Source organism: Balaenoptera ricei, chromosome 17 (assembly GCF_028023285.1).
Source record: "Balaenoptera ricei isolate mBalRic1 chromosome 17, mBalRic1.hap2, whole genome shotgun sequence".
Lineage (NCBI taxonomy): Eukaryota > Metazoa > Chordata > Mammalia > Artiodactyla > Balaenopteridae > Balaenoptera > Balaenoptera ricei.
The window spans coordinates 37,951,196-39,104,628 of NC_082655.1; the positions used below are offsets into that span (position 1 = coordinate 37,951,196).

At 40.6% G+C, this 1,153,433-nt stretch overlaps 11 protein-coding genes, 2 non-coding genes and 3 pseudogenes across 27 annotated transcripts; 6 read left to right on the top strand and 10 right to left on the bottom strand.

Annotated features, from left to right (window-relative positions):
- Positions 1-414: 414 nt before the first annotated feature.
- STK3 (serine/threonine kinase 3) lies at positions 415-315,693 on the top strand. The gene is made up of 11 exons (XM_059901561.1): positions 415-645; positions 45,911-45,991; positions 52,276-52,404; positions 64,796-64,910; positions 87,513-87,677; positions 88,200-88,367; positions 179,146-179,283; positions 189,281-189,406; positions 220,957-221,149; positions 239,012-239,187; positions 314,303-315,693. Exons 1-11 carry the CDS (start codon positions 620-622, stop codon positions 314,459-314,461), a joined length of 1,476 nt encoding a protein of 491 aa, XP_059757544.1. The 5' UTR covers positions 415-619; the 3' UTR covers positions 314,462-315,693.
- Positions 93,891-94,776, top strand: LOC132352077 (cell division cycle-associated protein 3-like; annotated as a pseudogene).
- LOC132352021 (coiled-coil domain-containing protein 127-like) lies at positions 98,126-98,934 on the bottom strand (annotated as a pseudogene).
- RPL30 (ribosomal protein L30) lies at positions 221,534-672,899 on the top strand. Of its 2 annotated transcripts, none has more exons than XM_059901563.1 (5): positions 221,534-221,544; positions 669,650-669,701; positions 669,963-670,108; positions 671,930-672,060; positions 672,800-672,899. In XM_059901563.1, the coding sequence occupies exons 2-5, from the start codon at positions 669,681-669,683 to the stop codon at positions 672,847-672,849; spliced, it is 348 nt and encodes a 115-aa protein (XP_059757546.1). In that variant the 5' UTR covers positions 221,534-221,544; positions 669,650-669,680; the 3' UTR covers positions 672,850-672,899. The 2 variants fall into 2 exon arrangements, with proteins under 2 accessions (XP_059757546.1, XP_059757545.1); XM_059901562.1 differs by lacking the exon at positions 221,534-221,544 and adding an exon at positions 669,493-669,543.
- On the bottom strand, positions 346,026-347,459 carry KCNS2 (potassium voltage-gated channel modifier subfamily S member 2). Its single transcript, XM_059902088.1, has one exon. The coding sequence runs from the start codon at positions 347,457-347,459 to the stop codon at positions 346,026-346,028; it is 1,434 nt and encodes a 477-aa protein (XP_059758071.1).
- On the bottom strand, positions 477,376-478,186 carry LOC132351944 (EF-hand domain-containing protein D1-like; annotated as a pseudogene).
- On the top strand, positions 481,355-550,945 carry NIPAL2 (NIPA like domain containing 2). 5 transcript variants are annotated; one of them, XM_059901781.1, is made up of 12 exons: positions 481,500-481,622; positions 488,613-488,712; positions 500,627-500,695; positions 502,018-502,189; positions 518,528-518,587; positions 527,811-527,932; positions 536,559-536,655; positions 541,450-541,585; positions 543,522-543,610; positions 547,506-547,569; positions 548,686-548,780; positions 550,135-550,945. In XM_059901781.1, exons 1-12 carry the CDS (start codon positions 481,585-481,587, stop codon positions 550,245-550,247), a joined length of 1,155 nt encoding a protein of 384 aa, XP_059757764.1. In that variant the 5' UTR covers positions 481,500-481,584; the 3' UTR covers positions 550,248-550,945. The 5 variants fall into 5 exon arrangements, 4 of the variants coding, with proteins under 4 accessions (XP_059757765.1, XP_059757764.1, XP_059757766.1 ...); XM_059901783.1 differs by having other exon boundaries at positions 488,652-488,712; XM_059901782.1 differs by lacking the exon at positions 488,613-488,712 and having other exon boundaries at positions 481,355-481,622.
- On the bottom strand, positions 580,041-620,590 carry POP1 (POP1 homolog, ribonuclease P/MRP subunit). 5 transcript variants are annotated; one of them, XM_059901357.1, is made up of 16 exons: positions 620,509-620,590; positions 614,984-615,124; positions 613,334-613,501; positions 611,461-611,636; positions 609,977-610,225; positions 606,623-606,710; positions 605,614-605,801; positions 604,668-604,924; positions 604,450-604,543; positions 602,154-602,265; positions 601,505-601,624; positions 594,856-594,971; positions 592,613-592,804; positions 591,362-591,516; positions 582,189-582,530; positions 580,041-581,230 (listed from the first exon to the last, which is right to left on the bottom strand). In XM_059901357.1, exons 2-16 carry the CDS (start codon positions 615,120-615,122, stop codon positions 580,576-580,578), a joined length of 3,051 nt encoding a protein of 1,016 aa, XP_059757340.1. In that variant the 5' UTR covers positions 615,123-615,124; positions 620,509-620,590; the 3' UTR covers positions 580,041-580,575. The 5 variants fall into 5 exon arrangements, with proteins under 5 accessions (XP_059757340.1, XP_059757339.1, XP_059757338.1 ...); XM_059901356.1 differs by having other exon boundaries at positions 604,444-604,543; XM_059901355.1 differs by having other exon boundaries at positions 604,432-604,543.
- Positions 620,678-628,615, top strand: RIDA (reactive intermediate imine deaminase A homolog). Its single transcript, XM_059901521.1, has 6 exons — positions 620,678-620,871; positions 623,075-623,180; positions 624,653-624,707; positions 626,018-626,086; positions 627,006-627,061; positions 628,033-628,615. The coding sequence occupies exons 1-6, from the start codon at positions 620,807-620,809 to the stop codon at positions 628,093-628,095; spliced, it is 414 nt and encodes a 137-aa protein (XP_059757504.1). The 5' UTR covers positions 620,678-620,806; the 3' UTR covers positions 628,096-628,615.
- ERICH5 (glutamate rich 5) lies at positions 641,555-660,227 on the bottom strand. Its single transcript, XM_059902012.1, has 3 exons — positions 660,086-660,227; positions 643,170-644,102; positions 641,555-641,673 (listed from the first exon to the last, which is right to left on the bottom strand). The coding sequence occupies exons 1-3, from the start codon at positions 660,141-660,143 to the stop codon at positions 641,561-641,563; spliced, it is 1,104 nt and encodes a 367-aa protein (XP_059757995.1). The 5' UTR covers positions 660,144-660,227; the 3' UTR covers positions 641,555-641,560.
- Positions 672,490-672,621, top strand: LOC132352153 (small nucleolar RNA SNORA72). The gene has a single exon (XR_009498616.1). It is a non-coding gene; the product is annotated as a small nucleolar RNA SNORA72 (small nucleolar RNA).
- Positions 672,900-686,347: 13,448 nt separating the features above from the next.
- On the bottom strand, positions 686,348-686,482 carry LOC132352155 (small nucleolar RNA SNORA70). The gene has a single exon (XR_009498618.1). It is a non-coding gene; the product is annotated as a small nucleolar RNA SNORA70 (small nucleolar RNA).
- Positions 686,483-686,736: 254 nt separating this feature from the next.
- Positions 686,737-846,312, bottom strand: MATN2 (matrilin 2). Of its 3 annotated transcripts, none has more exons than XM_059901683.1 (19): positions 846,076-846,312; positions 821,728-821,895; positions 786,040-786,609; positions 775,273-775,395; positions 754,636-754,758; positions 740,479-740,601; positions 724,905-725,027; positions 717,467-717,589; positions 714,648-714,770; positions 714,257-714,379; positions 701,958-702,080; positions 700,577-700,699; positions 698,231-698,353; positions 693,986-694,399; positions 691,114-691,266; positions 689,995-690,066; positions 689,557-689,691; positions 689,079-689,177; positions 686,737-687,299 (listed from the first exon to the last, which is right to left on the bottom strand). In XM_059901683.1, the coding sequence occupies exons 2-19, from the start codon at positions 821,867-821,869 to the stop codon at positions 687,244-687,246; spliced, it is 2,871 nt and encodes a 956-aa protein (XP_059757666.1). In that variant the 5' UTR covers positions 821,870-821,895; positions 846,076-846,312; the 3' UTR covers positions 686,737-687,243. The 3 variants fall into 3 exon arrangements, with proteins under 3 accessions (XP_059757666.1, XP_059757665.1, XP_059757664.1); XM_059901682.1 differs by having other exon boundaries at positions 689,557-689,634; positions 846,076-846,160; XM_059901681.1 differs by having other exon boundaries at positions 821,728-821,869; positions 846,076-846,157.
- Positions 846,313-859,951: 13,639 nt separating this feature from the next.
- Positions 859,952-928,390, bottom strand: LAPTM4B (lysosomal protein transmembrane 4 beta). Of its 2 annotated transcripts, XM_059901736.1 has the most exons (8): positions 928,068-928,390; positions 901,455-901,566; positions 888,687-888,760; positions 888,201-888,323; positions 883,904-884,002; positions 878,836-878,931; positions 861,290-861,331; positions 860,339-860,429 (listed from the first exon to the last, which is right to left on the bottom strand). In XM_059901736.1, the coding sequence occupies exons 1-7, from the start codon at positions 928,164-928,166 to the stop codon at positions 861,320-861,322; spliced, it is 615 nt and encodes a 204-aa protein (XP_059757719.1). In that variant the 5' UTR covers positions 928,167-928,390; the 3' UTR covers positions 860,339-860,429; positions 861,290-861,319. The 2 variants fall into 2 exon arrangements, with proteins under 2 accessions (XP_059757718.1, XP_059757719.1); XM_059901735.1 differs by lacking the exon at positions 861,290-861,331 and having other exon boundaries at positions 859,952-860,429; positions 928,068-928,388.
- A 33,535-nt stretch (positions 928,391-961,925) lies between these two features.
- On the bottom strand, positions 961,926-963,336 carry LOC132351726 (activator of 90 kDa heat shock protein ATPase homolog 1-like). The gene is given in 4 exon segments (XM_059901717.1): positions 961,926-962,239; positions 962,275-962,508; positions 962,510-962,980; positions 963,323-963,336. Coding segments are annotated over 4 exon segments (948 nt in total). The 3' UTR covers positions 961,926-962,010.
- A 5,396-nt stretch (positions 963,337-968,732) lies between these two features.
- MTDH (metadherin) lies at positions 968,733-1,024,139 on the bottom strand. 3 transcript variants are annotated; one of them, XM_059901601.1, is made up of 13 exons: positions 1,023,411-1,024,139; positions 1,011,107-1,011,208; positions 997,267-997,351; positions 996,369-996,545; positions 994,905-994,970; positions 993,308-993,544; positions 990,663-990,752; positions 988,376-988,474; positions 982,245-982,369; positions 977,360-977,467; positions 975,031-975,171; positions 972,493-972,649; positions 968,733-971,844 (listed from the first exon to the last, which is right to left on the bottom strand). In XM_059901601.1, the coding sequence occupies exons 1-13, from the start codon at positions 1,023,789-1,023,791 to the stop codon at positions 971,774-971,776; spliced, it is 1,839 nt and encodes a 612-aa protein (XP_059757584.1). In that variant the 5' UTR covers positions 1,023,792-1,024,139; the 3' UTR covers positions 968,733-971,773. The 3 variants fall into 3 exon arrangements, with proteins under 3 accessions (XP_059757584.1, XP_059757585.1, XP_059757586.1); XM_059901602.1 differs by lacking the exon at positions 990,663-990,752; XM_059901603.1 differs by lacking the exons at positions 988,376-988,474; positions 990,663-990,752.
- Positions 1,024,140-1,153,433: the final 129,294 nt, after the last annotated feature.

The following is a 1,153,433-nucleotide window of genomic DNA, read 5'->3' on the forward strand; positions in this document are numbered from 1 at the left end:
AGAATTTCCAGAAGTATCCCTATTACTGGGGGATGGCTGGGGGAAAACATAACCAATAATTATAATGAGAACTAGAGAGGGGAGCGTGGGCAGTTAGCAGTACTTCAAACGGCTGCTCAAGATGTTTGGGAGGTATCCTTGGGAAATCCAGAGAAATGAGTCAAATCAGACTGGGGCAAAAGCAATGAAGGCAAGTGAGGAGCGGCAGCTTTGGGTCACTTCAAAGCAACGTGCCCCAGGCCAGCAGAGAGAGGCTCTGGGTCCTGACTAGGCCTCACCCTCTGGCCCTTCCAGTCCCAGCTCCTTTTTTCCCCTCCCTGCACTAGGGCCGGCCCCTCCCTCCGCCCTCGGCTCCGCCCACCAGTCTCCCTCTCCAGCGCATGGCTCCGCCCATCCTTCCCCGCCCGCAGCCGGCGGCCGGCGGCCGAGGGGCGGGGCGGGCCGGGAGGCGCCGCACTCGCCAGCGGGCGGGGGATCCGCTGCGGAGTTACGGGGAAGTTGGTCTGAGTTCCTGGAGTTTCCTTCTGTGGGTCCCCGGGCTCGGCCGGCCGGTGCCCCGGCTCTCTGCCCGCTCCGACCTTCGCCGCCCACCTGGTACCTCCTTCTGCCCCCGGCCGCCATGGAGCAGCCGCCGGCGCCCAAGAGGTAACGAACGCGGGGCGTGGGGAGAAGGAGGGGGGCGGGGGCGGCTAGGCCCGTGGGGGACCGAGACCCCCCTCCCCCGACTGCCGGGCCCTGAGCCGGGCGCGCCGGGGGTCGCGAGGCGGGTCCGAGTGCCGGGCCGCGCCTGTCCGTTGGGCGAGGGGGCCCGAGGGGAGGCCGAGCCTCGCTTCCCCCGCGGCCCGCCGGGCCTGGCGCGGGTGGAGAGTCGGTGGGCAGCGCTGGGCGCCCCGCGGCCGGACTCCTGGGGCGGGCGGAGTTTCCCCTCGTGGCAAGTTCACGAACTGGGAGACGTAAAACTAGGAAATTATTGGGCTGCTTACAATCATGTAGGCTTTCCTGTCAAATGTTTTCCATAATATTACCTTTTTTTTTTTTTTTTGAGAAAGCGGGTTGTTTATTTACAGTTCAAGAAATTAAATATTAATAGCTACACAGCCTGTAAAACTTATTGTGGATATGCTGCACTGACAGGTGTTCCTCTCCCCTTCCTCCGCAAGTTCAAAAGTATTTATGGATGCAAGACAGTAGGAATCTTAAATTAGAACCCCTCCGCCATATAGTTTTTTTTTTGGTTTGGTTTTCTTTTAGCATGTAAAAATAGTGATGCTTTGGTATTTACTATTAGTTTATACTTATTCTTTGTTATATTGGAAGTGTACGAGTAAACAGTAGATACTTTTGAACTGGTATTTGAAATGATCGCGTGAAGCTGAATCAAGGCTGTCCATTGATATAAATTCATAATGTGCATTTTCCCCTTAAGAATGAATCAATCAACTGATGCTGGATAAAACGTTTAACTTCAGTCTCTCATTTTTAATTTATAAAATAAGGGTACTAATCTCTCTCCCATAGTGCTGTTGTGAAGAGTAAAGAGTGTTTTGATACTTAGAGATCTTTAGATGAAAGGTGGTATATTCAAGAACATGTAATAATTAAAAAGGTAGGAACTTTGTGAGCTGTTGTGAATTGTGTGACTAGACATGTGAGCCTTGAGGTCTGGGAACCATCTGTTCAGGTGAAAAAGGGGGGTTGTGGAGGAGTTTCCAAAAGACACCTGCTGTCAGAGCCCTTGATAGATTCTTTTCTGGCATTTTAAAATATCCCAATTCTAATATTGATTTGGCACCCAGTTTTAATACTATAGAAGAAAACTGGAATCAATGTTTCCCCCATCTTGTTTTGGAAGGACTGTAAGGGGCACCTCCAAGATAGTACCATAAGGCCAAGTTGAATAACTCTGAATTGAAGTAGAAATTCTCTGTATTGATTAGCTCTACTCTGAGTTATCAGAGTTTTACTATAGACGTAAGAGAACCCCTGCCTTGCAAGGACATTAAGAGAACCTGGAGGGGTTGGGGGAGGGGTGGGTGGTATATATCACCGTTCCATGGTGACTTATACTTTCAAAGTGGTGGTTGCACATTTAAGAGAGTTATTTTTAGCTCTCTTCAGAGAGACATGTTCATCCAGGAAGGCATTTCTAAAGAGCAAAAGATATGTGACAATCCCATATATTTGAGTATCTCTTAAAATTGTTTTCGTAGCATTTTCTTTTTCATAATATCATTTAATCCTTATAGCAACCCTGCTGAGTAGGTTGGATTACAGACATTAATCCTGTTTTTATAGATGAGGTCACTAGGGGGGTTTGTCACATGGATGGCTACGACAGAGATAACTGGCAGTGAATTTTTGTGTTGCCCCTCTTAATCATTACCCTCTAATAATGAAATATAGCTACCATTTTTTGAGGTCTTACTATTTGCCAGGAATTTTATATATACATTCTTTTACTTTATTGTCTCAAGAAATAGGAATCCTGGCTCTGCAATTTACTATGCAAGTTCTAAATTTAATTTCTTAATCTGTAAAATGTGTTTTGGAGTAAATGAGGTCAGATGTAAAGCACTTAGCACAGTGCTTCATGATATGTTCAATAATGTTAGTTGTTAGTTTATATTTTCCACATTAAATGAAGCTAGGAGAGATTAAATAACTTGGTCAGGTGGAGGAGGTGCCAGAACCCTGGGTCTGATTGGCTGCAAGGGCTGTGCACCCGCCGCTCATTGTGTACAGTGATGCCTCTTTTTGAAACTATGCTTGCTTTCTTAGCATTCCATGGTCACCTCTTTCTATAATCTTCTGGTCCCCTTTGTTCTGTTTCTAATCTGTGTAAGACGGCCACTTTGCTTTTCTGCTGTGAGTAGCTCTTCCTTAGGGCCCATACATTTTTACATGGTCACATATATGTTGCTGATGCTCAAGTCTGTATGACCAATAGCTGCTTCTCAGTTAGTATTTTTGTTTTTTTCTTCGTGTAGAGCCATTCTTTCATTATCCTATTTAGTTTATCATTAGATCCTATCAAGTTTTCCATCAAAAAGTCTGTGGATTCATTTTTTCCCCCCCCTTTCATTCCCAATACTACTATCTCATTCCAGGATTTTAAGACCCTCACAGTTGATTTATAGCAGTGCCTTCCAATTGGGCATGATGGTCCAGTGATTACCAAAAAATTTTAACAGCAGAAACATTTTAACAGCAGAAGGGCTCTCTTTGGAGTAGGGGCAGGGCGCCAGAACCTAGTTCCCAGCGCCTTACCTCCTTCTATTCCCCTTTTGGTGTCCTACAGAACCTCCTAATGATCCATAGAACACTGCTTTAGTTCATCCTGCACATGGCTTCTGATTTTTTTGCTAAAACATCACTTCAGTCATGCTACTCCTGTTTTTTTGGATTGATTTTTTTTAGTTGACTTAGTACCCAAGGCCCCCATCACTTGATCTCAACCTTAACCCCGAGCCTTTTGTTACTTATCCAAGCTGAATCTGTCCTTCCTAAGTTTCCCTATTGTTCTTTATTTAGGTTATAGGCTGTGGGCACTCTCAGCTTTGCCTTTGTTCATGCTTTTCCTTTAGAAAATTTGTGTTATTTTTTTGCTAGTAATTTATGATTTATTCAAGGCCTGTTTCATGAAGTATCTTATTTGAGTACTTCCTAGCCTAAGATATTTCTTTTTATTCCTAATATGATATCCATTTGAGTATCCATCTTCAAATTGTTCTTTTTTTTAATTACAAAATTTTAGACACCCAAAAGATAATGGGGACAAATTTAGTGAATACTTACATATCACTTACCCAGCTTAAAATATTCCCAATATAGTTGAAGCCCCCTAAGTATACCTCTTCTCAATTGCATTCCCTCCCCATCCCCCAAAGGGTTGTCACTGTTCTGAATTGGGTATGTGTCATTCCCATACATGTCTTTATACTTTTAGCCTGTTGTTCATATATATCTGACATAGCATTAGGCCTGGGTGTTAGGCCCAGCTTTGTCACTGACTTTGAAATTTGCTTCTTTGGGTATCATTTTTCTCCTCTGGGAGTTGGAGATTCAAGTGTGCAACCAGATCTGAGAATCTAGTGATTAGATGATCTGTAAGGTCCCTCTTATCCTCGCATTATTGATTTGGTGTCCTCAACAAGGCTCGTGTTAAACATAGGCAGTAGATGTGGTCAGCTATGTCACTAACTTGAGGATCAGAATGGCTTTTAGATTCCCCAGATTTCCTTAATTGTTTGTCACAGAGGTCTTCAGAAATCCTTATTAAAATGAAGTCCTTCTGGGAAGGGAAATCCATTAAATGGTTATTAATTGTTAGCATTTTGGTAGGTTGAGTTTATCAGATTTCTTTGTAGGGGAACTACTAGATGACAGCAAAATGACCACAGAATAGGTAAGTTTTGATAGGTAGAAAGGGAAGTGACCAAACATGGGGTCTTCTCCAAGTAGAACATTCATAGAAGGGGAGGCGGTTCTCTGTGATAGACAGGTGGGCAGCATGAGAGCTCTGGCTGCTGGAGGGAGGGTCGTTATATACAGTACTAGTCAACGCGAGGATAGAAAATCATTGTTCGAGAGATATATTTTACCAGATAGGCTTTGTTCCCGTTAGGTTATAGGATTAATTGTTATTTAAAATTTATTAATAGAGGTTTACTTAGAGGACAAGTTGGTTTGGAACAGTGAAAACGCTGGAAGGATAATAAGAGCGTAAGCTACTGAAGCATATTTACTCTCAAGATGAGGAGAGTTCTTTTTAAATTTTATTTATTTATTTTTTAAACTTTTTATTTTATATTGGAGTACAGTCAATTAACAATGTTGTGATAGTTTCAGGTGCACAGCAAAGCGACTCAGCCATACATATACGTGTATCCATTCTCCCACAAACTCCCCTCCCATCCAGGCTGCCACATAACATTGAGCAGAGTTCTCTATGCCCTACAGTAGGTCCTTGTTGGTTATCCATTTTAAATATAGCAGTGTGTACATGTCGATCCCATACTCCCTGATTATCCCTTCCTCCCATCCTTCCCTCCCTGGTAACCATAAGTTCGTTCTCTAAGTCTGTGAGTCTGTTTCTGTTTTGTAAATAAGTTCATTTGTATCATTTCTTTTTAGATTCCGCATATAAGGGGTATCATGTGATATTTCTCTTTCTGTCTGACTTACTTCACTCAGTATGACAATCTCTAGGTCCATCCATGTTGCTGCAAATGGCATTATTGCATTCTTTTTAATGGTCGAGTAATATTCCATTGTATATATGTACCACATCTTCTTTATATATTCCTCTGTTGATGGACATTTAGGTTGCTTCTATGTCTTGACTATTGTAAACAGTGCTGCAATGAACTTTGGGGTGCATGTATCCTTTTGGACCATGTTTTTCTCCAGATATATTCCCAGGAGTGGGATTGCAGGGCCATATGGTAGCGATGTTTTTAGCTTTTTGGTTTTTTAAAAAAAATTATTTAATTAATTATTTTTGGCTGCATTGGGTCTTCGTTGCTGCACGCAGGCTTTCTCTAGTTGGGGTGAGTGGGGGCTGCTTTTTGTTGCGGTGAGTGTGCTTCTCATTGCAGTGGCTTCTCTTGTTGTGGAGCACGGGCCCTAGAGGGCGCGGGCTCAGTAGTTGTGGCTTGCGGGCTCTAGAGTGCAGGTTCAGTAGTTGTGACGCACGGGCTTAGTTGCTCCGTGGCATGTGGGATCTTCCCGGACCAGGGCTTGAACCCACGTCCCCTGCATTGGCAGGCGGATTCTTAACCACTGTGCCACCGCGGAAGCCCTGTTTTTAGTTTCTGAAGGAACTCCCATACTGTTCTCCATAGTGGCTGTACCAATTTACATTCCCACCAACAGTGTAGGAGGGTTCCTTTGAGAGTTCTATGATTTAAGCTATAGTTGGATTCTGTGGCAATTTTTTTTTTAATAGTGTAAACAGGTGGTTAGTTTGGAGAACGTGAAGTTAAGATTGAAGTCAACATGTTAGGATTACAAAATGCATTCACACAAATGAAGAGTGAAGGTAAGAAACCAATCATTTTATAAGGGAAAGTGTTGCTATGAATGAATGGATTATCAGTCAAAAGATAGATTATGGAATGAAAAATCCAAGGTAAAGTGACAAAGATATAGAAGGGTAAAGTAGAAGGTATTCGTATGTTCCTCAGAATGAAGAGCCCACATCAGCCTGTAGCATCAGTGGCTCTGACCTTAGGCTGGAAATTAGGAACAGAGGTAAAAACACAACAGGAACTCTCAGGAATTGAGTTGGGTGGGACAAAGCCACAAACCAGATAAGTAGATAATAGGGTGTCAGGAAAATCATGAAGATATTGCAGTGAGAAAATAGTGGGCTTCATTTTATGTCTGTATGCCTAATTCAGTGTCCTTGGAATGTTAGAAGGTAAAATTCTTGTGTGTTTATTATCGGAGAGATTCACTAAGTGGAGAACTCCAGTTGACTTTGAGAAGATGAATTCTTAGAACTCTTAAACAAAAGCATTGGCCTCAGGGGGTTGGCCCTGGGGGAAGCTTCCAACTTCAGTGGCAGGAAAATGGAAGAGGTGTTCTAAGTAATCCCATGAGAAGAATCCAGCAAACTGGAGCATCTCTTTGCATTAACGACTTGGTCCCTAAAGCATATCTGTCCTCCCTTTGGCTTTTCTTGGTTAATTTGGGGTGGCACCAACTCCATTAGAATTGATTTAGGCCCTGTAGATGGGAACAATCAACTGGCTCTTCCTTCCTAGAGAGCGGGAGTATGACAGCATCTGGAGCAGTTCCTGGTGAGCAGACTTCAGTTGTACGTTAAGACAGGAGATAAACTCAGTCTTTAGTCAACTCTAGGCAATGATTAACTTATCCATTGTTCTTTAAGGGGCTGAGATATAGCATGTATTGGTACAGAAGAATTTGTTAGAAACATAAAGAAAAAGGTAAATGTGTGTTAAACACAGCTAGGTTGAAGTTTGTTTTTCTGAAGTAATCCCAGAAAATTCCAGCGGTCATTCCAGAGATGTGTATTAGTAAAGCTTTAAAAATAATGGGTTTAAATTGAGCACTTCTTGTTTGGTTATAAGGGAGGAAAAGTGCTTAGAATTTAGTTTTTCTAGTTTCAAGGAAGCCTCTGTAGAACTAGGGGTACTGTCACTTCAGGCCATCATATATTATGGCTTTCATTGTCTCTCTTTTTTTTTTTAAATATTGATGATGAGACCCAAAAACAGAAGTTTCATGGAATGAACTACGTGTGATGTTCTCTGGTACTTTTCTATGTTCTGTTCTGTTCTAGTTCATTGAAAAATTGCTGGTCATGACCCACCAAGTTATTTTCATGACCTACTAATCAGCTGCGACCTGCAGTTTGAAAAACATTGTTCGTGTATGTAGTTGTGACAGTGAGGAAACGGATTTCATTTCCATTTCCTCACCATTCCTGATGATGGCATTGCCAAAGGAATCCGGAGTGGTATAATTGTAACAAGTTATACATACAATAGAGATATTCTTTTAAGATTCTAAAAGGGGAAGAGGGGAAGGGGAGAGAGGAAACCATTATTTAAAAACTACTGTATTTTGAGCACTTTATATATATCCCAATTAAGGTATGGGAAAATGGAAAATGATTATCCATGGTGTCTGACAGAGTTTATAAAGGGAAATATAATACATGAAGGTTTCTTTGAGGCAAAGGCTCTTTTGCTTTCTGGTGTAGAATGACCCTGTGCACTGGAAATATCCCACTGTAGTTACAGTGACCTCAACTTCTGACTCCCTACCAGCTCCACCCTCTCTATCTACCAGAGGTCTTTAGATTTTTTTCTTCTAAAGTGAAAATTGATACTATCTGATAAGAAATTTTCTTTTTTATTTGTCCCAAGCCGCTTTTTTGTTGTGATTTTATTTGAGTTGGCTCATATGTTAGGGTTACTCTAAGTTCAAGAAGTTTTTTAGCTCATATTGTAGAACAAAGATTCTATATTTGAAATGTCTTATTTCAATTGTTTTTTCTACATAGAGTCTCAAGTTGAATAAATGAAAGTAACAAATATGTAAACAGACATGTATAAAAATTAAAAATAAGTCCATTGCTTGCATGCCATGAAATTAAGGTGCAGATTACCTTGAACTTCTTAATGGTACATCAAAGGATATATCTTTAAAAATGACTTTGTAGCAAAATGAGAATTAACAGGAAGCTCTTAGCATTAATGATAATTAATATAGGTGTACATGTGGTAGTACTATATGTGGGTTCTGAATTAGTCTATAGATTTCATATAGTACCAGACATCTTAGTAAAGAGGTAAAATAGAGTAAATTTTTCAGATATGTTGATATAAATATTAGTATCTTGATACACTTACAAAATTGGGGAAATCGTTGAGCATATGTGATTCTAAGGATGAGTAGTTTCTGTCATGTATTCAAAATATAGAATGTCATTCTCTATCTAGATCATATTTTCTTTTTTTTTTTGCCTTAGCAATTGCTTTCTATATCCCTACTTTAAAAAAAAATTGAAGTATAGTTAATTTACAATATTATGTTATTTTCGAGTGTACAGCAAAGTGATTCAGTTATACATGCACACACACATATATTCTTTTTCATATTCTTTTCCATTATAGGTTATTACAAGATATTGAGTATAGTTCTCTGTGCAGTACAGTAGGTCCTTGTTGTTTACCTATTTTATATACAGTAGTGTGTATATATTAATCCCAAACTCCTAATTTATGCCCCACCTAACCCCCACTATCCCCTTTGGTAACCTTAAGTTTGTTTTCTATGTGTGAGTCCACTTCTGTTTTGTAAATAAGTTCATTTGTATCATTTCTTTAGATTCCACATATAAGTGATATCATATGATATTTGTCTTCACCTGACTTACTTCACTTAATACAATAATTTCTAGATCCATCCATGTTGCTAAAAATGGCACTATTTCATTCTTTTTATGGCTGAGTAATATTCCATTGTGTGTATATATACTACATCTTCTTTGTCCATTCATCTGTCGATGGACTTTTAGGTTGCAGATCATTTTTTCATTTCTAGAATTTTTGGTTTTCTGAAATCATGGGACCTAGAGTTCTATAATTGGAAAGGAATGCAAATTAAAATTATTTTTGAAATTTAGGTGAACTTTTTACATATTTGAAGCAAGCATAAATTAAAGAGAATAGGCAGTTAATTTCCTTGACTCTTTCTCTCTGGAGCCGCATTATTTTTCCTGTTTTCTGGGTTACCCCATTCTCCTGTTTCTTTCTAAAAACTGACTTTTTTTACTCATTGATTATTGCTCATGGCAGCAATTGACTGTCATCCTTGAGTTCATTAATTTGCTCATTTATTCATATATTCAGTAATTGTTAACTACCTTTCAAATGTCAGATGTTGGGTACATTGTTGAATGAAACAGATGAAATCTTTGCCCTCATAGAACATACACTCTAGTTGGAGTTTGAGCTACGAAGGATAAAAGTAGTATGTATTGATAGAGAAAAATGGTGGAACCTGCTTCCTAAGAAGGTACTTAAGCTGTGAACATGAGGTTGAGAAGTATTCCGTGTGAGTAGCCGGAAAGAGTATTCCAGACAGAGGGAAAAGCTGTGAGAAGGCCTGGAGGTGGGAAAGAGTTTAGTGTGTGGGAGGAGTTGAAATAAGGCCACCGTGGCTGGGTTGTAGAATGGGAGAAAGTGGTTGGAGATGAGGTCAGAGAGATGGGCAGGGATTCAATGATTCAGGCCATGGAAAGGAATTTGGATTTAAGTCAGTATAGTGGGCTGTCATTAAAGAGCTTTAAGTGGAATTTTAAGCAGTTTATGCTTTTAAAAGGTCATTCTTGTTGCTTTGGATAGAATAAATTGTAGAGGGTTAGGAATAAAAGCAGGGAAACAAGTGAGGAGGCTGCTGCACTTGGTTAGAGGTGGTGAAGTCAGTGGAGACGGAGAGAAGTGGACAGGTTTCAGTTATGTTTTGGAGTTAGAAATGAGAGACTTACTGATAAATTAGATTTGGGGAATGAGGAAGAAGGAATCAATTCTGGCCCCTAGGTTTTGGGTTTGAGCAGCTTGCGGGATGGGGAAAGGCTGGGAGAGGAACAGGTTAGGTATCTATAATCTCTTTCTTAGAATTCCAGATTCCCAGGAATGTGAATCTGTTCCGCCCAAAATGTGATATTAGGTGGTTCCCTTAGAAGTGGAAGTGGGTAGGGAGGAAATGATGGGCACTGACTTCCTTTTTCAACCTCTTGTTTTCACCTCATTAGACTAGGGAATGGGAAACAGATGAAGCCTTTGTTAGGTGTTGAATTGTTTGGGTGACCTGTTATTTAAGAAAAATCTTTTTATTGCAAAATAAAACATCAGTAAAAAACAAATGTGTGGTTTGATGAATTACTGTAAGTCAGACACCTTTATAATCACCAGGTTAAGAAATAGAATTTTGCCACCCTCTCAGGAAGCCCCTTCTGAGTGCTCCATCCCAATCATAGCCACCTCTTTCCATATGTAACCATTATCCTGACTTCTATAGTAATAACTTAAATGCACATTGCTAGACACTGTAGGTTAGTCTTGCCAATTAAAGAATAGTATTTATATGAGTTGTCGTTTTTAATCTTTAGGTTGGTCCTCCATCTTTTTTCTTTTCCTTTTCCTGTTGAAGACCCAGGCTGTTTGAATTGTAGTTTCCCACAGCCTGGATTTTGCTGATTGCTTGCTCAAAGCGCAGTTCAGCATGTTCCTTTGTCTTCCATGTTTCCTGCAAATGGGCAGCTGGATCCAGAGACTGGATCAGGCTCAAGTCAGTCCCTTAGGCATTATTATAGGTGGTGTTTGGCAAGACTATATGAGTCAATGTCTGGTTGCCTCTCTTTTTTGTGATGTTAGCAGCTGTTGATGGTTAATGCTTATTTCTGTTAATTTGTTGGGTGTTGCAAAATGGTGAAATTCTAAATACACCATTTTGTTTTCATTTATTAGTTGGAATGGTTTTATAAAGAGTCACTTTTCTCATCCTCTGTTTGGTTACCCAGTGGTATAGTTTGTAAAGGAAAGACGGGATAAACGCTTGATTCTTTCCCTTTATTTACCCGTTTTTAAGATAATGAATCAGTTCCCTGTTTTCCTCCAAAGGGGACCAATTATTATTATTTTTTTCTCTTTTTTAAAATACCATTATGAGCTGATGGATGTAAACGTATTTGATGGGTTTAATCCATTGCAGTTACTTTTGCTGAGGCTCAAAGTGTCCCATCTTTGATCAGTGGGAATCCCTTCAGGAGACAACATGACCTGAGCGGTCTTTGACAGCTTCTTTACTCCCTGCTGTGATAAGAAATTAGGGCTCATCTTGACCATCTTCTGTCCCAGATCTGGAATCAGCCTTTTCCAGTAAGCCCTACTTTTAGTGAGAGATGGTATTTCAAGACCTCAACCTGGGCACTAATATGATGTTACTTTAAAATAGCGTTTTATTTACAGATAGGAAAACTGACTCATTCTTTCAAACTGTGGGCTAGTCTATCAAAAAATGTGATGGCACTGGCAGTTTTGCACTTCTTTCCCTGGATAATATCTCTATCATACATTTATGCTTCTAAGTTTGAGTCAGAAATTGGACATGTATAGACAAATTCTGTGGTAGAGACTATTTAGAGTGGACTTTTAGTTTTGTGTTCTCCCTATCTTATACTGGTTACCATTTGACCCACTGTTATCCTAATAACCAGCCTCACTTCTTTCTCACCTCTAAATGTTTCAGGTGACCTAGTTTCTTCTTTTCTTAAATGAAAAAGAGAAAATAAAAGAATCCAAGACAGATAACACTACTAGTGATCTGATCAGATTTCAGGCCTTACTTTTAAGGTAGACCTTTTAGCTTGCCTTGTCTTGCATACGTAAAAGTATATCTGTACAAACAAATAAAATTCAAGGGCATCTTGAGGCTGCTTTATCAATCCAGCCCTGACTGATGAATTGAAAATGAAGCACATCCAAGATATTAAATGCCATATGTTACTCCCTTTTAGTTTTGATATTAGCCCCTCTTGTTAAGTTTTATTGTGCTTTTGAATAAGTAAAAGGAGATATTTGTCTCAGTGACATAGTTGGTAAATTACACTTGCCACTGTGTCGTATAACTTTAGAAAGAATTAGTTTTGGTATAATTATTGTATTAAAAGACATTAGGTTGCACTTATAAGTTGATATGTGAATTAGTCTGTCAATGCAGTCAAATAGCAGCCAGTAAACATTTTCCAATGATAATATCTATTCAAACATTTTTAATAATTAGTGAAATCTGGATCATAGAGCGAGATTGGAGAGAAACGATTGCTCTGAATAAAATTTATAGTTTATTTAATTCCTAAGAATTATAAAAAACAAAGATGAAATTAAGCAATGGAATTTCATAAAAATTCCAGTGGAAATTAAAAATATATGTACTAATTAACTCTTGAGAAGAAAGTATTTTGATAATTTTCTTTTCCTGGTACATTGAGTTTTCCTTCAATGCACTTGAGTCTCATTGTATACTTCCCAGGTCTTTTTTTCTTTTTTTTTCTAATAGAAGAGAATTCAAGTACCCGGCCAAGATAAGAAAATGGGATCACCCCACTCCTTTATATACAGACTTTCAGCACTTGATTAGTCAGCTTTAATTAATATTCATAAAACAGTCATGTGATGTGAAACAGTCTCCCAAAATAGTGATATGGTGATAACTTTAAAGATATTCAGCGTCATTGGGAAGTGTGGTGTACCACATAATGGATTTTCCAAATAAATGAAGTCAACCACTTCAAGCATTATACTCTTAAAATATTTTAAAAGCACCTTTAAAACAACCACCTTTGATGGAAATTCATTTCAGAGGGAGGACACTTGACCCAGTCTTCTGAGACTGATCATTTGCTTTCTTGATTACTTAATATTAATTTAAAATGAATTTTAGTTTATAAAAAGCCATTAAAAAGTTAATGGAACTGTTCATAGTTTTAGTTTATAGAAATAGTCAAGTGTGCTATTTTGGTGTGTTAGAAGCTTTGTTGCTGTATATAGCTGGGTTTTTTTTCCCCCTAAATCTAGTCTTGTGTTTTACTGTCACCTGTCGTTTCTCATTGCTATGCTCCTCTCTAAACTGCTGCTTATCTTAGAAATAATGATCTGACCTAACAGTAGCTCTCCCTGTCCCAAAGTAAAGTACATGCTCTTTGTATCAATTTTTGCTCACCAGAGACCTTTTTCTCTTCTGGGTTCATAGTACATCTTGAAATCATCTTTTGACTAAGAACATTATTGTGCAGTGAAGGAGAGAAAAATTATTTAAACTTTGCTAAATTTCTAAAATTTAATATGAAAATAACCAATTTTTTGCATGAAAAAAGAACAGGATTTTACCCTAAAAATCCCACAAAATTCCCAAGTTAAAACAAATTTCTGTCATTTTGGAGCATTACTTAGATTTTGAGGACTCATGGTATTACCAAACTGAACTGGTATTTCAGAGGTGTATTTGTATTCCTGTACAAATACAGTAACATTATATTTGTAGTAGTTTATTTTTAATTTCTGTGGGTGAAGTATTTAAGCTATTTATCTTTCATATAATGATTGAATTTTTTTCTATTAGGCACGGCTGGAATTTTAAAATTTTATTTTTATTTCTTAAAAAAAACCCAAACAGGTGAAAATAATCCCAGTTTACAAAAAGCAAAAATTATTTTCACAAAGCACCAAAATCATGAACTATTTCACAGTCTTTTCCCCTTAATTTATTTACAAAGAACCTCAGAAAAATACTGAGAAGTGGCTTCCCATGTGCTATTGCTGGGTACGTAATCAAACTGCGCTGAAAAATCAAGCAAAATAGCGTCCATCTCTGAAAACAGCTGAAAGCAGCCACTGTCTCCACAGGCTGCCCCACACTTCTATTCATGAAAGCCTGTAAAAATTATGCAGAAGTCAGAGTACAGGACTCATTGAATGATACAGATGTTAATATTGTTAGAGTTTAAACTTTCCTTGAAGTTACACTTTTATTAATGTGGTTATACCTTTAATTAATGTATTAATGTTTGGGGTTTTTGCAATTAATTCTAGTATTGTTCTAGGGATAGAGTGAGGAGTTGAGAGTGTATAGAGACTAAATCCTCATATTTTATTTTCAAAATTTGAGATGTAGGGAAATAAATGAGGAAGAAGACATATGAGTAAATCCAGTTTTTAAGTGTAGGTAGTCTCTTTAGCACAAATCATAGTGGATTTTTTTATACAGTAGGTTCATGAGTAGACCTTGCAAGTTTCATGTAGACGTCTCCTCTTTTATTTTTAATCAGTTAGTTAAAGATTCTATTCCCTTTTTAAGTTCTCAAATCTAGGTATGGTTGTTGAGTATTTAAAAATCTTTATAATGAACTGGATTAAAAGTTATGAGACAGGTCTGTCTCTTTCTTATACAATTATTTTTAACTTTTATTTTAGTAGGATGTGAATAATTTGGAGCTTTTTCAGAGGTGCTGTTTTACACTGTCTATATTTTCTGGATTTGTGTTTTTTGAAAAATGAGTTATTAAGAAAGTAAATGCATTGACATGTCTTTAGGGCTGGGGAGTATATCTCAGTGTAGTTAACTTCATATAGATTTGTTACAAGAAATTAAAAGGAATCATGTCATTTTCCAGTTGAGGCTAAGTGAAAAAATTCTTGGGAAAAAAGTATGAAAGACTCCAAGGGTGAAGGAAGGAGGAAAATCTCAACTTTTTCTTTAAAGCTCTTTGCCAGGAAATTATAATTTTAGAGTACTTTTGGGCAGAGAGCCAAACCTGAGAGGAAATGGTTTGATAGAGTTGAAAAACAAGACTTTCATTTAATTATAAAAAGTCTTCTGTCCATTGTAGAGCATCTGTTTTCTGAGCTGGATTTCAGCTCATTCTAGTGCCACTAATTAACTAAACCCTCATAAATTTTCATAGTTTTGTAAAGTAAATATACTATGAGATCATCAAATTATATCTGTCATACTATTAAAAAAGTGATAATTACTAGAGAAACAAGAGCCAGAACTTTAGAGTCAGGTAGACCATGGTTCTAACCTTAGCTTTGCCATTTCCTGCAATGCAATGGTAGGTAAGTTACTTAACTTTTCTAAGTCTCGGTATACTCAGTTATAAAATGGAGGTGATAATAGTACTTTCTCTTTGGGTTTTGTGAGGATTAAATGAAATCTGTAAAAATTTAGGAGAAGTCAGAGTATGGAACTCACTGAATGATACAAATGTTAATGTTGTCAAGAATTTGAACTTTCCTTAAGTTATACTTTTATTAATGTAGTTATACTTTTAATCACTGTATTAATTGTTTGGGATTATTGAAATTAAGCGTAGTGTTTATCTGGGGATGGGAGTGAGGAGTTATAAGTGTATAGAGACTAAATCCTCATATTTTATCTTCAAAATTTAAGGTGTAGGGAAACAGATGATTGTAAATAAGTGATTGGTAAAGCATTTATCTCCGAAGAGTCTCCAGAGTGTTTCAAAAATGTGTCTGGCATTGTTGACATCTTTTGAAGAAACACGCAACTTTCTGGGGGATAAAGGACAGTTTGCACTTGGATACATATATTCTAGTTGAGTTAAAAAAAATCAGTTTTATTACTGCAGAGCTAAACATCTACTAAATATTTACAAAATGTTTGGCCTTTAAAAAGCAAAAGGGAGCAGAAAAAGAATGACCCCTGAATTTCATTAGTTGGAGGTAAAGTATACTTTCTGTGGTTGAAGTAGAAAAGATATTTGATTTTGTGGATTTAAGATTGGATTCCTCATTGTGTAATTTAGAAAATGTTCCATTATTTCAAGCTAACTTTGAGACTTTTAAATTTTACATTTGGCTGTGCTGTGAGGCTTGCAGGATCTTAGTTGCCTGACCAGGGATTGAACCGGGGCAGTGAAAGCGCCGAGTCCTTACCACTGGACTGCCAGGGAGTTCCCATCTTTGAGACTTGTTGACATTGTTTAATAGTGGAATGTTGAAGGACTAAAGAATGAAAACCTTTCATGTATTTTAAAGATGTGTGACTTTTCTAACAGTATTCAAGATGAAATTGCTGGGTTTGAAGACTAGAACTTAATTTTAAAGGAGATATTGTGTGTAACATCAAGCATAGTGCTTAGCACATAGCACTGATAACAATATAACTGTTAATAACAGTTATGACATTAAATAGCTACTATCAGTAGTAATAAGGCTACCAATAATGTCATCACTAAAATATAGAGAAATTTGCCAGAAGAGAAAAAGACATTGAAAATTACAGAGCTGAAATGAGGTAGAAGGTGCTCTAAGAAGGTGGAATCTCTGTTCTCTCAGAGCTAGACGTTTTGTCTCTTTTGCTGGATTTGCTCTCTGGCCAGGTCCTCTTCTTCATGATTAGTTTCCTAAGAGATCTAGAGAGCATTCTAATTATTCTTGACTAGGGAGCCAGATCTAGCAGTGTAGAAAGCCTTCCTTTGTGTTTCTTTTTAAACATCTTTGGCCAAAACAACCCAAATAAAAATGGGCAAATACTTGAATAGATATTTCTCCAAAGAAGATATAAAAATGGATAATAAGCACATGAGAAGATGCTGAACATCACTAATCATTAAGGAAATGCAAATCAGAACCACAATGAGATACCACTTCATATTCTTTAGGATGGCTATTATAGAAAAACAAACAAACCAGGAAATAATAGGATGTGTCTAGGATGTGTAGCAATTGGAACCCTTGTACATCGCTTGTGGGAATGTAAAGTAGTTTAGTCACTGTGGAAAACAGTATGGCATTTCCTCAAAAAAATTAAACACACAATTACCATATGGTTCAGCAATTCCACTTCTAGGTAGATACCTGAAAGAATTGAAAGCAAGGACTCGGGGACTTCCCTGGTGGCGCAGTGGTTAAGAATCCACCTGCCAATGCAGGGGACGTGGGTTTGAGCCCTGATCCAGGAGGATCCCACATGCCGCGGAACAGCCGAGCCTGTGCGCCACAACTACTGAGCCTGTGCTCTGGGGCCCGCGAGCCAAACTGCTGAGCCCACGTGCTACAACTGCTGAAGCCTGTGTGCCTAGAGCCCATGCTCCGCAATGAGAGAAGCCACCACAGTGAGAGGCCCGGGTGCTGCAGCAAGGAGTGGCCCCCCGCTCGCTGCAACTGGAGAGAGCCTGTGCGCTGCAAGGAAGACCCAACGCGGCCAAAAAAAAAAAAAAAAAAAAAAAGGTTAAAAAAAAAAAAGAAAAGGTGGAAGCAACCCAGATGTCCTCTAATGGATGAATGGATAATTGTGATACATGGTACAACATGGATGAATCTTGAAAACGTTCTAAGTGAAAGAAGCCAGACATAAAGGGACACATACATATTCTATGATTCCACTTAATTGAAGTACTTAGAAGGGTCAAATTCGTAGAGACAGAAAGTAGAATGGTTGTTGCCAGGGACTGGGGGAAGGGGGAAATGGGAAGTGTTAAGAGTTTAGTTTGGGATGATGAAAAGTTCTGGAGATGGGTTGCCGTACTTAATGCCACTTAATTGTAGACTTGAAGATAGTTAAAATAGTAAATTTTATGTACATTTTATAATAATTAAAAAAAAAACCTTTAGCCAATCATAAGGAGCTTCCTCCTGTTATTTAGGTCCTTTAAGACCACAAGGAAGAGAGGTATACAGATTGTCTTCAGTAATAGAATTTTATTATGAGGATACTCAGGAAGTGTGCGTGGGGTAACATGGGAAGGTGCCTAGTCAGCTGCTCATCCCCTCTGAGCTTCAGCGTCTCTAAATATGGGATGTGGAATAGGCTCCATTAATAAGGGGAATGGCGGCCTAAAGTCACTTGGAATAATGACTTGAGCTTCAGTGACCTTTGTCGTCTTTATTCAGTTAGCAGTTATGCTTAATGAAATCTAAGGTTAACTGGGTCATTTTGTAACCATGAAATGTGGAACATCCCCATTGGCCATTTCAGCCCTTGTGTGGTTGCTTTTGGCCCCTGGATCAACTTCTAGTCCTGTGTAGTTTTTATTGCTGGGATGGTAAAGCTGATTTAATTTGAAGCAGCACCTGATGAGCCATAACAACTTATACAGGAATATAGGTTTTCCCCTTTAGCACTGTGTGACAGGTGTTTCGAAGTTCTGTTAGCTCCAGTAGTTAGCAAAAATTTTTTGTTCATTTGTTTATTCATTTAGTTATTGAACAAAAGTTTATTAAACAGTAGTATATGAGGTTCTGTGTTAGGTACTTACTGGAATTACGAGGGTGAATAAGACATGATCTCTAGTTTCATTTTTTTTTTTTTTTATAAATTCATTTATTATATTTTATTTTTGGCTCTGTTGGGTTTCACTGCTGCACGTGGGCTTTCTCCAGTTGCGGCGATCGGGGGGCCACTCTTCCTTTTGGTGCGTGGGCTTCTTAACTGCAGGGGCCTCTCCCGCTGCAGAGCACGGGCTCTAGGTGTGCGGGCTTCAGTAGTTGCAGCACGTGGGCTCAGTAGTTGTGGCTCACGGGCTTCAGAGTGCAGGCTCAGTAGCCGTGGCGCACGGGCTCAGCTGCTCCACGGCATGTGGGATCCTCCCGGACCAGGGCTCGAACCCGTGTCCCCTGCATTGGCAGGCGGACTTGCAGCCACTGCGCCACCAGGGAAGCCCCTAGTTTCATTTTTGATTGTATCTTTAAGGAAGTGGTTAACTGACAGGCAGAGAAAAGGGGAAAGATTATGTAAGAGAGTATGGACATATAGAAGTATGACCTATACATCTTGCATCATGTATAAATCACTATACAACAGCTGCTTTTTATACTGCAGTGATTGTGTGATTATTTTTGTTATTTGAAAATTCAGAACCTTTAAAAAATAGTCCACTGTAGATAGAGTTAGGTAATGGAAATGAGGTGAGTGAGATGTTCTTAAGCTCACAGTTTAGTGGCTGTAATAGTACATTTCAGGGGATTTCCCTGGTGATCCAGTGGTTAGGATTTCACACTTTCATTGCCGAGGGCCCAGGTTCAATCCCTGGTTGGGGAACTAAGATCCTGCATGCCACGCGGCACGGCCAAAAAAAAAAAGTACCTTTCATAGTAGGGATAACTGATTTGAAGATGAGAAATTCCTGGGAACACTTACAAAAGAAATGTCCACCTTAAAAAATATGACTGATGTATGATACTTGATGTAGTAATTATCCAGTATCCTTTGGTATTTGCTAGCTTTGAAAGAGTGAGAAGCTCCATACGGTATATTGGACAGACATTGGTTTGATTCTGTTCTGTCATTCATTACCCAAGCGACTGGGGAAGTCACTTAAGCCTTAGTTTTCTTATCTAAAAACTGAGAGTGTTTTAGTAACTACCAAAAAGGTTGTTACAGAGATTAAATGAGAAAGTGCTTGTTAAATGCTCTGCACAAGACCATAAAAAGCCCTGATAAATGTTAACGACCTTTATTACTGTGTGTTATTTAGCCCTTATGTATCTGTCTTTCCTACTAGATTAGGAGCTCTTGGTTGTTAAGGGCTGAATCTTAATTTTCTTTGCATTACCCAAGCAGGAAGCTTATCTACAAATTGTCAGTGCATGTTAGATGAATATAAATGGATGACTTTTAAATCTGGTTTTATCATTTTTTTTTGTATCCGTGTTGAAGATTTGTTTTAGAAACATTAGCTTTCTTAAAGATAGTATTTCCTACTGCTCATGCTGCTCAATATCAAAAAAACCCAACAACCCAATCAAAAAATGTGCAGAAGATGTAAATAGACATTACTCCAAAGAAGATGTACAGATGGCCAAAAAGCGCATGAAAAGATGCTCAACATGACTAATTATCAGAGAAATGCAAATCAAAACTACAATAAGGTTATCACCTCACAGGTCAGAATGGTCATCATCAAAAAATCTACAAACAGTAGATGCTGGAGAGGGTCTGGAGAAAAGGGAACCTTCCTATACTATTGGTGGGAATGTAAATTGATACAGCCACTATGGAGAACAGTATGGAGGTTTCTTAAAAAAACTAAAAATAGGACTTCCTTGGTGGCACAGTGGTTAAGAATCTGCCTGCCAATGCAGGGGACTACTGAGCCTGAACCCTAGAGCCCGCATGCTGCAGCTACTGAAACCCAGGCACTCTAGAGTTCGTGCTCCACAACAAGAGAAGCCACAGCAATGAGAAGCCCGCGCACTGCAACGAAGAGTAGCCCCCCGCCTCGCTGCAACTAGAGAAAGCCCTCACATGGCAACGAAGACCCAACGCAACCAAAAGTAAATTAAAAAAAAAAAAAAAGACACAAAGGAGATGTGACAACTAAAAAAAAAAAACAACTAAAAATAGAACTACCATATGACCCAGCAATCCTACTCCTGGCCATATACCCATAGAAAACTATAATTCAAAAAGGTACATGTGCCCCAGTGTTCACTGCAGCACTATTTACAATAGCCAAGACATGGAAGCAACCTAAATGTCCATCGACAGAGGAGTGGATAAAGAAGAGGTGGCACATACATACATTGGAATATTACTCAGGCATAAAAAGGAACGAAATTATGCCATTTGCAGCAACATGGATGGACCTAGAGATTTTCATACTAAGTGAAGTAAGTCAGACAGAGAAAGACAAATATCATATCACTTATATGTGGAATCTAAACAAATGGTACAAATGAACTTATTTACAAAACAGAAATAGAGTTACAGATGTAGAAAACAAACTTATGGTTACCAGGGTGTAAGGGGGGGAGGGATAAATTGGGAGACTGGGATTGACATATACACAGTACTATATAGAAAATATATAACTAATAAGGACCTACTGTATAGCACAGGTAACTCTACTCAGTACTGTGTAATGACCTATATGGGAAAAGAATCTAAAAAAGAGTGGATATATGTATATGTATAACTGATTCACTTTACTGTACACCTGAAGCTAACACAACATTGTAAATCAACTATACTCCAATAAAAATTTTTAAAAAAAGATAGTATTCCCTAAGTAGTTGCAGGATTCACTCATAAGAATAAGATGGTTAACAGGTAGTGTTTTTACTACTTCTGATTGCCTTGGTCAGTTTATTAATTCAACCTATGGAAGCAACCTTTCTTTTTGGGTATAAAATGATTTTTATGGAAGGCATTTCATGAAATAATTATTGAATCATGAAGAAAAATTTTAATTTTGTTATGAGATACAATTTTAAAAGTTACCCCCAATTACAGAAAAAAAAGAATGTTTATTTTACAAACCTTATGAAACAAGTGTAGAGGAGAGCCACCCCCAAAATCAAACCTTATTGCCTGGAATCTTAATATATTTACATGTAACAAATATTTGAGTTTCTGTTGTATTCCAGGCACAGTTTTTGGTGCTGGGGGATATAGCAGTGAACAAAACAAAGTCTGCCAGTAATTTGGTGCCAGTATGTGTGTGTGCATGCACATATGCAGATACACCCCTGCTTAAAAGAAAAAATGAAAATGGTTTAGTTCTCTGCACATTATTTTGTAACCTACCCTTTTTTACTTTTAGCAATATATTAACTTGTTTTAAATCAGTGAGTTTTCTACAACATGACTTTTAGTAGCCAATTGATATCTGCTTGAATGGATGTTCCATAATTAATTAATAATCTATGTTTAGACATTTATTTACTTCTAGATTTAGTTATAAATAATTTACAAGGAATACATGCTTTTTTTTTGTTTCCAGTCATTTCTAAGAACAATTGAATTTGGTTTAATTCCTATCATTTACTCTTTAAAAAAACTTTTTATTATGGAAAATTTCAAGCATAGTTTTGTAAAGAAGAGAAAATACATCTCTGTGTACCCATTACACAGTTTCAATAATTACTAACTTCTGGCCAATCTTGCATAATTTATATTCCATACACACACCCCATTCTTTATTATTTTTAAGTAAACTCAGATATCATATTGTGGAATTCTTAAAAAAATTATTTTATTGAAGTGTAGTTGATTTATAATATTTTGTTAGTTTCAGGTGTATAGCAGAGTGACTCAGTTATATATATCTGTGTATATATATATTTGATAATATGTATACTTCAGATTATTTTCCAAGGTATTGAATATAGTTCCCTGTGCTATACAATAAATCATGTTGCTTATCTATTTTATGTGTAGTAGTATTTATCTGTTAATCCCATACTCCCAATTTATCTACCCCCGCCCCCCACCTTTCCTGTTTTGTAACCATAAGTTTGTTTTCTATGTCTGTGAGTCTGTTTCTGTTTTGTATATAGATTCATTTATTATTTTTTGATTCCACATATAACTGATATCATATATTATTTGTCTTTTTCTGACTTACTTAACTAAGTATAATATTCTCTAGGTCCATCCATGTTGCTGCAGATGGCAGTGCTTCATTCTTTTTTTATGGCTGGGTAATATTCCTGTGTGTGTGTGTGTGTGTGTGTGTACACCACATTTTCTTAAGCCAGTTGTCTGTTGATGGGCACTTGGGTTGTTTTCATGTCTTAGCTAAGGTAAATAGTGGGTGGCATTCTTAACTATTTCAGTATGCATCTCTAAAAGATACAAATATTAAACAAGGTATCACCATAATATCATTATCTGAGGTATAATTCTAAATGTAAATTATTCTTGAAATCGTAAATGTTATGGAGAGTTTGGAGATAACTAAGACTAGTCTATGTTGAAGGGTTTTTTCCCTCCTGAGATCTTGGAAAAAATATTAACAGAAATTCTTACTTTGAACAGGAAACACAAAAGTGAGATAAACAAGCTTATGGATGGGGGTTAGGTTAAAGTGGGCATTTAAATGTTGAAGTATTAGAGAATTTGATTGTAGCTTAAAAAAGAATTCTAGTGCTGAAAAACAATGTGGGAGAAGACTGCTTTTTTTCACTGTATTAGCAATGACATAATAGATTATGTTCTTTCCTACTTTATGAGATAGAAAGTCAAATGACAGAAAAACCAGATTGTATTAGCCATTTATTTGAAAAAGATAATTCTAGGGTATGTCTGCTAAAGTATGTAATAAACTATATCTTGATAGTTCCACGAGAGAGATATCTTGGGGGTGACTTGTTCTCCACAAAATTCCCTGGTACCTGAGAGAGTACATGTTCTCAAGGGACTCAGTCTAGAATAACTTTTTTTGGACCTGTGATTAAAAACATATATTTATGGTGAAATTCTGAGGTGTTAAAAACCCCAGTATGTCAAATACAGATGAAATTATGCTCATTATACTGTGTTTGCCAAGGCAGGAAAATAGGAAAATGTATTTGTATGTGTGTGTGTGTGTGTATTTTAAATTGGCTTTTAATTATGCGTTGTTTTTTTTTTTTTTTAAAGCTGTAAGGGCTTTAAAAGCAGGCAGTATAACAATTAAAATTAAACCATAGCTGAAATGATCAATTTTCATTTAAAACACCAGAAAGGGAAAGAGGAAATAGAGACAAAACAATGAATAGTTTACTAAAATAAATCATGTGTGTTCACTTGACAAACACCCCTGAGACCATCTTTTTGCATAAGTTAAATTAGTAACATTTCAGTTGTTCCACATGTTGAGAAAATAAGACATGTGGACTAATAGAAAATTCTCTAAGTTTTTACTGGATTCACTTGGGGGACCTATGACTTGTTTGTTTAAAGTGAGCCAGATTGCGAGCCTACTTTAAGACGTTTATAACTCCCAAAGAACTAAGCAGTGGTTAGATTACCTTTTGGCTTAGTATTAAACAGATTTGTTAATATAATGCTGTCTCCATCACTATATCATGTGCGTGACTCATCTTGAGCTACTTTGTGCTTCCTTAGCCATGAAGGACGTGGAAATTTTGAAAATTTAAGAAACTGACTTCTTTTTCTGGTAGGGATATATTTTGGTTCATAGTATCTTTCTACTTTGCTCTTTTCCCCCTGCTCATTAGCCCCTTACTATTTTTATTCTTTTCTTACCTGGTCCATGTCTTCAGCCATTCTTTTGACAATATCTTTAACTTCCTTGTCTCATTGTTCTTCTATGGCATCTGCCTGGCAAAATGGCTAATTCTACTTTCTGCCTTCTCCTTGCCTATCTTAAGACTTCTGAGCAGTGCCGAAGGAAATAAGAAACCTCAAAGATTGCCATTGGTCTCTAACCTCAACAAGAGAAAGATTGCCGTGGTCTCTAACCTCAACCAGGCCTCCAGTGCTATCTAGTAATCCTGTTAAACTTCATGAGACTTATGATTTTGTTTTGTTTTTGTTCTCCACTCTGGCTATTTCAGATATAGTTATACATCTTCAAGTATCTGATTTTAACTTCCTCACTTACAGCAGATGAACATCCCTCCTACTTCATAAAGCGAATAGAAGCCAATATATGAGAACTCAGTCAACTTTCTGCCGCCAGCTTACTGTCTTACCTATAACGCTGCCTATCCTTTCCTCCTGTTACAATGGTAGAGGTATCCCCAACCCTCTAAGATTAAGGCAGTCCCACCCACATGTGCTTTGGATATCATTTCTTCCAGTGTTTTCAGGGACAGGCTTTAGTAGTTATTTCTTCTTGTCTCTTGTATTTTCAACTTTTCATTATTTTACTAATTCATTCCCAACAGCATTTACAGTTATTCACGTATTTCTGATAAGTTTTTTGCTTGTTTGGCTTTATCTTTTTTCTCCAACTCATGTCTTCAATCACTTTTCCTTTCCAGAAACCTCTAGTGTAGGGTGATCCATAGTTGTTTCTACTTTTTCACTTTATCCCATTGTCTCAAACCATTGCAGTCTGGCTTCTGCCTCTATCATTCCACTGAATTGCTATTGCTGTTTAGATACTTTTTTGGTAAGTTAATGTTATTGAGGTGTAATTTACATATACCAAATTGCACTCTTTTTTTTTAAAGGTCTTTATTGAATTTGTTACAATATTTCTTCTGTTCTGTGCCTTGGGTTTTTTTTTTTTTTTTTGGCCGCGAGGCATGTAGGATCTTATCTCCCTGACCAGGGATCGAACCCACACCGCCTGCATTGGAAGGTGAAATCTTAACCACTGGACCATCAGGGAAGTCCCTAAGATACACTCTTTTGGTTTAGCTTTTTGGCTCAGCAATAATGATTTTGAGCTTTGTTGAGAATCTTAAATGTATTAGTAGTTTGTTATGTTTTATTACTGAGTAGTATTCCATTGTATGGATTTAATAGTTTATTCATCCACCAGTTTGTGGACATTCGGTTTTTTTTTCCAGTTTTTGGTTGTTTTGAATAAGGCTGCTGTGAATATTTGTGTAAAAGTCTTTGGTGGACATATGTTTTCATTTTTATTGGTTAATACCTAGGAGTAGAATTGATGGGTTGTATAAACTTATGTCCATAAGTTTATAAGAACTGCTAACTTGCTTTCTAAAGTGACTAATTTTTCATTTCCTACATCAAATGTATGAGAGATCTCCTTGTTCCACATCCTCACCAACACTTGTTATTGTAATGTTTTTAATTTTAACCATTTTTGTGTGTGTAATGGTATCTTACTGTAGTTTTATTTTTCATTTCCCTGATGACTAACGATGTTGAGAATCTGTTCATGTGCTTATTATTATTTTTTGTATACTTATCATTTGTATACTTTTGGTGAAGTGTCTGCTGAAATTTTTTTGGCCATTTTTATTTTTGGGTTTTTCTCTTATTGTTGAGTTATAAGAATTCTTTATGTATTTTGGATACAATTCCTGTATCATATAATCATATATGAGAGTTTTGTTCTCCAGAGTCACTTAGACTAAATAATTCTTTATCATTGCTTATTACATGTGTGTGTGCATGCATATGTATATGTGTATGTGTCTGAGATTCAGGTGAAGATGGTACCCGCAAAAGCAAGGAAAATGATCCACTGTCAAAAGATAAAATAGTCAACAGAATCAGAATCAGAGATGATACGTATGTTGGAATTATCATAAGGGACTCTGAAGTTACAATGACCACTATGTTAAAAGTATCTAGTGAAAGGTGGACAACATCTGTGAGCAGTTAGGAGAATTTATCAGTACAGTGGAAATTATTTTTTAAAAAAGAGCCAAATAGAAATGCTAGAGATAAAAGATATGAAATAAACAAAAAATTTAAATTGGTTGATAGTATCATTTGTCTTCTATATCCTTACTGATTTTCTATAAACTTACTGTATCAATTACTGAGAGAGGAGTTGTTGAAATCTCCAACAGTTATTTTGGATTTGTCCTTTTCTCAATTATTTCAGTTTTGTGTTTTATAAGCTTTGTCTTAGGGTGCTTACACATTTAGGGTTGTTATGTCTTCTTGATAAATTGACTCTTTTATCATTATAAAATATCCCTCTTCAGTCCTGGTGATAATTTTCTGCAGTCTTCTCTGCCTGATATTAATACAGCCACTTTAGCTTTGTTTTGATTAGTTTAACATGACATACATAATCTATATATCTATACATATATCTCTATTCTTTTACTTTTAACCTCTTTTTGCCTTTATATTTAAGGTGATTTCAGCATGTAGTTGGGTCTTGTTTTTTTATCCAGTCTCATAATCTTTCTGTTTTAATTGGGTGATTTGACTGTATTATGTAATGTAATTAACCAGTATAGTTTCGTTAACTATATTTTCCCGAGTTTTTGCTTAGTAGTTACTCTAAGGATTATGGTATGCATCTTTATTACAGTTGACTTCAGGTTAGCCTGCTTCCAGTAAATTGTTGTAAATTTGCTTCAGTATAGCTCCATTTCCCCTCTTTTGTTCTGTTGTTTTTGTATATATTTTACCTAAATAAGTTGCAATTTCAATAGTTCCAGTATTGAAATTATTGATTTTTTTGTAAGATAAATATTTATCTTTTATGTCTATGTACATATTTGCCATTTCTTTTCACCTAGAAGTATAATACTTCCTTTATTATTTCTTGCAGGGAAGTTCTGCTTGCAACAGAGTCTCTTAGTTTCTGTTTATCAGGGAATGTTCTTATTTGCCCTTCATTTTTGGATAAATTTGCTGGATTTAGGATTCTTGGATGACATTGTTCTTTTAGCACTTTGAGTATTTCTTTTTACTACCTTCTGACTGCCATGGTTTTTGATGAGAAGTCAGCTTTTAATCATATTCTTGTTCAAATTCATGATGAGCCATTTTCTCTTGCTGCTTTCAGGAATTTCTTTTTGTCTTTCAGCAGTTTGACTACAGTGTGTCTAGATGTACATCTTTTTGTGTTTATCCTGCTTTGTAATCATTTAGCTTCTTGTATATGTAAATTAATGCTTTTCATCAAATTTGGGAAGTTTTCAGCCACTACAGTATTTTTTTAAAATCATTTTTTCAGCACCTTCTCCTGAGACTCCCATTATGTTTGTGTTGGTATGTTAATGTCTCACCAGACTCTAAGGCTCTTGATTTTTCTTCACTGTTTTTCTGTTTTCCTAGGGAAGATATTTAGTTATCTTCATGTTTACTGATTTTTTTCATCTGTTACCTCAAATATGCTGTGGAGCCCTTCTAATGTATTGTCATTAAAGATGTATTTTTCACATGTAAGTTTTACGTTTTTATTAGTTTCTATTTTTCTATTGAGATTCTTTATTTGTTGAGTCATTTTCATGGTATTTTTCTTTAATTTCTTGAACACAGTTTCAATTTTTTGAATGTATTTAAAATAGCCACTTTGAAGCCTTTGTCTGATATATCCAGTAACTGGACCCACAGTGAATCATTGTCTATGGACTGCTTTCTTTTATGTTGATTGCTTCAATTTTGTTTTATCGACTGCTTTCCTGAGTATGGGTCACACTTTTCTTCGCAGGTTTCATATTTTTTTTTTTGTTTAAAACTGGGCTTATAAAATAATACATTGTGGGAACTTTGGTTTCTCTCCTTCTGCCTCCCAGACTTTTTTTTTTTTTTTTCTTTTTAGCTTTCACGGACTTAAACTGTGGCATCTATCTCCCTGCAGTGTTTGGCTGCTAATACCTCTGCTCAGTTCGTTTATTTTTAATTTTCTAGCCAGGATTCCTTGGGATTGCCTCGTCAGCCAGTGATTTGTGCAGAGGTTGTCCTCAAACACCTTGGGCCCGTATGACTTCCACTCTCTGCTGATGTATCTGTGTATGGGTTGGGGAGCACATTGAAAGCTGTAGCTAGTTTTCAAGTCTCTTTTGACTTTTACCTTTCACTAGGTCTTTTTTTTTTCTTTTTTCAGACAACATTTTTATTCCAGAACAAATTCATATACATAGTTTCTGTAGAAGATTAGAAAATTGTTACAGGTATATCCTACTCTGTATTATAAGCAGGAAGGCATTATAAGCACACACCTCCAATAATACTAAAAAATTAATCTATGATTCCTGCAATGTGACAGCAGACTGATTTTAAAACTACCTTAAAAATGATTCCTCATTATCATTGGGATTATTTTCACATTAAAAAAAATTAAAGTATAGTTGATTTATTGTGTTTTAGGTGTACAGCAAAGTAATTCAGTTACACATATTTCTTTTCAGATTCTTTTCCATTACAGGTTATTACAAGATATTATATATAATTCCCTGTGTTATACAGGAAATCATGTTGCTTATCTGTTTTATGTATTGTAGTATTTACTTGTTAATTCCATACTCCTAATTTGTCTCTCCCACCTCTCTCTGCCCTTTGGTAACCATAAGATTGTTCTCTGTGTCTGAGAGTCAGTTTCTCTTTTGTATATAGATTCATTTGTATTATCTTTCAGATTCCACATATAAGTGATATCATATAATATTTGTCTGACTTCACTAAGTGTAATATTCTCTAGGTCCATCCATGTTGCTGCAGATGGCAATATTTCATTCTTTTTATGGCAAATAGTCCATTGCATATATATACCACATTCTCTTAAGACAGTGATCTGTTGATGGGCACTTGGGTTGTTTCCATGTCTTGGCTATTGTAAAATAGTGCTGCTGTGAACATTGGGGTGCATGTATGTTTTCGAATTAGAGTTTTCATCTTTTTTGGATATATACCCAGGAATGGGGTTGCTGGATCATATGGTAGCTCTATTTTTAGCTTTTTAGGGAACCTCCATACTGTTTTCCATAGTGGCTGCACCAACTTACATTCCCACCAACAGTGTAGGAGAGTTCCCTTTTCTCCACACCCTCCCTAGCATTTATTATTTGTAGACTTTTTGACGATAGCCATTCTGACCAGTGTGAGGTGATACCTCACTGTGGTGTTGATTTGCATTTCTTTAATAATTAGCAATGTTGAGCATCTTTTCATGTGCCTGTTGGCCATCTGTATGTTTTCTTTGGAGAAATGTCTGTTTAGGTCTTCTGCCCATTTTTTGACTAGGTTGTTTGTTTTTTTGATATTGAATTGTATGAATTGTTTGTATATTTTCAGTATTAACCCCTTGTTGGTCATATCATTTGCAAATATTTTCTCTTATTCTATAGGTTTTCCTTTTGTTTTGTTGATGGTTCTTTTGCTGTGCAAAAGCTTTTAAGTTTGATTTGGTAGTTTATTTATTTTTGCTTTTGTTTCTTTTGCTTTGGGAGACTGATCTAAGAAAATATTGCTTTGATTTATGTCAGAGAATGTTTTGCATATGTTCTCTTCTAGGTGTTTTGTGGTGTCATGTCTTATAATTAGGTTTTTAAACCATTTTGAGTTTATTTCTTTATATGGTGTGAGGGAGTGTTTCATTGATTTACATGTAGCTGTCCAGCATTCCCGATACCACATTTTGAACAGACTGTCTTTTCTCCATTTTATATTCTTGCCTCCTTTGTCATAGCTTAGTTGACTGTAGATGTGTGGGTTTATTTCTGGGCTCCCTATTCTGTTCCATTGATCTACATGTCTGTTTTTGTGCTGATACCTTGCTGTTTTGATTACTGTAGCTTTGTAGTGTAGTCTGAAGTCTGGAAGGGTTATGCCTCCAGCTTTGTTCTTTGTCCTCAGGATTGCTTTGGCAATTCTGGATTTTCTGTGGTTTCATATAAATTTTAGGATTATTTGTTCTAGTTCACTGAAAAATGTCATGGGTATTTTGATAGGGATGGCATTAAATCTGTAGATCACTTTGGGTAATATGGCCATTTTAACAATATTAATTCTTCCAATCCAAGAGGAGGGGATATCTTTCCATTTCTTTGAATCATTTTCAATTTCCTTTGTCAGTGTTTCATAGTTTTCAGTGTATAGGTTTTTCACCTCCTTACTAGGTATTTCATTTTTATTGAAGAAATTTTTAAATGGGATGTTTTTTTACTTTCTCTTTCTGATATTTCATTATTAGTGTAAAGAAATGCTACAGATTTCTGTATATTAATCTTATATCCTGCTACCTTGCTGAAATCATTTATTAGTTCTCAGTTTTTCAGTGGAGAGTTTAGGATTCTCTGTATAGAGTATTATATCATCTGCAGATAGTGACGGTTTTACCTTTTCCCTTCCAATTTATATACCTTTTAATTCTTTTTCTTGTCTGGATGCTGTAGCTAGGACTTCCAATACTATGTTGAATAGAAGTGGTCAGAGTGGGCATCCTTGTCTTTTTCTTGAATATAGCAGGAATGCTTTTAGCTTTTCACTGTTGAGGGTTATGTTGGCTGTGGGTTTGTTGTAAATGGCTTTTATTATGTTTTGATATGTTTCCTCTATACCCACTTTGGTGAGAGTTTTTATCATGAATGGATGTTGAATTTTGTCAAATGCTTTTTTTCATCTATTGAGATCATCATGTGGGTTTTTTGTCTTTCCTTTTGTTAATGTGGCATATCACATTGATTGATTTGTGTATGTTGAACCACCCTTGTAACCCTGGAACGAATCCAACTTGATCATAGTGTGTGATTCTGTTAATGTATTGTTGGCTTTGGTGTGCTAACGTTTTGCTGAGGATTTTTGTATCTATATTTATCAAAGATATTGGTCTGTAATTTTCTTTTTTTGTACTGTTTTGATTACTGTAGTTTTGTAGTATAGTCTGCAGTCAGGGAACGTGATTCCTCCAGTTCTGTTCTTCTTTCTCAAGATTGTTTTTGCTGTTCAGGGTCTTTTGTGTCTCCATACAAATTAAAACATTTTTGGTGATTAGTTTCTGTTGTTTAATATAATGTAATTAAGGTTCATTTATGTTGTAGCATGGGGCAGGATTTCCTTCTTTTATAAGGTTGCATAATATACTATTGTATGTATATATCACATTTTGATTATTTGATTGTTTTTCTGTTGATGGACATTTGGGTTGTTTCTATCTCTCAGCTATTTTGAATAATGCTGTGATGAATATAGGTGTGCAGATATCTCTCACAGATGTTGCTTTGAATTCTTTTGTATATATCCAGAATTGGGATTGCTGGATCATATGGTAATTCTATTTTTATTTATTTGAAGAATCTACATAGTGCGTTGCATAATGACCGCACTATTTTACAGGAGTTCTAATTTCTCCCCATCCTCATCAGCACTTGTTTTCTGTTCTTTGTGATAGTGGTTATCCTGATGGTTATGAGGTGATATCTCATTGTGGTTTCAATTTGCATTTCTCTGATAACTAGTCATGTTGAGCATCTTTTCATGTGTTTGTAGGCCATTTGTATTTCTTCTTTTGAGATTTGTCTGTTCAAGTCCTTGTTCATTTTTATTTATTTATTTTTTAGAATTTTTATTAATTTATTTTTGGTTGTGTTGGGTCTTCGTTGCTGTACGTGGGCTTTCTCTAGTTGCGTTGAGTAAGGGCTACTCTTCATTGCGGTGTGCAGGCTTCTCATTGTGGTGGCTTCTCTTGTTGCGGAGCACCACAGGCTCTAGGTGTGAGGCCTTCAGTAGTTGTAGCATGAGGGCTTAGTTGCTCTGTGACATGTGGGATCTTCCCGGACCAGGGCTTGAACCATGTACTCTGCATTGGCAGGCGGATCCTTAATCACTGCACCATCAGGGAAGTCCTCCCTTGTTCATTTTTAAATTGGGTTTTATTGTTGTTGAGTTGTAAAAATTCATTTTTCTGAGTATTAACTCCTTATCAGATGTATGATTTGCACATATTTTCTCCAATTGTGTAGCTTGTTTTTTCACTCTGTTGATGATAATGATGATGATGATTATGATGATGATTTTTGGATGCTCAGAAGTTTTAAAGTTAATCTATTTCTGTTTTTATCACCTGTGCTTTGTTGTCATTTTCCAGAAATCATTTTCAAATCAAATGTCCTGAAGCGTTTTCCATATGTCTTCTTCTAGGGGTTTTATAGCTCTGGGTCTTATGTTTAGGTCTTATACATTTTGAGTTAATTTTTAAATTTTTTGTAAGGTAAGCGTCCAGGTTCATTCTTTTACATGTAGATATCCAATTTTCCCAGCACCATTTGTTGAACAGACTGTCCTTTCCCCATTGTGTAGTCTTGACACCCTTTGAAAATCATTTGGTCCTATTGAATACATGCAAGAGTTTATTTCTGGGCTCTCTGTTCTGTTCCATTAGTCTATATGTCTGACTTTAACCAGTACCATAATGTCTTGATTACTCTGGCTTTGTAGTATGTTTTGAAATCAGGAATTGTGAGACCTCTAACTTTGTTCTTTCTCCTCCAGATTGTTTAGGTTTTTTGGGGCCCCTTGAGAGTCCATATGAATTTGAGGATTTTTTTTTTTCCTACATCTGCAAAAAAATAAAGTCATTGGGATGTTGATAGAGGTTGCATTGAATCTGTAGATTGGTTTAAACAGTGTTAAGTCTTCCAACCAATCCATGAGCACAGGGTGTATTTCCATTTATTTGTATCTTCTTTTATTATTATTTTTAGCAATGTCTTGTAGTTTTCAGTGTATAAGTCTTTTACTTCCTTGGTTAAATTTATTTCTAAGTACTTTCCCCTCTATTTTATGCTATAAAAAATGGGATTATTTTCTTAATTTCATTTTACCATTAGTTGTTGTTAATGTATTAGAAATGTAACTGGTGTTTGTGTGTTTTGTATCCTGCAACTTTGCTGAAATCATCTATTAGTTATAACAGGTTTTGTGTGTGTGTGTGTGTGTGTGTGTGTATGTAATCTTTAGAGTACTTTACTTATAAGTTTATGTCATTTGTCAATAGAGATAATTTTACTTTTTTTACAATTCTTCTTTGCCTTTTATTTCTGTTCCTTGTCTAATTTCTCTGGCTTGGACTTCCAGTACTATGTTGAATAGTAGTGGCAAGAGTGGGCATTCTTGCCTTGTTTCTGATCTTAGAGGAAAAGCTTTTAATCTTTTACCGTTTACTCTCTTGTGAACGTTTCATTATGTTAATATAGTTTTATTCTATTTCTATAATAGTTTGTTGAGTGTTTTTATCATGAAAGGGTGTTGAATTTTGTCAAATGCTTTTATTGTGTCAATTGAGTTGATTATGTGGTTTTTGTCCTTTATTTTATTAATTGTTGATTCTCATTTGTTGAACCATTCTTACATTCCAGTTATAAATTCAGTTGATCATGGTGTATAATCCTTTTAATGTGCTGTTGGATTTGGTTTATTAGTATTTGTTGAGTACTTTTGCATCAATATTCATTAGGGGTATTGGTCTGTAGTTTTTATTTTGTTTTGTTTTTTGTTTTTCTTTTTTCATGTTGTGTCTTTGTATGATTTTGGTATTAGCGTAATGCTGGCCTCAAAGAATGAATTTGGAAGTGTTCCTTCCCTTCAGTTATTTGGAAGAGGTTGAGGAGTATTGGTGTTAATTCTTCCTTAAATGTTTGGTAGAATTCTTCAGCAAAGCCATCTAGGCCTGGGCTTTTCTTTTTTTTTTTTATATAATTTTTTTTAAATTTTTATTTATTTATTTATGGCTGTGTTGGGTCTTCGTTTCTGTGCGAGGGCTTTCTCTAGTTGTGGCAAGTGGGGGCCACTCTTCATCGCGGTGCACGGGCCTCTCACTATCGCGGCCTCTCTTGTTGCGGAGCACAGGCTCCAGATGCGCAGGCTCAGTAATTGTGGCTCACGGGCCACGTTGCTCCGCGGCATGTGGGATCTTCCCAGACCAGGGCTTGAACCCGTGTCCCCTGCATTGGCAGGCAGATTCTCAACCACTGCGCCACCAGGGAAGCCCTGGGCTTTTCTTTTTTGAGGGGTTTTTGATTATTTTTTCAATTTCCTTATTCAGATTTTTTATTTCTTCATGATTTTGTGTTGGAAGGTTGTATCTTTCTAAAAATTTATCCATTTCTTCTAGGTTCATTCTTCATAGTATTCTTTTGTACTAGTTTTTAATTCTGTGACATTAATTTTAATGTCTTCTTTGATTCCTAATTCTAGTTGAGTCTTCGTTCCTTCCTCCCTCCTTCCCTTCCTCCCTCCCTCCCTCCCTCCCTCCCTTCCTTCCTTCCTTTCTTTTTTTTAGTCTAGTTAAGGGTTTGTCAATTTTGTTGGTCTTAAAAAACCAACTCTTGGTTTTGGGCTGCTATAATGAAATATCAAGACTGGGTAGCTTATAAATAATAGAAATTTATTTCTCACTGTTCTGGAAACTTGGAAGCCCAAGATCAAGGTGTCAGCATGGTCACATGCAGGTGAAAGCCTTCTCCCAGGTTCATAGCTGGCACCTTCTCACTGTGTCCTCACATGGTGGAAGGGGCTAGGGATTTCTCTGGAGCCTTTGTTATGAAGCCACTAATCCCATTCATGAGGGTTACACCCTCATGACTTAAGCACCTCCCAAAGGCCCCGCCTCCTTATACTATTGTCTTTGGGAGTTTGGATTTCATCAAATACATATATTTTGGAGGACACAAATATTCAAACCATAGAAGAGCCGTTCTGTTGATGTTTAAAAATTTGTTTTTCTATTTCCTATTTTATTTATCTCTGTACTAATCTTTATCGTTTCATTCCTTCTGTGAACTCTGGGTTTAATTTATTTTTCTGGTCTCTTGATGTGTAAAGTTAGGTTGTTCCTTTGAGATCTTTTTATTTTTTATTTTTATTTTTTTAATCACAAATTTCACTGCAATTTTATTTATTTATTTATTATAAAATAAGCAACAAGGATATATTGTTCAGTACAGGAAAATATAGTCATTACTTTGTAAATGGAGTACAATATATAAAGATACTGAATTACTATGTTGTACACCTGAAACTAATATACTTTTTTTCTTCAATGTTCAATTGTCTTTTTTTTTTTAAAATAAATTTATTTATTTTATTTATTTATTTTTGGCTGCATTGGGTCTTCGTTGCTGTGTGCGGGCTTTCTCTAGTTGTGGTGAGCGGGGGCTACTCTTTGTTGTGGTGCGCGAGCTTCTCATTGCGGTGGCTTCTCTTGTTGCAGAGCATGGGCTCTAGGCACGCGGGCTTCAGTAGTTGTGGCACGTGGGCTCAGTAGTTGTGGCTCGCGGGCTCTAGAGCGCAGGCTCAGTAGTTGTGGCACACGGGCTTAGTTGCTCCGTGGCATGTGGGATCTTCCCGGCCCAGGGCTCGAACCTGTGTCCCCTGCATTGGCAGGCGGATTCTTAACCACTGCACCACCAGGGAAGCCCAATTGTCTTTTTAATACATTTTTTTTCATAGTTTTCATTTTTTTTTAACATCTTTATTGGAGTGTAATTGCTTTACAGTGGTGTGTTAGTTTCTGCTGTATAACAAAGTGAATCAGCTATACATAAACATATGTCCCCGTATCTCCTCCCTCTTGAATCTCCCTCCCACCCCTTTAGATGGGCACAAAGCACCGAGCTGATCTCTCTACTCTGCGGCTGCTTCCCACTAGCTATCTATTTTACATTTGGTAGTGTATGTATGTCCATGCCACTCTCTCATTTCATCCCAGATTACCCTTCACCCTCCCTGTGTCCTCAAGTCCATTCTCTATGTCTGCATCTTTATTCCTGTCCTGCCCCTAGGTTCTTCAGAACCTTTTTTGTTTTTTAGATTTCATATATATGTGTTAACATACGGTATTTGATTTTCTCTTTCTGATTCACTTCACTCTGTATGACAGTCTCTAGGTCCATCCACCTCATACAAATAGCTCAATTTCGTTTCTTTTTATGGCTGAGTAATATTCCATTGTATATGCCACATCTTCTTTATCCATTCATCTGTCGATGGACACTTAGGTTGCTTCCGTGTCCTGGCTACTGTAAATAGAGCTGCAATGAACATTGTGCTACACGACTCTTTTTGAATTATGGTTTTCTCAGGGTATATGCCCAGTAGTGGGATTGCTGGGTCGTATGGAAGTTCTATTTTTAGTTTTTTAAGGAAGCTCCATACTGTTCTCCATAGTGGCTGTATCAATGTACATTCCCTCCAACAGTGCAGTAGGGTTCCCTTTTCTCCACAGCCTCTCCAGCAGTTATTGATTGTAGATATTTTGATGATCACCATTCTGACCGGTGTGATGCGATACCTCACTGTAGTTTTGATTTGCATTTCCCTAATGATTAGTGATGTGGAGCATCTTTCATGTGTTTGTTGGCCATCTGTATATCTTCTTTGGAAAAGTGTCTATTTAGGTCTTCTGCCCATTTTGGGATTGGGTTGTATGTTTTTTGATATTGAGCTGCATGAACTGCCTGTATATTTTGGTGATAAATCCTTTGTCAGTTGCTTCGTTTGAAAATATTTTCTGCCATTATTAGGGTTGTCTTTTCGTCTTGTTTATGGTTTCCTTTGCTGTGCAAAAGCTTTTAAGTTTCATTAGGTCCCATTTGTTTATTTTTCTTTTTATTTCCATTACTCTAGGTGGTGGGTCAAAAAGGATCTTGCTGTGATTTATGTCATAGAGTGTTCTGCCTATGTTTTCCTTTAAGAGTTTTATAGTGTCTGAACTTACATTAAGGTCTTTAATCCATTTTGAGTTTATTTTTGTGTATGGTGTTAGGGAGTGTTCTAATTTCATTCTTCTACATGTAGTTGTCCACTTTTCCCAGCACCGTTTATTGAAGAGGCTGTCTTTTTTCCATTGTATATACTTGTCTCCTGTATCAAAAATAAGGTGACTATATGTGTGTGGGTTTATCTCTGGGCTTTCTATCCTGTTCCATTGATCTATATTTCTGTTATTGTGCCAGTACTGTACTGTCTTGATTACTGTAGCTTTGTGGTATAGTCTGAAGTCAGGGAGCCTGATTCCTCCAGCTGTGTTTTCTTTCTCAAGATTGCTTTGGCTATTTGGGGTCTTTTGTGTCTTAGTACAAATTTTAAGATTTTTTGTTCTAGTTCTGTAAAAAATGCCACTGGTAATTTGATAGGGATTCCATTGAACGTGTAGATTGTTTTGGGTAGTATAGTCATTTTCACAATATTGATTCTTTCAATCCAAGAACTTGGTATATCTCTTCATCGGTTTGTATCATCTTTAATTTCTTTCACCAGTGTCTACAGTTTTCTGCATACAGGTCTTTTGTCTCCCTAGGTAGGTGTATTCCTAGGTATTTTATTCTTTTTGTTGCAGTGGTAAATGGGAGTGTTTCCTCAATTTCTCTTTCAGATTTTTCATCATTAGTGTATAGGAATGCAAGAGATTTCTGTGCATTAATTTTGTATCCTGCAACTTTACCAAATTCATTGATTAGCTCTAGCAGTTTTCTGGTAGCATCTTTAGGATTCTCTATGTATAGTATCATGTCATCTGCAAACAGTGACAGTTTTACTTCTTCTTTTCCAATTTGTATTCCTTTTCTTTCTTTTTCTTCTCTGATTGCCGTGCCTAGGACTTCCAAAACTATGTTGAATAATAGTGGTGAGAGTGGACATCCTTGTCTTGTTCCTAATCTTAGAGGAAATGCTTTCAGTTTTTCACCATTGAGACTGATGTTTGCTGTGGGTTTGTCTTATATGGCCTTCATTATGTTGAGGTAGTTTCCCTCTATGCCCAGTTTTCTGGAGAACTTTTATCATAAATGGGTGTTGAATTTTGTCAAAAGCTTTTTCTGCATCTATTGAGATGATCATATGGTTTTTATTGTTTAATTTGTTAATATGGTGTATCACATTGATTGATTTGCATATATTGAAGAATCCTTGCATTCCTGGGATAAATCCCACTTGATCATGGTGTATGATCCTTTTTATGTGTTGTTGGTTTCTGTTTGCTAGTATTTCCTTGGGGATTTTTGATGTATATTCATTAGTGATATTTGTTGGTAATTTTCTTTTTTTGTAGTATCTTTGTCTGGTTTTGGTATCAGGGTGATGGTGGCCGCATTGAATGAGTTTGGGAGTGTTCCTTTCTCTGCAATATTTTGGAAGAGTTTGAGAAGGATAGGTATTAGCTCTTCTCTAAATGTTTGATAGAATTCACCTGTGAAGCCATCTGGTCCTGGACTTTTGTTTGTTGGAAGATTTTTAATCACAGTTTCAAGTTCATTACTTGTGATTGGTCTGTTCATATTTTCTATTTCTTCCTGGTTCAGTCTTGGAAGGATATACTTTTCTAAGAATTTGTCCATTTCTTCCAGGTTGTCCATTTTATTGGCATAGAGTTGCTTGTAGTAGTCTCTTAGGATGCTTTGTATTTCTGCGGTGTCTGTTGTAACTTCTCCTTCTTCATTTCTCATTTTATTGATTTGAGTCCTCTCCCTCTTTTTCTTGATGAGTCTGGCTAATGGTTTATCAATTTTGTTTATCTTCTCAAAGAACCAGCTTTTAGTGTTATTGATCTTTGCTATTTTCTTTGTTTCTATTTCATTTATTTCTGCTCTGATCTTTATGACTTCTTTCCTTCCACTAACTATGGGTTTTGTTTGTTCTTCTTTTTCTAGTTCCTTTAGGTGTAAGGTTAGATTGCTTATTTGAGATTTTTCTTATTTCTTGAGGTAGTCTTGTATTGCTATACACTTCCCTCTTAGAACTGCTTTTGCTGCATCCCAAAGGTCTTGGATCATTGTGTTTTCATTGTCATTTGTCTCTAGGTATTTTTTGATTTCCTCTTTGATTTCTTCAGTGATCTCTTGATTATTTAGTAACGTATTGTTTAGTCTCCATGTGTTTGTTTTCTTTTTACGTTTTTTTCCCTGTAATTTATTTCTCATCTCATAGTGTTGTGGTCAGAAAAGATGCTTGATAGGATTTTGGTTTTCTTAAATTTACTTAGGCTTTATTTTTGACCCAAGATGTGGTCTGTCTTGGAGAATGTTCCATGTGCACTTGAGAAGAAAGTGTAATCTGCTGGTTTTGGATGGAATGTCTTATAAATATCAATTAAATCTATGTGGTGTATTGTGTCATTTAAAGCTTGTGTTTCCTTATTAATTTTTTGTTTAGATTATCTGTCCATTGGTGTAAGTGAGGTGTTACAGTCCCCCACTATTATTGTGTTACTGTCAATTTCCACTTTTATAGCTGTTAGCAGTTGCCTTATGTATTGAGGTGCTCCTATGTTGGGTGCATATATATTTATAATTGTTGTATCTTACTCTTGGATGGATCCCTTGATCATTTTGTAGTGTCCTTTTTTCTCTCTTGTAACATTCTTTATTTTAAAGTCTATTTTATCTCTTATGAGTATTGCTTCTCCAGCTTTCTTTTGATTTCCATTTGCATGGAATATGTTTTTCCTTCCCCTCATTTTCAGTCTGTATGTGTGCCTAGGTGTGAAGTGGGTCTCTTGTAGACAGCCTATATATGGGTCTTATTTTTGTATCCATTCAGCAAACCTTTGTGTTTTGGTTGGAGCATTTAATCTATTCACGTTTAAGGTAATTTCGATATGTATGTTCCTGTTACCATTTTCTTAATTGTTATGTGTTTGTTTTTATAGGTTCTTTTCTTCTCTTGTGTTTCCCACTTAGAGAAGTTCCTTTAGCATTTTTTGTAGAGCTGGTTTGGTGGTGCTGAGTTCTCTTAGCTTTTGCTTGTCTGTAAAGCTTTTGATTTCTCCCTCGAATCTGAATGAGATCCTTGCCGGGTAGGGTAATGTTGGTTGTAGGTTTTTCCCTTTCATCACTTTAAATATCTCATGCCACTTCCTCTGGTTTGTAGAGCTTCTGCTGAGAAATCAGCTGTTAACCTTATGGTTGTTCCCTTGTATGTTATTTGTCGTTTTTCCCTTGCTGCTTTCAGTAACTTTTCTTTGTTTTTAATTTTTGTCAATTTGTTTAATATGTGTCTCGGCGTGTTCCTCCTTGGGTTTATCCTGCCTGGAATTTCTCTGTGTTTCCTGGACTTGGGTAGCTATTTCCTTTCCCATGTTAGGGAAGTTTTCCACTATAATCTCTTCAAATATTTTCTCAGGTCCTTTCTCTCTCTCTTCTCCTTCTGGGACCCCTATAATGCGAATGTTGTTGCGTTTAATGTTGCCCCAGAGGTCTCTTAGGCTGTCTTCATTTCTTTCCATTGTTTTTTCTTTATTCTGTTCCGTGGCAGTGAATTCCACCATTCTGTCTTTCAGGTCACTTATCTGTTCTTTTGCTTCAGTTATTCTGCCTTTGATTTCTTCTAGTGTTTTTCATTTCAATTCTTGTATTGTTCATCTCTGTTTGTTTGTTCTTTAATTCTTCTATGTGCTCCTTAATTCTTCTCGTTCTTTGTTAAACGTTTGTTGCATCTTCTCGATCTTTTGTTTCATTCTTTTTCCGAGGTCCTGGATCATCTTCATTATCATTATTCTGAATTCTTTTTCTAGAAGGTTTCCTATCTCCACTTCATTTAGTTGTTTTTCTGGGGTTTATCTTGTTCCTTTATCTGGTACATAGCCCTGTGCCTTTTCATCTTGTCTATCTTTCTGTGAATGTGGTTTTTTCTACAGTCTGCAGGATTTTAGTTGTCCTTGCTTCTTTTGATTGAATTCTTGACATTATAAATTTTTACATTGTTGAGGCTGAATTTTGTTTGTTTAAGGAGTTACAGGCCTACTTCAGAGATACTGCGGGTCCAGTTCCAGACAACTGCAATAAACCAAATATTGCAACAAAGTGAATCACACGAACTTTTTGGTTTTCCAGTGCACAGAAAAGTTATGTTTAAACTATGCTGTTGTCTATTAAGTGGGCGGTAGTATTGTCTAAAATACAATGTAATATACCTTAATTGAAAAATACTTTAATGCTAAAAAATGCTAACCATCATCTGAGCCTTCAGCAAGATGTAATCTTTTTGCTTCTGGAGGGTCTTGCCCCAATGTTGATGTCTGCTGACTAATGAGGGTGATGGTTGCTGAAAGTTGGCATTGCTGTGGCAATTTCTTAAAATAAGACAACAGTGAAGTTTGCTGCATCAGTTACTCTTTCTTTCCTGAACGATTTCTCTGTAGCATGCAATGCTGCTTGATAGCATTTTACCCACAGTATAACCTCTTTCAAAGTTGGAGTCAGTCCTTTTAAGCCCTGCTGTTTCATCAACTAAGTTTCTGTCATATTTAACATCCTTTGTTGTCATTTCCACAGTCTTGATAGCATCTTCATCAGGAGTAGATTCTATCTCAAGAAACTACTTTCTTTGCTCATCCATGAGGAGCAACTCCTCATCCGCTAAAGTTTTATCATGAGATTACAGCAATTCAGTCACATCTTCAGGTTCTACTTTTAATTCTAGTTCTCTTGCTGTTTCTACCACGTCTGCAGTATTTTCCTCCACTGAAGTCTTGAATCCCTCAAAGTCATCCATGAGAATTGGATTCAGCTTCTTCCAAACCCTTATTGATGTTGGTATTTTGACCTTTTCCCTTGAATCATGAATGTTCTTATGATTGGTAAATACTTTCCAGAAGGTTTTCAGTTTACTTTGCCCAGAGCCATCAGAGGAGTCACTATCTATGGCAGCTGTAGTCTTATGAAATAACATCTTTTAAATAATAAGACTTGAATGAAAGTTGAAATTGCTCCTTGATTTGTGGGCTGCAGAATGGACGTTGTGCTAGCAGGCATGTAAACAACATTACTCTCTTTGTACGTCTTCATAAGAGCTCTTGGGTGACCAAGTGCATTGTCAATGAGCAGTAATGTTTTGAAAGGAATCCTTTTTTCTGAGCAGCAGTTCTCAACAGTGGGCTTAAAATATTCAGTAAACCATGTTGTGAACAGGTGTATTGTCATCCAGGCTTTATTATTCCACTTATAGAGCACAGGCAGAGTGGATGTAGCATAATTCTTGAGGACCTTAGGATTTTCAGATTGATAAATGAGCATTGGCTTCAACTTAAAGTCACCAGCTGCATTAGCCCTTGTTCTTGGAAGCCAGACATTGACTTTTCCTCTCTAGCTATGAAAGTCATAGATGGTATATTCTTCCAATATAAGGCTGTTTCATCTACATTGAAAATCTGTTGTTTAGTGTAGGCACCTTCATTAACTATCTTAGCTGGGTCTTCTGTATAACTTGCTGCAGCTTCTACCTGAGCGCTTTCTGCTTCACCTTGCACTTTCACGTTATAGAGATGGTTTCTTTCCTTAAAATCCATGAACCACCTTCTGCTATCTTCAGGCTTTTCTTTTGCCACTTCCTTACCTTCTTCTGTCTTTATAGAATTGAAGAGAATTAGGGCTTTGATCTGGATTAAGCTTTGGTTTAAGGTAATGTTGTGGCTGGTTTGATCTGTTTGGCACAGGAGGCCTGGCTTATGGCCTTTCTCAGCTTTTGACATGCCTTCTTCACTAAGCTTAACCATTTCTAGCTTTTGATTTAAAGTGAGAGATATGTGACTGTTTTTTTCACTTGAACACTTAGAGTTGTTGTAGCGTTATTCATTGGCCTAATTTCAATATTGTTTTGTCTCAGGGAATAGGGAGGCCTGAGGAAAGGGAGAGAGATGGGGAATGGCCAATTGGTGGAGCAGTCAGAACAGAAAACATTTATTAAGTTCATTGTCTTATATGGGTGTGGTTCATGGCACCCCAAAACACATTACAATGGTAACATCAAAGATCATTGATTACAGATTACCATAAAAATATAATGATAATGAAAAAGTTTGAAATATTGTGAGAATTACCAAAATGTGACACAGAGACACAAAGTGAGCAAATGCTGTTGGAAAAATGGCACCAATAGTCTTGCTCTGTGCAGCGTTGCCACAAACCTTCCTTTTGTAAAAAACTTAGTATTTGCAAAGCACGATAAAATGAGGTATGCCTATATAGACTTATTCTGGTAGGCGGTTGTTACCTTGTAGATTGGCTCAGTGCTTTTGAAGCCTGTTTTTAAGCTCCTTTTGGGAGAGTCTAAAGTAAAGTAGCGTTTATGTTTTGGTAATGCAGTCTCTTTTCTAAAACAAGGCTGTTCTGGGATGTCTACTGAATGTCCTTTGTATTCTACGAGTTCACTTAAGTGTTGATGGTGGGAAAGATTCTCAGCCTTTTGTGACCTCTGGGAGTTGTTCTTTTTAAATCTCCCTGGTCGTTTTTTTCTCTTAGGAAATTGATTTTGTTGGGTTTTGTAGAGTGTTTTTGTAAGCATGTACAGGTTGGCATTCAGCTAAATAGTCAAGGGAGCTCCTAGGTAGATTGATGGACCTGTTTCTCTGCATAGCTCTTTTCTCACAGGTATTCTGTAATGCACATTTTATTTGCCTTGCCTCCCCAAACTCCCATCTTTGTTTCTTCAACTCAGCAAAATTGCTGGGCTCTGTTGGGTTCCCTTCACGCTGTGCTACATTTTGGACATAGCCTTTAGATCTAAAGCTTGGGTGATAGTAGGGCTTGTCGTATTTCTTTCCCTTTTCTCATGGATCTCTGTCCTGAAATGTCTGATATCTAATGTCTGAAAATAGTTGCTTCCTATATTTTTCTGAGTTTTTTAGTTGTTTACAGCAGCCAGATAATTCTGGATCCTCTTACTTCATCGTCTTACTTCCTTGCGGTCAGAAGTGGAAATCCTATAATGGACACTTTTAAATCTTTAAGTTGTTTGAACTTTCAGTAGCATTTGAAAATGGTCAAGTACTCCTTTCTTGTCCTTCATGATCTCATTTCCTAAATTTTGATGTTTTCCTGGGATCTCTTCTTGACCCTTACGGCTTCTTAGACATTTTCCTGATGATTTTATCCCTTCTCAAGTCTTCAGGCTTCATCTGTGTGCTGGTGACACCAAAAATGACATTGCCAACTCAGATCTCTGCTGGTATTCATATATACAGTTGGTTGCTGGAAATCTACATTTGGATGAGAGGAGTTAAACCCATCTTATTCCCCTCCAAACTTTTTTCTGGTGTTCTTTAGCTTAGTAAATAACATTACCATCTAGTCATTAGCTTAAGCCAAAGGCTTATTAAGAGACATTCTCAACTCCTCTCTTTCTCGCATCACCCCATATTTAATCAAAACCACTTTCTGTTGACTGTGCCTCTTTAATATCTTGATTAGCTTATCCTCTCTCCATTCTTACTGCCACTCCTATACTCTTTGCATCCATATTTTGAATAATCCCCTACTGGTTTCCCTTCTCTACTGTTGCTTACTGCATGTCCTTCCTCTGGATTACAGGGGAAGTGATCTTTTTAAAATAGAGCTCCTTAACATGGTTTACAAGACTCTTTTTAACCTGACCATTTTTAATACATCCTGGCCACTTTTACTTTATTCTTTCTGAATTATTTTTGGTCCTTTATACATGATACTTTATTCATACCAAATTATTTTTGGTCTTTCAGACATACCATGTATAATGCTTTTCATTTCTTACTTCTAGATATTTCTGCACATGCCATACTATGGATAACTTTTAAAAAAGCAAAAACAAAATAAAAAGACATTTCTCTATGGCAAATAGTCAAGTAGACCATAAAACTAAAAACTCATAAGTGAAGTCAATACAAGTGAAAATATTTGCAACATAAACAAAGACCAGTTTCCCTTGTATACAGATAAGAAAAGGACCAAAAACCCAAGAGAAAAATGAGCAAAGAACATGAATAGATGATTTGTTTCATATTATATTAAAAGATGCTCAACTTCGCTCGTAGTAAGAGAAATGCAAAATAAATCTTCTCTGAGTTACAAGTTTTCACCTAATGTATTGGCTGAAATATTTGGTTCAATACTATGTAGGTGGAATTGTGGGAAAAGACGCTCTCATATATTACTTGTAGGAGATTAAATTCGTATAAGCCCCCTGGTGGGCAGTTTGTTAATATCGATTAATATACATATATATTAATATCACATACAATTATAGTAGATAAAATATACCATAATATAATCAATCAACAATTTTAATAATTACTATATAGTTATTATTGATCTTATATTAAATTTATATTGTGACATATGGTTATACTTACAGTATATGTGCTTATTTATCAATATATATACTTCTGTATTTGTGTGTGTTTATATATTCCCTTGACCTCACAGTTTCGCTTCTGGGAATTTATCTTAAAGATATATTAGCACATGTGTGAGTTGACTTATGTATAAGCTTATTTATTGCAGTGTTGTTTATATTAGCAAAAGGGAACCTAGATATCCATAAGTAAAGGATCGGTGAGTAAGAGAGACTACATCTTTGCAACAGAATAGGATGTAGATGTAAAAAATAAAAGAATGAGGGTGCTTTCTATGTATTTATGTCATAGAGATCTCCAACATGGATTTTATGTTGTCAAGTAAAAACATCAAAGTATATAACAGTGTGTATAAAAAAGATTGTGTATAAAATGCTCTATTGTGTGTTAAAAAGGGGGAGAAATAAAAATATATATTCATATTTGTATAAAGGTTTCACAAGAAGCTAATAAAAGTGCTTATTCTTTGAGGTGTTTCTGGGAAGATTAAGAACAGGGGTTGGAAGGAGACTATGTACTGTATACTTTTTTATATTGATTGATTTTGAACCATTTGAGTATATTGCCTCTTAAAAATAAAATTAAAAAATTTATGAAAGATCTTAAGGAAAATATTTTTTCTGTTCTTTTTCTCATCAGTAAGCTAAAAAAGCTGAGTGAAGACAGTTTGACTAAGCAGCCTGAAGAAGTTTTTGATGTACTAGAGAAACTGGGAGAAGGGTAAGTACAAAAACATGAAAGTAGCATTTAGATAATGACAGAGCAGTTATAAAATACTGTGTAAGATTAGTCTTTCACTAGAGTATATTTGATTGAATTGAGTAGTAAGAGTATAGAGGGAATGTACCTGAACATAGTGAAGGGCCATATATGACAAGCCCAAGCTAACATCATACTCCGTGGTGAAAAGCTGAACGTACAGGAGAACTTCCAGGATAGTAAAAGGCACAAAACACAATTAAAACAGCTTAGACCAGCAAGAATAAGGAAAAAGAAATAGAGAAAACAAAAATATAAAGTAGTAAGCTAAATGTAAGTTGGAAGGAATAAAGTGAAGTACATTTTTCACTAAATGTCAGTTCTCTCATAGGCAAATTATTAGGGCTAATTAAAATGCAAAACCTAGCTATATGCTGTTTATAAGACGCCCGTGTAATACAAAGGGTAGATATATAGTGGTATTTCCTATTAGAGATACCAGATAAGAAAGAACTAATCACACCAAAAAACAAAAAAGAAAGCAGGAGTGGCAATATTTATATCAGGTAAATTAAAGTTAAAAGATCTTGAGTAAAGAGGGGTTAATATTCAAATGAAGAATAAAGAGGGATATTAGGTAATGACATAAAAGACAGCTTATAATGAAACATATATGTGTCAGTCGCCGTGACAATTAAATTTCTGAAGGAAAGCTATTAGAAACATCAGGGGAATCTAATAAAAATGTATTCATGTGAGAGATTTTAATATATCTTTTTCTGAATTGGACAGAATAAGGAAAAAAGAGAAAGGACATAAAGGGATTAAGTATTATAATCAACAAACTTGATTATATATATGTGTGTGTATATATATACACACACACACACCATATATATGGTATGTATTTATACTTACATTGATATAACTATTCTTGCCTCCCCCCCACCCCCAGTTTTTGGTATATTCATGGACCACTGATTAAAAAAAACTAACAAAAAAACCCCAACAAATTCTAAAAAAAGGGATTTTTCAGGTTACATTTCTAATTATAGTCTACTAAAATTAGAACTAAATAATTACAATATGATAAAACCCACACTTATTGGAAATTAGGAAACATAATCTGAGGTAACCTATGAAGAGGAAATTGCAAATTATCTAGAAAACAATGAAATAGAGAACAAATCATACTAATATTTATGGAATCCAGCAAAACTGTAATTAGGTGACATATTTCGTTTTAAATTTCTTTACTACTAAAGAAGAAAGACCAAAAAGTAAAGAAGGAAGGAAGGAAGGAAGGAAATAAATAAATAAATAAAATAACTTAGTGCTTATTTAAAGAACTGAGAAAAATAATAAAATGTACCAGAAGAAACTAGAAATAGAGAATTCATGAACTAAAAAGCTGAAATTAATGAAATAGAAAGTAAAAAAATTAGAAATAATATATGTATATAAAAGATACTTCTTTGAACAGGTCATTAAAATAGTTAAACCTAGTTCTGACTTTGACTAAAGAAAAAAGAGCAAAAATAATTGAAGATTTGGAATAAGAAAGAAGATACAAGCAATGATAAAGAAATGATTTGAAGAATTAAAAGACTACTAAATGCTGCTCTATGAAAACTCATTTGAAAATCTAGAAGTAGATGATTCCATAACAAAATATGAATTGTGTGAATTGACTCCCAAAGAAGTTTAAACTTAGATATATCAATTACCATAGAAAAGATGGAAAGACAGTTAAATATCTATCTATTAATTAAAAAGATACCAGCTCATGATATATGTACACATAGCTGATTCACTTTGTTATACAGCAGAAACTAACACATCATTGTAAAGCAATTACACTCCAATAAAGATGTTTTAAAGGAAAAAAAAAAAAAGATCCCAGCTCATAGCAGCAGTATTCACAATAGCCAAATGTGGGGATGTCCATCAGTTGATGAATGGATAAACAAAATGTGATATATCTGTACAATGGAATATTATATAGCTGTTAAAAAGAATGAAGTACTGATACATACCTCAGTATGGATGAACCTTGAAACATACATTCAGTGAAAGAAGCCAGATACAGAAAGTCACATATGATTCCATTTATATGAGGTATCCAGAATAGACAAATCCATAGAGACAGAAAGCAGATTCCAAATGATTTGGAACTAGATAGGGGTGGTAAGGATTACACAACATTGTGAATGCAGTACACTTTAAAATGTTTCAAATGGTGAATTTTATGCTATGTTCATTTTACTAAAAAAAAAAAAAAGTACCAGCTAAGGTTTATCCAGTCATTAAGGGACAAAGAATTGCAGTTATTTTTATGAAGCCAGCGTAACTTTAATCAAAATCTAGATGTATGCAAAAGAAAACTGTAGCCTTACTTTGCTACCCGTTATGATTTCCATGCCCACCTTGTCTCAGATGGAAAGACATTGTCACTTCACTTCTTAACGGATCCCAACATCCGTTAAATTTAGGGAACTTATTTCAGTGTTGGCATCTCTGTTACCTCTGACCTGCACTATACAGCTTTCAGCGACACCAGTAAAGGGAGTATCCTCTGGACTCTCTCAGTGAGCATACTTAGAGGGTGGGCCAGCAGGTCACATGGTGAGATTTTGATTCTAGTATTCCATCTACTTGAGCCTTTGATCTCCTTCCTCTGATGTATAATGAGGATCCCTGGCATCTCACTTAATGTGGGCCATTGTTGAGTCTGGGTTTTAGTTAGCTAGCTGAGCAGACTGTTAGGGACACTCTCAACTGTTTGTTAGAAGTAAATTCCTTTCTCCCTGGAAATCTTAGAATTCCTTCCCACACATATTCTTTAGGGTTCTGCTAATAAAAACTGACAAAATCATACACCTCTTTTGGTGTGACTAGTAGGTACTCTTGGGTCAGATTTTATATTCATTCCTCTGGTGTCTGTGGGAATTTGAGTGTAATTATAGGTCTGGAACAATGAGAGGTGGTGGTGATGTAGTCTGGGAAAGGAGCTGCATTTCCCTGAAAGGCAATTCCCTCGAGTAAGGTCTTATAGAGTCTTCAGGCATCATGAGGTTAATTTTCTCAGACTAGGGGATAGGGTTGCTTTTGCTGACAAGGGAGACTTGGTAGGGGTTGGGGTTTCAGGTATTCAGATTAGTAACAATCTACGTTAATATCCCAATACCAATTCTCTGGGTACCTCTCTTTACAGTTAAAAACCTAACTTTAGCATAGTAGTCCTGGTGATGTTGTGAATTCAGTTTGCAATGTAATTCAGCTTCCAGCAAGATTAGACTTTGAGTTTGGGTTTCAGAAGTCTCAGTCCTGGGCATATAAGAATCACGACTTTCTTTTGGGGCATTCAGAAGTTTTCTGGGTCTCTTAGTCTTGGGCTGGCGATTTAAGCCCTGAGCTTGTTATAATTGTTTCATGACTTTTCCAGTGTAGGCAGGAGCAGGCCATTCCATTCTGCAGTCTTCGTACCCCTATTTTCACTGTGACAGTCAATTGATACAGTTATTTGGTCTTCTAAAGCTTTGCCTAGACTCCGGGCAACTAAGGATAATAATTTAAATAATTGTTTTGCCCCTAAATACCATAGGCTATCAATGTTCTGTTTGTCACTTGTTTTGAAGCCATCACTGTATTCAAATCTAAGAAAAAACTAATCCAGGATTCCCATCTTTAAGATTCCTTCCCTTAGAACCAGTTCCTTCCCCAAAAGTATTGGTACCAAGACATGGTTAGGAAAAGAAAGGCTACTCTGTGTACTCTGGGTTTAAAGAGTTTATTATGAAATTTGGGGCTCAAATGACTTGTGGAAGGGCCAGGGATGCAAAGGTTATGGACTTTGTCACTGAAGGTCAGAGAAGCCAGTGCTGAAGATCTCTGCCTGGAGTACTGAAGTGGTGTTTCTTAGAAGCTCACCTGGGATCTGCTGGAATCCTTAAGAATCTTTGAGAAGCTTGCACCAACTATCTTAGTCTGCAGCAGCAGCATCTTGATTATCAAAAAGCTCAGCAAGAAGCCACTGTGTACCTTATATCTGCTAATGCATCTGCTACAGCTAAATTTGGAGAATGATAGTTTCTCCTCAACTTTTTGCCATTCAGATTTCATGCATTGTCAAACTCTTAACTGGGATCCATTCAGGGAAGGGAAATCTGGGAAATGTGGTTCCCAGTTTTCCTCCTTTGTAGTGGCAAGAAGACCTTAGAAGGGACTGATGGCGTTGCTTAACTGACAATAGGTAATCTAGCACTGAATTCTAGATTAGCTTTTGAGGGAAAAAAAATATATGTATACACACACATATATACACACACATACATGCACACACACACACACACACACACACACACACACACAGATATGGCTTCTAAGGGGAGATGCAGATTTCCCCTGCTATCTGAAAGTAGAGCGTTCCTATGAAACCTTTCGTAAGTTGAAATGTTGTAAAGCAAACAAGCAGTTACCTTATGACACATCTTGCTAACGGATACACAGAATAAATTGAGATAAAGCACAGATGCTCACAGACACAGTTCAGAGCTATGGCGGCGTGATGCTGAGGTGCTGAGTGCAGTTTCCAGGGGATGAGCTTGGCGCGGCTGCTCTTGCTGCTCATGGTACTTTCTCCCTCTGTAATGGCTCCTGCAGAAACAAACGTTGAATGCTGTTTTTGCTTTTCACCTTTTTTTGTAAAAGGGTAAATCTTCTTCGAATTTCTTCTGGTTAGCGAAACAGGTACTAATCCAGGTGTTTTGTAAAAGCGAAGGGGCGTAAGGTGAACTTTTGAAAAGTGGGGTTTACCTGTGTGTGTGTGTGTGTGTATGTGTGTGTGTAAATTAGGACTACACACACACACACACACACACACACACACACCCAAAGGTGACTTTGGGTATCAAACTAAATTAAATTACTTCAGAAAGCCCAAAGAAACAGAGGATAGAATGCAATTCATTTTGTTAAAGTAACTGCTTTGTCACTCATTTTTCACTTTTTCACTTATTTTAAAAGATTGTAAATTTGAAATGATCCTGCATAGCTTCCTAATATTAGGAAACATTCCATGTCTCTAACGGCTTGCTCTTCTTTCTCTTCTGTAGAAATAATGTAGTAAGGAAAACATGATCTTTGGAGTCAGAATATGTTTGAATTCTGGCCTTGCTGGTCACTGGTATCTGAGTCTCTATTTCCTCATCTTTTAAAATGGCTATAATAGTATTTTACCTCACAATTGAGAGGGTTGAATTTGATAATGCTTGTAAAACATCAAGCATAGTACCTGACTTACAGTAAGAATTTAGTAAGTGATAGTTTTTACCTCGTCTTCTAATTCATCTCAAAATACAAATGGCTTCCCTCTCTCATTGTTCTTGCTTTTTAAGACACATAAATATTTAATTGGCAATGTTTCAAGAGTTGTAGCAGAGACAGTTTTTGAACAAGTGGCCATTAGATCCTGTTACTCATTGTATTTATCTTTGTGTGTGTGGTCTTGCTCTTGAGGAGAAGAAGATAGTGAAAGGAGCATTTGAGAGACCTTGGATCTGTGACATGGCAGGGACCAGATTTCCTGCTTCTCTAACTTTGGTGTTGTGTGGTCCCCAGCTGAAGATTTCAGTTGCTCTTAAGCAGTCTGAACAGACATTGTACTTTGATATTTTGGGGATGATTTTGTTGAAGATGAGATCAGCCTTTTCTTCTAACATGAGACTTTGGCTGTTTTTATTCTGTATTTCATTCTTTTAACTTCTACTTATGTATCTTCTTAATGCTGCATTTGTTTGAGCTGACAAACCGTAAGTCTATTTCTTTCATTCATAAGAAAATCAGCAAATCTTTGTCTATTAATTTGATGATTTTAGTTAATTTTAAGTCTATAATTGAAGCATTAAAGCTAAGATATAATTCACTTTTTAAATTTGTTTACTTTGATTTGTCACCATTAAGTAGTATTTTAAATTAGAAAACACTACATGGATACTATATATAAAATAGATAGCTAATAAGGACCTACTGTATAGCACGGGGAACTCTACGGAGTACTCTGTAATGGCCTATATGGGAAAATAATCTTAAAAAGAGTGGATATATGTATATATATATAACTGATTCACTTTGCTGTACACCTGAAACTAACACAACATTGTAAATCAACTATACTCCAATAAAAATTTTTAAAAAATAAAATAAAAAAAGAAAAGACTACATGTAAAAACTCATAATAGACCATTTTTTCTCTAATAGTTATGTTTGAAAGGGGAAAAATAAAGAAATGTCTTGGTTTCTTTTAGGTCTTATGGAAGTGTGTTTAAAGCAATACATAAGGAATCTGGTCAAGTTGTGGCAATTAAACAAGTACCTGTTGAGTCAGATCTTCAGGAAATAATCAAAGAAATTTCCATAATGCAGCAATGTGACAGGTATGTAGAGATTTTATTTCTTTACCTTCATTTTGATAAGTTTTGCTAATAATGTATAATAAAATGTGTTCTTTGGTCATTTGTTTAGTTTTCTCTTCTGACTTTCCATCGGAAGGGAGACTAATCTTTCAAGGAAGATGAGAATAGCTTTGTAGGGTTGTCTTTAGGACTTTCAGCTCTAAGGCAGAAATGATACTATAAAGCAAACGTAGTGAAAGAAAATACTCAAGCCCTTTTCTCATTTTCAGGGAAAATTTATGGGTGAGAATTAGTTTTTGATATTAAGGAAAAGTCATTTAACCATCCTTTTGATTTAATTGTTTTCACTAATTAAAAGCAGTCATGTCTTATGTAACTCTAATTTATTCAACAGACATTTACTGAGCATCCCTAGTGGGCCAGGTACTGTGCCAGGATCTAGGAATATCAAGGGAACTAAGACATTGTTTTTTGTCTTGAGGGGCTGGTAATCTCGTTGGGAAGACAGATACTTAAGCAAATAGCTGTAGTACAGCACAGTCATTATACTGACTGGTACATGAGGAGATGTGAGAACAAGGAGGCAGGGCACCTACCTCAGCCAGGAGTCAGGAAGTCTGGAATGCAGAGGAAGAGTAAATTTGGTGAGGAAATAGAGGGATGAGAGACTGTACAGAGAATTAAAGGTAGAAAGGTGAAAAACAGCTCACTGTTATGTGCTGTTCTGACAAAGTTTAGAATTACTGCAGTGGAAAGTAAGAGACAGAGTGATATGAAATGAGTTTGGATAGGTAAATGGAGCTGATCATGAAGTATCTTATATACCCTAGTAAGTAGCCTGGCCTTTATAAGGGATGCAGAGTGTGTAAATTAGGACTGTGTTAGGCCTATAGTTACTTAATCAAAGAGAGATTTATTATTCTCCCTTTATAAAAGGTCTAGAGATAAGGTTAATATAGCAGCAATGAAGTAACAACTGTGATAGGCTTTTTCTTATACTGTGCCATCCTTAGCATGTGGTCTTTGTTCTCATGCTTATTATCTCATGGTTGCAAGAGAGCTGCTCCAGCTCCAGCATTTTGTCTACATTCCAGACAGGAGGAAGAAGAGAAGAAGTGGGAAAGGGCTTTCCCAGAAACCCTCAGCTTATATTTTATTCATCAGAATTGAGTCACACGGTGACTTAGAGCTGGCGAACTTAGGGGAGTCTGGACACATTGTCATCCCTAATCAAATCAGGGCCCTATTAGTAAGAGATCTATGGAAAACTTCCTTTTCCAACAGTATATAAGATACATATATTGTAAGCTCTTTGGTTAATGAAGTGACCGATAGTCCTAGAGGAACTTTGTTGCTTGGGTCTGTTCAGTTTTCCTCTTCTTTATTGTGTGCTGTGTATTTAGATTATATTACATATTTTCCATGAAGGCCATATAACTGGAAATTCAAGTGGTTATAGAAAAAAAATACATTCCTCAGCTCCCAGGTCAAAATATATAATTGCAGAGTTTTCCCAGACCTCTGTTAATTAGGTAACTTGATAAGAATGTGGTTCGCATAGTTTGATGTAGATAAGGAAAGATTGACCATAGTGTAGTGCTGGGCTCTTCAGGTGCTTAATTTTTTTTTTTTTTTTTTACATTTCAGTTAAACCATTGAGTTTTTTTTTTAAATTAATTAATTAGTTAATTTTTTGGCTGTGTTGGGTCTTCGTTTCTGCGCGAGGGCTTTCTCTAGTTGCAGCAAGCAGGGGCACTCTTCATCGCGGTGCGCGGGCCTCTCACTATCGCGGCCTCTCTTGTTGTGGAGGACAGGCTCCAGACGCGCAGGCTCAGTAGTTGTGGCTCACGGGCCCAGTTGCTCCGCGGCACGTGGGATCTTCCCAGACCAGGGGTCAAACCCGTGTCCCCTGCATTGGCAGGCAGTTTCTCAACCACTGCGCCACCAGGGAAGCCCCAGGTGCTTAATGTTTGCATGTTGCTATTATTATTTTATTATAATGGTTAAAAATAGTTCAGGTACTAATGTTGTGCTTTAGAGATTTTAGTTGAGTGTGCTCTAGGAAGGGCACGATGTCTCAGATATTACCCATTATACATCTCCTAACCTTTGTGCATCTTGGTACCCATCAGCTCTTGCTCAGGTTTCTGCAACAGCTTCCTGTATGTTCACTTTGTCTTTCATTTTTGCCTACTCCAACCCATTTTTTTCCCTGAAGCTAGAGTGTTCTTTCTAAAATGCAAACCTAATCAAGCCATTCTCTGTTTAAAACCCTTAAGTGGCTCCCCATTGCTTAGCTAGATCCTGTCTCCTAAGGATGGCATACAAAGGCCTTCATGATCTGGCCAGTGCTTATGCTTCCAGGCTTCTCTCTTACCTGAGTTTCTCTTTTAAGCACCTGTTTACTTGTATTCTCTGTCACCTGACTCTTAAATTCTTTGAGTTTGGGATTATGACTTACTAAGTGCCCTTGGATCCTGCCACATAGTGGCTACTCAAGTATTGACAAGTATTACTAATTCCTGCCTGGATGACTCAACTGGAATATCCAGAAGCAACTTTACATTTAACATTCTAAAACCAAAGTTTTAATTGTTGCAGACAAGCCTTTCAAATTCCTGTTTTGTTAATAGCATCATCATGTACTTAGTCTTTCAACAACAAAACTGAGAATTCATCTGTTTCTTTTTCTGATACCTCTGATGACACTAATTCTTGTAGAGTCTCCTTCTGAAATGTCTTCACTATCTTTATCCTTTCTTCACTCCTTGAGAGAAGGAATCATATTTCTTAGCATACATCACAATGCCTAGCACTGTACTTTTTGTTGAATGAATGTGAATAGATATGGTATGGATAAGGAGTATGTGAAAGAGCATTGTTGGTTGAGAGGACCCTAGGGAAATCTGATTGTTGTTCTTGTTATGTACTTGAAACTACTAAGGGGAAAGAAAAGTAGTGAATTAAAGGGGTAGAAAATGTGAATAAATTCTAGAAATTTTGTACCACTTTGTAGCAGAATGCCTTGTACATAGTGCTTCTCAAATATTTGTTGAATGAAATGGTAAAACAAATATTGATAAAAAAATGGATCCTGTCTTCTAGATTTCACTTTTATATTCATACTGAACTTATGAAATAGTGAAGGATCAAAAAACAAAATTGGTTGGTTAAAAGATCCTAAAAGTGCTAAAAGATAAGGTAAGTGAAAAACTGGGAAATGGCAGGAACAAGCATTACATGTTTAGCTACTACTTACTTGTGTTAATGCAGATGTGTTAATGAGAACTGGCATAAAAATGATTTGGAAGAAAACAGTACAAATTGAAAAATTCCCACATAAAACAGTGGAATTTTGGTTAGAGAAAATGAAATTTGTATTTCTGAAATTGATATATTTTCTTAAGTCTATGCAGCTATTTGGGCATTTGGCAAATTGTCTTGCTTTCTACACTCTAAAAAGAGATGAGAGGGTGTTTTAGTTTTTTTTGTTCATTTTAGTGAGTACTGAACGTGTTCAATACTGCATTTTGGCGTAAATATTTGAGGGAATCCATCTGCATTGTTTATTGTTGAATCTTCTGTGTCTAGTCCAGTGCTTGGCACAGAGTAGGCATTCAGTAAGTATTTGTTGAATGTTTAAATCATAGAATGTTGGTGCTAGACTAGACCTCTGTAGGTGTACTTTATTTTTTTTTAATTTTTTAATTTATTTTTTATTTTTTGGCCGCACCCCGCGGCATGTGGGATCTTCCCTGACCAGGGATCGAACCTGTGCCCCCTGCAGTGGAAGCGTGGACTGTTAACCACTGGACCACCAGGGAAGTCCCAACTGTAGGTGTACTTTAGTTAGAGTTTTTCAAATGTACTCTGCTCTAAGGAGGTGCATCTAGGGGTATTTTCCACAAACAGTGAAGAATTGAGCAGAGTGAGAAACTTAGCCCTTGCTTTTATCTTTTTTTCTATGTTGGAGCTCATTCTAAAATTTTATTTGAGAAAAGACTTCTGGTGCTAAAGCATAATTAAGAACTATCTTATGGGTACAGAAAATGAGACCTAGAGATTTTACATGAATTGTCCTAGATCATAGCTAGTTAATGACTAGGATACTGTGAGGACCCACATTTGCTGACTCCAGGGCCAGTGCTGAAGAAAGCAATGTCTATACAATGATTCCAACAGTTCAAAGTAAAGTACTCATTCTCAAGGCAGTGCTAGAGATGGAGGCAAGAGCTGGTCAGCAATACTTTTGAATACTATGTGCCAGGTCATGTGGATATAAGGGAACCACAACTGACACAGCTTCTACATTCCTAGTACTGACACTCTAGAGAAAGAATTTCTCATATCTAAACCAAGAGAAATGTGTTGTTAATACATGCATCAGGGCACACAATTATTCACCTAATTTATTTTATATATATATATATATATATATATAATATAAATTCAATATATATATTATGTAAAAAAATTTATTTGACTAATATACTGAGTACCTACTCCTGACGGTAGCCCTTACGTGCTGCGCATAAGACATATAACAATGAATGAGCCAGACTTTGGAAGGACTTTCAGTCAGATGCACAAGACAGATGAATGGACAGGCTGTTTCAGTATAGTGTGATAAGAGCTCTGATGGGGTAAATATGGGGAACTGTATGGGTTGGAAGATGTTTGTAACGCCTCACCATTGGGAATTCAGGGAAAGCTTCCTCAGGGAGATCATACCCAAGCTGAGTTCTAAAGGATGACTTAGATTTACTGGACAAAGAGGAGAGGCGGTCCATGTGGTAGGAATAGCGCATTTCTAGCTTGCTTGCTCAGAGGCTTCTTTCTACCAGAGCAGCTCCTGTCCCATGTGTTCTGTTTGCTGATGTTTCTGGGTGAGATTCCATTTGAACACTGTTTCTGATGAAAAAAATAAATAAATAAAATTGAAACTCACCATACTGAAGGATTTGTGATTAACTGTGGCAGTTTTTATCAGTTCATCTATATGTATTCGTTTTTGGGTGGGCCAAGAAATAAATTGCTGTGATTTAGATTTATATTGGAAACAATTCAGTTTTCATAGGAGAATATTCATGTTGCCTTTGTGAAAACACTGTATTACCCCTATTAAGTTTAGAACACTATTAAGATGGTAGAAGGATGTTAATGAAACGTATGTAATGAAAAATAGCCATTTCTTTAGTATTTTAATTATCACATGCTTATAATGGCAAGATTAAAAAATACACCTTAGAAAATATTTGCAAAAGACTTATCTGATAAAGGAATGTTATCCAAAATACACGAAGAATTTAAAAAACTCAACAAGAATACAAATAACCCAATTAAAAAATGGGCCAAAAACCTTAACAGACACCTCACGAGAGAAGATACACAGATGGCAAATAAGCATATGAAAAGATGCTTCACATCATATGCCATCAGAGAAATGCAAGTTAAAACAATGAGATACCACTACACACCTATTAGAATGCCCAAAATCTGGAACACTGACAACACCAAATGCTGGTGAGGATGTGGAGCAACAGGAACTTCCATTCATTGCTGGTGGGAATGCATAATAATACTGCCAGTGTAGAAGTCAGTTTTTGACAGTTTTCTTCCAAAACTAAACATACTTTTAACCATATGATCCAGCAGTCTGGCTCCTTGATATTTACCCAAAGGAGTTAAAAACTTATGTCCACACAAATACCTGCACATGGATGTTTATATCAGCTTTATTCATAATTACCAAAACCTTAGAACCAGCCAAGATGTCCTTCAGTAGGTGGATGCATAAACTGTGGTACATCCAGACAATGGAATATTATTCAGCACTAAAAAGAAATGAGCTATCAAGCTATGAAAATACATAGAGGAAACTTAAACGGATATTACTAGTGAAAGAGGACGATCTGGAAAGGCTGCATATACTGTATGATTTCAACCATATGACATCCTGGAAAAGGCAAAACTATAGAGACAATAAAAAGATCAGTGGTTGCCTGGGGTTAGGAGGGTGGGGGGGATGAATAGGTAGAGCAGTGAAATTACTCTGTATGATACTATAATGGTGTATACAGTTGAAACCCAAAGAATGTACAACACCAAGAGTGGATCCTAATGTAAAGTATGGATTGGGTGACGGTGTTGTGTCAGTGTAGATCCATCACTTGTAACAAACATCCCAGTCTGGTGGGGGGATGTGGACAATGGGCAGGCTGTGCACGTGTGGGCGCAGGGGGCATATGAGAAAGCTCTGTACCTTTCACTCAGTTTTGCTGTGAACCCAAACCTGCCATAAAAAATCAAAGTCTATTAAAAGATACCTTTAGCAATACACTATTTTCTTCAATTAAGATGAAATTCAAGTTAACATAAAAATGTTAATTAACTTTTAGACAGGAAAAATTAACATTTGAATCTCTATAAGAAGCTTAAACAATGATTCAGTCCAAATAACTTGTACCACAGTAGTGTCTATATAAGGTGCAAATACATAAGGAAGTTTGTAGTGCTTTTTCTGTTTTTTTCCCTCTGGTTTCTCTGTTTTTTCCTCACTTCTCTTTTTATACTACTATTTTGAGTTGTGATACTAGAAGAAGACCGTTAGAATAAGGGTTTAGGGAGGATATGAAATGGAGACAGAGGAATGGCAAGGGTATGATACATTAGGCATGAGATGAGAGGAAGCCAAAAAAGAAAAAAAAAGAAAAAAGAGAGGAAGTAGTTTTATTGGGTTGAAGGTGTTAAATAGGGGAAAGGGAATGAATGGGACAGGAGAATGAAAGGTAGGGGAATGGCACAGGGGAAGGGAGTAGACTGTGCCTCATGAGTTTTGCCCCAGTTATCGAGGCATCGTGTTTCACCTTTGCTTCCTGGTGTATGCTGTAATTTGACTTGCATCTTCCATGTCCCTCCACCCACTGGAATTTTCAGAGTCGTATTTAACTATTTAACTGTGCCAAGAAGACATAGAATTGCTGGATTCTCGTATGTCCTGTAAGTACATATGGTGGCTTAGTCAAGATTCCTAGGCCTTATGGCTGAACTAAAACTTTGTGTTGCTTAAAATTATAAGTAACACTGAGCTAGTGTTTTGAAGCAAGCTCTCCCTGCTTCCTCTCCAGCCTTTAATAATCAATGTGTGGTTAAAAAAATAGATGTTAGTGTATCTAAATAATTTTACGGTTAGCTAACTTGCCCGCTAGTATGAACACTATCACCTTTGGCCCCTGACAATCCTGCACTGGATAATCCTCCTTAAAGGCTATTTGATTGTATTATTTTCTTGCATAAACTCCTTCATGGGTTCCCCATTGTCTGGACTGCCTTTTCTTCTTTGTCGCTAAAGTCTACGAATTTTTCTCCCTAGCATCTGCCACTAGGCTATGTATGTTGTTCAGTGAATGTTTGTTGATTACTTTTATATGATACAGGAATGAATTATGAATGAACGACGTCAGTGTCAGTGGAAACAGACTGGCTTAGAAGTCCCAGGTCTTGAACTCTCTGCTTATTTGTTTCTGTGTTTGTAATTTTTCAAAGTGTTGGCTTTAAATTGTAATCTTTAATTTGCCAGTCTTAAGTTTATATTCAGTGTGCAGTTGAAGGGAGACACAGTGGATAAAACACAGTAGAAAACTTGCCTACTGTCTTCTAACTTGTCAGTCTATATCATAATCAAATTGTGTTGAGTGTACCTTGAAAATATCTCTTGAATTTGTTTTCTACTCCAAGCCACGATCTGCTTATTAAAATGTAGGTTTTATTATTATTCAGGTATAATGAGACCAGCATATCAGGAGATAGATTGTTATACTTCCAGATCTGAGAAGGGTGTGGGTGAGAGAGGGGGACCCATACAGGGAAGCACCAGGGTCAGTTAGGAGGCAGAGGGAGTGGGGGAAATGTGGGCAAGAGCCTTTATTGTGGTTTATGTGGGAAGGAATGGGTGAAATTGAGTAAACAGGTTTAGGATTGGCTAGATTGAATAATTTCTTTGTGATCTGGGGCTGTCCCTGTTTGTCTGGTATACGGCCCTGGGGTGATTAGGGCTGGGAAATGGTGGCCCTGGGGGTAGTTGAGAGCATGAAACTCCCGATTGGCTTGTTTGCATGTGAAAGGTACGCTCACAGATGCTATCTCTAGGAATTAGCTAACCCTGAGAGAGGAACAGTGGAGACTTTGTCAGTAGGCCCCAGATGTCAAAGCAGCACAAATACAGAAAATAAAAAGATACACTTAATACAATCTCTTGCATGCACAGACCAACAGAACCTTCTAACTGGTCTACCCGTGTCCATATTTGCTTTCCTACAATCCAGCTTTGAAGCAGTAGCCAGAGGAATCCTAAAAGTATAAATTACATCATGTCATTCCTCTGCTTAAAATTCTTCTCTTGAATATCTGTTGAAGCCCAATATCCTTATCTTGTTTTTGAGGCCCTTCGTTATCAGCTCCTGCCTCCATCTGCAACTACATTGCATTCTACTAATTTTTCACTCACTTTATTCTAGGCATACTGATCCCTTGAAAATGATTTGCTCTTTCTCTCCTCAGGGCCTTTGTACAGACAGTTCTTGGTACCTGAATGCTCTTTATAACTGGTTAACTTCTAGCCGACCTTTGACTCTAGCTTAAATGTTATTTCTTTGGGGAGGCCTGAATTAGGTCCCTTCTGTTAATTTTTCTGTGACTGTTAATTTGTTTACTTATTCATTCCTGTTGTTTGTGCATACAAGGAGGGAGGTACTGAGGATAAAATGGAGAGCAAGGCAGATTGGCACCTATCCTCATGGAGCTTCTTTTCTTCTAGGGGAGGCAGAGAAAAGTCAATGACAAAGCAATTATAAGATGTTATAAGTGCTTTAAAGTATTGATGCAGAAGATACCAGAGGATGACCAGTAGTAGGCCATTATTACGTATAAACTTTGGGGTTTAAGCATTTCTTTCTTTTCCAAATGTAATTTGTAATCCACAGCCACCAATGGAGGGGGGATATTTTGTTGTTAAAGCTCACCCATGTCTACTTTCAAAGTTTTTTCATATACGCCAGTGCTTCCCAAGTCAGGGGCTACCATAGAATATGTGTGCTATTCCATTCTTCCATATGAACTAGGAACAGTTTTATTTGCAGAAATGATGAATGCAAAATAAAGTCTCAGCCAGTTTATCTCATAGCACTTCTCCTTCTTTTCTTACCACAGTTAGTAATTATATTTACTTGTGGATTTACTTCTCTAATACCTGTGTATCTCTTGCTGGTATGTGCTAGAGGAGAGTCAGAATTGTGTCTGTCTGGTTTGTCTGGTCTAATGCTTGGCTTGAGTAGAGGGTCAGTGAATGAATGTTGAGTGATTGATAGAAACTGTATTCGGGTGTGTGTCCTTAACATGGCTGTTTAGGTCTATCTGCTTAAATATTTTTCTAGGTTAAAATTATTGAGGCCATTTTTTTTTTTTTTAAAGATTTATTTATTGATTGATTGATTGCTATGTTGGGTCTTCGTTTCTGTGCGAGGGCTTTCTCTAGTTGCGGCAAGCGGGGGCCACTCTTCATCGCGGTGCGCGGGCCTCTCACTATCGTGGCCTCTCTTGTTGCAGAGCACAGGCTCCAGATGCGCAGGCTCAGTAGTTGTGGCTCACGGGCCTAGTTGCTCCGCGGCATGTGGGATCTTCCCAGACCAGGGCTCGAACCCGTGTCCCCTGCATTAGCAGGCAGATTCTCAACCACTGCGCCACCAGGGAAGCCCGAGGCCATTTTTAATGATATAGAATTGTTGGTCTTTGATCCGTTTACTTGATTGTGTATTAGAATGGGCCACAAAATATTTTTTGAAGAGAATTTTACCTTTCCCCAAAGGTGTTGCCTTGACTCACCCCCTAAAGAGGGCTAGAGCTGCCCTTTTATGTAGCTGCCCAGATTAGAATCTCTAATTTTCATAGGAGCTGTCAGTCCTACCCTTAGAATTGCTGATTATTTAGTGTAGATTGCAAGATAAAATACATGTTTTCTTTGTGCTTTTCAGTGAACATAACCTTCAACTCATTGCTAATTTAACACCTTTGAAAATTTTGAATAAGAAAATTAATATTTAAAGAAGTTTTCTGAAGGATATGTCATCTATCTTCTGGAGTGAATCTTAGCTGTGGGTGTATATCAAAGTCACCTATAAAGGTTTTAAAACATCTGCTGAATTAGAAACTCCAAGGTGTGGGGTCTGGGCCACAGGTGATTCTGATGCACAGCCAGGTGTAAGAGCAGTACTTCCTATAAAGGTTTCTACACAGGCACTCATAACCCAAAGAAGTGTATGTAAAGAAAGCTTTTTTATGTTTCCCTGTAAGTTGAAGTTTTGGCTCTATAGATTAGATTCATTTGTAAACAAACACTTTTAAATGGTTTAGTGAATATTTATGAACTCTTAATAATACTTTCCATTCCCAACACCTAGCAAAGTTGAGTGTTGTCTGCAGATTTAAGGTGTGAGATGGGGAGTAACGAGAGATATGGGTAGAAAGGTAGACTTTGAAAGGTCATGTATGTGATATGAAGCAGTTCTGTCTTTTTTTCCTTTGGTAATGGAGAGCCATTGGAGCTTTTTTTCTTTTTTTTAATCAGGAGAGCAATATGATTAGCCTACTTTACTTTTGTTTTAAAGGAAAGTTACTTGTCAGCTATATGGAGCATAGATTAGAATGGGTGAGAAAACTATGACAAGGAGACCGAAGCAAGTCTGTGCAAGAGGAGCAGTAGGGATAAAACAGGACTGAATTCTAGCCCTGTAGCTACCTGTTTTAGTTTAAGCCCTTAAGCTCTAACCAATCTGCTCTACCCTTGGCTTCAAGACTTAGTTAATATTGCAAAGGCTTTACTGAGAAGTCTTTCCCCAACCGTCTTCTCTTAATCTCTTCTTTTGGTAGTCTCTTTATGTGGTCTTTTATAGTACTTTCCATTTTTCATTGTTCTTTTTTGCTTTTTTGATTCCTATGTCTTATTTATCTTACACTGATGCCACTTTTCATGATAGCTACTTCTAGATAGAAATATCTATTGAACAAGTTGTTCCCTAAACATGCCATTCTTGGTTTTTCCCTTGCCTTTGCTCATGGTCTTTCTCTTTTCCAAATCTTCTTATCTCTCTTCTACACCCATATCTTGAAGTTTTAACCTTTTTTCCATAATTCAAATTCCACCAATTCTGCGAAGTTCTCTAGGTTGACTCTGCCATGGTCACTTCTACCTATGAGCTCTTGTAGTATTTAAGCTGTGTACTACTTTATGCTTCCTTGTATTTTTCATCTTTTTATGTATTCTGTGAATGTGGATATTCTGTTTTGAGTTGAGCAAGATATTTTACACATCACTGTATATAGCATACCCTGAATAAATATCAATTGTTACGGTCATTTGCCCCATTCTAAGTTTTCCTAAAAACAACTCGGCTATCAACATAGTTTATTCTGCTCTGAAACACATGAAACCTCAGCTCAGAAATATTTTAAATTGTCAATAATTATAATTACCTGAATTTAAAGCAAAAAAAATTATAATTATTTTTCTCCAGGATTTTAAAGGCCAAAATACAAGATAATTAAAAAAAAAATTGTTTTGGCCTCATTGAAATATAAAGTATTGAAATGTAAAGTTGAGTGTTAATATTTGACTGAATGCAAAATCCTTTAGAAGATTTATATATATATATATTTTTTATAAGTTTATTTATTTATTTATTTTTTGGCTGCGTTGGGTCTTCGTTGATGCGTGCGGGCTTTTCTCTAGTTGTAGCGAGCGGGGGCTGCTCTTCGTTGCAGTGCACGGGCTTCTCATTGCAGTGGCTTCTCTTGTTGCAGAGCACAGGCTCTAGGCGTGTGGGCTTCAGTAGTTGTGGTACGTAGGCTCAGTTGTTGTGGCTTGCAGGCTGTAGAGCGCAGGCTCAGTAGTTGTGGCGCATGGGTTTAGTTGCTCTGCGGCATGTGGGATCTTCCCAGACCAGGGCTCGAACCAATGTCCCCTGCATTGGCAGGGGGATTCTTAACCACTGCGCCTCCAGGGAAGTCCCTAGAAGATTTATATTTAAAATGCTTTAGTTAAAGGAAAATATTTTCATTTGTTCCTTATGTTAAAGAGTATGTCCTTTGCCAAAACAAAGCTTTATTTTCTTGGGAATCACTCAAAACATTTGGACCTCCTCTGGTTTGTAATCCTGTTAAAATTTCATCCATGAATTAAAGCCTAATTATACACAGTTGGTGAACCCTACATAGATACAATTCCATGTACAATAATAGTTTACTCATTAAGTTTACTTATTGGAACATTATGAAATGTTGAAAATATTTTGAATTGGGATTAAGAAATAATTTTATTTGGGAATTAACTGAGTTTAATTGTCTATATATTTTTCTTTAGCCCATATGTTGTAAAGTACTATGGCAGTTACTTTAAGAACACAGACCTCTGGATTGTTATGGAGTACTGTGGAGCTGGCTCTGTCTCAGACATAATTAGATTACGAAACAAGACAGTAAGTATTTTTAAATTGTTTTGCTAATCTCATTTGTAAAGATTCATAGTTTAGAATCTGACTAGGTAGTGTTTTGTTACAAGAAAAATATTAGTGTGAGAAAAGAAAAGGTTTTGAAGTGTAAAGGGATCTAGTATGAGGTGTGAGAATCAGTCAAAGTCACAAATTTGCCGTTTGTCATATGGCAAATACAGGAGTCATATGATGGTTTAATTTATTTATTAGGATAATTTTTGGTTGGTCACCAAGAAACTACCATGGCACTCCTCTTCTTCATTTGGAATCAGTGTGCATGTTCTTTATTAACATGAGTTCAGTAAGTTATGGCTAGAATTTTATTTAAAGTTCATAATATTCACGGTATTTATCTTGTTTTTTGCATTATAACCTATGATTGGTAAACAGTTGAAGTTTTATGTTTCTGAATCTTAACAATAACTGAAAAACAATTTTTGTCTTATTTTCCCAAATATTGTCAGGGTGTTTGAAAGTAATAGAGCTAGATTATAAATTTTTTTTTTCCTGGTAAATTCAGCTTTGTGAAATTTGTTTTTTAATAATAACTTTTTATGGCTATGTTTTAACTCGCAATAAAAGAGCTGTTTATAAAATTGTTTAGGCTAGCAATGCACCTAGTTTCCTTTCATAATTTATGAGGACAAAGTGACCTTTTTAAAATCTGTGAATGACTAAGAATAATAAATCAGAGAAATAATCTGTAATTCCATGAGACAGTATCCCAATTACTATATGTCTTTATTACATGTAGTCAGACATGTTTCAGTAAAATACATTCAGAAAAATACTTAACTACTTGAGTCAATTCGTGGTTAACCAGAATCATTTCAAAGTTTGATTGGGGAAGCACGTTGTAAGTTTATCCTACCAATTTTTTTTTTTCTGTTAGAGAAAATAAAGTAAATAGGATTTCTTTTAAAGGAAGTGAGATAGAACTTAAAATAATCCCTGCTTTGACAAAATAGATTAAGTGATTTGTGACATTCCAATTATATACTTTAGAATTTGTATGGTGCTTAACTAACATTTATGTAAATCAGATGACTCCTGAGTGGCAGAACAATGCTTTAATTGAAGATAATTATACTCCAGTTAGAGAAGTGTTTTAAAACCGTTCCAGGGCTGAACTCAGTGTATTTGGTATTTAAAATTACCAAGTAGGAACATGAAGTAAAACTGAGTGAAATGGAAAATCTGTTTTCTTTATTTAAATGCTAATGTTACCATTTTGAGTACAGAGGAAGAATATGATCCAAGTACTTTATTTCTTGTTGCTAATAAATACAAACCGTGAAGGTATACTGCAGTTCTAAAAGCTAGATATGGATGGGATCATTATCCTCAGGAATCTCCTTCACCAGTTATCAAAGGAAAGATTTTATCCCATTTGCATTCTTTTTTAGAAGACAGAATCCACCTAACATGTTTGGGGATCATACATTTGGAATAGTCTAATTGTTATTCTCACAGACGGTTTCCCTTGGGCTTGGGGAGGCATGGAAGGGTCTGATTCCCAGATACAAGAAGAACCCAGAGCTGCACGAGATGGCTCAGGAGTTGTGGGTATATTATCTCTGGGTGTTGCCTTGATAACAGCTCCTGTTAAATCTCAAGAATATTCTATGCTACTTATGCTACTTTTCCTTCATTTATGTATTATTTAAAAAGAGTACCATTGTTATGAAGGTTGGCAGTATACGGGGATATGTATCATCCTCTTTTTTTTTTTAAAACACCTGGAGATTGTAAATATTTGATCATTTTATAGGAATGTTCAATGGAGTGATAATCTTGATTGTTTGAATTTCAGAGGCATGGCTGTTACTGATTGGCTAGCTTTCAAAGATGTGACCAGTGAAACAGTTGTCCTTATCTATTAACACTCACTCCAGTAGTTAATTGTTTTCATGGTCACGAACAATCAATCTTTTTCTAAGAGTATGGGAACTTTTTTTTTTTTGGCTTTATATGCTCTTTTGTTTTTTGTTACATGCTTTGTTGTTTCTTTTAATTCTATATACATTTTATTTTTATTTATTTTTTAAAATTCTATATACATTTTAAACAGCACAAGGCATTCTTATTATTATTTTATATTGTCAGTGTTTATATTTATACTTTTTATTGCTTTTTACTCTTTTCTGCATTTCTCAGTTGCCTGAACAGTGTTCTTTAGTGTTTCCTTATATAAGGGTATGATGGTGTTAAGATCTCTCTCTTTTTTTTTTTTGTATGAAAATGTTATCTCACTTCATTTTTGAACGATTCATTTGCTGGATAAAGAATTCTAAGTTGGCAGTTTCTTTTAGATTTTTGATTTGTTTTAAGAGGAATGACTCTTGGAAAACCACCTAAGTAACAACACACTTTTTGTAGAATTATTCTTGTCTTTGAAAGAAATCTCATGGATGAACTATTCTGGACTTTCAGTTCGATTGCTATCTGTTTTTTGATCATGTGTTTCTTTGAAAATTAAAGGCACAGGGAAGAAAAATCTGACTAAGATTTGTATTTTGGTGTTTTGGTATATGCTTTTGCCTCAACTGCTCCCCCACCTTTGAGTGTTTCCCCTACCCCCCAGTCTTTGCCTAGTGAATTTGTATCCATGAAGGACCAGATCAAATATCACCTCCTCTTTGAAACTTTCCCTGTTTTCCCAGGTAGTTTCTTATCTATTTGGTAATTGGTTGATTAATGAATTAGGTAAGTCTTTATTGCATATTCACTCTTACATAAAGAGCACAATAAATTCTAGCTGCCATTATTATTATAATTTTTACTGTTATTATTATTATCTTACATATTTTGACTGCTAGGTAGACTGAGCATCTTGTCATATGTGTACTGGCTCTTTTATTTCCTTTTTGTGCTTATCCTTTGCCTTTTGTTGTTGTCGGTGGTGGTGGTCTTTTTCTTACCAGTTTGCAGGTTTGCTTGACAGTTTGCTAATAGTTTTATGAGTACTTCACATTTCATTTTAAAAGTCAAGAAGCCAGTTATCTGATTGTCAGCATAGATATTAAAGAAGGAATTTCAAAATATCTCTTTCAGTGGTTTTATGCCCTGACCTATACTTTTTCTTTGGGAAACACCTAGGAAAAGATAAAGGCATAGAATTAAGTTTGGGGGTTAACTAGAACTCCCAGTGATTGGAACTGAGCCTGAGTAGCAAAGGGTTGGGATTGGATTGTTGGCAGTTGAGCTGATAATGAATGGTAATTGTGGTAATTAATGGTAGTAGTACTAGGGGTAGGATGAAGGTGAAACCCTCCTATATTCTGGTGTGTGATAAAAGTTTCTCTGAGTCTTCTGGTTGCAATTAGAGTAAAAATTACTGTTTGGTTAGTATTCATTGACTCTTTCAGTTTATAAGTATTGAAGGATCTATAAGTAAGTGTATGTGAGTTAAATTCCTGATTTCTGTGATCAAACCCACAAACACAGCTCATGTCCTGGTATCATGTATCTTCAGTAACTGACTTTTTTTTTTTTTTTTTACAGTATTTAAAACCATCTTTTGAGCTTGGTGAAACCTATGTGTAGATAACCTTACTGTGGTATCCTGTACTTGGACATCACATTTAATTATTAGTTAGCTTTTAGTCTTTAGGAGAAGAGTAATTGCAGTTGCTTTCCCCTACTATAAGCCACTCAAGGGCAGAAATTTTTATATATTCATCTTGGAAATATTACAAGTGCCTGGAATAGCTACTGGCATCTAGCAACCTTTGATGAATGTTTGTTGAACTGAAACAGGATCAATTCCTTGGCTGCTTATTCTGTGAATATAAACAATCTTACTCATCTATTCAGTGTTATAGTTTTGTAGATAAATTGTAATTTGCATGGCTACTACTATTTAGTATTAATGTTGTGGGTTATTGAACAGATACGATCATATACCAAAGAAAGGCCATAAAAAGTGTGCCTGAAGGTTTCCTTGTGAGGACATATTTTAAAAACCAATATATTTTATGTTAAATGCCATTTAACTTCTAAACACTTATGCATTTCAAGTATATACTGCAAAGTAAAAATAGATAACTCTGTGAAATTGAAGCTTTTTAAAGATAGATTATATTTTTGATTAGAGGCTTTCAAAATGATCTTTACATAATTCTTAAGCTGTGCCTTGACATATGGAAGAAATAGAATCCATGTCTTAGACGTTTATTGTGTATTTGGAAATGTTCTAAGAAAACGCCTAAGGTTTGTCTCTCCCACTTTGGCCCATTTTTTGATTTGACCACTTATTTTAATTCAGCCTAGCACTGTGGATTTTAGTTTTGGCTCTTCCACAAACTAGTTTTATAATCTGGTGACTTCAGCTTCCTCATCTGTTAAATAATAAGTAACATTTGTACAGTGCTTTACATTTTACTTGGCAGTTTTATTTACATTTTGGTTGAACGGAAAGGTTCAAAACACATTTATTGATCTAGGCCTGGTGCTCTGCATTTGAGGTACAAATAACTCTAATAAATGTTGCTGTTGTTGCATTGTTTGCAGACTAGTTGAGGTAATACATACATAAAAAGCTAAATTTGAGTCTATAAAGAGTTAGAGGTCTTTAGGGGCAGTAAAGGAGAAGCAGTTAGCCTAACATGGAAGTTCAGTGAAAACTTCATAGGAGAGAGAACCCTTTAGCATGATCGTGGAAGAGGAGGAGTCATCTGTCATTAGAATCAGGCTCCACAAGAGCAGGGTTTTGTCTTCTTTGTTCACTGTTCTATCTCTGCTCCTCCGTCAGTGCCTGACATGCAGGATGCTGGGTAAATATTTGTTGTATGCATGAATGAATGAATGAATGAATGACTCAGAGAAGAGAGGGCAAAGGACATCTTGGGAGAGAAAACAATGATATGCTAAAATTATATTTCCATCTTTAAAAGTCCAGTGTCATACTCCTAGATCACCTGAAGGAAAATGTTCCCAGTATCTGGTTTAAATGGATTTACTTTTCTCACACTTAATTGCTCAAAATCATTGTCATATATTAGTTTGATGGGTCTATGTTAGGATCATGATCTTAGCACCATAATTTTTTGTTTTTCCTGGAGTTTTTCCTTTTTTTTTTTCATGTTGAAAGAAGCAGCATATGCCATCTTTATCATTTCACTAATGTCTTCTAGCTTCTTACTCATTTTATCTATTTCCTGGAATTTATGTGATTCTTCTTTAGAAGACATTCTTTGGAGCTTCCTGATTTCTTGTTCTAATGTGGACTCATTGCTTTTTAGGTCTGCTGTAGAGCTGCATCCTTGGAATTTCTTTTCACTGGACTCCTGGGTTAGTGCCACCATTTTCTTGTATATTTCCTATTTCCTTGGTTTTTCACTCTTGTTTCATATTTTTCCTAAACTATCTTCTTCAAGGTGTAAGAGTTAAGAGGTCAACTATTTGAATCCTTGCATATCTGAAAATGCCTTTATTTTGTTTTCATACTTGGTTGATAGTAGCCTATGTAGAATTTTACATTGAAAGTAAGTTTCTCTCAGAGCTGTGGTCGCTTCCCTCCATTATCTTCTAGCAGCCAGTGTTGCTAATGTTATACATAGCTAATGCCTGTCAGAGTCTTAGTTATTTGTAGGTGCCCCCTGCCCCAGAACTTCTGAGACTTTTTTCTGTATTCTCATGTTTCTGATGTTGCATAAGGAACAAGACATTTCACAAGGATGTGCCTGAGTGTGAGTCCTTTTTATTAGTTATGCTCAGCACTCAGTAGTTCCTTTCAAATAAACACTTGTGTCTTTCTTCAGCTTTGGAAAAATTTCTTCGATAGTTTCCCCCTCTGTTGTATTCATTGGATGGCGAAATCTCCTGAATTTTATTCTTTTTTTCCCTCCTAGATTTTCTGTCTCCTTTTTGGGGGTGGGGTAGGGGGTAGGTTTTTTTCGACTTTATTTTCTGACTCTTCTAAACTGAACTTTTTATTTCAGCAGTTATATTTTAATTTACAAGAACTCTTATGTTTTTGATTATTCCTTTTTCATGACATCTTGATGCTTGAGGCATGGCTGCAAAATCTTTTCTAATCACTCTAAGAAAAATAAGTTTTGAAAAAATTATTTTCTGTTTTCTGAATCATCTTTATTTCCACTGGGGTTATTGTTTCAGTTGCTTGATCCTGGTGTTGCCCATGGCAGGCTGACCACCAGAAAGGCTGACTAGCTCTCATCAGAAGCATTGGGATGATGCTTTTTGCCTGGCAGGTATAATGTTAGGATGAACTGGCTGGGAGCTGGCTTTAGGGGGAAGTGCCCAAAGAGGTGGTTTGTTCAGTTTGTTAGCCATTCCCCTCCCCTGCCTTTTTTGGGGCCTGGGGATAAATGCCAGAATGCATGTAATCTGTATGTATAGAGTAGGGATGAGGAGCCAAGTCTTGTTCTGTTTCCTTCTTTTCAGCTTCCATGGAAAAGCTAACCTACCTTTTCCATTCCCCTTCTCGCTCCTGCCCTCCCTACACAATGATTCTAACTTGGAGCCCCTTTGGTGTTTACTTGGTAATCACTCTCTTGTGTTGCACACCTCTTCTTTGCCTGCTCTTGCCTGTGATTCTTCATAGAAATACTTCCAAATTTATTATACTCTCCCGTGCTGATTCTTTTTTTTTTAAAATTAATTTATTTTTATTTTCATTTATTTTTGGCTGCATTGGGTCTTTGTTGCTGTGCGTGGCCTTTCTCTAGTTGCGACGTGCGGGGGCTACTCCTTGTTGCGGTGCACGGGCTTCTCATTGCGGTGGCTTCTCTTGTTGCAGAGCACGGTCTCTAGGCATGCGGGCTTCAGTAGTTGTGGCACACGGGCTCAGTAGTTGTGGCTTGCGGGCTCTAGAGCACAGGCTCAGTAGTTGTGGCGCACGGGCTTAGTTGCTCCTCGGCATGTGGGATCTTTCCGGACCAGGGCTCAAACCCGTGTCCCCTGCGTTGGCAGGCGGATTCTTAACCACTGCGCCACCAGGGAAGCCCTGATTCTTTTATTAGTTTATTTATTAAAAATTTTTTTTCTATCAGTTTAGTGGGATTTTAGAAGGAGGAAAGACAGAGAATTAAACAAATTAACTACAAATTCAGGTTGGTTTTTGAACCTGAATCAATGATATCTCCTCTTCTCCGTCCCACCTACCTCCTTATACATACTTTTATACTCTTAGGTGTTTCAATTAGTACAGCTACTTTGAGGAGTACAGTTTGATAATCTACTGTAAAATTGAATGTATAAGTACCCTGGGATCCATCCAATGATTCTCCTCTTCCATTTGTACCTTAAAGAAACCCTAGCACAATTGGTTAGTGAGAAATGTCCCAGAGTGTTGTCACAACAGAAAATTGGGAGCAAACTTAAATGTTGATGAGCACTAGACCCTGGACTAGAGAATTGCTTCTGTTCTTTGGGTCTCCATAGTTTTGTAGCTCTTTGGTGAAGGCAGACTCTGAGAATAGCATTCTGGTTGAAACCTCTCAGGGTACCCAGCTGTGCAGGTTGAAACGACATTAAAATACCAACTTAAAGTTTGTGTCTTAAAACACAATAAATGTCCAGTTTGTTGTATACGAGGAATTTTTATTGTCTGCTTTTCCCAGGATGAAATATTGATATATATCTGTGATTGGGTGGGAGCAGGGGAGGGGGCATTGAGGGAATACAAAATAATGGAGAGGAAGTTCCAGACTGAAGAGAGCAGTTCCTAAGTTATGTATATGTATTTTCCTGAAGGCTTGTGGTGGACTTGTTATTTTATAATGGAAATAATTGGGAAAGTCAGGTTTATTTAGGTATCACTTTAGAAGTGTGAAGGACACATTGAGACCATTCTTGGTAAATTCTTACCGATTGTTAGTTTTATAGCAGTGATTCTCAACTCCAGTGACAGACGTTTGGTAGATATTGTAATAGCTATTACTATAGTACTGGTATGTGCCAGGCACATTGTATAGATTATTGCATTTAATCCTCGTGTAAGGGCTGAACAACTATGTGAGGTAAGAACAATTATTGACCCATTTTCCAGATGAGAAACTGAATCATAGAGTGGTAAAGTAGATTAGAGGGAAAGAAAGGGTTGAAATTATAGCTGACTGCTAGAATTGAACTGTAGAAGTTAAAAGCATAGAGTCTGGAGCCCAGAATGTCTTGAATTCTGGCTCTGCTACATACTAGTTGTGAGAACTTGGGCAAGTTTCTTATCTTTTCTGTGACTCGTTTTCTTCATTTGCTAAATGGGATAAGAAGACTACCCTACTTCATTGAGTTGTTCTGAAGCTTGTACATATGTAAAGTGCTCGGAACAGCATCTGGTACAAAAGAAGTCCTATATGTATTTGCATGGTTATTGTCATCATCGTCCTATCTTCTCACTTACATAGATGGGAGTGTCTTTGCATTGTGTACATTATCAGATAATGTGTTTGGGTGGAATAATACAGAGGACTGTGGAACCAGGGACAGAATCCTAGCATTCACCATTGGTACCTCGAATTATCATTGTTAATGAGGGAGGTATGTAAGCTCCGTGAGATAGAGCTTACATTTTTAGGTGCAGTGAGAGTTTCTTTAATAGAATCGGGCAGTGGCTATTCAGAATATACTAGGATATTTTATTTTAGTGCCCTTAGAATTAATGCCTTATACATAATAGTCTTTTTGGTAAATGTTTGATTTGTTGTATTTTAAAAATATATATTCTGCCTTGATGTTAATTATGTACTACTTCAGACAGGTTTTTTTTCCCTTAGTGAAGGCATACCAGTTTCTTACTGATTTAAGATTTATTTGGAGCTTCAAAGTTTGATATTATTTCATCATTAATAATAGACATCTTTTTGATATGTGTGGATTTCTATTCCATAAAGTGCTTTTTAGGGTTTATATTTGCCTCTGTGTTATTGGACTAATTCATGTTTGACTTTCCTAATCACCTTGTTGCATGTTCCCTCTTTGTGTAATAGATACTAGTTCATACGGGCTTTATAATTCCATATATATTGAGTGCTTTTCTGTTGTCTTCTGATCTCTTTTTCAGGAATCTTTTCATGTGGGAAAGGATTTTAAAATGTCTGCCCACTGACCATTTTCACAGTAGAGTATCATTTCTCTTTCTCTTCAGATCAAGGGATTATAAGCAGCTTGTGTATATGTATATTTACATATGGTGTAAGTAGTGAAAGCTTTCATTTTGAATCACTAGTTGTCGGACTTTGTGATAGATTATTAATTTTTTTTTTTTTGCCAGACATCTGCAATCCAGATTTCATGAAAGAAAACCCCTCTCTGCCCTTTTGTATATAATAATGGCTAAAATATTCTAGTTATGTTTTCTAATGTATGTACTTTGTGTTGAGCAGATTTTTGTTTTTCTAGAAGAATCCCATAAATTTTTTATTGTCTAAAACCTTGGCTATTTTATATCCTCAACCTTCCTGTTTTTGGGTGGGATGAGATAGAGTGGTGAGGGGTGGAAGGGAGTTACTGAGTTGCTCTGCTGTTTTTTCCAGTGTTTTCCTCATGTTGAATACCTAAGGGCCCCATTAAATGTATGTATTGTTTTTCCCAAGAAAGAAGGAGTAAGAGGGGGAGAAATTTTGATTGTAAAGCAGTTGGAGTCTGAAGCTTGATGGATGTTCAGATAAAGCCTTGTATGTAAGCTTAAGTATTACTTTTGAGATTTAGGTATTTCAGAAATTGCTACTTAACTCCTCAAGTTTCTCTAAATCATTGATTTTTAGCAAGGGGTTTTGGTCACCATTGTGTGTTGATTGTATCATGTATGTCATAAAAACTAATGAATGCTGAAACATTCGAGGAGTTCTGTAAAATTAGATATCTAAATGCAGTTTTAATATAATGGAGTAAACATTTATTGGCCTGGGCAGGTGGTACTAGGAAAAAGAAGGCAAAAATAAGACTTTAAAAAAGCATTCATGTTCCTTTTAAAAGACATGTTTATTCTACTTTTCCCACCCCTTATTATTGTAACCCTTTTGTTTGGGGGCAGAAAATAGAAATCAGCTTCAGAGATCTCATGCTGTTAAATTTTTGGAATAACCTCTAGCAGTTCTAGAGTTGGTCACTGGTTTGTGCTTTATACAAACCTCTTTTCCAGGAACCTCCCGGCTTTTTGGTATCTACTTGAAATTTACTACATCAGTTTCAACTCTTGGTTATAAATTACAGAAAACTCATCCTAAACTGGCTTGAGCCAAGAAGGGACTTTATTTGCTCACATAACAAAAAAATCTTTGCAGAGCTAGTTTCATGCATGGTTTGATTCAAGGTGAAAGGAATTACTTGGATTTGTCTCTTTGTCCTGATACTTCTGTATTGACTCGACTCTCAGACTCTTGCCTTATAGTGACAAGATGGCTGCTCGCAGCTACCTGGATTATACCTTTCTAGTTGAAACCCAGCAGTGTTGTACCTCACTGCTTCTGAATGGGTCATGTACCTTTCTCTGTGGCCATTGGAATGTGATGGGGTAACTGGATTCGCTCTAGGACATGTGTCTAACCTGGAGCTAGGATGGAGCTGACTGCTAGAATTCATGGCCTGAGGATGGGGAAGTAGTGATTCCCTAAAGGGAAATGAGGGTATGGTAGCAGGAGAAGGGTGAATGGGTGTTAGAATGGCCCAAAATAACAGATATTTCTATGTATTTACCAAACCTAAAATCAAAACAAGATATATCAAGAATAAAACACACGCGCACGTGCGTGCACACAAAACCCTCAAAAATAACTCCCAAAATGAATGTTAAGTGCTAGAAGATGTATCTGTTGACAGTGGCAGTTAAAACTGTGGGGTCCTCAACCTTTTCTCCCTTTTGTCACAGTAAGATACAGTAAGGGCTCTATCCCAAGGAGCCTGCTCCTCTGTGTCAGCAGTAAGCGTTTGCTGTAAGAATTCCGGAAAGTCTGCTTTTCAGGATTACAGATCCATGGTTTCATTTAGACCATGGTGGCCTAACCCTGTTTTTAGTTGTGGTGTCCATGGCCCCTTCTCTTACAAGGATTTTCTCAACCTGAACAGGTACTGCTGTTCAGTACTATACTAGAATCTTAGGAGAGTGAGTCCTTTTGTGTGGAAAGTAATTCTCGCTCCTTATTTGGTGTCTCCCATACAGTGAGATTGAGTTCTAAGTGTATTTCACACATGCCTCTTAAAAGTTCCAAGCCACAGCATTAACATGACCATGCACTGTAGGATTAGACCCTTAGAATTTTTCATAACAGTCATGTGCCCCATCTTAATCTCTGATTAAATACATCATACACATCACGCTCCATTACATCTTTTCTAAATCTTTTGATTGGATTATAAACACTTTTCTTTATGATCTTTCCACATTACAAAATAGTTCCTGCAATAGACTTTCTCTTCTACCTTAACTAAGTAAATTAAACTTACAAAAGTATTTCCTTGGCTTCCCTTATTGGTAAGCTGCCCAGTCTTCACCTTAGTTGCTATATTTCTTGGCATTTCTCCCAGCTCTATTTCCCTTTCATAAGTCAGGCCCACCTTTGTGCACTTTATTTTTATATTGTACATTCCTCTCCTGGCAGACTGCCCGTCACTGCCAGATCTACGATGAGCCCTCCCTCCCTGTCATAAGCCTGACCCTTAGTGCACTGTGACAGTGGTTATTTGGAATGATGTGGTTTAGTGGAAGGACTCCTGGATGTGGAATCAGAAAACCAAACATCAGTTCCTGGGTTGTTATGTGTTAGCTCTGTGACCCTGGGTACATTGTGTAACTCCTTTAAACTTCAGATGCCTAATCCTAAAATGGACCTAATATCATATTACTTGCCTTATCTACCTCATTGTTTTCTTGTGAGGAACAAAAATGATGAGTGTCAGAGCATTTTGTAACCTATAAAGTTCTATACAAATGTAAATTGTATTTTATTACTATTAAGGCAAAAACTTAAAAAGATGGTATTTAGTTTTTAATAGTGATTTAAGAATTTTATGATATTTGTTGAAATGGATATTCTCTAGTATTAGAAAAACATATTAAAAGATTGTTGTCTTATACAGTGAAATATTATTTAATCTTAGGAAGTCAAGAAATGTATGTAAGTTAATTTTCCAGAAAATGGAAATTCAGCTCCTTAGGTAGCAAATCTCTAATTTTAACAGTTTTAGATGGAGATCTTTTAAAACAGTATTGCATAATTCTTTAAACTTTTAGCCAGAATGTGTAAACTCCTCCCATTTTAATTATATAAATTAAGGGGAAAAAAAGTAATATGAGCACATTGTAAAAATTCCAAATAGTACAGAAGAGGAACTTAGCATCTCCTTACTCACCCCTTAGTTTTACTTCCTGGAGGAGATGTCAGTTAACAGTTTCTTGTGGCTTCTTTCGGCACATATTTTGTTTTAAACAAGGGATTTATACTGCATATGTGGTATTCTATACCTTGCCTTTTATTTTTTTTTTTTAAACTTCTGATGTATCTCAGAGATCTTCCCATACCAGTACAAATAGGTCTGTGTGTATATAACAGAATGTATTATTTTCAGTACTTTGGATAAAATGAGTTCCAACTCACCAATTTTTGTTGTTGTAATCAAAGCTGCAGGAAACTTTCGTAGGTATGTATTGGTATACCTGTGTTGTGATGGCCATTGGATACCTGAAAAATGGAATTACTGGGTTAGAGGGCATGTTCATTTTTAATGACAATTCTTTTTTTTTCTTTTTTTTTTGGTTGAGAGGGTGCTACCTAAGCCCTATGTTATTTTTTAGTGCTTAGGCAATTTCAGTTTGAATTATGAAAGAAAGAATTTTGGATTTTGCTTTCAGTGCCTTCCTGCTTAACTGCATGCTTTGACATCTCTTCATCTCAAAATTAGAAATTTTGAGTAAAAAATCCATTGGGATTTTAAGCAAGTTTACATACCTATTAGCTACTACTGCAGTTGCTGCTACTGCTACTACTACTACTACTACTGTAAATGATTTTATTATTACATTCTCCACACTAGCTTACCTACTTTTAGTCTTTGGCTGAGAGTCTACTGTCACAGTTTCCTTCTTAAAAGTTGAGGTACAGTCATACCATCTTTCCATTTAAAAATGTGTAGGCACATAAAGCAGAATTGTCCCTAACCTACCTTTGCATTCTGCACTGTTTTCCTATACATGTTACAGTCAGACACAAAGAACTGGTACTGGATTTCATTTATTTTTGTGCCCATTCCCTTTACCCATACCTAGTATTTCATTCCCTCTTTTGTCTCCTGACAAACTTTGTTCATTCTTCAAGAGTCAGCTCAAAAGTCACCTCCTCTGTGAAGACTTCCTTGGATGGGGAGAGTGGTGTGGTGAGATTGTCAAGGCTGCAAGAACTGTATCGTTCAAGGCCTTGAGGGTTAAAGTATATGGTTTGGATTTTATTTTAAGAGTACTGGTTCTGATGTATAATCACCTTAGAAACTGCTGTCCTGGAGTGCTCCTATACCTAATCTTGTTGTAGCAGGCATTTTTTAATATTGTAATTATTTGTTCTTGTTCCCTTCCTTCCCACTAAATTACAAGCACCACGAAGGCAAGGACAGTGTAACAGGCTCTCAGTAAATTTGTTGGTGCCTACCGTCTGTTGTTGTGTTTGGATATTAAATGAAATGATACCTGTAATGTGGCTGGTATAGTAAAAACTCAGTAAGTGTGAGTTGTTGATATTATCATTATCATCACTGGACAGATAAATCCTTACTTGGGGAATAAAGGGTGATTTCTTGAAAGAGGTGAGATTTGATCCAGGCCTTAAAAGACCATGTAAGGATTACACTGGTGAGTTTTGCTCAAATGGTTTTCAAAACTTTATGAAAAGTCACTGTGCAAGTTAAAACTTACAATTTGGTAATAAAGTTTCTATAGTTATCTGTCTGTCTATGGCACTTGAAAAGGGGAACTATGTCTCATTTTTTGGTTTGTTTTCTTAATAGATAGTAAGTACTAAATATAGAATTAATGTATTATTTTATATGCATAAATAATTATGTCAAACAGGCAGGATTTAGCTAAGATTATCAAAGATTCATGTTTAGAAAGTTAAAATTCTTAATTTCGTATGAACTTACAAAGCCTCCCTTGAATTTGTTTTTACTAAAGTAAAAACATGAAGGCAGTCCGTGTATTTTAAAACAGCTTGTGCATGTGCTCTTGAGACTCCTTGGTGGGTGCATTTTTATCAAAACCATACACACAGTGACATATTAAATGTATCATATTATTGTACTAATCATATGACTCTGGAAACAAAAGTAACCAGAGGACTAAAGCCTATCAAAACCATCTTTTTGTTTTTGTACAATGGGATTCTTTTTAAATTTGCCAATGAATTCATACCAGTATTGAAACCAGATGTAGACTTCCGTCTTTTAATGTATTAGCTCAGCTATAAAGTCTTATTTCCATCTCTGATTACTGAATATTTCATTCATGGTGTAGTATCTCTCTCCCGTCCTCCTTTTTTTTTTTTAAACTAGACTCTAAAATATGATTCAAATGATTTTAAAATGACATTGCTCCATTTGTATAGTGACAGAAATAAAATCAAATCTGTATTGTATTGACGATAACCTAATTAAATCCACAAATGAAGTACTCTGTTGATAAAGTTTTTCATTGGAAAGGATTCTTGACAGATACTACTAAAAGAAGTGTTAGCTGTGGTTTGAGAATGGATCTAAGCATTTTCCATCTTAGAACTAAAATCTTATGTTACCTCTTTCTGTATAAAGCAGATCCTCTCTTTTGTGTTTTTCTTTTCTTTTCTGTGTATTTTCAATATAAAACTCACGATTTTGAAATCTATCTGATGAAAAGTCATAATTATAGAAATAAAAAAGATACTACTTAAAATTTTTATAGTAATGGGAAGAAGTACTTCTCTCTGTTGCCAAAAAGAAATCTATTTGGTAACTGGTTGTGTTTGTATGCAAATGAAATTTGTTAAAAGCATTTAAAGATTGTTTGAAAACAAAACTCTGTTTAGGAAATGACTGTCAACTAACTCCCTTCCCCCTCCACCCCAAATAGTCCGTATGTGTCCAAAGGATATGAAATAAGCATCTAGATCAAGGCCTACATCTAGGAAGGCCTGCTCTCTTTCCTTTCCTAGTCTCCATTAGTGACACAAAATACATGTAGAGTGGTTTAAGTGTTGATATAGATATTGTTCTTTTCCAAAGTTCATTTGCTACCATTGATATTTAAAAGAGACCAAGTAAGCATTTTTTGCTCCAAATTTGCTAAGATTTACCTGCATTTTGACACTTACAAGGCTGAAATTTGGCCCATCACTTTTTTTTTTCTTTCTCCAAACTCCATTTCTTATAGAAGCCAATTTAATAAGATTCAGTGCACTTTCTTTTTAAATTTATGTACAGAAAACTTCACATTTTGGGGTGTACAGTTCTAAGATTTTTGACAAGTGTATAAAGTCTTGTGAATACCACTGAAATCAAGATATAGAACAGACAGCCCCACACCCCCCAACACCCAGTCCTGCTGTGTGTTTATAGTCACCCCTCTCTCCACACTTAATCTCTGGCCACCACTGATCTGCTTTTTGTTCCTATAGTCTTTTTTTTTTTTAACATCTTTATTGGAGTGTAATTGCTTTACAATGCTGTGTTAGTTTCTGCTGTATAACAAAGTGAATCAGCTATACGTATACATATATCCCCATATCCCCTCCCTCTTGCGGCTTCCTCCCACCCTCCCTATCCCACCCCTCTAGGTGGTCACAAAGCACCGAGCTGATCTCCCTGTGCTATGGGCTGCTTCCCAATAGCTATCTATTTTACATTTGGTAGTGTATATATGTCCATGCCACTCTCTCTCACTTTGTCCCAGCTTACCCTTCCCCTCTCCATGTCCTCAAGTCCATTCCCTCTGTCTGCGTTTTTATTCCTGTCCTGCCCCTAGGTTCTTCAGAACCATATATTTTTTTTTTTTTTTAGCTTCCATATATATGTGTTAGCCTACGGTATTTGTTTTCCTCTTTCTGACTTACTTCACTCTGTATGACAGACTCTAGGTGCATCCACCTCACTACAAATAACTCAGTTTCGTTTCTTTTTTTGGCTGAGTAATATTCCATTGTATATATGTGCCACATCTTTATCCATTCATCTGTCGATGGACACTTAGGTTGGTTCCATGTGGCTATTGTAAATAGAGCTGCAATGAGCACTGTGGTACATGACTCTTTTTGAATTATGGTTTTCTCAGGGTATATGCCCAGTAGTGGGATTGCTGGGTCATATGGTAGTTCTATTTTTAGTTTTTTAAGGAATCTCCATACTGTTCTCCATAGTGGCTGTATCAATTTACATTCCCACCAACAGTGCAAGAGGGTTCCCTTTTCTCCACACCCTCTCCAGCATTTATTGTTTGTAGATATTTTGATGATGGCCATTCTGACTGGTGTGAGGTGATGCCTCATTGTAGTTTTGATTTGCATTTCTCTAATGATTAGTGATGGTGAGCATGCATTCATGTGTTTGTTTGGCCCATCACTTTTTACTGTTTTTCTCATCTTAGTGGAAGGAAGGAAAATGGGCCTCACTTGATATCTGAGTGCCACTTCATAACTATCATATCTCTATTCTTCAGTTAATTATTTTAGTTACTCTACTGATGGTCTTTCCTTTCTCTGGACAGGGAACAACTTTTCTTATTCAAAGCCTAATTTTAATGCCAGTTCCTCTTTCCTTCCCTAATTAATCGCTCTCCATTGTGGTTCCATTTCACTTTGAAAGTGCTTTTTATAGTAGTTTATAAGTCTGTGTTTCATGCTAGGTTGGAACTCCATGAGGTTAGGTTAGAGACGTTTTAAATTCAACATAGAGCAGGTGCTTAATAAATGTTTTTTCAGAGAATGAATGTTTTCTAGGACTTTTTGGAAAATATAGTTTCTTATATCACTGTTACACATGGCTTATACTCTTATACATGCCACACATGTTATTCTCAGCAACATTGTGACCTGTATGGGATAATTTTATAATTGATACTTCATTATTTTAATTTGCTTTTCTTTGATAATTAGTACAGTTTAATATTTTTCTTGTATGTTAACTAGCCCTATTGTAAGTTTTGTGAATTGCATATTCATTTCCTTGCCTATTTATTTATTGACAATTTATTGTTTTTCTAGAGGATTTGTGAGCTCTTTATGTTCTAAATAATTCTGTATACTAAGTATCTTACTGTACTTGCTGTGAATATTTTTCTGTTTTCTAAGCTTATAGTTTTTATGCAGACAAAGCTAATAAATTCTCATAATTCTTTGGTTTTTTTGATTAGAAACTCTTCTTGCCTACTGATTTGATACTTACTTTGATTTTTGTTTACTTTTATTTAACTGTTTTTAAAATGTTTAAATAATTCATCTATGTGTTCTTTTTGGCGGGATTAAGCGTCTGTTTTCAATAAAATACTCAGAAAGCTACCTCTGATGTCTTCAGTTAAGGTTACTTTTCAAGCTAGGTGAGTCTGCTTACTTGCTGAGTTCATTTACAGGTATACTTGTTTTGTTTGGCTGGCACACCATTTAAAATAATTCAGATTTGAATGCTAAGGTGAGGTAGGCCTTCTGTCTGATACACAGGGCTGCTATTCAGTTTTACTGTTTGTTTCTGGCTGGTATCTATTCTTACTGTTGTTAACCAATGTAGCTGTTCTGACTGTTTGGCTTTATGGCTCGTGACTGTTCTGATTAGACATTGCTTTTACTCTTTGTCAAATACGTATTTTGAATATCACCTTTGGAACAAGCCTTGCAACTCCCTAATTTCTTATATTGAGACTAATTCATATATTCATGTTTGTGACATCTGGCAGTGATGTGATAGTCTATAGAGTATAGACTGTCCCACTAGTATAGAGTCAGAAGACACGTGGGCTTGCCCCTTAAATAGTTGTGTTTGACAGAGCACTCAATTTCTCTGAATTTGTTTCCTCATCTATAGAAAGGGACGATAAAGTGTTTCTGTTTATTTAATTGTGTGAAATACACATAAAATACTCTATAACTGTAAAGTAATATAAAAATTTAAGTCAACATTATATTTCTGTGTTCTAGAAAATAGTTGTTTACTTGTTTATTATTGTTTAAAATGATTATATTGAGGGATAGAAACCGTTCATTTTGTAATTGAAGTTAAAAGGCTTAAAGTGCAGATACCACATTTGAGCCTTAATATTCAAGTGGATTGTTAAAATAATACTGTACACAAATAATTTTAAATTGAGACTTATCCATGTACTGGTATGAATGATTGGATATTGCATCATTTTTTTTGATTAGGGGAAGATATGAAATGACCCCCTGAAGTAGGGGGAGAAAAGCATAATGAGAGAGGGGCTTTAGAAACTTTACACGTTTGCTTCAGATCAGTCCTCTCCACCGTTAATAATTCAGGGCTAAATACAGGCTGTGGCCTCAGGTATTCTTGTAAGCTTTGTACAAACTAGGACAGTCAGTTTCTTCACCACTGTAAACCCAGCACCTTTAACAGGACTTACACGAGAGAGCCAGTGAAGTAGATACTTGTTGAAAGAATAAAAATGGATGTCCAAATTAGTGTGAATTTATTATTTATTATAGTCTTTTGTTAAGAAAAGACTAGGAAGATCTTTTGTTAATATGTTATAAAATCAGAGTTGGAATGAACTTTTGAAGCCTTCTAGCAAAGCCAGGCAGTGCATGAATCAGTGTAATATACTGATATAGTCTTCCTTTATAGTCTTCCTAATATAGTCTTCCTTTAGTCTTGCTGTGGATTTGTCCAGTGGCAAATGCTTTACAGCATTCAATGCTTTACAGCACTGAAATCAGGTAGATCCTGAGACCTTGAAGTATAGTAGGTCAATTTAATTCTGAACTTTCTCTAATGCAGCTCTGAAATATAGGGTACAGGAGCAGAGACAACAAATCAAGGAGTTAATGAAGGATTAGTGACTTGTTGGTTGGAAATAGTGGAATGCCAAGAGGATAAAAATTGAGGTCTAGGTAACTGAAAAGGTCAGCATTGAAGTAACTAAACACGACACAGTTTTTTGGACTGGTACTGCTTTTGTAACACCCCGAGCTCTTTAATCTTTATCCAGGAATGTGGAATAGGGAGAGGGGAGAGAACCCAGGCCCATATGACAGCACCACCACCTTGCATACCTCTGCAGTGGTGTGGTGTGGTGTGATGGCCCTCAGCAGCACTCCTGCATCCACTCCCCCACCGTGGCTGCAAACCACTAATTAAATAACTGGGAACATCAGATGTGAATATCTCTTTTCTTTTAGTAACTGCAAGTCTGTACCCATTCATTAATTATTTATTGAGTGCTAACTGTATGCCAGGCATGTTTCCAAGCATTGTGGATACATTGGTGAACCAAAGATCTCTGCTCTTGTGGACCCTTTTCTTAGTGCACTGCTGTTCAGTACAAACATAACATGAGCCACATATGTATTTCTAAACTTTCTAGCATCCACATTTAAAAAAAAAGTAATAGGTGAAGTTAATTTTAATAATGTATTAAATATATTAATATATAATATTAATGTTATAACATCTAATAATATTTTATTAATATCAATAGCTTATATTAAACATTAACAGATTTAAAATAAAATAATTAATATATACATATCATGTAAAAGTGTAAGCAGTATGTAAGTTATTAATGAGATACTTTACATTCTCTTTTGGTACTAGGCCTTGAACTTTGGTGTATATTTTACATTTATAGCATATCTCAGTTTGGGTTAGCTACGCTTCAAATGCTGGGGAGCTACTGTATTGGATAGTGCAGCTTCAGAACATACCGCTTGCTCTCTGTGGACCATGAAGTCAGACCATCTGGTCTGAGGTAGAGAATCAGTTCCTGGAAGTATTAGAATTTTCAAATAATTCAGACTCCTTACCCATGACCTGCGAAGCTTTGCATGATCTGTACAATACTTTATGAGAATATATATTGGTGTTGTATTCAAAGGTAAACCACCTGGCAATTTGCTTAGAAATTTTAACATGATAAGGGTTTGTTTTTTTTTTTAATTGAGGTGAAATTCATATAACATAAGATTTACCATTTTAAAGTGAAAAATTCCTTGGCATTAGTGCATTCACAATGTTGTGTAATTACTACCTCTGTCTAGTTCCAAAATATTTTCATCAACCCCTATTCATTAAGCAGTTTCTCCCCATTCCCCCTCTTCCCCTAGCTCCTGGCAAGTACCAGTTTGCTTTCTTTCTCTATGGATTTACCTATTCTGAATATTTCATATAAATGGAATCATACAATATGTGCCCTTTTATGCCCAGCTTAATGTTTTTGAGGTCCATCCATATGTCCATACTTTATTCCTTTTCATGACTGAATAATGTTCCATTCCATTGTATGTGTATACCATAATTTGTTTATCCATTCATCTGTTGATAGATATTTGGGTTGTTTCAACATTTTGGCCATTGTGCATAGTACTACGAACATTCATGTACATGTTTGTTTGAGTACCAGTTTTCAATTCGTTTGAGTATTTACCTAGGAGTGGGATTGCTGGGTCATATGGTAATTCTGTGGTTAACTTTCTTAAAAAAACTTTCCAAGGAACTTAAATATTGTTTTCCACAATGGTTGCACCAGAAATACATGAGAATTTCAATTTTTTCACATTCTTGCCAGCACTTGTTACTTTCTGTTTTTTTTTAATTTTATTATAGCCATCCTAGTGGGTGTAAAGTGGTACCTCATTGTGGCTTTGATTTGCATTCCCTAATGACTAATGATGATGATGTTGAACATCTGTCTTTTCATGTGTGACCATTTGTATATCTTCTTTGGAGAAATGTCTATTCAAGTCTTTTGCCATTGGGATTGTTTGTCTTTACTTGGTTAAGTTAGAAGAGTTCTTTATATATTCTGGATTCCAGACTCTTATCAGATATATGCTTTGCAAATACTTTCTCCCATTCTGTGGGTTGTCTTTTCACTTTCTTCATAATGGCCTTTAATGCACAAAAGTTTTTAATTTTGATAAAGTTCAGTTTTATCTGTATTTTTCTCTTGTTGCTTTTGCTTTTGATGCTGTATCTAATGATACATTGCCCAACCCGAGGTCTTGGAGTTTTACCCTTATGTTTTCTTCTAAGACTTTTGTGGTTTTAACTCATATTTAGGTTGTTGATCCATTTTGAGTAAATTTCTGTATATGCTGTGAGGTAGGAGTCCAACTTCAGTTTTTTTTACATGTGAATATCCAGTTGTTCACCCAAGTTATTTCTTGGCATGAACCACTGCGGGATTGGTGGCCGTGGAAGCAAGCTTCTTCCAGTAGTTATTTTCACATTTTACATAGTCTTTATATTTTTATATTTTCAATTTTTACTGTATCTTCCTGTTACCCCACTGTGTGTGAGGCATTTGAATTCTTTCTGACTTTCTTTTTTTTTTTCCTTTCTCTCTCTCATATAGAGCAATGTCCTCTATCTCTGTATAAATTGAGATTCTTTCCCTTCTCTCAATTTATTTCTTTGGATTATGCTTATAGTGGTTATGCTTATAGTGTGAAGTAGGTTTTATTATCCTGAGCTATTGATATTACTTGGATGTATTTAAAAACTAAGAGGATGTTTTTGATAAAAATAGGGACTTTCACAGGTTACACTTGAATAAGGTTTGTCAAGAGAGGCGTGGTGGTTAAAAACATAGATTATGATCAGAGAGGACTCACATCTTGGTTCCATCTTACTTGTGTGTGACCAGAAGGAAGTTACTGAACCTCTGTAATAACTTCATTTGTCAAATAGTGATAATAATAGTATTTACCTTATAGAGTTGTTATAAGGATAAATGAGATAATGCGTGCAAAACTCTTAGCACAATGCCTGGTACAGATAGCACTGCCTCTACTGCTACCACTACTAAGAATCTTTTTTCCCTCCTCTCTCCTCCTTGGCCTTCTTTTCTCCTCCCTCCTCCCTTTTCTTTCCCCTGACAGCCTTTGTTCGTGTTCCCATTTTCCTAGTCTTTCTCTGACATTTCCATTTTTGAGTTCTCATTATTAGGGCCAGAAATCTGGGACCTGGGTGGATTAGGAATGACCTGGCTGGAAGGAGGAGGAGTGGTATTGGTGTGAACACTTCATGCAGGAGACTCTTGGCAATCCACCCTTTCTCATTTCCTCTCTTTTATGTTAACACTGTTGGTTTCCATTTTCATCAATAATTGAAGGCACCACAGGGAAGGGTGTCTGAATTTACTTTTTCAGGACAGATAGCTGCGATATTGCCACCTCAGTGTTAGATGATATAGGGAATAGTGATTTCTTAGGGTCATGTTGTTTCTTGAGATATGTTACATGTTAGGAATGACATTGATAATTTTAAAGAAAGGAGAAATTGAATGATGACATTTTCTTTCATCAGAAGTTCTCAGTACTTTACCTTTTAGCCTTTTCCTAGAGGCTAATGATCTTTAGAAAGAAGTGCTTGTTAACAGTGCTCTCTTGTAAGAATTTATCTAACATGGCATTTCAGTTGAGTTTTTAAAATATTTCTTTCCAGTTAACAGAAGATGAAATTGCAACTATTCTTAAATCTACTTTGAAAGGACTAGAATATTTACACTTTATGAGAAAAATACACAGAGATATAAAAGCTGGAAATATTCTCCTCAATACAGAAGGACATGCAAAATTGGCAGATTTTGGAGTTGCTGGTCAGTTAACAGTAAGTGTAATACTTTTGGAAACACTTTTGGTTTATATGTCCAGGTTTGAGTATGACTAAACTTTGATAATATCTTTTGGGGGTTATGGAAAGAAATGCATATCTTCATTATTATCAGGGAGAAGGAGCCATTATTTACATATTATTTATTACTTTTATTTACAATTTAAGAGACATTGATTGAAAATGAAAATATATATTGTCATCAAAATGCTTAAATATTCAGAAAGGAAAGCTACATTTGTTCATTTCCGTAGCTTTTATTTTTATAGTACTATCTTTAATGACTGTCTTTAATGAAGGTAGTGGAGATAAGTTACTTGTGGACTCTTGGTTATTTCAGAATTCAAAGTTTCTAAGTATGTCATGTCACAACTAGTTGAAATTTTAGGAAAACAGTCAGTTTCAGATATAACCTGTAGTATTTGAGGGTTTCACATATGTAGTTTAAAGAGTATGTTGGCAAATACATTTCCTTAGTGTTTTTGTAGTAATATTTACGTCTGTGTAATGCTTTTGCAGGATACAATGGCAAAACGCAATACTGTGATAGGAACTCCGTTTTGGATGGCTCCTGAGGTAATTCAAGAAATAGGCTATAACTGTGTGGCTGACATCTGGTCCCTTGGCATTACTTCTATAGAGATGGCGGAAGGAAAACCTCCTTATGCTGATATACATCCAATGAGGGTAAGAATATGTCAGTGTTAAAAGTGTTGCCGTTTTGTAATGTCAGTGGAAATAAATATAGAGTAAAAAAGTTCATTTGAATTTGGGTTCTGTGCAAAAATAGTGAAATTATCTGTCAGGGATTAGTGACTGTTTGTTAACTTCTTTCCCGCCTCGTATCCTTAATTGGGAGAAAAGAAGTGAAGTCTGTATTTCTCTCTGCGGTCGCTGTTTTTCTCCCCCAAAAGTGTACCTGTTAAATTTCCCCATAATTTTAATAGAAGAAAGCGTTGGTAAACCCCACTACATTATTCAGTTCATCGTATTCTGAATGTAGTAGTGGGAGGCTTGGAAGATATCGCTTCTTTTCTACCCTCCCCTGCATATTGTACCTTTTTGTGTTTTTGTTTCTTGGTTTTTCCTTCTCTGGTCTGGCTAATGTTAAAAAAAAAAAAAATCCTGATTTCTAATATTGCTATGTGTAAGTGAATTAGGCGTACCTTTTTAGTGCTTAGTGAGAAAATGGAATTTCTTTTTTGAACATTATTATACGCTTCTATGAACTCCTTTTCTAGGATAAATTTTAGAGTTTTAAATGCATACCTTGCATATTCAAGTCTAATTACCAATGCTTTATGGTTTGTGATGATAATAGTTTTAAAATTTATTACTATGTGAATCTCAATTCATTATAGATAAGTACATTTATCTTTGTAAACTTATTGCCCTCTAGTGGCTGTATTCAATTCAAGAAGAAAGGATATAGGAATGAAGGGAGAAAAGAGTTGGGGGAAGGAGAGAGAGTATGTGTGTGTGAAGAAGAGAAGAGAAGATGGTTTCAGGGTGATTGGAGAAATGTGTGAAGTAAACGGATGGGAGGAAAAAGAATGCAACATTTTAGAATATTTGAAGAAGAATAAATTAGAATTATATCTGATATTACAATGCTATTGTGGATTGAATTTAAAGTGTAGGTAACAGTGTACTATTCTGAAATATTTAAAAATCTTCCTGCCACTTAAAGAAAGATAATTCTTTGAGGAATATAATTGTATATAGTAGAGTATGTATCATCTTCCTTGTACGTATAAATTCCTCTTGCTAAAGTGAAACAAAAATAGCATGAATTGTTTGAAAATACTAAAATGAAATATAACAAGGTCAGCATAAAATCAACAACACAAATTCTCATTTCTTTTCTAATTATTAAATATCTTTTGTACTTTTAGTTAGAATGTTTTTAGGGTGATCCTCAAACTAGATGTATTTGAGTTTGAGTTAGTGAGGTTAGCTAAACTATCCAAGACAGCCTAGCTAAGTGCCAGAGCTGGGATTTAACCCAGGACTTAGATTATTACTGTTCTGCTTCCTCCAGTATAAATCTCATTTCTTCCAACCAAATAGTTCCACATATTAAGTTTGACCATGAGGTGGTTTCTCTAGCAGGTAGTAAAGGATTTAAAAAGTAAAACACACTCAGTAGCTTCCCTCATCGCAAATTACATGACACTACTCTTCTACAACCAAGTATACTCCTAATCCAACATGATTTCTTTAAAAAAAAAAAAAAAAAGACATACAAAAAAATATATATCCATGTCTAAGAATTGAAAACTGAGTCAACCATTTTTTTTAATTAAAAAAAATAAAAAAGAATCCAGGACCTCCTTCCTGCCCAATTAATAGTAAAATCAACTTGAGAAATTCTGGAAGACTTGGCTTGGTTAGGGGTGCCAGTTAAGTAATACCCATACACGGCATACTTACACATCTTCCATCTCCCAGTTCCTACTGTACGTGACTGGGTAGACACCTGGCCCATCTTAGTGTGTGCGCATGCCACTGCCTATTGGAAGATCACTCACAAGCATTTAACATGGGGGGCAGAGGACAGGTATCTTCATTTTGTCTGGGAGTGGACAAAGGGGTATGGGAGTGTTAATTCACAGAATTAAAATGTCTTGATGGGAATGTCTTGGATGGCGACTTCTCTTGTAAAGCTTGATATAGCAGGGTGCAGCCTTTCTCTGTGGTCTGATGTCTCGGTGTCCCTGTTGGGGTGCTGTGCCAGTTCCTAGAGACGCTGGTCAGGAGGATGCACCAGCCATACTCCTGCCCTGACCTGGTGGGGGGCTTCAGCACTTCGCCCTCAGACATCGTATGGCCAGAAATCGCGACTTAGGGGTGAAGCCCACGATCCCCTTTTTCTCCCGCTTTACATAGTTAAATTTTGGCTTGAATGACATGTTCTGTGCTCATGAAGTCTACTTTCTTACTTTTCATTTTATCTTTTTACCCCCTATGGTAATTTCCTAGGGCTGTCATAACAAATTACCGCACATTTGGTGGCTTAAAACAATAGAAATTTATTCTCTTACAATTCTGGAGGCCAGAAATTTGAAATGAAGGTGTTGACAAGGCAGCACTCCTTCTAGAGGCTCTAAAGGAGACTCCATTTTTTGCCTCTTCCAGCTTTTGGTGGCTGGCTGCCAGAAATCCTTGGCATTCCTTGGATTGTAGCTGCATCACTTCAGTGTCTGCCTGCATCTTCACATTAACCTTCTCCTCTATGTGTCTGTGTATTTTCCTCTTCTGTCTGTCTCAAATTTCCCTCTGCCTTTCTCTCAAAAGGACACTCGTCATTGGATTTAGGGCCCACTCCAATAATCCAGGATGATCTCTTCCTGCAAAGATTTTTTTTTTATTTCAAATGAGGTCCCATTCAAAGGTTCTGGGGATTAGGATGTAGACATATCTTTTGGGGGCTGCTTTTCAACCCACTATATCCTCTATAATCTGTTCTCTTTTTTCAAATTGTATATCGTTTAAGATCAGTAATGACTAATTTCAGGACGTATCTCCTTTTCTTTCTTTTCTCAATTTTTTTTTTATTGTGGTAAAATACACATAACATAAAATATACCATTTTAACCATTTTTAAGTATACAATTCAGTGGCATTAAGTACATTCACATCACACTGTCTACTACAGAAATTGTTATCATCCCAAACTAAAACTCTGTACACATTAAACAATAACTCTTCATTATCCCCTCCCCCCAGCACCTCATAACCACAGTTCTACTTTCTGTCTCTATGAATTTGACTATTCTAAGCATCTCAGATAAGTAGAATCATACAATATTTGTTCTTTTGTGTCTGGCTTCTTTCACTTAGTATAATGTTTTCAAGGTTCATTCATTGTTGTAGCATATATCAGAATTCATTCCTTTTTTTAAGGTTGAATAATATTCCATTCTATGTATGTACCACATTTTGTTTAACCGTTCATCTGTATGTGAACACTTGGGTTGCTTCCACCTTTTGATTGTTGTGACTAATGCTACTATGAGCATGGATGGACATTTATCTCTGTGAGAGTCTGCTTTCAATTCTGTGGGTATATACCTAGAGCTGGGATTGCTGGATCATGTGGTAATTTTATGTTTAAGTTTTTGAGGAACCTGCATACTATTTTTTGTAGCATTGTGCTATTTTACATTCCCACCAGCAATGCACAGGGATTCCAGTTTCTCCACGTTCTTGCCAATACTCATTTTCTATCTTTTGATAATAGCCATCCTAATGGAAGTGAAGTGTTATCTCATGGTTTTGATTTCCATTTCCCTAATAACTAGTGATGTTGAGCATCTTTTCATGTACTTATTGTCCATTTGTATATCTTTCTTGGAGAAATGTCTATTCAGGTTATTTGCCGATTTTTAAGTTGGGTTGTTTTTGTTGTTATTGAGTTTCTGGTCTCATTTTAATTGACTTTTCTCTAGTTTTGGTCTGCCTTTCAGCCAGCATTTGCTGGCTGAAGTCTCCTAGCCCTTTGACTTTTTACTGCCTCTGCTTATTGTTCTTCCAGCCATCCCCTGTCAGTTTTTGTACCCCAGTTCTAATACTCAGTCTAAGTGCCTTTATAATTCTTCCTTTGTAATCAACCCATTGGGAGGTCTTTGAGTTAAAATGGATTTCAAACTTGCTAGTCTACAAGTAGAGGATTGCTTATTTGTATTTAATTATTAAATTACTTTGCTTCGTGCAATAGATGTGTGCTGGAGAATTTGTGTAAATAATTAATAGTTGTAAATTGGCATTTAAATTTTTTGGGGTATTATTTTTTTAAAATAATTTTTAATGATTCCTTCAGTGATGAGCATAACACTCTTGAAACTTACCTGCCATGTAATTGTGTATATTTTTATGACGGGACATATCCATTTTAGCAGTAATACAAAATTTAATCATTAATATTAAAATATTTTTGATTTAGAATTAACGTTAAAATAGGAGAAATGCATATTCTAATGTGGAGGCAAGAAGTCAACCTTTGGACCAGTTGGAGAATATATCTGCTGTCCTACATTGGTTATTTTGTGTTAGAGAAACTCAGTGTCACCTAAATGTGGATGTTTGATTTTTAAAGACAAGTACCCTCGCATTTTCTTCTTATGTTCTTTTACTTCTCTTCCCCTTTTCTTTATTTCCTTCTACAAATATTTAGGCACATTTATCCTGTCCCAGTCAGACTTTGAGGATGTAGTGGTAAGCAGAGCAAGTATGTTTCCTGTTCTCTTGGAACTTCCATTCCAGTGATAACTAGCATTCTAATGATAGACTTATTTAGCTTTCTGTGTGTGTGTGTAGAGAGTGTGCATATATATTCAGTTGTTTAGAATGTAAGACCATATACCGTAACAACTTTTATTCAATTATAGGTATGTATGTATATTACAAATTATAAAGGATCATACGCCTATATGATTTTTATTATTTTGGCATTACATACATTACTTGTTTTTCTCCTTTGAACTTATCCTCATCTTCACTTTTTCCCCTCTCCCCACTGCTGCCTTTACTTCCTTTGACTGTTCCCTGTTGCCTAACATTGTGTGTACATGAATGCTCACACAGTCCCTTTCATACTTTTCTTTCTTTTCATACTGCCTCTCTTCCTCCCTATCTGTTTCCTACATTTTTCTGCCTGATTATTTTAAGTGATACCTTGATTCTACTAACTATACTTTCAGATCAGAAATAGCCAAGGATCCACAGGAGTGGGCAAATTGGATCATTGGAGAATTTCAGTATTACTTCCAGGACATGTGGTTTTTCACTCTATTTGAAAGTTAGAGTTGTTCTGCCCTGTGGTCCTAATACATATGGGAGTACAAGGCATTCCAGCCCCAAAATTGAGGATTAAGGTTTATTACAGTGACAGTTTCAACATATTTCTGTCTAGTCGGAGTTATTATTCTTAAAGAGATGAATAAGCAAGGAAAACAGAATAAACAGATCTCAGCTTCTCTTGGTTGAGTCTGCTGAGGTAACCCCGTGGGTTTCAGAGGGAAGGCAAATTCCCACTGTTAATTTATAATCAAATCTTGCTGTTGGTGTTGCCAAGTCCTCTGTAAACATGATTAGTTTGGTAACTACTGAGGAAGCAATCATCATTTTCTCACTGACATACTACTTATGTGAATATGAATTGCAGTGTTGGAGACATATTTCCATTAAGTGTTGCTTAGATAAAGAAGTATGCTAGGAGGATTGAGCTGCTTCGTACGCAGAGGTGGAATTGGGGCCCGGCATCCCCTCCTCGCCTGGGCTGGGCCCTGCCCCATCCTATTTCTCCTGGTTGAGGTGGGCTCAGCCAAGAGCGTCCCCGTCATTCCAGCGCAGCCCGCTGCACAACAAGCTTCTGGCTCGAGTTTCAGACCCGCGTTCACCCAGTGCTGGTGTCCTGTGCACTCCCATCCAGGTAGCAAGCTCTCCACAGCCAAACCTGCCAGCAGGGGAGCAGCTGGAGGGTCCTAAGCAGGCCCAGGACTCAGATCCCCGTTCTCCTACCCTTGGCATTGCACGGACACCTATGAAGACCAGCGGAAAGCCCCCAAGCCCACTGGTGAAACAGCTGAGTGACGTATTTGAGACTGAAGACCCCAGATTAAGTCTTCCCCCAGAACCTATTCTGCCCCTAGAGACACCTTCATCCTCTCAACTGGACTTGCCTCTGGGCACCCAGTTTTCCCTTGAGGATCCGACTGAGACTCCCTTCCAAGCAGGTGTTTTCCAAGGAGGAAACAGGACATCCCTCAGAGACCCCTATAGCCAGCCAGGGCTTGGACAAGCCCTTGAGAGACCCCGACACTCCTTGATCTTCAGGTTCTAAGCGCAGCAGACAGAAACCAAACAGCAAGGTGCTAGGGAGACATTCTCTCACCATCCTGCAGGGTGACAACTCCCCGGGACGCTGACACCACGACAGGGTAAGCGGCCTTCTCCCCTGAGTGAAAATGTTAGGGAACTAGAGGAAGGGGCCATTCTGGGAACTGGACGACTTCTGAAAACTGGAGGATGAGCATGGGAGCAAGACCAGGGCCATGGCAAGGAAAATTGGCACTTCCCTTTGGTAGAGAACTAGGCTGTGCATGGGCCCAGCACCTGACTCACCACCAGGGGCCCAGTGATGTTCTGTGTCCTCTCACCCCTTCTTTCCCTGGGAGACTGGAAAGGCTCATTTTCTTCAACTCCCCCTATACTAGCAACTCTGGGACTGAGAGCTTCCTTAGCTTTCTTTGTGTCTTATGTGTTTCTGTATATTGTACAAAGTGATTTAAAAAAAAAAAAAAAGAATTATGCTAGACTCCATCTATTTAAGATTTTAATGTGGGATACTGACAAAGGCAGTATTTCTCTGTATATGTGTGGGAGCATTCACAGGAGACAACTTAAATTGGTTTATTAATGATTGAAAGATGATTTACGTTTCATACTTTAAAATTAATGAATTAATTAATTTTATTATTACACTGTATTTTTTTAATATACAGCAGGTTCTTATTAGTCATCCATTTTATACACATCAGTGAATACATGTCAATCCCAATCACCCAATTCATCACACCACCACCACACCCCCCTGCCGCTTTCCCCCCTTGGTGTCCGTACGTTTGTTCTCTACATCTGTGTCTCAATTTCTGCCCTGCAAACTGGTTCATCTGTACCATTTTTCTAGGTTCCACATATGTGCGTTAATATACGATATTTGTTTTTCTCTTTCTGACTTACTTCACTCTGTATGACAGTCTATAGATTCATCCATGTCTCTACAAATGACCCAATTTCGTTCCTTTTTATGGCTGAGTAATATTCCATTGTATATATGTACCACATCTTCTTTATCCATTCATCTATCGATGGGTATTTAGGTTGCTTCCATGACCTGGCTATTGTAAATAGTGCTGCAGTGAACATTGGGGTGCATGTGTCTTTTTGAATTATGGTTTTCTCAGGGTATATGCCCAGTAGTGGGATTGCTGGATCATATGGTAATTCTATTTTTAGTTTTTTAAGGAACCTCCATACTGTTCTCCATAGTGGCTGTATCAGTTTACATTCCCACCAACAGTGCAAAAGGGTCCCCTTTTCTCCGCACCCTCTTCAGCATTTGTTGTTTGTAGATTTTCTGATGATGCCCATTCTAACTGGTGTGAGGTGCTACCTCATTGTAGCTTTGATTTGCATTTCTCTAATAATGAGTGATGTTGAGCAGCTTTTCATGTGCTTCTTGGCCATCTGTATGTCTTCTTTGGAGAAATGTCTATCTAGGTCTTCTGCCCATTTTTGGATTGAGTTGTTTGTTTCTTTAATATTGAGCTGCATGAGCTGTTTATATATTTTGGAGATTAATCCTTTGTCCGTTGATTCGTTTGCAAATATTTTCTCCCATTCTGAGGGTTGCCTTTTTGTCTTGTTTATGGTTTCCTTTGCTGTGCAAAAGCTTTTAAGTTTCATTATGTCCCGTTTGTTTATTTTTGTTTCTATTTTCATTACTCTAGGTGGTGGATCAAAAAAGATCTTGCTGTGATTTATGTCAAAGAGTGTTCTTCCCATGTTTTCCTCTAAGAGTTTTATAGTGTTTGGCCTTACCTGTAGGTCTCTAATCCATTTTGAGTTTATTTTTGTGTATGGTGTTAGGGAGTGTTCTAATTTCATTCTTTTGCATGTAGCTGTCCAGTTTTCCCAGCACCACTTATTGAAGAGACTGTCTTTTCTCCATTGTGTATCCTTGCCTCCTTTGTCATAGATTAGGTAACCATAGGTGGGTGGTTTTATCTCTGGGCTTCCTATCTTGTTCCATTGATCTATATTTCTGTTTTTGTGCCAGTACCATATTGTCTTGATCACTGTAGCTTTGTAGTATAGTCTGAAGTCAGGGAGTCTGATTCCTCCAGCTCCGTTATTTTCCCTCAGGACTGCTTTGGCTATTCGGGGTCTTTTGTGTCTCCGTACAGATTTTAAGATTTTTGGTTCTAGTTCCATAAAAAAGGCCATTGGTAATTTGATAGGGATTGCATTGAATCTGTAGATTGCTTTGGGTAGTATAGTCATTTTCACAATATTGATTCTTCTAATCCAAGAACATGGTATATCTCTCCATCTGTTGGTATCATCTTTAATTTCTTTCATCAGTGTCTTATAGTTTTCTGCATACAGGTCTTTTGTCTCCCTCGGTAGGTTTATTCCCAGGTATTGTATTCCTTTTGTTGCAGTGGTAAATGGGAGTGTTTCCATAATTTCTCTTTCAGATTTTTCATCATTAGTGTATAGAAATGCAAGAGATTTCTGTGCATTAATTTTGTATCCTGCAACTTTACCAAATTCATTGATTAGCTTTAGTAGTTTTCTCGAGGCACCTTTAGGATTCTCTATGTATAGTATCATGTCATCTGCAAACAGTGACAGTTTTACTTCTTCTTTTCTAATTTATATTCCTTTTATTTCTTTTTCTTCTCTTATTGGCTAGGACTTCCAAAACTATGTTGAATAATAGTGGTGAGAGTGGACATCCTTGTCTTGTTCCTGATCTCAGAGGAAATGCTTTCAGTTTTTCACCATTGAGAATGATGTTTGCTGTGGGTTTGTCATATATGGCCTTTATTATGTTGAGGTAGCTTCCCTCTGTGCCCACTTTCTGGAGAGTTTTTATCATAAATGGGTGTTGAATTTTATCAAAAGCTTTTTCTGCATGTATTGAGATGATCGTATGGTTTTTATTCTTCAATTTGTTAATGTGGTATATCACATTGATTCCTTTGTGTATTTTGAAGAATCCTTGCATCCCTGGGATAAATCCTACTTGATCATGGTGTATCATCCTTTTAGTGTGTTGTTGGATTCTGTTGGCTAACATTTTTTTTTTTTTTTTGCTTTTAAATTGAGGTGTTTTAATTATATGTCATTGCTCATAAACACACACAAGGGTATCAACTGGAAATAAGAAACACTTTTTCCCCTTTGGTGGGAAAGAGCTTCAAAACACCACAAAACCTTGACAGTATCACTACCTTCCTTTCTCATCTATTAGGCAGTCCTATCCACTACCTGACAACTTATAACTGTAATTTTAGGAGAGAGAAAAATAATTTGAGGAGAAAAAAGAATTTAGGGAGTGATAAAAACAGACAAAAAAATGACTTATAGTAAGGATGAATATTATATTTCACATTCTTAGAAACAGTTTTTCCCTAAAGCTATGAGGTTATACTGTTCCGCTTAATAAAATATTGACAGCTTAAAAAATGCTCCTGAGAAACTGCGTCCTTAGCCGCTGAGGGGGACAGAGAGCTCAGAGGGTGGCGGGAGTAGAAGGCCACTGCTGAAAGGTGGCTGTGTGCATGTGTGGCCACAACACGGGGAGCGCTGGCAGAAGGAAAACATCGGGTAACCCAGAACACACACCGGTCTGACGCTGAGCCATTCACTCCTGTCTTACTTTTCCAGTATGGCTCTCTCCACGTTCTTAAACTTCTTCAGTTCGACCATTAGTTCCCAATATCTGAGATACAGCCACATAAGCCACCCATTGTGGCGCTTGTTGGTATTCCAGACGTCACCACAGTACGTGTCGTGCTTGAATATGTCAGGCCAGCCGCCATCTCTAGGTCAGCAGCAACTGGGTCAGTGGACGCTCGGACCAGCAAGCTCTTCTCGATCTCCAGCTGCTTGTGGCGAGGGAGAACCAGACTGCAGTAGATGCTCTGTCTTTCTGTGAGAGCGTCCTCGAACTCTCTCAGCAGAAGCCTGGCTCTCCGTTGCCAGTCCTCCTCCTTGTCCAGGCAGCTCAGGTATGCACTCCGCAAGGGCTGCCCCTTCTCCTGCAGGACCCGAGCCCGCTCCTGTTCCAGAAGCTTCTTCTCTTCTACCATCTTGCACTCCTGAGAGATGAGGGCTTCTCCGTAGCTAGTCATTCTGTTTTGTTCCTTTTCAAGTTCCAGGGACAACTGTGCCACGGCCCGCCGACTTTCTGAGATCGTGGCATGGTACTTGGCTTCGCGGTCCCGCTGGAAGGCAGCTCTTCTCTGATGGTATGCTTCCCTCTCTTTTTCTATTTCCTTTCGGGACTCCCTAGACCAAATCCCACGAAAAGCAGCCAATCCCAGCATTGGAACCAACAGGGCATAATTCCATCTGCTTCCATCACCCCCATCAGCCCTGGAACTGGGCCGGATATTCCAATTTGGGGGGTCATTTAAGTTATTCATGGAGATACACCTCCGGCCGGGAAGTCGCGGCCCCTGTGCCCCTGTTTGCTAACATTTTGTTGAGGATTTTTGCATCTATATTCATCAGTGATATTGGTCTGTAATTTTCTTTTTTTGTAGTATCTTTGTCAGGTTTTGGTATCAGGGTGATGGTGGCCTCATGGAATGAGTTTGGGAGTGTTCCTTCCTCTGCAATTTTTTGGAAGAGTTTGAGAAGGATGGGTGTTAGCTCTTCTCTAAATGTTTGATAGAATTCACCTGTGAAGCCATCTGGTCCTGGACTTTTGTTTGTTGGAAGATTTTTAATCACAGTTTCAATTTCATTACTTGTGATTGGTCTGTTCATATTTTCTATTTCTTCCTGGTTCAGTCTTGGAAGGTTATACCTTTCTAAGAATTTGTCCATTTCTTCCAGGTTGTCCATTTTATTGGCATAGAGTTGCTTGTAGTAGTCTCTTAGGATGTTTTGTGTTTCTGTAGTGTCTGTTGTAACTTCTCCTTTTTCATTTCTCATTTTATTGATTTAAGTTCTCTCCCTCTTTTTCCTGGTGAGTCTGGCTAATGGTTTATCAATTTTGTTTATCTTCTCAAAGAACAGCTTTTAGTTTTATTGATCCTTGCTATTGTTTTCTTTGTTTCTATTTCATTTATTTCTGCTCTGATCTTTATGATTTCTTTCCTTCTGCTAACTCTGGGTTTTGTTTCTTCTTCTTTCTCTAGTTCCTTTAGGTGTAAGGTTAGATTGTTTATTTGAGATTTTTCTTGTTTCTTGAGGTAGGCTTGTATAGCTATAAACTTCCCTCTTAGAACTGCTTTTGCTGCATCCCATAGGTTTTGGATCATCGTGTTTTCATTGTCATCTGTCTCTAGGTGTTTTTTGATTTCTTCTTTGATTTCTTCAGTAATCTCTTGATTATTTAGTATTTTTTAGCCTCCATGTGTTTGTGTTTTTTACGTTTTTGCTCGTAATGGATTTCTAATCTCACCGCATTGTGGTCAGAAAAGATGCTTGATATGATTTCAGTTTTCTTAAATTTACTGAGGCTTGATTTGTGACCCAAGCTGTGATCTGTCCTGGAGAATGTTCCCTGTGCACTTGAGAAGAAAGTGTAATCTGCTGGTTTTGGGTGGAATGTCCTATAAATATCAATTAAATCTATCTGGTCTATTGTGTCATTTAAAGCTTGTGTTTCCTTATTAATTTTCTGTTTGGATGATCTGTCCATTGGTATAAGTGAGGTGTTAAAGTCCCCCACTATTACTATGTTACTGTCGAGTTCCTCTTTTATAGCTGTTAGCAGTTGCCTTATGTATTGAGGTGCTCCTATGTTGGGTGTATATATATTTATAATTGTTATATCTTCTTCTTGGATTGATCCCTTGATCATTATGTAGTGTCCTTCCTTGTGTCTTGTAATAGCCTTTATTTTAAAGTCTATTTTATCTGATATGAGTATTGCTACTCCAGCTTTCTTTTGATTTCCATTTGCATGGAATATCTTTTTCCATCCCTTCACTTTCAGGCTGTATGTGTCCCTAGGTCTGAAGTGAGTCTCTTGTAGACAGCATATATATGGGTCTTGGTTTTGTATCCATTCAGCGAGCCTGTGTCTTTTGGTTGGAGCATTTAATCCATTCACGTTTAAGGTAATTATTGATATGTATGTTCCTATGACCATTTTCTTAATTGTTTTGGGTTTGTTTTTGTAGGTCCTTTTCTTCTCTTGTGTTTCCCACTTAGAGAAGTTCCTTTAGCATTTGTTGTAGAGCTGGTTTGGTGGTGCTGAATTCTCTTAGCTTTTGCTTGTCTGTAAAGCTTTTGATTTCTCCATCGAATCTGAATGAGATCCTTGCTGGGTAGAGTAATCTTGGTTGTAGGTTCTTCCCTTTCATCACTTTAAGTATATCATACTACTCCCTTCTGGCTTGTAGAGTTTCTGCTGAGAAATTAGCTGTTAACCTTATGAGAGTTCCCTCGTATGTTATTTGTTATTTTTCCCTTGCTGCTTTCAATAATTTTTCTTTGTCTTTATTTTTTGCCAATTTGATTACTGTGTGTCTCGACGTGTTTCTCCTTGGGTTTATCCTGTATGGGACTCTCTGCGCTTCCTGGCCTTGGGTGGCTATTTCCTTTCCCATGTTAGGGAAGTTTTCGACTATAATCTCTCCAAATATTTTCTCGGGTCCTTTCTCTCTCTCTTCTCCTTCTGGGACCCCTATAATGCGAATGTTGTTGCGTTTAACATTGTCCCATTTCTTTTCATTCTTTTTTCTTTATTCTGTTCTGCAGCAGTGAATTCTACCATTCTGTCTTCCAGGTCACTTATCCGTTCTTCTGCCTCAGTTATTCTGCTGTTGGTTCCTTCTAGTGTATTTTTCATTTCAGTTATTGTATTGTTCATCTCAGTTTGTTTGTTTTTTAATTATTCTAGATCTTTGTTAAACATTTCTTGTATCTTCTCGATCTTTGCCTCCATTCTTTTTCTGACGTCCTGGATCATCTTCATTATCATTATTCTGAATTTTTTTTCTGGAAGGTTGCCTATCTCCACTTCATTTAGTTGTTTTTCTGGGGTTTTATCTTGTTCCTTCACCTGGTACATAGCCCTCTGCCTTTTCATTTTGTCTATATTTCTGTGAATGTGGTTCTTGTTCCACAGGCTGCAGGATTGTAGTTCTTCTTGCTTGCACTCCATTTCATACTGTTTTGACTGTGATCCATAGTATGAAATATATTTCACATTGTGACCTATTATGCACATGTGTGCATGCAAGTGTGTGCACACAATTGAGACAAAATATATGTAAAACAGTGCTTATCTATGCATGTTCATAATGGGTCACATGTGAAATATATTTCATACTATGAATCACTGTTTGTGATCCACTCTGATTTCTATTCTATCACAGTCTTCTCTTCTTCTACTGTATTTCATCTTTTCATTAAAAAAAAAAAAAGATAAGTGGTCCAAATCCATTTAGTTGATTTCGTGACCAAGTATTGGTTTGTAACTTGCATCTGAAGAGCAAGAATCACTGTACCTTTGGAAATCTGATTTCTTCCAATGCCGTAATGCTTTCCTTGTTGCCACATTATAGTGGTGTGACCTGGCATTTGAGACTTGTGAGTCCTGAATCAATTCTGTTATCTGTCAGTTAGTTATAGTGGACTCTCAATTAATTGTCCAGTTCACTGAATTGTTGTGAAGATCATATAAGACAATGTAAGTGAGCAATACATGTAAAATAGTAAATGCTTTAGAAATATTAGGTAGCATTATTAAGTTTTCAAGTCTCAAATTGAGTTAGTAAAATAGTTCAAGTTCTTGCAGAGAGTAGCTTTTTTTTTTTTAACTTTTTATTTTATATTGGAGTATAGCTGATTAACAGTGTTGTGATAGTTTCAGGTGCACAGCAAAGTGGCTCAGCCATAGATATACATGTATCCATTCTTCCCCAGACTCCCCTCCCATCCAGGCTGCCACATAACATTGAGCAGAGTTCCCTGTGTTATACAGTAGGTCCTTGTTGGTTATTCCTTTTAAATATAGCAGTGTGTACATGTCAGTCCACTTAGGGAGCTTTTGGCTATGGAAAGGATCAGGCAGTTGCTTCATCATCACCTTATTTTGTTTTGGGTTATTGAGTAGGTTTGGCGGTATTGGGACCTTATGCAGTACCCAAGGGAGCTTATTGCCAGGTGTGGGAGGTTGCTGAAAGCTTTAAAGCCCTTACTTATGGCTGCTGAGATGACTTCTGCAGCCTTTACTGGAAACAGTATGGAAATAATGAGCCCATGAGGACACAGAGACATGTAGACTCTCTTTTCTAACTTCAGGTCAGACTGTGATATACAGATGTTTTCTACTTCATTTTCACTGTATACTTGCTCAGTAATGGAAACTGTGATTCACAAGATAGTAGAATGAGTTTTTTCTGGAGCAGAGAATTCAGAGTCATTGGACCCTCAAAATTTCATTTAAGTGTTGGTTTGTGTGCAGATGTGCATTTTGTTGGTGAGAGAGTTCACAGTTTTCATCAATGAAAATAAGAGTTTCTTGACCCCCAAAATTGAGAACTATGGCTCTCAGTAATAATATTGGTGACCCTCAAGAGAGTTTCTTATTATATTGTATATTTAGGGTATGGTTTTGTTTAATATTTACTTTATTACAACATGCCACTGTTTTGTGTTTTAATCTGGAACCGGTAACTATATATGCATATGGCATCTATGATTTCCCCCCAAGCCCCCAATACTCTTTTACTTCTGGAGAGGTTAGTTTTAGGTATGTCTAATTACTATCTGAATTTCCTCATTCCACTGATTTAGAAAAATATTTTTTTTCTCTGAATTCTCACCTTTTCTCTGTCTTTCTTCTGGCTTTTATTTTTTTTTAACTTACTATGTATTATAGTAATGATTATGTTGGCTTATTTCCTCTATTAGATCTAAGTTTTAAATACATGTGTGTTTCATTTTTGTGTGTCTAATTGAACCTAGTGGAGTGACTTACATAAGAGCATCCAATAAATGTTTTTGTTGAATATGTGCTCAATTACCTTTCTTATCTCAAAGACACTTTGTGGTGGTAATATTGAAATCTAGCAAGCTCAGATTCTTCTTTCATACAGTAATAATGTTGTACTTGTAGGTTAGAATAAGAGTGAAATAAACTGAAAAATGAAAGTAAATGCTAATTAAATACAACTTGAAAGCCCTATCCTTGCTCATGGCTTGACTTTCAAACTTTTACTAAGTGCAGTTTATTTATTTAAAATTTCAATTTTATTTATTTTTTATTTATTTTTTATACAGCAGGTTCTTATTAGTTATCTATTTCATACATATTAGTGTATACATGTCAATCCCAATCTCCCAATCCATCCCCCACCCCCACCCCACTTTCCCCCCTTGGTGTCCATACATTTGTTCTCTACATCTGTGTCTGTATAAAATATCAGTTTTAAATTGATTTAATTCATATATATATATATTTATTTATTATTTTATTTATTTATTATTTTTTGGGGGGTACTTTAGATCCTGGAGATCAGAAAGACTTAATGTTGGCCTCTGGACAATAGCTTTGGTTTGCTAACGGGGATATAATCATTAACCCTGTTGAGGGTCTTAAAAGCAATTGTATAGACTTACTATATTGATCATAGTAAGTTTTGTTGTATTTTGTTTTTAAACCAGTTATAGAAACTGTTTGGGCTAACATTTATTTTAGAAGACATAAATATCTAGGTGTGTTTGTGTTAGGAGGTCGGGAGGTATCTGAGGGCAGGTGTTGACTCTGTAATTTCAAGTGTACAACACTTAATTCCTGACGTTTTTGGAGGAAATGCTGTCTGTAGCAAACTTGACTTTTGAAATCATGACTGATCAGACATATTTTTAAAAATGAAGATAGTTAGATACTTGTAAGTCAGACACATCTGACTTAAACAAAAACTATGTATTTTAGTTAAATTCTTGCAGAGTAGAATTTTCAGCTGTCCTAGAGGACTATATTAATTACAGATTATTTGTTTATCTTAACTTGGTTTTCAGTATAACTTTTACATAAATAGAATCATCTTCATTACATCTGGGATCATTTAAATAGCATAATTACATGTAGTTGTGCTATGTAATGAAAGGTAAGGGATAAATGATCAGAGGTGACTTTATAAGCATTGCAGTAAGTGACTTATAAACTGAAGGTCACCATTTTAATTGGAAGGTTTGTGGATCTCTTAAATTCTGTAATCAAATGAGTGATATCAAAGGAAGAAGTAATTTAACATAACAATTGTGGCTTACACTGAACATATGTTTCTGTTAATAAGTTGCATTATAGTCTTTAAGGACTTGTATGTAGTTAGTACATTTTGGTTCATTTGATACCCACAGTTTTTCTTAATTTTTATTAGTGAGTTGTTACAGTGGTTAACAAGAAATACACAGATTTAAGTTGCAATAGTTTTCCCAGGGTTATATGATCTAACTTCACAAGCTTCTTGGACATATGTAGATGCTTTTCTATTTTGCTTTAGTTATGACATACAATTGATATAGGCAAGCATGAAAGCTTGGGCAAATTTTCATTGCTTTTTCTGGATCTTGCTCAGGTTCTGTGGTATTTATGTAAAGCACAATTTTGTTACTTGGGAATGCATGTTGAAATTATCATGTGCACTATTTTGCTGTAGGCCTGTTGGCACTGCCACAAAGGTAATACACTGCCAGTAGGCCATTTCCTTGTCGGCTGCATTTACAATTTAATAGAAATATTACATGACTTTTTAAACAAGTGTTTTGGCAGGGAGGAAATGGCAGATTCCTTACAAACAAGCATAGCTTCCTTTCCTTAACCACACTCCAGCTACTCAAGAAATTGTACTTGGTTTCAAGTTTGGGGGTTTGAGGGTAGAATGGGAAGTCAGGTTGAAACAGGAATGACATTGATATTTATTGATACTATAAAATAGTTATGTATTTTTAACTGCTGGATTTTATTACTATATAGTTTCAGTGAGTGACAACCAATATATTTTTGAATTAGGGCTGAGGTTATTTTTATGCAGTTCACCTGGCTGGGACTATCTGGTTTTGATTGGTTGAAAAGGTCAGGACTACCAGATAGGCTCTAAGATGTTAGTTTATTTTTTGTAAGTTTTTTTTTTATAGTTTTGGCTTTGCTGTATATATTGGTCTTCATGACATTTGCCTAAGCACTACTTCTTTCATATCAACAATGATTTTATCTTGAAGATGAATCACTTTGGAGGGTAGAGAATATGGAAAGAAAATTTGGTAGACTTGTTAGCACTGACATACAACATAATGAATTCCTAGCACATCTTTTGGTCAGTTTGTTTTAGTTCTCTATTGTGTGTTTCTAATTTGAAAGGTCACGTTTACACTTTTTTTTCTTGGATGTTATTCCATCCTATCCCATTCTTATTTTATTTAGTTCTTTGAATCTTAAATCATTTGTAGTTTTGGATAAAATGCTGACCTCTTTAATTCTAAAGTATTTTATACTTTTGGGAACTCTACAGAAAAAAAAAAATGCACTTTACTTTCAGCCTTGACTTTGGCCACATTTTACTTTCTAGTGTAGATTCCGGCTTTTTCTTCTGTACAGAAAGAGAACAGTTTATAGTTAGGTCTTTCCCCTTTTCTTTTCTTATTGCTTCTGACTTCTTAGCCAGCTTACCTGGCAGCTGTAGTAAGTTATGCTGCTGTGGTGTGGTAGAGACTGGCATTGGGTGTGTTCTTATAGCCATCACAGCATTGGCTTTTGTTATTTTCCATGTTTCAGTTAGTTGGTAATGGACATATGGACGTCATATGTTCCACAGAGTACTGTACGAAGCCAATTTGAACTGTTTCCATTTGCCTCCAGTCCAATCATGATATTTATTTTTCCATGGCACTTACCCAGATTATCCATACCTCCTGCTTAGCTTGTGTCACTGCCACCATGGACTGTATTTCTTCTGATTGCCTCCAGTTTTTCACAGTATCTAATTGCCTATTCCGCCTTAGCTTTCTTTGCACAGCATTGATTGATGTTTATAAAATATCCCAAGATCTTTTAGATAACAGATACTCAGGTGCAGAGAAGTATGATATTCAGCTTGTTTTTTGTTTATATATAAGGAAAGTTTTATATCCAGCCTCATAGAGCGGAATTGAATATTCTAGTGGAAAACTTAGAAGAGTAACTGTGTGGTTTTAGCCAATATTGCTTACTTTTTAGTATCAACAAAAACAGCAATGTGATCTCCCAGAGAACCTTTGATATAACAAATCAGGTCATAATTTTATTGCTGAATTTTGAAGAGAAGATCCTGGATGCTTCTTTCTAGGCTTGAGAAAATATGGCTACATTATTGTTTACCGTAGCTGATCTTCACCTCTTAGCCCTCTGTAAAGTCATTTTAGATACTGATTTTCAGAATATGAATAAATGAGTTGCAGTCATTTCATGACATTAGGTGAGTCAACTATTACCGTGACCTAGAAGCTTTGGCTTTACAAAGGAATGCATTTATTCATTCATTTAGCAGATATTTACTGAGCACCTACTATGTGCTAGGGACTGTTCTAGGTGCTGAGGATGCAGCAGCAAAAAAAAAAAAAAAGATGAAATATTCTCTTTATTGCGTTTGTATTCTAATGAGGGAGAGATAATAAAGAAGAGAAGTAAATACAACATCTAGTATGTTAGTAATAAGTCCTGCAGTAGAAAAAATAAAGCAGGGAAGTGAGATAGGAAATTTCAGCGATGGAGTGGAGTGGTTGATGTACAGTACTGGATTGCTAGTGAAGGCCTCACTGAGGCGATGACACTTGAATAGAAACTTAAAGGAAATGAAGATATCTGTGTACGGAATATACCAGGTAGAGGCAACTAACTGCAAGTTCAGTGGTCCTGAAGTGGGAGTGTGCCTGGTAACTCCGGGTACGGATCATAGAGACTTGAAGGTTATAGTAAATACTTAGGCTTTTATTCTGAATAGGTGAGAAGTCACTGAGGATTTCTGAGTAGAGGAGTGACATGAGAATGAATAGCCTGGAGAGTTACAAGGGTGGAATCACATAAACTAGTTTAGGAGACTTGTATGAACCACGCAAGAGATGATTGGATGAGGATGGTAAAAGCAGTGAAGATAGTGAGAAGTAGTTGGTTTCTGGTATATTTTTAAAAGTAGATTAACAGGGTTTGTTGATGGATCAGGTGCATGAGAACACTGAAAATGCTTTAAAGCCATTCTCTACAACTTTGTGAGATGATCTTTTTTCCACTCTGTCAAAATATAAGGCAGAAAATTGAATGGAATGTAGAGTTTATTCTTCCAGGAAGCCCAACTACAAATGTAATGCATGTTTATTGTAGAAAGGAAGGAAGGAGGAAAGAAAGAAAGCAAAATATAAACAAGAAAATAAAAATCACTTGCACTTGTTCTGCCTAGAGATTCGCAGTTAGCATTTTGATATATGGTATTCATGTTTGCTTTGCATATATATCACGACCATGAGAACATACTGTTTTTTAACCAGAATTGGAATCATGAGATTGTGTTGTTTTGTAATTTTCGTTTTTCATTTAGCACTGTATCTTGGGAGCTTCCCCATATTCTTTAAGTGTTTTGAACCCTAAAATGTTTAGAAAATTGCTTAAATGAAATAATTTTATATATTCTACTTCTATGATAAAGCTTTAAAATGAATAGTGTCCTTTTTTAAGGCAAAAGGAAACAACTTAAAGAAGCCATTGCTTATAGAGGTAAGGAGAAAAAGGGTTATTATGGGATTATGTGAAATCGTGTGTGAAGCTTGTGAAAGCATTATAGAATTTAAAGAATCTTTCATTCAATAAAAAAAAATTTTACAAAAAGGAGTCATTGCTAGTCAACAATCCTAAAGTGTGTAAAAATGTCTTGGTTTTAATATTTAATACTAATAGATTATTATCCACTAATTATCATAAATTATACTTTTAAAGACTATAAATATTCTGACAACTTTTAAATTAAGGTATAACATCAATTCTGTATGGATTTCATTTTTATTTCTATGAAATTTTTTAAACTCTCTCTTAGAGGAAATTATTTTTGAGCCTTAAGAAACTGATATTTACATTGCAACTTATACATCCTATCTTTAACTTTGTATCAAGTAAGTAGTCTTAACCAGCTGAATGATTGCATCAAGCCTAAATAATTAACCATATCAGAAAACATGCAATTAATAATGAGCAGATTGTTAGATACTTCCTTCTAGCGGTACAGTCATTTAAAAAAGAAAACATTCTAAATGTTTTTTTCATTTAAAATGTATTTTACCTGCCAAAAACTACAAATGTGGTTTTCTTAACCTTGAACACTGGTATATGCATGTGCAGTAGGGAAGCATTCCTCTTTTGCCAGCTAATTAGCTTTTGACATAAGTGTAGTTGTTCTCCAACTACCTGAGTCCTTCTAGTATCCCTTGTGCCGATGGTATTCTGCATTTATAAAATATTTTGCAGAATTTCAAGAAGAAAACTTCTGAGAAGGAAAAAATGATGAAGGACAGAATAACAGTACCCGTATTTGGGGGTTTGAAGGAGGGAGGTAAAAGAGAAGCTAGAGAGTAAGAGAAGAATTAGGAGAACATGGTGTTTCAGGCAAGGGAGAGAAGAGTTTTAAGAAGGAGGTGGCTGATGACTTTTTATCACTGTTTGTCATTTTTGCCTTTAGATTGGGTAGTATGAAGAGATTATCAGATTGGAGGTCATGGTTCACTTTCAGGAGTGTAATTTAATTGAGTGGTAGGGCAGAAGCCGATTCCTGAGGGATCAAGGAATGAAGGGGAAGTAGGGGAGTCGAAAGCAGCACCAATAGAATCTAGTTTAGGTATTTGGCAACCAAGAAGAGGAGAGAAGTTCGGGAGATAGTTTAAAGGCATCAGGGTTGAGGAAAGATTTTAATAGGATGAAGGGACTTAATCTGATTTTAAAATGAGATGAAGGACTCAGGGAGAGGATTAAAGATATAAGGAGTGGGGCCAAAGATGACAAACAGTAACACAAGGCCCTGGTCAAAGAGGAAGGGAATGTGATTGAGGGTGAAGGTGCGGTCATTAGCCTTGGGGAAAATGGATTTAAAGTATATTCTGTTTATAACACGCTCATGCTTTGACCATCAAGTGCTGTATTTTAAGATCCCATCGCTTACTGCTGCAGTAGCAATATAAAGCATTCTGTATGGTTGCCAGGCTTAGTCAGGGCCAGTAGGTTGAAGGGCAGTAATACTTTTGCTAGGCAGTGCTTGGTTTAGGAGCCCTGGTTAGCTGTAGTGGTGGTTCAGTTGCTTACAATGTATTCAGAAACCTCTTAGCCAACTATATTCTGACCTGCTCTAAAAATAATCAATTAAGAGCGAAACTACTGAAAGACTTCACCCAACTTTTTAAAAAAACAATTGTTGGAAAATATGCATAACATAAAATTTACCATTTTAACCATTTTTAGGTGTACAAGTCAATGACACATATAGTAGTTATTGAAAAAATGTGCATATAAGTGGACCTGTGCAGTTCAAGCCCATGTTGTTCAAAGGTCAGCTGTACCTTTACATTGTTGGTACAACCATCACCACCATCCATTTCCAGAACTTTAAAGATTTTTCCTTTTTCTTTTTATTGTGGTAAAATATGTACAACATAAATTTACCGTTTTAACCACTTTTAAGTGGCATTAAATACACTCACATGGTTCTGCAGCCATCACTACTATCCACCCCTAGAACTTTTTCAACATCCCAAACTGAAACTCTGTACTCGTTAAACAGTAGCTCTCCATTACTCCCTCTCCCCAGTCCTAAGTAACCACCATTCTTTTTGTTTCTATAAATTTGACTATTCTAAGCACCTTGTATAAGTGGAATCATGTAATATTGTCCTTTTGTGTCTGAGTTCTTTTACTTAGCATATCTTCAAGGTTCATCCATGTTGTAGCATGTGTCAAAATATCATTCTTTTTTAAGCCTGAATAGTATTCCATTGTGTGTATATGCAACATTTTGTTTATCTATTCTGAATAGTATTCCATTGTGTGTATATGCAACATTTTGTTTATCTATTCATCCATTGATGGACACTTGGGTTTGTTTCCACTTTTTGGTTATTGTATATAATGCCACCATGAACCTTGAACAGGGATGTACAAATATCTGAGTTCTTGCTTTTAATTGCTAGATCATATGGTAAATAATTCAGTGTTTAATTTAATAAAACCATACTGTTTGCCACAGCTAACCCAGCTCTCTAGATGTTAGACGTACAGATCAGAGGGCATACAGAATGCATAATATTTTTATTCAGTGGAACTGAGATGTGGGAGAAGTACATCTCTGTTTAGTGTGAATCACATTTAAATAATTTCAGGAAATTATTAAAGGTCTTCAGAGGAAAACATAACGTTTAAAAAATCTTTATAGTTGTAAAGTTTTTTCTCATATCATATGTAGTGTAACGCTATTAACAATGTAGATGCGTGATATAGAAAGTAGAATGCCTTATTTCCCACAAACTTGTATTTTTATTCATAAAGCGTATTTTTCTTCCATTGTTAAATATTTGGCTGTTTTAAAAAGCTTAACCTAAATTCTGCTTTTGATCTAGTAAAGGTTACATGCTTCATGCCCCAATTCTTTGACTTGATGTCAACATATAATATTTCAAAGTTTATTTCAATAATTTAATTTCATATTAAAATTATTAATGACAGTTTCCTTTTGTTGTTAAATGTATATTTGAAATATAGTTATCATTCTCAACAGGAACCTTTTGTAACACATTTAATGGAAATTTATAAGACAAACATTAGGCATGACAAAGAAAACAAGAAGCCTTCTAATAGTAAAACAAGTATGTGAGGCAAAGAAATGGAAAATATGAACTATTCTCTTGCCTTCGGAGCATTTCATGGTTTTTCTTTTGAGATATTAGTAGAAAGTGCCTCCTAGTTTCTTCTAGTAGCCTTTTATTTGAGGTGAAGCATTTTCAGACTTGATCTTTTGGCCGCTATAATTGATGGTTTGGGAGCTGACTGTGATCTCTTCATTTATTGACATATTTTCCCTAAGCTATAGGATAAAGGCTTCAAGTTTGGAATATGGAATACTTTTTTTTTTGCCTTAAAACAGGAATATGAATTAGTGATCTCTGATAGCCATAAATATAGCCTTATGATTTTATGTTCTTTTTTATTTGCTTTCCCTGGGCTGATCCAGTTCTTGATTCCCATTTTGTCTTCCATCGTGAAGAATTTTTCTGATTCATTGCAAATTGAACCTTCCATTGAGTTTGTAAATATATGTGTAAATCTTTTAGTGGTATTTTACATATTACATTATTTTAACATCTGAGTATAACAATATAATAGTTACAATTTGTGGGGTTAAATTTACAAAATAGTTCTTTGGTTGCCATTTTGTGTGTATTTTCTTAATAATTTAGCTACTTTTTTTTTTTCCAGGTAGTTAAATACATAAGTACTGTATGTCAAAATTACGCTTATAACTTGGATAACATGGAACAGTAAATATACAAAGTAATTTTTTAGTTGCTATTTTTCATGTGTATTTTTTGTATGAATATCTTTTTTGGAGAAAAAGAGTTCCTGGTAGATGAGTTACATAATCTCATGATGAATTTAAAAGAAATAAATTATAAAATGAATACTTAAAAGTAAACATAAAACTCTAAACTTTTGTGTATTATTAAAATTTTTGGAATATAACATATTATCCTGTGTATTTACTAGTTTTTGTGGTATGGATAATAATTTATATAGCTAACATTTATTGAACCTTTTCTACATGCCTACCATTGTTCTGAATATTTTTTGAAGGAGTCAATAAATAGTTTATTACTTCTTTCTTTTTTAATTTAATTTAAATTTATTGAGAAGGAATTCATGTAACATAAAATTCGCTATTCTAAAGTGAACAATTCAGCAGCATTTAGTACCTTCACAGTGTTGTGTAAATACCACCTCTACCTAGCTCTAAAGTACTTCCATCACTCCAAAGTAAAACTCAGTACTCGTTAATCATTTTATCCTCATTCCCTCCAGACCCCGGCAACCACCAGTCTGTATTCTGTCTCTGTGGACTTACCTGTTCTGGACATTTCATACAAGGAATCATGCAATATGTGGTCTTCGGTGTCTTGCTTCTTTCACTTGGCATACTGTTTTTTATCCACGTTGTAGCATATACCAGTACTTTATTTCTTTTTCTGGTTATGTTTTACAAGTTTTGCTTGTACTAATATTTAATCCTCAAACAGTTCTGTGAAGTAGGTGTTATTACTATTATCTACAGTTTATAGATGATAAAAGTAAGGTATAGGGACTAAGTAACTAATAATTGGAAGAACCAGGATTAGAACCTAGGCAGTGGACTCCAGATCCTGGTCTGTTAACCCAGATGTAAGATAGTGTTGTGTTCATCCTTGTATGAAGTAGATCCTAAGTATATACTGAACCAGATTGAAAAGGGGATCCCATGATAATTGGAAAAATTTAAGTGGTATAGCTGAATGTTTGGGCAATGAGAAAGTTTAGAGGCCACACATAAAGTATGTAAGACCAAACATTAATTATCTTTTTGATACTTTGGTATTTTTGGAGCTAAGTACCACCCAAAGTCAATAGGGTATATAAATATATTTTTAAAGAAACACAGCAAAGTGTGGTAGCTGCTTCTTGGAGCTCTAAAGCATTTGATAGCAATTATATGGCTTCTCTTTATGTAAAATTTAAGCCTGCATCAGAGTTCTTCAAGAGTGTCCCCCTTCCCTGCAGTAGTAATAGCTTGATGATCAGAATGTGCCAGAATTTGGCAGTTTCCCAGAATTCTGTTCACTAACCTTATTACCACCTAACTTTCTACTTTGTTTGAGAAAAGTTAAGTCATCTTAAATAACTCTTTACTCTTAAATTATATTGTTTGGCTAATAGAGAAAGCATCCTTCTTCTTTTCTGAAGCAATTGCTTTGAGACTTTTGGGGGAATAAGGATTTCTTTTATACGGCTTTACTCTTAGCTGAACTTTGAGTACAACAAAACAAAACAAAACACAAAACTCTTTTTCTTTTCTGAATCTGCTAGAGCCAGTGGAAGAGATAGTGGTGATGTCCTGGTAATTAGCTTGATGACATGTAGATTGAGAGAGTTTATGTAAAACATATTTTTGAGCCATAGTTTCATTATAGTGTCAAATAATTGATACTGTAGAAAATGTCTCCCCCAAGACAGTAAAAAATTTATATCTATATATCAACACTTATCTCAGAGAAGTTTATCAATGGGTCCTTAAGCATTTTGTTTTACATAATACAAAAGATAATTTTAGTTGCTGCTATCTTTATATGTATACAAATAACCACATTGTTAATTTCTTTTTCATATAGATGATTTATTGAATTTATGGCATTTACATTGGCATGTAGTTATAATTAACTGTGTCTTTACTTTGCTCCTAGTGGAAAGTGGTCTTTTTCCCTCAGATGGGTTTAGACAGTAGTTCTAGGTGCAAAGCCTCCATGTAAGGAATTAACCCTTCTATTCATACAGGCTGTCTTCTAATTTCCTAGGTAATGTTTCTGAAAGTTAAACAGTTGACAGATTCTCATCCCAGAGAACTGTATTGTACATTTTCTAATTTCATTTGCCTTGTCAATAATATATTTCTAGCATTCTCTTCATGTTCTTTAATATTGACTGTTTCTTTCATGTTAAACACAGTGTTGACCAGCTTAGATTGAGTGAGCTTCTAATTGAGGCTAAGCGTTTCACATTAAATATAATGATTTCTATTTGCCTCTTGATCGTTACTTCTTATCACGAGTCAGTACTTTCTTTTTTCCCTTTTCTATTCATTTTTTATACAGTGCAGTAAGTACTGATTTTCATATATTTGTCAACAGGAAACCCTTGAAAAAGGTTGAAAAGTTATTTATAAGTACAGTTATCTTCTAAAGATATAGATGGAAGAGCTTATGGTTGAAGGATGCTGCGAGCTTGAGCCTTCTCTGAACATCTCTCCATTTCATCAGTGAGTTATTTCTTCTCTCATGTGGAAGGCATCCTGAATCTTTCCTGCCTTCAGATGCTTTTGAAGAGCTAGGCCATAAATAGAACAGTGTAGGAGAAAGGAGATAAGTGAAGGAGAGGGAGGAGCAGGAGGTTCATTTGACTCGTGTGTTGTAAGGAGTTGGTACTGTGTTGCCTTCAGTTGTGCAACATGTTGCTTGATGCCGTTGTAGGCTCTATATTCCCTTACTTATTCATTGATTCCCTGGCTGTCTGTGTGAAGTACCCTAAGAAGACATGATAGAAGGTGTCTTTTGTTCTAAAATTTCCACTTTCAATGTTTGGAAGATTGCTGCTTATTAGTAAAACAGAAGTATTTTAGATGAATCTGTTTCCCCTACCTTCTTATTCTTTGAAAAGATGTAACAAAGGATGTTAGGATGTACAAAGGACAAGTCTTCCTGCATTTGAACCTACCAAATACACATATCTGAAACTTAGCTAAGGGTATTTTGTGATTTTGACATTATGGTCATTTGGTGTTAAAGGAGTCTTTCCTGGGTCACAGAACTTTAGGGTACTTTTATGATTGGGTTGCTATAACAAACGTATCCTGGTTCTAGCAGGAAGAGTTACTTCTAACTCTTCTGGGAAAGCAATTCAGAGTTAGAAATTTAGGCCAATGCATTTGTTGTGCTTTTATGAGATAGTGGAGAATGTAAGAAAAATATTAAGATTTCTAAAATGTGAAGAATAAAATTTAAGTATTCTTAGGTAATGCATTGCTTAAGAGATAAATAGCCATTAATGAACTGAGGCTAATTTGTTTATAGTTAATTTTTTTGTTAATGGGCTCTTTGATTTGGAATATGATGTAAAATACTGTATAGATAATCAAATATCCAAGTCTTTTGATTTTAAGTCTGTTTATATGAATCATAAGAAAAGATTAATTTGGCACGTGTAATCAAGTAGCAGAAGCAGTTTGAAAGCTGGATACAATTGAAATATAATTGGAATTAAATAGAAAACATTTATTTCATATTTCTAAATGAGGTTTTAATTAAAGTAAAATTGATTCATCTTTTTTTGACATTTCTCTGAGAAGGAAATTTGAAACATACTTCAGTTGATGGTTGGCTTTCTCTGACTTTGATTAATCACTTTCAAAGTAAGCAGTAGACCAGTACAGTAATTTCATAATTATACACAAGTGAGATTATTTGAAACTTTAACATAACTGTAAAGGAAGTTTTACATTGATCAACTTCATATAATACTGTGTATTTTTCTTTTATGATTCAAATACTTACAAGTGCTAATCTGAAAAAAAGATTCTGTTATTTTTGCAACTATAATTTAATGGGGGAAAATTTTAAACTAGAAAATTTCAAAGACATTTATCTATCAATATGGAAAACTAAGATTTTCAGAAAACTAGCTGATGAAACTTTCAGTGTGGATAAGTATTGGAAAGAATCCAACGAATGGAGCTGATCGTAAGTTTTGATTCCACACTAATGAACCAACTTGTGTTTCCCTAGAGCACTGCTAACAATAAAAGTTTGAACTGTCTGAAAGATTTGAAATGACAACAGAATTTGATTACTTGTGATCAGAATAAAAGAACTCTCATCTGTGCAAGATGAAATGCTCCTATCAGTTAAAAATTTTTTCAAGTGTCAAAACTGATAACAAAGAGAAATTATTTTCTGATTAATAATACTGCAAAATGTGCATCTCATCTTACCTGTATGTCTAGAATCTTCATTGGGAACAAAATACTTAACTCTATCTGAAAGACTCTAAAAATTTCCTATAAGCTCATTTCTTAGAAGAAAACTTTTAGCAAGATAAAGTGTTTTGTCACTGATACCATATGAAACAAGTAAAAAAATGTTTAATACTGTAATGAACTTTTAAAAACATTGGTTAACTTTTATATTGAGGCACTTGCTTCATCTCTTTTAAGAATTAAAAAAGTGCTGTTTAATGGTAGAAGCCAAGTGCTTATATTCTTTTCAGTACTAAAATAAAACAAAAGTTATTGGATATTTTTGTGGAGAAAACGTCATTTGATTTTTAACAATAAATCTTAAATCACAATTATGTTTATGAGGAAAAATTAAGATTTTCATAATGTTAATAATTACATAACTTTTATATGTTGTGAATTTAAACTTTTTTTGTGTTTAATTTTTAAAACTGTGTAGATTCAAATCAAGGTAAAATCTTTCAGAAAAGACTATCAGAATTTATACTTGCTCTGTTTCCTTATTTTGACTTGCCTTTTATTATATATATTCATTCCATTTTTTAAATGATGTTGCATATTTAATGAAAGAAAGTTTTTTTAAAGGAAGTGTTGCCAATCAGTCTAAATTTGTTACAGTTAAAATTTGATGGTCTACAGACAATTTATAATCCTTTTCTTGTTGTAAAATATTGTCAAATTTATAGTAGTATCAGTTAGAAAGTTTATGGAAACATTGTTTAAGGTGGTTTAAAATAGAACTAAATCTTTAATTTGAATTTGATGGCACCTGTTTTCATTTTGTTCCCCCGGCAACACCACTGGTACCAAAATTGCCCATAGACCACCCTGGTTTTTGAGAAGAATGAAATCATTCTGAGTTTTTTTTTTTATTTCATCCTTTTACTGACTAAATATTTAAACAGAGTTATAAAACATCTGTCAGAGTTTGTGAACTCACTTTGGAGTAAAAAAGTTTAGGACACAAAATTGGAAGTTTTGCATAAAAATTCCTGAGTAATTTTAGTTGTCTTTCTTAGTTATGCTAAAATTTTTATTAGAATTAGAAATTAGAAAAGTAACTGACAGCAACATGATATAAAGGACTTAGAAAGTCATCTTGGAAAGCTATGCTTCCTTTCATTCATTTATTAACAGTTGAGATTTTTTTAAAAAGGCAGCATGATCTTTTTTTCTTGAAAGTTCTGAGGAGTCAAGGTATGTGAATTAAGGCTTACACTATTGAAACGCCTGTGGGAAAGAGGTAAAGCCAACAAAAATGTTACCTTTTCTATTAGGGTCTGCATTATTTTTTTTTTTCTTGCTGTACTGTTGATGTATGTTTTTGGGACACCATGAAATGTCATTGTTCTATCTGTTTTAGTTGTGGGTAATTGAGACTTAACATGCAGTAAAACAAGTGGCTGAAAATGATTAATTTTCCATGTCCAGAGACTAGAATTGAGTGACTTACGATATGCAAACTAAGCCAGCCATGTTAGATTAACATGTATTCTTTTGGCAATTTCCTTGATCAAGTGGGATTTATTCCTGTTTTTTCCAAAGAAAAATTCAATGGGAAAATAATTGCTTTACTTTGAAAGAACTGGGTATATAGACCAGAGAATCTTTGTTTTATTTAAATTTGCCTTGTGTGTTTTTTTTTTAATATAGGTTCTATCTTGCCATGGAAGTATCTATAGGAGGCTGAATCCCTAAACCTGACTTGATTGGGTAGAGCTTTATATAGAACCAACAAAGACCCTAAATATTTGACATCTATTAAAAGTGATATTATGCTGTTCTGTTTTATTATAAGACTACCTTTTTCTTATGGTATATAAATAATTTAAAATTTTTTCTTAATGAGGAGCATGTGGCTGAATAAACACCCCTCTCCCTCAAGTTTTTTTTGTATATGTATACTTTGTATATACTTTATGTATATATTACTAGGCTAATATAGAAAATGTCCTTGGATGAATCGGAAGTTCTCAGTATGATTTTTTGACATTTTGCAAAACCATTGTGTTAGGGTAAGGAGATCGTTCTGGTTTAGTAGAATGTTATTTGAATGAAGGGTAAGTTTTCTTCGTGTTTAAACCAGTTATTAGGAGATATTCACTTTACGTTGTCGATTCATTTAGAAAGGACTGGAAGAACTTGTGTTAATGTTCCCTATAAATCTTGTTGGCTTATTTAAGCAACTAGTTCAGTGAGACATAAGTCCGTGGTGGGGTTTAAAAAGTTTGGCTGCTTCATTGGGTAATAATGTGGTGAAATGGAAAGAAATGGCTTTGAAGTCAGATCTTTAGGTTTAGCTTTCCAGTCTCTCTAAACCACGTACTATCTCTGTGACATAAAAATCTTTAGCCTCAGTTTTATCATCTGTTGAAAAGAAAATGGAATATCTCTTAAGGTTGTCGTGTGAGTTAAATGAGAAACTAGAAAAAATTGTCTTGCATAGTGTCTGACCCACAGCAGGAAGTTAATGTTAGTTAGTGCACATTCATCCTTACACTCTTCATTCTTTCCATGAATTTGCTTTTCAGTGCTGAGTGCCCCAGCAAGGAAGTAGAGTACATGTAATTACAAGAGTGTTGTGTTCTAGAGGGATTTAAGGTAGTACTTAGGATCCATGTTTCTAGGATTGTTTTTAAGTAAACTATTCGCCTAAACACGTCTAAGAAAAATCCCCAAAACCAGAGATTGTTTTCTCACACCTCTTAATCATTTATGCTTTCATTGAATTTGTTAGTCCTTTTCATCTGTTTTCAATCAATATGGAAAACGTTCTTATGCATAGTAATATAAGGTATCCTTGAAGGGAGCACCTTATGAGGTGTCCATGTATGCACCCAAACCAAATAAAGTTACGCTAGAAGAAGTCCAGACCTGGTTCTGAAAAGGCAAGGGCAATCTGTGCTTAAAATGTGGAATATATATTATCTGACCTTTTTATGGCAAGAGTATTATTAACTGATATTTATGAAATGTTTTATAAATATTTAAAATTTAGCAGACAGTTCTACATAAATTATTTTCTTTAGTCCTCACAATTAACCCTGTAAGATTGGATGGGTAGTATGATTGCCTTTGGACAGATAAAAAAATAGAGACCCACACTGCGGTAGCATTGAATCAGTTCCATTGGAGTACAGGATTGTAGTTAAGTGCTGGGGTTTTTTGTTTGTTTGTTTGTTTGTTTTGGTATTGTGTTTTCATGGTACTTTATTTGTGAAGTGACTGAGGAGTGAATCTACAGCAGAGTACTAGTGAAATCTTTCTTCAGTTAAATGGGAAGCAGCAGAAAGAAGTGGAAAAAGGCTTGGTGACTTGTATTAATAAATATAGATTGATCTAAGTGGTGTGCTCTCTTTTCCTTTGGAGACATTCTGTTGGTTAACTTTTGGGGAGTTGGGCATTTCATAATAATTATACTACTACTACTACCACCACCACCACCTAGACATTTACTGAGTTTTTACTAGGTACTAGGCACTGTTCTCTGTGGAATATATGAATTCTAGTCCTTGCAACAATCTTATGAGGCAGAGGTACAGTTGTTAGCTCTATTTTATATGTCAGAAAAAGCTGAATCTAAAGAAGCCAGTACTACAGACTGTGAGACCTTTCTCTTACCTTAGAAATATGCCCTATACCTTATACATATATAGGTCTGCTGGAAATTTTAAAAGGTTTAGAAGGCTTTTTAACACATTTGCAGGATATTGGTAATTGAGTGTTACTAAGCTTTACTTTTCCAGTTTAAAAAATTCAAGTTTTCAGTTTTTAGTTCATAGCATTAAAAAAAATCCCTCTAATATTGTTAATTTTTACCATAAGATAAAGCAAGTTTAATGTATCTCTGTTTTCTGCATATGGAGTAAAGGTCTACATATGAATCATAGATCACGTTGTTTAATTTACTGCGAGGTTACTTAGGAATTCTGGCTCACTATTTGAAATAAACTCATTTTTTGATTGTAAAACTTTTGAGGAGAGTCTTCATATTTTCACTGGGTCCCATTTTCTTGATGGAAGAAAATGTTTTGAAGAATGAGCTATAAGGGGACTTCCCTAGTGGTGCAGTGGTTAAGACTCCACACTCCCAATGCAGGGGACCCGGGTTAGGATCCCTGGTCAGAGAACTAGATCCCACATGCATGCCGCAGCTAAGAGTTTGCATGCCACAACTAAGGAGCTGGCGAGCCACAACTAAGGAGCCCTCGAGCTGCAATTAAGGAGCCCGCCTGCCACAACTAATACCCGACTCAACCAAATAAATAAATAAAATATTTTTAAAAATATTAAAATAAAAACTCTTAAAAAATGAGCTATAAAAATTAAGAACTACATGATATTGTTTATTTACTTATTTCTACTGATTACAGAATTAGTAAAAATTAATGTTGGTATTTCAGTTTTATTAGTTTATTAGTTCAGATACTTGGCTTGGTTATAGAAAGTAAAAATTGAATGGCTTTTCCATAGGTCTGTTAATGTACAACCTGCTTCATTCTTTGATGCATTTTTCAAACATTTATTCACCACCTACTCCATGCCAGCACAATGTGTATATGTAGGGATGAAAAGTAGGAATAAGATAACAATCCTCTTACTTAAATAGCTTACAGTCTCTGAGAGAGATACATGGGCAAGCAAGTGTTTATAGTACATTTTGATAAGTACTGTGGTAAGTTATGTCTAGATAATGATAAAACTCAGCATTATTGGTAGTTGGGGTGGGTGTATGTATAGGTGTTGAGGCCGGAAGTAAAGGAAGTCTTTGCTGGAGTAGAGATGAGGTTGTAGTACAAAGTAAGGTTTTTCTAATCAGAGAAAGTAGCATGTATAAAGGGAGACATAGAACTACATTCTCTAGGATCCTGAATAGTTCCCAAGGGCTATAGCATGAAGTGTGGGTATAGATCATTTTCATATGTGGTGGTGCTGATGCAGGAGAGAAAAGTAGTGGTCATGTCATGAAGCCTTGCATTTTATCCTGGGAATTTTCATTTCTTTCCTCTGAAGATTATGGGGAGCCATTGGAAAAATTAAAGCAGATTGATGGGACCTGATTCTTCTTTTGGTTACATCACTAATGGCAGCAGTGTAGGAAATGGATTAGGATGGAGCAGGACTAAAATTAGGAAGACCCTTTAGGAAACTCCCAATAATCCAAGTGAGAAATGGTGACAGCCTGGATTAAGGTATTAGCTGTGGTGATAGAGAGAAAGGGACAGATTTAAGACATGCAGGTAAAATTAACGAGGTAAGGTTAGTGTTTTAAAACCACATTGAGGGGTTCCCTGGTGGCTCAGTGGTTAAGAATCTGCCTGCCAATGCAGAGGACGCAGGTTCGAACCCTGGTCCGGGAAGATCCCACATGCCACAGAGCAACTAAGCCTGTGAGCCACAACTACTGAGCCTGCACTCTAGAGCCCGTGAGCCACAACTACTGAAGCCCACGTGCCTATAGCCTGTGCTCCGCAACAAGAGAAGCCACTGCAATGAGAAGCCCGCACACCACAACGAAGAGTAGCCCCCATTCACCGCAACTAGAGAAAAAGCCCACACGCAGCAACGAAGACCCAACGAGCCAAAAATGAATAAATAAATTTTATTTAAAACAAAAACAAAACACATTGAACCAAACTATCAAGTTATAAGTGTAATTATATGTCTATGACATGTATATAGTTCATCCACCACAAGTTTTTTTGAAGCATTTTCTTCTTTTCTAATATGCTTCTGTTATATTTTCTGTATGTCTTCACTGTCTCTATTCCAGAAATAGAAAACCCATTTCTGGAAACAGGTCCACTGTTTAATCTTATTTCTTCTTCTTTTTTTTTTTTTTTTTTGGTCATAATTTAAATTCATGGTAGTAGTGCCATACAGAGTTACAAACAAAAGCTAAATTTATACTGTTGTTTAGATTTCCCTATGTAGTTACCTTTACTGGTGCTCTTTATTTCATTGTGTGAATTCAGGTTACTATCCAGTGTCCTTTATTTCGGCCTGAAGTTCTCCCTTTAATATTTCCTGTAGGGTAGGCCTGCTGGCAGTGAGTTCTCTCAGTTTTCATCTGTCTGAGAATGTCTTAATTTCTTCTTCATTTTTGAGGAGGGAGGGGAAGTCCCAGGTAGCAGTGGCTTCTTCAGTGAAAACGGGAAGGAGAAGAGAGGAGGGAAGGAGAAACCTAATGTGGTGTCTTGGCCAACCATTCCTGGATGGCAAGTTGGATGTTGGGGGCTAATTATATTAGTGAAGGGCTTCAAGGCAAAAGATGTTCCTTTGGAACGCTAACACTGGTGGGAGGAGAGGTGGATGAGTACGGCTGAGGGACTAGTTCTAAGGAATCATTTTGGTAGTACTTGTCAGAACTACGGAGAGATACGGAGAGAGCTATTATATCACATGGATTGAACATCAGATATTAAAACCTATGGCTTAACATCGTTCTCAGTGGTGAAAAACTGAAACCATTTCCTTTAAGATCAGGAACAAGACAAGGTTGTCCACTCTCACCACTGTTACTCAACATAGTTTTGGAAGTTTTAGCCACAGCAGTCAGGGAAGAAAAAGAAATAAAAGGAATCCAAATTGGAAAAGAAGAAGTAAAACTGTCACTGTTTGCAGGTGACATGATACTATACATAGAGAATCCTTAAGATGCTACTAGAAAAAATCAATGAATTTGGTAGAGTAGAAGGATACAAAATTAATGCACAGAAATCTCTTGCATTCCTATACACTAATGATGAAAAATCTGAAGGAGAAATTAAGGAAACAGTCCCATTTACTCTTGCAACAGAAAGAATAAAATACCTAGGAATAAACCTACTGAGGGAGACAAAAGACCTGTATGCAGAAAACTATATGACACTGATGAAAAAATTAAAGATGATACAAACAGATGGAGAGATACACCATGCTCTTGGATTGGAAGAATCAACATGGTGAAAATGAACATACTACCCAAAGCAATCTACAGATTCAGTGCAATCCCTGTCAAACTACCAATGGCATTTTTCACAGAACTAGAACAAAAAATTTTACAATTTATATGGAGACACAAAAGACCCCAAATAGCCAAAGCAGTCTTGAGAAAGAAAAACAGAGCTGGAGGAATCAGGCTCCCTGACTTCAGACTATACTACAAAGCTACAGTAATCAAGACAGTATGGTACTGGGACAAAAACACATATAGATCAATGGAACAAGATAGAAAGCCCAGAGATAAACCCACCCACCTATGGTCAACTAATCTATGACAAAGGAGGCAAGGATATACAATGGAGAAAAGACAGTCTCTTCAATAAGTGGTGCTGGGAAAACTGGACAGCTACATGTAAAAGAATGAAATTAGAACACTCCCTAACACCATACACAAAAATAAACTCCAAATGGATTAAAAACCTAAATGTAAGGCCAGACCTATAAAACTCTTAGAAGAAAACATAGGCAGAACACTCCATGACATAAATCACAGCAAGATCCTTTTTGACCCATCTCCTAGAGAAATGGAAATAAAAACAAAAATAAACAAATGGGACCTAATGAAACTTAAAAAGTTTTTGCACAGCAAAGGAAACCATAAACAAGACGAAAAGACAACCCTCATAATGGGACTAAATATTTGCAAACGAAGCAACTGACAAAGGAATAATCTCCAAAATATACAAGCAGCACATGCAGCTCAACATCAAAAAACAAACAACCCAATCCAAAAATGGGCAGAAGACTTAAATAAACATTTCTCCAAAGATGATATACAGATTGCCAACAAACACATGAAAGGATATTGAACATCACTAATCATTAGAGAAATGCGAATCAAAACTACAATGAGGTATCACCTCACACTGGTCAGAATGGCCATCATCAAAAAATCTACAAGCAGTAAATGCTAGAGGGGGTGTGGAGAAAAGGGAACCCTCTTGCACTGTTGGTGGGAATGTAAGTTGATAACAGCCACTATGGAGAACAGTATGGAGGTTCCTTAAAAAACTAAAAATAGAACTATCGTTCGAACCGGCAATCCTACTGGGCATATACCTTGAGAAAACCATAATTCAAAAAGGAGCATGTACTACAGTGTTCATTGCAACACTATTTACAGTAGCCAGGACATGGAACCAACCTAAGTGTCCATCAACAGATGAATGGATAAAGAAGATGTGGCACATATATACAATGGAATATTACTCAGCCATAGAAAGAAACAAAATTGAGTTATTTGTAGTGAGGTGGATGGACCTAGAGTCTGTCATACAGAGTGAAGTAAGTCAGAAAGAGAAAAACAAATACAGTATGCCAGCACATATATATGGAATCAAAAAAAAAAAAAATGGTTCTTACAAACCTAGGGGCAGGACAGAAATAAAGACGCAGACGTAGAGAATGAACTTGAGGACATGGGGAAGAGGAAGGGTAAGCTGGGACGAAAGAGAGTAGGCTTGACATATATACACTACCAAATATAAAATAGGTAGCTAGTGGGAAGCAGCTGCATAACCCAGGGAGATCAACTCAGTGCTTTGTGACCACCTAGAGGGGTGGGATAGGGAGGGTGGGAGGGAGACGCAAGAGGGAGGGGATATGGGGATATATGTATACATATAGCTGATTCACTTTGTTATACAGCAGAAACTAACACAACATTGTAAAGCAATTATACTCCAGTACAGATGTTAAAAAAAAAAACAAAAACCTATGGCTTTCTTAAAGTTGTAACACATAACAAGTGTCTTTTACCTGCAAGATTTCTTTGCCTGTGAGAAAGCTTTCGCTACAAATTTTTAATTTTTCACTCTTCACTGGTAAAAAACACATAACATAAATTTTACAATCTTAACAAGTTCAGTAGTATTAAGTATGTTCATTTTGTTGTGCAGCAGATCTCCAGAACTTTTTTTATCTTGCAAACCTGAAATGCTATACCTGTTTAAACAGCTATCCATTTCACCCCTGACCCCAGTCCCTAGTAACCACTATTCTACTTTCTGTTTCTATGATTTTGACTACTTTGGGGATACCTCATATAAGTGGAAACATTGAGTATTTGTCTTTTTGTGACTGGCTTATTTCACTTAGCATGCTCTCCTCAAGGTTCGTCCATATTGTAGCTTATACCAGGATTTCCTTTCATTTTATGGCTAATATTCCATTGTTGTATATATCACATTTTTATCCATCCTCTTCATTTATTTTCTTTTTTCCATTTTTTTCATCTATTTAAAAATTTAAGTATAGATTATCTTTCCTGTTCACCCACTAAGTTTTTTTATCTCTAGGTTTTAACTTATTAAGGGACATAAACCATTTGTCTGACTTGTTCTTTGCAAGTCATATTAGTGGTTATTTTTTCCACCTATTTTGCTGCTATATTGCTAATTTATATATTGCTATATTAATTGTACAGTTAGAGATCTTTGAATTATTTTATTAGTTTCCTTAGATATTTAAGTGATTGAAAGTTTTAAAAGAACCTGGGACTTTACCAGTTAAATAATTATCCCCGTAATGAGGCTTACAAATTCTTTTCCAATAGCATACAAACTCTGCACTGTACAGGTTTAAATTATAGCCCCTAACACTGCCTCAAGGCTTGTGACATTATAACTTTTCAACCAAGCAATGCTTAATTTGTTATGAAAGTGAAAGAAAAGTTAACTAATTCCATCAAAATTGTGCTGCTGACATCTGTTTCTGATAAAAATTTTAGTAATATGATAAGAATTAAAAGCATTGTGTGATTACTGGTTTCTGATTCCCACAATAGTAAACTGTCAATGACTTGTCTTTCTTTTGTGAATCATTTATATACGTGAGGTGTTATTAAGTCCAAATGGAAAAGAAATGTGGTGCTGAGGGACACTAAAGCAATAATTGAGTTTCTTTCTGAAACTAATCTTCTTAGATTACGTGTTATATTTGTTAAATAAATTATATTTTGCTCCTTGAATTTTGCAAAATAATTAAAAATTGTATGAAAGAATTTTTAATATATGTTATATTTAGGGCATAATTTTTTCTAAAGCCACATAATATTTTAACATACACAGGTCATTGTTTTAAATCTATTTTTCACTCTATAACATGTGATGAATTGTTTAAATTTTCCTTAAATTACTAGTATTAGAGGAAGAGATATGGCCTTTGAGGTCAAAATTTATTTGGAGGTAATGAAGGTATATATAAATGATCTTGAAACCAAACTCTGTTGGTAAGAAAGAAGAAAGCAATTCTTCAAAAGAAGATGCCTGATTAAGGTAATGGAAAGAAGAAGAGAGGGCAGAATCAGAAAGAAAGAGTCAAATAAGGAGGAAAGAAGAGTGACTAGGTAAGAAAGGGTGAAGTTAGTTTTTATTAAGAAAAGGAGAAGAGAATGAGGCCTACAGGGAGTTAGGGTTTTTTAACTTCTTACATAGCTGAGGTAGTTGCCTTTGATCTCCCAGAACCTGGAATAGAGTTGTTTGATCAGGTATTTTAGTATTGCTTGAAATTGCTGTTGTTGCTGAGCAACTTTGTCACTGGTGCATCTACTAGGGTTATCGCAAAAATAACCCTGGAGATGCTAATCTCAGCAACACATGCTTTTCAGTTAACTCTCTAGGCTAGTCGGCTTGACTTGTGTCAAGCATATTTGGTTCAGTAGCCCGTTTTCTTTCCACTGCACAGTCCAGCTTTGGTAGGGAAGCAGTGTTCTTGATTTACTGTATGTCCTACAACTTTGCTGAACTCATTTATTACCTGTAGTAAATTGATGTTCTGGGATATGTAATAGTCTGTGATCATGCCTTCTGTACAAATTCATATTTTTATTTCTTCCCCTTTTTTCCTATTGTGACTTTAGGTAAGATACTAATTCTCTTAAACTTCACCTTTGTTGTGTACAAAATGAGCATTATAGACTATTTGAATCACAGGCTTAGAAGAATTATATGAGAGATTTTGTGGAAGGGATCCAGTAAGATGTTGTAGCAGAGGGGTATTATACAGACATCCTAGTCTTATTTCCATTTTAATTGCAAATGTTTCTGTTTTTCCTTCTTGTATCATTCTAGTGTTTAGTTTCAGAAAGAAGTCTTTTAATATCACATTAACATACTCTCAAATGCCTGTTTTTTCAGCATTTTAATTCTGAATACTTTATCTGATCAATTCTTGAATAATGGGATGATATAACATTTTAATTAAAACATTTTTCTATAGAAATGAGGAATTATCGTTTCAGCGACATACTCTATGGTTGAATCTAAGGATATAATACAACTTTTATTTTAATAATAACTCCCTCATAGAATTGTTTGGTATTATATGAGTTAATGTACGTTCAGTACTTGGCACAGTACCTGGCACTTGGGAAGCACTGTATATAGGTTAACTACTGTCATTGTCATCACCATTATCATTGTCCTCATTGTTGCCATCATCAGAGCAGTCTTTCCTGACTACTGTATATATGTACATATAGTAGCACTTCTATTCCAGCATCGTTCTCCTTTCCCTGCCTTACCTTTTTTTCTTAGCTCTTAATAACTACTTTATATTTTATTTATTTATTCATTTATGTGCTTATCATCTGTCTCCCTCAACTTCAGTATACATTCTTTACAGGCAAAGATTATTTTTTTCATGATTTATCTCCAGTACCTAGAACAGAGTACATTACATAGTGTAAATATTTGATAAATGGATGAATGAGTAAATGACTGAACCAATGGTCCATTTACCTCTCAGAGTGAAAGATATTTCAGAGATTCACAGAATATATCTCTAACTTACCCCATTTGAGGAAAATATTTGAACAGATTCTGTCAAACAGCAAATGAATCAGAATGGAGGCCTCAAAAGAAGATTATGAAGAGAAGAGGAAACAGTTAAAAGCAGTGAACCTTTCAGTATATATTACCAAATCCAAATGACTAATGATAGAGTGACAAAGTATGCTAAACAAGAATTCTTGAAATGCAAAGGACATTCTAATAGCCTTTAACCAAAAATAATTAACTCTAAATGAATTAAAAGAACAGTGTAGAACTTCCCTGGTGGCACAGTGGTTAAGAATCCGCCTGCCAGTGCAAGGGACAAGGGCTTTAGCCCTGGTCCGGGAAGATCCCACATGCCGTGGAGCAGCTAAGCCCGTGCACCACAACTACTGAGCCTGTGCTCTAGAGCCCGTGAGCCTCATCTACTGAAGCCCGCATGCCTAGAGCCCCTGCTCTGCAACAAGAGAAGCCACCACAATGAGAAGCCTGTGCACTGCAACGAAGAGTAGCTCCGGCTCGCCGCAACTAGAGAAAGCCCACGCGCAGCAGCAACGAAGACCCAATGAAGCCATCCATAAGTAAATAGGTAGGTAGATAGATAGATAAAATAAAAGAACAATGTATATAGGGTTCATCAAATTGAAGGAAGAAACTCAGATGCTGAAAAAATATTTGCTAAAACTCAACAGCTTTTCCTTTTCCATTAAAGTACATAAATGTAATAAAGTTTATAAAAAACAGAAAAAACATTATTTTAAACTTGGTGAAATGCTTTATCTACTTCTAATAACAGGTGTGCCCTCTATTATCGTTATCATTCATTGTTTTGTTTTATATGTTCTAGCATGTTCTATAAGATAAAATGATGGAATAATCAGTATAATATTAGAAAAGAAGAGGAAAAATGTATTTTAGTTTATTGGTATGATTGATTGTATAGCTGGAAAACCTGAAACATATCAGTGAAAGATTACTAGGATTAATAAATGAAATTAGTAAATGAATATATATAAGATAAAATACACAGGAGTCAATAGCCTTTCTTGATTCTGAAAATTTATTAAAGAAAAATTGAAAAAATAATCAATTCAAAGTAGTTTTAAAAACTAGAAAATAACTTAGGAATGAATTTAATAAGAGGAGTACAGTTCTATATTAAGAAAGCTATAAAATCGCATTGAAAGATGTTATATTAAAACAGGAATAAAGGGAAATGTATGTTGGCTTTATAAAATACATTTCTAATTCTTATGATATTGTTGTTATCTAAGGACTATGTCACAATTCCTTTTTACCCAAAGTCCATTAAAAAAACATTTATTGTACTTCTGGTCAAAATTCCATCAGGGTTTATGTTGGAATTGGATAAAATGTTCATGTTTGTTGACTTAGAAAATTTTTAAAAAGTAAGGAGTAAATAGCTATGCCAGATATGAAAATATACTCTAGAGCCACTATAATAAAAATAGGATGGCACTGATATATATTTATGAATACAAAGGTTAGAAATAGATTCTAGTATAAATGGGAATTTAATTGGTAAAGGTGAAAATTTTAATTCAGTGGGAAAATGATAATCATATTGTCAAGACAGCACATATATCCAAAAATAAAAAGGAGAATCTTTGGTCTCTTATAATACCCAAATAAATTCTATATGAACTAAAGGCTTAAGTGAAAAAATAAAAATTCTGCATTATGTGTATGATTTAGAAGTTGGAGAGAAATTTCTAATCAGGTCCGGAAAATCAGAAGGTATGAAAGAAAAGATAAGTCTAATCATGTAATAAGTAGAAATTTTGTATGGAATCCAACTAAGTGAATAAACAATAGGTTGGGAAAAATATTTATACCTCCAATAACAGTTAAGTGGCTGATATCTAAGATATAAGAAATTTTACAAATTAATAACAAAAAGACAATCCAGTGCAGAAAAAAAAAAAAAACTACACAGGAGATATGAATAGATAACTCACAGAAGAGCAAATCCACATAGCCAAAAAACACATCATCTAAAGTAGTATGGGAAATGCAAATTAAAGTAACAATGAGATAATCATTTTATATCTGAAGTTAAAAAGAGTTACGACAGTGCTTTTGGGAGATTAGAAAAAAGGGCATTGGTAGTAGAAATGTGAAGTTTACAGCTTAAAAATAGAAAAGCAATTTGGCAGTATCACTCCTGAGAATCTATCTCAGAGAAATAAAAGCCCAAATATATAAAGATATATGTACTTTTTAATGTAAATATCTCTTTGCAGTATTGTCAGTAGTGGTAAAAAACTGGGAACAAAGCAAGAAAAGCTGAATACATTTCATATGTTGCAGCCAAGTACCATTACGCAGCCATTAAAAAGAATGGAATTGGATGTATTCCACTGCCTGCTATGAAATGAGAAAAATAAGACGCAGAGAAGTGTATGCTGGGACAACCCTATCCCCAAGAAACAAAATAAGATTCTCAAACGTCTGCATATGTTTGTATATGATTATTTGAGAATGGAGAACAAGGTCTGGGGCAGTATACCTGGAGTTACAGGGTAAGGGAAAGATGGTGACGGGGAAAATGGGGGTGGGGGAGACTCAGTAGTTACAGCCTCATCTTCGAACAAGGGCTCAATTAGAACACTAACAGTACAGTAATAAAAGAGCTTGAGGTAAAAAGGAGACCTCCTGATTTATGGGACACAAATGAAAGGTATAGAATTGTAACATACTGTTTCTAGGTATGTTAACCATGGTGTATTAAGGGTTATTACCAATTTGTTGGGGAGGAGGCATTAAAAAAGGATATCAGTGCATATCATATATTCATTTTGAAGGCGCTATGGGGGTGAACCCACACATACACCTGGGGAACCATTCCAAGCAGAAGGAATAGCCCGTGGAAAGCCATTGTGTGTTTGGGAAAAGCAAGGAGGCCACTGAGGCTGGATAAGAGTGATGGTGGGAGAGAGAAGCAGGAGATAAGATCAGAGAGGTAAGAGAAGTGAGTACAGGAGTTGATGGTGGTGGTAGGTTAGATCAGGAGTAGTGAGTTAATAGATATTTTTAGACCCTTGTAAGGCATTGAGCAGCAAAGTGATAAGATCTGATTTACATTTCAAAAGGATTATTCTGGTCTTATTGAGAACAGACTGTGGTAAGGGATGGGCAAAGATAGAAGCAAAAAGACCAGTTGGGAGGCTATTCTAATAATCCAGGTGAGAGATGATGGTGGCACATATAGGCTGGTAGCACTAGAGGTGATGAGATCTGGTCAGATTTCGGCTATATTTTGAAAATAGAACCAACAGAATTCCCTGACAGATTGGATGTGGGGTATAAAAGAAAGAGGAATTAAGTTAGCTGGTGGGAACTATCATAAAACAAAATAGAAAAAAGGGAGGGAAAGGGTGAGAGAGAGGAGGGAGGAAGAGAGGGGGATAAGAACCTTAAGAAGCAGCAGGAACTTAACACAAAGATTATCTTTGCTTTTAGTCTCTAGCCAAGTGTGTGTGCTTGTGTATGTTAGGGCTGGGATCTTCTGTACCAATTAAATCACACTACAGCCTGCTGTTCTCTCTCTCTCTTTTTTTTTTTTTTTTTTTTTTTTGTATAAGACTAACCCTGAATGGGCACATAATTGTATTGAGTTGTTACAGCAAATATTAAAATAATAGAAAAAGAAAAATGGGTGTTTTTGGGGAATTAGGTCAAGTACAGATTGAAACCTGCATATTAAGTGAAGTCAAAAAGGGAATGAGATAACAGGAATTCTTGTCTCGAAAGGGTAAGATGAAGGGAAGGAGTTAACACTAAGAATGAAAGAGGAGAGAGTCTTTCTTCTTCCACCTGGGGTATAGGACCTTGAAATAGGAATCTGAATTTTAAGATACAAGAACATCATTCATTTCTTCAACAAAATTGGGATTAAAAAAAAAACAACTTAGTACTAAATGATAACTGTTGGACAGTGATAAAGGTAAGCGGGGGGACGTTGTTGTTGATGGAGGTGAAAATATTGCTGAAATTATATGGAATTCCTAACATATTCCAGGTGCTTCTGGGCAGTATATGGGAATTTAAGGGAAAAGAGAAATTTTTCCAATTTACCTTCTGGGAAAACTCCAAGGGTTAATTCTATGAATTTTCTGTTAATGAAATGTCATAAGCTGACATTTAAATTTTGGGAGACAGCACCAGTTGGGAAAACAAGAAAGCCCATCCTTCCTTTTAGTATTCTGGTGCAATACTTGCTGGAGCAAGCTGTTTGCCAGGTAACTTGTATGATCCATAGAAAGAAACTGGCGCTAGAAGGATCAGTCTGCGTTCCTTGTTTTAAGTATCTACCAGGATCACTTCTATTCAAAATCAAAAGTTGTGTCTGTGTAGCTTAATATTCTTTAATTTCTACTGATTACTGTCAGCAATATCGACTACGTCTAGGTCTGTCTCATCAAAGAATAAATAATAAATAATTCAGGAATAAACTTTGGCTTTTATTAACCTTCATTTAGTACCTCTGTTTCTAGGCTGAACTAGATAGTTGAGTTTTCTTTAGGAATTGGCAGCCCCATTTTCTTATTAGAAAATGATAGGTGCATGGTTTTGTAATAAACATTTCTGAAATTTCAGATTGAGTGGGAGAAGGCTCTAGAAGGTACTGCGCGTTAGGAATGGGGGATGAGGTAGGAAGGAGAGAGAATGAACAGGATTAACTCTAGGTAATTTTTGACATTTTTCGAACTGACCTGTTAACCTCCTTCCCTCCCCTTGTTTGACGTGGGGAAGGGGTTGATGTTGTAGAGTTGAGATTTCACAGATACGTGGGGAAAGGAGAGGGGGCTAGTGGCATGATTACACTTTACACAGTGTGGTGGAATGCTGTTCTTTCATTTTACTGTTAAGGCTTTTAGCTTTCAGAGTTGAGACCAGGCAAAGTCAGGTGATGGCAGGGACTGCTGCTTTCAGTGCTGTTGTCCTAGTGCTGGAGTTGACATGTTGTTACTCAAAAGGGATTGCAGTTCACTACTGGAAGATTTTAAGCTGACTAGGAACTAGGGATTTATAGAACAGACAAGGCAGTGGGAGCCTGGCTGGTGAGGAGGTACAGAAAGAAATCATTCTGAGGAAAGTAAGTTATTGTGTTCACTGCAAAAAACAACTGAAAGCACAAGTGCGTGTTGGGTTTTAAGGGGACCTTGCCTCTGAAGTGGAACAGAGCCTTGCAGCCACACTTCTTACCAAAAATAGTTTCTTGACTTTTTCTTTAACAATTGTCACTAGAAGAAGTAAGGAAAGGCAGATCGCCAAGAGGTAGTTCATCACATTTGGAGAGTAATAACATTGAAGTGTGTTTAGTAATAACACTCTTGAGTTTAGACTGCTGTGCAGCTGACAGACTTCTTATTTTTCATATATTGTACCATCTACCTTTGTTGTAGCGTTGATTCCTAGGAGTTTAGGGTAGATTTAAACTTTGTTGGAGAAGTACAGTTTTCTTTTTAAATTTTATTTATTTATTTATTTTTGGCTGTGTTGGGTCTTCTTTTTTTTGTGCGAGGGCTTTCTGTAGTTGCGGCAAGCGGGGGCCACTCTTCATCGCGGTGCGCGGGCCTCTCACTATCGCGGCCTCTCTTGTTGCGGAGCACAGGCTCCAGGCGCGCAGGCTCAGTAATTGTGGCTCACGGGCCCAGTTGCTCCGCGGCATGTGGGATCTTCCCAGACCAGGGCTCGAATGTTCCCTGCATTGGCAGGCAGATTCTCAACCACTGCGCCACCAGGGAAGCCCCAGTTTTCTTTTTCTTAAAGTTGACATTGACAAGCAGTGAGACTGATTTTTTTTTTTCAGAAATATCTATATGTGATGTTCATTGATATATTTAGTCAGTCAATATTTACTGAATATCAACCCTTTATTTAAGCACTGGTAATTCAAAGATGAATGAATCAGACACATTCTCTGTCTTGAAGTAGCTCACAGTTTATGAGCATGACATTATGTGGGTACTTGCAAATATTCATTTGAATTTTTCTAATAGGTTCATTTACCTTTGTTTAATATATAATTTAGTGTTTAGCAGGAAAATGCTTCTAATGTACTATATATGTGTCATTTAGCCTTTAGCAGCTTTATGAACACACTTATTTACTTCATAGTATCTGAAATATACAATTATTTCTTGCCCCCTTACATGTCACTTTAAGCTGAAAGTCTAGGTTTGACATGTTTTTGTTTATTCTAAAAATGTTTGGAACCTACTACCAACATCTTCCAGAGTCCCTGCGCCTTTAAAGGACTCTTTAATGAGCAAGAGAATGGCCACCCTGCTAAGACATCAGTGGTGATTTTTGATTAGAAGTTGATACTTAAATCTCTGCATCTGGTTCTTTTGTTTAAATGAGACTGTTTGGTTCAGCAGAGCAAAACAAAAATTGAAATGTTTTATATAATCTCAGTACCTGTAATTGTCCATAAACAATCAATTCTAGTTTTATGAACTCCCAAATCTTTGGTACACCAAAGATTGTACTAATAACTGTTGTAATTGGTCTTTGTGGCTGTGTGTTTAAATGTTGGAAATGGGACTTTAATATGAACATGCAGTAAACCTTAACCACAGAGGCACACACAGGTTCCAATATAATATAGAGCAGGAAAGAGACACATGTAAACAGACATATTCCTCATCTTAATATGTGGAGCCATACTTCCATAGAATTGCATTCAATGTTTATAAAGAGAGAGCTGGCAATGAAAAACTGCTGTTCCTATGGTTTTACTGTGTATTTTGATCTCTAGGTTATTTACTTTTTCTAAATGTGTAGGAATGGTATTAAAAGATGCTGGTATCAGTTAATTATTTAATTGAATAATACAAAGTTGTATAATGGGGGGGGATGTCACATGCCTTCATTTACCTTAGGAGAAGAAGATTATTGTTGAGAAAAAATGATTTTAAAATAATAAATAGTTTTGGATAAGAGATTCTTTGTTAAACATAAAAGCCATGGATAGTTTAAAGCTTAAGTATGATGTGGCATTGTAATTTCTGTTGCATTGGGATACTTTATTCATAAGAATGTCTTCAATAAAATATTTCATCACTAAATGTCTCTGTACAACACAAGGAGTACAATTTTCTCAGAAGTTTTCTAATGAAAACTTATAATTTAGAAATATTAAACAAATACATTCAACATGATGAATGATGATACCCATTTAATATAAAGAATGCCATAAAGCATCAAATAAAATATTAATTTTCGTTCTTAATCTATTTTCTCTTTCAAAATATTATGTATTTATTAATAACAGTTTATAGAAATGAGAAATAATAGATGTGTCTGTACAAGTTTAAGTTCGTTTGAACTTTAAGTTTTAAAATCAAAATTGTTGATTTCTTTTATGTTAAACTTCTGAGAAGTAGTGAAAAGACTGTTGACCAGAGTAAGGAGATAAATATTTTATAAGGTGGGGAGGTTCAATGTATACCAAATACTATAGAACTATACTTTTGAAGAAGCCTTAATTGAATTCTTTAGCAGTGATAAAAATCTCAGTTCCTCTTTAAGTTCTAAGTAATGAAGTTCATTTATTCAGTCAGTAAATGCTTATCGAGTTCCAGGCACTGTTCTATGGGCAGTAGTTAGAGCACTGAATAAAACAAAAATTCCTGCCTTAATGGTGTTTACATTCCAGTTGGATTAGACAAATAATACATGAAACAAATAAGTACAATATATAGTATTAGATTTGGAAATTGCTAGTGAAGAATATGAAGGTCCGGTTGTACTTTTAAATATGATAGGGGTGGCCTTGTAAGAAGGAGACATCTAAGCAGAGGCCTGAAGGATATGAAGGCGTGAGCCGCATGGATATCTGGGGTAAGGCCGCTTTGGTTAGAGGGAACAGAGAGCACAAAGTCTATGAGACGGGAAGATGCCAGGCTCTTGGAGGCTTAACTAGGAGGCCAGTATGCTGGAGTGCACCAGAGGGACAGTAAGATGAGGCATTTGAGGTAATACAGTTATTACAAATATCTTAAGATACGCTTAATTTTTCTTTAATTGTGCTTTTTGAAATAATGTCAGTCTGATAGCTTACGTACTTGCCACTATAGAGACTTATAAAAATACTGTGGAATAAATTTAAATAATTTTAGATAACATTATACTCAAAATTTTGTTCTTTTATCCATCAGTCTCTCATTTTCTCTGGTTAGCTAGCTAGATAATATTCTGTGATTCTGTTTTCAACAAGGACATAAACTGTTTTAGGTAGTTCACATATGTATCTGTATATAGGATGGTTAAAAATAACTATGGAAGAAGAATTAATATCCCTCAATATTAGACTCTCTGTGAGAGTGAGAGGCTATGAAATATAGGGAAAAAGATCCTTGGTTACCTGTTCAGACCCTGATTTTGTATTCAGATAGATTTGGTTTATATTCCAGCCCAACTCTGGACCAGTTTAGGAAAATTACATAATCTCTCTGACGCTCAATTGTTTTATCTTCACAACAGGTGAATAAAATTACCTACTTTCCTAATGTAAGCCTTAGAAATAATGTATGTAAAGGGTCTACACAGTACCTTTCCTGCTGGAGGCACTTAATAAATAGTAGGTATTGTCTTGATATGAATAAGAGATAAGGATGGTAGGGATTATTGAGGCCTACAGTTAATCTAGAAATTTTACAGAAGTTAATCGTTTCAGTTGTCCAACCTTTTTCTTGGTCTCTAGCAATGGGCAAATGGAGATAATTGAGTTTTCCCACTTTCTGCATTTACTGTTGAAGATGCTAAGGGGACATAGATTAACCTGTGGAAGAGATGATACAGAATTAGATGTAAAACTTTGTTGTTGTCCTGGGGATTCCTGTTCTCAATATTTGAATGATATAGGCAGAGGGGTTTATTATAGTCTTTGTCATAGTAACATCTGCACAGAAATGCCTTCCTCTCTACTCCCAGAGTACTTTATATATGCTTTTGCTACCATTTACATGTGCGTGTTTTACCATTATATGATAAATTGTATTGAGGATTTTTTGTTTCTGCCATAATTAGATTAAATATTCTTTAAGGAAGGAACAATGTCTTCATCTATAGTCTTAGTGTGAAGCCAAGTGGTGGTAAATTGGTACCACTAGTGTTAGCTCCAGGAGGGCAGGAATTTTAAATTTCTTTCATTCACTAATGTATGTTAAGCATTAGAACAGTACTTGGCACATAGTAAGTACTCAGTAAATATTTGTTGAATGAATGAGTCTTGTCTACCAAAGATAAACCTTTAATATTTAAGAATGTTAAGTCTTCTGGTATTAGATTGGGTCAGATTTGACAAAGTCTAGAACTGATGCTTAAATTAGTAGATAAGCTCTACAGAATTTACAGTAGCTAACACGTTTGCTTTGGAGTATCTCCTGGTTTGGAGAGCAGGAACTTACCCAATTTGGATCTTTAGCTGAATAAAAAGTGAAATAGTCAAAAGTCAGTTAGCAGTAAATAAAAATAGAAATAAAAGATCTAGTATTTTACAAATTCAATAACCAATCCATGATTAAGTCATACTTAACCATTTTGTGTTAGTAGTCACTAGTAAGGCAAATCCTCCTGTGGGAAGGTATAGTGCTGAGAAATTTGTGAATTGTAAGCTATTAAGTTGAAGTGTAAGTGAAGGAAATCAGGAAATGTATTTGGAGTGTAATGAAACTTAATTTATAGTATTACTCTTAAATATTTAAGATTGGTAAATAGTTTAATCATACTTTTTGTTTTACGGTTTTTTAATTAGTTAGAAAATAGATTTTATAGTTAAGCTTTATTTGAGCACATATGTTTTCCTACTGAGAATAAAAAAATTTAAAAGATTGATAATATTTAATGCTATGTTTATATAGGAATTTGTTAGGTACAGTGTATTTATAGAGAGGGAAACATGAGCAATTGACCAAGAATGATTAACTGAAATAAGTTATACTGAAATATTATATTATAATATTATATATTATAGTATCAAATTAAGCAAATTTGATACTCTAATAATAAATTTGATCTCTAATAATAAATGCAGGCTGTTAATTATTTTAATGTTATTTATTGACAACAATGAAAATGTTGAGAAATATTTTCATAAGAAAAATGGTATTATAAAATAGGTTGATAATAAATCAGTATTTGTAGAAATGAATACTAGAAACCCTTCATTAGTGCATCATTAAATATTACATTTTTTACATCACATATTTTTCACTAGATTATAGAACTACAAAGGAATATCTTCCCTGAAACCTTGCTACAATTTTGAATAAAAGGAATATGAAATTACATAGGAAAACTTAAAAGAGGAAAGACTGTCAAGAATTTTTGAAGTTTCGAAAGCCTTCAGCTGGGAGCATCTTATCTCCTCTAAAGTGAGAAAACAAAATTTGGAAATTGAAGAAAGATGTATTTTACTTTATTCTTTGCTATGTAAAGTTAGTAAACAGATCTTTAGTTAATGTTGAAAAACATTTAAAAAGATACCAAAAATATTAGTGAACTCAGATCAAAGCTAGTTATAGAAGCATAAAGAAACACTATTACCTATGGTTTTGAAAAGCAAATGAAACAAAAAAAATTTCCTGCAAAATATTAGCAGTCATGCAGCTAATTGAAAGTAGTAAACCTTATGAAAATTTATTATGTGAAAGTCTTAAAACTCCTATGTTAAAACATTCAGTGTCATGTCATTTTCAAGAAAGGAAGAGCAAATTTTAACTTTGAACTGAGACAGTTACATTTATATTGCATTTTAAAACCCCATCTATTTTAGGTGGATTAATATCGGTTTTGTGATTTTTAGAATATTGTTTCTACAGACTAGTTTAACTGTTGCATTTTACAGCTATGTGAGTAGATGTTATAATGGTAATCCTTTCCCATAATATATAGTATTATATTTTGGACCATAGGCCCATTTTACCTATTGTTAATTTTTAATTTAATATTTAAAACATTTGCTCTTTTCTAAAAATGTAATTACTGCCTTAAATAAGATTTTTAGGTAACTAACATTTCATTGTACATTATTTCCAAGTTTTTAGGAATAGCGCTTATTGATTCAATGATGAACGAGGACTCTCTTCCTATAAATATTTGAGTGAAACGCACTTTTTTTTTAACCTCTTCTGTACTCCACGTAAAACTCTTTTGGCTATCTGATAAAGCTTAAAAATGTTTAAAATGCTTAGTTTGATAGAATAGATGTGTCTTGCCTAAGTTATCCATTTTGGTTTTCTAATCAGAAATACTTAATCAGGCTGTTCTCACACTCTGAATTCACTGCTGCCTCTCTATCTTTGCTGGTGGTATTCTCCACCACCCCCTTGCCTCTTGATTATCTCAATCCTTCTTCTTTTGAATAGCCATAATAGATGCCTGCTGCTACGGTTTTGTTCCAAGTACTACTCTCTTGCCCCATTGCCAGTAGATAATCAGTTTCCCCAGTTTAGTTCATAATCTGCTTCTTTATGAAATCTTTCCCTCAGCTGTCGAAAGTAGATACGTGAAGCAAGCTGTTAAGTTTCTAATTGTTTCTCTCAGAGGTTGAACATCTTTTATAAATGACTTCTGTTAAGATAAAAAAGCATGTTTTCCAAATTTGCAGATGCAAAGAAGAAAGGAGGGATAATAAATATTCTTAAATGGCAGAATTAGGATATAGAAATGTCTTGCAGAACGAAGCAATAGATTGAATCCAAGAAGATAAAATTAAACCTATATTAGGTTGGAATATTTCCCCACCCTCACTTCAGTGAAGGAGGATAGGCAGGAAGATTGGACCTGGGCAGAGACGTGGATTAACAGCCGCGGATATAAAAAGTATTTAGGAGTTTTGGTTGACAGTGAATTCCATATGCAGAAAAGGTTATGTCATGTAGGGTTGCTCATAGATATATTGTCTGTGTATGTGTGTATAATATATACAGTTGACTTAAAGTAAATGAATAAACGTTGTAGGCCTATTTTGTGTTAATGTTTATGTTTCAAGGCACTTAAAATTGCATTTTTTTAGAATAGGAAGTACTTATGTTGAGGAAATTTCTGATCGCATACTCTATTGTCAAGAGTAGAAAAAAGATGGGAGCTGTAGAGATATGTTCCAGTATGTAAATTCCTCTTCATTGTAGTTCAGTTGAGGATACTTCCTTCCTTATGCTTTTCTAGGTGGGGGAGGATGGGCTTCCTGATCCTCCTCAGTTGTGCTGCGTGGCCACTGCTCCACTCACCCGTACACGAGCCACACATTCCTCCTCCACCACCGGGGCAGCGCCGCTCACCTGGCTGAGCTCTGCCCTTGGGATGGGCTCGATCCCTTGCCTACTTTCCATAGTTTGGTGAGAGGAATGCTGCTGCTGTTTCTTTCTCCTTAATCACCAGCTAATCTTTGTAGAGAAGATCAACTTGTTAAAGAGACTTTATTATCAGAGGATTTGTTATTACTGAACTATTTTATATATATTGGCTTTTTTCTGTGTTATTCTGTATGTTGAATACAATGTAGATAGTGCCCTAAGTTAGACCTAACATTACTGAACACTAGAGAGAGTAGAAAATATTCTTTAATCTATAGCTGTTGAGTACTTTTTAATATGAGATGGTGATAGTCTATTTTTCCATTTTGTTTAAAGAAGTCACCTTTATTCACCAAGGGCTTTCTATTTCCATTCTTGTTCAGTAGTGACTTGATTGATTGTGTCACCTGTGCAGTAGTTGAAAATGGATATAGTACACAATTTCGGGACCTCCCTGCTTCCTTGTAGATCATTTAGCCGTATGTAAGTGATTTAACAGTCATGCAGTCAGGATTTTCAGAGTAAATAATTTCTATCTCCATTACTGTATCTTTGTATTCATGAACACTTGCAGGAACATAATATTCTTCAGTTAAATTTATACAGGTTAAAAAAAAATCAGGCTAAAAATAAATAACAATTTTAAATCAGGCTAATTTAAACATTTGGAAACTTGTATTTTTGTAGTAATGGTGATTGAATAGCATTTAATTTAAAATACCAGCAATTGATTAAGTATAAATGTAATGAGGAATTAATGTAGTTTTTTTGTAGAGGCACAGTCTTGTGTACATTTTAACTTACAGTTATGTTATGACTTTTATAAGCTTTTTATTTTTTAATCAAAATATATTTTAGTGAGCAGAGTTTAAAAGAAATAGTAAACCAAATTTCTTTATGTAATAGATTATAAGAAAATGTTGAGTGCCAAGTCCTGATAAGGTATTTAAAAAATTATTGCTTCTTTAGTTATGAATATTTCTTCCTATTACCCAGTTTGTCACGTGCCTAATTACACGGTTGTTTAGGTTGATTTAAGATTACAGTTATCTATGTTGAAAGTTCATAGCCTTAGAGCACCCGTTTTTTGTGTGTGTCAGCTAAATCAACAATTTTATTTACTCATTTATAACTGTGATAAGTAAAAAAACAATTGATTTTAAAAGAATCATTATACATTTTAAGACAGTATGCAGATTCCATCTTAGTAGCTCCAAAATAATACACATTTGAGTTGAAGGAGGAGAAAACCAGTGTTGTGCAGGAGTACTGTCCTCACTTTGACCAGAAAATGTATTTAAATTAGAATTTCCAAATGTGAGAAATCTGAAAGGAATGAAAACTGCTAGTCCTTAATCTTAGCGTATGGTTGGTGTTAGCCAAAATGAAGTTCAGGCCGTGATGCTGTCTGTAGCCACTGTGTGACCTACACAAAGGCAATCAGACACACTTCTTTCTTTTTCCTTTTCTTTTTTTCTTTTTTCTTTTTCTTTTCTTTCTTTCTTTCTTTTTTCTTTTCTTTTCTTTTTTTTTTTTAACTAATTGGCCCATGTTTAGTTTACTGAATGTCATCTGGACTCAGTAAAAATCAAGTGACCTGCATTGAATTAGTGTAATTGTAATACAAACAGAATATCGCATAGTTTTGGTCTTATACAGGAAAGGAGAACGTTGGAAAGATTTTTCTGTTTGATAAATAGAAACTGAAGATACGGGGATCCAGACCTGGTTCATACTTGATTTTTACCCTTCATGTCTTTTTGTAACATCAGTATTTGGGCTGTTAGGCTTTTCCCCTATAAAAAATGTTGGTTGGTTTTCCCTATGAAACTTATTATGAAGGAAATTTTTAAAAAATCTTACAAATTAAAAAAAAAAATCTTACCAATCTTACAAAAGTCATAGATCTAATTCCTCTTTAAATAATAAGAAAGTTAACATTGTCCAATACAGAAGTACTTTTCTGCACTACTGGGATTGTCAGGAACTTGGCATATTTTTTTACCTTTATCATTACTAATATTGCGGCCCCTTCAAATGTCATTTTATTAGTTTTCTGTAGTTTATATTTATTCTGTTTCAGAGAGGCAATAGCTACATTTGCCAAGGGAACAAAGAACTGAAAAATTTAAATGTCTTTTTTAATAATATGTTTAAATTTTTAACCATATGACTTGGATCTTATAATTAAATCACTTAATTTGATTTTGAAAGTGTCATTTTAAAATGGAGTTATTTGGCATTCTGAAAGTCATATATAGTCTGCCTAACTTATACTCTTGTATTAGGACACTGAAGATAAAGGACAGTAGCCATAGACAGGTTAGATTTTCCTATTATTATTTCAAAGAACCTTGTACTTTTTGTCTTTATTTATTGAAATTTTTGTGGGGTTTTTGTTTGTTTGTTTGTTTAATGTTTGTCTTCCCCACCAGATTGTGTGTCTCAAGGGAGCAGGCACTGGATCTTCCCTTTTTTTAAATCTGGTATTCCTCACTGCCTAAAACAATGCCTGGCATATGATAGGCAGTAAAATTAGTTAAATAATGTAAAAATGAATAAGGACATTATTTAGATTAGTTTTTACAAAAATCTATTATCTGAGCAATACTCAAGTACTAAATAATCTAGTAATTATCAGATTAGTGTAATTGCAATGGTAGAATCCTGGCTGTTCTACTTTCTGGTTTTATCACCTAAGGCAAATTTAACCTTTCCATATCTCATTTTTTTTCCTTATGTAAAATGAGAATAATTATAGTCTTTATTTGGAGCCGTTATGAGGATTAAATGAAATAATTCATGTAAAATCCTTGGGAAGTGCCCCACAAATGTGGATTGATATTATTATTGTTCTCTTTCTTATTATTTTAGAGGTACTTCGGAATCATGGAAGGAATATATGGCTTTATTAGAGAGAGTTGTATTATGAAACCTTCAAAGAATAGGTAAGGTTCTAATAGGATATTAAAAGATAAGTGTTAGGCAGTGGCTCATGGGCAAAGGGATCTATCTGTAAGCCATGCCAAGAAGTTTGTACTTTATTTTGTAAGTGATGGGGAAAGACTGGTTTGAAGTAGGGCCTGATATGCAGATTTACATTTTAGAAAGGCTGTTTTGCAAGCAGTATAGAGGAAAGATACCAGAGGCAGATAGAGCTGGCAGGCAGACTATTGTGATCTTAAAATGATATGTCAGTTTTGTGTTGTCTCTGAGTAAAATTGATATAAAAATAAAAGAAATTGTGCAGATAATGGTAATGGTCATCCTCATCATATTTATTATTATTAATAATAATAATTGCAGATACCACTTATTGGCTGCTTACCATATGCAGTGTTTTTGTATTCATCTCACTTAATTCTTATAGAGTTACTGTAAGGTAGTAATTCTTAAAATGTGGTCCTAGACCAGCGGCATCAGCATCTTCTGAACACTTGTTAGAAGTGCAAATTCTTGAGCCTCACCCAGGTCTGTGGAATCTGAATCTCTCTGGGTGGGGTTCAGCAATCTTCATTTCAACATGACCTCCAAGGAATTCTGATCCATGGTAAAATTTAAAAGAACCATTGTTGTATGTGTGTATTTATACAGATGAAAAACCGTTTAGTGATGTTAAATAAAGGGTAAGATGTTTTAAATAATATACTGTTAATTCTTTAGTTTTTCTTATTTAATGTATTAAATGTAGTTTAACAAGTTTCTGATCAGTAAACTCCAGTTTTCTCTTACTTTCGTTCTGAAATTAGAAATATTTTCTGATAGGAAATATGTTGTCTTCAGATTAACTTAGTGAACCAAAAATACTCTATGTTATCTGTAGGGTGGCAATGTAGCTTGATGGTTAAGAACACCAGCTTTGGAACTACACAGTCAGGGTTTAATTTCTAATTCTGTCCTTTATTAGGGCAAGGTATTTAATCTCCCTATGCCTTAGTCTTCTGTTATATAAAATGGAGTAATAATCCCTCATTGGGTTTTTGGGAAGAGTAAAAGAAATATTTTTTGTAAAGCTACTTGCCATGCATATTGTCTATATATAGTAGATATAATACTAACAACAATTATTATTACATATAACATGTAAATGTATCAAAAGTTACATAATGGGGCTTCCCTGGTGGCGCAGTGGTTGAGAATCTGCCTGCCAATGCAGGGGACACGGGTTCGAGCCCTGGTCTGGGAGGATCCCACATGCCGCGGAGCAACTAGGCCCGTGAGCCACAATTACTGAGTCTGCGCGTCTGGAGCCTGTGCTCCGCAACAAGAGAGGCCGCGATAGTGAGAGGCCCGCGCACGGCGATGAAGAGTGGCCCGCACTTGCTGCAACTAGAGAGAGCCCTTGCACAGAAACGAAGACCCAACACAGCCATAAATAAATAAATAAACAAAATAAATAAACCCAAAAGTTAAAAAAAAAGAAAAAAGTTACATAACAAAAAATTTTTTTAATAATGCTAAGATAGCCTAAGTACAGGATGTTTGTCATTAAAACAGTATATTGGTTAAATGGCTATTACGTGCCTGAACTTTAAGGACTCATTCTCTTTTTTCTGGTTTTAGTACTGATAGAAGGGCATGTTCCTTTCCTTCTTGTCTTCCAACCTCTACCCATCACTTATCTCCTCCCTGTTAGGGAACTTTACAGGCTCAGGTTCTTCTCATTTTAAGAAACAAACAAGTTTCCTTTGGGCTCCTGCTATTCTCCACTTGCTGCCCTGTCTTACTCCTTCCTCTCAGAGCCATGTATAAAATGACTGATGGATACTTGCTGCCTTAATTTCCTCACTTCCTTCCCATTTACCACTGGACAAACTTTGGCTGTTTCTTCTCCACCATTCTACTGAAATTGTTCACAGTTTTACTTCTAGTTGGCATTGGTAACCATTTCCTTCTTAAATCTCCTCTTTTCTTTAGACTCGTTTCTCATTATCTACTTAGATAATTATCTTTTCTACACTGTCATGAGACACTTCAAATCCAAACCTCCAAATCTGTTTCCTCATCAGACTTGTTTTACCTTTGTTATTTTCTGTCTTGGTTAATGATACTACCATCTAACCAGTTGCCAGGTTGAAAATCTGTTCTCCCACTGTCCTGTCTTCCACTGTTAATCAATCACCAAGTCCTATTGATGCTGCCTCCTAAACTTCGTGAAATTTCTTTCCTTCCTGTCCAGATTCTCTGCCACTGAGCTAATTTAAGTTCACATTATTCACCATTATTCATTCACATTACTTCTTTAATATCACTTAAATATATCCCCTTCTTTCCATCTACATCTTTATTTCCTCATCACAGACCTCATCATTTTTCTTCTGGATTTCTACAACAGTCTCCTAACTGTTGTAATAGTGTTCTGTTTCACTCCCCCTTTCCAAAGTTTCCTTCATGATACTGCTAGACTGATCATTCTGAAATGAAACACAGATCATATTACTTCCTTACTTATAATCCTCCCATTAAAAAGCAGTTTCTTTCATTTATCTTTAGATTAAGAGCCAAACTCTTAAGGGTGTTATACAAAGCCTTGGGCTCTGCCTACCTCTTTATTCATGTGATAGCCCCTTTCCTTTAGCCATACTGTCACTTGTAGATATTTTAGGTTCTTACTGCTGTCCTCTGTTCAGTGTTACTTCACTGTGCCTGCATTTTTTTCTCCCATCTGTCTTCTCTACAGTCTAACCTGGGAACCTTTCCTCTGGGCTTTCTTAGCACCCTGTGTACCTTGAGATCATAGAATTTATTACAGTCTATTATCGTTTGTCTGACTTTTTCACCAGATTATACATTTACTGAGAGCAGCTTGTGTGACTTCCATCTTATGTGTTCAGTGTCTAAAGCAATGCTTTGTGACATAGTAGGTGTAAAACAAATGGTTAATGCATATATATAAATTTCAAATACATAATTTTTATGTACATTTTTTAATAACTAGGAAGGTTGAGGTGGACATGTCTATATTGTATATCACTAAATCTGGATAAACCTTGAAAGGAAAGAAGAGCATTATTTCTTTCTTATCAGTTAATAGCTTGAGTGCTACCATGTGTTCAGCCCTGGGTGAGACACTGCATGAATGAAATCAAAAGAAATAAGAGGGAAGGACTGCTGTTATAATTTGCTTTTTCTTTGACAAAATGTTTCTTTAAATAATACATTTTATACTCATAATTCATCATATTTTATTTTTAGTCCACTTTAGTTTTGGGGAAACAAAATAGAACTCCTTTAGGTTAGCATCTAAAATGCTAATTTTGAACTTTACTGAGTATAGTATGGCACTAGTCCAACACAATCTGTTAAAAATTTTCCTCTGGGTCAGATCTAAGTTGAGAAGAATGAGGTAACTTTAATGTGAACCCAGATTGTACTTCAGTCTCTCTCCAGTGAGTTGCCAAATTCACAATTCCATTTGTATCTGGAATTGGGGAAGCTGAGTTTAATATGGATTTTTGCCAATGATAGCAAATCTTGGCAAGATAGTCTTGTTCTCTGTGCTTTATTATATAGTTTTATTATAAAGTTTTTCACATGTTTATTTGGAAGTACCTCTCATATACTTTATTCTTTTGGTGGTTAATCATTTACTGTCAAATCTTCCTTTTCTGAGAAGGCCAGCTTACATTTTTATACATTACCATTAGTTATCCTGTTCTGTTTCTTTGCTAGATTTATAGATTTTAAAGCTGTACAGGTGTCTTAGGGGTCATTACATCTAAATCCCTCTTTTTTGGAAATTAAAAATCTTAGCAAAGCTGAAAGAGACTGCTATATATTAATTCATCCAATATTTATTGAGTGCCTGCTGTGACACTGTTTTAGGCCCTGGGATATAGGAGTGAATGAAACAATCTTCCAGGCTTTTAGGTACTTACGTTATAGTGGGGAGAGACAATAAATTACACACACAAAAGTAAACATATCAGGTGCTGATAACTGCTATGCAAGAAAAATAAAGCAGGATAAGAGGGAATACAGAATGACAAAGGCGCTTGTGATAATATATATAAGATGGTCAAGAAAGGCCTGTCTGATAAGGTGACTTTTAGTAGAGATCTAAAGAAGGTAAGTAAATGAGCCATGCAGATTTCTGGCAAAAGAGTATTCTAGTTAGAGGAAACTGATGTGGCAGTGTGTTTGGTGTTTAAGGAGCATTGTGGAGACTTATATGGCTAGAGCTGGATAAGAAGAGGAGAGAAGCAGGAGATGAGGTCAGAGAGGCAGTGGAGGACCAGTTCACTTAGAGCCTTAATAAACCATGATGAACTCTTTTGCTTTTACTGGGAGTGAGACAGGAATCTATTGGAAGATTTTGAGCAGATGACTGATGTGGTCTGACATAGGATTTAAAAGGTATATTCTTCTTTCTTGAGAAGGGATTGTAGCAGAGCAAGGATGGAAGCAAAGTGAACAGTGATGGAGGTTAGTTCTTGGGTAGTCCAGGTATGGGATGATGCTGGCTTGGATCAGGGTGGTAAAGTTAGAGGTATTGAGAAGTGGTCACGTTCTGGATGTATGCCATATTTTGTATGGTATGTGAATTATGTCTCAATCTGTTATATAATGACTAGTAAATGAAATTGGATGGGTTTAAAAACATAACAAAATGACACTACTATCATCTCTATGATGAAGACTCTCTCTTTGTTTGTTTTCGTTTTTGTGGCCGTGCCACGCGGCACGTAAGATCTTAGTTCCCCGACCAGGGATCGAACCCTCGCCCCCGGCATTGGAAGCGCGGAGTCTTAACCACTGGACCGCTAGGGAAGTCCCACTATAATGAAGACTCTTAACACTTGAGTCCAAGCCACATAGCCGTTAAGGGTAGAGCTGGGACAGAACCTTTTTCTGTTTTCTTCTCAATCTTTTCTCATTACATTTTGTACTCTTACATTCTTTTATTCAACAAACATTTATCGAGCACCCGCTGTATACTAAGCATTGTGCCTGGAACTGAGGATACAAAAGACATTTGGGACTTAGAATCACCTGGATTTGGTGACCAAAATGACTAAAGTTTCCAGTTTAGGAGGCTGTTTGGGTGCTGGTGAAAGAGAGACTGGGGCTCCTGGAGGAGAAGGATTGGTGAGAGCAAGAAAAGCTTTGTCCCCATAGGCTCCTGTGTGGTCTTTGTCTTTTCCTACTAGCTAAACTGCTTGAAAGAATAGCTTATGCTCATTGCCTCTTTATTAATATGCATACATTTTCTTTTAAATTCCTTTTGGTTTGTTTCTTCATATTTACCAGGGATCACTCATGGCCAAACCCTGTGTCCTCACCTTACTCCCTGGCCCCCGAAGAAAGGATCCTTTTCCTGTAAAGGACCAGATAGGAAATATTTTAGTCTTTGCAGGTCATATGCAACCACTCAACTCTGCCATTGTAGTTAAAACACTCAACTCTGCAGCCATAGACAGTATATGAAAGAGTGAGCATGGCCATGTTCCAGTGTAACTTCATTTATCAAAACAGGTGACTGGGGGCTTCCCTGGTGGCGCAGTGGTTGAGAATCTGCCTGCCAATGCAGGGGACATGGGTTCGGGCCCTGGTCTGGGGGGATCCCACGTGCCGCGGAGCAACTAAGCCCGTGAGCCACAATTACTGAGCCTGCGCGTCTGGAGCTTGTGCTCCGCAGCAAGAGAGGCCGCGATAATGAGAGGCCCGCGCACCGCGATGAAGAGTGGCCCCCACTTGCCGCAACTAGAGAAAGCCCTCGCACAGAAACGAAGACCCAACACAGCCATAAATAATAAATAAATTAATTAAAAAAACAAACAAACAAAAACCTTAATCTTAACAAGCAGTGATAAAGGCACTTAATAATAACTGCTCACTTGTTTAAAAAAAAAAAAAACAAAAAACAGGTGACTGGCCAGATTTGGCATGTGAACCAGAGTTTTGCTGATCCCTGTTCTAAGGTGTTTAGCTGTGTGGTTGTAATCCTCCCCCACTTTTTTTTTTGTAGTGAGTGTTTCTCTCTTTTAGTGATACTTTTTCCCTTTTTCTTTTATTTAATGACATCTCTTCCTGTAGTCACTTCTTCATATAGTTCTGTCCATAGTATTTTCTTACTTTATATAAATATTGAGGCTTCTCAAGTAAGGCTTTTACGTTGTGGGTCCACTTTCTCCACGTCTAATAGGAAATAAGTAAGGCTGAAGGGTCCTATTAATAAAATCCCTTTGACCTAGGAGCGGGGTCTGAACCAGTGTTTTCAGGGTAGATAGTTTCCTGCCATCACCCTCCTCTTGCTGTCTTAAGTCTGCCACTTTAGCATCCCATGCAGGCCTGCACTCCTGAAAAGTGCCCTTAGGTTAGTGTAGCATTCCTAGCTGCTGTGGATGTTTTTTCTGTGGTCTGTTGTCTTCTTGAGGTAAGTTAGAGGAATGATGGGCTTCTTCTTAAGGGGAGGTACTTAAAGGGAGGTCTCTGTGGGAAAAGAAGGGAGTATTTGTAATCATTTATTACTAACGGTGTAAGTGATTTGCCTAACGATACAGTGTTAGCTAGTGGCAAAGCCAGTACAATATAGTTTGGTTTTCTTTCTTTTTTTTTTAATAAATTTATTTACTTATTTTTGGCTGCGTTGGGTGTTTGTTGCTGTGCGCAGGCTTTCTCTAATTGTGGCGAGCAAGGCTGCTCTTCGTTGTGGTGCACAGGCTTCTCATTGCAGTGGCTTCTCCTGTTGCGGACCACAAGCTCTAGGTGCACGGGCTTCAGTAGTTGTGGCACATGGGCTCAGTAGTTGTGGCTTGCAGGCTCTAGAGTGCAGGCTCAGTAGTTGTTGGCTCAGTTGCTTCGCGGCATGTGAGATATTCCTGGACCAGGGCTTGAACCCGTGTCCCCTGCATTTGCAGGGAGATTCTTAACCACTGCGCCACCAGGAAGTCCCCAGTTTGGTTTACTTTTATATCATGTTTCCCTTTTGTGTTACATATGAGAAGAAACTGCTGATTTACAGTAATATCTTCTGAGTTTTGATTCTCATTTCCAATCTTTCCATCTTCTCACTTCCTTGGCTTAAAATTCAACTGGTCTTCAACCTCAGGCCATTTACTTTATTTTTTCTCTCATTTTCCAGCCCATCAGTTTCCTTATGGATTCACTTCCCTCTCCTATTTAGCCTAGACCGTGCCCCATCGGTTGATCCACTTTCTTTTGACATCCTTGGTTTCCCTCTCTTTTTTTGCTGTACTTCCCAAGCAATGTACCAACTCTAGACCAATTCAGTAGTATAGTAGCTATTACTTATTAAGTGCTTGCTATGTGACAGACCCTATGTTAGGTAATTTTATATATATTCTTAACAGTTTTCACAATTACAAAAGGGGTAGATATTGTTATTGGTGCTCTATATAGTTATTATTATAATAACTGTAGATAACTAACCAAAGACACAGCTATACTGGTAGATCTGTGTTCTCACTCAGACTTATATAATCTTTTAAAAAAAAATTTGTCTATTTATTTATTTATTTTATTTTGGCTGTGCCAGGTCTTAGTTGTGGCATGCAGGATCTTCATTGCAGCACACGGGATCTTTAGTTGTGGCATGTGGACTTCTTAGTTGAGGCACGCGGACCCTTAGTTGTGGCATGAGGGCTTCTTAGTTGTGGCATGCAGACTCTTAGTTGTGGCATGCTATCCTTAGTCGCAGCATACATGCGGGATCTAGTTCCCTGACCAGGGATCGAACCCCAGCCCTCTGCGTTGGGAGGTTGGAGTCTTACCCACTGCACCACCAGGGAAGTCCCTCAGACTTATATAATCTTAAAAGCCATGCTTTCTTTCCCCACTGTACCAGGTTCCTCCTAGCCAGGCTGCTAAACTGCAGTTGTGTACAATTGGCTCTCCGTACCTATGGGTTCTGCATCTGCTGGATTCACTAACTGCAGATCAAAAGTATTCAAGAAAAAAAAATTCCAGAAAAGTTCCAAAAAGCAAAAATTGAATTTGCTGCACATTGGCAGTTATTTACATAGCACTGACATTGCATTAGATGTTATAGATAGTCTAGAGATGATTTAAAAGTATTTGAGATGATGTGCATAGGTTATATGCAGACACTACACCATTTTATATGAGGGTCTTGATCATCTGCATATTTTGGTATCATTGGGGGTCCTGGAACCAGTCCTCCTCAGATACCAAGGGATGGCTGTAACTGTAAAGACTGGTGCCAGCAAAACTGTGATCTGTAATCTGAACTTGACTGTTGGCAGTCCTTTCATGTGTCTCTCCCCCACCCCCATTCCTTTCAGAGTCAATTGCAAAATCCTTTTACCTCAGCACAACTTTCCTCACTTTGGGCTGATCTTGTCTTCTAGCTCTGAGAAAACTGGATACTGTTAGCTGTTGACTGTTTCTGCCCCACAGTGTATTAGTCTGGTCCGGCTGCTATAACAAAATACTGCAGAGTGGGTGGGCGGCTTAAACAACAGAAATTTCTCACAGTTCTGGAAGTTGGAAGTCCAAACTCAAGGGCAGGTTTGGTTTCTCCTGAGGCTTCTCTTCTTGGTTTGCCTTCTCACTGAGTCCTCACATGGCCTTTTTTCTGTGTGTGCACATCCTTAGTGTCTGTTCCTCTTTTTACATGGATATCAGTCATATTGGATTAGGACTCATGCTTATGACCTAATTTAACCTTAATTACCTCTGTAAAGGCTCTATCTCCAACACAGTCACATCCTGAGATACTGGGGGTTAGGGCTTCAACATGAATTTTCGGGGGGACACAGTTCAGTCCACAATAGTAAATATCTGTAACTTTCTTTCCCTTCCTTCTTCCTTTTATGTTTTCCCCTTCTCTTCTCTACTTTTTCCCTTTAATTTCTTCTCCACTGGTTCCTTTTATCAGCATTAAACACACTGCTGCTCACCACCACCACCACCACTATTGTGTTAGATTGTTATTATTATTATTATTATTACTGTAAAGTAGGTCACAATCTAAATGCTGTAGAAGTGATACTTTTGACTTCCAAATGGGGAACAGAACAGGTTTTGAAATTTTGGAGCAGACTAACATTGACTACTTTTCTATTTCGTAGTTTGATAGACTATTCCCACCTTAATGTTAAGGGTAAAAGTGTATTAAGACTATTATAATACCAAATTAATATACAGTATCAACATTTGAGGACAGTCAAAACACTGCTGAAAGGGAAATTAATAGTACACATTAATATTTTTTTTTCTTCTGTCTCTCCCTCTCTGTTTTTCATCAACTGAGGCTTTTGTTTCAGTTTTTATACTTTTCAGTTCTAAAATTTCCATTTGGTTCTCCTTTATGTCTTGTGTTTCTTTGCTGAGGCTTTCTATTTTTACATTTGTTCCAACCGTTTTCAAATTCATGACTGCTTTAAAATATTTGTCAAATAATTTTGTCATCTCTGTCCTTTAAATTGTTGACATGTATCAATGATCTTTTTTTGAGTTTGTGATCTTGTTTATTGGTATGGTGAGTAGTTTTGACTGAAAACTGGACTTTAAAAAAAATTATGTTCTGAAACTCTGGATCTTACTTAAACATTGTATTTTAGTTGAATTTTTGTGATGCCAGTCCTGCAGGGCAATTTCAAGTCCAGGTTCCCTTTTCAGCCTCTGTTGACACCCACAGTTGGGAGGGCTCCTCACTGCTGCTGGGGGAGGGTGGAGGTTCTAGTGCCCCGTGTAGTCTCCATTGTATTGGGGTTGGCTTCATTATTGCTGGGTGGTAGTGAAAGTCTTGATTATCCTCTACACTTCCTCAACTGTTAAGAGGCAGGGGCACCTCATAACTGCCAGGTTTGGGTAGAGGTCTAGGCTCTACATGGTCTCTATTGACACTGCTGGAAGGATAGCGGAACTGTCTTGATACCCTCCAGAGGGGTTAAAGTCCTGGCTTCCTACTTGGACTTCTGTGACACACTTCCATGGTGGGAGTATTGTGATTCCTCATTACAATCTCATGAGGGTCAAAGTTTAGACTGCCTAGTCAGCCTTTCTGGCATGGGTAGAATAGGGCTACAGTTTTGTTTTTTTTTTCTGGAATATTTGGCTGAAGTAGAGTAGGGGTTCTCTAAAGTTTTTTTTCTTGCTAGGCTGCTCCTTTCCTGGTGTTTTGTTTGTACTTATTGGCTTTTCCTGTTCGTTGACTTCGGCATATTCCGTGTCGGGGACAAATGAGGAAAATAGAAAACTTGGGAACTCACCACTGATACTCCTTGGTTCTCAAGGTCCCTAGCTTGTCTACTTTCTCTCCACCTTTTGAAGTCTTTTTATGTTTGCTTTATACATAATGTCCATGGTTTTTAGTTGTACTTAATGGATGGAATAGAGAAAGTATATCTACTCCATCTTCCTGGAAGCAGAAGTTACACATAGTTTTTAAATGGCAATGCCTTTCTAGTTGATGGAATTTTAGGTAAAATATAAAAAATATAAAATACAAATGTATATACCTGACTATCTATATATATATATTTAGGAAAGGAAATAGTTTGGTTGTTGTCGCCTGGTGCTGGCCCCTGAATTAGTGAGTTTTCATAGTTTTTTCCCTTCCTTTATTTATGAATTCTCAGTCTCTAAAAATTGTATGTTTTTCATGCTAACCCCTAAGTTGTGCTGAGAGTAGTGGGGTTTGGAAATAGATACTGTGTCCATACTGTTTACTTCATACAGTGACTTTTGACCGTGGCTATATCTTAGACTCATCTGGGGAGTTTAAAAAATATATCTAGGGCTCCTCCAGATCAGATTCTTTGGGCTGGGTCCAGGGTATCAGAAATTTTTAAAAGCCAGTATGTAGCCAGTGTTGAGACCCACTGGCCAAAGTTTCCTTAAAGAATGTGGAGTCAGAAACAAATACATGAATATTTTTTATCATTTTCACTGTTTTGGTTGAATCTGATGATTTAAATTTATTTATTTGGCTCACATGTTTGACCAAGGCAGCAGATTAAGTCACTCTCTTCTCTAGGCAAGGTTGAGGGGCTGTGCTGACAGATTTTCTTTTCTCTAAAATTTACCATTAATTTCTAAATGTCAAGTTAAATTCCTGAGATCTTTTCTTCCTTTTTTTTGGTTTTTGAATTTTATTTTATTTTTATACAGCAGGTTCTTATTCGTTACTTATTTTATACATATTAGTGTTTATATGTCAATCCCAATCTCCCAATTCATCCCACGCCCCCACCCTGCTTTCCCCCACCTTGGTGTCCACACATTTGTTCTTTACATCTGTGTCTTTATTTCTGCCTTGCAAACGGGTTCGTCTGTACCATTTTTCTAGATTCCACATATATGCGTTAATATACGATATTTGTTTTTCTCTTTCTGAGTTACTCCACTCTGTATGACAGTCTCTAGGTCCATCCACCTCACTACAAATGACCCAATATCCTTCCTTTTTATGGTTGAGTAATATTCCATTTTATGTATGTACCACATCTTCTTTATCTGTTCATCTGTCGATGGACATTTAGGTTGCTTCCATGACCTGGCTATTGTAAATAGGGCTGCAGTGAACATTGGGGTGCATGTGTCATTTTGAATTATGGTTTTCTCAGGGTATATGCCCAGTAGTGGGATTCCTGGGTCATATGGCAATTCTATTTTTAGTTTTTTAAGGAACCTCCATACTGTTCTCCATCGTGACTGTATCCATTTACATTCCCAACAACAGAGCAAAGGGTTCCCTTTTCTCCACACCTTCTCCAGCATTTGTTGTTTATAGATTTTCTGATGATGCCTATTCTAACCGGTGTGAGGTAATGTCTCATTGTAGTTTTGTTTTGCATTTCTCTAATAATTAGTGATGTTGAGCATCTTTTCATGTGCCTCTTGGCCATCTATATGTCTTCTTTGGAGAACAGTCTATTTACATCTTCTGCCCATTTTTTGATTGGGTTGTTTGTTTTTTAATATTGAGCTGCATGAGCTGTTTATATATTATGGAGATTAATCCTTTGTCCGTTGATTCGTTTGCAAATATTTTCTCCCATTCTGAGGGTTGACTTTTCATCTTGTTTATAGTTTCCTTTGCCGTGCAAAAACTTTTAAGTTTCATTAGGTCCCATTTGTTTAATTGTGTTCTTATTTCCATTACTCTAGGAGGTGGGTCCAAAAAGATCTTGCTGTGATTTATGTCAAAGAGTGTTCTTCCTGTGTTTTCCTCTAAGAGTTTTATAGTGTCTGGCCTTACATTTAGGTCTTTAATCCATTTTGAGTTTATTTTTGTTTATGATGTTAGGGAGTGTTCTAATTTCATTCTTTTACATGTAGCTGTCCAGTTTTCCCAGCACCACTTATTGAAGAGAAAGTCTTTTCTCCTTTGTATATCCTTGCCTCCCTTGTCATAGATTAGTTGACCATAGGTGCGTGGGTTTATCTCGGGGCTTTCTATCCTGTTCCATTGATCTATATTTCTGTTTTATATATATTTATATATATTATATATAATATATTTCTATATTACCATATGGTCTTGATTACTGTAGCTTTGTAGTATAGTCTGAAATCAGGGAGTTTGATTCCTCCGGCTCTGTTTTCTTCCCTCAAGATTGCTTTGGCTCTTTAGGGTCTTTTGTGTCTCCATACAAATTTTAAGATTTTTGGTTCTAGTTCTGTAAAAAATGCCATTGGTAACTTGATAGGGATTGCATTGAATTTGTAGATTGCTTTGGGTAGTATAGTCATTTTCACAATAGTGATTCCTCCAATCCAAGAACATGGCATATCTCTCCATCTGTTTGTATCAACTTTGCATTCTTTCATCAGTGTCTTATAGTTTTCTGAGTACAGGGATTTTACCTCCTTAGGTAGGTTTATTCCTAGGTATTTTATTCGTTTTGTTGCAATGGTGAATGGGATTGTTTCCTTAATTTCTCTTTCTGATCTTTTGTTGTTAGTGTATAGGAATGCAAGAGATTTCTGTGCGTTAATTTTGTATCCTGCAACTTTACCAAGTTCATTGATTAGCTCTAGTAGTTTTCTGGTGGCATCTTTAGGATTATCTATGTATAGTAACATGTCACCTCCAAACAGTGACAGTTTTACTTTTTCTTTTCCAATTTGTATTCCTTTTATTTCTTTTTCTTCTCTTGGCATATTTCTCCTTGGATTTATCCTGTATGGGACTCTCTGCACTTCCTGGACTTGATTGACTATTTCCTTTCCCATATTAGGGAAGTTTTCAACTATAATCTCTTCAGATATATTCTCAGTCCCTTTTTTTTCCCTCTTCTTCTTCTGGGACCACTATAATTCGAATGTTGGTGTGTTTAATGTTGTCCCAGAGGTCGCTGAGACTGTCCTCAATTCTTTTCATTCTTTTTTCTTTATTCTGCTCTGCGGTAGTTATTTCCACTGTTTTTTCTTCCAGATCACTTATCCGTTCTTCTTCCTCAGTTATTCTGCTATTCCTTCTAGAGAATTTTAAATTTCATTTATTATGTTGTTGATCCTTGTTTGTTTGCTCTTTAGTTCTTCTAGGTCCTTCGTAAATGTTTCTTGTATTTTCTCCATTCTATTTCCAAGTTTTTTTATCATCTTTACTATCATTATTCTGAATTCTTTTTCAGGTAGACTGCCTATTTCCTCTTCATTTGTTTGGTCTGGGGGTTTTTTACCTTGCTCCTTCATCTGCTGTGTATTTCTCTGTCTTCTCATTTTGCTTAACTTACTGTGTTTGGGGTCTCCTTTTTGCAGGCTGCAGGTTTGTAGTTCCTGTTGTTTTTGGTGTCTGTCCCAGTGGCTAAGGTTGGTTCAGTGGGTTGTGTAGGCTTCCTGGTGGAGGAGACTGGTGCCTGTGTTCTGGTGCATGAGGCTGGATCTTGTCTTTCTGGTGGACAGGACCGTGTCTGGTGCTGTGTTTCTGGGTGTCTGTGACCTTATTATGATTTTAGGCAGCCGCTCTGCTAATGGGTGGGGTTGTGTTCCTGTCTTGCTAGTTGTTTGGCATGGGGTGTCCAGCACTGTAGCTTGCTGGTCGTTGAGTGGAGCTGGGTCTCAGCATTGAGATGGCGATCTCTGGGAGAGCTTTTGCTGTTTGATATCACGTGGAGCAAGGAGGTCTCTGGTGGACAAATGTCCTGAACTCGGCTCTCCCATCTCAGAGGCTCAGGCCTGTCACCCGGCCAGAACACCAAGACCCTGTCAGCCACATGTCTCAGAAGAAAAGGGAGGAAAAGAAAGAAAGGAAGAAAGGAGGGAGGGAGGGAGGGAGGAAGGAAGGAAATAAAATAAATAAAGTTATTAAGATGAAAAATAAATTATTAAAAATTTAAAAGTAATTAAAAAAAAGATAGAAGAGAGCAACCAAACCAAAAAACAAATCCACCAATGATACGAAGCACTAAAAACTATACAAAAAAAAAAAAAAACCAAAAAAAATCCAGACAGACAGAACCCTAGGACAAATGGTAAAAGCAGAGCTGTACAGACCAAATCACACAAAGAAGCATACACATACACACTCACAAAAAGAGAAAAAGGAAAAAAAAATGTATATATACATATATAAAAAAATAAAAGGAGGGAGCAACCAAATCAAGAAACAAATCTACCAGTGATAATAAGCTCTAAATACTACACTAAGATAAACATAAAACCAGAAACAGATTAGATGCAGAAAGCAAACCCAATTCTACAATTGCTTCCAAAGTCCACCGCCTCAGTTTTGGGATGATCTGTTGTCTATTCAGGTAATCCACAGATGCAGGGTACATCAAGTTGATGGTGGAGATTTAATCCACTGCTCCTGAGGCTGCTGGGAGAAATTTCCCTTTCTGTTCTTTGTTCGCACAGCTCCTAGGGTTCAGCTTTGGATTTGGCCTCGCCTCTGCATGTAGGTCGCCTGAGGGTGTCTGTTCCCTGCCTGGACAGGACGGGGTTAAAGTAGCAACTGATTAGGGGGCTCTGGCTCACTCAGGCCAGTGGGAGGAAGGGGTACGGAATGCAGGGCGAGCCTGTGGTGGCAGAGGCCAGCGTGACACTGCACCAGCCTGAGGTGCGCCGTGCGTTCTCCCGGGGAAGTTGTCCCTGGATCACAGGATGCTGGCGGCGGCAGGCTGCACGGGCTCCAGGAGGGGTGGTGTGGAGAGTGACCTGTGCTTGCACACAGGCTTCTTGGTGGCTGCAGCAGCATTGTTAGCGTTTCATGCCTGTCTCTGGTGTCCTGCGCTGATAGCTGTGGCTCGCGCCCGTCTCTGGAGTTCGTTTAGGCGTTGCTCTGAATCCCCTCCCCTCGTGCACCCCGAAACAATGGTCTCTTGCCTCTTAGGCAGGTCCAGACTTCTTCCCGGACTCCCTCCTGGCTAACTGTGGCGCACTAGCCCCCTTCAGGCTTTGTTCACACAGCGAACCTCAGTCCTCTCCCTGGGATCTGACCTCCGAAGCTGGAGCCTCAGCTCCCAGCCCCCACCTACCCCAGTGGGTGAGCAGACAAGCCTCTCGGCCTGGTGAGTGCTGGTCAGCAGCAATCCTCTGTGCGGGAATCTCTCCCCTTTGCCCTCTGCACCCCTGTTGCTGCGCTCTCCTCCATGGCTCCAAAGCTTCCCCCTCGCCCACCCCCATCTCCACCAGTAAAGGGGCCTCCTAGTGTGTGGAAACTTTTCCTCCTTCACAGCTCCCTCCCAGAGGGGCAGGTCCCATCCCTATTCTTCTGTCCCTTTTTTTTCTTTTCTCTTTTGCCCTACCTAGGTGTGTGAGGAGTTTCTTGCCTTTTGGGAAGTCTGAGGTCTTCTGCCAGTGTTCAGTAAGTGTTCTGTAGGAGTTGATCCACATGTAGGTGTATTTGTGATGTATTTGTGGGGAGGAAGGTGATCTCCACATCCTACTCCTCTGCCCTCTTGAAGGTCCCCCTGCTAGTGTTCGGAGGGTCTCCTGCAGAGGCAGGGGGTGTCTGTGGTTCACCTTGGGGACAAGGACACTGGCAGCAGAAGTTCTGGGAAGTACTCTTTGGCAAGAACCCTCTCTTTTTCTTCTCTGATTGCTGTGGTTAGTACTTCCAAAACTATGTTGAATAGTAGTGGCGAGAGTGGACATCCTTGTCTTGTTCCTGATCTTAGAGGAAATGCTTTCAGTTTTTCACCATTGAGAATGGTGTTTGCTGTGGGTTTGTCATATATGACCTTTATTATGTTGAGATAGGTTCTCTCTATGCCCACTTTCTGGAGAGTTTTTATTATAAATGGGTGTTGAATTTTATCAGAAGCTTTTTCTACATCTATTGAGATGATCATACGGTTTTTATTCTTCAGTTTGTTAATATGGTGTATCACATTGATTGATTTGCGTATACTGAAGAATCCTTGCATCCCTGGGTTAAAGCCCAGTGGATCATGGTGTATGATCCTTTTAATGTGCTGTTGGATTCTGTTTGCTAGTATTTTGTTGTGGATTTTTTCATCTATATTCATCAGTGATATTGGTCTGTAATTTTCTTTTTCTGTGTGTGATATCTTTGTCTGCTTTTGGTATCAGGGTGATGGTGGCTTTGTAGAATGAGTTTGGGAGTGTTCCTACCTCTGCAGTTTTTTGGAAGAGTTTGAGAAGGATGGGTGTTAGCTCTTCACTAAATGTTTGATAGAATTCTCCTGTGAAGCCATCTGGTCCTGGACTTTTGTTTGTTGAAAGATCTTTAATCACAATTTCAATTTCATTACTTGTGATTGGTCTGTTCATATTTTCTATTTCTTCCTGGTTCAGTCTTGGAAGGTTATACCTTTCTACGAATTTGTCCATTTCTTTCAGGTTGTCCATTTTATTGGCATAGAGTTGCTTGTAGTAGTCTCTTAGGATGCTTTTTGTTTCTGCAGTGTCTGTTGTAACTTCTCCTTTTTCATTTCTCATTTTATTGATTTAAGTCCTCTCCCTCTTTTTCCTGATGAGTCTGGCTAAAGGTTAATCAATGTTGTTTATCTTCTCAAAGAACCAGCTTTTAGTTTTATTGATCTTTGCTGTTGTTTTCTTTGTTTCTGTTTCATTTATTTCTGCTCTGATCTTTTTTTTTTTTTTTTTTAATAGCTACTTTATTTATTTATTTATTTATTTTGGCTGTGTTGGGTCTTCGGTTCGTGCGAAGGCTTTCTCTAGTTGCGGCAAGCGGGGGCCACTCTTCATCGCGGTGCGCGGGCCTTTCACTATCGCGGCCCCTCCCGTTGCGGGGCACAGGCTCCAGACGCGCAGGCTCAGTAGTTGTGGCTCACGGGCCCAGCTGCTCCGTGGCATGTGGGATCTTCCCAGACCAGGGCTCGAACCCGTGTCCCCTGCATTAGCAGGCAGATTCTCAACCACTGCGCCACCAGGGAAGCCCTGCTCTGATCTTTATGATTTCTTTCCTTCTACTAACTTTGGGTTTTGTATGTTCTTTCTCTATTTCCATTAGGTGTAAGGTTAGTTTGTTTATTTGAGATTTGCTTGTTTCTTGAGGTAGGATTGTATTGCTATAAACTTCCCTCTTAGAACTGCTTTTGCTGCATCCCATAGGTTTTGGATCGTCACGTTTTCATTGTCATTTGTCTCTAGGTATTTTTTGATTGTCTCTTTGATTTCTTCAGTCATCTGTTGTAAATTTAGTAACGTATTGTTTAGCCTCCATGTGTTTGTGTTTTCTACATTTTTTTCTCTGTAATTTTTTTCTAATTTCATAGCGTTTTGGTCAGAAAAGATGCTTGATATGATTTCAGTTTTCTTAAATTTACTGAGGCTTGATTTGTGACCCTAGATGTGATCTGTCCTGGAGAATGTTCCCTGTGCACTTGAGAAGAAAGTGTAATCTGCTGTTTTCGGATGGAATGTCCTATAAATATCAATTAAATCTATCTGGTCTATTGTGTCATTTAAAGCTTGTGTTTCCTTATTAATTTTCTGTCTGGATGATCTGTCCATTAGTGTAAGTGAGGTGTTAAAGTCCCCCACTATTATTGTGTTACTGCCGATTTCCTCTTTTATAGCTGTTAGCATTTGCCTTATGTATTGAGGTGCTCCTATGTTGGGTGCATATATATTTATAATTGTTACATCTTCTTCTTGGATGGATCCCTTGATCATTATGTAGTGTCCTTCCTTATCTCTTGTAACATTCTTTATTTTAAAGTCTATTTTTTCTCATATCAGTGTTGCTACTCCAGCTTTCTTTGGATTTCCATTTGCATGGAATATCTTTTTCCATCCCCTCACTTTCAGTCTGTATGTGTCCCTAGGTCTGAAGTGGGTCTATGTAGACAGCATATATATAGGTCTTGTTTCTGTATCCATTCAGCAAGCCTGTGTCTTTTGGTTGGAGCATTTAATCCATTTATGTTTAAGGTAATTATCGATATGTATGTTCCTATGACAGTTTTCTTAATTGTTTGGGGTTTGCTTTTTGTAGGTCCTTTTCTTCTCTTGTGTTTCCCACTTAGAGAAGTTCCTTTAGCATTTGTTGTAGAGCTGCTTTGGTGGTGCTGAATTCTCTTAGCTTTTGCTTGTCTGTAAAGCTTTTGATTTCTGTCAAATCTGAATGAGATCCTTGCTGGGTAGAGTAATCTTGGTTGTGGGTTCTTCCCTTTCATTACCTTAAATATATCATGCCACTCCCTTCTGGCTTGTAGAGTTTCTGCTGAGAAATCGGCTGTTAACCTTACGGGAGTTCCCTTGTATGTTATTTGTCATTTTTCCCTTGTTGCTTTTAATAATTTTTCTTCGTCTTTAATTTTTGTCAGTTTGATTACTGTCTGTCTTGGCGTGTTTCTCCTTGGGTTTATCCTGCCTGGGACTTTCTTCACTTCCTGGACTTGAGTGGCTATTTCCTTTCCCATTTTAAGGAAGTTTTCGACTCTAATCTCTCCAAATATTTTCTCGGGTCCTTTCTCTCTCTCTTCTCCTTCTGGGACCCCTATAATGCAAATGTTGGTGCCTTAAATGTTGTCCCAGAGGTCTCTTAGGCTGTCTTCATTTCTTTTCATTCTTTTTTCTTTATTCTGTTCCTCGGCAGTGAATTCCACCATTCTGTCTTCCAGGTCACTTATCCATTCTTCTGCCTCAGTTATTCTGCTATTGATTCCTTCTAGTATAGTTTTCATTTCAGTTATTGTATTGTTCATCTCTGTTTTTTTGTTCTTTAATTCTTCTAGGTGTTTGTTCTTTAATTCTTCTAGGTCTTTGTTAAACATTTCTTGCATCTTCTCGATCTTTGCCTCCATTCTTTTTCTGAGGTCAGTCATCTTGACTATCATTATTCTGAATTCTTTTTCTGGAAAGTGCCTATCTCCACGTTATTTAGTTGTTTTTCTGAGGTTTTATCTTGTTCCTTCATATGGTACGTAGTCCTCTGCCTTTTCATTTTGTCTGTCTTTTTGTGAATGTGGTTTTTGTTCCACAGGCTGCAGGATTGTTGTTCTTCTTGCTTCTGCTGTCTGCTCTCTGGTGTATGAGGCTATCTAAGAGGCTTGTTCAAGCTTCCTGATGGGAGGGACTGGTGGTGGGTAGGTCTGAGTGTTGGTCTGTTGGGCGGAGCTCAGTAAAACTTTAATCTGCTTGTCTGCTGATGGGTGGGGCTGAGTTCCCTCCTTGTTTGTTGTTTGGCCTGATGGGACCCAGCACTGGAGCCTGCAGGCTCTTTGGTGGGGCTAATGGTGGACTCCAGGAGAGCTCACACCAAGGTGTACTTCCCAGAACTTCTGCTGGCACTGTCCTTGTCCCCCCGGTGAGCCACAGCCACCCCCCCCACCTCTGCAGGAGACCCTCCAACACCAACAGGCAGGCCTGGCTCTGTCTCCTATGGGATCACTGCTCCTTCCCGCTGTGTCCCAATGCGCCCACTGCCCTGTGTGTGCCCTTCATGAGTGGAGTCTCTGTTTCCCCCAGTCCTGTCGAAGTCTTGCAATCAAATCCTGCTAGCCTTCAAAGTCTGATTCTCTGGGAATTCCTCCTCCTGTTGCTGGATCCCCAGGTTGGGAAGCCTGATGTGGAGCTCAGAACCTTCATTCCAGTGGGTGGACCTCTGTGGTATAATTGTTCTCCTGTTTGTGAGTCACCCACCCAGCAGTTATGGGATTTGATTTTATTGTGATTGCACCCCTCCCACCGTCTCATTGCAGCTTCTCCTTTGTCTTTGGATATGGGGTATCTTTTTTGTTGAGTTCCAGTGTCTTCCTGTCAGTGATTGTTCAGCAGTTAGTTGTGATTCCACTGCTCCCGCAAGAGTGAGTGAGTGCACGTCCTTCTACTCTGCCATCTTAAACCAATCTCCAGATCTGAGTTTTAAGGATATACTCGGAAAAGTCAATGTGAGTGATAATTGAAATGAAGATGGTGGCAGACTTTGAATTTCAGGTTGAATTGGTCTGTTATTTCTTTCTGATTATAGATTTTCCACATTTTCAATTGTGTTTCTTTTTTATTCTTGATATATCTTTTGTTGATTAATTTTAGTTTTTCTTATTCAAATTACATTGATTTCATTCTATAATACTTTTTTTGTTAAATTGATTTGTAGTGGGCATTATAGTGTTCTTGGGCCAGAGCCTGCATTATTGCATAACACCCTTGTTACCTTAGGGCTATCTTATTGTTTTATCTTAATTCAGTCACAGGAGCTCTATGTTGTCTTTGGCTTGTTTACTTTTAACCTGGTTCTTAGTATCAGTTTGGGTTCTCTGCCTGAATTTTGCAATTGCTATTAGATATGAATGGAGATTGAGTGATGTGTTGTTTATAATCAGTACCATTTTACATTTTGCTGTGTTTTGATTAACTATCATAGATTCTATACATCCTAGTCTTTGCCCTTTGGTGGTAAATTGTGACTTTTTCTTTGTTCTAGTCACGGTGGTTTTGAGGATGCCTTGTCATAGGTACTAGACCTGGGTAACTTGAGCCTTTGCCCAGAGCTCATTCTTTAGAAGGCTCCCACTGTGGCCCTACTCCGGCAATGCTGTATCCCTGTGCCAGAGTCTGTGTCTTCCCCTTCCTCGATCATGCTTTGGGTACCTAGGATTCCAGAATTCCCTGTCCAAGTGGTCCTGAGCCTGTGCAGGCATCTTCCCTTGGATTGTCCCCAGGAGGGCAGACTGCACCAAGCTAGAGGTGGACAAGAGACAGCTGTTACAGGGCTGGCATGTGGTGGTGGGGCCGTTGGAATGGAGCTAAGACGTGTGTACTGGGGCATTCTAGGAATCAGAAGTGGGAATAAAAGATAATCAAACTGTAGACTTTGAGTCTTTGTTTTCTTGCTTCAGGCCCCACAAATGCTAGCAGTGGCCCTAATATGATATAGCTGGATGCTATTGATTTCCTTTGCATTGATTTGAATTATTGTTCCATTTTGGCAAAATGTAACCAGGTATTACTGCTGTTCCGTAATAGTATTCCGATCTTTTAACAGTATTTCATATTCTTGTGAACTTCTTGTCCTAGAAGCTCTTTTACCTGGTAAGTGAAAGCTGCTGCTGATTAATTTATTTCCCTAATCTTATGGTCAAATTATAGGAAGTGACATTTCATGAATCTTTTGTTCAGGATTTTCTTTTTTTTTTTCCTTACCATTTTGTAATCATGCTGTTTGTTTCCGTATTGAAGCATTTTAGTACATTCTGCACTCATTCTGTTGAAATACATTATTTTGATCAAGTGTATGAAAAAAACCTGGCCTCACACATATGTAGTTGGATAAGAGAGAGGAGCATTTTAACCATTTTTTTCTGAAAATTGTAGATATTCTTCTTTGATACTACACTAAAACTCAATAGTAGTTTCGTAAAGATTGGTTTCAGTATTAGAATTGGAAACCATAGTAGTGAGTTTTCCTACTTTGTTACAGTAAAATCCATTGTTCTCTTTTGCACTTTGAATGGATCTTTTCGCACGTGTGATTGTGTAACATCATGTGTTAGTCATTTAGATAATATTAATTCACTGAGTAATGCAGAGCTTTCACGTTTTGACGTATTATACAATACCAGAAAATGACATTTGTCAGTATCACTACTGATCTCATCAGAACAGTTTTTAAGTATCGTAAGCTATTAAGTTCATGGTAAAAGAAGTTTTTGAAAATTTGAATTTTCACTTGGAAGCTTGAGTTTTATCATGGGTACAAGAAACTATCTGTATTTTCCTTGAAGTGATAGGCTCTCTTGGTTTATTTTTGAGAAAATGTCTGCCACATACCCAAATCTGAATTATCAGGGTTTATCTATCAGGTTTTTTTTTTTTTCAAATAAGAATGATGTTTCACACAAAAAAGTGGTTTAGCTTGCAACATAATCATACGTGTGCTTTTTCGTTGAGACAACCACTGCTTGTACTTTGGTAGCAGCATAAGTAGTATATGCATACTACTCATTTCAACACAAGAATACTGAAAAGATGTGTACTCAAATATTAAGATTTTTTTTTAAATGAATGTTTTTTCTTTTTCATCAACGACATTCTTAAATAAAAGTGACTTTTTTTTTTTTTAAACTGTGAATGCATAGCAGTGAAGAGTACAGTGATTGCTAGCATAGTTTGGTTCCACTGTCTTGATTGGTGCTAGGATTCTAGCACTTTAACCCATCTTTGCTTTTGCACCTTTAGTGCAAATGTCAATAGAAAAAGGAAAATAATGTCTTAGTATTTTTATGAAAATAAGTTTGACCTGATGTGCCCCGTGACTTCATGAAGGGGTCCATGAACCACATGTTGAGAACCACAACTGTAGAGAAAAACCATAGAGAAACATTATTCTTCACCTTTGCTTCAGAGGCACTTCTCCTATAAACCTATATCAATTTCACGATATTTTGCCATATTTGAATACCACCTATATTTTGGTATTCTGTTTTAACCCCAGCTGGGTGTAGTGCAATTCAATTCTGGTGCTAACTACTTGGAGTTAGCATAGACCCCACAATTTAAAGGGCACAGTTTCCAACACAACTGCTGATATTTCATATGCCAGCTGCACTTCAGGGGTCTCTAGGTCACCTGTACTTCTGACTAACTGGCTATAAACTTGTCAGTTTCTTTGACTTCCTCAGGTTTGATAATTTGCTAGAATGACTCACAGAACTCAGGAAAGAACTATACTTATGATTACAGTTTTATTACAAAGGATACAAATCAGGAGAAACAGCCCAATGAAGAGACTCATAGGGCAACGTTTGGGAGGGAACACAGAACTTCTGTGACTTCTCCTCATCAAATCAGGACATGTCAGTCTCCTGGCACATGAATGTGTTCACCAACCAAGAGACTAATCGAGCCTCAGTGTCCACTGTTTTTATTGGGGTTTCATTAAGTAGGCCCAATTGAATCATTAGCCGCATGTTTGAACTCATTCTTCAGGCTCCTCCCCAGAGGTCAAATAGCTGAGAGTCCTAACCCTTTAATCACACAGTTGATCTCTTTGGTGATCAGTGCCCATCTTGAAGCCATCTGGGGGCCCACCAGAGTCCCCTCATTAGTATAACAAAGATACTCCTGTCACTCAGGAAATTCCATGGGTTTTTGAAGATTTTTGCTAGGAATCCAGGACAAAGACCAGACAAATTCTTTATTTTACCACATGTAGTTTACTTAATTTTTTTACTTAAATTGACTTTAAATTTATTCACTTCTTTTTCTTAGCCATATAGTAAGGAAAAAATAGCCTTGAAATCATAGGTTTTATGTGCAATTTATTTTTTTCTAATATACATCAAAATAAATGTGTAACTGTGGACGTTGTTAATTGCCATCTTTTCTTTCTTAGGCATAGAACCTTCAGTTTTGGCTAAAAAAGTATTGTTATTCAGAGTAAAAACTATGTTTCTCATCATTCCTTTCATACATAAGTTCTGGATGTCAGATGTAAAGAAAAGTGTTGTGTTGGACTTTTAGGAAAGCTGGGTAAAGAGGGCTGACTGAGACTGTGCATTTCTGTTCCCCCAACTTCCTTCCTGCTGTCTGGAGTAAGCACGTGGTAGCTCATGTTTGAGCAGCCATCTTAGACTGTGAGGTAGCCTGGAAGGTAGAGGCAACATACTGATGGTGGTAGCACTACCACACTAGCATGTACTGCCTGACAACTTCTTCCTCTTTTTCCTCTTCCTCTTTTTCTCTCTCCTTATCCCTCCCTCCCTTCCTCCCCCTCCCCTTTCCTTCCCTTCTCCTGTCCCTTTCTCCTCTCCCCACTCCCAACTGTCTATCTATAGTAGTTTTCTTCTTCTCCTGTAACAAATTACCACAAACTTTGTGGCTTACACAACACAAGTCTATTATCTTATAGTTTTGTAGGTTAGAAGTGCAACACAGTTCTTACTGGGCCAAAACTGAAGTGTTGGCAGGGCTGTCCTTCTTTCTGGAGGCTCCTGAGGAGAATTTGTTTCCTTGCCCTTCCCAGTTTCTAAAGGCTGCTCACATTCCTTGACTTGTGGCCCCTTTCCTCACCTTCAGAGCAGCAATGTTGCATCTCTCTGACCATTCTCCTGTAGTCACATCTCCCTCTGATTCTCTTCTTCTGCCTCCCTCTTACACTTTTAAGGACCTTCGTGATTACAGCGGGCCTACCCAGGTGATTCAAGATAATCTTCCTATCTCAAGAGCCTTAATTTAATCCTATCTACAAAGTTTTTTGCCAAGTCGGGTAGGCTATCCACAAGTTCCAGGGATTAGGATGTGGCCTGTGGATCTTTGGTGTGTGTGTGTTTGTGGGTGCTGTCATTGTACCTGCCATCTATCCAGCTATCCATCTTCCTCCTCCCTTTCTTCCTCTCTTTTCTGCCCAGCTATCTCTCATCTGTCTGTCTGTCCGTCTGTCTGTGTATCTTTTGTTTGAAGTGTTTGATACTTCATCCCTGAACATTTACTTCTGCATACATCCTCGAAGAGAAAGAACATACTCTTGCATAGCCACCGTACCACGATTACACCTAAGAAAATCAACAGTGATTTTCTAATGTAATGTACTATTTAGTTCATATTCACATTTCTTTGGTTGACACACATTGTATTTGGCCTCTTTTAATCTAGTTCAGGCACCGTACTCTCTGTCCCCCAACATGCACACACTTTTTTCCCCATGGCATTGAGTTTTTGAAAGGGTGGGGCAAGGATTTTTTGGCAGAATTTCCTGTAATCTGGATTTGCCTTCATATTTCCTCATTAGTGTCTTTTAGCTTTTTCCTCTGTTCCCTATCTTTCTTTCCTATAACCTGGAAATTAGATCTAGAGCAGGGCAATCCAGTAGAACTTGCTGCAATGATGGAAATTTTCTATATCTGCACTGTTCAATATGATAGCCACTAGTCACATGTAGCAATTTAAATTTAAATAAAATTCAAAATTCAGTTTCTTAGTTACACTAGCCACATTTCCAGTACAGGCATGCCTCAGAGATACATGGGTTTGGTTCCAGACCACCCCAGTAAAGCAAATATTGCAGTAAAGCGAGTAATATGAATTTCTTTGGTTTCCCAGTGCATATAAAAGTTATGTTTACACTATCCTGTAGTCTATTAAGTGTGCAATAGCATTATGTCTAAAAAAAAAAAAGTACATACCTTAATTTAAAAATACTTTATTGCTAAAAAAATGTTAATTTTCGTCTGAACCTTCAGCAAGTCAAGTCACAGTAATAACATCAAAGATCATTGGTCAGAGAGCACCATAACAAATATAATAATAATATAATGAAAAAGTTGGAAATATTGCGAGAATTACCAAACTATGACACTGAGACATGAAGTGAGCAAATGCTGCTGGAAAAATGGTGCCGACAGACTTGCTTGATGCAGGGTCGCCACAGACCTTCAATTTGTAAAACACGCAATATCTGCATAGTGCAGTAAGGCAAAGCACACAAAAAAAGGTATGCCTGTACTCAATAGATTAGATTCAGGTTATATGTTTTGGGGAAGGATTTCATGGGTAGTGGTGTGTATTTCATATTGTGTCACGTCAGAAATCACGTACTGTCAGTTTGTCTCTTGGTAAAGTTTGATCACTTAGTTAAGGTGATAATGAGCAGATCTCTCTATTGTAAAGGCACATCTTCTCCTTTGTAATTATTAAGTGGTCTGTGGGGGTAGTGCTTTTGTATCTTGCAAGCAAGGTTACTCCAGTAACTTTTCGCTGGCAGTAGTATCCTTTGGTGATCCTTGCCTGAATTGATCATTACAGTACATTGAGGGTGACAGATGTTGATCTTCTAAGTAATTCAATCATTGTGTATTTACTAGTTGGTATTTTCCTATAAAGAATAGCTTTTCTAAAGCTCTCTCCCTTTAAAAAATATCACTACAGACTGATTTTCATCTTATTCAGTATGTTATAATCAATTATAGCCATTATTATTACTTTTTTTTTTTTTTTATAGCTGTGTTGGATCTTCGTTTCTGTGTGAGGGCTCTCTCTAGTTGCGGCAAGTGGGGGCCACTCTTCATCGCGGTGGGCGGTCCTCTCACTATCGCGGCCTCTCCCATTGTGGAGCACAGGCTCCAGACGCGCAGGCTCAGCAATTGTGGCTCACGGGCCTAGTCGCTCCACGGCATGTGGGATCTTCCCAGACCAGGGCTTGAACCCGTGTCCCCTGCATTGGCAGGCAGACTCTCAACCACTGCGCCACCAAGGAAGCCCTATTATTACTATTTTGATGCTCAGTTATTCTGTTTGGCTAGTCCTGTGCCTTTTGACATGATTTCATAAATCTTTGAGTGCTTCCTTACTAAAGTAGGCCCAACAAGGTACCCCAGGCTCACCTTGTAATTTCCTTGTTCCAGCCCTGAAATAAATTGTTTCTTCAAGGAGCACTGGTTTCTTTCAGTGGGAGTGGCAGTTTAGAAACTAAAATTTGGGTGCCAGGTATGCTCATTGCTACAGATGTCCTCTTTCTTTAGATGTATCTGGTCCTTCCCATTTCTTAGCCTTTTATTCCCCTCGTGGTGGGAGTTGATTGCTTCTCACTGATTTCTCAGATCTTTTGAGTTAGTTATGACTCATCCATTTACTTTTCTGTTTCCAAAATTTTATTGCTGTCCCATATTTGCTATTGTCCTTCTCTCTTTGGAGTTTAAGCCTTTTAAAAAAATTCCTGCTGTCCTTCACTAGGATTTTTGGAATGGTGTTAAGGTAAGTCAGTGAGTTCAAGTCACCGTATTTAACTGCAATTTTTTATATCAACACTCTCAGTATAGATTTAGATTTTACTCTGCAGAAGTAACTAGGCCTAATGCTGTTGGGAATACAAAACGTGATAGACACTGTTTAGGTTTTAAAGTATTGATAGTTTCCATGTTATCCGGAGCATTTAGAATGAGTTTGTAACTAACGGGAGTCCACGTTAAAATGTGGAAGGTGCTGAAGCTGAGGTATGTGGTATGATAACACTTTGCCTTATATTTTATGTTCTAGCACAGTGGTTCTCAGTGTTGGCTGCACATTAGAATTACTTGGGAGACAAAAAATACTTTGCCTGGTTCTCACCTCAGATCAGATTAAATCAGAATCTATTATGAGTGAAGCTGAGTTCTACAGGTTTTGAACTTCTTTTGATAGACTTGATTAGTTTAAGTGTTTTTTTGTTTTTGTTTTTTTCCTTTAAGGGCCAATAAGATGCTTCAGGCCCATCTTGTAATTTTCCTGCCCCACACCTGGAACAAGTCAGTTTCCGTCATAGACACCATGGTATTTCAGACCTCACACCTTAGAACATGCAGTTCTCTTTTCTGTGCCTCATTAACTCATTCATTCTTTAGGACTCAGCATCTCATTTTTCTTTAAACATCAATTTGAGCTAAGTCATTTTATAATGCCCATTGTTCACATCTATTTAAGCACTTACACTATTTTATTGCCATGATCTGGTATGCATTTTCCTACCCCATTAGATTCTAAGCTTCTTGAATAAATTCTAATATTGTAGGTTTGGGTATATTTTATGTGCTTAAAAAAGTTAATTGAGCTGATCGCACACAGGAATTCCAATTTGGGAGATCTGAGAGAGAGTGGAATTATAAAGTTCCTTAAGTTTCGGCCCCTGTTCACTTTTGATTTCTTCTATAGCCATGTTTTATGGATATTTTTGAACTATACTAAAGGAATATTATATTTCAACCTTGAAAGACAATTAAGATTGAACTGAAAGCAGTCAAAGATATTGGAATTTAAACTGTGCTTCTGTGAGAGGTGGTTGTAGAGGCAGACTGAAATAGGTGATAACTTAAGCAGTGGTTTTAAATGAAGCCTTTGTTAAGTTATAAATATAATATTTAAAAGTTGAATATATAGTGACCTTTATAATAAAACATTTTAAAGGAATCTTATGCAGTCTTGTAGACAGTGAATTGATATTTTGAATTTTCGAGATTCTGTACCATCTTTCAATGTTTATTGCTGCGTACTTGTCATTTTTATGTGAAGGCAATCATTATGTACTGTTGTTTCATTTTCTTATTTTGACTTTTCTTTTTTTAATTGTGAATATCTTTCCATTTTATTTTTTTTCTTTTCCATTATGGTTTATTACAGGATAGTGAATATAGTTCCCTATGCTATATAGTAGGACCTTGTTTATAAATCCCATATATACTAGTTTGCATCTGCTAATCCCAAACTCCCAGTCCATCCCTCCCTCACCCCCCATCCCCCTTGGCAACCACAAGTCTATTCTCTATGTCTGTGAGTCTGTTTGTGTTTTGTGGATAAGTTCTTTTCTGTCATATTTTAGATTCCACATGTAAGTGATATCATACGGTATTTGTCTTTCTCTTTCTGACTTGACTTAGTATGATAATCTCTAGGTCCATCCATTTTGCTGCAAATGGCATTATTTCATTTTTTTATGGCTGAGTAGTATTCCATATTGTGTATGTGTGTATATGTATGTGTGTGTGTGTGTGTGTGTGTGTGTGTATATCACGTCATCTTTATCCATTTATCTGTCAGTGGATGTTTAGGTTGCGTCCATATCCTGGCTATTGTAAATTCACTTTTCTTTTAATAGTACATTTCTTTGTGCTTTTGTAATTTATGCATTTTCCATTTTAATGGCCATATGTTACCCCATTTTGTTGATATATAGTAATTTACTTAGCCATTTCTGAATTGTTTGGTATTTTTTATTTGCATCTTACCACAATTACAGAAAGTGACCTATAATCGTTTTTATACAAATAGCTTTGCATTTTCTTTTCTGGAGACTGAATATGTGTTACTGAGCCTTTACCTTATAATAGAATTATCTGTGGCAGAAATTTAATAGAAACATGGAGATAGTGTGAAGTAGGTAAGGAGCCAGATAGATCTGATTTCTAGTTTTGACAGCTACTTTACCAGCTGTGTGATCTTGAATAAACTAGTTAAGTGACCCTCAGTGGTAGAATTGGATTAATAAAGCTAACATTATTGTACATTTATAATGTGGCAGGTGCTATTCTAAGTATTTTACATGTATTAACCCATTTAAACTTCAGGTCAGCTCTGTAAGGTAGCTCTTATTGTTCTATTATTATTATTCCCATTTTTAAAATGTGGAATCAGGCTTAGAGAAGTAAAAGAGGTCAGATGGCTACTTATAACAGTGGTGTTATGGTAACCAAGTGCCATCTAGAGCTGGCTCAGACCTCTAGAGTTGGTTCTCTTATTCACCCTGGACTGCCAGGGCACCAGCTACATCCCTTCCCTTAATTTGAGTCCTAGGCAGGCAAATTGGCCTTTATGGGCCAGATTAATGATTACTGAAATTCCTACAACTGGAGCTGTAGTGAATTGTGAGGTCATGCTGGCAATACTTTAACCCTGGGCTTACTGTAGAAACTGCACCCTAAGAGCAAGGTCACTCTAGATTTTCATATTCTCTTCAAACCTCTGTCTGTTTAAAGTTGCTTTTAAGGGAGTGGTGATAAAAACTTAGATTTGTATTTTTATATTAACATCTAGTAGGCCTTTTTTATCCTTCACTGTCCTCTTCCACCTCCATCTTCTTTTTAACCAACAATTGAATACTTGTCTAGCTAGGATTTAACTCCTAGATTGCTAGGCAGTTAGAGTGCCAGAGTCTTTTAGACCCAAAAAGGAATCTGAAAAATATCTAGTTCAGCCACCTCACTTATATGAAAAAACTGAGGCCACACAGTCAGAGGGTGATTTAGAACTCAAGCCTATGTTTCTGACCTAAGTCCAGCGTAGGGTTCATTCCATTGTACTGTTTACTACCTTATTTGTAATAGTCTTTTAAAAATATTATTACTATGTATCCTTTTTAGGAATGATATACTTTGACTTAGTAGCTTGCTACGTCTGTATTATGTTCACTATCAGGAAACAGCTATATTTGTTTTTAGTTCTTTGTAGTTTTTTAAAGTGCTTTCTCATCCTTTATCTCATTTGTTTGTTATGAAGATAACCTTTTGCTCATGTACCTGAGGTTCTTGAATAGTGGCACAGGTTCCTTTGTTATTCTAGCATGTCCATTGCTTCTGTACATTCACAAATCCAGCTACCTTCAGATATATGTGTTGACTCACTCTATTGAGATTATAAAGTTCAGGCTTTGTCATTTCTCAGCTCCAGCTCTTTTCATATCTTCTGGGTGCTCCTGGAGTCTAAGGCATGAAATTCCAGGAATGATGATAATTCGTTATTTTGAGGGGCTCATATTTCTTGGCTTCTTAAGACTGCTTGTGATCAGGGAAGCTCTTTTTAAAACTTAATCAGAGGTTCAATATATAGTTAAGCAACAGGTTGTGTAGAAACAAACACAAAGATAATCATATCATTTATTGTACTAACATTCTTCAATCAAAACGGTGTTAGAGATAAGATAAATTTTATGGCTGTAATGTGTGTCCATGCGATTTGGTTGGTGTCAAGGAAGGGCGTGAATTGTTAGTATAAGGCTAGACACTGAATGCCAAAACTTTCTACAGCAGGGGCCTATTACCTAGTCAACTCATACAAAACCTGGAGATTCTCAAGAGGATCCTCTCTGATTCATGATTAGGTTAAATTAATTGAACAAAGTAAAGTCTGTGAGAAAAATCTGTCAGTTTGTTACTGATTATCTAACCTAAAAAAAAAAAAAGGAAATAAAAGCTATAGTGGTTTTCCTGGAGACTTTTAGAGTCTCTATATTTTGGTAGACTGTATATTAAGACTTATTTGTTTGAACTGTATGCAGTTCAGTATTTGTTTGGGAATAGAATGTGAACATTTTAGGATCGCTTTATGATAGTACTGGGTAAATAAGCATTAGAGTTAAGCTTTTTATCCTTGGGTTTCTAATAGCTACTGCTAAGGTGAGCCTTATATGTTAAGATTATCTGAAGATAAGACTGCAAGTCATTGGCTCAAAGTTCAAAGGAGAGCATTAGCTTCAAGGACATAAACCACTGAGTTGTTATCCATCAATTTGTAACAGAAGTGCAGATGAACAACATTTACCTAGACAATCTCGTATCATTTACCTGCAGTTTGAGGTCAGTCTGTATAGAGGTAGGTGCTTTGAACTATTTTGCAGAGATGAGAGTTCAAATTTATTTTTATTCTTTAATTTGAGGCAGCAGGTGTTTTTGTGTGCCTTTTGCCACAGCTGATATTAACCCCATTTTGCCCATCCTTAAAGCCGGATTATGTTCTGTTTCAACTATGGAGCTGAGATTAATTAGGTTATTTACAGAAGAATTTTATTTTCTAGCACTCCATATTTTGCTGTTTGTTTCGTATGTGTTAATCCCCCTTGCCTCCCCCACCCCTCCAGTTTGACTGTGAGCTCTGTGGGCCCAAGATATGTGTCTTATTTTAGAATCTGTAACACAAAGTTATATGTAATGGGGACCATCAGCTAAAGTAGATAATTGAGCCAGGCTAGATGGGGCCCATGTAGAAGGGAGAGCATACATCAATAGGCCTCTGCTCATCAGCTGGATTCCAGCAGATTTTTACCTTGTGGGACTGTGAGATAGATGTTGCCTGAACAAAAGGTATCCACTGATGCTATCTAGCTTGTGGCCTATCAGTTTGCTATTTCTTTAATAGAACCTAGGAACACACAGAAAATACTTGGTACATACTTGTATTTTGGTAGATGCTTATTGTGTCATAAAACTGGCTACGCTGCTTTTGAAGGACTATCTTAGGTGTCATACGTGTAATATGATGTAAGATGTATAAGAATGTTCTATTAAAGGATTTTCTCTTTTTCAAAGAAGATGAGTACACTAATAAAGAGATTAACTCTTACCCTAGCATCAACAGATTTGGATATTGAATATTCATTGCTTTGTCCACAGAAGATCCTTTGGCTCACTTTCCAAGTTAGAAACCAGTGATAACACATTGTAGTAAACTGCTGCATATTCTGAGGGCTCTCAAAAGAATGATATAGTAAACTGTTAGAATACCTGAATGTTGTGCAATTAATGTGTCTATTTTTTATTTCTTGAATTCCGGAGTAATCTTTTGTTTTTCCTTTTCTCTAGCCCCCCAAACAATGTTGTTAGGATGTACTCTTGGTTCTTCTTTTGTAGTGTCTCATACCTTATTTCTTCTATTTCATTCCTATAGATACCATCCTAGTTTAAACTTTTTATTACGCATCCTGGGACATGTACACTAGCCCCTAAGTGCCTTTTCTATTCCATATTTAGAGTATCTCCAGCTTTGTTTGTTTGTTTTTTGTTAATCCTTTTCTTAGGTCATAAACAAACTCTGATTAAAGGCAAAAACATAAGACACACACATGCACACACACACACACACACCAGAAAAAAAGACTTCTTTCAGTTGTGCACTTGCTTGCTGACCAAACTCCATATCCTTCATTCCCCCTTCTAATCTTATCATTTCTTAGTCCCTTATAAGATAATCAGCTTGTTCTCTGCTCCTCCCAATAGCTTTATTTCACTCTCTCGCTTTTCCTTATGCTATTTCTTTTAAGGGGAATGACCTCTCTCCTTAATGCCTTATATCATTTCTTTTATTATTGTACTATTCTTTAAATCTTTTACTGTTCTTTCATTACCAGACTAGGTTAGAAGTTTCTAAAGGGTAGTGACTGTATTTCCTGCTGCATCTTTGAACTCCATATAATGTCTAATACCATGCTTTGTGTGTAGCAGGCATTCAACTAATATTCCTGAACTTGATTAGTGCTTTATATTTTCCCTCCTTCATTTTTTTTTATTGCGGTAAAATATACAAAACATAAAATTAACCCTTTTAACCATTTTTTAAGTATACAGTTCTGTAAAATCAAGTACATTCTCGTTGCCGTACAACCATCACCAACCATTCCTCTCCAGAGCCTTTTCATCTTCCCCAGCTGAAATTCTGTGCCCGTTAAATGCTAACTCCCCACTTCCCCCTTTCTCACAATCCCTGGCAACCACCATTCTACTCTCTGTCTCTATGAACTTGACTACTCTAGGAACCTCACTATAAGAAGAATCATGCAATATTTGTCCTAGTGCAACTGGCTTAGTCAGCATGAAGTCTTCAAGTTTATGCTATAGCATGTGTCAAAATTTTCTTCCTTTTTAAGGTTTAATAATATTCCATTGTATGTGTAAATACAATATAAACACCACATTTTGTTCAGCCCTTCCATCTGTCGTGGGTTGCCTCTTTACTCTGTTGATAGTATCCTTTGATGCCTGAAAGTGTTAAATTTTGATGAAGCCCAATTTATTTTTTCTTTTGTTGCCTTGATTTTTGGTGTCATATCCAAGAAATCATTACCATATTTAGTGTCATGAAGCTTTCCCCCTATGTTTTCTTCTAAGGGTTTTATAGTTTTAGCTCTTACTGTTAGGTTGTTGATTTCAGTGAATTTTTGTATGTGGTGTAAGTAAGAGTCCAAATTCATTTTTATTGTATGTGAATATATCTAGTCTTCCCAGCACCATATGTTGAAAAGACTATATTTTCTCCACTGAATAGTCTTTCCCTCATTCGTATTTCATTGAATGAGCTTCAACTTTAGTGTCACTGCTGTGACTATAATAAGTTTCAGGATCTTTCCTGTCACTGTCTTGTCTTAAAGGCTTAAAACTTGCTTATGCTTTCTTCACTTGGAAGTAAAAGAGGAGGACCGGGGAAGATGTATACATTGAAAACAGAACCATCATCTATCATCTCTCTGTCCTCTAATTAACTGCTTGTTTAGATAGAGTAACCCTCTTTGCTCTGTACCTCACCTTCTTGAAACATAGTAGAAACATTAGAATACTATGCTAGTCTGAAATTTTGTTTTTAAGTCACTTAACCTTTCTGGACTTTTGATTCCTTTTCTGTTAAATGAGAAGATTGAGCTAAATGATCTCTCATGTGTCTTTTGCTATAAAAATTCTGTGATATTTGTGAATGGCTTTTGAACAGTTAGTAAAAATTCAGTGGAGGGTAGAACAGTTTTATTATACCAAAGGAATACATTAAACTTGGTATCCCCAAGAATATATTATCTTTATTACTTTGTCTACAGTTTTGGTATTTTCTCCATATACGAACAGAGGTTTTAAATATAGCTATGATGAGTTTCTTTCAATGGTAAAACACTTAGTTTCTAAGTATTTCTGTGGTTTGTAGTATTGCCGTCTTTATTTTCTTTATGCATTAAGGAGAAGGGACATAAGTTCAGGTACATGAAATTTGCATGAAGAAAGAGGACCAGCAACCAGGTGAAAAACTGAGCTAGAACAGAGACAGACACCTCTCTTCTGGAAAGTCAGAGAATACTGAAGTCTAGAAGGGGGTTTTTTGGATGCTTCACCCCTGAATACATCTTTGAGAGGCCCATGTCTGTATACTGCGTATGCATATATTAATTGATTGCCAAAAAGCCATTTTTTCCTCATGTCACCTGTAGTGTTGATTGTGTAATTAAACTTACCTGTTAAACTACAGTTAGTTATAATATGATTGAGTTCATTTTACTTTGTAAAATTTTTGTCATTGCTGTGTTTGTCTCTTGTCTTTTTTATAGCATGTGGAAATGAAAATGATGATAGCTAATATTTGTTGAGTGCATGATACATTTGTTTTAACTTTATTTTTGTTTTCATATCTTTTCAAAGAAAATGATATTTTAGTGATGGTATTTTATCAGGAACTATTCTAGAGCCCAGGAGAGAAGTTAACTCATTACATACAATGATTTCCTAACAACATTAGGGATTAATTCTCTCGGTCAAAAAAAGGTGACTGGGTAGCTATGAAGACAAGATGACACGGAAACTTTGTAAAGTTTTTGAATTTTGAACTCTCTGAACGTATTATCATTAGTACTAAGTTATTAATACCAAAGTAAATCATTCGTGTTAAAGTGATATGTTACCTTTAAAACTTTTCATTTGGAATCCTGACTCATATATTTAGAAAGAGAAATAAAAGTCTTGCCTCTGTCAAGTATTATTTCAAATCACAGCAGTAATTATATTTATACTTAAGTATTCTGGATTGCAGAAGCAAACTAGACTGCTGCTAGACATTCTGAACAGCAGTACTAAAAACCTGAAATGGGAAGCAAATCTGGCATGCAATAGCAAAATTGGGGGATATATCTGTTTAACCAGAGAATGTCCTTAGTTTGGTAAAAGGGTTAGAAATGCAGTCTACTTTGTTGGAGACTGATTAAAAATGATAAAATAAAGAATGATGTGCTCAATGAGCTACAACTCAAATAGAGGAAATTTAATGGGAAGTGATTACATTAGTAGCAGATGGGCTTGCTTCCTGAATTGCAATTTTACTGGAAATCCTAGACCAGCTTAAATTTGTTTTTCACATTTAGAGTCTGATAAAAAGATAGATAAAGAGATTTGTTTATTTGGTGTGTTATTGTGATTCTTACTGTGTCTTTTGGATACTTCATTTTTACCAGGCTATTTTTATGATTCCCACAAACCCACCACCAACATTCAGGAAGCCAGAACTTTGGTCTGATGATTTCACCGATTTTGTTAAGAAGTGCCTAGTGAAGAATCCTGAGCAGAGAGCTACTGCAACACAACTTTTACAGGTCAGTGCTTATGTCTCTAAGGGGAGGATATTTTCTTTATACCTTTTAGCTTTCTGACATTGACCAGAATTGAGTTTCATTAACTCATTTATTTATTTATTTTTTCATTAACTGATTTATAAAGATGAAAACCTCCCAAGAAATATGGATTGATTTAGAGACAGACCTACAGACACACACCCCATTCTTCTCCTGTATGTTCTTTTTCTCTCATTTTTTTCTTTTGTTTTCCAAGTTCAATCTTCTCTCCGCCCCCCTTTTTAATTTTTGTTGTCAATTCTTTCCTCCTAAAGTTGTGTTAAAACTAAACTTCCATAGGGTTCTCATTTCAGGTATGAGTTCTCGTCTCCATTATTACTGTTTCTCATTTTCTTATGTTTTTCTTCCTGATGTATTATTCCTTGACCCAGCATTTCTTCTTTGACTTTTTGCTCTATAAGATACATAAATGCAAGATTCCTGAACGCCTTGTGAAGATCACATGTTATAAATACTGGTTACAAGATGACTTAAATGAAGAGTTTCAGTGTCCCTGTACAACTTGACTTTGTATCCAGAGTGTCAGGAGGTTTTTTTTTTTTTTTTTTAATCTGCTTTGACATTAAATGCAAATAGAAATAATTTAATACTTTTAATAAGTATGTGTGAGTCTTTACTTTCCCAGCAGAACTGGCTTAGACCTCTAAGCTATGATAAGTGTACATGTTAACAAAACTTGATATTTGGAAAATAATTCTTTTTGTTAAGTGACAAAAGGATTAAAAACATAGTTATAGAAAGTGATTTTTCCAAGGTACTGTTTTTAAAAAAGGAATTGTTGAGGGATATAAGAAGCAGGCTCTTAAATGTAAGGTATATTGTTAGGAAAATTTAACTTAAATCTCCATGGTAGGCGATTTAACAATATCTGTCTAGAATAAAACACCATATATTCTTTGACCCAGCAATTACTCTTCTAGAAATTTACTCTACAGAGAAATTTAACCATGTGTGAAATAACATATGTGTAAAAGTCTTCATAAAACAATGTAGTGGCAAAAGATTGGAAACAACATAAATATAAACAAGCAATTTGAGGTCCATCGAGGGGAGTGATTGGCAAAATACACACGTCTACATACACATATATGTATATGTACATATGTCAATGCTTATCGTGGAGTAGCTCTAGAAAAATAAGCAAGAAACTGCCTCCAGAGAAGGTAACTATATGGCTGACAAGAGTGGGATGGAGACTTACTTTTCGCTGAAGGCTCTCTTTGAGCCTTTTGGGTTTTGTGTTATGTGCAAATATTACCTTACAAAAGTTAGTTAGTTGAAACATTTATTTTGAAATATTGTCAGCACTTCGAAGGAATTTTAAGCACATAAATCAAGGACGTATTGCTTTTGTTATTGTATTGACTGTCTAAATTATTTCAACCCTAAAGAAGTCAAGAAAGAAGCGGGGAGGGGAAATAACAGAAAAAGTGGGACAAATAGTACAAAATCTGATGATGAAAGTAAATCCAAATGTATCTGATGACTGGTTTTGGGATAATTTAACCAATATTTCTTTCTAGTCTCTCTTCCATAATCTTTTCTAATCTTTTTAAAGAAAGTCTGTGTTTAACGTAGAGTTTTTAGGGTGGAAAAGCATTTAAGAAATATTCTAGTAAAATTTCCTAATTTTGTTTATGAGAGTACTGAAGCCCAGAAAGGTTCAATGATTCACTGAAGGTCACACAGTGATTAAGGGATTCTTCTAGGCTTATCCCACTTGTCCTCCAGCCCCCACTTGTCACCCTTTCCCATTCTGCTTTTTACCCAGGAAGTTGACCTGTATGGACTGCATTAGCAAACTCTGTTACCCTCTGGCTTCTAGCTGGGTTTGGCCCAAGTATTTTTCTATATAATAAGGGCAAACAATGCAACTGGTTTTGTATAGTGCTTATGAGCCAATAATTGTTTCCTTGATTTTTAAAAACTTTTTCTGTTGGGCTGTTGTTGGCCATGGAGGCCCTCTGTTATAATGTGGTATACTCGTCTGGCCTCTTAATTGGCCCCTTGCTTGACCTCCCCTTTTTTCCCTTTATAAATACTGAAATAATAGACTTGTAGTTCCTTGTACAAATCATGCTTTTTCAGTCCTGTATACCTTTTCTCATGGTGTTTCTCCCGCCCCCCACTTGCTAGTTTAAAGACTGCCTTTACCAACAGGCTCCTTTTTACTCATTGTCTCACTGTTTCTAATTCAAATTAGGTACTCCTCCAGAAAGCCTTGCCTTCATCTTTGTTCAGGCTAGTTGTTCCTCTGTGTTCCCATAAGCACATTGTGCATATCATTTACCATATTAGAATGAAATAACTTGTTTCTGTGTCTTTGTCCTAGATTGTAACTAATTCAAGGTCAGGGGCTATGCCTTTTGGGAGGGGATTACTTTTGCACTCCTGGTACCTAGTGCTTAATACATGTGTATTGAATTCAATATGCGTTTATTTAAGATAACAAACTTCTGATTTTAAAAGCTTTTTAGATAGGATTATTATCTGTTGTCTCATTAGTGTCTCATTAGATGCCTTAGAGTTTTATTTTGCTGGATGTCTGGAAGCCATTCTGGCTCTTAAAGGACTTTCACATGTGTCTTATATAAGTTAAATTATATTTTAACTTTAAGAATACAGTCTTATTACCAAGTTTTAATGGACATTTGTCTATAATCTACATGCATAGATTTTACTATATTGATTTCTAGACTTTGATAAACAGTTTTTAAAGAGGAATTCGTGCTGAATTTTTTATAGTGGTTTATTTTCTGACATAAGATAGATAATTGTGTAAGTTTAAAAGAATCGTAGACTGAGACTGAAAGGATCCTTTGAGATTATTGAATTGAACTCTTAGTAGTTTTTAAAAGATGAGGATATTGAATCCCCAGGGACAAGGTTCAAGTTCAGCCTAGTGCCACTAGAGCTCCTGATCTGAAAATGTTCCGTGTACCTTCTGGTGGGTAGCCTAGAACCTGAAAGTCAGCTCTTGCCCTAGTCTGGCCTTCTAGAAGAATGAGATCTGCCATTATTCGAATTAACCCATGGGCTTTGCTGGAACAGGTGATGTCATGGGTCACTCTGTGAACTCCCATGGCATGTGACTTATTCTTCATTTTACCAGATCAAGTGAGGAGTAGAAACTTTATCTATCTCGCTGTCCTTCCCATTTATAATATAATTATTTTTAATACTTCCTCTTCATAATTGAGATCCATATCAAAGTGTTATAATATTTGTTTTAACCTTTAAACCAGGGGTCCCCAACCCCCAGGCCGCAGACCAGTACCAGTCCACGGCCTGTTAGGAACCAGGCCACACAGCAGGAGGTGAGTGGCGGGCGAGCGAGCAGAGCTTCGTCTGCCGCTCCCCATCTCCCCCCATTGCTCGCATTACCGCCTGAACCATCTCCCCCCGCCCATGGAAAAATTGTCTTCCATGAAACCGGTCCCTGGTGCCAAAAAGGTTGGGGACTGCTGCTTTAAACGATCGAGAAAACTCAAGAGAATAAGGGAAATCTATTATATTGTGTTTAACCCATTTTTGCTCTTTCCAGTGTTCTTTCTCCTAGTGTTCCTAAGTTCCTTCTTTTGTTACTTTCTTTTTGTTTTAGCCATCCATTTAGGGTAGGTCTGTGGTAACAAATTCTCTTAGTTTTCCTTCACCTGAGAATGTCTTGTTTCCTCTTCATTCGTGAAGGATATTTTCACCGGCTATAGAATTACTCATTGACAGTTCTTTCAGTACTTGGAAACTGTTGTGCCACTGTCTTCTGACATCCATGGTTTCTTATGAGAAATCTACAGCCATTTGAATTGTTTTACCCATTGATCATTTCAAGATGAAATGATCTTTGTCTTTATTTTCAGAAGTTTAATTATGATGTGTCTTGGTATGGCTTTCTTTGGGTTTATAGTGTTTAGAATTTGTTCAGCTTCTTGAATCTGTGGGTTTATATCTCTTGCCAATTTTGGGAAGTTTCCAGTCATTATTTTTTCAAACACTTTTCAGCCCTACCCTCTTCTGTCTTTCTAGGACTCCATTGACACAAATGTTAGATTTTTTGTTTTAGTCCCACAGATTCCTGAGGTTCTGTTCATTTTTCTTCCAGTTTAGTTTCTCTCTGTTGTTCATATTGTATAATTTCTACTGTTCCATATTTTGATTCACTGAATCTTCCCTCTGTCCTCATTCTGCTGTTGAGCCAGCCCATCCATCAGGTTTTTATTTTTGTTATTATATATTTTAGTTCTAAAATTTTCATTTGTTTCTTTTTTATATCTTCTAATTCTTTGCTGAGACTTTCTAATTTTTCATGTGTTTACAAGCATGTTTGTAATTGCTAATTGAGGATTTTTATGATGACTGCTTTAAAATCCTTGCTGGATAATTCTGATATCCATGTCATCTTGATGTTGGTATCTATTGATTGTATTTTCCCATTTAAGTTGAGATTTTCCTGCTTCTCGTTATGATGAGTGATTTTCATTTGAAACCTGGGCATTTTGGGTATTATGAGACTCTGGATCTTACTTAAATTTTCTGTAATAAGTGGAGTCCTCTGACACTGCTTCAGTGGGGTAGAGGGGCACCACGTCATTTCTACCAGGTAGCATTAGAAGTCCAGGTCCCCAGCTTGGTCTCCTTTGACATGTAGGGTGGGGGAGGGGTTCCTTATTACCACTGTACAGGGGTGAGAACTCAGGTTCCCTCAGTGGCCTCTTCTGGCACTGCAGGGCCTCAGCATAGCTGGGTGGTGATGAAAGTTCTGATTCTCCACTAGGCCTCCTCTGATCCCACTCTAGCAGAGAGGGAGATGGGGTTTCTTTATTACTGCCTGGTAGCAGTGTAAGTCCAGGCTTTCTCGTGATCTCCACCGACACTCCCCACTGGGGGTGGGGAGCGCTTTTTATACTGCATGGTGTAGATGAATGCCCTAGCTTAACGTTTGGTTTTCTCTGATACCACTGCAGTGAAAGGATTGGACAGCCTCCAGAAGGTAGAAGTCTAGGTTCCCCACCCAGCCTTTGCTGGTTGGGGTGGGGCATGTGCTTTCTCTCTGGTGTTTGGGTGGAGTAGAATGGTTATTGTCTAAAAGAGAAGGTGGCACACTGGCTAGCTGTCCCTTTCCTGATCCTTTGGCTCAAGAGAGCAGGCTTTTGTAGGAGCTTTTTTAGTTTGTGTCCATTGGTGTTTCTGGTTTGCTGGCTTCTCCAATAACCAGTCTGGGCTAAATGAGGTAAAAAAAAAAAGCCCATGGTCTCACAGCTGTGTCTTTCCTTTAGTCCTCTGGTCCCTAGTTAATCTGCCACCTTTCAGTGTCTTCCTGTGTTTGTTTTATTGTCCAGGGTTTTAGCTATACTTTAATGGAGAGGTATAGGGGAACGTATGACTGCTCAATCTGTCCACAAGCAGAAGTCTGTTCTTCAGTTCACTTTAAACTCTTGTTTTCTCAGCTTTTATGAAGAAATAATTTATTTGAATTCTTTCAGTTCAGAAATTGATCATTCAGAACATGAACAAAATTTAAGAGGAAATGGTTCAAATTTTAAAAGAATAAATCTTCAAACAGCCTTACTTTTTAAAATACATGACCAAGAATGTGATAGGTTGATTTTGGGTATTCTGTGTCTTATCATTAGTTCAGGTGGTTTAAGAATTCTTGCCCTTTTTTAGTTTATATTTTAGTTTACTCTTTTTTTTTTTTTTTGTCCACGCCACTCGGCATGCGGGGTCTTAGTTCCCCGACCAGGGATCGAGCCTGGGCCCCTGCAGTGAAAGCACCAAGTCCTAACCACTGGACCACCAGGGAAATCCTAGATACATTTAGAAATAGTGAAACTATATTGCCTTTTGGAATTTGGTGTGTTTACCTTTTTTTTATTGATATTCTTTTTAAAACTCTTCATATAACTGCCTTCTTGTCTGACATAAATGTTAAATTTTTAGTTCATTTATGGTTTTTTCCCTTTGTTTTATGGCACTGGATTGAATAAATATTCTCCTATATTACCCTCTAGTTCTTTTATATTTCCATTTTCTTTTGACTTTTAACTTCTTAATCTATCTGGCATTTATTTTGATATTTCTGTGATAAAGATCTAGTCTCATTCTACCCACCCCACCCCCTCAAAAGAAAAAAGAAACAGCAGGCAATAAGTATTTTTTCCTCACTGATTGGAATTGCTACCTTCATAATATGCCAGCTTATTTCGTATGTTGTATTCTATTTCCAGTCATTATATTCTGTTTTGTTGTTCTTTCCATTCTTATGCTGGTACCACGTGCTTCTCTAGGCATTTAACAAAAAGATGTAACTTCTATTTATTGATTTTTCTGCTAACTCAGTCTGATTATATTATGCAGATCACTTTATTCTTTACTTTTTATGTGTTTTATATCTCAGTGACTGAAAAGGAATATTAACACCTCCTATTCTTATTTATTTAGATCATCTTCTTATGTCTCTGTTTTTGTTACACATAATGCTGTACTAATATATCAAGTTTATAACTATAATATCTTTCTTTGTATTATGTCCCTTATTAATATTATATGACTCTTCCTTCATTCACTATTTTCTCCCTTCAATTCTGCTTTTTTTGATGTTAGTCTTGATATTATTTTATGTTTGACTAATATTTCATTGCCTATCCTTGACTCTTAACCCAAGTTCTTTTTAGTATGCCCCTGCAGAAATATAATTTGGATTTATTTTATTAAGTATATCTCATATAGAAAGCATGTAGCTGAATTTATCTTATGAACTAAGTGTCTTTTAGTACTTAACTAAAATACTGCTTAATAAATGGGATTCAACCCATTTATTTACATTGGTTTATAGTAATAACATTCCAGTCACAGTTGCCATGTTATTTTTTTTTTTGCCACCTCGTTTTCTCTGTTTTTTGTTGTTGTTGTTCTGTTCTTTTTAATGTTGCTTTGCATTTTAAAATTTTACTACCAGCTACTTTTCAAAAGCCTTTAAAAATATTCTTTAAAAATCTGCCAGTGTGTCTGATAAAACTTCTCTTCTGATTATCAAGAATGCTCTAACAGAATGGCCTTGTTCTCAAAGTACCCTTTTAACTTTATTAGCCAGTTCCTCTTTGTTGGTCAGAACCATGCCTGTAGCAGTTATGTAGGGAAGACATGAGTACAAATGAAGTAAGACATACTGAGATTTTGAGATTAGGAATGTTAAGCTCTATAGACTAATGGTAGCATAACACTGTTTAGTCAGTTCACAATGAGCTGCATGAAAGTAAGTTTGCAGTAGACTGGATGTGTACTTTGGCATTTAGCTGCTGCATAGCACAGGGTGATCAGCTCAGTGCTTTGTGACGACCTAGAGGGGTGGGATAGGGAGGGTGGAAGGGGGCCTCAAGAGGGAGGGGATATGGGGATATATGTATATATATAACTGATTCACTTTATTGTATAGCAGAAAGTAACATACCATTTGTAAAGCAGTTATACTTCGATAAAGATATATTTTTTTAAAAAACCCCAAAATACTATGGCTTGGAGGAATGGCTCTTAATTTTTCCTGAGAGGATAAAGTATAATATAATTTGAGATTTCTGTTCCTTAGTAAAGAGATGCAATTCTACTGGTTCCTAGTTTTTGCTGTGTTGGTCTTCCTTCACTTCTGTTAATATATAGTCACTAAATCCTTCTTAAGAGTTCTTCCATCAGATTCAGTATTTCCTCTTGACTGTGGCAGCTATTTTTTTAACCCAGGTTCTTAATAATTTGCACCTGTATTGCAGTTTCACCCCATCTTATTTCATTTCTAAACTCTACTGCAAGATTATGCTGTCACAGTACAAAGTGAGAGAGTGGCATGGACATATATACACTACCAAACATAAAATAGATAGCTAGTGGGAAGCAGCCGCATAGCACAGGGAGATGAGCTCGGTGGTTTGTGACCACCTAGAGGGGTGGGATAGGGAGGGTGGGAGGGAGGGAGACGCAAGAGGGAAGAGATATGGGAACATATGTATATGTATAACTGATTCACTTTGTTATAAAGCAGAAACTAACACACCATTGTAAAGCATTTATACTCCAATAAAGATGTTAAAAAAAAAAAGATTATGCTGTCACAGACATTCTTTTCCTTACACCATTCTCTTGTTTATGTAATTAAAGGGACTGTCAAGCAAAATTCAAGTATCTCATTCTAAGCGTTTATCCCTCTTGTCCCACTGTTACCTGTATCTAAACTCACAGGACAACATTCCTCTAAGCAGTGTTTCTGTTTTGGCTAGACAGCTCTTCCTATGGTGTTCTAACATACATCCCCTATCTTTGTGTGTTTGTTCATATTGTGCATAGTTTTCCTTCTCCCTAAAATGGTCTGATTCTTCTCTATGAGGCATCTGAGATTACTTCATCTCTTCTTTTACTTTTACATCTCTTAATCATATAAACTGTGCTAAATCATCATGAATGTAACTTGTATGTCACATTGCAATTTTTTTTATGTGTTTGTCTTTTGTTCCTTATTCCAGATAATAAGTTCCTTAAGGGCAAAGAACATATCTTCAATTAGTTTAATTTTTGTGACCTTTTTACCATTGTTTCTCAGAATTTTTCACAGTAGGACTGGGATTTCTTCCTTCTTGCTCTCCACCATCCTTTAGGGCACTGTCTTTGTTTCCCAGCATAGCAGAAAGAGAAGAAATCACAGAAGAGTGCACAGTCTCGGTGTTTTAAGGCCCAGATCAGGGAGTGGAACACAATGCAGGCACTCACACTTCATTGGTGAGAGCTTAGTCACATAATTACAACCAACTGAAAGGGAGACTGAGAAGTGTAGGATGTAGCTGGGTAGCCATAGGTCCAGCCACAACTGTATTTTGGTGGGTGACTAGGACTCTCCACCACAGGTATGTTGATAGAACTTAATTTATCTGGTGATCAGTTTATAACTGCTATAAAAGAATTTATTAGTTCTTTGTCATCAATGCTAGAATTTCTGTAATCAGGTAAAATTCTTACTCATAGTTTTCCCAAATGGTATGTTCACCATTTTAAAGCCTCTTCCAAATGTCTGTAATTTCTTCTTTAGCACTAGAATTTTTTTTATCTTTAAGAATATTTTTGTGTTGTATTGATCTTTACGAAAATAACTCAGATGGCTTTCACCTGACTCTATCTACTGACATATAATTGGGAAAATTACATTTTGAAGCTGTATTGCTGCTTCAAAATATGGTTATCTATTCCAAATTAATACTTTTAACCTTTCCCTCTCCTTTCTCTCATGTTACTCCTCTGAATTAAAAAGTCATCAGGCACCCAGGTATTTTCTGGTGGTTTCACTTCTGTTTATCAGAATTGTAGCAAACTCAGATGTTTTAGCTAGATCAGGGTGGTATAGAAGTGAAGCAGTACTTATTTTCTGAAAAATACTTTTCTCTTATTGCTGTTTTCTACTTCTCCCTTGGAAATGATTATATTTTTAAAGACATAATAAATAGAAAATATGTAAAAGAAGTAAAATAAATAGTTGCCCTCCTTTTGACCACTGATTCTGGCCGTCAGCTTGTTAAGATTAATTAAAATTTGTAACAATACCAAAATCATTTTATTTTTATATGTAATTTAATCACCAATCTTTGAAAAAATTTTTTCTTGTCTTTTTTACTACCTAATCTACCTAATCTATACTTCCTTTGGACAATTATATCTCTAAGGGTAATGTAGTTTTATTAACAGGATTACATTTTTGTGTGTGTGCTTTAATGGTTTTTTAAAAACTTGTAAACCTGAAAGTAAAATCTTTATTTCTAAAGCAGCTGAAATATTCTCTGTTCTTAACCTATACATTTAATTCTGGATAAAGGACCAATCATTGAAGCCTATGCTCCTGGTTCACATTTACGTGTTGTTTTAATGTTTTAAAGATTTAATTCAGAGAAACCATTTGAATTAATACCATTGAATTTTACTTTTCTAGCACTCTTTTATCAAGAATGCAAAACCTGTATCAATTTTAAGAGACCTGATCACAGAAGCCATGGAGATCAAAGCTAAAAGACATGAAGAACAACAGCGAGAATTGGAAGAGGAAGAAGAAAATTCGGTTCGTAATTACCCTAAAAAAGTTGATCTTTTTCTTCTGAGTCATTCTCATATAATTTTGGGTTTTTTCTTTAAATATATCATTAGCACTTTCTGTTTTATTGTACAAGTGAAGTATGTTTGTTCATTAAATCTCAAAATATGTTTTGTTTTATTAAATGATGTCTTTTCGAATGTCTTAAGAATTAATGATTAATGGGGAATGTAAGGTTAATATAATAGGCTTATACAGCATCTGGTATCTACTTGACACTGAGGCTGTGTTTGTTGAATAAGTATTGTCTTGGATTTGGTCAATTTTATGTCATATCTTCTGGAACTTACTTTTAACTGGTCATCAGTTATGCTGTAGATAGAGTACCACAGTAGAAGATGGGTTACTAGAGAAAGCAGGAGGGACATAAAAGGACCAGCTTATTACATTTACGTTCTATTAGTGCATCAGTGCATTTTAATAAAGTAAAAAATTATATATCACATTTTATAGTGTCTGATGTTTTTATGCTTCACTAACGATTTTTTCCTTGTTTCAAATTATAATTTTTTTTTCTGGTTAAGGATATAGAGATGAAAACTTCTTGGTATTCAGTTAGTCATTAAATCTGAAGACACAGATATTTTATTTTTATACTGATTGGAAATGTCTTTGATAACATCACCTATATTTTCCCATAGAAGTTTTTTTTTTTAATCTTATAGTTTTTGTATACAAATCCTATTATTTTGCTAATTCAAATTTACTTTCAATTTCAGAAACTGGTTATCTAATTGGTATTTCTTTTGAAATTCTTTTACCCTTTTCACCAAGTAATTTTAAAATATTTATTTATTTATTTGGCTGCGCTGGGTCTTAGTTGCAGCACACAGGATCTTTGTTGCCGTGTGCAGGATCTTTGTTGCAGCATGCAAGATCTTTAGTTGCGGCATGTGAACTCTTAGTTGTGACATGTGGGATCTAGTTCCCTGGCCAGGGATTAAACCCGGGACCCCTGCATTGGGAGCGTGGCCACTGGACCACCTGGGAAGTCCCTCACCAGTTATTAAACCTTGTGTCATATGGTAGCCCAGGACAAGGAGAAGTGCGCTTCTTTTCAGAGCTGATTTATAATCATTTTCTGTAGATATTCGGCTAAATCAGTTACTCATTTGGCAGTGACTGTGGACTGCCTGGTGAGACAGATGCTTTAAGCTTATATTCTAGATATAAATTTTTGCCAGTGAATTCACCATTCAGAATTTTAAACAGCATCCTCATAAAGGTGTTTTTTCCATAAGTAATATGGGATGATGTAAAGATCTTGGTTCTTGTTCTCAAAGGGTCTTATAGTTCCCACCCTGGGTTCCTGTGTGATACTAGAGTTAGTTTTCGGTCTCTCTCTACAAGTGATCAAATTTGTAAATGTCAGTTATTTTTTTGTAGTTTCAAAAGCAGTTTTATCATATTATTTGATCTTTAAAGAAGTAAGATTGAAGATGTGTATATTATTATCTCATTTTGCAGTTGAGTGAAATTAAGTTAGGAGTGAAGTCATTTACCAAAATTCACAGACCTGGGGAGGAGGGCTTCCCTGGTGGCGCAGTGGTTAAGAATCCACCTGCCAATGTAGGGGACACGGGTTTAAGCCCTGGTCCGGGAAGATCACACATGCCGTGGAGCAGCTAAGCCTACGCGCCACAACTACTGAGCCTGTGCTCTAGAACCCGTGTGCCACAACTGCTGAGCCCACGTGCCACAACTACTGAAGCCCGTGTGCCTAGAGCCCGTGCTCCGCAACTAGAGAAAGCACGTGCGCAGCAACAAAGACCCAACGCGACCAAAATTAATTAATTAATTAATTAATTAAACAACAAAACACAAAAAAACTGGTGAGGAACCAAGAATAAAACTAGGTATTTTACTTTTAAGCTTCCATGCTCCTTCATTAAGACTTTATGCTCACTTTTCAATCAAATATTTATTAGTATTTTGAAAAATAAACATCACTGGATTATCAGAATTACATACTTTGATAAGATTATGTTCTCAAAAAGTCTAGTCTTTGCCCCTCTGGGATGGTACCCAGTGGTTTTCTTTCACCTTATGTAAGCTTCTCATGAGTGCTGGACTAGTTAACTGCCTTTAATTAGCTGTCATTGGAGTAGTGACTATTTTTGCTTTGCTCTTATTTTCCTATACTTAATTATAGGTTGGTTTCCATTTTTTATGGATAAGGAACCATTGATTACCCCAGAACTTACCAGTTTTTACTAAGTTTTAAAGACCTTGCTATAGTCACCTCAGTTACTTTCTGCCACTTTGGTGATCTCTTTCTTCACCATTTTCCTCTCTTTCACTATTTTCCTCTCCTTCACTGAGCTCCAGTCACACTGATCTTCTTTCAAATTTTTTATTATTTTAACATGCCAATGACCTTTCCTTATGCAGGGCCTTTGCATGTGCCATTCCCACTGCTTGAAACACTCTTCTTCCTTAGAACTCTTTGAATGAGTAGGTTCTCGTCTTTCAGGCCTCAGCTTTAAATATCATATACTGCTAAAACTTAGCAGTTTAAAACAACATACATTTATTATTTCATGGTATCTGTAGATCAGTATTTCAGGAGTGGCTTAGTTGGATGATTTTGGCTCAGAGTCTCTTCTGAGGTTGAGGTTTAAGTGTTGGTCAGAGCTGCAGTCATATGAAGGCTTGACAAGGACTGCAGTTCCCAGGTAGCTCACTCATATGGCTTTTGGCAGGCTGTCTCAGCTCCTTGCCATGTGGGACTCTCCATAGGACTATTTGAGAGTCTTCACAGTCTGGCAACTGGCTTTTCTTGGAGTGAGTGAGCCAAGAGCGAGAACAAAGAGGACATCTCAGTGCCTTTTATGACATCAGGAGTTGCACACTGTAAATTCTGCCATATTCTGTTTGTTTAAAGAAGCTACTGGTCATAGAAAATGGTGGAGTAGGGAGATCTAAGAATCAGTGGCTCCACAGAAGCAACCATTAAGTGGGCAGAAACTGACAAATCAAGCTTTTCAGAACACTGGAATCTAATAAAAAACTTACAGCAACCAGGGGAGTGCTTAATGAAGAAGCTTAAGAATGTTAAGTTTTGGTAAGAAAGTGATGTGGCATTTTTGCTTTACATGCCTGCCATCACCAGTTTTTTAGTTCAGTGGCAGCCATGGGAGCAGAGGTGGAGGTTGAGGGCAGGGGAGAAGAGTAAGAACCTTACTCTCAAAAAATTGTGCTTTTGCATTTTGAGCTATCTGGCAGTTCCCTGTGGGGCTGGCACAGAGGCTTGCCATTGTTTTGGTCCCCTTAAGGTGGAGCAACTTCCTAGATGGTGTCTGTCCAAAACATCTAAATCTTCTAGAGTTAGTAAACAAGTTTAGCAAAGTTGCAGGGTACAGGATCAACATACAAAAATCCATTATGTTTTTATGCAGAAGCAAGGAACAACGCAAAAAGGAATTTAAGAAAACAGTTCCATTTACAGTAGCATCCAAGAGAATGGAATACCTAAGAATAAATTTAGCCAGGGAGGTGAAAGAATTGTACAGTGAAAAATACAACACATTGCTGAAAGAAATGAAAGAATACCTAAATCAGTGGAAGGACATCCCATGTTCATTGATTGGAAGACTTAATATTGTTTAAATGGCAGTACTCCCCAAAGTGACTCACATATTTATCCAATCCCTATGGTCTTTTTTTGCAGAAAGGAAAAGCCAATCTTCAAATTTGTATGGAGGAAGGGGCCCCAAGTAGCTAAAACAATATTGGAAAAGAACAAAGTTGGAGGATTCACTTTCCAATTTCAGAATGTAATACAAAGCTACAGTAATTAAATCAGTGTGGTTCTAGCATGAGGATTGACATATAAATCAATGGAATAGAATTGAGAGTCCAGAAATACACCCATACATCTATGACCAATTAATTTTCAATGAAAGTGTGGAGACCATTCAATGGAAAAAGAGCGGTCTTTTTTTTTTTTTTTTTTTTTTAGACATGCAAATTATCGATTCCTACTGAATCAGCAACTCTGGGGGTAGGTAGAGCCTAGCAACATGTGTTTTTTTTTTTTTTTACTTTTTTTTTTTTGTTTGTTTATTTATTTATTTATTTATTTATGGCTGTGTTAGGTCTTCGCCTCTGTGTGAGGGCCTTCCCCAGCCGTGGCAAGTGGGGGCCACTCTTCATCGCGGTGCGCTGGCCTCTCACCATCGCGGCCTCTCTTGCTGCGGAGCACAGGCTCCAGACGCGCAGGCCCAGCAATTGTGGCTCACGGGCCCAGCCGCTCCGCGGCACGCGGGATCCTCCCAGACCAGGGCTCGAACCCGCGTCCCCCGCATGGGCAGGCAGCCTCCCAACCACTGCGCCACCAGGGAAGCCCAAGAGCGGCCTTTTTAATGGATGGTGCTGAGACAGCTGGATAGCCACATGTTAAAAGAGTGAGGTTGGACCCTTACCTCTTATCATATACAATGACCTTTTAATATAAGGTCTAATTGGATGAATCAGTGACCAAAATATAAGAGCTAAAAGTTTATCACTTTTCATGCTGTTACTAACACTCTCTCGAGTGCTTCCAGCTTCTGCCCACTGCCCCGTTCCAAAGCCATCCCATTGTTTTAGGTATGTGTTACATAGTCTAGTGCACATTCAAGGTATGGGGAATTAGATTCTACCTTTTGAAGGGAAGACTGTCAAAACATTGTGGACAGATTTAAAAATCACATCAGGTTTTTATGATTTCTTAGTTTTCAAATAAGCATTTATACTCTCTGGAACCAAGCTAGTGTTTCTGGATGAAACTATTATGTTGTTTTTTGTTGTTTTAATTGAAATTATAAGAAAAAATTAAGTCTTGACAGAGTCACACACTTTGAGCGGTATTCCCACTCTTTGCTTTAGATTATGTTCTCGGGCAGTAGTTTCTATCTTGAGGTCATTTTGTCATTTGTGCTCTGAATATAAATAAATATGCATACGCACAGACACATGCAATTTATAAGAACAATGAGATATGCAAAGTGGATTTGAAGCCCTCCTACAGTAAGAGTATGTTTCTACATCGCCATTCATTTTTATCAAATTTTTAAATCACTAGTCATGTTCTCTCAGAAACCTTTATTCACATTGAAGGCTCAAAATCTTACATAGAGTTTGTCTTCATACTGTTCATTCCTTTGGTATTCTCTTGTAAATTGGCTTAAAATTGGATTACGTATACAGTTTTAAAGTAAAACAGTCAAATTCTCATAGCTACATGTCTCTTAATGTTCATGGCCAAATTGTCATTAAAGTGATACTCTTTTTCATAAGAGTCAAACATTTTCATAAAATTTGCATTTATTTCTGACCAAGTCAGTACAAAGTTGGACATAGTTTGTCTATATAAACTGTTGGCATACAGGACTTTTTCTTGTTCTCATTCAGATTATACTAATATATCTGTAGCATTCAAGGTGTGAGCATGCATTCTGATAATTTATTAATTATACAATAAACAATACATCCCTATGTAGTTCTTCTTTAATTTCTTTTTTATTTTTTTATTTTTTTTGGCTGTGTTGGGTCTTTGTTGCTGTGCACGGGCTTTCTCTAGTTGCGGAGCACGGGCTCTAGGCACACGGGCTTCATTAGTTGTGGCATGCGGGCTCAGTAGTTGTGGCACACAGGGTCTAGAGCACAGGCTCGGTAGTTGTGGTGCACGGGCTTAGTTGCTCCACGGCATGTGGGATCTTCCCGGACCAGGGATCGAACCCGTGTTCCTTGCATTGGCAGGAGGATTCTTAATCACCGTGCCACCAGGGAAATCCCCCCTGTGTAGCTCTTAAACTCTAATTCATCACTGATTTTTAAAAGATTAGTTTTAAGTTATCTGGTATGGCTTATTAAAATATTATATAGGCACTTATGTTTAAATATTTACACAGTAAAAGTTAGTGCTTGCTGATTTTAAATAAAATAACAAGGCAAACACTCCGTACATGGTACGCTAAATGATTATTTAAAAGTGTAATGGATGGTGTTAATAAATTGAATTTATAAGATAAGGCATAGAATGCACTATTGACAAGTGGTCATTTTTAAAGTAGATTAAAAGGTTGATAAGGAGTTTGCAAGAATTGCTTTGTACTGGAGCTCAGGTGTTTCCGATGTCAATCACAATGTTAATTTAAGTAAAATACAAGGAGCTGAAAGATGTGGGAGAATGTTAAAGCAAGGAAAATGTTGAGCAAAAAGTGAGATACTTCTTGATGTTAGGCTTGCTTGAGAGCTTTTCACTTTTTTTTTTTGAGAGCTTTTCACTTTTATGCATATAATAGGCCTTTTATTTTCACTTTCAAAGGTGTCATTTTATTTCATATTAATTTAGTAATGAGTCAAAGAAAAAGGTTTTGTCTACTAACTGGCTTTAGATCATGTTTTAGAGCTTCTGTCTTTGGAAAAGAAATGAGGACTTTCTGGTGATTTCTTTTCTGAACTTTTTTTCTGAACTTTTCTGGTCTGAACTCTAAACTTGTCAGGCTGCTGTCCTTAATGTCTGAGGGATGGCATATCCCTTCCAATTGTGATTCACTGAAACAGTAATTCTTAGCATGGGTGTCGGGAGAAATGCCAGGGTGCTTGGGAAAATCCACATCCCTACAGATGGTGAGATAGCCTCCAGGTGAGTAGTCTCAGAATCTTCCATCTTCCCCCTACCCCTGTTCAATAAAGGAACTTCAAATCAGTCTCTCTCTTGAGAATCTTTTAAACTGATAAATAATAGAACAGCATCAGAATCAGCCCAAGTCAGTCCAGAAGCTTCTAATGTATCTAATTGGTTAAATTTGGGGGGTGGGGAGGGTAAAAATTATCTAAGAGCAGGACAGACTGCTTGGACTAAAATCCTGATTCTGTTCCCAAATAACTGTCATTGGCCAAGTGACAATTTCACTATCTGTAAAAAAAGGGGCAGTGATAGATCATACTTCATAGAGTTGTTATGGGGATGTAATAAAAAATATATATATCTTCACACTTAGAACAGTTTATCACACATAATATGCTCAATAAACTTTAGCTTCATTTTTATTAGTGCTACTACTTATATCACCACTACTGCTATTATTTTAACATTTTGTCCGGGTGTTTTGTTTTTGTTATTATTTTGTTTGTTTAGTTTTTGGTTTCTTTGATGATACTTGTTGCTGCTGCTGGTTTTGCTACTCTAAGGGCCACCAAAATAACATCACTTATCAGACTTGAACCAGTATTTTGAAAATTTCTTTTTAAGTATTTTAAAACAAATTTTAAATGGTCAAATGTGTTTGGAAGAACTGGTAGAGATTTTTATAAACTACTTTAAGCTTAAAACCAGTAAAGAGAATTTTAAAATTTATTCTCATTCCTTTACTTCTTGAAAAGTAAATTAGATTTAGTAAGGAACATTTATATTTGAGATAACATTATTGATCACAAACTGAAATTCTTTAAAAGAACTGACTACTTGTTATCTCTCATTCTCCCCATATAATTAAAACACAATTCTAAAAAAATCCCTCTCAGTGTTTATATAGCTATGAGTATGTAAACATCATAATATATTATGATTACATATTTTTTATGTTTGTGATTTCTGGAATGAGTAGTTGTCACGGTTTTTGTTACTGTTGTTTGTTGCTGTTAATTTTTGTATGTACCTATCATGAATTTGTTCTGAAACGCCACATTCCCAGACTCTCTGCAGAGGCTGTAAAGGCCTCTGTGTATGTTCAAACACAAATAATTTTTTAGTGTCATACTTTTTTCTTGACTCATTCTTTTGCTAGCCCTCTATCTTCCTGTAATCTGAACGCTGACTTTCTAGAGTCTTGAACAGCTCTTCTCCTAAGACACCACCCCCCAACCCCCCTTCAGCATCATCCTGCAAATTTCCTTTCCTCTCTTCTCTAATGGATCCTATGGTTCCTGGATCTTGTCTTTCTTGTTTTGCTTCCTTATTTTGATGCACTTTACCTCCCAGGAGCTTCCAGACATTAGCAGGTTTTTTCAGAACTTGTATATCTGACCATGTCTTTATTCTATCTTTACTGTTGATTGATTGAGTATAAAATTCTGGATTGAAAATAATGTTCCCTTAAAAATTTGAAGGCCTTGCTCAATTTCTTAACTCAGTAGTAAGGATAATGAGAAGCCGGATGACATTCAGATACCTAATCCTTTGAATGTTTTATAGAAGTTTTATAGATCTTCACTTTCTCTCTGTTATTTAAAACTTTCATGGAATGTGCCTTGGTGTAGATCTTTTTCCATTCATTGTGTGGAGTGCCTTTTGGCTCTTTCAATTTGGAAATGTGCCTTAATTCTGTGTTATTTTATTTTTAAAATTTTTTATTGGAGTATAGTTGATTTACAAGGTTGTGTTGGTTTCAGCTGTACAGCAAAGTGAATCAGTTATACATATACATATATCCACTCCTTTTTAGATTCTTTTCCCATATAGGTCATTACAGAGTATTGAGTAGAATTACCTGTGCTATATACACTAGGTCCTTATTAGTTATGTTTTATATATAGCAGTGTGTATATGTCAATCCCAATCTCCTAATTTATCCCTCCCTCCTCTTTCCCCCCTGGTAACCATAAGTTTGTTTTCTACATCTGTGACTCCCTGGTAACCATAAGTTTGTTTCCTACATCTGTGACTCCATTTCTGTTTTGTAAATAAGTTCATTTGTACCATTTTTTTTTTTTAGATTCCACATATAAGCGATATCATATGATATTTGTCTTTCTCTGCCTGACTTCACTCAGTATGACAATCTCTAGGTCCATCCACGTTGCTGCAAATGGCATTATTTCCTTCTCCTTTATGGCTAAGTAATATTCCAGTGTATATACGTACCACATCTTCTTTAGTCACTCCTCTGTGGATATTAAGGTTGCTTCCATGTCTTGGACGTTAAGGTTGCTTCCATGTCTTGGCTATTGTAAATAGTGCTGCAGTGAACATAGGGGCGCATGTATCTTTTCAAACTATGGTTTTCTCCAGATATATGCCCAGGAGTAGGATTGCTGGATCATATGGTAGTTCTGTATTTAGTTTTTTAATGAACCTCCATACTGTTCTCCATAGTGGCTGTACCAATTTACATTTCCACCAACAGAGTAGTAGGGTTTCCTTTTCTCCACACCCTCTCCAGCATTTATTGTTTGTAGATTTTTTGATGTGTGAGGTGATACCTCATTGTCATTTTGATTTACATTTCTCTAATAATTAGTGATGTTGAGCATCTTTTCATGTGCTTTTTAGCCATCTCTATGTCTTCTTTGGAGAAATGTCTATTTAGATCTTCTGCCTATTTTTTGATTTTTTTTTTTTTTATATTGAGCTGCATGAGTTGTTTGTATACTTTGGAGATTAATCCCTTGTCAGTCACTTCATTTGCAAATATTTTCTCCCATTCTGTGGGTTGTCTTTTTGTTTTGTTTATGGTTTCCTTTGCTGTGCAAAAGTTTTAAAGTTTCATTAGGTCCCATTTGTTTATTTTTGTTTTTATATTCATTATTCTAGGAGGTGGATCGAAAAAGATATTGCTGCAATTTATGTCAGAGAGTGTTCTGCCTATGTTTTCCTCTAAGAGTTTTATAGTATCTGTTCTTACATTTAGGTCTGTAATCCATTCTGAGTTTATTTTTGTGTATGGTGTTAGGAAGTGTTCTAACTTCATTTTTTTTACATGTAGCTGTCCAGTTTTCCCAGCACACTTATTGAAGAGGCTGTCTTTTCTCCATTGTATATTCTTGCCTCCTTTGTTAAAGATTAGGTGACCATAGGTGCGTGGGTTTATCTCTGGACTTTCTGTACTGTTCCATTGATATATATTTCTGTTTTTGTGCCAGTACCAAACTGTTTTGATTACTGTAGCTTTGTAGTATAGTCTGAAGTCAGGGAGCCTGATTCCTCCAGCTTTGTTTTTCTTTCTCAAGATTGCTTTGGCTATTTGGGGTCTTTTGTTTCTCCATACAAATTGTAAAATTTTTTGTTCTAATTCTGTGGAAAATGCCATTGGTAATTTGATAGGGATTGCACTGAATCTGTAGATTGCTTTGGGTAGTATAAGATTCTTCTAATCTAAGAACATGGTATATCTCTCCATCCTTTTGTGTCATCTTTGATTTCTTTCATCAGCATCTTATAATTTTCTGAGTACAGGTCTTTTGCCTCCTTAGGTAGGTTTATTCCTAGGTATTTTATTCTTTTTGTTGCAGTAGTAAATGGGAGTGTTTCCTTAATTTCTCTTTCAGATTTTTCATCATTAGTGTATAGGAATGCAAAAGATTTCTGTGCATTCATTTTGTATCCTGCTACTTTACCAAATTCATTGATGAGCTCTAGTAGTTTGCTGGTAGTGTCTTTAGGATTCTCTATGTATAGTATCATGTCATCTGCAAACAGTGACAGTTTTACTACTTCTTTTCCAATTTGGATTCCTTTTATTTCTTTTTCTTGTCTGATTCATGTGGCTAGAACTTCCAAAACTGTGTTGAATAAAAGTGGCAAGAGTGGACAACCTTGTCTTGTTCCTGATCTTAGAGGGAATGCATTCAGTTTTTCACCATTGAGAATGATGTTAGTTGTGGGTTTGTCATATATGGCCCTTATTATGTTGAGGTCGTTTCCCTCTATGCCCACTTTCTGAAGAGTTTTAAATCATAAATGGGAGTTGAATTTTATCAAAAGCTTTTTCTGTATCTATTGAGATGATCATATGGTTTTTATTCTTCAGTTTTTTAATGTGGTGTATCACGTTGATTGCTTTGCATATATTGAAGAATCCTTGCATCCATGGGATAAATCCCACTTGATCATGGTGTATGATCCTTTTAGTGTGTTGTTAGGTTAGGTTTGCTAGTATTTTGTTGAGGATTTTTGCGTCTGTGTTCATCAGTGATATTGGCCTGTAGTTTTCTTTTTGTGTGTGTGGTATCTTTGTCTGGTTTTGGTATCAGGGTGATGGTGGCCTCAGAACGAGCTTGGGAGTGTTCCTTCCTCTGCAGTATTTTGGAAGAGTTTCAGAAGTATAGGTGTTAACTCTTCTCTAAATGTTTGATAGAATTCGCCTGTGAAGTTTTCTGGTCGTGGACTTTTGTTAGTTGGGAGTTTTTAAATCACAGTTTCAATTTCATTACTTGTGATTGGTCTGTTCTGATTTTCTATTTCTTCCTGGTTCAGTCTTGGAGGGTTGACCCTTTCTAAGAATTAGTCCATTTTTTCTAGGTTGTCTGTGGCCTATTGTTGCTTGTAGTAGTTTCCTGTAAGCCTTTGTATTTCTTTGGTGTCAGTTGTAACTTCTCCTTTTTCATTTCTAATTTTATTGATTTGAGCCCTCTCCCTTTTTTTCCTGTTGAGTCTGGCTAAAGGTTTATCAATTTTGTTTATCTTTTCAGAGAACCAGCTTTTAGTTTTGATCTTTTCTGTTGTTTTCTTCATCACTATTTCATGTATTTTTGCTTTTATCTTTATGATTTCTTTCTTTCTACTAACTTTGGGTTTTGTTTGTTCTTCTTTCTCTGGTTGCTTTAGGTGTAAGGTTATGTTGTTTATTTAAGATTTTTCTTGTTTCCTCAGGTAAGATCAATTCTGTATAATTTTATATTTGCTATTTCTTAATAACTTCCTCTCTTTTCTCTCCCTCCCTCACTTTCTGTCCCCCTCTTTCTCTCTCACTTCCCCCCCAATCTCTCTCTCTCACTCTCCTTTTATTTCCTTGTTAAACCTCTTAGATTTATCTTTCAATGATCTTCTCCATTTTTTTTTCCTCCTTTTTTTGTTCTTTCTTGGAGGTCTCTCTAAGTTTATCTTCTAACCCTTGTATTTTTTTCCGTAGCAAATATTTAATTTCCAAAATATCCTTTCTTCCTCATTGTTGTTATATTATCATTATTACTTTGAGTTTTCTTTTTCTCTCTTCCTTGTCTCTGTTTCCTTCATGTTTATTTTGATCTCTGACTTTTCACTTTATGGGTTTTCTTCAAGCATCTAATGATTATATTTGAGAGAAACACTAAAATTGCCTGTTGGAAACTCTCTGTGTAAGAATAGAACTAGTTGACTTGTGAACCTTACTGTAAAAGACGTTAGGACCCACTGCTCTGGGGCCTGAATTTGCTTGCCTCTTGTGAGTTCTCTCCTTACAAGCTTAAGTTTTGGGTTTCTTTGGTCTGCTGAGATAGCTACTACTTACATATATTTATGTGATTTCTAGCTTCCAGTTTTTTCTTCTAACTTCCAAATTTTTTGACATCTCCTGTTTGCTGTTGTCTCCTCCTCCATGCTCTTTGTCTTTATGAGTTTATTTTTTTCTGTGCCTTTATTATAATTTTGTACAATAAAAATTGTATTTTTTGAGGGTTTTTGCTGGAATAAGCATAAACCCATGTGTTCAATCCTCCATTTTAATGGAAACTTTTGTCATTTGTCTTTTCTTGGGTGTTCTGAAATTGTCATTTTAAATATTGAGTTGTTAATGTGATGATAGTCAAATAAATCTATAAAACCTCATATGTTATAATGATTAAAAACTCCTTGAGCACTCATAAAGTTTTACAATTCAAAGAAAAATTTTGGTCTGTTCAATTATAGTTTATTCTGGACATTTTGTAAATGAAAATGATCCAAGAAGGGAAGGGAAAACTTCTAAAAGATAACATTACAAGAAATCTAGGAATTTAAGGCAAGTCATACCAAATTAGTAGTTGATGAGAATAGAAGTAAATGTACACCTGAAACTAACACAATATTGTATGTCAACTATACTTCAATTAAAAAAAAAGTAAATGGACATTTCTGTTTTTCTCAACCACTGTGAGTTTTATAAAATAATTTTCTTTAAATGGTGGAACAAAGGTACAATCTTGGGCCTTCCAGCCATATGAGAACAATTGTAGACTAATGAGCCATTATTTGATTGATTCTGTGCTTGCCTTAACACCTACATCTGTGTAGTTAAGGTTGTTGCTTTGTAACCTCCCTTTATATTCATTTGTAACTCATCTTGGTTACCTTTGGCCCATGAAACTTGGCCGATCCTTTTTTTGGAATTTGCTCCAATTTGGTGGATTCATTTGGACAATACCTGCTATCTATGGTACTGGGGACTGGCTACCTTTTTTAGGATATGGCAGAAGATTTTGAATGGCTATTTTGATATAGTAGTTGTTTTCATTTGAGACTTTTCCCCCATTCCTTTTTTCCTTTTTTTGATTGTTTCAAAGATGAATGGTCTTTTCAGCATCATGGGAGGTCTGCATTGCCAAGTTTTACTTCTACATTTATTTTTAGTTTAAGAATACAGAGAGCTTGTATTCTTTGATGGCCTTTTTGTTAGCTGTCTTTAGTCTCCATCCTGGATTGGTCCTTCTCTGATGACTGGCCTAATATGACACAGAGCCAGTTTGGCACTGGACCATTGAAAATTTAATAGTGCTAAATTTTGAAATAATATAGATCAAATTCTTTCCCTGATTTTGAAATTCTAGAGCTGTAAATTCACCATATTGAGTTGCTGCATTGTCGAAGATACTTATATTTGATATTCAGTATTAATACTTGAACCCATTGTAGATCCTGCTTTTTTTCATTTTGAGCGAGTACAGTTTTCAGAGAATTTATGGGTAATACCAATATCAACTTATAATTTTTCCAAACTTAATTTACTTCTACATAATTCAACTTACTACAGTTGGAGAAAAACTTGAGACCTAAAATTATGTTGACATTGCCATCAACTCTCAGTGTGACTTTTGAAAAGGAAACACTATATGATAACTATTTCAAGATACGTTGTTTTAAAATTTTTTGGTGCTGTACACCTGTGCCCTGGGTAAGTAACTATTATAAACAAACTTCTTTAAATATTTTTTATTCAAGAAAGGTATGGGACATGATTGGAGCTAGTGCCTTATGAATTTGATTTTATACCTATTATAGAAAAAGCTTATCTGATGAGAATACATCTTGACAAATTGACATGTTTTGATCGGTGCTGAGGTAATTGTACAGATTTTTAAAATTAAACAAATTGTAAACAGAGATTTCTGCAGCAGGTTAATCCCAATATCAAGGTTTTTGTGCTAGTTTAAGCATTGCTAAACATGGCAAAGCTCTTCTTTTTGGGGCATTTCTGAGCATGTGATATAAATTTGGTGCTGAGTTGGGTCAACTGTATTACATAGTAAGAAAGAATTTGTTTTCCGGATGTCAGTGGAAGATATTCCCAAATCCTTAGTGTGAATTGATTAAAAAGCATAAATATATTTGTTCATATTTACTGTAAATACCTGAATTATCTATAGAAAGACTACTTTTTAAAGAGTATCTACTAATGGAGTTGCTCTTTCTACTCAAAACAACTTTCTACAAATACGACATTTTGTTTTACCAAGGAGCATTCATAGTAGGGTATAAAGCAAATCTGTGTGCATTGTTTCTGCCATGTAAGAGTTTAAAAAATCTTATCCAATAAAGCATGCCCTTTTAAAAATAAGATGCGCTTCAGGGCATTCTCTCTCTCTTTTTTTTAAGCATGTACATACTGAAATTTGCTAAATATTTTTAAAATATCTTTTTCTGAAAAGAGATTCCAACAAATTTTTTGGTTAAATGATGGAGTACAGAGCTCTGTTCTTGTCAATATAAAAAAATTATATACATGAATCACTAAAAGTCTGATATTTTAGTTATCTCTAATGGAAAAATGATTCCTTGGGATTTATAATGTTTAATACAATGTGTAGAATATTCAGCAAATGGCTATGTCACTTGATCTCTCTCTTTATACATTTGAACAACCTGTCTACTTCTGGAGGGGAAAAGAAAACCCAATAATGCTTGGTTTTTACTCTGAGAAATTTCTGATTTAATTGATATAAGCTGAAGCCCAGGCATCAGAATTTTTTAAAAGCTCCCTAGCTGATTCTAATGTAGATGAGAACCATTGACCTGTAGATTCTTGTGTTGGGCTTTGTGACATAAATATTTATTTAGTAAATATTTATTCAAATAAAAAAATGAATTTCTTCCATTTTCTTTTTCTGAAGTAACTTTTAATTTTTGAATACGTTTATATTTACAGAAGAATTGTGAAAATAGTACAAAGAGTTTCCATATACCCCACATCCAATTTCCCCTATTAAAATCTTATGTTAGTATGGTACATTTGTTACAATTAATGAATCAGTATTGATAAGTGTTTTCAACTAAGGTCTATACTCTATCCAGATTTACTTAGTTTTTACCTAGTGTCCTTTGTCTGTTTCAGGACCCATCTAGGATACCACATTTATATTTAGTCACCATGTCTCCTTAGGCTCCTCTTGATGTCACAGTTTCTCAGATTATCCTTGTTTTTGATGACCTTGAGAACTTTGAGAAATGCTGGTTAGGTATTTTGTAGAATGTCCCTCAACTGGGATTTGTGTGATATTTTTTCTTATGATGATACTGAGGTTATTGGTTTTTGGGAGAGAGACTAGAGAAGTAAAGGCTAGTCTCATCACATTTATATCAAGAATATTAAAGGAAAAACTCATTTCCTCTACTTATAACACTTCTGACACCAAATGTGTGGATTTTCCACACCAAGCAATTCTCCAGTTTACCAATTGGGTGTCTTACAGTTTAATTCATTCTGACACTAACTGTCCGGAGTTAGCACAGACCCTGCAGGTTAAGGACTCAGTCTCACAAACCTGTCCCCTCCCTCACTTCAGACTTGAGACTCGTCACAAGTCTGGGTCTCCCATACTTTGACCAACTGGCTATAAATCAGGGGTTCCACAGTTCCCTCCTCAGTTTCATTAATTCTCTAGAATAGCTCACAGAACTCAGGAAAACACTTTACTATTTCCAATATGGGATACAACTCAGGAACAGACCAACGGCAGAGATGCATAGGGTAAGGTATGAGGAAGACGTGTGGAGCTTCCAGGCCCTCTCCAGGCATGCCCATCTCCTAGCACCTTGATCTATTCACCAACCTGGGAGCTCTCCAAAACCCTTCTTTTAGGGGTTTTATGGAGGTTCCTTTACAGAGATATGATTGATTAAATCATTGGCCACTGGTGATTAACTCAATCCCTAACTCTTTTCCCCTTCCTGGAGGTCAGGAGGGTAGGCCTAAAAGTTCCACCCCTCTGATCACATGGTTGGTTCCTCTGGCAACCAGCCCTCATCCTCCAGGAGTCACCTTATTAGCATAAAGCCAGATATGGCTGAAAGGGGCTTATTATGCATAAGAAAATGTGCTCCTCCCACACATATCACTCAGGAAATTGTAAGGGTTTTAGAAGTACTGTGCCAGGAACTGGGGACAGATCAAATCTATGTTTCTTCTTATATCACAGTATCACAAATACATTTTGTTAACATGACTTATCACTGTCAGTGTTACCCATGATCACCTGGCTGATGTAGTGTTTGTCAGGTTTCTTCACAACAAAATTACTCTTTCCCCCCTTCCATACTGTATTCTTTGGAAGGAAATCATAATACACAGCCCACACTTGAGGAGTGGGAAGTTAGTAGGAATTCTTCTACACAGGAGATTTGTCTATTTTCTCCACTTATTTATTCAGTCATATATATCTCACTGACTCATGGTTATTTAGTTTACACTTTGGGTTATAATCCAATACTACCTTATGTATTTTCTTGTTCAGATTGTTCCAGCTTTGGCCATTGGAACCTCTTATGGTTAGCTCTTTTGTCCCTTTGATATAACCCCATCATTGTGGGTTTGCTTTTACTTTACTTGCTTCCTTACTCTCTGACACTGTAAGATACTCTAGGTTCAGTTTGTATATTTCCTGCCACAGTTTCTAGAATCCTAGGAGCTAGTTCCTTTATTAGAGAATGGTATTAGAAACCAAGATATGGACTGTAGATGTACTTGTTGCTACTGTGGCATATTGTCACTTTATTGATCCCTCTCAGCAGACAAAGCAAGGAGGTATATGTGTGTGTGTGCTAACTTGTGTATATACAAATATCTATATGTATATATATGTGTGTGTATATATATATCTCCATCTCTGCCTATATTAAGCTAAACATGAATTCATACTGATGTCTCTGACTCTGATCCATTACCACATGGATCCTTCTATCTGCCTCCCCTTGCTTGTTTATAACTCCCCCCTGCAATGGTGAAAAACCTGGCTCCCTCCATCTACCACCCGTTTGCTAAATGTTTCAGTTCCTGTGTGCATGTATAGTGGTTTCAGAATTAACCCATATCCCCATGGGAACAACTTTATCAAGTAGAGCACAGTGCTTATGTACAGTGCTTTTTGTTTTAAGTCTTAACAGATTCCACTCACTTCCAAGGTTGTGTGTTTCACATTCTGCATTCCATCCTGGGATCTCCTGACCACCTGAAATATGTTTTTAAATTTGCATACATTAAGGTTCACTCCTTATAGTATAAACTTCTATGAGTTTCGACAAATGCATGGTGTCACGTATTCACCATTGCAGTATCCTGCAGAATATTTTCACCACCCAAAACAATCCCTATGCTACACCTATTAAACTCTCCCTCTACCCCCAAGCCCTCTGCAGTTGCTCATCTGTTTATCATCTGTAGTTCTGCCTTTTCCATATCATGTAATTGAATCAAACAGTACTGGCTTCTTTCACTTAACAATATGCATTTAAGATTCATCTATGTCTTTTTGTGGCTTAATAGCTCATTTTTTCGCTATATAGTATTCCTTTGCATGGATGTACCACAATTTGTTTATCCATTCACCTACTGAAGGACATCTTGGTCATTTCTAGCTTTTGGCAATTATGAATAAAGTGGCTGTAAACACTTTCATGCCAGCTTTTGTGTGGATGTAAATTTTCAGATCAGTTGGGTAAATACCTAGGATGGTAATTGGTAGATCTTATGATATGTTTAGGTTTGTAAGAAACTGCCAAACTCTATTCCAGTGTTACACCATTTTTGCATTGCCACCAATGAATGAGAATTTCTGTTGCTAAACATGTTCACCAGAGCTTAATATTGTCAAGTTTTTGTTTTGTTCTGTGTTTTGTTTTTTTGCATTTTAGACATTCTAACAAGTATTTAGTGGTATCTCATTGTTAGTGTAACTTGTAATTCCTAATGACAGAAGGTGTTGGGCATCTTTTTGTATGCTCATTTGCCATTTATGTATCTTCTTGGACAAGATGTCTATTCAGTACTTTTCCCCATTTTTAGTTTTCTTACTGTTTATTTTTAAGGAGTTGTTCATGTGTTTTGGACACAAGTCCTTTAAAATAAGGTAGTGTTTTGCAAATATTTTCTCAGTCTGTGGCTTGTCTCTCCATTTTCCTAATGGTGTCTTTCACAGAGCAGTAGTTTTTGTTTTAATATCACCAGTCAGTTTTTGTTTTTGTTTTTTTCCAATGGATCTTGCTTTTGATGCTTTAACTCATCACCAAACTAAAGGTAACAGATTTTCTCCTATGATTTCTTCCAGAAGTTTTCTGGTTTTGCATGTTATATTAAGTTCTGTGATCTATTTCAAGTTAATTTTTGTGAAAGCCATGAGGTCTAAGTCTAGGTTGTTTTTTTTTTCATATGGCCATCCAGTTGTTCCAGCACCCTTTGTTTAAAAGATTATCCTTTCTCCATTGAGTTGCCTTTGTGCCCTTTTCAAAGATTAGTTGACTGTATTTGTGTGGGTTTGTTTCTGAGCTCTCTATTCTGTTCCATTGATTTATCACTGATATATGTATCTATTCTTTTTCCAATACTACACTGTCTTGATTACTGTAATTTTATAGAAGTCTAAAAATTGGAGTCTTCAAACTATTTTTCTTATTCATTATTGTGTTGGCTGTTTTAGGCCTTTTTCCTTTCCATATAATCTTGAGAATCATTTTGTTGACAATTACGTGTTAGCTTGCTAGAATTTTTATTGCGGTTGAATTGAAGCTATACATTAAGTTAAGAAGAAATGATATCTTAACCATATTTTGAGTCTTTTAATCCGTGAACATGAATGTCTCTCAGTTTATTTAGATCTTTGCTTTTTTTCATCAGTGCACACAGATTCTATACATATTTTGTTAGACTTAATGTGTTTTTCTGTGTGTGTGTGTGTGTGTGTGTGTGCCTTAAAGATTTTTTTAAAATTCCAAATTCCAGTTATTTATTGCTGTTATAGAGAAAGCAAATGAATATTTTATATTGCCCTTGTATCCTGTGACTTCGCTATATTCACTTATTATATAGTTCCAGGAGGTTTTTGTCGATTCTTTGAAATTTTCTAGACAGTCATGTCTATATAGGCCTTTTCAGTCAGTCACATTATCCTTTTCTTCTAGGGCCTTTTTCCTCAGTGTAAAAATGTAGTTATATTTTGACCATTAAAAAACTGAAGAAGAAATCAACAACAAATTTTTCATAACCAGACTTCTTGATAAAATAGTCAGAGCCTTTGTTTCTTCACTTCATCATATTCTCTCTCCACCTCTTATCATATTGTGGCTGAAGTATTCTCCAGCAGTACTCTTCACAGGGCAACTTTCTGGGTAGGATGAGATCATTTTAGAACTTATTTAATTTGACATGTCCATGGGTCATCAAAGTCATTCTGTAGCAGGCAGCTGGATATGCAGTTTTGAACCCCAAGGGAGAGCTCAAGCAGTTGGAGAATTAACAGGCTTTCTGCATTTGGTGGTTAAACCTTAAGCAAAAGTGAGATTGCTCAAAAAGTGTCTAAAGAATAACATCAGTTGCTGCTTCTGCCTAGACCACTTCTTAGGTCACCCTCATTTGCCTGATTAACTCCTTATCCTTCAGGAGTCATCTCAGCCATTGATTCCTCTGGAAAAGGGGAACTTTTCATGATACTCCTCCAAGGCTTTGGTCAGGCAAGTGCTCCTCTGTGCTCCCATGGTATCTGTGTTTAGCTCTGTGAGAATGCTTATCTCACTGTATTTATGTCTACTTTCTAACTTTCTCCACAAACCTGTACATTTCTCAAAGACAAAGGCTATATCTCAGCACACTGCCTTGCACACAGTAGGTACTTATAAATATTTAATCAATATTTATCAAATCAATAAACATATGTATAAAATTGCTTTATAATGGGTTTTAACTGACTTAACCCCTTATTATTCAGCATAGTGCCACAAGATTATCATCAACACAGAAAGTATCTGCATTTAAAAATAATAAGGTACATACTGGTATGTGAAGTATTTCTGGAGCAATGCTTAAGTCAAACATGTGATAAATATTTTGTTTTGGGGGTAATTGCTTGTTTTTTGCTGGCCTGACTTGGCATTTCTCTGCCCCAGAATGTCATTTGTATCAGGAGTTTCAGTAATGTAACTGCATGCTAAAATTAATATTGTTATTTTATTGTGATTCAGGCAGTCTCCTTCTAAATTGTATGTTTTGGAAGGTGATTTCTTAAAGTCATTTTATAATGTTATCATTTCTGAGTTTATACAAGTGATTTCTTTTGTTAAGTGTATATTAAAGTTTCTATTTGTTGTTAAACATGACCATAATGGAGCAGAAAAGGAGTAAGAGAAAGAAAGGATAATAAAAAGAAATTATTTTCAAAGACAAATTAGCTCTTAGTTCTATTTGTTCTAAGAACATAAGATAATACAATCATAAATCTGTTTATATGAAAGCGATTTAGAATGCAGTGACACAGTGATATGAATACTTGATATTTCCTGTTGTATGTTTCTGTCAATTTTGTGGAATCAACAAGTGTTCACTGAGCTCCTGCTATTATATGCAAGTCATTGGGGAGATTACTGAATGTAATATGTCCCTTAAGAAACATAAATGTTGCTTATATAAAAATATAACATGGCAGTGGCTATAGTATTTTAAAATATATCAGTTTTTAAAAAAAATCAGTGGCCAATAGTCTGTTTCTGAAAGGTATTGATAGTATGTTAGTAAATAAAATAACCTATTTTATGAACCTGTTTTATCTGTGTAAATCACAAATTAATGGAATTTGTCCTAGCCTTTTGTCTTTGGTGCCCTCTTGTGGATTTTTTATAAACTGCTTGTAACAACACAACAGTTTTTTTTTTTTTTTTTAATTATTATTTATTTATTTATTTATTTATTATTTTTGGGGGGGCTGTGTTGGGTCTTCGTTTCTGTGCGAGGGCTTCCTCTAGCTGCGGCGAGCGGGGGCCACTCTTCATCGCGGTGCGCGGGCCTCTCACTATCGCGGCCTCTCTTGTTGCGGAGCACAGGCTCCAGACGCGCAGGCTCAGTAGTTATGGCTCACAGGCCTAGTTGCTCCGCGGCATGTGGGATCTTCCCAGACCCGGGCTCGAACCCGTATCCTCTGCATTGGCAGGCAGATTCTCAACCACTGCGCCACCAGGGAAGCCCAACACAACAGTTTTTAAAGGTGTTATTTTTATTTTAAAATATTTGATTTTATAATCTTTATATTTTGTTAATCCTTTGACATGCTTTTGGCTGTGAGAGAAAAAAGAGAAGTCATGGTTAAGGTTGCTTTTACTTTTTAAATTTACTCTATTGTATATCAGTATTGTGCACAGGGGATGTAAGATAATCTTTTGTTTGGAAGCTTTTAATATAATGCCAGGAACTTGTACAGTCTTGCATCATGGAGCCTCTGAAGTCCTGCCCACACCCTTCTCACCATTTAGGTTTGTTGTACTGATGAACAAGTCGTTAATGACTTTCGGAGATCGTGAAAGCTTTGATGTAACTTTAAAACATGCCCATGAACGTTCAGAAAGTTAGGATGCATGAAGGCAGACGTTTCTGTTTGTTAAAGATAGGTATGTCAAAGACAGCAGCTGTATAAGCTCTTCTGCTGCTTTTGCAGTGAAGTAGAAGGACCACCTACTTATATCGGTGGGAGGAAAGTTCATTCTTTGTACAGATTTCCAGATACTGTAAGTCTTAGTAATATTTAATTGGTGAATATCAATATATTACTTTTTTCAACCTGTCAGACAATGAAACAGTGCTTAAGGATGGCAGTTTGAAGGGGAATATTTCTGATGTTTTCTCAGTAGTTCTTAGCTCAGTTGGGTTGAATATGGTACTGAATGCGACCAGAGTTAACCAGTTGATTCTACTGCGGGCTATTTCACTTGTAACACAGAAACAGTAGACACTGCAGATGTATTGAGAACAGAGGCAATGGATAAGTGCTCTCCTTTACCATATTTGGAAGTGGAATTTAAAGATAATGAATGCTCTGTTGGGTCACATCAGTAATTTCACCTTGCTATAGTAGAGAGTGCCTTTAGTTTTATGGTACACAGGGCTCTTCCATGATGTGAGGCATACAAGCAAATGTACAATAGTTCCCTTTGATTTTTGCCTTTTCTAACTCAAGAATGATTAAAATTTATTTACTGACACAGGTTAGCATGTGAGCACAACCACCAAGACCTGAGTTAGTTCTGCATGGGGAGAAAAGTAAAACCTGCCACAGGTTTCCCCAATTTTGTGCTCATTTCCTTGAAGTTGCACTGCACATGCCGTGTTGATTTCTTTTTTTAAAAAAATAATTTCTTTTTTTAAAAATATATATTTTATTTTATTTATTTATTTGGCTGCATTGGGTCTTAGTTGCAGCACGTGGGGTCTGTTGTGGCATGCGGGATTCTTCATTGAGGGGCGTGGGCTTCTCTCTAGTTGTTGCGCACAGAGCACACAGGCTCAGTTGTTGCAGCATGTGGGCTCTAGAGCGCACGAGCATGTGAGATCTTAGTTCCCGGATCAGGGATCAAACCCGCGTCCCCTGCGTTGGAAGGCGGATTCTTAACTGCTGGACCATGTTGACTTCTTATTTGACTCTTTCCCCACAAATTAATCATTAGAATTCAGTGCCTTTATCATGTGCTAAAGTGGCAAATTCCATTAAGTCATTTTTTGGTTATCAATAACTGGCATTATCTATTTTATTTTCTGTCTTCATCTACTCAGATTAGAATCTTTTACAGTTTTCTCTTTAGAGTCAGTTTGGCCTCTTTAGGTACAGAATATTGTAGTTATTTTTGATTCATTGTATTTGATGTCCAGAAAGTTTCTAGAATACGTTGTTTCTTCTTTCATGATTTCTATTAGATTGGACTTGTCATTTAAACCAGTTTGTATAGGACCTTTTCAGCGCAGATTCTAATCACCTCAAATCTAGATTTCAGTAATAACCTTCTGATTCCAGGCTCTCTTTCTTCAGTCTCCTTCTCCAATTCACCCCTTAGTTTGCAAGGTTCCCATCACTCTGTCAAGCAGTGCATGCTGGCTCCCAGTGTTTAAAGCACTCTGTAACCTGTAGGCCATTCCTTAATGCAGCCCAACTCACTTAACGCAGCCCAACTCACTTAATGCTTTCCCTTCCAGCCATAATATTTCTACCTTTGTGCTTGTTTTTCCCAATCTAGGGTGCCACTGTCTACTCTTTCCTAATTTTGGTCCTAGAAATTTTTATCTTAGAAAGATCCAGCTGTCTAAGGGGAGTAATTTAATTCTAAGGAGCAAGTGAGTCTTAAATCTGTTTTTTTTCCCATCTATCTTGGCAGCTTGTTTATTCATTGTTTGTCTTTTTGTAAGCTCAAGTTTAGTTGAATTTTATCTCTGAGAATGATGAGTTCTGGGTTGAAGGTTGAGTATGAGTCCCTTTAGGGTGGATTTTAATTTGTTTTCATCAGGCACCCTGGGTGCTTCCATACTGAGACTGCATTTGACTGATTTCTCAGCATGGGGTTCCCCAGACCATGTGGGTAATGTTAGAAAACCCAAACCCATGTCTGTACATCCTAAAGGGAAAACCCCCCCACCATCCATTCCTCATCTTTACCTATAGCCCAGGTGAGGCAGACAAGTTTATATGTCATCTCCCTTACCTGTGAGTACTTTTTTTCTTGTCTGTCCTTTCACTGAGGATGTAGACTTTCAAGATTCCCAATTTTATGTAAGAGTTTCAGTTCTACTTTAGAGAGAACCCAAAGACTCTTGTCTTCCTTTATCCTTTAAAGTGGATAACCCATCACCATCCCACCCCTCATCATCACATGGCCCCTATGGCAGCCCTAAGGTCAGATTTAGCTTATTGTCACTCTAGTTCCTAGTTGTTTGGGGCTCTTGGAGATTTCCTTTACTATCTTGAAAGCTCAGTTTTGTATTTGTAGTATGTTTTGTTACATTATTCTTTGCTGTCAGTGCCATCCCTGATTAGCGCCTCTAAAACGTTTTACAGATATCTAGACCACTATAATATTGCAACTTTTTGTATAATTGGTTCACTTATGTGTCTTAAACATTCATTTTTTTCTTGAAAAATAAATTTTTTCATGCTTTAGTAGAATGCATACCCAATAGGAGTGTCTAATTGAATCAGTGTCACTAAGATCACTGTTCTGTATTGATAATGTACTGTTATGTAATTGTATAGGTAATAAAGAAGTATTTAATATCATTTCAGGAAGAGAAAATAATTAGAATATTTCAAATTAAAAAGACACCTGTTTATCTAAGAATAGTCTATCTCATTAATGTTAGAAATGACAAATGCTTTCTAAAATGTTTGTGTTAATATCCTTTAAATCAATCAGATAGTAGCTGAATGTTTAGAAAATCCTTTAAGGTGGTAGATATTGCAAATGTAAAGATACCTAGTGCAAAGGCTCTGATTATTTCTCAGACTGTTATAGCATAAATCTGTCTTAGCAGTGGAGTAGGATTTCCTAATGATGTTTTCAAATATTTGTATTCCATGTGGATTTTATGATTCATAACCTGGATTATCGTCAGTACTCTGTTTTGCATTCCTGGCACATGATGACCACTGATTGAAAATGCTATTGTATTCCTTACTGGAATTGGCCGCTTTCTACAGTGGGGAAGCATCTGCTCTGCAGACCTTTTTCTATAAAGTATCAACATGTTTTTCTTCTGCTTTTCTCTTGTAAGGAGTAACAGAGTATATATAAATGAAGTATAACTTTGGAAAAACATTATAAATAACTGTTTTATTATGAAAATGTTAAAGTATCAAATGGAAATTTGAACAATCATCTAAAATATTAAGAATAATTTGAGTTAATGATTTAAAAAAGTAAAAAGTGTTACTGAAAAGTTTTCAACACCGTCACCAAGTTTTTAGTGTTTGATTTGCTAATTTCATAAAAAAGAACTTCTCATTCCTTCCATACTTCAGTAATTACTGTTTGGATGCCACCCTCTCATTAGTGAATTGAGTGCTCATTATCTTTTTCATTACTGTTTTTTTTTTTTACTGTCAATTTGTAAATTGGTTTAGCATCCTTTAGCAAAGTGACTATGTAAGTGAAAATAATATGCAGTGAAAACGATCCCTTCCAAACTTGATTTAGTGTTTTTATAATTTTATAGATTAAGCCAGTTATGTGCATCCAGAGGTGCAAGCTTCATTATCCCAGCATAGATTCAAGTCTAATATAGAATACAGGAAAATTTTAAAGTATTATTTCACACCAACCAGATGTTATGTTTCTTGTTAAATTTAACGGTCACAGCACTGAATCTTATAAGGATAAGAGATAAATGACTCACACATATAAAAACAGATTTAGCGTTTTGGGAATTAACTGCTTTGCAACCACGATAAAATAAGGTATTAAACTAGCAGTAGATTTTTAAGAAGAACTGATAGAAAATCAACTTTTTTCCTCCCTCCTTAGTGGAGTCTACTGAAAAGAGTAAAACCTTTTTTATTAGCTTTTTGACCAAGTGCAAATTCGTTTACTTATGTGTATGTCAGTTTCTTCATCTCTTAACTTAGCAAAATGAAACATGCTCTAGCTAACCTGTAATATAAATTAAACTAGAGTTGAGAAATAATTTAAAATTTAGAAGACTTATACAATTGGAAGTTAGATATTGGGCTTTAGAATCAAACAACCTGGTTAGAATCCTTGCCCTTCCACTTATCTGTTATATGACCTTGGACAAATTATTAAACTCATTTGAACTTCAGGTTCATCATTTACACAACGGGGACAATAATATCTCACAGAATTAATAAAAGGATTAAATAGGAGTGACCTACAAAAAGTCCTTGGTATAGTGCTTCTAACTCATTGGTGATAACTATTTTGTCATTATTCGATAAGTGATCAATTGAATAGTTCTAATTAATAGTATTACTTTCCCTCCTGAAGTTTATTTATTTATTTATTTTTAACATTTTTATTGGAGTATAATTGCTTTACAATGGTGTGTTAGTTTCTGCTTTATAACAAAGTGAATCAGTTATACATATACATATGTTCCCATATCTCTTCCCTGAAGTTTCTTTAATAGCCATTCTATGTTTTAAATAATTAGTTGGTTTAAATAAAGTTCTACAATAGAACCTTGCATAACATTCTATGCTTTAGCACTAACTCATAATGAGGGCTTTAACATTAATATAATAGATTATGTAATGAGAACAAGGCTTTGTACTGGATACCAGGAATATAACTGTTGACAAGATCTGATTACTGCCCTTATAATAGCTTTTAGAGTCTATTTAATAGATTTGGACGAGTCAAGTGTACAGACAATTAGAGTATTGTGTAATAAGTGTATGATAGGCATAAGCACAAGGTGCTATAGCAATACAAGAGTACAACACCTAATTCAGTCTTGGGATGTCTAAGTGTAGTTCTGTTGTAAAAAGAAGTTGTAATATAAAGCACCCCCATTTGTGTATATATATTCAATGTTATAGTCTTCTCATCCTTTAAGACCTAATCTAAGGGCAGTGTCCTCTGTGAGGCTTTCTTCATTTGGCAGAGGTGGAGTCAGAGGCTGTACTTTTGGTACTCCCATTGTACTTTGCCAACACTTTTCTTACAGCGTTTAACAAATTGCCTTGTAATTTATTGTTCACATGTCAGTTTCTCTTAGACTTCAGACTTCTTAAAAAAAGAAAAACGGAGCAAAACCGTTTCTTATTCATCTTTGTATCTCTAACACCTGGTTCACTCCTTGACATATTATAAGTTTACAATAAATGCTTGTTGAATGAATTAGGTAAAAATATGAATTGCTCCATTTATTAAATAAATTTTTATCAAGTACCTAATATATGCCACGTGTTCTAAGCATTGAGGGTTCATCTGTGAAAAAGAAGCTTTCTTTGCCTTTATCAAACTTGTATTATACTGGTAGAAAAGCCAGGTACAGGCTATGAAGAATATAGAAGGATAAAAGATTGATGGGGACTTCGATTTTGGATTGGTGGTCAGAAAAAGCATCACTAAGGAGGTAACATCTAAGTGGAGACCTGAGTTAAGCAGAAAATAAAACTGTCTTAAAGAAGAGCATTCTAGGCTGAGAGAACAGCCAATTTAAAAGCCCAAGGAGGAACATGCTTAGAATGCACAAGAAATAGCAAAGGAGGCCAGCCTGGCTGGAACTGGGTGAGCGAGAAGGAATGTGATAGGAGATAGGATTGGCAGATATGACTGGGCCAGATCACATTTGGCCAGGATGAAGGCTTTGGGCTTTAATGTAAGTGTGATGGGAAGCCAAGCGCAGGGTTTTGAGCAGGAGCGTAACATGATGTGATCTGTCTTCTGAAAGGATCCATCTGCCTGTTATGTGGGACACTAATGGGGGCAAGAGGGGAAGCAGTGCAAACTGCTAGGAGGCTGTTCTAATAGTCCAAGAAAAGACAGTGGCTGTGACTAGGATGGACCAAGTAATTTGTATGGGACTCTTTGGGCATAGGAGCTGGTGACATAAGCTGTTAAAACTGTAAACCTGCACCTCTAACTTAAGCATTCAAGTAGATCAAAATTTAAATTTAAGTAAGGTATATGTACTTGGTGGGATAATGGGTTAAGAAATAAAGGAACTAGTTTCTTAGTCCCAGCTCCACTTTTAAGTAGGTGTGTGACCTTGGGGAAGTCTCTTGCTTTCTCATTTTATGTATAAAATGAGGGGTTGAATTATTAAAGGTTCATGATTTTATAATTCTGTGATAAAGTAAATATATAAATGAATGCTTACTGTGTGTGGACTACTGAATGAAACACTTTAGTAGATTCAGAAGTACTATAAGGCACTCTTATCCATAGGTACTTACATTTATAAAAGATTTTATGAAACAGTTACAATATGAGATCATAAATTTAAATGCAAAAGTGTGTAATGCAGGTTTTATAAATTCTAGAAGTTTGGAAAAGAGGATAATTAATAAAGACTGAATTTGCCATAAAGGTAATGGATACTTGATCTGGAACTAGATAGGATTAATTAAAATGAATTAGAGAGGAAAGAGCATCCTGGGTAGAAAAGAAGATGTGATGTGAGCAAAGATGAAGTCTTTAATGAACATATGGGTTTATGGCAGCTGGAGACTCAGTTGAGGTCAGCCTGACTCTATTGAATGATATGTGAACAATGGGAAGATAGGATCGGCCATATAAAATAAGATAATACAGAGGACATTAAAATCTAGGCAGCTTTGTTTAGCTTTCAATGCAGGCAAGAACTGGGAGCCATTATAGATTCTTCAGTAGAAGAATATTATAATACAAGTAGTATTCAAGAAAGATTGGTATAGTATGTATACTTTGAAGAAGGGGTGAAACTACCTTATTCCTAGTAGCATGCAAGCATTTTACATACCTTTTCTCATTTAATCATCATAACACCAATGAAAGAAACTAAAGTTCAGAGAGTTTAAATAGGTTCCCTAAAGGTCTTAAGGCTACTAAGTGAGTTGAGCCAGGATTTGAACTAACATCTGTCTGATTCTAGGAGGTCAGGGTGCTCTTCCTGCAGTAACTCAGGCCTAAGGTAAGGAGGAATATACTCAGTAGCAGTGGGAATGGAAAAGAAGAGATGGAGCTGAGAGAGAATTTTTTGAAGAAGAACTTGTTGACTGATAGCATATAGGGTGTGAGAGAAAATAAACCGAAAAAGACATTGCAGTTTTACTCTGTTAGCTAATGAAGATGACTGTGCTTTGTAGTGGTTATTGTCGGGGATGGAGGCAGACTGGAGGGGCCAAGGAGATGGATGAAATGATCTCGTTTGAGAATGTTGAGTTTTAAACATCATTAAGCATTTAAGTAGTAAGTAAAGTCAGAAAGATGTCAGGATTTGAGAGTCCTCAATATATTAGATAGTTGAATGCATAAGAATGAAGAAGTCTTCTAAAAGAAGAGGAGCTCATGAAAGGAGAGCAGAAGACTTTGAGATATAATGCTGAATTTATCCTGTAGGTTGAGGATGAGGAGGGCTATCAAACAGCTGAGAACAACATGGCTGCTCCTGTTCTCCAGTATTTGCATTTTGACCTCTGTCAGAACTTAGGTTTGGTTTGTTTGTTTCTACTTAAAGTGGAATAGATATAAATTAATTTCAGTACATGATCAAGTTTTTCTAAATAGCACATTGCTTGGTTTCTCAAACAGAATTTGTTAGTTTAGTTTTATGGCCCTATTCCAGTTTATCTTTTGGTGAATGTTCTAAAGAGCATTTTTTGGTTCATACTTATATTACTGACTTGATTCTTCTGTGAATTTACATTTAAAAGCCAATGGCTAGGATATGGCAACAAAAGAGAAAAAACATAAATTGGAGTTCATCAAAATGAAAAGCTTTGGTGTATCAAAGAAACTATCAAGAGAGTGAAAAGACAACCTACAGAATGGAGAGAAATATTTGCAAATCATATATCTGATAAGCGATTAATATCCAGAACATAAAGTGAACTTCTTCAGCTCAACGACAACAAAAAACAATCTGTAACAACAATGGGCAAAGGACTTGAATAGACATTTCTCCAAAGAAGATACACAAGTGGCCAATAAGCACATGAAAAGATGCTCAATATCACTAGTTATTAGGGAAATGCAAATCAAACCACAATGAGATACCACACATCCATTAGGATGTCTGTTCTCAAAAAAAAAAAAAAGAGGGAAAATAACAAGTGTTGGTGAGGATGTGGATAAGTTGGAACCCTGTACACTGTTGGAATATAAAATGGTGTGGCCAATGCAGGAAACATTTTGACAGTTCCCCCCAAAATTGAGAACTACCGTTTGATATAAATTGCACTCCTAGGCATACACCCAAAAGGATTGAAAGCAGGGACTCAAATACAGATCTTCCTTAAATTATGATGAGGTTACGTCCCGATAAGTTCATCTTTAGTTGAAAATACCGTTAAGTTGAAAATGTATATAATACACCTAACCTACCGAAAAACATAGCTTAGTCTAGCCTACCTTAAATGTGCTCAGAACGCTTAAATTAACCTACGGTTTGACAAAATCATCGAACACAAAGCCTATTTTATAATAGAGTGGAATCTCACATAATTCCTTGAATACTATACTGAAAGTGAAGCACAGAATGGTTGTATGGGTACAGAATTGTTGTAAATGTATGGGTTGTTTACATCCCTGATCACATGGCTGACTGGGAGCTGCAGCTTGCTGCTGTTGCCCAGCATCACGAGAGTATCGTACTGTGTATTGCTAGCCCAGGAAAAGTTCAAAATTCAAAGTACGGTTTCTACTGAATGTGTATCTCGTTTGTACTGTTGTAATGTTGAAAAATCCTAAGTCGGACCATCATAAGTCGGGGACCATCTATCTGTAGATACTTATATACCAGTGTTCAGAACATTATTCATAATAACCAAAAGGTGTAAACACCTTAATGTCCATTAACAAATGAATGGGTAAACAAAAGGTGTGTGTGTGTGTGTGTGTGTGTGTGTACATGCAATGGAATATCATTCAGTCTTAAAAAGGAATGAGATTCTGACATCTGGTCCAACACGGATGAACCTTGAAAACATGCTAAGTGAAATAAGCCAGACACAAAAGACGCAAAGGCATGCTTCTACTTTTATGAGGTACCTAGAATAGGTGAATTCATAGTAACAGAAAGTAGAATAGAGGTTACCAGGGATTGGGTGAAGGAAGTAATAAGGAGTTAGTTTTTGATGGGTACAGAATTTCTGTTTGAGATAATGAAAAATTTCTCGAAAAGGGTATTGATGATGATTGGACAAAACTGTGGATGTACTTAATGCCACAGAACTGTGCACTGAAAAATGATCAAAATGGTAAATTTTATGTTATGTATATTTATCATAATTTTTAAAAAGCTAATGGCTTTTGTACAAAGTTATAAACATTATTAAAGCTGTTATAATAGTGCCAACATGTTCTGTCTTTAATGTGCTCTCTTTTATTTGTTTATTTTGTTATACATTCTTTGTTAATAATCTTCCTGTCTTAATCCTTATTTTAAGAACAGCTAGCAGCCTGCTATTTCATCAATTTCTGTTGCTTGAGCTTTAATTACCTAAAGCTTTAGGTTATTTTGGATAACTTTTGGGTCTTATGGTAACACTGTATTTATGTCCCTACATTAAAATTAGTAGTGATAGTAGTATTTTTCATTATTAAAATATAATATGTTCATAGTATTGTATGATATCCATCTATGTTAGAAAAGTCTTCCTTCACTGCAGTGTTTTGTTTGCAGGATGAAGATGAGCTGGATTCCCACACCATGGTGAAGACTAGCTCGGAAAGCGTGGGCACCATGAGGGCCACAAGCACGATGAGTGAAGGGGCCCAGACCATGATTGAACACAATAGCACAATGTTAGAATCTGACTTGGGGACCATGGTTATAAACAGTGAGGATGAGGAAGAAGAAGATGGAACTATGAAAAGTATGTGGCTTTTTTTCCCATTGAGTATTAATTTTCTGTTTTGAAAGTATACTTCTATAGAAACCAGGATAGTTCTGTGTTGCTTGTTATAGCCAGTTGTGGAAAATTTTGTTTCTTGGCTTTATTTAACAGTGAAAGGAATATGGCACAAGTGAATTTTCAAAAATTCTTTTAATATAGCAGAAAGCAGCACATCTTTAACTTAGTGTTACGGAACTTTTTTCTGTTGAAGGATGCTAACCCATAATTTAATTTGTAAAGTATTTTTTGAGATAAAAAGATAGCGTTCCTAACATTTACTCTTCCAATTAAAAACGTGAACCTAAAATTCTGTTCCAAATAATACAACATAATATTATATCACGTTGTCTAAGTTATCAGTTAAGCTGCAGTGACAGAGGGGAGCAAGCCAAGGGAAGAAATAAGGGCTAAGGTGGGAAAAGAAGAAACACTAGAAAGAAGAATCAAGAGACAGGGATACTCATGCAGAAAAATCAGTTCAGTGCATGTTTACTACTGCTTGTCCTGTGCTAGGCACAGTGCCAGGTGCGCTGCAGGGCTGAAATGACGATTAAGGCGTTCTCTCTGATCTCCGTTGCTTACAGAGTGATGAAGACCGAGATACTTTCACAGGCTAGCATTTCTTTTTGTATAAATATGGCTCTTTAAGATTGCAGTTAACAATGTAGGACATTGTGATTTTTCAGTTATAGGCAAAAGCAGATTAATTACCTCCTGATACCTACTGACCATTTTCTTCCCCCTACCACTCTAGTCATGTATGGTCAATGTCAAAGTCTAAGCACAAAGCTGTTTTTCACTACACAGAACTACTTCTCCACGGCACAAAAGCAGTAGTACATGACTTCTTGCATTGTAGAGCCTAGAAAGTTATAAAGAGTCAAATGATTTGCTGATAGGGTAAAATGGATATAGGTAGGAATTTCCTCTCTGACATTTTTGTTTTCTTTTTGCCTACCCCTTTCTTTTTGCTACTCCCCCTGTGAGTCTGCTTGATAAGTCTTACCTCATAGCTTCAAGTCATTTGGCTCACTGCCGTTGCTTTCTTCACATTTCTTAGTATACATAGCCCATTATGGCTGTATACTTTGAAAGAGAGCGCCACGAAGCGCAAGATGAAAACAGATTGCCACATAGTTAATCCTGGGTGGGAAGGGGGAGAGGGATGTGAATTTTTTTTATCTCCACGCTGATAGGTTTCTTGAGCCTTTGCCCTGAAAAGCAGTCTAAGACTTGGATTCCTAGCTGGGCATATTACTAGAATAGGGCTTCTGCATCTGTAACATGCTCACCCAACTACATTGAATGGTCTTGTGGCCTCCAAAGCTAGCTAGTGTTAGGGTACAAGTCATATGCCTTGTAGATCAGAAAGACAGATAAGATCATTTACAACACATTTCCCATCAGCATGTAGCACCACTTTTCCGCAGCTGATAAAATTCTTTTAGTCAAGTGTTATGATTCTTAACAGACCAGTTAGAAGATCACTGAGTGCTTTGTTCTATCTTTAGAGAGCTACTGCATTTCCTATGAAACTACATAAACAACTTTTTCCATGTAGTCAATATAGTTGAACATCAGCATTTAAACAGTGGTTTAAAAATGAGTATTTATGGAATCGAATTCATGTTAGATTGTTATATTTCAAGGAAGAGATATGTGATAATGATTTATCAGACCTCATGCTTTAAAATTATAGCACAGATTTCCACATATTTCATGTAATGACTTTCAGCTTTGACAGCCACAGAAATCATTCAATTTATGTCATAATTTTATGTCCTAAGTATGATTCTTTGGGTCACAGAGATTTTATTGAAAGCTCATTTTTAAAATGAGCAGATAGTGGTTTACGTAGTTGTTTTATATGCTTTATTTATTTAATTTTTATTTTTCTAATTATTTTTTATTGGGCTATAGTTGCTTTACAATGTTGTGTTAGCTTCTACTGCACAGCAAAATGAATCAGCCATACATATACATATATCCTCTCCATTTAGGACCCTACAGTGCATTAAGTAGAGTTCCCTGTGGTGGTTTTATATGCTTTAGCAAGTTTTAAATCCCATGAGACAACTTCCTTTGTATTTTAAGTTTCCATCATTTAGACATCATTCTGTTATAATGTGGGACTTCCGTGTTCCCAAAGATCGAACCAAATGATGTTAGTGTAACCCCCCAGGTTTTGTCATACTGTAGTATAGCAATAGTATAGAGTGTAAAGAAGTTACTGAGGCAGAACTTACTTTCCGTGAAACCACATAATTACTTTTAGTTTTAGTTTTGTGTTTCCTCATGATCTAAATCTTCTTTAAAACGTCTTAGATGCGTTGGTATGAGCTCTTAGGTTATGTTACATTAGTGGAAGCCCCATTTGCTAATGTGTCTTTAGCATTTTTCTTCCCTGAAAGTATTTTTATATATTTTTTTGTTCCCTAAAAGATTATAGCATTATTTTTAATTTTCTAAAATCTCTAGAATGTTATACTGTGTGCTGAATATTCTGATTTCCATCACCTTTTCCTTTGGAGTTTCAAAAGAGTTGCCTGATTTAATATTCTTGTCAGTTTAAATTATGTTTGCATACTTTTTTATACCTTTATCCGTGAAGCTAGAAATTACAGACCTGTTTTCCTTACCTCTGAAAAGTGTGGTGATTTAACTCTAGGAAGCAAAATTATTATTATTTTTTAAAATTAATTAATTAATTTATTTATTTTTTGGCCGCGTTGGGTCTTCGTTGCTGTGCACGGGCTTTCTCTAGTTGCGGTAAGTGGGGGCTGCTCTTTGTGGCGGTGTGCGAGCTTCTCTTTTTTGTGGGGCACTGGCTCTAGGCACGCAGGCTGCAGTAGTTGTGGCTCGCGGGCTCAGTAGTTGTGGCTCGTGGGCTCTAGAGCACAGGCTCAGTAGTTGTGGTGCACGGGCTTAGTTGCTCTGCGGCATGTGGGATCTTCCCGGGCCAGGGCTCGAACCCATGTCCCCTGTATTGGCAGGTGGATTCTTAACCACTGTGCCACCAGGGAAGTGCCTAGGAAGCAAAATTATTAAAAGAGCTTTTGAAGGGAAATGGAGTAAAATGACAAGAAATATTTAAAATTTTATCTGTTTTTTAAAAAACGGGCATAGACCTGGAGAGCATGTCCAAAGAACTCTCCAAACTTATTTTCAGCAATGATGGCATTATTTTTACCATCTCTCTCCCACTCCCCCTCTTCCCATTCCCATTTCCCTGGGATCTCATTACCCATGTAATGTCCAGGCTTCAGCTTGGTAACCCAGGTCTTTCACAATCTGGCATCAGCCAATATTTACACATGGAACTCTACTTCCTTATATATTATACTTTATCCAGAGTAGTCTAGGCCAGTTGGAATTGTGAGGTATAAGCAGGTTGGTTGTCATTAAGGAAATCAACATTTAGGATTTTTTATCCTGAAGGAATAGATTAGGACCAGGTCAGGGATCCATTGTCATTAAATTGATGAGTTAGTAGAGATTATTTCTTTGTGGGTAACTCTGGAAGAGCAGTTGTTTGAGCAAAGAAAAAACTGGGGCCTTTTACCTTGTTCAGATCTGCTCTGTTTCTATGGTGGAACTTTCTAGCCTTCCAGAGCTGGAGCTGGATTGGTAGCTGTAGTTGCCCTAAGGGGAAACTATCTCTGTTAGTATTTAAGGAAGTGCCACACTCTCCAGTCAGGTTAGCAGCTCTGTTTCATGGTTTCAGCTAATCTCCATGTGCCCGCTATGTCAGTTTGTCCTTCCAACAACTTGGGAAGCTGGAGCATCTGGAGAGCCCAGCCCTGCTTCCCTCGTGCATTGAAGGAGACCTGATCTTCCTGGGACTGGGAGTGGAGGTACTGAGCCATCCAGCAGCTCTGGTCTCTTCCTTCATAGGGCAGACTCTTGCTTGTACCTTTCTCTGCCTCCTCCAAAACCTTGCTCCATCTCTCTTTATCCAGCACGATAGCCAGAGAGGTTCTATAGAGAATAATGATCTCCAAAATGAAGAGAATACCACAAACATGAATACAAGACATTTGAATGGCAAGGTGAGGAAATGGTAAGGGAGCACTCAGCTGATTTGATATCTCCTGGCTAGGAGTATGATCAGTAATGTGTTGAGATAACTTGCAGGTGAGAGAACTGTATTCCACTGTTTGTGAAGTTTAATGTCTTTTTGAGAAAATGAGGAAAGTGCCATGTAAGCATGAAAGAGTTAATTTTTATTTATTTATTTATTTATTATTTTTAGAAAAGAGAATAAAAGGTAAATTTCTCAGGTTATAGCTATCATTAATTGTGTGTCTAGTATGGGCCAAACATTGTGCTTGGGACTTTGCATACATTATCTCATTAACTTCGCACAAGGACTCTGTAAAGTAACATTGTCACTATCATTTGCCACTAAGGAAACTGAGACTTGGGAATGTGAAGTGACTTGTCAGAGATTTCATAGCAAGTAAGTGGTGGACCCAATATACAGACCCAGGTTTGACCCCCAAATCACATCATTACTGTGGGCCGGTGAGCTTGACATCCCCTTGGGCAGAAGTCTAGAACATTTGTGAGTCCTTTAGGAAAGGAGACCTGAGTCATTATAAGTTAGCATAGGTTACTGGGAACAAACCATATCAGAATAATTTGATTTCTTTTTTTGATAACATTGCTAAACCCCTAGATCAGAGAAACTGCTAGGTTTGGATATTGTGTTTTATGATTTGGGGAGAGTATTTGACAAGATCTTTGATGATATCCTTGTAGGCACTATGTAGTATGACCTAGCTGATGGTTCTGTTATGAGGGTTGAACAGTTACACACTTAGAGGCTTATATCAGTTGGGGTTTATTGGAGGACAGAAACTAGGCGTTTTAAACATAAAAAGATTTAAGTCAGAGGTGTGGCTCTTAACAAAATCAGTGGAAAGTTTGGAGGAGAGGGCTGTGTAGGCTAGGCCTCCAGGAACGACTCCCACACTACCACAAAAGTGAGCCTTATAGAACTACTACTACTGCAGTCAGGAAGGTAGTGAATCCAGAGGCTGCCATGGGCACTAATGAGTTCAGTAATACAGATTGAGATCAATCCCTGTTGCTCTTCAGGGATGAGAAAGCCACCACTGAGACTGCAGCCACCTATTAGCACCTGTGAGTCTGGTGACTGGATGCTGGAATGCTGCTGTAAAAAAAACCCTTGTCTGCATAGCTGTGCTGCCCAGAGGAAGTAGCTGAGGTAGCAGGCTCATGGTCTCCTCCTCACTTCCTGCTTTCCCAGTTGTGAGAAAGTACACTTAGCTAGGACTCTAGGTGCAGAGTGTTCTAGGAAATGCAGCATTTAGCTTTCTAGCCTGCACAATCAGAAGGCTCACCAGAGGCAATGGCAGTGGTTGCTAAATTTCAGTCAACTGTGGTGTTTAATAACAGATTGCTGTCAATGAAAAGATTTCTCATTGTGTGACATAGGGCCAAGGTCTCAGCCCTAGCTAGCTCAACATTGTTGTACAGAAATTTGGATGAAGCTGTAGAATGAAAGTCCATTAGAATTACAAATGACATTAAGTGGAGGAAAAGAAAAGTACATTCTAAGGCAGAATCAGGAGCTTAAGAGGCCTCCTCAGGTTGGAGCAGTAGGCTTGATTTACGAGATAAACCCTGCTCTTGGCTCCAGCTAACTCACCTCACAAGTGTACATCATAGCAGTAGCCCCGTAGAGATGCTGGCTCTGCAGACGAGAGCAGGGCCTGTGCATCTCTATTTAACGAAAAAACTAAAATATCAAAACAATAAAACGCTACAAGTACTTCTGAGGTGCAGCTAGGACTGATAACCACTTTTTAGAACGAGGAAATAAGCAACTTTACTGTACTGTCAGTACCTAGAACTCACCTGTTGTATTTAGGAAGGATGGAGACACAGTAGAGCACATTCAGCAGACAGTAAGCCAGATGGTGAAGTAGATGGAGACCATGTTATATTAAGAATGGGTAGAGGGAGGGGGGACCTTCAAGATGGCGGAGGAGTAACATGTGGAGATCACCTTCCTCCCCACAAATACATGAGAAATACATCTACATGTGGAACAACTCCTACAGAACACTCCTGAATGCTGGCAGAAGACCTCAGACTTCCCAAAAGGTAAGAAAATCCCCACATACCTGGGTAGGGCAAAAGAAAAAACAGAGACAAAGGAATAGGGACGGGACCTGCACTTCTGGGAGGGATCTGTGAAGGAGGAAAAGTTTCCACATACTAGGAAGCCCCTTCACTGGTGGAGACGGGGGGTTGGGCGGGAGTGGGGGAAAGCTTCGGAGCCACGGAGGAGAGCGCAGCAACGGGTGCAGAGGGCAAAGTGGAGAGATTCCCGCACAGATGATCAGTGCTGACCTGCACTCACCATCCTGAGAGGCTTGTCTGCTCACCCGCTGGGGTGGGCAGGGGCTGGGAGCTGAGGCTCGGGCTTTGGAGGTCAGATCCCAGGGAGAGGACTGGGGTTGGCTGCGTGAACAGAGCCTGAAGGGGGCTAGCGCACCACAGCTAGCTGGGAGGGAGTCCGGGAAAAGCTCTGGACCTGCCTAAGAGGCAAGAGACCATTGTTTCAGGGTGCATGAGGAGAGGGGATTCCTTCCCTGTCTGCCCACAGAAGGCAGAGTGCCTCCTAAACGAGCTCCAGAGACGGGCGTGAGCCATGGCTATCAGCTCGGACAACAGAGAGCGCATGAAACGCTAACACTGCTGCTGCAGCCACCAAGAATCCTGTGTAAAAGCACAGGTCACTATCCATACGCCCCCGCTCCCTGGAGCCTGTGCAGCCCACCACTGCCAGGGTCCCACGATCCAGGGACAACTTCCCCGGGAGAACACATAGCGCACCTCAGGCTGTTGCAATGTCACGCTGGCCTCTGCCGCAGCAGGCTCGCCCTGCATTCCAATTATAACTACCGTACCCCTCCCTCCCCACAGCCTAAGTGAGCCAGAGCCCCCTAATCAGCCGCTGCTTTAACCCCGGCCTGTCTGGGTGGGAACAGAAGCCTGAGGGCAACTTACATGCAGAGGCAGGGCCAAAACCAAAGCTGAACCCCAGGAGCTGTGTGAACAAAGAAGAGAAGGGGAAATCTTTCCATGCAGCCTCAGGAGCAGCGGATTAAATTCCCAGTCAGGTACCCTGCATCTGTGGAATACCTGTGTCTACTAAGTTCACAGACACCCCAAAACACACCACCAAATACAGCCCTGCCCACCAGAAAGAGGATCCAGCCCCACCCACCAGAACACAGGAACCAGTCCCCTCCACCAGGAAGCCTACACAACCCACTGAACCAACCTTACCCACTGGGGGCAGACACCAAAAACAACGGGAACTATGAACCTGTAGCCTGCAAAACAGAGACCCCAAACACAGTAAGTAAGCAAAATGGGAAGACAGAGAAATACGCAGCAGATGAAGGAGCAAGGTAAAAACGTACCAGACCAAACAAATGAAGAGGAAATACACAGTCTACCTGAAAAAAAATTCAGAGTAATGATAGTACAGATGATCCAAAATCTTGGAAATAGAATGTAGAAAATACAGGACACATTTAACAAGGACCTAGAAGACCCAAAGAGCAAACAAACAATGATGAACAACACAATAAATGAAATTAAAAATTCTCTAGAAGGAATCAATAGCAGAATCACTGAGGCAGAAGAACGGATACGTGACCTGAAAGATAAAATAGTGGAAATAACTACCGCACAGCAGAATAAAGAAAAGAGAATGAAAAGAATTGAGGACAGTCTCAGAGACCTCTGGGACAACATGAAATGCACCAGCATTCGAATTATAGGGGTCCCAGAAGAAGAAGAGAAAAAGAAAGGATCTGAGAAAATATTTGAAGAGATTACAGTTGAAAACTTCCCTAACATGGGAAAGGAAATATTCAATCAAGTCCAGGAAGCTCAGAGAGTCCCATACAGGATAAATCCAAGGAGAAATGCCAAGGCACATACTAATCAAAGTATAAAAAATTAATTACAAAGAAAAAATATTAAAAGCAGCACGGGAAAAGCAACAAATAACATACAAGGGAATCCTCATAAGGTTAACAGCTGATCTTTCAGCAGAAACTCTGCAAGCCAGAAGGGAGTGGCAGGACATATTTAAAGTGATGAAAGGGAAAAACCTACAACCAAGATTACTCTACCCAGCAAGGATCTCATTCAGACTCGATGGAGAAATTAAAACCTTTACAGACAAGCAAAAGCTAAGAGAATTCAGCACCACCAAACCAGCATTACAACAAGTGCTAAAGGAACTTCTCTAGGCAGGAAACACAGGAGAAGGAAAAGACCTACAATAACAAACCCAAAACAATTAAGAAAACGGTAATAGGGACATACATATCGATAACTACCTTAAATGTAAATGTTTTCAATGCTCCAACTAAAAGACATGGACTGGATGAATGGATACAAAAACAAGGCCCATGTATATGCTGTCTACAAGAGACCCACTTCAGACCTAGGGACACATACAGACTGAAAGTGAGGGTATGGAGAAAGATATTCCATGCAAATGGAAATCAAAAGAAAGCTGGAGTAGCAATTCTCATATCAAAGTCGACTTTAAAATAAAGACTATTACAAGAGACAAAGAAGGACACTACATAATGATCAAGGGATCAATCCAAGAAGAAGATATAACAGTTGTAAATATTTATGCACCCAACATAGGAGCACCTCAATACATAAGGCAAATGCTAACAGCTATAAAGGGGAAATTGACAGTAACACAATAATAGTAGGGGACTTTAACACCCCATTTGCACCAATGGACAGATCATGCAAAATGAAAATAAATAAGGAAGCGCAAGCTTTAAATGACACATTAAACAAGATGGACTTAATTGATATTTATAGGACATTCCATCCAAAAACAACAGAATACACTTTCTTCTCAAGTGCTCATGGAACATCCTCCAGGATAGATCATATCTTAGGTCACAAATCAAGCCTTGGTAAATTTAAGAAAATGGAAATCGTATGAAATATCTTTTCCGACCACAACACTATGAGACTAGATGTCAATTACAGGAAAAAATCTGTAAGACATACAAACACATGAAGGGTAAACAATACACTACTAAATAACCAAGAGATCACTGAAGAAATTAAAGAGGAAATCCAAAAATACCTAGAAACAAATGACAGTGAAAACACAACGACCCAAAACCTATGGGATGCAGCAAAAGCAGTTATAAGAGGGAAGTTTATGGTAATACAGTCCCACCTCAAGAAACAAGAAATATCTCAAATAAACAACCTAACCTTACACCTAAAGCAATTAGAGAAAGAAGAACAAAAAAACCCCCAAAGTTAGCAGAAGGAAAGGAATCATAAAGATCCGAGCAGAAATAAATGAAACAGAAACAAAGGAAACAACAGCAAAGATCAATAAAACTAAAAGCTGGTTCTTTGAGAAGATAAACAAAATTGATAAACCATTAGCCACACTCATAAAGAAAAAAAGGGAGAAGACTCAAAACAACAGAATTAGAAATGAAAAAGAAGAAGTAACAACTGACACTGCAGAAATATAAAGGATCATGAGATATTACTGCATGCAAACTATATGCCAATAAATGGACAACCTGGAAGAAATGGACAAATTCTTAGAAAAGCACAACCTTCTGAGACTGAACCAGGAAGAAATAGAAAATATGAACAGACCAATCACAAAAAACATTGTGAAATTGAAACTGTGATTAAAAATCTTCCAACAAATAAAAGCCCAGGACCAGATGGCTTCACAGGCGAATTCTAGCAAACATTTAGAGAAGAGCTAACACCTATCCTTCTCAAACTCTTCCAAAATATAGCAGAGGGAGGAACACTACCAAACTCATTCTACGAGGCCACCATCACCCTGATACCAAAATCAGGCAAAGATGTCACAGAAAAAGAAAACTACAGGCCAATATCACTGAAGAACATAGATGCAAAAATCCTCAACAAAATACTAGCAAACAGAATCCAACAGCACATTAAAATGATCATACACCATGATCAAGTGGGGTTTATCCCAGTAATGCAAGGATTCTTCGATATATGCAAATCAATGTGATACACCATATTAACAAATTGAGAGAGAAAAACCATATGATCATCTCAATAGATGCAGAAAAAGCTTTTGACAAAATTCAACACCCATTTATGATAAAACCCTCCAGAAAGTAGGCATAGAGGGAACCTACCTCAACATAATAAAGGACATATATGACAAACCCACAGCCAACATCGTCCTCAACGGTGAAAAACTGTAACCATTTCCACTAAGATCAGGAGCAAGACAAGGTTGCCCACTCTCACCACTATTATTCAACATAGTTTGGGAAGTTTTATCCACAACAATCAGAGAAGAAAAAGAAATAAAAGGAATCCAAATTGGAAAAGAAGAAGTAAAGCTGTCACTGTTTGCAGATGACATGATACTATACATAGAGAATCCTGAAGATGCTACCAGAAAACTACTAGAGCTAGTCAATGAATTTGGTAAAGTAGCAGGATACAAAATTAATGCACAGAAATCTCTTGCATTCCTATACACTAATGATGAAAAATCTGAAAGAGTAATTAAGGAAACACCCCCATTCACCGTTGCAACAAAAAGAATAAAATACCTAGGAATAAACCTACCTAAGGAGACAAAAGACCTGTATGCAGAAACCATAAGACACTGATGAAAGAAATTAAAGATGATACAAACCGATGAAGAGATATACCGTGTTCTTGGATTGGAAGAATCAACATTGTGAAAATGACTCTACTACCCAAAGCAATCTACAGATTCAATGCAATCCCTATCAAACTACCAATGGCATTTTTCACAGAACTAGAACAAAATATTTCACAATTTGTATGGAAACACAAAAGACCCCGAATAGCCAAAGCAATCTTGAGAAGGAAAAACGCAGCTGGAGGAATCAGGCTCCCAGACTTCAGACTATACTACAAAGCTACAGTTATCAAGACAGTATGGTACTGGCACAAAAACAGAAATATAGATCAATGGAACAGGATAGAAAGCCCAGAGATAAACCCACTCACATATGGTCACCTTATTTTTGATAAAGGAGGCAAGAATATGCAATGGAGCAAAGACAGCCTCTTCAATAAGTGGTGCTGGGAAAACTGGACAGCTACATGTAAAATGATGAAATTAGAACACTCCCTAACACCATACACAAAAATAAACTCAAAATGGATTAAAGACCTAAATGTAAGACCAGACACTATAAAACTCTTAGAGGAAAACATAGGCAGAACACTCTATGGCATAAATCACAGCAAGATCCTTTTTGACCCACCTCCTAGAGAAATGGAAATAAAAATAAACAAATGTGACCTAATGAAACTTAAAAGCTTTTGCACAGCAAAGGAAACCATAAACAAAAACAAAAGACACCCCTCAGAATGGGAGAAAGTATTTGCAAACAAAGCAACTGACAAAGGATTAATCTCTGAAATATATAAGCAGCTCATGCAGCTCAATATCAAAAAAGCAAACAACCCAATCCAAAAATGGGCGGAAGATCTAAATAGACATTTTTCCCAAGAAGTTATACAGATTGCCAACAAACACATGAAAGGATGCTCAACATCACTAATCATTAGAGAAATGCAAATCAAAACTATGATGAGGTATCACCGCACACCAGTCAGAATGGCCATCGTCAAAAAATCTACAAACAATAAATGCTGGAGAGGATGTGGAGAAAAGGGAACCTTCTTGCACTGTTGGTGGGAATGTAAATTGGTACAGCCACTATGGAGAACAGTATGGAGCTTCCTTCAAAAACTAAAAATAGAAGTACCATATGCCCTAGCCATCCCACTACTGGGCATATACCCTGCGAAAACCATAATTCAAAAAGAGTCATGTACCACAGTGTTCACTGCATCACTATTTACAATAGCCAGGACATGGAAGCAACCTAGGTGTCCATCGAGAGATGAATGGATAAAGAAGATGTGGCACATATATACAATGGAATATTACTTAGCCATAAAAAGAAACGAAATTGAATTATTTGTAGTGAGGTGGATGGACCTAGAAACTGTCATACTGAGTGAAGTAAGTCAGAAAGAGAACAAGAAATACTGTATGCTAACATATATGTTATCTAAAAAAAGAAAAGAAAAAATGGTTCTTATGAACCTAGGAGCAGGGCAGGAATAAAAATGCAGACGTAGAGAATGGACTTTAGGACACGTGGACGGGGAAGGGTAAGCTGGGACGAAGTGAGAGATAGCATTGACATATATACACTACCAAATGTAAAATAGCTAGCTAGTGCGAAGTAGCTACGTAGCACAGGGAGGTCAACTCGGTGCTTTGTGACCACCTAGAGGGGTGGGATAGGGAGGGTGGGAGGGAGGGGTTATGGGGATATATGTATACATACAGCTGATTCACTTTGTGATACAGCAGCAACTAACACAACATTGTAAAGCCATTATACTCCAATAAAGATGTTAAAAAATAAATGAATGAGTAGAGGAATGACCCATATCTAAATATTTTAATTTTATTTTGTTTATTTACATTAACTTATAACTATTCATCAATTATCAAATATTAGATAAAGTAATTTTAATTGAATATGTATTTTTTAGATTTTTCTTTGTATATGCCTATAATACATGGTGATTTTTAAAATATGTCACACTTTATTGTTTTATTTTGGACAGCACATATATGTAGGTTCACTTAATTAGTAAGTAAATTAGTAAATTAGGTTCTGCTTTAGGTTTTTACGATTTATCCTAGAAATAGATATTAGATTGAGTTAGGAAGTGTTCAGGAGAAATATCAAGAAAGGAAGACTGACCATCAGGTATTCCTACTCTCCAGTTCATCTAATGCCTCTGGACACAACTGTAAGTATGACACCATTTGCTCCGAGCAACAGCTTCCACGTCCTGTTCGTTGCTTCGTAACATCTTCTCTTCCAACTCTGGTTCAGATCTTTTCCTTCCTTCTTCCTCCCAAAACCTGTTTCAGCAAAGTGTCAAATATGCAGGTGTGAAAATGCTTAATGATGTTTTATCTTCTTGAAATATTTACATTTTTTCCCCAAAACTACAAAGCTTTGAGCCAAAGGAGTAAGTAGCTAAGGATGGAATTTCAGGTGCCAAGAAGCAATTAGCCAGGTTAGGGGAGTGTGTACGTAGATCACTTTCCTACTTCTCCAGAGGTCTTACTCTTCTTTCATGAAAAATTGTTATATGCCTCTTTAAGATTAATTTTGCCAGTGACATGGCAATCAAAGTGACAATAGTAAACTACAGGTCCCACTTGCAGCTGGGTGCAAATGCCCAGCATATTACTGGGCAATTAGAAACTCTTCATTTTCCTCTGCAGACTACTAGGTGTCCAGCTAAGGTGTGGCTACAATGGTTTGGAGTTACCTGTGGGTATTGAATATGGTCTGTTCTTCTGTGTGCTTTTGATCTGTGGAATGTTCAGTGGTATGTGACCCAGCTCGAGCCAATTAGTGTAGGTATTTTGGTCGTAGGATACCTCTTTTACCAGCACAGAGCACGGACAAGCATGTAAAGGTTAGTCTTGTACAAATGGAAATCAGTCTTTCTTATAAAGGCCTCTGGAGAAAGGGCTTCCTTAGACACCCAGTGGCTGTTGCAGTGCTCATGACTCACACAGGAAATCATTCCTTCTATTTAACTAAAATCCTTGGGCTTCACTTGGTCTGTTTCCTTTTATTTTGCCCTCAGTGGAGATGGAAAACAGCTGGTCACTATTTTCTGTGCAAGACCCCTTCATATATACTTGGATACTTATTAAATTGTATCCTCAGACTTTTCCTGGCTGAACAATTTCATTCCCTTTAACCTTTGTGCAGGTATTACTTTCTAAGCTTTTAATCTTTTTTTATGAATAGCCTCTGGATCTTCTCCATGTTGTCTGTATCCTCCTTTGTTTCAAAGTACAGTCTGATGAAGTTAAGAAAAAGCTGATGTCAGTAGCTTCTGTATTAACATCCTGGTTTTTATATGTACTCATTATACTCTTGGCAACAAATTAAAGGACAGATTTCCAAGATCATTAATCAGGTGGAACACCCACATCTTAAATTGTTTTAGAAGAACAAATTAGGTAATATTCATAAATCCTTTGATGTTGAAATATACTATACTAAAGTTATGATTAATTATTTCATTTTTGCATTTGGCTGTCTTTGTTACAATCATGCTAAGAAATTAAAAATTAAATTATATTTTGTTAAAGTATTATAAAAATTCCTTTATATATTTAAATTTTCATGACAACTTTTCACCTGTTTAGAAGACATGTGTAAGTTAGAAAAGTTAGTGAATAATTGTGAGTAGACTGGCATATTTTGTAAAAGGTATTAAATACTGTACAATTCAGTTTTCTTGTATATGTTTTAGGGAATGTTTGAAGGAGAGGAAAGAATTTTTTTCTTTAAGATTTCACATGCACAAAAGGATTTTGAGTGGCGGTTATTTTATTCTTTATTGCTAATGGGTTTTTAGTTCCACAGCCAGTAGTTGAAGGAATTAGGACCAAAAGTGAGGGACAAGGTAATTTTGAACATCAAATTTATTATTAAAATTAAAAATATTTTTATAAGCTAGGGTCAGAATTCAACTACAACTGGAGAAATTGATGTCAATTTTATGTGATTATTTTCTGTGTATTTAAAAAAAAGTATTCGCCATAGCAACCACAATCACATATGACAGTGGTTACTATCTTGAGATTTCCTGCTCTCCTGTCGAAGGGCCTACTATTTCTTTTTTGAAAAATAAATTGTAAGTCAGAAGCATCATCGTCTTTGTCCCTTCTGTGAACATGCATCTCCCTGGAGACTCAGCTGCACACTGTGGACATGTGTTTCATATCGTGTGGTTAAATATGACTGGCCAATTACAGCTGCTCCCTCCCATTAACTTTTAAAACATACCTAACCTATTTTCCTCCTTAGAAGTTTTTAAAAATTGTTTTTAAAATTTTCTTTGTATATAAAAAAGATATACTCAAAATATTGATAGTAAGTTTTAAACTAAACAATGGAAAATATTTAGAAGTATAAGCACATACATTTGAATAAAAAATTGTGTATAAGCATATCTTGGTTAATAATATCCTGTTATAAAGTCATCCAAACAGAAAAATCTAATGGAACAGACTACCTTCTTTTATTTCAGTTGATTTTTAGACTTTTGTTAACTCTCTGTGAGAATGTTTATTTCTAGATATAGGAATGGGTTATTTTCCAAAATTTTGAGTGTGGAATCCAACAGGCATTTCACCATAGGTGAGATCAGCCTGTAAAAGACCCTTAAAACTAATATATCTGAAATGTACTGATAATTAAACCACTATGTAGTAGTGGATTTCAAGTTTCAAATTGGGCTGTTCTGTAGTAAAATTGAAGGTTGCTGCTCCTATATCTTTTTACGTCCTCCACTTGGGAATAGAAACGTAATAGTTAGGGACTGAATTTGGATATAGGTACCAGAAAAACCAGATAACGATTGTTTAAATAGAATAGGATTAATGTCTTTTCTCATTTAACAAGAAATCCAGAAGCAGAGTGTGCTGCATTGGTAGAGTGATTTCATTATGTCATTAGAGATTCTTTCTGTGACACCATCTTTAGGGTAGTACTCTCATCCTCCTGTTTGCAGAATAACTGTCAGATCTTCTGCCATTAAGTCTGCATTCCAGGCAGGAGAAAGAAAGGAGCAGGCAGAAACACAGAGGTGATGCCTGTATCAAGAAAACAGAGCTTTCCTAGGAACCTTCTTCTTAATGTATCATCGGTCAAAAATTGTGTTATATGGCCACTCCTCCCCACAAGAGAGACCCCTTGTCGTCTTCAGGAAGGGAGAGCTTCTAGAAATTAGGTTACAACTTTTTCACCTTGAGCCACTAGGGCATTAGTGGTGGCTCCTATAACTTGGGATAGAAGCTTCTGATTAGGATAGGGTTAGAAGTAGGCACAGGACTATTGCAAATGGAAGAGGAGATTCCTGGAATGAAATTTCCCAGTGGTTTTCTTGTTTTCTTTAGTCAGCCCCAAGTATTGGTCTTCCTCTTTCCTTTTTATTGCCGCTACTCATTTCTGATTGGACTTCTACTTCTCCGACTGCAGGAATTTTTACAAAATTACCTTATAGCTCATCCCGAGCCAATAATGTTACCTAGTTTTCATAATACTTACTGTAGTTTAAAGCTGCATTAGTACTATTACAAATACATTCTAAATTGGCCAGATTACTATTAGCAATGTTATGTCTGATTTTAGAGGATCATGTAGAGACTGGAATGTCTCCACAGGCAAGTGAACTAGATGATGATGAGTCTCAAAAACATGTCATATGAAGGGAACTGGGTGGGGATGTTTCACCTTAAAACGATAACCAAGACAGGAGTCATTATCTGTCTTCAGATATTTGAGGGACAGGTATATGGAAGAGAAATTTATTTGGAACATGAGTGTAAATTACAGAAAGACATATTTCAAGTTCACATTAAAAAAAAAAAACACTTTTTGTAACTTAGAGTTGCCCAGCAGGCTTCCTTGTGGGGAAGTGTACGTCCTATCACAGGAAATTTTTAAGAAGGTAGGTAACTTACTGTCTGGAGAACTGTATAGGGAAGTGTCTTTGTGGTGGTCACTTAGGATCTTTTTTTGGAACTCTAGGACTTAAGGAATCCAGTTTGAAAATCACTGGGAAAATCTAGTTGTTCTAAATGTTTGTTTTCTACTTTAATCATTCAGTGTAGAAAATGAGGAGCCATTTAAAGATTCTAAACAGAAGAAAGACATGGTTTGATTTGCATTTAGAAGGTCACTATGTTGTCAGTGTGAGTAAAATCAAAACTGAGATGAGGGAAGGAGACCAGTTTGGAGGGTGTTACAATGGCCTAGGTAGGAAATGATTAGAAGTTAAACTAAGACAGTAACAGTGGTGGATAGAGCAGTAGCATTAAAAAAGACCTAATGATCAGTTTGGTTTGATGAGAAACGAGTCTGGGTTAATTCCCAACTTGATCACTTTGGGGATTAAGTAAAGAATCTTGACTTTAGCAGACAAGGAGCATGTGGAGAAGCAGCAGGTTTTAAGGGAAAGATCTTGAATTTAGCTTTAGAACTGGTAAATTTGAGGTAACTCTAATTCACCTCAGGTTCAATAGTTAGCAATGGGAAAGTCAGATATAGAACCTAGGGGCAAGGTCTGGGCTGGAGAAATAGAATTAGGGATCACAGATAAAAACATGACAGGGTGAAGTCATGGGAGTCCAGGAGGAGGTAGAATGAGCTAGAAAGACTATGAGGAAGTAGTCAAAGAGACACAGGAGAAAACTGGTTAAGTTCTTATAACTTCTTACAGCTGATAGTGGTGCACAATGACAATAGCAGTGTAGGCTTAAATGTTAAAATAAAAAACCAAAACGCCGAGGTTTAAAATGTTTACTTTTAACATGTGACAAATTTCAAATATATTTGAAATGATTTTTAATAAAATTATGATTAAGATTCTACCAAAATTCTGAAATTTTTCTACAGTCTAAGAATATTATATATCTCTGCCTAATCATTAGGTGAATTTTTATTTGACCGGGATATTTTTGTTTTTTCATTGTTATTTTATTTTACTTTGTTCTTCATTAAATTGACTATGTTGGTCTTGAATCTGACCAGTGAAAACTTATTATGTTGATTAATAAAAAAATCATACTTCAGTAAAAATCATAGTTCTTTAAGTAAATGTAAAAACTTACACCCTCCTTATGTTCTTTGTTTACCTAAGGAAATGCAACTTCACCACAAGTACAAAGACCATCTTTCATGGATTACTTTGATAAACAGGACTTCAAGAATAAGAGTCATGAAAACTGTAATCAGAATATGCATGAACCCTTCCCTATGTCCAAAAATGTTTTTCCTGATAACTGGAAAGTTCCTCAAGATGGAGACTTTGACTTTGTAAGTACATTTTAATTCTTCCGTATATGTTTTTTCCTACTCTATTTTGTCATCACATTGAGAAACATAGGTTGTGTGTGTGTGTGTGTGTGTGTGTGTGTATGATTAAAATTATAGACTGTGTATTAATATTCAATATATTGCTATATATGGGTAGGGGAATGGTGAAATTGTAGTTTGCTTGTAGAAATGTAGTTGCAGAGAAATGTAAATAATTGCTTATGGTTAAATAAATTATAGCCCAAATTTAGAGAAATATTTAGGACTCTTTAAAACGACAACTGTGTTAAAAGATGTTTTTAATAATGCAAATATGAGATATTTCTGACAGTAAATTCAGTTTCCTAAACAAATGATGCAAAGGTATTTATGACATTGACTTTGAGAAATTTGCCTCAACTATGAAAGTTAAGTCAAATAGTGTTAACTCCACTTGGTTTGTCAGAAATAATAGTCCTATGTCTAGTTAGGAATATAAACTTCAGTATAAAACTGTGCCTTTTTTTTTTAATCAACTTTTTTAATTTAATTTTATTATTTGGCTGCATTGGGTCTTAGTTGTGGCATGCAGGGTCTTTCGTTGCGGCACGCAGGCTCTTTGTTGTGGCGTGCGGGCTTCTCTCTAGTTGTGGCACGTGGACTCCAGAGCTCACGGGCTCAGTAGTTGAAGCATGTGGTCTCTCTAGTTGTGGTACATGGGCTCCAGAGCACGTGGGCTCAGTAGTTGCTGTGCGCGGGCTTAGTTGCCCGGTGGCGTGTGGGATCTTAGTTCCCTGACCAGGGATTGAACCCTCGCCCCCTGCGTTGGAAGGCGGATTCTTAACCACTGGACCATCAGAGAAGTCCCTAAAACTGTGCCTTCTTGCCTTTTATTACATTTTCTCCTTATTTCTTCTGTCCTGCTCCTTATTATTTATTTCTTTTAAAGAATGCATATAATACAGATAAATAATTCTAAAACAACTCTTTCCACAACTTGAGAGAGTAAATTTTTAAAATGAGTTCTTTAATCTAGAAATTTTTGAGGTAAATTTTTGCTTTAGCATGTATTATAAATAGCATTTACTTTTGCATATTGTTCTGTAAGATTTTCATGTAAAATAACTACAGCTGTATTTGTTAATAAGTATATTTATGTTATAAGTAAATAAAATTTTAGATATATCTATATCTTCAAAAATTTTAAGTACTATCAAGCAGTTTTGCCTACTCACCATGCCTCTAAATGCTTTGGGATTATAAATATTTCTAATGTTAAATACTTTTCTCCTGAATATTGTGATTATTTAAGTTTTTTAATAATCAGATAATAAAGTTTCAAAATCTGTCCTCAATAAATTTAGTACTAAGTGCTAGCAAATATTAGCAGTGACACAGGTTAGTCTGAAAACATTAATCGTAATATCTCCTTACTGTTTTTTCAGTTTTGAGGTTATAAATTAGAAAAATAAAATCTGTATTTCTATAGTTCTAGTAAGATTTCATTTTATGCTACCTCCTTTTAAAAAATATGTAAATTATTTAGAATGCTGACTTTAAGCTTAAAATCATTCGTAAACATGATGAATCTTTGATGAATCAAAGAACTCTGTCTTAACTCAGTTGGAATAAATCTTAACAGCCTCTGGAAAACAGTTTGAAATGAGCTACAAAGTAATGAATAAATTATCATAGTTAATAAATAGCAAATAAAATGATTTATTTCTGTTTCAGTTAGTCTTTGCTACCACCCCCGAAATTTAGAACTTAAAATAACTATTTCATTTGCTTACAGTTTTGTGGGTAAGCAGTTTGACTAGGTTCAGCTGAGTGGTTCTTCTGCTGCTAGTCTCACCTGGAGTCTCTCAAGTGGCTGTAATCATCTAGCAGCTTGAATGGGGCTGAATAATGTCTCTAAAATCACTCATGTGTCTGGCAGTTGTGCTGACAGTTGGCTAGGCCATATGACCCTGTCAGGCAAGCCTGGAGGTTTTATGTTGTGGTAGCAGCCTTCCAAGAAGGTGATAGAAGAAATTGTAAGGCCTCTTGAGTCCTAACTTTAGAATCCATTTACAATACCATCAAAAAGAATGAGTACTTAGGAATAATCTTAACCAAGGAGGTGAAAGACTTGTACATTGAAAACTACACAACACTGCTGAAAGTAAATATAGAAGACAGCAATACATGGAATGACATCTCATGTTCATGGATTGGAAGACAATATGGTTAAGATGTCAATATTGTCCAAAGCAACCTACAGATTCAGTGTAATTTCTATTAAAATCCCAATGACATTTTTTGTAGAAATAGAAAAATCCATCTAGAATTCATTTGGAATTTCAAGGGACTTGAATAGTCAAAACAACCTTGAAAAAGAGAAACAAAGTTGGAGGTCTCATACTTCCTGATTTCAAAACTGCTACAAAGCTACAGTAATCAAAACAGACAGACATATAGACAGATGGAGTAGAATAGAAAGCCCAGAAATAAACCATCACATATATAGTCAGAGATTTTCAGCAAGGGTACTAAGACCATTCAATGAGGAAAGGATAGTCTTGTCAACAAATGATGCTGGGAAAACTGGATAGCCACATGCACGAAGTTGGGCCTTTACCTTACACCATATACAAAAATACAAAAGTTAACTCAAAATGAATCAAGGATCTAAATAAACATACAAACTGTAACTATAAGACTCGTCGAAAAAACATAGGGGAAAAGCTGCGTGACATTGGATTTGGCAGTGATTTCTTAGATATGACACCAAAAGCACAGGCAACAAAAGAAAAAATAGATAAATTGGACTATATAAAAATTAAAATTTTTGTGCATCAAAGTACCCTGTCAGCAAAGAAAAGTCAACCCACAGAATGGAAGAAAACATGTAAATCATATATCTGATAAGGGGTTAATATCTAGGATATATAAAGAACTCAACAACAAAAGACTAAGCAACCCAATTTAAAAATGGTCAAAGTACTCCAATAAATATTTCTCCAAAGAAGATATATAAATGACCAATAAACAAATGAAAAGATGTTTAATATCACTAATCATTAGGGAAACACAGATCAAAACCATGAGATACTATTTCACACCCATTATATACACACACACATACACACACACACAAAATAACAAGTGTTGGTGAGGATGTGGAGAAATTGGAACCCTTCCTTGGGCGCTGCAGGTGGAAATGTAAAATGGTACCTCTATGGAAAACAGTATGGCATTCCTCAAAAAAATTGAACATAGATTACCATGTGATCCAGCAGTTCCATTTCTGGGTATATACCCAAAAGAAATGAGTGACAGCAGAGGCTTGAACAGATATTTGTACATCCGTGTTCATAGCAACGTTATTCACAATTGCCAAAAGGCGGAAGCAACCCAGGTGTCCACTGATGGGTGAATAAACAAAATGTGATATACGCATACAGTGAAATATTTTTCAGCCTAAAAAGGAAGGAAATTTTGACACAAGCCGTAATATGGTGAGCCTTGAAGACAATAAGCTAAGTAAAATAGCCAGTCACAAAAGAAGGAATACTGTGTGATTCCACTTATATGCGGTACCTAGAGTAGTCAAATACATAGAAACAGAAAACAGAATGGTAGTTACCAAGTGCTGGAGGAGGGGGAAATAGGGAGTTATTGTTTTTTGAGTACAGAACTTCAGTTTTAGAAGATGAAAAAAGTCCCGGGGATGGATTGTGGATGTACTTAATGCCACTGAACTCTACACTTAAAAATGGTTAAAATGGTGGATTTTAAGTTATGTATAAAAAAAAAGTAAGAGAGGAAAAAAAAGGATTCACATAGTGTCACTTCTGCCATATTCTTAGTCAAAATATATCACAAGGCCAATCCAGATTCAAAGGATATGGAAATAGATTTCACCTCATGATGAAAAGACTAGCAAAGTCATATTGCAGAGGGTCCTGTGGAATGAATGGAATTATTGTGGTCATCTTTGCAAATAATCTACTAGAAGTTGTCCGTATTAAAATTCAACAGAATTTAAAATAGTGAATTTAGGAAATTGGAGGTCATTAGTGATTTTGATTAGGGCCATTCCAGTACCCTACTTTTAGAATATTCATACACAGACAACTTTTGACATGCAACCTTCTACTGTCCCTTTTAAGCTCATTCTAGTTTTGTGAATGAGAGCATCAGTTTTTCTAGTGGCCAGCTCTTATCAGTAAACTTCTGGTAATAATTTCAGCCCATTGTAGATTCTGTAGTCCTTCTATCTGGAAATTCCAAAATTTGTTAGAAAACCTTAAACTAGTTTAACAAATGTTCTGTTTTCTGCTTTGGATTGTGCTAGGCACTATGGGTTAAAAAATATATGTGTGTATATATATATATATATATATATATATATATACACACATATGTATGCACATTTATTAAGTTGAGAAAATATGTTAGTAAAGTGTTAAATTGTAATCCAGAGCAATAATTCAGATATCATGCAGTTTTGTATAAGAGGAGGACTCAGTAAAGGTTGGAGCAGTTTATGAAATTATATAGTAGAGGAGGACTTTGTCTAAACATTGGAAGATGGATAGTAGAAGGGAAGGTAGGCAGTACAGAGAATGATGTGCGTAATAAAAAGCTTAGAGGTAGGAAAGGACAAGATATATTGGGTGACAATGGAGTGGAGACCTTCAAGTTCATTTGAAATAATATGGGAGATAAAATGGAAAGCTAGGTTTGGGTCAGATGGTGGAAGCCTTGAATGTAAGACTGCAAAGTCTGAAATTTTATCTCCTAGATGGTGGAAAGCCACTGAAGGTTTTTAGGTTGGAAAATGACATGATGAAAAGTGTCTTAAGTATATTAATCTTGATGGTAGCATGCAGGATTGATTGACAGAAAAAGACTAGAGGTAGGGGAAAATCGGGTATGTGAAACAGACTTGAAACAATAGGGTAATAAAATGGAAAAGAACCAAACAACACAAACAGGGATAGATGTAGGAGACACTAGAAAGGTTGTTAATCAACAGAAATAGCTGACTTATTGGATTAAAGAGTACTATATTGGTTAAGATGAGCTAAATAATAGAAGGTGAAATTTAAGAGAAAAAAAAAGAAGAAGGAAAATGTCCTCACAACTGGAAAGAGGCTCCAAGAGATCATAGGACCGGATTTAATTTTTGCAGACTTATTTCTTTTCTGACTTATACAGAACATGTAACCTTAAAAAGGGAAAGTAGAGGGGGAGGAATGACTAGAGCAGGAGTTCTTTCTTTCCCAACATTTACTACACCTGTCAACTGCTCAGCCCTCTCATCACCTTGAGGAAAGTGAAAAATGTTTGCAATAGCTACTGAGGGAATGCAAATGGAATAAATAAGAGATGAATAAAGGAAGGATTGCCAGGAGATGAACAAAGAATTTGCTAAGAGTAGTAGTGAGTGTGTTTAAAAACAAAAAGAAAAGAAAGAAAAAGGAAAAGAAAAGTGTGTAAGAGAGGCTAGAAGAGAGTAGGAAAAGAGGAAGCAGAGGTAAGACAAAGTGTAAAGGGTTTGATGGAATACTTTGCTTACAAAGTAAGGAAATGGACTAAAAGCAAAGAGATTTCCACTTAAGACACCAGCTGGTATTGATAAGGGAAATCTGGTCTTACTCATTCCATCATACATTAGATATAGAATGTTAAAAATGTGACTCATCAAAGTGTAAAGCGTGCTAAGGTTTATGTGTTTATCTCCTCTCTTTATGATGTATCTCAAGGATACCTTCCAAAACAACTAGATTTTATGTGATTCCTATGTCTATTCAATAGAAATTGCTTAAAACTACCCAAAGTCATTTTGACCATGTTTCTAGGACATAGAAGGCTTCTCTTTCTGCTGTGAGAAAAAGAGGTTTCAAAAAAGAAAAATGAAAGTGAATACTTCGTTGTCTTTTGCAGTATTCAGAGCAGATTCCTAAAGGACAAAACTTATTCAGAGAGACACCTGCTAGGCAGATGTGCGGAGTAGGAAGCATTCTTTATCTTAAAGCCTGTATGCAACTTAATTGGTGTATTTTCTTTAGCATATGTCTTTTAGATTTTCTGTGAATTGGTTGTTTCCTGTTATGTTCTTGGATGTAAGGAGATGATAAGAGAAATAATTTGTGATTTCACCAACTTGGGGGTAGCATAAAGATAGGATAAAATATATTTAGGCTAACTGAACCAATTATTTTAACTCTACTAAAAAAGTTCTGTTTAGGGTGTGGCTGTGAAAATTTCTAAAACAAATGTAAAAGGCAAATCTGTTTATTATAGCACTAGTCTAATGTTTCAGTTTTTGTTAGAATTATTTCCAAACAGCCTTAGCATCCAGATTGTTTAGTGTTAAATGGAGAGCATGTAGATCATGTTTTGCAGAAATTACACTATCATTCATACATAAGTAGATATATTTTGGGTAATGTAAAGATTTTGGAATAAGAACAAAAACTTTTAAAAGCCATCTGTTAACCCACCATATTGGTTCCAAATTTTAAAAAAAGAAATTGGATTGACAATAATTGCTAGTATAAGAGGAATTAGGTAAATCAGTTATTTTTTTGTCTTTGACTCAAACTGAATTGTAAGGTAATGTTTTTGGATTTCTATGATTCTTAAATATTCAGTTTGTGTTGTTCCTTTGAGCTAAGGGACACAAAAATCCTCCAGGGCAGCACTTGGAGAAACAGTCTCAATAATTGTGGCAGAAGGGAAAAAAAGTCCTCTCCTTCAAGTACACATGTGCCTTGAACTTTCCTGAGTTTTTTTTACAACTCTGCCTCTGACTCTGGATTGGAAAGTCAGTATGGTGATAGGGAAAAACCCACAACACCCAAAAAACCTCACTGTTGCAAAATGCAGAAAGCCGTGAACCTGGAGAAGGTACCAAACCTGCTGCTGGAGCCTTAGGGGCATTTTAGGAATCTTTCTTAGGATCTTTTCACCCTGCTAGAGCAGCCAGCAGCTGTGGAGCGTACTAGTGGTGGAGTACAGGAGCCCACGCAAAGGCTTGTAGTGAAGCCAAGCCTTTGGAAAGCCCTCAGGAACGCAGGCCCTGTAGGAAGCCTGGAGGTAAAAACTTAAGCCAAGAGCCTCTGCCAGTTTTCACCAGTGTAGCAGTGTGCTACCACCTGCTTTCTCTACTTAAATGCTGAGAGAGCTTTTGCTCTTTAAAGAGAGGCTGGCTCCAGGTTTCTTTTGTGGCGCACTCCTTAGTCAAAGAACTTCTTGTTCTCTTCAGGCCCTCGTTGTATGGACTGAGGAAGCCACTTCAGCTGAGTGAAGTACTTAAGCATATTGTCATCGATTAGTTTTGCGTTAATTAAATGATTATTGTCAAGTACTTCCAGATGTTTGGAAGAGTATTAACAAAGTATGAAAAGATAACTGTAGATATTTCAGGTTTATTTCTTCTAGGGTAAAGAAGAAATAAACACAAAATCTCAAATGCTTTAGTGGATAGCCCTGGATAAGAGTTTATGATTACAGGTGTACATGTGGCATGAACTTGAGCGTATGTGGCACATTGTGCTTTCACTACTCTTTCCTTATAGAGCCAACAGGAAATTAAAATTAATGAGAACCCTGCACTTTGAAATACTTGCAGAATTCTGGACTAGTGCAGTCCTTCGCCAGCTCACGAAATCTGTGCTGGCAGTTGTATCCAACAGATGGTGTGGCATGTGCACAGTTGTAGCATGTGATTGTCTAGGTCCATGTAGAATTTTTATAAGATTTTGACCATCAATCTCCTTAGGCGTTTAAGACCGTCATAACCTTTGTTTTGAAAGGAGAGTGGCCTTCTTCAAAGATAAGTGTTTATATACGAGTAGGAAAAAAATGTTAATAGTCACCGGTCAACTACACTGAATTTGATTCTATAGTAGTTAAAGGCAACAAAAACTTTAGTGTCTCTAAACTACCACACTGTTTTTTTCTCAGTATAATTTAATCCATTTGGCTGCCTAAGGTAGAGTGAGCATTTTGCTTTCTTATTCCTAAATATGCTGTTAAAGGCTTCAAAAATTTCAGGAAATTTTATTTGGTGGTTGTGTTTAGGCAAGATCTTCTGAAACATTAAGCTAATTTTGCTTATTTAGTAATTAATGCCTTAAGTTAAAACTCCCTATATCATCATTTCCTTTGCAAATTAAAGTGAGCAGGCCTGTACTTACTGGATTAATTAAGATAGAAAGCACAGGTGCAGTGTGTGGGTTCTGGTCACTGTGTTGGAATTTATTAAGATGTTTAAAACACATGGCAAAGAGAAAAATGGCCTTCCAAAAAGAGTTCTAAAAAGCATAAACTTTCCTCATAGTAATTTATTCTTTTAAAAATGTCGTTTATCTAGAAGATTGTGTTGAGAAATTGGCTACTTTACATTTTAAAACAAAGATGTTAATACTCCAAGCATATGTTATGGCTAATGTTGATGTCTGAGGAAGTTATTTTGACTATGTGCACTTTTTGTTCATAGCCTCATTTTGAATGTTTAGTCAGTAAGCAGTGGAGACTGTTGGGTGATTATGTGAAAAGAGATGTTAAGAACCAATAGTGGAATTTAGGATTATAGAGTGGACAATATAACTTATTGCCTTTTAATTTAAGACTGATGCCCCACAGTATTTACCTCTTAAATAAACCATTAGATTTCAAATAAGTTGTGAGGATTGATTGAACTAGTTATCAGTTTGTATTGACAATAGAAGAGTTCTTTTTCACTTTAACTGTCATAAATGAAATTTCTTTAAGTCTGAAAGTGTGTTTGTATTTCATACTTAATTCAGGTTTTCAGAATATATACATAGTAGTTTAGTGTTAGAGCCCTTTCCATAACTGATCCCATCATACTTCCTGATACAAATCTTTCACAGTTACAAGTACATAGTTCTTTTGGGGTCTGTTAGATTTGTTGTCCTGATTAAACTAATACACCTTTCTCTCTTGTCCTGATATTAGCTTGGAACCTTTTTCCATTCTACCTCTCATTTATTAAAAGTAGAAAACTTCCATTAGGTTGGATCATTTGGATTAGAAGACATTCCAGTAAATAACAGCTTTTAAAAATCAAAACCTTAGCTGTCTTGATTCAAAACCAAACTAGTTTTGTTTTATAATTTTGTCCATCAAGAGCAGAAGCGTCTTCCCAGAAATATAGACAGATCTTACAGAGATAAGAGAAAGAGATTATCAAACTAACGTACAGTAGCAGATAAAAGAATTTTGGTACAGAGATATCTTAATTATTGATTTACTTTTAAGAAACATTTACATGGCTTTTAACAAAGGAACTTTTTTTTCTTTGTGATTTAAGTAATGGTGCATGTTAAATTTGATATGCAGTATACTGATGTAATTAAAGCTGTTATTTATTAAGGTGCCTTATAAAAGTCTCAGCAACCTGAGTTAGAGTATCAAGTCGTAATTCCGCAAGCCTTCAATTTAGTTTTTAGCTCTCTCTTAATATGAGAATGGTAATTAAGCTATATAATAGTCAAGGCTACAAATATCTAAATATGCAAAAAGCTAATAACCAGCCATTACTAACTAGTCAAATGAAATGAGTGGTCAGTTGTGGATTATCGTTGCTATGGAAGAAAGTTCTAAAGCAGATAGTCATTTTCATGATTATAATCTTTCTTTTTAAATTTATTTAACTTATTTTATTTTTTTGGCTGCGTTGGGTCTTCGTTGCTGCGCGGGAGCTTTCTCTAGTTGCGGTGAGTGGGGGCTACTCTTCGTTGTGGTGCGTGGGCTCTAGGTGCACAGGCTTCAGTAGCTGTGGCTCGCGGGCTCTAGAGCGCAAGCTCAGCAGTTGTGGCGCACGGGCCCAGCTGCTCCACGGCATGTGGGATCTTCCCAGGCCAGGGCTCAAACCCGTGTCCCCTGCATTGGCAGGCGGATTCTTAACCACTGAGCCACCAGGGAAGCCCATGATTATAATCTTTGATGAAAAGAAATGTACTGTCTTTAACGCATTAGAACTTTAATGATGGTACAAAACTCCTGAAAATTGCCTTTGATTTTAAACATTTAATCATTCTTACCCTGACTGTGAACATTGAAAGACTTTCCCTTAGCATATCTTATAAGGCATAATAGAAAAAAGATACAATTAAGTTCCCCTTTGATTTGCAGAAATCAGTGAATTACAACTAATATCTGCAAATTCTACTCTTCCATTTTTCCTTTATTACAGAATTATAGGTATAGTCTTCCAGAAAAATTTTCTTTAAATAACTGAAATTAATAAATTATCCAACCCTGACCAGTGTAGTAGTCATCATTTAACAGCAGCTCTTTAGATATGCTAAAAATTCACCTTTTTGTTGTCATTTTTAAAGCATTTTCCATAACTTAGTCAACCTTTGAGCTTCCTTCTGTTTTTTTACATCAGTTGCCCTCACCTGTAAGAATTTCTTCCTTGTCTATAATCATTTATACTTTTTTTTTCTCTTGACTCCACACTGAAACTCTGAGGCTTCCATTCATTTGGGTTCTATTCCACGTTTTGCTGTGACTCATGATAGGATGCTGCATTAAGTTTAAAATCTCAGCATCTGAGATGGTTTTTCTAACTAACCAGTTCTTTAAGTTCAAAGTGGTAAGTGCAGTTTTGTCTACATGTGTAATTTTACTGCTCAGCATTTTCCCTGTCCTTTGTGATTAAGACAAAGATAGTGGAATTAGAGAAGAGAGATTAGATTTAAGAAATATCCTAGATTTAAGAATCATCTGGATATGATAACCAGTTGTATATAGGGGAGCTGAATGAAGAAAAAAAAGTTTTCTGATTTAGAGAATTAGATCGATGATGTTGCCATTGTTTGAGATACAGAACAGAAAAGGAGGACAGAAGGGGTTTCGGAGGTTGGGTGCGGAGGTTGAGCTAATTTTGTTGTGGATGTATTAAGTTTTTAATATCTGGAGGACATATAAGTACATTAGGTAGTTGAAAATACAGGATGAAGCTATGGATTTGGGAATATTTGGCTTAGAGTACGTGAGATCTTCCAGAGAGAGCCTTGAAGTAAGGAGAGAAAGTTACCAAAAGTGGGTTTCTAGGGAATCCCAAATATAAGATGGGCAGAGAGTGAGCAGTGAGCAGAGGAGACCGGCTTTATCTGACTTGCTTTGTACTCTTTAGGAGGTATTTTCTGATGAACACAAGTTCATCAGATGTGGATATAAGTTGAGTCAAGCTTAAGCAGGCAGATAACAGCTGTCCCTTGAGAATTTACCATGGCTGAAATTTTACTTGTTTAATTGGGGAGTATGTCACCCTAAACTTGAACTTAAAGAAAGTTTCAGCTACCAAGTTTTTTGTTGTCAGCTCTTTGAGGATTCATCCTGGTACCATGATTCCTGCTGCTACAGGTTAAAATGTAAGCACTTTTTAAACAGTTACAACTCATCGGGTATAAACCTAAAATGGCTTTTTCTCCAAACCTACTTTGAACAATGGATACATTCTCTAATCTCCCTTTTCTGCTCCTTAACTATGCCTTTGGACAGATGCTACAAGTTTCTGGTCACTTTTGGTTAGTAAAAGTCTGACTAGTTTAAAATTTCAAGCTCAAATATGATTTAAATCTCACCTGATCGTTCCCACTCTATGTCTCAGGGCAGGCTACCTAAGTCAGGGGTCCCCAGCTGGTACCGGTCCATGGCCTGTTAGGAACTGGGCCACACAGCAGGAGGTGAGCAGCAGGTGAGCAAGTGAAGCTTCATCTGTATTTACAGCCGCTCCCCATCGGTCGCATTACCACCTCCTGTCAGATCAGTGGCGACATTAGATTCTCATAGGAGCGTGAACCCTACTGTGAACTGCGCCTGCGAGGGATATAGGTTGCGCGTTCCTTATGAGAATCTGATGCCTGATGATCTGAGGTGGAGCTGAGGTGGTGATGCTAGCGCTGGGGAGCGGCTGCAAATACAGATTATCATTAGCAGAGAGGTCTGACCGCACAGAGACCATAATAAATCAATTGCTTGCAGACTCATGCCAAAACCCTATCACTGAGTGGCAAGTGAAAACAAGCTCAGGGTTCCCATTGATTCTGCATTATGGTGAGTTGTATAATTATTTCATTATATATTACAATGTAATAATAATAGAAATAAAGTACACAGTAAATGTAATGTGCTTGAATCATCCTGAAACCATCCCCCCGCCCCCGCCCCAGTCCATGGAAAAATTGTCTTCCACGAAACCGGTCCCTGGTGCCAAAAAGGTTAAGGACCGCTGACGTTAGTGGTTTAAGACAGTTGACATGCTTTCTCCTCTCCTGGGTCTAGCTCTTGGAGAGATTGGCAGTGAGAGGGAGGGGGTGAGGAGCAGGCTAGAGGAAGGACAGAAGAGGCAGAGCTCATCGTCTGAACCTGGTCATCTGAAGATGGTGGGTCCTATTCTGGCTTAATCTGGTTCTAACTGCTGTAGAATGTCTCTGCTAATGTCACAACTTTCATGTGGACAGTATGTGTGGTTTTCTTGGGGTGATAGTTTTACCTTGCCTCCCTTTATCACTGAACTCTTTTTCAGAAATGGGCAACTGTTCCTCCAGTTCAAGCCCCTTTTCTAGTAATAGGGAATCACTGATTTCCATGGCTCCATATGAGGGAACATTTTTAACTGTGAAAATAAACAGAAGTCATGCAAAGGAGCTTAGGAAAATTCAGGCCAAACACCATCATCTCCATTTATGGTTATTATTCTGAAAGGTTAAAAAAAAATCACATGCATTTAAACAGCTAAAGGCTATTTTAAAATATACTTATGGAATTTTTCATCCCAGTTTCTGTTTCATAACTAAAACATTAAAAACAGTATCATCTATATCAGTTTAGATGTTGGTAACAATTTAATGCATAACAATTTAATGCATAAGTTAAGTGAATATCTCTTTCTAGTCACCTTTATTTTGTAATTTAGGGAAAACCTGTTTTATATTAATATTTAAAATAAGTATCAGATAAAACCAGCTTCTAACAGCAGAGCAAGTACTTTGAAAACAATTGGACTTTTCTATTCTAGCTTCTATGTTCTGTGTTCAGATTGATAATACATTTCCAGGGGAAAGTGGATTGTATTTATACATCCATATATTTCCCTGAATCATTTTTAGGAAGCTATTATTTTAATTCATTATGAATTCTGAAAAGAAACAGTAACAATATAAGAGAAGGCATTCAAGAAACATACCAGTTCATACTCTTACTGAATTTCATATTGATGTACTTAACCATATATTTGGCCTCGTGTATTTACGGTAGCATCAATCAGCATTCCTTTAAGGGAAAATATTTTAAAATACTTAAGCATGATTGTGTACATATTTATGTTCTTTTTATTTTTAGAATAAAGCAAAATTTCATTTAATTTTTTGCATCTCTAATAAATAAAAATAATCACAGGTGTATAAAATATGCAATAGCTACTTTGTATTTTTAAAATTAACTATCTTATATTTTAAAAGTTGTGAGATATATAAATATTAAATTATTAGATATTGCATTTGAAGTGATTCAAACGCAACACATATGAATAAGCAGTTGTCTCAGTAGACTTTATTCATTTATTTGTGTTTTAATTAGTATTTAATTACTATTAATTACTATTTCTAGTCCTCTACTTTCAAGACCCCTACTTTGAAATTTTATAGGGCTCAATATTAAGGTATTTTATTAAATGGTAACCTAGAATAATTTCAGAAGAAAGGTTTAAAAAAGAAAAGCACTAGGCTTTAAAATGAATTCTGTGATTATTGGTGGCCAGGTTATACACAAAGATTTAAAAACTCAGAGAAGAAACTGGCAAAATGAAAGAATTCTCCATAGTCATCATTCTAATACGTAATTTCTATAATGAAGAAAAGATTACTGGGGACACAAGGTACCATTTTCTTATGCTGCTATTAAGTATTATTTAGTAGTCAAATTCAACTTAATGCCTAATCCAGAGGCACACCACACATACAGAAGTCCTATTTTTGTGTGTGTCAGAAGACAGCTATGTGTGCTATTTTTTTTCTTTCCAACTTCTTAATCAGTTTTGCAAATAATTAGAAAAACTTTACGAGGCCAAAGGGCCCCGTGTTCCCTACCCGCACCCACAGACTTTCCTTCTTTTTTTAGCTACTGTAACGTCAGGATTTTTTAAAAACTGTTAATAAATTCTAACTAGTTGTAAGACTTATTCATACATGCTCTCAATGATATTTTGAACTGCTAATCATTTATACAAAATATTTAAATCCAGTTTTTCACAGCCAGAATTCATATTTGAACAAATAAGAAAACAGCAGTATGAGAGTAAATATATCAAATTTATAATTCATCTTGTAAGTAATTCTTGAAGAAAGCTGCTGGCAGTTGGGGATGGATGAAATGCTGTTTGCTCCAATTTTGCAAGTATCTGATTTGACTGGGTGGCAAACCAGCTGACTGTATTAGACCCTAAAGCATAACAGCTACGTAATAGATAAAACAGGATGCCCTTTATTCTGAGGAAGAGGGGACGAGCAGACCACAACACAGGGATGTTGAACAAGTGCATCCCTTGACTGAGTTAGTTTCTAAAGGAAGGTGAAAAGGCCCACAGAGGGTACACAAAATACTTTTGCTGAATAAATGAAATGTTAAAAACTAAAAAGGAGGTTTAATTGTTAGTATGTTACTCTAGACAAAATTTTTAAATTAGACATTAAATATTAATTTATATTTAAGCCATGTGATCTCAAGTTAAGTCTCAAAAATATGAAGAATAACTTGTTCTAACCTCAATGTTAACCTTATTCATATTTTCCTATGTTCTGGAAATACTATTGATAACCTATTAATAATCTGCCTGATAGTCATCAAAGTGAACACAGGGTACATAGCTTATATAAAACAGCCTAAGTATTTTAGTGCTGTGAATCTAATCTAGATTTTTAAATGAATATACATTTTACTCACACACACATACACACACATCTTCATTTGAAATTATTATGAGCATGAATTACATGTGTTATTTATACAGGATTTAAAAGTAAAATAAAATTTACATTGATTTGCCAACCTTAAGACTGCTTAGGAAAATGTTAGAGAACAACCTAAGAAATTGCCATTTAACCTGTCTAAACATATTTTGTCCAAGTGAAGAGAAGAAAAGGTATTTTGTTCCTATAATTATTGAATATTTTACTTTCTGGAAGTTCCTTTTCATCATATGCTGAATCTCTAACAGGTTAGATCGTTAAGCAAACTTCTTAGACGAAAAAAAAGGCAGATGATTAGGAAAAGACTTGATTGGACAAATATGGGATGAGTTTTGGAAAGCTTTTTAATTTTTTAGATCAATTTCCCTGAGCTTTTGTTTACTTATTTTCTAAGGCATGTAAGAATACATCATTAGTTTTTTTTTTAAATATCTTTATTGTAGTATAATTGCTTTACAATGTTGTGTTAGTTTCTGCTGTACAACAAAGTGAATCAGCTATATGTATACATATATCCCCACATCCCCTCTCTCCCACCCTCCCTATCCCACCCCTCTAGATCATCACAAAGCATCGAGCTGATCTCCCTGTGCTATGCAGCTGCTTCCCACTAGCCATCCATTTTACATTTGGTAGTGTATATATGTCAATACTACTCTCTCACTTTGTCCCAGGTTCCCCTTCCCACCCTGTGTCCTCAAGTCTGTTCTCTACGTCTGCGTCTTTATTCCTGCCCTGTCACTAGGTTTATCAGTACCGTTTTTCTAGACTCCATATATGTGCGTTAGCATCTGGTATTTGTTTTACTCTTTCTGACTTACTTCACTCTGTATGACAGACTCTAGGTCCATCCACCTCACTACAAATAACTCAATTTCGTTTCTTTTTATGGCTGAGTAATATTCCATTGTATATATGTGCCGCATCTTCTTTATCCATTCATCGTTGATGGACATTTAGGTCACTTCCATGTCCTGCCTATTATTGTAAATAGTGCTGCAGTGAACATTGCAATACACGTCTCTTTTTGAATTATGATTTTCTCAGGGTATATGCCCAGTAGTGGGATTGCTGGGTCATATGGTAGTTCTGTTTTTAGTTTTTTAAGGAACCTCCATACTGTTCTCCATCGTGGCTCTATCAATTTACATTCCCACCAACAGTGCAGGAGGGTTCCCTTTTCTCCACACCCTCTCCAGCGTTTATTGTTTGTAGATTTTTTGATGATGGCCATTCTCACCGGTGTGAGGTGATACCTCATTGTAGTTTTGATTTGCATTTCTCTAATGATTAGTGATGTTGAACATCTTTTCATGTGTTTGGTGGCCATCTGTATGTCTACTTTGGAGAAATATCTATTTAGGTCTTCTGCCCGTTTTTGGATTGGGTAGTTTGTTTTTTTGATATTGAGCTGCATGAGCTGCTTGTATATTTTGGAGATTAATCCTTTGTCAATTGCTTCATTTACATCCTTAGTTTTTAACTGGACCTTTCCTATTTTTTTTTCATCTTAAAAGAGATCAAGACCATACAGTTCAAATATTTATTGGGAACGCTTTTTAGAATATGTCTATCAATAATTTTGCTGTAATTATTTATTTTTTTTTTGTAGTATTTGCATCTTAAAATTGTATTCTTTTCTTTTTTTTTTTTTCACACACACACACACACACACACACACACACACACTGTATTTTATTTTTACAAGAGATAAATAGACTGACACCAAGCATTGTACATGGATGACCACAACAAAAGCAACAATGATTGCAATTACCAAACATGAAACACACTCATACTATGTCATAATATTGACATTCAGTCCAGTAATCCTCCACTGTAACAGCTCCTTTACTTTGCAGTGAAAATTGATTTGTATATTCTTTGCCTCTGAGTCCTTGTGGGATTTTTTTTTTTTAATTCAGACAGAAAGTCACAAAAATTATACTCATCCTCATCAGTTCACTCAGTCCCATGTAATTAATTTTTTTTTTCATCTTGATCTTTTGTTAGCACTTTTATGAGTTCATCAGTTTTTCATTAGAGTTCTGAAAATGCTTATTCATTCAGTTCAGCAGTACAGTCAGTTACCAGAAACCTGTACTTGTCAGAGTCTTTTCCATGAATTTCTTGAAGATGAAACCCTTTTATAGGAACATATTTGCAAAATCATCAGAGTACACCCAGAACTGTCTGTAAATGACAAAAGACTTAAAAATGACCACGGTTAAAGATTTGATGAAAGTTCATAATAATGCAGTTGACAAGAAAATTAGTTATTTCTGAGATATACATTTTAAAGTAATAACTAGGATTATTACATATAACATTATACCAGAACATATAAGATTTTTAGAAATTTCATGTAATGTCTGAAACATTTATATTAAAATATTTCCATACATATTTCCATACACATACAAATATAAGATTTTTAGAAATTTCATGTAATGTCTGAAACATTTATATTAACATATGCTTTAATTATTTTCTGTCAGATTTTGATAGTAATTCTTAGTCCTAAATTGTTAGAATTTTATTTTAAATTTATTTTCTTAAACTCTTTTCCTTAAATTATGTCTTGTTTTTAACTAATTTAAAATGTAATCAGCCACAAGTATTTTTTAAAAATTTTATAGCAGTTTTACTGAGGTGTAATTTACATACCATACAGTTCACCCATTTGAACTATACAACAGGTTGGATTCTTTTTTTTCTGTAGTATATAGACAGTTGTGCAACTATCACCACAATCAATTTTAGAATATTTTCATCACCCCAAAAAGAAACCCTGTACTCATTAGCAGTCACTCCTCATTTTGCCACAGTGTCCCCCTCTCCTCTGTCCCTGGCAGCCGTTAATCTACTTTCTGTCTCTACGGGTTTGCCTATCTTGATGTTTTATATAAATGACATCACACAATATAAGCCACAACTATTTTTTCTACCTTTCTACTAGATAGGTGATTACAGTAGGAGGATGACTATACACACATATATATTTTAGTGAAGTATAGTTAATTTACAATGTTGTATTAGTTTCAGGGGTGCATCAAAGTGATTCAGTTATACATACATATGTGTATATTTTTCAGATTCTTTTCAATTACAGGTTATTATAAGATACTGATTATAGTTCCCTGTGCTATACAGTAGATCCTTGTTATTCATCTAGTTTATGTATAGTAGTGTGTATATGTTAATCCCAACCTCCTAATTTATCTCTCCCCCCACTACTACACCCTTTGGTAACCATAAGTTTGTTTTCTATGTCTGTGAGTCTATTTCTGTTTTATAAATAAGTTCATTTGTATCATTTTTGTAGATTCCACATATAAGTGATATTATTTGATATTTGTCTTTCTCTGACTTACTTCACTTAGTATGATGATCTTTAGGTCCATCCATGTTGCTGCAAATGGCATTATTTTATTCTTTTTTATGGCAGAGTAATATTACACTGTGTATATATATATACCACATCTTAATCCATTCATCTGTCAGTGGACATTTAGGTTGTTTCCATGTTTTGGCTATTGTAGATAGTGCTGCTATGAACATTGGGGTGCATGTATCTTTTCAAATTAGAGTTTTCTCTGGATATATACCCAGGAGTGGGATTGCAGTATCACATGGTAACTCTATTTTTAGTTTTCTAAGGAACATGTGTATTGTTTTCCATAGTGGCTGCACCTATTTACATTCCCACCAGCAGTGTAGGAGGGTTCCTTCTTCTCCACATCCTCTCCAGCATTTATTGTTTGTAGACTTTTTAGTGATGGCCATTCAGACTGGTGTGAGGTGATACCTCATTGTAGTTTCGATTTGCATTTCTCTAATAACAGCAATATTGAGCATCTTTTCATGTGCCTGTTGGCCATCTGTATGTCTTCTTTGGAGAAATGTCTGTTTAGGTATTCTGCCCATTTTTTGATTGGGTTGGTTTTTTCTTTTATATATTAAGCTGTATGAGCTGTTTGTATATTTCGGAAATTAATTCCTTGTCGGTAACATCATCTGCAAATATTTTCTCCCAGTCTGTAGGTTGTCTTTTCGTTTTGTTTATAGTTTCCTTTGGTGTTCAAAAGCTTTTAAGTTTAATTAGGTCCCATTTGTTTATTTTTGTTTTTATTTCCATTTCTCTAGGAGGTGGGTCAAAAAATATCTTGCTGTGATTTATGTCAAAGAGAGTTCTGCCTATGTTTTCCTCTAGGAGTTTTATAGTATCCAGTCTTACATTTAGGTCTTTAATACATTTTGGTTTTGTTTTTGTACATGGTGTTAGAGAATGTTCTAATTTCATTCTTTTACATGTAGCTGTCCAGTTTTCCCAGCACCACTTATTGAAGAGACTGTCTTCTCTCCATTGTATATTCCTGCCTCCTTTTTCATAGATTAATTGGCCATAGGAGTGTGGGTTTATTTCTGGACTCTCTATTCTGTTCCATTGATCTATGTGTCTGTTTTTGTGCCAGTACCATACTGTTTTGATTACTGTAGCTTTGTTATACAGTTCGAAGTCAGAGAGCATGATTCTTCCAGCTTTGTTCTTCATTCTTAAGATTGTTTTGGTTGTCCAGGGTCCATTGTGTTTCCATACAAATTTAAAAATTTTTTGCTCTAGTTCTGTGAAAAATGCCATTGGTAATTTGTTAGGGATTGCACTGAATATGTAGATCGCCTTGAGTAGTATGGTCATTTTAACAGTATTGATTCTTCCAATCCAAGAACACGGTATATCTTTCCATCTGTTTGTGTTGTCTTCAGTTTCTTTCATCAGAGTCTTAATAGTTTTTTGAGTACATGTCTTCTGCCTCCTTAGGTAGATTTATTCCTAGGTATTTTATTCTTTTTGATGTGATGATAAATGGGGTTATTTCCTTAATTTCTCTGTCTGATGTTTTGCTGTTAGTGTGTAGAAATGCAACAGATTTCTGTGGTTAATTTTGTATCCAGGGACTTCCCAGCTGGCGCAGTGGTTGAGAATCTGCCTGCCAATGCAGGGGACACGGGTTCGATCCCTGGTCTGGGAAGATCCCACATGCTGTGGAGCAGCTAAGCCCATGTGCCACAACTACTGAACCTGAGCTCTAGAGCATGCGTGCTGAAACTACTGAAGCCCGTGTGCCTAGAGCCCGTGCTCCGCAACAAGAGAAGCCACTGCAATGAGAAGCCCATGCACTGCAACAAAGAGTAACCCCCACTCGCTGCAACTAGAGAAAGCCTGCATGCAGCAACGAAGACCTAACACAGCCAAAAATAAATAAATAAATAAATTTATTTAAAAACTTTTTTTTGTATCCAGCAACTTTACTGAATTCTTTGATGTGCTCTAGTACTTTTCTGGTAACATCTTCAGGATTTTCTGTGTATAGCATCATGTCATCTGCAAACAGTTTTACTTCTTTTCCCATTTGGATTCCTTTTATTTCTTTTTCTTCTCTGATTGCCGTGGCTAGGACTTCCAAAACTATGTTGAATAAAAGTGACAAGAGTGGACATCCTTGTCTTGTTACTGATCTTAGAGAAGAAAATGCTTTCAGCTTTTCACCATTGAGTATGATATTAGCTATGGGTTTGTCATATATGGCCTTTATTATGTTGAGGTATGTTCCTTCTATGCCCAGTTTCTGAAGAGTTCTTTTTAATCATAAATGGATGTTGAATTTTATTAAAAGCTTTTTCTGCATCTGTTGAGATGATCATATGGTTTTTATTCTTCAGTTTGTTAATTTGGTGTATCACATTGATTGATATGCAAATCTTGAAAAATCCTTGCATCCCTGGAATAAATCCCACTTGATCATGGTGTATGATCCTTTTAATGTATTGTTGGATTTGGTTTGCTAACATTTTGTTGAGGATTTTTGCATCTATGTGCATCAGTGATATTAGCCTGTAATTTTCTTTTCTTCATGTGATATCTTTGTCTGGTTTTGGTATCAGGGTGACGGTGGCCTCATAGAATGAGTTTAGAAGTGTCCTTCCTTGCCAGTTTTTTTGGAAGGATTTCAGAAGGATAGGTGGTAACTCCTCTCTAAATGTTTGCTAGAATTCACCTGTGAAGCCATCTGGTCTGGACTGTGGTTTGTTGGGAGTTTTTAAATTACTGATTCAATTTTAGTGCTGGTAATGGGTCTGTTCTTATTTTCTATGTCTTGCTGGTTCAGTCTTGGGAGATCATACCTTTCTAAGAATTTGTCCATTTCTTCTAGGTTGTCCAATTTATTGGCACATAGTTGTTCATAGTAGTCTCTTATGGTCCTTTGTATTTCTGTGGTGTTGTTTGTAATTTCTCCTTTATCATTTCTGATTTTATTGATTTAGACCCTCTCCCTTATTTTCTTGGTGAGTCTGGCTAAAGGTTTATGAATTTTGTTTATCTTTTTAAAGAACCAGTTTAGTTTATTGATCTTTTCTATTTTTTTAGTCTCTTTCATTTCTTTCTGCTCTGATCTTTGTGATTTCCTTCCTTCTACTAACTTTGGGTTTTGTTTGTTCTTTCTCTAGTTGCTTTAGGCATAAGGTTAGGTTGTTTATTTGAGATTTTTCTTGTTTCCTGAGGTAAGCTTATATCACTATAAACTTCCCTTTTAGAACTGCTTTTGCTGTGTCCCATAGTTTTTGGATTGTTGTGTTTTCATTTTCATTTATCTCTAGGTATTTTTTATTTCCTCTTTGATTTCTTCAGTGATCCATTGATTGTTTAGTAGCATATTGTTTAGCCTCTATGTGTTTGTGTCTTTTGCAGTTTTTTTTCCTGTAGTTGATTTCTAGCCTTATAGCATTGTGGGCAGAAAAGATGCTTGATGTGATTTCAGTTTTCTTAAATTTACAAAGGCTTGCTTTGTGGCCCAGCATGTGATCTATCGTGGAGAATGTTCCATGTGCACTTGAAAAGAATAGGTATTCTGTTGCTTCTGGTTGAAATGCTCTATCAGTTAAGTCCATCTGGTCTAATGCGTCTTTTAAGGCCTGTGTTTCTTTGTTGATTTTCTGTCTGATGATCTGTACATTAATGTCAGTGGGGTGTTAAAGTCCCCCACTGTTATTGTGTTACTGTCAATTTTTCTTTTTATGTCTCTTAACATTTGTCTTATATATTGAGGTGCTCCTATGTTGGGTGCATAAATATTTACAATTGTTATATCTTCTTCTTGGTTTGATCCTTTGATCGTTATGTAGTATCCTTGTCTCTTACAACAGTCTTTATTTTAAACGGACTATCTCCTTTGACTTAGGAATTTGCCAACTATAATAATAGATAATATAGAGTATTTCTTTAAAAACGTAGATATAATTTTAAGTCTGAAATGAAATATTTTTAATTGGATTTTTCAGGACTTTACATACTGGGGCAATGAAATCTATTCACTATATATATATAGGAAGTTGGTTGTGATACATGTATGGTTATGCCCCAAGAGCCTAGTTCATCTTACGTGGGGGGGTCTCAATTTTCACACTTATTTTTCCTGGACCTGGCTCAGGATGACAGCTTCCTTACCTGGTCTCTTTTAAACGACTTTGTAATGGAACCGCCCTGATCTCATTGTAGTCTGTTTACAGTGATCACACAGCATGAGTTTTCCTGGACAGTTCTAATTTCAAATATTCCATTCTAGTGTCAAACCACATGTTGTGATTTTTTATTTAAAAATAAAAATTTCATAACGGTATACGTTGTTAGGAGTTTGGCTCCACCCATCTTGGCCTAGTTAAACTTAGTTCATAGGAAATATTGGTGAGTTTTTTAAGTAAGTGAATATTTATTTCCTCAGAATATTTAGTGAATTTATTATGGGTAACCTTTCAGTTAGGCATATTGTTGTGTATGTTTCCCAGATTTTCTGTTCTTCACAAAATATATAGTCCCTATATTAAGTGATTTTATAGACTTAACGTTCATTTTCTTGGGCACAATAGTAGCATGTGGTAATGTAGGAAAGCAACCTTATTCTCAGAAGATGCATGCTGAAGTATTTAGATGTAATGTGCCATGATGTTCTGCATATACTTTCCAGTGGCTCAAAATGAAAATGTGTCTGTGTTTGTGTGTCTGTGTGTGTGTGTAGAAAGCAAGTGAGGAGATACAGTAAAATGTTCAGTTGAAGCAAAGCAGAAGTTATATGGGTGTGTTCATTATACTACTACTTTAACTTTTCTATGGATATTTGGAATTTTTTCATCATTGAGAGTTAGGGAAAATATATACACTCCCTTTCTGTAAATTATGCTCCTTTTTGTCAAGGTATGTAGCATTTTAAAATATTTGACCCAAGGCAACATACATAAATTATATTTATATTTCTACAGTTGCTTTTATTTATATTTGTTTTTACCTTTACCTTTTATAATTGTTATATTTGTATTTATAGTCTTAAATTTTTTGCACCAAGCATTATATGTATAGTTTTAAGAATAGTTATACACATGCCCAAATACCCACCACCTAGGTTAGGCAATATAAATTACAGTTTCTTAGAAGCCCCCTGTTTCCCCTCCTGTCCCTATAGCAGTATCCACTATTCTTGCTTTTGTGGTAATTATTACTGTTCTCTTCTTTGTAGTTTTACCAACCAGGTGTATATATATATATTTTTTTCATTTATATATATCTGTTGATTTTTTTAAAAAAACTTTTGTTGAAGTATAGTTGATTTACAATATTAGTTTCAGATGTACAACATAGTGATTTGATGTTTTTATAGATTATACTCCATTTAAAGTTATTACAAAATAATGTATTTCCCTGGGCTGTCAATATATCCTTGTTGCTTATTTATTTTATGCATAGTAGTTTGTATCTATTAATCCCATACTCCTATCTTGCCCCTTCCTCCTTCCCTCTCCCCACTGGTAATCACTAGGTTATTCTCTATATCTGTGAATCTGTTTCTGTTTTGTTATATATATTTATTTGTTTTATTTTTTCGATTCTACATATAATTGATAACATAGAGTATATGTCTTTCTCTGTCTGACGTATTTCACTAAGTATAATACCCTCTAGGTCCATCCACTTTGTATGCACTGTTGGTGGGAATGTAAGTAGCCACTGTGGAAAACAGTATGGAGGTTCCTCAAAAAAGTAAAAATAGAACTAACATATGATCCAGCAATTTCACTGCTGGGTATATGTCTGAAGAAAATGAAGACATTAGTTTGGAAAGATACATACACCCCAGTATTTATAACAGCATTATTTACAATGGCCAAGATATGGAAGCCTAAGTGGTCATCAAGAGATAAATGGATAAAGAAGATGTGATAGATAGACAGATAGATTATAGATAGCCAGACACACATGATATATATATGATATATATATATACACACGATATATATATGATATATACACACACACACACAATGAAGTATTACTTAGCCATAAAAAGGTATATATTCTTAAACAATATATTATTTAGTCTTGCTGGATTTGACAATATATTATTTGGTCTTGCTGGATTTGAACTTTATATAAATGGAATAATATTTTGTTTATGCTTCTGTGATTTGATTCTTTGCTCTAAGGTATACTTTTGAGGATCATGATCCCATTTTGAGGCATGAAACTGTAGTTTATGCATTTTCACTGCTATATAGAATTCCACTAAATGATTTTTTTTCTGTTTTATACATCCATTCTCTGTTGACTAATATTTGAATCATTTCTCATCTTTAGCTATTACAGACAGTGCTGCTATGAACATTTTTATACATGTTTCCCAGAGAACAAGCGCAAGAATTTCATTATAGTATTTTCCAATAGGTGTTTAGAAATTGCTGAATAGTAGAATATTTGCATCTTCAACTTCACTCAATTATGCACGATTATTTTCCAAAGCGGGTGTACCAGTTTACATTAAGAGTTCCCATTGCTCAGTACTCTTCATTAATTTGCTGTTGCCAGGTTTTGAATTTTCACCAGTCTGGTGGCTGTCAAATGATATTTCATTATCATATTTCCCTCACCACTAATGGGATTGAATATAGTTTCATGTGGTTCTCATAGATTTTGGCCATTCTAATTTCCTCTTCAGTGAAGTGCTTGTTCAAGTCTTTTAGTTTTCTATTAGAGTTATTTGTCTTTTCTTATTGCTTTTTAGGAGCTGTTTATATATTCTGGAGGTTGTTTGTTTTGTTTTGTTTCACTTATATTGGTACAAATATTTTCTCCCATTTTGTGGCTTGTTATTTCACTGTGTAATTTTTTTTATGATAGAAGTTCTTAATTTTAATATAATTGGATTCAGTATTCTCTGTTAAGGTACACTCTTTCTGGGTCATATTTGAAACGACATAAATGTATCTTATTTGTTGAATTCTAAAATTTTACAGTTTTACCTTCCACATTGTTTTGTTGTAGTTAATAGACTTCATTTTTTAGAGAAGTTTTAGGTTTACAGAAAAGTTGAGCAGAAAGTACAGAGTTTCCATGTTTTTCCCTCTCTCTCCCCTCCACCCCTGTTTCCCCTAATTATTAACATCTTCTGTTAGTGTGGTATATTTGTTATAATTGATAAACAAATAGTGATACATTATTATTAACTAAAGTCCATAGTTTACATTAGGATTTACTCTTTGTGTTGTACAGTTCTGTAGATTTTGGCAAATGCATAATGTTGTGTAACCACCTCTATAGTTTCATGCAGAATAGCTTAACTGCTCTAAAATCCCTTCTGCTCCACCTATTCATCCCTCCCTCTCTTTCCTCAGACACCTGGCAATGACTGATCTTTTTACTATCTCTGTAGTTTTTCTTTTCCAAAATGTTATATGATTGGAATCATATACAGTATGTAGCCTTTTCAGACTGGCATCTTTCACTTAGCAATATGCAGGTAAGTTTTCTCCATGTCTTTTCATGGCTTGATAGCTGTTTTTTTTTTTAATTGCTGGATAATATTCCATTGTATGGATGCACCACAGTTTGTTTATCCATTCACCTTTTGAAGGGCATCTAGGTTGCTTTCAGTTTTTAGTGGTTATGAATAAAGCTGCTGTGAACATTCATGTGCATGTTTTTGTGTGTACATAAATCAATCACTTTGGTTTTTGAGTCAGATAGGGGTCTAATTTTATAACTAGTTGTCTGGCATCATATACTGAAAAGTCCATTCTTTCTCCACTTTGTGAAATTCCATATCTCTCATAGATCAAGTGTCTGTATGTGAAAGATTCTATTTGGAGGCTCTGTTCTATCCCATTAGTCTGTTTAATTCACTATGAAATACCAGGGGCTTTGTTTGTATATATAAGTTGGGAGTTTGGGAGAGACATTTAGGCTGGATTTGGAGAGTCATCAGTATATGGATGGTATTCAAAGCCATGAGGTTGAATGGGATCTTCAAGGGACTCTTCAAATGAGTGAGTTTATATGGAAAAGAGAAGGAATCTGTATTAGTTTCCTATGGCTGTCGGAAAAAATGTGGTAACCAATTACCACAAACTTAGTGGCTTAAAACAATAGAAATTTGTTTTTTTATTGTTCTGGAGGTCAGAAGTCTAAACTAAGTCTTATAGGGCTAAATTGTGCTATCAGCAGGACTGTGCTCCTTCTAGAGGCTTTCACAGAGAACCTGTTTCATTTTTGAGCATCTAGAGAAGCATTCCTTGAAGCCTTGGTTCATAGCCCCTTTCTCCATCGTTAAAGCCACTGGAGCACACTAGCATCTTTTCTGTCTTAACTGCTTCCTTCTGCTTCTGTCACATGACCTTTTTCATCTGTGTGGATTCTTCTTCTGCCTCCTTTTTAAAAGGACACTTATGATTGCATTTAAGGCCCACCTGGGTATTCAAGGATAATCTTCCATCTCAAGATTATTAAGTTAATCACTTCTGCAAAGTCTTTGCCACGTAAGTAATATTCATAGGTTCCAGGTATTAGGACATGGACATCTTGGGGGGCCTTTATACAGCTTACTGCAGTCTTCCCTGTGGCCCCCAAGGATTCATGTGTATCCACATGCAAAATACATTCACCCCAACCCAACATCTCCAAAGTCTCAACCCATTGTAGCATTCACTCAAAGTCCAAAATCTCATCTAAATATTATTAGCTTAGAAGTCCCACATCTCATCATCTAAATCAGGTATGGTTATACTCTAGTTATGATCCATTCTGGAACAAAATTCCTCTCCATCATGGACCTATTGAACTAGGAAACAAATTATATGCCCCCAGAATACAGTGGTGGGACAGGCATAAGATAACAGTTACAGATATTTCAAAAGAGAGTCAATGGAAGGAAGAAAGGACTCACTGGTCCCAAGCAATTTTGAAATCCAGTATTGAAAATCTTACTAGGTTTCAAGGCCTGAGAGTAATCTTCTGTGACTTGAGGCTTTGCCCTCTGGGCCATATGTTCCACCCTCTGAGTCATCCTTCCTTTTTCTTGAAAGGTATCACATTTGTAGCTAAGTATTTTATCAACCTGTTTCCTGCTTATAGAATTTTGGAAGTTTGACAGTCTTCCTTCATTTCATCCTATACTTGATCCTTTTCAAGCCAAGCAGGTAGTGTTTCTGCTGGTATAACATTCTCAAAAATCTTGTGAGTCTCCTGTGTATATCACATTGTTTCACACCATTAAACAAGAAGTTTCTCCACAGATCTTTCCTGGATAATCCCATCACTGTTCCTGGCTTCTGTTGAGATGGTTGAGGGGATGCATGAATCACACACCTAATCTCTTCAACATTAGCAAAAGGTTGTCCAGCCACATCCTTGACTTTCTCTCCAGAACATGTTTTTCTAACAATGTATCTCCTAATTTGAACATCTTTTGAAATACGGATAGGCTGGGAATTTTCAAATCATCAATTGCTGCTTTCTTTTTGCTTAGATTTTTGTTCAGTTCTTCCCTCAATCTGTCTCATTCCTCTTGCATTTTATTATAAGCTGTAAAAAGTATCCAGACTGCAACTTAAGTGCTTTGCTTGGAAGTCTCCTCAGCTAAATGTCCAAGTCCATCATTTACAGCTTCTGCTCTCCACATAACTGCAAGACACAATTCAGTTAAGCTTTCTGCCACAATATAACAAAAATCACCTTTTCTTCAGTTTCTAACAAGATGTTTCTCATCTCTTTCTGAACCCTCAACAGCAGCATCATTCTGAGCCCTTACCAATTAAATTAGTTTGCTACTTGTTTCCTATGGCTGCTATAACAAATTACCACAAGCTTAGTGGTTTAAAGCATAGAAATTTATTTTTTTATTGTTCTGGAGGTCAGAAATCCAAACTGTCTAATGGGACTAAATCAAGATTTCAGCAGGGCCACACTTCCCCCAGAGACTCTAAGAGAGGATCTGTTTCCTTGCCTTTTTCAACATCTAATTAGAGCTGTATTCCTTGCATTTCTTGTTTTGTAGTCCCTTCTTCTGTGTGAAATCTCCTTCTCCCTTCCTCATGTAGGAACACTTGTGATTGCATTCAGGGCTCATCCAGATAATTCAGAATGATTTCCCCATCTTTAGGATTTTAAATTAAGACCCTCAACTTAATCACATTTCAGAGTCTTTGCCATATAAGGTAACATTCACAGGTTCCAGGAATTAGGACATGGTATCTTGAGGGATTATTATTCAGCCTACCACAGGGTTTAAGGATTGGTCCCCAGAGCATAGCAGTGTTAAAAGATGGAGGAGAAGAGGAGGAACCAGCAAAATAGACTGAAAAGGAACAAGCAAGGAGGTAGGAAGATAGCCAGGAGAGTGTGGTATCCTGGAAGTCAAGTGAGGAAAATGTTCTAAAAGGAGGGAGTGATCAACGGGTTCAGATTCTGCTAAAGCTCAAGACGAGGACTGATCACTTACTATCGAATAGTTAGCAACAAAGGAGGTCATTGGTGATCTTGACAAGCAGTTTAGCTTCATAAACTCTTTAAGTGCAAAAGATCCTCCCTAATCCCCCCAAAAAATGATAAGGAAAAATTATTATAGTAACATGAAATAATGATTTATTTTATGAAGAAAATCTCTTGAAGGGCAAGGCCATGTCATGCTTTTTATAGTACCTACCAGAGTTCACCTCTACTCCTGGTTTTATCACTCAGTAGAGATAACATGTGACTACAGAATGGAACACAGGAACTAGTTTCTGGGATCTCTCCTCATTAGCAGGTTACTTAAGAGGTCCCCCCTCCTCCTCCTGCCCCATTCATACTAGAAGAACATGTTAATGGGGATTTTCTCTACTCCTGCCTCTGTCCAGATTTTCACATGGAGATTTGAAAGCTAAAAGATTTGGGAGGGTTTTTTTTTTCCATATATTTTTAAAAATTCCATTCTAAGCTGTAGGTCTCCCTAACTGCTATGACTTTCTGAGCCTTAGTTCTAATTACTGTTCCTTCCCATCTTCTACGTACTTCTAGGCTTACTCTTTTTTTGAATTGTTTTAGTTCCCCAGCTCTCACTTTACAGAACCCACATCTAGTTTTTCATTTTACTAGGCCGAAATGACCCTTATGACAGTCTTTTCTTTTTTTTTTTAACATCTTTAATGCAGTATTATTGCTTTACAATGGTGTGTTAGTTTCTGCTGTATAACAAAGTGAATCAGCTATACATATACATATATCCCCATATCCCCTCCCTCTTGCATCTCCCTCCCACCCTCCCTATCCTACCCCTCTAGGTGGACACAAAGCACTGAGCTGATCTCCCTGTGCTATGCAGCTGCTTCCCACTAGCTATCTGTTTTACATTTGGTAGTGTATATATGCCAATGCCACCCTCTCACTTCATCCCAGCTTATCCTTCCCCTCCCCGTGTTCTCAAGTCCATTCTCTACATCTGCGTCTCTATTCCTGTCCTGCCCCTAGGTTCTTCAGAACCTTTTTTTTTTTTCTAGATTCCATATATATGTGTTAGCATATGGTATTTGTTTTTCTCTTTCTGACTTACTTCACTCTGTATGACAGTCTCTAGGTTCATCCACCTCACTACAAATAACTCAATTTCATTTCTTTTTATGGCTGAGTAATATTCTATTGTATATATGTGCCACATTGCCACATCTTCTTTATCCATTCATCTGTCGATGGACACTTAGGTTGCTTCCATGTTCTGGCTACTGTAAATAGAGCTGCACCCTTATGACAGTCTTGTGGTCTTCTGTTACTCAATAACTATTTTTCTGTGTTTGCTGCCACCATTTTCTATGTGAGCATTTCTGATATTCAGTTGTTATAATATTTCCCTTCTAATTTTGCCTAAATGCTTTTTTAAGAAAAATTTATTCTGAAATTTTAACTATTACTTCCTTAGGTAGGTTATTTATTATCACTGTACTGCTAGCCACACATTCTTGTCTGAAAAGCAGAGCATTTTGGAGTTTTAATGTGTTATAATGTATCTAAAGTGCAAATAAGTTCCTTATATTTTTAGTAATTTTTCTATTAAGAATCAGGGAAACAATTTAGGTGTGAAGACATTGCTTCAGTCATTTGAAGCCTGGTACAGTTGACCCTTCAACAACATGGGTTTGAACTGCACGGATCCATTATATGCAGATTTTTTTCAATAGCAAATACTACAGTACTACACAGTCTGCAGTTGGTTGAATTCATAGATGTGGAACAGCACTTACGGAGGAACCTTGGATGCAGAGGGCCTACTCTAAGTTATATACAGGTTTCCACTCCGTGGAGGCTTGACACCACTAACCCCTGTGTTGTTCAAGGGTCAACTGTACTTTCACATCATCATTTGCTTCTTCCCCAGAAACAGATTTTGGTCATTTAATATTCTAAATTGTCTGTGTATGTACATGTGTGTTTGTGTAACAGCTTTATTGAGCTGTAATTCATAATTCACTCATTTAAAGTGTACAATTCATTTTTAGTATATTTGTTTAGTATATTCACAGAGTTGGGGATCCATCATCATAATCAATTTTAGAACATTTTCATTAACTGAAAAATCAAACTAGCACCGCCAGCCATCACTACCCTGCCCCCTGCCCCTAGGCAATCACTAATTTACTTTCTATCTTTTATTTATTTATTTTTGCCTGGATTTTTTTTTAAACATCTTTATTGGAGTAAAATTGCTTTACAGTGGTGTGTTAGTTTCTGCTTTATAACAAAGTGAATCAGTTATACATATACATATGTCCCCATATCTCTTCCCTCGTGTCTCCCTCTCTCCCACCCTCCCTATCCCTCCCCTCTAGGTGGTCACAAAGCACAGAGCTGATCTCCCTGTGCTATGCGGCTGCTTCCCACTAGCTATCTATTTTACGTTTGGTAGTGTGTATATGTCCATGCCACTCTCTCACTTTGTCCCAGCTTACCCTTCCCCCTCCCCGTATCCTCAAGTCCATTCTCTAGTAGGTCTGTGTCTTTATTCCCGTCTTGCCCCTATGTTCTTCATGACCATTTTTTTTTTTTTTAGATTCCATATATATGTGTTAGCATATGGTATTTGTTTTTCTCTTTCTCACTTACTTCACTCTGTATGACAGAGCCTAGGTCCATCCACCTCACTACAAATAACTCAATTTCGTTTCTTTTTATGGCTGAGTAATATTCCATTGTATATATGTGCCACATTGTCTTTATCCATTCATCTATTGATGGACACTTAGGTTGCTTCCATATCCTGGCTATTGTAAATAGAGCTGCAATGAACATTTTGGTACATGACTCTTTTTGAATTATGGTTTTCTCAGGGTATATGCCCAGTAGTGGGATTGCTGGGTCGTATGGTAGTTGTATTTTTAGTTTTTTAAGGAACCTCCATACTGTTCTCCATAGTGGCTGTATCAATTTACATTCCCACCAACAGTGCAAGAGGGTTCCCTTTTCTCCACACCCTCTCCAGCATTTATTGTTTGGAGATTTTTTGATGATGGCCATTCTGACCGGTGTGAGATGATATCTCATTATTGTTTTGATTTGCATTTCTCTAACGATTAATGATGTTGAGCATTCTTTCATGCACATATGGTCACCTTATCTTTGAAAAAGGAGGCAAGAATATACAGTGGAGAAAAGACAGCCTCTTCAATAAGTGTTGCTGGGAAAACTGGACAGCTACATGTAAAAGAATGAAATTAGAACACTCCCTAACACCATACACAAAAATAAACTCAAAATGGATTAAAGACCTAAATGTAAGGCCAGACACTATCAAACTCTTCGAGGAAAACATAGGCAGAACACTCTATGACATAAATCACAGCAAGATCCTTTTTGACCCAGCTCCTAGAGAAATGGAAATAAAAACAAAAATAAACAAATGGGACCTAATGAAACTTAAAAGCTTTTGCACAGCAAAGGAAACCATAAACAAGACGAAAAGACAACCCTCAGAATGGGAGAAAATATTTGCAAGTGAAGCAACTGACAAGGGATTAATCTCCAAAATTTACAAGCAGCTCATGCAGCTCAATATCAAAAAAAACAAACAACCCAATCCAAAAATGTGCAGAAGACCTAAATAGACATTTCTCCAAAGCAGATATACAGATTTCCTACTTTCTATCTTTTAAATCTATAGGTTTGCCTATTCTGGACACTTCATCTAAATGGAATCATGTAATATGAGACTTTTTCTGTCTGGTTTCTTTTACTTAATATTCTCAAGGTTCATCCATGTTACTGTGTATATCAGCACCTCATTCCTGTTTATAGCCAAATAATATTCCATTGTTTGAATATACCACGTTTGGTTTTCCATTTATGAACTGATGGTTTAGATTGTTGCCACTCTAAGCTGTAGCTCTCCCTAACTGCTATGTCTTTCTGAGCCTTAGTTCTAATTACTGTTCCTTCCCATCTTTTATGTACTTTAGTTATTATGAATAATGCTGCTATGAACAAGTTTTTGTTAGTTTTTGTGTGGACGTATGTTTTCATTTCTCTTGGGAATGTAATTGCTGAATCATGTGATAGTGCTAGGTTTAAGCTTTTGAGGAGTTGTCAGACTATTATCCAAAGTGGCTACACTATTTTACATTCCCACCAGCAGTATGTAAGGGTTCCAGTTTCTCTACATCCTCACCAACACTTGCTATTATCTATATTTTTGATTATGGCCATCCTAGTGGGTGTGAAGTGGAATCTCATTGTGGGTTTTTTTTGTTTGTTTGTTTTCATTGTGTTTTTGATTGGTATTTCCCTAACAGCTAATGATCTTAGTATTTTTTCATATGCTTATTTCCTGTTTGCATATATTCTTTGGAGAAATGTCTATTCCGATCCTTTGCCAATTTTTTTATTGGGTGATTAGTATTTTTATTGAGTTGTAAGAGTGTTTTTATATATTCTATATCAAGTTGCTTATCAGATATATGGTTTTCAGGATTTTCTCCCAATCTGTGGGTTGTCTTTTCACTGTCTTATGGGGTCCTTTGAAGCACAAAAATTTTTAATTTTGATGAAGTCCTATTTGTTTGTTTGTTTGCTGGCTTGTGCTTTTGGTGTTATATCTAAGAAACTATTGCCTAAACTAAGGTCATGAAGATTTGCACTTACGTTTTCTTCTAAGAGTCTTATAGTTTTGGCTCTTACGATTAGGTCCTTGATCCATTTTGAGTTAATTTTTGTATATGGTGTGAGATAGGCATCCAACTTCATTCTGTTGCTCATCAGTATGCAGTTGTCCCAGCATCATTTGTTGAAAAGACTATTCTTTCCCTCATTAAATGGTCTTGCCACTCTTCTGGAAAATCAGTTGACCGTAAATGTGAGGACTTATTTTTAGACTCTCAATTCTATTCCACTGATATATATGCCTGTCCTCCTAACAGTACCACACTATTTTGATTACTGTAGCTCTGCAATAAGTTTTGAATTCAGGAAGTGTGTCCTCCAACTTTGTTGTTCTTTTTCAAGATTGTTTTGGCTATTTAGAAAAAAATTTTTTTTGGTAAAAACATAATGTAAAATTCACTGTCTTAACCATTTCTAGCTGTACAGTTCCATAATATTTACATTCGCATTGTTGTGCAACCATTCTCCAGAACTCTTTTCAGCTTGCAGAACTAAAATTCTATATCCATTAAACAAGTCACATTTTCCCCTCTTCCCAACCCCTGGTAACCACTATTCTACCTTGTTATGTTTCTATGAATTTGACTACTTTAGATACCTCATTTAAGTGCAGCCTGGAAAACAGTCTGCACTTATTTGGAAAACAGTCTGACAGTTGCTCAGTCATACAGTATTTAACTTTTTATAATGGGCTTATTGCACTTTGCATAATGTCCTCAAGCTTCATCTGTATTGTAGCTTGTGACAGGATTTCCTTCCTTTCTAAGGCTGAATAATATCCCATTGTATGTTTTGGCTACTTTTAATTCTGTGAATTTTCATATGAATTTTAGGATTAGCTTGTCATTTTCTGCAAAGAAGTCAGCTGAGATTTGGTAGGGATTGCATCAAATCTCTAGATTCTGCAGATCAAGTTGAGGAGTATCTCAATCTTAACAGTATTGTCTCCCAACCCATGAACATGGGATGTCTTTACATTTATTTGAGTCTTCTTTAATTTCTTTCAGAAATGTTTTGTAGTTTTCATAGTATAAGTTTTGCACTTGTTAAATTTATTCCTAAATATTTTATTCTTTTTGTGTCATTGTAAATAGAATTGTTTTTCTTATTTTCATTTTTTGGTTTGGTCATTGCTACTGTATAGGAGAACAATTGATTTTTATATATTGATCTTGTATCCTGCAACCTTGCAGAACTCATTTATTAGTTCTAGTAGTATTCTGGTGGATTCCTTAGAATTTTCTATATACATGATCATGTCATCTCCAAATTGAGATAGTTTTACAGTATTCTATTTAAATATAGTAATTCAACAAACATGTATTGAGGACTTGTTCTGTGTCAGGCACCGTGCTGCATGTTGGGAGTATAGAGATAAAAGGCATAAACTCTGCTATCATAAAGTTTGCAATCTAGGTAGGGGACAGATCTTTAAACCAGTAATCACAATTCATTGTTGTAAATACTGTGATTGAGAGATATATAAAGTGCAGTGGTAGCACAGAGGGGAAGGGCTACTATACTGGGGAGAGTTAGGAAAAATTCCACAGATGAGCTTATACAGAGTCCTGGACCATTTTGTTAATAAGTAGCTGTGGTTATGATAACTTGTCATTTCAAGGCCAAAATGATCTTGGATATTTTTAAAGTATTATGTAGTACTTTGGCTTTAAGATTTTTTAGGTCTATCAAAATTTAAGCAGATTTGCATTAATAGTGAGACAATACATCAAGTTTTCAAAGTATATACAGATGTTTGATTATGTAGTAAAGCTGTTGCTATAAAAGCATATGATCACATTTGGAAAATTGCTATTGCATGCCTTGGCAGTTTATTAAGAACTGAAAACTTTTAAAACTAACTGGGGTTTTGATAGATTAAGTTCAAGGCCACCTTTTGTTTAAATGATGTTTTGTTTTCTGTAATTAGACCATGCTAGGTGAATTAAGTGTGTAATTAAAAACAGAAGGTTTGGCTAATTCAGAGTAAATGAGTACAAAATACAAGGTCAGTATCCATCTCTAGTGAGACTCCAGATGAAGAGTGCACATGGAACTATTTATAAAACATTTTGCATGGTCAGATCTCCTCTAGTTTGCTGTCCATGGCTTTTAAATTAAAGTATTCACAGACTTTCAAAAACATGTACCTGCAATATAGAAGCATGATCCCATTTACTGTGCTCATCTGAATGGGAAAACAAAAAAGATTAGAATCAAACTTCTATCCCAAATAAAAAGGTAAAGTGTACTCCTCCTCTTTCAAAAGTGAACGTTTAATATGTTGCTTGGCACACCAAGTTCATGGTTAGAACTCTGATAACTTTTGAGAGTTCTGAGTCTCAATTGTTTTCATTTTCACACACCCTGGAGACGTGCAAGTAAAACATCTCTAGTTTAATCTGTTTCCTCAATGCTTAGTGTGGGTACCATGGGATGGGAAGTCTGGGAAGAGTTTTATTTAGAATATTTTTTCTCTGTGGTTGAGGAATGTGGTGCTTTTAGAAAACAGGTGTTTAATTAAGTGGTTTGACTACTGGAGGAAATTTGAATTGGTCACTGCAAGTGCAAAGCTTAAACTTCTCTTAGAAATCCCTTCACAGTTTAGTTCCTGGTGCCTCTCCAGCTCTTTCCTCACAGTTCTCCTTTCTGCAGTATCTGTGCTTCGGTTTGTCTGGACCTCTCTGGCATCACAAACCCTCTCTTTATCCACCTGTCTTTTGCCTGTCTTTCTAGGCACTGTTTAAGGTTGATATCCTCAGGCGAAAAGATAGGTTAGGTCTCTCAATAAATGTCTCTATAGTCGTTTATCAAGCTGTCGTTATACACTCTAGGAATTACTTTTAAACCATCTGTCCTCTCCACATTTTAAATTCCTCTAGGGTAGAGATTGTGACTGTCAGAACTGTATTCCAGCACCAAGGGTAGCTTCTGGCTAATAATAGTGGCTCAAACAATATTTGTTCAGTGAAATACTTGTTGGGTAAATGCTACAGATCTTTAATTTAAATTATATTTAAATCAAGAGCAATACATGTATCAAAAATCTATGTTTTGCTATGGTAAAACAGAAATAAGTGGTCTCTTATTCTTTACTCTCAAATCACCTAAAATTAATTAAAAGACCTTTCTTTCTGGGCATATGGTATTATAAAACTCTTTAAGTTGGGGAATAGTTTGATAACTGTTGGCCTGAAATACAAGATCTATTTTAATTTCCTAATCTAAACCAATTAATTAGTTAAGCTGCCCATGCAAACAATTATAATGCAGTAAGGTCACTGTTTAATGGAAGAGTGTTTAAAACTACAATTGAGAATATACAAAGAACACCAAAATCTACCTAATAGAGAAAGGGGATGCTGTTTAAGAAGTCAGCATTTAAACAGATACCTAAGAATGAGTAAGAATGTACTAGGCAGACAAGTGGGAAAATTGTGTTATAACATGTACAGAAGAAGTGGGCACAGGAAGACATAATCAGTGTTGCTAAAACCTGAAGTTGAGTTGGGAAGTGGTGGGAATGGGGAAGGAAAGTGGGCAGGTACATTTATGCCATATAAAGAAGTTTAGATTTTAGCTTATATAAAAATGAGAGCCACTGAAAAATTACAGTGAACTGATCTTCAGAAACTAGATTGCAAGGGCTCGAGGTTAGAGGTAGTGAAATCATTAAGGAGAATGTTGCAATGTGACATGGTCTAAATGAGAAATGCAGGAAGGCAATGAATGGATGGAAAGGGACGATTTTGAGAGAATCTCTAGTGATTAGATCTAGGAAGTAAGGGAGAGCAAAGGATCTCAGATGATTCCCAGATGTTTTCCTTGAACCACTGGGTGAGTGATGGCTCCATTCACTACATTAAGGAATAATGACTTTTTAAGGGGTAACATGATGAATTAGTTTTAGATGTATTGATACTGTCAGAATTCAGAAAGAAGTGGTTTTTTAGACATATCCAGAATTAGAGCTCCACAGAAATACCTATCTGGGGCTAGAGATTCAGAATTGTGGGTTATTTTTGAGCTGGTGTAACTGAAGTCATGAAAACAGAGGGAGAGTAATAGACAGACTGAGGTGGGTCCCTATGGAGCATCGACAGAAGAAGGAATGTGATGTCTTAGATACTGAGGGAGGAGGGCTTTTCAAGAAAGAGGAGGTAAATGTGTAAAAAGCTTCAGAAAGATTAAATCAATATGAGAGCTAAAAGCTGGAGATTGGATTTGACACGTAGAAGGTCAATGTTGCTTTTAAGTGAAGCAGCCTCCGTGAGATGGTGAGGCCTAAAGCCAGACTGCTTCAGAATGAGGAGTGAATCAAGGGGAAGAAGTAGACTTCTTTCCAGGAGTAGCTTGTGAAAGAGGAGATATAAGGTGATAAAGGGAAACTTTTTTATTTTTTGGTTTGGCCTTAGATATGAAAAACTCGAGGATTTTTACACGCTGAAAAGAAAGAGCTAAGGTAGGAGTTTGAGGATTGAATAAAGAAAATCAATGGAATGAAGTGTCCCTAAGGAAAGAGGGTGGATGGGACCCTCATGCTCAAAGGGAGCATTGATAGAGAAACCAGGTTTAGATGGAAGGAGGGAGAAGTGTTATTCTGGATCAGAGCAGTTAGGGAATAAGGGTGGGTGCTGGCTTGGGGATATGGAGAGGAGTGGCAGTTTGGAGATATTAATAATTAGTAATAATTACTCCCCTTTCCATTTCTCAATTCTGCCAAATATCTAGCAATTTCAAACCTGAACTACCATTGTAGGTCTCCCTGATTTTCCTATTCCCTCTAAAAACACAGCAAAACAACTTATTATTAGGATTGCTTCCATTATCCACAACACTGATTGTTTTTCCCTTTCTCAAAACTATTTCCTTTGTAAATTATTATTATTATTTTCAACACATTTCTCTTGATTTTTAGACCTTTCTCCAATTTCACACTTCTTTAGATTAATTTAATCCCCCACTACATTCTCTCTCCCATTCCGACTTTACAGAATCAGATACCCTTCTAACAAACTCCTGACAGCCAGGAAAGATGTCATTTTCTTAAAACTCTCTTTAAATCCTGTTTGTACAGAAAGATCCTTGCAGAATGAATCAGAAATTGAAGTTTAATTCATTTTTTGTAGAGGAAGATACCTTTCTTATTTTGTTTGTTGCTTTTATTTTTACTTTTCTCTCATTCTTCTCTGCAGCTCCCACACTGTCTTCTCATTTTCAGTGTTGGGAATTTAGAAATATTTGTTTGCACTATTTAATAATCGATATAATAATCAATGTTTTCCATTGAGCTTTATGGAAAAGAAACTTTATGAAAATTTAGTAATAACAAATGAATAATGTAGTGATTTCACCAAAGTCATGACTTAGTTTTTTAGAATATGTTCTTTTTTCTTAGCTAGTAATTTACATTCTTTCCCTTTATTAGCAGTTCTATTTTAAAAGATTGTATTTCTGGCATATATTTGAGTGCTACCTTTTATGTTTTGTTAAAGCATGTTAAATGGAGGTCAGTTAAGCCTTAATTTTGCTTGTGTATTAAAAATAGCCTTTATCTAAAAGATGAGTAAGAGCTAAGCATAAGTAACATGTATAATAGGATTTCTTTTTGTAGTTTTTAATTACTTTATTATTTGTGTAGACAAGAAAGTTTTATATGCCATTTTTAGCCTTCCTATATTAGCACTGTCCTCATGGTTTTTACGATGCTGTTTTGATTTATGAACCCATATCTTTTGGTATATTAGCTTCTCGTTTTTGAACTTCATAGCTGAGTTTCCCAGAATTGTTCCTACACTTGCTAAAGAATTAAGAATAAAATGAAAATATTTTTATACTCACTGCTATGTTTAAGTCTGTAATAGATAAGAAAGTAGAAATTGGTTTTCATTTATTAATAAGTATGCTAAATGGTCCTGAGAGCATTCATTATCATTTATTTGCAATAGAAGATTTAACTATAATGCCAGATTATAAAATAATTGCTTTGCTATTATTTTGTTTTGATAAAAACAAAACTACACATAACACACACACACACACTCCCTCATGTTTGTTTTGTGTAAGCAAGGAAAAGGTATGGAAGGTTACCACTAGTTGGTTATCAACGGTTATTTCAAGGAGGTACAGCTGGGAGATTAACTTTTTCTTTATATATCTTGCCATTTTTTTCACTTTTACATATGAAGAACATAAAATACAGAGAACATAAAGGGGAAAAAAAAACCCTCTGATCTCTTCTCTGAATTATCAGTAATTTCCAAACCTGCCTCTGAGTCATTTAGAAAGATTTGTTAAAAATCAGATCCCTGGGTCTGAAACAGAATCTCCAGGAGTATTAAAAATATTAGACTAGTGGTTCTCAAACCTGGTGGATCATCAGAATTGCCTAAGAAGCTTTCAAAACATCTAGATTCCCTCCCTCGTGAATAGAGAATTTGAAGTTTGTAAATGGTTTATGGAACTTGCACCTCATTTTTTAAAAAGCTCCCATGTGATTCCAGTGATCCACCAGGTTTGAGAACTACTGGTTTACTGATTTATTTGCTCTGTGGAAGACTGTTCTGGGTGCTATAGTTATTTTAAAGAGTACTAAAACACAGTTTTTGCCTTCAAATTTACAGAATAGTTGGGGGTTGGGGACGGTATAAAAAGGTGGAAAAGACTGATACGTGACAGCTGTTTTCACAGGGCAAAAGAAAAATATGCCTTAAGTTGTGAAGTCAGTGAAAATAAGGTGTCAGCCATTACCTCTGTTAAACTCTATTATTTAATATTGTTTTGAAAGTTCTGCCTAATGCAGTAAGATAAGAAAATGAAATGAAGTATAAATATTGCAAAGGAAGTGAGAAATACCATAATCATTTAAAACTGAAAATATTATTGTCTAACTAGAAAACCCAAGATTAGTCAACTAACATTTATGAAAATTTTAATTAAAAACATACCAGTAACATGGTCAGTTACAAAATAAATTCAAAAATTAATGTTTCCTCTGTACCAGCACAAACAGAAATGTTTTTAAAGATCCTACTTATAATAACACAAATACATGAAAAAGATCTACAACCATACTTAAGAAATTTGCCTAACGAAGTAAACTATAGGACTTAAGTAAACTATAGAACTAACCATATGAAATAAACTATGGAACGTAACTAAGGGACGTAAAAACAATTTGGAGAAACATTCCATATTTGTGGATGGGAAGAGTTAATGTTTTAAAATTATACATTCTCCCACCACCAAAGAAATTTTTTTTCTTTCCATCATTTAATGCAATTCCAATTAAAATTTTAGTTTTTTTTTTCCTTTTGCCAAACCTGACAATGTATTTCTTTTTTTTTTTTTAAACATCTTTATTGAAGTATAATTGCCTTACAATGGTGTGTTAGCTTCTGCTTTATAACAAAGTGAATCAGTTATACATATACAAAATGTTCCCATTTCTCCTCTCTCTTGCATCTCCCTCCCTCCCACCCTCCCCATCCCACCCCTCTAGGTGGTCACAAAGCACAGAGCTGATCTCCCTGTGCTATGCGGCTGCTTCCCACTAGTTATCTGTTTTACATTTGGTAGTGTATATATGTCCATGACACTCTCTTACCCTGTCACATCTCACCCCACCCCCTCCCCATATCCTCAAGTCCATTCTCTAGTAGGTCTGTGTCTTTATTCCCGTCTTGCCACTAGGTTCTTCATGGCCTTTTTTTTTTTTTTTTCCCCCTTAGATTCCGTATATATGTGTTAGCATACTGTATTTGTTTTTCTCTTTCTGACTTACTTCACTCTGTATGACAGACTCTAACTTCATCCACCTCATTACAAATACCTCCATGTCATTTCTTTTTATGGCTGAGTAATATTCCATTGTATATATGTGCCACATCTTCTTTATCCATTCATCTGTCGATGGACATTTAGGTTGCTTCCATGTCCTGGCTATTGTAAATAGAGCTGCAATGAACATTTTGGTACATGACTCTTTTTGAATTATGGTGTTCTCAGGGTATATGCCCAGTAGTGGGATTGCTGGGTCGTATGGTAGTTCTATTTTTAGTTTTTTAAGGAACCTCCATACTGTTCTCCATAGTGGCTGTATCAATTTACATTCCCACCAACAGTGCAAGAGGGTTCCCTTTCCTCCTCACCCTCTCCAGCATTTATTGTTTCTAGATTTTTTGATGATGGCCATTCTGACCGGTGTGAGATGATATCTCATTGTAGTTTTGATTTGCATTTCTCTAATGATTAATGATGTTGAGCATTCTTTCATGTGTCTGTAGGCCATCTGTATATCTTCTTTGGAGAAATGTCTATTTAGGTCTTCTGCCCATTTTTGGATTGGGTTGTTCGTTTTTTTGTTATTGAGCTGCATGAGCTGCTTGTAAATCTTGGAGATTAATCCTTTGTCAGTTGCTTCATTTGCAAATATTTTCTCCCATTCTGATGGTTGTCTTTTGGTCTTGTTTATGGTTTCCTTTGCTGTGCAAAAGCTTTTAAGTTTCATTAGGTCCCATTTGTTTATTTGTGTTCTTATTTCCATTTCTCTGGGAGCTGGGTCAAAAAGAATCTTGCTGTGATCTATGTCATAGAGTGTTCTGCCTATGTTTTCCTCTAAGAGTTTGATAGTGTCTGCCCTTACACTTAAGTCTTTAATTCATTTTGAGTTTATTTTTGTGCATGGTGTCAGGGAGTGTTCTAATTTCATACTTTTACATGTACCTGTCCAATTTTCCCAGCACCACTTATTGAAGAGGCTGTCTTTTCTCCACTGTATATGCTGTCCTCCTTTATCAAAGATAAGGTGACCATATGTGTGTGGGTTTATCTCTGGGCTTTCTATCCTGTTCCATTGATCTATATTTCTGTTTTTGTGCCAGTACCAAACTGTCTTGATTACTGTAGCTTTGTAATATAGTCTGAAGTCAGGGAGCCTGATTCCCCCAGCTCCATTTTTCGTTCTCAAGATTGCTTTGGCTATTCGGGGTCTTTTGTGTTTCCATACAAATTGTGAAATTTTTTGTTCTAGTTCTGTGAAAAATGCCAGTGGTAGTTTGATAGGGATTGCATTGAATCTGTAGATTGCTTTGGGTAGTAGAGTCATTTTCACAATGTTGATTCTTCCAATCCAGGAACATGGTATATCTCTCCATCTATTTGTATCATCTTTAATTTCTTTCATCAGTGTCTTATAATTTTCTGCGTACAGGTCTTTTGTCTCCTTAGGTAGGTTTATTCCTAGATATTTTATTCTTTTTGTTGCAATGGTAAATGGGAGTGTTTTCTTAATTTCACTTTCAGATTTTTCGTCATTAGTGTATAGAAATGCAAGAGATTTCTGTGCATTAATTTTGTATCCTGCTACTTTACCAAATTCATTGATTAGCTCTAGGAGTTTTCTGGTAGCATCTTTAGGATTCTCTATGTATAGTATCATGTCATCTGCAAATAGTGACAGCTTTACTTCTTCTTTTCCGATTTGGATTCCTTTTATTTCTTTGTCTTCTCTGATTGCTGTGGCTAACACTTCCAAAACTATGTTGAATAATAGTGGTGAGAGTGGGCAACCTTGTCTTGTTCCTGATCTTAGTGGAAATGGTTTCAGTTTTTCACCATTGAGGACAATGTTGGCTGTGGGTTTGTCATATGACAATGTATTTCTAAAGTTCACTTGAAGGAATAAACCAAACAGACTCTTGCCAAAAAAAAAGAAAAAAAGATATAATGTGAATAATTTGCATGAGCAGGTTTTAAAACATTTCCAACGCCACAGTAATTAAAACAGCCTATTACTAACTTTTAAAAATCAGAATATAATAAAAGTGGATTTTTAATTACATACTCAATAAATAGGTATTATTGAAAGTGTTGAATCTGGTGTTGGTACAATCAGCTAAATATGTAGGAAAAATTCCTGTGGTTTAAAGATTAAATGAAAGTTAAAAAGTAATAGGAAAAATGTGTACATAATCGATGTAGGGGAAACCTTTTAAAATGTATGATAGTAAAGGCAGGAATTACTTTTTAAAAGGGTTTGATTTGACTGCATAAAGATTTTAGGTTTCTGGACTATAAAATAATCAGCTAATTGAAAGGCAAATAAATTGGGAAGAAGTATTTATAATATGGTGCCCACACTCTTAATATAAAAAGAGCTCTTACCAATTAGCGAAAAAAGATTAACTCCTAATGTTGGGCTGGGAAGGAGGGGCGCACATGTAAGTTTAAACTTTGAGAAGAGCAAATTGGCCATATGTATCAGAATCTTTAAAATTTTTTTATCCTTTTACCCACTAATGGGAATGTAATCTAAGGAAATATGTGCAAAAGAGTTTTAAGGATATTTTTGACAGCATTGTTTAATAAAAATTGAAAACATTTTATATGTCTAGAGACCCACTTCTTGAAATTCACCACTCACCATTCCTAGGCTGGTACTCTCATTTTCATGATAGAAGGGGGAGGCATCTCCATTTCACACAGCAGGTTGGAAAAAAGGATGAAAAAGGGCATGCCCCAGCCATCTTTTGAGGAAGGTGCCCAAAAACTGCCATATAATACTGGCCAGTACTTAGTCTCACGGCTACACCTAGCTGCAAGAGAGACTGGAAAATGTCTTTATTCTGAATGCCATGTGCCCAGCTAAAAATGTTATTTCTATGGAAGAAAGAGAACAGATATTGGGGGGCAGCTACCAGTCTGCCACACTACCCCCTTCTCTGCATTTTCATCTTCCATTTATTAGTTTAGCCCTTACTTTGAGGACACTGACTCATTCTGTCTCTACTTCCGCAAACTGTGTGTCCAATCTGTAGACCATCTAGGCGAGTTCTTGACTTTCTCATACCCAGGAGCTACGTATCTACCTTTATTGTCAGTCACTGTGTTACCTGTCAGTATGTCATTCTTTCAGACATGATGCATTTTTCCTACCCAAATATGGGAAATTAGTTGCAGTGCCTAGCAGATGAGGTTATTGCTACTAAACATTACCAGCTGGTTTGTAACATTTGGAAGTAGGAACAGAATCAATTCTAAATCTTCTGTTCTTCCTTTCCACTCATCCCCATCCTCCCCAAGTAACTAGGAAACACTGTCAGCTTTGTACTGCATTGTTTAGGAGAACTCATGAACCTAGAGAGAGCAGTCCTACCTTTTACTGTCTTTTAATACATTTGAGATGGTACAAGTTATGAAACTACCTGAATCCCACCCTTGAGGATCTTTCTTTCTAATCAAAAAGCAGCATATTTGTGCCCTATATGATAGGGAAGTATTTTTCAACATTGTATGTCAGTAAAACAGCTGCCAGAGCTCTGTTTGCTATCTGGTGAAGCCATGACAGTTACCTAGCTTTTCCTCAGTATTTCACAGCCATCACTCATTGACTGGTTGGTACCAGAGAAGGAGAGAAAAGAGAGAGGGAGAGGGGAGGGGAAGGGAAGGGGAGGGGAAAAAAACACTGCCATCTTTTTCAGTTTGGTAACTTTTCCCTTCACATGATTCAGTGCTAGATTAATGTATGTAAAGAAACTCTAGTAGTCTGACAGTTATACCAAAAGTTATACCAACTCTCCATCATAGCTATTAGCTATTACCTTCAGTGGGAGGCAAGAAGGACATAGACATCGCATTTTCTAAGAGAGCACACAGATTATATAAATTAAGTAACTTCGCTCATGACCATATACTTAGTGAATGTTGAAGCTGGGATTCAAATCCAGCTCTTCCTAATTCCAGTGCCTGTTTCCCAACCATGGTGATATACTGAATCCCTAATAATAGAATAGAAACATGAGGATTGTCTTCATATATGTGAATGATGGCCATATGGCTATAGGATTGTATATGTTCTGTGTGTCTCCAGAGGGGGCCACTGGTTAGAAATGAAGGCAGTTTTTAACTAAATGTTACAGGAGGCATTTTTCAACAATTAGACTGAATTCAGAAATGAAATGGGTTGTATTTTTAAATAGTGATTGTTCGTCACAAAATAGTCAGACTGAGGGTTTTGAAGGAGACAGAGTAAAGTATTAGAAAGTACTGGACTTGTAGCCTGGAGGTATCAATTCTGTTTTGACCTCTTCTTATGATGTGTTTGAATTAGCTATTTGAGTCTCTGGGCATTTGTTTCCTAGTGAATTAAATGAAGGAGTTGGACTAAAACACCTCAAAGTCTCATTGTCTTTTAGGTAAATGGCTTGCATATTAAACGGTTGTCAAATGAATATCACAGCATAGTCCTCTCTGACCTAATGCCAGTGGCACACCCTTAATGTTCCCAACTCAAAGTAATCTACCTCCCTTTTATGCCGTGTAGTACTTTGTCTTCACGTCTCAATGAATCGATCATTTTCTACTTTATAGCAAACATATTTATGAGACTCGTGATGGCAAGATCTATATAATATCTTGTATCTGCCATTGTGCCTTACACAAAGTAAGCACTCAATAAATATTTGTTGAATAAGTTAGATAAAATTACCTGATGCATGAGAGAATTGAAGACAACATCTTTGCCATCAGGTTTTTCTCTCACTTTCTCGAGAAACAGGTTACTCTGACTCTTATCAGTGGTAGACCGATGCATGCATACAGTCTAAACAAAAGTCTCTATGTTTGTGGCTTGAAGTTAAATTAAAACTTGTTCAGACAGGGCACTGACACTGACAGTAGCCACCTCAACTCAGCTTCACCTAATGAAAAACATCTACTAAACCACCACCTGGAACTCGTTAGATTCTTTCATTTGAGTTTTGCTGCCTTGACATTGTATCACACTGGGAATCTAAATATTATCTGGCTTTCTTTCAAGTATTGTTTCCTGAGAAGGTATTTGCCTAAAATTCATTCATATTCCTCTAATCTTTCTTCCTTTTCCCTTTCTCCCCTTGCCCCACCTTTTTTTCTACCACTTTCTCTTGACTTGCCTTTCACCTCTAAAATTCAGATGGCACAATGTCCTAGGGGTTGTGTACTATAATGTATATGGTGAAGCGGAGAACCTGGTGAGTCAAGGTGAGACTAAAACACCTCAAAGTTGTGAGTGGCCTGATTCAAACACCTCTATGAAAACTTCCTTGAATCCCTTCACCATTTTTTACACAATCATTAATGCCTTTCCACACTCTCTCTCCTCTGTGTTTATGTATCTGTTTTCCCAACCAGATAGGGGCTACATTTTATTCTTCTTTGTGTCATTATATGGTGTTGAATAAATAAGTGTGTGGACATGATTTATCCAGACAACTTCCTGTTTTTCTTGTAGGTTTTTTTCTACACAGGCAGATTGCGATATTTCTGTTTTATAGATGAGGAACCTATAGCTTAAAGGAGTTAAACTTGCCCAACGCCAGAAAACAAGTATTTGGAGGAGCCAGAATTCAAATCCAGGGCTTTCTGGAGCCCAAGTTCTTTACCTTTTTCATTCTGCTGCCAATATATGTCTTTCAGTCTATTCCCATCTTCCGATTTACACTGCTGCAGTCCTTAATCATCTCTCATTACCTCTTCCTTAGAGCTTTGTCATAGTCCCCTTCTCTGTCTACCTAGTCCCGTCTTCTTTTGCATTCCTACTCATGCATCATTATTCTGATCATATCATCTCCTTAGAGGAACCTTTGATGGCTCATTTCCTGTAGGATAAAGGCTGAACTTCTTGGAATGTATCGATAACTACGCTGCTCCGTAATCTGCCCCCATTACCTCTCCAGCCTTACTTCCCACTCCGGCTTCCTCTGTGCCCTCTAAACTCTAGCCTCACTCAGCCACTTCACTATCGTCTGTCTACACGTACGTGGCAGCATCCAACTTCTTGGTCTTTACTTGTGCCTTTCTGTGTTATTTTGGCGGACCCTTCATCCCTGTTTTGCTAGTTGAAATTCCACCCAGCTTAACCCTATCCCTTCCGTTTAACATCAGTTTCCCTGGTCGGAATTAATCTCTTTCTCTATGTGCTGCTTTTGTATTATAATTACTCATGACTATATATGCCCCTGATATACTAATTGGAAGCCCTTTGAGAGTAAGGACAGTGTCTTCAGCTGACTGTATTCCAGAGGTTCATACAATAATTTGTCCATAAAACATACTCTGTAAGATTTTGGCTGACTGAAATGAATCTGGCTTTTAAGGCAACAAAAAAAGTTCTACATAAAATTTAATTTGACTAGTTGAATATGAGTTGTCTCCTGGCCTGCCACTAAAGCATTGGATTTATAAATAAAATCTTCTAGATAAATCAGATGATTAAGTTTGCTTTGTCAAGAAGGCCAAAAAAGATCAGACTTATTTTATTCTGCAATATTTAGTATGCTATACTGTAGTATGTAGTTAGTGTATGTGAGTGTATACATATATATTCACATGTACATATTATGTGTAATAAACACGCACATATAAAAAATAGGGTCTTAAATTTTAAACTCTTATATTTTCCATTATGTAGGGTATTTTTAGATTAATCATTATTAATTGCACTACTGAAAAATGTAGTTCCACTGTTTTTTTCTATTTACTTTGAAAAAAAAGGCAAGCAGTAAAATATGGCGAAATAGTTCATTCACATAGTACATATATTAGTATAATAAGTTCACAAACTTGCAATACTTTACTCTACTTTAATGTGGACTGTTCAGTCCTTTACCTTGCTGACTCTTACCTACTTTTCAAGACTAATCTGAGGTGTACCTCCTCTAGGAAAGCTTCCTTTAAGGGCCTGCCATTCTGTATTAGCAGCACCTGCAGTTGCTTTTTTCCCTCAGGCAATTGCCACACCCAGCGTGGCACCATACCTGAAATATAGTAGACATTCAGTAAAAGTTTGTAGCATGAATGAATGAACAAACAAATGAAAGAACTTAGCAACTTGGAGTGGGAGTTGTGTGCCTGAGTGTATACGCCTTCATTCAAAGTACAGCGGCAGGTTTGTATGTACAGATACGGAAGGCTATCCGTGATACACTCTTTAGGGAAATAAAAACAAGTTGTAAGAAAAATAATTCCACTTTTGTAAAAAATATTTGTGTGTGTGTTGGGAAAAGGTCTGGAAGCTATGCAACAAGTCAGAGTTTTCCTTGGTGAGTTGGGTGGTTGGGAGTGGAGAGTCAGAATAGACTTTCACCATTTAGTACATTTTTGTATTGGTATTATTTGAACTTTATTATTCAATGTGCACTGCTTTTGTAATTTTTAAGTGAACAATAAAATATGTTCATGCTTCTGCTCAAAGTGTTAATGATACTTTAGTATCAAACGAAAACTATTTTTAAAGACAAAGTTTGGCATTTCCCCCCAATTTTTCTAGGAAGGAAATTATTTTCTTTGTTTAAATGTTTCCTGTTCCTTTTGAAAAATTGTAGGACTTAGAATAAAGTGGACTATATTAAGTCTTTAAACCATGGTGGCATTTGTATTGGGAAACTGAATCTTCTCATTCAGTCTGTTAATGTTCATGGCCAGATTAGTAGAGACAGCTTTTTAAAGGTAGTAAGAAACTGACCAATTTTCACTGAATGGAGGTAGCAATCTTAGTTCTTTTGGACTGTCTTACCCCCTGTTTTCAAACACGTCCCTGGGTTCTTTCGGTTAACTTAATCTCGTGCCACTGAGCAGCTGGTCTTAATGATGATGGTAAACCATTTCTTCTGAGTCCAGTCCCGAATGAAAATACCACTGAAAGATACCCAAGATAGTTCACCACCCCTTACTTCCTTATCTTTTTTATGAACCAGGAAAATGGTGTTACTAAAACAAGGTTTTTTGAGACTTCAGAATCTTGGTTATTTTAAGATCATTCCTAAAATTTTTTCACATGGTCCGGCTGCCAGACAGACTGTACGTCAATTTCCTGCAGTGTTTGGCAGGCCTACATATTCACTGACTTAAAAACAATTTGAATTTATTGATTTTGAAATTCGTGATTACTTTCTAAATTTTTTTTCCCCATCTAAATTTACTTTGGAAAAAAATATCCACAACAGAAAACACTGGCCCATTTTTGTGCCAAGACTTTCAGGGAAATATTTTATATGATTAATATTGTGTAGCTAATCTGGTGTAAAAAATCAGTTTTATCCATTTTAACTTATGAGAGCATGACCATCCTGTGTGAACTATTTAAAGAGCCTGTGACTTCACTAATCCAAATTTCAGTGTTTGTTACTGCCTTTATATGTGTTACATTAATCATTTCAATTAATATTGGGCCACTTTTCTTTTTAGGAATTGAATTATATTTCATCAACAGATCCGTATCTTTTCTTTCCAGGGTAATGTCCTAACCTTGCCATGGGCAAGCTGAGATTAGTGGACTCTGGACTTGGCTCAATGAAATACATAGTTCACGGTACCAGGCCATTTTAATAGGTCTGGATTCAGTTAGAAAGCTTACTCCTAATCTATCTTTTCCTTTAAAACCATTTGTCCTAAAAGATTGGTGTTCTCTCTCTTATTAATAGTCAGAAGAGAAACAACTTTATTCAAACTCAAACTGTTTTTATAAAACATTGGATTATTTGTTACTTGGTGAGTGTACATTATTCTGGAAGCTTTAACGTAAACACTCTGGGGAGTCAAGAAATAGCTAGTCATAGTGCTTGTACAGTACTCTATTATCCTCAGAGTTACAGCACCTCACAAATAACGTGGCTTCCACCCAGGGAAGAATTGACTCACCATGGAGGTCTGTCTCCCTTGTCTCATTAAATCTTCTAGAATTGCTGAGAAGTGGCTAGCAATTATTCTTCTCTCTGTTTGACGTATGCGGAGAGTGAGGTGCCAAGCAGCGAGAGGTCATGCAGAGTCTCTCAGGGGGTGCCGTTTGAATCTTGGTCATTGAATCGCTGCTGAGCAAGTGTTAGCGTGAACTCCTGAGGCCCATCTTATAGGGGATGCGGTGCCCTAAACGCCAGAGACAAGTTCCCACCATTCTAGGCATCGCCAGTTCCTGCCGTCATTTACAAATTATTATATTTTATGAGTATATTTCATTTTGATTTTATATAATTTCTTCAAAAGGACCCATAAAAACATGTCTCTTATATGTCCTTCGCACTTAAAATTGAATAATTTAAAAGAGCTATGTAAAACTGTTTTGAGAACATTGAGTTTTGACCTTAATTACTCTTAGGATTCAAACTCACTGATTTATTTTTATTGAGGGAGAAGTAATGTTTTTAAAATATATAACTGATCTATAAGAATGCTGTGTTATTTTATCTGCAAGATGTGTGTGTCAGAAATCCACCCGCAGGGTGTTTTCTTTTAAAGCTCCTTGGAAAGGTGAATTCTGTAGATGAAGTGACGTTAGTATATGTTTATATTTACTTTAAAGTGTCTGAGATGGGGCAGGCAGGAAGAACCTTGAAATTGAATTCCTTCATGACCTTTTAAGTTAATCTTGGATGCTAACTCAAGGGAAGTGTGAGAAATGGGTGGAAACGGCTTCAGTTGAATAAATATTACACTTCAATGACTTTAATTTTTTTTTAGAATGGAAGAACTAGGTGACAAGTACAGGAGAAACCTGATTATCAGAACTTCATTCCATTATTTAAAAAGTACCAAACGTATTCTAACCAACAGATGATGTTTTCTGTCTTACACAGTCGACAGAAACTGGTAGTTGAACCTTAGCATTTGATAAGTATAAAGTATGTACTCCCTACCCTTATATATCTTCCTGCCTTTGAGGGGGCAGGATGGTTTTTAAAAATTCTTTATGTATTTTCCACTCATGATGGGTTATTTTTGGCAACAACCAATTGACCTCCTGACTATTCTCTCTGGTTCCATTCTTGCCTCCCTCAATTCTGTCCTCCACTCTGGAACCAGGTTGATTCATTTTAAATGTAGATCAAATTCTGTCACTCCCCTGCTCAAACACACCAGGACCTTTCCATCACAGAATAAAATCTGAGGGCTTTACTATGCTCTGTTGATGCCATGTATGTTCTGGTACCCGGCCATCTCTCTGACCTCATTTTCTACACTGTTTTTGCTCACTTTGCTTCAGCTCTGCTGGTCTTGTTTTTCTTCAAGTCAAGTTTACTCCTTCCCTGAGGCCTGTGCTTTGGCTGACACGGCCAGAACTGCCCTTCTCACAGATTCCCTCACTTCGTTCAGGTCACTTTCTAGTCACTCTATTCCCTTACCCTACTTGGTTTTCTTTCTTAACGAGCACTTACCACCACCCAACAACATATATTTTTGCTTCTTGTCTCTTCGTCACTAGAATGGAGGCTAGGACTCCCCCAGTGTGTCCACTACTGCATCAGTCACATGATAGGTTTTCAGGGAATATTTGTTGAATGAATGAAAAATGGCTATCTTAGAATTTTAAGAACTTGATAACATTCCTAGACTTTATAATCTCGATAGAAATTTTTAATCATAATTCTGACAGTGTTTATCCATGTGAATTTTCTTGCAGTGGCTGATGTATATCAAAATCATGTGAGGTTCTTTTTCAAAATATGTAGCTGGTGCTCTGACATCCCCCTCCTGCCAACTAGAAAATATTGAAGTAAAAAGAAAAGAGTGGGAAAGGTATTTTGAATAAAGCTCTTCCGGCTCATTTTCCTCCAAATTTTTTTCAACGTGGAAATTTTTTCAAAGCTGAAAATAGTACAGTAAACACACATTCACCACCTAGATTCAACAAGTATAAACATTGTGCCATATATGCTTTATTTGTGTGTGCTTGTGTGTGTATTTTTCCCCCTGCCAATTGTGATGTAAGAGCATAGCCTGAATCTTCCCCCCAAATAGAGAATCTCTGACTTAGCAGGTTATTGTTATTTCTGATGGGTTTCATTGTGTGGGTGAGGAGACAGTAGTGGAGAGCATACAAAGGTTGGATTTCTCTCTTAGTGACCTCTGCAATAATTGTGATGTATGCCAGTCAAGGTTGTTATAAAGAGACCCTGTCTTCTAGATTATCTGATGCAGTTTGAATTCAGTGCCACCGTGCATTTGAAGAAGCTTTTTTGTTTGTTCTTGGTAAGTGTTCCTTCTTTGTTGTTTTTTTTTTTGAAATTATATTTTGTCAGCTAGGCAAGTGATAGCCTTTATTTCCTCTAGATGTTAATATAGTCACTCCAGCCTTCTTGTGTTTACTGTTTGCATGCTATATCTTTTTATGTTCATTTACTTTAACCTATCTCTGCCTTTATATTTAAAGTGAAGTATACTTTTTCCCTGAGAACATTTACAATGTTGTTCTACTTGTCTTCTGGTCTCCGTATTTTCTAAGGAGAAGTCTATGATGTTATATACAGGGGATTCATATGTATCCCCTGTATATAATGTGTACTTTTTTTTTCCTGTCTACTTGCAAGGCTTTTTTCTTTATTTTTGGTTTTCAACAAACCTAGGCATTGATTTTTGTGATTGATGTTTTTAATTTTCTTTACAGTTCATGAGCTTCTTGAATCTGTAAAGTTATATCTTTTACCAAATTTGGGAATGTATTTGGTTATTATTTCTTCAGATTTTTTTTTTCCCTCATTCTTGCATTCCCTACCTTCTAGGACTCCAAATAACCTGTTAGACCTTTTGATATTATCCCAAAGGTCCTCGAAACTCTATTCATTTTTTTCCTCAATCTTTTCTCTCTTCTTCGGATTGGATAATTTCTATTGATCTTTTTCCAATAGATCTTTTGTCATCTCCATCTACTTTTGTCAGCTCTCTTCTGCTATTAAGCATATCCAGTAAACTTTTATTTCAGATATTGAATTTTTTCCGTTCTAAATTTCCATTTGGTTTTTTGTTATATTTCCTTTTTCTCTGCTGAGATTTCCCATTTTTTTCATTCATTGTGAGCATTTTCTCCCTTACCTCACTGAGTATAATTATAGCTGCTTTAAAGTCCTGTCAGTTTCTATATCTGGGTCTAATAAAGGCTGGTCTCTGTTGATTTTCTTTTCCTTTGAGAGTGGATCACATTTTCCTGATTCTTGATATGTCAAGTAATTTTAGATCGTATCCCAGACATTGTAATGTTTTACTGTCGAGGGGAAAAATGTGTTTTGTTTACTCTCCGTAGCCTTCAGCAGTTCATTTTATTGTTGCCGTTGTTGTTGTTTTGAGGTTTTATTCTCCCCCCAGTTTAAGGTTGTTCTTTGTGAAAGAGTTGGTCTGTTAGGGGCTTACTCTGACATGCCAAAGCTGAACTCCTGATATGCTTTTTAATCCTTTAACTGCCTTTCAAGTTTCCTGTTAAACTACATGCCTACACTGTCACACAGAAAGAAAGTCCTTCATGTCTTCACCCAGATGAAGTCAATCAGAGCTGCCAAGGGTGAAACAGTGATAAAGATGAAGTTTGTCATCCTCACAACTGGCATCCTTTTTTCTGCATCCTGGCCATTGCCACCCATGTACTCTTTTGTCACCAGAGATGAATGGAATGAATTTAGATGGACTTAGCCACAAGTACCACTGCCACCTCATCAGGAACACAGGGAGAGAGGAAAATCTCAGAACAAGATGATGACAGAAGCTAGGAAATGAAGTATATAAGAGCAGATGGAGGAAAGCTCTGTTGATGGAGTTGGGCACAGATGTGGGCATATGAACATGAACTGAAAGGGAAAGAGAGCTTAAAAAGAGGGGGAGACAAGAGGGCGGGGAGGCAGAGGGCAGGGGGCCAGCTGTGCCCACCTTTGTGTCTGTGGTCTCATATAATCTTCAGAACAACCTGAACAGAACAACAGAACAACAAGTTGGCTAAGAAGCTGCACTGCAACGCTCTTAAGTGTGTCAGTTCTTTACTCTCTGCTCAGAATGCAAACTTGACCTGCCTTAAGCTTAGGTTAGCTATGGTAAGCCCTTCTCCACCTCTTAACTCCCCATCCCTTCCCCTACCTCACCCCCAGATCTCAATCTTATTCTGCTTCCTGATGGGCTTTATAAGCTAGAGGCCTAAGAAAAAGACTTTGAGTACTCTTCAGAAGACAGCATGGTGATCAACTTGTCAGTGAGGGGCAGATTATTTGAGGTTGGGATTCTCCCCTACAGATTGCTCTCACTTCTCTGACCTCCAGTGTCCTTATCCTTGTGCCCATTCTAAAATTTCCATCCCATTGAATAACATGCAAAGAAAGAGAAGCATGTTACTAAGAGGCACTAGCTTCTTCCACACATAGCCCAGGAGTCCTTCAGGTCCTTCTGATTTTCTTCCTACACCTTTTTATGTCCAATACCCTCAGAGTAGATCATTAATTCTCAACCGGGGATGATATTTGCCTCCAGGGACCACTCGTTAATGTCTGGGCATTTTTGATCCTGGCAGCTGGGGAACTGCTGCTGGCATCTCGTGAGTAGAAGCCAGGGACGCTGCTAAACCCCCTGCAACGCACAGGACAGCCTCCATAGCAAAGAGCTGCGCAGCCCAAAGTATCAGTATTGCCGAGGCCGAGAAACCCCGGGACTGACTCCTAGAGCCTTCTTCCTGTGTCCTTTCTCTTCCCTATCCCTTCCTTTCCTTCATGAGGGCCACTCCCACTGGTGTAATGATTGTGCCAGGCCAGCCTTTTCCAAGCCTGTCCCACAGCCAGAGCTGCCGGGGTGGTCCCTCCTGGTGAAGAGCAGGGGCGGGAAGTACTGAATGAACTGCCAGTGGACTCTTGGGGAGGAACCCATGAGTGGGATTTGTGGAGAGGAGGAGTATGCGAGCCCTCACTTCTCAGTCATGGGCATCGAGGTGCACCTTGGGAGCTGCAGTTAAAGGATACGGGGTGGTAGCAATATGTAGTGATTTATAGATGTTAGGGAACTTGGAAAATTCAGAGGGAGACTATAAAAGTAATTTTGGCTGTGGTTATTTTTGAAATGAAATCAATTATGAATAATTATCACTTGCGCAGTATCATGTCGTTAAGAATGCCACGTTGATATTTTTTGGGAAGCTTTGTTTTATTGCAACACTAAAATCTGTTCCTGCATTTATATTTGCCTTGTTCATTTGCCGGTGACATGGTTGTCAGTTCTCAAATTAAAGAGAGATAGAGGCAATATTGTTCCTACCTGGAATCGATTTTTTTTCTCCCCTTTTCAGTTGGAATGAAAATCCTAGTTACAAGGGGGCCACACAACCAGAACATTTACCCATAGCCATTTAAGACTGCTGATAAATATAGTATAACTTGATTACAATGACCTCATGTCAGTGTCCTTTGTAATTCTGATTAGTCCCGATAATTACCTTGGACCTTTCATCACCTAACCAGTATAATCCCAAATTTGCCCAGTATTAGAGATTGTGGGGCATTGAAGTTCTCTGCATTGGACTAAGGTGTTCCCAATTCTTCATGTCTGTAAGAAAATCACTGCATGATTTTCACCTTACCCCCATACTTCTGCTTTTAACAAATTATCTGGAAAAAACAGAAGGCACTATTATGTTGAATACATATGGAACATGAAACTTTTCTTTCCCACTGTTTTGAATAAAAACTTTTAACTTACATTAAGTACATGTTGAATTAAATGTTAAACCTTGATGTTTTCTCTGCCCAGGATATCTACTTTTGCCTTGAAATATATCTAAGATGTAGACAGCCCCTGTAGTCCTAGATAGTTCACTTTACACTGAATAGAACATCGTGCTACATCAGGCCTTTGAGGGAAGCTAAGAGGGGCCATCTCTGCTGTCACAGTCTTCTTCCCCCATTATTTTTCTATACAAATGGGTGTTCTACATTCTGCCTCTTCATCTGGCTCTTGTTCTTGGTGCTTTTGATCAAGGTTATACTCAAACCTGAGCACAGGCCTTTCAGGTATGTGACTCTGAGACTCCACCAACCTTCTGGCCTCTACCCAGCATTAAGATGTTAACCATTTGAATTGAGGTTCCTAATAAGACTTGAGAATTGTGCTATTACATTGATTAAGACATTTTATTAGCTTGTTGAACGTGGATAAACAGATGAACTCTGATTTCAGGAAATTTTATCACAGTAACATCTTTAATGATTAATATTGAATTGTTTTCATATTTATCTTTAAATATGTCATAGTGATGATAAACACTGATAAATTGATAAATAGAATTTTCCACGGTGGTTTTTGAAATGTAAGATGGCTCTTATTAGTAATGTATTATTGATGATTTACAGACTGGATGATGATGAGTCATCCCTTGTTAATATCTACTATTAGCAGATATTACTAAAATAATTATATTATTTTGTCCTTGGTAGTCAGCTCTTTTAAAAAATTACACACTGATTCTTAAGAATTCAAGCTTTTCAGTGCCTAACCAAGACAAAGTTCCACCTCAAAATTAAGCAGAATCAAAATGAACTGTGGTCCCCAAAAAAGCATTTTTAGAGATTTATGAGACTTTATAGCTTTTTGACTATGGGAATATGCCTGTGCTTTATTTCTGGCTCTTAGTTTATTTAACAAGCGTTTGTTAAGCACCTGCTAAATGCTAGGATCCGAAGAATAAGAAGGAAGGAGTGAACAAAGTGTCAAGTGCAGCTTGAGGGGTCAAATAAGATAGAAATGAAAAGAATTCATTTGACTTTGGTGACCTAACAAGAGCAGTTTGGAGAATGTGATGGGGGTGGGAGCAGTATGGAGTGAGTTGAAGTGTGATTACCAGTTTAGAAAGTAGAGACTTTCTCCACACTTCTGAGAAGTTTGACTTTTCAGAGAAGAGGGATGAAATTGTGACAGCGGGAGGGGTGGGTGGAATTGAAGGCAGGTCTGTTTTTCTTGGTTTGTTTAAAATAGGATATATTTATAAAGTATTCAGTTTTGATGCTAAAGACTAAGAGAGTTTGAAGGAGCAGAAGAGAAGGAAGCTAACCGTGTAGTTAGGTTTCTGAGACCACTCCAGGGCTATCTGACCTTAGATCTGAGGGAGGCATGTGTCTTCCATTAGGACAGGGGCTGTGCAAGATGGGTGAGCAGGAATGTTTCTAAACTGCATTGCTTTATAGTCAAAAAAAGAATTTGGGGCTTTGTATTATAATTAGAATCACAAGCTATTTTCTTTTAAGCAAAAGTAATAGCTTACTTTCATAGTACTTTTGTACTGTGAAATGTTCTTGATCTGCCATGTAGAGACTATTTTGCTTCCCAGTGATCTCTTAGGGCTTATGAAAAAAAGTATCAAATTTTTGAAGGCACTTTACAAAATTAAAGAATTTTAAAGTGCTAAGTACTTTATGTAATCATTCACCTTAACCTCATAATTTTGGGACCATTTTGCTCCCAACTCAGTGGGGATTTTATGACTCATATCTGTTTTTTTTTTTTCCTATGGTTTTTTACTTTCTGATTTTTATTTCCTCCTTCCGTGGATTTTTACCAGTTCAGCAATAGTAATTACTGTTGAATTATTTATTGTAGATAAAGCAGAAATAAAGTGAAACCAAATTGTCTAGCATAAGTAAAATTTTCTTTTGGTTTACCATGAAAATTGTCATTTTTATTTTCTGTGTAACAGAGGATAAAGATTATAGAGTTAGGCTAATTCATTGTACATTCAATCATTTGGGATATCTTAGATTTTGAGGAAATTGTATTACTTAAGGAAGTTACCTAATCATTCTAAACCTTATTAATCATATCTGTAAAGTAAGAACAATGCCTATATACAGAATTATCTGTCCCATTTCATAGTTACTGTGAGGTTCATCTGATAATAATATATGTAAACATGCATTGTAATTTATAAAGTATTTTTAAATATATTATGATTTGAAAAATATTAGATCTCAGGCTCTCATGGCCAATTATAAACTCCCCTTCAACTGTAAAGTGTACACGAATAAACATTGTAGGAAATGAACTCTTGGCTGGCATAATGATGCATAAGCATCATTGACCTTCAAGTCGCTATGCTAATCTAAGTCTAATTTAAAATCTTTAAGAAACTCTTCCTTTCTTAAGGAAGGAGGGAAGTTTTTATTATGGCTGATAAACTATGTATCTCTGTGTAGTGTAATGTTTAAAAGTGCCAGCTCCAAAATTAGGTTGCCTTGGATTCAAACCCTGGTCACACCTTTTAGTGGCTAAATGTCTTGCATAAGTTTAAACTCTTGGTGCCTCTGAAAATTTACTCTGAAAAATGGTGGTATTAATAGCACTTTGTCACAGGGTTATTATCTATTAAATGAGATAACACTTAGTGTCTGCCAGTGCTACGTGCTCAAAAACCTTGTTAGCTATTATGTACATGAAATTTACAGCAATATGAATCCATATATAAGAGAATATTTCTAGTAAAGTAAGTACCTGTAAAGAATTAAATTTTACATAGCTAAGTACTGACCGCATCTTTCCATTTAAGTAGCTTCACCCATGGGATTTTAAATACATTCAAAGGAACACTTTCTCTTTGAATCATTATAATAGCTTACTTTTTTGGATGTCAAATTTATACCTAATAAGTAGTTTTCCACCTACCTGTAGACCAGCAGTGGTACTGGTGATTCCTTCCATAACTAAAAAAGGTTTTGAAATATACTGTGCTTCGAAAGAAGGAAGGAAAGGAAAGGAAAAGGAAAAGGAAAGGAAGGGGGGGAGAGAGGGAGAGAAAGAAAGAGAGAGAGAGGAAGGAAGGAAGGAAGGAAAGAGGAAAGGAGGGAGGAAGGGAAGGAAGGGAGGGAAAGCAGGTTTCTGCTCTTAAACGGCAGAAATCTGTGGTGCCAAATCTGGCCACTAGAGGGTGCTGGATAGCCAGTGACCTAGCCCTTTCTTAGAGCCTGAGATCTATCTTGCCCTTGTGAGAGTTCAGGACCTACCACTAATCATCTATGTGGAGCTCAGTGGCATCATGTTTTCTCAGTTCCAAATACCATTAATCTGATAGTGGTTCATCTTCCTTACTTCTCATGGACCAGGGATCGAGCTGAAAGCCTGTTCCCATCTTCCATAAACTTTTATACTCTTGAAGTCAGTCAAGCTTTTCACTTAACCCCCTGCCCTTTCCAGAAGAGGCCCGCCCATTCAGAAGTCACTTTGGTTACAATTCAGTTGATTTAGGAGGATTTAATTTTATTCCATCCTACTGCTTCTGCTTTTGCTACTTTGCCTCAGATATTCTATATGTTAATTTCTTAATGGGATTTAAGATGTTTTACAAAATAGTTACCAATTATTCAATATGTGGTCACTCTGCGAGGTTAAAACCCCACTACTGCTTGAGAATCAATAAACAGCATCTTCCTTTTTTTTTTTTTTTTTTTTTAAGTGAGAGCAGAGATTTGGCAGGGGATGGGGAAACTTCTGCTGTCAGTCTAGCAAAACAGACTAGTGGGAAATCTGCCCTCTCTATTACTAGGTGGCATCATTCAGGATGATACTCATTAAAGGCTAATGAAAGACAAAATTTCTGGTGATTGAAAAATGAGGAGATAGCTAGCAAAATCTGCAGCTGCCTCAATATGAGTCCTCTCTCCGTGGCCACCATGGTTCAGCACAGCTGTCTGTCCTGACTATCAGGCGGGCTGAGAGTGAGAGTGGTCTGCTTAAAAGGCTGGCAGCGAGTCCGGGTGAGATGAGGCAGTGGACACACCTGTGAGGGGATAGCCAGGCTCGGGCCCATGCCCGTTTCTCACAGCTGCCAGTGAGTAGAAGAAATGCGGGGGCTGCTGGCAGCAGGCCTGGGGATGGGCCTAACAGTGACAGGACCGTGCTCTTTAGTTGAAAGAACTGTGGCACGAAGAAGTTTGTTCAAGCGGATGTTCGTAACTGAAAACAGGCTGGATGTTGTGGGAATCCGGAAATGGGCAGTGTAGTGTGGAATAGACTGCAGTTTTTGAGTTCATTTGAAAGTAATTCCTTTGTGCGCAGTATTTTTCAAAACTGCTTCATGCTTTCTGGTATTGCACGTCCACTCTGAATCTAATAAGGCGAAGGAAATTTCGCTCATGATATTCTTGTATAAGAACGCCATGGAGGTTTCTGGCATCTGTTGGTACCAGGCACTAGTCACTCAGTCTGTTAGGTCATTTATTCAGGATTGGGAGCTACATGATACTGTATGTTAATACCAGATAATTTCAGAATAATGATCCAAGTGGATTAGCTACTCTGAATAACAGCATATGTCAGTCACTCGCTAACAACATCTTGTAGAAAGTTCCTCATGAGCACATTGAATTTAACAGCCACATAGCTTTTTTTGTTACTTTTCCACAGGAGGTAAACCAACAGTGTGTCTTTTATTTGGTCAGTAATTAAAGGTGCATTTTTCCTTTTATCCTTATTAAAATTGGAGTTTTTAAGACTGAGCTGAAATTTCATACTGAAAAATAAAATGTAAAGATTTACTAGCATAACTACATTATATTAATGTATATTATTCGAACCAAAGCTCAAATTCTGATCCCCAAGTTTCCACTAGTGACCACAGTCTCCTGGCTTCCCAGTAGATGCAAAGTGAGACTATCCATTCGTCATGAAGTCCCCTCAGTCACAGTTCTCTGCCTCTGCTTCCGTGTCCACCCTGGTAGTGAGTCCACTCAGAAAGAGGTGTTTGGCTCAAGGGAAGATCAAGCCAGAAGTCTTGTTGCATCTGAGACAGGTGGCAGCTTGGTTCAGCTCAGCGCTGAAAAGTTCTGGGAACATTTGGGAGCACGCTCATTTTACAAGGTGGTATTACAGATTTAATTTTGATGCCATGTTCTCTGTTAAATTAGTTGATAACAAAAACAATTTTTAAAAATTTGACTTGGTGCCATTCTCATTTTTTTAAAAAAGACTTTGTGGAAAATTCATTTACTATAGGCATCTAAGTGTGAAGTTTTTAGTTTGCAGTAAACTTTTACTCTAAGCTATTTTGTTTGTAAATGACACTGGCATATTACTTTCTCATCTTTATTTTCGGTGATTTATACATATTAGTTGTCCAGTCTAAGATGATGACGTAACTCACAAACGCTACTGTCCTCTCCCCACACCAGAAAGTTGAAAGTTTGAAACATTTATATTTACATTTGAAAGTTGATGCCTCCTTCATAAGATAAATTTAAGCTAATAATTAGCCAATTTTGGGACTTCCCTGGTGGCGCAGTGGTTAAGAAGCTGCCTGCCCAGGCAGGGGACCTGGGTTTGAGCCCTGGTCCGGGAAGATTCCACATGCCACGGAGCAGCTAAGCCTGTGTGCCACAACTACTGAGCCTGCGCTGTAGAGCCCAGGAGCCACAACTACCGAGCCCACGTGCCGCAGCTACTGAAGCCGGCTTGCCTAGATCCCATGCTCTGCAGCAAGAGAAGCCACTGCAATGAGAAGCCCGCACACCGCAACAAAGAGTAGCCCCCGCTCACTGCAGCTAGAGAAAGCCCACGTGCATCAGGGAAGACCCAACGCAGCCATAAATAAGTAAATAAACATTTAAAAGATAATAATGATTAGCCAATTTTATTTTCACTTAGTCTCATTTTATATTTTCTTTTACTTTAAGTTAGTAGCACTTATGAACATGTATGAAAACGACTATTAATGAAAGAATAAGGGCAGAAGCTATCAGCTTCTGTTTTATTCACTTGGTGGTTTTGCTTTTAAGTTTGCGCGAGACTGATTGTTATTAAAGTAGGCAGCGGTTTTATTTTTTAACATTTTCATAGAAGCCTTCCTATCCTTTTTTCTTCCCCCTATCCTTTTAAATTCCTGAATTTCTTTGTGGGTTTTTAATTGAATCTGTACCTTTGTTTGGGAAATTAAAAATACTGTTTCAGTCACAAATCATGCCATTCTAAAATTGATGATTATGTTAAAATGTTTCTTTTTTGGTAAATTTTATTTTCTAAAGCACATGTGGCAACTAAGGATGAGGCACTGTGATCAAAATTTATTGTTACTCTTTAAGTTTTTAAAAAACTTTTTACCATATTTTGAGTTCATGTTTTCATAAGTAGCTATCAGACCATGATTCTTATTCTATGGTGTCTTAAAAGAACTACGGATTTAGATGCCTCAAAACTAAAGTATTAGGAATCCTGTTCATTTGTAGGTGTTGCTTCACTGTTTTAAAAAATCATGTAATACAGTCTGAGTTTCATGGTTTGTGGTTTTCAGCTGACCTCTATTTTATTTTAAAACCCTTTCTGTAGGTGGGCAAAGTAAATTTTGCATCTTTATGGTATGAAGATAGACATAATTTAAATTGTCAGGATAAGTATTGTGGTATCACTGCAGCAGAAAATTGTATAAACGGTTGTATGCACTCAGGGATATTAGTAAGAATTATGTCCTCCCAGAGCACTTCATTCCATGCATGTTTGCCAAAGGAGTAAACTATGGTATTTATTATCATTTTGAAGAATTTTTTGACAGAAGCCATTTTCTAAGAGAAGAATGAGTTGAAATCAAAATTAAATATATTACCAGACACGCAGAATAAACATGTAATGGAGCATGGGCCTATCCTATAGTGAAATAAATGAAATATGCTGGGTAATATCTCTGGTTTTCCCAGATACTCTTTTTGCTTTTCTTCAGTTGCAAGTGCGCCTGCTTGATCCCACACATACTTTTTTCTTTTTTTAGAGTTAACAGGTATGTACCACAACGTTGAAAGGGACTTTTCCTATTGCCACACACGAGCTCTGTTGTCCACAACCGAAAACAGCAGGCGCTACGTATCCCGTATTCTAAAGAGGGCCACCAACGATTGAGACCAGACACCTCCCTGCAGGGTTTGCTAAGAGCCCCACCATTTTTCATTCATTCAGTATATATTTATTAGGTACCTGCTATGTTCCAGGCAGTGTTCTAGGCACTGGGGATGCAGCTGTTTGCAGAAGTTCCTATCCTAATGTAATTCACAATCTGGCGGTCTAGTGGAAGGGGAAGAAGGTAGCTCTCTTCTTGCTTAGATTAAAGGTGGAGGTGGGGGCACTTCCAGAGAGCCATTCATAGTGATCGGCATGCCTACAGAAAAGGCAGACTGGCCTCTGGTGTCCCAGCCAGTTGCTTGCTAAGCTGGTTGAACTTGCAGACCCACTGATGTGCCTGCCACTAGAGCAGAGTTCAGTGAGCAAGTTCCTGGGAGTCTGGAGGGTCTATTAACATGGATGTCTGCTTCTTTCCCAAAGACTTCTGTTGGCAGAGCCAAGGCCTGCAGAATTACTAAGGACCACGGTGTAGTGTTCTAGGAACGAAGAGACTAGGGGACCTCTCCCCTTCCTTAGGTCCTGGTGGCCCCTGGAGAGTGTAGAAAAGAACCTCTGCAATCTCTGTGGCTCTAAAAAAGGTGATCAGAAGTCAGAATGCTACTGAGGGGGTTTCCAGGCCAGAGGAGACAATACCCCACCCAGGGAGCTGCCCCTCCTCAAGAGGGGTGAGCACCAGGGTAATACCGACCACCACATCAGAAATCCATACACACCCCTTCTGCCCTCCAGCAGCAGGAATCAAGCCAGAGCAGGACCAGGGAAACGTCTCCCCAGCTGACAAGCAACCATTTATGTCAAAAGATCCTTCCCTCTTTCCCAGCTCCTAACACCAGAGAAGAAGTAGACCTTGAGATTGAAAAGAGGTGGGGGAGAAGGTTCTGGGTGCAGATAACATCCCTTCCCGCCAGTCTCTTGGTCTTTCTGTGCAAGCCCGTACTGAGGGGAGGGATGAGATTTATATTTAATATGAGATTGAAGTTTGTAATTGGTCTGGACTTTCAATAATGAAAAGTGACCTGGGACTTCCCTGGTGGCGCAGTGGTTAAGAATCCCCCTGCCAGTGCAGGGGACACGGGTTCGAGCCCTGGTCCGGGAAGATCCCACATGCCGCGGAGCAGCTAAGCCCATGTGTCACAACTACAGAGCTTGCACTCTAGAGCCTTCAAGCCACAACTACTGAGCCCTTGTGCCACAACTACTGAGCCTGCAAAGCCACAGCTACTGAGCCCATGCGCCTAGAGCCCCTGCTCCGCAACAAGAGAAGCCGCCCCAATGAGCAGCCTGCGAACCACAGCGAAGAGTAGCCCCCGCTCACCGCAACTGGAGAAAGCCCGCGCGCAGCAACGAAGACCCAACACAGCCAAAAATAAAAAAATAAAATAAATTTTTAAATAAATAAATAAAGAACAATTCAGTAAAAAAAACAGTTATTCAAAGTGTTAATCAGAATCACCGAAATAAGGAATCAAAACTAATAGAGCTTTTCCATCTGCCCCTTAATTGATCTGGAAAGATTTAATTAGTAGTTGGTTTCGCGTTACTCAGATTTTGTTGCTCTGGGCCTAGAACTTTTTAGCTGCTTACAGTATAGCAGAGTTATGCATGAATTAAGTTTTTCCTGATATTTTTAGCAGGCAAAACTACTTACTAGAAACTGAAAAACATAAAAGGAATGGGTATTCAATTGCCATTGAGGAATGCAACTGAAATTTCATCGTTCTTTTTTTTTATACGGGTGGCTCAGATTTCTGTAGGACAAGATAACTATAGTAACGCCCATCAGCTTGTAGCTCAGTGCTGGATCCAAGCAAAGTAACACATCAAACCAACTATGGGACAGTCTGAATGGACACAGGCAGTCTTGCTTCTTTGTCAAGTGGACGTCATGTTAGTTTTGTCACGGCATATCTCTTTTTATTGATAAAATTATGGCATCTATCCCAAAGGGCTATGCAGAAATGTGTTTATATTTCTAGAGAGCTGATTAAATAGAAAAATGCTTAATAAACATATATATACTTATTTCATAAGGCCAATTATAGCTAAAATACATTAATATCTTTTAAGTAAAATACTCCACGAGGTACAATCTGGGAGGAAAGGTGGGATTTTTTAAATGTTTCCCTATTTTTAATCTATAAACAATCTGTTAATAAAAAAACTGTTTTATTTGATAATTGGCCTTTGAAGTGCTTTTGTAGTTCTTGGGAGACCTAAGAAATTGTTCTCACTAGGCTTTAATCCAAACTTACGTGGGTGGATTCGATGTTGTCTTTGAGTGCCTGTGTAGGCACCGCCAGCTATCGGACCTAGGGTGGGTCACTTGGTCTCTGAGTGTCCTCACCTATAAAAGGGAGTTGGTAATATCTACCCCATAAAGTGATTGTTAGGATTAAATGACTTAATGCACAGGACCTAGGATAGTGTCTGGCCCCTTGTAAATGATCAAAAATCGGCACTTTCCCCTTCTCCTCCATTGATAGCCACAAGAAACGATGTTCTCCCTTTTCCTTGGGAATGAAAAAATCTAAATGTCTTAAATTTACCATAGATGCTCTGAGGTTAAACAGACGCTTAATGCAGTTTCCAGTTACAATCCCAGAATATTTTGTAGTCGTTCAGTCATTCAGCCATAGACAGGGGCCACTCAGCTCAGAACAGGGCTACATGTACAATCTTCCATCCAGATAGGTAAATAGTGTCTATTTGAGGAAGAAGGCTCTGCCAGTAGATTTAATGTTAATGTAGATTTTAAGAACGTGTACGGTGAGGAATTCAGCCTTCCTTCTATAATGTGTCAAGAGTCTGAAATTATCACTCTCTTCATTAGTTTTAAATGTATATGTAGGGTTTCTTTAAGAAAGCTTCAAAGTTCATTGACTTGAGAACTTTTATTGTATTCTTCTCAGTGCCAGAAATTAAATCAGGAAATTCCATAATGTATTGATGTTTTAATGTTTTTTTTTTTAACTTTTAAGTGCTACCTATTATCCCTGTTGCTTAGCAGAAGGCCCCTTACCTGTTCATAGATATCTAAACTAACCAGTGGACTTGACTGGACTTTTGCTAGTACTTTGGTGTGTCTCCCGTCTCATTGTTAGTAAAATGACTGTGGCAGCCTCCATGAATAGTGTTCTGTAAAACCAAACCAGATTCTGTTCAACACAGTAAAAATTTGAGCTAAAGTGGAGTATTAGGGGGAAAAGGAGTATATCGCTCGAGGCCACAAACAACTCAAAACAGTTTGAGGCATGCACTGGTAAATCTTACAAAATGCTGTAGGCAATTCAGCATCAAAATTGCCATAGAAAATTATTGTTGTTAGCCATTCTGTTGCTAGTTCGTATTGTTAGAATTGCTAGCAGATGGGGAAATGGATGAGTCAGGATACAGTATTAGCAGTCCATATTTTTTTAATCACAGGCCACTAATAAGGTCTGTAGCATCTGTGAGATTTATTTAAACAGTTGCTAGGAAGAGTTTGTTTTCCCAGTAAACACAGCAAACCTTATACAAGGGTTTTTTGATTGACTCTTTGACTAAATGTGTTAACGTTAACATGTAAGACCATTTGTTTCATTGTGATGGTTATCTCATTTGACAGACTGATTATACCAGCAACTTGTAGACCCATTAAGTCTTGAAATGTTATCATATTTAAGCATTTTGAAACTTCATGATCCTGTTTCTGCTATTTTTTGAAATTAAGACTTTTTAAAAAGCCCTCATGTAATTAGGACTATTTTTGACAAAACAAAATAATGTAGAAATCTGAGTGTTCCCCCCTTACAGCTTTTAAGATGAAATTGTTTTGGAAAATAATTCCTTCTTACTTAATTTTACTGACAGCTCTTCCTGCTCTAGTCATAAGGATGTTTGCTCTTCTTGGCCATTTGAAATGACAGATATCAGGGGGCAAGACATATTAATAAAAGCAGAGAATAAAATCAATTTCCATAAAAGGGTTTAAACGGAGATTGGGTATATTGAATCACAGGGGCCTGAGAGAAACACATTTTGAGATCTGGGATTATTAAAAGTCATTGCACATGACTAAGTCATTTGTTTAGCAGAAACATGAACTATAAAGTTGGGTTGAGTTAAGCCTCACAGAATCTCACTGCAAAAGAGAACCTTAGAGATGATCTACTCTAACTTCCTTAGTTTAGGTGAGGAAATGAGAGCTAGCTTGCTCAAAGTTACCCTCCTGGTTAATGGCAGAGACATGACCCGACCCTTAGGTCAACGCTGTTTTTTATTATACCAAGTCTGATATTCTTAATCTAGCACGGCCAGAGAGTTCAACAAGTTCAGTCACCACAGATTTGGGGGTGTGCTGCTGAGAAACTTCTTCGGTCTTCAACCTGAACTGAAAGGGAAAATGGTTTTTTAAGTATTCAGCTATGAAGGCCACAGTGAATAGAAAATACCGCACTTGGCATTTCTATACAGCAGTCTTTTAAAATGAAATAAACTGCAGAAGTTCAGCAAAAGATAGAATGGCTATCTTCTTTAAGCTTCAGGCCAGTAAACTAGGATCTCCCAGCTCTTATAAAAAGTTTAAAATAAGTTAAAGAATCTAAGAAAAACCCCAAATTTTTAAAGAATAATAATTAGATAGATGAGTGGATGGATACTTGTTTATAAGTTAAATGAAAAAGTCAAAACTACTTTTTAATGGGAGTCAACATTTTGTTTGAAAATTAGTACAGTTTGGTGTATGAGTGACAGCTTGAATAAGCAGCTCATTTTGTTAATAACAGTCCTAGATTATCACATTTTAATCCAGGAGGTAAAAAGATTACAGATCAAGATCCAAAAATATTATATTTTTCAGTATCCCTTAAAAAAAGAAAACCCAAGATAGGTATTCAGATTGAAAACTCACTTACTAGCTCTTACATAAAACAGTAGCATAAGTAACTCTGTAATGTGAGAAGTTAAGATAGAAAACAAGATTAAATCAACCCATAGATAATTCTGACAGTTCAAACTTTTAATAATTAGAATTATTTCTGAACTCTATGAGAAGTATTGAAAAGCTGCTAATTATTATTAGCAGCACACCTCCAAATCTGTGGTGACTGAACTTGTTGAACTCTCTGGCCGTGCTAGATTAAGAATATCAGACTTGGTATAATAAAAAACAGCATTGACCTAAGGGTCGGGTCATGTCTCTGCCATTAACCAGGAGGGTAACTTTGAGCAAGCTAGCTCTCATTTCCTCACCTAAACTAAGGAAGTTAGAGTAGATCATCTCTGAGGTTCTCTTTTGCAGTGAGATTCTGTGAGGCTTAACTCAACCCAACTTTATAGTTCATGTTTCTGCTAAACAAATGACTTAGTCATGTGCAATGACTTTTAATAATCCCAGATCTCAAAATGTGTTTCTCTCAGGCCCCTGTGATTCAATATACCCAATCTCCGTTTAAACCCTTTTATGGAAATTGATTTTATTCTCTGCTTTTATTAATATGTCTTGCCCCCTGATATCTGTCATTTCAAATGGCCAAGAAGAGCAAACATTCTTATGAATAGAAAAAAAAGTTTCTCAAGTAATGAAACAATATTGTTCTAAAACTCATCGCTTTTTCTGTGACTCTGTTTTTGAAGCAGCTGTGGGCTCTGTCTTTGCATTCGAGTTTTTCCTCTTACTGCATGGCAGCTTATTTGGTCACTTAGCCAAGTCATGTGTCCTCAATGTTTGTAAAGGTTGTCAAACTACAACATTCTTTAACTGTGTTAAGGCCTGAAGATTTAAGAATCATTGTTAGTTGTGCAAGTTATATTTTGTCATTAAGTTCAAAACTAAATTTTGTTAAATAGAATTAGCCTATAACATATAAAAGTCATTTCCAGATGAGTTATTCATTTTTGTACATTTTTCGTATACAGTAAAAACCACAATGTATGCATGTTCTAAAATTCTTTTATTTATTTGACTTAACCAAATTCTAAACTCTGACAAATATAGAAGACTTGATACTACGACACTAGTTTACTCTGCATTTATTTTGGAATTAGTCAACTGGCATATAGTTATGATAATACAGCTACTTTGTATTCCATGTAGAAAGAGGGTTCATAAGTAACATTTCTTTCCTATATAAAAAAAAAAAAATGTAAATTCAAGTTGATTTACCACAAGCTCTATTAATCCATAAACGTAATTCTGAAGGGATTTCCATCTTGCTCTTTATAAATATTTTCAAGAAACTTGATTTTAGTGAAGGAAATTTTCATCACAGCAATATTGACATTAGTTCAGGAAGCTCAACTTTTTCTTCTGATATTATCCTTATTAGCTCTCAGAATTGTTTTAATTTGATTAGTATTTTAAAAGGGTGGTAGTGGATTGTATGGTACTATAGGGTCATTTTTATCATTATGAGTCTGTATAAATTGTTATCTGGTTTGCGCATCATTTTACTACCAAGGCATCGAGCGTACTGTTTCCCAAGAGATTGAAAAAGCTGCTTCTGCCATGTTTCCCACCTCAAACCATTTTTATGCCTGTGGGAGCCTTGATAGCTACAGAAACACAGAGTGCTAAATATGTTATTAGGGCTTAACTGGAAGTCAAAACTCAACCAGAAGTTCATATCTATAAATCATACCCATTTTTATAAGAAGTGAAAATTTTTACCAGTTAACCTCACTTTTTTTTTTTTTTTAATAAATTAATTTATTTATTTATGGCTGTGTTAGGTCTTCGTTTCTGTGCAAGGGCTGTCTCTAGATGCGGCGAGCGGGGGCCACTCCTCATCGCGGTGCGCGGGCCTCTCACTATCGCGGCCTCTCTTGTTGCGGAGCACAGGCTCCAGACGCGCAAGCTCAGCAGTTGTGGCGCACGGGCCCAGCTGCTCTGTGGCATGTGGGATCTTCCCAGACCAGGGCTCGAACCCGTGTCCCCTGCATTGGCAGGCGGATTCTTAACCACTGCGCCACCAGGGAAGCCCCATCCTCACTTTTTTTTAGTCTAGATGACACCATAATCTAGAGTTATTTAGGAATATATGGCTATTTCTGTTCTGTTGACAAAATAAGAAAAGCCTCTGACCACAAATGTTAAGGTTTGGGGGTTATTTTCTGTTGGATATCATAGGCAGATTGTAAGATCAGGGAGAAAATCTTCTTTTCCTGGATAATCTTATCCTCATCAAGAGCTTCAGTTATAAACTAAATGCTGATGATTCCCTAAGTCTGTGTCTTCAGCTTGAATCTTTCTCCTGATTTCCAAAACCCCAAATTATAATCCATATCTGATATCTCTACCTTGATGCCATTAACTCCCCTACCTTATTAATGGTATCAGTCTCTACCCCATGACCCCAGCTTGAAGCCAGAATCATCCTTAACCCTTCCTTCTTTCTGGCCCTTCATAATCAGTCAGTGAACAAAGAAAGGCCTATCAATTGTATTGATATTTTCAAGACTCTCCAATCCCTCTCTTCTTCTCAGTCTCCACTTCCATTTTCCTGGTTCAAGAGTCATCCTCTGAGTAGACTGTTGAACCCGCTAACAGGTCTTCCTGCCTCCATTTTTCCCCCATGGCAATCCATTTTCTCTACCTGCTATTGGAGATATTTTTCTAAAGCTCATTCATATATGATCATGTTTTGAGCACCAATTATGCTCAAAATTATCAAGCATTTCTTTCTTTTCTACAGAAAGTTTGTAGCAACACACTTAAGGCCCTTAGTCATCTGGCCTCTCCTCTCTTTCCTCTCCTAACCCCCTCCCCCATGGATCCTTCCTACATCCCAGCAGTCAGCTGACATCTCGAAAGATGCCAGGCATTTGTGTGCCTTGTACATCTCTGCTCACGCTGTTACCCTTCTCCCCTGTCCTGTTTCCCGACTTCTCAGCTTTCTCCTCCACTAGTGAGTTAGCTGTGCATGGACCTGTCTTGCCAGCTAGATTGCAAGCTCTTTGTGGGGTAGTGTTCTATTCATCTCTGCATCTTCAGTGCTTGGTCCGTAGAAAATATCAATAAATGTTTTAATAAATGAATCCTCTGAAGTTCTCGGATGGCCCACCAGAAAACATAACTATGTATGTATCTCATGTAGTCGAAGTCAGATTTCCTGTAACCTCGACCTTATACAGCCACAAATATGAAGTTAAATTTTAAACACACACACACAACACACACACACGCAAAACAGGTATAACAAGCTTCAGCACTAAAGCCATGCTCTATCTTTCCTAAAGCAGCCTCGAGCTGTCACTCAGAAACTGTTTATTCTTATTTAGTCTAATGCCTTATAGGACTGTTGAATTGCCTTTCTGGTTTGCAATAAGTGAACAGACTTGGAGTAGAGAGAGAAGGATATCCACTCAGTGATGGCAAAGAAAGGAGCTCATAGCTTTCCCTCAAATGAAGATAAAAAGCCAAAAAGAAGAGAGGAAATTAATACATGGTATAGATTAGTCATAGATATTAATAATGATGATTCATCATAAGGAAAGGTTGTTTTAGGTCCTGCTTTAGAAGGCAGCATAATCTGTAAAATACTTTATAAAGATTTTCTGTTAAAAATGGTTGAAACAGTCTTATCACTTAAAGAACTAAGATTTAGATACTTCATGAATTTACTTATTGGAACACCTAATTCCCTAACAATGCCAGCTGATGGTTCTCTAGTATCACAGACCTGTTTTTCACAAATTCTGCATATTGATAATATAAAAGTCTATTAGAGAAGAAAAATTTTTCTTCTAAGTAGCTTCTTTCTCTGAATTCAGTCCATTCCTTTAGTATAATATTTATAAACTATTGGCAATTTGCCCCAGTAAGATAGTATAAGATATTTATATTTAGTGCAAAAATTGTTTGCTTTGTATGATGTTATGCCTCCTAATTATAGTGTAACCCATTCCTTTGAGTCATTTATTCTGTATTCCTGTTTATCTACCCACCTTTGTGTCTTCATATTTAGCAGTATAGTTTAATAGTTTCTAGGTATGTATACAAGCTCTAAAGTTTAAATATTTTTGGAATACCTGGGGGTAGACGTGAAACCCATGCATAAAAAATCAATTATAAAATAGTCCATGAGTCTAGAATCAAATACTAAATGGTGGTCTTTAAATTTTGAATGTTATATAGAAATTCAGAGATAAGAAAGATAACATAGGCTAAAATAGAGACAAAGTGGAATTGGATCTTATGTAGACGGCACTCAGCCTTGTCTTTCTCAGTGATACGTGGCTGTGTGTGGTCTCTGTTGGCCCTTCATCTCACTATCACAGAAAGCTTCAAGATTCCCTGTTAGCTTATTCTTTATCCCCACAGTGATTTGAACAATAGTGATCAAATAACAGATTAATACTTCCATTAAAAATTAATTACAGGACTTCCCTGGTGGCTCAGTGGTTAAGAATCCGCCTGCCAATGCAGGGGACACGGGTTCGAGCCCTGGTCCGGGAAGATCCCACATGCCGCGGAGCAACTAAGCCCATGCGCCACAACTACTGAGTCTGTGCTCTAGATCTGGCAAGCCACAACTGCTGAGCCCAAGTGCCACAACTACTGAAGCCTGTACGCCTAGAGCCCGTGCTCTGCAACAAGAGAAGCCATCGCAATGAGAAGCCCGCACGCCACAACGAAGAGTAGCCCCCGCTTGCCGCAAACTAGAGAAAGCCCACGTGCAGCAACAAAGACCCAAAACACCCAAAAATAAATAAATAAATAAATTTATTTTAAAAAACAATTAATTACAGCAGAAACTAACACACCATTGTAAAGCAATTATACTCCAATAAAGATGTTAAAAAAATTAATGAAGTATGTAATAATATAATACTATGCTTTCTATATACATGTATATAATAGTATATAATATAATAAGCTAGGGTTTTTTTTTTAAATGATGTTTGACTAAAAAATAACAGGCATATTTTAGATATATACTAGAACTTCTTATACACCAAAGCAAGTGGTAGTCACCTTCAGAGTCATCATCCTGGGAGCCAATGCCTTCTCTCCCATAACACTGTCATTCTTATATTCTTGGAACTCCTCTTCTGCATTTCTTCAGTCTCTGACTCATTCTTTTCAGTATCCTCAGTGGTGACAAACCTTTTTCAGTTGAGAATGGATTTGATTTTGGGAACCAAGGGTCACTTAGGGCCAGGTATGATGAGTGAGGTGGAGGATCAAGCTGAACAATGCTACTCTTGGTTAAGATTGCCATGTGACTGTAAAGTCATGAGAGTGTTTTCTGGCTTGGCTTATAAAGTAACCAAAGACAGTTCTCTTCTGAAAACAAAATACAAGCTGCAAGTGTTATCATATTAAAACCGGGTCTGGATTACTCTCATGTAATTTCCTGCTCCAAAGTTGATCATGGCTCCCTGAAGTCCAAACCTGGCTTTGGCTGGCTTCCAGGACCCCGCCAGCTCCTAGTTTTCTGTCTAGTTTTCTGTCCTTATTAGTTCTTCCTCCTCAGCACAGCAGGCCCTCCCCTCAGGGCCCCGCTCACTGCCCTGAGGTATCCCCGTTTCCAAGGACCAGCATAGTCCCTGCTCCCTAAAGGGAATCATGTCTCCATTAAATTTATAGCAAGGCCCCTCTCTTTTTTGTTGGGAATCTGTTTTTTAAAAAAACAAAAAACAATGGATGCTTTTCCCAGGAAAATGTGCACATGAACATGCAGAATTTTTCACATGAGAAGCTTAGTCACGGATTTGAGTTAAGAACCTGTCACTATAATCTTGTACCACATACAATAGGGCTTAATTGTATAGGGTCTGGCATAAGTCCCTAAATATGTATAGTTGCTAATCTTACCCTTCAAACTAATTTGTAAGTTTCTCAGGCGAGGAAATAGTTTAGTACTTCTGTGCTTCCCTTACCACACCTACCAAGATGCTGAGTATGTAATAGCAAATAGTAGATCATTTTGCTTTAACAGACTTTGTAAAAATCACCTGTCTGCCACCATTGCTTTAATACTTTCTGAAGGAGACAGAGTGTTAGATTTTTTTAAATGTTAATAAGATAAAAAGCCCAGGTGTTAGGTTATATATTTCAGGGCATCCTATAGGCCCTGAGGCAATATCCCTAAAATGTTTCTCTGGAGATAATCCATATCTTGCTGTTTTGACATGTAAATAAATACAGTAAAGCTCCGGATGCCACAGATCCTGTTATGTAGAACAGATCTTATCCCCCATTCACACAGGACATGAGGCCTCTCTTCTGTTGTTACACAGAAAACCAGTAAAGGATGTGCCAGTGGTGCCCCCAGAAGCTAGCATAATCAAACTAAATCATTATAGTCAAACTGTATCATTTAGTCAAATCATATCATTACTGTCAAACTATAACATATACAGTGAACACGTGACAGGTATTTCATTTTCAAATTGGCCAAGCCCATGTCAGAACCTACACAGCACTGTTTGTATCAGGTTTGGGATATTTTGAATCAGAAATTTAAAACCCTGTCTTATCAAAATGCTTGGGGTAAAAGTATTCTAGATAATTTAATGTTCTGGTTAACCAAGTGCTTAAAATTTAAGCATTTGGTAAAATGCAGAAGAGAACGGTTAATTTAACCTGTATTCAATCTTGTCACATTCTTGGGTGATCTCTGCAAGTGTTTATGATTATCGTAGCTCTCCAAAGGTGGCAAGGGTGTGAGAGAGTAGAGTGAATATATCCAGAACATATCCTGGAAGTCTGCTTGTTGACGATGGTGGATTTGTCTTTCTGCCTTTTTTAAAACACACATTTTATTAGCTTATTTTTCTCATTTGTTTTTTCCTAAAAGCAGAGTTTTTTATTGTTTCGTTGCAGATTACTTGAGGTTCTTGCAAGATGTGGCTTCTTGGTTCTTGAGGGGAGGAATTCCTGTTTTAATTGTTGAGCCATATTTCAAATATGACGTAAAGAGTTGAAATATTCATGCTAAAACTCATTAGACTTTAACCTATTGTAGATAATTTTACTATTTTAATATCTTCTTTTTTTTTTTTCTATATCCAGTTAAAAAATCTAAGTTTAGAAGAACTACAGATGCGGTTAAAAGCGCTGGACCCCATGATGGAACGAGAAATAGAAGAGCTTCGTCAAAGATACACTGCGAAAAGACAACCCATTCTGGATGCAATGGATGCGAAGAAAAGAAGGCAGCAAAACTTTTGAGTCTAATTTCTTTTCTGTTTGTTTCTATGACTATTCTGGAGACCAAGAAACCACTAAGAATTGAAGGAATATTATGATTTTTTTTTTTAATCTCTAAAATTTGTGCTCTATGACCAGGCAACAGTCAAAAACTGATGATGGTACAAACCCAGGTAAATCCCCAAAAGACAGAACTTAATACTGTTTCCACTGTGTTTTCATTCTTAAATGATGGAAACAGCAGAAATGCATTCTTCTCTGCATCTGTCAGCTGCATACTGGCACTAAAACTGTGTTGTAAAATGAAGGCTGTGTTTAGAAACCTTGAAAATCCAAAGCTATTGTTTAATTGTACAGCACCGAAGGGCTTTATGTTACAATATTCTTTATTCTCTTTTAGTAGCCTATTTATTGTATCCCTTTAGGTAAATTTATTTATTTATGCTATTTCACTTTGTTCTGTTTTCTAAGGACAAGATCAGGATAGCTTTTGTGAAGGTAGGGACATATTAATAGATGATAATGTACAACCAAATTATACTGTAAGCAGGGAGCTATGGGGTTACTTACATTCCTTGATTTCCAGGATAGTTTTCCAATAGAAGCAAAGCAATAATAGCAATAGTACACAAATGGGCCAGGCATTTTTTATACTGAAGCAATAATTCCATTTTTACCTTCTGAAATTTTAATTTTTTAATTTTTGATGTTTGGTACAAATAGGACTATATATATTTAGGTCATACAGAGCTATAATGTTTAAAACCAAAGAAATCAGTGGAACCCTTGCACAAAAAAGTATGGTAAATATTTTTAAAGAAATAAATCCTTAAGACAAATGTAATTGTTAATATTGTTTCATGTTTCATGTGTAGGTCTGATAGCTAAACTGTATCAAATTGTAGTAAGCTCATCAGATTTATTTCTGTGAGTATGTGCTCAACTGTTACAGACTTTTTTGTTGATTTCACTTATTTCCTGGGAATTGGTAAACGTCATGTGCCTGACCATAACAAAATAGCAAAAACATTTGTACTGAACTGTGCAAGCCTTGGGGACTGAAAAAAAAAAAAAAAAAGATTAAAACCATTAAAAAGAAACTCATTTCTAAGCTGAATGATCATTTGCATGATTGAACCGGGACCAGTCATTTCCTAAACTACATATGGCCATCTTGACAGCATTTGTTCTTTTGTGTGTTTAATTACTATGTTTAAATCATAAAGACAAATAAATGTTACTGTGCCACCCAACACATTTCATCTCTATCTTTTTTTACAACTGATGACCTGGATTCTGTCTTTTCCAGGCAAGGAAGGTATCTTAGTCAGGACAGGCTAGATTATGCAGTGATAACAACTCTAAACCTTCAGTGACTTAACATAACCCAGGTTATTTGTCACTCGTGTGCCCTGCTCCTGTCCTTCACACCCAGGGACCCCGCTGACCGAGCCTCCACCATCTGCAACGCTGGTGGTCACCACAGCAAGGGAAGGAGCCCTGATGAGTCTCACATTAGCTCCAGCCAGCAGTGACAGAAGGTGTGTCATCTCTGGAAACTTCTATTCCTTTTTAAAATGGCATTGTGCCCCAGGTAATGCCTGGAGTAACATTTGTCCTTGCCGTGTTAAGTCCTTACAAATAGTAAATTGTGTAATTGGATACAAATTATAAGATAGTTATAAAATAGTGGTAAATATTGAAGACTTTATAAGGAGTATTAAAAATGAAAACTGAATTTACAGTATATGCTTCAGCTACATCTGTTTGGGAAAATCAGATGAGTCAATCAACTCAAACATCCCACCCTTTTTTTTCCTTTCTTAATTGTTTTTCTTTTCAGTAAACTGCCCAATACCTCGCCTAATTTGATGGAAACAAATGGCTGACTTGTTATAAGCCAAGTAAAGCCACCTACATGAAATGACAAGAAATCTATGAAGGTGATTTCTCTCCAGTTTGCTAAACTAGAAAATTTATGCAAATTAATTCAATGGGGCCTGTTAACTACTCTTACTAATAAAGTCTCAACAAGAATCCTCCTTTTAATAATAAGTATCCCATGTTCCAATCATACTGTAACTTTTATGTGAATAGACTTTATATACTGTTGTTGTATTTGTCTTTTTAAATATATGTATATAAACGTATGTATATGTATATGTAACTCTCTTAATATGTATATTTAAGAGAGTTACAAACAATGGGCATTGTTTTACTTTAGAGCCTTAGGAAGCTCCAGAACATTTCAGGATAACCTGCCTTAAAATTTTCCTATCTTCTCACTCTCTGCCCACCACCAATCAAAAAAGGGAATTTAAAATTTTGAAGACCCAAAAGCCATTAAAGAAACTTTCAAGTCTAGGTCAGCCTTGATTAGTCATTATTCTTAGGAAAGAGTTTTCTAGTTATTTTAATGAGTTTAAGAAGAAGCCTCGGGGCTTCCCTGGTGGCGCAGTGGTTGAGAGTCTGCCTGCTAGTGCAGGGGACACGGGTTCGAGCCCTGGTCTGGGAAGATCCCACATGCCGCGGAGCAACTGGGCCCGTGAGCCACAACTGCTGAGCCTGCGCGTCTGGAGCCTGTGCTCCGCAACAAGAGAGGCCACAATAGTGAGAGGCCCGCGCACCGCGATGAAGAGTGGCCCCCGCTTGCCGCAGCTAGAGAGAGCCCTCGCACAGAAGTGAAGACCCAACACAGCCAAATAAATAAATAAATAATAATTAAAGGTGCTAATAATTTTAACCTTGGTTGCTGAGAACATTCCAAAAGTAGGTAAGTGTACTTTATGCACAACCCCCCCCCCACCGTCCTTTAATAGATACAGTATTGTAAATGTAATTGAAGCTAATGAGTAAGGATTTCATCTTGCTGAAAAGCCAGCATCATTGTATATGTTGGCCTGTGGATGAGAAAATATTTTCTTTGATTTAATGAACTTAGATAACTCATTTCTACAGACTTAGAATACACTTAGCTTATTTTAGCATAAATAGTTTTTTGTTCAAAATATGAGCTAATTTGGCCAATATAAATTGGACAAGAAAATGTATTTATTTAAATGGTTTTCAAAATAATAACACGTATTACTTGGGACACTTATTACGTGTGTCAGATACTATGCTAAACAACCTTACATGTATTACTTACATGCTTTTGAATTTCTTTCTTCTGCTTATTTATTGAATCACATCCCCAAGGTTTAAAATCACTCTCTACTCACTAAAGAATATGTAGCTTGTCTAGCGGAAATTATATAATATATTAATAAGATGTTTTTAACTTAGTCACAGGAAATCTCTTCAAATTACTGACACATTAGCATTCAATAGGAATGCTATTTTTGTTTCGTATCCTGTATTTTAAAGATTAATGATTAAAGTAAATGCTGAAAGTACTAATTATAAAACATTCTAAATAAAACTTTTTAAAAAATAATTGGAATTGCATTACATTACTAAATTTCTTAAGTACAGGCATTTAGTTAGATATTGCATCAAAATGCTATCTTGGAGTACTAGATTTTTTTTTTTTTTTTTTTTTTTTTTTGTGGTCCCAAAGCCCAAGAATCTGGAGTTTAATGAGAGAACTACTTGTCTTTGCTGTTTGAGCAGTCTGATAAGATCTATACCCAGGGATGTTTGGATAGTCCCATGCACTGAATAGTGGCTTATCCTCCAGGGAGTCAGTCAGCTTCGCCCTGTTCCTTGTCCATACAAAACACCTTCAACCTCAGCCAACCACTTCCCTGAGTCATAAAAAGACCCCAAGGGAGAAAAAAAAAAAATGACCAACTCAGTTCTTCCACCAATCTTGGGAAAACAGCTCCAAGTCCATTTTCTTCTCACGCCGGACCATAGCATTAGCCAGACTCCCTACCACTATTTTTTTTTTTCACTTGATTAAGCTCCCTGAATTAAAATTCTGATTTGCTGGGTCACTCTTAAGTTCACAGAATTTTGCCTACCGAGTCAAGAATGAACTCTGCCTCCTGCCATTCAAGACCTGCAACATGTCCCAACCTACACAACCTCACCTTGCCTTACTGATTTCTTTGAGGCCTTTCTTCCACCAAACCAAACTGCTTCCAAACTCATTATAATTATTTGATCTCCCTTATTACTGGATTGTAAGGTACCTGAAACTGAGAAACTTAGTGTTTATCCATCTTGTTTCCCCACAGTGCTTACCAGGATATTAGATGTGCTTGGTAGTAAATAAAGTTTCATTGACTGCAATTAGCTCAAATAACAAAATTGTCATCATTAATCATATAGGCTAATCCCTCTCCTTACATCCAGGTAATCATAGTAAAGAGAACAATAATATCAACCCGTTTTTGAGCATCTACTAAGCCATGAGCTTGATATATTATCTCAAACCTTCACAAGAGGGTACATAGTTTTTTTCTCAGAAAAGACAGGATTGGAGAGATTAAATGAGGTCATAAAGCTAGTCAGTGCCAGCATGAGCTTTAAACTCCTGTCTATCTCCAAAATCTTTGCTTTTCCCACTAGACCACATTGCCTAATAAACACAGCAGGTCTGGCTTTAGAATTGCTGGACAGCGTTGCTAAGCCTGCCTGCTGATCTATCTTGTAAGGACAGGACCTTGTTAGCTGATTTGAACCTTTTCTCCATTTCATTGGAACCTACGTTTTCCGAAACGGCACCCTTTCTACGTATAGCGGAAAAAAGCAGGGTGCATATACTTACGTTTCCAAGATGACTTACACAAAAAGATTTTTTTCCTTCATTGGAATATATCTGGAGTTCGTGTGCCTTAAAAGCTGTTTTGTAAACTAAAACGTATCATATTCTCTCCCTTACCAAAGTCTGTCTCTGGTAATGAGTACTTTAGAGAAACATTAATCAGCATAGTGGAAGGTGGAAGGCCTCAGAAGCTAAATTATCTGGGTTCAAGTCCCAGCTCTTCCTTTATACTTTTGTTGCCCTGGGCAAGAATAACCATTCAACCAATCTGTGTTTCAATTTCTTCATCTGTAATAACACAGCAACTGTGAAAATCAAATGTTCTAGTACATGTAAAATATTTAACAAAGTTCCTAGCATATGGCATGTAGATATTAGCTTAAAAAATAAACTTTTAACCCTTTCCAGTTTATACATTGTTTTTAAAAGAATAAAGAAAAGGGCTCTGTTCTTCATTGGTAAACAAGTTTATTGTAACTTCTAAAGTGCATTAGAGTCTTCTAGTATCCGGATGCGTCTTCCATCAAGGGTCTGGCCTGCTCTCAGGTAGTGATTTGCACTGAGGACAATCATATTCAATCTTTTAAGTGTTTCCTTTCTACCTAGAGCAAAGTAAGTAGGTTAAGCTAAACTCCCCACACCCCCACCCCTTAAGACTATCCTTTCTGTTTTAGGGATATTAAGGCCAACGTCTATGGCCCCATTTGTGAAGAACCATCAGGAAAATTTCAAATTTATGCTTCTAAAGTTTTGCTTCAGTAAAGTTTTAGCTTTCTGGTCCTTAAAAATATGAATCATATAATTGAATGGGTTTCCCTATTTACTTTGGTCCCAGGAAGTTCAAAATCAAATTTAGAGTTAATAATTGTATAGGATTCTACGATCTACATGCTTACATTTCCCTGATCTTATAAAAACTGAAAAGATTCTTTTTAAAGGAAAAGAAAAGAGATACCTGGAGGTATGAGTCCTTCCACTATACTTAGAAGGATCTGGTTCCCTATCATGTGTTATTTTTATGTCTTCTCATAGGGTTTGTGTGCGTGTCAAATATGGTGATATGTGTCAAGGGGATTTGTTGGTCAGGCCCTTGGCCTAGAACCCTGATGGAATCTTTCACATGTGAGTATCACCACCTGAAGAGAAAGGAATCTCTAGGGTATGAGGTTCTTGGGTTCTGAGATAACCACTGTTCTTCCTCTGGGGAGGAGCCAAGAGAGAGAATACCACATGCCCTTGGCCCTCATACCTCCTGCCCTCAGCAACCTGTTTAAATCACATTTACAAACAACTGAGTTAGACTGACCAGGCAAGCACCATGCCTTCCAAACCCTGGGTCAGCCAGCAGATCAGAATCCCTAAAAAAGCTTATCTATCTCTCATTATTTTCCCATTTGTATTGTTCTATCCATAAGGCACTTTATAGTCTCAATGAAGAAAAAAAGAAGTAGAAGAGAGCAAAGGGAAATAGGTTTTTTTTAGCGTGATAGAAATGACAATTGTAACCAAAAATTACAAAATAGTGTCATATCCTACATTTCCACAATAGAAAAACAAGTATTCCATTTTATGAGAAAGCACTAAAAGCTAGTGAGTTCTACAATTTTTCTAGTAGAAAATTCAGTGCCTGCCTGGGTTTAAACCAAGCAACTAGTTGTCTTTTAAATTTTTACAGAATTTTTCCAGGGTGAACTGTAGCTAGTTGAGTGGAAGCTAAATAAAACCTGATACTAAAGCTCTCAGCTTTTAAAATATTCTCTTTCTAATGTTCCAGTGTATACAGACCATGCTGGATGGGGGCAGTTCTGCAGCTGTGCATTTTTTCAGCCTTTCCATTTACTCCATGACACGTTTCTTTCCTATTTAAAAAGAAAATATTCTTAGCAAAAATTTGCAAATGAGAAGACATAATAGCACTTGGAACCAAAAAGTCTTTGATGTTAAAAAACAAGATGCACTGAGGAATCTGAAATGTAGAACTGTTTCATTATTAATGCATCAGTGTGCAGATTCATGAGTTCATTCTCTGTTGACCTTTCATAAAGTTTATAGAAGTTTTTTCTAAAAGCACACCAGCTGATAACCATAAATCAGTTTCCATGCTTAGAATGTGGTCTTTGAAAATTATGCCTGATATGAATGGACTAATGAACCTGGGCCTTAAGTTTCAACAAGGCTTTTCGGTTTTGAGGATATGTTATTTGCTTTAACAAGTGAGTAGTGATTTGGGGTATGATTCAGAATTTGAATGTGGTAGGCAATCACAGAAGTCCAAACAATGTTTTTAACGTTCATAAGGCAAAATTGTTTCACACAAATATGATGAGTTACTAGTTTTTTATGCTTGTTCAATGACTCCTGATGTCTTACGAGTTCCCCTGACATTTATCCAAAGCAATGATAGCAAGTATATATAATATATACAGATATACACAATATTAGTCTATGGTAACCATATCTAACTTGGCTGAACGGAAGCAACACCGTCTTCTGGCAGAAAAGACCTATCCCTACTCTGTCCAATTTGAAGCAAATTCATTTCTTTAGTTCTTCAGGTTGTTGTAAAAAGACATGAAAGCTTATCTCGTCTGCTGATTGGAACTCCTCAAAGGTAAGTATCTTTGACGCTATGCCACTGACTTGCTGCGTGACCTTGGGTGAGTCATTTAACTTCCCCATAAGTCTCATCTTCTTTATCAGAGAAGGCAGCCTCAGAGGGTTGTGAAAATGAGTGTGACACACATGTGAAGCCCTTGGCACACTGCCTCACACCCAGGGAGCACCGGCAACTAGCACTTTCTTTAACTCACCAACAAACATCTATTGAACGCCAACTCCGTGCCAGCTTCCGTGCTAGGTGTGGAAACACAGGCGACCTGGCTCCTGCCCGTGAGCTGGTGCTTGTCCCCGGTGCGGGGCAGAGATACATGAGTGCGGTAAGTGTGATAAGAAATATAAAAACGAAGCCCCGTGGAGTAGGACGAGGAATGCTTCACTGAAGGGATATTTGAACTAGGCCTTGAGGCTTGGGAAGGCGGGAGAGAAAAAAGGTCACTGCGGGGAGGGCAGAGCAGATGGAAAGGCAGAGAGACGAGAAAGAATATTTGGTATACCCTCCAGAGTCGAAGAAAGTTTGTGACGCAATGAAAGTGTTTAGTGAAAATGCATTGAGGATCGTTTGCCTTTTTTTTTTTTTTTAACATCTCTATTGGAGTATAATTGCTTTACAATGGTGTGTTACTTTCTGCTGTATAACAAAGTGAATCAGCTATACATAAACTTATATCCCCATATCTCCTCCCTCTTGCATCTCCCTCCCAGGATCATTTGTCTTGCTTGCTCTCTCTGTCCTGCGATTTAGGAGGTCATGTGGTCTGTTTTGGTTTGGGTTTTGTTTTCCCAAATCACCGTATCTTATCTAGATAAATTAATTCCAAGTAATATCTGGCCTATTTCCTGGTACCTGTGTCTCCCAGTCACACTCAGCTGTACTCATTTCTGTTATTTGATAGTATCTAGAAGAAATGATGTCTGCAGAGCCTTGCTAAGGTTGGGTGTTGGGACAAAGAGGCCAGAGAAAGTGGGTAGAGGGTTAGCAGCAGCATCTAAAGAAATAGGCTTCTCTACAAATGACCCAATTTCGTTCCTTTTTATGGCTGAGTAATATTCCATTGTATGTATGTACCACATCTTCTTTATCCATTCATCTGTCGATGGACATTAAAAAAAAAAAAAGTCTTAAACTCAATTCCTCAAATCAACTCACTATATGCCTTGACTGAAACATTTGTCTTCGTTCTGTCAGCAGCATTCTTCTCAAGACCTTTGTCATTTTCCACTTTTTTTTAAGCCAATTTACAAAGGGGGGGGGGGTATAAAGCATAACAAGGTAACATAAATTAAAAACAAGTGAGAAAAGATAAAACAAAGGGAAAACGAAAGTAGAGAAGCAATCTGGAGCCATGAATCATATTAATAGAAAAACTGCTTACTGTGAATTTGGTCCAAAGCTTCCTAGAAGCCAAAGTGAAGAAGGAAACCAGTTTACATTATCTAACAACGCTGTCCAAAATGGTGGCCACTAGCGCTTGAAATGTGGATAGCCAAATTGAGATGAACTATGAGTATAAAATACACGTTGTATTACAAAGACTTAGTACAAAATAAAATGTAGACTATCTCATTAATAATTTTTAATATTTATTACATATTGAAATAATATTTTAGATATGTTGGGTTAAAATATCTTATTTAAATTAATTTTACCTGTTTCTCTTCACTTTTTAAAAAAATATAACTGCTAGCAAATTTTAAATTACATATGTGGCTCACATGTGGTTCACATTATGAATCTATTGGACAGTGCTGGTCTGCAAGATAAAAGCTTTCATTAACTGATGAATGGATAAAGTGTGGTGTATCCATACCAGGGATACACCTGGTTATGGTTCAGCAAGAAAAAGGAATGAAATAATGGGCACAGGGGGTTTTCGTGGGGGTGATGAAAAGGTTCTAAAATTTGGGGTAATGATTGCATAACTCTGTGACTGTATTAAAAACTAATGAATTATAAGCTTTTTAAAAATGAGTATGTTATATTTAGTTATGTTATAATCATAAAATAAAAGTTTTTGAAATTCAGGGAAGAAAAAAGACAAAAGCATACTCTGTCGCTCAGAAGAAACCCAATCATTCTTAGTACCTAGATAAGAAGTATCTCTCTAAGCGGACCATTGGAAAGCACACATTAATATTCAATTTGATATCAGTATTCATTATCAATATTCTCAGAGTAAACAGAAGGATGACTTTTGCAGATCTGTGCGATGTTTTCAGTATTTGTCAATGGCAGCACACACACTCAATTCAGTAAACACCTCCATGCTAATGGCTCCCGAGTCCCTTCCTTCAGCCCAGACTTCTCCTTATAAACCCCACACCCAGGCGTTCTTAATGCCACACGCGTACCTCAAGTTCAGCATGCCCAAACACTGTTGCCCCTGTATTTTCTGTCCAGTTGGTGCTACATCTACCGTCCAGTCACCGGTGCTAGAAACCTGGGAGTCCTTGAATCACCACTGTCTTCCACCCCACACCACCCTCTGCCAATTCAGACTTCCAAATGGTTCTCAAATCTGTGTCCTCATCTCCATTTTCTGTCCACGGCTGCCCCTCAGTCTTCTGTCATTTGCTGCCCAGACGATTGCAGAGGCCCCTGAACTGGTCTCTGCTCCAGGTTTGTTCCCCTCAAGTCACCCCCCCCCCACACACCTGCTGGCACCATCAATCCAGAATGCAATGGAGTTCCATCACCCGTGGGATAGCGTTCATTAAAGCAAACATGTCCTCTAAGACCAGAGCCCTGCCTCCCTCTCCCTTCCCGGCTCTGAATACTCCTTCAAGTGACCTATGGCTCCTGCCCACCCCTCCTGAAATTGAAGTGGCCAACTCCTGCTCATCCTGTCAACTCTGCTCAGGGATAGCGCCTCTGGGCGCCCACGTACATATCACGATCACCACACTTTCCAGATTGTATTGCAGCAGCCACTTCTTCTGTATCTCCCACCAACTAAGCTACCTGAGGGCCAGTTCTGTGCCCATGTTTTCCTCATCTCTGTAGCACCAGCACAGGCCCCAGCATAGTGATGCTTAATACATGCTTGTTGAATAAGGGATAAGCCACAGGAAAAAGAAATGTGATTTAAATTTGAGATCTAAGCAAATGGCTAAGAAATCGTAGAAGCCCAATTTTTAGGTGCTAAATATCCTTGCTCGTCTCCATGAGGACACGGGTTATGTCTATTTTGTTCATCACAGTGTCTCCAATTTGTATTCAGTATTTGCTGGACAGGTGGATGGGAAGATAAGCGACTGAATGAACAAAGATGCAGGCAGAGAAATGAACTGAAAACAAACTGCTTTCATGAGAATAGGCCTGACATTCACAAATTTATATCTGTGTCATCTCCCAAACCTGAGTCAGTACTCAGTATTCAATATTTCGGAACCTGGGGAAGCATTGATTTTTCCCTTGAGCAAATAATTATCTGATTGGATGTGAGAATTTAGGTGACAAATACTGCTGAATTCCCTGCACTCAACTATACTATAAGGCCTGAAAGAATACACCCCAGTTTCTAAAGGGGGAGACGTGAACTTCTTTATTGTCCTTATGTAGTGAAAATGGTCACATCTCTGGAGTTTTAGATGCTCTGATTCATACAAACAGACTGAAGCAAATCACATCTGCTTCACAAAAATATGAAAAAGAGAACAGAGTCTTTCTGTTTTTTGTTTTTTCTGTTTTTTTGTCCCTATAATTCTGTTGTCAATGGTATAAAAATCTGTATGGAAAGTGAAGGATGTCTATGCTTTTCAGAAGAGTCTCAGGGCTTCCTGGATCATGAGGAACCAACCACAGTATGAAAAAGAGCTTTAGAAAATAAAATATTCAGTTGACGTGTTGAGAAAATAAAAATGTACTTGTAAGCAGTAAAGGTAGAGCAATACTATATATTTTGCTACCAGTTTATTTTTATTGTATAAATTTGCTATATGTGTGATTAATATGCAAAATCAAGCATTGACGACAGACCATCACCACCACACAAAGGTAGTGAAGAAGATATTATCTGTAATGCTCCTAAAATGCAAACCTGAAGGGTGAGTTTAATGGTAAGAAATTCCCAGTCAGCTTAACAACACATTCAAGTATAGGAGCCAGACATTCTGCTTTGTCCTTATTCCCACTCTTTCACCCAAACCCTGATGAAAAAGTGGAGGGCCTTAAGTAAAGCACCTTTCTTGGTGGTTTGATCTACCATTTCTGGAAACATCATCAGTGCTATCATTCACTCAGCAAACATTCAGGGAAACTGGGTTCTAGACACTTATGTGCCAGAGATATTCAGATGCCTGGAACACAGTCCGCACTGCAACTAGAAATATACCTGCAATCTCAGAGCTGAAATGAAAGCTAAGAGAGGAACGTATTAGGGGCTTCAGGAGCTTGGAGAACTGGCGAGGGGGAGGTTTCTGTGCTAGTTTAGGGAAAGGGACTGAATTTTCACAGAGGATTGGCAATGGAGAGGAGAGGGCAAATCCAAGAACTATTTGGGAGATTGAACCATTGGGGGTGGTGGACTAAATGGATCCAGGGGGTAAAAAAGAGTGAGAGGGTCAAAGAGAGCACTGAGGACCCCAGGTTGGGTCACCCCAAAACAGTGATACAGTTCATTTGGTTAGGAATGGATTTGAAGGGTAGGATAATGAGATCAGATTTGGACATGATGAATTTTCGAAGCCTATGAGATACCCAGGAGGAGGCACCCTGAAGACAGTTGGAAGCGTGACCCTGGGGCTGGATGAGAGAGGTTGACCTGGAGATGAAGACTTCTGTTGTCAGGTAGAAGAGTGGACAAAAAGAACTCTGAAGATTGTGCCAAGTGAGGAGGCAAAGGGGGAGGACTAGGGATAAAACCCTGAGGCAGGCAGGGCAAGAGGAACATCCAGCACGTTTTATAGTAGGCAAGGAGGCATGAGGGGGAAATGGGCATCTAGAGAGGCGGAACTTCAAGGAGGAGATTCCCCATCACTTGTTGTAGCACATAGTAGATGCTTAAGAAATGTGTGGTGAACAAATAGATGTGGTCAGTAACTACTGAGTTTCCACCTGACTCTAAAGCAAACCTTTATGTTTGTGTTCACTTATACTACAGTGGTTACAACAGTTGGCTTTGGAGCCAGATAGAAGTGGGCTGGAGCCCAGCTCTGCCACTTTCCAGTTGGGTGGCCTTGGACAAGGTACCCAATCCTCAAATGAAGATAATATGACTCACCTTGCTAATTGATCATTAGTGGGGTATGGCTAAATAAACTCAGGTACAAGTACACAGGGGGATACTAGGAGCAGCTACCAAGAATGAGACTGATTTTTATGAACTGACATGGAAAAAATTCTCTGAGTGATATTGAGGCATTACCAGAATGGAGCAATTTACAAAACCACTCTTCAATTCTCCAGGTACAAAGATCTGTATATAAATTAATAGGAAGTTCTGGAGGATATATACCAATGCAATAATAGCAGTTACTCTAAGGAGGGGACTGAGGTTGGAGGGTCATGTGGGTTCTGAGTTCTCCCTATATGGTTTGATTTTTTAATGACAAATTTATTCAACTAATACTTGTATAGTTACAAATTAATTCACTTTAAAAATAAATTTTAAAAATTATCTATCCTGTAGTGTTGTAGTGAAGACTAATATGAGACAATGACTATAAGTCTCATTGCCTGGCACAAAGGATGCTCTTGTTATACTCTACCTGGTAAGGATTCCTGAAAAAGGCAATGGGAACAAACATTCCTGAGCACGGACTCTGTGCCCTGCACTGTCTTTAAAAGACCCTCTTGACACATTTTTTTTTTTGGAGGCTGGAGACTAGATGGCAGAGTAGAAGGACTTGAGCGCACCCCTTCTCATGAAAACGCCAAAATCACAACTAACTGCTCAACAACCATTGACAAAAAAGACTGGAACCTACCAAAAAGGATACTCTACACCCAAAGACAAAAAAGAAGTCACAATGAGATGGTAGGAGGGGTGAATTCACGATATAATCAAATCCCGTACTCTCCAGGTGGGCAACCCAAACTGGAAAATAATTATGTCACATAGGTTCTCCCATAGGAGTGAGAGTTCTAAGCCCCACATCAGGCTCCCCAGTCTGGGGGTCTGGCATTGGGAGGGGGAGCCCCCAGAGCATTTGGCTTTGAAGCCAGTGGGGCTTGATCACAGGAACTTCACAGGACTGGGGGAAACAGAAACTCCACTCTTGGAGGGCACACACAAGCTCTCATGTGCACCAAGACCCAGGGAAAAAGCAGTGACTCCATAGAGGCCTGGGCCAGACCTACCTGCTGGTCTTGGAGGGTCTCCTGGGGAGGCAGGAAATGGCTATGGCTCACTGTGGGGACAAGGACACTGGTGGCAGAGGTAACAGGGAGTACTCATTGGCATGTGAGCTCTCCTCGAGGTCACAATTTTGTCACCAAGACCTGGCCCCACCCAACAGCCCTTAGGCTCCCATGGTGAGATGCCTCAGGTCAAACAATGAACAGGGTGGAAACACAGCCCCACCAATCTGCAGACAGGCTGCTTAAAGTAGCCCTGAGCCCACAGCCACCTCTAAACAGACCCTTGACACAGCTCTGCCCACCAGAGGGACAAGACCCAGCTCCACCCAACAGTGGGTAGACACCAGTCCCTCCCACCAGGAAGCCTGCACAAGCCTCTTAGACCAGTCTCACCCACCAGGGGGCAGACACCAGAAGCAAGAGAAACTACAGTCCTGCAGACTGTGGAATGGAGATCACAAACAGAGAAAGTTGGACAAAATGAGACAGTAGAGGAATATATTCCGGATGAAGGAACAAGATGAAACTCCAGAAGAACAACTAAATGAAGTGGAGATAGGCAATATACCCAGAAAAGAATTCAGAGTAATGATAGAAAAGATGATCCAAGAGCTCGGAAAAAGAATGGAGGCACAAACTGAGAAGATACAAGAAATGTTTAATAAAGAGCTAGAAGATATAAAGAACAAACAAACAGAGCTGAACAATATAATAACTGAAATGAAAACTACACTAGAAGGAATGATTGGCAGAATAAATGAGGCAGAAGAATGGATAAGTGAGCTGGAAGACAGAGTGGTGGAAATCACTGCTGCAGAACAGAATAAAGAAGAATGAAAAGATATGAGTACAGTTTCAGAGACTTCTGGGACAACATTAAATACACCAACATTCATATTATAGGGGTCCCAGAAGGAGAGAGAAAGTGCCTGAGAAGATATTTGAAGAGATAATAGCTGAACACTTTCCTAACATGGGAAAGGAAACAGTCACCAAGTCCAGGAAGCACAGGGAGTCCCATAAAAGATAAACCCAAGGAGGAACACACCAAGACACATTAATCAAATTGACAAAAATTAAAGACAGAGAAAATATTAAAAGCAACAAGGGAAAAGCAACAAATAACATACAAGGGAATTCCCATAATGTTATCAGCTGATTTTTCAGCAGAAACTCTGCAGGCCAGAAGGGAGTGGAATGATGTATTTGAAGTGATGAAAGGGGAAAACCTACAACCAAGAATACTCTACCCAGCAAGGCTCTTGTTCAGATTCAACAGAAAAGTCAAAGGCTTCATAGACAAGCAAAAGCTAAGAGCGTTCAGCACCACCAAAGCAGCTTTACAAGAAATGCTAAAGGGTCTTCTCTAGGAGGAAAAGAAAAGGCCACAATCAGAAACAAGAAAATTACAAATGGGAAAGTTCACCAGTAAAGGCAAACATACAGCAAAGGTAGGAAACCATCCACACAAAAATATGATACCAAAACCAGCAATTGTGAGAAGAGGACAGTACAAATGCAGGATATTGGAAATGCATTTGAAATTAAAACAACTTGTATATATAGAGAGAGGGAGACTGCAACATCAAAACCTTATGGGAACCACAAACCAAAGATCTACAATAGACACACACACACACACACACACACACACAAAAGAAAGCAATTCAAACACAACACTCAAGACAGTCACCAAATCACAAGAGAAGAGAACAAAAGAAGAAGGGAAGAAAAAAGACCTACCAAAAAAATCCAAAACAATTAACAAAATGGCAGTAAGAACATACATATCGGTAAATGGATTAAATGCTCCAAACAAAAGACATAGACTGGCTGAATGGATACAAAAACAGGACCCATATATATGCTGTCTACAAGAAACCCACTTCAGATCTAGGGACACATACAGACTGAAAGTGAGGGGATGGAAAAAGGTATTCCGCGCAAATGGAAATCCAAGGAAAGCTGGAGTAGCAATACTCATATCAGACAAAATAGACTTTAAAATAAAGACTGTTATAAGAGATAAAGAAGAACACTACATAACAATCAAGGGATCAACCCAAGAAGAGGATATAACAATTGTAAATATATATGCACACAACATAGGAGCACCTCAATATATAAGGCAAATGCTAACAGCAATAAAAAGGGAAATCAACAGTAACACAATAAGAGTAGGGGACTTTAACACCCCACTTACATCAACAGATAGATCATCCAGACAGAAAATCAATAAGGAAACACAGGTCTTAAATGACACATTACAGCAGATGGGCTTAATTGATATTTAGAGAGTATTCCGTCCGAAAGCATCAGAATACACATTCTTTTCAAGTGAACATGGAACATTCTCCAGGCTAGATCACATGCTGGGCCATAAAGCAAGCCTCAGTAAGTTTAAGAAAATTCAAATCATATCAAACATCTTTTCCAACCACAACGCTATGAGATTAGAAAAAAACTACAAGAAAAAAACTGTAAAAAACACAAACACATGGGGGCTAAACAATATGCTACTAAACAACCAATGGATCACTGAAGAAATCAAAGAGAAAGTTTAAAAAAATCTAGAGATAAATGACAAAACATGATGATCCAAAACCTATGGGATGTAGCAAAAGCAGTTTTAAGAGGGAAGTTTATAGCAATACAATCTTACCTCAGGAAACAAGAAAAAATCTCAAATAAACAACCTAACCTTACCCCTAAAGCAACTAGAGAAAGAAGAACAAATAAAACCCAAAGTTAGTAGAAAGAAAGAAATCATAAAGATCAGAGCAGAAATAAATGAAATAGAGACGAAGAAAACAATAGAAAAGATCAATGAAACTAAAAGCTGGTTCTTTGAAAAGATAAACAAAATTGATAAACCTTTATCCAGATTCATCAAGAAAAACAGGAAGAGGGCTCAAATCAATACAATTAGAAATGAAAAAACAGAAGTTAGAACTGACGCTGCAGAAATAAAAAGGATCATAAGAGATTACTACGAGCAACTCTATGCCAATAAAATGGACAACCTAGAAGAAATGGAGAAATTCCTAGTAAGGTACAATCTCTCAAGACTGAACCAGGAAGAAATAGAAAATATGAACAGACGAATCACAAGTACTGAAACTGAACTGTGATCAAAAAATTCCCAATGAACCGAAGTCCAGGACGAGATGACTTCACAGGCGAATTCTATCAAACACTTAGAGACGAGTTAACACCTACCCTTCTGAAACTATTTCAAAAAATTGCAGAGGAAGGAACACTCCCAAACTCATTCTATGAGGCCATCATCACCCTGATACCATAACCAGACAAAGATATCACACAAAGAAAAGAAAGTTACAGGCCAATATCACTGATGAACATAGACATAAAAGTCCTCAACAAACTACTAGAAAACTGACTATAATATATTAAAAGGATCATACACCATGATCAAGTGGGATTTATTCCAGGGATGCAAGTATTTTTCAATATCTGCAAATCAGTTAGTGTGACACACCACATTAACAAACTGAAGAATAAAAACCATATGATCATCTCAGTAGATGCAGAAAAAGCTTTTAATAAAATTCAACACCCAATTATGATAAAAACTCTCCAGAAAGTGGGCATAGAGGAAAACTACCTCAACATAATAAAGTCCATACACCACAAATCCACAGCAAACATCATTCTTGATGGTGAAAACTGAAAGAATTTCCTCTAAGATCAGGAACAAGACAAGGATGTCCACTCTTGCCACTATTATTCAACATAGTTTTGGAAGTCCTAGCCATGGCAATTAGAGAAGAAAAAGAAATAAATAGAATACAAATTGGAAAAGAACCAGTAAAACTGTCACTGTTTGCAGATGACATGATACTATACATAGAAAATCCTAAAGATGTTACCAGAAAACTACTAGAGCTCATCAATGAATCTGGTAAAGGTGCAGGATACAAAATTAATAGACAGAAACCTGTTGTATTTCTACACACTAACAATGAAAGATCAGAAAGAGAAATTAAGGAAACAATCCCATTTACCATCACATCAAAAAGAATAAAATACCTAGGAATAAACCTACCTAAGGAGGCAAAAGGCCTGTACTGCGAAAACTATGAGACACTGATGAAAGAAATCGAAGATGACACAAACAGATGGAAAGATATACCATGCTCTTGGATTGGGAGAATCAATATTATCAAACTGACTATGCTACCCAAAGCAATCTACAGAGTCAATGCAATCCCTATCAAATTACCAATGGCATCTTTCACAGATCTAGAACAAAAAATCTTAATATTTGTATTGAAACACAAAAGACCCTTAATAGCCAAAGCAATCTTGAGAAGGAGCTGGAGGAATCAGACTCCCTGACTTCAGACTATCTGTAAAGCTACAGTAATCAAAAGAGTATGGTACTGGCACAAGGACAGACTTATAGATCAATGGAACAGGATAGAAAGCCCAGAAATAAACCCACACACCTATGGTCAATTAATCTATGACAAAGGAGGCAAGAATATAAACTGGGGGAAAGATAGTCTTTTCAATAAGTGGTGCTGAGAAAACTGGACAGATAAACGTAAAAGAATTAAATTAGAACATTCTCTAACACCATACACAGAATAAACTCAAAATGGATTAAAGAATTAATGGAAGACCGGATACTATAAAACTCTTAGAGGAAAACATAGGCAGGACAGTCTTTGACATAAATCGCAGGAATATCTTTTTGGATCCACCTCCTAGAGTGATGCAAATAAAAACAAAAATAAACAAATGGGACCTAATTAAACTTAAAAACTTTTGTACAGCAAAGGAAACCATAAACAAAATGAAAAGACAAACCACAGAATAGGAGAAAATATTTGCAAACAATGTGTCCAATAAAGGATTAATTACCAAAATATACAAACAGCTCATGCAACTCAATATCAAAAAACAAAACAAAGCAAAACAAAACAAAAAAACAACGACCCAATAAAAAAAATGGGCAGAAGATCTAAATAGACATTTTTCCAAAGAAGACATACAGATGGCCAAAAAACACATGAAAAGATGCTCAACATCACTAATTATTAGAAAAATGCAAATCAAAAGTACAATGAGGTATCACCTCACACCAATCAGAATGGCCATTATCAAAAAGTCTACAAACAATAAATGCTGGAGAGGGTGTGGTGAAAAGGGAACCCTTCTACACTGTTGGTGGGAATGTAAATTGGTACAGCCACTATGGAGAACAGTATGGAGGTTCCTTTAAAAACTAAAAACAGAGCAACCATATGATCCTGCAATCCCACATCTGTCTGACTCCAAAGTCCTCAACCTTAAAGACATTCACAAATTTCATCTGTGGCAATGGGAAGGCATGTAGGGGGCAAGCAAGAAAGTAGAGATGCCAGTTCAAATTCTGTTGCAATGGTTCAGGTGAGAGATCATGGTGGCATGACAGCAGAGGAGATGGTCAGAAAAGGGTAGATATAGGCATCTTTAGGAATAAACAAGACTTACTGATGGGTTGACTTGCTGAAGGGTTTTGGCTTGAGCAACCAAGGGAATAATGGTGCCCTTTTCTGAAACAGGAGGTTAGAGAAGAAACCCACTGGAGGGCAGGGAGAATCAAAGATCCTGTTTTGGCCTTGTTAGGATTTGATGCCTATTAGCCATGCAGGTGGAGCGTCTGCATATGGATATGCAGAGCTTCTATAAATGCATATGGATCTCAATGGTGAAGGCGGGATGGGAGATATAAGCATAGAATTAAAAAAAAAAAAATAGACCCTCTCTATAAGGTATGTGGCCTTGGGCTGCTTAGTTATTTAACTCCTCTCTGCTTTAGTATCCTAATCTACAAAATGAAAATAATATTAGAACCTATTTTATAGGGTTGTTGGGAAAATTAAATACATGAATACATGTCAAGTTCTCAGAACAATGTTTAGTGAGTGCTAGCTATTAACATCATAAACATCATCCTGACCCTTATATTTTAGCTGAGAAGACAAGTAAATGTTCAAAAGATATTACTTAAACAAGTTCTCACAGCTAGGAAATGTCTGACCTAGAATTTTAACACAGATTGATGTAGGTTTTTTCCACTGAACCCTGGGGGGCAGGTCCCTCCTCCTCCCTTCCTCACGTGCATGTGTAATAAAACCGAATACAAAACTGAATATGGACCAGGGGCAGGGGGGTGGGTAGAAGGGCGAATGGGGAGTTATTGCTTAGTGGGTGCAGAGTTTTTGTTTTGCAAGATGAAAAAAGTTCTGGAGATGGACAGTGGTGATGGTGGCAAAACAATGTGAATGTACTTAATGCCACTGAGCTGTACGCCTAAAAGTGAGACAGGAGGGAAGGGGCACAACGTTTAAAAGAATGACATAGCCATTCTGGATATGACAAAAACTGGTTAGAACCAATTAGGCCCAAGATGGCAGAAGGTTTGACTTCCAGCAGACGTTGGGCCTCATTATACACTCATTGCAATACATTAGCATGTGCTAAACGACACACCCACAGGTGCCAAGAGAGTTCGGAGGCCAACAACAGTAAAGGGCCAAAAAGTGGGCGGTGCCCCAATTCCTGGAAACTTCCCCAATTCCCGCTGCTTCCCAAAATAGTTGGAATAATCCTCCCACTCATTAGCCTATTTAATTACCCAGCCCATAAAAACTAACCACCCCATGTTTCTCGCCTTTTGAGACAGACAGCAGTCTGTCTGTGGAATGTGAATCTCTCTCAATAAATCTACTTCTTACCTATCACTTTGCCTCTTGCTTAATTCCTTCTGCTCTGAGACACAAAGAAACAGCTTCATTAAGTCCTGAGACCAGGTGTGAGATTCTAATTAAAAGACAGTGGGGGGCTTCCCTGGTGGCGCAGTGGTTGAGAATCTGCCTGCCAATGCAGGGGACACGGGTTCGAGCCGTGGTCTGGGAAGATCCCACATGCCACGGAGCAGCTAGGCCCGTGAGCCACAGTTACTGAGCCTGCGCGTCTGGAGCCTGCGCTCCGCAACAAGAGAGGCCGCGATAGTGAGAGGCCCGCGCACCGCGATGAAGAGTGGCCCCCACTTGCCGCAGCTAGAGAAAGCCCTCGCACAGAAAGGAACACGCAACACAGCCAAAAAAAAAAAAAAAAAAAAAGGACAATGGGTTCAAGTCCCATCTGAGGTGCAGCTGGGTTCGAGTCCCAATCTAATCTGAGTTGTGTGGCTTCAAAGAGGTAAATTTTATGTTACGCATATTTTACACAATATTAATTAATTCATTAAACTGAATATGGACTCAATCTGCCTTTAAGACTGCCAGCCTAGGATCCCGGCAGAAGCTGAAAGCCCCACATTTGCTCAGGGCTCGCAGAGCCTGCTGGCCACGGCCTCCCGCGTGCAGATCCGGATTCCTCCCCAGGTCCCCAGCATCCATCCATCTCTGCGCGGAGGCTGAAGCAGCCTCCCGTCCTATCCCCTCAGCCCTCTTAGTTCTGTCGGGGCCCAGTGGAGAGGGTGTGATGCTGGCTGCGTCTGCACCTCCTGGGTCCTGCCTCCCAGGAACGGGGGCACATGTTCTTCACTCTGACGCCCCTCCTCATGCTGTAAGTCCGAGCTCAGACGTCATCTCTTTTCTGAAGCCAGAGAGGCGCCTTGCAGTACCCAACATCTCACGGTGTGCGGGCAAACAAGGTCCCATCGGAAGTTCCGCTTCCAGTACCGGGACACACCCCACCAGCTTCATCAGCCTTCCAGCCAGGGAGCGGCAGGGCCCGGACAGTGCGCAGGCGCGGTTCGCTTAGCTCGCCACAAGGGAGAGACGGCTAAACGAAGGGCTCAGGTTCAGTTTATGGTTTGTGCTGGAGGATCAGCAGTGAAACAGTGTCAAGACCGTTCCTCTGAGCGCTAAGTACAAAGTGATCCATCCCAACCGCTGGCACATCCGGTGCTGTCTGCTCTCAAGCCTGGCAATGCGGGTGGTGTCCGTGGGTGCTACCGCAGAGGAATGAGGTGCTTGTGCATTGGTCCACGCTGACATTATTCCCCTGCAGACTGCTTCACGCGTTAGTCATTCTCCGATGGGAATGTCTTGGCAGCCCTTCCTGGGTTCTGGAGCTCATTTAGAAACGCACATCTCAGGGAGGCTGTCCCTTCCAACCTTGACGGTGGCACTGCCTGACGAGCATGTCCCAGGTCTCCAGCCTGGGAGGCTTCGCTAAGGATGGCTGCACAATGCAACCCCTTTACGAAGGCCTCCAAACCCTCATTTCCGTTATGCAGCAGCTCAGTTAGACTCCCCAGGGACCTGCTATTTAGCCAGCATCACTCCCAGTGCGAAGGCCTGAACCCCATGGTTTAGCTGGCCCCCTTCCCTGGCTTCATTTATGATTTGTCAGCACTAACTCCGTGCCAGACACTGTGTTGAGCACTGGAGACAAATATCCCTGCCCTCTGAGCTCCCAATGAGTGGGGTGACAGACATCACCCAATAAATAAAAGTGACAAATCCCAGTAAGAGCTCAGATGGAAAAGTACTGAATGCTGTGAGACATAAGGCAGAGACACTGGGTGGTAGAAAGGTCTCATTTAAATTGGGGCAAGTGCAGAGAAAGCCTCTCTATGGAAGTAACATCTAGTGGGAGCCCTGGAGGGCAGCTGTTGCCACCTCTTTTCTCTTAAAGGGTAAGACTGCCCCCTGTCATTTCACCCCCCCCCCCATTCACAGACACACAGAGGCACAAACACACCCACATACATACACACAGGCACATGGACACACACACACACACACAAATTCACAGAGACCCACGTGTGCACATAGACAGACATGCACACACACACACAGACATGTGTACTTCCCTCTGTGCTGCTGAGGGGCCATCTGAGGTACCTTTCCACCTGATGGCACATGTGACAGTATTGGGGACCGGGGGCACATGGAGAAGTTATAGCCATACCACTCAGCACGGGGCTTGCCAAGGAGCTTGTCTCCCAGCTGAATGATGGCTCTCAGTTGATTTAGTTCTGATTCTTGGTTCCCCTCCCGGCATTGTTTGCTGAGGCCGGCTCCCCAGTCTCTCTGAACATGTGACATCTGCACATTGCAGTTTCCAGGCGTCAAGCCCATCCCTGAAATATCAGCGCAAATGAGCCCCTGAACATCAGGACTCAGAGAGTCTTGCTAGTTCTAAAGCTGTGACACATATTTACATATTCCCATGGGCCGGGGGAGCACAGGTAAAGGTGAGGGGCGATGGGATAGTTTGGTTCGACTGGAATTTTATTTTTTATCTTTTTAACACGAGAGTCCTTTTTAAAAGATGGGGAGACTACTGAATAATCAGGGAGCTCATGTTTTAAAATTGGCAAATTACATAGTAACGTATTTAAACGCCTCAACTCTTGGCTCCTAGGTTCCAGGGTAGGGTGAAGGGCAGAGTGGAAGAGAGCAGCTTCACCTGCTGTAGAGAAAGAACCCAGAATGACTTCTGGGGTTCCACTGGTTCCCAGCAACACCTCGTTCCAAAAGCAGTCCTCAAATCTCAAACCTGGGAGAGGCGTAAGTAAAGCTTATGGGAGAGCAATGGGAAAGGCCGGGGACACCCTTGGTTTTGTGGTTTACCTCCTCTCCTCCCACATGTTCCACAACAAAGAACTGCAGGCTGCAACCCTGTAACGGTGGCCTTTGTAATAACTGACCCTGAACACGGTGGGTTACAATTCAACTGCTCCCAGCAGAGTCGGCCCTGGCAGACCCAGAAAATTTGCCAGAAAGATCGATACAAAGCTGACAGATCCAAAGTGACTCATGCCAGCTCTCCTCTTAGGAAATGGTTAGATGAGTGCCTGACTGATAACACCTCAGTTCTTTTCATAGTAGGTCTGAAAATAGCTCAGAAGCTTTTAAATGTCTGGAGATGTAGGTGATGACGAAAAGAGTTTTGAGTGGAAATCTCCTCACCGCCCATGAACCCCAATTCTGTTTCTATCATATTCCCCCAGTGTGCCTGTCTCACACCGTATCCCTGCGTGTCAGGGACGACTCTGTGCTGGACACACCCACCAGCGTCTTTGGGAGACCAATATTCTAGGACTCAGGATTGGCCATCCCTGGACAGGTGGGGAGACTGGTCGTCCAACACTCTGGCCCTTCGTGCTGTCAACTTTTGTGTCCCTTGTTGCAAATCTCTTATGTCTCTATCACCTGCCCCTGGTTGCCCCATTGAAAGGCAGCTCCTTCCTAAACGGGCCCTTTTCTCTGTCTAGAGCCTTAATGGGCCCATGAAGATTTTTCACCTCCTCAGCTGTGACCCTTTATATGTGTGGTGCTTATTTTGAACATAAGCACCAGCAGTCGGTCTAAGATACAGGAAGGGGAAAGATGAGCCTGGTAGGGGGTTGCAGAAAAGGATGGATTGGAGGGGGATGGGCATGAGTCTGTTGGAAATTAACAAAACATGAGTTAACAAGGACTGAAGTGGGGTGGGAGTCTTTAGAATGGATACCAAGGGCCCAATGTGTGAGATCCTGTGAAGAAAGCATTGATAAAACCTGTTGTCCTAGTGGGTATGGGAATGACAGAGGGACAGTGAGAGGACTGTAAGGGGTATCCCTGAGACCCTGAGCTGGTGTTTCTCCATGTGGGTTCTGAAAACCACTTGCATCAAAATCAGCTGGGAGCTTAGGAGTACAAATTCCTGGGGCCCACTCCTGAGAGTCTGATTTTGTAGATGGAGTGATGCCCAGGTATCTACAGCATTAAAAGCTCCCCGGATGATTCCAATGCACAATAAAGTGGCTGTAAAGTCTGCACTGCTGAAGGGCTGGGAGCAATACCAGAGGAGTATTGCCCTCACGTCTAGCATCGTGCTTGGCAATTAGTCAGCTGTCCAGAAATGTTTGCTATGGTGAGTGAATAACTAAATCAATAGAGAGGATTCACAGATGACTGAAATCTCAATCTGAGTGGCCCAGAGCACGGAGGGTCCATCAACAGACGTGAAGAAGGCAGGAGGAAGAGCAAGCTCGGGGTGAATACATGGAGTTAGACATGGTGACTTCCAAACACACACAAGTAACGTGCATGGGGTCCGGAAGTCAGGCAAGTTGGCACGCGGGTCACCTGCACACTAGTTCAGGCTACGGCTTACAGAACAGCAATTTGGGGGCCAGGCATGATGAAGAGGATCAGAGGGAAGATGAAGATCCAGTGGGGATATGAGAGAGAGAGGCAGAGCCCGGAGAACCAGCCATGCAGGGTCCAAAAATCAGAGAGGAGGGAGGACAAAGAACTGAGAGGTTGGTCTATGGAGTCAAAGACTCTGGGGGAGCTGAGGAGGGGCTGTGGCTTAGCGATGAGGAAAGCACCTGGTGGTCTCCAAGAGAGCAGTTTGGAAAGAGTGATAGGCACAGAGGCTGAGCACAGAGATAAAATAAGGAAGCAGATGAGGAGGAAAGCTGAGGCCATTAGTGGCAGCGTTCACCCTCTGGGGCTTTCTCAGGCGAAAGGAAGGAGATAGGATGCCAGCTATGATTAGCCGGCGGAGAAAGGCAGGGCCTTGGAACTCATCGTCCCTGTGGCTGCCCCTTGGATGCTGGTCTTCCGCAGGGAGCTTTTCTTTCGTCTGTTTCTCTCTGTGCACTTCCTGGGTACTCTCACCCATGGCCTCAACTTCCATCTCTCAGCCAAGGAGTCCCGTCCCAGGCTTTCCTCTGCCCTCTGCACACCTCCATCTGTGTGTCACCCAGGCAACACGACTCAACCTCGGGATGGACCTAAGTATTCCCTGCCTCTCTTGGTGGCACCGTCATCCACCCATCCGCCCAGAAGCCACCCCGGCCCTCCATCTCTCTTCCCCACATCCAGTGGTTGGTGGAGTCCTGTGGGGACTTGGCAACCCACTCTGCCCCTTCCTCTCCAGCTCCCTCCCTTCTTAGCTGGCAGTGACCTCAAGTAGGTCTCCTGGCCCCTCCCAAGCCTCCAAGCTGCTGCCAGAGTCCCATTCTGACAGGATTAACTGGTCAGGGTGCCCCAACCCAGTGACAAAAGAATAACACCCAGGGTCTTTTAGTGGCTTTGCTGTGGACTGTTTTTGTACCACACTGATTCACATGTGTCTCACACATGCTGGCCCGGGGGCGGGTCTCTTCATCTTTGCTGGTGCGGGTCCCTGTGCATGGCAGTTTCCTCCCTTTCCCTTCCCTCCATCTCTCTGTTCCAGACCCCTACCACCACCTCTGTCTGGTCGACGTCTGGCCCTCTTTCTATGTGTAACCCAGAAGTCCCATCTTCAAGAGGAAATATTTGTGCCTCCTTTCCTTGTGTCCTCACTGCCCTCTTCATGCAAAAGGCTTTTAGTAGTGGTCCATATCTCTATTCCACCAGACCGTGAACCCCTTTGGTGGGGAGGGGAGGGGAGGTGCCGGGGGGCGGGTGGGAGTTGACTCCAGCTATAGTTACCCCCCAGGAGGCCACCGTTGGGCTCAAAGCATGTTATGTTGACTGGAAACAAAATGAGTTTAATGGAAGTCCTGAAAGAACTGTGTTAAACATAGCTTCTCCTAGTCTCCCTAGCTGATGGCTCTTTCCCTTCTTTCTTCTCTGCCTTTTCTTTTATTCACTCTCTCCTTCTGTACCTTCATTAGTTTTTCCTCTTCCCTGGCTTCTTCCTAGCCCTTCTTCCTTCTGCAGGACATGCACCAGCTCCTGGGTACTCCTGCCCTCTTTTCCTCCCCTGTTATATCTCCCTCCCTTCGGCCACATCTTTGAGACCTTGTTTGTGCCTACGTTCTTCTGAAAGCATCAGCTTGTTACCTTCAGGCAAAGTCATTCGCTTTGGAGAATTTCGCCAGGAGGATGGTGGTATTGACAAACGAGGTCACAGAAGGAGGAACACGCTGCCGGTTTTCAGATCTACAGTATTAACTGAATCTAACACCCAGATAAGGGCCTTGGGTAGAAACGTTGGTTAAAAGTTCTCCTAAAAATAAGAGAAGGTAATAACCATGTGAGCTCAGTATTTAAGTCCTTCCCTCAAGAGGAGGTGTTTGTTTTCCTTTTAAGATGCAAGGGACCCTGGCCCCCAAAATATCCCTGAACATCCATCTATAGCCCTGCTGGGGGAGAAGACGCGCTGTGGCCCGCGTGGTGGGACCACGGGGCTGTGGGGACCGCGAGTGCCTTCTCCCCGTGCTGCACAGCAATCCCCTCCTCAGCCGCCACGAGACGGGAGGCAGGTTGTTGTCTGAAGGTTACACGGAAGAGGGCACCCACAGATGCCACTGCCCCTCAGTTAGGACCAAGTGTGGGCTGTGGGCGCTCCACCTGCCCTTGTCCACTTAGGGGCCCAGGAACCTCGTGAGAACGGGTGAGGGATCTGCAGGGCTTCACGGAGGGAGCAAACATAAATGGGCGAAGAATTAGCCAAATGGAATCAATGGGATTTTCCTCTCTGATGATTTTTAATAGCAGGAATTTGGATTAGGTGTCACTAGCCTAAAGCCCAAAGGAGACACGCATCGATTATTTTAAACCTCTATTTGCCTGACACAGACACCAGCCCAAGCACGTCTCTGATATCGTTGTCCCTGAAACTGTCATCTGTTGTGGTTGGCTTTTGAGGAGAGAGGTGAAAGCAAACAGAAGGTTGTTGGTGAGCAGCCCCTCTGTTCTGCTGAAAAATAAATTAAGGCTATCGGGTTCTGCTCAGTGCTAGAAGGAGGACATGGTGGGGTGGAGGCATGCAGAGGTTCTGTTTTTACATCGAGATGAAGAACTGGGCAGGGCTTTAAGGATGATCTAATCCGACCGTCTCATTCTGCAGCAGGGGGATGTGAGGCTCAGAGAAGCCAAGCGAGGCACCTAAGATCATAGAGTTGAAGGCAAAACCGGGAGCAGACCCCAGTTAGCCCAGTGACCTTCCTACAGATTCATGTGGCCTTCGGAATGGCTCGTAGTCAATGTCGCTCCTGGGTTAAGTAGGCGCTAAGGGCCAGTTCCCCCAGCAATAGTCACACCAAACCAGCCAGAACACTCAGGTTACCCAGGACCCAACTTTCTGCCAGGGAGGCACCGTAGCAGCATGCAGCCTGGCAGCCGGGCGGGGTGGGGTTGGCACCAGCAGGCGCATGTGTTGCTGAACCAGACTGTGTGGGCGGGGCAAACCCTGACAGGGGTGTCTGTTTCACGGGGGCTCCAAGAATTCATGACCATCCCTTCTACGGAGCAGGCTGGTGGCTCTAGGTCCTGGTGGAAAAAGGGCTCCCACCTCTCTGTGCCTGCAAAGAATAACTAACAGCTCCCTTCCCAACAAAGGCTCAAAGAGCCCCGCCTTTCTCAGGAAATCTGGTCCCCAATGTCGAACGCCCTTGCTGTGTTTGCCACTCCACGTGTAACTGAAGTGCCCTAAGGGAGTGCCAATGATTGTGTTCTATTTAATCTGCATACTCTTCGAGGCTGGAGTCCTGAGTGCGGCAGCGTTCCTCCTCATTGCTGAGTCAAGGCGCGGCGAGGAAAGTGCACCCATCACACAGAACGGTTCTGCGGGGCTGCATCAATGCCCGCACAGTAGCGTGTTAATGAGCGTTAAAACGGACAGCGCAAATACAGCGTTCTCAATTTTTTAAATTACAACTCTGTAACAAGTCATGCTGTTAAAACATACAAGAAATACCAGTTAAGCCTTCAAGTAGATAACACACAGCCTGTACAGACCACTGCTATCCCAAAGTGCGTAACAGATCATTTTCTTTGAAATGAGGCAAGAATTAGCAGGTAGTTCCATTATTTGAATACTAAGCCAAGTAGAAATAACAAATCCAAGGATTAAATACCAATTACTACCTTAGGAGCTACAAATCAGCCTGGCATTATAACATGCCCCTCCTCAGAAGCAAACCCAGGAGATGCGGGGGGTTGGCAGAAAACACCAAACTATAACCAGTGTTCATCTGTGCAGAAAAGAAGACACAGTGTCACTTCCCAGCCAGCGCTTTCAAAACACTCATCACATATATTTCCAGAAAAGCCTGGCCCGTGTATTTGTCCCAAAGACATTGAAAAGAACAACCTTCAAATGTTGGGGGTGAAGCTGCTCTCAAGCCCACAGCTGGAAATAGGTGATTTGAAGCTTTTACTGGGTCCCCCTAAAGGAGGTTTACAGGTCAGTCGGACAGCCTGGTGGCAAAAGATGTCAGCTCACAATTATGTTCTTAACTCCAGAAACAGAGCAGAAAATTCACCTGACCCCACCCCCCCCTTCCCCGCACAGATTAGTTTCAGAGACCAGAAGAAACTGCTCCATAAGATGTTATCTAACAAGGTCAATCAAAGCCCAGCTGAGAGCACTTGTGAACTGCGTACCTTGGTCGTACTTTGTGGGAGAGGCGTGTTTTTTCTCCCTGGATCACAGTTCTATCTCCATCCTCTGTGGGAATTAACTCCAGTGTTCAAGCCAGCTGGCTTGTTCTCTCTCCCTCTTACCTGAAACCACTGCTTGGAGTCCTTAATGCTATTAGGACATTCTCATGCTCAGAAGTAACTGAAATTCCAGGATGGGCAAAATAATATTTTATACGAGTATATATATGTACAAAAGATATTAAAAAGACAGTCTCTAAAGTACTTTGGGATTCCCCCAATGAAAGGCACCAGATAAACGCAAGTCATCACCAAAATGAAAAGTCAGGTTTTCCAGCTTTCACATCTGCAAAAAGTAACCACTAGAGGTATCTCTGTTTTGGTGGTAAAACCTGCCTGTTTAAAAAGAATACTCATGAGAGTGACTAAATTATTCAGCCTCCTTCCTTGTTTCCACTTTTCACAAGCTTTATGGTCAGTGACCGTGGATACCACACTCAGTGACCCAATACCATCAGCCTTGGCAAACTGAACAGTCCTCACGAGTTTGTACCGTCACCTGCCTCAGTGCAGCTGGAGATTATTTCGTAAATTCTCTGCCTTCCAGTGCTGGAAACATCAGCCAAAGCCAAGTGCTACATGTGCAAACTCTGAGAAATAACCCTGCCCTTCTGACTTGGTGGTTGATTGCCGCTAAGTCATCTCACCTTTCCTGATGCTTCTGAGAAACAAATGTAGACGGTAGACCAGGTAGCACTAGGACGTGGTTGCCTCCCTGCCCACCATGAGGCTCCAGTCTGATGGAAAGATTTGAACTGGGGACCTAAAGGCGTAAGTGACTAGTGCAAATGGCCTGCTCTGTAGTAGCCATGGCAACTACAAGTACACAAAGCCTCTGACAAGATCCTCACCACATCCCCAAGAAGTATGTACTACCTTCAACCAACTAAGACACAAAGTGGACCTTTTTAAGGAAGATCCAAGACATAGATAAAAAGCCTGCCTAACTCCGCATGTAGACCCCTGGATTCTGCAGCTTTTCCAAAGGCTGAACAACAATGGAAGCCTACTGGAAAACCATCAATATAACAGAGAACTATCTTACAAAGGGGTCCAGGTTAACCCTTCAAAACGCTATGTGCTGGTTAACTGAAGAAGAAGAGGGAGGGCATTCTGGAGAAGGAAAGAGTTCTCAACCTTAACACAAGTTTAGAAGTTTAAAGGTCTTTTAAATTGCATCAAGCTTTTCAAGAAGTTTACAATTATTTATGACATTTTATTAAGTAACAGTGCTTTTTTGTTTTACAACTCCTTCCTTTCTCCTGGCCTCCACCAACCCTCCCCCAAGAAAAGGCAGCTGAAATGGAAATAAGAACTATAGTATTTCCATCCTGGATAAGCCACGTGTCTATATTTTGAGTACACACTTCCATACCACCAGGTTTCCATGTCATACCAGGAACTCTGAGGCAATTAGAGCATCATATGTAACATACCGTATCATAGAAGCAAAATTATCTAAGTAAATTCTGCTTGGAAATAAAAGGGCTCTCATTTTATAAGCTTTCAGAGCAGGCAACAAAATTTTCTAAGCTACTGCCCTTGCTAGCAACCCAACAATGTTTGCCTCAGAAAGACAATACAACAGTAAACTTTTTAGTTGATAAAGACAATACAATCTTATTTCTAAACATCTTTAAAAAGAAACATTTCAAAAAACATGCTAGTATCTAAGACACAGCAAAGTTTATTCAAATGACCTAGACCAGGAACCTCAGCAAGAAATAAATGTCTCTACGACCACCCTAGGAAAGACGGAGGGCTGACTTTGAAAGGTCTTCAAGCATCCTGTGATTTGGCCTACGTTTAGCTGAAGCCCCTGTCCCTAATGCATCTGTTCTTGGTGAAAATTTCAATCTTCACTACATGATTAACAAAATAACATTCTCTAGAGAGCAACATTTAAGAGATGAACATCAGTGTACATCATTCTAAAAGTGAGCAGGGTACCCATGCAAGCCACAGGGCTACAGAGTTACAAAAACAACTCACAGACTTGCATCAGTCATGTGTACTTAACTTCACATTCCCTTTGTTTTGGTATTAAAACTAAATGAAAGCAATGGATAAAGAATTGAGATTTCGTTTCTACATGACTGTCAGCAAAACCTCATCATATCCTCGCTGACCCCATAGATGTGTTTCCACTGGACATATTTGTGGGGGCTTTTTGTACAGAACTCACACGACAACCTCAGAAACAGGAGTACAAACAACTGAGACAGTACTGGGCCACAAGCACTAGAATAGAGAACACAATGAACAGAGAAATTAGCATTCTAGGTGGTACTCATCCGGCAGAAAGGTGAACGTTTTATGCCCACGATGCAAGGACCAGTGAGTGTCATTTCACTGAAAGGTGCAAAGGCATGGTGTCAGACACACCACCCTCTAAAAATGATCCTAAATACTGTAAAAGCAACCTGGGGTGCATATCCCATGCATCTCTCCCCTTTGGGGCTGGGCATACTCCTTACACCATAACCCTAATGTGCCTGGACTGTGCCAGAGGCACAAGAAACAGCTCAGCAATGTGGGTTTGAGGATGTCAAGCCCTCGCAGCTAATGCAGGGAATCATTTAAACTTAGTTCGCTTGGCGAGCTCCTGCTCATGTTCGTCAGGCTCGCCATGAGGGATTTAACTTTATGGGCATAGTAGTCCCTTAAATTGACGGAAGGGACCTCCTTCATTCCATCCCCAAAGTCACAGCTGCGCATGGCACTCTCGAGTTGCTTTTGGCGCCGATAAAAGTGGGAGAACTTATTGAAGATCAAGGTAATGGGCAGTACCACCACTAGGATACCAGCCAAGATGCAGGCAGAGGCGGTCAGCTTCCCTGCCGTGGTCCCTGGGACCACATCCCCATACCCTACAGTGGTCATACTGACGGTGGCCCACCACCAGCAAGCGGGGATGGTGGCCAGGCCCTCATTCTCCTCCTTTTCGATAGTGTAGGCCACTACGGAGAAGATGGAAATCCCCACAGAGAGGTAGAGCAAAAGCAGCCCTACTTCTTTGTAGCTGTATTTAAGTGTGGCCCCCAGGGAGCGGAGGCCAGTGGAGTGTCTGGCCAGCTTTAAGATGCGGAAAATCCGCATCAGCCTGAGGACCTGGGCCACCCTGCCCAGGTTGGCCAAGGTAGGTGTGCTCTCCACAACCAGGTTTACCACCAGAGTGATGTAAAAGGGGACGATGGATATGAGGTCGATAAGGTTTAGGGCATTCTTGAAAAATTTGAGGAAGTCAGGGGCCACAGCAAACCTGGCCATCAACTCAAATGTGAACCAGGCGATGCCAAAGTGCTCCACGATTTCGAACCTGGGGTCCTCGCCAGGGCTGCCCTGGCTGTCAGGGATTTGGAAGTCCGGCAGGCTGTTGAGACACATGGTGATGATGGACCCCATCACCACGAGGATGGACAGGACGCTGAAGACCCTGCTCAGGACCGAGTATCCGGGGTTGTCCAGCGCCAGCCACAGCTGTCTGCGGAAGTTGCCCAGGGGCTGCCCATCGAACTTGGATGCATCGTTGTAGAAGGCCAGGATCTCATCGAAGGAGGACGTGGTGCTCTCCTGGTCGCTCTGCTCGTCCCACTTCTCCTGTTCGGGCTCCACTTTGCGGCCGTGGTAGCTGTAGCTGCAGCAGGAGTCGATGAAGAACTCGTTGATGCCCCAGTACTCGATCTCCTGGCTGAAGGAGAAGACGCACAGCTCCGCCATGACATGAAGCTTGCCGGTGTGGTAGAAATGTAGCACGTAGGGGAAGAGCTCGGGGTTGCGGTCAAAGTAGAACTCACGCTGGACATCGTCATAGTCGTCGCAGAGCTCCAGAATGGCCTCGCGCGAGTGGCAGAGCAGCAGGCGGCCCAGGCGCGTCTCGGGGAAGCGCAGCAGCGTGTGCGAGCGCAGCCGCTTCTTGAAGCCGCCTACGTTGATGCGGATCTCTCCATCCTCGACGTTGGCCTCCGACAGGTCCCACAGGCTCTGGCCAGTCATATTGGAGACGCCCAGCCGCCCGCGCCGCGCGGGGGCGCTACACCTGGAAGCCGAAGGAATCGTGTCGGGTGAGCGCCGGGCGCTCAGGGCTCGGGCACCTCTTTCTATTTCCCCATCCGCCCCTGGCGAACCCAGTCCTCTCCAGCGGGTCTCTGGGTGCTGAAGGACACTGGGATGGGGGGCCGGTTCTATGGGGTCTGGCCCCCTCCCAAGGAAAGGCTTGGCGTGGGGGTATGTTTCCACTAGCATGGCCGCGTTTCCACGCCCACCCTGGGGGTTCTGTCGGTCCCTTTACGCTGGCGGAGGTCGCGCCCCAGCGGCTCTGAGAGCCCAGGGAGCTGCGAGCTGACCTTGCCCGTGGGCGGGTCGAGGAGACGCCCCCGCCCGCTCGCCGCAGACAGGCGGGACCAGAGCTGGGATGCGCACCGGCCGGGCTGGGCCGAGATGGGGGGCGCGTAGCCTCGGGAGGGGGCGGGGAAATTCACCTCTCGAGTCATGAACCCCGGGTGGGGTAAGGGGGCCGGCCTGGCGTCCCCTGCGTCCAGCCCCCGCGACTGGAGCCCCCTCGCCCCCCGCCCCGGGCTTCCCCGCCCGCCTGGCGCCGTGCCCTGGAGCCGCGTGCGCCGCGCGCGCCGCGCCTTACCCAGCGGAGCTATCCGGGCCCGCCCTGCGCGTTCTGGAAGCGCTTACCTGCGAGCACTGGGGCCCGCGGCCGAGGCCGGCGGGAAACTTCCCCGACCTGCCAGCGAGCATCGCTGTGGCCGCAGCTGCCGGCTGGCTGTGCGTGTGCGCGCGGGTGCGAGTGTGTGTGCGCCTGGGTGTGCGCCCGGCGGGAGGGCGGGCGGGGTCCGCCGAGCGTCTCCTGTCTCCGGCCGGGGATGCCGCCGCCGTCCGCAGTTGCAGGAGGCTCACAGGTGACTGCGTGGCCCCGATGCTCGCAGAGCCCTCCTCTCTCGATCCGCGCGCCCCTCAGCACCGAAGAGAGACAACAACGCGCGCCACAGCGGGGGCCGGAGCGCGAGCTGAGCCGGGGCGCCTCGGCGCGGGCCCTGCTCTGGGGCACGGCGCGGTGGTGCTGAACGGACAGCTCCGCGCTTCCCAGCTCCCTGCGAGGCCGCCGCCCGGACTCCGGAGTTGCTGCCCCCTCGGCTTCTCTGCTCTCCTCCCGCGCGTCGCGGCGACCCCTTCGGGCCCCCGGCTCGACGCAGAGCCAACACCTTTCCCAACCCCTCGCCTATCCCCTGGTGACAGCTGTTATTGCCACCCTCTCTCCTCCCAGGGCGCAGGCAGGGGACTGCCTACGGTGACCTTTCCCCACTTGGGTCTCGGGCGGAGCCGAGCTGGGGAATGAGGGATGGCTTGCGTCCGGGGGAAGAGCAGGACAGGAGGAACTCCAGGTTTCCCCTTTTAGGCACCTGCTGAAAAGTTTCCTGAAGCTTCGGGGGAAAGAGGGTGGTGGGGAAAGGCATCTGGAGGGGAGAAGACGGAGCCGGGAGACCCGAGGTCGAGCTCAGCTTAGCTTGCTGGGGGCGGGAGCGCAAGCCCCACCGGAGTGGGAGGGAGTCACGGAGTTCTGTTTGGAAGCTCTGTGTGGGCACTGTGCATGTACAGGCCGGTGTGGTGTGCCAGAGTTGGAGGATTGTAGGGAGGTGTGTGTGTGTGTGTGTGTGGTCTGAGGAAAATAAGACTTTTCAGTGTCTGTGCAGCGCTGATACAAATCGGACCTCTGAGCGGTGGGGGGATGTGTACAGCGTGTCAGAACAGGGGAAGCTAGGGCATGTCAGCGTGGTGTGTGCGCACAGTGGCAGACTGCGAGCTGTGTCTACAGTGTGCGGTACACAGCGTAGTATTCAGTGGGACTGTGGCAGGTCTGTGTGCGTAATGAAATGAGAACTTTGTGTATGCGGACACAGTGGGGACTTGGGGTGTGGGTCCAGCGTAGATATCCTCAGTACCAGTGTCCCCATTCCCCAGGAGACTTGTGGCCCAGATCCGAGCTCTTGGTCTCCAAGGATTGTTCCTTAAAGCACTGCCAGCTGGGCTGGAACTGAGAAATGGACCCACAGTCCCTGGGAAGCCCCCTCCCCTTGGTCTCAGCTCTTGCGCATGGTCCCCGTTTGCCAAGACCGGAGCAGGACGTAAGCTTAGCAGGGAGCTCACGGGCTACAGGTCTTGGACAGAAGTCCCGGGACAGCCCTTGTGGCTCTGGACTCCCAGGGCAGCCACCTCAGCCACAGTGGGCAGCATGTCTTTTATTTATGATGTCCTGGCAATGTCATCCCAGCTAGATGGGCGCTCTGCAGAGCTTGCGTGCTTTGGGGCTCCTCAGAGGGCCTGGCGAGGACCCTTGAGCTCGCTTCATGCGGAGTGTCCTGGAACCAAGCCTGGCTTCACACAGAGGAGACCTGTGCCAGCCACCTGCCTCTGGGTGGGGGGGCGGGGCGGGCGGGGCGCCGGTGTGCTGCCTGCGGAGGGGGGTCCACACCCATGTTCCTGCAGCCCCCTGCAAGTGCGGGAAGTCCAGGGAGGCAGGCCACGTGGGAGGGAGAATAAGGTGGAGACGGCCACATGAGCTTCCTTTCTCTTTCGTCTGATGCTTTTAGAGAGGGAGGGGGGTGTGTGTGAGAGAGGAGAAGAGAGAGACACAGAGAGACAAAGACAGACAGAGACAGGCACACACACAGAGACAGAGGAAGAGGGAGACTCTGGTATTTGCTGTCCTCGTCTCCATCTCTGTTTCTTTCGAGGTCTGTGTTTGGAGCACGCGGCCCTCACCCCTGTCTAGGTCCGCTGGATCTATCACTGGAAGTCTGGGGCCCTCTCTACCCTCCCTGGGGCCCTCTCTACCCTTTGCCCCCATCCTCTCACTGTGCTCTGCCCGGCTGCTGGCCACCCCGAAGCTCACAGCCCCGCTTCTGCTTCGCCGCCACACGTCTACGTGGCTTCTGCTGTGTGGCCACCGTTCCCAGCCACTCCGGTCGCCTTGGCCTCGCTCCTGACTCTTCTCCTAGTTGAGCTTAATGCATAAATCACCTTTTCCTGCCACGTTTGGAGGGTCCCTTTCCCCCAGAAACACTTGGGTTTGATAACTATGGGGTTTTCCTCCCTCCCCTGCTCTATCTATCTGCCCGCCTCCTTCTGTTCCTGTCTGTTTTGTTCTCGCTTGTTCCTTCTTCCTTTGTGGTTGTGGGAGATTTCGCCCCTGGAGGGAGCGGCCCCCCCCCGCGCCCGCCTTCCGTTTCTCTTTGTTTCTTCCACACCCACGGCCACCCACCCGCCCCAGACACCAGGGCTCTGCCGGGCCCCTGGAGCGCTCACTGTCTAGAGGCGCCGCTCCATGCGCCTCTCAGCTCTGCCCCTGCTCTGGCCAGCCCCCCTCTCCCCCCTCCTTACCATTCCCCCTCCTTCCCTCCCTCTCTTTCTCTCCCTGGTCCCCTTCGGCAGCTGACTGAGACATGCCCCAGCCACTCAGGGGCCCCGTGTCCGTACCTGCCCACTGTCAGCTTTTCCCGGGGTCAAGGACAAGGCCCCACACCCACCTTTCCTTGAACGACAATGTGCACTTGGAGCCACAAGCAGAAGCCTGGGTCTGGGGCACATCAGTTATTTCTTAGAAAGGCTGAGGCAGGAGCACTGGGGTCTGACAGATGCCTTTGCAGAGGGTTAAGTGTATGTGACAGGCAGAGCCACTGGTCTATTTCCCAGTCACTGCGCTGAAGAGAAATGGAGCCGTCTCCCTCCTTCTGTGCCTGCGAAGCTGGCTGTGTTTATGGTTTATTTAGAAGCCTGAGCCCTGATCTTAAAATACAGCTGCCTGCTCCAGGCACAGTCAAGGCCTGCCCCTGGGCTGGCCTGCCAGGGAGATCCTGATGGGGTGGAGGGGTGGAGGGAAGGCACCCCGGGGAAGGGGACAAAGGGGCCCCAGGCAGCAGCCCAGATCCCTGCACGTTGGCGATTATTATCTCTGCCTCTGCCAGCACTGATCTCTCGGTTGAGCCCACACATCTCAGAGTCGGCTTTTTTCTCTGACAGGCGAGGGGGCTGCACTGACGGCTTGGCTGAGGGACCTGGGCTGCCTGACCTACATTCCCCCCGCGGAGGAGCACAGGGGCGCCCCCGCCACCCCCGCCGGAATGGACTGATCATGGGCATCCATCCGGCTTCCCACCAGCCACCCTCCCCATCACAGCCAGAATGTCTCTTAAAAACACAAATCAGGTCATTCCATGCCCTTCGGAAAACCTTCCAGGGGCTTCCCATGGAACTGAGCATGAAAGGCGTGCCGTCCCATAGTTCCAAGATCCCCCATGATGCACCTCCGCCTGGCCGACTTCAGCCCATTGGTCTCTCCTCCAGCAATTACGCTCCAGCCCTGTGCCCCTTTGCTCCCTCCGCAGGGCCTTTGCACCTGCTGTTTTCTCTGCTCGTCATGGCAGCTTCGCAGGGCGGGCTCCTTCTTGTCACTCAGGTCTCGTTTTAAATGTCACCTCCTCAGAGAGGCCCGACTACCCAATCTGAACTGGATCCCTCAGTCAGTTTCTAGCATTTTTCCCACAACACTTGTATTAAGTAGTTACTGAATACACGATTGAATGATGCGTGAGTGAGTCTTCATCTTCTGTCTGTACATTATTCTGTGACAGCCAGAGTCTTGGCCCGCGCCTTCTTCCTCTGGGTGGATCAAGAAGGAAGTTGGAGGAGAAAGAATTGCTGTGCCTGGGGCTGCGGCCTGGATCCCCCAGGCTCTAGGGCCCTCTCCCGGGCAATTGATTAGCCTAAGGGATCTCATTCCTGGCTACACATCGGAATCCCTTGAGATTTTAAAATAACCGATGCCCCTGGATGCCTTGGACCTCAACCCAGACCAATTGAATCAGAATCTCTGGTGCAGGACCCGTGGAATGAGTGTTTTCTTTAAGCCCCCTGAGCGATCACAGTATGGAGCCTGGAGCCGAGATCGAGAGCCTGAGCAGCCCGTCTTTAGGGCCCTTGGCACAGAGCTGTGCCCAAGTGCAGCCCAGTGATCAGCGCCAAGGGCAAGGGCTGTGTCTCAGTTAACACCCACCCCTGCCCTGCCTCTAGGGTCAGTGCCTGCCCAAGTGGGGTCACCATAAAGGCTGGGTGCCTTTTTCACCGCCTCCCGTCAATCCCCGGCTCGTGCAGGTCTCCCTGAGACAATGCCTCTCAGAATCATTTACCTTGGTTCCTTCCCTGCCTTGGATTTAGGGTGAAAGGGCACAGAGAAGCTGCTGGGGGCAGAGGCAGAGCGGAAGAGAAGAGGGAAACAGGCAGGGAGACCTGAGCTGGGGAAGTGGGGCTGAGCCTTGGGAAAGAGGGTGTGGGGAGGGGAGGAGTGGGGGAGAGATTGAGAGAAAAGTTGGGGAACAAAGGGTTTTAAGAAGTTTTGCTGCATTATGAGTGCAACTCCTCACTAAGTGTTTTCTCAAGAGGCCACAGTAAGTATTGATATAGTTTTTGCATTGTTTCTGGATGCAGACTGAATTTATTGCATGTGAGTCCTTGCCTAGGCTGTTTGGCTTTATCCCCAGAGGCCACCCTCGTCTCCTCCTACAGCCCCCCATTCCTAGGTGCCCCTGGAGGTCAATAAGGGAGAGAACATTGTTTCTGAAGGGCTCCTCTCTGAGTCCCTTATTACAAAGGGGACCAGATGCCCCAGAGCTGGCCTACATAGGGGACGTGGAGGTCCTACATCTTGCATCTTCTGCTCCAAGTCCCATCTCCTTGGGAGGCTCTCCCAAGGTATACCTAGGTGGTGTAATGGGTATTGCTCCATTGGGGCCCTTCACTGAATTCCCCAGAGCATCCTGGGGCAAGGCTAGAAAAAAATTAAGATAAACTTGATTAAATTTAGAATTAAGGTCGCCACAAGGGAAATTAACAGGAGGACAGCTTGGCTCCCAGTCTCACTCTTGACCACCTCTGGGGTCTGGCTGTCTTTCCTCTCTACCCCAGGCCCTCCTCAAAGCACACAGTGTGGAGTCTGAGCCCCAGCGGCCCAGGAGCTCCCTCTCCATCTGCCTCCGGCATGTCACTTATGCTCTCCCTCCTCTCCTGACCCTTCTTTGGGTGACTGAGAGCCTGGACTGAAGCCCTCAGCCCCTCCCACTGGCCCTACTCTCTGGGCCCAAGGGGGATACCAGATCAGGAGGGTTTACCTCAAGGCCCTCACCTGTGCCCAGGGACTGAGGCATCTCAGCAACCATCCACCACGGCAGATGGCTGAAGAAGATGAAGATAGTGGTGAAATGAAGCTGAGAGTGATGATGGTGATGGTAGCAGTAGAGGGAGGCCTGGCACATAGCAAGTGCTTAAAATGTTAACCATGACTAGTACCAATTACTGAGTGCTTATGTTGTGATCGGCCCTGTGCTAAGCTCTCTGCTTGCCTCCTGCTCTCACTTGGGTACCATTATTAACCTTATTTTACTGATGCCCATGAAGTGAGATGTCTAGACTCAAACATGTCTCTCTGGTTCCAGAGTCTGGCCTCTTAACGATCTCAAGTGCAAGATTAATTAGGGTAGGCGAATTGCTGTAAACAACAACCCCCAATCCCAGTAGCTTAACCTAATAAAAGTATCATTTCTCACTCATATTATAGTTCAATTGGGTGTTTGGGAGCAGCTTTCCACCCGGTGATTCCAGAAACCAGGCTCCTTCCATCTTGAGCTCTGTCAGTTTCTAGGGCCTTGGAATCCTTCCCTGGGATCCTCTACATCAAGATGCGAGATGAGGGAAGAGAGCGTGGAGGATGGCATGGGACGTTTCCAAGGCCAGGTCTGGAAGGGGCAGACTTCTCTCTTGCCCACAATCCTTTGGCCAGAACTCAGTCATTGGCCCCATGTAACCAGGAGAGGCGGAGGAAGTTGCAGGGAGAAGAGAAATTGGGGACATCAGCATTCCCTGTTTCCTGTGGGAAAGTAGATGCTGGTGGACATCCGCATCCATTTCTCCCAAGGTGGGAGGAGGGAGCCCTGGAGAGTCCCCCCTCGCTGCTCACCATGGGGTGGCTGAAGGTATCCCCAGCTGGAAGGACTTCAGGACACAGGCCCAGGGGTGTCCTGAGCTGGGACTGAGGGATGATCTTTCGGCATCAGATAAGACTTTGTTTCCCTTTTCTCAGAATGACGTTTTCAGCCCTGAACCACACCACAGGTCTGAAGAAAGGTCAGGCCCAGTTCTTGGTTACAAGCAGCAGAGAATTAGGCAGAAGAAGCAGGGAATAAAGGATATTAGGTAGGTCAAGACTCTCTAGGCCAGAAACCCAACTTGGAAGCTGCAGAGGCTGAAAGCCCACTCCCTTCCTCCTCCTTTGATCTCTACTCCTTCCCTAGGCTGGGAACTTGGGGGAAATCTCTCAGGGAAAGATTCCCTTTCTGCCCTGGCCTGCTTGTCCTTTACCATGGCCAACTGTCTACCCTCGGATACATTCCCACCTCCCCATAGCTCCCCACAGCTCAGAGGTACTCATAGCTGCAGCCCACAGGCCTTCACTCTTCTGTGAAAGTGACACCCACCCAACTACCCATCCATTGCCCATTGATGGATCCATCCCTCCACCCACTTACCCATCCCTCTGTGGGCTCCTGTTTCCATGGTTACCCCAGGGCCTGAGTCTGCTCTGGGTTTGCTGAAAGATTCTTCACTCTAGGCTGTTCCCACATCTTTACTGCTGGACTCAAACCCTGGGTACCTAATGGGGTCCCATCCTTCTTAACAGTTCTCCCTACCTGCAGATCACACATTCCTTACACATTGGTCCATCAAGGCAATCCGCTTCCTGGATTTAAAATAAACATTAAAAGCTCTCCAGTGTTTGAACAGGGAGGTGCTCTGGAAGTACAGTGTCCGGGAGGCTGCCACAGGCAACCAAGTGGGAGTTCCCAGAGGTAGGTAGAGCCCCCTCATAATAATAACAGAAGCTAACATTTACTGGTCACTTACTATAAGCCAGGCACTCTTCTAAGGGTTTCACATCTATGAACTAGGTTAATCCTCATAATGACCCTTTGGGGTACATATTATGATTTTCTGAAGATGAACAGGCACAAAAAGGTGAAGTAAACCTGTTCAGAGTTACAGAGCCACAGAGTTGGGATTCAAAGCAAGACAGTCTGACTCTAGAGCTTTGTTCTTAGACACCTCATTCATGGTCTCTCTACAGCCATTCCTCCCCACCCCAAGGATTCTGGAAGTTTCCCTGATTCATTTTTTTGAGACAGGAAGTAGGATTCCGAACCCCCCCTCCAGTGCTCAGCTCAGCCCTAGGGGTGACAAATGCCCACAAGGGACCCACTTGGCGTCAGCTTTCGGTTGCTCAGAGGCCTGAGGTCGGGGGCACAACTCTTCTCGGGAGGAGTTCCCCAACCCTACCCAACCTGAGCTGGTCTGTCTGTAGCCTCTTGAGGTTTCCTCAGGTTAGAACCAAGCAGCAGCTTGTCCTCAGAGACCTTCAGGAGGGTGGGAAGAAGCAATCCCATCAGAGGAACCCAGCTGAGGGAAGACACAAGATGTTCCCCACAAGCGACAGAAAACCAATTCACACTCTTCCCCGCAGCCAAAAAATTAAGCTAATTTTTCATTTCTTTGCTTACGTGCGACTCAACTAAACATAGGCATCTAGGAATGCAAACAATGACTAGATTTTCTTAATTTAGGGCAGCTTTAATTAAACCTTGCTAAAATGACAGAGGCTCTGGATATTTTTATCACGGTAGGAAGCTATGTGATTTGGGACTAGGAGACGTGGGGGACACATTGCTAGAAATGCTCTGGCCATCTCCCACCCCGGACTGCCCTCCCAGGCCTGCCCCGGCAGCATGTCTCCTGAGAAAAGCTCAATCCTCCTGAGATTCTTGTTTCCTTTGCTCTTGTTTTTATTAAAGGAAATACATTTCCTTACACTGCACTCATTCTAACTAACTGGAGTTGGGAAATCCAAATGACTTAGCAAAAAAAAGTTTAAATTACAGGATTTTTTTTGGAAAAAAATTTGGACTTACCAGAAGTTCATAGCATAAATATTAAGAAACCGAAATAAAAAGTTTCAAAGGTAGAGTTCTCTAGTACCTACTGTTCACTATATCCAATTCTCCTGTCCTTCTGGGCATATGGAAGGGTGTTTTTCCTTCCCCACACTCTCCAAGTTTGGAGGAACCGTGTGACTTGTTCTGGCCAATGCACTCTGTCTGGAGGTGACATGTCATATGTGGGCCAGAGCATTTAACTGCTCTGCCATTGTTAGAGGCTACAGCATTCTCTTCCCCTGCTGTGGAAGCACATATTGAGGTGATGGTGCCACAAGATCAAAGCAGCCTGGATCCCTGAGCTACCCCATGGAGCACAGCCACCCTGGAGTCTCCTGGATCTGAAGCAGACTTTGTATGTTTGAGAGATACATTTTAGTTGGGTAATATCACTGAGTTTTGAGGGGAGTTGGTTGTTTCCTACAAGCAGAGTCTCTCCTATCTTGATTAATACAAGAAATAATGCTTTTCTAATAATCATTGTACAATAACACCATATTATTTTAATTATTTCCTATTAGATTATTTTGGAATTTCAGAAATCATCTGTCTTGTTTAGTCTGGAATGGGATGAAGTTTACAATTTTTGGAGAACATATTTAACTTATTTAAGCAAAACTGATGTGTCAGCAGGAAGGTTTTGAAATTTAACAAAATGCCAGGGTAAGGTTAAAAGCCGCCCTTCAAAATAAAAGTCAGAATGGAAGGTAGATTTATTTCTCAGAGTATTGTGGGTGTGGGCAGTTTCTCTCAAAAGGGGACAGTGATTAAGTGGTTGGGAAGGAAGAGGTGAGAAGATGTTTGAAGAAGGAGTTTTTTTGTACAATGTGCTATTAGTTAAGGTGACGCCAACCAGTATAATAAATAAATGTATTATGGCTCAAACATGATAGAAGTTTACTTCTTATTTACATAAAGTCCAAAATATTTGTTGTAAATTGGTGGGCAGCTCTCCTACAAGTGGTGATTCAGGAAATTGGGCTCCTTCCCATCTTCAGCACATCCTTCCAATGTTGCAGAGCTTATCAACATTCAGCCTGGAGAAGGGGAAAGAGAGTGGAAATGGATGTGGGATGTTTTTAGAGCCTAGGCCTAGATGTGGTACCCATTGTATCCACTGGCATTTCACTGGTCAGAACTCAGTCACATGACCACTCCTAATTGCAAGGGAGGTTGGGAAATATCATCTAGCTGTGTGGCCAAGAGGAAGAGAAATCAGGTTTGGTGAAGAGCTAGACGGTTTATGTCACAAAAGACCTCCATTCTTTCCAAGTTGGATTGGAGTAATGCTTTTAGAATGTAACCCCATGTAGAAAGGACCATAAATGGACCCGACTTTGCGCAGGTTAGATTTGAGAGGCCTGAGTGGGATTTTGCCTAAGGCACAGTTTTCTGCTTCTTAGATTAAAATAATAGTCATTTTCTGAGCCACAGATATACCTTCTAGGATTCCCAAAGTGTTGGAACAATAATATAAACAAATGTAGTGAATGAGGTATAAGCACTACAGCACGGGAAAGCCTGAGAGAAAGATGGAAACTTCTCTGACATTACAATTAGAATTTTAGAGAACAGGTGGCACCACACAGAGGATTAAACGAACGCAGGGTCATGCGAATTGGTTAAATGGAGGACGCCTACAAGAGCTTGCAAACTGGACATTAGCATTTAATCTAATCCTCAGAGACGCCCAACTCTGTTTTAAGAAATAAGAGACTTTTATGCAAGGAGTGAGGAAGTCAATGATAAGCAAACTTGAGCTAGTTCAAAGTTGTTGCCCAGCTCTAGCTGGGACCAGCTCCCCAGGAGCAGGGCTGCTCCTGTGAGGCTTGCAATCAAGTTGGCTTTGAACTGTCTATACAAGCTAATTCCTACTAGAAACATAAGAAATTCACAGGAAGTTCCATGCAAGGAACCAGAGAAAAGGACTTTGAGTTGTGTTAGTGGTTCTTGGACGGTTTCGGGCAAGACAAGCACTGAAGGCAGGACAGAAGCATTGTTAGATGGAGTACTGAACGGCAGAGATTATTGCAACTCTCAAGCCACCAGGCATCTGATTTAGTGGCCAACTGTCTCACTGGCCTAACGGTAGGGCATCCTAAGGGTAGGAGGGCAGGGCAGCTAGGATTTATAGATTGAGTTCATAATTAGGAATCTACCAGCAGCACAAACGTTCTCCTATGCTGCAGTAGGAGTAGCTGCTATAGCAAGGCATCCTGAGGGAGCCATAGAAGCAGGCTTGGATAATGAGAAGCACTTGGACCAATCCTTGGGGGAGAAGGGTCAGCAACTTTGAGCAAAGAGTGCCTGAACAACTTGAGATCTGATCTTAAACTTGGAGACACTTCCTTGATTCCCTCTGTTGGTATGGCTAATCACGCCGAGGAACAAAAAAAAAGGCAATATGGCACCTTCTGGAAGGAAGATGGAATAATGGGATTTAAACTAGGGCAGCCAGGATGGGTTTGGGGGGGCAGTGCAAGATGGATGGGAGAGCAGCTTCCTTAGTCTCATTCAAGAGACACCCCAGGGGCTTCCCTGGTGGCGCAGTGGTTAGGAATCCGCCTGCCAATGCAGGAGACACGGGTCTGGGAAGATCCCACATGCCGTGGAGCAACGAAGCCCATGCGCCACAACTACTGAGCCTGCACTCTAGAGTCCACGAGCCACAACAACTGAAGCCTGTGCGCCTAGAGCCCGTGCTCCTCAACAAGAGAAGCCACGGCAATGAAAAGCCCAAGCACCTCAACGAAGAGTAGCCCGCGCGCAGCAACAAAGAGCCAACACAGCCAAAAATAAATAAATAAATAAATAAAATTTTTTAAAAAAAGAGAGAGACACCCCAGATCCAGCCTGGGACTTAGGGTGAAGACAGTGCCCTTGAATTTGCTCCCAAAGGGGTAATGTTGGTCACGTGAGAGGCATTTCTTGGCGCTCAGCATGAGTGAGACAGCGTCACCCTCAGGCTGCCCTGAACATTGGAGTAAGTGGCGTGTGTTTTGTTTGTGGCAAGAAAGAAAATTTGAGTTTGTAACTATGTAGAGACCTCCAAGGAGCAGAGACTCTGGTGGGAGAGGCTGGCAGCTGGGCTCAGATATTTATGATGTAATACGTAGGGGTGGGGGGCAGACTGCCGAGGCACCACGCCCTCACCTTAAATTGCCGTGTCTCCAAACTGCACCGGGAAGGAGAAGAGAGGAGAATGCAGGTTGAATGAGACGATGGATTGAGTGTGGGGAGTGGACTCATTATAATGTCATAGCCACGGTCAATATTCTATTTTGACTGAGACTTTGTACTGCTGAAAGGGAGTTGTGTAATTGATTTGTTGGCTCTAGAAAAGTTGTAACAAGATGAAGGATTTTATTGCATTGCATTCAAAGGGAGTGGAGCATAGGTTGGTGGCTTCTCGTAAGAAGAACAGTTAAGATAATGAAAACTCCTTGTGCCGCTCCATCTAGAACATCCATTCCCAGACCTCCATTAAATCCTCAAGGATTTAAGAGTCGACTGTGTATTTCTTTTGACTGTGAAAAAGCTGAAAGGGCCATGAGGACACTCAAATTTATGTGGGTTACATTTAAAAAGCACATAAAAATAGATGTGGCTGGCTGGCTGGCTGGATTTAAAATAAGCCTTATCTAATTATCAAAACAAATTGGCCAAACTTCTTTGGGGGTGGGGAGGTGGTGGATACTTTATTTGTATGTAATTCATTGTAATAATGAAATGTCATTGTAAAGTTATGTACCGGTAATTATGTTCCCAGCTGTGGGACCTTGAGATGTACCAAAGCTCCTATTGACCTGAGGGTAAATTATTAATTGAAAAGAAGCACTATTCCCTACCTTTCTTCTTGTTCCTAGCACCTGTACCATTTGTGATGGTTTTTTTCTTAGTAAACATGTGAATGTGTGTGTGTGTGTGTGTGAGTGTGTGTGTGTGTGTGTGTGTGTGTGTGTAGGAGGAACTTATTGGAGGTAAGGTGTAAGAGGAATGGTAGAAAACACAGGGGAGTAGTATCATAGACACATTTAATATCATTAATTAAACTTTACATTGTCAGCAAAGAGAGAGAAATATAAACGGTGTGGCTCATATCATTCATTAAGTGACAGTTTGAGTGTTCATGTCTTTCTTTTTTTTTTTTTAAATAAGATTATTTATTTATTTATTTTTATTTTTGGCTGTATTGGGTCTTCATTGCTGTGCGCGGGCTTTCTCTAGTTGCGGTGAGCGGGGGCTACTCTTCTTTGCGGTGTGTGGGCTTCTCATTGCGGTGGCTTCTCTTGTTGCGGAGCACAGGCTCTAGGTGCGCGGGCTTCGGTGGTTGTGGCTCGCAGGCTCTACAGCGCAGGCTCAGTAGTTGTGGCGCATGGGCTTAGTTGCTCCGCGGCATGTGGGATCTTCCCGGACCAGGGCTCGAACCCGTGTCCCCTGCATTGGCAGGTGGATTCTTAACCACTGCACCACCAGGGAAGTCCATGAGTGTTCATTTATTTCTTTACCCCTATATCCACCCATTCAGACATGCATACCTAATTCTCTAGGAAAGCATTTGAGGCAGCCAAAATATGTTTTGTCCCAGTCTTCTTTTTTTCATTTATTCAACACATATTCATTAAGGCTCATGAGCAAGACAGACAAGCAAAGAGTGATAGGGCCACACTGTAGATAAGGTCCACCTATTAGGGATGCCTGGGCGAATCCCTGATCCAAAGGGCAATCCCATATCTCTATCCCATTCTTTCTAGAAGGAGATGGAGATAAGAGGACAGACTCATATGTCTCTACATGTGTTTTCACTAGGGAGGGAGGCAGGGCCTTCAGCACGACAGCTGCTCCTGGGCCTGTAGACTCTCCCAGCTTCGACTTTTGCAGAGTTTGAGTCAGAGATTGCCTTCTAAGGTCTTCCAATCCCACTTTAGCTGGCTGGTTTTTAATGCAATAACCACCAAGGTATTCCATTATCTCTAGATCAGTGGTTTTTAATTTTTCCCCATTTCTAACAGCCCAAATTAGAAATAATGTGGAAAAACTAAGGAAACACAAGGACAGAGAAGATAAATGAGACTGATTCAATGGCCTTCTATCCTAAACAAAATCTGATTGTTGGGCCTCTGACTTGCGTCAGTTCTTTCCTCCTGGAGGTGTGGCACTCTCTGGCCAAGGAAGGGACCACCGAGGGTCTTTGAGAGACCCAGGCTTTCCCTCTCTCACTCAGCCTGGCCTAGAAGGCATTTGGCAGAGAAGGTGTAGGAGATTGTCCTGAGCTTGAAGACAGCTGTGAATGAGTCAGAGGGACTTAAGGCCAGTACAAGGCCTCAGAGCCACGTTGACTGTATTTTTCAAGCCTTAAAATTGAAACACATGGCTTGCCACATGGGTTAAAATCATACGGAAAATCTGGAGTTCGAAAATTCACATTGCAGCGTGTTGTAGCTGAGTCCAAAATGGGATTTGGAGGTTGGCTGTTGGTTGAACTGATGGTCCCTCCGTCAAACTTCGAGCATCTGTTTACATGAAGCGAAGTGCACAGGGCCTCTGTTGGCTGGAGAGCATGGGGGGAGTTGGTGGCAGAGTTGTCTTGGTAAGGAAGAGAAGGAGAGACTGAAGGATGGAGGGAACGGCAGAGTGGTCAGTGCCTCATGGGCCCTCATGTAGACAGAGGGGTTAGAAAGAAAGCCAAAGGGGATATTTTCATGAGGAAATTGAACGTACTCTGGGTACAAGCCAAGCTGCTTTGGGGCTCACCCACAAAACGTGAGAGATGCCATTCTTCTTACTTTGCAGGGAACCCAGCACTGCTCTCACATCTCACGGTATGGTGACTTTAGTTGCTCCAAGAGATGGTGCCTCTTTCTCATCCAAAATAGCGTTGTCCGCGTGGCACCATTAGCAGAAAGCCTCAGCCGAGTGGATGGGGGCAGGGGGCTTAGTAGACAATTTAGGGATGTGAGGTCCTGAGTGAGAAAATAGGGGCAGGAATTTTGGGTCATTGATGTTTATGAGGCTTAAATAAGGCAAGCTGCACTATAGGAAAAATAGAAGACTACAGAACAACAGGGGGCATTTTCTTTCAAACTCAAAATTGGGTCATACGGTGGTATTCACTGTTGGATAATAGGACAGATGCTCTAAATTCAGGACTGGTCCAGAAAAATTGCCAAAGCAGTATCAGATTAAGTTGATTGAAGATTTCATTGGATTAGATCCCTAAACTCTGGTTATGAGTGCTTGGTATGCAGCCTATTGTCTCAGCAGAATGGGAACCCTTGCTCGACTTTATAAAACCAGCAGAAGGATTGCCAGCCAGCCTCTGGCTTTGGATTATTTTGTGATCTAACATTTTAAAGAGCTCGTGTCAGTGAGACCAATTTGGAATACAAATGATCGCTTAAAGTCTCTTAAAGGCTTTAAGAATATATTTTAATCATTGAATCTTTTCCTAAGCCCAGCAGAGTTATTCATGAATAAATTGTTGTGCCTTTGAGTCAACAGGAATTGGGCAGACTTACTGAATTAATGAACATTTCCCTTTTTCTAGTCCTTCTCATGGTGTGGCAATGTGTATGTTCACTAGCTTTGTGAAATGCAGATGGGGTATAATTTTCCCCAAATTGATCTGTTTTACATCATTGAATTTCAGTTATTTGCATTTTTATGCCAGAATCAAATTTAGCTTATTATTACTGTTGTGGAAAATAATTATAAGCCTTTAATTGTCATGGCACTTGACGATTTAAAAAAAAATTCACAAATGTTATTTAATTCCATCCTCACTGTAACGTGGGGGACTGAGCAGAGTAGGAATGATCAAATGTGCCTCCAAATCCAAAGTGCCCCTCTTTTCCTGTTGGTAAATTGAGATTCTCAACAGTTAGGTGATGTGCCCATGGCCATGCAGATGTAAGTTACGGAAGCAGGAACAGAACCCAGAGTGAGTGGCTCCGCCAGTCCTGAGTTGTGTCTCAATCAAGCCCTGTCTTCAAAGTCTGTCAAGTGGGGGAGATCAGATTTGCCTTGCAGGCTCACTGTGAGTGTAATGTATTTGTAGGTGCCGGCACAGCACCTGACATCAGGTGAGTACTTAGCTGCTCCTTTCTCGTCTCATCTCCATGCAACGGCAAGTGCCATTTGGAGGTTCTAAAGCCCCCAGGCTGAGATGTGAGATCATAAAGGCTTCCTCTCAACAAGCCTGGAGCTAAGAAGCTAGCAGCCACACCACCCAGGCACGCATACGCACATATACACGCACGTGTGTGCACACATCCACCCGCCAGCATGCACACATGTACGCACGTGTGTGCGCCAGCAGAAGAGCGCCTCTCTGAATTTCAAATCTCCAGTAGGTTAAGAAGATACCTCTTCCCCATCTGCTACGGTCTAGTCTCCAAAATTAGCTCCATAAATGTTTCCCCCCCCACTCTCCAGGTCTAAACTGTACAGCCCCTCAAGTCCCCGGCTTTCACTGCCAATGAGTCCTTCCACTTGCCTGCTGACCTCCTCCAGGCCTAAAGCCTCTGCTGGGTGTGTCCTCACTGCCTGTCCAGGGGTCCTTTTGCCCAGAAGTTTGGTGAAAGATGTAACAACAGCCGGGGTAGTCTCTGTTTGGGCCTCTCACCCCCTTAGCAAGCCCTGCCGGAGTGGAGGGGCACCACGGCCTCCTCTTCCATGCTGGATTCCAGGGCTGGAACCAACCTTTGCCATCACCTGGCCCATCCCCCTTCTTTTACAGAAGGGGAGTGCCAAGCTTAATTCTGGACTTGGGCTACCCGAGAGAGGTGTTCTTGCTCATTTGTGGCGGGACAACTAGATAAACCATGTCTTGTTTACCCGTCGGCAGTTCCTCAGGAAAGAGGCAGAGTCCCCCCACCTTTCAGTGAGGAATCGCATTCAGGTGCAAGTAACAGAAGACTCAACTGCAGCCATTTGAACAAACAGCCTGGGGGCAGCTGTCTGGAGGCCCCGTTTATGGCCCGAGGGCCCCAGCGCTGGCTTCTGTGTGATTGTCTCAGTCTTTTCCTCCTGCTGTTACCTCAGGATCTCCAGAAGACGGCTGCATCTCCTGACATTTGTCTGTGTATCAGCTGGGAAAAAGAAGGAAAGAAGAAGGGACAAACCTCTCCTCTCATCTCATTGGCCTATACTGTGACTCTGCCGAAGGGCTTCTCTGGCTGTGGGAACCTGCTCTCTCTGTGCATGGAGCAGGCCAGAGGGACAGAGGATCGCCCCTGACTCCCTCCCCAGGGGAAGCCCTCAACTAATCGATAACTGAGAGCAGTTGGTGGATTGGTACCCCAGCTCCCTTGCCTCTGGGGGTGATGGTGGATAACTTCAGGATATTGTTTCTACACCTATCTCCAAGAGTCTCCAGTGGGATTAAGCTTCACTTTTCCCCACTTTCTTGATAATGCATCTCCCATTGGCTTATTTTCCTTCCTTGCCCACTCGCTTGCTGGTGCTTGCTGGGATCACCTCCCAATCAAACTGCTTGCACTAGAATTGCTCTTTCAAGGTCAGCTTCTAGAGGAAACCAAACTAAGATGATCAGGAAGCCCAGGATCAGAGAAGATAAGCCAATTGTCTAGGGTTGCCAGTCAATAAGTAGACAGCCAGGATTCAAACCTGGGGCTTCTGGATTCCAAGCCTGACTTCTTCACTCCTACCCTGAACTGTGAGTGTCTGACAGCCCCTGCATGGCAGGGAGACTCCAGCAAGGCAGGGCCCACCTTCAGGTTGGGGGCTATGAGGAGGATTTGGCTGCCCTTGACCTCCCTCAAGTGTCAGCAGCTGCGAGAACAGCTGGGGGACAGACTTGATAACAGAATTCAGTTTTGAATTCTCCTTCACAATTAGCTCAAGGCTCATGGAAACTGTCAAAGGAAAGGTCAGGCTCTCCCTGGAGGCTGTCCTTCCTCTTCTGGGGCTACAGTACACTCAGCGTGGCTTCTCCTACCCTGGCCTCCCACCCAGAGTCCCTCTGGAAGGGGACAAAGCAGATGCTGGCCCCCTGGAGCTGGAAAATGTGCTTAGCAGGGAAGGGTGACGGAGAACACGCTGCACGCTCCTTCCCAGGGAAGAGCAAGTCCCACCTGGCAAAGCCTCTTCGAGGGCTGAGGGAACAAGCACAGACTTTCCCCACAGGCATGTCCTCCTCATACAGCTGGCCCTGACAGATGCAGCCCTCGTGACTCAGGACAGACATTCCTGGGGGCGGAGGCAGATGCATGCTGAACTCACAGGAGGCCACGCCCAGACTCTCAAGACAGCAGAGTCCTCTTGATCTAGCAGATGTGGAGACGGAGGGGGCCCTTATCTGGCTCTGCTCTGCCCCTCATGTGGGTCCAGACCCTCTGTTCTCTCAGAGATTCAGCCCCACCAGGCAAATGAGGCAGTCACAGACCCCAGGGAGCTTTGAACACTTTGCAGAGAGACAGGACTTTGTTAGGGTGCTAGGTCTGGTTCAAGATATGCAGGGCCAGGGTCGTCTCTCCCCAGTGGTATGTAGGTTTGGGAAAAGGATTCAGAGAGGAGCCTATGCTTCAGTGGAAAGAGCACAGGACCTCGAGTTAGGTGGGCCTGGATTCAGATCCCAGCCCTGCCTCTCGCCGAGGCCCCTGAGGAAAAAGAAGGTAATGGTGATGGGCATACACTTCAGGGATGTTTTAAGGATTAGATGATGTCTCATTTATGGAGCTACCAAGTACATACCAGGTGCTAAATAAATGGTAAAGCTATTATTACTACTAATGATGCCTGGGGAAAATATAGGACAGCAAGGATAGTGTGATCCCATTTGTGTAAAATTGTGGTGTACAGGTAGGATATTTATCACAAACATTAATAGTAGTTACCTCTGGATAATGGGAGTTGGGAGCAATTTTTACTTTTTTTTTAATCTGTGTGCTCTTTAAAACGTTTCTTTTTTTTTTTTCAATGCATGTGCACATAAGAAAAATTGCCCACCTATAACCTCAACAGGTTCCAGTAAAGGCTGGATTCTTTTTTTTTTCAATGGCAAGCTGCACATTTTTCTTTTTTTGGCTGCATTGGGTCTTCATTACTGTGCATGGGCTTTCTCTAGTTGTGGCGAGTGGGGGCTACTCTTTGTTGTGGAGCACGGGTTCTAGGTGCACGGGCTTCAGTAGTTGTGGCACGTGGGCTCAGTAGTTGTGGTGCACGGGCTTAGTTGCTCCGCATCATGTGGGATCTTCCTGGACCAGGGATCGAACCCATGTCCCCTGCATTGGCAGGTGGATTCTTAACCACTGCACCACCAGGGAAGTCCAAGGCTGGATTCTTGATGTGCTTGAGTGTGGACATTTTGGATGAGAAGCTTGGGGGAAGCTGAAATACTCTTCACAGCAGGAGAAAAATTTGGGTTCCCAGAGCAACCTGAGTGGCAGGGTGAGAATGAGGAGAGGTATTTGTGTGGGCAGGGAAGAGGCAGCAAGTTGACAGAGGCCTGTGTGGTTGGCAGTGTCTCCTTAAATTTTCCATGAAGTTTACTACTCACTCAAATGCTTGGTATGAATGATTTTTGTTTTGGGAACTGAAACTGGGGCTGGACTTCACGTAAGAGTTAATGTAGGATAGGACAGAGGCAGCATCTGAGGACACATAGCCCACAATGAACAATCCATTCTATTCCAACAGCAATCAGCAGAAATCATGAGAAGCTTCTTGAGTTCCATGGGGCATGGAATTGCTCAAGCTTGAGTCGAACTGCCCTGGTTATCAATCGCTGCATAATGAGCCATCCCAAACTTAGTGGCATAAAGCAACGATAATCATTTATTATTCTCTCTCACGGTTCTGGGGATTGACTGGGCTCAGCTGGGTGGTTCTCGCTTGGGGTTCCTCCTGCTGTTGCATTCAGATGGTTGCAGCTGGAGTCACGGCAAATGTTTCCCCGCTCATGTGTTTGGTGCCAAAGCCTGGAGAGGCTCAAGCAGCTGAGGCTTATTGAGTATATCTCTCTACCTCTGTGGGGTCTCTCCACATGGTACCTGCATCTGGGCTTCTTCAGGGGGCCTGCGCTTCTTACATTCATGGCTCCAAAGGCATGTGTCCTGAGAGAGAGAGACAGAGAGAGAGACAGAGAGAGAGAGAGAGAGCCAGGTGGAAGCTATATTGCCTTTCTGACCCAGCTTTGGGAGTCACACCACGTCACTTCTACTGCATTCTATTAGTCAAAACAGTTGAAAGGCTCACCCAGGATCAAGAGAGATGACACAGGCTCCATCTCTCGATGGAGGATCTGGAATGAGCATGTGGGATTGAAAATACTGTTGTGACCATTTTGGGGAAATACAATCTGCCACAAGACATTTCACAGATGTCAACGGTCAGGGTGGTCCCCAACTGATAGCTGAGTTACAATCAGGACAAAACAAAACTATTTTCTTTTTCTTTTTTTTTTTTTTTTAGCTATAAGAATTTTTATTTAAAGATTTTACACATTTTCAAGGATGTTTTTTAACCTAAGAATCAAGTACATGGACTATCCAATCAGAAGAAAATGAACATAGATTCCTACTAGCCACATACACAAAAATACATCCCAGGTGGATTAAAGATGAAAATGTGAAAAACAAAAATAAAATATTGCAATGAAAATTAAGAAAAAAACTATATAGTCTTGTGATGTGATTATCTTCTTAAATATGAAAGAAAATCCAGAAGTTGTAACGGAAAAAAATATTAAATATCCAAAACCAAGAAATAACCTGGGAGAAAAATATTTGCAATACCATGACAGATAATGGGAAAATATCTCTAATACCCCAATAGCTTTTACAAATGGAAAGGAAAAACATAACAAACCCATAAAACTATGCACATATCATATTACCCAGAATTCCACTGCTTTGTATTACAATAGAGATATATGTACACATGTGCACAGAATGCCTAGATGGGTGTTTATTGTGACATTGTAAGAGCCAAAATATTGGAAATAGCCTAAGTCATCAAAAGAGAATGATCAAATAAACTGTGGTCTAGCTATACCAAGAAACCTACATGGTAGTTAAAAAGAATGAGATTCTTATATTGAAGCCTCTCCAGGAATATTGTTAAATAAAGACATTATATATCTTCATGTTGCTATTGTCACAAATAATGAATTACCTAGTTCATCTTAATATACTGCTTTAACCACACATCCAATTTCAATCTCCTTCCCACAATTAAACACTTATCAGTTTAATGGATATCCATCTAGAAATTTATATATTTCTGTTTTGCATTTTAACTAAATATTATGATGTTACGTTATGACTTTCAGCAGCTTTTTTTTTTTAATAGATCTTTATTGGAGTATAATTGCTTCACAGTACCATGTTAGTTTCTGTTGCACAACAAAGCAAATCAGCCATATGCATACACATGTCCCCATATCCCCTCCCTCTTAAGCCTCCCTCCCATCCTCCCTATCCCACCCCTCTAGGTCAACGCAAAGCACCGAGCCAATATCCCCGTGCTATGCTGCTGCTTCCCACCAGCCATCTATTTTACATTCGGTAGTGTATATATATCGATGCTACTCTCTCTTCACCCAGCTTCGCCCTCCCACCCCATGTCATCAACTCCACTCTCTATGTCTACCTCTTTATTCCTGCCCTGCAACTAGGTTCATCAGTACCATTTTTTCTTGATTCCATATATATGTGTTAGCATACAGTATTTGTTTTTCTCTTTCTGACTTACTTCACTCTGTATGACAGGCTCTAGGTCCATCCACCTCACTACAAATAACTAAATTTTGTTTCTTTTTATGGCTGAATAATATTCCATTGTATATATGTAACACATCTTCTTTATGCATTCATCTGTCGATGGACATTTAGGTTGGTTCCATGTCCTGGCTATTGTAAATAGTGCTGCAACGAACATTGGGGTGCATGTCTCTTTTTGAATTATGGTTTTCTCAGGGTATATGCCCAGTAGTGGGATTGCTGGGTTATATGGTAGTTCTATTTTTAGTTTTTTAAGGAACCTCCATACTGTTCTCCATAGTGGCTGTATCAATTTACATTCCCACCAACAGTGTAGGAGGGTTCCCTTCTCACCACACCCTCTCCAGCATTTATTGTTTCTAGCTTTTTTGATAATGGCCATTCTGACCAGCATGAGGTGATACCTCATTGTAGTTTTGATTTGCATTTCTCTAATAATTAGTGATGTTGAGCATCTTTTCATGTGTCTCTTGGCCATCTGTATGTTTTCCTTGCTGAAATATCTATTTAGGTCTTCTGCCCATTTTTTAACTGGATTGTTTGTTTTTTCAACACTGAGCTCCATGAGCTGTTTGTATATTTTGGAGATTAATCCTTTGTCTGTTGTTTCATTTGCAAATATTTTCTCCCATTCTGAGGGTTGTCTTTTTGTCTTGTTTATGGTTTCCTTTGCTGTGCAAAAGCTTTTACGTTTAATTAAGTCCCATTTGTTTATTTTTGTTTTTATTTCTGTTACTCTAGGAGGTGGGTCAAAAAAGATCTTGCTGTGGTTTATGTCAAAGAGTGTTTTTCCAATGTTTTCCTCTAAAAGATTTATAGTGTCTGGTCTTACACTTAAGTCTTTAATCCATTTTGAGTTTATTTTTGTGTATGGTGTTAGGGAGTGTTCTAATTTCATTCTTTTACATGTAGCTGTCCAGTTGTCCCAGCACCACTTATTGAAGAGGCTGTCTTTTCCACTGTATGTTCTTGCCTCCTTTGTCATAAATTAGGTGCCCATACGTGTGTGGGTTTATCTCTGAGCATTCTATCCTGTACCATTGATCTATATTTCTGTTTTTGTGCCAGTACCATACTGTCTTGATTACTTGCCTATATCCTCTTCATTTATTTGGTCTTGTAGGTTTTTACCTTGCTCCTTTATCTGTGACATATTTTTTTGCCATCTCATTTTTTTTTTTTTTTAATGAGTGGGATTGTGTTCCTGTTTTACATGTTGTTTGGCCGGAGGCTTCCAACACTGGAGGTTGTAGGCTATTGGGTAGAGCTGGGTCTTGGGGCTGAGATGAGGAACTCTGTGAGACCTCACTCTAATGAATATTCCCTGGGGTCTGAGGTTCTCTATTAGTCCAGTGGTTCAGACTCAGAGCTCCCACCACAGGAGCTTCCACCCGAACCCAGGCTCACAAATCAAGATCCCGCAAGCCACGTGGGGTGGCAAAAAACAAACAAACAAACAAAAGAGAACGATAACAAAGTAAAAAATAAAATTAGACTAGGAAACTAACAGATACGTTAGAAAGAATGTAAAAATAAAAATATAAATGAATCAACAACCAGAAAGTACATCAGTACCACAATAGTAAAAAAGAGGAGGAGGGAAAAGGAAAAAAAAAAAAAAAAAAAGGAGTGCAGGAAAGGCCTTGGCTGTGGAGGGCGTGACTAAGCCAGGGTGAGGTTTGGGTGGTGGGCGGGGCCAATGCTCAGGACCCACAGGGCTGGAAAAGACCCTGGGGGCTGTGCGGGGTGGGGCTTAGGCTCAAGGAACAGAGGGGCCCAGGCGTACCCCCCATCCCTGGTCTCAAGGGGCAGGGGACCTCACCTGGGAGCCCAGCAGGCTCCTTGGGCCCCAGTGAGCAGGGCAATCGCCCTCCGCTCCTCTCCCACCTGCCTCTCCTGATCTCCCCGGCTTCAGGGACGCCGATCTTGTCTGGCCTCCACTTCTCCCCCCTCAGTCCCCCTACGTCCTACCGGTTCACTGTGGGGTTCCTCCCATCTCCTTGGGCATCAGGGTCCCCCACCAGCGGCAGGCAGGCGCCCTAGTTGTGGGGAGATGCTAACTCCGCATCTTCCCACACTGCCATCTTGACTCCTCCCCCAAAACTATTTTGTTTCTTTCGTTTTTGAAAGGCAAAATATTAACAGAAGTAGAATTCAAATCAAATCTAATGATGAATAGGGGCTTTAAGTGTAGAAGATTTACCGGAATTGGCTGTGAAAATCATAATGAAAATGAACGAGCCAGAAAGCAAAAGGTTACTCTCCTGCTCAAAACGCCTTCTGGATGGGGTTGACAGTGCTGGAAACTGAGCGGGAAATGCCTGGAAGAGGGCCTGAGGGTCAGAAGGGTCATACCTTGGCTACTGGCAGGGAAGGCATGGATGAGCATAAGTTTGCTGGGATGAAGTGGTGAGGATGGAGCCGGGGTGGGTGCCGGGAGGAAGGAGTGAGGGACAGCAGGGAACACCTGGGTTGCATGGCCTTGGGGGCCCCGAATCTCCTGCCCAACTTTGTGCTCCAGCAAGTGAGTCAAGGGCTTAAGGGGCTCGGCCTCTTTTCATCATTGGAGTCCCTGAACTTCCACCTCACTGACCATCTCCTGCAAGTGAGGACCCTTCACTGCAGGGAAATCCCTCCCCCTCTCATGCTCTGCTCCTCACTGGTTGCATTCTGAGTCCCTACAGTCAGACCTGGAATCTCTTATCCTGGACCCAGAGGAGCCTCAGGGTCATTTGGCCTGGAAAGCAGCTCTCTCTCACCTGTGGATCTGATGGATGGGTGTCGGCTTTTGTGTTGAGAAGGATCCTGAGGGTTGCATTTAGGCTCAGAGGAAAGAAGACCTAGATCAAGTGGCAGTAGAAGGTGGAGTGGGGATGAAAGGTTAGAAAACATTTCTTGAATGTTTTAGTTTTGGGCAGCAGACACCTCTCAAAGCAGTTGGCCATCTACCTTTCCCTCCCAGATTTGCAGGCTAGCATTCCATAGCCTCCTGTACCCATCCCTGCCTTCAGAAAGCCACGCCCACACCTCCTGCATCCCTCTGCTCTACTGATCTCAACTGATGACATTTTGGTTCTGATTTTTCTTGAAATAAGTTGTCTCCTTGATATTCTTTCAGACACCCTGATAAAGTGAGTCTTGAAAAACCCTTAGAGATCATCTAATTCTACCACCCTCTCTGAACAAGGGAGGAAACTGAGGCCTAGAGAAGGGAGAGAAGACCGCCTGCCAGTCTAGTCTCCCCACCAGCATTTCAACCAGAGCGTGCAGAGGGGCCTGCTTGGGGCATGGTGTAAGCCTCCTGCCCCATTGCCAACATCCCCCCCTCCCGTCCCCGTCCTTGCCGTGGCCAGGCCATGCTGATGGTCAGGCCAAAGAGTGTCAACCAGGAACGTGTCTTCTTTCTTGAAATACACTGGGGATCAGCAGGCAGGCCCCTCAAGACCCCAGCGATGCAGCTTACGCGGGGAGCCCAGCACACAGTAACCCAGAAACATATGTGGTGAGCAATAACAGTCATAAATTTTATGAGATTATGTGTTCCTAATGTGAGATTTCAGGCTGATCTGTTTGTTGAGCTATGCCAAGCTTCAGTATGATTCAGTCAAGTTGTGCTTAATCTTCCCTTATTTACACTGGGTGAGGGTGAGTCATGGTGTATGTCTCTAGGCCAGTCTGCTGAACTAATTTACCCCAAGGATTCTGATGGACTAGTGATTTGTTTTCGCTGAATGTCCAGAGTTTATTTACTTATATCATTAGAGGGAGTCTGGATTATATACAGTGAATATCTGTAGCTGTGCTGAGGACCGAGACCTCTCAGGAGAATCCACTGGGGACAGAGGGCACCTTGGAGCTGGTCACGGTCTCTTGTCCTTCGCAGTCAAATGGTGCCAAATGTTTTCTCACCTGTACGTTAACTCACTGATTTAAATCTGTGGTCTCTTTATCACAGAGAAGGACATTCTGGACAAGTCCTCATGCCTCTGACCCTGGGCCATGTGGATCTGAAATGAAGGGAGAATATTGCCACCGCATCCAAAGATTGAAAAGCCTGGAAATTTTGCCCGAGGCTGGGAGTGACTCCAGCCACCACGCATCTCCATCTCACAGGGTCCAATTTTTTGCGCCCTCTGGGGAAATGGGAGCATGCGGATGGAATTTGGGGCCTGTGTCCTCCATGCCTTTTCCCCAGTGCTCTGAGGGAGATGTCACGTCCCCTTGTACCGAGAGCAGTGGGGACTGCTCTGGAGCCTGATAGAGCTCCTGGCTTCCATGGAGGGGGAGAAATGTGCGGGTTTGAGGCTATGGCGAAAAGAGTTTCCCTTGATTTCCCTTTCATTAGCGTGCCAACTGACAGGGTTTGCTGGGGCCCGGCTGGGGATTAGGGGTGTTTCCACGATGTGACACTTTCAGTGCTAAAACCAAGAACACTCTGGGCAAACCAGTACAACTTGGTCACCTTAAATTTGGTGTCCCTTGACTTTGGCAAGGCAGAGCTTAAGATGTAGCCAGAGCTTTGGTAGGGATGGGAGGGTAGGTCCTTCCTAAGCAGCTCCTGCAGGGCCTCAGCCGCTGGAAGCCTGGTTCCCCATCCGCCCCCAGCAGGGGAAGTGTGCTCATAAGTCCTGCCTGCTTCCCAAGCACACGATGCCTGCTCTCTCTGCTGAGGGCTGGCGGCTGGGTTTCCTGCCAGCTGTGGGGCAGGCTCTTAGCCCACCCTCAGAGGTAGAGAAGTCCACGCCTGTGTGGGGAGACAGATGAGCAGGAGCAGCTCTTACTGGGAAGATAGTGTGACCCTGCTGAGGGGGGTCATATCCTGAGGCTGGGTGTCAACATTCCTGAAACCCTGATGGTCTGAAGCAGTTTCAAGCTGGTGGCAGCTTATAGATTTGTCTCTTGGGGGAAATTGTGTGTGTGTGTGTGTGTGTGTGTGTGTGTGTGTGTGTATTTCAGGGGTAAAAACTCAGAGCACTATGGTAAGCCTTTTAGTTATAAGGGTAATACACAGATTCTGTTGCACCCTGATTAATCGTGTAAACTCTGGAGCAAGAATGTTGGGGTTAAGGTCCCGGGAGCCTGCCATTTAATTTGACCTAGGGTAAGAAATAGAACCTCTCTGGGCCTCAGTTTCCTAATCTGTAAAATGGGCACATTGATAGGGTGGCTGAGGACTAAATTATTTAATACACACGGAGAACTTACAATAGGGTCTGCCACATGGTAATTACTCAGAAAATATTTTCTATGGAGCTGGACTGAAATGGCTGAATCAAACATGTTCCACGGTTCGGTATGGTGGTGTACAACGTGTCTTGTTGGTCATTAGGACTGTGTGCCGGTAGTGAGCTCTGCTCTAGGAACTGTGCTGGCTTGTCACCTCTGCCAGCTGTTCTCACAGCGTCTCACTGCATCCCTTGTTCTCTCCTGCTTCCTGGTCACTGCGTGCCAGGCTGCTGTGAACACACTGCACTTCCTACCTTGAGTGGAGACGTAAGTTGAGGCTGTGAAGTTGCACAAAGTTTTACCAAAGGCCCGGGCTGACAGGGGTCTGTGCAGAAAAGATCACTGTTCACTGGTGGGTGGACATGAAAATTCCAGAATCTCAATGGCAAAGGCCCTTCCACAGGGATTGGTCTCCTGCTTTCCATGCTGCAAGGCAGGCTCGCCTCCTCCCAGGGGGTGCTTTGACCATACTCCCTCACCCCGAGTCTGGATCCCACAACCTTCTCTAGGTTCCAGCATGAGAAAACCCGCACGCTTTCACCCAGTCACCCCAAGCAGTATCCACAGATACACAACTTCTTTGGATGCTTCTTTGGACAATATGTTGAATTTCAGCTCCTGTATTATTTTGCATATAGCACTAATTTTACTTAAAACGTCTTGCCAAATTAACCCTGAGCAAATAAATTTAATAGTGGATGTTTTTGAAAGCGTAACTTTGGCTTGAATTCTACAATCTATGTCTTTATTAATACAACAACATTTTCTAAAAAAGAATTGCTTAGAGTCACTAATTGAGTTTTTAGTGCCGTAATGGCATAAACTCAACTTTTCCATCATGCATTTGACAATGTTTCAAATTTATGTTTGGTAAATGTGTTTTTAATACACAAGGTTTCAGTGAAGCTGAAAAGCAGTTGTATAGATCCTGGATGGTATAAAAAAAAAATCAGTGGTGTCAGAAGAGACTTTTATTGCACCATTTACTAGCAAGATTAAAATACCCAGTCAAGGAACAGAAAATGCCCTAGAATTATTTCTTAGAATCATCTATTTCAATCTGTCGTATTTTCCATGCATATTTGCCATATTGTGATATCCATGGCCCCTCAAATTATTTTATTCTTGATTGTTTTTGTAAGTGGTCTACTGACACTGTTTATAATCCTTCTTCAGTTGTATCAACTTCTGGAAAAAAAGTCCCCAAACATGTTTATATAGAGAAATATTTGCATTTTGGGAATCTACAAATCTAACAAAATTGTTATCTATTCCATATTCATCAGGGGTGTGTCTCAAACACAACATCGGGTTTCTAGCCAAAATAATGAGTAATATTTAGCTCTTCTTACTGTATTCAGACTGATTTCATTCATTGCATCTGCCACAATTTTAATTACTTAGTTTTCTATTTCATCCCCTAAATAGTTGCAATATTATTTGGTGTTGATATTTATATTATGCATAAACGTTCTACCATAATATCAAATTTTCCTCTGATTTCTGCCAAATGGATAAAATTCCCATTATCATGTTCATGCTCATAAAGTTTCTTGGATGCTCTTCTGAACACTAGGCCTTGCTTGCCAAAAATTAAACCATGTATAATCTGCATTCAACAAGAGCACAACAATTTTTTCCCATTTTTGTAATTTATTTGCAGCATCAATAGTTTTTTTTTTTTTTTTTATTCAGACTTTTAAGATTTCAGCCCTTCAATATTATTAGTCAGACTGGGTCAGGAAATGCTTTGGGAACGAGCAATGCCAAGACTTTGGTGGTTTGCACAACCAAAGTTGATTTCACATCCATGCAATACCCACTGCAGGTCTGGGTGGCTTCTAAGACAGATGCCCTTCATGTTGTGACTCAGTGATCCAGGCGGACAGAGGCATAACTATCCTGCAGCTTTACCGTCTGTGCTGTCGAGAATGGTGGAGGGTCTTAGACCAACAAGCAAATGCTTCAGCTCAGAAGTGACAGGATCCCTGCTGTTCACCCCTCACTGGCCAGTCACATGGCCTCTCCTGACAGAAGGGGAGCAGAGATGTGTAACCCTCATGCTAGCTTGGAAGGAAAAGAGAACCAAGTATGAAGAAACATCAGACTTCTCTGCCACAATAACTTCATATTTATTGTTGTGCACTTTATTTTTTGCTGTTTGCAGAGAACATGTGGTAAATGCTGTCAGTCTTGCACCCATTTCTCATCTTTCATTCTTAACTATCCCCAAGGAATTGGCAATGTAGACAAAATACAGAATTCTTTGATTTTTTTCTTTTTTTACTCATTGGAAGAATTCGTGTGTAATACGTTTATGAAAACTTCTTACTTCTAGTGTCTTTAAATAATTTCTTAGAGGTACAAAAAAAAAAGTTCAACAAGCGAATCCTCATATTTAGTATTCAAATTATGTGATCCATCTGGCTTCAACCATATTTACTCTGTAAGACCACCGGCCCTTTCATATTTCTCCTAAATATTTCTGGGAGTCCCTGGAGATAGTTTAAGACTGCTTCGCCAGCTGATCCCATAGGCTCCCGTTTATTCCATTCTCTTCCTGCTTGGGCTACTCCTGTCACTGCCGAGTGCTGAAAGAGCAGCAGTGTCCCCAGAGATACAACCTTGTACTGCTACTTACAACTGTCCCCATCCTTTCCTGTCTCTGCTGGATGATTGGTACCACTAAAACCTTGTGCTTCCAATATCCCAAGAAATGGTAGAGAAATAGCTCTTTTAGTGCTCAGCTCCCGCATTGGTTAGCAGTACTATATAGTAAACTCCCCCAAAATTCAGTGGCCTAAAACAATGAGCATTTCTTATTGCTCATGATTCTGTCTATAAGTTGACAATTTAGGCTGTAATTAAATAGGCAACTCCTCTGGTCTTGGCTGGGCTTCCTCTTGTGTATAAGGCCAGCTGTGAGTCAACTTTCTAGGTCAGATGGGAAGGCGGAGAAACCAGTATTATGCTTCCTCAAGTGACATCAAGCATCCAGCATCTCTAAGGGGTCCCTGGATCCCAAGAGATGGATAAACCAATTATAGGTCTGGGTCAGACTGAGGAAAGAAGGCTTGGTGGAAAGTCCTTGTCTTGGAGTTTCTGAGGCATGGAGTCCCAGAGGACACCTGGAGCTCTCTAGTGTGGCTTCCAAACTGCTTTTAGCCTTAGTACAACATTCAACAGAAGAGAAAAATGTAGAATAGTTCATCTCTGGTTGAGCAGGATGTGTGCTAGAGGATCCTCAAGCCAGCCTGTCTTGGCTGGATGCCAGCTTTCTCTTCCATAGAGGGGACTACCTTTTCTTCCTCACTCACATGGGTTTTTTTTGTTGGTGTTGTTGTTTTGTTTGTTTGTTTTTTAGGATGAACTATGGAAACAGGTGTGAAAGCAGCTTTGGAAATATGAAGCATTCCACGAATACAGTATTTTTTTCATTTATTTGTTCACTTATGGCTCGACAGAATTTGAGGCAGCTCACAAGATTAGTATGGTAAAAATAAGCCCCCAGACTACTAACACAGAACTGCAAGAAAGCCAAGTAATAAAAGGCATGGGAATGAGGAAAATTATATCCAAAAACCAAACTGACAAAGGTTTCTTCTACTGAGCGTAAATTTAGCTCTTGGGGGATAACAGAATAGACAGATAGGTAGAGGTCAGTTAATGTTTACTAAGTACCTCCTGTGTGCCAGACACTGCAGCTTGATTATATAAGCCAAATCATTTTTTTTCTGAGCTTTTCAGTAGCCAGGGTAAAAGAGAGGAATTAATTAAGAGTGTAATTTTTAAAATCTGCATAAATTCATCACTACCATTTTCTGAGCTTGAGTTCTGAGATGAATCTAAGTAAGTGTACTGTGTTCACATTCCAGGTAAGATGGAATAAGCACACTTCACCCTGTCTCTCCCAATGAAGTGCAGATATAAAACTGGGAGAGAATTCATGGGACACTATTTGAGAACTCTGAAAAGCAAATAGTAGCAGGTAAAGTGGGGAAGAAGACCAGCATTTGATGTACCATCCGACTGGCAGTGAGTCTACCACTTTCCCCCCCTAGTCCTCCCACAGCCTGGACTTGAAGGTGAGTGCAGTTGCAGGAGTACATAGCAGGGTGGGGTATGCAAACCCAGATCACCATGGGCTGAATTGGTTACAGAGTTTTCATGAAGAAGGTGAAACTTGAGCTGGGGGTAGAAAAAAGGGTGAAACATCCATAAGCAGACAAGACAGAGGGGAATACTCTGAGTAAGGGGAAATCACACGAATAAAGGCAAAGACTCAGGTGTGCTTGAAGGAATTGTGTAGGTTAGTTGTGAGAGATGGCTTATGTGGTTTATATAGTGCTCTCACATTCATTGTCTTATATTTTTGCAAGAATCTAGTAAGGTGGCATATTTTGATGTACCCATTTCACAGATGGTTCCATGTCATTGAATGACTTCCTCAAGGATACATAGCCTAATAAGTGGCACATCTAGAACTTAAACTAAATCTTTTGGTTCAAATGGAAAGCACTAAATGCCAGGTCAGAGAGTGAATTTTTACCATAATGGCAAAAGACATCAGCTAATACTCAACAACAATTTCCTAATATCATCGAATAGTCACTAAATTTTTTTCAGTTGTCTTTTTAAAAAATTTCGATGTGTTTAAATCAAGATTCAAACAGGGTTCACAAGTTGAATTTAGTCAAATATGTCTTATAGTGCTCAACATTTATAGGTATGTTTCCCTCTTTTTTCCCTGTAATTTATTGGCAACATTCTGGATGTTGTAGACTTCATCCCAATGGTGTCAAGTAACATGTTCTTTTGTCTCCTTTATATCCTGGAAACTATGGTTAGTTAGATCCTGAGGCTTGATTAGATTCCAGTCCATTTTTGGAAGAATACTTCATGAGAGGTGGTGTGGACTTCTAAGTGCATCGTATTAGAAGGCATGCAATGTTTTGACATTTCTCTTTTTGTAATCTTAAGATTGACTATTGTATTAAGGTATTATCAGCCTGATTTATTCATTATGAAGTACCCTGTCGGTTGTTCACCTAAGGGTTTTAGCAGCCATTGATATTGAGATAGTATCCTGTGATAGCAGTCATTGCTATTTCCTCATCCATTGTACAATTGGGGCTACAAAATGGTGACATTCTGATTCTATAATTCCTTCTTCATTTATAGGCTAGAATTCTTATAAAAACCTTCCCACATTAACTATTTGGCTACCTGAAAAGGTAGAATAAATATTTATTCTTTCCATTTATAAGTTTTCAGAATAATGAGTTATTTCCCCAGCATACTCCACAGGTGACCAGTTAATTATTATTATGAACTCAGGGATTTCAATTTTTCTGTTTGTTTGTTGTTTGGGTTTTTTTTTATTTCAATATTTTTTATTTGTTTCAATCCATTGCAATTACTACTTATTTTGTTGCTCAGATTGTCCCATCTTTGGTCAATGGGAGCCCCTCCAAGTTGGTTTCTGGGTCTTTTTTGTATGATCTCAACAATCTTTAATATCTTCCTTGCTTCCCAGTCTCATCTTGAACATTTCCTGCTCCAAACCTGAAATCAGCCATTTCACAAATACCTTGATTACTTTTAGTGGAAAATGGTATTCAGAGACAACAGTCTGGGCCGTAGGGGTGCTCATTATTCCTAGGTAGGTCATTGTCTCTAGGTCTTTTCAGCAGACTGAGAAAAGAAATACATATTGATAATTTTTTCTTTTAAAGAGAAAATATATCCTGAACTCATGCTGAGATTTCCAATTCAAACTTAAAACCACATGGTTTTTACTTAACTTCTTTAATTTTATATTTGTATCTCTCTCCTCTTTTTCTGAAGATCTTGAATCCTAAAGTGAACTGCTTATTTGCTTTATCCTATTATAGGTATATTTCAGATTAACAGTAGAAATATTGTTAATAACATAATTACTTAAGGACTTCCCTGGTGGCACAGTGGTTAAGAATCCGCCTGCCAATGCAGGGCACATGGGTTCGAGCCCTGGTCCGGGAAGATCCCACATGCCACGGAGCAACTAAGCCTGTGTGCCACAACTACTGAGCCTGCACTCTAGAGCTCGCGAGCCACAACTACTGCAGCCCGCGTGCCTAGAGCCCGTGCTCCGCAACAAAGGGAAGCCACCGCAATGAGAATCCGCGCACCGCAACAAAGAATACCCCAGCTCGCTGCAACTAGAGAAAGCCCGCGCACAGCGACGAAGACCCAACGCAGCCAAAATATAAATAAATAAATCAATTTATATTTTAAAAAAAAAAGCTTGATATTTCTAGTCGGGATTTTTTTAAAAAATCCTTAGGCTATACTCACTAGAATTGTATAATCAAATTACTGTGTTTTAAAGTCACTTGAAATAATTTTTCCCTATGTGATTAAGCCACCAAATTGATACACAGGCTTAACTGTTTTATTTACTTTCCATTTTTAAGGATTGCATTTTTCTACTTAGTTTTGTCTCACAATTATGTAAAGTATTTCCATTGTTGCAAGGTAAAAATATCTATAAAACAGGTACATTCAGAGAAGACTTTCTTTCATACCTGTCTCCTCCATTTTATTTCCTCCCTCATCTATAAGTAACTATTATTAGTTTTTGTTATTTTGCATTTAAAAATATATAAGTCGTGTATATATAATCAAATAACCTCCCCTTTCTCAGATAAATGGTAACATACTATATGTATGTAGTATCCTGCACCTTTTCTTTTCCATTTAATAGTATGTTCTGGAGGTCACGCCACAGTAGAGTGTAGAAATATTTTTCACTGCTTGGTAATCTAATGTGTATTCTAATAAAAATAAACTCCATAACTTACTTAACCCCTTTCCCTGTTGATAGGCACTTGGGTTGCTTCCAATTCTTTGCTAATATAAATAGTGCTGCAATTAATAGTCTTGTGCAAACATCCCTTTACTTCTGCCAATGTTTCTTTTGTACAGATTCTTACAAGTGGAATAAGTTGCTCAAAGGACAAATACATATGTAATTTTGCGAGGGATTGACAAATTCCCCTCCATAGGGGTTGTACCATTTTGCATTTCCAATTGCAATGTATTGAGTGCTTACTTCTTCCACAGCCTCCCTAGAGTATGTTGTCAAACTTTTGGATTTTTGCTTGAAAAATGGCATCTCAGTGTAATGTTATTTGCATATTTCTTATTACACTCCATTTAAGGTTTTTAATCCCCTAACGCAGCTCCTGGCTCATTGTAGCTGTTCAGTAATTACTCTTTGAATCCATAAAAGTATGAAGTAGTATTTTAGGAAGATTGATCTAGTTGCAGAATACGGAATAGTTTGGAGTATGGAGAGAACAGAGGCAAGGAGCACGTAGGAATTTCAGGACACAAGATCAAGTTGTAAGGAAGACAACTTTATTGTTCTACAATTCCTCTTCCAAAGAGAGGCATAGATTTAATAAACTCTGTCAATTCAGATTTGCCCTGTTCCCTCACCCTTGAGATTATGTCTGATTTCCAGGGTCTTAGGTCAGAGCTACAACGGTGGGCTGGGGCTCTGGGAAGGACAGTCAAGTTCTTGGTCATCATTTGCCTACCTGGGCACCTGCTGAGATACCCCTTTCCTGGCAGGTCCTCAGTCACCAGCCAAGGAATTTGCAGCGGGGTATGGCCTCCTTCACTTTCATCTAGAGTGCCTTTTTTTGGTTGGCCCTTAGCTCTTTTCATTTCTCTCTCAGGACCCTAAGGACATCTGGCTGTTCTCCCATACCTCCTGGGGGCCACAGGAAACTCTGGGAGGACAACTGAGGTCTTATCTTCCAGACACCCTATATAGCCATTTCTATTCCTCTGCACCTGGGCTGCGCTGGGTTCCTTCCTGGAAAATGAGACATATGTTTCACCTCCTCTGAAATGCCTCCCAAATCTATCTAGGGCTCCAGTTGGGTGTGGAATGAAGGCACAGGGTTTCTTCTCAAAAACCTACCAGTTTCTCCCCTTCCACACCTTCCCCAATGCCAAACAGAAGGAATATTTATCTTCCGGAGAAGAGGGAATTTTCTCTGACTGGGGTCCTGGCCCTCAAGCCTGACCACCAGCTTTTGAAATTCAAAAGCCAAGAACTTGACTGTTTTATTAAGCTCTAACAACCGTCTCTTGAAGCAATGGATGGATGTCCCACAGTCTAGATTGAATGGGGGAGGGCCATAGGGGTTAAAAAAAGGAATGGCAGGGGTAGAGGGGCCTTAGTTACTATCTCCAAATATTATCCTTGTTACATTAGTTCAGAACATTTAGCAATGGCGGCCAGGTATGACATGATGAGAAGTGGAATGAGATATTGGCTGAGGGTTTGGGGCTGATTGATGAAGAAGGGCAGGGAGAAAGGAGTCAAGAATGAGACTGGGATTTGGAGCTGCCCAAGTAGAAGAATGATGGTGCAAGTGACTGAAATGAGGCCAGCTGGAGGGTGGGCATGCTGATTCTGGGAGAAAGATAGTGAACTTGGCTTTAGGCTTGGATGAGATGTAGAGGTGACAGTCAAATCCTTGAGAGGGGCTGAGATCCCTGCTTTCTAGAAGACAAGACAAAGAGAGAAAGAGTTGCTGACGTCCCAGGGCTGAGTCTTGGGATGCTTGGTCTATATGTGAATCTGACCGTCTATCTCCAGCCCCAGCAGGCAACACCAGAGCTGTGTCATTTAAAGTTATACATCCTTAGGAATATTTGAGATTATACCTTTTTTCCCCTGCAGATACGACTGTCCCCAGAATTAGGGCTGGCTTACTTTCCATTTAATGAAACAAACATTCCCTGCACACCTAAGATGCACAGAGCACAGTGTGCGCAACTGCATGGAACAGAAGTTGCAAACTGCTAGCTCAGTGGCTGTATCTGACCCAAAGACTTCTACTGTTTAGCCAGCATACTGTTGTTGTTTGTTTGTTTGTTTTGCTTTTATTTTTAACTAGTTTCCAAAATTTAAAAATCAGGACATTTCACCTAAAAGTGTGGATTTCAAGTTCTTCCAGAAAATTCCATTTGGCTGCAGTGGGTCTGCATTCCTACATGGCAGAGTCAGCTGGAGGGACGAAGTGCCTGCTCCCTCAGACAGACGTGCACCTCCTATCTTATGATGGATCCTGCCTTCTCCTTATCTCACACTTATCCTTCTGGTCTGACTCCTGTGGTCCTTCCTGGTTTCTTGATTCAATGCACCAGCTTTGGTAATGAACAGGCTCAATTCTTAACTCAGCCACCTACCAGTGACCTTGGGGAAGTTACTTTACCCCCTGAAGCCTCAGTCTCCCCATCTGCAGAATGGTAATAATATTAGTACCTGTGCCTACCTCTCAAGGTGAGGAGCAAATAAGATAACACATGTGTAGAAATTGCTTAGCAAAGGGCAGCTATTACTCTTAGACATGAGTGAAACACCTTCCCTGCTGACCAGATGCTGCCCCTCAAGACAAGTGAGAGCCCAAGCCGTGTGGTGCAAGGTAGATGGTACCCTGAGGGAGGGGAGGGCCACGCCAGGGAGGTTTGGAGCAGGAGAGGCCCTCAGGCTGTGGGGCAGGGAAGGCTTCCTGGCTGAGGAGGGGGCCTTGGGGCCTGGATTTCTTTGTCTTCTGTGGGAAGCAGCAGCCCAGCTGGGGCCTGTGTGAACTTTGAAGCCCCGCCATTCAGGACGGAGCCCAAGCCCTGGGAAGGCTGGCCTCCACCCTGAGAGCCGCCTCTCGGCTGCGATTCCAGGAACTGGGCCCTATCAGTTGGGTCCCGTTTCAGGAGCTGAGTTTCTTGCCATTCCCCCTCAGTCATGTGGCCGCTGGTGTGGACAAAGTGGGCGGGAATGTGATTTGCTGTCAGGCGACCTTCCAGGCAGAGGGAGTGGGAATGTTTCTCAGAGGGGAGAATGGTTAGAATGTGGGTGGGGAATGTGGGAGCCCTGGGCGAACTGGGCAGACCCCACCTCACAAGCTGCCTGGGCTGGCCTCTCCGCTCAGAGAGCTGAAAAGAGGCTCCCCTCGGTCCCCAGCCCAGACCCCTCTCCTTCCCATCCTAGAAACACAGCCCACTCCTGGGAAGGCCTGTTTCTGGGCTGGAGGAAGCAGCCTGGGCTCTGAGGCCTTTTTCTCCCATCACTTGGGGCCTGGGAACATCTTGTCTGACCTCCTCTGCCCTGTGGGAGCCGGGGCTGGGAAGGAAGTGTGCCTTTTGAACAAAATGATATGTAGACCGTGATCATTTCAAACGCTGTTCGTTACCAAACATCAAAATCGTGTGCCTTAAGCAGAACGTCTTCCTTGTTTGGCACGGGCGTGTGGAGCACCACGTTCATTTTCCAGCCCCGCTTCCAGGGCGGGAGAGGCAGATCTGCTCCCGACAGGCCAAGAGGCACAGCAGGCCAAGTGTGCTGCTTAGAGCCACACAGGGTCACCTTTGGGAAGTGTGTCCAAACCCAGGTCTCCTGACCCCAGTTTGCACTCAGTTCACCAACCTCACCCCTCCCCAGGTCCCCACTCTTATTTCTTTGAAAGGACGGAGGTCCTTACCCTTTAGGGTGAGGTAAGTGAGGCACTCACTTGAGTACAGAATTTTAAAACGGGGGGCAAAAAATTCAACACTGAAGATAAATAATATTTTAGTGCAATATATTTTTTAAATAAAAATTAATGCAAAAAAATCCATGAAAACTTTTAAATGAAGGCAAGATCTGATCCTGCAGCTGCATGACTCACCTCACTCACTTCCCCCGGTCCCTGCCCTGCTGAAGTGCACCGTCCCCAGAACCCACGTGGAGCACAGGAAGCATGGACCTTGGCACTAAACAGACAAGGATTCCATTTTGCCACTTGCCAGCTGGGTGACTTTAGGTCAAGCGACTAAAACTCTTTGAGCCTCCACATCCTCATCTGTAACATGGGGGCAACTAGTCAAGGTTCTCCAGAGAACCAGAATCAATAAGCTGTGTATATACATATATAAGTTTTGTATACATATAAATTTCACATATATTCACAAATACATAAATAAATAAAGAGATTTGTTGTAAGGAATCGGCTTATGTGATTATGGAGGCTGAGAAGTCCAGACGCAGGAAGATAATAGGATAGTTCCAAAGACCTGAGAACCAAGAAGGTCAATGGTGTTAGTTCCAATCTGAGTCCACATCTAAAGACAGGAGAAGAAGACCAATGTCCCAGCTCAAAGACAGTTCAGCAGAGAGAGAGTTTTTTCTTACTCAGCTTTTGATTCTATTCAGGCCTTCAGTGCATTAGATGAGGCCAGCCATATTGCGGAGGGCAATGTGCTTCACTTAGTCTACTGATTCTAATGTTCATCTCATCCAGAAGCATCCTCAGATACACCTAGAAATAATGTTTAGCCAATCAAGTGGGCATAAAATTCACTATCACAAATACCTACCTCAAAAGTTGTCAGAGGGTTCAGTGGGGAACAGAAGACAAAATGCCCATCACAGAGCCTGGCACACAGGAGGAATTCATGAAATACTGGTTCTCACCCCTATGGTTTCCCACCAGGTTTTTTTCTCCTTAGCCTCACAGGAGACTTTGTAAACTGGAAATAATCTGTTTTAGCACCTAGCCCAAGTGCCTGCAGATGATTGATATGAAAAGGAAAACAACCCAGAGCTAGTAATGAAGTGATCAGTGAAGCAGACCTACAAATGGGATTGGAGAAGTGGCAGGAGCTCAGACAGAGGCCAGAAATAACAGTTCTCCGGGCCCCTGGGGTAGAAATGTGGGCCAAAAAAGATAGTAAAATTAAAAACATAGACAACAGCCTGAGGGAAGTATTTGCAACTGATACGATAGACAAAAGATTGATTTCCTTGTCGTATGTGTGTTTTTATAAATCTACAAGAAAAAAGTGAAGAATACCCAATGGGAAAAATGAACAACAGACTGGTAATTCACAGTAAAGAAATGCAAAGCACCAGGAATCCCATGAAAGTGTACCCAACTTGGGACTTCCCTGGTGTTGCAGTGGTTAAGAATTCGCCTGCCAAGGCAGGGGACACAGGTTTGAGCCCTGGTCCGGAAGATCCCACATGTCACGAGCAACTAAGCCTGTGCGCCACAACTGCTAAGCCCGTGCTCAGTAACAAATAATTTAATTAATTAAAAAAAAAAAAGAAAGTGTACCCAACTTTACCAACAATCAAAGGAGTGCAAATTTTTTATGTATCAAGCTATGGCTTTAAAAAAAATTTACAATTACTGATAAACAAGGAGGTCTGAGGAAACAAACAATCTCATTCATGTCTGAGAGTAAATAGATATAATTTTTCTGGACATCAGCTTGAATAAAAAGCTTTAAAAACGTGCAAACTCTTTAACTCAATAATGACATTCCTTGAAATGACATCTATTCTAAGGTAATAATAGGAAACGTGAGCAAAAATGTTAGCAGGAATTCTTTAGCAGGACATAGAGCAAGGGTTATTTAGCAGGGCATTGAAAATAACCTAAAAGTGTCCAATACAGGGGATTTTTTTTTTAGAAAAAAAATTGTTAGTTAATTAATTGATTTATTTTTGGCTGTGTTGGGTCTTTGTTGCTGCACGCGGGCTTTCTCTAGTTGCGATGAGCGGGGGCTACTCTTTGTTGCAGTGCGCGGACTACTCATTGAGGTGGCTTCTCTTGTTGTGGAGCACTGACTCTAGGTGCTCAGGCTTCAGTAGTTGTAGCATGCAGACCCAGTAGTTGTGGCACATGGGCTTAGTTGCTCCGCGGCATGTGGAGTCTTCTGGGACCAGGGCTCGAACCCGTGTCCCCCGCATTGGCAGGCGGATTCTTAACCACTGCACCACCAGGGAAGTCCAACAGGGGATTTTATAAAGTATCTAGAAAGATATGTAGACGACATCAAAGTATTAATGGTGGTTATCACTGGGTGATAAGATTTTAAGTTGTATTTTCCGCTTTTTGCTTTTCCGTATATTTCAAATTTTCTGCAATGAACATGTGTAACCTTTTGTAATATTTTTGTTTTAAGAGTGAAATTGAGGGTCTGATTATCCTGGGGAGTAGGGGAGTGTGGCATGTGTGACCTTGCACCTGTGACCTTTGGAACTGTTGTGTCCAGTTCTCCAGTCTCTGGACACTTGAAGGAAGAATGAGGGTGGAGGCAGATTCCCAGCTGCACCAACATGTCATTGCTAACCAAGGTGGCCAGAGCAGTGTGGGAGGGATTCACAAGGCCTGGTATAGGTTACTGCAGCATTTGGTCCACTTGAAATAATACTAGTAAAGAACAAAGTTTTTGAGTAGAATGATTGCATTATCTAATACTCCAGGGGCTGAGAAGAAACCTGCTAATACCTGTTTTAAGCTAATTATTCCCTAAAGGTCAAATAGTCCTTATGTACCTTAGTGGCCACATTTAGGGAAGTTGTGCAAACAGATCAGCCCATCATTGCAGGGATATCTACTTTTGGGCTTAACCTATTTTCATGCAGGCTGTTTCTCCTTATGAGAGCTTTTCAGCAGCTGAGAATCCAGACTCTCTAAAGATTCTGGAGACCCCACAGATGTTAACCCCTGAGCTACTTGGCTTGCTCAAACCATGCTTCCCCCATGCCCACCCTGAGCAAGGTGAATAGCAGACCAGCTGAGACCAGCCCCCAGTGAACCCACAGACCTGGGCCCAGTGATGTCTCCAGCAGCCAAGGCTGGGAGCTTCCTAGGTCCCTGGTTATGCCCCAGCTTCCTCCTCCCATCTACCCCACCCCCAAATACCACAGGGCTCTCAGTGGGGTTTTTATGCCAATCTCTGAGTTTTGAATGGATTGCAAAGGTCAAGGAGGCCAAAGCCCACCTGGTGGAGATGCCCCATCCTGAAGAGAGGGGCTGCTGTAGGGAGCTGTCTTTTATAAGTAGATATTTGCAGGTGATTCTCAGCCAGTGGTTTTTCCAACCTGGGCCCTTCCAATACTAAATAGGCCAGAGAAGGAAGTGGAGCCTTCATAATCATAATCATAATCATATTCATAATGTTGATGAGGAGGAGGAGAAGAAGGAAGATGCTGATAAAGATGACTACCACCGGACTTCCCTGGTGGCACAGTGGTTAAGAATCCGCCTGCCAGTTCAGGGGACACGGGTTCGAGCCCTGGTCAGGGAAGATCCCACATGCCGCAGAGCAACTAAGCCCGTGCGCCACAACTACTGAGCCGGTGCTCTAGAGCCTGCGAGCCACAACTACTGAGCCCATGTGCCACAACTACTGAAGCCTGTGCGCCTACAGCCTGTGCTCCACCACAAGAGAAGCCACTGCAATGAGGAGTCCATGTACCGCAATGAAGAGTAGCCCCCGTTCGCTGCAACTAGAGAAAGCCGGCGCTCAGTGACAAAGGCCCAACGCAGTCAAAAATAAATAAATGAATAAATAAATTTATTTAAAAAGAAAAAGATGACTGCCATCCACTGAGCACATATTCATACTGTCAGGCAGTAGGTTAAGTGCTTCACACGTATTACCTCATATTATTCTCACAATCTGAGCACTATTCTTATATCCATCCTAGAGACAAGGAAACCAAGGCTTAGAAAATATAAATAACGTGCCAGAGTCACAGCTAGTAAGTGACAGAGTTAAAATATGAACAAAGGTCTGTCTGAGTCTGGGACCCCAGCTCTGAACAACCTAATGATATTGATCCTGAAACATACAGGAGAAGGCTAGTAAGGAAGAGGAGACAAGCAGGGAGTGCTCTGACAAATTTTTTTAAATGAGAGAGTAACTCTTCAGGAAGACAAGCGCTAGGGATCTTTGTTCAGCTCTTGACTTCGGAGAAAAGTGGACCCTTTTGCAAGCCGACAGACTGTTCAGGGTAGATGTCTCGGCTGGACATCATTAGGGCTAAAGGTCGGCCTTCTAATTCTTCTCCCTTTCCTGGAGTCGTACTGCTCAGTGAAGCCCAGCTCTTCTCGTATCTGTGGCTGCTCTGGAGCAGTTCTGCTTCTTTTCCTTGCCGCTCCTTCGGATCTGAAGGAGGTGTGAGACTATGCAGCCCTGCTGTGAAAGATTTCTCTTAGGAAATAAGCTGGGCACCTGGCAGGTGTGGTCACTGACTTATGTCCCTGAGTTAACAACTTCTCCACAAGAGACAGGAGACAGTCAGTGGAACTTCAACCTTACTAGCTCTTGATACTAAATAAACACACTCCCATCCCTGAGGCCTGCAGGGTCCACATTCTGCAAAGCCTCAACTGTGGAGAAGTGGCTGAGGCTGGGAGTAACCTGAGGCCCAAACCTAATCCGTGTTCCTGCTGATTACCCAAGGTCTGGAACTGCTTCCAACCCATGAAGGGGAAAAGAAGCTATCTCAGGACAGCAGGGCTGGGTGTGGGCCTTGAAACCTCTTGGGCCACGAGAGGGAAGTGCCACAAATCACCGTCTTGCTGTGTTCCCAATGCCTGTTGGTATAACAGCCTACATAAGTTGTGCATAAAGTATTTTTTTATGGTTTGACTATTTTTTAGATTTAGTTTTGAATAGGTAATACATTCATATGGTTTATAAGTATAAAAATGCTGGGCTCCAGTTCCCTGTGAAATGGAGTAAGTATGCTTCACCCTTTCTCTCCCGCTGACGGCAGCTATAAAGCCTGAACAGAATACGTGAAGCATGATTTGAAAACTGTGAAAAGTAAATAGCAGCAGGCAGATTGAGGAAGAACACCAGGATTCAAACTACCATCATATCTCACCAGTGGTGAGTTCACAATATTTTTTCCCTTCAGTCTCCCATGACCTGAACTCAAAGCATCCAGAAACCCAGAAGTAAGCACGGTTGAGCAGAGAGAGTTCCAGGAGAAGCCCTCTAGCTCTGTCTCAAGGACCAGACGAAGAAACTTCTAATGCTCCAAAGAGTAAGAAAATATCCCATTTTATTTTCTCTCATCTCCCTTCTCTTGTGCTCCAGCCTCCAGGCAATCTGGTGATTGCAGTATCAGTAGCAACCCACGAGAACCCATAAGATCCAAAATTCTAAGGGAGGGGAATCTTCCTGTCTGGTAGAGCTACAGTTCCAAGAGGACGGGACGAACCCTGTTGATTGTTATCCCTCTCTCTGTCCTCCCTCAACTTGGGCCAGGATAAGGGCCAAGTGAGGAAGTACGTGACAAAGCTCAACAGAGTAAAGTAACTAGCACTCCAAGTTCTGGCCAGAGAACCAAAAAGGGTAGCCCAAGGGAACTGAAAAGTACCTGTGAGATTGTGGAGTAGGAGGGGCTTGAGGAAATGACCTAATAAAGGTGTTTATGAACTCCAGAGCTCACCCTTGAGCTGAACAGTGTGGATCTGATCCTTGTTAGCATACCAAAGATTTTGAGAACTGAACTGATAAACCATTGCCTAGGTCCCAGAGTGACCACTGGGTGGTACATATCTGGGACAGATCCATAGTGCAATAGGCTTTTGGGGACTGAACTTATACTGGAACCATAGCCTATAGAAGACGGATTGTAAATTGCAACTGAAATTAGCCAGAATAATTTTGTGCTAAAACAAAAACATCAACATTCTCTATGGAATTTAAACAAGACCCAAAGCCTCATAACACAGTATTCAAAATGTTCCGAATACTATTTAAAATTATTCTACATATGAATAACCAGGAAAATTGGATGGGAAAATACAATCGATCAGTAGACACCAATGTTGAGATTATATAGATAATAGAATTATCTGACAAAGACTTTAAAGTAGTTATGATGAAAATGTTCCAATAAGCAATTTCCAACATTTTGCAGAAAATGTTAAAACAGAAAGTCTCAGAAAAAAAATAAAAGATATAAAGAAAAATGAAATGGAAATTATAAAGATAGTAGTATATAAAAGTCTCTGCTCTCTGAATAACAAGACAGAGATAACAAAACAGTCAATGAACTTGAGGATAGATCAATAAAAATTATAGAATCTGAACAATAGAGAGGAAAAAAAGAAAAAAAATAAACAAAGCCTCCAAGATCTGTGGGACATTGACAAAAGGTCTAATTTCATGTCATGAGAGTCCCAGGAGGAAAAGAGAAAAAGCACAGTGCTGAAAAACATGTGAAGAAATACTAGCTGAAAACTTTCTAAATTAGGTAAAAGATATAAACTACAAATTAAAGAAGTCAAGCAAATCCTAAACAAACTAAACCTAAATAAATCCATACCCAAACACTTTGTAATCAAACTGCTAAAAACTAAAGACAAAAAAAAATCTTAAAAACAACCAGAGAAAACTGATGCATTACTCATACAGAAACAACAATTTGAATGACTACGTATTTCTCATAGAAAACCATAGAGGCCAAAAGGAATTCTCACATTTTTTAAATGCTGAAAGAAAAGAAGTGTCAATCCTGAATTCTGTATTCACCAAAAATATTCTTCAGAAATGAGGGCAAAATAATATTAGGGCATTCACAAATGAAGAGAAACTAAGAATTCATTGCCAGCAAACATGCTCTAAAATAATTGTTAAAAGAACTTCTTTGAACAGAAGGGAAATGATACCTGAAGGAATTTTAAAATATTAAGAATAAAGGAAGAACAGAAATGGTAAATATCTAGGTAAATATAAAATACTAGTCTCCTCTTGTGTTCTTTAAAATATATTTGACAGCTGAAAGGAAAAATTATGGTCCATATGGTCTGGTGGAATTTTCAATATATGTAGATGTAGGCGTACATAAGGCAACTATAGCATAAAAGAAGGTGGGTAAAAAGACTTATGAGGTGTTAAGGTTTCTACATTCCAACTGAAGTGGTAAAATGTCAATTCTACGTAGGCTGTAAAAAGTTACATGTGTCCTTTGCAGTCCCTAGAGTAACCACTAAAACAGTAATATAAAGATATATAATCAAATCAAATAGATAAATTAAAACGGAACAATAAAAGAGGTTCAAATAACCCAAAAGGAGACAGAAAGGAGAAACAGACGAAAAAAAAAACAAATCCAGAATGGCTAGCAAATGGAATTCAACAACATATTAAAAGAATTATACACCAAGACCAAGTGGGATTTGTTCCTGGAGTGCAAGGATGGTTCAACATATGAAAATCAATCAATGTAATATACCACATTAATAAAATGAAGGAAAAAACCAACAATATCATCTCAGTTGATGCAGAAAAAGCATTTGACAAAATTCAGAGTGCTAGCAGTACTCTAGCAGAGCAATTAGATAGGAAAAAGAAATGAAAGGCATCCAAATTGGAAAGGAAGAAGTAAAATTATCTCTGTTTGCAGATGATGTGATTATATGTGTAAAAAATCCTAAAGATTCCATACCAAAAAAAATTTGTTAGAATAAGCGAATTCAGCAGAGTAGCAGGATAGAAAGTCAACACATAAAAATCAATTGCATTTCTGTATACTAACAATGAACAATATGAAAAGGAAATGAAGACATCAGTTCCAGTTGTAAATTAACTATACTTCAAGGAAAATGCAAAAAAGAAAAATAAGAAATCAGTTGCATTTATAACAGCATCAAAAAGAATAAAATACTTAGGAATTAACCAAAGAGGTGAAAGACTTGTACAATAAAAAAATTGCTGAAAGAAATTAAAGAAGACATAAATAAGTGGAAACACATCTCATGTTCATGAATTAGAAAGCTTAATGAAAACTAGAATGAATATGTGGATTTAGCAAGTTGTAGGATTCAAAGTCAACACACAAAAATAACCATATATTAACACACTAGCAATGTACAATTGGAACACAATAACACTTTAAAGTAGCTCCAACAAATGAAATACTTAGGTATAAATCTAACAAAACACATACAGGATCTCAATGCTGACAACGGCAAAATATTGATAATAGAGATTAAAGAAGACCTAAATATAATAAATAGAAAGACATTTCAGGTTCATGTATTGGAGGACTCAATACAGCAAAGATATCGATTCTCCCCAAACTGATCTATAGATTCAGTGAAATCCAACAATAATCTCAGAAGAATTTTTGTAGATATATACAAGCTGATTCTAAAATTTATATGGAAAGACAAAAAATCTGGGTGGCTAAACAATTTTGAAAATGGTGCAATTTTAATTGGAGAAGTTACATACCTTGATTTTAAGACTTATTATACTACACAGTAATCAAGACAATGTGGTACTGGCAAAGAGTTAGATGTATAGATCAATGTAATAGAATAGAAAATCTAAAAATAGGCCCACACAGATAAGGCTAAATTATTTTCAATGAAGGTGCAAAAAATAATTCAATGGTGAAAGTATAGACTTCTCAAAAAAATGATGTTGGAACAATTGGACCTATATGCAAAAAACAAGCCTCCTCTTAAACCTCAAAACTTAAAAATTAACTCAAAATGCCTCACAAATCTAACTGTAATAAATAAATCTATAAAACTTTTAGAAGAAAACATAGGAGAACTCTATATGACCTTGGGTTTGGCAATAAGCCCTTAGACATAGCATTAAAACAATTTTTTTTGAACAATGATGAGTTGGACTTCACTGAAATTAAAAGGTGTCTGAGAAAGACATCGGTAAGAGTATGAAAAGGCAAACTCAGACTGGGAAAGAATCTTTGCAAATCATGTATCAGACAAAGGTTTTATATACATGATATATCAAGAACAGTCAAAACTCAATAGCAAGAAAACAAACAATCCGGTTTTTAAATGGGTAAAGGACACGTGCAGACATTTCACCTAAGTGGATAGAATGATGGCAAAGAAGAACATGGAAAGATGTTGAACATCAATAGTCATTACGGAAATGCAAATTAAAAACCACTGCGAGGTGCCACTACACAACCGTTAGAATGTTTTTTTTAAATATAGACTGACAGCACCAATTGCCGAGGAAGATTTGGAGCAACTCAAACATTGAGTGGCTCTCATACATTGCTGGCAGGAGGGTTAAAAGGTACAGCCTCAGTGGTGGAAAATGTTTCACAGTTTTTCATTTAGGGAAACTTATACTTATTACCCAATAATCACGCACCGGCATATCTAACCTAGAGAAATGAAAACGTATGTCCACACAAAAACCTGTACACAAATATTTATAGCAGGTCTATTTATAATTGCCCCAAGCTGGAAATAAACAAAACGTCTTTCAATGGGTGAATGGGGGTCGGGGTGGGGAGAATCTGTGTTGCATTCATGACAGGGGCTATACTAAGCAACAAACAGGAATGGACTTTTGATCCATACAACAATCTGGATGAATCCCAAAGATATTTGGTGAGTGAAAAATAAAAAAGTGGTCTCAAAAGTTACATACTGCATGATTCCATTGACATGACATTCTTGAAAAGATAAAATTATTAAGATGCAGAATAGATGACTGGTTGCCAAGAGTTAAAGGCAGTAGAAGGCAGTGCCATTAACAGGATCGCATAGGAAGTTTGGGGGGTAATGGAATTGTTCAGTATTCTGATCATAGTGTTATTTTATATGGAGTTTGTGAGCTTACTCAGCTGATGGCTGAGGTGCCAGGCTCTGGAACTTGGAGGTTGCCCACAGGAGCCCTCTGTATTAGTTTCCCAGGGCTGCCTTCACAGAGTACCACAGACTGGTTTAAAACATCAGAAATTTATTCTCACACAGTTGTGGAGCCCAGAAGTCTGAAATCAAGGTGTCAGGAGGGCCATGCTCTCTCTGAGACTGCATAGAATCCTTCCTTGCTGCTTCCTAGCTTCTGGTGGGAGACAGCAATCCTTGGTATTCCTTGGCTTGCAGCTGCATCACTCCAGTCTCTGCTCTGTCTTCACACAATGCTCTCCCCTGTGTTGATGTCTGTATCCAAATTCCCCTCCTCTTATAAGGACATCAGTCACATTGGATTAAGGGCCACATCCAGTATGAACTCAACTTGGTTACATCAGCAAAGACCCTATTTCCTAATAAGGTCATCACATTCACAGCTACCAGGGGTTAGGACTTCAACATGTCTTTCAGGGGGCCACAATTCAACCCATAACACCCACCATGACCTAGGACTCAGATGGGATAAACACATTGCCTCACAATAGGTATTGTCTTGGAGCCCTCAGTACAGCTAAGACAAGGGTTCTGCCAGGTGGCCCTTGGACAAATTTAAAAGCATAATCCAGAGAGGTCAGACTATAGAGTTCCGTTCTCCTGCAGGTGTGGGACCATCCCTCTCTTTTCGACTGAAGACTTGCCAGGTCCTGGAAACATCTGGGAAGTGCTTTTGTTGAGGAGAGTCGAACATTTGGAGAAAATATCAGCTCAACATTCCTGCCTGGTGGCTCTCCCACCCCGATGCACTGCTCCCGCACTGCCTCCTGTTGCTCCAGAAAGAACAGGGCCTAGAAAGAATGTGGGCTTCCGAGGGAAATCCCGGCTCCCTTTCTCACTGGCTGTGTAACCTTAGGAGGAGCCTCACTTTTCTCCAATCTGTCAAAATGGGACCATCAGTACTTACTTGGAGTTGTTCTGAGGATGCAATTGTATTATGTACATGAAAGTAGATGTAAGTATACACAGTAAATGTTCAATGATGTGTTCATTTCCTGCCCTTCCCTGTCTTTAGCAGATGGGATCAGAAGGATACATATACCAGCTATCACTTCACCAGTCCAATTCAGCAAAAGTTTGCTGAACATCTAGGAAATACCTGGTTTTGTCCTGGGTCCTCGGATACAACAAATGGTAAGATCAATTCTTGTCCTGTAGGAACACACAGCCAAGAGAAAATAAGAACGTATGAAGTGCTTACTCTATGCAAGGTCCTTCACCTATAACATCCCTAATTTTTACAACATTCTGTACAGTCTTAACATCCCATGTAGCAGGTGAGGAAACTGAGGCTCAGATAGGAAGAAAACAACCTAAGGTCATGCATCTGGGATTTGAACTGACCTGACTGAACCCAAAGACCTTGTCTCCTGATGGATACCACCTACAATTTTAAAACTCTGGCTCTAAGGGAACAAGATTATATTTTGCCTAAAGCCTTGCCCAAAGGGGAGCTGGTTCCAAGAACAACAGAGGCAGTGTCAGATTTCTGGATGCTGTGAGGCCCCTCAAGGCCAGCTTGGAAGGACGACACACATTTGAGTTCATATTCTGGTGTGTCTTTTTGGTTTTATTCCTACTCTTACGCTGGATGATATGTGTTTGATGAGTAGCCGTGAGAGGATCAACTTTACCTTGGGAGCTGCCATCCTCTTCTCTCTCCTTTTTTAAAATTAATTAATAATTATTTTTGGGCTGCATTGGGTCTTCGTTGCTGCGCGCGGGCTTTCTCTAGTTGCGGATATTGGGGACTGTTCGTTGCGGTGCGCAAGCTTCTCATTGCGGTGGCTTCCCTTGTTGCGGAGCACGGGCTCTAGGTGCGCGAATTTCAGTAGTTGTGGTTCGCGGGCTCTAGAGCACAGGCTCAGTAGTTGTGGCGCACGGGCTTAGTTGCTCCACAGCATGTGGGATCTTCCCAGACCAGGGCTCGAACCCGTGTCCCCTGCATTGACAGGCGGATTCTCAACCCCTGCGCCACCAGGGGAGTCCCCATCTTGTTCTCTTTAGTATAGTTCAACTTCTCAATCACAAAATGAACCAGTTCTGATTAAGAGGCCCAGTCATTTCATTATAGAAGACTCTGAAGCTTGGGGTCAGTGTTAAAGTCAGTGTTCTTTAAAGACACACACACACACACACACACACACACACACACTGCAGGCCAGGAGGTCTGTGGACTCAGAAAATATTTTAACAGGTTTCCCTAGTTCTTAAAAGAATGAAAGTTCCTGGTCCACTAACCTGAGAATGCTGAAGTCATTTCAGCTCTTGCCTAACACTGAAGACTTGTGAGGGTTTCTACTTAGGGGGGTCTTGATAGGCCATGGAAAACAAACAGGCTCTGCGGCTCCTCCCTTGCTTATAAAAAATCAAAACCCCAGTTTTGACTTTTGACTGCGGACAGCTTTCAAACCCCATCACGCTCTTTCCCCTTCCACCCCACAACCGGGCAAGCTGATAAAAATGCCCGGGGACACCTTCCTTTAGCACCAGCAGGAAGTTCCAGCCATCCAAGCCCTTGCCAGCAGGCGGGAGCCTTCCCCACTGCCCCGCCCCTAACCACCAGAAGATCCCCAGCCATTCTCAGATCTTCTTGGGAACCTAACCTGCTCTCCCTAGAAAGACTTATTATGTGAGTAATAACATTTTTAATACCGTCTTGGTGTATGTGTGGTGTCGTCGGTCTTGACATCTGAACCAAATTTGGGGTGGGGCTTCAACCCGTCTCTATGCAGTGACTTTTTTTTTTTATCTCTGAGGCCTGTGCTGTTCTAATATGGCTGGAATTTCTTCTTCTGATTCCTTCATTGGGCCCTTCTCCTCCTCCCTGCAGGCGAGTTCCCAGTGTCAGCAGGCCCTCACCAAAACTGTGCAGTACTTGAAGTGCATTTCCAGGGGTCCCAAGCTTGCCCTTTGGTTTTTCCCTTCAGGCTATTCCTCTCACATCCCTCAGGGGCTAAGCCCCCTAGCCTTCTGCCCTACCTCCACATTCTCCCCTCCCCATCCTTATTAAAAAGGCACTGAAAAAAAGGCTCTGAATAACTTCTTCCCACCAAGGCCTGAATGACTTCTGAATTTTAATACATTACTTTTGTGGGGAGGAAACCTTCAGTAGTTTCAGCAAAAGGACTCACTTGCTAATGCTGACATTTCAGGCATCGGCAATAGAATAAGCCTCTGTGTGGCCTGGGTCCTCACTCCAAACATCTCCCCTTCAACTCTCCACCTAAAATTTCACAAGGAGGGCTTCATTCCTTTGGTTCAGAGCTCCATTCTTCTCTTTAAAGGCAACTCCTCCTCCCCCATTAGCAAATGGTACTCAGCGTGCATACAATTATCACATCCTTTCCTGAGGGCACAATTTTAGGAAGAAGAGATGGAGACTGGGAGAATGTTTGGTAGTCAAGGGGGCAGGAAATAAACAGAAACTTCCTTGGGGGAAAGGTTATAGGCCCAGAAACAATGGTCAGAGGCCTAAAACTTCTGGTATGTCCTGATTTCCAGAGACCTCAGACACGTGTAGTGACACAAAGCACACGAGTTTGACCTCGAGAAAGGTAGTGCTGCCAATGCCCTCAGATGTCCAACCTCACATTTTCACAGATGAGGAAACCAGTGTTCAGAGAGGTACCCTACCCAAGGTCACTGATAGCGCCAGGACCAGGACCAGAAATCTGATCTCCTGCCTCCATGATGGTACCATGAGTACTGACATGCATCAAAATTTATGTTACAATCAAGAATGATCTTGGTGAGTGAACTCTTTTTCTAATACATTACTGGAGCTCATTTGTGTTCTGATGTGCTTTTATGAATGTAGAAGAAATGGATTTGCTGCTGCATGGAACTGGCCTGGCTCTGGACATGACCATAGAAGTGTGGTGGGCACATGAGCATTGCACATGTTTGGGGGTGGGGCGGTGTGACAGCAGGTACAGGGTGGGAACCCATGTGCTGTCATGTTAGCATAACAAGGAATGGGGTCACTTTGTCTCCCTTCTCCTTTGAAGCTTATCCTTCAAACCTCTGTAATTTTATATATTTTTTTTTTTAAATTAATTAATTTATTATTTATTTTTGGTTGCATTGGGTCTTTGTTGCTGTGCGCAGGCTTTCTCTAGTTGCAGCGAGCTGGGGCTACTCTTCATTGCGGTGTGAGGGCTTCTCATTGTGGTGGCTTCTCTTGTTGTGGAGCACGGGCTCTAGGTGCACAGGCTTCAGTAGTTGTGGCACACAGGCTCAGTAGTTGTGGCTCGCGGGCTCTAGAGCGCAGGCTCAGCAGTTGTGGTGCACGGGCTTAGTTGCTCCATGGCATGTGGGATCTTCCCTGACCAGGGCTCGAACCCGTGTCCCCTGCATTGGCAGGCGGGTTCTTAACCACTGCACCACCAGGGAAGCCCTAACCTCTGTAATTTTAAACACAGGTTGAGTGTTCCTCTTTCCTCACAACCATCTAGAAAGGTTCTGGGGACCCAGGGTCCCCACTTGGTTTGGGGGAACAATAGGGACTGTTTAAGGAAAAGTCCTGCCCTTTCTGAATCACTCATGTTCAAAGGAACCCCATGGCCGTGAGCGGCTGCCTCAACACTGCAAGCCGGACCACCAGCAAAGGAAAATAGGCTGTAGCACTTTTGGGTTTCTCATTCAGTAACCTGATGTAGTTTTAGCACCCAACATATTGCTTCTCTTAAGACTCAGGCAGGATTTCCAAGTTAAACAAGGGAGAGAGGGCACTGTCCTCCCCCACTGTTGTTTTCTTGTTATTCTGACCCCTGCAGAGCGTCCTGGGGCTGTGGCTGGAGCTGCCAATGACAGTGCAGATGTGAGTGGTGGAGTCAAAGAAAGTCGCTAACCAGAGTGTACAGACCACCGCTTCTGAAATAGAATCAGCGTGGAAGCACACCATACATTTGTATATATGTGTTTGCTTTTCCTACAGAAACTTCAATTAGCAAGAAAATTGCAAATGACCATAATCCTCCAGCATTAAAGGGAGCCTGTGTGCTGGCATTGGATTTTTCAAGTCAATCAGCTTCCTTTGCCAATGTGGTTCCCATTAGCCAGAGAGCTGCCCAGAAAGGCTATCTTGTTTCACCTGCTTCCTCTGCAGGAGGCCTATAGTTGCCTTATTGCCATGGGAGTCACTAAAGGGATGGTTGCCCATAGTGTGAACCCAGGCAGCCCAGAGAGGAAGGCAGATTGCTCCCTCCAGCTCTGGGTGCCTGGAGATGTGAAATCTGGGTCACGATGGCCATTCAATGGTCAAACTTGCTGTTTAAGTCCAGAGATACAGAACAGCTGTTGACCCTCAGCCTTGAGGTTCAGCAGGAATAAATAAGATACCTAAGGGTTTCCCGTCCTTGTCAGCTTCCCCTTGTCAGTCTTACTGTTGCTCCTGGGGAGCCCTTAACCAGAGGAAGCAGAGTGGAAGAGATGACTATCCAAAGATGACTTCTATTCCTACTCACTCTTCCCCAATTCCCACTGGGATTCTCAATCAGAGATAAGTGGGCTGGGGTAAACTTCCTTCCTTTCTTCCTTCTTTCCTTCTTTCCTTCCTTCCTTCCTTTCCTTCTTCCTTTCTTTCTTCCTTTCTTCCTTTTTTTCTTTTCTTTTCTTTCTTTCTTTCTTTCTTTCTTTCTTCCTTTCTTTCTTTCTTTCCCTTTGACAACTGCTGCCTACTTCCTATTCAAATTTAGCTAATGTTTATTGAGTACCTATTATGTGCTAGGCACTGTCAAGTGCTTTCACATTTATAATCTCACACAATCCTTATGAAAACCTTGCAAGGGAGGATTAATATCCTGATTTTACCGATGGAGGGATTCTGAGATCAGATGGGGACCAGATTGTGGAAATCTTGAAGGCTAGAAATGGAAATGGAGTGCCATCAATACTCTGGTGACAAATGGACAAATATATCTGGGATTTGTCCTTTACTGGCTGTGTGACATGGGCAAGTTACTCTTGGGCAAGCCTCAGTGTCCTGATTGGCAAAACAGGGATTGCCTTATAGAGCTGTGAGGAATAAATGAATAATGCATGTGCAGCACATTGCCTAGTACACAGTAGGCACTCAGTAAGTTAGGTGATAATGATTCTTGGAAAGATGGGTCTAGTGATGAGTGCAGAGTGCAGGGCAAAACTGAGGGGGGAGACGTTGGAGATGGACAGTGAAAATACGAGGCTATGTGGTTTAGCTATCATTTTCAACTGGAGTGAATGGGGGGGCAGGGATAGACTAATCTATCAATAAAACAGAATAGAAGGGGACATAGGAGGGGAATTCCCTGGCGGTCCAGTGGTTAAGACTTCCCACTTCCACTGCAGAGGGTGCAGGTTTGATCCCTGGTTGGGGAACTAAGATCCCACGTGCCACGTGGCACAGCCAACAAAAACAACAACAACAAAAAACAGAATAGAAGGCCCAGAAATAGATTCAACATAAATTGGACTTTAGTTTATGATGGAAGAAGCATTATAAATTAGTGGAGAAACTATGAGCCATTTAATAACTATGTTGGGACAACCGGCTTCCTTTTTAGAAAAAAATTACATTAGATCCCTATGTCACACCACACCCAAAAATAAACTCCAAATGACTTAAAGACCCAAATTCTTGTGAGAATGTTTTCATGACATGAAGATATGGAAGGATTTATTTTATAAGACATGAAAATCAGAAATCAAAAAGGAAAATGTCAAAATTTAAAACTTCTGAAAAAATGAAGGCAAGTCATAAGGAAGGACTAATATTTGAAATGTATAAAGAAATTCTTTAAGTCAATTTTTAAAAAGGGCAAAGAGCCCAGCTAAAATATGAGTAAAGACTACAAATCACTAATTTACAGAAGAAATCCAATAATCTGAATATCCAATAAACATATGAAAAGGTGTCTGGGCCTCACCAGTAAATAGGGGTATTCAACTTAAACAAGGAAATTCAATTTCACTTGGTAAAAATGGAAAATTATGACAATACAAAGTATCGGTGAAAATGCAGGGAAACAGGAATTCAGCAGGTAGGTAAAATAATTTTGGAGAACTGTTCTGGCAAACTCTAATAAAATTGCAAATACACATACCCAACGACTGAGCACTCCACTTCCAAGATATATCCTAGAGAAAATTTTGTACATGTTTTATAAACATTGCTTATAGAAACCAAAAAATTTAAAAACCACAAAATGCCCACCAGTGAGATATGGAGAAAATGAATAAACTGTGGAGCATCCATATGGTGGAATACTATACAGCTTCTAGAATACACGGATCCAATCTATATGTGACAATGGAGCCAGATCTAGACAACACAACGTTGAGTGATAAAAGCAAGTTGCAGAATCTTCTGTATAGGAGATACCATTTCTCACACAAGTTTAAAAACATGGAATAATGTTATATATTGTTTATCAATATATGAACATATAGTGAAAATATAAAGACAAGGACTGGGGGACACATGGAATTCATTATAGTGGTTGCTTTAGTAAAGGAGGGAGGGGAAAAGATCTGGTACAAGAACATAGGTATTTAACTCCGTAATGTTTTATTTCTTTTTTAAAAGATCTGAAGTAAAGATTTAAAGGTAAGCATTTGTTCATTTCGGGCAGCAGGCACATGGATTCTTTCAGGTTTTGGGGGGGGTTTTTTCCCTTAAAAGTAAGCAGATCTGGGATCACTCTGCCTCACTCTCTTCTTCCAGGACCTGGCTCCCCCCCACCCCCACTTCTTTTCATCAAAGAGTAAGAGCCAAGAGTCCCATCAGTCATGGGAGACACTTCTTGCTGTTCTTGGGGGACCTTTTTATCTTGTCTCTGAGCAAGTGTCTTTTCTTCCCATGGCTCATGGCTTTATCAAGGAATTTAACCTGTCTAGAGTTCTTCTAGGACATCTAGTAGGCGTAATATTAAAAGCAAAGCATTCACTTTAGTGATCTTGGTGGAAAAATTATATAATTTTAAAAGAGCAGACAGTCAAACACTGAAATAAAAACTAGAGGACTATTGCATCAGCCTGGTCACAACAGGAAACGGAATTCACCCCCCAGGAGGCTCAGAGACTTTTACAGACAGGTGGGCAGTGCTATGGGCACACACAGGGATGGTGAAGCACCCAGGGGTCAGCGGCAGTGGGAAGTCATTACCACCCTAAGGCAAGGGGAAGAGGAGAAGGTACAGTGTAACTGAGGGCCAGGGAAAACTGAAACTACAGAGGAGAGGCCGCCTGATGGAAGCTAAGTCAGGGAAAGCCAGAGACAGCACCAAAGCAGAGAGAGGATAGCCAGTAGGTGAGAAGAAATACCTTGACCACCCTCTCCTCTCAGCCTCTAACCTCTTCTGGGTGCCTCCCATTGGCTAAACCTGACAGGAAGCCGGTTACAAGGAATTCTGGGAGATGTAGTCCCCAGGGGGCAGTCTCCCAGGGGCTCAGAGTAGGGAAGAGTTGGGTGGAGCTGCAAGCAAATGGTGACTACCCAGCCTAACAGCTAAAAGAATCCCAGGCATGGAGTTAGTGAGTGATAGGCACACAGTTTCGTTTGGAAGAACAGAAAAAAAAGACTTGGGCCATAGCCTTTGAAGAGGTCAACGTTAAGGAAGTGGAAACCAGAGAGGAAAAAGGACAAGGGCTTGGGATTTGGGCTTTTACTGAGCTTCTGGGAAAAGAGTGTGGTAGACCTCACTAGTCCCAGTGTGAGAGGCAGAAGGAAGGGGGCAGGGGCTTCAAAGTGGGACCAGAGAGTTGGCCGTCAGTGGCCATAAAGCCCCAATCTGTTTCTTCCAAGTGGGAATTTGTAAGCAACCATGGTTGCTGAGTGCACAGACGTGGAAGGAAGCAGGCAGCTGATGGAAAGCAGGTGAGTGGGAGGGAGAAGCGCCTTGCCTGAGACCCAGCATCTGAAAGTAGAACTGCCAAGACCTCCCTTCAGCCTGAGGCTGCCTGGGGCCCCACGGGAAACAGTGCTTGTCCCACTCACCAGGCACCAGGCGGGCTGGAGGTACCTCCAGGAACCCAGGCTGGCTGCCTTTCCCAGGGGCCCTTCAGCAGACAGTGTGACACTCACTAGCTCATTAAGAAGATCTCTTTCAGCTTCGGGCTTCTTGGCTAAGTTCTCTTGGCTTGACTGAGACACAGAAGAGCGCTGGGGACAGCTCAGGCCAGGGCCGAATCTGGCCCTTGCTATACTCCTCTCCTTGTCCCCATCAGCAGTTTTCTAGTGTCTGGTGGGGTGTGTGAATTTAGAGTCTCCATAGTTTAGCAATGGCCAGTAGTAGAAGGAGAGAAGACGTCCACAGGCTGTGACATTTCTGTGGTGACATCACTTCCACTCACCCCAGCCTGAGGCTGCTCCCTGCACTCGCCGCAGGGAGATGAAAACTCAGCCTCCTAAATCTGGAAGTGGTGCCTCTTAGCCTCCTTGGGGACCCCAAATTCTAACCATGCAGCGCCACAGTTATCCATCCACAAGACTGCATGCTCCTTGAGGACAAGGGCTGAATTCTGGCTTTCTAAAAATGTGTTCATTCCCACCGTACATATCTGGCAGTCAGTGATTGTGGAATCTAATCCGGCCCAGCCCCTTTCTTTCAGAGACAAGGAAACAAAGGTTCAGGGAAGGTAGGCATATTCCCTAGGGGACCTCTGTGAGAATAGAGCCTGAGTTGGAACCCAGACCTCCATTGCTTGTCTGCTGCACTTTCTACTCTGCCAGCCTGGCTCTCCTCACTGCTCAGTGACTTCCTGGGGGGATGTTTCCGCCAGGTGAAGGGCATAGTATTTGGCCTCATAGGTTTCCCAACTGCTGGCTTCACCACCCAACGCAGATGGGCTCTTCCTGGCATAGAGCTGGGTGCCACGGAAAGCTCTAAACTCAATTTTTTACAAGAAATACGTGCTGCGAAGTCGGGCTCCCCAGGGGACATTTTAGCTGCATGACTCATAGGGTATTCAGAGATCCTGCTCCACTTAAGGGTGATCTATTTACAAGCATGTGTAGGTTTTTAGAATTTTACAGTGGTTTGTGGGGAGGGTGGAGTATATATTCAGAAGGCATGGGCTTTTCCTGGACTGTAAATAAAACTGTGTGTGAGTGAGTGTGTGCGTGTGTGTGTGTGAGGGGCGTGGGGACCCACTGATCATGATTATGTAGGAGCTTTCTAGAAATAGATAGCTAACTCTTTGCAGAGCTGAAAGGATTTTCTGCAGATTAGACCTGCAGAACATCCTCGGTTGCTGCGGTGCCTGCGGAGGGAGCAGACGCCGAAGAGAGGTGGTGGAGGAAGTGAGGACAGAAGCCTCTCCCCCGGGCTCTGGGCTGAGCCATGATTCTGTGATCGTAATTCAGGTGGATGCACCACACTCTTTTGTCTCTTTACCCCAGTTTCTAAAACTGCCCTGCGCTGCAGGAGCCCCTGTGAGAGGAAGGAGGAGCTGGGGCTCCCCTCCTATAAGCAGCCTTTGCCCTACATCTGGGAAGAGATGGACGTCGTCCCAGCAACCCACCTGGGGAATCAGGGAGATGCCCAGAGATTTTGCTGGTTGGATGCAGGCTTGACCTCAGGAAAATGTGCCCCAAAGTGCACCCCCCTCCCATCACCCTGGACCCTCTAAAGGCCAGTGGGTCTGTCTTGACTTCTGGGGAGGGGAGCTTTGATGAGTAGGATGATAGAGAAGGGACCAGCAGAGCTGTCACCGCCACCCTAGCTCAGCCTGGGAAGGGGGTGTGTAGACAGAGGCACCACCAGCCACCCAGTTGTTCCCCAAAAAAACATTTGGAGCCCGTTCTCTGTCTCCCCGACCCCACCGATCCATCAACAAGTCCTGTCAGGCCTGACTCTCGTGCATCTCCTCCCATCCTCCCACTGAGCTACCCTTGCTCATTTCAGTGTTCTCCCGAAGGGGCCTGTTGATTGTTAAAGGGCTCCGAACTCCCTCCAAACCACCCTTCTTCGCTCTCTTCTGAGTACCTCTCTTCCTGGGTCAGTCTACCTTCAAACACCCTGTAGGAAAGAACTCTTTTGCTCAAGCCTCCCCCCAGGGATAGTCACCACCTGGAATCCAACGAAGTGGCTCCACCAAGGAGCTGGAACAGCATCCACAAAGTCAGCCCCAGTTCACAGAGGACTCGCGCTGGCAGCAAGGACTAAGCTGAGATCACCAAACCCTTGGGACTGGCTTGAGTGCAAATCCCCTACTGCCTGAGCTGAGAAGCAACGGCTCTCACCCATGGCTCCCTTGTCCTGAAACTACAGGGCCACATTCTGGAAGCCTATTCCCACAGCTCACGCCAGCCTGATCAGACCAGCAGAATGGCTTCATTTCTAAGTCCCTTTTAAAAGCCAGCCTGCCAGGGATCAAAACATCCAATGTCCTGATACACCATTTACACAAGGCATGCTGCTTTGTTCCTCACTGTCAACATCACAGCAGGGCCTCATTTTGAGCTCTTCTGACTTTTTTTAAAAGGCAACCCAAAGAGATATTAAAGTCTGTCCACCCTTCTTGTAAATTTCATAATTATAATTCACATTTATCATGATGCTCATCTTGTGTTGGGCACTGTTCTAAGCACCTCATTGGCTGATTTAATCCTCTTAATAACCCTGAGAGCCCCTGTCCCTAGCACTGTGGGCCGGAGGCAGAGCCTGGCCTGCAGGATGTGTGGGCCTTGGACTCCCAGTAAGCAGCTCTTCAGCCCCCAAGGGTGTCGACCATCTCTGAGCACTCAGAGTCAAACGCCTAATCTCTCTGTCGTCCACTCTGGCTGAGAAGGGGGTGTGCAGTGTAATCTCCTGCTCTGGTTGTACACATCCTGCAGGTTTCTGCATCTCCAGGAATCTGACAATAGTAATTATCAGACTGATGAGATCAGGTGTTGACCTTGTGATCTGCTATTCTGCAGAGCTTGGGTCCTATAGATGTGGAGGGTGTAAGAGAGTGAACTGAACATTTATTTTTGTGACCCTCTGACACCCCTGGAAAATGTTTTAGCCATCCCTGATCTCTATTTGTTTACATGTCATTTTGCATAAAAGTAGACTTGAGAACATGTAATCACGTAGCCTCAGCCCAACTGGCCTGTTAACAAAGCTTCCTAATGGCTGGAATGCCACGGGAGTCACTAGCCTTGACTGTTCTACTCTGGTGTTCAGTTAAACAGAGATGATGCCCTTATAGCCTGAAAAATGGCTGCATAATAAAATATTAAGGTAATGGAATCACCTGCAGAGAGAGCTCTCGAAGAAGGAGGGGTATTCCTTACAGCATAAACACAGCAGCCAGATCCATCTGTCAATAGATGTACTATTCACAGGCCAAACTGTGGCATCATTAATAATAGATTTTACTTGATCAGAAAATAACTGGCCTCAAATGCCAAGGTAGTCTTTTAGTAGTCTGGGGGAAAGGAATATTTTCATTCAGAAAAGATTATTTGAGCTCCTACAGTATGATGGGCATTGGCCTAGACATGGGGACACAGCAGAGAAAAAGTCCCACCTCTGTGGGGCTCACAGTCTTGAGGGGTCAATGGGCAGGTCAGCAGGTGGTTACACACAATGTGCAAAAGTACAACAGGGATACGCTCAGGGTGACAGGGGTGGGAGATATCAGGGGTGTCCCTCCCCATCCCAGTGAGTCAGGAAACACTTCCGTAATGAACGATGTCTAATTCAGCATGCAAAAGATAAAACAGGGCTTCCCTGGTGGCGCAGTGGTTGAGAATCTGCCTGCCAATGCAGGGCACACGGGTTCGAGCCCTGGTCTGGGAAGATCCCACATGCCGCGGAGCAACTAGGCCCGTGAGCCACAATTACTGAGCCTGCGCGTCTGGAGCCTGTGCTCCGCAGCAAGAGAGGCCGCGATAATGAGAGGCCTGCGCACCGCGATGAAGAGTGGCCCCCACTTGCCACAACTAGAGAAAGCCCTCACACAGAAACGAAGACCCAACACAGCCATAAATGAATAAATAAATAAATAAAATTAAACTTAAAAAAAAAAAAAAAAAGATAAAACAGAAGTGGTGGGAGGTGGAGGTGAACAGAAAGCCCTGGGTATGTGCAAGGATCCAGAGGGAGAGTGACAGCTATCCAGAGGCAGAGCAAAGGGGGAGCAGGAGACGGCATATGTCTCTGTCTATGGGGATCCCTCAAAGATGTGGGTCTAGACAACTTCTAGTCAATGTAAAGAGAAATGACATCCCAGTGCCCCCAGCACCGCATACCTGTCCTGTGGCACTGAAAACATTTTCTGAATGACCAGAGCAGAAAGGGCAAGAGATGAGATTTGGAGATATCCTTAGAGACAAGAGTCTGGAGGGCCTTGTAACTTATATCAAAGAATTGGAATTTTATCCTGAGAGCACTGGGAGTCACTGAAAGATTCTAAGCAGATCAGATTTAGAAAGATCCTCCTGGCAGCACTGTGTAGGGTAAATTGGGGAGGGGATCAAGATCAGAGGTGGAGTAATGGAAATAAAAACAAAAATAAACAAATGGGACCTAATGAAACTTAAAAGCTTTTGCACAGCAAAGGAAACTATAAACAAGATGAAAAGACAACCCTCGGAATGGGAGAAAATATTTGCAAACGAATCAATGGACAAAGGATTAATCTCCAAAATATATAAACAGCTCATGCACCTCAATAAAAAAAAAAACAAACAACCCGATCAAAAAATGGGCAGAAGACCTAAATAAACATTTCTCCAAAGAAGATATACAGATGGCCAAGAGGCACATGAAAAGCTGCTCAACATCACTAATTATTAGAGAAATGCAGATCAAAACTACAGTGAGGTATCACCTCACACCAGTTAGAATGGGCATCATCAGAAAATCTACAAACAACAAATGCTGGAGAGGGCGTGGAGAAAAGGGAACCCTCTTGCACTATTGGTGGGAATGTAAATTGATAGAGTCACTATGGAGACCAGTATGGAGGTTCCTTAAAAAATTAAAACAGAATTACCATATGACCCAGCAATCCCACTACTGGACATATACCCAAAGAAAACCATAATTCAAAAAGACACATGCACCCCAATGTTCATTGCAGCATGGTTTACAATAGCCAGGTCATGGAAGCAACCTAAATGCCCATCGACAGACGAACGGATAAAGAAGATGTGGTACATATATACGATGGAATATTACTCAGCCATAAAAAGGAACGAAATTGGGTCATTTGTAGAGATATGGATGGACACAGAGACTGTCATACAGAGTGAAGTAAGTCAGAAAGAGAAAAACAAATATCATATATTAACGCATATATGTGGAATCTAGAAAAATGGTACAGATGAACCGGTTTGCAAGGCAGAAATGGAGACACAGATATAGAGAACAAATGTATGGACATCAAGGGGAGAAAGCGGGGGTAGGGAGTGCAGTGGTGGTGGGATGAATTGGGAGAGTGTATAAAAAATAAATTAAAAAAAAAAAAGATCAGAGGTGGGAAAGCCATTGCAGTCCTCCTGGAAGGAGATCACAGTGGCCTAATTCCGTTGTAAAGTATTCAAGAGAACACTCATTTCTCATTTTCATCACTTCCCCTTGGGTTCCCCCATCTTTTGGAACTCTCTGAAGTCAGGACATTTGCTTTTACTATCAATATTCAGCGGGACTAAAGGGATGGTGCCTAGTCCTTGCCCTCCGGAGCTCACGTCTCTTCCAGAGAATATTATGACTGCATTCCCCAGCACAGGAAGGAAATACCATTTTCCCAGTTCTTTTTTCAAAAAAGTCACTCTTCATTTGCTTCTATGAGATGTTTGTCTCTGGACAGTGTTTGGATTCCACGAGCATGTGCGTGTACCCACTGTGGTCCAGCTAATGGTTGGCTTTGCTTTTCTTGGTTTCCTGGATGCAGGCGAACTTCAAACAGTGCAGTTTCCTCCCGATGCTTATCTCCACAACCCATTTCTCAGAATGTCTTGCCCATTAACTTTCAAACAACACCATTTTCAGTGCCAAGCTGCTTGCTTCAAGGCTTGGAGCTCCTCTGGAGCATAAAGTGATAGTATATCCTCCTCCACCTCCCTCCCATTCCCCTAAACCTTGCCTATCTTTCCCCTAGCCCCCAACAAAAACAAAGCTATACACTTCCTTAGAAACACCCCTAATCTTGAACCTACCCTTGGTCCCTGAAAAGTATTTGTTCGTGGGTCATCACTGTAATGTATTTTAAGAGGAGATGAAAAGGCATAGAACACCATTCCTGAAAACGTGTTCCCCAAAGACATAAGAGACACTGGGCAAAAAAGACAGGATGATTCAGTACAACCCCATACGTCTCTGAGAATCCTTCAGTGGCTCCCCATTGCCCTTAACATAAAGCACAAACCCACTAGGCATCTGTGATCTTTTGGACAGTGGGCTTCAGCCCTGACTCCTCACCTTTTAAGCTCCAGCATGTTTTTAGAGACCTGTGGCGGCCGCCTGAACCAGGGGAAGTACTCTCCCTGCTGGCGGGCAGCTCTGCTGCACCTTAGCCCCAACTGCCCATGTATGTACCTTGCTCTACATACACAGTTGGAGGTGTTCCTGGAAATTTGTGTATTAAATTGAATCACATGGTGAGTGTTCCTGGGGTGTGCACTTAAAAAAGGAAATCTGTCAAATCCTTTTTGTGAGGCAAGAAATCCTTTTGTGATGGGGAATAATCACCGTCCTCCTCCAGTCCTTCATTTGTTGAAGCTGTGGATTTGGGGGTTTATTGAAGGGGTTCTCTAGATGCTGGTGTTCCTGCTGAAGACCATGAGCATGGTTCCTGGGGAAAGGCCGCGGGAGCTGAAGCTCCGCTCAAACTGCCTGCACATCTGACATTTCCATGGTTTGTTGAGGCTCCTTGTAACCCAAAGCTTGTCTCTGGGAAGTGGTGTTTCTCAGAGCCTGATGAGGGATGTTGTCAGCAGCCTCAAGGACCCTCCGCTGGTTGACCCAGCTGGACCAACACACATATTTGGAAGTGGGTCAACTCCTCCTGTGGGCCTTGGCTATAGAATGATCAGGAGGGAGCAGGAAAGAGAGGGCAAAGAGAAACACCCCCTGCATTGGAAGGGTATCAACCCTTACCCAAAGGGATTGTGCCTGTCACAATTAGGGTTGTTTTTCCTCCCTCCAGATGTTGCGTGTTACAGAATCCTTTGTTGGTAAGCACACACATGGCAGCCTTAGCAGCGGCCAGTGCCAGCCCAAAGGCTTCAACAATGGGGGCTGCAACTGAGCATGAAGTATGATGTGCCATGCACTGAGGTATGAATGTGTGCTTCTGACAACACCGTGCTGTGGTGTTCCCAAGAGCACAGACCCAGTTTTGCTTTGTGAACTTTTTGTCACCGGATATAATGAGGCCCCTGATTGAGCCTGGAGACTTGGCCTGAAGGAATGATTAATGGGATTAAGCTTCAAGGCTTGCTTGATTTTGTGATTTGAATCCTTGCCATGAGAACCCACCTTCAAGGCCAGCATCGTGGTTTCACCTGGAGACCCAGGAAGGTGGGCCCTGGGTAGTTCCCAGACTAGACTCTGTGGAAGCCAGAGTCTAGAAAAACCAGGCTGCTTCTCTATAGTGGGTGGGTATGCTCGAAGTCACCAAGGAGACCAACTGTGGGATCCCTGCTAACTCAGCCATCAAAGGAGGCCAGAAACCACTGGACTTGAAAATTATGTTCACAGCACCTTGAGCTCAGAGCATGAAGAGAAACCCAGAATAAAAAGCACAAAGACTCTTTCCTTCTTCAATCGAGAGGGCAGACAGGCTACATGCATTTGAAAGCAGTTATAAACACCAGACCCACCAACTACAATTTAGGAGGTCTTATATGTAATCTGCCCAGTCCCAGATATTTTAATTCTATGTTGCAGGGAAGTAAGTGCCAGCTGGCTGCTGACCGACCATGCTCAGGGTTCAGTTCTAAACAGCACTGTTTGGGAAAAGCTCAATCTAAAACAGACAGCTCTGGATGTGTTTAGGTTTTGCTTTCTTTCCACTTTTAAATATTAAAAATTGACTCCAGCTGTGGGGTAGAAAGTAACGCCTAACCTATAAAAACATTGACAAATAAATCACAATGCAATTTGCTGCGCATTTTTGTGAGGTCTAAACACCAGTTCTTGAAAGGAATTTTCCATTATTGCATCTTGGGAAGATAACTTCTTCATGAAAAATTCATTTGACTTTTATATTTCATAAAATCATCACATCGCATTCCCACATTTGGGATCTGCATGTGCGCTGGAGCACCCATGACTTTCAGCTTGTCTTTCCAGACTCCTAAGCCTCCCTTCATGACTTTTGCAGGGCAGGGACAACATCAGAAGCCTTACCTGGTCATTGAGGTTATGTTGCATCCCCTGCCCAGGACCCTGTCCTTCTGAAAACCAGGCAGAGTCCCAGCAAAGGGAGAGCTCTCCTTGAGCCTCGTTTGAGCACCAAACTCCCCTACCCAGACTCGGTTCACGTATGCACACCCCTGGGCACCACCCCCATCCAAGCGAGAAATAAGCTTTCATCCACATTATTTTTTGGTGGCATCACTACTAGCATTAGCACTTTTCTTTCTGAGGTAAGGATAGAAGATTCATGGGAAACAGAGCAGAGGAGAGGAGAGGGGTCTGTGTAACAGACTTGGTGCTGTGAGTTGGAGTCTTCAAATGCCTTTTTTCATAAATGATGCTGATCCCAGCCCAGTTCACGTGGTATCAGCCATGATAGGGTAGGCATGCTGCACTAACAAACAGCCCCAAATCTCAATGACTTATTTCTGCTTGTATTACACGTCTATCATAGGTCCGCTGCATTGTAATAGTTATTCCAGGATCCAACGGATGGAACAACCACTATCTGAAACGTTGTCAGTGTTCGCGGCAGAGGAAAAAGGTATCTTTGGAAGGCCTCTCATGAATAATTAAATGCTCACAGCTCATTGGCCAGAACTGGTCATATGGTGCCATCCAGACTCAGGGGGTGCCAGGAAATGAAACCCCCCTTACTTACCCAGAAGACAGAGAGCAGGAAAGACTTGGTGACTGGCATTGATGGATATTACATCCAACATGTCTGCCTAATGGTGGAGGTCCTTTGGCAGTCTCTATTCTAGCCAGCAACCCTTCTGGACCCTGGCCTCGAAAAGGTCACAGCCCTGGGAGTATGGTCATAGGCAGCAGTCAGACTTGTAGTGAATACCCTCTTGGGGTGTCTTCCCAGTCCCTGTACCTCTTCTATGAGTGCTACACAAAAACTACCTACTCATAGGGGTGACCCCAGCAGTTGCTGTCATGTCAGTACTGTGCAAGCCCTCCCTAGATCCAGTTGATTGGATCAGAGGAGTGCACCTAACCAAAGCAGAGCTAACAGAATTCTATGTCCCAGAAATTTAGAATTGTGGTTCAGAAACAGCTAGTCTGAGTGATGCATGTAAATTTGGAAGCTCTGCTAAAGGCATTTTCTGCTTATGCATGGAAAAACTAAGAAAGTTGTATTGCAGAAGGACGAGTCAGGCATACAGAGAGAAGAAACCACATGGGGAGAGAGAGAGAATCCCAGCCTCACCCTAGCACATAGACACTCGATTCTAGCTCAAAATTGGCACTTGGTTGGCAAAGAAAAATGAACGTTGTATGGGCTAATACAAACATCCTCCACAGAAGGTAATTACTTAGGTCAAGGGCATTGAGTGTCTGGAAGATTCCTATTAAAACATTGTCACTCATGGAATAGATAATATCTAGCACCGTTACCAGCCATGGCCACTTTATGGTGGAGAAGTTTAGGAGGTTGGGCAGCCATTTGGTGATATCTTTAGAGAAAAGAGCCCCAGATTAGTCAATTTTGATAGACTGGAATGTATGGGCTTATAATAATGAGGAAATGTTTAATTGCAGATAACAGGAAGCTTCCAAATAACAGTAGGTTATTTCTCTCACACACAAAGAGGTAGGTAGTCTGGGGCCAGCACGGCAACTCAACACTGGTGCAGTTTTTTCCCTTCAGTTCTCTGCTCTGCCTGCCCTTAGAAATCTCATCTTCATGTTCTAAAATGATGGCTGTAGGAACGCCTCCATATTCTTGTTCCTGCCAGGTCGATGAAGAGAAGAAAGTTGTGTTCCCTTCTTTGATGACTTCCCAGAAGTCTCAGTGGCCAGAGCTTAGTCACTTAGATGAGAAAGGTAGGAAAACAGCTCTAAGAAGCTCTTCCTACATGGAGTTGCCTGGGCTCCAACAGGTGCTTGCAGTAAAATTAGCTCTGTTACACTGGCTCCAACTAATTGGAGTAGGAACCAGGACCCAAATCAAGACAACCATGGGTACACCAGACGTGAAGAAAGCCAGCCTTGATGGTAAGTTGGTTTGAAACTGTCTAGTTGGAACTTGCTGGCCAGTTGGAGCCTTACATGATGAATGGTGACATAAAGACCAGATCACATCCTCCCTTGGAGGGTGCACCACGCAGATGGAAGGGAGTCACACAGGCTCAGGCTATGTCCCAAATGGTGCTGACCCATTGCTCCATGTCTCCTTGAGTTCTGTTGTACATCCCTGACTTGGAAGTCCTGGGATCCTCAGGGACACCATATTAGAGGCCATGCCTGTCTCATGTATCCTTGTAGTAAACCTCCTTACCAGATGTTGTCTAGGAGGGTTTCTTTATCAAACCTTTAAGAGCCTGATTAATACAGGAATTATGTGATCATTATAATTATTGTAATTAATGTCAGATAGTTTCCAGGAGAGGGAAGGGAAAGAGAATGACCTTGATGATTCGCCACTTTGCATCAAACTGATCTGGACTTGGAGAGGACTGTAATTTCTGTCTGCCTACAGAACAACAAAGGTAGGTCTTTCCCATACCTCTCCTCCTGGTTCCTATGGCCTCTATACCTACTTTCACCTATATTTGTTAATTCACTAGGAGTTGCAAATTGGTGATATTTTAGTTCTAATAATTTGTTTTCATTTACCAGTTGGAATACTTTTATAAAGAAACTCTTGCCCTCATCTACTATTTGGTTACCCAAAGGTACAGTTCAAATAGGAAAAGCAAGATAAATAAAAAGCCTTCCTCCTCTGTAGATGACTAATTCTTTTTTTTTTTAATTTAAATACCATTATGAAATTGTGGGTTTAAACATATGTCATGGATTTCAATATACTAAAATTATTTCTCATTGTCCTGTCTTTCATTGGTGGGATTCTCTTCAAGTTGGCTCCTGAGTCCTTCTGACATAACCCTTTGCTTCCTGTTTCCTGCTAACTGGTCTGACAAGTTGTTCACCTTGTATATTTCCTCTTATATTTGGAGTCAGTCATTTGTCTAAGTAGCTCTGTTTCTTCTGAGTAAGAAATAGCATTTAGAAAGCCGTCTGGGTGTTAAGGATGCCATTGCTACTGTGTTAATCATTGTTTCTAGACATTTTCAGTGGACAGAGTGCTGGGGGTGAGGGAGGGAACATATATGAAGCATATATATATATACATATATATATATATACACACACACACACACACACACACATATATATATATGGTTACAGAGCTTTTATTAACCTCTTAAATCTTTATCTCCTTTATTCCATGCCAAGAGTCCTGGTTCTCAAGCACACAGAGGATGATAGAATTTAGAATAGCCCACAATTACTTATTTGTTTTATCCCATATTGCATGCACAACCATCTCAGAATAACAATACCAATCCTACCATCACTGCAATGACCAAAAACATTTTTTAAAAAATAAATTTATTTATTTATTTATTTTTGGCTGCATTGGGTCTTCATTCCTGCACCCTGGCTTTCTCTAGTTGCAGCAAGCGGGGTCTGCTCTTCATTGCGGTGCGTGGGCTTCTCATTGCGGTGGCTTCTCTTGTTGTGGAGCACGAGCTCTAGGCGTGCAGGCTTCAGTAGTTGTGGCATGAGGGCTCAGTATTTGTGGCTCGCTGGCTCTAGAGCACACGCTCAGTAGTTGTGGCACACAGGATTAGTTGCTCTGAGGCATGTGGGATCTTCCCAGACCAGGGCTTGAACCTGTGTCTCCTGCATTGGCAGGTGGATTCCTATCCACTACGCCACCAGGGAAGTCCCCAAAAACATTTTTTTTTAATGTGCATATGATTGCTCCATCCCCCCAGTTTAAAAAATAGTTATACTATATCTACATGATCAGAGCATGGAGCTATTATATACTTACTCTCCTTCTTAGCCCTCATCTAGTCTTACAGTGCCAAGTAGTTATATATTTAATGCTCCCCACAAGTGTCTCTCTAGATATTTTGATTGTTCAAAGTTTATTCCCCAGTAGACTTCTTAAGGAAAGCTTAGGGGACCAGTTTCCCTAAATTGTCACATGTTGGTAACAGTACGTCTGTACCCTCCCTTTACACTAGAAAGCCAGTTTTGCTGAATATATCCTTGGCTCACATTTTCTTTCCTTGAGTAACTTAAGCATGTAACTCCATTTTGTTCTGGCATACAGTGTCACTATCAAAGTCTGATGATAATTTAATTTTTTCTCTTTTATGCCATGTGCTCTTTTTTCTAGATGCCCAAAATATTTTTTTCTATTTCTTTAAAGTCATATGATTTTGTTAAAATATATTGTGGAGTTGGTCATTCAAGTCAATGTTCCCAGGTACATGGTATGCTTTCTTCCTCCTGACGAATTGGGCACTTTGTTATAAAATAGACTTGCTTATCCCTGGTAATATTATTTGCTCTGAAATCTACTTTGCGTGATATTAATTTACCACCTCTAACTTTAGATACTTTTATTTTTAATTGTGGTAAAATATATATAACACAAAATTTACTATTTTAACTATTTTTAAGTGTACAGTTCAGTAGTGTTAAGTACATACACATTGTTGTGCAACTAATCTCCAGAACTCTTTTCATCTTGCAAAACTGAAACTTTATTCCTATTAAACAACTTCCCATTCTCCTATCTCCCTAGCCCCTGGCAGCTATCATTCTACTTTCTGTCTCTATGAATTTGACTGCTCTAGGTATCTCATATAAGTGGAATCATATAGCACTTGTCTTTTTGTGACTGGCTTATTTCACTTGTCATAATGTCCTCAAAGTTCATCCATACTGCAGCAGGTGTCAGAATTTCCTTTCTTTTTTATTTACTTATTTTTTTTATTTTTGGTTGCATTGGGTCTTCATTGCTGCATGTGGGCTTTCTCTAGCTGTGGCGAGCAGGGGCTACTCTTTGTTGCGGTGTGTGGGCTTCTCATTGCGATGGCTTCTCTTTGTTGTGGAGCATGGGCTCTAGGCGCATGGGCTTCAATAGTTGTGGCTTGTAGGCTCTAGAGTGCAGGCCCAGTAGCTGTGACACACAGGCTTAGTTGCTCCGTGGCATGTGGGAGCTTCCCAGACCAGGGCTCAAACCTGTGTCCCCTGCATTGGCAGGAGGATTCTTAACCACTGCGCCACCAGGGAAGTCCTCCTTTCTTTTTAAGACTAAATAATATTCCATTGTATGTGTATACCAAGATTTTGTTTATCCATTCAACTTTTCATGACACTTGGGTTCCTTTCATCCTTTGGCTATTGTTAATAATGCTGCTATGAAAATGGATGTACAAGTATCTCTTTGAGATCCTGTTTTCAATTCTTTTGGATATATACCAGAAGTGGAATTCCTGGATCACATGGTAATTCTATGTTTAAATTTTTGAGGAACCACCGTACTGTTTTCTGTAGTGGTTACACCATTTTACATTCCCACCAGCAGTGCACAAGGAAGGGTTTCAATTTCTCCACATCCTCACCAACACTTATTTCCTGTGGCTTTGTTTTGTTTTGTTTTGTTTTACAGATAGTAGCCATCCTAATGTGAGTAAGGTGGTATCTCATTATGATTTTGATTTACATTTCCCTAATGATTAGTGACATTGAGCATTTTTTCATGTGTTTATTCGTATATCTTCTTTGGAGAAATGTCTATTCAAGTCCTTTGCTCATTTTTTAATCAAGTTTTTGTTGTTGTTGTTGTTATTGAGTTGTAGGAGTTCCTAATATATTCTGGATATTAACCCCTTATCAGACATATGATTTACAAATATTTTCTCCTATTCCATAGGTTGCCTTTTCACTCTGTTGTTTATATCCTTTGATGCACAGAAGTCCAGCTTTCTTATGATTACTATTACTATGCTATATATTTTCCATCCTTTAACTTTTAATCTATTTGCTTTTTTATCCATTCTGACAATCTGCCTTTTAATTGAGTGTTTAGACCATTTACATTTAATGTGATTTTGAATACGAGTAGGTTTAAATCTATCATTTTGTTGTTTGTTTTTTTTGTCAAGTCTGTATTGTATTCCATTTTTCTCTATTTTTACCTTCTTTTGGATTGAGTACTTTTTATGATTTTATCTCCTTTGTTGGCTTATTAGCTATAACTCTGCTTTATTATTTAGTTTTTATTTTAGGGTTTATAATATATATCTTTAATGTATCATAATCACACATATTATAAGAACCTTATTTCTATTTCTCCCTTTCTGGCCTTTGGGCTATTGTTGACATACATCTTACCTACATACTTTTACATATGTTAAAAATCCTGAAATATATTGCTATTATTTTTGTTTAAACAGATAATTACTTTTTAAAGAGGTTTAAATAATAAGAAAAATTTTATACATATGCACATGTACTCACCATTTTCAGTGTTCTTTATTCCTTTGTGTAGAACCATATTTTTTAATCTAGTACCATTTTCTTCTGCCTGAGATTTCCCATAGTGTTTCTTATAATACAGGTCTGCTGGTTATTAATTCTATCAGCTTTTTATGTCTGAATAAAAAATCTTTATTTTATACTTTCTGGGAAAGATCTTTTTGGTAGGTATAGAATTCTATCAATAGGTTGATGTGACCTTCTCTCTTCCATTGCTCCCCAAAGGAAATCTACTATCATTCTTATCTTATTCCTTTGGATGTTAAATGTCTTTTACCTCTGGCTGATTTTATGATTTTATCAGTGGTTTTGTGCAATTTGATTTTGATGTGCCTGCATGTAGTTTTCTTCATGTTTCTTGTACTTGGGGTTCATTAAGCTTCTTGGATCAGTGAGTTTAGAGCTTTCATCAAATTTGGAAGCAATTTGGACATTATTTTTTCATATGTTTTTTCAAGCCCCCTCCTCTCCTTCAAGGACTCTAAGTACACTTCTATTAGGCTATTGAAGTTGTCCCAGAGCTCACTGATACTCTGTTAACTTTTTGAAATTATTTTTTCTCTCTGTGTTTCATTTTAGATAGTCTGTATACTTATGTCTTCAAGTTCAACTAATCTTTTTTTTTTTGGCAATGCTTAGTCTGCAATGCCAGTCATCTCATCCAGTATATATTTTTTTATTTTGTTGTTGTTCACCTTAAATTTTTTACTTCTCTTTTTCTTTTTTTTTTGAATTTTATTTATTTTTTATACAGCATGTTCTTATGAGTTATCTATTTTATACATATTAGTGTATATATGTCAATCCCAATTTCCCAATTCACCCCACCACCACCACCCCACCCACCCACTTTCCCCCCTTGGTGTCTGTATGTTTGTCCTCTACATCAGTGTCTCTATTTCTGCCTTGCAAACTGGTTCATCTGTACCATTTTTCTAGATTCCACATATATGCATTAATATACGATATTTGTTTTTCTCTTTCTGACTTATTTCACTCTGTGTGACAGTCTCTAGGTCCATCCATGTCTCTACAAATGACCCAATTTCATTCCTTTTTATGGCTGAGTAATATTCCATTGTATGTATGTACCACATCTTCTTTATCCATTCGTCTGTCAATGGGCATTTAGGTTGCTTCCATGACCTTCATCCAGTATATTTTTAATCTTAGAAATTATAGTTTTCATTTCTGGAAATTCAATTTGGATCTCTCATATTTTCCATTTTCTATTTAACTTTTTGCACATAGTTATAAAGAACTGTTTTACTGTTCTTGACTGTTAATTTTAACATCTATGTCAGTTCTGGGTTGGTTTCAATAATGATTAATTATTCTCCTCATTATGGCTTGTGCTTTCCTTCCTCTTTGCATGCCTGCCCAGAATAGGCATTATTCCCAACCCTGTGTAAGCGTCAGGTACTCTTCCCCTCAGTCTTTTCAGGTGGTTCTTTCCCCAGTTTTTGGTAACACTGATCAGTACTCTGTTGAATACCCTAAAGGGCCCTCTTCAGATCTCTAGAGTTCTTTTTCTGTGCTGCTCTCTTCTCAGCATTCTGTTCTGCTAACTCTAACTCCTTTTGGTCTCCCTAGACTCACAGGTTTGTCTCCTCAACTTGAGGAATCTGCCAGACTTCTCCTTCGTTTCCCATCTCTGAACCAAAACCTGGAAACTCTCATAAGGCAGCAAGTTGAAGCAATCATAGGGCTTACTTTGATTGTTTCCCATGTCTCAGGGGTCACTGTCTTTCATTGCTTGATGTCCAGTGTCTTGAAACCACTGTTTCATATATTTTGTCCAGTTTTTTTTTTGGCTTTTCCATATTGGAGAGTAAATCCAGCCTCTGTTATTCCATCTTGGCCTGAAGCAGAAGAGTGATGTACTTTTCAACTATTTTTTTCAGGAATATTTCCAGAATTATGCATGCTAGTATTTTTTCTGTTCCGTTGTTTTAATTTTCATCTTCAGGAATTTCTGTTATCTGTATGTTGGATTTGTTTTGCCTATCTTCAATATTTGTTCTTTCTTCTCAAATTCTTTTTATTCCATTCTTCACTTCTTTCTGATTTTTAATTTTTTCCTCTTTCTCGTGTCTACCTTTCTTAAGACATTATCTATTGTGTTTTTTTGCTCTCAGCTTTATAGTTTAGCATTCATTTCTTTTTTTTTTTTTAATTTTTTATTTTTGGCTGCATTGGGTCTTCATTGCTGCACGCGGGCTTTCTCTAGTTGTGGCAAGTGGGGGCTACTCTTTGTTGCAGTGCACGGGCTTCTCATTGCAGTGGCTTCTCTTGTTGCAGAGCATGGGCTCTAGGCGCACGGGCTTCAGTAGTTGTGGCTCGTGGGCTCTAGAGCGCAGGCTCAGTAGTTGTGGCACACGGGCTTAGTTGCTCCATGGCATGTGGGATCTTTCCAGACCAGGGCTCGAACCCATGTCCCCTGCATTGGCAGGCAGATTCTTAACCACTGCACCACAAGGGAAGTCCTAGTATTCATTTCTGAAATAATGGGGGTTTTGTAAACATCTTTCCTGAGTTCTGTCAGTTCATTTCTGAGTTTTTCTATTTCTGACTTTTGTTGTTCTTTCAAGTCTTAACTTATCTTCCTAATGTCTTTTGGTTCATTTTGAAGTAATAAGTTGTAATTTTGATATGTTTTGTGGACAGGTCTTTCTGGTGTTTTTTTTATTATTTATAGGAATGTTATTCTCATTGACTTCTGTTTTTAAATAGTAACTTTGTATGGGCTTTGACTGTTGCTCATTATGTGACATTAGTTTTCCTAGGCATGTAGAATGAGGTAGGAAATGAGGTTCGGGAAAACTTTTCTAACCACTCAGAGTGCCATCTTCTGTTGTTGTGTAGAGTTAATAAATACACGAGCTTCTTTTCTGACACTTGCAGGCTCTGTTCTTTCCCTCCATGTCAGATTGGACCTTTTCTTTCATCTTTCTTATTACCCATGTCCTGACCAATTTTGATTCCATTCCCATAAGTTTCTCCTCACTGTGTGGCCCTGTCCTAGAAGGGAGCTCTGGGTTACTTTTGAGAGTTCAAAGGGTTAGATGGATCCAGCCTCTTCAGTCATTCTTACCAGGGCCCCTTTTTATTCACTGGTATTGGAAGAAACAATGCCTTCCCAGTTTCATCTGCCATTCTCAAATTGGCTCACTCTGCTTTCCAGTGTGTACCTGCTGGGTATTTGTTCTTGGGCCCATCAAACCCTGCCAAGTTGCTTCTTTCCTCTTCCACTTGTGCAGATCCTTGATACTGTGCAGTTTTGTGGCTGCTGTTGGTTTGCCTTTATCTGCTTGCATTTTGGGTTGTCACCTAGTTTTGTGTCCATGTGTTTTCAGTTTTGCTATCTATTTGTACTGTATTTATGAGAGGGTTCAGACAGATTGAAAAGCTCTGCTGTGACCACCACCATTTTCCAAAGATTCTGTATCTGGCATATGACATTTTGAAAGAGTTATTCCCCATCGGCAAAGCCCTAGACAGACCAGAACCAGGAAAGGGGAGTGAGAGATAGGATTCCTACTTAGATGAAATGGAGAAAAGCATTAGGAGGTTATCCAGTGCATTCAGTGTAGGTGCTGAGGGTAAAGGAATGGTGTTAGTATTTGAAGAGCTGCTTTATTTACTTCTACTCAATAAATATGATGTCATTTTTCCATTATGAGAGTCAAGAGGACCTGCAGTAGTTTGGGTATGTATTTCTAGATCCAGTATATATAGATCTCCTACTTCAGGCTCAGTAACTTACAATATTTTGTTCTGTTTTAAATTAAAATGACCTATTTCCACATTCTCACTGATACCTAGGACTCTCAGTTCTAACATTCTGTGCTTCTAAAGATCTCAAAATATTTGATAGATCTTTTATGGTATGCCTCCTGTAATGACCTTGGAGATGCAATTCAGGATTTCAACTACCCTATATTTTCCTACCCTATGTTTCACTAATATGTGTGATAGGATTAGCAGCAAAGGGTCAGAAATTGATGAATCCCAAACCTCCCATTCATGTTCTCGTGCTCTGGCCATGTTGCCTTTCCCAGTTGAGTTTGTCTATCCCTCTTCTGAAAACAAACCCAGGCCGTTTGCCAAAGGGATAAAAGACACTGAGCAGTGAGGATGCCTAAACTATGCTGAGCGTGTTGCCCAATCTTTCTCTTTCTGGGCTATTGGGCTTTCCTGGCAGACTGACTTTGTGGGGATTCTCAGAGTGTTTGCTATAGGTAACTGTCTGTGTCTCATTTGGAGTCCGTGGCTCCAGAGCTATAGGGAGCCAAGGAAGGAAATGGGCTGGATTCCCAGATGAAGGGGAATGTGGCATTGGAAAATATGGGGGAATTAGGGCAAACTTTATCTCCAGATGTAAACAGGGCCTTTCTAAGGACTTGTCAGATGATTTTCAAAACAACTGTGTTTTCTTCAGTGGCCTGAAACAATATCCAAATGGAGTTTTTATGGTTCTAGGGTTCCACATGGCCCGGTCTCTTTTCAAAATCACATTCAAAGAAAATGCACTTCAGAAACTAAAAACAATTTTAAAATCACACTAGTCTTTATTGTATCTCTCAAAGATGGGGATCCAATTTTGAATCCTAGGCAACGCAGTGTACCATAAAATTTTCACTCATCTCCAATTCTCTCACTCCACATCTACTCCATAGCCTCTAACTCACTCAGTCTTCTCCAAAACTTTCCCTGACATCCATCCTGTGGGTCGTCATACATGATTTTCTCCACTATCATTATTCTCTGCCCTGCTGCCTCACCAGAAATTGCCACAGGGGTTACCACACCTCCAGGCTGCTCTAGGACAGCTGGGAGACCTGTGGCTCCTTACCCCCTGGTCTTCCCTTGTTACCCGAGGGAAGCTGGCAGGATCTCTGGGAATTATATTCTTCGCTTGCTCTGAATGTTTTTTTTTTTGCGTGTAAGTCCAGGGGAGAATTACTAATGAATAAAGCTCTCCTCTTTTATATATTTAATCAATAATGGAAAGTACACTTGAGAAAGCTTCCAAATGAGCCCCCGGGGTCAGTGATAGTGGTGAGAAGGCGACTAACACTGGGCAAAATCATTAATTGCCACCCCAGTGGATGGGCAGGGCTTCCAAAGGGTAGACCTCCAAGGGAGTACTGGGGCGTGACCTTGCTTGTTGTAGAAGCTGAGTGTGTGGTCTAAGCTCCCCGGCACCCCTTTAGGAAAATCCAGTTTTCCTTGTAGTCCCCTTATAAATGCTTCAGTGTCATCTGGAGTGGTTCAAACCTAGGGGACAGATGGGAAAATTTGATGAGGTATTAGCAGTGATCAGAGATGGTCAAAAGCTTACAACTGGGCCTAGAATAGAGAAGAGTATGGAGGTCAGAGAGAGGCAGTGTGGTTTCACAACAGGATGGTCTACTAGGAGCAATGAGAAAGTGATAATTATCTACAAACCTAGAAGGTACTGGGGCACCCACCCAGTAGGCTGGGACTCATGGGCAGTACTGGAAAGATCAAGGCACATATTTTGTCCTAGAGAATTTGAGGTTCTGGCTCTGACAGGCACTCCATGCAGGGGAACTAGAAAAGGATGCAGTGACCAGAAATGGGGCCTAAAACAAGGAGACTGCTCATAGGGAACAAGACAGAGCCTAGTTTTTAGAATCAAGGGACAAGATCAGAACTAAGTCCTAGGAAAACTGAGTGAAGCTGAGCCCACAAAGTACAAAGTGTAAGAGCATGGGCTGGGTTGGAATCCTGGCTCTTTGACCTCCCACCTTTGTGACCTCAGGAAAGTTAAAGAATCCCAGCCCAGTTTCCTTCTCTCTAAAAGGGGGTTAGTAATTCCTACCTCACAGAATAGTCATAGACACTACATGGCATGATTGTTCTCAAGCACCGGTACTGCAGAGTAGGGCTATAAAGCATGTTAGCTCTTCTTCTCCTCCCACAATCATCATCATCATCATCAAATCTCACCCACCCATTCAGAACACGACTTGCCCCAGAGCCTGGGCTGCTGATTCTGCAGAGAAGTGATGGGGAGAAGTAGGCACAAAATGCCTGCACGTGTACAAACGAGATAGCCCCATCTGACTCAAGTTTGTTTGCAAGTCAGTTTTTTGGCACTTGGAACCTCTGTCCTTCAAAGCTGTACTATAAACAATGATTGAGGTGTCAGGTTGGTCCACCCATGCCTTTTTCTTCTGGGGAAAGACGCTAAGCATTGAGTTGCCATGAGGTGGGGCTGTCATCTTCACTCTGACCTTCAAAGGAGAGGACTTGAGAGCAGAGGAAGGGTGGGAATCTGCCTTGAGATGAGACAAGCTCTTCAAGGCCACATGAGGGCTCTCCCAAACCCGTGGATCTCTTGGAGCCATGCTACGACCCTGCTCCTGGAGAGCAGCGCCGAGCCCCCCACCATGGAAGCCCAGGGCTGAGAGCTGGGGAGAAGGGGGGCGGCTGGACCTTCTTTGCGATGGTCCATGATCCTTATTCTTTTCCCTGCCCCTGCTGAAGCTGCGCTAGTTGAGTGGGTGAGTCTATTTCTGCCATTTGCCAGCTGTTGTAAGAGAATTAAAAGTCCCATCTGAGGCTGTGATGACCAATTTAATGATGTGGCTGTGAATTAGGGCCTAACAACAGAATTGTCACTTCATTTTCGGGCTTAGATGAGTTGAGCTGACTTTACGCTGCCTGACCCTGAAGTGGGCCCTATGGTGCAGCTCTGCGTGAAATCCTCCAGGAGGGAGAAGGGGAGGAAGAAGGGCAATGACAAAACTTGCTCAGGCCATTCTGAGCCAGAGGACAGAAAGTTTCAGATTAAATGGGAACTGCAGCAATACCCAACTTACCCTGAATTGTTGGAGAATAAGAGCTCTAAATTGTTGCATTTTTTAAACAACTGAAAGCAAATGCTTCTTCCCCAAAATGGAAACTTCTAAAAGCACATTCATCATTGTTCCATGCTGTAATGGAGCTGTGTCCCGAGGAGCTTTCCCTGGCACTAAATGACCCCCAACTAATGTGTTTTTCTATTCGGGGATTCTTTTGTCTCTTTTTTTATTGCCAGCTACCACTTCTCAGCGTGTCATCTCCCAGCATCTCCCACTCTTCTTGCTTGGCTTTGAACTCTGCAGGAGCTAAAGGTTACCAGAGAAAATGAGAACATCAATCTGCTGGAAGAGTATCTTTATATTTCATTTGATTCTAAGGCAATAGAGTTGGATGAAGGGTAGTTTTTCTTCTTCACCTTCTACGTGCCATCACTGCCACCCACCTCCCCAAAACACACACAGAAACACTCAAGGAACACACACTCAAGGAGGACCAAGGCCCTGACCCATAGCCTTTTTCTTCATCCCAATCCCTGCCATTACTACCCTTAGACCCAGCCCACCAGTGCTCCTGCCCTGGACCCCCTCTTTTAGAGGACCCTGCTGTGACCTTCCTACAGCCATCTCCCTTCCCATGGGGCAAGGAATCCAAGGAGCCAGGGGAAGAGTCTCATAGGGAGTCCATACTCCCTCTTTCAAGTCCATGTTCTGGGTACCTAGGACCCTGGGAGTCCATGCTCAAACGGCCTTGAACCCACTTCAAGGGCCTCTTCCCTCTAGACGGTGGACAGCGAGGCTGTGGTTAGAAGGGTGTGGGTGGAGCTTGGATGCACAGGCTGAGGTCACACAACTATGAGAGCACACCCCCCTCCCACCCCCCCCACCCTAACTCCATCTGGGAACGGAACAGGGCTGGGGTTGGGAAGAGAAGGAAGGCACCACCATCTGCACTCTTGCCAAAGCTGCACAAATCTTAGGGGGGGACTAAATTCCTGCTGTATTTTAGGACATTTCAATGGCTTTGTGGGTGTCGCATCCAACACAATACTAGCCTTTTTGGGTTCTTGGCCTCCTTAATTCCAAGTACCTTCACCTGCACTCCAGATTTTAGCATTGCCCTGAATTTCACCAGTACTTCCGAATTTGTGGGCACTAAGCACATCAAATATTATTTGCCCACTTGGCCCATTCCCCTCCTGCCCTCTGCCAGCTAAGGCACTGAGCCTGGGAAACCCAGGCCACCATTTCTTTCAAAATCTGAATCTCCTTTTCCTTCTCATTGCTGTGACATCACCCTTTGGGGAAACAATCTGCTCCCTCTTTGACAACCAACTTTAGTTCTTTGATGAGCCTAGAACTTTAAAAACACAAAGGCCTCTATTAGGAATATCTGCAAAACAGCTGACCCTCTCTACCTATAAAGACACAAAAATCTGAACAGGTGTAGCACAGAGGTGAGGGAGAAATACTTTTCACATCTCTACAGATCTGACACATCTCTCAAAGGCCACCCAACCACCCTTGGACTCTCCCTTGCTCAGAGGGTTGCCACTTGTATTTCAGCCTATTCTGAGACATTCTGTTCCGATTCTTGACTTTGTGCCTTTCCTCCTTTCATTACCTGGAGAAGGCCCTAACCACCTCTGCCCTCAAATGTCCTATTATTCTCTCATGCGGCCTCTGTTCTTTAAACCCGTGCTTCATGCTGAAGCAAAGCACAAATCAGGCTGCCTTACCCTTTGTAAAACCCTTCACTGCTCCCCATGCAGAAGAAAGCTCCCACTCCACGGCCTGCCTCTCCATCTCTCCATACTCATATCCCATAATCCCCAGTTTCAGTAATATCAGATCACTTGCTTCTGTGTGTTTGTTCATGCTATCCCTCTGCCTGGATGCCCTTGCTGCCACCCCGCCCCTTCACTGTTCACCCCTCTTCTCATGACCAACTCTGATTGTCCCTTGACACTCAGCTAAGGTGTCACACTTCCTGACCCTGCTCCTATCTCCCGGCAAAGGCCAGGTTGATGCCCCTCTACAGGGCATCCACAATACTCGTTAAGCCCCTGTATGTGTTTGGTTTTTTTTTTTTTTTTTTGGTAATTAATTAATTAATTAATTTTTTTTTCACTTTAAAAGGGTAAATTTTATTCTACATAAAATTTGTCTCAATAAAGTTGATTTTTAAAAAATGATATTGCAACCACAATAATACATTAGCATAATTATATGTAATAAAAGTAACAAATTAAAAGAAACATTAAAAGGAAAAACCCACCCAGATCTCACTTTCCTAACAAAGCCTTTTCATTTCTGTGTTCCCTCCTGATCTTAGTGAATGCATATGTACTTTGCACAGCTGTTATCATTTTGTATAAACAATTTTGCATTCAACTTTTTTACATATTTCCTGTATGTGTTTTTAAGTGTCTTTAAGTTCCTCAAAAGTGGCCACTGAAATGTTTCACCTCTGTATCCCAACCCTACCGCACCAAGCCCTCAATAAATATTTCCTGAACACATTCAAACTGAGAAGAGGATGTGGATTTGGGGGATACTTATTTCCTCACTAGTGACTCACTCAAAGGTCTGCTTATTTCTGGGTCCCCTATGACTGGGGCTAGTAGAAGTCAAACGACTAGTAGATCAATCTTAATCAATCAGTTAATTACTATATCAATAGATTTATTAAGCATCTGCTATGTGCCGAGCATTCCGAAAAAAATACGCAATTATACTCAAAAGTTTCTGTCTTCAAGGAGATGAAAACCTTGATAATTTTTCTGGAAACTAAAAATAACATCATTCACAACACAGCATTTTTAATAGAAAAAGCATGGAAAAAATTCTTTTTTCCCTTTTCATGTCTCAAAATGTTTGATTATCAGCTTGCCTAAGGTTCCCAAGCCACGGGTTTCTGGATTTTGTTTGCCAGCCACAGTCTGCCTGAGAGGACTGAGAAAATCAAATAAAGACAGAGTATTACAGGGGAATGTTATTTTCAGGCAATAAAAAGAGACCAGAACTAGAAAAGCAACAACAGACCAAAGCGGGGACACGTGAAGACCTGTTTCTTTTATTCTTTTGAGAAAAAAAAAAATTGAACAAGCCACTTAGAGAGATTTTGTGGAATATTTGCTTCCAGAGCAGTGATTTTGTGACCCTTCGTCAGTGGTTCTCAAACAGGGGCGATTTTGCCCCCCAAAAGGACATTTGGCAATGTCTGGAGACATTTTTGGTTGTCACATCTTCAGAGCGGGATGGTCTATCAGATGGAAGCCAAGGATACTGCTAAACATCCTGCAATGCAAGGACAGACCCCCACAGCAAAGAATTATCTGGCCGCAAATGTCAGTAGCGCTGAGATTGAGAAACCCTGCCCTGAATTAGGGAGTGGGATCGACACTAACTACATTCCAAAATTCCACAAAAACAATCAAACGCAGTAATGGTGTTTCGTAGTCACAAGCTTGACCCCTGGGCAGCTCTGACTCACACGTAAGGACAAAGCTGGGACTTTGACAGAGGCCGGAACAGAGCCCTTGGATGATTTTTATGCTATAATTAGCCTTTAAATTCTCTCACCCGCCTTTCCCTTCCCTGCCTCCAGTTTTTTTTTTTTTTAAAAAAAGGGAAATTAAATAAACAAGAACAACCCCAAAATACCCTTTGTTTATGTCGTTGGCTTTTGTTTTTTTTCCTTTTCTTTGCTGATGGAGTAAAACACAATATTATAGAGAAAGAGGATCACCAAAGTTTACGGCTGAGGCTTAGTGGAGGCTCATGGAGCAGAGAAAAAGCCTTGCTTATGTGAACTACTCAGAGAATCAAACGCCTCAGACAGAGATGAAATACATAGGGGCAATATGATAATCACGATTTGCTAATTGTGCTTTCCCCCATGGTAGGTATTTCTGGGCTATTTATTTATTTAAACACGGTGGTGTATATTTGAAGTAAGAATATCCCAATCCATATTGTTCTATTTTCCCCTGAGAGGGTCATATTTCTTCTGTCAATAACCCAGGTTCAGTTCTCCTTCAGCCCCATATTACACTTCCTCATAAGAGATGAAAATGCCACATTTTCCTTGAGATCTTTATTCCACATAACTTTGCTAATGACTAGAGTAAAATTGAAAAGTTCAGGAACAGGAAGTCTCTCCCTCCGTTAAAGTGAGTAAACAAACCAAAGGCAAACAAGACGCCAGAAGCTGAAATGTATTTTTAGAGGGTTTAAGATATGTTCCACAAACCTGGAGGATATCCTCGATCTATGCTTGGACCTTCTTGCCTCTCCACCCAATTCTCCCTGCAACATACAACCATGTCACATAGCCAATGCTGACAAAATCTTCTCATCATTTTGTTGTGGATTTTTGTCTCTTGGCATTGAAAAGACGTAATGCAAATGTTTATCAAGTCTCACCAATCTTACCTCGCCCCTGTCTCTTTACCTCCACCCCACAGCGACTCATCTGTACCCAGATACCCACATGAGCGTGCTAATTCACATGCCCAAGCCCTCGTAATATCTTACTGCTCTGAAGCACTTTCCCTACTTGTTCACCTGGAGAACTTTTCACCTTCGAAACCTTGCTATGACAGCACCTCTATGAATATTCTGCTGACCTATAATACCCTCCCCCTCACAAACATATTTCTGTGTCCTTGTAGCAGGTGTGGTTGACACCTCGCTCTTATTCCCTGGGACAACCCCAGAAGCCACCTGCAGATTCAGTAGACAATTCTTGTACATGTCTATGACTTCATTTCTCAGGACGCTGTGTCACTTGACTTGAGGACTTTCTCTGACCACAAGAGCATGTCATCCCCACACGTGGTAGGCAAGAGTGGTGGGGGAAGGTTGCCTCAGAAGCAACCCTTAACCATTGAGGGGTGGAAATTCATTCCTTATTTTACAAAGAAACCATTTTGAAGGATGTTCTCCACCATGTCTCTGATGTTTCTTGGTAGTTCCGAGCCCCTGTTACCCACAGCCTTTACCCACTTATTAATACACTCTTAATTAATTTATTTATTTATTTTGGGCTGTGTTGGGTCTTTGTTTCTGTGCGAGGGCTTTCTCTAGTTGCGGCGAGCGGGGGCCACTCTTCATCGCGGTGCGCGGGCCTCTCACTATCGCGGCCTCTCTTGTTGCAGAGCACAGGCTCCAGACGCGCAGGCTCAGTAGTTGTGGCTCACGGGCCTAGTTGCTCCGCGGCATGTGGGATCCTCCCAGACCAGGGCTCGAACCCATGTCCCCTGAATTGGCAGGCGGATTCTTAACCACTGCGCCACCAGGGAAGCCCTTAATACACTCTTGATTGGCTCTTCCTCCTTCTCTGTTTTACTCTCTCATGCCTTCGTTGTACTTCCTTGGATCACCTCTCAAGTAAATGAATGGCACCCAAATCTCTGTCACAAGATCTACATCTTAGGAGAATCCAAACTAAGACAGTCCCATACAAACTTCCATGATCATGTGTCTGCTCTGTGTTGTAATTATTTTTTTCTGTGTGTTTCAGATAGCTCCTCCAAGGATAAACACTGTGTGGTATTTATCTATCCTCAGTGCCTGACAAATGGTGGACCCTCTGTAAATGCTGGTTGAAGTAAACTGAGGGGGAAATGGATGGAGAGGCTTGAACAACCATCTGCAGAAGAACTGGAAGGGTGGACCAGTGGGAATAGGAATAAAGAAGGAAGTTACTTATACAAACTGAGTTCTGAGGAACAATCAAATAACTAGTGAGGATGGAAGAATTCCCAGAAACAGCAATTAGAAAATGCATCTACTGAGGGGAATTCTCAAGAGGACAGAAGCAGTATTATAAATATGTGGAAGGAGGACTCTCGGGTGGGGACAGGATCCAGGTTGGCATTTGGGTGGCCAGGGAAAGGGGACTTCCTGCTGAATGGAAGGTGTAGATTAGACTGAACACAAGGTCAAGGTGAAGGAGTAATCTGGTTCTTTTTTTCTTTTTTTATAAATTATTTATTTATTTTTGGCTGCATTGGGTCTTTGTTGCTACGCACAGGCTTTTTCTAGTTGCAGAGAGCGGGGGCTACTCTTCGATGCAGTGCACAGGCTTCTCATTGCGGTGGCTTCTCATGTTGCGGAGCACGGGCTCTAGAGCGCAGGCTCAGTAGTTGTGGCGCACGGGCTTAGTTGTTCCTCGGCATGTGGGATCTTCCTGGACCAGGGCTCGAACCCATGTCCCCTGCATTGGCAGGTGGATTCTTAACCACTGCGCCACCAGGGAAGTCCTGATCTGGTTCTTTTTGAGGAGAAACCTCCTTGAATGGTTAAGCCCCAGACTGATGTGTCAGATGACATCAAGGTTTAGCCCTCTGAGCACTTGCCATCTGCTTGCACATAGTTTCTGCTCAGCAATGAATGTTAATATGGTAGAAAAAACACGATATGTGTTCTAAGTGGCTGAGCATGGGCTGGGCTGCAGATACACTGAAGAAGAGTCAGTGGAGAGAAGGTAGAGGCGAAAGTCAAGGCGCCCCAGGTGCCGAGGGAGTGGAAAGCCCCAGGAACAGAGCGCTGGGTGTTTATTTGCCTGGGGCTGTGCATTGTTTCATCACAATGCTATATCCTTCCTTAATTTTCTTCTCTTTGTATCCTCTATTGTTTTTTCTTTCATTTTTCATAATGCAATGCTAATGAAAACTCTCAACTGATGTGAATGGAGAGGCAACGAATGAATACAGGATTCCATCTGACAAAAATTTACTGACAATCCACTAAGCGCCAGGTCCTGTGCCAGAGACTAAGCTTAAAGTGGGCAAAAATATAATCCCTACCCTCAAGGAGCTTACAATTTAGCAGGACCATATTTGTAGCACATTTTCAGGAGGGCATGGAGAAGGGCATGCTAATTCCAGAGAGGGGACAGAGAAGGGACAGCTTTAGAGAAGAACTGAAGTTGGAGCCAAACAAGGAAAGCAGGGATTTCATCAGGGAGTGAAGTCAGGGCAGGCAACCAGACAGCCATTCACTTGTTCATTTGCTCGCTGATATTTATTGAGTTCCTATTAAGTGGCAGGCATTGGGTCAGTGATAGTGAATAAGATGACAGTCCTGCCAGTTAGGTAGAGTCCAGTGCTAGAAGCTGATGAGAACCAGGTGTCACCATACAGTGGGACAAGAACAAAAGTAAGTAATTAGCATAATTAATAAGTAATTAGCATAGTGTGCTATTCTACACTGATGGCACAGTATGCTTCTAACCTGGAGGGCATTGGGTAGGGGCAAGAGTAGAGGATGGTGTGCTAGAGGAGATGACATCCCAGCAGAGACATGAAGGCTGAGGCATTGGCCAAGTGAGGCATTGGCCATGTGAGGACAAAGCAGAATATTTTAGCAAAGAGGCCTTTCTGTGCAAATGTCTGGGAAGAAAGGGTCCATTTAGGAGGATAGTTATTGATGAGCCTGGAGAGATAAACTGGGACAAGATCTTGAAGGGCACTTTGAAGGAATGTGGACTTTATCCCTCTGACAATGAGAAATTATTGAGAGGCCTTAAGCATGGGCATGCCATGTTTGTCTTTGCATTTTAGAAGGATTAGTCTGGCCACCAAGCAGAAAATGAATTGAAGGGGATAAGGAATAGAGGCAAGAAGACCAGTTGGGAGCTGGCTGCAGTAATTCAAATGAAAAACGGGGTCCTAAGAATGAGTGGTAACGGCAGGTAGAGATGGGGAGAAGTGACCCAAGTAGCACATGCACACGCACATAGGCACCAAAGAATACAGTGGAGCTGAGAGATGCCACATAACGTGGCTTCAGCCCAGAGGGAATGGTAGAAATTGAATCAAGGTCACCCAAATGTTTGTGGACTTGCATTGCCATGCTAAGTAATTTCGAATTCATACTAACGGCAGTGGTAAACCAATGAAGGATTTAAGGAAAAGAAGATTTTAACCTTGATATCTCTGAAGGATGGATTGACAAGAGAGGAAACTGCCACCATTTTGGAAATTAATGCCACAGTCCAGATGCGAAACTGGGCCAAGATGTTGAATCTATCTGAGCCTGGCAGATGGTATCCGTACTCAACTATAATGTAAGTATAATAGTCTTTCAATAAGGTAAAATGGATAAAAATCTACCATATATAACTAAAGAGGATTAAGGAGTTACTATATGTAAAACACTTAGAAAAATGTTTGATATATAGTGGATTAGGCGGGGTTCTTCTTCAGGAAAACAGAACAGACCACACAACAGAACTAGAAAGAGATTTATTAAAGGTATTGGCTCATTCAGTTATGGAGGCTGAGAAGTCCCTCAACCTTCTGTCTGCAATCTGGGGACCCAGGAAAGCCAGTGGTACATTTGGAAGGCCTGAGAGCAGAGCCAGAGAGAAAATGGTGTAGATTCCAGTCTGGACCTAAAGGTCTAAGAACCAGGAGTGCTGAGGGCAGAAAAGATTGATGTCTAGCTCAGTCAGATAGAGAGCAAATTCAACTTTCCTCTGCCTTTTTGGTTTATTCAGGCCCTCAATGGATTGGATGATGCCCACCCACATGGGGAGGACAATCAGCATTATGCTGTCCACCAATTCAAATGCTAATCTCTTCCAGAAACACTCTCCCAGATACACCCATAAATAATGTTTAACCAGAGAGCTGTGCCTCCCATGGCCCAGTCAAGTTGACACATAAAATTATCCATTGGGAGACCTTCAAGATGGCGGAGGAGTGAGATGTGGAGATCACCTTCCTCCCCACAAATACATCAGAAATACATCTACATGTGGAACAGTTCCTACAGAACACCTACTGAACGCTGGCAGAAGACCTCAGACTTCCCAAAAGGCAAGAAACTTCCCACGTACCTGGGTAGGGCAAAAGAAGAAACAAAAAAACAGAGACAAAAGAATAGGGGTGGGACCTGCACCGCTGGAAGGGAGCTGTGAAGGAGGAAAAGTTTCCACACACTAGGAAGCCCCTTCACTGGCAGAGACAGGGGGTGTCGGGGGGTGGGGGAAGCTTTGGCGCCACGGTGGAGAGCGCAGCAACAGGGGTGCAGAGGGCAAAGCAGAGAGATTCCCGCACAGAGGATCACTGCTGACCAGCACTCACCAGCCTGAGAGGCTTGTCTGCTCACCCGCCGGGGCGGGCGGGGGCTGGGAGCTGAGGCTTGGGCTTCGGAGGTCGGATCCCAGGGAGAGGACTGCGGTTGGCTGCGTGAATACAGCCTGAAGGGGGCTAGTGCGCCACAGCTAGCCGGAAGGGAGTCTGGGAAAATGTTTGGAACTGCCGAAAAGGCAAGAGACCATTGTTTCAGGGTGCAGAAGGAGAGGGGATTCAGAACACCACCTAAATGAGCTCCAGAGACGGGCGCGAGCCACGGCTATCAGCGCGGACACCAGAGACGGGCATGAGATGTTAAGGCTGCTGCTGCAGCCATCAAGAAGCCTGTGTGCAAGCACAGGTCACTCTCCGCACCTCCCCTCCTGGGAGTCTGTGCAGCCCACCACTGCCAGGGTCCCATGATCCAGGGACAACTTCCCCAGGAGAACACATGGTGCATCTCAGGCTGGTGCAACATCACAACAGCCTCTGCCACCACAGGCTCACCCCACATTCCGTACCCCTCCCTCCCCCTGGTCTGAGTGGACCAGAGCCCCTTAATCAGCTGCTCCTTTAACCCCGTCCTGTCTGAGCAAAGAACAGATGCCCTCAGGCAACCTACATGCAGAGGCGGGGCCAAATCCAAAGCTGAACCCCAGGAGCTGTGCGAACAAAGAAGAGAAAGGGAAATCTCTCCCAGCAGCCTCAGGAGCAGCAGATTAAATTTCCACAATCAACCTGATGTACCCTGCATCTGTGGAATACCTGAATAGACAACGAATCATCCCAAATTGAGGCAGTGGACTTTGGGAGCAACGATATATACATTTTTTTCCTTTTTCTCTTTTTGTGAGTGTGTATGTGTATGCTTCTTTGTGTGATTTTGTCTGTATAGCTTCGCTTTTACCATTTGTCCTAGGGTTCTGTATGTCTGTTTTGTTTTGTTTTGTTTCAGTATAGTTAGTTTTTAGCACTTGGTGTTATCATTGGTGGACTCGTTTTTGCTTTGGTTGCTCTCTTCTTTCTTTTTTTTATTACTTTTTAATTTTTTTTATTTTTAATAATTACTTTTTATTTTAATAACTTTATTATATATATTTTTCTATCTTTCTTTCTTTTTTTCTCCTTTTAGTTCTGAGCTGTGTGGCTGACAGGGTCTTGGGGCTCTGGCAGGACGTCAGGCCTATGCCTCTGAGGTGGGAGAGCCGAGTTCAGGACATTGGTCCACCAGAGACTTCCTGGCTCCACTTAATATTAAACAGTGAAAGCTCTCCCAGAGATCTCCATCTCAATGCCAAGACCCAGCTCTACTCAACAACCAGCAAGCTACAGTGCTGGACACCCTATGCCAAACAACTAGCAAGACAGGAACACAACCCCACCCATTAGTAGAGAGGCTGCCTAAAATCATAATAAGGTCACAGACACCCAAAAACACACCACCGATGCAGTCCTGCCCACCAGAAAGACAAGATCCAGCCTCATCCTCCAGAACACAGGCACCAGTGCCCTCCACCAGGAAGCCTACCCAACCCACTGAACCAACCTTAGCCACGGGGGGCAGACACCAAAAACAACAGGAACTACAAACCTGCAGCCTGTGAAAAGGAGATCCCAAACACAGTAAGCTAAGCAAAATGAGAAGACAGAGGAACAGAAGTTGAAGGAGCAAGGTAAATGCCCACCAAACCAAAAAAATGAAGAGGAAATAGGCAGTCTACCTGAAAAGAATTCAGAGTAATGATAGTAAAGATGGTCCAAAATCTTGGAAATATAATGCAGAAAATACAAGAAACGTTTAACAAGGACCTAGAAGAACTAAAGAGCAAACAATGATGAACAACACAGTAAATGAAATTAAAAATTCTCTAGAAGGAATCAATAGCAGAATAACTGAGGCAGAAGAACAGATAAGTGACCTGGAAGATAAAATAGTGGAAATAAGTAATGCAGAGCAGAATAAAGAAAAAAGAATGAAAAGAATTGAGGACAGTCTCAGAGACCTCTGGGACAACATTAAAAGCACCAACATTTGAATTATACAGGTCCCAGAAGAAGAAGAGAAAAAGAAAGGGACTGAGAAAATATTGATGAAATTATAGTTGAAAACTTTCCTAATATGGGAAAGGAAATAGTTAATCAAGTCCAGGAAGTGCAGGGATCCCATACAAGATAAATCCAAGGAGAAACATGCCAAGACACATATTAATCCAACTATCAAAAATTAAATACAAAGAGAAAATATTAAAAGCAGCAAGGGAAAAACAACAAATAACATACAAGGGAATCCCCATAAGGTTAACAGCTGATCTTTCAGCAGAAACTCTGCAAGCCAGACGGGAGTGTCAGGACATATTTAAAGTGATGAAAGGGAAAAACCTACAACCAAGATTACTCTACCCAGCAAGGATCTCATTCAGATTCAACGGAGAAATTAAAACCTTTACAGACAAGCAAAAGCTAAGAGAATTCAGCACCACCAAACCAGCTTTACAACAAATGCTAAAGGAACTTCTCTAGGCAGGAAACACAAGAGAAGAAAAAGACCTACAATAACAAACCCAAAACAATTAAGAAAATGGTAATAGGAACATACATATTGATAATGACTTTAAATGTAAATGGATTAAATGCTCCAACCAAAAGACATAGACTGGCTGAATGGATACAAAACCAAGACCTGTATATATGCTGTCTACAAGAGACCCACTTCAAACCTAGGGACACATACAGACTGAAAGTGAGGGAATGGAAAAAGATATTCCATGCAAATGGAAATCAAAAGAAAGCTGGAGTAGCAATTCTCATATCAGACAAAATCGACTTTAAAATAAAGGCTATTACAAGAGACAAAGAAAGACACTACATAATGATCAAGGGATCAATCCAAGAAGAAGATATAACAGTTGTAAATATTTATGCACCCAACATAGGAGCACCTCAATACATAAGGCAAATGCTAACAGCTATAAAGGGGAAATTGACAGTAACACAATCATAGTAGGGGACTTTAACACCCTACTTTCACCAATGGACAGATCATCCAAATGAAAATAAATAAGGAAACATAAGCTTTAAATGACATATTAAACAAGATGGACTTAATTGATATTTATAGGACATTCCATCCAAAAACAACAGAATACACTTTCTTCTCATGTGCTCATAGAACATTCTCCAGGATAGATCATATCTTAGGTCACAAATCAAGCCTTGGTAAATTTAAGAAAATTGAAATTGTATGAAGTATCTTTTCTGACCACAACACTATGAGACTAGATATCAATTACAGGAAAAAAATCTGTAAAAAATACAAACACATGGAGGCTAAACAATACACTACTTAATAACTAAGAGATCACTGAAGAAATCAAAGAGGAAATCAAAAAATACCTAGAAACAAATGACAATGAAAACACGGCAACCCAAAACCTATGGGATGCAGCAAAAGCAGTTCTAAGAGGGAAGTTTATAGCAATACAATCCTACCTCAAGAAACCAGAAATATCTCAAATAAACAACCTAACCTTACACCTAAAGCAATTAGAGAAAGAAGAACAAAAAAACTGCAAAGTGAGCAGAAGGAAAGAAATCATAAAGATCAGATCAGAAATAAATGAAAAAGAAATGAAGGAAACAATAGCAACGATCAATAAAACTAAAAGCTTGTTCTTTGAGAAGATAAACAAAATTGATAGACCGTTAGCCAGACTCATCTAGAAAAAAAGACTCAAATCAATAGAATTAGAAATGAAAAAGGAGAAGTAACAACTGACACTGCAGAAATACAAAAGATCATGAGAGATTACTACAAGCAACTCTATGCCAATAAACTGGGTAACCTGGAAGAAATGGACACATTCTTAGAAAAGCACAACCTTCCAAGACTGAACCAGGAAGAAATAGAAAATATAAACAGGCCAATCACAAGCACTTTAATTGAGACTGTAATTAAACATCTTCCAACAAACAAAAGCCCAGGACCAGATGGCTTCACAGGTGAATTCTATCACACATTTAGAGAAAAGCTAACACCTATCCTTCTCAAACTCTTCAAAACATAGCAGAGGGAGGAACACTCCCAAACTCATTCTACGAGGCCACTATCACCCTGATACCAAAACCAGACAAAGATGTCACAAAGAAAGAAAACTACAGGCCAATATCACTGAAGAACATAGATGCAAAAATCCTCAACAAAATACTAGCAAACAGAATCCAACAGCACATTAAAAGGATCATACACCATGATTAAGTGGGATTTATCCCAGGAATGCAGGGATTCTTCAATATACACAAATCAATCAATGTGATACACCATATTAATAAATTGAAGGAGAAAAACCATATGATCATCTCAATAGATGCAGAAAAAGCTTTCGACAAAATTCAACACCCATTTATGATAAAGACCCTCCAGAAAGTAAGCATAGAGGGAACTTACCTCAACATAATAAAGGCCATATATGACAAACCCACAGCCAACATTGGTCTCAATGGTGAAAAACTGAAGCCATTTCCACTAAGATCAGGAACAAGACAAGGTTGCCCACTCTCACCACTATTATTCAACATAATTTGGGAAGTTTTATCCACATCAGTCAGAGAAGAAAAAGAAATAAAAGGAATCCAAATTGGAAAAGAACAGGTAAAGCTGTCACTGTTTGCAGATGACATGATACTATACATAGAGAATCCTAAAGATGCTACCAGAAAACTACTAGAGCTAATCAATGAATTTGGTAAAGTAGCAGGATACAAAATTAATGCACAGAAGTCTCTTGCATTCCTATACACTAATGATGAAAAATCTGAAGGAGAAATTAAGGAAACACTCCCATTTACCATTGCAACAAAAAGAATGAAATGCCTAGGAATAAACCTACCTAAGGAGACAAAAGACCTGTATGCAGAAACTATAAGACACTGATGAAAGAAATTTAAAAAGATACAAACAGAAGGAGAGATATACCATGTTCTTCGTTTGGAAAAATCAACATTGTGAAAATGACTCTACTACCCAAAGCAATCTACAGATTCAATGCAATCCCTATCAAACTACCCTACCAATGGCATTTTTCACAGAACTAGAACAAAAAATTTCACAATTTGTATGGGAACACGAAAGACCCCGAATAGCCAAAGCAATCTTGAGAAAGAAAAATGGAGCTGGAGGAATCAGGCTCCCTGACTTCAGACTATACTACAAAGCTAGAGAAATCAAGACAGTATGGTACTAGCACAAAAACAGAAATATAGATCAATGGAACAGGATAGAAAGCCCAGAGATAAACCCACTCACATATGGTCACCTTATTTTTGATAAAGGAGGCAAGAATATGCAATGGAGCAAAGACAGCCTCTTCAATAAGTGGTGCTGGGAAAACTGGACAGCTACATGAAAAAGAAAGAAATTAGAACACTCCCTAACACCATACAGAAAAATAAACTCAAAATGGATTAAAGACCTAAATGTAAGGCCAGACACTATCAAACTCTTAGAGGAAAACTTAGGCAGAAGACTCTATGACATAAATCACAGCAAGATCCTTTTTGACCCACCTCCTAGAGAAATGGAAATAAAAACAAAATAAACAAATGGGACATAATGAAACTTAAAAGGTTTTGCACAGCAAAGGAAACCATAAACAAGATGAAAAGACAACCCTCAGAATGGGAGAAAATATTTGCAAATGAACCAACTGACAAAGGATTAATCTCCAAAATTTACAAGCAGCTCATGCAGCCCAATATGAAAAAAAAAACAACCCAATCCAAAAATAGGCAGAAGACCTAAACAGACATTTCTCCAAAGAAGATATAGAGATTGCCAACAAACACATGAAAGGATGCTCAACATCACTAATCATTAGAGAAATGCAAATCAAAAGTACAATGCGGTATCACCTCACACCGGTCAGAATGGCCATCATCAAAAATCTACAAACAAATGCTGGAAAGGGTGTGGAGAAAACGGAAACCTCTTGAACTGTTGTTGGGAATGTAAATTGATACAGCCACTATGGAGAACACTATAGAGGTTCCGTAAAAAACTAAAAATAGAACTACCATAAGACCCAGCCATACCACTACTGGGCATATACCCTGAGAAAACCATAATTCAAAAAGAGTCATGTACCACAATGTTCATTGCAGCCGTATTTACAATAGCCAGGACATGGAAGCAACCTAAGTGCCCATCGACAGATGAATGGATAAAGAAGATGTGGCACATATATACAATCGAATATTACTCAGCCATAAAAAGAAACGAAATTGAGTTATTTGTAGTGAGGTGGATGGACCTAGAGTCTGTCATACAGAGTGAAGTAAGTCAGAAAAAGAAAAGCAAATACCGTATGCTAACACATATATATGGAATCCAAAAAAAAAAAAGAAGAAAATGGTCATGAAGAACCTAGAGGTAAGATGGGAATAAAGACACAGACCTACTAGAGAATGGACTTGAAGATACAGGGAGGGGGAAGGGTAAGCTGGGACAAAGTGAGAGAGTGGCATGGACATATATACACTACCAAATATAAAATAGATAGCTAGTGGGAAGCAGCCGCATAGCACAGGGAGATCAGCTCAGTGCTTTGTGACCACCTTGAGGGGTGGGATAGGGAGGGTGGGAGGGAGGGAGACGCAAGAGGGAAGAGATATGGGGATATATGTATATTTATAGCTGATTCACTTTGTTATAATGCAGAAACTAACACACCATTATGAAGCAATTTTACTCCAATAAAGATGTTTTTAAAAAAATAAATAGGGCTTCCCTGGTGGCACAGTGGTTGAGAATCTGCCTGCCAATGCAGGGGACACGGGTTCGAGCCCTGGTCTGGGAAGATCCCACATGCCGCAGAGCGACTAGGCCGGTGAGCCACAACTACTGAGCCTGCGCGTCTGGAGCCTGTGCTCCGCAACAAGAGAAGCCGCGATAGTGAGAGGCCCGCGCACCGCGATGAAGAGTGGCCCCCACTTGCCGCAACTAGAGAAAGCCCTCGCACAGAAACGAAGACCCAACACAGCCATAAATAAATAAATAAATAAATAAATAAATAAATAAATAAATAAAAATTAAAAAAAAAAAAAGAATTTGGTCCACAACCTTTAATTTGAAAAAAAAAATAAAAAAAAATAAATAAATAAATAAAAATAAAATTATCTATTACACACAGTAAGCCCTCAGTGTTAACCTTATTTGTTCTCTTACTTTTGTGAGGATTAAATTAAATTATGTACATGAGGTTCTCAGCAGAGTTATGGCCGATACAAATTAATCAATAAGTAATAACTATTATTATTAGTTCTATTATTTTATGATTAATGTTGAGATCATGAACTAGTGTTATGACAGTGGAGAGCCAGAGGAAGGAATCTTGTCCGCAATGTCATGGGGAGTACAAACTTGATAAAAACACTTTCCAAAAATAAAAAAGAGAGAGAGAAGCTCTTTTTTTCATTGTATCAGAACCGTTGGAAGTAAGAAAGCTAGCCAATTTACTTTGAAATATTATGATATGATTAAGAAAAACAGGCATATGGTGAAAATGATTTGATAGGTTTCAGACTCCTATATTGAGGACGTTAAAAATTTTTTTTAATTCATAGACTATATTGTCAGTGCAAATCTTTGCAAAAGTCAGTCTTTTCTTTCTAGCCTAGATTCTTTTTGTTTCGTGAAACTTTCAGAGCCTGCCCTTTTTGGGTCAATGAAATGTCAATTGGTTATTTTTTCCTTTACCTGCACACAGAGGTATGTTTACCCTAAAAAACAAAGCAGAAGATGTGCAGTATTTAAAATTTCTGGCTCTACTCAGGGTGCCCTCTGACAGCAGCTCTGCAGCCAAGCTTGGGAAGAGCCACTTTGCTACGGAAAGGCCCTCCAGAGTGATTCTAGGACTATGACCAGGCTTTGGGTCATTCATAACCAAAGGATCTGCAGAGGGATAAACCAGAGTAAAGCCTCATCTCCTGCACAGAATATGCAAACACACAAGAGTAAGCGTTTCTCTTCCATTGTATCAGAACAGCTGGAATTTTTATGAGATGACTTTCAAGGTTAGATGAAGTGTTGAATACCACCCCCCAGGACCAACTGGTGAGTGAACACCAAAAAAGATGGTTTCTTAAATCCCATGAACTTCCCCAATGGAAAGTTATAAGTAATACTTGCACAATCTTGTGAAATTATTTTCCTTTCCACTCCCCCTTGTTACACACGTTCTCTGTGTACCCAAGAACAAAATGGCAGCCGTTAGGCCATGAGTGTTAACTCAGCAAGTGCTGGTGTCCTTAGGAGCCTCTCTGGCCCAATACTTTGTGATCTTTTGAGGGCTGGCTCCAAACTGGCCCCAGGAAGGATCTTATTACTTTTCCAAAACACTGGGGATCATCAATCAGACACCAGAGTAGAAACTGCCTCAGTCATTCAGTTAAAAACAAACAAAGCTATCTGGTTAGGGAAGAGGTTTATTTCCCATTGCGCCCTTGGTATTGAGGTCTGTTTAAGAACTTTGTGCCACCTAAGCCTATTGAGACCCATGTTAATTAAACAAGGCTGAATTTTAAAATATATCAATTTTTAGACCCTAAACTTGTCAGCACAATATCAGTCTCTCATAACTTGATAATAAAATCATCAAGGTATTATCAACTCTTGTTTTTTGTCTTTCTCTTTCTTTCTGTTCTGGAAATGATGTTTTAAATTAGAGGTGAGAAATGGGGGAAAGATGAGCTACAGGATGAGAACAGGACATTTGGAGCACTGAGCCAGCGTGAGGGTTCTGAGTCCATGTTCCCTCTTCCTGCCCCATTTGAAGTTCAATGAGCAGGCAGAAGCCCGCTGACCACACATATTTGCATTTAAAACCACATTTGAACAGTATTCCTTGCTGGGATTTTTTACATTTTATTTCCTTGGGGATCTATGGACTGTCCTTTTCAGGGGGTTTACAGACTGCAAGAGAAAAGCAAACCTGTAATTTAGTTAAGATATTGAGTATGTGGAATAAATCAGGACTAGTAGTAAAAGAGAGAGAAAAATTTAGGCTGTTGTTGGTTAGTGCTAAGAGTTAGACTGTTGGACTTTATTGTGAAGATCCTGTTCAAACATAATCCAGTACATTGGCAGTGACTTTCATGTCCAATTCTATTATCCTTCCTCATGTCATTTTGGAAAAGTAACTTAATCAGAGACATCTTGGACTGGACAGAGAGCATGGTGTCTGGAACCAGACAGATCTGGGTTTAAATCCTGGCTCTATAGTGACCTTGGGCATGTTAATTAACTTCTCTGAACCAGTTTCCTTGTTTGTCACATGGAAAGGGTTACCCTCCCTCATATGGTTTTGTGAAGAATAAACGAGACAATGTGTGTAAAATGCCTTCCACTTCCTCCTGTTTTCTTTTTCCAGCTTTAAAAGATGAATTATACCTGCTACCTACTTGTCTAATGATCTATTAGGAAGATTAGTTAAGATTAGTTAATGCCTAGAAACCAGTTTTAGTGAGTAAAATAAATTAGTTTACAATAAAACTACGATTATTAAGAATTAAGAAGGGACTTCCCTGGTGGCACAGTGGTTAAGAATCCGCCTGCCAATGCAAGGGACACAGGTTCTATCCCTGGTCTGGGAAGATCCCACATGCTGCAGAGCAACTAAGCCCATGCACCACAACTACTGAGCCTGCGCTCTAGAGCCCGCAAGCCACAACTATTGAGCCCTCATGCCTAGAGCCCATGCTCCGCGACAAGAGAAGCCACCGCAATGAGAGGCCCGCGCACCTCAACGAAGAGTAGCCCCCCCTCGCCACAACTAGAGAAAGCCAGCATGTAGCACTGAAGACCCAACACAGCCAAAAATAAATACATAAAAAAATAAATTTATTAAAAAAAGAAAAAAAGAATTAAGAAGAATAATGCCATTTGCAGCAACATGGCTGAACCTAGAGAGTATCTTACGAAGTGAAGTCAGTCAGACAAAGACAAATATGATACAATATCACTTACATGTGGAAACTGAAAAAATGATACAAAATACTTACTTACAAAGCAGAAATAGACTCACAGACACAGAAAGCAAACTTATGGTTACCAAAGGGGAAAGGGAGGGGGAGAGAGTTTGGGATTAACATATACACACTACTATATATAAAATAGATAAACAACAAGGACCTATTGTATAGCACAGGGAACTATACTCAATATCTTATAATAACCTATAAGGGAAAAGAATCTGAAAAAGAATACATATATGTATTCTTTTCAGTTATATGTATAACTGAATCACTCTGCAGTATACCTGAAACTAACACAACATTGTAAATCAACTATACTTCAATAAAAAGGAATTAAATAGTGCATATGCCCAGGGGCCTGAGAGTGGCTGGGATTCACATGCCACGGCTGACCTACAAGGCCCTAAGCAAGTTACTCCTCTGACCATGTGTCCCCCAAATGAAAAGTGGGGCTGGGGGAAGCAGTGGGTTTGACTATCACTGCATGAAGACCGAAGTCCTCCCCAGCTGGCATGATTTTGATTCAACCAATGTTTAGTTCTGTAGTCTGTGGAAAGTATTTTTATAAGGAAACATTCTAGGACAAGTAAGATTTGTCTGAGTGGCTTTTGTAGCGTCTTCTCTTAGTTACTAGGTAAAATGTTCTGATTTCTAAGGCTTTATGATGGTGATGGTATGTGAGTGCAGATATTGAAATACAATGACTTCGGTGGTCTATTTCATGAAACATGTATGTTACCAAGTAAAAATTCCCCATTTGACATTGTCCAATAGAGAATCTTAACTATTTGGTTCAGCAATCTCTATGTGCCAATGAAATAATGTGTGCACGTGCATTTGGAGACAAGGGGAGTTCTGTTTGCAGTGAACTTCACAAACACTTTGAAGTCAGAAAAGCTTTTAAAAAATTCAGTTATCTTTTCACAAGCACAATGGCAGGTGTCTCAATTTTTTGTAAGTAGAGTCCAAGGAATTTTGTCTGGCTTTTCTTCCTCTTGTCCTAGAGGACAAGACTATAACAATTTTTCACATAATAAAGGTGAATATTTCAAAGGATTTCTCTTCAAGGGCAAAACCTACAGCAATATCAACTTCTTTATTCGTAATTAAAATGTGCATTCTTCATTATGCAGCAAGAAGCCTGGAGCTACCTTGCCATGCTGTCCCTAGGGACCACGCCCAGGACCCTCCCACACTAAGACTTCATAATGTGAAGTTCCAACATGGACTTCGTTTATGCAAAAAATTTTTTTTTCTTCTGAAAACATAGCAAAGTGCCAGGGACTTTGAATATTTCTAAAGCTTACAGTTAACAAAATGCACACATATCTCACAAAGGCATACTGTTAAATGGCATTTAAAATTTTATCCTTACTAGCTCCTTAAATGCTTTCCAGATTTATCCAGTTAAAGAATCAACCAGTCGTTGCTTAATAATAACCTAAAAATGTAAGATTTTGCCAGTTTTAGTTAATTTTTTGACCACGACATCACTTTTGTTAACTGAAATGAAAATGTTGAAAGGCTTGAGAACTCATTTTAAGTCTTTCATGTTGTCAAAAAGAAACACACAATAAGCTTTCAGGCATTTTATTTTATTATTTGTTTATTTATTTATAAATTTATTTATTTATTTGTGGCTGTGTTGGGTCTTCATTACTGCGCACGGGCTTTCTCTAGTTGCAGTGACCGGGGGCTACTCCTTGTTGTGGTGTGCAGGCTTCTCACTGCGGTGGCTTCTCTTGTTGCAGAGCACAGGCTCTAGGCATGCGGACTTCAGTAGTTGTGGCACGCAGGCTCAGTAGTTGTGGCGCACGGGCTTAGTTGCTCCGCGGCATGTGGGATCTTCCCGGACCAGGGCTCAAACCCCTGTCCCCTGCATTGGCAGGCGGATTCTTAACCACTGCGCCACCAGGGAAGTCCCCAGGGCATTTTAAACTTTCTTTCTTTCTCAGTTTTTTATTGTTTCAATACGATAACACAGGTAAAAGTCCTAGTACATATCTAGGAATTCAGAAAAATTATTCCTCCGTTAATAAAATGCCCCTTATCTAGCTGATAACCCTTTGGTTTAAGCATCAAATGCCAATAAGACATTGCCCAAATGCAAAAGTCAGGTCAATAGGCTAGAAAAAAACACAGAAGTACAGGTCTAGAGCTGGCCCAGCTTAAGCTGTGCTTAAGTTTATGTTCTTCAGCATGCTGTTTGAGCTCGAAGACCATGCATCAATTTCAGAGAATGGCATTCTTACTTTCAAGAACCTCAGTGCCAAGATTTATTGGGAAGTTGGGAATTTGTTTCTAAACTGAGGGGCCTCAACCATAACATAACCTACGTTGAGGAATAGGATTTATAATCCTCTAGAGAGCCTTAATTATTTGGCCACTACATCATTTTCATTAACTGGAATGAAAACTCTGGCTGGTTTTGAGAACTCAGTGCTAATCATACAGAGTATACTGACATCTGGTGGCACTGATTAAGCAAATACTTATGAATTAATAAGCATTGTAATTAAAATTATTGACTGAATTCTTTTTAAATATTCAGCATTCCTTTGGAGCTTTCCTAAACTCTATTTAAAAAGGCTTTGCTGTTCCCCGATAATATTTATCAACTGGCTTAGTCCATTCATCTAAGACACTCAGTAAAACATTATGTTTTAACTCAAGGTGAATTAAATCTAGATTAATAATGATAGGTGTGAACTGTTGACTAATTTAGGACTTCAATTTCAACAGTAAGAGCTAAACAGTAATCAATTTTTATGGGTTTTTTTTTTTTTGGTTTCAAGGAATGCTTTAACATGGAATGTGATTATTCTAGTTTCCTGCTTAGAAGCCAAGAGTGGAGAGCTGCCCACAGTAAAAATAGGGTGTGGTGTGTACAATTTTATGCTACTAAATCATTTGACCTTTGAAAAATACATCTAATCAAATCTAGGAGAGAATTACCACTGTCTCCTTATTAGCATGACTCTCTCCAGAGTTGTCCATCAAGGGAAGTTAAACAATAGTTTCCACCCGAATTTTCAGAGTAAAAAATGAAGACAGATTTTGACTTGTCCAAAGTCAGTGTCAAATCCATGAATAGAATCCGGGAGTTACTAAATCTTGGTTCTTGCCACCTTTTGATGTGTGTTTCCATTTAAGATGAGTGACAAGTAGTCAGTTGTCATGGTTTTTAAAAGATCTCTGTAAGGTCTGGCTTTTGCATCAGAGTCTGGACTAAAATCATGTTTAAACTTTGTTTCCTCTCATCTTTTCCTGGTTTTGATTATTTTTTAAGAGTAGTTGATGGTCTCATGACACGAGCCTTCTATTTTGTGTTTTGTGTCTTGTGTTTTGAATTTTATGTGAAATTGTGGGTTTGATCTTTGACCTCTGTTTACTATAATACTGATTTGCCACTAATTTGATAGCAAGCCATAGGGATCTAGTGTAAACATGCTGCTCACTTTACACAGCTCTGTTTTACTCTTAAGTGAAGAAATATGTGTGTAGAATATAATTGAGAGGCTCTTGCAGAAGTAATAAAAACCACATAAATTTTCAACTTCCCAGGTAGCACTCAGATTAATCTAATCACCTTCTGTGGTAGGAAGATCTAGTAAATCAAGAGGAAGTCATCAATGTAAAGAGGTATAGCCTCGAATTTAGTTGTAACTTGGTCAATGTACTCCTCCAGAAACAGGAGGAATGGTATAGACCGCACAGCTCTCCTGACCTGGCCGAGGCTCTGAACTCAGAGAATGCTGATCACAGGTGTGGTCGGCGCAGGAGGTGAGATTAGCCCTGAATCGTTTCATGCACTAATCCCGGGGTTGGGGGGGTGGGATCAGTGCAACTGGGCAGGAGATGCACAACATGGGGGGGAAAGCACCGCCCATGATTGAGAGTGGCAGGAAGTGGGCATCGTGAAGGCTTGGCCAAGCCTGCTCTGGAGCAAGCACCAAACCTGTGAGGTGTCACACCATGAATTGTATTTCCCACTTCTCAGATTTTCCAAAGGGACTATGTTTAGTTCTTAATCCCACAACCAAAGAGAGATGAGAAGACCTTGTCAAAGCTCCAAAGAAGGTTTGCCTTGTTACAGCTGCGCCTCTGGTTTCTGGCCAGGAAAGTGCAGAGCTGTGCTAACCTCAGGAAGGTGGGGAAATGGCAAAGCCATCCTTTTGGGGGGAAAACTGTTCCTGTTTCTTCCTGTTATGCCAACTGTCTATGAGTTGCTGGCCTTAAGTGAAAGTTGTGAAAGAATTGTCTTATCAGTGTATATTCCAAGTCTTAGTTTCCTGTGGGCTGGTTTCTGTTATGCCCAGTTTAGGATCACTCAGCCCTTACGACTCCAGGCCTCAGCTAAACATGGAGCGTCAGTGGCTGTCCTTGGAATACTTTGATTCATTAGAAAAGAATTTGCTGTTAAAAAGGCAACCTGGGCTCTGTGTTTCAGTTTCATCTCATTTCTCTTAATCATATTCAGAGACAGCATGAGAATGAAATCATTCGTTTGTCCAACAAATATTTATTGGGCCCCCGCCTTCTTAATGCACTACAGAAGGCATTGTGGAGGAGAAAAGAAATATATGCTAGCTAGATGTTCCCTCCCAAGACCATACAGTGCCGTTGGAGACATGAGGCATACACATGGGCAGAGTCGAGGAGAAATTCAAGAGTCTCAGTGCACAAGACAAACACCCAACAAGGTAGAGGTGCCACAAAACATGGTAGGATTCTGAGGAAAAGGAAACGGTGTCAACAAAAAAGTGTGTGAGCTCAGAGGAGGAGAAAGAGAGCACGGAATACCGGAGCTCAGGAAACGTTTGCTAGCAGGCAGAAAGTGAACGGGAACTCAAAAGGTGACATTGCACATGGAGAAGGGGGAGGCATTCCGTGGTGCAGCAAAGAATCAGCTAGGCAAGCATCAGGCATGTTTCGGGAACAAGTCTAACCTAGAAGAAAAGATTCATGAACATGTCTCGTGATGCAGGAGACATGAGTTCCAGCCCTGACTCAGCCCCTTACGGCTGTGTGGCCTTTAGCCGGTCTATTAAACCAGCTATACCTGAGCTTATTTATCTGTAAAATGGGAATGCAAACATCCCCTCTGACTTGCATGAGGGTACTGTAAAGATCAAATGAAGTAATAGGCATGAAAATGCTTTGCGATACCACATAAGGGACAGATTAGAGAACGCCTGAAATGCCAGCTGGGATTTGTCTTTAATCCTTTAAGTAATAAGAAGTCATTGAAGATCTCTGAGGAAGGGAGTGAATGACATGACGAACAAGGTGTAAGGAACCTAATTCCCTTCTCCAACTCCCTCCTACAGCCCAGCAATCTGTCTCTCTTCTCTGCTGACAATTTTCTGTGATGTCAATTCAACATCTCCTACAGGCGCTGGGAGGAAAATCCATCCCAGCTCTTGGGAAGGGCTGTGTGTGCCTTGAAACAATCATGCTATGTAAATCAAAAGCCTTGCTGCATCTCGGTCCTCCCATTCACTTGAGCATATCTATTGTTTTTGGAACTTCATCCAATTTATTCACATTTCAAGATGCTTCATACTGTGTACAGAGCATTCTTGTACTGTATCACCAGAAAGCATCTTTGTTTTATGATGGTTGTCTTTTGGCTAGGCAGCCCTAAAGATCATTAGCCCTTTTCCCCATTTCACTGCCTTGCTGAATCCAAACACATTTCTAAGCCCCTTTAATCTTTTAACATTATCCACCTTTTGAGATGAAAATGTTTATTTTTTTCTTATATTTGAATTTTATTTGAATCGCTGTTAAAATTCATGATATTACAGAGTTGTAACTTAGCAATGAATCATTTTGCAGTAAGTTGGAAAATCATTAAATATCCAAAATCTTAATCAAATACAGCTAATTTTTTAAAAAACATATTATTCAGTTTAGTTTTTCCTTTCTTTGTTTGAAACAACTGAAAGGTTTGAAGAAAGTTAAAAGGTAATATCTAAAGACATTTTTAACCCCCTGAGTGATTCTATGAATTTTAGTTCCTATTTGTCTTGGCAAAGGAATGAATGAATGGGTGAACTGAAACAACTAGATCTGGAAAAACGTATCTCTTTTTATATCATTCATCTCGTTCAGGAGTTGGCGAACTTTTTCTGTAAAGGGACAGATAGTAAATATTTTCAGGTTTGTGAGCCATATGGTTTATGTCACAACTACTCAACTCTGTCATTGTATCGGGAAAGCAGCCATAGACAATACAAAAATGATGGCTATGGCTGTATTCCAATAAAATGTTATGTACAAAAACAGTCAGTGGGTGGATTTGGCCTTTGGGCTGATCTTGTCCTCAACCTCAGTTGTTCTCAAACTTTGGTGTGCATCAGAATGACCTGAGCGACTTGTGACAACAAAAGCTGTGCAGACCCCAGATTCTGATTCCATGGGTTTAGGCTGGACCGGGGGCTCTCACCATTATTCTGAGGCACCAAAGTCAGAGAACCTCTGCTCTTTTTCCTTAAGAAATGCAGCTCCAATGTCCTATATTAACCACCACAATTTTAATGAGAGACTCATAAAAGGGAGGTTTAGAGAAGAGAATCAAACTTGGCCCAATGAAGATTAGCATATTTTAAATTGTAAAAATAAAACAATTTTTGCATTTCTAGAAATTTTAGGGACTGATCATTTTGATCCATAATTCTAGCTAGCATCAATTTCTATATATCATCTAAATGGTGACATTCAAATAAATTATAGAACTATAGCTATAGCCAAATTATACTTAAGATTTAGCTCTTAAGGCATAAACTGAATTTAAACAACCTCAACTGATTTTAAAATGTTCCTCAGCCTTCCAGCCTCTAAAATAGTTTATTACTATTATTATTAAAATTATCACAACCAAAAATTACTTAATAATAAGAGCTTTACAACCCATAAAATACCCCATTGTTTTAGCACAGCATCAGTTGATACTTTATAAATCTGGATCCAGACTTTTTCCAAAAACTTGTTGAAAGCTACTCAACAAAGCAATGAAAAGATAGAAAATATTTTTTTCCATATAGAAATTGAGAGGCGCATGGGTCCCACCCTGTACAAAAGCATTTCTCACACAAAGAAAAGACACTCAAATTATAAACAGATGGCCAATCACATGGCAATCAATTAAAATATATCAGGTGAGATCTGGTTCCAAATTTGAATTCCATTTTTGCTGGCTAACCCCAAGAGTTTCCTTCACAGTGGGATGTACTGCTACGTGGAACTGTAGGCTCCAGCCACTCCTTGTTCTCCCTCTCTGGATGGCAAGGACAAAGACTGCTGCATAAGCAGAGAACTTGGCATCTAAGGAGGACTGCATTACTCTTGAGCCCATCTGCCAGCTGGTGGTGATGGATGGGGGAGTGAACTATAGCCCTTCTTGGCTAGTGGATGAGTTTCCATTTGGTGCTCCTTTGTTATTCAACTCAAAGCTAATAATTTTTTTAAATTTTATTATTTTCCTTCTTTTCTCTTAACAGTATGCTGCCTGCCTGACATACTGTACAAATACAGACCAGGTTAAAAAACAATCAGAGTCTGATTCTTCAATTTGAACACTGGATTGATGAATATATATGCACAAATTTCTTCATTTCCCTGCACTTCAATTTTTGATAAATGAGAGAATAACACTTTTTAATGTATTTAATTATAAGATAATAAACAGGTTAATCCTGGCTGTAAGGCAGTTGGCCATTAGAACAGAGAAAATTCAATAATCTGATATTTTAAATTGTTTTTGTAAGTGATACAAAGCTGTTTTACATATGTGGTTAATGGTGCAAGACGTTAATGCCCATATAATTAAGAAATGATTTTTATATTTGCATTTAGCAAATATAAACTAACTTCTAAATGCTTAATAACAGAGTAATGATCTCTGTATGTGTCCAAATCCTCTTAAACCCAGAGCACTGCCTCCCAGTGAGGACACATTGAGTACTCTCTGGTTTTTATTTTGAAAAGCTGCTAATCCTCAGCTTGTCCTCAACTGAAGTGAGCACTGGTGATCTCACTGGTTTCGTTTAAAGCCAGGTGAGCCACACGGATACCGTTTCTGAAGCCTCTGGTAATGCCTAATGAACAATTCTCAGCCACAAACACAGTGTCTGCCACACACCCTAACTGTTGATCCTGTTCCAGTGCATGGTCCATAAAGCCCATCGGATTCTGGAACAGATTCTAAGAGGTCAAATATGTAACTGTATTTTCCCCAAAGATAGTGGAATAAAAACGCCTTTATGTTTGCTTGATTTAATTTTCCCCCCAAAGAACAAGCATCATGGCCCAAGAATGTTGGTTTACTACCAAACTGATATTTTATCTTAAAGTCACAATACTCTTAAACAATTTATTCCTCTGGATTGTATTCCCTCTGTGTCTCTATTCAGTTTGAAATCAACTCCTGTTTTTCTCTATTATTGTGATCCAAGAAGACGCACTTTCATATCACATCTAATATGCATCTCCCAGACCTCTATTGTATGACTCTCACTTTTGATCTCGAGGTTAAACAATGAGTTGCTTATTTGTACCTGCAACTTGTAAAATGGAGAGATGTTTAAGGGGTTGCTGAATTTTCTACATAAAGTACTACTAATCTCCTTAACAATAACATAAGAAGCATCTTGTTGAAAACTTTTCACGGTACATTTCTAAAATGAAAGTGAATAAAGTAAAATGAAGATTAACCCATTCATCCTAAAGGAAGACTTTTCATATAAGTGTGTACTTTTTCTTTTCTTTTTCTTCTTCCATCAAGCATCAAACTACAGTATATCAACATCTCAAATAAACAAGACTCCTAAGTTCCAAAACAAGGGAAAGGAAAGCACAAAAATTCTCTTCTGGGAGAATCTGTGTCTTCCGTTCTCTCTTCTCCAGATGATGAACCTTCATTTTTCTGAGTCACATATTCTCCCTTCACTATTGTATCTGCCGAAATCATATTCATCTTTTGACACTTTATTCAAGTTCTGCACACTCAGTGATGTTCTCTGTCTTCCTCTGACCAGAAAGCTATACTCTTTCTGATTTGATATACTTTTTTTTTTTAACATCTTTATTGGACTATAGTTGCTTTACAATGGTGTGTTAGTTTCTGCTGTATAACAAATTGAATCAGCTATACATATACATATATCTCCATATCCCCTCCCTCTTGCGTCTCCCTCCCACCCTCCCTACCCACCCCCTAGATGGTCACAAAGCACCAAGCTGATCTCCCTGTGCTATGCGGCTGCTTCCCACTAGCTATCTGTTTTACATTTGGTAGCGTATATATGTCAGTGCTACTCTCTCACTTGGTCCCAGCTTACCCTTCCCCCTCCCCGTGTCCTCAAGTCCATTATTCTACATGTGTGTCTTTATTTGATTTGATGTACTTTTGACAATATATCACATGCAGATTATCCTGCAGCTGTTCTCTAATGGCTTCATATCTGTGTTTTGTGGCTTGCCCAAGGTCACATAACTAGTAAGCACTTAGGAGGAAATGAAAACCCATGGCTGCTGGCTCCAAATTCTAGGATCTTTCTCTCCACATCACGCATCTCCTTGAACATTGCTCAGTGTTACTATTTGCTCAGAAAAAAGAAAGAAGCTGTCCTTTCCCCCAAAGAACTGAACTTAGTATTTCATGTGCTGTCAAAGTACTTTGTCTCTATAAGTTCCATTCTTCTAACTGGTTCTCTGCTCCTTGAATGTCTCCTTTGGGGGCTCCTGGTCTCTCATTGTTCTTTCCAATTTCAAAATTCCCCGAAGTTTATCTTCAGTCACCTTCTTCTATTGTGTTCTCTACATCATCGACTTCATTTATACTTATGAGTTCAACAACTGCTCCTGTGTAGATAATTTAGCTCAAGTCTCTAGGCCTGCACTCTCTCTAGTTCCACTATTATATTTTCTGGTGCCTGTTTAAAGTCTGCAACATGTTTTTTTAAATGACCTAATCATTTTCCTGTATCAGGTCCTCTTCCTACCATACCAGGTTCTTCCAAGTGAGAATCTCAAAGTAATCTTTCTTTCTCCTGCATCCCCATTGCAATCACCAGACAAATCTTCTAGGTCTGTTCATTCTTTTCCATTCCCAGAGGCACCTTCCTAATTCATTTCTCTTCTGAACAATTGCAATAGGTAGCTAACTCTTTTTCTCACATCCTGTCTCCCTGCCCAATCATTCCTATACATCGCTTGAAGCCAGGGAATAAATGATGCCAAAGCACAGGAGGCAAGGCTAAGTAAGTATCTTGACCTTGAACAGAGAGAAAACTGGGACCTAATTAAACTTAAAAGCTTTTGCACAGCAAAGGAAACCATAAACAAAATGAAAAGACAGCCCTCAGAATGGGAGAAAATATTTGCCAACGAAGCAACTGACAAGGAATTAATCTCTAAAATATACAAACAGCTCATGCAGCTCAATGTCAAAAAAAAAACAACCCGATCAAAAAATGGGCAGAAGATCTAAATAGACATTTCTCCAAAGAAGACATACAGATGGTTAAAAAGCACATGAAAAGCTGCTCAACATCACTAATTATTAGAGAAATGCAAATTAAAACTACAATGAGGTATCACCTCACACCAGTCAGAATGGTCCTCATCAAAAAATCTACAAACAATAAGTGCTGCAGAGGGTGTGGAGAAAAGGGAACCCTCCTACACTGTTGGTGGGAATGTAAACTGGTACAGCCACTATGGAGAACAGTATGGAGCTTCCTTAAAAAACTAAAAATAGAGCCACCATATGATCCAACAATCCCACTCCTGGGCATATATCCGGAGAAAATCATAATTCGAAAAGATACATGCACCCCAATGTTCATTGCAGCGCTATTTACAATAGCCAGGACATGGAAGCAACCTAAATGTCCATCAACAGATGAGTGGATAAAGATGTGGTACATATATACAATGGAATATTAGCCATAAAAAAGAATGAAATAATGCCATTTGCAGCAACACGGATAGACCTAGAGATTGTCATACTGAGTGAAGTAAGTCAGAGAAAGACAAATATATGATATCGCTTATAGGTGGAATCTGAAGAAAACGGTACAAATGAACTTAGCTGCAAAACAGAAATAGAGCTACAGATGTAGAAACTTACGGGGGTAAGGGGGGAGGGGGATAAACTGGAAGATTAGGATCAACATATACAAGTGACTATATATAAAATAGATAACTGATAAGGACCTACTGTATAGCACAGGGAACTCTATTCAATACTCTGTAATGGCCTATATGGGGAAAGAATCTTAAAAAGTATATGTATAACTGATTCACTTTGCTGCACACCTGAAACGAACACAACATTACAAATCAACTATACTCCAATAAAAAATTTTTTTAAAAACTGACTTTTAAAGATTAAGGTAGAATAGATCAATAGATCAGTATTTTAAAACTATTGGAAAATATAGGGAGAACGAGAGAGAGAGAGAGATTGATTCTGAAGGGATATCCTGAGAGCCAAGGAGAAGAAGAAAGAAGGGGCCAATACTGAAGAGGTCAAAGAAGCTACTTCTTTATGTCTGGTACATTCTACTTTCTTACCATCTATATTCTTATATCACCAACAAGAAATAATTCTGTTAAAGCAAAAAAACCAAAATTGATAGCCACTTCATTTTGGTATTTACAATTAGTTGTACCTGTCAAAGTAATGATTCTCAAAATATTGGCAGAGTAGGAAGTCAGAGCAGTATTAAATAGGATATAAACCTAGATCCTGGGAAAGTACTAAAGTGTTCTTTTTATGAGAGTAATAATTACTACTGTATCAGTCTCAACATTATATCTTTTATAAGACTGTAGTGAGTCTATTTAACCACCAACGTTGGAGGGAAAGTGTTAGGTTTTATCAACCCCAGGTAAACATTTAAACTTTATCAGAGAAAACAAAATCAAACAGATATTGGGCTTCCCTGGTGGCGCAGTGGTTAGGAATCCTCCTGCCAATGTAGGGGACACGGGTTCGAGCCCTGGGCCGGGAAGATCCCACATGTCGCGGAGCAACTAAGCCCGTGCATCAAACTACTGAGCCTGTGCTCTAGAGCCCGCGAGCCACAACTACTGAGCCCACGCACCACAACTACTGAAGCCCGCACACCTAGAGCCCGTGCTCCGCAACAAGAGAAGCCACCACAGTGAGAAGCCTGCGCACCACAACCAAGAGTAGCCCCCACTCGCCGCAACTAGAGAAAGCCGGCGCACAGCAACAAAGACCCACCGCAGCCAAAAATAAATAAATAAATTTATTTTTAAAAAAATCAAACAGGTATTTAATGTAATAATATACATTCTGCATCCTTAAAACAAAGTGTTTCTCATTTGACTACACATTAAAATCTGAACTCATTTGCAACTGAATCAAGAAATGTCAGAATAAGCAACCATTAAAAACTTCTGGATACATTTAGTCTCCAACCAAAGGTAATCAACCTTTAGGAGGGTTTATATATTACAAAAGGAAAGCATCTTCATTTAAACCAGATTTTTGCCAACTGTGGTTTCCCATTAGTGAGTTGCAAGATTAATTTATTGGGTCATGACCAGCATTTTTTTAAAAAATGAAACAGAATAACATAAAATGTTAGAGTTCATCACAAATTGTCAGGATATCTTTATTCAGTAAATATAATATATCTGTATGTATTGTACACTGTGCTACAATGTAGATAATATATCTTTTGTGCATTACAGTCAAAAAAGCTTGAAAAACTGATTTAGGGCAGTATATTATGCTTCCTGCTGCTTAAAAAAAAACAGTGACAGCAGCAAATTCCATCAAATTATATTGCCCTGCATCATCATAGCTATTCTTGAAGTAGCTGCTTTAAAAAACTACCTTGTCTCTCTCCTCTGCTCCACTTTCAGTGCATTTCTTATACCAGTGATTCTCAAAGTGCTGTCCATGGACTCTGGAGATCTCTGGAAAGAGTCTACAAGTTCATTGTAAGACGAGGATGTTATTTGTATTTTCACTGTGCTGACATTTGCATTGGTGCAGCAAAGGCAAAATGGATAAATCAGCTGGGGCCCTAGCACCAGTTGAGGCAGTGGCACCAAATTGTAACAGCCAGTGTATATGGCACTGCCATGCCCTCCTGGATTTTTCTTAAAGTGTCAATTTCACTTAACAATGATCCTGATAAGGCAGTAAAAAGTATTCACTTTATTAAATGTCAACCCTTGAACACATGTCATTTTAATATTCTGTGTGAGAAATGGGATGTTCTAACAAGACCTCGATGCATACCAATTATGATGGTTGTGAGCTAAGCTAGCTGCTTTTTAATGGAATACCATTTTTACTTGAAAACAAACTATGCTTATTCAGATGTGGGTATTTAGCAGACATTTTTTTCTAAAATGAACAAAGTGAGGGACTTCCCTGGTGGCGCAGTGGATAAGACTCTGCACTCCCAGTGCAGGGGGTCCAGGTTCGTTCCCTGGTCCGGGAACTAGAGCCCACATGCATGCTGCTACTAAGAGTTCACATGCCGCAACTAAGGAGCCCACCTGGCGCAACCAAATAAATAAACAAATATTTAAAAAAAAAAAAAAAATGAACAAAGTGAGACTATCACTTCAAGGAAAACAACTGAAAGTATTTATTGCCAATAATAAAATTCTAGCTTTATAGCAAAAATGAAAATTTTAGAAAACTTGACAGTATACCAATACTTAAAGAATTTTAGGATGAAATCAGTGGTGATATTGACCAAAGTGATTGTTTGATATTGTATAATGAAATGTGTCAACATTTGCAAGATCTGCATAACTCAGTGAATCAATGTTTTCCAAATGACCATTGCATGACACAAGTACAAGATAGACCAATGGTTTTTAAAGCAATGGAGTATAAAAAGTCATTAATATGGTTTAGAATCCACCAACATTTAAGAAACTAACCTTTAAAAACTATTACTTATATGTATAACTGAATCACTTTGCTGGACACCTGAAACTATCACAACATTGTTAATAAAATATACTCCAATATAAAATAAAAAGTTAAAACAAAACAAAATCTATCACTTTTTGCATTATGGTGTCAAGTCAAAAAGCAATATCCACAAATATCTAAGAAGGCTGTTAAAATACTCCTCCCTTGGGGGCTTCCCTGGTGGCGCAGTGGTTGAGAGTCTGCCTGCCAACGCAGGGGACACGGGTTTGAGCCCTGGTCTGGGAGGATCCCACATGCCGCGGAGCAACTGGACCCGTGAGCCACAATTGCTGAGCCTGCGCGTCTGGAGCCTGTGCTCCACAACGGGAGAGGCCGTGACAGTGAGAGGCCCCGCGCACCGCAGTGAAGAGTGGCCCCCGCTTGCCACAGCTGGAGGAAGCCCTCGCACAGAAATGAAGACCCAACACAGCCATAAATAAATAAATTTAAAAAAAAAAAAAAAAATACTCCTCCCTTTCCAGTTACATATTTGTGTTAGGCCAAATTTTCTTCATCTATTGCAACCAAATGGTGTATCATATCAGATTGGATGCAGAAGCAGATATGGAACTACAGCTGTTTTCTATTAAGATAGACATTTAAAAGATTTATTAAAAATGTAAAACAATGTCACTCTTCTCACCTTTTCTCCTTAAAAGTCTCTTACTTATGTTATTATATAGTGAGCTTATTATTTTCAATGAATATATAAATTTTTTTAAAAAATTTTTTCTTACCTTTAATGTCTAATATAATAAACATTGATAGACAGAACACACCTGAACAAAAGCTCTTTTGGGTCCTCAATGATTTTTAAGAGTATAAAGAATGTTGAAACCAAAACGTTTGAAAACACTGTCCTAGACCTTATTTGACTCTTCTCTCAAATCCAAAAATATGAATATGCATTTGAGCTTCTGAATCAACAATCAATTATACTGTGTAAGAAGAGCTTACAAACAGGTATGGATGAGGGAATACTTAAAGCCATTTCTGGGTTTAAAAAATGAATTTCCTAACTGAAGAATATTTAAAGTACACATCATATAATAGGCAAGGATAACATAAGACCCCAACTAAGACCTTTAGTGTTTTCTCTCCTGCTCATCTTGATATTAAAGTGTTTGCTTTTAGAGGGAGGAGCACTCCCAAACTCATTCTACAAGGCCACCATCACCTTCATACCAAAAGCAGACAAAGATGTCACAAAGAAAGAAAACTACAGGCCAATATCACTGATGAACATAGATGCAAAAATCCTCAACAAAATACTAGCAACCAGAATCCAACAGCACATTAAAAGGATCATACACCATGATCAAGTGGGGTTTATCCCAGGAATGCAAGGATTCTTCAATATACACAAATCAATCAATGTGATTGATTAACACATTAACAAATTAAAGGAGAAAACCATATGATCATCTCAATAGATGCAGAAAAAGCTTTCGGGGCTTCCCTGGTGGCGCAGTGCTTAAGAATCCGCCTGCCAACGCAGGGGACACGGGTTCGAGCTCTGGTCTGGGAAGATCCCACATGCCGCGGAGCAACTGGGCCCGTGAGCCACAATTACTGAGTCTGCGCGTCTGGAGCCTGTGCTCCGCAACAAGGGAGGCCGCGATAGTGAGAGGCCCGCGCACTGCGATGAAGAGTGGCCCCCGCTTGCCACAGCTAGAGAAAGCCCTTGCACAGAAACGAAGACACAACACAGCCATAAATTAATTAATTAATTAATTTAAAAAAAAATAAATAAAAAAAAAAAAAAGAAAAGAAAAAGCTTTCAACAAAATTCAACACCCATTTATGATTAAAAAACCTCCAGAAAATAGGCAAAGAGGGAATGTACCTCAACATAATAAAGGCCATATATGACAAACCCACAGCCAACATCATTCTCAATGGTGAAAAACTGAAACCATTTCCACTAAGATCAGGAACAAGACAAGGTTGTCCACTCTTACCACTATTATTCAACACAATTTTGGAAGTTTTATTCACAGCAGTCAGAGAAGAAAAAGAAATAAAAGGAATCCAAATTGGAAAAGAAGAAGTAAAGCTGTCACTGTTTGCAGATGACATGATACTATACATAGAGAATCCTAAAGATGCTACCAGAAAACTCCTAGAGCTAAACAATGAATCTGGTAAAGTAGCAGGATACAAAATTAATGCACAGAAATCTCTTGCATTCCTATACACTAATGATGAAAAATCTGAAAGAGAAATTAAGGAAACACTCCCATTCACCATTGCAACAAAAAGAATAAAATGCCTAGGAATAAACCTACCTAAGGAGACAAAAGACCTGTATGCAGAAACTATAAGACACTGATGAAAGAAATTAAAGATGATACAAACAGATGGAGAGATATACCATGTTCTTTGTTTGGAAGAATCAACATTGTGAAAATGACTCTACTACCCAAAGCAATCTACAGATTCAATGCAATCCCTATCAAACTACCAATGGCATTTTTCACAGAACTAGAACAAAAAATTTCACAATTTGCATGGAAACACGAAAGACCCCGAATAGACAAAGTAATCTGAGAAAGAAAAATGGAGCTGGAGGAATCAGGCTCCCTGACTTCAGATTATACTACAAAGCTACAGAAATCAAGACAGTATGGTACTGGCACAAAAACAGAAATATAGATCAATGGAACAGGATAGAAAGCCCAGAGATAAACCCACTCACATATGGTCACCTTATTTTTGATAAAGGAGGCAAGAATATACAATGGAGCAAAGACAGCCTCTTCAATAAGTGGTGCTGGGAAAACTGGACAGCTACATGAAAAAGAATGAAATTAGAACACGCCCTAACACAATACACAAAAATAAACTCAAAGTGGATTAAAGACCCAAATGTAAGGCCAGACACTATCAAACTCTTAGAGGAAAACATAGGCAGAACACTCTATGACATAAATCACAGCAAGATACTTTTTGACCCAACTCCTAGAGAAATGGAAATAAAAACAAAAATAAACAAATGGGACCTAGTGAAACATAAAGGCTTTTGCACAACAAAGGAAACCATAAACAAGACAAAAAGACAACCCTCAGAATGGGAGAAAATATTTGCAAATGAAGCAACTGACAAAGGATTAATTTCCAAAATGTACAAGCAGCTCAAGCAGCTCAATATCAAAAAAACAAACAACCCAATCCAAAAATGGGCAGAAGACCTAAATAGACATTTCTCCAAAGAAGATATACAAATTGCCAACAAACACATGAAAGGATGCTCAACATCACTAATCATCAGAGAAATGCAAATCAAAACTACAATGAGGTATCACCTCACACCGGTCAGAATGGCCATCATCAAAAAATCTACAAACAATAAACGCTGGAGAGGGTGTGGAGAAAGGGGAACCTTCTTGCACTGTTGGTGGGAAGGTAAATTGATACAGCCACTATGGAGAACACTATAGAGGTTCCTTAAAAAACTAAAAATAGAACTACCATACGACCCAGCAATCCCACGACTGGGCATATACCCTGAGAAAACCATAATTCAAAAAAAGACATGTGGGCTTCCCTGGTGGCGCAGTGGTTGAGAATCTGCCTGCCAATGCAGGGGACACGAGCTCGAGCCCTGGTCTGGGAAGATCCCACATGCCACGTAGCAACTAGGCCCGTGAGCCACAATTACTGAGCCTGCGCGTCTGGAGCCTGTGCTCCGCAAGAGGAGAGGCCGCGATAGTGAGAGGCCCGTGCACCGCGATGAGGAGTGGCCCCCACTTGCCACAACTGGAGAAAGCCCTCGCACAGAAACGAAGACTCAACACAGCCATAAATAAATAAATAAATAATTTTTTAAAAAAAAAAGAGAGAGGCATGCACCCCAATGTTCATTGCAGCACTATTTACAAGAGCCAGGACATGGAAGCAACCTAAGTGTCCATCGACAGATGAATGGATAAAGAGGATATGGCACGTATATACAGTGGAATATTACTCAGCCATAAAAAGAAATGAAATTGAGTTATTTGTAGTGAGGTGGATGGACCTAGAATCTGTCATACAGAATGAAGTAAGTCAGAAAGAGGAAAGCAAATACCGTATGCTAACACATATATATGGAATCTAAAACAAACAAAAAAAGGTTCTGGAGAACCTAGGGGCAGGACAGGAATAAAGACGCAGACATAGAGAGTGGACTTGAGGACACGGGGAGGGGGAAGGGTAAGCTGGGACGAAGTGAGAGAGTGGCATGGACATATATACATTACCAAATGTAAAACAGATAGCTAGGGGGAAGCAGCCACATAGCACAGGGAGATCAGCTCGGTGCTTTGTGACCACCTAGAGGGGTGGGACAGGGGGGGTGGGAGGGAGGGAGACGCAAGAGGGAAGAGATATGGGAACATATGTATATGTATAACTGATTCACTTTGTTATAAAGCAGAAACTAACACACCACTGTAAAGCAATTATACTCCAATAAAGATGTTAAATAAATAAATAAATAGTTTGTTTTTATTCACTGTACTGTCAAGCTGGGTATCATTACAAACGCATTTATTCATCAGGAGAAGCCACAATTCTCATCTAACACTTTAAATGCCTCATCTCACCTGAGATGTGTATCACACACGATGCAAAATGCCTGCCACAGCGCTCCCAGTGTCAGAGCTCTTCTTGATGAAATGGCAATACGAGAACCAGTGCGCCCATGCCCTCAGAATACTCCAGAACAGACGTTACCCTGCAATGAACGTTCATATGAAATCAGCATGACTTAATTACATTCATCACACTGAAAATCAAATTCTATGCCAATGATACATGGCACTTGGAGCTTATTTTACAAACATTAACTAATTAATCTCAAAACATCCCTGAGAGGCAAGACATAATGATATATGAGCTGACTACCTAATTATGTCTAATTATTTATAAGATTTCCCCCTTCCAAGAGGTTTCTATCGCCAGTTCAGAGAAGTGGGTTCGCTACGTGCTCAAATCAGGTGTGGAAATCAATTATCACTTATTCCGTCCAAAACTGTCTTGCTATAAAGCACCCACATTTCCTTTTAGAACAGATCAACCTGTACCATTTTCCACTGGAAAGGCTCATAGAAACTCCAAAGCCCCCAAACAATCTAGTGTTGAACTCATAGTTCTATACCTTAAATGACATTCTTTGCTCATTTTTTACCCACGAGCAATTTTGATTATTATCCCAATTGCTTTGACCAGCTTCGCTCTACTGTCCTCTTTTTTCCCACAAAGTATCTTTTTCCACTGTAAAGATACTCACAGGCACTGGCCCTATCATCCAGACAGTTTCTCGCCTCCAAATTCTGTCATCAGAAAGCTGCCTTCTCTGTGCTTTTGTTCCTGTTGTCTCTCTGACTTGAACGTTCTCGGGTTTCCTCAAGTTCTCTGCATTCCCTTATTTCCATTCCACTTGAAATTAGGCAACTTTGTTCCATCAGATAATTACACATCAGCTTCTAAATTTTCTCTTGAGCAGCAAGTTGGGCCTTGAAAGTGAATGCCATATGTTTAAAAACATTGCTAGAAGACATATTGTGAAGGGGAATGTTACTGTTGGTGGAAAAAAAAAGATTATACAAGTATGCTTAAAAATACACCTCAGGAATGTTATTTATTTAAATAACAATTCTTATGAGGGCTGTATTAAAATTCTCCAGAGACAGAGAGATTTATTTTTAAGGAATTGGCTCGCATGACTGTGGGGAATGGTAAATCCAAACTCTGCAGGGTAGGCTGGCAGGCTGGAAATTCCCCCAGGAATCGATCTTGTAGTCTTGAGTCTGAAAGCCGAATTCCCTCTCCTTGGGGAAAACCTCAGTCTTTGCTCTTTAGGCCTTCAAATGATTGAATGAGGCCTGTCCACATTATGGAGGATTATCTGCTTTACTCAAGTCTACTTATTTAAATGTTAATCACATCTAAAAAAATACGTAACAGCAACATCTAGAATGGTGTTTGACCAAACAACTGGGCACCATAGCCTAGGTGACACATATAATTAACCTGACAAGGGCCGACCTTGTTTAAGAAAGCTTTTTTTTTTTTTTTTTTTTAACTTTCGGCTGCATTGGGTCTTCGTTGCTGCACATGGGTTTTCTCTAGTTGTGGCGAGCGCAGGCTACTCTTCGTTGCGGTGCACGGGCTTCTCATTGTGATGGCTTCTCTTGTTGCGGAGCACGGGCTCTAGGTGCGTGGGCTTCAGTAGTTGTGGTACGTAGGCTCAGTAGTTGTGGCTCATGGGCTCTACGGCGCAGGCTCTGTAGTTGTGGTTCACGGGCTTAGTCACTCCGCGTCACGTGGGATCTTCCCGGACCAGGGCTTGAACCCGTGTCCCCTGCATTGGCAGGCAGATTCTTAAACACTGCGCCACCACGGGAGTCCTAAGAAAGCATTTAAAGCAACGGTATTTTTCATCTTTGTAATCTTACTGGCTAACAAAGTACCTCCTATACTAGGTGTTCACTAACTATTCAGTGGTGAAATAAATGAATGTGTGTTAGACTTGTGTTTCCAATAAAATTGTAAACTTGAGGGACAATATTTCCCTTGCATTTTCTGTAACTATGGCAATTACATAACTCAAATTTTCCAGGGTAGTATTGATTTCAAATGCTCTGTCCCATTGTCACACCATGTGTCCTAATTTTAAACTGTAGAAAACATGGTGACCATAACTCTAACAAGTAGTTTCATGCTGAACACAGTACTTAAACCTCACTAAATACTTAACTGATTGAAATGGAATTTCCAGCCAGTGGACATTTTGTTTAAAATATGACAAAATACAACTGGGGGAAATTATCATTTCTCTTCTCATTTATTCCTGAGACACGAAATGCAATCTGGTTCTTGTATTTTAAATTTTCCAGTTCTCGGGGTGTGGTTATAATGAATTGCTGAGCCAGTATGAAGTAAGATACTTGGTAATCAGGGCAAGTTTAAACAGTGTTCAACATTTTTTTAGGGTGAGTGAGCATTCAGGTAATGTATCCAGGAAAGGCCTTGAATAGAAAGGGAGGGACACTATTAGACAAATAAAAATCCCTGTTTCTGGATTCTCTATGCAGGTAATAAAACCTTGAGATTCCAGGAGGAAAGTTGCTGAATTTTTTTAAGATAGAAGAAGACAGAATCAAAAATAAATAAAACATTAAGAATTGTCTTTTTTTTCCAGCAAAAATTACTTAAGGCTTTTCTGGACTGCAGAAATTATTTTCCTACTTTATAATCTGATGTGATCTTTAAAACTGCTGGTTTGTTCCAAAATGATATCTCAAAGGAGTATAAGTTATACCACTTGGCGTTTAGATAGCCTTGGTGAAAATTTAAAGCTATTATAGAAAGATGAGTGATGAATTCAAGGAAGCCAGAAAGTGCTTGAACCAAAAGCTTTCAGCGATTCGGTCAAAAAATAAGCAAGATTTAGTGACAGCTTGGGTACGGGGGGTGAAGATATGGAAGAGACAAAAGATGTCTTAGCTGTGGTAGGAGACTAGAATTATGCTAATCTCATTATGAGAGACAGAGAAATTAAGACAGAGAACCAGTTTGGAATACTTAGTAGAGGAATGAAGGGATGAGTAATTCTGAGCATGTTGATTTTAAGTGAAACATGGAGCTACACTGTAAACAGCCAGAAATACAGCTTAAGAAAGTAGGTGAGAAATCAGAACCAAAGCTGAAGTTTCCAGGATCTTTACTATAGAATTTAAATAAAGTCCAAACTATTGACTATGCCTTCTCTATATCTACTCTAGACAAAGATGTACTTTTCCTGGACTCGAGCTGAATGGGGTGATTTACAGACCCCCTACTTGGTCTTTGCACCTTCTGGGACATGTGATTGCTCTTTCCTCACCTATCTGGAATGCTCTTTTCCTTTCCACAGCCCCGTACACCCCAATAATTCACACTCCAACTCAACCTTTAGGTCTTACTTTATCTTTTCTGGATGTATGCCCAATAGTGGGATTGCTGGGTCATATGATAGTTCTATTTTTAGTTTTTTAAGGAACCTCCATACTGTTCTCCATTGTGGCTGTATCAATTTACATTCCCACCAACAGTGCAAGAGGGTTCCCTTTTCTCCACACTTCAGGTCTTACTTTAGATGTTTCTTCCCTGACTGCCCCCTTACACACACACACAAACACACACACACACACACACACTCCTGTGTTAGGTTAGTTGCCCTTCTATGAGCTTTCAGGGTATTTAGTATTAATCTCCCTCACTACTCTGTGTTATAAGATCCTGCTTACTCATCTGTCCATTCAACTCGAGTTTAAGGTTCCCGAGGGCAGGCACTGCATCCTTCCTGCTCATGGTTACATTCCTAACTCCATTATACATAGTAGGTGCTCAGTAAAATGAACGAACAAATGAATTTTCAGAGAAGGCTGAATGTGGGCAACATCACAGTAGATAAACCTCTCCAAAAGCTTGTCTGAAAAAGAGGTTGATAGTTGATATTTGATGATAGTTGATACTTCAAGTAACAAGCTTGAAGTGCCTTGAAAAATTAATTCCTGTGGCGTACTTGTATCTTGTGGAATGGATGTTGAGGTTATGGTATTGTATTCTTTTTTTTTTTAATTTTTTTTTATTTTTGGGTGTGTTGGGTCTTCGTTTCTGTGCGAGGGCTTTCTCTAGTTGCGGCAAGCGGGGGCCACTCTTCATCGCAGTGCGCAGGCCTCTCACTGTCACGGCCTCTCTTGTTGTGGAGCACAGGCTCCAGACGCGCAGGCTCTGTAGTTGTGGCTCACGGGCCCAGCTGCTCCGCGGCATGTGGGATCCTACCAGACCAGGGCTCGAACTCGTGTCCCCTGCATTGGCAGGCAGATTCTCAACCACTGCACCGCCAGGGAAGCCCTGGTGTTGTATTCTGATGTGATTTTTCTGGTAAGACATGTAAGGCTAAAGCACACCCATGTGGGTGGTGGACGTGTCTTCTAAGAAGCCTGAAGCCTTTCTCCAGGGCAGCCACCTGGGAAAGAACTGGGTCCTCGAACAGGAAGGAGAACTGAGGGGTGGCCTTGAAGGTGGTGGAAGGAGAGGCTTCATCTTGCTTATCTGGACTACGCCTCCTAATAGAGCAGCCATTAGATGTATGTGGCTATTGAGCCCTTGAACTATGCTGTCTGAATTGAGATGTCCAAGTGTAAAATCCATACCAGATTTTAAACTTAGCATGAAAAAATTAAATATTTAATTAATATTTTTATATTGACTATGTGTTGAAATGATCATATTTTGGATATAGTGGGTTAAATACCTTATTAAAATTAATTTCATTACTTTCTTTTTACCTTCTTCACATGGCTACTAAGATTTTTAAAATTCCACGTGTGGCTCGCCTTACTGTTCTTTGGGACAGTGCTGGTCTAGACTTAAGAGAAGATCTAGACATCTCTGGACGTCCTCCTGGGTGGAGCCATTAAGGCAGCGGATGGGATAGGTCTGAAAGCTTGGCAGCTAAGCCTTGTCTTGTAAAAGTAGGACAATTTATGAGCATCTCTGTCCTGTTTCCTCCATAAGTAAAGGCTTCTTGCCGGTGCCTGCTACTTGTTGGGCTCTGCGCTAGGCACTGTAGCTTCAGGATAAACCAGATGGACATGGCCCTACACTCATGAACCTTGCTATCCGGCCACATGATTCAGTCCTCTCCCCAGTCAGGAGATTTTCCTTCCACTCCTGCTGTCCCTGGAGGAAAGCCAGTGGAGGAGGGAAGCACGACATTTGTTATTTTTATTTTTGTTTGTTACTGTGATTAAATTTGTTGAATGCTTACTCTGTAAGCGGGCTAAGCACTTTTGATGCCTTGTCTCGCTGAATGTTCATTAATAATCCTACAAAGCAGGAACTATTATTATTCCCATAAAGAGGAAGAAACTGAGGCTTGGGGAAGTAAAATTAACTTGCCCAAGGACACACAAAAGGGACAAAGCGCAGAGTGAAATTCAGATCTGTCTGGCTCCAGTGTCCCACTGCTAACCACTGTACATCACACCTCATTTCCTCACAAATACACAGGTAACAGTCACCCTGATGGCTTCAGTTTGTGGAGATTTACTATGTGAAGGCACTGTCCTCAGCAGCTGATGCTTACATATTTAGCCCTCACAATAACCCTAAGGAGTGTGGTTCTTGTTGTTATTGTTACTCCTATTGTACAAAAAAGGAAACTGAATCTCAGAAAAGTGAAGTAACCTGTCCAAGATCATACAGCAACTAAATTATGGCATTATTTGAAGCTTAGTTCTCCTACATTTAAAGTTCTCTAAATAGTCCATCTCTCTAAATTACCCATAAAAGATATTTTTAAAAATGTGGCTGGTAGGTAAAAGCCAACCCTCTTTGATTAGAGACTGTCAGACATCTCGAGACATTTTAGGGAGAGGGATTAGTCCCTTCTAAAGCTGCTCTCTCTTCCCCTAAGTAGACAGGGGAGAAAAAAAAAAAAACACTGTTTGATATAATCCAAAAAAGATAAAAATTCTCCTAGACTCATCCTTCAGAGTTGGAAACATTCTGCATGATCATGTGGTCCAAACCTCTCATTTTTTTTAATAAATTTATTTATTTATTATTTATTTATTATTTTTAGCGGTGTTGGGTCTTCGTTTCTGTGCGAGGGCTTTCTCTAATTGTGGCAAGCGGGGGCCACTCTTCATCGCGGTGCGCGGGCCTCTCACTGTCGCGGCCTCTCTTGTTGCGCAGCACAGGCTCCAGACGCGCAGGCTCAGTAGTTGTGGCTCACGGGCCCAGTTGCTCCGCAGCATGTGGGATCTTCCCAGACCAGGGCTCGAACCCGTGTCCCCTGCATTGGCAGGCAGATTCTCAACCACTGCGCCACCAGGGAAGCGCCAAACCTCTCATTTCACAGATGAGAAACTGAGGATCGGAGAGGTCAAATGAACTTGCCCAAGGTCATGCAGCTGGTTAGTGGCAGAGCAGAACTGGAGCGCATGTGGTTTCTCACAGAACATGACTCTCTCCACAACCCACACTGCCTCCTGAGGACAGAGGAAGGCCTGGGGGAAATTCAGGGGCGGTGCAGGGCTGCCCTATCGGCGGCAGGAAGCAAAGTTTACACTGTCTCCTAGCTCACGCAGTTTCTATCATGTCCCCAAAGCACTCACGAAGAACCTACAGTGCTGTGGACCCAGATACACAGGACTAACAGTATAAAACCAGCACGAACTGCGCACAGGCAAACAAGTTGAGGCTTTTGCTTTAATTGCTTTTCTTTCTTTTGATCATGTGCAAACCCAGGAGAAGGGCTTTTCAGAGGACGTGTGTGTAAGTCAGCAGAGCAGCAGTGACGCTTGACCGTCTGGGCAGGTTTAGGAAGGCGTGTTTGGGAGGAGACGCCTCCAGGAGATGCAGACTGGAGGCTCCGTGCTGATCCTGGAAAACTTCACACACAGTCAAAAAATTTTAATGAGCAAGCTGGGCCTAAAGCTGTTCCTGGGGTGCTGCGCTTCAGGCGTCAAGCTGTTCAGTGGCACAGGTGCCACCAAGCCACCGCGCACTGTCTGTCCCCGCACATACTTGCACCCTCCACTTGCGTCTGGCATTCTGTATTCCTGTCATAGTCTTTCTCCTTCCCAACACTTATTTTGGTCACACTCTTTCCTCAGGCCCTACCCAAGGTTCCCAACCTCCTTGAAGCTATTCCAGACCATGGTCAGCCTGCTAATCGCTCCTTTTTCTGGAATCTAAGATGAATATCCTCCTTCATTTAGCACTTAGTTATCTAGGTCGTACTTGATTTATACTTGATTTGTACTTCTTTGTGTACATGTTCTGTCTCCTAAACTGGAATTTAGCCACTCAAAACAAGGGATAGATCTAGTTTCCCCTGCAAATTCCAAATTCCTTCCTGGTACAGAGCCATATAAGCAGCAGGCACGCAAGAAACCTTAGATGTTGATGACAATGACGACTGTGATGATGCTGGAGGAGAAGGAGAGGAGGACAAAGATAGAAAAGAAATTCTATTCGGGTAGAAAGCTCACAGAAACCTACAAAACAAACCTCTATAGAGATCAAACTCCAGGCCAAAGGAAAATGGTAGAAATCATCAAATTTATGTCTGTGAAACTTCTGCCTGCCGCATTTGCCACATCTGGCTTCACAGGCCATTTTGTTAGTATTAAGAACAACACAGGGCTGTCTTTCTTATTCCCTTCCTTGAGGAGCCCACTATGATGGGTAACTTCATGGGTCAACTTGACTGGGCCATGGATGCCCAGGCATTTGGTCAAACATTATTTTGAGTGTTTCTGGGTGAGACTAGCATTTGAATCAGTAAACTAAGTGGAGTAGCTTGCCCTCCCTAATGTAGGTGGGCCTCATCCAATCAGTAGAACAAAAGGCTGAATAAGAGGGAATTCCTACCCACTCCACCACGCCACTGCTGAGCTGGGACATCAGTTTTTTCCTGTCTTCAAACTTGAACTGCAAAATCAACTCTTCTTGTGGTAAGATCTGAGGGACAGTTTTGTATGTCCCACCTCCACTGGCCCCAATTCTTATTCCTTTGACAGAAATACTCCTTTGGGTTAAGACATCACATTACCAGGGGTCTATTTAGAAGGCAAATAACCACAAAATATCTATTACTTTAATATCTTGGCGTGGATTCTTTCCCATATGAAAGTAGAGAGCAAAAGACTGAGACATAAGATGGTACAATTTAAGATGAGGCAGAGGGAGAGATGCTGGGGGACTGTCTGGGGAGGACCGGCCCGAGTGGGACACAGCCTTGGGAAGTTATACACAGTCAGACGTCAGTGAAAGCAGGAGGGACAGAGTGCAGATGGAGGACAGAGGATGGGAGGGGCCAAGAAAGAGGTCTTGAAAGAAGTCAAGAAAAGGTCAGACTCCTCCAAAGGGGTGGGCACTGGATGAACATTCTGTCAATTGGACACTAGTGTTACAGCAACTGGCTCTGTACCTGTTTCTCCAGGCCAGAGACCAGAGACTCTTATCAACTCTCTCCTCCCTTGGCCTCTCCCACCTCCTCATGATCTCTCACTAAACTCTGCTGTTTTAAACTTCTTGTTGCTTGGATCCTGTCTTCACTTCTGATTCCCAAAGATGCAATTCTGCCACAGGCCCTGAGGGTCACACCAGGACTGTGCTCCACCTTTCAGCCTGGTTCCACCCTCGAGCGACCTCTCCCACTTCGGGAATCGTGTCCCTCTAATGTGGATGATCCCAATACTCCCTCTCCTAAGCCTCCTGTGGCTTCAAAGTGATGCACAATTAGGTAAAACTCCTGGCTCTCCCTTAGCAGACTCCTAACCTGCTCCTATCTAAGGCCCTTTTTAGTTACAACTAACATTCCTATAGTGGATGAGAGTTTACTGAAATATTATTGTTACCTATAATCAGGCCGTCATCCCAACACTCAACTGAAACTGCTCAGGCAAAGATCACCAATGACTTTTATTGGTCGTTATTGTCAAAACCAAGAAACACATTTCATTTATTGTCTTGGTGTCCTCTTTGCTGCTGATGGCATTATTCAACATACCCTCATTTTTGTTACTCTCTCCTGCCTAAGTTTCCATGGCACTATTATCTGCTGGTTCTCCACAACATGCTTTTGTCTGCTCAGCATCCCTTTTCCTTACCTTGGTAAGTGCCCCACCTCCCTGAATAGAGTGAGCACATGACCCAGGTTGGCCTATCATAATATCAAATCTCTCTGTCCTCAGTGATTGGTCCAGAGATGGGTCACATGTCCCAAATCAGGCCAATCAGTTTTTCACTAGGATTTTCTAAATGAAGCTGGTTGGGAGTACCCTTAATCAATCAGTTTTGCTGTGTAACAAATACCCTCAAAATCTCAGTGGCTTATAACAACTAGTATTTATTTTCTTGCGCTTGAGTCTACAGGACAGAAGTGGCAAGGACTGGCTTCAGATATGCTTCACAGGTTTCTTTATTCTCTCTGGACCAGTGGCTACTGGGGACATACTCTTCTTAGGAAGGAGCACAGGAGCACAGAGCAAGCAGAAACATGTGATACCTCTTAAAGTCGTGGCCCGGAACTGTCACATTGTCCCTCTGTCCACATTTCCAAAGCAAGTCATGTGGCCACACCCAACATCACTGGGAAGATGCCTCTGGTGGGAGCAACTGCAGTCACTCAGCAACGGGAGGGACTATGTAATGCAAATATCCCTGCATGGAGGGGCATGAAGAACTGGGAACAATGACCAATCTGCCACACTCCCTTTACCTTTCTGAACCCAGGCTCTAAAGATGGACACTGGAAGCTGCTGTGGCCCTACCCGCCCCCCACCATGTGAAGCTGATCTGAGGATGAAGCCCATATCCAAAAAATCAAGTCCCTAGATCCAGTGGTCTGGCTCCATCCCTGCCTTCCCAGATTTTAGTTACGAATTATTGAATTTCCCTTTGAATTGGGATTCTATCATTCACGTGCCAAGAGGCCTGGAAAATATAGTCTCTTCCCTCTCGAGTGGTCCTTTTTGATCTTGTGTTCTGCACTCAGCTCTTCTCTCTCTAGAACAGGGGTCGGCAAACTATGGCTCATGGGCGAAATCTGGCTGGCCATCTGTTTTTGTACGTAGTTTTATTGGAACACATCCACATGCATTTACTTATGTATTGTCTGCGGCTGCTTTCACACTACAATATCAGAGTTGAATAGTTATGATAGTGACCATACAGTCCACAAAACCTAAAATATTTACTCCCCGGCCCATTACAGAAAAATTGTGCTGAGCCCTACCCCAAAAGATGGAGGCCATGAGCTCTCCCAGCCAGTCTCATCCACCTGCAAGCTGGTGACTCCCAAATCCATTTCCCTGGCCCTGACCTCACCCTGCATCTTGGGATAATTCTGCACACCCTTTTCTGCTCGGATGCCCCACAAGCACCTCAAATTCAGTAAGTTTCGAACTTAAACTGAACTCATCCTTTCCCCCTAAACCAGTTCCTCTTCCCAATTCCCATCAGTAATGGTGCTGGCTTTGCACCCAGCAGCCCAAGCTAGATTATTCCTTCTGCCTTCCTCCCCTGCCCCACCAAAAGGTTGTGCTGGTTTTACTTCTAAACTTTTCTTAAACTCTCTCTCCTTCTCTCCAGCCTTTCTCATATATCCTCACTTGAGCCATTGCAGTCTTCTCACTTGTCTCTTTATCTCTCTTGTTTTCCACCTGTCCCTCCAGCAGGGGATCTTTTACAGCCCCAATCTTGTCCTGCAGGTCCCTTATCTAAAGTACTCAATGACTCCCATTAAGAGTCAAGTCCGGGACTTCCCTGGTGGCGCAGTGGTTGAGAATCTGCCTGCCAATGCAGGGGACACGGGTTTGAGCCCTGGTCCGGGAAGATCCCGCATGCTGTGGAGCAACTAAGCCCGTGCGCCACAACTACTGAGCCTGCGCTCTAGAGCCCACAAGCCACAACTACTGAAGCCTGCGTGCCTAGAGACCGTGCTCCGCAACAAGAGAAGCCACCGCAATGAGAAGCCCGCGCGCACCAACAAAGACCCAAAGCAGCCAAAAATAAATAAATTAATATTAAAAAAAAAGAGTCAAGTCCAATTTTGACAACCCAACTGGCAAAATCCTCAATTTCCTGGCCGTGCCAGTCTCTCTATCCTTATTTTAGAGTATATCTCATCTCACCCAAGACTAATGTGAAAACATACAAACTATGCTGTTTCTTGCCTCTGGCCTCTGCTTATGCTGTTCCAGCCCTGTTCACCCCCTACCTCTCTCTTTCATTTGGCTAACTCATCCTTCAGGATTCGCAACAGACATCACCTCCCTCTAGGCAGGCATCTCAGGCTTGCACCTGCCTTCCTGAGCTGAACTGAGTGCATCTTCTTTGCTCTCTCCTAGCTCTCAGGCAGAAGTTAACTTGAGTTTACCAGTGTACCTGCCTATCCGCTCACTAGGATGCAAGCTCCCAGGGACAGAGCCCATGTTTCATTTAACCTTGTGTCTTTGGCTCCTGCACAAAGTACATGTTTGGTGAACTGAACTGAACTATAAGATATTTTTCACTCATATTACCTGTCACTGAAAGTTTGCAACAGACTTTGAGATAAATATGATTATTTTCACTTTATGATTAGGAAACTGAATCTCAGAGAATTTGTCCAAAGCCATGTAGCTGATAAAGAGCAGAAGACTGAACTTAAATCTAGGTCTATGGACCTTGAACTTTTGGAAACTCTGACCACAAAACCGTGCTTTTATTCCTGAATTAGTCTTTTGTATTAGTTATAAAATATATAATAGTACAAAAGTTATGTCATATTACACATAAATTCATATCTTTAAGAATAATAATAAAATGAATGCCCATGTAGTCCATTGCCCAATTTAGGAAATAGAACATTGCCAATACCTTTGAACCACTATCCAAATTTTGTGTTTATCATTCCCTTGCTTTTCTTTAGATTTTCCCACATTATGGATGTACTCAAACAATGTATTGTATTCCATCATATAAATGTATCAAAGTTCATTTGTCCACTACTCCTGTTGATGGATGCTTGAGCTATTTCCAGGTTTGTTTGTTTGTTTACTTGTTTTTACAAAGAGTGCTGTTATCCTTGTACAATTCTGCTATCCACATACAGAAGTTTCTCTGGGATATATTCATAAGAGTGAAATTCATATGCGCACCTTCATCTTTACCAAACAATGTCAAACTATTTCCAACGTCATCAGCAATGAATAGTAGTTTCGGATGCTCCAAATCTTTACCAACATTTGGTTTGAATGTTTGTGTCCTCCCAAAACTCATATTTAAATTCCACCCCCCCCCCCAAAGGTGCTGGTATTAGTAGGTGAGGTCTTTAGGAGGGGGAACCCTCATGAATGGGATTAATGCCTGATAAAAGAGGCTCCAGAGAGATCCCTAGCCCCTTCCACCATGTGAGGACACAGCAAAAAGTGCTGGCCATGAACCAGGAAGAGGGCCTCCCTGAATATGACCATGCTGGCGACTTGATCATGGACTTTCAGCCTCCAAAACTGTGAGCAATAAATTTCTGTTGTTTATAAGCTAGCCAATCAGTGATGTTCCCAAACATACGAAGACAATTTGTAAATTAAAAAAAATTTTTTCTGCCAAACAGGCAGGTGTAAAATGGTTCTCACTGGGGTTTTAACTTGCTTTTTTCTGATTATTGGTGAGATGGAAGCATTTTACGTGTTAATGAGCCATTTATATTTTCTCATGAAAAATGCCTTTTTATATTTTTTGCCATTTTTCCACTGGGTTGTCTGACTTTTTGTTATTTACCTGTTATTTATATTTTCTGGACATGAATCCTTTGTCAATCACATGTGCAACAAATAAACGTTCTTAGTTCGTGACTTACCTTTTTATATTTACGGTCTATTGATGTATAAAAGTTCTTTTTTGTGTGTGTGATGGCAAAGTCCATTTGCACCATCTATTTAAAAAGAATAGCTGTAAGGTAAAAATGCAGATGTTTTCTTTTTGTAGAGACGGCAGTTAAAAAAGAGAAGAAATAAGTACGATGTTAGAAATTATTTTGTAAAATACAACAAACCCCTGATATTTGTGAGCAATCCCAAGAACTCATAACATATAAAAATTTATGCTGAAAACAGCTTCACCTCAGCACCTTAGAGCAGATGTTGGAAACTGGCTAGATGGTGAGGAGGGTCATGACTTTTGGGATTTTGAAAGGCTCTGGATGTGTCACTTGGGAATGTCAGGGGTTTACTGCAATATAATTTGCATGAAGTCAGAGTTAACAGGAATTCTTCTACTCATTAATATTACTTATAATGTGGTGTGCTGAATTGGGCGATTGGGATTGACATGTATACACTGATGTGTATAGAATTGATGACTGATTAAAAAAAAAAAAAAAAGACAAAAAAAAAAAAAAAGAATTAGCCAGAGCATTTTTAAAGTAGTTATGCCATTTTAACACTCCCACCAACAATGTGTGAGTTTGTGTTGTTCCACACCCTCATCAATATTTGTCATTGTCACTTTAAAAAATTTTAGCCCCTCCAGTAGGTCCACCCGTATTTAATTTAAATAAAAATTATACAAATTGAAAAAATATATATTACTTAAAATCATTCTTACAGTTAAGTAGCACAGTATTTAGGGGTAGGAAAAAAAAGGCTGAAGTGGGAAGAAGAATGAAGAGGATAGATCTAGGGGGAATGCTAAGAGGACAGGAGAAAGGTGATGGGAAGGAACAGAATCTCCATCTTTTCACCATTTTGTGTCATCTCAGCAGCATGCCGTTTCCCCTATTGGAGAGGGGACAGGCAGTGGTCGAGCCTGGCCTGCCTTAAACCTCACCATCATCAAAGGACAGAAGATGCAAAAGCACCTGGCAGGATCAGGCTAAGAATGAGAACAGGGAAGCTGGATGGGAAACAAAGGAGAGAGGGGCATGACAGGAAGAGGCACAGAAAAGGATTATCCAACATTACCATCATAGGCCTCCAGGGACTATCTCCTCTGAGGACCACCAAAGAAAGAAGTATCTGTGCAAATTAACACAGCAGACCACTCTTTGATGTGGAGGGGGAAAGATAAAAGGAAGAAGTAAAGGTTGCCAAGTAGAGGCACATTCCGGCTACAGAGAAGGGCAGAGGAAGGTGCGCAGGAGAGGGACTTGAGGGGGGCAGTTGGACCCTCTGGGAGGGGCTCCCAAATGAAGGCGAGAGCCGCCCCCGCCCCGCCACCCTGATGCGGTTAAGGAGTTTGCGCTGGGTGGTGGTTGTGGAGGCTTGTTGGGGCAAAGGGTCAGCGGGGGCGAGGATGCCCGGCCAGCTCTCCCCGGGGCATCTGTGAGGCACAGCTGTGGACAGAGGTCCAGCTCAGCCCAACTATGTACTGAAAGCGGCCTTGAGTTCCCGGAAGGCTGCCTGGTGGAGCTTCCTCTTGTCTTCCGGCCGCTTCCGCTCATCTTGCTCCGCTTTTAGCTCCACTTCAGACTTACTGGCAGAGGACAAGGCTTGGACCTTGGCTTCGAAGAAGTCCTTGGCACCTTTGACGCCCTCCAGGGCAACATGGATCTCCGAAAGCTTCGCCAGGGCCCTCAGCCCACTGTCCTCCCGTCGCTCCCCTGCTGCGGCCTTGGGGAATATGGGCAGGAACTCACGGAAGCTGAGTTTGCCGTCAAAGTCCTCGTGCACCTCCTTGATCAGGTGGGTCTGGGGGCCCCCAGCTTCTCCATCACCGGCTTCAGCTCCATCAGGTCGATGAAGCCATCCCTTCCGGCATCGTACAGTTTGAACGTGCTCTCCAGGTCCTTGATGAGGCGGTGGCTGAACTCCGGGAACTCGGAGTAGGGGTGGAAGACCTTGCAGCGGCGGGGTCGCGCCGCGCCCTCGTTGACGTCCAGCCGTGCGCTCAGCTCGGCGTGGGCTCTGGCCGTGGGCGCCCAGGCAGACGCCTGCGGCTGGGGCTCGGGGACTGGGGCGGCTCGGGGCGCAGGCTGGAGCCCGCCGTCCACCTCCTCCCACTTCAGTCACTGCTGCAGCTTGCTCGCTAGCTCCTCGCTGGCCATGGCCACGGTGGATGCGGGGATGCGGGGACTGGGCGGACAGCGCGCTCTTCGCCAACTAGCGACTCTGTGACACTCCCAAAAGTTCTTAATTTTATTGTGATTGCATGTGTCAGTCTTTTCCTCTGTGGTTTGCATTTTTTCTGTTTGTTATAAGGAATCCTTCCCTATCCTAAGGTCATAAATAGTAAACACCATTTACTGAGTACTTTCTGTGTTTCAGTACTCTTAATTCCCTTTCATGGATGACGAATGTAAGACACAGAGAAATTAAGCAATTTGATCAATGTCACACAGTAAATAAGCAGTGGACTCGGGATTTGAACCCAGACCATCTGCCTTTAGCATTTGCACTTTAAAGACTGTTTATACTTCCAGTTGTAGAGATCATCTGGTGAGTCTAAAAGATTTAGAGTTTTACCTTTCTCATTAAAGTATTTAATCTGAAGTTGGCTTTTGTATATGATGTAAGATACCTGAATTAATCTTTAATAACTACTTTATCCCCTTAGACATTCATCATTAGTGAAACTAGTGTTGACTGATTCATGCTAAAGATGAATTTAAAAACAAACAAACAAAAAAAAAACTAGAGACTTCCCTGGTGGTCCAGTGGTTAAGACTTCGCCTTCCAATGCAGGGGGTGCGGGGAGCTAAGATCCCACATGACTCGGGGCCAAAAAACCAAAACATAAAACAGAAGTAATATTGTAACAAATTCAATAAAGACTTAAAAAAAAAAAAACATAATTCTCAACTTAAAAAAAAAAACAAAACCTATTTCGTGGAGACTGCAAGAGAGTGATCCCAAGCAAAATGTAACCCTGCTCTCAAAGTTCACAGTGAAGTTGAACTTCAAATGATGTGTCCCAGAATACAATTCTTTGAATTAACTGAGGAAGGCAGACTTCCACCGTTCCAGAGTTGAGGACAGAAGATTGATCAAAGGCTTTTGGCATCTTGTAAAGCGAACAGAATATCCCCTGAAGAAACCCTGCAAAAGGCAGAGGCCATCACAATGCCCGGAACAGCCTCCAGCTCTGCCTACACTGCTGGGACCAAAATAGCTCACACGGCCTTCCTGCCGCCTCCTTGTGAACTGTGTGGGAAGGAACACTGGTCACGAATTCTTTGTTTCAACTACCCGCGCACGCTAGGACAGTCATAGCAACTGCAGTGACATCTTGGAATCTGGAGAATAGCACATCACAGGCTAGACATCATACCTATTCTGCACCAAGTGCCATCTTCCTCCAAAATTAAAGGTTTTTAAACAAATGCCAAGAAGCTGAAAATGATTTGTAATTAAAAAATAAAATGGGAATGAGCTGAATGTGGCAGAGTATAAAATAAAGTGGGAATGAGCTGAATGTGTGCCAGATCATAAAGGGTCTCATACTGACAGACTTAAGAAGTGTGAACTTCACTGTGTCAGTGAGCAGGTTTGGAAGTCTTTTAAACAGGAAAGTAACACGAACCGTTTATTATTTTGCTCGTTACAGACTGTATGACTGGTTACAATCTGGGTGATAGAATACCCTAAAGACTGGCTGTGACAAGCTCTGCCGGTGGTGCCCTCCTACCCCAGCCCGGTTCTTCCCTGCCGGCAGAGCTCGCCTCCCACTCCGAAGCCTGGAAATGCCTGACAATCACTTTCCCATCCTCCCTGGCAGGTAGAATACAGGCATGTGACCCAGTCCTGGCTAATGGGACCTGGTGGGAGAGGTTGCTAAGGGGATTCTGGAAAAGGTTTCCCTCTCTAATAAAAAGATGCGTAAGAAGAAAAGCCCCGCTTCTTTTCTAAATATGATCGTGTTTGCATGTAATGCCTGGAGCTGCCACCGTGAATAGGGACAAGGCCAGTACCTCAGGGATGGCAGAGCAGAAAGATGGAGGTCACGGCGTCATAGAACCACACAGAGCCACCTTCCCTTTGGAGATAACAGATGCTTATTGTTCAAGCCACTTTTACTTGGATATTCTGTTACTTGTACCCTACACCATCTCAAGGAAAGAAGCATTAATAAAGTCTCCAATACAATGTAATATAATGTTAAAGAAAATATTAAAAATAGACACTTTTTCCTTCAGATACTTAATTGAAATAAATGAGCCACAAAATTGGAAATAGCTACCGTATTAACTGTTCACTGAACATTTTGGGTGCTCAAGCAAGAAACTACACAACCTCGGAGATGTCTTATTTTTTCTCTATCTGAAATGATTTTTTTCTCATTTTCTTCTCTCATTCGCACATTTCCCTAAGACCATTTCTCCCTGTTCCCCGCTAGGCAGCAATTCTCTCTTTTTGAAGGTCTCTGTTTCATGAAGTCATGGCAGTCATAGCACATTATTTAAGAAGAAGCTCAGCATCGTGCAAACAAAAGAACTGCAAGTTCCAGGGCTTCGAACAACAATACAGAATCACAGAGTTCTCAAGGTGAGAGGTACCTAACATCACCTGTAGTAACGCAGTAGAATTTGAATACAGATAACACCAGAACATCTGGTTAGAGTTCCTTAAGACCATTAACAATTATCTCCCAACCTAAATTCCTATATGCAGTGGCTGGCAACTTTTCTGCATGTCCTTCTTGTTCCATCTGAAGGAAACCCCATCCAGTCCCCAAAACACGTCAGCGTCCCCCGGCTACCACTGGAGAGTCCTTCTTTCATTCTAGGAATATTTGCTAAGGCTCTATCAAGTGCTGGCACTGAGATTTAATCTCTCCTATCTTTATTCTCATGTCGCTTACAGCATTTTCCGGGAACTCGTGACTTTTCCATATGCAAACCATTTTAAAAAATACAAGTGAGAAACACTGCATCTGAGATAGAGAGCTGGATTGCCAGGTACAGGCGGAGTGAAGGTGGCTGCTTTGGGTTCGCCAATGTCTCCTTTCACTCCTATTCACTTAGATAAGTGTTGACTCCGCGCCGCTGGGGCTGGAAGGGCTTTGGCCCCGATAGGTGCGGACCCGGCGCGCAGAGGGGCGCGGCTCTTCTCCCCCTTCGGGCCCGTGAGGCCTCCGCGCGCCCGTGCCCGGCGGCGGGACGATGCGGCGCGAGCCGAGCCGCCCCGGGAGGCCGCAGAGCGCGGGGCGCCCCCGGCAACCTGGCGCCGCGCGGGGGCGGGAGTCAGGTGGCCACGGCGCGCCCGCCTCGCCCGGGCACCGAGCAGGAAGTGGCTGCGGTGCGCCCCGGGCGCGGCCTCCGCAGGGCGCGCCTCCTTTGTGGCGCCGTGCTGTGCGGCCGGGCCGGGAGGAGGCGGGAGCCCGAGTCCCAGCGCGGGGAGCGAGAGCTAATGGCGGCGCCTGCGCCCGGGGGCCCCGGAGCCGCCGCCTCGGCCGCCCTGGACGAGCTGTCCCGGAACCTCACGTACGGGGCGCTGGGCGCCGGCAATGGCTCCCTGTCGGGCCCTTGGTACCGCCGGAACCAGGTAAGGGCCGGCCGCCCCGCCGCCTGGTGGGGATCGGGGTGGTGCCGCGGCGCCTCGTGCCCCTCGGCCGCTGTCCCGCCGACTCTCAGAAGGACACTGGGCTGTCCAAGTGGGCAGAGCTGACATGATGTTACCACACATTGATTTCACTGCCCCTCGTTTGGGAGAGCGGGAAGCCCTGGTCTGCCTCTCCTGGGCATCGGTCCCTGGGAGCGGGTCGCACAGGTCTGCGGTCATGGGCCTCTGGGTCCCCAACCATCCCGCCTCTCAGGCCTGAATCCGCCTTCTTCTCCCGGAACGATTCTAGGAGTGCGGGGCGAATCTCCTCCACCCATATCCCCCCCCCTGCCCCCCGCCAGGATCATTTTACAGTTCAAAAAAAATAAGTGACACTCTGTTCTCCGAATCAGAGAACTCGTTAAGGGCCGCCAAATGTCACCTCTGTGCGGATGCTCTGAGCGTGTGCGTGTGTGTGGGTCCCCAGTGGGTCAGCACAGCTCTTGCATTGCGGCGAGAGGATCGCTGATGCTCTCAGCTTGCGATCGCCAGACTCCTTTTTCACCGGCCCTTTGGGGAAACGTCGAGAGCCTCAACAACGTGCATGTACGCTGGAAGTACACGTTTAACAGGATCAAAGAGGATTAGAGCTGCCCATTTATTTGGGGCTTGTTTTAAGATCAGAAAAAAAGCCCTTCCTCTAGCCGTATTTCTGTTCTTTCTAGTGGGTGCAAGTGATCTTGATATGGTCGATTCCAAGCTTCCTTCTGTTTTCATATGGGTGTTGCTTTGTTCTTGTTCTTTAACAAATCAATGGTTCTTTTTACTTTACAACAATATAATTATAAAATATTTGTTGCTGTTGGTCTACATCAGGGGTTTTACCAATAATCAAAGGCCTAGAAGCATTTTATACTTGAAACGTGTTTCGAATGTTAGTTTCTGAAATGTTAAAATTTTGTTTTCAAAAACAACACGGAAGATAATTTACTTATATAAAGACAAAATTAGCATGTTCACGTTATTAGTATTCAACAGAGGAGAGAGTATCACTTTGAGTATGTTTTACCACAAAACATACTAAAATAGGAAAAATGGGGGGCACAGAGCCTATTGGATTCCATTTCTCCTTGCTTCCACCCACAGGAGTTACAAAGACAAGAATTGCTTTTTATGGGAAGTTCTTTGAGCATATCTGTTACACTATGCTTATGCTAGCATATGTTATAAAGCATATTATAATATGCTTATGCTAGAAGCACTCGCAATAAAAGTTTAAGAATGATATTTTGTCTTTTGGTAAAGGAATTAAAGAGTAAATGTGACCTACCATGGCATCATCCAAAACAGGAGGACATTGTTTGCAGAGTGGAAACCTCTGCAGTCATTGGTTTTCTTTAATGTTTCCTGGAATTCAAGATTGTCTTGGCTCTCTGACACCAAACACAGCTTATCGTGTGACATAAATGTGAGAATTTAACTTTATGTTTGCAAGGCTTAACTTGCCTTTGACAATATAGATTTGTACAGGTTAGAAAGGGTGTATCCAGGATATGCTAATTGAAACTACTCAGCTGACACCCAAGCATAGCTAGTTTGAGGTAAGACTATATCAGCCTTTCCCATTATTATGCAAACTTAGACTATCTTATAAGATTGTGGTATTTTATCCTTTCAGCGATTGAATTTGTTTTTAAGCAAAAGTAAAAATTGATTTTTAAAAATTCATTCAGCAAACATTTTATTGAGTGCCTCTAGTGCTGGGCAGGCCAGTAGAAATAAAATGGAATCTAATTTTTCTTTTCTTTCCTTTTTGGACACTAACTAAATACAGATGGCTGAAAATGGGAGTGGCTCCAGGAAAACAAAATAAGAGATGAAAGTTTAAGACTTGAAACTAACCTTGATTGCTGGATAGCCAGGGTTTAATAAGTTGTATCACTACTGAAATGTTTGAACAGTGTCTGTTCACTGATAGCCCAGCTTTCTGTGTCTTTCCAAGAGACAACCATCAGATCTGATAAATTAACCTTACTGACAGAAAAAGACCAACTTCCCTGAAACACATTCAGGTGACAGATGAATATTTAACAGTGCCCGCTTAGAATCAGTGTGGTCTAAGGCAAAGATGTGAGTGCTTCTAGAGGAAGAAATCCCAAAACAAGTAGGAAGTAGAAGTTCAGTGGGGAAAATGTTTTAGGGAATCAGGGAAGTGAGGCCTTTGCCCCATCTGTATCTCTTAGGAGTCTACCTATACAAGTATAAATGCAATAAAGTTCTACAAAGGTATTTTCTTTTTTGTTTGATCCACAAGTTTTCAGTATAAAAAATAATGTTTCTGCGATGGTTATTGAGCTCCCTGCTTTGTACAAATCACTGTGGGATATTCAACATAGTCTTTAGACTCAACCCCTTCCTTCCTTCCTAATGTTATTCGGTGCTTGGGGAAACGAGCTATGCGGGTAACTGTAAAACAAGGCAGTATGTTTTAAGTGTCGTGTGAGGAATATAAAGTCCTTTGGGAATTCAGAGCAAGGTGGCTTTTAGCAGGGGCTATCAAGGATGTTTTGTGGAGAGGTGGTATTTGAGCTGGACACCTAAAGACAGAGTTTCATTGATGGGAGTCACACAGGTGGAAAGCATTCCAAGAAAGGGAAAAGTCTGGAGACCAAAGAGCAGCCCATGCTGTCTGAGCAGGTGCCCTTCTGAACATTTTTGTACCTAGAGTAGAAGTCAGTGGCCATTCTGGTTGCAATGGAAAACTGACACTGACTGGAAAGTGGAAATACAGTTTTGGGTCTTAGATATTGTCATGGATTGCCATGAAGGACAACAGGTTAAGAAGTTTGGACTATATCTGGTAGACAGTGGGGAGCCATTGAAGGTTTTTCAAACAGGGAGTAAAAGGATCAAAACAAATTAAAGACATTTAAATTAGGGTCAGGGACTTCCGTGGTGGCTCAGTGGTTAAGAATCCACCTGCCAGTGCAGGGGACATGGGTTCAAGCCCTGGTCCGGGAAGATCCCACATGCCACGGAGCAACTAAGCCCATGCGCCACAACTACTGAGCCTGTGCTCTAGAGCCTGGAAGCCACAACTATTGAAGCCCATGCACCTAGAGCCCGTGCTCTGCAACAAAGAGAAGCCATCACAATGAGAAGCCCGCGCACTGCAACAAAGAGTAGCCCCCGCTCGCCACAACGAGAGAAAGCTCACGTGCAGCAACGAAGACCCAACGCAGCCAAAAGAAAAAAAAAAGAACACACAAATTAGGGTTAGCAGGACGCAGAGGCCTCTAACTGGCTAGCTATGGACCGAATCCAGCCCGTAGACGTATCTTGTGTCAAACTGCAGAGAGGTTTAGAAAATGTTTAATACGTTGCCAATGTTTAAAAATGAGTAGATTATGTATAAGGTTTCAAGTTTCCATGATCTGTTTAAATATTAGAAGTGCTAGCAACTTGGCCCTCTTTCGCACGTGATAACTGTGAGGGGGAGTTCACTGTTTAGAACAACTGTGCTCCCCACTTAGGCCCCTCTCTTTGCTCTCATCTCCTTTACCTACTCGCCTTGTAGGCACTTAATTTGCAACCAGCGTTAGAGGCTGTTGTCTAGTTTCTGCCGTCAACTAGCGGAGTTCACGTGGGCGTCACACTGGGCTTCAGTTTTCCTTACTGGTAAAATTAGGCTTAGAATGGAAGATCCCCAGGCTCTTTCATGCTATCTGGTTGAATAAATAAGTGCCAATCCGGCAAGGCTGTAGAGGGAATGGACAGGAAAGGATGAACGTGGGAATATTGTGAAGGAGGGGTTTTGTGGCTGTTTCTTTAAGTTTATGCATGTTGCTAAATCTCTAAATTCACAAAGACACTGTTAGAAAGGTTTATTCTGCACAGGGTGAAATGAAAAATTTAGATTTTTTTAATGTCCTTTATTTGAACTTTTGATGTTCAATGGCTTGAATTTTTAAAGTCAACATATTTAGAGGAAAATTGATACAACTTGGCAGGGAAGAGGCGAATCGAAGAGACATTTGTTATGCATTTACTATGTGACACTTTATAGCTATTATCTCATTGGAGCCCCGAACAACCTCGTAAGGTACATATTATCCTCACTGTTCATGTAAGGAAACTTGTGTTAAATAACTTGCCCCCAGATCTTACAGCAAGTAGATTTAACTGCAAAGATATTTTTATTCCATGCCTGAAGGCCATTGCTTAGAAACTAAGGCTTGAAAAGAATGTGGCAGGGGAAAATGAATATGGCTTGTCTCACTGTACTAAAGAAAAATCGCATTGAGTTTTATATTGCCCTTTTATTGATTTTGCTTTGCTACCGTTTATCTCCTTTCTGCTGGTCGCTGCATCTGATTGCCTCTTAGAGAAAGAAAAGTGCCAAAACTTACAAATAACCAAAGGGCCAGGTAGAGGTTGCTGGTCCTTTCCGTTTCCTTCCCAAGAAAAATCCCTTTTTTGTTTTGTTTATACTTACTGACCTTTCTTTTTTTTTTTTTTTTTTTTTTTTTTGCCTTCCTTATATATCCAACATGGCATTTTCCCTTTACCACATTTTCTTCGAGATGTATGTATAAGGCAGCAAAAAAGAAGGAAGAAAATGATTACCTCAAAGCTTTTGTAATCATTCTCATCATCATCATCCCATGGTCCTTATTAGAGGAACAGACTCTTAATGCTGTTGTGCATTTGTCACACCACGCGTTTGCCTTTAAATCTACCTGTTATCCTCTTTACGGCTTGATTTATATTAACCAGCTATAATACTTGCATTAATGCAATCAGCTAAGTTCAGGCTGTGGGAAACTTCAGTTTACAGGTTTATGTGGCTCGGTTTCTTCAAAAATCATTTTTACAAGGAAAAAAAAAAAGGAGAGCAAGGATAGAGGGAGAACCTGTAGATTAAAATACACCTAAAAGACCTATTAGGAAAAAAGACAGCCTTCGTGCACAGTGTCTAGGGATGCACACTTGGGTGATAAAACTATAGAGACAAGCAAGGAAGTGATTGCCATAGAGTCAGGCCAGTGTTTCCTTGGGGAAGGGAGAGGCTGGGATGGGATGAGGCAAAGGGAGGTCTTTGGGTAGGCGCCCAATTTCTGTTTCTTGATCTGGATGCTGTTATGAGGGTATTTGCCTTATAATAATTCATTTTAGTAAATTGTTCATCTATATCATTTTCTTTATGGTTGCCTGTATCTATTATATTCTACAATTTTAAAACGTTAAGAAATATTAGGATTGCTATGACTGTTCAACTTGCATGTTTTACCCAGATGGTGTGGGAAATGGTATGCCATATTCATTTTGTTTGCTTAGGAGAATTATTTAAACAATTTCTTTTTAAAATGTTGGTGATTGTTCACATTGGCATTTGAGAGTTTACCATGGAAAGGATGACATTCCCCTAAGCTATCCTTTTTGTTCGAGGATAGTGTGGTTTAAAAAGCTCAGCCTCTTTACTAGGTGCGTTGGCAAGTTTCTTAATTTCTCCAAATCTTGGCTTTCTCTATTGAAATGGTAATAATAATAACACTACATACCTTATAAGGTTGATGTAGGAATAAAGTAAGATAATGTATATCAAATAGTTAGCAGTTCCAGACACATAGAAAGCCCTCAATAAACACTAGCTATTATTAGAAGTATTACAGTCAACCTATATTATAGGAAAGTCATAAAATACATATTTCTAATAATTAATAATTATTGTACTTAACTCATTACAAACGGAAATAAGAGAAATCATGTCAGTTATTTGATGTAATTCTGTTTTCTTTAATCTAAAACCACTGAATTCTCTACATCCAGTGCCTTCCTCACTCCCTTTGATGTTTGCCTCCCCTTCACTCTCCAAACATATTCACATTACAGAACACTTCCTGATTGCAGTAATCTCCTAATTGGAACACTTGTTATCTTGAAGTACTAAGGCAAAGATTCCTCCCATGTCTAATGCCACTTTCCAGAATTCAGGGTTGGGGTGGATGGGTGTGTAGCCCTGGGAACAGCTGACAGGTTTTGGTGGCAGTAGTGTGATGATGTCTTCAGACATTGACTATAGTTTAACCACCCAGCAGGACCAGCACCCCAGCTTGGGAAGGCTCATGCAGTGTTAGCGTTAAGACTTAAATGCTATTTATTTTAGCTTGAGTGTTTTTTGTTTTCTGAAGGTCCAACATTCCTCTGTTCAGTTTACACCTTTTCTAACCTACCTCACATGTTCCGTGCAACAGAATTACATTTTACATAAAGTCAGAGCTCTTCGCCGGTCTGTCCTGGTCCACCAGAGTGTCCTAATTGCCTGGAGGCTGGCAGATAACACTCCACTTCCCCTCCACATAGTTCTCAGCATGTGCATACCTGTACATTTGCTTCACCTTGTCACTTGCTTGGCCCTTGGTCACTCCCAGCATGGTCTCCTGTCATCTTTGGCACCCGTTGGGAGACACGGAGTAAATACAGGCTCGTGTAAACACAGGCTAACACATGTTTAGTCATGAGCTCCACACCTCACCAAATATTGCGTTTGTCCTGGCGTGACTCCTTCAGAGACCCACCCTGGCCATGGCAGGTCGTCTTGAGGCCTGCCAACAGCCCCACCTCTGGTTTCCTAAGCCACCCCCTCACCTTCTCGGCACCTCTCAAATTTTCTCCTTTCAGTAACTTGGACCCCTGGCCTGACTTCTTTAGCTTGCAACGGGAGTCCATCTCTCTTCTGGCTTTTGAACTTGGCTTCCCTACCAAGAATGCTTTGTAAGTTAAGAGGCTTTGGTTTTCGAGTCACAGGAAACCTAACATTAACTGGCTTAAGTAATAGAGGGAGTTAATCAGTCTGGATGACGTGGAAGGCTGGAAGAACTCTGGGTCCACACCAGCCTTGATCCACAGTCTCCAACAACATGGCAAATGCTCGGGTTCTCACTCTCCTCTTCAACTTCTGTTCCTCAGGGCTTTTGTTTCCACTTTTTGCAGGCTCACCCTCCAGCCTACATTCTCCCTTTTCACTTCCAGGAAGGAAAGCTTGACTTTCTCCAACACTGAAAATACATCGGCTTTAGTCTGCCTGAACGAGGTGGGTATCCACTGGCAAAGGCAGTGTCCCTTGCTTCGTCTCAATCTTGCCTCTACCTGCTTAGCGATTTCTTTACCATCGACAGTCTTCTCTTCAGTCGGTAGGGATCTCCTAAAAGTTTAGTGGATTTAGGTGAAATAGTGTGGTATGTGAGTGTGATGTTGTATGGAGTCCTAGAAGCCGTGTCAGCATTGCTGATATGTCATTCAGGCTTGAGGAGAATCCCGTGAATTCTGGGGGGTCTTTATTTCTTCTTCAGCCTTTGGACTTGCAGGGCTCTGGTTGTTCTGGGGCTGTTTGGGAGACAGCAGCACTCTGTTCCCTCTCGTCACAGCCCACATTAATCTTGATCAGCTAATCGACAATGAGGGCCCAAAATGCAACCAACATTCCACTCAATAAGAGAAAAACAAATACCGTATGCTAACACATATATATGGAATCTAAGGAAAAAAAAAAAGGTCATGAAGAACCTAGGGGTAAGACGGGAATAAAGACACAGACCTACTAGAGAATGGACTTGAGGATATGGGAAGGGGGAAGGGTAAGCTGTGACAAAGTGAGAGAATGGCATGGACATATATACACTACCAAACGTAAAATAGATAGCTAGTGGGAAGCAGCCGCATAGCACAGGGAGATCAGCTCGGTGCTTTGTGTCCACCTAGAGGGGTGGGATAGGGAGGGTGGGAGGGAGACGCAAGAGGGAGGAGATATGGGGATATATGTATATGTATAACTGATTCACTTTGTTATAAAGCAGAAACTAACACACCATTGTAAAGCAATTATACTCCAATAAAGATGTTTAAAAAAAAAGAAATCGCAAGCAGAGGGTCCTTCTCAACAGAACAGTGTTGGGTAGTGATATCAAAGAAATCAGAAAACATGGACTGTGTCCTCAAACTGTAGCCATACATATGTGTGTGATATACATAAATTATGTCACGTGTACATTATACAATGTACAATGTGTATGTGTGAAAGTGAGATAGAGAGACAGAGAGAGAGACTGCTTTTGAAATACTTGAAAAACAACATTTGAAGGGCTGGTGTGAAGCTACCCTTGCTTATATAATCTGATGGATTGCTTCCATTGTGCTTCCAAGACTAACATAGTACAGTTATGTAATTGTAAATAAAGAGAGCCAAAGCAGAAGAGGAAATTGTGTGATGTACCTTTGGATATGGCTGCCTGAGTCACAGCAGTGGAGAAATGAGTGATTGTTTGTGAACAAGGTACAAGCAGACCTCATGTTACAAGCAGCTGCCACAGCCATAAAATAGAGAATAATTCTGAGTTACATGTACAGCATTTTATTAGCCTTTTGAACTATACTTGCAGACCCAAATCACAGTCACCATCAATGAGTCCTATGGGTATCATATGTGGGATGATCATAAAGTATGTTGGAACCTGCCTGCTGGACCAGTGGGACGGGAGAATTTTGCCAGGAATGGGGGAAATTATCTTGGCTATGAGGACTGACCCTTTAGAGGCAATGAAGAGTCCAAGTCAGAGTGTCCCAGAGGAGAAAATTTGAACTTGATTCCTGCCTTGATGTCAGAAAGATCTGGTCTGGTGGGTGGCCTGGCAGATATGTGTCAGTGAGTGGCAATGTCATGATCCCTCCCCCATACTGAGGCACAAACTCACCCAGTGGCTGGGGCCTGACATAGACAATAGAGTTTAGTCTCCAGGAGGATGGAGCTGGCAAAATACAGCCAGAGTTCAAGGCAGGCATTGCTCTCAAAACGGACATAGACTCTTGAAACCTAAGCAGGTGTTGGGGAAAGAGCTGTCATTCAGTGAGCTCCCAAGTTTCCAACTTTAGGGTAGGAAGCCTCTCGCAAACCCTGGGCTGGCCCTGCAAAAGGCAGCCTGCAATCCTGCTTCTTTGGAAACAAAAGATGACAGATTTTTTAAATTATTATTATGAATATGTTCTTGAAAAATTTGAAAGTAATGGGACCTCATCTTGATCTGGATGCAAACAATAGCATTCTTTGTGTTCAGCATGTCTGTCCTTGTTTCAAAGATTCGCCTTTCCAGTGTTAAATGGGGTTGATTTGTTTTGTAATAGAACCAAGTTTAAGATTTCCTTAAGTGATATCACACCTTCCTTGACTATTGTTGCTGTCCTTTTAACAAAGTGTTAAAAGCCCCCAAAGGATGTCTTATTAAATTTTTCCCATAAATTTGTTCTGCTGCAACTTAAATTTCTCAAAAGCAAAAAAACACGGTGGCTTCTTAGTAAGCTTAGTAAGGCTTATCCTTAATGGAGTTCAGTTTTTTAAAATAATGAATGTACAGTTATGTAAGTAAATGTGTTCCCGAGTAAAAGACAAAATGTAATAGTGCTTAATTGTATGGAAAGGCAATATGTTGGGCTTTTCTGCCTAGGTTTTAAGGTTGATTAAAAATTGGCATGGGACAGCTTGTAGAATAGCAACGATATACTGTGGTATGTAACCCTGACCTTTTCTGTTGGCTCTAAATCACCAGATTTGGATCCAGTGTCATGAGAGTTTCTCAGGATAGAAAGGCAATAACTGTATAGCATACAAAAACCAAGATAACAAATTAAAAATCTGTTCCTGACTGAAAATTTTCCTTTCTTCTTTTTCACGTATGGGATTATAGTTTTAACTTAGTTTGGGTTAGTACTGCAGACAACGCAATTATCTACAAGGGCAAAGGAGATTAGTGGTAAGAATAGTCCAACCCATTCGGTAATCTAAAAAGCATTTCATATTTCAGGTTGCCTCCAGTGTTTGCTGGGATGAATATGAATATTGTTCCTCGATGGCCCTGTTGTAATTCACTCTCCACATGTCCCCTACTTCTTCTCTGAGATCCCGAAGTGTCTCCTAATTGGTTTTCCTGTTCCCCGTCTTGCTCCCTCCTAGTCCATCCTCCACACTGTAGCCAGGATGAGTCTTCTAAAAGTCACGGCTGGACCTAACATTCTCTGGTTTAGAGCCCTGCGTGTTGTAGCACCACCAGCAGATCCATGGCACGAAAAGGCTCCTGCCTGCCTCTCCGGTCCAGCTATACTGGAGTCGTGCAGATGTGATTAAATTAAAGATCTTGAGGTGGGATGATTATCCTGGATTATCTGGATGGACCCTAAATGCTGTCACATGTATCTTTTTATAAGAGGAAGACCCAGGGAGATTTCATGTGGAAGAGGAAGGCAATGTGGCCACAGAGACAGAGATTAGAGTGATATAACCATAATCCAAGGATATGTCAGCAGCTACCAGAAACTGGGGGAGGCAAGGAATGGATTCTCCCTTAAAGCCTCTAGAGAGAGTGTGGCCCTGCCATTTTTTTTTTTCTTTAATCCTTGAAATAAAAATTTTAATGACTGAAATTAATAACTAAACAGATTAGGTAAACAGTAAATGGGAAACAGCAAAAGAGCCTTATATCACAGCATAGGCAAACAAGTTCCAGTCTGTGCACCTATATGCAAAATGTTATTTTAAATAAGGCTTCTAGAAAAAAATGTAGGAAGTTTTCTCATGACCTTTTAACCCAGATATAAAGGGTACCACACATAAAGTTAAGGATCAATAAGTTTACTTCCTCAATAGAGTATATTTAAGTCCGTTTATTACTTAAAAGTTTCTATGCAAAAAGAGGCAAGACACAGAGTGAGAAAAGTTGTATGGAATGCATATATTCAAAAGGAAATCATATTGGGGATAAAGTACTCTGACACATCAAGTACAAAAAGACTGCCACCATAAATTAAAAATTGGACAGTCTGGAAAAACATTTAATGAAACAAGAGAGCCAAGTGGTTTATAAGATGATCTGAAGGTTCAACATCATTGGTCATTATAAAAATGGAAATTTAAACCATAATGAGATGTGAGGTTCTCCAGAATAGCTAAACTTAAAAAAAATTGCAATACCAAGATACCAAGTGTTGGAGGTGGAGAGAGGCACCTGGAAATGTTATTTACTACTATATAACATTTTAGAAAAATCTTTGTGAGTGATTATAAAACCCAGACGTATGCATACCCTATGAACTAGCAACTGAACTTCTTGGAATGTGGGCCCTGCCATCTTGATTTCAACCCAGTGAAATTTATTTTGGGCTTCTGGGCTCCAGAACTGTGAGAGAATAAATTTCTGTTGTTTTAAGCCACCAGGTTTGCGCTAATTTGTTACAGCAGTCACAGGAAGCTAACATACTCTGCAACCTAGGCAGATGTGTACTTTGTCCCTTCTGTTCCCATGGGTTCTACAGAACGTACCTCTATTATAGATTTCACAGGTGGTAGTCTGTTATCGGTCGCTTTTTCTACCTCTTCTGAGCTTATCGAGGATACTTTGCATCCTTAGTTCCTGAAATAGGACCTAATATTTAGCAGTTACTAAATAAATACCAAATGGGTGCACGACTGAGTGAATAGCTTCTGGTGTGGGCTTCGAGTTGTCTGTCTCCCATATCTACCATCTTCTCTCTGATCACTTCCATTTCATGTCCTTTTCCTCCAGCTTGTGTGTTTTTCCCAAGCAGTGTCTACCTGTGGTTTTAAGCTGTGCCGTGGTTTTATTTTTCTGCTTAATCTCTTTCCTTGGTTCAGCCAGCTTCCTTTTTATTTCTTGCTTTTATTTCTTTCCTTGTTATCATCTCCTCTTTTAACTCTTTTTCAATGAATCCATATTCTCTTTAATTTCATTGAATATATAAAGCAGAATTTTTTAACTTCTTAGTTTGAAAAGTTTCCAACCTATAGATAATTCAGAAGAATAATACAGTAAACACCATATGTCCTTCACGTGGAGATTCACCTGTTGCTAACATTGTGAAATATTTGTTTGTTCTCTCTCTCTATCCCTCTGTTTTTTATTTTATATTGTCATGTATCATTTGAAAGTAAGTTGCACACATTATGAGTCTTCACTCCTAGAAACTTAAGGATGTATCACCAAGATTTTGGATGTCCTCCTATCCCCTCCCAACTTTCTGGAAGTAGATGTGTGTCTACCTGTTTACTAGGTGCAAATAAAAAACAACCCCAGCTCATTCATAAGAGTTTCCTGTGAGATGAAGTGACCTGAATGTTCATTTCTCAGGTATATCATTCCCTTTCAGGCTCAGGCTCTTAAGATCATTCCTGCAGTGATTAGTTGACCTAAATCACTTAACCTGTGGTATTTCTGGTATTCGAAACTGGATCGCTCATGTCCATGTTCAGGGATATTTTACTGCCTGGAACAGGAGGTAATATTATTCTAGTTGTGAGTTGAATATGACTATTAACAGTGTTCAAGGCTAGCTCTGAATCTATGGTTCTTTTGAACCATGTACTAGCTCCACTGGGTCTGATTCCAGATTTATGTTTTGAAGGCAGAGCCAGGAATATGGTTGAGTTCAAAGCCAGAACTGGGATAGACTATGACCAGTTCCACACATCCCTGTTATCATATCCCATTGCCATCTGGCCAAACTGCCCCACCCATGGATTACAGGTCAATAACTTTATGTGAAATACCTAAAGAACATTCTGGCACCAAAAAGTAGGAGATAAGATTGTTATTCCAAATAAAACAAAAACATCCTTACTACTCATTAGTGCTGATATTTTGAACCTCATTCTCCATAAATTGTTTGCTGTGGCTCCCACCGTCTATTTGTCAAGCCACCCTGGAACAGCCAGAAATTGAGCTACAGTACTGACAGGAGTGAGCATGGCAAAAATTAAGGGCATCTTTCTGTGTTTCTGGTCTGTACTTCTAGCTGCATTGTTAAGATGTGGGGCAACCTTTCCTTCTAACTATTATCTTTGCTTTATTTTATTTGCACTGAGAAAAAGAAACAGATCCTGCTAATTTTAAAACTGTGGCAAATTGGCATTGACTAGCCAGATGGTTACCTATTGCAGTCTGTGAAGAAATGGTGATTCAGACATGAGCTGGGTGCCTTGGGGCCAGAATTTGCCTGGTATCTATCTAGCTGTGTGACTTTGCACAAGTCACTTTCCTTCTCTGGCCCTCTCTTCTCTTTCCTGACCACCAGTCTCCAGATCAACAGGGAGGGGAGAAAAGAGGGCGGGGGAGAGAGGAGCTCTGAGTTTCCACTAATTCTAATATGCTAGAAATCAGATAACACTCTGAATAAAGTAGTGAAGTAAACTAGATGTCTTTAATTTAAAAGGCAAGTTTATAAGGGCTGCTCATTGTATGCAAATGACACTTCTGATTGCAGGTGAGGATTTTGTAGTCATGAAAGCACATTTACCAGAGCCTCTAATTGGAAACAGCATTTAGTAATGCTTGCCTCAAGTCAGTCTATGTCCTTGAAGGTAATTAAACACCTTTTTTAAGAAACATTGCAAATTTGAACCTTCCCTCCCCAACAATTAGGGGCATTAATGAGGATTTACTGAATTACTACTCTTTACAGGTATGTGCCAAATGAATTTAATGAGCATGCAATTAACCTTGAATAATTAGGTAAATATTCAGAAAAACGAAGAATAAGATATACCAGTTTATAATGTGTACTGGCGTACTTCCGAGATATTGCACGTTCAGTTCCAGACCACCGCAATAAAGCAAGTATCACAACAAAGTGAGTCACATGAATTTTTTGGTTTCCCAGTGCATGTAAGAGTTATATTTACACTTACAGTAGTCTGTTAAATGTGCAATTATATTGCATATTGCATCATGTCTAAAAAAACAATGTATATTGATTAAAAAACACTTTATTGCTAAGAAATGCTAACCATCATCTGAGCCTTCAATGTGTCATAATCTTTTTGCAATAGTAACATCAAAGATCACTGATCACAGATCACCGTAACAAATACTATGATAATGAAAAAGTTTGAAATATTGCAAGAATTACCAAAATGTGACACAGAGACACAAAGTGAGCAAATGCTGTTGGAAAAATGACGCTGATAGACCTGCTTGTTGCAGGGTTGCCGCAAACCTTCAATTTGTATAAAATGCAGTATTTTATCCATAACTCAGTACAAAGAGATAAAGAGTTGGAAAATATGAGAGCTATTTTAGGAAACAAGAATTAAAAAGTCCAACATACTTGTAAGAGGAGTTCCACGTGGAGAGAATAGAGAGAACCATAGATATTGGATTGTAGTTGTGTAAAATGTTAACATCAAGGGGAGGCCTGGGGGAAGAGCGCCTGGACCTACCTGGACATTTCTTTGCAACCTACTGTGAGTCCATAATTATTTCAAAATTAAAAACATTTAACGGTAATTACTGAAAGAATATAAATAAGATGTGTAACTTCCTAGCTAGAAGAGTAGGGGAAAGAAAAGAATAAAGAAAACTCAATCATTTCAACAGGATGCAGGAAAAAAGAAATTAGAAAGCAAAGAAAAAGCAAGATAACTACAAACAAAAAAAGATAGAAATAAAGGAAAATATATTTATAATCACAGTAAACAAAATGGACTAACCTCCCCATCTGACAAAGTCTCAGGTTTTTTTTTTAATCTAGTTATTTTCTATGTATAAGAGACTTGACTAAAATATGATGCAAAAATGTTAAAGTGATGTGGAAAGTAGCAAATATCAAAAGAAAGCAGCTACAGTAATATCAGCTAAAATAGATTTTAAAGAAAAAACCTAATGATAAAAGGAACAATTATGGGGGTGGGGGGTGGTGTGATGAATTGGGAGATTGGGATTGACATGTGTACACTGATGTGTATAAAATGGATGACTAATAAGAAATAAATAAATAAATAAATAATAAACATAAGTAAATAAATAAATAAAAATTAAAAAAATTTTTAAAAAGAACAGTTAGCTGGGAAGATAAAACAATCCTGATCTTGTATACACCTAGGACTATAGTCTTAAAATATATAAATACATGTTTGAGTAGATTTTTAACATACCTCCCTAGGCAATTGATAGACAAAGCAATCCAAAATTTAGTAAGAATATCAAAGATTTGAACAATGACTTAATGGAGATAGATGAATGGATAGATAGATAGGAAGGAGAGATAGATAGATGAATGGATAGATAGATAGATAGGAAGGATATATAAATTGTATTAACTCAACTTTTAAATACTTTATTTTCAAACATACATGGAACACTCATAAACTTGACCCTACACCAGCAGGTCACAAAACAAATTCCAATTTACACTGTATAATAGGTCAAAAGCAAATGTTAATATACACACAGAGTATTTTCTGCCCACAACTCAGTAAAATTAGAAATTAGTAATAAAGTGATAATCAACACCCCATTCATTTAGAAATATTAAAAAACACATCTCTGAATAATATAAGGCTCAGATAAAAATGATGAGATAATCAGGAAATATTTAGAACTAAATGCCAATGAAAACTGTACATGCCAAAACTATGTGGGCAGCTAAAACAGAGGGTGTACTTAGAGGGAAATGTAAAGCCCTATTTGCATGATAGAAAGAAACAGAAAAAGCTAATGAGTTAAGAGTCCAAATGAAAACGATGAAAAAAAGAAAAGCTGAGTAAACAAAATAGATAATAAAAATTAATCGAGGAAAGAAAGAAATATATTTGTATCAACTTCAGAAAAAAAAATCACTTATCTCTGGGAGGAAGAAGAGACTGAAATAGAGCTAGTTACATTTGTAATATTTTATTTCTTTGGGCAAAAAAAAAAAAGATGTAAATGCTTTGTGTTTTTAAAATTATTTTTTATAACAACTTATTGAAATATAATTCACATATCATATAATCCACTCATTTAAATTGTACAATTCACTGAGTTGTACAATCATTACCCCCAGCCGTTAGCTGTCATATGAACAATACTGGTATGTAAATTTGTGTACAAGTTTTTGTGTGGATATATGTTTTCGTTTCTCTTGGATATATACCTCGGCATGGAATTGCTGAGTCAAATTCCATGCTTAACTTTTTGAAGAACTTCCAGACTGTTTTCCAAAGTGGTTGCACCATTATATATTTCCATGAGCAGTGTTTGAGGGTTCTGATTTATCTACATCCTTACTAACACTTGTTATTATCTGACTTTTTTTATTATAGCTATATTATTTGGTATGAAGTGGTATATCACTGTGGTTTTGATTTGCAATCCCTGATGACTAGTGATGTTGAACATCTTTTCAATGTACTTGTTAGCCATTTGTCTTCTTTGGAGAAATGTCTATTCAGATCCTTTGCCCATTTTTAATTGGGTCATTTGTCTTTTTATTATTGCATTGTAAGTGTTCTTTATATAGTCTAGGTATAAGTCCCTTGTCAGATATATGATTTCCAGATATTTTCTCCCATTTTGTGCATTATCTTTTCACTTTCCTTGATAGTGCCCTTTGAAACAAAGTTTTTGAATATTGATGAGGTCCAATTATTTTTTCTTTGTTGCTTACGCTTTTGATGTCTTATCTATGGGAATCCATGGCCAAATCCAAGGTCACAAAGATTTACCCTTATGTTTTCTTCTGAGAATTTTATAGTTTTGGCTCCTACATTTAGGTCTTTTGGTTAATTTTGAGTTAATTTTTGTATATGTTATGAGATCAGCAGCTGTACCATTTTACATCCCCACCAACAATGAACTAGGGTTTCAATTTCTCCACATCCTTACCAACACTTGTTATTTTCTGTTGTTTTTCTTTTTAATTGTAGCTCTCCTAATGGGTGTGAAGTGGTAGCTTATTGTGGTTTTGATTTGCATTTCCCTAATGATTAGTGCTGTTGAGCATCTTTTCATGTGCCTATTGCCCATTTATATATCTTCTTTGAAGAAAAGTCTATTTGAGTTCTTTGACCATTTTTCAGTTGCATTGTTTATTTTTTTGTTGTTGAGTTGTAGGGGTTCTTTATATATTCTAGATATCAATCTTTATCAGATACGTGATTTGCAAATATTTTCTCCCATTGTGTGGGTTGCCTTTCATTCTGCTAATAGTGTCCTTTGGTGCACAAAAGATTTTAATCTTGATAAAGTCCAGCTTATCTATTTTTTCTTCTGTTGCCTGTGCTTTTCATGTTATATCCAAGAAATCATTGTGAAATCCTGCTAACCAATTTCTAAACACTTGGCCTGGTGGTGTTTAAACTACTCAGTGAATCATTTAAAGAATTTTGAAGTAAGTTATTTCTATTCAACAATTTACTTTTATAATTATAGAAGATTTTCATAATTATCCATTCAATCCCAAACTTCTTCTGAATTTTTATTTTCCTGATTACTGCCAAATGCAGTCAATTGTAAATCGAAAGCATGGAAATAGCACAATATATTATGATACAGTTGTTCCCCATGAGGAATAGTGATCAAAATTATTGCCAACTGCTTTTATTAGGAAAAGAAAATTCTTAACTGATTAAAGACTATGGATATTATATGTCAACTATTAAATGGGTTTTCAACTTTCCTGCTTCGTTTTTTAGAAATACTGAATTTCACTTCAGCACATATAATGAAGTTCTAAAACTTCAAAGACATTTTGCATTCTGAAAAGGGTTCCTTGTGGTTGTAATGTTCATTTGAAATTCAAATAACTCCTTGGAATTTGAAGCTAGCTAGAAGTTATGTACTGTAGAAGAAGAAGGGGGAAGAGCCCTTCTATCATTGCTAATTTTTACTGCTAGAAGATATTACATCTTTGTACCTAGATAGGAGCAGAATATGCATCTTTTGAAGTCATCAAATAATACATATGCTATCTATAGTAAAGATAGATCTTGGGCAATGTGTCAGAACTTGTTTTTTAACCTCTGCAGTTCTTGTTTTAAACCACTCTCTACTTTCTCGAGCAAGTATTTTTTTAAGCCCCTCATTTTGTATAGTAGATGATGTAGAAGACCCAATGGAAGTCTTAGACATGATTCCCTTCCCTCAGAGAATTTGCCGTCTATTTATAGAGCCTAATGATACACCTGACAATATAAAAGAAGAAATAAGGGATGTTCACCATTTAGAGTCTGAGAAAGTAAAGATGAGCTGTGGTGTCTGAGAAGGTCGTAAGGAGGTGGAGCTCCGATGGCCAGGAGGGTGAGGTCTGATTGAAATGGGCTGAGGGAAGAAGATGCTCTGTCTGGGTGAGAGGAATGACATGAGAAAAAGTATGGCATCTGACTGGAGAAGTCAGGAGCCAGGTACCCAAGGTAGAGGGAGCACATTAAAGTGTGCTGTGGACAATTGGATGGTCAGGATGAAGACCGATTATGGGGAGCTGGTACAGTAGTTTTGTATTTAATATAATTGTCTGTAGAGAGACATTGTGGGTTCTTGACCAGCAGAGTGGCGGGAAAATTTAGTCTGTCTCCAGTGAGGTTCATAGCAGTTTAGAGATAAAGGGATTTTTGGAAACATCTTATCCAACATCCCCTGTTTACTGAGGCCGGGGAGCTGAAGTAACTTACTCAATGTCGCCCATTAGAAAATAGCAGATCTGAATCTCAGGTTCATCCTTTAACCCCAAAGCCAATGATCTTTCTTTCATACCACAGTCTTCCAGAATATCTTAAGAGAAAGAAAAGGGGGAGAACAGAAAAAATTATATAGTCCATACTTGAGGCAATGAACACCCCGATCAGAGAGGTTGCTGAGGAAATTGGCAGACAGGATAAATAGAAGCATCTTAGTGGGAAAAAGTCAGAACCTGATGACTGTTTATTTTAGTGAATGAAGCACATATCTAGAGAATTCAGTAAAGGACTGAACTAGTTATAAAAAATAATATTTGACTAAAGTGAAAAATTAATCCTAATAAAACCATCATTCATATTCCAAATGACCCTGGCAAACGGGTGCTAAGTAAATATTTGCTGAATGAATGAACAAATGAATGAATGTATCAACTTAAATTTTCGTAATTTTTTTGGTAAATATCTTACAAGTGCTATTTAAAGTACCATTTAAATAAAACATTTTCTTTTATAGATTCACCTTTTTGGAGTTTTGCTGGCCATTTTAGGAAACTTGGTAATCAGCATTTCCCTAAATATTCAGGTAAGAAGAAGCTTATTTTTCTAACTCTGTAGTTTGATCCAGGGACATATTATGACTTCAATGAGCCTCAGGCACTTTTGCCTTCTTGGACTTCTTCCTCCATTAAAGAAAGTATATCTTATGACCTCATTGATATAAAGACAAATATAATCCAGGCTAGATTGTGTCCATCTTTTTTCTTCTTCTGATTTTAAAAGAGATTAAATGTTTTGTAAGCCTCTTAATAGTATTGTGTACCCCAGACCAGGCGCCTGTGAATTTGTATCACACTTAAAAAGCTGTTCAGGGGCTTCCCTGGTGGCGCAGTGGTTGAGAATCCGCCTGCCAATGCAGGGGACACGGGTTCGAGCCCTGGTCTGGGAAGATCCCACATGCCGCAGAGCAACTAGGCCCGTGAGCCACAATTACTGAGCCTGCGCATCTGGAGCCTGTGCTCCGCAACAAGAGAGGCCACGATATTGAGAGGCCCGTGCACCGCGATGAAGAGTGGCCCCCGCTTGCCACAACTAGAGAAAGCCCTCGCACAGAAACGAAGACCCAACACAGCCATAAATAAATAAATAAATAAAAAGATGTTCATATCTTGGCATAAGCCAAGATTTATTTTAATGTTCTACGTTTTCTTATAGTACTTTTATTATTTTCTAAATAACTTCTGAAATTTTAAAAGAATTTTAAAGAAAAGATTTTAAAGTAATCTAGAATTGTACATACTTCTTAAGGAAGTAAGTTCAGTTATCATAAAATCAATAGGGAAATAGAGCTTTATTTAATGGCCAGTTTCCAGGAATTCATACATTTCCAATACAAAGAAATACTCAAACCAGATATAAATGAGTTCCCCCATCCCAACCCTCTGCTACCAGAGCTTTCTGCCCTGTTATGCTTATTGTGGTAGCAACTTTGACGCATAGATTTGAATCCCTTTTCCAAAGGTGTTTCTTTAGTAATTTATTATCTTTATTTCAGCATTTGAATTTTTTTGACAATCTAAAAGAAGTATTTTGGTGTGGTGGACTAAAAAGTCACTTAACTCCTTAACACACACTCCGTCTTTAGATAGTAATAATGATATTTACTTCACAGAGTTGTTATGAGAATTAAGCAATATGTGAGAAGGCCCTTTAAACTATAAAATGCTATATCAGTATGATTCACTTCTGTTAATATGTTTGGAACAAACAGAAAACCGTAATAATTGCTCTATAATAATCTGCAAATAAATTTAAAAACCATGAAGCAATTTTATAGGACCAAAAATTTCAAGGCAAGTTTTGGTTGGGTGGAAATATTTTCTTATTTACATCGTGATGTACTTCCAGAAATATTCGCATCTTCAGTTGGCGCACCAAGAACACCCAAGGCCGTACTTCAAGAGCGTGCTGTGGTGGGGCAGCATCGTACTGATGGCTGTGGGAGAGACAGGAAACTTTGCAGCCTATGGATTTGCCCCCATTACTCTCATTGCTCCATTAGGCTGTATGTCTGTTACAGGTGAGCCATTTTTCTGTGTTTTGACAAATAGAAATTTTAAGAGATCAAAATAGTTGGCAAAAAAACATACAACTTAAACAACACATGCACAAAAGAAAAAAGTCGTTTCCTGTTTTCTTAACATGTTAACTTGGAACAATTATACTACCAATTTCAGTTATTCACTGTCATGGTGCCACGTTAACCGCAAAGAAACTTGCATTTTGTAGCCGTAACATCTATGTTTAAAAGCCTGATTCTCGGTGTCTGAGTCTTAATAAATGAAATTAACAGTAACAGAAAATGTTATACCATGCTTTTTAATCATTAATGAATAATCTTAAAGCATTTGTAATAAAATGTTATTTTTTTTTTTTTTTTGGAAATAGATTTCTGTTTACTACATGGGGCATTCCTATTTTTTTTTTTAATTTTATCTATTTATTCATGGCTGTGTTGGGTCTTCGTTTCTGTGTGAGGGCTTTCTCTAGTTGCGGCAAGTGGGGGCCACTCTTCATCGCAGTGCGCGGGCCTCTCACTATCGCGGCCTCTCTTGTTGCGGAGCACAGGCTCCAGACGCGCAGGCTCAGTAGCTGTGGCTCACGGGCCCAGCCGCTCCACGGCATGTGGGATCTTCCGAGACCAGGGCTCGAACCCGTGTCCCCTGCATTGGCAGGCAGACTCTCAACCACTGCGCCACCAGGGAAGCCCAAATGTTATGTTTTATTCATATGCTAAACTGACATTACACGTAGAGTCCTTGATGCCTGATCCATAGTTTAGCATCTCTTTTACATTAAGAATTAGAAATAAAAACAAACAAATGGGACCTAATGAAACTTAAAAGCTTTTGCACAGCAAAGGAAACCATAAACAAGACGAAAAGACAACCCTCATAATGGCAGAAAATATTTGCAAGTGAAGCAACTGACAAAGGAAAAATCTCCAAAATATACAAGCAGCTCATGCAGCTCAATATCAAAAACACAAACAACCCAATCCAAAAATGGGCAGAAGACCTAAATAGACATTTCTCCAAAGAAGATGTACAGATTGCCAACAAACACATGAAAGGATGCTCAACATCACTAATCATCAGAGAAATGCAAATCAAAACTACAATGAGGTATCACCTCACACCAGTCAGAATGGCCATCATCAAAAAATCTACAAACAATAAATGCTGGAGGGTGTGTGGAGAAAAGGGAACCTTATTGCACTGTTGGTGGGAATGTAAATTGATACAGCCACTATGGAGAACACTATGGAGGTTTCTTAAAAAACTAAAAATAGAACTACCATATGACCCAGCCATCCCACTACTGGGCATATACCCTGAGAAAACCATAACTGAAAAAGAGTCACATACCACGATGTTCATTGTAGCACTATTTACAATAGCCAGGACATGGAAGCAACCTAAGTGTCCATTGACCGATGAATGGATAAAGAAGATGTGGCACGTATATACAATGGAATATTACTCAGCCATAAAAAGAAATGAAATTGAGTTATTTGTAGTGAGGTGGATGGACCTAGAATCTGTCATACAGAGTAAAGTAAGTCAGAAAGAGAAAAGCAAATACCGTACGCTAACACATATATATGGAATCTAAAAAAAAAAAAAAAGGTTCTGAAAAACCTAGAGGCAGGACAGGAATAAAGACACAGACATAGAGAATGGACTTGAGGACACGGGGAGGGGGAAGGGGAAGCTGGGACGAAGTGAGAGAGTGGCATGGACATACATACACTACCAAATGTAAAACAGATGGCTAGTGGGAAGCAGCCACATAGCACAGGGAGATCAGCTCGGTGCTTTGTGACCACCTAGAGGGGTGGGATAGGGAGGGTGGGAGGGAGGGAGACGCAAGAGGGAAGAGATATGGGGATATATGTATATGTATAACTGATTCACTTTGTTATAAAGCAGAAACTAACACAACAATGTAAAGCAATTATGCTCCAATAAAGATGTTAAAAAAAATAAAGAATTCGATATTGGTTATTCTACATTACTATAAGAATGTGTAATTTTAGGGCTTCCCTGGTGGCACAGTGGTTAAGGATCCGCCTGCCAGTGCAGGGGACACGGGTTTGAGCCCTGGTCTGGGAAGATCCCACATGCCGTGGAGCAACTAAGCCCGTGCACCACAACTACTGAGCCTGTGCTCTAGACCCCGCGAGCCACAACTACTTGAGCCCGTGTGCTACAACTACGGAAGCCCGTGCGCCTGGAGCCTGTGCTCCACAAGAAGAGAAGCCACCGCAATGAGAGGCCCGCGCACCGCAAAGAAGAGTAGCCCCCGCTTGCCGCAACTGGAGAAAGCTTGCGCACAGCAACAAAGACCCAACAAAGCCAAAAATTAAAGGAAAGAAAAAAAACAAATAAATAAATTTAAAAAAAGAAAGAATGTGTAATTTTACAGTAATGTCACAATTATCCTACTTTCAAAATTTATATGACTTACTAAATACATTTAGAAAAGAAAATATGAGATGTTGGTGAAGACTAAGAAAAAAAAAAGCAAAAATTACTGCTAAAAAAGAGAACAAATTCTCTAAGCCATGTTAAAATCAATAAAATCTTTTGTTTCACCCTTTATCTGCTGCTATGGAAACAGCATGTTTCTAAGTTTCTGTGAATTTGGAATCTTCATTGAAATAGAAACAAGTTGATGGCTATTGTCTGGTAGCAACTAGATCAAGCATAATGTGCACCCACATATCCCAATTGTAATATTTCTCCAAAAAATTATATGATAGTCTTTAAAAAAAAAAGCATAGTTTAAACTGAAATAATGTATACTCAAAGAGAAATTTATTTCATTTTGAAAGTAGTTTCCCCTTCTTAATAATTTAAAATATCTTATTTAAAATACTTTCATGATGTACAATAGTAGAATAGTTAGCAAAGAACACTTTTTTGGCTTTCTAGAAATTGCTCAGTTAAAATCACCCTACTCTGAATAGGCACACAATTTATGTAATCATTTGACATTTTTTTTCTTTTTTCTTTTTCATTTGACATTTTTAACATTCAGATACAATCAGCAATTTGAGGATATCTTATCTTCTATTTACTACTGCACATACTGCGTACGTGGACGTTCTGGATATTTTTTTCTTCTCAAAATTTGAGAAATAATAGATAAAAAGTATAGTTACATTGTCACCTTGGGGCCTCTACAGGCCCCAATTGTTCTGAAAATGTTGTATTATTTTTCACAGCGAGTATCTATTTAGAGCTGATCTTTAGTTTTGTTTCTTATTCTGCTTCATGCTCAGTTTCCATGCAATATCCAAAGACAAAAGTGTCCGTGCAGATCAAACAGATGCCTGGCGGGGGAGGGTTGAGTGTGTGAGCCACACTGTACTGAAATTCTCCATTTACCTCTAGTTCCCCAGTCCTGGGAAACCTTTTTTCTGGGAATGAGAAGAAAAGAGCCATTCCAACTAGCACAAAGAAAGGGGGATGTGCTAGATTTATTATAAAGATCAGCGATCTCACAGAAATGAAATATTAGCCAGGCCTCTTGGGACCTGAAGTGAGAATTCGGAAATTGCCAGAGATGAAGGGCCAGCCTTGATACTCCTCACAGACCTTCAATGAAGACGCCTGTGAAGCTGCTCATTTTGGCATGACTTGCTCGAAACTCTCATTAATAACGGGAAGTTTTAAGTTTAACCACCTTCCCCTCGGACAGTGACCTGTCCTCCCCAAGCTCCCTGGGGGGAGGGGGATGTCCACCCACCTTCAGACTTGGAGATGGGCTTTTCTCAATGCTACAGATCATTTTTCTTTGTCTGCTCCTAGCCTGGATTAATGTTTCAACTTTAGAACATTTTTAGCAACCTCCCTCTCTGCCCATTTAAAATGATTCCAAGAAGTAAACTTATAGCCTCAAACACAAATCGTTTCCTGCTTTACAGTCTTTGCAAACAGTAATATATGCTCATACATAATATTCTCACAGCACTCTTGCACTGAATTTAGGTCACTGTGCAATGCTGTGGGTGGGTAAGGGATGCTGGTGATTGAGAATTTTCCCCAGAACAGCCCCCTACCACTTTTATAATTCTTTATAAAGATTCTAGAAACTCTAGAAAACTTGAAGCAAAAGGGACAGTATTTTTTAATAAATACGTTATCTTATGGCTATGTCTACAGATGAGGCAGAAGAGTGTCTACACTTTACTGAGCTACAAATTTTATTTTCCCTATTATTTCTTGGGAAATCAAACCTTTCTTTGAATTTTCTTTTTTTTTTAAAGATAATGTCTGTTGCAATGTTGCATGAGAGATTGCATATTCTTTTCTGGCTTTCAAAATTTGAAAAGGAAAAAAAATAAGAAAGGAAGAAAACTGAAGTCCAGAACAGTTTTTAAAAAGTTTTAGCTCTTAAGTCTGAGTGAAGGAACTTTCTTCCATTTTCCTCATTCTCCTTGGGCAGCCTGGTTCATACCAACACACTGTGTTCCTTTTCTCCTCTCCAGAAGTAAGGATAAATTGTGTGAGTCACCATCTCACTACATCCAGGCTGCTAATATTGTCAGTCCCACTGTTTTGTCTTACATAATCAAAATTCCTCCTCCCTTTGTACACTTCAGTGGAACAGATTTTTTTTTTTTTTTTTTTTTTTTTTTTAGGATTGGCATTACAGTAAGCACCATGGATATTTCAGTTCTCACTCTACCCACGTTCCTGCCTTGAACCATCTTCCTTTCTATTCTTTCTTTCCCTCTATCTGTGTGGCCTGCTGCTCTACACTGACATGCTTACCTGGAGACAGCATTTCTCAAGCACTACTTTTACTGATGGTTTCATAGGTGTTCTAAGAAACAAAGAATTCTGTAAGCAAACAGGTTTCCGCAATATTGGATTTAAAACGTGACACAGGTTTCGTTAGTGGAGGACTTCTTGAGGCCCTGGGATGGGCCCAGGCATGCTGTCAGTCTTTCAGAGGCAGATGCCGTAAGCCAACTTTCCCAAACCTATTGTCCACAAGGTGCCTTTATAAGAAGTATCTCAAGGGACAACAGTTTTGCAGAAAACCCTTTAGAGTTCTTCAAGCAATGCTCACAAGCAGTCACAGCATCCTAGAGACTCAAACAGGGTAGATAACCGGCCGGTGCCTGCAGTGGGGAGTGGATAGTGGGGAGTGATCCTGGTGTACAGGCGGATCTGAATTCCCAAGTCTGGGTCCAGCTTTTGGAGAAAGAGGATCAGAGCCCTTGTATCACCTTGTACTTTTACCCTCTTTTTCTCACTGAAGGGCTTCCTCAGTGAATAATAGGGCAAAAGCTTATTCTGACTAAAATGCTGGTTATATGCTGGCAGTCTGATTAATTCTAGATGTTGACTTGTGTTTGTTTTTCCATTAATTAAGAAAGCTTAAGGGATGGTTTTTCAACATCGTCTAAAGCCTCGGCTGGATACTCTTCTACAGGGCAGTAGAATGGTGAAGAGTGCAAGCTCTAGGACCACGCTGCCAGCCTTCAGATCTCAGTTCTGCCCCTGGAAAGCTCTGTGACCTTGGGCAAGTTATTTAAATGGGTATATGCCTCAGCTCCCTCATCTGTAAAGTGGGGATAAAAATAGTTCTTACCTCAGAAGTTGTCATGGGGAAGAATTGAGTAAACACAAACACTTAACGGTGTAGGATACATAGTGCGGTGACAACTAGCCATTGTCACTGTGATTTATAATCATTATTAAAAAGAAACAAAGTACTTTATTCTTTTTTTGAATTTATTTATTTAATTTATTTATTTTTGGCTGCGTTGGGTCTTCGTTGCTGCGCGAAGGCTTTCTCTAGTTGCGGCGAGCGGGGGCTACTCTTTGTTGCGGTGCGCGGGCTTCTCATTGCGGTGGCTTCTCTTCTTGCAGAGCTTGGGCTCTAGGCGCGGAGCCTTCAGTAGTTGTGGCTCGTGGGCTCTAGAGCGCAGGCTCAGTAGTTGTGGCGCACGGGCTTAGTTGCGCTGCAGTATGTAGGATCTTCCTGGACCAGGGCTCGAACCCGCGTGCCCTGCATTGGCAGGCGGATTCTTAACCACTGCGCCACCAGGGAAGTCCAGTACTTTATTCTTTATAACAGAGTTTACTTCCATGCCCCTGAAGGTGGCTGGTGGTTAAATTATCTAAAATGGATGAACCACTTCAAGAAATGCTTTTTATTGTTCTTATCCATGCAGTAATTAATTCTCAGGGAGCAGAAATGTAGGCTCTTCACAGCTCATTTGTTCAGCCATTAAACAGCACTTACCCTTTGACTTTTCCACATATTCCCCTCCAAAACGTGTTGGAAAATGCCAAAATTTCCAAATAACCTACCAATACCAAATACATTTAAAAAACAGACACAGAAATTTGTCCAAGGAAAAACATAGCAGTCTGAGACATGCGTGCAACTTTCTGTCTTCTTGCTCTGGCTTCAAAGCACTTTTGTTCACTTGCTAATTAACTTCAGAGAGTCTTTCAGGTCTAACTGCAATTTGAGAAAGTGTTTTCTGAGAAACTAGTTATTATACCAGAAATCCAATAAAAAGAAATAAGTTGAGTATTCTGAGGAGTTTGTAATAAAATTTTAAACTACTGCTCCTCTTTCCTGTCCCACTTCCCCAGGAGGCCTTTCTGGGCTTCCACACTAAATTAAACAGGCTTATTCTCTGCTCCCTAAGCACCCTACATGGGCCCTCTACTCAGCTATTTGGTGCCTCTTTGTGAATTAGAAAAAGGCATCCTTTCTCATGATACTCTATTTCTGTCTGTCTGTCTGCAAATTATCATAATACAATAATTTCATTAGAGCAGGACACTGTGGTGCCATCTGTCAGAAAATTGTCCTGAGAAATATACAAGTCACCAAGATCTGACATGTGGGTGGTACCCCCTCAGGTGTAGTGTATTTGTGCAGTGCACAACCTGCTCAACTGCATGTAGCAGACTTGACCCTATACTTCCCCTTTGGCAACTCTCATCGTGTTCACAATGACCTTTTTAATACATTCTGGCCATTCAACTGAGACCCAGGAGACTGGTGACTGTGTGTGCCTGCTGTCTGCTCTTTCCAGGAGAGCATGGTGCAGGAAATCACACAATACAGCCTCACAGAATTGGTTTGAATTTGAATTTTGATAAAACGAGGATTGGGCATTCTAGGATGCTCTGTTCTAGGATGTTGGACGAGAAGTGTTCTGTTCTGTTCTAGGGTGTTGTTTAAAAGATTTCAATTCCCGATGAAGCATAATGGCTAAACATTTCATTGCAAAGAACTTGTGAATACTCACTCCTCTAAATATTTAAAGGTTTATAAGCTTGTCCTTTGGGGGGTTGAGTTATATTATTTGTGTATCTACAAAGCATGACTTTACATTTAATGTTTTCATTTTTCTGTTCATCCCCATGACTGTGATCTGTGCTATGCGTAAGCATTGAGATGATTAAAAATAATAAAGTTATCAACAATCCAAAGAGTTGAAGCCACAAAAAATTAAAGGAGGTTCATGGTAGACCTTTCTTAGCATAAAACTGACTTGTCTATGGGTGGCAAAGGAATGGGATATGAAGGGAGATTGTTGCAGGGGCGGGGGGGGTGGGAGAAATAAAACGTAATAGAGGGCTTCCCTGGTGGCGCAGTGGTTAAGAATCTGCCCGCCAATGCAGGGCACATGGGTTCAAGCCCTGGTCCGGGAAGATCCCACATGCCATGGAGCAGCTAAGCCCACGAGCCACAACTACTGAGCCCACGTGCCACAACTACTGAAGCCTGCGTGCCTAGAGCCCATGCTCCACAGCAAGAGAAGCCACAGCAATGAGAAGCCCACGCACCGCAACGAAGAGTAGCCCCTGCTCACCGCAACTAGAGAAAGCCCGTGCAGCAACGAAGATCCAACACAGTCAAAAATAAATAAATAAATTTATAAAAAAACAAAACAAAACAAAAAAAAACGTGATGGACATTTTTCAGTTCTATACCTCTGAGTATATTGATTTAAAGTAATTAGAAAAGAGTTCAGAGAATATATCACCTTTTTCCAAGTTAAATTCAGGCAACAGTTTAGAAATAGTTAAAGATAAGAAACTAATATTGAATGAGCATCCGCCTTGCCAGGTACTGTATGAAACATACAACCTTGTTATTTTACTTAATTACTGCCCAGATGAATAGAAGTGAGTAATAAGTAGGTTAAATTTGAGATGAATTATATGAGATCAAACACTTGGAATTTTATATGGAATGATAAAATTAATAGCGGTGAGGTCTCCTTGGCCCTGGAATAATTTCCTAAGAGAAGCAGTCACCCTGTGACTGGGCTAATTTGAATTAAGGCTGGAAAGCTGACTGCACTGAGAGAATGAGGCAGATGACTGGTAAGTCTTTTCCATCTCTCATTTTCCCTAACATGCTGGCTTTTGCTCAAATTGAAATTCATGATGTGGAATATACGTTGTTTCGTGTATTTCTGTGTGCCATTATAAAGCTGTAAGCTGAAATGTGTCTGTATTCCATTAAATGATGGTCATAGCACAGCCAGAAAGCCCTGGTGAGGCCTTTTGGAATTCCAGAGAAGTCATCTCAAGCAGAAACTTTGGTCTCCAAGATTTTTATTAGAAACAAATGAAAGAAAACATAAACAGGCCAATGAGAGAGTGACCTGTAGTGTTCCACAAACCTCGACGCTGTGGATTCTCTCAGTCCTTTAGTGCCCTGTGCTCGGTGCCAGCCTGGATGAAGTCACTGGAGCTCTAAACCTCACGGGCTGCCTGTGATAGTGGCACTTTACACGGACGTTTATTTTAATGTTGGAAATATGCAGAAAATATCCCTTTTCTCAGTGGCTTGCTGGGTTGTCTGCCTTAGCACATTTTTCCCAAAACCAGCCTAAATAAGATGTGTGAAATAAATCTCTGAAGTTCTCATTTTGTGTCTGCTCATGCACTCTCAGCTGAAAGCATTCCTAAAACCTAAAAAACTTTATTTGAAACATCTTTTCCACCCATCCTTATTTTTTGAGAACGCCACAGAGTATTCCTAAAGAAATTGCTAATGATGATGTAATGCACTATTACATTTATAATACAGAGTTAATCCTGTCAATGACAGTATTTTTACTTTTTTGGACTCCTTTCAATTTAATCTCTAATGTACGTCAAGAAAAATGTAGAAAAGAAAAGATTGGGCTTCCCTGGTGGCGCAGTGGTTAAGAATCCGCCTGCCGGTGCAGGGGACACGGGTTCGAGCCCTGGTCCGAGAAGATCCCACATGCCGCAGAGCGACTAAGCCCGTGCGCCACAACTACTGAGCCTGCACTCTAGAGCCCGTGAGCCACAACTACTGAAGCCCGAGCGCCTAGAGCCCGTGCTCCACAACAAAGAGAAGCCACCGCAATGAGAAGCCCATGCACCACAACGAAGAGTAGGCCCTGCTTGCTGCAACTAGAGAAAGCAAGGAAGACCCAACGCAGCCAAAAGTAAATAAATAAATAAATTTATTTTTTAAAAAAAGAAAAGATTATTGTTCTTAATCCAGGTAAATTTCCTCATTTGAAATTATGCACTTTACCTACAATTTCATTATCTTCAATAAATGACAATAGCAATTTTTTCCCTTCTTAAAAATTGAGGTATAGTTAATTTACAATGTTGTGTTAATTTCAAGTGTACAGCAAAGAGATTTAGTTATATATATATAATATATATGTATTTTTTTCAGACTCTTTTCCGTTATAGGTTATTACAAGATATTGAGTATAGTTCCCTGTGCTATACAGTAGGGCCTTGTTGTTTACCTGTTTTATATATAGTAGTGTGTACATGTTGATCCCAAACTCCTAATTTATCTCTCCGACCCCCTGCCCCCTGCTATTCCTTTTGGTAACCACAAGTTTGTTTTCTATGTCTGTGAATCTATTTCTGTTTTATAAATAAGTTCATTTGTATCATTTTTTTTAGATTCCACAAATAAGTGAAAACATACAATATTTGTCTTTCTGTGTCTGATTTACTTCCCTTAATATGATAATCTCTAGGTCCATCCATGTTGCTGCAAATGGCATTATTTCATTCTTTCTATGACTGAGTAATATTCCATTGTATATATATATATACCACATCTTCTTTATCCATTCATCTGTTGATGGACGTTTAGGTTGCTTCCACGTCTTGTCTATAGTGAATAGTGCTGCTATGAACATGGGTGTGCATGTATCTCTTTGAATTATAGTTTCGTCTGGAAGTATGCCCAGGAGTGGGATTGCTGGATCACATGGCAACTCTATTTTTAGTTTTTAAGGAACCTCCATACTGTTCTCCATAGTGGCTGCACCAATTTACATTCCCACCAACAGTGTAGGAGGGTAGGAGGCTTCCTTTTTCTCCACACCCTCTAGCTATTTTTTAATTAACATGAATTACTGGACACTTTCCTTCCTGCCAATATGGATGGTGGGACAACTTTTCTCTCTATAAAGAAACATTTTTCAAAGTGTCACATCCTCAGATTTTCAAATCCTAATCCCGTGGAATTCACTGTAATTGACATACTTTTCCCCTCCAATTCTACAACTAACGGGGAACGGTCATTTTGGAGAAGTCAGTACCTCAAAACGGCTAGAGTTGATTGAGCCCGTGAGCACACTCAACATGTCCACGTGTTTGAAGCTTGATTGTGACTGACATGAAAGTGCTTTTGTGGTTTGCTTTTTAGCAGTACAATAAAGTTGCCATTATAAGTGGTCAGAAACCACAAGCCAGATATTTACATGTGAGGATCTGTTTGTAGCATTATTATATAAATATGTTCTTTTCATGTCATGGGTTCTTTTTTTTATAAAAGAGTGCTTTCTTTACTACTTTGTCTTCTACTTTCCTATATTATAAACATATACCCTGCTTTCTCTTCAGATCATAGAGGTTAAACAATAAATTGAATATCCAGGCAGGAAAATTGATGAAATTTTCGTTTGCGGACTAGATCAGAGTTTACAAACTGGTGGCCTGTAGACCAGATCTGGCCACTGTTGTGTTTTGTTTGGCTCAAAGAATGTATTTTAAAAATACAAATTAATTTCCCATGTTTAAAAATTGGGTAGTGATACACAAAAACTGGATTTTTGTCTTAAAGTATCAGATTTGGTAACACTGGACTTGCAGTTGGCTAGGGCTGAATTCTGGCTGCCGCCTTTCACTGATCTTGTGTACGCCAGGTCACCACGGTTCCACAGCCCCTCATCGCTACAGCCCACCACCCTCATTATTCTTTCTTCTTTAGAGGATTACTTAACTGGCCCCTGGAGACATTTGAGTTTGTGACCTGTGGACCAAAGGTTTTTTTTCTTTCCAGCTTTATCAGATAAGAATATCATATCCATAATCACATTTAAGTAAAGTGTAATTGATTTTTAAAACTTTGGGTTAAATTTGTCTTTTTAGAAGCGGTCATAAAAGGGTAAAAAATGGAGGGAAGTAAATAAATGTGAACAAAATCATTTAAAAATAGCCATACCATAACACATTTAAATAGTTACTGAAGTCTCTTCTGTGCTCTTAAACCTTTAATAAAAAAATTATTATTTGGGGAGAAAGGGAATTTAAGTAAAATGTGCACATATATCTTAATGTTGAAAATTGAAAAAAGGAATGCCAATTTACCTGTTATTCTACAGACACAAAAATCTAAACTCACATGTAAAAGTCTACCCTTGAGTTTAATTGCTAACATATAGAAAGTTGATGCTTAACTTCTGGGTTACTAATCCCCATTAGTAGCTATTACAGAAGATAATCTAAATCAAGTTTGTACATCCTATCTGAATTCTCATATGCCAACTCTTGACCACATTCAGGTAGGTAACTCTTCCATAATTACAGCCAGCTCTTGTGATGTCGGACTGGAGGTGAATGAAGAACAAACTAAGGTTTATTCCTACGTAGATCAGGAAGCATTAGGGAGCTCAACATCAGGGCACATGTCTACACTTGGGACTGGCACCTCCCCCATGCCTAGACCTGGTTCAGCTGAAGCCACGGGGATCTTGCTAGGCCTCTATCTGTTTTCATCTAGAAATCTGAATCAGAATGCCCAAGTGTAAGTTTCCTTGTATCAACCTTGACAGGAAATCGTCTCCATTCTGGTTGCTAAACCAAGTGACATTTAATGGCTTAAAAGAGTATAGATGACTCACCAGTAGGAGTCAGTACATTATAATTGTTGCTGAGATTCTCCTGACCATAATGTATTATGATGAAGGCCAAGTGACTACCTTAATACACTGCCCCATGGGTGCACTCTTTTGAACCAAAGAAAATACTAGAAAAAACTTTTTTGTCCTTTCCTCTTACAGTGGTATTCCTACTATATTTTTTTAAATTGATCATTTATTTCTTTTTTTTTATATTTATTTATTTTATTTATTTACTTTCTTTTGGGGGAGCGGGCGGCATCAGATCTAGTTGAGGCATGCGGGGTCTTCATTGAGGCATGTGGGATCTTTCATCGCGGCTCGGGCTCTTTGTCGTGGTGCGCAGGGTTCTCTCTAGTTGTGGCGCATGGGCTCCAGGGCGCGTGGGCTTTGTAGTTTGCGGCACACTGGCTCTCTAGTTGAGGCACGTGAGCTCAGTAATTGTGGTGTGCAGGCTTAGTTGCCCCATGGCATGTGGGATCTTAGTTACCCAACCAGGGATCGAACCTGCGTCCCCTGCATTGGAAGGCGGGTTCTTTACCACTGGACCACCAGGGAAGTCCCCCTACTATATTTTTTTTTCCCATAACCACTGTTTGAATTTTGGTATGTTTTCTTTCATATGCTACCTTTTACCTTTTTTTTTTAATGCATTATGATCATTGTGGTCACAATGCCTCTGGAGTCACTGTGTTCACTGTGTAATGAATTTAACTCCAGTGTCCAGGATCACGCTGTATAGACCAGTGTCTGGGAGCACTCTCTGTGTAGACCCGTGTCCTGTGAAGGCCAGGATGGAAAAGGATTGATGAACCTCTGCCCAAATATGCCTGTAGTCAAAAATGTACACAAAACTCTGAGTGCTGGAAGTTAGTGCTCAGTGGTTAACTATAGTTTAATAAGTTACAGGTGTGTTCTGTTTTAATGCTTTTGAACTATTGATCTTGAAATACTCTATTTTTAAATATTAAATTTTACTATAGGAATAGAAGTATAATAGTTTTTCCCCCGTTGTACATGTTTATTAGGCAATGGTTGTTGATGTAGCAACAACTAGACAGGGTTGAGTTTGACAGATCTCTGATTGCAAATATATATGGGAGCACTTCAGTTTATTTATTTTTTCTCATTTAAAAAATTTACTTCTGTTCTTAGAAGTCATGTTATTAGCTGTTGCTCAGAAACTGTCTTTTTCTCAGCACAGCTCTCACTTTAACCATGTTTTGCAAGATAAATGAGTTATAAGTAGATGTATCTTAATAGAATGTTCTTTTTTATTACTTTCTTTGATAAACTTATTCTCTTATCTAAAAATTTTGTAGAAAATCACATGTTCTCTTAACACTTAAAAAAAAATGCATCAGACATATAAATTCTTTCAGAAAGTAAAGGTAGCATATTTATGTTTCATAAAACTCTATTTTATGGCAATTGATATAATTTGATGCTTATAGTATATTTCAAGTTTATTGTTACCAGTCATGTCCTTTTTGCTTTTAGCAGTGAAATTATCTCCTACATAACATTCTTCCCTCTTCCTTCTGAAAGTGAAATTATTTATGAGGTGGTGGTTTAGCAACAAGAAGAGAAGGAAAATGATGCCTTTCTTACTCCAAGGGAGAAATGGAGTGTCGTGTACTAGAAAGAGCTCTGGACTGGAATGAGGAAATATGCATGCTGGTTCCAGCTGTGCTGTAATATAAATGTTTGTTAGATGAATGGATCAGTTTCTTTGGACCTCAGTTTCCCAATTATAAAGTTTAGAACCTAGAGTAGATTATCTCTGTGTCTACTATTAGCTCTAAAATTTCCTTATTCAATGTAAGCAATGTCTACCTTCTTACTGGAATCCTTTGCTGTGAAATGGTCAGTTCAAGTATTGTTATAATGGAATGCGTTTGGTATGTGTTCGTGTAATGATACTTCACCTATTTTTTGTTGTTAATCTATCTCCCTCCGCTTGGAAACATTCCTTACCTAATTACACAGGCAGTCAGTAATGGGAGTTGGGAGTGAGGTCTTGATTTTTATACTTTTTCTAATGCTCTAACATGTGAAATTAGTTTCCATGAATTATTTGGTCCAAATCTGAAATAGAAATTTATCATACATTTTTATGCTTGTCCCAAACTCAATTCTTAATGTAACGGGCCACATATCTATACATTAATTTATCTTCAGAAAATATTGCTTTAATGTTTTAAAGCCATGCCACACAATAAACTCATGCTTGGTGGACATTTCCCATGCTCTGTTTATTTTGTGTGAAGCCCCCATTCCTATAAATAACCTGCTCAGGAAAAATTTGCAAGGACATAGCTCAACTTGAATGAGAGAGAGCTAGGTTGAAAAAAAGATGGAAAAAACATATGTGGATTCCAGCTTATCTTGAATGAGTGTTCTGGCGTGGATTTTTTTATTTTGTTTTAAATCAATTGCCAGAACACCAGATATAGTTACATTCAAGCTTAACTGATTTAATGGATTATAATTCAGATTCATTAAAATTATATCTATGAAGAATTTTTAATGACATGGCAAACTGTAATACAGTAACTGAGGAAACTGAGAAAAGAAATTTTGCATTACAGTTTGATCTCAACCAGAGGGAAATAAACCCACAAACATATTAACTGTGGTTCTTTCCTAGATGATGAGATTATTTTATAATGATTTTTCTTTCTGTGTTTTTGCTTTAAAAAAAATAAGAAATTCAACTAATAGTTTTTGTCAAATATTTAAAATACAAGTAATGTTGTGGGGTTTTGTTTTTTGTTTTTGTATTATTGCAAATTTGGATCTTCCCTTGCCTCTACTCATGACTCCATAAGAGGAACAGCTCAGATTCAACTTACCCCACACACACCTGAGGCCATAGCAGTAGGTCATGGCACAGTTGTGAGGCTGAGGTTTCAGTAGCATCAATAATGGGAAAGAGGGTCTTCAACATCACAAGGGTCAGCAAATGCAGGAGATCCCACCAACACTTTTATTTATGTGCTGAGTACTAGCTACACATGGGAGATCTTCAAAGAATAAGGCATATCTCAGAGTAAAAGGAACTGATAATCTTTTGCAGGAGACAGGCAAAAAAAATCTTAAGTGTAACAAAAAAGTTATATATTATAAGGGGTAATCACACATATGGGTGGAGTGGTCAACTCAGTCTGGGAGAATCCAGAGGTGATGCTTGAGTCTAGAGTTGGGTGAAAGGATGGAGGCAGGGTTGCCCAGGGAATAGCTTGTATAAAAGTCCTTTAGCATGAAACTCAATGGGGGTTCCGGAAATTATGATTATTTTATTAAGAGTGGACATAGAATATAAAAGAGATCGAGGGCAAACGAGGCAAGGAAGTTGTCAGGAGTAAAGTCACGGCTGTCTTTGAATGTCATGCTTAGTAGTTTGGCCTTTGTCTCTGGATGGCTAGAAGCCATTAAGAGGTTTTAAAGCTGTGGATTTACATTAGATTTCCATTTTAGAAAGATGACTCCTAGTGCTGTGGGGAAGGGGTAGTGAAATGGGAGGCCCAGAGAGAAGCTACTTTAACGGTCTAAGCCTGAGGTGAAGCTGACCTGAACTGTGACAAGGGAATGAAGAGGGGATGGACTTGAGAGACAGTGAAATCCAGACTTAACAGACCCAGTAGCCTGTTGGATGTGTGGTGTGAAGGAGAGGGGGTACCAGGAGGAGCCTTAGGATACTGGTGCTCAATAAAGGTATCACTGGAATAGGGATTATGGGAGGAGATGATGGGAAATAATGTTTCCGTTTGGAATATATTTAAAGTTAAGACTTCCTCCTTTTCATCCTTTCTTCTTTCCTTCCCATCTATCTCTTTCTGCCTTTCCATCCCTTCCTTCCTTCCTTCCTTCCTTCCTTCCCTCCTTCCTTCCTTTCTTTTCTCTTCATTCATTCATTTAGTAAACTCTTATTAAGCCCTCACTGTATACCATGCACTATCCCAGTCACTGTCGTAGGTTCATTGTAAACCAGGCCAATTTCCATGAATCCTCAACCATGAGGGGCAAGAGGCCATCTCCACAGCCCCAGCCACTGGGTGTCTCTGACCAGGACACAGCTAGTCAGGCCTAAGACTACTGAACTCCTTTCAAATGGCATTGCATACTATATGTTTTTGTATTTGGAAACACCACTAATGGCCATTTTCTTTCTAGGTAGTGCCATTATTTCTGTTATGTTTCTGAAAGAAAATTTGAGAGCCTCAGATTTACTAGGTAAGTAATTATTTAACTCATGTAATTAAAACACTGCTTGATGAGGAAATAAATAATCCTATCCAATAAAAATATGTGTTTTAAAAACAGGAAGCAAATTACTGAAATGGATATAGTCTCATCTAGAGGCGAACATTATTCTGTCTTGGAACTGCCATCTGCTCTTTGACAAGAAATACGTGCACCTTCATTATACCCTCTGCCCATGCCGTTGACCACAGCAAATCATTATTTTACAGTATTATTATTATGAATGTTACGAAATTTTTATGAACATAATAAAATCCAAGAAAACTAATAGAGTATTCCACTTCATAGGACATATTTGATAGATTGTTGTATGAAAGTACTACATAAAAATGAAAACCACATACAAAAATTAGATGCACCAAATAACTGCTTAATTTCTATTTAGCCCTTTCCAAAAGTAACATAGAATGTTGATCTTCAAAATTTTATTTAGAAATACAGCTATTAATGGAAAATCACAGTAGCCTTCCTGGCTGTAAAAGATTTCCGCTATATGGCAAAGCCATCACATTTTGATTGTATCTTCTACCTCTAGTTGGAAATATCATTAGTGAGAAGAATTATAGAGCTTCATATTTTCTTCCTTGACAAAATCCTGTGTGAATTACTGCTGACATATGATAATGAGTATGATACTTTAGAAACTTTAAATAAATCTATGTCTACTCAGTTCCAAAGAGATCATTTTAAAAAAATTTTGAGCTTAAATGTGACACCAGTGTTGGTATGTTGAACATTTGTTTCCCTGATCATGTTTCCCTTGAGCCTAGTGTCTTGAAAGAGTTTTCACTTTCTCTTTTTCTTCCTTGGTTTGATCCTGCTAGTAGAGTTTTTAGTCAACATTGTCAAATTTTCAAGGTTAAAATGTTTTTCCAAATGCATTCATATGTGAATTCAAATATATTATTTTTCTGTACTCTTTTTTCGTATTATGATTATGGACTCATTTGGGGAGGTTGTATGGAATCAGAAATAAGAATGAGCAATGCCTGAGTTTTATAGATTAAAACAATTAGGTCCTCCATTATGTTCCTCATTTATCAAATGTCTTAGGGAAACTTTAAATCATTTAATCTAACATATGTCATCTTTTGTAGTTAATGGTTGGTTAATGTTTAAATAAATGTAAGGTATTTAATGAGGTAATACAGATGGATGTAAAGGAAAACTTGCCAATTATCATGAACCCTTGTGATAAAAAGATGATTAAGACAGAATCCCTGCCTTCAAATAATACAGTCAATGATAAAATGTATACAAAAACACCTTTTTTTAAAAGCAGAAAATAATATGTATCATAATGCATTGAGCCTTTAGTTTAGAGCAGGGTTTCTCAACCTCAGCACTACTAACATTTTAGGCTGGATAATTCATCCTAGGGGGCTGTCCTGTGCGTTGTAGGGTGTTCAGCAGCATTCCTTTTGGCCTTTACCCAGTAGATGCCAATAGCACACTTTGCCCCAGTTATGACTACCAAAAATGACTTCAAACACTGTCAAATCTCCCCTGGGGCGGGGGGCAAAATTGCCTCTGGTTGAGAACCACTGGTTTAGAATAAAGAGAGATTACTCTAGCTGGGAAGCTCAGAGAGAATTTTCTACAGCAGAGGTACCATTTGAATCAGTTCTGACAGCTGAATAGGACAGGCATGGGCCACAGCCCAGCATTTGGAGAATGACATACAGAGGGAATAACACGAGAAGTGTTGACAAAGGTACAAAAAAGTAAGGCAAGTTTCTATGTAATACTGTACTACAACCACTGCCGATGAGGATTAGGAAAAAAATTAATGAAAGTCATAACTATAGAAAGGGAAGAAATAGAAATAGCAATAGGTGCCAATGATTTGATTTTATACTTAGAAAACCCGATCAACTAAACGTTGCTAAAAGCAGTATACTAGCTCGACATCAAAGGGTATAAATTAAACTCACTCTCAAGGGTTCAAATCTGTATTCAACTTCTGCAATCAACTGTGTGGCCAACGTATTACTTAACTTCTCTAAGCCTCAGTTTGCTGACAAATATAGACGACTGTTTTGGGGGGAGGGGATTGTTTGTTTTTTGTTTTTTAATTTTTGGCTGCACCACGCGGCTCGCAGCATGCGGGATCTTAGTTCCCCAGCCAGGGATGGAAGCGCGCCCCCTGCAGTGGAAGCGTGGAATCTTAACCACTGGACTGCCAGGGAAGTCCCTAGAAGACTGTTTTAAGGGTCAAACTGGGTAATTGATACAAGCACTTTGAGAAATGTAAAGCCCTGTTAATAAAATTGGTATTATTTCTGTGATCAACTTCATTACCAAGAGGTAATACTAAAACGTAAGAAATAGGAAACACACACACATACACACGTAACAAAAAAAAACACAAACAAAAACCTCTATTAATTCTTTGATTCTTTGCTTATTTCTCTTATTTTAATAACAGTCAACATTTATTAAATATTTACCCCTTTCAGGTACTGTGTTTTACATGAACCACCTCATTTAAATGGAGGAACAATCCATTTATAGAACTGATACTTAGGTTAAATAACTTAACCAAGGTCAAATAATTAGTCAGTGGTGGACCAGTGTTCTAATAATGGCAGCCTGATTTAACTATAGCATAATAGGTGAGGGTAAGTCTCTAGTGTCAGAGAGCTATGTGACCTTTGCTAAGTTACTTAGTCTCTTTAAGCCTCATTTCCTCAACCTTAAAATGAAGTATTACCTACCTCATAGGATTAAATGAGTTCATTTATGTAAATCTCTGAGAACGGGGTCTGTCATGTAATAAGTCCTCAATAATGTCAGCTATTATTATCCTTATTACTAACACCACCACCCACCACTACTGGTTCACGAGAGGAAACCTTGATTAGGATATTCTAACGAACTTTAGCAATCCAGGTAACATTTCGCACAACTCTGGTTGAGTTTTTTTAGCCTTTTAACTTAATGCTTTGTGAGCAGGGATATATCTGATGTCACATTTGTTTCCTCCTGTCATTAAAAGTGATCAATTCTTGACTTGAATCTAGAGTCACAGGACTAAGAAAGGACTTAGTCACCGATTCCATACCCATGCTTCCAACAGCAATATCATACCATTATCATGATATGAGATGTAATAACCCATTTCGTGCTTGGGGAAGGACTTTTCCCCAACCGTACTCAGTAATGTGTTAAGTCACCTGTATTTTCATTGGGCCTGTATTGCTATTGCCTTGAGAAATTTTGGCTCTTTCCATTAAAAGCTAAAAATGTTTTTTTTTCTTTACAGGGACTAAAATCAAACAGGGAAAAGAGTAGTTAATGGCATTTTTTGAAAGATTAACGTATAAGCATGCTAAAAACTAAATCGTCAAAATGTGCAAAAGAAAATCATTTAGTTTTCCCTGCTTCAAGCAAATGAAAGTTTGTTTTTCATGATGGAACAAATGAAGATTTTTTTGGACCATGTGGAAACAAGCTGAATTAATTTATTGCCAAATGTTGCTCTGTGGCTATGAAGCATTTCAGCACTGGCCTCAAAAAATGACCTCACAAAAGCTATGTCTGAAAGGAATCGCCAACTATTATTAACTCAATGACAGGCTTTGGACCGTGCTCTGATTCTTAGTGGATTAATAATTTTAAATTATTTTAATGATTATTTTTCCTCTAAAAAGCACCAAATTTCTCTCCCCTTCAAGCAGCCAGAACTATAGTATTTTCCCCCTCTTCTCCCTTAGTCATCAAAAATACTGAATCTAATAGTCTGTGAGATCCTAGTTGATTTAATCCAGATAGCGTCATCATAAAAAGAAAAATTATAGTCAATTCATCAGCACTCTCCAGAGACCAGTAACTTGATTATTTCAAGTCACCTATAAATGGTTTCCCCAGATAGAATGTCAAGAGATTAATAGTGAGACAAAGACCACCTGCTTCCTTCCTACTCCCACACCAGAGGTCAGCTTGGTTGGAAGCCAGTATCTAGAATACAGATCTAGCCAAACAAACCATCATTTCTGTTTGAGAGGACAGGTTGGCTATTTGGTCTTAAAGTTGTGTCAAGAATGGTAGACTTTCTGATGCTAGATTCAGAACTATTTGGATTCACTATATTATTGAGACTTCCCAATCCAGGGCTCCTTCGGGATTTAGCTGCCTTCAGCCTGGGGAATCTGGAAAGATTGTACTGAGGGGAAGGCATCCTTTGGTGTTAAGAGGTCCAGTTTATGCTGTGACTCCTGGTAACCCACAAAAGCAATAGCTGGACCCCCATTGATCAGGAGGCATATTTCAGGCTCCAAGAGAACCAGCCAGCAGTGTTGGTTGACATCAGGTTAGCTGAATTTTTAAAACTCTTAAGGCTACCAGAAGTCAGGTCAAGCCAGATTCCAGAAGCTAGCTAAAAGGCAGTTAACACTAGCTGGCATTGAGCCGGAGAGTGGGGACAAAATTAAAGGAGATTTCAGGTTTTACTTAAGGAGAAGGGTGGGCTGGGAAACCAGATGTCAGTTGAGGAAGAACTATGCAAGTAGACCCTAGAATCCAAGGCTTGCACAGGTGAGGAACTCAGCGGGTTGGAGATGCCGGTGAACAGAAGCATAAGAAGGGGCCTGATTCTAGGCTGTTTTCCCTTCCACCACTTTTATATTTCAACTTCAGTGCACAAGTATCTATAGGAGACTTTTGCAACAGAACTTCAGTAGCCTCTTGAAACAGAGGCTGCATTCTCACAGCTGGATCCAGTTAAATGTCAGGCATTTCTCAGAGTATAAAACATTCCTCAAAACACTCCTTCAGGATGATATAAATGGTCAAATATGTTTAGAAAATATTACAGCCATATCCTCCCTAAGGAGATTCACAATGAACACTAACACATTGAGGACCTCAGGGGTCTTCCAGTAAAAGAACTATTTAAGTTGGTTTAACTCACCTCTTTCCAAATAGATTTGACTTGAGACCTTTTTTGGTGGAGGGTCCATCTTATGAAACTGGGTTCTAGGGAACACCAGTTTGGAGACGCTCTTCTAAAGGAACCTCAGGGCCAGTCAGGAACCCCAGGGACCACTGCCAGGAGGAGTCAGTTCCTTCCATCCCCAGTGGGGATGCTTCATCCAGCCTCAGGTTATGCTCGGTACAACTCCTGGGTGCCACTCGCCGAGACTACAATGTGAAGGACAGCCGTGAGTTGTCCGTTCATCAGCTCCGGTCCATTGTACATACAAGAGGTAGAAGAGTCTAATCACTGAGAATAAGTTAGCTAGGTTCCAATCCAAGCTCTCCACTTAGCTAGAAAATCCCTTCTGTGACTCAATTTTCTCCTATGTCAAATGTGGCTAGTAATACTTTAACAGTATCCAATGTTGTGTATTATATAATACATAATATACATGTAGTATATGTTAGTATAGTAACATGGTGGTATAGTTATTTTTTGTAGGCTTTTTTTGTAGGAATTATTATATGTGTATAAAGCATTTAGAATTGTGCTAAGTATTAGCTATTACTATTATAGTTCTTATTATCATCACATTTCTGTATGACGGTGATCATAATATAACTCTCATGTCAGCCACAATTGTCTATGAAATCTATAGTTTTAAGAACATCACTTAAAAAGAATGATACCTTCCCTTGCCCTCCCAGGATACCTAGTCTATCTACTATAAAGAGCAGGGGTGCGTTTGTTTCCCTGCTTTGTACATATGACAAGTTTATGGAAAGAGATTTTATTAATACTTGTGTACTGTATCAAGCTAAATCTGAAACTCCCATCAGATCATTATAGACTTTTTATGTGACTTGAGTCGTATTTGATGAGAAAATGTATTTGCTGCAGGTCTGGGCATGAGGGTGGTAGATGAGGCCACATCCCTGTATCGTGGGTCGTATCCAGCATCCCATGGTTGACCCCCACCTGCAGCTTACCCACTGCTGCCCGACTGCTCCACCTTTGGTCCCCTTCAATAGCCAGCTCTTGGTGCTTTGTGCACCAGTTCCCTGAGGTTAGCAGTGGGTAGCAAACATAGCTCTGGTAGTGTTTCTTCTTCTCTGTGTTCTCTCAGTTATGTCTTTGCTTTCTTTTGCCTTCTTTTAAGACCAGTGGAGAGAAGTCTTCACTAGGCAGTCAGGAGATGCCAGCCAAGTCCTTTCTATCCTGCCCTTCTATTCTCAAATTGAGTTGTTAACCCTGTAGAGACAGCCCCAGGGACAGTCCCTGGTCATCCCTAGACTACAACATTAGAGATACGAGTTTGGATTAATTTTGAAGCTTGACTCAGATGGTCTTTGACCCTTGGCAGTCAGCATCCTAAGTTGGATCTGTCCCAGGGTCCTTTGTCACATCAGGTCTCCAGATGAGCTTTCAAACATATTCAGCTCCCCAGACTGGCCTCTTGCCAAATTCCTGGCCAAATTCCTGGAGTCTAGCAGGTATGATAAGTTAATTTGTACCTAGAAATGAGGACACTGCGTCACAGAGGGATAATCAACTTGCCTGGGCCCTTCCAGCTAACAGTAGCAGTGAAATTTGAATTCTGTGGAGCTAGTCTCAGCTTGGATTAGACTTCTCTTATCCAAGTCTTGACCTGACATTTAACCATTTCCCTGGGCCAAGGGCATGTCAAGTGCTGCTTTCTTTCCTTTAGGATCTTATACTTCTAGAGTACTCCTTTGGTCAAATGGGCCAACAGAAGGTAAACTAGCAAGTTTTCTAAGTCAGAAATCTGTGCCTTTCAAAAGAAGGAATATTTGTGGCTTGACTGAAATAAAAATAGCAGGAACTGATGTTTCATGCCACTTTTAGAAAAAGATGGGATGCAAATATATTTTACAGAAATTTACTGAAGGACTTGCTAATGGCTACCTTCAACACTTTTAAACACTTACGTTAATGTGCACATGACTCATGAAGCAGAGAGTAAATCACACAGAAAAATAAAAATGACACCAAAGAAACAAGCAAATGACAGGTAGCAGCTATCCAGAACTGCCTTTGTAAATGTCGGAAGTTGCTGAAATTAAAATTATTAAGAAGAAAGAATATATGACCTCCTGAGCTGCCACGGAGTTACTCACTAGTCTTGCAGTGACATGAGGAACAGATGAGATAATGCATGTGAAAAAGTACTTTGAAAGGATAATTGTAAAACCGTCAGTCATTTTATTTGTTTTTAAGGAGTTTTGGAATGCAGTGAAGATCTACATTGGTGGAAATGGGCACAGTATGCAAATGTGGAAGCAGATGTGAAACAGGGAGGGATGTGCCAGGATGTGAAACAGGGACCATGTGGGAAATAACACTGCCTCCACAAAATGGAATACTATGCAGACTCTGAAGGAATGAGGCCGCCCTGCATATAATGATGTGAAACATTCTGCAAAGATGTTCTGTTAAGTAGAAAAAAAGCAAGATACAGAAAAGTGTGTATAATAAGCTACTATCATTTGCATAAAAAACCAAAACACATGCACTCTCACACACACCTGCCTAAAACATCTCTGAAAAGAAAACCTCAAGAACCAGCAGCAGTAGCTAACTTTGAGGAGGGGACCTAGTGAGCCCCAAGGGTGTGAGACAGATTTAACTTTTCACTGATCCCTCTTGTGTGGCTTTTGAATTTTTTACCATATGCGTGTGTTACCCATTCAAAACTAAATGTTCTAAAAAGGAAATTTAATTGACACTAGATGCAGTTAGATGAGATAAAGAAATGACTGGCAGAGGAACTCAATATAGATAAGAAATCTGGATTTCACAAAAGTAAATTGGAAGTCTCTGAGACTTTGAAATTGTATTCAATGCATTTATTCTACTTTACTATACCAAGTTTAGAAAAGTGTTTTTTTTTTAAATCCCTTCTTCCTAGGAATGAAATATTGAACAATTATCTTATAAGATCTTTTTTTTTTTTTCCAAAGAAAGGACAGAGCTGACCAATAATTTTGTCCAGGTTCTTATGTATGGTTTTTATTATTTTCCTTTCATTGAAATGCTTAATAATGTATATTGTTTTCTTTTTAAAAATTCTCATTAGAAAATAGCTTTTAAAATTGTGTATATGATTTCTGTCTTCACAAAGTATTACAGAATAAATTGTTGCATTAGAGTAAGCTTATTTTATAGCTCCTACAGCACCATGAATAGCTATTGTCCAGCTTGTGTAAAAAATCAAATGAATTCTCAGAAACTAGAGTTCAAAACTCTAAGTCATTTGGTTAAGAGCAACAGGAAATTGATGTCTTCAAATTGTGAGATTTTATAGACACACCAAATTGTTCCAGGTTGGAGTGAATGCTGGTTGTAAATTATATACACAACAATGCTGACCTCAGTGGTGAAACAGGTTGAATTATGTTTTCATGTGTGCTATCCGAAAAATGCTACATAAACCAGTTTTTCTCAGGCTGCTAATTATTAATAAATAAGCAGTTTTCCATGTTATTTGGAAAGGCAAGTCCCCTTCTTCTGTGGCCACTCCTCCCCCCACACATTCCCTTCCTCCATTATTACAGTATAAGTAATGTTAAGGTGATGACAGTAACACATTCCTACATAGGTTTATTATGTGGTATTTTACCAAGCTATCCCTGGAATTCTAGATTTTAAATTGGATCAAATAAATCTTACAGCAGAGTCATCTTTCACCTTCGTTATTTCTGCTAAAAGGACTCCAATAAATGGCAATGATTAAGGTATTCATTTACCAGAGTTTCAAAGTATAAAATACCCAAGTTTGTGTGTGTGAAGGACCCAAAGATGACTAGGTGCAGAGTAGATCATCATCAGGTGATGGATTTCCCCACTCTCTGGGCTCTGCCATCTAGATCTAGATGGATCTAGATTCATCGTGCCCTTACTGGTCCACGTGGAAACAAACAGCCAGGTTGGATGTGTTTTCATGTCTCCATATGCATGCGTTCTGATCTTCCCCATCTTTGAGGAAAGCTTCTCTGAAGAGGCCAGGATTCATCTGGAACAACAGAGAAAAATCAGAATTTATGTCCTACCGCATCTGTTCCCTAGCCCTTATCCCCCTTTAAAAGTAATGCCGTCGGGTGAATGCATGATGCTATCTGGGGATGGTTTGATGAATTGTATTTTAATAGACATGGACTTTTACGAGTAATGCTTAGTCTATAGGTAATGTTTACATAAACAAAAAGACTTAAATGTCCCTTTTCAACTTGTTTGTCTTTTCAATTTTATTTAAAGGTATGACACTGGCATTTGCAGGAACATATTTATTGGTGAACTTTGCTCCAAATATAACTCAGGATATCTCCGCAAGAACAGTACAGTATTACTTTGTTGGCTGGCAGTTCATGACCTACGGGGTAAGAATTCTAAAAATTTTACTGTTGCAGAGGCAATATTATCTAGACCACTGGTACATGCAGATGCTGGAGAACTAATATAATCTTTTCTTCTCAGCATTAATATCTCATTAAAATGTAAATATATTTGGCCAGTACTAAAGTATTTCAATCACTAAATCAGCAATAAAAGCACCCCCGTTTCCCAGGTATTCTGTCCTTGGGGGTGACCTATCACTGGCACAATTTCCACAATTTAATGGAATTTAACCTGGCAAATTCCAGAGCAACATATTTTAGGACAATTCAGAGTAAAAACAAACAAACCAAAAAACTCTCTTCCCAGGTCAAAGGAAAGCACCTGAAGACACATTTTACTTCACTGAATTTTATCCAAGATAGGTATTCCCTTCAAAAAACATTCTTTGAGACCAATGCAGTAGCCTATCTTAGGAGAAGCAGACAGCAGGTAGGACAATACTGAGAGATGTGTAAAAGAAAGAACGGAATGAGCTGATGTAGAAATTGGAAGCCACTAATTGGGATATTTTATTTGATGCAATGGCTGTATCCAGTAGGTATAGAGCAGTGGTCCCCAAACTTTTTGGCACCAGGGACCGGTTTCGTGGAAGACAGTTTTTCCACGGAGGGGGGGTGGGGGTGTGGTTCAGGCAGTAATGCAAGTGATGGGGAGCGATGGGGAGCGGCAGATGAACCTTCGCTCGCTCGCCCGCCGCTCACCTGCTGCTGTGCAGACCGGTAGAGGTCTGAGGCCCGTGGGTTGGGGACCCCTGGTACAGAGAATATGATTGAAATGGTTGGTATGTAACTTGTTATGGAAGTCAGTTTAGATGGGAGAATAAGAATATTCTAGGAAGGGCAGGCAGTAAGAAGAAAACTGGGATTGTCTAAATGAGCATTTAACCAAGAACCGAATTGGTAAAATATCAAGAGTTGTGAATTCAATAAAAATAATCAAAGCACACAGAGTCAAACATTTTTAGGGTTAGAAGTGACCTCAAAAAACTATCTGGTCCAGTGATCTGCCATTAAAACAGGTAAAATAGTATGATCCTGCTGTATACCTATTATTTAAACGTGTGACATTGGCATTTGCAGAGACATGGCGAACTTTGCTCTCAGTGTGATGTAACTCAGGATATGACAGCAGGAACTGCATGGTATTACACTATTGTGTGGCCCTTCCTAGTCGTATGACAAGAATCCTATATATTTTACCATCTCTGATATACAATTCTGACCACTGGGACACAAGTGTTTATAGGGCTTTTCTTTTTATAGTCTCTCACTCTACTTCTTTCTCTTACTCAACAGAGACACTCTGTTTAAAAACATTCCTCATACTCTACACCCCCTTTAATAAACTATCCTATTTCCCTTCTAAACACCACCAAAGATTTATTCCCCTCCACTTTCTCAGCTCCTAGTCACTCCTCACTTGTCCTAAGCTAGTAGACCCCTCCCCACGAATTACCAAGTGGAATTGCTTTTTTTGGTCCTGATTCTTCTTGAGCCTTGTGCAGCACTTCCTGATGGTCCACTCTCTTCTCCTTGCATCTCTCTCTTCCCGGGCTTCCTCGGTTTGTTTTCCCTGTTTCTCTTCCTCCTCTCTGATTAGTCCATCCCAGGCTCTTGGTAGGTACCTCCTTCTCTTCTGCCATCCACTCTTTATCTATTTGTGCTAAAAACTCATCCAGGGTTTTCTAGGGTGATCTCATTGCCCACTCCACCACCATCATTCTTTAGAAAGACTTCCAAATCCAGACCTGCATCTCCTTCCCAGATCTCTTCTAAACTGCAAAGCTGTGTTCTCATCTGTCTACTTATTACTCGTCCCTGCTTGGATGTTCCATAGATTCCACAAAAGTAACATCTCAAAAACTGAACTCAATATCTTTTCCCCTAAACTCCCTCCTCTCTTAAATTGGAAGGCTCCCCTTACTCCTGCCCTCCATCAGACTTTAGGATTGGGCTTCCCAATTCAGCGTAGGTTTCCTCAGGTCCGTCATACTTTGTGTCTCCCCCTCCCCTATTTTATCTTCCTATGTCCACCATACCCAGTCCTTTAACTATTAAGCCTTTCATCAATCAAATCTAAGCACTAGAAGGGCTCATTGAGCATTTCATGATAGTCTAGGCTTGAAGTCCTACCAACACATTATTATTCTTTGCCTACGAGCAAAACAAATTCTTCATCCGGTAAGAAAAGGGTCACAGAGTCTGTGACCAGAAAATTAAAAGCCTGAGCTGAATCCTTTGGAGATTAAAGATGCATCAAGACTTATTTCCTGGAATAAACAGCATTGTTTGATGATGATGTATTGTATATCGTTTTAACACCATAGAAAACATTTTAAAAGAACAAAACTACCTTTTTAAACCTTATAGTTCCATGAAAAAAGTACTCTGAAATTAATTGCATTTTTCCACTTTCCAAAGTTAGCTCTTAATTCATTCATTTATTCACTAATTCATTCAACTTATTAGCCTCGTAGAATACAGAGGAGAATTCCTGAAGCAGGAATTTTATAGTCCTGGGAGAGACCCATATTCCTGTAAAATAATGAAAGTATATTTGAAAGTAAATGTTGCCAAAAATGTAAATAATTCCAGATATTTATAAGATAGCATAAAATAAACCTTTAATAAAGTCACATTTGGATAGCACTTTTGGCATTAGACTCTTAGGGGAATAGATCTATATTATCTTAGTTTATCTCAGTTTGGAATTTAATCCATTGTATGTTGCATCTCTAAAGACTCTAGAAGTTATCAATTACATACTAAGATCTTGAGCTGAAGTTTGGTTTAAATCTGTTAAACATCTACGTAATTAATATTTAATCCTTCAACGTGGCAGAGTCTGTGCTTTTTCTGCAAACCATAATTGCAAAGATCATAATTACAGTAATTAAGACGATTCTTTGAAGTACATTCATCTAACAGTTTTTGTATTACACCAAGTATAAATGCAACACCTGAACTGCCTTTCGGGACTGATCAAATAACTAATAAAATGAATAAAAATATTTTAAGTCTGAATAAATTTTACATATCTCAAAAGGGGATTGTAAAGTCATATTACAGACTAGTTAATAGCATCTCCTTGTATCATGTGTTGACCTGTCCCAGGTCAATATCCATTTTCCTTTTAAGGCTTACATGAAGTCAAAGCCTCAGAAACAAGGCCCGGGAGCCTACCCTCTGAGCTGGGACTTTTTTGGGTAGGAAGAGGATTTGAGGAGCCTGGTGTCTACTGGCCAGAGAGGAATGAAGTGTCCTTTGCTCACCCACTAAAACAGACTTTTTCCCACCTGCTGTTTGCCAAAAAGCAAAGAGCAATCACGTTTGCAAGGTCAAACTAGCTTGGAGAGATGCTATAAAACATACACGTCCCCCTGAGAAATTCAACATCTCCATCAGCAAGTTAAAAACTAGAAGTCCTTTAGGAAAGAGACAGGCTTAACCTTGTTAATCCCGCCCTGCCCAGGCTTATATGACCACAAGGCCCTTTTCTTGTAGGACCTTTTGTTGAGTAGCAACTATTAATGCCTCTGCAGAACCCACATGAGGGAACGTGGCTCTGAGCCTCAGTTAATTCGTGTTCTATGGCAGGCTTGACTGTGGCTGTTTTGCCCACCCAGATTTCCCCATAGACTATTCAGGTGGAAACCTCTCTTGTGAACGTAGAATCCTTCACAAAATAATCTGCATGGTGCTCATTTCCTCTCCACTAGACCGAAAATTAAATCAGCCAAAGCAGGGACCCAGCCTGTCGATTGGTGTAATTCTCTACCCCGAAGCCGATTATTAAGTTGGCCTTTCTGGCAAAAGCTGCTTCAACAACCCACCGGCAGGTGTTAAAACCTGAAGGGAGAAAACTGTGTGTGTACAAAGCCTCCGTGTCTGTTGCATAAGGTTCATCTGCTTCGTTGTCTGAACGTAAGTAGCACTCGCAGGTCTGCGCTAGGATACACTTTGCGGCCGCAGTAGCCAACCTCACCAAGCAGTCTGAGCCCTATGCCCACTCCGACCACGTTCTGTCCTTCATCTGTGCAACAGCCCTAGACATTGGCAGATGGAGAAACTGAGTTAGGGAGGTTCAGTCACTTGTCCAAGGTCACTTAAATACTAAGTGGCAGAGCCAGAATTCCAAACCGGGTCATCCACTTCTGGGGTGCACACTCCAGTTCGTTTCCCCACGCAGCTCTCCAGGCAGAATTAATACAAGCTGACCTCCGAGTATCAGACCTTTGTCCAGGCTTGGCCTTAGAGAGAACCTTTGCAGAGCTCATTTCTTCTGGACAAGGCAGCTATATATCAAAGGCTGTACTTTAAGAAAGAACTCGGTGGGAGAAAAGGAGGTGAACACAGGCTCAGATTCTGGTAGCAAGACTAGGGTTTCCAGTGATGAAATTTTGTGTATGTCTTTTGTCACATCATCGCATGGACTGCCAGTGCCCTTTTTACCACTGAAAACAGGGTGATGCGGGCCTTTAAATCAAATTGGAGAATGAATCCAGAAAACCCAGAATAGTTCAGAAAACTCATCCTGAGAATTTTGTTCCTCTGGAAAGACTTCAGGTACCCAAACCTGAATTAGTTTCCTATTGTTTCCATAACAAATTGTCACAAACTTAGTGGCTTAAAACAACACAAATTAATTTTGTTACAGTTTTGAAGGTCAGAAGTCCAACACAGGTCTCATGGACTAAAATCAAGGTATTGGCAGAGCTGTATTCCTTGCGAACGCCCCTTGGGGAGAATCTGTTTCCTTGCCTTTTCCAGCTTCTAGAGGCAGCCAGCATTCCTTGACTTGGGTCTTTCTCATGTTACATCTCTCTCTGACCACAGCTGGGAAGGTTCTCTGCTTTTAAGGACCCTTGTGACTACACTGGGCCCATTCGGATAATCCAGGATAATCTCCGCATCTCAAGGTCCATAGCCTCAATCACATCTGCAAAGCCCCTTTGCTGTGTAAAGTAACATACACACAAGTTCCAGAGATTAGGACGTGGACATCTTGGGGTGGGAGAGGGGGCGTAATTCTGCCTTCCAGAGCTGTACCACTTAACCCTTCTGAGCCTTGGTTTCCCCATCTGTAAAATGAGGACAGTAATAGTGCCCACCTCCTGAGGTTGTTGTGAGGATTCAATGAATTAGTACAAGTAAAGCATGTGGCAAGCATGCACTAGGTGCTGTTATTATTTCTGGCCTCTGAGATAGCAATCAGCAAAGCAGCCTCTTCCTGGGTCGCAACAACCTGCAGAAGTCACAGCTTCTTTGATGTTGATTTTTTCAGAGAGGAGAGAAAATGTTACTAGAAAAGAAAAAATTAACGTTAACTCATGCTGCTTGAATATTTTATTCCCGGGAGCTCCGTGATCTCTTGCCACAGGACAGAACCCAGGGCGACTGCAGTCATTCTGTGAATAATAGGAACTCATGTTTTATAGATCTGAAGCCACAGAGATAGAGTTTGTAAAAAAAGTCATACATGATTTTCAAAACTGATAACTACCGTCATCCCCCCCAAAAATGTTAATAATTGGCATGCTAACAGATTTAGCTAACATGCTCTGTGCCTTAGTGCAGGAAGAGCGCTCTTCCCTCCAGCCACAAATACAGTGGTCCCAAAGGCTGCTGGGAGCTGTCTGTAATTGTATCACATGAGAAATGGACAACTGTGGTGGAGGGGAGACCAAGTCGAGAGGGATGTTTCGGTTTCGATGGCAGCTTTCAGGAAGGCAAAGAGATAGGAGTTGAATAGCTTTTGAAGCACGACTTGATTAAATTAAAGGTCTGGCAAATAAGTGCTATAAGGAAGAGTTAAAACAATTGGTTTAATTTGCCAGGAAAAGAAAAGACTAAGGGATGAGTTAATCTTCCATTTTAGATGAAAAGGTTTTTAAATGAGGAAGATATGGTCCTGCTGCTTTCCATGCCCACAGAGGATTAAAGGGAGAAACAAACCAACAAGCAAAACCTTGAGTTAGAACAGAAGAGACATGTTTATTTAGGGCTCCATAAGTAAAATGCAGCCCTGAAAGTAGTGAAGTCCCTAACTCTAGCCATTTTTAAGAAAAAAATTAATGCTGGTATTTTCACTTGTCCAATGTAAACATTCATATTTATGATTTCAGTCCAGAGATACTGTCTCTTTGGGGGGAGAAAAAAAAAAGCTATGCTTCAGGTTATCTTAAGGACTACAAAAAAGAAAAAAACAGCTAAAACAAAAATAAAATTGAGGACTCAAAATTATACTAGTTTTCTTAAAGGTAGGAAAATTTTAGACATTCAGTCAATTAATACTTATTGAACACTCAGTTTATTAGACATTAGGCTTGTTTTTTTGGCAAGTTGTTCGTAATAAATTTGAGGTGTAATTTACTCATTAATTCGAAAAATACTTATTGAGTGACCAACTGTATTCCAGGCACTGGAGGCAGAAAAGGTCCCTGTTCTCATAGAGCAGATGTGCTAGTGGGAAACAGACAAGAAACACATAACCACGCGAACAGGTCATGATAAAATACTCTACGGTAGCCACCTGACGTCGGGGTTGTGATAGGACAGCTGGGTGGCTCTGTGAGATCAGAACGATCTGGGAAGATCTCTCCAAGGAGCTGAGTGACTAGAAGAAGTCAGTGTGCAAACAATAGCTCAGGGAAAGAGCATTCCAGGCAGGGCAAACTCTTAGTGCAAAGGCCCCAAAGCTGAGCAATCTGAGGACCTCAAAGGACTCAGCGGGGTGGCAGGGGTTGGCGGGGAAGGGTAGGCCATCTGTGGCTGGTGCAGGTTGGACCTTCCAGGAGCCAGCCGTACAAGATGATGAGGTCCCAGAAGTTAACTGGGGCTTTGCCATCCAGGAGGGAGTGTGGATCTTATTCTTAACGTGATGGGACGTTTAAGCAAAGGAATGACTAGATCTAATTTCTATTTTTACTACATGTATCATCCTGGATGAATCTCATAAACATAATGCACAGTGAAAAAAAAAGCAGGAGCGTGAAAGCAAGTATAATTCCACTTGTATAAAGAACAAGTGTGCAAAAATAAACGGCGTCATTTGGGGATACGTAGAAATGTGATAAAGTATAAAGAAAATGAATGGTATACACAAAACTCAATGTAGTGGTTCCTGGGGAGGTTGCAGGAGGAGGGGAGTGCAATTGGGAACGAGAGACTTCACAGGGATTGATGGGTTCTGTTTCTCAGGTTGAGTAGAGGGCACAATGGTACTTGTCACATTACTGTAAATACCTGATATGTATATTCATATATACTCTCTATGAATGAAATATTTCATTATCCAAATTGTATTTTTAAATGACTCCTCTTGCTGCTGAATGTCTGGATTGTAAAGAGGCAAGAGTCAAATCAGAGACAAAGTAGAAGCTGTTGCACTAGTCAGAGAGGGTGGTGAGGAATGAGGGAAAGGGAAGAGTTTTCAGCTTGTGCAACAGGGCATGTGGTGATGCCATCTCCTGATGGGGGGGAGGCCCAGGAGGAACAGGTAGGGAAGGTAGGCCACCAAGAGTTAAGTGTTGGGGACTTCCCTGGTGGTGCAGTGGTTAAGAATCCGCCTGCCAGTGCAGGGGACATGGGTTCAAGTCCTGGTCCAGGAAGATCCCACATGTCACGGAGCAACTAAGCCCATGGCCACAACTACTGAAGCCTGCGCACCTAGAGCCTGTGCTCCACAACAAGAGAAGCCACCACAATGAGAAGCCCGTGCACCGCAAGGAAGAGTAGCCCCCGCTCGCCAAAACTAGAGAAAGCCCGCGTGCAGCAATGAAGACCCAACGCAGCCAAAGGAAAAAAAAAATAGAGAGTTAAGTGTTGGGACTTCCCTGGCAGTCCAGTGTTTAAGACTCTGCGCTTCCACTGCAGGGGGCACAGGTTCGATCCCTGGTCGGGAAACTAATATCCTGCATGCCACACGACACGGCCAAAAAAAAAAAAGAGTTAAGTGTTGCGCATATTCGTGTGTTATGGCTGTTAAACATGCATGTGTCAGACTTCTCTGGCGGCCCAGTGGTTAAGAATCTGCCTGCCAATGCAAGGGACACAGGTTTGAGCCCTGGTCCGGGAAGACCCCACATGGTGTGGAGCAACTAAGCCTGTGTGCCACAACTACTAAGCCTGTGCTCTAGAGCCCATGAGCCACAACTACTGAGCCCACATGCCACAACTACTGAAGCCTGCGTGCCTAGAGCCCATGCTCCGCAACAAGAGAAGCCACCACAATGAGAAGCCCACGCACCACAACTAGAGAAAGCCCATGTGCAGCAAAGAAGACCCAACGCAGCGAAAAAAAAAAAAAAAAAAAATGCATGTGAAAATGTCTGGTAGACAACTGGATAAATGAGACTGGAGTTGGGAGGTCAGGACTGGAGATCTAGATTTGGGCATCATTGCCATGTAGGTGATGTTAGAACTCTGGGTCTGGATCACTAAGGCTCCGTATGCTGTTCTCATATGTTTATAATTGTCCTTAGGAGCTCCAGTCATCCTCAACCCTCATATGATAGTTGTTGCAAAATCAAAAAGAGAAGTGTGACATTCTGAAAACTTCATATAGAATAATTTACACTTTACTCTTTTTCATCTTTTCCATTTCTAGATTTTAGAAATACTAATTTTCTGCATTCTCCTGTATTTCCATAAAAGAAAAGGAATAAAACACATTGCGATTCTGCTAACCCTGGTGGCACTTCTAGGTAAGGATATTTTTTGTTTTCTAATTATCTAATCTAGCCATGCTAAGTCATAAAAGAGTTTAAAGGAAAATATTTGAGCATTCTATTTTTTCTCATTGTTTCTACTTTTCAATTCTGATCTATAGAAACTGAGTCTCAGTTACGCAGATCATACTTTGCATGTCCATTGCTGCAATTGATATATGTTTAATTTTTAATATATTTAAGGATTTTTACTTCTTGATAGTTTTATTTGCTCTCTGACAATTTGGGGATTTTTTTCTTAGTAAATAATTGAAGAATATTAAAAGAGAAACAAATGAATAAACCCAAATGAAACTTTTGTATCAGAAGTTATCTAGGACTATCCTGTTTACATTTAGGAAAAAAAAAAAACTTTAAAACATGGCTAATATGAAACAAATGTGAGCAGTATGATTTTTCTTGAATACAACATTTCTTTCATTCATTATTTAACTACCCATTTCCTTTTTTTCCAGAGGCACCTTATAAGATTTGAAAACTGATGCTTACATAAGCCCTCTATATATTTTTAAATCTATTCTCCCTCCCCACTCCTCTGTATCTCTGTCTCTCACACATATACATACATATATATATCTCAACACTAGGAGATCTCACTAATCATTTGGGAAATTCCCTTTTCAAAAATTTATTTATAATTCCTTCTTTGCCTAAGATGACCCATCCATCACATGTTGTTTACTCTAACTTTTTACATTGTATTTATACCTTTGAGGCAGCTGCAGCTCCCATGTTCACGAGGTGCTGGAGGTTTCATTTCTTCATTTCATCAACTCTCCTCTGAATTGGAAGAGTTGCATTTGTGATAGTTACTTATAGAAACAAATTTACTCTAGAACATGTTCAGGTATGTGGTTGATCAAAAGAACAGAAAAGAAACTTTATATTTTTTTTCTTCCAAATTACCAGGAAGGGAGAACAAAAGCAAACTAAGAGAAAAGATGCACATTATGTAGGAAAATATTGAAAATAAAGGAAATTTTAAATAGGAAAGTATGATAACAGAATTAAGACCATACATATCAGCTTTGATCATAAATGTAAATGGGGTAAGTTTACCAAGTGAAAATGAAAGATTTCCAAATTGGACTTCAGAAAAATTCCCATATTGATTTTGAAAAAGATTCTGAAATTGGATTCAGCCAGTTTCCTCTGGTTCAGCTCTATAAGGTTTATTGAAACAGCACCCTTTCTGATTGGCCTCTGCTGGTTGTGAAATATTTTGACTTCATACATAAATTTCATCTAAACAAGGTAACTCAGATTGAAAGTAAAAGAAAGCAGAAGGTCATTATATTACCATCTAAGTTGAAATCAAGGCAGAAGCACTAAATGAAACAGAGGATCCTGGAGGCTCCCCTGTTAGTATTTAGTTGCTAATCAGGGTAGGACTGGGGCTTGGAAGGAGGAGGCATCAGGGGACAGGGGCCCTCAGTAGACTGGGCAGCAGCTATTTCAGAAACTACATTAGCATAATTATAAGAGGAGCAGGAGACTTCTCTTAGCTCATGGAAATAAGTAGACAGAAAAATATGTAAAATTAGAGAAACTGAATGCTTAATTTTGATCTGGCAGCTCTAATGTTGAACTCTAAATCCAGAAAGCAGAGAATACACCTTCTTTCAAGTGCCTGTGTAACATTTACAAAAGCTGATCTTACGATTGGCCACAAAGAAATTTTTGATACATTCCAGGAAGTTGAAATAGTACAGACCACATTTTCAGATCACAGTGAAATAAAAACAGAAAATAATAACAAAAATAGAACCACTAACACCGTACCACCTGGGAATGTTAAACACTATGCTTAAACTGCAGCTGGGCCAAAGCAGAAACCACGATTTCATTACAGCATATATTTCTTAAATTATTATGAAAACACTTAATATTAAACCTATAGTTTATGCCTAATGCTGTATTCAGAAGGAAATTCATTGCTTTAAATGTAAGTCAATTAAGTACTCAACTCAAGAAGTTAGGGGAAAGAAGCACAGAAATAAAGCTGAGGCAAGCAGAAAGGAGCAATTAGTAAAGATAAAGGCAAAAATTAATGAAATAGAAAGCAGAAAAGCAATGGATCGATACATAAACCCAAGAATCAGTTCTGAGGAAGAACTAGGAATAAACTGAGAAGGCTGACTTTTAAACATGGGTCAGCATAATTAATGTTGGGTAAAAATCGTACTGTTATAATGATGAAAGTAATACATGTCTACTGCTGAGCATTAAGAAAACAGAGAAAGACAACAAGAAACTATAAAATATAAAATATTTTAATATAAAATATAAAAATTCATATAATTGAGCACTGCAGCATGATATGATGGGAGTGTGTCTGGTCCTCTGTAGAAGATAGTTTACCAACAGATTTCAGAAGAACAGTGGCTGTCAACACAGTAATTGCCCTTTAGGTGATTTTCCTACAGAAATTGGCAGAATGATATACAAAGATTTGTATTCAAGGATATTCATCACAGTTTCATTTTTAATACCAAAAAAATGGATACAATCAAAATATCCAAGAGTAAGGAATTCCCAAAAGGCATTCCCAGTCATACAAAGGCTTACTCTCCAGCCAATAAAAATCATACTTTAGAAGAATAATTAGTGGCATAGAAAATACTTAATGGTGATGGAAAATTGGTTCCTAAGTAGTATATACTGTATGATTCACATGTTATATTTGTGCTTAGCGATAGAAAAATAACTACAAAGAGTCTCAAATGTTAAAAATGATTTGGGGATGAGTGTTGAGATTACAGGTGATTTTTATTTTTCTTTCCAGACTTTTCTGCATTTTCCAAATTTTTGTAAATGGGCATGCATACTTTTTATAGTTTAAAAAAAATGAGTTTAAAGTTTATTCATAATCCCATTGCCTAGAGATAGCCACTGATAGTATCTTGATGTAGTTTCTTCTAGCCTTTTTTTCTGTGCATATGTAAGTACTTTCTACTTTTATATCTACAGCATTAGAATGATACTGCATTACAATTTGGTATTCCCACCCATCCTCATTAACCACCCCCGCCCTCAAAAAAATTTAGAAGTACTCAACACCAGCTTAGAAATACAATAAACAGTGATTAATCAGGTGGTGACTGTGCATGCTTTGAAAATATAGTGATTAACTCTAGCAACTGATAGTTGGTTTAGCTGTTTAATAAAGAATTCTAGTTTTGTTTTTGTTTTGTATTTAAGTATAATTTAACATCCGATGGTGGTTGAATTAGGTGGCCTTTGCAACCCTGAGGTTCTGAGGCGAAGGGAATAGTGTGTTCAACTCTTTCTCCGTTAATGATCTCTTTTGGAAAGCTGGTTGTTCAGACCACAAGCCCATCACCACATCGCGCTCTAATTTCAAGCCAAGTGTTTAGGAGGAAATCAAGGTCCCGCAAGAGCTAACCTTATAAACTTAAACCATCAAATGACATATATGTCTATAGATATTTTACATTTCTAGATTAGCTAAAATATGACTATTTTCATAATCTATAGAAAATATGTAAAATGACCAAGTCAAAAAACATTTAAAGTGAAGAAGGGCCCAGCTGTAAGGGCCTCTTTGTTCAGATTGGAAGTTTGTTTTTAGAACTTATCACCTGGTCTCCTCTGTTAATTATGACTTTTAACAGAAAGAAAATGCCTAATTTGGAAGTGTGCCCTGGTATCCTTTCAAGTCAAAGTATATTTTTAGTTTTTGGAAAACTAGGCTTTTCCTAGTTGGCCATCACCTGCTATTTTAAACATTTTATATATATATATATATATAGTCTCCTTTTCAAAAGCTAAAAGGAATAAAGCTCAGATATATTACGACCAAGTAGATCAAAGATAGTATTTCTTCTTCACACTGCCTTTGACTTACAGATATTTGATTTCATGTAAAAATTATTTTTTAACTTTCTGTGGGTTTCAGCTAAATTATGGAATTATATGCAACAGTAGTTTCAAGGGACCTAAGACAAAAAGAAAACACTCTCTTCTTCCTACGGAAACACTGTGTTTCCAGAAAATTCTTCCTTGCTTTCATACTAACATAACCTTATCAAATCACTTTTTCCTCATTGCTGTTTGAAACATGTGAGAAACTTGTTCCCATAGGGATAAGTTCCTCTTTAGCATAGAAGATAAACAGACATTGCTTATGTAAATCTTAGATTTACGGTTGACTCTGAGAAATGAATACTCAGCTCTGTCCTGCTTACTATTAACGTCCTTGTCAAAAAATATTTTTAAGGAAACTTCTAGGCATTTACTAACAAAAGGACTCATATGTAGACTTAGTACAACTCTTAGTAAACTCACGGAGTGAGTTGCTTTTCACTTTCCAGTCTTCTCATCTATTTGGCTTTAAATTTTTTCAGTATAGTTTAATAGTTATTTTCCCATTAATGTCACATGGGCAATCTGCCTTTTCTTATCTCCTCCCTTCATTGTTTTCTTCCTTTCCCGTCTACTAGTAATTATAACCTCCACAGCGTCCTTTCAACAGTGAGGGCTGGAAAATAAGCATCTTGCTCCAAAGATAAGCACTCAGTCACACAACAGATCTTTAGCTGATTTAAGCAAATGGAAAGCCCACAGCTTGAGCAACAGGGCTACTGCTTGGCTGGCATCACAACCTACTCTCCCTACACCTCTCAGGGCAGTCTTCATTCTTGAAGCATAATAGGGGTATTTACTACTCTACCATGTAAAGTTAAGATACTTATTTGTAATTCTACCTCAAATATGTATTTTATTTGTGTTTTGTGTTTTCTTTTTCAGCCTCATTGACTGTCATTTCAGTAAAAGCCGTCTCAGGCATGATCACTTTTTCTGTGACGGATAAAATGCAACTAACTTATCCCATCTTCTATATCATGTTTATCATCATGATAGCATCTTGTGTTTTCCAAGTCAAGTAAGTTAGCTCTTACGTACTCACTGCTCTTTCAACATTCCTGTGCTTCTCTGAGCATTCATCTTTATTGGCCTCAGATGATAATTAAAATTAGATGCAACTGATTTCTAAGGGTGAGGGGTCTATGCTTATCCTCGGCCAATATCCCTGGCTTTATCTTTCACATCCAATAATAAGTTTTTACGAAGCATTGCCTTCATGTTTTGTGAGTTCTAAAGTGTGGCCATAATCCAGCTAAGTGCACTTTGATACTTTCCTGATGCTCTTCTGCTTGTAATTAATATCCATCGCACACAGGTTGTCATTAGCAATAAATCAAAGGGGCAGGTCCACATCCAGGATTTCATTCTAAATATAGGAAATACATGAACCCTTCACCTTCATTTCTTAGCTCATACTCATTAATTGCCCAGAGATGGACAAAACCAGACGTTTGGCCGGGAGGGAAATCCTTTCCCCAAAACTTTGCATCTTCAGCCAGAATTTTCTTTGCACCCACGGGATTGCAGAATGATTGTTTTACATTTCTCTTGGGGCCTCACAGTGGTGATATGGAACATTTTTAATTTCTGCTCTTCTCTCCCCCCACCTCCATCTGCTCCAATCTCTTCCCCTCCAGTTCACATCATGATTTTGCCTTTGCTGCTAGGTTCTCCTGAGTCCACCAGAAAGCTTTCTGTTTACCCCAAATGCTATGCAGGAGCACCAGCCCAGTGCCAGCCAGGAAATCAAAGCCCAAATTTTGGAGGAGAGTGGTTCCTTCCTTAGGTGCTAGAAGTCAAGTCTAATTGTTACGGGTTGAATATGGACCCTGTTACAAGGAGTGTGTTACAGGAGAAATCCAATGTCCTGTCACTGTTTCATTTGTCATAAACAAACTGTTCCTTTTGTTTGTTTATCAGACCAAGTGTGTATCTAATACTTGAATCATGAAACTGTTTTGTTGCATCTCTCTTCTGAATTAATCAGTACAGTTTCAGAATTTAGTGATTAGCATCATTATCTTTAAACTCTGCTTCATGAATTTCAAAGCCAGATACAACTGAAGGTAAACTACATTCCTATCACCCTTGTTTCAGTCCCTGCACCTCTCACACTAGAACTACGTGACCACGCTAGAACTGTAGAACCATGGTTCTCAGCCCTGGCTTCCCATTACAATTCATTACCTGAGGAGGTTTGTTTGTACATATATGTATACATGCACATATATACTTACATGCCTGTGTACATGCATGTGTGTGTGTATACATGCATGTACACACACACACATAGAGGAACACTTGGGCTCTACTCACAAATTTTTTTTTCAATTGCTCTAGAATAGGACCTAAACACTAGTGCTTTTTAAAGTGCCCAGGTGATGTCAATGCAATGCGCTGCTTCAGAAAAGGTCTAGTCCCTGACAGGGCTGCACAGTGCAGTTGTGGGAACCTGAACCATGTTGGCGGCCAAAGTGGGAAGCTGAGCTCCCACATGTGCTCTGCAGCTGGAGGGCTGAGCATTGTTTTTGAAACATTAAACATTCCTTTACTTCTCCATCTTCTTTCTTGGCACGTGGCATGTCAAGGGATAGCTATACCATTCCCCAGATATGATATTTAACAGGTTCTAAAGTCTATCCTAATGAATCAGCCCCAGTGTGATACTGGTCCAGCAGCTTGAATCGCTTCCAACTCAAACTTCTGTGGCCTCCAAATATGATTAATTGCTTTTCATTGTTACTGTTGTTGGTTTAAACAGACCGTAAAACCTGACATCTGATCTCATACATCAGATGCATATAAGCTATGACTGCTGATTGGAAATGCCCTTTTACTGCACTTCCTTTCCCTTTGTAGTTGTAGCTAAAGAACATGCATTTCTCGATGTTATTGTTAACTTATTGTTGAGCGTCTCTCAAAGACAGAGCTTCAGTAAGTGCCTTCTGCTCTAGGCTCCTGAATCAAGCCACAAAACTCTACAGTACAGCGACGGTGGTGCCCGTTAACCATACTTTCTTTACAATCAGTGCCATTATTGCAGGTGAGTTTTGGCTTTCTACGCTTAGGTGATTCTATCCCCATAACAAGCATAAATGAAGTCTCCCTCAGAGTGATGAGAAAATCAAGGAATATTTTGGTTATAAGGGAATGTATAGCCCACATCCTCCTAGCTACCACCCAGTGTCTGAACTTCCTCCATAACATCCTCTAGGAGAGCTTATTCTACTTTGTGTGAATGTTCCCCAGTGCTCTCTGTCCCCCGAGACAGTTCAGTCCTGGTTTGAATCGCTCTAATAATTTGGAGAGCTCTAATTATTAGAAAGTATTCCCCTGTATTGGAGCTGAAATAAGCCTCCCTGTGAATTCAAGATGCTCATCTTAGTTCTGCTTTCTGGAGTCTTCTCCTTGCCAGCCCTTCTGATAATCAAAGCACACGTCCTCTTGTGTCCTGTCTCTGGACCAAACATCCCCAGTTCGATGAACTCTTCCCTCCCTGGTCCTCACCACCTGCATCAGAGAGAGGGGTCCAAAAGTGAATCCAGTGTTCCAGGGAAGGCCAGACAGATGAGAATAGAAAACTACTACCTTTGCTGTTCTGGCCTCTATTTTTCTACCATTGTAGTTCTTTTCTTCCTATGGAAAATTTTTAAAATATGTCAGACACAATAGTGTTAAAAAAGTATAAATTTGAAACTTGGTCCAAACAAAAATACAGTAGATTCAGGTATATCATTTGTAAGTTTGGTACTGGTATACCTTAGTTCATTGGCTTATTAGATGCATTTACTACCTTGTCATATTGGGACTTCATTTCCCAATGCAAAGTTTCTGTATTATGGAGGTAATTAGGTATTATCTGTTGCCTAATGGACACATCTTTTTTATTTCATGGCAAACAGGGTGACTGCCAGTGGGCAATTTTTAAGTGTAATTAATGCATTTTCTGTTTCCCAAAATTGAAACTTACTTTTAAAGAGAAAGATTATATCTGAAAACATCTAATTTTTTAGCATTTTATGCTTGTTGACAAAAGAAAGTAACAAAAGATTGTACACTTGTGTGCCCTAGAAATATTGAAAAAGGAAAAGAGCAAGGCCAAAAACATGTATAGGCATGACGTACAGCATAATAATTAAGATGACTGTGCTAAAGACGTGTAAAACATGTAGTTCCCCTGAAAAGAAGGTTTTATAGGAGGACCAACAGGTCTGGATCTGAATACTTAGCACACCAAGTAATTGATGAATCAGGGAAGCTGGAACTTTCTGAGAGTGATAATAGTTCACCTGATGTTACTGAAGTGTGGAATGGAGGTGAAGCTTCTTGACTTACTTCTCCTCTTTGCCCCCATCAAAAAGTATAGCTTAAAACGAAAATGAGATACCATATTTTGCCTGCTAAATTAGTAAAGCTTTTGTTTTGCTCTTTTTATCTCAATAATCAATGCTGACAAGGCTGAAGTGTTGCAGGCACTCTCGTGGAGTTGGGTACCATGGTACCGCCCTCCTAGAACTGAGTTTCATAGTTTTTATCAAGAGCCTTAAAAATGTTTCTACTCTTTGATCCTACAACTCAAAAACAAAAAACAAATAACCCAATTAAAAAATGGGCAAAGGACTTGATTAAGACATTTCTTCAGAGAAGATGTACAAATGGCCAACAAGCACATGAAAAGATGTTCAACATCACTAATCATTAGGAAAATGCAAACCAAAACCACTTCACACCCATTAGGATGACTACTAGCAAATAAATAAATAAATAAATAAATAAATAAAATAACAAGTGTTGGCAAGTATATGAAGAAATTGGAACCCTTGTGCACTGTTAGTGGGAATGTAAAATGGTGTAGCCACTATGGCAGTTCCTCAAAAAATTAAGCATAGAATTACCATATGATCCAGCAATTCTACTTCTGGGTATATGTCCGAAAGAATTGAAAGCAGGGACTCAAACAGATATTTGTACACCTAGGTTCATAGCAGCATTATTCACAGTAGCCAAATGTCAGAAGCAACATAAATTGACAGATGAATGGATAAAGAATATGTGGTGTATACATACAATGGAATATTATTCAGCCATCAAAAAGGAAAGAATTTTTGATACATGCTACAACATGGATGAACCTTGAGGACATTATGCTAAGTGAAACAAGCCAGTCACAAAAGGATAAATTCTGTATGATTCCACTTATATGAGGTATCCAGAGTAGTCAAACTTACAGAAATGGAAAGTAGAGTGGTGATTGCCAGGGGCTGGGGGGAGGCAGAAATGGGGAGTTATTTAATGGGTATAGAGTTTCAGTTTTACAGGATAAAAAGTTCTGAAGATTGGTTGCACAACAGTATGAATATAGTTGGCCCTCTATATCAACAGTTCTGCATCTGTGGATATAACCAACAGTGGATAGAAAATATCCCCTCCCCCAAAAAAATTCCAGAAAGTTCCAAAAAGCAAAAATTTAATATGCCACATGGTAGCAACTATTCACATAGCATTTACGCTGTATTAGGTATTATAAGTAATTTAGAGATGATTTAAAGTATTTGTGGAGGATGTGTGTAGGTTATATGCAAATATTATGCCATTTTATATAAGGGACTTGAGCATCCTTGGATTTTGGTATCCATGGAGGGGTCCTACAACCAAATCCTGTGGGTACCGAGTGACGACTGTATACTTAACACAACTGCACTGTAAACTTTAAAATGTTTAGGATGGTAAATTTTATGTTATGTGTATTTTACTACACTTTTTTTAGTTTTTGCTCTGTTTTAACAGAAATTCCTCTTAAAGCGACAACAACAAAAAAAATCCTAAAATACTGGGAAAAAAATATGTAGAGAAGTTTATTGACACTTTACAAAAGCAAAACATTTGAAACAATTTAAAATGTCCTTCGAGAAATGAATATTATGGGGCACCAGCTCAGAATAACAAGAAAACATTACAATGATCACAAGGAAATGTGTAATAACATGGAAAAATGCTTCAGAAGTGTTGATTCATTCAACAAATATTCATCAGAATGGGACATGGCTTATTCCTGTAGGAAGTTTATCCTCTAAGGTGAGGAGATAGACTTGAGACTGAGAAAGCCCCTGTCTTGTTCCCTGTGGTATCTGCAGCACCTAAGCAGTGGCTGGCACTTAGGACTCTCAATAAATACTTGTCAACAGGGTAGCAAGGCTAACACCACACACACACAAATTTGATGCCAAGTAATATATAATTTAAAGATAACTTATTTAGTAAAAACTCTACGAAGGCTTTGGGACCATAGGCCAAGAGGAAATCATTGAGACTAACAAGGAGAGAAGAAAAGCTCATCGGAGTAAAGGACACATCCACATTTCCCTTCACCCAGAAGGAAAGACCAGATGAAGGAGATGGGAGAGGGGGTTGGCGGTGAGAAATGGAGCTGGGGTAGCAGATCAGCATCCTCCAGTGCCTGAATGAGCATGTGCCAGACCCACAAACCGCAGGGCGTTGCCAAGACTGACAGCATGGGGAGCAGCTGGCCTGAAGTGCGAGCGCCGTGTCAAAGGCCCAGAGTCCACCCAGATGCACAGGTCAGGCTTGCTGACCCCTGGCTTGAAACTGTAGGTGGGAAATATCACTCGAGTTTTGTTTTCTTGCACGTGCCAGTGGGACAAATCTTGGACTGGATAAGAAACTTCTGTTGGCAAAAGTTATGTTAATGGTGCTGATTTTTTAATAATGATACTTACATTATATAAAGTCTACAAATCTGTGTTCTTTTGGGATCACTGAAAATGTTAGTATGGCATGCAAATATTTTTAAACTACAGGATGTGCATTTTAAGGGTAACTATACTTAGAAAAAATAATATATTAATTTGAAAAACAGTATGTAGCTATTGTAAATATTCTTACCCTAAAATTAATGTTATCTTCTATTTCTATGGTAGGTACCATATTTTATCAGGAATTCCTTGGTGCAGCTTTTCTCACTATATTTATATATCTTTTTGGGTGAGTAAATGTCTCAGAAGTAAGGTATGTGAAATCCTATTACTTTTATGTGAGATTTTTGGCATTGTACCTGAGGCATAGAAAATTGGAAAATTATATAAGAAACATCAGTTCCCCGAGCTCCTAAAAGAAACATATTTTTCAACTTAACACCCTACCCAGGGCTCAGTGTCTGTGATTTAAGTATCTCTCTGAGGGTTCTGAAACATTGGGGATTTTCTGTTCCAGCCAAGGTCAAGGTAAATCCACTGGCCCTTGTAGCTACTCCACATTTTTATACTCTATCAGACCTACCCCACCCTTGGGAACCCCTAGGTTAGATCTCAATCAGGGAACCACAGATGCCTCTAGGATCACCTAGAACAAAAGGCCAAGACTGGGGCAGATCCCTACCTTTGGACCTAATAACATCAGATTGGTGCCATTCCTCTCTTGTGTCTGGGTGCCCAGCTTTAACCCTGCCTGGAGATTTGGAGGACAGTCACTGCTGGCATTCTGGCAAACAGAGAGCAGAACTTTGACAGAATATCGCCAATGTATCAATTCTTCCATTGGTTCCAGCTGGCACTCTGTGAATGCTTAGTTGCTTCTTGATGTGGTATCCTGCATGACCATTGTTATGCAAACTTGAGCCCAGACTATTTTCAGTGTAGAAAATCATCTATCTTGAGAATTCAATTTCATAAGATTTTTGGGCGAGGCTAAACTTCTGGGATCTGGAAACTATGACTATTCTTATGGCCAAGGACAACAAAATTTCTTAGAAAATTAAAGAATAAATTATTTTTTTGCTCGTGTTGCATGCCAGTAATGAGTCTGGGCATGCATGGATAGAAAATGAGACCTAGTGTCTACCCAAAGTGTTTAGAGCCTAAATTAGCCTCCAGATGGTAAAAACCTGAAGCAGAGACTTATTGGAAGCTGCCCAGGTCTTGGTTCTGGGGACAAATATTATTGGCTGCAGCAATTAAGACAAGTTCTAGGCAGCTTACCATGAGAAACAGAAAGAATAAAACCGGTGGAATGTATGTCACCGTGTAGAATATGGAATTCAGTTATTTAACACTGTGAGTTCTTTCAGTGATCTTGTGTTCTTTATCACCATTATTCTCACAGGTGTTTTCTGTCATTCCTTGGTGTGGTTTTGGTCACAAGAAATCGAGAAAAGGAACATCTGCCACAGTCTTACATTGATTTTGGACATGTCCCTGGTAAAACTGTGTATTCCTTAATTTAGAATAGAAAATTTGATCCTTATAAATTAATCATTGCTGGTATGATTTGGGGTGTTAAATTAATATAAAACATAATTCTTACCCTCAAAAACATGTACATTTCATGATGAAACCAGAGGTGATAGTTTAACTGTAAATGTTAATAATCATTTATTTGAATATCGGCTTTGCACAGAACGCTGGGGTTAGAAAAGAACTGATCCTGTCTTCTTGATTTGGGTGATGTTGCAGATTTCCTTTTGAGGTTTCTTTAAATTGGAAAAGGGTAGGGAAAGGAGTGGGAGTGGCAAGAACAGACCCTTGTTGCTTGGAGAGCCTTTGAGGGAACATCTAAGGCCAGAAGGTCAGGTGCTCAGATGGAGGTGGCCTGTACACTGTAGGGCCAAGAGAGACGTTCTTCTCGATCACCTGAACGTGAGCTTCTTCCCCTCTCCCTTACCTCACTCATCCAGAGCGGATGCATCTCTGTCCCAGTTCTCCACTCTCACTGAGAATGACTAGCTTCTGTCACGTACACAACACAAGCCATGTCCAGAACAAAGGAAGTGGGCTGCAGTGTCCTCACCCCCTCCCCTGCTCACCACCCCCAACAATCTCCAGTTTTGCTGGGGATCTGGGGTGACCTATAGATTTCTAGACAAGAAGCAGTGATGTTCTCACAGCTTCCTCCACCATTCTGCTGGGACCCAGCCTTTGAAGCAAAAAGCATTAAAGCCTCATCCCTACGACTGAGAAAATATGGCCCTATGAGTTCTGTGTTCTCTTTCCCATTCAAGCCATCTTAGCAGCTAAGAGCACTCAGTGCAAGAATTGGCATTCGTGGCAAGGGTGTGTGTTAGAGATGCCTTGTATGGTTAGGGGTTCTTTGGTGGGAAATAAAGTTTACTTCTTCTTAACTCTATTTTTCATTTCACACAGCCCCATACATAGGATCAGTAACAGCTTTAGAAGCCACTAGGAAAGACTGTTTTTCTCTGTTGTTACATGCGTTAGACTAAACATGGACAAGGAGACAGAACACTGGGGAGAGAGGTTTGGAGATGAGTGCATGCTTCATGTTAATCTCCTGACTGATCCAACCTGATTTCCGTGCTCAGCATGGTAGACCCTGGGCGGGAGACAGCTCGGTCATGTGGACAGCAGTGATCACACATCAAGGGGCGCGGAGTTCCGTGGGCCTTTCTTCCTTGACGTTTATCTCTTCTATTTAGAGGGTGACCACCTAGTATCTTTTAAAGGGAATAAAATGTGACCTAGATAGAGGAGAAATTATTAAGACTTATTCTTCTGTAAGAGCTCAAAAGATTCTTTGTGATTATTATCTCCGCAGGGAAACAAATGTTGGACAAAATACAACCAGATTCAAACGGCTTATCCTATGGAACTTTGCCTGATGGAAGTGACTCCACAAAGAGCCCAAGTGGAGAGAAGAAAGAGGTCTGAAATGCCGAGAGGGATGGCTGCTGGCCTGTTATTCGATACCACCTTTTAAAAAATTGCACATGTTCAATTTGTGTCAGCAGCTATTTTATGCTGACATGTGCTCCCATTTGTTTAGTCCTTTACCCCACCTCCATGTCTATGGACTATCAGGGCCTTCCTAAGCTTTGACACTCTAATGTTTTCATGGAATGTGATTTGAAGTGTTCCCCACACCCTGGACCTCTCCCTAGTGATCATCGAACTGGCTAGATCTTAATTAGAGCCTGGCTACCCAAGCAGGAATGTCACACAAAAATGTGCGTCCACGATTTGGCTGCAGAACACATCGGTTGCTTTTCCCATACAGCTTGCAAGATCAGTTGCTTTGCTTTAAAGGGACACTTTAGCCCCACCACCTCGCTCCTAAACCAAAGGTTTGAGAGCATTCATTTTTCCTAAGACATCTTTTATGAACCTCCCCCAAAACATTTCACCTTCCTATTCCCAAATTGAGTGGTGAATCATCTTTTCTGAAAACTAGCCCTATCACAAATATCCTTTGAAAATTAAGGGTGTCTTTAAAATTAGAATTTATACCCCATTCTATGATGGGGTATACCAAAACCAAAAGACCTTGACTGGTGGACTTTTTTAAGCTTAAGAAAGGAAAAATTTAAGAATTAGTACCAATTTTTTAAATAAAAATGTAATAGAATGGTGACGTTTTCTTCAGCTGTATGATCCTATTATACTTGAATTGAAACTGAAGACAAACTTCATATACTATGCCTTTATTTGTTTAGATCTTATAATTTATCAAGTGGGTTTTTAATGTTTTAACTTTTAACATGTCTCAAAAATCATATATAAATTCTTAGTGATATTTTCACTAACACTCTGTTTCTTCCTCAAGGCATTACTTCAAGCTTTAGAATAAAATTCTTCTAGGTAAAAGAACAGTTATGATTAGAGAACTAGATTTCAGCCTTTTTAAATCTGTAGACATAGAACACGGCCAGGCGGTCCAACCTAAGTCTAGGGAGGAGACCCAGGTGCTACCACACCCTGAATGGCTCTTCCACTGCCATAGTGACATAGCTACTAAGATACATTTGCAGGTAGAGTCCATAATCATATCTGTTATTATTTATGATCTCCTAATATTTAAATGAGAAGAAAAGAGCTAGCTTTCATTATCACCAACACCAAATAATAAGCCCCATCCTTAATGACATATCAGAAACCTCAGACCACTTCTGACAGGCCAGTCCAATATTATTCCAGCCAATTGTCTTGCATTTGTTTGGTTGTTTAACTCAGAACTATTGAAACTATAGTCTTAACTGCTTTGGGTCTTTTATCTTTGTTCTTTGTCATGACCTGCATCCCTGACCAGACCAACCAAACCGGGCCACAAAGGTGAGATTCAAATCCATCACCAATGTATGAATAATAACCTAGAGCCCATGTCTGGCTTTTGAACTCCTGGTAACAATTCCTGCCATTGTGGAAAGTGTCCCATTAATTCAAATAACGTAGTCATATAATTTATGGCATGTTTTACTGAACTTGGTCCAACATGTTGGCATTGGAAGGCTCAGCTAAGAAATGTGTCTTAACTACAGATTTCTGGTGACTCCTAAAACTGGTTTCAAAGATTTGGAAAATAATTAGAAGAGTTTTACTTGAAGTGGGACTATATTTATAGCTATAGCACGTGGTTTTGCACGTTGTAGAATTTTGCACAGAGACAAGCATAATGCCAGTACTTTAGTGGTCGCCAACATTTGCATCTTTTAAAAGTTGTAAGAAATGACATTGACATGCACATTTGCACAGTCCAGCAATGCTTCAGGAGTTTAGGTAACATATAAAATATATTCAGACCTAATTTTACTTTCCATATTGCGTCTCAAAGTAAGGTGAGTAGGAGATTTAGTTGTATTGACTTGTAAAGATTTTTTAAATTACACACTGCACGACAACAACCAAAGCCAACCCTGTCCTTCTCTTGACATTGTGAGTTGGGGACTTTTAGCCAACACTTGAGTCATCTGACTGTCTAGACCAGGGGGGTCTGCAAACTCTTCTGTAACGACACAGAGAGTAAATATTTTGGGGTTTGCTGGCCATACAGTGTCTGTGGCAACCACTCAACTCTGCCATTGTAGCATGAAAGCAGCCATAGACAGTATATAAACAAATGAGCGTGGCTGGTGTCAGTAAAATTTTATTTACAGAAGGAGGTGGCCAGTTGGTGGGCTATAGCTTTCCAACCCTTGGTCTAGACTCCTCTGGCCTTGCCGTGCTGCTTCTTCCTTATTTCTTGGGCGTTCAAGAGTTTAAAAAACAAACTGGATGCAATGGGAGCATTAGCCATGTCTTGATATTTACATTAGGATCTTGTGGCTTATGTAAGATACAAATGAAAGCAATGAGTTCATCATTGGTGCCCAAATTCTTCTCTCTTGAAGGTAGCGGTTCTTTTATGAGCACCACTAACTGTATCGGAAGGGCCTCTCCAATCCCACACTCTTAAGTGGATAATTGCCTCAGAAATGAGTAGCAGTTACCTCTCATGTAGCAGATTAAAGCAGAGGTCCTTACCATCTGATTGTTATCAGTTTAAGTGTTTGCTTGCCCTGTAACTATACTATTTTCGTCACCAGAATCACTTGAAAAAAATATAATAAAAACATGTCTCAAGCAGTGATTCCAGAATGTAGTTTTCAATCCCCCAACCCATTCCCACAAGCTCCTGGAGATTCAAGTTTGTGGCAGAGAAAGAAAGGGAAGAGACAGATTTCATAGATTAGTGCAATTTCAGTGCTATTGAAGAATAATGGTGATAATGTGTAAGTCTGGCTCCAGAAGAAGCAGGTGCAATGGTGGACATGGCTCAAATGGATAGAAGCATTGAGCCAAGTTCCTGAAGCCAAGAACCCCTTTATGCGCCTTGCTTCAAAGCACACAGCTCGTCCAGGGGTGGTGACGATATACACTCGGCCACACCGAAGGCTGCCTCCTGCTTGCCAACTTCATAGTGATATTATGGACGCAAATATAACCAGTTATTAAAACGAACCTTTCCAACACCCTTCCAGACTGCTTTATTTAAATTCCAAGGCTGGTTATAGAGCAGTCCTTGAACTGGGCAACTGCAAACCTAATGCACATGTCTGGCACCAGCCAATATGAGTGCTTTAGTGAGGTTGCTAGATCAACACCACACGGTTTGAACTTTTAGAACAAGATCTCAGAATTGAACCCAACATGACTGTGTGGGGAATTTAGAAGCTGCTTCTAATTGTTAGACTGATCAACCGTCTGGCTCTTATTATGACCATCTTGAAGTAAAAAAAATAAGATTCCACATATATGTGGTTTCCATGCAAATATAGACCAGTCTTGGGCTATTAAATGTAGTGTTTTAGTAATTGTGAATGCAGGGAAGAACCTTCCCACCCAGGAATTCTTGAGTCTCTCCGCTTTCTCACCAGCCTCAGGGTACCACACAACATGCTGTCCTGTGCCAGGAGAGCAAATCAGTTACAGGAGCGGTGGCCCATCCAAGGAAACAATTTTTTTTTTTTTTTTTTTTTTTGCTACAAAGGGAGGAAACTCCGCCTTCAGTGTCGGTCCTTATTGAGAGTTAATGAGTCCCAACCGCAATGTAAAAGAGGAATATCAATCCCAATATCAAATAAATGTGGTGTTTTGGGGTGCACGCAGCTGGAGTTTCACAGAGTTCCAGGCAAGATGCAAGATAGTCTCCATGTTCCAGGAAAGAATCTGCTTCCCAGGGAGCTGGCAAAGGCATAACGGAGAAGGAGCCCATCCATTCCTGAAGGACCAGCATGCATGGACACAAGCCACTTTGCACATTTGAGCTGCTGCTATCCAGACGCAAGCTAATCCTTCCAGCATGCACGCATCCTGCTTTTGGAGCCTCTTCCTTCATGGTTCTAATTTGAAAACCAGCCTCGAAAATTTTCTGAGGCTTGGGCTCTACTCCTTCTGTCCAAAGCACCTCACCTAAATCTTCTAAACACTAGACTAAAGGAAATGAATCAGTTCAGGAACTTTTGATCTAGGGACTTGAAGCTTGAATTGCCTGCCTGGTTATAGACACTAACCCAATTACCATATGCCTCAAACAGCAAATACGCATTAATATACTCAAACATAATTGATCGCATACTATTTTCAATGTAATATGTTTAAAGTTATTAGAAATATAAAAATAAATTAGACATGAAGACTAGCTCTTCAGGAACTTACTGTCTGGTCAGAGAACCGATAGCTTTCATCTGTTGAGCCCTTACTGTGTAAGTCTTTTACTTCTGCTGTTCATTTAGTCCTTATAATCTCTCTCTCTCAGGGAGGTCACTATCTCTACTTTACAGATTTAAAAACCAGGGCAAGAGGCAGGGCAGGGAGTAGGGTAAGACAAGAGAGGCACCTAGGGCACAAAATGTAAGGAAGCTCATGGGAATCTCACCCTCAGGGTAGAGAGAGGGCCAAGCCTGCACTTGCAGGCCCTGTGAATAAGGGCCCCCTTAAATTGTGTACCCCAGGCACCTCACCGCGTCCTGACCCTGGCAAGAGGAGTTAGATAACTTGACAAGTGCCATTCAGCTGGCAGGTGGCAGAGCTGGGATTTGAACCCAGGACGCCTCTGCAACCCACACTCTTACCACTAGTACCAAAATATCTAAACTGCACAGTAGAATGTCAAAGGGCCTTAAGAGTCTTGAATAAAGGGCATGGGAGCCCAAAAGGGAGAAGGGTCACTTTTGGCGAGGGGACAGTCTTCAAGGGAACTGGGGATTGTAGTGGATCAAATGGGGGCCCCCAACCCCGAAAAGATATGTCCACCTCCTAACTCCTAGAACCTATGAGTGTGAGCTTATTTGGGAAAAGGATCTTTGCAGATGTAATGAAATTAAGAATTTTGAGATGATATCATCCCGGATTACCTGGGTGGTCCCTAAATCTAAAGACGAGGATCCTTGTAAGAAACAGAAAAGACACAAACACCCAAAGGAGAAGGCCACGTGAAGACAGAGACAGAGAGCGTACAGCCTGAAGCCATAAGCCAAGGAACGCTCAGAGCCTCCAGAAACCGGAAGAGGTGAGGAAGGATTCTCCCCTGGAGCCTTTGAAGGGAACGCAGGCCTGCTGACACCTTGACTTCAGCTCTGGCCTCTAGAGCTGTGAGAGAATACACTTCTGTTGTTTTAAGCCACCCACTGGTAATTTGTTGGGACAACCACAGGAAAGGAACACAGGTATTGAGCTGGTCTTTGAAGCACATGTAGAATTTGGACATTAGAGGAAACCTGTGAGCAAAAGAGAAGCTGAATAGCTCAAAGCAAGCTTGGGAAGCATCTGGAACGCGGGTCACATGAAGAGGAAGACAGATCGATAGGACTAGAAAGGCAGCTAAGAAGGCCTTGAGTGGCCAGCTCTGATAGAGACTCGAGAATTTGGACTTGATTTGGGAGGTAAATTGATGGCATTAGCTTCACTTCTGGGGGTGTGGGGTGGACCTAAGGACATCATCGGTGTCTTTTCAAAAGCTCACCTATCAGAATTTAAAGACATTTCCCCTGTATCTTTCTTAGTCATTCACGAGTGATATCAGATGGCATAATAAACATTCAAGAAATAATGATCAAATTCAAGTTTTGCATTTGTGGCACATCAGGTCCTATGAGAAATGACCAAGTGCAGCAGGGTCGTAGGCTAGACAGTGACCACTGAGATGGCCTGGGGGCACAAAAGCTGTGCCCAGAGGAGGACGAGCTGGGTCAACCAGAGCCGCACCCTCCAGAACCTGAATTGGGAGACGTGGAGAGAGCCAAGGAGTTAGGAGTGGGAGCTGAAGCTGGAAGACTCCCTAGAAAGGTGTGAAGGTAGAATGACAGCTAAGGGCCATGAGCAAGCCCCGGTTATTAGTAAATTAAAGTTATAGGGGAGAGGGAATCGTGGAGTAAAAGAGCTAAGAGCCAAATCTGCTAGCAGAGGAAGGCAAGTAAGATCCTGCAAGAGAAACAGAGACTCAAGAGGGGCCGACCAAGAGAGAGCCAAGGCCCAGGCCTGTGTCGGGAAGGCCCAGGTGTGTTGAGGCTCACCTCCGCACGTGAGCACACTTACACACCAGCCAAGCCCTTCCCAGCTGGCTGCAGAGCATATCTGTGCCCGGCCACCACCAGAACCTGACTTTCCCAGGGCTCATTGGGTTTCCAAAAGACATGTGTTAGATGGGGCTGCTGGCACAGAAAGGGAAAGGATGAGCCCACTGGAGAAACGCTTCACAAAAACCCACAGGACATTCCTTCGAGTATTCAAATTATAATGCAGACCCGTTCAATGGGAGTCTTCAGACAGGAGGCAGAAGAAGGTGGGCCCAAGAAAATGACCTGAAGTCCCTGGTAGATCCCAGGCTTGATGACATCATAACCTTGTTTTTTGTTTTTGTTTTTATTTATTTATTTTTGGCTGCGTTGGGTCTTCGTTGCTGCGCGCGGGCTTTTCTCTAGTTGCCGGGAGCGGGGGCTGCTCTTCGTTGCAGTGCACGGGCTTCTCACTGCGGTGGCTTCTCTTGTTGCAGAGCACGGGCTCTAGGCGCGCGGGCTTCAGTAGTTGTAGCACACGGGCTCAGTAGTTGCGGCTCACAGGCTCTAGAGTGCAGGCTCAGTAGTTGTGGCGCACGGGCTTAGTTGCTCTGCGGCATGTGGGATCTTTCCAGACCAGGGCTCGAACCCGTGTCCCCTGCATTGGCAGGCGGATTCTTAACCACTGCACCCCCAGGGAAGCTCCCCTTGTTGTTTTTTTAAAGGTGTAGTAATCCTGAAATGTGGTGATTTAAGGATGTCTGAGGCATCTGCTGAGTGAGAGAGGGGCTGAAGAAAGGGATGCCGTGGGGATCTGGAGACACACGTGAAGCCGTCTCAACGTGGAGAGAGAGATCAGTCACCCCCAGTCACACAGACAGGGAAAAAACCAGGGAGCTCAACCACGAAAGAGCCCTTTAAATACCTCATTCCTCGACTCTGTCACCAGGGCCTGCAGATCTGAGCAGGTGTGCCTTAGGGCAAAACCCCGCAATGCACCACCCGCCCCCCACCCAGCACCCCCCAGCCCACCGCAGCCCCATATCTGGCCGCACCCCTAGGCCAAGTTTGCTCGGCCTCCAGGAACAGTTTGGGTGTCCTCACAGAACTTGCGGCCACGGCCATCCTCTCCCTGTGGCGTGGCCGCCTCCGCTGTCAGCCCCGGAGACTGGTGTCCGGCCAGGAGCGGGGCTGAACCTTGTCAGCGACTGATGGGAAGCAGGCTGCTGCAGAGAGGACAGAAATCTGTCACGGGCGCAGGCGCTCTCCGCTGCCTCCCGCGGGTCTTCTCTAAAGCAAACCACCTGCTTCCTGCCGGGCCGAGCCTTCCAAGGTCTCCACAAAGGAGAACCGGGTCCAAACCAGCGCAGAGGAACCTTAGCCTTGGCACCGTCTCCGCTTCTATTTGTTGGGCACTCAGAAGTCTGTGGAATGCAGACTCATTTTCCACTGAAACGAGGGAAAGTAAAGACAGCACCAAATTAAAATAGATTCCTGGCGTTTCCTGTTTACTCAGTACTGCTGCTCTCAGCCCTGGCCAGGGGCCCTGCTGGACATCTGGGCATGGAGGCCCCTCCAAAGAACACTGAAAGTGAGGAGTTTTTTCCTCCCCTGTTGCCATTTCCCTTCCTTTAGTTGCACGTATGTTTATTTGGGGGGGGTTGCCCGGTCCATTCCCAAATCTCCCTTTTCTCTCCCTGTTTAGAGGGATGCCAATTGCTGGGTGCTTGTCTGCCTCTGATGCCCCATTTTCCTGTTCATAAAGCAGAGCTCTTTTTTCCTGGCCTGCTGGGCCCAGAGGGAAGATGTGGAAGAAAGAGCAGATGACACATGTAAAGGGACGGCAGAAAGAGGGGACTTGAGATCTGGCACCACCAAGGCCCTCCATCCTCCTTCAGAAGAATGCTCGCGAGACAGCGGAGTCAACAGCAAAGGTGCAGGTGACCAGACGGGAAAAGCTCATCCAGATGGATGGAGCAGAAGCCCCCAGACGTCAAGCCGAACACATGTGCCACTTGAGTCTTTTCTGGAAACCACGGGGGGAGAAAATACGCGTGGGGAGGAGGTCTGACTGGCGAAGCAGCCACCCCCGGGTGGGCCTGGGGTGACGGGTCTCAGCTGTAAATTGGTATTTGGCCCCTTGATGCAGCCCACTTGCTGAACGTGTTTTCTCCGTCCAAAAGCAGTGAGAACAGCCCCACTGTCCTGACTGATTTTTGCACCACAACAATAAAGTTAATAATGGAAAAAACATTTATCCCACGGCCAGGGACACTCCGCAAGCAGTGCATTGAATCTCCAACCTATCAACAGAAATTGCTGAGAGCAAACCGAAGCTTGTTAACTGATTCTTATGAATGATTGAAACAGCAAAGCAGATTTATTTAATTTCCATAATTTAAAAATTGACAATTACACAAATATCTTCCTAAAACCATCAGGATGGAAACCATCCTGTTCTTGAGAAGTGAATTGAAGTTACAAAAAGCCAAACCAACATGCTACTGCAGGGGACTGTCATGGGCTGAATTGTGTCCCCCCCCCCCCACCAAAAGATACATCCAAGTCCTAAGCCCCGCTACCTCAGAATGGGACTTTATTTGGAAATAGAGTCTTGACAGAGGTAGTCGAGTTAAAAATGAGGTTATTAGCGTGGGCCCTCATCCAGTATGACTGATGTCCTTATAAAAACAGGAAATTTAGACACAAAGAGATGCACAGAGGGAAGACAGTGTGAAGACACAGGGAGAAGACAGCCATCTGCAAGTCTAGGAATGAACGCCTGAGGCTACCAGGAGCTGGGCGAGAGGCATGCAACAAAGGCTCCCGCACGGCCCTCAGAGGCAGCCAACTCTGCCCACATCTTGACCTCGGACTTCTAGACTCCAGAACTATGAGACAATACATTTCTGACTTAATGCCCCCAGTGGTCCTTTGTTACGGCAGCCCTAGCAAACTGACACAGGGACTCTTGTCTCCCTCAGCCCCCTGCATGTGCCTCGCGTGCTGTGACTGGGGAATCGACCATGGTGAGAACCTTGCGGGGAAGCAGACCCTTCCCACACATCCACCCTGGAAGCTGAAAGGCAAGACCCCTTGTCCCCAAGCCCTGGCAGTTGACACTTCCTCCCAGAAATGTTGAGTCTGGAGCACGGGCCTCTTTAAAATGTATTCTTTTGCCACCAGCAAGGGCGGCATCCAACATCTAGTTGTAAAGGCGCCAGAGACGCCATCCAGCATTTGCCAGAAGCCTGACCTTGGCCGTAGGTCCAGCCACGTGGTTTCACTTGGACTCTGCCTCTTTTCCCATCCTGATCCTGCAGTCTCTCCACTGATCCTGGGACCCCCCCAACAAACAGATCAGTGCAAATCAACGGAGAGCCAAGTGTGGTCACAACTCCTTGACTGGCATTTCAGCCCCTGCCTGACCACTGCCCCCCAGACATCTGGCTGTCAGTGTGTTCAACGGCAAAGCCTTTGCCTCTCTCGTCTCCTCTTTTCTCACCAACTACTCCTTTGAGTGGCACCCCTGTGCCCCTTACTCCCGGCTGGGCCTCAGGGCCATCTCCGACTCCAACCTCGGCCGACAGCCAGTCGCTCGACAGTCAGCACCTTCCCCGTCTCCCCAGACCCCCAGCTGCAGCCCTTGCTTTAGATCCTCCCTACTTCCCACCTGAAATACCGCCCCAGCTTCCCCACTAGTCAGCCCGGTTGTCTCCACTCCCTTTGCTGCCCTGCGTGCTCTGTGCTTGCTCTGGGGTGGGCCGGGGAAGGCAGGAGAGGAAGGGTAGATGGAAAAAGGCCTGATTCTGTCCCTACCTTTCCCACCTTCATGCTTTGCCCAGATGCAACGCCTGCCCTCATTGCCCTCCCAGTCCTGCTCCCAGATGGAATCTATCCATCCTTCAAAGCCCATCCTTAATACTTGAAGCCTTTTATGATTTTATCAGCCAGATGTGCTCCTTCCCTCCTTAGAATCCCTTCTATATTTGATTTGATTTGATTTTGATTTGTGTGTGTGGCAACTCTACTCTATTCTACTTTGAGTCACAGTCACCTGTGTGCCGTCCCATTTCTCATATTCAGTTGCAACTCCTTATTCACTGGACTCATCTCTACCTCCACTGGCTCCACCATCATCTCCCACTGGATCATCACCATAGACTTCTAACTGGCCATTCAGTAGAAAAGCCCAAGTCAGATGACCGATGTGGTCTGATGTCCACAACCTCTCTGCTCCGAGGGCCCCCTCCTGCGTCCTCCCTACTCCTTGATCCCCCCCTGTACACTCCTGCCTCAGGGCCTTTGCACATGCTGCTGTCTCTCTGCCAGGCTAATTCCTGAAACCTAAGTCTTTGCTCAAATGTTACCTCCTTAAGGAGGCCTACTCTGACCACCTTATTTCATATTGCAACCCACCCCACCTCCACCCAGCACTCTTAGTTCCCCATACCTCTTTCTCTTCATATCATGGCTCACCTCCTAAAACACTCTACAACGTATGTATTTCTCATGCTTATTGTTCATTGTCTGCCTCTCCACCCCTGCCTGCTACATTGTGAGCTCCTTAAGAACAGGGATCTCTGTTATGCTCACTGATATATCCCATGTGCCTGGTATGTGGTAGATTCTGAATAAACATCTGTTTCATAATTGAATCTCTGTATTTTGCATACACAGAGCAATGGCAGTCCCTAGGTTCCCAAATCATGCTTTTTTTTTTTTTTCAAGCATAACTGCCTGGTTGCTTGGCCGCTCTTCCCTGTGCTGCCATGGAAACCAACAGTCCAGCGACAGGTTGCTTCTCATCAAGTCAGGCAACGTGTATCACCCCCCACAGAACCCACAGATGTGGGCCCATGACCTCCACAACCTGGGGCGAGGATGCACTGGCCAGTCAGCTGGAAGTACCCAGGATGCCCCTGGGACCAGCACCCCTTCCAGCTCAGCAGGCAGCCTCAGGATTTCCCTGGGAGCCCCATGCTGTGAGCAGTGGAGACCCCCAGGAGGATTCACCCCTGACTGAAGTGTGTCCATGCAGACCGCAAATTCCAAATGTCCCCACTGCCTCACCCAGGCATCGTTTTTCTCTATCCCCAATACTAGTAGGCATTTGTGGAGCAGCTACTATGGGACGAGGCACTTCATGTATATTACTTCCAGCCTCACAGCATTGCAAAATACCAGTTATCACTCCCCCAGTCACAGACGAGGGGACTGAGTCTCAGGGATTCTAATCAGCCTCGCCTCAGGTCACAGAGCAAGTCAATGGTAGGTGGCATTGAATCCAGGCACCAAAGCCTGCAGCCTTTTCATACGCCCAGCTGTTCCCCCGCTTCTCTGTTCTCTGCTCTCGGCTGCTGCCTTGTCTCAGACCCTGTGCCTGCAGAAGGCGGCGGAGGGCGAGTGGTGGGGACAGGAACGGTTGCAGAAACCCCGGAGTGTGCACATCGCTTGCACACTCAGCTCAGCGTGGCCTAGCGAACACTGTATCACCAGAGTGCTTTTCTGCAGGAGGCTGAGCTCTCTCTGGAGGTCTTTAAAAAATAACAAGTAAAAGATAATTCCTTCTCTCTGGAATGACGTAGGTGTGGTCATCCCTTTTAAAAGCAGAGATCAGTTGACGCCTAATCGTCCCGTTTAGCTTTATGACTATGATGAACCATTACTGGACAAGGGGACTCACTGTTTTGAACATTACTAAATCTGTTTTTAATAACGTCGCCAACTCAGGACCAAACCCCGACCCATCGCTGCAGTAAAGGTCCATCATCGCTGGAGAGAGAGTGCTGGGTCATGGAGGGCGGAGACGGGAGAGCTGGGACAGCCTGTTTTTTCTCAAAGATGGGACTTGATGAGTCATAGACCAGCTCAGGGATGGGTGGAGGGCTTGAAGATTTATCTCAGATGAGATCTGAGGAATAAAGAAGAAAACAACAGCAAGGAGACCAGACCCACAAGGATAACAGCCCAGCTTGAAAATTGCTTAGGAAAGGGACATGGAGACCATGTTGTCATCGGCATCCACACGACATGTATAATGTGCAAACCACAAGCACACAAAGACAACACCCAGTGTGTCGAAGATGATCCGACAAATTTGTCTCCGGCTATATCCAGAAGTGACCAAGCACCTATTACGTGACTCCAAGATTAAACATTAAATTGAAGGTCCACCAGGGCCCAAAACACTGGTAGGCGCTGAAGAAACAAGAAGGACCTACAGAGGAGAACAGGACCCAGTAGCCACCTTCCAAGAGGTGCAAACCAGCCATGGGGACATGCAGTGTGACAAGAGGAAAGAGAATGGACAGGATCTCAGAGGACAGTAACGCCAATGGCCAAGGGGGAGATCCCGGGGCATCGGGCCAGCTGGCCCTCGGACGCTGCGGGTGTTGACAGCACTCCATCACCTCCAACCCCACCAGAATCCAGGACTTTTTGTATTGAAAAGGAGGACGGAGTTCACGCTGGGCAAAAGAAGGATAAGAGTGAGCAGGTCCTGGCTTCTGGCTATGACACTCAGAGAGGTGAGCGCCAAGCCCCGGGAATGCTGCTGGGTCGGGAGACTAGGTTACCTGGGTCCCACGGCAGCGTGGCTTGTGCACAGAGTTGCCAAAGTTGTCACTGACAAAGGCAGGTGGCCTCTCTCCCTCGCCTGCATGGATCCTGTGTTGTTCCAGCTCCCAGGGTTACGCAGACTCAGCGGCCGCCACATGGTGCTCCCACGTGGGGCTGCAGCAACAGAGCAGTGGTGACGCTCCTCCAAGTGGCCCTTGGGGAGTGCGTGTCCGGGACGGGACCCGTGCACCTGCGACCCTGGCTAAGGGCCTGGTGTATATATTCACCTGATGTCCCCTTGGGAGGGAGGAGTTGAAGGCCCTGCCTGAGCAGGTGGGGACTGGAGCTTTAGATCCACCAGGGACATGAGGGGAAGCAAACTCAGGCAGGGGGCCTCTGCAGTAAAAGGCTCCGGTGCTCGAGACCCCAGCCCGCCCCCTTCCCCGGGCTGCTCAGGGTAAGAGCCGCAGTGCGTGCCCTCCCCCTGCCCCCGTGGCCTGTCCCCACGACTCCCCTGCTTGTTCACGCTGCTCCAGCCATACCGGCCACTTGCTGTCTCTGGAAAACCCCTGACGCTTGCACTTCAGGGCCCCTGCACTGACTGCTCCTCTGCCTAGGACATTCCTCCCCTTGGAATCACCGGACTCAGGCCTCGCCTCCCACAGGCCTTTACCCGATGTCACCTGCTCGGTGACACCCTCCTGACTCGCCGACTGAAACTGCAGCCACCTCCTGACTTGCTCTCCCCTCCTCTCCTTGCATTTCCCTCACAGAACCTCTTGTTAGCAAATATTCAACAGAATCTATTTTACTTATTTTGGCTATTGTCCACTTCCCCAGCCAGAACGTAAGCTCCCTGAGGGCAGGGGTTACTGTCTGATTTGTTCCTGCCAGCTCACCAGTGCTTAGGACTTACAAGTCATTGTTGAAGGAATGAATGAACAAATGAACAAAAGAGAGAAAGGGAGAAATGTCACATGGTCCCTGCCCCAAGGCCCTGGCTGTCTGGTTGGGTAGGTTCTTTTGCTTAGAACATCTTAGGAGCAGCACAAACTCATTTCTCTTGTAAGATGTTTAAAAATGTGTCAGCATTTGCAGCCCTGCCCTCCAGATTCCAGGCAGAAAATCCCGTTGATCTCAGTCCTTTATTCCAAAAGAGTCGTGGCCCATGATGGAGACTCTGAGGGACTCAGGAGGAAAGTCATCTGCTGCCTTGTGTTCCTCACCCAAACCAGCTGGCCCGGGGGCGGGGGCAGAATGCTGACAGCAAGCAGAGTCGACGCGCTAGCAGTGCTGAGCACTGGAGCAGCCACCAAGGAATGTTGGCAACACCCAGGCGTGGGGAGCGCAGAGCAACCCCGAGGCCGTGAAGAGGAGGGCTAGCAGTGGGGCAACAATATGGAGCACATGTGGCAGCAAGGTGATTTTAAAATGCTCCCAGACCACATGGCATCAGCCATGGCTGCTCCAAGAGTGGGCAGCTCAGTTCTAGGAAGGGTCTTAATGTCTGAAATTCTACCCTTTGAGTCCTGTCTGTATTAGTTAGCTAATGCTGCATAACAAATCACTCTAAAACTTAGACACTTAAACACCAAGAGACATCCATTCTCTCTCATCATTTCTGTGCGTAGGGAATTTAGGAGCCGCTTGGCTGGACAATTCTGGCTCAGACTCTCTGATGAAGTTACAGTTGGGTTCCAGGCAAGGCTGCAACTATCTGAAGGCTTGGCTGGGATTGGAGGGTCCACTTCCAAAGTAGTTCACACACATGACTGGCAAATTGGTGCTGGGCTGTTGGCCTGGGGTCTCTGTTCCCGCCCATGTAGGCCTCTCCACAGGACTGCATGAGTCTCCTCCTGGCATGGAATCTGGCTTCCTCCAGAGCAAGTGATCCAAGGACCAAAGCAGAAGCTGCAATGCCTCTTTGACATAGCCTTGGAAGTCATCCATCATCACTTCTACCATTGTCTATTCACCACACAGGTCAGCCCTGATTCAGTGTGGAGAGGGGCTACACAAGGTATGAATACCTGGGGGTAAAGGTCATTGGAAGCTCTCTTGGAAGCCAATTAGCGCATTATGTTTTGTGACATCAAGTCATCTCCCCGAGTTGGGGTACATGGGTCTCTGGTTCCAAGCTTGAGTTAGAACTGGAGCTTGTGTAGTTGTGTTGCCCAGATCTCATTACTTAAACTTCCTTTGCCTCTGTTTTTCATCTGGAATGTGGGTCTAATTATATTGACCTGGGGGTTCAAGATTAAGTTAGGTAACTGTCTTTGTTGCCTTGGGCTGCCCTCACAAAATATCATTGACTGGGCTGCTTAAACAACAGATACTTATTTCTCATAGTTCTAGAGGATTGGAAGTTCAAGATCAGGATGTCAGTGAGGCAGGTTTCATTCTGAGGCCTCTTCTCTTGGTGTGTAGGTGGCACCATCTTGCTGTGTGCTCACATGACCTCCTCTTTGTGTGAGCGTGGAGAGAGTGCCAGCAAGCACTCTGGTGTCTCTCCTTAGAAGGGCACTAATCCCATCATAAGGGCCCCACTCTCATGACCTCATCTAACCCTAATTAACTCCCAAAAGCCCCATCTTCAAATACCATCACATTGGGGGTTAGAGCGTCAACATACAAATGGGAGGGTGGCAGACAGGGACAAAAACTTTCAGTCCATAACGGTAACGTACACTGAGGAGTCCCCGTGTGCCAGGTGCTAATTCCCTGGCCCTCATGACCTCCCTCTACCCTCCTTACACCCCAGCAGGGTGGCACGAGGCAGGGCAGCTTCGTGGCTAACAGCCCAGCTCAGAAACTACCCGCCTGACATACAGAATGTGCCAACCAGTATTTGTCATTATTTGCTTTACTTTCTGGATAAGGAAACTGAGATGAAAGAAGACAAGAAACTTGCCAGAGGGGTGAGCTGGGCTGTCAGTCCGGGCTCCCCAGCTCTAGGCTCCACATGGAAAGCACTCGGTGTGATTCCGGCACAAGGCAGAGAGATATTGAACGGGAGAGCGAACAGTATTGCAGCCGCTGCTGACGACCGTGGTTTCATTCTCCCTCAGGCAGCTGCCCGGCCACTGTTGCCTGGGTGCTGCGGGAGACCCCGCAGGGCCAAGCCCCCATCCCTGAGCCATGCCCACCACTGCAAACTGTTGTGTCGCCTTCCACCCTCTCCCACTCCCATCAACCATGGCCCAAATGCAAGATGCAGCTTCCTCAGCTGGTGCTTATGCGCGGGCTTCTGGTGGCCAAGGGAAGTCAGGTGTTGCTGCTGCAGGGTGGCCTTGGCCATGGTTCCAGCCTCCTTCCCAACCTTTCTGTGCACTTCCCATCAGGGGTCAGCTGCTCGGGCAATGCTGAGCGAGCTCCCGTGTGCCTTAGTCTGTGCTCCTCCCCGTCAGAGCTAAGTGGTACCATGTTCCAAGGGCTGGTGTGAAGACTCCCCAAATCACTCCCCATGCACCCTCTACACACACGCACAGACACACACGCATACACCCCTCCACAGGGTCTCACCCCTCTTTGTCTTCCGATTATTAGAGCACATGCGTTCTCTCTCTCACCAAACTGCATGCTCCCTGCAGGCAGAAACCAAGAGAACATTGTGTTCTGAGTGTCCAGAGACGTGCCAGGCCCCCAGCACTCGCTCCAGGAATGTTTATCAAACTGGATTGAGTTGTTGGAGTGAAATCCAAAGCTCTCAGGGAATCTCATTATCGCCTGATCCGGGCCAGAAATGCCAGGGTGAAGGAATGTCTCTGTGTCCCAGACACTAATTTCAGGCCTCTCCTGAGAGAGGGAAGGGGGGATCAATCAACACCGAGGGTTTAAAATCTTGGCTTTTCTTTTTTTTTTTTCCCTTTAAGGCAGGTTTATTGTTATAATTGGCCCCAGTATCTTAATTCCCACAAAGACGCGTCACCTCCATTCTCTGTAATGTCAAAATGTCGTCAGGTAACCTCCCAGAAGTCGCTTTTAACCTCTACGTCAGCCATCAACACCCACAAGGCGGGCGCAGCACAAAGCCGCGAGGAGGGGGAGGTATAGTCACCCCCTCTTCCTGCCTCTCCTGTTTCTATATATATGCAAAAGAATTATCAGAAATAAAACCTTTGTCTCTGGTGCTCAAGCTAAACCTTGCAAAGATGATGTTTTGCTGCTCCCGCTGTAAACCGCCCAGGAATGGCTTGTCTCCGGAGCTCTGTTATCTTCGGAAACAGAGAGAACATCGTTGTCTCTCTGTGTCATCCTTGCTTTCACCTGCTTGTCTGCTGCTCTTTAAATTTTCTCCCAAAACATCATTTTTTTTTTCTGTCGTAAGCATAACACTTTGCTAAATAACGGTGGGGAAAAATAGCTTCTTTAAGAAATGCAGCCCTTTTAATTTCCCAACACGCAGATTCTTTTACACAAGTCCTTTCTTTTGGGACACACAATGTTCTGCAGACTCTCTGTGTCTATAGAGGTGGTTTCATACTTAGGACTTGTGTCAGAGCACAGTTCATAGGTGTGTACACTTCTGGTCCAGGGCAGCCCCTGTGTCTGTGTAGTGGAAGCTGTTACTAACGGAATGTTTGTGTTCCCCCAAAATTCCTATGTTGAAGCCCAAACCCCCAATGTGATGGTATTTGGTGGTGGGGCCTTTGGGAGGTGATTAGGCTTAGATGAGGTCATGAGAGTGGGGCCCGCATGATGGGATTAGTGCCCTTCTAAGAAGAGGAAGAGAGACCAGCACATCTCATTCTCTCCCTCTCTCTCTCTCTCTCCTATGTGAGGACACAAGCAAAAAGGTGGCCATCTGCAAGTCAGGAAGAGAGGCCTCACCAGGAACCAAATCTCCTGGCACCTTGATCCTGGACTTCCATTCCTCCAGAACTGTGAGAAATAAATGTCTATGGTTAAAGCCACTCAGTCTGTGATGTTTTATTATAGCAGCCAGAGCAGCAGTCTTGGAAAGATGTATTCTAGATGAAATAGCTTTGAGGTAGAAGAAGGCTATGGCTGTGATGTGAAATATAACTTCTGGTGTGTTACGCATTTAGATTTCAGGGTTGACCTGTTGCAGCAACTAGCATCACCTCACTTCTAAAATAATGTAGATAATACCAAGTGTACAAGGTGTTGTTAGGACTGAATTAGGTAATCACTGTTAAAAAAATCCTGTGTGCGGTCTCACTCAAGTAACTCAAATTCAACAAGTGCCTAAATAGCACATTCTACCTGCCTGGAACTGTGCTGGACACTAGGGATTCAAGTCCAAAAAGCCTGCCCTCAGGGACATTTTAGTCTAGCAGGGCAGACCTGTAAACAGATTACTATACGTGGCAAATGTCCAGCCATTGGAGAGTACACAATACACAGGAGGGAGTGGTTAATTCTGGAGGATTCAGGAAAAGTGACACCAAAAGTGTAGATGGGTAGCTATTTGAGGGAGAACTAGAGCTTGCCAGGTTAGAAGAGGCAGAGGCTTGCCCCAGGTGAGATGGGTTTGGTCATGAATGGTGGGATGTGCTTAGTGAGGAAGGCCCATTACTGGTCTTTAGAACATTCATCTAAGCCCTGGGATTCCCAGATTCCACTTCCTATGGGGATGGGTCACTCCCAGTGAGCAGGCAGGGCTGGCGGAGGTCTGGGAAAGCATGAAGTTCTCATTTGCTGGTGGTAAAGAAAATACAAGTTTTAATTTTTTTTTAAGGCCATAAAAACCTGTCCTGTTTTTTTTTTTGTATTCACTTTGAAGGGACCAGCGGTATCCGTGTCTGCCTCCCCAGGTGGCCTGTGATTTCCTAGGGGACAGGGACAGACCTGGTCATGTATGCCCCCGGGTTCCCAAAGCCCAGGTCCTAGTCTGTGGCCAGAGCTCCTCAAATCCTGTTGAATCCAAAGGCGCGTAAACCTCACCTGTTCCCGGGCCGCAGCGCTGGACAACAAAACTGAAGGCCCCTGCAGGGCCTGCTTTCCTGAATCTCCATCCACGGACGTGTCAGAGGCTGAACTGAGGCTCCTCTCCCGGGGACCTGGGGGAGCGCCTGTGTCGGTCCATGGCGCCACCCCGCGGCCAGACCCGGGAACTTCATCGTCTCGGACTGTGGGAGCCCGCCCCACCCCCCTTGCCAGTAGGATCATCCTCATCCCCACCCCCACCCCCCCGGTTTTGAGGGAAATAGGAATCCTGAACTGGTCATCCTCAGCCCCACCTCCTTCCCCCTATGAAGTCTCTGAGAAAGGACAGGCAATGCTTTGACCTCCATTGTTTTGGCCCTTGATACCTTAAGCCCCTGCTTGCTAAGGGCCTATTAAAGGGAGGTCACTGTGACAACCCAGTTAAGGACCTGGACAGATGTGGGTTTGATCCCAATTAGCTGTGTGACCCTGGGCATTGCCTCACCTCCCTGAGCCTCAGTTTGCCTCTCTATAGAATGCGGATTATATAACTCACAGAATTGCCGTGAGGATTACAGAACGTAAGCCGTGTAAATGAAGCCAAGGATCTGTGAATGGCACGTGGCAAGTGCTCGACAAATATAAACACAAGCATTTGTGCTTCTATAACTCCACTTGAGTCTTGCTTTGAGATGGTGAGGTGGACGTTAATATTATTTCCATTTTAACGGAAATCAAATGGACATGGTGGATCCAACCTCTTAAGGGACCTGCCCGGGGGCCTTTCGGCAAAGGGAAGGCCAGGACTTGAACCCAAGTCTTGTTGTTCTTGCCAGCTTTCCAGGCAGCTTCTGAAAGAAGAGATGCAGAGGGCAGAACTGCCAAAGAAAAGTTGGGGGCATCACAGGAGAGGAAGAAAGAGGAGCTGCAGAACTCGAGTGCAGCATATAGACCTGCTCCATTCTCTTGTGGATGTTAGACTCTTTCTGGAAACAGTTTTAGTTTAAGAGATGGTCCTGAGAAGCACCTGGCCCTGTCAGGAGACCTGGGCTCTGGTCCCAGCTGTGACTGGGTGACAGTGCGACGTCCCCTCCTCGGCAAAATGAGCGAGGGGGTTGGCCAAGACGTCTCTCAGGGCCTTTCAGCTCCCAACCTGTCCCTGGACAGCCTGCCTTGAAGAGGCCCTGTATGTGTCCAGGGCCGGGGGTCATCACCGTTGGCCCTCAGAGACCTCAGATGGAAGGAAAGGAGGACACAGAGCTCTGGGCCTGGGGGGTGACAGATGGAAAGAATAACTCAACTCACTCTCATGAACAGGAGATTAACATTAATCCTCGCTGGGCCTGCAGGGCTGGGCCTGAAGAGGCCCACACAAGCGGCTGGGGGAGGAACAAGGCTCAGAGGGATGCAGGCGGGGGAGGCGGGGCCACTGACGGGTGGGGGGGGCGGGGGGGCAAGATGAAAAGAATCAGATGAGCGGAGGCTTCGAAGACCAACACTGGGCAGAGCGGGAGGAGAGGCGGGGGCTGGGAGACCACCTCTCTGCGTTCAGAAAGACCACGCTGTTCGGTGTATCCACTCATCTCTGGGCAGAAGAGTGGCTGCTTTTTTATTGCTTTGCTTTTTGGCTGATGTTTCAAACATGAGCAGGCCAATTGGGAGATGTAATCACGGGCCTTTCATACATGCCTATCAATGGCAAGATGAATGGTTTGGGTGGTGCTCGAATCATAAATAACAGCAGCATATCGGGGCAAAATGAAGAGAGAGAAAAGCAAGTGAAATAAATCTATTGGGGCTCCAGGGCCATCTTTCCTAGGAAAACATCAGGATGAGAAAGACTTGATTCCTATGCCAGACCAAGAGCCAGAATTCTGAACACTCTTCACGTGGCACCAAAAGAGCAAGTTTTTGACCTTGAATGGCTTCAGGACATGCCCGCGTCTGATCCACGCTTGTGTCTGACCCTCCGGTGCCTGGCACAGAACAGACACGACTCTGATGGTCCAAATGGGGGAAGGACGGGGGACAGCACAGCCTGGCAACCAGACCCCGAATCTGTATCTTTCCAGCAAATTACTGAATTGCTCTAAACCTCAGTTTCCTCATCTGTAAAATGGAGACAGTAATGAGTGTGGCTGTAAATAGTAACTGGAATATTGCACACAAAGCCTAGTGTACAGTGAGCACTGTGTCAGTGCCTCTTTGTCATTGCTAATGACTGAAGGAAGTAGCTGGAAACCGAAAATCCATCCCTCATGCCACGCTGGTATAATTAAGTTTTTTCATACCACAGGGAGATACAGGCTGAGGAAGCACTGGTGACGATGATGAGGGAGGCGTTATGCTGGGGTTTGGGGCTCCCTAGCCACCCCTGCTCCCCTCTTTCCTCTCTCCACTCCCCCTCAGACTCAGGGAGGTGTCCGCTGATTCAGGCTGCAAACATGGCAGACACGCAGCCCATGGCCCCCCTCAACTCTGGCCTCTGGGAGGGTGGGGTGGGCAGAGTTGTCTGTGATGATGCTGGCCCAGGAAAAACAAACCCCAGACCCCAAACCCGCACTGACCCCAGGCTGAAGGCCAGTTTCCCCTTGGCTACCACTTCCTTCCCCGTCCAGGGTACCCCGTCCCCAGTGTGTTCAGCTAAACGAATGGCAAGCTTTTGGGGGAGCCAAGCTCTACCCTTAGGAAAAAACAATTCCTACCTTCTCTCCTCTCTGTTCCAAAGGGATAGCTCTGCCTGCCACAGAGAGGCAGAAAACCATGAATGACACATCAAGGAATTTAATAGGGTGAGATATTAGGCTTTGCATGAGAGCCCAAGTTCTAGGAGGACCTTCTAAGGAAATCTTTCTTTCGGCTTGGTGCCTCCTGCCACCCGGCTGGGGTGCCTGGAGGTCTTCAGCCGCCTCAGTGCCCTGAGCTCCGGGGCCAGTTAGTGCCAAGCCAGCCAAGCTCCTCTCCACATGAGGTGCCACCACAGATGCCCCCGCCAAGGCACCCATGACGAGGGATTGTAGCTGCTTCTCAAAGGCTGCTCAGGCTTGCGTGGGCGTGAGGTCGGTGGACAGGACCAACTCGGGGCATCCGAGACGCCTGATGAGACCAAATGCAATCAGACACTCTGACTTCTCTCCGTAGACGCTTCGGGCTCCATCTCTCAATAGCGTCACCAGGGAGTCGGGACCGGGCATCTCAGGCACGGCATCCAGTGCTTAACGCCTGCGGGGCTGAGGCAAAACGCCATCCCAGGCGCCACTGGAGCGTCTCCAGTGGGAGGTTGCAGGGCTTGGCAAAGTACCCATGAGTTACTTAAAGGGACATCAGGACACTGGGACTCCAGGGCCATTACATGTTGGAAGAAAGACAAGTTCCTGACCAGAACATTCAGAAATTAGAAACCAGGCCTGTTTAAAACACACACACACACACACACACACACACACACACATACACACAAAAACCTTAGGTCCTGCTAATTCATAACACCCAAAAAGAGCGACACTCAAAGTTGTGAAAAGTCAGTGAGCGGCAAAAATGTCAGAATCTTAGAAGTGGAAAAAAGCCAAAAGATGCCTGTTCTGGTGATTCTCAGACATGATCCCACGAATGGCCTGTGTTGGAATCACAAAGGGAGCTTAATAAAAATTACAGATTTCAGGGCCACCGATGCTCAGAAATTTGTGTTTTTATCAAACTCCCTAGGTGCTTCTGATGACAACCAGGATTAGAAACCACTGAATCGATCTGCGGCTCCTGCAACTTTCCTGCGGACGTGAATCCCCTAGTGACTTTCTTCAAATGCAGACTCGTTTCAGGAGGTCTGGGGTGCGGCCTGAGACCCTGCATTTCTAATGCAGATGCTGCTGGTCCCAGGACCACATTCTAAGCAGCAAGGCTGTCCTCCAACCTCCCCTTTATTGAAACCGGCAGAACGTGTCTCGGGACTTAGTACAGCGTAAGTTCTTCTGTCTCAGCGCTGAAGGAATTCAGGGGGAGGCAGATGACAGGTAAGGAGAGAATTTATTAGTACAGGATGCTTGTGAGAGATACAAGCGGGTGGGCAAAGGAGTGGTGCCCTGAGAACTTAGTGGGCTACAGTTTTATAATCAAAGCAAAAGTTGGGGGGAGGGGAAGACCACCTTCTTCCTCATGCTTGAGTAGATGTCACCGTCTCATCATCGGTTCCTCCTGTATGTCGGGCATGGGAGTTTTCTTGTCCCTACATGGTCAAACTGGGACTGTCATGGCACAACGGAAATGAGCAAAAAGGCAAGTAACGTATACTAAAATATGATAAACCATCTCAGGTTTCAGTCTAATTTCATCTTTTCCTTGTATTTTCGTGTTTAGTGTGTGCAGAGGAGCGTGCCCTAGGAATCATTAACTTACTGACCTCACTGGGCAGGATGTGGGTCTCATGTTACCATTGTTTTGTCGTCTTGGGGCATGTCTCATGCTTCTGTTGCATGTTTTGTTACTAAGCAAGCCTGCTTTCTTGAGTGATCATTAATTTACAGGGGACTCCCATACTTTTTTTGTCTACTTGCAATCCTCCAGTGGGATTAATTATTTAATCACCTACTTTGGCCCTTTTCTCTGTCCCTATCAATATTACCGAGGAAACGGATAAACTGAGCTGCAGGCATGGGGGAGGCTGAGAGAGGAACCGCTGAGTTAGGAGGAAAAAATGAGGTGGGTAGGGATGAGCCAAAGGGAGCTGGAAGCTAGCTGGGCAAAAATGACGGGAGAGCCAGCCCTGGAGCCAGCAGGACATCTCCACGGGGGGATTTCCTTACCAGACACGAGTCTTGGGACTTGTTTCCTAATGACGGTTGCAGGCGTACAATGGGAAATATTCAGAACCGTGCCAGGCAGGGCTCACCAAAGGAGAAAGCCTCTCCGCAGAGACACCCCACTCCCGGTCGGAGAGGTGGCAGCAGCTGGACCATAGCTGTCCCCACTTTGGCAAGATCAGCTTCAGAGTCTACATGCCAACTGCTGGCACTTATTCCAGAAAGCTCATCCAGCACCTCCCCCATACAAGCGTGCACACACACACACACACACACACACACACACACACACACACACCCCTTGGCTTCTCAAAAGTGGCACCATGAGAGAGTCACCTATCCCGAGGGCTCTACCCCCGGGCACAGCTTTTGTTCAGCGCTTGCTGCAGCCCTGCCTTAGCTGCACCTCTTCTGCCTCGGGGCTTTGCACAGGCCTCCCTGGGATGCCCACGAGCAGACTCTGCCGTTCTGTTTGCCCTTGTGCAAACCTGGAGGTGCAAGGAAAGGAAGACTCCCTGGGGCAGCCCTTTCCCAGGGAGGAATGAGAGCTGATACAGAGATTCCCCTCTCCTGGGCCTCACGTGGACAGTGCGGGGTGCCCTTACTGGCCTCCACGCGTGACCAGCTGAATAATGGATGCTTCATCGGCTCTCACTCCTTCCCCAGTTCCCTTTGCCCCAGCTCCGCATTCCCGTTCCCTTAGGTCACTTCCTAAAACAAACTACCTGCCCGTAAGCCATCCAGGCTCTGCTTTTGAGGAAAACCACGCTCACACACGCCTCAAGCAGTAACGGCTAAATCCTGCAGGGCAAGGGAGGAGAAGGCTGGAGACTTCAGAGAGGACCCACAGCGAGCCAGAACGTTCGAGGCGCTCCCTAAAGCCAGCAGCCCCTGCCTGAGGCTCACGCAGCAGTGCAGGGGTGTTCTGAGAACAAATTATGTCTTGTCCAAAAAATAATTTAAGGTCCTCTGTGAGATGCTGGAAACAAGAGAAGGGAAGCTAAAAGAAATGGGGCTTGTTTAGCCTGGAGAAGAGAAAGCAAAAAGGTTAATAACTGACTTCCTAAAAGTAAAGTGCTGGTTCTCAATGTTAGCCGACGGAAGCAGGGAGGAGGGGAGACAGGCTGAAGCCGGGGCTAAAGGGCCAGGTCGCCCATCAGCATGCTGCCAAGGGGGAGATGGCATCTTCAGGTGAAGTAATGAGCTCCCCGTCATTGGAGGCATTCAGCAAACTTACTGGGGATAATGTGTATGGGATTTATTTTTTAGATGAGAGCTTTTCAAGTTGTTTCTTCTCTAGGCCCCTCTTTAAAAATCACGGAGCCTTTTCAAAGTAGGATCTTGGGAGTAGGGGTCTGCCCCAGAAGAGGGAACACTGCTTGATCTGTAACCTCATGAACTCCCCCAGTCCAACAACACACACACGACTGAATTGTATTCCAGTTCCGATGTTATTCCACAGCAGGCGGTTTTCTCATGAGGTCTTGGCACCACCTAGTGGCCCCTTAGTCCATTACAACATACACTGGGGATAAATGGTATTGTAGTTTGAACACAAACACCCTCTTTGATTAAGACATCGATTCAACAAAAATATATTAAATACAAGATATGGGTGAGGACTTCCCTGGTGGTGCAGTGGTTGAGAATCCACCTGCCAATGCAGGGAACACGGGTTCGAGCCCTGGTCCGGGAAGATCCCACATGCCACGGAGCAACTAAGCCCATGCGCCACAACTACTGAGCTTGCGCTCTAGAGCCCGCGAGCCACAACTACTGAGCCCGCGTGCTGCAACTACTGAAGCCCACGCACCTAGAGCCCGTGCTCTGCAACAAGAGAAGCCACAGCACACCGCAACAACAACCCAACGCAGCCAAAAATGAATGAATGAATTAAAAACAAAAAAGATATGGGTGAGGGACTGTGCTAGAATCTGAGGTGCAATGGTAACCAAATAAGACATGGTCTCCCCTTCATGAAGCTCACAGCCTAATGGAAAGACAACAAACAAGTAAACAACAAAATAATCATTACACATTGTGCTGTCATCAGGAAATAAATCCATTGTGTGATAGAAAATAATGTAGGCAGGAGTGAGTCTCCCTAAGAAACATTAGGCCAAGCTCAGCAGGATGGGATGAGAGGGACAGGGGTGCAGAAAGCATGGGGGAGGGGTGACAATATTCCATGAAGGCAAAGCACAGCACATGTCTGGTGGCATCAAGAGCCTGGCTGGTCAAGGAGCCTAAAGATCAGTGTGTTCAGTGCAAAGTGAGGAGGACGAAGGGGGTGCAGTGAGGCTGGGGCAAGGACCTAGGAGTGGTCCGCGTTTGTAAACACTTCCCTAAGCGAAAGCACACGGGTGGTTAGGGTGGGTTCTTCCAGAACAGTACCTGGTTGAATTTTAATTTTTAAAAAAGAAGAAGGAAAATGCCATGATGTGAACTGGGCCGTTTGCTCCAATGCAGCAGGACCCCATCCGGGGACATCAGTGACAGCTGCATGCCCTGCTGAAGACAGCCTACATCTATCTGCTCCTGCCCTGCGTGATAAGCTGATAAGCTTCTGTGTCCTTGGCTAATTGCATTGAGCCTCATATTAAAGTCTAGACCACGGGTTCTCAATCCTGGCTGCAAGTCACCTGGAGCTCATAAGAATCCCAAAGTCAGGCCACACCCCTGACTCGTGAAGTCGGCATCCCTGGGGGTGGGCCTGAAGTAGGAGATAGACAGGCCCCTGGACCAGACAGCTGGTGTTTGTCAAATGGAGCAAAACTGAAGTTTTGTCCTCAGCCAGACGAGAATGACACCCGTTTCCCTTCCTTCATTGATATGGAGGGAATGAACTAGCAGTGGGGAATTTCTTGCAGCAAAAATAGAAATGAATTTTCCTTTTCCTGAGAGCAAGGGAAAAAAAGGGAACAGCGAACAGACTAGAGAAGAAACATAACCTGGTCTGAAAGAGTTAAATCACTCCTAGTTTTTGTTTGTTTGTTTGTTTTTTTAATAAATTTATTTATTTATTTGTGGCTGAGTTAGGTCTTTGTTGCTGCGCACAGGCTTTCTCTAGTTGTGGCGAGTGGGGGCTACTCTTCGTTGCGGTGCGCGGGCTTTCTCTAGTTGTGGCTGTGGCGAGTGGGGGTTACTCTTCGTTGCGGTGTGCGGGTTTCTCATTGCGGTGGCTTCTCTTGTTGCGGAGCATGGGCTCTAGGCTCATGGGCTTCAGTAGTTGTGGCTCACAGGCTCTAGGGTGCAGGCTCAGTAGTTGTGGCGTATGGGCTTAGTTGCTCCGCGGCATGTGGGATCTTCCCGGACCAGGGCTCGAACCTGTGTCCCCTGCATTGGCAGGCGGACTGTTACTAATCCGTAGTGTCTGTAACTAGATTTGTACTTCACAAAGCTAACCTCACTCCCTGACACTATGTAAATTACACTCTGCACCTATCACCCCTAACTCTGTGTGAGTTACATCCTGTGCCTATCACTCCCTAACCTTATTACACCCCGGCGCTTACCTTCCTTATGCCCCCTTCTAACAAATCACCCCCTGTAGGGTCACCATTTCAGAGAGAAGGTCGCCGGCCGATAAACCAGAGACAAACGGACCCAAGTTACCGGGCTGCCTGATGCCAGCTATGACTGTTTTGAAATTATGCAAAGGAAAAAGAATACAAGGCCTTCACTACTTTGATCCTTATCACATACCCCAGACTGCAAGCCCCGCGTATAAAATCTTCTCCGATTCCCCGAGGAGGGAGGCGCAGTTCTTGAGGCTCTAGCCTGCTGTGTCGTCCCTTCTGCCTGGCAGAAAAATAAAGCCATCTCTCTCATCCTCCAAAACCTCTGTCTCCCTATTTCTGTTCGGCATCGGTGCACAGAGAAGCCGAGATTTCGGCAACACCACCTGCCACTGGCCGGGAAGAAAGAACTCACCCTGGGCAGGTGGCAGCCAAGACTGCAAGGCAACATTGAGTGCTAACTTCCGATAAAAGGAGAATGAACATTAGGGTCACGATAATCAAGCTCTATAAGGAACTGGCAACACGCACTTAAGCGGCACATGTCCTGCATGGGTTTTTTATACATCATATATTGCTGATGCTATTTTCCTTAAAAGAAAACTGCCGACATACATCTCAATGCCTAGAAGGATATGCACCAGAAAGGTAACTGTGCCTACAACCTGGATGGTGAAAATCCAGGTGACTTAAGTTTTGGTATTGTTGTTGCTTATCTGCATTTTCTAGGTTTTTATGATGAATGTGGGTTATTAATATAAAAATATTACTTATGTAATGTTCTTAAAAAGCAGAGCATAATCACACAGACAGAATTCTGTTTCATGCACAATTCAGGCGTGCAGCTGGTCTCCAGGTGCTCAGCTCACAACTTGGCTGTTCAGGACACTTCCTGACCGAATGAAATCTCTGCTGCTCAACCAGAAGGCAGGAGCCATACTGTACTTATTCGGTGGCTCGGCAGACTCCTAGTAGGATCACCATAAACACGTCCATTCATTTCACTGCTACAGAGAATAAGACCATTCTTATCAGTCTTTTTCACAACAGAAATGGACACTTTCCTGTTTATCTATTTACGCAAATTCTGTCACACTGTTTTGCAAGGTATATTCCACGCATTCTCCAGACAATAGGTATGCACACACACAAAAAAAAAAGTGGTGGTCTGTGAAAGACAGATTTCCTTCCTATAGGTATTTGCAGAGCCTCAACTATACAAATATTCATTGTGGATCTGCAATAGGAGGGTATAGTATATGGCCTTCCCCAAATTTATGTAGCCATGAAACACTTTTTTCCCAGGAAACATCTCCAGGGACCAGCGCTCCCAGGAATGTATTTTGGGAAATGCTAGTCTATCCTCTCAGCGCATAGTTCTTTGACCTGCCACCACAAAGCAGAGCAATTGTGCCCTGTCCCCTGTGATGAGGGCAGGCAGCAGGGCCCACGCGGGGTGCTGTACGGAATGAGACTCAGTGACGCAGCTCGCTCAGACTTCTGTCATCAAGCGAGCTAAGCCACAGAAGTGGCTTAGAGCCTAGAAAACAAATGAGGAATGGCCCATCAAATGTTAACAACCAAGCACCAGGTGACATTTTAATTTATTCTGCTTACAGAAACCAAAAAAAATTATACTGTTTTTTTCAGTCTCATCTGCATTGGACACAAATACTTTCAGAGGCAAGGGTGAGAGGGAAAATGACAGACGTTTCATTGGCTACTGTAGTACTGCTGTATCTCTCCCCAACTTGTCACTCCCAAAGACAGTCACTGCCAAACGCTACTGCAAAAACACAATGCATTTACGTCAATGACACCTAACTGTACATTTAAATAAAAAATTAATACTAATCCCACCTAAGCTCTGCTAGAAATGTATGGCAGAAAACGACAGAGTAAGAGTATGAGTGACACATGCACAGCCACTAAAAGCTGATGAGCACCTAGCTTCCCTGCAAGTGGGAAAAAGCAGTGATGACGCCACTCTTCCTATGGGGCAGGAGGAGACCCCTCTTTTATACCCTGCTCAAAATGTCAGGTGGACAATGGGACTGCATGAACGTTTAAAAGCAGCTCGACATTTTAGCTATCACCTTGCAGAGGTCATCGCTGCACTGCACGGCCGCACTTCCCAAAGTATGTCCCTAAGAACACGGGTCCTACAAAGTTCTCCTTGAAAACAGAATTTGGGGCTCCAAAAGATTTATAAGATACTATAGACTATTATCCACTTCTTAGAGAATCACCATGTACATTATCACATGGAAGGTTCTAGAAGTCCTTTAAAAAGAAGTGCTTAACTGTATTTATTTATTTATTTATTTATATTTTTGGCTGCATTGGGTCTTTCTTGCTGAGTGCAGGCTTTCTCTAGTTGTGGCGAGCAGGGGCTACTCTTCATTGCGGTGCGCAGGCTTTTCATTACGGTGGCTTCTCTTGTTGCGGAGCACGGGCTCTAGGCGTGCAGGCCTCAGCACTTGTGGCACGCGGGCTCAGTAGTTGTGGCTCGCAGGCTCTAGAGCGCAGGCTCAGTAGTTGTGGCGGACGGGCTTAGTTGCTCTGCAGCATGTGGGATCTTCCCGGACCAGGGCTCAAACCCATGTCCCCTGCATTAGCAGGTGGATTCTTAACCACTGTGCCACCAAGGAAGTCCTGCTTAACTGTATTTAACCCAGAGTTTCCCACTCTGTCCTTGGACTCTTTTCCTTAGGTAACATACTTCATAGAATATATTTTGAGAAATGCTCCTCTATGGCTTTGAAAAATTCTTTGCAGAAACAAAGCACAGAAAAATTAAGTAACTCCTGGAATCGTGCGCTGGTCAACAACACAGAGGACGAGTGGTCATAAGACCACAGACCACCACTCTAGTTCCATCTCAACACTTTTGCCGTAAACTGAACCTGTCTGAAAAGAGGCAACAATACATTTTCCATGATTTCCTTCTTTATGGTGTAAAGCGTTGGGCATGCAGATCAGAGTACAGAACTGAACGTGGCCCACAGGGGCCCATACTTCATGCACAGAGACCAGATGTTTCTAGACTTTTCCTCTTCTGTAACAATCAGATCATTAAACAACCGTTGTCGCTTATCACGTGACTACAAGATTTTTCAAATAGACTTGACAGCCCTTTGTTCTTGATAGGACACAAGAAAACAATAGAGCTTCTAATTATTTTCAGCAAGAATTACACAGACCAAGAAATCAAAATACAAAAGCTTTTGGCTATATATGCCAAAAAATTTTAAAGTATTACAGCATGGACAGGGAAAGATGGAAATCAAGGACATTACTGGAATGAGGTAAACATTTCATCCATTTGCATAAATACATAATTTTTTAAATTCTCGTTTCCAAGGAATTTCACATGACATATTGAAACGGAAGACAGCAAAAACAACTCTCCAGTTGTGGGACTTGGCAAACACAGTTATTATCTGTGCCAGGATGTAAACCGACCTCACACCTCAATAGCGATTCTCGCAAATCGATACTGCAGAGAGGCAGGCGGCCTCAGCAACACGAGACCCCTCTCCACTCCTGGCTGGCTGGACAGCGTATCCAGCAAGCCCGTCAAACTAACAAACCCCAGGGCTTCCCCACAGCCGACAGCCATGGAAAAATCTCCCTGTGTGACAAAGCCAAGGAGAACTCTGGAGCAGTGAGAAGTCACAACCGGGAGAGGGCCTGACCACAAGCCCAGGGTCAGAGGCTGGTGTCCAGCTGCAGGGTCCCCCTCTGCCAGGCCCTCAGATGCAGCACAGTCTCGCTTCTGCCTCTTCTCTAGTTTCTTCTTCTCCTTCTGTTTCCGGATCTGGCTCTTGAATGGGTCACTATGTTTGGGTTCCTGGGGCCCACAGTACAGCCGATCCTGGCTGAGCTGGAGGAGGTCCTCCTCAGCTGGAACACAGATCATGGTGTGCGGCTCGGGGCTGCCCTTCCTGAGCAGGGACAGCCTGACCCACACCAGGGCCTTGGGGAAGCGGTCCAGGATGGACAGGCAAGACTCTCTGCTCAATTCTTGCTGCCCTCTGCCAGGAGCTCGCGGGGCTGCCCGACTGTCCCCAGAACTGGGCCCACACCAGGCTGACAGCTGCCTCAGTAATTTTCTACTCCTGCATGAAGTGGGAGACACACGTTTTGAGGATATTTTGTTCAAGGAGAAAATATGCAGTTAGAAGACTGGACATTGCTAGAGTTCATTTGATTTTTTAATACTCTATAGGGGGAAAGGATCAAAACTTAGATTTTTTAAAAATCAGAAATACACATTTACACATTTATGTAATGATACTTTTCTTTTTCTGTGTCTACTATTCTGAGACTCAAGGATTAAAGGTTTAAAGTTGAAGGCAGAGAAAAATAAGACAGTGGAGTAGAATCTATGGCTATATTCACAGTGAGAGGATTAGAGTAAAAAGGAACTGATGTTTTGATGAAAAAAGAAACTCTAAGGGACACTTATCTGAAAAGTAAGAAGGAAGGATATGAAATTACTGTACAGAAAAATAAGTATAAAGCAAAGGGGTGGCACTCTTTTAAAATCAGAGCACAGAATAAAGGGTAACTGATAAGCAGAATCGAATAGCCTGCAGCAGCACTGAGAGAAGAACACATTTTACACAGTAACCTCTGTGATATGACAATATCACAATGAATGGGGATCTAGTCGGCCACAAATGCAGATCATTCAAAAGCAATGGGAAGAAATCTAATTCAACGATTTAAAGAATGCTTGCAGGGGTTCTTCATTACTTAAGATCACCATCGTGAGGGGACTGCTTTGTGAGCAAAGACTAAATAAAATAGGTCATAAACTGCCTTGGTTTAGGTCTATTGATGCGATATTTTAAATCATTTCGTCAGTTAGCAACATGCCCAAATCAAATGTATGTGATTTAGCCTTTTCCCTGGGCCCTCTATGATTCACTGGCTTTCCCTTCCAGAAGGTCCATAAATTCACTTGGGCTTTGTGTAAAGGAACAATGATAACTTTTACTTCCTGTAGCCTGGTCAGTATCAAAAAAAAAAACAGACAATCCAAAGACGTACCGGGAAGTCGTGTGCACTTACCTCAGAACGCAGAGGAGACTGCCGGTGGCACCCTGGCCCACTACGCCCTCAGTCCCCGCCCAGGCTGGACCACCTGTGTCCATCACTCCCTTGGGCTCGCTGGAGTCGTTTAGGGGTGTGCCCTCGTCATCAGACAGCTGACGAGTCCTTCCAGGCACGGGAGCACAAGACACCACATCTTTCCGCAGGCTACTCTCCTCACCACCTGGAGAGGAAGCTGCAGACGATTCGTCTTGGGCCTGGACTCTTGATTCCCAGTCTCGAGTTAACTGCTCCCAGGGACAGCAGAAAGGTGCCAGGGTGCCAAGCTTAACGTAGTTGGGCCGTTTTGCCGGAGGGCGTCTAATGGAAATCAAAGAGGAGAACCAATTTTGAACAATTTAGGATGGACAATCAAAATAACCATGGCCACCGTACTCCATCTCTATTTTAAAAGCAAATATACAAAAAAGTTTTCTAAGAAATACGATTTTAGGGCTTCCCTGGTGGCGCAGTGGTTGAGAATCTGCCTGCCAATGCAGGGGACACGGGTTCGAGCCCTGGTCTGGGAGGATCCCACATGGCGCGGAGCAACTGGACCCATGAGCCACAATTACTGAGCCCGCGCGTCTGGAGCCTGTGCTCCGCAACAAGAGAGGCCGCGATAGTAAGAGGCCCGCGCACCGCGATGAAGAGTGGTCCCCGCTTGCCACAGCTAGAGAGAGCCCTCGCACAGAAACGAAGACCCAACACAGCCATAAACAAATAAATAAATAAATTTATAAAAAAAAAAAAAAAAAGAAATACGATTTTAAAAAATAATAATAACCAACTCTACTGGCTGAGCTTTTTTGTTTTCTTCGGTTTTTACTGTAATAGATAATGCACCCACAAAGTCGCCCTACGTGCACCACTCCAGGGAGTGCCACTCCTGGAGAACTGCAGGTAAAGGGTGCTCCTGGAGCTGTGCAGTGATGCCCATGAATACTCACAGGGTTTCAAGTTCAAAAGGTACAAAAGGGGGACTTCCCTGGTGGTCCAGTGGTTAAGAATCTGCCTTCCAATGCAGGGGACACGGGTTCGATCCCTGGTCAGGAAACTAAGATCCCACATGCCCTGGGGCAGCTAAGCAACTCAGAGCCCGCGCACTCTGGAGCCCGCATGCCCCAACTAGAAAGCCCACGCACCGCAACTAGAGAGCCTGCATGCCACAACTACTGAGCCTGTGCACCACAACTAGAGAGAAACCCGTGCACCACAACTAGAGAGCACACCACAACTAGAGAGAAGCCCACGCGCTGCAACACAAGATCCCACATGCTGCAACTAAGACCCGATGCAGCCAAAATAAAAAAAATTTTTTTTAAAAAAGGTACAAAAGGGGTGATGGTGCAGTTTCTCTCTCACCCTTGACCTCTGGTGACCCAGCTGTCCTCCACAGAGACAATATCATCATCTGTTTCTTATATATCCTTCTAGAGACATCTTATAAATTTACAAGCAGATATGTACATATTTCTTTTTTTACCCATTTTACACAAATGGTGGCAAACCGATCCTGTACTCTTTTGTTTATCTTTATTCATTTAACAAAATATCTTGGAGGTCATTTTATATTAGCACATCAAGACATCCCTCACTCTTCTGCACAAGTCTTATCCCACTGGATGGTTATACCCTAAGTTATTTAGACAGTCCTCTCCTGCAGGACATTTTGGTCATTTTCAAGCTTTTGCTTCTACAAACGATGCTGCCATGAATGACCTTGAACATATTGTACAAGTACAAGTATATCCGCAGGATAAAGTCCTGGGAGTGGAAGTGCTAAGGCAACGAGTATTATTAGCACTTGCAATTTTGACAGATATTTCCAAACTGCCCTCCACATGGGTGATACCAGATGACCCTTCCAGCAACATGTAAGTGAGGGAGAACCTTCAAAAAACCACAAACTAGTGGGAACCAGGGCCTGCTCTGGTATGTAATGACCCCAAGAGGTAGGCAGCAGTCTGGCCATGGGCCCTTCTGGGCTGGGGAACTCTGTGGGAGTCCCAGCCTGCACCCTCAGGCTGATGGTCTCCTCGGGGACAGGCCCAGACATTCCTTCCCCCCTTTGTTTCTTACTGTGTGCTATGCCCTAGGACCTCAAATGGAAATGAACCTGTACGCTTAATCAGAGGTTCAGTTTGAGCCTATATTCTGGAGATTGAACCAAATGTGTTCTGGCCTCCTGAGAGGCGCAGCTGGTGAAAAATCCTCTCAGGGTACTTGCCTCACCCAGAAACCTTTAAAAAGAGAGATGGGCAATTTACAAAAAAAGAGACAAAAAATGGTGAAAACGCTTAAGAATACCCAACCTCACTTGTAAGCAAACAAACAAAAAATGAAAACGGTAAGATGCCATTTTTTCATCTATGTTTTGTCAGTATTAAAAGATTGGTAAGGACTTCCCTGGTGGTGCAGTGGTTAAGAATCCGCCTGCCAATGCAGGGGACACGGGTTTGAGCCCTGGTCTGGGAAGATCCCACATGCTGTGGAGCAACTAAGCCCGTGGGCCACAACTACTGAGCCTGCGCTCTAGAGCCCGCAAGCCACAACTACTGAAGCCCGCACGCCTAGAGCCTGTGCTCCTCAACAAAGAGAAGCCACCGCAACTAGAGAAAGCCCACGTGCAGCAACGAAGACCCAACGCAGCCAAAAATAAATAAATAAATAAATTTATTTTTTAAAAATTAAGTAAATTTAAAAAAATAAATAAAAGATTGGTAATAGCCCATGTTATCGAGACGTAAGGGAAAACAGGCACCCTCAGAACTAGAGGTAAAATTCTACACTAATACAAATAGCAATTTGTCAATAGTACATCAAATCCTCAAAGCATGCATCTTTTTTTTTTTTTTTAACCAGAAATCTTATTTATGAGATTGAGCCTAAGGTCCTTCTTTGCCTTCTTTCCCCTACAGCTCCTCTCAAGTGATAGCTCTTTTCTTTTTCACACCCCACAGGCCTAGGGGTGGGCACATTCCTCCTGATGCCCCCAGACCGCTTTTCTTCTCCTTCCTGCTCCCCTGAAGCACAAGCCATCAGATAAACCACTGGCTCTCCCTGCTCAGCCAGGTCCTCGGTCAACTCCCCAGGCACCCCATTCCCCGCCACTCTGCCTTCCCCTCCATCCCGACCCATTCTCAATGGCTTCAGCGGCTACATATATCATCCTTCTAGTACCCTGGCCCACCAGAAACCTCTCACACCTTTTACTTCACCCACTCTCCTGGTCACACCTTACCTTTGGTCACTGCCAACACCTGCTCCACCTTAAAATCTCAATTTCAAGTATCCTTCACTCAGAATGATGCCTCCTATTTTGCCTGCCCATTTACCTCTACACGGCAACAATTCCTCAACCACTGGAACTTACTATGGTAAGTCTCCTACATACAAATGAGTTCCGTTCCAAGAGCGAATTCGTAAGTCCAATTTGTTTGTAAGTCCAACAAAGTTAGCCTAGGTACCCAACTAACACAATCGGCTATATAGGGCTGTAATAGGTTTATAATATCGATACTTTTCACACAAACAATACATAAAACACAAAAAATAAAGAAAACATTTTTAATCTTACAGTACAGTACCTTGAAAAGTACAGTAGTACAGTACAACAGCTGGCATACGGGGCTGGCATCGAGTTAACAGGCAAGAAGAGTTACTGACTGGAGGAGGGAGAGGAGGTGGGAGATGGTAGAGCTGAAGGATCGTCAGCAATAGGAGACGGAGGGCAAGCTGCAGTTTCACTCATGCCTGACGCTGATGGAATGCACGTTCACATCGCTGAAAATTCGCAACTTGAAGGTTCGTATGTAGGAGACTTACTGTATTCGTTTACCACTTCATCACTGCTCACTACCGTCCTCACATCTCTCTCCTTGGAAGCCTAGATGCCACTGTTCCTAAGAGACTCACTCCCTTTACACATACCCCCAAGTCCCTCCCCCGGCAAAGCCCCTCCTGGTTACATTCAACCCTCCACTACCCCACGCCAGCAGCTGATTGGCAGAACATAGCTGGGGAAGAACATGCGGTAGTCCGGAAGGGTCTCGCTATCAACACAACTTAAGTGGACTCTTAACATTTCTTACAAATCTGATACGTTTCTCCAGTCGATTCTATCTTCCACTCTCCCAGAACACTGTTTATATCAATTCCTCTCTCCTCAGATCTCCAACAGCCTCTCTCCCCCTTATTCCTAGATGATAACCTTGCCTATTTTTCACTGAGAAGACGGTCACAATCAGACTACTACCCAACCTCTGCGCAGAGTCTAGCCTACCTAAATCTGTATTCACATTTTCAGAGTCAGCCTTCCAGCCTATTAAAATAAGACAGCTAGGGGCTTCCCTGGTGGCGCAGTGGTTGAGAATCTGCCTGCCAATGCAGGGGACGCGGGTTCGAGCCCTGGTCTGGGAGGATCCCACATGCCGCGGAGCAATTAAGCCCGTGAACCACAATTACCGAGCCTGCACATCTGGAGCCTGTGCTCCGCAACAAGAGAGGCCGCGATAGTGAGAGGCCCGCGCACTGCGATGAAGAGTGGCCCCCACTCGCCACAGCTGGAGAAAGCCCTCGCACAGAAATGAAGACCCAACACAGCCAAAAATTAAATAAACAAATAAAGAAAGAAAAAAAAAAAGTTAAAAAAAAAAAAAATAAGACAGCTAAGCCTGATCCTAAGGAATGCCACTCCTCCCCTTATGCCCAGGATGCTACCCCGTCTTCCTCACTCAAGGGCTTTGCTCTTGCCATTTCAGCCTCCCTCCCCTTGCCTGGATCCCTCCCACTAGCGTAGAAACATGTACTTCCATCAAGAATAAGCTCCACTGTAGTTCTGATTTGCATTTCTCTAATGATTAATGATGTTGAGCATTCTTTCATGTGTTTGTTGGCAATCTGTATATCTTCTTTGGAGAAATGTCTATTTAGGTCTTCTGCCCATTTTTGGATTGGGTGGTTTGTTTTTATGTTATTGAGCTGCATGAGCTGTTTGTAAATTTTGGAGATTAATCCTTTGTCAGTTGCTTCAGTTGCAAATATTTTCTCCCATTCTGAGGGTTGTCTTTTCGTCTTGTTTATGGTTTCCTTTGCTGTGCAAAAGCTTTTAAGTTTCATTAGGTCCCATTTGTTTATTTTTGTTTTTATTTCCAGTTCTCTAGGAGCTGGGTCAAAAAGGATCTTGCTGTGATTTATGTCATAGAGTGTTCTGCCTATGTTTTCCTCTAAGAGTTTGATAGTGTCTGGCCTTACATTTAGGTCTTTAATCCATTTTGAGTTTATTTTTGTGTATGGTGTTAGGGAGTGTTCTAATTTCATACTTTTACATGTACCTGTCCAGTTTTCCCAGCACCACTTATTGAAGAGGCTGTCTTTTCTCCACTGTATATGCTTGCCTCCTTTATGAAAGATAAGGTGACCATATGTGCGTGGGTTTATCTCTGGGCTTTCTATCCTGTTCCATTGATCTATATTTCTGTTTTTGTGCCAGTACCATACTGTCTTGATTACTGTAGCTTTGTAGTATAGTCTGAAGTCAGGGAGCCTGATTCCTCCAGCTCCATTTTTCGTTCTCAAGATTGCTTTGCCTACTCACGGTCTTTTGTGTTTCCATACAAATTGTGAAATTTTTTGTTCTAGTTCTGTGAAAAATGCCAGTGGTAGTTTGATAGGGATTGCATTGAATCTGTAGATTGCATTAATCATTAGAGAAATGCAAATCAAAACTACAATGAGATATCATCTCACACCTGTCAGAATGGCCATCATCAAAAAAATCTAGAAACAATAAATGCTGGAGAGGGTGTGGAGAAAAGGGAACACCCTTGCACTGTTGGTGGGAATGTAAATTGATACAGCCACTATGGAGAACAGTATGGAGGTTCCTTAAAAAACTAAAAATAGAACTACAATATGACCCAGCAATCCCACTACTGGGCATATCACCTGAGAAAACCATAATTCAAAAAGAGTCATGTACCACAATGTTCATTGCAGCTCTATTTACAATAGCCAGAACACGGAAGCAACCGAAGTGTCCATCATCGGATGAATGGATAAAGAAGATGTGGCACATATATACAATGGACTATTACTCAGCCATAAAAAGAAATGAAATTGAGTTATTTGTAGTGAGGTGGATGGAGTTAGAGTCTGTCATACAGAGTGAAGTAAGTCAGAAAGAGAAAAACAAATACCGTATGCTAACACATATATATGGAATCTAAGAAAAAAAAAAAAAAAGGACATGAAGAACCTAGTGGCAAGACGGGAATAAAGACACGGACCTACTAGAGAATGGACTTGAGGATATGGGGAGGGGGGAAGGGTAAGCTGTGACAAAGTGAGAGAGTGGCACGGACATATATACACTACCAAACGTAAAACAGATAGCTAGTGGGAAGCAACCGCATAGCACAGGGGGATCAGCTCGGTGCTTTGTGACCACCTAGAGGGGTGGGATAGGGAGGGTGGGAGGGAGGGAGACGCAAGAGGGAAGAGATATGGGAACATATGTATATGTATAACTGATTCACTTTGTTATAAAGCAGAAACTAACACACCACTGTAAAGCAATTATACTCCAATAAAGACGTTTAAACAAAAAAAAAAAAAGAATAAGCTCCACAGGGGCAGAGCAGAGTTTGCCCGTCCTGTCCTCTGCTGCAGCCTCAGTGCCTAGAAAGGTTTTTGACACATGGCAAGTTCTAAGTAAACATGTGCTAAATGAATAAATCAGACAAATACGTAGAGATACGAATGGAAAGCTGTTCACAGAAGCACAGAGCAAAAAATCAGATAGAACCTAAAGGGCCACTGATAAATCACGAACAGCCATACTGCATTGGCAAACTACAGCTCACTGGGCGAAGCTGGCCCACTGCCTGTTTTTGTATGACCCACGAGCTAGGAATGGTTTTTACATTTTTCAATGGTTGAAAAAAACACAAGAGGGAATTCCCTGAAGGTCCAGTGGTTAGGACTCCGCGCTTCCACTGCAGGGGGCCCGGGTTTCATTCCTGGTTGGGGAACTAAGATCCCACAAGCCGCGCGGTGCAGCCAAAAAAAAGAAAAAAGAAAAGAAAAAAACACAAGAGAATAATATCTTGTGGCACATGAAAATGCTATGAAATTCAAATAGGATTGTCCATAGCGTGAGCCTGGAACACAGCCGTGCCCACTCATTTACGCATCCTCTGAGGCTGCTTTTGTGCCACATGGCAGAGTTGAGTAGCTGCCACGGAGACCAAAGGGCCCACAAAGCCAGAAATAGTTATCATCTGGCCCTTTACAGAAAAAGTTTGCCAACTCTTGGTTTAGAGTCATATTTATTGATATGGGAAAAATTTCCATAATATACAGCTAAATGAAAAAAGCAGGTTTCAAAATAGTATATGTAATACAATGCCTTAAAAAAAATTTGTGTCTATGAAAAATTTATATACATAAAAAAATCTAAAGGGTGAGAAATAAGTATTACTGTCAATTATTATTTAACAAGCATGGAGAAGCCCCTGCACACTATGGGAGGCATAGGATGTACAACACACAACGGTTGCCCTCAAAGGGCTTGTAAACCAGCAATCCAGGAACGTATCCCCGTTCACTCACACACTCATTCATCCATCATTCAAACAATAGCTGGAAAGCCAAGCAGGGCCTGTCTCTGAGGTTGCAGCAGTGCACAGGAGAGCACAACTGTGGAGCTCACAGTCAAGGAAATACAACATTCAATTAGTCACCCATTCATCAGTCAACAAAAAAAAAGGTATTAAGGCCCACTGTGCACTAGGCACTGGCTAGATACTGCAGATGCCACAACAAACAAGAGAGTTTTTGTGCTTCCAGAAGTCTACAGTTCAGTAGGAAATACAGGTGCCCTATGTTTCCTTCCCAGAGTATAAAGGAAATAAAGCCCCTCACTGGCCACTCCTCCAATGGAAAAAGAAAAAAGTCTAGATGGATAGATACCAAAATGTAAAAACAGTGCTTATCTCTCTGGATAAAAGGAATACACCAGTTTATAAAGTATTTTTGTTTGTTTCCATACTTTCATTAAAATTCATAAGTATGTACTCCATCTATAACCATTACGAAAAACACAATTTCCATTTTGAGGAGGTAGGGCTCAGTAGCGGGGATCAATTAACAAGCGCCTGGAACTCAGGTCCACAGCTTAGGTGTACACCATCATCAGTGAAGCAAATAACCAAGAGAAAGGTTTGTAACCTGCATGGGCTATAAAATCTAGATATAGGGCAATCTCCTGACCTAAGTAGTATCTTCTTAATTATGTCTTGGGAATGTTGACAAGTCTAGGAACTCCACATTATATAGTAAGAGTCCCTGAAGCCAGGACAAACATGATTGTTCAATGTGTCTTCCCCTTAAGACATCAAACTAGGGACTTCCCTGGTTATGCAGTGGTTAAGAGCCCTCCTGCCGCGCTTCCCTGGTGGCGCAGTGGTTAAGAATCCGCCTGCCAATGCAGGGGACACGGGTTCGAGCCCTGGTCCAGGAAGATCCCACATGCCGCGGAGCAACTAAGCCCATGAGCCACAACTACTGAGCCTGCTCTCTAGAGCCCGTGAGCCACAACTACTGAGCCTGAGTGCCACAACTACTGAAGCCTGCACACCTAGAGCCCGTGCTCCGCAACAAGAGAAGGCACCGCATTGAGAAGCCCGCACACCACAATGAAGAGTAGCCCCAACTCACTGCAACTAGAGAAAGCCCGCATGTAGCAACAAAGACCCAACTCAGCCAAAACTAAATAAATAAATAAATAAATTTATTAAAAAAAAAAAAAAGAATCCGCCTGCCAATGCAGGGGACACAGGTTTGAGCCCTGGTCTGGGAAGATCCCACATGCTGTGGAGCAACTAAGCCCGTGCACCACAACTACTGAGCCTGTGCTCTAGAGCCCGCAAGCCACAACTACTGAAGCCCGCACGCCTAGAGCCCATGCTCTGCAACAAGAGAAGCCACCGCAATAAGAAGACCTGGCACCTCAACGAAGAGTAGCCCCTGCTCGCCGCAACTAGACAAAGCCCACACTCAGCAAGGAAGACCCAACGCAGCAAAAAACAAATAAATTTATTAAAAAAAAAAAAAAAAAAGACATCAAACTAGAGAAGCCAGTTTCTTACCTTTTGTACTTTTCAAGAAGATTCTTAGCTTGCTCTTCAGCAAAGAGAATCCCAGCAGGGCAGTCTGGGAAATCACCTGGGACATTAGGTGACCTTTTATACTGAGAATGCACTACAGTCTCTTTTAATCCTCCAACTCTTGCACCTCGATAGATCTAAAAGAAATGCCAGAAAGATCCTGTCACTATACCAACTTAAAGTGAAACTGCTAAATTCTTTATATGGGGAAAAATGGGAAACCTAAATACCCATCAGAAGTAGAACGGATAAATACACTGGGGAACTACCCCATAATGGGTTACCATACAATAGTAAAAATGAATGAAATAGAGCTTCACCAATCAACATGGAAAAATCTCAATGTTGAGTGAATACTGCAAGTTGCAAAAGCATTTATATAAGGAATAAAGTTTAAAAACATGTCAAATATAGCTATTTTATTTTAGGATATACACACATACTTAATAAAGTTATAAAAACATGCATGATAGTGGCAAACACCAAAAATAGGACTAGTGATTCCTTTAGAAGGAGAGAGGGAAATGGGATTGGAGAGGGACACACAGAGTGCTTCCAATGAACCTATAATGTCTTATTTCTTAAGCTGGATGGCGGGTGAAAGGTACACACGTATAACTTCTGTATGCTTAAAACAGTTCATAATTTTAAAGTTAGATTTAAAAATATTCCCACTCCTAAATGATTAACTGAATGTCCTTTGCACTATGCACAATCACTAAAATTAATTATCTGCCTGAATCTAACAGTCTTACATGTCATGTCCTTTATGCTCTCTAGCTCAAAGTAATTATTTAACCAGGGGAAAAAAAACACACATTAGATTTTTAATAAAATTTTTAGCTGCAGTTAATAAACGAGGACTATATGGAACAGCACTTACAAAAAAAGCTGTATTCTATACATCTATAAAAACTAAGTCTTTTGGCTTTTAAACTGTAACAAATTTCAAGTAAAGAAACCTCAACATTTTGTTGCCACTACTATTCAAAAATCAGGCCACTTTTAAAACCTCAAAAATTCAAAAAATGTCAGCACAACTCTTAGTAATGAAAACCGGGCTCCAGGGACTCTATGAAGTATCTCATATCCAGGATTATAGCTCAAAGGGCAGAAAACTAGCACTCAATTTCTAGGTCGTGCGTAAAGTCAGGAACATTTTCAGGGCTTGGCATTCCCTAGGAATGTATTTCAAATGTTGTAACTGTTGGTCAGCATCGAAGAGTAACTTACAAATGGAATCCAGAAAGCCATGCCCCAGCCCTTTGGGAGGAGGACATCCCAGCCACTTCCCCAGCCTCGTTGGTCATCACCGGTCACTTTTCCTGGTTGTTGAATCAAAAGTATAGGAACCTTGGATTCATGGGGACCTAAAAAAAGCTGTGACCCGGGCACCAGCAATTCACTCCTCTTCCGGTTTAAATCCTGAAGTGGAAGAAAATCATTCAAGACAAACAACCCTAGTCTTCCGGGAGATCCTACTGGGTCTCCCTATAAGCAGCTTTAGAAAGTTAAATGCTCTTTTAAAAAGCAAGAAAAAGGTGTTCTCGATAAATAAATGTGAGCCATTTTAAGTACAAGGTATTCCTCCCAGGATGATTTTCCTCTATACAAGTGCTTTGGTAGAAAATGCCAAATGGTCTTAAATTAGAATATACTAGGTGATTCAAAGTAATAAAATCATATACATTCATTCTGCTAATTCCTTATCTATCAGGATTAATCTTATGTTTTGATACTCTGTCCCTACATTTATTTTGGTTAAGATTGGTGGTCATGAAGTAAAAGGGCTATAAACAACAACTTCTCAAGGAGGGGCAAGTGCGAAAATACTCTAGCTTTTAAGAAAATGTCTCAGCAGGTCTTAAAAGAGAAGATGCTATAAATTATCTATTAAGTGGACTGCAGGGAGTGGATAACAACATCCTTGCAGATTTTTCTTGCCAGCTGGAGACAGGCCTGCCGCTCAATTGAGAAGACTACACAGGAGATCACCTCCATGCTACAAAGTCTAACTCGTGAATGCCCTTCATGCATGACCAAGTCCTGAGTCTCCTTTTTTTACCTTTGGTCAAGTTTCCACTACCTTCTACATATTGGTAATTCCAAAATATCTATCTCTTTAGTCCCAACTTTTCCTCCTGGGATAGAAACCTGTCTCCTGGACATCTGCTCCTGGGACGTCCTGAGGCCCCTCAGTTTATCTGAGACTAAACTCATCTTCCCCGCTGTGTCACTCTCTTCCCTGTGTGCCCCGGCTGGCTGAATGACATACAGTTCTCACAGTTCATTAGCTCATTCATTCATCCTTTCAAATATTTAGTCTTCATTCATTTACTTGTTCATTCAAATATTTCCTAAGCACCTGTTATATGCCAGGCACTTAGCTAGAACTTGGGAAGACAGCAGTGGCAAGTCAGACCTGGCTCTGGCTCTCTTTTAGCTGAGCTCCTAAAACCAAGCTAGACCATTAGGAGCTAACCCACAGGCTTCCTCCTTTCTCACTTCCCATCTTCCAATCAACCACTGAGTCTAGTCAGTTTTACCTTCCAGGCATATGTATTAAACCCCCGCCCATCCACTCCAGCCATATTGCCACACTTCAGACCCCCATCATGCCATCTGGACTACTTCAAGGGTCTCTTTTAAGGCCATCCAACCACAAGCCCTCTCTCCAGCTCCTCCGCCCCCTTATCCCCATCCCTAGTCTCCACAGCACTGCCAGAGTGAAATCTGATCATGTCATGGCCCAACTCAAAATCTTCAATGGACCCTGCATCTTCAGTCCAAATCCAAAAATGCCTCAAGGTCTTTTATGCTATAGCCCCTTTTTATCTCCTCAGTTCCATCTCCTACCCTACCCTTAACTCCAAGATACTGATCTACTTGGAGATCCCTGAACATGCCATCCTGTTTTTGGCCTGGGCCCTTGCCCTTGTTCTCAGCTCCGACAATCCTTTCTCCACTGTAGCCTTGGCTCCTGGTCCCTGGCCGCAAGAAGTCTGGTTAATTCTGACCACACACCTAAGAGTTAGCTCAAATACCAGCTCCTCCACTCAGGAAGCTTTCCCCAGTTTCCCTAGTCCGGGCTCAGTACCCCTTCTTTGGGCTTCCTTTGTACTCTGTACTTCTTCAACCTAACCCTAGTCATCTACCCCATTATCTAATACAATACCTGGGGCTGAAAGGAGCTCAATCATTGTGAAATTAATGACAGAGAACATTTAAGGGGAAAAATAATAAAAGAAAAAAAAAATTTTAACCATAAGATTACCATTTCAAGAAAAAGTCTTTGTATTAACCTTTTCTAGAGATTCTTCTTCTCTAAGAACAGAAAATAGCATTGTATATATCGTAAGGGATCAAAAAATTGAAAATAAAAGGAAGTCTATGGGATTCTATAAAGTATGAAATAACGTTCATGGTCTCTAGGGTGATGAATTTCAGCCTGTTTTCACGACTTTACCATTAGTTACCTGATCCGAGATTTTATTCTCTGTGACACTCTTACAGATATCTTGGTTCCAAAGAAAGCTATGCGAACACTCCACAGGCACACCCTCCAGAAGCAGCTGTCTAACTTTCTCATTATCTAAGAGGGAAAAGAAATAGCCTTAAACCACATTCCTTAGATCAGTGAGGTCAAATTCTAAACAAAGCCAGGTGACCTTTTGTTACAAGCAACTATTCTATAGGCTCCTCTAGAAGCCGAACTTCTCTAGAGGAATTTATTTACTTGAGTAGAAATTTTTATTCTTACAGTTGGTTTCATAATCTGTGAAACAGCAAAGGCTCCTAAACTTATTTCTTTGACATTTATTTTTAGTCTGTAAGATGCAAATATTACATTAAATTGCCTCTAAATATCTGCCTGATTCCACATTTAAGATAATCACGTTCTAGGCATCACTGCAGAGGCGAACCATTTCTTGATTATATGCTCTGACGGCACAAATCATATTTTAACTATTGGCTTCAGGGCTCTTTATATCATCCCTGACCCAATGGTCTTGAGCCAACAAATACCATCCTTTTCTTCTGTCCTATTACTTCAAGTCCCTGATAACCCTTTTTTATTGAATTGAATTTATTCCTTTCTGTAAAACGTATTTTTCTCAGTCCTTTAAAATGAATATATTTGTTGTGAAATATGTTGTTTCATCCCTTTAAACGAGCTACACCATGCCAAAAAGTACTCTAGTGGGAAAGGAGGAGGAATTTTTTCAGTTATAAACATATATATTGATAGAAGAGACTTCCTACATGCAATTACTTAAACACTAGGGGGAAAAAAATCTTTCAAATCTTATTTTGTTGGACTGAAGAATTAAAAGTAAAAAGTCAGACAATTCATGAGTTTAGGCTAAGGTCCTGAAATGCCAGCATAGAAAGGTCACTCAACCTGCATGGGTCTGATGGCTGAAAAAAATAAGTTGGAAGTGACTTGGCCATAATGTGACAGATATCAGGGATAAACAAGTTAGAAAAAACTAAACTGATGAAAAGATCTGAGATGAAAGCTCCTTAAAAGCAGCAACTGCTTCTAGTGCTGCTGGAAAGAATAACCAGCACCATCTCAAGTGACGTGTGCTGTAAAAGTTCACACAGCCTGTCTAGGAGCTAAAAAGCCCCATCAAACAGCTGTCTGCCGAGAAGGCTTTCCTGTGGAGTGCTGCCACAGATCTGAGTGACAGAGCTGGGATTTTATTCAGATTTGGCTGCAGACAAAAGAGATGGCTAATACTTAGGGTGTAAAGGCAGAGGAAAGCACAACTTCATCTTCAAATATTCTAAAACATAGTAAGTAAATAGATGAAACAAAGTAGATGGTACATCCAGACAATGGAATATTATTCAGCACTAAAAAGAAATGAGCTATCAAGCCATGAAAAGACAAGAAAGAACCTTAAATGCATATTACTATGTGAAAGAAACCAATCTGAAAAGGCTACATACTGTATGATTCCAACTATGTGACATTCTGGAAAAGGCAAAACCATAGAGACTGTTGAAGGATCAGGGGTTGGAAGCAGTGAGAAAGGGATGAATAGACAGAGCACAGCCGACTTAGGATAGTGAAACTATTCTGTGTGATACTATAATGACAAAGCAGAGTATGTCTGAAGGCAAAGGAGGCCTTTTAAGTCAACAGTCTTCACTACTGAGAAAAAAATATTATCAGCTGAGTCAGCACGCCCCTCAGTGTGCCCAGAATGACCGTCAATTCCGAGCGTAATTCTAAGTCCTTCCCCCGAGACTCACATAAAGCACATTCTCTTTCATCTCGGACCAAAGCTAATTGACTACATAACTCCAGAATTGTGACTTAAAGGTTGAATAGCTTATCTTCTCCTTTCTTAAATGTATTTGAAGATCACCAGATTTTTAAATTTTCTTAAGTGTTTCTTAGAGAAGCAAAGGAAATGAATAAAAGATTTAATCATTTGGGATTCAAATGAACCAAAGCTACAGCCTTCAAATTCACTCTATTTTAAATTAAATTTGCAGAACAGTTAAAAAGGCCCAGCTGAAGCTATCAGATATTTTTTCTCCCAAGAGCAGAAACTGAGAAGTCATGGCAATAATGACCAATAACTGGGCACTTGAGAAAGTCAACTGTTTGGGGTACATGGTAATAGAGAGGGTGCAAAGAGAAAGACTAAAAAGAGCCCATGAGCACAATGTAAGGTCAGTGTTTTCCAAAGCAAATTCATCTCTGGAAGACAAAGACTAGTTAAAATAATCTAACAAAGCAAACCAGATGTTAAGGAGAGCAAATACTAAAAGAACAGATAGTAGAGCAGAACTTGTATTTTTAAATTTCACCCAGAAAACCAGTTCTTTACACAGTGAAATGCTGTGTTAATGAAGTTGAAAAGGTTCGCAAAAACATATTGTTAATATTTATCAAACTCAAGAAATAAATGATAGGACTTCCCTGGTGGCACAGTGGTTAAGAATCCGCCTGCCAATGCAAGGGACACGGGTTCAAGCCCTGGTCCAGGAAGATCCCACATGCCACGGAGCAACTAAGCCCATGCACCACAACTACAGAGCCTGTGCTCTGGAGCCCACGAGCCACAACTACTGAGCCCGCGTGCCACAACTACTGAAGCCCGCGTGCCTAGAGCCTGTGCTCCACAACAAGAGAAGCCACTGCAATGAGAAGCCCACGCACTGCAACGAAGAGTAGCCCCCCACTCGCCACAACTAGAGAAAGCCCGCGTGCAGCAACAAAGACCCAACGCAGCCATAAATAAATAAATAAATAAATAAATGAAAATAAATAAATAAATTTATTAAAAAAAGAAAAAGAAAGAAATGATCAAGTAAACTTTTTCAAAGCACCTGAGGATGTGCATCATCAGTTCAGGGTCTTCACTGAAAGAGAAAACCATTTCCATCTCTGAACTCTATTCTACTCTCAATATTTCTGACGCTCAAGTGTGTGGGTGTTTTTCCCACAGCAAACAATTCTCTGACACCAGTTGGGTATCCTACAATTTAACTCAATCCTGACACTACCTACCTAGAGATAGCATCAGATCCCACAGGTTAAGGGCTCAGTCCCACAGACAGCTCCCACTTCAGACGCCAATTTTAAGTCCTGACCAACTGGCTATAAATTGGCCACGTCCAATAGTTTGCTAGAATGGCTCCCAGAACTCAGGAAAACAGTTTACTTACTACATTACTGGGTGATTTTTTAATAAAAGGATACAACTCAGGAACAGCCAGATGAAAGAGATGCACAGGGCAAGGTAAAGGGGAAGGGGTGTGGAGCTTCCATTGCCCTCTCTGGGCACCCCACCACCCAGCACCTCCAAGGGCTCAGCAAACAGGAAGCTCTCCAAACTCCACTCTAGGATTTTTATGGAGGTTCCATCAGGTAGGTATGATTGATTCACCATTAGTGATTAAGCTTAATCTCCAGCCCCTCTCCCTTCTCAGGGAGAGAAGGGGTGGGGCCTGAAAGTTCCAACATTTTGGTTGGTTCCCCTGGCAACCAGCCCCCAACCTTAGGGGCTTTACCAAAAGACACCTCATTAACATAAACTCAGGTGTGGTTGAAAGGGGCTTGTTAGGAATAAGAAAAGGCTCTCCTTTTAGCCTTTAAGGCTCTTGTCACTTAGGAAATGACAAGAATTTTAGAAGCAAGGTTTCAGGAACCATGGACAAACACCAAAACATGTATTTCTTATTACTTCACAGTATCACATTGCTGTATCTTCTCTTTTCCAAGCTCTCTATAATTCCCAGCACACATAAGAAGATAAATTGTTTATGTTATGCAAGTCAGGCAAACTCTTCCTACCTATGGTTTAAGTAGCACCAGAATTGATCTGTTTTGTCCAAGTCAAAACAAAGAATGACTTCAGATATGGAAAGATAGACTGGAAGTTATGTCAGAGAATTAAGACCATCATGACCTTCAAAACAAAGAATGACTTCAGATATGGAAAGATAGACTGTAAGTTATGTCAGTGAATTAAGACCATCATGACCTTAAGATTCTTCCAAGGATTAATCTTTTATTAATTGACCCAGCTCATCAAAGTATATTTCTAAAATTAGTTTTGAATTGTCATCCCAGATGGTATGTTGCACTTGTTAATAGTATTTGTGTAATACTAACTCCTTAAAAAGTTTACTTTTTTATATAGCTAACATGCCAATACTTCTTCAAAGAAATTACTTAAAACAGGTTTTAATAAAATACAACAATAACATTGGTGGCCACGATGGTGAAGTAAGACCCTGAACGTACCTCCTCACAAGGGCACACCAAAATTACAACTGTTTACAGAGCAACTATCTATGAGAACGTCTTGAAGACTAGCAGAACGGGCTCTCCACGACTAAAGATAATAAAGAAGGAACCGGGTAGGAGAGGTGGAGACATGGTAGAGTCAAGACACACACCCCTGGGTAGGTGACCCACAAACAGGAGGAGAATCATAATTGCAGAGTTTCCCCGAGGGAGCAGGGGGACCAAGCTCCACATCAGGTACCCCAGCCTGGGGGTGCTGCATAGAGAGAATGAGCCTGTAGAACGTCTGGCTTTGAAGGCCAGCTGGGCTTGAGAACAGGAGAGCTGGAGGGCTACAGGAAACACAGACTCCACTCTTAAAGGGTACACACAAAATCTACATGTTCCAAGTCCCAGCACAGAGGCAGTAATTTGAAAAGAGCCACTTGCTGATCTTAGAGAGTTTCCCAGAGAGGCAGAAGGCAATTGGGAGTCCTCCTGGGGACACAGATCTGGCGAGGATGTGGAGAAAAGGGAACCCTCATACACTGTTGGTGGGAATGTAAATTGGTACAGCCACTATGGAGAACAGAATAGAGGTTCCTCAAAAAACTAAAAATAGAACTACCATACAATCCAGCAATTCCACTTCTGGGTATATTTCCAAAGAAAATGAAAACACTAATTCGAAAAGATACATGCACCCCTATGTTCACTGCAACATTATTTATAACAGCCGAGGTATGGAAGTGTCCATCAACAGATGAATGGATAAAGAAGATGTGGTATATATACAATGGAATACCACTCAGACGTAAAAAGAATGACATTTTGCCATTTCCAACAACATGGATGGACTTGGAGGATATTACACTAAGTGAAATAACTCAGAGAAAGACAGACAGCATATGATGTCACTAATATGCGGAATCTAAAAAACAAATGAACAAACATAACAAAACAGAAACACAGTCCTAGATACAGAGAACAAACAGGTGGTTGTGAGAGGGGAGACATGTGGGGGGGATGAGTGAAATAAGATGAGGGAGATTAAGAGATACAAACTTCCAGTTATAAAATAAGTAAGTCATGGGGATGTAATGTACAGCATGAGGAATATGGTCAGTGATATTGAAATAACTTTGTATGATGACAGATGGTAGCTAGACTTATCTTGGTGATCATTTGGTAATGTATAAAAATATTGAACCACTATGTTATACACTTGAAACTAATATAATATTGTAAATCAATTATACTTTGATTATTAAAAAACACAATGACTCATAAGATGGTAAGCTTTAATAGTAGAAATTAAATCATGTTTTTCAAGATAGACTTTAACTTTCCTTGAACTGATTTATATTAAGACAAAAGCCTTAGGAAGAATTTAATACTGCCTTATTCCAAAACAGGATTTGAGGCAGCAAGAGAAACTAAGTAGAGTTTAACTACAGTTTTGAGATGATTATGACAGTAAACATTTATTGGTGTAGTAGACGCTGTTAACTTTTATGGTTGTTCCAGACCATATTGCTATTAAAAAAGAAAGAGGCAACAATTCATTGATTAAAGTGTTCGGCTCCATAATTAACTAACTTACCTATATATCTTAAACTCCTCCCTCATCCAATCCGCCTTTCATGTAAAGTTCTGGCAGAGTACTTTATTGCCCCCTTAATAAGCTATCTAACTACATGTGAAGGTAAAAAAAAAAAAATTCTGAAGTTGTTTCTATACACACCTGTATCCTTTCTCCAAAAATTCATAAGCTGATTTTAATTATTCTTCCAATTAACCGTGTTTAAATGACAGTAAATACGAGACATTATCACAATTGCTGCAAATCGCAATATTAGACTAAAATTTTAGCCAGCCCCTACCCATCCCCCACCGTGTCACCCCCAAGAACTCCTGCAGGCCACTCTACTGAGTCTAAACCAAGACATCTTACCCTTCGGCACCTGGGATGGCCTTGCCAGGATTCGAACCTGGATCATCTGTATGGTCAGACAGAGGCTTCCAAAGAGCACAAGACCAGCTGCGGGTGCAGATCCCTTCCTCACAATTAAAATTCTGAAAAGCCAGGCATTTTCAGAGAACCAAGTTTGCAGAGACAGGTTTTACTAGATACTAAAAATAGAGAACTCAGGGGAAAAAATGAACATAAGGATCAGGCTACATGTTTACAGCTGAAAGATACTTCCTCATACACCATCTCCTTTGATCATAATCACCTTGAAAGGTAGGCAGGTAAAGACTGCCCTAATTCTTCTACAGATAAAGTTACCGCAGAAGTGTCACAGACAGAACTCTTCTAATGGGACTGACTGCTCTAAATAGTAAGGAAAACCAGGTTGTCTCAAGAACTTTACCTTGGCATTTTTCTGGACTGGGCAAAACTTTGGACCTCTTTTGAGGCAAATTTATTCGTGGATCACCAACTGTCAGTCCCAGAATAGTACCTGCTGGAATTTCTGCTGGTGATGTTATTCCTTTAGCAAACAACAAAACAAAACAAAAAGCAAACAGAAAGTTATTCACAAATACATATATATTTGCTTTTATTTTCAAATTTTTCTAATGAAACTTTCATCTTGGGCTAATTATGTAAAGACACGTATTCCTCTTTTTTTCCCCAAAGATACTTTCAGAGAATAAATGAACGTTCATAAAGAGTGAAGTTTCTTACAAAAAACATTAAATTAACATAACAGGTTATTTTATGACATGAACATGTATGTTCCTGTCAATAACTACAGGAGCTTCACACACAAATGCAATCATGTGAAGGTAAGTAAGGTTTTATTTTAGTAGCTGGTACATGCATTTATCTATAGCAATGGAATGCCAATTATTTAGAATACTAACACCTCATTTGTGCTTTCTTGCTGTATTTTAACAAACAGTTACAAGTTAAAAAGCACCACTACATTTAGGTAGCTCAACTGTAAGATGCTCTTTTAACCCATTTCCCACTCTTCCCTTCTTCCCCAGTACAACCCAGTATCCCCCCTGTTATACCTCCCAACAATTCAAAAATGGTTTCCTGTCTGTGATGAAGGGAAACGCTATCAGGATTCCTGCAGGTTTCAATCCACCAAGAGTGAGGTGTCTTCTCTGTGTCCTCTCCCTCCTGGAAAACAACAACTCCTGTTCACCAGACAAATAATGGATCAGACTTAATAATTTTGGTTAAAATGGTTGTGCTATTGGCCCCCATCCTTTTTTCCCTGTTTGTGGGAATGAATCTTTTATGAGGGGAACCAGGGAAACTGTCATATCAGACTAATGATTCTTCTAATTACAGACAAGGACACAGGACTATACTTCTCTCAAGATTTCACAAACTAAGAAAAACATTCGTGGTTTTCTGGGAGACTACCTACCTAATTTACTGCACACCTGTGGTCTCTGTAGCACAGTGCCAACAAGAGATGCCTTGCTCCTTGTTCTTCTCCCACTCTACCAACTTCATCACCACAGAATGAAGCAATAAAATTTTCCTCACCAAAGAAAAACCAAACCAATACCTTTTGAAGAAATCTTCAGCAAAAGGATTTATTACTACTATAGTATTTCTAGAAATCTCAAGAAAGTTACACAAGTATTTTACTTGCCTTTTTTCTGAACAGAACTAGGAATTGGGAAAGGTTTCAAACAGCACTTCAAGTATTGTAAGCATGCCCAGGAAGAGAACCTACAGCCATGATTCATGCCAAAGTTCACTGAAGTAGGATGTGCCCCTACAGATTCTAACCTGTAATACATGCGCCCTTTACCTCACACAAACTCAGGTGGCACAAACTAGTGGTTCAAAGTACAGGCCCTGGAACCAAACGTCCTAGGTTCGAATCCTCCCTCTGCAACTTATGAGCTAGCATGGAGTAACAACTCTGCACCAGGCACTGTGCTAAGCCCAGGGGACAGAGTAAAGAATGGGACTGCCCCGTCCTTGCCATCACGAAGCTCAGACTCTAATGAGACATGAACATCGAACAGATATGCAAACAAATCTAGACGTAAATAGAGGAAATGTGCAAGATGGGATGAAAACAACGGGAGGGATATAATTTAACTTAGGGGATCAGAAAAGGATTCTAGAGGAAAATGATATAGATGTTGAAACTTAAAGAATGAGGAAGGCTTAGCCAAGAAGAGCGATAGAGGTGGGACATTCAGACAGGCTCTAAGGGAGGTGAGATCTGACATATTCTAGAACCTGGAAGAAGGCCAGGGTGGCTGAAGTGCCAAAGGCGAGGAGAGATGAGGCCAGACAGACATGAAGGTATAAGATTACCACTCAAATTAAGGGCTCTGGAATTTATCTCAAATACAATGAGAAGCTATCCAAAAGCTTTTAATCAGGAAGTAGCACGATGTGAATAAATTGCCAAAATATCACTTTGCCTCCTGCGTGGAGAATAGAGTGAAAAGCGAGAGCAATGAAGGAAAGTTAAGAAGCTGCTTCAGGACCCAGGAAAGAGACAACAGTGGTTGAGACTACTGTGGAAACAGGGAAGAGGGAGAGAGAAGTCGTCTTTGTTTTTTAAAGTATCTGTCTTCTAACAGCTCAAACTCTGTTCAGATCTATCACCATATTCAACGTGTCCAATCTGCAAGAGGCACAGGCACTGAGAGGTTAATTGCACAAATACCGAAAAACAAACCGAATCTGAACCCAAAGTGTCTGATTCCTAATCTAGTCTCTACTCTCCAGACCTGCACTGTCAACATGGCAGCCACTAGCCACAGAGAACAGTTTGAATTTAACTGTTAGTTAATTAAAATTAAATAAAGGAACCAATTCACTTCCTCAGTCACGCTAGCAACTCGGTAGCTACATGTGGCTGGTGGCTCCAGAATGGACGGCACAAAGAAACATCACCCTCGCAGAACGTTCTAGTGGACAGAGAAGCACTCAACACACTGTTCTCAACCTGTTAGATATCACCCTTAAAACTAGCCCCCAAAAATATGCATCACACAAGTACAAACAAAAAAAAACTAGCATATACTTTCCAGGATTTTAGGGGCTCCCTGTTAGCTGCCTGTGGAGAAGTTAAGAACCTTCTACAAGACTCAGAAGCTGCAGAAGCAGTCTGTATTTAAATAAGAACAAGTCAGTTTACTTATTACATTCACTTAGATTTGCTCTTCTAGGAAAAGGGAAAGATAAAAGTCTTTGATCCTAAGCGTAAGTAGGGAAACAAACATTTATAAGCCATGGCCCAAAATGTTACCAAATTACGTTAGGTTTCACAAATTTGCTAAGAAGGAGGTGACCAGAATAAAACATTACAAGCACGTTTACTCTCACAGTGTGGACAGAAGCAGCTTTCAGTGCTTCAGTTAGGATGGAGTGGGAAAGTGGACCAATCAGCCGGAATCTGTTCATCTCCATCGTCAAATCACTGAAAGAAAGAAAAGGTCTTAAAATGGAAACTTCCATCGTATATGATGTCTGTTTCACCGGCAAAAACAGAGCACACCTTCACTGAAAACGGTCAGTAAGTTCAGAGCAAATTCAACCCATACCTGATTACAATGCCTGTGGTCGGAGAGACCCAAGAATACGGTTGAAGTGGATCTCTAGTTCCATCACCGATGATTTTTTTAATTGGTTTAGCATTTTCCTCATCATCTTTCCATTTTCTTTTCTTGCCAATTTTCTCTTTGGGCAGGTCAGTTTGGCTTTTTTCTTGGGATGGTGTCAGAAGGGGATCAGGGAGGCAGACAGTCGACTTGGTGGGTTCCATACACTGGCACACTGCTTTTATTTCCTCTAAGATATCCTAAGGATATGTTCAAACATTTTACTTTTAAACTCTGGAATTTAAATATGTTTCGAATTTAAGCTGGTTTAGTGTATGTTATTTTTTCTACCTTTAAAAATGTACATTTTTATTCTTCACAAATTAAACTAAATTTATCATCATCAAAAAGGTTTTTTGATTTCTCTGCACTTAGAACAAAAAAAGAACTCCGAAATGTCAAAGATTAATGAAAACAACATGAATACTCTGACCAGTTTTTTTAAAAAACTAGTTTAAAGAGGAATTTGGAGAAAATTTACAGTCTACTGTATAAAAACAGTGAGTATGCTAAAAAAGGAAAGCTAAGCTAAATGCAGTATTAAAAAATCATCAGAATTACTCAAAACAGATTCTCATCATCAAACAGGCTCTCACAAGCACCTGAATACCAATGAACCAATTCAGGCTGATGGAAGGATTAGTCCCAGTGCACCATTTCAAGCCCTTTGCATAATAAGATTGGTTTTCATCTCTCCTTCTACTTAGAGCTTACTAAAAGTCCGCTCAAGATTTGCTCCACTTAATATTCACATAACTATCCTCCCTATATTCAAATACCAAGCTATCAATCAAACTTTTAGACTATTGAAATTTCTATAGCACTGATTTCCAACAGTAATCAAGAATACAGTAACAGAGTGATGAGGAAATACTGTCAAGGATTATACCTGTTTAAGACTTGGATGAAGCCAGATCCACAACTGCCTGCTCTCAGAAGTGTCACCAGGGGTCCTCTCAGCCTTCCAAATAAATGTCACAGGACCCAGCATTTCTCTAGGATATTTATTTGCCCGGTAAAGCATGAGACTACCTTGGCGCTTTCCAGACAAACAGTGAACTGCTGCAAAAGTCAATCCTGACATAAACAAAAACAAAATTCTAAGATTTCAAGTGCTGAGACTGCAGTATTAGTTCCTGATAGCCATACTGTTATTTATTGTCTATCTCCATGATGGATGAGGTGTTGGTTTTGATCACTGCTTAGATCAAGAAGTCATCAAAACCACCCAAGAAGTTCTCAACAAATATTTGAGTAAATGATTTAATGAGTTTTGAGTTTCCTCCTGCCTAAATTCACTCCACCAGAATAATGGTTCTCTCACTTTACACTCAACAATATTTGAAATGGTTTAAAAGCCACCCCAAGCTTTCCTTATATGAACATAGTCATTGGTAACAAGAACTGTCTCAGTAAAGCATGTTTAAATTCCAAAATGCTTACAGCAGACACTTGTTCATGAAATGAATACATATATAAAGACTAAAATAGGACTCTGGGCTTCCCTGGTGGTGCAGTGGTTAAGAATCCGCCTGCCAATGCAGGGAACACGGGTTCGAGCCCTGGTCCAGGAAGATCCCACATGCCACGGAGCAACTAAGCCCGTGCGCCACAACTACTGAGCCTGCGCTCTAGAGCCCGCGAGCCCCAACTAGTGAGCCCACGCGCCACAACTACTGAAGCCCGCGCACCTAGAGCCTGTGCTCCGCAACAAGAGAAGCCACCGCAATGAGAAGCCCATGCACCGCGAGGCAGAGTAGCCCCACTCGCTGCAACTAGAGAAAGCCCGCACACAGCAACGAAGACCCAATGCAGCCAAAAATAAAATAAATAAAAATAAATAAATTTATAAAAAATAGAATAAAATAAAATGGGACTCAGCTCTGAAACAAGTTTACCTGTGTCTATGCTACACATTAGAGAAAGTGCCTTCAGTATTTCTTCCTCTTTGCCCTTCAACTCCAAACAACAGTAGTAGGATAAATCCTGCAAAAAGAGGGAGATACAATCAAATACTTGAATTTCTATTGAAAATGTAAGTGGCAGTGTCTTACTTTTTAGAAAGAAAATACGTGTTTTATCCCATATTCACAGATAAGTTCGAAGTAGGGTGTAAAAACTACTGCCTCTAACGGATTATCCCTCCCCAAAACCTACCTAAGGTAAAAAAATCAAAGTAGAATAAGCAAGACAGTAATAAATTCAGCAAAATTATGTTAAGGTTGCTCACTTTGGTTACCTAATTCAGGACCTCAGGAGTACTAAACACTGAGCCTAAAGACACACGTGGCAGTTTATCCCGTATTTCTCCACTGCTCAGTCTTGACCATGATATCCAAATTTGGCTAAGCAATGTGCAAGGAAAACTGAGAGCAATCAGAGTAAGGCCATACCAATTTAAATAAGATGAAGAGAGCTCAGACTGAGCTAATAAAATCAATTACATTAAAGAACTAAAATAATGGTTAATGGATACTGGAAGGTTACTGAGTGCCAGTGCTGGGCTAACTCCTTACATGGACGGCCATTTAATCTTCCCAAGACCTGATGAACCAGGTACTATTGTAATCTTGTTTGACAGAGGAGGACACTGAGACAGAGACTGTTACTTGAACAGAGCCACCATATCATCAGTAAGTGGAGAAGCTAGCACTCAAGTCAGGCTCACTGACCCCCGAACCAACCCTTCCGCCATAGCGCCTTTAAGCAATTTCAGGACACGCAGCAACTGAAACTAAAATTATAGGTAAGGCTCTGACAAACTCACATTAATCAATGCTATCACTCACACACAGAAACCTTCCCAGCAATAGCGATCCACTCTCAGCTGTCAGTGGCAGAGGAACCCCACCAGAGCGTGTACAACTGGGTGACAGCAGAGAATAATGGTTAAGAGCGTGGAACTCTGGAACCAGACTACCTGGGCTCAAATCCCAACTTCACCACTCATCAGTTGTATGGCCGGGGATAAACTGCTCAACGTCTCAGTTTTCTCATTTGTAAAATGGAAATAATGGTAAAACTTACCCCATACTGTTGTTGTAAGGATTAAGTGAGTAAACACATGTAAAGAACTAAAACAGACATAAATTAAGTACTCAAAAATATCTGTTATTACTAGCTATTATTTTTATTACTTAGGACTAATCAAATGTAAAGAAGATATCTGATAACCTCAGCAAAAATTCTGTCCAAAATGAGAAGTAACTATATGTCTGCCTTAAAATTTAAGAGATGACAGAGTACAGTGGAAAAAGCAGAGGCCAGGGGAATCAGCTCCCGACGTAGCACTGGGGAGGGCCTATCTTGCTACGTAGGCCACCAACGAGCTGTGCAGTCCTAGGCAAGTCACTTCATCTCTCTGGATCCCACGCTCCTCAACAGTCAAAATGAAGAATTTGACTATAATCCATGATTTCTGCTGCTGAGTCTTCAAATCAAAGGCTCTTAAAAGGTTCTTGTATTTAGTTTACACCCATTAGGATGGCAATTATCAAAAAAACAGAAAACAACAAGTGTTGGTAGGACATGGAGAAACTGAAGCCCTTGTGCACTGCTGATGGGAATGTAAAATAGTGTAGCCTCTATGGAAAAAAGTATGACGGTTCCTAAAAAAAAATTAAACATAGAACTACCACATAATCCAGCAATTCCTCTCCTGGGTATATACCCAAAAGAACTGAAAGCAAGGAACTGAAGAAATATTTGTACACCCATGTTCATAGCAGCATTATTCACAATAGTCAAACGGTAGAAGCAGCTCAAGTGCCCATTGACAGATGAATGAATAAACAAAATGTGGTATATACATACAATGAAATATTATTCTGCCTTAAAAACGAGGGAGGACTTCCCTGGTGGCACAGTGGTTAAGAATCCAACTGCCAGTGCAGGGGACATGGGTTCAAGCCCTGGTCCGGGAAGATTCCACATGCCGCAGAGCAACTAAGCCCGTGTGCCACAACTACTGAGCCTGTGCTTTGGAGCCCGCGAGCCACAACCACTGAGCCCACATGCCACAACTACTGAAGCCCAAGCGCCTAGAGCCCGTGCTCCGCAACAGGAGAAGCCACCACAATGAGAAGTCTGTGCATCACAACAAAGAGTGGCCCCCGCTCACCGCAACTAGAGAAAGCCCGTGTGCAGCAAGGAAGACCCAATGCAGCCAAAAATAAATAAAATGTAAAAAAAAAAAAAAAATGACGGGGCTTCCCTGTTGGCGCAGTGGTTGAGAGTCTGCCTGCCAATGCAGGGGACACGGGTTCGAGCCCTGGTCTGGGAAGATCCCACATGCCACGGAGCAACTGGGCCCGTAAGCCGCAATTACTGAGCCTGCGCGTCTGGAGCCTGTGCTCCGCAACAAGAGAGGCCGCAATAGTGAGAGGCCCGCGCACCGCGATGAAGAGTGGCCCCCGCTTGCCGCAACTAGAGAAAGCCCTCGCACAGAAACGAAGACCCAACACAGCCATAAATAAATAAATTAATAATGAAAAAAAAAAAAAAGTCGGCCAAGGCCATTCTGCCATTGAAAGATAGGCCCTCTGCAAAGAACAAATTTCTAAACATGTACTGGAAGAGAGAGAAAGCTACTGAATTAGCAACTGACCGGGGGCGGGGTGGGGTGGGGGGGAGGCGCAGGAGAAGATAGGACAGCCAAATAAATACTATTATGCAGCTCTAAAACCAACTGTCCTCTCAAAGAGTTTAAAACAAACTTCCCAGCATAGATGGCTCGCAAATATCTGTGGTGGTGAATGACTGCTGAATGAATCCCAAGCATGACCAACAAGACCCTGCAAGATGTGGTTCCTACTTATTCTCCAGAACTAATCTCGCCCTATGTTAGCCCTGCTCTCACTCTCTTCATCTTCGTCACAATGAATTTATTTCAATCCTTCCCTCCTATCTGGCTGCCTCTGCCTTCACTCACTCTGCCATCTCCTTACCCCTTAGAGCTCAGCTCAGCATCACTTCCATGGGGAAGCACTCCTGTTCCTGTTACGAACGCTCACGGTGTTGTATAGTATTCCCTTACAATTGTATATTTGGCTAATTATTTGATTAATGTCAGTGTGCCCCAATAACTTTAGGCTGCTTCATCTCCAGCATCTGGCAAAATGCCTCTTGCCCAGCAATTATTTTTAAAATGAATAATCTCAGATAGGGCTTTGGCATACCATGAACTAGTCTAAAAGTCTAAATCAGAAAGGGTCTAAATGAAAATAAAGGGGAAAGCAATCGGAAAAGCATACCTGAAGGAGGCAGCGGCTCGTCATGGCTCGATAGCAGGCTCTGTGGCTCTTGACTGTCGGCCTCTCCCCCAGGCAGTAGCCCCACCTCTTGACCATGTGAAATCGCTTCGCGTGCCAGATGTGAGTTTCTAGCCATTTGTTCTTCTTTTGTCTCCGGTTAAATTCTAGCATCCGGTTTATGTGACATCGTCGAGCTTTATGGCACTTATTTTTTGAGTGTTCTTTTTTCTGATGAACTGCTTTCTCTGCCTATAGTTTCAAGAAGACAGGCAGATCCTAGTTTGTAACCATCTCAAAACAAAGTTAAACGTTAGGAATTCAAACAGCTAATTTTAGGTGAAGTGGAGTACCTTACAGACTCCATTAGTTTGCTTAATTTTTTAACTTGGTGATTTCTCCAATGAAAGTAGAGGAGGCAACAGAAAGAGTGAAGATTTTAGAAAAAGGCAAACTTAGGAAGGAAACACAGTTCTATCACTTACTAACTGGGCAAGCTTCGGGGACTGGGAAGATTAGAATGTTGATAAAATGTTCAACACAGTAACTCAAACTTATTTGCAGCTATTAATATTAGAAAGCAAGAAAGAATAAATCAAATGCTAGCTTTGTGTTGATTTTTTTTTATTGTTTTTTAACATCTAAGAATATAACTAAACCCAAAACTTAGGACCAAAGATATAAAAGTGGGGAAAACCTGCACAGTTCATATCACTTAGGTACTGACAGACAAATGCTAAATGCTATCACTAGGAAACAGACCTCACATTAAATCTAGAGAGAACAAAATTCCTGTTCAGTTTTCATTCTTCATTTCTTCCACAGCTAAGCTAAACTTTTGTGGGAAAAACTCTTTTCCATTAGTTTGTGGGCCCCTTAAGAATAAGGACTTTACCTTAATGGACCCTAACCCCACCACCAGCATAATACCAGTACACAGAAGGCACTTGATAAAGAAATTTTGAATCAATTAGTAAAGACATAGGGTGGTTAGACAATCATAGAATGTCCAAGCCAAGAATTTTGGTAAAGCCAAAAACAATTGGACTTGAACAAAAAATTAAATCCAAGTTCAAGTTTTCAACATTAAAAAAAGACAAAAGGCAAATACTAGGCATTGATGCTGCCTTTTTTGACCTTCCAACTCTCAACTGGTCACAACCACAAAGTGCAGAGCTAAAATTACTTATCTGGTAAGAAGGTCAAATTTTCATTTTAAATCTGGCAGGGGAACATCAACTGTTTAACATCATAAAGAGAGAGAGGTTCCAAATGCTGTATTTAAAAGTAGCTGTAATATCCAATGGCCTGCTAATTTTGGAGGGGAGTGGAGGTGGAGGTGGGGAAGATAATGATTAAACCAAAAAATACGCAAAATGAGCATGTTGTTTTTTAGTCTTCATTTTAATAAATTCTGTTAGGTTAATACTTCTCAATTTCCTTTAAGAACCACTAACCTAAACATTTACATTAAGGGACACTTATACCTCTTTCTGGGCAATCTCCTGTAACCGTCGAGGAAGGCGTTTGACATTGTGACTCATGGCTCTTCGTCTCATGTGCCGTGGCAGCGTCTGGAAAACCAGTGAATTAGAAGATTTCTGGGTCACTGCTTTCAACATGGCACTGATTTCAGCAGCTCGAGCTTGAGCAAAAGTAGAAGCTGTCGAAGAAAACACCACCATCATTAAAAACTGATCTTGGGGCTTCCCTGGTGGCACAGTGGTTGGGAATCTGCCTGCCAGTGCAGGGGACACAGGTTCGAGCCCTGGACTGGGAAGATCCCACATGCCGCAGAGCAACTAGGCCCGTGAGCCACAACTACTGAGCCTGCGCGTCTGGAGCCTGTGCTCCTCAACAGGAGAGGCCGCGATAGTGAGAGGCCCGTGCACCGCGATGAAGAGTGGCCCCCGCTTGCCGCAACTAGAGAAAGCCCTCGCACAGAAACGAAGACCCAACACAGCCCAAAATAAATAAATAAAGGAGTTCCTTTAAAAAAAAACAAAAACAAAAACAAAAAAAACTGATCTTGAATTGACACTTTTCCTGGTAGGTTTCAGAAGGAAAACAGATTTGAAGCACATGAGCTTCCAATTCACCCACTACCCTAACTCCTAATAGATTAACACCAATAGTAGTTATTTCTGTTATATGATTGTGAAACTAAGGATTCGGTTTTACTTTTCTAATCAGAAAAAATTTAGTTAAAAAATAAGGTAAAAAAGAGTTTTTTTTAAAACAGAGAGCTGGGCTTCCCTGCTGGCACAGTGGTTAAGAATCCGCCTGCCAATGCAGGGGACACAGGTTTGAGCCCTGGTCCAGGAAGATCCCATGTGCTGCGGAGCAACTAAGCCCATGCACCACAACTACTGAGCCTGCATGCCACAACTACTGAGCTCATGTGCCACAACTACCGAAGCTCGCATGCCTAGAGCCCATGCTCCGCAACAAGAGAAGCCACCGCAATGAGAAGCCGGCGCACCGCAACGAAGAGTAGCCCCCGTTCACTGCAACTAGAGAAAGCCTGCGTGCAGCAACGGAGTCCCAATGCAGCCAAAAATAAATAAATAAAATAAATAAATTTATTAAAAAAAAATAAAAACAGAAAGCTACATGCAATATAATCACAACCATTCTTAAGTGTAATAATCCCACAAGAAAACAAAGAAAAAACAAAATTTTAAATGATTTTGACTCCAGGGGATTTCTTCCTTAATATTTCCTGTTTTTTTACAAATATGTGACCATACGTATTTTTAGTTTTCTTTATTGAAAAATAGACTATTTTTTCTGAATAATAAACAGAGCACTGGAGAAATTTAAGTGAATTCCTCCAAGAAGGCATAAAGAAACACCAGAAGGCACGCTTAAGGTGTGTACAAGGAATACAGGGTTACCAGGTAGTGAGGGGTGAGCGTGAAGGGGGGTATTGGGAAATGAGACTGGAAAGGGCCTGGAGACAGGTACTTACAGGTCTTGGCTGCCCTCAGAGTGCGTTAAGTTGGGTTTTATCTTTGGACATGCTGTGCTGAGGAGTGTGGATGGTGGTTTATATTTTTTAAAAAGGGGGGAGGGGGTGGCAGAGACGACTTTAAGACAAAAAGGAACAGTTCACAAATCAGAACCTCTAAGAAGACAGTAAGAGAGAGGAGGGAGCCCGAAGGAGGGAGAGCTAGCAGGCCCAGGGAGGCGCTGGCCTGAGTCCAGGCTGGAGGTGAGACGCGCCCATGTGGACGGAGGGGAGGAGAGAGACGGGGAGGCAGGGCCAAGGCCCCGGCAGAGAGAAGGCATTAGAAATCTGGCTGCAGGAGAAACAGAGCTCCCGGTACAATCAAACTTGGCTTCCGTACAAATACCTACCGGTTATATACTTGGGAATCTCCTGAGAAGTGCCCTCGGGACCTGCTTTCCATCCTCCCTTTTTTTTAAAGGTTACCCTGGAGGAAGACTGCTCCTTCGCATCAGATTCAGCCAGTGAATGGTGGGTCGTTCTGGTTTGCCGCTGTCGTGAAGTTCCAGAATGAGGCTCTAGTACATTTTCAAAAAAGAAAACAGAAAGAAAAACGTCACTTTTATCAGAGATAAGGATTAGAGTGTTGGGTGAAAACTGATCAGGTTTTTAATCCTGCAACCACCCTGTAAGTGGCTATTACTGTCCTCCCCTTAAGGAGGAGGGATCTCAGGCAGGGAGGTGAGTTGACTTGCCCAAGGTCACATAGCTAGGAGGCAGCACGCTAGCTAATCATGTCAGTGTGACACATGAAAGAACCTTGGGTATAACAGATATGAGGGAAATTTTCTCCATATAAATAATGCAATGTGGCTTTTACACCTAAGCTCCCTTAAATACTATAATCCACATGATTTTGCATACTCAGTCTTTCATCATAATTCTCTGTCACACTCAAGTTGAGAGCCACTATGCTAAGAAAGAAATAAAAGCAGAGTCTCTATACAAATGTCTAGGCATTCAAACCATTCTGACTTTAACACAATATCTCTATGAATACAGGGAAAGATCAGTAGAGAATTTTACAGCCTTCCTGTTTATTTCTATGGCAGTGATAATTATAAAGCCCCTATAATCATGAAACATGTTGCAAGGTCTGTCATTGTGAGGTTTAAATGAGATAATGTGTGCTACAGCTTCTCATTGGCACAGTGGGCATCAATGTTGGATCTGAATCAATTTTCTATTGCTGCCTGATGAACAGCTATCCCCTTCATATCACTTACAAGGTTCTAAAATCAGCACACAAGTTAAACGCAGATAAGATGAATGTACTGCATTTCTTTTAGGAAATATAGAAGTGTCATTTAATAATAACTGTTAAGGTACAGATAAAATATATCAGCTCTAAAATACCTACAGCCAGTTCTCATTATTCCCAGCAGTTATGTTCTAGAAAGTCACAGCCAACACTGAACTAGTGAACACTGAACCACTGCTCCTAGAGAAAATAAGTATGTATCTATGTATGTATGTATATATACATCTCACAGAGATTATGATCTTAAATCGTAAGAGCAACTCATCCTAGTAGATTCTACTTCCTTTCTCTTACAAAGAGAAAATGAGGTTCAGAAGTGTTAAGTGACCTGCCTGAGGCTGCCCCACAATCGGAATTCAAACCCCGGTGAGAGCTGGAGCTTCTTGCACTACACTGCCCTGTCCCACCAGTCTCCTTCCTCCGGTCTTCTCCGTAAGAAGCTGAAGCAGGAAGGCACTGGGAACCTCCACTGGAAATACCCACGTCAGGTGACTCAAAATTTTTCCCACTCTTTGCACCTCCCCGAATGACCATCAAAGTGCCATGAGTACTAAGTTTGGGGTTACAAATTTAGCAACTAGGTGAATTTGCAAATACAAAACTTGCAAATAATGAGGGTCAACTGTATCTATTTTTAACTCAACTCTTTTATCATTTAGATTATGACTATCAAAAGGAGCTGACAAGAGCAATCTGATCCAAATGGAAGTATGTGTAGAGAGCACCATGTATATCTTACCTTTTTGAGTCTGGAAAGGTTTTCCACCTCCATTATGGTACTTTACACCACTATCAGCCACAAAGCCAGAGGATAAAGTCACATTGGTGGGCTGGTTTCTCATTTTCTTAGCATGTTTCCTTTCTTTTGCATTAGACATTTCTGGAAAGAAAGTAATAAATTGAGTACAGGGAGAAGGAACTTCCTTTCAAAAATAAAAATAAATGTAATGAATAAATGTTCATGTGACTCAAAATTTGATTCTTCAATATAATAAATCTCCATTTATTATAGCTGGATTAATGATATCAAAATGTTATCATGATATTGATCTACAGCAAAGACCCCAAGCCCGATTCAACAGAAAATAATAATTTTGTTTTGCACTGTCAAATAATTAAGTCACATACCAGTGTTGACACTGCATAAAGTCTGTTGGAAGAATGAAAAATGAAGTGTGAGATAAGATCCCTATGCCACGGTAAAAAAAATTAAATTAGCTAAACCTGTTTATCAAAACTCTTAGGTGAAACGAGTCACATGAATCAATGAAATATGGGACACACTATTCAGATATGGTAACCTCACCAAAAACTGAACATAAATTACGGATGTTTTCATTTCTACTGCTGAGATGAGGCCAGCTGTACCTTTAATTTAGAATAGCAAAAAGATTTCAGCTTGAAGTAAGAAGGACAAAGGACAAAAACCTAGTGGAGCCTGATTACACAGTAGTTTCTCAACTCTCAAACTCAATGCCCCCCTTCTTTTACTGAATAGTTTGAACACCTGTTTTCTGTTTTTAAATGAAATTCATTAATTACATAACCTACTAGACACATAACTTTTATCAAAACATGTCCTACAATATGTGTCCTCATTGTGATGTAAAGGAGAACTAAAAGTAATTCTAATAAAATAATATCTATTTTCTGTATGTAAATATTTCACCATAACTAGATGGCATTATGAAATAGAGATATTTTCAACCCAGGGAGATAATCACTGACACAGGCACCAACACAGGCATGGGCACAATCTGTAGAGCTGGAGAAAGGTCCTGAAGCCCCCATGCAACAGTCATTAACTCTTTCCTTGATGACTGTAGGGAGGTCAGACACAGGGAATGGTCCTGCAGGAAAAGGGGGACACTAGGAGGCTGGGAAGCTCAGAGTAGCAGAACCAAGCTATTCTCCAAGCATTTAAATGTTTTAACACTAGTCTTTACTCATACCTAAACATAGAATTACATGTCTGGGGCTTCCCTGGTGGTGCAGTGGTTAAGAATCCACCTGCCAATGCAGGGGACACAGGTTCGAGCCCTGGTCTGGGAAGATGCCACATGCTGTGGAGCAACTAAGCCTGTGTGCCACAACTACTGAGCCTGTGCTCTAGAGCCCGCAAGCCACAACTACTGAAGCCTGTGCGCCACAACTACTGAAGCCCGCGCACCTAGAGCCCGTGCTCTGCAACAAGGGAAGCCACCGCAATGAGAAGCCCGTGAGCAGCAATGAAGACCCAACGCAGCCAAAAATAAATAAATAAATATTTTTTTTAAAAAAGGATTACATGTCTGCAACAGCTACAGAGGCAAAGTAATACCGGTGTGTTGTACTAGTACCTCTAAGAGAAGGTAGTAATGCCACTGGCGACATAATTTCCCAAATTGGTAAACACTCTTTGGTAAAGTACAAAATTTTTTAAAAAATCTTGCCTAATTTATTGTATTCCTGGAAAATTCAGTGTATATTAAATCCATGAAGCCAATGCTTTCATGCAAAGCAGAGTCAGGTACTGCACCCTGCAGGATGGCTAACATCCCTGACCCCTGCCCAGTAAATGCCAGCAGTGTTACCCCAATCATTATGCCGACCAAAACACCCGCACAAACTTTCAAATGCCACATCCGGATTTGCACCACGTCCAATAAGTAGCACTGAATTAACTACCTTCCATTCACTTACCACCTTTCCAATGCAAGACTTCATGCAAAATTAAGAGTAACCTATGTGGCATAGTGTTTAAGAGCCTTCACTATCTTCCTTAACACTTTTTAGTTGTATAATCTTAGGAAAGTTACTTTCCCTCTTTGAGCTTCGGTCTCTCCTTCTATAAATGGGAATAATCCGCAGGTTGCTATGAGTGTTAAATAAGGTAATGTACATAACACAAATCATGGGGCTTTGCATAAACTAAGGGCTCAGTTTATGGTAGCACTTATTCTTAAATAATGAATGAAATAACAGAGACTTATGTCATTTCACTTTCTCACTCCATTCTGCTTTGACCTAAATGAAAGACAACCAGATCTACACCCCAAAACATTTTTCAAACTAAAAAATATGTAGGAGGTCAATGGAGTTCTACAGAGCTTGTTGGCTAGTGAAGGACACGATTCAGATCAGTCTGTATTAAGAACCATTCAAAATTATCCTACAAAACAATTTAATCCACCTGCTTGAATCAGAACTTGCCCAGCAAAACAGAGCACTACCTGGGAACCCTGGGTGGGACACCAGGGTTAGGGTAACCTTCAGAAGTCACATCTCTGAGCTTAGGTTCGAGAGCAAAAAATTAGCAGATTGAACTAGCAATGATCCTCAAACAGTTCTGACAGCAGGAGAGAATGAATATAGAACACATCCTTATCAAGTCTGAGAATTTAGTTTAAAATAGCTTCCAGAAGGAATCTTAACTCTTACCTTAACATTCATGTGAATTTTACATCTACTCCTAATAGTCACAGTTTGTGTTTGTTTTCATATCCATTTAGTCAAAATTTTAATGAGCACTAAATATGTGTCAGGCTTTATAAAGTGTTTTCTCCCAAATCTTCAAATTGGACATGTCATGTTTTCTCATACAGCATATGATCCCCTGGTTGATCAGACACACCCTTTGGTAGAGTGGACTCTGGTTTGAAAACCTGGGGATTAAAAGGGTTATGTCTGATTTCTTTCAATCTAAAAAATTGGTGACTCAGACTTAATATAAAGTCTGCCTTACGAATACAGGTATGTTGTTTCACAAGAAATATTTTACTCAAGTTTAATTATTTGTAATGCTCCAAGAAAGCACCTTATTTAAAGAATCATATGGTGAACTGTTTTGGAAGTTACAAACACCTCCTAATTATCCAGTTTAATCAAACTTAACAAGCTTTTGGGTACCTACTATGTGCATAATAGCTTTGGGCTGTGCGCATACCAAAGTAGTACACGGATGCGGCCTCCTTCCTTAAAGAATTAGTCATCTCAGGCAGCCAACACTTACTGAGAACTTCCTGTGTCAGGCACTATTCCCCATGCCTCACTCATCCAGTCTCACAACTCCATGAGGGAAGTACTAGCACTATCCTCATTTCATAAATGAAGAAACTGAAGCACAGAGAGGTCACACGAAGCTTGTCGTTGTACTGGGATTCAAACCGGGCAGTCTGGCTCTATTCACTATTTTTAAAACAAAGAAAACTTGGGGACTTTCCTGGTGGCGCAGTGGTTAAGAATCTGCCTGCCAATGCAGGGGACACGGGTTCATGCCCTGGTCCAGGAAGATCCCACATGCCACGGAGCAACTAAGTCCGTGCACCACAACTACTGAGCCTGCGCTCTAGAGCCCGCAGGACAGAACTACCGGTGCCGTGTGCCACAACTACTGGAGCCCACGTGCCTAGAGCCTGTGCTCTGCAACAGGAGAAGCCACCGCAATGAGAAGCCTGCACACCGCAATGAAGAGTAGCCCCCGTTCGCCGCAACTAGAGAAAGCCCGTGCGCAGCAAGAAAGACCCAACGCAGCCAAAAATAAGTAAACAAAAATAAAATAAATTTAAAAAAAAAAACTTAAAGAATAAGACCACATATAATAAGGGACTAAATTTTGCAGTATAGCACAATAGGAAACTGGGTAAGGGAAAGAAAAAGTGTGAATCTGCAGGAAAAGTCAATGAGAAAATAGGATTTCACTAGTTGGAACTTAGGGAAGAAAGTATTCAGGAATCTGCTTTGTGAATTCAGGAGTGAGGATGCTGGATGACTAGACTAGAACGGGAAGAGACAGTAGAAGGGGATAAAACTGAGTAGGCAAGGGGAGGCCAAAACTCTAAACCAATGAAAAAGCCAGAAGTTGGAAAGCCAAAACCTTAGCAGTATGTAGAACAAAATGAGGGGGAATAACGAGGATTTTCTCATATCCCGTTTCAGAAGCAGGGTAGGGCAGGGATTTTGCCAGTCTTTTTCACTGCTGCATCTCCAGGACCTAGCCTTGCACAAAGCAGGGACTCAATATATATACTTGTTGAATGTACATGTGCATGCATAAATGGAGTGAAACGTGCCTATAGTGCGTATATTAACAGTAAAAAATATTTAGCCAAGTGCCACCGCTTCTGATACAGCATGACCGAATATCTGCCAAGAGAACAGCTCTGGGGCCATTTGCTGCACCAAGACCTATAATCTCCTACCTGAAATCAGATCCCAGTCACTAGGCTTCTGCTGAGATAGAAAGGGAACGCAAAGACACCTTGAAAATCTTGGGGAGCTCTCCCAGAGAAGGGAGCATGGGAGGGGGGAGGTGAACAATGCCCAGGTCTCACTGTGGTCCCCTCAATGACCCATCTTATTCCTTTAAGATGTGCAAGCCTGCTCCCAGGACGGCCTCTGCCCGGAGGGGCAATGCAGAGAAATGACAGACACAGTGGGCTCGGTCACAGGGGCTGAAGTGTAAGTAGATGAAGTAGGGGGTCCCCGGAGAAAGAGAACCAGGCATGGATTTCTTGACATAAGAGAAGCCATTTTTGGCCCAAGCCATTTGGTGATCTAAGCCTGGCCACAGTGCTTGCCTTTAAACAGGTCTCCGTAAGTGATCTTAAGGGAACTAAAGAACAAACGACTGTTATCAGGCAAGAGAAGTAACAATAGTAAAAATCAGTTGTAAACTCCCATTTCTATTTCCATGACAAAGGTTAGCCTGAAGCACTTTCTTGAGCTGTTTTGCATAATCTGAACCCCCTCGGGCACTCAATCACCAGGTCAACAGAACCTAACTGATGATGATGTTGACCTTTCTTATGACCCTCTTGGTTTCAACTAAAGCTTGGACACTGTTGACCTTTGCCACAATTCAATGCTGAATTCCCCTCTGCTGGAGCCCCTTCATGAATATGCATGTATCCTTAGCTTAAAACTTCCCCAATTTTTCTGTTGGGGAGATACTGCTTTGGGAAAGATCCCCGGTGTTCTCCTTACTTGCAGCAAGTAATAAATCCTTCCTTCTCCTGATCTTTGTCTTGGTTGGTTTTTTTGGTTTTGTTTAGTTTTGTTTGTCTTGACACCCACCAAGACGTGAACCCAGTTCTTGGGTAACAGAAAGAGGTGCCATGCAGGAAGAGGGGCCCCTGCGCAGGCAGCAAGAGAAGAGTAGGTCAGCTGGGTGTGAGGGAGAGAATCCGAGGGGAGCCCGGCCAGTAGTGACGCGTCGGTGGGGACCGCCACACACACTCTCCTATACTTGCGAACCCTGGGGGACGCCAGCCCCCCACGACCTACCTGCCGGTCGCTCCGTGTTCCCAGGTCAGGATGACAACGTTCTACCACAGTCCCCGACGCGACGTGCACGGCGAGAGAGCTGGAGGGCGCATGCGCCACTGTGACTGCGGCCTCCACGTGGCCCGGAGTCGCACGGAAACTACAACTCCCAGAATGCCGAGCGAACTCCCCCTCCCCCGCCAACCAGCGACTCTTTAAAGCAGGGATTCTAGCCCCAGCTGTTTAGACACGTGAGACAGAGTAGGAGCAGCATACGGGGAAGTTGTCTCCGAGGGGCGGCAAGGGAAAAGGATTAGCCATGTCGTCTTTGATCAGAAAGGTGATCAGCACCGCGAAAGCCCCAGCGGCCATTGGTCCCTACAGGTACAGGAGGCCTCTGGGAGCTGAGAAGGATGCGGGGCCGGTGGGGTCGGAGGTTGTGGGGTCGGAAGTTGGGGGCTTGGGCCAGTCCGGGTCCGAGCTGCGGCGGGCCTTTGGGGTTCACCGGGCAACCTCATACAACATGCTGAACCCGGAAACGGAACCCGGGAAAGCGGGAAGCCCACCGAGAGACCCACTATGTGTTATAAAATTATCAATTTTGTATTTAAAATTATAAAGAAAAAAGATAACGGTCTGCAAATCAGGGGAAATGCCATGAAATGAAAGATAGGAAAGTTGGGAGCATGTTGGAAAACAAACTATAGGGAACTAGAAAATTAGAAATGAGAATATCTTGTTTTCTAAATAACCGTGAAATCGGGTAAAACAAATTTTACATCTGAATTTAAATTGATATTGTTTTCTTTATCAAAAAAATTTTTTAAACATTTAATGCCATTGAATTTGTACCTTAAAATGGTAAATTTTATTTTTATATAAATTTATTTATTTATTTATGGCTGTGTTAGGTCTTAGTTGCGGTGCACGGGCTTCTCATCGCGGTGGCTTCTCGTGTTGCGAAGCACGGGCTCTAGGCGCTCGGGCTTCAGTAGTTGTGGCGCACGGGCTCTAGAGCGCAGGTTCAGTAGTTGTGGCGCACAGGCTTAGTTGCTCCGTGGCATGTGGGATTTTCCTGGACCAGGGCTCGAACCCGTGTCCCCTGCATTGGCAGGTGGATTCTTAACCACTGCGCCACCAGGGAAGTCCCTAAAATGGTAAATTTTATGTTTGATGTATATTTTTTATCACAGTTTAAGAGAAACAATGGCGGGGCTTTCTTTATCCAAAAACGAATAAATTGCCTTTGAAGTTGATGTGTTTGGCTCTCTTTCAGGTCTCAGTGTAGCTTATGCTTTTTCCTGTGATCTTATCCTAATTCTGATATTTAGTATCCTCATTACAGAAATAATCAGTTCCAAAAGGAAGCACTTTGCAGAAAAGTGTACCCTCACAGGTGGATCCTTAATTGACCCTTCAGCAGTGATTAACCTTGTCTAATTACTTATTTTCTTAAGAGTGCTCTTGGCATTGCTTTCTTTTGTTTGTTTTACAGCTTTATTGAGTTGTAAGTTACATATAAAATTAACCATTTTAAGTGTAGAGTTCCATGAGTTTGGATAAATGTATCGAGTCATGCGCCTACTACCACAATCAAGTTTTTGAACATTTACATCACCCCCGCAAACCACCCCCCCTTGCAAAAAAAAAAAAATCCCTCATACCCGCTTGTGTTCAATTCCCACCCCTACCCCTGACCCCAGGCAGCCACTAATCTACTTTCTGCTGCTTTTTTTGTTTGTTTTTTCTAGAATTTTATATAAGTAGAATCAAATAATATGTAGTCTTTAGTTGGATCTATCCGTGGGTGTTTTTTAATTTTTGTTTTTCCTTTTTGCTATCATGAATAATGCTGTTCTAAATATCCATGTAAAGTCTTCGGACATATTTCTTTTGAGTAGTTGTCTAAGAAAGAAGTTGCTGGGTTGTATTTTTTTTTTTTTTTTTTTGGCCGCGCCTCGCAGTTTGCGGGATCTTGTGTCTCCCACCAGGGACTGAACCAGGGCCCTCGGCATTGAAAGCGCGTCCTAACCATTGGACCGCCAGGGAATTCCCAGTTTAAATTTTTAAGAAACTGCCAAACTATTTTCCAGAGTGTGTGTACTATTTTGCATTCGCACCAACAAAGTATGAAGGTTCCAGTTTCTCCACATCCTCATCAATACTTGTTACTATCAGTGATGCTTTATTGTGTGTGATGGTATCATAAGTATGGCTTTGGTTTGCATTACTCCTTCACTTTTTGTATGTCTTCTTTAGTGAAGTGTCTGTTCAGATCACTTGCCGATTTTTTACTGAGTTGTCTTTATATTATTGAGTTGTAAGAGTTCTTTATATATTCTGAATGCAAGTCCTTTGCTAAATATGTGTTTTGCAGATATTTTCTCCTAATCCGTGACTTGGGCTTTCATTTTCCTAAAGATGTCTTTCAGTAAGCAAAAGGTTTTAATTTCAATGAAGTCCAATTATCAATTTTTTTTATTTTACATTTTGTTCTTTTTGTGTCTTAGCAAAGAAATCTTTTAGCATTGAGTTTTACATTTTATATTTATGTTTTACATTTATCCTGGATTTCTGTTCATTGCAGTCAGGCTGTGTTAGTCGACAGGACCATTTACATTTCAGGACAGCTAGGCATGGATCCTGCAAGTGGACAGCTTGTGCCAGGAGGGGTGGCAGAAGAGGCTAAACAAGTGAGTCATTTTCCACATTTGAAGTTCCCTTCTCTACTCCTTTTTAATACTGAGTATTAAGAATCCATTTGGCTGATTTGTTTATTATAGAGATAATCAGATAAGTACTTTTTAAGTTACTGGTTGACTTAAGACAGTTTTATGTCAGTAGAAAGTTGGAAATGTGATGAATCATTTAACAACCAAAAAAAAAAAAAGATTTTACTTTCCAAGGTGACCTTAAACCTGAATTATTGGATATCAACTAAACTTATTGTGGTAATGATTTCACAGTATATACATGTATCAAATCATCATGTTATATACCTAAAACTAATAAATGTTATATGTCAATTATATCTCAGTAAAATGGGAGGGAAAAACCCTGAATTATTGAAAACATCTTGCCACTTCCACATGGGTTGGGAAATTGTTTTATCAGGGCCAATGACCTGCAAAAAAAAAAAAATCCACCACCACAAAAGTAAAAGTCAACATTTTGTTAGAAAGAGAAATATCGAAGGTTACATGCAGTACATTTTTTTAAATAAGAATGGGAGATATAATTCTAATCCAATAAATGGAATTAAATTATAATTTAATACATTCACTGAGTCATTTGTAATATCCAAAGATAGAAAACAACCTAAATGTCCATCCATGAGGAGCTAGTTAAATAAATCATGCTAGATCTGTACAACTAAATTCATATGGAAAGATCTCCAAGATAAATTATTATATGATAAAATAAAACCAAGAGGCAGAACAGCATGCACAATAAGCTACCATCTGTGTGTGTGTCTAGGGATACATACATTTATGTTGGTACAAGCATTGACTGTCTCTGGAAGGATATACAAGAAACTGGAAACAGTGGTTACCTTTGATGAAGGAAACTGGGGAGGGGGAGTAAGGGTGGAAGACATCTTTTCACTGTATATGCTTTTTTATAGCTTTTGAATATTTTGTCATATCTATATATTACCTATTTAGAAGATTAATTTTTTTAAATCATCAACTATTATAATGTGACCAATCAAAGTGGAAGAATGAATTGAAAACTAATAAAAAGGAAAAAAACCTTTTTAAAATCAGATGTTGCTTTAAAGAAAACAGGTTTTAATGCTTACTAGCTCATACTTATCCTCAGAGTGATATGGAATTAGGAGCCCCAGTAATAATTTCTGTTTTAGCTTAGTGGACTTTGGCTGAGAATTTCACCATTCTAGCACTGAGGAAGAGACTTCAGTCTTTTTCCTCCCAAAAGGAGGCAACTTCTCACTGTATTTCAGAAAGATTCATTCCATTAAAGAAAACCAAGAAGCAATTCACTTGTATAGAGGTGGCCTACAAAGAGTAGAATTTCCTAGAAAAGGGAGATTTTTCTGCAACATAGGCTATTTAAGGAGATATTAGTAAAGATGGTTAATCGAATTGAATTAAAGCTTCAATGTAGCATCAGTGCCTTAGGCCTTTCTTACCTCTGTTCACAGGCTCTTACAAACATGGGTGAAATTCTGAAAGCAGCGAGCTGTGACTTCACGAATGGTGAGCAACTTGATATTATTTCACATTTCTGTTTGATATTTCTTTGGTCTTTTTGAAGAACACATGGCATCCAGTAATATGTCATGCCATATCTTTGTTATTTGAAGTTGGTTTAATTTCAGTCCCATTTTAATCAAGAGAGTCCAGAGCCATATACATGATATCGATGAAAAATTAATCATTAGTCAATCTAAGAAAAAAAATGGAAAATTTTATTTGACCCAACCTGAGGATTATAACCTGGCAGACTTACAGAAACATCAGAGGACTGTTGCGAAGAGGTAAGGGGAAAGACCAGAATATATATGATTTTGGCAAAGGGGTACATGCAATCAAAATGGCACACATCTTGGTAGAAGGTTACTGCTGTTCTCGAGGAACAGATATCTTAGTTAATGGTTTTAGTGCTTCTCTTAGTATGGGAACATGCGAAAAACTAGCTTCATAAAATTTTCTCCTGAAAATATCTGAGGGCCGGTACTGCCAGTTTTCCCAGAGCACAAAGTGCCTTATCCTGATCTTTTCCCTGAATTCCTTTCTCAATGTATTGTAGGTCAGCGACTGCAGTGGCTAATGACTTGGTTCTTGTAGAACTGGATGGTGGGCAACATTCTTACTTTACAATCCCCTCTCTTTCGATCTTAATTTCAGCCAAGGTTTGGGAGGCATTTCGTGACCACTTTGTCCTGCGGTGCTAGAAATGCTCATTCCCAGGTCAGGCGAGGATTTCGTTGATATGCCACTCAATGTGCTATTAGTGGACTAAAGCTCTGTTCATAGTAGCCAAAAGCCAGGAAATGATTCCCTCTTGTTGCTTCTTCCCATATCTAGAGTTACACTATTATAATCATTGATCCTGTAGAACTATATTTTAGGTGAATAATTTCAAGTCATCTAGTTATTATTTTTATTGGAGGCTCAGTCACATTTGATAATGCAAGAAACAATAATCTTGTAAAATAGGCAGAACACAAGTAATATAGCTAGTGACATTAATAAGGTCATAAGTAAGTAATGTTATGTTCTAAGGGGTTACATGGCTAGCACCAGCAGAAGAAGAACTGAACGTTATGGTTGGGCAGGTATTTCTGTTGTTGGAGGGGTCCAGCTAATGCTCAGTGCAGATGCACACTGCACACTAGAGGGGACAGAGGAGGACTAAATGGGCAGAGAAAAAATTTTTATGTTTAAATTTTTCTTGTCTTGCCTTAAAATATGAATTTTATTTCATCAGTACTATTTTTCTAAGTAACGTTTTGGATTAGACCAAATAACTAAATAAACCTAATGACAATGTATATATCTCCTAGTGGTAAAAACAACTGTTTTGCTGGCTGACATAAACGACTTCAATACTGTCAATGACATCTACAAACAATGTAAGTAATTTGGCTTTATTGCTGTTTTCCATTTTAAAAAGAAATATATCTATTAACCTTAATAAGTGTCCATTATGAATTAGGAATGTTGGGAGATGCTAAAGAAATGGTCATAGATCCTGTCCTAAAAGAATTAATAGTCTGATTAGAAACACACAGTGTGCCCCCCATGAAAACATCCAAGATATTTCTATTGCATTCCCTAGAACAACATACTACAACCGGACAAATCCATTTCCCTAAAGCTTAATTTTGTTACACCCTTCTCAGGCTTTCTAAGCCCTCCTAATCATTTTTCAACACATAGATTGTATTTATTTTCGCTGTGATAAGATCTAGCCACCACCTCTGTTCTACTCTCTCAGAATCATTAGCTGGTTAGTTAATATTTCTGTGCCTTGGTTTCCTCATATGCAAAATGGGGATAAAACCTTATAAGGTTGTTGGAATCTTAAATGAGTTAATACAACATGTAAACATGTTAGAACAGATGCTGGCACGTTGTAAGCACTCAGTAAGTGTTATCTGTTATTATTAACATTGCTGTCCTAGTGGGGAAAATGAGTATCCCTACCACCTGGTGAGATAAGACAAAGGTATAACGCGGAAAAGGCATCATTACTTATAATTATCCCTTTAAAAACAACCTCCTTCATGTCAAACAAGATCAAAGTGTCAGAGTATGTGAGTATTTTCATTTTTTTTCCCAGAAAACTAAGATATTTTTTTAAATATTAAACATCATGGGAATCATGGCAAAGTATTTTATCAAACAAATGTAAGTATGAGCTTCTTTTTTTCCACGTCGCTTATATCTAAGAACTGACACATATCTGAAGCACTTACCAGATTCTTGATCCTGCAGTGTTGAGTTTCAGCATAGTATCTGAAAACTAAAATGAAATTCTTTTAAATTTAGATTTCCAGAGTAATTTTCCTGCAAGAGCTGCTTACCAGGTTGCTGCTTTGCCCAAAGTAAGTACACATTTGTCTTAAAATTAAGAAAATTAAAAATCAAGGCCACACATGGACATGAACACAACGGAATCAGAGTACTTAAATTGTGAGAAAAAGTAAAATAGCAGCTGTATTGTTTTACTGTTACTTAGAGACTATAAATTGAGCCAGGTCTGTGAGTTCTGCAGTAAAAATTTTACTTTTCTATCGTATAATAAAAAATCTAGGGAATTCCCTAGCGGTCAGTCCAGTGGTTAGGACTCTGCGCTTTCACTGCCAAGGGCCCGGGTTTGATCCTTGGTCTGATCCTTGGTCGGGGAACTAAGCACGCAAGCCACGCGGCGTGGCCAAAACAAAAACAAAAACAAAAAACAAAAAAACACTAGACCTTCTATTAGAAAAAATCATCTGAAAACCAGTGGCTCACAGATTTCTCACCATTCCTACTTTGGTATTCTAGTCAAACTAGAAGCTCTTCCTATGCCCCTCAGCAGCACAGTATTTCTACCTATAAAGAAGCAGCTCTCATGGACTTCTGGCAGTTTTCCACTAAAGAAACTTATCTTCTATGAGTGGTATTTTTGTTGCTTTAATTTGTTGTTACTTGGAATGATCAGTATCATCAAATTTATTAAGGTATAGAATGTGATAGAAGGAGCTCCGAACTTGGAGTTATAAGACATGGGTTTGAACCTATGCTGTTTAGTTTTGTGTCCTGGGATGGGTTAAACAACCTTTCTAAGCTACAGTGTATCAATCCTCTGCATTGAGAGAACCCCTGATAACAGAGCTGCTGTGGGAATCACATAAGCTAACATAGACGAACACATTGAGCATGGTAACCTGGCCTACTGTAGATTCTTGGTGCATGTGCCCCCTCCTTTACTTCTTTGATAAGTTCAATGTTAAAAATGCATATGTTAAAAATTGCGTATGTTTTTAGTAGGTATTATGGCTCTCTCTTAATTTATTCATTATTTTCCTGACAGGGAGGCCGTGTTGAGATTGAAGCAGTAGCTGTCCAAGGACCTCTCGTGACAGCATCACTCTAAGTGGGCCCAGTGTTATTTAGCCTGGAATTTTAATAATGTTTTTAAATTAACATCTTAATTTTTACAGTATTTGTTGGAAAGTGTTAAGGTTGACTGAAATATCTGAAGTTATTATGGAAATACCATATAATAAGGGGAAGTGAACATGAGTTGAAGATTAATGATGAATCTAGTTACTGATGTTATAAATTACACTTCTGTAGCACTCATATTACTGGATGTGGGAAAAGAGACACACATTAAATAGTTACTCAGAAAAATAAAAGTAAAGGGAAATAGCATGTAGGAAAGATGAGTTACTATTCCTGAGAAATAATAAAGAGCACACCTAATTCAATTAAACTCTATTAATTTAATGATGTGAACTATTTAGTTCTCATATCAGATACATGATTCTGCTTTTACTTGAGTAAAATTAAAGCATTTAAGTTTGAATGGTAGAGGTAAAGGAGAAGAAACTGGACCAAATTTTATATGGATAATATTTTTCTAATGGAAATAAAATACCATGCAGATTTTCCTTTGTGTGATTCTGTTCACTTATTTTTTAACAGTTTAATGTATACACTAAACCCTATTACCTAAATAAAGGTGGGGGAACTATGAGGTTTAAATTCCAACTTTTTTTCTCAAAGCTTACTTCTGGCTTTACATTTTTACACCGTGGTAATAAGGCTATGTATAACCATTTTGTGTTTGTTCTTTGAAGTCTTTTAACATTTTTAGAAACTACTAAATGAATACCTCCTTGTTGTAGAATAAATTCCAACACAGAATTATGTAGATTAAAAAGTAAAAGTCCCAGGACTTCCCTGGTGGTGCAGTGGTTAAGGATCCACCTGCCAATGCAGGGGACACGGGTTCGAGCCCTGGTCCAGGAAGATCTCACATGCCATGGAGCAACTAAGCCCGTGCACCACAACTACTGAGCCTGCGCTCTAGAGCCCGAGCCAGAATTACTGAGCCCGCAAGTCACAACTACTTGAGCCTGTGCGCTTAAATCCCGTGCACCGCAACAAAGAGTAGCCCCCACTCGCCACAACTAGAGAAAGCCCGTGCACAGCAACGAAGACCCAAAGCGGCCAAAAATAAATATATAAATAAATTTAAAAAAAAAAAAAGTAAAATTCCCCTTCACTCACTGGCCATTCCACTTACCTCCCAAAAGACAACCACCACTAAGAGTTTTGAGTGTAACCAGCAGATAGTTTTCTATTCATTATATACTTAATCATGTAGTTTGGTTTTGGCTTGTTGACATAAATGGAGCTTTACTGTTTATATTATTCTACAGATTGCTTTCTTCTTGTCTTGAAGGTCTTCCATGTAACTACATATTGAGCCTACCTCATTTTTAAAGCTGTTGCGGAGTCATCTTTTGTGTAAATGTGCCTTAGGTGATTTAACCATTGATCCAAACAATTCCATATTTGCAAAATTATCATATCAATGCTGCTGTAACATTCTTACATACACACGTAACATTTTACATATACCTATTTGTTTGAGGTTAATTTAGAAATGTCATGCTAATTTGAAAAGTTTGGTAAACCAAAAGATAATATTAGAAGCACTTGGGAAGAGCAGTTTTAACACATTGACTAGAGATGTATTAATGTCTTTTGTTACCTGAACGTTATTGACCAGAGAGACATAGCAATATCACTTAATAACAAATCACCGGCCATAGGAGTTAGTTTCTGCAAAAATCACCCAGTCAATAACGAGTTTAAAAGCACAGACTTTGGGGCTTCCCTGGTGGCGCAGTGGTTGAGAATCTGCCTGCCAATGCAGGGGACATGGGTTCAAGCCCTGGTCTGGGAAGATCCCACATGTCACGGAGCAGCTAAGCCCGTGTGCCACAACTGCTGAGCCTGCGCGTCTGGAGCCTATGCTCCGCAACGAGAGAGGCTGCGATGGTGAGAGGCCCGCGCACCGCGATGAAGAGTGGCCCCCGCTCGCCGCAACTAGAGAAAAGCCCTCGCACAGAAATGAAGACCCAACACAGCCAAAAATAAATAAATTAATTAATTTATAAAAAAAAAAAAAAAAAAAAAGCACAGACTTTGGAGTAATTCTAATGGGATTCAAGGCCCAGATCTACCACTTAGTAGCTGTATGATCTTGAGCTAGTTATTTAACCTCTTTAAGTCTCAGTTTCCTGAGAGATAATAATTGCACCTTCTCAAAGGGATGTTGTAAGGATTAAATAAGATAATGTATATGGAAAGTACTTAGCAGTGTCTAGCATACAGCAAAGGATCAAAAAAGCTGTCACTATGCATCAGTATTTAATAATTATCATATAGAATAATGTGCTAGATGGAAAAGTTTCTGCTATTTACATACCTAAATTTATTGACATAAAAGATAAGGATGAGGATTCTTCAAGGATGTAGAGTTGGGGAGTATAGCACTATGAGTTGATAAACAAGATTAGGCCCTGAAAATTATTTTAGACATTTTTACATGAAGCAGTACAGTACAGTAGTCAAGGGTGTAGGCTCTGGAGCCAAACTACTTGATTTCGAATTCTATTCCACCACTTATTAGCTTTGTAACTTTGGGCTAGTTACTTAAGCTCTCTGTTCTGTTTCTTCTGTAAAACATCTCCTTTGTTTCATCTGTAAAATGGGGATATTACTAGGACCTACCTTATAAAGTTGTTGTAAGGTTTAAATAAGTTAATATGTATAGAGCACTTAGAATAATGCCTGGCACATAGCTATGATGATAATGATAGAAACCTTTCTGTTATTTGGCAATAAAAAGAAATGAGGGAATTCCCTGGCGGTCTAGTGGTTAGGATTTGGCACTTTCACTGCCATGGACTGGGTTCAGTCCCTGGTTGGGGAACTGAGATCCTATAAGCCGTGTGGCACAGCCAAAAAAGAAAAAAGAAATAAGCTATCAAGCCACAAAAAGACATAGGGAACCTTAGATGCACGTTACTAAATGAAAGAAGTCAATCTGAGAAGATAACATACTGTATGATTCCAACCATGTGACATTCTGGGAAAGGCAAAACTTTGGAGACAGTAAAGAGATTAGTGGTTGCCAGGGTGGCGGAGGAAGTAGGGGAGGGATCAACAGGTGAAGCACAGGAGATGTTTAGGGCAGTGAAACTACTATGTATGATACTGTAATGGTAGATACATATCATGCATTTATCAACAATAGAATGTACAACTCAAAGAGTGAACCCTCATGTAAACTAGGGACTTTAGTTAATAATAATGTGTCGGTGTTCATCAATTGAAACAAAGATACCACGCTAATTAAAGACGTTAATAATTGGGGAAGCTGTGCAGTGAGGGGGAGGAGTATTTGGGTACTCTTTGTACATACAAATGCCCTAGAAAATTTAAACCTTTTTTTTAAGGACTGTAGTAATGCAGTCTGTGGTAGACTGTTAAGTGAAAGGTCTTTTCCCTTTCAGTTAAAAAATGTTGCTCATAGTTAACTGGTATTGCCTAAAAATATAAAGACTTAGGAAAGGGCTTCCCTGGCAGCACAGTGGTTAAGAGTCTGCCTGACAAGGCAGGGGACACGGGTTCGAGCCCTGGTCTGGGAAGATCCCACATGCCGTGGAGCAGCTAAGCCCATGTGCTACAACTACTGAGCCTGCGCTCTAGAGCCCGCGAGCCGCAACTACTGAAGCCCGCATGCCACAACTGCTGAGGCCTGCGCACCTAGAGCCCATGCTCTGCAACAAGAGAAGCCACCTAAAAAGACATAGGAAAATCAGCAGGTGACAAACACCCCCCGCAAAGTGTGCTTGGAAAAATGTTGGCAGGTGATGAAATTTGTCTAGGACAATACCTGAGTTTATGTTACCCATCAAAACCGGTTTATTATCCACTACTTCACACTTACCAAAGAAGCTGTAATTTATATGCATGGTTTAAACAATAATAAAATGAACACCTACGAACCAAATCCAGCCCAAGAAAGGAACATCACCAATTCTCTGGGAGCCCTGCATAAACCATTACCCTCACTTCTGCCAAAGGTAACTACAGTCCTAAATTTTATATGAATTATTCTGGTTTGTCTTTATAGTTTTGCCATTTAGAAGTTATGCATTCAAATAAGAAGTGAAGATCATTTAGTTTTGCCTGATTTTAACTTTTATATTAATAAAATACAGCATATATTTGTCTGACTTGTTTTCACTCAATATTATGGTCTAAAAAAATTTTAAACATCTAATACCAAGCAGATACAAAAGAATGTTGACCACCCACGTTCCTACCACACAGTTTGAGAAAAAGAACATTCTTACTGCTATATAAGACCAGATATGATGCTCCAATCCGGATGTTCCCTTCCCTCCCATCTCAGAGGAAACCTGAATTTTGCATTTATCATTTCTTCTTTCTTCTGTTATCCTATGTTTGAATCATTGACATATTTTAATTCTCTGAGCTGAAACAAAAATGAAATCATATTTGCATTGTTATTTGTTTTTAAAGGAATGTCTTTGACATGTCACCATTGAGTATGATGCTTCCTATTGATTTTCTTTTAATAAATTTATTTATATATTTATTTTTGGCTGTGTTGGGTCTTCGTTGCTGCACGCGGCCTTTCTCTAGTTGCGGGGCGCGAGGCCTACTCTTCGTTGCGGTGCACAGGCTTCTCATTGCAGTGGCTTCTCTTGTTGCAGAGTACGGGCTCTAGGCGCGCAGGCTTCAGTAGTTGTGGCTCGAGGGCTTAGTTGCTCCTCATCATGTGGGATCTTCCTGGACCTGGGCTCAAACCCGTGTTCCCTGCATTGGCAGGCGGATTCTTAACCACTGTGTCACCAGGGAAGCCCCACTATTGTTTTTTATATATCCCTTTTATTAGATCAAGAAAATTTCCTTCTAGCCGTACTTTGCTAAAAGCCCTTCCTCCCTCCCTTCCTTCCTTCCTTCCTTCCTTCCTTCCTTCCTTCCTTCCACAAATACTTAATAAGCCAGATACTGTCACGAGTACCGTGATTTCCACAATAAACAGCCTAAAATTCTTGCCCTCAGGAAATTTACACAAACAAAGCAAGTAAATTATATACTAGGGAAATATATATCATAGGGACAGAAAATAGATTAGAGCTTACCAGGGGTTGGGAGTAGCAAGCTATGGGGAGCTATTGCTTAATGGGTTACAGTTTCTGTTGGAAGAGTTTTGGAAATAATTGGGATGGTTGCACAGCATTGTGAATGTATTTAGTGCCACTGAATTGTACACTTAAAAACAGTTAAAATGGTAAATTTTGTTATCTATATTTTACCACAATTTTTTAAAGTAAGAAAGAAAAACCAGACACAAAAAATTATGTTAAAATGTTAAGAGCTATAGGGAAAAGCAAAGCAAGGGGAGTTGGAGAGTATAGGGGATTGCAGGTTTAATAGGGTCAGTGAGAAGGTGACATTGGAGTTTTAAATGGTTGCTGAAATTCGTTGAATTTTTTCTGTTATCTATGAGGTCATGATATGATTTTTCTCATTCAATTTGCTCATATGGTAAAATACAACTATAGTAATGAATTTTTTATAATGTAGAACCAACCTCTCGTTCCTAGATAAATTCAACTTGGTCAACATATATATTATAATGTGTGTTTTATACACTCAAATTCAGAATGATGTATTTTTTTTTGTTTAAGATCTTTACATTTATGTTCATCTGTGAGACTGGCTTTTTTCTTTTATAAAAGAGTTTATGGTTGTAAATATCTATCCTTGAATGTTTGATGGCGTTTACCTATAAAACTGTTGGGGCTTGGTATTTTCTTTGGGAAAAAATTTTAAATTACTGATTCAATTTGTTTCATGGTAACAGGAACATTCAGATTTTCTAGTCTTTACTTCAGTTTGGGGTCATTTACATTGTTGTAGAATTTGCACACTTCATCTAAATTTTACCTTTTTAATCTCTTGCATCTGTATTCAAGTGCCTTCATTTCATCTAATATAGTTTATTTGTGCTTCTATTGTTTTTTAATCAGTCTTGCCCAGAAGTTTATCAATTTTATTAATCTATTTACAGAACCATTTTTTGGCTCTTTTGATTCTTTCTATTACCTTTCTTTTCTTTAGCATTAATTTCTGCTCTCATATTTAATATTTTCTTCAGCTCATTTACGACACTTCTTTCTACTTTTAATATTAAGGCTCTTATTTGGATGTGACAGAAACCCAACTCAACTAGTATAGGTGGAAAAAAAGAGGAGTTCATAGGCTCATGTAACAGAGAAATCCAGAGTACAGCTGACTTTATGTGTGTTCCAGAAACCTCCCGGCTCCATCTGTCTCTTAGGGGAAGATGCTGCAGGGCCACCAAGGTAGAGAGAGACCACCAAGGTACTAACCCAGCAGAAAGACATCATTTCCTGATATCTCTGGCAAGAGAGTCTCAGAGAAGCCTCTGATTGGTCCAGCCCAGGATAGGGATGCATTCCTAAACCAGTCACTGTAGCCAGGAAATCAGATACTACTCTGGCCAGTCACGGTCTAAGGGGCATAGTTACAGATAGGTCATGACTTCAAATTCTAACCCTACAATGAGAAAGCTGGAAATAAAGTGCTGGTATCCAAGCTAGTTTGTTAGTGGCTGGGTTGGGATTTTGAGTCTTCTTTCCACAAGGAGAATCATGATTTTGTTAAACGTGAAAAGGAACACATTACACGTTAACCTTTCAAACATAAAGAAATAGCAATCTCTTTGAAGTGTGTTATCATTAAATAAGTGATCATAAAATATCTAAAGAGTCACCCATATTTCCCTGCTGTTGTCATACTCGTTACCTTTGAGGGAGTGGGTAATTTAAAAAATGCTTTTCTTTCTGAAGGACACAATGAGTCAAAAGTAATACGTTTCTATAACAAAAATTCACATAAATACAGAGAAAAGCTTTCAAACACTTTATTTCTAATAACATTCAATCAAAATTGTAAATATTGAACCAGCAGTACAAAATAATTTTATAAAAATTTTGGCCATATTTTCCCTATAGCCAATTATATTCAGTTCTGAGGAAATGATCATGATTATATAAGAATAAAGAGCATTTGTCATCAACAAGTTATTTAGAGTGCAAAATTTGTACTAGGCCCTGTAGGGCACTTTTCCTGCTCTCTAAAGAGCTTACAGTCTTTTCACTAACATATGGTCAACAATTAGAAAGCATTAACAATAACTTCAAATAAAATTTTTAGTTTGTGTTTTTTCCTAAGATATCAAAAAATTAGTTATCATAAATTGTGGTCAGCTAAGTGCTAATATACTTGGGCATAGTTGCTCTCTCTATAACACTCATCAATATTTACTAATATAGCAAGGATTATCGGAACATTCTCTGTAACCTGCTATCTCCAATAGATTCCAGTGAGGAAAATCCAGAAGTGCTATGCTCAGCAGTTCAACAGACATAAAGTTCTATTAATAGTTGTGCTTTGGCTAACTTGCTATTGCAACACTAAAAAAATAATAATCCCTCAGATGCATCAACATGATTTTTGACTGATTGTATTATGTGTAATGTTAGATTTCCTGTTTTTAAAGTTTATATTTTCTGAAGTTTCTACCATGAACATGTATTCATTTTTTACTAAGAAAAAATTATTATTTTAATAGTAAAGGAGTTCTTCCTTGCAATTATTACCTAAATAATCACTGTGTCATATACAAGTACTTAGAAGCAGTGTTTTTACCAAAAAAAAAAAAAAAAAAAAAACACTTTTTAACAAAGCTCTGATATCCAGAAAACTTGAAGCAAATCCATACTGATCTACTAAATAACCACTAGCTGAAATAAACTTTTCATTTGTTTTCACAGTGGACTGCTATGAGTTCACCTTTGGGCCTTGTGTCTTCCTAGTGAGGTGCTGGGGCTGAAGCTCCCTCCCAGCCCGAAGCCCCTCTACAACAGTACAGCTGCTGTGGAGAGCCTCTTCTCTTTATCACTGAATATATTTTTTTTAAGTATTTGGAATCAGGGTCACATAAATTGATTCAGTATAATATGCATTACTTTTTTCATCAATTTATATGATAGCATGAATTATGTTTTGCTACAGTTACTTTTATTTTGTTAAGAAAAATTTGAGAACTACCTATATTTTACAAGGAAAAATAAATGAGGCAGATTTCAAACCAAAATTATTGTCCCTAACTGGTTTCTCAGAACTCTTTTTCTGGAAACTGGTGAGGCTTGCAGATCTCTGTCCCAATAGTGGATAGAGTTACATGTTTATTCACGTCAGTTGCACATTATTAAACAGAAAGGGTAATTTACATTAACATAATACAGACTGGCCCCTCTTCGACCTTCAAAAGTTATTAAAGCCTGGCTGATGTCTGGGGACTTCTTTCATTAGGTGCGGAAGTAACGATATGGTTGTTAACTTGCAATATCTCAACTATTGCCCAATACATTTGCTGGGTGGTATTTCTGAAGTAAAGCTGAAGGTCTCCAGTTTGACTCCATATGGGTTAACACTGACAGGGAATTCCTTAACTTTTGCTGAAAGTAACAAGAACTGAAAAGAGAAATTCCACACCTGTCAACAGTTCTCTGAGATTACACTGATTCTGCAATTAAAACCTTGCGATTACAACCAATCTCACTCGTTAACTTTATAAGCTCTGGGGACAAGAGGAGCTGACAAAGTTTTAGATTAAATGACACCTTGTGAGCAAATGCTTTCAACTTTTCAGATACAGCCATGCCTTGCTATTAGAGGTTCATTCTCCTTTCACCCAACGGATGTATTGGGCTACATGAATGGCTTTATGATGTTCACATTGCTGACTTTTGTGAAACAATTCAGAATTGGGTCACCAGATTAGCTTTATAAAAATGAGATGATTGTAATGTTAGATGCTCTAAGAAGCTATTGTATTTACAAAAAGAGCACAGATTATTTCACTATGACCACCCAACACTCTTTGATTACTTCAATGTGGAAAAGAAATATTTTCCTTTAAAAGCCATTTTTAACTCAAGGCCAAGTGTGGAATAAAGCATTTGTTAAGAATGATGATGGGGAATTCTCTGGTGGTCCAGTGGTTAGGACTCTGTGTTTTCACTGCTGAGGGCCTGGGTTCAATCCCTAGTCAGGGAACTAAGATCCCACAAGCCGTGCCGCATGGCCAAAAAAACTTTTTTTTAAAATAATGACGTGGGTGTTTCGACTGCTCAAAGGCTATTAGCTATGCTAGGACTCTTACTGCAAAGTTTAAATGGAAAAAGCAATGAGGTCACATGTTGGCCACACACTCCTAACCTGTGGGTCCCCCAGGAGTGATGCTGAAAGCTCAGCTTCTCTGTACACCGGTGCCGAATCAAATCTTGGAGACAGAGTTTTGGGTGAAGTAGAAAAGGATACCTTTATTACTTTGCCAGGCAAAGGGGGACACAGCAGGCTCCTGCCTCAAAAACCTGTGTGTCCTCACTTGGAGAAGATAGAAGTTTTATAGTAATTGTTCAAATACGGCGTGATCAGCTCATGGACATTCTTCTGATGGGTTGGTGGTGAGGTAAGTAGGAGTTGGCATCATCAACCTTCAGGTCCAACTGGTCTGGGGTCTACATGCTTGTGGGCAGCATATCATCGTTAATCGTTAACTTCTCTCACCTGGAGGGGGTTTCAGTATCTGCGAAATAGCTCAAAGATATTGTTGTGTGCATCCATTGATGGGGAAACAGAGCCTTGCCCCAAGGCTGCTCTTGACTGTTTCTCCCTGGTCTCACATCCCCTCCCTTCCCTAATTACAACTGCTTGAATCTGCCCGCTGGAACTCAGGGAAGGTCATGGAGGCTGAATGAAGGCTGTTTCCTGTAATCAAAGAAATGGGGGACACAGAAAGGCTTTGTGCCCAGGAGCCCCACAGGGCCCTGCTTGGTATCAGGAGATGGTACAGAGCACATCTGGCCAAGAGTTTTGGAGTCTGGATTGGGAATTTCCTAGATTTGCAACCACCACCCTCTGTCAGTAAACGCCAACGTTCACTCCCTAATGGGGATACCAGCTGGCGAATCGTTTGTTCACCATTTCCTTCCCAGCTAGATACAGAGAATTCTGCAATCATCTTAATAGATCACAAAACTGGGTTACAAAGTGGTTGTATGGCCACTGGAATTAGAAAATCCAGTGGAAAATCCAGCCCTGATGGTAGTTTTTCTATTAATTCATTATAAATAGCTCAAGCCTTATCCAACTTGTGCATTTTGAATCTGAAAGCAAAATTGATAAACTCCCCTCAGAGTCTGGGGACTTAGAATGCACTTTGCTATGCTAAGTCTATATACCAGTTTTGGGCAAAAGAAAAAAATTCTAGCAGAGGAAAGGATGGATTCGTGGTTTTACATGCACTTTTTCACAATGTAAGGACAAAATAGTGATTCGTGGTTTTTTTTTAAATTAACTTATTTATTTATGGCTGCGTTGGGTCTTGTTTCTGAGTGGGAGTTTTCTCTAGTTGCGGCCAGCAGGGGTTACTCATCGTTGTGGTGTGCAGGCTTCTCATTGTGGTGGCTTCTCTTGTTGTGGAGCATGGGCTCTAGGCGCGCGGGCTTCAGCAGTTGTGGCATGTGGGCTTCAGTAGTTGTGGTGCATGGGCTTAGCTGCTCCGCGGCATGTGGGATCTTCCTAGACCAGGGTTCAAACCCATGTCCCCTGCATTGGCAGGCAGATTCTTAACAACTACACCACGAGGGAAGCCCGTCATTTGTGTTTTAAAATGTGGATGTGTAAGCATACACTTCTGTTTTAGCATATCCATATAGCCTGGCTTATACATTACCCTTTTCAAAAATTTATTTATTTATTTGGCTGTGCCGGGTCTTAGTTGCAGCATGCGGGCTCTTTTAGCTGAGGCATACGGGCTCTTAGTTGTGGCAGGTGGACTCTTAGTTGTGGCATGCATGTGGGATCTACTTCCCTGACCAGGGATCAAACCCAGGCCCCCTGCATTGGGAGCACGGAGTCTTAACCACTGGACCACCAGGGAAGTCCCTACATTACCTTCTTATGGAAGTAAACACAAGAAGCTTTATCATCTTTTCATAGAAGAACTAAAGGATATGGGAGGAACAACTTTACTTCCCATTTTATACCTTTCTTTATTATTTGAGTTTTACTATAGGCACTTATTACTTTAATTTTGTTTAAAAAAATAAATTAGCAGATTATTTAGATGAAACGTTTTAATTTTGGAATATTCAAATATTATGGAACATTTCAATTTTCTTTATAGGTTTTGAATTACAAAGTTATTAATATTATCTAAAAGAATAATTTCTAAAAATGTCTTAGTAACCACATTAAAGGCCAAAGACAAAAGTATAGAAAGTATCAGAAATTTATACAAATTTCCAAATTTTTCTGAGAATAAATGATTTTAGTTATTATGGAAAATAATGGTATTAATAAGTAATTTGAAAACTTTTACATTACAACTATATAATAATGCTTTTGAGAAAGACTTCTTTCAAGAATGAGCTCTGAATAGAGATCTCTTTAACATATGTTAGAGATTTTTTTAAAAATCCACACAATGGAGAATGGACCTTTATGCCTAGTAAATGAATCCTACTATTTCAGTATTTGATACAAAGTACAATCACTTTTTAAGGTGATCATATTTTACACTAAGCTCTGACATTTTCTATTTACTAGATATCTATACAAAAATACCTTTGGGTCAGGAAAAACACCTTTGGATTACAAAACGTAGCTTGAAAGATGTTATATCAGTTCTGAGTTATGTAACTTTCTGACCTCAAATTATTACTATTTTTGGAACTGCACCAAATATATAGTCTTACTAACCTTGAGCAGCTTTGGAATGAAAACGTTAGTGTCACACAAATTCATATTTCAAATGCAATATATAAAGAATTCTGTATTCTTTTTTAATGAATTAAGTGTAAATGGGAACACTTGGTATTTATTATTCATTTATTGATTCGACAAATACTTATCAAGCACCTATCATGTCCCAAAGAGCTAAATGTATGAATTCAAAGACACATAAAACAATCCTTGTTCTCAATAAAATCACAATCCAGCTTCTTTACTTTGCAGGAAGGATGAAGTCATCTACTCAAGTAACTCCTCTTGTTAGCTACCTCAACTCTTTAAAGTCAGAAACATTAACATTAAAATCAGAGTAAGGATGATAATTCTTCCCTCTATCCTATATTCTTAAAATTAATTACATCATCTTAATAGTCAGTTTAATACAGAAGCTAAAGTAAAAGAGTCTAGTTAATTCATCTGAGCAGTTATCTTTAAACTACATATTTACAAATAAGATAAAACTACAAAATGTTTCCAGAATATAATTCTATCCTGATATTCATAAACACAAGGCACTCATTGGTGGGCAAGATTGCTATCATTATTATTATTCACATATCATCATTTACCAAAATCCCTTGGCAACTTTGGAGGAATACTTGAAAAGTGACTTTCTATGGTGTATCATTTTAACACAAATGAAATATTATAAATGGTTTTTAAATCTTGATTTTTCAGCTGTTTTCCACATCTAAAGCCTAATATTAAATCAGAGTAATCTTAAAAACAAAAAAAATAGGGCCCAAGGAATAGACTCCACATAGGCAACAAATCTAGGTTTTAATTCTTGCTGTTTGTTGCCTCTGAAATACATTTAAAAGTCAATTTAAAATACCTTTAATGTCAGTCAAAAGGATAACACCAATTGAAACACCTCACATAAGTATAAAATCACTAGACGATTCAAAATGGCACATAAAACATGTGTAACCTTTCATTGTGAAAATACCTAATCTTATAACAGCACCAGAGTCTGCATTCCTTTAAGAAGAATTTTGTTACCATATTTAATACACCATGATCAATAAGGATGTATGGTAGTAGATAGACTTAAGGTGAGAAGGTAATTAGATGACATACTTTCCCAGGTTCCCACCAGCTCTAAATTCTGTGATAGGAAAGAAATACTAGGTATAGTTTGCCCGGTTATTGTTGATCATTCTTACTCCATCCTAATTCCAACTGTATGACTTTATTATCATGAGCTCCCTAAACTCTGCTAACTCCTTTCTCCAGCCACCTATACTTAAAGGTTTATACCTTCTTTTAGGGTCTCATTTTCTACACTGAATGGACCCATTGCCACAGTGAAGAAAACACCCTCACACTCTTAAACGAACATATACCCTAGTTGGTATTGGCTCTGGGTATTGTAGTTTTCTTTTTCTTTTTTTTTTTTTTTTTTTTTGTAGTTTTGAATTGTAAGTAGCTAGAAAAACTGTTCACAGCTTAGCAGTTTTATGGAACAATGTAATCAAGAACATGATAACCACACTCCTTGTATAAAAGATGTAGATGTTGAAAGATAAGATCTGTAACCACAAACTTCACTGCCGCTTTCTGTCTTCTCTGTTATAATACGCTGTGTCGGTTCACCCTTCCATCACCATACCTATCTACGTGGCTGCTGAAAGACCCACAGCTTCTCCTGTTTCTTCTTCTTTTGTTTCAGCCCCTTCACTTACTTTCTCATTCTCCATCTCTGTTTCAACCTCTTCTCCTGTTTCACCTGGAAAAGTAACCAAAAGTGATATTAAGAGATACTTGTTTAGCATTAGCAACAAAGTGCCCCGCAGCTGGTTTCCAAGGGGGGCAGCTCTTGCTTTTTAGGTCTAGACGGTAAGTTTCTCTGGTGGTGTCAAGAAAGGCAATTGCCCTGGGTCTCTCAGATCCTCAGAGTGGCCCATGTCACTTACCATTTCCGAGTCCTGGCGTTTTCTTATATAAAATCAGGATGCAGAATTACCCAAGAAAGACAGTAGAACGTATTACAAATAGAAAGTTCCATTTATATCTAAATCAAAATGTGTTCTATGGGTGCCCAGAAAGCGTCTTGTTTGGTCATTCTGGTGTTTAAAGAAAACAATCATTGAACTTTTAAAGAGTTTAAACATTTAAAAGGCTGGCCATTGCACATACAAATTTTTCCCTAAGAAGTCACTTTGGGCAACACTGGTCCCCATGCTTTGAGTGGAGCCCAGAAGCAGCTGCCTCTTTTGATAGGATTGTGCGCCTGTTCACCAAGGTGCCCGGGGCTTCCCACAGCATTACATGTGCCCCTCACTTCACCCACTGTCATGATCCTAGGCCTTAAAGACTTGAGTTTGCCAACCCTGATCTAACAAATATATACCTTTAATTGCTTCTCCCTTGTTATTCCCAGAGCGCTTTTATATACCTTCACTAAAGCACTTACCTCAGTAGACTGTAGTATTTTGTTTAAATTCTGCCTTCTCCCCGCTAGACTGTGAGCCCCTTGAGAACAGGGACTACCCCTTATTCCTGCAGCTAGCAGATGATTAGACACTCAAAAACTGCTGCATTAACTAAAGAGAGAATTAAAAAACGGATGAATGTTTCACTTGATTATACTGTAGGGTGAAGCCCAAATTTACCGAAATGTAAATCCTGCCCTAGAAGATTTTTTTTTATTATAACTCCAATAAAGAACAGTATAGATACCATTTGCTTTATACTGGTAAAGTACATTTAAAAAAACACCATTTGCTAAGACGTAGTACATTTCTCTAGTCTTCTAATAAAGATAAAAAGACTATAGGAGGACAGGAGCAGGCTGACAGTAATTTTCCAAGGATAAGAGTGCAAAGAAGAAAATGACACTCTAAGAGTCATTTGTGTGTTCTTTCATTAAAAAGTCAGTTCCTCCACTGACCATCTTCAATTTGTACCCTCGTGCCATACATGGGGCCTGATGAAGAGTGAACTTGGAAAAATTCAGAAATTTAACATTCCTTCAATATTCCATTTTATTCAACAATGAAGCTCTAGGTTACAAATCTGAACACAGACTATGTTTTAGAAAATTTGTGCCAGAAAGTCAAATGCCTGTTTTTCAAGTATGGAAGCCTTTTTGGTTTGGGTCAAATGAACTTCAACCACGGAAACAGAAACTAGAGGGACTGTGTCAGCCACCCCTGTCCCCCAGAGATGATCTTTTATGGAGCACACCTAAACAACCTGAATCTGTGACAGCATGACTTTTACCTTCATCGTGTTGGTCCTCTTCGTTAGCATGAATTTTCCTGACCGTTTCCACATTTGCCCCTGTCTCTAGAATTCCTGCTGGATGTTCCATGTTTCCAACTATTCTTTCAGGTTGGATCTGCTCCATGTCTCCTGGACCTTCAGGAGTTTTATGGAGCGAATCATCCTTGACAGCTGTTTCCATAAGCTGACTTCTGTCTGATACTTCTGGTGTTCCATTCTCTCTGGGAATCATCTCTAGAAGTTGGGACTGCTCATCTTCTCCCAATGTTTCTTGAAGTTGCTGCTTTTCAGCTGTTTCCACAAGCTGACTTCCTTCCAATATTTCTGGAGATTCCATCTCCTTGGGAACTGTTTCTGGGAGTTGGGACTGTTCATCCGTCCCCAGAGCTTCTTGAGATTGTGGCTCTCTAGCTGCTTCCAGAGGTGGAATTTTCTCAGCTGTTCCTCGAGCTGTCATCTCTCCGGCAGCTTGTGGATTCTCAGTACCTTCCACTGCTCCAGGAGAGTCCCTCTCTCCCGCTGTCCTCAAAGGTTGACTCTCGGCTTCTGCTCCTAAAGCTTCGGTCTCAGCGTTTCCTTTAAAAGGCTGAGCCTCTGTCACAGCTTCCACGTCCTTCTTTTCTCCTGCTCCTGGAGTATCATCTTTGCCACCTGGCTGAGGTGGCCCAGACTCCTTCAGTCCCTTAAGAGGCTGAGTTTCCTCTGTGGATCCTGGTGGGTCTGCAGCATCCTTTGCCAGGGGCTGTTCATGGAGGGATTTAACACCATTAGCTGTAGACACGGCTGAAATCTTGGGCTTTTCTAGTCGAGGAAGGCTTTCCTTTTGTACCTTGCCATATAACGTAGATTCTCTTCCCAGTGTACGTGGTTTTGGTTGGACAAAGCAGGACTCACTTTCTTCTGTGGTTGAAAAATACGTATTTGAAGTTACTTTTTATCATTCATTTGAAAAGAAAAAATACAAATTGTTGTTTAGTTTCTATCCTGAGAAAGCGTATTGCTATCAAGAAGTAGATTTAACAGTTCAAGACAGTCCTGGGTACAGTACAGTTGAGTACAGAGAGGCCATACCATGACCCTAACATTCCCTAAGTCCAATCTCTTTAGTGTTTTCAGCTCAAATACCTAGTCTTAAGCATGAAGGTCCCCCAAAATCACAGGGTTTTTTTCCTGTTTGCTCGTTGGGCACCTTCTCATGACTCCTGTCCCATATTCTAATTCAGTACCCTTTGTCCCCTCATGCTTTTTCCTCTGTCCCACCCTTTCTCCTCCTTAGGCTTAGTAGAAGATTTTATAGCCCAAGAAGTGGTCCTTGGGCTGCTAGAGAGGTCTTACCTTCCCCCTAAAGCAGAATGGCCCTCAGTGAAAGGAAAGGGTCCCATGACAGAGAAGCCCCACTAGGTCAAAACTAAGATGTCTGGGAGAGAAAGTGGCAGGCACAGTCCAGCCTGAGTTTCATTTCATTTGGGGGTCCCGGTTACAAGAGAAATCAAGAGAGAGTTGGGAAACATGCATTTTAATTTTGGCTCTTCCCCCAACTGTGTGACCTTGGGAACTTAGCTCCCAATAATCATGTATATAAAATGGCAGTGAATCTGTCTCTCCTACCTACGTCAGAGTTGCAAGAGGCATCGTATCACATTAAACAATGAATGCATAAGTGCCCCCTGGAGAGTTTAAGAAAGCAATGTGGCAACATGTTTATACTCTTTGACCCAGTGATCCTACTTCTGGAAATTTACCCTAAAAGCATAAACTTCAGGGAAATGCTCTGGGGGAAAGTATATCATCCCAGTATTCTTTATAACAGCAAAATCTGGAAAACAGCTTAAAAGTCTAATAATTTGGGGGAAAGATCAATAATCCATTGGGTGGAATATTACTGTACCATGCAAAAGATGATTCTGAAGACCATATGCTAAAATAATAAAATAATTATTATATAATCAGTTAAAAAATCAGCACTCCCAGTTGGGTTAATCAAATAAAATAATGGATATAAAGTGTATATTAGCACAAGGTCTGCTGTGCAATTATGTGCTCAATAAGTTAGCTATCAATTTTATATACAGTATGATTATAGCAATGTTGATCATTGGAAAGGAGAAAGACAGGAAAAGCAAACAGAGGGGGAGATACTGGAAGAAGATAAACCAGCATGTTAAAATGGGCCTCTAGGTGATGTATTTCCTCTTCTACCTTTTTTCCCCCAAAGATAATTTTTCATCTTTTCTTGTTCTTTTTTTCCCTAAGTTACCCCTGACCCCAGTTATATATGCATATAGTTTAAAGAGTTACCTGCTTATTTAACGTAAGTTAAGATATACAACTAAGGACTTCCCTGGTGGCGCAGTGGTTGAGAATCTGCCTGCCAATGCAGGGGACACGGGTTCGAGCCCTGGTCTGGGAAGATTCCACATGCCGCGGAGCAACTAGGCCCGTGAGCCACAACTACTGAGCCTGCGCATCTGGAGCCTGTGCTCCGCAACAAGAGAGGCCACGATAATGAGAGGCCCGCGCACCGCTATGAAGAGTGGCCCCCGCTTGCCGCAACCAGAGATAGCCGTCGCACAGAAACTAAGACCCAACACAGCCAAACATAAATAATGAATAAATTTAAAAAAAAAAAAAGACATCCCGTTTACAAAAAAAAAAACAAAAAAAAAAAACAGATATACAACTAAGACTCAGGTCTCCTCTTTCTTTTCCCCTCCTCTAGGGTCAAATTTAGCTGTCTGGGAGGGATACTTTTTTTCCCTATATCTCTAAGTGAATCGCTACTTCATTATTTTTTAGTTTGGGCACTTCAACTAACTCCCACTATGGAAAATAAAGACTTAGCTCTTTTTTTCCCGCACCTCCATCATCCTTCACCCTCTCCCATTACACATTCACATTTCCTTTCAATTCAGTAATTGCATATTAGTAATGATTTAAAATAGTAATCATGAGACTCCCCAGGTGGTCCAGTGGTTAAAAATCCGCCTTCCAATGCAGGGGACGCGGGTTCGATCCCTGGTCGGGGAACTAAGATCCCACATGCCGCGGGGCAACTTAGCCTGTGCACTCTGGAGCCTGCGCGCTGCAATGGAATATCCCGCATGCCGCAACAAAGATCCCACGTGCCGCAACTAAGACCCGATGCAGCCAAATACATGAATAAGTAAATATTTTTTAAAAAATAAAAAAAAAAATACAATAGTAATCATGCTGTAATTTGGGTTATATCGATATTCAGTTATATGTACACATAATGAATATGTCTGCTATGAAGAACTGAGCCATGTAGTGAACTATTACTTGTGTAAACATTTTTTGTTTGTTTGTTTTTCCCCTGAGTTAGTAACTGTCATGGATCTTCACGTCCTTAGTTTATGTATTCTCATTACTTCATTTCACTGCCAATTGTTTCTCTTTTTAATACATTTACTCACATCAAATAGTCTCCCACCCTACCTCTGCGACTGTGTTTGAATCCCCCCCATGGAAAGGAATTAGAGCCCGAAGCTGGAGAAGCAGAGTTCAGAGAGGATTTTGTGAGACACAGGACACAGGCTGTGGGCCTGGGGTCCAGAGCTGGGAGGAAGGCTAGCCTTCACCTCCCCCTCCAGCCTCATTATGCACGAAGCCTTCAAATTAATAGCACAGAAGGCAACTTAACAGAAGCAATTTCTCAGGCCTATAAAGAAATTCATTATGACAAGATAATTCATTTAGATATCACACAAAGGATGTTTAGGTGATGGCTGCCTTAGGGAATTGACAAGGAAATGTATTATTATGCTAATCACAGATGTCTGCCAAATTATATTTTCTGGTAAAATAGTTATTACAGTGATCAGTACCGTCAGTTAAATGAGACGAATGATTTTCATCCAGCTGTGCCAGCTGTGGGTGCATTCTATTGTCATCATTCTTCTAGAGCAGAAAGCTTGAAGGAAAAAAATGTGTTGACACACCCAAATCATAGCCACTCAATTTTATATTTTGAAAAACATATTATGCTATCAGGCTAAGTCAAGTTTTTTTCCCCTAAAACCAAAAGCTTTGTGAAAATTTATTTATACACACATGGTGTCTTAAGTTTCCAAAGGATCTATCAATTTTTGCCATAACTAGAACATTGATGCCCATGATCAAAGTATCGATTTTCATTCTTATATACTTTTTCTAATCTTACTGGCATACGTGAAGAAGGGAAATGTCCTCAACATATAATATTCTTATACTGCAACCTGAAAATAGTCAACCAAGCTGGGAAATATTACAAAAGAAGTCACTGTCTCTAACATTTTTCTGAGGTAGCCCCAGAAGCTAAAACATCTTTAAAATGATCACCAACAATTAGAGAAAGTGCGAAAAAAGTGTAGTGACACACTCATTTTGTAATTCATGTTGATTAACTGCACTCTGAATTTTGAAGTAAATGTATTTCGGAGTTAATAACGCCTCACTAATCACTCAGTAGTTCTTTTTCCTATGTGATAGAAGAGAGTAATCTGCTCTAAAAGGGAGGACAGAGATCTTATGATCTTGAAAATGACACCTCCAATGTACTAGGTTTGAAACCTCATTCTTCCACTTACTAGCCTTGTTAAGCCTCTTTGTGCCTCAGTTTCATCACCTGTAGAGTGGGAAGAGAAGCAGTCGAGCTTTTGTGAGGATTACACGAGTTAATACCTGGAAAACACCAGCACAGCGACTGGCACCCCCTGAACGCCAAGCCAGCCAGCCATGGAAAGCGTTACACTTCACCTGCCAGCCCTAGCAAGGAAGAGACCGTGGTGGACACACAGAAAGGGAAGGTAATTCCATTCATCTTAATACTGGTACCTTTCTCTGAGCCTATTCAGAAAAAAAGAAAGATCAGAGTGAATAAATGAAAAGGGTTGGAAAACAAATGGTTGTTTCAAACCGTCTCTCAGAGAACACAATACTAAAGACTACAGTGACCACAAAACTTCCTTTCTTATGCTATGGAATGTTTTTATCCCCAGCTGCTGAGGGAAGTACAATTTTGGGATCCATCTGGGCTCCTTCCTCTTCAGGTGGAGCAGGGCATTCCAGACTGTTCTGATGTTCAGTGTGACTCCTTATCCCATCATTTACTTAACTGTGCAATCCAGACAAGTTACGAAACTCTCTGGACCTCAGTTTCCTTATCTATCAAATGGGGATATTATCTTTGCCTTTTAGGCTTGTTAGGATCATTGATAATTCTGAGATATGTGTGTAATTACTCAGCATGGTATGTGACATGAGAAGGTACTCAGTAAACAGGGACGCAGCAAACGGCTCTGCAGGTTTCTCATTGCATGGGGTGTGTCCCGCTGAAGGGGCGAGGGAGAGATGAAGTCCAGCCTGTGTGCACCAGCAAGGTTGCATGCATCAGGGGTGGGAAGGGCAGCTTTTTCTAATTTCATAAAGGTCCTCTGTGGGTTAGCAGTAGCCCTGTCAATAAATTATAGCTAATTCAGCAACAGAAAGAATGAACTGCAACATTAAAGAGCTTGGATAAACAGTCCCCTAAACACTGTAACGTTGTCACTGTTGACCTATAAAATTCTGTTGTTACTAATGGTAAGTTTTAAATCGTGATTGTTGATAGAGAGCGAAGTAGTATTCATGTCAGCCATGATTTGACCAGACTTGACTGGCATTAATACAGGCCACTGTTAGCTTTTATATACACAAATATGCTTCATTCTGTTTGTTGGCTTTGATTTCATTTATTCATCAAGTATTGATCAAGTGCCTACTATATGCCCGCTCTGGGCTAAGCACAAGGGTTACAGCAGTTAACAAGGAAGATCTGGTCCTCGCCATCCTAGACTTTACTGTCTGCAAGGAAATTCAAATAATAGCTACTTCCTTATTAAGCACAGCTTGGTACCTATGCACGACCTCTTACCCAAGGGTCTCCACACTCTGTCCACATGGTTTTGTGAATCCCCAGGATAACTCCTTGAGGTAGAAGAAGGTTCTACATCATTTCTTCTAGCACTCTAACTTGAAAAGCAGTGAGATCTTTTGTTCACAAACAGGAGACATTCTATGCCTAATCTGTATTATTATGTAATAAATATTGTGGACAGATGCATTGTTTCCACACCCGAAGTTGTTTAAGGGTGTGACTGTTTTCTGAACCCTACATTTTATCAAATCATACACTGCTCTGGGCCTAATCCTTTGGTGCTCATTATCTCTCTTGATTCTGTTGTAAGTTGATCCCTGCACAAATTTGTTGTGACAGCTGAACTAACAGAACCCTTGTTGCAAGCACCGTTGTGATAGGCACACAAAGAAATTAAATACTAGGCAACATTACAGAAGGGATTAGAACCAGAACTAACATACCTGAAATTCACATTATGGTGGAAGCTTTTCTACTCAGTTCATCACCCTAATCATAAATGAAAAGTTTCTACCCAGCAAGGAGAAATACTTGAGGTCAATATTTCCTAATCCATGGCTAGGGCATATCAGCCATCCCAAAGACCTCACTGGATTGTCTGCTGTTTTCTAGAGAATCAATGAGAAAGGGCATCCTGGTATTTTCCCTTGCTGCCACCATTTCTAGGTTCTGGTAGCTTTTGAGCTTTGGGAACCAGGGATGTGGCATGAGTCTGCTCTAAGGGAAGAGTCCACTCATCTTCTGATTTTCTTTCTCTGCTTTCTCCTCAATTCCATTCCATCATTTATCCATCCATACAACAAATATTTCTGGAGCTAACAGTGGTGCTATTCTAGCTGTTTTTGCCCTTCTCCCTCATCAAAGTATGTAAAGATACTGTCCTTATGTGCCTTGGCACAAATGTTAATCCCCAAGGGTGTGTTCTATCAGTCAATAGATGTTAAAAAGGCACTCATTTTGAAGAGAGGTGAATTTATGCAATATCCCATGTAACTGGAGTATGAAACCATTAGCCAAAAAAATTCTACAGAGGACAAATAAAAATCAGACAAACCACCTTTCATTTTTTAGTAGAACTACCTGAATTTACATATCTAAAATTAGATTTTTTTAAATGAATTTATCTACTTATTTTATTTTTATTTTTGGCTGCTTTGGGACTTCATTGCTGTGCATGGGCTTTCTCTAGTTGCAGCAAGCGGGGGTTACTCTTTGTTGCGGTGCACGGGCTTCTCATTGTGGTGGCTTCTTTTGTTGTGGAGCACGGGCTCTAGGCGCACGGAGGATTCAGTAACTGTGGCACGCAAGCTCAGTAGTTGTGACTCGCAGGCTCTAGAGCTCAGGCTCAGTAGTTGTGCCACACGGGCTTAGCTGCTCTGCGGCATGTGGGATCTTCCCAGACCAAGGATCGAACCCGTGTCCCCTGCATTGGCAGGCGGATTCCCAACCACTGCACCACCAGGGAAGTCCCTAAAATTAGTTTTGATATCACAAGGTAAATGCAATAAAGTTTGAAGGTAAATCTAATTTTGAAATTTAACTACAGAGTAACAAGAACATGTAGTTGGAAAGATACTTCTGGAATAATTGATAAGTACACATGGAGATGGGGGGCTTCTGTCTAGGGGAGAGGCTGACATTGAAGGGCTACAGAGCCAGTCATCAAACATGACAAATAGTCACCACCTTCAGATATGATTTTCTAGTTTCATTTTCTTTGGTTTCTTCTAGACTCCCATAAGATAAACTCTTATTTCAAAAAAGGTATTTTCCAGTGATTGCATAAAACATCACTTTAAAAATTATCAACACTATTTGTACTAAAAAAGGCAAGTTTCATTGACTGATGGTCATTATTGGTACATGGGGATCCAACATTTGAGCAGAAATCCAGTCTACAAAATCAAAGACTCGTCAGTGAACAAGGAAAAAGAGAGAGAAAGTGAAGATTATGTCTCTGATATGTATAAATTGTGACACTTCACCAACCTAAACAGGCCTGGTCCATGATGCTTCACTAGGAACAAGAGTGGCTAACATTTATTGAGGCACTGTGCCTAGAGCTTTATAGGGATTATCTCATTCAATCTTCCCAACAACTCCACAAGGTAAATCCATTATTATCTCCATTACATAGTTGAGGAAATACGGCACAGAAAGATTAAGAACATTTATCCGGGAAGGGTGCATAGTTCGGAGTAGCAGAGCTCAGATGTGAGCCAAAGGAAGTGTGATCCTACTTTGAAGATTTAGGTGCTTTAAAGCAAATTGTGGTTCCAGAACCTGCACCATCAGTATTACCTGGGAGGTTTTTGGGTTTTGTTTTAGTGCTGACTCACAGGCCCTAGCCCAGATCCACTGAACCAAAATCAGTATTTTTAATAAGATCCCCAGATAGTTAGCTTATCTATGGCAGCACTCTGGGTTTATCAGGGAAGGGCATGATGGGATTAGTTAGGAGAGACTAAAGTGGATGACGAACACACAGAACTGACGGGTGTGGGTGTCCTGTGAGAAAGCCCACGCGCAGCAAGGAAGACCCAACACAGCCAAAAAATAAACAAATTAATAAATTAAGTAATTTAAAAATAAAGTATGGACTTTGGTTTATAATAATGTATCAAGCTTGGTTCATTTCTTGTGACAAATGTACCTACTAATGTAAGATGTTAATAATAGGGGAAAGTGGATGTGGACTATATGGGAACTTTCTGTACTATCTTCATAATTTTTCTGTAAATCTAAAACTATTCTAAAATCAAGTCTATTTTTTAAAAATTATAGTAGCAAAAGTACAAGAGCAAGTAACCTAGCAAAATAAGCTCTAGAAGCCTTAGAAAAATGTTCATAAAACTTGGCCATTCACATAACCACTTTTGTGATTTTTGAATATTTTTGTACCACTTTTGCTATTACTGACAGTATTTTTGTCACTTTCCTTTAACACATTTACTAAAAAGAAAAAAAGATCAGAAAATCAACAAATTCAGATCTAGACCTTGATCTTGAGGGAAAAAACAAAACTTGATCTTGGAAAAGCAATAAAAATTGAGATTTACTAAAATTGATATTAATTGATCATTTTTATTGAGGACTTACTAGACAATATTCCAAGCCAGGGGTCAGCAAATTTTTTTCTGTAAAGGGACTGACAGTAAATATTTTCAGCTTTGCCAGGCATAGGGTCATTATTGCAACTACTCAACTCTGTCATCTGTCATCGTAGTGAGAAAGCAGCCTTAGACGATGTGTAAGTGAATGGGCATGTCTGTGTTACAATAAAACTTTATTTATAAAAACAGGTGGTGGGCTGGTTTGGCCAGCAGGCCAGTTTGCCAATCCCTGGTGTAGGCAATATTTAGGTTCCATTCCAGGTACACTATAGTATTAACTCATTTATTCCTCAGGACAACTCTATGAAATAGGAACTACTATTAATCCTATTTTACAGATGACATCACTGAGGCATAAAGAGGTTGAGTGGCTCAAAGTCACACAACTAATAAATGATCCTGAACCAGGATTTAAACCCAGACAGTCAACTCCAGACCCACATTTTAAATTGGAACTCTATACTGTCTCTTAGTATGTTGAAATTCTTGCTCTCACGTGTGCCCTCCACCTCTCTCTCTCTCTCTCTCTCTCTCTCACACACACACACACACACACACACACTAATTCAAGGTGTACAGGTGATTATAGCCTCTCATAACCATCTAGTCTGTAGAGGACTTCCCTGGTGGCACAGTGGTTAAGAATCCAACTGCCAATGCAGGGGACACGGGTTCGAGCCCTGGTCCGGGAAGATCCCACATGTCGCAGAGCAACTAAGCCCGTGTGCCACAACTACTGAGCCGGCGCTCTAGAGCCCACGAGCCACAACTACTGAGCCCACGTGCCACAACTACTGAAGCCGGCGTGCCTAGAGCCTGTGCTCCGCAACAAGAGAAGCCACCGCAATGAGAAACCTGCGCACCACAACGAAGAGTAGCCCCCGCTCGCTGCAACTAGAGAAAGCCGAACACAGCAACAAAGACCCAATGCAACCAAAAATAAAAATAAATTAACAAAAAACAAAAAGCCATCTAGTCTGTAGAGGCTACTCCAGGGCAAACAAAGGAAAAGGAAATTAGCCAAAGGAAACTATGTGGTTCCTATCAGTCTTAGGAAAGTGGAAAAGGATAAGAATAAGGAGGGGAAAAAAGTTCCTTATCATTACCAATGACAGTGAGAAAGAAGCAAGGAGGGCGGTTTGGGGAGGGCATCTCAACAGAGGTCCTCACTGGGATGGCTGAAGGCAAATGTTCTCTCTCAGTAAGAGAAACTACTAGTGAAAGCGATAGAGCAGTTGGAAGGCCTAGCCCTGAAAGCGATAGAGCAGTTGGAAGGCCTAGCCCAGGGCTTCCCTTCTCTTTAATGTCACAGCACACATAGAATATGGTATTTGTGCAGCACACGGGGCACATGGAGAAAGCTGTACCCGGAGGGCTCGGACCATCCCAACCCTGCCTCCCTAGAGGCTGGGAGGAAGGCTGGCACACTGGATCCCATGCTCACAGGCTGGGAAGCTGAGATACATATAATACAGGGACAAGTGTATTTCTGTCACCAAAAATAGACTAGAGCAGCATTAGCTGGGCAAGGCTGAGAAGATAGATGAAGCAGGGATTCCCTGGTGGCGCAGTGGTTGAGAATCTGCCTGCCAATGCAGGGGACACAGGTTCGAGCCCTGGTCTGGGAAGATCCCACATGCCGCGGAGCAACTGGGCCCGTGAGCCACAACTACTGAGCCTGCGCGTCTGGAGCCTGTGCTCCGCAACGAGAGAGGCCGCGATAATGAGAGGCCCGCGCACCGCGATGAAGAGTGGCCCCCACTTGCCGCAACTAGAAAAAGCCCTCGCACAGAAACAAAGACCCAACACAGCCATAAAAAAAAAAAAAAAAAAAAAAAGTCATCCCTCTACTAAAAAAAAAAAAAAAAAAAAAGATAGATGAAGCAGGGCAGTCTGCAAAGGGTGGGATGTTCTCATCCTGCAGGGACCCTTTAGGACTAGGTTTTAAAGAAAAGCTGCTTGTTGGAGAGAGCAGAAAGGGCCTTTTCACTGAGTATAAAGACAAACACATTACAGGCTTGAAAAAGTATTGTCCCCAAATGAGTGTCCTGGTGGAAGGAGCAGACAATTAATTGATAAGAAAAAAAGAATACTTGATTTGATGGTACATCCTTATGACTGTAGGGGAAAGAAGCAGATCGCAAGGGCCTTTCTTTTAGTGAAGAGGAGGCAGGTCTATCACTGACCCCCAGGAGCCTGGCATGGGGGGACCTGGGGGAGAGGAATCTGGAACAGCCACAAAGGAGCATGCCGAGGCTGGGGGCTCAGGTCGTAGAGGAGGCTTATTGAGCAGCCTCTTGACCAAGAGTCATTTCAATCTTTAGCCTACGAAGTCAAGTTCATTTTATACTCATCTGTCTTACACGATGTTAATTGGTGCTATTTTGATGTCCACTTTGAATTATACTGTCATGGCCATAGAGTAAATTGTATATAAATGAAATGTGACTTTCGGTGACCTGGAAAATATATAGATAGAGCAGAGATGTCATGATGCTTCTTGCATCTTTTTACATCTTGCCTCTCCTACTTAATGTTCATTTGGACCTGTCACTTATCTAAACGGGCCTAATATGAATTTGCTCATCTCAAAGCAAGTGAAGCCATACAGATTAGAAAGTTGAGAAGTGTTTGGTATGAATAAAGAGCATGTTATCAGGCCTCGGGGGCTTTTGTCTTATTAGAAAAGTCAGGCTGGAGGAGAGGCCCAAGGACTGTTGATTGTGTCGTCTGAGAAAAGAGGGTCATCTCTCTTGGATGTGGGGCTACGGCCACGCAGTCACCATGTCACCAGAGCCCAGTGCAGTAGTCCTGGGGACCCTACAGCCCCTTGGGCCCTTCCACGGAGAAGAAAATGGGGTCAGCTGAACTTGACCCCATGACACAGGTTGCCCTTTCTTTTCTCCATCTCCAATGACCACCCTTGTTTCTCAGCATGCTAGCACCACCTGGCTTATTTCACCCACCTTCATAAAGCGTAATGCCTATGGCGTTTTAGCTGTTAAAAACAATGTGAGGTGTTTTGGTTTGGGTTTTTGGGGTCCCCGGGTCCCCCCCCCACCCCCAGGCAATCTTCATCCTTAAAGGGATGAAGCTCTGACACCCCTGAATACACACAAAAGAATGAACTCCAACACCTGATGGCAATTCCCAAGGAAGGGTTTAAGGAATGTGAACAACAGCAATAGCTCCGGGACAGTAAGGCAGCTTCTGAGGCCATCATGATACTTCCCTGACATTAACACTCACTTGGAGAGCTATATTCTGATATTTCACTTTAAAAAAACAAAATAATTACCTGTACTACCTACACTTATATACACCGGGATTCGAAGCCTGGCCAAGTTTGATGTTTTTTTAAAATCAGTTTTGGTGAGCCTTTCAGGAACCCTCACAAGTATTGGTTTTTTATTTTAAACTTGATGTTGTAAAACATTAACACAAAAGGGAAAGAGTGAAAGTGTACATGTGAGCTGGGACGTGCGGCAATCTTACAGAAGAATGATTTCATAGAACACAATAAAGCTTTGTTTTGCTGGGTTGATCTTTTCCTGCATGACTAGGAGAGTCTCTTCACAACCCAATCCTGTCTTCTCAAGTCCATCTTGGCCAATGTTACCTTCCAGTCTTTGTTATTCCATGGGTCCTGATGCCTACTCTCCCTCTGCTTTTCTCAGTCGTACTCTCATCCCCCTGAATTCCCATCTCCATCAGTCCATCCATTGACCCAACCACCCCCTCAAGAGATATGGATTGCATTTCTCCTTCGTGGACAGCCACATGATGAGTTCTAGCAGAACCAGGACAGGACCCAGATGGAACTGGAGTTTGTGAAAAGAACAAGAGCTTCGGAGGCACACACATTGGGCTTAAGCCCCAGGTCCATCACTTACTAGCTCTGAGACCTTGGGCAAGTTACTTATCCTCCCTAAGCTGCAGTTTTCTAGCTGTACTTGGTGAAACTAAGGCTCTTATGGGGATTACATGAGACATCTGAAACCAACTGGGTGATCCTACCTTGTCTCCTGATTTCTGCTCCATGCTCATGTTTTGATGAGGTTGAACTAATGTCAAAAGCCTTCAATTTTAGAAAAAGATGTATTATGTTGTTGATGAGAGTGTAATTTGGTACAACCCTTATGGAAAGCATTTAGGCAGTTAGCTCTCAAAATTATAAATGTGCATACCCTTTGACCTAGTAATGCCACTTCTGGGAAATGGTCTTACAGTTATGCTTGCATACTTTCAAAATGATGTATGTGTAAAGGAATTCACTGCAGTCTTGTTTGCAATGGAAAAGACTGGAAACAAATCAAATGTCCCTCACTGGCGGTCTGGGTAAATAAATTACACAACGGATTCTTAAACAAGGGTAAAAAAGGAGAAAGAAGTACTCTATGTTATAGAGAGATTATAGAAAGAGCTCCATATTTTTAGCTGAAAAAACAAGGTAAAGAATAATAGGTATAATACACTATATTTTATGAATAAAGATGGGAGAGGGAAATAATATTGGCAGTGTATAAAGAAACTTTGGAACAATATACAAAAAAAAAAAAAAAACCTAATAAAAGTTTTACCCATGGCTGTGATTGGAACTAAGCAGATGGTGGGGCTAGCGTGGGGGGTATACTTTTCACTGTACGCATTTTTCAAATGTTTTCAATTTTTTGAACCATGTACGTAGTTCTTATATTCCATTATAATTAGCTGTATGTAATAATCAGGCCCACCACAAAGACTTACTGAGCATTCTCTGTGCCAAGCTCTACAGGCGACATAAAGACATACAAGACTCAGTCCAGAGACTTCTAGCACTTGAATGAAAGTAATCCCATTTATATAATATGTGTATGCCAGAAAAGCCTATAAAACTCATTTTAATGTTAATGATGTTTGTTCTTCAATTACAAAGGAGAAGTGTTTGTCTACTTAGGACTGAAATGTCACTGTGTGAAAATATTGGTTGATGACTGAAGGTATTTCTACAGTACAAAGATCAATTCACATATCTGTGAAATTCAACCCTCATCCTATTACCTAAGCAGTGTGAACTCCAAGCAGCTAGTGAGAGTTCAGATAAGAACAAACACATGATAACAGCTGTCAGTGGAAATGTACACATTAACCTAGCAATGAATTTGTCAATAATTACCATCTGTTTACTCTGTCCACATTGGTGCTTAAGCTATAAAATCTCAGGAAGAAGTCTGCCAGAAACGGATGGCATTTATATCAGAAAAGAGTGGAACAGTAATCACACCTAGAAGCAGGGGGCTGGTAGCACAGGGAGGAAGGTTTGGATGCCAAACACCTGGAAACCTTTGGGTCCATTAATGTCTATGAAGTCAACAGAATCTCTGTGTTCAGATTCATCAGCTCCTCAAGGCACTGAAAGGACCAAAAATTGTCCTAATATGTAGAACATGCTTCCATGAACACAAGAAATTCCAAATTCAATCTGTCTAGTTGTCTTTTGGAAAAGAAAAGCCTCTTTCCTCACACATTTCAGGGCATTCAGTAAAAATCTATGTGTGACTACCACGTACCAGGCTCTGTTCTGTACTTTGAGTAGCACTGGTTAATTATTTACACCAGAGGCCAGTCTCTACCTCTGTCCTCGTCCCCTCCCCCCACATCTCTTTCCCTAGTGAGTCATCTTTTGGAGGTGATGGAAAGCAGCTCAGTGGGATTCGGTGTCTGATGGGTCAGAGCAAATGTCTGCACGCGATCAATAGTATGGACTATTCCTATTCAGCCTAACAGCTACCTAATCAGTAGTAACTATCTGATTCGTTGGAGCCCAGAAAATAAGTATTATACCTCCATATTTTAGTGTTACAGGATTTTAGAGCTGTAAGAGATCTTAGAGGTAATCTAGTCCAAGCCATTATTTTATGATGCTTTTGCTTCTAGGCTAATACTGCACTATGTATAACAGTTCTTAAGCCAGTTACAGAAAATTGTTAGGCAGAACTGTACAAACAGAAATCCAGTCTACAGGCTAGTTGATGTATTTTAGCTTTAACTCATGGAGTTCTAAGGTTGATATTGTGAATTTTAAAAGAATCTCTTATGATATGAAGATTATCTGTAGCTCTATGGGAGGGCACAGGAAACTTCTCTGCATCTATGTAGCTGCTGAAAATATCTCTAAAGCTAAATGTCCTCCAAATATTCCTAGTTTAAACTTGGAAGCAAATATAAACTTCATATTTTACTGACTCTTACTTAGGGATAAATATTTTACTTGTGATAATATTTATTATATTTATATCATATTAATATATTATGTGCATGTATTATAATATTTCTATAATACTCTATTATAATATTAAATTAAATTTATTAAATTATAATAAATACTCTATTATACTTTACTATATTTCTTTTGTTGTTTGCATAATGGATGACCACACACGTAATGGGGAACCAGAGGGATCTGAGACAAAAACAGGTTTAAATCTAGTTATCACAAACTGGTTTAAGGAGGAAAAGAACAGATAAAAGGTCAAGTTCTAGAATCACAGCCCTGAGTCCCAAGCCCAGCTCTGACTCTCAAGGAGCCCCGCAACCTTGGACAAATTATTTACTCTTCTCTGTAAAATGGGGATGATCATAATACTTAGTCAAAGCGTTGTTATAAGGATTAAATGAAGTAGTTCATTCAAGAATCATGTGCCAAGCATTGTTAAGCACTGGGGGTACAGTGAGTAAATGCATGTACGGGACATTTAATAACCTTGGACTATTTTTATCTAAAAGCACATAAACACAGGCTTAGGGTTGTACACAGAATTTAAAGAAGTTGTGAGCTACAGAAACAGGGATGAATTATTTATGGGGCCTCCAAGACCATGGAGTTGAAATGCTAATGAACATACAATAGTATCCAATTACAAGAGAGTACTGTCTAACTGAGGGTCAGAAGCAAAATACACCTGTTGATTGATTCGAGATGTGCATTGAGCAATTTATGCAGTGTATTAATTAATTTTCTATGCAACTGGTTGTCACTCGTTTTAACATTTCTTTCAGAACAGCATCCGCGAAAACTTAGACCAGCAATGAAAGCATGAATAAAAAATGAAACGGTGTGACTCATGTGGATGGTTATTTATACTGGCGATAAAATGTTTTTTAAAACAAGGTTACTCATTCTTTTCTGAGAGGATTAAAAAACCTCTTCCATCCGTTGGACACTTTTGTCCCTCCCCAAGAGTAACATTCCCTCCAATCATTTGTTTAACTTTTTTGTTGTCTGTCTCTTCCAACCTCAACCCCCAAGAGTAAGGTCAGTTACGTTGAATACCTTCAGCATCTAGCCAAGCACCTGGCTGTCAGACAGTAGACACTTAGAATACGTGTTGAATTTCTATATAGGATTCAGTGAAGACCTCTTTTTTATCACATGCATATTCGTCAAGAAATACTTAAGCCAAGGATAGAGGAAAATGTATCTGACCTCTTTAAAAGTGCAGGAACCTATTTGATGGAGTGAATGCCCATCTGTAGAGTAATCTGAAATCTCGTACGTTTAAGGGATTAACAGCAGTTATCGTAAATTGAGGCAATTCCGCCTCTGTTTAAGAGAACTCTGTGGCTGACCGCGTTAGGGATTTAAGGCGAGCTCCCCGCGCTCATATCCCCCCAGCAGGGCCTCCCCACGCCTGGGCTCTCGCGGGGGGCAACGTGCGCGGCGGAGCGCACGGGAACCGCCGCATCCTGGGGCACAGCAGCGCCGCTCCGGGTTCCACTCGCATCCTCAGGGAGGAGCTGCCCCCTGCCGGGCCGCGTGGGCACGAGACGCACCTGACGGACACCCGGGGAGCAAACGACCCGAAGCCCGACGCCCGGGCGTGGGTGGGGCCCGGTCCCCTGCTCACCGCTGCGGGGCCTGCTGCCGTCGCCGGCCTTGTTGAGGGCGCTGCTGGAGCAGCCCATCGCGGGCAGGAGGGCGCCCGGCGGGCGAGCGCGCCCCCTGTCCCAGCTCCGCGCGGGCTTGGGTCCTTGAGTCCGGATCCCGCGCGAACCGCTGCCTCAGCACCAGTTCCTCCGACTCCGCGCGGCCGGCTCCCGCGGCTGCAGAGCGCAAGCCTGGAAAGGAAAGCGAGCCGCTCGCTGGGGGAAGGAGCCAGGGTGGGGACAGCAAGGACGCAGAAGAGGACAGAGACAAGGAAGGAGCCAGGTAGGGAGGAGGAGGTGGAGAGGGTGGGAAAGGCAGAGAGGAAAAGGGCTTCAGCAGGGATAGGGTGATGTCAGGGAGAGAGAGGGCGAAGGCCTGGGAGGGCTCATCTGAATCATCGCGAAATCGCTGGGGAGGGGAGGAGGCGATTGTAGCCAGTGGCTATTGATTGGTGACTAGATATGTGATGACAGTCTTCTTACATAACTTCTGTACTGTTACCACAAGGAAGTTTAACGTTGATAACATACTATTTAGTCCACTCTCTCTTCAGGTGTGGTCAGTTGTCCAACTCAGGACCACACATTGCATTTAGGTGTCGTGCCTCTCTTTAGTTTGCTTTAACGAACTAAAGTAGTTCCATCAGTCTTTCTTCGTCTTTCGTTTTTTGTTTTGTTTTGTTTTTTCTTTGTTTTGAGAACAGGCCATTTATTTTGTAGAAAGTTTCTCAGTTTGAGTTTGATGTTTCCTCATGATTGTTTTCAGGTGATGCAGTTTTGTCTGGAATGGGCAGACGTTATGTTGTCTGTGGATTCATATAAAGGGCACATGATGTCAATTTGCCCTATTATTGGTGATGTTAACCTTTTGCTGCGTGCGGGCTTTCTCTAGTTGCGGCAAGCAGGGGCTACTCTTTGTTGGGGTCTGCGGGCTTCTCATTGCCGTGGCTTCTCTTGTTGCGGAGCATGGGCTCTAGGGAGTGCAGGCTTCAGCAGTTGTGGCACGTGGGCTTCGGTAGTTGTGGCTCGTGGGCTCTAGAGCGCAGGGTCAGTAGTTGTGGTGCACGGGCTTAGTTGCTTCCCGGCAGGTGGGATCTTCCCGGACCAGGGATTGAACCCCCCTGCCCTGCATTGGCAGGCTGACTCTTAACCACTGAGCCACCAGGGAAGTCTGGTGATGTTAACTTTGATCAGTTAGTTAAGGTAGGTTTCTTAACTACCTAGCAGTTAGTCTGCTAGGTTTCTCCACTGAAAAGTTACTATTTTACTCTTTGTAATTTATGGGAAGAGAGTTTAAGACTAAGTATCCTGTATCTCATCAAACTTTTAAAAAAATTTTTATTTTATATTGGAGCATAGTTGATTAACAATGTTGTGTTAGTTTCAGGTGTACAGCAAAGTGACTCAGTTATACATATACATGTATCTATTCTTTTTCAAATTCTTTTTCCATTTAGGTTATTACAGAATTTTTTTTAAATTAATTAATTAATTAATTAATTTTTGGCTGTGTTGGGTCTTCGTTTCTGTGCGAGGGCTTTCTCAAGTTGCGGCAAGCGGGGGCCACTCTTCATCGCGGTGCACGGGCCTCTCACTGTCGCGGCCTCTCGTTGCGGAGCAGAAGCTCCAGACGCGCAGGCTCAGTAGTTGTGGCTCATGTGCCTAGTTGCTCCGCGGCATGTGGGATCTTCCCAGACCAGGGCTTGAACCCGTGTCCCCTGCATTGGCAGGCAGATTCTCAACCACTGCGCCACCAGGGAAGCCCTATTACAGAATACTGAGCAGAGTTCCCTGTGCTATACAGTAGGTCCTTGTTGTTATCTATTTAAAGTGTAGTAGTGTGTACATGTCTCATCAAACTTTTATCTGCTAATTTAGCACACATTAATATTCTTGCTTGGAACACTTACTACTATGATGGTTATCAAACGGTGGTTTTTCTAATTTCCTAATTTCTACATTATTCCATCTACATTTATTATTGACATTCTACTGTTAGGGAGCACTTTCCCTTTCCCTCCATTTATTATTCATTTATTTAGAGCAATAAATACTCATTAATTCTTATATTAGTCAATGAGTTATGTTATCATCTGTGTTAGTTTGCTAGGGCTGCCATAACAAAGTACCAGACTGGGTGACTTAGACAACAGAAATCTATTTTCTCACAGTTCTGAGGCTGGAAGTCTGAGATCAAGGTCAGCAGGGTTGGTTTCTTCTGAAGGCCTGTCTCCTTGGCTGGTAGGCAGCAGTGTTCTCCATGTATCTTCACATGGTCTTCCTGACATGTGTTTCTGTGTCATAATCTCCTTTTCTTATAAGGACACCAGTCATATTGGATTGACATCATTTTACCTTAATTACCTCTATAAAGGCCCTAGCTTCAAACACAGCCACATTATAAGGTATAGGGAGTTAGAGCGCCAACATATGAATTTGATGGGGACACTATCAGCTCATAACATCATCATTATTTATTTTGATGCTCAAAATGCCTAAAATTTGTCATATTTCCCTCTATGGGTCATGGGGTACACAGCTATGGACATTACCATATGTTTAGAGGTCTCTCCCTCCCTCCCTCCCTTCATTCCCATCTTCCCTTCTCCTCCACCTACTGATCCCTTCTCTTTTCTCTCTCTCCATCTTCCTCTCCCTCTCCCTTCTGCAGCACAAGCCAGATGAAGCCTTGGCCATCCAGCAGTCGGTTCACAAATCCCTTGGTAGGAAGAGGAGACTGGGTATCTTTGAGGAAGTATGCTTCATAACATTACAAATATGTACTGTGATTCTTCTCCTTACCTTCTGTCTGGGGTTACTGTGCCCCAAGGAAAGAGAAGTACTTTGAAAGTGGCTAATGATTTGGCTGGATTCCAAGTCAAGAACTGAGAAGGAGCAAGAATACAGGATTAGTGCCAGGAAGTTTAAAGGAGGAATGTGGATGGACCTTTCAGAATAAGCCTAGATTTGGGAAATATTTATTTCTTATATAAATGTTATCAAAAGGCCCTGTAGAAGTCAGTGTGGGCTGCCATAACAAAATACCATAAACTTGGTGGCTTAAACAATAGATGCTTATTTCTCATACTTCTGGGGCCTAGGAAGTCCAAGATCAAGATGCTGGCCAATGTGGTTTCTGGTGAGAGCTTACTTTCTAGCTTATGGATGGCAACCTTCTCACTGTGTCTTCACATGGGGGGTTGCGGAGGGGGGCAGATCTTCCTCTTCTTGTAAAGCCAGAATCCTATCAGATTAGGATTCCACCCTTATGACATCATTTAACCTGAGTTACCTCCTAAAGACCCTGTCTCCAGATTGAGCCACAGTGGGGGTTAGGCCTTCAACATAGGACTTTGGGGTGGGCCACAAGTCAGCTCATAGCAGGCTCCCACTTCAGATGATTCTCTTTCTTTTTTTAAGTGAAAGCCACATTCTATTTAGCTAGTGAAAATGTTCAAAACTCCATTGTTACAGAAAGGGATGCAATCACTCACAGATTAAATATAAATACATGACTTGGAATTCTCTGAATCTTAATGCTTTTGTGCTAAACCAGGGCTTACTGAGCCCAGGTAAGTTCCCCCTTTTCCCCATCATTTATTGTTTAGGAGTTGACTTGGGTATCTTACTTTGCCTCAGAGATAATTTGTTATTCAAGTCATGGTTTCTTCCATTTCTTTCAGAGGAAGCATTTTATAATCAGGTGAACAGTAATAATCAGGTGCCCCATGGATGTTAGGAGATCTTTCTCACGAGCCACCCCAATGCTTGCTCAATGGGCTCAAGTATAAAATGACAAGGATAGAAGGTATGTATGGGCTCAAACCACTTAACATGGTTTTCCTGGCTGAGTGCCTAATTTGCCAGCAGCAGCAAGAGTAACCAACTGTAAGCCTCTGAAATGGTATCCTTACTTTGAAGATCTTCCTTGCAGAAGACTTATTGGACCTCTTTGGGGACAGTAGAGAATCTTTACTGTAATAGACACTGGATTAAATTTGCTTTTCCTGCCCATCATGCCTCTGCCAACACCATCAATTAGGGGATGGTATTATCAAGCCATTACACATCCATCAAGACATTACATTCAGTATCATATCTTATCAAAGAACTCACTTTACTATGAGACAAGCAAGGTAATAGGTTAATTTCTATGTGATTTACCAGTCTTTCCATATACCTCATCATCCAGAAGAAGCCAAACCTATAGAATGATAGGGTGGCACTCAGTTATGGCACAGCCAAGGTAAAGCACCTTTGAAAGTTGGGATGCTATCCTGAGGTTTGCAGAGTGTGCTCTGAACCAGTGACTAATAAATGGTGGTGCCTCCCCCATGACCAGTATACACAGATCCAGTTCTTGCTCTCCAGGCTTCCTGTTCATTTGGTGAACTACAAAATAAATTCCTTTTCTGCTTAACTGGCTAACTTGTTTCTATTGCTTACAAAATAAGTATCTAAACTAAGATATAATGCTTACTCTCCCTCCCCTCTCCCAGACCACACTCATTCTTAGCAATTACCAGTCCTGTCTTATTCCTTTAGTCCTGTCTTGATAACATGGAATCATAACCGATACTGTGATTTTACAGGCTGATGTGTTACATCTTGAAGGCATAGTTCATAAATGTTTTTTGCCTTCAAGGACTCCTTTTATCACTTTTCTTTGACATACCCGTGTTATGATGTTGTCACAAAATTGCATTTATTATCTATTTCTCCATTAAGTAATCAGGGACATTTTCTGATCAGCATGACATGCAGTGTTATGGAATTAAATTTTAGTTAAAAGAAAAAAAAGAAGCCTGTGCATTATAGCTTTATTAAGAATAAAAGTATATGTTAGACTTTTCAAATTATTAAAAATAAAATGTAAAACATCATACTTTTGTGGACGCTTAGAAACACAGGAATCTCATTTAACACTAAAATTTCAAAAACTGACTCTAAGAAATGTAAAACTACTCTACTTTGCAAAAGTGTCACTCCGCCACAGTAAAACAGTGAATAAAGTGCTCTGGGTTCTTTGTATCCAAGAGTATAAAAATATACCCATTTTGAGGAATGGAAAAATGATTTTTAAGAAAATAGGAGAAGGTGTTTCTCTGCTCTATTTTTTTTTTTTTTTGAATTTTGGTAGGAACTTTATAAATTTATTTATTTATTTATTTTTGCTGTGTTGGGTCTTCACTTCTGCGCAAGGGCCCTCTCCAGTTGCGGAGAGCGGGGCCACTCCTCATCGCGGTGCGCGGGCCCCTCACCACCGCGGCCCCTGTTGTCGCGGAGCGCAAGCTCCAGACACGCAGGCCCAGCAGCTGTGGCTCACGGGCCCAGCTGCTCCGCGGCACGTGGGATCCTCCCAGACCGGGGCTCGAACCCGTGTCCCCTGCATTGTCAGGCAGACTGCCAACCACTGCGCCACCAGGGAAGCCCTCTCTGCCCTATTTTTAATGCAGTGCAGTCTGGAGCATTCCCAGTCTGAACAGAAAGGGGTATAGGAGAAATATTTTGGATTCTTCACTATTGTGGAGGCAGAAAGGGTGGAGAGGAATAGGTGGCATTTATTCCCTCTTGTCCTCTATGGGTTCAGAATTCGTGTCTCAGCGTACGTGTGTTTAGCTAGCTGAAAGGCCACCAACATTCACTGAGTTTACACAGGGTCTTTTCACTTGGATTCACAATCCCTCCCTCTCCCTACTTTATTTCTGAGCATGTTTAACGTCCAGGGTGCCTTAAGAATATGAAGGCTGAGTTAGACAAATAGAATTCCAAATCATTAATGGGTTGTTTCCTAATTTGGACATTGAATAAGTAATAGTTGATGACAATGAATATGATAGATTTAATTGCTTAACAATAAGGGGATGGGCCAGTGTACTGAACCAATGAATAGCAGATGATCTTGTTGGTATTTGCTCTAACAGAGAATGCAGCCTGTCACTTTTCATTCTCACAGCAAGTAAAAACCAGAAGCACAATAAATGCAGGTGCCTGCAGAATTCTCAGAAATTTAGAGCAGTGATTTTGGGGAAGGAAAACCAGAGAGCCTTGTGTGAATTCTGTCCTGTCACATTTACCTGTTGGTATTCTTTCTAAATCACTCTAAAATGCTACAGACTAGCATCCAGAAAAAATAAAATAATGTCTGAATGGCAAAGTCCTTTCTTGAAACATATAAATTCCTCGACTTTTTGGTATGAAGATTTTCAAACTCACAAAAAGTTGAATAGTACGATGAATACCTGTATACCCCCCACTTTGTTTTTCATTTTTATTTTTTAAAATATTCTTGGGGGTTTTTTTCTGTAGTTTTACTTATTTATTTATTGGCCACGCTGCACAGCATGCAGGATCTTAGTTCCCTGACCAGGAATCAAACCCAGGCCCCCGCCGTGGAAGCGCAGAGTCTTAACCACTGGACCACCAGGGAAGTCACACCTCACCCCCTCCCCCTGCACTGTAAAGTCAACAGTTGTTAACATGTTGCTGCATTTGCTCTACCTACTTGTTTATCTATGTTTATTTTAGGATTTTATTTACATTTATTTTAGCAATTTGGAAGTAAGTTGCAGGTATCATGACACTTAATCTGTAAATACTTCAATACACATCTATTTAGAATAATGATGTAGGGGCTTCCCTGGTGGTGCAGTGGTTGAGAGTCCGCCTGCCAATGCAGGGGACATGGATTCGAGCCCTGGTCTGGGAAGATCCCACATGCCGCGGAGCAACTGGGCCCGTGAGCCACAACTACTGAACCTGCACGTCTGGAGCCTGTGCTCCGCAACAAGAGAGGCCGCGACAGTGAGAGGCCTGCGCACCGCGATGAAGAGTGGCCCCTGCTCGCCGCAACTAGAGAAAGCCCTCGCACAGAAACGAAGACCCAACACAGCCAAAAATAAATTAATACATTTATTTAAAAAAAGAAAAAAAAAATGACATGACTTAAAGTAGCTATTTTTAATGAAAGTAATAGTAATCTTCTAACACAGTGGTCAACAAACTATGGCCTGCAGGCCAAATCCTGACTTTGTAAATAAGGTTTGATTGGAACACAGCCATGCTCATTCATTCAATGAATGCAATTCATTCATTTACATATTGTGGCTGCTCTTGTGCTACACCAGCAGAGTTAAGCAGTTGCCAAAGTGACCATATGGCCCCAAAAGCCTAAAATCTTTACTATTTGGCTCTCTACAGAAAAAGCTTGCCAACTCCTGCTCTAATAAATACAAGTGTGGAAATATTTACAAAATCTTCATGAGCCAAAGGATTTGACTGTCGTTCTTGCATGGCAAGTGTTTCTTCTCCTAGCGTTTGGGTTTTGCAATGTTGTGACCACAACTTAAGGTGTGGATGGGTGGCTGCAGTGGGGAGTTAGGGAGATAGGAGTGGGACTGAGGAAGAGAACTAACATCCACTGCACACTTATTATGTACACGGCCCTGTGCTAGGTGCTTCATACACCATTACGTTTACTGTGATCCTCATAACAATACCATGAGGTAGACATTATTATTCCAGTTTTTTGATGAGGAAGCTGAAGCTTAGAGAGGTTAGACAATTTGACCAAAGTCCTGCAGGTATTAAATAGAAAAACCAAGAACCTAAATATATCTCCAAAAAGATATGGCAAAAATCAGTTAAGATTCCCTAGGAAGAATTCTCAAACATTTTGTGGTCATGATTCATATATATGAGTGTACGGATGAATGAGTACTTTGGGCTTCCCTGGCTTCCAGTACAAAACCACGGTAAGATCCCTGTGAGAAAGCACCTAAGGCCCTTCTTTAAAATATAGTGAGGACATTAAGAAAAAAAAAAAAAAAAAAAAAAATATATATATATATATATAGTGAGGACATATATTAAGAACCAGAAATTTGGTATTATAAAATGAAAAGCACCCAGGAAAGTCACCTCAAGTGCTTTAATCATATACTTTCTAAAATGCGGGTAATATTTGGCCTGATTACTTTGAGGGAAAGTAGATATTAAAAAGCATTCAAAGTATAGGGCTCATTATAAAAGTGTAAGGCATCATTAGTTTGTGTCTCTGTCTAAGCATGCATGCCTCAGAACCAACTAGGCTATTCCATTCCTCTCTACTTCTGAAATTTAAGTATGTATGAGAATCGTGGAGGCTGCTCATTAACCTCAGATTCCCAGGCCCCACATCCAAAGATTTCTTCCACAGACCTGGGTGGGGCCCAGGACTCAGAATTCCAGGTGATTCTGAATCAGGTGATCTGGGAGCCATACTTTGAAAAATACTGCTTTAAGATATAATTGATGTTTCACAAGCTCTATTGAAAACAACCACTTTTTTATTAAAAAGGAGCTCTTTACGTAACAATGCATGCTGTAAAATAATCCAGTGTAAAATAATTCAAGCAGTACTGAAACATACGAAGTAAATGTTCTCTCCTCACCACCTACTCTTATCTCTCTCATCCAAGATACGTTCCGATGATTAGCTTTCCAGACTTGAATTGTCTATGCATATACCAACATATATACTGGTTAAGAAGGATGAACATTTGATGTTGTTTCTATTTTTGTTCTGCTATTAAAAATTAATGCTGAAATAAATATCCTTATTCTCATGTCTTTGGGCAAGTGTGACTGTTCCTGTAGGATAGATTCCTAAAAGTTGACACACGATGACAGCTTACCTATTGGTCAGATTTACCTTTTTTTGCGTGTGTGTGTGTGTGTGTGTGTGTGTGGTGGTGAGAGGCTTTCTGTGCCTAATATTTTGATTGATTCGTTACTGGATATCTGTATCAAGGTCCAACGTTCACAACAAAAAGATTTTTAATTAGACCTGTTATCACTCCCAGTGAAAATTCGGCTTACAAGTTCCCACTAACACGGCCACAAAAGAGATGAGTTTACGGGAGCCAGAGGGGGGCGTCACCGTTCTCCGGCAACTTGGGTGAGGGCAGGGGAGTGCACGGAGCTGCTTCAACCCCGGCGGAACCGACGGCAGAGGGTAGACCCGGGAGCTGCGGCACACCCCGGTCCTCCCCGAGTCTCCTCAAGAGCCCCAACTTGGGGCAGAGATGCGCTCAGCGGCGCTAAGACCGAGGTCCAGCCGCCGCCACCGCCGCCTCTTCTCACCGTCCCTCCCGCCTCACTCTCAGTCGGCTTCTCCAACTCGTGTCCACTTTCCTCACTTCCTCAGTCCTCAGCTATGAGCAGCGGAACACACACGGCGAGGTTTACGGCCCGCAGCCGGCAGGTGGGCAGTCAGCGGCCAAACCAATTCAAAGTCCGTAGAGATACCCACATCACCCCTTCTCTTCTTGCCCCGCCCCTTCCGCTTGTGATTTGCTTCCGCTTCCGGTCTCGGGGGTCCCAGCCCCGACGTGAAGAGCTTGGCATTGTGGGATATCTTTCTTTTCTCGCTCTCCGGCCATCTTGGCGGCTGCAGTGAGTGAGTAGGCTCCTCCGTACCGAGGTTTAAGCCACGCGGGGAGTCCAGGGGGTTGCCGTTTGGAGCTTCGGATCCTAAACTTCCTGTCTTGTCCTCTGTGTTCTAGACTGGGGGCGTCCCGCGCCTAAGGCAGGAAGATGGTGGCCGCAAAGAAGACGGTAAGTGTAGCAGGCCAGGGCCGGAAGCCTGTTCACGTGGAGAGATGAGTCTCGGCCGGGGCGGGCAGGTCCGAGCACAGTGGGCGCACAGCGTGCCCGCTGGCCTTGTAGGGGTCCAGAATGAACCCGAAGGACTCTCTCAGGGATTTGGGACCCTCTACGGAGGTTTTATTAAGGGGTTCAGCTTCCAGGAAGCTGGATCCAGTTTTGAGTGGTTAACAAACAAGGCCTTCAAGTCCGTGTTACATGTTTGCTTTGTAGAAAAAGTCACTGGAGTCGATCAACTCTAGGCTCCAGCTGGTTATGAAAAGTGGAAAGTACGTGCTGGGGTACAAGCAGACTCTGAAAATGATCCGACACGGCAAAGCGAAACTGGTCATCCTCGCCAACAACTGCCCAGCCTTGAGGTAATTGAAAGAACCTGAGTATGTTTGTCTCCCACTGCAAATTGGTCGTGAGCGAATATCCGGGAATGTGAACTTGCAATCTGGGTAGCATAAACTGGGTATCGTGTAAAATTTTGTATTACAAAGGGACACCTGGAGAATAATTTAACGGTTGTTGATTTTTGGCTCTTGATTTTTCTCTTCCTCGTCATATTCTCTCCTCGTATGAGGTTCTCTTTGGGAGAAATGCGTGGCAGAAGGGGTAAAAACCAGAGAACGTCGAAGTTTGAGGGCAGCGCAGAAACATAACTTGTGTGTCCTGCCTTTTGGGTCATTTTTTTTTAACTTTGAGATGCTTTAAAAGAGCTTCATTTTATGAACTTGTTGTAGTGTAGAAAAGCTAAGGTCAGAAAAGTTCAGGCTGGCCTGTGGAGCTGCAGGTTCCCAGTTCCCCCAGTTTTTACTTGCCTCACTGTTTTGAAACTGAATTTAATGGGTATTGTAACTAAGTTAAAGAAACTTGGGCCATGCAGAATATAAACCGTGTTTTCAGTCCCTTTCCCTTGTTGATTTTTCTATGGTAATACATAACCTCACAGCGTTTCATATAGTGTCTGTAGGTAATTGGCAAAGCCTGGAGAGATCTCTTCTTCCATCCCATCCCCTCCCAAACCTTTGGTCTTATTCCAAACCTTTCATGCTTACCTTCTATAGCAGTGCTTTTCAAACATGAATATGCACACAGTCACGAATGATCTGGTTTAAATGCAATTTCTGATTGAATGGATCTGGATTGGGGCCTGAGATTATGCATTTTTAACAAGCACTTTTTGGCACTACTTGTCTGCGGATCCACACTTTTGAGTGAGTAGTGGCAACAGTGTATTAGGACTCCCTTCAAATTCGTAAAACCATTCATGTCTACCTACTTAGTGGACACAAAACTGCTAACTCTGGGTAAGCACAAGCATATGGCATTCCTGGTTTTATTGCACTTCACTTTATTGCGCATCGTAGATACTGCGGGGTGGTTTTTTGTTTGTTTGTTTTTTGTTTTTTTTTTACGAATTGAATGTTTGTGGCAACCCTGCATTGAATAAGTCTGTAGGTTCCAGTTTTTCAACAGCATTTGCTCACTTCATGTCTATGTCACATTTTTGTAATTCTCGAGATATTTCAGACTTTTTCTCTGTTATTTGTTATGGTGATCTGTGATCTTTGATGTTACTACTGCGACTCCCAGAAGGTTCAGATGATGGGTAGTTTTTAAATTTATTTATTTATTTTTACAATAAAGTATTTTTTAATGTATGTACGTTGGTTTTTTTAGACACAATGTTGTTACACACTTAATAGGCTACAGTATAGGGTAAACACAACTTCTGTATGCACTGGGAAACCAAAAAATTCCTGTGACTAGCTTTATTGCAGTATTTGATTTATTGCAGTGGTCTGGAATGAATATGCAGTATCTGAGGTATACCTGTAGTATCACTCTCCATCTAGGTTTCAGAGCACCAGAGGGTGATAGAAATGGCTTAGAAGTTGTCATGGGAATTATATAATGTAAAGTGTCTGGCGATAGTAAATGCTAAGTAAATGATAATTTTATTTTGTACTCTACTCTTTTCCACGAGCACAGGTATTTACTGGTTGTCCCATCCCTTGTAAGGGATCCAAGGAAAGATGGTTTGTATTGAATAATGGATATGGTAATGTTTTTAAGAGTAATAACTGGCTTACTGTTTGAAGGCCTTACCAACATTAGAACTAATGAGAGAAGTAACATTTAATCTGTGTCACTTGGTATGGTATTTATTTACCTTCTTTTGGTTCCCAAAGGAAATCTGAAATAGAGTATTATGCCATGTTGGCCAAAACTGGTGTCCATCACTACAGTGGCAATAATATTGAATTGGGCACAGCGTGTGGAAAATACTACAGAGTATGCACACTTGCTATCATTGATCCAGGTATGCTTTTTAAATCATAAAGTAATGCTTTTCCTTTATAATGTAATACAAGTATTTCTTGCTATACAAATGTCTTTGGTTTCTAAGTTCAGATGTTGAGGATTTGGATATAGCAAGGGATATGCTGTAATTTTATTTTACAGAGCATTGATAATGAATGTCAGTACAGAATTACCTTTTTATAAATGAAATTCTTTTTACTTTGAGATCATGAGTTTCATTTTATGCAGCACCTAAGCAATGATGACTTTAGGGCCTTGGTAAAAGGTGAAATTATAAAGGGACAGAATAATCAGGTGAAACAGTAGAAAAAAGGAATGTTTACTGGCTGCCTGAGAACAGATGGATAAAATTAAGTTGAGAAAAAGAAGGGCCTACAAAAACATGTCATGTTTTGAACTTACGAATTTTTAATTAATTCATAAAATACTGCGAATATTCTCGCTGTTCTGATTTTGTAATAATCAGGGCAGGCTAAACATTCGCTATATTAAGACCATGCATGTGTCCCCAGACCTAGTTCTTTTCCTAGGTCTGGTTTTATAAATGCTGGTGATAAACCAAGTCTGATTTACATGATGAATCTTATGTGGGAAATGTCTGTGACTCTAGGTATCCAATCAACCTTGAGAAATGGTAGCACAGCTAGTGTAATAACTTTTGAAGATAACCATTGCTAATTTGATGATTACCTGTTGACATTAAATGAATTGTAAAATTATTGTGTTTTATTTTCTAGGTGATTCTGATATCATTAGAAGCATGCCAGAACAGACTGGTGAAAAGTAAATCATGCACAATTTTTCTTTAATAAAACTGGCCAGAGCTTCTTTTAAAAATACTGTATTCATTTCAGTCATTTTTTAAAATTTCTTTTTGTTTCAGTATACTTTCCTGAAGCTAGGATTAGAGAGGATGGGGCAGCTAGATATATTGGCAAGACTTCCCAGACATCCCAGTTTCTTCCCCTGTTTTTGTAAAGGGAGCGCACTGAGTTCCTTTCCTGTACTAGATTTTTAAGAGACTTAATTTTCATCATTTTCAGTCTCAGGATATTGTTATTTTATATTTGAGTATGTCAGAGGCAGCAAGGTTCAATACCCAGAATCTAACCAGAATTGCAGTGTACAGTCCAGCTTAAATCCACCAAATCTGAGTAGCAAAGAGGATTAAGTGAAATATGCTCCTTCCACCCCAAAATTTTCACAGGCTGAGAAAAGTTCTGTTGAACTTTAATGAAGCAAGGTCTTACCGAAGGATGTGCAGTGGTTAGGGTAGAAGAAATGTACTTGGACAACTTAAGACTATTCCTAGATCTTAAATAGTGTTAATTCCACAGTTTTGCAAAGTGTGTTTTATATCATTTTAGTCCTAAAAGATATACTGTGAGGTAGGTTTGGTGTTCAGATTTTGGGGAAACTGCATACTACATCTCCCAAGTATGTCCTATGTAAACCTTTTCCCACATTTAATAATATCCTTTGGAACATTCAAAGAAGTTAACTTGGGGGAAGAATGTTGACTTAGATTTACAGAGCTGAATATTGCTGGTAGGGTACCCTGCACAATTTGTGTTGGGTTCTAAGGTTGCAGAAGTGTCAGAAATGTCTTTTGGTCTTCAGAATCAGTCAACTTGGGTAGGCAGTTTTTGGTGGTAGAGGAATGAGCCATAGGAGATATGGTTGCCTTCAATACACTATCCAGGAAGTATTTACTGAACTTGGAGTCAGAAGGCTACCTCTTAATAGTTATGTAACAGCCATGGGTGGGTCAAATTCCTACTTTCACAGGTGAGGGAATTGGTTTCTTTCAAGCTGGATGTTGAATGATTTTAGTTAATATCTGAAGTTAATCAGGTTGTGGGTATAATTTGGAGAGTGGCCATTATTAACTAGAGTTTTCTTACCAGTTCATTTACTCAAGTTTTCTCGATTAGGGAGTACTACTGACATTTTTCGATGGGACAGTTCTTTGTTGTGGAGGATTGTGGATACTGCTTGATATGTCTCATTCCTGGTTTTCCTTCCATGTTATTGTAACAACACCCCCAAGTGTCACCACATTTTCACAGCATCTCTTGGTTAAGAACCACAGTTATAAAATCTTTATCTCTGATAAGAATTCCTTGGTCAGACTACTGCTGATTTCTAATGCTGTTAGTCTGTTTCCATGGTCATTCAAATGTTTGTCTTTTGGTTAAGGAAGTTTGTGTGATTATTACTTACTTAGTCAATTTCTTCTTTCAGATTGACCTTTCATGCTATTTGGTGTTTTTTTTTTTTTGGCTGCGTTGGGTCTTCATTGCTGCGCACGGGCTTTCTCTAGTGCGGTGAGCGGGGGCTACTCTTCGTTGTGGTGTGTGGGCTTCTCATTGCAGAACATGAGCTCTAGGCGTGGGCTTCAGTAGTTGTGACACACAGGCTCAGTAGTTGTGGCTCACAGGCTCTAGAACGCAGGCTCAGTACTTGTGGTGCATGGGCTTAGTTACTCCGTGGCATGTGGGATCTTCCCTGACCAGGGCTCAAACCTGTGACCCCTGTGTTGGCAGGCGGATTCTTAACCACTGCACCACCAGGGAAGTCCCTTCGGGTTATTTTTGGATTATTTTCCCCCTCAAGGTTGACTAGTTCCAATTAATTTCTTAAGGTTTGGGTGGTACCCGAAGAATACAATATTGTGACTACCAGTGTACCATTTCTTTGTAAAGGTTCTGTTGCATGACTGGCTGTAGGCATTTTGGAATTATGGTTTTTAGAAAAATAATTTATGATTTCTAGGGCCTTCTAGGTAGTGTTAATATGCTGTAAGATCATTTGGCTTTTACCTTTTCTTTATATGGCTTTTGTGCACTCATCGTTTCAGCAGAAAGTTTAAAGTTCAGAGGAAAGGAGTTTAGAACTAGTAGATGGGAAACATACCTCATTCATTCTGGCCTAGGGCAACTGTGATGAAGTGCCATTAAAGTGCTGCCAGAATTGGAGAAAATAAGGTCTAAGGTAGCATTTTAAAATATATTTTTCTGATTATAATGAAAGTACAGTAAGTCCCATGCATACGAACGAGTTTCGTTCCGAGAGCGTGTTCCTAAGTCCAGTTTATTTGTAAGTCCAACAAAGTTAGCCTAGGTACCCAACTAACACAGTCGGCTATATAGTACTGTACTGTAATAGGTTTATAATACTTTTCACACAAATAATAAAAAATAAAACATTTTTAATCTTACAGTACAGTACCTTGAAAAGTACAGTAGTACAGTACAACAGCTGGCATACAGGGCACGTTCGCATCTTTGAAAGTTCGCAACTTGAAGGTTTGTATGTAGGGGACTTACAGTAATGTATTTGGCCGGGAAGCTCTAATATGCAAGGATTGCAGGAAATTCCAGTCAATTGGACTTAATCCATACTTAATGCTGAACTACCTGTTTTTAGGCCTAGAGATAGGAAGGTCCCAAAGAAGAGTTTGGATATTGTGGAGTATGTTAATTGCAATCGATATGATATGGAAGCAGGAGCAAAAGGTATATGGAGAAGAAAGAAAACTTCAGGCTGGTAGCAAATGCAGTTAGTTGGGCCTTCTAGACGATGATCATCTAGTTCATAGAAAACAGTTCTCTTTGATTTCTTGCAGCTCTTACTTCCAGCTACCCCTTAGACTTGCACTCCCTCTGCTTTCAGTGGCATCTTGTTTCTTTCCCTCTTTCCTCTTCTTGTTGATAGTAGGTCTTGAACATCTTGTATATTTACCATTTATTACCTTTACTACCTCCTACCTATTTGCTTCAAAAGATAATGCAGGAGTGGGAGTCTGCCAAAGTACTTTTCTCAGGTAAGATAAGCAAAGAATCCATTCATTCATTTAACATACAGTTAAAGTATCATCCTTAAAAAAAAAAAAAAAAAGTATCATCCTTGTGTGCAGTACTCTTGGCTACTGAAGAGTAAAAACATGATATCTAACATAACATGTAAGTACTGTACATGTTAATCCTTGTGACAATCCAATGAGGTAGTACTGTTTTATTTTTTTATTGAACTATAGTTGATTTACAATATTGTGTTAATTTCTACTGTATAGCAAAGTGATTGAGTTAAACATATACATCTTTTTTATATTCTTTTCCATTACAGTTTATCACAGGATATTGAATATAGTTCCCTGTGCTATACAGTAGGTCCTTGTTGTTTATCCACCCTATATATAATAGTTTGCATCTGCTAACCGCAACCTCTCACTCCATCCCTCCCCCACCCCACCCTCCCTTGGCAACCACAAGTCTGTTCTCTGTGAGTCTGTTTCTGTTTCATAGATAAGTTCATTTGTGTCATAGTTAAGATTCCACATTTAAGTGATAACATATGGTATTTGTCTTTTCTCTTCCTGACTTCACTTAGTATGATAATCTAGGTCCATCCGTGTTGCTGCAAATAGCATTTCATTCTTTTTTACGGCTGAGTAGTATTCCATTGTATATATGTACCACATCTTTATCCATTCATCTGTTGATGGACACTTAGGTTGTTTCCATGTCTTGGCTATTGTAAATAGTGCTGCTATGAACATAAGAGTACATGTATCTCTTTGAATTATTATTATTATTTTGGCTGCAATGGGTCATTGCTGCACGCAGGCTTTCTCTAGTTGCAGCAAGTGGGGCCTACTCTGCATTGTGGTGCGCGGGCTTCTCATTGCAGTGGCTTCTCTTGTGGAGCACAGGCTCTAGGTGCACAGGCTCAGTAGTTGTGGCGCACAGGCATAGTTGTTCTGTGGCATGTGGGATCTTCCCAGGCCAGGGCTCAAACCCGTGTCCCCTGCATTGGCAGGCAGACTCTTAACCACTGTGCCACCAGGGAAGCCCTGAATTATAGTTTTGTTTGAATATATGCCCAGGAGTGGGATTGCTGGATCATATGGCAACTCTTTTTTAGTTTTTTCGGGAACATCCATACTGTTCTCCATAGTAGCTACACCAATTTACATTCCCACCAACAGTGTAGGAGGGTTCCCTTTTCTCCACACCCTCTCCAGCATTTGTTATTTGTAGACTTTTTAATTGTGGCCATTCTGACCGTTGTGAGGTGGTAGGTACTTCATTGTAGTTTTCATTTGCATGTCTAAAACAGCAGTGTGGAGCATCTCTTCATGTGCCTGTTGGCCATCTGTATGTCTTTGGAGAAATGTCTGTTTTGGTCTTCTGCCCATTTTTTGATTGGGTTTTTTTGATATTGAGTTGTATGAGCTGTTTGTATATTTTGGAAATTAAGCCCTTGTCAGTCATATCATTTGCAAATATTTTCCCCCAGTTCATGGATTGTCTTTTTGTTTTGTTTATGGTTTCCTTTGTTGTGCAAAAGCTTATAAGTTTGATTAGGTCTTATTTGTTTATTTTTGCTTTTATTTCTATTGCCTTGGGAGACTGACCATTGGTACAGTTTATGTCAGAGAATATTTTGCCTAAGTTCTTTTCTAGAAGTTTTATGGTGTCATGTCTTATATTTAAGTCTTTAAGCCATTTTGAGTTTATTGTAGTGTATGATGTGAGGGTGTGTTCTAACTTCATTGATATACATGTGGCTGTCCAACATTCCCAGCACCACTTGCTGAAGAAACTCTTTTCCGCATTGTATATCCTTGCCTCCTTTGTCGAAGATTAATTGACCATAGGTTTGTGGGTTTATTTCTGGGCTCTCTATGCTGTTCCATTGATCCATATGTCTGTTTTTGTGCCAATACCATGCTGTTTTGATTACCGTAGCTTTGTAGTACTGTCTGAAGTCTGGGAGGGTTATGCCTCCTGCTTTGTTCTTTTTCCTTAGGATTGCTTTGGCAATTCGGGTCTTCTGTGGTTCCGTATAAATTTTAGGATTACTTGTTCTAGTTCTGTGAAAAATGTCATGGCTAATTTGATAGGGATCACATTAAATCTGTAGATTGTGTTGGGTAGTATGGCCATTTTAACAATATTAATTCTTCCAGTCCAAGAACATGGGATATTTTTCCATTTCTTTGAATCATCTTCAGTTTCTTTTATTAATGTTTTATAGTTCTCAGCATGTAAGTCTTTTCACCTCCTTGGTTAGGTTTATTCCTGAGTATTTTATTTTTTTGGATGTGATTTTAGAAGGAACTGTTTTTTTTACTTTCCTTTTCTGATTTTTCATTGTTAGTGTAAAGTAATGCAACTGATTTCTGTATGTTTGCTGTATCCTGCTACTTTGCTGAATTCATTTATCAGTTCTGGTAGTTTTGTGTGGAGTTTTTAGGGTTTTCTATATATGGTATCATGTCATCTGCATATAGTGGCAATTTTACCTGTTCCCTTCCAATTTGAATACCTTTATTTCATTTGTTTGATTGCTGTGGCTAGGACTTCCTATACTGTGTTGGATAGAAGTGGTGAGAGTGGGCATCCTTGTCATGTTCCACATTTTAGCAGGAAGGCTTTAGCTTGTCACCATTGAGTATTATATTGGCTATGAGTTTGTCGTAAATAGCTTATTATGTTGAGACATATTCCCTCTATATCTCTTGGTAAGAGTTTTTATCATGAATGGATGTTGAATTTTATCAAATGGTTTTTCTGTATCCGTTGAGATGATCATGTGTTTTTTGTCTTTTCTTTCGTTGATGTGGTGTATCACATTGATTGATTTGTTTATGTTGAACCATCCTTGTGACCCTGAGATGAATCCAACTTGGTCCTTGTTTATGTGGTGTCGGATTCAGTTTGCTAATGTTTTGTTGAGAATTTTTACATCTATATTCATCAAAGTTACTAGCCTGTAATTTTCTTTTTTGGTAGTGTCTTTGTCTGATTTTGGTGTCAGGGTTATGGTGGGTTCATAGAATGTCTTTGGGAGTGTTCCCTCCTGTTCAGTCTTTTGGAAGAAGAGTTCAAGAAGGATTGGTATAAGTTCTTTGTATGTTTGGTGGAATTCACCTGTGAAGCTATCTGGTCCTGGACTTTTGTCTGTAGGGAATTTTTTTTTTTTTTTTTTTAAACAGGTTCTGTTTCATTACTAGTGATCAGTCTGTTCAATCTCTTCCTTTTTTTAAAATTAATTAATTTTTGGTTGCATTGGGTCTTCATTGCGGTGTGCAGGCTTTCTGTAGTTGCAGTGACCGATGGCTATTCTTTGTTGCGGTGCATGGGCTTCTCATTGCAGTGTCTTCTCTTGTTGCAGAGCACAGGCTCTAGGTGCGTGGGCTTCAGTAGCTGTGGCTCATGGGCTCTAGAGCGCAGGCTCATTAGTTGTGGCGCACGGGCTTAGTTACTCTGCGGCATGTGGGATCTTCCTGGACCAGGGCTTTGAACCCATGTCCCCTGCATTAGCAGGCGAATTCTTAACCACTGCGCTACCAGGGAAGTCCCAATTTATTTCTTCTTGATTCAGTTATGGTGGGCTGTATGTTTCCAGAAACTTGTCTTGTTTCTTCCAGGTTGTCATATTTGTTGGCATATAATTCTTCATAGTATTCCCTTAGAGTTTTTTGTATTTCGGTGGTATCGGTTGCTATTTCTCTTGTTTCGTTGCTTATTTTGTTTATTTGGGTCTTTTTTCTTCTTGGTGAGCTTGGCCAGAGGTTTGCCATTTTTTGTTTACCCTTTCAAAAAACTAGCTCTTGTTTTTATTGATTTTTTTTTTCTATTTTTAAAACATCCTTTATTTATCACCTCTCTGATCTTTATTATTTCCTTCCTTCTGCCATCTTTAGGTTTTGTTTGGTCTTTTTCTAATTCTTTTAGGTGGTAGGTTAGGTTGTTTGAGATTTTTCTTGTTTTTTAAGGAAGGCCTGTATCACTATGAACTTCCCTCTAAGAACTGCTTTTGCTGCATTCCATAAATTTTGTATGGTTGTGCTTTCATTGTCATTTGTCTCAAGGTATTTTTAAATTTCCTCTTTGATTTCATTGTTGACCCATTGGTTTTTTAGTAGCATGTTTAGTCTCCATGTAATCATTTTTTTCTTATTTCTGTTTCTGTGGTTGATTTCCAGTTTCATGCCCTTGTGGTCAGAAAAGATACTCAAATAATTTCTATACTCTTAAATTTGTTGAGGCTCATTTTGTGCCCTAGTATGTGGTCAATCCTAGAGAATGTTCCAAGTGTCTTGAAAAGAATGTGTATTCTGGTTTTCTTGGATATAATGTCCTGAAAATATCGATTAAGTCTAAATGTTCTTTTGTATCATTTAGGATCTCTGTTAACTTATTGATTTTCTGTCTAGAAGATCTGTCCATTGATGTGATTGGGTGTTAAAAGTCTCCTACTATTATTGTATTCCTTTCAGTTTCTCCCTTTATGTCTGTTAGTATTTGTTTTATGTATTTGGGTGCTCCTGTGTTGGGTGCATATATGTTGACAAGTGTAATATCCTCTTCTTGTGTTGATCCTTTTATCATTATATGGTGTCTTTCTTTATGGTCTGTGTTTTAAAGTCTATTTTGTCTGATACGAGCATTGTGAGCCCCCCTTTCTAGTCATTTCCATTTCAGTGAAATATATTTTTCCATCCCCTCATTTTCAGTCTGTGTCCTAAAGTGGGTCTCTTGTAGGCAGCATATTGTAGGCTCTTGTTTTTTTTATCCAGTCTGCCACTCTGTGTCTTTTGATTGGAGCATTTAGTCCATTGACATTTAAGGTAATTATTTTTTTTTTTTAAATTTTATTCATTTATTTTTGGCTGCCGTGGGTCTTTGTTGCTGTGCGCAGGCTTTCTCTAGTTGTGGCAAGCGGGGACTACTCTTCATTGCGGTGCACAGGCTTCTCATTGCGGTGGCTTCTCTTGTCGTGGAGCACGGGCTCTAGGTACATGGGCTTCAGTAGTTGTAGCACGTGGGCTCAGTAGTTGTGGCTCATGGGCTCTAGAGCGCAGGCTCAGAAGTTGTGGCGCACGGGCTTAGCTGCTCCGTGGCATGTGGGATCTTCCCGGACCAGGGCTCGAACCTGTGTCCCCTGCATTGGCAGGCGGATTCTTAACCACTGTGCCACCAGGGAAGCCCTAAGGTAATTATTGATAGGTATGTATGGCCATTTTAAACCATGTTTCCCAGTTGATTCTCTATTTCTTCCTTGTTTCTTTTTGTTTTTCCTTTTGTGGTTTGATGAGTTCCTTTTATATTGTGCTTTTGTTCTCTTTTTTTTTTTTTTTATTTATTTTCAGCTGCGTTGGGTCTTCATTGCTGCACACTAGCTTTCTCTAGTTGCAGCGAGAGGGGGCTACTCTTTGTTGCGGGGCACGGGCTTCTCATTGTGGCTTCTGTTGCGGAGCATGGGCTCTAGGAGTGTGGGCTTCAGTAGTTGTGGCACGTGGGCTCAATAGTTGTGGCTTGTGGGCTCGAGAGCACAGGCTCAGTAGTTACGGTGCACGGGCTTAGTTGCTCTGTGGCATGTGGGATCTTACCAGACCAGGGCTCAAACCTGTGTCCTTTGTGTTGGCAGGCGGATTCTTAACCACTGCGCCACCAGGGAAGCCTTGTTCTCTTCTTTATGGTTTTTGTGAATCTCTTATATGTTTTTGGTTTGTGGTTACCCTGTTTTTCAAGTATGTTAACCCCTTCCTTTACGTGCTTTAGACTATTCATATATGCTCAAACACATTCTAAGAAAACACTACATTTTCTTACTCTCTTCCACATTTTATGATTTTGAGGTCTTCTTTTACATTTTCATGTTTATCCTTTTGCTGTTCATTGTGGTTATCACTGCTTTGACAAAAAAATTTTTTTCTTTTAATCTCGATACTGGCTTATTTTCTCTTTCCTATAGCTTCTTGCTTTTCTATTTAGAGAAGACCTTTCAGTATTTCTTTTAGGATAGTGTTTTTTTAAAAGCATTTTAAAAAATTATTTATTTATTTATTCATTCATTCATTCACTCATTCATTCATTTATTCATTCATTCATTCGGCTGCACCTGGTCTTGGTTGCAGCATGCGAACTCTTCATTGCGGCATGTGGGATCTAGTTCCCTGACCAAAGGATCGAACCCGGCCCCCTGCATTGGGAGCGTGTAGTCTTAGCCACTGGACCACCAGGGAAGTCCCTAGGATAGGTTTAGTATTGCTGTATTCTTTTAGTTTTTGCTTGTTGGAGAAATTCTTTCTCTCTCCTATTCTAGATGATAATCTTGCTGAGTAGAGTATCCTAGGTTGCATATTTTTCCCTTTCAGGACTTAATGTATCTTGCCACTCCCTTCAGGTCTGTAACGTTTCTCTAGAGAGATCAGCAAGAGGGTTCCCTTGTAATTAACTCTGTTTTTCTCTTGCTGCCTTTAGAATCCTCTTTTTATCTTTAACTTTTGCCAGTTGAATTATATGTCTTAGTGTAGGTCTGTTTGGGTTCATCTTATTTGGGACCCTCTGTACCTGGATATCTGTTTGCTTTCTAGGTTTGGGAGGTTTTCAGCCATAATTTCTTCAAATACATTTTCGATCCCCTTTTCTCTTTCTTCTCCTTCTGGAATTCCTATTCATAGATTGGCACGCTTTATATTATCCCATAGGTCTCTTATATTGCTTTCTTTTTTTTTTTTTCATTTGGCTTTCTGACTGCTGTTCTGATTGGGTGATTTCTATTATTCTATCTTCCAGGTCACTTATTCGTTCTTCTGCACTATTCAGTCTGCTGTTCACTGCCTTTAGCTTTCATATCTGCAAATGAGTTTTCTAATTTTTCTTGGCTCCTCTTTAGAGTTTCTAATTCCTTTTTACAGTAATCTGTATTTCTGTTGATAGCCTTTCTTAATTCCTTCAGTATTTTCATTATCTATTTTTTGAACTTGGTGTCTATCAGACTGAAGAGATCTGTTTCATTGTTTGCTCTTTCAAGGGGCGTTCTCTTGATATTTTAACTGGGGGTCATTCTTCTGCTTCATTTTACTTGTATTTCTCTTACTCTGAGTTTAGGAGAAACAGTTATCTACTGTGATCTTGGAGGGCTGTGTAGGAGCGTCCCTGTGTAGCCTGCATGGGTTTAATATTTCTGGTGCGAGGGCTGTGTTTAGTATGGATGCCTGCCACCTCTTTCCTCAGTGTGTCCTGGCCCTTATCCCCTTGATAAGGGGGTGTCACTGGTGGTGTGGTGACCAGCGCCTGCACTGGATGTTAAGTGGGGCCTTCTTTTTGCTCTGTGGTTGTCATAACCCTGTCAGGGACCGTGTCTGCTCCCTAGTTGTTGGAGTAGAGCCCCCAGATCTGTTTCTGAGTTGCACTTCTGAGCTGTGGTGCGAGGTAGGTGGGATTGAAGTGCTCCCACTGGGAGAAGAGCCACTGAGTATTCCTCCGCCAGAGCTGTCTGCCTGGGAGTGCGCTCTGTTGTGTCACCTGTCATCCTTTTGTGCGGGCTCACAGAGTACACTGTTGGCACTGCCATCTGTCCTGCCTCAACCACAGGAGTGCTGGCAACTGGCCCTGGTGTCCCTGAGGTGGTGTTTTCACAAGGGCACCAGCGCAGATCCACTGAAGTCAGGTCCCAGGACTGCAGTAGTCTCGCACCTGGACCCTCTGTGGAAGCTATGGAGGCAGCCCAGACTTGTCCCAGCCACGGGGACACCCGTTTTCCACTCCACGTCCCGTAGTGCTGAGTTTACAAAGCTGGTGGTGGAGGTGTAAACCCGCGTCTCACGCAGCCCTGAGGAGAGGTTTAGCCCTGCTTCCTAAGTTGCACAGCCTCCGGCACCTGATCCCAGAGGCCGCTGGGGCAGTGGCTGGTGCACAGAGGAAAGAGGCTGCCACACTGGGCCCTGCCCCTTCGTGCACCGCTTAACAGTGGCGCTTTGCTTCTGTGGTGGGCCTGGGCTTCTGTGTACACCTCTGCTTGTGGCCGTACCGCGCTCCAGCCCCTTCGGGCTGTCTCCACACAGCCAACCTCAATCCTCTCCCCAGGTCTGTCCTCTAAACCCGAGTTTCAGCCCCCAGCCCCCACCTGTACCCACGGGTGCGTGCGTCTCAGGCTGGGGAGCACAGGGACATGGCACGTGGTTGTGCTCCCCTCTGAGCCTTGGAAGCTCCTGTTCTGTCCGGCTGATTCCTCTTTCACAGCTCCTTCCCAGGGGCGCAGGTCCCATCCCGCTTCCCCCACCCCCACCCCCGCCGCGTCCTACACAGGTTCACGGGGAGATCTTTCTTGTCCTTTCAGGTGTTTAAGGTCTTCTGCTAGTGTTCAGTAGGTATTCTGTGAGAATACATATGTAGATGTATTTTTGATGTATTTGTGGAGGTGAGTTCCATGTCCTTATGCTCCGCCGTCTTGATTAGAGCCCTGAGGTGGTACTGTTTGACAGATGAGGAAATCAAGGCTTGGAAAGGTCACACAAATAATGAAACTGGAAAGCAAAACTTTTACCCTGAGATGTACAGAGAGCAAAACAAGGAAAATGGAGAACTATTTTAAATTTTAGACAATATTCAAGTTAAATATCTTAGATTAATACGTAAATTTGATGGATTGGTTGGAGGTTTTGTCTCCCACGAAGGCATTTTCCTTCCCAAGTTGGAGAAAGTTGAAACATGTATTTAATAGCTAAAGTGTGTGGGAGTGGTGGCTGTGTTTGTGTGTGCGCACAGTCTAGAGCCACTAGAGGGAGCCAGGACTCAACAGAAGACAGATTTGTGCCAGCTGGAAGCAATGCCTAAACTATGATTGCATCTCAAAAGGTAACGCCAACCCAAATCAGCAGTTCGAATGAAAACCTGTTTTCAGGATCACTCGGAGGACTCAAATATGAATATAAACTGAAGGTTTAATACTTCGAATCACAACTCTTATACCTGGATAGAATTAGATGATTTCCAGATAGGATTGTAGCCCAGGAGATGTTCTTCCTAGTTTACCACACTGCCTTTTGGGAGGAAATTTTGATGGGAACACTTGTCTTGAAGTATTTAAACATAAGCTTACTCAAGGTGTTTTGTTTGTAAAAGCATCATTTGGCCTCAAAAATACAGTAGCTGAGGGAAGAGAAATGGGAACATATTGTATATGTATAACTGATTCACTTTGTTATAAAGCAGAAGCTAACACACTATTGTAAGGCAATTATACTTCAATAAAGATGTTTAAAAAAAAAAAATACAGTAGCTTCCATAGGATGGATGTCATTGGGGGTGGGGGGGTCTTCATTTCTTAAAGAAGCTGCCACTTGTCGTATTTTCTTGATCCTATAAGTGCCTTGAACTCATAGATTTGAAGTCTCCTTTGACTCTGTCCCAATTCTCACTTCCTTGTTTTCCCAGGGACAACACCACTGTTGTGTATATTCTTCTGGAACATTTTTTGTACTTTAATGTACATATTTATGTATCTTTGAACAACTAGCAGTGTAGTTTTTTTTTTCATTTACAGAAATGGTATGCTAAACACAGTTTGCCATTGACTTTTTAAATTCATCTCTGTTTTGGAGTTTTACCATGTATACATGTAGACAATACATTTCTTTTAATTTTTTATTTGTTATTTTTTCATTTATTTTTGGCTGCGTTGGGTCTTTGTTGCTGCGTGCAGGCTTTCTTTAGTTGCGGTGAGCGGGGGCTACTTTTTGTTGCAGTGCGCAGGCTTCTCATCTTGGGTTCTCGTTGCAGAGCACGGGCTCTAGGCATGCGGGCTTCAGTAGTTGTGGTGCAGGGGCTTAGTTGCTCCACAGCATGTGGGATCTTCCCGGACCAGGGCTCGAACCCATGTCCCCTGCATTGGCAGGCGGATTCTTAACCACTGTGCCACCAGGGAAGCCCAATACATTTCTTTTAAATGTTGCATAGTATTTCTGAGGTATGCCACAATTTATCACTTCCCCCTCTGAGGATGATTAGGTTATTTGTAATTTTTTAACTTTTATCAACTCGAGTAACATTCTTTTTTTTTTTCTTTTTGGACAAGAAAGTAGGATTTATTGGTGGGCATGAGTAAGGAGGGGACAGCGCCAAGGCTCTCATGAGTGCAGGGCCCGCCATTTGTCCAGAGAGCCACAATTAGGGATGTATTTGACCCCACAGGCACCCGGGATAAGCCACTTTTCTGCCACCATGTTTTCGAATTCATCCGCATTAAACTTAGTAAATCCCCACTTCTTGGAGATACGGATCTTCTGGCGGCCAGGTAACTTGAACTTGGCCCTGCGGAGGGCCTCAATCACATGCTCCTTGTTCTGCAGCTTGGTGCGGATGGACATTATGATTTGGCCAATGTGGACCCTGGCCACTGCCCTGGCGCTTTCCAAAGGTACCGCGCATACCTGTCTGGAGCCTAGATTGGGGACAGCATGCCAGTCATTAGTGTACACTGGAAATGGCTGTCTCCAAGGTCCCTTAGGGCAACCCGTATAGGCAACAGGCTGCATACACTACTGAGGAAGCTAAAATCATCTAGTTAACTACCTGTAACTGCAGTAGCTAGAGTACAGGGTAGGGCTGCATTTTCAGTTTTACTAGGTGTTGATAGATTATACTCCAGAGGCTGCCCATTTGTGTTCTCACTAGCAGTGTACAAGAGCCCCATATTTTCACATCTTTACCAATGCTATAGTCAGACATGCTAACTTTGCCAAGCTGATTGTTTTAACCTGCATTTTCCTGATTATCGGTGAGATTCAACATTTTTTTCATATGTATTTTAGCCATTTCTCATGTATACATACCTTTCATTTAAAGTTAAACTTAGAATTTTACACAGAATACCATTCTCTGAAGTGAATTTTAATATTGTATTAAAAAATCAAACTTGTTACACAGTACATATGTTCTATGACTTTATGCATACATCCATATACATATATCAAGGTAAAGTCCAATACAAAAAAAAAATAGCTTTCCCATGGCCAGTGTTCTACGGAAGTAAGACTGTGCAAACTTTATTTTGTAGTCAAATGAGATTGCAACACTAAGGCAGAACAAGGCAAAAGCAGATGTGTCCACAGTATATTACAGAATATCTTGCATAGCTTATTTGTTCTCACTTGATAAACTCATTTTAGGATTCTGAAAGATTTTTTTTTTCTCAATGAATTTATACAAGTTAGTGTGTACTTTTTGCCTTTGTTCTATAGCAAACCAGCTTTCTCAGTACTAGTTATGTTTTAGTTTACAACCTTACAGAATTAATGATAGCTTGAGCTTTTGGGGCTCTGAACTGTTTCACTGTAATCCTTGATACAATGACGTGCAAATACATGTATCATTTTGAATCTTCATCTGTATCTCAGGCGATTTTCTAGGGCTTCCATTCTCTCTGTCATTTCTTCTAGTAAATCTCAAATTAAGGAAGAGGAATCTGAATGGCCTGTATTTATTTACATTCAAATCAACTTGATTTATCTACATAAGAATTTGTGTCCTGAGAAATCCAAGGCTTTTGGGGTTTTTTTTTTTCCCATTTCTGTTAAGTATTTTAAAATTCTGACTTATAAGTTTATAGTAACTTATTAGCACATGCTATCAAGACTATAAATCTGTATGGGGTTAAATACTCTTTTTTTTTTTTAAAGCCAGATAGTTCAGTTCAAATTTTTCTTTTTAAAAATTTTAATTCTACTCACACCCCTGTTGCTTATAAATTAATTTGCCATAGCACACCTCTCAAAGCCAAACTGATAATGTTGGGAATGAGGTGAAGAGAAGAAAACAAAAGGATTAGGCCTTGGAAAGTAAGATGACATCAGAAGAGATGAAGAAAGATGAGTTTTCACCAATGATGATAGGACCAAAGTGTAGCAGCCTTGAAGACTTCTGACCTATGCTCTTCTAATTTTTTTTTAATTTTTTTTTTAAGATTTTTTTTTTCTTTTTTTGGATGTGGACCATTTTTAAAGTCTTTATTGAATTTGTTACAATATTGCCTCTGTTTTATGTTTTGGTTTTTTGGCCGCGAGGCATGTGGGATCCTAGCTCCCCGATCAGGGATTGAACCTGCACCCCTGCATTGGAAGGCGAAGTCTTAACCACTGGACTGCCAGGGAAGTCCCAACCTATTCTCTTTTATATATAACTTCCTTATTCTCTTGTGAAGTAAACCCTCAGAGGTGGGCTGGGAAAAGGCAGAGCAGAGGAGCATTAGAATAAACATTTGTCTTCCTTCCTGAAGCTTCTTAATACCCTCCACCTGCTCCCTCAATGGCAGAATGAGAGCCTGGATTCATCACCTATATTAAACACTGTCAGATTATTTTACTTTACTTTATGGAGCATATTTCTGGTTTTCAGAGAGGGAATGGCTATATGCTGTTCTTTATTTTATAAACCCATTTGCACAGAAATAATTCAGAATTAAACCGTTTCCCTTTAGACTAGTTGATGCATGTTGAGCTAGATATCAGGCAGCTTTAATAAGCTTACTATAATTTTAAGTTCAGAGCATTTGGCAGGGTGTTCAGTGTATAAAAGCACTGAATCCTCATTTCTCCATTATTCCAAAGCATCCCTTTTATTTGTAATAATTGTATTAATGAATCATTGGATCCTGCTGTTCCCTTGGTAGAATGTTTCATCTTAGAGTGCTGATATAAAAGATCTCTGCTGCCAAACAAAACCCCACCCCAGTCCTCTAGAACCTACACACTGACCAGATGTGGCCGCAGTGTGGCTTGGGACCAAAGGAAGGGTTTGGAGTTTAGGTAAAAGACTTTGAAACCTCTTCATTCTACATTAATTCTTTGCCTATACGCACTGTATCTTTAATGCACTTCAGATCTGGTATATAGCTTTCATTTCCTCCCAGCAGAGAAGGAGTTAAATAAGTCTGTCTTGTCTTTACTTTGCATACTGACTGGCTGACTGGCCTTAACTGCTAAACCTCCTAGAACCAACCGCAGATAGCAGCTAAGTGCCTGACCTGTGCCGGAAGCTTGGCTTGCCCTTGGCTCTCAAGCACCTATCAGTCTGCTTAAGAAGAAGCCTTTCTTGGAGTTCACTGTTCTTGACTTTATGGAAATGACTTCATTTGATATATACCCATATATAGAATTTTTTGAAGTTGTGATAATATTCTTTGCATTCCATACAGAAGCATAACATTAGAAAAGGATATAGCGCTGTGTTAATTTTCTTACTTCTTCATTTGCAAGGTTCTGGAACATTATAAGGTTTTCACATTTGCATTGATTGTGTTTCTCTTCCAAAGGACTTCCTAAGAAAGCAGATGGAAAGTGTTCACCTCTATAACCCACCAAACTTCCCAGACTCGTAATAGTAGGACTGAATCAGCATATGAAGGAAACCATAATGAAAGAAATGTTCAACTTTTTCCATGCAGCCAGATCCAGTAAATACCAGGAAAGGGCTGTATGTGCTTCCAATGCTGGAAGTGCCCTTTTTTGTGGACTGCGGGAAGACTACTCCACTTTCTTTTAGTTTATTTTTTTAGTTCTCATTTTTCTTAAGTTCTTCTCTTTCCCCCTCTCCTACTTCCTACTTCCTCCTTTCCTGTCCTCCCTTAAGCTGAGTTTGTTGGCAAATTGAGAGGCTGATAGCAAATTACCCTATAGTAATATTTTACTTGGAACTACCTGAGGATTTTGTCGAATGGAAAAGTTTTTGTGTAGACCGTGCAAGATTGTTTTCTTCAAACAGATATCTGTGTTGCACTGCAAAATTAGAACAGGAAAGTATGTCTCGGATATTTATGGTGACTGGCTCAGATTCTGTAAAGAAAAAGAAAACTGAAGTCAAACCTGTTTAACATGGTTGTGGTTATAATACAGCCATCAACTGTCAGAGTAAGGTACTTGGTACTTATAGAATGGGGTACATAGAATGGGGTACATAGCTTAATTTTGGGACATACTATGGCAGAAGGACTGTCAGCAGAGAGGCTATTACCAACTATGGCTAAAAAAATGTAGAGTAAATGTTTCCTGTGTGATGGAACAACTTTTGTCTGTGGGGAAACCATGGTGCAAAGCATCAACCAAAGATTCTAAAAATACTGCTTTTAAAAAATGTACCTGTTGGCTTGCGGGCCCTCTTTGGCAGTTCCCCTGCTGGGGAATCCCGTCTTCCATCAGAGTCTTCCAGAGCTGAGAGGTAAAAGATGACCAAAAGAGTGACACTTGTCCACATGGGCGCATGTGTTCTTTAGAAAACTGGTCCCAGACCAACTCCTTACCTACCTGCCACCACCCAGGATGTTCTGGTTTGATTTGGTAACACCACCGATTCACAAAAGCACTTGGTTCCCCCGATAATCTAAGACCTTTCTAGGGCAGTTCTCTTTAGTAAGAGAAGCTTGGATCCCTTAAATGCATCTTAAGAATATCCCCCAAAATGTTACGTCTAGAAGGTAGGGTGGGAAAAAAAATTAAGTTTGTCCAAGGATTAAGTTGCAGTGGCAGCAGCTCCATTTGAGGTGTTTCAGCTTAAATGAAAGAGCTTAAAGGCAGAACATTACCAAGTTGCATTAGAAATCTGAAAGGCCTTCCCTTCCTGGCCTCTTTCATCCCATTGCTCTTTCCTATGGAAGAATAAGACACATCACTTTGGGATTTTACTGGCGACTGAAGCTGGGACAGGAATAAAAGGAAAAATGGTGAGAACTGCTATATGCAAGGACACCCGGCACAACAGTGAACTGGAGAAAAGCACAAGGGGCTCCTATGCGTAAGAAAATCTAAATTCTAAACGGCAGTTTAATGTTCTGTAAACAAGTAGTCCGTGCAAGAGGGCATTCTTTAAATTTTCATCAGTGAGCTTGGAAGGACTACCATCCCTTTCCACTCTAGTTACAGGTGTATCCCAAAATTGTGCATCAGCTTTCCTGATTCATATAATGGTTTTTTCTAGTTTCGTGATCATCTCCATAGGGTTTTTGTGAGGATTAAGAATTTTGCCATGTGTCAGAACACTTACCACACTGCTCAGTACAGAGCAAGTGCTCAAGCAACGTTAGCTATTATTTTGTCTTCCCTCTCCCCTATTCCACTTTTTGTGCTTAGTGTTTCTGGGCTTCACTGGCCCTGCCTACAAGGGAGGCACTTTTTTGAGCACTTTGAAGGAATGGATTGAGAATTTCTCATTCACGTGCTGCTGTGTTTGCTAAGGTCTCTTCTAGACGTAAGCTATAGTACCTTCACATATGCCTTTCCGTAGTTTATCACTTATCTCGCCCATCGTGCTGAAGTCTTCGGCATAGAAGAGATGCTCTTCTGTGGGCTCAGAGGCAATCTCTTGTAGTTCTTCCTCAATGGCTTTCCCTACCCCAACAGCATACATGGTTACACCTAAGGAACAGAGCAAATTAAGAGCAGCGTAGTTGCACAGACATGGAAAACAAATTTATGGTTACCAAAGAGGAAAGGGGGGGAAGGGATAAAATAGGAGCTTGGGATTAACAGATACACACTACTATATATAAAATAGACAACAGGGTCCTACTGTATAGCACAAGGAACTATATTCAATACCTTATGATAACCTATAATGGAAAAGAATCTGAAAAAGAATAATCTGTGATTATATATAATATATATGTGATATATATATAATCTGAATCACTTTGCTGTACACCTGAAACTAACACAACATTGTAAACCAACTTTACTTAAATTAAAAAAAAACACAGTAGTTGGAGTTGTATTCCCAGGATCTGGAAGTTGTGTGTACTGCACCCAAAGCCAGCTAGATATTAATAAGTGGTGTGATTTGAGGGGTCCATGTCAACCTCCCTTTACTTTTGCATCATTTTAATTTTGGCTTTGTGAGCAAAAGACAGGGATCCAAGAGAGGAAGGTGAGGCATGAAGGAGAGGTTGGGGAGCTAGACCACCAACCTGTTGCTCAGCTCTGGACAAGGTCATTAACAAATCTTCAACTTTCCCCTGAATTAGCCTTGTGGGTAAAGTAGAAAAGGGCACTACCTTATGGCTTGCTTGCTAAATGAGAATCTCTTCTGGGAGAATTCTAAGAAACAGGTCAGTTAATGACCTTGTAACCTAGTTTCTACTTCTCAGAGGTACAGATAGGAACTTTAAGTGACCTGCGGCCAAGTGAAGCTGGATTCTGCCCACCCATCTTGGGAGGACAAAGCCTTGTGAGGAGGTGCTAAGCTGAAAAGGAGAATCTGCAGACCAGTGGAAATCCCCAAAGTAAGTCAGAAAAAAGAACAAACCCAAGTATCAACCTTAGATTCCAAGAGGCATATGAGATTGTTCCAAAAGCTTTTCTAAACAAAATTAATCATTAGACTCCCTTCCCCAATATCCCCTTCATTTGAAAGTAAAACATAATAAGAACTTAAGTTCTGCTTGATTTTCAGCAGGTATCTTATTCTGGCTAATTCATTAGACTAGATTTTTTTTTTTAAATGGACATAAAAATGGCTCTTTAAGCCAAAGGGCAAGAGTTGGCCTCGTTCTAAAGTCTATGTCAGGTCAACAGCCAAGTTCAGCATATTTGTCTGAGAGCCCAGTGACTTTATGCACAACTTCCTAAAAAGGATAACTACTATTTTAAGATTGTGTTAGCTATACATAGCAGTAATTAAATTCATTAGAGGATGTCACTTCAGATAAATCTTGTTGATTCAAGAACCAAGTAAACATCTGTTTCTTCCACCACCTGTCTTTGGAGGATTCGTGGAAATTTGAGTGGGTAAGAGTAAGGTAGATTGGCTTCAATGAGACAAATAAAAGGGTTGACAACTGTCTTTGGAGACAGGGTGCTTTCCTCTATACATTTTAAGAATGCAGGTTAGAGGGGTCTGTGGGTTTGACATAGGCTCAGGTAAGCTAGTCTAGAAGCAGGGGAACTGGGTGTGAGCAGCCAGTTCTACAATCCACCCAGATGATTCAGGCAGGACACTTTTTGTGGCTCCTACTCTATTGGGTTCAGAAGAAAAGAGTGACGTAAGCAATATCAATAAAACGGCCTCCTCTGTGAAGAGAGTGACTGAATGCTGACGTGAACCGGCCTTTCTGTGAGCAGGAACGGAGTTCACCAATGCTACTGCCAGCACTTTCATCCTTTGTTCATTCACTCAGCAAGGGCTGGTCACACATGTACTGTGTTCCATGCCTGATGGAGGCACTGAGTCCATAGCGTCTTGGATGAAGCCCTGGTTGGTACATGTCCTTTCCCTCTTACAGGGCCTGCTGAAGCAATGTGCCCTCGACAGGTTCTTAAAGAAAGCAGCTTTCAAGCAAACTGCTTCACAGCCTCAAGCTTTCTCATCTCCCCAAGGGAGATCCAGACACTTTCCCTCAAGCTCTCTCCACCAACCATCATAGCTTTTGGGTTTCCTTTCGTCAAGAGCTATATTCCCCCGCCACACTTGACATCTATACACAAATGAAGTCACCTCAAATGCCCCCTGCGTTATACATGGAGTCAGACAAACCTCAGAGAAGAGGCTGAGCTCTACTGAGCAGCAAGAGTTTAGAGTCATGATCTTGTGTGACATTTTGATTTTCTCAAAAGTTAAATTTTGCCTCCTGCAAACACACACGAGTATTCGCTGTCCTAAGGCTACTGCACTCCCAGAGTGTTCACTGGAAGCACTGCTTAAAAAAGAAAAGTATTGGTAAGCGTTCTTCCTATCAGGAGTCTATTTTTATCAAGCTCTTCAGGTGATTCTGAAGCAACCAGACCAGTGTCGGAACTGTTGTGTATTTCTCTGGTTAAATAGCACGTGCAGGATTGATTCTCTGCTCTGGCGGTCACACCCTGGCTAGTAAATCACAGTAGATGATTACTCAGGTATAGTCTGTGTGTAGACCAACCTGCCAGTCTGCAAGATTTTCGTATCCTTCCCGAGTCCTTTAACTCCTGTGGGGTGCCTTTAAGGCCACTAGGTGGCAGTTTAGTAAAGGTGTGTAACAGTGGTGACAGGAAGCCTTTCTGTCTGCTCAAAGAATCTCACTCCTGTGGCCCCATGTGAACACCAAGTTGAGTTTAAGAAACCCGAACCTTGAGTGGTGTAAACCACGCCTCCATCCCATATTACCATTGGCCTGGGCTTTACTGGCCCACTCGGAGACATCATCCTGAGCCCGTCCATCTGTTAACACGATGGCCACTCTGGGCACCCGTGCGGAGAGAGGCCTGGCCCCTTCTACTTGGGTAAAACTTCTCTCAAACATGTGTTTCAGAGCCAGTCCAGTCATAGAGCCCTTGCCCATGTATTTCATGTGGGCCACAGCTTTTTTCATGTCTTTGGCCGAGCTGAAGTTTCTCAGGGTAAACTCTGTGCGGACCTGCGTGGAATACTGGAGCAGCCCCACTCGAGCGGCTTTTGGGGAAATTGCCAAGGAATTTATAATTCCAGTGACAAACTGCTTCACAATCTCAAAGTTCTCTTCTCCGAGGCTCTTGGATCCATCGATCACAAAGACCAGGTCAACTGGGCCTTCAGTGCATCCTACAGGAATGAAAGGAAAGTTGAGCTAGTTAAATGATAAAAATCACTTATGCACAAGAGGAGAAGAAAACTGTGCTTCCACTGGAGGCATAACCACTTGGGAGAGCCACCTTTATTCTTTACATAATACACAGGACAGACAGTGTAGGGAGAGTAACGAGCAACAGTAATGCTCAGAATTGCCTTTATATGCGGCTTGTCAAATTGTTAAAAAGTAGTATTTTCCACAAGCAAAAACACACAGCAGATGTACAAATTGGAAACCAGGTCCACGCTGTACCCTGGGTCACCGGCAGCCAGGTCTGGGAGGGACTGTGTGTATAGTACTCTGAAGGGTCTGACAGCACCCAAAAGATTCCAATAACTTTACTCCAGGCGGGTGATACCACCCCGGTGCTGGCATCTGACAGACAACAGACTTGGAAAGTCTTCCAGTTCAGCTCGGCCATCACCTCTTCCAGGGAGATTTCCTAGTAACTCAGCTTGTCTTAGTTACTCTCTGTGTAGCCCTAACACGACTAATTTAGTCGACAAAACATTGTTTATTGAGCACCTGCTTTGTGTAAGGCAGTCAGTGCAGCAGGATTGCAACAGTGACCAAAGCAAACTCCCTGACACCACGTTGCTTACAGTCCAATGTACTCCTCTGTGCAGTGTTCCACACAGTACAACGGCTAGTTAATTATGTGTCAGTGTCCTCCTCCCGTCTGCCAGTTCCTCCTCAGCAGGAGCCATTTCTCATTAATTTCTGTACCTCCAATACCTGGCACACAATAGTTGTTAAATAAATACTTGTTGACAGAATAAACGAAGGAGGTGGTGTCCATTGGGTAGCACACCCGTTAGTATCCTATTGACTTTTTTTTTTTTTTTTTTTTTTTTGGCTGAGCCATACAGCCTGTGGGAACTTAGCTCCCCAACCAGAGACCGAATCTGGGCCCTCGGCAGTGAAAGCACGGAGTCCCAACCACTGGACTGCCAGGGAATTCCCCCCTATTGACCTTTTAAAGTTTTAAAATGAATTATCACTGTGAATTCTTTATCTATATGGAAGTTTTCCAAGCAACTCAGATGGGTGACAGTAAAAGCTTTATGCAAATATGTAAGCAAACTGGGTGTGGAGAGGTTTTTTTGTTATTTAGGGCTGCATAAGAAAAATTTACAGATTCCAAATGAATGATCTCATTTCAAACAGTCTATGCAATATACATTCCCTTTTACATATCAAGCAGCTGTCTAATATTTGAAAATGAAGCACAGCAATATTAGGAAGTAAAGACACACATGCAAAAATATTTCTATTCCTGGGCTTAACTAATACGCTAATGTAATTGTGTGTGTGTGTGTGTGTGTGTGTGTGTGTGTGTGTGTGTGTGTGTTGGAAGAGTTGGGTTCCTCTCTTTCTTCATTAAGTGCTTGTCCTCTTTACCCAACCTATTGATCTGTTATTAATGAGAGGAAAAGGCCAATTCAGAGCTTCATTTACATTCATAGCCTGAATCTCAAGGAGTGTGCACATGACTCTCCAGCAGATTTCAGAAATAGTGAAATAATTTTCCAGCAGTGAATCTGTTTTCTCTTCTTCCCCATATACTCTTTTCTTACAGAATGAAACCAACACCTGCAGCCTCCATGCATAGAGGGGTGTAGAAGGCTTCGCCAGGAAACAAGAATCCTAGGTCGAGTGGAAGAGCATCAGGGTGAGAGGTGCCAGACTCTCACTTTCAGATCCAGGGAGAATGACAGTCCCTCTTGCTGGCTACTTGTTTGCAGGAAGATCACTCAGCTTTCCTTGGATGTTTTCTTTTGGTAGTTAAGTCAATGAGACTGGAACGGAGCAGTGTTTTGCTTTCTGAACTTAATTTTCACAGAGTTCCAGAATTTCAGGGTTGGACAAGACCTTTAAAAGCCACTGGTCCAGCCACCCCTGTTGCTCACATCTTTACTGCATCCCTACCCAGTAGCCATTCATTCAGCCTGGACCTGAACACCTCTCCTGATGAGGAACTCATCACTTCACCACTGAAGCCCCATCTGTAGACAGCTCTGCTGTTGATGATTACATTTGTAGCCACCATTTGTCGAGCAATTGGAATGTGCCAGCACTGGGCTAAACACTTTTAAATCATGATATCATGTATTCCTCATGACGATTCTGTGAGGTATTATCTTCATATTATATGAAGAAACTGAGACTCAAGTTAAATAATTTCTCCAAGGTCACACAAATGTATGAATAGGGGGTTCAAATCTGGGTCTGTCGAAGCTCATGATCTTAACTAATTAATCACACAGCTTCTCTGAGACAAAGTGTCTTTGTCCTCATACTCAGCTGTAGCTTCTCCCCGATGTCCTTTCTTTCCCTGGGGTCTGGGGGGAGTGTCATATAAATAATGGGTGAGGAGATTGTCAGTTTGGTATTTGAAAGGTACCTCAAATCTTTTTTTCTACATAGATCTTCCTTTATTTTTCACTTGACATCGTATTGAACTTCCCCACCATGATGCTTTCTAAATCTTGTCTCTATCCTTTTTCTTTATTTTTTTTCTAAAAAAAATATTACATGCACATGGAACAAAGTTCAAACACTACAAAGGGTATCTATATCTATATATCTCCATCTACCTATATAGCTATATCTATATTGAGAGAGAGAATATAGGTTAGAGAGAGCCTTTTGCAAAATACATCAATGGTAACATACTATAAAAACCATTCAGCACCATGCTTTTTTCACCTAAAATATCTTGGGGATACATCTAGAGCTGCTTCATTCCTTTTAACAGCTGTATAGTATTCTATTGTATAGATGTACCATCATTTATTTAATCAGTATCTTATGGATAGACATTTACCTTATTTCCCATTTTTGCTACTGCAAATAACGCTGCACAAAACATCCCTTTAAATATGGCTATGTGTTCTTATGTGATAAGAACACATGCACTTATCTGTGGGATAAACTCCTAGAACTGGAACTGCCTTTAAAATATTGCCAAATTGCCCTCCTAAAAGTTGTACCAATTCAGATGCCTAGTGATAAATTTACAATTGCCTATTACAACATACCATTGCTGGAGACTTCCCTGGTGGTCCAGTGGCTAAAGTCTCCATGCTCCCAATGCAGGGGCCTGGGTTTGATACCTAGTCAGAGAACTAGATCCCACATGCCGCAACTAAGAGTTCACGTGCTGCAACTAAGTGTTCGTGTGCCACAACTAAAAGATCCCGCACATGGCAATGAAGATCCTGCGTGCTGCAACTAAGACCCAGTGCAGCCAAAAAATAAATAAATAAAAAAAAATTTTTTTTTTAAAATATATATACACACACACACACACACACACCATTGCCAATATAAGGAATCATCAAAATTTTTGAACTCTGATAACAGGTAAAAAAAATGTATGGTAGCTTTAATCTCTCACTATACATTTTCCCTTTTTTTTCTTTTATGGCTTTTATGTTTCATGTCATGTTTAGAAAGTTCTTCTCTACTCTGAGATTATAAAATAACTCAAGATTTTTTCTGCTACTTTAGAGGTATTATTTTTTAAGTTTAAAAGCACAAGTCTTACCTCCCTCATTCCAGATATTCTTATTCAGCTAGGATCATTCTAGCCTCTTAGCTGATAGTGAACTTACTGTCAACTAAAACCAGAAGTTTTTTCATAGGTTCAGTTAAGCTCTCTCTTCCCCATTCTGTATCTATGCATACACATTTATGTCTATGGTAGAAGCAGAGGTGAGGGATTTATTTCCTGCAAATACTCCAAAAAGCAATTGCTCCCAAACCAAATTAAGGTAGAAAACCAAGTTGAGATCACTTACTTTTGCACCGTCTTCCATCCTCAGCTAGAATAAATCCCTCTGAGCATTTGCAGATGTAAGAACTGCCACGATTAACACAAATGTGTTCACAGCCATGGTGGGTTGATTTGCAGACATCCTTCCCTGAGGGTAATGTAGGAAGTTAAGCAACCTCATCAATGTAGAAATGAGCTGGGTTGAACAGTCATGTCAGGACAGATCATAGAAATAATCCATTAAAAAAAATCTCGGTCAAACTTCCTCTATAACATCCCCCTTTTCAGTCTAATACTCAGGATACGGCATGGTAAAGGAAACCTCCTCCTCTCAGAAAGCTCTAGTTCCCATGAAACTGAATGGTGAGATGGGTAATCAGGTGTCCTGGATTTATTGTTAATTTTTAGAATTGTTCGATGTGCTTTGAGTTTTGATTTTCCCAAACTACTGATTTTTCCCCATAGACATCCCAAACGCTTCAGTTTTAATTGTCTGATTAACATTTTTCATGTGTGAGATACTTTTAACTCTCCAAAGTAGTTACAGCCTTTTAATCTTCACAACGTCCTGTGGAAAGAGGAGGGCAGGGATAATTATACCCAATGTATAACTGAAGAAACGAAGTTTCACAGAGTTGCCCAAGGTCATACAACCAGTTGATGACACAGCTGAAGCAGGATGTGTCCTGAGTAGTCCTCCTCCGCGGCATGAAAGCCTTTGGTTCTCTGGTTCTTTTCTGTCATTAGCTCCCTACAAGGAGAAGCTTCCTACAAAATTGGAATCAGTGACTACAGATCCCTCTGGAAGTGGGAATGGTGGGATTTGATTTAGCAATCAAATTTCAGAGGAAGAAGTTGTGCCTTGTGTACAATTGTGTACAATAGCTCAACTTATTGAGCAAAAAATATGTTGAACGAAGAAATGATGCACATGTATGCCCATGCTTACAGAAAGAGAAGCAAGAACAAATGGCTCAGGCAGACATAATGGGCAGAACTGTAGCCATGGGCTCTGTAGAAGGACACCACCTTGTGAAGGCAAAACATAGGCTAGTGTAGGGAGCCCTGCAGAGTCAGGCCACGGACCCACGGGCATCCCAGGAATCGGTTTTTCAGACAGAACTTCTCACTAACAGTAGAAGCCCCTCTTCCTGGCAGAAGAATGCGGAATGAGTTCTCCCCAACCCCACTAAGGTTGACCTGTGGAGGCCCCCAGTTATTTCGGGAATCCATGAGGATATTCCCCCAAATCAACCTCAGCAGCAAGTGAATTTTTTTTTTTTTTAAACTAAAAAAGGAACATCCTGCCCACCAGAGCAGAGTATCACAAAAGCAAGTGGACAGTGTCAAGATCCCCCAAAGCAGGGATTAACAGCTCAGAATCTCACAGTGGAGGAAAAATCTCCACCTTGTTCTTGTCTACTGCCCACCTCACTGAGCTTGGCCAACCCTGTCTCTTCTGTTGGGGGCTGTGATGGTTAACTTGATGTGTCACCTTGTCTAGGCTATGGTGCCCAGTTGTTGCATCAAACACCAGTCTAGATGTTGCTGTGAAGGTATTTTTTTTTAGATGAGATTAACATTTAAATCAGGAGACTTTGAGTAAAGCAGATTATCCTCCATATTGTGGGTGGGCCTTATCTTGAAGACCTTTAGAGAAAAAAAAGACTGAATTCCCCAAAAGGAAGAGGGAATTCTGCTTCCAGACTGCCTTTGGATTACAGCTGCAACATCGGTTCTTCCCTGGGTCTCCAGCCTGCCAGCCTGCCCTACAGATTCCCTGTCTATCTATCGATCTATACACACACACACACACACACACACGTACACATACATTTTATTGGTTCTCTGGAGAACCCTGACCAATATATCTTCTAAGTAAACTCAGCATCTGTTTTGAGTGACCTACAGAAGCAAATGACAGAACGGATAAACAAGACTCACAGAAAATCCTTTCGGCCCTTCTCGCACCTTCTGCCCTTACTTATAAGGTTTGCCAAGAAAAAATAGCAGTATAACTATTCTTTGATCCTTATAGAGATTGCTGGCAGAGATTCTAATCCCACCCAATGACTAGCCAGGCACCGTGCTAGGCTCTGGACATCCACACAACTCTTGTGGAAAGGGCCTACAGCTGGGAGAAAGTGAAAAGCAGCGAAGAGCCTGACAACTCAGGACCTTGACTGAGAAATTCTTGAAGAACTAAGGGTCTGTTGTACTGATCACTAGCACAACAGTTTCAGAGCACCCAAGGCAGGAACTTACAATAGTGACATTGATTATAAAGGAAGACTTTCAATGCTTAATGAAGTTCTCCAACTGTCCAAGACCCACAGATGGAAAAGTCCGCCTCTACCTTGAAGCCACTTACTTCTGCAGTGTTTCCTGTCCTCAGCGAGTCGGAATCCCTCCAAGCACTTGCAGATGTACGACTCACCACTGTTCACGCAAATGTGTTCACAGCCGTGGTCTACTGCTTGGCAGACATCTTTCCCTGAGGACAGCAGAGCAAGTTAAATGTTACCAGCATCAATTTTCCCTGGGCTTCACCTGCAAATTTCCATCCATCTCAGCCACTGGACTCCAGGGCCACCTGAGCTCAGTGATCCGTGGGGAGGAAGGTAAAACTGAGGATGAAGTTCAGCGGCTCTAATTCGGGCTCACTCTCCCAACTTCCTCACTATCACCGCCGCCGTCATTCACCAGCACCTACTTCAGTGTCTCATAAATATGCAAGCCATCATCAGCTTTCTGCAGATGCAGTTTGTGATATCAGAAAGGAAACACTGTTGGTATGATTACTTAGGAGATTAAACCTCAGTTTAGATTAGTGGCACTGAAATCTAATTTTGGCTTTTCCCCTGACATATGACTTTGGAGAATGACTTAACCTTACCTTTCCTTTCTGAAAAATGAGAAAAATACTTCCAGTTACCCATCTTTTCTTCAAATGTGAAATATGAGGTGTTCTCTGTAAAGTACTTTTGAGAAGCTTGAGAAAAAGACGACTGATGGGGTGGGAATCATTTGCTCAGGGTTACACACCCCCCTTTGACTATATAGAGACGTGTCTTGGCCCCATCTAAGAGGCCTTGCTTTCTGAGACACAGAATGGCCTCATCATAAGGTGGTCTCTAAGAGGGATTTGCACCACCAGACAACAACAATACTAATTAAGAATAAAGAAACAGAGGCTCAGAGAAGTTAAGCAACTTGCCCAGCTAATAAATGGCAGAGCTAGAAGCTGATAGAATACTGGATTTCAGACTGTACATCTTTCCAGTAGAGCACACTGCCAACCTGTCGTTTCTTTCCACAGGGCACAAATGAACACCTTTGGTTGTAGCTCTGGCACTGACTTTTTTCATTTGTCCATTTGTTTGTTTTCTTTTTAATAGACTTTATTATTTAGGACAGTTTTAGATCTACAGAAAAACTGAAGATAGTACAGAGAGGTTCTATAAACCCCATACCCAGTTTCCACTATTATTAACATCTTTTACTAGTGTGACATGTTTGTTAACAATTAATGGACCATTACTGATACAGTAATATCAACTAAAGTCCATAGCTTATTTATATTTCCTTAGTTTTTAAGCCAAAGTCCTTTTTTTCTGATCCAGGATCCCACATTACATTTAGTGGTCTTGTGGCATCGGTTTTTGAGAGTAACTGATACACAGAGATCAGTACGGTGGATTTCATGCAGAGGTCAGATACAGTAATGTGAGCCCACTCCAATAAAAACTTACTTCTGCAGGTTTTCCCATCTTCACGGAGTATATACCCTTCAAAGCACTGGCACACAAAAGAGCCTCCAGTGTTTACACACGAATGTTCACAACCATGGTTCCCCAAAGCACAAGAGTCCAATTCTGACAATCCAATTGGAATTAGAGAAAGAGAAAAAGGAAATGATTCATACATTACTTATTCAATCTTATAAGACATTTCAGACACCTTAAATGAAAGCAGTACTTTATCCCACAGGGCACATTTCAAAATAGAAAGCATGTCTATAAGCAAAAATTCTTAATATATAAAGAGCACATAAAATAAAACAATATGATCGTCTCCATAGGAAAAATGAACAAAAGACATGGAAGGAAAAGTTACAAAAGGAGAGATAAAAATGGCCTATAAATATTAGAAAGTAAGTTCCACATTATTGATTATCATATAACTATAATGTCAGCTTATCTACATATCTGCTTATGTATGCATGTATGTGTCCTACTTTGGTCATCCATCCATCCAGTCACTCATTCGTTTGTTCACCGAGTTGTGGAATATTTCATGAGTCCCTTCTCTCTGAGTCAGGTACTCTTCTAGGGTCTGGGGATGTAACAATGAATAAAACCAAGTTTCTGCTTTTGTGAAGTTTACATTTGGTGGCAAGGGTGGGAGGAAAGAGGGGGCAAGACAAACGACAGACAAACAAATATATATGTTATATGGGGAAGGTGCTATGGGGAAAAGCAGGACAAGGGGGATATAGAGTGCCCGCTGGTTTGCGGCATAGGGAGGGCTTGTTATTTTACATGCTGCAGTCAGAGAAGGTGACGCTGAGCAGAGCCCTGAAGAAAGAGATGAGTGAATACGTAGTGTTTGGAAAGAACAGCATCCAAGGAGAACAGCATCTGCAAATGGCAGTGGTAGGAGTGGGTGTGGCACGTTTCAGGAAAGGTAAGGAGACCAGGGGGCCAGGCAAGTGATAAGCCGGGATAGACCACGTGGGAGTCACAGGCAGTGGTTGCATCTAAGTAAGAAGGGGTCACTGGATGGTTTTGAGCAGTGGAGAGACATGAACTGACTTTATTTTTAAAGGACTACCGTGCACAGAATGGGGCACAGGTAAGGCTGGAGCACGGAGAGCTGGAAGAAACCCAGTGCACTGATCCTGGTGGCCCAGAGAGGCCGGTGAGAGGGGTCAGACTGTGCCTGTGCTTTGAAGGTAGAGCCTACAAGCTTTGCTGATGGGTTAATATAAAGAGTTTATCTTCATATGGATATGACAGAAGAGTCACAGGTGACTCTGAGGTTACAGGACTGAGCAACTGCAGAATGGCATTGCCGTCCACATGGCTGGGGCAGCTTCTGCGGGAGCTGGTTTGTGAACCTGTGAAAACCAGGCTGATATTTAAAAAACCCATTACTGAGGACAGGTGGGAAGTGATTTTTTATAAGAACCAAACATAATTCTGAGAGTCAACGCTATCATTTCAGATCGAGGAGAACTTCTACAATGCATATGACATGAGGTTATTAAATAAATGTTCCAAAGTGCATAATCACTTTTATAGTCAGGCACAGACCATACGCTTTTTTCTAAGACATTTTTGCAGTATTTTTTTTGGAAGGGAGTCCTGAGAACCACCCTATGCGTTAATTAAAGCAGCTGTTGTTATTCTCATTTACTAGCTAGGGAAACTACGGTTTGGGAAGATTAATGGCTTGCCAACATCAAATGCTAATAAGTGATAGCACCAGATTAAACATGTAATTTTCTGATAATAAATCCCTAGCTAAATAAATGTTTTCCCTAGCTACACTGCATTGCTATATTCTAAAGTAAGCTTCCAAACATGAAGGGAATTGTGCTTGTCTTCGTTTGGGCAGAAGCACCGCCAAAATCGTACAATGGGAAGGCATTATATCAACTAACATTACAACTGCAGAGGAGAGTCAAAACAGAGCTGCCCCTTCCTCTTTGCTCTGAACATGACTTACTTCTCTGGGCACAGTCTAGACTCATTATTAATGCAGAACATCACCCGATGGCTTGGGGTAATCCCTCACATAGTGTTGAGTGGAAATGCAGTTGAGTGATCCATAATACAGACAGCTGGCTGGCTGTGGAGGCGAGCACTTTTTTCCTCACCATGAATTTATATTAAGAATACTCCATTTTCCAATGCAATAAAATAGCTATACATAACTCTTTCAGTCCAGTCTTGCCAAGCCATAATCCAGACAGAACCCCCTGAGCACACCCCTTCTATTTTTTTTTTTTATAAGTTTATTTATTATTTTTATTCTTGGCTGCGTTGGGTCTTTGTTGCTGTGCGCGGGCTTCTCTTGCTGTGGAGCACAGGCTCTAGGTGCACGGGCTTCAGTAGTTGTGGTTCGTGGGCTCTAGAGCGCAGGCTCAGTAGTTGTGGTGTACGGGCTTAGTTGCTCTGCGGCATGTGGGATCTTCCCGGACCAGGGCTCGAACCCGTGTCCCCTGCATTGGCAGGCGGATTCTTAACCGCTGCGCCACCAGGGAAGCCCACCCGCCATCTTTCTGGAGCTTCCCCCATGCCCTGTCCTGTCTCCGTAGTTCCATCTCAGGCTGCAATTTTGAAGAGTGATTGTCTCGGTGCAGGGGCCCTGAAAGCTCATCGGCCCCCAGGTTCTCCCACGCCGAGCCGTGATGGTCTGAGCCTGTACTAGGCAGAGTGGCACTGCTATCCTTTATCAGGAGCCTGCTGAGCCTGAAGCCCCTGTTCTCAGGGGGCGTATTCACTCTTGGCTGCAGACTATCCCAGGAGCTCCCAGCCCAGCTTCTGAGCTCTCCTGGGCTTTTGTACTAATAGCTGTTTGGAAATTTTGTGGTGTGCATGCTTTAAAAGCATGTAGAGAGTTTGGGTTTTTAACCTATCCCCTCCTCACCCCCTTAGAGCATCTGATCAAGAGAGAGGAGAGCTGCGGTTCTCACCCTCTGGTGAGCATCAGTCACTTGCAGAGATTATTTTAAAGGCAAAACAGGCCCATCGTTCAAAATTCAAACATATTAAGGGCAGACTTCCCCTATGGAGGGGTATCTGGCAATATCTACCAAAAGTACAAAATGTACCTTTGACCCGGCAACTTCACTTCTGGAATTCCCTCCTGCAGATACCCTGGCACATATGAAGTGTATCAATAATTTGATATACTTTTAAAAAATATTTATTTATTTTATTTATTTATTTTTGGCTGCATTGGGTCTTCGTTGCTGCATGCGGGCTAGTTGCGGCGAGCGGGGGCTACTCTTCGTTGAGGTGCGCAGGCTTCTCATTGCGGTGGCTTCTCTTGCTGTGGAGCACGGGCTCTAGGCGCGTGGGCTTCAGTAGTTTTGGCTCGCAGGCTTCAGTAGTTGTGGCTCCCGGGCTCTAGAGCGTGGGCTCAGTAGTTGTGGCACACGGGCTTAGTTGCTCCGCGGCATGTGGGATCTTCCCGGACCAGGGCTCGAACCTGTGTCCGCTGCATTGGCAGGCAGATTCTTAACCACTGCGCCACCAGGGAAGCCCCTGGTATACTTTCAAGTTATTCACGGCAGCATTGTTTGTAATAATGAAAAGTGGGAAACAACCCAAGTGTCCACGACTACTCAGGAGACAAGATGAATAAATATTCTATACAATGAGACACGAAGCAGCTGTAAAAAGAATGAGGCAGTTCTCTATGTAATGATTTGAAGAAATCTCCAATAAGTATCCTTGAATGAAGAAAAAAAAGGCATAGAATAGGGTATACAGTGCACCACTTTGTGTGTGTGTGTGTAAGGAAAGGGGAAAAAATATAAACAGATATTTGTATTGGCCTTTATTCACACAAAGAAACATGGAGGATAAATAATACACAAATAAAAATGGAATATTAGCTATCTGTTGCTACGAAACAAGTTATGCCAAAACTTAGCAGCTTAAAGCAACATGTATTATCTCACACAGTTTCTGAGGTTGTGGAATCCCCGAGTGGCTCAGCTGGGAGGTTCTGGCTCAGAGTCTCTCAAGAAGCTGCAGTCGAGCTGTCCCCTGGGGCTGCATTGATCTCAAGGCTCGACTGGAGCTGGAGGATCTGCTTCTGAGCTCACTCATGTATTCACTGGCCTCAGTTCCTCCCTGGTGGTTGCCTGAAGGCTTCAGTTCCTCACCATGTGGGCCTCTCCACAGGGTTGCTCCCGACATGGCTTCCCCCAGAGTGAGTGATTCAAGAAGTGAGAGAGAGCTCCCAAGAGAGCAGCCACAGTGTCTCTGATAACGTAACTGGAGAAGTGACATACCATTGTTATTGCCATATGCTGTTGGTCACACAGACCAACAGTGAAGGAGGGACTACACGTGTGTGAATTCAGGAGATGGGGATTGCTGGGGGCCGCCCTGGAGGCGGCCCACTACCCGTTCCTGATGGGAAGTGGAGGTAGGGGATGGGTGGAAGGGCAAGAATAGGAGCCAGACTTCTTAATGTACGTCTTTTCGTATTGTTCTGATTTTTAAACCATGTAAAAACCTTTTACTTATTCTAAAAATAGAATAAACTTTAAACAAAAAAATCTTACAAAAGTACTCCTCTTGCTCACCTTTGACACATTACAGCATTATTTTTAAAGGCTGCACCATGATTCATTTAACCAGTTTCTTATTGGAAGGGCATTTAGGTGGTTCCTAGGCTTTGCTATTACAAACATTATTGCAATGGATATTCGTGTGCCTGTAGTTTTGCGTACAATGTGAAAGCATGTCTGAAAGATAAACATCTAGAAGTGGAATTGCCTAGTTAAAGGGAATGAACATTTACAACTGGATACATATTTTCAAATTGTCCTCCAAGGACGTTGCATCAATCACCGTAAGATAATCTCTATTTCTGGGGGTCCAGGGTGCCGACTGGGCTTCTAGATGTTTTAAAAGCCCCACAGATGATTCCAGTAAACCACCAGGGGTGAGATGCTGGCACTGGACCCAGAGCTTATGTTCAGAGACCTTACCAAGTGTCCAGATGATTCTGCACCTCCACCATCATGAACCACATGCTATCGTCTTTCTCTTGGGCTATTACTACATCGTCTGCTAACGGGGTCTCCACAAACCTACTTCCGCCCCCTCCAGCCTATCCTCCCCGACTCAGCCCAAGTCCTCTTTCCAAAATGTGAATCTGCTCACATCACTCCCTCCCTCTGCCTGAGATCCTTTAATGCTTCCAAGAGTCTGGATAAGACACAGAATCGTTGGTGAGGTTCGCGGGACCTGCCCTGCTGCGTCATCTCATCCACGCTCCCCCAACTCTGAGTACTTTCTTTCAGAACCTCAGTGCCAAGCCAGAAGCTCTCCCCACACAGGGCTCTGCACAGCCGTTCCTCTGCCTCTCCTTCCTCCGCCACCTCCTCCAGATGTCTTCCTAGACCCCCCCGGCATAGGGCCCAAAGCACCAGGCATCTGCCCCCTCTGGTAACATCACAGCTGTCACTGAACAGTTAGTTATGTGGTTGCTTTGGATCTGTGCCCACCTCCTCACTGGACTACGCTCCCATGGGCTCTGACCTCCAGGGGACCACGGGCTGCCTCTGCCCTCCTCTCTGTGGACCTAACTTAATGCTTGGCCCACAACAGGTCCTCAGCAAACGCCTGCTGAGTACAAGGAAACATTTCCTCAGTTTTCTACTCTGAAAACTGAGGGTAACTAGATCCACCGCCCAGGGGTTTTGTGCAGGTGTTTTAAATCAGAACCCATGTGGTGGGGATGCTGGCGGTCAGCTGGGCGCCCCTTTCTCTCCCACGTGCCAGCCTCGCAGAACGCAATTCATATTTGTTCAGCAAAATGTCCAGTTTCTGCACATCAGGGACATTCCGGTCACTCATAATTAAAGAACTACACGTGGTAACTCCCCGACCACAGGCTCTAGCTGCCCTCCAGTCACCAAGTCTGGAAACCAGCTTGGAGTCAGCTTCTCCCCAGAGCCAAAGGTAATCCCACTAGGAAAGCACTTCAGTGGTTCCCCAACAGGCAAAGAGAGCCACCATCCCTGACTCACGATCATGGGGTGCCTTCAGCCTGGGGAGAATGGTGGGCACCCCGCCGAGAATTCATTCATTCAGCAAGTGTTAACGGAGCACTTACTCTGCCAGGCTCTACCCTCATTCTCGGGCTGGAAGGGACCCTGGGGATGAAGTGGTCCAACTCCTTCCTTTAGAGTCCAGGAAACTGATGGCCACAGAGAGGAAGTGACTTTCACAAGGCCCCTTACCCTGCAGAGATGATTAGTGTCAGCTGTGCTGGGGGCAGAGGCGTGATTAGATCACAAGTCTATCACCTCCATGTTCCCTGGTCCAGCTGCACATCCAGTGGTCATCCTAGCCCAGCAGGGTCAGCGGAGTCTGCTCAGATAGACTGGTAGATTCTCAGAAGACAAACTAAAATGGTTTTCTCAAGGGAGGCTGGGTCTCTAAATAGTTTAATGTAACTAAATGTTGCAGGTGATTTGTCCCAGCGGCTTCTCCAGGCTCACCTCTCTCCAGTCTCCCTCTCACACTCAGCACTCAGTACTTAGTACTCAGTACTCAATGTTTAGTACTCAGTACTAAGTACACTCAGCTTCCTTCAGTTCACTCTCTGGACCCTGGGCTTGCATGTGCTATTTCCTATGCCTGGGAAGACTGCTCCCCTCCGTTTTAGTCCTTTCGGGCTGCTATGACAAAATACCACAGACCGAGTGGCTTCTAAACAATAGAAATGTATTGCTCACAGTTCTGGAAGCTGGAAGTCTGAGATCAGGGTACCTGCATGGCTGGGTGAGAGCCCTCCTCTGGGTCACAGACTTCCTGTATTCTCACATGGTGGAAGGGGCTGGAGAGCCCTGTGGGCACGAATCCCATTCATAAGGGCTCCACCCTCATGATCTAATCACCTCCCAAAGGCCCCACCTCCTAACACCATCACCTTGGGGGTTAGACTCTCAACATATGAATTTGGGGAGGACACAAACATTCAGTCCATAACACCCTCCATCTCTGGCTAGCTCCCTCCATCAATCTCCAGGTGTTGGATCAAACATCTCTTTCTCAGGAGACTTTCTCTAGACTAGGTGAGGGTCCCCCTGCCACACGCCCCTGTGACACCTCTTCTTCCCATATCATGACTCTCATCACACAGAATGGATGATCCATCTTTAATATCCTTCCTCCCTGAGAAACTTTAAACACTGCCAGGGCAGAAACGGAACCTGCATCAACCCCAGGGATGCCCAGTGCCCAGCACAATATGACCAGCACAAAAATGCAGGTACATGGTAAATACTTGTGGAGACTGAGAATCAACGAACCAAGAGCTTAAGGAAGTACCTAGACTCAAATCCAGAGATGAGAGTGAGGACAGACTTGATCGGGAACCATCACTTAAGTGAAATGGATGAGAGGAATTAGGAGAAATCCCAGGGTGCAGGAAGAAAACATTTTCCCTGTAAAAGAAGGATCCTCTTTTTTTTACATGTAAGGAGGCAGGTCTACACATTAATTAAACCCTCATCGTGAATGGGGTCTGCGATTTGTGATCAAGGTGAGCAGAAGTTTCAGAACATAGCACAGGTTTTTAGGGCCCGTGTCTAACAGCCCCACACACTGATACAGCCTGCGCTCCTCACATCTGGATTCCACATGCACGTGACTCATGGTGACTCATGCACGTCTGTGGTGCAGTAGTCATGGGGTGATGTGTTCCAAGGACTCGCACCTCTGTGGCGATGACAGACAGCAATCCTGCGTCTGGCGCTCCACGTAGGAGGTTATTAAAACCAACCCCAACCCGAGGGAGAAAGCCACAGTGGCCCCCTGCCAAGAGGGTAACCAAGGCCGAGAGAGAGAATTACACCATTTGCTGGCTTTTTAAAGTAGTAAAACTAGGAGCAGCCATTCGTTTGCTAACTCTGTGTAGGCTTTTTCTCAGAGAGACCAGAAGCAGCTGAACTGAGATGTACTTTTAAAGGGCATCTCACACTGGGTAAGAGATCCTGAAGTCAGAAGACCCCAGTTCTAGTCCTGACTCTGTCACTGACCCCCAGGGCCAGCTTGAGGGCACCAGTTTTCTCCCTGTGCCTGTTTCCCACAAAAGAAAGGAAAGATCTTTAAGTTTCCTTCTGTTCCGTTAAACCTCTAATGTGAATATGCGAGGGTAAAGGTGGTCTTTTGCCTTCACTCTCTGTGATGGACTGAATTGTGTTTCCCCTCGAATTAATATGTTGAAGCCCTAACTCCCAATGTGCTGGTATTTGGAGGTGGGGCCTTTGGGAGGTGATTAGGGTTAGTTGAGGTCATGAGGGTGGGGCCCCCCTGATGGGATTAGTGCCCTTCTAAGAAGAGACATAAGACAGCTTATTCTCTCTCTATCATGGGAGGACACAGCAAGAAGGCATCCATCCGCAAGCCAAGAGGAGGGTTCTCACCAGAACCTAACCATACTGGCACCTTGATCTTGGACTTCCAGTCTCCAGAACTGTGAGACAATACATTTCTGCTGTTTAAGCCACCCAGCCTACAGTATTTCATGATGGCAGCCTGATCAGACTTATACACTCCTCTTGCCCTGCTCAGGGTTGCTTCTGTCCTTCAAAGTCAAGCTGGGAGGCATCAGGTGGGAAAAGGCCTTTGCACACCCACCTCTGGTGTCCACAGTAGGAGTATCCCCAACCGAAATTCCCAGTGCCCTATGCTTGTGGCTCAGATCCCCATCAGCACCCTCCACTTGCTAGAAGAAGGTAGTCCCTGGGTTCCTGAGTCTGACTCCTCCCAGGGTGGTCCATCTCTGGAGCCCCACAAGGGGGGCAGGCCTGGCCCTGGGAGTGGGTCTCCAGGCAGCAAGGCAAGGATGCTACCTCAGCCCTCTCCTCAGTGTGGGGCAGTCCAGCAGTGGGAAGCAAGACCATAACAAGAGTACCTTAGGGTTTATGGCAACTGACAAGTTTCCCAATGAATGTCTCTCCCTGTGCCACACAGAGACCCTGAGAGAGAGGCAGAAATGATCATTCTCAGTTTACAGATGAACAATCAGATCCAGAGAGGTCAATTCCCTTGCCCAGCATGGGAGCTACAAGATTTAAACCCAGTCTTTGGGCTCTCAGTTCAGTGTTCTTTCTACTCTGCCACGCTGGTTCTAGATCTGGACACAGACAGCCACAGGGCGAGGTGGGGCCACGAGAGGTCCTAGTGGAGCCTGCCTGCAGTGGGTGGAGCAGAGCTGCTCCCAGCAGGGGGGAGGGGCAGGAAGCTCCCCACGGAGGTGATGCTGGCCCTGGGCTGGGTTTCCGCCAGCAGGGTGGGATAGGGACGTTGTCCTCAGTGGAGACAGGATGGGCTGGAGGTATAGGGCTTACTCAGAGGATAGGGGAGCTGCCCCCCTAAAGAACTGGAGGGAGCAGGGAAGACCTGGGTGGGGCTCAGGAGGGGAGGAAGGGGTTCTCGACCACTGCCAAATCAAGGCACTCGACTGGAAACTGGGGGAGACAGTGGAGAGCCACTGAAGGTTACTGGGCAGGGGTGGACCCTGTGCCAGGTGCCACAGGATGAAAAGACTGGTGGTCTCTGTCCATTCACTCTCTCATTCATTGAACTTTATAGAGCATCTCCTGTGGGCCAGGCCTGGAACTCAGGGTCCGAATAAGATCCGGTCTCTAACCTCCAGGAGCTCGCAGGGCAGTGGGCTGTGTGTTCCATGCACATCTAGCCTACAGAGTCTTTCCTGGTGCTGGGATGCCCTTGTACGAGGTCTGTCTCAGGGAAATTTCCAGGAGGTAGAGATGGGAGGAGTCCTCTCAGCTGCAGCTTGTAGAAGAGACTCCCCCGTTCCTCTCCCCACCTTACCCCCCAGGCTGTGGAACAACCCTCCAAGGCAAGGAAGACTTCTACAGGCAAACACAGCTTGGGGGCCAGGGGACCTAGAGGAAGGGAGGATGGGCGTCACTCTAGAGGCCAGAGAGCCCAAGGTGCCTGCAGGGGTGTGGGCATAACTGTGTCTACTTCCTTCCTGGGCCCTGGGAAACTGGGCTTGCTCTCCATGCTTCAGAGAACCTTCCAAAAAGCGAGTGAAGTGTTCTTCAGGACACCTGCTATCAAGGCTCTAAGTGGAGGCTGCCTTTATGAAGGGCCAAGGACACCCTTAGCTCCTGAGCCAGGCCTGGCTGAACCCCAGCTGCCTCCCCATCCACAGCCCAGCACGATTTACAAAAAAGATGCAGTCATGGCATCAGGCTCTTTGTGATCTGGCATAGAGCTGGGAAACATACATCCCAACCCCAGTTAACTACGGCCACACCGAAAACACAGCCCATTATTTCAGGACAGGTCAGCTAGACTGAATCATCCTTGGGCAGACAGAGAGTCTTCAATTAGGGGACGAGCTCAACAGATATGTATGGGTAAAGTGCATCTCTTACATACCACCATTGCCTGAGGATAGGATAATTCTAACCCATCTGATCATCTCACATCTCATATGGACACACCATATATAAATAAATACTTATCAAAATTCACTTCTAACGGCATTGTTGAACATTTACTCATGTGGATGATATCACTGTATCATTAGTTACAAACACCATAAATGAGAAAATGGGCAACATTTAAAAGTGTCAGTGGCCATAACAGATGTGGACGTAGGGAGGGAGGGGGACGGGCACGCGATTGTAAGGAGAAGGAGTAGCATTTGTCTGGAAGGGCCCTGAGAATTTCGTAGAAGTCCTGCAACTATCTTATGGTCAGCTCTTGGTCATCACAGTAATGGGGAGGACCAAAGAAAGGCATGAATAATCTAAGATGATGAGAATTAAAACAAACCAGTTAAAAAGTGTGCTTCTGGCTTTGGCCTGCAGTCAAAGGTAGATACAATTCGACACACCCACCCTCTTTCTGCACCCCGATACCCAGCCCGTCCCGGTGCTGGTGGTGCTGGCCGTGCTGGCCAGAGCAGCGGGCTGGGAGGCAGCTGGGCAGGCAGCCACAAGCAAGCCATAAGACTCAAGACTCTATCCCAAATGGGGGAAACATTTTCTCACAGGCTGCCTAGTTAGAGAGGCACACCCAGCTGTGCAATCAGCTCACCTGCCCAAGTGAACAGACGATATAAAAAGGTGGACAGGGCTTCCCTGGTGGCGCAGTGGTTACGAATCTGCCTGCCAATGCAAGGGACACAGGTTCGAGCCCTGGCCTGGGAAGATCCCACATGCCGCAGAGCGACTAAGCCCGTGCGCCACAACTACTGAGCCTGAGCTCTAGAGCCCGCGAGCCACAACTACTGAGCCCACGTGCCACAACTACTGAAGCCTGCGCGCCTAGAGCCCGTGCTCCGCAACAAGAGAAGCCACAACAATGAGAAGCCCGCGCACCACAACGAAGAGTAGCCCCCACTCACCGCAACTAGAGAAAGCCCGTGCGCAGCAACGAAGACCCAACGCAGCCAAAAATAAATAAATAAATTAATTAATTAAAAAAAAAAAAAAAAAAAAAAGGTGGACAAGTTGTGGCCACAATTGTATCAGGGGTCAGGGAAGTCGGCCCTATAACCAGAAAGACCAGCAGGACAGACGAGGTACATTACAATCCTTTCCCTCCACTTTTGATCCCTTCTCTCAAAATGACTATTTTTTAATCTTTATCTAGGCCAACTTGGAAACAGGATTGCAGGGCAGAAGACACAGCATTCTTGAGTGAAGAAGAGAAGAATATCTGGGAGTCGTTTTTTTTTTTTTTTTAAAGTCATGGAGACAGGAATTGGGACCAGCTGCAGGGAAGTATGTACCCAGGAAACATCACCATCTGCTGCCAGATTATCCGGATTGGGGGTGAGGGTCTCAGCAGCTTCCCCTTCTCCCAGAACTGACTTTGGAGTCACATAGCCCAGAGTTTGAACCCATCACTTAATAGCTGGTAACCTTAGGCTCTTTACTTAATCTGAGCTGCAGTTACCTCATCGGAAGATGGGGATTCCACGGGGCTGAGGCCGGACAAAGCATGTGCTCAGCACAGAGCCCCGCCTGAAGTCCCCAGTCAGTAATGCATCCGCATTATTATAACTCGTGCCAGCTCCAAAATGACCACGAGGCAGACAGGAATAGCAAACAGCCGTCTCAGGCAGTGGGGAAAGGAGCTCGGGGCAGGGGGAGAAAGCAGCCACCAGCGCTGAAATCTCTGGGAGAGGCCTTCACACACTTTCGCCCACGAAAACCGGGGTGTGGACACACCGGTGGCCCCTGTCCTCAGTGCCCCCCACTCACGATCGCTTGTACCAAGTCCCGCTCGTCCGACCTCAGAACACTCACTGGCACAGGTCTTGCCATCACTGCGGAGCACGTGTTCCTCGGGACACTGGCAGGCGAAAGATCTGTCGGTGTTGACGCAGGAGTATTCGCAACCGTGGTCGCTCAGCAAACAATAATCCACTCCTGCAAAACCCAACAGCCCGGTGAGATGTCCTCGAGGCTCCTGGGCTACTGAGGATGGGAATCAAGTGACCGTTCGTGCTTACCCCACCCCCCCACCTCCGCCCCAGGTTCTGCACCGGGAAGGCACGCAGTCCCCAGGAGACACCCCTACGCTCTCTGGGGGGCCAAAAGCAGGGGACAGAGGGGGCCTGCTGTCCTCTGCAGTCGTCACATTTTTCACGCCTGTTGCAGAAACCTTTCCCTGTAAGAGAAGCACGAAGGGACTCACGGGAGCAGGTCTTGAGGTCCTCGTTGATGAGGAAGCCTTCCGAGCACTGGCACACGAAGGAGTCCTCGGTGTTGAGGCACAGCTGCTCACAGCCGTGGTCCTGCTCGGCGCAGTGATCCACCCCTGAGGCAATCACACACGGAAGAGACCGTAACCAAGGGCGCTGCGCCCACCAGCGAGGGGGCATCAAAAAACAAAACCACCTCCCAGGAATCCCCTGCTGGGCTACTTCACTTCAAAAAGAGTGACGTGGAAGGTTTCATTCTACCCTGTGCCACGGCCTTGTTTGTTTTCCTTCGCATTTCTTTGAGGAGTAACGTGCATACGACTCCTGTCATGGGTGGTAATGACAGCAGCCCTCTGTGCCAGGCCTGGGCACGCATCACCTGCAATCCCGGGGCAACGCTGAGAGCGGGTGCCATCCCCATTGTCACAGAGAGGAGAGCCAGCCTCAGGAAAGTCGAGCTGCTGAGCCCACAGCCCGCAGCTGACAGAACAGTGCATCAGAATGAGGGCTCCACACCCAACTACTTGGGCTCAAATCCCACGTTCACCGCTTCCCAGCCGCGGGATGCTGGGCCGTCATTTGGCCTCTCTGCCGTCATCTCATGACTTGAGAAATGGGGTTGACGATTACTTTCTTAGAGGAACGTGGTGAGAGGAGTTGATTCATCTATAGCCCTCAGAACAGTAGCTGGTGTACAGTAATTACTTCCTGAACGCTTATTATTACTAGTACATTGCTGGGGAAGAATTGTGTAGTTTCTTGACATCTGAAAATGAAAAAGTGTTGTTACCCCCCCATAACCAGGACACCCAGATTCAGAAAACAAACCAAAGCCAAGGCCTGCATGCGTGGCCGATCCTGGCACCGGGGCCCTGAGCAGCTGGCCCCGCTAGGATAACAGACACACAGCTGCGGTGAACGGCTCCCACAAGACAGCCCTGCAGGCTGCCTCCCAGATTTCCTTGATGGAGGAAACGCACTCCCAGAGACTGGAGAGACACTGGAGGCCTTGTGCAGGGCCATCGGGTGGGCCTCTTTGACTCCCACAGGGCCTGGGACTGGTGCCTTCTGGAACATTCCACCAGTGGATCTGCCTACTGCAAACACTTGCAGGATCTCAGGAGCCAGAGGCCTGTATTCACATCTCAGTTATACCATTTACCAGTCACGTGACTCCCGGGAAACTTAATCTTTTTGTGCCACAGTTTCCCCATCTTTAAATAGGGATAAGAATGTCGATGCCTCATAAGGCTCCGGTGCAGGTAAAGTGAGCGAGTGCCTGGAAAGTGCTCACGGCCGTGCCTGCACAGAGCAGGTGCCTTGTAAGGGCTTCCTGTCATGACGGCCTGGGGGCTCCCTGAGCCCCCATGGGGAAGAGGATACCATGCCTTTCTCTGGGGACCCCTGGGAAGAAATGGCTTGGTTTATACCTTCCTGAAGCTGACTGGACGGTCCTTCTTACTAGATCCCAGAGAGAAAGGATGGTTCAACCTCTTTTGGCCGCACCTCTGAGTGCTTCTAGGCTCCCCCAAGGCATGCTGGGAGGGAGAGGCAGGTCATGGCCCCTGGGGCTCTAGGTGGGCTCATCCAGGTCATGCCAAGCCTGCCCTGGGACACCTGCCAGAGCTGTCGGCTGGCAGACCCCGCACTCCTGGAAGAAGGCAGACTGTACACAGATCCATCTTCCCCAGGGCATCTTCTTGACGAGTGGAAGGACTCTTGCTCACCACTGGCTTCTCATAAGGACTCAGAGACTTCCAGAGGCAAATGCAGAGCAGTGCCAACTTTCTGGTTCAAAACTTCTTTGACTTCCGAGATCGATCCTTAGAAAGCCTAATTGAGGCACTTTGTGCACTAGCTTTCCTGAGGACTGCTCTCTATCTAATACTTCATCTGTGAAACTTCCCCTCTGGGCAGTTTAAGGTCCAAATGCTGAACAGCTGCAGTATTCTCATTCACAATCTATCTCTGTCCCCAAAGCTGGAGCAGATGTGCGGCTTGCTGGGTGGAAAGCGACACAAAGGGCCCCTTCTGTGCTGGTCACGTCACTGCACCCCTCTCCAGCACACCAGGGTCACAGACATCCACCGCAGTGTCATGCGCCCCCCACCCCCGCTGGCCTGGACCAGTGGAGACTGTGCCTCATAAAAAACGACGGAGCCATCCAGCTGGCAAAGCCTGCACGTTTCCGTGCATTTACATCACCAAATGGAGCTTTGTTGTGCCTCTTACAAAAGAAAATTAAGAAAAGTCTTCATAAAAAGTCCCATGTTTCTCAGCTCTGCCCTCAGATCAGCTCTGTGGTAGCCCAAGTGCTCTCTGAGGTCTGTCTCCTCCGTCCCATTGTCTCACCCTGGGGCCAGCACTGGTTACTCTGCCAGGCTCCATGACAATAATGAACTATTATCTTTAACTGTATGTTTTCCTTGTGCCAGGCACAGTGCTAAGAGACTGAAATGGTCCTGATTATTACCCTTAACAACTCTAGGAGACCAATACTATTATTATCTTCACTTTTTTAAACAGATGGGGAAGTCAAAGCTTGGAGAACTTAAATAACTTGCCTGGGGTCACACGTCTAGTATGTGGTACTAAACAATCCAATCTCTGAGGTAGGTGGCATGAATAGTCCCATTTTACAGGTGATGAAACTGAGGCCAGGAACGTAAAGCCTGTCGGACCGTCAAGCCTGTCGGACCGTCAGGCTCACTGGAAACCCAGGGGCCTCAAAAGTGACTGGCTGCTAGCGAGCCTGGGGACCTGTGTGTGAACCTGGCCTTCCCATCAGAGCCCCTGCCCCGGGCACACTCACGGCTGCAGGTCTTGCCGTTGGGGTCCAGGGTGTAGCCCCGGTGGCAGCGGCAGTAGTAGCCCTCCTCCGTGTTGATGCATTCATGCTCGCAGCCCGGCTTGTTCAGCGCACAGTAGTTGATCCCTGAGGGGAGAAAGGGCAGACCCTACTTCAGGTTCGGGGCTTCTCCAAGGGCTGATGTCAGCCCATCACAGTAAATATACAGTAAGTAAGATGCTCTATAGCAGGGGTCCCTAACCCCCGGGCCACAGACCAGTACCGGTCCGTGGCCTGTTAGGAACCAGGCCGCACAGCAGGAGGTGAGCGCCGGGCGAGCGAGCGAAGCTTCATCTATATTTACAGCTGCTCCCCATCACTCGCATTACCGCCTGAGCTCCGCCTCCTGTCCGCATTATGGTGAGTTGTATAATTATTTTATTATATACTACAATGTGATAATAATAGAAATAAAGTGCACAATAAATGTAATGCGCTTGAATCATCCCGAAACCATCCCCCTCCACCCCACCACCCCCAAGCCCGTGGAAAAATTGTCTTCCACAAAACCGGTCCCTGGTGCCAAAAAGCTTAGGGACCACTCCTCTATAGGATGGAAACAACAGCTCCTGCTCTCCATGTGCTTGTTTGAAAGAGAACCTGGCACCTGCAGCGAACCTTCGCATTCTCCAGCATAGGTCTCTTCCCCATTTGATGGCCAAAAAGCTGGTGAAATGGGTTGAGCGCCATAGTTCCCAGCCCATCTCTCCCCAAGAAAGATGGAAAAGCTGGGAAAATTCAGTCTCGTCTTACAGTTAACCTGATAACTAGGGCTCAAAACATGTAGGGAGCTGCTGTTGGCAGTGACATCTGACAGTGACATGGGACAGCACAAGACAGAATACACAACAGCTGATCTTACAAGATACCCAGCTATTTAGGAGAGGCAGGAAAAGGCAGTTGCATTAAGAAGGATCCAATGCTCAACCTGGCTCTGGGTGAGAGCATAACAGCAAAGGTATCAAGAAACTGGAGAAGACGCATCTCTGATGCCGGCCCAGGTAGTTGCGGCTCTGTGCTATGGTAACATTCACCCCCATCCGAGCTGTGCTTCTGCCAGCAGAGGGAAGCAGCATCACAACCAGCAGCCAATTAGCAGTTTCATTTTCTGGTAGAAAATGCTAAAACCACAAGATAGGCCACTCACCCTCCACCCTCGTTCCCCCCCCCCACCCCCCCGCAACTCACACACACCAGAGAAGGTAATGGGAGAGATGGAGAAGTATAACGGGAAATAAAATAAGCTTGTGGAGGGCCTCTATGAGACTGGTGTTGTGAGAAATGGTCACCAGCAACCTCAGGGGCTGAGCTGGATCCATTTAACTGCATTGTTCTTTTTCCTGGGGATGTGGCAGACATTGTTGGTTGCCTTGCCAGCAACTATTACCCTGTCTTCTTGAAACCAGAATCCTGACCCCCAAGGCATGAGTCATGAGTTGTCTAAGCCAGCCTGGCAACCATGTTTTCCTGTGTCAGTGATTGGTCTAGAGCTGGGAATATGCCTAGTTCTCGCCAATGAGACACAGGAGGAATTTATTGGGGCCCCTAGGAAAGATTTCCCTTCCTGAAAAGACAAAGATGTATGAAAAGAAATGAAATGAAACCCACACCCGAGGGACCTCAGACTATCCCTTAAAGGGTCCATGATGTGCCCTCCCATGTGACTGGTGGGTGGAACTTTCCACGTGCACAGAGCACGGGCAGAAGTAGGTGCAGACCGAGCACAGGGAGAGAACTCCCACGACACGCAGGGGCTGGCCTAAGAGGAGAGATCCCACCACGAGGGACACGGACCCCTTGGCACTCTCTCTGTACCTCATCCCTTCTGCAGGACAGAGGCAGAATATTGTTAGCTGTGTGCGATTTCTCAGTTCATCAACAGCCTTACCTGGGCAGAACAGACTGAATGCCAGGAAACAAGTAAAGAGCTTCAGTGAAGAAAAACAGGCCCGGCAATAAAACTCCGGCCACAGACAGACAGACAAACAAAAAGCCAAGCAAACACAGAACACAAAGGGTCCCACAGTTTGGGGCCACATAGTGTAGGGCCTGCAAATCCTACACTTCATTACACCATCAGAGAAAAGTGAAATTATCTTCAGTAAACACTGTTTTTAAAAGCCAGCATTCAGCCACTATGGAAAACAGTATAGAGGTTCCTCAAAAAAATTAAACATAGAATTACACGTGATCCAGCAATTCCACTTCTGGGTTTATACCCAAAAGAACTGAAAGCAGGGACTTGAACAGATACTTGTATATCCATGTTCATAGCAGCATTATTCACAAAGGCCAAAAGATGGAAGCAACCCAGGTGCCTATTGACGGATGAATGGATAAACAAAATGTGGTATATACATAATGTGGAATTTTTTTTTTTTTTGCAGAATTTTATTTCGAAAAAAATTTTTAATAGATCTTTATTGGAGTATAATTGCTTCACAATACTGTGTTAGTTTCTGTTGCACAACAAAGCGAATCAGCCATATGCATACACATGTCCCCATATCCCCTCCCTCTTGAGTCTCCCTCCCATCCTCCCTATCCCACCCCTCTAGGTCATCCCAAAGCACCAAACTGATCTCCCTGTGCTACGCTGCTGCTTCCCACCAGCTATCTATTTTACATTCAGTAGTGTATATGTGTCGATGCTACTCTCACTTCGCCCTAGCTTCACCCTCCCACCCCATGTCCTCAAGTCCATTCTCTATGTCTACCTCTTTATTCCTGTCCTGCAACTAGGTTCATCAGTACCAATTTTCCTTTTTTTTTTAGATTCCATATATATGCGTTAGCATATGGTATTTGTCTTTCTCTTTCTGACTTACTTCACTCTGTATGACAGTCTCTAGGTCCATCCATCTCACTACAAATAACTCAATTTCGTTTCTTTTTATGGCTGAGTAATATTCCATTGTATATATGTGCCACATCTTCTTTATCCATTCATCTGTCGATGGACACTTAGGTTGCTTCCATGTCCTGGCTATTGTAAATAGTGCTGCAATGAACATTGTGGTGCATGTCTCTTTTTGAATTATGGTTTTCTCAGGGTATATGCCCAGTAGTGGGTCATATGGTAGTTCTATTTTTAGTTTTTTAACCTCCATACTGTTTTCCACAGTGGTTGTATCAATTTACATTCCCACCAACAGTGCAGGAGGGTTCCCTTTTCACCACACCCTTTCCAGCATTTATTGTTTCTAGCTTTTTTGATAATGGCCATTCCCACTGGCGTGAGGTGATACCTCATTGTAGTTTTGATTTGCATTTCTCTAATAATTAGTGATGTTGAGCATCTTTTCATGTGCCTCTTGGCCATCTGTATGTCTTCCTTGGTGAAACGTCTATTTAGGTCTTCCGCCCATTTTTTAACTGGATTGTTTTTTTGATATTGAGCTCCATGAGCTATTTGTATATTTTGGAGATTAATCCTTTGTCTGTTATTTCATTTGCAAATATTTTCTCCCATGCTGAGGGTTGTCTTTTTGTCTTGTTTATGGTTTCCTTTGTTGTGCAAAAGCTTTTAAGTTTAATTAAGTCCCATTTGTTTATTTTTGTTTTTATTTCTGTTATATAATGTGGAATATTATTTAGCCTTAAAAAGGAAGGAAATTCTGACATATGCCACACATGGATCAACCTTGAAGACATTACGGTAAGTGAAACAAGCCAGTCACAGAAGGACAAATATTGTAAGATTCAACTTATATGAGGTTCCTAGAGTAGGCTAAGTCATAGAGATGGAAAATAGGATGGGGGGTTGTCAGGGGCTGGGGGGAGAGAGAATCGGTACAGAGTTTCAGTTCAGAGAGATGATAAAGTTCTGGAGCTGGATGGTGGTGATGGTTGTACAACAACATGAATGTACTTAATGCCACTGAACTGTACCTGTAAAAATGGTTACAATGGTAAATTTTGTTATGTATATTTTAACACAATTTTTTAAAGGGCCAACATTGTCTTTAAGAAAGATTTACACACAATAATTAAATTAAAAAAACATGAAGGTTCTTGAAGAGGTTATCACTCAGCTATCTGGCAAACAGCAATTTAAAAATGCCTCTTCTCCAAATGGTAGTTTACAGCAGAGGTTTAACTGTAGATCTTTGCCTTCTTTACGTGCTTCAGTCACAATTCTTCACATGTTATTTAGTCATTCACACATTTATTCATTCAATCTGTATTTATTGACTACCCACTATGCCCCCCACATCTGGTCCAGTCTCCTCCCTAACTGTGATGAGCTCTACATGGGCCAGGCTTGGGTGTAGGTTTATCTGGCAAAGCCTGGAGTGTCCAATAACCCTGCGAGGTCACATGGCAGGACTGTCAGATGACCAATTAAACAGCGCTTATGAGTGCCAACTCGCAAAGGAGCTGGAGACCTCACTGAGAAGATGAGAAATAAAAACATGAAAGATTAGTGACCCAGACAGTAAATTGTAATGCCAACTGAGTGGCACAGAGAGTAAGTTTTAGAAAAATTGGACAGGCTACAAAATGTAGCAGAAAGTCGTGTTCCTTCAGTTTGGGAAATCGGGGTCCAGAGAAGCAAATCAGCCTGTCCAAGGCTGTCCAAGGTCACATGGCCAGCATGAGTGACACTGCCAAGACCAGCCTTCGCGTCCCCCGGCTCAACCTGTGGCCCCCACCCCAGCTGTTTAGAATGTGATTTCTCCAGGACTTCCCTAGCGGTCCAGTGGCTAAGACTCCACACTCCCAATGCAGGGGGCACGGGTTCAATCCCTGGTTGGGGAACTAAGGTCCCGCATGCCGCATGATGCGGCCAAAAAAAAAAAAAAAAGAATATGATGTTTCAGCCATGGTGCCAGTGTGAGCAATCCTGGAGTCCAGCAAGCGGGTCCCACCCACCTCTGATTCCACCCTGGGGCCCCCGCCTAGACCGCCAGTTCCGGTCTCTGTGTCGCTGCCTTAATAATTTATGCTTTAAGTCGATGACAGCAATTTCCAGAAAAAGAAATTATGCCTGGATGAGGAGGAAGAACAAATCTTGGCCAAGACTGTTTTCTTCAGTAGGATTCTGCCTTGAACTTTTTTTTTTCCAGTTAAACTGGATGACATCAAATTCCTTTGAAAAATAGATTTCTTATTAGAATTGAAAATAGCCCACATCCATCAACTGCCGATTAAATGTGAATGGCTGTACCCTGCGCTTGAGATCTTTAATGCTCTCAGTATCGTCAGACTCCTAATAACAACCTCCAGATTTTAAGCCCCATTTCTCTGCTTCCCGATTCCATGTAATGCTCCAGAGAGAGGGTGAGCGCTCACTTTCCGTTCTGCCCTAACCGCCGGCGTGTGCGCATTAGGGCGAGGTGGCTCTCAAGAGGGACCTCGGGAGTCGAGGGCTGGGTTTGTAGCAAAGACAATGGAAAAAGTAATGATGAGGCAGGATGCTGGGAGAAGGGCTGATGAGGACATTGGGTTTTAAAAACAAATTCCATTTTTCTTGGATGAAAAGTAGGGCACCTGGCTAAAGAGGAAATGGAGCTATCACTGAATACATATGAATGAGCGTTAGGGACTCGGGCTGGGTCGCAGCCTGAGACTGGCTATCTGTGGGCAATGGTCACACTACTCCCAAATGGTCACTTGCTCTGCACTCGTCCTTCTGTTCTTGGCCTGTCTCCTCCCTTGATAACTGTGCAGTCCATGCCTTGGACTCTTCTCTTACTCCAAGTGCCTCTCCAGGCAGGATGTGGAGGGAGGGGCAGAGGGCGAGGGACTCCTAGACGACTGTAAGAGATGCAGAGCTTCAAACCAGTTCCCCTCCACTGATGGCCACACGCCCAGCTCGCTTCCTTCTCCCTCCAAAAGCGACACACAGTGAAGCCTGCAACTCCAATGAGTGTCTGAGTTGAACCAGATCTAATTATCCCCCATGTAAGAGATTTGGGTTCACAAAGGAGTCCAATGGTGAGTGCTTTTCCCTGGGTGAAGTCAGCCACTGACACTCTCACCCCTAGAAAAAGGTGTAAATAGCACAGAGAGGAGTGGCCAGGCTGGCCTTTCCCACGTACTGCATGCATGTGTGGTCTAATGGAAAACAATTAGATGTGTCCATCTAATTGTTTGCACATTCCGAATGCTCTCAGTTAAAATTCCCGTCCGATGCTTGAATGTTTCCAGGGTTTGCATCAGGCAAGGTGGTGGGAATCATATTTTATAAGAGAGGCTCCGTTTCAAAGGGCCCCACCCTCTGCCACCGTACAAGGTTTAACACGTATTAGGGTGAGCGTGTGAGTTAACATGTGCTGTAAGCAGACTGTAGCTTGTGGACTCAATTCTATAAACCACAAAGCTTTTCAAAAAAGATATATGGTAAAACTTTTGAAAACCCGGTCCTGTGATGCAGAACGCTGCTGTACTTATCACCAGGAAGAAGTGGATGAAGGGACACATAAGAGAGTATGTCCCTTAATGGGAGTTCCAGAGAGTTCTGTGAATGACACTGTTGGGAGAACGTGTACAATTTAGTGTGCGTATGCATGGACTAACTTCGGGAATGCTTTTTGAGAAAACACTTGCATGCCTTCAAAGGGCCATCTTTCTAACAAGATAGAGTAATTCAGACGATAGTTGCCATTTCTCCAGGATGGTAAATCTCAGAGATCCATTTGCTCATTCATTCATTCACTAAATATTGTGTCACACCAGCATGCGCCAAACACTGAGGTGATGAGGATTCACGAGCGAGAAGAAGGGAAGAACCTCTGTCCTTGTAGACCTTGCATTCTAGCAGCCTCTCAGGGACAGATCTCTTAAAGAGATCCCACTGGGGGTCCGTGCTCTAGATCCCCGGTCAAGCCCTCTGAGGTGCTAGACGACAGTATTTGAGTCACTCAGCACATCCTTAATATCATCCTGCTGACACCATGTGCCTCTTGAATGCTGCAGGGATGCCCCAGAGTCTTCTATTTTTCCTTCCTTCATAACAAAGAGGAAAGAGCTGCAACTTCCCCTTTCTTAGCAGCCATCAAGTGTCTCATCTTGTAGGACTGGAAGAAACCAGCTCCTTTTCCCTCCAACTCTGGACCCAGCCTTTTCTTTCTCAAAGTCCCAAATACTTGTTGCAGGTTGGGGGCGGGGGGTGGCGGTAAAAGAAGGGAGGATGTGCCCTCATTTCAAATAGGTGGGAGCTTCAGCTTGGGCCTCGATTTCACTAAATGAATCTGATGGGCAGACCCAGTCTATGCGGTCTCGAAAAATTATCCCCATCACAGGATCAGGTGAGACAAAAGGTAAAATAAAAGGCAGAATACTGTTAGCAAACACAAATGCTGAGTACAAGTGCACCTGGTTGAGACTTGCAAGGGAAAGGAAAACCAACAGGGCCATCTGAGGAACAAGCCCTTCTTCAAGGCCCAGTGCAACTTACTTCTGCAGGTTTTCTGATCTGGATTCAGGGTAAAGCCTTTTAAGCAGCGGCAGGAATAGGAATCATCTGTGTTAACACACTCGTGCTGGCATCCATGGTTAGGTGAGGCACAGTAGTCTATCTCTGAAAAGAAAGAAAACTCAGAATGATGAACAAAACTAGAAATCTAGCATAGAAAAGTCAAAGGATTTTGCAGTCTTAACTTTTCCTAAACGAATACATTCCCGTGACCGCAAACACTCATGCCACAGAGGGACCTCTCAGTGAAGGTATTTCCATGTTTAGGGATACAGCTTCCCAGGAAGAGAACTTTCTTGACATGTTACAAAATGTTTATGCTTTGTGAAGATGCTTACTTTGTCTTGGTTCATGTCAGAGCCACTAAAATGAAAGTGTGTGACTGGGTGTCGGTTGTTGTGCCACAGGCTGGGAAGAGAGAGCTTAGCTGAATATTTTACTGAACTTACGCAATTAAAATAATGAAATCTTCCCAAAGTCAAACTTTAAACCACTTAACTGAGTGAAACACTGAGCCAAATAGGATAAAAATGATATCCTGGGAAAAAGAAGGCCTGGGAGTGAAAGGCATATTTTGAGGGCAAAACACCTCCCCTGTTACGTCACTGGCCTCATCTACACTTAAATCATCTCAAGGCTTCACAGTCAGGGAATGTGATCTCTAGGTCCACATTAATTTAAACCAAAATATTCAGAAACAAAGGTCACATGGAATTTTTAATAGTGAAATTTTACTTGTATAAGTATTTTTTAGATATGGATTAGGACTGTTCTACTGACAGGTCTGCACCAAGTACTTTGCTGTAGTGGAACTTGGGTGCATTGTCTAAAATGGCTTGAAATAAGTGGCCACTGATGGGGTCTTAGAAGGTGTCTTTTTGTTTTAATGAGGATTTTTATTCTTTTAAGGAATATATGACCTACATCTATCATTTTCCTAATGAAGCATTTGGTATAAATGAGTTTTCCCAGCCTGTACCAAAGGAAACGAAACGAGTAAGAGAAAGGCGTACAATATTCTCAAAAGAAAAAACATTGAGAAAATGCCAATTCTTCCGAATTTAAAGTCATGGAAAATTTTAAACATATATAAACAAATGAACTGAGTAGTATAATAAATCCACGTGCATATCACTCGGCTTCAAGAGAATCAATCTACAGCTGACCTTGTTTCCTGTATACTCCCATCCCCCATGCTAAGATGCCATATTACTTGAAAGCAAACCCCAGATGTTATATCATTTTGTCCATAAATATTTCATAATGTATCCTTAAAGGACTGGAACTCTTTAAAAAATATAACTGCAATACCACAATCACATATAAAGGTATTTAAAAAGACTTTTTATTTGGAAATGATTTTAAACTTACAAAAGTTGCAAACATAAAAATACAAGTAGATAGGTACAAGAACCACCTATATACGCTCTACCCAGGTTTATCTATTGTTAACATTTTATCCCATTTGCTTTATCATTTGCTTATCTCTCTGAATTATTTGAGGGTAAGTTACATATATCACCATCCTTTTTCCTTAAACACAGTGTGTGCTTCCTAAGAGGAGGGATATTCTCTTATATAACCACAGTGTAGCCATAACTTCATAAATTTACATTTATACAAGACTTTTATTTAATCTACCATCCATATTCTAGTCTTCTAAATTGATCTAATAATGTTCTTTGTAGCATTTTTCATCCTCCAGTACAGAACCCAATAGAGGGTCAGAGATTATACTTAATATTCATGTATGCTTAGCTTCCTTTAATCTGGAACCATGCTGTCTAACGTGGCCATTTAAATTAAAATGGAATGGAAACAACCTAAATGTCCATCAACAGATGAATGGATAAAGAAGGTGTGATGTGTGTGTGTGTGTATATATATGTACACACACAGTATGAAATGTTATTCAGCCATAAAAAAGAATGAAATAATGGAATTTGCAGCAACATGCATGAACCTAGAGATTATCATACTAAGTGAAGTAAGTCAGAAAGAGAAAGACAAATACCATATGATGTCACTTATATGTGGAATCTAAAATATGACACAAATGAACATATCTATGAAACAGAAACAGACTCACAGACATAGAGAACAGACTTGTGGTTGCCAAGGGGGAGGGGAGGTGGGGAGGGAAGGATTGGGAGTTTGGGATTAGCAGATGCAAGCTAGTATATATAGGATGGAAAGCAACAATGTCCTACTTCATAGCACAGGGAACTATATTCAATATCCTGTGATAAACCACAATGGAAAAGAATATGAAAAAGAACGTGTTGATATATATGTATAACTGAATCACTTTGCTGTACAGCAGAAATTAAGTACAACATTGTAAATCGACTATACTTCAATAAAATTTTTTAAAAAATTAAAATAGATTAAAAGTAAATAAAATTTAAAATGTAGTTCCTCAGTTGCACTGGCCACACCTTAAGTGCTCAGTAGCCACAGTAGCTCCTGACTCCTATGTTGTATGTGGCAGATATAGAGCATTTTCACTATCACAGAGTGTTCTATCCAGTAGCAACAGTCTAGAAACACTTCCACAGCCTCTCTTTGTGTTTTATGACATTAACATTTTAAAATAAAACAGTCTCCCCTGCTCATTTTTAGTTTTATTGATGTACAATTGACAAAAACCAAACTGCACATATTTAAGATGGACATTTGATGTTTTGACATACATACGTGCCCATGAAACTATCACCACAACCGAGATAACTTACGCATTTCCCTCAGATGTTTCCTCAAGACGCTTTCTAATTCATTCTTTCCTACTCCCTCTGACCCCCAATAATCGTTAATCTCCTGTCAAGATAAATCAGTTTGCATTTTCTAGAATTTCACATAAATGGAATCATACAGTTGTGTTCTTTTTGGTCTGGCTTCTTTCATTCCTCATAATTATTTTTAGATTCATCCATGTTCATGTGTATGTCAACAGTTTGTTCTTTTTTACTGTAGAGTAGTATTTCATTATATGGACATACCACAATTTATTTGTCTATTCACCTGCTGGCAGGATTTGAGTTGTTTCCGGTTTGGGGCTATCACAAATAAAGCAGCTATGAACATTCATGAACAAGTCTTGGTGTAGACATATGCTTTCTTTCTTTTTTTTTTTTAATATTTATTTATTTATTTATTTGGCTGCATCTGGTCTTAGTTGCGGCATGCAGGATCTTCATTGGGGCATGTAGGATCTTTTAGTAGAGGCATGAAGGATCTTTAGTTGTGGCATGCGAACTCTTACTTGCAGCATGTGGGATCTAGTTCCCTGACCAGGGATCGAACCCGGGACCCCTGCACTGGGAGCATGGAGTCTTATCCACTGGACCACAAGGGAAGTCCCATAGACATATGCTTTCATTTTGAGTAAACATTTAGGAGTAGAATGGCTGGGTTGTATGGTAGATGTATTAATTTCTTAAACATTCCCACCAGCAGTTTATGAGAGTTCCAGTTGCTCCACATCCTTACCAACACTTGGTAATTTTAGCCCTTCTGGTAAGTACATAGTGGTTATTTCATTGTGGTTTTATTTTGCATTTCCCTCATGACTAATGCTGTTGGGTATATTTTCATATGCTTATTTTCCATCTCTATATTTTCTTTAATGGAGTGTCTGGTCAAATCTTTTGCCCATTTTTATTAGGCTGTTTGTCTCCTCACTAAGTTTGAAGAGTTCTTTAAATGTTCTAAATACAAATCCTTTGTTGGATATCCATTTTGCAAATATTTTTTCCCAGTCTGTGGCTTGCCTTTTCATTTTAGTAATAGTGCCTTTTGAAGAACAAAAGTTTTAATTTTGATGACGTTCAATTTATTCATTTTTTATTTTTATAGTTTGTGCTTTTTGTGTGCTCTTTAAGGCATCTTTGCCAAACGCAGGGTCACTAAGATCTTTTCCTATGTTTCCTTCTATAATTTTTATAGTTTTCAATCTTACATTTAAGTTTAAAACCCATTTCAAGTTAATTTTTGTATGTAGTGTGAGGTAAGGGTCAAGTTCCTTTTTTTTTTTTTTGCACATGGCAATCCAATTGTTCAGCACCATTTGTTGAAGACATTATCCTTTCCCCCATGAATTGCCTTAGTACCTTTGTTGAAAATACTTTCACCATATATGTGTGGGTCTATTTCTGGACTCTGTTCTGTTCCATTGATCTATACTTCATCTTTACACCAGTACCACACTGTCTTGATTACTGTTGCTTTATAATTGGTATTAAAAATCAGGTGGTTTAAGTCCTTCAACTTTGTGTATCTTTTTCAAAAAGGGCTATTTTAGTTCTTTTCATTTCTACGTATGTTTTAGAATCAGCTTGCCAATTTCTACAAAAAAAGCATGCTAAGATTATGATAGATAATACTGTGATTTATATAGATTAATTTGGAAAGGACAGACATCTTAACAGTATTAAGTCTTCTGATCCATGAATATATCTATTTAGTTAAGTCTTCTTTAATTTCCCTTAGCAATGTTTTGTAGCTTTCATTGTAAAGGTTTTCACATCTTTTGCCAAATTTATCCCTAGGTGGTACATATTTTTGATGCTATTACAAATAGCATTTTAAAATTTAAATTTGTGATTTTCCATTGAAAGTATATAAAAACGGACTTCCTTCATGGTGCAGTGGTTAAGAATCTGCCTGGCAGTGTTATACAGCAGAAACTAACACAACAATGTAAAGCAATTATACTCCAATAAAGATGTTAAAAAAAAAAAGAATCCACCTGCTAATGCAGGGGACACGGGTTCAATCCCTGGTCCGGGAAGATCCCACATGCCGCGGAGCAACTAAGCCTGTGCGCCACAACTACTGAGCCTGCATGCCACAACTACTGAAGTCCGCGTGCCTAGAGCCCATGCATTGCAACTACTGAGCCTGCGTGCTGCAACTACTGAAGGCTGCGCACCTAGAACCCATGCTCCCCAACAGGAGAAGCCACTGCAATGAGAAGTCCACGCACTGCAACGGAGTAGCCCCCGCTCGCCGCAACTAGAGAAAGCCTCTGCACAGCAAAGAAGACCCAAAGCAGCCAAAACAAAACAAAAAACAAAAAAACAAATGAATGGCAAAGAAAAAAAGAGGGAAGGAGGACATACAGAGTAAAAGAGACTCAGTTTAAAAGAAAAAAGAAAGTATATAAAAAATAATTGATTTTTGTATATTGACCTTGTACCCTGCATCCTTGGTAAACTCACTTAATAGTTCTAGAACTTTTCTGTAAATTCCGTTGGAGATGTTGCCTGTTAATAAAGACGGGTTTTGTTTGTTTGTTTGTTTGTTTTACTTAATCATATTTTTTGTATAGAGTTTTCCATTTTTAATATTTGGTTAAACAAAAAAACATCTTTTATAAACAAACCCAGCACAAGGCCAACAAAAAGTCTAGGGTTGCCCCTTACTGGGTATCAGGGTCAGGCCTGCTCCCTTTCTTAAAGGAAGTGGGGCTTTTTGCCCTTGGGCATCAGCATAGGTCCCTGTTCCTAAGCACCAGAATTGGTTATGAACAGAGAAACCAGCCCTGAAATGTTTTACTTAATCATTTTGATTTTACATTTGTATTTGTTTTCTCTTATGCTGAAAGTATAGGTACAAAGTGACATTAACATTATATATATTTATTGTATCATATATTTATATGTGTATATGTATAATTTCAAAATAAGAAAACAATTCTATTATTAATGCTAATACTACTGGAAACAGTTAAAGCTCTTTTGTTTTTCGGCTATCCGCCACTTGGAATGTAAAGTCAACATATTCCCTGCCTGTCACTTAAAATAATTCTCTGGGTGATTATGCTAACAACCTCATATACAGTTAGGCTCATTTGCTTCAATTTGTTCTGCAGACAATTCTCCAACACCAATTTGGAGCCCTGTAATTTAATTCAATTCTGACACTAACTACCCAGAGTTAACATCCAGTCTCACAAGGTAAAGTGTAAGGTCCCCAGTAAGACTGCCCTTACTTCAGATACCAGCCTGCAGTGGGGTCCCCAGGCCACCTTCACTTCTGCATAGCCACCTACAATTTTGGGGTCTCCCACAACTCACTCCTTTCAGTAATTTATTAGAAGCACTCACAGAACACAGGAGAGTGCTATACTTAACAATGACCATAATAAAGATGCTTTTAACTCTTCCTTTCCAATCTAGGTTTCATTTCTTACTTTCTTTTTTTCTTCATTATTACAATGGCCAGAACCTGACAGTCCATGCTAAATAGAAGTGGTGAGAGTGGGTATCCTGTTTTGTTCCTCATCTTATAAGGAAAGCATTCAGTCTTTCATCATTAAGTGTGATGTTAGCTGATAGTTTTTTCACTGATGCACTTTATCAGATTGAGGCAGTTCTCTTCATTCCTAGTCTGCTGAGAGACTTTTTTTTTTTAATAGTAAATGAATGTCAGGTCTTGTCCAGTGCTCTTTCTGTATCTATTGACTTGGATCATATAGTTTCTGCTTTTTAGTATGTTAATGTTTTAAATTTCATTTGAATGTTAAATCATCCTTGAATTCCTGGGATAAATCCCACTTGTTCATGAGGTATTATCCTTTTTATATATTGTGGAATTTTATTGCTAAAAATAATTAAAGATCTTTTGCATGTATTTCATGAGGGATATTTGTGTGGTTTTCTCTTTTTTTTTGGCTGCACCATGCTGCATGCTGGATCTTAGTTCCCTGACCAGGGATCGAACCGGTGCCCCCTGCAATGGAAGCACGGAGTCTTAAACACTGGATCACCAGGGAAGTCCCTGGTTTTCTTTTCTTGTAATGTCTTTTTCTGGATTTGGTATTAGGATAATGCTGGCCTTATAGAATAAGTTGAAAAGTGCTCCTTCCTCTACTGTTTTCTGGAAGAATTTGTGTAAAATTGGTATTTGTTCTTCCTCAAATGGTAGAATTTGGTAGAATTTACCAGTTAAGCCAACTAGCCCTGGAATTTTCTTTGTGGGAAGGTTTACAAGTACAAATTCAATTTCTTTTAATAGATAGAGGCCTATTCAGATTACCTATTTCTCCTTGAGTTAATTTTAGGAGTTTGTGAATCCAACAACACATAAAAAAGATCATACACCATGACCAAGTTGGCTTCATCTCAGGATCACAAGGATGTTTCAACATACGCAAATCAATCAGTGTGACACACCACATCAACAAAAGAAAAGACAAAAACCACATGATATCTCAACAGATGCAGAAAAAGCATTTGATAAAATTCAACATCCATTCATGATAAAAGCTCTTACCAAAGTGGGTATACAGGGAACATATCTCAACATAATAAAAGCTATTTATGACTAACCCACAGTCAACATAATACTCAACGGTGAAAAGCTGAAAGCCTTCCAGCTAAAATCTGAAACATGATAAGGATGCCCATTCTCATCACTTCTATTTAACATAGTACTGGAAGTCCTAGCCACAGCAATCATATAAGAAAAAGAAATAAAAGGTATCCAAATTGGAAGGGAAAAGGTAAAATTCTCATTATATGCAGATGACATGATACTATATACAGAAAACCCTAAAAACTCCACACAAAAGCTACTAAAACTGATAAACAAATTCAGCAAGGTAGTAGGGTACAAGATTAACATACAGAAATCGGTTGCATTTCTTTACACTAACAATGACATATCAGAAAGGGAAAGTAAAGAAACAATCCCTTGGGGACTTCCCTGGTGGTGCAGTGGATAAGACTCCATGCTCCCAATGCAGGGGGCCCGGGTTCGATCTCTGGTCAGGGAACTAGATCCAACATGCATGCCACAACTAAGGAGCTGGCGAGCTGCAACTGAAGAGCCCATATGCTGCAACTAAGGAGCCGGCAAGCCGCAACTAAGGAGCCCGTGAGCCGCAACTAAGGAGCCTGCCTGCTGCAACTAAGACCTGGTGCAACCAAATAAATAAATAAATATTAAAAAAAAGAAAGAAACAATCCTTTTTTTTTTTTTTTTTGAAACAATCCCTTTTAAAATTACATCAAAAAAGAAAAAATACTTAGAATAAACCTGACCAAGGAGGTGAAAGATTTATATGCTGAGAACTATAAAACATTGATAAAGGAAACTGAAGATGATTTTAAAGAATGGGGGGGGCTTCCCTGGTGGCGCAGTGGTTGAGAATCTGCCTGCCAATGCAGGGGACACGGGTTCGAGCCCTGGTCTGGGAAGATCCCACATGCCGTGGAGCGACTGGGCCCATGAGCCACAATTGCTGAGCCTGCGCGTCTGGAGCCTGTGCTCCGCAACAAGAGAGGCCGCGATAGTGAGAGGCCCGCGCACCGCGATGAAGAGTGGCCCCCACTTGCCACAACTGGAGAAAGCCCTCGCACAGAAACGAAGACCTAACGCAGCCAAAAATAAATAAATAAATAAATAAATTTATTAAAAAAAATCAGGTAATTTTATGGTATAGTATAAAAAAATGGTACAAGGTTTTTGGAAAATAATTTTGTAATATACATCAAAAGCCTTAAAAATGTCAATAGCCTTTGACTCAATAAATTTCCTTTCATGTTTTGTTCCTAAGAAAATGATCAGAAATGCAAAGATTTATATGCAAGAACATTTATCACAATACAATTTGAACAGCCAAAAAAAGTGCTGAACAAACTGTGATACATATATATGATAGGATATTACGCAGACATTAAAATGTTTTTGATAAAGTTTAAATGACAGGTGAAAATGCTCATGATTTAATGTTATACTCCATGATCTCAACTCTATAAAAATATACACATATGCATTAAAAAGAAAGACCAGGGCTTCCCTGGTGGCGCAGTGCTTGAGAATCTTTCTGCCAATGCAGGGAACACGGGTTCGAGCCCTGGTCTGGGAAGAACCCACACGCCGCGAAGCAGCTGGGCCCGTGAGCCACAGTACTGAGCCTGCGCATCTGGAGCCTGTGCTCCGCAACGGGAGAGGCCGCGATGGTGAGAGGCCCGCGCACCGCGATGAAGAGTCGCCCCCGCTTGCCACAACTGGAGAAAGCCCTCGCACAGAAACGAAGACCCAACACAGCCATAAATAAATAAATAAAATTCAAAAAAAAAAAGAAAAAAGAAAGACCAAGAGAAATGTAGCAAATCAATATTAACAATGGTTATTGCTGGGTGATAAGATTACAGATCATTTCATTTTATACAATTTTATTTCTATACTATCCAGTTTTCTACAATAAGTCTACATTACTTTTGTAATTAGAAAAGGTGTTAAAAATAAATATACACATACATAATTGTGAGACTAGTTGCCATGGAAAATGGCAGAAATAAAATAGAAAAAAGAACGGTGTGGGAGGTGCCCAGTAATTTGGAGAAGAAAATAATCAGGGAACATTGCTAGGAACAATATGTATAGCTTCTGATGTCTATACCTGACACACAAGATATAGGCAAACAAACAAAGCCTGTTTGGGAGCTCAGCATAGGGGAGTGACCATGAGCTCCCAGGGATCACTGGAATTTGGGGAGATGATAGGAAGCGAATGTATGACTGTGGAGAGGGCAAGCTGTATGAACTGTGGACCACAACAACACCTGCCTCACCATCTCTCACTCTAATCTAGTCATATGGACTTTCTTGCTGTCCCTCAACACTGCCAGGCATCACAGTTTCTGCCTCAGGGCCTTTGCACCAGTGCTGTTTCCTCTACTTCAAAAGTTTCCTCCTTCCCTCATCTGCTTCAAGTTTTTGACCAAATGTCACTTTCTTGTTGAGACTTGTAATCCTTTGTTACCCTGCTCCAATAGAACGTACGCTCCATAAGTACAAGAGGTTCTTGGTCTGTTTTATTTACCACTGCATTCCCAGTATCTACAAAAGTATCTGGCACATAGTAGGCGATCAACAGGTATTTGTTGAATAAATAAATGGTTACTAGTATTACTCTTAATGGAGTGTTTTGTGAAAGTTTAGATGTGTAAACACTGCCCACTAAGAACCAACAAGGAGTCACTAAGAAAAGAAGACAGCTCGTGAACCCTCCTTGATGCTTCTGGCCAGGCTGTTTAAACACTTCCCTCCAGGAGGATCTCAGCTCAAACATTCGGCCAGTTATGAACTCAACCAATGATTCTTTCATCCAGCACACATTTCTCCATCCGGTCTATGGGGCACGGGGATCTCTTTAGCAAATTGATGGAATGTCTGTTAGAGTCTAGAGAGTTGCTCCCACATTTTCCATGCCTGGCTAGTCTACTGAATGAAATAAAATTATTCTGATATGACTCATTCTTAGTGAACAAGAAAATGTGAGAAGCTTAATGTGTCCTGTTGGTCTCAAAGTGCAAGGAAGTAGTGATCAGCTCAGTGTAAGGAATCACTTTCTAAGAGTCAGAGCTGTACAAAGTGAAACGCACTGCAGGGGGTGTAGTGAGTGTCCTGTCAGTAGGGGTGTTCAAGTGGAGGCTGGATGACGACACAGTGAGGATATTGTAGGATGGGTGGTTGGGCTAGAAGTAGGTTGAACTTGGAGGTCTCTTTCAACTGAGAGTCTTTTTTTAAAGAAAACACATTTATTTTCTTTTCCATTATCGTTTATCACAGGATATTGAATATAGTTCCCTGTGCTATACAGTAGGTCCTTGTTGTTTATCCATTCTATATATAATAGTTTGCATCTGCTAATCCCAAACTCTCAATCCACCCTTCCCCAACCCTCCCTCCCCCTTGGCAACCACAAGTCTGTTCTCTATGTCTGTGAGTCTGTTTCCATTTCGCAGATAAGTTCATTTGTGTCATATTTTAGATTCCACATATAAGTGATACCGTATGGTATTTGTCTTTCTCTTTCTGACTTACTTCACTTAGTATGATAATCTCTAGGTCCTTCCGTGCAACTGCAAATGACATTATTTCATTCTTTTTTATGGCTAAGTAATACTCCATTGTATAAATGTACCACATCTTCTTTATCCATTCATCTGTCAATGGACATTTAGGTTGTTTCCGTGTCTTGCCTATTGTGAATAGTGCTGCTATGAACATAGGGGTAACTTTTTAAAATATAGTTTTGTTTGGATATATGCCCAGGAGTGGGATTGCTGGATCATATGGCAACTCTATTTTTACCAACTGAGAGTCTTTGATTCATGCACACAGGTCTTACGAAAGCAAGTGGCATATTGCAGGCTGTAAGAAGATACTGGGGCTCAGCAGGTTAACAACAAGCTGGCCAGGAAACCCAAAGACTGACACATTCTAGTTCGTCTATCGCTGATGCAGTAAAAAATTATTTCCTATGTCTGTGTTTCATTTTTAATGCAAGTATAAATATTCATTTGGTACTTTGTGAAAGCACTCCTATTTGAAAAATAAGGATAGAAATGTCAACCAAGTTATCAATGGAGGCTGAAAAATAATGAGTATAACGATCTCAAAGCCAGTAAGTAATAAACAGCAAGATGTAAAATACGATGTTGACAACTGCCTTTACTCAACATTACAGGTGTTAGATGATTAAGCATTAGACATGGAACCCACAGTCTTCTTGATACCAAAGACACAAATCCCTATCTATCTCCTGAAAAGACCTTGAGCATCTGAGAATGTTCTCGTGCCAGCTCAGGAGTAATGGTGTCTATGGACCTCTAAAAATCTTGTCCCCATAAGATTCAGCAATTCCACTTCTAAGTATATGCCCAAGAGCTGAAAGCAGGGACTTGAACAGATACATGTACACCCATGCTCATAGCAGCATTGTTCATAATAACCAAGAGGTGGAAGCAACACAAGAGGATGAATAAATAAAATGTGGTGTATACATACATGGAATATTATTCAGCCTTAAAGAGGAAGGAAATTGTGACACATGCTACATCATGCATGAACTTTGAGGACATTATGCTAAGTGAAATAAGCCAATCACAGAAGGACAAATATTGTATGATTCCACTTGCACGAGGTACCTAGAGTAGCCAAATTCATAGAGACAGAAAGTAGAATGGTGGTTGCCAGGGGTGGTGGGGAAGAAAGGGGAGGCGGGAATTATTATTTAATGGGTACAGAGTTTCAGTTTAGGGAGATGAAAAAGTTCTGCAGCTGGATGGTGGTGATGGTTGTACAACAGCATGGGTGTACTTAATGCCACTGAACTGCACACTTAAAAATGGTTACAATGGAAAATTTTATATTATGTATAGTTTACCACAGTAAAAAAAAAAAGTCTTGCCAATATTTTACAAATTGATGGCACCTGCATATTTCTACCCTTCTCCCCTCTAGAAAATATTCAGATGGATTTGTATGGGATGCTTTAGAGTAAAGAACTGAACACTACTTACATATTTTAATTATATGATTTGTTCAGGAACATAAAGCTCTATTATGTACATTTTGGCTTAATCATAAATTAATCGTGCTTGGTATATTACATTGACAAGTCTATATTTTTTAGACAATAATTGCACACTTACTAATTGGATTAGCTTTCAAATATACTTTTGGTTAAAAATAGAGACTCAGGGGCTTCCCTGGTGGTGCAGTGGTTAAGAATCTGCCTGCCAATGCAGGGGACACGGGTTCGAGCCCTGGTCTGGGAAGATCCCACATGCCATGGAGCAGCTAAGCCCGTGTGCCACAACTACTGAGCCTGTGCTCTAGAGCCCGTGAGCCACAACTACTGAGCCCTCGTGCCTAGAGCCTGTGCTCCTCAACAAGAGAAGCCACCGCAATGAGAAGCCCGTGCACCGCAACGAAGAGTAGCCCCTCTCACGGCAACTAAAGAAAGCCCGCACGCAGCAGCGAAGACCCAAGGAAGCCATAAATAAATAAATTTATAAAAAAAAAAAATAGAGACTCAAATTTAAGGAACTGAGTTTCTTTTATTTCATTTTCTGCAAGTTGATGAGGAATGGGAAAAAATTGTTTTAAATCTCTCAACATCACAGCAGCAGCCAGGCTCTGACTTGGCTGGAAGCTGATGTGATATCTCATTAATTAAAAACAGGATCCCTGCCTTGATTCTGAGCTTTCACCTCCATCCTGTGTTTCTGTCCTCTTAACTGGTCCCTATTTCTCAGTTTGTGGTCCTGTTTTTGTCAGAGATCTGGAGCATTCCCAAGTGCCTTGGTTCTTACAACTGAACTGCCTTATTCCCTACTCTCACAGCCTTCCAAGTCCTCCCGGGGTGGGTTTCTATTCTCTTGCCAGCCCCCTCCCCAGGTCTGGCTCCCTGCCCTGTCCCCAAGCATAGCAGGAAGGGGACCCTTCTAGGGGACTCATCTCCCGGAGGCTGATTGCCCAGTACTCTTCTCTGCCCACACATTGGGGGGGCCCACTTCTGGGTCTTGACCCCAACAGGGCCCAGAGACAGCTGAACCTCCAGGCTCCGTGCCTAGCTGGTGAGACCTCACAGCTGGACCAGTCCCTCCCCGGACTTTCAGCCGGAACTCCTCTCCCAGGTCCCCTGCACAGCACTATCGACTTCTAGGGTCTCCTTGTTTGTACTGTCCTGGGGCTTGTCACTCTCCATATCCCGTGAGATTCTGGACAGGTGACATGTTGATGGTGAGGCTCTGGGAACAGGGGCTGGAGGGTGAGGTCAGGCGACCCCAGCCAGGGCAGGAGTGCTACAGAGGCAGGAAGGAGACTGGAGAAGATACATGTGTCCCTCCGGGCCTCGTCCCAGGGCGGCAGCCGCATCCCCACCTCTTCTGGTCCAGCTGGCCTCCTCCTTCCCTTAACGCCTGCCATGAGTCTTGTCTGTGTCACCCTGGGAGCCTTTGGTCGTATAACACCTTGCAGGTGACTGAGCTGCTCTCGGTGGCTTGTGTTCCCAAGTAGCCTCCAGCGGAAGTCTTGAATTTTGAATTTTTTAGGCACTATTAAACTTACCCCGGGCACGTGGTATATGCTCAATAGATCCCAAGTTAAAGTCTTTTTTTTTTAATTAATTAATTAATTAATTTATTTTTTGGCTGTGTTGGGTCTTCGTTTCTGTGCGAGGGCTCTCTCCAGTTGTGGCGAGCGGGGGCCACTCTTCATCGCAGTGCGCGGGCCTCTCACTATCGCGGCCTCTCTTGTTGCGGAGCACAGGCTCCAGACGCGCAGGCTCAGTAGTTGTGGCGCACGGGCTTAGTTGCTCCGCGGCATGTGGGATCTTCCCAGACCAGGGCTCGAACCCGCGTCCCCTGCATTGGCAGGCAGACTCTCAACCACTGCGCCAGCAGGGGAGCCCCAAGTTAACCCAGCCCAGGCCGCTGGCTCATAGCTCAGAATATTCAGAAAGGAAGGGAGACTAGGAACAGAACAGCCCATTCACTCTTTCTCTTATTTGTTCAATAAGCAACTGTAGGCCAGTTGTGGAGATGGGTCTGCCTGGCTGATATTTTTGCACATTTTTCCTCCTCCTGGCCACCTACATCTCACTCTGCTTTACCTGGTGAAGGATGGCTCTGCCTTCAAGACTCAGCCGAGATATCTCCTCCAGGAAGGACCTGGCCTTATTCATTGCTATTGGCATGTGGTTTGGGGTCCAAAAATGTATGTTTTGACTTCCTGTGCCCCTTACAGTTTTATCCTCCACCCCTGCCTCTAGCTCTGGTGCTTATAACCTGTTGATATGCAGGGACTGAAAAGCAAGTTGATGTTTCAGGAGTTTTGGGGGGATGCTTTTTAAAAACTATGCAGGCATATCCTGCTTTACATAATAGATGTAGTTAGAAAGGTTGTGGGTACATGAACTTTTTATGAATTGAAATCCTGTTTTCTCACTGACGGACGTTTCAGAGGTGACTTTATTCTAAGTTGCTATTAAATGTCACTTTTTAAAAATGCTGGGCCCCAATACTTTAAAAACAAACTTTCTCAAGTGAACCTTTCTATAGGATGATAATTATCCATACACAATCCCTTAAGTGCTCTGACGTATCTTTACATTTAAAAGGATGTTTTTGGAATCCTTTTACAAAACGAACGGCCACCGTCAGTTTATAAATTGTTATGGTCAGATTTGGGGAGCTCAAATTAATTCTGATGTGGATCGTATAGTTAAAATCAAATAGAACGAAATAGCTCAAACAAAAACTGAGCAGTTCGCTGCAAAATGCCCTGCACCAACTCCTCCCCCACCCAGGGGCAACCACAGTCAACTCCTTTTGGCTCAAAGATTTTCCTTTACTTGTGTGAAGTCAGAGCTGCAGCCCACAAGCCACAAAGCTTCAGTGAAAGTATTTCTTAAGCCCTGTTAACACTGGTGGGCACAGGCAGGCTGAGCCAGCATGAAGTAAGATAGTCTGATTGTCAACACGCTCTGTAGATGCTGGGGGAACACTCCGACATGTGGTCTCTGATCAAAGATACATACTGTTGTCAGATGCTGTGAAGGGTGACACTGAGATAGAGCGGGCTACGGTCTTAGGACAAGTTAAGAAAGGCCTGACAAAGGAGGAATAGGGCAGAAGGTAAAAGGCCCCCTAACCCCAGCACATAATCCTGTGCTACTCTGTGCTTGGAAGATTTCCTCAGCCACAGGGCTTATAGCAGTTGCATCAAAAAATGTGTGTGTATGTGTGTAACTTACTTGTGCATGTTTTCTTATCTGGGTTAAGAGCAAATCCTTTAGGGCACCGGCAAAAGTAGGAGCTGTCGGTATTTACACACTCATGTTCACATCCGTGGTTTTCTGAGGCACAGTAGTCCACAGCTGTAAAGATTAAAACACAGAGTTTAAGTAGAAACACAAACAGAGGTAAAGGGCATGGTAGAATGGAAACATACTTATAACAAATATAAGTAAGGATTAATATTTTTGCCCCCAGAAGAGGATAAATAAATACGCATCTAAAACCTCCCTTCTGAAAAAAAAAATCAGGTGTCTGGATCAGACAATTCATATCAGAAGATACTAAAGAACTTACAGGACTTCCCTGGTGGCGCAGTGGTTAAGAATCCGCCTGCCAGCACTATTTACAATAGCCAGGACATGGAAGCAACCTAAGTGTCCACCGACAGATGAATGGATAAAGAAGATGTGGCACATATATACAATGGAATATTACTCAGCCATAAAAAGAAACGAAATTGAGTTATTTGTAGTGAGGTGGATGGACCTAGAGTCTGTCATACAGAGTGAAGTAAGTCAGAAAGAGAAAAACAAATACCGTATGCTAACACATATATATGGAATCTAAAAAAAAGGTCTGAAGAACCTAGGGGCAGGACAGGAATAAAGACGCAGGGGTAGAGAATGGACTTGAGGACACGGGGAGGGGGAAGGGTAAGCTGGGATGAAGTGAGAGAGTGGCATGGACATATATACACTCCCAAATGTAAAATAGATAGCTAGTGGGAAGCAGACGCATAGCATAGGGAGATCAGCTCGGTGCTCTGTAACCACCTAGAGGGGTGGGATAGGGAGGGTGGGAGGGAGACACAAGAGGGAGGGGATATGGGGATATATGTATATGTATAGTTGATTCACTTTGTTATACAGCAGAAACTAACACAACAATGTAAAGCAATTATACTTCAATAAAGATGTTAAAAAAAAAAGAATCCGCCCGCCAATGCAGGGCACACGGGTCCAAACCCTGGTCCGGGAAGATTCCCCCATGTCGTGAAGCAACTAAGCCCGTGCGCCACAAATATTGAGCCTGCACTTTAGAGCCCGCAAGCCACAACTACTGAGCCCACGTGCCACAACTACTGAAGCCCACGCGCCTAGAGCCTGTGCTCCACAACAAGAGAAGCCACCACAATGAGAATCCCGCGCACCAAAACGAAGAGTAGTCCCCGCTCGCCGCAACTAGAGAAAGCCCGCGTGCAGCAACGAAGACCCAACGCAGCCAAAAATTAATTAATTAATTAATTAATTAATTTTAAAAAAATCCAATGGTGGCAAGGCAGCATGGAAACAGAGTCCAATTATTAATAGTGGGTGGTATTATGAACTGATAAAAATTCTTCTGGAAGGACATTTGACAATATTCACTCTGGAAATGTGGCCCCAAGAAGTAATTGAAAAAAAGGAGGGGGCTTCCCTGGTGGCACAGTGGTTGAGAGTCTGCCTGCCAATGCAGGGGACACGGGTTCGTGCCCTGGTCTGGGAAGATCCCACGTACCGCGGAGCAGCTAGGCCCGTGAGCCACAATTGCTGAGCCTGCGCGTCTGGAGCCTGTGCCCCGCAACAAGAGAGGCCGCGATAGTGAGAGGCCCGCGCACCGCGATGAGGAGTGGCCCCCACTTGCCGCAGCTGGAGGAAGCCCTCGCACAGAAGCGAAGACCCAACACAGCCCAAAATAAATAAATAAATAATTCCCAAAAGAACTGAATGTTAAAAAAAAAAAAAAAAAAAGAATAAAAATATAAAAAAAAAAAAAGAAAAAAAGGAGGAAATTAACTATACAGAATAAGCTATTTGTAGCAGCATTATTTACAGTGACCAAAAAATTAGGAAAATAAGATGAACATTTAATGAGGATAAATGGTTTAGTAATTTACGAGAAAATGTACTGGCCTGTTTCTCACTAATCCTACAAATATTCACTGAGCACCTACTCTGGGCCTGGCCCTATTTTAGGTGCTAAGGATGGAACAAATAACAAAACAGACAAAAATTCCAGTCCTAGAGAAGCTTCCATTTGGATGGTGGTGGTAGATAAAAAAGAAAATAAACAAGTAAAGAACACAGTCTCTTAGAAGGTGGAGAGTGCTCTGGAGAAAATACAAGGCACAAAGGCGTAGAGACCGTGGCGGGGTGGGAGAGAGTGAGGGTGTGATGTAACAGCAGTGGTCAGGAAGGTGGCAGTTGGGCAGAGTCTTGAATGAGGCATGAGCCCTGTGGATATCTGGGAGCGAGCATCGCGGGCAAAGGGAACAACAGCAGGTGCAAAGGCCCAGAGGTGGGAATATGCCTGGTGAGCTGGAGGATCAGCAAAGAGGCCAGAGTGGCTGCAGCAGAGAGGGGTGAGAGATGAGAACAAGTGCAGATCAGGAGGGACCGTAGGGTCACTGCCAGGACTTTGGCTTTTTTTTAAAAATAAATTTATTTATTTATTTATTTTTGGCTGCGTTGAGTCTTCATTGCTGCACACGGGCTTTCTCTAGTTGCGGCGAGCGGGGGCTACTCTTCGTTGTGGTGCGCGGGCTTCTCATGGCAGTAGCTTCTCTTGTTGCGGAACACAGGCTCTAGCCATGCGGGCTTCAGTAGTTGTGGCACGTGGGCTCAGTAGTTGTGGCTCGTGGGCTCTAGAGCGCAGGCTCAGTAGCTGTGGCGCACGGGCTTAGTTGCTCTGCGGCATGTGCGATCTTCCCAGACCAGGGCTCAAACCCATGTCCCCTGCATTGGTAGGCGGATTCTTAACCACTGTGCCACCAGGGAAGCCCAGGACTTTGGCTTTTACTCTGAGTGATTAGGGAGTCTCTGGAGGGTTCTGAACAAAGGAATCAAGAATAGACCATAGCAGGCAAATGTGACAGTAGAAAACCAGCTAGGAGGCTAGTACAATAATCCCAGTGAGGAATTGGAGGGGCGGGGGGAGGTAAACCAGAACAGTGCAGGAAGGAGGTGGGGCGGAGAGAGAGGGGTTGTCCTCTGGGTTGAATTGTGTCCCCCTAAAAAGATACCTGTGCCTGTGAACTTATTTGGAAATAGGGTCTTTGCAAATACAATCAAGGTAAGATGAGGTCATTAGTCTGGGGCCTAATCCAATATGACTGGTGTCCTTATAGGAAGAGAAGAATGCCACGTGAAGACAGATGAGAGTGATGCAGCTGTAAGCTGAGGAGTGCCGAGGACCAACACCCACCGTCAGAAGCAAGGAAGGATTCTCCCCTACAAGTTTCAGAGGGGGCATGGTCCTGCCAGCACCTTGATGTCAGACTTCCAGCCCCCAGAGCTAGGAGGCAATACATTTCTGCTGTTTTCAGTCACCTGGTTTGTGGTTCTTTGTTGTGGCAGCCCTAGAGAATTGTCAGTAATACACCAGGTTGAAAGTGGGGTCAGTAAGATTCCTGTCAGATTAGAGGTGAGGTGAGGGAAAAAGGGAGGGATTAAGGCGGACTCAGGGATGGGGAAGGTGCAGGTTTTGCAGGGAACGATCAGGAGTTCCATTTGGGGCAGTAGGTAGTTATAAACATTATAATTCTAACATAACTGTAAATAGGAAGACAATTACGATTTGGTGAAAGAAGTAGATCTGAAAGTTGTATATTTACAGTGATTATATCCAGGTAAAATATGGCTCTAAGGCAAAACCTGAAAATTAGAAATAAAAATGCTTGCTGTGTAGGCAAGGTAGTAGGATTAAGGATGATATTTTTTTTTCCTTAAAAAATGTTTCCCTCTATATAATGATTTAGGATATCTGAATATCAAAACTTTGCAAATAATAACAAGGAAATGGAATCTGCAAATCAATACACATGCACAATTTAAAAAAGCAAAACCACGCACTGAGAAGATATTACATACTTAACACAGTAATCAAAAGATGCAAGGGGAAAAGCTAAAGATTTTTAAAGGGTAATAACATGTGTTGTGTTTATTCTTTTGCTCCCAGGCTTCATTAAGTTTCTGTTAAGTTATTGTTTTTTTGTAACTTCACTCCCTAAAGAGTTCTAATAGCGCCTGATATTTGTGATTTTAATACGCAAGCAATTTTGGTGGGAACAGTGCATTCATACAGTCTTAGGATCTGAATATCATGGGCATTAGCCAGTTCCTGGAGTTGAGTCAAAATATAAATTTTGAGCTAGCACCAGATCCTTCTAAAAGTTAATGTCTCATCTTTCAAGAACCAATGTATCAGGACTTCCCTGGTGGCCCAGTGGTTAAGAGGACCACGCTCCCAGTGCAGGTGGCCTGGGTTCGATCCCTGATCGGGGAGCTAGATCCCACATGCTGCAACTAAGAACCCACATGCCGCAACTAAAAGATCCCGCATGTGGCAACGAAGACCTCACACACGGCAACGAAGATCCCACGTGCTGCAACTCAGACCCGGTGCAGCCGAATAAATAAATATTAAAAAAAAAAAAAGAATCACTGTATCATTAAACAAATAACCGGGGACACTGAGGGCACAGATAAAGGATACCAAGCCAGTCCTGGCACGTGCCCCAGGCCACATGTCACAGGAGTGGGCCTTGCTGTAACCCACGCTAACCTGTATTAGCAGGAGACACTCCCCATCCGCAACCTCCTTGTGCTGGGCCTGAGCTGCCATCCTGAAAATCTCCCTACCCCTGACATGGGCGTCTGCTGTCAGTCAGCTGCACCCACCTCAGGCCACCCACTCGTTAGTATCCCTTCCAAACAGAAGAGCTGCTAATCTACCTGACATCCACGTTCCACGCCCCTGACAGCACCATGATGATGAGTGGGCAGGTCACTGTACCTAAAAGGCCGAAACTCAAGACTCTGCCTCTCTCTCGAACTTCCTCTTACACACCATGGGGTATAATCTCTGTGCCCAGCCGTCTCTGTCCCTCAGAGAGACACTGGCCCCATATTAGACTGGGGAGAGGCTAGAAACTTTGCTTAGGCCTAAAGTCTAAGCCACATACTCCAACCTTGCCTTTTTTTCCAGAACGCTCTAGAACACAGTATCCAATATTGGATCAGGTGTTAATAAAGTTGCACAGAAGCAGCTCTTTTCATTGACCTCCACTCAACCAACTTCCAATCAATCACTGCTTTTCATGCCCTCTGAAAATATGGGACCTGATGCCCAGAACACGCTAAATGCTCAAGGTTACTGGAACCCCTGTGCTTTCGAATACCTGTGCACTTCTCTTGTTGGCTGGCTGCATGCTTATTCTTTCTTTCTTTCTTTATTTTTGTCTGCGTTGGGTCTTCATTGCTGCACGCAGGCTTTCTCTAGTTGCAGCGAGCAGGGGCTACTCTTCGTTGCGGCACGTGGGCTTCTCATTGCAGTCGCTTCTCTTGTTGCAGAGCACGGGCTCTAGGGCGCGCAGGCTTCAGTAGTTGTGGCACGTGGGCTCAGTAGTTGTGGCTTGTGGGCTCTAGAGCGCCGGCTCAGTAGTTGTGGCACACGGGCTTAGTTGCTCCGCGGCATGTGGGATCTTCCCGGACCAGGGCTCGAACCCGTGTCCCCTGCATTGGCAGGCAGATTCTTAACCACCGCGCCACCAGGGAAGCCTGAAGTCTTCAAATTCTTGCCCCAGTTTAAAAAAATCAAAATTGAAAACCATAGACAACACATTATGGGTATGATTTATGCAAGAAAGATCTTTTTAAATCATTTATTTAAAAAATGAACTTAAAATTAGTAATTTTTGGAAGAGTAGTCAAAAGCAATTTTTATTATAAGTACATTTATGTGTTTTAAAGAAAATGTAAATGCTTAAGGTAGGTTTGGAGATGCATTTTCCATGATTCTGCTCTTTGAATGAAATTTTTCATCAATTAGCCAATCTCACAGGATAAGAAGTTTTCTCCTGGACTTTGATTCTCGTGTTGGTTTTGTTTCTAGTGTGCATAGGTCTCTGGGGAACTGAAGGGAAAAGGGGAGATTGGCAAGGCAGGATTCAAGCATTCCTGGGTCCCAAGACCCTGGCCTGTAAAACCTGAAGGTGTCAAACCCCACTTTGATTTGAGGGCCACCCACGGGCTCACTGCCAGACCTCTGGGGACAGCAGAGGAGGCCATCGTGAGACACGGAGGAGCCCACTTCTGGGCACGTGAACCTAAAAGCTTTCTAAGGGTGAGAGAGTTCCAGTCTATTCAACTCTGACATCCTTTGCTGCATGGTTTGGGTTCTTTGCATAACTTCCTTGGTTGCCAAATTGTACTTATAAAAAGAGAGGCCAAGTTTAGGGGGCGGATGTATGGAGGTGACTTATGTGTGTAACTCAGAGGACTGTTGTTCCAAGTCCTCTCCTACTTCAATGAAATCCTTTCTTGGTCATTTTGCCTGAAAATTCTACTCTCTACAACCAGAAAGATTAATTCCTTGGTTGTGGTCCTTTGGCCCTCCAGATCACAAAGTGCTAAGATCTCAGGGTTGGAAGCCAGTCTTGGCCTAACATGTGAGAAATCGCTCATCTGTCTCCTATTTGGTGCAAGGTAATAAAGCCTAAGATTGACAGTCTCTGATTTACAATCTGGTCAGATTCCAAGGTCTCCTCAGCAGGGATCAGTCTGCAAAGAGGATGGCCTTAGAAGAAACAGGATATTTTACAGAGGAGTGTTTGGGTTTTTAAGTGTGTTGATGACAGAGTAAGAAAAACCAAATTTGTCATTTAGAGAAATGGTAGAACCAATTTACTTGCTGAGTGTATATAAGACACACTCACAGAGTCAGATTCACAAAACCTCTCTTACCCAGGGCATGACTGAATTCTTACATGTAGGAGTTCAAAACTCAGAGAAAGTTTCCTATTGATTTTGATAACAATAAGGAAGTGTTCTGGGCTAAATTCTGTCTTCCCACCTTAAATTCATTTGTTGAAGTCCTAATCCCCAGTTGGTCAGATGGTGATTGCGTTTGGAGATAGGACCTTTAAAGGGTGATTAGGTTAAAATGAGGCCATTAGGGTGGGTCCTAATCCAATCTGATTGGTGTCCTTATGAGAAGTGGAAATTTGGACACACACAAAGGCACCAGGCATGCATGGGCACAGAACAAAGACCACATGCAGAATCAGCAAGCCAAGGAGAGAAACCTCAGAAGAAATCAACCCTGCTGACACCTTGACTTTGGACTTCTAGCCTCCAGAACTGGGAAAAAATAAATTTCTATTGCCACTCACTCTGTGGTATTTTGTTATGGTAGCCCTAGCAAACTAAGACAGGGAGAAATCCTTGTACTGGGGGGAGATCATGTTTCAAGCATGAGGAGTAAGCTGAAAATCTCACCTTTCAATACAAAGATTGATCCTCCCATCCCTCGTCGCCAACTTAAATATCAACCATCCCCTTCTCACTGAAGGTGACTGATGTAGGAGAATATAGGAGGAAAGCTTTGAGGGCAGCAATAACAGCATACTAAATCCCCATGTTATGTACCACCATCATTCTGGGTATGGACCTCAATATGATTTTTCAAATGTACCATATGTTTGATGCATTATTAAATGCAAGCATTCATAAGAAGACAAAAATTCATAAAGGATATAGAAATCCAGATTCAACTGTTTCTCAGTTGACCATGTATAGCACTGTTCCAAGTGCTTCCCATATATTTTTAAAAAATTTTTTATTGGACTGCAGTTGATTTACAATGTTGTGTTAGTTTCAGGTGTACAGCAAAGTGAATCAGTTATACATATACATATATCCACTCTTTTTTAGATTCTTTTCCCATTTAGGTCATTACAGAGTATTGAGGCTTCCCATATATTAACACATTTCACCCTCACAACAACCCTTGGAGGTAGGTATTGTTTTCCTCAATCTACAGATGAAGCCACTGGAACAGAGAGGTCAAAGAGACCTATAAAATGTGGATGACGATCGTACCTACCTCAAAGGGTTGCTGCAATTATAAGTAAAAGGTTTCAAACAGGTCCTAGGATTTAGTAACATTAAAGAAGTGTAGATTATATTTTTATCACACTGCCTCCCTAATCAGATAAGGTTGAATTTGGGAGTAAAGAGATACCTTAATGCTATTCAGTTGTTCCACAACCGTTTACTGAGCAATTACTGTGTCAGGCATTGCCCTAAATCCTGGATGGTAATGACAAGCAAATAGCATCTTAAGATCGTAAGACATCTTTTTGTTTTTGAATTTTATTTGATTTATTTTTTATACAGAAGGTTCTTATTAGTCATCCATTTTATACAAATCAGTGTATACATGTCAATGCCAATCTCCCAATTCATCACACCACCACCACCACCCCTCCCCGCCTCCGCTTTCCCCCCTTGGTGTCCATACGTTTGTTCTCTACATCTGTGTCTCAATTCCTGCCCTGCAAACCGGTTAAGGTGGTAAGACATCTTTGAAGAAAGGCAGGAAGGAGAAGCCAGGCTTTTAGCTGTGATTACCTCCAGGAAGTGAAATTGAGGAGTAATGTCTTTCAGGTTTTGATTTTATACACATCTGTACTCTGACTTTTTTTTAATAAGCAAACGTTGATTTTGTAATTTAAAAACCAATGAAGTGGAAAAGTTTTTTTTTTTTTAAAAAAAAACATGAATACTTGAGATTGTGATCACTCAATCTCAGTCAATGATTCAACAAAAACATTTTGCAAGTCTACTCTGTGAAAGATGAAAAGTATAGGAATTGGTTTCTGCCCCCCATGGGTTTACAACCTGCTTGGGCAGATAAGATGCAAACAGGACCAAAGTTACCCCAAAAGACAAGGCAGTCAGTAAACATCAGGAGAGCAAGTTCAGTAAAAAATTCACCCTCAAAGATAGAGCTAAATGGTCTTTGAAAAATGTACAGTTTTGGATGGAAATTAACACAGCTTTAGTGGAAGCTGGTGGATTACAAACACCAGGACTCAACTAAAGCAAAATGAGGACTTTCGTTAGTCAGTAATCCACTCCTGATCACCTGAATGTTGAAACAAATTCAGTTCTAACCAGAGTTAAATGAGCAGTTAGGGAACTGAACAAATTCGGTTCTAACCAGAGTTAAATGAGCAGTTAGGGAACTGAACAAATTCGGTTCTAACCAGAGTTAAATGAGCAGTTAGGGAACTGAACAAATTCGGTTCTAACCAGAGTTAAATGAGCAGTTAGGGAACTGAACAAATTCGGTTCTAACCAGAGTTAAATGAGCAGTTAGGGAACTGAACAAATTCGGTTCTAACCAGAGTTAAATGAGCAGTTAGGGAACTGAACAAATTCGGTTCTAACCAGAGTTAAATGAGCAGTTAGGGAACTGAACAAATTCGGTTCTAACCAGAGTTAAATGAGCAGTTAGGGAACTGAACAAATTCGGTTCTAACCAGAGTTAAATGAGCAGTTAGGGAACTGAACAAATTCGGTTCTAACCAGAGTTAAATGAGCAGTTAGGGAACTGAACAAATTCGGTTCTAACCAGAGTTAAATGAGCAGTTAGGGAACTGAACAAATTCGGTTCTAACCAGAGTTAAATGAGCAGTTAGGGAACTGAACAAATTCGGTTCTAACCAGAGTTAAATGAGCAGTTAGGGAACTGAACAAATTCCGTTCTAACCAGAGTTAAATGAGCAGTTAGGGAACTGAACAAATTCGGTTCTAACCAGAGTTAAATGAGCAGTTAGGGAACTGAACAAATTCGGTTCTAACCAGAGTTAAATGAGCAGTTAGGGAACTGAACAAATTCGGTTCTAACCAGAGTTAAATGAGCAGTTAGGGAACTGAACAAATTCGGTTCTAACCAGAGTTAAATGAGCAGTTAGAGGTTCCCGGCAGCCACAGCATTTCTTCTCATGCTTGTTGCTCTGCAGTAAATGTCAAGCTCCAGACTCTAGCACTCGGAGTTAAAGTTCCACTAACTCAAAAGTGTGGAAATGTTGGCTAAAAGGTCCTGAGTCTGGCTAAGAATTGAATTTTCATGTGGTCACAGTCGTAATTCTGGGATGAGTCAAAGTACTCCCACGGGGTCCATTTACCAGTAGCTGGTCATCGTGAATTTCTACCAAACTTCTTTAAACGAAGAGATTAGATTTGCTGTCCCTACTTTCTCCCCCCTCCCCCCTCCCCCTTGAAATCTGTCCTTTACCCCACCCCTCTTGATCATTATCAATGGCCTCCTGGTCATTTTTGTGTCCCTAATGTCTAGCAGAGTGCCTGGTAGAGTCTGGAAATGTCTGCTGAGATGAATCAATGACTCAACTCAATGGCTTTTTCTCTAAGTTCTGTTCCATTTGGCCTCGCTGGGGCATGACACTAATATTGACCTGGCCTAGAAATTCTCTTTCCTGTCATATTCCATGACTTCTGGTTCTCTCGCCCACCTCTCCCCAACTCCTCCATCCCCACCTTAGGCGGTTCCTTCATGGACATTCTTCCTGGCCCACGTCTCCCTCCTGCTTCCCGCATGTGGCTGCAGCCCAAGGCTCAGGCTTCACTCTCTCCTAAGGCCACACTTCATGGCATCCAGGAGATGATGATGATGATAATATATGTTATAATAATAACAACAGTAATAACAACAATTGTCTAATGCGTATTAGGAACTTTACTCGTTATCTTATTTAATCCCACAAACTCTATGATGTAGGTATTTTTACTCTATGTTATAGATGAGAAAACCAAGGCTCAGAAATAAAATGACACATGACTCGCAAGTAGCAGAACTGGGATTTGAGCCCAGGTCTCGCTGTATTGAAGGTCCAAAACAAACACATAAGTGAACACTGGAAATGGAAATTAAAATTCAGAAGGAAACGGGCTGTGCTGCTTCCTGCCTGCACCACTGGCTCTACCCTCTCCTTGTGGTGTTACTGTCGCCCCTGCTCCCTCTCGATGTGTCCTTGCAGGTGTCCCATCTCAGCTTCAAACCCACTGTGTCTAAAACTCCTCGTTATCTTTTCTAAAAATCCCATCACTCTCTCATCACTGTTGCCATCACTCTTAGAGTCATGGAAGCTCAAACCCAGGATTCGATTGTGGCTTTTCCTCCCCCTCTTTACTCATCGCACCTTCTTCTCATTCCTCACCCCTTCCTTCTCTCTTCATTTCTATGGTCGCTACTCAAATCTGGCTCTTGTCACCCCTCACCAGAGGGCTGCCACAGTCTCCTAACTGGTCTTTGCAGCCCTCCCTATCTTCCTCCTGGAATCCATCCTGCCCTCTACCACGAGATTAAGTCTCCTAAAGTGACGCTTTGCCTTTATCAGTCCCACTTAAAAACCCTTTAGTGTCTCTTTTTTCAGAGATAAAGTCCAGACCCTTTGGCCTGGATTTCAAAGCCCTGTATACTCTGGTTCCACCTGATGTCTTCAACTTCATCTCCTACTTCTCACCTGCAGGAATTCTCTGCTTCAACAGCGTTAGTCTCCTTAACTGCTGAAGTCAGGTTGGCCTTAACTAGGGTGATCCTATACTTTCGTGTTCAGACTGGAACCCCCTTGAAAGTGAAAGGGAGTGCTCTTGAGCAGTGAGCCAACAGCCATAAACTGGGACCCTCCTGGATTAACTGGGATTATGGTTCCCCCTATTCATACCGTTCTCTGCCCATCTACATACAGGCCACTCAGACCAGGGGCTAACGGAATGCTTCCAGGGTCCCTAACAGCCTCTGTTTCTCCTCTAAATTTCCTGCTCTAAGTCTGATACCTGGAGTCTCCATCTTGACAAGTGCCTTCAGATTGATGTCTTCAGGTTAGGCTGCCGGTTTAGCTTTCAATTTGGTGGCTTCTCACTGTGACCATCTCTCCTGATCTACCAGCTCTCTACCTGGCCCTCCCAGCCCGGTCTCAGTCCGCACTGCCACTTCTACACCGTCACTGCCCTCATGTCTCCCCTTGCCTTAGACATCTGTCCCATTGCTACCCTTCCTTCCTCACCCAGATCTTCCCCACGCTGGCCATGAGTCTGTCGCTCTTCTCTGACCTCCTGTGGCCTCTATTACCTCCATCATTTGCTTTGCACTCAGCACAGCCCCATCGAGCAGCAACTGACATTGTGGAAGTTTGTTCAGTCTCCCTAACCAAAGCAACTGGCCACAAAGGTCCAGGGCCACTTAATCATCTGACTCCCAGCCTCTAACAGGTCAGGCGTTTGGTGGAAGAGGATGAGAATAAGGACATCTGATGCATCAGGCCGGGGTCACACACAGTCTCTCCCAGCTTCCCATTCTTCAGCTTGAACCCCCGCTCTGAGGAAGGCAGACATTCTTACACACTGACAGCGGCAGCAAGAGCAGCGCGCATCTCTAATAAACGCAGCCCACGCCAGCTCCCCGGCAACCACGGCATTTCTTCTCGTGCTTGTTGCTCTTCAGTAAATGTCAAGCTCCAGAAGTTTCAGCAAAACCCTTAGAGGCTCAAAGGCTGTCTACTACAGAGGACCGTTAGGCAATTATTTGGCAGCACCCAGAGACCTGGGCTCCTCACTGCCTTCCAGTTTCCCAAGGGCCAAGGCTGCTCTCCTGCCCCAGCCACGGCCCCTAATGCCCCTGCCCCGCCTACTCCCCATCACTCACACGAGCTCTGGGCCCTCCCTGTTCCTTCTCTCACCCTAATTAACCAGACACCCTCAACCTGTATCCTGTAGCTCATCCACTGGCCTTACTTCCAACTGATTTCCTTCTGACACAACAGCACCCAAAGTTTCTCCCCATTTAACAACTGGTAAGGGAAAAATACATATGTAAAACAAAATAGAGAGTATGACCTCATTTTGGTAAATATTAACAAAATGTTTAGAAGTAGATATTTATGTGGGGAAAGGTCTGGCAGAAAATACAACAAGCTATTAATAGTGCTTTTCTCGTCTGTTTTAAGTTCCTCAATGAAAATAGATTATTTGCATAATAAAAATTAATGAAGCAAAAAAAAAAAAAAAAAAAAAGCTGGTGTTTCCACATTGGCTTCTTTTTTGCCAGTGTTAATGGATGTGGTACCCTGCTACCTATCACGGTCACCACCCACAGAATAAGGGGGAAAAAACAACACAGGCTTAGGAGACCAATTCCATTTGTGGACTTCTGATGAGGGCCGTTTTCATCTCCATCAGTGTGTAAAAACAAACAAACAAACCCATTTTATTCTCATCATCACCTGCAAAGAACAGGCCCCACCTGCACTTTTGTTTTGTTGCTTTTTCCTTTCACATCCTCAGCTAAGAATCGCAGTGTGCTGGAAAGTGTAAGTTCTATGGGCAAAAAAATCATCATTGACTGTTTGTGGGAAGCAAAACAGAACAGGTCCTCTGAAAACAACAGAATGTGGAACAGGACGTGTAGGATTCAGAGTTAGAAAATGAAGCTTCCAGTTCTGATGTCAGTCAAGTCCTTTTCCTTCCTTTCCTTATGGATTTTCTGCCTCATAAGTATCCAGCTCAGTTTACTGAACACCTACTATTTGCCAGGCACTGTTTGTTGGTGGAAAGATAAATGAGGCGGTGCAAGTTTAAAGGGCTTTGCAGACAAACTGGGAGGTGCCACATGCATATTAGGGATTCACTGGTCTGCCCTGCAGGTGCCGATGAAAACCATTATCCATCACCGAAGAAATTAGATGCCATCGCCCCACCTCCCACCGGCCCTCGCAATGTGGAGTTGCCGCTCAATGGGAAACCGCTCAGCTGATTGCGAGCCAGTGCCTGTAGTTCCGAGCACTGCCCTTGAGACTTCTTACCCAGGACCAGCGTCTGAGGCTGCTATTTGTTTTCTCTGACCGTGGTGTCTCACGACACACAGCTGGCCTCTTACACCTGGCGGTCACTGGGACCTGTCACTGAACTGCAGATCCGTACTTAGAAGGAAGGCTGCCTGCCTCTTCGAGGTGCCACTCAGCAACCTTACCCACCACCAGCTGGACCTCATGTATAACACGTGAGCTATACTGAAGTCAGGCCAGCCAGACATACCTTCCAAACTGAATGAAAATTTGCCCAGTCCTTTCCGAGGGAATCAGTAGAGAAAATGCTAACCTCAGCCACAAACGAAGTCTTTAAAGTTCAAATTCTGACTAACAACTAGGCCAGAGAACTTGGAGCACTTTGTTGAAACTCAAAGGAGAGCAATGGGATATGTGGGCCCCCCCCTCCCTTCTTACTAGCTTCTCTTGTGCTTCCCCATCAAGCAAGGCTGGGTGGGATACTCACCCACACACCGTTTCCCGTCCTCGGCCAGGGTGTAGCCACTGTAGCACTGACAGACAAAGGAGCCCAGCAGGTTCACGCAGAGCTGCTCGCAGCCGTGGTCCTCCGCTGCACACAGGTCCTGGACTGGGGCAAAGCCATACCATTAGAACATGGTTCTCAAGGAGGTGACCCTCGGTGACCCTCGGCCATCAGCAAGCAACTCTACAGCACTTGTCAAAATAACCTTTAAAAACATTGAAAGCGTTATGAGATCATAGTGGAAAATTTGGGAAACATAGAAAAAACATAGAAAAGAAAAGTCACCTGTAATCCGCCACCTGCAGTCCTACCATCCAGAGGCCACCGCTGTTAACACTCGGGTGTGTTTCTACGTATATAGAAAAACTCATTTTTCAAAGTTGGAATTATTCATCTCTATTAAATGCATTAAATAATTTAAAATTAACATCAATTTGTGGGACTTCCCTGGTGGTCCAGTGGTTAAGACTCGGTGCTCCCAACGCAGGGGACGTGGGTTCGATCCCTGTTCAGGGAACTAGATTCCGCATGCCGGAACTAAAAGAGCCCCATGCCACAACTAAAGATCCTGCACAAGGCAATGAAGATCCTGCGTGCCGCAACTAAGGCCCAGTGCCGCCAAATAAATAAATAAATTTTAAAAACCCACGAATTTGTATTTTTCCCATCTCAATGAAAGTGTTCTGAAAACATTTGGATGGTTCTTGAGGACTGAAGTTATCACAAGCAGGTATTTGCGCTTGTCTGCATCAAGTACCATTCCTATTCTTTGAGAACTAAAAGGCTTTGTAATCAGAGTCTCACCAAGGTACACACCGATATACACAGTCTCACCAAGGTAATCTGGTGCTGTCTTTGACATTTTGCAGAAGCTGAGAGAGAGTACAGTGAAAAGACCTGCTACCCCACCAAAAACATGGCAGGTCTAGAAGAGCCCCTTATTCCCAAATCTGCATTAGTCTCTTTGGACATAGTTTTCCTCATTCCATTTCTCCATCAGAAGGACCTTTCAAAATCCACTTTGTGCTCTACTTATTCATCCCATAGATGAGGAAAATGGGAAGCCAAAGGAGGTTAGGTAGAGGTAACAAAGATTACTAGGGAGAAATGAATGTATGGCTATTAACAATTCTATTTTGGTCAAATATTTATTAGTGCTGGGCCCCGGCTATTTAGTCAAATGCAATGTAAGAACACATTCACAGCAGTGCATTTACTGCCGTGGAACTAAGAATCTATCAGAGGATGAAACGGTTAAAGGTATTTTCACTCCATCACCGACTCAGTCTCTCCTTTGAAGAAACAGGCTGACATGATGGTATTATTTCTCAGCAAGGAGAATGGCTTGGTTTCATAACTAGCTCTTTGAGTGACTTTACCATTAAAGTTGGAGAAAATCAAAGAGCATTAAAGGGATTGAATATATTAAAAATGTTTTCCTCTGGTTAAAAGTTACCACTAGGACAGCTATGGTAAAAACTTAATACATAGAAAGCTGGATTAATCCCTGAATCCAATGGCTACGCTTTAATGTAATCTCCTAGGTCTTTGAGTTTTATAGTTTATTATGCTTTTAGATAATTATAAAATATCAAATTGATAAAAAAGATAAAAGCTGATATATTCATCACCTCTATCAAATGCATTCAATTCTTTTTAAAAATAAAAGCTACATCATAAGATTAAAAAACATTTAGGTCTAAGATTCCAGAAATAAGGATTCTGGTTTTAAAATGCTAAAAGAATTATTTTCATTCCTAAATCAATAAAGTAGATGAAAAAATTATAGATGCAAATTCCTCTCTTACCAGTCTATTTCTATCTTATATTTCCAATTGGGAACTCCAACTGAGATTTCCCATGGATCCAGATATAAGGAAAATAGCAAGAATCAGAAAAAACTTCAGCTCATGCAAAAATCATGGTGAATAATTAAAGAGTGACAAAATTTACAGTTAGTTACAAGCTTAAGCCAGAGACCTAAGAAAAATCTGAATCATCAGACACTTTTCATTTATTCAGTCAATGAAGCACCTACTTTATCCCAGGCACTGGGGATGTAGTGGTGAACCAAACAGATAAAGGGGTTCCTGCCGACACACAGCTTGTACTCTAAGGGTTAGTAATGTGAAGTTCTAGGAAGAGCATTTCTGATAAAAACTCAGAAGTGGAATTTATCCAAAGAAAACAAAAACACTAATTCAAAAAGATATATGCACCCCTATGTTCATTGCAGCATTATTTACAATAGCCAAGATATGGCAGCAACCTAAGTGTCCATCAACAGATGAATGGATAAAGAAGATGTGCTACATATAATCAATGAAATGTTACTCAGCCATAAAAAAAGAATGAAATTTTGCCATTTGTGACAACATGGATGAACCTTGAGGGTATTATGCTAAGTGAAATAAGTCAGACAGAGAGAGACAGATACATATGATCTCACTTATATGTGGAATCTAAAAAACAAAACAAGTGAACAAGCACAACAAAACAGAAACAGACTCATGGATACAGAGAACAAACTGGTGGTTGCCAGAGGGGACGGGTTAAGGATATGAATGAAATAGGTAAAGGGGATTAAGAGGTGCAAACTTCCAGCTATAAAATAAATAAGTCACAGGGACGTAATGTACACATAGGGAATATAATCAATAATATTGTAACAACTTTGTATGGTGACAGATGGTAACTGGACTTATTGTGGTGATTATTTCAAAAAGTATATAATGAAAATGTAAAATACTGAATCACTACGTTGTACACCTGAAACTAATATTGGATGTAAAGAGTGTTTCTGACTGAAAGAACAGTGAATGCAAAGGTCCTTAGGTAGAAAAAACTAGCCCCATTTGAGGACTGGGAAGGCCAGAGTAGCTATCAGATGCATCCTAAATAACTAAAATACAAAATAAAACATGCTAGAAGTCCAGAAGAGAGGTGCTGCCAATACAATGGGAGTTCAGAACGGGGATGAATTACTGCCAGCCAAGGCTGGATCCATCAGAAAAGGCTGGCAGGCAAGTGGGAGAGAATGGAGAAAGGGAAATGGACCCAGGGCTGAGGGAACAGTAAATGTGCAGAAACAGAGGAAAGCAGGACAGGCATGGTAGCTGAATTCCACTCTGGGAATTCCAAGGGAAGTAGCAGGAGGGAGCATCGGAAGGACAATTGACACCAGATGGCAGAGGGCATGGAATCAGGCTGCGTGGTCTTAACTGTGTTCAGCAGGCAGTGGGGACCACTCAAGGTAAAAGCCTTAAAAAGGGAGATGGGCCATTTCACCTGAGTCGTGCTTTGGAAGGATAATTCTGGTTGCATCACAGTTTCTTTTAGCTCTGGGAAATATAAAGGACGTCTAGAACAGATAAATGAAAATCACTACTTTGGGAACAGTGGTAGTTTTCTGAATTCCAAGCCAAAGTAGCTTGGGTTTGCTTGCACGTTGATGGGAAAATCAACCTCTTGACAGGAGGACCTTCAATTGTTCTTCAGAGCTCTTGGCCCCGCCCATCGGCTGTCAGTGCATGTCAGTGCACCCCTGCACTTCTCGCTCCTGGCATGTATCACGATGTTAATTACATAGGCATTCATGTAGTGATGTATTTACTGTGTCTCCCTTGCTAGGCTCCCTAAATGGGAGGAGAGCGACCCTGCACAAAGTCCTGATGGCTGGAAAATGACACCCCAGTACACTGGAACAACGTACCCCCAAATCCCAAGCCCATCTCTGAAGGTGGGGGGGTAGGAGCTTCTCCACCTGGGTCCCCCTTCTCAGCTCCCACAGCTGCTTTGCCTCCTCTCTTGTGTCCAGCAGGAATCCTGCCTAGCAGTGGTTACGAAGGAGTGGTGGCAGTTTAAGTAAATTTTTTCTCTTATTTATAAAGATCTGTTTTTGAATTTTCTAACAAGAGCTTATACCAAGAGTTTTATAATAATGAAAAAAATCAACGTTACAAAAGAACTCCTTTGAAAGTAGCATCTTAAAAGCAGTGAGGACTTCCCTGATGGCACAGTGGTTAAGAATCCGCCTGCCAGTGCAGGGGACACGGGTTCGATCCCTGGTCTGGGAAGATCCCACATGCCACGGAGTAACTAAGCCCGTGCGCCACAACTACTGAGCCTGCGCTCTAGAGACCGCGAGCCACAACTGAGCCCACGAGCCACAACTACTGAAGCCTGCGTGCTACAACTACTGAAGCCTGCACACCAAGAGCCCGTGCTCTACAAGAGAAGCCACTGCAGTGAGAAGCCCGTGCACCGCAATGAAGAGTAGCTCCTGCTCACCGCAACTAGAGAAAGCCCGCGCGTAGCAAGGAAGACCCAACACAGCCAAAAATAAAAATTAAAAAAAAAAATAAAATAAAAAACAAAGCGTGTCTTTATAAAATGAAATAAAAGCAGTGAACCAGGATCTTGAAGCAATAAGCATTTGTTCCCCCAAGACTTCCCCCCATAAGGTAGGTAGAGAGGCAATGAGATGCTTATGCCTTCCAGAACGGGACAGCCATGAATCACTGCAGGGTCCCGTCTACCAGATCACGGATTCGGCTGCTCATTAGAACCATCTGGGGACATTTGGAAAATCCTGATGCCCAGCCCAACCCCTTAAATCAGACAGCTGGGGCTGGGATGCAGGCAACACTGTTTGCTAACGCTCCCAGATAACTCCAATGTGCAGCCAGGTCGAGAGCCATTGAACTACAGGATGAAAGTCCTCACAATCACCCAGGGGGAAGGGGCCCAGAGGCAAGAGTCAGCCTCCCCCTTTATCAACTGAGTCTGCAGGCTCAGATTCTTCTTTTAAGCAAATCTCAGATTTTTTTTTGCTGTCCTTGGACCCCTCTCCAAGTGGCTAAAAGACCCCGGACACTAAGTGAGGGGTGCAAAGTGTGGTTGGAACGGGAGGATCATGGCTTGCGTTCCAGAAGAACAATCCCACAAACAGCAGGCCTGCCAGCTGGCCTCAGGCCTTTCATACTGTTTTTAGAACACTGGGGATTTATGGCCACTAGTGATCTGTACTGTCCCAAAGGAAACCATGCAGGATTAATTTAATTAAACAAAGAGTAAAGAGTAAATACAGACTAGGTTCTCACAAAACAACTTTGTTGTTTTTCTGGCAGTGGTCACTTCCATTTGAAACAAATACAGATGTTTTTGGATGACTCCTTATTCTTTAGGAAAACAGCACTTCTTTTTCTCACAGCCTGGGAGGATTTCACTGAAGGGTGATAAAACCGTGGACTTCGGAGAAACAGTGGATTCAGAGTTCCCATTACCCTTCCAAGCCTTCTCTACCCCGTTACCCACACTCATGGCTGCTGACTTCAGCCCGATGTCACCTCCTCCAGGAAGCCTTCTTCAGCTTGGCTGGGCTTAGAGTCTCCTTCCTCTGGGCTCCTCTAGCCCTATACACACAGCTCCACTAGAGTACTTATGCATTTAGCCCACAGTATTAGAAGGACCGGATCACAGGTCTGTCTGCCCCATGAGAACGATCTGGTCTGACACAGTTTTGATTCCCCAGTGTCCTAGCGCATGTAGTTGGTGCCCCATAAGTGTTCGTCTACTGAATGAACAGTGACAAAGTCCCATACCCCTTGCCTCCCAACAGGGATGTTCCTAGAGTCCTAAAATATCTCCTCCACCAGAAATGGGGTCCTGGGAAGATGAGTGAGATGGGAATAAAATGTTTCCCGAGTCTCTGTACCTCTCCTCGTCCCCAGCAAGAGATATTCCTCTCCCAGAAGAGTACAATGACATCGGGGAGCCAGCCCCCAGCTGCAGACACCAGAATTCTCATGACAGCTAAGGAACCAGCTGCCTTGCTGTCTGCTGCATCCCTGGTACCTAGCGCAGTGCCTGGCACATTGTAGGTGCTCATTAAGTGCTTATGAATGGATGAATGGACCCAACACCTGAAATACAGGGTTGTCAGTCATTCCTCACTCATCAGTCTTACCCAGGCTGTAAGCTCTGAAAGGCACAGGATAAGTCTTCGGTGGTCTTCAGGGTGCCTGTGATACCACACACTTCACATAGCAGGTGCTTAGTGGACATGTGTTGATCTGACTTGACAGTCACCAGCCTGGAGTACTCAGGGATGGGGGGCTCTTATCTGACCACTCCCTTTTAGAGGTCAAGTTCCCCTTCAGGGTTTCCCTTACCACAGTTATAATTTAACACTTAATTTGCAATTGTTTATTTCATGTCTACTTCCTCTGCCATTTGAAGGCAGTGCTTGTTCTGTTCAGCCCTCCAGCTCAAATAACTAGCATGGTGTTTGGCATGTGGTCAATTTTTAAAAATATATTTGAATGACTGAATTCATTCATTCATTCATTCATTCATTCGTCAAATTGCTCAAACTGCTGAGAAAAAAACAGTGAATAAAACAGATTAAAAAAATCAATCAATCTCTGTCCTCATGTAGCAGATATTCAACTGGGAAGCCAGCTCCTACTGACTCACATTGACAGACCGTGCCCACCTCTTCCCAACTCTGCGTTCAGCAAGGCCAAGTGGGTAGCTTGAAATCAGCCATGGTGGTAGTATTGACAACACAGGAATTGGTGAACATTACAAATTGGACCTTTTCCCCCTGGAGATCTGGTTGTTAAACATTTACTAGCATACCATGGACAGGGGTCAGACATAAACAACATAAACAGGTAAAAATATATATTACGTTAGATCTTAGAAGTGCTATAGAACAAAATTAAGCAGGAAAGGGTGGTTGGGAGTATGGAGGAAAGGGAGCTTCTGTTTTAAATAGTGTGGTCAGAAGGTGGTCTCACAGAAAAGATTATTTTATACAAGAACCTGAGGGAGGTAATATGAAAAAGTAGGGATCAAGGGGATTGAATCTTGGAGGAGGAGATAAGGGGCAGTTATGTTTCTTTCCATAGGGCTTAAGGGAAGCAATCGGATAGAATGAAAAGAATATTGCCTTTGGAGCCAGACCTGGTTTCAGTGAGGTGCCCTGTGTGACTTCATATAAGTGATTTCTATGAGATTGAATTTTCATAGAGGTTAAATAATTAAGTGGAGAAAACATCTTATTGCACGGTTAAATGAGATAATATAGATGATAAAGCATCTGAGAGATGGGAGGTACTCAACAAATGTTAGTCTCCTTTTTTCCTAGTTTAGGGTAAAGAAAGGTCTTGGTGGTGCAGGCCTAGTTAAGCATGGAGGAAAGGTGAACCCCAACCAAATTTTGCCTACATCACAATTCTAATATAATATCACTTTATTGGGTGCCTATGAAACCCCCCACTAGATTCAGATTTCTTTAAATGACATCAATGTATCTGTGACTAAGTTTTGGTTTGTGAGTTCTATGCTGAATTGATCTGACACAGCAAAGTAGGCAATTTTGAATTTTATAACAAAAGATCTCAACAAACTCAAACAATGCCTTGCCAGAGGGCAAATGTCAGCCTATATAGCTGACAGTCAGCAAAATCCGCTTGCTTCTCTTGTTTCCTGGAGAATTTTAGGAGGGATGTTAGCTGCAGCTGCTCAGTCTTCCCAAGTGAAATAAATCAGTGAGGATTTGATAACTAAGCGCCCCAGGGCTATGCTCAAATCCTGCCCTAGCGTTCCCCTGAGACTCACAGCCATTCTAGATTTAAGGGCCTTCCTCAGTGTGTGATCTTGAAACCCTAGCACAGCGCCTCAGCCAAAGAACTTGGAAAACTTCCATCTGGTTACACTGGATGAGAAGCACGGGACAAAGACTGCAGTGGCTGTGCCTGACATCATCCTGGGCAAAATCAAAGGCTTTTTACTGACTTTTCAGAATTGGAGACAAGCCGCATGGCATGCTATTGACACCAATGACAGTTTAATTTCTCCTCTGGACTTAAAGCAAAATGAACACCTTTAAAGACATGCTCCACTTTTTTTTTACGGCTCCTGCTGCTATTTAGCCTGAGATGTAGAAATCAGAAATTATGTATCACAGCGAGAGAGAAGAGAAATGTATTATTAGAACTGTTATTTCACTCAGCTGGGAAACAATGCGATTTCTGCCTGCTCCAACCCCGAAAACTCACTTGGAGTTAGGGCTCTGCAAACACCTGCCAAACCTAAGCCTGCATTTTGGGGACCATCCCCCTTCTTTCATCATATCTGAAAGCCGTAATCTTATTTTGACAGCTGCAGTTTGGATTTAAAGACTTTCAGCAGTAACTGTGAGCCATCAGCCTTGTGCTTCTCTGCTGGAAGAAACACCACCAACCCAATGTCACCCAGAAGAACAAACCCGTCCTTCCAGGCAAACTCCAGCTGTGCCTCGCATCCCTCCTCCCCCAACGGCTTCATTCTTTTTCAATCAGTTCTCCAATTCATGAACGAGATTTTAGTTTTCTTTTCAGAAGGGGAAAAGAGGAGGATCCCCAAAACAAAGCCTGAAAACATAAGTAAATCTGACTGAATGAGGTTGATCAAAATAATAAATAAGCGTGAACGAATAATGCCCTAGTCATGCAGAGCGCTTTGCAATTTCCAAACAGCTGTCAGTCACATCATCACGTTCTCACTATGAACTCCCTGCGGAGTGGAATCTCCCAGGGAGAGATCTAGTTTAAAACAGCGGGAGCAGTGGTTTTCAAACTTGACCAGAATCCCCTGGAGGGCTTTAAAAGGATGTTAAAAGACACCCTCCTAGGCTGCATCCCTGGAGTCCCTGATTCAGTAGGTCTGGGGTAAGTAGGGCCTGGGAATTTGCATTCCTAACAAGTTTACCCCCAAAGCCGCCTGTTTGTGTGCACGCACGCAGTCTGCTCGCTCTTGCACTTGCTCCGCTGTCTCAGCTTTGTGGGCTGCCCCAAAGCTGAGACCTTGACCTCCCCTTTCCACACTCTCTTTCCCACTCCCTCCCCTTTCCCACAATCCCTCCAAGATTCCAACCATCTTCAGGGCCAATTACCACCACCAAGCGTATCCAGCCAGGCATTTTTCTTGAACTCTAACCCTTATCTCCAGCTGCATCCAACCACTTGTGTGGGCTCTCGCCCGGACTCACTGCTTTCCCCGCAAAACCAGGTTTCCTCTCTTATTTATCAGTTTAAATTCTGGTTTCCTCTCTTAAGTTATTTATCAGTTTAAATTCTTGTTTCCTCTCTTAAGTTATTTATCGGTTTTAATTCTAACACCCCTCACCCACCATTCCCCATCTTCGGTCATAAACTCCTCCCTGGGGCGGGGATTATTGCTGTGATCTCCTAATTAACTCCATGGGCATAAGAAACACACGCACTGAATTGACTGAACTGATGAACTGTAAACTGATTCCATCGTCCATGTTCAGCTCCGCACGTGCAGAGCACAAGCGAAGCCAAGATCTGAGTGTTCTTGGAGGGTCTTGGGTCTCAAATATATAAGAGAAAACACTTACTTTTCTCCCACACACCACAAGAGCGTCTGGCTCACAGAGGGGAATCAGTAAGTATTGAATGAATAAATGAACGAATGAGTGGATGGATGGATGGTATTTCTGCACCTATTATCTAATCCTAATTCTAATCCTATGTATATATTACTGCCACGGTCAATTTACTAAAATGTGGTTTTCCCCTTGACACCTTGTGTTCAGCCCCTCTATCCACCAGAAACAGCAGCTGGAACTCAGCTTGAGAATCAAATCACTCCATAATTTGTTCCAGCTTAAATTCGTTTCCTCATCCCCCACTAATGTCCCAAACTATTCCAAATAGGCAGCCTGTACAGGCAGCATCCCCTAAAGACAACAGCTCTACATTTCTCTTCTCTTCTTTGACTTGCTAGAAAAACCCCTATTCCCCAAAGCCTTCCCTGATTGTTCCATGACTCTTTCTCCAGTCTCTTCTCTTGCAGCCTTCTGTCTCAGCACCAGTTACCTTCTCAAACCACCCTGTTCTGAAAATACATATATATACATACATATATATTATTGAATTTAAATGACATACAATAAACTACACATATTCAACATAGACAAGCTGGTAAACTTGACATACCAACATATCATCACCATAATCAAGATAACATATCCATCACCTCCAAATCCCCAAAGTTTCCTAGTGCCCCTTTGTAATCCCTCCACCTGTCCCTTCTCTCCCCTTGGCCCCAGGCAACCACTAATCTGCTGATCATAGATTAGTTACCATTTTCTAAAATTTCATATAAATGGAATCCTAGAATATGTACTCTTTTTTTTTTTTTTTTTTTTGGTCTCATTTCTTTCATTCAACATGGTAATTTTGACATTCATCCAGCTTGCCTCATGGGTCAATAGTTCATTCTTTTCATTGCCTAGTAGTATTACATTGTATGCATATATCACAATTTGTTAAGAATTCACCTGTTGATGATTTGGGTTGTTTCCAGTTTTAGGTTATTACAAGTAAAGCTGCTATAAACATTCATTTGGATATAAACTTTAATTTCTTTTGAGTAAATACCTAAAAGTGGAATTATGGTAGGTACATACTTAACTTTGTAAGAAACTGCTAAACTGTTTTCCAATGTGGTTGAACCATTTTACATTCCTACCAGGAACAATGATAATTCTGTTCCCAACTTTGCTAATACTTGGCATGGTCAATATTTTAAAATGTATCTAATGTAGTGGAAGTATAGTGGTATCTCATTGTGGCTTTAATTTTGTATTTCCTTAGTATCTAATAAGTTTGAGCATCTCTTCTTTATATATCTTCTTTGGTTAAGTGTCTATTCAAATCTTTTGCCCATTTTGACTGGGCTGTTTATTTTTCTATTATTGAGTTGTAAGAATTCTTTATAAATTCTAAGGTCCTTTGTTGGATATATATTTGCAAATATTTAATTCCAGTCTGTGACTTGACCTTTTCCCTTTAGTAGCAGTGTATTTGGAAGAGCAAATGTTTTAATTTTGATGATGTTCAATTTACTGAGTTTTTCTTTTATGTTTTGTGTCCTATTTAAAAAATCCTTGCCAAACCCAGGGTCATCAAAATTTTTTCTCACATTTTCATCTAGACATTTAAATGTTTCTATTCTATATAAACATTTAAAATCAATTTTGAATAAATTTTTGTATATGGTGTGAGGTAAGGGTCAATGTTCATTTTTTGGCACATGGCAATCCAATTGTTATAACACCATCTGTTGATGACATTATTTTTTCCCCATGAATTGCCTTGGCACCTTTGTCAAGAATCACTTCACCATATGCGTGTGGGTCTATTTCTGGACTATATTCTGCTCAGGTGATGTCCATCGTTACACCAATACCACACTGTTTTGATTACTATTGCTTTACAGTCAGTCCTCAAGTAAGATAATTTGATCCCCACAACTTTATTTATTTCAAAGTTTTAGTTGATCCTCATTATTTGCAGATTCCAGATTTGCAAATTCACCTACTTGATAAAAATTTTCTTGGAACCCAAAATCAATACTTGCAGCATTTTCAGGGCCATTCATGGATCTGTACAGAGTGGTGAAAAAATTGAGCCACCTAATGCACTTTCCCAGTGAAGGTCAAACAAGCAATGCTCTGACTTCTTGTTTTAGCTCTCATACTGTAAATAAGCATCTTTTTTGTGTTCTATTTAGGGCCATATTTTTTAAAATTTTTTTGCTTTCTATTGGTGACCCCACTGTGTAAAATGGCCCCTAACAGTAGTGTTGAAGTGCTGTCTAGTGTTCCTAAGGCAAGAAGGCCGTGATGTGCCTTTTGGAGGAAAGATGTGTGTTAGATGAGCTTCATTCAGGCATGAGTAATAGTGTTGTTGGCTGTGAGTTCAATGTTAATGAATCAACAATATACACTCAATAAGGTGTCTTTAAACAGAAACACCCATAAAACAAGGTTCTGTATCGATTGGTGAGATGTTGTGGCCAGAAGCTCTCAGGAAACGAACCCTGTACTTCACCTAGGAACGATGATCCAGTAATCACTAGTTCAATGTTAACAGAGACTTATAAACCATAACTATTGTGAATAATAAGAATCAATCGTATTTGACTATTCAATTTTTTTCATTTTCATTTATATATTAGAATCAGATTATCAGTTTCTACCCAAAAAATTCTGCTAGGATTTTGATAGAGATTGCTTTGAATCTATAGGTCATTTTGGAAAGAACTGACATCTTAGCAATAGTAAGTCTTCTATTCGATGATTTGACATATCTCTCCATTTATTTAGGTCTTCTTTAATTTATTGCAGACATCTTTTGCCTTTGTCAATGTACATCTTTTGTCAAATTTATCCCTAATTTCTATATTTCTGATACTAGTGTAAAATGGTACTTTTTAAGTGTTTATTTCAGAGTTTTGTTGCCAGTATATAAAAATACAATCAAATAATTTTGTAAATTGAGTTTTTATCTTGCAACCTTGCTGAATTCATTAATTTTAGTAGCTTTTTTGAAGATTCTATTAGCTTTTCTACATATGCAATCACATAGTCTGTAAATAAAGACAGTTTTACCTTTTCCTTTCCAATCTGTATGACTTTCTAATTTCTTTTTATTTCATTATTGTATCAGTTAAAACATCCAGTCCAATGTTGAATGGAAGTGTGGCAGTGGACATACTTTCTTGTTCCTTATCTTAAAAGGAAAACACTTAGTCTTTTACTCTTGAGTATGATGTTAACCGTAGGTTTTTTCACAGGTGCTCTTTATCAGGTTGAGGAATTTCCCTTTATTTCTAGTTTATTGAGAGTTTTTATCATGAACAAATGTTGGGTATTGTCCAATGCTTTTTGGCATCTATTGAAATGATCCTATATATTTTCATTTTTTTAATCTGTTAATAGGGTGAATTGAATTATATTGATTTTTATTGAAGTATAGTTGATATTGTATAAGTTACAGGTGTACAATACAGTGATTCACAATTTTTTAAAAAATATTTTATTTATTTATTTATTTATGGCTGTGTTGGGTCTTCGTTTCTGTGCGAGGGCTTTCTCCAGTTGCGGCAAGTGGGGGCCATTCTTCATCGCGGTGCGCGGGCCTCTCACTATCGCGGCCTCTCTTGTTGCGGAGCACAGGCTCCAGACGCGCAGGCTCAGTAATTGTGGCTCACGGGCCTAGTCGCTCCGCGGCATGTGGGATCTTCCCAGACCAGGGCGCGAACCCGTGTCCCCTGTATTGGCAGGCAGACTCTCAACCACTGCGCCACCAGAGAAGCCCTACAATTTTTAAAGATTTTACTCTATAATTATTGTAAAATATTGGCTATATCCCCTGTGTTGTACAATATATCCTTGTAGTTCTGTGTGTGTGTGTGTAGTCTTTTTTTGTGGCGGCATTGGGTCTTCATTGCTACGCAAGGACTTTCTCTAGTTGCAGCGAGCTGGGGCTACTCTTCATTGCGGTGCACGGGCTTCTCATTGGGGTGGCTTCTCTTGTTGCGGAGCATGGGCTCTAGGTGTGCAGGCTTCAGTAGTTGTGGCACGTGGGCTCAGTAGTTGTGGCTCTCAGGCTCTAGAGCGCAGGCTCAGTAGTTGTGGCGCACGGGCTTAGTTGCTCCACAGCATGTGGGATCTTCCCAGACCAGGGATCGAACCCGTGTCCCCTGCATTGGCAGGCAGATTCTTAACCACTGTGCCACCAGGCAAGTCCACTGTAGCTTATTTCATACATAATAGTTTGTACCTCTTAATCTCCTACCCTTACTTACCCCTTCCCTTTCCCTCTCCCCACTGGTAACCACTAATTTGTTCTTTATACCTGTGAGTCTGTTTCTTTTTATTATATTCACTAGTTTGTTGTATTTTTTAGATTCCACATATCAGTGATAACATCCAGTATTTGTCTTTCTCTGTCTGACTTATTTCACTTAGCATAATAATACCCTCCAAGTCCATTCATGTTGCTGCAAATGGCAAAATTTAATTCTTTTTTATGGCTGAGTAGTATTCCATTGTATACATATATCACATCTTCTTTATGCATTCATCTGTTGATGGACACTTATGTTACTTCCATATCTTGGCAATTGTAAATAAGGCTGCTATGAACATTGGGGTGCATGTATCATGTTTTTGTTTCTTTCAAATATATACCCAGGAGTGGAATTGCTGGATCATACAGTAGTTCTTTTTTCAGTTTTTTGAGAAACCTCTATACTGTTTTCCACAGTGGCTACACCAACAGTGTATGAGGGTTCCCTTTTCACCACATCCTCGCCAACATTTGTTATTTGTGTTCTTTTTGATGATAGCCATTCTGACAGGGGTGAGGTGATATCTCACTGTGAATTTGATTTGCACTTCCCTGATGGTTAGCGATGTTGAGCTTCTTTTCTGTGCCTGTTGGGCATCTGCATGTTCTCTTTGGGAAAATGTCTGTTCAGGTCTTCTGCCTATTTTTCAATTGGGTTGTTGTTTGTTTGTTTTGATGTTGAGTTGTTTATATATTTTATATATTAACCCCTTATCGGTCATATCATTTGCAAATATTCTCATTCAGTAGGTTGGCTTTTTGTTTTGTCAATGGTTTCCTTTGCTGTGCAAAGCTTTTAAGTTTAATTAGGTCCCATATGCTTAGTTCTGCTTTTATTTCCTTTGTTTTAAGAGACAGATCCAAAAATATATTACTATGATATATGTCAAAGAGTGTTCTGCCTGTGTTTTCCTCTAGGAGTTTTGTGCTTTCTGATCTAACATTTAGGTCTTTAATCCATTTTGAGTTTATTTTTGTATACGGTGTTAGAAAATGTTCTAATTTCATTCTTTTCCATGTAGGTGTCCAGTTTTCCTAGCACCACTTATTGAAGAGACTGTCTTTTCTCCATTGTATATTCTTACCTCCTCCATCATAGATTAATTGACCATAAGTGTGTGGGTTTATTTCTGGGCTCTCTATTCTGTTCCATTGATCTATGTGTCTGTTTCTGTGTCAGTACATACTGTTTTGATTACTGTAGCTTGGTAGCACAGTCTAAAGTCAGGGAGTGTGATTCCTCTACCTCTGTTCTTCTTTCTCAAGATTGTGTTGGCTATTTAGGATCTTTTGTGTTTCATACAAATTTTAAAATTATTTGCTCTAGTTCTGTGAAAAATGCCATTGGTATTTTGATACGGATTGCACTGAATCTATAGATTGCCTTGGGTAGTATGGTCATTTTAACAATATTAATTCTTCTAATCCAAGAACACATATATTTTTCCATCTATTTGTGTCGTCTTCAATTTCTTTCATCAGTGCTTTATAGTTTTCCAAGTACAGGTCTTTTACCTTCTTAAGTAGGTTTATTCCTAGGTATTTTATTCTTTTTGGTGCAATGGTAAATGGGATTGTTCCCTTAATTTCTCTTTCTGATAGTTCATTGTTAGTGTATAGAAATGCAACAGATTTCTGTATATTAATTTTGTATCCTACAGGGCTTCTGGTGGCGCAGTGGTTAAGAATCTGCCTGCCAATGCAGGGGACATGGGTTCAAGACCTGGTCCGGGAAGATCCCACTTGCCACAGAGCAACTAAGCCTGTGTGCCACAACTACTGAGCCTGCGCTCTAGAGCCCGTGAGCCACAACTACTGAGCCCGTGTGCCACAAGTGCGGAAGCCCGCGTGCCTAGAGCCCGTGCTCCGCAACAAGAGAAGCCACTGCAATGAGAAGCCTGCGCACTGCAACAAAAGAGTAGCACCCACTCGCTGCAACTAGAGAAAGCCCGCTCACAGCAACGAAGACCCAACACAGCCAAAAAAAAAAAAAAAAAAAAAATTTTGTATCCTGCAACTTTACCGAATTCATTAACGAGCTTTAGTAGTTTTCTGGTAGTATCTTTAGGATTTTCTATGTATAGTATCATGTCATATATTGACTGATTTTTGAATGTTAAACCAACCTTGCGTTCTTGTGATAAATCCCATTTGGTCTTGATTACATTACATTACATATATGGATTCTATTTGATAAGTTTTTTTTTTTTTTTTTTTTAATTCACGTTCTTTTATTTATTTATTTATGACTGTGTTGAGTCTTCGTTTCTGTGCGAGGGCTTTCTCTAGTTGCGGCAAGTGGGGACCACTCTTCATCGCGGTGCACGGGCCTCTCACCATCGCGGCCTCTCTTGTTGCGGAGCACAGGCTCCAGACGCGCAGGCTCAGTAATTGTGGCTCACGGGCCCAGCTGCTCTGCGGCATGTGGGATCTTCCCAGACCAGGGCTCGAACCCGTGTCCCCTGCATTGGCAGGCAGATTCTCAACCACTGCGCCACCAGGGAAGCCCCTATTTGATAAGTTTTTAATAATTTTTGCATTCACATTCAAAATGTTGGGTATAGCTTTCTTTTCCCTTTTTAATAATGTGACTGTTTTTCTGTCACATCAAAGGGGTCATGCCCTTTGATTAAACTCGAATATAAAAGCTCTTGGACTTCCCTGGCGGTCCAGTGGTTAAGACTCCATGTTTCCACTGCAGGAGGCACAGGTTCGATCCCTGGTCAGGGAAGATCCCATATGCCGCACAGTGTGGCCCCCCAAAAATAATAAATAAAATAAAAGCTATTAAATCTCTAGCTTGGGAAAATAATGTCAGGAACATATCTGAACAATGAAAGCTGTAAAATGCATTTGGTGTGTTTCTTGAGAGAGAAAAATTGAGAAAGCTGCACAAGAAAGTTACATTTTCTTGCCAAGTGAAGTTTTCTAAATGTTGCATTTTCATTATTCTTCCAGATAGATTAAATATTCCAGAAGGGAGGCAAAGAAAGGGAGAATTCCTTATTTTTAAAAAAAGAAAGAAAACAAGATAAAGTTCCTTCTTGTTAGTGGGAAAAGAATTCAAGGGGAGGGAAATGGTAGAGGGAAATAGACATGTGAAGATAGGCACACTTCATGAGGATCGCCTCCCCCCCCACGTTTTTAAATGGAGAAAGGGAAGAACATAAACTTCTATTGAGCCCTATGGGCTATGCACTATGGTAGTGCTTTTGCATATATCTTATATAATGGTTTTGGATGGGGAAGGCTTTTTGGAGGACAGAAGAATCCATAATGTTGCCTCCAGTACATTCCAAATTGCTCATGTGGGCAAAACTTTGAACATAAGATTATTTAATATGCTTGATCTGGTCTCTAAATGAAAGGGCACATTTTGAGACACTGACTAACTGGTGTCCAGAAGAGGGTTTCTGGACTGAAAAGACCCAAATCCAAGTCATCTAAAGATGTATTCGTGCCTCCCCTGAAAAAGAGAAAATTAATGGGGGGTAGGGGATTACACTCGTCAATAATCAAAGGGCTTTCTCTTTTTAGTTGGAAAAGGAAATAAACTTTTTGGTATACAGCTTCAGATGGCAAAAATAGGATCAAAGGTGGGAATTACAGAGAGTAGGACTTCAGCTCGACCACTGATCCAGGCTATCTGGAGGTGGGATACAGGTGCTTTGTAATGACCTGGTGTTCCAGATGGGTGATGATGGTTGGACATGCACCATCACTGTGGGACACCAGGAAGAAACAGAATTCCTGGGTTAAGTGGGAAAGAGAGCTAACAGTCTGATAGACAAGGTCTGTTTCCACTCGAAGAACCTATGAATCAGCTGTGTCTGCCTACTCTCTCCACACAGGCAGGGTTGGAATAGAATATGGTGGGTATAGTGTGTGTGTGTGTGTGTGTGTGTGTGTGTGTGTGTGTGTGTGTGTTTGAAGGCCATCACCTAAGAGTCCCTCTCACAATCATCCTGTACAATGACAATATCACAGGAGTTGGTAGTTAACTTGGGGGAACGACAATCATTTGAATGTTAGTCCTGGTGAATTAGTTCTGAGTCTCCCCTGGGAACAGTGAGCCTTTGAACCTGCCTGTCCTCGTGGGCTTGGAGGAGTGTCTCTGGCTGCAGGGTTGCCTTCCACCTCAAGGATCATGGGACAGTATCGAATGGTGAGTAAAAGCTGGGCCCATGCAGTCACACATAATAGGATTTGGGTTCTGGTTTGGTCTCATTACTAGCCACAGGACCTTGAGTAAATAGTCTAACCTTTTTTGGTACCTTATTTTCCTTGCCTGTAAAATGAGAATGCTAAACCTACCTGAAGAGCTCAATGTCAGAGTTAATGAGATGATGAGTATGAAGCACTCAGGAGAGCTCCTGGCGCATGGGAAACACTTAATGAGTGGCTATAGTTAGGCCAGACGTCCTGTGCGGCACACTGAGCTGGGCAGGGGCTGCAATCACTTTGGACCGTAACTACCTTGGCTGTTTATCCAATTTACTTCCATGCAAGAATGTAGCTCCAAGAGAGCAGAAACACGGCTGTTTTATTCACTCTTTGATTTCTAGTAATTTGTACGGGGCCTGGAACACCTTAAAGGTTCAAAACTGGAAATAGCTGTGTCTCATTCCCCTCCAGGCCCAGTGAGTCTCTCTCCATGTCTCGCAGGGACAGGCCCCCGCGAGCGGCTCAGAACAGCCTCCCCTTGGCACAATTTTGCACTGTTCGCCAGACCAAGATCACGGCTCAGTAGCTGCAGCACACAGGCTCAGCAGCTGTGGCGCACAGGCTCAGTAGGTGTGGCGCACGGGCTTAGCTGCTCCGCGGCATGTGGGATCTTCCCAGACCGGGGATCGAACCCATGTCCCCTGCATTGGCTGGCGGATTCTTAACCACTGCGCCACCAGGGAAGTCCCCTGGGTGACTCTTAATTACTGATGCTTGAGAACCACTGCCTGGGTTCAGGGCCCTCTGACCCGGGCCTCCTTGCTCCTCCACCCAAATCAGTCTGTCTGAACCCAGGCAGTTTCTGCATCACGCTCTTTGCACCCACAGCCCGAGAACAGGAGGGAGCCAAGGCCAGACCGACCTTGGGAGAGCCTGGGGCCTCAGGACTTGAGGTGGGACCAGGCGGGGGGCTGGCAAACCTGCTGTGTGGGGAAGGCCCAGCTCATGACATCAAACTTTTTATTTTTTAGTTTCTGGTCTCGAAATTCCTCTGGATTGACTAAGCCAGACCATGGAAAGTGGACACCGGCAGATGCCCGGATCCCAGCGGATCACCGGGGCAGGTCGCAAGGAGAAGAACTTTTTGTGCTCCGGGGAAGGGAAGGGCAGGATGGGAGTTAGCAAGGTGGAGGGAGGCTGAGTGCTCTGCAGAGAAACTCTGAGTGGGAGGCTCCTGGAGAGGATGGGGCACGTCTAAGAAGATGTTTAGGTTGTTTGCTGAGCGCTATGTGAGGCGACCTTGCCTGGGCTCCCTCAGTCCTCCAGTAAATTCTATTAAACCCATGAGCATATGGTACGAGTGATTTTCGTTGTGGAAACTGAAGAAGGGTCAGAGGTTCAAGCGGAAGGCCAGGATGATTCAGGCTCCACACAACAAACAATCTGGCAACCTGGAGGAGCCGGAGAACACAGGGTCCCCCAGGACTTACATAGCCTGAGGGCTTTGGGCTTCTACAGGCCACAGAACCGCAGAAGTCGAGCAGATGTTCCCTAACCTTGGGGGTCAGGGGGCCCCTGGCCAACCACTCTCAACCCAAAGAAAAGTGAGAAGACAAAAGGAAAATGTGGTTTGGCTCTATAAACAGGATACTAATTATAGCCATTTGTGCAAACTGTTTTCCATTAGTGCTTAATTGCTTACCATGCAGTATAATAACAATTACGCATTGCATGACCTACATGTCAGATTAGCTGAGTTTTATTGGCCTCCATGTGGGCCAGTCTTCCTCATGTCTTGAGGAAGTCTGGTTGTCTGTGGGCTAACACAGTGGCTTTATTTATAACTTGAAAAAAAATTACAGGCACAACACTCAGTGTATGGGTAATTCTCTCCTCTAAGAGGCGGATTACCTCATGTGCCTCAAATGTCAGTATGTTGCCTAGTTTTGGGGCTTGGCCAAAAAAAGAGAATGTGCATTCTATTAACACTATATCTGTCTGTCCTTTTCTATTTAGGAGACCTATAAAGCATCCCTCACCAAAGCAATGAGGTCCCCGCACACCTCTAAAACAGAACTTGAATAATCATTCCCAGCCAATGTTAGTAGCTCATCCTAAATCCACACTTCAGGGAAGAGAATAAAATACAGAAACAATTCCTCAGGGCACAGTCAATAGAGACAGCGGATGAAAAGGCTCTTCAGCGGTTCCCCCCTAAAGAACAGCTTGGAAGTAAAGGACAGCAGCTCACGAATTCAACGAGGCTATTTCTTTTTTTTTTTTTTTTTCTACCTACTTCAGCACCGAATTATATTGAAGCCAATCTTTGACATCATATCATTTTACTTGTAAATATCTCAGTGTATAAAAAGGTGATTTGGGGTGATGGGTCTTAATCAATTAAATTTTCTGATTTAGCATTATCAGAATATCTTTGTAAAATACTCGACCTCAGCAAAATGACTTCAAGGAGGCTATTTCTAAGAAGGAGCCTCCAACGATCTTCCAAACTCTTCCTGATGGCCTACTGTGTGCCTGGCTCTGGCCTCAGCGCTGTGAAGGCAGAGTGGGGGCCAGGGGTCAACACAAAATGCACGAGTTACAAAACCTCGTTTCTGTCCTTAGGGAAACGATGACTTGGTTGGGGGAGGGACCACAGATGAATTAAATGGGCCCAGATAAAAGAGGAGAGAGTGGGAGAGCAGAGGAGGACAGAACAAATATATCAGCAAAGCAATCTTACTTCTGCAAGTCGTCTGGTCCGAGTTGAGGATGTAGCCTTGTTTGCACCTGCAGACATACGAGCCAGGAGTATTGATGCAGAAGTGGGCGCAGTGATGCTCCAGGATGCTGCACATGTGGACCGCTGAAAGGGAAGACACGGCAAGTTAAGGCAACGATGATGCCTTCTCTAACTGCATCCCCCTCGCAAACATTCATCCAGGATCTACGCTGTGAAGGAACGAGCAGGACTCAAAGAGAAACAAGCTGAAGTCCCTCCCCTCAACGGGTAGCCTCTGGTAGGACAAGACAGTTCTACATAAATGCCCTCAGCAATATACAGATAGAGGGCCACAGAGGGTCAAAGGGAAATGATGTTAGGCTGAGCCATACGAGATTGCTGATATCCAACTAAAAACAGGTCAAAAACGACCTGCAAAAACAGCAATTTCACAGTGCAATTAATACTATCCAGTCGGTGGGCAGAGGGATCAGAAAGTTTGCTGATACCAGGAGTGGCTCTGACTAACGTGTGGACTTGGTAGGCCGCAGCGGGTTTGGAGGAAAAGCTATTAGTTAAATGAGGATGTGGTAAAGAATCAACGGTTTCTCAGGATCATAAATCCCAAGAGTAATGTAATTTTTTAAAAATTATTAATTCATTTATTTATTTTTGGCTGTGTTGGGTCTTCGTTTCTGTGCAAGGGCTTCCTCTAGTTGCGGCAAGCGGGGGCCACTCTTCATCGCGGTGCACGGGCCTCTCGCTATCGCGGCCTCTCTTGTTGCGGAGCACAGGCTCCAGACGTGCAGGCTCAGTAGTTGTGGCTCACGGGCCCAGCTGCTCCGCGGCATGTGGGATCTTCCCAGACCAGGGCTCGAACCCATGTCACCTGCATTGGCAGACGGACTCTCAACCACTGCACCACCAGGGAAGCCCCCAATGTAATTTTTTAATAGGCAAAAGTATTATAAAAATTTCTGGAGTTAAAAAATGCACTCACATGTTTCCATAATCTTTATGTCTCTATTTAAAATATTTCTGGATGGACCTAGAGTCTGTCATACAGAGTGAAGTAAGTCAGAAAGAGAAAAACAAATACCGTATGCTAACACATACATATGGAATCTAAAAAAAAAAAAAAGGTTCTGAAGAACCTAGGGGCAGGACAGGAATAAAGACGCAGATATAGAGAATGGACTTGAGGACCTGGGGAGGGGGAAGGGTAAGCTGGGACGAAGTGAGAGAGTGGCATGGACATATATACACTACCAAATGTAAAATAGATAGCTAGTGGGAAGCAGCCGCATAGCACAGGGAGATCAGCTCGGTCCTTTGTGACCGCCTAGAGGGGTGGGGTAGGGAGGGTAGGAGGGAGACACAAGAGGGAAGAGATATGGGGTTATATGTATATGTATAGCTGATTCACTTTGTTATAAAGCAGAAACTAACACAACATTGTAAAGCAATTATACTCCAATAAAGATGTTAAAAAAAAAAATTTCTGGGACTTCCCTGGTGGTCCAGTGTTAAAGAATCCACCTTACAATGCAGGAGACGTGGGTTCGATCCCTGATCAGGGAACTAAGATCCCACATGCCGCGGGACAACTAGAGCCCGCGTGCCGCAAACTACAGAGCCCACGCGCCCTGGAACCTGCGCACCACAACTAGAGAAGAGAAAACCTGCACACCACAACTAGAGAGAAGCCGGCTCACCACAACGAAAGATCCTGCATGCCTCAACGAAAATCCCGAGTGCCGCAACTAAGACCCGATGCAGCCAAAAATAAGTTAAATTTTATAAATAATAATAATGGGGACTTCCCTGGTGGCGCAGTGGTTAAGAATCTATCTGCCAATGCAGGGGACATGGGTTCGAGCCCTGGTCCGGGAAGATCCCACATGCTGTGGAGCAACTAAGCCCGTGCGCCACAACTACTGAGCCCGCGTGCCACAACTACTGAAGCCCGCACGCCTACCGCCCGTGCTCTGCAACAAGAGAAGCCACCGTAATGAGAAGCCCATGCACCACAACGAAGAGTAGCCCCCGCTCACCACAGCTAGAGAAAGCCCACGCACAGCAGTGAAGACCCAACACAGCCAAAAATAAATAAATTAATTAAAAATAATAAATAAATAATATATTTCTGCGTTTAGTTTCTGAAGTACCTCGGCTTTCAGATACATTGATTCTTGCATAAGTCTGTTGGAGCTCATGAAAATTCTTATTGTTTTTTACATCTTAATTTATGACTTTATTCCATATAATTCAACCTGAACATATTTAAAATTAACAAGCATCAGCATAAGCAGAGTACAATTTATGCAAGTGTTGTCATAAACAAAAAGGATGTCCATATGTAGAAATATATTTTTATAAAGCTAAAACAGAAGAGGCTTTCAAAAGCTAAGAACAATCCCCTCACTCCAGTGCTTAGGAAAACTCAGCTACTGATGAAATCGATGGCATATCTTAAGTATATGTCCCTTTACTTCAAAGTAAGAAACATGGTGGGCAGTAAGTGAAAGTGAAACTTTTTTTTTTTTTTTAATATTTTTATTTATGTATTTATTTGGCTGTGCTGGGTCTTAGTTGCGGCATGCGAATTCTTTTTTTTTTTTTAATTTTATTTATTTATTTATTTATTTATTTATTTATGGCTGTGTTGGGTCTTCGTTTCTGTGCGAGGGCTTTCTCTAGTTGTGGCAAGTGGAGGCCACTAACTATTGTGGCCTCTCTTGCTGCGGAGCACAGGCTCCAGACTCTCAGGCTCAGCAATTGTGGCTCACGGGCCTAGTTGCTCCGCGGCATGTGGGATCTTCCCAGACCAGGGCTTGAACCCGTGTCCCCTGCACTGGCAGGCAGATTCTCAACTACTGCGCCACCAGGGAAGCCCGAAAGTAAAACTTTTTAATTTCATAATACAATTTAGAATGATTGTTCTGAGTTTACGATTGACTGTGTTTTAATTCCTGTTAGGATACAGATAATGTTAGGAAAGTTCATAGATTAAATCCAATCAGTCATTTTTACTTCAGAGTGAAAGAAATATGTTTTTGTGACCATGGGCAATTTTCTTAACTTCTTTCTATTAAATGGGAGTAAAAATAGTACCAACCTCATAAGGGCCTTGTAAGGGTTACAAATAATTAAGATGGTAAAGTGCTTAAAACATAGCGCAGGGGAATGCTTGATATGCGTTAACTGTATGTAGCAAAGGAGAAGCATGGTGGACTTTTGTTTTATTTTACATACCTGGGTTCATCCTATATATATTCATCTTCACCTTGGTTTTTCACTCAGCATTAATAACAGATTCTATCTCTATTGATATATACTATCTTTCATGGAACCTAAGATGCACCCAATTTCCGAGATGTTAAAGTGTGAGGACACATACATTGATCCTCAGTATTCACAGATTCCACATTTGAGAATTTGCCTACTTGCAAACGTTTATTTGTTACCCTAAAATCAATACTCAGAGTGCTTTCATCATCATTCGTGGACGCACTCAGAGCGATGAAAAATTTAGGTCGCCAGCTGAGGTTGAACAAGACGATGCTCTCTCTGCATTCTTGTTTCTGCTCTCAGACTGTGAATGAGTATCCTTTTCAAGTGCCACACTGTTTGCATTTTTGTGCTTTTTTGTTGATGATTTTGCTGTTTCAAATGGCCCCAAGTGTAGTGCTGAAGTGTTGGTGTTTGCTGAAGTGAAGTGTGTCTGGTGTTCCTAAGTGCAAGGAGGCTATGATGTGCCTTATGGAGAAAATGTGTGTTTGATAAATTTCATTCGGGCAAGAGTGATAGTGCTGTTGGCTGTGAATTCAATGTTAATGAATCAACAGTATATAAATAAGGTGTCTTTACACAGAAACACACATAAAACAAGATTATGTATTGATCAGTTGACAACAGTGTTGGACCAGAGGCTCCGAGGAACCTAAATCTGTATTTCCCCTAGGAGCTGTGGTTCAGTACTTGCTACTTCAGTCAGCGTTCACCATGACGTTATAGAACATAATTACCAAGAACAATGAGAATCAACTGTACACCTTAGCTTTGATCAAATACATTTGATCTAGTTCATTCCTTTTAATTGCTTTATCCATTGGTCATATGACTAGTCCTCATTATATTTAGCCATTTCCCCACCAGTCCACAGTTTCGCTTTCCCAATGCTGTGATGAACCGTCTTAAACACATCTCCTTGAGCACATGTGCAGTTGTTTCTCTAGGACCGGGTCCTACTTTATTTTTTTTTTTGGCTGCGTTGGGTCTTCATTGCTGCGCAAGGGCTTTCTCTAGTTGTGGCGAGCGGGGTCTACTCTGCATTGCGGTGCACGGGCTTCTTATTGTGGTGGCTTCTCTTGTTGTGGATCAGTGGCTCTAGGCGCGCGGGCTTCAGTAGTTGCAGCACGCAGGCTCAGTAGTTGTGGCGCACGGGTTTAGTTGCTCCGCAGCATGTGGGATGTTCCCAGACCAGGGCTCGAACCCATGTCCCCTGCATTGGCAGGCAGATTCTTAACCATTGCGCCACAGGGAAGTTCCTGGGTCCTACTTTAAATAGATATCACCTCACTGTCTTGCAAGGTAGTTTATACCAGCAATGCATGAGAGTAATGATGCTCACCTCCTCAAAACTTCAGCACTCAGGATTATCAAACGTTAAGATTTTGACCGTGTTAAGAGGGAAAAATCATTATCCTGTTTTTAATTTGCATTTGCTTTGCACCCTGGAAGGCTCTCTTCTTTTCCTAGGCTGCTGGAGTCAAATTACCCACGGGCATAGAGGCGTTCTTATGCAACTCCCCGCATGTCACTATTTTCCTCCATAATGAAGAAAATCTAAAGTCTAGACAACTGGCAACACAGCCGTTATCCACTGGTATGAGGCCCAAGTGATGACCCTGCTGCCTGACTTCTCACCGAGACCCTGACAGATAATTATTTTGACAGGAGATGTGAGGCAGAGGAAATACCTGCTGGGCAGCAGACAGCACAGTGGTGATGAGAAAGGCTTCTGGAAATAAGACTACAGCTGAGCTTCACCATGACCTTGTATGAATTACTTAATTACTCTGAACTCCACTTTCTTCACCTGTCAAATAGGGAAATTAAAAGAACTATTGCATAGGGTTTTGGAGTGACAGCTTGTTACTAAGGCTTGTCTTGGCCATGTACGATAAAAGAAATTGGACCCAGGAGACTGCCCCACGTACCACAAAAGAAACTGAAACCAGAAACCTGGTGTAATGGAAAGAGAACTGGGTCAGAAGCCAGAAGACAGGTGCTCTAGTTCCCCTCTGCCTCAAACAAGTGAGGGAAGTTCATGTAAGTTGCGTAGCTCTTTTTGGCTTATTTCTTTACCTGTAGAATCAAGGCATGTATGATGTCCAGGGACCTTCAGTACAGACACTGAATTATTTTCTAGAAGCTGCCTTCCTTCTCATTCCAAATGCGTGCTGACTGGGGGAGCGGCTGTGTTGGTGTGAGGTAGCCCCTCTCCTGGCCACTGTTGGGTGTTCAGGGTCTGACAGTCAAGAGTCTTTTCTTGGCATTTAGCCACTAGAATTGAGGAAAAGGGGGTTTATACCGAGGGCAAGCATATCTGGGGGCTGACAGGGTGCATGCTCTCTGCCCATGGACCAGAGACGTCCAAGGGGAAGCAGAGTAGGGGTGGAGAGAAAGCAAAGCTGTCATTCACTGTGCGTCTCCTTATTTCCATGAGTAATATAACACAATCCGCCCTTCTAAAGCTAGTTCAAGTTGAATTTCTATTACTTTCAACCAAAAGAATCCCAAACATTTTTACTAAGGTAGTATAAAAGTTTTCCACCTGTAAAATTCTACAGATGAGGAATCGGTGATACTAAGAGCATCTGGCCCTAATGCCTTGCCCTCCCGTGGGGCAGGCCTTTGTGATGTGACTGAAGGGGGCACAAGAGTCCTGCCTCCTACGGCAGGTGGTCTCACACCTCAGAAGGCCTTGTAGGTTGAAGCTGGGTCAAGGCTTTGCATTCAGCGGGAGAAATCACTAATCAGCAGACTTAAGTCTTTGGCAGGATTGGATTTTTAACCAGGCGATCTGAATGTTCATAAGTGTTTATTAATGACTGTGTGATTGACTAAAGGAATGATCAAAGGAGTGGTGGGCTGACTGGGGGTCTTGAAAGGAACAATTACTGGGTACGGAAAGTCAAGGCCTGTGGAAGTCCATCTGGCCTCCCACTTAGCAACAGGGCCTTGAAGGGCTGCAGTAAGTGTGGACTTTACCCAGGCTGGTTGATGGGAGGTGTGTCTTAGGAACACTGTTAGGGCCTTCAATAGTGCCTGATAAAGCAGATACCAAGAGGTTAAGTAAAAGCAGCCCTGGGAATTCCCTGGCGGTCCAGTGGTTAGGACTCTGCGCTTTCACTGCCGAGGGCGAGGGTTCAATCCCTGGTGGGGGAACTAGGATCTTGCAAGTTGCTTGGTGCGGCCAAAAAAAAAAAAAAAAAAAGGCAGCCCTGCCCAGGTTGCAAGTCATCAGAAGGCTCAGAATAGACATGCATTTTTCAGCCCCTAGATTCAGTGTCCTCTCTCACTGGGTGGCAGAAATGGTGGGCCCCAGGATGGGTAGGTTTTGGTCATCTTGTAGACAGGGCCTCATTCACAGGAGGCCTCTAAGATTCTCTTGGAGGTCTTGGAGCGGCCTGAGAATGCAACCTCAGGAGCTCCCCTGCCCCCAGCTGTGGCTGGTGCGGGAATTCACTGCCTGTGGGTACAAAGCCACCCCTGTGCCTGAGTTCACGTCCACACAGCCAGTGAGCACAAGAGCCTACTCTCTTCCTAACTGTACGATAAAGGTTCCTGTCTTGATCACTCCTGGAAATACCCTGTCCCCACCGATCCACCGATCCAGCAGCGGTTTTCGGTTCTGCCCAAAAGCACACAAGCCTCCGCTCAGTTTCCCTCTGAAATCCCTTCTCTAGGTGCACTTTGACCTCCACATCCCTGCCTAGCCTCTCATCAGCATTTCTCAAGCTGTGGGTTGTGTCTCCTTAGCAGGTCACGAAATTAACAGAGACTCTGGACTCATTTTTTTGTTTTTGTTTTTAAATGAAATAGAAAAAAACTATTAAACATATCATTCTTTTCCTGGCTTACTGCAATCGCCCTCCCTACACATCTCTAGCCGGTAAACTCCTACTCTCTTTTTTTTTTTTTTTTTTTAATTATATATTTATTTAATTTATTTTTGGCTGCGTCGGGTCTTAGTTGCAGCATGCGGGATCTTCGTTGAGGCACGCAGGATCTTTTCGTTGCTGCGTGCGGGCTTCTCTCTAGTTGTGGCGTGCGGGTTTTCTCTTGCTTAGATGTGGCGCGCAGGCTCCAGGGCACGTGGGCTCTGTACTTTGCGGCACGCAGGTTCTCTAGTTGAGGCACGCGAGCTCAGTAGTTAGGCACACAGGCTTAGCTGCTCCACGGCATGTGGGATCTTAGTTCCCTGACCAGGGATCGAACCCGCATCCCCTGCATTGTAAGGAGGATTCTTTACCACTGGGCCACCAGGGAAGTACCCCCTACTCCTCTTTCAAGTCTGTGTAGCACATAGTAGTTAAGATGTAGGTTCTGAGCCAGAATGCCTGGGTTCACACCTCAACTCTGCCACTTTGTGCTATGTGACCTTGGACAAGTTACTGAACTCCTCTGGGTCTCTATTTCCTCTTCTGTAAAATGGGAATTATAGGAGCACCTACTTCACAGGTTTGTTGTGAGAATAAAATGAGTTAACATACACTAATAGCGCAAAACAGCAATGCACATATTAATATCAATAAGTGTTAGGTATAATCATTATTATCTCTTTAAAGCTCTCCTGGACTCCCTAGGCAGACCCTGGCATTCTTTGATCAGAGGGCCCCCAGTGCCAGGTGACTTCCCAAGGCCTCTGAAGTGCATACTTCATATAGCCAACATCCCATTTCTCTGGGATGAGAGCGTCTTCCCACCAGCCTGAAACCCTCAGACCTGGCAGGTGGAGGGTAAGAGTTCTGAAGCCAGAGAGACTCCAACTCTGCCACCTGGAGCCACTTGTCCTTTCTAAGCCCCAGTTTCTACTTCTGTAAAATGGGGTAATAATAGTACCTGCTTCACAGGGCTGTTATAAGTATTCAATGAAATAACATATTGGAAAGTACCTAGCCCAGGACAAAATTGGCTGTTATTCTCAGAGTGTAGCTCAATAAATGTTTAAGGAACAAATGAGACTTCCAAAACCCAAGAGAACTGCCATCTGCAACATGGTAGACGCTGTTGTCTGAGGATTGGAGGGCAGGTCAAAGCTGAGGCCACCTGCCTACCCTGCTGGTCCTTCGTGTGTTTGACTGTAATCATACACAACATGGTGCACACTGAATGGGGCTCTACAGTTTATAACGCCTGTTCACACATCTAGTCTCCGCAGGTAAAATCCCCAGTTTACAGATGTGCTCAGCACCTATACAGCTGGCAGGTGGGGTCATTGAAATCTCAGTCTGTCCCTCCCCATCGCAAAGGCTTCCCATCAAACTCCGAGGTGAATATCAACCTCAGAGCTGGTGTGCCTAGCATGGTTGGACTGCGGAGGCTGTCTGCAGAAAACCGTTTACCTTAAAAGAGGAATTTCTATCTCCCAATGCGAAGAGGAATGAAATGAGCAGGAGGTTTGGAAGTAGAACCCACCATCTCCTGGCTGCTTGGGAATTCACTTAACAAGTTTACAGTCCTGTGAAAGGGAGGGATAGCATCGTGCTGCCTCCCCAGATTTTCGTGAGGATAAAGTGCGAAAACACAAGAGAAAGTGCTTTGTAAATGTTAGTTATTGCGATCCTTACTGCACGGTTGATGAAGAGGCCCCGGGGCCTCCTTCACCTTTCAAGACAGTTGACAAGTCTGCTCAGCGGAGCCCTGCAATGAGGAGAGACAGGAGCTGGTCTTCTGTGGGGTAGGAAGGGGGATTCAGTTCCCGGGCCCTAACAAATGAATGAATGAATGGCACAATACTGATGTTTTCTTAGAGCTTCAAGATTACAGAAACGGGAGTAGCCAAACTGCCTTTTAATTTTGCTGCCAGGCCATAAAGCACAGAGAAGCTTCTTCTACGAACAAGTCCACATCCTCAGCCTCATATTACCTTTCCCTTTGCTGAGCAATTCAGAGAGCTTATAAAAGAACTCATCCATTAACATTTTTCCAAGACAACTGAATAAACACGTCAAAACTGTTACAGAACCAATTTCTTTTTTTAATGTTTCCAGGAAAGGGGGAATATAAATTCTGCAGAAGTCATTTAAAGTCATAAAACCTTAAAAATGTTTGCAGTGCATTCTACTGGCTGAAGTTTTCCAGGTGACTCAGGCCACGGCACGCCACAGAGACCCAGCCCCTCTGCGGCGCCAGGGAAATGGCACTTCTGAATGTTTTCCAAGTGACACTGCAGAGCAAAAGTTTCTTTTTCCTTCATGGCCTTGATTTTTTTAAGTAAAACTTTTGATTTTGGAGTCAAGAATTCATGGGGTCTCTGCTTTTTGAAGTTAGTTTTCAGCAGAGAATTTTTTAAAAAGACGTCAAAAGCACACCGTACTTCCTTCCTGAGGCTTTGACAGGGTCGGGGGAGGTTGGTGGTTGGGGGGTCTTTCTAGGCCTTGTCACATTCTGAGAACTGGTCTAAAGGTTCCTGCTCCCGGTGAGTTGGAGATGAGTCTGGTCCTTCAGGTCATTCTCCATGCAGACTCCAGGGAAATACTAGTCATTTCAGAATAGATACTTGCTTTTGTTTTCCCATCGAAGAAGCATGGCAGTTGGAGGGGACAGGGACCAATGCGGGTGGGCAAAGCTGGATTGGACACTGTTTACCAGGTCAGGAGGCTTGTTTCCCATTTCCAGGGACTAGTGTGGAGCCTGGGTTGGCAGCCTGGCGCCCTGCCCTTCTGGAGGAGAAAAGGACGAGAAGACGGTGGCAGAAGCAGGAAACTGGGGAGAGGGCAAGTTGACCTGCTGGGAAAGCTGAGGCAGGAGCTCGGCTTGGAGGTAGCTGGGAGGAGTCTGGCAAGAAAGGGTGAAAGAAGCCTTGGGGAGGGAAGGGTGAGAAAGCAAGACGGCGAAGAAGACCCTTAAAGCAGAAGAATGCAGCTCAAGGACTTGGGGAGGCATGTCCTTGCAGAAGGAGTCGGGAGGCACCTGCCATCCTACCAGGTGGGAAGGTACCAGGAGCACATCTTGGTCTTCCCCGTACACTGGGCTGCTTTCTGGGTTGAGAAAACATCCACTGCTAGCACCACCATGGGGCAAAAATGCTCAGTATTCCACACCATCCAAGGAGAAGTTATGTTATTATTTTTGCCCTCCCATTCCCATGCTTACCACAACTCATGAATTCCAACCTAGGGAATGCCAGGGCAAGCCAATGTGCTGGAGAAAAACTTCACCTATCTACTGTTACTCATTCTGCAGTTTGAGCGTAAATGTCCCTTCCTCAGGGAAATCTCCCTGAGCCCCCTGGCCTAGGTCAGGGCCTGTCCTGAATTCTTCCTCCGTTACACTGTTAGAACTGCAGTTACTTACTTACTTGTATAACTGCATCCTTAGTATGTCTCCTTGGCCAGAGCGTGAGCCCCAAGAGAGCACCGTGTCTACCTTGGCCTTTGCTAAACACCCCTTGCCAGCCCGGTACCCGGGACCAGGTTAGCACAGAATGAACACTGGAAGATGAATGAACTCATCCTAATGATTCCCTGAGAAGAGCCCCAGAGAAACAGGACTTACTGCACAACTTGTTCTGGAACACTGAGGTCAGCGACTCAATCTGGCTGAAGTTGGCCACCAGGAAGACGTGGTCCTCGTGCGGCTCGCTCCCGATGGCCTTCAGCGTGTTGAGGTCCACTTGGCCCACGCCGATGGCAAAGATCAGGATGCCTGTGTCCCGGGCCTTTGCAGCCACCTCGGCCACCGAGTCCTGGGGCCTCCCATCGGTCACAATCATTATGACCCGCGGCACGTTCTCCCTCAGTGGCCGGGCACCCTCTGCTTCTGAGAATGCGATGTTCAGGGCGTACTGGATGGCCAGCCCCGTCATGGTGCCCGTGGACAGATGCCGCATCCTCTTGACGGCGTGCTCCACCTCGGACTTTCTCTTGAAGGTCTTGAGGGAGAACTCGTTCTTGACGGTGCTGCCATATTGGAGCAGGCCCACCCGGGTGACGTCAGGGCCAATGTCCAAGAACTGCAAGATGTCCACGATGAACTCCTTGACCTTTGCATAGTCGTGGGTGTTGACGCTGCGGGAACTGTCAATGATGAAGACCACGTCTGCCCGCTTGTTCTCACAGGAGCTCTCTGGGGAAAGAGGGGAGGGCAAACGCATCAGAAGAGTGTTAAGCATAAACACACACTACTATATATAAAATAGATAACCAACAAGGACCCACTGTATAGCACAGGGAACTCTACTCAATATTTTGTAATAACGTATAAGGGAAGAGAATCTGAAGAAGTTATATATACATATATATATGTATAACTGAATCACTGTGCTGTATACCTGAAACTAACACGATATTGTAAATCAAATATACTTCAATTAAAAATAAAGAAAAGAAAAGGAAAGGAATGAAAAGAAGAGTGTTAAGGACCCAGTGCAGGTTGGAAATCCTAGGGCCAGGGATCACCTTTCAAACCTCCCGTCTTCGTTTTTCTTCCCCCCTTGGGAAGGTTGTAAGGGTGTATATGTGCGTGACTGGGTGATCATCAGTACTGGCAACAAAGATACTATTTCTTTTTACAAGATAAATGAACTTCAGTTTCTAGAAAGTCATCAATGCAGTTTTCAGGTGGGCAAACACCTGAGCAGGGTCAAAATTACTTTATTATTTACTGCACAGCACGTAGGTTTGGCTGGATACTGCAGAGAGTATAGAAGACACTTGGGGGGGCAACCCAAATCAAGAAGCTTACAGTCTACCTGGGGAGACTTAATTACTGGAACAAGGAAAGAATAACTAGTATGAAACTATGTGGTGCCGACACTAGATGTTCAAAGAACAGGGATATTAGTGGGCTGGAGTCAAGGAGATGGGACACGAGCTGGCTTTACAGATGCATAGAGTTTGGACTGAGAGAAGGAACACATGGAGACGGACACATGAACAAAAGCCCAAGATGGCATGAATAGAGTGGATAAAAGAACGAGTGATGAAGGCCCTGCTAGGAGTTACGGATAGGAATTAAGTTGGAGGGGTAGCATGAAGCCAGTTACAAAATGACTTTAAATTCAGACTGAAATTTGTACATGATGCCACAGGTGATGGGCATAATATGATTAGCATTATATTATGTAACTTATCTCTTCTGTAGGGAAGTTACATAATAAAAAGTCAATTGAGTGGGGCAGAAGTTTATCGAGAGGATATGGACAAAAGGGAACCCTCCTACACTGTTGGTGGGAATGTAAATTGGTGCAGCCACTGTGGAAAACAATATGAAGGTTCCTCAAAAAACTAAAAATAGAACTACCATATGACCGAGCAATTCTACTCCTGGGTATATATCTGATAAAAACAGAAATACTAATTCAAAAAGATATATGCACCCCAATGTTCATTGCAGCTCTATTTACAATTGCCAAGATATGGAAGCAACCTAAGTGTCCATCGACAGATGAATGAATAAAGAAGATATGGTGTGTGTGTGTGTATATATATACACACACACACACACACTGGAATACTACTCAGCCACAGAAAGAATGAAATTCTGCCATTTTCAACTACGTGGATGGACTTGGAGGGCATTATGCTAAGTGAAATAAGTCAGACAGAGAAAGGCAAATACTGTATGATATCATTTATATGTGAAATCTAAAAAAATAAAACTAGTGAATAAAGCAAAAAAGAAACAGACTCACATATGTAGAGAACAAACTAGTGGTTACCAGTGGGGAGAGGGAAGGGGGAGGGGCAATATAGGGGTAAGGGATAAAGAGGTACAAACTACTATGTATAAAATGAATAAGTTACAAGGATATATTGTACAGCACAGGGAATATAGCCAATATTTTATGACTATAAATGGAGTATAACCTTTGAAAACTGTGAATCACTATGTTGCACACCTGTAACTTATAAAATATTGCACATCAACTCTACCTCAGTCTTTTTAAAAAAAGCGAAAAAAAAAAAAAATAGTTGAGTCAGGCAGGGGTTTGCAGGGTGGACAATCCAGACCATTTTTGCACAAATCTGGTTGAGAGAGAAACTTAATCTCAACCAGGGGCGGGTGGTCGGGGGAGGGAGGTGGGAGCAGTAGTGGAAATGGAGAAGGTACCTGGCCAAGAAACATTTCAACAAAGGGCACAGTTAAATTGGAAAAAGGCAAATGTTGAAGTCTCTCCCTTACCACCACAATCGCTGTACTCAAGCGCGCAAGCAAGAAGGCATTCTGGGAAGCGGGTGAGATTGGATGAGACGAGAGGCCTCTGGCCTCACAGGGTGGAGGCCGGGCGTTCCTGTTGGGATTTCTCAGATGTTCGGAGCTATGGCCTCCAGCCCCTCCCCCCTCCCCCTCCCTTTCCCAGACTTCCCACTGCTAAATCCGGATTTGATAGGGATTAGAAAAGGGATCTCAAATGCTTGCCCTGAATCCCAATCACTGCAGCTGCAGCAAGAAAGAGGGAGAAAATCAGAAATGAAGCAGTGAACCCAGTCATTAAAATGAGAAGTGGAAAAGGCGGCTGAGGTCATCCCAACCAGGCCGGCCTGCCAGGTCGTGACTCGCCCCTGAGCGCCTGCACACACACCTCATGCATCGCAGCCTCACAAGTCTAACAATTTTAGGGGAGGAAGCACGCCCGCATGCCGGCATCATGGCAGAAAGCCAACCTTCTGTGGCACCCACATATAACACTGGAGGCTGGGTGAATTTAAGGTGAGTTTCTCAAACCAGAGCTCCCAGAAACTGCCCTTGAGGACGCAGGGAGAAGATCAATATCAACCCTGACATTTGCAGGGTGTTTTAACATCTTTACTCCAGAGAGCTTTCATCGCTACGGTCTCATTTGATTTCCAGAATAAGCTCTTAAGAAAGGAGCTAGGAGTACCGTACCCATTGGACAGATGAGAACATGAAGGCACTGAGAGTTTGAAAATCTCTTATAATTTAGAAAAAGAAAACCTATATGGAGACAACACCAACACCCATCTCACTGGGTGGTTGTGAGGATCTCAGGAAATGCTGTGGGTAAAGAGCTTAGCCTTGGGCCCAGCATGTGGAAACCCCCAATACGTGGGAGCTGCATATGCAGGCTCTGCTCGGCCCACACCGCCCCCCAAGTCCACACCTTCCTAGGCCCAGGCTGGGGAGGGGCAGGGCTGCTGCTGCTGTGCAGTTTGTGCTGCCCAAGGAAGCAAGGGGCCTGAAATCCAGGCTAGCTCTGAGCCCCAGGGGCTGTGTCCACCCTGAGAGGCACCTGGAGGGAGTGCCTTTCTCTAATTTTCACAAAGGTGTCTATGGTCTAGCACGTGGTCCCGGGCCAGAGCAAAGCATGACAGACCTGCGGGTCTCTGGAAAGAGGACAAGGGCCAGGACTGAGGCTAGCCCCACTCCAGGAGCCACACCTGCCCCCCATTTCAGTCTGAACTTAATGCAGGGAGGATGTGACCCAATGACCTCCACCTGCTCAGGAGGACGGGAACCAGCCCAGACCCTGCCACGGAGGAGGATATTAATGAAAGACTCCTTGGAAGGGAGACAGGGAAAGAGTCTGCAGACTGGTTCCCTAAGAACTCTCCTTCTCTGGAAATCTTTGGAAGCAGGGGATCCTCTGGGACTGGGGTTGTTACTGTGGGTCTTAGTCATGGTGTCCGCATCCCAGGAAGCATCACGATCAATTTAAAGGGAAGCCTGGAAGCTCCACGGGGAATTATGTGCTCAACTGGATTAGCTCCCATCAAAACAAATGGGGAGTTTCCACGATGCCTGGCGTTTACAAAAACACCACAAAGGTTCGAAATAGAGTTGCAGGGAACCTCCAGAGAGCAGTGATTGTGAGTTGGAAACGACGAGTCCTGGCAGCCCAAGTGACCGAGTTTCTTCAGGATGTCTCCTCGGGTCCCTCGAGAGCTCAGAAGCTCTGCAGCTTGTCCCTGAAAGGGCCAGTTCAGTGGTTCTCAAACTCGAGGTGCCTCCCAGTTCCCAGGAGGACTTGTTAAAAACTAAGGTCAGCGGGCCTCACTTCCAGAGTTTCTGATTCTGTAGGTCTAGGCTGGCACCTGAAAATGTGCATTTCTAGCAAGTTCCTAGGTGAAGTTGATGCCACTGGTCCAGGGACCACACTCTGAGAAACCACTAGTTTAGGAACTAGAGAGATTTCCGGAGAAACAAAGTTCTGGCAAGTCTTGATCTCATATCTCACTGTGAATTCCCCAACGTGGGAAACTAATCATCTCTATAGCCATGCGGTAGGAATACAGTAAGTCTTCAGTCAACATTTGTGGAGTTAAATGGAATTCTGGGTGGTGGAGCAAGGTTTCAGGTGGAAGGGACTGAGTCAGAGCAGGCAATTCGAGGAGGTGGATTAAAACCACAGAGGCAAAAAGTGCTGGAGCAGGTCTCTGGGTCCTGCTAACAGAGTCACAGATTCTAGGACCCAAATCTTTGCCATTTTATGGGGGAGCATAGCCACTTTTGAACTTCTGGTCCATGGACTCACAGACTAATAAAATCTTAGAGCTGGAGGGTCTAAATAGAGTCCAAGTTATTCACTTTACAGAAGGGGAAACTGAGGCCCAGGCAGGTGACTCTATCTCCACGAGGCCTCATGGCTCATTAGGATCAGACCTGGGACCATCCTGGTGCCTTTCCCCCATGTCATGGTGGGCATCTGGGAAAACTCTCAATACCGCTGACATTACAATACAAGCTTTGTAAATACTTGGGGACATTCTGAAATACGTGCCTCACAGTTTCTCCACATGGGGACTGCTGAGAGATGTTTCCAGAAAATGGGCTCTCCTCTGTGCGTGTTCCTTTCACATACTGGTTCTGATAAACAGCCTCCCTCCCTGTCTCAGCCTGTGAGAAGAACACACACGATCTTCCTTCTCACCCCTCACAACAGACTTTCCACAGCAGTTGGAAGAGGGTTTCTGGGCACATCATAAAAACGTCATGCCTTGAACCAAAAGAGTAACGGTCTGAGCCTTGTGAACAGTACTTCCAGTTCTGTCAGCTTGACTCTACAGCCTACTCAATGGGCAAACAAGTGTCTCTTCCCCCTGCAGAGAAGGTGAACCTGAGCCAGAACAATTTTAAGCAACATTCCCACCCCAGCAGGATTACAACGTGCAGCCTTGGAACTATTTCCTTCCTCTCAGGATTGCAGATTTGTTGCTAATTGGTCTCCCTTGCTGCAGCTCTATTTAATTACGGCTGTGTAATTGTACAGTAAGTGTTTGGTACCATCTGCCTGGAGAGGTCAGGGCATGTTTAGAGAAGGAAGGTATGTCAATCTCGATGACAAGGGTAAAATAATTTCATCCAGAGACTGAAAGGGGCTCTGAAATGCTCAGTGAAACAGCAGCAGAGTCCTATGACCTCAGGGCAAGCCCAGCCAATTCCACTTTCTGTCCATGTGGTCTTAAACCTCTCCTTCACCTCTTTGACCCTCAGTCTCTTCTGCGAAATGAGAATAACAATACCTCACAGGGCTATCGGGATACTCAAAAGAGAATATAATAATAATTTATAGCTACTGTTTATCGAGCACTTAATAAGTACCTGGCCTTGTTCTGAGTACTTTTACACGGGATGGCTTATTTATTTCACACCCAACTTAGCAAGTAGGTACTATTCCCATTTTACAGATGAGAACAATGAGTCTAGAAAGGTTAGATATCTAGCTCAGGGCCTCATACTTAGGAGGAGCCCGGATCTGAACTCATCTTGTCTGGCTCTGTAGCCCACACTCTTAACCACCAAGCAATGCTCAGAAAGGATTCTGTCCTTTTAGACCTGCCTTTCCCAGCACACTCAAGATGCACCAGAACTGCACTGGCTCTCTGGGGTCAATTCTTTCCTTCCCTGGAATCAGGGCCTGAAAGCTATGGCTCAAAATTGGCTGTCTCCTGCCAACTGCTTCTCCCCTGCTAAATGCTTATTTGTATTTTTTTAAGATTTAATAAAATGATGAAAACAGATGCTCGCCTCTCTGAATAGCAGCAGCTCAGCACATGAGGCTGCTAGTGGTTCACATTCTCATGCACTTAACTTGCCTACTGTGAGATTAGTAGGAGCTGGGCCCTGGGGGAGACAGAAGAATGGGACAGGTATGACAGAAAGTCGATCACCGATCGTTGATGGAACAGGAGAAACATGATCTGGACAACAGGCAAATGCCCAGGGTGGGGTGAAGAAGGGAAATGGATTTCAGAAAATGTGATGCTTCCTAACAATTCCCAGCAAAGTTCCCACAAGTAGATGGTTTGTGGGCACTTTAAAAAAAGAACTGTGAAAAATATAATGATACAAGGGGGAAAAATGGAATAATTTCTAGGACAGTGCAAGAGTGGATGGACGAGGGGACTGAAGTATGATTTCCAGGTGACACTAAAGGCCAACTTGAGGGTGGTGAGCATGAAACTGAAGGGACACCGATAGCATGTGGTGTGTTTTGCTCCGGCTACACTCAGCTGCACAGGAACAGGGGAAAAGCAGGCAGAAGTTGATATAACCAGGGTTGTCATTTAGCCAAGTGAGAGTGATGAATCAGGAGAGTGACAAAGGTAGGCAACAGAACGACTATAAAGATTTCCTATGGAATTAAACTGGGGGAACAGGAAGTAGAAGACAGGAAGGGGTGAAGGGCAGAGAAAAAGCAGCAGGGCCAATGGATTGAAAGTCCAGATGAGGTCACAGGATTGTTGAATCCTAGAAGGGGTGAGCTGGGTAAATAGGAGGTTTAAATTGAGATGATGAAGGGACTGCAGTTATTATAATCACAGGGTCAGGAGTATGGTAAGAGAGGTAAATGGCTGAGATATGGTGGAGGACACGAATACTCCAGTAATGATCCCTCAAAGGGGGCATCATTCATGTGGATATTGAAATCACCAAGAACTATGACAAGAGTAACGTTGGAGAAAGTGGCAAGGAGCCGAGAGCTAAAACTGGTTTTACAACTAGGACTAACCAGAGGGTTTTCTTTAACTCCCTAAGAGTGACCAGAGACACTTTGGAACATGATTCAAAGGTCATAAAGGGACAGAGAAAAAACTAGCTCACCAAGAGTTTCAAAGGGAGAAAAGCCGTTTTATAATTACAGAAAGCGGGGGTGGCGGTAGGGAGAACTTGATGATTTTGAGCCAGCAGGAGACTGAGAAGGGAAAAAAAGCATGCACAATTCATGTATTTACTCCTAGTTAGGATGGATCAGGAGAATCAGAGGAAATCTATAGTTTGTATCTCAGCAAGACAAATAATTGACTCCAGTGAGGAAGAAATGCAGATTCCACATATTTAGACCAGTTAGGTAGAACAGTTAAATAAAGCCAATCTTTGAACAAATATTTAGTGAGAACCTATTGTGTGTCAGGCTCTGGGAATATAACAAAGGAAAGACTCCCAATTGTTAACAGCAGGCATACAGACCATGATAACAGGATACAATAAAATAGGCAGACTAAAAAGATAAGTAGGATTCTCAGAGAGAGAGGGAGGGCATGGCTGACTACCTCTGGGTGTAGGTACCCAGGCTCCAGGGCAGGATTAGCAATGTCCCCTTTCTTTTTTACCTTGTCCCTGGCAGACATTACTAATCAATTCCCACCCTCTCCCACTCAGCCTGGACTCAGCCTCAGGATCCTTTCAACACTGCCCTGCAAGTACCTACAGACAATGAAATGGAATCATTTTGCCAACCTGGTTTTAGAGTCTGGGGCTCTCCAACAAAGGTTGAAGTACTCAATTTTATCTACTTCTAAGAAACTGAATAAAGGTAAGTTAGCTAATCATACTTTTGAGAATTATCTGATAATTAGTGCTAACTTACTACTATTCAATGAGAAATAATAAGGGCGGCCACGTCGACGGCCTGCACATGAACTTTTAGGTAAAGTCACACTTATGATGGAAGGCTGCTGGTGGGCATGGGGTCAGAGCAAAGGAAATAGAAATGTCCTAAGAAATAGTCTCCTCGGGCTTCCCTGGTGGCGCAGTGGGTTAAGAATCCGCCTGCCAACTCAGGGGACACGGGTTCGAGCCCTGGTCCGGGAAGATCCCACATGCCGCGGAGCAACTAAGCCCATGCGCCACAACTACTGAGCCTGCGCTCTAGAGCCTTCGAGCCACAGCTACTGAAGCCCGTGCGCCACAACTACTGAAGCCCGCGCGAGAAGCCCACGCACCGCAACAAAGAGTAGCCCCCACTCGCCGCAACTAGAGAAAGCCCACGTGCAGCAACAGAGACCCAACACAGCCAAAAATAAAATAAATTAAATAAATAAATTTATAAAAAAGAAAAGAAATAGTCTCATCAAATTGTACAAGTGGTATGTATCCTCCATTATAAGAATATAAAATAGCATATCAGAATTCAAGGAAATTGCATCCCTTAAGCAATTGGTTTATGTGTATTGAACTATATGGGCTTAACAAAGACAGACAGACTGAGAGAAAAGACTACCGCATAACACCCACCATCACGCTCAATGAGCTTGTGCCCACAGATGCCTGAGATGTGGCCCCTGTGGCCACCTCATGTGTTCCATCCCCTCGTGCCTCTAGACTATGACCAGCCCTGCGATTTACAGGTGATCTCATGGATATTTCAGAGGCAATTTGGAGCACCTTTGATTTTTGCCTCCAGTGCGACTTAACCTGCAACTCCCCTGTATTTAGGGCTCTTGACTAGGGTGCCATGGTCCTTGGCCAGGGCTGAAAGGACCACATTTCAATCCTTCCCCATCTAATTCCCTTCTTAGTCAGTTGTCAGCTACTGCATTACCTCACGCCAGCCGTTTTACAATGCAGATGATGAGCTATGGCTTCCTCTGAATCAATCATGCTCCACTCACATCTTCCTAAAGAACCCCTGGGGAGTGGCCTGAAAAGCTGATTATATTATATTATGGATACACCCTGGACTTCTTAATGGGATCTAAGACATATCGTAGACACATTAGAAAATCAGTCCCCACTTGGTAACATTTTCCAAACAGTTTTCCAAATTCTGGGGGCATTTGTGGTTCTCACTACACCACTACACACTATGCTGGAAGGAATCGCTAAAAAGCTGAATAACAGAGTCAGGACCAGAAAGGATTTCTGAGGGCTGGAATAATGAGTCAAAACTAACAAGAGGAGGGAAGGGTAAGCTGGGACGAAGTGAGAGCGTTGCATGGACATATATACACTACCAAATGTAAAACAGATAGCTAGTGGGAAGCAGCCGCATAGCACAGGGAGATCAGCTCGGTGCTTTGTGACCACCTAGAGGGGTGGGATAGGGAGGGTGGGAGGGAGACACAAGAGGGAGGAGATATGGGGATATATGTATATGTATAGCTGATTCACTTTGTAATACAGCAGAAACTAACACAACATTGTAGAGCAATTACACTCCAATAAAGATGTTAAAAAAAAAAAACTAACGAGGAAATCTAAGTGGTATAAATGTCAAGCCCTGAACATAAGGTTCAAAAAATCAACTGTATAAACCACAGAAAGGAGACATCTGGATTGACAGCTAGTCACATGATAAAATGTCGAGCCAGGACAGCAAATCCCAAGCCTTGCATGCCGGCCCCGAGACCTCCAACTCCAGCACCTGTGAGACACCAGCCCCCCTGCTAATCAATCCCAGCCTCAGAATCAAAGCTCAGCCACAGGGGTCCTCTCGGCACAGCATCCCTCATCCTCTTCCCAACCCCTAGTGCCTGGAAGGGGCTTGAGAAACAAAACCGATTTGCCAGCCAGACATTCTCTCCACTCACTCCCATTAGAGCCCTCCAGGCAATAATGTCCCATCATCTCACCGATGGTTTTCCTGGCCTGGGAGAGTAGAGAGACTCTCTCCATAAATGGACCTTACTCTTCCCCTCTTTAGAGCAGAACTTTCCGATGACTAAATATTTTGGTGAGTTTCATCAGAGTCACAGTAGCTCAACTTGGCAGCTGTGAGTTCTCGGGATAAATGAGCCCAGGACGCTGTCTTCTCAAAGCAATTTCTTCAAAAGCCACCACCCTAAGGGTCACGGACAGCAAGGTCATGGGAGAATGAACTAATGAACTCTTTAGCCTCTTGGACCCACCCACCACTCCCTGCCCTATATCTTACACCTCAGTGATATCTAACGGTTTGTAGTTCCCTACACACCATCCTCTCTCAGCTGCCTCCTCAGCTTAAGACTTGGCCTTGTGGTCACCTATGTCTGAGCATTCTCCTACCAGCATCTCATGTATGGAGCTACCGGCCACATGTAGGGTCTTCTATGAATCCCTAGCACCCAGCAGAGGGCAACGCACGTAGATGCTCAGTAGGGTCTTGGCTTCTTTCCTTCAGGGTGCATATGTGATGGGAGGGGTAGGAGGGCAAAGAAGGGAGAAGTTGCACATACCCCTCCACGAGCCAGAGTGGGCTGGGGGAGCTAGTCAGTGGAGGTCCAATAAAAACAGCCCACAGTGGGGATCCTCAATGTCCTGATGACGTCAGAAACGCCTGGGGGTACTTATTTAAAATGATGAATCTTGGGCAGCACCCTAGACCCAGTGAATTAGCATCTTTGAGGCTGAGGCCCACGAATCTGCACTTAGACAATTGTTCCAGATGATTCATAGGTGTGACAAATCTGAAGACTCTATCCCAAGGGGCATGTGAGCCTGAGAGACCATCAGAGAGGCCACAGAGCAACAGTCCAGAAGAGATCCCTTCCTGTGTCTCAGCACCCTCCTCCGCAAGACCACGAGAGACCTTGTAGATATGGAAACCTTACATCCTGGATTCTCTCATGGGTTCTGATCCGCATCTGGTCCATTGTCAGATCATGTGTAGGTCAGCTGTGTCCTGGCTTTTGATTAGGTTCAGAAAATGAACAAGGTAGGCACCATTATTACTTCCAACTCACAGATGAGGGCACTGAGGCTTAGAGAGGCTAAATGACAAGTCCACTGGCATGGGGAATGAGTGGTACGAGACAGGGATTTCACATCCAAGCCAGTCTGATTCTAGCACCTGCATTTCTACCCTCCGTTTCCCAGCAGGTGACCTAGCATGAAGTGTCTCCTCTGAACAGAAAAACGTCCCAGAGGAGAGGCTTATGAACTTACTCTCCCAGTCACCAGTTAACACATTAAACCCCAGTTAATATCTGGGAGGGCCAACGGCAGAGACTTGAATGAGACTCAGGAGTTAAAGCTCAACTCAAGACACTCCCCCAAGTGCGAAGTCCTCTTCACCCTGTGTCCTGGGCCAGTGCCTTCGGCCCCAGAGCTTCACCTTTATTTTATTAAGTTCCTTCTCATACCTACGAGCACACCCGCTGCACCTACTCGCGTCCACAGGTGCCTTCTGCACCCCCAGGCACAGATGACAGTAGCACAACTAGTAACAATGTGCAGTGACGTCATCCCACAAATTCCGTATCTGCTGGCCTGCAAGCCCCACCAGACCATAAGGCAAACCTCTGAGGTCACGAGTCGGCCTTGTTCATCCTCATTTCACGGATGCCTGGCTCAGGGCTGAACATAGAAGGCAGTGAACTGACGCCACTATGGGCAAAATACAGGCACATCTCAGAGGAACTGCAGGTTCGGTCCCAGACTACCGCAATAGAGCAAATATCGCCACACCGCGAGTCACACGAGCTTTCTGGTTTCCCAGCGCATGTAAAAGTTATGTTTACACTATACTGTAGCCTATTAAGCGTGCGATAGCATTATGTCTAAAAAAGTGTACCTTAATTTGCCCTAATTTAAAAATACTTTATCGCTAAAAAAATGCCAGCCATCATCTGAGCCTGCAGCAAGTTGTAATCCTTTCGCAACAGAATATCAAAGATCAACGATCACAGATCACCGTAACAGACAGAATAACAATGAAAAAGCCTGAAATATTGCAAGAATTACCAAAACGTGACACAGAGACACAAAGTGAGCAAATGCGTTGGAAAAATGGCACCAATGGTCTTGTTTGATGCAGGGCTGTCACAGACCTTCAGTTTGTGAAAAACACAGTATCCGCGAAGCACAACAAAAGCAAAACCCAATAAAACAAGGTCTGTCTGTACAGTGCTCGTGCTGTGGGGCTGTTGCCACCCAGAGGACGCCGGGCCTGGCCTTGGGCGGCTTACAGCCCAGGCAGGCAGTGACACGAGCGTGCAGATGGCGGCAGAACGAGGCAGGGAAAATGAATTATTATTCAGGAAGCATAATAGATGCTTAGCCAGAACAGCTGCACCCTCAGTCACAAAGGTCAGTAGAGACTGTACTGATGAACAAGGAGGCATGACTCCAGCAGAGGTACAGAGCAAACACATCTCTATCTCTTGGCCGATTACTGAGGACAAAGCAAGGATGTATATCCAGACGGAGGTGATTTCTGTGATCTCCTCCCCTCACACACCTGCTCTGAATGCCAGTTGATACCATTTATGTGCTCCCCTCATGAACGCCCAGAGATATGGTCTGAATGTCAACTTTCATTCCATTAACTTCTTTCCAACACCTACAAGCAGAACCAAAGTTCACAGGCAAGCACTGAAACCTACTGTCAGATTTGACCTGTGTACACGTTAACCAAAACCCAGAGGAGCCCCTGCAGGGCAGAAAGAGATGGCTGTGGTGGGAGAGAGACTTGCAGGATGGATTCTGTCTGCTCGTGGAGATCCACACTGGGGAGTTTTTATGCAAAATATACTTGCCAATGTCACAATGAGTTTGTTTTGGGTTTTGTTTTTATTTAAAAGAAGGTTCTGGTGAATGAGCCTGCATCTTTGGTTAGCAATGGTGCTGCATAAACCAGAGACAAGGGCCAGTGGCGCCCTGAGGGATCCTGGTTGACACCAGCTCAAATTTCCTTTGTCCCTGCTGACCCTCATAAATTCCTTTAGGAACGCAGCTCTCCAAGGCCCTCAGGGAGTACGCACCAACTAGCCAGCGAAATGGAAAAGAAAAAGAGAAGAAAGAAAAAACATGCCGCGTCACACCAGTCTCCTCTCGTAACTCTTACATGAGCTAAAAGAAAAGAGACATCGTATGAAGTTCGACAACTGTGGTTTCCAGAACCCTGGACAATTTTCTTTGCGAGGGAGCCAGAGAAAACTGCCCCAGTTTAGCCCTGGAGAAAAAACAATTTCCAATGAATTGAATTTCCTTGCAAGGTAAAGCAGTTTGCTAAAGTTTCGCTTAAAAAAAAAAATGCCCCTCACATCTACTCTCAGTGTGTCTACAAACAGGCTTTCTCTTAATTGAGAAAAGAAGGATAAAGAAGCCCTGAAATGGTCGATGGTTTTAAAATTCACTGAGCTGACTGAATAGATACAGAATCAGTTTGGTATTCTCTATCAAAACCCTTCTCACCAGCTTTCTTCCTTCCTCAAATTGAGAAATGACTCATATCTTAAAATTGTAATCTACACACACACACACACACACACACACACACACACACACCCCATCCCCCAATACAAGACAGTACAGAAAGTACTGGGAAACAGGTGATCTCTCCTTTCTGCAAAGTGAAAAAGAGTGTAGGTGGCTTCCAAAAAGCAAACTGGCATTTCACCCACAGGAGCATTTTAACTTAATACATTGAACAATTGCCTCATCTGCTTTCTGGGTGTCCAGATGGAAGTCGGGCACAGAGCAGAGACCTGTGAATAGCAATAGGGTCGGGCTGGGGAGGGGTGAGGGCCACGAGGAAGAGGCCTTGCTGGATGCAGTCTTGTAGCTCTTCCCTGGAAGGGGAGGGGTGCAGGCACACACAGAGGCAGGGGCGGAAGCTTCCACAGACGTGTACCAGCCAAGGAAAAGTTTCTCTCATCATTTCGGTTTGGTTGAGTTATGCAAACACTGTAGAACCCTCCTCTCTGTGCCAGGTGCTGGGGATACAGCCCAAGAACCAATCTCAGCCTGGGAGACGCTTACAACCTTGTAGAGAAGACAGCTTCATAAGATTCATAAAAATCATGTGCAACTAGAGCCTGAAGGAGAGCACAATCCCGGGATGATGGGTGGGAAGATTCTTAAAGAAGCTGAAGGGTACCACATTATATTGTCTTATAATATTATTCCATTATTAAAGGATGAGTGGGTATTGGCCAGGCAGAGTTGGGTTGGGCATTTTAGGCAAAGTGTTGGCATGAGCAAAGGCCTAGAGGCCAGAGCAGAGCAGGGTGCCATGTGCGTGGGTAATGCAGATAGGGTGGTGTGGCTGGATCTCAAAGGACAGGATGGGGATGACAGGAAGGGCTGCATGTACCTCCTACTGAGAAGTTTGGACTCCATTCAGGAGCCCATGGGGAGCCACCGAAGGGTTTTAAATGTGCCCATCCTCTTTTAGGGCACATTCTAAGGGCTCCTGATTCAGCCCAGACTTCACTCTTCTCCATCCCTGGCCTAACCCAAAGCCCCTCCCACTGGAGTTCCCAGCCTGGTCTCAGGTATAAATGAATGTCCCCTGTGTATATACTATAGAGAAGGCACCAGGGAGAATTTAAAGACAACTCCTTTGTCTTTAGGAGTTGAGTTTCTGCCCCTTTGTTATCTAACCCTGGAGGGAGTCTACCTGAAGGACTTTCAGCTGGTGGAGCAGAAAGCTTAGGTCAGCAGTTGGCCCCTTCCAACTCATCCCTCTTGGGTGTCCAACTCCTCTACTGCTATTTCTCTCCCTAGTTAATTGAATATTCAAAGGAAATAACTATTGATTGAATGTCAGCGGGCACTCAGCATGAACTCCCACCTCTTTTTATGAGCCTTCCAGTACTGCAGACGTTAAAAAGACAAGAAGCACATTTTCCTGACTCCCTTGCAGCTAGGGTCCTGGGTGAGAATTAGGTAACACCAAGTAGATACACTCACAAAGGAGGAAGTGAGGTGAAGCCTGTTTCTGCTGGCAAGTAAGGTGGTAGAAACACAGACTCGGTGTTCTAGTGTCTGCTCACCAGCTTCACAGATGTAGCTATGGCAGGACAGCATCCCGATCCCAGCAATGGGTTCTTAGGTGATGGTCCTGAACTTCCACTCCTTCACCCTTTCCATCAATTATGTAAGTACCTAATTCCCTGCATGAAATCCCTTTCTGCTTAAAATACCTAGAGAGGTGGACTTCCCTGGTGGCGCAGTGGTTAAGAATCCACCTGCCAATGCAGGGGACACGGGTTTGAACCCTGGTCCAGGAAGATCCCACATGCCGCGGAGCAACTAAGCCCGTGTGCCACAACTACTGAGCCTGTGCTCTAGAGCCCGTGAGCCACAACTACTGAAGCCTGCGCACCTAGAGCCCATGCTCCGCAACAAGAGAAGCCACCACAATGAGAAGCCCACGCACCGCAACAAAGAGTAACCCCCGTTCGCTGCAACTAGAGAAAGCCCGCACACAGCAACAAAGACCCAACGCAGCCAAAAAAAGTAATTAATTAATTTAAAAAAAAAAAGTAATGTGCATGTTTAAAAAAAAAAAAAAACCTAGAGAGGGACTTCCCTGGTGCTGCAGTGGTTAAGAATCCACCTGCTAATGCAGGGGACATGGGTTTGATCCCTAGTCCAGGAAGATCCCACATGCCACGGAGCAACTAAGCCCGTGTGCCACAACTACTGAGCCTGCGCTCTACAGCCTGTGAGCCACAACTACTGAGCCCTCGTGCCGCAACTACTGAAGTCCATGTGCCTAGAGCCTGTGCTCTATAACAAGAGAAGCCACTGCAATGAGAAGCCCACGCACCACACGAAGAGTAGCCCCCACTCGCCTCAACTAGGAAAAGCCCGCGCACAGCAACGAAGACCCAATGCAGCCCAAAATAAATAAGTAAATAAATTTATTAAAAAATAAAATAAAATACCTAGAGAGCTTTGTTTCCTGCACTGGCCCTGGTGGTCCCCTCAACTCCTCAATACATCTGCTTTCTTGATGCCTCCCTCATCTACAGTAGGGTCTTGATGAAAACTCCAAATACATTGAAACAAAAAAATACAAGGCATGCTCAATCCTCTTCACAAAGCTCACCTGAAGACCTAGTCCCTCCAAGCTTTGTGAAAGCGGGGCCAACTTTCCTCCCCTCCCCTGAAGCCTCTGTTTGCCTATCCCCTCCTCTTCTCTACAGTGGCTCCCTCAGGAACCTAGATTGTTCTCATCGCCATGTCCTTTGGAAACTTGTCCTCTCTCTCTCCACTCTGATACAATGCTTCATTTCCTCCGTCCTTACTTAACTTGGCTTAGGTTTCCACTCCCTAAGTACACTGAGACAGTATATTACACAAAAGGAAATCTACCGAGCCAGCGATTTGTTTCCTCATCACTCGTGGTGCTCGAGCGAACACTGGGCTCCAGCTGCTGCAGTTGACTCCATTAAGCTTAATGCCCAATGCCAGGGTTGCTATGGAAACCAGAAATAACATTTCAGGAATCCCTCACAGCCTGGGTGACTTTGGTTTCTAGGCTGTTCTACAAATAGTCTTTCTTGTAGCTGATCATTAAGATGAAGAGCAGTTAATAAGACAGCAAGTTTCATGATGATGAAATGATCAGACTTGATCATCACAAAGCACTTAGGATATGCAAATTTTAACACTGAAAAGGAACTTTAAAGGCTGGATTCAATTTCCCTATTCTGCAAATGGAGAAGGTCATGCAGGGTAAAGGTGGGGCAGGCTCCTGACTCTCAGGCCGCCCATGTTCCCCGACACCACACACATTCTCCATCCTGGGCAAGTTACTTACTCTCTCTAACCTTCAGTTTCCTCTTTTACAAGATGGAGACAATGACTGTACCTGCCTCAGAGGGGTGCCAAGAAGATTAAGTAAGTGAATATGTGTAAAGTACTTAGAATGGTGCCTGGCACAAAGTAAGAGTCAAATAATTATTTTTGTTATTATTATTATTTCCACCTGGTATTGTGTTGAGGGCTGTATGGAAGCAACATGGCCATAGCAAAGAAAGCACTGCTATGGACTGGGAGTCCACAGACCCATGTTCTGGTCCCCACTCTGCCACCCACGAGGTGACAGTGGCCACATAACCTTCTTTTTTTGGAGAGGGGGAGGGTGGCTATGTTACTTTGATCTCTAGGGTTGGACTAAATAATTTCTCAGTTCCTTTCCAGCTCTCGTATGCTATGGTTTTAAGTAAAATGAATTAAATAGGGATGTTCCTTGACCTTTACAAGTGGTTATATCCATATCTATAATGATAGCTATTATTGATTGAGCAACGATTATATATCAATATAATGCTACATGCACTAACTCCTTACCATTCACAACAACCTATTATCCCCATTTAACAGGTGGGAAAACTGAGTCTCAGAGAGTTTAATTTGTCCAAGGTCACACAGTTAGTAAGTAGTAGAATCAAGATTCAAATCCAGGAATCTAGAATTCATACTCTTGATGATTAATCTACAGGAAACAACAAATGTACAAACACAGCTATAGAAGGATACAACCTGCACGACTTTATATCACATTAATGTTCCCTCATTGTAACTGTAGGTACTCTGCAGGCTTTACATAAATTCCCAGCAACTGGTACTATTCAAGAAGGTTTTGGGAAACTTGCCACAAATAAAATAATTCTTAGTTCTTCATTACACGCCAGGGATGATCACATCCACCAACATCCCTCACTGAGATGATGTCATTAGCCTCCCAAACGGCCTTTGCCTTTGTTCCTCTACAGACTGCTTTCAATCAGGCAGCCAGAGCAATCCTTTAAACACAAGTGAAAGCATGTCACTCCTTTGCTTAAAACCCTCCGATGGTTCCCATCTCTCTCAGAGAAAAGCCAAAGTCCTAACAACGACTCACCAAGGTCCCCATGTTACTTCCCTGAGCCACACTGCACTGGCACTGCTGTTCTAAACACTTCAGGCGAGCTGGAACATTCTTCCCCTGGATTCAGCGACTGTCCCCTCACCACCTTCAAGAAAATGGCTTAACAAAGTAGACTGGATGACGCTAGTGTTGCCTACTTAAACTTCATTTCTCTACTAATCCCCTTCCTGCTTCCTTGCTAAGATTCCAAGCAGCAAGAAAGTGACCATGATCTCTGCGAGGATAGGTCCCATCCCCACCAGGAACGACTCCTTATTGGAAGAAGACAGCCTTGGTTATCCCAGTCTCCAGACGAGGTAGCTGGAGTAGGCACGCAATCCAGTTTTGGCCTATGGGGAGTAAGGGAAAGTCTACTGAAGATTTTGGTCTCTGCTAAAAGGAGTGAGTGAAGGGACAAAAAAGTCCTCTTTCCTCCACTCTTATTCTCTTCCTGCCTTGACCATAACCATGGAAGGATGTGATGTTTGGAGCTGCAGCAGCCATCCTGTGACTATTAAGGCAGAAGCCTAAGAAAGGAAAGCCAATCTCCTGGGATGAGGTCGCTTCAGCTGGAAATAACCCTGGCCTCAATGATAAAGCTGAGCCACTGCCACAAACTGGGAATCACGTATCTCCAGACTTCTTGTAAGATATTCAAGTATCTTTTAAGAAAAACACTGTTAGCTTATTCCAATTGCACCCTACCTAATACCCAGAGATTTCACTACTGATACCAAGCCTGCTATAGAGTAGCTGCTCAACAAAAATGCGTTTGTTCTACGTATGAAGGAATGAATCTGATGGTACAACTTTTGACACTCTAAAAATAAAATGTATTAAACGGTTTTGCTAATTGCATGTATTTTCTGAAATGCTCATGTAATCAATTTTTTAGACATCCTTCTCTAAGATCAATATCTGATTTAAGGGTGAAAGGGGAAAAAACTGCTACTTTATATTTAAATCAGTAGGTGCTCAAAGAGATAAATAAAAATTAATAATACTAATAATATTAATAAATGTCATCTCTCATTCATTTATTCAGTACACATTTATTGTGAGGCTGCTACACCAGATGCTTTATACCCAGAGACGAAAAGACCTAGTTCCTAGTTTTAAAGATCTCACAGTAGAGTGGGATCACGGGAGAGTTAACACCACTTTGCAATGTACAAATCGTTTTTTCAAAATAAACTTTAAAATCGACAATAACAGCAACAAGCATTTATTGAAAGCTAAGTCCATGCCAGGCTCTGGGCCAAGCCCTTTATCTGCATGATCTCATCCCATCTTCATTCCCACTCTGAGGGAGGTGCCATTATCATCTCCATTTCACAAGCGAGACAACTGGGGTTAGGGTCGTTCCGCTACTTACTCATGGTCACACAGTGGAAAGCCAGAGCTCACACTTGTTCAAAGTTAGCTATGGTTATTTGTAAAACCAAGCTGACAAGGGTGGTGGCAGGCGTGGAAAGGTTCAGGAGCCACGGTTGATTGGAAGGTCAGTAAGAAAATGGGGCCATGAGACTGTCAGGACAAAGGAAACCATCTTAGGCTGACTCTGCAGCAGACAGGGATTATGTCTGTCTCGTCTGTGTCTGGGGCTGGCCTTAGCTTCAGTGGCTGGTTGGTTGATGGCTTTGTTCCAGCCCTGACTCAGTCTGACCACTGGCTGAGGCAAACGTCTACGTGAGAACAGCCCATGTGGTAGGAGGGGAAAGGGCTCCCCTGAGCCCTAGAATACTTGGTATTAAGCCCTAGGCTGCTGCTGGTCAATTACTTCACCTTTAGCAAGAAGGAATATTTCTGGACTCTGGTTCCCTCACCCTTAACCCTTATTTGTACCAGGGACTTCCATGGCAGTCTGGTGAAACCCATAACCCCTTCTCAGAATACAGTTTTTAGATGTCCAAAATAAAATGCAACACACACTAGGATGGCAATTAGAAAAAAAAATGGAGAATAACAAGTGTTGGTGAGGATGTGAAGAAATTGGAACTCTTGTGCATTATTGGTGGGAATGCAAAATGGTGCAGCTGCTATGGAATGCAGTTTGGCAGTTCTTCGGAAAAGTTAAACATAGAATTACCATGTTTCCCAGCAATTCCATCCTCGGTACATATCCAAAAAAATTGAAAGCAGACACTCAAACAGATACTTGTATGCCAATGTTCATAGCAACACTATTCAAGTAGCCAAAAAGTGGAAACAACCCGAGTGTCCATCAACAGATGAATAGATAAACAAAATGTGGTATATACATATGATGGACCATTAGCCATAAAAAGAATGAAGTTCTTTTTTTTTTTTTTAATAAATTTATTTATTTATTTTTGGCTGTGTTGGGTCTTCGTTTCTGTGCGAGGGCTTTCTCTAGTTGCGGCGAGCGGGGGCCACTCTTCATCGCGGTGCGCGGGCCTCTTACTATCGTGGCCTCTCTTGTTGCGGAGCACAGGCTCCAGACGCGCAGGCTCAGTAGTTGCGGCACACGGGCTTAGTTGCTCCGCGGCATGTGGGATCTTCCCAGACCAGGGCTCGAACCCATGTCCCCTGCATTGGCAGGCAGATTCTCAACCACTGCACCACCAGGGAAGCCCCAAGAATGAAGTTTTGATACATGCTACAACATGCCTGAACCTTAAAAACGTTACGCTAAGTGAAAAAAGTCAGACACAAAAGAACAAATATGGTATCATTCCACTTACATGAGGTATCTAGAATAGGCAACATAGAGACAGAAAGTAGAAAGGAAATTCCTGGGGGATGGAGGGGGAGGGATGGGGAGTTATTTCTTAATGCGTAGAAAGTTTCTACTTGGGATGATGAAAATGTTCAAAACGTCCTGGAAATAGACAGTGATGATGGTTGCACAACAGTGTAAATGTACTTAATGCCACTGAATTGTACACTTTTTTGGGGGTGGGAGGTGAAGTAGAAAAGAATAGCTTTATTACTTTGCCAGGCAAAGGGGGACACAGTGGGCTCCTGCCCCCTAAAACTACGTGTCTCCTGTACACTTTAACATGGTTCAAATGGTTAATTTTATTTTATGTATATATTAACACAATAAACAAACAAATATCCAAAGGATGAGAAAGGAGGCCAATTATTTGAACTACAGTGAATCAAGATATTAAAAAGAAAAAAAATTGTGGATATAGTAACATACTGACTTTAAAAAATAACACTAAATAACAAGATCAAAAGATGGGTTACTAAGTAGTGTAATTCTGAAGTAGTGGTGAGCGTAAGCACTATTTTGAGTTATCTCTCACGACTATAATGTGCCATGAACAGATCTGTGATCTCTATTGCTGAGACGGCACTGCTACTACTCTTGTGGTTTGTGGTTTACAATTATAATAGAAGGAAATGCTAAGTTGCAGTTAGAGGTTAGTGAAAAAGGATGTTATTTTTTTCTCATCCAAATTACGGACCCACTGAAGTCTATCCAAGGGATCTTTGGAGGCCCATGGACCCCAGGTTAAAAACCTCTCAACGAGATGATCTCTAAACTCTCTTCTAATTAAAACGGTGTGATCTAGCAGTGATTTCTGGCTCATCTGACCATTATGGATAAATTCACATCTCTGATAAGTTTTTTTTTCTTATCTGTAGCTGGGGATTATTATAAAATCTGCCTCTCCAGGACTTTGTGAGGGAAAGGGAGGTAAGGAAAGCATTAGGAGCTTTGTAAAACCGTAAAGCTCTCTTGTAAATGCTAGGTAGTATCAGGGAAACCTAAGAGTCCATGAAGACGTCTGCCCCATCCCCTGCACGCCCGTCCCCCAGGGCTCAGGGTTCCTTCAGAATTTTTGCTCAGATCTTTGTGAACTGTGGGAACAAAACAATGGGCCCCCTTTGTTAAAGAATACCATGCCCCGTGTAAAAACATAGTGTTATGAACTATAATGTATGCCAGCAGACTCGAAAATACAGACAAATCAGATCATTTTAAGGAAAATACCAATTATCAAATAGACTCAAGAAGAAACAGAAAACCTAAACACACTAATGACTCTTAAAGTAATTGCATGAGTTGTCAAATATATCCTCTCTACAGAAGGCATCAAGCCCAGATGGTTTTATGAGTAAGTTATACTAGCTCTTGAGGATGTCTTCTCTCACTGATCCCATACAAATTTCCCCCCAAAAGACCCATGCTGCCTGAAACTGTGGAATGTGTACCAAACCCTAAAGATGTGTGTTCCTTTAATGAATGAATAAATGATAAAACTGAGGCAAATTATGAAACGAAACACAATGTATTAGAACTAAACTATTTTGGTAGAGAAAAACAGCTAGGTAAAATGCATGGTCTACCTATTCCTCTTCATTTTGGAGACAAATTCAAGTTTGATTGGAAGAGGGGAGTGAAGGAGCCTGCTACCTTCAGTGGTTGGGACAATCACACACAGGACAGCCACAAGACACTGGCACCGGTGCACACGGGTGAATGGTACCCTGGGAGGAGGGGATGCTTCCCTGGCTGTCCATCAACGAGTCCCAAAGATATAAGGATTCTTCATCTTGCACCAGGCTTAGCACAGCGCCTGGAACACGGGGACTCTCTTAACATATTTATTCAATGAATGGATGGAGTAGACTGGAAGAAGGCCCAGTGTCAGGCCTGGGGAATTAAGAGCTGGAGATGGAAAGCAGCCTCTCACAGGCTTGGCCAGACCCGAGCCCCTTGGACAGGATTCCTCTGCAGTTTACTTCATGGTCCAACCTAACTTTAAAAGCCCCAGGGGCTCATCCTCCCAGGGTTTCTCAAGGCCAAATGCCCCTCACTGCACCTCCTCCATCGTGCCTTTCCAAAGGCCCCTCCTGGCTCTGAGCCCAAGTGGTCAGATGCTTACGTTCCTCCTGTTTCTCCCCCAGCCCCTTCCCCCGCATCAGCTCTTTGTACATCTGGCCGTCCGGCTTCCTCTTTGATGTTCTTACTCACTGACTGCCTGCGGGCTTACGATAACTTCTCCCTCCTCCTCCTTTCTCAGCCCCACCATCCTCTTGAGCCGCCAAAATACACACACTGCCCTCCTTTCTCCTTTCATCTTTCCCTATAAATCAGCCTCCTCTGGATATACTGAAAGGAAGCTTGTCTGAGCTAGTGGTTTTAATTCCTGGCTTTTGAAAGATCTTACTCGGACTTGGTTTCACATCCTGGCTTGACTGCACTGGTTTCCCATCTGCAGCCCGAGGATATTGGCTGCCCAACCCCACGGGCTTGTCCAATCTGCTTTAAGGACTCAGAAATGCACAATGGTAAATTAAAAAGTACCACACCACAGAAGTCTTTGAACATGCTTCCCTGGCGTATGTCAGTAACGGTATATCACCCTGAAATGGGAAGATAAAGGGAACAGAAAGGAGAAAGAGGCTACTTAGGAACGTGTTAGAGAAGACATACTGTCCTCCACAAACTGGGAAAGCAGGAAGCAAAGCAGCTTGTTACGGGCTGAACTGTGTCCCCAAATTTCATAAGTTGAAGTCTACTACCACAGAATGTGACCATATTTGGAGATAAGGTCTTTAAAGAGGTGATAAAGATTTAAAGAGATCATTAGGGTGGGCTCTAATCCAATATGACTGGCGTCCTTATAAGAAGAGGAAATGTGGACGCAGACAGGTACAGAGGGAAGCCCATGTGAGGACACAGGATGCGGGTGGCCATCTGCAAGCCCAGATGAGAAGCCTCACTGTAACTGAGCAGGACCCTATGGGGCCTTCCTGGGACAGACCCCTCCCCATATCCTCTTCTCTAGCTCCTCTCTTAAGTACCCAGATAATAGTATCTCATGCATATTTCCTGAGCTTTTCAGATACTAAAAACCACCACCCAAACAGAAAAAATTAACTACTTGATGATCATCAGCAAGTAGCCCCCAGACCTTCTGGCACCTAAGGATTGATAATGTTAACCGCCCTGCTACCTCACCATCAACAAATAAGGGAACTGTGAATGAGCTGATCACATGCTCTGGGACGCCCCTCCTCACCTGGCCTTTAAAAATGCTTTGCTGAAACCCTTCAGGGAGTTCAGGGATTTTTCTGGGCATGAGCTACCCGTTCTCCTTGCTCGGCTCTGCAATAGACCTTTCTCTGCTCCAGACTACGACGTTTTGGTTTGTTTGGCCTCACTGTGTCTCTGGCACACAAACTTGCGTTCGGCAACATCACCAAGAATCCAGTCAGCTAGCACCTTGACCTGGGACTTCTGGCCTCCAGAATCATGGGAAAATAAATTTCTGTTGTTTAAGCCACCCAGTCTGTGCCACTTTGTTATGGCAGCCCTAATAAACTAATATACAACTCAAGTCTCCATAATATTTCCTCTCAAGAATACATGAACTGTTTATGGATTGATTATTCAAGCAACTTTGGAACAGCTCTCCTTGTATCAATATTTTCAGTATCTAATACTCATTAAATATTTAGACATGAATTTTTAAAGTAAAGATGACTATTCTTTATAATCATTTCAAAAGAATATAAAATATCTTTTAATATTTTCAGTGGGGACTTGGAGAAAGATACAGAAAACATTTCATCAAATTTGCAAATGATTCAAACTTGCTAAGTTAAGGAGGAAAAATAAATTAGTTGAGAATGATGAACCTAAATGAAGAAGATAAAATTTAATACAAAGAATTTTAAGTATTCCACTTAAGTTTAAAAAAAAAGTTTGGTATATCAGGGGTCCCCAACCCCTGGTACCAGTCCACGGCCTGTTAGGAACTGGGCCACACAGCAGGAGGTGAGCAGCCAGTGGGCGAGCAAGCAAAGCTTCATCTGCCACTCCCCATCGCTCCCCATCGCTCCCCATCGCTCCCCATCACTCACATTACCTCCTGAACCACCCCCCACCCCCGTCAGTGGAAAAATTGTCTTCCACGAAACTGGTCCCTGGTGCCAAAAAGGTTGGGGACCGCTGTGCTATATGCTACTAAGCCACCTGTAATAAAAGTTTAGTGATTTTTGTTGACTGCAAGCTCTACGTGAATTAACCAAAAAAGCTAAGGCAATATACCTGTAATCATTCTTTCACTCATTCAGTTAACATTGCCAGAAGTGAAACCCAGGTATTCAACAAATTATATGTTGCCAGTCACTAAAAATTTGGCAATTTCTCCCTTGTTTAAAAAATGTTATTTCAAAGGCTCCTAAGGCAGATTTTTCTTGGAAAGCAAATATTTAGCTTTTTTTTTTTTTAATAGAGGAGAAAGTCCTTATCTTTGAGTTCATTTCCTAATTCTGCAAGCACCTCCCCAGAATCCTGGAATGTGATGGTTTGCAGATGAGAGGTTTATTTAACTCCCTGCACACAAGGCCTTCAATATCCCTGAAGCCTGAGGAGCCAGTTCATTTCCTGGGCTAATCCAGGGGCCACAAAGTTTCATATGGAAGAAAAATCTGTCTCCTTAAAAGCACAGGTATTGGGATTTCCCTGGTGGCTCAGTGGTTAAGAATCTGCCTGCCAATGCAGGGGACACGGGTTCGAGCCCTGGTCCGGGAAGATCCCACATGCCACAGAGCAACCAAGCCTGTGTGTCACAACTACTGAGCCTGCGCTCTAGAGCCCATGAGCCACAACTACTGAAGCTCGCACGCCTAGAGCCCGTGCTCCACAACAGGAGAAGCCACAGCAATGAGAAGCCTGCGCACCACAACGAAGAGTAGCCCCCGCTCGCCTCAACTAGAAAAAGCCTGTGCGCAGCAACGAAGACCCAAAACAGCCAAAAATAAATAAATAAATTTATATATTTATTTAAAAAAAAAAAGCACAGGTATTTGGGTCCGCATCTCCTCTTTAAAGTCTTAACAAGTCTAAACTCTGCCATAACACAGCCTTCAGAGAGCCCTTCATCTTCACTTTTTTTTTCAAACTAAACATCCTCAGGTCTTTCAACTCTTTTCCACATGCCCTGGCTTTAGAGACTTTTCCTCTTTGCTCATTTGTTCGTTCATTTTCTCCTTCTCTAGGAATTTACTGAGTGTCTGTCATGTACCTGGCACGTTACTAGCATGGCCAATACAACAGACATCGACGCCAGCAATCAATCACTACCAAGGCTGACAAGCGCTGGGCTGGAACAGACGGGCATGCTGCGGGGATGTGATGTGGGGTACTTAATCCCAACCTAGAAGATTAGGGCTGCTTCCACATGGACCTGAAAGATGAGTCCAATTCGGTTGGATGAAACAGAGGAGGTAGGATTGCCAAAAAGGGTTTGAGCAGAGGAAATGTTATGTTGGCTTCTCCAACCCCGCCTCTGCTGCTCAGTGGTTGCACGACCTTGAGCAAAACATTTAACCTCTCTAAGCCTCAGTTTCTTCATCTGTAAAATGGGGATAATAATACCATGAAGGGAAGGGTGAACTGCCTAGCACAGTGCCTGGCACATAGTAGATGTTTCCCCAAAACGGGCAGCCATCGTTACCATTGTTATCATTATTATCATCAGGTGGGGAAACCTGGGACACGATTGGCTCCAGAGGGGTAAGGTTGTATGCCTCGCCCCCCAAGAGCAGCAGCCATCAAAGAGCAGAAAAGAACGGTGGCTATGTCACCCACCGAGGGGACGTCCTCCACCCCATCCCCCCACACATACACACTGCAGGTGCCAAACATATGGGCAAGCTGAGGATCAAACATCCTGGAACTGAAGGAGGGAGTGAATGGAGAGGAAGGGATAATGGAAAGTTATGGAAAAGGAAGGGGATAAAGCGTTTACTAGGGAAGAGAAGGTGAGAGAGAGAATCTGTAAAAGAAAACAAATCAAGTTATACATTCATTGGGTAGGAAAGCTTCTAACTCTGTGGCTTGTTAGAAGTCAGATACTAATGCTTTTTGGAGTTTTCCCAGTATTAATCACAAGATTGGAATGAAGAATTCACTTCATACAGTTTCTAAAAATTGAATGATACCAGAGACGTTAGTTTATACGTAAAACTGAGCACAGGCAGGGAGAGATGAGATGAGATGATGTACTTTCTGCATCTGGGCTGAGCAGCAGCCATGACAGTCCCTCCATCAGGCCCGTGATTCCGTCCCGACCGTATTACAGAGGATGCACAGAGGGGGACTGATAAAAGGGCGGGGGGGGGGGGGGGTGTGTGATTTTACTTCAAAGGGTTTATTTTTTAAAAAGCCTTTGCTACAGGACTTCCCTAGTGGCACAGTGGTTAAGAATCTGCTTGTCAGTGCAGGGGACACGGGTTCGATCCCTGGCCTGGGAAGATCCCACCTGACGCAGAGCAACTAAACCCGTGCGCCACAACTACTGAAGCCCACGCGCCTAGAGCCCGTGTCCCGCAACAAGAGAAGCCACCGCAATGAGAAGCCCGCGCACCGCAACGAAGAGTAGCCCCCGCTCGTCACAACTAGAGAAAGCCCACATGCAGCAAAGAAGACTCAACGCAGCCAAAAATAAATAAATAAATAATTTTTTAAAAAATAATAAAAAATAAAATAAAAAGCCTTTGCTATAGTTAAAACAGGTTGATAAGCTCTACGCATCAACCTTCATTTTTATAATCAGTTCTAATGATAAAGACACACGCCGGCCACTGGATTCTTTAGATATGTGTTCATCGCTGCGCTGTAAGAGGCTTGAGTACCCCCCCCTTTGCTAACTCCCCTTAGGTAGAAAAATGTTAGCAGCTTATTTTGAAAGCCCCAGAAAGGGTTGATTGACCAGGCTTACAGTTTGCTTATACTCTCCAGCTGCAATTTTCTCAGCAAATGTTTTTCATCCTGCATCTGGCTCGTGCCCCACAGCACCTCTTCCTAAGACCTTTTCCTCCTGCCCATCCCCACCCCACCTCCTAGATTTCTCTTCTGCGAAGGTTCTCAAACTGAGGTCTCCAGAAATGCAATTTCTCAGGCCCCAACCCAGACTTACTGAATCAAACACTCCAGGCATGGGAACCAGTGGTCTGCGCGTAACGAACCTTTCAGGAGTTTCTGACGCCCAGTGAAGTTTGGGAACCACTGTTCAGGTTCCTGATCCTTACGCACCTCCCCCCTCTGCCGCCGCCTCCTGCCTGATTCTGTTGCCCCACTCCTTCTGTCTCAAAGCTTCTCCCTCTCACCTGGAGAGAGGGAAAGAACGCCAAAGATTGCATGGGGGGCGGGGGGGAGGAGGGTTCACTACGGGAACCAGAGAAGGGACAACTGGAGAGCGGGAATCGGTGATGTCACCACGCCCCAGACGAGATCTGAAGGATCCCTGACTTCAGCCACCTCAGAGGAAATGCGGCTTGCCCCGGGGCACTTGCTAAGAGGCTCAAACCATGCACAAGAGGATGAAATCAGCCACCTGTACGCCTCATCCTCTCAGGGGTCCAACACACGCGGAGCTTTCGCTGTGGGCGGGGCCAAAGCAGGGGCTCGAGGTCGGAGACCCCCGTGTTTCCCGCAGGAGCCGCAGTACCTCCAAATACTGATGTACTGATGGGCATTTCCTTTTGTCAAAACTCCTGGTCGGGGAGCAAGCTCGAGTGTGAGGTGCCTTTTTCTTTGCTCAAACACACATCTCCTGAGTCATGCATCCTCTCCTGGGGCGAGGGGCGGGGGCGGGAGGTCACCTTTTCATTCTAGGTTTTCAGAAGCCTTAACAAGTTTGCCAGATCGCTTTACTTCTCTTCGCCTTGACTTCCTCGTCTGAAAATGAGATAAACCAATAACCACCTTGCAGTGGTTTGTATTTTTTTTTTTTTTTTTTTTTTTTACAGATCAAGTGAGCTAGCTTGTCCCTGCTCACAACAGTGGCTCAGTAAGTGAGAGTACCTCCAGAGGTGTCATGAAACATGAAAAACAGTCCCTTTCTTCAAGGGTTTACAATCCGGTGCTAAAAACAAGGCAAGTACAAAAATAACCAGAATAGGAATCCTAGGATAGGTGCCATTATCACCCCTCAGAATAAGGCAAAGAGGGTTGTCACCTTGGTAGAGGACCTGCAGTGCGTGTGGCCCATCCTGGGATGGGAGGGTCCTGCCTGGCGGGCAGCCGGAGGAGGTGGCATTTGGCCTGGCCCTGGCTGATCACAAGCCTTGGCCAAGGAAAGATACTCCAGGTAGAAGGAAGAGAGTGAACAAAGCCCTGGAAAGCTCAGGGAAGGAGACAAAAGTTGTATCCATGACAAAGTGGCTTCAGGGCATGTAAGACTGGTGGCCTCAATGGGTCTGTCCTTCCAGAAACCAGAAGCTCAGATGGCTTCCGGCATCTGCTTTTCCTCCTTCACTGAGGGTGCTAACAAATGTCAATTAGGGGGATTGTTTCAGGATGTGGAAATTCATTTACTGTCAGCCAATGCTTGAAAATGTTAATAATTATCAACCTAGGCGAAAACCTCCACTGGCAATACAGAGCAGGACATTTCTTACGCTTAATTCTCTATGCCAGCCAACTCCTTCAGTCACATTGCTAATTTAGGCGGTTTCAGCTCCTCATACAAAACACATTGCATTTTTACTCATGTTTTGATGTCAGATTTAATTAGAGATGTATGCAGAATTGAAAATAAATGCCTCCTAATGTACTGTGATTTCCAAGGAACAGAATTTGGGGCTGTATACAGTGAGTTCTTAGATTATCTGTATTAGCTTTATTTTTAAGTAGTAAATTAACTGCTATGAAGAAATTTCACTAAATTCTGTGACCTCCACCCTCGCACACCTCTGGAATATTTCCTAGCGGAGTGTGTGGGGGGAGGGAGTGTCAGCTCCCACCATCCCCTGAACACACTGTGGGGTCACCCTCCTTTTAAATTTAATTTTTTTAATATTAAAAAAAAAACACAAACATGAATTCTTCATGGGTGCTCTTGATCCAAAAGGGGAATCTATTATAGGTAAAGGAAGTAGAAATAAAATGAGATAGGCTGGTAAATTTAGAAAAAAAAGCACATGTCAACAAGACTTGGTAAAAGACAGATGAAACAGGGGAGCCAGTGGGCTGAAGTGCAGACAGTTTGAGTGTGTGCTCTCATTCCAGGAGTGAGGGGAGTCACCAATACAGTGGGAGTTTGGGCAAGGAGAGTGAAGGTTTCCAAAAAGGCTGATATGCCCCCACTGGTTGCCCTGGCAACAGGTCCACCCCCATATGACTGTGATACAGTAAAGAGAAAAATGTGCACAAGCAAAGCAGGCAGCAGTTAAGGATGGGGAGCAACATGACTTCCAGTTAGCACCACCTTGAGGGGACCTTAGGGAAGAGTCTGGGAGGGGACAGGTGCCACTGATGCAGGATGGGTGCAGAGGGAAGAACCTGAAGGCTTCCATGAGCTTAGGCTCTGCGTACAGCACACCCTGCTGCTCCAACTCCACCTGCCGGCACACTTGCCTTGAAGGGACTTTGAGTTGGAGAATGTGCTCACTGGTTTTCCTGGTGGCCTGGGAGTGCAGGCTCTCCCTGCCCTTTGCCCTGGAAGGCTTAGGCAGTCCAGATGGCACAGTAGGGGGTAGAAAGGGAGTCAGCAGTGATCGCCACTGTTGTCAGCTTAAAGTCCTCCAGGGGCTCCCACCCCTGCAGCATGAAGCTCAGACTTTTCGTTGGAGCCCCTGAGGTCCTAAGTGAGCTGGTTCCCAACTCCTCTGGGCTTGTCTCCAGCCCAGACCACCTGCCTGACAGACACGGTGGCCCCGATGGCTTCACCAGGTCCCATCCCCGTGCTCCATCCTCACTGCTCTCCTGCCAGCTCATCCCCCAGCTCCACATGGTCTCAGCTTTCCCTATTCTGTGTGTTTTCAGGACCTTTCCTTCCTCTTGGAGAAAGAAAAGAATTCACCTGAAGAAAACATTCCCTAGGAATGTCTCCCGAAACCAGCCATTTACAAAGTGTGGTTTGGGGACCCCCTTCACAGGGTCCATGAAATCAAAACTATTTTTGTACTAATGTTTGCCTGTTATACTCTAACTCTCTTATGTGTGAACATAGTTCGAAATGTTTATTGATGTGGTTTTAGATTCCACACTGCAATTAACCTTTAAGGAACTACCATTTGTCAAGTTTTGGTGTCATATCAGAGAAGAATATCCATAATCACATGAAAAGGCTATTGAAAAACGTCTTCTTTTTCTGACTACATATCTGTGTGAGGCCATATTTTCTTCATGTAACCCAACCAAAACAATATTTCATGACAGACTGAATGGATGAGAAATGAGAATCCAGCTGTCTTTAATTAAGCCAGACACTGAACAGATTTGCAAAAATGTAAAATCCTGCCATTCTTCTCACAATTTTTTTATTTAGAAAATATTATTATACAAATATTTTTACTTACATTATGGTTAGGTTATGGGTTTATTATTGTTATTTTTAAATTAATTAATTAATAGTTTTTAAAGTTCTCCATTTCAATTTCTGATCCAGTAAACCTCAGTAGACTTAACCCACAAAAATAAAAGCTCTTGGGTATCCTCAATAATTTTTGAGTGCACAAGGGTCCTGAGACCACTTTCTTCTACTGAGCCTACAGCAGGCAGAGTAGAGCTGTAACTTAGCTATGCCTCTACCGTTGAACGCCGATTCCACCAATTAATGACCTTTTTACATGTCTGTCTCCCCCACTGCACAAGTGCCTCCTGATGATGGTTGTTCTTTTTTTTTTTTTTTAACATCTTTATTGGAGTGTAATTGCTTTACAATGGTGTGTTAGTTTCTGCTTTATAACAAAGTGAATCAGTTATACATATACATATGTTCCCATATCTCTTCCCTCTTGCGTCTCCCTCCCTCCCACCCTCCCTATCCCACCCCTCTAGGTGGTCACAAACCACCTAGCTGATCTCCCTGTGCTATGCGGCTGCTTCCCACTAGCTATCTATTTTACGTTTGGTAGTGTATATATGTCAATGCCACTCTCTCACTTCGTCCCAGCTTACCCTTCCCCCTCCCCATATCCTCAAGTCCATTCTCTAGTAGGTCTGTGTCTTTATTCCCATCTTACCCCTAGGTTCTTCATGACTTTTTTTTTTTTCCCTTAGATTCCATATATATGTGTTAGCATATGGTATTTGTTTTTCTCTTTCTGACTTACGTCACTCTGTATGACAGACTCTAGGTCCATCCAGCTCACTACAAATAACTCAATTTCGTTTCTTTTTATGGCTGAGTAATATTCCATTGTATATATGTGCCACATCTTCTTTATCCATTCATCTGTTGATGGACACTTAGGTTGCTTCCATGTCCTGGCTATTGTAAATAGAGCTGCAATGAACATTTTGGTACATGACTCTTTTTGAATTATGGTTTTCTCAGGGTATATGCCCAGTAGTGGGATTGCTGGGTCGTATGGTAGTTCTATTTGTAGTTTTTTAAGGAACCTCCATACTGTCCTCCATAGTGGCTGTAGCAGTTTACATTCCCACCAATAGTGCAAGAGGGTTCCCTTTTCTCCACACCCTCCCCAGCATTTATTGTTTCTAGATTTTTTGATGATGGCCATTCTGACCGGTGTGAGGTGATACCTCATTGTAGTTTTGATTTGCATTTCTCTAATGATTAATGATGTTGAGCATTCTTTCATGTGTTTGTTGGCAATCTGTATATCTTCTTTGGAGAAATATCTATTTAGGTCTTCTGCCCATTTTTGGATTGTGTTGTTTGTTTTTTTGTTATTGAGCTGCATGAGCTGCTTGTAAATTTTGGAGATTAATCCTTTGTCAGTTGCTTCATTTGCAAATATTTTCTCCCGTTCTGAGGGTTGTCTTTTGGTCTTGTTTATGGTTTCCTTTGCTGTGCAAAAGCTTTTAAGTTTCATTAGGTCCCATTTGTTTATTTTTGTTTTTATTTCCATTTCTCTAGGAGGTGGGTCAAAAAGGATCTTGCTGTGATTTATTGATGGTTGTTCTTTAACCCCCTCATGTCGGGCACAAAGCAGAAAGTCCAGATGAATGAACGAAGTAGAAGGGAAGCCCACATGGACACACATCACAGGCTACTGCCCTCGCTACGTGCAAACATTCATAGGAGGGCAGATAAATATCTGCATTATTTTTTTTATTATTTTTTTTTAACTGGCTCAAGTTGTTACTGGGCCTCTGACTTGAATTTAGACATAAATATAAATATTTTTTTAAAAATCAGAAAATTCAAACGAAAAATTAACCTAAGAAACAATTCTGCTTCTACTCTGTTAAACTTTCAGAGACACCCCATGCAAGCAAGTAACTGGGGAAATACACCGTGCAGTGGATATCACAAATACAGCCAAAATGATTTGCCACAAAAAAAGAGATCAGGGCAAGGACCACAACAAGCACAGCTTCTCCATCTTTGTTCACTGTCAAAGGTAGACCAAAAGCAGATGGCACTAGAGGATCCAGGCCAGAGTTGCGGTGTTTGCCTTTGGTTTCACGATTCTCACTCACTCACCATGTTCCCAAGTCAAGCAGTCCTCCAGCATGTCAGGGAGCGGCCACGCCATCCCCTGGGGAGCAGAGATGTGCCATATCCCATCCCCCTCTTTGTCCCTGACACATTCTCCTACAAAATGAGAAAAGGGGATGGGGAGGATACTGGACGTGGGATGGATGCCCTTAGCAAAACAGGATCTTTTACCTCCGAAGACAAGGGGTTTCTACTTCAGAGCTTGAGCTCAGGGTGACAGAGAGGGCAGTGAATGCTGACAACTAGGGGAGGCCCTGTGGGGGGAGGGGGGGTATGAGAGTGTGTGAGTGTGTGTGTTTGTGTGCATGTGTGTGTACAAGTATGTGTCGGAGGTGGGGAGAGAAGAGAGAGAGAGAGAGAGGCAGGGGGTGGGGACGGCACGGGGGCAGAGATATTTGACACCAAGAGGAGTATGAATTTCTGGCTAAGAGCGTAGAGGCTCATTCGGAAAGCAGCCCCATCAGAAACCCAACTGTGTAATCGCTGCTGCTGATCTAGGAATCAGGGGTTTCCAGTTCTCTCTCTCTCTCTCTCTCTCTCCCACACACACACGCCTACACATCTCCACCACCTCTGTCTTTCTAGATAGAGAGATAGATGATAGATAGATACATAGATAGATGATAGATAGATAGATACATAGATAGATGATAGATAGATACATACATAGATAGATGATAGATAGATGATAGATAGATACATAGATAGATGATAGGTACATAGATAGATGATAGATAGATGATAGATAGATACATAGACAGATGATAGATACATAGATAGATGATAGATACATAGATAGATATGTTTATCATATGATGGTATATGTTTACCATCTTGAAATTTGTTTTTAAAAAACCCTTTAATCAGCGTACTAAATATCCCCCAGCCCTTTCCACATTTGCAGAAGTCCTATGTTTATGTCACTATGGAAACAGATTCTCAAGAGACTAAAGACATGGAGGGCCCAGCATCATGGAGTCATTGTTTAGGTTAACACCGTAAAGATTCTGACCTCTCAAAACAGAGCTTTTGGTTCCTCTGGTCTCTAACTGTCATTTCAGATGCTGAGGCGACCAGGCACTGGGCAGTTCTCTCAGTGGCCTTCACAGGGGGTGAGATTTTAGGGGGTACAAATATAAAACACAGTTTTGGAGAACAACTTCATGGAATGATGGTTGTGGTAAAGCTTTCATTCACTGCATACCTATAATTTACATATATTAATCATCTTGCTTTCTCCTCACAAAAATATTCCAAGATCAGCATTAACATTCCCATTTTATGGATGAGGAAACTGAACCTCGGAGTGGTCATGTTGCCTAAGTGTACACACTTGGTTACTACCAGAGCCAGGTCTATGAACTCAGGTCTACGCCAAAACCCACCATCCTTCCACTGGCCAGCCTTCCTGTTACCCCCGCATCCTAGGCCTTCCAGAGCCCATGTTTAGAACCAGGCCCATGCATCTATATTCTGTGTGTTTTCAGGACTTTTCCTTCCTCTTGGAGAAAGAAAAGAATTCACCTGAAGAAAACATGCTCACTGGGTGAGCCTAACAGACCTCTAACATTTTCCATTTCTAATATCTTGATTCCACCTCTCTTTTGGGCCGGCTCCCACCTTCCCCAAACCCGCCTGCTCTTCTTCCCATGCTGCCAGGCAGGGAAGCATTATTAACACAGATTAGCCAGACAAATCCAATAAAAAATTCTCATAACACCCTTGTCCAGGTAAGTCCAACCAGGACTTTTTCAGATGAAAACTCGTGCCCTTGCTTATTGAGGAAAAGTCATGAGCTTTGGATTAAATGAAAAGCTTTGCAACAGAAGAGGTTTAATTTCATTTGAAAACCCGTGTACAACCACATTCTCAACTCAGGACGCACTCATTGCCAATGAGATGCCCTCTCCCCCAGCACGCCCAACACGGGACCCAGGGCTGGGAGAGCTGCCCCGACGGACACCCATCCCCTGGTCTGGAGGTCCACCCTCAACCACCTCTTCTTACTTCTGTAGGTGGAGCCCCGTCACTCACCCAGGAGGGCCGTCTGAGGGTGGGTCCGAGCATGTCTCCCTCTGGAGATGGACCTGGAAGGAGGCCACTCCCTGGCCTCAGCGGGGAGGAGGAGGACCTGTCCAAGGATCAGCAGAAAGCAGCCCACCAGCATCTTTTCCATCTTCAAGAGGAGAAAGAGGGGCAAGGCTGTGACAAACACAATGGGAGAAGAGGGCTGGGTGAGGTTTCTGGGTCTCCCTGAATGCTAGGTGCTGCAGACTCGCCCCCCCACCTTTCCCCAGATCAGACAGGCCACTTGTACTGAAAATTCCATTTGTGTGTATGACCCTCAGACCCACTGGTAGGTTCTTGGATACTCTGAGCAGGGCGTGCATAGTTGGAGTTTTTTGTCACTTTGGTCACTATAAGACTGAATGGAAAACTTGGGGGAAAAAAGTCTACCCTGAAGTTTCTTTTCAATCAAGTTCATTATCAATTATTCATAGTCACATTCTATATCTTGGATTTGAAAAAGGAAAAACTACATCTGAGGGTTCCAAGTAACAATATTTTCTTAGTCTAATAATAGTGGATGGTACACATTAATATATATGTTTCCCAAGGAATACATATACGGTTGCATAAGTTAACATGACTTAGCCTCCTAGCCTCTCTGCCTTCCACACACATCTATTAAGAGGGAACATGGTGCAGTGTTTTTAAGGGCTTGGACCCTGGCACCAGACCGCCTGGCTTTGAAGTGTCCTGGCTCTGACACTTGCTAACTGTGTGTGACCTTGGGCAATCTGCTTAACCTTCTCATGCCATGTGGGAATATAGTTAATTGGGTGACTTAATCCATGTAACAAAAGCATTCAGGATAGTGTCTGGCACACATGGGGAGATGAGTACAAGCAAACAAGCAACAGCGTTAGGGCACCAGAGAAGAATAGGATCAAACGCAACGTTGAGCACAAAGCTCTTGGATGCAGAAAGAATTTTGACTCTTGAGTTGAGTTTCAGATATCCACAGGGGCGAGGGAGTTTCAACCAGAGTAGCACACTCTTGACCAGACTTTACCCGTTTTCTGTACTGGTCCTGGAGAGTAGCTGGTGTGAAGGCTCAGGAGGAAAGATTCTGAGCAGGGAAGCGACATGGTCAGATCCAGGGTTTCCCAGGATGGCCAATCTCAGTGCTTCACATGGGATGAGAAAGGTACTTTCCACATGATGAATGATATTGACTATTCTGCCTGGCAAACCCTCATGGAGAAGGCAATATCCTGGCACTAGGTTTAAACGTAGTTTTCTTCTAGTTTCTATCATTATGGTGGGTGTCATAGCAATTTATTAATTTATACAAATTAGTGAGGAGGAGGGAATATTTAAGGAGGAACCACATTTAAGGAAGATCATCTGCCTGTAAAGTCTTTACTAAATCCTCATCCTGTGCTTGGCAATTTCACCCAATTGATTTCATCCAATCTTCATACCTATCTTGCATAAATCAGAATTATTATTTCTGCTTTTTAGAGATGAGGAAACTGAGGCTCAGAGAAGTTTAGTAACTTGACCTAGGTCACCCAGCTAAAGTAAGTAGCAAAGTAAGGATTCAAACCCAGGGTAAGAGGCTAATTTGCCAATTCACTGATTAGCAGAAAACTTGATTAGCTGCAAGTCAAGTCCCCAGAAGGCAATTCATGAAAGGCCATAGCTGTTTCACCATCAGAGATGGAAATAGGGCAGGGCAGGGGCAGGGACCACTTTCTAAAAAGTGAAAAAATAATACTCAATAATTCAGTGAACTGTTTGCTCAGCAAACTGCTTTCAGGACTTGACCTGGAGATGAACCCAGGCCTGTCGACCTTCAAAGTCCACAGTTTTTCACACTTGCTGTGTTGAGCTAGCTCACTTTTCACTATGCATTAAAATTCTATTAAAAATAGTAGATGCACATGCAGCACTTACTATGTGCCAGGCACTGGGCCAAGTGCTTTAAATTTATTAAGTCATTTAATTCTTACAGTAACTAGAGAAGTTCAATAATTTGCCCAAGGGTATGCAGCTGATAAAGGGGTGAAGCTCCAGAGCATTGCTAGTTCATTACAGATAACTACTGCCCACCCCTTATAGACAAATTAAACTCTTTACTAATTGGACTGTTCCCTATTCATAGCTTAATCTGTGAGCTTCCCTTTTAGAAAACGAAGAAAAAAGATTTTGCCTCTTTCTCTGATCTTAAACCTACTGTTTACTGTCAAGTTTCCTTGGTATTTATCACATTTTATGTGACATTCTAAGTGTGTTATGTCATTTATATGCGATTTATTATTTTAATGATGTTCTCCCCTTCCTCCCATCTGAGCAAATACAAAGTCCACGTTTATTTCTTTTAAAATGTATACAACATGCTCTGAAGGCACACGTCCTTCCTGACACATCTGCAATTAAATCCAAACATTTAGAGCATGATGTGGTGGATAATTATCATTTTCAGAAAACAAATACCACTTCATGGGGCTTGGGTTTACTGTGGATTTCAAGAAGTGTTTGCATTTTCAAGTCACCGTTGCTCACCAAAAGGCCCTGAAGATAGGTGAGGGATAGGGAGTTAAAAATAAACAGAAGTAAACACTTCTAGCTGTCTAACCCTGAGAAGGTTACTTTCCCTCTCTCTGCCTCAGTTTCCTCATCTTTAAACTGGGGATAATGAAGAAACCTGGTCGTTGTATGAATTAAATCAGCTGATATATATATATAAAGCACATAGAACACTGCCTGGCACATAGTAAGTGCTCAAGAAGCGATAGCTACTTATTATTATTATCATCATTATGCAATCAAACCAATTAATATAAAGTACACATTGCTAATTTTTGTCATACTGAGCCATTTAATGTACCTTAAATTAACTTTGATGCTTACTTATGACTACTCTAATAAAACAATGACACACAAATCCATAATTTAAAAATACATGTTAGTACCTAAAAGTATTTAAAACTCTCTTTTTCAGAATGAAATAATGCCACTTGCAGCAACATGGATGGACCTAGAGATTATCATACTAAGTGAAGTAAGTCAGAAAGAGAAAGACAAATACCATATGATATCACTTATATGTGGAATTTAAGATATGACACAAATGAACTTATCTACAAAACAGAAACAGACTCACAGACATAGAGAATAGACTTGTGGTTGCCGAGGGAGAGGAGAGATGGATTGGGAGTTTGGGATTAGCAGATGTAAACTATTATATATAGAATGGATAAACAACAAGGTCCTACTATAGCACAGGAACTATATTCAATATCCTGTGATAAACCATAATGGAAAAGAATATGAAAAAGAATGTATGTATAACTGAATCACTTTGTGTAGAGTACAAATTAACACAACATTGTAAATCAACTGTACTTCAATAAAATATATTTTTTAAAATGTTCTTTTTTCAAAATGCAATGGCACAGCAAGTCACAGTCTGGTAGAAAAGATTTACAAAACATTATCTGGTATATCATTTATCTCCAGACATAAACTCTTGTAACTCAACACAAAGACAAAAAACCTACTTGAAAATGTGCAAAATATTTGAACACTCACACTGCCAAAGAAGACATTCAGATAACAAATAAACATATGAGAAGATGTTCAACATTCTTAGTCATTAGAAAAATGCAAATTAAAAATCACAATGACAGAGGATTAACCAAGACGGCAGAGTAGAAGGACGTGCTCTCACTCCCTCTTGCGAGAGCACCAGAATCACAACTGGCTGCTGGACAATCATTGACAGGAAGACCCTGGACTTCACCAAGGAGGATACCCCACGTCCAAGGACAGAGGAGAAGCCACAGTGAGACGGTAGGAGGGGCGCAATCAGAGTAAAATCAAATCCCATAACTGCTGGGTGGGTGACTCACAGACTGGCGAACACTTATACCACAGAAGTCCACCCACTGGAGTGAAGGTTCTGAGCCCCACGTCAGGCTTCCCAACCTGGGGGTCCTGCAACGGGAGGAGGAATTCCTAGAGAATCAGACTTTGAAGCCTAGTGGGAATTGATTGCAGGACTTCTACAGGACTGGGGGAAACAGAGACCCCACTCTTGGAGGGCACACACAAAGTAATGTGCACATCGGGACCCAGGGGAAGGAGCAGTGACCCTGGGGGAGACTGAACCAGACCTACCTGCTGGTGTTGGGGGGTCTCCTGCAGAGGCGGGGGGTGGCTCTGTTTCACCGTGGGGACAAGGACACTGGCAGCGGAGGTTCTGGGAAGTGCTCCTTGGCGTGAGCCCTCCCAGAGTCTGCCATTAACCCCACCAAAGAGCCCAGGTAGGCTCCAGTGTTGGGTTGCCTCAGGCAAAACAACCAACAGGGAGGGAACCCAGCCCCACCCATCAACAGTCAAGTGGATTAAAGTTTTACTGAGCTCTGACCACCACAGCAACAGTCAGCTCTACCCACCACCAGAGCCTCCCATCAAGCCTCTTAGATAGCCTCAACCACCAGAGGGCAGACAGCAGAAGCAAGAAAAACTACAATCCTGCAGCCTGTGGACCAAAAACCACAGTTACAGAAAGATAGACAAGATGAAAAGGCAGAGGGCTATGTACCAGATGAAGGAACAAGAAAAAACCCCAGAAAAACAACTAAATGAAGTGGAGATAGGCAACCTTCCAGAAAAACAATTCAGAATAATGATAGTGAAGATGTTCCAGGACCTCGGAATAAAAATGGAGGCAAAGATTGAGAAGATGCAAGAAATGATTAACAAAGACCTAGAAGAATTAAAGAACAAACAAACAGAGATGACCAATACAATAACTGAAATGAAAACTACACTAGAAGGAATCAATAGCAGAATAACTGAGGCAGAAGAACGGATAAGTGACCTGGAAGACAGAATGGTGGAATTCACTGCTGCGGAACAGAATAAAGAAAAAAGAATGAAAAGAAATGAAGACAGCCTAAGAGACCTCTGGGACAACATTAAACACAACAACATTTGCATTATAGGAGTCCCAGAAGGAGAAGAGAGAGAGAGAAAGGACCAGAGAAAATATTTGAAGAGATTATAGTCGAAAACTTCCCTAACATGGGAAAGGAAATAGCCACCCAAGTCCAGGAAGCACAGAGAGTCCCATACAGGATAAACCCAAGGAGAAATACGCCGAGACACATAGTAATCAAAGTGGTAAAAATTAAAGACAAAGAAAAATTATTGAAAGCAGCAAGGGAAAAACGACAAATAACATACAAGGGAACTCCCATAAGGTTAACAGCTGATTTCTCAGCAGAAACTCTACAAGCCAGAAGGGAGTGGCATGATATACTTAAAGTGATGAAAGGGAAGAACCTGCAACCAAGATTACTCTACCCGGCAAGGATCTCATTTAGATTTGATGGAGAAATCAAAAGCTTTACAGACAAGCAAAAGCTAAGAGAATTCAGCACCACCAAACCAGCTCTACAACAAATGCTAAAGGAACTTCTCTAAGTGGGAAACACAAGAGAAGAAAAGGACCTACAAAAACAAACCCAAAACAATTAAGAAAATGGTCATAGGAACATGCATATCGATAATTACCTTAAACGTGAATGGATTAAATGCCCCAACCAAAAGACATAGACTGGCTGAATGGATACAAAAACAAGACCCATATATAGGCTGTCTACAAGAGACCCACTTTAGACCTAGGGACACATACAGACTGAAAGTGAGGGGATGGAAAAAGATATTCCATGCAAATGGAAATCAAAAGAAAGCTGGAGTAGCTATACTCATATCAGATAAAATAGACTTTAAAATAAAGAATGTTACAAGAGACAAAGAAGGACACTACATAATGATCCAGGGATCAATCCAAGAAGAAGATATAACAATTATAAATATATATGCACCCAACATAGGAGCACCTCAATACATAAGGCAACTGCTAACAGCTATAAAAGAGGAAATCGACAGTAACACAATAATAGTGGGGGACTTTAACACCTCACTTACACCAATGGACAGATCATCCAAAATGAAAATAAATAAGGAAACAGAAGCTTTAAATGACACAATAGACCAGTTAGATTTAATTGATATATATATGACATTCCATCCAAAAACAGCAGATTACACGTTCTTCTCAAGTGCACACGGAACATTCTCCAGGATAGATCACATCTTGGGTCACAAATCAAGCCTCAGTAAATTTAAGAAAATTGAAATCTTACCAAGCATCTTTTCGGACCACAACGCTATGAGATTAGAAATGAATTACAGGGAAAAAAACGTAAAAAAGACAAACACATGGAGGCTAAACAATACGTTACTAAATAACCAAGAGATCACTGAAGAAATCAGAGAGGAAATCAAAAAATACCTAGAGACAAATGACAATGAAAACACGATGACCCAAAACCTATGGGATGCAGCAAAAGCAGTTCTAAGAGGGAAGTTTATAGCTATACAAGCCTATCTCAAGAAACAAGAAAAATCTCAAGTAAACAATCTAACCTTACACCTAAAGAAACTAGAGAAAGAAGAACAAACAAAACCCAAAGTTAGCAGAAGGAAAGAAATCATAAAGATCAGGGCAGAAATAAATGAAATAGAAACAAAGAAAACAATAGCAAAGATCAATAAAACTAAAAGTTGGTTCTTTGAGAAGATAAACAAAATTGATAACCCATTAGCCAGACTCATCAAGAAAAAGAGGGAGAGGACTCAAATCAATAAAATCAGAAATGAAAAAGGAGAAGTTACAACAGACACAGCAGAAATACAAAGCATCCTAAGAGACTACTACAAGCAACTTTATGCCAATAAAATGGACAACCTGGAAGAAATGGACAAATTCTTAGAAAGGTATAACCTTCCAAGACTGAACCAGGAAGAAACAGAAAATATGAACAGACCAATCACAAGTAATGAAATTGAAACTGTGATTAAAAATCTTCCAACAAACAAAAGTCCAGGACCAGATGGCTTCACAGGTGAATTCTATCAAACATTTAGAGAAGAGCTAACACCCATCCTTCTCAAACTCTTCCAAAAAATTGCAGAGGAAGGAACACTCCCAAACTCATTCTATGAGGCCACCATCACCCTGATACCAAAACCAGACAAAGACACTACAAAAAAAGAAAATTACAGATCAATATCACTGATGAATATAGATGCAAAAATCCTCAACAAAATACTAGCAAACAGAATCCAACAACACATTAAAAGGATCATACACCACGATCAAGTGGGATTTATCCCAGGGATGCAAGGATTCTTCAATATACGCAAATCAATCAATGTGATACACCATATTAACAAATTGAAGAATAAAAACCATATGATCATCTCAATAGATGCAGAAAAAGCTTTTGACAAAATTCAACACCCATTTATGATAAAAACTCTCCAGAAAGTGGGCATAGAGGGAACCTACCTCAACATAATAAAGGCCATATATGACAAACCCACAGCAAACATCATTCTCAATGGTGAAAAACTGAAAGCATTTCCTCTAAGATCAGGAACGAGACAAGGATGTCCACTCTCACCACTATTATTCAACATAGTTCTGGAAGTCCTAGCCACGGCAATCAGAGAAGAAAAAGAAATAAAAGGAATACAAATTGGAAAAGAAGAAGTAAAACTGTCACTGTTTGCGGATGACATGATACTATACATAGAGAATCCTAAAACTGCCACCAGAAAACTGCTAGAGCTAATTAATGAATATGGTAAAGTTGCAGGATACACAATTAATGCACAGAAATCTCTTGCATTCCTATACACTAATGATGAAAAATCTGAAAGAGAAATTATGGAAACACTCCCATTTACCATTGCAACAAAAAGAATAAAATACCTAGGAATAAACCTACCGAGGGAGACAAAAGACCTGTATGCAGAAAACTATAAGACACTGATGAAAGAAATTAAAGATGATACCAACAGATGGAGAGATACACCATGTTCTTGGATTGGAAGAATCAACATTGTGAAAATGAGTATACTACCCAAAGCAATATACAGATTCAATGCAATCCCTATCAAATTACCAATGGCATTTTTTACGGAGCTAGAACAAATCATCTTAAAATTTGTATGGAGTCACAAAAGACCCCGAATAGCCAAAGCAGTCTTGAGGGAAAAAAAAGGAGCTGGAGGAATCAGACTCCCTGACTTCAGACTATACTACAAAGCTACAGTAATCAAGACAATATGGTACTGGCACAAAAACAGAAACATAGATCAATGGAACAAGATAGAAAGCCCAGAGATAAACCCACGCACCTATGGTCAACTAATCTATGACAAAGGAGGCAAAGATATACAATGGAGAAAAGACAGTCTCTTCAATAAGTGGTGCTGGGAAAACTGGACAGTTACATGTAAAAGAATGAAATTAGAATACTCCCTAACACCATACACAAAAATAAACTCAAAATGGATTAGAGACCTAAATATAAGACTGGACACTGTAAAACTCTTAGAGGAAAACATAGGAAGAACACTCTTTGACATAAATCACAGCAAGATCTTTTTTGATCCACCTCCTAGAGTAATGGAAATAAAAACAAAAATAAACAAATGGGACCTAATGAAACTTCAAAGCTTCTGCACAGCAAAGGAAACCATAAACAAGACGAAAAGACAACCCTCAGAATGGGAGAAAATATTTGCAAACGAATCAACGGACAAAGGATTAATCTCCAAAATATATAAACAGCTCATTCAGCTCAATATTAAAGAAACAAACACCCCAATCCAAAAATGGGCAGAAGACCTAAATAGACATTTCTCCAAAGAAGACATACAGACGGCCATGAAGCACATGAAAAGATGCTCAACATCACTAATTATTAGAGAAATGCAAATCAAAACTACAATGAGGTATCACCTCACTCCTGTTAGAATGGGCATCATCAGAAAATCTACAAACAACAAATGCTGGAGAGGGTGTGGAGAAAAGGGAACCCTCTTGCACTGTTGGTGGGAATGTAAATTGATACAGCCACTATGGAGAACAATATGGAGGTTCCTTTAAAAACTCAAAATAGAATTACCATATGACCCAGCAATCCCACTACTGAGCATATACCCAGAGAAAACCGTAATTCAAAAAGACACATGCACCCGAATGTTCATTGCAGCACTATTTACAATAGCCAGGTCATGGAAGCAACCTAAATGCCCATCAACAGACGAATGGATAAAGAAGTTGTGGTACATATATACAATGGAATATTACTCAGCCATAAAAAGGAGCGAAATTGAGTCATTTGTTGAGACGTGGATGGATCTAGAGACTGTCATACAGAGTGAAGTAAGTCAGAAAGAGAAAAACAAATATCGTATATTAATGCATGTGTGTGGAACCTAGAAAAATGGTACAGATGAGCCAGTTTGCAGGGCAGAAGTTGAGACACAGATGTAGAGAATGGACATATGGACACCAAGAGGGGAAAACTGTGGTGAGATGGGGATGGTGGTGTGCTGAATTGGGCGATTGGGATTGACATGTATACACTGATGTGTATAAAATTGATGCCTAATAAGAACCTGCAGTATAAAAAAACAAACAAAACAACTAATACTAAACTTTCATTGGGTTATTTGTATGGAAATATGTTAATATAAATGTTTCAGACATTACATGAAATTTCTAAAAATCCTATATTTGTATTTGTATGGAAATATGTATGGAAATATGTTAATATAAATGTTTCAGACATTACATGAAATTTCTAAAAATCTTATATTTGTATTTGTATGGAAATATGTATGGAAATATGTTAATATAAATGTTTCAGACATTACATGAAATTTCTAAAAATCTTCTATGTTCTGGTATAATGTTATAAGTAATAATCCTAGTTATTACTTTAAAATGTATATCTCAGAAATAACTAATTTTCTTGTCAACTGCATTATTATGAACTTTCATCAAATCTTTAACCGTGGTCATTTTTAAGTCTTTTGTCATTTACAGACAGTTCTGGGTGTACTCTGATGATTTTGCAAATATGTTCCTATAAAAGGCTTTCATCTTCAAGAAATTCATGGAAAAGACTCTGACAAGTACAGGTTTCTGGTAACTGACTGTACTGCTGAACTGAATGAATAAGCATTTTCAGAACTCTAATGAAAAACTGATGAACTCATAAAAGTGCTAACAAAAGATCAAGATGAAAAAAAAATTAATTACATGGGACTGAGTGAGCTGATGAGGATGAGTATAATTTTTGTGACTTTCTGTCTGAATTTAAAAAAAAAAAAAATCCCACAAGGACTCAGAGGCAAAGAATATACAAATCAATTTTCACTGCAAAGTAAAGGAGCTGTTACAGTGGAGGATTACTGGACTGAATGTCAATATTATGACATAGTATGAGTGTGTTTCATGTTTGGTAATTGCAATCATTGTTGCTTTTGTTGTGGTCATCCATGTACAATGCTTGGTGTCAGTCTATTTATCTCTTGTAAAAATAAAATACAGTGTATGTGTGTGAAAAAAAAAAAAAAAAAAGATACATGCACCCCAATGTTCATAGCAGCACTATTTACCATAGCCAAGACATGGAAGCAACCTAAACGTCCATCAACAGATGAATGGATAAAGAAAATGTGGTACATATATATAACGGAACATTACTCAGCCATAGAAAAGAACAAAATAATGCCATGTGCAGCAACATGGATGGACCTAGAAATGATCACACTAAGTGAAGTAAGTCAGACAGAGAAAAACAAATATCAGATGCTATCACTCACATATGGAATCTAATTTTTTTTAAATAATATAAATGAACTTATTTACAAAACAGAAACAGACTCACAGACCTCGAAAACAAACTTATGGTTACCAAAGGGTAAACATGGTGGAGAGGGATAAATTAGGTGCTTGGGATTAACATACACACACTACTATATATAAAATAGATCACCAACGAGGACCTACTGTATAGCACAGGGTTCTCTATTCAATATTCTATAATAACCTACATGGGAAAAGAATCTGAAAAAGAATGAATATATGTATATGTATAACTGAATCACTATGCTATACACCTGAAACTAACACAACATTGTAAATCAACTATACTCCAAAAAAATATTTTTTAAAAAGTGAGACCTGATTCACTTAGCTAGTCAGGTTCTCTCCCTAGCACACCTTTGTGGGGAAGGCAGAGGCACTCAGGTTTACAGAGCTCCTACTCTGTTCCAGATGTGGTTCCAGGTGCTCTACGTATGTCACCTGGTGCAATCCTCCCAACACACCACAGAGCAGGCATTAAAATCCCTGTTTACAGTTGAGGAACCTGAGGCTCAGAGAGGCCATGCAACGTGCCCAATATCACACAGCTCTTAAGGGGCCCACCAGTCTCCCCCCAGCCCCTAACAACAACTTCATGATGGCTTGAGGGGTGAAGGTGTGACCTGTGTGAGGACTCCAGGGGCAGGATTCTCAGGAAGGGTCTCCCTGGCCAGGAAGAAGAATCAGCCAGTCTATGACAGAGGTGCAGTCTGGGGTCTGGCTCAGGTGATCATCAGTGAAGCACAGAAGGTACCTTCCTCCAGGAGGTTTGTGAGCCTTAAACGAGTGAATGCCTGGTACATAGTAGAGGCTCACTCCCATGCGTTCCCTGCCCTGATATCCTGATATGCCTGTGCTCTGTTATCCATGGACAGTTAGCTTTCCAGCCTTTGCCCACAGTTGGTGCCTCTGCAAATCAATCAGGCAAATAGCAGGAGACAGGCAGTGCACTCAAACCTTTTAACTAAAGAGACTTTGCAAAGGCACAATAGGCAGGGATAAGGCAAACCGTCAAGAGGTTATGAGCTCCTGAAGTACCAGCCGTGCCGAGAAACCCTTTCTACCCCCAGACCTGAAGGACAAAAGAAGGGGACAGAATTACTGGAGTCTAGTAAAAGCTGGGACTGCAGAGAAAGGTCTGCCCACCAGAAGCTGTGGCTGTACCTCAGTGGTTCTCAAATTTTACAGAGCATCAAAATCACCTTGGAGGGCTTGTTCAAATACAGATTGCTGTTTTGCTATTATAAATATTCTTAAACGCTAAAAAAAAATACAGATTGCTGGGCCCCCCAGAAGGTTTGGCGTTGGGCCAAGAACTTGCATTTCTATGAAGCTCCTAGGTGATGAAGATGCTGATCACTTTTTGAGACCCAGTGCCTCGGAGAAGCAGAACCACAGTGAAGAGGTGTAAATACCGTGACCTCTCTCTCCTTCCATCTTCCAAGCCTCTGCTAGCGTTTTCCATTGGCTGGACCCGACCTGATTGCTAGAGGGTAGAGGCTGGAGAGAACCTACTGCTGGGACACAGAGCAGGGAAGGAAATGGATCTGAGAGGCGCAGAACAAGGAATAATCCGCAACCCTCCTCCCCTCCCCCTCCCCTCCACTTCCACCACCCCATTCTCATTCAAATAGTCTTCTGTCCTATGGCTTCCCTGAACGTTATTCTTGAGAGCTAGAATACATTATATTTTGCTCAGAGGCATAAAGAAAATTATGATTCTCTCAACTCAGTTAAATAAATAAGCTATTGTGTCTTATTTCCCTGCAGTAATTGTATGCATTTCCTGTGTTGAGAAGTATTGAGATTCATATCCGGAATAAAGCTGTCATTCTTCACCCCTTTTAATTCAGCTTTCCCACAGCTGTTTCCAGGAGGTCAGTTTTCTGATTAATTTTTTTTTTCTTAGAATTTAAGGGTTTTTTTAAACCTAAGAAAATGATAATAAAACAGGATTTCTTGAACTTTCAAAAAAAAAAAAAAAAAAAAAGACACATGCACCCGAATGTTCATTGCAGCACTATTTACAATAGCCAGGTCATGGAAGCAACCTAAATGCCCATCAACAGACGAATGGATAAAGAAGTTGTGGTACATATATACAATGGAATATTACTCAGCCATAAAAAGGAACGAAATTGAGTCATTTGTTGAGAAGTGGATGGATCTAGAGACTGTCATACAGAGTGAAGTAAGTCAGAAAGAGAAAAACAAATATCGTATATTAATGCATGTATGTGGAACCTAGAAAAATGGTACAGATGAGCCGGTTTGCAGGGCAGAAGTTGAGACACAGATGTAGAGAATGGACATATGGACACCAAGGGGGGAAAACTGTGGTGGGGTGGGGATGGTGGTGTGCTGAATTGGGCGATTGGGATTGACATGTATACACTGATGTGTATAAAATTGATGCCTAATAAGAACCTGCAGTATAAAAAAACAAACAAACAAAACAACTAATACTAAACTTTCATTGGGTTATTTGTATGGAAATATGTTAATATAAATGTTTCAGACATTACATGAAATTTCTAAAAATCTTATATTTGTATTTGTATGGAAATATGTATGGAAATATGTTAATATAAATGTTTCAGACATTACATGAAATTTCTAAAAAAAAAAAAAAAAATCACAATGACATTCCATGACAAATCCACTAGAATAACAAAAATTAAAAAGACCGATATAACCAAGTATTGGCGAAGATGTGGAAAACTGGAATCCTAATACATTGCTGGTAAGAATGCAAAATGGTGTAGCCACTTAGGGAAACAATTTAGCAGTTTCTCATACAGTTAAACATACACTTCCCAAATGAGACAGCACAGGGTGACCAAATGGCCTGGTTTGCCTAGAATTGCCTGTGTTTTTGCACTGAAAGTTCTTCATCCCAGAAAACTCAGTCCTGGGCAAACTGGGCAAACCAGCAACCTAGATATTTACCCAGAAGATATAAAAACACACCCACACAAAGACTTATCTCAGATGCTCATAGAAACTTTCTTTGTAAAAGCTGAAAACTGGGAACAACGCAAATGTCCATATATTAACGAACAGATAAATAAATTGTGGTACATCCATACAATGGACTACTACTCAGCAGTTAAAGGAATGATGTAATGGGTGAATCTCAAAATAATTAGGCTGAGTGAAAGCAGCCAGACACAAAAAGAATACATACTGAACAATTCTATTTATATGACATTCAACAAAGGGCAAGACTCCGTGACAGAAAGATCAATGGTTCCAGGGGGTGGGATGCGAGAAGAGGGTCAGCTACAAAGGGGCAGGAGGGAAATTTCGGGGGTGATGGAAATGTTCATATCATGATTATGGTGGAGGTTACATGGCTCTATACATTTGTCAGAACCCATCAAATTATACACTTAAAAGTGATGAATTTTATTATTTTACGTTTGACTTCAAAAAAGCTGTTTAATAGAAACTAAAAGAATGGGGAAAAGGATACTGTATACAAGTCAACATAAAACCAGCATGGCAATATTCATATCAGACAAGACAGGCATTTTTTAAAAAAATGCAAGGGCAGTGAAACAAGAAAAAATAAGTCAGAACACGTAGCCCACATTAATCATTGTTTCTCAGGGCAGCATTTACAGCTGCTAGCATTTGAAAAACAGGAGCCAGAGCCAGTTCCAACTGGAAAACAAAATGATGTTTGAGAAACAGTTCCTTTCACATATGGGCATATGAGAAGAATTGTTTTGCTGAGAAATAGAGGTTAATTCAATCAGGACAGATTCCATGAAGCATTTGGGGGCATGGAAAGAATATTTTTAAAACAATTAAACAGCTTTGACTTTTGTTCTAGCAATTTTTCTCCTCTCCATGAGACAACTGAGTCTTTTCATTTAGCTTTACCAAGAGGGTGGGGAAGAGAGAGAGAAGGAGATTGTTCTAAGCATCACTGTTTCAAGTAAATCAACAGATGCGTAGAATCCCATCAGAGCCAACACTGTGTGCTGTGGGCCTTGAGAGGAGAGGCCTGGCTCTGTCACAACACGCTGCGTGACCTCAGTTAGGTGATTTAACTCTCTGGGCTTTAACTAGTCAGCCATGAAATGAGAGGCGTGGTCTGGAAGCAGCGTTTCTCAGCCTAAACCAGACCACAGGCCCAGGACAGGGGCCCAGGACAGGACAGGGGCCCAGGACAGGACAACGCCGCTCCCCTGAGGAAGATGGGCATGACACCCTCTTCTTGCCCCTGCACAAGAAGACAACGGAGTTAAGGCACTAATATTTCCTAAGCGCCTACTATGGGCCAGGCAGTGAGCTGGGCACTTGTAGACTGTTATCTCATTTGGTCCTACAATCATTCTGTGAGGTGGACGAGGTCCCAATTTTATGGGAGGAACACCGGGAGCCACAGATAGAAAGACACTCTCCAAGGTCTCAGAGCTAGTGAAGTGACAAAGCCAAGATTCTACCCCCGCCACCTCTCAGGCAGCCAGCCTACTTGCTAAAAAAGAGATTTTGAGTCCCCTCTCCAATTCTGAAAATCCTCAGACATCATATTCAATAGTTTTGTCCCTCAAAGGCCACTCCATTGGCACACCTAGTGTGCATACTACTACTACTCTGTGTTCAATGAGAACCAGTCACACAGGGCTGGGGCCGCAGCAGCCCCAGAGGCCTTCCTTCCTGTCTCCCACCTCAGACCAGAATCCCCAGCTCCCACAGGGCCGGCAAATGGAGCCCAACCTCCGTTTAGATGTTGACCTGACGTTGGCTTTCTGTGACTTTCACCCAGTGGTCAAGACCTGCTTGCCAGCCCCGCCTTTCCAGATACAGACTCAAGTCCCTTCATGGTCAAGGTAACTCCATCTGCTCAGGTACCCGGACTGCAAACTTGGCCTCAGCTTCCATGTCTCCCTTGCATCACCATCACATTCATGGGTGGACAAGCCCTGGCTTTCCTGCCTCTGCCGGCTCCCTGCTCCAGCCCTCCTGACGGTTCCCGCCACTGCAGCAATGCTCCAGTCTATTTCTCACCCAGACTTCTCCAGAAGCTCTGAAACTGCTCTTCGTGCCTTGGGTCCTGTCCCTTCCCTGCTCAGAACCCACCTATGGCCTTACTGCGTAACATTCATGTTCAAGGCCCCCCATGACAGACCACTGCCCGCCCTACAACCATGGCAGTCCCACGTGCACCCCAGCCCCTCTAATGGTGCCAAAAGAATTCAGATTCTTGTCCTAGCTGGGTGCCTTCATCCATGCTGGTCCCTTGGCCTGGTCTACCTTCTGTATTATTCAAAAAAGCAATTCATTCCTAAAGGCTCAAGTCACACGTCACCCACTCTCTAAAATGTTCTCCGATTTTCTCAGCAAGGATTGACTTTTCTACGCACCCCTGACAATGGGTTTGTTGTCTGCTCTAGCACTGGGTTTTTTGTTTGTTTGTTTTTGTTTTTTGGCCGCGCTGCGCAGCTTGTGGGATCTTAGCTCCCTGACCAGGGATCGAACCCACGCCACCACAGTGAAAGAACGGAGTCCTAACCACTGAACCGCCAGGGAATTCCCTAGCACTGTGTTTCTTTTTCTTGCTTCCATATCTGTCTCCCTGCCTAGACTCTGAGCTGTTCCTTGAAACCATACCCATGTGCTAGATGCTGAATTTTATAAATAAAGTTTTAGAAAATAGGTAAATGTTGAATAAACACATTTATTGATCAACAAAAGATCAATAAATGTCGAATCAAATTGGCCCTAGTTCTGCACCTGACAACGGCAAGGCCGAGCCCAGGTCTTCGTCTACATACTCTGTTTGCCTTAATGCAGGCAACCCCAATGGCTCTCTCCTATGATGGGAGGAGCCTCTGCCCCAGATTTCTTGGCCTTGAATGTATAATTTTTAAATGATATAGATGAAATATCAAATATCTAGTTATAATAATTAAAGTATCCATTTAGTCATACATGCATATTCAAAACATTTGAAATTACAAAATATATATTCGTTTAGAAATAATGCTTTATTCATTAAAAATGTTTCAGAAAACAGTGTTTTCTCTCTCTCATTTCATAAAACAGTTTTCAAATGCTTGCCTCTCTAACATCAGTATTTCATCAACGCTGAAGATTTTTTTGTTTTCTGACATCTTTACTTCTAGGTTGCCTGAGATACAGCGCTTTCTGAACCTATATATGATACTGTCACTGGAAATTTTATCTCAGACCACCAGTTCCTACTTATGTAACATGAGGACAGTTGTTGGGTTTTTTAATATGTCCTGGAGGCATAAATTCACCGTCTCTGCAACTTACTCATTCACTGCGTTGCTCGTAAAGTATCATATCCAGTGTCATCCAGCCCTTGCAATTGTGAAACTGTGCCCAGAAGAATAATGACTAAATTTGAGTTGATTTTTCTTTTACTGTTTTGGTCGTTGACTTCTACATGTATTCAAAATTAGCACACTGATTGAGGACATTTCAAGCTAACGTGTCTTCCCCAGATAGTACTTTGTTCAACATATCTGACAGAGTTCCACATACTTTGAGAGACTTTGCAAGGACTCACATATAGAGCAATTTCCTCTTTTCCAAGGAATCATTTTCTGGGGAAAAAAAACCCTTCACCTCATATTTTGGAATATATGGTCATTCCTACCTTATCTTGTCTCCCTTCCATTCAATCAGCACCATGTTCTACCACGTGATGTCTCGCATGCCTTCTCCCTTTTCCATCCATACCAAGGTCACAGCCCTAGTCTTGCCCCTTATTCATATTGGAGAGACTACAAAGGTCCTGGCAGACACTGCTGGTTGCCCCCCAATATCCTCCCCTCCTTCTTTAGTAATAGAACCCTCACTTTTTAACTGGACACGTAATGGGGCTGGAATAAAGACCAAGATGCCCAGTCTTCCCTTCTTCCCTATCAGGTGACTACATGGGGGTCAGGAGGGATGGAAGTGGATGTGGCGAGTACAACTTCAGAGAAGTGTCCTTAAAGGAGGGGTGGGGGGACGACTGCCTTGCTTTTTCCTTCCTGCTGGCTGGAATGAGCACATCCTGGCTGGAAACCCAGCAGTCATTTTGAACCACGAGGCACCATGAAAATGGAAGTCATGCTGCATGGTAAAAGTGACAGGGCACAAAAGTGTGGGTCCCCAACCCCATGCTCACTTTGGACACACTGCCTCCAGGCTTCTAGACAGAAATAAACTTCCTTCTTCAAGTCACTGTCATTTCAGTTTTTTTCTATAACTTGGAGTTGAACATAATCCTAATTAATTGACTGTTTCTAAGTCTCTCCTATTGACGCCATCTGGCACCAGCTGAATTCAATCTTCCCAACACAATATCATGCTTATCATGCGCCTGCTCAAAAACTATCAGTGACTTCTACATACCAAGCCGATAAAATCCAGATTCCTTAGCTTAGCACTCAAAGTCCCATAATCTGGCCCTGTCTTACAATGCTAACCTCAGAAACACCACCATCCATCCCACCAACACACACACACACACACACACACACACTAACCCTCCATTCCAGCCCGGTAGCTCCATACAATGTCTCTTACTCGCCGCTGGTTGGACTGAGTTTAGGACAACGGAGATATAGGGAGGGAATCACTCCCTTTCAAACTGAAGTGTGAATGGAAACAACCTTAAGAAGAGAACAGATACACTGTGGTGGAGTCATATAATGGGCTATTATACAACCATAGAAATGAGTGAATTACCGCTTGGTGCAATATCATCATAAACTTACAAACATAATATTGAACAAAATAAAATTCAAAAATGGACAAAATGGACAAAATGAATCTACAATCTTAGGAATCGGGATAGTGGTTACACTTGAGGTGTCAGTGCACAGAAGGAGGCGTGAGGTGGGGATTGTGGGGTACTGGGAATGTTCTGCTGATTACTCAGGATGCTGACTACATATTCATGAAAAATAATCCAGCTACACGCCAGATTTGTTTACCTTTCTATATGTATGCTTCAGTAAAAAGTTTACTTAAAAAACATGCAAACTAAGTTAGAAGAGCGGTTACCTTCAGGGGGGAGGTGATAATTAATTGGGTAAACGTGGGCACAAAGGGGGCTTCTGGGGTGCCGATCTGGGAGGTGGTCACATGAGAGTGTTCATTTTGCAAAAGATCCATTGTACTGTTCCCTTATGGTCTGTGCATCTTTTTATATGTTCTTTTGATTAAAAATTTACTTAACAAATGAAGTGTGCAGTACTACTTCTGCCCCCCTTGCTCTCTGATCATGCCATAGACAAAGGGATTCAGGGAGAGATGTGAGCTGCAGCAGAGATTTTAGAGAGAGGCTAATGGGTGTTCTCTTGAGTGGGCTATTGTGCACATTCTGGAAGAGGTGTTAATAAGAATGAGGGTGCACAGCTGGTCCTGACCTGGAACTCCTTCTCAAGCCCTGGGGTGGGCAAAATAATGTCCCTCCAAAGATGTCCATGTCGTAATCCCCAGAATCTGTGGATATGTTATGTTACACAGCAAAGAGGAATTACAGTTGCTAATCAGCTGACTTTAAAAATAGGGAGATACCCTACATCAACTATACTTCAATTAAAAAATAGAAAAAAATAAGGAGAGCATCCTGAATTATCCAGGTGAGCCCAACGCAATCACCAGGGTCCTTAAAAACAGAAGAGTGAGGCAGCATGAGAAGGACTCAGCCTGACATTGCTGGCTTTGAAGATGGAAGGAGGCGACAAGCCAAGCAATGAGGGAAGATTCTAGAAGATGAAAAAGGCAAGGAAATGGATTCTCCCCTAAAGCCTCCAGAAGGAACAATTCACCCAGTAAGACCCATTTCAGACTTTTGACTTCCAGAAACATAAGATAATAAACTTTTTAAAAACTGAAGTATAGTTTACAATGTTGTGTTAGTTTCAAGTGCATAGCAAAGTGATTCAGTTATACATATGTATATATTATATATAATATACATATTCCCTTTCAGATTCTTTTCCATTATAGGTTATTACGAAATATCGAGTATAGTTCCCTGTGCTACACAGTTGGTCCTTGTTGTCTACCTATTTTATATTTAGTAGTGTGTATATGTTAACCCCAAACTCCTAATTTAACTCTCCCCCCCACCCACTATTCCCTTTGGCAACCATAAATTTATTTTCTGTCTGTGAGTCTATTTCTGTTTTGTAAATCAGTTCATCTGTGTCCTTTTTTGAGATTCCACATGTAAGTGGTATCATACGATAGTTGTCTTTCTCTGTCTGACTTAATATGATAATGTCTAGGTCCATCCATGATGCTGAAAATGGCATTATTTCATTCTTTTTTATAGCTAGGTAATATTCCATTGTACATATATACCACATCTTCTTTATCCATTCATCTGTGGATGGACGTATAGGTTGCTTCTGATAAACTTGTTTTATGTCACTAAGTTTGTGGTAACTTACTACAGCAGCAATAGGAAACTAATACAGACACTGTCTGGAAACTTCAGAGAGGTGGTAATTTTATTAGAGGAGATCTTGGGGGTGGGGGCATTCTTTGTATTTCAATGGAAATGGAGAAGGAGAAGGAGCTAGAAAAAATCAGCAAACACTGTTGATGGGGAAAAGGAGACCATTCTGAGGGGCTAGTGTTAAAAGTTGAGGGTTTGTCAAAGAAAGGGAGAAACTGTGAAAGTAGCAACTTCAGAACTGAGTTTGAAGCAACCCAGGGCTCACGAAAGATCTGACCCATAGTCTTGACCCCTGCGGTCTTGAGCTTCTCATCTTTAAGACAAGTGAAAACAAACTCACCTAACTGGGAAGGTGCAAGGATAAGCCCTAAACAGAAGTGAGATAAAATCCTTTGATTGCGAGTTCCCTGGTGGTCCAGTGGTAAAGAATCCACCTTCCAATGCAGAGGACGCAGGTTCGATCCCTGGTCAGGGAACTAAGATCCCACATGCCGCGGGGCAACTAAGCCCACGTGCCACAACTACTGACTTACACGCCACAACTACAGAGCCCACTTGCCACAACTACAGAGCCCACGCTCCCTGGAGCCTGCACGCCACAACTAGAGAGAGAAAACCCACATGCCACAACTAGAGAGAAGCCTGCACGCCACAACGAAAGATCCCACATGCCTCAACGAAGATCCCACGTGCCGCAACTAAGACCCGACGCAGCTAAAAATAAATAAATAAGAAATAAATCTTTAAAAAAAATTCTTTGATTTACATCATTTTCTCTAATAATAACTGTTTATTAGGCAGAATAATGCCCCCAAAGATGTCTACGACCTAATCATCCCAGAATCTATGAATATGTTACCTTTGTGGAAAAAGGGACTTTGCAGATGTGATTAAGCTAAGGATATTGAGAAGGAGAAATTAGCCTGGATCATCCAAGTGGGCCCAGCGTAATCACAAGGGTCTTTATAAAAGAGAGAAGAAGGGGGGAAGGAGAAGAAGGGGGGAGAAGGGGGAAGGGAGAGAAGAACTGGAAGCTGCTATGCTTCGAAGATGGAAGAAAAGACCAGGAGCCAAGAAACATAGGCACCTTTCAGAAGCCAGAAAAGGCAAGGGAACAGATTTCCCCCTAGAGCCTCCAGAAGGAACATAGCCTTGTCGACACCTTGATGTTAGCCCAGTGAGACCTGTTTCAGACTTCTGACCTCCAGAACTGAAGGACAATACATTTGTGTTGTTTTAAGCACTAAGTTTGCAGTCATTTGTTACAGCAGCAATAAGAAACTAGTACAATAACCTAAAATAGCAGTGGGGTATTCCAATGGGGATGGAGCCACGGTCTCCAACAGTAAAGTTTTCTCTGACAATACTCTTAAAAGAACTTTTGAAAAATGTTAGCTAGGCCACCTGCTCAGCCACTGACTTTACATGCAGATATTTCGGTAAAAATCTTATTTTCAATCAACTCTCTCCGAGCACTGGCAGATTAATTCACATTAATTATCTCATTTAACCCTTATAACAACACTATGACATAGATCGTATCATCCCCATTTGATGGATGGTATAATTGAGGCTCAGATAATAATAACAATAAGTACAGGTAATAAATATTGAGCACTTACTCTGAGCTAGGCATTATACTAAGCACTTCATGTGTGTTAACTAATTTAATTCTCCCAACAATTCTATTCCCATTTACAGATGAGAAAACTGAGGCAGGGTGTCTAAGTAACGTTCCAAAATCCTTGCAGGTAATGAGTGGCAGGGCTGAGACTGGAACCCAGGTCCCTCAGGTGCCAAGATCAGGGTCGTACTCCCACAACCTCTCACTGTCAGCATCAGTACCACCAATTATTGATAACAGCCGAGGCCTCTGGGATGGAGCCCAGCCCTGCCTTTCTCTCTGAGTCCTTTTCAGGGTCCTACCAGCTAAGGCAGTGGTGGCTGTCTAACGAGCCACGTGGCAGGGTTCAAAGATGACCTCACGGCTAGAGCTCCAAGTGGCAACTGGTCCCTTGGAAGGGCCTCCCTGGCACTGTTTATTAGCAACAGCAATGACAGCCTCCACTCTCTCCTTGGCACTTCAGCCTCCCTCTTCCTCTGACCCTCCTGACTTATTCCCACATGTACGTTAAACAGGGGTGCCCTCCTGAGCTTCCCTAAAGACAGGGAGTCCCAGGAAAGGGCTCTCTTAAACACACATGCTAAAAACCAGAGGGGAGCCAGTCCCGTCCCAGGGATAGCATTCGAGGCTCTGGCTCACTTGGCTGGCCTCAAACTCAGCTGCTCACCCCTGAGTCCCAGCATGTCCCTTCTCACCTCCCACCCAGCCTCACACCCAACACCCTGCAGGCCAGCGTTTACACTGGCACTCCCTCTTCGCCCCAGGCAGAGCTGATTCTAGGAAAACTGTGGGATTTCTCTGTAGAACCTTCAGTAATCCTCTTATTCCTCCTCTATCTTTCAAGGAGCAATCTTCTATTTCCTTTTCTTTAAATCTTGGGCCTCATTTCAACTACCTCTTGCTGAACAGAGATATATGGTGATGCTGGTAAGAGCTTAGAGCATGACGGCCATCTGAGGGTGTCTCAGAGGCGGACTCTGGTACGGCACCTGCAGCCAGTGATCTCAGACCTCAGTGCCTCCAGCTTGCCAGGGCCTGGACTCCTGAGCCCGGAACCCTGGATTTGTAGAAAAGAGAAGCCTGGCAACACAGAGGTCTGACTGAATTCTATTGGCAGGACTAAAAGTTTGGGCAGATAGGAAAACAGAAGGTGAAGAGCCAACAGATATCTATCTGCATTCTCAACAGGGGGTTCTCAGGGACCAAGCTTCTGGGGCTGAGAGGAAACTTTCCAGACCATAAACCCATCCTGGAACAGCAATATGGTTTTTTAAGGCTGGGAGAAACAGGCAGGGAGAACCGTGTAGGATGCACTCCTGAATGGAAAACTCCAGTTAAATACACGTAGATCATCTGCCACCCTCACGTACCCACAGAGGGCCCACCTTCCTGACTTGGAGAGGAAGTGACTGCTTATAGGAACGCCTTGCTTTTCTGGAGAGACAGGTGATGGAACTAATCACCAATCTTAAAATGCCTGGAACCGTTCTAAGGACTTGAATTTAATCCTCACAGCCCTTTAGGTGTTATCAACCCCATTGGACAGATGAAGAAAGTGAGGCATAGAGTAGTTGGGTAACTCCAAAGTTGCCAACCTGTAAGCTTCACGCACAGCCGGGGTCTGAACCTAAGCAAGCCAACCCCAGAGTCTCTGGTCTTGACCACACCCCTCCCCCCACCCCTCCCCCACCCTTCCCCCACCCCCGCAGCGGGAAACCAATTAAATGCACTTGGTGCAGATGCAGCCCAGCTCCCTGATTTATGACGATTTGGGACTTGGTCAACTGGGTTTGTTCCCGGCGGGAGTATGTGTTCCCGAGGAGCTACCTTCCTGTGCGTCCAGTGCAGGAGACCTTAACGAGTGAGGGTCCCCATTTTTCTGTCCTCTCTCCAAACTGCCCTCGGGGTTTCTAGCAACTACCACAAAACGCCCTCCCCTTTCTTTCCTTTCTCCGCAATGTAGAGAAGCTGGAGCTTTAGCTGTCCTAGAGAACCAAGAACAAAATGCAGATGACACGGGCATTAAAATACCAGCCGACCGAGGCGGGGAGTCGGAATCGATCCGCTGGCCAGCTGAACAGCAATCGCACCGGATCCCCGCTCAACAAGTCTCGCTTTCCCGGGGTCGGTGGAGGCCAGGTCTGGGCGGCCCCGCAGCGGGGCACAGCGCCCCCACGGGGCGCTGCGGGGTGGCTGCCGCGCGCTGCGCCGGGCTCAGGGAGCTCGCGGAGCTCGCCCGGCCAGGGCGGCCCAACTGGCCCCGACTGGGGGTCCCGCAGCGCCACCCCCCCTCTCGCCCTCGGCCCCGAGGGGTCGGGAGCCAGGGGCCCGGGGCGGGAGGGGGCGTCCGGCGGGAGCGGCCGCGCGGGGCCGCACGGGCCGGGGCGCGGGCCTTTGGGCGCGCCCGCGTGCGTGGGTGCCCAAGCTCTGCCTGTCTGTCCGTCTGTCTGTCTGCGCCTCGGGGCTGCGGGGCCAGGCAGGGCCCCGGGGAGAGCGCGCCCCGCTCACCTGCAGCCGCCGCCGGCGCCTGGGAAGCGAGACAGGGGCGCAGCCTCCCGGGTCTTCGTCGCTGGCCTCCTCGCCGCTCCGAGAGCCACGGCTCTCCTCGGGAATCGCTCGTGGGAGCCGTGGAAGAAGCCCGAGGTGCTGCCGCTGTCTCCTCCTTCTCCGCTTCCTCCGAGTCCCATCCCAGAGCGCTCCGCTCGCTCGCTGGCTGCCTGGGCGGCTCTGGGCCAGCGCCGGCAGGCGGCGGGGGAGGCGGCGCCGCGGAGGGTGGGGAGCGGGCCGGCGGGAGGAGGGGTGTACTGTTTGGGGATGGGGCAGGAGCGGAGAGGGAGAGGCCGCGAGGACCGCCCCCCCCTGCAGGCAGCCCCGGGAGCTGGGCACCCTGGCCGCGCGCCCTGCCTGCTGCCACCTCGCTCTGCGCGGTCCGTCCCCAAGCCCAGGCGGGGATCGGACTCCAGGGGTCTGGAGCCGCACGCAGGCTCAGAACAACAAGGAGCTTTGGGGGCTTGGCGGAGGGGAGTGGGGTGGGGAGCGGAGGAGAGCATCTCCTGGAGGAAGAAAGGCATGACAGGGGTCCTGTTTCCTGAACTGGGGGTCATGATCTACAGGAGGAGACCATCGATGACGGTGATGAAGAAGAAAGTGGTGAGAATTGGGCTAATTGGTGACAAGTGCCAGAAGCTGTCTTGGCAGTGCCCAGAACACCGGTGCCAGTTCATATTAACAGAGCGTCCACTGGCCAGAGACCAGGCCCCTGGGTGGGGACGGGACTAAGGATGCCAGGACCGAAAGGAAACAAGGTTCCTACCCTGAAGGAGCAGAGAAAGTCTAGTCCAGGCAAGACTTTTGAAATTATGGGCAAAGATGTTTGCAATTTTGTAAAGCGGGGGAACGTGCCCTGAGAGGTCCCCAAGTGAACTTTGGAGGGATGCGAAAGCCAGGATTGGTCAGTGGCAGGGAAAGGGCTGGGGAATGCCACTCTACCAGCTCTCCCTGCTCCTGGGCAGCTGGGGGTGAGTGGGATCGTTACAACAGGCTAGGACATCTCCTAATAATTGCTCCAAAATTCTAACCCCAAACCATTAACCCAACCGCTCAGTTCAGGTTTTAACAAGCTATGGGGGAGAGGCAGCAGAATTAACAAGTTTCAAAACATCTGGTGCCAGAATCTGATCATTTAAGTCCTCTTGGCTGCCTTTACTCCGAACCGTCGTCACTCCTATTTGATGATAGAGTTGGTTTCTGGAATATGAGTAAAAATCTTGTACAAAATCAATTTTCCAGGAAAGCTCCAGGTGGGTTATTAAAATCCTAGCCATAAGGCAAGGGGTCAACATACTCAAGCCATCGGGCAACTCAGTGGTATCCTAATGCCAAGAAAGAATCTTGGATTCATGTTCCCTTATCGTGCACTTTAGGCCCACTGGGCACTCTTGGCTGCCTGCACTGATCAGAAATAGTTTCTTTGTATGTCTTTGGGAGGAGGTAAGTGGAAGTCAGAAAGCAGAGGAAAGTCTTCAGGAAATGTTTGGTCTCTGAAGTCTTGGATCCCACAAATAATTCTTCCTGAGTCTGGGCCAGTGAAAATCCCCTAGGAGCTGGGGAAGTTAAGTTACAGTTTAGGGAAACTTACAGTTTAAATGTGTTGCCTTATTTCAAGACACCAGTATGATCCAGTAACTTAACCAGGAAAACAATAGTAATTCCGAAATCCTTCCAAATTTTAGTGAATTGTAATTTAGTAGTAACAGATTTCAGTGATTCTGGTGTATGCCAACTAAGATGGATGTTTTTCCCCAGGGAGTTCTATCAGAATTCTTCAGAAGAGGAAATTTCTGTACAAAGCATGCCTGTGGCCAAGTCAAATAGGTCAGTGAGTTGTTCACCTTGTGGAACAATCTTCAGGTCTGCCAGAAAAAAAAAAAAAAAAAGAAGCAAAAGCGAGTTCAGTATCCTGAAATATCAAGTAAGAAAAAACAATGGCTTAGTTTCCCAGTTACCTTTAGGGTGAATGCAAGTTGATAATAATAAAGGCTGCTGGGGAAAGCCCAAATTTGCCTTTTCTGCCAGAGGCCCTGCTACTGGCTTAATGTAGAGAACCTTATTCAGAAAAAGTATGATTTCTTGTTCTCAGGTGGGCTCTCATACAAGCAGACAAGAACGAGGGTGTGTAGTATCTCAGAACTCATGAGTTAGAATCCAAAACTGTTTAAATTACTTACACCTTGGTAGCTATACTGGGTTCAGCTCACGGCTCTGTCTCTGCAGGGGGTCTGTTGTGGAACAGGATGAGGCTGGGGTGGCGGGGGGGGGGGGCAGTCATCTGACCCAGGCCTCACATTCATGAATAGCCTCAAATATAGACTTTGGCCCTAAGCATTCATTTGTTCCTTGTAAACATTAGAACTTTTTGTTTTGCTTTGTGTTACACATTAGAATCCTTCCTAGAGGGCAGATTAAAATGAGACTCTTATCAAAGAGAAGAGGACCAGAATATAAGGAAAACAATGAGCAGACAGGTTGGCTCACAGAACTCATAGCCTAAAATAACTTTTGTACTGAATTATTTTTTTTCTTGAAAATAGAAACATCACTTTTATTGACAAGATAGATAGGGCCACAACGGGCGGCTCCACAGAACACAGATGAGGAAGGATCTAAAATTGCAATGTCACCTCACTCGCACTGTGTTCCTCTAGGTGACTGATGATGTTTGAGTCCCATGTAAACTGTTGGAGCCCGTCCCCGTCCCACTCAAGCAGAAGGGCAGGATGTGTCCCCTGGGAGAGGAGCTGTCATTCCTTTGGGGCACCTGCCAGTTGGTCAGAACAGGAGATAAGGTAGAGAGGGGAGCGCTGCAAAGCAGTGGCTGGGGCTTCCCTGGTGGCGCAGTGGTTGAGAATCTGCCTACCAGTGCAGGGGACACGGGTTCGAGCCCTGGTCCGGGAAGATCCCACCTGCCGCGGAGCGACTAGGCCCGTGAGCCACAGCTACTGAGCCTGCGCGTCTGGAGCCTGTGCTCCGCAACAAGAGAGGCTGTGATAGCGAGAGGCCCGCCCACCGCGATGAAGAGTGGCCCCCGCTTGCCGCAACTAGAGAAAAGCCCTCGCACAGAGACGAAGACCCAACACAGCCAAAAATAAATAAATAAATAAATAAAATTAAAAAAAAAAAAAAAAAGCAGTGGCTGGGTTTCCACTCCAGCCTTGGGTAAGGAACCCTCCGACATGGGGCAGTGCTTCCTTCCAGATGCCCCATCAATGTGGACAGCTAGTTCCATGTCAGAGGTCCCCCCTGAGGACAGGCTAGCTGATGGTACCATCATCCCAAGTGAAATGATTTCTAAATAAACATATAATCCCACCTTGGAAAGAGGATTCAAATGTTTTTATGTTATCTTGAACCATGAGCTCCCGAGGGCAGGGACCAGGCCTTTAGCTTGTTTACACATCTTCCTTATGCCGTGCTGTGGAAGAGACTGAGCTGCTGTGGCCTTAAACCTGGAGTTTAGAGTGGTTTCTGTGGAATCAGGCTGACGAGGCTACTTATCAAGAATGAGATAATAGGATGGCGTGGGGAGCCTTAAAACCTGGGCAAGACCGAATGGAATCTGACTCGTTTCCTTGGATATTGACAAGGCTGAAACATTGCCCGTCTCCCTGGAGACTAGTTTCCACTTTGGAAGTGGAGGATGGACCTGCTATGTGTGGAAGCATCACTCAGCAACGCAGATTGCTGCTTCTTGCCTCCTGAAGCCCAGGAATTGGCAGAGAGCCATCTGCTATTAGAAGCCAGTAGTCTCATTCCTGTGACACTCAGCTAACTGCCTTCTCGCCACGCCATTACCGAGTCTCTGTCTGCATCGGTTGCCTGGTGTTAAATCAGACTGCAAGATACTTGGGCAATGAGTATGTGTATGTGTCCTGTAAAACCTTCCAGCATGCTGGCAAAGCTCAATAAACTCAAGAATAACAAAAATATCAGAAGAATAACAAAAATATCAGAAGAAAGAATGTGGCTTTTCCACGTTCTCTCTTGCTGAAGAAAATAACTGGAACATGGTTATTACCGGGATCCAACAGAAGGGGAAATGCTACAGATGGTCCAGTGGAAAGAATAAGGAATAAGGCAGTGAACTGCTGAGAGTCACAATAAATCATAAGATGGAGAAAAATAAGATGTAATGCAATAAAGTGAACAATTTTTTGTTGGTAGAGCACTCTCTGAAAAGAAGCAATGGAAATGTCTTGACTGATTTAAAACAAGAATTGACAAAGCAATTCCCAAGTACAGAAAGTGCCAGAACATTACTGGCTACATGTACACTAGCTCTGAACAAAAACATGTTGAAAAGAAGATGCAATAACCAAAGTGTGAAAGAGCTGAGAGTTTCTTTTAACTAGAGCAAGTTTTAAGACAGCTCAGCATCCCTGGCCAGGCCTAATGAGAGGGTGCAGACCTGCAGTGCTTCACCATTAGCTCCAGACTACCCATGGAGCAGATAATATGTCAGACAATTTTTGAAAATCAATCAATGTAATACACCATATCAACAGAATAAAAGACCAAAACCACGTGATCTCCTCGATAGATGCAGAAAAAGCATTTGACAAAATTCAGTGCTCCTTCGTGATAGAAACATTCGACAAACTAGAAGTATAAGGGGATTTCTTCAATCTAATAAAGAGCATCTGCAAAAAACCCACAGCTAACATCATACTGAAAGCTTTTCCTCTAGGATCAGGAACAAGACAAAGATGTGCTCTCTCACCACTTCTATTCAACACGGTGCTAGAAATTCTAGCCAAGGCGAGAAGATGAAATAAAAGGCATCCAGATTGGAAAGAAAGAAGTAAGACGGGCTTCCCTGGTGGCGCAGTGGTTGAGAATCTGCCTGCCAATGCAGGGGACAGGGGTTCGAGCCCTGGTCTGGGAAGATCCCACATGCCGCGGAGCGACTGGGCCCGTGAGCCACAATTACTGAGCCTGCGCATCTGGAGCCTGTGCTCCACAACAAGAGAGGCCACGATAGTGAGAGGCCCGCGCACCGCGATGAAGAATGGCCCCCACTTGCCGCAACTGGAGAAAGCCCTCACACAGAAACGAAGACCCAACACAGCCATAAATTAAAAAAAAATAAAAATAAATAAAAAAAAAAAAAACCTTTAAAGAAAAAAAAAAAAAAGAAGTAAGACTATCCCTATTTGCAGAAGACATGATCTGGTAAGTAGAAATTCTAAGGACTCTACTAAAAAAGTATTAGAACTAAGAAAGTAGTTCAGCAAGGTTGCCGGATACAAGATCAATAGACAAAAGCCAACTGTATTTCTATACAGTCTGAAAATGAAATTAGGAAAACAATTCCATTGAAAATAGCATCAAAAAGAATAAGTCACTTAGAAAAGGATTTAACAAAAGAAGTACAAAACCTATACTCCAAAAACTACAAAACATGGTTGAAAGAAATTAAAGGAGATCTAAATAAATGGGAGGACATTCCATATTCATAGATTGAAAGACTTGATATTATTAAGATGGCAGTACTCCCTTAACTGATCTACAGAATCAACATAATCCCTATCAAAATCCCAGCTGGCTTCTTTACAGAAATTAACAAGCTAATGCTAAAGTTCATATGGAAATTCAAGGGACCCGGAGTAGCCAAATAATCGTGAAAAAGAACAAAGTTGGAGGATCCACACTTCCTAATTTCAAAACTTACTACAAAACTGCAGGAATCAAAATAATGTATACCTGCATAAAGATAGACATAAAATTAAATGGACTAAAATTGAGAGTTCAAAAATAAGCCTTCATATTTGCAGTCAATTGATTTTCAACAAAGGTGCCAAGACCATTCAATTGGGGAAAGAATTTCAATTGGTCCTGGAACAACTGGACAGCCACATGGACAAGAATGAAGTTGGACCCTTACTTCATTCCACATACAAAAATTAATTCAAAGTGGATCAAAGATGTAAGTGTAAGAGCTAAAGCTATTAATCTCTTAGAAGAAAACACAGAAGCAAATCTTCATGACCTTGTATTAGGCAATGGTTTCTTGGATATGACTTCCGAAGCACAAATGACAAAAGAAAAACAGTTAAATTGGAGTAGATCAGAATTAAAAACTTTTGTGCTTCAGTGGACACCATCAAGGGAATATAACTCATAGAATGGGGGACATTTTTTGCAAATCATAGACTGATAACAGATGTGTGTAGAATATATAAAGGACTCATAATTCAATAATTTAAAAATTAATAAATGGACAAAGTTTCTGAATAGACATTTCTACAAAGAAGACATTCAAATGGTCAATAAGCAAGTGAAAAGATGCTCAACATCATTTACCATCAGAGAAATGCAAATCAAAACCACAAGGGACTTCCCTGGCAGTTCAGTGGTTAAGACTCCACACGTCCACTGCAGGGGGCACGGGTTCAACCCCTGGTCTGGGAACTAAGATCCCGCATGCCATGAGGCACGGCCAAACAAAACAAAACACAGGACATCACTTCACACCCACTAGGGTGGCTATAATTTAAAAAATAGGCAAAAACAAGTGTTGGGGGCTTCCCTGGTGGCGCAGTGGTTAAGACTCCGCACTCCCAATGCAGGGGGCATGGGTTTGATCCCTAGTCAGGGAACTAGATCCCACATGCATGCCGCAACCAAGAGTTCAAATGCCACAACTAAGAAGCCCATGTGCCGCAACTAAGGAGCCGGCGAGCCGCAACTAAGACCTGGCACAACCAAATAAATAAATAAAAATAAATATTAAAAAAAAAACTACGTATGCTATATGATTCCATATCCAGAACAGGGAAATCCATCAAGACAGAAAGTAAATTAGTGGTTGCCTGGAGCTGAGAAGTTTGGGGGGAGAAAGGGGAGTGACTATTTAGGGTGTGGAGTTTCTTTAGGGATTAATGGAAATGTTCTAAAACCGATAGTGGTGATGGTTGCATGAATAATATTAAGATATTAATAATATTAAGAACCATTAAATGATACAATTCTATGGCATGTGGATTACATCTTAATCAGTTTTGGTTTATGAGAAGAGGGCAGGTTTTAGTTCTGAGTCCTCATGCAAACACGTTTAGTCTCTTTTTGAATCAGACTGCTCCTCTTCCATGTTTGCACACCTTGCTTGAAACACTTTCCTTCCTGGAACCAGGTCTCTCACACATGGGCAGGGGGGGCTTCTTGCCCCATTCCTCAGCTTCCCTTCCTGTGCTTTCACACACCTTTTCTGGAGTTCACACTCCTCCTCTGATTACTACTTTCCACTGCAGGACTTAACTGGTGGGGACTTCTGGACTAGTGTCTGTGGTCCCCGCCACAGAGAAATGCGCAAGGCTTTACTGTTGCAATCTTGAGATACTCTTGTAAAGGCTGCAAGACAAACATGCTTTATCACATACAGCCTTTCAGGGGTTTTATTTAAATCTGAAGTGCCCGGGAAGTTGAAGAACACATCAGTTGTACTGGCTCACGGGCTTAGTTGCTCCGGGGCATGTGGGATCTTCCCGGACCAGGGATAGAACCCACGTCCCCTGCTTTGGCAGGCGGATTCTTAACCACTGCACCATCAGGGAAGTCCTGGTCACTGATTGTTTTAAAAATACATTGATCTAGGAAAGGGAAAAGAGAAAGTTCAAGGGAGAGGCACATCTAGCGATTTAATTTTTCATTCAGAGCCCTACTGATTTAGGCTCACATAAAAGGAACTTGATCACAAGAATAGAGCTAAGAATGTCATTTCCTTTTGATTGCAAATTGCGGTAGAGCATCAGCTAGCCCCTCATCTTAGTTGTCCTTTAATTTTCCTTCAGAGATCAATCCTTCTATTACCGTGTTGCTGAGTTTTGCCCATCACCTTTACAACTTCTAGAAGTCAAGACGCCCCCGCCCCACAGTAGACACGCTCATAGGGTCTGTGGAGGAGAGACCTCCCTTTGTTCCCTTGCACAGTCTACAGGAATGAGATTTTTTTTTCTCCAGTGGTCTCTTCTGGGAGAAGTGGTCTCTGTGGAGCTTGAGCCCCACTGAGTTGTTGTTAAGAATTAGTTACAATCACCGTGGGTGGGGTTACAGGTGGTTTTAATTCCTCTCATGCTTATTTTATTCTTATTCTAGTAACTATTTTTGAGTTCATTCTATCTGCCAAACAAGTGCCAGGTGCTGGGGAAGGAACACAGACACAGCTTCTGTCTGAGTTTCTTATCTATTGGGAGATTACAGAAGAGAAAAGCCACAGGAACCAGAGTGTAAAATGAGCCTTGATTGGGATGCTATGGTATGCTCTGCTATGGGACAACATAAAATGAATCTCTTCCAGACTAGTGGGTCATAGAAGGCTTCCAGAAGGAAGTGACTTTCAAGATGAGACCCAAAGGATGACTTAATGGCTTTATTTTCTATTTTTTCTTGCAATACATTACTGGTGTCCTTTTTTATTTTTATCTCTTAAATTTATTATTTTTTTTGGCTGCACCACGCAGCTTGCAGGATCTTAGTTCCCTGACCAGGGATTGAACCCGGGCCACCACAGTGAAAGCGCTGAGTACTAACCACTGGACCGCCAGGGAATTCCCTTATGTAATTTTTTAAAAACCCACAAATTTATAATGTTTCCTGATACCCGAGTCAGACCTGGGTTCACTACTAAGATGTCTAAGGAAGTTGGCTCTCAGGGACACAGATGATTTAGTGCATTAACCTCACAGGGTGGAAGAAAGCCTACAGGCGCACGGGAGAGGGCTGCTCTAGTCTGCCTCTGCTTGAGAGGTGTGAAAACAGACACCGTGAGATAGGCTTTCTGGGGCGGGGACAATGAAGGGAGTTGGGTCTCACGGCCCCAACTATTCCTCCAAGATAATGCAAACACATTACATCACTGTTCTACTCCCTTATGATGCTTGAAAACTTACTGTACATATTCTTCTTAAAGATAAATCAGTGCAGTTTAAAATGGTGCCTAATTTCCTCAGAAGAAAACTGCTCACTTAAAACAATTAACCACTCTAAAAGGCCCACCTCAGTTGATCTTTCTTCCTACCTGAATAAATTCTTTTTTAAAAAAATTTTTATTGGAGTATAGTTGCTTTACAATATTGTGTTAGTTTCTACTGTACAGCAAAGTGAATCAGCAATATGTATACATATATCCCCTCTTTTTTGGATTTCCTTCCCATTTAGGTCACCACAGCTGAATAAATTCTTTACGGTAAGAATTAAAAGCTGATATTCACAGAACACGATTCAGCCTAATCAGAAAATTGACAGCTTTACTTGTGATACAAACCTCAAGTAAAAAAATCCACCCTAAGTTTACAAAGTTCACACAGCTTTACATGACTGGCTTTCCTTCTTGGGATATGTTCACTCCAGTTAGTAGAAATCAACCTTGTTAGTAAGAACTGAGAGGTTAGGTACAGAGTTCTGAGAGTCTAGATGTCTCAAAGATATGAAATACCCGCTTAAATGGACTCAATTGGCATCTAAATCTTGACTCTGCCACTTACTGTGGAAACTTGGATCAGTTATTTTCCTTTAAAAATCTGTTTCTTCATCTGTAAAATGGAGATAAAGAGTTAATACGTGTAAAGCGCTTAGCAGCATGGCTGGCCCACAGGAAGGGCTCAGTGAATAGTAAATGTCATTCTGCCAGATAAAAAGGTAGAAGCCACAGGTCTGGGGACTGATTAGATATGGAGAGAGAAAGGGGCAGGCAAAGAGGCCCTATGATCTCACTGGGAGTACTGATAAAAGCAGGGGTTAGAGTGTCCATTATTATTTATTGAAGGGGACTATATGCAGGAAAGAAAGATTTAATTAAAAAGACCTAACGTTGGGCTTCCCTGGTGGCGCAGTGGTTGAGAATCCGCCTGCCAATGCAGGGGACACGGGTTCGAGCCCTGGTCTGGGAAGATCCCACATGCTGCGGAGCAGCTGGGCCCGTGAGCCACAATTACTGAGCCTGCGCGTCTGGAGCCTGTGCTCCGCAACAACAGAGGCCGCGATAGTGAGAGGCTCGCGCACCGCGATGAAGAGTGGCCCCTGCTTGCCACAACTAGAGAAAGCCGTTGCACAGAAACGAAGACCCAACACAGCCATAAAAATAAAAACAAAAAAAATAATTAAAAAAAAAGACCTAACGTTGAAAGAACTGAAGGAAGATCTTGCAAAAGTACAATAGTGAAATAAAGATACATTTGTTTAGCTAAAATGAATACTGGGGGAAAAGTGACGTCACACAAAGGCCACCACACAAGACAGTGTCCTTTGTGCTGTGTGCGTCGCACAGAGAGCAGACCCAATGTTCCTTCATTTCCCCAGAGCTGGGGTTTCCTTAGGTGGAGAGAGCACAGATGGGAGTCCCATCAGCTCTTCAAAAGGTCTAGATTGGATGCCCCACATTTAGGGTGCCAGGAATCCAGGAGCTGTTGTTGCATATGGCTTTTCATAGGGGGAGCTGATATGCCACAGCACTGAGCTGTGACTAGCAGAAAATCTGAGGGCACCGTTCCCTCCTAGGCTTTCCTGAGAAATTTGGCTCAGTCCCTTGATGCTGGCTAATTATGCCCAATCTACCCAGGTCACACAGTTCCTCTCCAAGCTCTCTTTATTGCAACAATATACCCTGGACATCTTGACACACACCAAGGAATATATATATTTGCTGAGCTGAAGAGGTTCCCATCTTAATAAGTTTACTTAAGTAAAAAGTTGTTTTGTTTGTACTGCTAATGGCTTGCTAAAAAGTATGTGTTAAGTTTTAGATGGGATAAAATAAATAAAACCTTAGTCCATCGTGCAGTTTTGAGCCAAACTCTTCATTCTGAAGCAGCAGCTGGCTAACTAGGGTCATATTGATGGGTGTAGAAAGCTAAGAGTTTTGCTTTGACGTAACTTCTTCTGGGTTGGCCAGGTGACAGTTTCTCTCTCCTGATGTCTCCACACACAACTCAGTGGTAGGAATGCGTGGGCTTCTGGGCAGAAGGTCGCAGATCTGGCTGGCTTCCATACACCAGTCATCTGGCAGAAAACCTGGCCAGCGTGCAAAAACACTTTAGGTGAATTCCATGGGTGTGGAGACATCCTTGCAATGCCTCCTTTTTCCTTCCCTTTTAGGACATACATGCAAGCTGGCCAAAACTCATTTTACACAGCAGCAGGCACTACTTCTGGTATTGAAATGGCTCAATTTACGCAGGCAGTCCTTTGGCATGAGTTACATCTGCCCTCTCCCCTCCAGAACATAGGAGTCTGCCTACGTGACCAGCAGCAATGTTACTTAGCAACATTTAGGTCCGTTTCCAGACCGGCTGCAAAAGCTGACATATCTTTTTAAATGGAAATAGTGTTTTTATAGTCTCATCGGTTTTCCTCTATCACAAAAGCTCCATTTGCACAGCAGGATTTTTTTCTCCAGTGGTGACCATTTCAAATACAATACATCCCCTCTATGGAGAAAACTTTAATGGTTACAGTCTCTAAAGATGGTCTATTGAGAACATTACTGAGAAGTACCGTTGATTAACGAACTGAGGGTGGAAAGACAAATGCAATGAGGTGTGGTTCAGTTAAGCAGTCAAACTAAACCAATGTTTTGGGCCAGAAGAGAGTTTTTTTAAAAAAAATGGGAGAAAGGGAGGGGGAAAGTGTCAGGCATTCTGCGGGACAATAGGATAGGGTGGGGCAGGGACAAGGACATCAGACTCAGGGGAGATGCGGCACATGTGTTTATGTAGGAAGAAGGTGCAGGAAGGGGAGTGGCTAGTCTGTTGGCCTGAAAACTTCCACGTGATGTGGCATTCTGGAAACCTGACTGGCTTGTGCAACGGAAGCTTGGTTCCTAGGGTGGGCAGACCCCATTAAGCCAAAAGGTGTATTTTCCTCTTCTCTCTGTCCAGCAAACAGACTTCAAACCCTCCCGCGGGGCTGCTCATCAGTGGGCCCACTGGCACACCTGGTGGTGCTGGACCTAATGTCCATGACCTTAAAATACGGTTTTGGGGGGTCAAGATGAAAAACCCCGAGGAACCCTCAGTCAAGTGACCAGAAAGTACACAGGCACGAGAGCAACTGAGGTAATTAATGACTATTTTGAAAGTTTCTCTGTAGACAACAAAATAGAAGAAAGGAGCAGGATATTTAAGTGGGGTTTAAAACACATTTAAAAGTAAGGTATATATCTGGATTAGCGATAAGGACACAGCGAATTGCTGAGTGTGCTCTGGAAGGTCATTTTAATCCAAGCATCACAACCTCTCCATAGTGGAGACAGGAAGACAATTCCTTGCTGTGTAGAGGTAAGTAACGCGGGCAGCTTTGGAGCTCAGCCTGGGTTGTTATGTCAGAAAAGCCCAGCAGCATCGTGACATCCTGGTGTCTGTGGTGCTAGTGAGTGTCACGTGAACAAGACCCTCTCCGAGGACCCTACATAGAGTCTCAAAACCAGCACTCTTCTCCACTTGACCATGTGCCATTTTTCCTATTGTAAAAAAATTATTAGGCAAAGCACTGGAAAATCATGGGGAGTAACATGCAAATAACTGTGATTTCCTACATGCCTTCCACAGGGATCAGTGAAACTACCCGATAGGCCTTCCCCATACCTAACAACCCTCCATGTGTTAATCTTCTGGGTATAAAACTTCAAGGAACAGAATTTCCGAGGTTGAGTTTATAAAGAATACTAATGTGATACACCAAAAGAAATGACTGAGGCTGATTCTCAGGGATAAAAGTCATCCCCCTCGTCTCTTATTTTATTTTACATTTCTAAATTATCTGAAATACCTGTTCAGGAACAAGCCAAAACCACTTATTTTAATCTCCCTTGGAACACAGTGAACTCTGAACAGCTTATTAAAACTGCACTGTGGACAGAAAGCAATCCTATTCGAAGCAGCTGAGCTGGCAGAGCTTTGGCAGAGGAGGGTTTGGAATGCTGGAAGCTCCTGTCCGCTCCTCTCCATTTCTCTTGGCCTAAGATGCTCTGATTTTACCAGCACTGAAATATTAAAAAGCACGTATGTGTGAGACAAGCCATAAAACCTCCTCCTTAGGCCAAACCGCGTGTGTCTAATGCAGCCCCACGTGGGCAAGAAGGGTTCCCAGGCACAATCACCAGAGTCAAAAGGTGGTTTTCTTGGATGTGGGCAAATCTCACTTTAATTGCAAATGGCTTCATTTACAGCACATTCAATAATGAACAAACAGGAGAGCTGTGACTTTTGAACATGTGAATATATAAAAGTCCCTTGAAATTCAGGTAGTCAAGATAAGGGCATTTCACAAGGAAAGCACCCCTGCCACCTCCCGTCTTTCCGAAGACTGTTTTACTCTCATTTTAAAAGATGACAAGGCATACTCAGAAGTTCAAAGTAGTAGGATGTGCCTTGCAGGGAGAGAAGAAAACCTCTTTTCAGATTGTTGGGTAAATACCTATCAGCAATTGCACTTGACAAAGGCTGATGGATGTCCTCCCTGAGTCAGGCTAGGGCAGAACACTTAGTGAAAGGGGGCTCTGAGCGGGGATGGGAAGGAAACTGCGAGAAAGGGAGCTCCTGATACCACACAGTACCAACCCGTTCCCCTCTAACACGCCACGCCGTGACCCCAGACGTGGGTGCACAAGAGCAGCCGGGGTAGCGACTGACTGTCCTCATTGCCGGGAACTGACAAAGGGTCTCAACTTAGCCCGTGGACAAAATCCTTGACCAGCGAACTCAAATTGTCACTGAATTTAAATCATAAAGGATCTAAGGAAATTCTTGTTTTATTTATGTGTATATGTGGACTCCTTACACGATTCCTCTTCTCCTAAGGGTTTGTTCTAGACACTGGAATGGCCCAAGAGAAGCACTGTATAATTCTGATTTTATTTTACGCTTTCAGAAGAGAAAGGAGGGAACGGAGAGAACAGTGACACAAATTCTTCAACTCTGGGGCTCAGCACGTACAGCGGACTCCTCGGACAGAAGGTTCATCCGGATTGCTGGGTAGTTTCAATGCCGAGGAAAGACTAGGGGAGCCCACCGCACCCGCACAGAAAGAATTCTACGGTTGCTCTATCACAGTGCTCTAGCTAAAGCGTACGTTTCAAACTACAGAGAGTCTCAACTTAACATCTAAAATTTTAAATTGTAGCATTTCAGCAACACGTAAGCTCAGAGAGCTCGTCTCAGAAGTAAAATTGAAGAACTATTGCTCTGATGTACGGAAGTCAAGCTGTCGCTCTCAGCTACGCCCCACTGCCAGGCTTAGGCAGACACGTAAGGCGGTGGCGGCTCCTTGGTGGCGCCATTCACAGTGGCATCATCGTACGGGGGTAAGAGCACCTGGGAAGAAGAAAAGACACAGGTTAGTGTTTAAAGGTGCACACACATTCCCCTGAGCTTTAGTTTTAATTGAACTTTTCCCATAACCTGTACCAATATCAATTTTCCAGCGAGTGGCTAGACTTTGATGAGAGAGTTTTTGAATCCTTAAAGAAGCAGAGGGAAGAGACTTTTGCACCTTTCTGAGTTTTCCAAACCCTGTCCACTTGTACCTGGATGACACAGTGCCTGGGGGGGTCCAAAGGGCCTGTGTCTCTAGGACAAGGAAGGAGGCGGTGGTGGCTCTAAAGAGGAAAAAAGGCCCCAGGGTGACGTGTGTGTGTGTACACACAAATAGGGCAGGCGCCTGATGGACCAAGGGGCCCCTCATGGTGACACCTGAGCAGTGGAGTGGGAAGCACAAGGGCTTTGGTACCAACCTGGACTCAAAGCAGGGCTCAGCCACATCTGATCAGCAACACCATGGGTAGGTTAGCTAACCTCAATATCTATGCCTGCATAGTCGGGATAGCTGAGAATTAGAGGTCTAAAAAATACCTAACATACTGTGTGATACACACCTGACACAGCAGATGTTATCTGTAAACGGCTAGAGAGGAACGAATAAGTATCAGCATTAAGTTGATTAATAACGTTTCCGATCACATTTCAAGTATAAAAACAATTGCATGTAATTGTTTATGAACTGTCAACATAAAAAAACGTTGGCTGACTTTGGCTTCCTTGAGTAGTTACAAAACAGAGAGAATATCAACTCGATATGATTAGCCTTTATTCAGTCAACTAACATTTATTATACACCTACTATGTGACAGTTCCTGCCCTTAGGAAATCAGAGATGAGATGAGTTAAAACCTTACTCAGCTCGGGCTTCCCTGGTGGCGCAGTGGTTAAGAATCCACCTGCAAGTGCAAGGGACACGGGTTTGAGCCCTGGTCCGGGAAGATCCCACATGCCGCGGAGCAGCTAAGCCCATGCGCCACAACTACTGAACCTGCGTGCCTAGAGCCTGTGCTCTGCAACAAGAGAAGCCACTGCAATGAGAAGCCTGTGCACCGCAACGAAGAGTAGCCCCCCTACTTGCCACAACTAGAGAAAGCCCATGCACAGCAACGAAGACCCAACGCAGCCAAAAAAATAAAAAATAAAATAAAACAATGAATGACCAAAAAATAATCTCTGAGGACTAAAATTATAGGTCATGTTCTACTTCGCTGTCTGGTAAACAGCAGCTACTCAGTGAGTAGATAAACACAAATGCATTATATATCTCAGCCACACACCACTTTACTTCAAGCAATATTCAATACAACCAAAACTCTAATCAAAGTACAGACCCTTGGAGTTTGTCTTAATAGGATCTCAATCACAGTGTGACTTGGAGTTTGTCTTAATAGGATCTCAATCACAGTGTGACTGATGGTGGAACTCTCTTCGACACAGATGGAAAATCCCTCTTGTCAATGACCCCAGAAGGGCATCTGTTCATTAGGAAGATTAGCATCCATCTATATATAGTGTCTCTTAGGAGCTCTTATGCTAGGTGACATGTGCTGGTGGGAGAGAAGCTCAGCATTCATTTCAATTCAACTCAACAAATATTCGAGGGACTCTTCATTCCCAGCTACATCAACATACAGAACAGTTGGAGGGAGAAATAAATTAACATCAAAGGTTGCAAAGTGTAATACCCTGGAATAGAAGTGATTCCAACTGGCCATAAATCTGCAAGTCATTAAAATTTGGAAAACTAATTCCATCAAATAGTAAGAAATAATAAAACGCTCAAGAGGAAAGAACTACTTATTGGGAAAAATAAGAAATGTTTGCATACTATGGTTAGAGTTTTACTGTAGTATCAGAGTTAAGGCACTAAAGGCTTATTTGGAATTGTACAGTTTGCTAGGACTACATTACATGTAAGTTACATAAATGTCTTTAGACATTCACAAAATTATGTGCCAAATTTTATGTGTGTGCATTTATTTTCCAGGGGAGAGTGTTCAGAGCTCTCATTAGATTTGCAAAGAACCATCCAGAGATTCTGGGGTCCAGGACTGAGGGGGGAGGGCAGTACAAGGCACAAGGTAAATTGCACCAGAAGTCTGTCCACCAGCCCCGCATCCTAATAAGGTTGAGGTAAGTTAAAATGAAATCAAGGCCCAGGATGACAGCTGTGTGGCACCTCATCCACCCTGGAGCAGGAGGAGAAGCCCCAGCAAAGAAAGAGGACTGACCAGTTATCTCACAGAGTCAAACATTTGGAAAATATTAATAGGTAATTAACAGATCTCATAGATCAGGGTGAGGTAAAAGGTTAAAAACTTGGCAGCTGAAAAAACAAGGCAAATGTTTGCTCGAGGAAAACAAAAATTGTACAAGAAAGGGAATGTACGTGACAGAGCTGTGCACTGAACAACAGTCACATAATCAAGGTAAACATTAACTGGTGATGTAACCGAAAAATTTGATGTGACTGTATTAGGTGGATGAAGGCAGTGGAGAGAATATGGGGAGGAGAGTAAAAGTTAAATTCAATTCAACACCAAGTCAAAAGGTATCTCAAATTGATCATCGAAAAATTAGTAACACAGACATATTATTTTAAAATATGTAGGTAATGGAGGTAAATACAAGAAACAAGTAAGAGTTGAGTGTTTACAGCTGGGGTGAAAAGTGGAGGATAGGCAAGAGAATGGCAGAGGACCATTGAGAAATAAATCTTGGGAATTCCCTGGCAGTTCAGCGGTTAGGACTCGGCGCTTGCACTGCTGAGGGCCCGGGTTCAATCCCTGGTCAGAGAACTAAGATCCTGCGAGCCGCGAGGAAAAAAAGAGAGAGAAAAATAAATCTTTCACTAGCATGATCTTTAGCTATGTACATGTAATACTGTGTTAAAAATAAAAGTAATATTTAAAAAATAAAAGAATAATCATGGCAGTCTTGAAGGAAAGAAGTCGTCGGTCATCAAGGGGCAACTTTCAACCTGAGGACGGTGGGCAGGCTCAGAGCCACCTCGTTCCTCTTGCTTCTTGGCTGGTGGGTGACATGTGTATTCGCCGTGAGCCTCTGCAGGGGCCTGGAAAACGTGCTTAACTTGCCCCAGATGCCCCTCTCTACGCCGGGAAGGGTGGTGGGGACTGGACTCGTGCAGTTCAGACACTAACAAAGCAGCCAGGGAGGACCTCGCGGTTGGAGGTCCCTGCCTAGGAGGTGAAATGTGTTTTCATGGAGCAGCTGGTCAGGACCTGGCCACTTGTCTGCTTGAGACTCTCCTCCAGACCCATGAGACCCAACCCGATCTCGGGTGCCCCAAATACCAGTGGAAACTAGAGAACGACGATGCCACGAGGGGCCCCCAGGAGACAGATGTGATGAGCTAATACCTGCTTTTCACGCCACTCACGCCCAGGCCAACAGCAGCCCAGTGTCTGGCTCTCTCCCATCTAATTTATTTCCATGACTCCCTAGGACGGCAAGTTCATTACCAATCAGACGCCTCTTCCCTATGATTTTTCTCTCCTCAAATGTTTTTCTTTCTTTGTATGTCACTCCATACAAAGCCCAAACAACCCCAAGCTCAAGTTAAAATCACTTCCAACATGGAGATCTGAAATAGTCTAGCCTCGATTACTCTCTTCTCCTCTGAGTTATGCTGTGCAATTGTAGTATAACAAATTAATTTTTTAAAAAAATATTGCCAATTGTCCTCTATAGTGACTGTAGCAATTTGCAGTCTTTTTTTTTTAACTTTTTGGGTTTTATTTATTTATTTATTTATGGCTGTGTTGGGTCTTCGTTTCTGTGCGAGGGCTTTTCTCTAGCTGCGGCAAGTGGGGGCCACTCTACATCGCGGTGCGCGGGCCTCTCACCATCGCGGCCTCTCTTGTTGCAGAGCACAGGCTCCAGACGCGCAGGCTCAGTAATTGTGGCTCACGGGCCTAGTTGCTCCGTGGCATGTGGGATCTTCCCAGACCAGGGCTCGAACCCGTGTTCCCTGCATTTGCAGGCAGATTCTCAACCACTGCACCACCAGGGAAGCCCAACAAACTAATTTTTTAAATAAAAACACCAGTTAGATATTTCCATATTCTTTATAGATAATATGAAGTCATAACACTAGAAATGGCAGTAACTACAGTACAGCACTCTGAACTCAGACACAAAACCACTCTCTTAAAGCACTTACATAACTGGCTTATCAATTAAATTATATGCTATCTTGTACTATTATTAACTGTCTTGTAAACATTTACCTTTCTCCTCTCCAAAAAGTTTCTAAAAGGCAAGAGTCTTACACTTCCATAGTCCTTTCTTAGCACTGGTTTTTAGACAGAGGTGTGTCCAAATTTGAGTTCTATCATTTCAGCTCTATGGCCATGGTCAAATTCTAGAGGGAATACGGGGTGGGGGGAGTCAAAATGAAATGAGACTTGGGTTCAAATTCCAGCTCTGTAACTCAGCAACCCTGGGGTCCTGAGCAAGTTAGTAAATCTACCTGAACTTCAGCTTCCACACTTATAAAATGGAGACCATGACGGATACTCCTCAAAAGACTGTCGTAAGGATGTAAGGGAGGCGACATACCTAATGCACCAAGTACAGGCTGAGCACTTGGGCGCTCAATAAATGGCAGCAATTCTCCAACTGCAGCAAGATAACCAACGCGGTATTATTGTCCAACTAGTTCAACTACACACCTTCCTTAAGAAAGTGACCCCAGTAAACACTACTCACAAATTGATTCATGTGGCTCAGAAAAGGAGTTCCTTTTCCCTCTCAGGTGGCTGCAGGAAGTGTGAGAGGCTAACATTTAAGCTGCTCTGAGCTTAACTCTTCCTTAACAAAAGTAACTGAATGATGAGAAAGGAGACAAAGTGGACACCATTTCTACCACAGGCTGCAGGTCTGCGGAGCTGTGGGCACCTCTCACATAGTTATAGTTCTAAAAGCCAAAGTGAGTGTGGTTGAAACACCATGTCCGTCCATTCACTCCTCACCCCAGGACACCCGAGCAGCCCCCAGAGGGCAGCTGTTGTGCCAGCTGCCGGGGAGGCGGAGATGGAAGGCTGGAGGATGCCCATCCCAGGAGTGGGGGAAGCGCACGTGAACTGTCCCAAAAGACCGAGAAACACCTGCAGAGGTGTAGGTGGTTTGCTTTAGTTAGAGACCTGGGTGTGTGAGTCGAGATTACAAGCGATGAGCCTGGAACAACAGGCGAGATCCCAGCCAGGCTTGCAAGCAATGCCAGGACGTGAAAATTTCTTCTCTAACAACCAGCCGTCCTCCCCACCGCGAGGGGGATGGGAGCTTTGGTGATGTTCATGTGTCAGAGCCTCCCGTGGGCATACACAGGTGTGTTTTTACAAAACCAACTGCCCTTCTCTCCCCCTTAAGCATGGACAAATAAAATACCACTATAGGGCTTCCCTGGTGGCGCAGTGGTTAAGAATCTGCCTGCCAATGCAAGGGACACAGGTTCAAGCCCTGGCCGGGGAAGATCCCACATGCCGCAGAGCAACTAAGCCCGTGCTCCACAACTACTGAGCCTGCACTCTAGAGCCTGCAAGCCACAACTACTGAGCCCACATGCCACAGCTACTGAAGCCCGCATGCCTAGAGCCTGTGCTCCGCAACAAGAGAAGCCACGACAGTGAGAAGCCTGCACACTGCAACGAAGAGTAGCCCCTGCTCACCGCAGCCAGAGAAAGCCCACGCACAGCAACAAAGACCCAACACAGCCAAAAATAAATAAATAAATTTATTAAAAAAAAAAATACCACTATAAATAGAGACGTCTTTTTCCTTTTGTTTTTTTGGCTCCTTTGCGGGGCAGTGGGTAGGAAGCAAGGGGCACAGTATTCATGAGAGCACAATAGCTCACGAGACCCACAGCTGTTGATAACACATCAGTAACAGTCCCTCATAGCTGCTTCACAATTAAGATGAACTTGGCAGGATGAAGTTATCGCTCCACTCCCTTCTCTGGCCTCAAGAAAATATTAGAACGCGAGACTGCATAGCTGAGACTGATGTTGTTATAGGGATAATCCTAAAGCTGTCCTTATTTATTCAAAGGACAAAAAAAAGCAAACCACTGGCAAACTTAGATTTTAAATACTACCCCGCAAGTCACAAATGACTGTCACAGAGCAAAGTGGAGTGACATTACAGTTGAGAAATGCTACAGTTATAAACAGCAGAGCCCCTGAAGACTTTTAAATCCAGGGATGACAAAACCAGATTTGTTTTAGATCCATCTGACAGCAACAGAGAGAAAAAACTGAAGAGAAAGTAGAGTTCAAGGCTAGAGGCTAAAAGCCTAACTCTAACAAGTTTAAAGATGACTCCTCAGTTACAGGCTTGGGTGATTAAGTGGACATTGCTACCATTCACTAGAAGTCAAGAAAAGAAGCAGATACGGAAGAAACGGAGTGAGCTCTGCAGTGTGATCTCTCTCTGGAGATGACCACAGGATGACTGGGGACATGGGCACGGAGCTGATCTGGGTCACAAAATCTAAGCTACTTCCTTCAACTCAGTAAAAAAAAAAAGAGAGCAAGACAAATGATTTGTTAAATACTGTTCATTCATTTCATCAACAAATGCCGGTCGTACTATGTACCAGGCACTGAGGATACCACACCAACTGACACTTGTAAGGTCTGAGCCAGCAGACAGCTTATGTGCTAGTGGAGGAGTCTGATAAACAGAGTTTATCTTCCATGGCGAAGTGCAGAGCTTCTCAACCGGTGTCCATTCACTACAGTGTGCCATACAAATGTTGCAATTTTCTGTTTGCCACCATGTTGAGAAGACTGGGGTACCCTGGGGTAGTAGCCGAGAGCATGGGCTGTGGAGTCAACTGTGTGGGCCGACAAATTTCCCAACTCGGAGGCCTTGGGCCAGTCACTTCTTCAAGCCTCAGCTTCCTCATCTGTAAATGGGGACGATACCAGTCTGTCTCACAAGGTTAATGAAATGAATAAGCCCAAGTAATGTGCTTATTATTAGCACAGTACATGGCATGCACTAAGGCTCAACAAATCTGAATTTTATTCCATACATTTGTGAAAGGATGAGATGGCTTGCTGTATTGATCACGATATAAAATAAGACAAATGAATGTTAAAATGACCCAGAAATAAGGCAAAATAGAAATTTTTGGGGTTATCAAGTTTTTATTTCTATATATGGATGGATGGATACATATATACATATTTTGACAAGTATAGAGAGAGAGGGAAAGAGGTAAGTAAGGAGGAGGGGGGGTGTGTGTGTGTTACTTTTTTTCTGGCAGTAAACTAAAACAGGACTTTATAGAATGGATCTTTGTATAAAAGATAGTTTATCTTTGCATAAGAGCTTTAGCTGCGGGTTTTCAACACGTTAGCAACTATTTTGCAAGTGAATTATTCTCTTATTGATTTCCATTATAGTTTGTTAAATATAAGCTGGATTTAGAACTACTGGAAAAATGATAAATATGGGAGAACGAAAACTTTCTCAGGAAAAAAATATCCTTATAAAAAGGACCAAAAGATTAGGTGCTGCTATTTGCCATCCCACTTGCAGGAGGGGAAAGCTCTATGCAGGCCCTAAGTAGGGTTATTAAATTCCTTGGGATGGTTCAAATAGTTGTCCTACAAACACCTAGAAAACTCAGCTTAAACTGCCACGAAGGCAGGGGTCTGTGAACGATATGGGCCAAATCTGGCCCGCTGCCTGTTTTTTGTATGGCCTGAGGGCTCAGAATGGTTTTTACATTTTTTGAAAGAAAAACGTTTCGTGATGTGTGAAAATTATATAAAACTCAAACTTCAGTGCAACACAGCCACACTTGCTTGTGTATGTATTTTCTACAACTGCTTTCACACTACAACAGCAGGGTTGAATAGCTATGACAGAGACCATATGGCCCACAAAGCCTAAAATATTTACTATCTGGCTTTTACAGAAAAAAGTTTGCCTCCATCTGCACGAAGGAAAAGCATTACCCTGAATTCTGACCTTGGAAGATGTGATAATATCAGATGTGAAAGTACAAAGCCCCAAAACAATCATGTCATTTAGAGGCACCTGAATCTTCCAATGGTCCATTTAAATTAATCCCAAGTAGCCAAAATATTTTTTTCCTTTACCATTTGTTAACACCCCTAATAGTCTACAATGTACCTTGTTTAAAACAGGCAGCATTTACATTAACACCACATTTGCCTACTTAGATGTGAGCTTCCTTTACTCAGGCCAAACAGGAAAGGGGAGATAGGTGAACCATGAATCTCCAAGATTAACTGAAATAGCCATCTGGGCATTTGCGATAGGATCATCGCCAACAGCAAGTTTGGGCTTATCTTTAAGGCATTTAGAATAACTGTTTCCAAACTTTTAAAATAACTCTACCTATAATATATACCAGTAAACGCACACATACACATAACCATTTATTTATGATTCTAAGGTACACATTTTTGCACATTTTAACGCCTGAATTTAGGCTGTGCCTTGTAACTGACAGCACCTAACAATAAGAAGAACCTAAGATAATGGTGCAATTTACAACCAATGGCATATTGTACTCAATTCAACACACCAGGAGTCGGGAAGAACATAAACAAATTTGGAAGATCCTAGTGAAACCTTCCCCCACCTACAGAAGGAATAATTTCCAAAGACAAATAAGGTGGAAAGTAATTGCATCCTCAATTCACTGAAGACCCAGTATAAACTGTCCTCACCTGATTTTATAGGAGGAAGTCATTATTTCTCTTAATTCTCAGCAGAGAAGCTACTCAAATTCTCTCACAGATTATACTTACAATATAGAATTCATACTTCAAATCTTTTGAATTGGGTCAAAAATCCTCGCTGGTGAGATATTTGGGCAGGAAACACCAAAATAATACCGTAGCCCAAATTGAAAGCTAAGATGCACTAAAATATCTAATGTTCAAATAAATATATCTAAAGTAACTATATTTAAAAATATATAACTTTATCAAAATCAGTATCTTAAGAACTACATTTTTATCTAAAATAAAACTATATAACTATTGAGGAAGTAGAGGGAATGCCCTATCACAGGCAACTCAGCTGCTTCCTCTCCCCCAAGCCTGAATGTGCTACGCCACCTACTGTGCACATCTCTTTCGGGATGGGGTTCTATCTACCCTGTGTGTTGCACGGGCTGCCAACCAGGCCGTGCCCAGCTGACTGTGCTCAGTGGCTGCCAGCGTACTTCGGCTGGAAGGACTGCTCAGAACCTCAGATCTCAGACTCCCATTTTACCTGTTCTCCTTCCCCACACACTTCCCTCCCTTGAATTAACGGAAAGGGAGAAATATCTTCTGCTTTGTTTTCTAGTATTCAAGAAATTAATCGCGTAATTTCCTATTACAATCTAATCTGTTGTCTACAAGCTTTGCTTTTTCATAGCTGTAACTGTAACGCAAAATTCTATATTCTTTTAAAACATCATAAGCCTTTTAAAAACATCATAAGCCTTTCTTCTGCTGTTACACTGCTCATAATTTTTATGGCAATAAGGACATTTTATCAAGTGGGCATACCCCTATTTAATCAAACTGGTTCCCAACTACTAGACAATGAAATTGGATACTTTTGGGTTAAAAAACAATGCTGCATGAATATCTTATACACGTTTTTTTTTTACTACTTCCTTAAGATATATTCCCAGAAACTTTCTTAGAATGTTGAAAAATAAAATAAAATTCAATGTCTCCTTTGTCCCTACAGTAAAATCAACATGGATTCTATCTTGGACATGTGGGATAAAATAAGTCAAGTTCTGAGTGTTTTAAAGTAAAACACAATGAAAATAGAGGGTGATTTATAATTGATTAACTGCAAAGCTACTCTAAATTTTTCTTACTTGCTATTATAGGAAGATTACAATTGAGCAATTGATTAATATCCTTTATTCATGTTCACAGTGAAAACTGGGTTTATTTGAACTGTTCTTCCAGAACTTTTAGGTGTCAATTATCTATGTGTTGATTTGACTGCTCCAGTTGTTCTCTGGATGAAATAACTGGAAACTTATATGGGTCAGAGATAATTTCCATCAGATTAGTATATTTTTTTCAAAAGCTGTATTTTACTGAAGGAGGGAAAGAAACACGAGCTGAGTTAACGTTGCACACTGTCAGCTTGCAGCATGGAATATGTTAAAGCAGGGGAAACGCTTTCCAGAGGAAATCTCAGCGGGCATCCAGTCCAATCTTATCCACGATGCTTTTCTATTAGAAGCAACAGACAAGTCTGTCTGAAGCCACGTGCACATATGAAGCTATTAGGAAAATGCGTGGGGCTGAGTTACAGAACGGAGGGCTATCTAACACAACAAGGGAACTACAAGGACCTACTGTATTGCTCAGTATTATGTAACAACCTAAATAGGGAAAGAACTTGAAAAAAAACAGATATATGTATATGTATGTATGTATGAATGAATAAATAAATAAATAAGGCAGCTGCCTTGGTGTCACCAAGTTTACTTCTAACTTTTCTTCTACCTCTTTCTTTAATCCACCCTCCCATTCCTTCCCCTGTGCTAGAGAGCAAAAATAAGCAAACAAAACAAAAAGTCCCTCTGTTTTGAAAGTTTGTGACTTGACTTGAGAAGAATCATCAAAATGAACTACTTTCCTGCTTCACTCCCCCTTGTCCTGGTCAACGCCCCGCCAGCAGCAACAGGGCAGAACACCCAGCCCTGGCGGCAGTCTGCACAGATGACAGTCTAGGAGGAGGGTGGCGGGTAAAGACAGACTGGAGCCAGGATGCGGAGGCTGTGATCCCCCCTCCGCTCCCCGGGCACGCACCAGCTGTGTGACCGTGGGAAGGTACCCACTTGGTAATTTCCTCTTTTGTACCCAGGGGTCTACTTCAAGGACTCTTGTGAGACTGAGTTCATATACATAAAGCCCGTGGCACAGAGCCTGGCAGATGGCAACCACTACCTACGTGTCTGGGGAGAAACCCACAGTACAAAAAGCTACAGAGTGGGAGATAGGACAGATGCAGAGAAGAGCGGAACCTCGTGACACCTGTGGGAACACCGCTAAGGACATGAGAGAGGGTCAGTTAACTTTCAAGGTCTGGTCCTACCATTCAGGTAAGTGATTTAACGTTTCAAGTCACAGTCACAGACCAGACACGTCCTGGGGCTTCATGCTCACTCCGTGGCCCCTCCTTATCAACTATCGCTGCTACCTCTGACAGCCCTCTCAAATTCTCCCCCTCTTCCTCAGGCCCTCTGCACCAGAACTGCATCATCTTCACCACTGTAGTGATCTTGACTACGGAAATGGTCTCCTGGCTGCTCTCTCTGCTTATTTGGGATGTTACCCAGTCTACATCAAAACCTCTCACATTTTTTAAATTAAAAAAAAAAAAAGAAGCAAAAGCAAAAGCTTAGATCATACAAACTACTAAATTACAAGTGAAAAGAGATATCTAAAATTGAGGTATTACGAATAAGATGTCTCTCTTGTATTCCAGTACTTACTAGGCCAGAAGCTTCAGAGCCAATAACTCACAGGCTGGAGTTTCAAATCCTCTACAAGTTCTGTAACTGGAGAGCCTTCTTCCCCTGGCCCCCTCCCCACTGCCTCCTGGACCCCCTGGTTCATACAGGCAGGTGACAGTGGTGAAAGGTCTGTTTTGTGACGTATGTTTAAGGTACATGAATCTGAAATGCCCAGGACTGAAGGAGATCTTCAGAGCCAGCCTCGTTACCAGCCTTTAAACGAAGGCTTCCTCACACAGTTTCCGAAAATCAGTAATGACTTTTCTGAAGAATCTGCGAGATGAAGACTATACATTCATCTTGGTAACAGTCTAGTTTCTCAGGTACGAAGGAACTTCTGAAGTCTAAAAAATCTCTCCTGCTATCAATTTAGTTCATTCCCTCCCCTTCTGTCTCTGGGGGTGGGATGTGGGAAAAGAATAAACACAACTCATGTCACCTAGTCAAGAACTTGTTTCTAATCACATGTAATCTATGCCTAGGAAGTAATGAACAAACTAATTTTTAAAAGCAACAGGAGGGAAAAAAAAACAATGGAATTTTTTATGCACAATTTTTGAAAGTCATTGAGACGACTACTAAATAAATCCACCCCACCTCCAACCCTTCTCAGTCAACTGAGAGTGTTTTGTGGCTTTCTGACAGCCCAAGGTCAGCCTTAATTAATCTCAGCCTCTCAGGGATATCTACAGGGAAATGACTGCTGGGGAGATAATCTGGCCTTCACCAGGTCACTGACTTTTTTCTTAACTGTGTTTTTCAAGCAGTCAGGCTCAAAAGGCAGCCCCACACGACAAAACACTTTTTTTTTTTTTTTTTGCCATGTCACATGGCTTGTGGGACCTTAGTTCCCTGACCAGGGGCTGGACCCGGTCTCAGGCAGTTAAAGTCCTACCCACTGGACCGCCAGGGAACTCCCGGCAAAACACTTTTTTAAGTCAGAACAATAAACCTGTATATAGTGTTCACCAAGATTAGCACCTGCAATATGATATGGCATAACGGACTCCACGAAGTTTAAAATTTTCCTATTTATCCCTAAACAGCCATTTTCCTACACTGCCCAAGACGATGATCCTTTTATCGGAAATGAGAATTTCAGACACTATTTTGGATAAACATTCATCTCCCTGCTTTTAAAGTGCCCCAATTGATTCCCTCCTCATGGATTTAACCCAACACTGGGTACTGCCATGACTCAAGTCTGCACTGGTGTGAGCAGATTAAAAGGGTTTTTTAAGTCTCGATTTGTATAAATTTTAAGGTGAAAGAAATCTGTTTCTACTATTTAGTATTTTAATACATTTTTCCTCTTAAGGCCAGCTTTTGATGAAGGTAGGGGAGAGAATGTGGTATTATGCAATATATATCCAGAATGTGATTTCTATTGAACACAATGTTCTAAAGGGAAGGTTGCATCTCTCTAGGGTACCTAACCGTGTATGGCAGTGACTCAAAGGGACACCTTGGGATATTTTAAATTTCCAAGGAAAACACTATGAAGCCTGTTAGGTACTACACTAACTACTACTCTTAAGTTGTCTGGACCTGACTACTTAATGAAATGAACAGCTAGCTATGTCTTCTGGCCTAAGAGCATCATGAAAAAAATACCAAGACCCTAAGAAGCATTATGAACTAACAGAGTTTGTGACCTCTCTGTCTTAAGGCATTTCTTTCAAAGGTTTTTGCTTTGGTTTAGTTAGGAAACTGGAGCAATTAATCCATAGAATGATCTCCAATATATAATAATGCTATCTATTCTCCCTGAGTAGTAATTGGAAAAGTAGATACCTGGCTAATAATATGTGTACTGTTTTAGAGAAGAAAAAAGCAGCACATTTATTTTCTACCAACAAGAGCCCCAGTATCTTTCCACAGAGGTCACCCTGAAACTCTTCAGCCTGGGAGAAAAGCCATCTGGCTTAATACTTGATAGGAAGTGAAAGACACAACGTGTCCGTGTGGATTCCCAATAAAGACATGGACAAAAGAGAAACATACATGATGACACACTATGAGGATCTTAATATAGCTACAGAGACCAGGGAAAATGACAGAACTAGATCATTCCAGCCCCCACTTAGGATCTCAGAGTGAGGCTCCAGTATTTTTTTTTTTTTAATTAGAACTCCTTTAGTTCTTGAACTCCTTTAGTACTAGTCAAAACGACCTTTAAATATGCAGAGCCCTCTTTAAAAAAAAAAATCTGTTCTCCAACCCTAGAAATACAGATTATGGTCTCTACTGAAAGGAAGCAGGGGTCCTTGGAGAAATAGCTGATTCCAGGTGTGGAACAGGATATGAACAAGATGAACCCAGAACAGCAAGGAAGCGATCACACTATCAGAGTTGTGTAAAAAGATGCAGATGCCAACTTGAAGAGGCTCCAACTGGGCAAAGATGGCATCATTAGGACACTCATAAGGATGTTAGCTATGTTGTAGCTGTTTAGAGGAAGATTTTGGTTTTCCCCTTAGAAAGTCTTAAAATAGGTATGGAATAGTAGGTAAATTTTATTTAGGCTTACTGATAAAATTAATCAAAATAGCTGTACTGGGCTTCCCTGGTGGCGCAGTGGTTGAGAATCCGCCTGCCAATGCAGGGGACACGGGTTGACCCTGGTCTGGGAAGATCCCACATGCCGCGGAGCAACTGGGCCCGTGAGCCACAACTACTGAGCCTGCACGTCTGGAGCCTGTGCTCCGCAACAAGAGAGGCCGCGACGGTGAGAGGCCCGCGCACCGCGATGAAGAGTGGCCCCCGTGGGCTTCCCCGGTGGCGCAGTGGTTGAGAATCTGCCTGCCAATGCAGGGGACACAGGTTCGAGCCCTGGTCTGGGAAGATCCCACATGCCGCGGAGCAACTAGGCCCGTGAGCCACAATTACTGAGCCTGCGCTCCGCAACAAGAGAGGCTGCGATAATGAGAGGCCCGCGCACCGCAATGAAGAGTGGCCCCCACTTGCCGCAACTAGAGAAAGCCCTCGCACAGAAACGAAGACCCAACACAGCCAAAAATATATAAATTAAAAAAAAAAAAAAAAAAAAAAAAGCTGTACTTTTCAACGGAACATCCCCAGCTCTTCTAATAATAGGCCTCTTTTCATTAGTTCATTTATTACTTAAAAAAAAAAAAACAAAAAACCCTCACTGGTCATCACTAGAGAATGATGGACCAACTTGTCATTTTGAAAACTGATAAAGAGAACAAAAGCATATATATTTATCATTGTCCCAAGTACCACTGGGTAACTAAATACTACACGAGGGAAAGTTTCTCTTTATACAAATATTCCAGCTAATAAATGAAAAATGATAGCATGTCATCATATTGCAATTCCTAATGAATTGATGATATCAGTGGTTGCTGACATCCCAGAAAGAATCAACCAGACATCACCTGCCTCCTGATGGAAGAAAAATAATCAACTATAAAGCAATCTTACAAAAAAGGAAAATGGGAATATAAATATAGGAAGTGTTTAGATCCAACTACTAATTTACTGGAAATACAGAGATCTATATTATAGGTATGCAATCAGTAAAATCTAGTTTGTGGGCCAGTTGTTTCTTTAAAAAAATTACAAAGTCTTAAAATGCATACTGACCCACAGATCCTGTTTCAAATAAACTGCTAGGAAAATTAACATGAGTCGACTGAAAATCTAAACACTCATTGGATATTTTATATTAAGGAATTATTATTTTAGATATAGTAAGTACTCTTTAGGAAAATATCCACAATACCATTATTTTTTAAAAATTTATTTATTTATTTTTGGCTGCGTTGGGTCTTCGATGTTGCGCGTGGGCTTTCTCTAGTTGTGTCAGGTGGGGGCTACTCTTCATTGTGGTGTGCAGGCTTCTCATTGCGGTGGCTTCTCTTATTGTGGAGCACCGACTTGCACTCAGGCTTCAGTAGTGGTGGCGCGTGGGCTCAGCAGCCAGGGCTCACAGGCTCTAGAGTGCAGGCTCAGTAGTTGTGGCGCACGGGCTTAGATGCTCCGTGGCATGTGGGATCTTCCTGGACCAGTGATCAAACCCGTGTCCCCTGCATTGGCAGGCGGATTCTTAACCACTGCGCCACCGGGGAAGCCCTATTTTTTAAAAAACAATCTTTAAGAACGCTGCCAGAAAGCAGAGACTTCAGGTGGTGATCTATCCCTATTTTGAAGTGGACTATCTGTGCAAGCTATGAGAAATGATAAAACTCCCTTCCCCAGGAATACCATTCTTTGTTTTAAAAAGGAAAAAAAGGTTCACTGTGAACTTTTAGAAAGTAGAAACATATCATCAGTTTCCTTATCTTAAAAATGTCAAGTTGATACAGAATGACCGAGAAGATAATGACCAATAATAATGATCATCAAGCAATTCCCCAGGACCTTCTGTCAACACACAAGGAAACAATCACAGTTGGCACTAGTCCACGGTCCCAAACCCTAGTTACTACAAACTACTGCCAAGCTGGAAGCCTTTCTGAAGAAAGGTCTATTATTAGAAGAGCTAGGATGTCCAGCTGGAAAGTACAACTATTTTTGAGTGTACGTTAGCCTAAATACAGCTTACCTGCTATCCATACCTAATTTTGAATCTTTCAAAGGGCGGAAAATAAAACTTCCTCTAAAAAGCTAGCTGGATGCATTTTAGGGACTCACTCATGATTCTTAAATTCTCTAAGCACCCTAATTTTTACAAATTTCAGAATATCCTTTGATTTCAGGTGTATTTATACAACGTGTACCCAGCCCTTCCACCTTGCTTCTACTAAAAATACACATAACCCTTCAGAAAGCAATGAAAAAACAACCACCCGAAGTATATCCAAACAAACACGTGCAATATGGGCATTATCTTCTCTGAGATACTTTTCAAAGATGGTAGTTTTGTAAGTCCCACACATGCATAATATTTAGGATGGGGCTCTAACATACCTTGCTTGTTTAGCAGTTTTACTGTTCCTCAAAACTAAAAATCTCAAACTTTTTAGACTTTTCATTAGTTCAGCAGGACAATAAAAGTACTCTGAGATGTCTCTTTTTAAAGAAAAAACAGAAAGATACTGATAGATAACTCATACTCAGAAACTCAGAGAGAAGGAAAAAATTCTTTACGCCAGTAATTTTATCAAAATTATAGTAATTGTGAACAGTTATTTCTTTAAAGAGATGTACTGACCCAAGAGGAATTCTCTGAAGGGTTAGTAGGCAGGATGTGTCTACTGTGATCAGTGCAAAGGATTCTGCAGGTCCCCCATAGGGCCCCCTCAGCATCTGGGCACGCTGGGTTTGTGCATATGATCGTGGCAGAGCCTCCTCTTAAACCACTGCTGATTCAAACCAATGATTCCTTGCTGAGGACTTAGGAAAACTGTTCACATATAACACGCTTTCTCTCAGAAATCCCACAGAGATCTCAGTGATATCAGCTTGCACCTGTGTATTTAGTATAAAGTCTGAAGTTGTTTTATCCCCATTTTATACACAGGGAAGTCAAGTCAGGGGCAGACTAAATTATTTCAGTAAGGCCACAGAGTAAGCAAGTCACCACAATTTAAAAAACAAAACCAAATATAAAACTCCATCCTAGTTTAGAACAGACACACCATTTATATTTATACTTTCATCTGTCCTGTCCATTCTGTCCCCTCCAATCCTATCCACCTGGACCCACCCCACAGGCTCATGTCACCCATCCTTTCCATTAACCACTCCTCGAGCACTTACTTGTACTGAGCATCACACGTGGTGACGGAGACACAGGGAGGTTAGTACCTAGAGGACTTGTACTTTTACCACGAGCCAGGCAAGATAGTTACATAAAGGACAAATGATTTTGAGGAGTCTTCCAGTGAAGGCATGTTTCTCAAAATCGTATTTGATTGATAGGTTTAAAAAATTTAAGTATGAACAACTAGTGGCAGAACACAGATCATCTAAATTCTTTTACTAAGGCTTTCATATGTGGGACAAGTTTTAAAGATACAGTAATCTCTGCCATTCTTATCTCTCTACCTTTAAAATCATATTTTTAAGTTTAATTTCACATGTCAAGTGAGATAGTATAGTCAAACTATGCAGAATTGATACCTCGAATTACCTACCATGTTTTTTTTTAAAAAATAAATTTATTTCTTTATTTTTGGCTGCACTGGGTCTTCGTTGCTGAGCGCGGGCTTTCTCTAGTTGTGGTAAGCAGGGGCTACTCTTCTTTGTAGTACACGGTCTTCTCAATGTGGTGGCTTCTCTTGATGCAGAGCACAGGCTCTAGGCACGCGGGCTTCAGTAGTTGTGGCTCGCGGGCTCTAGAGCATAGGCTCAGTAGTTGCGGCGCATGGGCTTAGCTGCTCCATGGCATGTGGCATCTTCCCGGACCAGGGCTCGAACCCATGTCCCCTGCATTGGCAGGCGGATTCTTAACCACTGCGCCACCAAGGAGGCCCTACCATGGTTTTTTAATAATGCAAGTTTAAGATACGTAAATGTTGGGACTTCCCTGGTGGTCCAGTGGTTAAGACTCCGTGCTTCCAATGCAGGGGGCATGGGTTCAATCCCTGGTCGGGGAACTAAGATCCCACATGCCACTCAGCCAAAAAAAAAAAGATACGTAAATGTGGAGAGGCACATATATTATCTATTTGTAATATTTTTTTAAATGAACCAGACTTGAGCCAACTAGGTTTTAATGTCCTGTAAGGAAAACAAAACACATTTCATTCAACTATGAATCCTTTGATGACTCAGCAGCTCATGAATATGTTTCAACAACAGTAAAAAAGCAGCAAACACTAGAAGCATTTAGAAGCCATCATATAGCGGATGTGTGGAGATCTCCACGTGAAGTGACATCACACCTACCGTAGTGTCATTGCTGGTAACATAAACCAGGACGTCGGAGGAGTTCCTGCCATTGATGTATCGGTAGCAGTTCCAAACACAGCTAATCAAGTAACCCTGTAAGTAAGTAGTGACTGTTAGAGATTTAATTTTCAAAGTTCAGACAATTTATAATATCATCATGGATAACGCCATATTGCAAAATGTTCATTTATACAAATTTTAAACGCACATTAACGCTACTAAACCAAAAAGCCTTTAAAATTACAAATGTTGGATATAGTAGCTTTCTGGCCAAGGGTGATACTGTAGCCTTACTACGCAGAAGGTGATGGGGAAGGGTGGGGCTGAAAGGAGAAAGAGAATTTCCAAGAAAAGGAAGTTGAAAGGAGCAATCACCGCAAACATTTACTGCCCCCAAAGAACAATCAATTCGTTAGCCGATTCTCATCACACTTTAACTCTGGATCTTTCGGATCGTTATTCTATATCATTATATATGATTTTATAATACAAGTCAACTTTTTTTTTAAAAAAAGGTTCACAGCACATTAATTTGCTCTGTGATCAGTACAATTCACTAAAACATTTCCATTTTCACAATGAAATATCCACAGAAGATAATTAAAATTAAGGTCCAGACTAAAGACATGCTGGAAATAAAGCATGAGCTCATGGGAGATGTTTAAAATACGAAGTCTTTGTACTTTCATTCCAATCATGTGTAATCAGATTAAAACAAAATGATTTCAAAGCCCCTTTCTAGCTTTGAAATTCTTTGATTAAAAGGTTAAAGATGTGGAAAAAACGGAGCCCTCCTACATTGCTGGTGGGAATGTAAAATGGTGTTGCTTTACAAAACAGTCTGGAAGTCCCTCAAAAGGTTAAACAGTTAAATGTGGGGACTTCCTTGGTGGCGCAGTGGCTAAGAATCCACCTGCCAATGCAGGGGACACGGGTTTGATCCCTGGTCTAGGAAGATCCCACATGCCGCGGAGCAACTAAGCCCGTGTGCCACAACTACTGAGCCTGCGCTCTAGAGCCCATGCGCCTAGAGCCCGTGCTCCGCAACAAGAGAAGCCACTGCACCACAAATGAAGACCCAACACAGCCATAAATAAACAAACAAACAAACAAATAAATAGTTAAATGTGACCCGGTGACTCCACTCCAAGGTATATACCCAAGAGAAATGAAAACATATGTCCACACAAAAACTTGTGCACAAATGTTCACAGCAACATTATTTGTAATAGCAAAAGAGTAAAAACAATCCAAATGTCTGTCAACTTAGGACTGGATAGACAAACAAAATATTCCATTGTATGGTATATTCATACAATGGAATATAATTCAGCAATAAAAAGGAAGTTCTGATAACTTGCTATGGCATGGATGAACCTTGGAAATGTCAAAGAAACCAGTCACAAAGGACCACATATTATATGATTCCATATATATGATATGTCCAGAAGGGGCAAATCCATAGAGACAGAAAATAGATTAGTGGTTACCAGGGGATGGGGGTAAGGGCAAATGTCATATGGTAAAAGTGTTCTAAAATTACATTGTTTAACCACAGAGCTGTGTTTATACAACTCCATGAATATACTAAAAACCACTAGGTTGTACACTTAAATGGGAGAACTTTATGATATGCGAATTATATCTCAAAGTTGTTTTATAAAAAAGAAGACATTTAACAACAAAAGGAGTGCTTGTCAACACTTTTCAGAAGAGTGAGGTAAATGCTCTGTTGTGTACTCAGAATGCTGTCTTTAGCTGCATTCATACTTGGTGATTATTTCCTACAGTGAGACTTTCTGTGATAATGTTAATACGAAAATGCATAATGCTATTTTAGTGAAGTGTTTTCTGAATGGCAATAATCTGAAACCAGAGATCAACAATGAGAAAGAGATGGAAAGGGCATTTTTCTTGAACAATATGTTGAATTTACTCAAATCTTCAGTTTACTCAACAACGCTCTTGCTTCTCTATTAAAACAAACAAACAAAAACACACTGGACTCATTGAGAATTTTAATACAAATAAAAACGGAATGCTTGGACATATTCTGTTGTGTACTATGTAAGAAGACTAACCAGTCATCCATTATTTTAGCAGTGAATAGAAGGTTCTTTTAAGACAAGAATTCTTTCCGACGTGAGGCCTCCAAAATGACAAATCTATAACTGAAGGTTAAACTGCGGAGGGGAAATACCCAGTGTCTGGGGCCCCGTACGCCCAGCCAGCATTCTTGAATGCCCCCTGCAACGCCAGGAGCGTTCACTCACTAAACACTCTGATGGGAGAAAAACCTGGCCTGTTGTCTCTAAACTTATTTCAATGACCTTATTTCCTATTTGACATTTCTGTAATCTTGAATAAATTAAATATTTGGTATATTTCCCAAATAGACTTGCACTGACAAGAGTACATCCGTCATCTACTTGAAGAGCTAGGTGGTAAGCGCTGTTCCCTTTACCAACTAAGGACAGAGCAAAACTGACACATGTTGTGATCTGGGTTCCTGGGGAACCACGAGTGATAAAACTTATTAAAGAGTAACAGTGAATTTAGGTTGTGAGAGCTACTAATCAGGTAAACTGGTATGTGAAACTGCAACACATATATGTGTTCATATTTGTTTAAACTAATAATTACTGAGTCTCCACAAGGGATAGAAAAATGAAGGCAGGGTCTATGTTCTCAAGGAAATGGAATCTGGTTAGTAGAGATAGATACATAAATAATGAAATAGTAACACATTACGCACAGGTTGGAGACAGTGCTGTGAACACTCTACATGATGCCTTTTATTAGATCATTATGATAAATAATATAGTTTGCAGTTGATAAAAGCACCACAGACAGGGCAAGGATTTTTCTTATTCACCACCAAACCCTAGCAGCTACAACACGGCCCGGCACACAGGAGACCATCAGTAAATATTTACTGAATAAATAAATGAATGAAGCATCTTCCTATCCATTAGCTCAATTAACCTCACAGTCACCCTTCACAATGTTTTCTTAGCTATTACTGTTATTTAGTAAATGAAGAAACCAAGGCCCTGGTCACATAGCTATATGGCAGTGACACAAGGTAGATCTAGGTCCTCTGACTCAAAATCTCAAGTAAGCATTTCCAATAAAGATGTAAATGCCTACACAGTTAAAATGCCTTTTTTGAGAGCAGTGGGAGGGTCCAGCTTCTGGGTAATGGCACAGGGTAGCTTGGTCAGACTAACCTTCTTTCCGGGTAAAAATGATAAAATCTGGAATAGACACACACAGACACACAGACTCTATTTGAAGGCAGGGCTGAAGGGCCCAAAACAGGCAGAAGCTAAAGGGGAGTCTACCCTTGAGTGGCAAACTGCAGTGAGTGGGATTTGAGGGTCTGAAGCCTTTTGCCAGTGGCTCTGCCCACTCTCCACACAGCTGGTGGTCTGACTGAGAAGCCAGGAAGTTGGGGTGTTGAGGTAGGAGCTGCAGGGGCAGGAAGCCTCAACATCCGTGTATAAAATTCACCCAAATCCTTGACCACTAAGCCACACATGCAGTAACAAGCCATGCAGAGTATGTTGTATGGAGGGCAATGCAGACCTCAGTGACTTTCAATGAATCATTTTCTTTCTACTCCTCTTCAACACATTACCATTTAAAATGACTTTTCTCCCTAAATGCAGCTTCTTCAAAACTCACCAAGGCTTGGTTTTTAAAGAATTCGGTAGTTTTATGCCAAAATAAAGACAACGAAAGATGTTAAGAATTAAAAGTTCAAGGTCTAACTTGAGAATTTTCTACTTATTACTAGCACACAAGCACAAATTATAATGATGTTTTTATTATTAGGTTTACAAAGATGAAAAATAGCACTCAACGGATGAGGGTGACGGAAACGTGGCGGATGGGAGTGTTAAGGCATTCAACTTTAGGGGAGATCAATCTGACAAACTATCAAAAACCTTCAAATTACGCATACCCTCTAATTTCAAGAAATAGATCTTGAGGAAATAAATGTATAAGTATACAAAAGATGTATTTAATTTAATATACTCATTGCCTTACTATTTATAAGTGAAAAAGTAGGAACTATCCCAATGTCCGACAATAACTAATTTATAAAAATGATAAATTCATAATAGACTGTTACAGAATTATGTTCAAAATCGATTACATTTTTTTTTTTAAGATTTTATTTATTGATTGCTATGTTGGGTCTTCGTTTCTGTGCTAGGGCTTTCTCTAGTTGCGGCAAGCGGGGGCTACTCTTCATCGCGGTGCGCGGGCCTCTCATTATCGCGGCCTCTCTTGTTGCGGAGCACAGGCTCCAGACGCGCAGGCTCAGTAGTTGTGGCTCATGGGCCTAGTTGCTCCGCGGCATGTGGGATCTTCCCAGACCAGGGCGCGTGTGGGATCTTCCCAGACCAGGGCGCGAACCCGTGTCCCCTGCATTAGCAGGCAGATTCTTAACCACTGCGCCACCAGGGAAGCCCCCGATTACATTTTTAAAAACAAATTACAGGGACTTCCCTGGTGGTCCAGTGGGTAAGACTCCACGCTCCCAATGCAGGGGGCCCGGGTTTGATCCCTGGTCAGGACACTAGATCCCACATGCATGCCGCAACTAAGAGTTCACATGCCACAACTAAGGAGCCTGCCTGCTGCAACTAAGGAGCCAGGCGAGCCGCAAGTAAGGAGCCCGCCTGTTGCAACCAAATATAATAAATAAATAAATAAATAAATATTTAGGGAAAAACCCCACAAATTACAAAAGAATGTATACAGAGACTTGTAATGGATGTTATGGTACTTAATACACACCACATAAATGTACACCATTATATTAATTTATTTCCATCCAAACAGATTTTAGAAGAACCTTGGGCTGCCCTGTGGAAGTCTGGTTAGTGTCTATCTCTCTCATATAGATAAGAGAAGGAACAGAATTGTGAGGAATTCAAAAAGCAGTTCAGAAAACTAAAACAAGATAACAAACTAACGGAAGTTTGCTTACTTCTTTAGCATTCATGAATGCATTTAATAATATTTGGACCATAAGTAAAATCTTCATGCTTACCTTAAAAGTCAAGATAATGCTGATAAACAGAAGAATAATAAGGACCAAACAGGTAGGATTCACTGACATGATATCATCTTTGTAAGGAAAATCAGGAGGCTACAAAAGAAAAGTACCTCATTAGCAAATCTCATTAATGATCCAGGATTCTATTCCATAAGCAGTAACCAGATGTGCTTATCAGAAAGCAATTAATTAAAGCATATAGATAGTTATTATTTAAGGACACTACAACATTTCTAGTCTACCTCTACTAATGAAAAAGCTATAAACAGTGTGATGGGGAGAGGCTAGCCTCTTCTTAATTCAGGCAGTAACTCTCAAAAAGAAAATTCAGTGGAAGATTCATGAGACGTAAAGACCTAACTCTGCCCTCCAACCATATAGAAAGTTAGAAGTCAATGGTCTTTACAACACCTCAAAATTTGGGTTTTCTGCAAATTCTGGACCATTCTAATGGGCTTGTGGAGGGCAAGGGGGAGAACCCTATTAAAATAGTGCCTTCTTAATATAGAGCATTTTTGCTGATGCGACTTCTCAAAGAACAAAACCTTTATATTAGTAGGTATTTACAGCATTTTTTAAAAATCAAAACTATTATATAGAATGGATAAACAAGGTCCTACTGTATAGCACAGGGAACTATATTCAATATCCTGTGATAATAATCGAAAAAGAGTATGAAAAAGAATATGTATATACATGTATAACAATCACTTGGCTGTACAGCAGAAATGAACACAACATTGTAAATCAACTGTACTTGAATTAAAAAAAAAAAAACAACACACAAGTCCTACCATCTGACCATAATGATTAACTACCAGGTCAAAAGAAACCCTTTTAGGAGGACTGAAATCTGCTACTATGGGTCACGGGAATGACAGGATGTCAGCGTGAGTCTCGTGAGCAGCACTGATCGAAGCTCTCATTGTAAACGGCTTACACAGCGTGCATAGAAGGCAGCCCCGTGTGCGGTCACCCTTCGTCTCTCCTCATCACCCACTACTGTGTGTTTGGATCCCACATGAGCAGTGTTCCCAGACATAACAAAGGAGAAAACTCGTGACTCATGTGCTTGGCTCCGCCTCCCCAGGTTGAGCCTCACCTAGTGGTTTTCAGAGTCTCCTTTCACTCTGGCAAAATACCTAAGTAATAAAATCTAAGTCACTTTTTGTGATCAGCACATCAAACTGGCCCCTGCCCTTGGAGCCTAAAAAGGCTGTCGGTAGTACTGATCTCAAAGGGCAAAAATAACACAAACTGATGTTATTTATAAGACCAACACAGAATCATATTGTTTCCAGGAATATGGAAAAAAAAAAAAAAACAACCGCTATTACAGTGGAAATATATGAGCCTTTCCACAAAGATCTTTCTCCCAGAAAAGTGAACGTGGTTTCTACATCCAGTTAAGACCTATAAAAACACACACATAACTTATTTTAACTGTGTTTTACAAGACTCCACATAAAAAGAAACGGCACTAGGATTAAGTGGCGCTCTCTAGCAGCCTTCTCAGACAAGCCTCCCCAGATTCACTGTGTATCTCAACTTGTCAACAGGAGGGGCAATATCAGTGGAAATTTAATGTCCCCTTTCAGTGCCGTCTCTTAGGCGCTGTGATAACCTGCAGGCCTCGCTCTTCCAGCCCAGACTGATCTTCAAGTCGAATGTGCAGAAGATGCCTACTTGTATTATTTGGTTTATAATTATACATAAAAGTAGACAGTGAGTTTTTAAACTGATATGAGGATTATTGTGACCACCACCAATATTATGACTTTACAACTGGGTACAGAGTGACTGAACAATGCGGGTGGAACAGGAAGTCTTGGTATAGTATCCTGAGTGTTCTAAACGCTGGCCTGCACATTAGCCTTTCTCCTCCTTATCAATCTCCAAATACATGGGATGCAGCACACAATATACTCTTCAGGTAGTCAGGACTGTCATGTGACTTGCCTTGGTGTCCCCTCACTCCATACCACCCTCTCCCAGCCCCCCCACATGACGGGCTCTGTCGAGATCGTGTTTCCTCCACAATTCCAGGATGATTTTAGGAGCTCAGTGCCAGATCATTATTACAGAGTAAAATTCAAGTCCTTAAAGACAGAGGTAGTTCTACAACCTGTTCATCACATATAAACCCCCTCATGCAGAAACACTTAGCTGTTATCACAAGAGATAATAACATAAAATTAGCACATGGGAAATAACACCAAAGTTTTCTTGACACTACACTCTACGAAAACATAGATCTGTTTCTAAGAAACAAAAAGAAGCTATTTCTTATGGCAATGACAACCTAATACTTTTGAGGAGCAACACACTGGAGGCTTTTCATACTAGGTCTGTTGAGTACTAGTCACGTGACCTGGGCAGACTGCCAAAAGATCACAAACTCCTGGGGCCACACTTCGTCCCTGGCTCCATCATCCCCTCCATCCCTCTTTTCCACTGAACTTCTTGACCTCCATTATCACATCAAACCCCCAGTCTGTAGCTCCATCCCAGAAAAACCCTGTTCCTTCCCCCATGCTCAGAAACTATTTTCTTTTTAAAGGAAATATTTTATTTATTTATTTATTTATTTATTTATTTTTCGCTGCATTGGGTCTTCGTTGCTGCGCAGGGGCTTTTTCTCTAGTTGTGGCGAGCGGGGGCTACTCTTTGTGGCGGTATGTGGGCTTCTCACTGTGGTGGCTTCATTTGTTGCGGAGCACGGGCTCTAGGCGCGCGGGCTTCAGTAGTTGTGGCATGTGAGCTCAGTAGTTGTGGCTTGCAGGCTCTAGAGCACAGGCTCAGTAGTTGTGGCGCACGGGCTTAGTTGCTCTGTGGCATGTGGAATCTTCCCGGACCAGGGCTCGAACCCGTGTCTCCTGCATTGGCAGGCAGATTCTTAACCACTGCGCCACCCAGGGAAGTCCTCAGAAACTACTATGAAAACCAAAGACTGAACGTTCTATTCTCTCCATTTAAAGCATTCTAAGATTTTGAAGAAATTACATTTTAAGGTACATAATTTAAAACACAAAGATTAAAAAATGTGAAGGCACAGAAGTATTCCAATCTCACACCCTCCATGAGCTTCTTAATAGACAGCCACCAATATTCACTCATATGGTCACAAAGGACATTTAATATTGTAGAAAACCAGCACCAGGAAGAAGTTTGGGGATTCCCTGGTGGCGCAGTGGTTAAGAATCCGCCTGCTTATGCAGGGGACACGGGTTCGAGCCCTGGTCTGAGAAGATCCCACATGCCGCGGAGCAACTAAGCCCGTGCGTCACAACTACTGAGCCTGCGCTCTAGAGCCCGCGAGCCACAACTACTGAAGCCCGCATGCTTACAGCCCGTGCTCCGCGACAAGAGAAGCAACCGCAATGAGAAACCCGCGCACCGCAACAAAGAGTAGCCCCCGCTCGCCACAACTAGACAAAGCCCGCGCGCAGCAACGAAGACCCAACTCAACCAAAAATAAATAAATAAATTAATTAATTAAAAAAAAAAAGAAGTTTGAAGAAGAAAGGGGTTCTATGGTCAAATAAGTCTGGGAAACAGTACATAGTAGAGTTCCACTTTTCCCATACACAGCAGAGGCAAAAGGTTATCCTCTGCTGATAATTGAGCAAATTGCATTTTACAAAAATAAGACAATTAGTAAGCAGCTTGTAAATTAGGTAGGCACCTCTAATACCATCATCACCGACTTATCTACCTCAGGGGGTTATGTTTTCCCAAAAAGCATTCTAAGAGATAAAAAAATCTTATCTTTATTCAAAAATCTCTAATCAGTAACTCAGATGCAAGTTAAAACACCACAAATTAGTATGTGTATGTTTATCTCTACATCTTTTATATTTCTATCCTAACCAGGTCTCCCTCACGAAGAGACATAGTAATTATTATTATTATTATTTTTTTATAAATTTATTTATTTTATTTTTTGGCTGCATTGGGTCTCCATTGCTGTGCACGGGCTTTTCTTTCGTTGCAAGCGGGGGCTACTCTGTTGCGGTGCGCGGGCCTCTCATCGCGGTGGCCTCTCTTGTTGCGGAGCATGGGCTCCCGGCGCGTGGGCTTCAGCAGCCGTGGCACGCGGTCTCAGCAGCTGTGGCTTACGACTCTAGGGCACAGGCTCAGTAGTTGTGGCTCACGGGCCTAGTTGCTCTGTGGCATGTGGGATCTTCCCAGACCAGGGCTCGAACCCGTGTCCCCTGCATTGGCAGGCAGACTCTTAACCACTGTGCAACCAAGGAAGTCCCGAGACATAGTAATTATAAAGGTCACGTACCAGCTGTCGTATGTATTCCTGGATGGAGTTTGGATAAACAAGCACAGTGACTGCAACCAAGGCGTTCAGGGCAAAATCAAAGATCTGGTAACAGAAGAACGGGATGATCCAGGCCGCGTGTTGCTAAACATAAGACAGGACAGGATGTTAATATTTAATATGTTCAATATTACAAAACATTATGTTTCTGAATTCAGAGAAATCTTTTCTTAATCTGAAGGGAAACGGAGGAGTAGAAATTCATTAAAGCAGGTCACGATGGCCACTTGCTAAACCAAACAAAAGCAGTCAACCAACAAGCCTCAGTGAACACTTCTGAGACTGTAACATTGGTTTTCCACGTAACATTAGCAAGAGATTTAAACTTTTAAAGATTCTTACAGGAAACTGAGAACAATCATTCCTTACTTCTTACAGATAGCTGCATAGATTACATGTGTAAGGGACCAAGGAAAAGGGCCAGGACCTTATTTCTAAGCTGCTTACCTTGTATGCTCCGTAAGTAGCCATTGCACAGATCAAGATCATGAGAAGAGAAATTGCGATAGCAATGCACATGTCTGCAAAAAAGTTTTTTAAAAAAAGAAAGAAAATCAGTAGTAGCTCCACTGTTTTAACATATTTTAAAGTCACTCCTCAAAGGCATTTTGTTTATAAACCAATTATAGACAGGAACTTTATACTAAGTTAACCACCAGAGTTCCTTTGGAGTCTGAGTCGATGATTGTTAATGGAAGCAAAGTGCCTAAAAGATTTTCTCCCTAAGTCACACATAGGTCTATATCAAATGTATCTATAAATATACCTATGTATATGTATTTAAAAGTTTGGTCTTCTGGTCCACTGAATTATATATATAACAAATGAGGTATTCTTTTTCTTATCAGGACCTTTATGTCTCTTGTTTAGTCTAGAGCCTGCCAACCTCTCCAATCTCCTCTCATCTCATCCCACACTTTCTTACTCACTGTAATCCAGCCTCACCATTCAGTTCACTAAACACAGCCAAATCATCCCATGCCAGGGCCTCACATTTGCAGTTCCCACTGAACAGAAGTAATGTCCCTCATATTTTCACATGATTGGCTCCGCCTTTCTAATCATTCAGCTCAACACCTCCAAGATCTTCCCTGGCCATCCTAGCTAATGTGACCCTCCCGGTCATGCCCACGTGACTGCTGTATTTTCTTTACAGCATGTTTCACTATTATCTTGATTATTCGTGTACTGTCTGTCTCTGCTACAGGAACCTTCCTGAGGAAAAGGAGCTGCTGTGTCTCGTTCACTACTGCAACCTCAACACTGAGAAGGTGACAGATGCCACATGTGGGCGCTGAGCACTTGTACTGTGGTCAATCTGCACTGAGATGTGCCGTAAGACTGAAATGTACTCCACATTTCAAGGACTTAGTATCAAAAAAAAAAAAAAAATCCCATTAATGATTTTTATACTGATTACAAGTTGAAATAATCTTTGGGATATACTGAGTTAAATACATTATTAAAGTTAATCACCTGTTTGTTGTTACCTTTTTAAATGAGGCTACTAAGAAATTTAAAATTACTTGTGTGGTTGCATCATATCTTTGTTGAACAGAGCAGCTCTAGTACAAAGCCTGTTTCACAGTAGGTACAAACTGAAGACTTATTCAAGAGGTCATGTTACCATATCTTCAGGAGATTCTGATTAGAAGTACAGTATACCTGGGTTTCTGAAGGTAACGTGTAGGGTTATAATCAGGCTAAGAGAGTACAAAAACGCTTGCAGTAAAGTATCTGTATAGTGCTGACAGTTTCCAAGGCATTTTCACAGATACCTCATTGAGTCTTCATTACTCCGAGGTAGATGTTAACTGTGCCCGGTGAATGGATTATGAAACCAGGGCTCAGAGGTTATGTAACTTGCTGAGATAGGATCTGCATCAAAAGGCTAAACTATGACTAATCCAGCTCTTATGACTCAAATCTTTGGCTCTCTCTACTATACTATGCTGCTTCTACTTAAGCTTTAAATACTGACCAAATGAACCAACCGAGGCTGCCACTTGCTACAGGTATTTCTCCAAAGGAAAGCATTCCAGTTCTAGAGCCACCCACACTATATCCTCAGCTTCAGAGATGAGAGGATATTTTAAGCAGGTTTACAAACAGAATCATAAGGTCAAAGTACTTTCTGTGTCAGATGTATATATATCAACAAAGACCATTTGCCACCTTAAAAAAAAATGAAGCTTCCTTGAAATGGTCTCTAGATTTAATGCAGTACCTTTATAATAAAGCTGATGACTTTTACTAAAGGAGTAAAAATTTGATTCTCAAAAAAAAAAGGTTATAAGAGAATCAAGAGATAGTTAATACTAGTCAGTACTTAAAAGAGCATGATTTCTCTCAGGATACATATATATTTTATAGTTTACTTTATAATTTTAATGCTAAATGAACTCACCTTCCCTTATTATGAGGGAAGAGGTACCAACAAGGACATTTCATGTATGCCTCATAGTATTTTTGCCGGGCAAGTAACCTGCCCAAGGTTGCCCAGCTAGCAAGTGGTGGATGAGCTATTCTACCCCAGAAGTCTAACTCCAGAGGCAATGCTCTTGGCCACCATGCTACCCAGCTGTGAAGGAGGTAAAGCAAATGCAGTAGTGGAGCTCAAAGTCCTGGGAAACCAGAGAGCGTCCCTAAAAGGAGCTGGACATCCTTCATTATGTGCAAAGCCTATCAGAACTTGTAGTAATCTCTAAAACTTGAACTCAGGCAGAAGTGTATTATTTTCTTCTTTCTCTTACTTTGACAGTTTCCAAATTCTGTACAAGCCTATTTTATAATGAGAAAAAATTAGTTTTATAAAAGCTAGCCCATTACAGGATACTCTGACTCCCTCATAGATCTTAAGAGAAATAGACAGACAGATAAACAAGCAAACAAACAAATCCAAGGCTTTATTTAAAAATAAAAATATAATGGTTATATTAATATTTATGTTATAATAAAATTTATATAAATTATCTTTTATATTAATATTAGGCATAGCAATAAAATCTTTATTAATATAAAATATTAATACAGAATAAAACTAAAATCTTGAATAATTTTATGTCCTATTCTGGAAAAAAAAAGAAAACCACTCCAGAACTAAATCTCACATAATCATTAAAATTTTTTAAATTTCCATCTTTTTCAAAGAATATAAAACTCAGGAGAAATTTAAAAGGCACAAATAAAATGAAAGTCATAAAGTATCTTATCACCACTCACAATGAGATACCACAGAAAAACTGTTAATTTGATGAGGAAATTTTCAAAATTCTATTCCTATAAATGACTACACCAACCACACTGAACAGACTGAATATATCACAAGCATGTCGAATAGCTTAGGTAGGATCAAAGCGTAAATCAAATAAAAACACAGAGCAGAGAAGATAAAACAGGTTAATGAACCTTGTATCTCCTAGCAGTCTAGAGCACAAGTCAGCTCCTCTGAAGTAGTGTGTAGCGTACCATGGTAAACATGAGAGTTACTCTGAGGAATTAAAATTCATTTCTTTTATAATTATGTCAACAGGCAAATGAGTAACTGGTCCTACTAACAATATAGGGATTTTTACAATCAGTAAAGTACTCGTCAGTGACAGGAATATCCTTTACTTATTCTTTGCACCGTAGCTCCACCAACCAAAGTCAGAGCACACAGCCGGCAAGTTGTTTCCTAAATTAAATTCCTGGCTTAATGACTCAGTTCTAATTTGAAAAGGTTCCAAAGAAAAGCTATACCACAGGCCACCAAGGCATAATTAGAAAGCATTTCCTGATACTTAGTCAATTAATCATTGAAATAGAATAGGCATATAAAGGAGTTCCCTGAAATGCCTTTGTTAAAATAATCTATTTCTAATTCTACTCTTCTTAACATTTCTTGGGTTTGTGTCCTTCCCATAAAACTGGTAGCTAGGGGCTTCCCTGGTGGCGCAGTGGTTGAGAATCCACCTGCCAATGCAGGGGACACGGGTTCGAGCCCTGGTCTGGGAAGATCCCACATGCCGCGGAGCAACTAGGCCCGTGAGCCACAATTACTGAGCCTGCGCGTCTGGAGCCCCTGCTCCGCAACAAGAGAGGCTGCGATAGCGAGAGGCCCGCGCACCGCGATGAAGAGTAGCCCCCACTTGCCGCAACTAGAGAAAGCCCTCGCACAGAAACGAAGACCCAACACAGCCAAAAATAAATAAATAATTAAATAGTTACAAAAAAAAAACTCATTAAAAAAAAAAAACAAAAAAACTGGTAGCTAGATAGATAACTAGCACCTGATTTGTGCTCCCACATCATACTTGCCTAGTCATAAGTCATTCTTATGGCTCAATTTTCGGCCATATTTTTGGCTCATGAAAACAAACAGTATTTGGGGTATAGTTTCACCATTAAGTCTAGAAGAGAACTATTTTCAGATGAATTCACAGCAACAATATGAGCTACTGAGAGCAAAATACAAAAGCCCTCAACCCCTGCGGGGGTGAACACAAAACCCAGGTAAGTCCCTCCTATGGGGCTTCACGTTCTGAGGTTGAAAGCTTGGGGAAGAATAAGCATAAGGCACTAATTTTATTCCCCTAAAACAGAAGCAAAGCTCTAATATACTTTCTGTTATTTGTGTGGCAATTGTTTGTAACTTTTTATTGAAGTAAATTCAGATAGAAGAGGGGTTTCTTGTAACTTGCTAATTTACAACTTTATTCTTAAACCCAAAATTTATTTCATGAATACTAAATAGGTGTGTAACATGGGATAAAAATGTGAGGCTGTAGAGCTTAAGAGGACATAATCTTTGCTCTCAGATGCTTAGCATCTACTAGGAAGGGATGGAAGAATTCAATAGCAGACAACAGATGACAAGCTAAGGGAGTTCAGAGGGAACAATATTTTCAGCCAAGAGGAACAAAAAAGAATTTATGGGAGGATGTGGTTATTTGGGCTGGGTCTTTTCTTCCCTCATAAATTTTTTGTATTAAGATATAATTCACATTCTATAAAATGCACCCTTTAAAAAAGCATATATATAATTCAGTGGGTTTTTTAGTCACAAAGTTGCACAGCCATCACCACTAATTCCAGAATATTTTCATTCTCCCAAAAAAACCCCCTCTATATCCTTAGAAGTCACTCCCCTTCCCCCCCCACCCCGCCCTCCAGCCCCTGGCAACCATTAACGTACTTTCCATCTCTTTAGATTTGCCTATCCTGTACATTTCATATAAATGGAATCATACAATATGCGGCCTTCTGTGTCTGGCTTATCTCATTTAGAATAATATTTTCAAGGTTCATACATGTTGTCAGGTGTTAAGATTTAAACTATAAGTTACAAAGGATTAGTTAAGTAATATATGGAAAATGTCAAGTTCAGAGAATCTCTGTTAACTCCTCACTTTCTAAGATAAGGAAATTAGCTCCTGCCAGCTATTCTCATATTGAGAAATTTATACTGACATAATTAAGTCTCATAAAGGTTGCTTATATAAAAACAGAAAAACCTGGACTTCCCTGGTGGCGCAGTGGTTAAGAATCTGCCTGCCAATGCAGGGGACATGTGTTCAAGCCCTGGTCCGGGAAGATCCCACATGCCACGGAGCAACTAAGCCCGTGCGCCAGAACTACTGAGCCTGTGCTCTAGAACCCGCAAGCCACAACTACTGAGCCCGCGTGCCAAATCTACTGAAGCCCACGCACCTAGAGCCCGTGCTCTGCAACGAGAGAAGACACTGCAATGAGAAGCCCGCGCACTGCAACGAAGAGTAGCCCCCGCTCGCCGCAGCTAGAGAAAGCCCGCGTGCAGCAACGAAGACCCAACACAGCCAAACATACATACATACGTACATAAATAAATAGATAAAATTTTTAAAAAAAATAGGAAAACCAATAAGGAGCATTTACATTTTTTGTAATTATGGTCACTGGGGAACCAAGATGTGTGACTAGACCTTAAGAGAAGGAAATAAAATAAATTTAATTTAAAAAATGCATGATCTATTTGGAACAATTTTGGAAACATTACTGATGGACACTAAAGAAGACTTGCACAATTGGAAAGGTGTAAGTTTTAATTAGACTTTTTAAAGATTTCACATCTCTATAAACTTACTAAAAATCATGAAGTTGTACACTTAAAATGGGTAAGTTTTACAGCATACAAAGTATAGCGCAATAAAGTCGTTTAAAAAAAAAAAGATGTACAAAATACAACATGTAAAGATGTTGCTTCTCCCTAAGCTAATCAACAAATTTAAGAGATATACAGCAGTATTTCCTAACAACTGGACATGTGGTGCTCAAGCACAGAAGAAAAAAATGAGCAAGAATAATTAGAAGATTTCTGACAAAGAAGGTAGGGTTAGCCCTACCATATACTACACATATTGGCAGGAGAGGTGGTGAACTGGCACCAAGCTTTCATTCCCACCTTCTAATGTGCCTTCCTATTCTGCAGAGGCTGGAAAGCTAAAATCTAAATTTCCCAGATTCCCTTGCAATTGGGTGCTGGAAGCATACAGGTTTTCCCAATTAGACGCAGACACATAACAAAGACTCTCTCTTCTGACCAAACACCTTAGGCTCTATCCTTGGCCCATTTAGTCAAGTTTTGGCAAGAATCCTATGGAGTTAGTATACCTCACTCTTGGTATACAATCACTCTGATATCTGGTCAAATTACTTATTTTTCACCTTCAATAGCATATCACCCTGGTCTGCCTTTAGCAAGAATCCTGTTGCGTTATCTAGCAAGAACCCCCCTAGCCTTGATGTTTCCTCTTAGTGATTTTCCATTCGCTGACCTCCACCCTGCTCCTTGGCTATAATCCCCACTTGTCCTTTTTGGAGGGGGAATTGAGCTCGATTTTCTCCCCTACTGCAAGGCCCCCACTACAGTAGCCCATCTTGAATAAAGTCTTCCTTAACATCTTTATCAAGCATCTGAATAATTTTTTCATTAACACAGTAAAGTTGAAAAAGCAAGTCTCAGAAGAAGGCGTACTGTGTGAATCCACAATATAAAGTTCAAGCACGTGAAGCTTAAAACGATAGATCACTCAGTGATACAAATATATGTGGTAAGTTTATACAGAAAAGCAAAGGAATGATAAACAGTTCAGAAGAGTGGCAGCTATCTCCAAGATCAGAGGGGCTCTTTCGAAAGTTAAGGTAAAATTCAATTCCTCAAATCAAGCTGTGGCTGCACAAGTACTTACAGTACAATTACTCAGCTTATTTTATAAACAGTTTTACACTTATTCAATATTTAATAAGAGGTAACCCTATAAAGAATGAGGAACTCCAAATTATTGTTAATGAAAAAAGCAAGATAGGTGTTCACTCTATAGGGAACTTTTCTGAAAAGTTTGAATTTTTTCAAAATAAAGATTTGAAGTAAAAAAAAAAAAAAAAAAGATCCTAATACTAAATCTATGTTAAATTGTAAATCACATCCTAATTTCAAAACCACTGAAATGCAAACAACAACAAAATGCATCCTCAGAGAAGCAGCACTGGACACCTGTGCTAGTTTAGTTCCTGCTCAGTCGCTGGCAAACTCAAACAAGTAAGGAATTCTACAGGCTTAATGTATCTAATTTTAAAAAAGACATCTACTAGAGTGTTGTTTTTTTTTAAACGGTTTTCTTGTAGGCAAAGCGGGGAAATGTCCACCAAGTTTGGTTAAGTGGAACATCCGGATAAGGAGGTGAATGATTCTACCAGATGTCTTCCGTTTGTCTTTCCAAACCCACTCTCACCATCCAGTTATCTGCCCTAGCAGGCACACCGGTATGGGCCATCAACAGGGCTCCCTTAGTCTGTGGCGTTAGTTGAGTTCACTCAATGAGGAGTCCAGACAAGGGATCAGAGAGGAAGAGGCTGCCCCCTGCTGTGAGGCTGCCTCGGGGTTGGCCCTGGACCAAAAAGGTAGCATTGCTCCTTATAAGGAGTTCAACTCTGTATGACTCTCATTCCCAGCTCTAGTAGCCACTGCCTCCCATCTCTCCTTCAGATCGAGGGATGATAACAGCTGGTCTTGATTAAGCCAATTACTTCACCGTCCCTAGTGGTCTTCTTACACCTCCATCTTTGTAAAAAGATCTTGAAAATAAATATCCATTGAATTATCCTTGTAAAAAAAATAAGATGTAGTCAAGGTGTAGAATATGTAACCTTTTGAGCCATGTGACTTAAAAGATAAAGAGATGGGACTTCCCTGGTGGTCCAGGGATTAAGACTCTGTGCTCCCAATGCAGGGGGCCCAGGTTCGATCCCTAGTCAGGGAACTAGATCCCGCCTGCCACAACTAAAAGAGCCCACATGCCACGACAAAGACCTGGCGCAGCCAAATAAATAAATATTAAAAAAGAAAAAAGAAAAAAAGCTAAAGAGATGACAGGATGGAAGGATGGGAGGGTAGAGGGATGAAAATAAAGGGCCAGGATGGTCCTGTGGCTCCGCTCTCCCGGCTGTTGCATATGTATGTCTATTTCCTCAAGACGTTGGCACGTCACGCACAAGAGGACAAGCTCTGCAGACCAAGTGCCCTGCTGGTTTGAGGGTATGTGAACAGACAGCAGGTAGGCAGCCTGGGCCTTTCCCAATGTGGTGCCAAGAGCCATGTGGAAAGCCTCAGCCGCTCTTCTTTTCCCTTCTATTTCTTAGTTTGTATTACCAAAACTTTCAAACATACACAGAAGTATAATGAATCTCCAGCACCCATTTTGTTTGGATTGTTTCATCTCTTCACTTCTGTCCATTCTACCACTGGTGGAAATCTGGATTGTTTCCAGTTTTTGGCTATTATGAATAAAGCGACCGTGGCCATTTTTATACACGGCTAATGATGGACACAAGCATTCATTACTGTAGGGTACATACTTAGGAGTGAAACTGCCGGGTCATAGGGTGGATGTATATCTATATAGCTTTAGTTTTCCCAGAGTGGTTGAACGATTTACACTCCCAGCTGTAGCTTGAGAAATCCAGTGGTTCCACAGCCGTATCAACATGTGGCATTGTCAGTTCTGTTCAATGTTGCCATTTTGAAGGGGTGGAGTGATTCACTATTGTGCTTATAATTTGCATTTCTTTTACAACTAATAATGTGGAGAATATTTTCATGTGCTTATTGGTCATATGGATACCTTCTTTGATGAAGTATCTGTTTTTCTCTTCTTGATTTCACCCAGAACCACTGACTATAAAGACCATCCTTTCTCCAATAAATGTAGTAGTGTTTTTATCCTAAACCAGGTTCCTATATACAGTAAACAAATTCTTCATTATTTTTATGACCATTTCCTCCCCAGGGCAGGTGAATAAAGTAAGTCTGGCTTGAAAGACAATTTTGCTGCAAAATGAATCAGAAATTAATCTGGATGATCTGTTTGGCATTATGTTTGGCTCTGACACTTCCTGTGACAGTTCCTTGCCAGTCCATTAAAATTTCACAAATAAAATTTCATGAAGTCTACTTATTTGAATTTTACCTGTTTCTCTTTGCCCCCTCACGTCCTTTTTCCATTCCAGAATCTAATCCAGGGTCTTGTACTGCATGTAGTTGTATCTCCTTTGTTTCCTCCCATCTATGACAGTTCCCAGTCTTTCCTAGCATAGTCAATTTTTGATTACATAAATATGTTTATTTGTAAATTATAAATATATATTACAAATTTTTGTATATAAAATATGTAAAAATACAAATGTTGAAGAGATAGGTATTTTTAAAAAGAGAACTCTTTATATTTTTTTCTTTATCCCGGTGGATTCTCCTATATGCCCCATTTTAATATAAATCATAGGGATCTGACTTTCTTCTACCAGATCATTTTAGGAAAAGATCACATGGAAAAGTGAGATACACTCCTGCTGTCCTTCTGGATAAAATCTTGAGATGACTACCACCATTCCAAAAAGATATCAACTTGAAACTTCTATATACCGGGAATTCCCTGGAGGTCCAGTGGTTAGGGTTCCGCGCTTTCACTGCCGAGGGCGCGGGTTCTATCCCTGGTCAGGGAACTAAAATCCCGCAAGCCGCAAAAAACAAAACAAAACAAAAAAATTGTTATATACCACAATTTTCAAGCACAATTCAAAGCAATTGATTGTACCCATTTCAAGGACTACTTAGTTGTATCCTCATGTATGTTAAAATATAGAAAGGTTTGTCAGCCATGATGATCTTTGACCTACAAAGTTCTTTTTAAAAAGAGATCAAAACATACGAGAGGAAAATTTAAGAGGAAAGTTAAAAAAAGATTCACTCACGTGAATGAATATTCATCCTTCTGTATCTTCTTTTTTTTTTTTTTAATATTTATTTATTTGGCTGCGCCAGGTCTTAGTTGCGGCATGTGGGATCTAGTTCCCCAACCAGGGATCGAACCCAGGCCCCCTGCATTGGAGCGCCGAGTCCCAACCACTGGACCACCAGGGAAGTCCCCTTCTGTATCTTTTTAACCATGCGATTTAAATGATCAATAGATAGTCCTAAAAGTAATTATAAACTATTCATTCACTTCTTTCAAATATATGAAATATCAGAGAAACTGCAAATGCACTGTAATTAATATCCAGGTCATTACAAAACAATTACTATTGTAAAGTCTTGAGTACCAGCAAGCCTTTGAAGTCAGGTAAATTAAGCCTATACTGTCAGACAGGTCACCACCCAGCTTAATCTCTGGCAATTAAAAAAAGGCAGGCAGTGTGACTATTTGATTCAGATACAACTGTATCTGAATCATTTAAAACTTCTTTGCTAACCTCAATTACTTAGAAAGGGAATCCTGCTACTGGAAACAGTGAAAGATAACTTATTTTTAAATGTCAATCAAACATTGTATTTATAGATTATATAGTCTTTTAACTCAGGGGAAGGAAGGCAGAGAGATATTAATTTAATATTAATGGAATTCATTATCTTTCTGGAGGAATCCATCAGGGTAACAGGGTTATTCAGAACAGAGAGAATGAGCAATGTTACAGCAGAAGTCACATCTCAGTCTGACAAGGTCCCGAACCCCAGGATGATATAATGCCATGGTATCTACTAGAAGCAATGGTGGTAGGAGATGATGGACATAAAGCATCTCCTGGTTTTGCATTTACTTCACTTCCAGCTTTTCTCAGGCTCCTCCTCCTGACCTCTAATGTCAGGGCTCCTTCAGGAAAAGTCTTTACTATCTCCCTAACGTAAATACCATTTCGAAGCTTATGTCCTCAAATTTACCTCGGCCCACGTGTCTGGTTCACATATCAAACTACCTTTTTAATCTCTCCACTTTAATATATCTAAGTAAGAACAGTTACTAACAGTGAAATACATTGAGCCCTTATTATGGGCCACACCCCATTCGAAACATTTTTCATACACTAACATATTTAATCACAACAATCCCACGAGGTAGATACTACGATCACCCCTATATTCAGAGGGGGAAACTAAGCCACACAAACATCAGTAACTAGCCCAATGTTATCACATTTCACACATGGCAGGGTCAGGTTTCAAACTACGGTCTCTGGCTTCAGAGCCACACTCCTAACAACTATGCTAAGCCACTTAAATCAGTCGAGTTTTCTCCAAGGTGTGTTCCCATCTCCCGACCCTAGACTCTCTCACCCTGTGGGAGGCATGCAGTCTTAGCCCGAGGTAACTCCTGGAGAAGACAGTATGTCTCTCACAGAAAGCAAAGCCCTTACCCTTGACTTGGAATGCACTCTTTGTTCCAGGCCTGAGGAATGTAAAAGAGATTAGCAAAACTATCTCAAGCCAGGAGACCTCAGGGAACTGAAGAGACCTGCTTGTTCCTTATGGCTGGGGGCTGTGTGTGCCTGGTTGAGGGAAGATAATGTTCAAGGATGGTCGTTGTAAACTTGCTGACGTCCATGGTGGTGACTGAACTGAGATGGTAAGCAATTCTATGGGTTCATTTTCTAATAATGAGTTCCTCTTCTGTCTATATAAGATTCAGTAAATTCTAAATAAAGCGCCTCGCAACCATCAGTTGTCTTGGTCCTTCTGATCCCATATTCCCGGGGCTATTCAGTCCCTTACCCCTCTCCGTCGGGACCTGGAAGACCCCCTGCGGTGGCTGGACCGTCGCACACCCCAGTAAGGATGCAGACCATATATACTCAAGTTGAAAAGTAGGAGTCATCTTTGATTCCTCCCTTTCCCTCACTGCCCATACCAGGAAGTTCTGTCAATCCCACCTCCAAACCCACCCTCTTCCCCATCCCCAGTGTAGCCTGGATCGCAGAGAAACACCCCCCAAACCAGTCTCCAGGCCTTTGTACTCACACACCCAGTCCCCTAAATGCATCCTCTACTCAGCAACAAAAGGGATCTTCTGAAAACACGTATCAGTTCATAACCACGGAATTACTGAAAACCACTGAATGGTTTTCTCACTCCGAGAATAAATTTCACAAGTCTCACCATGTCTGCTGAATGCTCCTAGTCATTCCCTAAAACTGCATCTTCAGCCCCTCTCCACCTTACTCACTTTGCTCCAGACACTTTTTTTTTTTTTTTAAATGCACTGAAAGTTCTGCGAAGCCAATGAAAAATAAATTTGCGTGACCTTTTGTTTGGGACTGTGCACAGTACTGCCCCTTTCAGTTAGCATGGACACAGCCTGACTTCAGTTATATGATGTTTAGGTTTCCATGATCTTAGAGCTGGGGGCCTAACCTCCTTTCTGCATACCCCACACATCTACATCCCTGTGTAGATTTCTATTTATCTGGAAAAAGCAACAAAATAATCATCAAAAGGATTTCTAGAATGGAGAATGATCACCTCCTAGAAGAACGGTAAATACTGAAACATAATTGAAGACACAATAAGACATGTAATATCATTTGACCCTTCCTTCCTGCCATTGACTCCCTCTCCTCCCAAAAAGGCCAGAAGGCCCAGCGCAAAAAGATTATGACAAAGAAACAATTTTTAAAAATGGCTAAGTTAACATTAAGATGAAAAAAAGAAAGACAAAAATTTTAATGAGACTCTTACACTTAGAACAGAGGCAGAATACATGTAGCACATAAATATTTGTTGTTCTGACTTGTAATGATGGGAAGAGAGTTAAGTATCAGTTCAAATGGGCCCATGAATCAATATTTGTAATTGAATAGGAAGAACTGGCAGCTGGATTCCCTGCCCTTGAAAATACCAAAATATCTACAATAGTTGTCTGATGTACTTACTGGCATCGTCCATGAACTCAAAGTCACCTCCAGGTTCAGAACTTGAAAAGTGATACTGATCTGGATCAGCCAGGGCACTCAACAGAATCAGCAGTACCACGGCATTGATGATCTGCAAGAAAGAAAAAAATCTAAGTAACCCCAGTATATGGTCCTTATAATAGAACATTACATTGACCACATGGAGTTTAACTTCAACAGCTGGTGGCCTTTCAACACGAAGCCCCACCCACTGAGGGAGCAGGCAAACATTTCCTTTTTTAAAAAGAAATTTATTTATTTATTTATTTATTTATTTATTTATGGCAGCTTTGGGTCTTCGTTGCTGCGCGCAGGCTTTCTCTAGCTGTGGCGAGCGGGGGCTACTCTTCGTTGCGGTGCGCGGGCTTCTCATTGCGGTGGCTTCTCTTGTTGTGGAGTATGAGCTCTAGGAGCGCGGGCTTCAGTAGTTGTGCCTCACGGGCTCAGTAGTTGTGACTCATGGGCTCAGTGGTTGTGGCTCATGGGCTCTAGAGCACAGGCTCAGTAGTTGTGGCACGCGAGCTCAGTAGTTGTGGCTCGCAGGCTCTAGAGCACAGGCTCAGTAGTTGTGGTGCACGGGCTTAGTTGCTCCGCAGCATGTGGGATCTTCCCGGACCGGGGCTCGAACCCATGTCCCCTGCATTGGCAGGCGGATTCTTAACCACTGCGCCCATGTCCCCTGCATTGGCAGGCGGATTCTTAACCACTGTTTGCCAGGGAAACCCCAGGCAAACGTTTCTGAGGCAGAGACACTGCCAGCCCATTCATGCAGCCAAGGGCACATGGCTTGGCGTGCAGTTGGCTTTCACCTCACTGTGCCCTGGGGCTGGGCACCCTGGAGCAGTGAACAAACATGCAGCAGCACTGACGCCAGTGGTTGGAAAAACTCTCCAGCTAGTCACGCACACGCGAACAAGTTTGTTCAGGCGACCAAACATTTTTCACAGGTTCAAACAATAAGAACTTTGAGCCCATCCAGGAAGCAGTGTCGGAGAGAATGAGTGCAAAGCTACTTAGTGGCAGACCCTTACTCCTGCAGGAGCACAGGCGAGCCGCTTTCTATCCCAGGCCCCCATTTCTGTCTCCTAGAAGCGGCTGAATATATTTCTCTCGGGAACTTCAAACTCAGCCCGTCAAAGCGGAAACCATCTTCCTTAACACCTCCCACCTCTGCTCCTCCTTTCCTGTTCTGTCTTACAAAACAGCATCACCATTAATAATTAAAAGTGGAAAACACGCAGGCACTGCACTAAGTGCTTTATGTGGAATTTCTCTCTTAAGCCCTCCAATAACCTAATGAAGTAGGTGCAAAATTATCCCTGTTTTGTAAATGAGAAAACTGAGGCTCAGGGGTTAAGAACGCAGCCCAAGATCAGGCAAATAACAAACTGTAGAAACGGGATTGGGATCCAGGAATATCAATTCCAAAACCTAATCTCTTAAAGTCTCCTGTTCTTCCTCAAAACCTGATTATCTTCGGGCTTCCCATCTTCCTTTTCCCTTACATCCAACCAAGTGCGAGATTCTGACAATTCCACTGCTGCATTTCTATTTCCTTTACTCTTCCTAACTGCCCGTGCTGCTTATAGACACATGGACCAACTGTGACGGGGCTAGAGGTGTGGGGGGCAGGTTTTCTAGAGTTTGGTGAGGCTCGGCTGAGACTGCGTTGTTATTTCTCCTTTGCTCTAAGCTGAGAAACTTGTGATAGAGCTCTATGTTTCACTCTTGTCAAAACTGAGAGAAAGATGAATAACCTTCATCTTTTATATAGAGAAAATTCTTTTACTAACAACAGTAACTAAAGGCATTTCCTACTATAAAAATCATATTCGGAAATACCTACTTACAGAAGAGGTTCAAATGGGGAGTCAGGTTATTCCTTTTACAAAATACCCACTCTAGAATCCATTTTGAAATGGCAATCCCAAGTGGTTGTTTTTTTGATTGTGGTAGAATTTGGAATGACCTTTTTTTCTTCCTCTATTTTCCAAACTGTCTAATATGGTCTGATTGCGTTTTGAAGTTATAATAATGAGAATGGCAATTTTCCAGAGCATACGCATATATTACTAATTTAAATAGATACCACAAGCTTGTGGTTAAAACTTTTTTTTTGATTAATTAATTAATTTATTTTTGGCTGTGTTGGGTCTTCGTTTCTGTGCGAGGGCTTTCTCCAGTTGCGGCAAGTGGGGGCCACTCTTCATCGCGGTGCGTGGGCCTCTCACTATCGCGGGCTCTCTTGTTGCAGAGCACAGGCTCCAGACACGCAGGCTCAGTAGTTGTGGCTCATGGGCCCAGCTGCTCCGCGGCATGTGGGATCCTCCCAGAACAGGGCTCGAACCCGTGTCCCCTGCATTGGCAGGCGGACTCTCAACCACTGCGCCACCAGGGAAGCCCTAAAACTTTTTTTAGGTTCAGAAAGGTATATAGTGAAAACTGAGTCTCCCTCCTATTCCTATCTGACAGTCACCCTCCCCACAGTGGCTACTAGAATTGCCAGTTTCTTGTTTCTCTCCAAAGAGCCGAGAAACTTCCCAGCACATTTTAAAGAGAGTATGATTAGCAAAACTGGAGTTGAAGAAAATCTTTCAGAACATTATCTGAAGCTTAAAGGAAAGTATGAGTTAGTTCCACAACGGGCAGATGATTTAGCAAAGATGTTCTTTGACAAATCATCAAGTTTTCTTGGCATTTTATTCCCTCTATATTCTTATCTTTCGAAAAGGCAGACCAAAGATTATGGACTGAAATAAGATCAGATAAAATAACCTAAGAATGTGTTTTGAAAAGTTAAGCACCAGACAAAGGCAATGTGTTTACTGCTGTTATCATAATGGGGTTGGTTTTTGAAGGTTTGAAAAAAAAACAAAAAAAACAAAACCCAACACATCAATTTGGGATTCATGGGTGAAGCTTTAATGAAGGAAGGGGTGGGGTACAGAGGGTAAGAGAGAAAAATGGCTAGGTGAGGCAGGGCAGTGAACCCAGTTAGGAAATACAAGCCAGACTTAGGGATCCTTTAGGGCTAGTTACAGAGTTTGGGTTTTATTCTAAGTGCAACAAGAAGCCAATGGAGAATATTAAGGAAGGAAAGAATGTGATCTGTTTGGGGTTCAAATGAGTAAATTACGTAAAACACCTAGAAGGGTAGCTGGCATATAATGGTGACTCAAATTAGTTGCCTTACCTCTTCAAACCTTAACAAGAACCATATAAAAGCTCTTGGGTGGCATCAGAAAGTTACCTGGTCTCAGATCTCCGGAGACAGTGCTATGCAGCTGCTTTCCTGTCCTTTCAGTTCCAGTGGGCCTGTAAAGTCTTGGTCAACTTGTTATTACCCCCTTGCCTGCTTTACTTATCATAACACTTCCACTAGCTGCCTCCTAGAGTAGGTGCTTTGTTAAGTGCTTAGGAAAGAGCCTCCCAGGATTCACAACAGATTAAATAAGTCATGCACCCAAGTAACACAAAGCATGAAGCCAAAAGCACAACAAGACTTCACAGAAAGAATAATGGAGAGTCAGGGAAAGATACTACTGAAGCCTGAGGCCGAGACCGGGGTTCACAGGGAGGTGCAGTGGACATGGGAGCGTTTGGACAGGGGCTGGAAAGGTGAGAAGGTTTTGGAACCCAAGAGGTGTAGAAAAGAACAATTTCGGGATTCCCTGGCGGTCCAGTGGTTAGGACTCGGCACTTTCACTGCTGGGGCCCGGGTTCAATCCCTGGTTGGGAAACTAAGATCCTGCAAGCCACACGGTGTGCCCCCCGCCCCCAAAACAAACAAACAAATAAATGAGAGAAGAACAATTTCAAGTATGAGTAAAGCCACCGGGACAGGGGCCTGCGCTTGAAAAGAGCAAGCAGTTCGATTTGGTTAAAACACAGTAGACAAAGGAAAGTGCTAGGGGATGAGACCAGAAATGCAGGCTGGGGCCAGATGGCAGCGAGTCCTCAAAGCCAGGCGAGGAATTTGGGGCTTTATCCAAAAAGTTAATGAAGGTTTTTGAGGCAGGATGTGACGTGATCAGAGCTGTCGTTAGGAAGACCAAGCTAGAAAAGGCTGGGAGGCTAAAACGGAGGCAGGAAAGCATTCTGGAAAGTACTGCAATAGTCTGCCTGAGCAGTAATGAGGGTCTGGGGTCCACTTCATCTCTAATTCTCACGACAACCCTGTCAGATTGTCATCTTAGGCATCAGTTTGAGAGGTTACTTAGGTCCTACGTGTGGAAGAGCTAAGGTTTGAATCTCAAGGCCTTTCCACGTGGAGGTGGAATTATTATTAGACACACAGGAAGTGACGAGCTGCAAGGATAAAAAAGAAGCAAAGGGGACACTGAAATTTCAAGCCTGGGTGACAAAATCTTGTCATTATCGGAAATAAGGACCATGACAAGGTTGACTTTAGGTAGGAAAAGTACTCGCAGGCTGTCCGAATAATCACGTGTTGGCTTGTCCGTCTGGCCTCTCAGCCTCCGTTTTTTATTCAGCCTTTGGTGCTCAGGTCCGCCCTCCGTGTGTGTTTGCCTCTCCCACTTCTGACGGCCTCATGCCTAGTCCCGTGTGCTTTCGCACTCTCTCCTGCTCAGTCTCTGAACGTGTCACATCGTTCCGTGGTTCCTGGTTCCGTGTGTTCTTGCTCCACAGCGGGTCCTGGGTCCTACGCTGGGCTGTGCTCTAGTTGCTCCGGTCACTGTCATCCTCTCCCCTGTCCCTCTGGCCCTGTGGCCCTTCTCTCTGTGCCCACAAGCAGAGACCACAGTCCTGGGGCCAAGTTCCCTTCCACTTGCCCTTGTTCCTCGAGAGTCCAGAGAAAGGAGACAGATAATGCAAAGATGTGATGGCAAGGTCATGACACTTCACAAATGACTCACCACTGTGCTCTTTTAATCACAGAGTGAAATCTTCATAATAGAAGGTCTTCATGTTGACACATATTTACTGTGTTATCCTGTGAAACCTCAATTGTTGGATGGGAATGTGGCACTCCACGGAGGATGTGGATACAGTAGGGTGACAGGGTGACCCATGAAGACCTAGGTCTGTGCAAAGCAGTGGAGGGTGGGCGGTGAACTAGCCATGGTAGATACTAAACATGGTTGGATGGAAAAGGTCAAATACAAGTCAAAGCCCCCAAGAACGGTGGGTAAGAAGTACTTCCCGAAAAAGAGAAAATGGAAATCACCCAATCATCAATTCTGACCAAGAATGAAATGTCACCACAAATGAGAACCAAGAAGATGGTTAAGACTTGCCAGGAGCAGATTATGTAATGACCACAGCTAATCTAAATGTAAAAGAAAGACAGGACATATTTATGTTCTTGTTCAGTTAATGCTCACTAACATTTGGGCTTTCTTTGTCTGTTTTGGTAGGTCATGTACAACTGTTCCTGTTCTATTTATGAAGTGTTCTTGTGGTGTTGCATATTGTTTCCTTGTTCCTGACAATGATTACTTCCACATGTAAATAAATTCAATGTCTGTCCCGTTACTTAAGTGGTGCCAGGTCCCTGTATATTCTCAGGGGATCTAAGGTACTCTTCACCCTTAAATCATATTTCAGACCCTAAATGAACAGTGAGAGACTTGCAGCTTTAATCTAAACAACTGAAAATCTAAAATGTAATTATCAGCTCTCTTTTTAAAAGCCTCAATAAAAGAACCTTAAGAACGCTCAAACCCACTGAGATAATAATTACACAACAATTAGAATTTTACACAGAAAGTTGTGTCCAAAAATGATCACTGCAGACTTATTTGTAGTAATGAAAATTTGAAACAGAAGTAGAATGACTAAATAAGATTACAACCAAATAAGAGAATGCTACATAAGCATTAAAAATCATATTAAAAAATATTAATGACAAGAAAATGTTCACATTATAATGTTAATTGATAACTGTAGTATAAAAATTTTTGATTCCAATTTATTAGTAGGTTCACATGCATAAATCACAGACTAAAAACACCAAAACATACAATGTTATAAACCATGTGGTGGGTCTGGAGGTGCCTTGTACCTTTCATTATCATTGTACCTTTTTTTGCATTTTCCAGAGTGTCTAACATGAGCATAGTAGCTTTTATACTCAGGAAAAATTATTTCAAGCTTCAAAAATATTCTTAATATGAAATATGTTATAGAATATTATTATTACGCCTCATTCTCTAAAAAGAAAAAATTACTAGTAAGAAGATGGCCAGGCATTCAAGTTAAAACTTGGAAACAGGGAATTCCCTGGCGGTCCTGTGGTTAGGATTCTGGGCTTTCACTGCGGGGGGCCTGGGTTCGATCCCTGGTGAGAGAACTAAGATCTCGCAAGCCACGCAGCACATAAAAAAAACAAACAAAAAAACCAAAACCGAAACAAAACAAAAAAACCCCTGGATATAGGTATATGAGAGGAGAAGAAAGTCAGAGTAAAATACAGTAAGTCCCCTACATACAAACCTTCAAATTGTGAATTTTCAACGATGTGAACATGTGTTCCATCAACATCAGGTGTGAGTGAAATTGCAGCTTGCCCTCCGTCTCCCACTGCTGAGGATCCTTCAGCTCTACCATCTCCCACCTCCTCTCCCTCCTCCAGTCAGTAACTCTTCTTGCCTGTTCACTTGATGCCAGCCCCTGTATGCCAGCTGTTGTATTTGTACTACTGTACTTTTCAAGGTACTGTACTGAAGATTTAAAATGTTTTATTTTTTGTTGTTGTTGTTTTTTATGTATTATTTGTGCGAAAAGTACTATAAACCTATTACAGTACAATACTATATAGCCGATTGTGTTAGTTGGGTACCTAGGCTAATTCTGGTGGACTTACGAACAAATTGGACTTGCAAATGCGCTCTCGGAAGGGAACTCGTTCATATGTAGGGGACTTACTGTAAAATAATAACAATTAAGAGATCTGCCACTTCCAGTAATGGTGAACTAGGTTATACAAACCAATCTTCTCACTGAGGACAACTAGAAAATTTGGACAAAATAAAAACAACATTGTGAGAAGGTATTAGCTAGCAAGGCAGTGAGGAATTATGGGGCCAAGATCCAGGAGAAGGCAGAAATACCGCTGAGGGCAATTGCTGATTCCAGAAAAGACGATGAGAGCTAAAAGCTTGAGAGCACCTTGACAGCCTTGCTGAGCCAGAGTTAAGAGCGGGAGTACAGGGCGTGCTGGGTGGGGATGGAGGGTAGAAATCCCCAGGGCTTTGCCATAAGACCCTGAAGGGGCTTCACTATTGGAGTAAGGTGAACCAGCAAAGACAAGTCTTTAGAGTGACAGGGCCCAGCTTTGCATCATCTGAATCCTGCAACTGAACTGAGGGAATTGCCAGTTGCTAGGCCCCTGTAAGAAGCTATCAAAATCCTTAGTGGAGAAAAGATACCATCCCACGCTTCAAATTATTTCTTCAGTTTTTCAAATACAATGTCCAGAATACAAGAAACAGGAGAAGACAGGATGCTAAAAACAAGGACCAGCAGAAACAACAGACAACAGAAATAGACCACGGGCGCTGCTCTAGATACTGAAGCTAATGGGCTCCCCTTTAAAGTGACTACACTTGCAATATTCAAAGAGATTCTTAAAAAACGAGAATTTTGCCAGGGAACTTAAATCACAAAAAAAAGGGATATGAGAGATTTTTTAAAGAACAGAATATACAGTAGCCAAATCAAGAACTTAGTGGATGGGTTTAACCCATTAAGACAGAGTTATAAGAAAACTAACGAGTTGGATAAGACAGAAGAAAATATTCAGACAGCTGGCTTTAATAAAAACAAAAGCAGTCAGAAGACAATGGAGGTACATCTCCAAAATGCTAGGGAGGAAAGGACAACCTACAAGTTTACAAGAAAAAAAACAAAAACAAAACCAATCCTTCAAGGATGAAAATGAAACAAAGATACTTTCAGAAAAAAACAAGGGAATTGGTCACCAGCAGCTGAGCAGTAAAGAAAGCATTAAAGGGTGTTCTTTGGACAAAAGAAAAATGATACCAGATGGAAGGCTGAAGATGGACAAAGAAGTTAAGAACAACAAAAATGATAATTAATTGTGAATATTGATAACAAATAATAACAACAATAATGATTTGAGCACAAAATACAAATAGAATATAAATACACAATAATGGCATATAGCTCAAGAGAGGATAATTGGAACTGAACTCATCGTAGGTCCTTGCATTGTACAGGAAGAGAAAGTACCACTTAATATGAGATTTTTAAAAGTCAACAATATATGTTGTAATCTCTAGGGTAACCTTTTAGAGAAGTCACAGTTGGGTGGCAGATACACCAAGTGTTTGCTCAGTGACAACTGAGGTGTTTATATCTTACGTACTTTCTGTATGTGTGAAATATTCACAGTAAAATGGCTAAAAATTTAAAAATGAATATAAATTATAATCTAATATAATCTTTTCAGACAGCTGGCTAATTTTTATACTCCGATATTTGGAAATATTTTCTAAAAACTATTAATGGCAGATGTGCCTTTCACTTGGGTACAATTTCAATGGGCAAATCAAAATGAAATTAAGCTTGGACTTTTCAATTAAAATTTATTTAAATCAAATTTTAGAATTCTGATCCAAATGTGTTTATTTATTCAAATAAGCCCCTGTCTACATGGTCCTGGTTCTGATATTAAAATAAATTTCCAACACTTGCTATTTCATTTCAAACAATTGTGGTAAATATATTCTGGGGAAAATTAGATTTACCATAAAATCCTACCTGCTAAGGGTAAGCTGTGACAAAGTGAGAGAGTGGCATGGACATATATACACTACCAAACGTAAAACAGATAGCTAGTGGGAAGCAACCGCATAGCACAGGGAGATCAGCTCGGTGCTTTGTCTCCACCTAGAGGGGTGGGATAGGGAGGGTGGGAGGGAGGGAGATGCAAGAGGGAAGAGATATGGGAACATATGTATATGTATAACTGATTCACTTTGTTATAAAGCAGAAACTAACACACCATTGTAAAGCAATTATACTCCAATAAAGATGTTAAAAAAAAAATCCTACCTGCCTAAGAAATTGACTAAATTAGTTCATCTACTATGTGCCTGACACTCTGCTTAAAACTGGATTATACAAAGATGAATAAGGCATGGTCCCTGCCCTCAAGGATTAGCAGTCCAGGGGGTAAACAAACATCAGCAACCAAGTAAAATGTAGAATAAACGTTATAACATTCATTAATTCATCCACTGAATTGTTCAAAAATTATCTATTAGGCAACAAATATATGCCAGGCACTATGCTAACATCAATATACATTATTCCTCCCCCCAACAAGGTAGTCTATTGTCTAATGGGGAAGACAGTCAAATTAGCTGTTCCATTTAGATGAAAAGGAATTCTGCTATACTAGTAGCTGGGGAGAAGGGGGTGGCAGTTGAAAGCCTCCACAGGAAGAGGACTTTCTTAACACCAGAAAGTAAGAGACATTTGGAAATCCTGAGAGACAAAGATTACAGCACAAATAATTTCAGGGAATCAGACTAAGTGACTAAGAATTAACTATTAAGAGAAAGTTCAAGGAAACAAAAATATAAGAATGAGCTACCCTTGACAGTCCTTTGACTTGGATTATAATTACAGCCACTGTTTCCAATAATAGAAGCTATAAATCCTCTAAGTTATACAGTGTGCAGGAGAAAGTTTAAGCAGTAAAATGAAGTTGTATCCTTCCTTAGAGCCCCATTTCAGTAGGCAGATTTTTTAAATGTATTATAAAGATTCCCCCCCGCCCTGCCAAATTCAATGAGGTCCTTCTGATTCACCTTGCAGGCCACAGTGCCATCCTTTTGGCATGTCTTCCTCATGGGTGATAGATTAAATCAAGAAACCACCACCACTACACATTGTCTTTTTTTTTTTTTTTAAATAGTAATCTTTTATTTATTTATTTATTTTTATATTTATTTTTGGCTGTGTTGGGTCTTCGTTTCTGTGCGAGGGCTTCCTCTAGTTGCGGCAAGCGGGGGCCACTCTTCATCGCGGTGTGGGGGCCTCTTCACTATCGCGGCCTCTCTTGTTGCAGAGCACAGGCTCCAGACGCGCAGGCTCAGTAGTTGTAGCTCACAGGCCCAGCTGCTCCGCGGCATGTGGGATCTTCCCAGACCAGGGCTCGAACCCGTGTCCTCTGCATTAGCAGGCAGATTCTCAACCACTGCACCACCAGGGAAGCCCCCACATTCTGTCTTATATTACTGAAGCCGTTTTGCCTGCCCTGTGTGGTGTGATTATTGTTACGCCACTCTACAGATGAGGACTCTCAGACTTTGGGGAAACCTGCACAAGGTCATGACATTTTCAGGTGACGCTCAATCATGGGTCCTATGATTACAAATGCCACACATGCTCTTTCCAGTAACCCAGGTTACGCCCAAAAAGCCACCACACCCAGTTCACAAGCCCTGGCGACTCTGCTCACCAGTCCCCTGGCAGCAGGCTCAGAATTCTTTTCGAGGGAGTGTTCCAGACAGCCACTCTCAAGGCGACAGGAAGCGGCAAGCAGAGTGAAACTGACTTGCGACCCCAGCAGAAGCAGCCTCAATTGCCCTGAATGGACTTGGTCAGGTTCTGTTGTTCACTCTCGGGCTGAGACACCACTATATGTATTCTCTCAGAATGATGAGAAAGATGTCTGGTCAGTGAAAAGAAGTCAAAGGATGGTCCTCTAGCAGAGGCCAGAAAGAAGGCTGTTCAAAGAGCCACTAGGAGACTGGGGGCGGTGGGGTGTGGACAGGGAGAACAACTGTGTTCCCTTTTATGCCCTAAAGAACATTCTGGATCTCTGAATATAAAGAGACAGGCCTAGCCCAGAGCCTAATTTAGAATGGGCTATGGGGACCTAAACTCTGTACATAAGGAAGGATCAAGCACTAGAGGGTTAGAAGGCCAGCATCCAAAAAAGAGGAGAAAATATAAACTGCAAAATGGCTAAATTAATTTTTTAGTGCAACAAACATGGTGCTCTTTGTGTTCTGATATGCTCTATTCATTAGCTCTATTAGTCCCTATTTGTAACCATCCTATTTCAACAACTTGGATAATCATTAAAAATATGCTTTGGAAGACTGTTTAAAACATTCCCTGTTTAGCTTCAATACATACAAGAATACTTTATTCCTACAGCTGTTCACCAAAGACAAAATTGAAACTCATAAAAACAGAATGTCTTTACTAATGAAAGTGAAGAGGCAGTAACAGACTTAACCATTAGAATATAAATTTTGCATTCTATTCAGGAACAGTGTTGCTATATTGTACTTTAGAGTTACAATTTTTCTAACGAAATAGCAATACATTCAATACACCCCAAAACAACAACTTTTGAAATTAAGACAAAAAACATACACTTTAAGTTTGCACACATGGCTTGCAGTTTAGAATAAAAAGGAGCTAAAGTATAACTTGATACCTAAGTTTTAAAAAAATCTTGTCAAAGTAAAATAAAATGCAATGATATAATCTAAGTACTCTTAGACGAATGTTTTGTAATCATAATGCTGAATTGTTAATGATTTCTCCTTTCCACACATAAAGTGTATGCCATAAATATTCATTACTATGAATCTAGGTAATGGAACATTCTTGAAGGTGACATTAATGTCTGATATTGTTACTTTTACCTAAAGAAAACAGTATTAGATTACTTCAAAAGTAAACAGCCTCTGAAGATCATTGTTCTTAAGCTATTCTCAAAGTAAACTAATGAAAAGATTATCTAGTAAATTATTAACTGCCGCTAATGTAAATACAAAAATATCTTTAAGATTCTATTCTTGTTTGCATACTTTCTTTAGAACAAATATTAAGATTACCTGAGAGGGACTTCCCTGATGGCACAGTGGTGAAGAATCTGCCTGCCAATGCAGGGGACACGGGTTTGAGCCCTGGTCCGGGAAGATCCCACATGCTGTGGAGCAACTAAGCCCGAGCGCCACAACTACTGAGCCTGTGCTCTAGAGCCTGCGAGCTGCAACTACTGAGCCTGTGTGCTACAACTACTGAAGCCCACACACCTAGAGCCCATGCCCCGCAACAAGAGAAGCCACCGCAATGAGAAGCCTGCGCACCGCAATGAAGAGTAGCCCCCACTCGCCACAACTAGAGAAAGCCCACATGCAACAATGAAGACCCAACGCAGCCAAAAGTAAATAAATAAATATTTAAAAAAAAAAAAAAAGATTATCTGAGAAACTTTCATTCAGTTTCTAAACAGCTGGTAGGGAGAAAAAAACTAGGCAAAGAAATATTCTCAGGTAAATAATGAAAGAATCAAAGAAAGCACCTTTTGAAATTTTACTAACTTAATTTTTTAAACATTTTCACAAAAGCTCTCTGGTGTTTCTGTTATTAATTTAAAGTTTGTTCCTCAAGACAAGGATGTTCACTCTTGCCACTTTTATCCAACATAGTTTTGTAAGTCCTAGCTATGGCAATCAGAGAAGAAAAAGAAATAAAAGGATTCCAAATTGGAAAAGAAGAAGTTAAACTGTCACTGTTGGCAGATGACATAATACTATACATAGAAAACCCTAAAGATGCTACCAGAAAACTACTAGAGCTCATCAATGAATTTGGTAAAGTTGCAGGTTACAAAATTAATACACAGAAATCTGTTGCATTTCTACACACTAACAATGAAAGATCATACAGAGAAATTCAAGAAACAGTCCCATTTACCATTGCATCAAAAAGAAAATACCTAGGAATAAACCTACCTAAGAAGACAAAAGACCTGTACTCTGAAAACTATAAGATGCTGATGAAAGAAACTGAAGACAACACAATCAGATGGGAAGATATACCATGTTCCTGAACTGGAAGAATCTATATTGTCAAAATGACTATACTACCCAAGGCAATCTACAGATCTGTAGATTCAATGCAATCCCTATCAAATTACCAATGGCATTTTTCATAGAACTAGAATAAAAAAATCTTAAAATTTGTATGGAGACACAAAAGACCCCAAATAGCCAAAGTAATCTAGAGAAAGAAAAATGGAGCTGGAGGAATCAGGCTGCCTGACTTCAGACTATACTACAAAGCTATAGTCATCAAAACAGTATGGTACTGGCACAAAAACAGAACTAGATCAATGGAACAGGATAGAAAGCCCAGATATAAACACACACCTACGGTCAATTAATCTACAACAAAGGAGGCAAGACTGTACAATGGGGGAAAGACAGTCTCTTCAATAAATGGTCCTGGGAAAACTGGACAACTACATGTAAAAAAATAAAATTAGAACATTCTTTAACACCATACACAAAAATAAGCTCAAACTGTATTAAAGACCTAAATGTGAGACCGGACACTATAAAATTCTTAGAGGAAAATATAGGCAGAACACTCTCTGACAAAAATCACAGCAATTATCTTTTTCAATCCGTCTCCCAGAGTAATGGAAATAAAAACAAACAAATGGGACCTAATTAAACTCAAAAGCTTTTGCACAGCAAAGGAAACCATAAACAAAACAAAAAGACAACCCTCAGATTGAGAGAAAATATTTGCAAATGATGTGCCCAACAAGGGATTAGTCTCCAAAATGTACAAACAGCTCATGTGGCTTAATATCATCAAAACAAACAATCCAATCAAAACATGGGCAGAAGACCTAAATAGACATTTCTCCAAAGACATACAGATGGCCAAGAGGCACATGAAAAGATGTTCAACATCACTAATTATTAGAGAAATGCAAATCAAAACTACAAGATATCACCTCAGACCAGTCAAAATGGCTATCCTCAAAATATCCATAAACAGGGACTTCCCTGGTGGCACAGTGGTTAAGAATCCACCTGCCAATGCAGGTGACATGGGTTCGATCCCTGGGCCGGTAAGATCCCACATGCCGCGGAGCAACTAAGCCTGTGCACCACAACTACTGAGCCCGTGAGCCACAATTACTGAGCCTGCATGCCACAACTACTGAAGCCCGCGCGCTTAGAGCCCGTGCTCCGCAACAAGAGAAGCCACCACAATGAGAAGCCCGTGCACCACAAGGAAGAGTAGCCTCTGCTCGCAGCAACTAGAAAAAGCCCGCAGGCAGCAACGAAGACCCAAAGCAGCCAAAAATAAATAAATAAACAAACAAACAAATAAATAAATAAAAATAAAATGTAAAATTAAAAATAATCCATAAACAATAAATGCTGGAGAGGGTGTGGAGGGAAGGTACCACTCCCACCTCTCTTACACTGTTGGTGGGAATGTAAATTGGTGCAGCCACTATGGAGAACAGTATGGAGGTTCCTTAAAAAAACTAAAAATAGAGCTACCATATGATCCTGCAAGCCCACTCCTGGGCATATATCCGGATAAAAACATGGTCCAAAAGGATACATGCACCCCAATGTTCACTGCAGCACTGTTTACAATAGCCAAGACATGGAAGCAACCTAAATGTCCATCAACAGAGGAATGGATAAAGAAGATGTGGTACATATATACAATGGAATGTTACTCAGCCATTAAAAAGAATGAAGTAATGCCATTTGCAGCATCATTCATGAACCTAGAGATTGTCATACTGAGTGAAGTAAGTCAGACAGAGAAAGAGAAGTATATCACTTATATGTGGAATGTAAAACGAAATGATACAAATGAACTTATTTACAAAACAGAAACAGACTCACAGATTTAGAGAATGAACTTATGGTTACCAGGGGGGAAGGGTGAGGGGAAGGGATAGTTAGGGAGTTTGGGATTGACATGCACACACTGCTATATTTAAAATGGATAACCAACAAGGACCTACTATATAGCACAGGGAACTCTGCTCAGTATTACATGTAACAACCTAAATGGGAAAAGAACTTGAAAAAGAATAGATACATGTATATGTATAACTGAATCACACTGCTGTACACCTGAGACTATCACAACATTGTTAATCAACTATACTCCAATGTAAAATAAAAAAAATTTTTTTTAATTAAGTTCGTTCCTTGTAACTGTACTTTGACTCTTATCACCAAGCCTTCAGTTACTTGTTTTGTTCAATACCTTTTGAAGGAATACAAATAGTCAACGTTTTAACTACATAGGCAAGATTCTAGGAAAAGGAAATTAGCATCCGAAATGTATCAGTCCACAAACCATTGCTACCAAAAGTGTGGTAGACCTGCAGCTTCAGCATCATCCCCAGTGTGTTACTAATGCAGACCCACAAGACCAACTCCAGACCTAATGAATCAGAAGTAAATGTCAGCAAGACTGACAACTGACCTCTCAGCAGCAAAGCAGAAGTCAAGAGACTTGGAAGGAGCTTCAATGTGTTGAGACAATAACTCTCAACCAAGGATTGAAATATCTTTCAAAAACTCGAGCCAAATAAAGATATTTTCAAAGAACAACTGTCAGAGTTTGCCACCAACAGATTTCACTAAAGGAAAATTTTTAATATGTACATCAGACAGAAGGATAGTGATCCTAGACAGCAGGTCTGAGGTGCAAAAGAAAATGATGGATCACGTACTTTCCACATTTGGGGTATTAAAATATCCATTTCTAAAATAAAAATTAGAGTGACTGCAAAAAAAGAGAAGATGATGGACAGAGGTGTAAATATGTGGGTAACTCTAAGCAAACACTGATTGTATAGATCAGTGTCTTGGGGGAGTTTAAAAAAAAAAAAGACACTAACATACAAGAAATGACCAGAGTTAAAGAACTTCTTCAAAAGAAAGGCAAAGATATTATTAAGTCTAGACTCTGATAAGTACATATGTTAACATTTCTTGAGTGAATCACTAAAATAATAGAAATAAAAAATAGCAGATAGGCAAAAAAATGGATAAGAGAAAATTCAGGTAATATGAAAGATGGCAACAACAGACAGAAAAACAGAAACAAGGAGTAATATAAGTCCTAATATATTAACCACTATTAACGTAAATGGGCTAATTTCTCCAGTTAAAGACAAAGATTGCCAGGCTCCCCAACAAGGTCACTCATCCCCAAACTCTCTCACATGCCTTACATTCTCCTTCACAGCACTTATCACAATTATGTTCCAATATTTATTTGTGTGATTACTAATTAATATATATTAATTACTGGTAATTTCTTCTTACTAGACCATAGATTCCATGTTGGCAAGGATTGAGTCTATTTTGAATCACCATTGCATTGCCAGCACCTCACAGTTCCTAACACACAGGAAGTTCTCAAATCTGTTAAAAGAGGAGGAAAGAAGGGAGGAGGGAAGAAAGAAACTGGATACACATCGCCATTCCTTCTAGGCATAAATTTTCTACAATGATTTTCCTTTGAGACGGGAAGTCCTTATCCATAAGCACAGTTATAGTTTTCTGATCCATAAGCTAGCTGCATTTGATTTCTTACATAGATGACTATGTGTTTTCATACTGAAAATGTTATCCATGTACCCTCATTTTATCTTTAAAATAATTTTTAACAATCAATTAAAAACTCCATTAAGCAGCACACCTTGGGAGAAATGCATTTGTGTTTGAATACTACTTAGTTTTATCCATAGTTGCAACTATTTTATGACTTGCTTAAATTGTTTTGTGATACTTTTTAATAATTATTTGCAATTGTTTATTGTTAGAATTATTAACTCCAATTTAGAGAGGAAAACTGAAGTACTGAGAACCAACAAGTACTGTTTTGTAGACTGGAATTCAAGCCTCCTATAATTAGTACTGGGTGCCCACTGGGCAACAGGATCTCAGCAATAAGGCTGCCGTTAGGTGTCATGTCAGATTAGTAGATGCCCCTGGAATCCCTGGAATCCGTTCTCCCCTTCTTTCACTGTAATAGGCTTATCTGGATATATCAATGCCCAGCTAAAGATAATATCTCCTAGCTTCCCTTGCAGCTAGGTCGTATGTCTTGTTTCTGGCTACTGGGATATGAGTGACAGCAATGCGTACAATTTCCACTTCACATCCTTAAAAAAATGAAGCTGTTTGTCCTCCAGGTGCCTTTTCTCCTTTCTAGCAGGCCAGAACACAAACATGGTGCTGATGAGATGTCTCCAACCACGCAGACAAGGATAAAGGAAGCAGCCTCCTAGACCCAGAGGAGTCAGCACATTTAGGATGGCACAACTACCCCACCAGCCTGGGTCGTCTCTGGATGGCCTCACGGAACAAAGCTTGCCAATCCTCCCTGTTAACGCAAGCGAGAAATAAACTGCATTTTTGCACCTCTGTTCACAACACTTTATCTATACCATAGCAAATACAGAGGTTAAATATTAACACAAAAGAGAAAAGACCAGATTATCAGAGAATCCAATGCCACCTTAAAAGGGGGGCAAGGGGGACACTCATCCTAGATCAAAATTGAGATGACAGAAAGTACTATCCAAGAAGCAAACCCCTCTTTCACAGCTGGAAGAAGACACACTGTCGCGGCCTGGAGACTTGCTCCTTTCAGTCCTGAATGCTCTCTCTTTTGTGAAGCTGGCCTCACCAGGCTGTCTTTAAGAAAAGCTATTAAGTACTCAGATCACTGACAATCATAATTTAGTGTCCTCTGCAGGAAAAGAATACATAGGCCTAAGGATAGGAGTATTCATTTCCATGAGGATTATATTTCCCCATCAAATATTAATAAATTGGCATTCTGGCTTTATGTGTCAGTCTACTATAAGTTTAGTCAGTGTGAATCAGCCATTCAACTTTAGGGCATTGACAAGATCCAACCTCTGGTCCAACAAGGTTGAGGAAAGGCCACACTCTGATGTGTCCCATCTGGCCTTACCCAGGTAACCCCCTAAGTGATTCTTTTCTTCCAACCAATAACACCTCCACTTCGGCAGCCCCAAGCCCTCTACTGTTAGTCAACAAAGATGTCAGCAGCTACTTGTACCAAGCGTTATTGCTTCACCATCCCTCACCATGGAACCAACTAGCTGTGTAATTTTAGCAGCTCAAAGGTTAATACAAACACTCAAGCTTATTTTTAATAATAATTTGAAATTATATTTCCTCAAGCAATTTTTGGCCCCTACATATGTTCCTGAGAAATAATTTTCCCTTGGAAGCTGCAGCTGCAAAGAGGCAACTCTAAACCTTTAAAAGTTGTTAGAACTGGGAATTCCCTAGTGGTCCAACGGTTAGGACTCTGCACTTCCACTGCAGGGGGCACAGGTTCAAATCCTTGGTGGTGGGGGGCGGTGGGGGGGGAGCTTGTTAGGACCAAATGAAGAAGTGTGATCTTTGCTTAATTTTTATTTTGCTTCAAGTAAAAAACCAGTTTATAGCTGTTTAAGAACTCTCATCAAGGCTCCAGAAGCTCTATTAAAAGAGCCAAGGGAGCCGGGAGGAAGTGGAGAAAGCAGTGATTTATGCTGCTAGGGCTCCCCCATTACTTCCACTAGCATCCCTTTATGAACAACAATATATCTGCCACAAAGGGGGTACTGTGGGAAGGGAAAAATGAGACCTCTTCCTTCCTGACAAAGATTCAACGTAAGTTGACAAAACAAATAGATCACACAGTTAATATACACATCACGGTGCAAAACTCATGTTAACCACTTTAACACTTGATGCTTTGTTAGTTCGTTAGACGTATCTAAAGTGGGACCCAGAGAGATTGATATTAATAAACACTATGATGGCAATCTTTATTTCTTGGTCTTTAAAATGTTCTGATGAGGGAATTCCCTGGCAGTCCAGTGGTTAGGACTCGGCACTCTCACTGCCGAGGGCCTGGGTTCGATCTCTGGTCGAGTAACTAAGATCTCCCAAGCCGCGCGGCATGGCCAAAAAAAAAAAGTAGATGGTTCTGATGAACATCTGATAACATGAGATAAAAGTTAAAAAAGGTATTAAATACCACTGAAATCTTCACCAGACAATATTTCATAGAACTTCCCTTGATCCTTTACATTTGGGGGTAGGGAGGCCTATACTTTTAAAAAGGGGCTCATTAGACATCTCTCAAAAATCCAGTATCCCTCTCTGTCCAAATCTGTTCGATTCCTGAATTCAGACGTAGAAAATGTGGATGGCAATGGTATCACTGACTAACTGATCAAAGTTCCCATCCATATTATTTGCATCATTAGCAAATGAGAGACCTGTGCTGGGAAGAACTGACATTGCTACATCTCCTATCCGGAAGGCTGTACCACACCCTGCCTAGATTCCCAGCCATCTATAAAAGAGCCTGTCCTTTCAATCTTCCTTAAAAATTGCTTTCACCCTATCACACCTGTTCATAATTCTTCAGTGCCTCCCCACTGCCTACAGAATAAAATCCATACTCTTTAGCTTATGATTTCAGTCTTTTACAATCTAATATAGTAGGGAAAACATTAGGTAATCAGGATTACACAAATATTATGAATTAGCCCCTATTTTGCCCTGGACTTACAGACCAAGTTAAAGAATCTGACAGCTGGAAAGAAACTATTAATCTTAAAGGAGCATATCACCACCCATCGTGCCTGACCCCAGGGCTGCTTTGAGGTCTAAATAAGAAATGTGAAGTCCACTGAAAACTATCAATCACTCTACAAGTGCAAGATGTCGGTTTTACTATCCAGTATTACTATACAGACAAAAATCAATAGTTGTTGCACCAGGACTTCTAAGGATACAAAAAGAACCCACCAGGCTTGGGTACACAAGCAAGCTGTGACTTTCAAAGTGAACTAGTTGATTATTTGACAGGCCAGGTCATAAAGCCAATGAGAACAGCCAATGAGACCAGCCAATGAGACCCTGAGCTCTTTCATCCTTTATAGTCTGATATATGGCCAACTCCCCTATGAATAATGCCTGGCACAAAGAAGCATTCAGTATGTATTTGCTGAATAACTAACCTCCTAAAACACACCTGGATTATAATAAAAAGGATGATATGCACAAAGGGGGACCTATCCCAGGTGTCAATGACAGATTCTTCCAACTACCAGGACCACTTTTAAAAACACAATAAGAAAATTATCTGATAAAACGATGAAAGAAACTACAAAGGAAGAAGTATGCTTGGTTGTGTAGGGAGAAACTCAGGTCCTGATGGCAAAACATATTCCACAAGAAATGCCGTCTTTAGCATAAAGAGTATAGCAGGGATTTTTTATTGTATTATTCTCCAAACATTCTTTCTTCCTCCCAGTAACAGTATCTGATGCCTCATCTCTCCACTCTCAAGCTGGTGTTTTAAGTTAACCCTACCTCCGGCTCACATCTCTCCTAGTCAATAAATAGTTTAAGGGAAGCATATCCCAGACCTAAATTCAGTATACTCTAGTCACATAACCCTGGCCTATTTGGCTCAGGAGTGGACAGATAACTTACATTTATCAAATCTGAATGAATCTCAGGACCCAGGGCTTAAGTACTGGCTGGCCATTTGTATCCTAAAGGAAGATAACCTGAAAGGGGAAGGGATGGGAGAAAGGGGGAAAGGGGTGTGGTGGAAACCACTGCACTTGTTAATTGTGTAAGCCAATTTAAGCTGACTTGAAACACACAGGTCATGAAATACACACATCTCCCTGATTGTAGGCCAACATTTTTTTTTTAATTTATTCATTTTTTTATTGGCTGTGTTTGGTCTTCCTTGCTGCGCGCGGGCTTTCTCTAGTTGCCGCGAGCAGGGGCTACTCTTCGTTGTGGTGCGTGGGCTTCTCATTGCAGTGACTTCTCTTGTTGCAGAGCACGGGCTCTAGGCGTGCAGGCTTCAGTAGTTGTGGCACGTGGGCTCAGTAGTTGTGGCGCACGGGCTTAGTTGCTCCGCGCATGTGGGATCTTCCCGGACCAGGGCTCAAACCCGTGTCCCCTGCATTGGCAGGCGGGTTCTTAACTACTGCACCACCAGGGAAGCCCAAGCCAACATTTTTTAGGAGTAAGATAACAAGCTCATATTTGTGTTTGAGAAAAATACCTCTGGAAACTGCATTTGTAATGGACTGAAAAAAAATGGATTATTGATGGCAAGGCTAGAAGCAGGGAGACCAGTTATGATTCTATTATAATAGCCAAGTGAGTGCTAATGAGAGCCTAAACGAGGGAAACGGTAGCAAGAATAAGAACAGGACAGAATAAGGTAATCAGGAGGTTGAGCAAAAATCAATAGGACATGGAGATGGAATAAAGGATGAGATTCAGATGGCAAGGGAAACAGAGGCAGCTAAACTGGGAAATCTAGATAGAGGGTGAAAGAGATGTGATGTTCTAAGGACAATGGTGTTCCAAGGACAAAGGACCACCCTGCCTGAAAAAGTTTCAGCGTTACACCCCCTACCGGACTCTTAATCTCCCTCGCCACCACGTTGCGATGGTTACGAAATTCCTGAGCCCACCTGGGCAACGGGACCTGTCCCAAATAAGGAAAGGTATATGCCCTGTCCCACTCCCAACCTACAGAAGGAAGGTATATGTGCCTTGACCAATAAGTAAACAAAATTTTCACCTCGGACCATTCCTTTGCTTTCTGGCTATAAAAACTGATCAACAGCACATGTTCGGGCTTGACTCTCCCAGACTACTAGGAAGTCGGCCCGCTCTTCTGGCAGTGACCCTTCCCTCTAATAAATTCTATCTTCTTTACATTCTGCCTTGTGTCTGGAAATTCTTTTCCAACCCGCGTTTGGACCACGACAAGAGAGACTCGAGTATGTGCAAATTTGGGGAGAAAGTTAATGGATTCAGGCTTCGAATATTAAGTTTTGTTGAAGAAAGAGAGGAAACTCCAAAAGCCTGCATAGCAATCATTCTGCTTTAAGTATTTCTTTCATATCATGATCCCTCTGGAAACCAGGACAAGTCAGTCCTCATTCTCTGTGAAGATGGACAAGCATCTTACTTGTCTTTCTAAAAACATTTGTAGCTATTAAAGGTTATGTGATAAATCAACTTTTTTTTAGGTTTAATGATTAAACTGCCTTTTAAAATAAACACAAACCTCTACCTCACATCGTAACACAAAACTTAGAGATAGACCACAGATATAAATATAAAAGCTAAAGCCAGTAAGGCTTCTGAAGAAAATATAAGAATATCTTTACAACTTCAGGGTAGGCAAAGATTCTTAAAACACAGAAAGTACTGACCATAAAAGAAAAAAATGACAAGTTGAACTTAACTGAAATTAAAAACTCCAGTTCATCAAAATATACCATTAAGAAAATGAGTGGGCAAGCCACACACTGAGAGAAAATATTCACAAGGTATATGTTTAACAAAGGACTGGTATCCAAAATATAGAGAGTTCTTACAAATCAGTAGGAAAAAAAAAAAGACAAAACCCAATAAAAAAAATGGGCAATCAATAGCACTTCACAAAGGAAGATATATAATTAGTCAAGAAGCAAAGATTAACTGTTCCACCTCATTAGTCATGAGGGAAACTCAAATAAAGCCACCAGGAGCTACCACTACACGCCCACTGAACTTCATACACTGATGGCTGGAGTGTAAAATGGCAACTTGGAAAACCCCTTGGCAGTTTCTTACAAAGTTAAAACACACAATGACCAGGAATTCCACTGCTAGGTATTTATTCAAGAGAAATAAAAACAGATGTCCACAAAGTCTTTTTTGCAAGAATGTTCAGAGCAGATTTATCCATAATAGCCCCAAAATGGAAATAACCCAAACGTCCATCATCTGGCAAATGAATAAACAGACTGTGGTATATTCATACAACAAAATAATACTCAGCAATAAAAAGGTACAATCTGGTGATACACTCCAAAACCACGAATGAATCTAAAAGATATTATGCTAAGTTAAAGAAACCCAATACAAAAGAATACATACAGTATAATTCCATTTATATGAATAGGCAAAACTCACCTATGGGGTCGGGGTGCCAGTGGAGGGGTATACTGGAAGAGGCACAAGGGAACTTTCTGGGGTTTTGGAAATGTTCTCTAAGGGTGTGGGTTACAAAGGTGCATGCATTGGTCATGTCAATGAACTGTACACCTAATATCTGTGATTTTCACCATATGTAAATTATGCCTCAATTTAAAGGAAAAATTAAAACAAAGCAAAACAAACAGATCTCTAATACAAATACCTGAAATCAATATGCTTTTTTTTTTCCCCTGGACTGAAGGAAACCTTTATAATTCCAAGGCAAAAACAAAACACACACTCAACTTTTAAAAGGTTAAACTGTGGAAACAGCACAGACCAAAACATCACTCAAACCACAAGCCAATCTTAAGTAAATCACCTAAGCTCTCTTAGCCTCAGTTTTCATCTATGAAACGGGAATAAAAAAATCTACCTCACCAAGACATAAAAATTAAGCTTATGCAAAGCACTGCAGAGAGGGGACTTCCTGGCAGTCCAATGGTTAAGACTCCGTCTGCACTTCCACTGCACGGGGCGTGGGTTTGATACCTGGTCGGGGAACCAAGACCCCACATGCGGCGCCACGCAGCCAAAAATTTTTTTAAGTTTTTAAAAATAAAATTTAAAAAAAAAAGCATTGTAGGGCTTCCCTGGTGGCGCAGTGGTTGAGAATCTGCCTGCCAATGCAGGGGACGTGGGTTCGAGCCCTGGTCTGGGAAGATCCCACATGCCGCGGAGCAACTGGGCCCGTGAGCCACAACTACTGAGCCTGCGCGTCTGGAGCCTGTGCTCCGCAACAAGAGAGGCCGCGACAGTGAGAGGCCCGCATGTCGCGATGAAGAGTGGCCCCCGCTTGCCACAACTGGAGAAAGCCCTCGCACAGAAACAAAGACCCAACACAGCCATAAATAAATTAAAAAAAAAAAAAGCATTGTAGAGAAAAATGTTGCCTGCTATTCCAGTTCTACAAGGATCAAGCCATTAGCCACTGCAATCACCCACTGACTGTGGGCCTGAGGGGAATTCAGGATGGAGACAAACAGGAAGCAGTCTGTGCTTTGGATGCCTGCCCCAAGATAGTGAAGATACATATCTAAGGAAAAATTTCAATGACCCCAGATTCTTGTGTCTTCCCATACATAGAAAAGCACTAAAATCATCAACCTGAGATGCCTGTTCTTTGTGATTAAAAGTCACCTTTTGATTTCGACTACAGGTTTTTTCACAGCAAAAAATTCATATACCCTGGCTCCTCCCTTACCTCTTCAGAACAGTTTCTCAGAGCTGAGAGGCTGCCTTCTGGGTTATCTTACACAGTAAGACACTGAATAAACTCAACTCACAGCTCTTACGTTGTTCGTTTTGGTTTTTTTCAAGTCAAGATATCTAGGGAATTCCCTGGCGGTCCAGTGGTTAGGACTCTGCGCTTTCACTGCCGAGGGTGCAGGTTTGACCCCTGGCCGGGGAACTAAGATCCCACAAGCCGTGGGATGTGGCAAAAAAAAAAAAGTTATCTAGTATAGTCCCTGGAACACAGGACCTTAGTAAATGGTCATGTAGGAAACAATTAGAAAATGCGTAAAAACAGATCCACTTTACCTATCCTTTCTAGTGGACTCTTTTTTGAATATCTATCTATACTCCTACCCTTTTTTTTTTTTTTCCTGAAAACTCTCCCCCTTTCTGATAAGTAACCCCATCCCATCCAGATGGCTGGTGGGGTGAGGGGGTAAGGTAAGGAGGAAGAGATGCCTTATTCTTTGGCTCCTTCATCTTAAAAATGTTCATGTTAATCAATGTATTGGATAACCAAATTATATTTAAAGGTATGAGGGAAACTCACTAGTTTTTTTTCAAAAGTTTAAATTGTTTTGTGAAATGCAACAGACTTATAAAGATGACCAGCAGCAGGTTTCTCATATATTAGGTTTACCTAAAGTGGCATTCTTATTCACATTTGCTGGAAAGCTTTCTAATTATCTTTCAAAAAGCCATATATTTCCAAATGCTATAAAACATGCATACCAATAACTACTTTCCCCAAAGAGCATGCCCAAGCCATAGACAGAGCATGTGAGTACTACTCTCCTTTTATCACACCAATACTGTTTAGTTGGATTACAGCCAACAGCAGGGCTCAAAGTAGATTTACCTTTCCTGTAGATCATGTAGTCCATTTGCCTAATGCAGTGCCCTAGATTTTACAAATTACATTCACTGATGTACTTGCAAGTCTGCAGATTTAAACATTTTCAAGGAGGACACAAGACATGTGTATAAAATTGTCTGTCTTGATCATCAATAAAAGCACTATTTCGAGGCCACCCACTATCCTTCCGCTGTAATTTTAAATTTCTGTAAAGATTTCTTTGCTTTTGGCAAAATCAGGGTTGAGCCAATACGCAGATGTTCTATCTGCATTCACACCGCACAGTAAGAACCCACACATACCAAAGATCTGTTTGAAAGCTTTCAAGGCCAAATATTTCTATTGTGTGGCCTGTGATAGGCACAGACTAAAGGAAACTTGAAACTATAAATAGCACAGAGAACACCATGTGGGACGGGGGGATGTTTTGCTTAAAATGACACAACAAACGAGTTCACAATTCGACATAATGTCCATATACATCAAAAAACTGAATTATGAACCGACCAAAAAACTATGATGACTAAGAAGAAAAGAATTTATTCCCACCAAAAAGTTCTTTATGCCATCTTACTACCACTTTTAAGGTGTTTCCTCATGATGCAGAGATATTCACCGCAAAAAGGCTCGGGTCTAACTCTCCATCGTAGTGTGAACCAAACTGAAATGCAGTGGAATCCGACTCAGTGTAAGTGCAGTCTTCTGGGGGCCAACAACCAACCTGGAGCTGGCACAGGGCAAGACTCCATCAGGTTTCCTCACTGCCCCTGATAATCACTGCTCCCCATACAAATAAGATCTTAAAAGCTCCAACCTAAAGACAAACCAGATTTGCCTCCTCCGGTGTCGGCTAAGAAGGTACAGGGATCATCTGTAAAGGGGCAGGAAATCAAGTGGGTGTAAAATGGCTGCCCCGGGCAGACTGAAACGCAATAAATCACAAGCAAGTCCCTTCCTAGAGTAAGGGCTTTACAACAAACGTGTGGGTCAAGAGCCCCCAGCCATTTCCACTCGGGATGTGAAGGTGCGCAGGAGGCTGGACAGCAAACCCGAGGCCAGATGCGGGCAGGGAGAATAGGCACGCGGGCCCGCAACCCGGGCCGACAACTGGGGGTAGCACGAGGTGCCCGGTCACCGCCTCGACGTTTGTCGGGACCCGTCGAAACACAAAGCCCAGCGGGTGCTGCTAAGAAGAAAGGAAAGGAAAGCACGTGCTCCGTAGACCGGATCGGAGTTCTCTGACCACCGAGTGCACTTTCACCGGAAACCGCGGAGCTCCCCGCGGCCGAGCCGGCTCCCAGCTGAGGGGTTTCCGGCGCCCCCTGCCTTCCCGCACCCCCGAAACGCCCCGAACTCCCGGCCCTGATTGCACCTCTCACCACAGTTTTGCTGAGCACGGGGCATCGCTGACCCGCTCGCCCGGAGAATTAAGTTTCTAATAATACAACTTCAGGCGGATTAGCGCTGGCATCACCCAACCCCGAAGCCGCACCAGAGGGCGTGAAAAGCGAGGCGGGGGCCCGGGCCGGGGGCCCGGCGAGGTGCGGGGCGCCCGCCCTCCTCCCTGGCAGGTGCGCCCCGGGGCTCGCCAAGGCCCGCCGCGCTCACCAGGTACCAGATGCCGAGCAGGATGGTGCCGGTGCGGACATGGCAGCACAGGCAGCAGCTGTTGGAGTAGAACCGCGTCCAGGGGGCCACCATCTTCATCGCTCGGACCGCCGGCGCAGTGGCGCGAGCGCGCGCCCAACTTTGCAGGAGCTTCGGCCGCGTTGGCCCGGGCCCGCCGCGCGGCTACTGCCGGCTCCTCGGCCACTCCCGCTCGCGCTCCCAACCCCCCTCGCCGCCCGCGGGCCCTTGCTCCGCGCCTCCCCCGAGAGCTCGGAGCGGCTGCTTCGGCCGGACCCCGCGCTCGGAAGGCTGCGGGAGAAGGAGGAGGAGCAGGAGGGGGCGGAGCGGCTCGCGGACCACGTGACGGGCGCCCGGGCCCCGTGATGTCACCGCAGGCTCCGGCCAGCTGCTGGCGCCGCCGGCTCATTGTAAATAGATAAATCATCTTGCACTCTCGGTCGGTCCCGGAGTCGTCCCCCAGTGGAGTTCCTCTTTCATTTGGTCATTTGTGTAACTCTGTCATGGATTCGAGATTCTTTTACAGTCTAGTTGGTTGTGGGGTTTTTTTTCTCCTTCCACTTGTATCTTGCAGATAATCTGTAGGTGCCATCACTGTTATCTTGTAGACTGGATGGAGGGGGGAAAACAGTAGGGGTGATTCCAGTCAACTGCAGTGCTTTGAAACTCCGCTGAAGCTGCCAAGAGCAATTTGTCTCTGCTTCCCAGCTCAATTACTGTGGTAGTAATCTTTTCCCAGAAAATAGGTTGCGTGTCAAGGACATCCTTGCTGTGCTTCAAGTAGCATTTTTAATCATAACTGCAGCTCTAAACAATCATCAAGCCAATTACTGCCACACGGTCTCTGTGTAAGTGAATAAAGTAAGGAGTCCCAGGAAAAAGAGAACCAGGCGTGGCTTTCTTGCCGTAAGAGAAGCCATTTTTGGCCTAAGACATTTTGTGATCTAAGACTGACCACAGTGCTTGTCCTTGAACAGGCCTCAGCAATAATGATCTTAAGGGAACACAAGAACAAACTGTTATCAGGCAAGAGAAGTAACAATAGCAAAGATAAATCAATTGTAGGACTTCCCTGGTGGCGCAGTGGTTAAGAATCTGCCTGCCAATGCAGGGGACACGGGTTTGGGAAGATCCCACACGCCACAGAGCAACTAAGCCCGTGCGCCACAACTACTGAGCCTGCACTCTAGAGCCCGTGAGCCACAACTACTGAACCCACGTGCCGCAACTACGGAAGCCCACCCGCCTAGAGCCAGTGCTCCACAAGAGAAGCCACCACAATGAGAAGCCTGCACACCGCAACGAAGACTAGCCCCCGCTCGCGGCAACTAGAGAAAGCCTGCGCGCAGCAACAAAGACCCAACACAGCCAAAAATAAATAAATAAACAAATAAATAAATAATAAAAATAAATTTCTAAAAAAAAGAAGATAAATCAGTTGTAAAGACTCCCAGTTCTGTTTCAATGGTAAAGATGAACCTGAAGCACTTTCTTAAGCTGTTTCGAAGAATTTAAAACCCCCCTCGAGCACTCAACCACCCTCTAAGGGATGATGATGTCGACCTTTTCTGACCCTCAGGACTTCAATCAACTAAAGCTTGGACTCTGTGACCGCCAAGCCACTTCATGACTATGCATGTACCCTTAGCTTAAAATTTCCCCAATTTTGCTATTGGGGAGACACTGCTTTCGGGAAGATTCCCCAGTGCTCTCCTTACTTGCTGCAAGTAATAAATCCTTCCTTTTCCTGATCTTTGTTTTGGTTGTGTCTTTTGGCTCCACACCCACCAAGAGGCGAACCCAGTTTTTTGGGTAACATCTGCAAGACCCAACACAGAGTGTTAAGAGATACTGAGAGATAGGACTCCAGTTTGGGGTTATTTCCTCCCATTTAGTGTTTGGTCTGGAAGAGCCCTTGTCCTAGGTTAGTCTCTAGTAATCACTGTGTAAGCCAAGCATCTCAGTTAAGCACTCAAGATTTTTTTTTAAATAAATTATTTTATTATTTTATTTATTTATTTATTTGGGCTGTCTTGGGTCTTTGTTGCTGTGCGCGGGCTTTTCTCTGGTTGCGGCAAGCGGGGGCTACTCTTTGTTGCAGTGTGCGGGCTTCTCATTGTGGTGGCTTCTCTTGTTGCAGAGCACGGGCTCTAGGAGCGCGGGCCTCAGTAGTTGTGGCACGTGGGCTCAGTAGTTTTGTCTCGTGGACTCTAGAGCACAGGCTCAGTAGTTGTGGCGCACAGGCTTAGTTGCTCCGCGGCATGTGGGATCTTCCCAGACCAGGGCTCGAACCTGTGTCCCCTGCATTGGCAGGCAGATTCTCAACCACTGCGCCACCCGTAAGCTCTCTGAAATACAAGATTCCCTTGAATCAATGAGTCATTTGCCTAAAGAATCTGCAATTCCGGTGGGGAAGGCGAAGTGGGAGGTAACTATGGGAACTTGCTGGGAGTTGGAACTTGGAATGTAGTACTCCCCATCCTGATTCTCTATTTCCATTCCTTCTCAAGCACTAATGCTTGTCTTAGAGCTGGTTCGAAGTGGCTATGAGCATGATTAAATATTAAATGGAAGATCCCAAACAGAAAATTATCTCTAATGTGGAAGAAAACAGAACGTTTTAGTGAGAAGACAAAACAAAACAAAAAAAACCCTGAGATTTCCTTGTTTGGTATTTCTGATTAACTCCCACAATGATGTTGTTACTGGACTGAATTTTGGGTCAGCTTACCCGCTGCACAGCAAAGCCAATGTACCGACACTGGATGGTAGTGAAGGAAAGTACAGCATTTATTGCAGGCACCAAGCAAAGAGTATAGGCAGCTCATGTTCAAAAGTCCCAAACTCCCCAATGGCTTTCAGGGAAGGGTTATTAAAGGCAACATTTGGGATGAGGGGTAGAGGGAGCATGACCTTCTTCTGATTGGTTGGCGGTGAGGTAAGAGGGTGATGTTTCAGGAAAATTAATCATCTGGGGTCTACTTAATCACCATCCTCCACCTGGGGTGGGGAGGTGTGTCTTAGTTTCTGCATAACAACTCAAAGATAAGTGTCAGATTGTTATGGATATCCCTTGAGGGGGAACTGGGATTCTGTTTTATCACTGAACTATTGTTGCTTTTCTTGCTGAACTACTTTTCCCTTGTTTCTGCATTCCCTCCCTTCCCTAATTGGTAAGTGCTTGTGCCTGCTCTTTGGAACTCAGGGAAGGCCTAGGAGACTAAAACCTTTTTCTACAAACAAGAAACGGGGGACACGGAGGGGTTTTTGTACACGGGAGGGCCTCACAGGGTCCTACTCACTTTCGGTGTTCATTATTATTTCTGATTAAGGGCCCATGCCTGACATCTCTGGGGATGACTCTGGGGTCCCTTGAGATCCATGTTTAAGCTACACAATAAGAATGTTACAGCTTTACAGGCTTGTAAAGCTAACCAGTCTTGCACTTAAGCAGCCTTATCTCACATTCCTCTTCCTTCCTATATAACCTGTCTTTAAGAAATTTAGATCCAACCAGTTTTTCTCTTGCTCCAAATCTGAAATGAAACTTTGACAATTACTCTATAATAATCTTAACTTGAGGGCTTCTCATATCTCTTCTTTTCTAGGACAAATTGTATTTCAATCCATCTGTTAGAGATCCAAATTACCCAATGTTACTTTTTTTTTTTTTTTTAATTTTTATTTATTTTATTTTTGGCTGCGTTGGGTCTTCGTTGCTGTGCGCGGGCTTTCCTCTGGTTGTGGCGAGCGGGGGCTACTCTTCGTTGTGGTGCGCGGGCTTCTCATGCGGTGGCTTCTCTCATGCGGAGCACGGGCTCTAGGCGCGCGGGCTTCAGTAGTTGTGGCACACAGGCTCAGTAGTTGTGGCTCGCGGGCTCTAGAGCGCAGGCTCAGTAGCTGTGGCACACGGGCTTCGTTGCTCCGCGGCATGTGGGATCTTCCCGGCCCAGGTCTCGAACCCGTGTCCCCTGCCTTGGCAGGCTGATTCTTAACCACTGCGCCACCAGGGAAGCCCCCCAATGTTCCTTTGAGTAGTGAGTGTTTGTAAGACATACAGACATAAAGGCTACAAACATTAGAAAATTCTGCTCCCTCTCCCAGAGCTATTGTCTAGCTTAGTGCACAAGTCACTGTGATGTTAGTCAGAAGCATGCCAAGTATCCTTACAGGTACAAACAAAATACAATGGGGAAACGGAGGGATTGATTACATTAAAACTGTGGGGAGTTAGCGTTTCGGTTGGGCCTTGTAAAGGGTGAATAGAACGTAGACCAGGAAAGGTGAAGGAAGAGACGCTTTTTAAACAAAATTATTTTATTGAAGTATAGTTGATTTACAATGTTGCGTTATTGTCTGCTGTACAGCAAAGTGAGTCAGTGATACTTATATATACATTCTTTTTCATATTCTTTTCCATTATGGTTCATCACAGGATATTGAATATAGTTCCCTGTGCTATACAGTAGGGCCTTGTTGTTTATCCATTCTACATATGATAGTTTGCAAGAGACACTTGATCTGGAAGTTGTATAGAGCCAGACAGTCCTTTGGGGGAGGGAAGGTCTCGCTTGAACTACCTCCATGACCTCAGCAAGCAGCTGTCTCAGGAGAGACCTCAGTACCCCTCTTAAAGCTGAGAACTTCAAAGAGCTACTATTTAACTCTCCTGGAAAGGAAAAAGGGGGCTCGACACCTTCCCTCAACGTGTTGGAAGGGGAATCCACATGCCTATGCCAGAGGGAGCTGTGAAACGTCTTCTTCAATAATGAAAGTACTGGGCTTCCCTGGTGGCGCAGTGGTTGAGAGTCTGCTTGCCAATGCAGGGGAAACGGGTTCGAGCCCTGGTCTGGGACGATCCCACATGCCGCGGAGCAACTGGGCCTGTGAGCTGCAATTACTGAGCCTGCGCATCTGGAGCCTGTGCTCCGCAACAAGAGAGGCCACGACAGTGAGAGGCCCGCGCACCGCGATGAAGAGTGGCCCCCGCTTGCCGCAACCAGAGAAAGCCCTCACACGGAAACAAAGACCCAACACAGCCAAAAATAAATAAATAAATAAATAAAAATAAAATGACTAAAAATAAATAAATAAATAATAATAATGAAAGTACTGCTCTCCTAGGTGAGACCAAAGAAAACCTCATAGGTCACCTCGTGCACTCTCCACATAAACCAGGGACCCATTCATTCATTCATTCATTCACTCATTTCATGAGAGGGAACTTATCGAGTACCTTCTTGGAGCTAAGCGTGGCTGCCACCTCAGAAAATGAAATAGTCTCTGTCTATAAGGAGCTCACAGTTTAATGAGGCAGACAGAGAAATAAATAGAAAAACGTAATAGCAAGATAAGTGCTAAGATATGTGCAGCACGGAGCGCTATGAGAACCCCAGATCTCAGCTTTGGGAAGGTCAGGGAGGACTTCCCAGAGGTAGTGACAGCTAAATTCAGAATTATAAGATAAGCTGGAGTTAGCCAGGGAGAGAGACAGAGGACCACCCTGGGCAGGATGGGAGCAGAATATGCAAGCGCCGAGTGGCTGGCGAGCTCCCAAGTTTAGAAGCAGCAACTAGTACAATAGCTGGGGTTTAACATTTGGAGGGAAAGGAGGAAGAAGAGAGATGGGGCTAAGGAAGTTATAGGGGTGTCAATTTAGGTAGGGGAGGTAACAGAAGATGAAAAGCTTTTCATGCCGTGTTCCACTGAGGTTTGGAGTATATTTCCTTAGGGAACTTCTGAACCACTGAGGGTTTCATAAATATTAAACCCATATGACTTGAAAAATTGATGTCTCGAGCTTAAGGTACATACAAATGAGATAGGCAGGACCCTCTACCTAACTTGTGGGTCCAGTGCAAACTGAAAATGTGGTGCCTCTTGTTTAAAGGGTATTAAGAATTTCAAGATGGCAACAGTGGAACCTTAAACCAAGTGTGGGCCCTTCAAAGTGTGGGATCCTGTGCTACTGCCCAGGTCACACACCCATGAAGCTGGCCCTAGAGATAGGTCCCATATTTCTCTCAGAAGTTAAAAACCAAACTAAACAACAGCAAAAAAAAAAAAAAAAAAAAAAAAACGGTGAGAGCTCTCTTGTTTCTGTCAAATGACAAAGAAGTGCTTCATGGAGGCTGTGATCGATGCCAATTTTATAGGAGTGTATGGAAGCAAATGTGGATGCCAGATGATTCATTAAAGAATCTGGATCTTGTCCCAGTCAGGGGTCAGGACTCTGAAGGTCAGAATGTGAAGCTGGCTCCAGCCCTGAACTGTAGCCAAGGTGGAAGTCAAAAATCGTGATTGACATGCCCTGAGATCCATGTAATGAATCATACATTTATTAAAGCACACATTTGGGGCTTGGTCAGCTTCTGGACTGGGGGTTGGGAGAAAGAGAGACTAAGACACAATCCTTGCCTCCAAGAAACTCATAAAGTAATGAGAGAGACAAGGCGGACAGAGGGATACATTAGCGGTGGGTAGTATGGCTAACAACGGAGCACAGTATTCTGATCAATAGTGATATTAACATGGCACGTCATACAGTTTATCAATGTTTAAAGATTTGGAGTGCAATCGAATGCATCTGTATCCATCAGTGCTCAGTCAGGAAAACAGAAGCCATTCTAGACATTTTACACAGAGGGAAAGTAGTCAGGGAATTGGTTGCCGTAATAATATATTTCACAAGTGCCATCTTGACCCAGTTTTGAAGACATGGCTGAAAACTCTCAATTCATCTTCTCTCAATTGCTAAGCCCCCACCCAAACTACTTGCCTTATCAGGCTCTAACATGCCTGTGTTACAATACGCACTTACCCAAGGTCAGAGGCCCCAGATACCTAACACCCAGGGTGGCGCTTTCTTCCTTAGGTCCACAGAGTTATTCAAAATACCCAATCCCCAGGAAGTCCGAGAACCTTGCTAACCTCACCCTGCCTGCCATACATAAGCCACCTCCTACAGTTCAGCTTGCTGCTACCCTGTCCCCAGGTGGTCCCGCCTGGATGGCTTCTCTCCTCTGGAGCTTTACGTAACAGAATTCTGCCTATCATCTCTCTGAGGGTCATTGTGTTATGTCCCACCAGTGAAAGAAACCTTACATCTTATATCACAGTTGCACCCAGATGAGAAGGCAGACAACAGACAGTGAGGCAACACAGATATTGGCAAAAATAGGAAGGAAGCTGCCATCACCTCCTGGCTAGAGCTGTGCCCATGGTGGGAAGGGTGGAGCGACACAGGTGGCTCAGATGCCTTTAGCCGGGCTGCCGCTGGTGGAAATGCCTCCCAAAGCAGAGAGAGAAGAGGACAGCCTTGGCCTCTCCCCTCCTGCCATCCTCCAGGCTTCTGCCAGAGCTTTCCACTGGCTGAACTCCCGGAAACCAGCTGACAAGGAGTCTGGGAGACATACTTTCCTGCTTATGAAAACAGCAGGGTGTACTCCGTGTTCACAGCAGCATTATTCACAAAAGGGGGAAGCAACCCAAGTGGTGTCCATTGAGATGAATGGATAAACAGAATGGGAGATATATATATACATATATATATATATTCCATTACATATGTATAATAGAATATTATTCAGCCTTAAAAAGGAAGGAAGGGACTTCCCTGGTGGTCCAGTGGTAAAGAATCCGCTTTAAAATGCAGGGGGCCCGGGTTCCATCCCTGGTTAGGGAACTAGATCCCGCATGCCGTGGGGCAGCTAAGCCCGTGCGCCACAACTACTGAGCTTGCGCGCCTCAACTAGAGAGCCTGCCTGCCGCAAACTACAGAGCCCACGCACCCTGGAGCTGGCGCGCCACAACTAGAGAGAGAAAACCCGCACGCCACAACTAGAGAGAAGCCTGCGTGCTGCAACGAAGAGACTGTGCTGCAACCAAGACCCGATGCAGCCAAAAATAAATAAAATAAATAATAAATAAATCTTTAAAAAAAAAAAAAAAGGAAGGAAATCATGTCATGTGCTACAACACGGGTGAAACTTGAAGACCTTATACTAAGCAAAATAGGCCAGTCACAAAAAAAGGCAAACACTGTCAAACTCATAGAAACAGACGTAGAATGGTGGCTGGGGGTAGAAGGAAATGGGGAGATGTTTTTCACGGGTAGAGAATTTCAGATTTGCAAGATGAAAAAGTTCGGGAGATCCGTTTCACAATAATGTGAATAGACTTAACACTGCTGTACTATACACTTAACAATGGTTAAGGGGGCTTCCCTGGTGGCGCAGTGGTTGAGAATCTGCCTGCCAATGCAGGGGACACGGGTTCTAGCCCTGGTCTGGGAAGATCCCACATGCCACGGAGCAGCTAGGCCCGTGAGCCACAGTTACTGAGCCTGCGCGTCTGGAGCCTGTGCTCCGCAGCAAGAGAGGCCGCAATGGTGAGAGGCCCGCGCACCGCGATGAGGAGTGGCCCCCGCTCGCCGCAACTAGAGAAAGCCCTCGCACAGAAACGAAGACCCAACACAGCCATAAATAAATAAATAAATAAATAAAAATTAAAAAACAAACAAACAAACAAAAAACAATGGTTAAGATAGTAGATTTTGTGTTAACGTGTTTTTGCCCATAATAAAAAACATTTTTTCAAGGAATGAAATTCTGACACCTGCCACAGCATGGTTGAACCTGGAAAATGTTAGGCTAAGTGAAATAAACCTGTCTTAAAAGGACAAATGTTGTATGATTCCACTTAAGTGAGGTATCAAGAGTAGGCAAATTCTTAGAGATGGAGAGTAGAATAGAGGTTACCAGAGGTTACAGGGAGATGGGGAGCTATTGTTTAATGGGTACAGACTTTCTGTTTGGGATGATGAAAAAGTTCTGCAAACAAACAGTCATAACAGTTACACAACATTTTGAATGTATTTAATCCCACTGAATTGTACACTAAAAAGGGTTAAAAGGCTAAATTTTATGTTATGTATATTTTACCACACACGCAAAAGAGCAGGGAAGGGGAATGGAATGGATTGAGAGCAATGCGACATCTGACCCTGAAATGTTTTCAAGTATAATTTATCTTCTTTCACGATCTAGAAAGGCAGAATCTTGCAATGCCTTAGGTCTTGAAGTAGGAAGACCAGTTAATCTCCTCTTTTTCAGTTTGTAGAATTTTGTAATAAAAGGGCATCAGTTCAAGACATAATTTGCCAATGGCTGTGTCTTTGGAAGAGTCACTTAATCTCTCTGATCTTTACAAAATGTGAATGATAATCCTACTTTTATGGTTGTTAGGAGGTTGTTACAGAATAAAGCATGTTACAAGCCTGGCACACAGTAAGCGTACTAAACGGTAGATTAGACAAAATTAACATTATGTAGCACCTGCTAGTGTTTCACATGTATTAGGTAAAGCTCACAACAAACCATGAGCTAAGTATTAAAATCCCCTTTTTCTCAGATGAGAAAACGGAGGGCCCAAGGCTTCAAGTCACTTGCCCAGTGTCTTGCTGCCAGGCGGTGTTAGCGCCAGGATTTGGATCCAGGATGGTCTCACTGCAGAACTTGAGCGCACTATGCTCTCCGTGGTGCCCCTTAGATACTATCCTCAGGGATTTACAACCTGAGGAAACAGAGCACATGTACAAAGCACTAAATAAAAACATCAGCCAACACAGGGAGCCCCTACATAATATGTTCCTGAAAATATACATATGAAACTAGAATGTCCAAAAGTTGATGCAATAGTTTCTGTTCCCAGAGAGTTAAAAATCTTTTGAATCACAACTTATTTTTAAAAAATTAATTAATTAATTAATTAATTTTTGGCTGTGTTGGGTCTTCATTGCTGCGCGCAGGCTTTCTGTAGTTGCGGCGAGCGGGGACTACTCTTGGTTGCAGTGTGTGGGCTTCTCACTGCGGTGGCTTCTCTTGTGCAGCACGGCTCTAGGCGCGTGGGCTTCAGTAGTTGTGGCTCGTGGGCTCAGTAGTTGTGGCTCACGGGCTCTAGAGCGCAGGCTCAGTAGTTGTGGCACACGGGCTTAGCTGCTCCATGGCATGTGGGATCTTCCTGGACCAGGGCTCGAACCTGCGTCCCCTGCATTGGCAGGCAGATTCTTAACCACTGTGCCACCAGGGAAGTTCTGAATCACAGCTTTTAAACACAAGTTTTGTTGATATTGCTCTAGCTCTTTACAAGTTTATTAATTTGTTTCCTTCACAAATGAGCAGAGTCAATTAGCTTAGATTTTCCGGGGAACCTCTGACTGAGACATTCACAGCTCTGGCATACCTGAGGATCCTCTCCAGTGTTTTAAATTATGAGACCTGTGTTCCTTATGACTCATATCAGCACTTTAATTTTCCATTTTCCATCCATGGTTATAAATTAATAAGGGCTAAAATGCAGTAAAATATTTAAATGCTTGTACAAAGAGTTCCTTAAGAGGGCAACACTGCTGAAATTGGCCACATCAGCAGGTGAGATCACAGAAAGGTTGTTGGTCAGCTGAGAGTTGAAAGTTCAAATTCAGCAGAAGAAATGTTTCCTAAGGGAATGGTAGATTGTGTTACTGACCTGTTCACCCAACAGCCTGGTTTCCCTCTCCGTGGTGCCCCTCCCACCAGGAAGATGAGCCAGCCCTGCCCTCTTAAACTCAGGAGTCCCCGCGTGACTTGCTTTGGCCAATAAAATACGGTTAGAAGCCAGGTGGGTGGAAGTTTTCAGAGTCAGATGACGGTTACCAGGTTATTCCTCTTCTACCTGGAAACAGGCAATGTGACAGGTTAAGACTGCTGCATCAGCAGTCCCAGAGTGAAGATGACACGGATCAGACCCACAGTCAATCCACCGTGGACATGTTGTGTGGGCAAGAAATGACTTGCGGGGTTATTAGCACAGTGACCTTGCCCATCCTGATAACACGGGGTATCAGTGTACCACAGATGAAAATGTGGGTTGTTGCACAAGCAGAGTATTAAAAAGTAGTGGATTTGGGCTTCCCTGGTGGTGCAGTGGATAAGAATCTGCCTGCCAATGCAGGGGACACGGGTTCGATCCCTGGTCCGGGAAGATCCCACATGCCGCGGAGCAACGAAGCCCGTGCGCCACAACTACTGAGCCTGCGCTCTAGAGCCCGTGAGCCGCAACTACTGAAGCCCGCGCACCTAGAGCCCGTGCTCCGCAACAAGAGAAGCCACTGCAATGAGAAGCCCACGCACTGCAAGGAAGAGTAGCCCCCGCTCTCCGCAACTAGAGAAAGCCCGCGTGCAGCAATGAAGACCCAATGCAGCCAAAAATAAATAAGTAAAATAAATAAATAAAAATTAAAGGAAAAAAAAAAAAAAAAAAAGTAGTGGATTAAGTGCCCAGAAGTGGCACCTTACAACAAAGGCACCAGGCAATGGGCTGAAAGTTTCCGTAGGAGACTGAGGCAAACTGAAAGGCTTTGTAGAGGAGGTGGGACCTAATATGAGCTGTAAAGGGAAAGGAGAACTTAGACACGGTAGTGCTTCACCTCTTCTCTGTCCTATTTTAATTGACTGGCTATGCATTTTCAAATAGCAGATAAAAGGCCAACAAAAGGAAAAAGAAGGATATGAGAAGTTTTTATTCTTAAGAAAATGATTCGAGTGATTAGAGGAAAGTGAGAAATATTCACAATCAATCATGTAACAATTTTTGTATCTGTCACTCAGATTTCATCACATTCTAAGATTTTGCCGTCTGTGCTTCTTGTTTTTTCTAAAGAAATAAAATATTACAGCACAGAGAACTCTATTCAGTGCTCTGTAATGAACTATATGGCAACGTAGTCTAGAAGAGAGTGGATATATGTATATTTATGGCTGATTCACTTTGCTGTACAGCAGAAATTAACACAACATTGTAAATCAACTATACTCCAATAAAAAAAATTAATAAAAAAAATTTTTAAATAAAATAAAGTATTACAGATACAGATTCAAGCTTCCTGCATACACCTCCCTGATCCAATTTTTCTCCTTTAAAAAGCCTACAACTTGGGACTTCCCTGGTGCTGCAGTGGTTAAGAATCCACCTGCCAATGCAGGGGACACGGGTTCAAGCCCAGCAACGAAGACCCAAAGCAGCCAAAAATAAATAAATTAAATAAATTAAAAAGTTCCTGTCTGAAAGAGTTTAAGGTAAAAGATTGCAACTGTGTGGACCACTTCTGTCTGAAACTAAGATGTCTCCTCCTAACAAGCTGAAAACGGTTTCAATAAAAAGCTTTAAAAAAAAAAGCCTACAACTCAGTAAATTAGTCATCTTAAAAAGCTAGAAACCATCAAAATAAAAATCCCACTTAGAAAAAAATACACTTAAAAAAAAATTTATTTATTTTTGGCTGCGTTGGGTCTTCATTGCTGCACGCGGGCTTTCTCTAGTTGCAGCATGCAGGCTTCTCATTGCGGTAGCTTCTCGTTGCAGAGCACGGGCTCTAGGCGCGCAGACTTCAGTAGTTGTGGCACTTGAGCTCAGTAGTTGTGGCTTGCGGGCTCTAGAGTGCAGGCTCAGTAGTTGTGGCGCATGGGCTTAGCTGCTCCGCAGCATGTGGGATCTTCCCGGACCAGGGCTCAAACCCATGTCCCCTGCATTGGCAGGTGGATTCTTAACCACTGCGCCACAAGGGAAGTCCCAAATACACCTTTTTGATGGCAAAATTGAGACGCATACGTCTAAAAAAAATGAAACGCAATTTATTATATCTGGGTATAAATACCAGATAATCATTAAAAATGCCCCGGCCAGAAGAGGGAACTGAGGGAAAGATAAGAATATTTAAGGACTACATCGCTGTTTATCTAGTTGTCCACACAACCGGGAAACAGTATTATCCTGGCCTTTAAGGATTTAACAGGATCATGACATTTCAGAGTGAAAGCGTTTGGAGCTGACTTGAAACCAGTGTCTTCATGTTACACTTGAGAAATTGGCCCAGGGAGGTGAAGCAACTTGCCCAGGGTCACACAGATAATCTGTGTCAGAGCTAGAACTTTGTCTCTGCATAGCATTACCTTCCAAAACTGGTGAGGAAGGGAGACTGGGAGGGGAGGGCCAGCTCTCAGTCGGTGCAGGGTACAGGGGGGCTTTAGGAGGTGTGAGAAGAGGAATCCTGAGGTTCTGGAGGCAACGCAGTGAAAAGGGAGGGAGGGGCCGCCACGTGGAAAGAGCCGGTCTTCCAGGGGCCCAGAGACCATAGGAAGTCAGGAGAGGCCCAGTGAGTTTGCCCCAGACCCACGGCCTGTGGTTGTCAGAAGTCAGTGTTGCCTGCTGGCGTCACCCTGACATCCAGGAGCTTCACCGGAAGGCTGAGTGGTCTTAGGACTTGGAAAGACTTACAGTGAAAATGAGTTCTTAGGGCCTCGGGATTCTGAGGGCCCCAGGAAAGCTGTGGGACAGGGAGGTCGCTACTTCTCCTCCCTGTCTCTCTGACCAAATCATCCCTGAGCATTGTTGGTGGTGGTATTTAATTTAATTTAATTTAATTAATTTATTTAGGAATTTTAGCACACACTTTCATCTTCATAGGTGTGTTTTAGTTTTGCTTTTATAGTCTGAGGGAGATTTTCTGTCTTTTTTTTTTTTTAACATTGATTTGTTTATATTTTGCTGTGGTTTAAATAATACTTAGAAACAAAGAATGCATTTAAATTTCATTTTCTTGAAATGAGGGATTTAGATTAAGCAAATACTAGAGAAGTTTTCACGAGGGTGTTTTCATTTAGTGAGTCAACCATTTTGATCACATCAAGCAATCCCTCCTTATCTATGCCAAGTCCCTGGCTACACAGAGGATTTAACACATTCCCGAGATGTGCTTGAGAAAAGGCTGAGAGCACTTTGTTTATGGAAATGTTTGGCAGCGTCTCCTGTTTTCCCCATGGGGAAAAAATTTGCACTTTAAAAAATGAACTGCGTTAATATCCTTGAGTCCATACTGATGTCAATAAATGATTGAATAAATAAATAAATGAGGGAGAAGAGATAAATCCCCTGGTGCAGAAAATTCCAAATAATTTATGTGGATGTTTCGCCCACAGGGAAATGGAGCATAGCTCTCACAGTGTGGGCTGCGCAGAGTGACAGCATAGAAAAGAGCACAGCATAGAAAGTGGGGGAAGAGTGTGACCTGGAGAAACCTGACAAACACTACCCCAGCCAGGTGGTCAAGGTCAACATCAACAGTGTTCTTTTTTTTTTTTTTAAGACAAGGATGTCCACTCTCGCCACTCTTTTTTTTTTTTTAATTTTTATTTATATATTTATTTATTTATTTATTTATTTTTGGCTGTGTTGGGTCTTCGTTTCTGTGCGAGGGCTCTCTCTAGTTGCGGCAAGTGGGGGCCACTCTTCATCGCGGTGCGTGGGCCTCTCACTCTCGCGACCTCTCCCGTTGCGGAGCACAGGCTCCAGAGGCGCAGGCTCAGCAGTTGTGGCACACGGGCCCAGTTGCTCCGCGTGATGTGGGATCTTCCCAGACCAGGGCTCGAACCCGTGTCCCCTGCATTGGCAGGCAGATTCTCAACCACTGCGCCACCAGGGAAGCCCCCAACAGTGATAAGTCTTACTGATGGCCTGTACCTACCCTTGAATGATGTAATGAGAAAGGCACTTGACCTCTGTCTTGTCATCCCCCCAAACCCATGACCCTAGTCTCATTATGAGAAAAGCATCAACAAATCCCAAATGAGATTCATTCTATGAAATATCTAACCAGTGCTCCTCACAACTGTCAAGGTCATCAAAAACAAGGAAAATGAGAAACTGTCACAGCTAAGAGGAGCCTAAGGAGATTAAAGTAAATATGATGTGGTACCTGGATGGGATCTTGGAACAGCAAAAGGACATTAGGGAAAAACTAAGAATATCTGAATAAAGTGTGTACTTTACTTAACAATAGTGTACCAGTATTGGTTCTCTAATCGTGACAAATGTACCAGACTGCTGTAAGGTGTTACTAATAGGGGACACTGAGTGTGGGGTATGTAGGAGCCCTCTGTATTATATTCATAATCCTTCTGTACATCTAAACTGTTCTAAAAAATAAAGTTCATTAAAAACAAAAATAAAAAAGTGAACTGTGCTGTAGTGAGAGAGGGAATTATTTTAAAACAGTATCAGAGAAATTTTAAAAAATACTCAGGTAATCATTAAAACAAAACATTTGAAGAAGTCAATTTACTTTAGCATCACCTATGCCAAGTAATTTAGCATCGTCGTCTTTACAGAGAGAAAAGGATGTTTTGTGAGTGGATGAAAGTATGATAAATATACATTTTAATAAATTAAATGAATCCATGATACTCCTCAAAGTGTCTTTTGCTTATCATGCTGCAAATGCCCCCTTTAAATCCCTGGTAAATTTATATAAATATTATTTTATTGGCTAAAGGACTTAAAGCAAAGAAATATGCCATTTTCAACTTCAAATATCTTTCTCATTTAACTCAGCTCTTTGCTGCCTTTTCATTAAGCCTTTATTATTCCAATGGGGACTTCCCTGGTGGTGCAGTGGTTAAGACTCTGAGCTCCCAATACAGGGGGCCTGGGTTCGATCCCTGCTCAGGGAACTAGATCCCACACACATGCCACAACTAAGGAACCGGTGAGCCGCAACTAAGGAGCCCACCTGCCGCAACTTAGACCTAGTGCAACCACATAAATAAATATTTTTTTTAAAGCCTTTATTATTCTAATAAAAATGCTCATTGTGTGACAGCTTTTATTTTACAGTTCACTCACCTTTACAGTTTTCTAGGAATTGTTTTTTGGTAACAGTTCCCTTGCCACTCCCCTCTTTTTAAAAAAATATACCATCAATACATTCTTCATTGTGACCTCTCAAGATTTGACACTTCATGTGCAAGATTGGAGGTTATCATGAACTATTTCAGAAATTGAGAATTCAGTAAATATTTGTTTTGTAGTGTTTGAGAAGAAAAACACGTCCACTTTTAAGCAGCCAGTAGCAGTCACGTTGCTGTTTGGATAAGCAGCTGAGACCATTTCGTGTTTCTTTCAGGTTCAGAGACAGTGGCGAGCAGAGCAGGAGGAGAGCTCCCTAGTACTCTGCCAGAGATCAGGAGACGGCCTCACTGAAACATGGGAAAAAACCCTCAACTCTAGCGTTAAAAACTCCAGGATGGTGCTTGGGTTGGGCTGAGATTGGGCCGGTAGGACTTCCTCGTGTGAATGGCGAGGGGGCCCTTTGGATCAGCCGATGGAGGTCTTTCAGTCCATTTCCACAGCATTTATTGGTAACTACTTTGCACCGCATCCCTGGGACCCAAGCTGATTAAGACACAGGTGCTCCCCCTTCCCTGAGTGTGGGAACCAGTCAGGGAAAGTCATATCCAAGGCTGCTCTCACCGCGAGACCCAAAGTCACCAGGCCCTGAGTCACATCGGTAGCACTAGTCCCAAGCTTCTGCCCTCGCTTCTATGGGGACCTCCTCCCTCTTTCAAGTCCCCGCCCATCAACCTGAAGGAAGGAGGAGCCTCTCCGTGCTGACAACTAGCCAGTCAGCTTCAGGCTTCTCGCATCCCTCCCGTTCCCACATCCCTCGCAGGCTTCTCGCATCCCTCCCATTCCCACACCCTTCCTCTTGCTCCCACGACGCTCACTGGTTACAAAGCAGCTCAGAGGAGCCTCGCTTACATCTAGTCCCAGGGCGGTGCTGCCGTTGCTTCCAGACCCCATTTGTCTGGAGGGAACAGAGCAAGACTGGACTCTGCCCAGAGCTGGAGGGGCTGTTCCCTCTTAACTGGGCTGCCCTGTGGTCTTGGGCCCCAGCAGGAGAGCTTCCTTGGCTAGTGGATCACTAGTATCTCAGAAGAACAACTCCCTCATCCTCTAGAGACAACTGCTCCACGAAAAACCCAGAGATCTCCAGAAGCACAAGCATCGGTGTGTAGGTGTGGCGTCTTCTCTCAGGTGGGACTGAGGGGCCCCCTGAGATGGCCTGTCGGGTCTCTGTGGGTGGCCAGTCTGCTCAGTAGCCCACGTGGATGGTGGACTTGATACAGAGAGGGTGGCACTGGGCCAGAGAGGCTGTGGAAGAACAGAAGCTCAAGGGAGTGCTTCAGTCATCAGCCTGAAAGAAGCATCTTCCAGGAGGATGACGGAGAGACTGAGGGAAGATGGAAGGTCCGAGGGTCTGCGGGCAGCTGCAGGAGGGGAGATGGATGAGAGACTGCTCACGTAGAAGCAGCGTTGAATGCGGGCACAGAGGCATGGGGCAGAAGGTCCCAAGGGGAGCCAAGGGACTGAGAGGCAGAGACTCGGATGAGTTGTCCACATGGATGGGCGGTCATCTACGATGATGGCAAACGGGCTAAAGGGGGAAACTGAGCCAGGGGCTGGATCCTTCAATTCCATGTGGGGAGAGACCTGGAACTTGGTAGATGCAGGATGCCCTGTACCTGGGTGGGTGTGCTCTGCCCACCTGGGCAACCCGGGGCTGAAACGCAGCCCACACTCCACTGGAAGGGCCAGGCGCCCTGGCATGGGGCTGTGTTTAGCCGGAGGGAAGGCACCCTAGTGCAGCCCTGGGTAGATGACCACGATGAGGCAGGGTCAGAGGCATAGTGGGATGGCATGGACCTCAAAGAATGGGGGGCTTTTTACGAGAAGACAGAGGAGAAATAGTGTGGAGTACCATAAAGAAGGGAGGAGAACGCCCCTGCCTTCTGGCCCTGTAACACTAGATTCTTCTGGTTAATAATAATAATAAAAAAATAATAGTAATGGCCAACATGTCCACAGCTTACTGTATTCCAGGCACTGTGCTAACTGCTTTATATAGAAGCTCAGTTAATCCTCACAACAACCTTCTAAGGTAGTTACAATTATTAGTTCAATTTCACATTGGGGAAACCAAGGCACAGAGATCGGGTTACTTGCTCCAGCTCACGTAGGTAGGAATCAACCCCCAACTGTCTTGACTCCAGAGTTTGCCCCCCTACCCACGATGCTAACACATAAGGTCTGCTTTCCTCCAGAAACAGCTCACAAAACTTGTTTTCTATCCTCCAGATTGACAAATGTTGATCCCAGTTTAAATCAACTCTAGTTTAAAAATGCAAATGGGAATCCAAAACTAAACTTTATTTCTTTCAAGACAGAGAAGGCCTCAGTTGACTGTTTCTCTCATCCTCCAGCTTTGCTCACTTGGCCCTTTGTCTCCCTCCCACCTTACGTTCCCCTCTCCTCCTTACACAGACCCCCTGTAGGGCTCAGATTGCACCCTGCTCTACCTTCTGCATCTTGCCTTCATTACAGGATTAGCACTAACTATATAGCCTGTAGTGTTGTCTAATTGGTTTTGCTGATGTAAAAGTTTGCCATTGAGCTCCTTCCTCTAATTGTTTAAACACTTAAGCGGTATATGTGCAGGTTGATGGGGCAGCCGACAGCATGGCCTGCGGGTAGGAAACTGCAATTCCAGCTGTAGCCCTTGCTTCTGAAACCTCAGACCAAACACACAATCAACAGTTATTGAGTGTGTAGCACGTGCCAGGTGCTCTACTGGACGTAGATGAATACGAATTCACCAAACCCAGTCCCTCCCCTCTGCACACATGTGTAGACCGTATTTCCCAGGTTTCCTTGCAGTTGAGTGAGGCCTTATGCTTGAGTTTGGGCCATGAAATATGGGTGGAAGTGACGTATGCTTCTTTCAGGCCCCGCCCTTAAACAGCCCTCATATAAGCCTCCACGTTCTCTCTTCTCTGAACCTGAAATTCCTGCTAGTGGAGCATATTAGATTTTTTTTTTTAAACAGTATTTGTGAATACCTGATATGGTTTCTACAGTTGTTAGCTTTGTGTTAGGGCCATCTCTCTGTGAGAGGGTGAACAAATTTTATTTTACATACCGTGGGATTGTTGTTGTTTTTTTTTTAAGATTTCAAATTTTATTTATTTATTTATTTATTTATGGCTGTGTTGGGTCTTCGTTTCTGTGCGAGGGCTTTCTCTAGTTGCGGCAAGTGGAGGCCACTCTTCATCGCGGTGCGCGGGCCTGTCACTGTCACAGCCTCTCTTGTTGCAGAGCACAGGCTCCAGACGCGCAGGCTCAGTAATTGCGGCTCACGGGCCTAGTTGCTCCGCGGCATGTGGGATCTTCCCAGACCAGGGCTCGAACCCGTGTTCTCTGCTTTGGCAGGCAGATTCTCAACCACTGCGCCACCAGGGAAGCCCTAGATTTTTTTTTTTAATTGGAGTAAAATTGCTTTACAACGTTGTGTTAGTTTCTGCCGTACAATGAAGTGAATCAGCTATATGTTTACATATATCCCCTCCCTCTTGGACCTCCCTCCCACCCCCACCCCCATCCCACCCATCTAGGTCGTCCCAGAGCACCCAGCTGAGCTCCCTGTTCTATACAGCACGTTCCCACTAGCTATCTGTTTTACACATAAATAGCAGATTTTAGACAAATACTTGGTGGTTCATGCACTTAACTCTGTGATTTCCAACGCTAGCACTTGGAAGAGATCTGTTGGTTAGGTGTTGCTGAGACAATTAAAACTGAATTAGCACTTTTTATACTGAATTCCCTCCAAACACATTTTTAGAGTTTGTTTGGCTGAGTGATGATTGAAATAAAATACCGTTTTGCTGAAATCCTGCTTTTGGGTTTTTTGTTTTTTTTTTTTTAGTATTTGTTTATTTATTTATTTATGGCTGTGTTGGGTCTTCGTTTCTGTGCGAGGGCTTTCTCTAGTTGTGGCAAGCGGGGGCCACTCTTCATCGCGGTGGGCGGTCCTCTCACTGTCGCGGCCTCTCTTGTTGCGGAGCACAGGCTCCAGACGCGCAGGCTCAGTAATTGTGGCTCACGGGCCTAGTCGCTCCGCAGCATGTGGGATCTACCCAGACCAGGGCTTGAACCCGTGTTCCCTGCATTGGCAGGCAGACTCTCAACCACTGCGCCACCAGGGAAGCCCCTGCTTTTGGTTTTAAGGTTCGTCGGATTCGCTGGCAAAATAAGCACTTGTCTCACACGAAGAAGCAGCTTTAATGAATTCTTTAATGAAAGGTGATTTAACTGAATTCTAATATACAATCATTAGAAGGAAAAGAATAAGATTATTAGGGAAACATAACAGGGTATACATCACCGAATTGGGCCGACACTTACTTCCAGATCCAAACAGCAGCTGGGTAGTCCCGAGTGACAGCAATCTGGAGCTCCAGCTGGGAAGGGTCCCGGGCAGTGCGTCCACCCCACGGGTGAGACTTCAGTTTACAGTTCTGGGGGCTTTCGTTTATAATTCCAGGCCGCAAACTGATATCATCAGTTTGCGTGCAAAAATGCAGCTCTGGATTCACTTTAACAATGCTGTTGCTTTCACCATGTGAGTCACAAGATTTTCTAGACCCCGGGGGACTGGCCAGGTCCCCAGGGCTCAAGAAATTCCAAGACCCATCCCCCTTTTTACCATAAGCACCGTTTGAGTTGCTAGCGGCAATTGTTAGGTGGGCAAGCAGGCACGCGGTCCAGGCAGGGTCACAGGTCGGGCAGAGGCATGCTTCTGCCTCTGAAGCTTGAACAAGACTACTTTATTAATTTTCCCAACAAATACCTAAATATCATCTGTCTCCTATTAAGTCAACTACTCCTTCCATTATTTATTCCATTTTTATAAACACTATTCTAAAACAGTTTATATTGAAGTCTTAGTCCAATCTTATTTCAAACATTTCTTCCGTGTTACGAGTAATATACTTGGTTACTGGACAGCAAAGCATTGTTATCCCCATAAAGCATTTTGCTGCATAGCAAAACCTTCTAGATTCTGTGACCTTATGCCATTTTTTTCCCTGATGCTGTAATTCTCAGATCAGTTATTGCAGTTACTTTTCTTTTGGATTTCAGGGAATGTATAAAGCTTGTAATAAAAATAATAAACACTGTTCATCTTGATACAGCTTTCTTCAAGAAGTCCGGACATTTCAAGGGAAAGGTTATAAAATAAATATGAGATGAGAGCTGGACAGACAGCAGCTGAAGTCAGACAGAATTCCTAAGTGTTTGGAAGGCTATGTATCCACATCGATCTTATTTAAATGATGGTCCATCATTGTGGTGTTAGGACAGAAAGTCAGAATTCCTCTGTGCTTCATGCAGCTCTCAGTGTCCTGGCCGTGAACAGGTCGAATGATGTCAACCATCAAATGAAGATAATTGTAACGAGAAGGCAAGATTAAGAGACGTAGAATAGGATTGTTTGCATCCAGAGCAAAATGTTATTTTTTGGTCTTTTTTTGTCAATCAAAAGGAATTGCTTTAGACCTTGACCATCATGATTTGTCCTCCTCCTGGAGTTTGGTGGCCTTGTAGTTCTGGTCTACCCAGACTTCTGCTCACAAAGCGTTCCCTAGTGTGATTTCTTTCTTTCTTTCTTTTTTTTTTAATTGAAGTATAGTGGGTTTACCATGTTGTATTAGTTTCAGGTACACAGCAAGGTGATTCATTTATGCATACATCTATTCTTTTTCAGATTCTTTTCCATTATAGGTTATTACAAGATATTGACTATAGTTCCCTGGCTATACAGTAGGACCTTGTTGTTTATCCATTTTATATACACTTGTATGTGTCTGTTAATCCCAAACTAATTTATCTCCCCCCTTCTCCTTTAGTAACCATAAGTTTGTTTTCTATGTCTGTAAGTCTGTTTCTGTTTTGTAAATAAGTTCATTTGGATCATTTTTTAGATTCCACGTATGAGTGATATCCTATGGTATTTGTCTTTCTCTGTGCTACTTACTTCACTTAGTATGATCATCTCTAAATCCATCCAGGTTGCTGCAAATGGCATTATTTCGTGCTTTTTTATGTCTGCAATACGATGTGATTTTTGAGTGCGGGAGCTCTGTCTGAGCAAGAGCAGATAGGTGGCGTTCGTTTCACTGTGCAGTAACCTGGAACCATCCCTGCATCCTCGTCCCTACCGCCGTAGTTCTCACCTGGGCTCATGCAGCAGCCTTAGGGTGACCAGCTGTCCCTGCTGGCCCGGGGATAGCGGGTGGAGAGAGAGTTTCCTGGAATGCAGAACTCCCAGTGCTAAAATTGGGAGAGTCCTTGGCAAACCAGGATGAGTGGGTTCCCCTGAGCAGCCTCCTACCTACCTCTCCTTGCATTCAGCTAGCTCCCCTCTCTGATCTGTTTTCCACAGAACAGCCAGAAAGATCAGCAAATCTGGTCATGTCACTCCCGTGCTGGAAAGCCTTTGATGGCCTCCTACCATCATTAAAGCTAAGCCCTTTAACCCGGCATCCGAGGTCTTCCTTATGATTCTGCCCAGCTGTCTCCCCGGCTTCCTCGCTCATCGCTGCTCGTATCCCCGCCCTGCCCTCCGGGCTCCAGTGAGCTGCACTGTCCACTCAGCCACACACGCTTCCTTCGCCCCTGCATGCGGCACACCTTCCCTCCCCGGGCCTTCTTCACTCTCGCTGGTCCCCCTAACCAACACTCTTCCCCACCTCTTTGATTTGTCTGCCAGCGTCTTGCCTTTGATGTTACCTCCTCAGGCAAGCCTTCTCTGATTTACCCTATTTGACTTAGGCGCCTTTATCCTTAGGATGATTTTTGGCTGCTCATTACAGAGGCCTGACTACTGTGGCTTAACAGGGTAGAAGTTCGATTTCTCTCTCGTGTGACATGAATGTGGAGATAGACGGTCCAGGGCAGTTTGGCAGCTTTGCAGTCACTGGGGACCCAGGCTCCTTTCTGTACCCCCTGTGCTAGCATGGATCACGTCATGGTCCAGGCTGACTGTTCCAGCCGTCGTGTCCACGTTGCAGGTGAAGCCTTTTAGGTTTTGTATTTGTCTAACTGGCATCCATTAATCATAAGACAAAACTAACGGCCGAGGTTGTTTGCATCTCCCCTGTGATCCACTATGAACCATTTCCTTTATCTCACTCTCACACACCAAGCCAACATTTCCCCTGCCCTAATCAACCCGGGGCCAGGTGCCAGACAACTAAGGACAGCCCTTATGCCCCAGGTGCCAGACAACTAAGGACAGCCCTTATGCCCCAAAGCCCACTGGAATTATTCAAGGAGCCAACATTAAGCTTGCCTTTCCCTTGGAAAACACAATAAAGGCTGTGGCCTGTGCTTTCCCCTTGCTCCTGCTTCTGCATCCTGACTGAACCTGGTACTTCTCCACATGGCCCTGGTGGCATGTTGTGCCCCCGCCTCTTGGGAGTTGTGAGTAGTAAGTTCTTCTTCCAATGGCATTAGCCTCTCCACGTCATCGCTCAGTATCCTTTATAAACTAAGACCCAGACACAAATCACAAAGTAAGTCAGATCCCTTCAATCAGCCTTCCCTGGCCTACATACCACTGCAGGGTACTAACTAGTCTGCTCCCCACAACTAGCTCCAGAGGAGGCTGGGAGGGCGCAGTGCTGTCCCAAATAAATCGGGCTCTGTCATGGTGACTTGTGCTGTCCTGGCCTGAGCTCACCTTTATCTTCTTGTCCCACCATTACCTGCTTACTTCTGTGATGTCTCTTTAAGGGCAAGTTGGTAAGATGAGGGATTGATTTGTGATGGTACCTTGCTGACTGCTGTATCCCTGCACCTAACATAGCGCCTTGAACATTGGAGGTGCTCAGCACTGCAGAAGGAAAGTGGAGCTGTTGACTGTTAAGTTAGGAACAGAGGCGACACAGGTCTGCATCGTTAGCTTAAGCATACCTTCTTTATAACATGGGTAACACATGTGACATGGATCCCTTTATATATGTAGTCACTGAAAAAAATTTTTTGAGCACCTGAATCAGGCTAATTACTAGTTCTAGGTGCCAAAGATACAGCACTGAGCTAAACAGACGTGGCTGTTTATTCAGTACTATGTTTAGAATAAATTCCTGGCAGCAGATCTGAGCCTTGCTGGGCTCACCTTCCTCTTTCCTTCAGAGTTTAATTCTATGCCTTTTACAGTGAGTATTCAATAGATCTCAATCGAGCCGCTGGTTGAAACAAGAAGGATAAAGCGGGAGATTTTAAATGTCCTCATTATCATCCCAGTTTCCTCTTTAAAATGTTACTTGGTCATTCTTCCCTTTTAAGTTTTACAGCCCTAAAGAAATGAACAATTGGATAATAAGGGCTGGATATAAATTCTTTTTTAAAAATTAATTAATTAATTAATTTTTGGCTGCATTGGGTCTTCGTTGCTGCGCGCAGGCTTTCTCTAGTTGCGGCGAGTGGGGGCTACTCTTTGTTGTGGTGTGTGGGCGTCTCATTGCGGTGGCTTCTCTTTGTTGCGGAGCATGGGATCTAGGCGCACCGGCTTCAGTAGTTGTGGCTCTCGGGCTCTAGAGTGCAGGCTCAGTAGTTGTGGAGCTTGGTCTTCGCTGCTCCGCGGCATGTGGGACCTTCCTGGACCAGGGCTTGAACCCTTGTCTCCTGCATTGGCAGGTGGGTTCTTAACCACTGCACCACCAGGGAAGTCCCGAGCTGGATATAAATTCTAATTCTCTTTCCTGGAATGTATCTTTGTAACACTCTGTACTGTTTTCCTTTGAGCTTTGGATATTGTAGAAATTTATGCAGAAGAGGTTTTTAGAGTGAGTTGAGCCATGCAGCATCACACAGTATTTTCTCTCCTGGTCCCACAGCGTCAGGTTTAAGGTCTGGCATGGCATGAAAACCCCCAGCCACCATCACCTCTCTGTACAGATTCTCTAAAGACATTTTTCCTAAGCCTGATATCTGAGAAAATAAGTACACCTCCAACTAGTTATTGGAATAAAAGTAATATTTTTCTATTTTTAATCATTTATATACATTTTTCAAAAATGTTTTTCTCTGCTCATCTGCCTTTCTTATGGTAATGGTGACAGAAGTGAATTAAAGCAGTGTGTCCTAACTTGGGGGTCTCTCAGACAATATATTACCAGTTTAATGGTGTCAATGCAAATGGAGTATAAACATGAAATTGAAGGACTTCCCTGGCGGTCCAGTGGTTAGGGCCCCGAGCTTCCACCGAAGGGGTCACGGGTTCGATCCCTGGTTGGGAAACTAAGTTTCCCATGTGCCGCACTGTGTGACCAAGAAAGAAACAAACAAAAAACATGAAATTGAGTATCTCAAATAAGATACCGCCATTTTTATGCATTAGTGTCAGAGCAGTGGGATCTAAACACAGAATGGTTTCTTTTGCTCCATCCATGACTTCCTTGATCCATTTTCTGTTGAATCTTCCTTTCCTGTCCTTTAGAGACATCCCTGGAAGGTTCCATCATTTCACAGTCACTTTCAGAAATAAAAGTCCAGTCTCATTTATAGCTCCTGTTTAAACTTTACTTGGGAATTCCCTGGCGGTCCAGTGGTTAGGACTCCACCCTTTCACTGAGGAGGGCCTGGGTTCAATCCCTGGTCAGGGAACTAAGATCCCGCATGCCGCGAGGCATGGCAATAATAATGATGAAGATGATGATGATGATGATAGACTTTATCCCTTGTTCCCTCCACTTCCTCTTCCCACCCCCAAGCACTCACCAGACTTATGGCTTGCGGGTGTGGAGGTAGATGGAGATTGCTCTGTGCTTTCACTTCTTTCCTCTCCCACCTGGAGTGGAGGAGGGGGCTTGCGATCTACCTTGGGGATTCCCCGCCCTTCCCTACTCCAGTTTCCACAATGTGTGAGGGTAGCCAGCTGCGAGAGAGACAGGTTCTGAGTCTTTTTCTGACTGCTGATACTCTCCTGGGGGTTGTGATGGTTAATTTTATGTGTCACCTCGGCTAGGCTATGGTGCCAGTTATTTGGTCAAACACAAGTCTAGATGTTGCTGTGAAGGCAACGTTTAGTTGTGATTAACATTTAAATCAGTGTACTTTGAGTAAAGCAGATTACCCTCCATAATGTGGATGGGCTTCATCCAATCATTTGAAGGTCTTAAGAGCAAAGACTGAGGTCCCCTCAAGAGGAAGGATTCTGCTTCCCGACTGCCTTTGGACTCAAGACTGCAAATTGACTTCTTCTGCAGGATTTCCAGCCTGCCAGCATGCACTGCCAATTTCAGACTTGCCACCTCCCACAACTGCATGAGCCAATTCCTTAAAATAAATTTCTCTCTCTCTCAGAAATGAGCTATCAAGCCATGAAGAGATACGGAGGAACTTAAATGTATATTCCTAATTGAAAGAAACCAATCAGAAAAGGCTACCTACTGTATGATTCTAACTCTATGATATCTGGCAAAGGCAAAACTATGGGGACAGTAAAAAGATCAGTAGTTGCCAGGGTTTGGGGGTGGGGGATGACCAGGCAGAGCACAGAGGATTTTTAGGGCAGTGAGAATTCTCTGTATGATGCTGTAATGGTGGAGAAATGTCGTATGTGTCTCCAAACCCGTATAATGTATAACACCAGAGTGAACCTAAAGGGAAACTGTGGACTTTGGGTGATAATTAAGTATCCCTTGTCCTCCCCGAGTAAATGTGCCACTCTGGTGGGAGATGTTGATAATAGGGGGGCAGGAAGTATATGGGAAATATATAATATGTTGATAATAGGGGGGCAGGGAGTATATGGGGGACAGGGAGTATATGGGAAATCTCTATACTTTCTGCTCAATTTTGCCATAAACTTAAAATGTCTCTAAAAAATGAAGTCTTTTAAAAAAAATATTTATTTATTTATGTATTATTTATTTTGGCTGGGCCAGATCTTAGTTGCAGCACATGGACTCTCTTAGTTGCAGAATGCATGGGGGATCTAGTTGCCCAACCAGGTATCGAACCGGGGACCCCTGCATTGGGAGCTCGGAGTCTTACCCACTGGACCACCAGGGAAGTCCCTAAAACATGAAGTCTTAATTTAAAAAATTATTTTAGAAGGCGCATATATATATTTTTTCCCTTAAGGCCGTCAACCGATTGGATGAGACCCTCCCACACAGTTACACACACACACACACTCTGCTGGTTCTGTTTCTCTAGAGAACCCTGACAAGGGGTTTTCTCTGCTTTTTCTGCCATCACTGACTTGTTTGTGTCAATGGCCTCCTGGTGCAGTACAGGGACCCAAATCTTCAGAAGTGTTTCTCTGGGAGCTCCTCTTCGTTTGGCTGGGGTGGTGGTGAAGGACCTCCACCATCCACCTCACAAAGAGGGCAGGGAAAGCCTGCTCTGAGCCAACAGCTTTCTTCTCTTGTGACTCTTCCCAACTCCCCTCCCCAGTCTTCTTGGGTGGGCTTCGGGGATTGACTTGATGGGAGGGCAGGGACCAGAACAGTGCCCTGGTGATGGCCATTCCCTTTAGAACGCGTGGTACTTAATGTCCTTTGGTCCTCAGCTGGAGGCCTCAGTAGTCGATTCCTCAGTAGAAGTCAACTCAACAGCAATTACAGTAAGTTTCCAGGATGTGACCAGTAATTCCTTGAAAAAAAAAAAAAAAAAAAGAGTTCCAAGTCCAAACATATTTGGGGACAACTAAGTGAAACAGAGTTTTAAACACTTTTTTTAAATGCAACGTTTCTCTGAAACTCTAATATGCTGATATGAATGGCAGACTACAAAGGGAGGATACAGTATTCTGGAATTCCTAAACTTTGACTCTGGAACACAATTTTGAGATTCAACTAGTAAGTCCCATACAGTGGTCACACAACACTGGCTTGAAAAATACTGAGTTAGCAAGATGCCTGAGATGCCGGTTCAATTCCTTGAGCCCTCACAGCTGGACAGACTCTCTGGGATTTGAGACTATTACTTAAAGTTCCTTAAGTTAGCTTTTGTGAGCATCTGAGATAGCAAACATAAAGCCCCTGCTATGAAATAGATGTTGCATACATGATAGCTATGACTAAGAATAAGATCTGAGATTTGTGGACTTGGAATCAACTCATACTCCATCCTACCATCAGCAAGTATATTTTACTGATGGTGCTTTTGTTGTAAGAACAATCAAATGTGTGATGTGCTATTAAGTCCAAATTCTAAACTGTGTTTTAAAAACCTTTCTGCTATAATCATTCTTTACTGGGACTTCCCTGGTGGTCCAGTGGTTAAGACTCCATACTCCCAAGGCAGGGGGCCAGGGTTCAATCCCTGGTCAGGGAACTAGATCCCACATGCATGCCACAACTAAGAGTTCACATGCCACAACTAAGGAGCCAGTGAGCCGCAACTAAGGAGCCCACATGCTGCAACTAAGACCCGGCACACCCAAATAAATAAATAAATAATAAAATTATAATCACTCTTTATCTTTCCATGTTTCAAAATTGGTACGTGGATGAAATCTGGTGCAATTTTCCTAACTCCAAGAAGATCTGAATAGCTTTTCTACTGGCCAAGTCAACTTTAAAGAGATTGGTGAAGGCAGGACTTCCCTGTTGGCGCAGTGGTTAAGAGTTCGCCTGCCAATGCAGGGGACGTGGGTTCGGGCCCTGGTCCGGGAGGATCCCACGTGCCATGAAGCAGCTGAGCTCTTGTGCCACAACTACTGAGCCTGTGCTTGCTCCTAGAACCCTCAAGCCACAGCTACTGAGCCCGCATGCCACAACTACTGAAGCCCGTGTACCTGGAGCCCGTGCTTTGCTAGGAGAGAGGCCACCGCAGTGAGAGGTCCGCGCACCGGGGTGAAGAGTGGCCCCCCGACTCTCCGCAGCTGGAGAGGGCCCGCGTGCAGCAAAGAAGACACAGCACAGCCAAAAATAACTAACTAACTAAATAAATAAATTTTAAAAAAGAGAGATTGGTGAAGGCACAGAGAGTGAGTTAAATAGTAGAAAACTCAATTTCCTAGTACAAACATGCAATGAGTAAACACAATTTCCTAGAACAAACAAACAAGGAAAGCCCAGACCTGACAAGCCCTGAGATAACAGGGACTGAAATCTAGTTAGATTGCTTCCCTCCTCTGCCCAGGCCCCATTCTCATTTAGCAAGAGGGGAATAGTGAAGGCGAATTGTTTCCTTCTTCTGGGGGAGGTTGAAAAGGAACTGCCTTGTGATGATCATTCAACACCTACTCAGACCAGGGTTTGGCCAGATGTGATAAAGTCCCTTTATCTTTACTTTTATGCCTTATGAGACAGTATAGATTGGCTGAAAAAAATAGTGTTTTTCATTATTTTGCAAAAACACCTTAGATTTTATGTGATTTACGTGATGAAATATTTTGGGCTCCATCCCTACATTATGGCCAGTTGTTTACTGCCTTACACAGCATTGATGTTGAAAGCTATACAATACTTATTCATCAGAGTTCAAATTCTCAGAGAGCTTCTGGCAAATAAACTATTTAAATTTATGATGATAATAGAGAGAGTGTGTATACACTTTCCAAGAAGGTCTTTTACCTGGAACTGACCACTGTTTATATTGTTGATGACTTCAAGCTCTCTGACTTGTAATATTCTCCAGCCCTTTGTCCTTATGTGAATAATAGAAGGGTAGGGTGTCGGTGCTTTCTCTTTGCACACCTAACATCAGGCCTCAGAGATTCTCAGTCTCTCAAGGATGTTGCTGTTAGAAGTATGTTTTCTTGATTTTTTATAGGTCACCCATCCCCGCACCGTGCGGCATGCGGAACTTCCCGGATCAGGGATCGAACCCGTGCCCCCTGCAGTGGAAGCTCGGAGTCTTAACAACTGGACCGCCAGGGAAGTCCTTGTGTTCTTGATTTTCAAGGCTCTGTCAAAGAAAGAGCTTTATTATTTATTTACTTATTAATTTCTGTGATAAGAACACAACATGAGGACGTCCCTGGCCGTCCAGTGGTTGAGACTCCGTGCTTCCACTGCAGGGGGCAGGTTCTGTCCCTGATAGGGGAACTAATCCCACATGCCATGTGGTGTGGCACCCCCACCAAAAAATAACACAACATGAAATCTACCCTCTACTTTTGTTCTGTTTTAAATTGATTAATTTATTATTTGTTTTTTGGCTGCGTTGGGTCTTCGTTGCTGCACGCAGGCTTTCTCTAGTTGCAGCGAGCAGGGGCTATTCATTGCGGTGCACGGGCTTCTCATTGCGGTGGCTTCTCTTGTTGCGGAGCAAGGGCTCTAGGAGCACTGGTTTCAGTAGTTGTGGCGCACGGGCTCTAGAAGGCAGTAGTTGTGGCGCACGGGCTTAGGTGCTCCGCAGCATGTGGGATCTTCCCCGGCCAAGGTTCGAACCCATGTCCCCTGCATTGGCAGGTGGATTCTTAACCACTGCACCACCAGGGAAGTCCTGACATTTACCCTCTTAACAAAATTTTAAGTGCACTATACAGTTTTGCTGACCATAGGCACAGTGTTGTACAGCACGTCTCTGGAACTTACTCGTCTTGCATAACTGAAACTTTATACCCATTGAACAGCAACTCCCCATCTCCCCCTCTCTCAGCCCCTGGCACCCACCATTCTGCTCTCTGTTTCTCTGAGTTTGACTAGTTTAGATTTCTCATGTGAATGGAATCATGCAGTATTTGTCCTTCTGTGACAAGTTTATAAATTTTTTTTTTTTGATTCAACTGTGCTTAACATTTCACCAGGAAAAAGTATCTTTGTTACTTTTACTAATATCCCTAATGATCACTCTCAACCCAGAACTCACCAGCCTCACCACATTTTTTATCAGCTACCCATAGGGTGCAGAGGAGATGACTATTCAGAACTTTACGTTCACTTCAGTTATTTCTAACAGGATCAAGCTCTAGGTGATAACAAACCAAATCAACCGTCCCCAAGTGCATTTTCTGGTCTAGTATGCAGCAGCAGGATCTAATAGGGAGACCAGAGCTTCCCTGGGTTAAAGCAAATTTATTTTAATAAAACACGTGGTTTTCAACAGAATTTGAACTTATTTCCAAATTGGCCCTTATTTTAAAAGATTTGGGACTTCCCTGGTGGGGCAGTGATTAAGAATCCGCCTGCCAATGCAGGGGACATGGGTTCGATCCCTGGTTCAGGAAGATCCCACATGCCACAGAGCAACTAAGCCCGTGCGCCACTACTGGGCCTGCGCTCTAGAGCCCGCGAGCCACAACTACTGAAGCCCGCGCGCCTAGAGCCCGTGCTCCACAACAAGAGAAGCTACCGCAATGAGAAGCCTGCACACCGCAACAAAGAGTAGCCCCGCTGGCCGCATCTAGAGGAAGCCCACGCGCGGCAGTGAAGACCCAATGCAGCCAAAAATAAATAAGTAAATACATAAATTAAATAAATAAATAAATAAAAGCTTTGCTTTTGGGGAATGGTATATAGCCACTCTGGAAAATAGTTTAGCAGTTTCTTACAAAATGTAACAAGCAATCACCGTACAATGCAGTCATTTCACTCCTGAGCATTTATCACAGATTAATGAAAACTAAAAATATGTACACGAATGTTCACTGCAGCTTTCTTCATAACAGTGCAAATCTGGAAATAATCCAAACGTCTTCAATGGATGGATGGTTAAATAAGCTGTATACAAATATGCCATGGGATGCCACACAACAAAAACAACAACAACAGGAATAAACTATTAGTACAATAGTTTGGATGGATCTGAAGGGAATTATGCTTAGTGAAAAAGCCAATCCCCAAAGATACACACTGTATGATTTCATTTATATAACATTCTTGAGATGAAAAAATTATACAGATAAAGAACAGAGTGTGTGTTGCCATGGGTTATGGACAGGGGTGGGGCTGGGAAAGTGTGTGTGATTGTAGAAGGGGAACATTGTGAGATGGGGCTGTTGTGTAGCTTAACCGGTGCTGATTACACAAATCTACGTGTGATTAGATTGCATAGTGTTAAATACACACACAGAAGGGCATCTAAAACTGAGGAAATCTGAATCAGATGTTGAGTCATACCAATGTCAATTTCCTGCTTGCCACGTTGTGCTGGAGTTTTGCAAGATATTGCCTTTGAGGGAAACTGGTGAAGGGGTCTGTATTATTTCTTACAATTGCATATGAATCTACAATTATCTCAAAATAAAAAACGTTTAATTAAATAAAAGGCTTTGCTTATAAAGTTGAATAATATATTGCCGAGCAAGCAATTCTTTCATTCGAAAGACTATTACAGAGCAAAGAAAGTTCTCATCGGTTTCTACTGAGGAAGGGCACACATTGCAAAATAGAACTGTAGGCCTCAGGAAAGTTATAAATCACTTGTGTTATTGAGAAAGCAATTTGGTGTCAGTATCCTCTGGAAGTCAATGAGAGGATAAGAGCAGCATAAAATGAGAGTAACCTAGATAAATTCTCAATAAATTCTAAAAATGAGATTTTAATCACCTTTGTTATGCTTTGAGCTCAGAATTGGACTCTCCACTGATGCAGGTTCAAACTGCAGATTTGCACATGAGCAAATTTCTGTGTTTAGACATTAACAGTTATTCTGGTCACACTTGAAAAGTGTCTATCCAGCGAATGGCTCTCCCATTTTCACTGTGAGGATGGCACGGTGGAGGCACAGGAAGATAATGGACAGAGAAGGTCTCAAAGAATGCAAAGGAGTCGGCTGAGGAAGACAGGGCAGCAGTGATACCGTGGGCGATGGATCCAGGTACAGGACAGGTATAGATGCAGGCCAGGGCCCTGCAGAGGGGGACAGGACAGTCTGTGTGTGTGTGCATAAAAGAGTTAGGGATGAGGACTGAGGAGATCAGGAAAGGATTCCAGGAGATTTAAACTGATCTGGAAGTGACTGCCTATATGGCTCTTGAGAAGGAAATACAATACAATAAATTGAATTATGTTATCAGTTTGGTCCCTCGGTTGCACTCGCCACATTTTAGGGACTCAATAGGCTCATGTGGCTAGTGGCTTCCATATTTGGCAGCACAGATATAGGACATTTCTTCCACTGAGAAAGTTCCATAGGGCTGCACATGCCTGGAATGGACTATGTGTAGCCAGGGAAGGGTATTCTAGGTGAAGCAGGCAAAGAACAGTCAGGAAGGGGTGTGTGCAGGGGAGCAGTGGGAGGCGAAGGTAAAGGTAGCTTGGAATCAGATTGTGGAGCGTCCGAAGGAACAGAAGGTCTAGGGGTATGAAGATCAGCACTTACTTTTCTTGTTTAACAATATATCCCGGTGATCATGAGATATCAGGAGATGGAGATTTGCCTTATTCCTTTCTGCAGCCACACAGAATGCCATCACTGCGTGTCACGTAAGTTATTCAGCCAGCACCTCCTGATGGCTCTCTGTGTTCTTCCCAGTCTTCCACTTACAAGCAGTGCCTAACGTCTAAGGCGTTTTGTGTTTTAGGCAGTGTCCTCCTGAACTCAGGGCTTCCAGTGGTGGCCTCCAGGAGCCCAGCCTAGAACCCACTTTTCTAGTTCTTTCTTGTTTGAAAAATGGCAGTCGGGGGATGGGATGGGTATTGTGGTCCGGGTGCGGGTTGGAAGAAGAATTTCCAGACACGAAGTATTTTAGAAAAAGAGTGAGTTTATGGAGAACAAAGAACAGAGCAGAGTTAGTGAGGGCGCGGCAAGTATAGCGGGCCGACTTCTTGGTAGACCAGGGAAAGCCGACCCCCTTTGTGGGCTAGTAGCCAACTTTTATAGCCTCAAGACAAAGGAAATTCCAGCTGGCAGGATGGCATTAGGTAATTGGTCAGGATGCTACAAGGTTACTACATGGTGATTATTTTGCCTTATATGGAGTCGGGGGGTGCTGTCCGGTTAGATTAGAAGCGCCCATGGCAACAGTTGCTATGGGGGTTCAGTTAATTCTGGAATTTCTGTCCTGCGTCCTTTTTTTTTTTATTTTTAAATTAGGTTTATTTAGCGCATGTACACATAAAAGAGAAATCACCCTCTGTTCCCACTCAACAGAAAACATGCACAAACCCAAGGTATATATGAAGGGAAGGGGTCCCAGCCCCAAGTTAGTGGTTGGGTGGGATGGTGCAATCCTGTAAGTCACAAGCCCCAGTCAGGAGAGGCCCGGACTGAAGTGTTCCGCGGGCTGTACCCCCTGCAGCTGGCCCTAAAATAAGCGTGCGCCATAGCCAAAGGTCTGTTTGAGGCCCTCAAGGTAGTACCGCTGCCAGCCCTGCCGTGTCCTCTCCTCCTCAGGGCCAGGGATGCCTCGGCCTTCCTTGCACAGCTCAGTCTCTCCATTCTTGTCAATGAAGGTCAAGGTGATGGTGGCAAAGAGCCCTTCTGGCCAAGATTTAAACCTCCACTTCATCACAATATGTCTCTCAGGGATCAAAGAGATTACAGCCTTAACTTTTATCTACAGAGCAGATCAGTGAGTTCTCCAGAGACATTGCCATCTACCAGGTGAAACTTGTCCCCTTTGTCTGCTTCTAACATTGCAGGAGCATGGGTAAAGGCCCGAACAAGCTCCTGGGTGGTAAAAACTCTATGGAGCTCCTCTGGTGATGTCAGGAAGGTTTCTCTAAGGGTGTTCTTACAAGTGGGGATTTTGACACCAACAGGTCTGGCCTGGGTTTTTGAAGGAGCAGGCTTAGCCTTGCGCCTCAGTTTTCAGTGCTGGCTGCCCGACTGGGTCTATTGCCTCTCCGTTCATTGTAGGCAAGATCATACCCCGCGTGAGCTCTGTTTTCAGGGTGCTGATGTAAATTCCCATTGCTTCTCTTAGCGGTTTCACTCCTTCTTCCTTCATTAAGGCCACGAGATTCATGTCAGGCTCACCCTTGACAGGGCTCACACTAATCTCCACTTCATCCACACTATTTTCATCAGACGAGTTGGGGATCTCCACATGGCCCTTGTACTGCACCCCAGACTTAGAGGTACCTGTCCAGTTTAGTTTGACGCTCCACTCATAAAAGAAGATAAGTTTGCCTTTGCGACTGTAAATAGATGCCTCTCCATCAAGCTTATTCACTTCGGTCACCTCGCACTTGCCTTCCTCATCTTGCACACGCACTGCTAGGAACAGTGTTTTCAGCTTATCTGTGGACCAGTTTGAAGCATCTCTCTCTGTCCTGTGGAGACACAAAGGACACTTCTCATTGTTTCCCTGAACCCTTAATCAGCCATGCTGAGCCTCATGGGAGTTGTAGTCTTGTTGACTGACCTGCCGGATAACCGCAGAAGTGTCCTGTGTCATTGATATAGGGTGTCCTTGATGTAGGGCTGTATAGCAGGGGCTGAGAGCATGCCCTGTATTCTAATTACCGTCTGTATTGGTTTCAGATTCCTCCTTCAGGTTTTAAACCTGCCCTGTGGTAATAGGCAATGGTAGGCACACCAGGCCGGAGGGCAGGGGCCAGTCTCAGCACTTACCAGCCAAATTATTTGCTTGGAGTCAAAGATGCCCTTAGTACCTCTTCAGCACCATTATCTTCTCCAGCTTTTACTCTGACTGTAAGGTCTCGACTGTCACCTAGGGTCTTTTTTTTTTTTTTTTTTAACATATTTATTGGAGTATAATTGCTTTACAATGGCGTGTTAGTTTCTGCTGTATAACAAAGTGAATCAGCTATACATATACATACATCCCCATATCTCCTCCCTCTTGCGTCTCCCTACCATCCTCCCTATCCCACCCCTCTAGGTGGTCACAAAGCACGGAGCTGATCTCCCTGTGCTATGCGGCTGCTTCCCACTAGCTATCTATTTTACATTTGGTGGTGTATATATGTGCATGCCGGTCTTAAACAGACTTCCCATTGCTCTGAGTTTGCATTAAAGCCCAGTGAAGGGAGTAGGGTTGTCCCGTATTTGAGCTTAGAGTCTCTGTGGGAGTGCATCTTCAGCCATTCTCTCCTACAGTTTTATTTCCCTTTGCTTCCTGCCTCAAAGGACACATAAAATGCCCCTTTATAACAAGGCTAGATACCTTTGTCTTGGTCCCATTCTGCAATTCTCAGAACAACTTTTTATACTTCATACCTTAAAAATCACACTTCTAAATATTAATACCTTGAGTTTATAGCTTTGCTCATGAGCTGCTATCTGTAATTTACTTTAGAATGCTTCAGCATGGAGAGTGTGATATAAAAATGTGTGTTAGTTTAGCTACCCTAGGGGAAGCTGGCTACTCTAATTCCATTGGTGATCAGCTAGCATCATATCAGAAATATCCTGCTCCAGAGGAAGTTACCATAAATACTTCCGTTTTCCATATCTTTGATCAGCAGTGAATTCGTCACTTGTCTTTCTTTTTTATTTTTTAAAATTTATTTTATTTTTGGCCGCGTTGGGTCTTTGTTGCTGCGCGTGGGCTTTCTCTAGTTGTGGTGAGCGGGGGCTACTCTTCGTTGCAGTGTGCGGGCTTCTCATTGCAGTGGCTTCTCTTGTTGCGGAGCACGGGCTCTAGGTGTGCAGGCTTCAGTAGTTGTGGCACGCGGGCTCAGTAGTTGTGGCTGGCAGGCTCTAGAGCGCAGGCTCAGTAGTTGTGGCGCACGGGCTTAGTTGCTCCATGGCACGTGGGATCTTCCCGGACCAGGGCTAGAACCCGCGTCCCCTGCATTGGCAGGCAGATTCTTAACCACTGTGCCACAAGGGCGGTCCCAAAATAAAGCATTTTGAAAGTTTTAAAAATTGTATACAGTTAAATATGTCTACCTTCTCTTTTACAGCTTCTAGGTTTCCCATTCTTGGTTAAGAACATCTTCCCATAAAAAGTGATATATGTCAATTATTTCTCAATGAAACTGAAAAAAAATTTTCCTTTATAAAAACAAAGAAAGAATATCTCCTCCATTCCTGGGTTGTACATGTAGTTTCCTGCATTGTCTTTTAAGATTAAAAAATATTTTTTTTCAGTCTTTAATCCAACTGGGATTTATTTTCATGTAAGGTATGATGGGGCCCAGCTTTATTTTCTTCTAGTCAGATAAGTTGTGCCAGTACCATCTATTAAAGAAATCAACCTTTTACCACAAAACTAAAACACCACTTAAACTGTATACAGAATTCCCATGAATATAGGAATGTACCTCTGGATTCCCCATCCTGTTCTTCCAACTTATTTGACTATCTTTTTGTTGACAACTTATTAAACTGCATTGGTGTAATGCTCAATAAATTTTGAATATACTTTATGTTTGGAGTTGCTCACACAGCCAAAATTCATTGTCTGGTATCTCTTGCTGCTTGACACACATGGATATGACCTTGCCCCTGCCCAACACTAAGAAAGGAGGGGGGAAACAGGAGGCCTGGGCAGAACCCAGTTGTGGAGGCATGGCCTGCAGCAGCAGCTGAGTCAGGAGTTCAGGTCTGGGCATCCTCATGGGAGCTGGTGGGGGGGTTGTTTCTGCTCCAGCAGACTATGAGGCCAGGTGTTACTCCTGGTAGGTTAAGGGAATCTGGATCTCTTGTGCTTCCAGATTCCTTTTCAGCATAAACTAGCCAGAGGGGATTCTGGGTTTTACCACTAAGAACCCTGATGGATACAAGTCATTTTAAATTTTATTCTCATAACTGGTATTCATGAGGTGGGCCCCCTTGCCCTCTCTTGCAGCTGCTCGCTACTTTTTCTTACTTCATTTTTTTCAAATTATTTGTTTCCATAGTCTTTGAGGTACTTGAAAAATCTGTTTCAGTCTAACTGGAATTGAGCTGAATTTATATATTTGGGAAATATTGATATTTTTGTTTTCCAAATAAAGAAGGATAGTTTTTCATTTGTTAGATCGTTATTCTGTCCTTCAAAAAGACTACAGTTTTCATTTGGTCTTGTATCTTTCTTGAAACATTTATTTCTAGATACGGTAGTTATGGAAATTCCCTGGTTGTCCAGTGGTTAGGGCTTGGCACTTTCACTGCCGGTGCCCTGGGTTTGATCCCTGGTCAGGGAACTAAGATCCCACAAGCCGTGAGGCGCGGGCAAAAAAAAAAAAAATCATAGTTTTAGTTGTGATGTAACTGGATTTTTTTTTCCATTTCCTTTTCTAGGTGCTTATTCTAGTACATAAAATTCTATTGGTTTCGTGTATCTGCCACTTTAGCGTATTCTCTTCCTAGTGCTCATAAGCTTTTTATTAGAATCTCTTGGGTTTTCTAGGTATGAAAACAGGAAAAAATGATTTCTCTCTTCTTTGATGTTGTACCAATTTAAACATTTTTTAAAAATACAGATGGTTTCTATGTTTTTTTAAAAAATATTTATTTATCTATTTGGCTGCGCCGGGTCTTGGTTGAGGCACGCGGGATCTTTTGTTGCGGCCTGCAGGATCTAGTTCCCTGACCAGGGATTGAACCCGTGCCTCCTGCATTGGGAGGACGGAGTCTTGACCACTGGACCACCAGGAAAGTCCCAATTTAAGCATATTTTTAACTGTTCATACCTAAGACAATGTTGACTAGCAAGTAATCCTGCCTTGCTCTGACTTTAATGGATATGACTTTAGTATTTCACCTACTTCAAGTTTTTAAAATCTAAATTGGAATAGCTGTTGGATTATAATACTTCAGCTTAGTGTCACGATCATGTACTTTTTCTGCTTTAATCTTGCGATTAAATGAAATGTTAGATTTCTTGATATTATACCTGTTTTATTCTTTCGATAAATTTCTGGATTTTGATTGCTAATTAACAGAAATGCCCCCCGGTTTCTGGCATTTGGATGCGCCTTTCCTAGTTCCAGTGCTAAGGAAGGTTTTCTTCCATTGTTCATTATTGTGGTCATTTCAGTTTTGATAAGAAATGGGAAATAGCTCCAAACTTTCCCGGCAATATATTTTTTAAATTATTGAAGACAGTTTAGAAGAGAAAGAAAGCATTCATAATTCCAGGGTCTTAAGTAGCTAACAGCTCTGGTTGTCCAGCCAGTAAACACCCTTGTGGTGTTTTTCAGAATGTCTGCAGCCCCCTCAGCCAACTTTGCAAGGAACCCTTGCCCTAAGGACACACGCTACTCTTCTGAACCCTGGGGGAAGCTCCTGTCTAGAAAAGAGCCTCGCTACCCTCTTTCCCTGGGGAAACGCTGCCACGTAAAGCGTGCACTACGCAACTCCGAGGGCACTATTCATGTTCAGATTCACTGTGCGTATGCATATTTATTACAACAATTTCCCAACAGATGTCAGTGGAGTGAATCGAGGAAGCAGTAGCAGTGAGGCTGTCATGACACCCTTCCAAGACCAGGCTATGTGTTACCTGGGACCCCTACTCAGTTGTGGCCCCGAAAAGGAGCTGTGCCCCTGCTGGGCACCTGAGAGCAGCTAGTTTCATCCATGCCTCCTCAGCCCGCCCCTACACCCCGCCTTGGTCCTGTTACCTGACAACAACAAACAGCAAGCTCACCCCCAAGATCCCCCTACTGGTAATGTTCTATTTCTTAAGCAGAATGGTGGTTTCAGAGGTGTTCATTTTATTATGCTTTATAATTTATGTACATGTTACATATATTCATTTTGAATGCTTTGATACAATAAATAAAAAAGGAAAGCACACATACAAAAAAGAATGCCATTATCACGGGGATGACCTTGAATCTGCTTAAAATTTTCTTCAGATTAGCCTATTCATGAACCTCAGTATTGTTAATTAAGTAGGTAGCAAACATCTTATAATGTACCTCATATACCTTTCTTTTTTTTTTTTTTTTAAACTCATATACCTTTCTTGATGGTAGGACTAGAAATCATTGTGTTAAAGTATTTAGAATAGTAACAGTGCCTTTTAATTTTTTAAAGATTACATTAGACACCAGGGTAACTTCTACTGAAAATTGTTATAATCTATACTTGCAGTGTAGGTGTGAAAGCAGGCTGCTAAGTTTTTTTAAGCCTCTAGGTCTCTAGAATTTCAAGCAGTCACTGAGTGGCAGAAATTTCTTCCACCATCTATTACATGTAAGTTGAAACACTATCAGCTGCTACTCTGAGCAGCATCCAAGAGATTTTAAAATTTCTGCTCGATTGGAAAAGCTAAAACCTGACCTTAAAAGTGACACTTGGCTGCAGGATATACACAACGTAGTCAACCCTGTGACAGAAGACTGCTAGCTGTTCCTGATAACCACTTCTCTGCTGCTTCCTCAGGAATGAATCCTGAAATGTTAATTTGGCCAATGACAGCCCAGGATAAACACTATTACTTCCCATCCCCCTCTGTAGCTAGTAGGATCAAGTGATTGAGTTTGGGTGGATAAGCCTGTGTGGTGTGAACAACTTGTAAGAAGTGTTCTTAAAGGAAGGGAGCAGAAATGCTCAGAGGAGGTTTCTAGCTGGTGCAGCTGTCTGCAACCGTGACATGAAAGCCACATGTTGAGAATGTGGAAGGGCAACACAGAAGGACCTTGGATGCCTGGCCCTGCAGAGTGTCAGAGTAGCCCTGGCCTGCTTTCTCAGGCCTGCTTTCTCTTTTTTTTTTTTTTTTTTCACATGCAAGAGAAATAAACTTCTATATTAAGTCACTGTTGTTTAGGACACAGCCATACTAATACCTAATGCCAAATTTGAGTTTAATTTCCTTAATTTAAAAGGTTGATACAAGTGATACACTACATCTGGTGGCAGTTACATCTACTGCTGTAAGATGGAAGCTGTTTCCCATAGAGAACACTGTGTCACGAACAGGGACATTTCAAGAGATGCTTCACTCCAAATACTTGACTTGCCGGTGGTAAAGCCTGCAAGTACACCTACGGTTTCAGAGCATCAAGAACATTTGAAACATTTAGAACCTATAGTTTAGAAACATCAAGAACATCAAAAAGTCACTGCCTTTAGACTAGCTTAGGATGCGAAGTGACCTCCCATAAGAGAACCGTAAGGAGCAACTTAAATCAAAAATGGTTTGTTTTATTTACAATACTCAATGCATTTTACAAATAACATATTTGCATTCCCTAAGTCTTTCGGAAAGTAATTCCAGTTTGTGCAATGAGTTTATAGGAAAGTCTTAAGACATCTGTTAGACATCTTAAATTCTAAATTTTGAAAGATATTTCACACTCTATTAATAGAGGACTGTTTGTAATTAAGAAAAACTAAACTCTGTAGTTAAATATTGCCCTTCAATATCTTTAACCCAAGTACAAACTGGATTAGCCTATGAAATAATACCATTAGATTCAGATGAGTCATTCCCACTGCCCGCGTAATAAAATGCATGCACAAAGTAAACACGGTCAATTACATTAATGACATTTTATTTCAATACTTGTTTTTTGGACTCTCTCAACTACTGTTTTGCTCAATTCAGGATACAGAGAGGTAGGATTCCAGTCTGAGGAAGTCCTAACCCACTACTCCTTGCTCCAGAACAGGGAAGGATTTTCATTCAGTTAAGTACGGGGAGACAGGTCAGGATGAGGGAGAGTTTTCAGTAGTTTCTCTAGGAGGCTTTGTTTGCTAATCAGAACAAGGGTCCCCTCCAGGCCTGACAAAGCCTGAAGGGATCACTTATCTCCCTACTAGTGGTTTGGGGAACAACTAATCCAAGCCTCCAAAGGACAACAGGCTCCCCTCTCTCCTCTCTCCCCTGAATCACTACCTTGATTTTATTGCCTTCTGAGTTTATGTTGGAAACAGTTCCTCTGTTCAGACGCCAGAAACTGCTTTCATGTCACATAAACAACTTTATGGAACAAGAGCGATGAACAATGATACTTTGTGTAAGAGTTTGCATCTCATGCATGTGTAAGAGAATGAACTTATTAATTTTATCACTCATAGCTGCCATCTCTTAAAACATAAAAATCCATGCCCTAGTTCTTGAGCCAGAGAGAAGGGACAGGTATCTCCATCCTGGATCCACCCCAATTTAGCAGTGCACTTCTCCGTCTCCACACCGAATCTCCCCTCAAAAGATGGTGTTTCTAACACCTGGTGTTGGTGGTTGAATGAGAGATACTAAGCTGGAGAAATAAAGTCCGACATTCGACATAGCCAACACAATTCTAAGATAAAGAAATGGTGAGGTAGAGTTGAGAGAGTTCAATTAAATTTTTTGAGCATAGATCTTTTGGCACATTCTAAAATTACACAGACTCCCTAATTCAATTCTCCTTTGTGATACCTTTACAAAGTGCTGCAATGTAGGAATCCTTGGATCTCTTTAGGAAGCATCTATATAAAGCGAACAGAGCACAGTCATTTGAAGAAATCCACTCCTGGCACTTTAGCTTATTTACCCCGATATTGAAGCAAATAAAAACAATGCTATCCATTTGCTGAATTTATTTAAACAAATCAATTTAGAAATATAGAATTAAACAAAACTTCTGACATGTAAACATACTGCCATGTTCCTGAAACAGATGTTAACACCTGATAAAAGTTAATAATCACTTGTTAGGAAAGCTGTCCATTAATAAGGCCAGTCTTCAGCAAAACTAAAAGCATTTTGTTTCTTTAGCTTTCCTAGTGTGACAATGCAATACTATCAAACCACAGTCAAATATAATAAAGACAAGATTGGATGGACAGATCAGTACCATTGGTTACAGCTGTTAAACAGTTTCATTCTTGGCGCCACAGGAAAACAATTAAGCCAATCACATCGAATAAATCATGGCTTTTTTTCTTTATCACAATTCACTAAGTGATGTTAATTATGGTCCTTGTCAAACACGTTTGGTAAAGGCTATTTACAGTGTACATGGCTGAGCATGCACTATTTATAGTTACAAAGATACCTGCCAGTTTATTACAATAGAATTACACAGTGCCTGAAAATGGTGAAACATCTCACACATCATTTAAATCGATACAGTTTCAAGCAGGAAACGTTCCTTATTTGATCACGATTGCAATAATTACATGAAAATTCTTATAAAAACACGAATCCCCTTCAAGAAATTGATGCATATTCTACGCACTACAGGTTAAGGCAGTAAAAAAATGTATTCCTGATAACTGGAGGTCTTGACAATGTCAATTAAAGCTGTCTGACTTTAGTTTTTCATTCTCCATCATGTAATCAAAGTTCTGTCTGTATAACTAGTTTGTGAAAGATTTCATTTTTAAAGTCAAAAAAGTATTAGTAATGAAGAAGAGTTGATGCTGGAAAAAAAGTAATTGCTAGGGAGAGGAAAAAATGTAAGGTGGATTTTGCCTGAAAGTTTTCAAATCATCAACAAGAGCATTATTTGTGAGTCTGAACCTTAAAAGTATAAAACAAATACATATAGTTTACCTTTCTTAACTTAAAATATACTGTACTTTGAACAATTCAAGTAAAGTAAGACTATCAAAAATAACTTCATAAGCCATACAAGTGTCAACTGCATTTTGAATGTTTTAAGAACTTTTTAAAAATTGTAAACTAAACCATGACAGTTTAGTTAAACAAATAATAAATGACTTTTTATTTGCACTTGTGATTTCTTTAATACAAATTGCTACCAACAAATATGTAAAGATATGGCAGATTATGCATTTGATCAAAGCACTTTGATTTAAGCATAAAACAGATTCAAATGGTTTAAGTTCCGTGCATAAGATCCAAGAAGCTGCTTACTAATATGTAGGCAACCCTCTCTCTAATCAGAATCCTTTATTCCTCAGCTGCAGATGAGACAGGGCACAATCTGTTGTAAACAGGGCACTGTTGTAAAACCAGGATAATATTCTTAAATTAAGATCGTTGTTAGATTGAAAAGACTTTCCCCAAGTGTCTTCCAATTCTGCTGACCTCTTAATTTCATAAATTAACTTTCCTTTGATTCCATTTTTACGGTGGTTGTGTTCACAGTTTTGTTTTAAAAATCGGTTTAAATTTATATAAAACTCTGTACATGTTCACAAATTATTGCATAAACAGCATAATCTTCAAGACAGTGTTTGCAAACACATGTCCAATTCAGGAAAAAAAATATTCACGTTTCCCGTCTGGCTTTTTTCTTCTTTTTTATTTGTTTGGGAGATTCCCAACTAGTTTCAGACTTGGCTAAAAGGCAAAAAAAAAAAAAAAAAAAAGAGAGAGAGAGAGAAGTTAGGACAGTAAATACTGTTCTGTTTCAAAAATATGAAAGTATCAATAAAAACATGCTTTGAAATCCACTAATGATGCCTCAAATTTTATGTCTACATTTTCAAGTTCTAGTTACATGTTTTTAGGTTATTCTCTGGCTGCCTTCCTCTTTTCCTTTCCTCTGTATTATTTGGTTTAACGATATGGATGATATTTCATCAGTTTTGACCTAGAAAAACCATTGTTTAAAAGACTCAATCTAAGTAATAAAAGTGAAAGTGGGTAAAATGGACACTAAAGGTAGCTAAAGGGAGAAAAAGAGGTGAAAAAAAAGGGCACAGGACAATTTGCAGTCTCAAGAACATGTGCACAGAAAAAGGGAGGGACTGGGCGAGTAAGGGCAGGCATAGCCCTCCTCTGTGTATGTCCTTGGCCACCTATTCTTGCCTGAAGTGACTTCAGCTCCCTGGCCCTCCCAACTGAGGTCCACAAGGGTCCAAGGAATCTAGGCTTTGCAAAGGAGGAAAGGGATGCTGTAGTAAGTAATCCATTAGACTTCTAAGACAGTAACACTTATAGACAGTACAGAGAACACCAAAAGAACCAAAAATGAGAATTACTTACTCTGTGAAGGAGGCACACTATTTTGCTTAGTATTCGACTTGGATTTATCTGTTTCTTGTAGCATCGGTGGCACTTGGGAAGAGCTCTTGTCAGAATCACTTTTTGATAAAATAACAGATGGCTCGGTAGAAATAGCAGGTGGAAGAGTCTTGATAGGCTATTTTGAAATGAAATTATCTTAGATTTTCATAAAAAATTTCAAATAAAAATAAGTATCATAGTAATACAAGAGGCTGTATAGCAGTAATATGAACATGGTTGCCAAATAATTTATCAGCAGAAGCGCTACAACTCATGCCTGCCCTCTAGTGACATATAACCAAATAAGTCTTTATTTACAATATCCACAAATACAGGTTGGGATAAAAATGGATAAATGTGTAAAATCACAAGATGTTTACTGAATTTCACGTAAGAGTGAATAATTCCATTTTCATTAACTTTTACATTTTTCTTTTTCATTACAAGTAACAGGATTTTTTTATGTTTTGGTATTCAATGGTTCTGTCCACTTCCCACTAACTCTCACCTCCTCAAAACCTTTTCATGTGAAGGCAAAAAGAAAATAGCAAATTTCTGAACTACCAGTAGGTGATACTCCCTTTTGTCCTTCTCAAGAGTTAGGGATATCTCAAAGAGCAGCAGCAACAGGTTCAGTTTCCTCTCCAAGGAAAAAGATGGCCTCAGATACAGCAGGCTATGGCTACTAGTCTTACCTATTAAAGCAACAAGTAAAACTCAGGTCCAAATCGTCAAGAGTTTTATTGAGTCTGGTAGTGAAATCATAATGCGTAGGGCCTGAACTCTTGAATCTTCCTTCTCCTCTGCAACCTCAGAGCAGAGACGTAAACTAACTGATTTGCCTGAATGAGGCCTGTTTTTTTTTTTTTTTTTTGGCCTGTTAATGAATGTTCAGGACAGGTAACAACAGAAACCCCAACACTTACAGTGCCTTGAGGCTGTAATAGATGAGTAAGAGATCATCTCACCCTTTAGCTCTACCTGTGATGATTATTTTGAATATAGAAACAAGGGTAAGTCATGCTTCTCTTGCCCCTTGTTCTTCCAGGCTCCATGGGTTCAAGAAAGCACAATGGGAAAGGAAACAAGAGGAAGATGTGTGTACCCAGGTAACTACTAGGATTCCTTCTTCCTATTTCAGGTATCTGAAGCTGCAGTTATGTTGCTTGGTTCAACTTTAATAATGTTTCCTGTATTTATTTCATACCCAAAAGTTTTAGTACTCATTTTAAATCTCTTTCCCTCCCCATTCTCTCACTTACCTATATTAAATCACAGAAGGACTCAAATATCCTTTACAAGATGGCTTCTGAAAATGACTTATTAAGTAAAACATCAAAATGTCATATGACCCTTTGCAGTCTATTAAATTTATGTATGTATTTTTAAAAAAAATTAAGTTATTTATATATTTTTGGCTGCGCTGGGTGTTCGTTGCTGCACGCAGGCTTTCTCTAGTTGCGGCGAGTGGGGGCTACTCTTCATTGCGGTGTACAGGCTTCTCTTGTTGTGGAGCACGGGCTCTAGGTACGCGGGCTCTAGAGTGCAGGCTCAGTAGTTGTGGCGCACGGGTTTAGTTGCTCTGCGGCATGTGGGATCTTCCCGGACCGGGGCTCGAACCCGTGTCCCCTGCATTGGCAGGCGGATTCTTAACCACTGCGCCACCAGGGAAGTCCTATGTATGTATTGAGACTGCATTCTTTTATGTCAAAATACTCTCAGGGAATTAAAAGCATCAAGTCCAAATAGGAAGTATGGTTAAGATTTTTAGTACCAGACTGTTACAAATTCTTTCTCTTAACAGTAATTCAGGTTCTTGTGTAAAGCTGTCTCATTAAATATGTAAGCTCCACAGAGGCAGAGATTTTTTTGTCTGCTTTGTTCTTTGATGTGTCCCCAGAATCTTAAATAGTGTGTGGCATTGTGGTAGGTTCTCAATACATTTTTTGAATGAGTATATAAACGAACCATGCAGAATTTCATGGTCATTCATATTTCTTATATTTCTATATGATATAACTTACCAAATTAGAAATCAGACTTTAAAGAGCTATGGTCTTTGTGTCACTGGTCTAGACCTTTTGTAAAATGGTCCCTTCTGACATATCAAAATTTTCCACAGATGGCACACAGTTCAAGACACTGTCAGCAAATTTTAAACAAATGTTACATTCTGAGAGGTCGGACCATAGTCACGTTATATTATGTGCATGCTTTTGGGGGAGTGGAACCAGTCACATTTTCTGTAAGGCATCTATCCCTTGTATGCCTAGATATTTAAGAAAAAAATACAGTCTAGTGGCTCTCTCTAGTTTGGCCTCTGATAGTTATGGGACTTGGGCCAACTTTTTCAACTTCTCTAAACTCATTTATATAATGGTTTGCACCTTTCTTGTGGGGTTGTTGTGAGGGCAATTTGGTGTATTTAAAATGTTTAGCATGGGCCTCCATAAAATATTACTATTAATACAATTCTCAAGTCATCAAAATTGTATTCCTTACGTATCAGAAAGTTACCTGGCTGTTTCTGATGAGTGCTTCAGCTGGGTCACTAGTGCTTATGGTCTTCGAAGAAAAAGCTTTTTCCTGTTTTGCACGGACCTTAGAGGTATTCACTGGGAGCTCTTCTCTAATCTCTTTTTCTAATTCTTCTGTGTCCTACAGAGAAAAGTAGTGCATTAGATGATACAAATCACTCATTTTTACTAATTAAAATCTATTTGGTTTATAGTACTACTGTCCAGAAGGTATTCCAAGAAGACAATTTTATTTCAGAAACTGCCCAAATGGCTTAAAAGAGCATAAAAAAATAATTATTCAAAGAATTTTAACCATAGGTACATTTGGAATATACGTTCATCATCCCTGCTTTCCTCAGGGATTTAAATCAACTGTGAATTAAAAAACAACACACTCACATCCCCAAATGGGAACCATTTAATTTACTAAACCAAACAAGTATTTTTTTCCTTTTAGAAAAAGTACACGGGGAATTAGGTGCTACTTTAAGACTTTAGAAATAGCATTTCACTTAATGACTTCTTCAAGGAATGAAATATTTATACATAAGTGCATTTTCTAGATAAATTAAGCTTACACAGTAGAAAGGACACAGATAGGAATTTCAATTTTGGCCATGCCACAACCTAGCTAAGTCAAGGACAAATGCTTACATCAAGGACAAATCTTTGATTTCCCCAAACTGCAGTTTCCTCAACTGTAAAATAAAATTTGTGTAGATAATTTTTATGGTCTTTTCCAAGTTTAAACATTTCCATTCTTAGGTCTTCAAACTTTTTAAAAGACATTACGTGCTTAGGTATGTGAAATAAGTATGAATTAGAATATATTAAATAGGACTATCATTGTGAATGGTAAGAAAAAAAAAATTCCAAAACGTAATCATTTATGCATAGGCTACTCTGTGCTATATACTTTACACAGAACTTCATGGATATCTCATTTAATTCTCAAAGCAACCTATGCAGTTAAGGAACTTGTGCAAAATACAACAAACAAACAAAAAACAACGCAGTAAATGGCAGAACTAAAATGTGAATACAGATCTGACTCTAAAACCTGTATACTTATTCACTATATTTAAAAAACAGATCATTTTTTTAAAAGGAATATCAGAATACCAAAGGAACTTTCACAATTTAATGACCTTTGCCAATTAAGTTGAAATTTAAGGAATACATCTACCCCACAAAATTTCCTTGAAAAGGAACTCACCTAATCTACAAGCCAGAAAAGCAGTATTAGTAAAGGCCATAGTATGAATCACAGAAATCCAGAAAAAGTCTGGCTAAATGGATTTCAGATAGTATTACTAACAAAGTATGGCTATCAATAACATTTCTCATCAGCTAGTTCAGCTAACAAGAAAAGCACACCTACTATATAGTTTTTGCTTTTATGTCCATTGATCTTAGTTATGCTAACCTTAATGCCCACCTATTATTACTGAGAAAAAGCTAATATTGATAATGGATTGGTATCATTTATGAAGGGTTGTGCTTCGCACAACAAAACAGAACTGAACACACACTTCTTTACACAGTCATGCAGAAATCTGTTCCAAATAGAATATGTAGGAAAAGTACAATGTAGCCTATCCTCTAGAAGTTTTGGTCATCGCCTACATTGAAAGGAATGAAGACAATCAGCCACATGGTTATAAGGAAGAAATAAGATTTTCATAAGTTGTAATGTAATAGTGATAATGCTTTCAAAGACAAATCCATGCGTATTTCTAGTAATCTAGTACATGTGAAATTAAAATATCTTTGTTTTCCTCTATATAATGATCTAAAAATACTTTCCCAGATAGGAAAGACCAAAGAAAAGAAAAGGAAAATGTAGGAGTGATATAAATATAAAGTTTCTGTTAGAAGCCAAAAAATCAGGAAAGGATACCAAGTGGAACAGCCAGCAAACTCAGAGTCAAGGGAAAGACTCCACTTGTTATGCGCATGGTTCTCCTAAATGTGCTAAAATTCTAATTTGCTAAATTCCATTACTCAAAGAATTTCTGTATGTGTGAAATACTGTACCCCCTGTTCCATTTCATCATAATATAAACTAAAATGCATCTAATTTAGAATTTTAGTTATTTGCTTTTGGTGTATACCTTTGATATTTTCTTTAGAGCAATAACATTTTTATTACAGCATGACATATAAAATCTTTAAAACATTCTATGACTTTTCAAATGCTTCTCAAGTAAATTTGATGTCTCACATGGTGTCTTTATACCTCTACACTTTCTTAGCATCTGCAAATCATCTTTTCACAAGTCAGCAGTAGGTGCTTGATGAATGATGTCTGTTGTTTTATACTCTACCTGTGCAGGAGAGTTATCTTCACCTTGCTTCTTCTTTTTCTTTTTTTTCTTTTTAGATTTCCCTGTTGGAAGAGCTCCCTCTCCCTTTTCTTTATCATCATCTGAAACCTGATGTTAAAAGCAAAAATACTGACGTGAACCAACTGGTTAAGTTTTCATTATTCAGAAAATTATTATGAAATAATTCATTAGGTGCAGTCTTTTTCTCCCAAATTCTGAATAAGAATTAGTAACAATAAAACTGATCTGAAATCACATACTCAAAAAATAACAAAAGTGCATGGAACTTCACTCTTCTATTATGATAAACCCCTTTTCGTACATCTTTCATCACTCACTACATGATCAATTAGACAGCTGTGCAAACCTTGGTTTTTAAAAACTCGTTTCTTAGGTAATTTATTTAAACACAGAACTATTTGCATTAAAATTGAACTTGACCCTGTTAAGAGAATGACAAGCTACAGAGTAGGAGAAAATATTTGTAAACCACATATCCAACAAAGGACTTGTATCTAGATTATATAAAGAACACTCAAAATTCAACAGTAAACAAATAAACAATCCAATTAGAAAGTGTGCAAAAGATACGAACAGACATTTCACAAAAGACATTAGAAATGTTCTGTATCTTGACTGTATCAATGTCAATGGCCTGGTTTTGACACTGTACTATGCTTTTGCAAGATGTTACCATTGGGAGACACTGGGTAAAGGGTACAAGGGATTTTTCTGTATTATTTCTTACAAGTACATGTGACTCTGGGACTTCCCTGGTGGTCCAGTGGGTAAGACTCCGTGCTCCCAATGCAGGGGCCCTGAGTTCGATCCCTGGTCGGGGAACTAAATCCCACATGTGGGCCACAACTAAGAGGTAGCATGCCACAACCAAGAAGCCCACATGCGGCAACTCTGAGCCTGCATGCTGCAACTAAAAGATCCTACATGCCGCACTGAAGACCCAGCACAGCCTAAATAAATAAATAAATAAATATTAAAAAAGTACATGTGACTCTATAATTACCTCAAAAGAAAAGAATTAAAAAAATTGAATTTGAGAAGGAATGTCATTGAAAGTAATATTCTGCATGACAAGAATAGCAAATTAGAATTGTTAAATTAGTATGAATGATATTTCTTCACACATACCATATATAGCTGAGTTTTCTATGGAAAAGTGCTCTTAGCTTATTCTGTACAGATGACAGCAAAGATTCTTAGACTCTACTTAAAGGGAGAGATGATATAGCTAACTTGCTATTTCTCTGCTCAGCACCATAGTCATTAGGATGATTTTGGAGGTCTCATGAACCATCAAAGAGTTTACAGAAATTACTAGCAGATGGAAAAACAAAACCAAACCAAATCCTGCACAAATCCTGCTAAACTTAGCTAAGAGACTTTCTGTCCAAGTTGGTTGCTAGTTGTGGAGAAACTTCCACAGAAGTTTTTACCATAGGCTCACAATGATTAAAATGTCATATGAAAAGATGTATCCTCTGAAGGATATTCAGGTCACAAGGACTCTGGTCAGTCTGCTTCTCAGCCAATTTATAATCCATCCATACTGTCTATGGCTGCTTTTGCACTAGTGCATGGCCTTTTAAATAAAAGTTTGCTGACCCCTGCACTAAAATCTCTCCTATCATTAAAATACAAACGACCCCAACAAAACCCTTCGTCATACTACAGTTTGCTGTTATCCACTACTTCTCCATCCATACCCAAACTTGCTTAAGAAAAAAAATCTTTTTAAAAAAATTATTTATTTATTTATTTGGCTGCGCCAGGTCTTAGCTGCAGCATGAGGGATCTAGTTCCCTAAGCAGGGATTGAACCTGGGCCCCCTGCATAGGGAGCGTGGAGTCTTACCCACTGGACCACCAGGGAAGTCCCAAGAAAAAAATACCTTATTATTTTTTAAGCATCATTTTACTCAACTTACTCCGACTGGCTACTAGAGTCCAAGGTTTCTAATGAAACTGCTCTAAATTACCAGAGAGCAAATGTCTCAGCCTCTGTGTCCCAGAACTCTCCTCCCTCAGTTTCTTTCACGGGCTTAAAAGTTGGGAGTTCCCCAGATTTCTATGCTCATTACATTGCTCTTTTCAACTCTATAAAATTTTCTACACATTTCACTCACCCTCAAAGTTTTAACAACCATATACTAATAACTTCCAAATACAAATCTTCTCCCAAAGCTTTAACCCGTTGCAACCAACTTTTCTTAGGCCTATCTACAAAACACCTTGCATCTAACACATCCCAAACTGAACCAACGATCTTTCCCCCAATTAAGTAGCTTTTGCTTTCTCTGTTGGGAGCACCACTTTCACCATCCCAGTTACCTAAGCTACAATTCTGGAAGTCATTTTTGATGATTCTTTCTCCAATCAATTCTAACCATATGTTCTGTTGATTTTGCTTCAATTTATTTTTCAAATCTGTCCTCTACTCTGTATACCATTCTTACCACTACTGTACAGGACTACTAGAACAACCTCTAAACTGGTATTCCTGCCTTTATTCTCATTATGCCTCCACTCCTTTTTCTACATTAATTGCCAGAGTAGCCAAAACAAAAACAAAACCCAAAGAACCCACAAAAACAAAAAAACCCCAAATCAAACCAAAACCAACCAAACAAAAACACCAAAAACCAAAAAGCACACCACTTTAGATTAAAATTCTTCCATTATTTATAGGACAAAATCCAAGTCTTTTTTTAAAAATTAATTAATTAATTAATTTATGGCTGCATTGGGTCTTCGTTGCTGTGCACGGGCTTTCTCTAGTTGTGGTGAGTGGGGGCTACTCTTCATTGTGGTGTGCGGTCTTCTCTTTGCGGCGGCTTCTCTTGTTGCGGAGCATGGGCTCTAGGCGCGCGGGCTTCAGTGGTTGCAGCACGCGGGCTCAGCAGTTGTGGTTCATGGGCTCTAGAGCGCAGGCTCAGTAGTTGTGGCACACGGGCTTAGTTGCTCTGTGGCATGTGGGATCTTCCCGGACCAGGGCTCGAACCCGTGTCCCCTGCATTGGCAGGCGGGAAATCCAAGGTTTTAAACATGACATTCAAGGGCTTGTAGAACCTGGTTTCTGCTTCCCTTTCCAATCTCATTTCTGACCACTCTTTGCTACACATTCTGCTTTTACCTCTGGGATGCCTTTGCTAAAACGCCGAAGTGCTTCCATAATACCTAACACATTATAACATTACTTTTATCTTCCAGTGTGCCTGTCTCCCTCCTCTCCTCCCTAACTAGACTGTAGGCTCCTCGAAGGCAGTAATTGTGTCTTGTTTCTCTGTTAGCACAATACCTGACCCATGGCAGATGCAATTAATGTCTGTTGAATAATAATGGCCCTAGTATCTTCAGAGCCTCTCTGACTTTTCACCCTTCTTTGTATAACCAACCAGTAGAAAAGTTCAATCAGTAGCTTAATGTCTCTTGTAAATAACCACTTCCATTTACTTTTCAAAGTTATCAACTTAGTTCATTATCTCCTCCTGATTCATGCAATCAAAATAGTACAAAATAGCCTCCCAAACCAGTCTTCTCATTTTTGTTATATCCAGCCTAATTTTTCTTTTTCAAAAAATTTATTTATTTATTTATTTATTTAGGCTGTGCCGGGTCTTAGTTGTGGCACACAGGATCTTCGTTGCAGCGTGCAGAATCTTTTCTGGTTGCGGCATGAGTGATCTTTTTATTCTTTTTATATATATATATATATATATATATATATATATATATATATATATATATATTTATTTGGCTGTGTTGGGTCTTAGTTGCGGCACGCGGGATCTTTGTTGTCGTGTGCGGGATCTTCGTTGTGGCACATGGGATCTTTTTTTAGTTGTGGCATGCGGGACCTTTAGCTGTGGAATTTGAACTCTTAGTTGTGGCATTTGAACTCTTAGTTGCGGCATGTGGGATCTAGTTCCCTGACCAGGGATCGAACCTGGGCCCCTTGCACTGGGAGTGCAGAGTCTTAGCCACTGGACCACCAGGGAAGTCGCGGCATGCGGGATCTTTTAGTTGCAGCATGAGGGCTCTTAGTTGCAGCAAGCATGCAGGATTCTAGTTCCCCGACCAGGGATCAAACCCGGGCCTCCTGCATTGGGAGCTTGGAGTCGTACCCACTGGACCACCAGGGAAGCTCCCAGCCTAATTTTTCTAACCCTAGCAATGATTAGGTTATCCCTAGTTTAAAAGCTGTCAGTAGGTTCTCATTACTTCTAGAATTCCATAAAAATGTGGCAAGGTATATATATCACTCATTTCATCTATTTATTCATTTACTGAATGTGAAGCATGTTTTGTAGCTCTAGTTTATAGAGCTACAAAAATAAAAACTTCACGGTCCCTTTCTTTAAGGAATGAAGCCTAGAAGGGGAAGACTGACATACAAAAACAATTGATCCTACCACCAACTGATTCCACACGTGTATTATACCTCTCCACCAAACATGTTACTTTCCTGCCTTGGTCCCTTTTTCATAAGGTTCTCAGTCTTATCTTGCTATGAAGTTTTCCTTAATTTTTCATTGAGAACCAATCTACTCTTCTCTAAACACACTAAACAGTTGGTAGGCTGTTATAATAATTCTGATGAGGACAGGAATTGTGCGTTTTTTTTTCTTATCAGTATATAATAAATAGTGCTTTCCACATAGTAGAATCCTCAATAATTTGTGGAAAGAAGAAACAGTAATAGAGAGAAGGCATGCGGACATAAGATGACTGAAGCAAATATGATTAGAATGTCTCTCTGAAGCAACTCTACCCCTGGATATATTTGTAATACGGAATGTAACCCTTAATAATTCCAGTACAGTTGATTGCACAGAGAAATAAACATACCCACCAATCCCTTTACTCACTTTTTGATCATCAGGAATTGGTTCCTGGGACTTCTGCAGTGAAGCTCTTTCTTCATCTACCCAATTTCCCCACTCTTCTGCTGGCGCATTCCAATCAGAGCTGGGATCAGCAGAAGACATACCATCTAAAATTTAACAGTGTGAATTAGGCATCTGTCATTTCTGCCAAAAACTAAATGCAAAACCCAAAATTCCTTATGTTGAACTAAGCTGTAATTTTAAACTACTGCTCTTCTTCCTCCCAAGTACATTTTAAGAGCTAGGAAAAATACCCAATAACATGACGGTAAAAACCTTTACCCAACTTCTGCTGGGCACATCATATGACTAGATGGAATGTCTAAGAAACTCCAGAAAACTTATGAATGAACCATTTATTCCACTCTCGCTACTTCCTTTATTATCAAAGGAAGTTTATCCCCTGAATTTGCTTTCTTTTCACTGTTTATGTCTAACTTCGTCTAGGACTTGGTCATTTTTTCTGATTCTTCCCCTCAGGGTATAAAATGAGTCAGTCTCTAAGAGTAGTGCCAAAATCATGCTCCTCCCCTCCTTATGAACTGTTTAAGATTAGGTTCTTCTTCAAATTCACCAAGTCATGCAAAATAGTCAACCTCTTCTTTTTCTCCTCTTTTTTAAAAAACACTTTACCTTCTTATATTTTTTCAGATTATTCAATGGTACTTTTATCTTTCCAAAATATGTGAGTCACTTTCAGGGCTTCTATCACCCTCTTCTCAAGAATAATTTTTTTTTTTTTTTAAGAATAAATTTCTAATCCAGACTTCCAAATTCTTTCACTCTAGGAAGCACTGAATTTTCACCTCCTTTGGGAAGCTATCACTGGCTTATTCTAAAAGAGAAAAACAATCTTTGGCTTTACCCTGGTTAGATAAGTAGCTCTCAAAATTAATTCTTCCCTCCTCTCCCTGGACATCATACACATCCATATATACATCTATAATAACTACTTAATGTTAACATAACAGAAGTTAGGCTTTATTTCTAAATGGTTAACAAGTCATTCTAACATTGCTCTTTATTGAAAAAAAATCCAACCTTTCCCCAATTAACGCCAAATGCTACTTTTACCAAATATTAAATTCTTAAATATATACTTCAGTCTGTTTCTGGAATTTCTGTTCCAGTCATCTATTCCTGTCATACAAAATATAACTTGTAATACATTTTATTATCTAGAACAACAAATCTGCCTGCATTACTCCTATTTTCTTCACTATTCTTATTTTTCCACATGAATTCTATTATTTTTGTTTAGAGGGGACGTATTATTATACGACCTCATGAAGACTTTTAAAAAAATCTATGTTTTGGATAAATATATTATGATCTGGGAAAATGCTCATAGAATAAAAATCATAGACAAAATTGCCTGTGCAACATGATCCCAAATTTATAAGAGGAAGAGATAAAAGAAAAGAATACATTAATAATAGATACATCTTAACAATGGAGTTATAGGAATTTCATCTTATTAAGTACTTATTAAATACTAGAACTTGAGCTAGACAGGTAACAGAGGTACAAAAATGAGTATGAAATAATCCCTCCCCACATGGAGCTCACTGTCTACTCAGGGATGAAGATAAGTACAACAATTAAGTACAGAGTGACAGATTCTGTCATGGGAAGTGCGAAAAGGGAGAAGAGGGGCTAAACCAGTAGAGGATGGGGAGAGACTGAAAACATCATAAGCAAGAATTCATGGTCCAGTAGAGGAAAAACATGGAACAACTGAGTACAAGTGTGAAATGTGTTACAAAAAAGGAAGTCCCTTCCTATATTTCTAAATTTACTACCATGAGCAGGTATCCAGAGCCAGTATTACATAGTAACAGCATAGAGGTTAAGAGCATGGACCTCAGAGTCAAACAGACCTATATCTGAATATTGCTCTACCACTTAATAACTATGTGATTTTGGTCAAATGTCTTAATCTTAATTGGCTATGTACCAACTTCATAGGATTGTTGAAAGGATTATATTAGATACATGTAAAGCAGTTCAGAGCAATGCAGTAAGTGCTCAATAAATGGTACCTACTGCTTTTAATATATCACTGATGACATTAACAATAGAAAGACAGTTTCTAAGCTATCAGGCATACACAATTAAGAATTTATTTCTCACAATCCTGATAAGTCTCTCCATAAGATACACTTGGTTATGTTTTAATGTAGAAGTCATTTTTATAAGTAAATATGTATGTAGCATGAGACTCCGGTACTAGAAGTATGGGACTTCCCTGGTGGTCCGGTGGGTAAGACTCTGTGCTCCCAATGCAGGGAGCCCGGGTTTGATCCTTGGTCAGGGAACTAGATCCTGCATGCACGTCGCAACTAAGAGTTCACATGCCACAACTAAGAAGTCCGTATGCTGCAACTAAAGATCCCACATGCCGCAAGGAAGATCCCGAGTGCCGCAACTAAGACCCAGCACAGCCAAAAAAAAAAAAAAAAAAGTATCTAGTAGATGTCTGGAACCAACTGCTCATCTTACACCAAGCATTTATTAACAATATTATTAGGAGATTTGAATGCCAAAGCTGTCAATTGTTTTGCTTAAACCTCACAAATAAGACACCCAGATTTGGAAAATTGCTGTCCATAAGCCAGGTCTCTTAGGGCTTCCTGTCGGAAAAAAACCTTTGTCAAAAAAAAAAAAAAAGTTTAAGGAAGTGAATGGGCACTATTTAACATACAAACTCTTTTCTTAATAAATATGGTGGTGGTGGGGGGGGGGGTTAGGGATAAAAATCTAGTAAAGTACTCGGTAAAATTATCTTTTTTTGTAAAAGTCTTAGACAGCCATAAAGTTTGAGCAGTAACTGTAGCCTATGTTTCAACTTCTATCAGAACATTAATAGAAGCATAAATCTCTACAGGCTTTATAAAGCTTTATGGTGATTTTTCCACATTTATTGATTTCAGGTTGGTTTTTATATAATTTTTAAATTAACTGGGATCAAATAAAACTACTCCCCCCCGCCGCCCCTCACCCTCGACCTATGGGATTTTAGTTCTCCGACCAGGGATCTAACCGGGGCCCTTGGCAGTGAAAGTGCAGAGTCCTAACCAGGGAATTCCCCAAATAAAATTACTTTAAATCAACAGATCAATCAACTAAGCCTAAAAATTGTCACCAGGAGACAACGCATAATTCTTAAGGTTCATGGGCCTCATGAACCTTAGTTTATTAGCACCAAGTATACATATACTTGGTGCTAATAATCTTCTTAGTTTCCTGGAAACTATGTAGTACAGTTTCATTCATAGCATAGTTCCCTCCATTTATAGAGTAATTTCTCATTTCTTAAAATTCTCCCATTAGTTTGCCAAAGTCTTTCCAAAGAGCTTTATATTAGCTGTCTTTTCAAAATGGTAAGGCATTTGTCTCTCCATTGAATTTGCTTGTGAAATAATGTTTTAGGTTTAAGCATCCCATAGCTATTTTCCTTTTTATCTCAGTAAGAAAATGGTTGTCAGCTGTTTCTGGTCAGAACTTAACTCAGCATTAACTTTAATAAAATAAAACAAATATGACAGAAAGAATTTCTCCAGTGTTTAAACAGATAATTTACAAATTAACCCCACTGAGTAGACTAATTATGCCCCTAGAAGAATATCATCAATAGCATCACAGCACTTACTGAATATTTACCATGTATCAGGCAGTGTTCTAAGGGCTTTATAAATATTATGTCACTTAATCCTCTCAACAAGTCTGTGGGGGAAGAAATATTATATTTACAGATGATGAAACTGAAGCACTGAAAAACAATGAAGCTAAGATTCGAACCCAGGTAGTCTGTCCTCAAAGCCCATGCTCTCAACCCATTCACTATGCTGCCGTTAATTCTTTCACCCTGGTGTGCCAACAAAAACAAAATTCTATTCAAAATCTGACTTTTTACAGGGGTTGTGATGATATTGTTCCTTTATGGTCAAGATAATTGAATGATTAACATCTGTCTTTAAAAAACATTACCTTCTGTACTTTAGCATCTTTAACTTTATTTAAAAATTGTTTTTGGTCTCAATGCGCGGCATTCGGGATCTTAGTTACCCAACCAGGGATCAAACCTGTGCCCCCTCCAGTGGGAGCGCAGAGTCCTACCCACTGGACTGCCAGGGAAGTTCCAGCATCTTAACTTTATATTCAAGTGCTTGGGTAAATTCAATGCCTTTCTGCTAGATAATGATGTTTATGCCTCAAACCAGAGGGTCAATATATTAATCATATCACATTGTTAAATGTAAAGATAGTATATATATACTTTGTGGATTAGTAATCTCAAATACTTCATGCATTACTATAAATTTAGAAGGAATAACTAAATTCACTGAGTACCAAAATTAGCGACATTAAAGAAGATAACACAAAAAATAAAATTCACAGAGAAAATGAGGTTAAAGAGTAACTTTGGACTGAAAAGACTGCCAATACAGCATAACAAACAAAAAAGGCGTTCTGATACTTATTACTTAAGTACAGAGTCCCATGGATATGTTTATTTCAGTCTCTTATTTATCAGCCAATTGTGTTTTTCATTATCACAAGAATAAAAAGATAAAAGTAGAGCTATTCTTTCCAAGCAGGGAAGCCTAGAGCCCTGTTTGCTCCATTTTCCTCAGCTTCAACCCACAGCTGCCCAAGACACCTCAGTGCTATTTTCTTACAATCACTCCTCAATTCTATTTTGCACATAGCAGATCATTCTTCCGGAAGTACAGACTGTTTCCTCCCCCGCCCCCCACAAAACAGTGCTTTCACATCCTTGTAATACTTTGTATTTATCTGATACTTTATAATTTTCCAAGAGCTTTCATGTTCATTCCCTCATTAAAACCTCACAACACTCTATGGAAGTAGATAGGAAAGATTATTTGCTCTGTTTTACAGGTCAATTAATCTAGATTCCAAGATAAGTGACAAAGTCCAAGACATATGAGGTACTTACTACGCTTTAAAGTCAGGACGAGAACTGGGATCTACCTTCTGAACTAGTACTCTGACCCTTGGCTCCCTAATACTTAGCCAGCAATTCAAGGCTCTTCACAATATGGTCCTTCCTAATATACCTTTCCAATCTCACCTCCCTCAACTGTGCTTCAACTAATCTAACAGAGACTAGTCTAAGACTAATCTTTGGATTGTGTTGCAAGCATACCTTCATGATTACAATCATCATCGAGGCTGTACCATGCAGTGGTTAAGAACATGAACTCCGGGGGCCAGACTACCAAACTTTGATACCAGCTCCTCCACTTAACTGTGTGGCTGGGGAAGATTAGATAATTTTTCTTTACCTCAGTTTCTTCAACTGGAAAGTGTGGGAAAAAAATAATACCTACCTCACAGAATTGTACTAAACAAGCTAATAACATGCATAAGACTTAAACCATCTAGATCAGTGCCTGGCACAGTCAGGTGTTTGCTTTTATTATCATTATGACTATTGAACACCTGTGTATAAAACACTGCACTAGGTACTGAGGATAAGGAAAGTCAATGAGAGTTCCTGTTTCCAGAGGGTTTTAAATTCTAAGATTTAATGTTGTGGGGAAAAAAAAAAAAAAAATCTGTCTTTTTTTTTTTTTTAAATGAAGATGGTATGAACTTTCTGAACATGAAAACCATATTCTTCTTTTTCCCTTCCTCTTTTTTTGTGACTCTTGCCTTTAACTTTCCTATGCTTCTACTGGAAATTAGACTAAGAAAATGGTTTTCTACCAATATAAAAACGTGCATACCTCATGAATTCAAAGCCATTCCCGTATATTCTATTTACTCTATTATATTAAAACTAGGAAAAGAAATAGAACATTCATTTAAAACAATTTAAAAACTAGACAAACTACAGAGCAATTATAAGAAAACTTCATGTTTAAATATTGCCTCAATCATGAAAAGTGAATTTAGTTTTAATTCTACAGGTATTCAATAGTCAGTTTACAAGTAGTACACATTTGGTATTAAACTATATTACTATGACCTAAAAGGTGAAAAATTAGGATTAAAATGAAAACATAAAGCATGAATTAGGGTGCTAGAAAGAAAATTCTGAAAACAAAAACAAAAACAAACTGATAATTTTTAAAAGGACATACTTAACCCAGACCATTCATCATCGATATAGGGTTGATTACGGCTAACATCCCACTGATAATCAGAAGTGGTAGACTGAGAAACTGGCTCAGCAGTAGACCCTTAAATGAAAACGAATGCAATAAAATTAAAAATGGAATTTTCTACTGATGTTTCATAACAATAGTTCTATACTTTGCACACGAAGACTTAATTATTTTTTATTTCTCCTAAAAGGAAAACTGCAGACATTAGAAAAAGAGTTAAGATAAAGAAAAGCAGAATTGAGGGTAATTTTAGTTTAAGCACGATAATCACTGGATTGAATTCACTGATCAGAAATATATTTTTTCCCTAGTACCAATCCATTAGATTTTGTCTTTTATAATATATACTTCAAACCGGGTATCTACAAATTTCAAGAAGTCAAAGAAAGTTGTTTTATTTTTCTTCTTCATGAAAAATAATAAAGCATAAAAGAAATACTGGAAATTTCAGGGTATGCCTATATCCTTAGAACCCTGAAGGACACAACTAGAAAATGTCTGAGCTTGCTAGAACCTTCTGCCTAAGAAAAAATAAAAGAAATAGATGACTATCTAGAGAGGTGAGGCAGAAAGAAGCCAAAGAGAATAAGACAGTTGTGCTGGTGGTTTAGAGACCAAGGTAAGTTCAAGTGCACTTAAAAACAAGAGAATATTATCTTCTAAATGTTTTCCGTTTTTACTTTTTTGGGAGGTGGGGAATAGATGGGGTAAGTGGGGTCACACAGTCCTTTAGCAATATGATGAAAGCTGTGGTTGGACTACTGTCCAGGACTTACACAAAATTTTGCATATAGTTTTTGGGGCATATAAATTAAAGGATGCCAGGTCAAAAATTCTTGGCTCTATAGCCATAAATTCGTTTTAGAATAGAAATGTAAAGCAGTGGTTTTCCATCAGGTATTTATATACCCCAGACCTTCTGAATCAGAATTTGCACATGTTTTGGAGTCCTTCTTAGGTGACTGTGATATTCACTTTGCATTCAGAGCCAGTGATAAAGAAAGGGTTAAGAAGAATACCTGTTAGTATAAAAGACACTTCCCCTCACAAAAGTCCTTACTCACTTATAAATTTTCACTTGGTTATAGATGATCTTACTAGCCTTCCACTAATATGCTTGAAATATACTCAAAACAGTTATATATTTTAAATATAAATTTTGACAAATGGAGTAACCCTATAAAATTCATATATAAATAGCACATTAGCTGCTTAGAAAGACTACAGTAACACTGTTGCTATTTCTTTAGCAGCTTTCTCTGAATATATGAATAGAATAGCATCTGTGTTGTACAAAGTCACCAAATGAAGGAAGAAATTAACTTGTACCTCTGGAACTAAAATGTAGCCTATGAGACCAAGAGTTGGCAAACTACAACTCATAGGCCAAATCTAACCATCCCTTTTTTATATCGCCCATGAACTGAGAACAGTTTTTATATTTTTAAATGGTTGAAAAAAAAAAAATCAAAAGAACAATATTTCAGAACCAGACACACTCATTTGGTTTATGTATTGCCTCTAGCTGCTTTCCTGCTACAATGGCAGAATTAAGTAGTTGCAACAGAAGACAGTATGGCCCACAAAGCCTAAAATATTTGCTATTGGGCCCTTTACAGAAAAAGTTTGCTGACCTCTATTCTAGACTCGGTGACTCCAGACACTGTGGAACTACAAGATTAGTACTGGGTCCATGAATTCCAACGTGAACCAAACATTACAAAACTAAATGTGTCCCATGTTTACGTAGTATTTGTTAAGTATATATAGCGTCTATATTATTAATAAAAGGCATATCCATGTAAGTAATGCTGAATTATAGTAGTTTAGTAGTAATAATGAATTTTCTAACTCAACAGATACTCAGAGGGTCCACATAACCCGAAAGCTATAAACTCATGATGAATAAGGGCAGATAGAAATAAAATGCCAAACTGCAAGTAGAATTATGGTAGGGGTAAACTAGTAACAGAAGAGTGTCATGACCTTGAAGGGAAGGCCTTCTATTTGCATTCGTCTGTGTGCCAACACACTTTCAGTTAAGTTAGGCCACAGAATCTTCCGATCTCCACCACAGAAAGGAACTAAGCCACCTGCAGGTAAGAATTTAGGTCTTTCTTTATTAAGGCCTCTGCTACTTTATACTGTATATCTATAATTTATGTGGATAGCAGTACTTGACTCTGATTATTTTTTCAAATAGCAAGTGCTAAAATTAAACAAATTTTTTTTGTTAACTAAATGAAAGACTGTTTTCACATACCAGAAACAGCAGAGTTAAGTGTGAGAGATGCAAAAGAAGCAGAATTCTGTTCAGAGGTATTCATTCCCCTATCCACACTAGACCAAGCAGCTGTTAAAATAAAGAACGTCACTTGGAACCTTCAATTTGCAATGAAACTTGAAAGATACGTACAGATTTATAACTATGATAATAATATTTAAAGATATCCTTAGAAATCAGAACCACCTAATATGGCAATAGCTACCATTTATTGAACGTCTATTATGTACTGGGCTCTTTACACCAACTACTTCTAATCCTTAGGGCAGCCCTGCTAGGCAAAGTGTCAGAGCAGTTAAGTGACCTGCTGACAGAAAACACCCGAGCCATGACTGGAACTTAAACCTACTTTCCAAGCCCATGTTCTTTCTCTACTATAGCAAGCTACCGGATCATCTACCACAAGTAAGCTACCAGTTTGGATCAGGCACTGAAACTTGGTACTTCACACTCATTATAGCCAATCCTTACAACTACTTGAATATGGGATTCACATAGGTTAAATAACTAGCCTAATATCTTAACAGTTTATATGTGGAAAAATAGGGATTCATACCAAATAGGTCTGTCTGAAGTAGGAACAAGCTCATTCCACTACACCATGATATCTTCTCAACATTTTAAAGCAATTGCCTACTTACGTATGAGTATTTTAAGGAACATATATACATCCATGAGACAAGTCACATCTGTCTCTTCTCAGTAACTCACTGCAAACCTCATTTAATATAGTTCCCTTTCAATTTCAATAAAGGTCCTAATCCATCTAGGCAGGAACTCTAATCTGCTGCTTTAAGTTTGTCTACAGCAACATTAAGCAAGTACTACCAACTAATTTATGTACTAATTATGAAAATGCTACATAGGTTTTATAAGTAAATTGCAAATATCTCAAAAGGTCATGGTTCTTAAGATTACTTGATAAAATTTGACCATTTCTTTTATTAAGTGTGAAAGGATGCTTTATAGCATAGAAATTTATGCTTTTATTACTGCTGAAAACGAGGCTAGGAATTTAGGGATTGTCTCTTCTTCCAAATAAATTTTGATATTTCTACACAATTTTTGGACATTGCAGGGGAAGAGGGGAGAACAAGCTGAAGAACAATATTAGCAAATGATATAGAGCCTGCTTCTTAGGGATGTTAGTCAACATAAGTTTTTCTAAGCTTAAAAGTGATGGGAAAAGCAAGTAACATGCGAAGAAACAGTTATTTCTACTTAAACACTAAAAACTCTGTAATGTCTATTGCTCCCCCAAACTAAAATAAACCAAGCAAAACATATCTGCAACAAGCACAACAGAAAAGATTATATGTTTAATGCACAAGGAATTACAACTTAAAGCACAAAAAACAGAGGCCATTACACAAATGGGCAAAGAACATGAATAGACAATTTACAAAAGAAACAGAAATGATCAAGAAAGTTGTGAAAAACACTCAACCTCATTAGTGATTTTAAAAAGTTAACCAAAACAATTTATGTATGTTTTCCTTATCAAATTAGAAAAGATTAAAAAAATAAGAATACTCAACCTTGGTAAGCATATGATAAATGGCACTCATACTGATGCTGACAGGATAAATTAGAACTCTCCTAGAAAATACTTTGACAACATGTCGTAGAGCACTGTAAACATTCATATTTCCTTTAATCCAATAATATCACTTCCAAGAATCTATCCTAAAGAAATAACCCCCAAACAAATATATTCAATGCAACGTCATTTACATTTCTTTAAAAAAAGAAGTTACTTCTCTGATAATAGGGGAATAGTGAAATAGTTTATGCTATGCTTACACAATGTATCACATGGTCATTAAATAAAATACTTACAGAAAGTAAAGAAAATGTTTGAGGCACAATATTAAGTGAGGGAGGAGGAACACAAAAATGCATGTATGATTTGGATTGTGTAAAAAAACCAAATGAAACCCACAGAATTGTACACTGGAAAAAAAAAAAAAGGACCATAAGGAAATGTAAAAAACAGTGGTTGTCACTGGGTAATGTGATAACAGTGGGTTTTTCCTTCTCTTTTTGCAGTTTTCCATATTAAATATGGATTTCTTTTCTATAACACATGCACACACAAACACACCTGAAATTAAGTTGCTTTTAACTCGATGGCTCTCAACAGAAATAAGCTTCTCACTACTAGTCTTTATCTTTAGAATCCAGGGGAAAAATTAATTACAAACAGGCATTTTGTAGACTGTAAAATAGTACAGACACCACATTGATGCTACAAACTGTACCTCCATTTACTATTTTTATTTAAACTCAATAGTAGAACTGTTGAAATTAATCAAAAAGTCTGCTCACACATTACTCTTATTACATCACTAAAAACACACAATTATATCAGTTAGCTAAACTGATAATCAAATGTGATAAAAGCAAGTGAAAGAATTAAATAAAGAGTAAATAATAAATGCTATTATTCACTTATTTAGTTCCCATTTTGCTCCATGTGAAGGATCTGAGATGAGCTAATCTATATTCTTTCTGTATAGCATGACTAATTTTTCTACTAATGGATCTGTTTTTCATTCTTGGAAAATTTTAAATGTACCAGATAGGCATTTTAAACAAACTTAAAATTTTCTAACAGTTCTTACCAATGCCAGAAAATATTGATCGGTCACTCCAACTCCTTCCCCAGTCTTTTCCATTTGCATTAGCATCTCCACTGTCTTGACCCCAAGCAGATGGTTCGGTTTTCCTCTTGCCTGCAGAAGCAGGTGAAACAGAGTTCCACTTCTCCTCACCTGCACTGATCTGTGAGGAGAGTTTTACAGACTTTTCATTCCAGCCTCCTCCATTTACAGTGAGGTTTTCATTCAATCCTGAAGAAACTTAAAGAAAAGAAAATAAAGATTAAAAATGGATACACGACTCCTTGTTAAAACTGGGATATTTTCAAGTTTCTATAATTGCTTGATTTATATTTATATTTTTATTTATCCTCTAAATAGCTCAAGCTTTAAAGATAAAATGAAGAATTTAAAAAGTGACATGACCACCATGGATGACTTAATTTAAAAACTACGAGTAGGCTTGAACTTAATATATATACTAATAATGTTTTCAAAAGCAGACTGACTTGCTCAAAAGTACAAAGAAGAAAACACATATTCTGGTATACTCACCCACTAAGAACATAAAGACTTCTCCTTAGTTACATGCTCTTTCCTTAAATATTTATATATATATCTATATCTATATCTATATATATATAAAATGTATAAGGCAGTGATTCTAAAACCTGGCTGCACATTAAAATCAAATGAAAAATTTCTTAAAAGTAGACACTGGTGCCTCAGCCCAAACCAATCAAAATCAGAATCTCTAGGGACAGAGTCCAGGCATCAGGATGTTTGCGTGTATACATTTATATGCAGGTATATGTACACATGTGTATGTATGTATCTGTGTTGTGTATATATATACACACATACATAAATACACATAGGTGTGTGTAAGTAAGTACATGTTCCTTTTTATATACGTGTGTGGTTTTCTAAGCTTCCTGGATGGCTGAAATGTGCAGCCAGGATTGAGAACCATGAGAATGAAGGAAGCTGACAGTGTTAAGAACAAGCCTGAAACGAGAAGGTGCTTCTTCATTTGTGAATTTACGTTTTACTACACTTTAGTTTTTAGGTAAGGTATATCATTCTCTACTTAATTCAATCTTTATCATAAACTAGTAAAAAAAATATATTTTCTGTTTGTGAAGTACTGTATAACTCTATACTATAGTCCATTTATTATGAAATATTTGATACTGTTCAGGAAGCAGTTTAGAAGATTATAGGTATTAAGCCTTCTTATTTAATTTCAGGGGTAAAGTCTTTTATCCCATATATGCCTATATCAAACCCAAGTCCAGAAAAAAAAAATCTTTTTCTCTGTTAGCTTAAACAATGCAAGCAAGAATCAAAATTGCATATAAACTATTAACTAAAAGAATGTTTTTACATATAGGGGAGAGGGAGAAACAACCAGAATATACCAAAGACTGTTAGAAGTGGGAGTGATTTTTCTGTTTATCTATTTTCCAAAATCTCTGAACTGTGATTATGTTACTTTAGTAATTAAAATCATTTCTAAGCCTTTTTTTTCTTTCTGTGTCATTCATGTGAGGAAAGAGACATACATATAAGTTTCTATCTTGATGGGCCTTCAATTTAAGTTACATGTAATTTCTCTCACCCTGAAGTGTAGAATCTCCTTTTCCAGATTTAAAGTTGCTAACTTGAACATTTAGATGAGAATCACCTGGTTGAAATAGAAATAAAATTTATTTAATACTAAATAGGCCACTATGCACATTAAGTTAGGAGTAACATATAAATTAATTTTTACTAATTATTTATAATAAATTGTTCCTTTAAGTACTAAAGTCTTACACTAGAAAAGAGTCACTTTTTACTCACAACATATTTCACATGTTCTTAAGGAACAGAGTTCTCTAGTTATCATATTCTTAGTCAACTACAATGCCAAAAAAGGACCTGGAAAACTGCCCAAGTATATATAGAGTCTCCTGTTCTACAATGGTTATCAAGATTCTTTAAAGTAGGAATTGGAGAACTGGGCTCTGTAATTGGATTCAACTTTGCCACCTCTCAGCAATACCAGCTAGGTGCCTTTTCAACACTCCTGGAAGCAAACACATCAACTTAGAAGAATTTTGCCAATATTTGGAGCAGGACTTAGGAAATATGGCAAGCGGTAAGACTATATGTTATAACAAAGATACTATTTCTCTGACACTGAAAAGCATAATGATCACAATGTATCAAAAGCCCAGCATGACATAGCATTCTGCTAGCGAGGAAGGCATGCACAAGACAGTGAAAAAGAGTCACCAACAGAAACACTACAGCATGGCTAATATGTGACAGTGAAAATGGATAAGCAGAAGTCACTGCTGTACCACAGCAATAAATTCCACCACATCATCAAGCAAAAAAGTAAAAGACACCAAGGCTAAGACAGAGGTTTGGAGACAAGTGGGAGGTGCTAGCAATTAATGAAAAGGTGAAGGAAGAAAAGTCAATGCCTGAAGCAAGATGAACAGCATCACTCTGTAGACTGATGTCTCCAGGGTAAAAATGATGGCAATGTAAGAACTACCAAGAAGCCATCAGTATTGGATAGTTTGAACATTTGAAATACTTGGGAAGAACATTAGCTCAATAATGTTTGCAGTTCCAGTCTAGCTTTATCAAACACCTATAGCATTCTCAAAAAGTTGGGGTGATAAGAAATGCAGATAGAACCTGCATTATCCAGAACATGCTTGTTTCATCTTGGAATGAAAAGAAAGGTGACAAGTCATTTCATTTAATGAATGTCCACTATAGGAAATGGAGATGTTAGGGAGTTGGGGCAAAGCAATACACATGAGAAAAAAGCAGCAATCATTTTCTCATGTGACAAAGCAGAAAGGCAATTTAATTTAATAGGCCATTCATTAGGCAGTATGTAACAAGTAACACTGCTGGTATCAGGTAAACCAATACGTGGTCCACAGTGCTCTCACGAAGAAGGGTATATCAGCACAATGATGTAAGCAGTTCAAAATAGCCAGATTTTGACGTAATGATATTTTGTACATCTGATTAAAAGGAGTTGGATTTGATGTATCACTCTTATGTTCCACTAATATACCTTTATTCTTCTTGGAACCAACAGGAAATGATGCAGTTGTAACTTGCTCGGTGGTAACTGTGATGGTATTTTCTATCCCAGGGATAGTTGAATCCAATGAACCAGAATCAGACTGCACCTTATCACGTTTACGCTGCTGTCGTTTCTCTCTGTGACTAATTTTAGTTTCCCAGGCTCCTGACATAGCCCCAGAAAAAAAAACGTTATTCAGTAAGGGGAAGACAAAAAAGTTGTAGTTTTGGGGGGAAAACATGGTGGTGCATCTGAAGTATCATAATAAATTTAGATATTAAACTAAAAACCAAGAGTGCTGATTATACTAATTTATCCTATGAATTTATTCTAATCTCGCTGTATTAGACAGCTAACTGCCATTATTTATTCTGGTAATTTTTATCAGATCTGTCATCTATGGTTTAGAAAAAATTGATGTAAGTTATCTTGTATATTTTTTTATCTTGCTGGATAGTACTAGTAGGGGAGTGTTATATATACTTACTAATAAATGGGTTTATTAGGTGAGGACAATAAATGGCTTACTTAAGAATTTCGTACCCAGCCTTCTAGGGATGGTATATTTAAGAACAATGGGAAAAAAACCAAACCACGTTTCTAGGAAACAAAGACAAAATGAATGGCTTTTAAACTGCTCAAGATACTGAGCTAGACCTTAAATTTCAAGGCAGTTCTCTTCAAGGAAAGCATTGTTAGATCCTTAAATAATTTAGGGGAAAAAAGTGTCTCCTAACAATGTCACAGATGTGTACATTAAAATCTATAGTTATTAAAAAGAAGAGCTAGATAAAAGATTAAGCGAAACAAATGCAGCTTTTATATAATGCACCTTGGTAAAAAAGGATTAAAAATTTTTCTACAGTCCTTTCACTTGCTCAAGTACCTTCATCAACTTCCTTTCCATCATGGCGTGAACTGTTTTGCACTGCTTTAGCATCTGACTTTGATTTCTTCTTATTTTTCTTTGACTGAAAGTAAAATAGAATGTTACTTAATATTTCATTATGTTTTTGAAAAGGTAGGAGTCAGTAAAATACATAATGAAATGTATGATGCTGACAACCAAAAAAATTTGTTTGATTAAAAAACTTAACATATTAAATGGCAATAATAGTATGAGGTTACCATTTATTCAGTGGTTACTATATAAGTACGTTACATTCAATTCTTTATTCCTTAAAACAAGCTCACTAGAAAGGTATTATTCCCATTTTAGAGATTAGGAAACAAAGACTTAGAGATGTTAAATATTAAATAGGCTGTCTGGGTTGCATTAAGTTAATAAATTAGGAAATAGGTCTAACTGGCTCCAAAGTGTGTGCCCTTAGACATCATGCTATCCTAACTTACATCATAAATAAGGCACTATAACATGATGTTTTCAGAGCAATAAAACGAAAACCTATTGCTAGTGGTCAGAAGGAAAATGATGTACTGATTATTGGTTTTTTGATTTCGTAAAGCAGATTGTTGGCATACTCTTCGCATAACAAATTAATGAGTCAACTGTACAAAATAGACAATATTTTGTCAGTTTCCAAGCAGTGTGAAAATACCTAAGATTTGTATATGGTAGATGTATAGTAATTCATTAAAGAAAAAACACCTACACATGTACAAGATATGGACATTTTTGGAATGGCTTTCCAATTCCCTTCTGCTAACATTTTCTCCTCTCAAAAGTTTGCTAAAAACTTCATAAAGCCATGATTTCTATATTTAGATGTTTCCAGAAGAGAACTAATATTTAAAAATATAGATTTTATTTATACTTTGTATTCACTCAGTTAACTATTTACCAAGATTGGCTATGTATGTATTATTGTGCACTATCTTAAAGTTTTAAGTTTACAACTAAAAAGAAATAGGGTAAGCAGTAACTGACAGTTTGAGTAAGCAATAAATGACAGCTAATTGCTTCTTATCAAGAAACTACTTGCAAATATTCTCAAGTGGCATGGGAATACATAAAAACTATTAAAATGTTTTCTTACGTTCCCCATAGTTGATTTGCATCTGTTTCTTTGCATGTTCTCATTATCATTAACATGTATCATGTTTAAGGTACTGGTTTATTACCTCTACCAAACCAGGCTCATATCCACTTAAAAAAAATTGAGATATCTTTTTCAGTGTAGTTCAGCGGTTTTCAGTATCTTCAAAGTTGCACAACTATCACTGGTATCTAATTCCAAAACATTTTCATCATCCCTAAAAAGAAACCTGGGACCCATTAGCAGTCACTCCCTACTACCTTTTCCCCACCGGCACCCACCACTAATCTACTTTCTGTCTCTCATATCCACTCTTAAGTAAAGATGTAACACACTGAGCATCTATCAGTTACAATCTAGAGCAAGGGTCAGCAACCTTTTTCTTTCTTTCTTTCTTTCTTTTTTTTTTTTGGCCGTGTGGCCTGTGGGATCTTAGTTCCCCAACCAGGGATTGAACCCACGTCCTCGGCAGTGAAAGCACAGAGTCCTAACCACTGAACCGCCAGGGAATTCCCAGCAAACTTTTTCTATAAAGGATAAAACAGTAAATATTTTAGGCTTTGCAGGCCGTATGGTTCTGTATGTAGCAACCAAATAATTCTGCTGCTGTAGCATGAAAGTAGCCATATACCATATATAATTAAATGGGTGTGACTGTGTTCCAGTAAAACTGCATTTCTAAAAATAGGAATCTGGCTGAATTTGGGGGTCAGAGTTTGCCAACCCCTGGTCTAGAGTAGTACTGTCCAACAGAATATAATGCAAGCCACGTATGTAATTAAAATTTTTCTAGCAGATATTAAAAAGTTAAAATATGTAACATTAATTTTTATATTTCACCCAACACATCCAAAATACTATCATTTCAAAATGTAATCAATATTAAAAACTATTAATAAGACAGTACAAAAAAGAATGTTAAATAGCCACATGCGGCAAACAGCTACTATATTGGACAGTGCACACCTACAGAAACTAACTAAAGTAAGTATCCCCGCCTTACAGATAAGGAAACCTGAGGCCATAAAGAGATTATATAAATTGCCTAAGATATAGTGTTAAGTGTTGAAACCAAGACTAAAAGCCAGTTCTGACTCCAGAGCCTTGCCTCACAAATACTTTCCTTTCTGACTCTCTACATATAATGCCAAATATAAATTCAATCATGTATTAGCTATGTGATTTAGGGTTGAATCACTCTAAACCCTTTTCCCCAACTGTCATATGGGACAAAAACTCCTACTAACTTCACGTAAGGTTCTTTTAAGGATTAAATAAGATGTGAAAGCAGACTGCTGACTACAAAGCCGCATGCATAAATCAGCTTATTTATTTATTTATTTATTTATTTATGGCTGTGTGGGGTCTTCGTTTCTGTGTGAGGGCTTTCTCTAGTTGCAGCAAGTGGGGGCCACTCTTCATCGCGGTGTGTGGGCCTCTCATTATCGAGGCCTCTCTTGTTGCGGAGCACAGACTACAGACGCACAGGCTCAGTAACTGTGGCTCACGGGCCCAGTTGCTCAGCGGCATGTGGGATCCTCCCAGACCAGGGCTCGAACCCGTGTCCCCTGCATTGGCAGGCAGATTCTCAACCACTGTGCCACCAGGGAAGCCCCTAAATCAGCTTATTTTTAAAAGAGGGAAGCTATGGAAAAAGGACAGGAATTACATTCACACTGAAATATACTATGATTTGTCATTAAAATAAAATCTGCAGAAAAGGGAAATTATCTTGATTTAGGCTTCCATCTTGTTTGATTTTATACTATTACCTTTAAAAGTAACCTCACTTTAAAAGTAACCTCTCACTCAGATGAGACTTAGTAACATAATATACTATAAAAAGCTTTAAAGTAAATATGTATACACACTACTAATTGACCCAGCCATCCTACTGAGGTGAATGTCTTACTTCTGATCAGCTCCATTACAGCTAACAGTTGAAGGAAAACTGAGAACGTAAGTTCTGCCTTCCTGTTACCCATAGTTCTTCCCCCCCGCATTGTTGTCAGGCTTCACCATGGAGCTGGGTGGACTATTAAACTAGCCTCTCTTGAATGGTCTTCATACAGTCAAGATTTATTAAATACCTACTGTGTGTCAGACATTGTTTTAGGAGCTCAGTATATAGAACTAAATAAAACTTTCTACTTATGGAAAGTGTTCTATACTAATCTAACAGGAGAAACAGACATGTAAATGAGACATTAGGAGAAATTCTTAACTTCAAGGGCTTCCCTCCCATTGTTCATCTCCCAACATATCTATACCAGTCCAATTAATTTACATTCCCATTTAAAAAATCCCTATCATTTTCTACCATCTATAAAGTCTAATATAACTTCCTTATATGATACAGGTCTTCCACAAATTAATCTCAACCGTATATTCTTTTATTCACATATATAATCATTTGGTTCCAACACGACTGTCATCTCTAAATATTCTTGTCTTTGCCCAAACTTTACTGACCATGAATTTTCTTTCAAAATAAAGTACGGTAGCCTGGGTGCTTAGGGTGACTTTCTCTGTACCCTTTACCATGTACCCCCTCCCTCTACTGATGTCCAATGCCTAAAATGATGTGCATTATTTTTTCTTAACCCAGCTCAAGTTCCACCCCATTTGCTTTATCTCTGTCATTTTCCTCTCCCCAATTAATTAATTAATACCTTTTAACATCCTAAATAAGGATGCCAATGACTATATATAAAACATGAGTAAAGCTTAATATTTTGATTAAAAAACAGTATAAATAGAAAGCCTAATCTTTTCTTCCTTCATCCCAATGGATCTTCTTATGTATTCCAATTTGGAGAGTACAGTCTTTAAAGCACATGCTAAAGTAGTTCTAAGACTATGAATAATTTGCTCTCAAATTCACAGAACTTAAAAATAAAAAAAAAATATATGAACTGGTTATCAAAGAAAACACACAAAAATAACTTCCATAATTAAGCTCATCTTTTAATCTTAACATAAATGAACACTCCCTAATATTAGACAATACCCAAATAAGTGCTATCATTTATTAGAGTGGCAAAAGGTATACCTTGACAGCAAAAGCAGATCTATTCAAATGGCTAACTGCTCTCTTAACAGATACTGCTATTTTAAAGAACTGCAAAGTATAAAGAAAAGCAGAACAGTGTCCAATTAATGCTTAAAAGATTAACTTAGGGAGTATAATCTAATATTTGCATTGCAACAAAACTATCAGAAGACGAATACTGTACAAATTTTTAGTTAAATGATACTTTATTTTGCAATTAGCCATTTACACACAAGGTAAGTTGCCAGGTTCTGAATGTAATCCTTATTCAATTTATTAATTCTCTAATCTGGAAAGTACTAGTCCTTAAAATTTGGGGGAACTGACCTCTCTAATACTTACAGCTCTGTAATCATCTAAAGTCTCTGCTGGTAATGTCAGGAGTGATAAAGTAAACAGAGCATGAAAAAGAGGAATGCTGAGTATTTTCTAAAGGTTAGAAATGGATACTAGAGTGCTCTGGTCTGCTGACTAGTAGCTGGTGTATAAGGTTTTTCATTAACTCATGGCAAAAACTTTTTTCCGAGATTTTTGTTCTTCTTCCATTGTGTCAAAATTCCTTTCTTTTTTTGCAATGGTGACAGTGGTTTTAAAAATGTACTTGTATAATATCGCTTATATGTGGAATCTAGAAAAATGGTACAGATGAACTTATTGGTAAAGCAGAAATAGTCACAGATGTAGAGAACAAACTTACAGTTACCAAGGGGGAGTGGGGGTGGGACAAACTGGGAGACTGGGATTCACATATACACACTACTGTTGTATAAAATAGATAACTAATGAGAACCTACTGTTTAGCACAGGGAACCCTACTCAGTGATCTGTGGTGACCTAAATGGGAAGGAAACCTAAAAAAGAATGGATGCATACACGTATACGTACACATACACGTATACACATACATATACATGTACGTATAACTGATTCACTTTGTTGTACAGCAGAAACTAACACAACATTGCAAAGCACTATACTCCAATAAAAATTAATTTTAAAAAAAACAGCAAAAAAAATTAACAAATTAAAAAAAAATGTACTTGATGGGATTTCCCTGGCGGTCCAGTGGTTAAGACTCCGCGCTTCCACTGCAGGGGGTGCGGGTTCGATCCCTTGTCAGGGAACTAAGATCCCACATGCCAGGAGGCGCAGCCAAAAAAATAAACAAAAATAAAAGTGTACTTGACAAAATTAAAAGTTGTTAGTGAAATTTATTTTGAAAAGTTTTAGCAATTGCCACTTGAAAAGTCTGAAAACCATTGCTTTAGGATCAATTTCATCCACCTCCTGCTTAAATGTGGCAAGTCCCTAATTTTATACTGCTCCACATTTTGGCACTATTTATTTTTCTCACTTGTCTCAAACATACAGATGAGTTGGGCATGGTTAAATGGCAAAGGATGAATGGCCCAAGAGGCATACGAATTCCATTTCTCTACTCTGTCTGAACTAGCAGTTCTTAACCTTAGTAACTTGGTGACACAATACCAGGATGAGATTAATTATGAAAAGTATCACAAACCTTTTTAAAAGTAGACAGGCTTGCAATTGATTTCCCCCATTTTGGGGAGGAGGTATGATTTAAACTAGACTCAGCATCTCTCCACTCACCACTATTCTGATACATTTTTTTTGAATGGAAGGAAGGAGTAGAGATGCAGGTGCAAGGAAGTGCCCACAATTAGCACTTTACCTCTTTCTCCTCACCCTGGTTAGTTATTTTCTTTCACAGCATTTAACACCACCTGACCTTAGAGACTATACTTGCTTGTTTTTAGTTGTTTTCCCCACTAAACTTCATGAGAATAGTGACTCTTTTATCAACCATTTTATCCTGTTTTATCAACCATTATATTCCTTGTGTTTAGAATAGTATATCCTGCACATAGAAGGTATTCCATTAATATTTCGTTAATCAATGAAAGAGCCTAAAATTAGACTGCATTACATATAGCCCTGTCTTCCCAACTCTCATTGTCCCCCCAAATAAAATCTTTGAGCTATTACATTTGTATACTTGATTCACCATCCAAGCCATTAAATTATTTAAATGTTTGGTGTGAGCTCGTAAGTTATGGAACACTGCATAAGCAGCATGGTTATCAACTCATAATCTTAAAAAATTCACAAGAAACATTTCTTAAGAACTTCTTTTATCTAGCCCTGAACTCTTTCCCAGATTTGGTTCTCACATTTCCAATAGCCTAAACTAATTCCACTTGGAGATTCCACTTTCATTCTCACTTCAATCATAGCATTATAAAATACAAATTCACCATTTCACTTTTGACCCCCTCTTGCCACTTCCTGCCTGATACAACCATAGTATCGTGGAAAAACGATGGGTTAAGGCAGATGTCCTAGTTCTGGTCTCAGTTCCACTATTCATTAGGTGTTTAGACAGAAAAGTCTACGGGCAGAAATGAGGCTTCTCTGGTAAGATATTACCACTTTTATTTAAAAAACCACTTGGTTTACCTTAAAGAAGTTCTTGAAAACTAATTCCTTGGGTGAAACCCAAGAAATCACAAAGCTATAGACTGCGGCACAAGGGAGCCTGGAGAGTCAAGAGTCCAAGACCTAGAGAATCAGATGATATTAAAGCACTCCAGATAATGAAACATTTTAATGAACCCAAAAGACTGTATCAGGAGTTTAAAACAGGGGTTCAGCAAAAAAAGGGACCAGATACTAAATATTTTAGGCTTTGTAAACTATAAGGCCTCTCAACTTTGCTGTTGTATTGCAAAAGCAGCCACAGTCAATAAACAAATGAATAAGTGTGTCTGTGTTCCAATAAAACTTTCAACAATAGGCAGAGAACCTGATACGGCCAGAAGGTCATGGCTTGCCAATCCCTAGTTTGAAACTACAGTTTCTAAGATGTATTATGGAACATAAAAAACAAATGTATGTAAGCTCCCTGAGCATGCAGGTTCTTCTCTATTTTGCTAACTGCTAGAGTTTATGCCTGTATAAAATCTATGCTGCCTCAGAATAATTTTGTCTTTGGTCTTCTAAACACTAATCACTCAAACTTCTTGGTCATAGGATACTCTTTTCTACTCTTAAAAGGTATTGAGGGGACTTCCCTGGTGGTCCAGCGGTTAAGAATCCGCCTTCCAATGCAGGGGACGCAGGTTCGATCCCTGGTCAGGGAACTAAGATCCCACATGCTGCGGAAGAGCTAAGCCCGCGCGCCACAACTACTGAGCCCGGGAGCCACAACTGGAGAGCCCACGTGCCACAAACTACAGAGCCCATGTGCTCTGGAGCCCGCATGCCACAACTAGAGAGCCTGCATGCCACAGCTAGAGAGACGCCTGTGCGCCGCAATGAAAGAGCCCACACGCCGTAACGAAAGATCCTGAGTGCTGCAACTAAGACCTGACGCAGCCATAAATAAATAAATATATATTTTTAAAAAAGTATTGAGGATATCAAAGAGCCTTTGTGTGGGTTCTATCTTTTGATATCTACCATACTGTAAATTTAAACTAAGAAATTATTTAGCTATGTATTAATTTATCTCAAAGTAATAATAAGCTAATTATATAATTATACCTATATAAAGAACTATATTTTCCAAAACAAACATTTTAGTGAGAAGCATGTCATGTTTTACATTGTGCAGATATCTTTTATGTCTGGCTCCATTAAAAAAACCTGGACTTGCATATCTGCTTTTGCAATAATTTGCTATGATATATTACTTGATTGAAGCATATGAAGAAAATATGGCTACACATACATGTGGATATGTAATTGGAAAAGGGAGGACTTTTTCAATAGTTTTTTTCAGATAATTGTGATATTCTTGATAGTACATGAAAGATTAGCAGTTGCCAAGGGGAGGAGAGGGGAAAACGGGGAGCAACTGCTAACAGGCACAAGATTTCTTCTTGGGAAGAGGAACATGTTTAAAAATTAGACTGTGGTAATAGTTGTACAACTCTGTAAACACACCAAAACTGTACACTTGAAAGAAGTAAGTTCTATGGTATATCTCAAAATAAAGCTGTTTAACAAAAAAGAAAGAAAACCAGGGGACTTCCCTAGTGGCACACCAGTTAAGAATACACCTCAATGCAGGGGACACAGGTTCGAGCCCTGGTCCGGGAAGATCCCACATGCTGCGGAACAACTAAGCCTGTGCACCACAACTACTCAGCCTGCGAGCCACAACTAGTGAGCCCATGTGCCACAACTACTGAAGCCTGCGTGCCTAGAGCCTGTGCTCCGCAACAAGAGAAGCCACCGCAATGAGAAGCCCGCGCACCGCAACGGAGAGTAGCCCCCACTCGCCGCAACTAGAGAAAGCCCGCGGGAAAAGACCCAACGCAGCCAAAAATAATAAAATAAATAAATTAAATAAAAAAAATAGAAAGGAAAAGAAAGAAAACCAAAGTGTCTGGAGCTTAGAGAAGGTAAGAGGTAAGAAAAGAGACTTGAGCCACAGTGCCATTGGATTATGTTCAAGATTGTCGAGTAATAACAACGGGAAATCATGAAGGATTTTAGGTAGAGGAAGGAAAAAATATTACATCAAAACTTGTCAAGTGGTAGTTTCTTAAAAATTGTTGCAATGTGGAATCTGAAACTACATCAATGAGCTTTCTATACTTTACTACATTAAAATCCATTGGTCTACCTTGCACCTTAAATGAATCTTTTATACTTGTCTACTTTTGTAACACGCAAGCATTGAGCGTTTGGAAAATATTGATTCACTGAGTTACATACATCTTCCAAAAGGTTAAAAAACATTCTGGGGGGCTTCCCTGATGGCGCAGTGGTTAAGAATCTGCCTGCCAATGCAGGAGACACGGGTTCGAGCCCTGGTCCGGGAAGATCCCACATGCCGCGGAGCAACTAAACCCGTGTGCCACAACTACTGAGCCTGCGCTCTAGAGCCCATGAGCCACAACTACTGAGCCCGCGCGCCACAACTACTGAAGCCTGCGCGCCTAGAGCGCATGCTCCGCAACAAAAGAAGTCACCTCAATGAGAAGCCTGCGCACCACAACGAAGAGTAGCCCCTGCTCGCCACAACTAGAGAAAGCCTGCGTGCAGCAAGGAAGACCCGACGCGGCCAATACATACATACATATATACATAAATAAATAAAATTTATAAAAAACAAAAAAACAAAAAACATTCTGGGGACTTCTCTGGTGGTCTCCCAGTGGTTAAGACTGCGTACTCCCAATGCAGGGGGCCCGGGTTCGATCCCTGGTCAGGCAACTAGATCCCACATGCATGCCCCACCTAAGATTTCACATGCCACAACTAAGGAGCCAGCGAGCCGCCACTAAGGAGTCCGTGAGCTGCAACTAAGGAGCCCGCCTGCTGCAACTAAGACCTGGCGCAACCAAATAGATAAAAACAAACAAACAAACAAAAACCCCAATCCATTATATACAATATTAAAAAAAACCAACACATTTGTTAACATCACTGCTGATCTCATCAGCAATTCATTAAGTACTGGGATGTTGTCAAGCTCATGGTGGTAGACACAAATTTTCCAAATTTCTAATTTTCACTTGGCAACAAATCATTTTATCATTTGTAACAGTACTATCAGTTGTTTTCCTTGAACTGTCTTGATTACTTTTGAGAAAATGTCTACAAATACCCAACTCAAAATAACCATGGCCTCTCAGTTGTTCTCTCAAGTAAAAATGGAGTAACAAGAAATAAGTGGCTAGTCCAGCTTGCAACTCAACTGCACAGGTGTTTTTCCTCAAGGCAACCACTGTTTTTCAGTACAGAGCATACTTTATGCATACTTCCCATTTCATCATACAGAATATTAAACGGCATGTATTCAGAAGTCAATATTTAATCAAATGAATAATGATCATTTTTTCAGATTCGTCAAGGATACTCTTAAGTGGAATTAGCCTTTTTATTTTTTTTTTCCTTTTTATTTTTCCAACTGTAAGTGGATTGCAGTAAAGAATTCAACTACAAGTAGCTTGGTGTCACTGCCTTTATTTGTACTAAGGAGTCAGTAGTTTTACTCACTACTGCTTTTGCACCATTAATGCAAACATTAACACAATGGAAAAGACAACAATGTCTTAATTATTCTGAAAACACTTTTGTCTTCTGGGACCCAACAAAAAGGTCCCTGGAACCCCTTCACAGGGGTCCACGGACCACACTTTGAGAACTGCTACCTCAAAGAAATTGAGAGAGCATTACTTACTAGCTATGTGATCCTGGGCAATTCATTAAACTCTTTTCAATAAGCTGTATAAAAAAAATGATAATACCCTCCTCCCTGTGCATTAGGATTAAGAGATGTGAAAATATTTTGTACTCTGTGTAGCATCACCAAAATGTAAGAACTTGTCAATATTTATAATGAATATTTCAGTAGGACACCACTGACTTTGTCCGCAACAACCTGATTGTGACCAAATTTTATACATTTTTGCTTTTGCTATTTTTCTTACTAACCATCTATACACTTCTATCTTAATTCAGACCTTTACAATCACAGATGCAATGCTGATCTGTTAATCATAAATGTTGCTGCCAGCTGAGCATATCTAAGTTTTTATCATACCCCACCCCACTCTGACCAGTCAAACCTGTCTAGGGCTTTCCCTTGAGTCTGAATATGTTGTTTTCTTTCAGCTGAACAATGACTGACTGTGTTCATTTGTTTCTCTCCCCTGCCAAAATTGGCCTCCCCACTTCTACTCACTGAAATACCATCCCCATCCTCAAGAGTCCAATTAAGTCAATCTTTTCTGGCTACCCAAATAGGATAATCTTACTTCTCTGAATACCTGGCACTCAAGGCTGTATGTTACCTGGTATCTTCTCTTATGCTTGCCTTTCCTTAACTAGACTGTAATCTCTCTGAGGGTAAGTACGTCTTACATTTCTCCTTATTCTCTTCATCATCAAATAGCACAATGCATTCAGCCTGGCTAATGATCCAGTGTATACTCTACTAGAGACTAGCATCAATGAAGCATTAACCTTCATATCCAAATGGACCTGGTAGCTTAACTTGCTTTATAGACCCAATATCTATAGCTCTTGTCATATACGGTTTTTAGACAGTTTTATCTATAAGGCTTACTCAAGTGACAGGACAAGGTATTCAATATCACTGCATAGAGTGCAACTGCTTTACGGGCAAACTGTATTTCTTAAAGTGCCTAACGTGGCTCTGAGAGGAAAACAAATACATAATAATACATATTAAGGTGCATAAGTAGACCTAAGATGTTTATTTACGAAAAAAGACAGTAAGAAGTCTTAAAAAAAACCCCACATATTTAAAACACACAACAGCACACAGCACAATAGCATAAAAAGTTAACTGAAATGAGAGTCACCTGGACTGAACCAAGTTAAAAAGCATAAATTCAAGATGTAGGATTGCGAAAAGAAACATTAAGCATGAGTGGTAGCATTTATTATTATGCAAAAAGTCAAATCAAATAGGCGACAAACCAAAGGTAGAAGCCTTGCACTAAAAAAGCAATGGCAACTGAAAGGAGGTGGTTCTGTCAAGTGATTAAACAGCACATGGGCTTTGGCATGAGAATGAGCTGGGTTCAAATCCCAGTTCAGAAACTACGTATGAAATTAGAGAAATCACACAATCCCTCTATGCTTCAGAGCCCTTATTTGTAAATGGGACTAATACTATTTGCCTGGAAGAGTTTTTGAAAGGATTAGAAATAATACAGAGCAGTGAAAAGTACAGACTTTGGAGTGATGGGTCTAGGTTAGAACTGACTGTACTTTTAAAAGCTTAGGTAACTTAAGCCTCAGGTTTCTTATTTGTAAGATAGGTATGATACCACCTCCTCAGCATTCTTGCGAGGATAATTAAAGTAACATGTATAAATATTCTATAAAGTCTTAAAAGTACACCCAGTAAGTGCTCAATAAGTTGTCCCTACTATAAGTAAATATATTTACTTATAATTAAATAAGTAATTATGTACGAAGTAAATATGTACGATATATACACATACCTCACCTTGCACAGTGCCTGCCATGTTATAGATACTTAACAAATGTCAACCATTATAATTACTTTCTAACATAAGAGATTTCAGAATGATTTAAAACTTTAAACTATGGTTTTACATCCCGATACATACAATCTATATATAATTAATCAATCAGAGATGAATGGTAGTTGATTAATTATTCCAACTACAGATTTTTCAGGATAATTCAGGGAGTGGAAGCAGGAGTTAAGTATAAAATGCTCACTAGTAAAGAGAAAGCCCAGGAACAAGGAAACACTAGATGGGAGAAGTATACATCTACATTATGCATATAAACTATTCACAGTGTAAATTCACAATCCCTAAATTGTATGCTTATTTGTTAATAAAAGTAATTTACTATTTATTTTTCTGCCAAAGGCAAAGTCGGACATATATTTATAGGGCGTTGTTTTTTTTTTTAAGATTTTTTTTTTTTAAGTGGACCACTTTTAAAGTCTTTATTGAACTTCTTACAACACTGCCTCTGTTTTATGTTTTGGTGTTTTGGCCCCGAGGCATGTGGGATCCTAGCTCCCCGGCCAGGGATCGAACCCACACCCCCTACATTGGAAGGCGAAGTCTCAACCACTGGACCACCAGGGAAGTCCCCGGACATATATTTAATTCTTTCCCACAACCATCCTTCATTTTAAGCCATCCTACCTGCAGCTGTCTTGGCCCTAGACCAATTTCACCGGGTTACAGGGCAGAATTGATCTCACCAGTTCTTCAGTGGTATTTTGATATTATGAGCATTAAGAAACTGTACCAAGCACTTCACCACTACGCTACGGGGCTGGAGTTGTGGCACCCTGGTTCCTAGAAACCACTTACCTACCTGTGGTTGTTTTTTTGTTCGTTTTCCCTGAAAAGGAGTCATGCATGCAAGGGTTAAAAAAAAACGGGGCGGGGGGAGAGGTTGCAGTTTTTAATGTACCAAAAAGAATTAAATAAAAAGTCTCTCGCCCACAGCAGGAGGTACCACTGTTAACAGAGTCTTGTACATTTTGCCTACTTACAAACTAAAGTAAGTCAAATAAAAACGCGTTGGTTCTAACACTGGCAACTGGAAAATGAATAAAATCCCAGGAATGTACCATTAACGGGGTATAATAGATTGTCTTATTTGAAAACTTAAGAGTGCACATCCAAACCTTTTAATAATGACCTGAGTACAGAATATTTTCCTTTGTTAAACAAATTCAAATTGTATCTAATAAGTAGATGATTATGTTGCTCTCACAATAGAAATCTATATTAACACTTAATACCATAGAACAATTTTGCCAAGCTTTTCATGCCAAAAGTGCACTATTAACAAAGGTATCACAATTTTGTTTTCCAGTAAGAGGTATGTTACATATCTGGAACCTTACTCATATAAAAGATGTTCAAGTCATGAATAAATTGTTTCTGGCAAAATGAAAACTTAATAATGTCACGGCAATGTTTAAAATACTTGGTGATACATCCCTCCTTAAAAAACAAACAAACAAAACCAACTTACTTAAACCTCCACCACCCATCCATCCGCTATGATAAATTCAGATTTTTAGTTTTCCTTAAATGGGGGTGCACATGTAACACTTTATATGTCACTCTCTTTATTAAGAGCCTTGCATATAATTTCACATGCTCCCAACTGACCTTTTCATTTTTCTTGTGTGTCTCTAATGGCTGCTTAGCTGCTGCACTCCGAGGAGTTCGGACGACCTCTTCCTCAGCCACTTCGATGGTCCGTCCGTTTGGCTGCACAGCAACAATAACGGATTCTGTTATCAAACTGCTTGGCAGAGCAAATCAAAGATTTGTACTCAGGACACAGAATATACAACAATCAAATTCTACCCCCGACCCAAATTAAAGACTTTTGTACAGCTGTGTTATCTAAGACTACTGTCCCTAGGAACTACATCTTGTAATATAATAAAGAATGAACTTATAAGCAAAACTGTACCACAAATTTATTTTCTGATTTCACCCAGGCATCAGTACCTCCAACAAAAAATAGTGGAATGGAAGCAGGAAAAAGAACTAAATTGTATTTGCATTCTGACCATCAATTGGCTGTGTAATCTCAGAGTATTTCACTCGTTATCTTTGAGTCTTGTTTCTACATCTATAAAAATGATAGGTCTGATCTATTCAAAAGTCCACAAACTTTTTTGGTAAAGGGCCAGATAGAAAATATTTTAGGCTTTGTGAGCTATGGAGTCTCTGTCCCAACTACAAAACTCTGCTACTGTAGCACAAAAGCAGCCACAGACGATACATAAAGGAATGAGTATGTCTGTGTTCCAAAAAACTTTACAAACACAGGTGGAGGGCCAGATTTGGTCCATGGACCACAGTTTGTTGGTCTCTGTATTAGATCATCGCTAATGTCCCCTGTAATCCTACAATCTAATAGCTCTACTATTCTAGGATTAAGAAGCTTTACTAACCCGCTGCCACAGTTTAAAAAGGCTACCTCAGTTTTCCTAACATCCCCAAAATAAAATGACAGCACTTAGAGGTATTCATGAGTAGAATTAAGTCTGTGAACACCAATTCTGGCTTTTAATCAGAATCACTAGTTTGGGTTTTTTTTTTTTTTTAAATGAAGCATTTCTGAGCCCCATCACCAGAAATATACTTAGATTCAGAACTTTGAAGAAAAGGGCCCAGGTATCTCCCAGGTATCTGTATTTCTAACCTCTTCTTTCTGGATCTCACTACTTCTTTTCACTTGCCCATTCTTCTCATATTCAACACAGTAAGTTAGCAAATCAATATACTAGTTTAAATTGCTTTATTTCTAGTTCTTGCAGAACAGATTTCCACCAGATTACTTATTACAGCAGACCTATAGCCATGAAAACAATATGAATGTTCAAAGTTTTTCTAATGTGACATTACCTGCATTTGTGCAAAATTATCAGGGATATGCAGTTGGAAAGAGAAACCATTAATATTCCAAAACCCAATCTGCAGTTTTCCCAAAGATTTATGGCGGAAAAATCCAAACAAAAGCTGTCTTTTAGCTGATTAAATTCCTAATTAACTCAAATTTAATATGATGAGTCTTAAGCAACTTGTTAAAGTCAGACAGCTAATGTTGAAACCAGGTGTCCTCACTCTCGGTTTGGTTTTCTTTCCTCTGGGCTGTTTTGCCACTTTAATGCTGTCTCTTCTCATTTCTCTGTGTTTATGTATATTGGGGGGGCGGGGAGGGGTGGAGGAGACAATGCACTGAGAAAGGTCAGAAACCCCAGAAAGGAATTTGGGCTTAGAGCCATATCCACATCAGGAATATAAAACTTTATTTAATCCTACTTTCCAGTATCACCATCTTACTTGTCAATTCTCATATGCCATTTCTTATTTCAGACTAGTCAAACTTACTTTTTCTGATTTTCTGGGGTCGTCCTCACCTTTCCATGTAAGCTTTACTCCAACTGACCAATCTTACAGCTCTAAGTCCACACAGTTTCCCTCTCTTCACTTGTGGCAGCTCACAAACCTCACATCTGTGAAACTTCATTTAACTAATTAATCCCTTCAGCAAACTATCATAGTCACTTATATGATACCTCCATTTTACTCATGTAAATGACTAAATTGAGTCATTTTAATTTATATACTAACTGTAAAAAGGTGAAATTAAGTGGTTAAAAACTATCTTAAAAACCGCTAAAAAGTTCAATGCAATTTCTTTGAGACAACTGCAAACAATGCTGATAGAGCCTCCCAAATGAAAGATGAAACAATCTTTCCTTCTGGACAAATACGAAGTCTGAAATCCTCAATCAGTGACCAACAGAGGAACACTCAGTCTCCATTTCATAGGCTCTGCGATGATCAGCAAGCCAAAGGTGGTCCCACGTTCCAACCTGTGCCAATTTTACTTGCTTCTTTGCAACAACTTATGTAGTGGCTAGAACTGCAGCTGTTCCCTCTGGTCTATGCAGATTTCCCAATTTTCCACTAACTTTTGGGCTTTATATAGGTCTCATAACTATTGGGGTTCCATAAGTCATCAACAGCTCCCCACAAATGCCTGACACCATGAAATAATAAGCCCCCTATCCCAAGGGAAAAGTCAACAGCATTCTTAGGTAGCAGGAAAAGAGGATACACTATGGTGGTTGTGCCTCTCCTACCTATCAACAGCACTAATCTGATCTCTACTAGCTGGTCAAGGAAGCCTTGTCCTGGTAAAGCATTAACCACATTTAAATTAGCAAATCCCTAAATGGAAGCATATTATGCAGATCTGCTCACACGCAAACTAACACTTCAAATCCAATGTGACTTCCATGCTGGGTTTTACATGAAAGTATCTTCTCTGATCATAGAGACTTTATAATATATATGGTGTTGTTTCTATAGGTTAGAATTACATGGGCCTCTTGCTGTACCCCGCTTTAAAATCCTCTGGAAAATTTTGAGGTGTTCCCCTCCAGGGCCAACCAAAGTTAATTTTATATATAGCATGCAATCTATATTTTAAATTAGACCACCCCAAAATGTCCTTCAAATTTGGTGAAAATCAACCAGTAACAGAAAAATGATATAATCATTTCTTACAGGGATAAACTTGTAGACAATGCCATGTCAGTCTTATTATTAAACATTCCCTCAACTCCCATCCCAGATCCTTTTAAAAAATACATTCACAAAAGAACGTGTGTGTGTTGGGAGGGTGATAAGGCAGAATGAAGACACCTAGCTGACAATCAGGAAAATAAAACGGAGGAGGGGGCCACACAGCAGGGGAACAGGGTCTTATTTGATAACTACTCAAGGAAATAAAATTCTTCACGTTAGTCAATCTCCAATTTACTAATTCCATAAACATTTATTAAGTACTTAAGCACAAGCCACCTCGCTAGGGACCTCAGGGACGAGGACATGTGAAAAGAATCTGCCCTCTGGGAGCTTTAAGGTTCAGAATAAGAAGATATGCTTAATAATAGACTTCTACTCCAATTGAGTGGCCTTTATATATCTGTTAAACTGATTCTAAAATGCAGAAGAATCTATAGCTAAGGTAAGCATAAACAAGGTTTAACATTTGACACTTCTAAAATGAAAGCATTTAGAATCCTATTCTCACTTAGTTATATAAATTTTATTTTTAGCCACAAAATGTAAAAACCATGACTTCAAATTACTTGGAAACTTCTTAAGTTTATTTATTTATTTTTTCTTAATTTTTAAAAAAAATTTATTTTATTTAGTTTTGGCTGTGTTGGGTCTTCGTTGCTGCGCACAGGCTTTCTCTAGTTGCGGCAAGCGGGGGCTACTCTTTGTTGCGGTGCATGGGCTTCTCATTGCGGTGGCTTCTCTTGTTGCGGAGCATGGGCTCTAGGCGCCCAGGCTTCAGCAGTTGTGGCTCGTGGCTCAGCAGTTGTGGCCCGTGAGCTCTAGAGTGCAGGCTCAGTAGTTGTGGCACACGAGCTTAGTTGCTCTGCGGAATGTGGGATCTTCGCGAACCCGTGTTCCCTGCATTGGCAGGCGGATTCTTAACCACTGCACCACCAGGGAAGTCCATTTCTTAAGTTTAGAAACTAGAAGGGCAGTCTACTAACTACCAAAAAAAGGGGAAATATGAAAAGACTATGGGCTTTGGAGTGGACAACCTGGGATTAAGGCCCAACTTCCATATTTAATCACCGTGACTTTAAGCATTTTCCTTGACTTAACCCTCAACTTCATCATCTGTAAATACGAAGAAAATATGTAACTTGTCTTATGTAACTTGTTAAAGTGACAGTAAATGAGAAAACATGTGAAAGCATACTTTACTTGCTCAAGAAAGTTTCTTCCCTTCAATATCCTTTCCTCTCCAAAGCTATGATGGCCCATATACTCAACCCATGTTCCAGCACTCAAGTCATTTTTCATACTAGCAAGCTCAAAATAAATGTTAAGTCCTGGTGGTCAAGAGGGCTAACAAACTGTACATGTATCCAATGGGCCCAATGCTCCAGACAGAAATTCTTTTGGGAAGTTAACAGAATACAAATGATGAGTAAATGTATCCTCTCAGAGGCTAGAAATAGTCCAGGCTTGCTCTAGAGACATGTCATACTACCTTTCTTTTTTAAAAAGCTGCTTATAGTTTCACTGTTTTCTAGAAAAATTACACAATATTCATTCATGTTCATTCACTCAACATCCAGTAAGTGAACTCAGTAGAGTAATATGCAGAACCCTTAAAACCTTGAAACAAAGACAAGTGAGGCACAATTCCTGCCCTCAAGAAGCTTAGACCAAAGCAAAGGAAGAACACAATAGCACACACTAAAATACCAGACAAAAGATGTACTCTGCCTCCCCCCACCCCCCCCATCCCGTCCCCATTCCTCAGCCTCTTAAAGGAGAAGAGTATGAGTTTTGAAGGCAAGCTGAGACCACGGTTGAATCCCCAAATGTCTATCACCCTGGACAAGTTACTACTTCACTGGAGTCTCAATTTTCTTAGCTGGAAATTATACTGAGCATACAGGAAGCGTTAAGACTACATATTATGTCCATGATAAAAAAAAATAAAGGCAAGACATCATGGAAATTCAAGAGATATCATCTTTAGCTGACAGACCTAATAATTTCCAAGTATTTGCCATGTGCCAAGCACATGCATTATCTCATTTAATGGACAAGACTTAGTCTTGGTCAGTTTCTTCGTTTTAGTTGTGAAGAGTGCTGATACATATTCAAGACAGAACAATTTCTTGTCATTTATTTGAAAACACAAATTGTGTGTTTTTTCCTGCCAAATGTTGTGCACATATCAATTACATAAACTAAACATACACATAAACTACAGCTTCAGTCACAGTAATTTACCAACTTATTTTTAAATTCAACCCCAATTTTAAACTCCTAAAAACTAAGAGGATAATCTTACAAATATGGCCTATAAGTCAAATTTGCAAAATCTTGCTATATATCCTGAGATATTTCCTTTAGGGTAAAGATCCTTGTGCCTTCTCAACAGCTAGCCAAAACTAAATCCTCTTCAGGGATTCCAAAACATCTCTTTGTTGATTGCATCAGGGATGCTCAGGGCTACTTTTATAGGTTAGAGAGATGACATTCAATAACGATCACATGGCCAAATTATTCTAAAGATGATTTTTGAAACACTAAATACAGCATTGGTTTTCAAGGTTTTATGTCAGATGGGTACTGAGGTAAGGATTACAGGTGATACAGCAGACACATATCCATGTAATTCTTTCTCAGATCCTGATGGATGCCTTCTGGAACACTGGCATTCTGTGGAACAGTTTGAAAACCACTAGCATAGTTGGAGAGAAAACAGAGTAAATTTAAAAACTGGACAGGAATTCCCAGGTGATCCAGTGGTTAGGAACTTGGTGTTTTCACTGCCAAGGGCCGGGTTCAATCCCTGGTGGGGGAACTAAGATCCCACAAGCCATGTGGCGCGGCCAAATAAAACTAGTCAGATAACACCAAGTCCTCACAGAGATCTTATGATTTTGTTTGAATAGTAATAATAGTAACAATCATTTAAAAATGCTTTCAAGGCTTTCACAACCTTAAGAAGTAGTACATTACTCAATAAAGCCAAAGTGCAACAAAAACAAGTGTTCGGAGGGTTTATTGCTGCTCTTGGTATTTAAGATGAGCACGACTATTTAAGGTCTTTTCTGTCAGAACTATTGAAGGTCTTTTCTGCAAGGCCTCTGGCAGAAGAAAATGACAGGATGAAAAAATCCTGTCATGTAACCAAACAAATGGAGCCAAAATTCTGGAGCTTCTGTAAAGGTCATTATAATTTTCAGCAGAAACTTCTGATTCTAAAAGTAAAATTTAAAAGCAACAAAGTTGTAACTCACTGAGAAAATTAGATTTGTTCTCTGAATGCAATATAATATCCTGGAACATGCTATCAAAATGAGAGGTTACAAAAAAAAAAAAAATCAGCGAGGTATAATGGAAATAACAGTGAGTTCTTAGACTAGAAATCAGGGTATTGTTTTGCCTTTGAAATGCCTTTGATCTATGACCTTGAATAAGTCACTTAATCTCTCTGAATCTCAAGATTCCTTTTTGTAAAATCAGGAATGTTTGTTTTACCTATCACTCAGGATTTTTAAATCAAATGAGTATTCTTCTAAGACTTAAAACTAAGAGGACTAGTGACTTAAAGGGAAAAAGAAAATCCTGTAGATGACACGAAACTTTAGTAATACCTGGGATGACATGGCAAAACCACCACCTATGAATAAAAGACATAATTCTATTGAGAATATCTTAAAAAACAAATTTATTTAGCCCAATAACAGATTAGATTATTCAACTAAACAGTGAGATGTCATTTTAGATACTTCATTCAGCATTTAGTTTAACAAATAATGATCAAAGGCTCTTATATGCCAGTCACTGCTTGCTATCCCATATCAAGGCTTACAATCTAGCGGAGAGAAAAGACACCGAGCAAAAGTAAATGAATAAGTTACTAGACAACTTACAAACTACAAAAAGGAAACACATATAAGAGGTTAAGACAGAAAATAGAAGGGGATGCCTATTTCAAATGGGGTGATCAGGAAAGCATTTTCTGGGAAGGTGAGTTTTAAAGTGAGATCTAAAGGCTGATTAGAACAGTGCGGTCAAGATGGTTCCAGAAGTGTTAATAACAGCTCACATAAAGGTACTGGGTTGTGAGAGTTTGAAGAACTGAAAAAGATTACTATAGGTGAAGGTAGCAAATGAGAGGAAACCAACTCAAAATTGCTTAGAAAAAAAAGCAGGTGCTGGGCCATACAGGAAAGAAGTTTAGATTTTAAATGCAAAAGCTACTGAAATGTTCGTTTTAGACAAGATGGTGACTTGTTTTTAAAAAGACTCCTTACTAGGGTGTTGAGGAAGGACTGGGGGCAGCCAACAGAAGCTACTGCTGTACAAGTGAGTTAAGGTGATAATAGCTGGACTAAATATACGTTTTGGAGATAAAACTGATGGTACTTCCTGAAGGATTAGGATATGAGGTGAAGATGAGGAGGTAAGGAAAAGAGAAGAACCAAGAACGATTCTTAGATTTTTGGCTTGAGTAACTGAAGGAATGGCAGAGTCATTTACCATTTACAGAAATGGGGAAGACTGGGAGAGGGCAGGGAATTATAAGCTCTGTTTTGGCGATGTTAAAGTTTTTGAGACAAACATCAGGTTTCTAATTGAAGAAACCCAGTGTACATCTAGACATGAGGTTTTGGAGATGAGAGGAATAGTCCAGTTACAGATACAGGCAAATAAAGAGTTGATCACCACTATTTGAAGATTCCATATTGGCAAATTTGCTTACTCACTAAAATTTATTTCTAACCCCAAAATCAATACTTGTCATTCTTGGACATGCACAGAGCTGTGAAAAGATCTGAGTCATCCTACAAGCACATTCCCAGGCAATGCTCTGCCTTCTTGTTTCAGCTCTCATAAAAAATATAAAATAAACATAAAAAAGAGAGACCAACTCTAGCTGGGGAGCTAGAGAAGGCTTTATAGTAAAGGCAACAATGTAGCTGGGCCTCGAAGGATAGGTAGAAATTGGTAGAGATACAGAAAAAATAGGCCTTTCAGAAAAAATAATATGAATAGAAGAAGATAATATGAATAAAGAGACAATGACATCTAGCTAATGGTAATGTCTTAGGGGTAATGGTATGAGATAAATCTAAGATGGGGTTAGATCATGAAAAGGCTTGAGTGCCATGTCACTGGATCTTATTCAACAGGTGTTGGGGAACTACTGAAAAGATGTGAACTTGAAAGTCACATGATCAGAGTTGGGCTTTAAAAGATTTAGCTGGCATAAGTGGGTAGAAGGGATTGGCAACAAAGGGACTGGAAGCATGGAAACCAGTTAGGATGCTGTAGGACAGCCTAAGCAAAAGGTAACAGTCCACAAGTAGGGCAGCGGCAGTGAAACTGGAAAAGAAGTAATGACTACAAAAGACACAGCATACTATTAGAATGATTTATTGGCTGTATAAAGATGGACCTTACAAATTTTTAGCCAGATGAGGCAAACACAGCCATTTTCCACTGTAAAAATAAAAAGGTGGCTCACATGGAATTTACTAGGCATGAAAAATAGGAGTATGTTGCATAAATACTTTGGTGGGACATCTTACTATATTATGCATTCAATAATTACTTATTGACTGCCAGCACCGTGCAAGGTTATACAGTAGCAAACAAGACAAAACACTACTCTTTTATTTACTGAGCTTATAGATATTAACAATTGCACTATGGCAAGTCTTTATGAAAATTCCTAAACTAATATGAAAAAAACTTGTCCACTAAAATGAATTTTCTTTGACGATGATCTTGGTTACCTGCTTCCAGCTGAAATTCAAAGCAACAATTGTTAAAGACCAGTTATCTGAGATCTTACATCCATCCATATCCCTGCGCAGATTAAGTCAAGCGAAAGATATTTACTGAGTGCCTATTTAACACTCACAATGAACTAGGTGTCATGAAAAATACATGTATGAAAACAATGTTTTCCAAAAATGCCAAGAGCTAAGCCCAGTGAAAAGTGCTGCCCCCTTCATCACCCCCTTCACTTTTAACAGGGGAACGAACTGCAATTCATGCCCCCCAAAACTTATGGCAAGAAATTAGGGGATAAAAAGCAAACCGATATAAGAATTAAAAAAAAAAAAAGCTTATGAATAGATTTTAAAAAGCTAAACGACATCTACTCTACAAATAAAAGAAGGCAACTAGAAACAAATTTTGAAAATTCGAGTTGTAAAATTTGGAATGATTTAAGAGAAAACTAAAAAGGATGGACTGAAAGGACAAAAATAAAGTATTTAAACAAATATGGAATGTCCTTTTAAAAAAACTGTAGTAGTTGACATCACTGATTCCACTTGAACCAGAATTAAGTATATCTTAAAATGTTTATCAGAATGATGTAGTAATAAAAGATGGATCATAAGATTAAACATGACTCCATTTAGAAATCTCTCTTATACTATGGATCTTATGGCCCTATTGCAGTGAATGATTTTCAAACTCATAGGCAAGGGAGCTTGTTAAAAATGCAGATTCCCTGAACCCAGTTCCACAGATTCTGAATTTACAAGATCTGTAGTAGGACTCAGGAATCTACACCATTTAACAAGCATTCAAAGTAACTCTATTGCAGGGACTTCCCTGGTGCTCCAGTGGTTAAGCCTCCATGCTTCGAATGCAGGGGACGCTGGTTGGATCCCTTATCAGGGAACTAGGATCCCACAGGCCGTGTGGCACGACCAAAAAAAAAACCAAAACAAACAAACAAAAAAAAAACACCAAAGTAAGTCTATTGCAAGTAGTTAGGGTTAACACTCTGAGGAATCCTGCAGTGTTTTAACTCAACTAAGATCTTCAATTTATAAACAAGATAAGCTAATCGGAGCATGGTTAAATGCCTTACTCAAATTTAGAGGTCCTAATTCCTGCCAGGCTGACAGAGTTAAGTCTTCCTCCCCTGAGCCATGGCTGCTTCTTTATAGTCTCTCCCACTATCCTGCTCCTCCCCACTTTCAAAGTCAAATTCTGTGATAAGGTTTTTCCTGGCCACCTGGGCCCACACTAGGGTTTTCTGGTATCTTTTTCCACAACTGGAATAAGCAGCTCCCTGGGGAAAAACTAAGCTTTTACTTTTGTATTCCCTTCACTGTGAGACATATTCCTTTTTACTGCCTTCAATTTGCAAGCAGTATCCTGCTTTTCCCCAAGTAAATATTTAGCACAGTGCAACCCATATGAGTACTAACTAAATAAATGGAAGCTTATATTTCTTAACCCTATAAAGCAGTGTTTTTCTAACTGTGGGTCACGCCTCACAATCAAATGTGAAACCAATTTAGTGGGTCACAAATATCATTAAAGAAAAACAAATAGAATAGTTTGATACATGTGTGGGGGGTATTGCAATGTAAAATGTTTTCAGTGTAGGTTGCAAAAACGTTTGAAAGCCACAGTTTTGTAAATGCTGATGAACTTCTCCAACACAACTTTACCATTAGGTAGGCAAATACGTTTTCTCACGCCATTCTCCACTCCCCAAAGCTAAAACTGGATTTATTTATTCATTCCCCTTTCCTTAACTCAAATGAAAAGGAGAAGGAATAAGTACTAAGTTTGATAAGCATTTTTCACAGCACAAGTTCCACAGGAGCCTGTCTGTGCTCCTTCTTCAGATGGGTCGTCCAAGTGTTGTGATGCACTTAGGGTGGGCTCTCGGAGCACCTGTCTCTTGACCCAAGTCTATCTGAAATTCCAGACGTCCCAAACAGGGTTTTGAAATGTTCACATCCTGCTTCATCCACACTGGTCCTAGGCTTATTAATGTATGTGTTTTTTTCAAGATCACCTTCTTTCCTGTCTTGGAGCCAGGTTCTTTATTTCCACCATAACATTACTTTCTGGTAGTCCTTGATACTCTCTACAAGTTTAAATATAATTACCTATGTTCCAAATCACTTGTATTTTCTCTTCTCCTAACCTAAGGTGGTATTCATACTGACAAAGTTGTATCCTTTCCCAGGTCTTGCATGTATCTTGCATCCTCTTAATCAGCAGGTCTAATCTAGACCTAATAATGCAGTAACTGTGACCTGTCACATCTCTACTACAGCCTTATCCTTTGTACTGTTACCAACCATACTCTCATTGCTTTAGCTTCAACTCAGATCTCACTTCCTCCAATAACTTGCCTAAATCCCTCCAATGGAAATAGTCTCCCACTCTCCAACCCTCATTTATACTGCTCACACCTCTACAGCACCTGTCAGTCTACAAAGTATTAGAATTATTTTTGAATCTGTCTCCTGTATTAGTTTCCATGACTGACTTTAACTCTCACGTGTATACTTCCCACTGTCCAGCAAAAATCAGAGCGCAGTTCACACAGTATTGTACTTTATCGTACTGAAAACGGGGAAGAGCTAAATCCAGTGGCTATAAAAATAGGTTAGGAGCTGTTTCTCATTTTGCACACCCTCCATACCCTGCTCAACTGCACGGTATTTTTTTAAAAAATGAATAAAACCATGAACGTTCCAATGGGAGAACCGTGGGGAAATGGCCATAAAGGCCGCAGAAATAAAACGCGAAGGCATGATAAAACGGCTGTGATGCTCTCTGCATTTCCACACGTGGCCCGGTAAATCGGTGCCGGAACGCCTCGCGCAGCCTGCGCCTTTCTGCTCTGTCATCCCTTTACTCTATTTCAAAACCGCCCACACCGCTCCGCCGAACTTGCCTGAGCGCTCTCTCGGAGGGCCCCGGAGCCCCGAGTACCCGAGAAAACAGACCCCCTCTTGCCTTGCTCCAGGTCCGGCCTCCACTTGCCACAGGCACCGGAATGAGAGGGGGCCACCGTCTCCCTTCAACAGTCCCAACTAAAATGGAAGCGCGTCCAGACCTGGGTACCTTTAAGCCTAGAGTCAGCCCCGGAGTCTGCAGGCCGCCGTATCTCCCCATCTCAGTGTGACCCGAGCCAGGCTCTGCCTCCCCGGCGCAGTCTTGCCACAACTTCCCCACTGTCAGGTCCCATCAGCCTCCGCACACACATGCAGCCGACCCAGCAGGCCTCGGGGACGTTGGCATGTCGTTCCGGCGGTCAAGGTTCCCGAGAACGACCTGACCGCCGGGCGCTTCTATTTAAACATACCTCGCACTGTCTAACTTCCTTCCTCTAAACTCATCTTCCCCACCGGTCCCATACTTCCTGAGTTTCCACCGTTCTCCAAGTAACGTGTCCACCGATCACCTCCTCCGCCTGGGGAGACTGCGTCCCGGCTCTCGACTAACCTCACTCTTTTCCTTTCCCATTCCCGGCTGGGGCGGCTCGCGTTTGGCCTCCCGCAAGCTCGAGGGGCTCCGCGCTGGCCCCTCGCCCCTACTCTCCCGCCGCTCCTCCCCTACTCACTTTGGGCTTCTCCGGCAATTTCTTCCGGTTCTTCTTCTTCTGCTCCTCGCTCCTGAGATTCTTCAGCACGCCTAGGTCGTCAGAGGCCGGGCCCGGCGCGGCCGCCGCCTCCTCCCGCTTGCGGGGCGGGCTCCTCCGCTTCTTGCGGGCGCCGGCGCAAGCCGCGGCCCAGCCGTAGCCGAGCAGGAAGAGCAGCAGGAGCCCGAGCGTGCCCATGCCCACCAGGATCACCCAGCCCGGGTACCGTTTCGGCTCCAGCCCCAGGTCGAGGCCCAGCTCGGTGCGCAGAAACCCTAGGCCGACCGAGAGCATTTCCTGCAGCCGGGCTGAGCCCTCCTCGGCCTGCTGGGCCAGCTCGTCCAGCCAGCTCCGTGTAGCCATCTTCCCTCCCGTCAGGGGCACTCGCAGAATGACGCCGGGGCGCAGAGACGCCGTGGAACAGTCAAGGGAAGCAAGGAAAGGCCGGGCCGGACAGCCTCAGGCCGAGCGCATTGCGGCCGCCCCTCGCGCCGGAGCCGGGGATCGGCCGCTGCCGCCGCCAGGAGGACAGGGGGCTCCCAGTGCCCCCCGTCAGCCTCACTCCGCCGCCGCCAGGAGGAGGGGGGCGGCGGGAGGGAGTGTCTCCAGCGGCGGCCGCTAAGCGGCGTCTCCGCGCCAGGGCCAGGCCCCGCTGTCCTCCCTCGGCGGAACAATGGCGGCTCCGGCCGCGATCCACGCAGCGAGCGTAGACTAGGAGCAGGGCAGCGGGTCACGTGGGCGCCGGTGGGCGGGGCGTGGGGTGTCACGTGGGCGCGGGCGAGGCCGGGCGGGGCTGGAGCTGTTGGAGCTAGCGCGCCGCGGCTGCAGTTGGCGGTGACCCTTTCGGGCCTGGTGGCGGCGCCGAGCCTTGGGGATCGGTGACTCTGGGCGGGTGGCTGGGAGGGGTTAACCGGAGGAAGTCTTTGCGGGATGGCTGGTGGCCCGGAGCTAGGAGACGTGGCGCTTTGAATGAGTCCAGGGGAGGGGCTCTCGGCGAAGCCTGGGGGTTGGGGGGTGTGGAAGAGGGCGAAGAGCGAGGAACCGGGTCACGGGGTCTGGGTCAAAATTGCCCTAGTAGCTGTCTCTTTTCTCCATTCTTTTTCTGGTAGTGGTGTCGGGGTGGAAGCGGCTTTTTCTCCCTGGGTCACCGGTCAGCTAGATGCTTCCAGGTGGGCTCAGCCGAGTCTGAAACCGGTCACTCTTCTTCCAGCTCATAGGTTTAGTTCACAAATTGGGTTTGTCTCTTCACGGCCAACTTACCCACATTGCGTGTCTACCATTTGCCTGCCTGGCTAGGGCGCTTTTGCGTGGTCTCTCGCCTTCGCTCTTGCTCTCGCTGCTATTAGTCGCCAGAATTCAAAAGTTGGAAAGCCCGTGGGCAGTATTCTTTTCCTACTCGTTTGTAGCTTTAATAAGAAATAATAAGAGGCATACTGGATTGTGTTTTACATGTAGAGATAGATTCCTTGTTGCGTTTTATTTTAAGCTTTTGGGCAAGATCACAAAAGGAGTTTGCAAAAATTCTGTTTTTATATGCTGTGTTGACCTTATCTGGGTAGCGTTAGTAGGAAATGAATTTTCAGATCTTAGTTACAAAGATGATATTCGGGGCTGCCGTAGGGTTTTCAAGTTACATTTCCCTGTAAGGAAACTGGGTGTTTTATCATTAGGTGATAATTAGCATGTAAGCAGGTGTCTTAGGTGAACTAAAAACAGGCTTTCTCAACGAATAGAAAGGGGGGTAATATTAATAAGTACCGAATCCAAAAATGTATTTAGGAGTATTTTGACCTACTTTGCAACTGTGTTGTAATGCATGTTGTGATTAATGGGTGGAAGGGAGTTTGGTAAATAATAAATAATAAAAATAAACTGCTACTCTTGCAAAGCTTTATACAGACTTATAATTAAAGGTTGTGTAAATTACAAGGCCAAAAACTTAGAAGATGTCATTGGAACTACTTCATCTCTAAAAGGTTCCAAATTCCACTTATATTTATGAAAGTAGATTTATCATTCTACATTTATGTTTTGGTTCCAGAGACATGAAGGATGATGACTTTCCTAAGAAGTTCCACTGCCCATTCTAGGTTAACACCTGTGGATTCATGAATTAAGCTATTACACAATAATAGTAGCTGGGTTTCCCTGTTCCTCTGGCAGCCTAGCAAGTATTGATTATGTAAAATCCTGTCACCTTTCTTCTTTCTTTTTCTGTGACTCTCCTTTGATCTTAAAAAGAAAATGTTTACTGTATTTTGGTAATACAGGTATAATCATTTTTCATGTATAACTTTGTAGTCATCTTTTTAAGTTTTTATTTTAAGAACAAAAATGGAGTCATACACTATTTACTGTTTTGCATTTGATGTGGTCATGAACATTCATGTCACTTGATAAAGCCCACCTGATAAAGCTCACCAGGAACATACCAGTAGCCCCACAAAGTTAGGTTTATTAACTTGCAGCAGAATGAAGTTTAGGTAAAATTTAAACGAAAGAATGCTTTGAAAGACAAAGCAAGCTGTGTCTAAAAGAGTTAATATCAGCCCTAGCCTAAGTAGACTCAGAATCCTAATTCCCTGGACATGGCAAAGTTAAGAGACATATAAAACGTCATTTCTGAAACCTCTTTCCTGGAGGCAACTGGGTTGGGAATGAAGACTGCTTATCCTGAGAGTCAGAGTGACCCATACAGTGGAATACCACTCAGACATAAATACATGCAGCAACATAGGTGAATCTCAACATAATTACGCTGAGTGAAAGAAGGTGAAAGAAGCCAGGCAAAAAAGAGTATGTGCTGTGTGATTCCATTTGTATAAAACTAGAAAATGCAAACTAATCTATAGTGACAGCAAATCAATGGTGACTTGGGGAGGGGAGTGGGACCAAGGAGCAGTGGGAGGGAGGGGTTTAAAAGGGGCACCAGGAAACTTTGGGGAGTGATGGCTATGTTATCTTTATTATTATGGTTTTATGGGTCTGTGGGTTTTATGGGTTTATGTATGTCAAAACTTACCAAATTGTATACTTTAGATATTGTAGTTTATGTCAAATATACCTCAATAAAACAGTTCACAGAAGTTTTTTGAAAAATGACCCATGTGGAACAGCTGTGTATAGGCGTGGCATGCTCCATGCTCGCCAATAGGATTTTTTTTTATGATATTTATTTATTTATTTATTTATTATTTGGTCGCACCTTGCGACTTGTGGGATCTTAGTTCCCTGAAACCAGGGATCGAGCCCTCGCCCTCGGCAATGAAAGTACGGAGTCTTAACCACTGGACTGCCGGGGAATTCCCACTGATAGGATTTTTAACAAAGTTTTTACCAATCTATGATTTTAAGGTTTCTCAGCACTATCTCCATTTATTTATTTATTTTTGGCTGCATTGGGTCTTCGTTGCTGCGTGCGGGCTTTCTCTAGTTGCGGTGAGCGGGGGCCACTCTTTGTTGTGGTGTGCGGGCTTCTCATTGCGGTGGCTTCTCTTGTTGCGGAGCATGGGCTCTAGGCACACGGGCTTCAGTAGTTGTGGCTCACAGGCTCTAGAGCACAGGCTCAGTAGTTGTGGTGCACGGGCTTAATTGCTCCGCGGCATGTGGGATCTTCCCGGACCAGGGCTTGAACCCGTGTGCCCTGCATTGGCAGTCAGATTCTTAACCACTGCACCACCAGGGAAGTCCTCAGCACTATATCCTTGATGTTAATTATCAAAAAAGTTTTTTTTTTTTTTACAGGTTTGCGTAATAAATATTCACTTATTCTATGATCTGGCTCTACTGTAATTTATTTAACATACTTTATTGTTGGATAGTTAGGTTATTTACAAGGTTTTCTTTGTTTTTTTGCCATTAAATGCAGTTCTGTCATGAATATGCTTGTAATTAAATAGCTTTGCGAATAGCCATAGTAACTTTTTAAAATCAGTTTTATTTTATTTTTTTAATAATTAATTAATTAATTAATTAATTATTTTGGCTGTGTCGAGTCTTAGTTGCAGCATGCGGAATCTTTCCTTGCAGTGCACGGGCTTCTCTCTAGTTGTGGCTCTCAGGCTCCAGAGCACATGGGTTCAGTAGTTGCCCCACGGCATGGAGGATCTTAGTTCCCCAACCAGGGATGGAACCTGCGTCCCCTGCATTGGAAGCCGGGTTCTTAACCACCAGACAGCCAGGGAAGTCCCCATGATAAGTTCTTTTTTTTTTTAGAAAGATATTCGCCATGTATTTCTTATTTAGGTCTTTTTTAAAAAAAAATTTATTTATTTATTTATTTATTTATTTTATTTTATTTTTTTTTTAAATGTATTTTTTAAAAATATTTATTTATTTATTTATTTATGGCTGTGTTGGGTCTTCGTTTCTGTGCGAGGGCTTTCTCCAGTTGCGGCGAGCGGGGGCCACTCTTCATCGCGGTGCACGGGCCTCTCACTGTCACGGCCTCTCCCGTTGCGGAGCACAGGCTCCAGACGCGCAGGCTCAGTAGTTGTGGCTCACGGGCTTAGTTGCTCCGCGGCATGTGGGATCCTCCCAGACCGGGGCACGAACCCGTGTCCCCTGCATTGGCAGGCAGATACTCAACCACTGTGCCACCAGGGAAGCCCTATTTATTTATTTTTATATTTATTTTTGGCTGTGTTGGGTCTTCGTTTCTGTGCGAGGGCTTTCTCTAGTTGTGGCAAGCGGGGGCCACCCTTCATCGCGGTGCGCGGGCCTCTCACTATCGCGGCCTCTCTTGTTGCGGAGCACAGGCTCCAGACGCGCAGGCTCAGTAGTTGTGGCTCACGGGCCTAGTTGCTCCGCGGCATGTGGGATCTTCCCAGACCAGGGCTCGAACCCATGTCCCCTGCATTGGCAGGCAGATTCTCAACCACTGCGCCACCAGGGAAGCCCCCCGTGATAAGTTCTTGATGGTAAAATCCTGGCACTGTCATTGCCTGAGGCATAGCCCACAGTATGTGATTTAACGCTTAGTTTGGAAGTTTTAAGAGACCTGAAGATGTTCTACCTAAGGCCTCTCACTTCATAGAAGAGAAAAAGGAAGCTTCAAAGGGTTAGGGCTCCTACCACAGTGTCAGGGTGGCTGAGCTCATAGTAGAACCCAGTCTTCCCTGTTCTTGACCCCTTGGTTGCTCCTCTTCTTCATATACTCTGTGATCAATTCTTGGGATTAGTGTGTGGTTGTTTTCTCCGACTGCTATAACAATATTCCATAGACTAGGTAGCTTAAACAACTGAAATTTATTTTGTCACAGTTCTAGAGGCTGGAAGTCCAAGATCGGGTGCCAGCATGGTTGGGTTGTGGTAAGGGCTCTCTTCCTGGCTTGCAGATGGCCACTTTCTTGCTGTGTCCTCACATGGTGGAGAGAGAGCCAGTGAGCTCTCTAGTGTCTCTTATAAAGACGCTGATCCTCTCAGATCAGGGCCCCACCCTTATGACTTCATTTAACCTTAATTGCTTCCTTAAAGACCGTATCTGCAAATACAGTCATGTTGGGGTTAGGGCTGCAACATATGGATTTGGAGGGGGGACACAAACTTTCAGTCCATAACAATGCAGGAAGCTTCCATTCAAGTAGCTTATCTTTCAGGGCTGATGAAAGAAAAATGCTGATTTGGGTCTTTAAAATGGAGGCTATTTACATTATGAACTCCTGGGTCACAGGATTATATACCTAGGAGGATGATTATTTTTTAAAATTTCTTTTATTTTTGGCTGCGTTGGGTCTTTCTTACTGCATGCGGGCTTTCTCTAGTTGCAGCGAGCTGGGGTTACTCTTCATTGCAGTGCACGGGCTCTAGGCACACGGGCTTCAGTAGTTGTGGCGTGCAGGTTCAGTACTTGTGGCGCATGGGCTTAGTTGCTCCGTGGCATGTGGGATCTTCCCGGACCAGGGCTTGAACCCATGTCCCCTGCATTGGCAGGTGGATTCTTAACCACTGCACCACCAGGGAAGTCCTAGGAGGAGGATTTTACAGTAAAGCAGGGAATACAGTTGAGTGTGCCAAGAATTTGGAGATATAGTCAGGAAAGGGTTACCCTCAGAATAAATTTTGTAAGAATTAGTAAATAATAAAGTTCTCTGCAGATGTATCCTAACTAAGCTGAAAGATAGTTTATGAGTGTGTCGCTGAAAGGGCCAGGATACTTCCAAACCTCTTTAAAAGATTGGAGAATTTGCTAAGAACCTGTGTGGAACTAAAAACTGGTTGGGGCATGAGGCCAGGGGCCAGGGGAAGCAGAAAAGACGGTGAATATGGTAACAAAAATGAAAGTTGTGGTGTATCCATTCAGTGGAATGCTGTGCAGCAGTGAACATGTCCAAGGACACTCATTGCGATACCATGTATGTAAAGTTTAAAAAATAGATTTACAGATAAAGATGTAAAACCATGCATGGGAATAATGAACACCAAGTCAGAATAGTACTTATTTGTAGGGAGAGACAGAGAGAGAAATGGGATTGGGGTGAAGTATACACGGGGCTACAAATGAATCTATAACGTTTTTATCTCTTAAATTAGGTTATGGGTAAAAGAGTGCCCCTTATCTCTACTTTTTGTATGCCTGAGATACTTTGTAATTTAAGTGACAAAAATTAAATGACAAAAGCAATAGTTTGCACAGAGGCTAGGCAAAATAATGGAGGCTCCCCTGACTATACAATTGTGGGGTTGCTGTGATCTTATAGTGGGGAAAGGTATATTATACCATATCAGTAGATATCCCCTAAGGTCATTTAACCCCCTTTGCTCTGATTTCATGCTCAGCACACCATACCCACCTTGTAATGAGGCATCTCCTTTACTACAGGAAGATCTGACTTAAGTAATCTGATCCTCTTCACAGTTATATTTATTAGTGTAAATCATACATTCTCAGTAAAGCAATATTGCTCCCATGTGGGTGAAGAGTATTGGTATTGGGGGCAAAAAACCCTTTTTTAGTGTATAAAGTATAGATATAATATACTACATGTGCAGATTGATACAATATATATGTGGCATTAAAATTTCATAGGAAAAAATAGGCCCTTAGAGGGGTGATAACGAAAAAATGAGTGAGAAACATTGGTGCAGAGGAAGAAATCGGCACTCTGTTTCGTCAATTAGGCTCCTGTGTTTTTGGTTAATCAGTTTCCCTGGGTCATTTATTCAATCATTTATTCACTGGACTTTTATTAAATCCCAGCTGTTTGGTTTAAATGCATGCTATCTGTCCTCAAAAATCTCAGAACCTAGTGAGGACAATGGACCCTTTCTTAAATAGCTTTAATGCAAGAGAGTATTGCCATAGTAAGTTGATTTGAGCATGAAGATTGTACTGGGTGCTATGATGTACCTCCCAGGTCCCGCTTCAGTAATGAAGAACTTATTCCCCAGCTCTGGGAGTATTACCAGAAGACATCTCTTAGGTGTCAGTCTTTGGGGAAGATTACTGAGGAAAACTTCCTCAGCCAAGGTCATGTCTCCTTTCAGGGACAACCCACATCCAAGGACTCATCAGCCTGGGCTACACAGTCCTGGCCTTCTTGCCCCAACTTGGGTCAATTTTGAAAGACCATCCCAGCCCCAGTGTACTCCTTGAGCTTGGCTGAGGACTGTTGGTACTATATCTCAGCCCAGTTCTCCTCTGCTCAGTCCCACTTCCTTCTCCTCCTTCCACTGGCATTAGTTTCAAGAGCACTTCCTTATATGCTGATCTGTCTCAAAGTCTACTTCACAGAGAACCCAGTCTATAACACGGATGATGAGGTATTTACAAAGTGTTTGATATAACCAACAAGGGAAAGGTTATTTCTGCATAGGGGCAGTGGAACACTTCAAATACAGTATGTTGAGGTTCAGTCTAGAAGGATGAGTAGGATGTTGCTAAGAAGAGAAGGAAGAGAGTGGAGAGGAATTTCCAAGCATGGGGACCAGCGAAAGTGAAGGCTTTGGGACATGAGAGAGCAACGTATGTCTGGATAATAGTGAGCTCTACTCTGTGGCTAGTGATAAAGTCTTAAGATTTTGGCGAGGGATCGAAGAAGAAGGAATTGTCAACAATGACTCCTAGGTTTCTCACTTCCAGTTGGTCAGATGGTGGTGCCATTCACTGAAATGGGGAATATTGGGAAAGAACTAAGTTTGGCCAGCGAAGATGAGTAGCTTGGTTTTATACACATTGATTTGGAGAGTACAAATTATCCAGATGAGATATCAAATAGGCAGGTATACGTGGATGTGGACTCCAGAGGAGAGATGAGAGTTGGAGGTACCTCTTGGTTTCCTTGCTCGGATCACACTTTCACTCCTTATCATTTGCAAGTGAGACTTCAGGTGAGACCCCAGCCCTGCTTATGCCTTGACTGCAGCCTTGAAGGATCCAGTTAAACTGTACCTGGACTCCTGAGTCACAGAAACTGAGATAATGCATGTGTTTTAAGTTGCTGAGTTTGTGGTAATTTGTTACACAGCAATAGAACTAATTGCTAAGAAATTGTCCAAAAGAAATAATTGGACAAATACACAGAAGTAGAATCGCATAGTCATTACATTGTAGTTTACAATCTCAAAAAATTGGAAGCAACCTAAGGAGGTGATTGTTTGAATACATTGTGACATACACAAGGACAGGAATATTATGAAGCCATTAAAGAGTATGACATATATCTATGTATATCAATTATTCATTGACATGGAAAGCCACACTGCTAAGTGAAAAACATCAGGTTACAGAATAACATGTTGAGTATTAGATAATTAAAAATTTAGGATATGTATGTGGGTATACATGGATAGAGAGGCATCTGGAAAGATATTCGCCCAAATCTTTACAGCAGTTTACAGTAGCCACATATAGGAAGTAGGATTTCAGGGTGTTTTTAAACTTTTTTCTGTATACTCTCCTGAATTGTTTGAATATTTTGTATGAATATATACTATCCTTTTAATCAGAATAAGATAAAGGTTTTGTTTTGTTTTTGTTTGCTTTGTTGAAACTTTACCTACAGGGTGACTGCAGCATTCATATAAACAGTCTCAAAAATCAAAGAAACAGCTTCTAAGGTTTCAGTTAAATTTTAAGATGTTTTTCTGAACTTGTGAAAGCTTTATTACTAAAAGGAAAACTTCTTTAGAAGGTGGTAAGTTACCTCTGCAGGACAAGAGAAAAAAAATAATACCTGAAACCTCATTTGAGACCTAATGTTTGTAAAAATGAGTAGCTATTCTGGTGACTGAGCAGAAGGGAAAGACACAGGTGTCCTTGCTGGGAAAGACCAAAGTGTTTAAGTAAATTAGTAACCTCAGATACTCAAAAGCTGACCAAAGAACTGATATTGTAATCGAAAAGGTAAACTTGGCAGTTAATAAGTTTATTACTCCCATGTGGCCTTGCTTCAGCTAAGAAATCCTAAATTTGATGAATTACTTGAACTCAATGTGTTTTTGTTTGTTTGCTTTTGTTTTTGCTCAGAATATGGTGCAAGTGAACTGCAATATGTAAAGTATGGTTACTACTTGGACAAATTCCTTTTGTCTGTGTTGTGACCCATATTCCTGATGAGCCATTTTGTGAATACATGTGAGAGCTTTGCTTGCTTCAGTACAAATCTACCTCCTTTACCAAAAAAGGACATTTTTGATAAACAATGTATCTTTTTCAGATAAATAAGTTAGAACACATTTTTTCCTGAAAAAATAAAAACAAAAAAACTGTAATATGGAATACCTAATTACTTTAAAATAGTATTTCATAGCTGTGTCTAGTTTTTGGTCAAGATAATTGTCAGCTTCCTACTCTTCTGTGGGCATCAGATGAAATCTATGTATGTGAAAGTGCTGGACAGATGTTAATGTAACAAGCAAGCAGTTAGTTTATATTTAATGATTCCTATTCTTAAGAGGTATTTAGTTCCGTGTGTGGACTTTGTCTGCAATTGGAGTAAGAAAACCCCCATTAGTGCTTTAGTTATGGCCTCCTGTTCCAAACAGGCTTCAATCATAGGTACAAGGATCTAAGAGAGAGATCAACAAACTTTGCCTATATTTATGCTTTAAGAAATAATGGCGTTCTTTATTAAAACAGTCAGGAATATTGATGATGAGGAGTAACATGGTTAAAGGTTTAAAACAGAAAAGAAGATGTGTGTCTTTGGAGAATTTTGCTTCCCTGGAGCTGAGGGCTAGTATTAGAGAACAGTGCCTGTCTGGTGAGAATAAGAGTAATAGGATTTCTTAGTCAGCTTGGGCTGCTATATAACAGAAGACCACAGACTGGATGGCTTAAACAACAGAAATTTATTTTCTCATAGATCTTGTGACTGAAAGTCTAAGATCAGGGTGCCCTCAGGGTTGGTTTCTCCTGTCTACTTGTCTGGTAGACAGCTTCCTTCTCACTGTGTGTTCACATGGCCTTTCATCTGTGTGTGTGCAGGGGGAGAGAGAAATCTTTGGTGTCTCTTCCTCTTCTTATAAGGACACTAGTCCTATTGGATTAGGGCTCCACCCTTATGACCTCACTTAACCCCAATTACCTCCTTAAAGGCAGTATCTCCAAATGCAGTCACATTGGGGGTTAGGGCTTCAATGTAGGAGTTTTAGAGGGGACACAATTCGGTCTGTAACACAGGATAAGACCTGGGATTGTTCTATAGAGCAGGGGTCCCCAACCCCTGGGCCATGGGCTGATAACGGTCCACGGCCTGTTAGGAACTGGACCACACAGCAGGAGGTGAGCAGCGGGCAAGTGAGCGAAGCTTCATCTGCCGCTCCCCATCGCTCACGTTACCGCCTGAACGATCATCCCTACCCTCCCGCCCCCCCGACCGTGGAAAAATTGTCTTCTATGAAACCGGTCCCAAGTGCCAAAAAGGTTGGGGACCACTGGGGTAGAGTCTTTAAGGGCAAGAATACCATAAAATTGATTTGCTGGTATCCCTGGCTAGAACATAAGCTCCATGAGGGCAGGAAGGGCATCTTACTTGTGTACCGTGGTATCCCTAACACTTACTGCACGGCCTATTATTATTAATATTTGATCAACTGATGAATTAACAAATGTGGTGATTGGAGAGTAGGGTGGAATGGAGGTTGTTGCAGTGGTCTGGGGTGTGAGGGACCAAGTGCCGAAACCCAGTGGAAATGAAGTGAAAGTGAGACAGTGAGTGACAGTAAGAAGGTGAGATAAAGGGGAGGGAAGAATCATGGATGACTGGCATTCTGTTTTTGCGTGACGTGATGATCACTGTTCCATTAGTGGAAAAAGAGAAGTTGAGAGAAGTTAATTTATTACCATGAATCCTCATTTTGCACTGAGATACCTCTTAAGACTTATTCATAGTTTGTAAAACTGAAAGTCCTCGTAGTTTCTTCCAGATATTCCTTACGGCTTCTTTGAACTCTGTGATTTCTTTCTCATCCATCAACATTTAGGGCTTCTATTTTCTGACTTACCTCTCTCACCCAATTTTGGTAGCCCAAAAAAGAATTAGAAGACTAGAAACACACATTTCTTCTCCTCTTCTAATAATACTACTTCTATCTTCACTGTCTTTTATTTGTGGTAGCCATAGTAGAAACAGAAATTATGGTCTTGTTGGGCATCACAGTGAAATAAAACTTCTAGCACTAGTGCTCGTTATTTCAAAATTATTTCTCTTTTTCTGACTGCTTCCTTATCTTTATAATTCTCAAAACTTACTTTCTCGCTTAGTTCTCTGACTGAATTATTTATGAGTGCAAATTTGTGTCTCATAGCAATCTACTTTCTGAAATTGCTTGTAGTTACAACAATCTCAGTTTATATCAGAAACTTTTTGAACATGTCCATTATCTCTTCTGAACAAACTATTCTTAGCTAACTTTAAAACCGAAACTGAAAAGGTTGTTAAATATAGATTTAGAGTAATTTGTTTGTATCTCCTAAGAGGATTTAGCAACAGGAAATCATTTATCTTGAATGACTGGAATGCTTTCTTCTAGTTTGTGCCCTAGTTGTTCCAACAAGAACGAAGTTCAATATTTAGGTGCACTTTCCCTAACTATGTTAATGGTTCTTTGCGAGTAGACAGCACTGTGCATAACCTTGAGAATAGGGTTTGTTCCCTGAATTTGGATTTTATAATTGGCTGATAAAATGACCATTTTGAACTATCACATGATGTTAACATCTACCAATTTTAGCAAAGTTACCCTCCCTCTTTGTACAGAAATGTGTATAGTTCTTTGAATGTTTTGTTGCTCCTTGATTGAAATGCTCTGCAACAGCTAGAGAAAATGAAAGAGCAATTAGTAACCAAAAACATAAATTCTAAATGTAATACAAGTGAAATTGTAAAGTGTTTCAATTAGGATACAGGATGAGCTGCTTTAACAAAGACTTACAGGGGTTTAAACAATATAGAACAATATAGAATTTAAGTCTGATTAATTCCTCACATAATATTGATATGTTGGCTCCTTCCATCCTGCAGTTCTACCAGTGGCCCTAAAATATTAGCCTCATCTGCTTGGTCCTCGATGGCTTGTCAACACGTCTAACTTTTAGGCACTAAGATGGGAGAAGGAGTAGGATAAAAAGACACATTTTCCATTTAAGGGGCGCAACCAGAAATTGTGTATGTCACTTCTGCTCATATTCTGTTGGCCAGAACTTAGTCATATGGCCAAACTTAGCTACAAGTTTTACAAGCTAAAACTCAGGGTTTTACTTCTTAAGGGAACGTGAGAAGATGGATACGGCACGCCAAAAGTTGTGACACTTCGGTCAAATGAGCACTCATTGGACTAAGCTGGTTGACTGTGGATTCAACTTTGAAGGAAAAAAGAAACACAAAATTATATATCATAAGCAAAATGTAGACAATATGTCAAAAACCGAGTCTAGAAGATGAAGTTTAATTAGCTATTTTATATATCTTGTGGGTCTCAGCAATGGAAGTGCTCCTTCCAACTTGCAAGTCTATTGTTTGACTTTCAAAGATTTGGACTTTGAATTTATTTAGAGTAACACACTTTGTATGAAAACAATGAACAACCTATGTGTATGGAAATTTCTGGCTGTCCTTTGTTCTGAAATATTATGGTTGAATCAGTGTTACTGAGTAAGCCAAATGCTTTGAGTAGCCAAGTTTCAGTTAAGAGTATAGTGTGGTGGGTTTCACTAGCTGGAGCTTCTCTGTTGAACCTTAGAAAATGCCTTGACTTTGTGCACAGGGAAGACTGTCGTCAGGCGTCGTCAGCGTCCACCTTAACCAGAGCTGCTCTGGAGGCAAGCAGCGTTCTCTGGTCTCCTGGCCAGTGCTCTGCTGTGGTTCTGTGAGCCTGTCCGGGAAGAGGGAGAAGAGAGCAGGCTGAGAGCAAGTGAAGTGCCAGGAAAGCATGGGGCTACTTCCCAAGTAGACCAGAGAAAAAGATGATTAGAAAGGTCAGGGGTCCCACCTCAGTAGGGAGAAGAGTCACATGATGCTTCCCTGCTCTGGTTCCATTTGAGAGCATCAGAAGCTCAGCAGGTGGTGGGGGAATGACCAGTGTTGGCCATCTCCTGAAACACCAGAGTCATGATGGCTTGAGAGGTTTGATACCAGACCAGGACTAAGTAGCCATATGCTCGGGCTTCTTTGAGGATTCCTCCAAGTCTTACCTGGACGTATTTCACTTAGTAGTCTATGACAGCCCTTGGGGACCTCTGAAAGTTTGAGATGCCATAACTTCCTTCTGGCTCCCGTGGCATGAATTTTCTACCACTGAAGGCATTCCTTTAGGTTAAGCCGTAGAGGTGAAGATGTTGTCTGTGAAAGCCACAGTCTCTTATGTCTTCTGGGAGGGCAAGGAAGTGGGATGTTGTACCTCTGGTCTTCAGCTCATAACCAGTTATAACTGACCTGTTTATCTCATTAACTGGTTGCACACTGGGAGTAAGAGAAGTTTGACTAAGTACGTCGGCAACAATACAGTCTGATGACCACTGGCTGTTTTGAGGGCATTAAGCTAAGGAGGGCAGGGCCTGGGTGCTGCGTTGTATAAAGGTGAGTTCCTGGTGGCTGTGCATCAGAAAAGTAGGAATGGGGCTTCCCTGGTGGCGCAGTGGTTGAGAGTCTGCCTGCCAATGCAGGGAACACGGGTTCAAGCCCTGGTCTGGGTAGATCCCACATGCTGCGGAGCGACTAGGCCCGTGAGCCACAATTACTGAGCCTGCGCGTCTGGAGCCTGTGCTCCGCAACAAGAGAGGCCGCGATAGTGAGAGGCCCGCGCACCGCGATGGAGAGTGGCCCCCGCTTGCCACAACTAGAGAAAGCCCTCGCACAGAAACAAAGACCCAACACAGCCAAAAATAAATAAATAAATAACAAAAATAAAGGAATTCCTTAAAAAAAAAAAAAGAAAAGAAAAGTAGGAATGGCACAATGGCACACAAGTTTTATCCAGTGAAACATATTCTCCAAGGCTGCTCCTGCTCTGACTTCTTCTAGGCTTAGAATGTCTGGGCTGGAAATAACGTACATTATTATGGTAGTCATGGTGGTTTAATATATTAAATAGTTTTCCTCTAAGGATCCATAATTTCTTTTAACTAGTTATGTCACTGCAGTTTTGATACCATAATCTTTAAAAAGATATATTGTGATAATTATGAATTTGGATAAAACTTTTATATTATAGTGTGGGTATGGCCAAGAGCAAGCCTTTGATGAGCTTAGTGTATCTCTATGAGAGACCTATGAACAGTATAGATCTTCAATGATATGTCTCTTTATCCAAACTAAACAAGTTAAAAAAACCCTACATTTATTTATGTATAAATACTTTTATAAACCTTCATGGGATTAGAGATGGTTCCTTTAATAATGTAAGCAAAGCTGCCAGTCATTGGAAAGTTCACTGGACCTAGATTCAGAGTTCCTAGGTTGTTGTCACAGGTGTTGCTGAAATGATTTTGTTGTGTTTTTAATGGATTGGTTACCTGGTTAATAATTTACAATGAGAAATACACCTTCAAGGCGTTCATATCTATTGACCAAGAGCCTAATCAGGGTATTTGGGAATAGGTATAATATTATTTCTGATGTAGTTTCTCATGATCTTAACTCATTTTTTGTAATATTAGAGGTTTGGATAAACCTTTAGGGCTCCTTTCAGTTCTAAAGATTCCTATTGTATGTTCTGCATTATAGAAAGGAGAAGCCCCACACAGAACTTAGAAAGTAGATGGTTCAGTGTCAGACACTGTGATAAGCACTTAATGTGCATTGTTTCATTTAATCCTTGCAATTTATGAAGTAGGTATTATTATCATCCCCTTTTTATGGATAAAGAAACTGGAAGCTTACAGGCTTTACATAACTTGTTCAGTGTCCTACAGCTAGTGAGTGGTAGAGTCGAGATTTTGAACACAGGCCTGTGGGACTCCAGAACTTGGGGACTGCAGTGTACGCCTCTTAACTATCATACAGTAGCAGTTTTAAGGAATGTTTAATTACCCAAGAGCAATAAACAGTCTGACCAAGAATTTTTACTTTTTAACAAATTATGCATCAGCAATATCTCTCTAGATATTTTCTGTTCATTATTATAAGTTTATAAGATTTGAAAATAGGGTAAATTGACCTCTGAATACAATGGCAAGATAAATCCAGATTAAACACCCTTCCTCCAAATCTAATGAAATGAACAGAAATAGTGAAAGAAAAAAAAAAGGCAACAATTTATGAATGGCATCCAAACAAAGGAGAATAATTTTACATCATAAGCTTCAAGAAGTGATGGCTAAGGACAGTGTGAGAGGTTTTGGGGTAGCTCTTTTCTTCACACCCACTCCACAGGAGTAGTATTGAGAAGTCTGATAATTTTTATTAATGCCTTCCAAATGGACATAAGCAGTCTGAGGGAGTGAGTAGGTAACCCTGGGAAAGGTAAAGGAAAACGCCTCAAGTGTAGCCAACCCTACTTACCCCTTTGGGACCTTGACAGAGGCAGGAAGGGCCTCCATGGCATCTGAACTTCCAGGTCCCTGTGGGGAGCTGGATGAATGAGAGAAATACACCCACAGCTGGGTGGGGTGGGCACTGGTACAGGATGTTTAACTGGACTTCACAGGAGAAATCAGAGGCTCCTCCTGACCCAGTGTGGGTCTCCCCTCACATATTACCCACCATGACCTCAGGCTAGAGATAAGTGGATTGAGAGCAACTCCAGTGCATTAAATTATCTCCAAATGGGGCAGACTGACTGATCCTAATCAAGACAGAGCTATCTAATGAAAAATGAAAAGAAGTGGAATGGCAAGTAAGCAAACTCATTAGAGCAGGAAACAGAAGGAAGAAAAGAATGAAAAGAAAAAGAACAGAACATGGTATAAAAAAGACAGACATTTTAAGGGGGAGAATGGTTTTTAAATAAGAAAACTATACCCTCTCCAAACAAACAAAAAAGATTTCTTGGGAGTGCTTTAAGGTATAGAATAACTTTATAATACTATTTTATTTATTTTTGACTGTGTTGGGTCTTCATTGCTGCCCGCGGGCTTTCTCTAGTTGCGGCGAGTGGGGGCTACTCTTCCTTGCGGTGTGCGGGCTTCTCATTGCAGTGGCTTCTCTTGCTGTGGAGCACAGGCTCTAGGCACGCAGGTTTCAGTAGTTGTGGCACGCAGCCTCAGTAGTTGTGGCTCGCGGGCTCTAGAGCACAGGCTCAGTAGTTGTGGTGCACGGGCTTAGTTGCTCCGTGGCATGTGGGATCTTGCCGGACCAGGGCTCAAACCCATGTCCCCTGCATTGGCAGGCGGATTCTTAACCACTGAGCCACCAGGGAAGTCCTGAGAATAACTTTATAATACTATTATTTTATAAAACTAAGTCCCCCAAATGAGATAATAAAAAAACAGAATGAAATAAATATGGAAATTTCTGTGCTAAGGAAACTGAGACCCTACAGAGCACCATAATACAGTTAATATATAATTTAGGAAGAGCAAGGAACAGGATGGACAGTGGGTGAAAATAAAATTAGTGACATGGAGGAAATGCTTGCAATAATCAGTGAATGCAGAGAAAAAAGACCAAGATTAAAATATGTAAAAGACAATATGGAGGACGGAGACCATCCAATATAGACAACAAATGGAATAGGAAAAGTAGCTAGATACTTAAGAAATAAACTTTCTCTGAAATTAACAAACTGACTCCTTAGATATGAGGGCACATTGTATGCTAGAAGAAATTGGTACAGCATCATAAACATCAAGACATACTTTGGTTAAGTTATTGACATTCAAGGATAAGAAAAGAAATTTTTAGCTGTTCAGGAAGACAAAGTAAAAGTCACCTATAATGAAAATTAGGCTTGCCTTAGACATCTCAGCAATATCCAAGGGCAGAATGCAATGGCACAATATTTATAAACTTCTGAGGAAAAGAAAGTGTGACCCAGCCGAAACACTGGATATAAAGTCAACAAGTAGGTTTTCTCAAATATGAAAAAGCACAGGGAAAATAGTGTTTAGAATCTAGTGTGTAAGAGATATAAAACCTGTGAGTCCTCAAACAAACAAACAAAAAAACCACTTGACATTGAAATTCAGCCAAAGAAATGAATGAAGATCAAGAATTTAAAATTGTGGGAACTTCCCTGGTGGTCCAGTGGTTAAGAATCCGCCTTCCAATGCAGGGGGACATGGGTTCGATCCCTGGTCAGGGAACTAAGATCCCACCTGCTGCGGGGCAACTAAGCCTGTGTGCTCTAGAGACCATGCGCCACAAATAGAGAGCCCGCGTGCCGCAACTACAGAGCCTGCGTGCTCTGGAGCCCCTGCACTACAACTAGAGAAAAGCCCTTGAGCCGCAAGTAAGAGCCAGCGTGCCGCAACTAAGATCCGACGCAGCCAAATAAATAAATATTTTTTAAAAAAGAATTTAAAATTGTTTAAAGAACCAGAAATGAGCACTGGATCCATTTTTAAAAAGAACAAAGACTGAATAACTAGGAGTACCACTGTTACAGAACACAATGTGATGGTTAATAACCTGGCAAGGTAAAATGTCTTATAAGCATTGAAAAATGGAATGAGGGAAAGTGTAGGTAGGAGAAAACACAGGAGTGTATCATCTCATCTTTCACAGCAGAGAGTCATGCTATCTAAAATTTAACCTCGTAGTTAAAAAAGCGTTTCCAAACCTTTGATGACTTTTATGATCTCTTTGCTTAACCTGAGAGCCAGCATGACAAGCCGGCATATGCGTGCCAGAATCACCTCCAGCTGTATTTTGGTTTTGTAAAGGATGGTTCAGTGTTTTTAAATATTTTAAAATTTGAATATCTTTAGGTGGGGGCAAACTTACCAGTCAACCCTTATTTTCCACCTTCTTATTTCACACATTTAGGGGCCTTCCTGGCCCTGCTGTTGGAGGAGTCTTTAGGAGCTAAAATTTCCTGTAGTGAAGAATCATTTATCTGAAGTTCAGTAATTCCTAGAGTAAGATAAAATAATAATTGACCAATAGATACATTCTTCTCATTTGTTTTGTAAAACATGTTTGTCTCTGGCATCACAAATGGTATTTTCCCTACTCTATAATGCCAGAAATCTGTCTCCTGGCAAATGGAAGCACTACTGCCCCACTTTTTTCTTATCTGCACCGCAACCAAGTCTTTGACTCCAGTGCAATCGTGAGGGATACACAGGGAGTGATCACCGTGTAGGAACACTCCAGGGAAACTCCTTATGTGGTGTCTCACTCTATTTAAAGCCACGTGGGCTTAGCTGCTGTCACCTCCTAGCTATTTCTTTGGCTCGGTTTTAACTTACAGCCCTTTAAATAGTGTACAGATTGAAACAGCCAGAAGAAACAGCTGATTGGCTGTGAAGGCCCCCTTGGGAGCTTCTGGAGCTGGCCTTAGAGGCTGAGTTGGTCATTCTAAGAAAAACTGTGTGGACAGCCCCAGGGTCTACTCTCATGGCTTTAGGAGGGGCATCTGATGGACGTTGGAAGGACTGGTACTCCAGCAGGCGACCATAGATTAGGCACTGAAGAAGAACTGCAGGATTCATAAGTTAGAATTTCCATATACAGGTACTGTAGTAGTTCTTCAGCAATCTGCTGAAGACAAAAGACACTACCTTCGAAAAGCAAAACTAACCTTTTATTTAAATTAAATCCTGCAGTAATCAAGAGAGAGATGCCTGCCTCTCATAGAGTTTTGAACTTCTAAATATTTCCATATTTAGAAGATATTTCATGGGAAAGAGGGAAGACTGGACTGTATAATAGCGGCAGTGAGAATTGGCATTGGGGGGTAGGGAGTGGGGCAGGAGGGGGTAAGTATGAGCCCCACCCCATTCTCACTGCCATTATCATACAGTCATAACATGTGAAAAGAAGAACCAAAGGCTCATACCATGTGAAAGGCTCCATTCTATATCAAAGGAAGAACCAAAGTTTGGTTCCTGATTGATTGGATATGGGAACAGAGAAGGAATCAAGCTTGATCACTTGAATGGCAGGTAACATTAAGCATGAGCAAGTTGAGGGTTTTAAACGCAATGTGTTCTCACTTGCACACTTACTGCTTTTGCAATAATACCATTATAGTCAGAGCATTTCCTCTGATGAGATGAATTTCCTTTGTCTCAGCAGTGCTTACAATGACAGGTCTCTTAGGATAAAAGCACCATCTCTGAAAGCACCATGACAAATTATCCAGTGCAGATGGGCTTCTTGTGCTTAACAATTTTGTTATGGAAAAAAAGTTCATGAATTTGTGTAAAGCTGACCACACTTAACCTATTGATTAACTTAAAAGTTCAGCACTGAGAAAGGTAAATTGCTTACAATGCTTCAGGCATATATATGGAATGATATATTTTTCAACTGTTTGGATGCTGAGAAGAAATCTCAACGGAAATTTTTCCCTCATTCTGTGTGCCATCTATGACATCCTTTCAGTTTATACCTGAGTGCTATCGTGCATGGAAAGTACTATCCACATTTGCTTGTATTTAAATAATGTCCAATTTATTATAAATTGGGAAAATTCATTTTTCTTAAGCTTCTAAATCCAATTTGTTATTTTGTTAATAAATCTTGTGAATTTTTATAAAAGTTAGGAAAAATCGCTTTCGCTTGCTTTTTAAATTGATGTTCCACTAAATTACAAATTCAACAGATTAAATTCCCCTAAATAAAACTAGTTTATTGCGCTTCCTGAGACATTTCAAATTACTATTACAAGTTTAATACCATCGAATCTATGATACCATCGATTGTGAGATGGACCATTATTTCATGTAGTATCATGAAAGGAAAAATACTGCCAATGCTATCTTATCACACTGATTGTAAGTCACACTCAGGTTGCATATTTGTTAAAATGAGAAAAAAAGTGCATCTTGGAATTGATAAACTATTGTATATCTGAATATCTCGAATAGTACAAATGCAGGGCATTTCACTTGTGAGGTTTGAAACAAACAAAATCTTTCTAAGCATTTAAGCAACTCTCGTAAATCTTGTAAATACATTAAATTAATATACATGCTATGGCCTGAAAATTTGTTGCCCCCTTCCCCCGACAATATTCATATGTTGAAATCCTAACCGCCAAGGTGATGGTATTAGGAGGTGGGCTTTTAGGAGGTGATTAGGTCATGAAGGCAGAGCCCTCATGAATGGGATTAGTGCCCTTGTAAAGGGGGCCCAAGAGTCCCCTTACCCCTTCCATCTGTGAGGACTCAGCAAAAAGTTGGCCATTTACAAACCAGGAAGTAGTCTCTCACCAGACACCTAATTTGCTGGCACCTTGATCTTGGACTTCCTGACCTCCAGAACTGTGAGAAATAAATGTCTGTTGTTTATAAGCTACCCAGTCTGTGGTATTTTTGTTATAGTAGCTTGAACAGACTAAGCACAGATTTCTAAATGTAGTATATCATAAGTGTTTAAATACTGTTTATAAATGTAAACAAATTCTGTTATGCTTTCTAAAATAAGTAAAAAAAGACAGATGGAGGGACTTCTTTGGTGGCCCAGTGGTAAAGAATCCGCCTTACAGCCGAGGGGACGCGGGTTCGATCCCTGGTCAGGGAACTAAGATCTCACATGCCCCGGGGCAGCGAAGCCTGCGTACCACAACTGCTGAGCTCGTTGCATGCCTCAACTAGAGCCCGCGTGCCCTGGAGCCTGGGCGCCACAACTAGAGAAGAGAAAACCCCGCACGCCACAGCTAGATAGAAGCCCGCACACCACGACGAAGATCCCGCATGCTGCAACTAAGACCTGATGCAGCCAAAAATAAATAAAATAAATAAGTAAATAATAAATAAATCTTAAAAAAAAAAGAAAGATGGAAAATTTCAGTAACTCATAGGGCTAATATGTCAGTTTCTGTAATATGTCGGATTCTCTTAAACATTTCAAACACCTTAAATGGCAAATACACCAAGATTTTCTTGATGTTAAAAAACTTATTCCTAAACTTAACACAAAAGAATTAATAATGGTTTGGTTACTTCACATCATTCTTCTTATTTCAGTCCCTTCATAGTATTATCAAATCACTTACCCAGTGAGCATATTTACCATCTCATTTGGGCTGGGGTTACTGGTTCTCAAAACACCCCAACCGGATTATAAATTAGATCCAGTGGTTCTCAAACTTTTCGGTGTCAGGACTTTTTATACTCTTAAAATTTATTGAGAACCCCAAAGAGATTTTATTTATGTGGTTATAACTATCAATATTCACTATCATAGAAATTAAATGTGAGAAAAATTTTTAAATGTTACTGATTCCCTAAAAAATAACAGAAATAATCCCATTACATGTTAATGTAAATAATACATTTTTATGGGGAAAACTATTTTTTCAAAGCATAAAAAATTCTTTAAAAAATTAGAAAGGTGGCATTGTTTTACATTTTTATAAATATTTTAAATGTCTGCCTTAAAGAAAATTGGATTCTCATATCTGCTTCTGCAGTGATATCACAGGTCATGTAGCCTCTGGAATACTTTACTGTATACTAGTAAGAGAATGAGAGAGACAAAGGCAAGAACTTATTAGTTTTATTATAAAGATAGTTTTGACCTTAAATCCCCCTGAAAGTGTCTCAGACACCCCTGGACCACACTTTGAGAACCACTGAGTTAGATAATAATGAGTTAAATAATCAGGCCAGGACTTGGGTGCTACGTACCAGGATAATTCTACCGAAGCCACAGGTTAACGGGCTGAGCTTCCTGTCACAGTAGATTTGTCTGCTGTGTCAATGGGGGTAAGTCTGTATCTTTCATCATGTGTCCCTTAGGCATCTTTCAGTTTTCATCCCTCAATTTTTTTCAACTTTTCATCAGCTGATTTAAGAAGTTGGAAATCTTTTTGCTGCATGATTAGAACTCACTGACCCCTGAACTCTCTCATCTAGATTGTAATGCTCTCCTTTGCTGTCTAGTTGGACTGTTGACCATAATTCTGTAGTCAATGTATTGCTAGGACCTAAAGTGCTATTCTCTTGCAGGTAATATCAAGCATCCAAACATCACTATGTTGTGTGAATTCAGCAGAAGCTGGATGACCATGTGTTAGAGAAGCTGTAGAAGTAACTCCTTCATTAGGCAGGAAATGGGACTAGACCAATGATCTCAAAGATTCTGTGCTACTGTTCTTTCTCCTATCAACCCTGAAAAACTGCAGGCTGCTCTGAGGACCACTAGAGATCAAGCTGTCTGTTCTCTTCCCTGGTATTCAGTCTCTCCTTTTCCCTTTGTAACAGAAACTCACTTGTGTTAGATCCTTACTGTGTCCAGTTAAAAAGAAAAAATTCCCTGGATCCTTTGCAACTAGGGGTGGCCTCATGACCTAATTCTGGCCAATGAGATGTAAGCAGAAGTGCATGGGTGAGTATTTCCCTTATGAAAAAAAGAACACACTTAGAAAATTTGTGTCTTTTTACTTCTTCCTTTCCAAAAGGTAGACGTAATACCTGGGGATGGGGTAGCCCTTGTATGACCATGAAGAAGAAAGCCACATGCTAAAGACTGAGCAGGAAGCTAAAGGAGATGGAAGCCTTGATGATCTCCTTGAGTCAATGCATGAGGCCTGGTCTACGTCCTTTTGGACTTCTTTAAGAAGAAGAGTCCTTCTTTAAGACACTGTAATTGAGTTTCTGTTACATGCAGGCTAAATGTGCTCTTATTTGTCTAATCCATTTGCTACTTGCTAGTTGTGGCAGCTGGTGCTTTAGCCTGTCATCTCACTACTTGAGTGTTCTTGAAGAGGTTAATACCATGGTCCAGGGCAAAGAGTGGCTTCGGCATCCACCAGAAGAATCCTGACTCTGTATCAGTGGCCATGTGACCTCGGGCAAATTACCTAATCCCTTTGAGTCTAAGTCTTCTTATCCATTGAAATGAGACTGAGATTTAATATCTCCTGGTTTTTGTGAGGATTAAATGAGGGAACAAACAAAATCCCCAGCACAGTGACTTATGGGCCAAGGTAGGTACTCAAAAAACACGGGCTCCATCTCTCTCTTTCTGTTACAGTAGTAAATCAGTTCCATTCATAATATTCCAGACCTATCCCCTACTAGTTTGAAGCTGAATAACAAAAATAGAGCAGGATTTTGATATACTGATACTTAGGCAAATATTTGTACAGTAAGTCAGATAGGGTGGACTTGCCTGTGACAACTGGCAGGCTGTGCAGATGGCAAAGGTGGTGTCCTGATGATCTGTGAAAACACTGAATGGTGACCCTTCAAGGGTAGGAGATTAATAAAGATGATGATAGTAGCTAATATTTCTTAAGCACCTACTAAGTGCTAGTCACTGTGGTAAGTGTTTTATATGCATTATCTCGTTTTTAACACTCAAGAACTATAAAGTAGCTGCTGCTGTTATCGCCAGTTTATGGATAAAGAATTGGAAGCTTAGAGAGGTTAAATAAGTGTCCAAAGTCACCCAGTGGTAGAGCTGGGTCTAGACTTCAGCTCTGTCCAACTCCAAGGTCATACTGTTAACCACAGCCAACTGATGAGATGTAAATCAGTGGTGAGCTGAAGTTGGTAGTGAGAGCATATTATGCACATCTCTTCTCAAATCTGTGTTCAGTGAAGTCACATTGGTAGCTTGAAATCAGCCACGGTGAGTGTATTTATACCACAGAAATTGGTAAATGCTACAAATCGGGTTTTTCCTCAACTTCCCTGCCCTAAGAGCTGGTTGTTATGCATTTACCAGCACATGGCTGGATGCAATATAGCTGTTTTTAAAAATCTGTGATTGGGAAACAGTGAAACTGGTGAATAGCAGACATCAAAGCATTGAATAATTGAGGGCAGGGAAGCCTCTTGTACATTTGTCCTGAGTTGTTTGCCAGGTGAGATAGATTCCTGTGAACAGAGGAATGGGAGAATAAATGATCCTTGGAGCTACAGAGAGAAAGGAGTCAAGCTGGAGTGAGGGTCTGAGGATCTCAAACAGAAGTATGCAATGTACATTTCCCCACTTATTCCTTGATCCTCTTTTTGAGTGCTGGTATTTCTTATGTGTCACATATAGGAACATAAATAAAACAGAATCCCTTTTCTTGTGAAGCAAACACGTACACAAATAATTGCAATGTAATGTGAGAAAAAGTAATAAAAAGCTGTGCACATCAATTTTTAGTGAGGTGGGAATTTGTCAAAACTACTGCAAGTAACCTTTTTAGTGCTTCACGGATCTTCTGCGGCTCCTTTATTATGATGGATTATGTTTAAAAAAGCCCCAGGTTATACAGACGTTGTTGTGTTCTCAAGCCATGATGTTAACGTGAACAGCAGTAGAGACCAAGGTACTCCATTAACATCTGTTTGTCCAAGTAAGCTGGTGAAGACGGTCAACTTTAGCTTTTTGAGGGTAACTTTCTTCTCCCTTTCAGTAGCCTTCATGTTTTCTTCAGGTTGTCAACTGGGAAATTATCTCGTATGTCGTTCTTAATGTTTATTGATAGACTGCATGCCTATCCCTACTGTGTACCATTTCTGTCACTGTGTTGTTTAAACACACTTTTAGTCTTTTAACTTCAACTTTTGAATAAAAGGATTTTTCTGCTGCTAAAGGGACTTCAGCAAACTGTAATAAGCCATAATGGAAAAGAATACGAAAAAGAATATATATTTCAAGAATTTTGTGAGATAATTGTTAAACACAGCTATTATTAAAAACTTAATTATACTCATGTATAATTAAATTATATTAAAGCAAAGATAATAAATATTCAAAGTTCCTTGCTCCCTAGGTTTTTTTTTTTTTAATCTTCTGAAAATATTGAAAATATAGCTACCTGAAGGCCTGTTCTGCAAGTTTGTCCCAGAGCACAGGGTGCCTCATTCCTTTATTTATTTATTTCTTTGATGTGGACCTTTTTTTTTTTTTTTTCCACACACACACTGTATTTTATTTTTACAAGAGATAAATAAACTGACACCAAGCATTGTAAATGGATGACCACAACAAAAGCAACAATGATTGCAATTACCAAACACGAAACACACTCATACTATGTCATAATATTGACATTCAGTCCAGTAATCCTCCACTGTAACAGCTCCTTTACTTTGCAGTGAAAATTGATTTGTATATTTTTTGCCTCTGAGTCCTTGTGGGATTTTTTTTTTTATTCAAACAGAAAGTCACAAAAATTATAATCATCCTCATCAGTTCACTCAGTCCCATGTAGTTAATTTTTTTTATCTTGATCTTTTGTTAGCACTTTTATGAATTCATCAGTTTTCCATTAGAGTTCTGAAAACGTTTATTCATTCAGTTCAGCAGTACAGTCAGTTACCAGAAACCTGTACTTGTCAGAGGATGTGGACCATTTTTTTAAGTCTTCATTGAATTTATTACAATATTGTTTCTGATTTATGTTTTGGTTTTTTAGCCCAGAGGCATGTGTGGTCTTAGTTCCCCGACCAGGGATCCAACCCACACCCCCTGCATTGGAAGGTGAAGTTTTAACCACTGGAGTGCCAGGGAAGTCCTGCTCCCTAGTTATTTTACTACATTATACTATTATTTATGCTCCTGAGCTTATTTATGTCCGTTAGGTCTCTATGGTGAAGAATTAGATTAACAGTGTGCTACTACTGCACATCTCTTTCCAACTCAACTCTGTTCTCTGTGTACCAGGATGTCACACTGGTAGCTTGAAATTGGGCGTGGCGCTCTCATGGAAAGTTAGACCACAAATCTGCAAGTGCTACAAATCAGGGCCTGATTTATTGTTTTGTTGATTTTTTTTTTGAATTTTATTTATTTTATTTTTGGCTGTGTTGGGTCATCGTTGCTGTGCACGGGCTTTCTCTAGTTGCGGTGAGCAGGGGCTACTCTTCATTGTGGTGCGCGGGCTTCTCACTGCTGTGGCTTCTCTTGTTGCGGAGCACGGGCTCTAGGCACGCGGGCTTCAGTAGTTGTGGCTCGCAGGCTCTAGAGTGCAGGCTCAGTAGCTGTGGCGCACGGGCTTAGTTGCTCCACGGCATGTGGGATCTTCCCGGACCAGGGCTCGAAGCTGTGTCCCCTGCATTGGCAGGCGGATTCTTAACCACTGAGCCACCAGGGAAGTCCTGTTGATTGTTTTTTAAGCATAATTTCTGTGAGGATATGGCCGAGGAAGAATAGGCATGTTGTAGTAATGAATGAACCTCAAAATCTCAGTGGCTTAGCACAATGAAGTTAATCTCTTTCTCACAGGAAGCTTGATGAAATTGGTGACTTTCCAGGGTACTGTCCTCCTTGTCGTGATCTGCCACTCCAGGCTGCTCCTCTCTTGTGGAACTTCATCTCATGACCTCCATGACCAGCATGGCAGGGGAGGAAAGAGCTGGAAGGCGGCGCTGTCTCTTATATGCTTCCTCCTAGAAGTGACACATTTCTCCTCTCAGCCCATTGGCCAGAACCAATCACATGATCCTGTCTAATTGCAAGATCGGGTGGAAAATTTGGGAGACAACATGGATATTCTATCAATACTAAATATCTCAGTGAGTTTTCTGGTAAAATAAATACCCAAATTTAGGGTCCACTTTTATATTCTCTCATAGCACCCTATACTTTCCTTTTTAGGAGTTATCAGAATTGTCATTACATTAGTTCCTAATATCATATTATGGTCTGATTGTCTGTTTAGTAACTTGTCTCTCCCAAAGCTTCATGTAGGCAGAGGTCATCTGTCTTATTCACAGTTGTATTCCCAGTGCCTAGCACAATGCTTGCCGTATAATACTTTGGTTTGTCAAGTTTACTGCTATATTTTTTAGGTGAATGAATAAATATATAATCTACATTGCTATAGGAAACGTACATAATCTACATTTCCTATAGTAGGGAAGAAAGTTATGTGAGTGATACATAAGTGCTTTTAAAAATTGAAAATAAAGATGACAGCACTTACATGATCAGTAATCCCACAGAGTGATGGTGGAGTTGATTTGCTGTTATAGTTCTTTTAACAATTCAATGTCTATTATTCCTCTGGTTGCGTACAAAATATTGACACATTCTCTTTAGTGGAAAACACTGATAAAATAGAAGATCTACTACAGCAATTTTAGATGTTCTAATTTACCTATATTTATGCTACTGTATGTTTTCTCAGTTTTCATTAAAAAATTTTTTTAACCCCTTTGGGTACTATTAGAGCATCTATGTGGGGTGTTTTCCCTCTAAGTTTTTTATTTTATTATTATTTACTTTTTATTTTTTATTTTTTGGAACTAATATCCCATAAGCGCCATGCGGCGCTTATGGGATCTTATTTCCCTGACCAGGGATTGAACCTGTGCCCTCAGCAGTGAAAGCACCGAGTCCTAACCACTGGACTGACAGGGAATTCCCTCAGGTTTTTATTCTTTACAAAGAGTATTTGAATTAAACAGTGATTGATTCTGAGTTTACTCTTTTAATTTTTTACTTTTTATTACCATGTGACAGACTTGAAATTCAGTAAAACCGTGATAAAACAACTCTGGTTGTTTATCTTTCACAATGGGGAAAGGGCTATTGAAAATCTATACCGCACACACTTTCTCCATGAATCTAACGAGATTTAAAAATCATCTTTTTGGAACGAAATTGAGTTATTTGTAACGAGGTGGATGGACCTAGAGTCTGTCATACAGAGTGAAGTAAATCAGAAAGAGAAAAACAAATACCGTATGCTAATGCACATATATGGAATCTAGAAAAAAAAATGGTACTGATGAACCTAGTGGCAGGGCAGGAATAAAGATGCAGATGTAGAGAACAGACTTGAGGACACGGGGTTGGGGGGAAGGGGAAGCTGGGACGAAGTGAGAGAGTGGCATGGACATATATACACTACCAAATGTAAAATAGATAGCTAGTGGGAAGCAGCCGCACAGCACAGGGAAATCAGCTCGATACTTTGTGACCACCTAGAGGGGTGGGATGGGGGGGTGGGAGGGAGACGCAGGAGGAAGGGGATATGGGGATATATGTATATGTATAGCTGATTCACTTTGTTATACAGCAGAAACTAACACACCATTGTAAAGCAATTATACTCCAATAAAATGAATAAATAAATAAAAAATCACCTTTTCATGATCAAATATTTTATCTCTGGTGTCTGAGGAATCCTTGTGATTATTGTAACTTTGTTTCTTAGAAAAGAGTAAAGAATTAGGCTGGTTTCTTACTGTATAAAAAGCTATTTCCTCCCAAAACAGAATGTTTAGGAGAGATAACGGTTTTCAACCTCAAACCTATATATTTATGTCAGAGACTTAATGTCTGGGTCGTTAAATACAAACAGAATCATAAAGATAGCATTCCCAAGTTACATTCAGGGGAAAAGATAATATTGGCCCTAAATTAGACCAGGGATAAGCTCCAGACCAATTTTTAAAAGCTTGGTAATAAGTCATTCTAAGCTTGATTTACTCTTGTTTCTGAAAAGCCTTTCTTAATATCTCGAGGAGACACTTTAATTCCTTTGAGGTCGTGGGTGATTTGGAATTGATGTTACTCCTCTTTAACCTTACTAGTAGTTCCACAAGTACTATAAAAATGGACAAACAATCCAGTGCTGGTGTCAGCCTGATCAGTGTGTGGCCGACACTTATCTTTCTTCCAGATGGTCTCACAGGCGGGCCAGCTGGGCCATTGCCAGCATCTTCTGATTGCTATTGGAAATGGACCAAACTTTATACATCAGGGGATCTAAGAAGCAGACTGTTCTCCATTGTTCACATTCTTCTATTCAAATTCATATTCCCTTAAGGACTATATGTCCTTTTGCCTGTCTACAACTATTATGCCTGTTTTTTCACTCCCTGAAAGGCTCAGTAATACTTTTGGGGGGATAATCTGTTGGCCTAAATAGACTTTTTATTGAGAATAGAAGTAGTGATACATTTTCCTTGACATGGCTTGGACATGCTATTGTTTTCCCAATTATTTTTGTTATGTATTTTGGAGATTTTAAATTTTTTTAAATGACTGGAACCCAGATGTTTGCTGTCCCCAAGGACTACTTCTGTTCTCATTTCATGCAAACCCAGACACACAACTCAGCAGCATTATACAGTCTTTAGAAAACCCACTATAGGATGGTGGTTATTAGGGTGAATTCAATCTGTATTCTGGCTGTGGGACCCTCAATATGTTAATTACCCTCTCTAAGCCTCAGTTCCCTTATCGCTAAAATAGAAATGATGGTAATAGTACTCACAAAGTTGTTGTCAACATAAAATTTAAAAATTCATGTTAAGTGTTCAATAAATTGTGGCTATTTAGTAGTGGGCAGTACAAAGTTTAGAAATATTTTTTATTAAAGAATAATTGAAACGTATAAAAGTGGAGAGAAAAGTACAGTGTACCCTCATGTACTCATTTCCTAGTTTCAATGATGATTATTTCGTGGTCAATCTGATTTCATCTTATTTCCCATTCCTTTCCCCAGTATTCATCTGAAGCAGATCTCAGGTTTCATATCTTTTTACCCCTAAATATTTTAGTATATGTTTCTAAAAGGTAAAGAGAAGCCTCATGTCTTTAAATATTATCAGTAACCTCATAAGGTGATGATGGGCTTGATCTGCAGCTGTAGTTCTTTTCCTTTAGCAATTTGACATCTATTATTCCTCTGATTGCATACAAAATATTGACACTTTCTCTTCGGTGGAAAAATTGATAAATAGAAAATCTATTTTCTATTTAAAATAAAACCATAATAACATTATTAATATTGGTTAAAATTAATTAAATTTATAAATTTTAAATAAATTCCATTAAATTAATAAAATTAATAAATTTAATGTCATCAACTATCAATCCACGGTTCAAGTTATTAATTTGAACTCAATTTAAAAAATATCAGTTTAGGGCTTCCCTGGTGGCACAGTGGTTGAGAATCTGCCTGCTAATGCAGGGCACACGGGTTCGAGCCCTGGTCTGGGAAGATCCCACGTGCCTCAGAGCAACTAGGCCCGTGAGCCACAACTACTGAGCCTGCGCGTCTGGAGCCCGTGCTCAGCAACAAGAGTGGCCACGATAGTGAGGCCCGCGCACCGCGATGAAGAGTGGCCCCCGCTTGCTGCAGCTAGAGGAAGCCCTCGCACAGAAACGAAGACCCAACACAGCCAATAAATAAATAAATAAATAAATAAAAAATAATAATTAAAAAAAAATCAGTTTATTTGTTTGTATCTGGATCCAATTAAGGTCTACACATTGTTAGTGTTGATATTGTTCCTAAGTCTTTTTAATCCATGGTTTTCTTATCCTCTCTTTGCTTTTCCCCTTGCAGTTTAACTGTTGAAGAAACTGGTCGTCTGAATTTTGCTAATTGCTAACACCTAGTGTGTAGCATGTTCCTTTGTCTCCTATGGTTCTTGTGAACTGGTTGTTAAACCTTTTTTTTCTTTTTTCTTTTTTTTGAATTGAAATATAGTTGATGTACCTTATTGTGTTAGTTCCAGGTGCACTACATAGTGATTTGACATTGGCATACATTATGAAATGATCACCGCGATACGTCTAGTAACCATCTGTCCTCACACAATGTTATTACAATAATATTGGCCATATTCCTCATGCTGTATATTATATCCCCATGGCTTATTTAGTGTATAACTGGGAGTTTGTGCCTTGTAATCCCCTTTACCTATTTCACCCCACCCCTACCTCCTCTCCTCTGGCAACCACCTGTTTGTCCTCTGTATCTATTTTCTTTGTTTTTTTAATATTTGTTTATTTATTTAATTTTATTTTTTTGGCTGCATCAGGTCTTAGTTGCAGCATGCAGGATCTTCCATTGTGGTGCTCAGGCTCCTCGTTGCGCCGGCAGGCTTCTCTCTAGTTGTGGCCTGCGTGCTCAGTAGTTATGGTGTGTGGGCTTAGTTGCCCTGCAGCATGTGGGATCCTAGTTCCCTGACCAGGGATCGAACCCACATCCCCTGCATTGGAAGCAGGATTCTTAACCACTGGACCACCAGGGAAGTCCCAATTTTCTTTGTTTTTAATTTAAAATTTTTAAATTTTATTTTATTTTTTGTAAAATAACAGTTTATTAAAAAAATTCTTATTGAAGTATAGTTGATTTACAATGTTGTGTTAGTTTCTGGTGTATGGCAAAGTGATTCAGTTTTATATGTATGTATATATATATATATATATATATATATATATATATACACACACACATACATACATATGAATATATATATTCATATTCTTTTCCATTATGGTTTATTGCAGGATATCGAATATAGTTCCCTGTGCTATACAGTGGGACCTTGTTGTTTATCTATTTTATATATAGTAGTTTGTATCTGCTAATCTGAAACTCCTAATTTATCCCTCCCCCCTTTCCCCTTTGGTAATCATAAGTTAGTTTTCTATGTCTATGAGTCTGTTTCTGCCTTGTAAATAAGATCATTCATATTATATTTTAGATTTCTTACATAAGTGTTATCATATGATATTTGTCTTTCTCTTTCTGACTTATTTTGCTTAGTATGATAATCTCTAGGTCCTTCCATGTTGCTGCAAATCTTTGTTTTTTAGATTCCACATATAAGTGAGATCATATGGTATTTGTCATTCTCTGACTTATTTCACTTAGCATAATACACACTAGATCCATCCATGTTGTCACAAATGGGCAAGATTTCATTTTTTAATGACTGAGTAATAATATTGCATTGTGTATATATACCACATCTTCTTTATCTGTTCATCTATTAATGGATACTTTGGTTGCTTCCATATCTTGGCTATTATAAACAATATTGCAATAAACATTTGAGTGCATAAATCTTTTTGAATGTGTTTTGGTTTTTTTGAGTAAATACCCAGAAGTAAATTTACTGGATCACATGGCAGTTTTATTTTTAATTTTTGAGGAAACTCCATACTGGTTTCCATAGTAACTGCACTAATTTACAATCCCAACAACAGTGCACAAATGTTCCCTTTTCTCCACATCCTCGGCATCACTTGTTATTTGTTGTCTTTTTGATAATAGCTGTTCTGACAGGTGTGAGGTGATATTTCATTGTGGTTTTGATTTGCATTTTCCTGATGATGAGTGATGCTGAGCATCTTTTCATGTGCCCATTGGCCATCTGCATGTCCTCTTTGGAAAAATGTCTATTCAGGTCTTCTGCCTATTTTTAAATCAGGTTGTTTGTTTTTTTGATGTTGAGTTGTATGAGTTCTTTGTATATTTTGGGTAATAACCCCTTATTGGATATATCATATGCAAATATCTTCTCCAGCTGCATTAAAAAAAAAATTTATTTATTTATTTATTTGGCTGTGCCAGGTCTTAGTTGTGGCATGTGGGGTTTTCGTTTCAGCATGTGGGATCTAGTTCCCTGACCAGGGATCGAACCCGGGACCCCTGCATTGGGAGCACGGAGTCTTAGCCACTGGACCACCAGGGAAGTCCCTGCATTTTTTTTTTTTAATTTTTAAATTTATTTTTGGCTGCGTTGGGTCTTCGTTGCTGCGCACAGGCTTTCTCTAGTTGCAGTGAGAGGGGGCTACTCTTCGTTGTAGTGCACAGGCTTCTCATTGTGGTGGCTTCTCTTGTTGCAGAGCATGGGCTCTAGGTGTGTGGGCTTCAGTAGTTGTGGCGTGCGGGCTCAGTAGTTGTGGCTCGTGGACTCTAGAGCGCAGGCTCAGTAGTTGTGGCACAAGGACTTAGTTGCTCCATGGCATGTGGGATCTTCCCTGGCCAGGGATTGAACCCATGTCATCTGCATTGGCAGGAGGATTCTTAACCACTGTGCCACCAGGGAAGTCACTCCAGCTGCATTTTTGTTTTGTTGATAGTTTCCTTCACTGTGAAAAAGCTAAAAGTTTGATGTAGTGTCATTTGTTTATTTTATTTTTTGTTGTTTCCCTTGCCCGGGAAGACATATCCAAAAAAATATTGCTAAGACTGATGTTGAAGAGTGCACTGCCTATGTTGTCTTCTAGGAGTTTTATGGTTTGGGTCTTACATTTAAGTCCCTAATCCATTTTGAGTTTATTTTTGTAGATGGTTTGAAAAAGTAGTCCAGTTTGATTCTTTTGCATGTAGCTGTTGAGTTTTTCCAAGAGGAATTATTGAAGGGGCTGTCTTTTCCCTGTTGTATATTCTTGCCTCTTTTGTCATAGATTAATTGACCAGATAAGTGTGGGTTTATTTCTGGGCTCTCTATTCTGATCCATTGACCAATGTGTCTGTTTTTGTGCGAGCACCACACTGTTTTGATGACTGTAGCTTTGTAGTTTAGTTTGAAATTGGGGAGCATGATACCTCCAGCTTTGTTCTTCTTTCTCAAGATTGCTTTGGCTATTTGCGGTCTTTCATGTTTTAGTACAAATTTTAGAATTATATGTTTTCTGTGAAAAATGCCTCTGGTAGTTTCATAAGGATTACATCGAATCTGTAGATTGACTTGGGTAGTATGGTCATTTTATTTTTTTTTTATTTTTTAAATATTTATTTATTTTATTTATTTATTTGGCCTCACCGGGTCTTAGTTGTGGCATGCGGGATCTTCATTGTGGCATGTGGGATCTTTTTTTTTTTTTTAGTCGTGGCACGCAAGCTTTTAGTTGTGGCATGCGGGATCTTCATTGTGGCATGTGGGATCTTTTTTTTTTTTTTAGTCGTGGCATGCAAGCTCTTAGTTGTGGCATGTGGGATCTAGTTCCCTGACCAGGAGTCGAACCCGGGCCTCCTGCATTGGGAGCATGGAGTCTTAACCACTGGACCACCAGGGAAGTCCCTTCATTTTAAAAATATTAATTCTTCCAGTCTATGATCATGGTAGATCTTTCCATTTGTTTGTCTCATCTTCAATTTCTTTCATCAGTGTCTTATAGTTTTTTAAAAATTTAATTTAATTTAATTTTTAAATTTTTTGGCTATAGCACACAGCTTGTGGGATCAAACCTGGGTCCCCTGCGGTGGAAGCGCGGAGTCCTAACCACTGGACTTCCAAGGAATTCCCCTGTCTTATAGTTTTCAGAGTACAAGTCTGTTTCTTTTTGGTTAGATTTATTCCTAGGTATTTTATTCTTTTTGATGAAATTGTAAATGGGATTGTTTTCTTAACTTCTTCTTCTGAGAGTTCATTGTTAGTGTATAGAAATGCAACAGATTTCTGTATATTGATTTTGTAACCTGCAACTTTACGGAATTCATTAATTAGTTTTAATAGTTTTTTGGTGGGATTGTTAGGATTTTCTATATATAGTATCATGTCAACTGCAAACAGTGACAGTTTTAATTCTTCCTTTCCAATTTGAACTCCTTTTATTTCTTTTTCTTGTCTGATGTCTGTGGCTAGAACTTCTGATACTATATTGAATAGTTGAGAGTGGGCATCCTTGTCTTGTTCCTGATCTTAGAGGAAATGCTTTCAGCTTTTCACCATTGAATATGATGTTGACTATAGGTTTCTCATATATGGTCTTTATTGTGTTGAGTCATGTTCCCTCTCTACCCACTTTGTTGAGTGTTTTTATCATTAATAGATGTTGAATTTTGTCAAAAGCTTTTTCTGTATCTATTGGGATGGTCATATGAATTTTATTCTTCATTTTCTTAATGTGGTGTATCCTGTTGATTGATTTATATGTATTGAACCATCCTTGCATTCTTGGAATAAATCACACTTGATCATGGTGTGTATGTCTGTTTCCTTCCCCAGGTTAGGGAAGTTTCAACTATTATTTCTTCAAATAAGTTCTCTGCCTCTTTCTCTCTTTTCCTTCTGGGTCCCCTGTAATGTAAATGTTAGTACACTTGATGTTGTCTCAGAGGTCTCTTAAACTATCCTCATTTTTTAAAATTGTTTTTTCTTTTTTCTGTTCAGTTTGGATGATTTCTACTACTCTGTCTTCCAGATGGGCTGCTCCTTTCCTCTGTATCATATAATCTACTTTTGATTCCTTCTAGGGTATTTTTAATTTCAGTTATTGTATTCTTCATCTCTGTTTCTTCTTTTTATTTTCTCTTTGTTGAAAGTCTTCATGTGTTCATCCATTCTTCTCCCATGTTCAGTGAACATCTTTATGATCAGTACCTTGAAGTCTTTATTGGGCAGGTTGCTTTTCTCCACTTCACTTAGTTTTTCTGGGGCTTTGTCTTGTTTCTTTGTTTGGAACATACTCCTCTGTCTCCTCATTTTGCCCAATTCCCTGTGTTCCTTTCTCTCTCTTTTTTTTTTTCTAAAACGCTTCATGTGATGGAAACCACAAGGGCTTCTCATTGTTCTTATTTATTTATTTATTTATTTATAAAATTTATCTATTTATTTATGGCTGCGTTGGGTCTTCGTAGCTGTGCACGGGCTTTCTCTAGTTGTGGTGAGCGGGGGTTACTCTCCATTGTGCTGCGCGGGCTTCTCGTTGCGGTGGCTTCTCTTGTTGTGGAGCATGGGCTCTAGGTGTGCAGGCTTCAGTAGTTGTGGCTCGTGGGCTCTAGAGCGCAGGCTCAGTAGTTGTGGTGCATGGGCTTAGCTGCTCTGTGGCATGTGGGATCTTCCCGGACCAGGGCTCGAACCCGTGTCCCCTGCATTGGCAGGCGGATTCTTAACCACTATGCCACCAGGGAAGCCCCCCCCACTGTGTTTATTTCTATGTGTTACTTTAAGTTACGTTTCCCAGTCATGGAGATGTGGCCTTATGTAGGAGAAGTCCTATGGGGCCCAGAAGCATGTTCCCCTGTGATCACCAGAGCTATATGCTCTGGGGGCGCCCTCTATGTGAGCTGCATGCACACTTCTGTTGTGGTGGGACCAACTACTGTGGGTGCACTGGTCGGTGGGGCTGGCCCCCAGCCTGGTTGGCTGCGAGGTTGTGCCTTGTGCGGTGGCTGCAGGCCCACCGGTGGGCAGGGTAGTCTTCCTGCATGGTTGGCAGCACAGCCGCAGTTCCAGGGTGGGGCACAGGACTGCTCCTGGCCTGCTGGTGGGCAGGGTGGGGTCCTGAGCAGCTCTCTTTGTGGGCCTGGGAGGGCTTGGGGCTAGTGTTGACCTGCTGGAGGGCAGGCCTGTGTCCCTGCACGGCTATCTGCAGAGCTGAGGGGGCTTTGGGCTGGTGCCAGCCTGCTGGACGGTGGAGCTGGGTCCCTGCACGACTGTCTGTGCAGCCTGGGAAGCTCAGTGGTAATTAGATTTTGAGACTTTGTCAGATTCAGGTTGGAGTTTTCAGCAGGACCACTTTGTAGATCACATGGTCCCTCTTACCAGAGGTACCTGATGTCTGGTTGTCTCTTTGGGATGACATTGATGGTTAGTGCCTAGATCCATTAATTCATTTGGAGTTGCAGAATGGTGGTATTCTAATTCTGTCATTCATTCTTCCTTTCTTAGCTGGAATACTATTTGGTTACACAGTGGTACAGTTTACATAGGAAAGTCAGGATAAATGCTTGATTCTCTGTCTTTATCAATGTTCAAAATAATAAGCCAGTTCACTAGTATCCTCCAGTAGTGACCAATATGTTTTATTTTGCTTTAATATCTTTACAAACTCATGAAGTCAACATATTTGTTGTATTTAAATCCTTTTCCATTATTTTTTTGTATTGATGCTCAATGGTTCCATCTTTGGTCAAGTTGACGCCTGAGACCCACTGACATGACTCTAGAGTCTTTGACAACTTCTCTGTTGTCTGACAAGATGTTGCAAGCTCATCCTTTATTTCTCTGCCCCTAGAATCAGTCCTTTCTAAGGAGCCCTTATTTCTTTCAGTGAAAATAGTGTTTCAAGTTCACAACTGGGGCACTAGTGTGCTTATTTCTACTTTTTTTTGGTCTTTTGTTTCTAGAAATTCTCATCAGACAGTGCTGGGAAATATAGTTTTTGTTTTAAAGATAAAATGAATCATTTGTTCATACTGATACTTCAAATTCATGACTACAGGATTTTTACTTAATCTCTTCTATCTAATTTATTTATTTTCTGTTCATGCTAAGATCCCCAGTTCTCAATAATGCTGGGTATGAGAGAATTTTTTTTTCAAATTTTAAAAATTAATTAATTAATTAATTAATTAATTAATTTATGGCTGTGTTGGGTCTTTGTTTCTGTGCGAGGGTTTTCTCTAGTTGCGGCAAGTGGGGACCACTCTTCATCGCGGTGTGCGGGCCTCTCACTATCGCGGCCTCTCTTGTTGCGGAGCACAGGCTCCAGACGCGCAGGCTCAGCAATTGTGGCTCACAGGCCTAGTCGCTCCGCGGCATGTGGGATCTTCCCAGACCAGGGTTGGGTATGAGAGAATTTGAACACCACATAATTACTCTCATTTGCTTTATCCCAAGTTATACACACAACAGCCTCAGACACTGACAGTTCATACTCTAAAACTTTAAAGATTTTCATATTAGTTTTTGTTCTTAACAGTCCCTTCTATCCCTAGGGTGTATCCCACAGGGGATGTCAGTCAAATTACTGTGTTTTTAAGTCATTTAGAATAGTCCCTCTCTGGTGGTTATGCCACCATCTGGATATACAGTTATGTTCATTTTTTCCTTTCATTTTTTGTTAAGGATTGATTGCTTTTTCTCAATTTAAGTATCAATTATTTAAATATTTACATGATCCTAAAGTTAAATCTACCAAACAAAGTGCATCTAAAGAAGTCTAGTTTGTGTTTGTTTCTTCTCTACCTCATTTCCTCCTTCCTTCATAGGAAGGAGGTATTATTATTTTTATTTTATGATTATCCTTTTGTTGTTTTAAAATATAATCATATATGTTTAAAAAATATAAGCAAATGTATTTTTATACTGTGTTTCCTTATGAGCCTAGCGTACTATTCTTCTCTTAATATATCCCAGAGCTTATGATAGACTTCTAGAAACAGGGCTGCTAGATATAGGAACTATAGATTTGAAAGCAGTAGGATAGAGGTTTTTCTCCTCTCCGCAGTACCTTCCTCTGCCCCAGTAGAAGCACTCTGCAGGCTCCAGGCTCCCCACTCTCTACTTGCTCTTTTTATTATGCAGAGCTCTTAGGGCTCACTCCCTCCTCCCTCCAAAGCTCCTGACTCCTCTATCCAGCAAAGACTCAGGTATCAGGACCCTACCATTGGAAGCCACTGGGAAAATAAATCCATAAGTAAACCAACAAATACATATATATATTTCAACTGGATATATTATATATTTCAAACACATTTTTGATCTTTAAAATGTATAACAGCAAAACTCAAATTGTAATGCCAACGTAAATAACCAGTAGAGATAAATATCTCTACAGTTTAAAACTTTTGTGTCTAAGCCATTGAAATCTGTGGACTTGGCTTATAGAGAGAAAAATTATTTTTTTAAAATGTCTAATTGATTGGGAAGTAGGAATATTGTCCTTTAAGCAAACTCCATAGAAAGAAATCAGGTTAAGAGTGATCACTCACATCAGCAGTTTTCAGCTTTCTTGTTCCTCTTGAAAATCTTCCTCTGGCTAAACTAATTTGGTTGCCATCCTAACCAGGAGTTACTTGCTCATCTCGATTTCGGTGCCATGGACACTCGCTTCCCACATTTGGAATGTCTTCTGTTTCCATCCACTGCTTTCATCAGCAGTTGGCTTAAAACTCACATTCTCCAGGAAGCTTATCTGACCCAATCCACTCTATTAAGATCCTTTCTGTATCCCACATGCCTCAAATTTAGAGTTGTCAGATTTAGAAAATAATAATGCAGGATGCCCAGTTACCTTGAATTTCAGATAAAGAGCAAATACTTTTTTCCTCTTCCTTTTAGCATGGGACATGCTTATACTAAAAATTCTTTGTTATTTATAGAATTACAATTTTAACTAGGGGTCTTGCGCTTTATCTGGCACCTCAAGTTTAAAGGTCTTAAAAAACAAATAATCTCCAAATATTGTTACACTTGATTATTATGTTGCTTTCAACATTTTCCATGAGTTACTTTATGTGTGTGTTTTGCTTTCTAAGTAGATGACAAACTCCTTGAAAGTGGAAACTGTGTCTTCCGCGTTTGTAGTTCACCTCTCCCGCACTTTGCTCCCCACACTATGCTAGTCATCAGTTCTGAGCTAATGTTTGATGAATGAATAAATCCTCAGAGTGAGTTTTGTTTTTGATTAAAGAGAGAAGTCTTTGAGTTAAACATAAAATACTATAAAAATAATTTAAACTATTTTAAAACCAATCTAAATTCCTAAGGTTGATTTAGAATAAAATCAGAAACTATTATTAACATTATTATTATTATTTTTTAAAAATTTTATTTATTTATTTATTTATTTTTGGCTGTGTTGGGTCTTCGTTTCTGTGCGAGGGCTTTCTCTAGTTGTGGCGAGCGGGGGCCACTCTTCATCGCAGTGCGCGGCCTTTCACTGTCGCGGCCTCTCTTGTTGCGGAGCACAGGCTCCAGACGCGCAGGCTCAGTAGTTGTGGCTCACGGACCTAGTTGCTCCGCAGCATGTGGGATCTTCCCAGACCAGGGCTCGAACCCGTGTCCCCTGCATTGGCAGGTGGATTCTTAACCACTGCGCCACCACGGAAGCCCTATTAACATTATTAATGATTTACATTCTAAGATTTTTATCAATGAACTTACATGAACAACTGTTATTAAACATATTTATAAAAGTTGGGTCAAGTTGTGAGTTCTTTGTGTGAGTAGAAGTTATTTTCATTTACTGTATCTTGTCCTTACAAAGTTGTACCATTATCTTACCTGCAATATACATTTATATTAATTAAATTTGGTAGCTGCTTCTTGCTTCACTTAAAAAAAAATTGTAGTAACAGTTGCTTCTAATCTCTTTAATCACTAAAAGTCAATGCAAAAAATTGCCTTCTGCCAGAATCAGTATCTGTTGCGTCATATTCTCAACGTCAGCAGTGCTTCGGCCCTTTTGAATCATCAGAGGGAGCCAACTCCAGTTTTGCTGCAAAGTCACTGCCTTCTAGTTCCAAAGGTGCAAGTGTAGGGGCTACTATGTGAAGGCCATTTATTTGTTCTTAGTATCGAGAATGAGGGCATAGATAAAAAAGCTAATTGAGATAACTCCATAACCAGTAGCAAGTTTATGTTGGAAATTGAGGGGGGTGCAGTTAAAGCTAATGCCATGAATTACGGTAATGAAAGCAGTGTAATTTGCTGTTAATTCTCTAAACAAAACAATCCCATGCATGTCAGGATTTTGACACTTTAATCTTGGTTTCTGAAGGCGCTGGCAAGGTTGTAAAGAGAAAACCTAAGGGGAGGCATGTTTCATCACTGGGACAAAGGATACAGAGCAACAGACAAAGAAAAAGGAAGGGGGTTTGAGGGGTGGGCGGAACAAGAGAGGAGCTCTTCTTTTTATCTAAAAGGAACAAAAAGGGAAATGGTGTTTAAACACACACACACACACACACACACACACACACACACACACACACACACACAAAACAGAAACAGTGTGACCGGAGGGAACCTAACAGCGGAATTCAGTTTTCTCTAACAAGGAGTGGTTTGGGGCCAGTGGAAGAGGAAGTAGGGATTGAATGGAAGGAACCCTTTTTAGTCCACCTGGAGGGCTGGCAGGGGTGGGGAGGGGTGGGAAACCAGCACAACCAGGCGAGAGCAGAAAGCAGTGTTGACTGCAGCCTTGGACTAGCCTGGGCTGGGGAGGATCCTGACAACAAGCTAGAATTAAGGGTGGGTATAAAAATAAAAACATTCAAAACAAGCTCTGGTGAGGTGAGAGGTGGAATCAAATTTAAAAAGAAAGGAAAAAGGAAAATTATTAGAGAGATACGCTGTAGACTTTATTTTAAAACAGTGATTTTTTTGTTATTAAATAAAAAATTGAAAAATTATTTTTCCTAGAAATGTGGTATGGAAGATTATAGTTACAGATCTCCATGCATTTGAGCATACAGAGCCATCATCAGAATTTTTTCCCCCAAATTGCTAAGAGCTTTAATTAAAATATCACCTGTGATCTCACCACCCCAATATTATAATCATTGTAACATTTTGATATGTATCCTTTCGGAAAATGCATGTGTCCACATATAGATATATTGGATATTTAAAAAAACAATGGTATCACCCTATATGTAATAATGGTAGCTAAGGCCTGTTGAGAGCTTAGTAGATGCTAAGTGCTGTTGTCAGGGCTTTCCCTGTAATATTGCATTTAATCCTCACAACAACCTGGTGAGGTAGTAATATCATTCCTATTTTGTAAATGATGCCCAGAGAGGTTAAGAAACTTGCTCAAAGTCACACAGTTTATAGTTGGTACTTGATCACCGACCATCTGACTCTACAGGCTTTTAATGTTTATAGCAAATTATCTTCCATATCAGTATTGGATAATCTGCTTTCTTTTCACTTAAAAATAACATATAATGGACATCCTTTCCTGTTATTACAGAACTTCATCATTAATAAGTCATCATAATGTATCAGTCCTCCACTGATGGACAATTTAGGTGGTTTCACATTTTTTGCTATTATATACATACGTCTCTGTTCATTTATTCCATTATTTTAATAATATATGCCTAAAGGTGGGATTTCTAGGTTAAATGCTTTTTTGGGGGTAACATTGTGATTTCATTTTGAGAAAGAATTTCAATGAGTATTCCACCAGCATTGAGTTCTGAAGGCTTTGCGAGCTAACCTTGAAGTTGTACTCACATGTCACAGACTCCCTGTTGCCACCTAGTGGCACCATCTCTAAATTGTTAGTAGCAGCCTTGTGTAATCATTCAAGAACTCTCCAGGGAAGACCTTGAGCAAAATGTCCTCAATTTTTCATTATTATAAATAATACTGTAATGATTAAATGTATTCATATTTAAAATCACTTCCTTAGGGAATAGAGTCATAGACATTCTATACATTGTCAAAAGGTATAAACATTAATTTTTTGTCTTATAAATGTAATACAGGGGCTTCCCTGGTGGCGCAGTGGTTGAGAATCCACCTGCCAATGCAGGGGACACGGGTTCGAGCCCTGGTCTGGGAAGATCCCACATGCCGCGGAGCAACTAGGCCCGTGAGCCACAACTACTGAGCCTGCGTGTCTGGAGCCTGTGCTCCTCAACAAGAGAGGCCGCGATAGTGAGAAGCCCGCGCACCGCGATGAAGAGTGGCCCCCGCTTGCCGCAACTAGAGAAAGCCCTCGCACAGAAACGAAGACCCAACACAGCCAAAAATAAATAAATAAATAATTAAATAATTAAAAAAAAAAGTAATACATATTATAAATATAATAAAGAATGAAAATTACATGGAATTATAAGAAAAAATAAAATGACCTGTAATTTCATCAGCCAGAAAAACCACTTTTTAGGGGCCATTTAGATAAATTTTATTTTAATATTTTAAAAAACAAAATTAGTGTTATAAGTGTCACAATTTAATAACCTGCTTTTTTTTAAAGTTCATTTTTTTTGGGGTTATATCTTACTGATCTGACTGCCTCCTGGGGCTCTTAAGATCAGGAACTTTGCCTTATTTACTGTTGTATCAGTAACACCTGCAACAGTGCTTGACAAATACTGGTTGACCAAGCAAGTTTTGCAAGAGCTGAAATTAGCATGTCTTTTTCTTTCCTTTTTTCCTCCCCATTTTTATGAGGTTAAGTCTCCCAGGCTATGGAATGCTTGATCCCACCTTAAGGGGAAATAGTTTCAATATTTTTTTTAAAGATTTTTTTTTTGATGTGGACCATTTTTAACGTCTTTACTGAATTTGTTACAATACTGCTTCTGTTTTATGTTTTAGTTTTTTGGCTGCGAGACACGTGGGATCTTAGCTCCCCGGACCAGGGATTGAACCCGCACCCCCTGCATTGGAAGGTGAAGTCTTAACCACTGGACGGCCAGGGAAGTCCTTATTTTCAATATTTTAATTTGCTGATTATTTCGGGCTATTCTTAGCTCTGCTCTCCCTCTTCTTTTCCCTTACTGCTTTCAGTAGTCAGGTGGCATGAGAGACAAAAGGAGCTCCCAGATGAGTGTGAGAGAGAAGTGGGCAGCCAGGTAATTGAGTGGGGAGAGCCTGGGGCTGGTGGGGAGAGCCTGGGGCTGGAGGTTCAACCAATATGTCCCCGTGGTTGCCCCTTAACCAACCCCTTGGTTGCCTGGGGTGTAAAATGAAGGGGCTGGCCTCTGGGGTCCTTTGCAGCCTGAAGGGTGTGGGAGTCGAAGATCCTAATGTCTGCTTGTGGCGGGCTCGGGGGGACGAGTGTCATCTTGAAGATAGAGGCAGATGGGTGAGGAATGAGGCACCAGCAGAGAAAGGGGGGGCAGGGCCGGCTGTGTGCGTGTGTGACCTGCTCTGTGACACAAACCCCTACTGCACGCAGAAGGACCCCTGCTTGGTTTACTTTAAGTTCTGCTTTGGCCATCTTGAAAATTTTTAATCATTTTTGAAAAAGGGACCTCACATTTTCATTTTGTACTGGGCCCTGCAAATTATGGGTGGTGGTCCTGGGTAGAGAAAAGGATGGAGGCGGAGGGACAGAAGACAAGAGAGATGTGGCATCGAGGGCAGAAAGAGCAGAATGTGAAAAGAAAGGGGCATGGTACCCCCCCATCTAGTGGCTGCCACCCAGGTGTTGCGTCCCCAGAGTCCCCCACCAAATGCTCCACCAATTACCTGAATCCTGGGGTCCCTTTCAGCCTCCTTCATGTATCCCATAACCCCTCATCAGCCATACTTTCCAGTATCTACTGTTCTCCCCCTTCACAGAAAATTATTGTCAGGCAGCCTTCGTTAAGAGTAGTCACTTTTTTTTTTTTTCCTGTGAATTCAGCAGAATTTGCACCTTAATCCACTAAATATTTTGAGGTATAAGCTTATGTCTACTTTGCCTGACACTTATGCTCAGGCCTGAAGAATCGGGAAGTTAGAAAACATCTACCAAGTGTGTGCACCCTGGCTGAAGGCAGAGAAGCCACTCCCACCTGCTCAGGTGTTCTTTGTCTCACCAGGCACAAGAAAGCCGGGAGAGAATCCAAAGGCATGCTTTCAAGAGTTTGTGGCATTTATTGTTTCTAGATTTTTTGATGATGGCCATTCTGACCGGTGTGAGATGATATCTCATTGTAGTTTTGATTTGCATTTCTCTAATGATTAATGATGTTGAGCATTCTTTCATGTGCCTGTAGGCCATCTGTATATCTTCTTTGGAGAAATGTCTATTTAGGTCTTCTGCCCATTTTTGGATTGGGTTGTTCGTTTTTTTGTTATTGAGCTGCATGAGCTGCTTGTAAATCTTGGAGATTAATCCTTTGTCAGTTGCTTCATTTGCAAATATTTTCTCCCATTCTAAGGGTTGTCTTTTGGTCTTGTTTATGAAACAATAAATGCTGGAGAGGGTGTGGAGGAAAGGGAACACTCTTGCACTGTTGGTGGGAATGTAAATTGATACAGCCACTATGGAGAACAGTATGGAGGTTCCTTAAAAAACTACAAATAGAACTACCATACGACCCAGCAATCCCACTACTGGGCATATACCCTGAGAAAACCATAGGTCAAAAAGTGTCATGTACCACAATGTTCATTGCAGCTCTATTTACAATAGCCAGGACATGGAAGCAACCTAAATGTCCATCGACAGATGAATGGATAAAGAAGATGTGGCACATATATACAATGGAATATTACTCAGCCGTAAAAAGAAATGAAATGGAGGTATTTGTAATGAGGTGGATGGAGTTAGAGTCTGTCATACAGAGTGAAGTAAGTCAGAAAGAGAAAAACAAATACAGTATGCTAACACATATATACGGAATCTAAGGAAAAAAAAAAAAAAAAAAAGGCCATGAAGAACCTAGTGGCAAGACGGGAATAAAGACACAGACCTACTAGAGAATGGACTTGAGGATAGGGGGAGGGGGTGGGGTGAGATGTGACAGGGTAAGAGAGTGTCATGGACATATATACACTACCAAATGTAAAATAGATAGCTAGTGGGAAGCAGCCGCATAGCACAGGGAGATCAGCTCGGTGCTTTGTGACCACCTAGAGGGGTGGGATGGGGAGGGTGGGAGGGAGGGAGATGCAAGAGGGAAGAGAAATGGGAACATATTGTATATGTATAACTGATTCACTTTGTTATAAAGCAGAAGCTAACACACTATTGTAAGGCAATTATACTTCAATAAAGATGTTTAAAAAAAAAAAAAAAAAAAAAAAAAAAAAAAAAGAGTTTGTGGCAGCTCGCTCTTTGCACAGGGAGTGAAGCTATGCAGGCTGGGTGACAGCAGCCTGGAAGTTAAAGTAGGCCTGGAAAGACACAAAACATGGTCTCTAAATTTAATCAGTCATTTTTTACAGAATCCCAGACATTTAAATCTCACAGCTGAATTGCCAGATTACCTGCGGGCATTGCAAAGAATTGAGGGGTAAGGTACCATGAGGTATTATTAATTTACAAATAAGTATTATTTACTTACCTTCAACAACATGCCAGGTGCTGTGGTAGGAGCTTTAAGTATTTTTTTGCATATGATCCTCATAACAACCCAGTGTGGTAAGTAGTTACTGGTTTCATTTTACAGATTTTAATCTCGAATACAGAGATTAAAAATATGTATTAGGTCTCAATAGTAGAATCAATATACAGAGAGCTTTTTGAAGGCAGGGAAGGTGGTCCTTAAGGGATATGGAAATAGCTATATTCCCATTTATTTGATTCATTCCTAGACAAGTAAAATGACTTATTCGAGTCTTCAAGGTCCTGCTCTGGCCATCGAGTTTCCTCTGACCTTATGTCTGGGAGTCAGGGCCCTGGAGGTGAGACTCCTTAGACCGCTCATGTTAGACTTCTCAGATTTCCCCCATCTGAGACTTCCCATCTGCAAAAGGAACAGGTGGAGCAAGATGGTCTGTAATGGGAGATCATTATTACCTCTCTTTCCTCATTAGCCTCTAACAGAAATTCAGTATTTCCTTCAATTACAAATACAGGCCACAAACCACAGTTTTATTAGCAGTATCTGAGACTTAAAAAAATTTTTTTTTGTATACATCATTTAATTAATTAATTTATTTTAAAATTATTTATTTATTTATTTTTGGCTGCATTGGATCTTCGTTGCTGTGCGTGGGCTTTCTCTAGTTGAGTGGAGCGGGGGCTACTCTTCGTTGTGGTGCGCGGGCTTCTCATTGCGATGACTTCTCTTCTTGCGGAGCACGGACTCTAGGTGCGCGGGCTTCAGTAGTTGTGTCACGTGGGCTCAGTAGTTGTGGCGCACGGGCTTAGTTGCTCTGCAGCATGTGGGATCTTGCTGGACCAGGGATCGAACCCGTGTCCCCTGCATTGGTGGAGCTTACATTCTAGTAGAGAGGAGGGGAGGGATAGACAATAACCAAAATAAAAAAAGTGCACTATATAGCATATGGTGACAATGAATTCTGATAAAAAATGAGGTAGGGAAGTGCTGTTGGGGATAGGTTGTAATAATTACTACCAATGGGAAGCGGGTTGACTGAGGAGCGAATTTGAGGAGGAAGTACACCGTGGGTAGCAGAGACCCTTCTGCTGCCTTCCCTTTGCGGATCTGCCTGCCAGCAGAGAACATTTGTTCCCACTTGTTTTCGGTAACGTGTAAACCTTAAAGGCCCAGTGGTGTGGGGAGCACTCCCTGTGGTGATCCAGCGTCCTCCGTGACTTGACTGGATGAGTCTCCAGGGGGACTGGGGCTCCTACATCTAGAGCCAGATTCTCTGTATTAGCTTGGTCAGTTTTCTTATTTTTTTAAATTAAAAAAAAAATTATTTATTTGGCTGTGCCGGGTCTTAGCTGTGGCACGCGGGATCTTTGTTGCAGCATGCGGGATCTTTTTTTTCAGTTGTGGCATGTGGGATCTAGCTCCCTGATCAGGGATCGAACCTGGGCCCCCTGCATAGGCAGCGCAGAGTCTTAGCCACTGGACCACCAGGGAAGTCCCTGTCAGTTTTAAAAGTGATGTTTTGGTCTCCACACGTGGATACTTTAATTTCTTCGTTGCTTTAGAACATTGGCAGGGAAATGGGATGCTATTTGTTGGTGTTCCAATCAACTCCCCCATTGTTTTTGTATTTGGGTTTTTGATGCATTTCTTCCCTTCTGAATGTGAGTCCTCCAGGGCAGGAAGGATATTGGCCTTTTCCTCTGCCTGGGATATCCCTACTGCCTAGGATATCCCTACTGCCTAGGATAGTACTTGGCACAAAGAATGTACTCCATAAATCTTTATTTAAGTTTCATGTAAAGTACAGTAGTCACTGACTTTTGGCTGTGGATTCGTCGGAAGCTTACTGTGCTATAGGTCAAATGAACTGTAAGGGCAAAGGCATTTTTTGTCTGAAACTGCCCCTATTAATCTATAACTTATTTAAAGGGATAATAATACTTTCCATGGAACATATATTTAAAACAAACCCTTAGACATTATGAAATCTTTTCTAAAAAGCAAGATATTAGGTGATTTTTTTTCCACACAACTCATGTTAACTTGACAGCTCCCACAATTAACATTGTAATTCACTTGTGAAGTCCAAGGTGAGTCAGTATTTAAGGTTTCTACCAACATAGCATTGAGTATAGCCTGGAATGTAAAATTGTACATGTGCTATTTCAAGAGCTTCAGATATTTGACAACCAATTATGTAGCAGACATGATGCAACTACTGTATACACACACGACACATTGTGCTGGACACGGGCTTACACAGAGATAAATAACATACACCCTCAACCAGTGAGCTCCTAGGGACTAGGGTTATGAAATAATATTAGGGCTTATATGTACCTACACTATCTTAAAGGCTTTTCTTTTTTTTTTAACACATTTAATACAACAACCTGGTAATTTAGCTGCTATAACATTCCCCACATTTTACTGAACATGTAGCAGGCAGCCTTGGGAGATATACTGTCTCCCTCTGGAGCAAAGAGCAGTTTCCCTGAACTCAGGGTTCCTCTCCTGTAATCACACTGCATGTGCAGGTTTTTGCATCTCCCTGTGGGAACCGGGGCTCAAGGAACCAGTGTAATACATGCTGATACTCTGGCTACTGCAGTTGTCTTCAGTAATAGACTGTCATTCATTTCTGACCCAGGAGTTTCGTGTATTCTGCCAGCATCTATGAAAGTATGGCAGGCTAACTTGCTAGTTTGCAAGTAGGGCAACATCTCAGACCCTTCCCAGTTCTTGATGTTCATGAAGGGGGAAATTGAAAGACAAATGGTTCAAGAACTTGCCCAAAGTCACTCTGCCAGTAAGTGGAGGAGGTGGGATCCAAACTCTTGCAGTCTAGGGAAGCTGATGGGCTTACTTCCAGGCATATGCGGTTTGAGGTACCTTGGGCCATCTAACTGGTGCTATATCCAGTAGACCTTTGATCATATATGGAGGAACCCAGAACGTAGATTCACATTTGGGAACCGGTCATATTAATGTTGTTGCCGAGATGATGAAGTGGGGATTGAATGTATGGATTCCTCTAAAATCTTGGTTATGGAGAGACAGAGATAGCTTGAATGCTAGAGAAGGACATAGAGGAAAAATCACTTATTTATGAATTTTTAATTTGAGATAGACCTGAACATGTAAAAATATTGTTGGAAAAGAACCACTAGCCGGATGAGATTGAAGGTAGAGGAGAGGAAAGTTGGTGGAGTCAGTGCCCTAAGGAAATGGAAACTGATGAAACCCAGATCATACATTTTCCACTGAGGTGGGAAGGAAGGAGGGAAAGATAGGTAAGGTGCTGATAGGTGTGTAGATATCTAGATGGTGTAGGGAGTTGAGGGAGTCCTTCTCTAGAATTGGCTAGATCACTGCTAAGAGGAATGAGGAAGGTATTGGGGTGGGGCTTCAGGAGAACAGTGTAGGCTAGAGTGAGGAACAGAAGATGGGGCTGTCTGTAGACCATTGACTCTCCTACGTTTGGCCCAATGCCTTGCACATAGTCAGTGAAATTAAATGAATTGAATTAATGAGTAGACACATGTAGAGGGAGTCTTAGGCAATGCACTGAAGTGCTGGTCGAGGTTGGAGACCACCTTTCTGCAAAGGCTAGTTTCTGAGATGCCGAGTTAGATGGAGTTATGGGCAGGGAACAGTCTCCTATTTGGTGACTGCCTGCAGCCGCTAAGTGGGTAGCACCCAGCCCACCTGCTGAGAGATAGCAAGACAGTCAATCCTGGGCCCCAGGCAGGGCCAAAGTGGGGATCAGCTGGGATGGGGAAGGAATAGTACAGCTTGAGTTCTCCCCTTTGACCACTACGGATGCCAAGAGGTTGAAGCCTGGTCATGCCTGGATTCTAAGCATATTATAGAGCAAACAAGAATTATTTGTCATGATGTGCTCTGAGAATAAATTCAATGATATGACCTTGTTCCAAATGGGATCAGTTTTTATTTTTAATGTATTTATAGAATTGAGGTTCAGGCTTTCAAGGGAATGAGATAAAGGGATAGAGGTCAATAAAGGGGGTGAGAAATACAGCTCAAAATGAGCCAAGGGGCATTCCATTTTAGAAGAAATGTGTCTGTGACCAGCCAGAAAATGATGATAATGGTTGTAAAGAGAAGACAGTCACGAGAGAAAGATTTTAAGTAACTTTCCATTACTTGACCATGTTTTTAATTTGGCTACATCTGACACCAAGAGGTGAGGGAGAAAGCCAGCCCATAATTCTAAAACTAAATTAAAACTGCTCCTGAGGCATCTGAAGATTTTGATTTTGGAGAATAATTGGTTTTTGTTTCAGTTCACACAAGTCAGCAGGCAGGGTGAAAAAAGCACTAACCTGCAGCAAAGCATTAACCTTCCAAGCAGTGGGTCTTGGTTTCCATAAGTGCAGTGTAGGAAAAAACTCTACAAACCTTCTACATCTAAGCTGAATGGGTGCTGTACAATTTAAATGTGCAGGAACCTCCACCCACACGCATTTGGCAGGTGTCCAAGGATACAGCAGCTCATGGTCTTGACTTGCAGTGAAGGACAGAGTGACAGTACATCTCAAGACAGCTATTTATAGGACACTAGTGCATGTCATTTTCTTTAACTATCATCTATTCTTGATGTTTGGGGGCTCTGCCATTTATTTCAACTTTAAATTATAGGTTTTAAAAACTAGACCATTGTGCCTGACCATCCAGTGGTTTCCTATTACTCACCTGTCACGGCTTGGGAAAGTCATCTGAGGAAATGTAATGAGATCACTGGGGCAACCCCTTTTCCAGGCTAATTATTCCAGCCCTCCGTATTGCATTGTTATTTTTAGCTTACTAACATTAGCTTGTTTTCTTCCTAAGGAGACTTGAGTCCACTCAATTTCCCTAAATGTCAAAGATGCAAATCGCAATTTTATTTATTTTTTCTTATTTCCTCGGAAACTATAACCCTCATGTCCAGCCCCATTTTCTCTTTTCTCTTTTTTTGGATTTTCTTACAGAGCAGGGATTAAATCTGATCATTGCAAGATGACATTGCAAGAGCAGGCTGGACACATTTGCAAGTGGCCAGGCTTTTGCAGGGGAAGGCTGCTGGGAAGGGTGGCTTCCATTCATTCAGTGGGGCAACAGCTCTGAACTCCTCTTCCTGCTCTGGCCCTGACACCTCTCCAATCTATTCTCAGTCCAGCAGCCAGGGTGATCCTGGTAAGACATCAGTGGATCGTAAGAGTCCTCTCCCCCAAACCCTACCCCATCTGTCCCCCCATTCCCTCCTCTCTTCGCTATTTTCCCTCCCTCACTCTGCTTCCCCCTGGGACTTTCTTACCGTCCCTCAAACACACCAGGAATGCTCCTGCCTGAGGACTTAGCCCTTGCTCTTTCCTCTTCCTAGAATTCCCTTTCCCCAAATTCATATTTTTTTTTCACAAGGAATGTGAATAGTTTTATTTTTGTAAATGTATTAAAAATTTTTTATTTTATATGGAGCCTAGAATTTGAAAAAGAATAGATACGTGTATATGTATAACTGAATCATATTGTTTGCTGTCTCACATCCTTAAAGTCTTTACTCACCGAGGCCATCCTTGACCATTCTATTCTTAAATTGCAAGCCCCTCCTCCAACCCTCACCTGGAAATCCCTCTTTGCTGTCCCTGTGTTCCTTTTCTCCACAGCACTTGTCACCAACTATTACTACGTGCATTTCTTTTTTTTTTTTTTCGTGTCTGTTTCTCCCCACTAGAATATAAACTCCTAGAAGACAAAACAGTTTGTGTATTTTGTTTATTGTCGTGTCCCTACCACTTAGAAGAGAGCCTTGAATGAATTGGTAAGTATGTTGCCTAACTAGTGACATGCTTCAGGAAGCCTACTAACATTTTATAAGGTCATCCCTTAATACTGCCTGGAATCTCCCTTCCCTTGGTGTGCCAGTGGTATCCTTCCACAAATAGAAACCACAAATGCCCATAACCATCCCAGAAAAGAGACACAGAAGAAACACAGAAGCACAATGGATTGTTAACATATGTCTATGTTTCTGAACACGTGGAGAATAGGTCATTCATAGTCTTTCCCATATAGTTAAGAACTCTATTAGCACCATTAGCAAGTTATTGGCAGTGAGTTGGAACTAAGTATGTGTGTCATAATCTTTCCCCAAATAAAGGGTACAATTTTAATAGCTCTGAAAGATGTCTTTGACTGAATTTGTTCAACTTGGCTTTATTTTTTGCAGAAGTGATTTTGTATCAGGGATCAATTTTTCAACTCATTCAATATTTATTAAGCATCTTCTATTCCAAGCAACAATATCATGCACTGTGTTGTAGTTATTTCATTTATTAACTTCTATTAGCAGCCTTGCATTGGGGTATTTGGTTTCTGCTGAGCCAGGCCCTTGGTAAAGGTGTTAATTACTTTCCCTTTTAAGAATCCCCAGGAGGTTACACCTGTTAAAAACAAGACAACAGGCCCAAAATGGAGTTGCTTATGCTAAGCCCCACATCATCAGACTGAGACTTGACTTAGTTACAGTTTTAGCTTTCCCAGAAATGGAATCTTTTGTTTTAAATTTAAAAATTTTTGTCTTCATTGGGTCTGTTGCTGCGCGTGGGCTTTCTCTAGTTGCGGCGAGCGGGGGCTACTTTTCATTGCGGTGTGCAGGCTTCTCATTGTGGTGGCTTCTCTTGTTGCAGAGCATGGGCTCTAGGCATGTGGGCTTCAGTAGTTGTGGTGCAAGGGCTTAGTTGCTCCGTGGCATGTGGGATCTTCCAGGGCCAGGGATCGAACCCGTGTCCCCTGCATTGGCAGGGGGATTCTTTTTTTTTAACATCTTTATTGGAGTGTAATTGCTTTACAATGGTGTGTTAGTTTCTGCTGTATAACAAAGTGAATCAGCTATACATATACATACATCCCCATATCTCCTCCCTCTTGCATCTCCCTCCCACGCTCCATATCCCACCTCTCTAGGTGGAAACAAAGCACCAAGCTGATCTCCCTGTGCTATGTAGCTGCTTCCCACTAGCTATCTATTTTACATTTGGTAGTGTATATATGTCCATGCCACTCTCTCACTTCGTCCCAGCTTACCCTTCCCCCTCCCCATGTCCTCAAGTCCATTCTCTATGTCTGTGTCTTTATTCCTGTCCTGCCCCTAGGTTCTTCAGAACCATTTTTTTTAGATTCCATATATATATGTCAGCATACGGTATTTGTTTTTCTCTTTCTGACTTACTTCACTCTGTATGACAGACTCTAGGTCCATCCATCTTGCTACAAATAACTCAATTTTGTTTCTTTTTATGGCTGAGTAGTATTCCATTGTATATATGTGCCACATCTTCTTTACCCATTCATCTGTCAATGGACACTCAGGTTGCTTCCATGTCCTGGCTATTGTAAATAGAGCTGCAATGAACATTGTGGTACAAGAGACTTTTTGATTTATGGTTTTCTCAGGGTATATGCCCAGTAGTGGGATTGCTGGGTCGTATGGTAGTTCTAATTTTAGTTTTTTGAGGAACTTCCATACTGTTCTCCATAGTGGCTGTATCAATTTACATTCCCACCAACAGTGCAAGAGGGTTCCCTTTTCTCCACACCCTCTCCAGCATTTACTGTTTGTAGATTTTTTCATGATGGGGCAGGCGGATTCTTAACCACTGTGCCACCAGGGAATTCCCTCCCTTTTTAAACATAATCAACATATATTCAATTTCATTCATTCATTCTAGTATAGTAGTTAAGCATGTGGGCTTTGGTGTGCCAAGTAAAATTTCCAGAACATTGAAAATCTAACTTTCATACAAATATAGAATGAACATGTGCCACACATTTAATTAACTCATTAATGAGGGAAGTAGCAGGATGGTAAACCTGGTGCAAAGGATTACAGTTGGGACAGAAGTATTTACAGTCATTGAAAGAAAGAATGCTGGAATGAGACTGCTATATTAGATGCAAAACGAGCTAATCTCCTAGAGAACAATACAACTGTAACCTCTGCAGTTATCTTTTTCACTAGAGAGAAGCTCACTTGCCCTGCTATAGGTCAAGAATCATTTGAATCACCCTCAGCTTTCTACAAGTTAATATCTACTCTTACAAAGTTGTAGACTATCCTAATCAATAGTAAAGAGTGAGTCATTAGGGTAAACCCCCTAGAGACTAGGATAATTCTGGAGTGGCTCTGTAATGGTGCAGCATGACATTGAAAAGATGGGCAGCCATCCTTTGTCTGTTTCCAAGTTTTGGATATTTTTGTCTTCACAGTAGTTAGGTTCCCTGGATTCAAATCCTAGTTCCCATTTCCACTAGCTGTGACCTTGGCCTAGTTATTTAACTTCTAAGTCTCAGTTTCCTCATCCATAAAGTAGGGATAACAATAGTTTCTACCACATTAGGTTATTGTAAGGTGTCAATGAACTGATCTGTTTGAGGACAATAGAATAGAATAGAATAGAATATAGTAAGTGCTCAATAAAGCTTAGCTACTATTATTTATATGGGCACTAGGCTGAGCTGCAGGTAATCAGGGCTTGTGTCCTCTATGTCCTGGCCTTATAAAGGAGAGAACTGTGACCCTAAGGCCATCACAGATTTGGTTGTAGTGGTCAGAAGGAGTTCATGTCATTTAGGAGTTTCAGGGAACTGTCTGCTCCAGCCTGGTCAGAGTGGCTATTGGCAGTCCAGAGCAAAGCCTTGATGGAGGCAAAGATGGGGGCCCATGTGAGAGAAATAAGAGGTGGAACAAACAGAAAAGGAGAGCTGAGGGCCTGGTATTACTCACAAGTGGGGCTACTGAGCTAGTAGACATCTGAGTTTTACTTTCTTCCTTTACCTTCTTCCTGTTGAAGTCTCCATTGTATGTACTAGGTACTCTTCTCGTACTTTTCTACTCTTCAAAGTTGAATATGATATAGTCCCTACCCTTAGGGAGCTCATAGACAAGCTCAGGAACAAAATGTGACCAACTGTTACCGTATGTATACAAAATGCCTGCCTCACATGAGAGATGTGTCTGCAGAAGGAAGGCTTTTTGCTTCCTCAAGGTTGTTCCAGCAGGTGGCCTGGACCACAGAAGGGTGGCAGTGGAGTTTATGAATATATTAGAAGAGCTCTAGCAATTGGGAAGTATTATGGGTTGAGTTGTATACCGCCAGGACATATGCTGAAGTTCTAACCGCCAGGACCTCAGAATGATCTTATTTGGAAATAGGTTCTTTACAGATGTAATTAGTTAAATTAAGATGAGGTCGTACTGCAGTAGCGTGGGCCCCTAATCTAACATGACTGGTGTCCTTATAAGAAGAGAAAAATTTGGACACGGACATGCAAAGAGGGAAGATGATACAAAGGCACATAGGAAGACAACATGTGAAGATGGAGGCGGAGGTTGGAGCTATGCAGCCACAAGCCAAGGAATGCCTGGGGCTACCAGAAGCTGAAAGAAGCCAGGAAGTGTCTGCTCCCAGAGGCTTTGGAGGGAACGTGACCCTGCTGACACCTTGATTTCTGACGTCTAGCCTTCAGAACTGTGAAAGACTACATTTCTGTTGTCCTAAGCCACCCAGATTGTGGTACCTTGTTACATCAGCCTTAGGAAACTAAACAGCTTTTTTTGGAGGTGATGTTATTTATAATTGCCTCAAAGTTTGCATTAAAAAATCATAGAATAGGTAAACATTGATATAAGATTTATAAAGCACAACTGACACACTCATTTCTAGAAGGGTTTGGTCAAAGAGGAAGATCCATGAGACCAAAATGACAAAGAACACGAGCTGACGTTCATTGAAGGCTTGTGATGCCCACACTCTTCTAAGTGCTATATACAGATTAATTAACTTTCCTTTTTAACAACTCCTATGAACTAGGTATTATTATTATCTCTGTGTTACAGATGAGGAAACTGAGGTATGGAGAGACTAAGTAATTCGCCCAAGGTCACAGTGCATAAGTAACAGGACTGGGATTTAAAACCAAGCCGTCTGGTTCTGGAGCTTATGCTCTTGACTGTGACAGTGCTGGAGTCCTTTACCTGGACTTCAGGGACAGGGTAAGGGACATAAAATCGCCAGCAGCATTCCACTGCCCACTACCCTCATAGTCATAGCTGTTCCTTCCTGAGCGGCTGCCCTCAAACACTCTCCCTGCAAATGCCTCCTGGAGCTACCTCTTCTTCTTTTCTTTTTCTTCAACTGATTTAAAGAAAAAAAAAATTGAGATGAAATTCACAAAACATGAAATTAACCATTTTAAAGTGAATTCAGTGGTATTTAATAAATTCACAATATTATGCAACCACTACCTCTATCTGGTTCTGAAACATTTTCATCCTCCCCCAAACCCGGTACCCAAGAGGTGGCCACGCCCCACTCTCCCCTCACCCAGGTCCTGGCACTCACCAATCTGCTTTCTATCTCTATGGATTCACCTATTCTGGACATTTCATATAAATGGAATCTTAAAATATGTGGCCTTTTGTGTCTGGTTTCTTTCTACTGGCATAATGTTTTCGAGGTTCATCCAGCATGTATCCACACTTATCCTTTTTGATGGCTGAATAACATCCCATTGTATGTATGTACTGCAATCTATTTATCTATTCATCTGTTGATGGACATTTTAGGTTGTTTTTAACCTTCAGCTATCATGAACAGTGCTGCTATGAACATGAATGTACACGGTTTGTTTGAGTATCTGTTTTCAGTTTTTTGGGGCCTATACCTAGGAGTGCAATTGCTGGGTCATATATTATTTCTATGCTTAGCTTTTTGACCAAGTGTCTCTTCTTGTTTCTCATTTTTCCATGCTGATTCCTTATCACAAAACCCTACTCGGAGTGTGGGGAAGCTGAAAATCCCACAACAGGCCAAAGAGTAAGGTCAGGATTAAGGAAAGGCTAGGAACACGCCCACATTAATCATCCTTTATTTCATCTGTCACACTTATTATGTGGGACTATTTTCAAGTTTTGGGAAAACAGACTAAAAGTTTGCTCTTTAACATTGAATCACAGAACTTTCAGGCTGGAAGAGACCATAGAGATTTTCCAATTTGGTGAATTTTCTAACTTTCCATGGCTGGCTTCTCTCAGGCCTCATGGGGAGGGTCCTGGGTTCCTCCCATCTCTCATCCACCCCTTAACCATACTGGTTAGTTTTTATTTCTCTTACATTTTGGATTTCTGGGTAAGATTTCACATGAAGAGCAGAGGGATAATATTTTAAAATTTAAGTTGTTTTTCGTTTCTGGTGTTTCTTTATATCCCTGGGTCCTTGACCCATTCAGTGAGCTTGACTTTCTGTGTTCATCGCCTTAGGAGAAGACGATTCAGGGAAAAGAGAGGGACAAAGAATGGAAAGCATTCTTTGGTTGTAAATTTCAAAAGCCTGGGCTTCCAAAAGGGCAGATTCCTGTGTGTAGAACAGAGATTTGGGAAATGAGGAAAGGCAAAGACTCCTGCCTGAGGAAGGACTCAGAGCTGGGAGAGGGGGAAGAGGGGTGTAGTGAATAGTGGGAGGTCCCTGGGTGAGGGACCAGACTCTGATAGGTGCAGAGTCAGTCAGCATCTAGTGACTGCCAGGCTCCCCTGGCACATAGCCATGGATGAATGGCTCACCTGTGTTAGGTATCAAAGGAACCAAGTCTCCACTGGAGTGAGCACTGTGTCCCCCATAAGGAGGAGCTTCCATAATGGATTTCTTGGTGTCTGGCGAGGACTCCCTTTTAGACAAACATGTGCATATCATCCAGTGACTAGCACGAGGACCTCCATCTATGTCCCAATACTTTCTCATCCCTGTGGCATATGTGGCTAGCAGCCTATTCAATTTCCATGCACCTCTTTTTCCTTGCTGCTGTATCTCCAATTTGGTTCGGGGAGCAATGTGCCCATCAAAAAATTCCCAGGCTTCCTTCAGTGTCATGCGGATAGTTGTGGCCAATGAGATGTGAATGAAGCCTTCCATATTCCACTGGATGAGGCTTCCAGGAAAGCTATTGCTTTCCTAATAAAAATGGACAGACTCAGCTGCCATGGGCTCTTTGCCCTCTCCTTTCCCTCCTTTTCCTGCCAGACACGGAGACACGATGCCCAGAGAGGCTACAGATACTTTGCGACCCCTTGCTGAGGATGGCAGAACAGAGATGTAGAAGGAGCCTGGTCCTTGAGCAGCTACATTTGAGCTGGGCACCTGCTACTCAGTTTCCCTGTTACATGAGAGAAATAAATCCCTCACTTAATCTACTGTTTAGCTTCTGAAACAGGTAACCGAGCACACTTGGGCCCCATGACTCTGACTTCATGTGGACAACTCCAATGGGAACACCTGTCCCACATGCATGAGCCCCATTCCCATGACTGATGGGGGTCATGGTTCTGGAGACCTGGAGAAGTGGTACGGTGTGGAAGGGAAAACCCCCTGAACTTGGGTGAATCCAAATGGAACCCATTTGCCATCTCCCTAGAGCCAGGACATTGATAGACTTTCCCCTTCCATTACAGAAGAACAGGTTCACTTAAAAAGAAAAAGTAAAATCCTCTGCGCCAGTCTAGCCCTCTCTCATTTTATGAGGGAAGAGAATGAGGTTTAGGGGCAGGAAGTGACTTGCCCAGGATCCCACAGGTGGCTAATGGGGATTGGAAGGTAGGTCTCTCCCACACCCATCCTTTTCCCATCAACAGAGTGGTTCCAGTGCTAAGTTCCTTTATATTTTGTTTTGTTTTCTACTAAGGCGATTAGCTGAATATCTGGTGTGCCAAATTAGTGAAATTTGAGGGCTTTTGAATGAAAGTAAACAAGGATTAAGTAAATCGAATAATTTACAAGAAAGAGATCCAGATGGTAATTAAAAGGATTAATCGTGGTATTTCTAAATGACAAATAGTTCTCTTAATTATTAATTGCCAAATTAAATGCAACAGCCTCATATGTTCTCATATTGTTCTGATTTATTCATCATCAATGTACTTAAGAGAAGTGGAAAACATAAATTAACCTTATGTAAATTTCTGTATTCATGAGCAGATGCAACAAGACAGGTCCCACTAGTGCAAAAGGGCTATAGCTGACATAGAACTCCAGTTTGGGGCAGTGTTGATCCCATGTGACTCTCTGTCACTAAGAAATGGTGTCGTGATCTGGAAAGCTAGAGCTGAAGATACAGTGCTTTCCCATGGAGTACAGTTTATGGACAATGGGTTGGGAAAACAACCATGAAAGCTTTGAGACTAGCCCTTGGTAGGTCTTCAATATCTGAGCGTTTTATAGGGAACTCCCTGAGGGAGTGCCTTTGGATTTTGGTAGAGTACCCTCTGGTGGCCAAATATTTTCCTGCAGGTTTTTCCACAGGAAAACTAAAACAAAACTGTATGACGAGAGTAATTTTGGAACCACCATTTTTGAGGTGATTCTGTAGCTCTTTTAGGAAAGCATTCCACTGCTTCAGATATTTTATGTTCAACAAAATCTTGCTAAGTCTCAACCTGGATTGCCTTTGATGCTGTTTAAATTCTCGACTTGGTTTTTCTTCCGTTGAAGAAGGTAGTGATGCTTCTCCAAGCCCCTGAAATTCACACTTTCAAATTCTGCATTTAAAGACCAATTTAGTGGACCAGTTGGAAGGAAGGAAACAACTTCTCCTAACTGCAGTCAGTGTAAAAGGAAAACTTGCTACCATTCTTGTGGTCAAGTTTTATTTTCTGGATTAATTTAATCTAAAAATGATTTTCAATGTATGTGAGAGTACTTGGAAAACTGTAAAGTTCTGCACATATGTAAGACTTACCTGCATCTCTGTCGTCTGTCTCAAGAGGCTAGGAAACAGGACTTCCCTGGTGGCACAGTGGTTAAGAATCCGCCTGCCAATGCAGGGGACACGGGTTCGAACCCTGGTCTGGTAAGATCCCACATGACGCAGAGCAACTAAGCCCATGCGCCACAAGTACTGAGCCTGTGCCCTAGAGTCTGTGAGCCACAACTACTGAAGCCCATGTGCCACAACTACTGAAGCCCGCACGCCTAGAGCCCGTGCTCTGCAACAAAGAGAAGCCATTGTGATGAGAAGTCCGTGCACCACAACAAAGAGTAGCCCCCGCTCGCCGCAACTAGAGAAAGCCTGCGCACAGCAACAAAGACCCACCACAGCCAAAAATAAATAAATAAATAAATAAACAAATAAATAAAGAGACTAGGAAACAGTCACCGAGCTCAATTGTAAAGGCAGAGAATCCTCAGCCAGAAGGTTGGAAGATCATTCTTTCATTCCCTCCTCAAACATTTATTAAGCACCTGCAGTTAGCAAACACAAAGAAGTTCTTAAAGAGTAGATAGTCTAGTGAGGAGAGACAAACATCAGCAAATAGTTACTGTGAATGAGTGCTTTTCTAAGACAAATTCCCTTTACATTAACCATAACACAAAACCACTTTTAACCCATAGAATTGGGACATACTGTCTAAAGACATATGCCACTTGGTAACAATTACACATATATATCACATAAAGGAAAAAGAACTCACATCTGTTAATCATGGAACAATTCATTGGTTCAGATCATACCTTAAAATTTCCTTCTATTCTGCCATTTTCTGAAATAACAAAAAAGAATACTGACATATCAAAAAATGAAAGAAGGAAAGAAAGAAAAGGGGAAAGTTTCCGTGGCAAGCTCAGTGTCTGGCACACAGTAGAGACTCAACAAATATTTGAGAAATGAACAAATATATTAATAACGAGATGGGGGGAGGGACTGTTTTGAGTGGCTTCTGTAGCTGGTGACTACAGAAGGAGACTGGGCCACATCTGTGACCAGGAGCCCTTTGGAGGAAAGGTTTTGCTTCTTGTCTCTCAGGGTGATGGATGAAAAGAGTGACCGGTGGTCTTTGGACGGGGCTCCTCTGCTGAGCCAGGGACAAAGTTCACACGCTCTACGCACAAACTCACACACCTGTCTTTTCCCATTGATCTCATATGATAAGCTCACAGTTTGCCTGGCTGGGTACAAGGTGCAGCTGAGAACCAATGGCTCCTTCTGGGGTGAGGGTGTAGCTCCTGTGTTGCTTTTTCCCTGCTAATTTACACAGACCAGGTCCATAGTCCCTATTCAAAACCCCTGGGTCTGTCTCTGTTTTGGCCTTCAGCTGCTGTGGGTTTTAGAAAAGTAAAGCAGTGCACATGTTATATATAATTTAAAGCCCTCAGCACAGTCTGGGGAAATACCCCTTGACCTAACACATTAATATTTGTGCAGAAAAATATGACCATTCATACTCAGCAGGATCGATAAAAAATGTACAGAGCCTCCTCCATGTCACGTCAGGTTTTGCCAGCAAATAGATTTTGATGCCAAATGGATGCCAAAAAAAAAAGAAAAGAAAAAAGAAAAAGTTTTCAGAGTTTTTTGCATTTCAGAAATGTGAATAAGGTTGTGGGCCTGTGTTCGGTCTTTCTAAAAGTGCCACCTTCCAAAGGTTCATTATTCATTTTACCGCAGAAGCACATACATGTAGTGCTTCACGTTCTTCACGGTAATTTCATGTTCTGACATGTTTATTCCACATGCCCGTCCTCACCACACAGCCTAACACATAATAGGTGCTTAGCGAGTTTTTGTTAACTAAACAAACAACAGTCTTGCAAGATAAAAGTTATGATAACAGTATTTTACGGCTGATAAAACCAAGCCCCAGGAGGTTGAGGGTCTGGGCCTAGGGTGACTGGCGTCTTGAACCCCTTGTGCTTTGTCCTCACATCCCTGCTGGTTTGCACACAGTGGGCCTGATGGGTTGTAAATACACCCAGGTTTTAAAAGGAAAAGAAGCTGGGTCTGAAGCAGTGGTTCTCGGCAGGGGGCGATTCTGTCTCCTCTCCTGGGGGCCGGGTGGGGGAGGATTTAGCAATGTCTGGAGGTGTTTTTGGTTGTCACAACTTGCCGGGAGTGCTACTGGCATCCGGAGGGTAGAGGTGAGGGATGTTGCTAAACAGCCTAAAACGCACAGGACAGCCCCAGTCCTGAAAGTTAATAGTGCTGAGGTTGAGAAACCTAAAGTTTCTAAAGTTTCTAAAAGTATCACCCAATCAAGCTTAATTCAGAAAAAGCCCTAATCAAACCTCTTGAATTAGGAGAGCATCCGATTCCTGTTGGTGTCAAGGCCTCTCCATTACTTTGTGCAAACCCCTTACCTGCCCCGAGGCACCAGGCAGGAACTCGCCCACCCCTGCTTTCTTTTGTTTTGTTTTGTTTTTGTAAAACACCTCAAATTTTACTAATGGTACAAAAGTATTTAATAAGCACCACGTTGGTACAGAAAAACACATAGCCTATAGCTCATCCTTTAAAACCAGAATAGCCAAGTGAAAAGTCAGTAGAGATTCTTATTTTTACTTGAAAAATAAAAATAAAAACAACAACCACAAAAAAACTAAGGTGCACATTGGGAATTGAACTACTATGGTTTTTCTTTCGAGGGATGTGACATCCATGTTTTCTGGTCAGTAATGTTCTATCAAACATTGTACTAAACCAAACCAATCCAAGCAGACAGATGACCAGTGAAGCTGTTTGTTATCTCCTACTTGTGCTGAGCTAGACCAGCAGAACACTATCTTGGTGGGATTATTTTGACAGCGAGAAGGAAGTGCAGAGCCCCTATCCCAACAGGAAACCTAAGGAGCTGATTTACAGAGAAAGGGTTTTAAGCAAACCTGCACAAACGCTAACATGCTCTAAGAAAGGAATACCTTTTAGACTACTTCCAGCATATATTCATTGTTGCCCAGTAAAATAGGAATATCAACATAGAAAGCATTTTTGCTTTCATAGCACTAACAGCTAAAAAGCACACAGCATATAATACTTTGATCTTGAAGTGGCTAATCATAGAAGTTCCAAGATTATATCCACTAGGTTAGCCTGAGTATTCGTCTATAAAAATATTTTTTCAAAAACACGTAAATGAGTTATAGAAACAATGGGAGTACATCAGGACCAGCAGAAGAGAGTGATACAAGGACTACACATAGAAGACTAGAAATTGATTTTCTTTTTTAAAAAATAAATCTACTTATTTATTTATTTTTGGCTGCGTTGGGTCTTTGTTGCAGTGCATGGGCTTACTGCGGTGGCTTCTCTTGTTGCGGAGCACGGGCTCTAGGTGCGCAGGCTTCGGTAGTTGTGGCTCACAGGCTCTAGAGTGCAGGCTCAGTAGTTGTGACGCACAGGCTTAGTTGCTCCGCGGCATGTGGGATCTTTCCGGACCAGGGCTCGAACCCATGTCCCCTGCATTGACAGGTGGATTCTTAACCACTGCGCCACCACGGAAGCCCAGACATTGATTTTTCACATGTAGCTTTTAGGTAAAGGACATCTCTCTAAGTTGATTTCTACAGCCAAGACTAGCTGTGAGAGTAGCATTTTCAGAAATCTTGAGATGGGCAGCTAGCTTGAGTTAAACTCTAGATTAAATACTCCCAGCCAAAAACCCCATAGAGGCTGCAGGACTGAAACTCTGACCCATATAAGCTGTGAGTGCACAGAAAGCCCTGGTGGGCCACGCAAGGCCCGCTGGGCAAGAGGGCTGGTGATGGTGCGTTCTCCCAATGTGGACACGTTAACAGGTATGCTGGGGAAGGGCCCCCCAGGTGGAATGCTGGGCTTGGGCTTGCTGCAGGAGCCAGACTCAGAAGCCCCTGAGAGAGGTGTCTACTCCGGGAGGAGTACTAGGGTTACTGAAGACAAGAACGTGTCCCTGGAAGGTCAGGTAATTTTCTTCTGACCCGTCAATACTTAACATTAATGAAGGGGTTGCAGAACAGTCAGTCTTTCCGAGATGTATTCTTCTGACATCATTAGCCAAAGCCTCTCCCAGTCTATTCGGCTGGTGATGTCCAGAATGATCTCAATACCTGGAGGTGGGACTTGGGGCCGCATACTGTTCTGGGAACCTGGCAATGAAGATGATTTGCACAATGAAGTCACCACTAAACCGCAGCTTAAGTCCAGTCCTCGGCCTTCTTTTTCTGCTTGAGAGTCCAGAGACATTTCCTTAAAAGCCAGAAAATCGGGGCTTCCCTGGTGGCACAGTGGTTGAGAATCTGCCTGCTAATGCAGGGGACACGGGTTCGAGCCCAGGTCTGGGAAGATCCCACATGCCGCGGAGCAACTAGGCCCGTGAGCCACAATTACTGAGCCTGCGCGTCTGGAGCCTGTGCTCCGCAACAAGAGAGGCCGCGATAGTGAGAGGCCCGCGCACCGCGATGAAGAGTGGCCCCCGCTTGCCACAACTGGAGAGAGCCCTCGCACGGAAGCGAAGACCCAACACAGCCAAAAATAAATAAATAAATAAACAGAATACCATGGCCAAAAATTAGTAAAAATAAAAAAAAAATTAAAAAAAAAAAAAAAAAGCCAGAAAATCCGTAAATGTGAGCAGCATGTCGAAGATGTCACCGGCCACTTCATCTTTACGGTGCTGTAAAGTTGTAGTGAAAGCCGCCATGTTGAATCCAGGAATCCGCTCCAGCAGCTCTTCTATATACTTTTTTTTTTTTTTTAACTAAGAGCTCAGTCTTTTATTTATTTATTTATTTGGCTGTGTTGGGTCTTCGTTTCTGTGCAAGGGTCTTCTCTAGTTGTGGCAAGCAGGGACCACTCTTCATCGCGGCGCGCGGGCCTCTCACTATTGCGGCCTCTCGTTGCGGAGCACAGGCTCCAGACGCGCAGGCTCAGTAGCTGTGGCTCACGGGCCCAGTTGCTCCGCGGCATGTGGGATCCTCCCAGACCAGGGCTCGAACCCGTGTCCCCTGCATTGGCAGGCAGACTCTTAACCACTGCGCCACCAGGGAAGCCCTCTTCTATATACTTTTCTACCAAAGAAATACATTCATTAAAAATAGGCGTGGAGGTGAGCTTATTCTCTTCCGTGTCTTCAAACTCCCAGTAGTAAATACTTGTCCATGAAATTCCTCTGTAATAAACGGAACTCATCATCCATGATAATGTCCTCTAAATATCCAACCACAGCATCAAATTCTGCATCAGAGACGGAAGAGAAAGCGCGAAGCTCTCTTCCTCTAGGGCGTCCATCGCCGCCGCCACTGTCTCATCCACTGGGCGCGGGCGAGCAGCTGCCCGTGGGCCTTGTACCCCGCCCGCGGCCCGGGCCCGGGTGCAGCCTCAGCTCTGCTCCACAGAGACCCAACCGGCACCGGGGAGGCCTCGCCGCCGAGCCCACAGCTGGCTCACGGCCCAGCCGGGTGGCGCCTGCGCGCGAGGCCCGGGCCTCAGGCTCCCCAGCTGCGGCCACGCGCCGGCCTCCAAGCCCAGCCAGGCCTCACTAAGCGCGCCGCTGCCGCCGGCCACCCCTGCTTTCTTACACCCTGCAAACCGAACCATCCTCCTTCTCGCCAACTGAACGAATTCCTGACTTGGGAACAAGCTATTTTGAAGTCCCAGCCCGAGGACCGGCTGTGCTACTGGCCCAAGAAGGAAAGTGAATCAACAGACTTTTCTCTCCTATGCTTAAAGTAATTCAAAACCCAAAGTAACAAAACGAATGGCTTTATAATCAGAATGATGAGTTTTTATTTCTTGTTTCTTCATCACTTTGTTTTAGGAAGCCGGGAAAGAAAAACTCTTGCCCTTGGTAGCTAACTTTTGAATCACCAGCAGAGGGCAGGCATTGCTCACCTAAAGGAAAACCGAAGTTGCCCGTCTGCGTTCAAGTACAGACTGAAATGCCAGTATCCGCAGGAACCCGCTGACTGATCAACTCCCATCTCCTGGTCGTTTTCTTCCTCCTTGTCACAAGTGACACGATTAAAGTCGTCTCACGCAGTTATAATTCTGTATCAGGAAAGATTTGATTTCTTCTCCTTTTTGGAGACAACTACGTTGAGGTGATGTGAAAATCTTACTTGAAAAAAAAAGTATTATTTTTCCTAATTAAAAATAAAGCATAAACATTGAGGAAAATTAGAAAAAAATATAAAAGCACGCAGGGAAGGAAATTTTCACCTCCCAGAGATGATCCCTGTTGGTTTGCTTTTTGGAGCTTTTTCTTCTAATCTCTTTTCTGTGAACACTTCTGAAATGTATTTGCAGCAATAACACATGAGGGGTCCTAGACACACTGATAAATGTTTAAACATGCTGTGCTTTCTTGCCTCTGTGCCTTTGCTCACCCAGCTCAACTGGAGACGCCTTTACTAATCTCTGAAAATCCAAATCCAGGATAGTTTTTAATGTCAAGCTCAAATGTCTTGCTTGATTCTCCCCAGCTGGAATCGATTCCTTTTCTCTGTATTTTTTGTGTCACTCTGTTTATGACTCTCATGGCAATTACCACCTTTTGCCTTGTATAATGATTTGTATGTACAGTTGAATCTTCCTACTAGTAGGTCTAAATCTTTTGAATGTGAGAATATCAACTTCATCTTTCTACCCTCCATAGCAGAACATAGAGTTATCACATAGTAAATATTCATAAATATTTGTAAAAAGGAGGAAGAAAGGAAGGAAAGATGGAATGCCATTTATAATGCCATTTGGTGGAATTTTTCTCAGAGTAGACGATTCGGAGTTGAATTGTGTCCTCCAAAATGATATGTTGAAGTCCTAATGCCCTGATACCTGTGAATATGACCTTGTTTGGAAATGGGGTCTTTGTAGATGTAATCAAGTTAAGATGAGGCCACACTGGATTAGAATGGGCCCTAGACCCAATGACTATAAGGAAAAGGATATTTGGTCACAGAGACCCACAGAGAGGGGGATGACCCTGTGATGACCAGGCAGAACTTGCTGTGATGCATCTACAAGGCAGGGATTGCCGGCTACCACCAGCAGGTGGAAGAGGCAAGGAAGGATTCTTCCCTGGAGTCTTTAAAGAGAGCATGACCCTGCTGACACCTTCATTTCAGACTTGTAGCCTTTAGAACTGTGAGAGAATACATTTCCGTTGTTTTAATGTGCCCAGTTTGTGGTAATTTGTGACAGCAGCCCAAGGAAACAAATGCATCATGTTCGGAACTCTTAGTGACAACAGGCTGCCCAGGAGTGAAGGGAAGTTCTATGAATATTTGGATGGAAGTCAGAATTCCAAGGAGATATAAGGAGTTCTTGGTGAGAATCAGACAGAAATGGGTTTTTAATGGGTTCAAAGATAGCTTTCAGTTGTTTCTTTGCCAAAATTTTAGCACAGGCACTCTGTCTTTTCCCTTCATTTATTTTATTTTATTTTTCCCCCCTTCATTTATTTTTGAAGGCATTTGGCCTGACTGAAGGTCTTTGAAAAACATGGCAAAAGTGAACCATCTGATTTCTTCTGTGTCATCAACGGATTATTTCTAAATGCATGTAATGGTATTGGCATCTTCTTATTGCCTAAGTAGTTTCTGTTGTATCATGATATATTTGAAAGGATGATGTGAAAAGCTAAAATATGGTACCCACCTAGCTCAAACTCTTAGAAGGGAAGTCTGGATTTTCATGTACTGCAGCCATTCATTTATCTGTTATCATCCTAACTAAGGTTCTTATGGATTCTGAGGATTAAATTATAACTGGGAAAATATTGCCAAAGCAGGGGAATGGAGTTTCCTCTCTGAAATAAGCCCAGTTGTTCCTTGTCACCCCCACGACTCAGGTAACTTAGATTTTATGGTCCAAGATAGATAGATCAATTCTTAGAATAAAGTGACTTGCTGGGAGGTATAAGTGAGACTGCTTGGTATATATCATCATCTCTCCCCATGGTAGGAAACATATGTCAGCAGACATCTAGATGACTTTCCTTGGGTTTCCATAGTGACCTTCACATGCCTCCAACATGGCAGGAATAATGATGAAGATGATGGTGGATAGTGTGGGATAACAGGGATAACAGTGTGTCATCACTGGAACAAAAACAATAGCAAACACTATTTATTCCAGAAAGGATTTTAACCTACCAGTGTCTGGCACATAGTATCCACTCAATGAAAGTGCTTGATGAAAGGAAAACATGAATGAATGAATCAGAGGAATTGAATCCCTTATAGCAGTGCCCTTTATTGCTTTGCGACTGAGTTTATTTCTGTAATTTCCTACCACGACGTCTGGGAGTGAGGGAGGCTCAGTAGATACTGACAATACATGGCCAGAGCTGTTAATTTCGAGCAGTAATGAGTTTTGGTTTTTCTATATCATCTCCTGTCTTTTCAGGGTCACTGGCTCCTGAGCATATTAGGGCTGGGATTTGATCCTAGACAAAGATTTCAGGGCTGCTGTGATGCATTGTCTACAAAACCAAAGGCAAGGGACTTCCCTGGTGGCGCAGTGGTTAAGAATCCGCCTGCAAATGCAGGGGACACGGGTTTGAGCCCTGGTTTGGGAAGATCCCACATCCCGCAGAGCAACTAAACCCGCGAGCCACAGCTACTGAAGCCCGCGTGCCTAGAGCCCGTGCTCCACAACAAGAGAAGCCACCACAATGAGAAGCCCGTGACCGCAATGAAGAGTAGCCCCCGCTCGCCGCAACTAGAGAAAGCCTGTGTGCAGCAATGAAGACCCAACGCAGCCAAAAAACAAAAAAACAAAAAACACCCAAAGGCAACTACATTGGTTAGCAATGCCCATGACATTTCTGCTTTCAGTTTCTGGTAAGTCACTGGATTAAGTTTCTATTGGCTAAAAATAATATTGCCATTTGAGTATTTCTTGATCTTAGGATCAATCTTAATTGATTTATTCAACAAATATTTTTTGGGTACCTACTATGGGCCAGGTGCTTTTAAGGCATTGAAGATTTTTTAGTGAACACAATGCCTCCATGGAGCTGAAATTCCAGCAGGGAAAGACTAATAATAAATAAAAGTGTAAAACAATGTCAGGTGTTGGTCTACTATGAATCAGAACAGCAGAATAAGAGGATGGAGAATGTTGGGGAGGCAGAGATCTCTATTTTATTTTATTTTTTTAATTGAAGTAGAGTTGATTTTCAATGTTGTGTTAGTTTCTGGTGTACGGCAAAGTGATTCAGTTATACACATATGTATTCTTTTTCATATTCTTTTCCATTATGGTTTATTATAAGATGTTGAATATAGTTCCCCATGCTATACAGTAGGACCTTGTTATTTATCTGTTTTATACATAGTAGTTTATATCTGCTAATTCCAAACTCATAATTTATCTCTCCCCCATCCCCTTTCTCCTTTGGTAACTGTAAGTTTGTTTTCTATGTCTGTGCAGGGGTCTCTATTTTAGACAACATGGCCAGGGAAGGCTTCTCTGAAGAGGTAACACTTCAGCAGAGACTTAAATGAAGTGAGAGAGTGAATTGTGGGAAAATCTTTGGGAAGAACGTTCAGGCAGAGGGAACGGCATGTGAGAAGACTCTGAGCTAGGAATGAACTCGAGGTGTTTGAGGGGTGGTGTGGCTAGAGTGAAATGAATAGGTCTGAGAGTTTAAGGAGATGAGGTTGCAGCATACGTGGGGGCCTATAGAGCGTAGGAAAGAGTTTGGATTTTATTCTGAGTGTGATTGGGAGCCACTGGAGGGTTTTGAGAAAAGGTATGACATGATCTGGCTTATATTTTGAAAAATAAAAATCCCTCAGGCTGCTGTGACTGTAACAGAGAAGATTTGAAGCATGGAGCTTAGCCAGGTGGCCACTGCAGCAGTTCAGGGAAGAAATCAAGGTGCTCAGACCAGGGTGGTGCAATGTGGTCTGTTTCTGGGCATGTTCTGAAGGTAGAGCCAGTGGGACTTGCTAACGAATGAAGTGTGGGATGTGAAGGCATAAGAGAGATGTCAAGGAAGATTTCTAGGGTGTGGGTGGGTGTATACTTTACAATTATGGGGGAGACAGGGAGAGACACATTTTGAGGAACAAAGTCAAGATCTGTTTTAGCTATGTTAAATTGGAGATGCCTATTAGACTTCTGAATATCATGTTCTCCTGATAAGAGAGTTATAGATATGTGTGTGGGTGTGTGCATGTGTGTAAAATGATATGAAGAAATGGGATGGAGTTAAGAGAGCACTGGACATGATGTCCGGAAGCCTGGACCCAGCTGTAGGAAAAAGAAAAAAAAAACTATGTGGCAGTAAGCATGTAACTTAATCTTCTTGGGTCTTATTTTATCTTTAAAATGAAAAAGTTCATTAAGATGATCTCTTTGTACTATTTTCAAATCCTGTGATTCCGGTTTGTGGTATTTCTACCATATAACTCTAGGCCCTTGGAGAGTAGCTTCCCTGTTGCCCTAAGAAGGTTATCAATGTCCTAAGCTTTTCCTGAAGGCATGCTTGTCTGGGCAAAGGAGACAGTGCTTTGACCCATTTATTCATTCTCCATCACCAATAGTTGGAGCATGGTGAATCCATGATAAAGAGAGTTTGTTTGTTTGTTTGTTTTTTTTAATGCTATTCTTGTCTGCTTACATTCTTTTTTTTAATGTATGTATGTATGTATGTATGTATGGCTGTGTTGGGTCTTCGTTTCTGTGCGAGGGCTTTCTCTAGTTGTGGCAAGCGGGGGCCACTCCTCATAGCGGTGCGGGGGCCACTCTTCATCGCGGTGCGCGGGCCTCTCATTGCCAAGCACAGGCTCCAGACACGCAGGCTCAGCAATTGTGGCTCACGGGCCGAGTTGCTCCGCGGCATGTGGGATCCTCTCAGACCAGGGCTCGAACCCGCATCCCCTGCATTGGCAGGCAGACTCTCAACCACTGCGCCACCAGGGAAGCCCGAGAGTTTTTAATTAATGTACGTTCTAGTTCTTACATAATGGGTGAGTTGTGGTTGTCCTGTACTTAAGATGTTACACTGTGGACCGGTTATGAGGGAGGCCACCTCCACTGCATGGGAGGAAAGGTTTAATCTCAAGAGTGAAATAATGCATTTAGACGAACACCACATCCCACCTCTAACATTTACTACGTGGCCCCCACCTTAATTGTGAACTCCAGTGGGCTTGCCTCAGTTTCATATTAGTTGACTGCTTTATGTACATCACTTGGCATTGCTGCTGAAGCTCTCATTGAACTGCTTCCTTCATTGCCTTCTGGATCCAAACAACCCTCATTCTCTGCTTACTTCCCTGATCCTTTCTTTCCTGTGTCATTGTCATTTGCTGACCTTTCCTTTTCCTCCCCATTCCTTGAATAAAGGACTCTCTCCATAAGGTTCTGTTCCTGGTTTTGTGTTTCTTCCCTTTTCTTTCTGCACATCCTTCCTGGACCATATTATTTTCTGCCTTGACTTCCTCCACCACTTGGATAACATTGATTCCTAAATCCTCAACTCTGACCTCTCTTAGGATGTTCCTACTTTCAAATGATGATTAGGCATCTTTGTTTGTATGTCTTCCACATGGCAGATCCAAAATCGAAGTAATTATCTCCTCCCTCTTCTCCCAAACTGATTTTTTTTCTCTTGTGTTCTGTATCTTGCTTAGTCCCATTATCGAATCACTCAAGCCAGAAGTCTCAGAGTCAGCCTTTTAACTTCCATCTTGTTCGTTGCGGTAGTCAGGCTCCAAGATGGCCCCCAATTATCCTCACCTCCTGCTGTTTGAATCTTTTTATGGTCCCCCTTCAACAATGTATCATGATTGGTTTGTGTGACCAAAGAATATACTAGAAGTGATGGTGTGTGGCTTCTCAGGTTAGGTTATAAGAGAAAGTGCCACTTCACCTTATTCTCTTTTAGGTCACTTGCTCTGGGGGAAGCCAGCTGCCATATCATAAAGACACTCAAGCGGCCCTATGGGGAGGTCCGTAGGGGAAGGAACTGGATCCTCTTGCCAACAGTTAGCATCAGCTTGTCAGCCGTATGAGTGAACCATCTTGGTCGTGGATCCCCTAACCCCAGTCAAACCTTCAGATGATGCAGCCCTGGACAATCTACTGACTGCAACCTGACAGAGATCCTGAGCCAGAACAGCTAAGCTGTTCTTGAACTTCCTGACCCACAGAAAATTGTGAGATAATATATTTATCATTATTTTAAGCTGATACACTTGGAGTAATTTGATATAAAGAAACAGATGACTAAAATATTTATAAACCACATTTTCTTAATCACTGAATTCTTGCTGATTTTGCTCTCTAAATATTTCCTAAGTATAACTCATCTTCTTCATCTCCACTATTATTGTTCTAATTTTAGGCCTTTATCATCTCTTTCCTAGACTATTGCAATATTTCCTTACTGGTTTCCTTGCCTGTAACTAACCTTCTCTCCTACCTCTAATTCATCTTCCATATTGCCATCAGTTACCTTTTAAAAATATCAATCTGATAATGTTATTCCACTTCTATATCCTATATCAGTCGGGATAGCTTAAAGTTTTGTTGCGGTAATAAATAATCTCCAAATCGAAGTGGCTAAGACAACAAAGGTTTATTTTTTACTCCTGTTGCAAGTCCACTGTCGTTCATTGTAATCACTCAGGAACTGAGGCTGACAGAATAGCCAGTATCTTAAGATTGCTGGTCACTGGCTGGAGGTAAAAGAGAAGGTGACAAAGCATGTACTGGCTCTTAAACGTCCATGCATAGGTGACCCCCGTCACTTTTATTCACATGTCATTGGCCAAAACAAGTCATATGATCATTTCTAACTTCAGGTGGGTGGGGAAATTCTATCCCATCATGTACCTGCTTAAAACTTTGACTGGTCCCACATTGCTTTTGTTTGTTTGTTTATTTATTTTCTTAGAAGTATAGTTGATTTACAATGTTGTGTTAATTTCTGCTGTACAGCAAAGTGACTCAGTTATACATATATATATATATTCTTTTTCATATTCTTTTCCATTATGGTTTATCACAGGATATTGAATATAGTTCCCTGTGCTATACAGTAGGACCTTGTTGTTTATCCATCCTATATATACTAGTTTGCATCTGCTAATCCCAAACTCCCAATCTTTACCTCCCCCTCGACCCCCACCCTTGGCAACCACAAGTCTGTTCTCTATGTCTGTGAGTCCACATTGCTTTTAGACTAAAGTCCAAATCCCTTTGCAGAGGATGCAAGGTCCTTTGTGATTTGGACGCAGTCTACGTTTTCAACATCCACTCCTCCCACTCTCTACTTTTCACCCAATGCTCTGCTCCAGTTACACTGAATTACTCTCATTTCTAGAACATTCTATGTATTTTCTTGCCTCTGTGCCTTTGTCCATGTTGTTAAATGTGCCTGGCAGACAACTACTCATCCTTCAAGGCCTTATTTTCCCTTCCTTTATGAAGCCATCCCAGAACTCCCTAAATAGTCACTCCTTCCTCTTTAACCCCACTCTAATTTGTAAATATCTCCATTATAGCATACTTTTCAACACATCACAGGGTAGGAAGTTATTTATTTCTCTATCTGTCTCTTCTTTAGTCTAGAACTCCCTTAGGGCAGGACCAATGTCTTACTCACATTTATGTGGCCATGCCAAGCACAGAGCCTGGTGTAGCTTAAGAAATATTTGTTGAATGAATGCATAAATGTTCTTTTCCACAATCCCTGAATATTAATCATATACCCTGTACTCTCTGGTTCATGTACTTTAAGGGATTTCTGCCATCTTATTTCTTTCCCACTATGTCATTTTATATTTTCCACTTTCTAATAAAAGACTGACTCTTTCACTTAAAAACCCAAGAAGTCTGTTAGTCATACCCCATGAATTCCCTAAGTAGCTCTGATTGAACTCTCACTTGTGATTCCTGACTAATTTCAATCACATTTAATGCCAGTATTTATTGCACTCTTTATATGCCAGACACAGTGCTTGGTACTGGGGGACATGAAGACAAATGATAGTGTCTGTGCTCTTCGAGTCTTGCACCAAAATACTCTATTTCACCCACACCTTCGGGTGTACAGTGAGATCTGATTAGATGCCTTCATAGAGGGGGCTAGCTAAAGTTCCTATTCCCATTTTTTTCTCAATGTAGGATGCATATAAATCCTTTAGTGGGAAGAAAGAGTCTTCCTTCCCACCGTCAATTAACATTCAGGCTGTTACTTGGCAGTGTTGGCCACTTTAATTATTAACCAACAACACCAGACTAAATAAAAATTTTAGGGCAGGAATCTGGAATTTGGGATGAATACATTTCATAAGTCAGAGTGAATTAGGAATGTTCTTGACCTGGAGTGATATTACGGTGTGGGGTGGGGAGTAGCTGGGCACCTTGAAATGTGTCCAGTCTGGATTGAGATGTTCAGTGATTGTAAAATACACAATAGATTTTGAAGACAATACAAAAAATTGAGAATCCTATAATCATTTTTCATATTGATTACATATTGACGTGATAGTATTTTGGATATATTGTGCTAAGTAAAATGTATTATTAAAATTTATCTCATCAGTTTTTTACATTTTTAATGTGGCTACTAGAAAATATCAAGTTACATATGTAGCTCACCTTTAGGGTTGGCATTACACTTACAGCAGACAGCCCTGGTCTAGAAGTTAAACATTACCCATTCGGTTGGTTGTTGCTTCCACCTTCCTTCTTTCCCTTCCTCCCTCCTCCCTTCCTTCCATGCCTCCCTTCCTTTATTGAGCATCTTTTATGTTCAGGTTCTGTTCTAGTCTCTGGATTCTTTCTAGCAACGTCCAATTTAGTGGCAAAGAAATTCATAGAAACAAATGATTACACTCTAGTGATAAGTACTTTCTTAGGCCATACATTGGTGGTCCTTTGGGGGAGCATTTGATTCCGAGGAGCTGAGGAAACTTGAGCTGACTTTCAGTTCTGCCTGCAGCCATCTGTGGGAAATGGCTGCCCCCAATCAAATCGGTCTCTATAATTATGGCTCTGATTACTCACCTAATACTGCAAGGGAACAATGACCCTTTCAGTCATGTCAGGAGTGGAAGGAGAAAGGAAAAGGAGCTCAAAAATTGGGACTTTACAGTGTACAAAACACTTGCTCAGGGCTTCACATGTACCATCTAACTTCATCCTCTCCACAGACCTTTGGATTATGTATTACTGTAATTACAGGTAAGGAAACCAAGGCTTAGAGATCTTCAGGAACTTGCACATCTCACCTTGGCCAACTGTCTTCAAAGAGGCATTGGATAATTGGGTCTGGCTGGCTCAGTGCTAATCCTTCACCAAAATGAGGGAATTGTCTTATTGATCATGAACTAATAATATCATCTCATACACAAAGGATATTTCATGGCTTTAATTTTTAAAATTTTTCCTTTATTATTTTTTTACCTTTCTTTTTTCTAAAATTGAAGTATAGTTGATTTGTAATCTCATGGCTTTTAATATCCATGATCAATTTATAGTAATTTTGGTCCAGCTTCCTTATTTCAACAATTCTACCTTTTGGTCAAATGTCACTATCAGGATCCTAGTGAGTTCTATCCTATCTGTTATCCATCTTTCCTGTGCAAGTTAACTTCTGCTTTCATCTCAGGAGTTTTTCAGTTGTAGTATATTGCATCTCAGATGACAGAATGCTTTCTATTAATGGGAGAGAAGAGTTCTCAGAGGCCTTTACCTTTTCACGTTAAGCTCCTATTTTCATTTTGTCTTTATCAATGATTTTTTCCTTTCACGTTTTTCAGTTTGAATAACCTATTGCTACCAATGATGAATATTGCCTGAGAATGTCAGAGTTAACCATGATTTTAGCTATTGTGAATTAATGAAAATGATTTTTACATTGGCACTGAATTAGCTGAATGGACTTAGTTCCAAGAAATAAGTCTAGGATGTTTAATTCATACCTCCAACACCCCAAAAATCATCCTTCAGAAAGAGTCTAGGAGTAAGGTATTTTAGGATAAGAGCACTGGCCAGACACTCGTGATCTGGTGTCTGGTTCTTTGTGTCTCTGTTCTGCCGTCCTCAGTGTTGGTTACATCTTCAGGCTGGCAGCAAAATGGCTACAACAATATCGGGCAGCCATCTAAAAAGGACAACCCACAGAACCTTCCAGTGGCTCCTTATGGAGAATGAGCGAGGGCCCTTAGCAGACTTTTCTTGCATCTCATTGGCCATCACTTGGTCATTAGCTCGTGCCTGAGCCAATCACTCTGAAACAGTGGCATTACCCTTGGTGGGGCTGACTTTGGTGGCAGTCACCTTCCCCTGAGGCACTTGGCTGTTACACCTGAGCAAAATTCTGGTTCTGTTAGGAAGGAAGAAAAAGAGAATGTGTGTTTGGTAGGCAACAGAGGTGCCCACTCCAACAAAGCCAGCACAATTCAATGTGGTGCAGATGATAGGTAGTTATTTTGGTGGACTGTGGTACTACAAAGAAACACTAGTGTTTGTTAGTGACTTGATTATCAGGAGAGTTAAGAAAGCCATGGTGAGTAGGAGAACATTCCATAGGCACTGAAGTTTCACAGTCAAGAATATGGTTATATATAAAATTGCTATGTTGTTGTTCTGCTGATGAATCCAGGCCTCTGCAGGGGAAAATAGATGTTTAGAGCAGAGTTAGAAGAGAGAAGAAATGAATCCAAGTTCTGCCGCATAATATTCAGGTGTTTCATCAACTTAGCTGCTTGAGTACCTGGAGAGAAGGCAAGATGCTCTGAGTCAGATGTTTACACATAAGTAGTAGGTCAAAAATAAATTAGCCTTTTGCTACATCATGCAGCCTGGGGTGGTGTTTAGTCACATCAGATTTCTTATTTATTCACGTTAACAGTAGGAACTAACAGGACGAGTGTAATAGGTGGGACTGGATCCAGACCACACTTGGGAATAGTGGGAAGTTCTGCAAATTCTTGATTATTCACAGCAACGGATGAAAGCAAGAGCACAGCTAATCTAAATTGGCAGTCAGAGGGCTTCTTTTTGGCAACTATGACTTGCATATGAATATGTGTGTTACCTGCTGTTTTGTTACTAAAAAATCTGGCTCCAGAATTAGAAATCTCTCCATTTCCTCCCTTCTGCCCTCCTGCTGCTCTTTAGACCTCTGTTTCACTCAGATGGAGTAACCCCCATGCCTCTGCAGATGCTGGTCCTTCTTAGAATGCCCTTTCCTACCTTGTTCACCTGGCAAATTCATGCTCCTCTTTCTGGATTCAGATCAAGGCTTTGGAAATTCTCCCCTGCTAATGATTCCCTGCCACTGAAGTGACTGAAGTGACCTATTGTCTTCAGAATGTCTCCAGCCTAAAAAGAAGCTCTTCATCTTCTTTGTCATCAGAAGGATGACAAACTGTCCCAGTTCACCTGGGCCTGGGCCTGAGTGTCCAGGGACGTGGGATTTTCAGTGCTAAACCCACAAAAGTCCAGGGAAAACTGACATGAGTTGGTAATCCTAGGATATCAGCCAGTTAAGAATAAAGAGGAAAGAGGGACTTCCCTGGTGGCGCAGTGGTTAAGAATCTTCCTGCCAACGCAGGGGACATGGGTTCGATCCCTGGTCCAGGAAGACCCCACATGTCACGGAGCAACTAAGCCCGTGTGCCACAACTACTGAGCCTGCGCTCTAGGGCCCGTGAGCCACAACTACCGAGCCTGCATGCCACAACTACTGAAGCCAGCATGCCTAGAGCCCATGCTCTGCAACAAGAGAAGCCACTGCAATGAGAAGCCTGCGCACTGCAATGAAGAGTAGCTCCCACTCTCCGCAACTAGAGAAAGCCCGCACACAGCAACGAAGACCCAACACAGCCAAAAATAAATAAATAAATAAATAAATAAATAAATAAATACATTTATTAAAAAAAAAAAAGAATAAGGAGGAAAGAGAGTCAACGGAGGTTGGGAGCAAGAAGCAGTAGGTGAGGTAGAGGGTGAAACGGTGGCAAAGCTCTCATGAATCCCTCTCCCTCAAACTTCAAAATTCATCACTCGGTTCAGGCTTTGAAAACAGTGAATGAGAACAGTTCTGAGATGGAGACAATTAACAAGCTGTTGGTCTTTTCCCATTAAAACGTGTGTATTAAAAGTATCACCCTTATCTGGAAGCAATGACTGTTGAATTGCCATGATCACTCAGTCAAGCACTTACGAGGCGCTTAATGAGAGCTCAGTCTCCAAAACTGTCCTTGTAACTTATTCCCCACTCATCCATTCATTTATTCATTCAGCAGACATTCACTGAGTGCCAGGCACCATGGGGGAGCCATCAGCCTGGAGGAGCCCTGGCGACGGCCCTGTCTCCACCAGGAGCTGACTAGCAACTCCTGCCTGTGCATCTTCGTGTTCATAGCTGATGGGTTTACTGTGCAGGAGGATCTTGGTGGGCTTCCCGAGCAGTCTTGGGAATGAAATAGTGAGCAGGCAAACCTTGGCAAGTTTGACTATACCTTGGGACCGCAAGTACGCTGAGATACCCAGGAAAGAGCATCGCCAACTACTGTTCATCCTCAGCTTAAACTCAGTTGTGAGAAGTGAAAAGCAAATCATTCTTCGGGTTAACTCCACAGCTCCTGTCCTCATCACTTCCCTCTATCTACCCCCAGTGAACTATGTGTAGCTCCCTGAACTTGTCTGCTTCTCTTTGGTTTCTAGGCCCTTTTGTGGTCTATTTAGGTTTGCTTGAATCATCCTTCCCACTACAACAGCTGCCCCTACTCCAATGAAGTTTCATCTTCGTCATCACCTTCTGTAAACCTGCCCAAACCTTTTCCTTTGTGGCCACGAGAGCCCACTGTACCTGCCCCGTTGTAGCATTTATTACACAGTATTGAAGTTACTTATTCAGTTATATGTCTTTGTCACTAGATTGTGAGCTTCTGGAGGCAGGATTGTGCTCTGCTTACCACACAGCAGGTGCTAATAAATATTTGTTGAATAATTGAAGGGGAGAATAAAATAACACTTCCCTAAAACGATAGTAAACATATGTTCCATGATTTTTGAGGTCAGCTGACATATTATTCTGGTTCGAGAATTATATTCAAAATATTTATTACTACTGAACTAGATCATCAGTTGGAATAGACCCTGGCCCGGTGGGGCTGGATTAAGGTGCTGGAGCCCCAGCTGTGCCAGATGTTAAACTTTTAGTTGCTGGATCCTGGGGAGGTGAGGAGTCCCAAGGAAGGAGCCTGATGTCGGAGTGGGGGGAGGGGCATGATGGAAAGATGTTTATTTGCCCATTGATACTGAAGTATTTTAATATTTTAATAACTGTCATGGTCATCCAGGTGCATGTGGGTCACATTTCAGCCCTGGTCAGGTCCATTTTCTCATTAAAATGGATGCTCTAGAGTTTGTAGCAGGGAGAGAAAGGCTGCATTTTAAATCGTCCCAGTTTCCCCTGGTGGGATGCTCTGTGTAATCTTATCAGATATGTTCATGCATGGAGAGGACTCTTTATTCAGTTTCCATGGCAGAGCAGAGAAACTAATGGTGGAGTTAGTAAGCCGCGTGCTTTGACAGAAGGCGGAACGGGGTGGGGAAGCCGTGTGGGAATGTTGGCAGCCATGCATGCAGTACTGGGGTCTGCTATGCCCTCTGGAGCTTTCCAGAAGATGCCGACCTTTAAATCAGAGTTTTGAAAACGGACAAACAACCCCCGAGCTGATTTTTTTCAGAGCCTGAAAGTGCCAAAGTAAAGTGTGAAATCATTAAGAAATGAAGACACTTGGATATGTTTGAAATCTCTTTGTGTTTCCAAAGACTTTAAAATCTGTCTTCATTTAATTTAGCCATAGGGAGATGGCTGGTAAAATCTCTGGGCCTGTTTTACTCAAGCACTGAATATAGAAAGGTGTTTAACTACAACTTGGATGCTAATGAGTACAAATTTCAGCAAGTCTGCCACGTTCCCCAGTGAAACTCTGATTTAAAAGAATTATACAAAGCCATACTTTCTAAGCATAAGGGATTTCCCAGGGAAAGAGGTAGAATTCAGAAAGTGCAGGTTTGTGTTATAAAGCCTGTTTTCTACCCATTTCAGTATACGCTTTGAAAACGCAGGAGTATTAGAAGCAGAGGAGAATATAAGATCCAGGTTATGTACAGAAAGATCCTGGGGAATAGCTTCTAAAGTATAATAGGATGTAAGATGGTAAGAGATTGCGTCCGCTCTGAGAGCACTGTCCCTGATTAAGAGCTCAAATCTGACAGCCGGGACAACTGAAACAGCTGAATGAAAATAGAATCCCCAGAAGAATCTTTGAAAAGAAAATAGGACAGAAACCCAGAGGCATATACAGAAATTGCTAAAGGCACCATGTAAAGAAAGGTCACAAAGAATAAATGAACATGGACTAGGGCTTCCCTGGTGGCATAGTGGTTAGAATCCGCCTGCCAATGCAGGGGACATGGGTTCGATCCCTGGCCCGGGAAGATCCCACATGCCACGGAGCAACTGAGCCCGTGCGCCACAACTACTGAGCCTGCGCTCTAGGGCCTGCATGACACAACTACTGAAGCCTATGTGCCTAGAGCCCGTGCTCTGCAACAAGAGAAGTCACTGCAATGAGAAGCCTGCGCACTGTAATGAAGAGTAGCCCCCGCTCACTGCAACTAGAGAAAACCCGCGTACAGCAACGAAGACCCAACACAGCCAAAGATAAAAACAAATAAATTAATTAATTAAAAAAAAAAGAACATGGAATAGTGAAAGGAAGGGGAAGACCAGGAAGGAGCATCTCATTAAAATTTAGTGTGAAAGGGACTTTCCTGGTGGCGCAGTGGTTAAGAATCCGCCTGCCAATGCAGGGGACACAGGTTCGAGTCCTGGTCCGGGAAGATCCCACATGCCGCGGAGCAACTAAGCCTGTGCACCACAACTACGGAGCCTGTGCTCTAGAGCCCGCGAGCCACGACTACTGAGCCCACACGCCTAGAGCCTGTGCTCTGCAACAAGAGAAGCCACTGCAATAAGCCTGCGCACCGCAATGAAGAGTAGCCCCTGCTCCCTGCAACTAGAGAAAGCCGGCGTGCAGCAATGAAGACCCAACGCAACCTAAATAAATAAATAAATAAATAAATTTATTTAAAAAAATATAGTGTGAAAAACTCTGCTATTTCTACTTCCTGTGACTTATACAGAGGAAATAATCTTCTGTGCAGGCCACAATTTATGCTCAAAGATGTTCATCACAATGTTATTTATCATAACTCAAAAGTGGAAATCATCTTAAAAGTCAACAATAAGAGAATGATTAAACAAAGGCCAGAACGCCTATAAGATACACTGTAGCATGCAGCCATAAAAAGGATGTTCTTTGGAAGTTTTTACTGAAGTGAAAATATTTGTGGCATCCACACATCTTAATCTCACCCATGTAAACAAACAAAGAATTTTTTTTTTTTTTGCTGCAGGTTAGTTCATTGAAATAGTTTGTTTTTCTCCCTATAATTTTTCCTTCTCCCCACTTTTAATTAGAAGCCAGATTTTGTCATTCTTGGCCTCAGAGATCTGAGCAGCAAGCAGAAATAGTCTGAAGTCAATTACCTTTCAAAATATTACTTTTATAATCAGAAAATGGCATAAATGTTATTTAAAAATACTACTAACAAACAGTCCCACTTTAAACATCAGGGGAAAAAATTATGCAATGCCATTTGGCAAAATGGTGCATGCAGCCTGCTCCAAAGTAGGCACCTCAGCTGCTGACCCCGGCTGGCGTGGGTCAGCTGCTGCTGCTACGTTTGCAGAGGACAGGAAGTCTGCAGGAGACCTCTGAACCCTGGGGAAAGGATGAGGCTTCCTCATTCTTGCACAGTGGTTGCTAAACAGCACCTCAACTTCTATTGAGTGACTTTGATCTTGTAATAAACTATAATGGAAAAGAATTGAAAAAGAGGAATACAGATATATACATGTATATGTATAACCAAATCACTTTGCTGTACACCTGAAACTAACCCAATATTGTAAATTAACTCTACTTCAATTAAAAAAAATAAAAAAGAGAGACTTGGAGCATTCATTATGTGTACCTATAACGTATTGGGAGAGCCAAGAGTGGTAAATGCTGTTACCAATCCTTCTATTAACCACCACTTCCATGATAAGACCTTGCGGTACTTCTTGAATCATCCACATTGGCTCAGTACAGGTTTAGGGTGAAGTACATTTTGTTGTAATCCAATTCTTTTAACATTGGTAATTTAGGTAGGGTCTGAGTCACAACTATTAACTAGAATAGTGGTTTCCAAACTTTCTTTTCCACAGAACAACAGTCCATTCTTCAAATCTAAGGTTATGTGAAGTTTAATAAAAGTTGAGTTGCTCTGGTAAAGTGGTGATGGAGAGCCCCCAGGATCCCCAGCTCAGCCGTACTTCTTTTCCTACAAGTTATCTCCCCCTCTTCACCCAGGAGGGCCCGCAGAACCCCCAGTGCTCTGTGAGCACAATTAGAAAACCACAGAACCTCAGTATTTTCATGAGAATGGACTTTGTTCTAACCATACGCAGAAAAAAGAGATCCTACAGCTATGGATGGTCTAAGCTTATTACACATTACTGTGGCTTGTGGGGAGGTAGGGAAAGAGAAAGAAAGGGGTATCTCCCTTAACTGGGAAAGATTTAGCAGTCCCCGGACCCTTTCCCTCCCCTAAACCTCATCATTTATGCTTTTCTTTGGACTCTGAAATCTGAGAGTGAGATAACACTGCTTTATGGAATGCAATATAAAATTAAATGAACCCCCAAATTTTCATATATTCCAGGGTCAACCGTACATTTGAAACACGAGAAAAATGCTCTAACAATGTTGCGTCAGAAAGCCTTTGAGTTTTTTTTTTTAGTTTTAATTTTTTAATTTTTTAAACATCTTTATTGGAGTATAACTGCTTTACAATGGTGTGTTAGTTTCTGTATAACAAAGTGAATCTGCTATATGTATACATATATCCCCATATCTCCTCCCTCTCGCGTCTCCCTCCTACCCTCCCTGTCCCACCCCTCTAGGTGGACACAAAACACCGAGCTGATCTCTCTGTGCTACGCTGCTTCCCACTAGCTATCTATTTTACGTTTGGTAGTGTATATATGTCCATGCCACTCTCTCACTTCATCCCAGCTTACCCTTCCCCCTCCCCATGTCCTCAAGTCCATTCTCTGTGTTGTCTGCGCCTAGTTTTAAGATTCATTTGGCATGACACATTGTTTCATGCCAAATGAATCTTAAAACTCAAAGCCTTTATTCCTGAAGAACCTAGGGGCAGGACAGGAATAAAGCCTTTGAGTTTTAAGATTCATTTGGCATGACAAATTTCTTCCCCTTTTCTCTTTCCCCAATTAAAGGCAGATTTTTCAGGGTTCCTCCAAGCTCCTTTACTAACTACATGGCTTCAGTGGAGGGCAGTGGAGGGTCCTGGTGGACAGCCTAGCCTGGGTTCTGGTGCGGACAGAGTGGAGTCTGCATCCTGCCCCCCACTTAGGAGCTCGATGTCGGGGAGTAAGGCAGGTAAGCTGTAGGAGCTTCAGTTTCTCCTTGTGGAGGGGGAGAGTAAAAACACTTATTTCAGAGCGCGGTTGTAAGGACTGAATGAGATGATGCATTTAAATACCTGTCACAGTGCCTGGCATATTGGAAGTGCCCAATAAATATTTATTATTATTGTGATTTTTGTTTGTGAGCCTCTAAAACAGTAATATAAAAAAATACCACGGCTGCCCATTAGAATCACTAGGAGTGCTTTAAAAACTGTAAATTACTGATAGCCCAGACCAATTCAATCGAAGCTTTTGGGCTGGGGCCCAGGCATTGCTAATTCAAAAAATTACCTCAGTAATTCTAATGTTGACAACCACTGGGCTGAAATATGCAGCTGTGAGTGAGAACACCTGATGGTGGAAGAGAGCGGGTTTGGGAGCAGGAAGAAGCCTATGGGGGACCCACAGAGATGCTCGGCCTCCTCTGATCCGGCCTGTGTGTGTTTGTGTGTGTGTGTGTGTGTGTGTGTGTGTGTCTGCAGGGCGACTGGTGACTGTGAGGGAGAGAAGAACTGATTTCAGAGAGATGCTTGGAGGCAATGGAACCAATCGCCAGATCTTAAGTGTGCATGGCCCTTTACCATTTTCAAAGTGTTTTCCCATAATTAACCTGTTCAGTCCTTTCAGTAACCCCGTGAAGTACACAGGGTACACGTTATGCCCAGTTAAAGAAAGGGGAATTGAGTTACAAACAATTAGGTCCTGTAATTTCAGTCAAACAGTACCTGACACAGTCAGGAGGAATTCAGTTTTGGACTTTGTGTCAATAACAAACCTTAGTGCTGCTTTTGTACCCGAACTCCCGGAAGTTGAATAAAGTTTATGAATGGGAGACAAATACATTGCAGGATGGGTTTCAAACGACTTGTGTTGAATATTCCAGGAAAAGCTGACCTGAGTATACATGATGTTCTCAGTGTCCCATGTAACTTCTTAGAAGAACCTGTTCCAAAGTCAACTGTGGTCTGGAGAACAGCAAAATGCTTACATACATATGTACCCACCCACTTCCCCCAGGGACAATACCCCAGAATTGGATCCAGCTCTTAGCTACTCTGTGGCCCACTACTTTTCTGATACTCCAGCCCTGTTTATTAGTCCAGCATAAACTATCTAATTTCCCTATCCTTGGGGATCTGTTGCAACTTTAAATGCTGTAAGCAGACAATGGGTTTACGGGAATTGCCTAACCAGGCGTTGCATCTTGATCTGTGGTCTTACAATTGGTTTTGGAGTTGATCTGGATTCAAAGAAGTGAATGACCACAGAATCAGGATGTGGTTGGTCTTAAAAATTAGGGTGGATGTTCATTCAGATACAGCTTTCTGGGAACTAGCTTATTTTGTATCATGGAAGAGAACATCAAGGTGTTTTTTTGTTTTGTTTTATTTTGTTTTTAATGAGACTTGGTTTAGTAATTTATTCAGAGACTTCAAGCTACATGTGAGATCTCCCAGGACCTGAAGGTATGAAGGGAAAACTATTTAAAATCATGTTTCAATCAATGCTACTGAGAGAAATATTATCCAGAAAACCTCTGTGTTCCATCCTTAGGGATTTTTTTTCTCCTGAGGATCTTAGAAACATAGTCAGAGAAATGTCAGGTTTATACCTTACTCTCTGGATTCTGATCAAGGTAACCATTATCACAGTTTTGATGAGCTGTCAGGGGAAAAGATCATCACACACGGATAAGCTGGGAAGAAGTGTGACCGTGGGGTAATGTCACCTTGCCTTCTTTCTGGTCCCCCAATATCACCCTCCTTCCTGCTATAGGACCTTCGACAGGCTCTTGCCTGTGCCTCACTTGTTGTCTCCTAGTTAGCTCCTAACCAACTGTTAAGGGTTGAATTGTGTCCCCCAAATAGGTATGTTGAAGTTCTGATCTCCAGTACCTCCGAATGTGATCTTATTTGGAAATAGGGTCATTGCAGATGTAACTATTTAAGATGAGGTCATACTGCAGTAGTGTGGGCCCTTGGTCCAATATGACTGGTGTCCATAAAAGAAGGTCTTGAGAGACACACAGGGAGAAATACCATGTGCCAATAGAGGCAGATACTGGAGTGAGGCAGCTGCAAGCCAAGGTACACCAAGGAGTCATCAATCTGGCCACCACCAGAAGCTAGGAAGAATCTCAGAGGGAACAGGGCAGTGCCAACACCTTAATTTTGGACTTCTAGCCTCCAGAACTGTGAAAGAATAAACTTCTATTGTTTTAAGCCACCTGGTTTGTGGGGTTTGGTTACGACAGCCGCAGGAAACTAATACACCATCCTGATCTGAGTTCAAATGTCACCCTTTAGAGAAGCCTTCCAGATCCTTCCATGGCTTAGAATACATTCTCCTGCTTTATGGTCCATTGCCACCTCTAGTTTTCCTTCATAGCACTTATCACATTTGGCAATTACTGCAAGGTTTATCTCTTCTCTTACACTGTAAGCGCTCTGAGGGCAGAGGTGATGTTTCTGGGACTCATCATTGCATTTCCAGCAACTAGGCTTGTACCTACCATTAGCATTCATGCTCTATAAATATTTGTTTAACAAACCAAAGAATAATGAGTAAATTCTATTTAAATATTTCATTTCTAGCTTTTCAAAATTATCAGGATGCTAACACTTTAAAAACAGAAATTTTCTCGTTAAATTCTTTTTATCTGAGAGAAGGGATTGCTTTTTTGGAAGTTTGAAACCCAGCCTTTTCATACTTATAATATTTTTCTTCAAAGTACTGAAAATATATTTAGGCTTTCTTCTTCTTCTTCTTTTTTTTTTGCTTCTATATATATATATTATATAATATATATATAATATATATTTTTTTGCTCCTATATATATATATATATATATATATATATATATATATATATATATATTAACATCTTTATTGGAGTATAATCGCTTCACAATGTTGTGTTAGTTTCTGCTGTACAACAAAGTGAACCAGCTATATGTGTACATATATCCCCATATCCCCTCCCTCTTGCCTCTCCCTCCCACCCTCCCTATCCCACCCCTCTAGGTGGTCACAAAGCACCGAGCTGATCTCCCTGTGCTATTCAGCTGCTTCCCACTAGCTATCTATTTGACATTTGGTAGTGTATATATGTCAATGCTACTCTCTCACTTTGTCCCAGCTTACCCTTCCCCCTCCCCGTGTCCTCAAGTCCATTCTCTACGTCTGCATCTTTTTTCCTGTCCTGCCCCTAAGTTTGTCAGAACCATTTTTTTTTTAAAGATTCCATATATATGCATTAGCATACAGTATTTGTTTTTCTGACTTACTTCACTCTGTATGACAGACTCTAGGTCCATCTACTTCACTACAAACAACTCAATTTCATTTCTTTTTATGGCTGAGTAATATTCCATTGTATATATATGTGCCACATCTTCTTTATCCATTCATCTGTCGATGGACACTTAGGTTGCTTCCATGTCCTGGCTATTGTAAATAGTGCTGCAATGAACATTGTGGTACATGACTCTTTTTGTTTTTTTTTATTTAATTTTTTATACAGCAGGTTCTTATTAGTCATCCATTTTATACACATCAGTGTACACATGTCAATCCCAATCGCCCAATTCAGCACACCCCCACCCCCACCCCCCCGCTGCTTTCACCCCTTGGTGTCCATACGTTTGTTCTCTATATCTGTGTCTCCATTTCTGCCCTGCAAACCAGTTCATCTGTACCATTTTTCTAGGTTCCACATATATGCGTTAATATACGATATTTGTTTTTCTCTTTCTGACTTACTTCACTCTGTATGACAGTCTCTAGATCCATCCACGTCTCAACAAATGACCCAATTTCATTCCTTTTTATGGCTAATATTCCACTGTATATATGTGTCACATCTTCTTTACCCATTCATCTGTCAGTGGGCACTTAGGTTGCTTCCATGTCCTGGCTATTGTAAATAGAGCTGCAATGAACATTGTGGTACATGACTCTTTTTGAATTATGGTTTTCTCAGGGTATATGCCCAGTAGTGAGATTGCTGGGTCATATGGTAGTTCTATTTTTAGTTCTTTAACAAACCTCCATACTGTTCTCCATAGTGGCTGTATCAATTTACATTCCCACCAACAGTGCAAGAGGGTCCCCTTTTCTCCACACCCTCTCCAGCGTTTACTGTTTGTAGATTTTTTGATGATGGCCATTCTGACGGGTGTGAGGTGATACCTCATTGTAGTTTTGATTTGCATTTAGGCTTTCTTTTATATAAATAGTTTTTAACAATGAAACAGTGTGAAAAAACACTTGCTTAAATTGTTTGAAGTCTCCCGCTCCTCCCTCCTCCATAAAATGCCATTTAGAATATATTTTGAATATCCTTTTCTTGAAGGATGCAACACTTAAGGGAGTAACAGGGCCATTTACTGAATATGAAATGAGTCAACAAGTTGAAACTATTTTCCTTGCCTTTTCCTCAATGCCTTTCCCCTTCCTCCTAAGCTGCTGTGAAAGATTATAAAGTATCTTTCCAAAGCTTCATATTCCCTTTAGACCACATGTAAAAGTTACAGGGAGCACTTAGAAGAATGGAAATAGGAGGTTCAACCATAAAGCAGTACATTGAAATAAGTGTGTCTCTTCACCTTCAGGTATTTAATCCTGAATTTGTTAAAAACATTGTTCTTTTATTTTGGAAGAGTTTCTAGAACTTTCAAGAAAACCGGTCTTATTACTATATTGTAATGTCTGGTTTTAGAAGAAAAAAATAGATATCCTCTTTATTTACTTGTGTGATCTTTATCTGATTTTTGACCATTTCCAAGGATGGAAATTTGTCCATGATGGGGAAATTTGAAGGGCATTATCCTGGAAGAGGAGGATGAGAGAGTTCAGCAGTGTCAGCTGTGGTGTCTGAGGAAGTGCTGGGGGTGCAGGGTCAGCATGGATGAACTTGAACTCCCATTGGTGATGTTGAGCTAGTCCTTAACTCATTTGAGTCTTAGTTTCTTCACTTATAAAATGAAAATAAAATTGCTAAGAAGATGATTTTTGACAATACATATGAAAATGCTTGACCACATATTAAGTGCTCTGAGGATATGAATTGAAACTGAAGTTAATCAGATATAATTATACTGCACACTTTTGTAACACCGCTTACAAATACTTTTGGACACCTTCTATTATTTGAGATTTAAAATAGTCTACTAAGCCAGCTGAGCTAGGCACTAAACTATGTGATGAACGAGATAAAGTTTCTAGTGTCATGGAGCTTATGGCCTTGTAGGAGAGGAAGACAAATAAATGGATAATTTCAACAGTAAGTGCCGTGATAAAGACATGGATGAAGAGTAATCACAGCTGACAGACATTTAGTGAGTGTTAGTAGGTGTCACATACTTTACCTTGTACTTTATGTGCGTTATCCCATTAAATCCTTATAATCAACCCATGAAGCAGTAATAATTATCTAGGGGACTTGCCCACAGTTACACAGCTGGCAAAGGATGATCCTGGTACTGAAATCTAAGTGTATCTCCTGAGTCTAAGGCTTGATTACTGTACTTGGCAGTGACCTCATAGGTGTTCTGGTTTTATTACTGTGTAACTTACCATTTCAATCTTAGTGACATAAAACAACAATGATTTTATTATGCTCATGGATTTTTGTGAGTCAGGAGTCTGTAAAAGGGTACAGCAGCAATAGCTCACCTTTGCTTCATGGTGTCTGGGCCTCAAGTGGGCAGACTGAAAGGCTGGGAAAACTCAATCGCTGGGGGCTGGAAGGCTAACTTACTCACATGTCCCATGGTTGATGTTGGCTGTCTGCTGGGACCTCAGCTGGGACTGTTAGCCAAAACACCCACATGTGGCCTCTCCAAGTGGCTGCTTGAATTTCCTCACAGCATGGTGTCTCGGTTTCAAGAGCAACCATCCCAAAGAGAATCAGGCTGCAGCTCACAGCTTTGTATAACCTAGCTTTGGAAGTCACACAGTGTCATTTATAAGCTCCACTCCCACCCCATATTTAAGGGGAGGGGCCATACCACCATTCTCAATGGGAGGGGTATCAAAGTCATATTGTAAGTACATGTGGGATTGGAAAATATAGTCTGCCACAATCCACCCTCTGACCACAATAGTTAACATTCCTCCCACATGCAAAATACACTCATCCCCTTCTCAAGGAATTCCAGGTCTCATCCCAATGTGGCATCAGCTTGAAGTCCAGGATCTCATTATTTAAATCAGATCCAGTGTGGATGAAGCTCTTTTGTTCAGTGCCTCTGGTGGAGTTTCTCTGAAGCCCAGAGACAAGTTATTGACCTTCCTCCTTCCCATCCAATACACATTTGTGGGACAAGAATTAGCTAGCCGTTATAGCGCTCCCATTTGAAAAAGGGAAAATGTGTAGCACAGAGCAGTTACTGGTCCTTAGCAATCTTGAAATTTACCTGGCGCTTGTTGTCAGTTCCTTGACCATCTGAGTTATCCTTCCTTTTCTATAAAAAACTGCTGGTGTTTGTCACTGAGTAGTTTTTCTAGCTGATTTGCCACCAATAGTAGGTCAAAAATCAAAGGGCTCCTGTCTCTGTCCTCTTAAGTCAAATCTGATATACTTCTTTAAAAGATTTTGCAAGTTTCCTGTGTCTCTATTTACTCTATTAGACAAAAGCCATACCCGTGAAACTCTTTGAGATAAGCCACGCCCCCCTCAGGCTCCCCTGGAGGCTAATGTGGGACCATGTCCTTATGCTTCTTAAGAGCCATATTGTTTAACAGAGAGAATCTGTGAAGTATGTCTTTAAGATCCTTAGAAGTCCTGTTGCCTATTTGAAATATTCTATGAGGTTTGAACAAAGGTTTTAGAGTCTCACCCTGGATTTGATCTTTGGCCTGAGGTCCTTTCTTAATTTAAGTGTTGTTTGCTGCTGGAGAGGCTGGGAATGAGAAGCATTTTATATTTGAACCTAGTAAGTCTTGCTCCTTTATATTTAACGTTTCATTCTTATTTTCTCACATTTTGTCATTGGAAGCAAGAAGAATCCAAGTGCCATTTTCAATATTCTGCCTAGATAACGTAAACCACAACAATATCTTTTTTGATCCATCTCCTAGGGTAATGGAAATAAAGACAAAAATAAACAAATGGGACCTAATTAAACTCAAAAGCTTTTGCACAGCAAAGAAAACCATAAACCAAATGAAAAGATAACTCACAGAATGGGAGTTGCAAATGATACGACTGACAAGGGATTAATCTCCAAAATTTACAAACAGCTCATGTGACTCAATATCAAAAAAACAAATAACCCAATCAAAAAATGGGCAGAAGACCTAGATAGACATTTCTCCAAAGAAGACATACAGATGGCCAAGAGATACATAAAAAGATGCTCAACATCTTTAATTATCAAAGAAATGTAAATCAAAACTACAATGAGATATCAGCTCACACCAGTCAGAATAGTCATCATCAAAAAGTCTACAAACAGTAAATGTTGGAGAGGGTGTAGAGAAAATGGAACCCTCTTACACTGTTGGTAGGAATGTAAATTGGTACAGCCACTATGGAGGACAGTATGGAGGTTACTTAAGAAACTAAAAATAGAGCTACCATATGATCCAGCAATCCCACTCCTGGGCATAAATCTGGAGAAAACCATGGATCGAAAGGATACATGTACCTCAATATTTATTGCAGCGCTGTTTACAATAACCAAGACATGGAAGCAACCTAAATGTCCATCGACAGATGAATGGATAAAAAACATGTAGTACATATATGCAATGGAATATTACTCAGCCATTAAAAAGAATGAAATAATGCCATTTGCAGCAACATGGATGGGCCTGGAGATTACCATACTAAGTGAAGTAAGTCAGGCAGAGAAAGACAAATATCATATGATATTGCTTATATGCGGAATCTAAAAGAAATGATACAAATGAACTTATCTACAAAAGAGAAACAGACTCACAGACTTAGAGAATGAACTTATGTTACCAGGGGAAAAGTGTGGGGGAGAGGGATAGGTTGGGAGTTTGGTATTGACATGTATGCACTGCTATATTTAAAATAGATAACTAATAGGACCTACTGTATAGCACAAGGAACTCTTACTCGATACTCTATAATGGCCTGTATGGGAAAAGAATCTAAAAAAAGTGGATATATGTTTATGTATAATGGATTCACTTTGCTGTACACCTGAAACTAATACCACATTGTAACTTAACTATACTCCAATAAAAATTTAAAAAAAACCTGATGGTGGGGCTTCCCTGGTGGTGCAGTGGTTGGGAGTCTGCCTGCCAGTGCAGGGGATGTGGGTTCGAGCCCTGGTCTGGGAGGATCCCACATGCCGCGGAGCGGCTGGGCCCGTGAGCCACAATTACTGAGCCTGTGCGTCTGGAGCCTGTGCTCCGCAACAAGAGAGGCCGCGACAGTGAAAGGCCCGCGCACCGCGATGAAGAGTGGCCCCCGCTTGCCGCAACTGGAGAAAGCCCTCGCACAGAAACGAAGACCCAACACAGCCAAAAATGAATAAAAAAACAAAACAAAACAAAACAAAAAACCTGATGGTGTTTTCTCAATTGTCATATGAAGCTAATTATCTCTGCCTACTAGTAGAGTTGAAAAGTCTCGTAAAATATATATAAAAGTATTCAGAAAAATTTGGCCCCAAATAAATATTTAATTAGTAATTATTAGTAATATTGAAAATATTACTTACTGTTAATATTGCTATTATATTTTCACATTAATCTTAATGGTGTATGTTTGAATGCATTTATACTTATCATGTTGATGCACCTAGGTGCTTGCTGTTTTTATGTCAGTCCTTAGTATATTGAAGACATGTTCTGGCAGGATGGGTGTTCTTGTGCTAAGTAATATCTCTGGTATATACTTAGAAGGAGAAAAGTTATACCATTTTTCTTGCTCTGAAAATTTCTATCTCTATGTTATAATAAACAAAACCGCTCATTTGAAAAAAAAAGATAACCAACAAGGACCTACTGCACAGCACAGGAAACTCTGCTCCATACTCTATAATAACCTAAATGGGAAAAGAATTTGAAAAAGAATAGATACATGTACATGTATAACTGAATCACTTTTCTGTATACCTGAAACTAACACAACATTGTTAATCAACTGTACTCCAATATAAAATAAAAATTAAAAAAAAATTCTGCCTAGAAAACTCCTAATCCAGATCATTGAGTTCATTAGATATATTTCCCAGTTTCCACATTACTATAAGTGACAATGTTGCTAAACTTTCTGTCTCTGCATAAGAAGGGTCCCCTTTCTTCCAGTTTCCAACAACATTTTTAAAACGGTTCCTTTAATCCCTCACCAATAACCTCCTCAAAGCCTTATAGGTTTTCACCAACCAACCAGTGCCAAAGTCAATGCTATATGTTTTAGGTTTTATTTTGGCAGCACCCCACTTCCAGGTATCAAAATCTATTTCAGATACTATTGCTACACTACAAATCATCCTAAACTGAGTGGCATAAAACAGCAAACATTTTGGGTCAGGAATTCTGAGCAGGCATAGATCTCTTGTCTCAGTTTCATGAAAGTTTGGAACTGAGACAGTAAATGTCACTTGGAACGTCTTGACGGCTGAGGGCTAGCATCGTCTGAAGGCTCATCCACTCGTATGTCTAGTAGTTGATGCTGGCTGTTGTCTGGGATCTTATCTGGGCTTGTCAACCAGACCACCTACACATGGCCTTTCCCTGTGACTGCTTGAGCTTCATGGCTATGCTCCAAGAGTAAATTCTAAAGAGAATCAAGAAGAAACTGTAACATTTTAAAGATTTAGCTCTGTGAGTCACATAACATCTCTTCTACTCTAGTCACAAGCCTTCTCAGATTCAGGGAGAAGGAATATGGACCATTTCTTGATGGAAGAAATGTCAAAGTTATTGAAGAATAGCATGTGGATGGGAGATACTGTTGCAACCATTTTTGGAAAATATACTCTGCTATGATTGGGAACTATGGGATTATAAAGAATGAACACCTGAGGATTCCAGAAAAACTGTCAGAGGGAGATCACTTCTGATCTAAGTTTTAAAGGGTGAACTTGGCAAGAGTCAGAATCATCATGTTCCTAACTTGATGGCAAAGGAAATGGAGTTATATGAGTATAACCTCCTAAATTTTTATGGGTATAACCTCCTGAAGTGACTGCTTTGAAACAAAAACACATTTATTTACACAAGTTATATTGCATTAGGAATGTCCACTTTATAGCCAAACTCCACACTAAATAAACGTTTAACAATAACCTGTAAATGGTAAAAACAATCACTGCTTCAAGAGATATAATTCAAATGCATTGGTAACAAGGAGCTATAAGGAACTGATAAAAAATAAAAAGAAAATTCAAACAGGAACATCAGCAAAAAGAATACTATAGGAGGAAGAAAGAGAACTGAGAATCTGCCACAGTACGATGGAGAGATATTCAAGGCTGCAGATTAAATGGCTCTACAGTTTGGGGATAAATACAGCCAGGACTGGTCAACATCTAGTACAGAGGGATGACATCGAATCTCCCTTTAAAAGCTCTAGGTCACTGTCCCCTTAGCACTGTTCTAGATGGGGTTGTCTATGTGATACATTTTCTTGTTCAAATAATAGTCTGATAGTGGATGGAGGGCCATTTGGATTTCTAAATGCCCTTCTAATCTTCTGCCCTTTCAATGGAGCTTTGTAGTCAAAACTTCTCAAAGCCTTATCTCATCTTTCTGCCCTATCTTCCACCCTACCTTGGCCAAATATTTATTTATTTCTCTTTAAATTTAATTTTATGAATAGCTTTAACATTCACATTATTCAAAAAATCAGAAAGTATCAATGGATTTGCCATGAAATTCTGCCCCCCCGCATTCTTGTCCCTGGTCCACTTCCTCATAGGTAACCACCGTCCTTTGTTTCTTGTGTATTGTCCTAGGGTTTCCTCATGCATAGATAAGCAAATACATACACAGACTTTTATTTTCTTCCTACCTACCTTTGCTCCACTGCCTTTTTAAAAAAATTAATTAATTGATTTATTTATTATTTTTGGCTGTGTTGGGTCTTCATTGCTGCACACAGGCTTTCTCTAGTTGCGGCAAACAGGGGCTACTCTTTGTTGTGGCGTGCGGGCTTCTCATTGCGGTGGCTTCTCTTGTTGCAGAGCACGGGCTCTAGGCGTGCGGGCTTCAGTAGTTGTGGCATGCAGGCTCTAGAGTGCAGGCTCGGTGGTTGTGGCGCACGGGCTTAATTGCTCTGTGGCATGTGGGATCTTCCTGGACCAGGGTTCGAACCCATGTCCCCTGCATTGGCAGGAGGATTCTTAACCACTGTGCCACCAGGGAAGCCCTCCACTGCCTTTTTTAAACACCAAAGATAGTATATTATGTAACGTGTTCTGCATTTTGCTTTTTTATTTAACTACATTTCTTGGAGATTTTTCCCCTCATATAATTATATGGTGAGTTTGTCTGTCTGTCTGTATGTATATATTACAGACAGTAAGAGAATTCTTAAACCTCATTTCATTGGAGTTATTGAATAGAATACAGATTATTGGGATTAGGACCAATATGAGTTTGAAACTAACCTTTTCAGTTTAAAAAATTTTGATTCAGATTAAAAATTCAGTGTAATATTGGGCAAGTTCCTTGATCTTTTAAGAGTCAGTTTCCTCCTTTGAAAGTGGTGACAATAATACCTCGCAGCCTTGTGGTGATGCCATCAATAAAAGGCTAGATACAAATGGCTTAGAACATAGTAGATGCTCAACAAAAACTGCCTATCATTGTTATTTCATCACCTGAGTTTGGAATGACACTGATTGTTCTTCAGGTCTCCAATAATCATCCTGATCTGGTTCTGGAGGGACTTAATGATTCCCTCCTAAACAAGTTCCATCTCTATTCTGCCAGGCAGTTTGTAAATCAAGTTCTATAAGCCCTTGAAGGCTTCATGATCTCTGATGAGCATCAACAATGCTGTGTAGGTATTTGGTGGTACTCAAAGGGAACAATGAAAGATACCAGATCTTAAACTGAAGCTTGTGTTATGGCTCAGATGAGCTGGCCATTGTGACTTTTTAGCCCTACTTCTTCACCTTTTCCTGTATCCATGCCATTTGACATGTGACTTTGAAGTTCCCCTACTAAAGGAATGGAGCATATTTCCATGTCACTTGATTTTGCGTTGGGCCACGTGATTTGATTTGATCAATAGAAAAAGGTGGAAGTGATGGTGTGTCACTTCTTTTTAAAGAGGGCTTGTGTATTTCCACTCTCCTTTTTGTATTCTACCATTGCTGTGAGGAGAACACGTCTAAATTAGCCCTCTGGCCCTAGGAGGATGACAAAAGACATGTGCAGCAGAGCTAACTCAGATGAACCATCCCAGTCAGACAGCCTTGCTGGGCCCAGACAACCCACAGATGTGTAAGTTAAATAAATGGTTAATGGTAAACACTAAGATATTGTGGTTATTTGTTACACAGCAATAGCAAGCCAATACACTTACACTTCACCAAACGCTAGGAAAACGTTGAAAAATAATAGGAAATTCAGAAGCCACAATTATTTGAGGACTGATTTATCATGCATGGACAGGGTAGGGGTCAGGGAGATTAAGAAATGAAACAGTTAGGTATGTTACAGTGCAGCTAAACAGGGATGAGGAGGGGGTATATAAACCGTCTGTAAGCATTTGAAACACAAATAGCAGGGCTGGGCTAAACAGTCTACTGAGCTCCAAGAGGAAAGATTTAGGAAAAAATGCACTAATGCTGAGCCAACAAAAACTTAAGTTGGGCCCGGAAAAAGTCTTCCCAATAAGATCTGCATCACTTTTGCTCCTGAGGAAGGATTAAGGGGCCCCCTTCCTTTCATAGTTTTAAATTTAACTGAAGAAGAAAATAGAAACATATTGTGGAAATAACCTCTGGCCAACTGGATGGGGGCTAGAATCCACAGTTCAGTAAAACTGAGCATCCAAATCTCATTACACAGATGGGCAGCTATCCTGTCCCCAGTGATCTTCCTGCTGTCTAATTACATCAGTCTGTGAATTTTAGACAACTTAAAAGAGGAAATATTAGAAATCATCTCTTGACCCAGAACAACCTCTCCTTTAAAACTAGATGTAAGGCACAAACAGACCTGACAAGGAGTCCAGGTTAATGGGCTTTGGGTCAGAAAGGAATTGGACTAAAGTCAGGTTGGTCCTTTTAAAAAGCTGGCATACAGCCTGGGACTATGGTTGGAGCACTGACGGCCAATACAGGCTGAGGCCTCACGACTATCATTACTAAAAATGCTCGGACAGGCTAGTAAATACTGGGCTGAGAGGGTTTTCTTTCTCTCTTCTTAAAAAAAAATGTAACAGCAAGATTGTACATTTCAGGGGAAAGTAATTCTACAAGAAGTTCCTGTTCCTTGGATAAATATAGACTTTCAATGCTCCAAATGGCCATTCCAATTTCTTCTTCAGGAAACACATTTTATTCTAAAAGACCCATTTAGAAGTCTCTCTTGCAATCTGGAGAGTCAAATAGTCTGTTGGTTATACAGGAATGGATTTTATGGGAGTGTTGACAGGGCTCTCTTGGTGGGAAGGAATTCACAAGAGGACAGGATGACATAATGTACCTTCTTGTCATTAGCCAAGAAGGAAATGCTCTGTCTTTGGCTTTATCAGGGGCTGGGTCTGTGTGAATAGCTTCTCCTGGTATTTGTAATAATCTACCTCATAATGCTTTAAAAATAATTTGGATTGACTTTTGTTGGCTTCTCACAAATGAATTCCTTCCAGCGTCTGGAAATAGGTAGCTGGGAGAGTTGGCACAGTCTCCTTCCTAAGGTTGATTTAATTAAAACAGTGGCTCCCTCTGGCTGGTTTCTCTGATCTTCTTCAGGATTAATTGTCTTGACTTTCATGAGTTAATACAAAGAAATAGAACACTAAGAAAGTAGTTAGAGCAGTGTAATTCCTAGGGGTTAAATATTTTAGTAACAGCAGGGAAAGACTAGATTCTAGGCCAATTGGTAATGATTCTGGAATGTAGATTTACACATGTGTGGGAGAGCCTTTGCTATGTGAGCGATAGAACATGCGCCTATATTTGTATGTGTTGGAAATACTTTAATCTTCTATTCTCCTTTTTAAAATTGAAGTACAGTTGATTTACAAAGTTGCGAACAAGTGGAGACAATCTCTACGTTTTAAACAATGACTAATTCAAAGTCACACAGTAGGTGAAAGAATTGGAGGTTTCTGGGATTAGAAAAAATGTTCTTATCACAAATGGGATACACTTTTATGATGGAATCAAATGAGCAAAAAGAAGGACGCTTAAATCATCCATAATCTCCCTGCCCAATGAGTGATGAAATCCACACGTGGCAGGTAAGACTTCCCCTCCTGGTGGTCTCCACCTCTACAGGCAAGAGGGAAGCAGGATTCCCAGAACTCTGTAAACTCCCCTTCTACTTCCTTCCCTGCAACTCTCACAGCTTAAGCACCTCTCCCTGCCTTGAGACCAGCAGAATGACCACTCCTGGGGTTAGTTATCTCAGTCTCCCGGCTCACCCCTCATTCCCCAGGACATTAATGCCTGTAAGGCTCTGTGCACCCCCTTCTCTGACCTCAACTCCCTGCTCCTGCTCCCCAAATTTTCAAATCTGCTTTACTGTGCCCTTTGTAACTCAAGGTCAGTCATCAACCTTCTCTCTCCATCCTCTTCTCTGAAGTTTCCCTTTGCCATCTTGCTCGCACAACTGAACTCTGGCTCCTCTGCCTCCCTCTCATGTGGTGGCTGCTTTCTTTGGTATACTCTTCACACCACAGAGCCTGGAGATGGGTTCCATCTCCTCCTGATGCTTCTCACCATGTCCAGATCATTCTCCTTATCTTCTCCCTGAAATCCCTAGCTTTGCATTTCAATCAGTTTGTAACCCCTATTTCTCCCGGGACAGACATCTTCCAACCCTACCTCCCTCTGTTCCTCATTCCTTAAAGCATGTTCAATGTCATGCTTTCTCTGAGGACTAGAACCGTTCACTATGTCTTGAGGTTTTCAACATCTGCATAAATAACTATTCTAGTACCCTCACCTCTCAGTTCGTTGGCTTCCTCTCCTCCAATGATCTTGTCCTCCACCCTGTCTCAGCCTCTACATCCTGGCCACACCCTAGACCTCATCATTACCAATGACCCTGCCATGTCTACATGCCAGTTTTAAGCGAACCACTCTGATGTTCTCTCTGCAGTTCACTCCCTCTGGTATCCCAGCGACACAACTTCCTCAGCATCACTGGCACCAACAGTTCATCGATCCTCCCAATTTTCACCATCACTCACAGCCTCTTCATGTCCTCACCCCCCCCCCCCTTACCGTACTTGGATTTCATGGTCCAAATGACATCACTCCCTCATATCTACTCTTAATTTCCTTTCTTTTTCTCCCTTCATCATATTCTCTTGGCAAAACCCTGTTTAAATCCAAGTCTCCACTGATTCTGTGCCTGTTCAGCTGAGCATGGCTGGTAAAGCTCATGATTATGCTGACTGGAGCCCTTTCTAATTTATGGCCACTGACCTCAAGTGGGTCTCTATTGCTGCCTGGCAGTGTCATTACATTTCCTAGCTCATTGATGCTCCCACTCCCTGAGTGAGCTATTTCATATCTTTTTTTTTTTTTTCTAGTTTGAAATATTTATTGCTGAATAACATACTAAGTGAAGGGGGGTTTTGCTGATGATAATGGAAGTCACTTTATGATTTTTCCCAGTTAATCTTCTCCTTGTTTTTTTAACATCTTTATTAGAGTATAATTACTTTACAATGGTGTGTCAGTTTCTGCTTTATAACAAAGTGAATCAGTTATACATATACATATGTCCCCATATCTCTTCCCTCTTGCATCTCCCTCCCTCCCACCCTCCATATCCCACCTCTCTAGGTGGTCACAAAGCACCGAGCTAATCTCCCTGTGCTATGTGGCTGCTTCCCACTAGCTATCTATTTTACATTTGGTAGTGTATATATGTCCATGCCACTCTCTCACTTTGTCCCAGCTTACCCTTCCCCCTCCCCCTATCCTCAAGTCCATTCTCTAGTAGGTCTGCATCTTTATTCCTGTCTTGGCCCTAGGTTCTTCTGACCATTTTCTTTTTTAGATTCCATATATATGTGTTAGCATACGGTATTTGTTTTTCTATTTCTGACTTACTTCACTCTGTATGACAGACTCTAGGTCCATCCACCTCACTACAAATAACTCAGTTTCATTCCTTTCTATGGCTGAGTAATATTCCATTGTACATATGTGCCACATCTTCTTTATCCATTCATCTGTTGATGAACACTTAGGTTGCTTCCATGTCCTGGCTATTGTAAATAAAGCTGCAATGAACATTTTGGTACATGCCTATTTTTGAATTATGGTTTTCTCAGGGTATATGCCCAGTAGTGGGATTGCTGGGTCGTATGGTAGTTCTATTTTTAGTTTTTTAAGGAACCTCCATACTGTTCTCCACAGTGGCTGTATCAATTTACATTCCCACCAACAGTGCAAGAAGGTTCCCTTTTCTCCACACCCACTCCAGCATTTATTGTTTGTAGATTTTTGATGATGGCCATTCTGACCGGTGTGAGATGATGAATGTTGGTGCTTTTAATGTTGTCCCAGAGGTCTCCGAGACTGTCCTCAATTCTTTTCATTCTTTTTTCTTTATTCTGCTCCTCAGCAGTTATTTCCACCATTCTGTTTTCCAGCTCACTTATCCATTCTTCTGCCTCAGTTATTCTGCTATTGATTCCTTCTAGTGTATTTTTCATTTCAGTTATTTGGTTGTTCATCATTGATTGTTTGTTTTTTATTTCTTTGAGGTCCTTGTTAATAATTTCTCGTATCTTCTCGATCTGTGCCTCCATCCTATTTCCAAGATCTTGGATCATCCTTACTATCATTACTCCGAATTCTTTTTCAGGTAGATTGCCTATTTCCTCTTCATTTATTTGGTCTTGTGAGATTTTACCTTGCTGCTTTGTCTGCAACGTATTTCTCTGTCATCTCATTTTGTCTGACCTACTGTGTTTATGGTCTCCTTTCACAGGCTGCAGGGTTGTAGTTCCTTTTGCTTCTGTTGTCTGCCCCCTGGTCGGTGAGATTGGTCCAGGGGCTTGTGTAGGCTTCCTGGTGGGAGGGACTGGTGCCTGCATTCTGGGGGATGGAGCTGAGTCTTCTACCTCTGAAGGGCAGGGCTGCATCAGGTGATGTGTTTTGGGCTGTCTGTGAGCTTAGTACAACTTTAGGCAGCCTGTCTGCTGATAGGTGGGTCTGTGTTCCTGTCTTGGTGGTTGTTTGTTGTGAGGTGTCCAACACTGGAGCCTGCATGCAGTTGTCTGGGGCTGGGTCTTTGTGTTGATATGGATACCTCTGGGAGTGCACATACTGATTAATATTTCCTGGGCTCTGGTGGTCCAGCGTCCTGGACTTGGTGCTCCCACCCCAGAGGCCCAGGCCCTACCCTTGGCCAGGGAACCAAGAGCTGCAAGCCACACAGTGTGGCCAAAGAAAAAAGAAAGAAAAGGAAAGAAAAGAAAAAGAAAAGAAAGAAAAGAAAAGAAAATGAAAAGAAACAAAGGAAAAGAAACAGACAAACAAAACCCAAGACAAGTAGCAAAAACAACAGCAAAGGAACAGCAGCAACAACATAACACACACACACACACAGAAAAAAGAAAAAAAGGGAGAGAGAAAAAAAATAAGAGAACAAACAAACAAAAGAATTCAAAACGGAGAACAGTCAATAAGGACTAAACTAACAAAAACAAAAAATGAAAAATAAAACAAAAACAGAAAGCAAACAAAAAACAAAAAAAGAAAACAAAATATACACATAAAAACAATAAAAAAAACAAAGAACAAAAACAAGAAAATACCACAAAACAATAAAAAAGTAAAAATAGAAAAATAAACATATTAAAAAATAAAAAAATTAAAATTAAAAATAAAAGATAAAAAATGGTAAAAGCAACAACACCAACAACTGTACAATATGAAACAAACAAAAAAAGAATAATAGTAATAAGAATATTGTCCTGGGGCCTCCTCTGTTAGTGTCCTTGCTCCCACAGTGAGCCAGAGCCAATCCCTGCCTCCCCAGGAGTCCTTCCAGTACCTCTAGGTAGGTGTCTGGACCTGCTGAGGGTACTGTGGGGCCAGCTCAGACTCTGACCTGGCCCGACTCCTGTGTGTACTTGCCCCCATAGTCCACTGCTGTGAAAGCTAGACTGGTCTCAATTGTGGGAACACTCATCTATTCAGGGATTCCACAGCTACAGGATTTACCAGTCTGATCAGGGATTTAATCTGTGGCTTGTGCAGCTGCATGGAAAGATTTCCATTCCTATCCCTCAGTTGCACTGCCCCTGGGGCTCAGCTTTGGTTTTGACCCCACCTCTGTGTGTGCAACACCCTCAGGTGTCTGTTCCTTGCCCAGGTGACAGGGAGCGAAAGCAGCAGCTGCTTGGGGCACACTTATTCACTCAAGCTGGGGAGGGGTACGGTGGCCACAACTGGGGTGCGTGCGAGTTGCCTGCACTGGCGGAACCAGCAGGCAGTCACAACAGACTGTGGTGCACTCGCTCTGGTGGGAGTCCCTCCCAGAGCCCAGGGAGGCAGGAGCTGGCATGTGGGGGCGGTGGTTGCCCCGCCCTCACACGCCTCTCAACAATGGTGCCTTGCTTCTATGGTGTCCCAGGTTTTTCCACAGACTTTCCCGGTTGTGGAGCTCCTTACTCCTGCCCCTTCAGGCTGTCTTTTCAAAGCCAACTGCTGTCCCCTCCCTGGGTCCATGCTCCAAACCCCATTTTCCAGCACCCAGCTCCCCTTTGCAACAGGTGACTCACGACTCAGGCTGGAATGTGCAGAGATGCGGTGTACACCATGTATGTAGTTCTTACTTTGTCCTGCCTTCCACAGTCTGTCTGTTGTGTTCTCCTTTGATCCCCCGAAGGTCCTTTTCTGTCCTAGCTGCTTTCGCCACAGTGAGGGAGTTTTTCTGAGTGCAGGGACCTCCCTTCACCTTCACCTTCCTGCCAGTGTTGCTGGTCCCTTTTTGGATTCCTCTCTTCTTTTTTTCTTCTTTCTTTTGTCCTACCCAGTCGTGAGGGGATCTATGAGAACTGTTCCATTTGTAGATGTATTCTTGATGTACTTGTAAGGAGCGACGAATTCTACGTCCTCCTATTCCGTCATCTTGATTCCTGAACTCTATATAAAAATTTTGATAAAAAGATGTAAATAATACAAAATTCATATACAAAATCTACGTGAGATACAGTGATTTATTGATGAAGATTTAGGACAACAGGCAGAAAAGTTCTTATGTATTTGTTTATCATCCCATCAGTGGAAGTGAAGAGGTTTCATAGTGTCCAGGATCATTTCTTTTTCTGTTTGGATCCAGGGACCATCTCTTTGTGTTCTTTATTGTCAAATGTGATGCTTCTGGCTAATTTCACATCTCATCACATGAAAAGGTAGTAAGGCTGTAATAACTTTGCCCTGGCTCTTCAGAATCTGTATTAAAATGATATCAATCTTCTTGCCTCTGCATTTCCCTAATACCATTTTTTTATATAGGATTTATTCATTTTTAAAAATAAATGTATTTATTTATTTATTTAATTTTTTTATTTGGCTGCATTGGGTCTTTGTTGCTGCATGCGGGCTTTCTCTATTTGTGGCGAGTGTGGGCTACTCTTCATTGTGGTGCGTGGGATTCTCATTGCGGTGGCTTCTCTTGTTGTGGAGCATGGGCTCTAGGTGTGCAGGCTTCAGTAGTTGTGCCTTGCAGGCTCCGGAGCGCAGGCTCAGTAGTTGTGGCGCATGGGCTTAGTTGCTCCGCAGCATGTGGGATCTTCCCGGACCAGGGCTCGAACCTGTGTTCCCTGCTTTGGCAGGCAGATTCTTAACCACTGCACCACCAGGGAAGTCCCCCAATACCATTTATTTAACGCTTGTTACCTTACTACTCATGAGGCTGCATCATCCATTATGCTGCCCGTGAACACTGGCTTCCAATGATTTTATCAGAGCTTATTACTGTGCATCAAGTGCAAGTCTCACCCAGAGCATGCAGGGAAATGTGATACTTTCTTTTCTCATCATGTTAAAGTTACCACTCAGAAGTTTATTGAATGAACGTAGAACAACACAGTCTTCTCTTCAACACTTTGGGCTGTAATCACTGCGTTCCTAGGATGTGATCTCTTTCAGTGTTGATCCAACCCCTGCCTGGCACACACTGTCACCAGGAGGAAGGATTGGAGAAAGGCAGGATGAGAAGAGTGGTTTTCATCCACCCCAGGAATACCCCACCCACGCCCACCGCCATCCAACATGACTTAAGGTCCACTTGGGAGAGCATGGCGTTGTTACATTGATTGAGACTGGAGAGAACATCAGTTGGGCATACCCAGTTGTGCAACTGTCTCAAAAATCTCCTAGAGGAGGTAGGCATGGCCCCTCTGAGGACTGCCTGACACATGGAGTGAAGCTTCAGAGGGAGTGGATGGCTACCCTGGGTGCCAGTTACAGGGACATACAGGGTAAAGGATGCTTGTCACTACCTCTCACTGTGAACTGGAGGTGGCATTGTAGTCAGAACACAGATGAGTGAGAGTCGTCACATAGGCCCATACACACTCAAGAGTTGGTGGTAGACTACTGGTAGCCCAGACCCCTGAATTCGTCCTATATCCTACATGAATCATCCAAAATCAGCACATCTGCACCATTTTAGTAGTCTAATCTTGCTCAGTCCTACAAAAGAAATACTGCCCTGGTGAGTGGGGTGTGGGGGGATCTATTCATTAGGCTACCCTCCTGGAACTGAGGCCTGGCCATAGATCCCCAGAATTCCACCACAGGCATAGGTCCTGGAGTTTCTTGGAGCAGCTGATTGACTCCACGTGTTGGGTAGAGTGATGGAGAGTGCCCCGAAGGGGAAGAATAGAGGCCAGAGTCTATGCTGGTCCCTGTGCAGGCTTGGGGCTTCCTGCCCAGTTGGCACTGCTGACCCCAACCAATGTCTCAGGCATTCAAGGAAGACTCAGAAAATGTCAAGGGAAACAATTCTGGTGATTACTAGGGTACGAGGGTCAGACTTGGGAGCATTTTCCCAGATGGCATAAATTACCTTTGCTGGGCCCAAGCACAGAAAGGAGACAGAAAAATTTGTGGAAAACACTCCAAAGCATGGAAACAACTCAAGTATGGGGCCTGGGGTAGGAGCTCTTCTTACCTGGGCCTAATGTAGGACTGCAATGATCAGTCCTCAGCCCTCATCTTCTTTGACTTTTCAGAAGAGTGTTTCAAAGTTGATTACTTCCTCTTCCTTCACTTGACTTCTGGGACACTGGTCTGCTGGTTTGTCTTCTACTTTATTAGCCACTTCTTTTCAGTCTTCTTTGCTCATTCCACCTCATCGTTCCAACTCATCTCTCTGGTTTCTGAATACTGAAGACCCCCAGGATCTTCTGATCTCTTTTCTATCAATACTCACTTTCTAGGTGATTTTACCTAGGGTTGCCATGTATGGATTAATTATATGTGCACCATGTATGTGCACTGCCTAATTCCAGGGGATATTATTCACCAAACTACAATGTGAATGAAACTGTGCTGTGCAAATCCTGAACAATTGAATGTAGTGGTTCTGATATAGCTCTGTGGCTTTAAATGTTTTTCATACCTGATGACAGTTGACTCCTTCTCTGAACTTTAGACTCACGTATATTCAACAGCCTTTTCAACATCTCCACTTGGATGTTAGACCTAATATCAAACATCAAGTTTCTGATCTTTTCCCCTAAATCTGTTCCTCCTGCAGTCTTCTCACTTCAGTAAGTGGCCACTCTATCATTCTAGTTGCACAGCTCCCAAACCTGTGACTTATCCTTGACTTCTCTTTCCTTCCTACCTTAAATCCCATCTGTCAGCAAGTTCTGCTGGCTCTACCTTCAAAATGTGTCTGGAATATGACTGCTCCTCACTACTTCAAAATATGTCTGGAATATGACTGCTCCTCACTACTTTTACTATTCCCACTCTGGTCTAAACCACTATCATCTCTTTCCTGTATTTTTGCAATATTTTTCTAACTGGTATCCATGCTTCTATCCCTCCACTCTATTCTTTTTTTTAATATATTTATTATTTATTTATTTATTTATTTATTTATTTATTTATTTATTTATGGCTGCGTTGGTTCTTCATTGATGTGTGTGGGCTTTCTCTAGTTGTGGCGAGCAGGGGCTACTCTTCGTTGTTGTGCGCGGGCTTCTCATTGTGGTGGCTTCTCTTGTTGTGGAGCATGGGCTCTAGGCATGTGGGCTTCAGTAGTTGTGGCTCGTGGGCTCAGTAGTTGTGGCTCGCGGGCTTAGTTGCTCTGCAACATGTGAGATCTTCCTGGACCAGGGCTCAAACCTGTGTCCCCTGCATTGGCAGATGGATTCTTAACCACTGCACCACCAGGGAAGCCCCCTCCACTCTATTCTTAACACAGTACCAGCATGAGCTAGTTAAAATACGTCAGAGCATGCCACTCCTATGCTCAGAACATCCAGTGGTTTATTATGTATTTCACCAGAGTTAAATCCAAAGTTGTTAATAAGGCTCCCAAGGCCCTATATGACCTGACCTCTGCTTTCTGTCCCACCTCTTCCTGTCCCACCCCTTCCTGTCCCACCCCCTCTCCCACCCTGGCCCTTGCTTATGCCACTTTGTCCATAACAGCTTCATTGCTGGTCTTTGAAAGCGGCAAGCCCACTCTCAGCCTTGGCACTTGTTGTTCCCTCAGTCTGGTTGCTCTTCTCTCTGCTGTCTCCATGACTTGCTCTGTCACCAACTTTGCAACACAAATCAGCCGCCATCTTATCAGTGAGAACTTCCCTGACCACTCTCATTGAAACGGCAAATGCCTCCCTCTGACAGCTGGCATTCCCTATCCCTACTTCCTTGCTTGTTCTACATATGACACTTATTATCATCAGATATACTCTAAATTTCATTTAGCATTTATTTATTGCCTGTATCCACCCACTAGAAGGTCAGTTCCATGAAGGCAGTGATTTTTGTCCATTTTATTCACTTTTACATCCCCTCCACCTAAAACTGGCACAGAGTAGGTGCTGTATTTTTTGCATGAATGACAGAACCACTTATTGATGATTCTTTGTTCTCTCTCGACACAATATGTGTTTACATATATAGTATTATTTAAAACCCAAGACTATGTTGCACATATTGTTTTCTAACTTGCTTTAACACTGTTTCATGAATATCATCTTTCTATTCCTTAAATAGTCTTCTGTAAATCATTTTACTGACTGCATATTTCATTGTACAGCTGAGCCACATTTTATTTACTGTGTGCTCTAATGGTAAGAATTTGCATTTTTCTAAGGACTAACAACTATACTGCACTAATGGCTTAGCCATCCCTGTAATTAATTCCTTAATAGCAGTAATTATCATCATTTATTAAGTACTTCCTTTGTGCTAGGCTCTGGGCTGAGAACTTTATGTACATCATCTCACTTAATCCTCTTAACAGGCCAGTGAGGTAGGTGTTTGAAGCAGGAATTAGTAGAAACTGAGTTAAGTAACTTGCTCAGGGTCACACAGGCAGAGTGTGGCAGAGCTAGGTTTTAAACCCACGTGTGATTCCTGAGCCCATATGCCAAACTGATATGCTTTCCTACCTCTGCCTGTAGGGTAATTTTCTAGAAATGGAATTTCTACTTGATGCTCAATTCTTTAAAAACAGGAGTTTTTGAAGGATTTGATTCATATATTGTTAGTTTAGGAGAAAGTGCTAGTAACAGACTTCCTGTCATAGGACCACAGAAAGAAGAAAACTTAAAAGAAAAAACCTTAACATTATTCATAGTGTAAAAATATACACACATGATAAAAATTCAAGACATATCAGGATATTTAATGAAAAATGGGTCCTCTTTCTACCTCACATCTCCCAGTCCTATCAATCTGGAGGCATCACCATTTACATAAGTTACTTCTATCCTTCCAGAAAGTAGGGAACTTCTTAATTCAAGACATGTTTGATACAGTTTATAATTTGAGAGAGTCCTCTACAGGTTATTTAAAGAAAGTTAAAAAATGGAAAGATCTTTGAGAATTTCAAAAATCAAAATTAAGAGTCCCAAGGAGATAAGCCACCATTGTATTTGAAGAGAGAATAAGCAACCACCTGCTTTGTCTCGTTTCCTTCAGGCCCATATGCTGTTGAAGACAGAGGATGATGATTCCCTGGCAACTTTTCCTTTTAAAAAATTATCATCTTTATTCATTAGAATAGGAAACGTGTTTTATCACAGTTTTTTTTGTTGTTGTTGTTGCTGTTTCACTTTTAAATTTTAATGTATTTTTTGTTTCCCCAACGCATGGCACACAGTCAGTGCTCAATAAATGTCTAGTTGAATACATGAAGTTATGCTAAGAACAATATTGCTTGCTTAGCTTCTGGATGCTCCATTCTGAGAGAACCGAGAAGCCCCATCTTAGTCCCACAGAGAACCGTGAAGACACTGTGACTATCCTCTATGGAACCAGGGAAGAAGGTCTCCCTGGCCTTGAACTTGCAGGTGTTATAAGAGTAGAGTCTAGACCTGGAGACAGGAATGGGGTGGACGGAGGATGATTGAGAGAAAAGACTTCTGGGAACCCATTCAAAATGGTGGTAGGGCCCCAAAAGGTGACTCAATATGAACAGCCAAGATGTGCGTTTTCCTATCTTCTAACTTTTAGGTGTGTATGTACATAATTGATTCCTGTTAGTTTTGCAAAGCCCTCAAAGACCCAGCTTTCACCACCTTTCCCAGGAACCCATGGATGTGGATGTGCCACAGTTGTTCATACATTCACCAGCTGAAGGACATTCTGTTTGTTCTCAGTTTGGAGGTGTTGTAAATAAAACCATTATAAACATTTGCAAATAGGTTCTTGTGTAAATATAAGTTTTAATTTCTCTTTGATAAGTACTTAAGAGTGGGATTCCTGGGTCGTATGGTAAGGGCAAGTGTATATTTAACTTGATAAGAAACTGCCATTGTTTTCCAAGATGATTACCACTCTGTGTTCCCACCAGCAATGTATGAGAGATCCAGTTCCTCCACACCAGCACTTGATATTGTTAGTTTTTTTTTTAACTTTATCAATATGCTGATAGTCTCCATGTTTTATTTATTTATTCATTTATTTTAATTAATTAATTTTATTTATTTATTTTTGGCTGCGTTGGGTCTTTGTTGCTGCACCTGGGCTTTCTCTAGTTCCAGTGAGCAGGGGTTACTCTTCGTTGCAGTGCGTGGGCTTCTCATTGCAGTGGCTTCTCTTGTTGTGGAGCATGGGTTCTAGGCACACGGGTTTCAGTAGTTGTGGCACATGGGCTCTGCAGTTGGGGCTCATGGGCTCTAGAGCTCAGGCTCAGTAGTTGTGGCGCATGGGCTTAGTTGCTCCAAGGCATGTGGGATCTTCCCAGACCAGGGGGCGAACCTGTGTCCCCTGCATTGGCAGGCGGATTCTTAACCACTGTGCCACCAGGGAAGCCCTTGTTAGTTTTTTTGATTTTAGATATTCTAATAGGTGTGTATTTCATTGTGGTTTTAATTTGCATTTCCTTAATGATTAATGATGTTGAACATCTTTTAATGAACTTCTTAAATGAGTGTTCAAATGCTTTGCCTATATTTTTCATTGGATTCTTTTTCTTTTTAAACCCTTTATTTGAATAAATTTTAGAGTCCTGTGCATTAGGTTTATTGCCCTTCCTCCACTGGCTTACAGCTTTCATTACTTAGAGGATAAAGGTTCAGGTGGAAACTTGTGCCTTTCTCATGGTGATCCTGCAGTCCTCCTCCAGTCCCACTCGACAAAGGGAGGCTTTATGTGATCTCTGCCCTGCCCCTAACCTTTCACTGGAGCACCTGGTGGAGATTTACGGTGAGGAAGCTGCCAATGAGCATGAGCTCTCTTTGTGACTGCAGCTCCCAGGGGGTCTAGATACTCACCGTAGCCCACGTTTGACCATTAGCAACTTATTAAAGGTTTTATCACAGTAAGTTTAATTAGTATCCATCACCTCATCTAGCTGCAAAAAAACCCGGTTGCTTTCTCTTGTGATGAGAACTTTTAGGATCCACTCTCTTAGCAACTTACAAATGTTTATATATATTGCCATATATGTAAGTCAAGTCATTCTGCTGTATACCTTAAACTTACATCGTGCTGCTATGTCAATTATATCTCAATAAAACTGAAAGAAAAGAAAGAGATTTTGGCTGATTTTTTGCCCATTGGTGTGGAGCCCGGCATCTCTTTCTCAGATGCTCTGCCCCAGGGGAACCAGTGCTCATGTGCTGTGTCCTTGCTGGAGCTGCTCTTCTCTTTGATTTCACACTATTTGGCAGATCTGAGACTTCAGCCTTGTGATTGGTTCAAAAAATATTACAATTTTTCAATTTATCCAGATTTTTCATGTTGTTGGAGTGAAAATGATGCTCTTTCTAGCTTCTTACATCCTAGCCACAAGCCCAACACATGAGGGGTACTCTTGTGTTCATTGCTGTTTAAGGCACTTTATATGAATGTTTGACTGTTAGCGAGATTTTTTTTCTTCTTAGCTCGTCAACTTGTAAACCTCCCTTGAGTCTACCTAAGTGGGTCATAGCCCCATTGAGGGCCACGAACGGAGAATTTGACTTCTCTTACTTCTCCCAAAGCGCTCAGTGCAGTGAGTTCACTATGCTATTGGCTAAAAAACCTCAATATTTCACCATTTAGTTTAAACCTATTTCCTCTTATTCTATTTTTAATTAGCAAGGCTGGGGAAATTGTTCTTCACCCCTGTACTGGGTTGAATAGTGTCCCTCAAAAACTCACATCCACCCAGAACCTGTGAATGTGACCTCATTTGGAAATAGGGTCTTTGCAGATGTAATCAAGTTAAGGTGAGGTCATACCGGATTAGGGTGGGTCCAAAATATAATCTGACTGCTGTCCTTATAGAAACAGAGAAATCTGGACACAGAGACATAGACACACCTGGAAGATGGCAGTGTGAAAATGGAAGCAGAGATTGGAGTGAGGCTGCTGTAAAGGAATGTCAAGAATTGTCAGCAACCACCAGAAGCTAGAAGAGGCAAGGAAGGACTCTACTCAGAATCTCAGAGGGAGCGTGGACCTGCCGACACCTTGATTTCAGACTTCCAACCTCCACGACTGCGAAAGAATAAATTTTTGTTGTTTTACGCCACCTGGTTTGTGGTGGTTTGTGATGGCAGTCACAGGAAACTAATGCACCCCAACACTTTTTGAAAATATTTATCAAAAAAATCTTTTTTTCCATGCTGCGTGGCACGCGGGATCTTAGTTCCCCAACCAGAGATTGAACCTGGGCCCCTGCAATGGAAGTGTGGAGTCTTAACCACTGGACCTCCAGGGAAGTCCTGCACCACAACTCTTTACATCATCCAATCCTCTTCTGCTTCTGTAACAGCTTTGTGCTGTAATTCCTTCATCCTTTCTTTACAGTTTTTGTTTTGTAATTGTTCAGTCTATGTATGAACATGCATTTTCTCTAGTCAGAAAGCCTCTTTAAGAGAAGTGTTGAAGAAAAGCAGTCCACAAATAATATAAGAAAGCTGTGGATTACACATGAAGAAACCTCTTAGGATTTCAGGTGATGAGCTCATTCACGGTCAGTGGTAGATGTGGCTTCCAAAGGAGCTAATGTGTTGTCAAACTATGCTTGATATTCATCCAACAGAAAGATCCCTAAGATCCAAGCAACAACTTTGATTTCTACAAAGGTTCCCCATGAAAAGCCATTTCAGTTTCATGTGGTCTGGACCATTAGTCCTTAGGATGCATTCTTCTGGTGATAGAAGAGTAACTGGTCCCCTTAGAAGAGAGATGGAAATGGTTCCCCAGAGGCCTCCAAATGCTACCCATCCACTCAGTTGATCAGACAGCCTTACCCTCTAAAGCCCTACCTGCTGGGATTGGAATTAGGAAGGCCTTTTAAAGCAGTCTGCCAAACAGGCAATAGGTTTTGCATTCCAAAGGATGGGCAGGAAATGAATCAGAGATTTGTCCCACTTCCTTTTCCCTGTCTTATCTCCCAACAGGCTTTTTGCCTCTGTAAAAGTAAGTTTTGCCACTAATTTCTCTTTCTTTTTCTGGATTCTTCCTTTTGATTAATTCCTTTACTGTCCCCATTCTTTGATTTCTTTTTTCTTCTTCTAGTTTTATTGAGATATAATTGGCATACAGCACTGTGTAAGTTTAAGGTGTACAGCATAATGATTTGACTTACACACATCATGAACTTATCATCACAGTAAGTTTAGGGAACATCTGTCATCTCATATAGATACAATATTAAATAAATAGAAAAAAATTATTTTCCTTGTGATGAGAACTCAGGATTTACTCTCTTAACAAATTTCATATATAACATACAGCAGTGTTCATTATATTGATCATGTTGTACATTATATTCCTAGTTTATCTTATAACTGGGAGTCTGTACCTTTTGACTGCTTTCCTCCAATTCCCCTCCCCCCACCCCCGCCTCTGATAACCACAAATCTGATCTCTTTTTCTGTGAGTTTGTTTGTTTTCGAAGTATAATTGACCTACAACACTATGTTAGTTCTTGTTACACAACATAGTGATTCAATATTTCTATACATTTCAAAATGATCACCATGCTAAGTCTAGTTACAATATGTTACCATACAAAGATATTACATAGTTATTGACTATATTCCCCATACTGTACATTTCATACCAGTGACTCATTATTTTACAACTGGAAGTTTGTACATCTTAATCTCCCTCACCTATTTCTTTCCTTCCCACCCCCCTCCCCTCTGGAAACCACCTATTTGTTCTCTGTATCTATAACTCTGTTTCTGGTTTGTTATCTTTATTCATTTGTTTTTTAGATTCCACATATAAGTGATAACACAGAGTATTTGTCTTTCTCTGTCTGACTTATTTCACTTAGCATAATACCTTCTAAGCCCATCCATGTTGTTGCAAATGTTAAGATTTCATTCTATTTGATGGCCTAGTAATATTCCATTGTATACATACACCCTATCTTCTTTATCTATTCATCTATGGTTGGGCACTTAGGTTGCTTTCATATCTTGGCATTGTAAATAATGCTGTAATGGACATAGAGGTGCATATATCTTTTCTAATTAGTGTTTTTGTTTTCTTTGGGTAAATACCCAGAAACAGAATTGCTGGATCATACGGTAGTTCTATTTTTAATTTTTTTGAGGAATCTCCATGCTGTTTTCCATAGCAGCTGCACCAATTTACAGTCCCACCAACAGTGCATGAGGATTCCTTTTTCTCCACATCATCACTAACATTTGTTATTTGTGGTCTTTTTGATGATAGCCATTCTGACAGGTGTGCTTTCCATTTGCATTTCCCTGATGATTAGTGATGTTGAGCACCTTTTCATGTGCCTGTTGGCTATCTGTACATCTATTTTGGAAAAATGTCTATTCAGGTTCTCTGCCCATTTCAAAAATTGGGTTGTTTATTTTTTGATGTTGAATTGTATGAATTCTTTGCATATTTTGGATATTAACCCCTTGTTGGATATATCGTTTGCAAATATCTTTTCTCTTTCAGTAGGCGGCTTCTTCATTTTGTTGATGGTTTCCTTCACTGTGCAAAGCTTTGTAGTCTGATAATCCCGTTTGCTTATTTTTGCTTTTGTTTCCCTTGCCCGAGGCGACATATCTAAAAATACGTTACTAAGACGATGTCAAAGAGCTTACTGTCTATGTTTTCTTCTAGAAGTTTTATGGTTTTAGGTCTTACATTTAATTCTTTAATTCATTTTGAGTTTATTTTTGTGCATGGGGTGAGAGAGTAATCCAGTTTGATTCTTTTGCATGTAGCTGTCCAGTCTGATTTCTTTTCTTTCCTCTTGCATTGCTCTCTTTTTTCTTTTTTAAAAATTTATTTGTTTATTTATTTTTGGCTGCATTGTGTCTTCGTTGCTGTGCATGGGCTTTCTCTAGCTGCAGCGAGCGGGGGCTACTCTTCATTGTGGTGTGTGTGCTTCTCATTGCGGTGGCTTCTCTTGTTGCGGAGCACTGGCTCTAGGCGCGTGGGCTTCAGTAGCTGTGGCACGTGGGCTTAGTTGCTCCGCGGCATGTGGGATCTTCCCAGACCAGGGCTCGAACCTGCGTCCCCTGCATTGGCAGGTGGATTCTTAACCACTGCACCACCAGGGACGTCCCTTGCATTGCTTTCTGAATTGTCTTAGGCTTATACCCACAAAGGGCTGCTGGATTGACTTGCACCTCACATCTGTATTGAATCTTATGGGCTTGCTCCAGGTAAAGAGGGTCTTTCTCACAATAACCATACACCTCCCACCACAAACTGATAAGACCACAGCTCTTGATTCTAATTCTTTGAGCTGCATCGGGTCAGAGAGGCCTCATAAGTGTGGCATGAGCTGTTGCTTTGACCAAGAGCTTTCACGTTTGATCGGTCCCAGTTTTCCTGTACTGTCTGACAGGAAACAGCCTGGACTACATTTTCAGGCTTCTCAAAGTGAAGAAATGGACCTAAACTAACAAGATGAAATTGAACAGGGATGTATGCATATGAAGGGGATTGGAATATGGCATCCCCAAATATGCCACTTTGGCATAAGGATTAGTATGAGATGAAGGCAATTAAGAAACAGCAGAGACAGGAGGAAATTTCTGCCCCTCTCTGTCTAAAAGCAGGGCATAAATTTCTCTTTCATAAAGTTAACATAAATTTCCATTTGTAAAGGTGTCTCCCTCTTCCGTAACAGGAAGAGAAGAATGACTCTTAATCACTCTAGACAACTCTTGTCACTGGAGAGTGTCGTGGTCCGAGCGCGGGTTGGAAGAAGAATTTCCAGACATGAAGTATTTTAGAAAAGAGTGAGTTTATGGAGAACAAAGAACAGCAGAGTTAGTGAGGGCGCGGCAAGTACAGCGGGCCGACTTCCTGGTAGACCAGGGAGAGCTGACCCCCTTTGTGGGCTAGTAGCCAACTTTTATAGCCTCAAGACAAAGAAAATTCCAGCTGGCAGGATGGCATTAGGTGATTGGTCAGGATGCTACAAGGTTACTACATGGTGATTATTTTGCCTAATATGGAGTCAGGGGGCTGTCCGGTTTAGATTAGGAGAGCCCATGGCAACAGTTGCCATGTGTCCTTGATGTAGGGTGCCCTTGATGTAGGGCTCCACAGAGAGGGCACCAACTTGAGTCTGTATACAAACCTTGTACTTGTCACCAGGACAGTTGTAAGCAGTAGACCAAGGTTAAACCTGGTCCAAAGTTTAAAAAAATGTTAATGGATAATACACAATTAACCAAGATTTAACTGTTTTTGAAATTTACAACTGTTTTATTCTCATGCACATGAAAGGCAAATACAATGGCTTCAAAATATTTGTCCCATGTTTCAATAAATTCTTCTGCACCTATATAAAAAAAAAATCTACCACAGATTATTTATCCATTCGCCCAGTGAAGGGCATCTCTATTGCTTCCAAGTTTTGGCAATTATGAATAAAGCTGCTATAAACATCCTTGTGCATGGTTTTGTGTGGACATAAATTTTCAAGTCCCTTGGGTAAATACCAAGGAGTGTGATTGTTGGATTGTATGGTAAGAGTATGTTTAGTTGTCTATGAAACCACCAATCTATCTTCCAGAGTGGCTGTACCATTTCATATTCCTACCAACAGTGTATGACAGTCCCCTATCTTCCCTGGGGCACGAACAGTGTCTGGGCTGTAAGGAAAGAAGTTGGGTTTTCCAAGAGGGAAAATACCTAGGGGGTTATTTCAAATACACTATCCCCACTACAAACGGGAAGATTAATTGAAAAGAGGGTGGTCGAAAGTAAAATGTCCTTGGGGGAGGGAGTGGCAGAATGCGCTCCATCAACTGCCTGGTGGGTAGGGCTTCTGAATGCTCCGCTCTGCTAGCCGGCCCAGCGAGCATTATGTCCTTTCAGCTACATTGATCACATTTCTCTTAAATTCATGAGACCAGCTCACTTCCCTGATGATTATTCTTTCTTTACCATTTTGCTCTGGGGGACCAGAGTAAGAAAATGGCCATGTTTCCTTTTGCATAAGGATAAACAGATAATACATACTGTTAGTGTTTAATAACCAAGATCTATAGACTCAGCTCAGGGTGATAAAGCTGTATGATTTTTTAATTCACTGTCTTTCACATCAATCCTCCTTCACCACAACATCATCAATCAATCAAATTGTTCTTGGAGTTCTTACGTTACCATGGCAATGCCTTCCTGCACAGTTAAAAAGAAAACTTCTGTGTTCCTGCTGAAATTTGGAGAGGGCAAGAACCTAATTGCCTGGCGGTCCTCACCATGGGAATACTGGTACCTTGGTCAAAGGCAAGCCAGTCACTTTGTACTGGAGAGTGAAGATGAAGGGCAAACACTGAGTTGTGTCTCTGTCTCCTGGGCTCGTTCCCATGACAAAGCGAGGCTGCCTCTCGTTTTGTGGTTTCCATCACAGTGGTGGTTTTCATCACAGACCCACTGGAGGCTTCTCGGTTCTTAGGCTCGGGGACCACGACAGATATATTCTAGGCAGTTTGGCAAATCTATGGGGAAGAAGGGAAAAAAAGTCAATGCAGAATGCGGGTTGGGAGCCTTAACTGCTCTCTTGGACACTTTAGACTGTTTTTTAAGGAAAAGATTTCTGCAGAGATGCTACCTTTATTTGGGTTCCCCCAGATACAGAGCCTGAGACATGGATTCAAGGGCAAGTAGTTTACTTGAGAACATTAGTGGGGGTAGGGGGGAGGGTGGAAAAGTAATATTGAGAAGAAAAGGTGGCTAATAAGGGTGTTTTATTAACTCAGCCACCCCAGTGGGTGACTGGGGCTTAATTTTTCAGGGAAACTCTGAGAAATAGGACAAACACCTGCCTTTGAGTTATCCTATCTGAAGAGTGAGGAGCTGGGTATTTATATACTGACTCCTAAGGTCTTTGGTTGAAGTCTGCTCCCAAGCATATTTCTTCCTAGCACCTCTGTTCTGCCACATGATACAGAGCAGCTCTTTGGTTCTATGAAATGCCTGCTGGCACAGATGCAGATACCTGCAGTCAGAAGTCTGTGGCTGAGGGATAACGTTGAGACACTGATAGTGTCAGCTACAGGTGTTCAGATTGGGAACTTTCTTTCGGGAAGTCAAAGAAATTCTATGGAAGAGAGCTTATAAGAACCTAATTATAGTGAGCTCCAGAAATAGTGAGTGTGAAAACAATAAAAGAACAGAAGGTGACTTTAAAAATTGTTTTAGTTAGTATTTTTAAAATGGATATTTTCCCATAGGATGCCAGATCTTTGAATGGACATTTGAATCTTCACTATCATAAAAATGTCTCTTCATCCTCAGCCAAGCTCTTGGAATTTTAGTTCTTCAAAATCAGGCATTTAATCCCCAAATATCCTCATGTCACCGTATCAATATAACCACCTTCCCTAAGTAGGGAAGGTGGTTATATTGCTTTGCCTTTTAATTCTGCTCCTTTGAAACGTTCCCAAAGATGACTCCTGAGAACAGTATCTTAGAATAAAGTGACTGAAATACCTGAAACAAGGTTCCCCAGAGGAGGAAGTGAGCAGTTGCATTTATCCAGAGCCTGCTACGTGCCAGGCACTGTGCTACGTGATCTCCATAGATCCTTTCCTCTAAAACTCATAAACACTCCATAAGGAAGGTGTTATAATGACTCCATTGTACAGATGAGAAAACAAAGGCACAGTAACTTGTTAAAAGTCCCACCTCTAGCAGATTTGGGAGCCAGGATTCAAATCCAGGTTGTCTGTTCCTGGAAAATACGTCTTTAATCAACTTCATTATCTTTCTTTTTTTTGTGATACCTCTTTGTAGTGTTGATTTGCATTGCCCACTTGTTTGGTTGGCCAAAAAGGGTGTATGCATTTTGTCTGAATATATTCAGGAAAAACGCATACGCCCTTTTTTGGCCAACTGCATCCTTGGCGAAGTTCAGCCGCTTTTCATGTGCTTTAAGGGTGAGTCCAATCTACCTCTTTTTAAAAAAATTTTTAAATTTAATTTTATTTATATTTTTATACAGCAGGTCCTTATTAGGCATCAATTTTATACACATCAGTGTATACATGTCAATCCCAATCGCCCAATTCATCACACCACCACCCCCACCCCCCTGCCGCTTTCCCCCCTCGGTGTCCATACGTTTGTTCTCTACATCTGTGTCTCAATTGCTGCCCTGCAAACCAGTTCATCTGTACCATTGTTCTAGGTTCCAGATATATGCGTTAATATATGATATTTGTTTTTCTCTTTCTGACTTACTTCACTCTGTATGACAGTCACTAAATCCATCCACGTCTCAACAAATGACCCAATTTCATTCCTTTTTATGGCTGAGTAATATTCCATCATATATACGTACCACATCTTCTTTATCCATTCATCTCTCGATGGGCATTTAGGTTGCTTCCATGACCTAGCTATTGTAAATAGTGCTGCAATGAACATTGGGGTGTGTGTCTTTTTGAATTATGGTTTTCTCTGGGTATATGCCCAGTAGTGGGATTGCTGGATCATATGGTAATTCTATTTTTAGTTTTTTAAGGAACCTCCATACTGTTCTCCATGGTGGCTGCATCAATTTACATTCCCACCAACAGTGCAAGAGGTTTCCCTTTTCTCCACACCCTCTCCAGCATTTATTGTTTGTAGATTTTCTGATGATGCCCATTCTGACGGGTGTGAGGTGATACTTCATTGTAGTTTTGATTTGCATTTCTCTAATAATTAGTGATGTTGAGCAGCTTTTCATGTGCTTCTTGGCCATCTGTATGTCTTCTTTGGAGAAATGTCTATTTAGGTCTTCTGCCCATTTTTGGATTGGGTTGTTTGTTTTTTTAATATTGAGCTGCATGAGCTGTTTATATATTTTGGAGATTAATCCTTTGTCCATTGATTTGTTTGCAAATATTTTCTCCCATTCTGAGGGTTGTCTTTTTGTCTTCTTTATGGTTTCCTTTGCTGTGCAAAAGCTTTTAAGTTTCATTAGGTCCCATTTGTTTATTTTTGTTTTTATTTCCATTACTCTAGGAGGTGGATCAAAAAAGATCTTGCTGTGATTTATGTCAAAGAGTGTTCTTCCTATGTTTTCCTCTAAGAGTTTTATAGTGTTTGGTCTTACATTTAGGTCTCTAATCCATTTTGAGTTTGTTTTTGTGTATGGTGTTAGGGAGTGTTCTAATTTCATTCTTTTACATGTAGCTGTCCAGTTTTCCCAGCACCACTTATTGAAGAGACTGTCTTTTCTCCATTGTATATCCTTGCCTCCTTTGTCATAGACTAGTTGACCATAGCTGTGTGGGTTTATCTCTGGGCTTTCTATCTTGTTCCATTGATCTATGTTTCTGTTTTTGTGCCAGTACCATATTGTCTTGATTACTGTAGCTTTGTAGTATAGTATGAAGTCAGGGAGTCTGATTCCTCCAGCTCCATTTTTTTCCCACAAGAGTGCTTTGGCTATTCAGGGTCTTTTGTGTCTCCATACAAATTTTAAGATTTTTTGTTCTAGTTTAGTAAAAAATGCCATTGGTAATTTGATAGGGATTGCATTGAATCTGTAGATTGCTTTGGGTGGTATAGTCATTTTCACAATATTGATTCTTCCAATCCAAGAACATGGTATATCTCTCCATCTGTTGGTATCATCTTTAATTTCTTTCATCAGTGTCTTATAGTTTTATGAGTACAGGTCTTTTACCTCCTTAGGTAGGTTTATTCCTAGGTATTTTATTCTTTTTGTTGCAGTGGTGAACGGGATTGTTTCCTTAATTTCTCTTTCTGATCTTTCATTGTTAGTGTATAGGAATGCAAGAGATTTCTGTGCATTAATTTTGTATCCTGCTACTTTACCAAATTCATTGATTAGCTCTAGTAGTTTTCTGATAGCATCTTTAGGATTCTCTATATATAGTATCATGTCATCTGCAAACAGTGACAGTTTTACTTCTTCTTTTCCAATTTGTATTTTTTTTATTTCTTTTTCTTCTCTGATTGCCATGGCTAGGACTTCCAAAACTATGTTGAATAATAGTGGTGAGAGTGGACATCCTTGTCTTGCTCCTGATCTTAGAGGAAATGCTTTCAGTTTTTTACCATTGAGAATGATGTTTGCTGTGGGTTTGTCGTACATGGCCTTTATTATGTTGAGGTAGGTTCCCTCTATGCCCACTTTCTGGAGAGTTTTTATCAGAAATGGGTGTTGAGTTTTGTGAAAAGCTTTTTCTGCATCTATTGAGATGATCATATGGTTTTTATTCTTCAGTTTGTTAATATGGTGTATCACATTGATTGATTTACGTATACTGAAGAATCCTTGCATCCCTGGGATAAAGCCCACTTGATCATGGTGTATGATCCTTTTAATGTGTTGTTGGATTCTGTTTGCTAGTATTTTGTTGAGGATTTTTGCATCTATATTCATCAATGATATTGGTCTGTAATTTTCTTTTTTTGTAGTATCTTTGGTTTTGGTATCAGGGTGATGGTGGCCTCATAGAATGAGTTTGGGAGTGTTCCTTCCTCTACAATTTTTTGGAAGAGTTTGAGAAGGATGGGTGTTAGCTCTTCTCTAAATGTTTGATGGAATTCACCTGTGAAGCCATCTGGTCCTGGACTTTTGTTTGTTGGAAGATTTTTAATCACAGTTTCAATTTCATTACTTGTGATTGGTCTGTTCATATTTTCTATTTCTTCCTGGTTCAGTCTTGGTAGGTTATACCTTTCTAAGAATTTGTCCAGTTCTTCCAAGTTGTCTACTTTATTGGAATAGAGTTGCTTGTAGTAGTTTCTTAGGATGCTTTGTATTTCTGCAGTGTCTTTTGTAATTTCTCCTTTTTCATTTCTAATTTTATTGATTTGAGTCCTCTCCGTCTTTTTCTTGATGAGTCTGGCTAATGGTTTATGAATTTTGTTTATCTTCTCAAAGAACCAGCTTTTAGTTTTATTGATCTTTGCTATTGTTTTCTCTGTTTCTATTTCATTTATTTCTGCTCTGATCTTTATGATTTCTTTCCTTCTGCTAACTTAGGGTTTTGTTTGTTCTTCTTTCTCTAGTTCCTTTAGGTGTAAGGTTAGATTGTTTAGTTGAGATTTTTCTTGTTTCTTGAGATAGGCTTGTATAGTTATAAACTTCCCTCTTAGAACTGCTTTTGCTGCATCCCATAGGTTTTGGATCATCGTGTTTTCATTGTCATTTGTCTCTAGGTATTTTTTGATTTCCTCTTTGATTTCTTCAGTGATCTCTTGGTTATTTAGTAACGTATTGTTTAGACTCCATGTGTTTGTGTTTTTTACGTTTTTTCCCCTCTAATTCATTTCTAATCTCATAACATTGTGGTCAGAAAAGATGCTTGATATGATTTCAATTTTCTTAAATTTACCGTGGCTTGATCTGTGACCCAAGGTGTGATCTATCCTGGAGAATGTTCCATGCACACTTGAAAAGAAAGTGTAACCTGCTGTTTTTGGATGGAATGTCCTATAAATATCAGTGAAATCTATCTGGTCTATTGTGTCATTTAAAGCTTCTCTTTCCTTATTTATTTTCATTTTGGATGATCTGTCCATTGATGTAAGTGAGGTGTTAATGTCCCCCACTATTATTGTGTTACTGTCAATTTCCTCTTTTATAGCTGTTAGCAGTTGCCTTATGTATTGTGGTGCTCCTATGTTGGGTGCATATATATTTAAAATTGTTATATCTTCTTCTTGGATTGATCCCTGGATCATTATGTAGTGTCCTTCCTTGTCTCTTGTAACATTCTTTATTTTAAAGTCTATTTTATCTGATATGAGTATTGCTACTCCAGCTTTCTTTTGATTTCCATTTGCATGGAATATCTTTTTCCAACCCCTCACTTTAAGTCTGTATGTGTCCCTAGGTCTGAAGTGGGTCTCTTGTAGACAGCATATAGATGGGTCTTGTTCTTGTATCCATTCAGCAAGCCTGTGTCTTTTGGTTGGGGCATTTAATCCATTCACATTTAAGGTAATTATCGATATGTATGTTCCTATGACCATTTTCTTAATTGGTTTGGGTTTGTTTTTGTAGGTCCTTTTCTTCTCTTGTGTTTCCCACTTAGAGAAGTTCCTTTAGCATTTTTTGTAGAGCTGGTTTGGTGGTTCTCTTACCTTTTGCTTGTCTGTAAAGCTTTTGATTTCTCCATCGAATCTGAATGAGATCCTTACTGGGTAGAGTAATCTTGGTTGTAGGTTCTTCCCTTTCATCACTTTAAGTATATCTCCCTTCTGGCTTGTAGAGTTTCTGCTGAGAAATCAGCTGTTAACCTTATGGGAGTTCCCTTGTATGTTATTTGTCATTTTTCTCTTGCTGTTTTCAATAATTTTTCTTTGTCTTTAATTTTTGCCAGTTTGATTACTATGTGTCTCAGCATGTTTCTCCTTGGGTTTATCCTGTATGGGACTCTCTGTGCTTCCTGGACTTGGGTGGCTATTTCCTTTCCCATGTTAGGGAAGTCTTCGACTATAATCTCTTCAAATATTTTCTTGGGTCCTTTCTCTCTCTCTCCTCCTTCTGGGACCCCTATAATGCGCATGTTGTTGCATGTAATGTTGTCCCAGAGGTCTCTTAGGTGGTCTTCATTTCTTTTCGTTCTTTTTTCTTTAGTCTGTTCCGCAGCAGTGAATTCCACCCTTCTGTCTTCCAGGTCACTTATCCGTTCTTCTGCCTCAGTTATTCTGCTATTGATTCCTTCTAGTGTAGTTTTCATTTCAGTTATTGTATTGTTCATCTCTGTTTGTTCTTTAATTCTTCTAGGTCTTTGTTAAACATTTCTTGCATCTTCTCGATCGTTGCCTCCATTGTTTTTCCGAGGTCCTGGATCATCTTCCTTATCATTATTCTGAATTCTTTTTCTGGAAGGTTGCCTATCTCCACTTCATTTAGTTGTTTTTCTGGGGTTTTATCTTGTTCCTTCATCTGGTACATAGCCCTCTGCCTTTTCATCTTGTCTATCTTCCTGTGAATGTGGTTTTCGTTCCACAGACTGCAGGACTGTAGTTCTTCTTGCTTCTGCTGTCTGCTCTCTGGTGGATGAGGCTATCTAAGAGGCTTGTGCAAGTTTCCTGATGGGAGGGACTGGTGGTGGGTAGAGCTGACTGTTGTTCTGGTGGGCAGAGCTCAGTAAAACTTTAATCCACTTGACTGCTGATGGGTGGGGCTGGGTTCCCTCCCTGTTGGTTGTTTGGCCCAAGGCAACCCAACAATGGAGCCTACCTGGGCTCTTTGGTGGGGCTAATGGTGGACTCTGGGAGGGCTCACGTCAAGGAGTACTTCCCAGAACTTCTGTTGCCAGGGTCCTTGTCCCCACGGTGAGACACAGCCACTGCCCGCCTCTGCAGGAGACCCTCCAACACTAGCAGGTAGGTCTGGTTCAGTCTCCCCTGGGGTCACTGCTCCTTCCCCTGGGTCCTGATGCGCACACTACTTTGTGTGTGCCCTCCAAGAGTGGAGTGTCTGTTTCCCCCAGTCCTGTCAAAGTCCTGCAATCAAATCCCACTAGCCTTCAAAGTCTGATTCTCTAGGAATTCCTCCTCCCGTTGCCATACCCCCAGGTTGGGAACCTGACGTGGGGCTCAGAACCTTCACTCCAGTGGGTGGACTTCTGTGGTGTAAGTGTTCTCCAGTCTGTGAGTCACCCACCCAGCAGTTATGGGATTTGATTTTACTGTGATTGCGCCCCTCCTACCGTCTCATTGTGGCTTCTCCTTTGTCTTTGGATGTGGGGTATATTTTCTGGTGAGTTCCAGTGTCTTCCTATCACTGATTGTCCAGCAGCTAGTTGTGATTCTGGTGTTCTCGCAAGAGGGAGTGAGAGCACGTCCTTCTACTCCGCCATCTTGGTTACTAATCCCTCATTATCCTTTTTCTTCCATTAGTTCTTCGAAATCAAAATTGATGTTTTGGGTTGACATTTTTCAGTATTCAGATGGACTATACTAGAAAGTGTCTTGGATAATTAGGACTAACCTACCTGCCGCTAACCATGCCAGCTTGCCCTGGTCAGGAAGCAATGTCACTTAAAATCAGATATTCAAGGGAAGTGTACCAACATCCTCCCCCACCACCTGCCCACCAACACACACACACACACACACACACACACACACACACACACACACAGAGGCAGATCACTGGTAATATTTGTTCTTAAATATTTCTTTCTCTCATGTCAAAGTTGGTTTTGTATTTCAATTTGTCCAGACCACTAAGAAGATGCTGCTTGAGGACAATTTGCCTCTGGCTCAGTGAACCCCGGCAACCAATCTGCTGGAGAGGTGAAAGTTTCTTTCCATAAATAAAACAATATATTTTAATTTATCCTCTTTGGGTGTGGAAAGAGTGACTTAGAATACTATCTCAGTTAATGCACCATTTATTTTAAGGGGACCTGCACACAGGAAACCAGGGAAAAGTGCAGAGCCAGACAGGAAAGGGCAGGGCACATAGACTCCAGATAGGCAGAAGGGTCTGAATTCTAGAGCTTTGACACCGATGTGCCTTTGGCCCCACTGCAGACCTGTGCCTTGATCCTCTCCCTGCTCAGTTTTCTCATTTTTATCTCCATGCACATCTCTGCTTCATATCTTCTGCTTCTTGTAGCTTTTTCTCTTTTTTATCTTTGTTTTACACATGGAGCAACAGGAACCCTGGCTTCTATTTTATCATGATCTTTCAACTGCTCTTTTCATAGTTAACTGCCCAAATCTCAGTATTATTTTTTAGCTTAAATGATGAAGGGAGAGTATCAGAGTGGACAAGTTTATGTTTTCAATGACTGAGCCAGGTAATAAATTTTAAGTGACCTATGGTTTATCGGCCTTTAAGTCAAGTGACTTCCCCGGTCCAGTTAGCTTTGGCCAGGTACACGTGGTAGGACCCTTTCAGCAAATGTGTCCACAAGGGCTGTGGGCAGGACAGGCAGGGACCATGAGTGAGATCCTCTGTGCTTCTCTTTGATTTTCATAACCAAATGGCATCTTGCTCCCTTCATTTCTGTTATTGAAAGCACATGGATCTCATATCAGGCATCAACAGAACTACAGATATAAAGAGAGTTCAGTCTTGGGTTGTCTCTCAAAAGCACAGCCATGATATTTTGTATTTGAGGAAGGTAATCTAACAGAATTTCTAATCATCTAATGTTCTAGAGTTTCCAGGTTCTATCTCCGCATCAGATTCTAGCATCAGAAAATCACAAACCTGGATGTCATTAGTTTACTTCTCTGCAGAAATGCCTTCATAGAAATAGACTTAACATTATGCCCTTGGGGTTTAATATAAGAAATGATCACATGATGAACATGTTTGCATCTTTAAAATTGCTTTAAAAGTTGCCTATTATTGTTCTGTAATGTTCTTTATATATGGATTCATGCAATAATTTTCTCTTAGATTTTAGTCCCGAGGACAAAAACTTTGTTTCTATTTTAATGAGTGAGGATTATATAATTCACCAAATATCCTATTTCCCTCTAGAAAAATCTAAAGTAAAATTTAGGACTCGGCTATAGTAACTCTCCTTAGTCTGGGTTTCATATAATAATCTTCCTCCTCACAGTACATGCTGTTTATATTTTATCCTTATTTTAATGATTGAAAAGTATATATGTCTGTTGGCTAAACCACTTCAAATACTTTTTTTAAAAAACATCTTTATTGGAGTATAATTGCTTTACATTGTTGTGTTAGTTTCTGCTGTATAACAAAGTGAATCAGCTATATGTATACATATATCCCCATATCCCCTCCCACTTGTGTCTCCCTCCCACCCTTCTAGGTGGTCACAAAGCACGGAGCTGATCTCCCTGTGCTATGTGGCTGTTTCCCACTAGCTATCTATTTGACATTTGGTAGTATATATATGTCCATGCCACTCTCTCACTTCTTCCCAGCTTATCCTTCCCTCTCCCTGTGTCCTCAAGTCCATTCTCTATGTCCGCGTCTTTATTCCTGTCCTGCCGTCAGGTTCTTGAGAACCATTTTTTTTTTTTTTTTTTAGATTCCATATATATGTGTTAGCATATGGTATTTGTTTTTCTCTTTCTGACTTACTTCATTCTGTATAACAGACTCTAGGTCCATCTACCTCATGACAAATAACTCAGTTTCATTTCTTTTTATGGCTGAGTAATATTCCATTGTATATATGTGCCACATCTTCTTTATCCATTCATCTGTCAATGGACACTTAGGTTGCTTCCATGTCCTGGCTACTGTAAATAGAGCTGCAATGAACATTGTGGTACATGACTCTTTTTGAATTATGGTTTTCTCATCAATTACTTTTTGAAGTAGCTAGAATGCAAGTGATATATATGATTCAGTACATACTCTGTATTAATATTGTTGCTTTGTAAATTCTAATGAATTCAGGAAAATTTTTGGTGTTTTACTGAATCTCCAGACTAGTAACTTTTTATGCTCGAACATGTAGTATATGAGATATTAGTTACCACTGTGCTTCTTCTAGTGAGCACATGTCTGCAGGGCTCCTAGAGCAATCTGATAATGTACTTGTGTTGTAGAAAACTGGAATTAAAGAGAGTTCACACAAAGGTTTTTATTGAAAGGGGAAGGGCTGAGGTTGGTAGCTATTGGTGAAGAATTATTATTATTTTTTGGCCGAGCCGCATGGCATGCAGGATGTGCAGCATGCGGGATCTTAATTCCCCGACCAGGGATTGAACCCACGCCCCCTGCAGTGGCGTGGGGTCTTAACCACTGGACTGCCCGGGAAGTCCCAGTGAAGGACTATTCATTTCTATAAAGGAATCAAAGAAAACTTGAGAGTAATTGGCCTTTTATAATTGATGTTTCAGGATGATAGAAGCTTTTGCTAATTAAGTATTTTCTTGTTTCGCATTTCTTATATATGTTCTGGAGTATTGTTTGCATTCCAGGTACTTTAGCAGCCAGTTGGAAATTTAGTGAATCAACAGTTTGTCTACACGATATCAATAATGGATTAATGGATTTTTTTCCCCAACTAACATAAACAGGGTAGTTGTTTTGACATTGATAGACACAACTCCAGTATATGATTTTAAATAAGTACATGGAGACATACACTTTCCGGAAAGGAAGCCTCTTTTCTGGAAGGCAGAAAGCCATGTGGTCTACCAGGGTTATAAGCCTGTTTTCCACTAAGTGTTTTTGGGGCTTTGCATTAAAATATGAGATGTAGCAATAGCACCAACAGAAGGGGTTGTCTATGTGACTTGCATCTCTGTGGAGTGGTGTTTTCTGGGTCACTGGGTATTCTCTGCTTTTGGATTTAATAGCATGTCAGTGAATTCTTATTTGAAAGTTGCCAAGTCTTAAAACCCTCAGCCCCTTTAGCCCCTGTCCAGCCCTCTGTGGCCTTGACTGGTCCTCAGTCAACCTCTACAGCAGGGTGAGTTTGATTTGTTGCTCTGGGGACATTTCTCCATGGCTGCTTTTTCTTTTGGGCTCACTTTGGAGGAGCCAGTGCAGTTGCTTTTGGCACCTGAGTCTGTAACCTTTCCTGAATTCCTCCTTCACAACCTCTTGTCACACACTCAAGTCTCAAAGGCACATGCTAACTCAGCCCAGATGCCAGGAAGATCCATCCCCAGCTGGGCCATCTGACTCTAATGAGTGGGCAGCCATATGCACAGTTAATTAAAACTGAAGTCAAAATAATAGAGTGAGTTTTCAGGGTGAACTTAGCAATGGTAAAGTTTCCTTTTGTAAAACCTGAAAACCACTTGTACAGCCATCAGGAAAAAGGGACAAGCTACTTATATTAATTCCGTCTCCTTCAAAATCTCAGTTTAATAGCTATAACATGGATCTATGTCATATATGGAAAAGTCTACTGAAAGACATTAAAAGACAGATGCAGTAGAAAAGAAAGAACAGGCTCTGTTCTCAGTGAGCTTACGGTCTAGTGGGGCATTGAAAAATTAAACTCTCTCCTTCAATTACTGGAGACTATGATTTTCCTGTGTTTTCTTTGGCTCTCTGCAGGTAAAACTTGTCTCTTACCTGTGTGGTTCCACGGCACTCTGTGCCTGTCCCTGTATCCTGATATTCTTGTCTCCCTCACTCAACTGTGAGGGCCAGTGGTTGTATCTGAGCTATCAACTGATGGGGGAGGGAAGGTGGGGAATTGACTGTTACATATTCAGGAGTGTTGTGAGCCCGCTGCTAAACTGTGGGTACCTTGATATTGGCCACAGTGGGAATATTTACATCATGAAATTTGGCAAATGCTACCAAATCAAGGCTATGATATTTTGGAGAGTTGGTTTACCAGCACATGAGGTCCTTGAAGTCAGCAGTATGGCTTTCTTTTTGGATCTCCTAAGACTTCCAGTGCCTGGCATATGGTGGTACTCAATACATATTTGATAAATGAATGAAGAGACTCTACTTGGGCTCTCTAGGACACAAATAGAGTAAAACCAACCAACCTGGTCTTGGGTAGAATGAAACAAGCTGTCACAACAAGGTAGTGATTTGAGAGGCCCGTTGAAAGGCCCCATCTCCCTACCAGAATGTATCCCTTGCTCCCTTGCTGCAGTACCTGATACCCATATTGATGTCATTTTTAAAGGAAGGTGCACGTTTCAATTGGTTTTAGGGAGAAGTTCACTGGGTGGAGCAAGAGAAGGGGAAGCAGATGCGGGCAAGACAGTGGGAGGTGACACAGTAGCTAGGTACCACACTAAAATGAGGAGTAGTTTATCCAACAGTTTTTTACTTGTGATCCATCACCGAACTGGTGCTGAACAGGACTGTGAAATGAGGGAGATTTCTTCCTGATCCCTTCTCATGTTCCTTTCTTTTTTGGCCCTTTCCCTGTAACCCAGGGCCGCTATGTCATCCCTTGTTGACCCAAGGACCAACTCTGCTCTTTTTGAAGAAAATAATCCCTTATTCTCTAGACCCATTTTCCCCCTTCTTAGTTTTCTGTTACAACTCCCTTGTCTGTTAGTCTGTTCTTTTTGAGACTGTTATTCCTGGTTACGACTTTACATGTTATTCTAAGCAAGGTGCTATTGCAATTCAACAGAGAATTTATGGAATCCGTAAAGATTGAATCCAAAGCAGCAAAATCCCCAATGACAGTATTTCAGGTACTGTGGGAGACGTATGGGGGAAAATTTTATAGTGGGGGCAGTGTGCTTTAAATCATATCACATAAGCAAACACCTCTACTGCCTTAGTGTAAGATAGGTTCTGAGTCATTTTCCATAGAAGAGACCTGATGATGTAGGACTTGGCATGGGTAAGTTTTTTTTTTTTTGCAATTTTTTTATTGAGATAAAATTTGTATAAATATACAATTCACTATTTGAATGTGTACAATTCAGTGTTTTTTTTTCTTTATTGGAGTATATTTGCTTTACAATGTTGTGTTAGTTTCTGCTGTACCACAAAGTGAATCAGCTATATGTATACGTATATCCCCATATCCGCTCCCTCTTGAGCCTCCCTCCCACCCTCCCTATCCCACCCCTCTAGGTGGTCACAAAGCACCGAGCTGATCTCCCTGTGCTATGCAGCAGCTTCCCACTAGTCATCCATTTCACATTTGGTAGTGTATATATGTCAATGCTACTCTCTCACTTCGTCCCAGCTTACCCTTCCCTCTGCTGTCCTCAGGTCCATTCTCTACGGCTGTGTCTTTATTCCTGCCCTGCCATTAGGTTCATCAATACCATTTTTTTAGATTCCATATATGTGCGTTAGCATATGTTATTTGTTTTTTCTCTTTCTGGCTTACTTCACTCTGTATGAAGACTCTAGGTCCATCCACCTCACTACATATCCCATTGCATATATGTGCCACATCTTCTTTATCCATTCATCTGTCGATGGACACTTGGATTGTTTCCATGTCCTGGCTTTTGTAAATAGTGCTGCAATGAACATTGTGGTACATGACTCTTTTTGAATTATGGTTTTCTCAGGGTATATGCCCAGTAGTGGGATTGCTGGGTCATATGGTAGTTCTGTTTTTAGTTTTTTGAGGAACCTCCATACTGTTCTCCATAGTGGCTGTATCAATTTACATTCCCACCAACAGTGCAGGAGGGTTCTGCATCGGTAGTTTTAATAAAGCGAGGGAAGAGCACAGGTCTAGGATAGGGGTGATGTTCCCTACCACTGATCATGGACATTTGGAGGGTATTAGGAATATGGAGTGTGGATGTGTGTTAGGAGCTGGGAGCTGGGGGTGAAGTGTGGTGGAGGAGGAGGCCTCTGAAAGTTTTTTGCGGGCGGATGGCAGAAGAGTAGAGGGTCTCAGAGACAAGCATGCCTAGAGCCAGCCTTGCCTGCCAGCTATACGTTTGGTCTTTTTCTACCATTTCTAAAGTTTAATCGTTTTTGTAATTGCTGAAAACTTGTAATGGAGCAGGCTTCTTGGATGAGATCTGACTTTGTGTTAATGGCCTGTGAAG

Bases quoted from the DNA above. Each gene is read 5' to 3' on its own strand.
- STK3 (XM_059901561.1), top strand. From the start codon at position 620: ATGGAGCAGCCGCCGGCGCCCAAGAG. The intron at 87,678-88,199 runs GTAAGTGTAATA...ATGCTTTTGCAG, and splicing joins GAGTTGCTGGTCAGTTAACA to GATACAATGGCAAAACGCAA. The intron at 221,150-239,011 runs GTATGTGGCTTT...TGTTTACCTAAG, and splicing joins AGAAGATGGAACTATGAAAA to GAAATGCAACTTCACCACAA.
- KCNS2 (XM_059902088.1), bottom strand. From the start codon at position 347,459: ATGACTGGCCAGAGCCTGTGGGACCTGTCGGAGGCCAACGTCGAGGAT.
- NIPAL2 (XM_059901781.1), top strand. From the start codon at position 481,585: ATGGCTCCCTGTCGGGCCCTTGGTACCGCCGGAACCAG. The intron at 488,713-500,626 runs GTGGGTATCCAC...TTTCTTTTATAG, and splicing joins CTTTAGTCTGCCTGAACGAG to ATTCACCTTTTTGGAGTTTT. The intron at 536,656-541,449 runs GTAAGGATATTT...TTTCTTTTTCAG, and splicing joins AACCCTGGTGGCACTTCTAG to CCTCATTGACTGTCATTTCA.
- POP1 (XM_059901355.1), bottom strand. From the start codon at position 615,122: ATGTCTAATGCAAAAGAAAGGAAACATGCTAAGAAAATGAGAAACCAG. The intron at 604,925-605,613 runs GTATAATCCTTG...ACATATCCTTAG, and splicing joins TTCATCCAAGTCTTAAACAG to GATATCTTAGAGGAAATAAA. The intron at 604,544-604,667 runs GTATGGGTTGAA...TCTTTCTTTCAG, and splicing joins ACCACAGGCATTGTAATCAG to TGATTTGACGATGGAGATGA.
- RIDA (XM_059901521.1), top strand. From the start codon at position 620,807: ATGTCGTCTTTGATCAGAAAGGTGATCAGCACCGCGAAAGCCCCAGCG. The intron at 623,181-624,652 runs GTGAGTCATTTT...CTCTGTTCACAG, and splicing joins TGGCAGAAGAGGCTAAACAA to GCTCTTACAAACATGGGTGA. The intron at 626,087-627,005 runs GTAAGTAATTTG...TTTTAAATTTAG, and splicing joins CAATGACATCTACAAACAAT to ATTTCCAGAGTAATTTTCCT.
- ERICH5 (XM_059902012.1), bottom strand. From the start codon at position 660,143: ATGGGCTGCTCCAGCAGCGCCCTCAACAAGGCCGGCGACGGCAGCAGG. The intron at 644,103-660,085 runs GTGAGCAGGGGA...AATGATAAAAAG, and splicing joins CGGCAGCAGGCCCCGCAGCG to TAACTTCAAATACGTATTTT. The intron at 641,674-643,169 runs GTAAAAGTCATG...TTACTTTTCCAG, and splicing joins AGAGGACCAACACGATGAAG to GTGAAACAGGAGAAGAGGTT.
- RPL30 (XM_059901563.1), top strand. From the start codon at position 669,681: ATGGTGGCCGCAAAGAAGACG. The intron at 669,702-669,962 runs GTAAGTGTAGCA...TTTGCTTTGTAG, and splicing joins TGGTGGCCGCAAAGAAGACG to AAAAAGTCACTGGAGTCGAT. The intron at 672,061-672,799 runs GTATGCTTTTTA...TTTATTTTCTAG, and splicing joins ACTTGCTATCATTGATCCAG to GTGATTCTGATATCATTAGA.
- MATN2 (XM_059901683.1), bottom strand. From the start codon at position 821,869: ATGGAAAAGATGCTGGTGGGCTGCTTTCTGCTGATCCTTGGACAGGTC. The intron at 691,267-693,985 runs GTAATATGGGAT...TCTGTTCCTTAG, and splicing joins CAGTAAAGCCCAGGCCAATG to GTGTAACCATGTATGCTGTT. The intron at 689,692-689,994 runs GTACATTTTTTA...TTTTCTTTACAG, and splicing joins GAGGGCCCGCAAGCCAACAG to AATCTGAGCCAGTCACCATA.
- LAPTM4B (XM_059901735.1), bottom strand. From the start codon at position 928,166: ATGAAGATGGTGGCCCCCTGGACGCGGTTCTACTCCAACAGCTGCTGC. The intron at 888,761-901,454 runs GTAAGTACATCA...ACTTTTTTGCAG, and splicing joins TGAGTTCATGGACGATGCCA to ACATGTGCATTGCTATCGCA. The intron at 860,430-878,835 runs GTAGGTGTGATG...TCTTCTTCCCAG, and splicing joins TTACCAGCAATGACACTACG to GTGCTCTTACCCCCGTACGA.
- MTDH (XM_059901601.1), bottom strand. From the start codon at position 1,023,791: ATGGCTACACGGAGCTGGCTGGACGAGCTGGCCCAGCAGGCCGAGGAG. The intron at 996,546-997,266 runs GTACTTGAGCAA...GGGCTATGTCAG, and splicing joins TGGAAAGGAAGTTGATGAAG to GAGCCTGGGAAACTAAAATT. The intron at 972,650-975,030 runs GTAACTTTCTGA...ATTTCAAAATAG, and splicing joins CACTCATCAGAAACAGCCAG to CCTATCAAGACTCTTCCACC.